General features: G+C 41.7%; 8 protein-coding genes and 4 long non-coding RNA genes across 71 annotated transcripts; 7 read left to right on the plus strand and 5 right to left on the minus strand.

The window, feature by feature from the left end:
• Positions 1 to 3,870: 3,870 nt before the first annotated feature.
• AP1AR (adaptor related protein complex 1 associated regulatory protein) lies at positions 3,871 to 36,144 on the plus strand. 4 transcript variants are annotated; one of them, XM_005287945.5, is made up of 10 exons: positions 3,874 to 4,301; positions 11,972 to 12,020; positions 14,067 to 14,093; positions 16,854 to 16,879; positions 19,926 to 20,022; positions 20,847 to 20,945; positions 24,452 to 24,513; positions 25,711 to 25,784; positions 26,783 to 26,911; positions 33,419 to 36,144. In XM_005287945.5, the coding sequence occupies exons 1-10, from the start codon at positions 4,225 to 4,227 to the stop codon at positions 33,682 to 33,684; spliced, it is 906 nt and encodes a 301-aa protein (XP_005288002.3). In that variant the 5' UTR covers positions 3,874 to 4,224; the 3' UTR covers positions 33,685 to 36,144. The 4 variants fall into 4 exon arrangements, with proteins under 4 accessions (XP_065452299.1, XP_005288002.3, XP_065452297.1 ...); XM_065596225.1 differs by lacking the exon at positions 3,874 to 4,301 and adding an exon at positions 4,360 to 4,464 and having other exon boundaries at positions 11,970 to 12,020; XM_065596227.1 differs by lacking the exon at positions 20,847 to 20,945 and having other exon boundaries at positions 3,871 to 4,301.
• Positions 36,145 to 40,434: 4,290 nt separating this feature from the next.
• Positions 40,435 to 126,775, plus strand: ALPK1 (alpha kinase 1). Of its 3 annotated transcripts, none has more exons than XM_065596228.1 (14): positions 40,435 to 40,571; positions 87,159 to 87,338; positions 92,463 to 92,617; positions 106,128 to 106,326; positions 109,224 to 109,283; positions 111,302 to 111,388; positions 112,137 to 112,213; positions 114,132 to 114,227; positions 116,000 to 116,104; positions 116,458 to 118,645; positions 120,285 to 120,438; positions 122,024 to 122,186; positions 125,040 to 125,226; positions 125,999 to 126,775. In XM_065596228.1, the coding sequence occupies exons 2-14, from the start codon at positions 87,218 to 87,220 to the stop codon at positions 126,196 to 126,198; spliced, it is 3,792 nt and encodes a 1,263-aa protein (XP_065452300.1). In that variant the 5' UTR covers positions 40,435 to 40,571; positions 87,159 to 87,217; the 3' UTR covers positions 126,199 to 126,775. The 3 variants fall into 3 exon arrangements, with proteins under 3 accessions (XP_065452300.1, XP_008168366.1, XP_042715839.1); XM_008170144.4 differs by lacking the exon at positions 40,435 to 40,571 and adding an exon at positions 51,992 to 52,123; XM_042859905.2 differs by lacking the exon at positions 40,435 to 40,571 and adding an exon at positions 57,652 to 57,787.
• TIFA (TRAF interacting protein with forkhead associated domain) lies at positions 45,438 to 51,957 on the minus strand. 2 transcript variants are annotated; one of them, XM_005287936.5, is made up of 2 exons: positions 51,815 to 51,957; positions 45,438 to 47,755 (listed from the first exon to the last, which is right to left on the minus strand). In XM_005287936.5, the coding sequence occupies exon 2, from the start codon at positions 47,733 to 47,735 to the stop codon at positions 47,175 to 47,177; it is 561 nt and encodes a 186-aa protein (XP_005287993.1). In that variant the 5' UTR covers positions 47,736 to 47,755; positions 51,815 to 51,957; the 3' UTR covers positions 45,438 to 47,174. The 2 variants fall into 2 exon arrangements, with proteins under 2 accessions (XP_005287993.1, XP_065452301.1); XM_065596229.1 differs by lacking the exon at positions 51,815 to 51,957 and adding an exon at positions 51,180 to 51,306.
• A 25,696-nt stretch (positions 126,776 to 152,471) lies between the features above and the next one.
• Positions 152,472 to 157,962, minus strand: NEUROG2 (neurogenin 2). Its single transcript, XM_005287938.4, has 2 exons — positions 154,941 to 157,962; positions 152,472 to 154,479 (listed from the first exon to the last, which is right to left on the minus strand). Exon 2 carries the CDS (start codon positions 154,476 to 154,478, stop codon positions 153,747 to 153,749), a length of 732 nt encoding a protein of 243 aa, XP_005287995.1. The 5' UTR covers position 154,479; positions 154,941 to 157,962; the 3' UTR covers positions 152,472 to 153,746.
• Positions 157,963 to 162,460: 4,498 nt separating this feature from the next.
• On the minus strand, positions 162,461 to 222,041 carry ZGRF1 (zinc finger GRF-type containing 1). Its single transcript, XM_065597436.1, is given in 31 exon segments — positions 162,461 to 162,867; positions 173,098 to 173,240; positions 178,471 to 178,732; positions 182,084 to 182,218; positions 182,371 to 182,547; positions 183,081 to 183,204; positions 184,110 to 184,237; positions 184,755 to 184,902; positions 185,570 to 185,647; positions 187,169 to 187,328; positions 188,595 to 188,840; positions 190,325 to 190,471; positions 193,135 to 193,281; positions 195,671 to 195,810; positions 197,838 to 198,025; positions 198,759 to 198,943; positions 199,692 to 199,932; positions 201,682 to 202,535; positions 203,543 to 203,696; positions 203,914 to 203,993; positions 204,079 to 204,184; positions 204,941 to 205,126; positions 205,545 to 205,634; positions 211,153 to 211,232; positions 213,805 to 216,169; positions 217,243 to 217,431; positions 218,339 to 218,395; positions 218,533 to 218,613; positions 218,701 to 218,777; positions 219,507 to 219,617; positions 221,709 to 222,041. Coding segments are annotated over 29 exon segments (6,933 nt in total). The 5' UTR covers positions 218,722 to 218,777; positions 219,507 to 219,617; positions 221,709 to 222,041; the 3' UTR covers positions 162,461 to 162,846.
• A 96-nt stretch (positions 222,042 to 222,137) lies between these two features.
• Positions 222,138 to 260,721, plus strand: LARP7 (La ribonucleoprotein 7, transcriptional regulator). 3 transcript variants are annotated; one of them, XM_042859903.2, is made up of 14 exons: positions 222,312 to 222,404; positions 223,411 to 223,486; positions 226,331 to 226,546; positions 228,246 to 228,346; positions 228,451 to 228,534; positions 234,758 to 234,922; positions 236,154 to 236,262; positions 237,989 to 238,363; positions 240,835 to 240,970; positions 246,168 to 246,325; positions 247,341 to 247,459; positions 250,463 to 250,622; positions 253,482 to 253,573; positions 260,327 to 260,721. In XM_042859903.2, the coding sequence occupies exons 3-14, from the start codon at positions 226,339 to 226,341 to the stop codon at positions 260,405 to 260,407; spliced, it is 1,788 nt and encodes a 595-aa protein (XP_042715837.2). In that variant the 5' UTR covers positions 222,312 to 222,404; positions 223,411 to 223,486; positions 226,331 to 226,338; the 3' UTR covers positions 260,408 to 260,721. The 3 variants fall into 3 exon arrangements, with proteins under 3 accessions (XP_023962624.2, XP_005287997.2, XP_042715837.2); XM_024106856.3 differs by lacking the exons at positions 222,312 to 222,404; positions 223,411 to 223,486 and adding an exon at positions 222,138 to 222,278; XM_005287940.5 differs by lacking the exon at positions 223,411 to 223,486 and having other exon boundaries at positions 222,264 to 222,404.
• A 31,788-nt stretch (positions 260,722 to 292,509) lies between these two features.
• On the plus strand, positions 292,510 to 874,046 carry ANK2 (ankyrin 2). Of its 50 annotated transcripts, XM_065596231.1 has the most exons (51): positions 596,473 to 597,336; positions 660,805 to 660,906; positions 684,254 to 684,352; positions 686,896 to 686,994; positions 719,007 to 719,105; positions 728,253 to 728,438; positions 728,918 to 728,941; positions 731,271 to 731,369; positions 732,597 to 732,695; positions 746,849 to 746,947; positions 750,237 to 750,434; positions 753,040 to 753,138; positions 753,296 to 753,394; positions 756,398 to 756,496; positions 760,465 to 760,662; positions 762,750 to 762,848; positions 763,536 to 763,634; positions 767,404 to 767,601; positions 769,107 to 769,205; positions 769,313 to 769,411; positions 771,947 to 772,045; positions 774,748 to 774,846; positions 783,192 to 783,264; positions 801,257 to 801,401; positions 807,097 to 807,199; positions 807,885 to 807,988; positions 812,290 to 812,331; positions 813,261 to 813,296; positions 821,099 to 821,323; positions 823,026 to 823,124; positions 824,287 to 824,441; positions 826,304 to 826,515; positions 826,975 to 827,179; positions 828,395 to 828,491; positions 833,560 to 833,788; positions 837,041 to 837,166; positions 839,662 to 839,784; positions 840,517 to 840,549; positions 842,302 to 842,323; positions 845,508 to 851,315; positions 852,744 to 852,818; positions 856,409 to 856,540; positions 857,178 to 857,324; positions 858,467 to 858,743; positions 860,903 to 861,197; positions 864,484 to 864,576; positions 865,086 to 865,169; positions 866,085 to 866,249; positions 867,421 to 867,603; positions 869,512 to 869,603; positions 871,861 to 874,046. In XM_065596231.1, the coding sequence occupies exons 1-51, from the start codon at positions 597,208 to 597,210 to the stop codon at positions 872,036 to 872,038; spliced, it is 12,078 nt and encodes a 4,025-aa protein (XP_065452303.1). In that variant the 5' UTR covers positions 596,473 to 597,207; the 3' UTR covers positions 872,039 to 874,046. The 50 variants fall into 50 exon arrangements, with proteins under 50 accessions (XP_065452308.1, XP_065452311.1, XP_065452306.1 ...); XM_065596236.1 differs by lacking the exons at positions 596,473 to 597,336; positions 813,261 to 813,296 and adding an exon at positions 292,510 to 292,722; XM_065596234.1 differs by lacking the exons at positions 596,473 to 597,336; positions 813,261 to 813,296 and adding an exon at positions 510,700 to 510,873.
• On the plus strand, positions 405,430 to 407,894 carry LOC135983589 (uncharacterized). Its single transcript, XM_065596230.1, has 2 exons — positions 405,430 to 406,352; positions 407,346 to 407,894. The coding sequence occupies exons 1-2, from the start codon at positions 405,776 to 405,778 to the stop codon at positions 407,819 to 407,821; spliced, it is 1,053 nt and encodes a 350-aa protein (XP_065452302.1). The 5' UTR covers positions 405,430 to 405,775; the 3' UTR covers positions 407,822 to 407,894.
• Positions 874,047 to 875,007: 961 nt separating the features above from the next.
• LOC135983593 (uncharacterized) lies at positions 875,008 to 881,193 on the plus strand. Its single transcript, XR_010601294.1, has 2 exons — positions 875,008 to 875,550; positions 879,739 to 881,193. It is a non-coding gene; the product is annotated as an uncharacterized LOC135983593 (long non-coding RNA).
• Positions 881,194 to 894,345: 13,152 nt separating this feature from the next.
• On the minus strand, positions 894,346 to 913,609 carry LOC135983594 (uncharacterized). 2 transcript variants are annotated; one of them, XR_010601296.1, is made up of 4 exons: positions 912,899 to 913,609; positions 899,932 to 900,125; positions 897,363 to 897,447; positions 894,346 to 896,913 (listed from the first exon to the last, which is right to left on the minus strand). It is a non-coding gene; the product is annotated as an uncharacterized LOC135983594 (long non-coding RNA). The 2 variants fall into 2 exon arrangements; XR_010601295.1 differs by lacking the exon at positions 897,363 to 897,447 and having other exon boundaries at positions 912,899 to 913,602.
• An 8,898-nt stretch (positions 913,610 to 922,507) lies between these two features.
• LOC135983595 (uncharacterized) lies at positions 922,508 to 956,554 on the plus strand. Of its 2 annotated transcripts, none has more exons than XR_010601298.1 (4): positions 922,508 to 922,860; positions 923,151 to 923,227; positions 923,734 to 923,855; positions 947,254 to 956,554. It is a non-coding gene; the product is annotated as an uncharacterized LOC135983595 (long non-coding RNA). The 2 variants fall into 2 exon arrangements; XR_010601297.1 differs by having other exon boundaries at positions 922,510 to 922,860; positions 942,225 to 956,554.
• On the minus strand, positions 928,997 to 966,539 carry LOC135983596 (uncharacterized). Its single transcript, XR_010601299.1, has 4 exons — positions 965,931 to 966,539; positions 957,235 to 961,473; positions 934,741 to 934,848; positions 928,997 to 934,280 (listed from the first exon to the last, which is right to left on the minus strand). It is a non-coding gene; the product is annotated as an uncharacterized LOC135983596 (long non-coding RNA).
• Positions 966,540 to 966,553: the final 14 nt, after the last annotated feature.

Below are 966,553 nucleotides of genomic sequence, written 5' to 3' on the forward strand. Positions count from 1 at the left end.
GTGGCTTTTGAAAACTTTGCATTCTTTTGATTTTCTTGACAAATATCTTTGTGGAGTGTCCTTGTGGTTTGATGTAAGCTTTAGGGGGCTTGTATCCTTCACGTTTTCATACACTATAGCTGCCAGGCAGAGGTTAATTCCCAAAATATATTAGCATTACCAGCACCCTTCACAAGTATATAGTCGCGTGCTAAATTAGATCTATATGTTAGTATCAAAATCACCATTTTTATTTAGGGAGCTCTTTGACTGGAGCCTAATATGAAGCTGTATATTGTCATTTCTAACACTAATATCATCCTGTTCATAACTGTCAGTGAATTAAAAAGCTACTTTCTGGAATATTTCAAAGGCTATTACTGCATGCATCAGTTATTACTGCATGCATAGGCAATTACAAATAAAACCTTCTACCAGGCAGGCTAGATGGTATGTACAAAAGCTTACAACTGGAGAAGCATTACGTTGGAAATTCATGTATAATTATATTTACGTGTTATACAGTACAAACTATGGGCAGGTAATCTACTGCTTATGCTGCACTGCCTTCAGTGTGATACTGATTTGGTCAGCAATTTTCAGTTTAAAATATAGAAGTGATTTAGTTTTCTGAGATACTTTGACAATTAAAAATATGCCATGTGAAAGCGTTCCATGTTAGTACATTGCAAAATGTTGACATTTGCCATTTTTGCTACTTGCTAAACAGCTTAATCACTTCTGGGGGGAAAACTTGCTCAAGCAAAACCAATAAAATTATTTTAATACATTGCGGTTCGATAGCTTTGACCCATGCATACCACAATAAGATGTTGACATTAACTCAAACAGTAAAACTGTGTAGTCATAATCATGTTGCAATGTTTCTGGAACTTTGCAAAAAGTGACATTTTTCTCATTTTGGGTACATTATTTCACCTTGCCTACAGGTTTATGGCACCCCTTGATAGTGCCATGTCATACTTTATCTAAATGTAAATAAAATACATTAAACTCCAAAATTATGGCCCTTGTTGAAGAATTGCCACACACTTAAATGCGGTGTTGCTGCACTGTATCCTGTAGGGCTTGTCAGTGTTGTAGTAAGCTGGTTTCCTTTGTTCCTCTCTGACAGATGCCAAAGCATCACGATAGACTGCTGCTGTTTCCCCGGGAGAGATTTTACCTGTGAAAAATCAGGATCAGGGGAAGTATAGTTATGTATATAAGACAAAGCCCCTAGTAGTGGGTCATCTGGTCACCCTAGCGGTACCTAGATGACTAACAGACAGTTTGAGTCAAATCTGGGAAAGATATAGGTGTACTATTGGGAAGGAGAAAGCATGCTGGAGAAATAACATGCCTCATAGCAGAGAAGCCATAATCAGAATTGAGTCCCCATCATGCAAAGTGCTGCACGAATACATAAGAAACTAGGTCCTTGACCTGAGGGTGACAAACATATACACCTATCTTAATTTTGGTTTTGTAAGTATATAATTAATGGCATTTGCCCACCAGTGCTCGAAGTAGCATATAGCCTTGGGTAGTGTTGGATTCTTCAATTCTCTTGAATGCTTATTTTCAACATCAGCATACTTGCTTTCTTTCAGCTTCACCTAGCAAGAGAACAGCACCCTGTGCAGCAGTGCTTTAGTCATAATGACCCGGCCGGTACCTCCAGGCTGAACTACTCCTCTACCTGAGATTAAAACCTAAGACCACACAAAAACGGCAGCTTGTCTACCACAGAGAAGTCAGCCTGCTAAATCCAAAGAAAGCACTGGTACTCTGCACCCTGTGTTGGATTCTCTTCCAGGTTTGGATCAATTCCTAGGCAGAGGTCCTGATCTGTGAAGCATTCAATAGGTAAGGCCTGTGCCACCAGAGAGACTCTCTCTCCTTCATTTGCCCTCCCCACTCCACGCCACACACATTCATCTGCAATTGACTGGCACAGTATAGCTGAGGCTTCATCTTGAAACCCAGGCACTCTCAGGGGAACGCTTTAGACTAGGATTACCAACCACTGGTGATTAGGATGATCCTAAATGTTGTGAGCATCCCTGTGATGTTATGAGTGTAATGTAATATTTCATTGGAAGGTGACAGGGCCAGAAAGAGTTAGTTAACTCATCAACTGACCTGACCCATGGGTGAACTTTAGAGACTGGCTAGGAAGATAGGTAAATAGGTAGAGCTTTGAAATGCAAGTCTGCATTGTTAGAGATCTCAAGGGTAGATATTTATTCAGGTCTTGAGATGTAAGCAAACAAGTCTTGTCTATTGCTATAGTTTTAATTCAAAGATCAAAAAAGGAATATTAACATTTGTGATGATATTGAGTGAAATAGTATTATTATCTATATGTCTCTTTGAAGGTTGTGGTAACCTGTATCTGAACTGTTTAATGGATAAATTACCCTGTGCTAATTGCCAGGATGTTTGGAAGGAGAATTAAGCCTATCGTTTTCTCAGGCCACAAGGCTGCTGGAAATGTATAAGAACCCTGGGACAGGATCCTACTTGATCTCAGATCTGCTCTGGGTTTCAAGAAGGGGAAACCTTAAGCCACAAGGATTGAGATCCCCAGTCGTTGACTGGAGCCACCCTGAATATGGACATTGGACTATAACCTATGAACTATTTCTAAAAGGACTTTTGGCAATAAGAAGCTCACTTCTGCTATCTATCTGTACGTCAAAAATTGAATTCAAGTCTGTATGTATATTACTCTTTTAACTAACACTCTTTTTTTAATTTTTAGTTTAGCTAATAAAAATTGGCTATAGCGTGTATTTTGGGTAAGATCTAAGTTATAACTGAACCTGGGTAGGTGGCTGTTCCTTTGGGATTGGAAGAACCTTTTCTTTTATATGATTGATGATTACTGAAAATCTTATCTGACAAGTGTATCTGAACGGAGGCCTCAGGCTGGGCACTTTAAGGGAACTGCACGGTTCGGACTTCTGAGTAACCAGTAAGGTACTATAGAAGCTGTTTTGTGCTGGCTTGGTAAATGTAAGTATTGGAATAACCACCAGCTTCTGGGGTTTGTCTGCCCCGTTTTGTTTGCAGTTCACCCTAATTGAGTAACCTCAGCTGGCTCCCACGGGCAGCACCGTCACAACCTCTTATGTAAGAAACATTCCATATTTGATGGCTGCTGTCCCATGACCTTTATCCAACTTGGAGTTGCAGCAATGGAACAACGTAAAAGTTCATTCACTATGTGTGATTTTGTACTATGAATAAAGCATCCAGCGTATGGTCTCTTTAAAGATGCGTTTTTCATAGTGGATCTTTATTTCCTTGAAACCTAGGAAGGTTACCTTGCATCTCTCACAATGTAGTGTTTGAGACTCTCCTCCTTTTCCCCCCCCCCCCCATTTCAAAAGGGTTCTTCTTGGCCTTAGCCTCAGAGAGAAAAAGCTTGAAACCATGAACTCAGCAAACCTGAAGGAAGGCCAAATTTTTCTTTAAGTCTCATGGTGTCTTTAGACCTTTCTCCTGCCTTTTGGGGACCTGACTCATGAGTTGTTGAAGGCTTGTGGTAGGGCTGCCAGTTTTGGTTGGATGTATCCTGGAGGCTTCATTACATGATGCAATCTCTAATTAAAGATTCATCTTTAATTCCTGGAGATTCCATGACAATCCTGGAGAGCTACCACCCTGAGCTTAGGGGGACGGTGCTGCCTCAGGAAGGGAGATGGGGAAAGAGCCTGAGAGGGTCTAAGGGACTGGGACGGGGGGATTAGGAGGGGAGCAGGGTGGGAGAGTCCCTGGGCATGGATCCAGGCAGGAGGAGAGTTAAAGGGGCTGGGCAGGCGCTAGGGGAAAGCCTTGCCTAGGATGAGGCGAGGGGAGGAGCAGGTGGGGGCGTAGGGAACAGGCTTTCCCTACTACGCATGCTCGCACCTGCCACCTCCTCCCGCCGTGGGTCGCATGCGGCACTCAGCGGCCGGGTGCACCAGGCAGCTGCTAGGGCTGCGCGCCGGGGGAGCGGTAGCTGGAGCTGCGGGGCCATGAGGCTGGCGGAGGGGAGCTTCGGCCGGGCGCTCCTTCCCCCTCCGCAGCGAGCGTAGCCGCCTGTTTGGGCAGAGCCGGGTCCCCGCCATTGATGCCGCTGCCGTTGGGCGGCGGTGGCGCGCGCCGCAGAGGAGCCGTTTGATTCCGGGCTGGTAACGGCTGGTGCCGGCCGCTGCCCGTGGTCGGGCCGAGGCCTGGGGCTGCCCCCAGTATGCGATGGGGAACTGCTGGGCGCAGTGGTGCTGCGGCCTTTTCTTGCGGAGAGAAGCGGGGCGGATCCAGCGAGGCGGAGGGTAAGGCGGAAGGAGCAGCCCCCTGGGGCGGGGAGGTGCCGGCCCGGGCTGGCTCCGCCCTGCGCCGGGTGGGATGGCCGGGTCCCGCGCGGTCGTTACCCCGCACTCCCACCCCCGGACCCCGGCGGGGTGGAAGGGCCTGGCAGCGGCACGGCGGCTTCCCAGCCAAGGGGGGGCCGCTGGGCGGGCTGGTCTGTCTGTTTTTTCCCCGGGGTGGGCCGGGGGCGGGGGTAAATGTGCCGCTGGCAGGGCAGGAAGCGGGGCCGAGCCTGGCACGGGCGGGGTCGGGTCTGGCTCGGGATCGGGCCCGGCAGGGTGTACCTGGGAAGGGTAGATGGAGGCGGCCGGTGGGGGGGTGGGGAAGGGGGTTTGGCGAGGTGCCAGGTGGCGCTGTGGCCTGGAGGAAGCTCTGGGAGGTGACACCCCCCCCTCCCCATGCCTCGGGCCTCCAGCCTGGACAGAATCCAGTGGGTGAAACCATTTCTTATGGCCAGCACCTGGCTGATCTGTTAAGCCGCTGGCATACCTAGGTGTGCTCAAACTCACCTAACTTGTGTGAGCCTCGGTTCTCGCTTGTTGGAGCTGGCTAGTTCCCCCTTCCTCTAAAGAGGTAATGGGAGAACTTGACACTCACAGTTTCAACTTGAGGTCTTAGCAAAACCTTGTGGAAGACTCAAGGGGCTTGTCTACATTTGAAATGCTGCAGCTGTGCCGCTGTAGCTTCATTGTAGATGTTACCTACACCAAGGGGGGGGCTTCTCCCCTTGGTGTAGGTAATAGAAGAATTCTTCCATCAACCTAGCGCAGTCTACGCAGGGACTTAGATCAGTTTAACTGTGTCACTCGGGGTGTGTATTCTTCATGCCCTTGAGCGTAGGTTGGTTGATCTTATTTTCTAATGTAAATTAGCCCTAGGACTCTAATGCTACTTAGGAAATTATATTGAAAACTTGCTGCTGGGAGTTGGTGCCTTCTGGTACTTTCACAAGGTAAATCCTTTGTTCTCCAACAGTAATTATGACTCCAGGAATAAAAGTAATCTCTGGTAAAGGTAATTTAGCAGTGTCCAGAGAGGGTGTAAACTTAGAATTCTGACGTATAGTTTGATCCTGACCAGCAGGAAGGAACTGGTTGTGAATCTGGTAAGGTAGTTTGGGTAAAAGTGATCATGAATTGATAGATTTCCTGATTCAAAGGCAATTAAGGAGAGAGCAGCAAAATAAAGTCGGTGGACTTCAAAAAGGCAGACTTTAACAAACTCAAAGACCTGCTAGGTAAGATCCCATGGGAAGAAAATCTCAGGTGATAAAGGAGTTTAGGAGGGCTGTACGTTTCCCCAGGAAACAGTATTAAAGGCACAACAACTGCAGACTATCCCAGTGTGAATGAAAGATCCACATTGGCTTTTTACTATTTTTCATATCAGGAGCTCTTTAATGGACTGAAAATCAAAAAGGAATCTTTTATAAGAAATAGAACTATGGATGAATTGCGAAGGAGACATATAAAAGAATAGCCCAAGCATCTAGGAACAAAAAAAAAAAAAGGCCAAGACACAATAAGGCCTTGTCTACACTGGCAAGTTTCTGTGCAGTAAAGCAGCTTTCTGCGGTGTAACTCCTGAGGTGTATACATTGCCAAGCCCCTTAGTGCTCAGAAACGCCTCAGTTGCAGCGTTGCAAAAAAAACCACCCCAATGAGAATCATAAGCCTTAAAACGCAGAGGCTTCAGCTAGGGTGACCAGATGTCCCGTTTTTATAGGGACAGTCCCGATTTTTGGATCTCTTTCTTATATAGGCTCCTCTTACCCCCACCCCCATCCCAATTTTTCACACTTGCTGTCTGGTCACCCTAGCTCTAGCGCTGTATTGGCAGTGTAAACACATTACAGTGCAGAAAGCAATCAGTTGGCCTCCGGAAGTGTCCCATAATCCCTAAAGTGGCTGCTCTGCTCATTGTTTGAACTTGGCTGCACCAAGCTCCCTTTCTGACAGCCATGGTATGCTGTGCTGATCTGCTCTGGGACACAAAGCAAACTTAATGTTGAACACAGAGGGGGGGGTGTGTGAGAGAGAGAGAGAGAGAGAGATTGCTGTGCAGAGAGCTGGAGAGGGAGGCAGGGGGCTGATGTTGGGGTTTCTCCCGCCTCAGGACTGGTTGCTTTCTTCCGCTGTCTGAATTTACAAGACGGCATGTTGACACACTCTCTGTTCCCTAAAACACACCCTCTTCTTCCCTCTCTCTCCCCCCCCCATACACACACTTACTTCCTGACACACACACTTCCCTCCCTCCTCCCGTCAGTTGAAAAGCAGCTAGCAATGTAGCAGGAGGCCCATGGAACAATGGGATTGGGAAACATGCATCATGTGATGCTGTGCCTGCTCCATGAGGCATTGAAAACCCTTCCCAAAGCACCCTGAGGCCAGTTGCACAGTGGGATAGCTACCATAGTGCACTGCTCTCTTTGCGGTTGCAAGAGATGCTAATGTGGATGCACTCCATCACAAGGAACCCAGTGTGGACACTCAACAGCAGTTTAATTCCAGCGCTTTAATAAAAGTGGTATAATTTGTTGCGCAGAAACTTGCCAGTACTGAACCCAGGGCTAACCCCTACGGAGCCCCACTAGATACATCCTCCCACTCCTGGGTTCAGTACTGTTCAATATTTTCATCAGTGACTTGAATAATGGAGGGGAGAACATGCTTATAAAATTTGCAGATGACACCAAGTTTGGAGGTGTTGCAAGCACTTCAGAGGACAGGATTAGGATTCAAAATGACCTTGACACATTGGAGACTTGATCTGAATTAAACCAGGTGAAATTTAGTAAAGACAAGTGCAAAGTGCTATACTTAGGAAGGACAAATAAAATGCATAACTATGAAATGAATAACTGGCTAGATGGTAGTACTGCCAAAAAGGATCTAGAGGGATTGTAATGGATCACAAATTGAATGAGTCAGCAGTGTGATGCAGTTGTGGAAAAAGCTAATATCATTTTGGGGCATGTTAACAAGTGTTGTATGTTACCCATGAAAGTAATTGTCTCACTGTACTTTGCACTGATGAGGCCTCAACTGGAGTAATGTGCCCAGTTCTGGGTGCCACACTTTAAGAAAGATACGAATAAATCGGAGAGAGTTCAAAGAAGAGTAACAAAAATGCTAAAGGTTTAGAAAACCTGACCTATGAGGAAAGGTTTAAAAAAACAAACAAAAAAAACTAGACATGTTTAGTCTTGAGAAAAGACGACTGAAGGAGGGGACCTGATAAGTCTTCAAATATGTTAAGGGCTGTGATAAAGAGCACAGTAATCGTTGTTTTCCATGGCCACTGGAAATATTAGGTTTAATCTGCAGTCAGGGAGATTTAGATTAGATATTAAGAAAAATGTTCAACTATAAGAATAGTTAAGGATTGGAATAGGCTTCCAAGGGAGGTTGTGGAATCCCCATCCTTGGATTTTTTTTTTTAAGAACAGGTTGGACATGCACACGTGTGCATGCGTGCGCACACTCCCCCTAGCTTAGCTTTAAACTGACTTGGAGTTTAGCTTGATCAAAAGTTAAAACATTTCATACTTTTACCAACATTCTGAACAACTGTGGCTTTTGAGTGATGAAATCCCCCCCACACACAAATTCTGCTATGCTTGTATTTAGAAAAAAGTTAATAAACTGACCAAATTTGTATTCTTTTTGGGGTCTTGATATCTGCAATGTAAGCCAAATATGAATGAATTAGCATCTGTAAAAATCTAAGCGTAGTCTTTGGGGAAGGTCTTTAATATATTTTTATAGATATTTAATAAATATTTGCCTTTAGTATATACTGAACAAATATTTTGCCCAAAGATTAAAAATAATCACCTTGCTGCTGATAGCCAACACGAAAGCTTTCAGTCTAGAAAGATTTATTTTTTCCAGTAAGTTATGAGCAACTGAGAAAGGGAAAGTTAGACGTTAGAAAGTTGTGAATCTGGTAGATGTTTCATAGAACTGTGGGAGGGGGGAGAGAATATTATGGTATTAGTTGAGAGAGTTTAGGAATTCTGAAGACCTCTGTAGTAAATGCTGTGTAAAGTGAATTTTACTGATAAAATTGGCAGAAATCCCAGGTTCCAAACCATACTGTTAATGAACACAGATCCATACTTATGGGATCTGATGCTGCTCCCATTGAAGGTAATGGTAATCACTTATGGAAGAAGGTTCAGCCTCTCTGAGGAAATTAGTGCTTCACCTTCATTGTTGTATGCAGTGGAAGTCTCAAACTATACAATTGGAGAGATCTCTTGTAAATGCTCAGGCTAAGAATTCTTTACTGTTTATTTTGCATTTTAGTGCATTTATATATGAGGCTTGCAAAGCACTTCACAAACACTAATCTAAATTGAATTTATCTTTGTATGAAATTGCAGAGATTATTTTAAAATTGCTTTTTAGCAAAGTGTTTGCTATATGAATTACTGTAGTAATTGAGTTCTCAGTGGGAACAACAAGAAAGGTTGCCTAAGCTACAGAATTTGGTCCGTTTTAAAATTATCATTTTTAATTGTGCCCTGAAACAAATTTCTGTTAATATTGCTCTTCAACTAAAACTTAATGTCTCTGGCCTCCAGCCGTATTAAAAAGTAGGTCAGGTCTAGTTTGTCCCTGTCCTCAATCATAAGCTTTTTCTCTTTGCTCCTAGAGAGATCACATCATTCATAAAAGGCAGCTGTGGGGAATAAATATAATTGGAGCTCCTGGCATTTTTTTGGTATCATTTGCCTAATAAGATTAAAGCATAAACATTTTTATCACATAAGTAAAACAAAATCAATTAAAATTTTTTTGAATAACTTTCTATATGTCCATGTTCTTGCATATCTAATTTTATTAACAAGATTTTAATATAACACCCCCCCCCAACTACTTAAACAGGGTTGTATTTAGCTTATTTACTCCTTCCATGGAGGTGTAAATGTGAACCCTGTATGTCTCTTTTTCCCATACAATATTTTGTCATTCTTCTCTAGATATATGAACTTTAAAGGTTTAATTGGCTAACCTGTAATGTCCAAAAGGTCATGATTTTGTATGAGTTGCAAGAGATGGAGAAGTGAAGCAATACTGTAGCCTTTTCTCTTAAAAGTTCCTTCAAGAAAATAATCAAATGTATCAGTATTTAAATATAGAATATCAGAACATAATATACATATGCACACTAATGATGTACTAATGAGACAAATGGTAAGGGGTGATGAAAGCAATATTTTCCCCACTCCTTCCTTGTTCACTCTGGGCCCTACCCTGAGAGGTGCCCAGTGCCCTCATGTCATCTATAACCTTAGTGGGATTTCAGGGCACTGAGTTCCTCAAAGGCCCACACTTATCATTTCTGTACATAAGAGGGAACAACAGAGTCAAGTGACACAAGATGCCTCTTCTGTTGCTTTTTATCCATCCCTTTAGACAATTGTTCAGTTTAAAACAGAAGGTATGCATTCTGGAGACCATTTTTAAACATGATGCTATTGTGAGCTGAAAACGAAAGCAACATGGGGAAGCAATTTAAATGGCTTGAGGTTTTTTTGTTTTGTTTGTTTTTTTTACCACAAAAAAATCATTAATTTAAATCTGAGGCTTTTTAAAACTCATTTGGAAATTTATGCTATTGCAACTTTAGATTAAAACTTAACAAACTAAATAATAATGAACGGAATCATAAATGCAGTTTTTAAAATGCCACTACGGGTAGGGTATATTTATTGAATTTTGCAACGTTGGTATTGGCAGAAATCAAAATTGAAAATTAAGGCCCTGATTCTGGAAACATTTCAGATACATAACTATGCTTATTAATAGTCCCACTGACATCAGTCAGCCTGCTTGTGCTTAATGTTAAGCTTGTGCCTGAGTGTTTTTAGCATCAGGGCAAAAATTGTATTTTTATTTAAAAAAAAAAAAAAAAAGAAAAAACTTTTAGTGGCATAAAATGTTTTACTTCAAAACAAAATTGCTTTCATGTTATAATGTTAAACTTAATGTGAACTTTTTAAAAAACAGTCTGAAATTTTCAAAAACAGGAGGCTAAAGTTAGGCATATAAGGATTTTCATTGTCACTGAAGTAACTTAGGGCCCATTGATTTCTAACTGCAAACCCGATGAAGGCATGTAACCTAAATAATTTGTTTTTCTTCAATATTCTGCCTTCAGTGTAGTCAACATGACAGTTATGTTGCTGATACTTGCCTGAGGAATCTGCCTCTCAAGAGTGGAGTTATATGGCTATGTGGAGTTCTGGGCTTTGGCATATTGTCTGTTCTTTCCAACCCAGTTACATGAGTCAAGGAACTGGGCTTTATTTGGGCCCTCCTATACTTGTTACAGTCCATTGGGCTTGCTGTAACATAGCTGTTTTCTCAAAACTCTCGGAGACTATTCCACAGCCTAGTACATCTCACCAGTCTAGAAGTTTTCCTAGTGTCAGCCTAAATTTTTCTTTTCTTAATTTCACTCTTTCTTTTTTAAATGTGTGGTGTGCGTGCACATGTGCTCTTTCTCTGTGGTGCAAAACATTTTGGGAGCTGAAGGTCTAGAAAAGCTCCTCTAACAATGAGAAAGAGCAGTCACGGTTGGGTTACCCTGGAAGTTATTTCTGGACAGAACAGTAGTTTTTATTTACACCTGTGCTAGAATATATAATGTATAAATACAACCATACCTAAAACAGCAGTGGTCTGCTGTTTGAGAGCCAATATTCTGACTTAAGGGGTGATAGCCTGGAAAAAAAAGTCTTGGTTGAAAGTCTTGGATAAACTCCTTATTATACTCGCCTGACTCCTTAAGATATACTTAAGTCAGTCAGTGACTCAAAGAAAGGCTTGGATCTCTGTAGTTGCTATGCTCAACCACCCTCTGCCAAAAATGTCATTTGGTTCCCAAATTGTGATCCATGGAGTACCGGCAAGTCAAATGGTGCTGGTTTACTACCTTGTTTCTTGATGCTTCTTTTTTTTGATAAATCAGTAATCTTTCTGAAGAAACAAGAGATATAAAAGGTTAGCCCCCTAGCTACATCAGTAAACAGTCAAAGAATGACACTCTACAAGCTGGCATTTGTTACATAGAACACTGCTAGCAGGCATAATGAGTCATACCGTGAGCAATGAGTTTTTCAGAGGCTGGCCAGAATTATGTGTCTTGAGGGAAATAGGTAAAATGTACTAAAACTGGTTAATACAGTTTAAAAATAAAAATGCTCAATGGCAGCAAATGCAAAGCAATCAGCATCCTGATACATTACTCCTTCACTGGGAAAGGAGTTTATTCTTTTTGCACCTTCCTTCCAATTTGAAAAAACATTTTTACATCCTCAGACACAAGTATTTTTCACACTCCAGTTTGTTTCCCCTGTAATATAGTGCATCAGTTAATATAACTCTATTAATAGTTGACAGTAATAAATTAGCTTACGCCTAAACATTAAAATGAATTCACAATGGCTTTTGAAGTATTTTGCTCTCGAGCTGCTTCTAATTTTGTGATTAAAATGGTAGTGATGTAACTATCGGACCTGACTTCATTCTGTCATAAATATTTTTTTTAGAATATTTTGAGAAGATATTTGAACTGTAGAACTACTAACCTGCAATGAAATTATGGGTTTATTTTCTAGATCAAAGTATTTTAGAACATGTTCAACTGGAGAACACTTCACTATAGAGGTAAGTACTTTTTTCCCCTAAGCATTGAAACCTTTTTTTAAAAGTTGCACCCCAACCAGACTTTCTGGCACTTGTCATTGTTTACATAAAATGGAGCCTCTTAACACTATATCAGACTAATGCACTAAGTGAATCATGAAATAGTAATTGTCTTGCCATTTCTCTTGATCAAGTAAAAAGACTTAGGCATGTCAATATTCTACACTGTAATGCATATAGGAATCACAGTATTAGTTTTCTGTGCTCTGTCCAGCAGCAGATGAGACAATAGCAAAAATTCTCAAGTCCTGTCTATATTACAGCTTTCACTACTGCTATACTGGGAGTGAAATATATCACATTTTTGCCATTGTAAATGCATCCTAATTTAGTCTGCTGGATCACAGAATCTGATCTGATCTCTCAAGATCCACCAACTCTGGAGGCTACTCTGTGTTGACAGGAAAATCCTGACTTTCAAGCAAGGAAGCATCTCTATCGTTGCACTATTAAAGACTATCCATTTAGCTAAGGGCAGAGTCTGTCACTTGCCTGACCTGTCAGGTTCATGGGAATAATAGGGTTGAGTGTGTTCATAGAACATGTCAATATAGCACACATGCCCTTGTTCCAAGAACTTGAGGACAGCTCTTTCCTCAGGGTGGAACTTGGCATTGTTGGGGAGAAATTTGTAGTAGCTACAATTGCTACCTTACTTGGCTGTCAGCAAGGGAAACAGAAGGTTATGTGGACATAAAAATCTCCCCTTGTGCAGCATAAATCTGTCAGTGTGAGAGTGTTCCCTGCAACAGCAGACTGATGTGGAAAGACGGTTCTGTCCTTTTCTTAATCTCCTAGATGGCTTAGACCAGTTTCTCCTTTCCCATTTATAGTAGTTATTCTGTACCTTATAGGAACTCCTGTGAGCTGTGCTGCCCACCGATGCTAGTAGATTGACTCCACTATAGATGTAGGATGCAGTGCTGGATGGCTTCTGTTGGTTTTATTTTGATCTTTGTGATAGGTCAACCTACTGCAGTGGCTTGTGCAACTTGTAAGGCTGCATATATTTTGGATTCAGCCTTCTGTGCTTAGATCCGTTTATAAAGCACCCTAATGTTTTCATTGGCTCTTACTCCCTGATATGCAAAGTTGTCATCTTGCTTAGAATCCTGGTTTCTGTTTCAAGTAACTAATTATTCCACCTGAATTTGTTACTGTATATCCCCAATGCGGAAAGGGATGAATTGAGGTCTCTCTGTGAAAGAGGTATATCTGTGCTGCAGCTTTCCAGGACGCAGATTCGGGGAGGGGAGACTGGGACCATTTTAAGAGGTTAGGATCCATAGCTGGAAGAGAGGGTTTTCCATCTTTTGCTGAGGAAAGCTTGTATTTATTTCTTCAGAGATGTCAACGGTGCTTAGAGCTTTTGTATCGGCAATTTATTTGTTTTTATAAGTTAATTATTTTTGCCCTACGAATATTTTTCAGAAAACATGTCATGAATTTCATTTATTTTAATATTTTAGTGTTAGAGGTAGCTTGCAATACAGCTTTTGGCTATGGTGCACTTTTATACTAATATACAGTACTTCTGTGTCTCTAGTGCCTATAACTGATAGTTTTATGGCTCTTATTCATATCAGAATACATGAGCTTTAGAGAATTAATCAGTCATTAATTAATAAAACCATAAATTACCCTCCTAGCGGAGTTGCTCGGGGCACTGTATAATACCAAATGCAATGAAATGCAACAAAACTCTTAATTCTAACTCTTACCCTCTTAATTATTACATTCTGTGTAGAAGAAAACAACTTACAAGCTATGTTTGTAGGGAAGCTGGTCACACTCCAAAAGCAATAGCTCTTCACAAAGTAGAAGATTTGATAATTGAATATTCTTGTCTTCAGCTTTAATTGGAGCAGCGTTTCCACAAAATATGCCTAATAGGTAAACATGTTGTAATTATGCTGATTTTTATTTGTGTTCATTGAAGTGTGGTGTTTGTATCGCAATAACTGCTTGTCAGTAATCTTGTATACTCTGTGTTGTTTTTCTTTGCAGTTTGAGAATCTAGTGGAAAGTGATGAGGTAAGTACTTGGGTTTCACAGTACAGCACTCAGTAATTCAACACACTTTCATACTTGTAAAAAATTTATTTGTAGTCCCAAGATCCACATCTTGCTAACCCTTCTGGCTGCAGCTAACTTCTGCATTGGTCTCTTCATAGAGGAGTTGCTGGTATTTCTTTGACGCTATTGGGACTTGATTTTCTTCCTCTAGGATAGTAGTAAATAATATTTATCTGGTTATGGGGGATGGAGAGAAGTGGGACTGCAAAGGGAAGTGCAGGATTATTATAATGGGACTTATGAAAAAAATTATACCTGATAAAGATTCAGTCTGTAGGGGTATCCTACATAAGAGTAGGAATACTTGGCTAACTGTAATCTTTTGGTAAAACACAAACATTCCTCATATCAGTTGAGTAGTGGCAGTACAGCATGCTTTCATACAGAGAATCTGAGTTTGGCACCTGAACTATTATAAGCTCTAACTTGAACTGGTAGAAGCACTGGAGTCAGTGTCTTTAGCTCCATGTAGGAATGTGTGCGTTGGACTTAGTCTTTGGTAATGCCTCACTTCATTTCTGAAGCCTAACACAAGGAAGTAGTTCACTAATGCTGCAGGGAGTTGCTTTCAGTCCATCCTTCATTACTACTTTCCTTCAAAAACCTTAAGTTGCAAAGAGGGAATTTCTGTGTCAACAAGCCTCTTTTCCCAACTCCCTGGCAACTCCCAAAAAAAAACCACCATTCAGGAGGTACAGTTATAGAACTTCTCAGGGACCTGGAGGCAGTTGGACTCTGTCCATGTGACCCATAATGCATTCGAAGACATGCTGTCATCTGGCCCAAGAGTGAAATTACTGCATATAGGGTATCGCTCTGCCCGTTTTTGCTATCTAAGAATGAACTTGTTTAAATGTTGGTACTGCAAAATTTAAACAGTGACCATTACTTATCTCTTTTGCACCTTCAGTAAACAGGATTGGCATCCTTTGTGGTTCCAATGTCTGTACATAGCAGTAATCTACGAGGTGTGGGTTTATAATGGATACCAGCACAGTTCAAGTATGCTGAGGCACTAGGTCAAAAGTGGCATTTTCAACCATCTGTGAAATGCAAATAGTTCTGTAACTGCTGCTTAGAAATGTCCTTACACAACGGCTTTAAAAAACTTTCTTAAAAATAAACGGTGGCACATGTCAGTCACTGGTTTCTCACTTTCATAGCTTAGATCACTTTGAATAAGCCTGTTATAAGACAAGACTCCTATGTTTCATCAAGGAGTATCAGGTGTGAAACAGCATGAAGGTATTTAAGAAGCCAACTCAAAGAGTTCCTCCTACACAAGCATTCAGGTCTTGAGCAGTCCAGGCAAACGATGCACGTTACAACAAAGCTTAAACTTGTTCTTCATAATAATTTTAAAAACAATACTAGCTGCCTATTTAATTTTAAAAACAGCAAAAAATATCCATCTCCCTTTCCATTTCTTATAAGGAGTCTTGAAGTTTAAAACTCCTCAGTTGATAGATATGCTTGCTTTGCTCTGCTTAGCTCTTGGAAGTCCAGGGGCTCCGGACTGCAGGCCCCGTGCTGCCCGGGGTACCTAGGGACAGCTCTGTCCGCCATTAGGGATTTTTTTCCCCGAGAACTCCCTGTAACATTTCGCGAACCCCAGTTTGGGAACACTGTAGACTGACCTGAAACAAAGACCCAAGTTGCATAGGTCACCTCCTCCCAGGTTAACGTAGAATGAGGTAAACATATCACTGATCTGGTTGGTACAGAGTAGAAGATTCACCCAGTGGTACTGTATCTGAGCCAGACCGGAATATGAAAACATGAAAGTTGCCTGTCTGGGCAACACACTGGAGGAATGTCAATTCAAGTTTTATGCAGTTCTCTCACTCTGCTTGTGCATAAATTGGCTCAAGTGACAAGCCATTCAAAAGGACCAAAATAGGCCTCACAACTTCACTTCCAAACAAGCACATGCTGATAATGATGGACAATATGTTGGCAAGTCATGTCAAGAAACATGGAGGTCCCTAGGTCCAAAGCGCTTCAGAAGGAAACTAATGTATTTTTCACGTGGGCTGAAAAACACCCTTTTTACGCAAGAGTGCGTCACATCTGGGAGAAGGGTGATGTAAGGGGAGACTAGCTAAGTGGACAGACTAGGAAGAGTGGAATCTTCACCATTAGGTCTTCAGGTATTTGAAGTTTTTCAGGCAGCAGCCATGGAGCTCTCTTCACCCATGGACAGTACCAAAGTTGCCCATGTTCTACTCCTGGATAAAGAGCAAAAGGTGGTGATAAGTTGCGCTATTTAACAAATGGCCCATCAGCCTGCTTTATATGTCCCATGTAGTTTCTGCATGTTGCTGGCTATCACGTGCAAGGGAGAAGAGAACTGGGGAGAGAAACCTGATCCCACCAGCTCTTTAATGGCCAAAACAAGCTGGAGACCATAAGAGAAGACCTGCCTTGTGGTCTACCTATTCAAGAAAAACCCTCCTTTCTCAGGGTGCCAGCATTCTATCACAATGCAGACAGGCTGAGACTAGCTGCCTGTTACTTAGAAAGGTGAAGATGGAAAAAGAGGATGCTTGTAGCTCATTCTGTTGGATCTCTAATTACATATGGGTTGCTCCTGATCTTAAAACTTTTGTCTGTGAAAGCTTGGTTGTTTTTTTAATAAATGTAGATTGGTTAGTTTGTATATTTAGATGTAGATAATGGCTTATCTTAATTACATTGATTTTATTTATAATTTAACAGGGAGAAAGCCCAGGAAGCAGTCATAGGTAAGACATTGTGTTTCAAGAGCTTTTTTTTTTTATAAACTTATGTCCTCTTCCATCATGTCAGTCAAACTACATATGACCAGCAAAATTCATGCTGACTTTTCACTTAACTGATGCCTGAAAATTCTAATGCCAGACAGTTACCCAACTTCAGTGAATAACTGTGAACTTACAAGATACTAATATTTGTGGTGGTAATTTATTTTAATATAGTTTAAAATACTTTTTAATGGAGTTTAGTCAACAGTAAATCCATAATTTTTTGTAACCCACCTGATTTTTATATTTAATTCTGAAATGATGAACCCACACTTTACATCTGCTAGTTTTGCAAAGCTTACATTTATGTGGCATTCACAACCACTTGGAGCTGACTAACACAGCAAATAGCACCACAACCACAGGGGGATGTTCTTCTCCACTGCCTTTGGGGCACATGCATAGACTGTGCAGTGAGGATGATAGGAAGCAAGAGGCAGTGATCTTGAAGGGGCGAGGATGGAGGGTCCCAGAGCTCAAGCTCCAGCCCCAGCCCAAACATCTACACAGCAATTTTTTTTAGACCCGCAAGCCCAAATCAACTGACCTGGGTCAGCCACAGCTGTGCCATGGGTCTTCTATCCCTGAGTAGTGTACCTTTAGAGTGTTCTGTGCAGTTACGGCAGCCTGTGGCTTGGGTATTGAGTCTAGCACCCCAGACTTCGCAGTCAGTCACTGCAGTTTGCCTGCTATCAGACCCTCACTGCACAGCCTGCAGGGGAGGAAAAGCCAGAGAGGCAGTGGCAGAAGAGGACAGGGGGAATGCAATTGAGGAAGATCATCCCCGGAAGGTCCGGGCCCACGTCTGGCCAAGGTAATTAAGGACCATAGGTAGCTTTCCCAGGACTGATCCTCCCCTTCTCTGTGCTTGAGAGTGGGGTTCAGGAATACAATAAGGAGGGCTGTAGAGAGGTCCCGGTTTCATGGAGGTGGGGAGGCAGGGATAGAGGTCTTGGACTGGTTCTGGAAGTGGGGAGAGGGAAAGGTCCCAGTTTCTGGGTGGGGTGGGGGATCCCTATTGCTCTAACATTCACAGAAGTGTATCTAAAATTCATCACAAGCATTCAAAGTGCTAGGCTAGACGAGTCCCCCTTCCCCAACTGTATTTAGCTTTACACCTTTGGCACTAGAGGCTGATCCAATCAACATTCTTAATTTTTTTTCATAAACACCCCAAAAAATCTCAAAGCAGGTTGGCATCTGAGTCAATAGAAGGACTTCAAATAAATCAGTATAAAGCAACAATTTTTTTCAGTAGTCTAGAACAGAAAAATCTTAAATATCTTGAAGTATCCTTCTAAATTTTAAAAGTTTCAACTTCTTTAAAAGGCTTTGGCACTTGGCTTTTTGTTTTCCTCACAGGTATTCAACTTTGTTCACAATGTAGATATTTTCTAAATATATATTTCAGTGATTTTGCATACAAATATTTTTAAACTTAATTGCATGTTAGTAAATTAATTGAAGGTAGATCTGTATAATATACAGCAAGATTGCTGATGTTTGAGTTTATTAAACATTTACTTTATTTAAACTACTGGTGCAAAGTTAAAAACAAGTAGCCTTTATTTAGGCATACAAAGATAAAACAATGCAGAAGCTTTGTCTGCATTTCCTTTACCTCACTTTCTTAAATATCATGCTTTTTTAAACCTGTAGCTTTGGTTTTTGTACTGTAGGTCCGTTTAAAAAAAAAAAAAAAATCCCCCTCTAACATCCACAAAAAATAGTTTGACAAACATTCCGCTAGTTGTGGGGGGAAATCTGGACACGAACAAGGTTCCAGTGAATTCCTCACTGCTCTATAATCCTACAGACTTATACCACTCACTCAATCTTAACTTGGTCCCCTAATATTTGCAAAAGTATATACAAATGTTACAATAACAAATTACTAAAATTATAAAATCTTTCTATTCCATGAATTCATATCCAACATGCTATAACATTTAATATGTCCTGCAACGTTATCACTTGATTCTGCAACTTCAACGGGCGCCGTGTTGGCACAACAACTTGTCTTCAAGAGTGGGGTCTTGCTCCCTGTGAAACACTGTGTGTTCCTTGCTTAGTTGCTACATAATACAAAGTGCACATATGGTTACATAATTTTAGGACACGGTATAATCAACATGAAACCAGAGCCTCCATTCCAGTTCTTTTAATAAAAACATTGTTCTGCTCCTCCTACACTCTGATCTGAGAGAACATTTTGAGCTTGGATATAACTTCAGTTACCCTGGGACTACTTTCCTTTTGAAATCTTTACATATTATTTAATATGTAGTAATCAAAAATATGTCCAATATTTCTATTAGAGAATAGAAAAAGGGGACACAATTAAATAGGATGGGACAGCAGTGAGTAAAAGTTCATACAGCACTGAGAAATTAGTTGGAATCTTTCAATCTTAATTTCAAGGCATAATTTTTGTAAAGGGTGAATTCTTTTTTGGGGGGAATGCCATTTCATTTAAATACACTTTAATATCACATTGCCTTTAATAAATGTGTTATCGTGGGGATGTAGAGATAAATAGTAATGCACGACAAGCTGGGGTGTAAATCTACCTTGCTGTGCGTTAACTGTCTGTGTGGACCACACTCTAAAAGTTCCCTAGAGTGTACTTTGATCTACTTCCATTTCACTAGGGAAGATTTAATGCACAGTAACAAGGTCCACATGACAGTTAGTGCATGGCATACGGGTATTAGGTAGATTTACACCCCAATTTGCTGTGCATTAACTGTTCATTTAGGTAAGCCCTGTAACTTTAAACCTTGTTTTAGATATGAACTGTACTTTCAGCCTGCTCCTATGTTTGGATTAAGGGGCCAATCAAGTTAAAACTTCAGATCAGAAGACTGGTTGAACAATTCAGAATTATAAATTAACTGCTTCCTTCTTTCCCTCATTAGTGTACTTCCATTTATTAGGCTTGTCTTATTAGTTCCAAGTCTAACTAATAATTTACTAAAGAGTGCCACTGTTTTTTCTCCCTCTTCAGACCTCTGACGGAGGAAGAAATTGCTGATCTGAGAGAGAGACATTATGATTCCATTGCTGAAAAGCAGAGAGCATTTGATATGAAACTTCAGTCCGAGGTAGATAATTATGGTGGTTGTATGACTTGGATAATTTTATGATTACAAATAATGGCCTAAACAAGCAAAACAAGTTTTAATTTGTGGCAAATCATTGTTCTTGCATTTATTGGTTAACAGAATTTTTAGTTGGCCAGGTACTGTAGCTGTGCAATTAAATTTGCATGAAAGATGATCACTTAATTCATTTATTGCTTAATTAAATGGAAAATATAATAAATAAGATAGATAGTCCTCTATAGAGAGCTGTCTAAATTCAAAATATGCCAGCCTTTTTCCTTTGGAAAGGAAAAATGTGCTATGTATTTTATTCAGCTTATTTAGTGGGGAGGGACAAAAAAATTTTTTTTTTTTTTTTTTTAAATGAAAGAACCTAATTCATCACGTCTGCTTTTAACATCATATCCCATTAACAATTAATGGGATATGATATGGAAATTAGTGATCGCTTCCAGATGAACACCTCTTTAAATGTAATACAAATTCATCTCATGTTTAAAACTAGTTTTATAATGTATATGGTCCTCCGTAAAACACCCTTATATATTTAAAACAGCTCACTATTTTCCCAGTAGCTGTCTTTGTTTTAACAGGGTAATATATATCTGACTCAATTTCATTAGTTGTTTGAAAGAAGAAACTAGACTGGCAATACTTTGCATATAATGATGATCAAGAAAATGGTAAGAAAATCTGGTAGTTTGCTTTTTGTTTGTCTTTTTATGAGTAACTTTTTCTTTTAATTTAGTAAACTTATGTTTTTATTCATAGGAAGATAGATAGGTTCTGCTTTTGTTAACCCTTATTATTTTGTTCATATACAGTTAGCCTTACAAGAGGAGAAGTTAAGAATAGAAGAAGAGGCTTTATATGCTGCACAACGTGAAGCAGCCAGGGCAGCAAAGCAGAAAAAGCTCTTGGAGGTGAGGGGAAAAAGACCCCAATACATATCAGAGCTTCTGTTCTATATTTTTGTGTACACAGACGATCATAGCTTCATTTATTTTCTCAGAAGTAATTTCTGAGATGCAGCTTGGTTTGTAGTAGTGTCTATTTTCATGCATAGTCCCTGAAGTCTAGTATCAAGTATTTTTATAGCAGAGTAGCGCATGTGTTGCATAAAACATCTGTGCCTATGAATAGTAGCAGTGTTAAATGCCTAGTGCCTGTTGCTATTGAGATTGGAGTCAGCTGACACTTAGCCTGGATGTCTTAAAAAAAAAAATGGCTTTTTGTTTTCTGTTTATCCAGTAGACAGTTGCTGGTCTGTCTTCTGTGATACTTTGACTTCTTCATGCAAGTGTGGTTATATGAATAATAAAAATCATACTGTATTTTAGCCCATAATTGTTAGTACATACATTTTTCATCTCAATTCATTAACTAAAAGATAACGAGTATAAATTGTCTAATTATATGAAGTGGCTGCAAATTTAAAAGAACACTTAGAACTGTACGTCTGACTTTTTTCAACATCAATTTAAATGCTGTTTGTGACAGTGGTTACAGTATGCCCAAGAGAACAAAACTTCTCAAACACAGTTTACATGTTAATTACAGACAGTTTTAAAACCCCACGGGTAGACTCACTGAAGAAAGTTAAACTCATGAAAAATGAATCCCTGCAGTCAACAAGACATTAGGTGGGAGCCCATTTTAGGACTAACTACCATTCAACCTTTTCTTATTGAAAAGTTAATGCAGTAGTTCACTAAATGAGCAGTGCTACCAGCAAGAGTCTGACATGATGATCATAGCCAGCTCACAGTTCATGGGACACTGTAGGGCAAAGATGAGATCTAGTTTTCTTCCAGTATCAAATGTTCCCAAATAGTTTCGAGATGCCTTTCCAGCATTTTTTCCTCTTTTTTTTTTTTTTTTTTGCTATTCTCTATTCTTTCTCAATGGGTTTTTCTCGCCTTCTGCTTTTTGTTTATTCTTCTGTCTTTGGTCTCTTTAAGGTCACCATCAGTAATTTGTTTTACGCATAGGACTGTAAAAGTTCTTCTGGAGAAACCCTACCAAATGCCCTGTTCTGAAAACTGATCTTTCTTACCCAGATCCTAGGACATCTATAATGCACGTTTTTGTTTTTAAACAGACTACCTTGTTGAAAAAGGTTGAATGACATTAGTCAACAGGGAGCGGAGATGGGGAGGAAACTAGTTACTCTTCAAAAAGTCTCTAAATCTTATTTTTGTTTTTTAGTTAAAAATATAGTCATGTGGCTACAATTAAAAGAAAACGGTAGAGTTCTAATCTTGTTTTAACCATCTTAAAAGCACATTTCAGGGATATGAGCTCAAGTTCTGACATGGTCCAAATAAACTAGAATTCAGTTGTATAAAATTCACAATCCAACTCTTTTATGTCTGCCAGAAACTCCATGCTTGGGTCAGGCATCAGTCTGTTAATTCAACAAACAGGTGAATCATTGGAAATATGACAACATATGAACCTGATTTGACCACTGTTGCTTATGTTAAATACATCTTGTATAGTTCATTGGTTTCTAATAGAAATACAGGTTAAGGTACTAAATGTGAGTACAGGTGACATAATCAAGTTCTGCAAAGCAAAACAATAATTTTGAAATACTTGCGTATCCTGGGATTTACCTTCTAATTTATAGAACAAGTTTAAAGATGGATCTGCTTCATACAGTAGAAACCAAACATCCAACTTTGCTTAATACACCTCTACCCCGATATAACGCTGTCCTCGGGAGCCAAAAAATCGTTCTGAGTTATAGGTGAAACCGCATTAAATCAAACTCGCTTTGATCCGCCCTCCTGGAGCGCTGCTTTACCACGTTATATCCGAATTTGTGTTATATCGGGTCACGTTATATCGGGGTAGAGGTGTATATGTGATCCTTTCCTTCCTCCTATCCACCTTCTCTCATTCACCAAGTATGAATAAGAAATGCACTTTCTCCATAACTTCCCAGTTCCTCACTACATTCAGAATCTAGTTGTGCTAATACATTACCTGCCAGATACTCCACAGTGGGAAAATGCTTTTGTGCCAAGAAAAGGCATTGTCATATTGGAATTTGGTATTAAATAAAAATTTTCACTAGACCCATTCAGCCCTTCAGAAAGAGCTCTACTACAACCATGTTAAAGTGCTTGAATTAATCTTTTGTTTTACTACTCACACTTTTGTCCTTTTTCTCTTCTTTATGTGCCTGAGAAAATATATTTGCTAAACACCTGGGCTCTCGCTACTAAAAATTAAACTTGCTCATTTCATTTCAGCTTTCTATATAATCAAAGTGAAGTCACACAGATTAATTTAATTAAATCAGTTATGAAACTGACCAGCAGGTACCTGGCTGGCCTTACATTTTTATCCACAAATTTTTCTCTCTGGGATTGTGGGGATGGAGATGTTAGTCATCTTAAAACCAAAAACTGTTCAAAAATGAGTGGGGGGAGGGATAGCTCAGTGGTTTGAGCATTGGCCTGCTAAACCCAGGGTTGTGAGTTCAATCCTTGAGGGGGCCACTTGGGGATCTGGGGCAAAATCAGTACTTGGTCCTGCTAGTGAAGGCAGGGGGCTGGACTCGATGACCTTTCAAGGTCCCTTCCAGTTCTAGGAGATGGGATGGGAAACCCTATGCCCATAAGATATACATCTTGAGGCCATAAAAGGAATCCTATTACTAGGTTGTATCTCATATTCTCAATCTGTTTACACATAAGGATACAAAGAAGGCTTTAAACTGCAGAATTTAAAGGACCCAACAAATAGTAAAGTTTTTGTTCATGCAAATCAAACACTTTATCCTGATATATAAAAATAGAAATATATGTGGCAATATTCCTTGTGCTGAGGTAATGTAAGGAAATAAAATTGCTTCTTTAAAAGTAGATTTTTCTTTGTCAGATTAAAGATGTTTTCTATTGAAACTAAGGACAGAACAAAACATCCAAATTGTCATATCTCAACTGCTTTTAGAAAGTACTATGCTGAGATAAGAATAACTGAGAAGGAAAGACACTATGGTGAATAACCACTCTTATTTTCATGCTTGCAGGTAGGATGGTGCCTCATGATCACATTTCTTGTGTGCAAAATGGGTTAAAATGAAGGTTCTTGCCCTTCAAGTTAGAAAGAACTGGTACTGCTGTGGAGAGAATATACTCATCCTCTGAGATTAAGAAGAAAAAGTTATTTTTATCTGACAAATACTTCACCTACTTAAGAATCTGTATTAATATAATCAAAGTCCTGTCTCTTTCCCAGCTGAATTGGGGGAACTGGGATAATATTTTTAGGCCTTGCAACAGGGATGTAGTCGATCCCAGGAGGTTGAAACTTGTTTTAATATTTTTAACTATAATATGAAGGGTATTAAGTCTGTTTCTTCAGAGTGATTTTTGAAAACTTCCTGATATATGACAACTTACACTTTGTTTGGTAGCCACATAGACTGCAGAGGATTATGCAGCGAGCACCAGCAGCTAATAATGGAGAATATCAAAGGTAAGATGTGAAACAAAATACTATTTTTTTATTAATGACTAGTAGTGGGGGAGTTTTCAGCAAATGAGGATGTGTTCTTTCCCATCTTCCCCCATCTGGCTGTTTCAAATAAGGGATATTTTTATTCTGAAAATGCTGTTTTCCCCTCGCCGCTAAAAAGTAGCCATTCTTGCATGTCATCATCATACTTACACACCATATTGCATTCCTACTGCCATCCTCTGGAGTTACTGGAATTATGCATGCAAAATGCTATTCCAGTCTAGAGTTACCTGAGTTATCCCTTTATCTGATGTCTTTCATGATTCAAATTTGAAATCTGCATTATAACTGTAAGTGAATCAAACCTGTAATAGAATGGTGTCAGAGCTTTGTGCTCTCTGCTGTCACAAAACATTTTGTTAGTGAAAATAAACCCATGATTTTTATTAGCACTAGTATGGGGAGAGGTGGCAGTGGAGGGAATCAAAGAAACAATATTGGGAGCAAATGGGCAAAGAAAGTGAGGCAAGCAACCACATTTTGAATGGATCAGAGGGGAATTATATACTTGTTAAGGAGACCAGAGAGAAGATGGTTGCGGTAATCACAGTGAGAGATGAAGAAAGCCTGAACTAGTTTTAGCTGTGTGCATGGGGTGTGAGAGGGGGGATTTTTGAAATACCATGGAGGAAGAAAATGAGGATTTGGATACTGAATGCATAGGGTAAATGAGAGAGAGAGAGAGGAGTCAAAGATAAACTGCCAGGTTATGGGTCTGAGATGACCGAGATGAAGGTAGTGTTAGTGGTGAAAGAGAATGAGGGCAGAGGAGTGGATATGGGAGGAAGGTTCAGGGAGTCCAATTTTAGCTATGTTACGTTACCTGCAAGTTATCAAAGGAGATGTTAGAGAGCAGGGATGTAAGATTGGAAGGAAGGAGACAAATATGTAGTGGAATGTAATTTTGCAAGTCATCTGTATAAAGATGGTAGCTGAAACTGTGTGAGCAGACATGATTTCTTAAGGTTAACAAGAGGGTGCCATGTACAATGCTCTGTGAGATCCCCTTGAAAAGTGAGATATGAGAACCTATTTAAAGATGCTAATTCATGTAGACTTTTTTAAATGGTGAACCTATAAATATGCTAGAAAACTGTAAATGCTAGGCTTGATCAGATACCTCTGGATGTAATAAGCAAAATGTTGTTTTTACAGCTCAGTGGCAGAAGAGGAGTTTGATTGTTCTTTGAGAAATATAAAGCTCCACTATGAAGCTTTTCGAAGTAGCAGTAAGTGATTTTCAAAATACATTTTGAAATTAGATGTTCTATAAATAACCGTGGAGCAAATTGTGTTTGAATATCCTTCTCCGAAGAAAAATCTCCTTGTTTTCCCACGTTTGGGTCTATACTTCTGTATAAGACAAAGTAGGAACTTCTGTTCCTCTTGGATTTTTGAGATTTGGAGGCATCTGGAGATGTACTTCATATACCCTTTAGACAGGTGCCTGTACTGTATCCAGCACTCAGTTGTTTCATCTAATAAAACGAGTTTTGAACTAGCACCCAAACTGAGCTCCTCAGGCTGACTTCTACTGGCTGTTGAGGGTTTTCCAGGCACTGAAATGGCAGTGTCCCACAGAGACATCCAGAGAACACCTAGGTGTTGCAGGAGAAGGTCCTGTATATCAGTGGTTTTCAACCTGTGGTCCGTAGATTCCTGTGGGTCCGCAGACTATGTAAGATTTCCATTCCAAATTTTTTAGGGTTCTGCAAATGAGAAAAGGTTGAAAGCCATTGCTGTATATGGTACTCTCACCCTTGAATCAGTTCTGACCCAGTACCCCATTATCTTATTAATGGGCTTTACATTGTTGGAAGTGCAGTCTCTGAAGTGTAAAAAGAGTATCTGGCTGCTTGTAATTAAGGATCCTGTAGAACTCTAGAAATCCTTGTTAACCCTGGCCAGATTCCAACTTGGATAATTGCATTCTATGTCTAAATCCCTGTGTAGTTTTAATTGGATACAGTATTCTTCACTGTCGTACCTTAATTGTTTAATGTTGTGAACTGTTAAAAAGCTGTTGTATGCTCTCCCAAAGGAGGATACATTTCATTAAATTGGTGGATGGAAGTGATTCATCAAATAGTGATGCTGAGGCTTAATTTTAGTTGGTTTGCAAGGTGCTTAGATTCTAAGTAAAAGTTGCTGTGGATATGTGATAGTTTTGGCTATTAAATCTTGAACCCAAATATGTATGTGAATTAAAAACACGTTCTTGATGTAGGACTTTCATCTGATGCTACCATTCTGACACCAAACACGGAGAGCAGCTGTGACTTAATGACCAAAACAAAATCAACAAGTGGAAATGATGACAGCACTTCACTAGATCTAGAGTGGGAAGATGAAGAAGGTACTTACTCTGTCATACAGTACTGTTTGTCATACAAACCTTGTATAGGTCAAAAACATTAACCATTTCAATGACTATATGTAGTTTGACAACACCAAAAAATGCTGTTTCTTCTAAAGAAGAAAATGGCTTAAAACATTTTAAGCCTGCTTTTTTAAATGTGTGATTTATTCTCTTTTAAGATCACACTGGTGGTGAAGATGATGATTTTGTCATAGGAAGATTAGCTTAAATGCGCTTATTAGAATAACTCTAATATTTTCACGTGTCTGAGCAATGAAAACTAAGTTCCTTAGAGTCTTTAGCAAATTTGCTTCAGGTTTCAACATCGCATGGTAATCTCACTAGTAGTTAAACCTGCAACAAAATATAACAGTAAAGAAATACTGCCCCCTTGTGAGCAAGTAGCATCAGGAATTGATTATTAATGCTTACTTTTGTTGTTTCACTACCTAGGATGTAAAAATAATTAATTAAACAGGTATGCACAAACTGTTTAAAGGTAAATATATTCCTTACAATTTACGTGGGGTTTCCATTCTTCACATGCAACCCAAAAATGTAGTAATCTGGAGAAAATCTATGACTTGGTCTTAAATTCACTTTGAAAGGCAGAATTTTCTTTTAGCTCTCTAAAAATATCCAGGCTCATATTTGAGCATATTTCTATATTGGGTGAATTTCTGCTGAAGTAACCGGAGCCTAGACAGTGATTTTTTTGTATATAGTGTTAAGTATCTTGAACTTTATCCATTAGTGGATTGGCAGCCAGTGCAGAGAGTGGGTGTTACATGCTCTCTTTGGCCTGCCCCACACAGAAGGCAGGGGAAAAATGCATTTTGGACTTCCACAGGCTTCTGGGTTCCTTTCACTGTCTTTGGTAGGGCCCACTGCTATATCCAACCAAATGATTACAAAAGCATAGATGAACATGGTGGGTTACATCTGAAGGGGAGGTGCAATTTTCACCAGCCATAGCTGAGGGGGGAAAATGCTGTTGTGACTGAAATAATTTTGGCAATCTCAGAGCAATAAATCTAACTAGACCACAAACTTGTGGATTGCAGTGCTTGGCAGTCTTCAACTGATAAAGCAGTTACAGATTAAGTTGGCATTTCATTGTGACCCTTGCCAGAAACATCACTTCCATTTTGATTGCGTTGATTTCTAGCCAGCTGGCTAAATAATGGAAAATTTATTCACATATAATTTGATGAAAAATTGCCAAAATTCAAAACTAAGTATTCAAGCAGTTATAATTGAGATCCCACTTTCTGCCAGTCATTGAGTGATTCTGCCAATGGTGGTATCTGGAACATATGAAAAGGGAGCATATATTTAAAGTTGAATGTCATGGCTGATCACACTGCAACCCATATTATCGGATGGGCTCCCCAGTCACGTTAAATCTTGAATAGAAAAAATGGCAAGGTGGATCCTTGAGAAATCCCTGCAGGGGAGAAGGCATAGTCTTCACTGCTCTGAAACAATTAGAAAAAACTGATCATGACCATCTGAATGGATTCCATCCACCCCTTCCAAGTGTCTCAGTTGTCAGAACCACTGATGCAGTGTGGAACACTCCTGAACGTCAGAGAAGTATCAACAAAGACATCTGTCCATTTGCCCCGCATAGACTGTTTAGGTACTATGTTGATGGGTGCTATCAAAATACGTATGTAAGGGAGAGGCTAGATCTCATACCACAAAAAGCCAGAAAGGTTAGAAGGGTATGGAGAAAACTTTGCATGCTCAAGTACTTATATATGATCTGGTTATACATTTTTGCTGTTAATGAACAGGGTATTGTTCGATTGTAGACCAAAAGTATACCAATTTTTAAAATGGGTCTCTGCCTAATGGCCACCTAACTAGAATAAACCTTGTGAGGGAATTAAACTTTGCGTGACCGAAAGACGTTTCCAAGTTAGGGAGCTCTGAACTAAGGCTTCTGGAAATGTCTAAGTTTGTCAATATACTTTTTACTTCATCTTCAAATTAGATGATTAGTAGTGGTAGTAAATATTTATATTATGATATTGCCCTAAAGACCAAGAGTAGACCAAGGGAAGGAGATAAGGATACATCATATATCAGATGAGTATCATGAAGACTAGTCAACAATAGTAATGTTGTGGTATCGTATATATTTGCAGCATATTTCATCCTGTTTGGTATAGTAAATTGTTAGTGTTGCAGCCAACGCAGGGGAATTCTAGATTAGTCCTTGTCCTAACAGATAAAGAGAAACTGATCTCAGAAGTAAAAGTTGATAGCTTAGGTACAAGTGATCATGACTTGATCACATTTATAATGTGCAAACAGAAGAAAGTTCAGACTTTTAAAAAATAAACCCGCACACACATATATATACATATAGTTAGTACTTAAGTAGGGCCAATTTCACAAAGCTGAAAACAATTGTGAGCCAAATTTGCTGGGAGGAAGAATTTAATTAGAAAAATATGAATGATGATTGGGAGTCATTTAAGAACCTTATTAGATGCTCAAAAATCCACAATTGAGGAAAAAGGCTGTGCTGGTTAAAAAACCAGCATAGTTTAATGCAGAAGTGAAGGCAGCTATAAAAAATTACTTAAAACAAATGGAAGAAAGGGGGAGGTTCATAGTAATGGATATAAATCAGAAATTAGGAATTGTAAAAAATTGATAAGTAAAGGTAAGAGATTTCTCCTTGTATCCATGGCCAGCAGAGTTAAGGACATAAAGGAGTTTTTTAAATATATAAAGAATCCTGACAAAGGTATTAATGCTACCATTTCCCTCTAGTAATGGACTATCAGTAATAATGCAAAAAAGGCAGTGTTCAAGAAATATTTCTGTTCTGCATTTGGGAGGAAACAGATGATGCAGTCTCATCTTAAAGTTACTCTTGGGAGAATTCTGTGCCAAAAAATTAAGAAGTCTGTGCACAATATTTTAAAATTCTGCATATTTTGTTTGTCAAAATAACACAATATAATCACACTAGTTTCAATTATTTTGGTAATTTATTTCAAAATACCTGTTAGCAAGTATGTCTGTAACAAAATAGACAACAAAAAAAGATTAAGAAAATGTTTTTGGACTAATAGATTTACTGAGCATATTAATACAGAACTTTGAGTAATTCATTTAAACTACAATACAGAAACTTATTTCCTGGACCCCTCAGAAGCAGTGCAAAGGCTTAGGGGGAGTCAGGGGTAATGGAGGAGCTGATGGAGATGAAAGTAATTTCTGGGAAGGCGCCTGGATGTGGTTGTTGGATGTGGTGGGAGAAGTATGGAACAGGTGTTTTTTGGGGGGGAGGGAGGGGGAATTGTGAGGGAGTGGGGGATCCTTCTCTGTGCAGACCTTGGCTGACCCCTAGTCTCTCCCATTCAGTTAAGCACATCTGCTCTATCCCCATGTGTCCCTGTACCCCCACTCCCATTTAGGCCCTGCCCTAGTCTGTTCGCCTCCCCCCCCTCCCCCCATCCCATGCCTTCTCACCTGGCCCCACAGGCAGGGCACTGTGAGGAATGCAGCCTCTCTGAGGAATGCAGCCTCTCTGCCTTCCTATCCACTACTGCCTGTTACATCCGGTGAGCCGGCTGCCCTTTGTTCTGGTGCCACAGCAGCCCCGGTAGGCGAAAGATGTAATTACAGTGGCTCTCTGGCAGAATGTATTTTCTGCAGAGGGGAAAAAAAAATCTGCAGGGGACATGAATTCTGTGTGTGTGCAGTGTTGCAGAATTCTCCCAGGTGTATACAGTGATGGTAACACTCTTTCCATTTCACTAGTATCTCTGTAAGTTGTTAAACAGAAGCTACTAAAGTTGGCATTTTAAAATCAGCGGGTCTAGATAACTTGCATCCAAGAGTTTTAAAAGAGCATGCTGAAGAGCTCATTAAACTGTTAATGTTGATTTTCAATGAGTCTTTGAATACCGGGGAAGTTCCAGAAGACTGGAAGAAAGCTGATTTTTTAAAAGGGTAAATGGGATGACCTAGGTATTCATAGGCCCATCAGCCTGACGTCAATCCCAGGCAAAACAGAGTAGCTGATATGGGATTCAGTATAAGTTTATGAAAAATAGATCCTGTCAAACTAACTTGACATCTGTTTTTGATGAGATTACAAAGTTTGGTTGATTAAAGGTAATAGTGTTGATGTAATATACTTGGACTTCTATAAGGCATTTTACTTGGTACCGCACAACATTTTGATTCAAAAACTAAAATGATATAAAATTAACATGGCACATATTAAATGGATTACAAACTGGCTAAATGATAGGCCTCAAAATGTAAATGTAAAAGGTGGATCGAGTGCGTATGTCTCCAGTAGGATCCTGTGGGAATTGGTTCTTGGCCTTGTGCTATTTAACATCTTTATCAATGACCTGGGAGAAAACACAAAATCATCACTGATAAAGTTTGCAGATGATACAAACTGGGGAAGTGGTAAATAATGAAGAGGACAGGTCATTGATTCGGAGTGATCTAGATTGCTGGAGGACAGTTTATCAAGCAAACAATAACATATAGCCATATTAAAACACATAATGTATATATCTTGGAACAAAGAACATAGGCCATACTTACAGGATGGGGAACTCTATTCTGGGAAGCAAGGACTCAGAGGGAACCAGTGACTTAGAAAAAGATTTGGGGGTTGTGGTGGATAATCAGCTGAACATGAACTCCCAATGTGGCGCTGTGGCCAAAAGAGCCAACGCAATCCTGGGATGCATAAACGGGAATCTCAAGTAGGGTTGTAAAATAGATGTAAAATAACTTCTGTATTTGGCATTGGTGCAGCCACTCCTGAAATACTGTGTCCAGTTCTGGTGTCCATAATTCAAGGAGAATATTGATAAATTGGAGAGGGTTCAGAGAAGAGCCATGATAATGATTCAAGGATTGCAAAACATGCCTTATAGTGATAGACTCAAGAAGCTCAATATATTTAGCTTAACAAAGAGAAGGTTAAGGGGTGACTTGATTAGTCTGTAAGTACCTACATGAGGAATACACATTTAATAATGGGTTCTTCAATCCAGCATAGGAAGGTATAACATGATTCAATGGCTAGAAGTTGAAGCTAGACAAATTCAGACTGTAAATAAGGCATAAACTTTTAACAGTGAGAGTAATTAACCATTGGAACAATTTACCATCACTGATATTTTTTAAATCAAAATTTGATCTTTTTCTAAAAGATTTGCTCTAGGAATTATTTTGGGGAAGTTCTATGGCCTATGTTATACAGGAGGACAGGCTAAATTATCACAATGGTCCCTTCTGGCCTTGGAATCTATGAATTTACTGATATTGTCTATTCTTGCTCTGAATATCTTTATGGTAAACAAGTTGTCACATATAGTTAACGTGGAACTGCAATAAAGTTACACTGTCATTTCACCCTGTTAACAGTGTAACTTGTTAAAGGATACTGTGTATCTTTCTTGATGACACCTTCAGTGAAGTGTCAGTAGCAAAGGAACAAAGAGATTGAAATATTGCTAAACTTCACAAGTACCCAGTGAGTGGATGTAAACTTTTTCCTGGAATCTCAAGTGCTAAAGGGTGTTCATTATATAAATAGCATACTACAAGTGAAGCAGAATCACTGCAGTAATCCAAGTTTAAAATGAGAGGGATTTAATTAGGAGGGTGGAGTAAACCTGACCATAATGAGAACAGAGGCACAGTAAATCTTGTATTGCCTCTGCAAACTTTCACTTCTTTCCATTGGTAGAGGAGACAGTTTATACAACTCTGGAGATAATGCAGCATTCTCTGCATTGCTAACATCCCTCTCTTTTGGAAAATCTCTAACCTGTTATGCAAATTTCTGATCAACTTGGCTTACTTTGTGTATGTATCTTGAATTTGTCCTCTTTGTATAAAGTAAAATGGTATCTGTGTCTAGGGAAACACAATTTCTGAACTTCAGAATCCATTTCACTCGGTGAAGATTTCTTCTGCTATCACTGTGTCAGGAAGCTACAAGCAGATACATTACTACAGATCATATGATTTAACAGGAGTTAGTAGCTTTCATAGAAATTTCATGGAACCAGAAGGTTTTTAATATGTCTGTATGTGTTCAGAATACTTACATACCTATCAAGTAGAAAGGGCAGCAGATTGGTACCTGATCCTATTTAGCCATGCTTCTTGCCTTCTTTAAAAAAAAAAAGGGGGGGGGGGGAGCTAGAAAATAGTTTAGTTATCAAACAGGTAATCAATTTCCTTGTGGCCAATTAACGACTAAAGAAGATATTGATGCCCTTACTTGCATTGACATGAACAAGACTGCTTGCAGAGTGAGGTACTAGTCAGTAAGAGCAAAAGTATCAGAATCTGGCTCTAAATGTGTTCTTGTTAGCATTTAATATCTTAGCAAAAATGTGATGACACATTCTCCTCTTCCCTTGGTGTCTGCCCCTTCACTCTTCCCCCCCCCCCCCCCAAAAAAAAAAGTTGTGGCTTTTTAAAAGTTTTCTTAAATTGCAGGCATGAACAGAATGATTCCAATGAGAGAGCGCTCTAAAACAGAAGAAGATATACTCCGAGCAGCACTAAAATTTAGCAGCAAGAAGACCGGAAGTAATCCAACCTCAGCTTCTGATGATTCAAATGGTTTGGAGTGGGAGAATGATTTTGTTAGTGCTGAGATGGATGATAATGGCAATTCAGAGTATGCTGGATTTGTGAATCCTGTAATAGAACTGTCTGCGTCAGACATAAATAAATCCGATGCTGATCAACAAGACAGATAGTGAAATTGTGTGGCTGTTGTTAATGGCAAAATGTTCAAAGTTAAATGGAGTGTACAGAAATGTGAGGCTTGTGTAAGAAAAGGAAGGAAACCATATTGTAATGCTCATTAGCAAGGAATGGGAATGATTTGTTATCTGAGTTACTTCAGAATTAAGTGCAATTTTATCACCTACCTTATAAATGTTTATGAAAATACTGGGGTGATTCTATCTTGTATATTTCTGGAAATTTGGGATTCATATAAAATTATCTGCACTAATTTAAGATTCACAGCTTGACATACCTATATTTTAACTAACCACTTTATTTCAGTGTATTTCTCCTGATTTATTTTACATGTCATTGGCCTAATATTTATCTTGAAAATAAATATCCTACATAAATTATCTTAATACTTGAATGTATTAAGTGGTGGGTGAGGATCTGTGGCCTGCAATGTGCAGGAGCTCAGACTAGATTATCATGATGGTCCCTTCTGACCTTAAAGTCTGAGAATGTGAAAGCGGTGAGAGATTACTTTTATAAATTGCCTTTTTCCATTATCTATTTGATTTGTTCTTTAACATAGGGAGGCCGAGTCAATAGTTTATCACATGTGGAATTGTCTATTTGCAATTGGTTTATTACCTCAACTTATTTCTTACCTTTTTTTAATTTGAATTTCTTGTACCAAGCATAATGATTCCAATGGCATAGAAACAAGATTAGACAAGATTTGTCATGTAAAATGATGTATTATGTTTAGTGAAAGTATGCTACCTAAAGATTTTTTTATAGCTGCTTTTCTGTACGTCAACGGGAAATTTTGAAATTTGAAAGTTAATTAAAGGAAAATTTAGAGGACCAAAGGTTCAGTTTTTTTCACTTACAACTCATCAAATGCTGCTAGTACAAAAGTGTTTAGAGAGACTTTTAACTTGTGGAATACTTATAATTTCTTCAGCTTTGTATGAATAATTCTTAAAGTCAGCATTATGTGAACAGACTTGCAGTATGTGGGGAAAAAATCACTTGTCTGCTAGGTTTGGAAGAAACTAGCACTAGAAAAGGACAACTAAAATGATTAAGGGTTTGGAACGGGTCCCATATGAGGAGAGATTAAAGAGGCTAGGACTCTTCAGCTTGGAAAAGAGGAGACTATGGGGGGATATGATAGAGGTATATAAAATCATGAGTGATGTGGAGAAAGTGGATAAGGAAAAGTTATTTACTTATTCCCATAATACAAGAACTAGGGGTCATCAAATGAAATTAATAGGCAGCAGGTTTAAAACAAATAAAAGGAAGTTCTTCTTCACGCAGCGCACAGTCAACTTGTGGAACTCCTTACCTGAGGAGGTTGTGAAGGCTAGGACTATAACAGAGTTTAAAAGAGAACTGGATAAATTCATGGTGGTTAAGTCCATTAATGGCTATTAGCCAGGACGGAAAAGGAATTGTGTCCCTAGCCTCTGTCTGTCAGAAGGTGGAGATGGATGGCAGGAGAGAGATCACTTGATCATTGCCTGTTAGGTTGACTCCCTCTGGGGCACCTGGCATTGGCCACTGTCGGTAGACAGGATACTGGGCTAGATGGACCTTTGGTCTGACCCGGTATGGCCTTTCTTATGTTCTTATGAGATCCTAAAACAGAGTTCCTGTGGCTATATTAACACAAACAGGAATATACATCCTTTCCAGTTACAAAACAATACATTGAACTTTTCAAGCTTTCCTATGCTTTGTAACTGGATAGTTACCATCGCTGATATGGGTTGAAACTTAAGCAGGCCTTCAATTACCACTGACCTTGTGGAATCTGATGCATATTCTCCCCTTATGTTTTGATTATGAATTATGTAAAACAAAAACTAATTGGAGAGGCTGTGTAAAACACAGTTGTAAATGTGTTTTTCCTGAGCTTGCACTAAAGCTTTACTCTCCTAATGTAAATTGTGTGTTCCTCTAGAGCGTCTTTCTGAATAAGGATTTTCATGCGTGGCTCTTTATTTTTAGAATAAAGGCAATGCACTTCCTCAAAGTTACAAAAAGCTACATCATCAGAAATAACTAAGTATATATTATCTAAAGTGTGTAACCCATTTAGATATCTGAGCCCCTATAATATGATAGGGTCGTGGTAGTTTGATCTTCCTCATGCCTTTTATCTAAAATTAAAATACCAGACACTTTGACTAAATATGTACATACAGTGACACTTTAGGAAACCGCTAAATCTTTTAATGTACTTAACATTCCATTTCTTAATTTAAGTTGTAGCTATGTTGTTGGAAATATTTTAATGTAATATCTACATTTGCAATGCCTGTAATATGTTTTTTAAAAGTTTGTACACATCAAATGTATATTTTTGTTTTGGTGTAAGCAACTACTGTGTAATTTTTTTCTTGACATATTCATATTCTAAGGAAAGGCAACTTTCTCAAGCTGTAAATAAACTTTTTTTACTTGAAAACTAACCCACACAACCTTTGTCACTTTTTTCTGTTTAAAAAACATGTTCTGCAAACCATGGTCACAAGTGAACTACTGTTGATGACAAAGGGTTTTGATTGTTGAGCAAGCAGAAAATCAGAAAGAAGGGGGAAGATATAACTTGGACTGCAGATTATTTTATTATTGTGACACACATGGTTATTAGTAACATTCCACTTTCACAGTTAAATGAGTCTCAATCATTTTGACTTAAAAATGACAATGGAGTCAGTATTTTTCTTAAAACAATTTAAGAAAAATGGCTGAATGAGACAAACTGCTTTTAAACAGCCATTGAAACAGTTCTGCAGTATATATGCTCACACATTTATACATATGAAACTATATAAATGTACACAAGTATAATTAAAACTATGATTTTTGAAGGATGGAAATATCTTTACTTCATCATGCTCCGTTACTATCTTCCTCTTTTTGTCTCTGTTTTAAGAGAGAAGCTGATCAAGTGTTGATGTATTTCCGCTTTTTCAAGTTCACTTTTTTGTTTGAGTAAGTTACCAGAGTGACCTTTACAGATGGGTTTTGGGTAAAAAATGGGGTGGGGGTTTCCGCTCAATTTGGAAAATTACGATAGCTTTTCACTTCTTTCTTTATAGGTTATTTCAAGTCAACTTGCACTGTTTACTATGCAACTGAAAGACTAGTCAATATTGTGAACTCAAGGTTGCAACTGATTGTTTGTTTGTTTTGTTTGTTTTTTAAAAGTGTCCATGGATTTTTATTGTAATGGGAACATTTCTAATAGAAGTCCTGAACTTGGAGTCAAATTTGAACTAGTAGTGTGTCTTCAAGATTCATCCTTCTAACTGCAGGAAGCATTGTAGGTAAATTAGCCACAACAGATTAGGAAAGCAGAGGGATTTTAGTGTGTTGCCCAAAATTGCACAGCGGTAGAGTGGCGATGATACACAATCACCTTGACTTGCAGTTTCCTTATGTAACTATTGGACAATACTGCCCCTCATAGTGAGAGAGCTGTTTCTGAAAGGAAAGTCTAACTGTTAGACTAACAAGATGCAGTAGTATAGCAATAAGAGGGAGCATGCAGAGTCTTAGATTGCAGTATTCCTTTGTTCTAGTCACTGTTAATACATGTCTCATAATTGCTAAAATTCACTGTTGACCCCTTCCCATTTGTCTGGTCTACTAAAAATTCTGTCAAAAGCTGTCATCTCTGCTGTTGCAGGGGATTAGAAGTAGCCAAAATGGGTGGACAATCCTGATCTCATGATGCAAATGTTACATTGCCCTTACGTTTTTTCTACGTTTTTTCTCAGTAGGATGTCGGGCTCACTGACGTGGGTGACTGCCTGAGAGAATTTTTGTTGGAGATTAGTGTTTTAGTCAGAGGAGTTTCGTTTTCAACAAGTTATTAGGGAGGAGGTGATTGCAAATGATCACCCCCACTCCAATTTTTGAAGATAATTTTTAGTTGGTGGTTCAAAGGTGGTAGCTTTTTATTGTAGAACCACCCAGGCAGCCTCATCAGGACAGAGGATCAGTTGTCACTTTGTGGTCAAGTTGCTGCACAGAATGATGCAAGCAATTCCACCAGTAAACCAAACAGTTTCCGTTCAAAAGGCTTGTGCTATGTGCTTTAATAAAATCCCACAGATACCATTAAACCACTTGTCATGTGGGCGGGACATATTCAGCACTGTCAGCTAAACTTCATGTGAGCAAAGTTGTTTGATGTAGTGATTTAAAAAGGCTGCTAAGCACTCAAAAGTGTTCAATATTGGTATTCTTAATGTTGCAATCACCAGTGTAGCCAAACCAAGACAAGACTTAAGAAACTGTCATGTGGGCCCCCTATGTTTCTGCATAACTAAGCCAAAGATGTAGGGCAAAGCTTTCCTTCAAGGGGCTCATGGCAGTCTTTAGGGACAAGGAGAGGGAGGTTCCATTAGTCTTTCAGATCTCTAACAAAGCTTTTGTAATGTCCATTGTTACTGTTTTACTGTCACTGTTTTGCTCTTGGGGGGGGGGGGGGGACTGGTTTTACACTAGCGTAACTCTATTGACTTCAGTGGAGTTATACCTGAGTTTCACCAATTTAAGTGTCCAAGAAGAATCAGAGCCCTGGTCTCTACAGTGAGGTTTTGCCATGACACCCAATAAGAAAATTACTTTCAACTAATTCTTGTTCTTTAATATCCTGATCCAAGAACAAATGAAGTCAAAGGAAAGACTCAGAGTGTCCCTGGATCCAGCCCTACAGGTATGTCTCCACTTCAGCTTGGAGTGAGCCTCCCAACTCAGTAAGATAGATTCAAGCTAGCACACTAAAAATAGCAGTGTAGAAGTTGTGGGGTAGCTTGGGGTACCCAAGCTGAGGATAGCTTTTGCAGATGCAGGGAGTTGAGTGGGCATGAGAGCCTGAGATGCAGCCCAAGCAGCAACATGTACTCTGTTGTAGTTCGAGCATTAGCTCAAGTCGAGCTAGCATGAGTTATTCTACCCAGGCTGAGAGGCTCGCTCCCAGCTGCAGTGTAAACATATCCTAAGACCGAGTACTTGCTAAACATCCACACTCTGCTGGGCACCCATCTTACCTGTAAAGATGGAGGATATCGATATTTCTTTATTACACTTACATTTTACATCTTTAGCTATTAGAAAACTAGTAATGATATTAAAGATCACTAGGGCATCTAGCAGGCAGAGGAACATGCCAGAGATGATCCCAGATTTCACTATGAGACTTTCTGCAACTACATACACTGTGTGCACCCAAGAATGTGGATACAGCTGTGAACCTTGGTGAAGAATTACTGGTAAATAACTTTTTTCTTATTCATTTGGCAGTGCAAAAATAAACGATCAGCTATTTTCTAAATATGTGCCTTATTGTTGAAGCTAAGTCATGTTCTAAAACCTGCTCACTTTCAAAATAGTTCCATGTTACGCATACCATTTTGTATTCTGGTAATGAATAGACAAGTTTGTTTATGATATTTCATGATTTAATACCATTATCTCCAGGCTATGGCTAAACTATCAAAGTGCAGCCATTTGTTTTCTTGCTGGCATTTTTCATCCAATTAATTCATGCAGTCTCTTCTTGCAGTAAGTTTCATGCAAAATGTGCTAGGGTGATTTACAATCTTTCTCATGTACCACGGAAAACTGGATACATTATGTAAAACAAATGTCATAAACCCAGACTTAAAATAAAAATCTTGTCTTTTCTCAGATCTTGCACAGTAATTCAAACTAGCCCAAACATTTCCCAGACCACATAGATGAATCTTCTCCACTGAATATTTATTTTATCTGAAGTGGTTTGCTTACCTTTAATGTGGGCGGACTTTGAAAATTCACAGAAACAGCATGTGAATATTGTGCACTGAGGAAAGGACACCAGAACCCAAGACAGAGAAGGAAAGACATTTTCCCTGATAGAAGAAAACTCTCTTTCACTCTCCTATATCTCTCAAAATCTGTTCACATCATATCTTTGGTTTTTTTTCCATACAGCTCATAATGAAGTCTATGAGCCTTGAGAATTGTTGATGAAAAGTGCCTGGCTCTAGTTAGGCTATGCCACAGATTTTGTGTGTATTAGCTGACAGCTATCAACTAGTAATCTGTAGATGTAATTGTCAGTGTTGGTTGCCTGAGCTGCACTTCCTCCCGTTTGAAATTTTCTTGGCTAAAATCTATTAGATAAAACTGATGATCTTAGATTACTGCAATTTCTCTACATTGGGGGCTTCATGTCCACCAGGTTTGCCTCACAGAAGAAGTGCATATAATTCTTAGATTCTTTGGTGACCCATAATAGAAATAGAAAATGTCATTTTCCCCTATGATCTGCAGTCCCATTATGACCAAGTATGCTAGCTTTCAACAGAGTAGCTCAAAGGGGCATCCGAACAGTTGAAAGTAGATAAGAAATAATTATGAATTTTGTTGTTGTAGGAGCAGCAGTGATCTGTATGCGATGTATAATCTGTGTGCTCAAAAGGTCTGTTTGGCTTTCCCCCTCCCACTCCCTCCTGGAATGCTTGTGGGATGAATGGGCTGGTTTAACAGCTGGAAGGTCAGAAGAGCTTCCAAGTAGACAAGATGTCTGGGACTCTAATTAGGCAGCGATCACACACCCAGTGCATAGACACTGCCCGAGGTGGAGTGTGACCAACCAGATGCAGCCAAGTCATCTCTAGTCACAGGCCATGAGGAGCAGGTCCTTAAAAAGGGAAGGGGCCATGTGCTCAAGAGTGCACTCACAAGCTTGTACCTCCCATGAAGGCCCTTCGCCCGGGTTCACCGCGCATTCCGTCGTGCCTCAGGAAGACTTACCTTCATCGCACCGTCCATCACTGCGCTGTGGGACACTTACCTTGAAGGATCCTGACATCTCCAGTGCCTTGCCTGTCCTGGGAGCGTGAATATGTGAGTATGAATGCGATCCCCTCCCACTTTTGAGGTTAGCTATCAATGTAATAAACGTGCTGCTTTCTGCCAAACTCGGGTGGGTCATTAGTCCTCCCTAAGCTTACTAGCTGGCCCAATTTCGGGTAACATTTGTGACCGCTAATGTTTTTTAATTTGAATGTCCCTTTAGATTTTACAGTTATATAACTACTGAACCAAATTCTGCTCACACTGATGCTGACATGAAACCAGAATGACTCTGATGAAGTCCACTGCAGACATACACCAGTGGATGTCAGAGAAGGTTTTGGATCCCTGTTTATTATTTTCCTATATTTTCATTAAAGGCCTGATCCAAAGGCAGTCTATGGGAGTCTTTCCATTGACCTAGGATCAATCTAAGACATTTTATCCCTGCTCTTCCGCAGTAGTGCAGCCAGGGCAAAGCAGGGTAGCCAGCCACGAATGGATCGCACTGGTATAGAAAGATTCTTCAGTAGCATAGCCACAATGGCAACCAGTGTAAATTAGCATAAACCTCAGGCTGGTCTCTAATTTATGCCAGAGCACTGGATTGGTACAGAACTGGCATATGATCAAAGGAGCAAAAAGATGGCTTTAAGCAACCTTTGCACAGCACCCTGGGTTTCACTGTGCACTCCTTGGCGTAGAAGCTTTTTAATTGAATTGTCATAAGTAAATATAACTTTGGAATGTTTGTGCTTCAATATTTACACAGCACTTGTATTTTTAAATGTATTGGCATCCCCTTTGAAAGGAGTCTTCACTGGCCACAAAGTGATCTTTAAATGGAACATTTTTCTAGTGAAAAGGTCAATTTGGTATTAAGGACGTATTTCCATTTTGAGTCAAGACATGGATGGCACTAACCAAATGTAGCCATGAAGGGATGTATGTCTGCTGGGCCTAGAAGATAAACCTTTTATTTATTATTATTATTATTATTAATTATTATTTTTGGTGGGTGGGATTCTTATCTGAACTAACCAAAACCTTACAAATTATTTGGATTTGGGAATTTTGTTTCTCCTAAACTGTTTTGCCTATTTCCAGGGCTGAATTCTCCTACTAGTCTAGAGGTGGGCAAACTATGGCCCGCCGGCCATATCCGGCCCACGGGACTCTCCTGCATGGCCCTTGAGCTCCCGGCCGGGGAGGCTAGCCCCTGGCCCCTCTCCCGCTGTCCCCCGCAGCCTCAGCTCGCTGTGCTGCCAGCGCTCTAGGCGGCAGGGCTGCGAGCTCCTGCTGGGCAGTGTGGCTGCCAGAGCTGCCGGCCTGCCCTGGTGCTCTAGACTGCGCGGCGGCGTGGCTGGCTCCAGCTGGGTGGCGCGGCTGCCAGTCCTGGTGCTCTGAGTGGCATGGTAAAGGGGTGGGAGTGGGGGGTTGGATAAGGGGCAAGTGGTTCGGGGAGCAGTTGGAACAGGGAGTAGGGAGCAGTTGGATTGGCGTGGGAGTCCCAGGGGGCCTGTCAGGGGGCGGGAGTGTGGATAGGCGTTGGGGCAGTCAGGGACAGGGAGCAGGGGGGTTGAATAGGGGGTGGAGTCCCGGGGTGGGTGAATAGGGGGTGGAGTCCCAGGGGGGTGGTTGGGGCAAGGAGTCCCAGGAGGAGGTGGTCAGGGGACAAGGAGTAGGGGGGGTTGGATGGGTCAGAGATTGAGGGGGGCAGTTAGGGGGCTGGAAGTGGGAGGAGACGGATACAGGGTGGGGGCCATGCTGTTTGCGGAGGCACAGCATTCCCTACCCAGCCCTCCATACAGTTTCGGAACCCTGATGTGACCCTCAGGCCAAAAAGTTTGCCCATCCCTGTACTAGTCCATAGAGCTGGATCTCTGTTGAATATTTTGCCTCTGTTCCACAGAAGTCAATGGGACTTCCATTGCAGAATGAGTGTAGAATATACAATGAAGCTCTGTGCTGTGGCTTACGGGTCTGCTGTCTGGATTGGAAAGGAGAATTTTTATTGAATCAATGGGTTTTTTGTGGGGGAGGGGCCTCTCTTTTCTCCTTATATAATCTATTTGAATGTTAGAGACCAGAATAGCATTGCCATTTTGTTGAGAATATTAACTTGGGAAATGTAATACATGGTCAGGAACAACGCAACGGAGGTGAAGCTTTCTATGTGACAGGACCAGTAAATAGTGAAGAAAGTAATATTGTACAATGCAAATTTTGGCAACCTGTTTTGAAGTTAAGTCTAAGATAGCACCAAACAAGAGTGTCAATATTGTAAATTATAGCTAATAAATTTGTAGAAAAAACTAATAGGAATACAACTACTTTATGTGGGTAAGTACAAAACCACACTTTCAGGCAGCAAGCCAGCTGTAAATCATATGTATTTTATGACTAGATCTAAGGGCCTGATTTTGAACAGGATCTTCACTACCCTCCCTTTTTGCACCCAAATACAAATACCTGTGCACTGTTATTTGCAAGTGTATTTGGATGTCTGTGTGGCATGACTGTGCCCATATATAAAATACTTAAATGTTTAAACTGATAGCAGTTGTTCCTACTAGATAAGGACAAATAAAGCAAGGCTTGTGCCATAATTTTCAAAAATGAGATCCTGCAGTTAGTCTCAGAAATCCATATTTATGGAAGTTGCTAGGTGCTCAGTACAGATGAAAATCAAGTGACTTATTTAGATGGCTGTAGATGGTTTTAGGAGCCTAACTGTTGGCACCCATTTTTTTTAAATCAGTGTTCAGGTTTTAAAATCCTTCCCCTTAATGTGCATCTAAAGCTACATCCCACTTTTCTCCTGATATGAAGAGTAAATTTCCTCTAGTTCTGTAGACAGTATCTATATAATAGCTGTAAAGGCAAATTTATATTCAGGTGGATTATATATACAAGTCTCAAAACCAAATGTTTATGGTTTAAAAAGTCCCTCTACTAAATTACAATGCCCTTGTGTGTCACACAGAGATTTAAAAAACTGAAACAATAAAGCTGTTAGGTGTCTCTTTATCTTCAGCTTAGTGTTGAGTGGTACTCCCCACCCACCCAGCCACTCCAGTGTAATCCTAAAAGCATCTCTGAGCTTTTCTTGTAACATAGTTAGCATTGCTATGATTTCCAGCATCCTCTCTACCTAAATCCTTTTAGATGGTTCATTTAATCCCTTTACAATTTAGGGATGTATTTCAATGTTATCTATGATTGAGTAAAAATGGAATCATACTTGATAGGATGGTGGTCAAGGCTCAGTTCTAACAAAGACCCTCTCCACGTTAGCAGACACAACCATAGTTGATGGGAAATCCTGGAGGAGCCATGTTAGATACTGAGGTCAGAATGAGATTCTCTGAGGTGGAAATATAGAGTTTGGCCCCAAGTTTCAAACATGGCTCAATTTCTAGCATAGACATTGCATGCTCGGTGGTCCCGTTGTGTAGGCAGAAGAGCAGGTTTGAAATCAACATGTAGCTGCTTAGAAATCACAGCTAGAAACTCTTTGCCACAATGATCGATAGTGCAAATTTATAATTGTTTAAGCATTTCCTTTGCTGCTTCCCCAAACATTCTTTTACCTGAAAGTTCCATCTGAAGTGAGAGCATGCAGTCAGTGTAGATAAACCCACTGCTCATATTATTCAGTGCTCAAGTTTCTGGGCCCTATTCAACATTACCCTGCAGTCTCTTTGTGCCAGCTAAGCTGGTATAGACGGGGAGCAGGCTAGGCATGAAAGCCACCCAATGCAGGGAGTTTCTGTACGCCCTCCAGAGGATCCCCAGGCACAGAGGGAGGAGATCTAGAGTTTGTTACAGCAGGAAAGCAACTTGAGGCAGCCCTCAGGGCCAGAATTGAATTAAGTAGAGCCAGAGCCCTGAAGTTTGTGGGATAAGCAGCTGTTGGGCAGGGGATTACACACTCTAGGTGAATTAAAATTTAAAAATGAGGGTAAACAATGCATATCCATGTGGCAAATGTTGTAGGTCTCCAGATGGCATTATTGCAGGCACTCTTCTAGTTCTCTGCAAGCATGACCTTGGAGCAATGCTCATCACCAACTGTGAAACAGTTCTTTTTAGATGCTGAACAATTGCCAGTAAAGCTTGAGATCTCAGAATAATTTTCCCTCATATAGTTGTGCTTACAAGCTATAACCACACAAGAGGACAAAATATAAGGCATGCAAACATTTTTAATAAAACCTCAACTGGACATTCACATTATTTTATTTACACTCATCTTTGAAGATATAATAGCATTTTTATTATAGCACATTCTGCTCACTTTAGGATTAGAAGAAAAATTATGTTTGTGAGGCTAAATATACCAACTAAATAGCTCCATTTTCACAAAATATGAATAAAAAAAAGTTTGAGTTTCATTTTCAACCCTATCATCAAAGTTAGGGTTGAAAATGGATCTCAGTCTGAATACAGATTGCACTTCAGTATCAAAGTTAAGAATGCAACATAACAAATTTGTGTATTAATCCTGGCCATTTGTGGTTTATTTACAAAGCCAGGATTTTGCACTGTGTTTTACAGGGATAATTAAACAGAAATATATGAGAGACCTTTTGTTACTGGGGCTAGCCCTTTCAGGAGAGTCAGAGCTCTGTGACAAGCTCCTGAAAGGGAGAACAAGCCAACTCAAATCCACCTGGAGGTAAAGAAATCCCTATGCGCCTAGTTGACAACTGATTAGCTAATGAGCCTGACAAAGGGTTACCAGTCCTCAGCTGAGGTGGTAGTTGTTGCTCTGGTAGACAGGAAGTTCACCAGAGCAACAAGTTCAGGAGGGGGTTCCTGGAGACAGGAAGCCCTCTGAGGAGAGCTTACCAGAGCCAAGAAGTTGCACACTCAGACACAGAATGGCCAGGCTGTCAGAAACTACATGCTGCTACAGAGAAGAGCTACAGCTGATAGATCTGATTCTGGGGAAAGAATTCTTCCCAGATAGTGGCAAGAAGCCTGAACCGAGAGAGCTGCTGGAGTGGACTGGTGGACTCATGTGGGATGGATAAATTAAGATTGATTGTCTCCCAGCTAAGACACTGGAGTGAAGGTTTGGATGCATTTTCATTGAGGCTCTGGTTAATAAACTAGACCCCTTAGAGGGATGCTATTCCCTAAATAAAGTCTCATTTAACTTACGGATAGCCCACTTGGGGAAAGTTAGGGCTACCATATGTCTGGATTTCCCTGGACATGTCTGGCTTTTTGGTCTATAAATAGCCATCTGGGGGGGATTTTTAAAAATCTAAAAATGTCCAGGATTTCCCCCCGGTCGGCTATTTATAGATAGAAAAGCAGCAGCCAAGCGCCGCTGGGCAGCCAAAGCCCCTTCCCGGCTCCCCCCATCCCCTGCAGCCTTACCACGCCGTCCGGCCCCGCAGCTGTCTTCCCCCTCCTCCCCTCCCCTGAACACTCCGCCCCCTGCTCCTCCCCCTCCCCTGCTTCCCGTGAATCAGATCTTCGCGGGAAGTGTGAAAAGAAGCAGGGGCAGACAGGAGGCAGCAGCAGGTAAGCTGGGGCCGGGGGGGCGCGGCCCTGGCCGAGCGGCACCCGGCTGCCCCAGTGGTTCCGGCCCAGCTCGGGCCTCAACACCCCCGGCCCGGCCCGGCTCGGGCCCCAGCAGCCCCGGCTCGGGCCCCAGCAGCCCCGGCCGAGCACCTCCGGCTCGGCCCAAACCCCGCAACCCCGCCGGAGCGCAGCCCGATTCCTGGGCTCTTTAAAGCTGGCCCTGGTCAGGGGACAGGGAGGGGGGGGTTGGATGGGTCGGGAGTTTGGGGGGGGTTGTCAGGGGGGCAGGGGTGTGGAGAGGGGTTGGGACAGTCAGGGACAGGGAGCGGGGGGGGGATTAGATGGGTCTGGGGTTCTGGCGGGGCTGTCGGGGGGCGGGGAGCAGTTGAATAGGGCATGGGAGTCCCGTCTGGGGGCAGGGGTGTGAATATGGGGTGGGAGTGTGGATAAGGGTCTGGGCAGTCAGGGGACAGATAGGGTTGTAGGGCATTCTCAGGAGGGGCCAGTCAGGGGACAAGGAGTGGGGGGGATGGAGGTTCTGAGGGGGGCAATCAGGGGGTGGGAAGTGGGAGGGAGTGGATGGGGGTGTGGTAGGGCTAGGGCAGGGCTCCTTCCCCCCCCCCCTCCCAGTGTCCTCTTTTTTGCTTGTAGAAATATGGTAACCCTAGGAAAGTGAGGCAGGGAGCATCTACAGGACACCTGGCCAAATAGCAGTACTATAGGGCAGGTATACCCTGTCTGAAAAAGCTTATGCTCTATGGCCCCAGTCCTACAGTTGGATCTGCTACCATTAGCCTTTAGGCCCAGGCAAAGATCCACTAACTCTGATTGGGATTTACCACAGACAAACACAGAAGGTGATAAGACAGTGGAGGGGAGGAGACAGGATGGACATTAAATAAAGATGATGCAGGTCTAATGACATTTGTAAACAAGTACGTTCTGATATGTTTAAACAGTGTGTGCAACAGAGGAAGAATACATAACACAACAGTGGCAACTATGGAAAGCAAAACAAATGCAGTGCACTGAGGAGATAAGATTTGATCCTCTGAAGTCATACTGAATTAGGTATTGGACACTGTTGAAAGCAACCTTCTCCCTTCTATCACAAATCATTTTCATCCACCTCTATTGGTCTTACTCCTTGGGAATAGACCAAAGAAGGAGAAATGCCACACTCAGGTATGGGCTGCAGTAAAGGCAGGTGTCTCTCTTGCAAAAGTGAAGCTTGGGCCAACTCAAAGCAAGTCTCAAAATAATCCACTGATTCCCCATCTTGTCTTTGCATTAAGAGTTGGTAGTCTCCAAAGCGAATGATGCATTTCCATGGCAGGTCAATTTTGTTTAGGTAGTCCAGTTCCACATTGTCCACAATTAGTTTGGTTTTTTTGCTCATGTTCTTTATCTCAAAACCAAGTTCTGAGCTGTTGAGTTGCCTGAAAAACTGCAGGGTAAACTGAACCCGGGAAACACGGGTATCCATTAAATTATAATGGCAGATGTTAGAATCTCGGCCAAACTTTGCCACTTCATCTACCCTGCGCCGCTCTCGCTTGTGGAATTTTAAGCTGCGAAACACCTGCTTTTCTTCTTGGCAAGGATGGTACAAAGTTATATGGAGACAAGTTACTGTCTCTTCAGTTTCCACTTCTTCCATGGAACTCATGATGATGATCCTTCTCAGAACTACAAGAAAGAATGAAACATGAAATTATTGCAATGCCAAAAAAATCCACTTGGAACTGGCATCATTTAAAGAACTTTACATACTATTGATTAATTAAAATGTACTTATTTTATAGAGATCCCTGGGTAGTAAACATAGTCTAGCAGCTTGGGCACAGGATTGGGAGTGAAGAACTCCAGCTCGATCACAATAGTTCCATTCCCAGTTTTGCCATTGACTTATGTGGATCTGGACAGGTCAAAAGCCTCTCTGTGCTTTGGTTTCCCTTCTGTAAAATGAGGATAAGTACAGAGACAAGGTGAGTGAGGTAATATCTTTTATCGGACCAAGTTCTGTGTAAGAGCAAAAGTTTCTCTCTCTCACGAACAGAAGTTGGTCCGATAAAAGATATTACCTCACCCACCTTGTCTCTCTAACATCCTGGGACTGATATGACTACAACAACACAGCATACAACCACAAGTACAGGCTGTTATGAAACTGCCTTAATATTTTTACATGTTTTGAGATCTTTGCATGAAACTATGCAAATATATTAACTAGTTCTGCCCCTATTATAAGTGTCTTACTAAATGAGTTCACCTTTGAAGAAACATTTTGGTGATACATCATTGGAAGCCTAAACACTTGTTTTGTAGACCTCAAAGACCCACATTGGAACTATTATAGTATTTGTTAATGACTGAATATTATATATCACTATTTATTATATTCCTTTGACAATATGAAATGTGACAAGTACCCTTTACAAGTACAGTTTGCCTGGGATGTGGGAAACTCAGGATCAATTCCCCCTTTCCTGCCAGAAGGTGGGGAGAGGATTTGAACAGAGGTCTCAGATCTCTCTAATCACTATGCTGTGGGACATTCTGCTGTAGGGTTTCCTCGGTCTCCTGTTTTGAAGCAGTGGCACTCCAGCTAAATAATGAAAGTAAGTGGACAGGCCCCTTGGTCTTGCACTTCCCAGTTGGATTTCCCTAACCTCTGGACTATAGAGTCATTCTCCCTCTCTCTGGCCTAATGATTACTTCAGTATTTATCCATGGTAGAACAGTCAAGTAGGAGCTCAGAAGAACATTAGCTTTTTCAGAATTACCCACTGACACAAACTTTACCTTTTGAAATCTCATTAAGGAGTAGCTGCTATATGTAATACATTACAAATATCGAAAATGAATTTAAAGTGGGCATGAAAATTCCCCTGCTTTCTCCAACAAAAATGGGGTTCAGGATTTGCCATACTGCATCAGACCTGTGGTTCATCTAGCCCAGTATCTCTAACAGTGGCCAACACTAGTTGCATTAGAGGAAGATGCAAGAAAAACTGCAGTTATGGAAGTCTGTCCAGAGGGAAAGTTTCTTCCTAAACCCTATTAATTAGCAGTTGGCTCATGCCTGGAATATGGGGTGGGGTATATCCCTTTCAAAACTCCTTGTTCTTGTTTTTAATATGTGCTACTGTAATTCTGGATGTTTTTGTCTACATAAATATATTTAACTCTTGGCCACGTATTTTGTGGCAAAAAGTACCACAAGCTATGGTATTTCCTTCTACATCCAAATAAGTTCCTCACTTAACTGATACGTACATTTCACTATGAGGTGCATAATCAGTGTTCTTCATTGTATCGGAGTCATTACTAAAAGCAGTTTACAGTTCAGTCTATTGTATTTTATTGCTACGTGAAGCATCATTGCAATATGGACTCTGACATACGATTGCCTTTCCAAGCATAAGATTGCACAACTTTTATCTATAAACACACAAAGAATGGATTACTGGTACTAGGACACCTTTCTGTGATGCCAGTATTTAGAGATACCATATAAATATCTCAAGACCTCTGGAATTATTTTCCTTATTTAATTGATATTCAAAACAAGGTACAATGCTTTTTCTTACAAAGCAACAGCTCAGGCACAGAACATCTCCCGTTTCAGTGCTGGATAAATCTGCCCAGGGAAATCACATTAGTGAACTCTACTTAAGCATTACTTGCGAGAGTGGTGCTGGTATGGCTTTCCTGGCCATTGTAAGCAAAACCTAAATATTAAGAAACAAATTAATTTCAAGTAGATTCTGATTTCTAGGCTGTTTATAACTCCTGTAAATAATTCTGCTTTTCCCCAGCCCATCTTGAAAACAATATCGTTGATTTTGGGTAAAATTATAAAACTGATGGAAGCAAAAAGCCCCCAGCCTTTAGCAAGAGTTTTACATTCATAGGACTACAGCGTTAAACCCTTGGTGTCATTATCACATTTGGAATGTGCATACTTGTCTCACTTCCCCTTACATTCCGCACAAATCCATCAGCAAAAAATCCACACAACTTCCTTGGGGCACTGACTGTTAACATCACCAGGCATGGGAATGTGTGGATCTTTTGCTGAAGGGTTAGGCTGCCCATACACCCACCCCACAAAAGAAAATTTCTAAGACCAAATTTCTTTCTGATATTCAAACTTTTTCTATTGACAAATAAAACAAGCATCAAGAGGTGAAAATACTAATGATGCAACTGTTTTGAAATCAATTCTGACTCCATTAAATCTCACAAAACTTAGAAAGGGAACAAACTGATTACACCATCAGGTCTATTCCCCCCACCTCCCCTTACAAGATATAAATTCCTAATAGAGGCCATAATAAAATGTTTGTCCAGGCTAGCCTGGATCTTTTCTCTCCCCCCGCCCCCCCTTTTGCCTCCATTTGCCACTGAGGGGCATAGCCACTGTATGGACTGAAGTTTGCTACTGAGAGGAGCAGCTAAAACCTGGAGTGCAGTTTGCCAGTGAGGCAAGCGGTTGGACTGAGGACTGTTGGCCCCCTGGAAGGGGGGAAAGAACCTAGTGGGGCACAGCTGGAGGGGTGTGTCCAGAAGAGGATGACAGGGCTGAGGGAGCGACACAGTTCCTGGATGCAGAGACAGGAGTGAGGATGGGTGGGACACCACCTGAGGAGGGCGCATGGGCAACCGGAGCTAATTCCCAGGATGGCCAGCAGGGGGTGCCGCAGTGGTGAGTCGAACACCTGTCACCAGGTCCAAGAGCAGAATTTCCCATAATGCCTGGGAATTGACTAGAGTAAAGAAAACATTTTCCCCAACATCTCTTGCTATGTTTATTCCTTTGTAGGTTTTTTTATAAGAGTAAATTTACTGAGAGTTGACAGTGCAGCAAGATCTAGTACAGACATCCAAGGTCCTGACAATTAAGGGCTTGATTACAGACATCCAAGGTCCTGCTCCTATTGAAGACAACAGCAAAACTTCCACTGCGGACAACAGCAGCAGGCACACGCCCTAAAATCGCAGCAGAGGTGCCCCTCCAAGCTCCATCCCACCGCAGATCTGTTGATGACACGGATCTTTGGCGGGAGGAGGCATCCCTTCGACCAAGCAAAAAGGAAGCTATACTAACTGGATGAGGGCAGCAGGCGAATGCCCACTCCCACGCCAATCTCTGTCTGTAAACAAGAAAGTGCCCCTCAGCGGCAATGGCAGTGAAAAGGTGCTCTCGGCCCGGCCCCTTGGCTGCCACCTGCCAGTGGGAAATTTTTCTCCTTGCAGCTGGGAAACTCCCAAGACGCCGATTAAGTCCACCCACAAGCTGCCGCTCACAGCGCATCCAAATGTAAACACGCCACAGCCTGGCTTTGCCGCTTGCGCGTCTGGCTTGGGCAGACCCGCGGGGTCTTGAAGGCGCACAGCTGCGCTACGCCACGCCATGTGCGGGCCAGTGGGAAGTCCCCTGCCATGCCGTGTTACCAGCTGCCCCCCGCGCAAGCCCGCTCCAAGGAGCGAAACTCCCGCTGCCTTCCACGGGCGCAAGTAATTGCGCGTCGCCCTTTGCATCCCCAAATCAGCCCGTCCCCACTGATTCCCCCCGCCCCGAGATACAGACACACACATTCCGCTTGTGGCGCAGCCTCTGCTGCTGTCTGCCCCCCCCCCCCCCCCCCCCCCCCCCATCCCCACCGCTCCCATCCATCCTCTTTAAACTGCCCCCGGGAAAGAGCCAGCGGCCATGGACACCCGTCAGCTCCGTGCGCTCACCTCTGCCGGGGGACCCAGAGCGCAGCGAGGGAGATCCCAGCGGGGTGTCGGGGGAGCTAAATGAGCCTCTCCCGCGCCCGGAGCCTGTTCCTCTCCAGGCTCGGCGTTAGCGCTCGAGTCTGTCTGTGCGGAGCTGCCACGGGACAGGATTTTCCCCGCACTCCCCGCCCATTGCCTCTCGCGGGTGGAGGAGGTGGAGCAGCTGCACCATGGGACTTGTAGTTCGCAGCACTAGGGCTTCCTGCTTCACCTAGGGCGGCCACCAAAACAAACTCCCTGCACCGGGGGCTTCTCTTCGGCGAGCATAATGTAAGTGCCCAGCACAATGGTCAGCAATTCGGGTAATTAAAGGGACTCCAGCAAGTTTAAAAACAGGCTACGGGCTGAACCTCTGATCCTTGTGAATAACGCCTGCTGATGACCAGATCAGAAAGGGATTACACAAATGTATTTCCCTATTATTGTATCACTGTGTTTTCTTTGCGCATTTAGCATTTGTGTGTGACTCTACCGTTTGCTTTGTCCGCTCGTACAGTCGGTCAGTTTCCTTTGCTGGTGTTGCGGCCTTTCACACAGCAACGGAGCTGAGAAACATTTTAATTAAAAACGAAAATGAGTGAAAAGCTCCCAGAAACTGTTAGGGAGGAGTCAGGGTAGGTATAGTGCCTGAGACTACATTACCACATTGGCAATGGCCATATTAATTAAAATTGATCCATCTTGTAGGAGGTGTCAACATACCTGACATTTATTAATTAAAGTCAAAGAAGGAAGTGTTGAGGATCAATTGAAGGGAACTAGAACAATAATCTGCAAGAAATTCTGAGCTCTATTCAGCAGTTTGTTTCTATCTGGGTTCTTGTACAGGATCTATGAGGGACAGAGTTTATTTATGTGTATCATACAAGTTGTTTGCATTCTATCGGTGTAAAAAAAAAGTTCTCTTAACACTATCATGATCAGATTTCTCTGTCACTGATGATTTATTTTGAGCAAAATCTTGCTCACTTTACTGTCACACAGCCCTCACCGAAGTCAGTTGTGATTAATGGGAGTTTTGTTTAAACAACTCTCAGTAGTCCATTCTAAAGAAACATGTTCAGATACAAAAAGTTTTAAAGTTATATCTCTAGGCAGCAAGACAGGCTGAGTCAAATGGTCAGTTAATTGCTTTTGAACACCATTCTGCATGTAAGCTGCTGAAAGACACTTCACTAGTTCTCAAGTGTATTTTTCCCAGGTTATTAACCACCCTTCCCCACTAGGCTTTATTTAGAAACAAACAAAATATCTGCTTATAATGTGGTAGGCAGAATAAATGCCAGCAGGGCCGGCTCCAGGGTTTTGGCCGCCCCAAGCAGCCAAAACAAAACAAACAAACAAAAAAGCAGCGATCGCAATCGTGATCTGCGGCGGCAATTCGGCGGGAGGTCCTTCGCTCCGAGCGGGAGTGAGGGACCGTCCGCCGAATTGCCGCCGAATACCTGGATGTGCCGCCCCTCTCCGGAGCGGCCGCCCCAAGCACCTGCTTGAGAAACTGGTGCCTGGAGGCGGCCCTGAATGCCAATGTTAATAAGCTATCCATTTACGTTTTAAAATAGGAAGTAAATTGAAAACTGGGCAGGTGACATCAAATGAACTACCCAACTAAATTAACCAAAGACCTGTACATTTAGCAATGCAATGTGAGACAGGACACTGCTTCATAGGACTGTTCACGGAGGAGGAGGAATCTTTGTTAATGAAACTTTATGGTTAAGATCATAAACCCATTGTGACACCGCACCCCATATTCTTCTATCTTCTATCATATCTTACTATGATATGATTATAGTATAATGATGCATTTTAGGCAAGATGGGTAATGTAAGATGTCATTGGGAAAGTTATGGTCTGCTGAATATGATTATCCTATTTGTATGCTTGTATTATTTTTGCATCTGAAGTTATGAATATTGGCTATGTATCTGTATTTCAAATGTAGTTATACCTGGGTGATGCCCATTAGGCAAGATGCTTTCAGTCTAGATAGTGGGTGGGGAAGGGCCTGTTCAGGGTAATAAGCCATTAGGGGAAACAGTAGGCCTCAGGAGAAGCTTATCCATCAGCTGGTGAGCCTTCCTGTGAACACTCCAGACAGCCTGTAAGTAATGGCTGCTATGACTCAGCAAGGTATGCAAAGGCCTGTAACCAGGCCACATGATCCATCTTGGGATGTCGGTGTTTTTCCATAAGCTGAGTTTAGCATATGGAGGGAATCCTTTTCCCTCCGTATGCTAAAGCTATCTAAGGCAGAGAATGACATCATCTGTTGTTCTTCACTCCCCATACAAGAAGATTCCTGGAAACACCTAAGGAACAAAGACTGAACTGGGGGATTTCTAGCCTGTGTATGAACGACCTGGGGATTCCAAGCTGTTAAGCAAGTGTAGCTTGTCCCTCAAGAATCTGCAGTCTGCTTGTACCGTCTCTCAGGGTGAGAGATTGGATATGAATTAGCAGTTTATCTAGTATGATCAGCTTAGTTTGCGTTTTTGTTTACTTACTAAGTAATCTGATTTGATTTGTTTGCTACCACTTATAATCACTTAACATCTATATTTTGTAGTTAATAAATTTATTTTATGTTTTAACCTAAACCAGTAAGTTTGCAGTGAAGTGCTCGGGAATCCTAGCTCAGAGGGGCTGTTGCCTTGAGGGGGAGGCAAACTGGATAATAAATTCATACTGGTTGGGGTTTAAACCAGGGAAGGAATGGTACAGCTCTGGGGACTTAGGCTGGGAAACTGGTTATTTTGGCCTCTCTACTGTTGGTTTGTGCAGTAGCTGGTCAGAGCCTGCAGGTAACTGCAGCTGGGTGTGTCCCTGCCTGTGTGAGTGCTGGTGGGAAGTATAAGACCGGGAGCGAGTCTGCAGCTTGTCACAGCAGCACTGTATGAGAGGGAGCCCAAGCTGGTGGGTCAGAGAGCTCAGTGGCACCCCAGTTCCAGGTGGCATGCTAGGGGGAACCCATCACACCTATAAAAGTCAGTAAAAACCAAAATTATATTTCCACAACAATCATTGCATTCCCTCTTTCATAGTGAAGTCTTTCATATTACTCATTGTGGTGATAGCTTTGATTTTATATTAAATACCTTATATTCAGCATGACTGAATAACAGTTATTGTAACAAATATCTGAATTCCTTGACATCTGTAGGTTCAGAATCTCAGTCTACTGTTGCATTAAACAGTGTTCTGACTTTAGGATCCTGTGGGGGTCGGAGTTAAAAGAAAGAGAGCATCTGTAAATACACACGTGCATATGTCTGAGTGTATGGCACATGAATGCAGAATTAGGCCCTCTGTACAGTTTTCAATCTTCCCACATTCATTTTGTAGTACCTAGTCTTCAATCAGTATCACACTTAGTAAAGCACACAAGCTACTTTGGACTACATCCGTTTCAAGTTTAAAACAAAACTAATGTTGAGATCTCCAATCACAAAGGAATTACTGAACAAGTCTTTAAAAATGTAGAAATCACATCTTAAAATCCTGGGATAATTCAAAAACAGACAAACAAAATTGTACTAAACTTTACAGTGGGTGGGGGAAACAACCACTTTGGGACTGGAAGTGAGTGTGCAGAAATTAATTTCAAATGGCAGTTTTTCTAAAGCATTTTCATTTACAGGTGCTTAGTGTCTCTTCATTCATAATACTAGCAAGCAGTTCTGCTGGAACCCTGGTAACCACCAGAGTTGGGCTTGGAACCTGAGATATGTATAGAGTCTTATCCAGTTTTCTTTATATGTATTTGTAGGATTGTCTCCAACTTCTCCCTCAAGGACTGGATTTGTCCATAATTCATGAGGTTGGGAGGATTTCTACATTCAATTTGTTGTTTTACCGTAACTGACAACCACTTTGGTTGTCTGCTTAGGGCACTGAATTTTTTAGTTGTGCCTCTTTCTTTAATAGCTTGTCTCGAAGACAGACAAAATTAGACTATGCAAGCAATGCTCCCAGCTGATAGTGTAAAACATAAAGTAGATGTATTTATACCAGAACCATAGGAATTAATGTGATAAATAAAATTTGTAAATGTTACCCTAATATGATCCAACACGGAAAAGAGAAATTCTTTTCAGTTCTTAGCTTACAAAAGATATTTGTGTCCTTAATGTATAACTTTCAGCAATCACACCATGTTCAGACCTTCACATGAGGTTTCCTCCAATGTGCTTTCACTTCATTGAGGCTCCGGACAAGTTCCAGAATGTATTGCTGTCCTTTAGAATTCAATCTATGAGCCAAAGACTAAGCCCAGTCTTCTTGTGCTCAGGTCACCTTCAATTGAGCTCCTAACAGTGTATCCTAGTCACGGGCCCACATGCTCAGTATTGAATCCCTACAGTCAAAAGTATTCAGTACGGGACTGTTCTTTGGTGACACTCCAGTGTCACCTCTGCAATGTCTTGGCCACAGAGAAATGCTCCATCATAAAGTGATTACATCAAGGAAAACATATTTGTATTGTAATTCTTCTATACAGAAAGATCCCCACCCTTCAGGGTGTTTATATTGTAACAATTCTGCTTGTTAGGGAAACATTTAGGTTTGTTTGTTTGTTTGTGTTTTTTTGGTTTTACATTTACAGCTTAATTAAGTTATTTGCCAACAGAGAATAAAATAATTTTTCTTATGTTTTAAGAAACAAATTCTGAGTCTGAGCAAATTTCACTGACTGTTAGAGAAGAAAAAAATCCTTTCTTGGCTGGCAATCCAAATTCAGTCGAAAAGAATATTTTATTTTGAGTCCTGATGCAAACTTACTGCATAATAAAAGTTCAGTTATAGCATCTTTCATCCAATGGTTTCCAAGCTCATTACAAAAATGAGTAGGTATTAATTACAGATACTTCTTTGTACCTCGGTTACTGTAAGTTACTTTCAAAAGATCACACAGTGAGTGAGTGGCAGAGTAGGGAATAAATTCCAGGTCTTTTAAATCCCAGCCTTAAGTACTAGACAGCCCTGTATCTCCCATACTATGTATGTGACAGTATGATATCTGTGTGCCAAATCTTGTAATCTATACTTTTGTAATATTCCCGTTGAAATCAATGGGTATTATGCCTGAGTAAACTTTGCAGGATTTGTCTCCATGTGAATAAATACACCTCTACCCCAATATAACGCGGCCTGATATAACATGAATTCGGATATAACGCGGTAAAGCAGCGCTCTGGGGGGGCGGGGCTGCGCACTCCGGTGGATCAAAGCAAGTTTGATATAACGCGGTTTCACCTATAACACAGTAAGATTTTTTGGCTCCCAAGGACAGCGTTATATCGGGGTAGAGGTACTACAATATTATAAAACATATACTTAGATTAATATAAATAAACAAATTCCATACCATGGATGGTTAAACAATACAATATATTACTTCCTTTTGTATACAAAAGTGCTTAATTGCTTTAGGTACATTTGGCTAGATATGCTGCTTGTGCTCATTTAAAATGATTATTGTGATATAACTATTTGCTGTGTACAATTTTTTGTTCGTATTTTTTTTTAAAAGCTTTACTTCAGAGAGAATTTTAGATCTTAGTGCTATTGCTTTTAATGTGAGACGCCTGAAAAGGATATACTGCAAACAAAGTGAAGGGAAATCATCTCTCAGTTATACATATCCCAGAATGCCTTTTTAGTGCAACAGTCTTGTATGGGTGTGTTCTTCTTTCAAGAAGTATCTTGTTACAGACTGACCCTGAGGCTGCTGTGGTTGGAAAACCCACAGTTGTGCAACTTTTATGTGTGCTTTTATTGTCTGTGCTGTTTTTTCATGTCTCTTGCCTGCCTCTTATTTCCTGAAACCGAACTAATTTACAAGAACTCTGATGTTTGATAATAATAAGGAATGATCGTCTTCCTGAATCAGATTACGTGCTATCATTAAGATACTGGTATCTATAAAATCAGGTGAGTATCAGTCTGGTAACCTGTTTTATCTTCCCACCATTCATCTGTTTATTATTTGATAAGCACTTGGGTGTAGGAGGATTTTTCTAGGAAAGTGTAGTTAATGTGAGGTTAAAGAATCTTTATTGACCAGGTTGTGGCTTTTAAAGTGTGTGTGTGTGTGTGTGTGTGTGAGTGAGAGAGAGAGAGAGAGAGAGAGAGAGAGAAACCCATTCCTTAGACAATAGCAACTGGGTCTGATTCTCCTCTACTCCACATCAGTTTTACACTGGTGAAACTCCATTGCCTCCAGTGAAATTACTCCCGATTTACATTGATGTAAGTGAGAGGAGAGTTAGGCCCAGTACATTCATACTTTTAAGATAGTGTCATTGGCATTTACTGCAATAATACAGTTGCTTGGATTATTAGAGTGCATTTTTTTCTCATATTAACTTTGCTGTTGGATCGCTGTAGCTTCAGACTTTCCTTAGGTGAAAAGTGGGACTGCAAATAAATGCTGAATGGCAAAATTTTGGAAAGCTAGACAGTGTAGCCTAGTGGATAGGGTACTGGACTGGAAGTCAGATGATCTGACTTCTGTGACCAGCATGGCCACTGACCAGCTGTGTGACCTTGTCCAAGTCACTTCACCTTCTGTGGTTCTGTTTTCCCACACTCCTTCTGTCTGCCTTGTCTATGTAGACTAAGGTGTAGGGACAGGGACTCTTTCTTAATACATGTTTGAATTGGGCCTCACACAGTGGGGCCCTGATCTTAGTTGGGGCCTTAAGGTGCTACTCATACAAAATATCCTAAAAGTAGGAACTCTGAAGGGTACCACACACTCAAGATTTGTTTTATGCTGGATATGGATGAAAACAGGCGCACATTAGATCAGAAAAGTAATTTTGAGTAATGGACCAAAGACAAAGTTTATTTGATTCAGACTGGACATTACAGAATGAAAGATATAAATTAATGATATCTTCTGTAAATTATCCTTGAACTGTCATATTAACATAGTGGGACCTGACATAGGTTTTCTGTGATCCTTGCCAGTAATCTTCTGGGTCCATAGAGAACACATTACTGAACCAGTGCTTAATTTTTACATTCAAAACTGATGCAGAAAGCCCAGAGGTGGAAGGGCTATGAACTGCCAAGCATAAAGGTGCCGGGACTCAGCCTGACACAAATTAAGCAGTGACCAGAACTATTCTGTCAAGGAATTTAGCAGCTTAGGATGCTCTAGGACCTCACTCCTGCACCCATTGAAGTCAAGGGCAAAGTTTGAAGTTGTTTGCAAGTCATTGAGGTCAAGGGCAGAAAAAGGCCCTCATTAGAGAGAAGTTCTGGGATGTGCCTGATCATTTGCTTTGAGGACAGTATTGCTAATATCACTGCACAAAGTAACCTGTAAGGTGATGCATGAGGGGGTCACGCAGAGTCACGTTCCCTGCAGATTTCTGCCAGGGTTTATATAATCTTTTTTGCAGGAAATGGGTTAAAAATTGTGCCCCCATCCGCTATCTTGTGCCCCCACTCACAATTGTCACCTCTACCGTACTGTTAACTTTTATTCTTAGAACTAATAAATCTGCATTTAATTATATGAAATCTGAATAAATATCTGCACACGTAGGTATTCGTATTGGGCACAGGTTATATATACAGAATGTTCATTCATTATTTGGGCATAGCCCATTGCTCAAAAGCAGGTATTAGGTGACTGTTCAGCCTTGTTTATTCAGATCAACAAAACATGCTTTGCCACAGAGCCTCCAACTACATTGGGGAAAAAAACCACAGGCTATGTCTACACTACCACTTATGTCGGTATAACTGTCGCTCGCGGCCACCCCCAAGTGACATAAATTACACTGACCTAAGTGCCAGTGGGGACAGTGCTAGGTCAGCAGGAGAAGCTCTTTACCACTGCTTGTTGGGGGTGGATTAATTAAGTCAACGGGAGAGCTCTCTCCCATTGGCTTAGAGCATCTACAGTACAGAACTTACAGTGGCACAGCTCCTTCGGTGCAGCTGCACCCCTATAAGCTCCCTAGTGTAGTCATAGTCACAATTTTGGTACCACGGGTGTTATACAGTCACTGTGAACTTGTTTAGGTCTGAAAATGTGTTTTCCTTAATGGAAGATAAATCCAGTGTAGAGATATATAATTATAATCAAGGTACATGCAGGGTTTAGGAGTTTAGGGAGGACTAGAAGACCTATCACCTTCTTGCAGCAGCAAGAGGGTCTAGCATGGAAGAGGATAATCAGGAGAGAAAGCTGCTTCTCGCTTTCACCACTCAAATCAGGCAGGAAGGGAGACTCACATTTATCAGATTCCTAGAGGCTTGCCTAAATGGTGCAGCAGTGTGCACACCAATGTATTGCACACCAATGTATTGCACACTAACGGCCCGCGTCAAACCTGCTGCATGCACTAGGGGACTTTTAATGCGTGCCAACAGGATCTGCATGGGCCAGGGTGTGCACAACACATCAGTGTGTATTAAAATTCACATCTTTCTAGTGCGTATTGCTTGTGTACATGGTGCAGCCCTCTTTCCTGTAGGCTACTAAAGATGGAGCCTCTGAACATGGCATCCCTACATCTTCCCTGTTGTGTCCATTCTCTTGAGGCTAAGCGAGATAAGCCTCCTTAACTTTTCCTCATGATCTTATTTTCAAATCCCTTATTCAGTCTGGTTGCCTTTCTTTGAACCCTTTCTGTGTCCATGATATCGTTTTAATGTGAGGGCACTAGTACTGATGATATGCTTTTGCTAAACAGAAAAATTACTAGGGTAAGTAATGTCTTGTCTTCTGATTATTTCAAAAGAGGAACTTCCCTTCTCGAACATCAGGATTTTGCAACACTAGCTTACAATAATTATAATTGCAACAAGGCACGTCTAGTGGCTTCTCCGGATAGAAAATAAGAGTTGGACTCACAATGGGGACTTGGGTGCCCAACTGGCAGTAGTCTCAAAACCCCCAAGCAGCTGCTGTGTAACTCTGTAGGTGCCTAACCTCCCAAGATGTTCACGTTTTCAGAGGTAAAGTCCCCTGATTGCCTAAATTTCTGCTGGCAAGTAGGTAAGCATGCATCCACCTCAGACCTGACATCACTGAGCCATTGAGCACTAAATCTCCAGTTCTCTTTCAGATTTCACTTAGTTCAGCTCGTGGGTGCAAAGTTTATACACTTTCAAAATGGCCATTATACTCCTGCAAAAGAATACTGGCTGCACCAGCAACCATGTTTGTATGGTGAACTGAGAGCAACTGGTGAAGCACAACCCCTGAAGTGTAATTAGTGTGCCTAAGAAAACAAGGGTTTGGATTTAGCTGCTTCAACTGCTTGAGTAAGGACTGAGTTTTCTTCCCAATACCATGTGCACTCATAATTGATAATATCTCTTTGAGAGATTTAATAAGATGGGTTGGCTTTGAGATGTAGGAAACTATTGTCTTAGCTGAGCATTAATAACAGGACTTATTCCTCAGTCACACTGATAAACAGACTCCGACTCAGCAGAAGTTAGAAAGGGGCAGGTTAAGATTGGTGTTACACCCAGAAGTGAAACTGTCCTGACTTTTCAATATTTATATTCTCAACCTTAATTTTGCATGAAGAAGGATTTTTGGCTAAGGGAGTGGGGCTGGGACTGTCCCATGGGTCCTTCATTGTAATTAGATTTGGGGGAGTTTCCCATGGGAAATTCCAGCTTTTGTGGGAAATATTTACTGCCATATATGGCATGGAGGAGATTTCTAAACAAATATATCATTTAAAAAAAAAAAGCTATCTGCAGTTGAGGCAATTTAAATATTCCCATGAAATAACTAAGCTGCTGTCTTAAAAGCAAATAATGAGAGACAGTGTAATTACTCTTTTCCTATTACATCACGATTGGCTGTGTCAGGGTTCCCTCCCCACTCTGAACTCTAGGGTACAGATGTGGGTACCTGAATGAAAGACCCCCTAAGCTTATTTCTACCAGCTTAGGTTAAAAACTCGCCAAGGCACAAATTCTCCCTTGTACCTTGGATTAGGAAACGCTGCCACCACCCAGAAATTAGACAAAACTCAGGGAAAGGACCACTTGGAGTTCCTACTCCCCCCAATATCCCCCCAAGCCCTACACCCCCTTTCCTTGAGAAAGGCTTGAGAATAAACAAGATGAGCACAGACCAACCTTGGGTTTTTTTTAGGACACTAAAAAAAACAATCAGATTCTTAAAAAAAAACAGAATTTTATTAGAAAGAAAAAAGGTAAAAGAAGCACCTCTGTAAAATTAGAATGGAAGATAATCTCACAGGGCAATCAGATTCAAAACACAGAGGATTTCCCTCTGGGCAAAACTTTAAAGTTACAAAAAGAAAAGCAGGAATACACCTCCCTCTCGGCACAGAGAAAATCACAAGCTAACATAAAAGTAAGCTAACGCATTCCCTTGCTAGTACTTACTAATTCTAATGGAGTTTGATTGATTGCTTTCTTGATCTGTCTTCAGCAAGCAAACAGAACAGACAGACAAAACAAAGCCTTTCTCCACCCTCACCCCCAGATTTGAAAGTATCTTGTCCCGTTATTGGTCCTTTTGGTCAGGTGCCAGCTAGGTTACCTGAGCTTCTTAACCCTTTACAGGTAAAAGGATTTTGTGCCTCTGGCCAGGAGGGATTTTATAGTACTGTATACAGGAAGGTTGTTACCCTTCCCTTTATATTTATGACAGGCTGCTATCTCCTTCTATATCTCACTGTTTACCAGGCACACACTGTAACTTTCTTTTCGTAAAACACCACTTGGAACTCAAGGAAAGATTTGTTTAATTAAATATTAGACAATACTATTTTACTTGGTGGCTTTTGAGAGTCTGTGGCTTTAGGTGTCGCTGTTTTCCTTGTGTAGCCCCTGTATTCATTTAAATTGTTTTTTAGGTATAAAAGTATTGCCATACCAGATCAGGCTAGTGGTCTGTTACAGTATCCTAACAATGGCCAGCTCCTGATGCTTCTCAAGAAGGTTCAAAAATCCCACAATGGAGTTTTCCTAGGATTACTGCCTATTGCCTGGCCCTTTGGCGTGACACAAGCACAGACTGCAACTTCTAGTCTTGACCCACACCTTGCAGCCAGGATCCTGACACTAACTCGTCTTCTCAAAAAGCAGCATAGTGCCTAAGCCTCCTCTCTCCAGGTGTCAGGTTCCCATTTGTGGATCACTAAGCTGATAATAGGCACTTTTCTGTCTCCTGGACTTGGGTGCCTACTTCTGAGAGATGGGAGGGGCTTAGCACACACGCCTCTGGTCAGCATCTCCCATTGGCTAGCTTAGATGGGAAGCTGCCTAGCATCCCGGCTTTTGTGGATGCCATTTATAGGCACCTATTTCTCCCCAGTCGTTGTCTATGGAGCCCAGGTTCCTAACTTGACCTTGTGGATCACAGTGTGGTTCCTGTGATTTTTCTAGGCATTTAAAAGTTAGGTGTTGTGTTGTCCCCTAAGTCCCTTGGGGATCCCACCCTTACTAATTTATAGCCAAGTATTATTATTTATTACTGTAAAAGGCCTAAACTTTCTCATCTTGCTCATATATGTGGTACCTCTTTGATTCAGGGAAGCTATTCCCATGAATAAGGTAAATAAGGTTTGGCCTTTAGATGGTCTGTTAAAAAATGCACACTGTGCAAGCAAGAATTTTTATAGGTTTTTCTTTCTAGCCAGAAACATTAAATAATTAGCATAAACTATCTTTTTTTTTTGTTTTGGCCTGGGAAGTTCTCCAGCATAAACTTTTGAACCACACAGAAGATAGGTACGTTTTTAAATATTCCTGAAATCAATTTACTTTCATGCAGAATAAGATGTAAATGCAATAAATTTGCTTCGTCTCTGGTGGAGAAAGAAATCGTAGATCACGTTAAATGATTTTAAAGAGCACTTAGACGTAAGGTTTTGTTTCCAAGTCTGTTTGATGAATAAAGAAATTGAATTAGACAACACTTGAACTTGATTATGTAAATTTAACATACTGATAGGGTTTAGGAAGAGTCTATCACTTTGGATAGGTTATTCCGTAATTTCTTACTTTCTGTTCTTGACTGTTCCTTTGGAGCAGCTGGTTCTGGCCACTGTCAGAAACAAGATACTAGCCTAGATGGATCACTAGTCTGGGCCAAGAGGGCAATTTCTATATTCGTCAGTTATTTAAATAAATTAACATTTGGGGTGAAATCCTGGCCCCATTGAAGCCAGCAGCAAAACTCCCATTGCCTTCAGTGGAGCCAGGATTTCACCTTGTGTCTTCTTCCTTTGTTTGATTCCCAAAGGGCTAACTTTCAGACCTGGCTATCTAAACTCTAAATGCAGAATTTACGGGCACAGTTGCTGTGTGGACAGAGTGGGTGTTTCCGTGCACAAATGAGTAACCGTGCATATACGCACTCATTTTGCAGGCACTATTTAGGTGACCACTTTGAATGTGTGTGTTAGTTTTCTGACCACTTTTAAAATAGCCATTAATTTATAGGTGGTCTGACCATTTGAGTACTAATTTAGAATAATTGACTGTAGTGACTCCTTTTACTCAAAATCCACCTTGTAAAATGCCCACACCAGATTTAAGTGTAGTGTATAAAGGGTAAATGTAAAGAGATGCCATTATTCTGCAAAGCTGATCTCTCACCACCAGGGGACAGAAATGAAACATTAAAGGGCTTAACATTATATGCCTTAAATATATAAAATAAAGACTACCTAGACTTTTGCAGAAAACCTATGAAAAATGTGATCAGTAGGTGAGCTTTTTCCCCCGGGGTTGGCTCTACTAACGTATTTCAGAGGCCAAGTACTCCTGCACTCCCTTTCACTCCCTCCAATCCTCAAAGACGCATGTCCTACATTATTCCCCTTCATATAGAACATCTGGGAGTAGGAGACTGAGAACACCTTAAATTTTTCTCCCCTTGAATCTGTAGAGCCTGTCCTACAAACACATATACATACTAACTTTACTTATATGAGAAGACCCATTAGCTTCTGTTAGGAGTACTCACCTGATTAAAGTTAGGCATGTGCTTGTGTTTGCAGGATCAAGCCCCTAGATAGCCACCCCAACCCACCGAGTGAGCTTATTTTAATGTCTTAAAAATAGAATTCCTTTTATTCAAGAATATTATTACTTTAATATTGGGTAGAAAACTAATATATAGTGTGATGGATTTCATTTCAAGTAGCTATTTACTATTTGTATAATACCATAGTCATCATGGTACTATATAAAAATTTGAACATACATCACCCTTTGGTTTTAAACTCCTTGACGTCATCCTTTGTTTGATTAGCCTTACAATTGCTTGAGTAATAACCCCAAATTAGAGGATTTTTCTGTGCCATTAGTTAAATTAACCATAAAGAGTAGAATACAGAATCATAACTGCCTCAGCACAGAGGCCTGGACTTGATGACTTTTTAAAGGTCCCATCCATCCATACACTTCTATAATTATTAGAGATAGACTAGGCCTATAGTCCCTTGCTAACAGTATCTTTGAGTACTGTTGCACTGCATCCTTTTCTTTAATAAGGGATTATTATTGTCTGTTTGGGAACCTTGTAGCTGAATTTCTTCAGTAACTTTCATTGCCATGAATTCCACAAGAATCCACTGAAGATGGGGTGATAACAGTGATGAGATAAAGAGTAACTGGGAGCTTTGGGGGCACAATAGCCAGACTTGTGAATATCTGTATACTGGTGGCTAGATAATACCAAGGAATCATAGACAGCCTACATCTGTGAATATAATGTACTATAAATTGAATTAAAATTTTCTTATCTTCTTACAAAAGAAGATACCCGCCCAAAATTATCTCGCTTTCTACTACTTGATCTAATTCTAGTCTGTATTGCTTTTGGTATAGGAAGTAATCTGAAAACAAATTGTATGCAACTTTACTGATTCCAGATGTATTTCCACATTAGTTGCTCGGGTATGTTCACATAGCCCTGTTCAGGCAGGTTAAGATATTACAGCCAGTAGGTGGCAATGTTGGGTTATGTTACCAGAGTTGTAGTGTAAATCAAGCCTTCGGTTTTTGTTCTTTTAAAAGACTTTTAGTGCTCGTTAAAGTCTTGTGAACACTTGATCCTGAAAACATTTACACACATGAGTAACTTTATGCACACGAGTAGTCCCATTGAGTTCAATGAGACTACTCGTGTGTGTTTGCAGGATCAGGGTCTAAAGTGCTGGGCAACCTTGGAGACTGAGGATGAGGTTTCCAAAGGCATATAGGGGAGTTAGTTGCCTAACTCTTCTTTGTCCTCTACAATGTCCTCCAAACTCCTCTGTGTATCCAAAGACAGAAGCAGCAACAAGAGCAAATATTATGCCATCTTCCCCTAGCATTGCCCTGCCGCTGTGCCTCAAACCTGATAGTGGGATAGCTATAATTTTTGGAGTGTATGAATTAGAATTTTGGAATTACAAGAGCTGTAAATCTCCCTTTTGAAATATTTTAAGTAAGTGTCTAGGGGTGATGATAGTGGACTGAAGATTGCTTAGAGATCACTGGGGAAGGCAGCAAAGCCCTAATAATAATTTACAGCCAGAACCTAGTACTGCATATCCCTTATTTATTTATTTTGCAGCATCCAAAGTGTGCTAGTAAGACTTGATCCCTGCCCCCAAAGAGCTTATGATCCAAATATCAGACAAGAGACACAGCTGATTCTAAATGGAAGAGGAAAGGGAAGTGGGGAGGAAGGAAGAAGAGATGCATAGGAAGGAGATGAATTTGCTGAAAGTTTTGAATCCCAATTCTAGGTGGAGCGAGTCTCCAGAACAACTCTAAAACCTGAAGTATTTGGGAGGCATTTCAATGCAAGAACAAAATGTGACTCTCTCTTTGTTTTACTTCCCTCTTCAGTCCTCCTGCCTTTACTGAGGGGATAGGATTCTTCCCTCTCACTTCTGCACTGCTTGGTGCCTGAATCAGTCTTCTTGAAGTTGTGTGCATGACTGACAAGGAGAGCTGTTTCTGGCAAGATGGGTTTTCCCCATCTCTCTCTCTCTCGCTCCCCCTGTCTTCTCTTGTTTTCTTTCTCTCCTGTGTTCTGCCTCCATTCCTGGTCCAGGCCTGTCTTGTTTCTCATCTGTCCTTCCCTCCCTGACTTCTCTTTTCTCTCATTTCCTTTTTGTCTTTTCCCCCTTTCTCCTCTTACTTGCCCTGTCTCCCTCACCTGCCATTCTCTGCTTCCTCTCACTGTCTCACCAGTTCTCCTAGCCGTGTCACCTTCCCCCCATCCTTACCCCCTCACTGTTCTCTTCCTTTTCACCTCCTCCAGCTCATCTCACCTCTCTTCCTTCTCACTTTCTGCTCTTCCTTTCTGATTCTCCTCTGTCCTCCCTCCCTAAAAAGAACAAAGCCTTACGTGACAAGTTCAATCACACAGGTCTGGGACAGCAAGACATTTGCAGGGAGGCTGTGAACTAGGGTATGAGCTGACCCTGCTACCATAGACTTGTACCCAGTAGTGAACTCTTCCCCAAACCTTTAATCTCTCCCCTGATTTGGCTACATTGTGGGAGCCGCTCAGGCATTCTGCTTCCCGCTTTGATGGAGAGGGAAGCCAACTACTATTCAGAGAACTACGGCAGTCAGCATCAGGAAGGGATCTGTAGTGGGGTTCTGCTACAGAAAAAGGGCCATAGCATTACTGTGACCTGGAGGCAGCAGTAGTTCCTTAGTCAGTCTTTAGCCTCTCTGTTGATACTGCCAGTAAGTCCCAATGGTGAGGGTGTTCTTTAAATAACAAATGTTAAATACATTATACATCACACATTTATCTAGAACACTCTGCCTCTTTCCACCTCATCAGAAGCTGAGATCTACAAATGCACAAGGCCTCCAAAAGCGGAGCAGTGTCCAATGAGTGCCATTTTACATGCTCAGTATTTGCTGCATAAGACAATTATTGTAACAGCAGAACCTTCCTGTGGAATTGAATAGAGAATGGTCGAGTTTTCTGTAGAGTTTTAAACCAACTGATAGAATTCTAGAGCAGAGCAGATTCTTCATTATGGTACACTTGTTGCAGCTCCATAGTAAATGATGAGTTGAGTTTTGCACTTAAAGCAAAGGTTCAGGTTAAATATGAAGAGTGGTATTGCCAGCCCAAAGTGTTCAAAATCATGAGTTAGGCCCCACAAAATTAGGAGACTGGTTTAAAATTCATGAGATTTTTAAGAAATAGTCAATTTAAAGGATTTTTTAAATTTGCCTTTTGATTGGGGCCTTTGTGGTTTACATTTTCAGACTTTTCTCAACAATCGTGAGGGTTAATAATTTAATTTTTCTTTTAAAATGAAAACTGAGATTCTCACATACTCAGTCAACTCCAGGAGCTGGAGCTCTAAAATAAACCCCAATTATCATGCATCTAGTGTTCAGATAAGAATTGGCAACACTGGAAGAATATATTGTATCCTCTCCAAAATTACAGCATTAGCTCTTTGGGCACAGAATGAATTTTCTAAGAATTTACAAGTAAATTGGTTGGTTAATGTTTGGGTTAATATTAATTTTAAATGGTCCTTTAAGAAAGGTACTTAATTGTTTTTTTGTTTTTTGTGTCCCAAATGATCTCATTTCAGGCATTGTCTGTCTGCACCAAAATTGGCAGAGAGGTGACTCTTGAGTAAATTTAGTACAATGGGTAGGGTTTTTTAAAAAAAAAATGTTTAGAATGAATAGTCCTCTTCCAATGTTCTTCATAAGTGAAGACTTATCTGAGCAACAATGTTCTTCAGAGAAACACCCCTCTTTCAAAATGGCTGCCATCACTCAGTGTTCTCAAAGGGACTGAAGCCACAGATTGCCCTTAGCAAAGATGGAGTCAGAACTCTCAGGAGTTCACCAGCTGATGCAGTTGCTGGAATAGCCTGGTTCCTGATACACATACCTTGTGGTGGAAAGACCACTGGCACCATTTATGCCAGCCCCTCTATCCCGATAGGCACGCTAACAATTTGGCCTAGAATGATCCAGACTCAATAGGAATTAAATGTTGAAAAATCATAGTCTAAATAGCACGGTATGTATTTTGGATAAACAATTGAGAAGACTATGTGTGAGTACAGGGTGTTTTACAGCCATGCCAGGGGAACAAATGTTAGTTAGCACAGTAAATTACCCTAGCCTAAATGACATCTGAGAATCTGCAGGTTTGATAAATGAGGAAAAGATTCCTCCTGCAGCTTCTCCTGATGCATCATCCTCCCATTCTTCCCTTTCTCGAGTGGATCACGGTTCTTGTTGAAACATTGTAAAATCAATTCCTGGTAAAGTAGCCGTGTAATATGATTGTAAATTAATCATAGCATAGAAGTGCAGAACCAGAAAGAAACAGATATGAGAATGCAGCAGGAGCATTATGCTCAGTCACTGGGAAAAGGGGGCAAGGAGGCACTTTCATGTGGCTCTTGCTAATTAGAGTGGCATTGACTGACTTTGGAGGAAGCCTCATGCAGCCCTCAGAATGGGAGAGGCTCACTGTGATGCAGAGTTTCGAGAGTAGCAAAGGGAAATGAATGAGGGAAGAGCCAAGATTTTAAAAATAATCTCATCATTAAAAGGAAGCCTAAATCATCGGATTGATCTATGGGAGAAATACTCGGAACTTGCCTTTTTGCAATCAGGCACCAAAACCGCTTGGAGCCTCGGATTGTGGGGTAGGGCATGTTTTTAAAGAGGAATTTCTAGTGGATTTAGTAGAGTTGGAAGGTAGAAATCACTAATATTACTTCTAGGGCAGCACTATTGTGTTTAGTAATTGTGCACCTAATTGCTTGTGTAATTGTGCTCCCTCACTCACCGCTATACAGAAAGGGAGCCCCTTGCATTTTCTCTGTAAAACATCAAATTAGTTGATCAAAAAAGCAGGTTTTATTGGTGGCTGGCCCCAATGGAACTATGCTGATTTACATCAACTGAGGATCTGGTCTACACAGTAAACATGAGTGAAGTTACACTCATGTACTCCAGTTGAGAATCGGACACAATGTTTTTAGGGAGATTGTGTATTCTGTGACTAAACGTGTATTAACTTAAGTTATAATTTTATGGAGGTTTCCATAAACTTAAGAGATCACTGATCATATATTTAAGGTTTTCTCCTTGTTTGTGCTTGAATTCTACTGACTAAAATATCAGAGACATTTTCATTTATACAGGATGAGGCAAATTAAATGAGTATCTTCTAAGAAGGGCTTCTAACAGGGTCACTGATCCCTTAATGGAATTGGACCCAGCTCTCCTGTTCTTATCCAGGTGTGCCCTAGTCTGGTGTAATGAGGAGAGTAGGGCTGCCCTTGGGGTTATAATTGAGAGACACCCCAAAGGCAAGAAGGACTTCATAACCCAGAGAAAGAATTCAGAACCCATTGTCCACGAAGGGGGAGAGGCCAGAGTCCTGAATAGAGAGAGCTCAGAGGAAGAGCAGAGCTGGGCTGAGAGCTTCAGGGTGAGAATGCTGCTCCTGAAGGAGGAAGCAGTGAAAATGCCATGGTTGAGCAGTGGTGCCAGATCAGGCTGGTGAAAGCAGAAGGCAAGAAAGCAGTCGGAGGATTACCTACAAACTTCCCAGACCAGAGAGCCATGGCCAGAGAGGGTGGAAGGCTGAGAATAGCAAAGGGCGATGGTTGCCGGCTCTCTGAGCCGGAGAACGGAAGCCAGAGAGGGCTGAAGGCTGGGAATGACAGAGGGCTGAGCCCGCTGATGTCTCCAGGCAAGAGCTGGGAAGGAAACAGAACAGAGAAGCACCTCAGCTAGAGGGGCTGGGGTGAGGCATAGTGAGGAGGCATACGGGGGAGCTGGAGCACAGTGAGAGACACAGGAGCTGTATTTGGTGTGGATGGACTTTTGGGACTTGAAAGAGTGAATGTACCGTTCAGACTGTGCTGGGGAAATCTGGATTATGGTTCTGGGACCTCTGGTAATAAATTAACTGTGAAAAGGGCTATTTATTGCATGGAGTTACTGAGGACTCCAGAAGAAAGGGGAAACTGAGGCAGGAGCATCTGTCAGCTATGGCCTGCCTTGAGGGTGACTCAGGAAGGGGCCATCTTATCACATATGGTGGATAATGCAGGCAGGATATCAGCCCCTGGGAAAAGGGCACTCCGGGAGAGGGAAATTGAGGAGGGGGTGGGGGGGCTGTATGTCTTTTAAGTTTATTCAGCGGTATTTATATGAGTTATCGCCTACTTCAAGGAGCTTCACTATTCATATGTGGTTTGGACCATTTTCCTTTCAGAATGACAGACTGTGAACATTTTGCACGTAGATCTCGATAGTCTTTATACCACCTCAGACTACAGTCTTGTCCGATATCGTGAGCTAAACAAAATAGGACCTGGTCAGTACTTGGCTGGGAGATGCCCAAGAGAATCCCTTTAAACTGTAGGAAGTGATATTGGTAATTCAGTAGAGTAGATGGTATTCTTTTCCCTAAGTGGGTACAGAATGTAAGGGGCTCTGGGCTACTGAAGGTTTCATCTTTCAAATGAGACATAAAATTTAAGACCTGACTATAACAGAAACCACTGAAGTCAGTGGATTATGACCCATCATGTGACAGGGTATTAACCTTTGTAACCCTACTGACTAGCTGTGATCATTAAAGATCCTATGGCACTCCTTGCAAGAGCCAGAGTATAAATCCTGGTGTCCTGGTCAGATTGCAATTTAAGAAATGTGTTTTGCCTAGCTAAATTCTATCTGCACCTTCAAATGGATATAGTATTCTTCTGTAGTTCCTGTTCTAAGGTGTCGTGCTGCTGTGTACAGCTGCTACGTTCCACCCCAAAGGTAGCTGCATTTCAAAGGCATATGAAGTGATCATTGTGTATAGTTTGTCTAGAAGTGGGTTACTTTGAATATCATACTGGGGTCCTTATTAATGAAAGGTGCTGGGTAAATGTAAGATATTGTTTTTGTCACTTAAAAAAATCCCTGTTTGGCTACTCTGAAGCAAATTAATTGTGTATAAAGATAAGTGTTTGCAGTATTTAAGGGCCTGAAGAAATTTCACTGACTTCGGTAGGCTTTGGTACAGGCCCCATAAATACCATGATTTTCTTTCTAATTTGATTGTATTGTGTCTTGCGAAGCTCACATAAGGTACCGTAGGCACTGTATTGTGTCAATGTATATTCTAGTCCACTACGCAAATTTTAAAGGGGCTAGGTGATGTGCATTAGTCATCTACCTATGTGAGATGCATCTTGCCCTAGAGTTTAATTATTTTTTTTTCCTTAATGGACATCTGTGGAATAGCCAGCAGAAGAGTAGTGCTGACCAGAAGTGCTTTACCTGGGGTGGCTGCTATGTGACGAAGCTTCCTGGGATGATGCAATATTGACAGTTTCACTCAGCAGCAGGCATTGATCATAAAGCTCTCTGGTGAATCAGTGAGGCACCTGCTGGACTCTTTTCTCTTGTTTTCAGCTGCCACCCTGAAAATAAGATAAACAAATATGCGCACGCACACACCCAAGACCTGATCTAAAACCCACTGTAGTAAATGGGAGTCTTTCTACTGATTTCAATTGGCTCTGGATCAGGTCCACAGAAAGGGATATAGGACAAGAAAGGAAAAAGAATGTGGATGAAGAAAATGCATAGGAATGAAATGGGTGTAAAAAGGAGAGAGGGAAGCAGGGGGTGGAATAGAGAAAGGGAGAGAAGCATGGTTCAAAAAACATTTCCAGTTTACAATAGTATCCCACATCACTTTCTGATTATATTGGTCACCTTCTAAATTGAGATGGCCATCAAAATTTGGTAAATTTTAGGTAGCCCACAGAAAAATGTGCTAAGGCAATCTCACCCAGAAGGCTGGTTCTCAGTTCATCTTTATATATTGTGAATTGTTGTTCCAACAGCCATGGCTTCTGAATAATTGCTTGCTGTTGAAAGTCCAGGTCAACATTTTACTTTAAACTTGTATGCTACAGTTATAGATTGGCCGTTAGAAGTAGTGACGGCAGCCTCGCATCTCATGTGCAGTGTGACCTTATTTGGGGGGAGAGAGGTTCTGTCCCTTCATAAAAATTCTTCATGATGAAAACATTAGGATTTCACAACACAGAGAGCACTGGTTTATGGATTTGTGCAAAGTCTCACAAGGGAACACTGTTCAATAGGCTTCAAAGTGATTCAGCCATGGCATAACTGCGGCTGTGGCCACATGTAATATAGCCTGTAGCTCTTTAAAGAGGATTAGCCTTAGATCAGGGGGAGCATTCATCACTGGATTTCATGTAAAGTAGAATATGCTAATGAAATGGAAATGTCTACAGCAAACATTGCATAATATCGTAGACCCTCAAAATTGAGCTTAGTGTCTTGATATCTCCACTGGAAGTCCAATTTCTTCCTCTCATTATTTCTGGGGGAAAAAGTAAAATATGTGATGTTACAAAAACATTTCTTTTTAGTAAATTAAGGTTCATTTTGTTACCTGATTAGCTCACCAAAGTTCAAACAGCAGTAGCAAATATCGTAAGGTAACTTTATGAATAATATTGACAATTTTAATGTACAGCATTCCCAGGAGAAACCCCCTCCCACACACACACACAAATTTTAATCTATTTATTTTGGTCATATACATATGAAGTTTGATCCTGAATTCTTTGTGTTTCTGTACCTCCCATTGGTATGCAGGAAATTCAGGATCAGTTCTGAAGATGCAAAATAATTGTCATATATATCTACTCTACTGCATCTTATAAGCCATTTCCTCCCTTCTGCCTGTATATGAACCTCAATGCACAGTTTTGTAAAGTGCTGTGGGTTTGAGTCCGCTCTCACATATTCCAGCTTTATACCAATGTAACTCCACTGACATCATCTGAGTTGTTCTGGATTTAATCGGTGTTACTGACAGTAAAATCGGGCACTATGTTTCTATTCTACTTCTCCCTGCGGAGCATTTTGTGAATAGTTGGTAAAAAGACCCCATAAAAAATAAAGCCCAAGAGTTTCAAAAATTGCTAGTGATTCTGGTTGTCCAGCTGTAGATGCTTTAAAGAGATCTGTTCTTAGAAAGTGCTGAGCACCTGCCTTCTGAAAATTAGACCCTTTTGTGTTGTCTCAAGTTGGGCACCCAAAAATCACTAGTTTCAGAGTAGCAGCCGTGTTAGTCTGTATCCGCAAAAAGAACAGGAGTACTTGTGGCACCTTAGAGACTAACAGATTTATTAGAGCATAAGCTTTCGTGGACTACAGCCCAGCATCCGAAGAAGTGGGCTGTAGTCCACGAAAGCTTATGCTCTAATAAATCTGTTAGTCTCTAAGGTGCCACAAGTACTCCTGTTCTTTTTGCGGATACAGACTAACACGGCTGCTACTCTGAAACCTGTCATTATGCAAGGCACTGCATTTAGCCGTATGGAGTGGAAATCCATCAAAAATCACTAGTTACTTTTGAAATTCTTGGCCAAATTGTTTTTTTTTTGTTTTTTTTAAGGGAACCCATTCCTGTAGTAGAAAATAGTATATATTTTAAATATGTCAAACATTTTAATCTGATTTAATGCATATTATTTTTTAATGTATTTGTAAGTTTCACACCATATATTTGATCATGATGGGAAGCAGGCAAAGAGATGGGAAGCCTTGGAACCCTTACACATGCAGGTAGTCTGTATTTACATGAGTAATCCCCTCGAAATCAACTTGACTACTCACATGAGTAAGCATGGGCTCACGTGAGTTTGAGTTGATCAGGCCCATGGTTTTGTATATACAGCCAGGGGTTTTTTCCATACCCGTGCAACACATCTGGTCAAATATTTGGTATAAATATAGAGAAAGATGCATAATAGACCTCTATGGGGTCATTTAGGTTTTGCACATTTACACATGAAGATGTGAAGTGCTCTATAGGCTTCATCTCAATTTGCTGGGAAATAAAAGTCCTAGGAAAGGCTTTGAGCAGAGGGTTCCTCTGGCTTGATTACCAAAGCGTGAGCTTTCATTAGTTACTAGCATTTCGCTCCGCTCAGCTCAGTAGCTTAGGATTTTGTTTTTTGTTGGTTGGTTGTTTTGGGGGGGGAGGGTGTTTTATTTTTTATATTGCAGTTTTGAAGGGTTTGTCTCTGTAGACACGGAGGGCTGGTGATACATATTCATGAAAGAGAAGTCTTTCCAGCCACTGTTAACGGTGACAAAGACTTAGCTGTTTCACACAGCAAGCTGACTGGAATTGTGTGTGGGGGGCTGCATGACCAGATTAGTGCAAACAGCAAGCTTATTTCTCAAGTCGTTAGGCCTCGCCTTCCTAACAATTTCCCCAATTGTCATTTGTGACAAGGCTGTCATTAGGTGATGGCTTCTTTTGGCCATTTTCAGATAAAGATAATTTCCTTAACTTCCATTTTATTTGACAACAAGTAGTTTGGAACAGAAAGGAAGTGCTTCAGTAGTTTATGGATTAGGGGTTTGTCACTTCAAAGGCATCTTTGATCTAAAAATATGTGCTGTACCAAATTCATTGTCTTTTTTTTAAAGATCTTTTAAATTTATTGATCTGTCTCTCCGTTATTCCCTCTTTTGCATCCAATAATGGTGTGTGAAATGGTAGTTTTGGGAGAGGGGGGGGAGAGCCAGAATTGGCACTTTTAAAGCCACTACAAGAGCAAAACAACAGGTGCTTTTGTACACCAAGTCTGGACACTATTACAATTCTGCATTTAGCCAAAGATCCCTTCTGCTGTTATCACCCTGTGTTATATTAGAGGTATCAATTGGGAGTGGAGGAGGTAAAAAGTTGGGACTTTGGCACTCTTCTTAGGGAAGTAATGGAAATATTTATAAACGTGTGTTTCATGAGGAACAGCTTACAGTACACATTTCACATCCACCAATCAGCCGCTTTTATCAAGCAACAAGAACAAATGGCCTATGAATGTGGAGTGACTATAGAGCAGTGTACTGCACAGTCTGTTGAAAATAGACATCTGAGACACAGAGGATAGTCCAATAGGAGCAGTAGAGCCCTTCAAAAATGACTCAGGTTGGGTTTGTTTGCTTGTTTGTTTTAACATTTCTGGTTAATAATTAAACAAAGTTTGAACAGTTTAGGGATCAGTTTCTGCCCCAGAATTCCCTTCTCCTACATCCCCTAGTACATAAAGGGGCCAATTGCTCTACAGTTTTGGTTTACAGCTTAAGGTGACAATTTTATGTTCTCCAGGATAATGCTGCTCATGCAAATATTCTTGCAGGCAGCCTTTTTTGGTTCCTATGAACAATGCAAGTGACTGTGTAAAAGAGTGAAAGAAATTAGTGCAAGTTGTGAAGTGTCTTTATACCATAGTGAAATTGTGCATATATGGCCAAATTCAGGAAAGAACTGCTACTGAGGAAAATACTTAAGCACATGCTTAAAGTTAAGCATCTCCCATTACATTCAGTGAAAGTTGTGGTGCTCAGTATTTCTGAGTCAGTCCCTTCTTCCCTTATGTATCTTGTTTTGTGGATAATAGCTATGGGTGAATTAACTGAAAAGGGAATATTTACATGCAACTGCAAGAAGGACAAGTCTTACATAGACATGGAGAATTGAGGGTGATTATTTTAAATCCCCACCTATCTTAAAAATGCTAACTCTCAAGGGAAATGTTTAATGAGGATACATTCTGGAGAGCAATGAAATCTAAATTTTTTACTGACCACTTTTTTTTTTTAAGACCTAAAACAAAGTGCTATGTGAAACTTCACCTGCTAGACAGAAGTTTTCTTTCTTGGGTGCTTATTACTGTGGTGATGTCTGGTTTTCTCAAATAGAATTATAGAACTGGAAGGGACTTCAAGAGGTCATCTAGTCCAGTCCCTTGCACTCATAATCCGGATCAAAGTTTTATGTAAATGTCTATTGTTTTTAAATTTTATGAATGTTCCCTAAAATTCAAAAGAATAATCTCAAATGCTTCATTCTGAATAGATCATTTCCCTTAAAGACTTTATTCCCTTAAAAGCTAAAACAGTTTTGAAATAAATCACTTGAGGCTTTTCTTGTTTTACTAATAAAGAACATTCTTGAACTTTTACTCAGTATCCGTGCCACACTGAAAAATATCTGAAGTTTTCTGAAGAACCATATGAAGGATCCTTAAATGTCCAGTGGCTATATTTACAATCCATCTCCAAAGCACTATTTTTCAATAATGGCCAAGGTAGATAACAGGGATTCTGTCTCCAATCTTATTACATTAGTCACTTGAACACTTTTTCTCAGCAGTCTATATGGCTCACCAAAAAAGGTGAAAAGTCCAGATCTGAATTAAGGATGTTTGGATCCAGTTTCTGATTCACCCCATTACAGAGCTAGGAAGCAGCCATTGAGTTTGGCTCCAGATCTGCAGCTAAGCTTTCCCAAAGCATGGGTAAGTGGAGTTAGATGAAGTGCCTTGTTTTGGGCCCATCTCTGCTTATAAGCAAGCATTAGACCAAATTCTGCTTTCCATTACACCAGAGCAAATCTATCTCAATAATGATATTACTCTAGGTTTACACTGGTTTAACTGAGGGGCAGAATTTGTTCTATTTTAAAGTGATATCTAATCTATCCACATTAGCTTTTTCTGTAACGCTTATCTCTGTAGAGCCTAATAACAATCCCCTCACTGCTGTGGGCTGTTCCTGATCCCATTTCTAAACACAAGCACTTCTGCTTCAGTTTTGACTGGGGGTGGCTGTGCAGAGGGCGGCTTTCTTTTCCCCCCTTCTCTCCTTTTGCCTGTTAATTGGCTGAGACCACCAGAATTTGGAGGACACAGATGTCACTGATAGTTTGCCTAGGGAGCACATTCATGCCCATCTGTTGCAGTCTAGAAGGCTGTTCGTATATCCACAAGGCCTTCATTTAATTCTTGTCAGAAAGTAATGTAAATCCAGTTTACCTCAGAGGTCACAGCCGAGATTTATGCCAATGAGCCCCCTGCAATTTACACACACTGTAGTTGTATAGGATGAAAAGAAAGCCTTTCATGTTTGTGCATATTAACAAGAAAGCTTGCCTTTGGAGAGGCTTTTTTGATTGAGGTTCTTCCTTATTTTAATACAGCCAATGCCAGTTGGTATACCCAGCTTTACAAAAAGAAAACATCTAATCTTTAAACCAGAGAAGTAAAAAAATAAAAAGCCCCTAGCAAATAGCTTTGCCATGTCTCTTTCATTATCTCTGACAAAGCAAAGCTTCCATGCACCAGAAAAAAATAATACTCTAGTGAAACACAAGTGATTGTCAGAATATTCAGAAACTGAACTTGCCTGCTGCTGGGGATGATAGTAATACTGATCAGCTGAAATGCTCACTGGTGATATATATATATTTTTTAAGTCTTTGGTTGCTAGCGTGTTGATTATTCCACATGTAGAAAAATTCTAGGACATGAGACCAAATCCTCAGCTGCTGTAAATCGGCATAGCTCCATTGAAATTAATGGAGCAACACCATTTACATGAACTAGGGATTTGGCCCCAAAGTGTTGTGTGACAAGTGCATAAATGCACAGAACTAGTAGTATGCATTTTCTACTTTTTTTTTTTTTTAATAATCTCATCTTATTAAATTGGCTTTTAAATAGGAACTGGGAGACAGACAATGCATATAAACGTGGCCCTGACCATTTGGATCTGGAAAGAAAAACAGACTGCTGTGGAAATAAAAACACTTCTAAATTTCACAGGTGTGGGGCCTAGTCCTGCTCCTGATGGAAGTCAATAGGAGTGTTGCTAGTTCCTTCTAAAGGGGACTGGATGAGGCTCTTTAGATTTAATGGATGCAGGTATGCAGCTAGAGTAGCTTTACAGTAGCTCCAGAGGGTCATGATTTCACTACTGCTCCTATTTAATCAAGGGACTTGGAGCCAGATCCTCATCTGGTGTAAATCAGTGCAGCTCCATTGACCGCAATGAAGCTACATGCAGCTATGCCAAGTTATACCAGCTGAGGATCTGACCTATCATCTGTTGTCAGATGTAATCTTCACAATGGGCAGTTTTATATATTCAGTTAATTATTTGGTTAGAACAAGAGAAATGATTTCTGCTGGCATCACAGAAGGGTTCCTTAGCTCAACATGCATCAGAATTGCCAAGCCGCACATGGCATTGGCACAAGGGAATGTGCAAAGGAAGGAAAGAATCTTTCAACTTTGTTGAATTAGAAGGGAGAGAAAAGTTAATAGGTTGCATTCTACTAAATGGAATTTACATTTAATTTTAATGGAAATATATTAAAAATAACTGTTTTCATATAAAAATAAAGGATCAGATTTTTTTTTAAAGTTGTTCACGTGGTTGAGAAAAAATATCACCTAGATCATGAATATACGGGGAAGAAATATGAGAATGTTTTGCTACAGTGAGATGTGTCAGGGTGTCTAAGCCAGTCACAGAGGGCCTGATTTTTAGAGAAGCTGAGTACATCTAACTCCAGTTAAATCATTGAAAGTTGAGGGTGCACCTTTTATGTATATCAGTTTTAGACTAATGCAGCCCCACTGACTTCCTTGGAGTTACTCCTAGAATCAGGCCCTAAGTCTGCTTGGTGTAGACAAGGCCTCTCTTCCTGCTCTCTGCAATGTGTCTCAGCAGTGGATTTTGCTTTGGGGAAACGCTTTTTGATGTGATTGACATGAAGATCAGTATCATGTACTCTATGGCATTTAAACCCAGCTTGAATCTTCCATCAGTAAGGGGGAGGGGAGGGGAGGGGAGAGGAGAAGCAGGCACAGCTGACTTAAAAATTAAAACAGTGTTTGATTTCTGAGTTTCAGTGTAGCACTTAAAATAATTAAAATGTTTATTTGAAAGTCAAAACAGTCCCAGTCATAAATAACTACCCCATTTCTCAATTGACTGTGCTGCGTCCCAACTGAAATGCCCCTGGGATGAGGTTTAGTTGCTCCCTGTTGGGATTAATCCATAAATGCAGCCTCTACATGGAAATCATCAGGTCTTTGCTTCCCCTTCATTGGTCTCCCTGGAATTGTAGCATGGCCTCAATAAGATCAAAATTAGGATAATATATTTTCAGAGACAAAAGGCTGAGAAACTCTAATTGGGATTTCAGGACCGTAACACTGTGAACATTTCCTAAACATTGTTCACAGCTTCTCGAATGATTATTATATTTGCTCCGTTTTTGGAGTGTCTGTTGATTGCTTTTCAAAAATGGCTTCAAAACTGATTGCAGTCCAGTTAGGCGAAGCCCCACATTTCCTCCTACCCACAATATAACTTAAAATTCCTTTCTTTTGGCAGATTTTGTGATGTTCTAGCTCAGGGGTTCTGAAACTTTTTCACAGTGCGGTCCACCCCTTGCTAAAGAGATCATCTCATGGTGCCCTCCTTCCCTCCCCCCGCCTCCTACTGTCATTCCCATTGGGTGGCAACTACAACAAGTACTCCTGTTCTTTTTTTAGGTATTTTCTGGTGTTTTTAATACAATAAAGGTTTTGTCCTCTTTGGGAAAAAATTAATTATGCTGTCTTCTTTTGCTGTTCAATTCATCTCCTTCTCCATATTCTTTATTCGCCTACCCCCAGCTTTCCCTGGGACCTGATTGTCTTTTCCTCTTGCATGTTTCCCTGCTGTCAGATCTTCCTTTCTTCGGCACATGTTGTGCAACCCCCCCCCCCCCCCGAGTCCCTTCTCCTCTGCTCCTTGGCTACATTGCTTTTCTGCCTAATCACTTTCTTCTCTATTTTCTTGCCAGTGTTAACCCAGCATTCTGATGCCCTTTCCTCCCTGCAGTTTGCCCCCCTGAAAATGCTGCTGAGCCACTTGGTAGCTTCTCCCCTGGGCGTTCTTATTGGAGGCTCTTAACTCTGTTCCCAGATGTTGCTGCTGCTCGCAGCTGACAGCTCCAGTCCACCCAATGGCTCCAGCCTCTGGGATTGGCTTCTGTTTCTCCTCCTCCTAGGTAGCGATGGACGAGGCCATAGTGCTGGCTCCTCCTTTTTGTGTTCAGCTGCTTCCAGGATCTTGGAGGAGAAGCCAGCACCTTTTGACCTGCCAGCTTTCTCTGCAATCTGCAGGCAGTCTAGGAACCATAGTTATAGAGCTGCTGGTCTAACTCTTGGGACCCTGATATAGGGACCAATCCTGAAATATTGAAGCCAATGGAAACTTTGCAACTGACTTCAAGGTGGTGCAGGACCAAGCCAGGAAAGAGGCCTATGTTTATAAAAATTAATAAATGCAATTGAAAAGTTATACACCAGTGAAATGTACATTCATAATCCTATTGGAGTCTCTCAGTTGTTATGCTTTGGTGCCCTAAGACCCCTTCCATCTGCTCATGATAATGTTTGGTCATGTACTCGACTTTAGGGTGTTGTATACGTAACGTGCAAGCTAGGAGTCCCTTTTTATTGGAGATGAAGAAGTATTTAGCATTCTAATACTATTAGTATTTATTTTATTTTTTATTAAGCTATGTAAGAAATGGCAAAAGAGAGCACCAGAATGAACACATGGCTGCTTTCAACCCAGGGACCCTTCTGTCATTCATCAACACATGGAAGCTCATGATATACAACAAATCATACAAATATTTCATTATTGTACAGCACGTATATGTACATGTAGACTCACTTTGCAGTGGCATCCACCAAAGAAATGCCTTTCTTTCTAACTACTATGCCACTCCTTCTTGCTGGCAATGTATGACAAGCCCAGATTATTGGCTAACAATCTATACGGACTATATTTTGCATGGGACAGAGGAGGAATAAAAAATATTCTGATGCTATAGTTAGCATTCCTGCACAACAGCAAGTGGGAAATGTGAAGAAAAATGGATTGGCTTTCATTATCCTGGGAACCGTCTACCTGTTGCCCAGGCACAACTGAAGAGTGTACTTTGATTAGCCAAATTGTTTCCCAATAAAAGTTTTAGGACTTGTGATCAAAATCTACACTGTGGTGCTCAATAACGTGAAGAGAACGTATTCTTCCTGACTACACTGTCCAGTTACTATAGAGGTGTAGATCTTTTATGGGAAACTATTTCTGAAGTGGCTAAGTAGGGAGTTTGAATTTTTTTTAAACCCATCGTTCACCTTGGGGGCAACTTGGAAGTGGACACCCTGGAAGAGGTGATTGAATTCCAAGGGGAAAAAGTGTTTTCTTGTATATTTGTGGTCAGTAGACAAAAATGTCCTCAAAACTACTGAAAATCACAGTGTGAGCTGGGAAAACTATATACATGTTTCTAAAGTCTCACTTAAAGAATAATGGGCCAGATTCCGGGGTCCAGCTGCAATGTACGCAGCACACTTCAGACTGTTTGCAAAGCTCCGTTTGATTCCCCTGTTCCTTGAGCACTGTGTTTAAGGCCAGCTCCGTGTTCTTTCTTGCTCTAGTGCATTTTTAGCACAGATTTTTTTTTTCTGTGAGTATTTATCTGATGATGTGGCCCAAAACATTTCTCCTCCAACCAGCTGCTAATGCATGCTATTTCCAGAGTTGGTGGGGGTCTCTCTCTCTTTCTCTTTTCCATATACACATATTCTGTGGTGAGAGAGAGAGTGTAAACTAATACATGTATGTATGGTAATAAAGTGCTTCCCAGAAAAGCAAGTTTTTTTTTTAAAGAAATCTGTTTACATGCAGGAATAGAGCTAGGGCCATATGGCAGGGATGATTCGTCTTAACCTGAGATGTACTCATGGGACTGTCACATGCACCCCTTCACAAACAGGATTGTTTAGTCAGATAAATCAATTGGATGTCAGTGTGCCTAATGGTAAATGTAGCTCTGGTGTTTTATAGTAGCTTGAGTTGAGAGCTTCTTTTTTTCTTCTTTGATTGAAAGGTAGCCTGTAACTGGATCAATTTCTTTAGCCCTAATGGGATAAGGAGGAGAGTGCTTTGATATTATAAGGATGTGCTTTTCCAGCAATGCTACCAGGTTTAGCAAACTGAAGTTCTCACTACTTATCCCTGTACAAAAGATGCTTAGGAAAAGGGATCTCTGTGAAGCGAAGTTGTGATGAGCCTTTTCCAGTGATCTTGACAAACAATTTGGCCTACAATTTCACTTGTCCTTTAGATTTGAATCTTTTTTTGGAGGGGGGGAAGAAGAGAGGGTAGGTTTTAACCTTAGGATGATTGATGTTTGTTTGTTTTTAAGTTATCAATAGCTAAATTAGGGTTTAAACATGACTAGCTGACATGATGCTGAACAGGGTTTGTGCCTTATCTATGCTGGATGTACTGTTGTGGTCAGTATTCTATAAGTTAATTGGAGTCTTCACCATAATGTTTTGCAGTGAAGACCAGGCTTCCAAGCTAGACTATGTCATTTAGTGTAGCCCTGTGTTGAGGGGTGATGCAGACCCTAGAGGGACCACAGTCTCAGGGAGCATTAGAGCTCCCTCTTTCATTGTCCCCAAAGAGCAGCCAGCAGGCCCTCTGTCTGGGGAGTTAAGGAGACCACATGACCAGAAAGTAGTTCCTTGCCATTCCCCCATCCTCTGCTGGCGGTGGAGCTCTGCTGACTGTTCTGCATGCTTGGGAGAATGCAAAGCACTGGATCAGGCCCATTTCTATTGCTACCATCCCTGATGAACACCAGGGAGAAGACAGCACTAGTGGAGTGGGGCAATCTTCTATAGACTTGCTGTGAAAAACCCATCCCTGTTCAGGGACAGCCACCACATTTGTGAGCATCCCAGCCTCCACTGACTCACTTTCAAGCATTAACTGTTACAATGAATTTATTGAAGTCGTAATTCCTTCCAGTGGGTTCATGTGAAGTGAACAAAACTCCTGTTAACATAAAGAAGACTGGTGACAGGAGACTGTTCTAGAGGTATAGGACTTAAAACTGAGAATCTGCCACCTGTTTCTGTCCTGAACTGTAACTGCAAAAAGAACATGCTTCATAAATCAATGAAACCCTGAGTAACGTGGGAGTGATTTATAGGCTTGTGCTTGTTTTTTGCAGCATTTAAGTGCCTTCACCACAAGACCATCCCTTCTCTTCCTGTAATCCTTTTCCTCATTCACTACTCATCTTCCAGCTTCTGCAACAAATGCAGATAAAAGATTTCACAGGCAACTTTATTCTGGCATTTTCTGACTTTTGAGTGCTTGACTTTGCAACCTTAATAATGTTTAATTCACATAGTTTATTGTGTGTAAATTCCAAACTGAAACCCCCCTCAGAAATTCCATCAGGTGGCATGATATTGACACCCACATGGGTCATCAGCAGAACTGGAACCTTTAGAGCCATTACACTAACCTCTGCCAGTGGAGCTAAGGGAATAAATGATAGCGGTAGCAGGTTGTCATCCTGTATGTGGACCAGTGTTGGCGCGGGATGAGAGAGTTTGCCAGGGTTTCACGAATATTTGCTGACCGCTGAGGAGTGGGGAGACTCAGAGATCTTGGGTTCCATTCTAGGCTCTGTAGGGGAGTGTGCTCCAGTGGGCACAGACTTTTCTGCTCTGACCCCCAAAATGTGATCATTTCTGCCCCATCTTTTCCAATGTGACCCTGCCCTAATCCTGTCTCTTCCTCACCCCTTGCTCCTTGTCCCAATCCCATTGTCCTCACCTAGCCAGTCCCAGCTTCCACTCCTCAGGGTTTTCATACCAGTCCCAGTCTGCTTGCCCAGAAAGTCCTAGGTCTATCACTGTAGCCTATAGGTATAGGTATGTGCTAGGGGAAGCCTGGCATAAGGCCCCAAAACCCTTGGCATAAGTAGCTAACCAAGAGTAAGCTAGATCATAAGAATCACAAGATAAAACGCTGTAATAACTAAACTGCTGATAGGTAAGCACAATATGGGATTCTTTTTTAGGATATTTTTAGTTAAGGACATCTGCTGATGTCTGGTCACAAGAATGCCATGGTAAACTAATTGACACACATGCAAATAAGCATGTGGGGAAAGGATTAGTAACCTTTCGGAAACGGGTACCCCAACATAGCACCTAAATAAGCTATAAATAAGGAAAAGAGGCTGAAACCCCTACTGAATATGCATTAGGCATAGTGGTATCAGCATAACACATTATGAAAGTTGTATCCCAGCCTGTGTGCTTTGAGAGGGAGAGACGTAGCTCTTGGGAGATGCCAGGATGATGACCACTGGTGATGGTGAGGAAGAAGATGACTAACACTTCAGATTGTTTTGCAAGGGATGGCGATAAGTATATGGATGCTCCACTCATTTTATCCTTTTCTGCCTGCTTTGCTGGGTTGGAGTGTTTGTGAATTTGCTAACTGTATTAATAAAACTGTTATAAACCAGAGTGTGCATGTTACATTAGGACCTCTCAATGTGCATGGTTGCAACAGTAGTTCTGATAATACTGGGCCTGATTTTGATACAAGAACCTACCAAACTTCAGAGTGCTAATTAGGGAAACTAAATTAGTAATATAATCAGCATACAATTAATGGATCAGGCAACATCGCTTTGGTCTTCCCATCCCTGTCTTCACCTTCTCCTTATCCAGCCATTTCCAGTGACCCCATCTTTTTGACCCAGTCTCATTGACCAGCAAGTCCCAGTACCTTTCCTTCTAGCTCATCCAATCTGTCTCCCTCCCACAATCTGTCCTCCAGTTCCCCCTTCCCCATGTTTTCCAGTCTCAATTTTCCTTCCCAGGCTCCTTGTCCAGTCTCAGTGTTTGCCCCCCAGCTCTTTGTCCCAGTTTCTACCCAGGTTCCTTATGCCAATCTATCCCTCACTCCCCTTGCAGGTCCAGCTCTTGTCCCCTCTGCATTTGAATCAAGCAGCTTTGTCTTCCAAACTGCCTGGGCCTAACGGGGGTCATTGACAGGCTTTCTGTTCTCATTTTCAGAACCATGACCTGAACCTGGACTCAGCCCAGCCAGCAGCAGCCCTGAGATGCAATGCAGGGAAAGCCCTGCTCAGTCTTGAGTTGGAGCAGGCCCGGTGCAATTGTAGGGTGACCAGATGTCCCGATTTTATAGGGACAGTCCCGATTTTGGGGGCTTTTTCTTATATAGGCACCTATTATTCCCCACCCCCTGTCTCGATTTTTCACACTTGCTCTCTGGTCACCCTATGCAATTGGTATCTTTGGGGAATTTTACTGCTAAAATCAAAGTCTCTTCTGAGCAGGAGTCAACTTCAATTTTTCCAAGGCTTATAACTTGGCCAAAGTTTGGAATATTTTCACAGGGTCATCAAAAGGCTCATCCCTGACACAAAGGCCACCCTATGCCAAACTTCAAGTCCCTGCTCCAAAATGGGGAGCACTAGAAGTTCTCAAAGTGAAGGTCACCAAAATTTAACAGGGGCAAAACAATATATCTTTCTCTAATCTGATTCTTGGAAACCATTTCAGCTGAAATTTTTCTAAAAAAGTCCAGTCTGAGGCAGACTGCCAGCATGGAAAATTTCAGCCAAAATGGTTTACATTCGGCAAAGTTATAAGCAACTGAAAACAGGATCTTATAATGGGAAATGTCAGGCAATCCTAATAATAGGCAGTGCTACCAGCCCCTCCCATAATATAAAAAACAGTCCTCTTCCCCCTCTATGTTCTAAGGTGGCTGTTGTAGCTGAACTAATTCCATAGTTTTCTGTAATTTCAAACTAGATTTTTTGTGTATAGTTTGTCTATGTCACACTGTGTTGACAGCCATTGAAGCAAACACTAGTATCTCTAGATATAGATTCTGAAATCTTGAATGCCGGGAAAGATTCCTTTCAAGAGAATATTTAGAGAGAATATTGTATTGGGGGATTAGCAGCGTGTTGTGTTGATTAGAGAAGTTGCGGGGAGGGTGCATAAGAGAGAGCTGCATACTACGATGCCCATGAGTAAAAATTATACAGCCTAACTTTTCCCTGCAGGCTCCAGTAAGCATATGCCATGTCACCCAGCAAGTGTTTGAAAATGTGGCGTTTCACTGTAATTCTGTGTTAAAAGGTCTACAATTCAGTTCAAACTAAAAGCACTTGACTGCGTGAGTCTCCTAAGTGAAAAGGGATTCAGTGCACCCTGGCTAGTCACTGCACTGCTTGTGATTTTATGGCTCCATTGAAAAGCAAGCCCTTTCTCTCTGCTCTCTGGTACCTCAGAGATGTTTGCCTTGCACAGTTAGTCACAGAGACCCTGCAGTTATTTCACACACTCCTCTAATAAAGTCTTCCGTGGCTGTCATGTATTTCCCCTATTATCTCTCCCTGCTTGAGTCTCACAGATAATTGATGATGCTTTAGTTAATCATCTTCCCTCTCTTTTGTTCACCAGGTACCTCAGCCTTGAAGGGATCCTTTTCATTTAGAATTTGTGTCTTCTCCTAGGTAATTGATCACTGCTCACCCAGGGACGCCCAATTCGCAGCAGAGTGGGAGCAGGCATCATGAATAATCAAAAAGTCGTGGCTACACTGCTTCAGGAGTGCAAGCAAGCTCTCGATGTGCTCTCACCCAAGATGTCTGATGCATCGGAGGAAGACAAGAGAGAGTACCAGCAGTGCAAAGGTGAGGTCTCAACGAGAGGCCCCAGGAACAAGCCAGCAGATTGCTGTGAACTTCCTTGCCACAGTGACACATCCCCATCCCTGTCCTATTTTTCTTCTCCCAGCAGATGAGTGTCAGAAGATGACTGGATTTCTAGGACATGAATGGGATGTGGGCTACAGGCAGGCAGGGAAAGAAGCCCACTTTGTTGCAGTGAATTGCTGTCAGTTCCAATTTTAGGCTTCAGTAAACATGAGCCTATAAGGAACAGTTTAGTTTGGGAAGAACAATGCCCAAAAGTTTGCTGATGCACATAAATTTCAATTATTAAAAAAAAAAAGATGCAACTTCTGAATGCTGGCACTTATTTACTTTCCTTTCACTAGGAATTTGTCTGTTGCTTATGTATTTAACAGTTTCTCCTCATCAAAAAATCTCACCATTTGAATCTCTTTCTTGTAAAACATGCAACACCTCTACAAGTGGTGTTCCAAGAAAAACACTTGCAATATCCATATTGAAAGAATATCCTCTGCCTTTAATATTTGGAATAAATACATACAAAATGAGTGCTAAGATTCAAGAGTTTTTCATTGCCTGTCCTATGGAGAAGCTAGCATTTATTTCAGCATTGTGTGATGGTTGGTGTTTTGAATTATTTCAATTCCAGTGAAATTTAAATTTGTATTAGATATGAGAACCTGCCAAATGTTACTGTTAGTTCTAGTCAGTCTGTAATAAACTTTCTAAGGGGCTACCCAACCTTACACCATCATAGCTTTTATTTTTCACATAAAGAATTCTTTTGAGTTTTCATTACTGAATTCGTTTTCTGAGTGTCTTTCTTTCTGTCACCAGCTGGAGAGTATACCTATTCTGTTTTGCCACACAGAAAAATTACTCATGCCCTGAATACAAAGGAAAATATTAATAGTTGAATCTGAGATTTTTAAAAAGCCAAAACCATTTTTTTTTAATAAGAGTGCATGTGTTTCTCACCAACTAGTTCACTTGTCTGTAGTTGGTACTATATGCATTCAGGGCATTCTCCCCACTTTGCATGAGTGATTCAATCCTAATAATATTTAGTACATATTGACCCATTTTGTATTCTAGTCTGCTTGGAACAGATTTGCAAACCCATGATCTTACTGGGAGGTCAGCTGGCTATCAAGCATCTCAGTTAGTTTCTGAGCATGGTTGTGTTTGAGGGTGGTGGATAGGTTTCTGTTATAGATACGGGAAGATTTTTCTTTTTCTACAAAGGGTACTTTGTTTTCTCATCACAAATTCCTTTAAGCTTTATCACTCTTTAGAATGGGCTCTTGAACTCCTAATCAGGTAGCGCTTTCTTCTTCATCCTTCTCTTCTTCTTTTCTCCTATTAAATGCCACAAAGCATGAGAAATAATCAGCTTAGTTCCAGATAAGGTAAATCAGTGCCCTTATAGTTACTAAATTAGACATGGCCCTTCAGGTAAACTGCTTCAGGAAGTGAGTGATCAGAGACTGAAGTGAGGCTCAGGCTTTTCTTAGGAAAGGCTGCCATGGGCTGGCTAAAAGAAAAAAATCCACTTGCAATGGGGCAGTGATAATAATATTAATACCTAATCATAGTTGCTGTCTGTGTGTGTATTCTACTGGAGGGCACAGACTGCAGGTTGGCTGGATGATCTCAGACTGCAGATCCCCTTTCCTATGGCAGGTGGCTTTTAAACAGCAGTAACAATCAGATTGTGATATAACTGATTCATCAAGCCCACATGTGCTTCCAACAGAATGGCATTAGTACAGGGTCACTTATGGCAGCAGTTTGAGCCAAGGGGATTCTCTGAACACAAACGCTGGGGGGTTTTCTTCTCTCCCCTCCCCCAGACATTGCCTTTGTCAAACTGGTTTTCAGACCAAACATAGGAACAACTGAAAGCCAAACACACACAAATGGGGAAAAAAAGAATCCTCACCATACCTTACTTAAGGTTTTTTGTTTTGTTTATAAATCCTACAAATCAGCTTCAGTGTAGTTTCATCTCCTTCTTCAGCCCTCCTAATTAGCCGTGAATTTACATTGTTACAGTGAGAACACAGCCATGCCATAAAATCGGTGGTGCTTGGATTTTGGCTGAAGAGTGCAGAATTATTTATAGTTGCCACTGCAATATTTTGTGGTTCCATAGATGATGATACAATGCACACAATACAATAATTGTATTTATTGCAGTCACATCCAGAGGCTCCAGTAAGGATTGGAGGCCCATTGTACTAGGCACATTACAAATGCTTAAGAAGACCTGCTCCCAAAGACAACCTAAAAGACTCATTGACTTTCAGTGAGACTTAGGTTCGTAAGGCCCACATTCTCAAGGTACTTAGGCACCTTACTCTCATTGAAAACTCTCACTGATTTCAATGGGAGTAAGGTGCCTAAGTACCTTTAAGGATCTTGGCCTAAGTGCTCAAGTCACTTTAGAAAGTGAGACTAAAGTTCCCAAGTGACTTAGGTGCTTTTGGAAATTTTATCCTAAATTCTGTTTTAACTAACACAGCATTAAAGACATTTGGTTAAGATAATAGGAAAGAATTAGGCCTTATTCTATCCTTTGCTTTTTATTGCATCCAAATGGGAACAGAGTTCATCTGCGGGATCGGGGCCTAATTAAAATCAAATGTTTAATGCAAATTTAAATTTCACTGGAGTTGAGGGTAACAGTAATGGTCTTAGAGAGTCTGCCTACGAGTGTCCCAAACCACATTACTTATTACTTTTGTAATGCTTGATGCTGTTACTGTCCTCTAAATGTCGGTATTATTTAATTCAGTGTGCTTTTTTTTTATTGGGGAGGAGAGAGATGAGGAAGAAGAAAGGGAGAGAATGGCAACGTTGGGAAGTTGCAAGCAGTGAGGTGCAGCAAGTCAATATCAGCAACTGTTAAATCTATTAACTGCAAATGTCTGAGTCAAAGAAGTCACTCTGGCAGAAAAGTTGACTCTGGCATCTCTGCAGGTATTGCTTGCTAGCCTGCCTGACCTCTTTCTCCTTCTGCTGCTGTTGCTGATCTGGGCTGAAGGGGAAGCTGGGAGAAGCTTCTCTGCTGGAGTTGTCAGCCACATGGGACAGCCTGGGAGCGCACCAGCGTGGCACCTTCTGGGACTCAGGGTCTCCAAGCAGGCTCCAGCAGGCTCCTCGGCCAGGGGAAACTTCCTCTTTGTTTAAGGCTACTATACATAAAAAGGCAGGATCTTAGTTCTGTCCTCTTTGTGGTCAACCAAGTTTCCCTCAATCCTATTTATGTGTTACCACAATTGTTATCATAGAGTTTCTATTAGCACTGGAAAGAGGTGAGCATGCTACATAGCTGTCATCCCCTCTGACCATTCCATTGAGACACCTTTCCGTGCCTTCGCTCTCTGCCAGCCTGTGCAGCAGTGGGAATAATACAGTCAATGCCCAGACAGTGCTTCAAAACACTGGGGCATCCTGGCTGCTTGTGGGGTGCTAGCAACATATAACTGCAGTGCAATGTCACTTGAGTGAGATAATATGTGCAAAAATGTGGGCATAATTTTAAAGGCAACTTTTGAAAATTTGTCCCTGAATGTCAGGGCTTCCATCTTTTTCCAAGAAAAACTATTCTACAGCCCAATAGATCTCACTGTCAGTAAGTGGACTTTAATAAGGATAAGAAATGTGGGTTTTAATTTATTATCTCTAAGATATCACGATATTATAGAAATGTAGAAGTACATTTAACTCATTATCTCATTAAGTAATGATGATCTCAGAACAGGATTTTTCCTGGGGATCAATGACCAGCTGGGGCTAGATACGCAGCTGATGATTGCCATTAACCCCAGCTGGTCAATAATCCCTGGTTAATCCACTTTTATTAGCAGTGGGAGTCATAAAGTTCTGGTAGTTAGCACAGAGGTCTGAGAGTCATGAGACCTGGATTCATGCCTCATCTATTCTATTCCTAACTCTGCCACTGACTCACCGTGTGACCTTTGGCAAATCACTGAGGGGCTGAGCATGCAACATACCACTTGAAGTCAATGGTAGTGCTGGGTGCTCTTCACCTCTGAAAATCAGGCCTTTAACCTCACTGTGCAATACCCATTTTAAATAGGACTTAGAAATCCTCAGATGTAAGGCACTGCCAATGGGGAATTCAAAAGTGTAAAATTGGCCTAATTGTGCTTCCATTGAAGTCAGTGGTCCATTGGCTCCAGCAGGAGCAGAGTTAATCTATGCAGAACACTTCTGAAAATTCTACCCTATATGTTATGGAGTATTATTACTTCTAACATAAACTGAAAATGAAGCATAACAGTACAGGCACATATTGCCAGATCCTCAGCTAGTGTAAATCCATGTAGCTCCATGGACTTCAAAGGAACTACCCTACTGTATAGCAGATGAAGATTTGGTCCATGGATTTTCTGTATGGGTGATGCAGTTTCAGCTGGTAAATACAGGGCATTTGTAGAGAATTAATTCCCTGTGCCATACATCAGCCATTCAAATGGACTGAATAATTTTGTCTTCATTTTTCTACATAACTGAGTTTTATTACTCCTTTCACTGTGGTACTGGGAGTATGTGTGTGTGTGTGTGTGGGGGGGGGGTGATCCACAATTATTTCTATTACTGCAGCTTGAATAATTCATTGCCAATGACCTTTGTGGCAAATGTGGACATTGAAGAATTATTTAACAAACTTTCCAAGCCTTCTAATTATCTTAGTCCTTTTTAGTCATTAGCAGATTTCTAATAGTCTTTAGCAAATGGGATAGGTTTACCATGCTGTTGGTTGGGTTAATTCACTCAGCCAAAAACCTGTTCTTTGGGGAAAATGTTTCCTACGTTTCTTTCTCTAGTTCTTCACGCATAGACGGCCACCAAAGTGTTTTACTTCCTGCTAAAAACCTTTTTAATGTCTGGCAGCCCCAATTTACCTGCAGGGCATAGCAGAGCAACCGATGAGACGCACCCCTCTCATTATTACTCTTGTGACAAAAACCAACAGCTTGTAGTCCCTGAGAAGAGGTGCAGGCAAGGGAATGCTTTTTGCGGGTTAGATGCTACATCATAACACCAGAGGCTGAATTATCTGCAATTTCCTTACCTGCACTTTGACCTTTTCAGCTTCGCTCCCTGATGATCTAAGGACCCTTATTGAAGAGGCAAAGGAAATGAAGTGGCCCTTCGTGCCAGAGAAGTGGCAATACAAACAAGCCATAAGCCCAGAAGACAAAACAAATCTGCAAGATATGATCAGTGCAAGGCTGCATGAATTACTGGTATGAAGTTCAGCACACCTGTTCCTTTAAAATCTACAAATGCAATTCTTGAGTGTATAGTGCCCTAGTCCTCTATATTTACTGCTACACAGATGACACCATTCCTCACTGTAATTTAGCAGACAATGACTTTGTTAATGAACTAATCTGAGGAAGCAGCTATCAGAAAAGGGCCAATCACACACAAACTAGATATGGAACTCCCATCGCTTCCCTAGTTGAATTCCCCAGATGAAATGAGGTTCCGATTAGTATGAACAGCTTAGAATCATTCCTGTTGTGATTTTAATGAATCCATATCCTGGAGACAGTGGCTTTGTGCCATCACTCTTCATGGAGTACCTAATCTCTAGATACGCTAGACATAATGAAAGCTGGAAGGATAAAGGATAGTATTGCTGTTCAGAAACTGGGAGCCCAGTCCTGCTCCCATTGAAATTAATAGGAGTTCTTCCATTGATGTCAGTGTGAGCAAAATCAGGCCTTTCTGTTAGATTTCTGGGCTGTGGGCTAGCTGAGACTCAGACTTGAACTTGAGATCTAAGATGATGTTCACCCCCATTCCCAGCTGGCAACCCAATGAGAGCTTTTAAGTTGATTATTAAGAGACTCTCTTGCTGTGCCTGACAGTGGGGCAAAATAGCCTAACTCAGGATATGTCTACACTACCCACCGGATTGGCGGGCAGCAATCGATCCAGCGGGGATCGATTTATCACGTCTAGTCTAGATGCGATAAATTGACCCCCGAGCGCTCTCCCATCGACTCCTGTACTCCACCGCCGCGAGAGGCGCAGGCAGAACCGACAGGGGAGCGGCAGCAGTCAATTCACCACAGTGAAGACACCGCGGTGAGTAGATCTAAGTACGTCGACTTCAGCTACGTTAGTCACGTAGCTGAAGTTGCATAACTTAGATTGATTTCTTCCCCCCCCCGGGTAGACCAGGCTTCAGAGCACAGCACATAGTGGGGAAATGAGTCCCGGTGGACAATGCAGGAGGTTGGCATCAGAGGATACGTATATGCTGTAATTAAAAACCCATGGCTGGCCCGTGCCAGCTGACTCGGGTTTGTGGGACTCTGGCTAAGGAGCTGATTAATTGCAGTGTAGCTGTTCGGAGCCTGGGCTCTAGGACCCTGCGACGTGGGAGGGACCCAGGGCTTGGGTTGCAGCCCAAGCCTGAACATCTATACTGCAGTTAAACAGCCCCTTCGCCCAAGCCCTGCCAGCCAAAGTCAGCTGGCATGGGCCAGCCATGGGTGTCTAATTGCAGTGTAGACATACCCAGAAAGGCTCCAGGCAGGATATAGTGGGTGGAAGCAGTGACATCTCCATGTGTACAAATATTTTGCTACTGTATAATGGTACAGGAAAGAAAGTATCTAAAAGGACTTTGATAGTATTCCCTCAAGCAGAACTAATTATATAAATGGGCAGGAATATGCCTACAAGGAATGATTTGTTCATTAATTCAAAACAAAAACATAAAAATAACTTTACTTCATTTATGCTGTTTACTAATCTCTGCACTTGATGCATTTGGGGTAGGGATGGCCTTTCTTCTGTTTTCGCCTTGCACAATGGGGTCCTGATCCATGACTGGAGCTCCTAGTTGCTATGGTAATACAAACAATAAATTAATAATAATAGATTAGTCACTTTCACTTTATTAGCCTCTTTAACGTTCCAGTGATCTTGCACTACTGTGATGCTGTTGTGTTCACGTTTCCAGCAAAAGAGGAGAATGTTTAAATCCTCCCAGAAAACTTTGCATTGACATTTAAAATAAAATCCTGAAATACATATTTATATAATATTTTGTAAAACCTGATTTTGGAATTTAGTTAAATGGGGCTGATAGCGCAGAGTATGGACTCCTCACATGAGTGAGGTCATGTGGGATTGGGCCCTCAGTTTTGGGATGAAACTCCACAACAGAAACCTGCAAAAATGTTTCTGCATCATGCAAGAAACCCCTTTGATTTTAATGGGGCTTTTCACAAGAGTAAGGATTACTCACCCAAGAAAGGTTTTGTAGGATTGAGCCCTAAACAATCAATATCTGGTGCCTAAAGACCCAAGCCTGGAAGGTGATGGATAAGAAAAAACCCACTTTTTCTCCAGCCTTTTCCAGTTATAGAAATATCAAGTTTGCTTGTTTGTTTATTTTGAAGTCAAATGTGATATTTAGATTCATGGTGCCTGTTTAAAAACAGAGTTAAACTAAAGATGAGGGGACTCCAGTTTTCCTCTCACTTATAGTGAGGTACATCAGGAGTAGTGAGCAGAGTTACACTGGTGCAAGTGAAAGAGGAGTCAGGCCCAAGAGACCTGGGGAGAAATCCTGGCCCCACTGACATGAATGGCAAAACTCTTCTTGACTTCACTGAGGCCGGGATTCCATTCTTGATCTTGTATACGGTACTTCACTGGGAGTCAGGCCTGAGTACAGCCAACAAGTTTTGGATCCAGGAACTTCAATCATATTTTTTACACATCAGCACAAATAGCTTTAAAAAAAGAAAATTGGAAGCTTGACTCGCACCCCTTACATGTTACTAATAAGTGGGGAGTGTTTGCTTTTGTACGCTCCACTGATAAGAAGGATTTTATTGTAATTCTCAATTTATTTTGGTATTTTCTTTTTTCTCTTGGTGTGTGTGGCCCTAGACAGAAATTTATGGCAGAGGCCGACCTCCTTTACAATCCTCACAAAGCTTTCTAACTTTGGAGCACTTGTCTGCTCTCTCCCAGGATAAACACCTGCAGTAAACTCCCCAAGAAACCGGGATAGATAGGAGATTAATGTGGCTGTAATAGTGGAGCAGTGTTTTCAGCATTATGCCCGCTCCCCAGGTAGATGGGTCTTTTCCGAGATGATACCAATTATTTATTGCCGAAACATCTGTTGATAACTGCAGCTGCCCTTGTTAAACAAAGCATATCATGGGGTCATAGACTATAGGGACCTAAAATCCTACCGCATGCTAGTTTTAAACCATTCACCAATACCCCCTGAAATCCATGGGTTACCGTCTTCTTCAATGTTTCATCGTGCCGTTGAAAATACTTTGTAAACGCTGTGCTGCCCTTCCCCGTGTGCTTTGAAGTATTATTTCATCTTCATCGGTAATTTATATTCCAGTGCTATTGTACTGTGGGGAAAAAAGGGAAAACCTTTTTTGTTTTCCATTTAATTGTAGATCGACTGACATTTTGACCTGTATTATTAGTATTAGTCAGGAAAAGGGATTTTTTTCCTCCTTCTTCCCCCCCCCCCTTTTTTTTTAATTTTAAATAAAATTTCAAGGCAGAGCAAGAGCTCTTTGAATCAAAGGCTGGGGAGGGGGGAGAAGAATGAGGCTGAAAAGGAATGTTTACAGTTTGATGAGGAAAGATAAAAGTCTGAACAACTTTTTCTTTTTTAATGTGGAGGGCAAAGAGATAATTAAATTCTCTGAAAGAAAAATAAGCCTTCGTAGATATTGAGGAAAACCTTTTAACAATTTTCATCTGCGTTTATACTAAATTATTAAGTTTAGAATAAGTTCTTAAATTTAATGAACTAAGGTTTGTAAAGTACTTTGAGATCTTGAATGAAAGGTGCTTTATTACCATAGAGCGTTGTTGCTATTATGAAGCGCCAGATTTTGATACCCTTACTCATGTTGGGTAATGACTTATGTGGTGAATAGTTTGTTGATTTCTTGGTTCTACCCAAAGGGAGTAAGTGTATTGGAATTTGGTCCTCAGCATTTGGCTTATTCTCACATTTTTAAAACTGGTGTATCAGTTCCTGGCTGCTGCATCTGTAGGAGGCACAAAGAGTTTGTCTGACCTGTCAAGGTGAGACGGCTTCCACCATTCTTTTAAACTGCTCCACTTCGTATTTGTTTCGGAATTTTTGCTTTTCCAATATGACTAAAAGATTATTTCCCTCCCCCATGTTTTTTTTTTAAGTCCTATTTAGTCCAAATTCAATGGGAATCTTCCCTGCATCTCTTAGAAATGTCTTCTGATGAAAATTCACAGGCATATCCAAATGACCATCCCAATTTAACTGGCTCAACAAAGCGTTTCTCACATTTTTTAAACAGACAAACAGGTTTTTAAAGGAGTGGTCAGCTAAAAGTGAGCATATCCCCCAGCTAGTTACAGTGGACCTCATTCTGCAGGCTTCTTCAGCAAAAATTCCCATGAAGGGGGTATTTGAGCTGGGTAGAGACTTCAGGATGGAGCTCTCTATTTGTATCTAAAGCCAAAAAAATGTTCCAGTTGTCAGGAGATCCTAATGCTTCCAAACCCCAAACATGTGGAAGCGTCAGGATTTTTGTTTTACTCATAAGACTGCTTTTGTTTTCCTTTGTCAGACCATGGTAGCAACCTTAAATCTGGAAGGATTATGCCCTCTCCATAAGAAAACCACACACACCTGCAGGACTAAGACAGGTCTGCTGGCCCTTCAGTTCCAAAACCTGAGGCTTCTGCTGCTTATATTAGCCCTCTGAATGATCTCTGTTAGCTGTAAGCTATCAAAATGTCCCTATGTTCTGCTTCCAGCCTATAGAGGGCAACATGCCCACACACACACACACACACACACACACGTATGTGAGTAGTTTCATTGTGGGACAACTTTATGCTCATGAGCAGTCATCTTGTGAGACTACTCATGTGATTTAGTGATTTACTGGATTAGGGCCATACCCTGCGCTTACTGAAGTAAGTGACAAAAATCTCCCATGAGATTAATGGGAGCGGGATTGCACCGTGTTATATTAATTGTTGTATTTATTATATTAAATATTTGTAATGATCATGGACCAGGATCCTATTGTTCTGGGTGCTGTACAAAGACAGAACAAAAAGATAGTCCCTGCCCCCAAAGAGCAAGAGGGCAAATGGGTACAGATAGACAAGGAAGTAACGAGACAATACTGGTCAGCATAGTGGGCAGTGGTCTCATCGGCAGTCTAGCCATTGACAAGCTTTTTGTAGGCATCAGGGCAAAGAAGAGTTTCTCTAAACCATCCACAAGAATCATTAATAACTTTGCTTATTGAAAATCTGTTTTCTTTTTCAAATGTAGCCAGCATATGAGGTTTCAAGGAGATTTAACTACATGGAAAGCTGGAAGGGGTAAGAGCAAGCCAGTTTTGACTAGAGGGAGACCAACATTAAACAGAAGTCAATTTCAAGTAATGATCATTCTTTCTTATTATTAGAGTAGTATCAAGGGACCAGCCAAGATTGGGTCCACACATGGTGCTAGGCCCTGTACACACAAGTAGACAGTCCCTGTCCCAAAGAGCTTGCAGGTTAAATAGACAGGAGAAACACAGGGTGAGGGCAAGTGGTAAAACTCACAAGCAGAGTGAACAATGTGAAACAATATTTAATGACTGTTAACTAAAAATACATTTTCTGCCAGATTTAAAGAAGATATGTTAATTTATTTCTGTGTCCTCACAGTAAATGCGGCAATTTTCAGACCAAAACAATTTTCCAAGGCAAAGTTATTGGGAGACTGGGGGGAGGGAGTCTAAAATAAGCTATTGTAATGGGAAATAGTTGAACCTTAACTTCAGGAAAGCTTATTCAGTCCTTACATGGGCAAAATTCCATGAAGTTAATGGGAATATTCAAGTCAATGGGAATTGTGCCATAATGAGGACTGAATAAGCTTTCCTAATGACTTGACCTAATGAAATGTTTAGAGGCTAACATTAGAGAAACAGGCCTGATTAAGATGTCACAGGTGTGCTTGACACTTTAGAGATGGGAACCTTTGAAACAGCAGGAGCTGAGTATTTAGCTTTCTCCTTTTTGTACCTGTTGGTAAGGTAACAAAGAGCATTATAACCTAAAGCCCTAACTCTTGGCCCTGGGCCTTTAGCTGTCCAGACTGACCTTTTGCTACCTGACTTACGTTATAAGATATCCCTTAGTGATCCAAGTGTAAGAGAGAGTCAGGTAACTGAGAACTGTAGTTTTGTTTCTGTCTGGTGCTGAGGAAGGAATTCATGCCATCATAGGCTCCCTTTCATTTCTACTGATGCCTACATCCCTAGCATCCCAGGTCTTTCTTTTTTTAATTGAGAAATATCACAGAACAGCTTTTATAAGCATCAGAGAATGCCAGCTCTCTAATTCTAATCCAGAATTCGCAGTGCTCAGGAAACTGAAATGCATACAAAACCAAAACTTTCCATCTGATCTGTTGGATCAAAGAACAGTTTACCTGTTGGATCCTGTGGTAAATTAGCCAAGGGTACTTGTGATAATGCTGAAAACATCTAGCCCTGTCTGGTAAATTGCCACAGTATATCTGTCTATTAGTCTGAGTGACCAATGACCATTTTAAAGTATTTAAAGAGAGACAAGGTGGGTGAGGTAGTATCTTTTATTGGACCAACTTCTGTTGGTGAAAGAGACAAGCTTTTCAGCTACACAGACTGAAGAAAAGCTCTGTGGAGCTCAAAAACTAGTCTCTTTCACCAACGGAAGTTGATCTAATAAAAGGTATTACTTCACCCACCTTCTCTCTCTAATATCCTGGAGCCAACATAGCTACAACCACACTGTAGGAAACATTTTAAAGGTATGATATCTTGTTTACCTTGAGGGATATAAATTAACCCTGTTAATTGCCAGTTTTCAAACAATAGTATGGCAGTATCTTCAAGCCCTCGTGAGTCACAAAACATTACATCTTAAAATCACATTATTCTGACTACCAGAATGCATTTTGCCTCCACCTTCAACTCGGACTGGATTTTAGTGGCTCATATCTTGAGAATTGTTAGACCAGGTAGAGGAAGGAATTATAAATTCTGATCATAAAACACCATTGAAGTAAATGATTGCTTTGCCAGTGACTTTAGGGGGCATCCATCTTGTATATTTAAATACCCCCCTTTACTGGATTTAGCCTCACAACACCCTGTGAGATAGGGAAGTAGTATTGTCCCCATTTTACAGATGGGGAATTGTGGGACAGAGAGACCATGGCCCAGATCCTCAAAGATATTGAGGTGCCTATTTCCCATTGATTGAAATTGGAGTTAGGTGACCAAATATCTTTGAGGCTCTAGACCTAAGTGACCTGTCCAAGGTCACACCAGCAGTCTGGGGTAGAGCAGGGAATCAAACTTGGCTCTCCTTAGTCCCAGGCTAGTGCCCTAACCACAGAACTATCTTTCCTCTCCTAGCAGGCAGAAACTTAGCACTTGCATAGCAGTTTACATTTTCCAAGTGCTCCCTGTACTTAGTAACTAATCTTCCCGGGGTTACGGTGAATGCCCAAAGGGACTCAAGCTTTTGTTTTCCTGATTCTGACATCCTCAGAATTCCTCAATGGCAACATAGCCTCAGAGATTCACAAGTGAATATTGATCCATGTGTTGTCATGTGTATGAAGTCTACGTGCTGTTAAAGTGTAGAGCAGGAAATGAAAAATATATAGTAAATGTAATTGCCAGAGAATTAAGCTGAAAAGAGAGAGTGAATTTTTGATTCTTGAAAGCTGTAACTGTTCCAGAACTTAGTTCTCATATGGTGAAGAAAGACATTTACTCAAAAAATAAAGCTGTTCCAGGGCTTTTAAATTCCTTTGTATCTGGGGCTACTAGTAACAGGCTCAATCAATCAATGGAAAAACTCTCAAAGACCTCAGAAGGGAGTTGGTTAGGGCTTGTATCAGCAGACCCAGAAGTTACATAAGAAGTGAGGTAGTGGTGTCTACCAGTTTGATCAGGGAACTAGATGTCCGGAATCATGTGTTCTATTCCAGACTCTGCCACTGATTTGCTATATGACTAGGGCAAGTCATTTAACCATTCTTTGCTTCAGTTTACCCATATGTAAAATGGGTGTTAGAGAACATAGCAACCTCACAGAGATACTGTGAGGTTTAATTCATTAGTGTTTGTAGAGGGCTATAAGATTGGCAGATAAAGGAACTATACAGAAATGCAAACTGTATTATTCTACAGTTAGATTGTTAACAAAGATTGACAGAGAAACCCAGTGCAATGCCACAGGGTTAACAATTCCCAGCAGATCCAGTCTCCACTAGAGAAGATGGGCTTTGCTAACAGGGCATTAATCAAGTCCTTCAATGCCATATCCTTCAATGCTTTGGCCCTTCGTTGATTGATTGGCCCACAGCTGATATAGATGGATGGAAGAAATATAAACAAGCAATAGGCAATTTCTTAGGATTTATATATATAGATGAGATGTAAATTGTGTGTCAATTTAGGAAAAGACCTAGGAGATATAACTGAAGCCACTGGAAATATGCACCATGAAAATTCCTTCCTGTTGCATGCATTTGGGATCTCCCTGAAGAATTTCAATGTTCACTAACAAAATAAAATGAAAGCTGAAGTGTTCAAACATGAGTGCCTACAGCTAGGCACATAGTTCCCTAGTTAGGCACCTAGATGAATGCAGGATGAGTTAATGGTGCTCAGTATCTTTGAAAATGAAGCCGTTTATTAGCTGCCTAAGTTTCTACCCGTTTTTGTTGCAAAGGCATCTTTCCTAATGTGAACTTTCCTGAGTCTGCAGACAGACACTCATTTCATGGAATGCTTACCTATGTGTTCATTGCTTTATAAATAGACAGACAGGCGTGAACCAGTATTTCATTTATTTGTGCTTTTAATTCCTGTTAAATTAGTCATCACATTAAGGGTTCCCCAATCTTCTTCACCTCCTCCTCCTCATTCATTACTACACCAGTAATATCCATTTTATACAGTTCCTGCCAGGTCTAGTGCCAGATGGCTCTGGTTCTGAATTTGTGTCCTGTCTTGGGAACAGCTGCCATTGTCAGTGCAAAGAAGGTGTCATGGCTTTGAACCTAAAGCTGGGACCCAAACTTGAAGCTCTATGTGGGGCGGAGCTGTAGCACTAATGCAAGAAACCATGAAAACAGCACACACTTCCACTCGCTGCTGTTAAGCAAAAGCCCTTCACTTTCAGTAAAGGCTCTTTTGCATTTTTCCCAATCAACCATGTATAGAAATCTCATGCAAACTTAATTCCGTCACCACCTGACTCCGCTTCCCAGCCATGAGGTTCCTCTTTGTATCATAAACTCAATTAGACATATGCATTTCACTTCATGGAAACAGATGTTAAAACAAAGTGTGTATTTATTTCTCTTTCCCTGTCTCCCCCTAGATCTAGACACATACAGACACTCTCTAAAATGATAACAATAGGAAATATAGTAAATGAGAGAGCTCCCAATAAAGGACAAAGGGGCTTAAGTGTCCATGTATGAGCAGCAGATCTGAATTTCTGATTGCTCTCAGCTAGGCAGTTACACCTTTGAAGTCAGTGGAGTTACTCTGGGTTTATAATGGTGCTATGGAGAGCAGAATTGGGTCCTCTGTCTCAGTTTGTTTAAAAATAGTTTCGAGAGTTTCTTTGTACATGTTTTTGTGTACGTACCCAGCATGGCAGTTATCCAGCACTATCTTTGGATGCTAAGGAATTTTAAAGCCATGCTATTTGGCAACAAATGAAAGAAGTGAGTATTAATTTCTCAGTGTACTGGTAGAAACACAGGAACTTAATTACAAGGACTGACACCAAACTACGTTGCTATGTGCCACACAGCATGCAACCGTTCCTTTTAAAAAAAAAAAAATTGTGGAGATTCTCCCCCGGGCTTGACTTTTCTACATTTTGAGTACATTTGGTTTTGGAGAGAGACACAAGAGCCTTCAGCTTTGAGCAGAGAGTTAAATTATGCAGCTGCAAGGCTGCCAGGCCCTCCAGAATAGGATGCTTCGTTTAGATTTTTCACAATGCTATTGAAGTGCTTATTTTCCTCCTGAAGAGACACAAACAGATGCAAACTTCTGTAAACACTTTAGAAATGAATTCAGTGAGTTTGGCCTCTCAGCAGTGCTCAATAGCTGACAGAAAAATGTCTAATTAGTGCAAGTGGAAATAATAGGGCCACTTGGATTCCTTCCATCCTCCTCCAAGTCTACTTTTCCTAGGAACTCAAAGGCCCTTTTGTTTGGTAGGTCACCCTCTCTCAGGCTTTTGTGCGCCAATCTATTAAGGGAAGAAGGGGAGAAAAAATAGATTAGGCAATGCTCTGTGCTTAAATATATGGTGTGTTCATGAGCATTTAGAATGGGTAGTTTGCAGGGTCAGTTTACAGGTGCTTAAAGAGAGGGATTCCTCCATTGTGGACAGGCAGAAGTAGAGCATGTGTAGGCAGGGAGTGGGGAATCCCTTTCAAGTGCCATCCTTTCAGCAAACACCACTCTCTGGATCAGGAAAAAGTTAAACAAAAAAAAACAACAACAAAAAAACAGAACACCACCTTGAAGTGTGGAAAAGCTGGGAGATAGCAAATATGCTGCTATTGATTGGTACCATTATCCTATCATCATATCCTATCCAAACCATCTCTGCCTTGCTTTCTTCATCACCTGAGAGTTACATAGCAAGCTGTGCATTTAAAAACTGGACAGAATAGTAAGATCCCCTCTGTGAGCCTGATCCTGATCTCAGTTGCATCAGTATAAATCGAGAGTCTTTCTATTGATGTCATGGAGCTAACCTGGTATAAAAACCCATATGAAAGGAAAATCAGGCTCAGTGGCACAGATTCTCAAGGTAGTTAGGCGCCTAACTCTCATTAGGTACATGTACACTTAAGGTGGCGTGTAGCAGACAGACACTGCCCAGCCAGCTAGCGCAGATATAAATAGCAGTGTAGATGGGGAGAGAGAGCTTAGGCGAGTAGAGTAGCATGCCCTACATGCAGGAACCCTCTGCACACCCAAGCAGTGCCTCTCATGTCTACAGTGCTATTTTTAGCAGTGGAGTGTCCCACTGCCAGGGCCATGGTGAAAGGCTCCAGCAGTGAGGAAAGGCTCTAGCAGGGGGCCTTTCCCTGCTGGAGCTTTTCTCTACCAGAGACTTTCCCTCTGGCTTACTCCCTGCCACAACCTGTTCTTGCTGGGGAGCTGCTGGAGTTTTCCCTGCGTCCGGAGCCTCTCATTGTGGGGTACAGCTATGCACCAGAGTGACAAGTGTCGACGCAGCCAACCTTTCACTGTGGCGGATACTAGCTATATGTATGGTCTTCTCCTTTACACATTGTTATAAGTGTAGACATAGCCATTGAGTTGGGTGCCTAAATACCTTTGAGTATTAATTTGAGTATTGAATATGTGCCTACAAGGAGAGCTAATGAGCGAGGGAAATGTTATAAGCCAAGTACAAACATTGAGCTAGCTGCCTAACCTTTTTATTTGAAATTTTGCTGGTGATTCAGATAAAGTTCTGTCTTCAGTCGCGCAGTATCTGATAGGGCTTTGGGGACTGATTCTGCTCTCACTCACCAGTTTTAACGCCATTGATTTCAGTGGAGTTACTCCTGATTTACACTGGTGTGAGGGAGAGGAGAGTCAGGCCCTTTTTGGGAGAGAGCTTGACATACTAGATTTTTCAAACACTCCCGGCTCTGCACTTTTCACTGTATATGTATAGAGAGCCCTTTACATCCAAGCATCTCAAAGTACCTGACAAAATTGGGTAAGTAGCATTACTAGCCTCATTTTTACAAGGCGGGGTAATTGAGGGTTACAGGGAGGTTGTAGGCCAAAGACCTGGCTGGAAAGCATATTCTGTGCCTGTGGAAGCACAGGAGGGATGGGTTCCCTGACTATACCATATTGCAAGAGTCTCTTCTCGCTTCCTGAAGCAACCTGCGCTCCCTCTTCTCCCCTCTGTGAAGACAACTCTTTTCACTTTTCTCTTGCTTAAGACCAAGAGACAGTGTGACCCATGGGAATTCTGTAGAATAGGATCCAGTTAAAAGACAGTTCAGACAAGAAGGAAGGGACAATAACTTCACACTCCTTTACATTCCTCCTACAACCTGTGCTCCCGGAGTGATATTTTGAGATAGGAAAAGAGGCTTCTACCGTGGTTTACTGGTCCTTCATTCTGCCTTGCTTCTCAGATAACAATAATCATGTAATGTACACGTTTCAGTGAAATGATCATTGGATGCTACTCTCCCCATCACAAGACAAACCCTCAAAGGTAGTATGAAATTCCTAATTTGAGCTTGTGGAGCTCTTTTCCTCATTGCCCCATTGGAGGGAAGGGGGGTGGGGGCGGGGACTGATCCTCCAACTCCCCTGGAAAGGGCAAAGTGTTTGGGCCCTAGACTGGTAGATGTCCCAAGATCTGCATGGCTCTCTAGACACCCACAGAGGCTCTGTGCATCCACACTGCTACCCTGCTGGCCTCCCTTCCCGCTAACAGCATGCTCCTTCGGGAACTCTGGCTGATTCCTCATGCCAGTGAGAAGGATCAGCCACAGAGGAAACTCCAAGGGAGTTAATACTGCTTTAAAAATCATTAAAGGTGACCTGCAAAGGAAAAAACATTGGACTTCTGCCCTGTTTGCTTCTTTGTGATGTATAAAGGAGTGTTTGATCTTGCAATCTTAATGTTGCATTAATGCCAGTTATTTATATTTAAGTCTGATCCGGCAGAGAGCTGATTGCCTCCTGAGAGGCCATAATTTCCTATGGGACTTTTAGGGAAAAAAGGAAAAGAAACTCTGGAGGTAACACTCACAGCTCCCATTTAAGCTAATGGGAACTCCAGCAGCTCAGCAACACTAAAAATCAGACCACTTATTTGGATAATATTTAAATATTTACACATATGTAAATAAGTGGCCTGAGGCACTCAAGGCATTTTGTTTTCATCTTCACCTCTCTGTGCCTCAGTTTCCCAATTGCAAACTAGGACTAATGGTACTTACCCACCTATGTCAATTCTTTGAAGATTTATGGATAACAACTGCCGCACAAACTAGATGCGGAGCTCTTGCAGCTGTCAGTGACATCAGATGGAAATTGGGAGGGTGCTGGATACTTCTCCAGGCCAAGCAGTGTAAGAGCTAGACATTACCATTATGACTATTAATTAGTTTGTTGTTCATTTAAATTTATTTACAAAGCACTTAACTGCCATTCTAGGAGCAGTATAACAATTAAAAAGACAAAATAGGGACAAAATCCACATTACAAACCCATAAAACAAACTACCCAACCAGAAGCTTGCATGCTAAAAAAAAAAAAATCACAAAATAGACAGAAATAATATTTATAATACTTATGAACTTTATTTAATCACTATCACCCTTACCAAAAGCCCGGGAACAAAATAATTGCAAGCAGATTGAGAAATGCATACAGTATTTTATCAACCAGCAGATATTTGTTTTTCCTAATGTCTATTTCTTCAATCTCTGTAAAATTGTGTGACTGTCTGATAGCAAATAAGGAAGACTATTTGACTGAAAATTTGGTCTAGTGCATAGTGTTGTGTAAGCAGCACTATTCCGCAAAGAGTTATTAAGCTTGAGTATTTTCTGTAAACACTTAACTGAACTTCTTTTACCTCTCCTGTTTCTGCCTGGCTCTCTCCTGTTTTTGGTTTTCTTTTCAGGTTTATTTGAAAGCCTCCATCATGGTCAAGGACTGTGCAACAGCAGCTGCTATTGTGTTCCTGATTGACCGATTCCTATATTGGGTGGATGCCTCCAGCAAACTTCTTCGGATTGCCAAAGGCCTGCACAAGTTGCAGCCAGCCACACCAATAGCCCCTCAGGTGGTTATTCGCCTAGCTCGCATCTCTGTAAATTCAGGTAACAAAACTCTTGTTAAGTGCTCTCTTGCTCTCTCTCTCCATTTTCTCAGCTCAGTTCTAATTAGGAGCTACTTGACTTTCAAGAGGATACTTTGTCCTATTCTGGGGATGACATTCCTATGATCCCAGTGCCATCTTTTCAAACCTAGATCCCACCCCCCTGCCTCCCTCCCACCTCCTCTTGCCAGCACAAAGGGCCTGGCATAAAGGGTTTCAGAGCCAAAAGCAGTAGAGAAAATTGTGAAAGGGTGTGGAAAATACTAATTGGAGCTTTTGTTCCTTAACAAATCTGGCCTGCTGGTTTCAAACAGGGGTATCTGAATTGCTATACTTCTGACCAAGAGCCTTTAAAAAGTAGATTAGAATACTGGCATTTTCTCTGCACTGTCCCAGCCGCTTTTTCAGTAGGGCCACTTGACTATACAAACAATGCAGCTGACAGACCCACTAATGTAAATTGGTACTTTTTTTCCATCACTCTTGGAGCGTGGATGGTACCTGAATGGCTTTTAAAGTATCTTCCCATTATTTCAGGACCAAAGGTAAAAGGAGAAGCTGACTGAATCTAGCCTGGTTTTAACAACTCAATTTAAATTTCATTATATTTTTTTTTTGTAAAATAATGACAAGAGAAACTATAATTTACCTTTCATATTTCTTATTTCTCTCTATGTGTTTCTAATGCTCCCCTTGCTGTGGTGTCTAAGCACCAGAATATTCATACTTAGGGCTGGTGCTGCAAACATATCACTCTAACCACATGAGCAGTTCTGTTGACTTCGGTTGGACTGCTTGTGGAGCCAAAGCTGCCTCAACGTGATAAGGGTGGCAAAACAAGGCCTCACAGCATCTCTCTCAGCATTCAAACCTGCCAGTGTGTGACCCAGGCCATTGAAACGGGTGCTGAGATGTGGAACACCTGTGTTTTGTTGAACGCTGTGCTGTCATTGGCAGCTTTTACTGTTTTTTTTCCACTGTAAACCCTGTGTTTAGGATGTTTCCTTGCTGCATGAATTCAGTACCCACCTACTCAGTTCTTAAATCTGTTACTGAGGAGGGGTAGTTGTCCCAGGTTGCTCAGAAGATTGGTGGGTTTGGGAAGAAGGTGCCTGCCTGGGTTTGTTGGGGGCATCATGGGGAGAGGGATTTAGGGAGAAGGGATGGTCCCTGGCCAGGCTGCTCTCAGTACAGTTCAGGCCAGGCCATGCATTTCCCCAGTTTAGCTTTCCTCACCTCCTCTAAAATTAAATCTGTCCTATCGCCCTACCTCTCTGCAGCACACCATGGCTGCTGCCCCTGCTCCTCTCTAGCCCTCCTCTCTAACAAACAGACGGGGGAGCCCAGGGAGCAGGTGGGACAACTACATTTTTTGCAAGAGAGAGTGTAGAAGGGCGTGGAGCCGCTCAGCCTGCGAAGAGACCAGCAGCTCAGGGTCTGTTCCCCCCTGTTCCCCACTCTCTTCTTTGAATGATGTAGCAGCCTAACCTCCTCACCCCTCCTCGGTCCGAAACCACCTCTCTCTGCTTCTGATCAATCCCCGGGAACAGCTCCCTATTCCTTGAAGAGGGGCAGAGGGGATCAGGGAACTATAGCTGCTGGAGGACAGTCTCTTCCTTTCCTCCACTATCTGCCACTGTTTCCTGTCCTCGGAGGACACCATTTCAGGGTGGGGGCAGAGGCAGCGTGGATGGCACAGTGGAGAGCTCAGCCTGTTCAGCACAGCCCTACATTATGGGAAGGGTGGAGCACCACAGGCAAGCTGAGGCCTTTTAACGAGTTCAGCATACTGCCCTCATTATGACCAGCCAGCCCAGCCGAGGGGCCCATGAGGAGGGCACAGCCATAGCACCCGCTACTCCTGGCCCTCCTTCAGGTGCCTGCCCCCTGTAGGGAGCATCTCAGAAGCAGCTCTGTGTAAGGTGCATTTTTCCCTCCCCACAGCTGGGTGGCTGTGTAGGGGCAAGATCTGCATGATTGTAAGTAATATTGTAATATCTAGGGTACTGGAAGGAATGAGGCAAGGCCCATAACTCTGCTAGGGGTTGTTGTTTCTGTTAACAAATATTTTATTTATTTATTAGCCCAATTCTACAAACACATTGTACTGAGCATATCACATGAATACAATGGGACTATTCGCAGCAGTAGTTCTGCACTCTAGTGTTGACAGGATGGAGCTGTAGAGCAGGGGTTCTCAGACTGTGGGTCGGGACCCCAAAGTGGGTCACGACCCCATTTTAATGCGGTCGCCAGGGCTGGCGTTAGACTTGCTGGGGCCCAGGGCCGAAGCCCGAGGGTTTCAGCCCTGAGTGGTGGGGCTGAGGCTTCGGCTTTAGCCCTGGGCGGCAGGACTGAGGTTATTGGGCCCCCCGCCCGGGGCTGAAGCCCTTGGGCTTCAGCACTCCCCGGACTAGGGCGGTGGGGCTCAAGTGGCCTCAGGCTTTGGTCCCACCTCCTGGAGTTGTGTAGTAATTTTTGTTATCAGAAGAAGGTCTTGGTGCAATGAAGTTTGAGAACTGCTGCTGTAAAGTAATACATATTAACTTGGCATACAGGATTTTCTAAGTACAAAATAGTGCAAGTATCCTAGCTATAAGGTATCCTACTTTACCGTTTCTTCTGTGTTTCTGTGCATGCAAAATTGCATGTGGTGCTCAATATACATACAGGTGTCCTTTATTTCCTGACCACTAGTTTAAATCTAGCTGTGAGTGTTTAACAGCAGTCCTAATTTCAGTAATGTAGAATTAAAAACACTTAAACGTGAACAGTGAATGCATTAGAAAGATGGAGACTAACTAGAACAGACAGACTTTTATTCATGAATAATTCAATCCCGTCTGTATTACATAATGCATTTTTATATTCATCTATCTTTTGGGGTTCTTTTTTCAGGAAAACTTTTAAAAGCCGAGTATATCCTAAGCAGCCTTATAAATGACAATGGAGCAACAGGTATGTCTAAGTCATCATTTTTGGCAAGTTTATACACTTTTTAGCTAATTGTATCATTTGCCACACTCACACAAACTTTAAATATTATCATTCACTGCACAAACCTTGATAAACTTCTGATTTTGCAATGACTTACACCAGGCATAATGCTTCCTACCAATATTAGTCAGAATTCAGTGGTGCTGCTAACAGTAGTAGCCTGATAAGAAATAATACTGATAACTAAGATGTGCCTGCAGGATCGGGTCTTAAATTGTGATGTTCTCTTGCAGCTTGATCATGCATTCCTTGTGCACCAAAAACTCCCACAAAAGACCCTTTGTTGTTCGTATTTATTTCCTTTTTAATTATTATTTTTAATGCCCAAAAATGTGGTAGGCAAATTACATATTTCCCTTCTCTCTGCTTTTTACCATGAGAGAGAAATATATGTGGGCAATGAAGCTTTCTCTTTTCACACTTCCCTAATTCATTCAGGGCCCATATTCTGCGAACCTTTACTTAGGTCGAGAAGTACCCTGCACCTTTGACTGCATCACTGACACCCTGCCTGCTAATTTCTCTCCCATGGGAGTTTTCTAACATTCTAAACCTCTAACCAGTTTCGAACAATTGACTGATTTTATTTTATTTTTAAATCAGATTGTCAGAGAAATGTTTCTCTTTCCTCCCAAAATCACTTGGGCTTTATGCACAAAATGAGGAATATTGTGTCCTGTGCCAATAATAATTGTTTCATTATATAGTGACCATCAGAGCTAAAAATGCAGGATTTGTACCAATGGGGAAAAGAGAGTTCCAGCTTTCACAGCACTTGTTTCTAGTCTTGGAAAGGTCTGAAATATTGGACTTAAAGGTCGTAATATTCTTGTGCTATTTTAAAACGCTGTTAGAATTTTTATAAATACTTATTTGTTAGCGTTACTCTCTCCCTCGGAGGTCTGTACAGTTGGCATCAGAGCTTGCTTTACAGATGGAAGGATGTGCAGTATTGCCAACCCCAGGTGCTCAATAATCATGAGTCAGGCCCCAAAAATCATGAGATAGTTTTTAATTATACATTTTAGGTGCTTTTTCTTTGCCTTTTGGTTTCTGAGCCTTTATGATTCACCTGGGTCATGTTTTCAAGCTTTTCTCCACAACAATGAGGGCTAGAAACTTCCTTTTTTAAAATGAAAGATAAGTCTCTCAAACATCCACACAAGTCCAGGAGCTGGGATTGAAGAGACAGACCAAATATCACAAGACTTGGGATCAAGTTAGTGTGGGTTATGAACAACATTGCCAGTTTTAAAACAATGCAAACCTCTGAGATAAGGTTATTTGCATACTGTTCAGTGAGACTAATTGTTTTATCTAACCATAGTTTGTAATATTCATTCTTTAGTGATGTGTGTAAGTGTATGTCTTGTTTTTAATTATGCTTAGCAAACTTACTTATAAGTTAATAAAGTTTTGGGTGTGAACGTTCAATATGTATGAAAGATGCCATATAACTATCAGACAAAAATAAGAATTTAGATGCCTAATTATTATGTGTCTGATGAGAGAGCATTTTTTTGCACAGGCTAAAAGAATGTGTTATGCTGCCATTTATACATTACCACAAATATATTAATTACATTAAATAATCACTTTAGTTAATATTTGTGACATTTAAATATTATTTATTAATATTTAGCCACCCTTGCAAACCTCTGAAATCTTTAGAAGGGTATTCCATAAAAGTGCTAAATTTTATTATTATTAATATTATTTTATTGCTGTTGTTCTAGGGTATATCTAAAAACAATTGGTATGAAAGCTTTACACTGGTGTTTATCTCTCTGAGTTCTTTTACTGTTCTATCACCTGTGTATCTGAATGCCTACAAGGTATCTAAAGCCCTAATTCGAAGCCCATTGAAATCATTGGAAAGACTCCAGTTGATTTCATTGAGATTTGGATCAGATTTTAAGGGCTCAGGAACCACCGATAGCTGTGTCACACTCCAGTGAGTTTTTAAACTCTCGTTTCAGGCGTGTGGCTGTATGACAAGGAAAGTGATAGGATTCTTGTTCAGTCAGTCTGTATACAGATCAGAGGACAGATTCTGCAAAAGCTTGGTAAGATCACACTCTGCAGCCAGACACTTTTCCATGCAGTGATTTCACCATTTAAGTGTTAAAGTCATTTCCCATGTTCATAACTTACTAAAAAGAAATTCCTGTGTTAAGTAAAGACTTGGCTTATCTATTTTTTTCCCCTGGTTTCTCTGACAGAGAAAGCCACAGAAAATTAGCTCTACTCACAACTGGCTGAGACAGAAAACACTTACAGCTAGCAAGAGCCCATTTATCAAACAAATGTAATTTACAAATTGTCAGTCTGTTGCTGAGACAACCAGAAGATAAGCACTCGCAAATGCAGTTTCTTTATTTTTAATATTAAAACTATTCCCCCTTTTTCAACATTCTTTCCTGAATGAAACCAGCCAGTAGCTTACCCCCATAGAGCTGTCCTGAAAATTACCTGGGCAGAGGCAAGAAGTCCCCAGGTTGGTGGTGCAAAGAGCTGCTGTATGGAAGCTCTGCTCTTGGTAGGATGATAGCATAGCCAGCCTAATGCTATGCTGTGCCTTCTGAGTGAATTTCCATTTTCATGACTGCTGATCTGCAAACCAAAGCAATATGAAATTAATAAATGTAATGATGTAACTAAGTTGGAAAAGTGTCATAGAATGGTTTTATACAATCTTGAAATCTCCCAGCTCAGGATAGGTGAAATAAACTCATCTGCTTTAAAGCAATATAGAGCAATGTTGTAACTTAAAGAAGCAGTCTGCTTATTGATCATTTCTCTGCTTTATTTCAGGAATGTGGTATGAGGCAGCGGAGCTGGTTTGGGCGTCAGTTGTAGGCTATTTCAAACTGCCTCAGCCAGATAAAAAGGTTACTGTTTTTTTCACCCTGAATACTCTCACTAATTCCACGTTGAGTCCAGAATCTATTGTGTTTCCCTGAGTTATATGTCCTGGTTTTATTCTTCCTGGATGTAATCAATTTCAGTCAAGGTTAAAACGTGGGGCAAATGTTCTAGCTGAACGTTACACTACACTTGATTTATTTTTACATGCATGTGCTCGCACTTATTTTTAAACCAGCATGTCTTGAGCTTTGTTTTGTTTTCTGCAAAGAAATAAAGTGATCATTTTCATTCATTACCATCACCAGAAGTAAATGATCAAATGAGATGATGCAATGTAGTTCTCTGACTGAGTGACAGAGTAATACCAAGATGCAGCCATTATTATACTTTTAGGGAGGGGTCTTAACCATTTCATTGGAACCAAACATTCCTGAGCTTCAGGAGTGTTCAAATTCTGAACCAGGGTCTGAATATCTATCTATCTATCTGGGTAGTTATATAGTCCCCATCATCAGAGTATCTGAGTGGCTTACAGTTTTTAATATATTCATCCTCATAACACCCCCATGAGGTAGAGAAATGCTATTATTCCCATTTTACAGATGGGGAACTGAGGCACAGAGGGGGTAAGTGACTTGCACAGAGTCACACAGGAAGTCTGTGGCAGAGCAGGGAATTGAAGCTTGGTTACTCAGTCTTATGTTAATGCCCTAACCATCATAGGTCCTACAACCATCCTTCATATATTTTGTTTTTAACTTTGCAAGTAGCCCAGATCTTTATAACACCTCCATGCTTTAGAATATTTGGAATCTGGATCTGAATTGTGTAAACCAGTCCTATCTTTATAATGGACCAAACCAAAACTCCAGATTCCAAACTTCCTAAACTTAGTTGGTTAAAACTCTGGACCGAAGTTTTGCAGCTTGAACCTGTCTCATAAATATTTATATGAAAGCAGAGGTGTGCAGGGAATTGTACAGATATTTAAGAAGGCAAAGAGGCATCATGTAATAGAGTGATTTAGCTGTACTAACTGCATTTTAAGGTAATCTGTTGTCTGGCATACTGTTTGGGAATAGTGAACAATTGTCCTGTTTTGGAAGGACACAAAAGCCAAATGCACCTATCTTCATGACATTACAAATTCTTGTGATTCACTGACCCCTATTTAAAATTGCAAATTCCAGTGCCCAGAGTTAAATAGTCATTAACTGGAGCACCTGCCTTTTTGTCAAAACCTGTTGGGTTTTTTTTAAGTGCTTCATAAAATAGATCAGGGCAACATTACCTCATCAGTGGCTTGGTGCTCTATCAGCAGAACTGTACGTTGATTGCATTTGATATGGCGCTTGTCTAGACAATTTTTTCTCATGCCTCGCAAATAGTTTGAGAGATACTGATCAGTTCTAAATTATTGGTGTGCAGAAAAAGTTAGTAGAGTGTTAAAACTGAGCCTAAACAGATTAAGAACCTGTTTTCCAAAATCTGTTTAGTCAGGATTTAATGTAGCATTTAGTCTGACGATATTCTTATGTTATGTCACATGATGCTGTGCTGTATTTGTCACACCTTAAAAGCTGACAGGCTGGAGGAAATAGGAAGGAAGAATGTAACAAAATTCCAATCCTCATTCGGATCCTTCCTAAAATACAAAGCTAGATCCGCAGTTGGTGTAAATGGATGCAGTTTAATTCAGTTTAGTGGAGCCATACAGACTTACACCAGCCCTCATTCTTTCCTCAATGCCCGCACATTTATAATAATCCAAGAAACAAAATCCCTCTAACTTGTTTCCTGCTCTAGATTTCCCCTATGTGTCCTCTCTTCTCTGTGTGTCTTGTAGATGGCAAGGAACTGTCTTTATCTTTGTGTCTTGTGCAGCACCAGCAAAAATAGAAAATAAAATGGAAAAAACACTTATTTGTTTTTATTTTTCAGGGAATTGCTACATCACTGGGTATTTTGGCTGACATCTTTGTTTCCATGAGTGAGAAAGATTATAATAGTTTTAAAAACAACTCTCAAGTTGACCTGGTAAATATTCATATATTAGAAGTCTCTTGCTGATCCTTATTTAGTTGCACCAAGCGCAGCCCAACTTCCTGCTCTTGTCCTTGCACTGAGTGCTTGGGGAAGCTCCACAATGCCAGCCAAAGTATTTGTTATCTCACCTAGACGCAAAATGGGTGTCATTTCCCTCCAGGACAAATTAAATTAACACTGTGAACATTGTTAAGACCAAAATTAGACACATGTTAAACGTCCAACGTGGTGGGAAAGGTGAATGGGGAGAGTCTCCAGGACACAGCAATTGGTACAGATCAGACCGTTGGTGTAGATGATCTAATATCTTGCTCTGGCAGTAGCCCAAGACTCATTAGAGTAGAAGCCTCTTATGGATGCAAAACCTGAGAGGTGCTGAGCATCTGCAAAACCCAGTGGATTCAACTCATCAAATTCTAAGGTCCATGCTCTATCCTGACTGAGTCCTGATCTTCACTGAAATCAATGGCAATTTGCCTGAGTAATGATTGTGTTTTAACTTATTAAAGATCTCAGGATTCGACCCATAGGGAGTGGATGGTGTTCAGTGCATCTCAGGATTTGTCCTATAATGAAGTCAATTATTTCACATAACAACTTGAGAGGAGAAGTCAGTTTCCCTCTGTACTAGAAGTGCAATCTGAACATAGCATTGCATCGAAACAAACTGGGACTTTCGTTTTCTTCCACCGTGTGCCAAGTCCTGTGGTCCTAAATCAGCCTTTGCTCAGACAAAATTCCTGTTGAACTACGTTAATGTAAACAGTAAGGCTGCACAGTTAGAAGAAACCAGTATATGTAGAAGTTAAGGTTCCCAGGGCAATTTAATTCATGTGCATTGTCTATATTTAGTATCTTCCCGTTTTCTGGTTAGATATGTAACTTAATTTCTGTTTGACATAAAATGACTACTATAAAATCCATGGCCAATTTAATGTAGTTATAGGAATCCTCAATTTACCGCTTTATTTTAACAATCAAGCTGTAGCATTTCATTACATAAAGCCAAATTATGACTCATCTTCTCGTCAGATGCAGCTGGGCTCTGCAGTCAGATCAGTCCCACTGCTTTCAATGGAACTAGGCTGGGTTACACCAGTGTAACTGAGCTCAGACTCTCCCCTTTTATTTCCAACTATTTCCCACCACACTACTATGACCCTCATTATACAGTCAAGTCTTTGTGGGTATGTCTACACTGCAATGGAAGCCCAAGATTCAAACTCAGGCTCAAGCTTAACCCCGCTTCCGTCCACACAAAAATCACTCTAACCTAGGGCTCAGACCCAGGACCCCAGGAGGGTGGAGGGTCTGAGCCTGAGTCAAGCCACGACCCAGGATTCAAGCTCTGTTGTTTTGCAATGTAGACACAGCCCTATTAGATCCATGCTCTGGGAGTCCACCAAAAGTATCCCATGAGCTGACTTTCTTTGTCCACTGCAACACGAATAAAGGGCTTGAGTGGCCACATTTTGGGAGGGTGCTAGGAAATGTGGGAAATGGGTGGTTGGGCTCAGGCCTGCATAATGCAGTGTAGATGCTCCAGCCCCAGGTTGGGAGCCAGGGTTCAACAATTCCTAACCTAGGGTTATAAAGCCCTATGTTAACAAATCCAGGCTCTGCTAATTCAAGATCTACCTTGGACTTACATTGCAGTGTTGACATACCCTATAACTGTTACTTGCCTTTTTCCACCACCAAAAATGTGACATTACAAAGATGACAGTGTGTGTAAAGGAATTTTTATCCTGCTGTTTTAACAGAGCCTTCTCCAAGAGTTTGACCATCGCTTACTGTCAGCTGCTGAAGCCTGCAAGCTGGCAGCTGCCTTCAGCCAGTACACCCCGCTTTTTGTGCTCACCGCGGTGGTGAGTATGATTTCAGTTCATATCTGGGACTTGGGTAGGATGGTGCACCCCTCCCAGAACTCCTATCTAAAACCACAGAGGGAGAAAGACAGGTGGAAAGACAGCTCCCCCAGAGATGATGCTTTGCAAGTTAATACCTCACCCCCCTGCAACTCTAAGCAAATTTAAAATAAAGCATCATAATCAGAGATATGAGACAATCCTTACCTCATTTCCTAGAAATGCAGGAACGATCTGTAAGAGCTGGTATCTGTGCCTTGAAATGCATGAAGAAATAGCACTTTTTTTCTTTTTATTTGGAACAGAATTCCAGATTTCTATTTCATTGACTTCTCATCCTTTTTCCTTTTCAGAATATCCGTGGCACATGCTTATTGTCCTATAGTTACTCCAGAGAATGTCCTCCAGAGAAGAGAAAGTTCTATTTGTCAGAAGCTAAGGAATCCTTTGAAATTGGTCTTCTCACCAAGAAAGAAAATGACCCTGTCACTAGCAGGCAGGAGCTTCATAGTTTTATTAAAGCAGCTTTCTGCCTTACAACAGTTCATCGGCGACTCTACGGGGAAAGCAAGAGACTCTGTGAGGTGAGACAGCTATGTAGCGAAGCCATGGAGAAACTGTACACTTACAGCACTTCACCTTTTACTGAGGATCAAGACAAAGAAACACTTGCCAAAGAGATCATGTCTTTGATCATGTCTGTCAAGAAGCATTTAGAAGTACAAAGCTTCCCTAATTCAGATGCCAGGTCTTATGTTCCTGATAGCTACAAAGGTGGAGTGGAAAAGCCTATCTTGCATGGTGAAGTGAATTTTGAGAAAATCCTTGAAATGCATTCCCAGCATCATAGGTCAATAAGTGAAGTGTTTGAAAGTACTTGCAGGAGCCAGGAAACCAGGCAGAGAGAAGCCAAAATGGGAGCTTGCATCACTGCCTTAAAAACTGAAACTAAAAATGTAGACACCATGTGTACCACTGAAGAAAAATTACCCTATGGCAAATACATTGCCAAAATCTCTGATTCACAAAACGCAAGAAGAAGCCGTGAGAGACTCAGTGGCCGAAGGAGATGGATTAGTTCTAATGTAATGAACGTCTCCCTTGAAGAAGAAATGGAGAGCAAGCCATTAGACAAAGTTACCAATGATGAAGATGGGATTTTCAGCCATTTGCAAAGCAGGAGTCAAAGCACTAGTTCTTTGAAGTCTTGGAGCAAGTTGTCAAAATCAAGTTCCTCTGCTAGCTGGGAGGAGCTAGATTGTAACGCTAGCAATAAACTGCCCAGAGATTGGCAACCAAGGGAAAAGGGCTCAGTGGATGAGCAGTGTTGCACTGCCTCAACCGAATCTACTGAGGAAAATGTTCAAGCTAGTAGCCTGCACTCATTGTCCTTCCAAACTCATCATCTTACTCTTCAAGAGCCACAGAGTGGCTGTTCAGGTCCTTCTCAGCATTCATTAAAGAAAAATATGCTCTTTGCTAATAGATTAGCAGGTGCGTCCTCAGCTTCCAGAGAAGGGCTCTTGGAGGGGACAGAACCTGAAAGGGGTGCCTCAAAACAGAACGCAGGGGATGCCAATAGTATAGACTTCAGGAATAATGCTATTTCTTTAATGGACTTAAAGGGTGCCCATTGTTCTGGTCCCAACAGACCTGAGAGGGAGACGATTTCCTCTTCCTTGGCAGAATTAGAATCCTTTGAAATAATTGAGTCCAGAACCAAGGACAGCAATAGAGACTTCAGTGTTATTCACAGCCCTACTCAGCGCAGCGTAGTGGAAGGAAATGTAATAGATGCTGAAAGATATAAAAGAATCACAGAGCCATTATCTATAAATAATTATTTGTGGATTGACCCAGAAGGAGATACTGTAGACAATACAGAGGATCTGCCAATTGAGCCTCATGTACCTATAGGTAAGGTAGCTACTACGACATCTATAAGCAACAAGTCAGAAATAGCAAGTGATTCCTTTGTATGTAACTGGATTAATAAATCTTCTGCTGAAATGGCTGGAAATGGATCTTTTGAAATGCCTGAAGTCGACACCCAGGCAGATACAGAAGATGAATGGGAGTTTGCTTTCAGCAATAGCAGGAGCTCAGTAAACAGCTCTCCTGCCATGAATGCTCCAAGGCCTCAACTTAGCCACGGGGTTGGGATCAGAGTTTCACCATCAGGGAGGGAGAAGCCAGAAGCTGACGGCTTCAATGACTGTGCTACCACAGAGGAAGATGAAGCGGAAAAGTACAGGAACATTCTGAACAGCAGCCACAGCTCAAGCTCCTCTCTGAAATCATGGTACAAATCAGCTCAGTTTTCCAGCAGTTTCTCTGAACTAGAGAGTCCATCTTTTCCGAACTCCAGTGGGAGCTCTTTTGTCTTTGTGCCTGGGAGAACCAAAGAACAAATCCTAAAAGCTCGCTTTCTAGAAGATGCTGACTATGAGAAGCTCTTGTCAGGTGTTGAGCATAACTGGCTAGTGCAGAGACTGGAGACTACTGGAATATTTAAGGCTAGACAACTCCACAAAGCATACTGTAAGTAACATCTCCCCTGTGTGTATATGTTCTGTGCCATTGTGGTCCCAAACATAGCTATAAGGAGGTCAGAGCTAACCTTTGAAGGATTTTGTACTACATGCAGGCCAGCACTCTTACTATGATGATGAACAAGGTATAAAACCCTCAAAGATAGATAGAAATCTAGGGTCTGATCTTGCAATTCTTATTCATATGTGTTTGTGCATTGGCCATATAATTCAGAGGTTAGAGCATCGCCCTTGTAAACTGAGAGTCACATGTTTGATTCTCATTTTGCCTTATGCCAATAATTTAGAAGAGAGTAGAGTAGGGACTGGTCCTTTCTGGTCTTAAACATCTATGAAACTATGTATGAGTAAAGACTGCAGAATCAGGTCTGTACTACTTACTAGGATCATACAGATCTCAAGGGTCTGGATATTTTTAGGCCCTCTTCATTTTTCACAATATTTAGATTTAAATAAAAAAAGAGCCAAGCCAGGGCAGAACAACATTTTGGCCTAATTTGCTATTTTGCTTAATATCACATCCAGTTTTTTCCTTTCATCTGTTAACCAAACCAAGTCAGACTGTACCTGCTGCCAGAATCTCTCAATTATTTTTAATTTGTCTTAAGGTCCTTGTGAGTTTTATATTTTGTTCATTTCAATAAAACTCTGTTCTCAATCTGTGAGTCTAGGAGCTCTGTCTGCTAGCTCACAAAGTTAATAAACAAGCACAACTGACGTGAAGCACTGATTTAAAGTGTGGCTCTAATCTGAAGAGGGTAGGTTTTGATGAAACATTTTGATTGACCTGATCTGAAAAAAAATTCAGAAGTTCAGTTTGTGAAAGTTGTTGAGATTTCAATTTGTGACGGGAAAATTATTTGAAATCTTGAAAATTCTTGTAGAATCATTTCCTGCCCAGCTCTAAGTGCCCTGGTCAATCTAGTACAGTATCCACTTTCTGACAGTGCCGGCACCAGATGCTTCAGGGGAAGATATAAGAACCCTGCAGTGGGCAAATGTAGGATGATCTGCCTCCACACGAAGGTCTCCTCCTAAGCCTAGCAGTAGATTGGTTTTAACCCTGAAGGTTTTATATCCCTTCCAAATTTGTGTTAGCATTAACTAGTATAAGTCTAGATAGTCTTATCAGTATAAATGTCCAGTGCCACACAATTTGGTGGTATTCAAGTTTATATATGTGCTAGAGGCTTATGACTGGCTCATAGCAGGGGCATTACAGAGCAGGAGTGAAATGCATTTGATTCTTCCTGTAGATATTTTGTGTTCTCTACTCGCTCTTAGTTTTTCTGCAGGATGCCCTTATCATTTAAATTTTTATTAGTGTACAAGACAGGTGCAGGAAAGCCCTGCTACCCCAAAGTAGCCCTACAGTGTTTCCTGCCAAAGCAATGCATTTTACCTAACTACCTTATACATTTCCACTTACGGATGAGCTTCTTCAAAAGATGCTGTTTCAATACTGCACTGTAATAGGTAAGTGTGACAAGATAGCAGAGCTTTGAAAGTTTGTCTGGGCATGGACATCAATCCCAACAGAAAAAATTGATAGCTCTTAGGTTTCATCCTTGGTTACTGGTATGGAACAACCTTGCTAAAGAAGCGGTCGGTTTCATTTCTTTTGGTAGCTGCTCTTCTTCTGAAATACTCTAAGAAATCTGGGCTGTGGACAGGCCAGGAAACAGCTGTGTATATTGGAGACTACCTGAGCGTGGCGAAGGAAGGCAAACAAAGGAATGCATTTTGGATACACTTTCTGCATCAAGAAGAAACTTTGGGAAGGTATTGATCAAGCACAAATTGCTGAAGTGAAATTTTAATCAGGGCTAATTCTGCACACATAAGAACATAGCAATTGCCATACTGGATTAGACCCAAGGTCCAGCTAGTCCAGTGTCCTGTCTCTAACAGTGGTCAGTACCAAGTGCTTCAGAAAAAGGTGCAAGAAACCCCACTGTTATAGGGGCGTTATGGGATAACCTGCTCCCAGGGAAAGTTTCTTCCTAATCTCCATTAGTTAAGAGCTGGCAAATATCCTGAAGCAAAAGGGTTTTATAGCCCTTCCAAAGCTCCTGGCTATTTGATCCTCACTATTATAGCTCTGGATATTCTTGTTACCCAGTTTGATTCTGAAGTTACGGTCTTTCCATAGGGACAGGTATTTAAAAAAGAGCCAATTGTTTCATTATTGTTTTCTATGGTATCCAATACTGTGTTACATTTATTGTCCATTTTCCTATTATGCTCTTGGGCTTGTCTACACACAAATCTGCACAGAAGTCAGTGAATGGATTTTATTTCACACCTTTTATTGTTTCAAATTCTCTCATTGTGGATTAAGAGTTTCCTATTTCTGATTTAAATATAATCCAGATACAACAATCTTAATCTGAAACGAGAGTATCCACACACAGATTTGCATGAAATAGGAAAATAGTCAAATTAAAACCAATTTAGTGATTTCAGTGCAAGCTAGTATGTAAACAAGGCACATAGTAGAGTGTGCAATATTGTTGTGTTTTAATACAAATGTGAGTAGAGGTTGCTCATGGGCACAAGATTAACTACCAAGTATTGACCTCTGCCTGAAATGGAGGTCTTAAACTCCTTGCTGTGCTCAGTGTTGCAATGCCTAAGTCTGATTTTTTTCAAAAATGATTTAGACACGTGGAAGCCTAAATCCCATTTACAGTCAGATTTTGGCTCCCAAGTGTCTAAATCACTTTTGAAAGTAAGATTTAGGCTCCTAAATCAGTTAGGCATTGCAATGCTGAGCACAGCAACACCAAAATGGCTTTAAAAATCTGGGCCTAGCTGTCTTGTTCTCAAGAGGATAAGGAGAGAGGTGGGCGGGGCAGAGCATGGCATGTCTGAGAGATGGATAACATTTTATTCTGTGTGGTGGCTTTGTGAAATGGACACCTCTGCCTAAAAACTGGAATAAGTCCACCTGCTCACTTCACCTAGGCCACAGCACCTAGAGGCAGTGCTTGCTGCTTGGGAGAGGGAAATGTGGATTTTTGACCATGAATAAATGTGATGTATGGGTTATTAGGGTGTATGGTGGGATTTTCAAAGGTGCCTGTGCTCCAGTGGAAGTCAGCTGGAGTTAGATGCTTAATTCATTTACACGATTTGAAATTCTCACCCTAAGACTAAGATCTTTCAGAGCTAACTTCTGTTATTCCATCAAGAGGTACAAGACCAGATTCCACTTGTTGTCATTTTAAATAAGTTACCAATAAATAGCTTTGCCCTTGAACAACAAAGTGGATTTGTGGTGATGATTTGCAATCCAATGAGGATTTCCCTTATTGCTATCTGCCTGAGGAATTGGCTATTCTGTGTGTTTGTTTTTACCATGTAGGTATGTTGGGAAAGAGTATAAAGAAGAAAAGGGGCTTCTTAACCATTTCATTGATGTAGAGCGACAAATGACTGCCCAGTACTACGTGACAGAATTCAACAAAAGGCTGTATGAGCAAAAGATTCCAACACAAATCTTTTACATCCCCTCTACAGTACTCCTGGTAAGAAATCCTAAACTGAAATCAACTAAAGCAGGGAGTTTACAGAAGCCAGCAGGAAATGATCAGAGAATGTTTCTCCTGTAGAATAATGGGTATAAAGTGAGGAAAGTTTCAGGTTCTCTGCAGAACAATAATGATTATTATAAGCCACTTGTGTCCCATACACAGAGGATATGTAAACACAGCATTTTGGAGCGAGCAGGAGTGAGCCTCATGGCTAAAAATAGACAGTCTCTCCATAGGTTTCAGAGTCTGAGCTCAAGCTGTAACTTCAAAGCACTGTCTACACAGCTGTTTTTAGAACACCAGTCTGAGCCTTAGAATCATAGAATATTAGGGTTGGAAGAGACCTCAGGAGGTCATCTAGTCCAACCCGCTGCTCAAAGCAGGACCAACACCAACTAAATCATCCCAGCCAGGGCTTTGTCAAGCCAGGCCTTAAAAACCTCTAAGGAAGGAGATTCCACCACCTCCCTAGGTAACCCATTCCAGTGCTTCACTAGCCTCCTAGTGAAATAGTGTTTCCTAATATCCAAACTAGACCTCCCCCACTGCAACTTGAGACCATTGCTTCTTGTTCTGTCATCTGCCACCACTGAGAACAGCCTAACTCCATCCTCTTTGGAACCCCCTTTCAGGTAGTTGAAGGCTGCTATCAAATCTCCCCTCACTCTTCTCTTCTGCAGACTAAATAACCCCAGTTCCCTCAGCCTCTCCTCATAAGTCATGTGCCCCAGCCCCATAATCATTTTTGTTGCCCTCTGCTGGACTGTCTCCAATTTGTCCACATCCCTTCTGTAGTGGGGGGACCAAAACTGGACACAATACTCCAGGTGTGGCCTCACCAGTGTCGAATAGCGGGGAATAATCATTTCCCTCCATCTGCTGGCAATGCTCCTACTAATGCAGCCCAATATGCCATTGGCCGTCTTGGCAACAAGGGCACACTGCTGACTCATATCCAGCTTGGTCTTGCTAGAGCAAGTCTGTCGACCCAGGGAGGCTCGCTCGTTCTCACTCCGAAATGCTGGATAGAGATCCCCTAAGAGGCAAATGCCATTATCCGGTGAACAAGTTTGATTATTTAAAGATGAAAAAACATCTAACATACAAGCACAGATTCTCACCAGAGGGTGCAATAGGTGCACCTGTAAAAGTATGTACGTCCTGCCAGGCTCACCAAACCCATACCTTTACGTATGTACCTTGGACAGGGAAGGGTTCAGTTAACCAGCTGGCAGGTATAGTTGCCCAAATTGTGTTAGCACCTAACCAGTTTGTGCACAGAAGTATGAGGGCTCGTATTTGCCTGCAGGTGCACATGCTATTTTAGTAGCTGCACCTTTAGCGTACTTCTTTAAAATGTAGCCTATAGTTATAATGATGCTCTCGGAAATAACAGAATTAGGGTACAATTCTGCTCAGTTTATTCACTTAAATTGGCCCATTGATTTATTGACTTCTCAGCACTGGTGCTAGAACGGGGGGCAGGGGGAAGAGACAGGGAGCCATGACCCTCCCATTTATAAAAGGGCCATGTCCCCCACTTTTTAACAAAAGAAACATGCGCTGTGGGGAAAAATGCAGTCCCCATGTTTAGAACTAAAGTTGTCTGTTTGTTGTACTATAATTAAACCTTAAATATTATAATGTGGCTACATTTTGTATTCTGGTTATTTATGTTACAGTTGTACTCTGCAGGATATTTAAGTAGCATTTTAATTCCTCTGCCACTTTGGCCTTGGCCCACCCACTTCTACAAAGGTTCCAGTGCCCTTGCTACTCAGATGAGCCAGGCAAGCAGTGTGTGGCCCTTAGATTGTCAATTCCTTGGGGCAGGAACTTGTTTTTTCATCTGATCATTAAAAAATGTTTAAATCAATAATAATAATTATTAATAGTAACGATGTTGCAGGAAATAACAGTTAAAATAATATGGGCCAGATCCTTGGGTCCAGCCAGTCCCCATTCAGTGCAGCCTGAGGGTTACACTAATCTGCATTACTTTGTAATGGCACCCAAGGAATGGATGGGGATCATCAGATTGCAGCACATCCAGACTTGCCCCCAACACACCATCCATACCGAGGGGGATGGCAGGGGATGCGTAGAGCCAACATAGCTAGCTACATGACATGTGGAGAGTCCTCCATTCCAGGGAAATCAGCAGCTACCCTGGGACAGTGGCTTTCTGGCCCTCTTGCATCACCTGAGTGGCGCACCGGCCAGAGCATTAGCCAACATCTTTCCCTCTATCTTTTATAGATCTAGTTTACACATTTAACTACATTCTATTAGACTTCTGCAAATAAAATACAAATAGCCCAGTAGACTATTGTGTACAGTATCGATGTCCTATTTCTTTGTCCCTGCATGTCTGGCATATAAATTACTGCTCTGTTGTTCATGTGTACACTATAATGCAATATGCAAATGACTTTGGATCAAAGAGCTTTGCTTTACTGCTTTTGCTAAGTATGCTGTCATTGGTGCTGCTTCTCAGCTCCTTATCCCACTTTTTAAACTGATTTTCTTGCAATATATTTTTCATTTGCTTTACAAGCAAGATACATATAGAACTTGTTGATCACCGTGTCTGGTCTCACCAGGCTGAATTGACATTTCCAGAGCTGACACTTTCTTGTCTCTAGCTAGATGTGAGCTCTGCTTCCAGATGTGTTGTGGTGGGAACAAACAAATGGGTGGCACAGTGTGGGGGCTCATTACATCCAGTTTCCTGTTAGTGCAGTGGGGAAAAGTAATAGTGCAAATAAGAATTCAAATAACTGAGCTATAGGACTTCTCATCTCTACTGGGATTATTTTAATCCTTTAACATTCTGTTTTCTTTCAGATATTAGAAGGCAAATCTATAAAAGGATGTGTGAGTGTGGAGCCCTATATTCTGGGAGAATTTGTGAAACTATCTAATAACACAAAAGTAGTAAAGACAGAGTACAAAGCCACAGAGTATGGCTTGGCCTTTGGCCATTTCTCATATGAGTTTTCCCATGGCAAAGATGTGGTTGTCGATTTGCAAGGTTTGTATGATGGCTGATTCTGTTTGTTGTGTGCCCTTCCCATTTTCCAGCAGTGTGTGCTGTACAAAGAACAAAACCATTTACAATGTCATTAAGGCAAGGGGAGGCATAGCGGGGACTCAGACTCACATTGCGTAAGAAAACTGGGCACGTGAAATAAATAACACCAAGCGGCTCAAGGAGAACCTCCCTCTCTTCTTGATGTGAGAGAAACTGTGATCATGTTCCTGGGCCAGATCCTAGTGTGATGCAACCTTGTGTCACTCCATCCATGTGAAAGTTAAACTAAAGCTAACAGAAATGGGCCCCTGAGGGGCTTCTCTGCAAAGGGGGCTCCTCAGGTGACACTGAGACAGTGTAGCAGCTCCCATGCCACACTTTTCCTTCCCTGTGATTGGCATGCCCCCAAATGGCTGAAAGCTACCTTCGTGCATACACCCCCTCTTTAGCTTCACAGGCTCTCCTTGGTTAGAGCTGAGGACCTGACCTGGCAAGCTGTTGACTCAAGTACCCTCCTCCCTTAGCAGGGTAAAGCCAAAACCAAGATGCTAATGGGACCTGATGTCATCTTGTGATTGTGTTCTTACCTGCATATCAGTGCAGCCTTATTCTGCTCTCGCTTACCCTGGGGTAAATCAGGAGTAACTCCACTGATGTCAGCAGAATTCCACCTGTGTAAAACTGATCAGACTTGGGGTGGGTGGGGCTTAATTACAGAACGCAATGAAGTGAAGGGACTATTGTATGTCATTTTGTATTCTTTATTCTACAGGTTGGGTGACTGGTAATGGAAAAGGCCTCATCTACCTCACAGACCCCCAAATTCATTCTCTTAATGGGAAAGATGTTTCACACTCCACCAACTTTGGAGAGAAAGGAATCTATTATTTCTTCAATAATCAACACGTGGAGTGCAATGAAATCTGCCATCATCTTTCTTTAACGAGGCCTTCGGTAGCAGAACCTAACTAGCCTCGTGCAAAGACAGCCTGACAGGTGCTGATGTGGACCTGATCCCTCACACATTTAGACACATAAATAACTCTGCTTGCGAGAGCAGAGACATAGAAGTAAAATTACTTTTATTCCTAAGTGTGGAAGGATCCGGGTCATTGTTCCAGGTTGGTAACACCATGTTACTGAATACAGCTTGTGGAAATTAACAAAACCACATAAAAGTATATTCAAGGAACATACAGGGTGTAACAAACCCACAAAGGCCAGGAAAATTATGAGCTAACACTAGAACTTTGTCCTTACAATGATCAGTCTCATCTAGAAATCGCAGCACCAGAAGGAGACAAGATGGTACAACCTTTACTCAGGGCTTGACTTCAATGTGGGTTTTGGCTGAGAAAGGACAGTGGGATGTGTAACCCTAGCTGCTATTAGGAGATACTATTCTAAGGAAGAGGGTGTAGTCAGGATCTGGTATAGTTATTTCAGGTATTTGGGTTTACTTGTATTTATGATTTTCAGAGACTTTTTTCAGTGTCTACATGCTGTGTTACTGAAACAAAAAGTGATAAAATGTAGCTTCTTTCTCTCAGACCTTAGTGTGTAATTTCTTGCTTCCATTTTAAAATGGCAGTTTTAATGGTGCTAGCCGCAGAGCAAACCTTGCAGCCCTTATACAGGCAAAACTGCTGTTGATGCGGAAGGAAGCCTTGCCACAGGAAGGATGGCTGGACTTGCTCACATCTGTGTTAATGTGCCCACAGGACTGACAGTTCTCTCTTAAAAACAAAACAAAACGAAACAAAACTGCCTCTAATGGAACTGTGGCTGCCACAAATCTAAAGGCCAGTCTTGCAACCCTTATTCACACAAGTAGTCCCACTGAAGTGAAGGGAGCTATTTGCCCTTAACTGGACACAGGACTCCAACTGAGGCGTAACCAGCTCTGAGTAGAGTGGTCCTATCATCTCCCGTGACTTGCATGCTATGCCTCTGTTCATGTAGCCCAAAATTGCATCTGCTTTTTTGGCAACAGCATTTCATTGTTGACTCATGTTAAGGTTGTGATCCACCTCAACTCCCAGATCCTTCAGCCGTGCTGCTGTCAAGCTAGTTATCCCCCATTCTGTATTTGTGCATTTGTTTTTTCTTCCCTAAGTGTAGCACCTTACATTTGTCTTTGTTGAATTTTGTTGAAATGTTGAATTTATCTTTGTTGAAAGTGTTGCAGCTACACTACTGTTTTTAGTGTCCTAACTCAGATGAGAGCTAGCACACATATGCATATGTGAGCTGGGAGTCACCCCTCTAGTTCATAGTGTGGACATAGCCACACGGTCACAATGTCTCCTGGGAACTGCAGCTTACACAATTTTCAGGGCAGTGCCTAAAGTCACATTCTATACCTATGTGTTCATCTAGCACTAACTTATCTGACACATTGCACTCTCTTGTCACTGATGGTGTAAGAACCTGTCATCTGTAGCTCATGTCATCTGGAAGTGCCTTCCTGAACATCTCTACTTAACTCCTAGCTGTTTTCAAATCCACCCTGAAAGGATATCTTTTCTCCCTTGTCTATAGCTCTAACTTCCCTTTTTCCTCTGCTTTCATTTCTAACATGTCTCTTGATTAACTCTATAAAGAATGAAAATGCTAAACTCCCTATATGCTTAATGTATCTATCCAGCCCATGATGTATTAGGATTTCTGCAGAATATAAGAATATCATATAAAAATTAAGATTCTGCTCCTCATGGTTGTGAAAATAAACTTTCCAATGTACAGTGACCCTTTGCACTAGCCTAGATAAACCTGAAACACCAACTCTAAGAAAGTTGTGAACTGTCCTAATTCAGAGCAGTATGATGATAACTCTGAAGTGTAATGATGCTGGAAGAAACAGATTGGTGGATAATTTAGGCTTGCAATTGCACACATAATTTGCACATATAACATGCAGTCATGCATGCAAATTAGGTAATTGCACATACAAATGATTAAATAAACAAATGGCAGACATAGGGACAGTCCTAAAAGTATCCTGCAGAATTTTCCCACTGACTGATGCTGAATGCACTAGCAATTTTACTAGCTACGTGTTTGATCCATCTCCCATTAATGCCAATGGAAAAATTCGCATTAACTCCAAAGAGTTGTCTTGGCCTCTGAAAGTTTAATTATGACATGGTCATATTCTAGTTCACCCTTTGTACAATCATTATCATCAGTGAGAGCTCTGTTATCGACTGACGATAGTTTCATGTCCCTGATTTTGTGACCCTGGCTCACAGACCGTAATATAAAACTGTAATTCCCCACAGAATGGGCTTGATGCCTTAGCATTTTGGGGTTTCTTCTGTCAACATAAATTATGCGACTGAAGCAGAAATATCTGGTGATATTCTGGGGTTCAGGAGATGTAATTTCACACTAACCCCCTCAACAGCCAGTGTCACTCACCCTGCTGTTCTGCCCCCCGAGAATACTCAATTTAATTCAACCCACACCCCGAAGACGTTTCTTGGAGCTTTTACATGTTTGCTGGCTGTGCTGGGGACATGTTTTAGTATTGCATGTACATGCAGCTGCTGCTTTGAACATTTCCTCTTTATTTCATTCATTTTTATCTGCACTTTTGTTATTGTTCATGGTTCTATAATATACTCCAAGAACCCCTGATTTTTAACACTCCACGGTCTTTGAATGTCCTGTGGTATGTGTGCTGTCCGCAGGCTTCAATAGTGCTTACCCTGGGTAGAGGCAGCTGCCGCTTTTTACTTTTTATGAAACAATCTTTTGTTGGTTTTTTTAGACCAAAGCTTGTAATTCATGGACGTGACCTTCTTGGACTTTAGTGAGCTACCACCTGGAGAATTGGAAAGTAGCAAATGCAGTTATGTCATTCCCTTCTCAGAAGCTCATTGGGGATGTATTCAAGGGGCAGAGAATGTCAGGCTTTATCTGCATTCGATTTCTTGTCAGGCTTGTCTTCACTGCAACAGATAGCTCGAGTTAGTATACTCAAGTTACTGCACTCCAGCTAGCCTTCAGAACAACACTGGAGTTGCACAGAGGGGTCGGATTAGCAGCACAGCCTGATGAGTTGTAACTCGAGCTGTTACATTCCCCACTGTGTAACTAGCAGCAGCATCACTCCAGCCTCAATGCACCCCTCTTAAGGGTAGTCTCCACTGCACCTGGGAGGTGATTTCCAGCCCAGGCAGCCAGACTCAGACTAGCTCCGCTTGAGCCAGTATGCTAAAAACAGCAGTGTGGATGTTACAGCACGGCCTAGCTGTCGGAGTCCAACCCCCCACCCCAGGGTCTGAGCTCAGGTAGTTAGTCCGAGCCACCGCCTGTACCTCATTTTTAGCATGGTAGCTCAAGCTGAGCTAACATGAGTCTGTCTACCCATGCTAGGTATCACATCCCCCAAGCTGTGGTGTAGATATTACCTGGCTTGAGTTTAAAGCACAATTTAGCTAGAGATTTTGGGGCGGGGAGGGGGGCAGGAATTGATTTAGTATTAACACTCAGATCATAGCTTGAGCTAACTGTGCTGTGAAGACTCACCCTTAGTGCTCCTTTGCTGGTGATGTGATTGACCTCGTAGAAAGCACTGAAAGCCTCTGTCTGAAGTAGCCAGACAAACTAGTTTCAGATGCATTCAGATCATTGTCCCAACTCTTCTGTGAGCTGTATGGTCTCGTGGTTGCAATGCAGGATTCAGACACTCTCAAGTTTTATTCCTGGTTCTTCCACTGATTTGCTGTATGGCCTTACTCAAGTCAATTAACCTCTCCGTGGCTCTGTTTCCCCATCTGCATAATGAGCAGAATACCTACCGCACAGGTTTGTTGAGGATTAATTTGTTACTGTTCGTATAGCACTTTGAAGATGCCATTGCCATGTCTAGTAAGTGCTAAGTAGTATTATCTATGAACCAGCTAAAGGCCTTGATCTTGCATATAGTTCCATGTAGTTCGGCCCTGTCTCCATGTGGCACCTTATCAACTTCAGTGGGGCTCTGTGCAGGTTTGGGGGGGTCCACCCATGTGGAACCACCTCTTGGATGGGGGGCAACATTTGTTACTTCTCAGGGAGCTGCCCCACCAGCTAAAATAAAACAGCTCTGACTTTGCAAAGAGTGTGCCCCCTTTGCGTTTTGTAACAACGTGAATAAAAGGTGTTTGATTTTCCTGCTAAATCTATAGTTCAAGACTTCCATTAGCTAAAATACAATTTTTTGCAAGCCAAAATATGTCTTAAAGTTCCAATATCCTGTCCCAGAAAGGCATCTGGTTGATATTGTTTAGGGTTTTTTTTCCCCCCTCATCTTGAGGGGGAAGGAAACTGGATACTAAAGGTCCATCAAAATATCGGACCCCCAGTACAAAGTTAGACTTAACAAAACCATCAGCTTTTGTTTCTCCCGCCAGCAGAGAGTTCAGACTTTTTGTTACTGTTGTTTAGTTCTGCTATTGTTTTCGAGGTGATGTTTGTACTGAGTTGTTTGGATATACAGATGCCCTATAATTGCACAGAGCAGGGGAAACTAGTTGTAAGGAGTGGGAAGCAAGAGAAAAAAATTAAATCTCTTTATTATGGTGCATAAACCTTCAGTGTTGGGGAGCTGTGCAGCTGCGCAGGGAAAAAATGCATTCAAAAATATAATGCTAGTGTGAATAATCCTTTCTAGAATGCTGCTTGCAGACTGCTCCAGCTTTGTCAGGTGAACTTGAACTGGGCCATCAGATTTGCTCTCATTCCCACTGCACACTGTCTGTCACCCCAGGGCATTCACCGTCTTGCCTGTTGTTAAAAAAGAGCAAACAATCCATCATTGAGCCCGGGAGTCACTTTCTCATAGAAAAGTAAAATCGGCATGTGACAGTACACTCAGCTCCAATGTTTCGCAGATTAAAATTATACATGAAGACTCACGTGTTACTGGGAAGATTAAGTCAGTTATCTTGTACCACAGCCAGTAAAGAAGAGGATTGTCTGCAACAGTAAAATGCTGGATTTAACCTAGTGACAAAAGTTGTGTGCACATGGGTTAGTGCTTCTGGAAAATACATCTATAGAATTTGAAGGAAAAAAAGATAGTAAGGTTTCAGGAATTAATAGGCTGCAAAAATGTTACGTTAAAGCCTTTGTACAGAATTCACTGGGGTGTTTTTTTAATTTTCTCAGATTGGTTGAAGGGTCCTAATAAATTATAAGCAACTAACACTGCCGTGCTTAGTAACTATCAGCACTAATAACACTTTTAATAATTAAAACTGACAGCATTTTAAATAGCTAATTTACAGTTTATATTGTTTGTTTTACTTTTTGATTTCACTCTGGTAGACAGTGAAATTAAACTGATCATTTTCACTATTTTTAGTCAGTTTCACTTTTGGTTGTCATGTATTAGAACAACGGTATTGTTTTCTTTCACAATCTATCCATCTCACATAATTATATGGCACCCATTAGATTAGTATCTGGGCGCCTGACAGTCTTTAATGTGTTTATCCTCAAAATGTCCCTGTGATGTGAACAAGTATAATTATCCCTGTGGGTAATTGTCTGCAGTGATTCTCCCAAGGACTTCTGGAGGAAGCCGTGATGGAGCAAGGAATTTCACCGTAACCATTTACCCACCTTTCTGCTCCGAGGGGCTGTTACAGAGAAACCAAAAACAAATAAATCTTTTCATTTAAATTTTTACAAAATGATTTTTTTCTATTTATGAGATTTATAAAAAGCTTTTTTCTTAACAAAAATCTAAATTTTAAGTCTTAAGCAAGTTGGCAGTATCTCTTTATTCTAACAAATTACAGACCCTTATTATACCTGTATCTTTTCACTGTAAAAAGGCCCACATCTGCCAGTGTTTGTCATAAATCATTAGGAAAATAAATGTGCATGACACCATTTTGCTGAGTTTTCCCAGTGCACTATAAAAGATGGAATGCACATCACATCATTACACAAGGTTGTATTTTCATGTGTGTCTCTCTGTTGACTCCAATAGGCTTTGGATCAGGCCCTTTAACTGGGTCCCCAGTCTTTTCTGAGATGCTGTGTAACCTAAACCACACAAGGCCAGAGTTTGATCCCATTATTAACACTGAATAGTCCATCGCTCCATGTGTAGCCCCAATTACTTCAGTGTTGTCGCTTTGAGGAGTAGAATACTGAGATGCTACGTGCTGTGAGGAAGGAATCAGAACCTGGCTCGCAAGGAGATGATCTAACATTTTATATCCATTTTCAACAAGTATTTGGTGGGTGAGGTCAAAACCCAAGTTTGGTAGTTTTCTTCCTGTGGTTCCCTGGGTGTTCGAAAATGGGCTCTCTCTTTGCCCTGGTTAACCCTGAGTGAGTTTCTAGCTTATAGTTGCCTTTGAGTTAGCAGTAACAAACCAGACTGACTCAGCTATCTGTGAGCTCGCTTTACGAAAGGTAGCCTCAGCAGTCTGCTCTTTCAGCACATCTCCCTGGCAGCAGTTGTTTGAAATAAGGACACATGGTAATGGTCTGTCTCTGTCATTTATTTTGGTGCAAGACTTCTGAGTCAGGGAGCTCAGGATTATAGGAGTCACGGATAAGCATCTCAGTTACTACAGCCCTTTAATGAGAAGCAGCTAGTGTGTCACTCGGTAGCTAGTGGCAATGACCGCCTGCCAGACAAGCTACAAGGGTTACTGGCAGCCTAAACAAAGGCAAATCACCTGGATTGCCAAGTGCTGCTCAGTTGTGTTAGTTGGGTTCCTTTGGGCATAGCACAGCACTTTGTGCCTGGTCAGTTTTGCTGCTTCCCTTGTAATGTAGTGACTAGTTACAAATAACAAATACCCCATTGGAAATCAAGTCACTGCTGTTAGCACAAAGGGGTACAAACTGCACCACCTAAACCCAGGAGGATTCACCCCTGGGCAGGGACATTATAACCTGTGACCAGGCATCCAAAGGGGCCCTCCTGATAGAGGCTGCCTGCTTATTTGCTGAATCCTGGGTGCCCTGGCCAGGCCTACTCAACAGCATAATGCTGTCCATTTCTGAGGCTGCATTGGCCAGCTGCAGGGCTCTTTCCCTCGCCCCACCAGTGTGGGGGTTATGGGTGCCTTGTGCTACTGAAACCTCCTCCAGGTGGATTTTCCTTTATTGGGAGCTCTCCTTGCATGGCTTCACTGGCCAAAGCCACTATGGCCTAGGACTTGATTCTGATCTCACACCAATGTAAATCAGAAGTAACTGATAAATCAATCGAGATACAACAGTGTAAAATCAGGGTGTCATCAGAATTAGGTTCAGAATGGCAGCAGGCAGCAACTTGAATCACAGGGAACTGCAACTATCCATTTTATTTATTTATAGAATTAACAGGTCCCAAACAGGGGCTTGGATGACTCATGGGTGGGTGCTGGATATAGAGCTTTTCATTTCTAGGTTACAGATTTCAGTTTGGACCTAGTGACCAAAAATCCCAGTTTTGCTATTGACTTATGTGACCTTGGGAAAATCACTTAACCTAACTGAGTCTCAATTATTTTCTTATCTATTAATGGAATGATAAATTACCTCTGCCAAAGGGTGCCATGGGCTTAGTTAGTTAATGTTTATATTGCACTTTGAAGATCTAGAGCACTATATAAGTGTTAGCATGATCGTTCTACAAAAGCTGTTCTGTGGCCTGTGTTTTGGTCTCTATAGAATATTTTCATTTTATTCATAAGGAAATTAGGTCTGAGTAGGGGGAGAAGAAAATATTCTCTCTTCTCAGCCTGCATGTTGTTGGTTCAAGTAACAGACAAGGGCTCGGGTTTATACTCAGTGCTTGCACTCTGGTGCTGCCAGGAGTTTGTGGGGGGTGTGCTGGACAATTTGAAGAGATCTTTCTGTCCTTCCAAGGAGATGTGGTCCCTTCTACTTCTGTCTCTGAGTATCCAAGTGGAGACTGGGGATCCCCTGGTGCTTTTTATAAAGTGTATGGGGCAAATCGAATAGCCTGGCCAATTAGGATGTCCCAAAATGCAGCGGATTCCATGGAACTATCCGCAAGAAGGTAGTGGAGGCAATGGACACTTCCACTGTACTACCAGCATTTAACATAATTGCAAAGTACTGTGGGACATTTCCTGTGTAAAAAGAGCTCTGCAGAGCCCAGAATCTTTCTCTTCTAATGATTCATTATTGAATAAAATGGCCTTAGTAGCTTTATATAAATGTTTGCCCTCTACTCTCTTGGTCTGAGACATCACTCAGAGTCTTTCACATTGGTGTCAACAATGAATTCAGAGCAACCTCTCCAGCTGTGTGGCAGCTATATGTATTCTTGAATTCAAGATGGCGCACTCCTTTAGGTAATCTACACACTTTTTTTGATCCAGAGACCTAAATTTAGACACTGATCCCTGAGACGCCTCAGATCTTACTTCTTGTAGTGGGGCAAATCCCCACTCCTGTCAGGAAGGGGTTAAAAACCTCCCCTGGGCACAGTGAGCCTCAACCCAGCAAGCACCTGTGAAGCTTTTCAAGCCTGGAGATGGGCATGTCCTTAAAAGGGAGGATCACTGCTTAGTGCCGCTGAGCATGCGGCACAGGATTGCACCTTATCGCCTCCCCAGCCCTTGGAAGCCGGGGCTGCTGCCTGGTGAAACGGCTTGAGAGCCATGGCCGGCCAGGCCCTCTCAGGCAGGTGAAGGAAGGGCCTGTATTTTTCCCCATTCCTCACCTACCCCCCTTTGGCTTCCCAGTGGTGTAGGATTGTGCTTTTTGTGGGCAGTACTTTAACTCCCCCCTGCAAGGAGGCCGACACCTTGAACAATGCAGCAGCAGGGCTGTTCCCAAGCCTCTGAGACAGCCCCCAGGGGCTGCTAGAGTGGGAATATTACCCAGCCATAAAAATAATATCCAAAAACTCTACTGGAGAGAAGCTTTTTTTCATTGGCTCCTTGTGTCTCTGACAGATTGGTTTGAAATCACTGGAGTAATGTTGCTGAAACACTGAAAGTTGTTTGCAGATGAGGTTAAAAGGGTCCAGGTGGCGACATTAACTCCACAGCCTGCATGCCACCAGCCTGTAACTGTCATTCCTCCTCTGAATAACCTTCATTCTCCACATGGATGGCAAACACATCAATGCATGTATTGCTGCAGTTTCTCAGCAAGCAGGAATCTGGGGTGACAGTTACAAGGAAAGCTGTGTTAATTATTTAACAGAAGAGGGGGCAGGATGTAGCTGGAGGACCTGTGTTCCCCTTTGGATTAAACACTGCCTCAGTTAAATCAGTTATGATGCAATCATCACGGAGTCCATCTGCAAGGGGAAGGGGGGGCTAAGTGAGTTAGATCTCAGCAGCAGTGCACTGTAGAGGCACTCAGCGGCGACTGCTGCCTGTCTGAAGAAGAGCATCACCAGACAAGCCTGCCTAGAACAATGCCCACTGTGCCGCCTCTCCATCCAATCCCCCTCCCGTGACTCACTCCAACAGTGTGAAGGCCTGCTCCTTCACAGAAAACCGGGATTACGCTGGATGTTTATAATGGATTTGCTGAACTGGCCACAGTGCAGTACGGAGGATGCAAATCCTTATCCCCTCCGGAATTGCAGAGCCTCATGGAGCATGCTCTGGCCTCAGCACAGCGCAGTTATTGCTCACTGACTGTCTGGTTTTAGCTACCCATTCAATTGACTTTATCTGGATAAGTCTCATATGGGTGCCTTTATGATCAGTTTCTCATTCACAGGAATAGAGGGGGGTGGGAGAGAGGGCTCAAACAGAAACTTGCTCTCCTTAAAGACAATAGCAGTGCTCCCTTTGAATTCAGTGGCAGCAGGAGCAGACACTGAATATTCACAGGAGATGCTACCAAGAGCAGAAAAATAATGTTTCTGCTGAGGCTTCCCATCACTTCCAATCACTCTTTTGTTTCTACAAAGAACGCCATCCCTCCAGAATGGCCACAGCTGCACTAGAGTGGAATGGATTTTATTTTAATCTGGTTTGCCTTCTAATTCCTTAGTTAGATTGTGTCTCTGGTCACTGATTATTCAAAGCAAGGGATATCATAGCCTGGGATTAATCCTTACTGAATGGATGAGCAGGACATCAGCTGCTTCTCCATCACCTCCATAAGGGCTAAGTCTGGCTCTTAGATCTATATGGTGGTAGATACAGTCAGTGATTGAGCTCCTTTTGACATTGAGGGGAGATTGGCATGCAGAGGGTAGGGAGAGCAGCAATAAGTATCAATATCTGCATATGGATCAGGGAGTAGAATATTTTAACATGGCAACTGCAGGGGTAATTCTGTCCTAACTTACTGTATATCCCATCACCACCACCACCACCCCTCACTGGCCTCAATAGTGTTGCACAACAGGTGAGTCCGGCCAGAATCTGGCACCTTTATTTCACCCGGAGACAAATCAAATAGTAGCCAAGAAAAATACATACTTTTTTTAGGTATATTTATTGCTGCACACACACACCATGCCGGCTACCTACCCATCCAAAGCAGGTGGTCAGAGAATGAGATGGGAGGGGAGAGGCCAGAACCTCGGCTCCCCCTTAATGCACCAGCCAGCACAGCTGAGCCAGCTCAGGGCCGGTAATAATTTACTATTTGAATAGATCAGGATCAAGTTTCTACTCCCCACCTGAAACATGGGGACGTTAGGAAGGAATCATGCCTCTGCCCATCCCTGTGTTATTTCTGGAGGGAGGGGGTGCACCAATGCATTGCCCTGTGCACAGAGCAAGAAATGAAAGCAAAATCTAGCCCTCAGAAAGTTAAAGGAGAGTTTTTCCCCTAACTTTGCTATTAAGGGGGGAAAAAACCAGACAGCCACTGCAGCAATAAATGAAAAGGAGAGTTCCAGAAATATTTCAAACGAAGGTGGAATTAATATTACAATGCAAAAGACTGACTTTTCACAACGAAAAATAATGTTAATAATCTCGCCTATCTTTTAAATCCACTTTCATCCCCTCTTTCTGTCCCAATCTATTTTTTAAATGGATTCAATAAATCCCACATATATATTATTTGTAGATTACACTCAATGTACATGTTTTAAATGAATCCTATGATGAGCTCAGAAACAACTTTAAAAAAAAAAAGCGTCTCCAGCTCTCATGAATGCAAAGAAAAGTTGAATGTGAGCCAAATAGAAGCGATGCCTGCCTGAGTCTACAGGCAGCCTGAAACAATAGCTCAATAGTTCCTAGAGGTGTGAACTGCCCCATTCATCTAGAGTCCAAAACTGCTGCCACCCCAAGGAGGGATGGGGGGCCATTGCCTAAGCACCATTGCCACAGCATGGGGGTGGGCCCATGAGAGCTCTAGAATGCGCTCTGCCCACACTGCTCAGAATGTCTTAATTCATCCCTCCCTGAGACTTCAATCTTACATGTCCCAGGCTCACCAAACGGGTGAATAAACAATCTAGAAATGCATGCCTGATAATACAAAATACCATACTGAAAGATGTAAATCTGTGGCATTGGGGAAACAATGGTAATTTTGCTTGAAGGAGGCCTGATTAAAACCTGAGGGTCACATTCTTGTTGGGTAGACCATTACTCTGTGATTAATCCCTTTTACTTCACTGGACCACTATTTCAGTAAGGTGCCACAACAGGCACCAGAGGAGTGGAATCTGGTCCTGACTAAGGCCTTGTCTATACCGGCAAGTTTCTGTGCAGTAAAGCAGCTTTCTGCAGTGTAACTCCCAAGGTGTACACACTGCCAAGCCACTTAGTGCACAGAAACTGTGCAGTTGCAGCGCTATAAAAAACACCCCAACAAGAGGCATACAGCTTTCTGCGCCAGGGTACAGTGACGCGGTGCCAGGGTAGACACCACGGTAATTACAGCACTGCGATTGGCCTCCAGGTGGCGTCCCACAATGTCTGTTCTCTCCTCTCTGGTCATCAGTTTGAACTGTACTGCCCTGCCCGCAGGTGACCAACCATGAGCCCCACCCCTTAAATCACCTATAAGCATAGGAATATTGTAATCGGCCAGGTCCAGCCTCCATATAGGCAGCGCCATCAGGCCTTTAAACAGCCAAAAGCACACTCAAGTCATTCTGCACTTGCTCAGCCTGTTGTTGAACCGCTCCTTGCTGCTGTCAAGGTGCCCTGTGTATGGCTTCATAAGTCACGGCATTAAGGGGTAGGTAGGGTCTCCCAGGATCACGATGGGCATTTTGACTTCCCCTACAGTGATCTTCTGGTCTGGGAAGAAAGTCCCTGCTTGCAGCTTCCTGAACAGGCCAGTGTTCCGAAAGATGCGTGTGTCATGCACCTTTCCAGCTCAGCCTGCATTAATGTCCATGAAATTGCCACAGTGATCCACAAGTGCCTGGAGAGCCATTGAGAAATAATCCTTCTGCTTAATGTGCTCGGTGGTCTAGTGCCAGAATTGGAATATGCGTGCCACCTATCGCCCCTCCGCAGTTAGGGAAGCCCATTTGTTCAAAGCCAGCCACAGTGACACGCACATTGCCCAGAGTCACAGTCTTTCAGAGCAGGATGCAATTAATGGCCCTGCAGACTTCCGTCAACCTGAGTCCAACGGTTGACTTTCCCACCGGAACAGGGTTAGCGACCGTTTGGTAGCAGTCTGGAGTAGCCAGCTTCCACAGTGCAATTGCCACATGCTTCTCCAACGGCAGGGCAGCTCTCATTCTCGTGTCCTTGCACTGCAGGGCTGGGGCGAGCTCCTCAAGCAATCCCATGAATGTGGATTTTCTCATGCAAAAGTTCTGCAGCCACTGCTTGCCATCCCAGATGTGCATGACGATGTGATCTCACCACTCAGTGCTTGTTTCCCGAGCCCAAAAGCGGTGTTCCACTGTGGTCAGCTCCTCCGTGAATGCCACAAGCAATCTCACGTTGTAGCTACTACGTGTGGCAAGACCAGTGTCAAACTCCTCTTGCTTTTGTAGTTTAAGGGATAACTCCACTGCCACTCGTGATGTGTTAGTGAGAGTGAGCAGCATACTGGTCAATAGTTTGGGATCCATTCCTGCTGACCAAAGAGGCAGAGTGCGCAGTACACAAACTGTTGAAAGATGGCGCCAAATGTGGATGGAAGCACAAGGATTGCTGGGATGCGAAGCAATGCATCACGGGGCACTGGGATAGGACCCAAGATGCCCCGCGCCCCCTCCACCTTCCCACAACTCTTAGCGGCAGAAGAGGAAGAAATGCTCTGTGGGATAGCTGCCCAGAGTGCAATGCTTCAAATACGGCTGCAAGTGCCACAGGTGTGAACACGCTATTGCACAGGCAGCTGTCAGTGTGAACACACAACAGTGGTTTCCCTTCAGCACTCTCTGAGCGGCGCTGTAACTGCCAGTGTAGACATACCTTAAGGTCTTCAGGAGTTGGCTCCATAACAATAACTAATATAGCTGTTTTCAAAGCTGTATTGTCTGTCCCTCATTCCCATATAAAAACAGGACAATTGAGTATCTAATTATTTTTTTTTTGTCGGTGAGGCATCACTGATTATTATATTATTCAACATGAGTGTATTATTACATCTGTTTTATTGTATTTAACCATCTCCTTCTTCCCGTCCCCTGTTTTAAAAAAAATAATCAACCAAACTAATGAGTCCAGCGACGTTAACAGTCAGTTGAGCTATATAACTTGCACGGTCATGCAAGAGGTGGTTTTTGTCTCTCTCCTTAGTTCGGGAGCACCAGTTGATATTAGCAAAGTTGAAGTCTAAACTGCTGTGCTTGATGCTAGAGGCTGAGGGATGCAGTCCCTCTAGAGTAGGCCATCATGTTAATAAGGGTTGATTTGTAAACGGCGTCTACCCCCACCCCCCTTTGCCTGACTCCCGCTTTTCTGCTCAATGGCACAGATGCTGCTTTGTGCTGTCTGGGACCAAGCAGCTATTAGCAGCAAATCCAGCAAGGGAAATTAATGAAGGGGACTACTAATAAAAGACAGCTCAGGACAGCCATACCAACTTGCTCCAAGCAGTAATTAACTTTTTTTAAAAAACTCATGAAGGTAAATATGCCATCAGCTTTGGTCCAGTCTCTCTTTCTCCTTTATTAAAAGATGAGAGAGAGCAAGATTGTTCATGGTAGCTAAGGCAATCAATATTCCTTTCCCGTAAGAACAACTTTCAGTAACTTGCTGCACTATTTCTCAAACTCCCTGGCATAGAAACATAGAGCAATCCTCAGAGACCCAATCCAATCTCTAATTAAAAGCGGCCAAATAAATAAATAGACTAAATAAAAAATCCCTCTGAAGAGAAATAGATTTGAGAGCAAAAATTATTTTAAAAGGAAGAGCTTCTCTTTTGCCATCTAATGTTCTTGCTTGCCTTTCATCACATACTCTGAATTTAATACACCATGCTAACTATTGTAGATATAAAAATAGCAGACAGAATAAAGCTAGATACTTGCAGACAGCTCTCAGAGCCCCATTGGCAGTTCAGCTGAGTTTAGTTTTGACCATTCAGGACCAACTACTAGGGCCAAATTTGCCCCCACTTAGCCCTATGCAATCCCACTGAAGTTATGCAACCTTTTATGTTCACAGTTTAATAGACTTTAAGACCAGCAGGAACCTTTATCATCACGGAGTTAGATGCCTAAATATCTTTGAAGATCTGGGGGTTGGTGTCTAAATACTGGGCCAGATCTTGTGACTCCTATTTGGATAAAACTCTCACTGAACACAATGGGATTTTTGCCTAAGTAAGTAGGGCTGTAGAAATGGGCTCATTATACAAGAAGTACACACAATTAAGATTGTGCAGGGGATATTTATCTAGACCCTTTTAAATAATATACACTAAAAATACTGCCTGGGCCAAATCAGCGTACAGTGAAAGCTAAATTTTGCCAGGACCCAGTCAGTATAGGATTTGTTTCTGTGTTTCTGTGGACAGTGTCTCCAACTTTTGCATTTATCGATACCCTCATTGACCCATCCCTTTTCCCAACAGCCAAGTCCCTAGTTCTCAGAATGTTTCCTTTTGCAGAGCAATTCAAAGGGCTTATAGTCTATTTATTGTGTATGAAAATCACTAATTGAGGAGGTTATAAATAGAACATTTTCTGTTTGCTTGGGCACATGCGTACATTTGCAATTGTGACCCTTACACTGGGATCTGCATATCCTGCCAGTCTGAAAGAGAGTGCCTGTATTTCTGAGTATGATTGTTGTCCTTACCTACAAAAATAAGATTAGGGAAAGCAGTTACTGTCTACTGTTCAACAGCTTGAATGTACTGGTGAGTGCAGCTGCCTTGAGCGCTTTGCCACAGAGTCAAACTCTTCCCAATAAGCCTTCTATGCTTGCTTGAAAAACACAGGCTTAGCCTTCATTTAACCGTTAGCCTTGCTTCTGGCTCAGTTTTATTCCTTCACGCTGAGTTTATCTGATTACTTCAGCTGGGTGAAACAGAAGGCCTGTTGACATCACCAGTGAATACTCTGGCCTTGTATATGGCTCTGAAGCGGCCATCTAGCATTTCATAAAGACGCAGGAATCAACTTTGGAGAAGCATTGGGAAAGCTTGGATGTAAAGCATGTATTAAACAGATTCTGCACAAAGGAAGCAGCGCACCTATCTGTATGCAGCAAGTGGTGTTTCTTCATTGCAAAGTGGCCTTTCAAAAACACACAAATAACATATTACGAATAAACCTCATTGTTTTGATCATTTAAAATCGACAGTGTCTTTCCATGCTGCAAGCCTCTCATTTGTCAATTTTGAAAAGCACAGAATGTAAGATGGGCCTGAGAGCCGAAGTATGGATCCATCTCTGAACTCTCACAACTTTTTGGGAATGTTTGGATCTGAAGTTTTGGTTCCAGCCCAATTCTAAACCTGATTGTGATGAGCTGCTTTTCCTATGACTTTATTAGTATTTTGCCACAGTTGGATGGCTGCTTGTGAATTCAGTATTTATTAGTGTACTGGGGAATGAAGTTCTTTGTCTCACTACACCAGACGTTACAAAAGCCCCACCATTTCCCACAAATGTGCCTCAACACTTGACCAGGCAAGACAGCTTGCAGGGATAAGAAAGAGTGCAGTCTCCCTGACCATTCATTCTTTGGGTTCTCTGCAGAGACTGCTAAGAAGGTTGCTGATTGTAATAGTAGTTTTAGCGGTGTGGATACATGCCCTGATCACATAATTCCATATCTATTGCTCTTTCTCCATCTCTGAGACAAGACACACCCTACTAGAATCACCAACAAAGTACAGTTGTCCGGGCTCTGCTTTTTTCTGTTCTCCTTGGTTGTGTTTTCTCTACTTTTAACTTTAATTACCACTATAATGCTGATGATACAGAACTATACCTATCCTTTGACACCTCTAGTGACTCCGCCTTGACTAACCTTCTCCAAATAGACTCCCTCATCTCCCATACTGGGAAATCTCCTTCTCCCTACCTCAGCAACATTGTGTAACTCACTGCCTCAGCTTCAGCTCTGCTCATCCATGTTTTTATCTCCTCTTCTCTTGACAATGCATTTGTCTTCTATATGGTCTCCTAAAATTAAGACCTCCAGACACCTGTATGCAGAGGAAGTGGCTGCTTGCTTTCTTCCACACAAACATCACCATATCAACTTCATCCTCATGGGCTCCTCATTCATTTCTGAGTCAAGTTCAAAACTGCCCACCTAAAGCCTTCCATGACCTCCATGCAGCCTGTCTCCCAGATGACTGGCCCTCTCTAATCCCCTCCCTGATGCCCCCATATGTTTTTCAGTGACATCCCTCAGTCCCTCCCATCCTTCCCACTCTCAGTGCAATAGACTCTGGCAGAATGACCCTTCTGTATTTCTTAGATAGCCTATCTCAGGGGTAGGCAATTTATGGCACTCGTGCCGAAGGCAGCACGCGAGCTGATTTTCAGTGGCACTCACACAGACCGGGTCCTGGCAACCAGTCCGGGGGGGCTCTGAATTTTAAGTTAATTTTAAATGAAACTTCTTAAGCATTTTGAAAACCTTATTTACTTTACTTACAACAATAGTTTAGTTATATATTATAGACTTATAGAAAGAGACCTTCTAAAAAACATTAAAATGTATTACTGGCACGTGAAACCTTAAATTAGAGTGAATAAATGAAGACTCGGCACACCACTTCTGAAATGTTGCCTACCCCTGGCCTATCCCAAAGGAAAATTCATGGCACCAGGCTACTGTCATCTCCACCAACTAAGAAGCAAGAGGTAAAAAGACTGATCCTCCTATATTTATACAAGGTTAGCATTACCCCTTTCCCATCAGCCTATATACTTCTTGGGTTTTCAGCAGTTTGAATCCCTGCTACAGGAATTACTCCAGTAGTTGGTAGCAGTACCAGGCAGTTATCCTCCAGTGGACCAGCCATTAAAGAGGGGAGGGGACATATTGTCAGCACATTTCAGAAGCATGAAGAACTACTTCCCTGTTGCCTCCTCTCCTTCCACAGAAAGTCAAATGAGGAAGGAGGGGAAAAAAAAACAGAAAGGGAGGGAAAAGCCCTGCAGGGAGAATAACTCACTCTGAGCCAGGCATACCTCAAGTGTCCCTCCCTCCTGTTATCTGTGTTCCAGGTCCCTGAACTCTCTACTCTTCTCTCCACCAGCCACATCCACACAGCTCACTGCCTCCCTGTTACATGTGTTTATTATTAGTAGTAATTATTTTATTTTATTTTATTTATTATTATTCCCTATCAGATGGGGATGAGGAGAAGCCTACAACAAGCTGTTTTCTACTTCTCTGCCATATCAACTCTCCATCTCATTCCAAATATCACATGAAAAACAATATTTTCTCCTTTGACTATTAGTTGTATGTATTGTTTGCATTACAATAGTGCCTAGAGCCTATTGTGCAAGGCACTGTATAAACACATGATGACAAAAGTCCCCCCCCCCAAAGACCTTACAGTCTAAATAAACAAGAAAGACAAAAAGGTGAGAAGGGAAACAAAGAAGATAAAGTGATTTGCCGAAGGTCACCCAGCAGGTCAGCGGCAAAACTGGGAATAGACCCCAAGTCTCCAGACTCCCAGCCCAGTGATTTGTTTTTCCTTTCCCCCTGTTATTTTAGGGCCCAATATGCAATGATTTACTTACATGCTTAATGTTACACACTGTGAAAAGTCCTATTGACTTAAAAGCCTGTGTAAGTCTTTGTGGGATCATGACCTTGCTAACAATTTAACTGGACTTGTATGCACAAGAACCCTGTAAATATTTTGGGATAGAGTTTGTAGGAAAGATAGTATGCAGAATTGTAGTGCATGCATATTTAATCACCATCCCATGTATAATGCCTATGTTTATATGTGGCATCAACTACACCATTAAAGGCCCCTGGCTTAAGCACATGCAGAACTTTACACAGCTGCTTAGTCCCAATGGAGTTAATGTCAATGGGACTCCTCCTGAGTGCAAATTTCCACATGAGCTTTTGTCATTGAAGGACCTGGACCTAGTTTAGGATTGTCTCAAGGTGACATTGGCACTTTAAGAAAGAAATGGTCTGTGCACCTGTGGCTGGTAAATTGCTCACTCCCTTCCCCTCTTCTCCCCAATTAGGCTTTAAAAAGGGCATCTGGGCTGGGGCCTACATGAAAAAAGTCCCTGAAGGAAGTCAGATGAAAGTTGCCTGGAAGGCCCCTGAAAGAAGCTAAGAGAGAACTGGTGAGTCAGAGCTGCCTAAGACCATTGATTGAGGGAGACAGAGAAGGGCAGGTGAAAGCTGTCTTAGGAGGAGAGGAGACACCCAGAAAGAAGTAGCAGAGGAAAGCTCTTACAGTGAGCCATTGGAAAGAGCAAAAGGCTGTTATTGGCCAGAGCTGGTGACCCCCTGACAGATTAAAGGAGAGATTGTGCAGAGGCTCTTGGGAAGATGGGGAGGAACCCATCTGGTTAGGGAAAGCTGAGATCAGAACAAGGGGTTGGTCTTGGAAGGCAGTTCCCTGAGCCAGGAAAGGACTGCAGGCAGGGAGGCCTGGTTGACTGGAATACTGCAGGCAGTTCTGTTACAGGAGACCTGACCTGGGACTACCAGAGAAGACTTGTGGGAGAGAACTGGGTCTTACAATTCTCAGGGAGAAGGGACCATGATAGTGTTTAATAACTTTCTGGTGGATGGTGGTGGTGTAGGGGGAATTGGTGACCTTTCAATGGGATTGGGGAGTTGCTGCATTATAACTTAGTTTTACTTTGGGGTTTTGAGAAGTGTCTTACTATGAGGCTCTGTGGACTGGCAGTTGAATTTCTTGCTAAGAGAGACAATGTTACTTTATCCTGGTGGATTCTATGGGGAAACTGAGGCAGATGTGCATGTCATATTATGACCTGCCAGAGGGGGCTCTCCACGTAGGGCCGCCCTCAGTCAAGGGTCTATGTGGATTTTCAGTATCAGTTCTGTTTTTCATGGGTTTGAGGGATCATTGTGCAAGTTACATTAAAAGCTGTTAAATCTTATTGTTACAGAACATCACAAACATTTTTGTGAACAAGTGTTTTTGTTTTGTTGTAGAGGTGCTATGTTTAGTTAAGTTTTACATATATTTTCTGAGGCAAAGAGTTTTAACTGATAACACAATGGTTGATCTTTTCAATGTAAAATAACTTTGAAACTGCTGAAATATTAAAAATCATGCAGTGACTGAATACCTGTTAATGCTCCAAAAATTACAATACCATACTAACTCTATACATCCTAACTGAATTACTTGACAGTACAATCGGATTACTTGTTTCTCTGGCATGATGTCAAACATTATGATAAGCTAATTTGAAAATGACACATGCAAGACCTGATTTTTTTTTTTTTTTTCATTCCTTGGGTACTAAAAACTTGCATGGAGTGCAGGCTCAGACCCACAAAGAAACGAAATAATCAAGAATGCAAAACAAATTCCTCATCAATAATTGCATATAAACTAAAGGGTTGGCGGCAAAGCCACCTATTCAACGGAAAATAACCTTCTATTATTGGAAGGGGGCGAGATCTGTGTTGCTCCTGGTTCTTAGCTGCGAACTGTCTATGTATGTTCAGATTTACCCAGGAACACAAATTGGTTGAATTTACAGTTCTTAGATATTATTGTCTAGCCTCCTACACTTAATTTTGCAGAGTGATCAGTTCCTGGATGGAACGAGGATGGGTAACAGCTGATCAACAGCCCTAGCCATTCATTCACTAAAGCCCCACTTTCTCTTTGCTTCCAGACATTTGTCTAGGGGGAGGAGGGTGGAATATTTGTTTAAATGACACAGCCGAATTATGGCTGTGTCAGGAACACTCTTTTTAGTTATGACGAGATGTGGCAAGATTTATGCCTTACGTGAAAGAAAGCAAACGCAAGCCCTGGGGGGTTACGCTTTTGTTACGCTGGCACTGCTTTGGCTTCTCGTCGCTATTCTGATGCCAAGGAGGGCAATAAACCCCCACGAGAGTCATAGAACTGCCCGCTGAGCTCTGACGGTGCAGAGAAGCTTTTATGCCCAAATACAATACACACAGGGATCATAAACTCGTTGTAAAGGGAAGATGACCTCTCTGTCAGGAGGAATTACGTTTTTATGGCAAGGTGCTGCTATGGAAACCGGCTCCTATTTTTCCCCACTTATTCTGCACGGGCAGGGTTCCATTTTACAGCCCACTCCCAGCACGTATTGACTTTATTGGTGATAGGCTAATGTCCTGATTTCCCCCCGGGAAATGCTGAGCACCCACAACTCCAGCTGAAGTCAGTAGGAAGCGGGAGCGCTTAGACCTGTAAACGTCCGCTCTCGGTGGATAGACAAATAGTCCCCTCTTTGTCCACTTTGAAGTATTTGCAGGAAACGCCAAGATAGACTGGATAGTACTTGTGGTTTTGCCTCCTCTGGCCCAACTGGGGGAGCCCGTCTATATTTTAATAAGTAAAAATTTTAACAAAAATCACCTAAGCTCTTAGAGGGGCATGTGTTTGAAATCTGCCCCTGCCTTGTGCCATCAGTTGTAGGTATCCGTACAGTATCTGCCTTCAGACAGGTGGTGTTTGTTTCACTGGTGAGGCATTGTGCTTAACCTGCTCACACTCCACTAACTGTAAAAGGGGGCACCTCAGGGTTATTTTAAATTGTGCATTTCAGAAATTAGAGCCGTGGTAGCATGAAGGCCCGTGTTCCTACCATAGGCAGAGGCTCTTTCAGCTGAAGACAGAGACTCGAACTGCTGTCAGGCACATGCCCTACTGGGTGGGAGAGGGTCTTTTATTTGCAAGGGACAGAGGCTGACAGGGCAGAGTGGTGAGCCTCCCTCCCGCCCCCTCTGTATTCGGGCAGAGTGGCTCACATTGTGTTTACAGCCAGTAAATGATAAAAACAGACATTTCCTTTCACGCTCTGAACGGCTGGATGAGTGGGGAATTCAAGTAAAACCAGCAGGTCTCAATAACGGACAGGAACTGTACAACAATTGTAATGTACACGAATAGGATCCGTTCACAACCCCTTCTCCTCAAGTCTTCTATGCCATAGCTGTGGAGGAATGATTGGCTTTTCTAGCACATGTTCAGCTCGTTTCCCTGGGACACGTTATTGCTCAGTTTAATGGAACTGTATATCTCTCTCCAAATTCAGGAGATTCCTATTCATCCCCAGAAACCATAACACGAGCTTTCCCCTGGAGCCGTTTAAAAGAGACCTCGAAGACATTGTGCCCCCCGAGGTGAGGTTCAATGGGACTCATCTCGGCTCCGATTCTTTTTATTGTCTGAATCCAAAACTCAGCTGCACCCACCACGTTCTTGCCTGGATTTGGGTGGAAACCACTGAGTTGCATAGAATCATAGGACTGGAAGGGACCTCAGGAGGTCATCTAGTCCAGACCCCTGCACTCATGGCAGGACTAAGTATTAGACCATCCCTGACAGGTGTTTGTCTAACCTGCCCTTAAAAATCCCCAATGATGGAGATTCCACAATCTCCCTAGACAATTTTATTCCAGTGCTTAACAACCCTGACAGTTAGGAAGTTTTTCCTAATGTCCAACCTAAATGGGCTGCAATTTAAGCCCATTGCTTCTTGTCTCGTTCTCAGAGGTTAAGAAGAACAATTTTCTCCCCCCTCCTTGTAACAACCTTTTATGTGCTTGAAAACTGTTATGTCCCCTCTCAGTCTTCCCTTTTCCAGATTAAACAAACCAATTTTTTGTTCAATCTTCTCTCATAGCTCTTGTTTTTAGGTCTTTAATCATTTTTGTTGCTCTTCTCTGGACTGTCTCCAATTTGTCCACATTCTTCCTGAAATGTGGTGGCCAGAACTGGACACAGTTGATGGTGGTTTCGCCTCAAATCCATATGTATGTTTGTCTTTGATCTGATCTGACTTATTGCCAGAGTGAACGTAGGTGAATCTGGAGCATTTTGAAGATCCCCGAAAGACCCGCCTCACGTTTCTGGTTCATAAGGAACCCCCAAACCAGGCTTTGTAAAGTAATGTTTTCCCATTCCCGTAGCCCTACTGCCAACCAGTGCGTGGAGTCTATTCTCAGTACTCCTGTTAGGACAAGGCGCTCTCTCCTCTAGCCCATGAACAAGGCACTGGAGACTGGAAATAAACAAGGAGAAGAAATGTCCTGCTCCAAGTCCTGTGCTGCCTTGCTGAGAGCTGGAGGGAGCCCCGAAAAGAATAATGAAATGCTAATCACCTAGGCGCGTTGCTCATCACACCTGCGTGGTAGCGACATTCGACGTTCAGGTACAGCCTTTAATAGGGGGGAAACTTCGCCTTTGGGGGGATAGGAACGCACGTGTTACCGAGCCTTTTAAAAGTGCACGCGGGACAATGGAATCGGTGGGGCCTGGCTTGAAAAGAGATAAAAGCACCATTCCCCCCCCCCCCCTTTTTTTTTTTTTTTTTTTTTTTTTTTTTTTTTTTTTTTGCATTCCTAGAGTTTGGTTATTAAATGGGATGGTTAAGAAGAAGAAAGTGAAGCTAGTCTGACGCGCTGCCCCACACGCTCAGTGGCCTGAGAGAGTGGGTCTTGTTTTGTTCCTCCAGGCCAATGACTGATTTGGGGGGACCCAGCCTGAGATTGCTGGCCACATCAAAGCAGTGATTATGCAAATACCCACTTTTTAAAAAAAGAATTATTTATCCCACAATAACCCCCTGCCGGGGTGGGAAACAATAGATCTGGCCAGATAGCTCTTCTAGCCCAAGGCTGCCGGGGAGGGGTGGGGCGAGAGAACCCCGCAAGTTTTATTGGACTAACCTAATTTCACTAATTCTCTTTTCACACGTTTTTCTTTTGGGACTGCGTTTTAAGGGCCGGGTTTCACGCTCCCAGGATCTCGTGGCACTGGGCGAATTCATGGGCTGCGCATTTTATTTAATTAATACATTCATCCGCGCCGGTTCCTTGGTGGGGATTGGCGCCTTTGTAATGAGTTCCAGGTGTTTGTCCCCAGAAGTCACCCAGTGCTCTAGGGTGGATGATGACGATGGGACCGATTGATTTTAATTAGTGACAGTGCTGTAAATCTGGAGGTAACGCCACCGAGGTCAGGGGAGTTAGCAGGCTTTACTGAGTGCGAGCGGATCCCCTCCTGGGACATTTAAAGAGGAGGAGGGCTCTTGGCTGGAAGGAAGTGTGGGTGATTACCCAGCCTGTATCAGATCCCCCCTCTCTCCTGGTAATACACTGCCTGATGAGAGCTGGGCTGCTTAAGTCTGAAGCCCTGCGACTACCTCCGGGGTCTGACCTATTGCCCACCGTGGGCTCCTCCGCCTATCCCAGACGCTAGATGCTGGCTGGCCATGGCGATCTGGGCTGAGGTCGCCCAGGGTGAATCGTTCTCATACAGCCCGTGTGTAGATCCCGTTCGTGTCTGTTCCGTGGCGGTTCGCCTGCCCGCTCCGCGGCTCTCTGAGCAGACGTTTGACATGCAGGGGTACCCCCGCTCTGCGGGACTCGTGTGCTCCGACAAGGGCTCACGCTGCTGCTCTCCGCCCCCGCCCCCTTCCAGGGCCGCTCAAAATCGATAAAAGAGGAGCGAGCTCGGGTACCTGCCTCTATCCGCTTCTCCAGCCTTCGCCTCTAGCTTTAGGTGGAGCTCTGGGGATGGATTATTGCCGGTTTCATGGGGCCCCAAGACTTGTGTATCGTAACCCCTCTTTCTTATAAAAGAGGCCGCGTGATCTGCCCTCTCCACTTTGTTTCCTTTCGCTTCTAGAGAACAATAACGAAGGACCGGAGACAGGCACTACACGGCGGCAGTGAAGGGGGCAGAATCTGGCCCACAGCCTCGCACGTGGTTTAGATTCCCCCCCCCCCGATTTCTGTCAAAGTTAGTTGCTTTCAGAGAAACAGACCCTAACACGGCATTTCTTGGAAAAAATCCAGTCGACTCTATAGTCCTCTACACACAACCAATTACTTCAAGCGCTCACGAGTGAATAAAAAGCCCTGCAAGGGTGGTGATCAGCCTAAAACTCTGGCTTCATAAACTGATGCCACTGAGGATCTAGACATAGATTCCATCGTTGTTCCGCCACAAAGGAAAACATCAGTGTAACTTCTCCCAAGACTGTACTTTTTTTTTTTTAAAGCAACTTCAGCAGTGAATAGAAATGAAGTCTATGCCATAATATTTATCACCTAGCTATATGTTCAAATGCACATCTCTCAGATCTACATTCTGGGTACACACACACACACACGTATCTGACGTATCTAAGAGTAGCATTGGGTGACAACCTTCAGTCATCTAGCAAGCAAGGAGGTAGTGACGGCCTGCAGCGGACCTACTATTTCACACTATCCCTACGATACTCTCCTGGTGGCTGAAATCCTGCTCAGTAGCACCGACGACTATAAGTCCGTGTTGGTGTGTGTTTGAATAGTTTATTGTAGTGGGGAGGGAATCATTTAATATTTAACGATTTTTAAATGGGTAGTTCCTTGCTAGGCCTTGGTGTGTGCTTGTGTGAATTAAATAAGTGGACGTGATTAAATGAGGGATAAGTGATTGTCGAGAACATACAGAACGATGGCGTTCTTAGAACAACGCAAGCAGCTGTTACTGTGTCTTGGGTGTTTTTTCTTTGAGGATCATCGATCCGCTAGAAACCTCCACCAGAGCCTTCACAGCTCACTGGATCGATGTTATAAAACTTGGATACAGTACACTGTTTGGGATGAAGAAAATTTCCTATGCGTGGCCAGCAGCAATTTTTAAAAAGCTGGGATCAATTGATTCTTTCCCCCACTTTGTCCTTAAACTAAAATATATGAAGTGAACAAAAACGTAGCTAACTTTTATCGATGTTACAGAACTGTCCTGAAGTCATTCGATTATGCACACCTGCTCACTTCAAAAAACAAGCAGGATTTTGTTCTAAATTTTCTGTGTTATTTCCTGGGCTGAGATGATGTTGGCCTAGGATGCAGTCCGGAGAGAAGTTTTGTGTGTTGTGAACGGGTTGCTAGCGCAGATGCTTTGAGTAAATAATAGCTGTATGTAACGGGATCTATGGCTTCCTGATCATTGCCTGCGAGGCTCCGTTTGGTAAATTCGGTGTCCGTTGGAAACAATAGTGATGCTATAAAATCATAAACCTCTGAGAGGCACAGAGGAAGAATCGACTTCATACGAATATATTTACTTTTATATCCCTTTCCATTTAAACTGAGGGAGTGATCGGATTAAACGGCTATTTCAACCAGTTTATCTCACCGGATTTGTACAGATGAGAATTTGTCACGTTACTCCCTTCTGTGTCAATCCACACGTAGAAAGACACTGCAAATAGCAGGGCAAGACTCTTCAGTACACTTTCCCTGAATTTAAATTAACTGCAAGGTTTAGCAAAAGGGCTCTGATCTCGCTTTCCTCAGTGTTGCATCATGAGTCAACTGACCAAGCAGCCTCAACTTCACAACATCTCTGGATTTATACACAGTAAAGGCTAGTGGATTTATTTTTATGACTCAGAGCACAATAAAGCGGTGAAGATTTAACATTATGGAAGGTAAGGGTACTGTTTCTAGCTGTACCTTTCAAGTTTTCTTCAAGCATGGGTTAACATTAATTTTGTAAAATCATATAATTTCGGCTGAAGTCTTAAACCAATTGAGTTATTTTTAGAGTAAAGCAACTTAATTTCACTCTTTTTTATTTCGAAACAGCTATTTATGGTCTACTCGTTCACATCTACACCTTGCCCCTCTTTCTAGGGAACTATACACGCTTCTCCTGAGTGTTGTGTCTCTAAGCACCGCAATCGCTTTGTCATGTGTTTATCTACATGTAAACACGCAAATATAGCTAGTGTTTGTATTAATAACACCTGATCCTATACTACCGACTCTGAGCTCCTTTACTGGATTGGCTTTCGAGGGGGGGGTTAAGTCACTTAGCATGTCGTAGAAATGCCCCCTAAACTTTCGTGGTTACAATAAATGACACTCGCCCCTTTTGCTGCCAGATGATACGTAAACAATCCAATCAGAAACGCTACACAAAAGTTATGAAAATTATATATTTTATTTATCTTAAGAACACTCCCTTTGCTTTTCAGCTGTAAATACATACTAGAATAAACTCTGTGAAATATACAAAAAATACATATCTTCCATGAAATCTTTCTTTTATAATAAATAGATGTGAACACGTGTGTGGCTGATCGCTGTAATGCTCCGTGTCTGTTTAGGTTTTCAGTTTGTTGATTTATTTTTAATCTCTTGAAAGAATGGGGGAGTGCCTAGTCCCCTAAAGGGTCGAGATAAATAATGCATGAGGTAATCCTCCCTCCTGATTTTTCCCCCCCTTTTCCTCTACATTTTTTTTCTTTTGATAGAGAGTTCAGCCTAAATTTCCACGCTTGTATTCAATCATTACAAAGCCTACAAATTATACAATGACTTCTAACCTGGGCCTCGAACAAAACAACTTTTCCCCCCTTATAAATCATAAGAGACAGATGGCAAAATAGGGGGAGGGAGCAGGAACGAGAAGGACGGGACAAAAACGCATTGTGACAAAGCTGGGAAACTGAACAAAGTGCACATCAGAGAGGAAAAGTTTGGTTTGACAGGTGAAATTCCCACAGCCTTGAGGCAGCACTGGGAAGAAAGCAGATGCCAGGCATTGCAAATCTGCGGCTAATATTGTTACCGGCCCTATAGTTCAGCTGCGCAAGTACTTTTCCGTCATACATTAACATGTCAGTGAAGAATCAAAGGTGACGAGAGCACATCACGCAGTGTCGCTTCCTTGGCAGATTCACAGGCCCCGCAGTCCCTTAGCGCGTCCGACTTGTTCGCAGCCCTTTCCCTGCGCTCGGCCTCCGCCTGTGTCTCTGCCAGAGGTTCCCCTGCGGGGCGGGGGCTGTTCCTAACCCCAGCTTGGGTCAGATCCACTGTGACCTTCCCCAATCTCTTGCCTGGGATCTACGCCAGCTCTCCAGCCCCCGCGCGGCTTATTGCACCAGCACTATGCGAGCTGCCACCCCGCCAGCAGGGCCCGGGCTGGCTGCACCGCCGGGGCGAGGTGGGCTGTTAGATAAAGTCCCTGGCCAGCGGGCGAGGCGGCGCGTAGCGGTGCTTGTCTGGGTGCCAGTAGTCCATGTCTGAGGCGGAGCTGCCCGGGCTGGCGGGAGATAAAGTGCAGCTGTAGGAGGAGGAGGCGGAGGACAGGGGGCTGTTGGTGCAGCTCCAGGAGGAGGCTGGCGAGGGGCTGCTGTCAGTGCTGGCGGGCGCGCCGCCGGGGCTCAGCAGCACTGCCTCGGGGAAGAGGGCTCCCGGCAGGCCGGCGGCGCCGCAGTGATCGGCCAGGCGCAGGGTCTCGGTCAGCGCCCAGATGTAGTTGTGCGCGAAGCGCAGCGTCTCGATCTTGGTGAGCTTGGCGTCCTCGGGGAAGGTGGGCAGCACCTCGCGCAGCGCGTCCAGCGCCGCGTTCAGGTTGTGCATGCGGTTCCGCTCCCGGTTGTTGGCCTTCAGCCGCCGGCTCTTCTTGATCCTCTGCACCGTTTCGGCTGTCTTGGTCCCCCGGGAGCCGGCCCGGGCCCGGCCGGAGCGCCGCTTGCACTCGTGCCGCCTCAGGCTCAGCTGCAGCCGCGCCTGCTGCTCCTCCGCCGGGCGGGCCGGCGAGGGCGCCTGGAGTTCATCGTCCTCCTCTTCCTCCGCGCTGGAGGAGAGCGGGGTGAGCGAGGCGGAGCAGGGCGAGGCCGGGCCCAGCAGCAGCAGCTCTCCCTCCGCCTTCAGCTCCAGGCTCTCCGGCTTCACGAACATCCTGCAACGAGAGCGGGAGAAGCCCCATCATCACGCCATGTCCCCGCATCTCCCCGGCCTCACAGGGCTGCAGCCCGCCCGCCCCAGGACTGGGGCGCCCCCCTGCTCCCTGCCCACCCTTGGCCATGTAGCTGTCATGCGCCTATTGACACACGCTGCGATCTGCCCCCCGCGCACACGTTGTCCCCGCGGTCTCTACGGCACTTCTCCTCCTCGCCCGCTCTAGCTCTAGCCCGGCAAGTCAACTCCGCGCAGCCAGCGCTGCCATAGGAACGCAGGGATGCATTCCCACCCCCGGCCGCTCTCTGCTGAGAACCTGACATCTCTCCCCTTTAAAACAGCTGGAGCGGGGCAGGCCGAACGCAGGGAGAGAGAAGCGGCCGGACTCAGCACAAGATATTTTGCTCTCAGCAACTGAGGGGTTTTTTGCGCAAAGTTTGAAGTAGAGACTCAGTGACTTACTTGGCTCCCCTTTACAATGTTTTGTCTCTTTGCGGAGTGCTCTCTCCCTGCACTGGCCCTCACCGCAATCTTCAGGGACAGATTTGCGTGTGTCCCCCCCTCCCTTCTCCTGGAGAGGGTCCCACTGTTATAGGGGGTGGGGGTCCAGCTGCCTTTGCCAAAGAGGAGTTGAAGAAGGGCCGGTTGCCTGCTGCCTCTGCCTGTGTTTTGTTGGTGGGGTGTGTGAGAGCGAGTCCTGGTGGGGCCAGCTGCTGGCACGCGCCCCGGCACTCCAGTTAAAGTGAAGCTGCTTGAGGTTCAGTGGCTGTGTGTCTGGCACACGACTCTCCTTAAAACCCCTTATATATCCCCCAGAAAACAATCAAATCTACCCCCGGGGCCCCTTGAGCTTTCCCCTCCCCCTCCCAGGGTTTATTCTTTCTTTTCATTTCATTTATCATCACTCATCTCATTCTTTTTTCTCTCTCTCTTTTAAAGCCCCCTGCACCCCTTGCCTCCCTCCCCTGTCTTTCTTTTATCTGATCCCCATAAAGTGTGTGGTGCAGCCCCGGCTGCTCTGCGGTGTGATTGGTGCCTCGCGCTCGGTTGGAGCGTGCCGCTAATTTATTAATGAATGGGGGTCGCGAGGCGCAGCTGGCCAATCAGGGAGTCCCGCTAGCCACGCGCGCTGGAGCCTGCTCCTTTTCAGCAGCTCATTAGGCTGGAGGGCAGCGAAGGGGAGGGGGACTATAGTATCCAAAACTCAACCCCCCTCCAGTCCCCTCTCCTCGCGGACCCGAATGCACAGAGAGACGGACGTACAGGCCAGGACACACAGACGCACCGATAGAAAAGATGAAGCTTGAGCTGATGTATCAGATTCCACTGAGAACAAGGGCAGCTCAGTGGTTGATACTCAATGAAATTCTGTGCCGCACAGTTTACACCCTACATTGACAACTGAAAGATACAATGATGGGAAGCACGTGTGTCCGTATAGGTCTATCCAAATAATATTGTGGGCGTGGTGTAGTACGATCTTGAGCTGGGGGGGGGGGTTGTTCTGGAGGGGTGTGTGTGGGGGGGAGATGCGGAGTAGAACGACTTCTAGTGTGTGGTACTGGATGGGGGTGTGAAGGAGGAGGTTTTTAGCTGTGCATGGTGGAGGGCATGAAGTAGGGTTATGTGTGAGTGTCTGGGGAGAGACTCCGCGTGCAAAGATGTGAAGAAGGAAGGTGTCTGTATTGCTGGATAGGGGGTTACAAGCCTGGAGCAAGATTATCTACGCCTTTCTGGGGAGGGGCGTGTGTGTAAGGGTAGCAGGTGTGGAGCAGGACAATGGGTGTGTCAGAATAGAGGTGTGTGTGTGTGTGTGGCGTGGAAGCCCAAGTGCTGTCATCTGGTACCTGGTGGGGGGGGAGAACTCTTGTCTCCAAGGCATAACTACAAGCGCTTCAGTGAATGAGTTGCATTCCCGCTCCTCGTCGTGTGTGCTTGCCCAGTTTAGCTTGCTCAGTGTGTTTCGCACGAGGTGTAGACCTGCCCTGAGGAAAGGAGCTGTCCAGAGTCCCCTCAGCTAGCCAGTGCTCCTCGTTTGCCTTCTTCCAATAGTTTCCTTCTGGCTTGCTTGCCTAAACAAATCCCTCCCTTCTGTTTCCCTACGCCTCGGAGGGCATTCGAATCCTGTAGCCAAAAGACACCGGTGAGATGATGCGCGTGTGGTTGTTGGAAGAGGGAGGATTAAAGAGACTGTGGCTACGGATTCAGGGGGTTAGGGATCATTAGATAGCGATGGGATCATTAGATAGCGATCCTTCAACAGCAGAATTGCCAGGAGGACTGGGTGATTTGTAGGGGAGGATTCGCATCTGTAAATGTCCTGAAATGAAATAATTATGACACACCATAGCTCTGATGATAAATAGCATTGCAAGTGATTTACCCAGGCTAGGAGAGGGGGAACTTTGAAAAGAACATAGAAAATCCATTGCCAGAATAGCTACCATTTTAATTTTTTCAGGAAAGGACATCTAAAGAGTTCTTGCCGTACAAAGGAGGAGAAAAGTGCAGCTAATGTGGTCTGTTGAAATCGTTGGAAGGCCCATGTGCGGATAAGATCTGTACCTCCTGTTCTGGAGGGATCTGAGCAAATGAAACCTTTCTTGGCAACTCATGACACATACGGGAAATAATAAAGCCATGACAACAGGCTTGCACGAGATTCGTCATTTTTTTGCAGCCTTTTTTTTTTTTTAATTTCTGTGCTAACGTATTTTCTCTGCTCTATGTCCATTCGTGTAGTTTAAGGCTCTAAAATACATAATAACAAAAATAAAACAAAAGGCGAGTTATGATTAGCATTGTTTGCGAACTCGGAACAACTTTAGAATGAATATGAGAAAAAGAAAGGAAAGGCTTTTAAACATTGTCTTAAACACACTACACTTAGAAATTAATGCCAGTTTATGACGGGGAAGAGAGAGGACAGATTAAGAAGGAAGCTGCCTCATGTACATTTATGCTGTATTTTGTGTTTGAAGAACCAACCAAGAGAAAAGGGAAAAGCAAGGGGGGAAATTTTTGGGGGGACAAAAAGTGCATTGGAGATACATAGTTTTTATTACAACATACTGTAGTAAGATGTTAAAATACATATATGAAGAAAATCTTAAATCTGCCTTTTTTGCCAGAGTTTCAACATGCTGAAAGAAATAAACGAATAAAGCAATACAACTGATTGAAAACAAGAGGGTTTTCTGCAGCTTTAGAGAGATGTTTCATATACACTCCTCTTCATACCTGACAGATCAGATGATATATCTACTGTTGCCTTGTATTTCCCTCGCCCTTGTAAAAGCAGGGAAATTCAGAGGCATGAACGGAAATGCATTTTTTGGCGATGTGTTTATTTTCTAATTTTTAATGTGCCATTCGTTCTATCGAGTCACAGGTTCACCAATTTCAAAACAACAATGTGAAATATAACACACTGACACAATATCCGCTCAAAAGGACTTAAACAAAACAAATCAAACAAACAAACAAAAAACCCTGGTCAGTCCACGACCAAAACTCAACCCCCATCCTTTCTCCAGACCACCCTCTTAGGCAAAAGTCTTGAGTGAACACATAGGCCTTGCAACATGCCCTGGAGGTCAACAAATTTGGTCTTTGTCGGTCCAACACGGAAAATGAATTTGTGCTAAAGACATATACAATCAAATGAAGCCCACAGCATACTTTAGTGTGCAAAATCAATTTCTATGAATATTGTTGTAAACACGATTATTGCAACTTGGGAGGGAGGAAACCCCCCACATCTAATAATAAGCATAGAGAAACCTAAAAACTAGATGTTGATACCATTACACATACCACACACAGAGATACTGTACTTACTTAAATCTCAATGCAGCTCATTTAACTTCATATTCAACAGATATATTTCCAGATTCTACGTGATTTGGTCTTTCATAATGAGTGTGCCCGAATTTCTTTGTGAAAAATACTTTTTATCATTGTTATTTTAGCTTTCATGTTTTAGTGCTGAAACCAAATCTGAGCGTTAATGTCACCTTCTAAATGTTTTATATTTAAATTCAATTGAATGTAATACACATACATACAGTTTCAGGTACCGGTGAAAGACTTCCTATACAGTCCTTGTACATGCTCCCTTAAGTTGAGTAAAATATTGACTGGTTTATTGCAAATCAAAAGTGTTACTAAATTTAGTGGACTGAATGGAAAGTGTCTGCGAATCTGGCAAGTGATTTAAATGAATATTTTTAATATTGTTCATCAGAAGTATGGAAAATCTACATGCTTTCTTAACCATATGCAAGAGTAAAACCAAGAGAAACTCCATGCAACAGCCCTTAGTTTCCTCTCTACCTTATGAAAAATCTTCAATGCAGACTAGAGTCACCTACTCTCTGTTGTTCCACATTTCTGGATTCCCTCCCACATCCTCATTTACCGAGATTTATTTAAATTTGTCACTGGTATAAAAAGTGATAGACTGGACATGGACAGTACTGGGGTTTTGTTAGAACAATTACAAATCAAAGGGCCCTTTAAAATGTCCAACCCCAATTTTTCTCCATTGTGTCTAGTTGACAGAAACAAATAGTTATGGGAGAGGCTACAGGGAAAGAAAAGTTTGGAGGAAAGAAACTTCATAGCAAAACAATTTCAGTTGCGTGATTTAAACATAAAACACTGCAATAAGATACTGGGGACATAAAATGTTGCAATAAGAGTGACTGGAAAGTGCATGACCGTATGTTTTTCAAACTAGTTGCTTTTAACCCAGCCTCCTACTTGTTCAGCAACTTAGCCAGGTCGAGATGGCAAAAAGCTATTTCAGTTCGGTCTCGATTTTGAGCCAAACGTGACCAAAGACCAATGTGCTAAGCTAGGCTTTCTAGCACTCTTTTAACGTAGCTAAATTCAAGAGGCACTTGTGTGGTCTAAAAATTGGCCGAATGAAACGAAGCTGAACTGTTATGCAAAGAGCGCTGAATAGCACCAGGGGGGTGGAAAAGAAGTATCGCCTACTGTCCACTGCATGAACTGTCCCCAAAGGGTCAAACTGTTCAGCTTCAGCCCCTTTGCCAGGCTCAAGCCTCCTTTGCAGGAACAAAAGCCCAAAGCAGGCAGTGATCAAGAAACAGGAGCACAATGATTTAAGCTCATCACACAGCCCAGAAATAAAGGGCACTGAGCTGGCGTGTGAGTGAGTGAGAGAGATCTTTAGAAAGGCTTTGTTCCTTATAAGAAGCTTGAACTCTGAGGCGACCCAAAAGTCCTAAAAGTTTAGGGTAGGTGTTGCTGAGGGACCTTTGGCTCCAGCCCATCCACGCTTCGACCTCACAAGTTGCGAGCGAGCATGAACGGCTCGCTGCTGCGCCAGGTGACCGGGGCCCTGAGCTGGGGACAGGGCATGTGTGCTCACGGGAGGGAGAACAAGAGTGTGTTTGGATGTTGCGGTACTGTGGCTAAAACCTAGGGCGCTCTCTGCACGTGCTGCGGCTTGCAGGAAGGGGCTGGCCAGGGTGAGGGGCTGCCAGCCCATGGCACTTAGCTGCGGTTCTCGGCCCCTCTCCTCCTGTGGGGGGTAGTGGTTGGGGGCGAGGGCAGACACTCAGTTCCTGTTGGCATTGCGGGTGCTGAGAGCGTCAGCCCGGGGCACCCCCCACCCTTCTGTGTGTTACAGTGCCCCCCCACCCAATCCCAAAGACTCGCTTTCCTCCTCCTTTCCTGTCTGTGGAAATGAAGCAGCGGGCCAGATTAATGCATTGGTTGGGTTTCACCCTGAGCCCTCCTTGTCCCTGTGGCTTCAAGGCGTCTTTTCCCTCTAGCACAGAGCCCACCGGTGGGGCTGTGCCCCCGTTTTAGGCCGATTGTTCCCTTCCAGATTTGCATGGCAGGTGCAGGCCTGCGGAGTGATTTTTAGCCCCATGCCCCCCCTCCGTCTCCCCCAAAGGGTGTCTGCGTGCTGTGAAAAAAGCTGCCGGTCCCCTCCTTTCCCATGAAGAAGAGAAGACGCCGGAGCCCGCGTGAACATGCTTCAGTTTTCTTATTATTTTCTATAGATCTGGGCAAAAGAACAGCCGATTGTGTGAAAAACCCGGTGCCTGCAAAAGGGACATTGGCCATCCAGGCGAAGGTGCGAGAGCGAGCGAGCACTAATCGCTGAACCAGGAGACAAATACGATTACCAGCTTCGAGCCTTGAGTCAGAAAGTCTCATAGACTTTAAGATGTTAATCCCCAACATAATCCTTCCTTTGGCGTGTAGGAATAGTGCAGCCACAAGAGTTGTTTTGTTATTTATATTGGCGTTTAATAAAACTCAGCCAGTGGTGAATGGGCTGCCCACTCTCCAATGGTAATTAATTCCCTATTTCAGTGACCCAATTGTGCTGGGATAGAGCAGTGGGACAGTCCCACTGCCCCAGCCCGCCTTTGTGCAGCTACACAGCTCTCGTGCTTCAACAGCTATGGAAACTCATTCTTTTGATGTCATTCAAGGAGTTTTCCTTGGGCATCTTCTAAACTTCAAGGACCCTTTTCTTTCTCAAACGCATGAAAAGCAGGGCTAGCTTGACCACCTCTGTAGAATGTAATGATTTGGTGAAAGGGCCTTTTGGGGGTTTGTGTAAGGAGAGAGAGAAAGAAAATTTGGCAGGGGGCTATCCAAACGTGAGCGCACCAACCTCATTCAGCTCCTAATATATACAGATCTTAAAAGCCATCCTTCCTTATTACACATACTTCTGGGCGTCTCTTGCCCAAGCCATTTTTTTCAAAAAGGATCTGCTGAGAAACGTGTATTATTTTACACTCTTGCCACACATTCAAATAGGAGCATGTTGGCATTGTGCACTCGCAGCCCTGAAAAAAAAAATCTAAGACGGTATTTTCAGCCATTAAAAGGGAAAGCTAAGCTGGGTGGAATCGGTTCGGTTAGTGTTCTAGCCAAGGATGCGCTATTTGCTTTTATATGTTGGGCCCTGGCAGAGTCGAGGAGAAAGTAATAGCAATTAGTTGGCTGGAGAAGGAAGGTGTGAAATAAACACGTGAAGAACATGCAGTGGCGCTGCAAAGCAGTCCCAGCGCAAGCAGCTCCTTCTATGTCTTTATACACACTTAAAAAAACACCCACCTTCGCAAGTCACAGAAACAATTCTGAATTCAACTAAGAAAATACAGAGTGAACCATATGGCCAGGGTGGCTCGAGTTGGCTGCATTTTCCCCCAGACAAAGAAGGGATTGAGAGTTGAAGGAAAGGAGAAAAAAACCAACTTTCCGGCTGATGAAGCTGTTGTCTGGAGGCAATGATCCCAAATCTCAAGGCTTTATTCCAGGCTCCGACTGAGACGTGATATGTCATATGATTAGCATCTTTCATATTTACAAGAGTAGTATAGGCTGCCAGTCTTTAGAGAAAGGCGAGAGAAAGAAGGGGCATATGCTGAAATGGATTTAGCATTTGAAAGAGTGAAAAGAGATCGGATAAATACACTTAAACGAGGATTTAGTTTTACTCCTGTTGAGTTCTAATGGATTGTTGATTGAGATTTTAGGGAGCTGTAACAGAGGTGTCAGCAGTAATTTAAAGGAGCTATTCAGTCATCTACTGTTTCTTCTTCTTCCACACTTCACTTATTAATGTTTTCAATCACTACTTGGGCTACAAACACGTATCAAATATGATAGCGAGAAGTGCTCGGTCTCTCTAAAATTTAAGAAAATGGATAGCTGCAAAGTTTAGGCTGTGTAATGCAGTTCTGTTTCTTCACACACAAAGAACAGCACTTCAGCTTCTGCTGGCAGCAGACTTGCATCAGATTTAAGTCATTAGCTGTACTGATGTCGTGTGATTATTCAAATGTTCTTTCTTCACTACCTTTCTTTATTAAACCTTTGATAGTTCAAAAGGATAGTTATTCAGATTGGTCTAGCGGAAAGAAAGAGTGCACTGGCACCACCTAGTGGACAATCTTTATTTTATCACAAGATCATTTTTAGGCTCTGGAAGAACTTACAAGTACAATGAACAACACATGCGTATTATATAAAATCACATTGCAAAACCAAGCTTTCTACGTGATATACAAGAAATACTGGTTACTGGTTTCAAGTTGTTTCAGAAACTAGAATGAATGGCTTGAATATCTTAACTAAGCAAAATTTCCAAACAACTAACACTTTCAATACAAAACATTCTTAGACCTGGGGCCTAGACATATTCTCTGATAAAATATATTTTCAATAAGCTACAAGAGGCTTCTCTGGTTGTTTTTTGGTCATTTTATAAGGGCTGTTCTGGTTAGTTTCCAGACTTCTTGTCTCATGTACAGGTTTCCTCTTTTACATTCAGCTCTGTCATGGAATAGCATGCTATGAAGTTGTATTCATATCATTCAGGTGGACAGCAGCCCTGAAAAGAAAGAATAAGTATTTGTGGGTGGCTAAAGACACATACTTCTTTTTAAATTCTCAAAGATTTTATTTTTAAGGGAAGTCACGGAGTGTTTCATTTACTCATGAAGGAAAAAAATTAAAAAAAGCTTCAGTGTCTTATATTAATGGATTTGCAAGTAAGCCAAGTAAGAATTCTTCTAAGACAGGCCATGCTAAACGATGATGTAATTCTAAAGATCAATTAAATACTTTTCAAAGGTTATTTTTAATAAGTAAACGGGAAAAAAGCATTTTTCTCTTTATAAAAACTTGGCCAAAATGTAGGATTGGCTGAAAGAACCCATATTCTCAGAGAGTGAAAACACTTTCGTTTTTATTATTGTTTGAAATAGTGTGTAAAATGTTTATCCACACACCAAAACCACATTAAGTTACATTCTTGTATCCTCAGTCACAATGATTAACACTTCACTCCACAAGTGGTCCCACTGGAAACAAAGGTGCAATTTAATGTGAGTAAGGGTATCATAATCTGGCCCATAAAGAAGTTGAGATAATCAGATTGTGAAACAACCACTTATTAAATCATAGCAAAAATCCCTTTGAAGTCACTGGAAGCAAGAGTTGGCCCAAAGTAAAGAAGCACTCCATCCTATGTTATTATTCATGATGGGCTGCCAGCACATGTAATAGATTCAGGTGGTGGCTATGGTTTGTTCCCTGGTATTTAGAGCCTGGAATGATGGCAGTAATATCTTAAATTTTCCAGCATGGCTACAGGAAAAATGCTTTTATCACACCAACTCCTGATAGTCAAGGACACATATGGATGCACATAACTATAGGTAATTAAAATAAGGGCAATAGGAGAGGAGAAGACACTGCATTAATGTATGGTCTGTGAATATACCATCTTAACTTTTAACTTAAAAGATTCCCTTTTCAATAAGTATTTAACATCTCAACTACAGAATCGGGTAAGGCTGGAAAGGACTTCTTGGATCTATAGAACCTATTTTGTACTATACCCATCACTATGTTATTTGAGCACCCAGTCCAACCTCTGTGTGTGGCAAGTAGCATAAAACACATCATGTGTGAGAGACGGATGTTTTCTTTTTCTCCATTAACTATATAGCCATGAGATATTGCTGGAGATATTGGGGCACAGCATATTTTCTCTCCATTAGGTACATTTCCCCCTCAGTTAGTCCTAAACAATGGCTCAGGTCACCAATAACTTGAGTCCTATTTTCAGTGTGTATTTCATTTTGCCCTCTTACTCTTACCACTGTGATTACTCTTAGTGCTAGATTAAATTACCGGGAATGTATTTAAAACTAGGAAAACATACTTTAAAACTTCTATTAATTGCTATGACCACTATAAGAGTATATACAAAATTTGACATAATAATTTGAATTGCTGCTTCACACTAAAAATCCTGTGTGTTGCCAAACCAGCAGGAGATTTTTCAGGGTGCATGGCTTCATTCCTAGATACAAGTGGCAATAATTAAGCCTGGAGGTCACACATACACAGATAACCAAAGTTAGACCTGTGTTGGATAGGATAGGGTATAATCTTGTGACCATTTGTAAATGGGAATGGCTGTAGTTTGCTGACATGGCTATTTGAGCATCCCACAGCAATAACTGGTTCCCCATGTAGGTAGTTATAGGCTGTAATCAAGTCACCCCCTTACTCTTCTCTTTGATAAGCTAAATATATGTCAGTGTTACAATTTGTTTGAAAACACGAGTCCTTCTTCACCCTCCAATCCCTATACAAATTGTCTGATTTAGGGTAAAATTATTTCTTATTTTCAGGTTTTTAAAAAGGCTGAAATTGATCAGGAGTATCAACAATACATGGGGCAAAGTGTACCCATCATTAGACAGATTCTAGAAAATCCAAAACTTGATATCTATATTAGTAAGGAACACAAGACCATCCATAACTCAGTGCCCCCAGCTACTGGGCCTTCTGGTTTTGTGTATAAGAATTACCCCATAGGCAAAATCCTATATCAGGTGTCTCCAGGCATTTCTTTTTAAAGGAGGGGACCATTCACTGTAGTGTATACAGGATCATGGTTCCAAGCCAGGTACTGGACTCAAATGGTGGACAATCCCAGAGAACATCTGCAGGGGTCTTTCAATATTCCTTCCAGACTCACAGCTACACACATGAGATGCCTGATGGGGTGAGGAGCACACCAGGGGCACAGAACAGCACAGGGCACTTGGAGGTCTATAGAAAGTAACCTTTAGGAGCTTCATAGCTGCCCTATGAAGGTTCCAGAGACACCTCTAGGGTGACCACATTTTGTTCCTGTCAGACAACACTACCCTGTGGCTTATCTCAACAACCAAGGGGGAAGTTGGAGCTCTTTTCTACATGTAGAAGCAATGGAGATAATGAAATGGGCACAGAAGAACATATTTTCCATAAGACAAATATACATGAAGAGAGAACAGAATCAGAAGGCAGATGGCTTAGCAGACATGCAGTCAACAGCTCAGAATGGTGTATAAATCAGGACATTGTCAACCTGATTTTACAGAAATATGACCTCTGAGATGTCAATCTGTTTGCTAGTCAGAAGAACAGAACGTCGACAATGTACTTCATACCAGGGAAGCAGATGCCAGGTCCCTGGGGACGGATGCTCTCTCACACAGATAGCCACAGGACCTGCTTTACACAGTCCCACCTCTTCTACTTCTAGGGAAGGGAATTCAGAAGATAAGGTGAGAAGCAGCAAAAGGTGATAGTTCTATCTCCATACTGGTTGAGTAGACTGGGGTTTTCTTGGCATTAGAACCCCCACTGCATCTACCGGTAAGACTGGTTATTCTTCACCTATTCTCCATCCAGGCAGTCTACTCAGACTATCTACCAAAGAGATTGGGACTCTTCTCTCTTCCAGAAAGGATTTATCAGTAAAGGCTTACTCCTTTGTCGGGACAAGATATAGCTGAAAACAAAAAACTCAAGGACCCTGCCATCTCAGCTCTTCTGGACTTTCTTCAGGACTGTATGGACAGATGACTTTAGCCATGCACCACAGTGTATCAGATGTCAGCCATAAGTAGTATCTTACATACAGGGCCCTTGATTCCTTGGCAGGGAATCCTCAAGTATCCAGATTTCTCTGGACTATCAGATTGGTCTGACTGCAGATCTAACCAATCTTTCCTAAATGGGACCTACCACTGTTGCTGAAAGCCCTCACCCACCTTTTTGAACTATTGACATCGGTCACTCCCTTCTATTGATCCTATTTCTGGTCACTATCACATCTGTTAGATGAGTTTCAGGGTATGTCTACAGTACGGGATTAATCCGAATTTATATAATTCGAATTTTGGAAACAGATTGTATAAAGTCGAATGTATGCGGCCACACTAAGCACATTAATTCGGCGGTGTGCGTCCATGTACCGGGGCTAGCATCGATTTCCGGAGCGTTGCACTGTGGGTAGCTATCCCATAGTTCCCGCAGTCTCCTCCGCCCATTGGAATTCTGGGTTGAGATCCCAATGCCTGATGGGGCCAAAAACATTGTCGCGGGTGGTTCTGTGTACATCCTCCCCCCTCTCCAGGGAAGCAACGGCAGACAACCGTTTTGTGCCTTTTTCCGGGGCGAACAGTGCAGACGCCATACCACGGCAAGCATGGAGCCCGCTCAGCTCAAGACAGCAGTAATGAACATTGTAAACACCTTGCGCATTATTGTGCAGTTTATGCTGAACCAGAACGTGCAAAACCAGGCTGCGAGGAGTAGGCTACAGCAGCGCGGAGGCGAGAGTGATGAGAACATGGAATTCTATCAAACCGCGGGCCACGGCGCTTTGGAGATCATGCTGTTAATGGAGCAGGTTATAGCCGTGGAACGCCGATTCTGGGCCCAGGAAACAAGCACAGACTGGTGGGACCGCATAGTGTTGCAGGTGTGGGACGATTCCCAGTGGCTGCAAAACTTTCGCATGCGTAAGGGCATTTTCATGGAACTTTGTGACTTGCTTTCCCCTGCCCTGAAGCGCCAGAATACCAAGATCAGAGCAGCCCTCACAGTTGAGAAGCGAGTGGCGATAACCCTGTGGAAGCTTGCAACGCCAGACAGCTACCGGTCAGTCAGGAATCAATTTGGAGTGGGCAAATCTACTGTGGGGGCTGCTGTGATGCAAGTAGCCAAAGCAATCACTGAGCTGCTGCTACAAAAGGTAGTGACTCTGGGAAATGTGCAGGTCATAGTGGATGGCTTTGCTGCAGTAGGATTCCCTAACTGTGGTGTGGTGATAGATGGAACCCATATCCCTATCTTGGCACCAGAGCACCAGGGTACCCAATACATAAAATGCAAGGGGTACTTTTCAATGGTGCTGCAAGCACTTGTGGATCACAAGGGACGTTTCACCAACATGAACGTGGGCTGGCCGGGAAGGGTTCATGATGCTCACGTCTTCAGGAACACTACTCTGTTTAAACGGCTGCAGCAAGGGACTTACTTCCCGGACCAGAAAATAACCGTTGGGGATGTTGAAATGCCTATAGTTATCCTTGGGGACCCAGCCTACCCCTTAATGCCATGGCTCATGAAGCCATACACAGGCAGCCTGGACAGGAGTCAGGAGCTGTTCAACTACAGGCTGAGCAAGTGCAGAATGGTGGTAGAATGTGCATTTGGCCATTTAAAAGGTCGCCGGCACTCGTTACTGACTCGGTCAGACCTCAGCCAAGCCAATATCCCCATTGTTATTGCTGCTTACTGTGTGTTCCACAATCTCTGAGAGGGTAAGGGGGAGACCTTTATGGTGGGGTGGGAGGCTGAGGCAAATCGCCTGGCTGCTGATTATGTGCAGCCAGACACCAGGGCGATTAGAAGATCACACCAGGAAGCGCTGCGCATCAGAGAAGCTTTGAAAACCAGTTTCATGACTGGCCAGGCTAAGGTGTGAAAGTTCTGTTTGTTGAAAACCCGCCCCCTTGATTGACTCATTCCCTGTAAGCAAACTACCCTCCCCCCTTAAATCACAGCTTGCTTTTAAAGGAAATAAAGTCACTATCGTTTAAAAATCATGTATTCTTTATTAATTGATTATAAACATAGGGAGAGAACCGACAAGGTAACCTGGGTGAGGTTTGGGAGGAGGATAGGAGGGAAGTAAAAGGCCACTGAAAAAATTCAATATAATGACAGCCTTTTGTCCACTGGGGTTGAGTGGGAGGGTGCATGGAGCCTCCCCCACCCCGCGTTCTTACACGTCTGGGTGAGGAGGCTATGGAACATGGTGAGGGGGGGAGGGAGGTTATACAGCGGCTGCAGCGGCAGTCTGTTATCCTGTTGCCGTTCCTGAAGCTCCACCAGATGCCAGAGCATATCGGTTTGATCACGCAGCAGCCCCAGTGTTGCAGCCTGCCACCTCTCATCTCGAGCGTCCCTCATGACCTCATGTTCACTGGCATCTTTCCTGTACTTAGATACCGTGTCCTTCCACTCATTCAAATGAGCTCTTTCATTGCAGGTGCATTCCATTATTTCCGAGAACATCTCGTCCCGAGAACATCTTGTTTCGCGTCCTCTTTCTCCGCCGCCTTATCTGAGATAGCCTTCGGGACAGAGGAGGGAAGGTTGAAAAATTTGCAGCTGCTGGAGGGATGAAAAAATGGAGAGAAATTTTTAAAATGATACATTTTACAGAACAATGCTTATACTCTTTCAACACTTCACATTACATAGCACATGTGATTTCAGTACAAGGTCACATTTTCCATCTTAATATCGAGTGCCTGTGGCTTTGGTGTTAGAGATCACAGACGCAGGTCCGGGCAACAGAATTCGGCTTGCATGTGGCCATGGCAAGCCATTGTCTTTCGGCTTCTGCGCCCTCCTTTCCCACATACCAAGCAAAGCCCGTTGACTGCTGCGGTTTTCCTGTTAACCTTCAGCAGCAGAAAACAAACTAAACCTCCCCCCGCCCATCCAATTCTCTGGGATGATCGCTTTATCCCTCCCCCCACCGCATGGCTGGTATCAGGGAAGATCCCTGCAGAAACCAAACTAACCCCCCCGCCCCTCCCACCCGCCATGAATTATCTGGGATGATCGCTGTACCCCTCCCCCAACCGCGTGGCTGGTATCAGGGAAGCGCCAATTCCCCGTCCCACACACACCCTGTGCGCTTGGCTAACTGCAGGGAAGGATTTCTTTTCAGCCACAGGCAAACAGCCCAGTAGGAATGGCCATCTCTGTCGCCTTAATTAAATTCCCGTATTTCAACCAGGTTACCATAAGCGATATCACTCTCCTGAGGATTACACAGCGAGATAAAGAACAGATGTTGCTTGAATGTCAGCAAACACCGGGACCATATGCTGCCAGGCTTTGTCATGCAATGATACCAGATTACTTGCTACTAGCATGGCGTGGTCAAGTGTCCTACCATGGAGGACGGAATAAGGCTGCACTGCCCAGAAACCTTCTGTAAAGGCTTTTGGAGTACCTCCAGGAGAGCTTCATGGAGATGTCCCTGGAGGATTTCCGCTCCATCCCCAGACACGTTAACAGACTTTTCCAGTAGTTGTACTGGCCATGAATGCATCCCAAGTCCTCAGGGCAAATTAATCATTAAAAAACGCTTGCTTTTAAACCATGTTTTATATTTTAAAAGGTAAACTCACCTGAGGTCCCTTCCATGGGGCCATGGTCTTGGGTACTGACTTGGGAAGGTACTTCAGTAAGGCTGAGAAAAAGATCCTGGCTGTTGGGGAGAACAGAGTGCTGGGTGCTCTCCGCAAGCTCGTCCTCCTCCTCCTCCCCGTCCGCAGAATCCTCAGGTGTGGCTGATGAGATTACCTCCGCCTCGGAATCCACCGTCAGAGGTGGGGTAATGGTGTCGGCCCCCACCCTAGAATTGCATGCAGCTCAACGTAGAAGCGGCATGTCTGCGGCTCTGACCTGGAGCGACCGTTTGCCTCCTTTGTTTTCTGATAGGCTTATCTGAGCTCCTTGACTTTCACGCGGCACTGCTCTGAGTCCCTATTGTGGCCTCTCTCCATCATGCCCTTGGAGATTTTTTCAAAAGTTTTGGCATTTCGTCTTTTCGAACGAAGTTCTGCTAGCACTGACTCCTCTCCCCATATAGCGATCAGATCCAGTACTTCCTGTACAGTCCATGCTGGTGCTCTTTTTCGATTATCGGCCTGCATGGTTATCTGTGCTGATGAGCTCTCTGTGGTCACCTATGCTCTCCTGTGCTGGGCAAACAGGAAATGGAATTCAAAAGTTTGCGGGGCTTTTCCTGTCTACCTGGCCAGTGTATCCGAGTTCAGATTGCTGTCCAGAGCGGTCACAATGGTGCACTGTCAGATAGCTCCCGGAGGCCATTACCATCGAATTGCGGCCACACTAACCCTAATTCGAAACGACAATATCGATTTTGGCGCTACTCCGCTTGTCAGGGAGGAGTACAGAAATCGATTTTAAGAGCCCTTTATTTCGAAATAAAAGGCTTCGTTGTGTGGATGGGTGCAGGGTTAATTCGATTTAACGCTGCTAAATTCGAATTAAACTCATAGTGTAGACCAGGCCTCAGAGTTGGCAGCTTTATCCACACACTGATCACAAGGTGGTATTAAGATTCACATAACCTTCCTTGCCAAAGGTGACCTCCTCTTTTCATGCCTCACATTAAGGCATCCTCCCATTATTCTGTCCAAAGCCAGAGCATCTTACAAAAAAACGTGGCATAATCAGGATGTTTGTAGATCCCTAAGGAGCTATCAAGCAAATCAAACTGACAATAAGATCGGGCTCTTTGTTCATCTCCTTTCATCTGAAGTGCCAATGGTTCCAGGTAGCCAAACTATCTCTGGTCAGATGGATCGAGTTATGCTTTGCAGAGTCGTACAATGCATCAAGAGCACTTGTTCCTGATAGAATCAAGGGACACTCCACAAAGTCTATGATAAAAGAGCCTATGCTTCCACTGAGTCTGTAGGACAGCAACATGGTCCTCTATTAATTACTTTATTAGACACTACAGTAACTCCTCACTTAACGTTGTAGTTATGTTCCTGAAAAATGTGACTTTAAGCGAAACGATGTTAAGCGAATCCAATTTCCCCATAAGAATTAATGTAAATGAGGGGGTTAGGTTCCAGGGAAATTTTTTTCACCAGACAAAAGCCTATATTTTATACACACACAGTATAAGTTTTAAACAAACAATTTAATACTGGTACACGGTGAGGATGATTGTGAAGCTTGGTTGAGGTGGAGGAGTCAGAGGGTGGGATATTTCCCTTACTGCTAAATGATGAACTAGCAATTGGCTGAGTCCTTGATGGTTAACTCACTCACTCTGCAAGGCAGCAGGAATGAGGGAGATATGTGCATTTCCCCTTTAAGTACACTCCCTTGTTAATTAGATCAGCTTGCTGAGACAGCAGCTGCTGCAAGCTCCCTCTGTCCTGAGCCCTGGTGTGTCCCCCCTGCTCAATGGAAGATGGGGTAAGCGGGGTGCAGGAGCAGGGGGGAGGGGGACCCCCTCTTCCTTCCCTCCCCCCAGCACAGCAAGCAGGAGGCTTAGGGAGAAGCTCCAAGGCAGAGGGCAGAAGCAGCACATGGCAGTGGGGGGAGGGACAGCTGCAATTGCTAGCCTGCTGGGCAGCTGCAGCACAGGGAACTTAGGGGAGCAGGGAGCTGTAGGGGGAGCTGATAAGGGGGCTTCCGGTCCACCCTGGTTCCAAGCCCCCACCAGTTAGCTGCAACAGGCTGCTCTTCCTGCAAGCAGTAGACAAACCAGGCGGCTGCCAAACGACGTTAGAAGGGAGCATTGCACAACTTTAAACGAGCATGTTCCCTAATTGATCAGCAATGTAACAATGAAACAACGTTAACCGGGACGACTTTAAGTGAGGAGTTACTGTATAAGGTGGAATTTCTACCTTCCACAGAGGCTTCCTCCATAGCCTTAATCATTCCCATAACTTTCTCTGAGCCAGGGCGTTGGAGCAGAGCCCGGAGCTGGAGCGCGGAGCAGCTCCAGAGCAGTGGAGCTGCAGATTTTTGCCTGGAGCTGGAGAGATCCTTATAATTCTGTGATATGTTGTTTGAGATGGGATGGCCACTACTGCACACAGTATTCCGGAGGAAGCGGTACCACTACTTCACATAATGTCATGATAATATTTTCCATCTTATTCTTCATTCCATTCCTCATGCATCCTAACATCTTATTTGTTTTTTATTTTTTTCGGACTGCAGCTGCACATTGAGTAAAGGTCTCATTGAGCTGTCCACAATTATGCTCATGTCCCTTTCCTGAGCTAATAGTTAATTTAGAACCTGTATGGTGTATGAGTAATTCAAATTTCCTCTTCCAATGTGCATTACTTTTCAATTATCAACACTGAATTTCATCTGCCATTGTGTTGCCCATTCACCTACCTATGGTAGGTCACTATGGAGTTCTCTGTTTTCCTTGGACTTGATTAGCACATAACATTTTGTGTGGTCTGAAAATTTTGCTACCTCGCTGCTTCAACTCTCCCTTTCTTGATTGTTATTAAATATATTAAACAACACTGGACCTAGTACAGAACCTTGAGGCACTCTTGTATGAATCTTTTGCGACTATTAATAGATTTATTCCTACTTTTTGTTTCCTGCCTCTATTTTTCTTCTAAAACTACTTAGTTTTTGAGTAGTATCTAAAAATCTGAGAGATTGTCATAGGCCTTTTGAAAATCTAAAGTAAGTGTCAACTTTTCTCTTCTGTCCACTACTCACTGACATATTCAAAGAATTCTAATAGATTACTGAGACAAAATTTTCTTTGCAGAAACTGTGCTGGTTAGACCATATCTAATGTTCCAGGTGTTTTATTATTCTGTTTGTAATTATTGTTTCAACCAATTTGCAGGTATAGATAAAGACTTACTACTGGCCTGTAATTCCCGGGATCACTCCCAGAGCATTTTTAAATTAGATCTATCATCTAAACCAGGGAGTTATGAGAGAGACACAATGCAAGTTACAGTGCTCTTAAATTTAAGGACTTCAGTTATCAAGCAATTAGATGTACTTATTTTAGTGGTGCATATATGGAGTAAATATAGAGGTATCCAGGCACTGGGATATAACAAAATTATATGTTACAAGTGCTTATTTATTATATTATACTATCTATTTTAAAATATTCTTTGGTGTTACATAGAAAAGTACATAATTTCTATACCTTTTCCTGCTGTGAAAGAGATTTTTTGATTTCTTTCTTTTGCTTATTCTTTTCTTCTTCTTTCTTTTTCTCCAAGTAATATTTAAGAATGTTGTTCAGTTGTTGCTCATACTGGCTTACATGTTGCAATCCATTCTCTCTTCCTATAAGCAGTCATACAGGACAATTACATCTTATTTTGCAACATCCATCATATAATCATATTGTCATGATGAAAATATCTAATTCCCAAACACACCAAAAGGAAATGTTTCTCTAACCTTGAAAACTGGATTTCTGTGGGGAGCCTAACCATTATAAATCAATGGGGCTCTTCCTCTAATGTCAACAGGCAGTTAACTAATTTAGTGGGTAGAGCTTTGGCATCCAACTCTTCTCTTGCAGCAGCTCCTACCTGTAGCACTTCCTAACATGATAACTCACTGTTTCTCAAGGTGTGCAGTGTGCCCCACATATGGATGTACAAAAGGCTACCTGAGAGTGTCAGTTGTACTTTAGAGTCTCAGTTTTCATTTAAAAAAGTCTCTGGCTGTTATGGTTCCAAGGGGAACTTTAAAGACATGAGAATGGGAATATGGCCTGGTCTATGGTGCTCAGGGGTGTGAAAAATCCCCATCGGAGTGCTGTAGCTATGCTAACCCAACCCCTGGAGGACACACAGCAAAATCGATGGAAGAATGTTTCAGTTGACCTAGTTACCGTCATCTAGGAGGTGATATTCCTACAGAGACAGCAAAAACCCTTTCCATTGCTGTAGGCTGCATCTACACTACCGGAGTTATGCTGGCATAGCTATCATGTTGTTATGCCACTATAGTCCCCATAGTGTAAACATGGCCTATAACTGATTCAGTAATGTCTGCCTGAGTTTGCAGAGAGCCTGAAACAATAGCTTTGAGGTGTGAACCGCCTCCTTTATTTTATTGGGACTAACTCAGATGCCAATGATATTTCAGACGTCAACACAGAATCACAGAACTGGAAGGGACCTCGAGAGGTCATCTAGTCCAGTGCCCTGCACTCAAGGCAGGACGAAGTATTATCTAGACCATCCCTGACAGGTGTTTGTCCAACCTGCTCTTAAAAATCCCCAATGATGGAGATTCCACAATCTCCCTAGGCAATTTATTCCAGTGCTTAACAACTCTGACAATTAGGAAGTTTTTCCTAGCGTCCAACCTAAACCGCCCTTGCTGCAATTTAAGCCCATTGCTTCTTGTCCTATCCTCAGAGGTTAAGAACAACAATTTTTCTCCCTCCTCCTTGTAACAATCTTTTATGTACTTGAAAACAGTTGTGTCCCTCTCAGTTTTCTCTTCTCCAGACTAAACAAACCCAATTTTTTTCAATCTTCCCTCATAGGTCATGTTTTCTAGACCTTTAATCATTTTTGTTGCTCTTCTCTGGACTTTCTCCAATTTGTCCACATCTTTCCTGAAATGTGGCGCCCAGAACTGGACACAATACTCTAGTTGAGGCCTAATGAGCATGGAGTAGAGCGGAAGAATTACTTCTCATGTCTTGCTTACAATACTCCTGCTAATACATCTCAGAATGATGTTTGCTTTTTTTGCAACAGCATTACACTGTTGACTCATATTTAGCTTGTGATCCACTATGACCCCCAGATCCCTTTTCGCAGTACTTCTTCCTAGGCAGTCACTTCCCATTTTGTATATGTGCAACTGATTGATTGTTCCTTCTTAAGTGGAGTACTTTGCATTTGTCCTTATTGAATTTCATCCTATTTACTTCAGACCATTTCTCCAGTTTGTCCAGATCATTTTGAATTTTAATCCTATCCTCCAAAGCACTTGCAACCCCTCCCAGCTTGGTATCATCCACAAACTTTATAAGTGTATCCCTATGTCATTATCTAAATCATTGATGAAGATATTGAACAGAACTGGACCCAGAATTGATCCCGGCAGGACCCCACTTGTTATGTCTCTCCAGCATGACTGTGAACCACTGATAACTACTCTCTGGGAACGATTTTCCAACCAGTTATGCACCCACCTTATAGTAGCTCCACCTAGGTTGTAATTCCCTAGTTTGTTTATGAGAATGTCATGCGAGATAGTATCAAAAGCCTTACTAAAGTCAAGATATACCACATCTACCACTTCCCCCCTATCCACAAGGCTTGTTACCCTGTCAAAGAAAGCTATCAGGTTGGTTTGAAACAATTTGTTCTTGACAAATCCATGCTGACTGTTATTTATCACCTTATTATCTTCTAGGTGTTTGCAAATTGATTGTTTAATTATCTTTCTGGGTACAGAAGTTAATCTGACTGGTCTGTAATTCCCCAGGTTGTCCTTATTTCCCTTTTTATAGATTGGAAAAGGGCAAATATAGTGCCCATCTTCTGGATTGTCTCCTGTTTTCCATGACTTTTCAAAGATTATTGCTAATGACTCAGCTATCTCCTCAGTCAGCTCCTTGAGTATTCTATGATGCATTTCATCAGGTCCTGGTGACTTGAAGACATCTAACTTGTCTAAGTAATTTTTGACTTGATCAGAATTTCTGATTTTACCTCATTTTCACTGGCATTCACTATGTTAGACATCCAATCCCCACCAACCTTCTTGGTGAAAACCGAAACAAAGAAGTCATTAAGTATCTCTGCCATTTCCACACTTTCTGTTATTGTCTTTCCCCCGTCATTGAGTAACGGGCCTACCCTGTCCTTGGTCGTCTTCTTGCTTCTAATGTATCTGTAGAATATTTTCTTGTTTCCTTTTATGTCCCTAGCTAGTTTGATCTCGTTTTGTGCCTTGGCTTTTCTAATTTTGTCCCTTGTGGTGTTTGTTTATATTTATCCTTTGTAATTTGACCGAGTTTCCACTTTTTGTAGGACTCTTTTTTGAGTTTTAGATCATGGAAGATCTCCTGGTTAAGTCAGGATGGTCTCTTGCCATACTTCCGATCTTTCCTACGCAGTGGAATAGTTTGCACTTGTGCCCTTAATAAAGTCTCTTTGAAAAACTGCCAACTGTCTTCATTTATCTTTAAATATTTCACAGCTCAAAACATGTAAGAAAGGAGGGGAAGTATAATGAAGACCTACAACAGTGTTTCCCAAAGTGTATATGTTGTAGGAAGGAGGGACCTGTGAAGGATTAGCCAAGAGGATGCAGAAGATGTATTCATTAAGATGTGTAGCCCCTTAACAACAAAAATGAGTCGCAGGAGGAAAGTCTGACCCAGGGAGCCCTTGATGCTAATTGGCAGAGGGCACACAGGGTGCCAAGGGCTTTATAAGAATCCCCTGGATCCAATAGCTGCATAATTGTTCACCAAAGGGTGGCATGTGAGGTCTCCACTGGTCATCATAATCACTGTGAAATGTATGTATAGATAATATTTTAGGTGTTATGTGTCTATATAGAAAATTATGTTCTTAAAGTCTTAGAGTTAAGGCAGCTCACAGGAGATGACAAATTTCAGAAATGTTCCATTCAGGTAGGACACCTATCTCCCTGGCTGGCCATTTGTATATTGTCTGCCTCACACTGCATGCCTATTTGGATACTGAGCCAGGTTCAAACTGAAAGACATCAAAATGTACAAGAGAGGAAATCTACAGGAATAAACAGGAGGGGGGTGTCCTGTTTATGAATAAAGACAAAGAATTGGTCTGGTACATCTTGGAGGGCAGAGAGATACCCTTGATCCTTCAGCGAGGTGGCAAACAGAGTGTTTGTGTCTGATGAAAGGAGAGTTACAGCCAGCCTGGCTGTAAAGGGCTGCAAGGATTTTGGGTGAGTAATATTCTCATATCTTGAGAGCATCTTGTCAATTAAGCGTAGGCTCTAGAATGCATGTTACTATTTTATATGTAACCACTTTTTCCCAATACTTCTACTTGTTACTCTATGCCTTGTTAAATAAACAAACTAGATTTCATTGTAATGTTGGCAGGCAGCCGAAGACTATCCCTGACAAAGGGGGGAACGCACTGCTGGCACAGAGCTGGAACAGCTAGTTCTGCAGCATCTGCTCATCATCCCATGTTGCAGGGTGAGGTGAAACGAACAGTATTCCACTTGCTCCTCAGATGGTGTTGAATGGTCGCAGTCACATGAAGGGCATCCATCCAATCCAAAATTTGGAAGCAGCAGAACATCACTGAGCTGGCAAGAAATATTCTCACCAAGGAGTTGAGGGTTTCCCCAAAAACTATCCATTAGCTTCCAGAAACAAGGATCATTTAGGGAAGTGGAACCCTTAGCCACCAAGGTGGCTTTGTGACTCAGGTGAATATTCACTAGAATCCCAGATATTTCTGGGATAGCCTTTAGATTGCTTTAGGGATTGAAATTTTGGCATTTGACTTCTCCCAGAATTCCTTTGGTTTATTCCATATATTCCTGGAGAGGGGAAACACTCTCTAGATTTTTCCCTCTGGATGTAATCACTTCCTGGGCACCTGGTCCATGGTGTCTTTCATAGAGCGATCCATGCCAGAAAAAAATGCTTCTATCTACCAGAACTTCTGATTCCTCTGTGACAAACTGTCTTACAGTCTCCATGTCCACAGGAGGGTGGGGCTCCTTCTTTATGACCCTCTTCCTCTTCCTCTGACCCCCCCCCCCCCAAGGAACTGGAGTAGACTCTTGGGTAGGAAGCTCCCTTTTCATTACTAATTCCCTGACTGTAGATTTTGAAAAAAAGTTTTAGAGGGAAGACGGGAAATATAACCAAAGAGGAAAGCTGCAAGTTCTAGCTCTAATTATGCTGCTTGTTGTGTTGGAGTGGAGAAGAGCTTTAGTTGCCAAAAGGAGAGATTTCAGTGAGTAAGGGAGGGAAGATGGACAAGTGTAAGTCCCTGTATTGATAAGAGAGAGCTGAGAGGAGGGACTGATGGCTGAAAGGTCAAATTCAAGAGGTGGACAGGGCTGAGGTTTGAACTGCAGGGTCTGTAAGGACTTCAGGCCCCTACCCATATTATACCTTGTGCTGGGTTTCAGCTGTACATCCATAGGCTATGAGGGTTGCCTGGCGCTGGGCTGTTTGGTGGACCTCACTTCTTGACGATTTCACTTCCTCTTTTCACCTGACTTGACTGAGTGATCTGATTGTTATAGGGGTAGAGAAGACCAATGAGAAGATGGGAGCTGCTTCATTAGAGGAGCTGGCTGTTAATACTCTTTTTTTTAACTTGTTGGCTACCTGATGATATCAGGAAAAGAAAGAGCAGCCTCATACTCACACGCTGATTACAGGCTGCTAAGCACCAGTAACTGTTTGCAGATAAGCTATAGGGTAGACATTTAAATAAGATGCAATATAGTTTTATTACAGCCAGAAAAAAACCTATTCCAAATAGGAGGTGGTTTTAAAATAAAAAATATTAATTTTTACCTTCACAGTGGTGAATTACGCGTCCCCATAGTTTGTTCTGACTCAAACAGGCTAGATTTCCCACAATCAACAAATGCCTTTTTCCTCTTGTCAGAGCCACATTCATTCTCTTTTCTGAGTCTATGAACCCAACTTGTCTTGTTCTCACACATGACAAAACAATGATTTCCTTTTCTGCTCCTTGGAATGCATCTACAGTAGACACTTGGACAGCTTTAATCTCAAGAGCATCCGAGTGGACAGCACTAAGTAAATTAGAAATCTGTGGACAAATGAAGATGGTGAAGAGTCATTGGTTTCTAAATATACTAGTTACATAGTCACACTCACTCATATCTCCAATAAAAATACATTAAACAGACTAGCAACTCTGTTGATTATATATTACAGGAGTACCTCCATCAAGTGTAAACACAAAATTTTGCACTGAGTCTATCCCTGACACAACATCCATACATCTAATGAGGGACAGCGTTCCTTCCTGGCAACCGGAGAGCCCTACATAAGACTTTGTGAGGACAGAGTGACAGGTACATATGACATACAAATCCTCATTTGCTAAATAGAGAGCATCATGTTAGACACAATGATTCCGTTCCTGGCATATACATCAATTCACAATGGGCTTCCCATCCATTAATTAAAATTAGAGAGGTTCTGATGTATTATCAGTCAGTTTTCTATAACCCTGATTACGCTGGGCAGTGGGAATGAACCTCCGTGAATCTCAGCTGTATGAATTAACACAATCCTTCTGATTTGTCTATTAGCAAAGTTATGCAAATTGCTGTAAATGTGTTTAACAGCAAAGTAAATGCAAACTTTGATCTATCTATGATCAAATGTTGTTTAGCGCTCCTTCTTCACTTTTGAGTCCACCAGGAAATAATCCAGATTGCTCAATTCAAAGAAAGACCGTTTATCACAAGATTTGTTCTTTTGGAAGAAACAGAACTATATACACATTCACAATTTTTAATAAAGAATAGAAACTTAAATTATGAAGAAAAATGCTTTATTGCAACTTCTTAAGGACAGCCATACAGGGTCAGTATCCTGTCCTCTGAGATTGGCCAGTGCAAGCTGCTTTAGAGGGACTGAACAGAACAGGGCAATTTCAGTTGTCCAGTCCCAGCTTCTGGCAGGTGAAGGTTTAGGAACACTCAGAGCATGGGGTTGGGTACCTGAACATCTTAGCTAATAGCCACTGAGGAACCTATCCTCCACGAACTTTTCTAATTCTTTTTTGATCCCCGTTATACTTGTGGCCATCACAACATCCCCGGCAATAAAGTTCCACAGGCTGACTGTGCGAAGAAGTATTTCCCTTTGTTTTACACCTACTGTTTATTAATTTAATCAAGTGATCCCCAGTTGTAGTGTTATATGAAGGGGTAAATAACACTTTCCTGTAACTTTCTCCACACCATTCATGATTTTATAGACCTCTATCACTTCCTCCCTTTGTCATCTCTTTTCTAAGCTGAACAGTCAGTCTTTTAAATCTCTCCTCATAGGAAAGCTGTTCCATACCTCTAATCACTTTTGTTGCCCTTTTCTGTACTTGTTCCAATTCTAATGTCTCTTTTTAATGAGACAAGGTGACCAGAACTGCACACTGTATTCAAGGTGTGGGCGTACAATGGATTTAGATATTGGTATCATGATATTTTCTGTTTTATTACCTATCCCTTTCCTAATGGTTTCTAGCATTGCTAGCTTTTTTGACTGCTGCTGCACACTGAACAAATGTTTTCAGAGAACTATCCACAATGACTCCAAGATCTCTTTCTTGAGCTAATTTAGACCCCATCATTTTGTATGCATAGTTGGATTATTTTTTCCAATGTAAATTACTTTGCACTTATCAACATTAATTCCATCTGCCATTTTGTTGCCCAGTCACTCAGTGTCATGAGATCCCTTTGTAACTCTTTGCAGTCTTTTTGGACTTAGCAGTTTTGAGTAGTTTTGTATTCTCTGCAAATTTTGCCACCTCACTGTTCATCCCATTTTCCAGATCATTTATTAATATGTTGAATAGCACAGGTCCCAGTACAGATCCTTGGGGGAACCCTTCTATTTACCTCTCTCCACTGTGAAAACTGACAATTTATTCCTCCCCTTTGTTTCCTATCTTTTAACCAGTTATTGATCTATGACAGGACCTTCCCTCTTATCCCATGACTGCTTAGTTTGCTTAAGAGCCTTTGGTGAGGGGCCTTGACAAAGGTTTTCAGTATATTATATCAACTGGATCACCATTGCCCACATGCTTGCTTGTTGACATACTAAAATAATTCTAATAGACTGAGGCATAATTTCCCTTTAGAAAAGCAGTGTTGACTTTTTCCCAACATACTGTGGTCATCTGTGTGTCTGATAATTCTGTTCTTTACTATAATTTTAACCACATTTGCTTGGTACTGAAATTAGGTTTACCAGCCTGTCATGCTTACCAGCCTCTGGAGCCAGTTTTAAACATCACCATTATATTAGTCATTCTGCAATTTCATATTTGAGTTCCTTCAGAACTCTTGGGTGATTACCATCTGTTTCTGGTGATTTATTACTGGTGAATTTATCAATTTGTTCCAAAACCTCCTCTATTGACCCCTCAATCTGGGACAGTTCCTCAGATTTGTCACCTAAAAAGAATGGCTCTGGTGTGTGAATCTCCCCCACATCCTCTGCAGTGAAGACTCATGCAAAGAATTCAATTAGCTTCTCCACAAGTTTTCCTTGAGTGCTCCTTTAGCATCTCAATCATCCAGTGGCCCCCATTGACTGTTTAGCAGGCTTCTAATGTACTTTAGGACTAAATCAAAAAAATTGCCTCTTCCCTTGTGGCCTTCAGGACAAGCTGTTCCAAGAAGCACTCATTTATGTTGTCTAGAAATTCTATCTCTGCATCCATTCCTGAGACAACATACCCAGTCAATATGAGGATAGTTGAAAATCCTAATTATTTCTGAGTTTTCTGCCGTTGTAGCCTCTCTAATCTCCCTCAGCATTTCACCATCCTGGTCAGGTGATTAGTAGTATATTCCTACTGTTATACTCTTATTGTTCAAACATGGAATTCATATCCATAGAGATTCTATGGTGTAGTTTGATTTGTTGATTTTATTATTATATTTGAATTAATGCTTTCTTTCACTTATAGTCAGGGCCAGCTCTACCATTTTTGCTGCCCCAAGCGCCAAAAAAAAAAAAAAAAAGCCGCTCAGACTGTGCCGCCCCAAGAATGGACAGAATGCCGCCCCAGGCACGTGCTTCCTCCACTGGTGCCTGGAGCCGGCCCTGCGTATAGTGCAACTCCCCTACGTGCAAAACCTACTCTGTCATTCCTATATATTTTGTCGCATGCTATTACTGTGTGCCAGTGATTCTCCTCATTCCACAAAGTTTCTGTGATGCCTTTTATATTAATATTCTCATTTACTGCCAGGCACTCTAGGTCACCGATCTTAGTATTTAAACTTCTAGCATTTCTATATAAGCACTTGTACATTTTGTCAATATTCAGTTGCTTGCCTTCATGTATTACATTTAAATGGGACTCATTTATGGTTGACTGGTCATCACATCTTGTGAAAAGTATAGTACATACCTTATACATCTGTGACTTATATAGTGTAATCACCCCAATCATGGATCCCTCTATTCCACTCGCAATCAGAGACTGTATAAGCTTGATTATAAAATAAACTTCTGCCATATTATAAAAGCTATTATCTCTTTCAATCTGGAGATGGGAAAGAGATTTCAAATTATGCTCTGCTGAAAGGCTATTTAAAAAAAACATTTAGCCATCCAACGATAATGCAAAAACTCTAACAAGTAAAATCCCAAACCAAGGTATCTATTGACTATTATAGAAGTTATTTAAAAACCTACCTGCTCTGTCCCATTAACATTAAAGAAACATAGTGTTGGAAGCCAATCCAATAGAGGACTTCTGTCCATCTCTGAAATGCCATCCAACAGATTTCCTTCATAGAACAGGTCATTGACTACAGCACTAATAGCAGGGTGACAGCGATACTGTGTCCTAAGAAAGACTGCATCGTGTCCCTACAGAAATGCAACATTAAAAAAAAGTGAAGAAAATGTAAATAGTTGCTAATCACTTTCCAATACATTGCTGGGAAATTGCTTAATAATTTATATCAAACAAGCAACTAATAGAAAATATTTATTTAGATCAGTGGTCCCCAAACTTTTTTGTTCACTTCCGTCCCCCCACACACTTACTTATCTGGTCTGTGCCCCCACAGAAGCCAGAGTTGGGAGTCGGGGCCAGAGCCGTGATGGGGAGCCAGGGCCTGGAGCAGGACCAGGGCCGCGGCGGGAGCTGGGGCCAGAGCTGGGGGCAGAGCGGAGCTGGGTGGCAAATTGAGGGGTTCAATTACTGATAAGCAATACTTAGAAAAAAATCTGGACAAAACAACTTAAAAAAATCACTCTCCTAAAATAACATTTACACTAAGATGCATTTAGATTAACTACCTCAGAGAACACAGGAGTGAAATCCTGGCACCACTAAATTCAATAGGGCCTGGATTTCATCCCATATCTTTTTAAAAGATGTGTTTAGCAGCACATACCATCAAGCAAAGCCGGTCAAAGAGCGTCTGCTCCAATCCATTATTATGAGCACCTTCAGACCCTTGAATAGTTGGTGGAAGCTGCCTAGGGTCTCCAACTAGAATCAGCTTTTCACACTCAAACCTGCAATCAGTATTCCAATGAAAATCCAAAACACAAATTCTAATTGTTTTAAGTACTGTAACGAATTCATTTTTTACAATGTGGTTCTCTTTATAATTAGCAGTTTGCTTTGTACTGGGTTCCTCTTCTATTAACACCTTGTGACAGAGTGAACTGTCAAATGTGGGGAGAAAACAAACAAAAAAAACCAAAACCCCAATCCCACAAGCAGGTGACGCCAATTAACCTCTTAGGGGCTGCTAAGAGTAGGAGGAGTCTGGGCCTATATAAGTCAGACCTAGCACCTTCCAAGGGAAGGAGAGGCAACATCCAAGAAGACTGGGACGCTGAAGGAGTGCCAATGTGGCAAAACAGTGCCAGAAAGGGGAAGGAGAAGAAAACAAAATCACCTGGGGGAAAATGTTCTCAGTTTAGGAAAAGTTGGGCCTAGGCTGGGGCTTGCCTCCCTAGGAAACCTTGGACTTGCCTGAGAGGTAAGATAATTTATGAAAGACTTTGATTGTAGATGATGGTAAACTCAATAGTGATATAGACCCCTTTTAAAGGTACTCCAACATTCTCTCTAGTATCCTGTTTCTTCCCCCACCTCTTCTGTGATGGTGAGATCATCCTGGCCCCCCAGGCAATGGCTTGGTGTCATGTGGAATTTGGAGCTTAGCTGGAGGGCCAAGTCATATTCATGATGAACTCCCTGGAGCTTTTAAGAATCCACCAATTCACATCCCTCCTTTGTCAATTGAATTAAATAGGTGTCCGCTAAATGCATACTAGTCCAGAATTTGTCTTTTCTCTTTATATGAGTAATTAATTATGTTCTTAAAATACTGAAGTGTGATTGTTAATTAAAGTTGTCACTATTCACTAAAGGTCATCGCTAAACAGAAATGTAAACCGTTGATTTGTACCTTGCAATGGGAAGAAGAGAAACAGGTTCTGTCATCTGACTGCACTCATCCAGCACCACCACAGGAAACTTAAAGTTATTCATGGAAGGGAATGGGCAGGCAGCACAGGTTGCTCCAACCACTCTCACCTTTGGGGGGGTGGGAGGGGAAAGAGATTTAATAACCTACACAAATACATTGCTACCACTTCCATGATAGCATAAGTTACATAATTAAATTTCTATCTATCTATCTAGGCGTTTCTAGTGTACCCATCACTGTGGTATACAGATACCAAAGACTGAATTTCAACTTCTACTCTAACATCTCCTGGTACACACACTTCTTCAAAGCTGCGTTAACACTTTTGCCCCCTCCCACACAGGTAAATCTTTTATATTACATTTAAGGTTCCAGAGGACACCTCTTATCTTGTGATTCCTTTTCTTCAATACATTTAAAGTAGAACTCAGTCATACAAGCTTCATTTACTAAAGTATATTGGGGAAAAAACTTGTCAGGGTCTAGGGTATCTCTCATTCTACACCAGTATAAGCTTTGACAGCATCAGACATCAGAGGGGACTGCCAGTTTATCCATGCTTGACCTCTCAAGTAAAGATTTTTAAAATGTTTATTCTCTCTTCTTTCAATCACTGTTTAGTACCTGTTGCAGAATAGCTTTATTGGTTCCCAGCTTATGATGTTCAATACTCTTCCTCACATATATTTTTTCTGCCGGAGTTAAATCTTTTTTCATCAGGGCAAGCAGTTCTTTTAATTGTTCATTTTCACTTCCAGAGCCAGCATGTAAGCTTTAAAAATATTTTGAAATGAGTTATGAATAATGACTATAACTGCTTTTAGCACTCAAATGCAGGAAGTATATAAAAATAGTTCTATTCACAACTTCAGTGTGACTGATTTAGTTAATGTTTGTAAATCTTCACAATACCCATGTGAGATAGGTAAGATTCTCTCCATTGTATAATGGAAGACACAACCAATAAGTCATGAGTGCCCAAAGCCACATAGCAAGTCAGCTGCAGTCTGGATTAGAACTGAGGAGTTCATTTTTCATTCTTATGCAGGCATGTTTATAAATGATATCTGTGTGACACTCAGCTGGCGATTCTGAGTAATTGAACAGTTTTCAAAGCTCTTTTCAGTTCATGCTATGCTTTAACTTAAATTGCACAGAAAATGCTATCTAGATCACTTCTGCTTAAATCATACCAACTTTTAAACAGATGTCTAAAACCCAAACCATTTTAGATTAATACCGCCATATAAGACTGTGATTACAAACTATAAGCCATTACAACTATTACATTTTCTGTAAAATCAACTGCTCTGCAAGAGATATTGAAAAACACAATAAAATCATATTTCCATAGCCTTCACAGCCATTGCCTTACAGTACCACTTACTACTATCAATTGTGTGATCTATTCAGTCCTCTGAAGATCTTAAGCCTTTTACCTGTAAGGAAGAACTGGCTTGGCAATTTTTCTAACACTTCCAACTCTGATAAAGTCCTCAAATCCAAGTTCTAGTAGACTTTTTGAAAAAAGATGCAAGACATTTATTGTAGAAATAGAACAAAATGCAAAACTTGCATGGAAAATGACTGCTCTTAAGAGTGACAGATAATCAAAACACTGATTAACACAAACTTTTTTACAGCCGATTTATCATGGGAAGTAACGCCATGAACTACAAAACATGCATTGTTCATTTATTTTGACAAGAGTAGATTAATTTAATTATATTTCTCACAGTGCTTGATACTTTTATAATAGTCCTCCCAAAAGCACTCCTCACCTGCATCCTGTTGCCTTCTCCTTATCTCTCCTTTCATCCCTATCACTTGCTCCCACAAGCTGCACCAAACCTTCATCTCTCCAACTTCCTTCCCATCCTGGCTCCTCTTGTTAATCTCTCAATCCTACACTCATGCTCACTTCCTTCTAATACTCATCCCTGCTGCTGATGTCTCTTTTTAACCCTGTCCCCTTTTATTTCTGCTTGTTCTCCTCTTGTCTTCACACCTACCACCTAACCTATTCTCCCTCTTCCTCCCAACTCTTCTACTCCCCTTTGAGGAGCACTTGCTCCACTTAGCAACAACACTAACTTGGTAGACAAACTCTCAATATTCTGCTACCTATGTATGTCATCACAAAACCTGGCTGTTTTCCTGTGTCCGTATCTGCCCTCTCCTGCAGTGACTTTGCCTTCTCACACACTTTGTGTGCTAGATGCTGCTGCTCTTTTCTTTCTATAGTTTCCAGCCCCACTCTCTCACACAGTCACTTCCTTTGAAGTGTGTTGTCTAACTTCCCCACCTTACTTTGGGTTGCAGTCAATCATTCTTCTAAGGTACTTTCTCCTTTGACTCTGGCTGGTTTTCCCTTCTCCTCAGTCCCCTTGTCTTATTCTTAGTGACTTTTATTCTCATACTGACTTCCCCCTCACCCTCTTATCTGAAAGCCTCTTGCTGCTCCCACTTCCTGCTGATTTGGTCACTCATTTGACCTAGTGTTCACCATGAATTGTTTACACTCTAGCTTTTCCCATCTCCAAATCACCTCTCATCTTTCAGCATCACTCCCACTGCCTCGAGATTCCCAATCCATTAGCCACTCTGGGCCAATAATAAAGGCACAGTGCTTCCTGAAGCTCCCTGAGCACAGGGGAGCATGCGGTATGGCTGCTGTGCCACACCTGAAGAGGGTGCGTGCAATGTGCCTCTCCTCCATGACTGACCAAGTCTGCTGGAGGTTAGTTTAAACTTAGCTTTGCACAGTTAACACTGCTGGACTTACAAAGTCCTTGAGCTCAGGTGAGCTGCTCTAGGGAGAAGGGGGAGGAGCAAGAGCCATTACAAGAGAAGGACACAATCTAGCCCAAAGGGTTTATACCGGAAAAAGTAACACAATTAAGTCTAACAGGGCAAATGTGCCACTATAATACACACAAACAAACAAACATACATACATACACACGACAAAAAGAAATGTCATTTGCTACCTATGTAGCAAAAAGAGTCTATAATCTTTTTAATTCAATGTTACTTACCCAAGAAGTACCCTGTCAACAGCAACATTAGTGGAAGAAGCAATCAGAAGTTTCCATGGGGTTGGTCTTGAGCCTTCAGCTGCTTCACTGCTTTCAAATAACTGTACCAGGAACAAGACCACAACAGACAGCAAATAGCTCTTTCCAGCTCCAAAAACACCTAGTATTTTGGGAGAAAATCCAAGGTTACAAATAAATTATTTCAAGGAAACATCATTTAATTTGTATTGAAATTAGTTCTTGAAGTATTATGGCTTGATTTTTCTCTCAGTACTTCCTGGGGAAGCAGACAGCTACATGAGCAACCAGTAGGTGTGGGGAATCTCGTAGGCCTACATTTTGCAATAATTTTATGGAATGTTTAGAAAAAGAGAAGGCTTGACAGTTGCTAAGGCAGGAATCCCCTCAAAAGCAAATGCAAAGTGATTGTCCACAAGGTGTGTATTATGCCCCGAAGGGACAGTAGGCAGACATTTAGAAAGGAGAAGAGAACTGTGACACGAGTTACTCTACAAATGGAATAATAAATTATAAACAGATGCAGGTGCTGACAGCATAACAAAGTTTTAAAAATAGGCAGCTTGATCCAAAGTACTACTGATAACATTATTATAAATGTTATTTATTTTAATAGGACCCAAGACTAAGATATGTACCTCCCAATACAGATTACAAATAAGATCTCTGAACTAAGGAGTTTACAAACTATGTTTGGATACAATGCAGTAAGAGGGCAAAAAGACAGTAGGGAAGAGTAGAAGATCAAGGACAAAGCTATCAGCAAGCAGATTCTGTGGTTATTTAGCAAAGCCAGTGTACAGCACGATGGAGCAAAAAGCCCTTTTTATATTAGATAAATTGATAGAATGAATAAGCAAAAGAAACAAATCCCGACTCTGCAATTGGATCCGCTAACATGGAACCCAGAGTTCATGTAGAGTCCTACAGAACTTAGTGGGATGCTGCAAGGGCACAGGCGACTGTGCTGCTGATCCTGAAGTGGAATCAAAGCCTTAATCAGCATGTTTCCTGTAGGCCTCATGGAAGAAGTGGATCTTCAAGAAAGATTTGCAAGAGGAGAGGGCAGTAGTTTTACGAACCAGCTGAAGAAAGACATTCTATGTATAGGGGCTTCCATTAACTTCCATTTGGTTCAGTTTGAAATTAACCAGCATTAAACTGGGCATGAGGATATCCTTCACTATAGGGTATTCCAAATGGAGTGGAACCTATAATATCTGTACAATCTATTATGTCAGGATTTAAAGAATTTAGACCTGAATATTCCACTAACAATAGCATCACATCAACTTGTATTCTTACACAGATCAAGTCATCTAGCATCTCTTTGGGTGCTTGGGTGTATAGTACAGGGGCTCAAAGGATCAGTCAATAAAAATAAGGGCTGTTTTTATTTGCTTTTTACCATGTATGATTGTGATAGGGAAGGCCTGCTGTTTTTCCATTTGTACATCATTTTCATGTAATGCCACCATCTGAGCTATTTGAATCAGTGCTGAAGCTTGATCTGTGTTCAGCTGGAATCTCTGGATCATCTTTCTGGCCAATCCTAGTGTTACTTCTGGACTGAGAAGTCCACACATCATTGTGCTCTTGGTATTTAACGCTGGCGGAATAAATTTTCTTTTGTTGACTCTGTTAGCATGTTCGGCTCTGAAAGGCCTAAGAAAAACACAAGAGTTGACAGATCAGTAAATTCAGACCATTTTCAACTAAATGCATCAATACATAACTTATAATACAAGATTTTAGGTGTGCATGCATACATGTAAAATTACTTTGATTTCCTCCCCTTAGAACAGCAAGTCAAAACTAAAGTACACTTTCAACAGATTTTCAAGTTAAAAAGGAGGAAATATTTTCACTTCCATCGCTGTATATTTAAATTATATCCCAAATTCATGCATTATTTTTCTTAACTTTCTTCTATTTTGAAATATAGTAAATCTTTATATGGCTACCAAATATTTTCATATTCTGTTACAAATATTCTAAATATCAATTTGGTTTAAAAAACCGACTGTCATTTTTTTTTAAAAATAAACCATACCCTCACTGCTTATTTGGGCCAAAGATTTTCTGTTTGCTAACCATAATCTCACTAAGTTTTAAAAAAAGAACAGGAGTACTTGTGGCACCTTAGAGACTAACAAATTTATTAGAGCATAAGCTTTCATGGACTACAGCCAGGTGCCACAAATACTCCTGTTCTTTTTGCGGATACAGACTAACACGGCTGCTACTCTGAAACCTAAGTTTTAAAAGTTACTGGTATGCTTATCAATACAAACCACCTCATGAATCTTAGGGTTATGCTGTTAGATTGGCTCTCTTCTCTCCCTTCCCCCCCACCTCTTTTCCCACCAGGGAAAATATTATATATTTTATATATATAATTTTATATATTTTTATATATATATATATATATATATAAAAAATCTAATCTTCCTGTGATTTCTTAGTCCTGCATGTTTTTCTGACACTTCTCTTGAGTGAAGGATAGAGTTATCTGAAGTTTGTGGCATACAAGTTTGCATATCTATGCATTTGTATTGTACATGTGGTTTATAAGTTTATTATCAGTGGTCTATATTTCCATATGGTTAAACAAGTCATTATACATGTGAATGATAACTTTAATGAGATCATTGCAATTGTCTTATACGCTGAACAAACTACCTTGTGACTACTCAGAACATTTTTTACCCTTGGCATGAATTTGTTCCTATGTTACAAATGTAGGGAGGAAATATGGGAAAATTCATTAACGGAATATAAAGGCTGTTTCCATTAAATTAGTATGGTTACTGACTTTGACATTAAACTTGTATTATAAAGTTTCATAACCCAGTGATCATTAAGAAGTCTAATATTAATCTCCAAGTTATAAAGAGTGGGGGCACAGGTGAATGTAAATCTAAACAAATTCTTCAACTCCTTGAATGAAATTTAAGCAAGGAATTACTTGCATCATAAATTAATGAAAACTGAAGTGTGACATTAGGTGCAACTATACATGATTTATAGTGCCACATTTTCCAGCTTTTTTTTCATACCTACTTTTTGTCCAGAAAACACAAATTAAAGCTTGTTTGTTCCTTTTGCATCTATTCACTTATAAAACACACATGAGACAGTGTGCACGCACAGTGGTTACTTATACTTGCATTTTTAGTAGGTACTTCATTAGTGGTACAGTAGCTGGATTGAAGTACTCCAGCATATTTCTCAAAGTTGTGAGCTCAGTGCTAGCATTACAAACCAGCAAGGCATGAACAATCACTGGAAAGATTACAAAGGAAGTTACAAAGTGTAATCAGCCACAGAAAAACAGTCTAGTAATTCATTTCTAATGCTGTGTAAATAACTTTCCCTGCTGTAATAGAAGCCAAACTGATTACTTTACAATGTCTAACCTATGATTCTAGAGCAAAAGATCAATGAGAATTTCCTTTAAGCCCATTATTTTGAGGGATTTCTAGCTCTGGCATGAAAATCCTTCAAGGATGGAAACCTAGATTCAAAATCTCAGCATTTCCTCTAATATTTTAAGGAAACTATTTCATTGGCTATGGAGTTTAGGAGGTTAACTTTTAAAAAGTTCATTATTCATCAATAGACTAGCTTCATTTCCATTTTGCAAAAATGTCTTATAGGTGGAGTTATTTTTCATAGCATGAATTACAATGCGTAGACAGCAGTCTTTGATCAGCTAAATAGCTCATTCTTTTTAGCATGTGGTGGCAGTGTTTGTGCAGAATAATTAAACTCAGGGTATGTCTATACCACAATTAGACACCTGCAGCTGGCCTGTGCCAGATGACTCATACTCATGGGGCTCAGACTAAGCAGCTGTCCAACTGCAGTGTAGATGTTTGGGCTCAGACTGGAACCCAGACTCTAGGCCCTGCAAGGTGGGAGGGTCCCAGCCAAGTCTGAACCTCTAAACTGCAATTAAACAACCCCTTAGCTCGAGTCAACTGGTATGAGCCAGCTACTGTGTCTAATTGCAGTGTAGACATATCATTAGTCTGCAGATTATTTTTAGTGCATAGCTTACTAGTGTAGACTCAATCTGAGGTGTATTTTACAAACTACGCAATGAAAAACTTTACCCAATGAAAACTACAATAAAATGATGAGAAGATATCAAAAACAAAGAAGTTCACATTTAAGCATCTTCCAACAGTCTTCCAACAGTAGCCCACACAAGTCCTAAAAGTTGTTCCATTTTTCTGCAGTAATGAATGTCTCAATTAAAGTCACAACACCTATTTTCACTTTAGTCTTTCTGCAGTCTTAAAAATGATGGAAAAACATTTTGTTCTTGGTTTCAGCTCATAAGTATTTAAGAACTAGCAAATTTCATTAGGCTTTTCTGAATTAACCAAATGGGGAGGAAGAACTACTTTTTATTATGGGAAAATGTAAACTTTGTTGCATATGGATAATACAAAAATAGCTAAACCTTAACATTTCAAGTTTATGTAGCTAGACCTCAATGAAGAAACATTTGTTTTTTAAATCTAGTGTCTTACAATAACATTATAAGCTATTTAGAAGTCTCTTTAGACATGTTTAGTTTAACATCTCCATTAGGGTTTTCAGCTTTGTAATTAACCATAGTAGTATGAAATAGCCCTACTTCAATGCCTCAGATAGGTGTTTTTTTCCCCCTCATTTTAAAATCTAAAAGGAAAATGAATAAATGTGAAACCTTATACTAAAACATTAAAATTGCAAAGCTAGACACAATAGTCAGAGATAGGAAGAGTTAAGGGCCCAATCGGTGGTTCTCACTCAGGGCAAAACTCCCATTGAATTTTCGGTGCCTGGCTAGGATAGAAATATTAGCTTGGCCACATTGCACATATATACAGTGATCTTTCTTACTCATTTAATAGACTGAAGATTAATAACTTGGTATATAAAGTATGTGCAGTGTACGTGGGTTAACAAAGCTATTGAAAACATAACTCTGAATTCTGTATTTGTGTACACTCTTAAAGTTGTATCAAAATAGTGTCAACAGGTGTAGGCTTCTATCCTGCTCCATAAAGAACATATACTGCACTCTAAAGAGTTCCTATTTACTCCCTCCTTGGCTTATTTGTAACTCCAGCAGCAAAAAACCATAATCCTCACCATAAGCTTTCCCCCATGTTTGGCTGTTCCTTGGGTTTCTGTGTAGGACCTCCTCTGTTCTAGCACCCACTTCCCTCTGCTCAAGGCATGCTCCAAACCCTCTAGCATCACTTTCCAAAATACCACCACAAAATATAACAAACTGATACTGAGTGGGTCTAAAATGAGGCTGGGGTGGAGGGGAGAAGAACAAAACAAAAAAAGGAAGATGGCACTAAATTACTTTTGTGAAACAGACACATTTATTATTTGCCAAATATTTCAAAACAACTCCAACTCTCTCTCTACTGGCAGTGTTCATTTTCCGAAACATTTACAAAAATAACTCAAAACTGAAGAAGTCCTTTAAAAATTTATCCAACTTTATTTTTTTGAACGTTCCTTTGATTTTTAAGGTACTAGGATGTGGGAATATAACACAGGAAGGAAGATCAGCTGAGCCACATAATAGATTAAATAATTCCAAACTTTATTATGTAAAAATACATTTTACCTAGCAAGTTCTTAAAACTCTAATGACATACTTCCTCAGTAGTAACTGGTGAGATTGTCACTGTCTATCACTTTGCCTTATGGGCCTTATTTATGGGTCCTTAACTTCTTCAGCTGCTCACTGCTCAATTAGTAAGGAATTGATTAAATGACTGACCTGAAAATAATACTTTGCCCAGTTGGATGATCAAAAAATAATTCATAATAAAGTTTGAGAAATAGTCACCCCATTCCTCATCCCATCTCAGATACTTCTTACAAGTATTGGTCTATTAATGTATTAAACAATTCTTTGGGATAAAACTTACTATTTGAGCACCAATTTGAGGGATAATAGCCTTTCAGAGGCAATAATTCAACTTCATTGCTAGATGATGGTCCAAAGAAAGCACTACATGCAATGAAAGTGTCCAGGGATTCAAAGAACAGAGTCTTTGAAACAACCCAAAGGTCATCTGTCAAAACAATAGATCAATTTATTTCACTTAAGTTTCTGCTATTGCAGGCTTTTAAAAATACTCACCATGCATTATTTTGCAAATTAAGCCATTAATACTCTTTAAAATAAAGAGGGGAAAGGTAGTACAAAATTCAAAAGATTTGTTGGTACAGTCCTTTGAAAGGGAGTAATCAGATCACTCACAAGCTTCTTAATACTTTCTTTACTTGCCATGAATTACAGTAAGCACACAACAAATGTACTAAAGGTTCTTCCCTATGGTAACTAGTATCAAGTGACTTTTGACTAATCTAAAGTGTGTTTGTTTTTGTTTTGTTTTTTAATGCTTTTCACACTATTTGGATTTCAGACAAATTGTTAAAAGAAACAGTAATCGTTGCCAGCCACTAAACCAGACTACAATTATACTTAGCAGCTATTTTGCTAAAGAACACTAAAACATTAAACACAAAAAATCCTCTTCACGCTAGATTCTGATACTCTTAGGCTACGTCTACGTGGTGTACCTTACAATGGTGCAGCTGTGCTGCTGCAGCGGCGCTGTTGTAAGGTATGCTGTGCAGCCACTCTTTGTCCGCGGGAAAGCGTTCTCCCGGTGACCAAATAAAACCACCTCCAACGAGGGGCAGTCGCTCCCGCCAACAAAGCGCTGTCCACACCGGTGCTTTTTGTCATTAAAACTTTCGTCACACCTCTGAGAGACCAAAGTTTTAACGACGAAAGTGTCGGTGTATACATAGCCTTAGTCATGTTGGATAATACTTTAGTCCTCAAGTAGTCCCAATGAAGTCTAAGGCACCACTTGGTAAGTAAGGTGCTACTCATCATGGTTTAGGTTGTCAAAAACTGGTCCTTCATTTTGTACAGTAGACAAATATTTTCCTCTGCTCCCTTAAAGGGAACTATGCTGGCAGAAAAGAGTGACGCAGGTTGAAGCCTGCAAAAGCTCTATAAATTCTTTGCCATATACTATGAGTTTAAAATGTAATTACATTCTCAATTTGCCATATAATGGAGAACATAGAAAGGGGGATTATGAATTGTGTTAAAAGTCAAGTTTTCTGAACAGTGCAGGCATAAACACACAGTTGCCCACAGCGAGTTCTGGCACACAAGTACTTCAATGTATGCAAGTAAGAGGTTTGTCCACACAGAATTTCAGTATCTGTAAATGCAAACCCTGACTTCTGAGTACACTTCAGAGTACTGATGTACCTAGTATGCGCAGAGGCAAATGTGCATGTACACTTCTGAAGATTTGTCCTATAGAGTTATATTCTGCCTTTCAATTAGAAAAATCTCAAAGTGCATAAGTTATGTAGATATGAGAATCACCTCATCTACTACTGAAGTGCAGCCCACTTGTGTGGAATGCAATAGTTGTCAAACAGGGGACTACAACACTAAATAATTTAAGTCAAGAAGTGAAAAATACCTTTGCCAAATGAAACTGCAGAGAACTTTAGGTAGGCAGGATGTAATTATCAAAAATGCAATATGATTGTAGCAGCAGGGCAGACAACTTCCTTGACCTTGTGAAAAGTTCTTTAATGACCACAAGTATCAGATCAGAGGGGTAGCCGTGTTTGTTGCTTTTTACAGATCCAGACTTATATAACAATCCAAGGTTGTTGACCACTGTGGTCATTAAAAAGCAACAAAGAGTCCTGTGGCACCTTATAGACTAACAGATGTATTAGAGCACAAGCTTTCGTGGGTGAATACCCACTTCGTCAGATGCATGTATTCACCCACGAAAGCTTATGCTCCAATACATCTGTTAGTCTATAAGGTGCCACAGGACTCTTTGTTGTTTTTCAATGACCATAGTGGTCAACAACCTTGAGATTATTTTTTATATATAAGTTTACATTGAAACGCAGTTCCTCTAGCAGAACACTAATCCCTAATGTGGCAATGGGTCACTAGGTCTGAACCAATTCAGAGAGAAGAGCGACACCTATTGAATAACCTACACTAATTTCTATGACCTGAGCTTTTCTTAAAGGCTCCCCATTCAAATACCAACTATTCCTGACTCTACGTAGATTTAGCAAGCTAACAAAATCACAGCCCAAGGTGGCATGTCTGTAGACCATAAATACTGCAAAATCACATAAGCTTATATTAAATACTTTTACTTTGTACAACATTCACTTTCTATTTTTCTGAACATAGTTTTTGCTTTTGTAATCATGAACATTGAAAACCAACTTAACAATACATCTAGCTACCTTTCTAAAATCAGAACTAAGCTTCATTGCTTGTCAGGACTGATGGATTTGAGGTTTTTCTCTGCTGTGATAAATGCTTTAGAATACCACTTTAGAGACAATACAGGAACCTGTATTAGACCTGACACTGAGATACTCAGATTCACTTACCTTTGCTGTACACAGAGGAGTATTCCTTTCTGCTCAATTTAAGATATAACTTGCTTTTAGAATCCCCATCAAATTGGGCATTTGCAATCATCAATTTCTTTAGCTTACTACAATGTTTTCTTTGAACATCAAAGGCTCTTCTGTTTTTTTTAAAAAAAATCATATTACTTCAAGATTCAGTATATAATCTAAGCAAAAATCTGGCAGATTTCTAATTCACCATACAAATCAGTCTTGTCGAATAACAGCAAAAATATTAAAAGATTTTAATGATTTTTGCAGTCTTTTCTCTCCTTTGAAGAGTTTATGAAACATTTATACCTAGTAAGAAATACTTCATTGATATTTCTTACCTTCCCACCTACTTAACCAGGCAAGAAATGGGAATGTAACATTTTCCCCTTTGCTATTAGTTGCGTAGCTGAATATGAAAGCATTAACTTTGAGAACACAAATGTTTAGTGTTAAATTTGTTTTCCTTTGCTATACGACTTCAATAGCAAGGCATGCATGACATATTAAGCCTAATTTTTAGAGCTGTTTGGAAAACTTTAAACAATTTGCAATTTCTACAAAAATGGAAAATATTTTTCACTTTAAATGGTTTGTTTCAAGACTATCCTTACTAATTTTCTATCCATTATCAAACCTATACATTTTACCTATAGAGTAACCACGAACTTCTTGGGCAGCTGCCTCTGCTGCTGCCCATAAATTTCAGCAGCATGAAACTTTGACAATTGCCTGCAGGGTTTCCTGCTGTGAAAGCACTAGTGTTGGCTGTCTGCTGACTCAGAAAACACCATGGAGTCATTTTAAACTTCCTGATGTTAACTGAAGGTAATCTCCAAAGCCAGGAGGACTAGATTTGGGTTGGTTTTTGTTTATTTTTAAAATTGACAGCTTGAGGTCTGCAGAAATTGATGGCTTAGACCCCCACAACTTGTTAGGGAACCTTTCACATTCACCATTGGCAAATGCCCAGGTGAAGCTTCAAATGGTAATGACTTTTAGTTACTACCAAGCTGGGCCACAATGAACCTGTTCTGAAAATGAAAAGCTCAATATACCACTATTAGTCACCCAGTCAACACTGGAAATTCTTATCTGGTGAAGAGGCTGCAGCAATTTGCTGGCTAGTGATATATCCCATTTTAATCACTTTAATGGAGAGAGCACTTGTAGCAGAGCTGTTAAATATAAAATGCAATACACTGAGGTAGAATTTTACTTCCCCCATTAAAATCCCACTGTTAGGACCAAGATCTGGGATTCAGGCAATTCACACCTTTATTGCCACCCTTTGTTGTAGATTCATGTTCACATTCAGAAGTTTTTCTTTGCTACCTCTCTACTTCTACTCAAGCTCCCCTGTTTATGCATCCTTGAAGCAGTTCTTCTGGCCACAGCATCACATAGGAGCTCTGTTCAGCTGATTATCCACCACAGCCCCCAAAGATGTAACTTAAATTCTAGAGAAACTGACTGGGAAGCATGCTTACCAAAGAACATTTCCAATTTGGCTTTACTGAGTGGATTTTGTTAAAGCTTCCCCAACAGAATGTATTTATGGGAAAAGTTACACAAATGGTAACAAACTACAATCAGGGCAGGTCTTCACTACGGGGGGGGGGGGGGTCGATTTAAGATACGCAAATTCGTATCGCAGCCGACTTACCCCGCTGTAGGGACGGCGGCAAAATCGACCTCTGCGGCTTCCCGTCGATGGCGCTTACTCCCACCTCCGCTGGTGGAGTAAGAGCGTCGATTCGGGGATAGATTGTCGCGCCCCGATGGGACGCGATAAATCGATCCCCGAGAGGTCGATTTCCACCCGCCGATTCAGGCGGGTAGTGTAGACCTAGCCTCAGAAGGGGCTTAAATGATTAATCAAATTGCTGATACACAATAATGTTTTCACAAGACTGATGAAGAAATCAAAGTCCTGAAATGCCACTGCTGTATCTCTTTCTCAGTCTGAACTTCTTCAGATTTCCCCACAGAATCATTACTTCATTAGAAAAGATGGTGAAGGTGGGCCAGATTCTCTGCTGGTGTAATCCCATTAACCTCAGTGGAATTATAGCAGCAGAACATTTATACCTGGGTATTTACAAATGTTAACTCTCATAGTGCCGTATGAAGTATATTTCGTATTCCACTATACCTCACCAAAAGCTGGCATTCCTCATAGATCGAAATCTTTTGACATCTGAGGTAAGCGCCAATACTTTTTATATCATGAAGCACTAGACTGTGTCTGGATTTTAGCTGTCCTGGATTCACTTCTTCTATCCACTTGAAAAATTTACACTGGTCAATTTTTGGGGCATCACAGGTATAAAAAAGGCGACCCTAGAACAAAGATAAACCATCAACATTTTATTTTGAAAATGCAAATCAATCTGTAAATTTGCTGGCCCATATTGGATGCTATTCAAATAAGAGAACAAATCTGCTTTTTCAGTATGCTCCATAAACCTGCTGGAAAACCAAGCAGCTTCCCAGAATCACTCATTTCTGTAGTTTTTCTTCACACAGCGCACATTCAACCTTTGGAACTCCTTGCCTGAGGAGGTTGTGAAAGCTAGGACTATAACAGGGTTTAAAAGAGAACTAGATAAATTCATGGAGGTGTTAAGGCCATTAATGGCTATTAGCCAGGATGGGTAAGGAATGGTGTCCCTACCTCTGTTTGTCAGAGGGTGGAGATAGATGGCAGGAGAGAGATCACTTGATCATTACCTGTTAGGTTCACTCCCTCTGGGACACCTGGCACTGGTCACTGTCGGTAGACAGGATACTGGGCTGGATGGACCTTTGGTCTGACCCAGTATGCCTGTTCTTATGTAACTGTGTACTAACTGTCTTTCATCACTATCCACAGACTCCGATATTTAGCAAATTTATAGATTTAGAAACTAAAGTCTCAAGTTAACTATATATGTGTGTAAATAAAATGTTTATAGATGATGTATTAATAATCGAATTGATACTAACACTGATCTTCACAATATAATAATCCATTTTAATTTGTAAATGTTAATAGAATATAATCTAAGTACCATAAAAAAGAAACAAACAGCACCTTATTTTGACCTTCTTTTTTAACCATAACAAGCTTTGCTGGATGCTTGTGATTGCAGAGTGGAACACAGTTTTCCTTACTTTCTTCTTGCCCATCTTTCACTGACTTGCAAAATGATGTGTTCACTTTGGAAAGAGCCTTGTGTAGCCTTTGTGACAGCTCAAAAAGCAATATGTTTAATTGCTCTTTATATAAAAAAGAGAGGAGGGAATTAAGATTACCTTCAAATATTACTTGTGTACATAATAGTTAAGTAAACAAATGCATCTGAATTTATTACTATCAACCTCAAATCTAGAAGGCCAATTTTTCAAAGATGTAAACCTGACCTCTAAATATGACACCATCTTCTGAGTGTGAACAATTCAGAAATTTAGTTACAACTACCTTATTTCCACAAGTCCCATTTAGGTGTGTAAACTAAAGGATTTGCATATTAAAATGATTGCACTTGAAAAAAGTTAGGTACAAATTTTGATATGGGACTTAAATGGTGTGTGGACTTTGGGCTAGACAACAGCACAGAGGTGAATTTTGCCCTCAGTCCGTTTTTGAAAAATTGGATTACAAATAGCAATCAGTTTGAACCCACTGTCGTCAGAGTAACTAAGATACAGTCAAATCAGAAGTTACTGTTCCCCGCCATGAAAATGCAGTACTTCGAGCAAAGCTACATATATTACTACATGGCACATGACGTTCTTTAAATAAATGGTCAAGGAGTGAATAGGCAGAGGAGCCTAATATTCTCAACCATAACAAAGTATATGTTAGAATTAAGGTGTGTGGGCAGGAGAACCAGTCAGGTGCCAAAACAGATACAAATCTAATATAACATGGATACCACTGCTTCACTTTGTGAAACTTTAGAAATAAATTAATAGGTTGTGATTTTTTTTATTTATTATAGTTTTCAACAGATGTCAGCCATACCTGTCAAAGCAGCTGTAAAGATCTGCTTGTAATGAACATAAGATTGAAACACAGTAGGTATATACGTCTGCCTTTTAGGAAGATTAGTACATTTTACTTTATCCCCACTGGGAAAAGACAGCTCAGAGATAGATATGTCCTGCAAAGTAACAAAAGAAGGCATTAAAAAGCCTTGACAAACCCTGATCCCCCTTATTCTTTTTATAAAATAAGTAATCCTGAATAGGAGGAATTTTGATTCCTGATATGCAAAAGAAAAGCAATCTGATTCACTTCAGTGGGACTACCCACGTGTGTAAGGATAAGTACATACAAGTTTGCAGTACTGGGCCTTTGGACAGCACTTTATACAGTAATACCATATTCACTTCCAGTATGCTAAACAAAGTGAAATTCACCCCTGTACTGAGGGCCTGCACAAAGTCTATGCACAATCTAAGCGCTATTTTGAGAGCTTTAGTGGAAGTGAGGCATAGGCATGGTGCAGTTCTTAGCACATAGATGAATTCCACCCAATCCATGATTAGTACCATTTCTGCACTGTAGCAAAACTAGTTTCACTTCTACAGTTCAGAAGACTTGTCGGCATTTCATTGTGTATATACCTTATTATCTGGGGGCTAAAATATGGCCTGCCAGGTTTGTGCCTGGAAACAAATATTTTCACCCAATTCTCAAATATCTATTTTCTTGATTTGTAAATTGTAAGACTTTTGTTTTTGGTCCCCCTCCTCCCCAATTCAATCCACTTTTCACCTGTTTTGGACATTGCTTTGTGTTCCGAACTCCAACATCTCTATTTGTATTTCTCAAGAAGCTCTTAGTTTATTATACGTACGACTCCTAATTGGTTTGCTTTTAATGCTAAAATGGATGAGATAACTTAGAAAATTAACTACTGCATTTTGAAATAACACTTTTCAAGCCTTAATATTCTAATTTGCGTGAGCAGTCTATATGAATAACCATAATCCTCAAGCTATAAATACAAAATATTGACTTAAAGGAATACTGTTAACTTTAAATGACAAAAAATTAATTGATTTTTATCTTTCACATTTTCCTATCTTCCCCAGTGTTCCTCCCTCCCTCTGCCACTGCTGTGTCAAAGGCAGGAAGAAAATGACTAATTATACAGGGGAACTATGAAACTTACTGTGCATTTGACAATATCATGTAGATAAAGTACACAAACATTGTTTTAAACAGATGGAATCTTACATTTGTAGTGACCTTAGCTGTCACTTACTAAAGTAGTAGGTGAAGTGTGACTTTTTTTAAGTTGACTGTCACTAAAGATTGCAAAAGCATGAAATCAGCCATTATAGTCTATCAAGTTAATTTTCCCCCCTCAAAACATTAACTTTTTTAACCAACAAACTAAAAATGGCTCTTTTCTCTGAGGAAAACATGAATGTATATATAAATTTGAAGGGAAACAAAACCTAGAAAATTTGGAAGCAATTTTCATAAAGACCACCTGAAATGCAGCTATAAGTCTTCTCTGTGCAAAAGTCATATGTTCAGGCACAGCTAAATATCATTTGCCTATAGAATCATCTATTTCCACCTGATGTGTGTGTGCTACAAATGTGTTTTCAATCAGAATAACCAATTTTTGCAAGTGGCCTTGCAAATTCTGGACAAGATCATAACACCACAAATGGCTTCTTGTCATCTCCCTGGCATCAAAATTCAGAGCGTACAAGTCCATATCTGGCAGTGGATGAACCAGGAATTAGTCATAAAACAGTTATCAGAATAAAAATGTTTGTACCATAAACTGTCTTTGTGCAGCAACTAAAGATATAGGAAATAGTTCAATATTTAGCTGTAATATCCCAAAGGAGATCAGACAAATGCAGTTAGAATGCTCAGTAAAGTGTTTTTCTATAAACAATAAATATATCACACCATTCAGCCTTGCAAATTTTTACATGCTAGGACTTTTTTTAACATAAGTAACATGTCATTGATCTTTTCTTCATCAAAAGTGTGGATAAGTAGGTGAGGTTTTTTTGTGTGTGTGCCTGAAATGGTGAATTTTCATGACTATTTTGCAAGGATGTTTTTGACAAGACCTGCTCCGGATAGTACAGCCAGACATGCATTGTCGGTGGGGCAAACATGTAGTAAGTGTACACAGTCTGCTTGAATAGTTACGCACCTGGGTGCCTCCTATTACACCACGGTGAGTCAGCTGACCTAACACCTTTTGTGCTTCTTCAGCAATAGGAATCTGGTTTAAGTGCAGAGAAAGTATCTTCCCTTCTGAAACAGAATCTTGGCTGCTAAAATTTCTGCCGTGTTTACCAAGTATGCCTTTTATCATTTGCAGATGCACAGAGTTTGGAAGGCTTTTATTCATGGCATCACTCTGACTCTCTCCAGTGTCAGCATGTGGCATTCCAAACACATTCTCAGCACAGAAGTAATCAGTCACTTTCACATCACCTCTGTTTTGAGTTATCAAATCACATTGAGCTGTGTTTTGATATTTCAGCCACTTGCTTTGTCTGTTTTGTGAAGTAGCATTAGAAAATACTGGCTGTATAAACTCCCCTTGTCTTTCTTCCAAGCACTCTACAGGCACAGAGGTTTCATACTTCCTGTCCTCAGGCCCAAAAGCACAGACAGGAAATTCTCCTGACTTGTCATAAAAGTTGACTGTTGGAGAGCCAAGGGATTGCTGGACTTCCTCACAGTCAATTACACCTGAATAATAAACTTCGGAGTCAGGAATCTTCTCAGTGGCAGGAACAGTGATAAGTGGCGTTCTTGTTCTAAGTGTGGACGGGAGTCTTGAGAGGTTGCCATCTCCTAAACAGGAGGACTCTTCTATTCCTATAAGGCAAATATGTCTTTAGCAACCTGCTGCACCAATCCTTCAGACACTATATTAATTTTAAAGTCACACAGAATAAGCGAAATATTACAACTTCCTCATGCATCTTGAGTTTATCATGTCTGTCCTCCTAGGCAGCAAGCCCCTCGTGCTGGTGTGCCCTGAAGAGTACCAAACTAAATGCCAGCACTTAAATAGTCATTTCAAATGTGATTCTTATATAATTTAAACTCCTATTTTCAAATAAAAATTTAGAAAAGTTGCATTTAAGACCTATATTCTCTAAAAATTGTTTCAGTACTCTAGCAGTATAGCCTCTACTATTGCAGTTATTAATAAATATTTGGAACTAAGGGCTAGGTCAGCAGCGTGCTTTCAAAAACATTATAGATTTCAGCTTTAACAGTTGCAAGAAATAAAACAATACCACAAAGTTACTATTGTCCCATGTAAAAAATAAGGTTCTGGAATTACAAGAATTCTTTTGCCCAAATTCAGTATGAGAAGAAATAATAGCCCAAGTGTTAACACAGTCACTAAAAGTAGGTTCAATGGAAGAAAATTTAAAAGCAGGCAAATAAAAAAAATGACTGCACTAAGGGTGAAAGCTTGGCTTTCAGTTCTTTTTTAATGCCTTCTAATAAAAGGCATTTGATTTGTTGCAAAGTTTCTTACTGGAGGAAATACTATTTCAGAAATAAACAGAGTACAACATGGCTCTAATTAACTTACTCAGGCCAGCAAGATATTTTAGCTAATTGCTATTTACAACTTTACACAAACATATCTATCTATCTATCTATCTATCTATCTATCTATATGAGACCTGAAACAAATGAGTGTTGACGGAGCTTGGCATTTGCTAGGAAGCACTCAGAACACTTCAGGATCTAGACCCAAGTGAACAGTAGCAGGTTTATGCAATGGAACTTATTGTGTCACAGAACTTCAGAGCTCTGCAGGCAAAAGTAGCATAACTTGTAATTATAAAGAATATTTTTCTCACTGAAACAGTATGCTGAATTATCTTTATCACTTGGTAAACATCTGGATATCAGGGACTTTTGTTCTTGTATGTCTATTCTATTTTCTTCACTCCTTGGAGTTGGGGAAATAGAATCAGAATTCAACAAAGGAACCTGCTGCACTGATGAGAACACCTACATGCAAGGAAGCAATTTGTAAAGCCAAGTTAGGAAGAGAAACAAACATGAGATAGTAAAAAACAATCATACTCAAAACATTGTTTACAACTACCTGAAACACTTCCTCCAAAACTTTGAGGAGAGGCATCTAACAAAATATAATATGGATATCAGATACTACTATTATGACCATTATAGGAAAAGAGACCTAAAATAAACAGACTATTCACACCTTGATGGGCTCCCAGGAAGTCCACTGTGTCAGTCCCAAATTAAAATCTAAATGAGAAGATGTAAAATTCAACAGTGCTGCTGGGAAAAAAAAAAGAAAGACAGACAACATTCAGACAGAATAATCATTCTGGGGGTCAGTCATTATTACTTCACATTTACTTACGAGATGCACTGGGGATTGGGTCTTCAATAAAGTCACATTTCTTTTGAAAATTATCTTCTGTAATAAAGTTCAGATCATCTTCTGTAAGACTTCTTGAGCCTGGGGACTTCAGAAAAAACTAATTTTATAAAGCTGATAAAATATTATTCATCTTTCAAAATTTTCATTTTAAATGGGAAGACCTCATTTCCAATCAAAAACTTTCAATCAAACAAAATATCTTGCACTACCAATGTTGCAGTTCTGGAAATAAGACATATAAACAGCTTTCCTCCAGTTTCTTCAGTACTGTAAGGGACACTGTTCTGGAGAAAAGAATGGCACAATATTCCAGGAATCTGAGACCAAATATTTAAGTCAGGACAATATGATCCAGACAGATTTTTTTCTTCTCCTTGATTCAGGACTCATATATTGTAACAGGACTGGGCAGTTACAGATGCCACTGTCAAGAACAGATCAGAATAGAACGTTACACTCCTGATCCCCCCCCAAATGAGTAAATTGTAAAAGGCCTTGGTTGGTTCCTCTGGGAGGAAGGTATTCAATTTAATACCCCATGTACAAATGTGTGTGTTTCACTGATCAGAGACATTGATTAGAATAAAATTAGAAATTCAGTCTTATAAACTCTTACTCATATGAACAAGGCCTCCAGCAAAGTAAAGATTTCTAGGATCATTACTCATTAATTATCACTCTCAAGCAAACTTTGTGAACACAAACTAACTTTTTTAGTTCTTAGTGATTTTGATATATTTATGCTGGTTTTAATAGCTAATTCTCCTCCTAAATGTTAGCTTCACATGATGTTTTCTTTGATTAGAAGAAGGAAAGGCAACTAGAACAAACCTCATCTTACCTGTATTGAGCCAGTCACGATAGAACTGCTTGATAACTGGGGTGACAATAAATAATTGTCTGTTGTGAGGCTTTCGTGCTCAACCGTATCTGGGTATTGATTCCATCCTAGCTGTGAGTAGGGAGGTCTCATCACTAACTCACTAGCGGCTGATCCTTGTACCTGGTGCCCTTGAAATTCAACTGGCTATACAACATATTGTGATTATTAAATGAAAGCAAAAACTGTTTAGCAACAATCTATAATCTGAAACAGATTATCTGTAAATATAAAGGAAAAAAACACAATTGGTTTGCTCTTACAATACTGTATAGGGCAAGCATTAACTTGTATCTCTGCAACTCAGCACAAACTATTTTCCACATCTTTAATTCAACAGAAAATTGTGACATTCTTCTTTCATTTACTGAACTATGAATTTGCAATCCATAATAAACTGAATACCGAAAGATATATTAAAATGCAAACAAATCAGGAAACCTAAGATGAATGTTTAACTATTTTTGATTGGAACTTTACTCAGCATTCTGTTGAAAATGGTGAACCATTATCTTAAATTTTAAAGAATAAGGCATTGTTAGCACTTGAACTCCTTAGACTGTACCTTTGATTGGTGGTCCAAGGTTCCCTGGTCTGGTACTACAGCTAGGAGAGCAGCAACAGATTTCTCTACTTCGTTGTTCATGGAAGATTGCTGGATACAAAGCACCAAGAGCAAATTGGTCAGATAGTGCGATTGGTTATTCTGTACGTAGTCACTTTTGCAGAGGAGGACCTATTCTGGCTTGAAGTCAAAACTTGCTTCATGGAAAAAGTTATGAATTTAACATTTAACCTGGATATAGATCTCAAGATTTTTCTGGCAGCTAATATATCTATACACTGGAGAATACTGTAAATCATGTCCACTGTTTGGAAGCCAGAAAACTTGTGACCCCACTGTTGGCTAACTGTAGTACACAACTTCTATGGGGAGAAACAGAAGAATGTGCTTAGAAAGACACCTATTTCTGTCAGTTGGAAGAACATGATAAATTTTAATTCTTGAGGGTTAAAGCAAAGGGCTAATAACAACAGTACTAGATAACATCAACATAATGCAGGCAGGCACTGAGCAAATGTCATCACACAGTCTGACCATGAACCTGAATCCAAGCTAGCACTAGGGCTCTTAGTAAAGTATCCTAGAAAGCAGTGAGAGAAATCTTAAATTGTGAAAGTTTAAAAAAAAAAAGTGGGGAAATAGCAACAACAAAAAAATGCCAGTGATAATACCAAGGGGGGTGGGGAGAGGGGAGATAGTAGCATACCATAGCAGTGGGAGTAGGCAGTAAGCATTTTGGAATATAGAGATACTTAATCCCAGATTCTGCTCCACTAGAGATCCTTTAACCATTTTAAGAAGATATGGCACTTTTTTTCTTCAAACTTCAGGACCACTGAGGGCAACCGTTACCCATCTTTTTGGCCTGGCCCTATTTCATCATGCTATAGTATCCCATTAAAGATTCTGGCTATGGAATTATTAGCAACAAAAAAAATCAGTCACTGAGACCGCTTTGCCCAGAATGGGAAGGGTCCATTGCAAGAGAATGGCTGATGGATAAGAATGTAGGAAATAGGGCAGTGTATGAAGAACCTTAAATAAATATTTAGCAGAATGATTGCAGCAAACAATGTTATGACTGCCATTATTTTTAAAATTTAATAGCGTTCTATAACATTTTGTTTTTCAGCTTCCCCATTGTAATTTCCAAACAACACTGAAAATATTCACTTGTATGCCCAATCCTGCACTCCTTACTTGGGTAAAACTCCCATTAATTTCTTACTAAGGTGGACGGGAACTTTATCAGAGGAGTGTGGGTAACTATCATTTGTTTTACAGCACTCAGAAGGGTGCCAGGCACCTCCCAGTACAGATAGACAAAATAAATGTGCTGCTGTGCTTAATGCTTTACAATCTAGTTTCAGGCAAGACAGAACAAGGCAGGCAACCAAACAATAGGGCGTGAATGAGGAGGATTACATGAACAAGATCACATGGTTAGCCATCAAAGGCATGTGAGTAGAATGATGGAACAATTGTTCTTTTAAATAGTCCTTGTATCTCATTCAGCTCCAATTCTTGATATATAAAAGATGTTTGTGTGTATACATGTTATTTCAGAGCAGAAACATTCAGTACATCATGTTAAAGATCATAATATAAATGCAATGACATTTTTAAAATATTGAAAGAATTCTGGAATTTGTGTGTAGACTATTTCATTGTTTGGGGTTGAAACAAGAAGTTTGGTCTTACAGGGTCAAAGAACGAACTGGTAAATTAATAATATCCTCTCCCTTTTACCTTCTCACCCTACAAAAAATTAAACTTCAACATTATTCTGCCATCACTGATTTATTTGGTTTGATTTTTTTAAGGCAATAATGATTCAAGAGGGGAATTTTTACTAATACTATCATAGCTCATCCAAACTAAGGCCCCAGTCCTACAAAAACTTTCAAAATGCGTACCTTTAAGCATGTGAGTAGTCCAACTGACTTCAATATAAATATTTAAGTGCTTGATTTTAAAACCAAGCATTAGTATTCTCAGGTTTGAGCATAATATACTTACAAAGGAAAAAACACATTTATTTTTAAAGACAATCAACCTGTAAAGGTTTAAATGGTTCTGTGACGTTGTGCAGTCTATATGGTTTTATAAAAACTTGATAAGTCAATATAATGTAACTGAGATAGTTTTAGAGAAAATACGGTAATAAATGAAGAACAGGAGGACTTGTGGCACCTTAGAGACTAACAAAACTCTAAAACTCTAAGGTGCCACAAGTCCTCCTGTTCTTCTTTTTGTGGATACAGACTAACACGGCTGCTACTCTGAAACCTTTCATTATGCAAGGTAATAAATGAATGTAACGTAACTGGGATATGCTTCATGCAAAAGGTCTCTTGTAAGGTATCATTACAAAGCTTATAATCTACTGAGTATGATCATCTGATTTGTATAAATGTACCACTCTTGTATCTAAAACTAGAAATATAAAATGTAACTCTGAGGGCCTATTGAAATTGTGTAAAGTGTGGACCATTAATGATGGTTTGGAATCTTGATGACTCCCATTGTCTGCAGATGGCTGTATTTACCTGTGAGTCTTCCTGTATGTGTGTGCTGGCAAGTGAGTAATGAAGTCTTGCAGTGACATGTGATCATGTCACCTGAACTGGAATCCATCTTTAACCTGGTGCTTTTCCAGTGAGGGGGGGTGGAAACCCAGAGGGACAAAGAGTTCCCGCCTTATGCAAAAGATATATAAAGGGGGGAAGAGAACAGAGAGGGGGAGGAGCCATCATGAAGAATCCCCTAGCTACCACCTGAGCTGCAACAAGAGCTGTACCAGGGGAAAGAATTGTGCCCAGGACTGGAAGGTGTCCAGTCTGAGAAAAAACTTACTGAAGCATCTCTGAGGGTGAGATTATCTGTATTCAGTTTGATTAGGCATAGATTTGCGCACTTTATTTTATTTTGCTTGGTGACTTACTTTGTTCTGTCTGTTACTACTTTGAACCACTTAAATCCTACTGTCTGTATTTAATAAAATCACTTTCTATTTAGTAATTCACTCAGAGTATGTATTAATACCTGGGGAAGCAAACAACTGTGCATATCTCTCTATCAGTGTTATAGAGGGCGAACAATTTATGAGTTTGCCCTGCATAAGCTTTATGCAGGGTAAAACGGATTTATTTGGGTTTAGACCCCATTGGGAGTTGAGCATCTGAGTGCTAAAGACAAGCGCACTTCTGTGAGCTGTCTTCAGGTAAACCTGCAGCTTTGGGACAAGTGATTCAGACCCTGGATCTGTGTTAGAGCCAGACAGGAGTGTCTGGCTCAGCAAGACAGGGTGCTGGAGTCCTGAGCTGGCAGGCAAAATAGAAGCAGGGGTAGTCTTTGCACATCGGGTGGCAGCTCCCAAGGGGGTTTCTGTGATCCAACCCGTCACAGGTTCATCCACTGTAGATAAACTGTCATACTGATTTCCTTGCAGAAGCAATGGCATCTGTGCAAGTAAAAACAGTGATTATTTTTTATGTGTTTATTTAATCTTTCCATATGAGATATTTAAGTGGTTTGTCAGGTGTCTAGTTTTCACTGCAGTTTAACTGTACAAAATATAGTTCAGCTAAAAAAAATTAAATGACATTTTCACACATTTTGCAGACTGTATACAGGAAAAAATAAAATATCTTAGATTAACTGTGGTAGGAAGGGCAGAAGTTCTGACTACATTTACAAGAAAACTTGAAGTTATTAGTTCCCCATTTAAAAATTAAACTTGGTAGGAACATAAGAATCACCATACTGGATGGGATAAGTGATCTATCTAGTCCTGTGTCCTTCCTCCAGAAGTGGCCAGATGCTCCAGAATAAGGTGTTAAGAAACCATGTAAGAAACAGTTACAGAATAACCTACACAAAGAAGTTTCTTTCTAATCCTAGGCATACTGTGGTTGGCTTATCCCTTGAAGATGTATCACATTTATGGTATCGAATACCACTCTGAGTATTTTATATACATGTCCTGATAAGCTCTTAACCTCAATAATATAGTTCAAAATGCAAGATCATGCACTTAGGGTCTAATCATGAGCACACAGTTTATGTCTGAAATTCTTATCCGTTGGAAGCAACAGAGAAGAGACTTGGGTCTGTAGGTTGATCCCAAGATGACTACAAGCCACCCATTCAGCTGTGAAAAAGGCAAATGCAGTCTCAGGATGTATTGAGGCATTTCCAGCAGAAAGAGAGAGAAGTTTCAATGCCATTATACAAGACACTGTTTAGACCTCATTTGAAATACTGTATATAATTCTGCTGATCCATATTCTAGAACAGTAGTTTTCAACTTTTTCATTTGTGGACGGATAGATTTCGAATGGAGATACAGACCCCTTTGGAAATCTTAGACATAGTCTGTGGAACCCCAGATATCCACAGACCACACGTTGAAAACCACTGTTCTAGAAAGATGAATTTAAACAAACAGGTGCAAACAACAGCTACCAGGATGATCAGGAAAATTGAAGATATATGAGAGCCAGGAAGAGTTTGGCTTATATAGTCTAGCAAAAAGAAGACAGAGGGAATATGATTACTCTTTATAAATACATCAGAGGAATAAGTACCAGGTAGGTGAAGAGCTATTTAAGCTAAAGGGTAATGTTGACAGAAGAACAAATGGATATAAACTGGCCATTAACAAATTCAGGCTGGAAATTAGAAGGTTTCTAACCATCAGATGTCTGAATAGGTATTGTATGGGCAAACAACTTCATTAGTTGTGAGAGAGAGCTGGACAAACAGGGTTGCTTATGACGGTACAAGACAGAGGTCAGAATCCCTGGGGCTCACGTCCGGTTTGTCTGATGTTCCTTAAAGCTCATGCTTCATGGCTTCAGTCAGCTACCAGGTGTCAGGAAAGGCTTTTTCCCTCCTGTGTACTCTGGGCGGTTTTTTTTGTCTCCTTCCCTTGAAGCATCAGGGATTACCACGACTGGAAATAGGACATTGGACAGAAAGGCTCAGGGCTTTGAAGTGGCACCAAGCATTCTCTCTCTCTCTGATACTTGGGCTGGCTGGTTCTTCATATGCCCAGGGTCTAAGTGATTGCTATACATGGGTTCAGGAAGGAATCTTCCTCCAGATCTGTTTGGCAGTGACTGTGGGGAGGATTTCGCCTTCCTCTGCAGTGAGTGGGGGTGGGTCACTGCTAGGATTATGTGGGAATATCTCACAATCATTTCCTTGACATTGTGAGGGTCTTGGGCACAGGCGTACCTCGGTCCCTCCTATTCTCAGCTTGTGACACATAACAGTCTAGTCTTCGGTGGCTGTAATACTATGATCTAATTTTGGATGTTGGGTTTAGCGTGTGGGTGGTGTTGGTGGCCTGATATACAGGTGGTAGGACTAAATGGTCTGGTGGTCCCTTATGGCCTTAAACCTTATGCATAATATATTCTGGCAACGAGGACCACAGGTTAACAATGTGTTGAATTAAAAGTATGTAGGTATATTACATTATTTGTTTATATTCCATCCCTCAGCTCAACCATTGTGGTGTCTCAAAGCATCAAGTGGATTTAAGGAGCAGCATGGAACCTGATTTTATTTTGTATAGGAACATGCACATGAAATTAATTACCACCACTTCAGGAGAGTCAAAGTACAAATAAGAGGTCTGCATATCTTCTGAATAAGACACTTCAGCTAACTGTTGCCTAGCTACAAAAGAAGGAAAAACAAATAAGTCTTAGTTACAATTTCAATTCAATCAGAAAATATCTGCACATTTACACAGTCTGATCCTGCAACCCTTACTCATGTAAGTAGTTATCCCCTTGAAGTCATTGGCACTACTCATGGAAATAAGATATTCAGGTTTGGGACACGTTTAAGAAAGTTGCTACCAAGTACCAAAAACTGCATAAGGTATTTTAGCACACATACTTATTGCACACGGTTATGTCAGTGGTGTATATAAAACAGTCTGACAGTATCACTCCAAAAGAGGCTGATACACTATTGATACACATTAAAATCTGCAAATTACTGCAAGAGGTCCTCTGGAGCTGTTACTATTTCATTGCAAAAGCACCAATTTTTTTTTTTAAAGCCATTTCCTTGGCTATTCATTGGTCATATATAAGAAACAAAAAAATCCAGAATAATACCCTATCCCTGAAGACATAGGCTTAATTTTACTTATGTGAGTAGTTGCCAATGTCTAAGTCTTTGAAGGATGATGACCTTACTAATGAATATTTTTCTTCATGTAGTTTTGATATCAAAGCAAGTGTATGAAAGTTTCACATAGGAAGAGAGAAAAAAAAAATGATTGACATAACATCTTTGGAACTAATCCAGTGTCAAAACACTCAGCTTCCTTTAAAAAACAGAAAAACCCCAAACCTCAATGCTTTTAATGTAACCAGTTTTTGATGGGGGGTGGGAGGATGGAGTGGAACTCTGCAAAAGGAATTAAAAAGGACATCTACATTAACTGAAAACTGCCAAAGTAACATTTTCAAACGTCTAAGGAGGTATTCCAAAAAAAGAAAAAGCTTAAAGACTACTTAAACGATATTTAGCAATATCCTTTTTAAATAACTTAAAACAAATTTAAAATTAATCAAGGCCAACAATTACAGTTGTTGGCACTGGAGGCTTGATAGTTGCTAAAGTAGTTAGCATAAATTTTTTTTTTGGCTGGTTATACCTTATGTCTGTTTTTTTAAATTATTTTTCAGATTGTTATACCACACTTTTCAAATTAGCATCTCTAATTCACCACTGAGTAATCATGTTACCAGGGCCTACTGCTAGAATGGGAAATCTGAAATAAAATTGCAATATACAACAGATATTGATTTCAGGCGGCTCAAGTATGTATTTTCCTACCTGGTTATACATTTTCCAGGAATTACATCTGTTCACCCAGTTGTAAGAGTTGCCTAGTTTCCTCAACTCCCACTACATTCAGAATTGATTCCCTTTACGTGTTTTCTATTACATATGCAGGGTCTGATTTTTATCATTTTAAATCTTTGTTTTATATACAAATGACAACAGCATGAGGAAAACACGGTTTATTTTAAATCTCAAAATGAAAGGAAGCCATCTTCAAAAAAAATCTTACTTCTGGAGGCTGTTCTCCCTTCACATGTTGTGCTGCTCACTCTAAAAACATATTAGGGCTAAATACTGTCCAATTAGTTTAAATGGCAATGCACAAATAACTGCAGACAGAATTTGGCCCATTATCAGATTATTTTCAATTTTCTTTCAATAATTTTAACATTCTACTTTGATAAAAATTGTCAAATTTCAGTGCTTACGAATTACCATGTTGAGAAGTCAAATCCTTACCACAGAGACTCAAATGTTAGGGGGCCCCGCTCCCAAATTCACTGAAGTCTATGTAAAAACTTCAATAAGCTTTAGATCAGGCCTAAGAGCCTATTCATTCTAGCCAATAACTGTGAGGTTAACTAATTATCAATAAAAAATGTTACTCTATTTGGCTTCTGCAGTTTTGAGTAACAAATCATCCATCTTCAATCCTTTTATTTTCTAGCTGTTCCAGCATTCTCTGGCTTGGGGTGGGGGAGTCTACCTCCAACTTTCAGGCAATAATGAAGCATAACATTCTGCTTAGTCACTATTACTGTAATCATTTTTCCTACAGACTCTGTTAAATGAATTGTCACCACCAAACTAATTCATTTTATATTCCTTAAAGGGCTCAATCCTATATCCACTGGAATCAATAGCAAAATCACACTGTCTTCAGTGATGCAGGACCAGATCCTACTTTTTTTTTTTTTTTTTTTTTTACAGTTAATTTCAATTGTGAATTTTAATACTAGTGAAAAGTTACGACGAGCAGTTCTGGAAACGGAAGCATTCTATTTAACTACAGAACAGGTACAGTACAAGGTGATAGTGCAAGCTTCCCCCGCAGTATGTTTCAACATGACCTAAAATGATGACTTCTAGGGTTGAAAGGCAGTTCAGTCTCCATGCCCATTCAATCCTTGTCTCCTCTGTTGAGACTAGATAAAAATAAGTTTGTTTGTTTTATTATCTATGCCAAAATACTCATGGAGAGTATAAGATATCATCTGTAGAACATATAAAACTCATACCAAAATTCAGTTTTCTAACTGGAAATAATTGTTTTCAATAGAATTAAATCTTTATGGGAAAATAAAGCAGCCAGGTCAAACTCTAATATAGGAATCAAATATTTAAAAATTAATATCATAATCCAATGTCAAATGGAATTTGACCTAACCTTCCAATTCTTCAGCTGGTTCACTTTTTTCTTTAGCAGTCTCTCGTTGATCAAACAAACCATTATTGTCCTCCATCATTTGTAAACTTTCTAATGCTGTCTTATGTTCAGTCAAAGATCTTAAAAGAGTAATGCCATTTGCCAACTCAGGAAGCCCTGATGAATTCTCAATTTGAGCCAAGTGTTTCAAGCAATCAGTTCCCATTCGTTCACCTTCCCTGGTTTCATGGATGGAAGGCATGATGCTTGATCCATTTTCAAACTCAGTTTCTCCTATTCTAGCTTCCTTTGAAGTTGAATGCCCTTTTGTTAAAGGATAAGTGGCAGTTTTGGAAACTTGAGTATGTTCTTTATCTAATGTATCAAATGCAGTACAACATTTACCAGTAATATGCTGGCATGGGTCATCGGAATTGCAAGTCTTTAGTGATAAGGCCTGTAAAAGATTAATTGGTTTAATGTCATCACCACTGGCACCCAAGTAATTTTCTAAAGAACTATCCTGGGAATTTGTGCCTCCAAGATGTAGAACATCTTTTTCAGGATTTTTGTCCATGACAGAAGTCTGTAAAGTAGCAGGAATATATGAAATAATTTCAGTTTTCTCAAACTTGTTGTTCCTAGTATCACATTCATAATTACTGACTCTACTGTGCACAAAATCATTAGAGCACTTTTTATTCACTATTAAGTCACTAACAGTACACACAGGAGAGAAATCAAGGCCTTTCTTACTGCCAGTGGTTTCAATATTTAATGTACTTGCATTCATCCCTTCTACAATATTTTCAGCCCCTGAGTGTCCCAGTTCGATCAAAGAAGGAGTTAAAGCATCTTTCACACTCTTGTCAAAACCTTCACAGGTTTCATCACAAAGTTTTAATGGCAGAGACTCTCTGATCTGATTATCGTCTCTCTCTCCCAGCATTGTTGAATATTTGACAACTCTTTCCTCATTACTATGTAGCATTACTTCACAGTTCCTATGAACCCTCCTCTCACCATTTTGTGCCACAGCTCCCTTTGTCAAGCATGCTGAACCCTGTGAAAACATGTTACTTTCACATACTACTTTATCTTCTGTGTCACTAAAATCAAAAGCATCCAACAGATTGAAGTTAATCTCCATGAACTGTTCAGCTTGATCACTAACATCTCCACATACAGTTAATTCCTCATTTATAGCTCCAGGACCAGCCCATGTTACGTCCCCAGAAATCCTAGCCTCATTAACTACACTTCCTGAATTTATTCTTGGCAGAGGTTCACTTTGTGACTGAGCAGAAGAAACTTCTAAATCTTTAGGACTCTCAGTTACTGCATGTTCATTGGATTTGGGGAGATTTGTTTCAAAGGTAATGAACCCATTTGTGCTTCTAGAATAAACATCTTCTGAAGATGAGACAAATTGAATGTTACTCTCTTTATTTATGTTTGATTCAGATAATACAAAAGTATTTGGTTGGTCTTTGCCAAAACTTTCATTAATAGTTGACAGTTGAGTTGTCCAGTCACTTCTGCTGAATGCAGATGCTTGAGAAACTGTTTTACAATCACAGCTGTATTGCTTATCATCTGTTAGTTTCACGTGACTGTAATTTAGCTCTTTTTCAACAGGCTGCACAAAGGCTGTCACAAACTGTGAAGCCTTTGGGTTGTAACGGTCTTGTAAATCCAAACCTAAATTACTTGTTTTGTCATGTCTCCTTTCTGTGACTTCTTCATCACAAGATAGTTCAGCTGAATTTGGCAGCATATAAACATCCCAACGATTATTAGTTATAGTTTTCTCTGTAGTATACTGGTGCTGTATATTCTTGGTGCTTTCTCTGTCAGAGTTATCCATATGTCCTGATAGAGTTTCACTCTTTCGTTTAAATAAAATGCCTGTGCTTTCTGATGGCTGACATCCAGAAAAACACTCTGTGATTTCAGAAGGTTTTTGCTCTTTGCACAATTGTGTTGGCTTGGAATTCAGAAGTGCTATAATCTGTGCTTTGCTCCTGATGCTCTGTGAGACTGCCACACCATTGACTGTCTGACAATTTGATTCCATCTGTCCAGAAATAGAGATGCTGTGGTTTCTATTGCATATCACTTCTTTGGGAATGCGAATATAAGAAGTGGAAACCAGTGAGGAGACAGACATACCGTCTCTATCGCGACTTGTGCAAGCATCATTATTAGAGTGTGATGGTAAATTAGTTTCTGCATCCTTCTTGCAAGTAGTAGAAAATAAAGGAGAGGTGATATGTAACTGAGAAGGAAAGGAAGACTGAGACCACTTAGATGAAGGGGATATTATTGCTGCATCATCTTCCATTGGCACCATTTTCTTTTCAACTTGACGTGGCCCTTGGAAGCCCTAAGAGAGAAGTTTTTAATTTTAATCTTATTCATAAATCAGCTTTTGAATTTGGAACCTAAACAGTAGAAAGCAACAGGGCACCTATTAGGCTGCATGTTATCAAACAATTTGACACATTCATTGAACAATCCAAAATTATGGTTCTTTTGTATCGCACCCTTAACAGCAGCAATGCTGCTAAACATAACAGAAATCTATTAAACCAGGGAAACATAACTCTTGATAATATTAAGAATTTGCCTTATAGTCCCCAAAAAGCACAAAGAAATGTATCAGTACATTTAATACTGAAACTCTGGCATTAATCCACTCTGTTCCCATGCACTGCAACATATACATTATTGTGCAAACCATGTAATGTTTTGAGCCCCTCTTGAAAAAGGTGTTAAGAGAAAAATTGATAGACATTTAAGGATAATAGTATGAATAGAGAGTGCTGAAATATACATGCATAAGAATTCACAGAATGATATGTATCAAAACAATAGACATGCTTACATGTGCTGAGCAAGGTAGTTTTGTTCATCTGCGGCATTAATTATACATATTTTCTTTCCAATACACCTTACCTATTTTATTTGTACTACCCAAATATGTACTAATGAATCCATTGGAAGTTTAATACTCTTCATTAATATTTTAATGTTAATGTCCTGTAACTAAACAAAATCTAATATGTAGTAAAGTGAAGCTGGCTAGGAGGATGACATATTTAGTGTGAATGTAACAAGTCACAGATCTGAACAATATACTTATATTAATGTAGTTTGCTGCTGAGAATTATACTCAAACATTTTATATTCTCTCCTTGTCTACACGCACCTCATTTGATTTCACTCCAATGGAGCTCCTCACTTACATCCCCAAAACACAGACTTATTCCTTGGATAAGCAGAAAGCACTAGGAAAGACACTAAGCTGGATGCAGTTGCAGGGAATACACAACCAGGAGAAGGGAAACAACTCAGTAATTTGAAATGTTTTCCCTGACACTAGTGCAAATTAAGAGGTTCCATTAATGTTTTAAATTGTATATGAATGTCAAACATACATAAGAAACAAAAACATACAGTATGTTTCCTTTTCAAGCCAAGATGTGGTAGATGTGGCAGAGATAGACCAGTGGGCTTCAAACTATTTCTGTTCAATGTAGGAGCTTCTGTTTTCTTTGGCAGCTCACTACGACAGTTTTCAGTAACTTTTGCTGCTTCAATTGTGATTAAATATCGATCGCTTTCTAAGTCATCTCCAGGTTTCACCTAGACGAGACAAAGAACAAAAGGGGCTGTGTGTAATGGCCAGTGAAAAAATGACCGTTTATCCTAAATGTTGCACAACGTATATATATTGAAAGAATTTTTGTTTACAATATTCTCAGAAAGGAAACCATAACACACAATATTCACTCTAGCCTAGACAACTGGAGCAGACTAGCTATGAAAGCAAACATTAGCCCGTGGTTTCAAATTGTTTGTATAGGTTCTAATATAAAAACTCCAATTTGCTCAGGTTACTGAATACTGTAGCTTAAAACAATGAAGTTTTTAAACACCTACCTCCTTACATCATAATTATGTATATAAGTCTATCAGTGTTTGGCTGTACAATAACTCAGTAGTACCAAACAAACAAGCAGCTCTCCATCTCAAGAGCTTGCAACATAAAAAGGTATTATACAGATCAAAATCAAACATGTAATGGTGAGAGTACATTGCAGTTGTAATGCTTTCTAGAATAGGTAGGTCTACGAACGGTGGTGTGTTTTTTTGTTTTTTGTTTTTTTTTTAAGAAATGGTGTGAAAGAATTGCATACTTTAGTAGGAGGATATTCCAAGCATAGTGGGTTGCACAACCACATGCAGTGAAAATTTACTGTATATTAATATTTATTATCCACCATTGGCACATTTGTCAGTTATCCACTGTACTCAAAATCTGCTATGTACTGCTTTACATACAGTGACATACAAACAACCTGTCCAGATGATTGTTTTCTAACGTAAAAATTTAACAGCTGCAAGGATCAGAACATTAGCAATGACAAGCTAGACAAAACTGTAGAGTATGGAATTTTGGATCACGTGAAGATAAAAGATGCTGCCTCAAGTTACTTATCCAAACAAGGATAAAAGCTTTTAAATGATTATAAAAATAATAATAAAATACCTGAGATTTAACAAATACACTCTCCAAACATTGTCCTCTGTCATCAAATAAGGTTGCCTGTATTAAAATAGGATAATTTAAAAAAACAATTGTGTTTCAAAAAGCAAATAGTGACACAAATAGAAGCTGCAAGAGTAGTACTATATACGATACTCTAATACAGTATCATACTATATTAAACCTGAATTCTTCACCTTATTTCCTCCAATACTGGTCTTCAAAACTCCATCTTGCCATATTTTTGATTTCTTAGTCTTCTGATGAGTGTACAAGACCTTATTTAAAAAAATGTAAACAAATTATTTACAGTGGTCATACACACATATTTTAATTTTATATACAATTTTAAAAATAAGACTCACAGTAAACTCCTGACAAGCCATTGCTTTGGTGAAACAAAGCAATCCAAAGGCTTACTGCGGGTATTCAGATCTTCACACTACCCAAAAGAGAGAAGGGCATATTTAGAATTCAACTCAGCTGCAATGCAAGTGTGTCAGACAAAAAAGATACACATCCAGTTCTTTCCCTATAAGAGAGTGGGAAGTAAGACATGGCAAAAACTGGGTGGTGGTGCTAGTGAAGGAATTTTGGAGTTCTAAAGACTCATATAGTGAAAATAAGCTACCAAAAATAAAAATGATTAGCAAAAGTAGCATTTTTAGTACATCTCAAGAAGAGGTCTAATTTTCAGAGGTGCTGAGCATCTTTAACTCCTATTCATTTTAATGGAAGCTCTGGTTGATAAACTGATTTTTCAGAGATGTGCTAATATCAATTAATATTTATACACACTTTGAAAATTAGGCTAATAATTTTCAAACAGAAAATAACATATCCACTACTAACAAATTAATAAAGATTTTTCAAATCCCTAGTGATGTGGTGGGTCTTCATTTTTGGGTACCTAATTTTAAACACCACGAAGGGGCCTGATCTTCTGAAAGTGCTGAGTACACATACTGCACAATTAAGCCTCTTTCAGGTGTCTCAAGTTGGGCATCTAAAATCACTAGTCACCTATGAAAATCTTGACTTAAGGCAGTCACCAGTAATCAAAGCATTATATATACATTTCCTCATCTTCAAACATTGGACACACCAATAGAGTAGAACAGTAACTGTTAAACTTCATAACTTGTATTTATGTGTAAAGACTTGCACTTACATTGGGATCTTAATCATCAATATTAATTGCTGACACTTCAATTAAAACACAACCACAGGAACACAGCTAACACTGGCAATTGCTCTAACTTCTTGAAATCACTGGCTGGCTCTGTAGACAGCAACATAAGTGTTTAAAAGTAATCAAACATAAGAAAAGGCATATGGCAGGACATAAAACATGGGAAAGCTGTAGAGATTATAGAAAAAGATATGATGACTAGACTAGCTATTAAAAATAGCTGAAGGGATAATGAGAATATTTAGTATCTTTTAACATTTGGAGCAGTAGAGACAAGTTGAAAAAGCTCATAGGATAGTTTTCAAGTTGGTCCCCAAAAGGTATTTTTGAAAAATCATAATATTCTGATTATGTTGTTAGCAGATAAACAGATATTAAATTAGCATATATTTTCTTTCTGCATAAATGTCTTTAAAACTGAATAAAAAACATATATTAGAAGATAAAGTATATTCATGCTTTTTCTCATGACAATGTCTCCCAAGCTGTGCTACCTTTTTCATTAAGAATTCCAGTTTTAAAGTGGCTTGTCTTTCAACTTCTTAAATTCTACACACTCACCACAAGGTGGCTCAGAACCTTCACTATAAATTTATTCTTCTCAGTCTTGGTACTGTTTAGAGAGGTGTATGGAAAATCATGTCCCCAGCTGTGCAATTCACAGATTCTGTGGCCCATCACCATTTGTGGAACAATACAGTACCAGAAGAGAAATCTGCACTTTCCCTTACTTGAGCTACTAACAGTGCTAGATCAAGCCATTTACACAAAGATGGTTATTTAAGAGCAGAATGGGAATTTTCAGATAGTCTTCATCTCATCCCTAGTAACAAAATGGAACAAGAATAAGAATGGAAATTATAAAATCTGTCAGTCAATACGTGGGCATCATGAATCAGCATTTATGTTGCACTCCCCATCAGCACGCAGCCCAGGGGAAACTAATGATTAGAGCCTTGTGCAGTTACAAAACATATATCTGCATCCAATCTGCAAACATGATCTGCGGATATAAAGCAGATAGCTGCAAATCTGCAGTTCTCTACTAATGATCCAACCACAGGACCAAATTCAGTGATGAATCCTGATCACATGCCCCCCTGAGGCACATTGTGGATGTGCTAAAAAGAATCAATGGGTACAATATTTTACGGTAGACTGAATAATAGGGCTACTAATACAGACTTCATGTTGTTTGGTTTATTGCCCTTGAAAGAATATAACTGCAGCTATTGAAAGCCTTAATGACCTAGAATAAATCAGCAATTTTGATAATGCTTAATGTTAAAAATAAGACCGTACTGCATGTCTTTCATAGACACTACCACAAAATGTTTTCAGAGTTACAAATTTAACAGCAGCAAAGGAAGAGAGAAATTAAAAGGAAGAAAAATAATCAGAATTTCTTTCTGATCCAGCACTAATTCCTAGAAAGTATTATGGTCCGGAAAGGATTTGTACCAGAACAAACTGTACTCATATATTCCTGGCAGGGCATGAAACATTATTATTTTGCTCTCACATCACTCCCTTCATATTAAAGGTGATTAACAGTCACTATCGCAAACCATTTAGAAGGGAATTTTCAAAAGCATTCCATATTAGCCAAACACTGGTCTTACTGAAGTCAATGGGACTTTTACCACCGACTTCAATGACAGCAGAGTTCAGCCAATACTGAATGCTTTTAAAAATCCCAACGTTAAAGACTAATGGTTTTTACCCTTGAAAGTTGGGTTACTAGTGTAACTGAAGTTCTTAACATTTCAAAGTTAGATATTATTTATTTTTCTGATAGCAAGACATTAGGCTCTATAATTTTTAGTGGTTTCTTTGGTCTGGCAGAGCTTTAAAAAGTGAACCAGGACTGACTATAGCAAATCCTGCCCCTGGAGCAAGCTGATGAGAAGCACTAAGGTGACCTGTAATGGAAAAGAGTTGGGCTTCTGCTCTTTTCCTCTAGAGGCCAGAGCACTGTACCGAGGCAGTCCCTGCTCTGGAGAGCATGCAGGGAGACCTATTTTTAAAGTGCTTAAAAAAGAAAACCTCAGCAATTCTCACAGTAGCTAGGCTGGAGGACGCTGGTACCGGAAGGACTAGACAGGAGGCAGGGAGAGGGGTACGTCCAGACTGCCTGCGGCTCTGGTTTTCGTTACCAGACGTTTCATGTCACTGACTGACCGTTTCTATGGAGGCGGACGAGCCCCTTCCCGAGCCCACGGGGGCGAGCGGGCGCTGCACTCCTGCTATTCCTGGTGTAATAAACAACAGCAGCCCGAGCTGGCCTCTCCCGCCCCGGCCTTTCCCAAGTAACCCCGCGGGCACGGATCGCGCGCCCAGCAGCGCCGAGCCTCTCGGGTCACCCTTAAGCCGGGGCGGCGGGGGGTGGCGCTGAGGGGCGATCGCTGTGCTGACCCCGATGCGTCCGAGAGATCAGGGGGTGGGGGTTTCAGGGCGCAGGGAGCGGGCAGGAGCCGAGCCGAGCCGCCCCCTCTCTTCCCGCACCTCTCGCGGGCTCGGCCGGTCTCCCAGGTTTGAAGGTTTCCCGCGCCGCCAGCTGTCGATGACGTTATTTTCCAGCGCGACAGCCTGGAAAGCCCCGCCCCGCCTGGCAGGCGGCGGGAGAGCCGGTAGCGGGGAGGCGCCGTGCCAGTGCCACGCGCTCGGAGCGCCTTCGCAGGCGGCTGACACTGGGACCCGGCGGAAGGGCAGGCGGGGGCCTTTCTCCCCGGGGCTGAGCGTCGCGCGCTGGTATCGATGCTGTGGCTGCTGCTGCGCCAGGGAGGGCAGGAGTCCTGGGAGGAGGCGGGTTTGGGTTCCCTGGTCGCGGGCTGCTACGTCACGCCGGCAGAAGCCCGTAGGAGTTTGCGGTGGCAGGTCAGAGCCCGGCTCTCCGGACGGGGTGGGGGGAAGAACCATGGAGAATTGTGGCAATGTGTAACCCCTTCCGCCCCGCAGGCAGGGGGCGCTACCGGGTGCTTTCTCCGCGCATGCGTCAAGGCGCTTCCGCGTGTCTCGTGCGATGGGAAAGAGGCGTTAGTGGCGCTGGGCGTGCTGGGGTGGCTGGTGGGGGCGCAGCTCATCACTTGATTATTTCTCCTGTCCGTCAGGGCTTGAGGGGGTGACTCCGAAGTGCTCTGGGTGCCCCCTTTGTAACTCCCGCCCAGCACTCCGGAGTGAGGCTGTTGACACGGGGAGGGGCAGTTCCTTTGGGATCACTGCAGTGGTGTAGCGAGGGGGTTGCCTTCTGCCCTGCTGTGGTCTGCTTTGGCCATCTCCGGCCATGTCTACACTGCATTGTAAACCCGACCCACGCTTGTGCATTGGGTTGAGCGTCCACGCAGTATTGTAAACCTGGGCTCACTTGTCCAGTATGTGCTACACAGACCTTCTGACTTGGGTCTGTGGCTTGAGCTGCATCCACACTACAAAATGATATGGCTTGGACCCAAGTCTCTCAGAGAATCAGGCTCTTCCCTCTCTTCCTCTCCCCCTTCCCCCCAATGAGCCCCAGGAGCTGGGTCCTGAGTGCTTGCTGGTTAGTAGATAGACTTGTGAGTGGATGATAGGTTTGAGCCCACCCCTCTTGAGTCTGCCCTCAAGTTTCCAATGCAGTATAGAACATACTGTAAATGACTGCAATCCAAGTTCAGCTCTGCAGCCCCCAATTCAGTTTAAGTTAACCCTACCATACTGCATTTGTACCTGCTCAACATTGTAACAAAGCTGCCAGTGCTTTTTACATGCAGCACCTTGCACATGTGAGAGTAGAATAGAATCTGGCATTGTAAGCATTAAACATGTCTTTCGATACCACTGTGACTCGTGAACCTCTGACCCATTTCTGTTGGTTAAAAGAAGGCTTTTTTCTGACAAATCACAGTTGCTTGACAGTCGCTTACATCCTGTAATTCTTGTAAATGCCTAATTTTCACTGACGTCAACAAAAACTTGTCTGGGTAAGTATAGCATTGTTTGGCCCATAGCTTTTACTGATCAGTTTTGTTATTTTTTGTCCTTTCAGTGCTTTGACTCTTTGTACATAATGTGCTGCTCCATTTAAAATCTTGTCTGTTTAAATTACTTGAGCAGCTAGTGTGCATGCCAGTTGGAAATTGAGGAATAATTAGAAAATACTCTAGGCAATAGATGTTAACTGTGGAAATGCATTGATGCTGGTTTTAATATAGTTATGTAAAGTAGTTCTGACCATTGATATTGTGCTAGAACAGGATACTGCTATAGCTACTTTGAGTAAGAAAATAGAAAAAAATGGAATGTATTTTGAGTGCCCCATTCGTAAGACAATGATTGGGAGTGCAAGCTTTTATGATTTTGGGGCATTTTCTATGTCTTTATTATGGTTGAAACCTAAGAGGCTTTTTTGTACAATCCTTTGTTTTTAAAATACAAATCTAATGAATGTCAATTGTTTGACTTTATTCTGAGGCCAAGTAACATAAACCCCAGTGGTGAATGACTCAAAGGGAATAATATGAGTTTCTTCTTCCACGAATAATAATGTTAGTTTCCCTCAGTTTTACAATACAGTGCCAGGTTGTGACCCAGCTAATTCAAAGCACTTTCTTATGCTGGCTACCAGAATCATGACTAGCAGTGAAAAAGGGAGGACATCTTCTGTTGCAGTGGGTGTCAATTATTTTTTTTGTCAAGGTCTAAATTTCTTGGTCAAGGTCCAGATTCCATAGAAAATAATAATAAAAATGATTATAATAAGTAAATAAAAAATCTCTGGTCCATTCAAAAGCGTCTGGTGGTTTGGATTTGGACTATGGTCCACATATTGACTACCCCTGCTCTGTGGGATCACTCCTCCTCCTACCAGAGCTGTGGCTCTCCCCCACCTCCCCACATGTACATCAGCCAGTGCAGCTGAGCTGACATATTGAAGAAAGGTATCTCTGCTAGGTAATAGAGCATCCATCTTCATTTCTCTTCCCCCTTCTCTTGAGCATCTTATTGTGACTTTGAGTCCTGAGGCAGTGCATCTTCAAGCTAGCCTTGCTCAGGTCTTCTGGCAAAGCCACAACTTGGGACCTCGTTAATGCTCCCAGCACAATATAGAATTTGCTTAAACTAAAATTTGGATTTGTGCAATGTCCTTAATACTTGAAGCTTCCTAAACAGTTTGCAGATTAGTTGGATACTGATAGTTAAGTGATGGAGTAGACAAGACAAGTACAGCTTCCATTATATGATGAGCAGTAGCTTTCAGAGACTTGGATATTAGGTGGGTTTTTTTGTTGTTGTTTGTTTTTCAGAGAGGGGATGTTGTCTGGAATACATCTATAATACATCTATAATGCCTGAATATTTTATTTAGAGAATTGGCTTGCAGTCTTTAATTTCTAACTGGCCAGTCATCAGAGGCATCCTCTATCTGAAAAAAGTACCTCCCTACCAAATACTGTATTGCATTGCTGACATTTGTCTTGCAGTGTGACTTGAACTGCGTTGAACTTCTGGCTCAGTGATCAGAGTATGACCTCCCTTATCCTTTCAAACTAATTGACAACTTGTTGACCGTAATCATCTTGAATGGTCAGCTCACAGCAGGGAGATAAACTGGAATCTTGCTTAGAGGAGCCTGATTTACACGATAATCTGAAAACCATTTCCATTTTTATGCCATCTTGTTATATAGATGAGCTTCCTCTCTGATACAAGCACCACTTCCTGGTATATTGTATTGCAGTACTAAGCCATTGGCCAAGCAATGGGAAGACTTGTGTAGCTATCACACGTAAAATACTTCAACTTGTGATAACTTCATTTTTAGACAGCTTCCCACTTTTGCCAAGCTGGATCTGTTTTTATTTTACACATACAGAATAAAGTGGTCTGAAAGACTGGTCATTCTTAAGGTTGAAGAGTGACTAGGGTAAAAATAAATTAGAGTTTAAGTAACATATACTTCTATTGATGAACAAGATCAAGTTTGATATTTTCTAATTATATAAATCCATATAACTTGTTATCTTTGCTCAAGTTACATTCTGTTTTCTGCGAGCTTTATTTTATTAGTTGCCAAGAGCTCTCAATTTGCCAGGAAGGTCAGGAGTTGAGGATGCTCAGCACCTCATAAGAGCAGACCCTACATAACTGAGAAAAAGCAAAACTTTCTTTTTAAATACAGCACATCCAAATTATAATGTAGACTTGCAAAAAACAGTATTTATCAATGAGCCCAAAAATATGGTGCTCTAAATCTTTGACATAATGTTAACAATGTAGTGAAAATGCATTGTACTGTACTCAGAAGATGTCAATTGAAAAAATTTGGTTCTCCACATCCTTTCCTGGTATAACTACTGGCAGAGGTGTGTTCTGGCTTTTTGATAATTTGTCAAGGACCATTTTCTTATGTGCATCCTATTGCCACCACAAGTCCAATTGTGCTGAATACTACCGCCAAGTGTTAAAATGCATTTTGGTATTGCACTCCTCTACAAGGAAGCAGACTGTTCTTAAATTTGGGGTTCAGACCAGAAACTAATGCTGTCAGATCCTTAGTTGGTGATAACCAACATAAGCTTCTGGAAAGACAAGGTGGGTAAGGTAATATCTCTTATTGAACCAACTTCTGTTGGTGAAAAAGACAAGGTTTTTGTGCTTATGCAGCTTTTCTTCCTAGGACCAACTACAGTGTGGCTACAGCAACACTGCAAACATAAAGCTCTTGGAAATTATTGGATGGGAAGTGCTATAGAAGAGCAAAGCAATATTACCTACTATTGGTAGGAAAAACTTCTGTTTTTTACAAAGTTATGTTTAATTTTCAGATGACAGAATGACTGGCATAGAGAATGAAACTGTAAGAGGCAAAGCCATGGAGGAGGAAAGCACCGAACAGAAAAAGGAACGAGAGAAAAAGAAAAGGTCGAGGGTTAAACAGGTGCTGTCAGATATAGCAAAACAAGTGGATTTCTGGTTTGGAGATGTCAACCTTCACAAAGACAAATTCCTCCGAGAACAAATAGAGAAGTCTAGAGATGGATGTAAGTTTGTTCTAAAATAATTGAGAAAGTGGTAAACAAATTTTTGTTTTGAATTGTAATTTCATCTGCAGTGGTGACGTTCTGAATTATTGCATATAGAAATTATGGAGGCATTCTGCATGTTTAGCTGCTGTGGAGGGGAAAAAAAGCCCATGCAAGCAACTGGAGCAATGACAGTCCACTCATAAGAGAGAGATGGTTACTGGGCTTATGAGGAATCTTATTTATCCTTATTCTTTTCCTTCCCTTACATCCTATTATGATCATGCTTTTGAAGAATCTTCATGGGTGAAAATTCATGGTTCTTTTGATTTTGTGCTTTTTTATTTGTTTTTTTGTTTTGTTTTAAATCCGTGAAAAAATATGAAAGCATACTCTCACTATTAATATTTGGTTTATAGTGTAGCTGGTATAGAATCACGAGAGCTCTCACTTTTGTTTTGCTTTTGGTTTTGTTCCAGCTTTTTTTATTTTGTGTTTTATATGTTTGGATGAGTGAATGGTTGTTCCTTTGCATGGTAAGGAAGGCTAGTGACAGTTTTGTTCTCTGTCCTTTGATTTTTGTTTGTGTGGTTTGTTTGACTTTTACCTTACAAAGGAAAAAACTACAGGTGTCACAAATTTTTACTTAGGTTTCTTAAAGAACCACAGAACACCTGTCATTTGAGATGGAAAAGGTTCTTTCAGCTGTATTGTGCTATGATGTGATTTTTGTGATGCTAGTACAGGCTCAAAGGTCCTTTGATTTTTGGTAAGGTATTGTAGACATCCTCCTATGTGGGATTGTATGGTAAGTGAATGTACTAGAGTTACTTTATATCAAAGGTTTCAGAGTAGCAGCCGTGTTAGTCTGTATCCGCAAAAAGAACAGGAGTACTTGTGGCACCTTAGAGACTAACTCCTGTTCTTTTTGCGGATACAGACTAACACAGCTGCTACTCTGAAACCTGTCATTATGCAAGGCACTGCATTTAGCCGTATGGAGTGGAAATCCATCAACTTCATGAAAAAATTTGTTAGTCTCTAAGGTGCCACAAGTACTCCTGTTCTTTTATATCAAATGCTATGCAATCTAAAAATGATGTTAAAGCCCTCTTCCAAACAGCTATATATTAACCTTTTTTCTGCATATTAATCTTAAACTTGGTAAAAATGTTACCAGTACAAATATTGCAACAGTTTCTGTCAAGCTTTTAGCAACAGAACTCATTACTACTAAATAGAGGGAGTGAAGGGATCTTTTGTAATGGGAGCATTGGGTTGAATCTGAACACTAAGTGAGTGCTTGGAGGAAAGCACATCTTTAGTGAAAAAGATTTTTGCATCATAAAACCACAATAGAAAGGGGTTTTTCTTCGTTTATTTCCAAAGAGAATAGTTACCAGTGGGAGCTGAAAGAATAGATCAAAATTCCTTTGGGAAGAAGGTTAATGGGGAAGAGAAATAAAATTTAAGATCAGGAAAGCCTAAATTACAGACAGTAAAAATCCACTTTTATGTAAGGTCTTGTCAATAATCAACATAGTTACAAACCAGAGGTTTGCTCTTGCAGCCCTCGTGCATGGAAATAGTCACAGTGGCTTCTATGATACTTTAGCAGCGGATCAGTATTATCTATGTATTCTAATGTGAATGAGGCCTAAATATGTTTTCCTTTTTAACTTGCACTATTTTCACCACTTGCTTTTTTTCCCCCCAGATGTTGACATATCACTTCTTGTATCGTTCAACAAAATGAAAAAATTGACGACTGATGGGAAATTGATAGCCCGAGCAGTTAAAAGCTCATCTGTTGTAGAAGTGTGTATTGTTTTTTCATTCTTTTTTTAGCTGCTGTTACTGTAGTTGGGGTGGCAGACAATACTGTAGAAAATGCTGTCCTAATTTGTCTTTGTTGCTCTTAGCTGGATTTAGAGGGAACTAGAATCAGAAGACGTCAGCCACTGGGTGAGCAACCAAAAGATGTGGATAGTCGTACTGTATATGTGGTAAGGTTGCATCTGTTACATGTGTCTCATGTCTCTTGAAGGTTTATGGACTATTCTGTTGTTTATGAAGGTTAATTTAAAACTTATTTCTTACTGAATTTGAGACTGTAAATTCCACAGTACCTGGTTTGTTTCTGTCTTGTAAAGTGCCACACCATGAAAATGAGTGAAGGATTAGAAGGCATGCCTTATAAATAGAGAATCCAGGAACTCAGTCTGTTTATCTTAATAAAGAGAAAGTTAAGAGGTGACTTGATTACAGTCTACAAAAGGGGTTGGCAACCTGCGGCACGTGTGCCAAAGGCAGCATGCAAGCTGATTTGTAGTGGGACTCTTCTGCCAGCTGGGGTCCCGGCCCCTGGATGGACGGAACCCCAGGCCGGCAGCGGGCTGGCTGGAGCTGGCAGACGGGACCCCGACTGGCTGGGGCCGGCAGCGGGCTAAGCGGCTCAGCCCACTGCTGGTCTGGGGTTCCGTCTATTGCCCCCACTGCCGGTCTGGGGTTCCATCCGCCGGCCCCTGCCAGCCAGGATCCCGGCTGCCGGACCTGCTCAGCCTGCTGCCAGTCTGGGGTTCCGTCTGCCTGCCCCTGTAAATATAAAATGTATTACTGGCACGCGAAACCAGTGAATAAATGAAGACTTGGCACACCACTTCTCAAAGGTTGCCAACCTCTGGTCTACAAGTATCTACATGGGGGAACAAATCTTTAATAACGGGCTCTTCAATCTAACAGTGAAAGGTACAACATGATCCAATGGCTGTAAGTTGAAGCTAGACAAATTCAGACTGGAAATAAGGCATACATTTTTCATAGTGAGAGTAACTAACCACTGGAACAATTACCAAGGGATGCATGGATTCTCTGTCACTGATAATTTTAAAATCAAAATTGGATTTTATTCTAAAAGATATGCTTTAGGAATTATTTTGGGGACATTCTATGGCCTGTGTTATACAGGAGGTCAGACTAGATGATCACAATGGTCCCTTCTGGCCTTGAAATTATGAATCTCTGAACCGGTTAGGATAATGAAGAACAAATAATGAATACTAGCTGGTACTTGAGACAGGTTGTTAATGGAATTAGAAGACTGGAGAAAAATGCAGCTTTGGAGAAAGGAAATGATATACTTCATAACATGAATATTCTAATGTCACTTTTACTATTGCTTTTCTTTTGCTGTTAAATCAAGATGCAGCATATACAGTGAATGATTGAACTCAAATTAACTAATGTTAGCAAGATAAGCTAGATCTATTTTAACACACGAGGGGTATTTATATTGGAGAAATTTTTGTGTATTTTCCTGCACTATTGCTTCCACAGTTTGTAACATGAGAGGAGCTGCAGTGATACAGACAAGGGCTTATATATATATTCTCTTAGAGTAAACAAAGCTTTAGGATGATGATAAAGATAACTTGATCAGAGAAGATGAGTTTGACAGATGATTTAGAACTATTTTATAGGTCATTTGTAGAGCGTACATTACAACACTAGTTATTCGTTTTAGAAGTACCAACATGTTCGTTGCAAATCTGGTTTGTCCTGTAGTATCGTCAGTCTTTTGATAGCAGAAAGCTCCTAAATTGGTTGGTTTCAGTGTTTTATTTCTGGAAAACTCTTCCAGTATCTCTGCCCTGTGGCTATACTGAGATTTTTCTGAAAATATCTCTGTATTGCTGCAGCATCAGCATTCCAACAGTGCTAGCAATGGCAGTAAAAAATGCAGCTGGCTGATGTAAGCTAGTGCTCCCTCTGAGGAGCTGTATTCTTGGAAGACTTTCAGAAGGAACTCTGTGTAGCCAGTTCCAACTTCACTGGGGCATTATCTAGGAGTCCCCTGGACTTCAGAGAGCTTTTATGGCTCGTATCAAAGTATAGTAACTCCTCGCGTAACGTTGTAGTTATGTTCCTGAAAAATACAACTTTAAGCAAAACGATGTTAAGAGAATCCAATTTCCCCATAAGAATGAATGTAAATGCGGGGGTTAGGTTCCTGGGAATTTTTTTTCACCAGGCAAAAGACCTATACATACATACATACATATACACACACACAGTATAAGTTTTAAACAAACAATTTAATACTGTACACAGCAATGATGGTTGTGAAGCTTGGTTGAGGCGGTGAAGTCAGAGAGTGGGATATTTCCCAGGGAATGCCTTACTGCTAAATGATGAACTAGCACTTGGCTGAGAACTCAAGAGTTAACATGTTGTTAATGTAGCCTCACTCTACAAGGCAGCACAAATGGAGGGAGGGGAGACAATATGGCCGACAAAAACAGAGAGACACACAGTATGTGTGAGAGAGAGAGAGCATTGAGCATTACCCCTTTATTTAAGTTGACCCCAATCTAAGTACATTGCCTTTTTAAGTAGATCAGCAAGTTGAGACAGCAGCTGCTGCCGGCAAGTTCCCTCTGTCCTGAGCCCTGTCGTGTGTCTCCTCCCCCCACCCCACCCGCTCTATAGCGGGGGACACCCTGACATTAGCCTCCCTCTTTCCTTCCCTCCCCCATTCCCTCTCCCCCCCCGCACAGCAAGCAGGAGGCTGCCGGGAGCAGCTCCAAGGCGGAGGGCAGGAACAGCACACAGCAGTGGTGGGGAGGGACAGCTGAACTGCTGGCAATTGATAGTGGAGGAGTGGGGAGCTGACAGTCCACCCTGGTTCCAAGCCCCCACCAGCTAGCTGCAACAGGCTGCTCTTTCTGCAAGCAGTGGACAAAGCAGGCGGCTGCCAAACAACGTTATAAGGGAGCATTGCGCAACTTTAAATGAGCATGTTCTCTAATTGATCAGCAATGAAACAACGTTAACCAGGACGACTTTAAGTGAGGAGTTACTGTAGGTATGTAGCAGGAGCCATTTGGGGAACTGAGTTTTCATTGAACCAGCATTTTTTTTATTTGTGTACCAAACTTTTTGTGATGGCATGTATTGTAACCACCATGTAGATATATACATGTGCAAAGTACCACAGCTCTACAGCTCAGTAAATAACTTGCGTTGCTCTGGTCATTCTAGAGAATAAAGTATTTATACAGCCTTTCTTTAACAACAAATAGTGATGTCTGGGCTTTTGTTAAGTGTGGTGTGATAGTGCTAATAGAATTCCCTAATGCAGTTGTAAGCTCTCCTTATTCCAAAGCTCTTCAAATATTTTGAAACTTTTCCGTCAATATCATTTGAAGTAAGGTGTTCCTATTTTAATGAACTATTTAGTTAGGCTTTGATTTGAAATTGTTGTAAAAAGAATCACTGGTGTATATTTTGTAGATCACCAAATTCCCAAAGCTCTTATATGAAGAGTAATTTGCAATACATCTCTACCCCGATATAACGTGACTCAATATAACACGAATTCGGATATAACGCGGTAAAGCAGCGCTCCGAGGGGGCGGCGCTGCACGCTCCGGCGGATCAAAGCAAGTTTGATATAACACGGTTTTACCTATAACACGGTAAGATTTTTTGGTTCCCGAGGACAGCGTTCTATCGGGGTAGAGGTGTATATATCTGATCCTTCTTACCACCTACAGATTTTTTTAAAAAGAGAGAGACCAATGTGTTTTTTATACAGTGATTTAAATTTTAAACCCTGCTAAATCACTTCTTCTGATGTGCAACCATGGGGCGGTATAGTTGTATTAGGGTATGTCTACACCGGGGGTTCTCAACCTTTTTCTTTCTGAGGTCCTCCCTCCCCCCGCAACATACTATAAAAAATCTACAGCCCACCTGTGCCCCAACAACTGTTCTTCTGCATATGCGGTAGATTAAAAGCCAGAGCCGGTGTTAGGGGATAGCAAGCAGGGCAATTGCCTGGGGCCCCACAAAGCTAAGTTGCTTGGTCTTTGGCTTCAGCCCTGGGCATCGGGGTTTGGGCTTCAGTTTTCTGTCCTGGGTCCTAGCAAGTCTAACGGTGGCCCTGGTCTCTGATTTATTTTGGTGAACCCCCTGAAACTTGCTCACAGTCCCCAGGGGGCCCTGGACACCTGGTTGAGAACTGCTGGTCTACACAACAATTAAAGATCTGCAACTGGCGTGGGCTTGCGGGACTCAGGCTTCAGGTCTGTACAATTTATGGTGTAGATGTTTGAGCTCAGACTGGGCCCTGAGCCTGGGCACCAGTCCAAGCCTGAACGTCTGCACCACAGTTTTATAGTCCTGCAGCCCAAGCCCTATAAGCCCAACTCAGCTGACCCCAGCCAGCTGCAGGTTTAAATACTGTGTAGGCATTCCCTAGGGCTATGTCTATACTGCAGTTAGACACCTCTGACTGGCCTGTGACTAGGGTTTTGGGCTAAGGAGATGTTTAATTGCAATGTAGACATTGCTCTGGAACTCTCCCACCTTGCAGAGTCCTAGAGCCCAGGCTGATGCCTGAGCCCAAAAGTCTACATTGCAATTAAACAACCCCTTAGCCCAAACCAACTGACACAGGCCAGCTGAAGGTTTTTAATTGCGATGTAGACATACCCTTAGAGTCCTTGATAAGTTCTGCTTCCATCCTGGAGAGGGGAAGAGAGAGGTTTTTGTGCAGGATCAACGCACAGACTACTTTTGTAGCCTCAGATGAATAGGAACACATCCTTTGCATATCACAAAAAATCTGTTACCGCACTTGGGCTCACAGGCACAATAGCATATTTTTCAGTGTATGCAGCAAGGCACAGCTCCATTTTTGAAACAAGAATTAAGTCCGTGTAATGTATTCCTTTAAGTAGTCGCTTCATTATCTTGTATATAGAAAGAAACTTCCCTTAAGGCTTAATTGAATTGTCAAAAGATATTTTTGAAGTTTAAATTTCAAAACAAGTTTTACAAAGATAATCTTTGTTAATAAACTTTCTCTGCTCTACTTTCGACTCTCTAGCAGTGCATAATTGTTTCTGGTGCTTTACATATCCCATTAAATATTTTATGTAGTTTTACATTCACTAACATTTAGATTGTATCAAAACTATAATGGAATGTGCTTCTCAGGCAGGCAGAGCCCATATTAAACCAATAATTTAACCAGAAGTTTCTCTCTCTTTAGGAACAGTGCAGTGTCTCGTCACTAAGTTCTTCAGTTAAAACCTTTTTATAAAAATAAACCTGTTGGGAGACTAAATAATGCTGACATTGCAATTTTTGTTTGTATAAGTGTTTGAAGATGTATCTTGTCAAATGGGCTGCCCATAAGGCCCTCTTTAGAAAGGTATAGGAAGCTGTTCCCGAACTAGAAGGAGCTAATAGTTTGAACAAGCTTCCACTGTCAGCAGTAAAGGGAAACCAGTAGGAACTGAGGCAGGCGGTCTGCAAGTTGCCAGAATTTGTGGCATAAAATTGCTAATTCATATGTGCCTATTGCCCAGGTGACAGGCTGAAAACCCCACACTGGTCGTCACTACAGATGGTCAATTAGCATATTAGCGCTCATCATAAAGTTTAAAAACTAAAGAGCTACCAGGTTTAATTTACCAGTTCTTTTCACTAGTGCTTGTTTGTTGTTCCATATAAACACCTATTTCTCTGAAGTGTGAGTTACCCAAAGTCAAAAAACCATTGTGCTGTGAATTGATTGTTTCAAGCCAATGAGACTGCACTGGCTCAAGGGTCCTCATGCATGGATGTGGTTGCAGAATTGAGGTTTTGGTACAGGAAATAAGAAAATAACATATATCAAATGTACGTTGTTGTTTGTACCAAGGGTACAATTTAAAGCAGTGGTGGGCAACCTGCATCCTGTCAGGGTAATCCGCTGGTGGGCCGTGAGATAGTTAGTTTGTTTACATTGACTGACTGCAGGCACGGCTGCCTGCAGCTCCCAGTGGCCAGGAATGGCAAACCGCAGCCACTGGGAGCTACGAGCAGCCGTGCCTGCGGATGGTCAATGTAAACAAACTGTCTTGTGGCCCGCCAGCGGATTCCCCGATGGGCCGCAGGTTGCCCATCACTGCTTTAAAGTGACATTTCCATGAATGGTAAAACGTGCTGTTACCCCTACTGATTAATTTGCTACTATGTATCTACCTATTTCATTCTATAAACATACTTGTCTAGAAATGTGAAAGTATTTCCTAAATTTTTCTTAGATATTTCATTGAAAACTTTTAAATAGCTAGCAGTACTATGCTACATTGAGCCTCTGATTCTATGGTAACTGACTATACAGGAATGTGTATATTATATTGCTAAAAGAAAAATAAAATGTTTCATTTTTTTTAGGAGCTGCTTCCCAAAAATGTCAACCACAGTTGGATTGAGCGGGTATTTGGGAAATGTGGTAATGTAGTTTATATCAGTATCCCACGTTATAAGTCCACTGGAGACCCAAAGGGATTTGCATTTGTTGAATTTGAAACGAGAGAGCAAGCAGACAAAGCTATTGAGGTAGGCCCAGCTTTAACACTTCTTTGCATGTTATAATTAAGACTACGATTTAATCATGGATTTTTTAGTAAAAGTCATGGATAGGTCACGGGCAATAAACAAAAAGTCACAGCCAGTGACCTGTCCATGACTTTTACTAAAAATACCCCTAATTAAATCTTAAATGCTTGGGGAGAGGGGGCGCTCCAGCAGGCGCTGCTGATCTGGGGGAGGGTGCTCTGGTGGTCACTGCTGCTCCAGGGGGCGTGGCCCCACTACTGCCACTGCTGCTGAGGGGGCAGCCAAGGGGGCCCCGCTGCTGCCGCCACTCCTCCTCCAAGGAGGGGGGGGGGAGTGTGCACTGGACCAGTTGTCTGGGGCTGCCCAAGCAGCGGCCAGTGCAGCTGGCCCAGGGCCAGCTGCAACTGCTTGGGCAGCCCTGGGGTCAGCCGCTGAAGCTGCGGAAGTCCCAGAGGTCCTGGAAAAGTCATGGAATCTGTGATTTCCGTGACCTCTGTGAAAGACTCACAGCCTCACTCATAAAAGAGTGGCAAATGTGAATAGTCTCCAGTGCTGTAAAGGGCAGTGGATGGGAAACTTAAGCTTTAAATACAGGAATTCTCAGAAATAATAAAATTACAAAGCCTGGATATCACCTTGATTTTTTGGGGGGGTCTTTTTTAAACCTGCAAATAGCTTCACAAACTGTAAAGTTTTCTAATTCAATTAAATTAAGTGGAGCAAATAGGAGAAAAACACACTGATATTTTCTCCCTTAATTTCATTGGGCTATTTTTTAGCAACTTTTGTACCCAGAATAAAAATCTGTTTATGACAGTAGCAAAATGGGAATGAAATGGCCTTGCACAGTTCACTGGAAGAGGATAGTGAAGGTATTAATACTAACTTTTATCATAGCTTTGTGGTGTGGTCTTGAGGTTTTAGAAATTATCATTCCATAGTACAACAAAAATAAAAGTAAAACTGTTGTATCAGTCTAAGTAGCTAGTAACACTAATGTCTTGAAGACTAATAAACTTTTAAGCAGTGGTCATGGACCAATTATCAAAAAGAAGAAGGTACTTTGTTGGATTCTTCAGAGACCACATCTTTCTAGAATGGGTGTAGAGGCAGTATATATTTTTAGTAATTATTTCTTTTGGGGTGGGGGGGTATTCCACTGTGAATAAATTTAGTTTTTAAATAATATTTTGTTGATCTTAAATACTTCCTATTTTTTTTTGTATTTAAGTTTTTGAATAATCCACCAGAAGAAGCACCAAGAAAACCTGGGATGTTCCCCAGAACAGTAAAAAATAAGCCTGTTCCTGCACTGAATACAAGTGACTGCAGTGTTGTGGGTAGGTATTAGTGGTGGGGGAGAGGGATATTTTGGGCATAATATTTTAATTCAGACATCTTAAACTCATTTTGCTGCTGTTTAACTATTAATTTAAAACTTTATTGAAACAGAAATGTGTAACTTTTTGTTTTCTTTGGTAAATATGGCTTTAGGAAGCAAAACTGGAATACAGAGATGAAGCATCTCTGTTTTCAATAGTGAATTTCTGCCTCTTTTCTGTCTTGAATAAGGATGAAAATTTCTTGCTAACCAAGAAGCAACCTTGTTTGCTTTCATACTAGCAGACTAGGCTGTACTATTTATTAATCATTATTTAAACAATCACCATGAGTCCCAGTCAGATTTGTCATACTTGCATAAAAACATTTAGCACTGAAGAGAAGGGTATAAATTATAATAGCAAAATTACATTTAAAGATTAAGGCTGCTAAAACCAACATGTTTTAGATCTAGCAGGTCTTGGATGGCAACCATCTGGCATTTTTCTTTCTGCTCAACTTGTTAGCTGTATTTCTGTAGAACCAGAGAAATTTACCAGAATTTTACGGTCTGAATATCTCACTGAAGATCCTTCAGTCTTCATAACTCCAGTGCCTCTGGGCAGGGACTTCTAAATGTTTGCTCACAGAAACATGGGGAAAAGTGCAAAGGGAAAGCCCTTCAGTATGCTTGAGCACTGGTTCTGTAAGGGATCTGTAGATTAATTTTGATAGCATAATTCTTCAAGGAGCATGATTATAGTTTCAGTTGACTTGCACAGCTCATTCTTACCTTGTTTTTGATGGAGGAGCTCACTTTGTCTCATGCGGAGTCTTGAGGCTCCTTCCATTCACACAGTGAGTTTCCCCATCACATCCATCATTTTTTCTGGCCAATGACTGACTACTCCTTTATTAACAACAAGGCTTTGCTCCTTAATCATTTTTAGTAGTGATCGGTGTGACTCAAAAGGTGAAGGTGCCGCTTCTACTTCAGGATCTGATTGTGCTGCTTCTCAGTAGTGTTCCCAGCCCATGCCAGTCTGGAAGCAAATAAACAGTACTGGGTATCAGACCTAATTTTCCCACTTTACAATACAGATAATCTCCCTATTAAGTAATTTGGCAGGCATGTAGTTCTTGGTATATACAAATTGGGATAGATTCAGTGAATTCATAAAAGCAGTTCTGACATTTTCCCAGTATCTACCAAAGGTTGTGTCCCCCAATAGACCTCATAATTTAAATCAGCCAGCTTTCCTATTTACTTGTCCATCCTGACGGAGTAAGGACCCTTTTCTTTCCTGCCAACCTCCAAAAGCAGCCAGTTCCAGGGAATGTTGTAATCACATACAAATCGTGAGGAAGAACAGGACTTTATCCTCAACCCTTTCAGGCACTCTTGATTCCCCCTGCTAACTCAAAAGAGAGCATTCTAGGAAACCTCTTCTCAACCTTCACTTACAAGACCATGGCCTCACTCTATATTGGGAGATTCTAGCAAAAACCCCTCTATAGTTTTATCTCATCTTCCTAAAATAACTAGTAAAGCTCTCTGGGACCATCTCTTGCCTCTTTCTAGTAATTGCAAAGAAATCAACTTTCCCAGGAGCTGAAAACTCTCTGATCTCTTAACATGAGGGCATGTTGTGCTACCTCTATGCAGTTATGCTCGCTGATCTAGTCTAAGCTTTTATCAGGAATGCAAATTGACAAAGTTTTAAATGTGTTGTTTGCTTTATACAGAAGAGAAGAAGAAGAAAAAGAAGAAAAAATCCAAAATGAAGAAAGAAAGCAGCTTACAGTCAGCTGCAGAAATGAAAGAATCAAACATGGACACTACTGCAGATCAAATAAGCAAGTCAAAGAGACACAGGACAACATCTGAGTGCTTGGAAATGGAAGTATCTGGAGTCCATAGGCAACCGTCTAAGAAAGAGAGAAAAAAATGGGATAGAACAGAAAGCCCAGAGTTAACTGAGGAAAGTAGGCTAGGGAAGAGAAAAAGAAGCAACTCTGGAGATGTAGAGGCATTAGGTGCAAAAGTCAAGAAAACTGCTCAAAAAGATGATGATCATTCTGTAAAAGAAGAAACAACAGAAGCTCAAAAGGATTCCAAAGGTAAAAATATTATTCAATTTTGAACCTTTTTGTATTTTCTTTTAGCTGCATAGAAGCAAAATTAACTAAAGATGGATTTTCGCAATCTTCCAGAGATAATGAAAGGTGGGTTTGCAGAAGAGGAAGAAGTGGGAATGGGGGAAAGTTTTGGGAACCAAAATAGAATTTCCTTCTCAGTGTTAGAAATCTCATTGTTAGGGTATAAATTAAGGCGAATCAGTTCCTGAAAACCCACTTCCTTATGGAAAGATGGAATTTTGAGCGAGTTAGGACTTGGTGGCAGACAAGTGAAGGAGTAGGGAGCCCAGTAGGAGTCAAGGCTAGAGAAGAGCAGGGTTTCATGAAAGGAGGAGGGAGTGAAAGAGTTGTGCATAGAGGGAGGAGGGGGATACACGCTCCTGGCTTTGGGAGGGATGGCCTCGGGTTACTAGGCCTAGTACTTAGACTAGTGTTTATTGGGTAAATTTATGTGCTAAGGAGAGTGATAATGGATTCAGACATTGGACACCAATTACTTTTTATCAAAAGGACTTTAATCTTTTGAAGCATTCATTAGTGGTATTTGGGCCAATAGCTGGCAGATACATGAGGGTTCAGATAATGAGTTGAGGAATATATAGAGTTGGATATCATTGCTCATAGAAATGTTGTCAAGTTTAAAGCTAGCACTGAGACATTCAAGAGAGATGAGCTTGATGGAGAATAGCAGAGACACTAGGTAAGGTTTGATGCTCTCATCAGAAATGAATATGGTTTACAGGGAAGGCTCAAGTCAGACCTGGTATGGGCAGCTGGAACGCCATTGAAATTGGGTGTAGATTTAAAAACTCAAGACTATGCTGAAAGGCCCCATATAAAAACCTAGATGGGTAGGATTAAAATCAGAAAAGGAATGTGCTGGAGACACTTTTTTTCTTTTCTACTGGAAATAAGAAAGATACAGCAACACAAGATATTAAAAGCTATGTCAAAATTACATGTGACAATAAGGATCCATGGTTAGAAGCTAAAAGTAAATAGCTAATCACCTGGGACTACAGCAATCATAGTTTGGGGAAAAGGTTGATATCCACAGATCCAAAAGTTTGTGTTGAGAAAACAACTTTTTTCAAAACAAAAATCATAAAATCCTAGAAATGTAGGGTTGGCAGGGACCTTTTGAGGTCATTGAGTCCGCATACTGAAGCAGCCAAGTCTATATAAAATGGGAGAGGGGAAAGGATTGTGGTTCGCAAGTGAGGACTAGTTAGCTGAGGGTTTCAGCAGAAGAAGAGTGATAAGATCACTTTTGATCGGGGTAGTCAATTATTTTTTGTCAAGGTCCAAATTTCTTGGCCAATGTATAGTCAAGGTCCAAATTCCAGAAAAAATAACAATAATGATAATAAATAAGTAAATAAAAAGATTTTGGGGGCCATTCAACGGCATCTGGCAGTCCAGATTTGGCCTGGAGTCTGCCTATTGACTACCCCTGCTTTTGATTTTGACAGGGAATAGTTTATGGGAAATAGAATAGTGCAGCGGTTCTCAAACTGTGGGTCGGAACCCCAAAGTGGGTCGAGACCCCATTTTAATGGGGTCACCAGGGCTGGCTTAGACTTGCTGTGGCCCAGGGCCCAAGGCCAGAGCCAAAGCCTGAAGCCCACCGCCCCGGGGCCAAAGCTGAAGCCCAAGCCCCACTACTTGGGGCCGAAGCCCAAGGACTTCAGCGCGGTGGTGCTCAGGTTACAGGGTTAGGCTCAGGCTTTGTCTTTGGCCCCCCACCAAGTGGTGATGGGGATCAGGCTTTGGTTCAGGCTTCAGTCCCCCCTCTTGGGGTTGTGTAGTAATTTTTGTTGTCAGAAGCGGCTCGCGGTGCAATGAAGTTTGAGAACCACTGGAATAGTGGCTCATGCTACTGATGAGGGGGGAAAAGTAGGGAGACAGCAACTATTGTTGGAAATCCATTAATGAGTTTCTCTTATTCACATAGCTGGAGATGGTTTTAATGTGAACTAGAAGGGGTGTGGAGAGGAAAAGAATACTGGATTATAGGTGGCTTAAGGGAGAATTAAGAATCTAAGATGAAGGAAGCAATGGAGTACAATATCTTTTCAGCTTTGTAAAGGATAAACCTTCAGTGCTCAGTGGAGAAAGGAGTGAAGGGTTGGGAATGAAACAAAGTAGAGAGTGAATAATAGTCTAAAACAGGCATTCTGCATTGTTTTTCATGTTGGTTGACAGAGACAGTTTGTACTAGTCTGTACTTTTTAAAATATACTGTGGAAATAAATTAGAAGAGACCTCTCTACATTTCACTGTGATATTAGTAGGAAAATTTCAAACTGAAAAAGATGATCATAAATGTTGTCACAGCAGTGCTTCTTATAGCAATGTAAATGAAGGAACATGCCATTTCAATTATGTTTATCACTTTAAATATGATCTGTCCAAGTCATGTCCAATTCTTTCTTTTGGTGTTTTTCATTTAGAAGTTAATACAGAAGAGGAGAAAGACGGTGATAAGAAAGACACATCTCTTTCAAAATCAAAAAGGAAGCATAAGAAAAAGCACAAAGAAAGGCACAAGATGGGAGAGGAGGTCATTCCATTGAGAGTACTCTCAAAGTATGTTATGACATCAACTAATATGTTTATAGCATTCAGAGTAGTTTGTTTGTTTTTTTGTGCTGATTGAATATACCATACCATTCAAAAAGAGAGCAATGGTATTAACCCACTTGCACTGTAGGGCAGTAGTTCAGAGTAGCAGCCGTGTTAGTCTGTATCTTCTTTTTAGGGCAGTAGTGTTTTTTTCCCCCCCTCCTAATCAGTTAGCTGCTGTAAGCTCTCAGTCAACATTAGTTCAAGTTAATGTCACTGCATTAATATATCAGGTGGATTTCTTATTTGAGAACTTGTCAAAATTTGTCTTAAGACTGCTGTTTTAGGAGTAGTAATGGGGAAAATTATTGTTTCCACCATATGGTGGGATGTTAGCTCTATTTCAGATAATGAAAAATACACAGAACCCTGCTGTCTTTGTGGCAAATAACTTCAATCTCTTAAAGAAAATAAGTGCAAAAGTAAAATGTTCACAGCATATCCCCACAATTAGGTTCATTATAGAAGCTTCTTAAGCCTAATCTTTAAGAATCTCTCTGAATCTCTCTGACCACTGTTGGATACTGAAATAAATGAAACTCTGGTCTGTACTTTGATGGCATTATACAGTTTGCATAAGGCACACAGGTCTGCTTATTCTTCATGTAAACTCAGGAGTAAATTACACCAGTGTTACACCCTTCAAGCTTGGTGGTGTTTGAATTTCAAAGATATGGACCGTGTTTTTTTCCTTCCTATTAAAGGAATTGAAGTGCCTGAGATAGGTTGAAAGCATTTTATTTGAATGCTTTCCTTTAAAATAAATGTTCAGGATTGAACTTAAGACTTTCAGTTAATTCTCTCAACAATTTAAATATGTTTTTTGCACCTATTTTCCAATTAATGAAAACTTAGCTTCAGTTATGATTTTACTATCCATGCAGACTGTGGTGTCAGTCATGGCACAAAATCTGCTAAAAAGTCACTTTTCTCTTGTGCAATCCCAGGATGTGTGTAGGTAAAATATTTTAAGTGTTTGTTTGGAAACCATATTATGATTTAAAAGGCAGAACAAGCTATGTAGCTTATCTTTTAACTAGCAATAAGTTGAGTTTTGTGTGGTAAGTATTTATGGGATAAAAGTGTTAGTAGCTGTGTTGCCAGGTCCTTTGAATTTAATGGGATTCCTTCAAAAAGGGTACTTTTAAAGAGTTGTGGATATAACTATGTTGTACTTTCTTAGATCCTTCCAAGATCAAAATTTGAATTGTTCATGATTCTCTACAAGTGAACAGACCAAATTAAGCCCCAGAAACAGAAGTTTATAAGGAGAATCTTTTACATCCATTTAAACTGTTATATAGTAACCCAAATTTAAATGCTTTCATGTTTTGACATAATGGTAGACGTGAATGTGCATGCTTCTTTACGCCAACATGCCACTGTTAACTGTGTGACATTTTCAAATAAAATATAAAAATATAACTGTCCAATAAAATCACAAGTTTCTAAAGTTTTGCATACTTTATTAAATATCGCCAAACTGAAATTAATTGAATACAATGCATCTTTTGATATTTATCTGAGAGCATCTAATATGTCCAGTATTACATTGCCATTTCCTGTAATATCTATTTGTATGTCTTACAGTCCATCACCATTGCTAAAGTGCAATTCCAGCTTTTACACAACAGAGTTGCATATTAGCAACAGTAGTGGCCTGCAGTTAAGATATATAACAACAAAGTTTAAACATTTTACAAGAGATATTTACAGCAAACTTTTAGGTAACAAAACAGATTCAAATTAAAAATATATATATTTTTTTTGTTGTTGCATCATGGAGTCCTGTATGTAGCTGGGTAAAACTTATCTTAAAAAAGGTTGCTATTTATTTAAAAGTAAAATAAAAAAAACTATACTATAAGTATTTCATATAAAAATTGCTGTTCTCCTTGATAATAGACAGTAGTATAGAAAATGTAAATTGAGTAGTGTATTTATTTACATTCCTTCTCCTTAATAGATAGTAGTATAGAAAATGTAAATTGAGTAGTTTATTTACATTCCTTCTAATACTCTTAATACCAACATCTCATTGGATTTAAAAACAGCTATCTGTTGCTCTGTGTGTTGTGTGGTACCTGGAAAATACAAAAATAGGTATAAAAGCCAAAAATACAGTACTATCAAATACAAACACAACAAACTATCAAACACAAACAACATTCCAACTTGGGGCCCTCCAGATAATCACAGTGGACTTTTAACCAGTGTACTTAAAACAGCATTTTCTGCTGTGTAATTGATCTGTAAATGAGCAATTAGGATTCACCACAACTAAAACATGGAAGCACTTACTTTTTCAAGCATCCAGCAAGTACTTCCATGTTAAAGTAGAGGGGGTCCTTTACAACAAAGACTAACTATTTTTGCATGGGGGTGAGGAGGGAAGGAAGTAAATCCATGAGTGCATAGCTGTTATGAAAAGAGAGAAACTAACCCTGTATAGGGATGCATTAGTGCTGTGGAGAAAAACAGTATTGACTGCCCCCTGCCCCCAGAGAATTTCATATTTATGTCATGATGCCAGTCTAAGCCATGGATTCTGTCTAAGTGCCTCATATGGGCAGGATTTCTCCCTTAAGAGTATTTGTGTAATTCATATCTACAATGCATGGAATGTTTTTGCTACAGATTAATTACAATTCTGTAAGTCTTTAGTCCTCTTAGGTTTCCACATCAAATGTTTTCTGTGGAAATGGGAATTTTTTCAGTGTAGATGTTCTGCAGTTGAAAATCAGGTTTCACCATCACTAAAACATGGAAGCACTTACTTTATCAGGAGCAAAGCAAGTACTTCCACATTAAAGTAGTGGGGGTCCTTTAAGCTGAGGCTGCAAACTTCTGTTATACCTGTTTTTGTTCTGTAAAATATAACTACATATAAGAATTTGTTAAAATATAGCATGCACATTCAGAGTATTTTCTAATAATATAAAATGTAATCTTTAGGCAGCATTTTTGTTGTGAAAAATCTGAAGTTTGAAGTACAACAATAATAAGGGTTGATATTTTAAAGGACAGACTTGCTAGCATTTGTTATTTTTTGTACATTTTAGTTTGCTTTCTGAGCAGTGATCAGTCTTATTTGCTAGAAGTGTCATAAATTCAAGACACTAGGATCCACCACGACTGAAACATGGAAGCACTTACTTTTTCTAGGCAGCAGGTACCCCCATGTTAAAGCAAAGGGGGTCCTTTAAAAGTTGTCATAAATACCTCACTTGTAATAATCATTAATATTAATTACAATAACATACATAATAGGTAAACATGATTTCTTATTTTTCCTCTTCTTGTGTTTATTTCCTTTATGGATCAACAAATCCTCTGACACAAGAGTAGAGGCAAGGTTCCTGTTTTTCCATATGGATATTCCAGGACTGAGATCAGGATTCACCTCTACTAAAACATGGAAGCACTTACTTTTTATAGTCACAGAAAGCACCTCCATGTTAAAGTAGAAGGGGTCCACATAAACCAGTACTTTGCAGTGTCTGCTATCCTTTTCCACCAGTTCAGTACACCTGCTGCACAAAATATAACAGAAGAATATTACATTTCTATTCATTATTGCATAGTAGAAATGCTTCAGAAGAACATTATAAACATTGAATTACTTGCCTGGCTCATTCCCCATGGTGTGCTCTTCCTTTTCAGTCTAGTTAACAGGGAGTGCCTCCTCCGGCTCTTATTTATACCATACCTTACTACAGAGTGGTTGTTGCCTTTTTATCTCAAAGAATCATTACATGGCTCTTTTGTTATTTTAATGTCTTTGCTCTGTGAGAACGTATGATCCTGGGTGAGCTAGATGCTTTTTTGAAGTATACAGTTGTCAATGTTAACAGCTAAAACCATTACCACAAGATATCCTCCTCTTTAAAAATCCCCTATCAGCTTGTTTGATAGCACAGATTAGGGTAACAATGAGTCGTTCTCACAGTGGCACTATAGGCATTGTGTTTCTATGGAGCAAAGCTCTAGCTGTTTGCAGAAACATCTCCATGTTAAATGTATGTAAATATATAAATTGCTTCCATGCAGTGTGGATTTTTTTAAAACTCTAATGCATTTGAATCGTAAGGAATGTTCTTATCTCTAAGGGTTTTTTTGCGGGGGGTGGGGGGGTGAGTTTAACCAGTTGTTGGTTTTTAATCAGTGAATTTTCTAGAGAAAATTACTAATTTTTAATGTAGTAAAACTAAAGAGGGCTCAGTGAACTAATCAATCCTGAATTAGTGTCCGTGCTCTGTAATTCCAGTTCCAAATAATATATGTCTGATTTACCAAAGCATTAAGAATGCTTTCTGAAGAAGATGTAATACATTTGGCAATCTCCCTTAATTTGTTAGTAATTTTGTTCTCCTGTTAGTATTTATTTAGACCGTTTAGTAGATAAAACAAAGTGGTAATTTAGTCAGATAACCATCAGACCCTAGACAGCTATATAAAAAGATGTGGAGGCCATTAAGCACAACAGGGGAGAGCCTCAGCTGGCATATATTGCCATAGCTCCAATTTACGCCAGCTGAGCATCTGCCCCCTGATATCCGCTATGGTTTGTATTTTATTTGCAAGTCATTTTGACCATGTCACCCATTGCAGCCTATCCCCACTCTCATTCGCTATCAAGATGTTGACTGTCACCTCTAATCAGTCCATGATGCTACCCTCTGTTACCCACTTGCTAATTTTTCAAACAAGCACTCTTGTGCTTTTTCCATACTGTGCTTTGGGAGGAACTCCCCATAAACATCTTCAAAGCTACCTCATTATCCTACTTCAAAACCCTCCTCAATACTTGTCTTTTTCATGATGCCTACAAAAATTTGATAAGTTAGACTGTTGGTGTACTGAGACCACTGCCTATCATGCTGACCAATATTGTCTTGTTCTCTTGTGCTACCCCATCTGTCTCTGTTGTCTCTTGTCTTATACTTAGATTACATTTTTGGCGGCAGGGACTGTCTTTTTGTTCTGTTTGTACGACACCTAGCACAGTGGGGTTCTGGTCCATGACTAGGGCTCCCAGATTCTGCAGTAATACAAATAATAGCATCATAATTTTGTCTTCATGTTAGTAATGGCTTTTTTAAGTCTAATTATCTTTGCACAAATGTTGACATTTTTATTCCTAAATCTTTGTCTTACGTAGGAGTGAATGGATGGATCTGAAGCAAGAATATTTGGCCCTTCAAAAAGCCAGCATGGCTTCCTTAAAGAAAACAATGTCCCAAATCAAATCTGAGTGTCTGGAGAAGATGGAAACAGATAGTGGTGTACAAAAGTGTCCTCAAACAAAAAATGTCAAATGTAATGGTTGTTCTGATGATCTTTATGTTGTGTGTTTTATGATGGGTTTTTTTTTTTTTTTTAAATGCAGTTGGTGGTCATTAGAGTTTGGTATTTGAATAGAACTGGAAAATAGATCTATATCAAAATAGTTCCACAGTGTACTAACTTCTCTGAATGGAAAAGGCAGAGTGAAATAAAGCTTTTACAATACTTCATATTAAAGGAACTATGTTATATAAAATAAATTGTATTTATACCGATTATGGTTTATTGAATTATCTGAATTAATGAATAATCAAATTATTTAGAAAATAATCCAGGATTACAAAATGACCTTTGCTTTTGAGACATCTAGTTTAATTTAATGATAATATTTCATAGTAAATCAACTACCAAGTCTTGCGGTATTTTCCATTCTGGGCCTGTCTACACAAGCAGTGCATCCGTGTTAGTCAGAACCATGTTTCAACTCAGTTCTTGACAGTACCATGCTAGCAATGTTTCTGTGGTCAGTGTAGATGGGGTAAACGGTGTTCCAGAAAGTGCCTTACTCTGTTACTGGGTTGCACTGGATCCCCTGAACTTCTGTCCACAAACTTCTAGCCTAGGAGCGCTAAACCTTTTTCAGCACTCTTCAAGATCATTCCAGAATCTGGGGTGCAAAGATCCTTACAACTAACAGGGTGTTAATTTAAGTATTCTTACCATAGGTTGTGTTTAAAACTGCAAAAGGATTTGTATAAGGCCTTTTGTTTAGGAGGGATTTCTAATTGATTCATTCATTATGCCATCTCCTGGTATTGTCACTTTGGTTTTATCTTTTGAAATACTAGTTTCTGCCATCAATATCCATATATATAAATTGATCCCAACTAACAAAGTATATATCCATTGCAGCCATGTTTGGTATTCACTGTATGAATGCCACCACAAGATTTATTGCATTGTTTGTGTGATTTTTGTGGTTATCTTGTGTTTGTCAAGGTAATACGTGTGAAGCTTCATTATGCTCTTTTCCTCTTCAAATTAACAGCCACCAATGAAGATTCTGGCCCCCCTGAGAAAGCTAACACAATGGGACCACAGTTTGTGAGTGGAGTAATTGTGAAGATCATTAGCACCGAACCCCTACCAGGCAGGAAACACATCAAGGTAATGCCTTTGTAACCTCAGGGCAGCTGTTATCCTTTCCCCTTATACCATCCTGAAAATGATTGAATACAATTTAAACTAGTCCTATTGAATTTCTATCCGGCAACTAGCTGTATACATATTTCTGAATAGTACCCATTAATGGAAGATTTCATTAAAGCAGAACCAGGTTGAGAGAACCTATTTCAAAACCAACAGTAATAAAAGCTTTGAGAAGAGAAAAGAGCTCTTCCAGAGAAGTCAAGTTTACCATAAAAATAAGTTTTATAAAACAGATTTACTTTTTCCTGGGGGGGTGAGTCATTTTCTCCCTCTATCACCAGCCCTGACTGCTCCACCCTTGCAACTTAGGTATGACAAACATCAGTTGAATTCTGTATTGTTAAGAAAACAAACAAAATAACTATTTAAGTTACTGGTAAGCTGTTACTTCATATAAAGGCAAAATGGATGATAGTTGCTTAATATAGATTAATCTCTCTCAAAATAATATACAGTGCCAGTAATTTTTTACTGAACCTTTTTTTACTTAAGGTTTGTTTATCTAATAGGAACTTGAGGCCAATAAAGTGCTCCCTGAATGAGAGTGATAAAATATTTCCCTAAGTGACTCACAATTATTCCAAAAATACCATTTATGTTACATATGGTTATATGTAATTTGATAAATAAATAACATGTAACTGTTACTTATTTTTGTGCTTGTCAAATTGGTTTTTTGGTCTTAGTTTACATGAAACTTAATATAAATTTGCAGCGCTGGGAGGTGATAGAAGACCAACATTCTTTTTTATTATTTGCAACTTGCAGTTTCTTATGTATTTTTGGTTCAGATAAGAAAGAATAAATAGAGACATGAACTTGTGCCTGTTTGGGGAAACACAGAAGTTGAGTTTCTATGGTATTTTCATCACTTGCCCCTAATTTAAATACGAAACATCCATTTCAGAAGCCCCCGGCACAGTAATATGTGAAGTATTAGCGTATGCTGGTTCTTTTGCATAGATGGGGCCCTGAATTAGTATATGGACTGAATCAGTTCTTTTATGACACTTAAATCAGAAGGTTTAATACTTGAATGCTTTTCAAACAGTAAACATTATGTTATATTGGCAATATTGGAATGAATACTCTGTAGATCATTTAAGGCAATGAGAGAACTATTTCAGACCTAGTCTTGCAAAGACTTATGCAATTGGTTAAGTTTACAATCCTGTGCCAATTGAAGTCAGGGTGGCTAATCATGTGTCTAAACTTCAGCATGTGCGTACATTTTTGCAAGATCGGGGCCATATCTCTCTTACTGAAAACAAATTGGTGATATGCTTTCAGCTGAATCAGTCTTATCTATTTAGGTATTTATAAGCAGCTATCTAAGAGCCAAGAGACATTAATGAGAGAATGTCTGACCTCCTCCCTCCCCCTCACTCATCACTTGTAATATCTAGGCGCTATTCAGCGTTTGTCTGCATTTACATGTTTTATTGTGTCAGGGGTTTGTGTTACAACATGATGTAATATAGTCAAGGGGATAACAGAGTTTTGATCTTGTTTGTGTAGATGAAATCAAACTGTGTTAGATTCTCTGGTATTTTCAGATATGTAAATCAAATTACTTGCCTGATTTGCATCAGTCTTAAAAAAAAAAAAAAAAAAGATCTGACCTGTGACTAAGCATGAAAATTCTCAGGAGAAAAGAAAGGACTGTGAAAATATGAATTATAATAGAAAGTCACTCCCCATCTTAACTATGGAGTCACAACCATGACTAGAGAATAAACAGGGCAGATAACATTTTACAGAATGTTACACAAAAATATTACGATGTTTTTGCTTACTTTAGGAAATTATGGAAATATTTTGTTGCTGGTCTGGTCACCTCTGTTGTAAGTCTAGGTTTCACAATACATTCTTGACAGATAAGTGCAAAATACCTTTTGCTGGCTTATTGCATATATTTTAAATGTAACATTATTGCTTAAACATTTCAATTCTGATTACCAAAATGTTATTTAATGCTACTGAGTGAAGGCACTTTTCAGAGATCAACCAATAAGCAAATATTCCTATAAAATTAATTTTGTTAGTCTGCGTAATTTTCTGTGGAAATGTTATGTGGGAATACCAAACTTAAGGGTGAAAAGGTTTTGTTTGGACCACACATGGTCTTGTCAGCCTAAGTGCTGTGGGGGTTTTAAGATTCAGCCTTGCAGCTGAAGGGTTAAAAGTAGTACCTAATTCTTGCATAGAAACATTTTTTACTTGCAGTACCTGCTGTGAATGAAATTGACTAGGAATGCGTGATCCCAGTTAATTTCCCTCACAGCAAGTTTCACAGGTAAAGTATTTGATTGAAAGAGTGTGTGTGACTCTTCCTTCTTCTGCTGCTGGTGTCAGTTTTCAGGCAGAGATCATTTGGTATAGGAGAAAAGGAACTCCAGTATCCACTGTACTGTGCCATGTACTGATTTCCTAACTTCTTCACCGTTCTTGAGCTTTTTCTTTTCATTCTCCAGAGTCCTAACCTTAAATAAAATATTTAGGTGTGGAAGTAAATATATTTTTGTTGGACTAACATATGAAATGGAAATACTATTGTATTACGTAATTATTCTTCTGCTGTCATCCCTCCTAATGACTGTAAAGAACATCAACAAGTGTTAGCTGTTGAGTGGATTCATAATAGATATAGCCTGGGCTTGGGTTCTTGGGACACATGCAACTCTGAGGTAAATTATATAGTTCTCAATCTAGTAAACGTTGACTATTCATAGATTTTCTTCTGAAAACTCAATAAATGTTAGCCAGAAATTATTTGACATCAGATTCGTTTATTAATGTAATAAAGTTGCACTTTCACTTCCTTGTAACTGACTTTATAGAATATTTCCCAAGCCATTGCTCCTTTTGTATGCACCTTGGATTTTCAAAGGACAGTATTTGAAAATACTGCAGTTTATTTTTGTTCTGGCTAACTTGTCTGAGTTCTCTTTTGTGCCACAGGATGTTCTGGCAATGATAGCTGATGTTGCTTATGTTGACATGCTGGAAGGAGATATAGAGTGTCATGTTCGGTTTAAAACTCCTGAAGATGCACAGGTTGTAATGAAAGCACATAAAGAAATTCAGATTAAAAACAACTGGAAACTTGAGGTCCTAACTGGTAAGATGTTTATTAAAATATGTGCATGAGAGACAGCTCCTAGGAACTAAGAGCAGGACTGTTGTTGCATTTTAACTTTATTGCTGATATTCAGTTAAGATACTTTTCTGCCTCATGTATAAATTACAGAATCAATATTTTGGTTTTATATCATTATTTCTTGTCGCTATTCTCCCTTTTCTACAAAAACTATAGCGTCAAAACCTCAAGCATACTATGTCACTTTTTCTTTGTCAAAATGTGTTGGTATTTTAAATTGGTTGCCTTAACCAGGCCACATAATTTTATTCGTACAAGAGTGGTCATTTGACTTTATATAACTTCAACTGGCAGATCACTTTTTGGTTTCAGTGACAATGGACAGTTGTCACTGCAGTGAACCATATTCCTATTCCACTTTTCAGCCTCATAATTACAATGTGATGGTGAAAGGCAAGTGGGTGTCTCTAGGACATTTTGGAATAATGAATTTTATGGAAATTTATGACTAGACTAGCTTATGACTATACAGGTATAGTTAAAGTGATAAAACTGTCTTAGTTTGGATGCAGTTATACTGGTATAAAGATGTGGTATAGCATATTGCCGCTAGGGAAGTGGAGCGCCTTTATTCTGGTATAACTGTGTCCTCACTAGAGCTTTTACCAGTATAACTCTGGCCTTGTCTACAGATGGAGTTATTCCAGTATAGCTATTCTGCTTTAAATTCACACTCTACCTTAATCTGAAATAATTTTAATATGTAGGCAAGCTCTTTGTCAGTGATTTAAAAAAAAAAAACACAACACCCACCTAATCTACATAGTTAGACCAGTAAAACTTTGAAGCGTAGACCAGCCTCATGATAAAACCCCAAATGACTAAAGAACAGAACAAAAGGAAATAGAAACCATGCACCTACAATAATTAAGACTGCACCAAATAAAGGACAGGTCTGTAAATATAAATATTTTACTGAAACTGGTTTATTTTACCACAGACCAATAATGGATCCTCAAACTGTGGCCTTGATCTGGCATTTTGATCTGCATAGGTGCAGCAGTTCACCCAGTGGATCACAATGCAGGATCAGGGAACAGGGACTTACTATCATTGTTAATAGAGCCTTAACCTGCCTTATAGTGATAGGTCAAGGAGCTCAATCCGTTTATCTTAACGAAGAGACGGTTAAGAGGTGACTTGATTATAGTCTGTAAGTATCTACATGGCGGAACAAACCTTTAATAATGGGCTCTTCTGTCTAGCAGAGAGAGTTATAACATTATCCAGTGTCTGAAAGTTGAAGTGAGACAAATTCAGACAGGAGCGTAATTAACGGTTGGAACAATTTACCCAGGGTCATGGTTGGTTCTCCATCACTGACAATTTTAAAATCATGATTGGATATTTTTCTAAAAGATATACTGTAGTAATTATTTTGGGGAAGGTCTATGGCCTGAGTTATACAGGAGGTCAGACTAAATGATCACAATGGTTCCTTCTGGTCTTGGAATCTGGCTGTGTCTACACTACTACCTTAGCGCTAAAACTTGAGTCGTTCAGGGGTGTGAAAAAACTCCCCCCAAGCGACAAAAGTTTTAGCGCTGAAAAGTACCAGTGTAAACAGCGCTTTTCCTGTCGATAAAGCTAGCACCCCTCATTCGGGGTGGTTATTTTTTTAGCACCGGGAGAGCTCTCCCCCGGTGATAAAGCATGACTACACTGCCCACGTCACAGCACGGCCGCGCTGTAACATGGGCAGTGTAGACATACCCTCAGGGTATATCCACACTTAAACCGCTATACCGACACAACTGCAGCTGTACCACTGTAGTGCTTCAGTGTAGACATTACCTACGCTTCCCATCAGCGTAGGTAATCCACCTCTATGAGAGGCTGTAGTTAGGTCGACGGAAGAATTCTTCCATCAATCTAGCATTGTGTACATCAGGGTTAAGTCGGCATAGCTATGTCTCTCGGGACTGTGGATTTTGCACACCCTTGAGAGGCATAGCTACGCCCATGTAAGTTCCTAGAGTAGACCAGACCTAAGAGCCATAATGTAAGCATTTATTTGTCATGTTAATTCTTAAGCAGAGTTCTGCTGGAAGTTTGTGATCTACTGAATGCAGCAATATTTCATTTTGAGATGAATATTTGCCTTTAAACCATTCCAGTTCTGAGATCCAAAGACAATCTGAAGAAATACAGCATTTACTTTTCAAGTTATAATATTACTATTCTTTATTTTTACTCTCTATTAAGCCTTCAGTATTTTAACATTGTCAAGTAAGACTAGAGTGTTACAGTTGGGGTTGATGGACCTTGGGTTTGCAGGGGACTCTTACTTTACAATAGATCCCTTTCTGGGTTTGTAGTGCTCTCCAAGTCATTGTTTAGGGGGTTTTTTTGTTTGTTTTTTTAAATCAGCTCACTGAAATGAAAATAAGTAACTTTTAACCATCAAAAAATTTCCCAGACTTGACCTCAAAACAAAGATGATTTTGGGGGAGCAAATTTCCTCTCTGCTTTTTCCCCCGTGCCTTCCTTCCCCACATAAAAATATTCTTTCAGATTAACACAAAGTCAGTGATTGAAGATTTATATGTATGCCTAATGTTGTTTTTAAAACTACTTTTATTGAAATGAGCTTCCATTTTAAAATGAGGTTTTCCTCCTCTCATAATGAAAAGGGATTAACCTGTTCTTACACAGAAGTTCCTTCCTTGCTGAGAACGGAAGTGCCAGGTTTCATCCACAAATATTGTTCATGTGGTTATACATATTAAAATAAGTTGACCTGACCACGACAGATAAAATGCTGCGTTCTTTATATTGGATAACCTTATTAATGCACTATCACTTCATGTGTATGTCAAGGTGATCATGAACAGCGGTACTGGCAGAAAATTTTGGTGGACAGACAAGCTAAACTTAACCAACCTAGAGAAAAGAAGCGAGGCACAGAGAAGGTAAAATAAGTTTGAATAGTGGATTGTCTGGATTTATATTTATTTTTGTGTAACAGTGATTGAAATGTGATTTCTGTGATCAAAAGCATGGGTGAAAGGGAAATATCTGTATTTTTCCTCAACTTTGTGATCTTCCGCTCCACTTTCGTCTCTTATCTTATCCTGATGACTTGGCAGTAGATTTTACAGTCAAATGCTGCAGCAAAGTAGGGAGCACTTGGTTACTGCAGGGTTCAGTTGCTACATGTAGAAAATAAAAATGAATGATTTGCCCACCTAGACACTGGTGTTCTGAAGCAGTCACTGCTAAGGAGTTTTGTGTTTGCATGTAGTTAAAGAATTCTGATTTCTAGTTCTAAGAGGTAAGACAGCTTTACATTTAATGGAATAAATTGATTGGTCTGAATAGTATTTTAAAGCTGCAAAACAATGCATTTCAAATGGAATTTAAAAGGATTTATGTGCTGTTCCATGATAAAGGGGTCTGATTATACTAGTGTTGCCAACTCCTGTGATTTTTATCACGAGTCTTTCAATATTTGGTGTTTTCCTTAAACCTCTAGCTCAGGGGTAGGCAACCTTTCAGAAGTGGTGTGCCGAGTCTTCATTTATTCACTCTAATTTAAGGTTTCGCGTGCCAGTAATACATTTTAACATTTTTAGAAGGTCTCTTTCTATAAGTCTATAATATATACCTAAACTATTGTTGTATGTAAAGTAAATAAGGGTTTTAAAATGTTTAAGAAGCTTCATTTAAAATTAAATTAAAATGCAGAGCCCCCCAGATCGGTGGCCAGGACCCAGGCAGTGAGAATGCCACTGAAAATCAGCTCGCATGCCGCCTTAGGCAACCTATGGTATGTGTGCCGACCCCTGCTCTAGCTCATAGTGTCAGGCAATTACATGAGAATCTCGGCTTTTATTTAAAAGCAAGTAAGCTCACAGCCCTCATGGTTGCGGAGAAAAGCTTGTAAACATGAACCCTTAAAGTCTCAAAAACCAGATGGTAAAAAAAATAATAATAATATTACTACTACTATTATTATTATTATTATTATCATTATTATTTGGAGCGTGACTCATGATTGAACAGTTTGGATTGCATACATGGTGTTGGAGACCAGAGCATGAGGAACGCTCCCTGCTACATCTGTGCTCTTGTGTGTGCACAAACTTGCACGTTTACTATCTATGGATGAGATTCTGTGCTACACCAGAACTTACAGCCCAAAAGGGGGGAGAAGGAGGGGGTTCAGAACCCTAACAATTCTAGACTGCTGAGGGCCAGAATGGTCCCAATGGAACCTAGGCTCTGCCCATAATCGCTATAATAGCCCCCTAGTATAGACACAGCATCTGCTGACAGGAGGACTTCTGTCAGCATAGTAATACAGCACCATCTTCCTGAACGATATTAGCTATGCCTGCAGAAGCCCTCTTCTGTCGGCATAGCTGTGTCTATGTTGGGGGTTTTGCCAGCACAGGTATATAGCCCAGGGCTGTCTAAGGCCAGGTCTACTCTACAAGCTTCTGCCACCATACAGTATTGCCAACCCGAAATGTTGAAAACTCATGAGTCAGGCTCGCCAAAAATAATGAGATTATGAAAAAATTATAGATTTGGTCTTTTTATTTGTCTTCTGCTTTTTGAGCCTTTAGGGTGCACTGGGGTCACATTTTGAAACTTTCTCCACAGCCAGAAGGGCTAGAAACTTACTTTTTCTTTAAGAATGAAGGCTGAAATCATCACATATCCACTTGACTCCTTTTTAGAAAAACAGTGATTATTCACCCCTTCTTGTCAACTATTGAGAATAGGCCTCTTCTATCTTAATTGAATTGACTCGTTAGGACTGTGACCCCCCACTTAGTAAGGCAATTCCCATCTTTTCATGTGCTATAATATTTATTCTGCTTACTATATTTTTCACTCCATGCACCTGATAAAGTGGGTTTTAGCCCACAAAAGCTTATGCACAAATAAATTTGTTAGTCTCGAAGGTGCCACAAGAATGCCTCGTGGTCATTTTTTTAGTGATTATCATGAGAATTGTCAACACTGTGATCTGGCAGAGGTGGGAAGAATTGTGATCCTCGAGTGACATAGCTGCGCTGACATCAGCCTAACTGTGTGTAGACAGTTATACTGGCAAAATTGTACTTTTGCAGGTATAGTTTATTTTGCTTGCAGAAGCCGGTATAAGTTGTACCGGCAAAAGTTGAATCCATACTAGGAGTGCTTTGCTGCTATAGTATAATTATACCAGAGAAGTGCTCCTAGTGTAAACCTGGGCTAAGTTGCTGCCCAGAATCTTTGTAGAACTGTGCACCTAAAATTCTCCTCCCACCCTGTTGTACCCCTTAAGCCACTGTTTGTTAAGGGGTTCTTGGAAAACAGTTTGTAGCTGTCACTTTCAGTTCCTGCCCTGGGGAATTTCTCCTTTGCCTAGATCTGGGGCTTTTAGAGTCCCTTTACACCACTCTATCCCCTTTACCTTGTGTACAAGGGCTGGAGAAGGGGTGAGAATCTCACCTTACATCTTATTGCCTTGATCACCGTATATCCACTGCAAGTAAGCTCTTCTGTTTGAATTTTAAAATAACCCTTTTGTTTTCACCTGTAAAACTGGAAAATCTGGTTTTCTTGACCAGTCTTAGTTTCCCAGTTGCATATATAGATGAAAAGGAAAAAATCTTGTATGGCTGCATTGCTGCTTCCTTCTTCAGGTAAAAATTCTATTAGCAGTATTTTTTATATATACTATTATAATATTTCATATAATTACTGAATGTTCTCTGAGTTCTCACATAGGTAAAGCTACCATACAGGGATTTGTTGTTGCCATTTTTGATTAAATGATAGATTTTTTTTTTTTTTAAATGAAGGGTTTGATTCTCTTCCACCCCCACCCCCCCCACACACACACCCCGTTCCATTGACTTCAGCTGGAGTTGTGGAAACTCAGCACCCAAGTTTCTAGCGCTTCTTGTTGTGAAGATAGTACAGTATTTGCTGTGCAAATTGATGTAAGGTAGCCTGTAATGTGTAACTCATCTAGGCTTGCAAAAATAAACTCTCAGTTCTGCCTAACAATAGCAGCAGCAAAAGGTGCAAACTCTCACTCCTCCCCCTCTCCCATCACCTTTCAACCCAGAGAGGTGTTAGCTTCAAAGCCTAGTCAGGTCTATTTAAATGCTAACATTAGTAAGCAAGGCTTTGTGAGAGGAATGATTAACGGAAGTTAAATAACTTTAACTCTTTCACTGCTCTTTGATAGTCTGTGTTCCAACTGCAATTTCAACAACTCTAATATCTGTTTTTTGCCTGCTCATCAATGTTCATTTATACTGTCAAACCTTTGTTAAAGATCCTTCAGAATTAGTTATGTTTTTTTCTTTAAAGTCACAATTTAGGAAAGCAAGAAAATTATTGTAATAAAAACTTTCATAATTAAGGCTGTACAGTTCACGAAGACATTACAGTTAAGAACTAATATTGGGAATGGGCAACAGGGGATGGATCACTCGATTACCTACTCTGTTTATTCCCTCTGGGTTCCTGGCATTGGCTACTGCCGGAAGACAGGATACTGGGCTAGATGGACTTTTGATCTGACCCAGTATGGCCGTTCATATGTTCTTAGCATTAAAGGGATTTAAAATCCTATTTATTTTGTAATTTACAAGTACAAAATTAGTCTTTGAAGATGTTTGTAAAGCACTTTACAGATAAGTGTTAAACATGAATCTTATATAAAAATACATGCACTTTATATAGTCTGAATAGAATCATAATTCTAGTTGGAAACTCATCTATCATAATTTAAAATGATCTTCCAATTATATGAATGAATCTGAGGGTGACACATTGAATGCTGAAGGTCAGGATATATTGAAAAGAGTATTTGTCAGACTTACCTGGTACTTGGCTCTTCTCTAAAGAATTAGGCGTCGTTTTTGTTCACTCTACGCTTCAACTTGGGCTCTGCCTACATTAAATAAATGTGCACCAGTGCAGTGTTTGAGCACCGATGTAAAGTGGGGCTTACAAATCACTACCATCAATTCAGAGGGGCTGTGTGCTCATGGTTTCTACTGCTGTACAAGCATTTGGTGCAAGCACAACAGTCTGAGCACACACAATTGGTTTAGCTTAACAATTTTATATTCATATAAGCAATATAGGTGCAACTTTAATTATAGGTAAGGCTTTACAGTGGTGCTCCAAAGTTAGCTGTACCGTTGTAAGCCCTGCTGTATAACTGCATCAGTGTAGTTAAAGTGGTGCAAGTTTCCCTAGTATAGGCTGGGCTTTATTCACAAGAACATCTGTCTTCCTACACACTTCCTACCTAGACTTGAAAGAAATTGAGGTACTTTTGTCTGTTCCTTGTTTCTTTGCATTTTCTCTGCTTCCTTTACTATATTTCATCTGATATATCTGCTATAACATGACATCTGGCTTGTGTTCTGGAGGATAGTGAGGGTGCCATGGAGTGAGTCTATACTTCTGCTATTACGGTACACAGGGCCTATCTACACGCAGACTTGCACAGGTTTAGTTAAATCAATGCATGCCCCAGTATGGACACTAAATGGCATATATCAATTTTGACTCAATATCCTCCAGAACACAAGCAAGATGTCATGTTTGTGTGGACAAGACCACAGTTTTTTAAAGTTGGTGATTTCAGATAATTGATAAGATTCTGTGTCTTTAGGTAAATCTCAGCAGAACTTGTCATCTGTCTTTGTAGTGTTATTAAGGCTCTAAAGGTGTACAGTGTATATATATGTAAGATTACATTGTTTGTTTGTTTTTAAAGTAAGTTTATTGGGGGGAAAAAACAAAACAGTTGCATAGATGTGAGTCACCATGGATCCAGTGATGGCAGAAACTTCCTGAAATTCTCACTTTTGTTTAAAATAGACTTTTGTGGTATCCCATTTAATTTCTTCAGATTGGGGACAAAAAAGCTGAATCTGCAAGTTGTTAACTAGTAGTGCAGTTTGCTTCCCACAAGGGTAACATATGAGCATTTTTGCATTTCATATTACTTTGGACTGAGAGCTTTTCCCAGCTATTGTTCTTAATCTCCAAGGAGTGAGGGGAGGTTTGCTGTTGCCACATGAGTAATGTGGTGTGTGCTGTGATAAGAGAGAGGGGTTGAAAGTATATGAGTAGAAATGGAAGAAAATTTGCAGCTCACATGTTAGTTATGGTTTGAAAAACTGAGGACCTCTCTTGGACTGGCCTAATATTTTGAGCCTGTGTCGAAGAAGAAAGAGGGCCCTCTGGTCAGCGACTGGACAGTGGACGATAGAATTGCTTTTGTAGTGGGAGAGTTCCCTGTGGCAAAACAATATCCAATTTTTTGTTTGTTTTTTTTGTTTAAAGATTCCAAGTTCTCCCAATGTCTTTATGGTGAGTTCTGTGTGCTGCTGTGCAAGAGACTAGGTGTTGATTTCCTGGCTAGGCTATCCAGGGCTGGAAGTGCGGAGGATATAGCATGCTTGATCTGTAGGGGAGCCACTGCCTCACGTTCATTACTCTGCATCCACTCTTGTGGCTCAGCTACAAATGAAGGTAGAGCTCCAACAATGGCTCTGTCTATCCTCCCTCTGCAAAGGTGGTAAATAAGTTGCCATAACAGAGAGCCTTAAGGTTAGGGGAACAGGGTTAGGGGAAAGGTGCAAGGCCCTCTGGTCAATGATGCAAATAGTTGTTAGGCAGGTCTTCTGTTAATGCCAGTAAAAACGGGACTCCTTCCCTTGGAATGTTCATTTTTATTATTATTCTATATATAATGTAATATCCTTTTTAAAATTATACAGGCAGCCTTGGATTTTGAGGTTTCTTTGATTCACAGTTTTTTTAAAAGCTATAAATGCTTATTTCTAAAATGTACCATCAAGTCAAATTGAAGGGTTGAGAGAAATTGTCAGTAATACCACAATTTAACATTTATAATTTCATACGCCTTACAAATATTAACTAATCCTCAGTACCCTGGTAAGAGAGGGGCTATCTCCATTTTGCAGCTAAGGAAACTGAAACACGGAGAGGTCATTGATAGAGCTGGCATTTGAACTCAGGATTCCTAGGCCCAAGCTCATTCCTGTGGCCAATACTGTTTAAATTCAGATGAGTAGTCATTAGATTTGCAATACATAATGCATTGTTTTCCCAATCTAGAGGATGGGCCTCCTTCTGGATTTCAGTCTTTTGTCTCTCCAGAAACTGACTCTAGAAAATGACATAGCATTCCTGACAAATTTATTTCTTTAAGGTTTGATCCTGCTATAGTTAAGTAAGTAAGAGCTTGAAGCCGCAAAGAACTAGTCCATTTAAAAATGGCTATGAAGGTTGTGTTTGAGGTCTTTGGGTTGTGTGTGTTTAACTATCAGTTCCTTTCCTCCCTCCCTTCCCCCATGTTTGATGGGACACTGGGATGGAATGTTAAAGGAATGTTAAAGACACTAATCTGTCCAGAGATTAAGGGAAAACTTTGTGCTATTTGTGTACTTTCTGATGGTTCCTATATGCTACTGAGCAAAATAATATCAGGAGCCACTTCATTTTTGGTATCAAGAGAACTATGCTCTGTACAGATTGGTTCAGTTGTTCGAAGATTAGTTATCTTCTAAGAGACCTGCTAGCATGATTATGACTTTGATATAAACCTGTAATCTGAATGCAGTTTTCTTTCACCTTTACTTCAATGTTCTGTTTTGTTTTTGTTTTTTTTGTAGCTGATTGCCAAAGCTGAAAGAATGAGACTTGCAAAGACACAAGAGACAAGTAAACATATCCGCTTCTCTGAAGATGACTGACCTAAAATTGATTTTATTCTGTAAAAGGATATTTAAAATAGTCACTGGATATTTTAACGAAATCATAAACTGTTCTTATGAAGAAGTCAAAAACCAGTCCATTTGCTTCAGTGTGCAATTTTATTCTAAATTCCATTTTTAAATATGCTGAGTGTTTGCTGCTCCTGAGCCTGTAGGTAAAGCTTTCTGGGAAAACATCTCAAACAAGGTCTTGCTTTGTTTTACATTTAGTTTTACTTCTAATGAATTTTTGTATATTGCAGTTTTATAAACTGAATTATAGAAAAGAACAAATAAAATGTTTTAGAAATTGACCATATTAATTTCTTTTGTTTTAAAAAGATCAGCAAAGAGTAATGTGAATAATAAAGCTAATTTATGTTAAATAAATTGAGGTCTCTGCTTCCTCCATCAAACTGTGGAGGAAAAAAGTAGAAAGATTGAAATTATAGTAAACACAGGCTAGATAATTTATCTAAAATCATATTTAAATACTTTAGGGCTGTCAGAATATTGGAGTGTCACAGAGGTGATGGGCAGGCTGAAAAGAAGCCTACTGAATATGCCAAAAATTAACTTAACACCTCATTCCTTAAAAAGATCATCTTTGGAACAAGTTTTGCAAGCATATCTGTGAGGAAAGTAAATAAGAAAACATTTACATTTGTTTGAGAATTCTAGTTCCATAAGTAACTCCTATTTATAGCTAAAAGTGTATATATTATGCAATTTATGTGTTAAAGATACAATCTAGTGCACTTGAATATTTCACATTGCATTGTAGGTTGACAATATGAAATATTTTATAGCATAATTTTATTTCTACAGCTTGAGCTGTGGGTTTCAGTTTTGGACGGAATAATGGTTAAACATATGAATGATCAGCCCTAGTCTTTGAAGTTCTCTCCATTAATGTAAAGAGAAGCTTACACCTTTGTTTGTGCTTTGTTTGTGTCTGATTGCAGAGCAAATAAGACACTAACTCGTTGATCTACAAAATGTGAACACTGCTAGTTACAATCAGAAGGGTGAACAACTTGTTTTAAAAATAGAGGTACATTCCTAAAATATTAGCATAATCTATTTAAATAAACTAAGTCAGTGAAATGCATTGATTTTCTGTGCCCATGAGGGTGTTGCTGGCAAATTACAGGAGCAGTGTAGGTGTTTGTACTAGCCACACACACTGTGCTGGTGATATCAGTATATTTCTACTGTATGTAGCGATGATAGTTCATGGTGCAACACCAAGCCACACAGTTCTGCCATTATTGACAGCCAGTGTTACACAGTCATGGAGAAGAGGGAACCAAATAAGAGAAAAGCACGGGGAAAATACTAGAAAAGGAGGTGACATTAGATAATACAGAATTTACCAATCTGGGGGTGGGATCAGACTGTTTCAAAGAGGACTGAAGCAGAGCAATAGGAGCAAGAAAAGTTTCCTGAACACAGAATTCCACAATTTGCTTTCTCATTGCATGTTTGTTCCTGTGGCGTCCCCTACTGTGGCACCCTTGCTCCAGGAACAGTGCTGGCCTGGTAGGCTCAGGCAACTGTTAATTTGCACAAGCTTCTGTCCTTTGCTCCCACACCATTCAGCTCAGCCACAAGAGTGAGTACATGCCTGAGAGCCAGCAGTGGATGTGACCACACCCCAAGCAGTATTTAGATGTAGCTATCTGTGGAATGAAGGGGAATAAGTGGGTAGAGTGGAGAGGGAGCAAAAATTAGGAGATGGAAATAGATTTAAAATAGTGACAACAAAAATGCAGGAAAAAATACAAGATAAGATAAAAATTGAGATGAGAGAGAATGGACAGAAAGAAGAGAACATGACTAGTAGTGTGAGGCTATTGCACAAGGGGATATAAGGAGATGTGCTAAGAACCACTGTGTTTTAAATCCTCCTCACACAAAATCAAATTAGCCTCTGAGTTTCACCAATATTTGGAAGTTCTCTTATTTGCAGCTTTCAGACTATTAAAAATCCTAACAAACATATAAAATGTTTAATTTTCTGCCTGGTAAGACATTTCATTATAAAGCAGGGTTATTCTTTCACTGAACCTTCCATGTTTTGCACAGGGCTGAGATGGCAATGGTCTGTAAAATAAATCATGTACCCATCTTTAGTGCCACTGATTTTTTTTTTTTTTTTTTTTTTTACAAGTGGAACCTTCCCTACCCCTTAGTTCCTCTCCGTGTTTACATTAGCCTAAGCGCTTAAACAAGGAGAAGTGTTTTTCCATTTTCTTTATTTAAAGTCCTGCTTAGATATATCATATGCCCTTGTTGAGCTCCTAGCCCCATTGAAATCAATGTCAAAACTCCCATTGACATTGACTTCAGTGGGGGTCGTCGATGGTGTTAGGATTTCATCACATGCTCTTTCTGAAGAAGTAAACAGGAATTTTGCCACTGACTACAAATGGACCAGAGCTCATATGCACAGACCAAGTATGAGCCATCTGCTCTTCCATGGAAAGAATAGATGTAAGTTTGTCAGAATGGCTTACATATTTTTTTAAGGTTAAATTTTATAATAGTTGCTCCGTTTGTTCTTGTGCCTTGCCACTGCAATAAGAGGATTCTGTCTGTTTGGAGATGTATTTAGCAAGACTATCCCAAAACAGAGATGTAGCCCTCCTTTCACCTTTTTGTCTTTCCAAAGGAGTGTACTGTCTAACTCCTACCGGGAATCTCTACCCAAGGTTGTATTGGTTTTTTGGTGGAGAATATTACCATCTGGAACTTCCATGTTCTTACACAATGCCTTTTATTATTTAGAATAATCTGTTCATGGCTCAGCCACAAATGGGGTAACTTTAAATTGTGGGGGCCAGTCCATTTTTCAAAAATAATACAACTTGACTCAGAAAAAGAGATGTCACTGATGCTTCATGCTGCAAAGTAATCCTTGATCTTTGGTTATTTCACATATTTTGTTGAATCGCCCATCTCCTAGAGCAGTGGTCTCCAAACTTCTTTGATCGTGCACCCCTATCAGTAAAAAAATTTTGAGCGCCGAAGGGGGGGGGGGAACCTCGGACTCCCGCCCGAACTGCCAAAGCGCGCAAAAAAACCAAACAAAAAACCAAACCGATCCTCCTGTCGCGCACCCCCAAGGATCCTCGCGCACCCCACTTTGGAGACCACTGTCCTAGAGTATCTACTTTTTATAAGAACATAGTTATTCCATGCTGTGCCTGGAGCAGTCTTTAATTGAAGCAGCTCTTAGTTCATGACCTCAGTAGGCTTAGGAACTTGAAACATGTTCAGTACCAGCAGCATGTTTTTAATGTGGTTACGTTTTTTACCTCCGTCTCCTTTTACGTGTTCTTTACAAGGCAGAAATAGGACAGTAAGTATGAGTTAACTGAGCACTATCAAAATATAAATGTTAATAATCTCTTGGTTCTTTACTCAGAAAGAATTAAAGGATGGTAAAAATATGAGTTATCCAACTATGAAACAATTGGATAGTCTTGAAATTAAGAGCTTTGATCTTGGAGTCTCTGATGCCTTATGGAGGATTTCTTACAAGCCATCTTCTCTAGATACCAATCCCTTTCAGACAGTGCAGACTCAACAGACGTCAGCAAGGAGGGGGTTTTCCAGCTACACCACTTGTGCCTGGGGAGCATACTTTTTCAGAAGGCTTCCCTGTCTCCTGAGCTGTTCAAGCCTCCCACGTCAGGACTCCTAGGCACTGTCTGGGGATGCTTTGGGGGCACAGTGGAAAAGGGCCTGCACACAAAGCAATTCTTTGCAGAGTAGCCTTCTCCCTAACAAAGATGGTTAATCGTGTTTATTAAAGTAGTGCCTAGAGATCAACCAAGATTAGGGCCCCATTGTGCTGGACTCTGCACAAACACAGAGCAATAGGCAGTCCCTGCCTCAAAGAGCTCACATTCTAAATAGACAAGATAGACAAAAGTATAGGGAAAGGAGTAGAACAGGCAGAGCAGAGCAATCACTCTGGTGGCAAAAACTAGCATGTTCATTTTGCAGTTCCTTTGTGGGATGGCGGAGGTATGTGGAGTGACGCTGAGGCTGAGATTGGAAGGGGGCGTTAGAGCAAACAGGTAATCAGGAGAGGGGAAAGTCCAGTCAAAACTGTAAAATATACTATCCATGTCTGTTGGTCTCTGCATAAGCTGCTTCTGCAGCTGCTCTGCTGGCCTCAGTCTCTGGTTGGGGCCTTTCAGCAGTTTCTTTCCTCTCTGGACACATGGCAGGGGGAGGGGAGGCACTACATGTGTCCTAGAGGTGGGGGGTGTACTCAAATCTACCTGAGGCAGGAAATTTGGGATAGAAAGCACAGCTTTGTTGTCAAATCTGCCATTACTGTTCAGATTTGAAAAACCCTATGACCTGAATAAGTTTTTCAAAAACCCACTCCTGACTTATGCAAGTAAATGTAATATTTGCTCTTGAGGATTAAGGTCAGGGCTCTGAAGGGAGGCATTCTCATCATATCTAGTCCTTCAGACACCTATTGATTTGTTTAAATTCCTCCTCTTACACTGATATTTTAATTCATTATCCTCTTGAATTCATGACGAAGTAGTGGTTTTCCAGAAGAATTCCATATTGCACAGGTAAGCTACAGCTTCTTGAGTTTGCCCAACGTTGTTTCCAAAAACAGAGCCCCAAAACATCAGTGGATCTCTCCTGTACTTCATAGTTGGTAACTGCCATCCACGTATTCATGCCTGCTGTTCTTGAACAGGCTGCATACGTATACAATCACAGTGAATGTTTCACAATCTGGTCCTTATCAGACAGAAACATGTGCCAATTTCCAGCCTCTCTTTTAAGTGAGTTTAACACATGCTCATATTTAACTTTTATGTAGTGGTTTCAAGAAATCATTGAACAGATCTTTCTCCTAAATATGAATTTGTATCATACTGGCTAGTGTTATTTTTAATTTGTAAGCAAAGAGCCCTGATGAGGCAGAGCTGAAGCAGTAGGGCCTGCATGTTCTCTAGTGGGAAGCAGAGCCTCTTCATGTGCACACTTCATGTCTTTTGTGGGATTTTCTGTCTCACTTTGTTCCTACTCTTAATGGTGTAGAAAAGGCTTTTTATCTTCAATTTTTTCTCACTAATGTTCATTGTATAGTTTGTTTTGATCTTGTTCTTTATTACTGTATGTACCTTCTGGAACAATCATAGAATCTTAAAATTCCACCTGTTCTGTATGGGATTTCCATTGAATAACACTGAGTTCCTGAAAAGACTTTCTTGTGTGGAAAATGTGTACTTTGCAGTGAAAGAACACTCTAAATCATTAGTTGTTTTCTGTGTATGGATTCAGCATCCCCAAGGACTATTTCACTGTCTTTATCTCCATTTAGTTCTTTTGCTTTTACTATCTTAATGTTGTTTTTCCCATGAATGCCACCTATTGTGCCATGGTGTTTTATCTTGCACAACATACCTCTGTGTTTATGAGTTGTGGTTACAAATTGCATCAGTTACACTAATTTTTAAGAACACACTATGTAGCCTAGCTGAAATTGGAATTTAAACTGGTTCTTGAAGGTTGCCAAATAAACTAATCACATTCTCAAAGACAGGCTGTCTCCTAAAGCAAATTAAAATATTATCACTATGACTGAAGTCCAGGGGAGTTTGCCCACATAGGAACTGGAGGATTTAGGCCTATATTCTAATCAGTTATTTGTATAACACTAGTGCCCAGTGGCCCCAACCAGGATTGGAGCCCATTGTGATGCACTCAGTACAAACACATAGTTAAGTCCCTTCCCCAAAGAACTGACAATGAGTTTAATTTAACTTTCCTGTGAATGCCCCCCACGCCCTCAGTTCTCCATACAACACATCAATAACATTATTTTCTCTAATGTTAAAAATGTTCCTAAAGTTTTATGAAGCATTTCCCTTGCTACAAACTCTGATGTCCAGCATAACAAAATCTGACCTTATTTAAACTGACCAGGTCAATAACATTGGTAACATATTTTTTCATGGGGGAGGCTTATCAATTGATTTACTTGACAGCCCTCAGAAACTAATCAAAATTCCAATCTGTCAGGCCACACATCATATCTTTAAACATTAATATCAATGGTGCTCTAAAACTGTTATAATTCTGTGTCTGTAGAGAAGTCAGGATTGGGGTCTAAGTCATGTGTTGTATCTAGGAATTCAATTCCTAGCTCTGTTATAGCTAAGTGTTCAGTTGGTCCTACTTGTTCTCTATCCTGCTGTTTGTCATCTGGAGGTGCTACCCAACTATGTTGGCCTCCATCATTACTGTAGCTGAATGCCTCACCGATGTTTATTTATCCTCGCAGTACCCCTGTGAGTTAGGGAAGTAGTAATATCCCATCTACAGATAGGAAATTGGGGCACAGAGAATTTAAGTGAACAGCTGTGGCAGTGCCAGAAAGAGGACCAGATCTCCTGAGTCCCAGTCCAGTGTATCAATCACAAGACCATCTTTCCTCTATATTAATACATTCTATATGTGGATATGTAAAATTACATGAATAAAGATAGGGATTTTCTTTCAGCCATGTATAATCTGCTCATTCTCTGTGCTAAAATGCAATAAAGAAAGAACCCATTAATTACATATAATCAGACTATCATCTACACAAAGCAGTTGGACTATCCCCCATAAAAAAAATTATATTTAATTTTAATACTGTTCTACAGAGCTTTGAATACTTTGGTAAATTATCTGAATTGTTATGAATACTTTGATATGTTCCCAATTTGCCAATATAATGTAGCTAGAGGCACAACATTTAAATAGCTGTAAAACCGGTGCTGTATAGTGGTAAAGCAACGCAGCAAAAATGCGATGGTTAGTCAAATACCACAAACTCCTTTTCTCAGAGTCGTATTTTAGTCACAGAAATCAGTTAAGTCTCAAAATGTAACACAATATTCCCTAATTTGAGGGATTTTACCTCTGGCCTTCTGAACCCAGAGCCACAGGTCTAACAGTTGCTGACTTCCTCTTCTTCATGCAGCTGCTTCTATGGCTGCTTCCTGGAGTACCTGTGTGAGCCTGAGTTCCTTTTAATGCCTCATTTGCCTGGCACGATACAGGGATTCTACATCCTACCACACACCTGGAATCAGGAACCCCAGAGCTTTAATCTCAGCTCTGAGGAAAAAATGCCCCTTCTGGCAAGTCATTTAGGGCTTAATCTAGCTGCTACCCCTATTGACTTCAATAGGAGCAGGATCAAACCCTTAAGCTCTTGATTTCTCCATCTGTAAAATAGAGATGATATTGCACAGGTTGTTGTGAGGATCAATCAGATGGTGTTCGCTTGGTTCATTTGGAAAAAAGATCACTAATCAAATAAGGGAGTTAAAAATCTGCAAGTAAAATCAGCACAGAAAGTGATTTTTTTTAAAGGTCCTATTGATTGTATCTAAAGTTCTCTATAAGCAACAGACTATTGTACAGGCCAGCAAAGCCATTTGATTTGTAACAATTGTCAATTTATTATATAAGAGTGCTGCTTTGTTACCTCTCGCTAGGATTGTTCTGGATTTGTACTATGTTCCTAACAATCCTATTACATCAAGATACTCATTTTTTTGGACATTTGGTTTTGGCATGTATTGGAAAATGTCTTAAATACAAAAACACACCCAGTTTTTATTTCTATATCATAAATATACTGGCATATACTTTAGGAATGCATAGAGGACAAATTGGTGGGAGAACTTAAAATATTTCTCCCTGTGAAACGAATCATGTCACTACATCCTTTGCATTACATTCTGAGTAACAGAATGATGTACATGTAAATTATGTTGTATTATCATTCATTAACCAGGAAACTAAAAACACACTAAAATATTTATTACTTCGGTTTTGCATAAAGTAACAGTAACTAATCATGGCCAATTGCACAGCATAAATTCTTGATGTAGTTCAGATACTTCTTGAACATATAATAAAACTAAAAATATAAATCTTTTAAGTGAATCCTAATCCTCAAAGGGTCTCTGTTTAATGGAGCTGTAAGTGGAACAGAATTACGAAGTTGCAGATGTCTGAACTTCATCTCAAAATGCAGTGATTGCTGCTATTAGTAGGGCTACAGTTCTGTACTGTAGAGTGTGCAATGGTACATGGGCGCTTTGAATTTAACAAGGATCTGTTGCCAAAGTCCCTGTCTGTTCTTTGGGGGGGGTATTTGGCTACTCATAGTTTTTTGTTAGTTTACAAGCAGAACCAACCCAACTTTCTTATTCATTCAGCTTCCATCTGCTGGAATAAATATTGATTTGAATATGTAGTATGCATATCTATTATCCAAACAACTAAGAAAACAAGAGAAAAAGAAGGCAGCATAATATTAGAGAGCTTTGCTTGCTGTTACTAAGGTAACCAGTTCCTAGGTATACACTTGTTCAGCCACATCTACAGTTTTATTGCAGCTGTGGCTTTTTGAGAAGCAAAGTGTGAAGGGGGTGGGAGAAAGGTAAAGGAAAGAGGGAGAAAAACCACCCAAACACTTGAAAATGAATGACAATTCTGTGAGCAGTAGTGGTTCACTTATCAATTAAATGGAGTTCTTGTTTGGGATTTGGGTCACAGTGCCCTGATGTGTGTGCTGGTCAGTTGTAGAGGGTTGCCAGAAATGCAAATGAATTGTTAGAAAAGATTTTTAAGTGGATAATTTTCTCATGCAGGGTGATATTGATTTTGGGCAAAGGAAGAGAGTTGGAATGATGGGGGGATTACATTTGTTTGGCATCTGTTGAGTCCTTCCAGCTTGCGGTGATTTTATTCATGCCCATTTAACTTCCTTTATTTCTACCTACCCTTCTGCATAGATGGGCCAGATATTAGTGCTGGGGGTAGGAGAGTCTGTGGCTGGTTCATTGTGCCCTATTTCTGACTTTTAAGCATTGGTAGAGTTTTATGTACAGCATCTATTTGGTGATGGGCACATCACATTTATTTATATGGGCCAGGATTTTCAAAAGTAACTAATAATTTCAGATGACCAACTAGAGACATCTTAAAGGGGTCTGATTTTCAGAGGGCAGCATTTTCCGAAAACTGGGCCCCTTTAAAGGTGTCTGAAGTTGAACACTCCAAATTCAGGCCTCCCAAATCACAAGTCATTTCGGAAACACTGGCCATAAATAAATCACTTGCATAAAGTTGTCTACAAACTCCCATTAATGATTCAGCATTTCCAATGTTAATCTAAAGTAATAAATAGAGGCAAAACCTGACTCCCACTTCCATGGCCATAGAGAGCCCCTGATGCAATGCAACAAGTTTGGTTCCATGCAACACAGGAGTTAGGAGATGAGAGGGAATCTGTGCAGAGCGTCTGTAACACATGCACACTATGGAGCTCAGTTCTGTAGGGGCTTTCTGAACTTCCACATGCTGTAGGGTTTGGGAGTGGGGCAGAGGTGATTCAGAAAGGAGAAAGGCCATGTCCAGGTATCAACTGCTATACTGATCCACTCAGCATTGCAGAGGTGCAGAAACTTATGCTAAAACCCTGAGGCTGTATAATGGCTGTGGAGCAGATAAAGAAGGATCTCCAATAGATGTCTTTGGCCAGTAGAGGGCAAAACCACTATATAATTCTCCTAAAAAGGTGACATGCAAAGTTAAATTTTGAGGTAGGCACCGGTTTCTGTGTTTAATGCCCTAACTAACCTGGCTAGGCAGGCCATTCTATACATAACTTAAAACAAAAAACATCTGTGAAAATCCACTGCCCATCTAGTTGTTTTAGAGACACCCCAAATACATTGTCAGGAATCCTAGATACCAGAAGTCTACAACTGCTGACTCATCTGGTGTCTGTGATCTGCCAGAATGATGTATTCTGGGGCTTCTGTAGTGAATACAGGAGAACAGATATTTACGAAGAGAAAAAATACATTGTATAAACATTAATCAAAACTTATTTTTTGTGCTGAAAGCCCTCATGATCCCCCCAGGGCTATCAGGAGAGAAATCTAGGCTTAACTCAATACTGAATTATTCACTGCAGTTCACCTTCATTCAGCTCTGAACACCCAAACACACAAGCAGCTGCAGTGCAGTACATACATGGTGTAGCTACTGGACATGTACAAAGCTGCAATGTGGTCAACACTAAGGGATGCTTCTCTATAAAAAACAGGACACCGGTTTTGGGAGTTTCACCTCATTGAAACATTAAATTGAGGATCATCCTATCTGAAATCAGCAGGTCTACCATTTGGGGAGGAGGGAGGAAGATGAAGGGCACTAGTAATAACACGTACCGTGATATATAGGATGTATATTATGTACATTCTTCACTTTTACTCTCCTACTATGAGAGGGCAAAGCTATTACAAAAGCACGGAGTTCTCTGAATCCTTACCTTTGCTGGGCGAGTGTATTGTTATTCCCCTCTTTCCATCAGTAGTATGTGTCTTTGCTCTATATAATACATAAGATCAACAGGGTGCATACCCATTTGCCTGACTAGTTACTATGATTTGCTGTTTGTTCACCTTGGCAGACATTCCTGTTTGTTTCTCTTTTCCTTTCCTGCTGCACTCTTATGTGGTTACAGTAAGAAGAGTGACTGTGTAAAACATAACTCTCTTACTAAGTATATTTCAAGGACACAGAAGGAGCAGATATATCCAGTTACTTCTCTGAGAGCCTTCTTGTCTTATAAAACGAGTTAGTAACTCCAATGGGATGTCTTGCAGGGGTTTGCCCTAAAATAAGGCTTTACTATTGTTGGAAGCACTGAGGTGGTACAGCTCTGGAAGAATAAACTTGATTTTATTCCTCTTTATGTAACATCAAGAAAATGGCAGTTATGTTTCTACCACTGAATCATTTAATTTGTTACTGAGGTTTTTTCATCAGACCCCCAATTGTATTTTTTTCCAGGTTGACTGGTACAGCCCAGTATTTCCCTAGTGGGAAAGTTCCTTTTGGATATCATCTCAAGTGGAGATTGTGTGAAATAAGGCATATAGCAGGTGTTTTTATCTCAGTATAATTTAAGGTCTGATCCTATGAAGTGCTGAGGACTCTAAACTCCTTGTAGGGATGAACTCATAGGCCCAGTCCTGACAGGCAAAAGGGGTGTGTATTTCAGTCATGTTAACTGAGCTAGCTTAACACAGCTGGAAATCTCTAATCAGATGCAGACTAACACATTGAAAGCTATATTAGTTGGCCGTTTTATAAGTTATGTCTACACTGCATACCACTGGTGTCAGTATGTAAGGTATGTGTAGCTACATGCTGCAGTGAAAGGCTCTGGCAGGGGGAAAGCAGAGGGGAAAGGCTCTGGCAGCTCCTCCCTGCCCAACTGCCCCCCCCCCCCCACCGGAGTCTTTACCTGCGTCAAAGAAAGGCTCTAGCAGTAGAGAGCTGCCAGAGCCTCTTCCTGCTGCTAGAACCTTCCCCTGTGGTGAGAGAGACTCTGGCAGAGGGGAGGTAATGGGACACTCACGCTACAACTAGCTGTGTAGATGGGGAAGCGCTGCTTGGGTGTGTGGAGAGCTGTGTAGGATACAGACCCTAAGTGTTCAGGTGTGTTTTTACTCACCTCAGCAGTGCCTCACTGTCTACACTGCTGTTTATACCCATGCTGGGGGGTGTGCAGTGTATGTACTCTACATGCCACCGTGAGGCATATGCAGTATAGACGTACCCTTAATCTAGGCTAGAATATGGTCAATTAATATGGTTTCAGATGTGCTAGCCTACATCTTGATTGGGCTTTTCATTCCTGTTAAACTAACTTGATTCATCTCGCAGAGTGGGTAAGGCTTAAATCCAATTAACTCCAATCTGTATAATATGTCAAATTATTAATATTACAAATCAGGATTGAATGTTCTTAAAATTATGACTGACAATGCAAAACTCATACTTTACTTTTGAAATTGTTTTTAAAAGCTTCCCTTTTAATCCCCAAATTCTCTACTGTTGTTCAAGCAGTATGCCCTCAACTGAAACACCAAATGGGTTGTTCGATAATTTATTCCCATTTATCCTCCAATATCTATACATCTAAGCAACACTTCTGAAATTTCTTCTCTTGTAGAGGGGTTTCACCTCTCTAGCTGTTAATGTAAGACACTCAAGAAGTAAATCATCTCTAGGGCCTGGAACAGTAAACACTATATACAAACTAGTCAAATTTTCTGGATTTTCCAATTGATTATTGTGTGTTTTGATCCTATAGGGGTCAGGGGCTTGTAATCACATAGAAAGCATTTATTGGCAAAGTGTGTGTTACATCCCCCTCTAGTGGCTGATCCATTAGAGAATAACAGTCTCCTACTACTACCAAGTAATGGAGTTATTCCTTTAGCTCAAGTGGCAGAGGTCTGTGCTACAGTTCCCAGGTCTAAATTCTGCTGATGACTTGTGGGGGTTTTGTCACAGATGCAGGAAACATCCATGGTTGAATTTAAAGGTGACACCTGCTGTTATAATGCAAGTGGAAGTAGCAGATATGGAGAAATGGCAGTGGCCTCTTGAAAAGTGTGAACATGGAGAAAATAACATACTTTCCTTCAAGACCATATTTTCTTTTGCTTACTTTTCCCTTCCCTTCTTAAATTCTCCTTTCCCCTTTTTTCTTTCCTTGCTTTGGTTACTGTCTCTTCCTTTCTGCTTCCCGATAGTTGTTTCCCCCTCCTTGTCTTTCCTGTGTCCTCATCTCTTAGCACTTTTCTTCTACCCTTCCCTTCTAATCTACCACTTCTAGTTTTGATTAATTCTTTCTTCCCCCTGCCCTGCATATCAAGGTTAGGAACAGGTTCCTTTCCCCAAAAAAACTCCTGCTGCCACTTCCTTGTGCTTGAAGTTCTAGGGCTTGATTCTTTACTCAATTACACCAATTTTACCTTGGTGTAAAACTAGGGTAATATAGTTTGGCTCTTGGTCCCTGATTCTGATTTTTAAAGTTATGTAGGCACCTAAAGCTGCAGAGAGGCAATCCCACTAGGTTTCCATCATCATCTCTAGACACCTAAACACCTTTGTCCCCGAATCACCAGTGGGAGAGGATGTGACTGCTGTGGCAAGACGGAAATAGTGATTAATTTACATGCACAACTTTTAGTGGAGGAAAATATATTCCGCAATTTTACAGCTATGAAGTAGGTGTTTGTCACTTTTTGTATGACTTGGGCTTATGCTGCATTCGGTAAGGACCCAAAACCAGACATCATTATTCTGGTCTGGAGTCAAGCCTCAGAATGCGGCTTGACTTAACCAAGTTCTTAACCAATATTTTGGTTGTTGAAGAGACACTTAATCTATTTCATTTTCTTCTTAATTATGATATTCACCTTTTTAATCTGTGACACTTTGAGCTGAGAACACTTTGAGCTATTTATGACCTCATCAATTTGTGTTAAAGGTTCCCATGTCAGAATGACTAATAATTCATACTTACTGAAAAATGAATGCAGGATAGCTAACCAGTCCATAGTAGGCTTACTGAAAATATTCACTGGGAACTTGATGTCTGAAAGGTACACAGACAACTTCTGGGAATATTTCCACATTAGCTGATGCTGGAAGCAGACAGATAAAACACATTTAAATGATGATTTGGCCATCAGAAGAAAGGCAACAGTATTTTTGGGAAGTGGATTAACTGGTATATAAGCTGGTAGTAGATTTCTAGAACGCTGTTAATGTTGGAAAAATGTTTTGTTTCTCTCTTCCGATGTTCAAGTTCCATAGTATAGAAATCAGCGTGGCAGCTGACAAATTGATGCCAAGCAATGAGAGCATAATACAAGCATCCTGCTATACTTTGGTAAAAGGCATCTCTTCTGGTACCAATTATTCCTCTCTGCCAGCATCGGTGACACACAGCCCACTTTATGATGGAGCACATTTGTTCAGATATAATGGAGATGCAAGAACAAGTCTAACACTGATTCTGTCTAAGCAATCTTACTTCACTTATTCTGCTAATGGGAATCTTCCAAGATAACAATTGCTTTTCCATCACTCACCTTTCACATTTGTTAAGGAAACTCTGATAGGTTCCAAGACACACATACATTCAGTGCTGCATGCTGAAAAGTAGATGAAAATGCTCCAGTCTTATCGACCTAACTATCTAGGTTTTTACCCCACATTCACCACCATGGTATCTTCAGTCCTGGCTCTCTTAAGAAGATACAAAAGGCATCACAGAAGAGAGTTCTTGAAACAGGTAGATCAGTGCCATGATCTCAAGGACTCCTTTAGAGATGCCTGACCCTTTCAGTTGAGTCCCAGTGTCTCAGGAATGAATTCCCTAGACTGAAGCTTTCACTTCTCCTCAGTGTAAACTCCTCAGCGTTCTGTGAGGATAGCCAGAATCCGAAGATGAAACTCCCAGATCTTTGCACTTTTTCTCCACTTGCACACTGCAGCCTTCTCCTTAATTGTCTGCTCAGCCAATACAATAGTTATTCCTTCTTCAGTTGCAGGAGATGAGGGATTTCAACCCTTCATTATTCTCTATGCCCTCTTTGCTGGAAGGCTAATATTGTATTCTTGAAGCAGCTGGAAAGAAATACAGTGTAACAAAAAAAGTATAGTACACTGCGTAAAGAGGGTCTGAAAGTGGGAGTAAATTCTGTTTATACATCCACTTTAAGTTCTGTAGTGATGTAAAGGAGCCTTCGTATTAATGAGAATCAGGCCTTAGTCTTTAAGATCCCAGTTCAGCAAGGTACTTAAGCACATTACTAACTCTTTACGCACGTGAGGCATCAAACTGAAGCAAATGCTTAAAGTTAGGCACATACTTGAGTATCGTGCTGAATCAGAACCTTAATGTCCACGCATTGCATTTCACCACAAGATTCCAAATGACACTGATGATACAAGAGTGAATGCCAAGAGGGACTCTACCGATTCTTTGAAACTTTTCTGACATCAAGGGTGAAACAGGAAGAACTGTTAGTGATACCTGATGATTTCTGACCTGATGGCGCAGGAGGGACCTTCTCTCTCTAGGTACAACCTTAATTTGTGTGGTGAAAAATTATACCTGCTGTATGGAAGGAAGCCTCATGTTCCAGAGCCTGTAAATGACAATAATGCTGACAGGAAGCGCGACATGACCACAGACACATGGCTGGAGAATCCACAGTAAGGGGCAGGTCAAGGGGTGGTGTTGGAGAATTGATTGGTGCAGAGATTTTATTCTGAAGAATCGTTGTGATGGAATTTTTTATTTTTTTTGCTGACTCAGAAAGACACACGAATCTTGAGCATCTGGCCAGCACACTTGGGTTTCTATTGTCTGACAAAAAGATTTATTATACACCTGCTCTTAGTGTTTTGTTTCTTATAGATGAGTGTATGTAGCGGATGGATGCATGCATATATATATTTATATGAATACAACATGTCCTGTTGTTCCCCATAATAGATTGGTAGGTTTGTATTTTGTACAGAATATATCTTGTTTGTTAAACAACGTTTTATAATACAGTAGGTGTGTAAATACAAGATTTTGTTAGCATCATTATTTATTATTTTATTATAGGAGCATGTAGAGGTTACAACTGATTGGGGACTCCCATTGTGCTAGGCACTGAACAAACATCTGACTTTAAAGTCTATGAGTCCCTGTCCTGAAGAGCTGGGGTCTGGGTGAGAGCTGGGAATAGAACCCAGATAGCCTGAGTCCAGGTGCAGTTGTCTCCTTGTTTTGCATATTAAAAGATACTCTGGTAAATAACAGTGGTATAATTCTGTTCTCTCCAGTAAAGTTACACCACTGATGAATGTAGCTCATCATGTAAAATTCAAAATGTTGCTCCAAATTAATAAATACACATACAATAAGAGTTATAAGAATAAAAATCTCAGTGATGGCCTCCAAAGCAGCTGTGTATTTTAAAAGTTAAATTTGAATTTAGCAAAATAGATAAGCAAATATATACCGTATTTTCCGGCGTATAAGAGGACTTTTTAACCCAGGAAAATCTTCTCAAAAGTCGGGGGTCGTCTTATGGGGCGGGTGCTGAAACTTCCGAGCCGGACTGGAGAATCTGCGGTCGCCACATATGGTGGGGGGAGCTCAAAAACGGCCGCGTCCGCATCCCCGCCGTATGCGGCGACCGTATGAAAGCAGCAAGGGCGGCGCTGTACAAGTACGGTAGAAGAAAATCCACTCACCAGGATTCGTGGAAAGAAGTGACTTAACGCGGTCTCGATGACGAGGTGAGGGGGCGCCTCACCGGGAAGGTGTAAGTGAAGGGCGGAGCAAGCTGCAGGCGTCTGGGACGCCCGGGGTATGGAAAAAAGAGAGAGAGCGGCGCTGTGCCCAGAAAAACACGCCTCTTTCACCCGTCTGGCCCACCCTTGTATCCTATTACCGTACCTCCTTCTCTGCCTCTCAGATCTCGCTCCTGAGGACTGCAGTGAAGCGGCGCAGGCGCGCATGTGCGAGATCTGAGAGGCAGAGAAGGAGGTAATAGGATACAAGGGCGGGCCAGACGGGTGAAAGAGGCGTGTTTGCGCTACCGCTCTGATAGTCTTGGAGACAGGGAGGGCTGGGCAGGCAGGGAGAGCTGACCAATCCAAGCAGGCTTTGTATACAACAACCAGCCAATCGCCGGTAAGGTACATCGCTTGCCGTGATTGGCTGGTTGTTGTATACTGGGTACCACATACAGTACAGCACCAGTATCTGTACCTGTTCATACAGTATAGCACCAGTACATACAGTACAGTATACAAATGTCCAACAGTCAAAACCCCATCATGGCTCCACCAGCAAGAAGAAAGAAATATGAAGCCAGTTTCAAACTTAAAGTTGTAAACTTTGCCATGGAACATAATAACTGCGCTGCTGCAAGACAATATGGAGTAACAGAAAAGATGGTTCGGGACTGGAAAGCAAATGAAAAAGCATTAAAGAGTATGCCAAGGGGTAAGTGTGCATTAAGAAGAGGCACCCCACATTGGCCAGAACTCGAAAAAAATGTAGCAGACATGGTGAATGAGCATCGCCAAAACGGTTATGTAGTGACACGAAATAAAATACGTTTGTTTGCACTTCAGTGGGCCAAATCTAACCCAGATCACAGCAACAGATTTAAGGCCACTGTATCCTGGTGTACTAGATTCATGGGAAGGCATAATATGGTACTGAGGCAAAAGACAAAAATTGCCCAAAAATTACCTGCAGATCTTGATAGCAAAGTAAATAGTTTCCATCGATACGTAATACAACAGCGCACTAAACATGGCTATGCGTTAAGTAGTATTGGAAATATGGATGAAACTCCAATGAATTTTGATATGGTTGGAAATAAAACTGTCCATCAAAAAGGTGAAAAAACAATTTTAATTAAAACAGGACATGAGAAGTCCAGTTTTACAGTGGTACTAGGATGCACAGCTGATGGCGCCAAACTGAGACCAATGATTATTTTTAAAAGAAAAACAATGCCGAAACTCAAGTTCCCTGTTGGTTGTTTTGTACATGTGAATGAAAAAGGCTGGATGGATGAAGAAGGGGTAAAGCTATGGCTTGATAATGTATGGAGCAGGCGACCAGGTGGACTTATTCAAAAATGTAGTCTACTGGTGTGGGATATGTTCAGGGCTCATTTAACTCCCAGCACCAAGCAAAGGCTTGCAAGACTAAACACAGATGCAGCAGTTATTCCTGCAGGATTGACATCATTGGTACAGCCACTGGATGTGTGCCTAAACAAGCCATTTAAAGATCGCATTCGAGAACAGTGGAATGAATGGATGGTTAGTGGCGAAAAGTCATTCACAAAAGGAGGAAACATGCGTGCTCCACAGTTGGATGTTTTGTGCAAGTTTGTCATAAAAGCCTGGAATGATATTGATGCAGAAACAGTAATCAAGTCTTTCAAGAAGTGTGGCATATCAAATTCATTAGATGGTATGGAGGACGACTACTTGTGGCAAGATGAAGAGGAAGCCGAAGCTGAGACCACACCATCTGATACGGAATTCGATCCATACGATGACTGCCTTACAAATGTATCACAAGATGTCATTGATGTACTTATGATATCAGATGACGAACAGGAGGATTTTGAAGGCTTTTAAAGGGAAACTGTCACGCCAGCAAAACCTGTAAAAATACCGTAGCTTGCAGTTATGATGGGCGTTGCTAACTCGCCAGGGACTTGCCCGGCACTTGCTCTCTCTCTATTGTTTGTTATCTTCCTCCTATCATCATCAGTTCCAGTTTGGTTGACAGCTTAGAAAACAAACAGCATGGCAGCTCCCATGGGTTTGTCTTATCCTTCCTTTCAGCTTTAGAGTGAATTAGGAAAAGTTTAATCCACTTGTACTGTTTTATGTTTACATGTTTGATGACAAACAGCCTATGTTTATAAGTGACAGTTTTCCTGCTAAGTACCTGCATGTCATAAGCGTTTGAATTAAAATTACCATATTGAAATCAAATCTGATGTTTTTTTAATTTTTATTTGGTGTGCGTTGGAAGAGGGGTAGTCTTATACGGCGAGTATATCCCAAACTCTATATTTTAACTGGAAAAGTTGGGGGTCGTCTTATACGCCCAGTCGTCTTATACGCCGGAAAATACGGTATTTATATCAGACTGGAATTACTTGATTAATTATTACCCGAATACATAGTCAGTCACCTCAGAGATAAATATGCTTTTACTATGGCTTCAGCGCTATGAGATTCTCTTCCATACAGTAAAATAGTGTATAGTTTCCCTTTAAATATTTATTTTTTGTAAGGGACAAAACAATAGGCCCAGTCCTGCTCTCATCTCTCTGTATATCTTCATTGGCTTCATCAGGGTGAACCTCTACCACTGTTACAACTGTGACATAAACAAAAGCCAGGCAAGTCTAAATTAAAGGCTGCTTCTCCATTATTAAATCACAGCCTTGCGGTGTTTTTGCAACCTCAGCAATGATTTTTCAGATTCTACAAGTAAAGGTCACCTTCAGCAAGAATTTTGTAAATACATATAAATGCACAGGAGCCTGTCATTTGCATCTTTATTTGGTTTAAAATCCAGGATCCCCTTCATATGACATTGCTAATTTTGGTTTTGCCAGCCTCCTTTTTCTTCTGAGGACAGAGCTACCAAACAAGTCAGATCTTGAGCATTTCCAATGATAGGGATGACCACTAGCAAACAGAGGAAATCCCTCCAATCCTCACAGGTCTATCTCTGTTGAAGAATCAAGAGTAGAATGAGAATCTGCAGCTGCAGAGCACACAACAACAACACTAGCTCTTTCGGTGTGCTTTTCCATGATAGCTCCCAAAACTCTTCAGAAAGGAGGTATCATTATCCTCACTTTACATATGGGGAAACTGAGGAAAGGGGTGAAGTGAATTATGGGCCAGTGACTCTGCCAGCAATAGAACCCAGGTATCCTGAGTCCCAGTTCTGTACCCCATCCACTAGATCTCATTGCCTGCTAAAAGCTCCATTGACTTTATTCCTTTAATGGGCTTTGGATCAGGTCTTTAGTGTTGATTCTGAGGCCAGCATCAATACTACCTGTTCAAAAGTACAACTGCTCTTACTCTGTAGCAATAGTGAGGGATGTGTAAATTTGCATAACTGTAAAGCTGTAGGTGAGAGCAACATTTCTTTTTCAACAGTTAGCACTGAGCTATCAGCATGCAGCCCTGGCTACACATCACAAGTTGTCAGCTTCAGAAGTCAGATAGACAAGGACATTCAGAGGCTCTGGGGGACCCAGAGCAAAATCTGAAACTGAGCCCCCTCCCTCCTCACAGTGAAACTTAGGTGTCAGGGAGGGAGGGGGATGGAGAGTGAGCACTCTGTGCAGTCACCCCACAGCGGCAGCTTCTGTTCCATGAGGCTGGGGCCAGTTTCCCACTCCAGGTGTTGTGACCTGGTGTATGGGGTTGCAGCACCACTCAAGCTTGGCCCAGCTGATCCTCTGTCACAATGGGTGGCACTGGACCAAATTTGAGTGAGTGGCATTGTGACCTGTTCATGGAGTTGCAGTGCCACTCAGTGCCTCAGCAACTGGGCCAAACCAGAGTGGCGTTGTGATCCTGTGCACCAGGACACACCACCACTCACTCAAATTTCATTGGTTGGGGGCTCTCTCAAATGAGGGACCCAGAGCAAACTACCCCTTTTGCCACCGCCACCCCAGGGCAGTCCTGTAGATATGTACATGATTGCTTTGTGTTAAGATTATAACACATTGTATCTGACTCCTGAAATTGCCAACTTGTGTTAAGATTTCAAGCCATAGGTGTGTGCGTATGGTGGTGTGCCGTGTGTATGAGCCCTGTCTCCTCTGGAAAGTATCAGGGGATGTGCTGTGAAGTTCGCAGGTATTAGTGGGACCATGCAAGGGAGGACACTTGTGGCTTACTGCAAATTAGGAAAGGTTGAGGCAATTTAAATAAGATAAGAACTACCCAATGCACCATCCAAATCTATGGCTGAACCCTGGTTCAAAACAGTTAATTTTGAAAACAGGTTTTTGCATGATGGCTCTGCACATTCTGGCGTTAGCCATGATGCAAACTGAAAGTGACAAAATATTGCAGGGAAGGCTGTTCTTGTGGCATTTATAGCATGACCAGAAGTTGGGAGTACCAGAAACCTCATGAGAAAAGCTGTTTTTGTAAACTACTTGAACCTATTTTGCAGATACCAAGAAGTGTTGGTAACTCAGTTCAGATAATCATCTCAACATTTGGAAGCTTATCTGAAGGACATTTCCAAGTCTGTTGAGGTTCATGTATCCTTATTTACTGCAAATGCCTACAGCCATTTAGCAGGTTGGACAGAATGGATGATGGAAGAGCTGGTCAGAAAGGGCCCAGAAAACCTCGGACTGCTTTAAGCCTCCCAATTTCATCCACCTCCCAGGAACAGCCCAGATCAATGGGGAAAAACAGGAATCCAGCAGCAGCAGAGGACCAGGCATCAGCACGCCTGCCCTGCCCCAGCAGCCTGACTCCTGACATCTGATTTCAACAGAGACGTCCGGCTGGAGCGACATATTAGTGCAGAAAAGGCCCATTTGCACCGTAGAAGGAGAAGATGATGGAAGAACCATGTCAGGTCAGGAAAAGGGGGTGGCAGGGAGGGTGGGAATTATGTGTAGGAGACAGTATGACTAGGGATGGGAATTTAGAAGGTTTAATGAAAAACACTAAACAATTTTTGAGAATGGTTATAGGTTTTTTTTTTTGTTTGTTTTTTAAAGCAAGAATAATGATCTTGAAATCTGTTTGTTTCTTGATGTATTTTGTTAAGGTGAAGATTTAATTCAAAACAATGTGAAAAAGTTTCCTAGCATCATACCTTCCCTCTCTGTGCTCAGATACTGTGGTGATGGGCACCTGTAAAATAATCTAATATCTAATATCTAGCTAGCATGTTCATGAGGTACCTACAGTTCTGTGTACTGTATCTCTTTGCTGTATACCTGTCACAACGGGAACATGAATGCACTTTGTTACTATTACAGAGTGAGAGTGAGGTGACTTGGGGCTCAATCCTGCAGAGTGCTGAGCAACTGCTGGAGGTGTTGAGTGCTCCAAACTCCCAACACAACACAGGATTGTGCCCTTTGTGAATGACTGAATGTGCTGTAGCAGGTCATGCAGAAACTGAATAATATTCTTGGCCACAGAAGGCTGACTCATTTGTATGACTACAGTATCTTTGGAAATATCCCATGTCTATTGCGGAAAAAGGCAAAGAATAATTTTTCCAGGAAGAAAGGGCATTCATTTTCAGTGGCTCTTTTCTTCCCTCTAGATGCTCTGAGAGTAGCTCAGTAGAGGTCCCCAATCCAATGGAAAGTTTGGATGTGCTGCTCTGATTAAATATAAGTCTACATTTCTAAAGCAACTAATACATAGTTATAAAAAGACCATACACATTAATAGCAAAATCAAAAGCATGCTCAATAAAAATCTGGCAAAAGCAGATAGTTGCATCAGCTTTTAGTCTTTTACCTACCTGCTTTTAAATAAAGGCCTAAAAGCTCTTCTGAGTGAGAACAACTAAGACTCATTGCTAAGGAATTGTTTGTGCTAGTGTTCTCATACTTTCTGTGCAAACAATAAGCACTGAATTGCCATATGTAACTTGGGGTAGGGGATAAATAAAAGCAATGTTGTTCAGTTTATTTAAAAGAAAAACAAGTTTAGCCAATTTGAAGCATCATGTTAAAATTAAATTTAGAAGCGTGAAGACAGCTAAAATTGCACACACATGGATGCAATATATTTTGAGTGAAAATAACCAGGTTTGCCAGCTTGGTTCCTAACAGAAAGAGATGTTGCATATCAGCTCCCAGTTGATGCAAACTGATTCGGTATGCCACCTTTATAACTATTATAATCCTTCACAGTATTAGCTAAAAAGATAAGGGGCCAGATTCTGAGCTGTTGTAAACTGGTGTAGCTCCAGAGAGCTATGCAAGATTACACCAGCTAAGGATCTGGCCCACCATGCATAATAAGAGAGAGAACAAATGAATTCCCTCTTCTGTCTCCTACTTCATTATCACCTCCAATAAACTCTCTTGTGATGATAATATAATATTTACAGAAGAAAGCATATTCTTGCTCTCCCTTATATGCTGGACCTATCTTCACACCATTAGGGATGATGAAAGCAATCTCTTGCAGAATCAATATTTGCCAAGTCTGATTCTTACTTTGCATCCCATATCAAAGAGCAACAAAGACTAGGGCTAAAATCTTGGTCCCCTTGAAGTCAGTGGGAGTTTGGCATGATTTCAGTCAGGCCACACCTCACCTTATGTGCATGGATCCAGTCAAAGTTATTTTCTTTCAGTATATTGCCCATTTCTCAGGTTAGCTGCACCACTTGTGCCTTAGCCTGTCTTATTGTGAGTCCTTTGTTCCTGAGCGATTTCCTTGGGGCCATTTCCTTGCCTGCAAAGAGTCTCTGCAGGCTGTACTCTCATGTAACACAATATACAGCAGAATTACAGTGTTGTCTTGTAAACCCATTATATTACATTGCTAAGTTGTGAAGCTGCAGTACAACAGTCAAGAGTTCCTGTGAACATCTTGTTCTTTTTTTCTAATAGGACCAAGATCCTCAGCTGGGGTAAATGGCTGTTGTTGCATTTAAGTTAATGGAGTTTTGTAGATTTACACCATCTGAGGATTTACTCCAGCCTTTAGCTCGTTGACTTTGGCATATTAAAGTAACAACAGGTGTGATCATATCTAAGGGGATTTGTGATGGCAATGTAGCTTTGTTGTAAAGAGAATAGGAGAGATAACAGAAGTGATATCTCATGTTGCATGAGGCAGGCCACCCTACTAATCCCATCTTTGTTTGGCATCTTTAGTGAGGTGAAACTAGCATACCTTAGTGAGCACAGTATCATCCTCCTCACATGAAAGCATGCAGAGAGGACATCTATCTCAGTTATCTAGCTAAAGTATTTATTCTCTGCTTATCAGGGGGTATCTGAGCACTCAGAGCCTGCATTGCCATCAATAGGTACTTGTTGAGGACAGGATTCTTGGTGATATGACTGTCCTGAGCTTCTGAACAAGGTCAAAAGGGTGAAGAAATCAGTGCAGCCCACTTTTCTACATGGGAAGCCCAGATAATAACTCTGCATGACAGAATCCTTGAGTGTTGAGGTCACATAGACTGTTTAAGAGGAACATGCAGAATGAGAGAAGGAACATTATTTTGATTATATAAATCTGTTGTTTCATGCAAGAAGAGATGTGGAAGTAACTGGTAATGATGTAGAGTTGTTATGGCCTGATAATTGAAATTTTTCAGAGAGTAAACTAGCAATATGAATGTTATTGGCCACTTACCCCAAAAGAACTACTGGAGCGTGAAATCACTGCTCAAATAAAAAAGCAGGCAAAAGGGCAGAGTTGTATTAATGGGAGATTTTAACTCCTAGGCACAGAGAGGAGAGTACATTAAATGGAGGAAATAAGGCTGGAGGTATGTTAGTAGTGAGAGTACAGAAGTGCAATTTAATCCGAAATGTGCAACAACCAACGAGAAGTGGGACAATATTGGAGTTGGCAAGAAAAGATAGACAAGATATAATTGAGGACAGAAAGGTAGGGAGGAAATGTGAGATATTGTTCCAAAGCTTCTTAGGTTTTATTAAAGCGTTCCTAATTAAAGGGAAATCTGAATTGTGTATTTTAGGGATGGAATAACCCCCTCCCCAAAACTAGCCACACAAGTGATCTGTAGATGGTGACAGATATTTTCAAAGATGCTTAGGGGATTTGAATGCCCAATTAAAATTAATGGGAACGGGGCATCCGAATCCCTTAGGCTTTTCTGAAAATCTCAGCTATTCTCTACGCTATTGCTAATTTTTTCTTAAAACTTTTTCTCTCTACCTACCATCCATAGTTGCTTTTTCCACAGGCTCTCCTAGGTGGAATATGGGCCCAATAAATGTTAGATTTCAGGCTTACCTGTCAAACCCATGATGTTCAAGTGGTCTTGAATGGAGGCAAAAAGAGTCCATCCATCCCTATGGAGGGATAAGCAATGTTAAGTAGTATTGCAAAGATCTAACATTAGCGAATATATACGAACATGAAATGCCAGATCATCAGCTGGTGAAAATGGACCAAGCTCCACTGAAGGCAATGCTCTGCTCCCATTCATACCAGCTGAGGATTTGACTTATAATATTTACCTCCATTTCTGATACCATTTTCAAGACTACTGTTAAAATCACAAATTACATATAATCCTGCAATGTATGCATCTGACCAATGAATGTCGCAACCTTCCGGTTGCAAGGCTCCCAAGTCCACTAAGGCCACTTTGTGCCATGTAAGCAGGGCAAAATGGCCTTACAATGGCTGGAGATAACCAGTGCTGTACTCCTCCTGGGCAGGGGAACTCTCTGCTGGCATAAGTGTGGCACCACCCCCTGTGCTAGCCACCTCATCGTCCCCAGTGTAAGGGCACATTGAGGGCATCTAGGGGACAGGGAAGAGATGTGGTGAAGGGAAGCTCAATTATGCCTGATCCTCCACTGATGTAAGATCCCTCAGGAACCTTATGGCAGTGGCATAAATTAGTTGCCCTTGTGTGCTTCTCAATTGCACTGACGCTGGGCAGCTCTGAATCAGGGAACTGCAACCAGCCCGATGTGACACTCCCCCCACATCCTTCCCCTTCCACTCCATCCATGTGGAGTGTGAACAGATCAGAAGATCAAACCCATGGCTTTATAACATCAGGAACGTCGCAGGAAAAAAAATCTAAGGCTGACGTTGAGAAGAAATCCAACCTTCCGTTACACTTTTTATGTTTCTACAATATCTGGTGTTCCTTGACATCTTTCTTTCTTTAATACATTGGAGTATTTTTCCTAAACTAAGCAGATTAAGAGGATCTTCTACCTGGAAAATATTTGGGGGGGAGGGAGGGGGAGTTCAAAATTAAAATTCTAAAACACAGTAGAAGAAAAAACAGGAGGGGAATGAAAACGTGTTCTGAATATGATTAGTATCATTGGAATGCCAGATCATTAACTCTTGGAATCACCTTCCAATAACACCATTAAACACTGGAGAAACAAAAGGGGAAATTACTCAGATATTATCATCTTCCAAAACCGACTTGGAATAATTACCTTTCTCTGAGATACCCATCTCTCCCTCTTTAGCATTGCCTCTACCTTTCCACCTGAATTACCCCTGCCCCTCCCCAGCCAATCTTCTGCCATGTATACTTGCTTCCCAGTCTGTGAGTGCTCCAACTGTAATTATCAGGAACAAAGCTGCCTGATGTGCATTCCATACTTTGGTGATGGGCACCATAAAAAAACCCTGAGACAGAGAGGTGCTGCTCCAGGAGGGCAGGTGGTATATGGGTTCTGCAGTTCTAGGGATGTTAATGGTGCTGGAGACTGTGAGGATGCTAATGGAAGATAAATACAGGTAAGTAGGATGAAAAGAGACATAGTTGTGTTCAGTTAAAATTTGCATCAGTGCAAGGTGGCAGCAGTTGCCCCACAGACTTCATGCCTTGTAATGAAGGGAAAGGTCTATCATGAGCTGTCTTTTTGGTGGTGATATGTGAATAGAGTGTGGCATGGGGGCTGATTCAGATTTCCCACTGTTTTACACTCATCAAACGGCATGAATTCAATGGAGTTACTCCTAATTTACACCAGACTCAGACTACTTTTGTTTCCTTATCTCACTTTTTACTTCACACCTTCTTTCATATCACTCCTACACTTAGAGCAGCTGCCTTATTTCATGCCAAGCAACCCTTAATCTTCTTTCAAATCCTCCCCTGAAAACCCAAGTCTTTAACAAAGCCTTCCAACTTTGATCGCCATTCTTCCTCGTCCTTTTGAGTTATTAGCCTACATTTGTCTGGATTCGATTGCAGACTCCTCTGAGCCAGAATCTTCTTTTGTAGGTGTCTGTAAAATGTGATGTACACTTGCGATGCTCCATAAATAATAAATAACTAATCTCAGTCAACATACCAATGTGTTACGTGGCTTTCCCTTCTTTGCCGAGAAACTGCCCACAGGTCACAAGAGACTCTAGTCCCCTCTCATAGATTATATGAGCAATTTTCATTCTGTGCTCTCACACATGCTGTTCTGAAATATAATGAAGAATATTTCAATCTTCTATTTATAGTAATAATGTGTATTGAATTGTTTTTGAGTGAATTAAATGAAGGCTATTACGAAGACCATACTCTGTCAGTTAAAAAGAATGCATATGAATGAGTGTTATTCATTCATTGATTAATGGAGCTAGTATCTCCAAGCATGTCACAAATCTACATTCTTGAGGGCTGGATCTCTGAGTTAGCTGAAAGATGTGTACAAGGACAAGTAGTTCAGAGAGTTCCTTGCTCTACCGGCATTCCTGGACATTTTTCCTCACTAGCCACTTACAATATATTACACTGAGGAAATTTGCTTTGTTGTTAGTTTCAGGCACAAGAATGTGAAGAACAGGTGTATGGGGTTAGAACGTCCCAATGTCAAGAAATTAGTGACAGGAAAACCCCCAAAAAGTTGGTTTGCTCAGGATTTTTCCCAAAATTTCTAAACCCGTGAGGACCTCAGCAGGTCCCACGGACTTCCTTCTCCATGCACCCACTTTCTGAATCGCCATCTTAGCCCATCATTTACACATAACTATATGCTTCCCTCTAAAAGTTCCTGATTCCCCAACCTGCTGTGTTATCTACTTGTGGTGAGGTTCAGCAGCCCATTTACACCCTTTGTGGATCTCCTTCCACTTCAAAAAGAGGATTGGGGCATGCAACCCATCTGTAGTATTATGTTTTCCTAATTAGGGTGTGACTAGTTGTCCCCCAAATCTTCTCTGGTTTATCTTCTCCCACTTCCCCAACTTCAGTCAAGTGGTCTTGGCTGGATGTGGCCCATTTCCTGTGCGTCTAATAATCTCTCCACTGGGTTCATTAATAATTCACACAGTATATAGTGAGGTAGAGGTGTTGGGAAATTCAGAGCCTGCAAGACCACTCCTTCCATTCCCATGAGAGCTGCTAACTTTGTTCCTGAATCAGACTTCTCTAAATCTGCACCAGCAAAAGACCTGACAGTTCTTCTCCAACTCTAATTTCCACAATCTGTCCTAATATAGCATACTGGAACAGCAAGAGTTGAGTGGAGGCCTCTCGAAATTAGACACAGTGGCCATGTTGACACAAGGAACAAAGCTGAAATGCTAAAACATGTTAAAATTCTACTGAAGACAAAGTTATTTTAACATGTTAGCTGGTACAGATAATTTTAATGGTAGTTAATGCATATTAGCTAACACATTAAAAAGCATACTTTTTCCCACTGTTAAAAACGTGGTCAGTATGTAGCACCAAAAATGCAGAAGTCTGAGCTCATGTGTAAGTCTACACAGAATATAACCTAACCCAACTAAAGAATAGTATTTAGGAAAAGACTTAAGAGACTGCACTATGGTTATGTGCATAATGTTTTTGACAGCAGTATAACAAAATAGTGTGGGGAAAAGATTTCTGGTGGTAGAAAGCTCTTTAATCTGGCAGACATAGGTATAACAAGATCCAATGGCTGGAAGCTGGAGCTGGACAAATTCAGACTAAAAATAACACAGTTTTAAAAATGTGAGGGTAATTAACCATTGAAACAACTTATCTAGGGATGTAATGGATCTCTATCACTTGAGGTCTTTAAATCAAGATTGATTCTCTTTCTAAAATTTATGTTCTAGCTGAACCAGGAGTTATGTACTTGATGTGGGAATCACTGAGTGAAATTCTATTCCATAACAATTCCTGTGTTATGCAAGAAGTCAGGCTAGATGATTATAATGATCCTCTCTGGCCTTAAAATCTATGACTCTTTGGGGCAGGGTATGTCTTTTATTTTATGATTGTACAGTGAGGGCTCCTGACAATACAAATAAATAATAGTGAAACCAGGTTGTAATATGCATACACATGTCCTGTGATAAAGATATACCTAAAAGACTTGGCTGTACCATAAGGATAAAGGCCAAAACCACTCGTCTTCAGCAAATGAGAAATATAGGCATTCCTGGGCAATCAGACTGTGTGTGAATATAGTAAACACACATGAAAATATGAGCATTTTTTGCATCTTAAAGCAAATAATTTTATTCACATTTTTATTTAGAGCCTATTTAGAAGGTAAAATATATCCTTTAGTATTTAAAAATAATATATTTAAAATAGAAAATAAAATCTCTTCCCTGTCATCTTGATATCCAGCTTGAGATGAAGCTGCGTCAGTTACAAAGACTCAGTGAACACACAGTTGAAATAAAACATCTGGTGTACAACCTGTGTATCACAAGCTTTAGAGTCCTGTGGCCCCCAGAATTATTTTTTCTGAAGAAACTAGAGAAGGAAAATTGCAGAGAAAAATAAAACTTGAAGATCACTCTCATTGACATCAAGGCAGTTATATATGGAGTGGAAAACATTTATATCCCAATATACTCAACACTACAGTAATGGCTATTGATCTCCAGGAACAGGATAAGGGATATTTAAAATTATCTTGATTCAAGTGGTTCTGGGAATCTCCTCTTTGCTGATCCAAGCACAGTCTGACACCACATCCCCAGTTGCCTGCCCTTCTTTCGCTCTCTCTCCCTCACTCTCTATTTAATTTTACACTTGATTTTATTTTCTCTCCTTCGCTTCTTCTTCTCCATCTCCACTTTTTCCATCCCTCTCTCCTCCACTTCCTTTTCTATCTGTGTGATTGATATGGTACATAGACAAGGTACATGTAAAAACAGACAATTCATGGACTATAGCATACAGTGCATTCTTGTGCCTACTATAGGGACAGAGACCTACAATAGCTTTGCAGTCTGACTGGCGGATAAATTCTACTTTCAAAGTAATAAAAGCATAAGTGACCTGTCTCTGCCTGAAATATATTTGTGATGGGTTGGATCACAGAAACCCCCTTGGGAGCTGCCACCCGATGTGCAAAGACTACCCCTGCTCCTGTTTTCCCTGCCAGCTCAGGACTCCAGCACCCTGTCTTGCTGAGCCAGACACTCCTGTCTGCTCCAACACAGACCCAGGGTCTGAATCACTTGCCCCAAAGCTGCAAGTTTACCTGAAAACAGCTCACAGAAGTGTGCTTGTCTTTAGCACTCAGATGCCCAACTCCCAATGGCGTCTAAACCCAGATAAATCCGTTTTACCCTGTATAAAGCTTATGCAGAGTAAACTCATAAATTGTTCGCCCTCTATAACAGTGATAGAGAGATGTGCACAGTTGTTTGCTTCCCCAGGTATTAATACATACTCTGAGTAAATTACTAAATGAAAAGTGATTTTATTAAATACAGAAAATAGGATTTAAGTGGTTCCAAGTAGTAACAGACAGAACAAAGTAAGTCACCAAGTACAATAAAATAAAATGCGCAAATCTATGTCTAATCAAACTAAAGACAGATAATCTCACCCTCAGAGATGCTTCAGTAAGTTTTTCTCAGACTGGACACCTTCCAGTCCTGGGCACAATTCTTTCCCCTGGTACAGCTCTTGTTCCAGCTCAGGTGATAGCTAGGGGATTCTTCATGATGGCTCCTCTCTCCCTCTCTTCTCTTCCACCCCTTTATATATCTTTTGCATAAGGCGGGAACTCTTTGTCCCTCTGGGTTTCCACCCCGCCCCCCACTGGAAAACCACCAGGTTAAAGATGGATTCCAGTTCAGGTGACATGATCACATGTCACTGCAAGACTTCATTGCCCACTTGCCAGCACACACACATACAGGAAGACTAACAGGTAAACACAGCCATCTGCAGACAATGGTCCTTGTTAATGGGAGTCATCAAGATTCCAAACCATCATTAATGGCCCACACTTTACATAAATACAATAGGCCCTCAGAGTTATATTTCATATTTCTAGTTTTAGATACAAGAGTGGTACATTTATACAAATGGGATGATCACACTCAGTAATTATAAGCTTTGTAATGATACCTTACAAGAGACCTTTTGCATGAAGCATATTCCAGTTACATTATATTCACTTATCATATTTTTATAAAACGATTCCAGTTACATTATATTCACTTCTTATATTTTTATAAATCCATATAGACTGCACAACGTCACAATATTAACCTCTAGAGCACTCAGAATTCTAATGTGGAATCTTTTGAAGGTTCAAAAATGGTCACTCTTTAATGAGTGCTCTAGCACGGACTGAAAAGACAAGCCTGCCAAGGACGATATGAATTCATTCTTTATTATTTTTACCTAATTAGTGAAATTTTGTTAATCCTTCAGTGAGGTGAGATGTCAGAATGTAAAGTTTTGGTCTATTATAAGGATACTTAGGGCTTTACAAACAAGTATAAACACAAAAATATTTATGTTTGCAAAGTCCTAAGTATCATTATTATATTTCATATTGTCTTGAACAATGTAAAGTTTTCAGGGGGCTGGCCTGCTCCCTGTAATGGATAGTACAGCATCACACATTAAACGGCAGTTCCTTAAAGGTCCTCTACGCACAGAATTGTATAAATGTGTACCTGTGCAGGACGCTCCCTGTGGTCTTTAATTACAAACATGCTCTGGGTAGACCTAGCCTTATCATTAATGCATTTGTGCTGATTATGTTAATTTCCTATCATCATTTCCCCAGGCTCTCAAAGACAGAAAGCAGAGTAAGTATATACACACATCCGCTACTCCACCCAAACACACTTTCTTTCAGTCCAGTCACCAGAAACTTCACTAACCCAGACTAACACGGCTACCCCTCTGATACTTCACTAACCCAGATTTCTGTAACTTTGCACTGAAGTACCATTGCCGTGATGAAGCTCCCAGCGTTCAGCTGGCCCGCAAGACTCACAGCACCTTCACTCAAAACAAAGATCAACGACGCTTTTGTCTCCCACGGCTCACGCTCCTCTCCCCGAAGCACGAGAAGGCCCCATGCACTTTTCCCATTGCCCACCAGCAAGACACCTGATTCCTATGCCTGTTGCCAAAGCGCTAAAAGGGAAGCAAGTCAGGTATCAGCTCCTAACTGCCTGGGCTAATTCCTGACCTGATGCGGGGCTGGGTGCTGGTAATGGTGTGTATGTGTATGGGGGGGGGGGGGGGGACTCCCACTTTCCCACCCTCGGCTCCAGCCAGTAGTGGTGTATTGAGACGTTATTTCCAGGAGCTGTCCATGAGCTCATAGCGGCCCAGCCTCCTCGCTCGCTCGCTCCTCTCCCTGAGCGCAGCTAGAATAATCCCAGCGCTAGCGCCGCTCCCCACCCCCTCGCTCGCACACACGGGCTGGAGGAGACTGGCGGCAGAAGGGCTGGTGCGCGGCTGCAGCAGAAGCCGCCCCGCCGCGGAGCCCGAGCGGAGGCACAGCCGCACTGCCGCTGACTTTTACCGGCAAGGTCATGCACTGACCGGCTCCCAGCCCTTCCCACCCACCGCTGCAGTGCGCGCAGGGGGCCTGGGTGGCCGGGACGGCGCTGTGCTCTGCAGGGGCCGCTCCGGGCGGCGGAGGGAGGGAGGGGGGGGTGAGAGAAGCTGGGATCTGGGATGAGCAGAGCTCCCTCCTCCTGCCCTTTGCGCTGTCAGAGGAGAGGCCGGGAGGCGGCTGCGGCGGTCGCAGGCAGACACCGGGCAGCAGGGCTGGGGAGAGCAAAGTGACAGCGAGAAGGAGACCAGGAGCAGGAAGATGGCTTCCCCCACCTCCCCCGGGCCGGGAGGCGGGTCCTCTCCCCCCGCCGGCCAGGCACGCATTCGCCAGGTGGGTGCACCCTGAAGAGGGCACATAGCTTGGGACTGACACCGCCTCACAACGCACTGCATGGCACTGACACACAGTGCTTCACAACACATTGCATGGCACTTACACACACCACCTCACAGCACCCACTGCATGGTACTGACACACAGTCCCTCACAGTACACTGCACGGCACTAACATATACTGCCTTACAATATGCTGCATGGCATTGGCACAACAACACGCCCTGCATGGCATTGGCACAATCACACATTGTAATAACATCCTGGCACACACTGACTTGATTCCGCACACTACACACATTGCAAGGCACTGGCACACAACACAGTCTGACTGGAATGCATAACACAGAGTAATGTACGCTCCCCATACACCCCAAACAAACACACACTCACTTTACACTGACAGCATGTGTCACACAAAGCATATACACGTCTGACACAGAGAGCACTGAAACAAATATGACAGATGACACAAACACTACGTGTGTTAAAACAGCACACACACACACACACACACACACACACAAAGCCTGACTCATTCATCTCACACATAAAACACTGCACATGAGAAACACCACATAACCTGGAATAGTCAAATACCAGGACATTGTATGACAGACAAACACCACTTGTCTCTCTCTCACACACAGACACACTGTTTATTATTGTGTTCTAGAGGAATGCAGGTTTCTATTTGGACTGTGCCACATAAGAGGGGCTGAAGCCATCTGGGTGTCTTAAGAGCTGTGTGGTGTATGCTTGTGATCTGCAGAAGCACTGATGGCAGGAAGGGTAGCACGGAGGCGGTGTCAATGTGTGTAGGCGTGAGTGTGACCTTTCTTGGCTGTGTTATTATTGTCATGCTCTGATGGGACACGGGGATGGCAAGGGTGGCTCTGACACAGGAGGAAGCAGGCTGAGGACGGAGTTTGGAGTTTTCCTTGGTTACCGGCTCAGCTAGGATTGGGCTTCAGGAAATGAAGTGGGGATATGTGAGGAGAGGAGAGGGCAGGTTTTTTTCTCTGTAAGTGGTCAGAGTTGCAGTTGTTGGGAAGGGAGAAATTCAATGTCAACATGGAAGAGTTATGATAACATCTAGAAATGCTCTCAAGTGTTATGCTCACCTTCAGTTTACATTGCTTTCCACATCAGGACCTCCAAGGGTTCATGGTCTGACTCATGTAAGTGGTAGTATTATAAGGACTCTCCCATTTCTTTCCCCTTCATTCCACTTGTTTGGCAACACAGTGAAAAATTAAGGGGTTATTGCTCTGTCTGTTTGTAACCTAATTAAGTTCTGGTGACAATGCTGTACTGGGTCTTTCTTTTGACTGCATCTTGCTGCCTCTGTTTGTTCCCGATAAGGTATCTATACTGTTGAAATCTAATACATATGCTCTTCAGTGACATGCACTAAATTGTCTAAAATGAATTCAGTTGTAGAAAGCAAGACCCTATGTTGTGATGGTGCTCACTCTAATGTGGTACCACCCTGTTAAAGAGAAAGATCTGATGACAATATTCCTGTATAATGTCTCTTTAAACAAAACTCACTGTTGCAATGATTGTGTATTTCTGATATTTACATGGCAAGGATTTGTAAACCTGTGAATACTTCCTAAGTAAATACCTAGAAAGCAGGACCCTAGTTGCTATGGAATTACGTTAGAATCATGACAAAAAACACATGGGCCTTTCCCATCCGTGTGTACCAAAAATGTAGAACCCCTCCTAACGCAGTAAGCTAGATGATGTCATTTAATGAACATTGATGGTAAGGGATCCAAAACCCAAAGTATCACTGAGTTTTAAACAAAGGCAGAAGGACTGAAAGGTAAAGCACTGAAAGAAAACAGTTAATTATTAATCTATTGACACATCTTTCCTTCTCCCTTCACATTCTAATATAGATATATAAACAAAACTATTTCAAATACTATGTAAGTGTGTATGTGTATACATGCATGTATGTTAAATATAATACTCATTTGTGTATATACAAACTTGTGTATGCACACACATTGAATTATATCAGGATGCCAAGAGATTAATACAAAGTTACATTAAAACAATGTCAATAACAGTAACTATGCATTGACAAATATTTTAGGGTGTGTTACTATCACGACTGAGACATGTTTACTGAAACACGTGAATACAATTCTTAATTAATATAATTCAGCAATTTCCAGGCTACTGTTCCATCTCCTGTTTTTTGTAACACTCTTGCACCTCTTTGCAAAAAAGAGCTGTAAATTGTGGTGACTGGTGCATTAATTTACATTTTGGATTTTGAAATTGGTTTTTAGAGTTATTTGTCATTCTCCACCTGGCCTGGTCTTCATCCACTCAAGTAGAACAGAAATACTGCCAACTTCTGACTGCAGGGAATTGCAGTGATACTGTTCTGCAAGTGTTTTTGTTCTGTAAGTGTTTTTGAACATACTAGAAATAGAATAGATAATAATGGGTGTGTCCTGCTAAGGTCTGAAATGTTTAGTTTGCTTTTTATATTAGGACTTCAAAAGTAGCATGATTAAGATGGTAAAATTAGTAAATTAAAAACTGTTCAAAAAAGGATTCCTGGTAAGTAATCAGATTAGTGTGCAGCATATGTATTCTTCTTTGTATCTTCTGTTGACAAAGTAGCCATAGTGTTTATGAGGGAATCTCAGCTTTTGGAGTTCAGATAACCCTTCAGAAGTTTGGATGATTATCTGAACTAGTCAAATCTATTATGTATTGAAAGGTCAGGCTGGAAATCTCGGGTAACAAGGCTTTTGTGTGAAATTTCAAGACACATTTGCTTCTGGCCCCAGCTGGAAATACCACAAGAAAAGTCTTTTTTTCAAGTATTTTGGCACTTCCTGTTCCTTCCCAGCTGGAAACTGAACGTGAGGAAGAAAGTATCTGGGCTTTAATAGTTCAGTCTGAGTTTGATTCTAGAAGTTGGCAAAATGAATAGGGGACTTTCCTGAATTCATTTGACCTTCTCTACACAGTGAAATCAGTAAAGACGTGAAGTATTAGGACAAAATGAAGTTACAGTAAAGAGACAGCAAGGACCTGACCTTGAAGAAATCAGGTCCCAAACCTAAACACTAGGAATATTTGAGAAATCAGGCCATAGAGAAGCTTGTAGCTTTGTTTGCTTATAATTTATTCAGTATGGTTATTTGAACCAGATATGCAGAATCATCCCTTGTAGTGACTCACCTCAATAGAAATCTGATTTGATCCTCCTGCACATTTCAAGCCTTTGGTGCATTTCTTAGATCTATGGTCAGCATCTAAATCATGAATATTACTTGAATATTACATTTCCAGTTATTTATTTTTAATAGCAAACAGTTGGGGGTTGCTGTTGCCCCAACCCATGGAGGGAAGGGAAAAATAGAAGCCATTCTAGAACCAGAGTTTTTCTCTACATGGTAATATTAAACAGAGAGACAATATTGCATTCTGTCCAAAAGAAAAGTGAGATGTTATATACCGGGGAAGTGAGACAAATACCATAAGCTTCGCTGGGCTGTTATGTGTGCTCAAGTGGCTAGTGGAGTATTCCATGTGTGTAGGAGGATCTTCTAGTAGAATGCAAATTCCAGTACTATAACCCCTTCTTGACCATTGTCAAAATGGCATGTCTATGGTAAAAGGAGTATGGTTGGGGCATCTCTACACCCTGGCTGTCCTTGGTTACCAGAATGGGGTCAGAAGCAACCAAAGGGAAAGGAAAGCAGTCTTCAGACTGTAGCAGAATTAACTACTAACTAGTCAGATATATGTTTAATGACATTGAAAATATTATTTTTCTGTGCATATCTTTATTTTACTATTTTAGAAAGAGTTATTACCATGATTTACAATGTTACCTAGCAGTCAGTTTGTTAGCTGCCATAGTTACATGTATCTCCATTAGGGTTCTGCTGGATTATTTTTACTTTCAAATCAAGTACGTTTTAGCATTCTGAATTAGTTTTTCATTACGATATTTATTCTGCAATGAACATGAGACAGCGACACAACATTCTGAATTAATATGTAGGGATGAATAATGAAAGAAGTGTTTGATGGCTACAAATGCCTTCCATGCTTAATATGCATTTTGTTTACTGTATGTTTAGAATTATTTTTAATTACACTTAAAAAGGAACCACTCGGCAGTCATGTTTCTGATCCTTGGATATGAGTTTGCGATTTGTTATTTGGACTTTTACTACGCTGCAATGAAACAGCATCCATGCAATGCAGTGGGTGCCCTTCACAAACATTTAATAGTACATCTACAAAGATATAAGCCCCAAGATGAAATCAAATAACCCAAATACAGCTAAAATTTATTGATTCTTCTTATGCAACCACTATTAGAGTCACACACCACCACATCTCTCACAGCTTCTTATGAGGGAAGGAGAAGAGAGGCCTTGCAGCATGGCAATAAATTCAGGATGTTACAGACCAAATAAGTACATTAACTAGAAGCCATTATGTTGATTACATTTTGATGTACTTATGTTATCACAATAACACTTACAGTTATTGGGCCACATCCTGAAACCACTCTACATGCAAACCTCCTACTGACTTGGGGCACTGAACTCTATGGGAGTCTTTCAGTTGATTTGAATGTGCTTTGGATCAGGCTCCTGAACTGGAGTTATATTTCTGAAATGCTTGTTGGATTGAGTGCATTATTTGCACTTGCTAGCTATGACCCTGATTCAGCAAGGCATGTGCTAAACCTTCCTTAAGCATGTGAGTCATCCCATATTGTTTAAAGGCCCTGCATCCTAATGTCAGTGGTATTTATCATATAAAGCTTAAAAAATTACTGAATGTTAAACAAAGCTCTTGCAAATGACACCATTTCAGAGTGCAGTATTTTGGAATATAATGGGTGTTGTTGTCACTCACACTTAGGGTTTTGCAAGTTGGTTTCAAAAATTTTTCTTCTGATTTTCAGTGCTTATTTTAGGGACTATCTCCTCAGGAGAAAAAAACCCTATAAAATCTAGGTAAATATAAAATTTGTCATGCAGATTTTAATTGTATTTTCACACTTGTTTTCAGCACACCCTACACTTGATGAAAACAGGGCAATGTGAAAATAATCCTTTAAGTACTTCATTACCAAGATGTTTAACTCATCCTGTGGTGTATCCACATTTAGAAGGCCCCTTCTACAGATCTCCTACTACCTTCGCAGAGGATGGGTCAGCTACCTCCTTGTCCCAGATCCTATGGAAGCCTTCCCTGGCTCTGGACTCCACACAGGTGACGGAACAGGCACACTATCTGCATTGTCGTCACCTATAGCAACCTGAGCCCCCACATTGTAAAACCACCCCTTAAAGTCCTGATCCAGCCAAGTACTTTGGCATGTGCATACCTTTAACCACATGAGTAGTCCCATGACTTCAGTGGGACTCCTCATGTGCTTAAAGTTTGCTGGATCAGAGCCTAAATGATGGGTTCTGAAACAGAAGTTGTCTACACAAGCAGGAAGTCAGAGGAATTGTCCAAAAGTACTAAGGAGCACAGGTCATATTAAGATTCAGTTAAGGCTGGGAAGATTGAGGAGGAGAGTCCTCTGTGATTTTTGGATTACAATTTTTTGAATGAAGAGAAAAAAACAGGAAACAGCTCTTCCTTACTATCTTCAAGGATCTGTTCATAATGCATAAGAAGTGCGGACTGTCTAGTACATTAGCAGGAAAAGACATATGATTTGTAGTGCAATTTAAATTTAAGGGAGAAAAGTGGAGTGCTCAGATTTGAGCTGTCTATAAGTTTAAAGAGAAACTGACTAGCGATAACAGAGCATGAAAATACGATCAGACATCCCTTTTGAATGAAAGTTGAACAGTACCATTTAGAGACCAAAGAATAATCTTGGGTAATATTGGTGGAACATCCTTATCCTCTTATCAGTGTTGCTGCTTATCTGGAGCACTGAAATTGTAGCTAGAGACTTTTGCTGCATTCCAGAGGTGAAAGTGAAAACAAAACTGAAGCAAGAAGCAAAGGTGTCAGGATGTATTATATAGTGTGAGAAATTCAGCATGCAGGTGAAAGAGAGATGACAACATGATCAGCAATAGCAATGAAGTCAGTATTAGGAGGAAGTAGTTTTCTCATTCAGTGAAAATGTTCGAGATTTCAAAAATTTTTCTATTCCATATCAGGATTAACCTTTCAAAATTTTTCATAAAAACAGACAGAAAGAGACCCCAGAGTACTCACGTGGGATGAGGGAGGACAAGGTTCAAGTTGCTGCCCCAAATCAGGAAGAGCTGGGGTTTGTACATCTCAGGTGACTGCCCTAACTTTTGGAGTGGGTCTCTCTGTCTCATTTTGACCAGAAATCCTATATTGGACATGAGAAACCTTCCTGACAAAAGTGTCATCTAAACTGATCGGTTCCTATGAAAAGTTTTGGTTTTGACAAAAAAAGGTTTTGGTCAAAAAATTGCAATTAGCTCTAGTCAGTACACACACAGAGTAAATACACCACCTAGGAATGTGGGAACCAATCATCAGTAGGAGAATCAGGTTAACAGCAGTGACTGAGTAATCTGAAATCCTTCTGATCAGAAAACCTCTCTATGTTCTTCCTTCTTTTTCAATTGTCTTCATTTTGGTACCTGTAGGGTTTTTAAATATATATGTATTTTTAAATTTACTGTTCTTGGAGGATGCCAGATGGACAGCCCTGGAGGATGGCATTCTCTCTCTACAGAAAAGGTGCAGGGTGCAGCCAGGCAGTAGCTGTGAAAGCTTCCTTACACTGCCATGCCACTTTGCTTCATTCCCGGAGGGGCTCAATTCTGAGAGTGAGAGAGTAGATGAGAGTTCATGCCAACTCTTCTGGGACAGCCAGCAAGGGTGCAGAAGAGTATTAGTGGCTTTTGTGATGTGTTAACTGGTCTGAAATTACCAGACACATTTCCCATAGGGAACATACAGTAATCATATGGTAACAGTGCTTGTTCACTACTGAACTGGGCTGGATTTAAACCTGTGATCCAGAGGTGGAAGATTCTTTAGTCCATTAACAGTCTCCTAATTTTCCTCTTATCTGCATTTTTATGGTGCAAGTATTTTACTGTGTTAAGGAAAAGAACTGTCTCTATTTATTAGAAATTGGCCTAGTTGCAAAATTTGGATCCTGGTCTAGCTTCCTTCCCCTGTCCCCTCCACCCAAAGGTTGAGAATGTTGGTTTTCTAGGGATTCAACTGAGGCCCATCTCAGCCTTTGCTCTAACTTTAGATGCAGACATGTGGAATTTTGGACTAGTTAAAATATATTATAAATGTGCAGAGCCCTATTATGATGTACATGCAAGGCATCAAACTCAGCCCAGACTCTGTGCTGGCTACTATTGGCATAGACCTTTACCGCGGCCTGCCGTAGCCAAAGATCCACTGAGATGAGAGGAGGTTGTACTGATATAAAGTGGTCATAACCTCTTCTTTGCTAAAGGCTCTACAGGTTGCCAGTGTAGTTTCATAAGACATCCCAGGAAACCCTATTATGTGCAGAAGCAAATCATCCCTTAGCAGTCTGGGTGTGTGCTTGGCTCCAGTCACAGCTTAAAGCAGCCTACTTCAGGTGGAACATCCTGAGGGAAGGCAGTAGCAGCAACACCTGTGGCCTCCCAGGGGGTGTGAACCCTGTCGGGTGCATGGGGATCAGCTGGTGGAGGGATTTGTAATTTGCACCTACTTGTTCCAGTTTACATGAATTCTGGCCAAGGGGGACAGAATTAAGGTGACAGTTGTGTGGCTGTAATCTCCATTTTAATGATATGTTAATTGTTGTTGTTTGTATATGATAAAATACTATCCACAGACATATTTGAATATATTCATATTGAGAATAATACTGAAAAGTTGAAGATGATAAATAAATAATCCAGTTGAATGAAGTCTCTTTAGAAAAGTCAGGGAAAGATGCAAAGACGATCACCAGAATATTTACATTAAGTGATATATTATATGATTTACCATGTGATCTTTATAAATAAACCCTTTTCATGTTTTGTTTAATTATGAACAGAGATGAACCCAAACAAAGTTTCCAGTTCTGAATGTTTTATCAGCATCCAGAGTTTTGGTTCAATCTTATCTTTAATTTTGACCTTTTAAAGCTATTAAAAAAGTAAAAGTAGTGACATATGAGCTTAAGCAGCACAACAAAGAGAACATCTGCAGAAATGAACAAATATGCATTCGTTATTTCAGTAAACCATGTGTGACTTATTGGGAAAAATGCATTCTAATACAGAATCTCTATTCAGCATTTTAAAAGGATCAAACATAATGGGTAGCGAAACTGTTGTATAATAGCTGTAAGGTATAATAGGAAAAGGTAATTATAATTAATGCATAAATAAATTAGTGTAAATAACTACATTAAAAATGTTATTCAAGTTGCAAAGTTAAACACTGAAAAATTAGGAGATACTATGTTTAAGGTTGCCCATGCAATCTTAATTCTAACCCTTTCTGTGTCTCTTCCATGCACTGAATGAGGCAGGACTCCTATGGAAAAATAGTATGTGATCATGTAATTAATGACTATTATCCTATAGTAACACTCTTTAGAATGTTCATGTTCAGTGTTACTGTTTTGGAATACCGCCAATATTTTTAAGGCGATGGTGATTTTCAAAAGTTTATAATTCAACCAGACCTAAACAGAATTTCATAGGACAAATAAAAGGCACGCCCCTAGCCCAAGGGCTTTGTCTCTGCCAAGCTTCAAAGTCTTGCAGCAAACAAGATGTTAAAGCTTCTAAAGAAAAAGGTTGCAAAGATTCTTTATAATGGAAGGTGATAGTGCCCTCCATAGTTAGGTTGCCTATCAGCTCCTCTTATATTGTATATACAAATACAGGGCATATTGTATAGACACTAATGTGTACACTGTATACTATCAGAAAACAATTTTTTCTTGGATGAAGGCCCAGATCTTCAAAGGGATTTAGGTGCCTAACTCCCATTGATTAAAAAAGAAAATGAGCATTATGATGTGATATTAGTATTAGAATTTATATCACTTAAAAATGGAAGAAGTGATAATGAGTTAGTATTGATAAATAAAAACTGTTTGTAAACTAACAAAAACTTCCTATTGAAGTTGCTTAGGTCTCTTACTATATGTATATATAGTAGCCAGCGTAATGGGGCTCTAGTCACTTTGGGCCTACAGGCAGTACTGTAGTACAAGTAATAATAAATAAAAGCCTGAGTAGGAAGGTGGGAACATCCATTGCTAAGTTGCATTATAATTTTATCCTGAAAAGGCAAACTAATTAAAATACAATAGGACTGTAAATTACACTCCACACTAATGCAACTACAGTGTTTTCTGGAGAGGCATTCACAATCCTAGTGATATCCCTTGAGGCAGATTAGCTATGTCAAGCCAGACTCTGGGATGGGGCTTTTTGAGTTAAATTGCAGCTGAGGTTTTCAGAGTCCCAGCTGGGAATGCCTGCCTGAGCTGAAGCAATCAGGTACAGCTGAGCCTAATTAGGTGCAGAGTCTTAAAAAGAGTCTGGGCTAGAGAGCTTTGTGTGTAAAAACCAGAATACAAAGCTCAAGTGAGAGAAGACTCATGGTTAAGAACTGGTTTTGGTGTTTAACACACATGGAGGCAATGTAGCCAGAGATAGGGAGGAGAGAGAGCTGAATGAGAGAGGAACCCTGTCAAAATACACCTGAAATCCTAGAGAAATGTTTTTTTCTTTAAGTTTTCTGTGACATTTCTTTCTAGTTGAATAGTCCCCTGGTCTTGCCACACCGATGTAGTAGATATATGACAAAACCAGACACAAGGGGGTGTTTGTAAAATAGGGTTAATATAGTTACCATACAAACCCTCTGTAAAACAATAGGTGAAACATACCATGACAACAACTTCTAAATGGTTTCAGACTTAAGGTGTGTCTCCCTCTGATGCTAACTGAAGACCAGTTTCCAGTATTCTGCAGGACTGACAATCCTTCAATTAGCTAACAACCTGATGTTATAACCATCTCTAGCTGAAGATGTAGTTATAGAAAAAAACATGTGAAGCACTTGAAGTGGAAAAGAGACCATTATTAATTGCATGGAGACACTACTATTGCTGACAATACTGCTGTGACAATTGCTAAAAATAAGTGTGCACACAGTGATCACCTTCCTTATCCTTTGATACAAAAACCTGAAGACGAATGTAAGTGAGGAGATCTGGATTTGGTGAGTTTTGATTCTGCTCTTGATATTCCTTAGTCATTATAATGTTTCTTGTCAGGAAAGTCAGAGACTTTGGGATAGGTCTATTTTTCCATAGTATTCCATTAACTTCCAAAAAATTTATGTATGTGCATTGAAAAGAGGTTATACTATGTTGATGGCTAGACCACAGGGCTGTATCCTGCAAATGCTGTTGGAGGTGGATGGGATTGCTGGGTGTAGGTTGTTTCTCTTGCTGGTTTGCATATGTTAGCAGGATGCTGCAATGATTGGGTTTTAATCCCATTGGACAACTTCTATAAAGATCAATAATTTCCCTTACAATAATATAAAATTTATGGAAACATTTATTTTGATAAACTTTGTAGGTGCGTGGTTTTCTGAAACATCATTTTGGGGTCTCAACTGACCTGATGGTATCCTTTTAAGTATGTTTGTGCACTGAGAAGGAGGATAAACCTCTGGGTTATTAAAGTAAGTAAACTGTGCTGATGATCTATTAAATTGGATGTTTTGTCTCCCAGTGGAAAATTTAATTTTTTTTTTAAATCGCAACTCATAAATGGACTTCAGAAGTTGCTCAGTAAACTGCCAACTTAGAGTGAGAATTGACTTAAACTGAGAAACAAAAAGGCTTTCACAAAATGTGGAATCCTTAGCTATATACAATGCTATGAAATAGACTCTTCCTTATGTTGTTCTTGCTTTCAGCCATATCCTGTTTTCTTTGCTCATGCAAATCTCCTCTTATCCTAGTGTGATCAAATGTCCCGATTTTGGGGGCTTTAGGCACCTATTACCTCCCACCCCTGTCCCGATTTTTCACACTTGCCCTGTGGTCACCCTACCTTGTCCTTAGTGGGCATTTCGAGTGAGTAAGGAATGTAGGATTAAATCCCATGATTTTAAAACAGAAATTCTATGTGATGTAACAGCTGTCTGTATAATGCCCTTATACACAGGCTTCAGTAAATGATAAATATTTAAAGAAAAGGGAAGAGAAAAATCAGCAGCCTTTGTTCATTTTCCTGCAGAATCTTGTAACCTCAGGAAAGATGCAAGATACTTTCATAATCCATTGTTGACACCAAAAGAATCCTGAAACAAAGTCAATGAATGTCTGTATTAAATCATATGAAAAAAAAAACTTGTCTGAGAGCTCATCACTAGTTTAAGTCAATTTTGCCCTCTTTCAAAGTATTAGGAATAATATTGAAGGGCAGAGGGGCAATTAGAGATGAGACAAGAGAAGGATTACTGTGTGAAAAAGAGCTACTAAAACAAATGTTGCAAATGAGCTGTTTGCAGAACTAAAAACTCATTGTTAAGGGAGGCTTCCCTTAAATTAAAATGAAATGATATTTTCTCCATTTTGAATCATAGTTTTAAATGAGACACTATCCAAATAAAATGAAGTATTGTGAATGAATGACCAGCTGTATCTGAAGGCTATGTCAACTGATAAGAAATATTGCTAGTTATCAACTGCATATGCAATATATAATGAGTGGTTACTAATCCCTTTATGGACAATCAGTGTGATAGCTATGCTATGCAATTACAGGTGGAAGTGTCAGAATTGGACTTCCCCTTCCAGCCTCAAAATACAACTATCAGATTTGAAGGGTTTGTCAAAGTCATCTGGGGAGTAATGTTTAAAAATATGCTTCTAGTAAATTGTCTGATAATGCCGTGGAATAATATTTGTATCTATTTTTCTTTAATCTGTGACACACACTGCTGGTCCCAATTATGTGCAACTGCTCTACATTTTTTGGATGTAGTTAAATCAAAGTCTTAGTCGAGTCATACATCATAGCTGTGATGCCAATAAGAAGAAAAACCCGACCGCTGATACTGTGCGGTAAAAGAGCTTTAAAAAGTATCTTTCTCTGCTTCCAGTTGTGCAGCTCATTTTTAAAAGTCTGTGTGGTTGTCAAGTATTTGAGATTATCTGTGGGACTTAATTGCTCCCATAGAGTATCAAGAGTACAGTATATAATGGGGCAGTGACTTGAAACTTCCTATAGTAAAGGAATCTTTGTTTATGCAACAAAGATTCATTCATCAAAAATTCCTGCAAAACATTTTGGAAGAGTGTTTGCTTTGTTAATCCATTGGATCCAGTTTTGCTTCTGTGTCTGAAGTGTGGCCTACAGCAGATTAGGCTGCTGACCTTCCTATACATCAAGAGTTCTCAATCAGGGATTTGTGGCCCACGGCAGTCTGTGGAAAGCTGGCTGGTCACATGGTGGTGTCTCCTCATTTCTGGCTGCTAAAAGCCATTATGATATCTTAAAAATGCCTTCCTTTCCTAATGTATTACTTTCCCATTCAGGAAATAGTTTTAGTCACAGGAGAGGAGCCTGGGTATGTGGAGAGGTATAGCCAGAGTGAGCCTCTAGTCTCCTGAGAGATCTGTACCTCCTTTGCCCACCACTCTCTTCGTTTAAGGTTACAGGGTGGTTGCCCTAGGCATGCAGAAAGCCTGAGTCCAGGATCCTGTTGGAATAACTCAGTTGTGTCATTATTCTTCATTGCATTAATACTGTGTCTTCTATAGGAATCCATCATTATCATCCTCATACAATTCTCCCCACAAGCAATATATTCATCACTACTGCCAACCCCAGGGATTTTAATAAAAGATTGAATCATGTGGGTTTGTCTTTTTGCTCTGCCTTGTGATTATTTCTTGTTTTTAACTCCCCTTCCATTCAACAGAAATTTGCACGTAGAAGTGTGTTGCAAAACATGTTGTGGGTAACACAATTTTGACCCCTGCTACTGGAATGTTTGCTAGAGGACCCAACTAAGATCACGGCCCCATTGAGCTGCAAACAAACACATAGTAAAGAGACAGTCCCTGCCCCAATGTAACTTGCAATGTAGTGCAAAGCATGGCTGAGAGTTTGTAATGAGAACTAGAATTGTGACTCACCTAACTTTTCTCATGAAGGTACTACAAACATCCATTAGATGGGAACAACTTTCAATCTCTACCAAAGGAGGCTGGATTCAAATGGATGACCTAAGGGGGTGGAAGTGCTCGTATTCTCTATGAAGTAATGAGACAGCAATTTACATCTGTGTTTTTTCATTAATACATGTACTGTCTTAGGTTAATTTATGGGAATCTGCCTGTAAGGATTTGGCTCTTCCTTTCCTGAAAATCTCACTTATGTTCTAAAAATTGTATAATTTTTTTGGACATTAAGTAGTCTGTTTCCCCCCGTAAATTAAGTAACATTATCTCAGTTAAATACAACCCCCTCTACCTCTCAAGAAAGCAACAAAGGCCTGATCCAACTCTGAATGATATCCATGGCAAAACTGCCCATATAGTGTAGGAGTAGGTTGAGCCTCTGAGTATGTATAATGTTGTTCAAGGACAAACTGCCAGCTCTGACCAAGAAATCCCTTTCAGATAAGTTCTGATTTCTCCATGTTGGGGATTAGTTCACAAAATGCATCTCATTGTTTGTTGTTTGATCTCATGACTAGGATACGTCTGAACCACCCTTTTATATACTGAGTATAGCTAAATGAATCCTCTGAGGCTATTTTTTGTTTACCTTCTTTGCTTCTTAACACTTTAAAATCTAGCTTTCCCTCCCCACTCTGGTATAGAAAGAGTACAGAAAGCCTGCCAACACGTGGTAATCTGTGACCCTCGGCTGCTGCTCTATTCAGGAAGGCATGCTTAGCTCTAGTAGCAAGGGAAGGCTGAGATTTTGTAATTCCCTGTGTGTTGGTTGCAGGGAGAGAAATGTTTTGTGTGTCATTAATAGGAAAGGTCTCATGACAGTGCAAGAAAGATCTAGAAACTTGCATCTATATCTTTGTATCTCTATCTTTGGATCAAGGTACTGTAACTCTTCCAGGGAACAGATGATCAGTGCACAGAAGCAAGAAGCCAGTCCATTCACTTGGGATATCATACCAGACCATCAGCTGCTTAGATATATGCCTGTCTTAACCTTCTTTTTTTTTATTATTATTAATTTTTAAGGTCAAGTTTTAGATCTAGATCTTCTCCTATCATTTGGTCTCTGAATCACTGTGGGTACTCTCTTGTCTTTGTGGTGCTGCTCATTATCAGGACCATCTCTGAAAATGTTTTTTAGTGGTGATAACATTGAAACTCTGTAAACGCTAACTTTTTCTTGGCTTATTCCTGGGATACTGTTTTGTGCTGGTGTACTTTCTCAATTAAGCCATTTGGTAGACTGGGATTTATTAAGCAGAAGTTCCTCATCAGTTTTAGAGTGTGGGGAAAATAAGCTTGTCTGATGTCAGAGGTAGGCTTAGGGAACACAAGAGGTTAGGACTTACTTTGCTTCCATGGAATAGCAAAACTCCCACTGATTTCATTGGAAGCAGGAGTGGGCCCTTACTGGAGGCTTTTCCACATTCTATCTTTGCAAGAGCTCAGAGACTTGAATCCAGCAAGGCAGAAATGGAGGACCAAAGTTTAAAAAAAAAAAAAAGCTCAGATTTAGTGGCCAATCACATTTGCATATGTATCTGTAACAACTCCCTACTATGCATCATGTGAACCCAAGACCTTTAGCCCTGAGGCACAGATCTCTACCGCTTGAGCTAAAGTAGCACCATTAGCAGACAGCAGTCATAAGCTATCTTCTATGTGGACTAGCAGTTAAAGTAGAACACAATGAACACTTTGCAAGTGTATGACATATACATAAGCAAAATTGACATTTGCGCATAGAGATAAAACCATCAAAGGGGCCTGATCCGTTGTGTTCAATGGGATTTCAAAGCATTCAGCACAATGTAGAATCAGTCTCTTTGGTTGTAAGTTTTCCTCAACAAGGATCATAGCTTACTGTGTACGTTTATGGTGCTATATAAATGATTTGAAAATATAGCCAACATTTTGTTGGCCAGCTTGGAAATTTGGCGCAAGGGATTTAAAGAAATCAACGGACAAAAAGTCTAAACTGCCATTGATTTATGCATAACCACACTTTTTTTTTGCATTAGTCTCAGAAGCTAGATAACTGTCCAGCAGAAGGGTGGTAAATGAGCTAAAATCCTATTCCTAGAACTGTTGTGATCGCACTGATGTTAATGAAAACCAAGTGGTAAACAAGTGGTTTAGAGGAAATAAATGTTTATTTGTGGAAAAGGGCAAAAACAGCAGAAGGAAGAACGTTTGAGTTTCTAAGCAGACTTTAAAAACAAAAAAGGAAATTAAAAAAACAACAAAATGTTGCAGCATTTCTTTAACAATGGCAGTGAAACAGTCAGAGTAAATAGAGGATAGTGAGTGTAAAACCTCCAAAGCAAAGCGCTCTTACCAGACCTCTCCTGCAAAACTCTCTTTGGCTCCAATGGAAACAGGTTCATCCTCAATATATTCAGTTCGAACGAAGTGAACAAACATATTGGAATTTATTTTGTGTAAATTTACCTCACTGAAGTTTTTTGTCTGACAAGAAATGCTTCATTGAGAGTTTGAAAGACTTTAGAAGTTTACATACAGGGACCACTGGAAATCAATAAATGTTCTATTTTTTTAATATGAAGTTGCATATTCAGCTTTTGCCAGTGGGTAATAGCAACTTAGCCCAAGGCTAATGATGATGATTAGTTAACAGTGTACTGGAAGCTGGTTTAACTCATTTTCTGCTGGTCACATTGGGAGCTAAACTGAGGAGGGTTTGCATCAGTAGGAAGGAAATGGTTGGGGGCTGACAGACGGAAGGCAGTGGAAGTTCTTGGAATAGAGAAAGTAGCAGCAGGAGGAAGGGAGTGAGGCAGGAGAGGACACACTATAGAACAGAGAGGATAGGCAGAAGTGGAGGCCAGAGGTTGGAGGAGAGAAAATTTGGGCCCCTTACCCTGTAGTGTTAAGGCAGAATAACTTGCCAAATGCAAGGATTGTGTGACAGTCAAATGTGTTTGATTTGTTGATATAAAAACATATGAGGTCATTGCTAAGGTTTTGTTCTAGAGTACGAGTTTGCTGAAGCAGGGGTATGTATTATTTTTTGGTGTCTGCTGGATATGGAACTGAAAATCTTGTGGAGAATTGGAGTGTGTTATCAATGGCATTGTAAGCTAGAGTGAGTGGAGCAGCAAATGGGATTTTGCAAGGGAGATCTCCAGGTAGAGAAGTAGTATGGCACCCTTGCCTGGGTTAGTTTATATGTTTTGCTTGCTTGCCATGTGCCAGCTTGATTGAAGTTTATAGTGTGGTCATTTTGGGGGACTGTGTGCTAAGTCAAGTACCCTACTAGGCAAGACTGAGAGCTTCCTAATGAGGATCCAGCCTGCTATCCTTTGATTTCTAGGGTGAAATATCGGGACGGGGGCAGAGGGGAAACCAACTTAAAAAAAAAAAGCCTGCGGCAGAGCACAAAAAAAAAATAAAAAAGCCGCCGGAGCTCCACGCCCCCGCTCCCCCTCCCGGCACCAGCTTGCCTCTGCTCCATCTCCCCCGTAAAGGGCGGGGATTTTAAGTAACTTAGTCGAGAGGGCGTGCAAGCCTCCTCCTCCCCGAATGAAGAGCTCGGGCAGCCTCGAGGCTGCACGATCAGCCTCCCCTCCCCCAAGGGCCAGGGCAATGGGGGAGGGAGGGCGAGCAGCCCAGTGACACTGGGCACCCCCTGTGCCCCCACAGCCCTCAGGAGGAAAGGCACTGCTGGCACCGGGGACGCAGCCATCTACAGTGGGGCCCAGGTCCCTGCCGCAGGCCTGCAGGGATCGCTGCTCGGGTGCTTCCCGGCTGCGCTGCAGCACGAACAAGTGGGAAGTGCCTAGGCTGGCACCGGCCACACGCGGATGTAAATGCGCCCCGAGCCCGGGGCGGCCCCGGGACTCTCAACAACCCCCGCCTGTAGCCCGAGGACCGACACCCTGATGCCACAGAGATGGGCACGGACACGGGGAGTTCCCCCGCCAGGTCCCTGCGCGGAGACCGGCCTGGCCACGGGCGCGCAGCATGGGGCAGCTCCTTCCCTGTGGGCCCGGGAATGCGGAGCCGTAGTGACCTTCACGCCACTGGGCTACACCCTGCTGGAGAAAGCGGGACCTTGCCGCGGCCCTCAGGCCTGGACCCGCCCCAGCATCGTGGGACGGGGTCTCCTCACCTAGGGATCCCCCACCCCTTCCCCGGCTCCAAGGCCAAAGCCTCTGCCTCCTCCTCCTCCCTCCCTTCTGCGCTTGTGCCGCCATACAGCTGATCAGCACAAGCCTGGGAGGGAGGGGGAGGAGGAGAAATGCGGTGTGCTTGGGGAAGAGGCGGGGATTTGGGGAGGGATCCAATGGGGCAGTAAGGGGGCAGGGTGGGGGCAGGGCCAGGGTGGGGATTTGGGGAGGGATCCAATGGTGGAAGGAGGGGTGGAGTTGGGGCGGGGGGCATGAGCCCCCTTCGGGCTCCGCCTGTGCGCCAGAGTGGAGGCAAAATAACCGGACAATTTGCTTCCCGACCAAACATCGGTCAGGACGTGGGAAAATGAAGTAAATATCGGGACAGTCCCGATAAAATCGAGATGTCTGGTCACCCTATTGATCTCTAACTCATTTAGGATCCCTTGGCAAGGGGGTGCAGTTAATTCGGGGAGAACAGAGATTGAAAAAGAAACAGTTTGTAAGTGACCAGAGGAGCTAGCAAACAGGAGCAGCAAAGAGGGAAGTTTTGTGAGGGGGTTTAGAGGGGGAGCATGAAAGACAAATACACCTAATAAACATTCTCTAAAGGCTAATAACCACCTCCTCTGCAAACCTCCTGCCCCCCACACTCAAGAAACGAGTGAACAAACCAACCCCTGCAAGAGTAAAAACAATTCAGGCAGAAGTCCAGCAGCACAGTGGGGGCTATCCAGGCTGTTGCATTCAATGCAACATGTATGATTACCTGCTTTGTGGGCAGGTGGTGTGTGTGCTTTCCGTGCAAGCAGCTCATGGCCCTCAGAAACTGAGCTCTTGAGACCAGAGTGGCTAAACTGGAGGCACCAAGGGAGACAGAGAGGTACATACAGGAGACTTTCTAGGACACAGTAGAGTAGTCCCGCACCCAGTTGAGGAGGATGAAAGTCTCAAGGAAGGAGAACATTAAGCTGGAGTGGAGGGAAATGATCCCATAGTTGGGATCCTTCTTCCAGATAATGTCATAGTATCCTATCTCACAGAGGATACCTCTATGTGGGGATTGGACCCCTGTTATGAAAAAACAACAAAGAATCCTTGTGGCAGCTTAGAGACTAACAATTTTATTTGGGCATAAGCTTTCGTGGGCTAAAACCCACTTCATCAGATGCATGGAGTGAAAAATACAGTAAGCAGTATACATTCATAGCACATACCCCCACTTGGTAAGGCAAGTCCCATCTTTTTATGTGCTGTTTTAGCCCACAAAAGTTTATGCCCAAATAAATTTGTTAGTCTCTAAGCTGCCACAAGGACTCCTCGTTGTTTTTGCTGATACAGACTAACACGGCTACCACTCTGAAACATGTTGTTATGAAGAGAAAGATAATAGTAATGGGGGATTTGATAATTAGAAATATAGATAGCTGGGTTTGCGATGACTGGGAGAACTGTGTGGAGAATTGTTTGCCAAGTGCAATGGTTGCAGATCTCACAAGACATCTAGACTTATGTGTAGTGCTGGGGAGGAGCCAGTGGTTATGGTGCATATAGGTACCAATGACTTAGGGCAGGGGTGGGGAACCTTTTTTCTATTGGGGGCAATTGACCCACAGAAAAAATCAGTCATGGGCTCCACACCACCCCTTGGGGGGGTGGGGAGGGGTGGAGGCTTGGGGCTTCCCCTAGGTTCCGGGGTGGGACCAGAAATGAGGGGTTCAGGGTGTGTGGGGAGCTCGAGGGCAGGGGGTTGGGGTGTGGGAGGGGGTGAGGGCTCCAGCTGGGGGTGCGGGCTCTGGGATGGGTCTGGGGATGAGGGGTTTGGGGTGAAGGAGGGGGCTCTGGGCTGGGGCCAAGGGGTTTGGTGTGCGGGAGCAGGCTCAGGGCTGTGGCAGGGCGTTCGGGTGTGGGAGGAGGTTTGGGATGCGGGCTCCATGAGGGAGTTAGGGTGTGGGAGGGGGCTCAGGGATGGGGCAGGGGGTTGGGATGCAGATGGGTTGCTGGCTCTGGGAGGAAGTTAGGGTGCAGGACGGGGTTCCGACCTGGGGCAGGGGTTTCGGGGTGTGGGCTCCAGCTTGGTGGCGCTTACGTCAGGTGGCTCCCGGTCGGTGGCGCAGCAGGGCTAAGGCAGGGTCCATGCCTGCCCTGATTCCGCGCCGCTTTCAGAAGCGGTCAGCATGTCTGGCCCCTAGGCAGAGGGGAGCATATCTGGCCAATGGGAGCTGCAGAGCTGGGAGCATGTCTGGCCAATGGGAGCTGCGGAGCAGGCACTGGGGGCGGGGGCAGTGCATGGAGTTTCCCTGATCACCCCTGCTCCTAGGGGCCACAGGGACATGCCGGTCACTTTCGGGAGCTTCATGGAGCCCACCAGACTTTTAACGTCCTAGCAACCAGCGGTGTGAGCCGGCGCTCATGGCTCCAGCCTTGTGTGTGTGTGTGTGTGGTGGTGGGGGGGGGGGGGGGGCGGCACCGAGGCTTGGGGCTTCTGGCTGTGGCGCGGAGACTTGCCACAGGCCGGATGAAATGAAGCAGCGGGCTGGATGTGGCCCACAGGCTCTTTTCCTGCCCCTGACATAGGGAAAGGTAGGGAAGAGATCCTGGAGGTCAAATTTAGGCTGCTATGTAAGAGATTGGAGTCCGGGATGTCCATTGTCTGAAATGCTTCCAACTCCATACACAGGGCCAGTTACACAGGCAGAACTGCAGGGTCTTAATGTGTGGATGAGACGATGGTGTTCACAGGAGGGATTTAGGATTATTAGGAGCTGGGGAACCTTTTGGTAAAGAAGAAGCCTATACATGAAGGATGGGCTCCACCTAAACCAAAATGGAACCAGATTTCTGACATGTAAAATTCAAAAGGCTGTAGAGGAGTTTTTGAACTAAGGGCTGGGGGAAAGCCAATGGGTATGGAGGAGCATATGGTTCAGACAGACTCATGCGGTAGGGGAGGATTTATTAAAGGAAATACTCTATATCCTAATAAAGAGGGACAGAATAGAAGTTGATAAAGTACAGATAGGAACTTCAGTACTAAAGTACAGTCAGATGAAAGAGTCCCATTCAATTTCATCATTTGAAGGCAGACAACTAAATATTGACAAATTTTATAAGAGTTTATATATAGATGCAAGAAGTCTAAATACTAAGATGGGTGAACTTGAGTGCCTGGTATTAAATGATGATACTGATATAACAGGCATCACAGAAACTTGGTGGAATGATAATCAATGGGTGTGATAAATGAAGAGGGGGTAGCTCCCTTTTATGGACACCCAGCCAGCCAGTTAACTGTAAAATACCTCTTGGTAGCTGTTCTCTGCTTGCTTTACCAGTAAAGGGTTAAAAAGCCTCCCTGCATAGGTACAAAAAAGAAAAAGAAAAAAAAGAGTGGGCACCTAACCAAAAGAGCCAATGGGAGGGCTAGAACTTTTTAAAATTGGGGAAAAACTTCCCTTTGTCTGTTATTCTCCCTGGGCTGCAGGGACACAGAGCAGCAATGCTATAAGCAGGAATGCTGTGTAAGGTTTGAAGCAGGTATGAAAAATTATCTTCCATACCTAGAAGGACTCATTGGGATAGGGAATGTTTAGATAGACACGATCAAGTTTATTTCTTTATTTTGGCTTGTGGATCTCCTCTGTGCTAACCCCAGATGATTTTGGTTGCTTGTAACCTTTAAGCTGAACCCCCAAGAAAGCTATTTTGGGTGCTTAATTTTTGGAATTGCTTTTAAAATCTAGCAAAGGCCTAAGTTCCAGATGTATTTTCTTCCTTTTTGTTTTTAATAAAATTTATCGTTTTTAATAAAATGTATCTTTTTTAAGCACAGGATTGAATTGTTGGTATCTTAAGAGGTTTGTGCACATGTTGTTTAATTAGCTAGTGGCAGCAGCTAATTTCCTTTGTTTTCTTTCTTAGCTCTTCCCCGGAGGGGTGTGAAAGGGCTTGAGGGTACCCCACAGGGAGGAATTCCCAAGTGCTCCTTCCTGGATTCAAGGGGTTTTTTGAATTTGGGTGGTGGCAGTGTGTACCGAGCCAAGGTCAGAGAAAAGCTGTAACCTTGGGAGTGTAATACAAGCCTGGAGTGGCAAGTATTAATTTTTAAAATCCTTGCGGGCCCCCACCTTCTGCACTTGTCAAGGCCCCACTCTGGCATTTCAATGGGACATGGCAATACCAGGGTACAAAATATATAGGAATGACAGAGTAGGTCATACTGGTGGGGACATGGCACTATATGAAAGAAAGCATAGAGTCAAATATAATAAAAATTTTATATGAATCAAACAATGCCATAGAAACTCAGTGGCTATTGTGTACTTGGGCTTTCAGAAAGCTTTTGACAAGGTCCCTCACCAAAGATTCTTAAGCAAAGTAGGCAATCATGGGATAAGAGGGAAGGTCCTGTCATGGATCAATAACTGGTTAAAAGATAAGAAACAAAGGGCAGGAATAAATGGTCAGTTTTCACAGTGGAGAGAGGTAAATAGCGGGGTCCTCCAATCATCTGTACTAGGAACAGTGCTGTCTAACATTTATTCATAAATGATCTGGAAAAAGGTGTAAACAAAGATGTGGGAAAGTTTGAAGATGATACAAAATTACTCAAGATAGTTAAGTCCAAAGCTGACTGTGAAGAGTCACAAAGGGGTCTCACAAACTGGGTGATTGGGCAACAAAATGGCAGATGAAATTCGATGTTGATAAATGCGAAGTAATACACATTGGAAAATATAATCTCAACTATACATACAAGGTGACTGGGTCTAAATGAGCTATTACCACTCAAGAAAGGGTAAAAAAAGATAACAATGTTAGGAACCATTAGGAAATGGATAGAAAATAGACAGAAAAAATCATAATGCCACTATATAAATCTATGATACGACTATACCTTGAATATTGCATGCAGTTCTGGTCACCCTATCTCAAAAAAGATGTATTGGAATTGGAAAAAGTACAGAAATGGGCAACAAAAATGATTAAGGATATGGAACAGCTTCCAAATGAGGAGACATGAAAATGACTGGGACTGTTCATCTTATAAAAGAGATGACTAAGGGAGCATATGATAGAGGGCTATAAAATCATAAATGGTGTGGAGATAGTGAATAAGGAAGTGTGTTTTACTCTTTCATATAACAGAAGAACCAGGGGTCACCCAATGAAATTAATAGTCAGCAGGTTTAAAACAAACATAAGGAAGTACTTCTTCACAGAATGTACAATCAACCTGTGGAACTTGTTGCCGGGGATGTTGTGAAGGCCAAAAGTATAACTGGGCTAAAAAAAGAATTAGATAAGTTTCTGGAGGATAGGTTCATCAGTGGCTATTAGCAAAAATGGTCAGGAACCCAACCCCATGCTCTGGATATCCCTAAACCTCTGACTGCAAGAAGGTGGGACTGGACGACAGGGGATGGATCACTGGATAAATTGCTCTGTTCTGTTCATTCTCTCTGAAACATCTGGCAGCAGCCACTGTCAGAAGATAGGATACGTTGGTTCTGACCCAGACTGGCCATTCTTATGATCTTAACATGGAGGGGGGAAGAAATGCTCTAGTCATTCCCCTTAGCTTCTTATTTCTGTGTTTTCCTGCTGCAACCTTAACTGTCATTAACCACAAGGTTTTTTTTGTAGTCATCCCCTTAGGTATTTGAGACTTTGTTATTGTGCCCATTTCTGAAAAGTGTGTGCGCCAATATGGACCTTTGTCTCCTTGAGTCAACCACTAACACATAAGGGGCTGATCCTCAGCTGGTGGAAATTGTCATAGGCCCATTTAAGTCAATAAGTTATTTGGAAGTCATGGAGAATTCACCCACCCATTCCTCCTACTGTGCCATTTACCCTAACTTGAAAAGAAATGGGCTCCTTCCCAGTGCTTGTCTGAGGCTGTTCTATACTCCAAAATTGTATCAACATAACTGTGGTGATCAGGGGTATGAAAAAACCACATTCCTGACCAACTTAGCTAGGCCAACATAACGTCCTCTGTACATGCTGCAATGTCAACAGAAGAGGGCTTCCATTGACCTAGCTAACTTTCTTGGGGGAGGTGGTGTTCCTGCACCAAAAGAAAAACGACCTCTCAGTTTAGGTTGCATCTACATTACTGGCATAGCTATGCCAGGATAGCCCTGTAAAGTCTCCATAGTGTAGACATACCCTGCAGATTGTAGTGGCTCTGTTGCCATTAAATAAGAATATCTTCTTACTCATCTGAAATCTGGCATGAAAACTCCCATTGACTTCAGTAGGGCTAGGATTTCACCCTGTGTCTCTGAGACACATTTGCTTACTAAATTGCTCTAAACAAATTTTACTATTGCTGACACAGTCAATACAGCTATAGAACAATGGTTTGATTCTTAAGGCATCAGGATTCTACTTTGCCTCATGAACTCATTGGTAAAAATTATCAGCTAGGTTATAATAGCAGAATCATCACTGGTGATGGTTATTTAAAAATATGCAGACCCCGGGCTGAGTTTACATTGCAGCACTGACAGGTGGAAAAGTATTTGAGTTATATATGGTGCAAACATAGTAGTTGTTGAGAGAGTTAAAATGCTATCACAAAGATCTTTTCTGAATACAACAGCATTTCAAATGCAATTGCTAATGCAGTTTTTCTGTACTGGTAATTCATTCAACATAACCAGAAGAACTCATTAATTTATCTCAATATGGCGGGGGAGGGGGAGAGGAGATTCACTGCTTTACTCTATGTATCCTCTATTACTGTCTCCAAACACCTGGTGCTTGGGTTAATAAATCCCCCGGGAGAAATTCCTATATGTATGCACACAAGTAACATTCTGGAGGTGAGAATTTACTCTCTAGTGGAAGCCTTTTTATATTCTGTTAAAAGGGACATCTGTCATCTTCAACATGCTATTTTCGTTTTTAAGTTGCAAGATGAACAATTCACGCATGGTGTCTATTTCTTCTTAAACAAAAATTAGTAAAGCCCCAAATCTAAAATGAAATTTACCTATTAAAGTCTTCCTGGTCAATGGAGTGATTAAAATAATCCCTATAGGCTTTTTTTTTTTTTTTTTGAGAAGAAGTGGATTGGTGACAAATAATGACATATCTACATGAAAGTGAAAGTTGAAGAATGTTTGGATAAAAGTACATCTTAAATGAAAGACTTCCATGGAATTCCAGACTGTAAAAGACTGGAATGTAGGGATTGGAGAAGATGTTCCAAAAAACCCCAAACAAACAAATCAAGCAAACTTCAAAATTACTATGAAACTACAAAAGATAAAAGGGTAAAATGCAGAATATAGTCATCCGAGTGGCTAGTTCATTGAACAGTATTTTAGTGTTCACACTGTTTTGTAACAGGGATGATTAGAGTAAGAGTTGTGATTAGTTTTTTGAATGTCTGACCCCAAACTGTTGCCTTTTTTGAAATACCAAATTTAATCAACTGATAATGAAAACAATAATATAATCCACGCTTAAATAAAATTACAAAGATAGACATGCATTCAGGGCATTATTTCCTCTTTAGAGAGGAAATAAATTATGGTTTTGGACTTAAGTGGAAAGATGAAAATGCGTATGGCCTGCAATACCACAATACCATAGGCTAGTTTATTGTGGCAGAAACATTTTATACATTTTGTCTGATTTTTTTTTTCAGGTTCCAAAGGTAGCCAGGGTATAATTATGAACTAGAGAAGCTGTTATGCACTCAAGCCATGTTCTGTCATAACCAAATGCACCACTCAAGGGTGCCCATTTTATGTGTAATTAAGATAATCAATTTTTTGCAATTTAAAAGTCATATTTAGAAGAGCATAAATATGCATATAAAAATCAGCAAGTGTAAAGAGAAATGCTTCTGTCTACAAGTACTGAAAAATAAGGTTTAGGTCCTTAAGGGCGAAATTCTACCCTCAGCTCAGTGGTTTGAGCATTGGCTTACTAAACCCAGCGTTGTGAGTTCAATCCTTGAGGAGGCCAGTTAGGGATCTGGGGCAAAATCAGTACTTGGTCCTGCTAGTGAAGGCAGGGGGCTGGACTTGATGACCTTTTGAGGTCCCTTCCTGTTCTATGAGATAGATGTGTGCATATCTTATATTGAAGTCAATGGAAATCCCACCCAAATGCAGCTGAGAATAAAATGTGGCCCTTGGGTGATATCCATGAAGCAACTATTGAATTGTATTCTCCCACGACCAGAAATGAGCAGCAATCAGATACTGTCATACTTATATACTTAGAGCTGGGCAATTCTTTTGACAAATAGTTTTTTTGCTGAAAAAAGTAGTTCTGGATTGACTGAAACTATTCACAAATTTGGGTCAAATTCAGAGAATACTTTTGGCTGGGGGAAAAACAATTAAAGTCAAAATGTTATGTTTTAACATTTTCTAAATAAAATGTTTTGACTTCATTTCAAAATGAGTTTGTTTAGTAATTAAGATTTATTTTAAAAAAACCAAAGGATAAACACCCAAAAACAAAACAAAATGAAAAAACAAAAAAATATTATTTCAGATTGAACAAAATATTTCATTTGACTTGGCCTATGGGGTGTGGGGTTTTTGTTTTGTTTCCCAGTTTGTTTTTTGTTTTGGTGTAAAAAACCAAATAACTTCTGTTTTGAGTCAATCCCAAACAATTTTTCTCGGTATTTTTTTGTTTTGGCCACTAACCTCAAAAAACAGTCATTCCTTCAGCTCTACATATTATACATATTTGAAATAAGGGGAAAGAACAGTTAAATTATGAGATGAGAAAAATAATTGTGGAAATTCAATTTCAGTGATTTCAGAACTGTTAGCGTAGGGACAAGGGAAAAGGGGCATTAGTTTCCTCCCTTTTGTGTGATCACATGGCCAGGTCTCCAGAGGTTTAGGAGGAGATGGCCACATGGACAGGGCTATGTCTACATTATGCAGCTTTTAGCGACACGGCTGTGCCGCTACAGCCATGCCCACAGGCGCCAACTTTCTAATGTGCTGGAGGGTGCTTGACCCTGGCTCGGCCCCACCTCCACTGCACCCCTTCCTCCAAGGCCCCATCTCTTCCCTCCCCATTCCGCCCCCTCCCCAGCGTGCCGCGCCCTCGTGTCCCCCCCCTCCCCAAGCCTCCTGCACACCATGAAACAGCTGCGGCAGACAAAAGGCATGGGGAGGGAGGCGCTGATCAGCAGGGCCTGCTGGTGGGTAGCAAACACTGGGGGGTAGGGGAGGAAGTAGCACCCACCATTTTTTTTCCCCGTAGGTGCCCCAGCCTTGGAGCACCCATGGAGTTGGCACCTATGGCCATGCCGCTAAAAGGTGCGCAGTGTAGCCGCTGTTTGTCGGCAGGAGAGAGCTCTCCTACCAATTAAAAACTTCCACCCCCAATGAGCGGCATTAGCGTTGTCAGCAGGAGAGCGCTCCTGCTGACAAAGTGCTGTTCACACTAACGCTTGTCATCAACAAAACTTTTGTCTTTCGGGGGTGTGTGTGTGTGAGATTTTTTTAATACCTCTGAATGACAAAAGTTTTGTCTTTCACTTGCCAGTGTAGACAAAGCTTAAGATACAGCTGTGGCATTATCCTGGCATATTTATGGGAATGTTCCTGTGGGAGTTAGTGACAACGAGCTTGATTCTGCCATCCCCTTCTCATATTAAATAGGTTTCAGAATGGTAGCCGTGTTAGTCTGTATCAGCAAAAAGAATGGGGAGTACTTGTGGCACCTTAGAGACTAACAAATTCCAATTCTGCAGTTTCTCATTGGAGTCTGTTTTTGAAGTTTCTTGGAGAATTGCGACTTTTAGGTCTGTAATTGAGTGACCAGGGAGTTTGAAATGTTCTTCGACTGGTTTTTGAATGTTATAATTCTTAACATCTGATTTGTGTCCATTTATTCCTTTGTGTAGAGACTGTCTGGTTTGGCCAATGTACATGGCAGAGGGGCATTGCTAGCAGAATTGGAATTAATTTACAAACTGGACACCATTAAATTAGGCTTGAATAAAGACTTGGAGTGGATGGGTCATTACACAAAGTAAAAACTATTTCCCCATGCTAATTTTTCCCCTACTGTTACTCACACCTTCTTGTTAACTGTTGGAAATGGGCCATCCTGATTATCACTACGAAAGTTTTTTTTCTCCTGCTGATAATAGCCCATCTTAATTGATTAGTCTCGTTATAGTTGGTATGGCAACACCCATTGTTTCATGTTCTCTTTGTGTATATATATCTTCCTACTGTATTTTCCACTGCATGCATCCGGTGAAGTGGGTTTTAGCCCATGAAAGCTTACGCTCAAATAAATTTGTTAGTCTCTAAGGTGCCACAAGCACTCCTTGCTTACAGACAGCCTCCCAACCTTAAGCAAATACTCACCAGCAACCGCACACCATACAACAAAAACACTAACCCAGGAACCTATCCTTGCAACAAAGCCCGATGCCAGCTCTGTCCACATATCTATTCAAGTGACACAATCATAGGACCTAACCACATCAGCCACACTATCAGGGGCTCGTTCACCTGCACATCTATCAACATGATATGTGCCAGCAGTGCCCCTCTGCCATGTACATTGGCCAAACTGGACAGTCTCTACTCAAAAGAATAAATGGACACAAATCTGACGACAGGAATCATAACATTCAAAAACCAGTGGGAGAACATTTCAACCTCTCTAATCACTCAGTGACAGACTTGAAGGTGTCAGTTTTGCAACAAAAAAACTTCAAAAACAGACTCCAAAGAGAGACTGCTGAACTCGAATTAATATGCAAATTAGACACAGTTAACTTAGGTCTAAACAGAGACTGGGAATGGTTGGGTCATTACACTAATTGAATTTTTTCCCCCCATGTTAAGTTCTCCTCACACCTTCTATGGGTCATCTCGATCATCACTTCAAAGTTTTTTCTTCTACTGCTACCGATAGCTCATCTCAATTGATTGGCCTCTTACAATTGGTATGCATACTTCCACCTTTTCATGTTCTCTGTATGTATAAATATCTTCTGTCTGTGTGTTTCACTCTATGCATCTGAAGAAGTGAGCTGTAGCCCACGAAAGCTTATGCTGAAAGAAATTTGTTAGTCTCTAAAGTGCCACAAAAAGAAGAACAGGAGTACTTGTGGCACCTTAGAGACTAACAAATTTATTAAAGTACCACAAGTACTCCTCATTCTTTTTGCTCATATTAAATAGTACATTATTCTTCAGCTTTGGCTTAACTGTGCTTCCACTGAAATCAATGGGAGTTTTATCATTGATTTCAGGGGGAGCAGAATTAGGCTTAGGGCCGGCTCCAGGCACCAGCTTAACAAGCAGGTGCTTGGGGTGGCCAAGGGAGAGAGGCGGCATGTGCGGCAATTCGGGGGCGGCAGGTCTGTCATTCCCTCTGGGAGCGAAGGACCTGCCGCCGCCAATCGCGGCTTTTTTTTTCCCCAATTGCCGCCGCCGATCGCGGCTTATTTTTTTGTTGTTGTTGTTGCTTGGGGCGGCAGAAATGCTGGAGCCGGCCCTGATTAGGCTAAAGCTGAGCATTTTGAAAATCCCATCCCTACTACATTGTTTATATTGCAGTAGAACCCAAAATGTGCTAGGCGTTTTCTAAACCTCAAGGAAGACATGGTTCCGGCTCCAAAGAATTTTCAGTTTAAATTTGGACAAAGTGTTGGAGATTGAGAGTTAAACCGTAAGCAAATGTGGGTTGTGTGGGCTTCAGAGGGTTCCACAAACTGTTTATATAGACTCCATGATAAACTGTCTTGGGAGGTAGTTACTATTTTGGGAGTGGGGAGGGAGGTGGAGTTGAGATTGGAGGAGGAAGAGGGGATGAATGGTAAGGGAGAGGAGAAGATAGACTGGAGGGAGGAAAACTTTGTATTTTTTTGTAGCGTTTCATCCATTTTAGAAGTTTCACATCCCTAGGACGCAATCATCACTTATGTATGGAGAATGATACTATGGAGGTACCACAAGTTGAAGCAGTTTGCATAGAGGACCTTTTCTGCAGCATGAATAACATTTATTTTCCTGACATTTCAGAAGGTGAAGCAGTGATATAATGTACCTTGTGCAAAAATGACTTCTTACCCACAGGGGAAATATTTTAAAACGATGCTGGCAGGTAGTTTAGGCTCTGAATTTCCCTTTAAAAGACAAAGTTAATAAAAACCAGAACTACTGATGTTTCCATCATTGCATTAATTGGAATGAAAATAGGTTTTTTGTTTGAATTTAAATATTCCTTTGCAATATTCTCAACATCATTATCAATTATTCACAAGGCCCCTTAGAGACAATTTTTTAAAAAAGTCCCTGCCCCAAGAACTTACAATGTAAGATCCCAATCCTGTAAACAAAGTCAAATGCACTTCATGTTAAGCACTTGTCAATGTTTGCAGGCCCCAGTCCTGCCTCCAGATTTACTAGCATGGTTCCCTAGATTCATGTGGAGTCCCAGGGGTAAAGCTTCTTTTTAGTCAATACCGATGTAAGATCAGGGTACAAGTATAGTTAGGATGGACCATGGGGGAAGTGAAGGGCAAGAAGGATGGGGAAGAGAAAAGTCACAGTGATAAGATGATGTGATTACAAGTTAGGTTTATCTTGCAAGTTTCATGGTGATTGCAATTTTCATTTTATGTAGTTAACAGATATGTGAAAGAACTAAAGTGAGGGTGAAGTTTATTGAATGTACATGTTTAGATGTGGGTGGGTGTACAGGAGGATGTGTAGAAAGGTAAATGAAGGCTTGGGGAGGAGGTGAGAGAAGGATATGAAGAAAAGTGAGATTAGGAGGGAGGAAGGAGCAGAAATGGGTGAGAGTAATGGAGGGCAGGGAAAGATGAGGAAGGGATCATGCAGTTAGACCGATAGAAATTAGAAACTACTTGTGGTGGTGTCAGGAAGCTGAAGCTGAGAAGTCTCTTTTGGTTGCTGCTGGGTCAGTGGTTGTTGGGAGGGATCTCTGGGAGTCAGCCATCTTCTGTGGCTGCCTTTGAATCTGCAAAGGACCGATTCTGCTCTGTCCGTGTCAGAGGTAGTGGTGTGTGTGTGTGTGTGTCTGTGTGTTTGTGAGAGAGATGCAACCGTGACCAGGCCCTCTTAGAGGTCTAGAGAGGCCCGGGCCACTTCCAGCTTTTGAGGCCCCTAGCCATAATAAAAATAAAAAATGACAACACATGAAAACCAAATAAGGTACCAAAAAAAGAGTGAGAAATAATTTGAACATTTTTTTATTTAACAAATGCTTTTCTAGCCTTTTTCTGTGCAAATACACTAATTATTGAGGAAAAATCTAGCTTTCGTGCAATGTCACAGTTGATATTAAGCATGGCGAGCCCATTCAAACGCTCTTATGCCATCAGAAACAATATATTTTTATTAATATTTATGAACATTTTAAACTCTTTAATATGACAAAATCTATATCAGTTAACAAAAAAATCATGTCTTTTACCAAATCACATCTCTTATTTGCTTAAATTTACTGCTCTAAGCTGAGTGTGTGTGTCACATTTTGGTCCTATAGGGATGCGCATAAAAACAAGTTGCGAAACTTATCAAATGCCAAAAAATGAACACGTGTCTAAATTTGAAGCCCCCTTTAAGCTTGAGGCCAGGCCAAATGGCCCTCCTAGCCCCCCCTCTGATTGGCCCTGACTGTGACCCACTGTTTGGAGCCTCTACTGGCTGGTCGAGTAGTGGGGAGACAGCAGCCAGTTTCTTCCATGCATTTCTGCTTGCTGTTTAGAACCGGTCAGAGGGGTCAGAGGAGTCAGAGTGGGTTTTGACAACATGAGGTCAGGAATGTCTATGAAGATGTGCTTCTGGTGGTGGTGAGAGGCTGGGCCAGGATGCTAGGGACATCATGTGGGGACACCATTGTGCTAGTGCATGAGAAACAGAAAGTGACAGTCTAATCTTTGCCCAAACTGAGAAAAATATAAACACAGACCATAAATAGTGAAAAGTAGATAGAATTTTTAAGCTTCTTTCAGATTAATTAAAGTACCTTGTGGTGTATTTGATAATATAGCTAAGACAGCGTATTAGGCAAAATATGCTTTTAGAAAATATTCCTGGTGCAACTTCACTGAAATCAATGGGAGTAGTTGTGCTCTGCATCTCAAAAACCAGGCCCCTGGTATCTGAAGTTGGGCACTGAAAAACCGAGGCACCCAAAACCAGTGGCCACTTTAAAAAATGTTGGCCATGGCCCAGTGGCGGATTAATAATTTTGCCGCCCCTAGGCTGGGAAATAATTGCTGCCCTGGCCCTGCCCCGACTCCGCCCTTTTCCCACCCCCATTCCAACCCCCACCCCAACTCCGCCCCCTCCCTTCCCCTATTGGATCCCTTCCCCAAATCCCCGCCCCCTGGCCCGCCTCTTCCCCCAGCGCACGGCGTTCCCTCTCCTCCCCCCTCCCTCCCTGCCCCACGAAACAGTTGTTTCACAATGCAAGCACTGGGAGGGGAGAGAAACAGGATGCTGCAGCGCGCTTGCAGAGGAGGCGGAGGTGAGCTGGAGCAGGGGGGCAGGGTGTGGGGGGGAGCTTCTGCCCCTGCACATTTGCCTCCCTAGGCCTAAGCCTAGGCAATAATATGGCGCTGCCATGGCCACTCTGCGTCATTTTAGTGATCTGCAAAACTGGCATCATAATACTTCCCTGCCTCACAGGACTATTGTGAAATTTGGGTCCAGAGCCTCAGCCAGATGAATTTGGCATAGCTCCATTGAAGTCAATGTACACAGATTCAACCTTGCCGAGAATTTGGCTCTTATGGTTTAATTGTGTGCAAATTGTCTGATGAAAGGCTCTATAAAAGTACACATTTATATATAAATACTTAAACTAGCAGGTAAAGCAGTCTACGTCTTGTGTTAAATGCTGTTGTCAAGATACCTATGTGCACCTTTATTTTTCCACATAGTTGTCCACTGTCTGGGAAGAACAGCCTGTATTTTTGTTTACAATTTTTTCTCTCTCCCACATTTCCTTCCCTGCAGCTTGCACACATACCAGTCTGTCACCATTACATATAAACACTTCTACGCAGTGGCATTAATACCTGGCATGAGTAGCAGCTGGAAATGACAGAACAAGGGCATCTGATTATGACTGCTACTGAAGGGGTGGCATCGCATTGTACCTATGCAGGTCCTTAGATTGGACAATTCAAGCTCTATGCTTTTCCTTGCAGTCTATCAGATTCAAAGTAAACACAAATTGTCTGGATTGCACAAAAAATAAGCTAATAAACCTTTGCATCCTCTGCAGTAATACCTAGAGGACACAGTTGGAGTTAGGCCTCGATTGTGCTAGGTGCTGTACAAACAGGGCTGAATTGCCAACAGTTGATTTTCAGAGTTTACATGTTCTGAGTATTCCAAAATGGGTATTTTGTTTAGTACCCTCAAAGATTCTGTTTTCCTACTGCGTGAACAAAGAGCTATATTTAAAGAAAAAAAAGACCAAGAGACAGAGGATGCTGTGGGATGCTGTATCATGTGTATTTCTAGGTGGGATACGTTAACAAGTTGTAAGGGCTACATCATGCTCTCTCTCAAACACAATCCTAGGGGGAGGTGAGGGGGAAGAAGTTAGGCAGAAACTCCATGGCCTTGAGGCCAAGGATTTACTTGCAAATCATCCTGTAGTATGGGGGAGAGGACAGGGAGGAGGTTACTCCCCCATGTAGTGGGCATTGGGTGTAGCTCTCCAATCCCGCACATGTCCTAAGAACTCTGAGGAAATTCCACAGATCTCAGGGTAGCTGAGGAGGGATGATCCATTTATGCAACTTGTGTAAGTCATCTCCATCCCCCTTCCCCTGTCCCTCTTGGCAAAGCAGTTCTCTCAGGAATATGAGAGAATCTGCAGGGGTTTGCATAGGGATGCCTCTGTGCAGATAGGTGGTTCTCTGGTTCTGCTTGTAATAAAAAATAGTGTAAAGTAATGTTTTGCTATTGGGGTTCTCAGATGCTTTTACAGTGCAGACTACAATTTAATACAGAAATTGTCTCCTGGATAGGGCCCTACCAAATTCACAGTCCATTTTGGTCAATTTCATGGTCATAGGAATTTAAAAATAGTAAATTTCATGATTTCAGCTATTTAAATCTGAAATTTCATGGTGTTGTAATTGTAGGGGTCCTGACCCAAAAAGGAGTTGTGGATGGGGGTCACAAGGTTATTGTGTGTGGATGGGGTTGTGGTACTGCTACCCTTACTTCTGTGCTGCTGCTGGCGGCAGCACTGCCTTCAGAGCTGGGCAGCTGGAGCTGGATGGCTGCCGGCTGGGAACCCAGTTCTGAAGGCAGAGCCACCACCAGCCGCAGTACAGAAGTAAGGAGGGCATGGTATGTTATTGCCACCTTTACTTCTGCGCTGCTGCCGGCGGGGCGCTGCCTTCAGAGCTAGGCACCCAGCGAACAGCCACCACTCTCCGGCTGCCACATTCTGAAGGCAGTGCAGAAGTAAGGGTGGCAATACTGCGACACCCCCTCTCCCCCCCAAAATAACCTTGCAATCCCCCTTGCAAATCCCTTCTTGGTTAGAACCCCAATTTGAGAAACGCTGGTCTCCCTGTGAAATCTGTTTAGTATAGGGTAAAAGCATGCAAAAGACAAGATTTCAGGAGGGGAAAACAGATTTCACGGTCTGTGATGTGTTTTTCATGCCTGTGAATTTGGTAGGGCCCTACTTATGGGCATATTCTCGCCTATTGATGACCCCGTGCACCACCTCTCCTCCCATAACACTAGTGACAATGTCAGCAATTGCTTCCATGGCATGGTAATATTAGGAAAGTATTTGTGTTTAGCTGTCTTTAGTGGTTTGTTCTTTTTAAGCAAAAGTTATTTACACAGTCTCCTTTTGATATTACCAGCCAGCTCTCCAGTCCACCAAAGCTCCACTGACCAGGGCCGACTCCAGGCCCTAGCTAAGGAAGCAGGTGCTTGGGGTAGCCAGTACAAAGGGGCGGCACTCTGTCCGGTATCGGGGTGGCACATCTGGGTCTTCAACGGGAATTCGGCGGCGGGTCACTCAGTCCTTCTCTTCCTCTTTTGAGTTGCCGCCAAAGTGCCGCCGAAGAGGAAGAGAGGGAGCGAAGAACCCGCCACCGAAGAATCAAGAGGAGCGATTGAGCTGCCGCCTATCGGCTTTTTTTGCTTGGGGCGGCAGAAAAGCTGGAGCCGTCCCTGCCACTGACCATAGGCTTGAGAATCCTGGTGCCTTAGCTTAGCATAAGAGCTCCTTCTAGTGGTGATAACGTTATTGTAGCTGTGTACATTTAATGCTGCATATTAAAGAAGTGACTGAAAATAGCTTCCTGGGTTCACCAACTTTTACTAGCCCAGCCACATATACACATACTCTGTCCACAATGTGTGTAGGGACTTCTATTGATTTGGAGGGAGAATAATGTTATATTGTCTCAGCTAATACTTTACTGCCCCCAAAACTACAGAAATTTGGCCAAAGGAGCAGGTTTTCTGATTTGTTTAGGTTTTCTGATTTCGGTTCTTGTCAGCAAGCATAGAGGATGGTAGGGCCCAAAGAAATGATGATCAGATTAAAAAATACATTAAACCTTTTTATATATCCTTCGTTCCTGATGCATATTTGATTTCTAGCTTGACAAATCAAAGATTCTGACTTGGAAATATTCCAGATTGTGAGCAAAGAAAAACAGCATGATATTAAGAATGGTTTTCACCTTGTTAAAACACACTGGTTTTATTTTTATATTCCTCCATCAATGTTTTTGGAATGAGAGAAAAAGGAATTTGTCTACAATGTCAGGTTTCAGAGTAGCAGCCGTGTTAGTCTGTATCCGCAAAAAGAAGAACAGGAGTACTTGTGGCACCTTAGAGACTAACAAATTTATTAGAGCATAAGCTTTCGTGGACTACAGCCCACTTCTTCGTATGCATCCGAAGAAGTGGGCTGTAGCCCACGAAAGCTTATGCTCTAATAAATTTGTTAGTCTCTAAGGTGCCACAAGTACTCCTGTTCTTCTGTCTACAATGTGTTACTTATTAAGTTAAAAATAAATGTGATCTGATAAGATTTTTTAATAGCTTTGTTAGAATGGATTTAGGAGGAAAATGGTAACACATTATAGACACAGCTGATGGGGAAAAATCAGTATAATTTATTAAACATTTTTATTTGAAATAAATGAACATTTATCAATTGGTTTTATTTTTGCATGATGTTGGCAGGGGTTGATTAAAAGTTTTGTTGGAAATAAGAAAATAAACACTTTCTATCACTGTTTCACTTTTTTCCTCAGGAAAACCAAGCCAGTGGGGGTGGAGAGAATAAAAATTTGAAAGAAGTATTTCCCCCGCATTGAAATGAAATAAAATTGTTTACTGAAAAAAAAAAATCAAAACGTTTCATTCCAAAATTTTTCACCTAAAAATGAAAAATTTCGACTGAAATTTTTGATAGACATTTTCATTTTGATCAAAAAGGCATTTTCTACTGCAGGAAGAAATTGTAAGTACATTTTCAATCAGCTCTAAATATAGGTCCATTTCTGAAGTCCATCCTCAGGCCAAACTATCTTCTTCACTAAAGGCCAGATTTTAATACCTTTCCTCACACTTAGTACCACTTTTCTCCTCAAATAGTCCTCTTCAGCACAAGCAAGGACATCACAATCTGGTCCTGGGCGTTTAGCCTGAGCAATGACTTCACGAATGGGCCTTATGCTGCAGAAAGGAAACGAACCTCTCCCAAAATATGAATTAATCTTTGAATTTGGTTAACTTTTCTACTCACTTATCCATTATCAAGCAACTCTGCGCTTCCAGGTTTCAGATCAGGTCAACATATTATGTATTAAATTGCTCAGAAAGGCAATTTTTGTGGGATTTTTTTTTTATCTTGGGAAAACCACAGAGTTCTAGAAATTTTCTTTGCCTCATCATCCCAGAGGAGAGCAGATACTCTCTGAATACATGTTTGAAGTTTTGTATGGTTATCTGAATCAAACCTCTGAAACTTTTTGAGGTTCACAAATCACTTAAAACAAGATAAAAACTTCACCGTTGTCCTCACTTCAGTTATAGCTTTTAAGATTATTAATAGAGGCTTTCAGTGTATTTTATCATTGAGACTAAATTTTGCCTATTATGATCTATGATTTCCTAAATTACTCACTAGAACCATATTGATTCCTCCTTGGACAATACATATTTAAATATTGAACATAATTTATATCACCACTCTACTCCTGTTAATGATTGCCAGTGGTAGCCTTGTGTGACCCCAGAGTCCTTATTTTAGGAAAGAGTATTCTTAAATGCACACTGGCTAATAGGGGAAGGATCAAAGTGAGGTTGAAAAAAATATCCGTAAGAGCTTTTTGTAAATCTTCCCCCTTCTCCCCCACCCGAATTATTTCAGATCAGAATGGCAGTCAGGAACTCTGTAGCAGCCCCTTTGCTGTCAGATAGCAAGGATTAACTTTTCATTAAGTGCCTTTCTTTTAGGCCCTTGACTACCCCGGACAGCCCTTTTCCCAGCTATCTTCATTGTTTCCACAATAAAATAATAAACCAGAGGTGGTGTAATTAACATAGTGTTGAGAGACGGTTCTAGCAAACAGTAAATGGGGACTTATATTGTTTAATTCTAAACATGTGGGCCTATTTAGAACAAAATCTGTAGAAACAATCAAGATCACACCCCAACTTCAGATTAAGTGGAAAGGCTTGTTGGCACCTGTTGAATGTATTAGAAGAGTCACTGCCAATTTTTAAATTATTAAAACTGGGACCAAGGCTATATAATCTTGCACACTAATTAGCTGGAGAAAAAATAAAATAAGTTTTGTTGGTGACAGGAGAGACAGACTGGACATAATAATTGTAATCCCCACTAGCAAAATGTGGGTCTTGATTTGCCCGTAATGACTGGTGTATATGAGGACATCAGTCTACTTCCAGATCACAGCTAAGGGAGTTACACCTCTGTTAGCTCAAGCAATAGAGGTTCATGCTCTTTAGCACTGAAGATATTGGTTTGGAAAACCACAGATGACCTAAGTGAGGAGGAGTGGGATAATGATGATTAATGGTTCAGGTATGATTCATATTCTTATGGTTCCTTTCGGTTGTTTTGAGGGAAGAAGTGGAAGATTTTGTGAATAGGTAAATGGTGAGTCCTGACAAGACATGAGTTTAAAGTATAGAACCACGACGAGCAAAGAAAAAGAGATTTAAAGGGGAAGCTGTTAAGTACATTCTGATGTACTTTAAAATGGAGTGAATGTTTTCTGGATTTGAAATACTTATTGGTTGTTGGGTTTGCTTTTGGAAATCCACCATTCCCAGGAATAGGGGGGCAGAGTGTTGCTGTGCAAGGCTTTGAGCCTGGGAGATAGGTGTTCAGATTAAGATTAGCTCACTAGTGAAGGTGCCAGGACTTTAGAGGGAGTTTTTCAAAAGCACCTGAGAGAGACAGATGCATAAATCCTATTGGAATGTCAGTAGAGCTTATGCTCCTACATTTCTTAGGAGCTTTTGAAAATCTTCCTCTTAAAACATATTAAAAGGAATCTGATCCAAAGTGATGGGATCAGTACCAACAACGGCAGTGAATAGAACCTGCAGGTGCAGGCCATTAGCGGAGAGGGACCTGCCACTCTAGATCACAGATGAAGTTAGTTTTGCCTCAGTTTAATCCTTAGTATTTTCCAACTGGAAAAATAATGCAAGATAAAATGGTGAGAAAACCATTTTCGCTTTGAAGCTTCTTAAAGTGTACTACAAACAATAGAGAATGCAAAAAGTAGAATCTATTTTTAAAGATACTTGGTGAAGTAGTAGTTGTTTAAGAAAAAAACGAATAACAGTTTGGTTCTAGATTTGAGATGAAGTGTCATCAGTCATGATTTTCTGTCAGGCAGAAGGACTAACCTGTGAAATAAGGGATGTACAGTAATGCTCTGTTTTACCTGACAGCCACTGTGCTCAGCTGCTCTCGAACCTCTGTGCCAAACAGAAGTTTGAGCATATTGAGTGTCAAAACCAGCTCTGGTAAGTGAAAAAAGAGCAGCAGGTCTGTCAGCTGCTAACTGAAATGCAAGCTCCAGATAGGACATTTCTAATTAAGGATGCAACAGTGGAAGCCTGATTCTTTACAGCTTTGAGTACAGAAGAACATAGAAGGTTAATGGATGATTGATTTTTTTAATGATCAAAAATGGTTTTAAAAAGTCACTTCTCATAGACACTGCTTGACTACATTGTCAAAACACTGTAAAGGGCATGATGACAATCCGTGCATGTGGTCTGAGACGGTAACTCTTGGATTGTCATCCCAAGATTACCTCATTTGAATGATTGGCTGCCTCATGAGTCATTTGAACACAACAGCAGAGGTCTGATCAAGTGCTTCTATCAGACGCATGAACATCGAGAAGAAGTCATATAATTCAGCTAGGACAAACCTAGCAATGTATGTACTTATAAGGCACAGCTTTTAATCTAAATTTCAGCTATGCCGTGTACACATGTACTAATTCATAATAGATTCTATGTTCCATGACATTGCCAAATCTTTTCATATACAAAGGAATAGTCTATTGTTAGATAAGCAGCTCTATTGCATGAGGAACCCTCTGGCATATGGATAAGATTAGGTTTGTCCATGCAGTCAGGCAGTCTCTGAAGAGCTTAGCTTTTCAGTAGGAAAAATACGTTCTGCTTCTGAGCTGTGGAATTTGTGCATCTGGCCCTAAATGCTTTTAAATCTGATTTACTTACAATTACTACACACTTTCATATTTAGTGCATTGATATGGGAGTTCATTTGAAACCATCTAAACCTGTTATAAGCAGACCACTCTGAAAATGATTCTGAGATATTAAAATAGTGTCTCAGCTATTAGTTGGGTTGCCAACTTTCTAAATGCAGAAAATCGAACACCTCTTCCCCAAGGTCCCACCCCTTCTCCATCCCCCTCCCTCCGTTGATCACTCACTCATTTCCACCAGGCTGGGGCAGGGGGTTTGGGTGTGGGAGGGGGTGAGGAGCTTGGGATGCAGGAGAAGGTTCCAGGTTGGGAGCTGGGGCCGAGGGGTTTGAAGTCTGAGAGGGGGCTCTGGGCTGAGGCAGGGGGTTGGGGAGTGGGAAAGAGTATGGGCTCTGGGTTGGGGTGTGGGGGGGGGGTGGGCTCTGGGATGGGGCCAGAAATGAGGAGTTCAGGGTGCAGGAGGGGACTCCGGACTGGGGCAGGGGGTTGGGGTGTGGGAGAGGGTGAGGACTCTGATTGAGGATGCAGGCTCTGGGGTGGGGCTGGGGATGAGGAGTTTGGGGTGCTGGAGGGGGAGCAGGAGGGGGTTCTGGGCTGGAGCCAAGGGGTTCGGAGTTCAGGAGGGGGGTCAGGGCAAGGGGTTGGGGTGTGGGAGAGGGTGAGGGGTGCAGGCTCTGGGCGGCGCTGACCTCAGGCGGCTTCTGGGAAGCAGCGTCATCTCTCTCTGGTGCATAGTTTTTCTACAGGAAACCTGAATCTAAGAATTATCTGATCTAATCGGAAGACAGAAATATAGCACATGACCTGTGGGGGTCTAATAACCCCTCCCCCAAACTTTAGACTTCCAGTCCAGAATATTGATAACAAACTATGCATAAAAGACTACAGACCTAGAATTATTTGAGTAACTAATAATCAAATAGTAATTGTGATCACTGACAATTTGTGAACAGAAAATGAGGTGTAATTCATTGAAAAAATTAATTAATTATACACCCAGCTCTACCCCAGATAACACACCCAATTGCCATAATCACACCCTAATTTTTTAGTTCAGTTAGCACTTAATAAAATGGAATTAGATGCATTATATAGTAAGAGCTGCTATGAACCTTTCAACAATAAAGAACTCCCATTGGAATGGTGGGAAAGGTTCCATATTATGGGCCCTATCCTGCAGCCCTTATGGGTGTCTAACTGCACTGAGGTCAGCTGGAGTTTTACGTGCATAAGGGCTGAACGATTGAGTCCAGTACAGTTTTGGACCTGCACTTGCTTTGTGTTTTTTTTATTACTTTCATTTAAATAGGCCGTTTGTTCACCCTTGCCCTCCACTACTCCTCAAAACACTGAGATCTGAAGAACTTTCATTCAGTAAATATAACCTGCTTTATCTCAGTGTTCATGCAGCAGACAACTAAGCAATGGATTTCAGTTAGACATAGGGTTACCTTATTTAAAAAATAAAAAAAGAGGACACTCCATGGGCCCTGGCCCCGCCCCTTTCCCACCCCAACTCCGCCCCTTCCCCAAAGTCCCTGCCCTAACTCCCCCTCCTCCCTCCCAGCCATGTGAAAAGGGCTGCCCGAGCGCTACCGGCTTCACGTTTGTCGGGCAGCCTCCAGACCCTGCGTCCCCAGCTGGCGCTTCCCCAGCACAGCTGGAGCCCGGGAGGGGAAGCACCCAGCCGGGGGCGCAGGGTCTGGAGGCTGCCCGGCAAACCGTGAAGCCGGTAGTGCTCGGGCTTCGGGCAGTCCCCATGCCTCCGGACCCTGCGCCCCCGGCCGAGCACTTCCCCTCCCGGGCTCCGGTGGCTGCTGTGCTCCCTGAACTCCTGGGCTCTGTAAGCGCCGAGCTGCCCAAGCGCTACCGGCTTCGGGCAGCCCCCAGGCCTCTGTACCCTGCGCCCCCGGAGCCCGGGAGGGGAAGTGCCCGTCCGGCGGCTGGGGTCTGGAAGCAAGGGGGCTGCCCGAAGCCGGTAGCGCTCGGGCAGCTTGGCTTTAAACAGAGCCGAAGAGTCAGGGGAGGAGCACAGCAGCTGCGGGGTAGGGAAGTGCCCGGCCGGCGGTATTTTTCCCAGACATGTTCTGCTTTTTGGCAATTCCCCCCCGGACGGGGGTTTGATTACCAAAAAGCCGGACATATCTGGGAAAAACTGAACGTATGGTAACCCTAGTTAGACAGGAACACAGAGAGGGTGCCTCCAGATGTGAATCATGTTGTCATTCAAATTATGGAAGCAATTCTACTTTAAATGATTTGCTTGGGAGGAAACTGATTTTTTTTTTAAACTTCCTCCTGTTTCTGATAACCCTTTAAGTGCTTAAAATGGCAAGTGAGTTTCTCCCAGGTTACAGCCTCATGGGACATAACTGTCTGTGACAGGGCACCATCTCGCCTGTGGCAATGGAACCTTTTTGATCTGAGAGGTGTATGTAAATTAAATGAATTAAACAAAATCTCTGAATGTTTATGAGCACCCATCACGGGAGCCCAAACAGGAAGATTTGGGATTCAGAAAGGGCTAGCATGCCACAGTTCTATGGGAGGGAAGCACCGGCCATTTGCAAAGGAGCATTACTGGAGCCCAAATCTTTAGAGGGTAGGGAGATGGTTTTGGAATGCTTTCACTAGGCCTGACTTGTTCATTATGACGTAACTCCTACATCTCCTCTTACTCTCCATACTCAATCTTGGCCCTGCATATTGCACTGGCAGCAGACCATCCGACTGTCATTTCTCAGCATTACACACAATTTCGGATGGATAGGTGTAATTGTTGGCCTTCGGGGGGGACCTAGGACTTCCAGCACTACCGTGAACAGTATTGCTAACCCTGTGCATTGAAAAATCATTAGATTTTGAAAATATTTTTATTGTAATTATTTGTCTTCTCTTTTCTGACTTTTGTAGCTTCTTGTTTTCATGCTTTTCTCCTCAGCCGTGAGGGCCAGAAACTTGCTTTATTAATGAAAGCTGAGATTCTCAGGTAATATGATTCCAGCAGCTCAGGCTTTGAGACAAGCACTCATGATATTCATGATAAAATCACAGGACCTGGCAACACTGAATAGCTCTCTCTCTGATACAAGCCTGTAGCTGCACAGCCAGCCAGCAGCAAGGACAGTACAAAACTGATTGCTGCGGCCTACAAGAACTAGGGTGGGGGTGGGGAGTGGAGGCAGGGGTAGGTGGTGGGGGATGCAATTTGAACATGTCCGGGATCCAAGCCCAGAAGCAAGAGGCGAGGGAAGTTTCCTGGATATCTTCTACAAACTGCTTATGAAAGCCTAGGAATTTTTCTTTATAAAACAAAAGAAACATGGTTAGGGAGAGAAGAGAAAAGCAGAAGACAAATTGGAAAAAAGAGCGGGGATGGGGAAGGATAAGCTGGAAAATAAAATAGAAGCAAAACATTATTAATTAACCTGGTTCGTCCTGTGATTTAAAAATATAATAATAATAGATTCCTATTTAGGTTCTTAAAGTGCAGCTTTGCTCTGAAGAGTAACCGTGTGGAAGTGACATAGAAGCATATATGCTCACTTGGTGTGTTGAGAGTCAGATTGGCTGACTTCATTGACAAACATACACTTCCATTGGTTTTTATTCCTGATAGCACTGAAGGACCATAAAAGTTTTGTTGTGGTATTAGAGCTTCTTTGTGAAATGCTTTACAATCTAAGGCTGACTAGAACCATATAAAAGCTAAGTGGTTTTTGTGATTAATGTTTTGTTAATTTTCATAAAGAACAAACAAAAATTTCAGAAAGGTAAATGATTTACAGCTTGTATATATTACCAAATACTGCCCGTTCCATGAATTCTCAAAGCTAATTGCTAACCGTTCTGAGATTGCTTCTGCTGATTCCTTAAGAACCCTAGGATGCATTTCATCAGGCTCTGCCAACTTGAATATATGTAACTTATCTATTCTTTAAACTGTTCTTTCCCTATTTTATCTTGGGTTCCTTCCCTTTTGTTTTGTTTTGAGTATCTGATCACCATTAACCTTTTTAGTGAAGATTGAAGCAAAATTGACATTAAGCACCTTCGCCATCTTGATGTCATCCATTATCATCTCTCTTTCCCCCCTAAGTTTAGATTTAACTATGTCTATATCTAGACTACCACTTATGTTGGTATAACTTATGCCACTCAGGGATATGAATAAGCCACTTCCCTGAGCGACATAAGTTACACCAACCTAAGCCCTGGTGTGGACAGCACTATGTCATAGCTGCCGTCACTCGTTGGGGATGGGTTAATTAAGTCAACGGGAGAGCTCTCTCCCGTTGGCTTAGAGCGGTTACACTAGAGAATTTACAGCTGCACCACTGTAAGCTCTGTAGTGTAGCCATAGCCTTATTTGGCCTGTGGAATCATCATTACTGGTGATGAGGTGTGAATAGAAAAGAACCAGGACTCCCTGAGCTCAGGCTGAGTTTTCAGGATTGGCATCTTTGTAAAACATCAGATTATCATTCAGTACAAAAATCACTGAAATAAAATAAACATGGAATCCCATGATGCCATGTTTTCTGGAGTTACTTTTCAGTGCAGAACTGCACTTTAAGAACTGACCAGTTCCACATTCATTGTTACTAGTCTATACTCTCGAGCACTCCAAGGTGTAGTGCAAGGTGGGCCTTGCAAATCCTGGATGCAACCTGGGCAGCACATCACTGCCAAATCTGAAGGCCCTGTTCAGTGCAGCATTCAGATCCATAGCACCCCTTAATAAGTCTGCTACTTCCAGATGGACAGGGCATATGGGGATATAGGGACAGAATTGTTGGAATTAACTCCAAGCTTCTAGTGCTTTATTTAAATTATATGAATGTGATATGTTCTCCCACATTGCCTTTTTTTTTTTTTCTGGAAACACAAATTCTTCATATTAAATAAGTGTGTATTAAATTTAAAAACTAGACATGTCAAGCATGTTTGCTGATGCACAGACCACTTCCACAGTGCACAGACGTGTGCAATGATTGTTCTGCTCAGCAGCCCTGTCCTCCACCCTAAACTCATGCCCTGCCCCCATTGTGAACCATACATGGTGTGTAGGGCATCCATGTCAGCAAGAATTTCACCCCAGTGATTTGTTTGAGTGCTTATGTATGAATCATCCGCAGTCTCCACACTCAGAGACACACTAAATAGATCAGTAAGAGTTGCGTGAGTGAGTTTGCTGTTCCAGTTCACAGTGTGTGCTCCCTCTCTGTTTTAGTTCAATCCCTTGAACAATCACAGTCCAGTAGTATGTGTAATGGAACGGGAAAAATCTAAGATTTATTGTGTAGCTCAAGTTTCTGTTTTCACAGAAAAGGAGCTTTCTTTTAATTGCATTCAGCATGTTCCCTTTCTCACAGGAACCATGCCAGAAGATGGCATTGCTGTGCACTAAGCACCCATCTCCATTGCAACAAGTCTTTAGGAGCAAGTGGAAAAACTGCAGTTTGATAGTCCATTAGTGTGAGTCAGGCTGACAGGAAATAAATGTCTTCATATCTTCCATCAAGGACAATCTCATTAAAGGATCCAGAACACACAATGTTCTGGGTAGCGATATTTTTTTTTATTATTAGTACACTAATAAGAAGCTCATATTACAAAATACAGTTTAGCCTTTAATAAGCTGAACAGAGTGCTTTAAAAACTATAGGAAATGGAAAACAATCACAAGCTGCAGATGCTATAACCTTTCCCTCCGTCTTTACTGCATGGCTTCAGCATCTGCTGATTCCTGCCCCAGAAAACTCCCCCTCCCTCCCCCATCCCCACCAGCCCAAGGGGAAAAGTAAAATTCTAGTTTTTATGAAGATCTTTACAGGCAGTGGCACTTGACACATTCAGAAAATGTGGAGTTCTCAAAATCCAGAACTTCCCTCCAATGAGATCTGTATGTAGGAGTGAAGATTGTGTAATCCTCAGTGATATTAATCAACTTTTGGTAACTGGAGTTCTGGGAAAAAGCAGGACTGCAATGAACTGGTATAAAATGTCCTTTCCCTTTTTCCTATCACTTTGTAGGGTAACAGAACATGATAGCTCGGGGGTGGGGGCCGGATCTGGCCTGTCAGGGCTTTGGATCTTGCCCGTGTGATTGCCACCCCCATGGAGCCGCGGGCCCCTTGCCGCTGCTAGAAGTGGCCGGTGTGACGTTGTGCAGTCTATATGGTTTTATAAAAACTTGATAATAAGTCAATATAATGTAACTGAGATAGTTTTAGAGAAAATATGGTAATAAGTGAATGTAAGTAACTGGGATATGCCTCACGCAAAAGGTCTCTTGTAAGGTATCATTACAAAGCTTATAATCTACTGAGTGTGATCATCTGATTTGTATAAATGTACCACTCTTGTATCTAAAACTAGAAATATAAAATGTAACTCTGAGGGCCTATTGTAATTGTGTAAAGTGTGGACCATTAATGATGGTTTGGAATCTTGATGACTCCCATTGTCTGCAGATGGCTGTATTTACCTGTGAGTCTTCCTGTATATGTGTGTGCTGGCAAGTGAGTAATGAAGTCTTGCAGTGACATGGGATCATGTCACCTGAACTGGAATCCATCTTTAACCTGGTGCTTTTCCAGTGAGGGGGGGTGGAAACCCAGAGAGACAAAGAGTTCCCGCCTTATGCAAAAGATATATAAAGGGGGGGAAGAGAACAGAGAAAGAGAGAAGCCATCATGAAGAATCCCCTAGCTACCACCTGAGCTGCAACAAGAGCTGTACCAGGGGAAAGAATTGTGCCCAGGCCTGGAAGGTGTCCAGTCTGAGAAAAACTTACTGAAACATCTCTGAGGGTGAGGAAATTATCTGTATTCAGTTTGATTAGGCATAGATCTGCGCATTTTATTTTATTTTGCTTGGTGACTTACTTTGTTCTGTCTGTTACTACTTTGAACCACTTAAATCCTACTGTCTGTATTTAATAAAATCACTTTCTATTTAATAATTCACTCAGACTATGTATTAATACCTGGGGGAGCAAACAACTGTGCATATCTCTCTATCAGTGTTATAGAGGGCGAACAATTTATGAGTTTGCCCTGTATAAGCTTTATACAGGGTAAAACGGATTTATCTGGGTTTAGACCCCATTGGGAGTCGGGCATCTGAGTGCTAAAGACAAGCGCGCTACTGTGAGCTGTTTTCGGGTAAACTTGCAGCTTTGGGACAAGTGATTCAGACCCTGGGTCTGTGTCTGGGGCCAGACGGGAGTGTCTGGCTCAGCAAGACAGGGTGCTGGAGTCCTGAGCTGGCAGGGAAAACAGAAGCAGGGGTAGTCTTCGCACATCGGGTGGCAGCTCCCAAGGGGGTTTCTGTGATCCAACCCGTCACAGTCATCCCTGTGGCCCCTGGGGAAGGGGAGGCAGAGGGCTCCGTGCGCTGCCCTTGCCTCCAGGCACCTCTGTGACGTTGTGCAGTCTATATGGTTTTATAAAAACTTGATAATAAGTCAATATAATGTAACTGAGATAGTTTTAGAGAAAATACGGTAATAAGTGAATGTAAGTAACTGGGATATGCCTCATGCAAAAGGTCTCTTGTAAGGTATCATTACAAAGCTTATAATCTACTGAGTGTGATCATCTGATTTGTATAAATGTACCGCTCTTGTATCTAAAACTAGAAATATAAAATGTAACTCTGAGGGCCTATTGTAATTGTGTAAAGTGTGGACCATTAATGATGGTTTGGAATCTTGATGACTCCCATTGTCTGCAGATGGCTGTATTTACCTGTGAGTCTTCCTGTATATGTGTGTGCTGGCAAGTGAGTAATGAAGTCTTGCAGTGACATGTGATCATGTCACCTGAACTGGAATCCATCTTTAACCTGGTGCTTTTCCAGTGAGGGGGGGGTGGAAACCCAGAGAGACAAAGAGTTCCCGCCTTATGCAAAAGATATATAAAGGCGGGGAAGAGAACAGAGAGGGAGAAGCCATCATGAAGAATCCCCTAGCTACCACCTGAGCTGCAACAAGAGCTGTACCAGGGGAAAGAATTGTGCCCAGGCCTGGAAGGTGTCCAGTCTGAGAAAGACTTACTGAAACATCTCTGAGGGTGAGATTATCTGTATTTAGTTTGATTAGGCATAGATTTGCGCATTTTATTTTATTTTGCCTGGTGACTTACTTTGTTCTGTCTGTTACTACTTGGAACCACTTAAATCCTACTGTCTGTATTTAATAAAATCACTTTTTATTTAGTAATTTACTCAGAGTATGTATTAATACCTGGGGGAGCAAACAACTGTGCATATCTCTCTATCAGTGTTATAGAGGGCGAACAATTTATGAGTTTGCCCTGCATAAGCTTTATGCAGGGCAAAACGGATTTATTTGGGTTTAGACCCCATTGGGAGTTGGGCATCTGAGTGCTAAAGACAAGCGCACTACTGCGAGCTGTTTTCAGGTAAACTTGCAGCTTTGGGACAAGTGATTCAGACCCTGGGTCTGTGTCTGGAGCCAGACAGGAGTGTCTGGCTCAGCAAGACAGGGTGCTGGAGTCCTGAGCTGGCAGGGAAAACAGAAGCAGGGGTAGTCTTTGCACATCTGGTGGCAGCTCCCAAGGGGGTTTCTGTGATCCAACCCGTCACAACCTCCCCCTGCAGCTCCCGTTGGCTGGGAAGGTACCCGCAGGGAAGGGCAGTGCACAGAGCCCTCTGCCTCCACTTCCACGAGCGGTGCAGGGCCAGGGCAGGCCGGGAGCCTGTTTTAGCCCCGCTGCGTGCCACTGCCACCCCGGAGCTGCTCCAGGTAAGTGGCGCTGGGCTGGAGCCCGCACCCTGAACCCCTCCAGCACCCTGCACCCCAAATCCCTGCCGCACCCCTTCTGCACCCCAACCTCCTGTCCTGGGCTCCCAACCCCCTGCCCTGAGCCCCTTCCAGCACACCGCACCTCATCCTGCATTCCCTCCCTCCCGCACCCCAACCCCTTGCCCGAGCCCTACATTCTAGGCCCTGCATGCAATTTCCCCACCCAGATGTGGCCCTCAGGCCACAAAGTTAGCCCACCCTGTGATAGCTCCCACTTCCAAATTGCATCAGAACATTTTAGCAATCATTAAAACAGAATAAAAAATTTTGACCAAAAATCAGTCAATCTCTTTAACTTTTGCTTGATTCAGTAAGGCAAAGAAACCATATACTGAATCAGTCTATCCTGTGTGGAGCTGTGTACTTTGTAATCAGAATTTTATTGGTCTGCTGCTTTTCTGAGATTGATTAAAACTACTTGCTATGTTTGGAGTTCCTCACTGGATCATTGGATTCCTTAGAAGGCTCCTGGTTACTGTCTTGATTCTTGGAAAACCCTCGGCTGGAATGTCCTTGACTCATGTTGGTGGCTGAACTCTATGGAGCACATTTCCTAATTATGTCCAAAATACAAAGTAGAGCTGCACAGAACTGTAATTTAAAAAAAAACCAAAAACATAGTGCCGGAAATTAGCAAATACCAGAGAACTTCATTCTGTCTATGCTGAAAAGAAGGTTGCATTCTTTAATCGATTTTGTAAAAAGAGACGTGGCAAAGATACTGTTCAGAAATACTGGATCACTTTAGTGATCATTTAGTTATCACTTTACCCAGCAAAGACGTTGCTTGGTAACTCTCACCCTTAACCTAGAATCCCATGTAGAAAGGAAGAGGTTCAACTTGGTTGCACCATTTCCTCCCTCCTTCCCAAGACCTTGTGTATAGCCTTTGTATCTATTGTGGGGAAGAAAGGGTGCAGGCTGGTTTGGAGGAGTTGGTAGCCCTTTATTAGGTGGGTCAGGATGAACTGGCACATATTGAATGAATGGACAGACATATCCTTCTCCTTCCAATCTCATGGAAGTTCCTTCAGGAACATAATGTAGCCTGGGAATCTATTATCTTTCGCAAGGAGTCCCCTTCCATGGGTTGGAATAGCCCTTTAAGAGGGACCTCAGAGGCAGCTATGCATAGGGGAAGTCTCTGCTAGAGGAATTTGTTTCCATTGGTAACACGCTCTAAGGGATAGAGCAGGGGTCGGCAACGTTTGGCACGCGGCTCACCAGAGTAAGCACCCTGGCGGGCTGGGCCAGTTTTATTTACCTGCTGACGCGGCAGGTTCGGCCGATCGTGGCCCCCACTGGCCGCGTTTCGCCGTCCTGGGGGCGGCGAGAAGCCGTGTGGGCGAGCGATGTGCTGGCCGCGGCTTCTCGCCGCCCCCATTGGCCCGGGACCGCGAACCGCGGCCAGTGGGGGCCGCGATCGGCCGAACCTGCCGCGTCAGCAGGTAAAACTGGTCCGACCCGCCAGGATGCTTACCCTGGCGAGCCGTGTGCCGAATGTTGCCGACCCCTGGGATAGAGGCATGAGGGCCATCATGGACACAGAGCCATTATGGAGGCACAGGGCCAAATTAATGTTTGGCATCCTGCCGTGGCTCATTCTGCAGAGTAGGGACAAATCTTCCCTTATGTAACAATATGGGAGTCACTCCATGAGGGAATCTGGTAGAGTTGTCCTCTCCTTGAGCTCCCTCAGCAGGTGTTGTGGGAAAAAGCATTCTGGCCTGAGGTTTTGTTTGCTTAGAAAAACAAGCCTCTAGTTTGATGGTGAAATCCCCACAGTATTATTCTCATCTGAAGAAGCAGATTGTGTCTCTTCTGTTGATTCCTAATATTGATTCCCCCCCCCCCTTTTTTGCCTTTTTCACTCATTAAGAAATCTTTAAACAGACTTAACAATGAAAAACTATTCTAAGTTCAGCAAATACAAATATCCCCTTTGAAACCAGTTATGTTTGGATAACATTCTGATTTTTCATCCCTGATGCTGACCTGAATCTTACTGTATCAGTTTTGAAAATACATAGGACCCAACTCACTGTTGCATTACTCTAGTTTCATACTTGTGTAGCTCCACTAATTTCAATGAAACTACACACCCATAGTCAAACTGGATTAATCTAATGATGAGTTTGCAACTATCACTGAACCAAGTCTGTAGGAACCACTCTAATTATAAGATAAGCATAATGGCTTGCTTTCTCTTTGTAAGCAAAAAAAAAGAGAAGATAGCAGCTTACCCAACACTTTCACATATGACAACCTGCAGATTCCTTGGGAACTGTTATAATATCACCACCTACACCTAACTCCAGTGTGGTACTATTGGATTATAATATTGCCATTTTGAGCATTATCCAGCATTCCTTTGGCACTCACTGAACTCAGTGGGAACTTTGGCTGTGCAAGGAAGTTGGATCAGGATCAACTTTGTTTTTACTCTATATAGCTAAAAGCATTATTGATTTCATTCGCAATGAATGAAAAAAGTGATTTTAGATGCATCAGAAAAAATGGGAGCAGGAATGGGGAGAAACCAAAAAAGAGGTTCCATTATAGACATTATCTAGGTTTCCTCACTTTAACTTGTCCTGCTTGTGCATGTTTTGCATAGCAAGATCCAAAATACTCATGCTTTCCCAGGCTGCATAAACAGTACTGGAGTCTATAATATATTCTGAAGTCAAACTAAGTGATTTTAAATCCATGATGGGAAATATCAGTCATGTCGTTAAGTTGTGTGCAAACCATGTTCACTTATCTATCTTTTCCCACAGAACCTCAAGGTTTCATTCAAGAAGAGGTCTGTACAACAACTATGCACAAACTCCAGCACCCATAACTATTTATTTTTGTTGTTTTTTATTTAATTGGGTTGATATTTAGCATGATCATTAGGGCTGTGTCAGAATGAAAACCCCCTGGATCCAAATACCCCTTGACTGGCGATTGAAAGCATGAGCTGATGTGCAGTGTCACACTATAATCTCCTTATATCCTTTTACATATTTCTGCATACTAATTATTGTCCTTTTCCCTTTAATAATATGTTGTTATATCCCACCTTCTGTCAGTTTCTCAATTTTCAGGGTAATACTTACCCACTAAAACCTCCAAATCCAGTATGGTTGTAACAATTAAGGGCCCAGTATGCAACGTGCAAGGACTACAGGATTGGGTCCTCTATGTAGAGATGCTTGTCTGGTCTTCCTTGTAAATTTGCACTTAAAGAAAACATCAAGTTCATTTCACTTTTAGATGCTGTTACAGTGACAACACTATAATGACGACAATATTACTACTCTAATGCCCATGCTGCACTGACGTGTGCTTTGGGTTCTGCTTTGGTGTTCCCTAATTTCTGACAAATGAGAGAGGAAAGAAGCTATCTGTACATATACTATGAGGGGTTGAATAGTATAGTAGGTCTACCTGAGAAAGCCACTGATTTCAGTAGGTGTACCACGTGTGGATTTAAGGTCCTGGCCTCAACACCTATAGAAATCAATGGAAAGACGCACTTACTTTGAATAAGGCCCCAAGACAGAACTGGCCCAGAATGTGGTCTCCAAATAATCCATCCAGACACTCAAATTAGTTTCTGCCTTTATTAAACTTGGTCCTCTAATCCTTTATAAACTCAGTTCTCACTAAAGCTTATTGGAGGAATGTGAACTTGCAGCAAGGCATTACAAAATTTCCATTGCAAAGAGTTACCAACATTGAAAGAACTCCATTCAAAGCCTCTTTATAAGATTAACCTTCCTTGTAGACTGCAGATAGCATCTGAACTTCCTATGTTAAAAAAGTGAGAGCAGGGTTTAAACTAGTTTATTCTTAAGTATCTACTATGCTTGCTTTGTGATAATCTAGGCAAATTACAGTATGTATTTTCACAGTCCATATATATTTTAAAAATACTGTATATTAAACCACAGATTACAATTGCATTTTAACACATATTTTATAAATGGTTCCAAAGATACTTTTTAATGGTATCAAGGATTTTGTAGTGGAATCTCATCAGAAATGCTATCCACATTTACTTCAGAATATCTACTTCAATAATATTTTGTAGTTTAGCCAGCCTGCAGTATTTGAATTTCACCATGCAATCCAGTGCCTACCTTAGAGGGCTGAATTTGGTAAACGTATTTCAAAAAGTAGCAAGTCATCACCTGGTACATATTTTTGCTGTTCATATGGTGTTATTCATAATCTGTATTTTCTACTTGGAATTAATGCTATCCTAACCCGTCCATGCACATGCTAAAGCTTGGAGCAATAAGATCATCTGGAACATATTACTCAAAGATTTTGAACGAGCTCCTTCTGAAATCAATGGCAAAACTCCCATTGGCCTTTTAGAAGGATGATTTTAAGGGTAACAGAACCCAGCTTTCCTCTTTAAAGTGTGTGGGTTTATTTGTTTTTGTCTTTTACATATTGCTCCATCCATAAGAATGAAATACCAAACACTCTCCTGCTTTTTCATTAGTTTTTACTCATTTAATTTAGGACAAAAAAAGTCAACAGAAAAAGAACTTTCAATTTACCTGAGGTGCCTGGGTTACTATGATATTCTTGTGTACAGTTTCCATAGCCACAGCCATCAAATGAATCTCTTTTAGTGTTTGCCAGACTGTGCTGTGTTGTGCACACATCCTCTCTTGTCATACGGCAAGAGTGTCTGATCACAGATGGACCCCAGCAAGCATACCCATACTCTGAGACTACGCTGGGACACCATTCAAATCTTAGAGCTTACTACTCTGTGTGTGTGTGTGTGTGTGTGTGTGTGTGTGTGTGTGTGTATAAAAATCCTTGATGTTATTGTTCAGTAAGTCTCAAGTCAACTTTACATCTTGTACCTGAAAGAAATCAAATAGGCCCAAGGGGATCTGGCAAGGCAATGCGATCTAAGAAGCATAATCTACTCCCATATTTTGTTTCACCAGCTATACCAGCTTCAACCCTTCCATTTATTTCCTTCCACTGCTGTTGCTGTGGATTTTTCCATTCTGCCCCCTCCCCAGGCCATGTTGTCAAGCCACCACTCGCTTTATTCAAGTCTCATTCAAAAAACCCCATTCTCCTCCTATAGTGCCCACCAGAAGCAAGTTTAGATATAATGGACCTGATTCACCACTTCGTTACTCCAGTTTTACGCCAGTGCAACTTCACTGATTTCAGTGGACTTGCACTGCCATAAAAATGCAGTAGTGCATTGGGTTCTCAATTGTTTTAACAAAACGAAGGTCTCCCTTCTCAGCTGGCCACCTAGACTAGCAGTTTCCCGCATGATTCTGAAACAGCTGCATTCCACCAGAGACTCCTTTTTGCAGCAAAACCATTCCCACTGTAATTTTGTTTCTGTTTTTCTTTAAGGATGGTGATGGTGGTGATTTTGAGTTGGAGGTTGTTTGCCTATGAAACTACATGTACATTCCTGAAATCATCACCTTGCGTTTACTTTACACTTCAATCAGGAAAGAGAAGCTCCAGGTGCTCCTGTACACATTGTGGTGGTGATTATTTGTATGACACTGGCATCCAGAGTGCTAAGTGCTTGACAGTGAAAGGCGGTCCCTGTCCCAAGGAACTTACGTTGTACACAGAGAAGGCTGGCAAAGGGAAGGGGAGTAACATGAAAGTAGAGTGATGGTTGTCACATGTCGTGATAGTTGCAGGCAGGGCTGGCTGCAGGCACCAGCTTAACAAGCAGGTGCTTGGGGCGGCCAAGGGAGAAGGGGCAGCACCTGTGGCAATTCGGGGGTGGCAGGTCCCTCACTCCCTTTAGGAGCGAAGGACTTGCTACTGAATTGCCGCCGCCGATCGCGGCTTTTTTTTTCTTTTTCCCCCAAATGCCGCCGCCGATCATGATCGCAGATTTTTTTTTTTTTTTTTGCTTGGGGCGGCAGAAATGCTGGAGCCGGCCCCGGTTTCAGGGGCTGTGAAATAACTATGGTCCCTGGGGAGGCTTCAGCCTCAAGAACAGCCTCCCTCAGCTCATGTGGCTGGGGGAAGTGGTAGTGCTTCATTTGGGGATTGCCATCTATTGGGTTCAGGTTCAGTGCTGTGAGGGTGAAGGGCTTCACACATTCCCTGACACTGCTGTTGGTCCCCTGGGCTCCTGCTAGAATGGTAAATTCCTGTCATTAAAGCAGTGGTTCTTAACCTGGGGTGCACGCACCCCCTGGGGGTGCGAGATGCCCTTTCTGGGGGTGCAAGACATGCCAGATTTTTTTTAAAAGGTAAATAATTGAAAACACAAATTAAGCATAGGCATGTAAGTACAACTACTTTGTTTCATCAAACCTATGTATTTATTAACATTATACATTTTTAACTATTACTGTAATGTACAAACAAAAAATATATCTAGGTTTAAAGAACTGACCTACTTCAACGATTTTTGATAAGGGGTGCGAGAACATATTTTGATTTTTGATAAGGGGTGTGAGAACATATTTTGAGAAGCAAAGGGGTACAGGCTGTAGTAAAGGTTAAGAACCACTGCATTAAAGGAACCAGAGAGCCATGCTATTTATTAGCGTCCCAAGGGGGAGCAGCAATCTCTGGAAGAATCTGCACAAACTCATTCAGAGCCGTGTTACCTACCAGCTGTGATGCTCAGGATTCTAAATGCAACTGAGGAGAGCCAAGTTCTTGTGGGTGGATGGCTTGGAGCATTCAGGAGGTAGGGTTGCCAGTTTTGGTTGGATGTATTCCTGGAGTTTTCATCACATGATATAATCTTTAATTCCTGGAGACTCCAGGGCAATCCTGGAGGTTGGCAACCCTACCGGGAGGCTCTAATGTTGTCATAGTGATCATGTGGTGCTGTGTGGGCTGCAGGCACTGGCCAGCAGCAAGCACATGGATTACAGTAAGGAGGCTGTAATCGGAAAGTCTGTTGGAGCTAGAAGAGACATCAGTTTGCAGGAAAGCTTGGAGGCTCGCTGACTTGTCCCTTGTGCAGGGAGGGGTCACAGCGCAGAGAGGAAGAGAGCCTGGTGTTGGCTGTGAGTGGTTGTATTGTATCGTTCTGCGACCGGGACGCTGTAGGGGGTTGAGGCTCCTTAGCTGAATTCCTTTATTGACTTGCAGCAGGGAAGTGCTGTGTGTTACCAGTGGATTTGCAAACTGCAGGAATTGATGCAGACAGATCCTCATCCTTATCACTGATCTTTGTAACATCCATGTACCACAGGCTCATGGCAGCTTTGCTCTGCACTTGCTGTTGTAGTTGGATGCAGAATTATGACTGCTGTTGATATAGTTCAGATTTCCAAACTAGTCTTGAGTAGACTTAATGATTCTCTTCCCTTTGGAGGTTTCCCTGCAAAAAAGCAGTGTTGTCTCTTGCAGGAAACAGTGATAGGATATTTGGATTTGTGTCTTAGAGGTTGTGGCAAAATGAATGGTAGTTTTCTTGTTGGATGGAGGGGGGAGAGTTTTGGGGATGGGGAGGTAAGAGTTTCTAAAATGTGTTACTGACAAAGAAAAATGTCTGTGTATGTGTTGCCCAGACCCTTCCTCTGACCAGGACAGTTGTAGGGTTGTAAGTAGAAACCCTAGAGTTTGGGTTATATTGTGTGAAAACTATTGAAATGCAGAGCTGCAGAGAAGGGTAGGAGGACTGTAACCAGTGTTCTTCAAAGAGAACAGGAAATCTGCCTTCTGGGAAAAGATATCTAAAATAAAAGATTTCCCCTATTGTTTGGGGGCATCAGAAAGTAAATTCCCATTTTTATTTGAAGGTAATGGTTTGAAAGTGAGTTTTGCTCCCAGCTGCAAACGCCTTTCTACTGAAGTATTTATAAAAGGATAATAAGAATGAGCTTTTGAGAAGGCACACTGAGAGATTTATTAATAAAATCCTGCATGATTTCTAAAAGGCCCCCAATCCAAAGGAATATTTTCTACAGGTTATTAGGGAGTTTTATTTCTTCCTCCCCATATAAACAGGTGTTTTGGGGTAGAAAGCAGCTCCTCTCCATAAGATTTTTTTCAAGCAATGCAGAACAATAGACTATTGTGAGGTGAGGTGACTCCACCCCGATTCCACTTTCTTATCAAGATAATGAAGATCAGTTAGTAACTGACCTTTTTTAGTAATGAGCTATTGAATGAAGGTAACCTTTTTGTTAGTCAGAGAATCACAGGTGTTGAATTTTGTCTGAGTGAAGTATGAGTAAGGAGTATTGAATAGGGTCCTTGGGTGTTTACAAATCTAGATTCTTTACCTTGCTTTGGCTCTGGTTTCATGCTTTACACAGGAAAAAGGAAATCACCAATATTACTTATTTATGTCCCCTAAAACAGTCTCAGTTGTGCTAAGGTATCTGACATGTTTTTAGCTGCTTATTCTATGGGAGAAAATGTTTCAGAGAAAAAATATCCACCGAAGTACATATTAAGCTCAAATTATTACAAGTAATTTTATTGTGGGAGACTGAGCAAAAAGATATGTTAGCTGTTTCTGATTTTGTTTTCCTAGGGCAGATGCATGTGTTTGATCTTTATAGCTGAGGTATGGAGGAGGCCTTAATACTTGGATACCGCTTTGGTTACAAATAACAGCTGCTTAGAAGATGTTTACACTACAGTCGTGCTCTATTGTAGTGTTTTCGTGGGATGATCCATGTTTACTGTTAGCACATGTTGAAAGAGCAGGTTGATACAGTATCGTATGTATGCAGAAAAACAGATATTTTAAAAAGCTCTTTGCTGCTAAACTACATTTCTTTTGCTAACTGTGTTCAGGTGGCTTTCGTGTTGCATTTTTTTAATCACTTATGTTCAGTCATGTTTACTTCTCTTTATCCCCATATTTTCTTAACCATTCAGACGAGTGAACAGAATTGCAGTGCGCAGTAGTAAATGGAATGTGATTTCAAAAGATAACCTGGTATTAGTCTGCTCAGCGATGGTAACAGAGGACCTGATCAAAAGCCTATTAAGATAAATGGAAAGACTCCGTTTGACTTCAGTTGGCTTTGGATCAGGCGCCTAATGTCCATCTGTTATAATTGTTGAATCTGGACTTTGTCTCCTCAACAGGATTCGGGAATTTGCTTCCAATTATATTTCAAATTGAGATAAAAATCACATATCTTCTTGTTTTTCATCTGTATTGTTGGTGGCTAAGATGTTTCATGGGGCGTGGTTTTGTAATAAATCTTGGTTATGGTATTGCTGGATTATTTTATTAGTCTGCAGCAATCAGCTTACCCTAGCAAACTGTAGGTAATTATGCAGACTGTGTACAATCCTTGACCTGTCTTTTCAATCTAGGCATTAAGCTACATTGATATAGTACAATAAATTATCACTTGTCAACAGTGCTTGAGTTTTTTCTAAGTATAATTAAAGAGCTGTTTTAGGCCTACCAGCTTGTAGCTCTGAATAAATAAATAAAAGCCTCTTGCTCGAACTACTTCATGTCTCTCTCTTCTCTCTCTTTCTCAAGAGTGATTTATTCAAATAAATATATTGCCATACTTGAGGTAAGCGCTGCCCAGAGCCTGCACCCCTGACCCCCTCCCACGCCCAGATCTCCTGACCCAGCCCTGATCCCCCTCCTGCCCTCCGAACCCCTCAATCCCAGCCCAGAGCACCCTCCTGTACCCCAAACTCCTCATCCCCAGCCCCACCCCACCCTAGTGCCTGCTCCAGTTGAAAGTGAGTCCCAAAACTTCCATTGGCCCTGACACTGCTTTCTTTCGTCAGTTATCTCAGGAGTATCTCCACTGAAATCAATAGTCACACCAGTGTGTGCCCAGAAATAGGTTAATCGATTTCTTTATCAGCAGGTCTGGACCCAGTTTCTTAAGCTTTCTGAAATTTTTTAAGGTCATTGATGTTGTGCATAATGACTCTCTCATGGTTTTGAAAACAAATACATGATTTATAATATGATGCTTTTGAAGTGTAAATGTAAATTGATGCCCATTTGGTTTTGTCTACAGTGGATAGCTTTTGTCCCGTACTGTATATTGCTGTGTACAATGTTTGGGTCTCTTTAACTGATACCATTTAGTCATAAAACACAAGCAGATATCTTATGTAGTAAACAAAGCAGCAGATTTAAGTTAATGCTAGTGTGTTCCCAGTCAGAGCCAAAAGCATTTCAGGGTTGTTGTAACACACTGGGCGCACATTCCATCCATCTAAATGTCCAGAGGAGATAAAGATATAGATTGCCCTGTGGTACAAATCAGCTCACATGAGAGCCAGATGCTACTGTTTATTACTGTCAATAAGTTAGCTGTGTGGAGTATGGGATTGGAAGGATGATCCTGTGGTTAGAGTGGTAGCCTGGGACTCGGGAATAGACAGAGTGAATAATTGATTTTTTTGGTTTGCTGGCCATTCCAAAAATGTGTTTAAAAAAAACACCTGGTTTGGGTTGAACTGAATGGAGGAGGAGGAAGTGGGTGCCTTCCTTATAAGCTTATCTCGCCTGGGATGTGAGAGACCTGCATTCAATCCCCCTCCTCTGCCTGAGGCATGGAGAGGATTTGAATTCGGGTCTTCCATATCGCAGGTGAGTGTCTGAGCCATTGAGCTATCTGATGAGGGTGGGTGGGTGGGTGGGTGTCTTTTAATCTCTCCTGTTGAAGCGCTTCTACTTTTTACAGTCAGTCTTTGGAGCAGGGACATTCTCCCACCTTCCAGGTGTCTCTCCTTACTACCAGGCTACTGGTTATTCTTGCTCTCTCTTTGGTACCACTGACTACACCTCTACCCCGATATAACGCAACGCGATATAACACGAATTCGGATATAACACAGTAAAGCAGCGCTCCAGGGGGGCAGGGCTGCGCACTCCGGCGGATCAAAGCAAGTTCGATATAACGCGGTTTCACCTATAACGCGGTAAGATTTTTTGGCTCCTGAGGACAGCGTTATATCGAGGTAGAGGTGTATTCAGTTATTTAGGCACAGTGGAACAGAGTCAATAGGAGAGATTGAGAGCACTCCACATAAGAATATTCTATAACCCAGTGGCTAGGGCAATGGCGTGGGACTGGGGATGAGGGACTTGGGGTGCAGGATGATGCTCTGGGCTGGGACTGAGGGGTTCGGAGGGTAGGAGGGGGATCAGGGCTGGGGCAGGGGATGGGGTCAGGGGTGTAGGCTTCAGGTGGCGCTTACCTCAAGCAGCTCCCGGAAGCAGTGGCATGTCCCCCCCTCTGGCTCCTATGCGGAGGCGCGGCCAGGAGGCTCTGCACACTACCCCGTCCACAAGTGCCGCTCCCACAGCTCCCATTGGTCAAGGTTCCTGGCCAATGGGAGCTGCGGAGCTGGCATTTGAGGTGGGGCAGCGCATGTTGCTCCCTGGCTGCTCTTATGCCTAGGAGCTCGAATAGGGACATGCCACTGCTTCTGGGAGCTGCGCAGGGCCACGGCAGGCAGGGAGCCCACCTTAGCCCCGCTGTGCAGATGACCGGATTTTTAACGGTCAGAGGTGCTGCCAGAGTCCCTTTTCGACCAGGCGTTCCGGTTGAAAACTGGACACCTGGCACCCCTAGGCAGAAGGGGGAAACTGATCCCTGTAAGTGCCTATAGTGCCTTGTCTATGGGGGAGCATGGGGTTGAACTTGAGCTACTAACCCGAGTTCGTTGCCATGCCTTCACTACTATTTAACCCAAAATAGCCAATGCAGATTAGCTAATCCAAGTTAAGAACACACCTTTTTGCAGTGTAGACATACTCCGTGTCTCTCTAAAATGAGGATAATAGTACTTCCTGACCTCACGGGGTTTTGGTGAAGTTAAATATATAAAAGACTGTGCAGTTTTCAGAGACTATGTTAATGGGGACCAAATAAGGAACTGTAATAGAATCTGAAATTAATATTTGGATGTTGGTTTTAGATATATTTTATTGGTAATGTGTTATGTCCAATATCTGTCAATAATGCTTAAATATTGATTTGGGCCAATTAGTTAGCATAGCCCCTGAAACCACCTGTTGTATTAAACTGATTGCCTAACTTGTGTTGATGCAGAATTCCAGTTACTGAACATGATATTGAATATTTGTTATCATGGCTGTGGTTGAATTTTATTTGTTTCTTTACCATATCAAGGAACAACAGGCATTTTTAAAAGTATGGTCTTGAGCCTTCAGCAAATATTTATTAATGTGAGCAGTCCCATTGTAATCCAATATTGTTCAGGTGCATACCTGTTCGCAGGATTGGCCCGTGAATGCCAGTGGTTCCACTTGAATGGGACTACTCAAGTGAGTTAGGGCCATTGGTACATATCAGTTTATCATGAACTAGAACAAATAATAATCTGGTATTTGGTGTCATGGTTAGGCTGCTAAATACAATCAGTATTGAAGTTATTACAATGTAAGAAGTTGAAGTGATATCTGTCTGCTCAGAAGCTACATGTAAATATATGGCTCTGTTTTCCTAGAACTACCTTAATGAGATAATCAATACTTTGTTAAAAATTTAACAAAAACTAAAATCTTTCTTGAAAACTCTGCATTTAAATAAAAGTAGACATGGATATGCTTATAGTGCACAGCAATTAGATATAACTTTTAAAATGAACTCTTCAAGAAGGTTTTTTTCCCCTTATATTTTTAAAGACTTGGTTCTTGAAATATGGATGTCTGCATTAATGTGATACAGTAGTAACATCACCATGGTGCTAATGCTACAGCTTTCAGGAAATCAAAGCAGAGCAGGTCTGTATTGTATCAGTGCTGCAACATCTGCTTGCAAATCTATAACAATTCTTCATACAGCAACATCCCTAGGTTCTATTATGTGAGTAAAATATATTTATAATAAATCAACTATGTGTTGAACTTCACTGGGGAGAACATAGTTCAGTTTCTAGAAAGATGGTAGAAAACATACACATAAATATTGATATATATTTAAAATTACTTTGCACACCCCTTGAAATTTACTTTTAATTAGATGTTGAATACTGTAAGCATTCATAATGTATGTTTGCAAAGTTATAGACTTTAGGCCCCAGTCTCTGTTACCCTGCACGTCATGTATTTATTTATGCAAGAACCAAATGGGTATAAAGTACTACCAAACAGAATGATAGTCTTTTATTCTCATCTGGCACTCATGAAAATAACTACACATGATGCAGAGCAATGGCAAATCAGGCTCTCTTCACATTCTATTTTTGCCTGAACTCTTAATTGTATTTTTTCAAAACGTTCAGGCAATTAGAAAAATATTATTTAGAAATTATGCAGCCAGATATCAGTTTCTTAAAGGGTACGCTGAATGTGATACACTCTGTAAAAGACAAAATGGCCACTCGGTAGTAGTAAAACCTCCAGAAATAATTATGATGGTAATACAAATGATATTTCCTATGAAGTCTCATATATCCTTTTATATGCTTGCCCGCCCACATAGGGATTTACAAAAACAAATAAACATGTCTTCTATTCTATTGACAAGTCTGAAGAGAACTGAAGTAATTAGAAATTGAACAAGAAATTGAAGTTCCAAATCATCTGGTACTTAATATTCACAATAAAAATAACTTTTCAGACAGAGTTCAAAACCAGTACTCCATCCTCATCGTCTGAAAGCTGCCTTTGACATAGTCAACTGCACACTCCTTGAAATCTTGCCCTCCCTTGGCTTTTGTGACTCTGTCCTCTCTTAGTTCTCTTTCTGCCTCTTTAATTGCTCCTTCAATGTGTCCTTTTGAGGATCCTCCTCATTCCTGTTCCAGCTTTCTGTGGGGGCTTCCACAGGGCTCTGTCCTTGGTCCTTTTCTCCCTCTACACCATATCTCTAGGTAATCTTATCAGAAAACACAAACTCAACTGTCATGTCTATGTTGATGTATTTTCTTCTGTCCAAACTAAAATTTTGTCATGTCTCTGACATAGATGTGCAGTCATCAACTCAAGCTCAGCATGACTAAAACAGAGCTTTTAATCCCCCCCCCCCCACCTACCCCAAGCCCTCTTCACTATCTCCTTCCTGTATCACTGTGGACAACACCACCATTCTGCCTGTCACTTGGGGTGATAATCTGGATGTCATCTTCAACTCGGACCTCTGTCTAGGTTCTCACATCAAGGCTATGTCTAAATCTTGTCAATTTATTCTGCATAACATCTGTCAAACACGGCCTTTCCTAGCTATCCCCACAGTTAAATCTCGTGTCCAGGGTGTCATAATCTCAAATCTTGATTACTGTAACATTCTTCTCTCTGGCTCAGTGGTGGAGTCAATATTTGCAAGGGAGGAGGAGGCGATGGGTCGTTGATGATGCCACCTGCAATTATACCTGTTGGCTTGCTGATTTCACGTTACCATGCCTGCTGCACTCTCTACCCTGGCACCACAACCCTAATCCTGGCCCGGTGTGGAGGGGAGGCCCCAGCCAGGGTGAGCTGCGGGAGCTGGAGAGTGAGCCTGGCCTGCAGTCACCCAGCAGTAGTGACTCCTGGCCCACAAGAATGGGCCCAGCTCCCCACTCTGGATGTTGCGAGCTGGCATATGCAGTTGCAGTGCCATTCAGGTTTGGCTCGGCTGCCCCTCCATCAGGATAGAGGGGTTTCTGGGTCAAATTTGAGTATGGTGCACAGGCGGTTCAGGGCCACGTGACTCTGTGCACCCTGTTGCAACACCTGGATCTGGGAGCTGTGCACAGCTCTACGGAACAGGAGCCACCGCTGCTGAGTGAGCACAAGGCAGGCTCATTCTCCATATCCATGTGAACATTTGTGTCATGCACCTCCTTTTGTCAATTGCATAATATATTTGAAAAGATGCTATGCATGCACCTAAAGGCCACTGAGGGTGGGGTGATGATCATCCTCCGATCCCCATTTCCTTTTCTATTAGCTTCACCACTGCTCTGGCCTTGACAAATGCAATCTTACGCTGTTCATATCATTTCAGAATGATGCTGCAAAGATCATGTTCCTAGCCCGTCACTTTGACCATGTCATTCCTCTTTTTGCATCCCTCTACTGCCTCCCCCTTCTGAATTGCATCGGACATAAGCTACTTGTTCTTCACGTTCAAGGCCTATCCCTACCCTACCTGTCATCTCTCATTGTTAAATTTTACAAGCAGCACCTTCATACTTTTTCCAATGCTGCCTGTCAATTGAGAGGAGCACCATGTAAACAGCTGCAAAATTAACACATTATCCTCCTTCAAAATCCTCCTTAAAACTCTCCTTTCTATGATGTCTACAAAAATTTGACAACAGTTAGGCTGCTGATGTGCTGAGACCACTGCCTATCATGCTGACTAATATTGTTTCCTTGTACTGTCTGTCTTTTTTAAACTTGGATTGTAAGCTCTTTGGATCATGGATTGTCTTTTTGTTCTGTGTTTGTACAGCACCTATCACAGTGGGGTCTTGGCCTGTAACTGGGGCTCCTCGGCACAACTTGAATACAAATAATAAATAATATCTCATCCAGCGTACCCTCTGTTATCGCATATTTAATATTATTCATCTGGTTGTGCTAATTGTTGTTAATGGAGTGTGCATGGCTTATATTACTCCCCCTTAAGATTATAGCTGATCAGTAGGCCTGAAAGCAATGAGAGCTTTGCCTGAGTCAGAACTGGGGATGGGAACAAAGGAGGCTGTTTTCTGAAGCCACAAAATATACACCGCTCCTACGAAAATGATTCTGTTGCATTGTATTTCCATTTTTGTAATGATGGTCAGAAATGCGACCAAGTGCTTGGTTACTCTGCAGAGATGTTTTTGCTCAGCTTGAGTTAATGTTAACACGTGCTGGGCATTTTGAATAGCAGGTGAAATGAATACCACTACTGTTTTGGGGGATTTTTTTTGAGTGGCTGTCATATGCTATTGAAGTATGATTCAATTCAAATGAATGCAACAGTGTGCTAAAGGGGGGCATGTGGGATCTTTCCAGCCTTCTACAGAACTGTACTCTCTCTTCAATATATTGCACACTATGCAAGCATAGAAAATCACTGGAAATATGAAGATTATTTTCTCTTTTGGAATTAAGTTTGTTATGACTGTACAGAGCGATGTCAATTTTCTACTAGGATATTTGAGAAAATACTGGTAAATTTTGTGATGAGAACTTTATAGCCTAACATTTTTAAATACTGATTGTACAGTATGTGAGTCTAGTTATTAAACCTGGCCATAGGACTTCAATGGAGCATCCGCCTTCACTTTTGCTGCAGCATTTTTTGTTCTCTCCTATTCCCTCCTCCCACCCTACTGCCCATTTTCACTTGTAGCCATGAAAGCAGAAATTGAAAATTCTTGTCTGCCTGTCTTCCTGTGTTTTTTCATAGTTCCTAGTTCCTCCATCTGGAAGCACAGGCCAGAGGTCTCAAGCATCTGTAGGGCTAGAAAAAAATTTAGTTTTCACAATTTTTTGAAAGAAATGGGATTTTTTTGCTCAGTTTTTTTCAGGAATCTTTTCATGTTTTTGATGGAAAAAATAGAAAAGAAGCAGTGTTTTTATTTTAATTAAAAATAAAAGGTGCAGAAAGGCAGTTGAATCTGCTTTTAGCGGTTGAAAGAGAAACTGGCAGTGTTTACTCATTAGATTAGATTTCAGTGACAAAAATATCCCAATGGTTAGAACTGTTATGTCCTGCATAATCTGTGATGCAAAAGGGGAAATGTTGCTGCCGGGGCAGAGGTGGAGCAGTTGTCTGATTAGTTTGAATGGCCAGATACAAGAGCCACTACAAGAACTCAGCTCAAAGCTATGCAGCTGAGGTAGGATTTGAAAGACCACTTTAACTGTCAGCCACAGTAATGCGATGCTGTGAACTGTGCTCTACCTAGCTCTGAAGTTTTGGGGGTTATCAGGATATGTGTGGTGCTTGTTGTAAGTTTGTGAATATCACACATGCCAAACACATCAGAGAATGGCATAGGAAAGTGTCCTTCTGGGAAGGGAGAAATAAGGCAGCCATCCTTAGAAACCTTCAGGAGAAGATCGCAGAGTACTTCCAAAAAACTTTCATTGAGATCCCTCAGGAGGATGCAAGGGATATCTCTATGTACAAACAGATTGCTCCATGTCTTCCCTCCCTCTTCACTGCCTAACCCTACATGGGGTTGAAAAGAAGATAACTTGAACTTTTCTCATATGAGTAAAACAGTGACAAGTAGACATCTATGTCCTGCTAAGTTGGGGTTGGTCCGTGCACCATCTTCACATTTAAACATTTTAAGGGAGAATGCCAGCACCCACTTACCCAAGGTTCCTTCCCTTGGATCGGGCTCATCCGTGCTTGGCTGTTGGGATTGACTAGAGTGCGGTGGAGTCTCATACAGATCCTGGTTTGTGGCATAGCTGGACCTCTCCCCGCCCCACTGTTGCATATCTCTCTTCCTCCTTGCTGTTCACAACAGGGGGCTCTCTTTCAGGCTTCGCTGAGCTATCCATGGTGGTCTGCGGAGTGCTGGTGGAATCTCCACCAAGTGTCGCATGCAGTTCGTTGTAAAAATGGTAGTTCTGCAGCTCAGCACCAGATTGTCTGACTGTTCACCTCCCTGGCTTTGCGATATGCCTGCAGTAGGTCCTTCGCTTTTACAAGCACTGCTGCTGATCCCTGTCATACCACTTTGACTGCATCCCCATGCAACCTTTACATAGGTGTCCACCTTTTTATGACTGGTTTGTAGCTGTGCCTGCAGAACCTCTTTCCGCCACAGGCTCAGGAGATCAAATATCTCCTATCTACTTCAGGCAGGAGCATGTCTAGTTCATTGAGCTGGAATGGTTGGTTGAGCAGAAGCAACTGTCCATTGTTGTGCAAGGTGTGCTCACCAAGCTGGGAAATCAGGAAAAGGCATTTCAAAAATGTGGTAGTTTTAAAGAGAGGGATGATTTCCAGTCTTGATGACCCTTGGGCAGGCGAGTTCACAATTGTGACCAGAGCGGTCACTATTGGGGATTGCGGGACAGCTGCTGGAGGACTGTCAAGGTCGATGTAGGTCATGCAGGTTCTACACTTGCACTGCATTGCCGTAACAGAGCACTTACATCGGTGGGAGACACATTTGAGTGTATATACATGCACAAATAAGTTGCATCAACCTAATTTTGTAGTGCAGGCCAGGACATCGTCTCTCCACTAGGGGTATAGTCCAGTCCTCAGTGGAGGTTGCAATATAGATTGGAGTCCCTGAATAGAAAATGGGGTTCACACTTGGAAGTTTTTTACTCTTGACTGTGCCTGTCTCTTTGGTATAAGAGAATCTGCATATGATAATGTTTAGTGTATACTGCAAAGTCCTCTCTTCTCTCTAGCTTTTCTGAGGCAGTGGTTTGATGGATATGGAGTGGTTAGAGGGTGACTCTTTCTGTGCCATTATGGTTTTATATTTTTGCGGTAAATATATTGTGTATGGATCAGGGCAGACTATTGCAATATATCATGATTTGTACTTTTTTGCATTGTATCTTTTAATGCTGTAAGATAGTCTAGAGCTTGGGAGAAGTGCTGTAAAATATTAAAGAAATAATGTATTTTTTTATATACAGCTTTGGGAGTTGAGGCAGAGATATGGAGGCCCTGATTCTGGTACCTTTACTGACAACAAGAAGCACCTTACTCCACAAATTGTCCCATTTGCTTAAATAGGGCGATTTGCTCAGTAAGGTACTGCCTGTGATATTGGGGACTGTGCCTTTGAGGGTTGAGTTTCCCAGACAGTCTGGGTGGGAGTGCTGTGCAGCTGTTTTTGCTATGCACTGCTAGTTGGAAATGGATACAGAATAAAGCAGAGCTCTTGGAAGTATTTTAAACACTGAGTGATCATTGAACACCACACTACCCAGCATGAGTAAGGGCATTCAAAGGTGTCCATTCGTGATTTACCAAAGACAACATGGGATGCTTGTGAACAGGTGGGGCTAGAATAGTAATCTCCTGACTCCTTACTCTCTGCCTTAGCTGCAAGACCCTCTTTCGCCTTTGTTTTTAAAATCAATTGAAATATTTCCCTCCATAATGACTACAACATTTTCCCCTCATTCCCCTGCCAGGGAAGCTAAGAGATTTGGTGATATATGTTTTAAGTGGAGTGCTGCATTCATTTTAAGGAGCTGGGGGATAGGAGACTTCAGTTTAGGTCCAGTTCTTCAAGGAACTGAGAATTTCTTGTGGCAATGGAAGCTAGGAAGGAACAGCATTTTGTAAGATCAGGCCCTGAATAAGGTGCTCAGTAAGGCCTCGAGCCTGAAACTGACTCTGCATGGGCATGCCTGCACCCACAAGGAGCCCCACAAAGGGCTCATTTGAAAGTTTGGGGCCCAAATTAGTAGCATGGTAAAAGGGACTTGGATACTATTGTGATGGATGCCAATATAAGAACCTACACAGGGAAAGAGTTTACATATAAAAGGCAACATTTCCTTCACAACTGTTTCTTTGACCAATGTTTGTCTTGTGGTGGCATTTTAGAACAAGATTTTGTGTTTTTCAGTGTTTGTTCTTTTTAAACTTTTTTATTTTTTGAGCATTCAGTTCAGTTTTCAGCCCATCATATTTATCTTAAAAGAAAATATGCCCATTGAGATTTGGTATGCCCATTGAGATTTATGGGCATACCAACTTTTAAACTCCAGTCTTCTTTGCTGTAGCCTGTTTTTTTTAATAGCCAGATTTCCCTCTCCCCCCCCCTTCTTTTTAACGTTTTTTTAAAAACAATAATGTGTGGGGTAGAATTTTTTTTCTGGGGATGGGAAAATCCTTTTAATTTAACATAAAAATAGATTGAGAATTAACTGAAGTTTAAAAATAATGGCACTGTCTGACATACACCAGTCCATGGAAAATGGGGAACTATCTGATAAAAGCATGGAGACACACAATTGTGATAGCACTTTTTGTTTTATGTACTGTGGTTATCATTAAAAAGTCAACCCCACACATTACATCTGTGATACTGTAGTTATTCCATGTACCTGCAATAGGAAATAACTGTTATCTCAGATACTGGGTGTGATAACTGAGGTATATGTTGACTTTTCACATAATAACGTGGTTCACATGACAAATACTGCAGTATTAATAATGTATATGCTGTGAGATACATGCAATATGTGTAGTATCGTTTACTAGAAGGAAAATAAAGGTACACACACAGGTATGGATTTTCATACTACTTTGATAGAGCTCCATAAGCTTGCTGCAGATTGATCTGCTCTTGTACTTTTTAGTAATGAGATTCTCAGGTTACAAAAGCACAGATCCCTAGGCTTAGAGGGAAACACAAATGCATGTAGCCTCAGCACATTGTGGATGAGATTTCCAAAAGCACTCAGCATTGGCCTCTGTGCCTATTAGAGTCAATAGTAAAACTCATGGGATCAGAATTAGGCTAGTGCTCAGCGCTTTTGAAAATCCCCATGAGGTTTCTCTCTCTTTTTCCCCCCTGGCATAAAAGAGAAAGTGCATTAGTGTCTTTATCTTCAGTAGACATTAATATTATTGTGAGAGTCTATTGTAATTATTTTCTTGAGATTAATTGAGGAATATAAAAGAACTGTCTGAGGGGAGACCTGAACAATCATTTGTGTTACTCTCTCTGAGTGAAGGCAGGATTTGATTATTTGTATAGTTTTCCTTGCCAGTACAGATTAGAGTTTTAGTTTCTGGAACATTAACAAAAGTAGCTGTACTCCAGAGTCCCAGTTGTTTTCAAGTTGTCAAAAAATGTATAAGCTAAAATTGTGAACATGTTTTTGAGGCACACCAACAAAATCCTTCTCTTTCAAGTTTTAGAAAAGAATCTATTTTGAAACTAAATGTGTACATACAATTAGATTTTGTGTGTAGTGCTAATGCTAGGGTGAGAAGGTGTATCTTAAATTTATTCTGCATATTGAATCCAAACATTTTTAAAGCATGAAATAAATGTTTCTCTTCTAGATAAAAATGGAGATTAAAATATTTACACAAGAAAGTGTGGAGTGTTCCCAGTCTTGCTTATAAATAAAGTCCCAATTCTCTTCTCACACCAGTTTGGTAAAACTATATGGACTTGAGTGGAGATACTCCTGACTTATATCACTAGAAATGAGATCAGAATTGGCCCATTGTGGTTAAAGATAAAATTTTGCCAACTCTTCCCCTTCCTAGGCTACTTTTCTGAGCTTGTTTCTTTTCATATTCTCCCTCCTGCCTTCTTTGCTCCACCAATAAAGCCATCCTACATCTTTGTCTGCTTCCTGCACAGCCTTCCTCTGGGTTTTCTTCCACATTGCCCCTTATGCTTGGGATACCCTTCCTGAGCTGGTCTCTACTCTTTGAAATTCTTTTTCTAAACCCATTTCTTCTGTGAAACCTACAAGAAATTAGCCAATGCAGCCTTTTATGTATTTTATTCCACTAATACAAGCAAAACAAAAATTTCTCCATGCTGTGCAGTAGCACTCACTGAGTTATCACATTATCTTACTGATGTTACTTCTGCTCTTACTAACCCAACCACTTCCCTACTGTCTCATGTCATGTTTAATGTTGGCTTGTATGGTGTTTGGGGGAGGGAACATGTCCTTTATTATGTTTAGAGATGTGCTTTGTAAAATTGTTGTGATGATAAATCATACATTTTTAGTGGTGGAGTAAAGCACGGGGAAGCAGTTCAGCTTTCAGTCATCATTTTCTTTGTTTTTCTTCATAGCAGGTCAGATTCTGATACTTAGAATGAGTAGTACCTTACTCCATGCTAAGCTCCATTGGTGTCAGAGGCTTCTTACCGGGTATAACACATCATGAGTAAGAGTATGCAGTCTCTCACTGTAATTCACATTTTTGTTTGCACAGAACAACAGAATAGGGATTTATCATGGACTTCTTCACTCCATTGTCTCTTTGGAAAAAGCGATTTGTTTTCCAAGCACAAAGATTGATAATCATTGGGTTAAGAACCTTAGAGATTTTTATCTAATTGAAAAGGGAATCCTTGGAAGCTGGCATCTGAACATCTATTTAGAATGTATCAAATAGTGAATCTCCAGTATAAGTAATATGCCAAACTATAAACTCAGATGCCTGGCCAGTTCAAATTGTGTATTTTAGTATTGCATAATTTATTTCTATACACTGGTTATGCTCATTCTAGGGACCATTTCACACTGTACTTGGTAACTCTTTTAATTTTCTGCACTTTTATATTAAAATGACGCTGCTGCTCATCTATAGAACATGCAAAACCCTCTATATTACATTTTTTAAAGTTCCCTTTCAAATATCAACATAGAATTGTAACTTTTGGGCATAAAATTGCTACTGTTTTAGTGATCTCATATTAGCTTATTTAAATAAGAAATGAGACTGGAATATTACTCTGGAGGCATTAAATAAATAGCATGATTAACATAACCTAGTGAATGATGTAAAAACACTGTGTAGAGCACTTTAATGTTTATAACTAGGCAATTCTTAAATAAAACAATATGACCATGAAATCTGATGGGGATTTTGTATATTTATAGAGAGCAGTAAGTTTACTAAATGATGGTAAAAGATTAAGAGTTATTCCAGATCCCAGCAAAGTCAACGGAAAGAGCTCTGTTACTTAAGCAATGATTAGCTCAAGCTCTCAGTCCTATACTGCTGATCCTTTGGGTTTATCTGTTATGCTGTCGTCATGCGACTCAGATCAAAGAACCACCTGGTACTGTACATTCAGAAGCACAGCAGGTATATGGGTCCTGGATGTATATAAAACATTTGGCTTTAAGCAGTTAAGATCTAACCCAGGAAGAAATACATCTGGCTTCCACATTGTGCAAGTCAGTTGTAAAAGTTAATTTTTAGATGGGTTCCTGGATGTTCAGGCAAGATGTATTTTTGAATAAATGGGTCTTTCAGCAGTTATGAAGCAGTTTTGCCATTTTTCCTAGGGCCTTATTCTCCCTTCATTTACACAGATGTAAATCAGGAGTAACTCCAGTGACATCCCTGAGCTTGCTCTAAGGTATGTCTGGTGTCAAAATAGATCCCAATGGGCCCCAGAATTATGGATGTGTGCAGTGTGTGCCAGGCAAAGCTTCAGTGCACCTGAGGTTGAACCCTAAAAATTGGTGTTTGTGGTTCAGGGACTGAATTCTACAACTCTCCTTCAAAGAGCTATTGTTTTAAAAATCTCAGGTATTGAACTGTGTTCTGTACTGTCTAAGTACATTTAAATTGGATTTCCTTGTGGAAATGTATGCCAATTTTTTCAAACCTAATTGCTTGTGTTAAGGACTTAAGCCCATGTTTAGATACCTAAATAAGTGGTCTACCTTTCAGATGTACAGAACACCCACCAGCTCCTCTAATTCCCATAACTCTAGCCTGGATGTAGGTGTTTAACTTGGGCACTCTAGTTGGAAAATGTTGGCCATTTTTATATAACTTCATTAAAGTTTTAATGTACATATGGTCCAATCCTGAGAGATGCTGAGTGCCTCCCGAGGGATTCTAAACAGCCCTCAATTCTCACTGACTTCAATAGGAGCTGAGGGCACTCAGCACGTTTCTAAAGGTTGCTTTTTGTGAGATCAGGCCCATAATTGGCAGAAATAAACAAATCAGAAATTCCTTTAGCAAAGTTGGAAAGAATGTTGAAACATCTCACACAGTGTTGAACTCTCATTCATTAGTGCACTGCAGGCAGCCCTTCATACAGCAATGCTAGAAATTGGCTGCTACATATGCCAAATAACCTGCTATTCAGGCACATTCTCTGTGTTACACAATTTAGGCCCCTCCCATTTGGCCAATGATAAATAATTAACGAATCAGACCTTATATATATTGAAACATACACATCAGAGTGATAAATATGAATGTTACTAATGCAGCACTGCCACAGTGGTCACTCTATGACTTACTAAAGACATTTAGGATTCTAGTCTCCCTTTGATTTTATTTATTAAACTCTCATTTGCCTCCATTTTCAGAAATGTCTGCAAATTCTGGGTGCCTTGATTTCTGGGTCTCCTGTCCCCAGGACTTAATTTTCAGAGGTACTGATTACCCAGAGCTCCAGTTGACTTCACTAGGGGTCTGAATGCTCAGTCTGAAAATCAGTCTCTTTCTGTCTAACAGGATACCTCAAATTATTGGACCCTTTTGAAAATTTAGGCCAGGGGTCAGCAACTTTTCAGAAGTAGTGTGCTGAGTCTTCATTTATTCACTCTAATTTAAGGTTTCGCGTGCCAGTAATACATTTTAATATTTTTAGAAGGTCTCTTTCTATAAGTCTATAATATATAACTAAACTATTGTTGTATGCAAAGTAAATAAGGTTTTTAAAATGTTTAAGAAGCTTCATTTAAAATTAAATTAAAATGCAGAGCCCCCTGGACCAGTGGCCAGGACCCAGGCAGTGTGAGTGCCACTGAAAATCAGCTTGTGTGCCACCTTTGGCACGCATGCAGTAGGTTGCCTACCCCTGATTTAGGCCATTGGAGTTATATGCAAGGAATGAAGCGAACTCTTAATGTTTTATATTCTCTATTGGCAAATTCCCATTACATCAGTAAATGTTGGTTTTACTTAACTCAGAAAGCCTGTTTTTGGCACTAATTTTAGGAAAACATTTCAAGGGACTAATTCTTACCTGTAATTTCAGTGGGATTGTCTCAGGCTTTTATGCTCACTTTATTACTTGTTAGGAAGTTTCCTAGTATATGAGGGAGAATCATCATGGCCCCAAGTGCAACTTTACCAAAGTCAATATAAGTTCACCACTCTAAATTCAAGACTGTATTTGCTTATCAGAATGTTTATAGGGGTTGCTTTGTAGTTGTATTTCCTTTGACTTAAAGTGACTGTTGAAAAATGGCACCGTCTAACTCAACAGATCTTCTCCCAGTCTGTATTTCAGGGAAGTGATATTACTTAGATGGTAAGCTCTTTGGTACAGGCATTGTCTTTTCCCCCCATGTTTGTACCTTGCATAGAACAATGAGGTACTGCTTGATGCTATGATATACAAATAATAAATAATACTGTAATACTTTTGATCCTGTTAGCCCAGCAGGAGACAATGCAGCTTAGGGAGAGTGAGTTGGATTCTAGTCTAGCTCTTCCATTCTCAACTGAATGGTTAAACAATTTCCAACTGCTGTGGACCAAATTGTGAAGAAAATGGGATTGCCAAGGTATAACAGATGGCAAAATTTTAAGACAATGGTGCAAGGTGAAACTAAGGAAAAACATTGGCTACAGACTCTGATGTAGATGCAAGAGCAAACAATAGAGCAAAATAGAATCCAGCTTATTTTCAAATGCAGAATGTGTGTAGAATGAGAACACATTTGCTGTAGAAGTCATTGAGATTCAGGTTTTAAGGCCAAAAATGGATTATAATGATGATCTAGTACAGTGGTCTCCAAACTTTTTTGATCACGCACCCCTATCAGTAAATTTTTTTTGAGCAAGCACCCCCCACCTGATGAAGCAAAAAAAAAAAAAACGCTCCTCCTGCTGCGCACCCCCAAGAATCCTCTTGCGCACCCCACTTTGGAGACCACTGATCTAGTGTGATATCTTGTCAGTTAATAAATTTACTCAGTAAACTCTGCATCAAGTCCATCACGTATTTGAGCCAAAGCATATATTTTAGAAAGACCAGCAACTCTGATTTAAAGTCTTCAAGTGATGATTCATTATTTCGGTGACAGAAGGGACCATAGTGATCATCTGGTCTGACCTCCTGTGTAATAGGCCATACAGCTTCTCCAAAATAATTCCCAGAGCATATCTTTAGGAAGAACATCCGGTCTTGATTTAAAAATCAAGTGATGGAGAATCTACCATAACTCTTGGTAAATTACTCCAATGGTTAATTACCCTCACTGTTAAAAATGTATGCCTTATCTCCAGCCTGAATTTGTCTAGTATCAGCTTCCAGCCATTGGATTGTGTTATACCTTTCTCTGATAGACTGAAGAAACTATTGTCAAATATTTGTTCCCCACATAGGTACTTATACACTGTAATCAAGTCACCCCATCTTCTCTTTTTGTTATACTCAAGGAGCTCAATCTGTTTAGTTTATTACTGTAAGGCCTGTTTTCTAATTCTTAATCATTCTCACGGCTCTTCTCTGAACACTTTCCAATTTATTAATGTCTTTCTTGAATTGTGGACACCCGAACTTGATGCAGGATTCCAGCAGCAGTGGCACCAGTACCAAATAAAGTGATAAAATAGCCTCTCTACCCCTACTCAAGAGTCCTCTGTTTATGCATCCCAGAATCGAATTAGCCCTTTTGGCCACAGCATCACACTGAGAGCACATGTTCAGCTGATTAGCCACTACTACTCCCAAGTCTTTTTCAGAGTCACTGCTTCCCAGCATAGTGTCTCCCATCCTGTAAGTATGACCTTCATTCTTTGTTCCTAGATGTATACATTTACATTTAGCCATATTAAGATGCATATTGTTTGCTTGTGCCCAGTTTAGCAAGTGATCCAGATTACTCTGTCAGTGATCTGTTCTCTCCGTTATTTACCAATCCCCCAATTTTGGTATAATCTGAATATTTTAACAGCGATGATACTATATTTTCTTCCAGCTCATTGATTAAAATGAGAATCAGCCACATCCCTAGAGAAGTTGTTTTCATGGTTAATTACCCTCTATTAAAATTTGAACCTTATTTCTATTCCAAATTAGTCTAACTTTAGACACAAACATAATTATTAATATTACGGTAGCACCCAAAATGTACTAGGTGCTGTGGAAACACATTGGAAGACAGAATCATTGCCCTGAATTGCTTTCAATCTAAAAAGGCAAAAAACTGACCAAGGGCTGGGGAAAGGGAAAAACAGGCAAAGACTGGCATATACCTGGTTAGACCCACAGTTTTTTGTTTGTTTTTTGTTTTTGTTCAGTTGCTCCAGTACCTAACCTCTACTTACTATTTTCATGAAGTAATTTTTTTATAATCACTGTACATTGTTGACTTTAAAGATTCATAGACTGGTTTATTGACTTTTGCATTTTTTTAATACAATATGACTAGGGCTGCGAATTTGTCACGGAGGTCACAGAAGTCACTGATTCCGTGACTTTCTGTGACCTCTGTGATTTCTGCAGCGGCTGGTGCGCCTGGCTCAGAGGCAGCTCAGGCAGCCCCTGCGCCAGGCACACCGGCTGCTGCTGGGGCAGTCTTGGGCCACTGTTTCCCCTCCCCCCGCAAGCAGCAGCAGCAGAGTTTTGGGAGTGGGAGGGGGCAGCAGATTGGGGCATGGGAAGGGTGAGGCGGGCTCTGGGGGGCTCCCTGGAAGCGGCGACATCCCCCTCACTCAGCTGCTAGGCGGAGGTGTGACCAGGCAGCTCTGCATGCTGCCTCCGTCCAGGGCACAGTCCCTGCAACTCTCATTGGCCAGGTAGGGAGCCTGCTGGCCCTGCCAACCTTCCCCCCCCCCACGCACCAGCAGGGGTCCCGGGCTGCGTGCTGTTGCCTGTGCCCTCCCAGGACCAGTGGGGGTCCTGGGCCATGCACCGCCCTGCCCCACTCCAGCACTTGCGGGGTCCCAGGAATCCCCCCCGCCCCAAGTTTTAGTCACAGGTATTTTTAGTAAAGTCATGGACAGGTCATGGGCTGTGAATTTTTGTTTATTGTCCGTGACTTTTACTAAAAACACCTGTGACTAAAACGTAGCCTTAAATATGAATATTCAGCCAAATCTTCAGCTGATGTAAATCAGTGTGACTTCAATGGATCTGTGCTGATTTTCACCAGGGGATGATGTGCCCCTTGGTCGGTATATGAACTTTGAATTACTAATTCAGTTTGCACAGGTGAACTCGTTTTCTTTCACTGAAATTAAATATGTCCTAAAGAACTTTCCCTCTGAACTGACAGTATCCAGAAGGAGGAAGGGAAGGAATGGGAGAATGAAAGGCCCCATATTTTCAATGACCAGTCCAGGTAAAGGGGTGAAAGCATCTTGCTTTTCAGTCTTTGCTTAAACTCTTTGACATGTTATACCTCTCTTGGCACTTCTCCTCACTAGCCCCTGATAGGTGTTCAGTGAAAAAATATCACTGAAGACCTCAGCCAGCACTGATGGATTTCCAAGGAATTTGGAGTCATAAAACATATCCCATAGTTTGAGGTCTCTTGTCTATGGAGACCAATGTTCGGCTGCAGCTTTATTGCTGCACATGATCATGCATTAGAAGATGATTATTCTAGAAGCTTAATTAGACTCAAAGAGCTCAATCTATTTAGCTCAGGGGTCGGCAACGTTTGGCACGTGGCTCGCCAGGGTAAGCACCCTAGTGGGCCGGGCCAGTTTATTTATCTGCTGACGCGGCAGGTTCGGCTGATCGCGGCCCCCACTGGGCACGGTTCACCGTCCTGGGCCAATGGGGGTGGCGGGAACCGGCGTGGGCGAGGGATGTGCTGGCCACGGCTTCCCACCACTCCCATTGGCCCAGGACAGCGAACCACGGCCAGTGGGGGCTGCGATCGGCCGAACCTGCTGCGTCCCTGTTGCGTCAGCAGGTAAATAAACTGGCCCGGCCTGTTAGGGTGCTTACCCTGGCAAGCCGCGTGCCAAACGTTGCTGACCCCTGATTTAGCTTAACAAAAGAGAAGGTTAATTACCATCTATAAGTATGTACATGGGGAACAAATATTTAATGGTCTCTTCAGTCTAGCAGAGAAAGGTATAACATGGTCTAATGGATGGAAGTTGAAGCTAGACATGTTCAGACTGGAAATAAAGCATAAATTGTTAATGGTGAGAGTAATTAACCATTGGAACAATTTACCAGTGGTCATGGTGGATTTTCCATCACTGACCATTTTAAAATCAAGATTAGGTGTTTCTCTAAAAGATATGCTCAAGGAATTATTGTGAGGAAGTTGTATGGCCTGTGTTATACAGGAGGTTAGAGTAGATGATCACAATGGTCCCTTCTGGCCTTGGAAACTATGAATTAGGTAACAGTTTTAATTTAACATGCTCAGTTGCTCATCTTACCACTACATAGAACGTTTTACACCTCTCTTTTGCTGATGCTGGGGGCAACATCTCCAAATGATGGGATGGGAGAGAGTGCAACAGAGGTAGCTGACCTTCCCATCCTGAGCTGGAGGTGGAAGATCCTTATGTAGAGAGGACCCATTCTATGTGGATCATGGCAGGAACAAGGGGAATATTTCTTCCCAGGGATCTTAGTAAAAAATTGTAAAGAAAATTAAGGTTTCTTATTAGTTCAGCACTTCATGTTTTCAAAATTCAGACACCTGCATTCTGAGCTGGAGCATGCACCTTGCCAATCACTAGCACCGAGTACACCTCTAACCCGATATAACGCGGTAAAGCAGTGCTCCAGGGGGGTGGGGCTGCGCACTCTGGTGGATCAAACCAAGTTCGATATAACACGGTTTCACCTATAACGCGGTAAGATTTTTTTTGGCTCCCGAGGACAGCGTTATATCGAGGTAGAGGTGTATTTTTCTAATTTAAGAAAAATGCAATTAACCCACATAGCATCTAAATACTTCCCCCATCCATCCCCTCTTCTGATTCCTTTTCTTGAGTGCTCTCAAAGATATACTGTCTCTACTCCTGCCAAGCTCCCAGCTTTTGTGCTACCAGATTCTTTCAGTCTGGCACTGACAACACCAGTGGCCCAGTCGGATTAAGTCTAATCCAGTGCCATGCACCATAACAAATGCTTTTTGGGTCAGGTTAAATGGTGAAGCTTTCACAAACAGGAAAAACAGTTGTCAGCTATCTTTGTGGTGGCACCAAACAGATATCATGGTAGGACATCAGACAAAGAAGTCCATGAGGCATATAGCATATAAAACAGCAAGCTAACTTTAGGTACATCCAGATCCATTAAGAGTGCCTTTTTATGATGACTTGTTCAACAAACAGTGGCCAACATAAGAAGGGAGAAAATCTGTCATCTATTCTTAATGGGGATAATATGATCTCTTGGTCAATGGAGAAGCCTGTAAACTGCAAAATTACTCTGATGACGTATGACTTTTATGGTGGTGTAAGATTTGCAACCAGATCTAATGTTTAGTGCCTTTGATTAAACACAGGTGTGACTTCCACTGTATTAACAGGAAGAATACTTAAATTTCTTGAGAACAGGTAAAGAGTCTGCATTGATGAGCTTTGAGGAAAGACCCCCTCTGTTCCTCTCAGCAAGAAAGATGGTGGCTGTGATGAGAGTGGGGGTGAAATGGGATCTTTGGGAGTCATAGCATTTCAGGTTACTGGGGGTGTTTTCAATGCACTCATTTACTTTAAGATCATGTGCTTGAACTGAGCATGTGCATCTCACCTGGCAATACATAGGGTCCAGTCATGCAATGTTTGTGTCTTCTTGCAATGTGCTAAGCACACTCAGCTCTCAGTGAGACCATCACCTCATACAGTACTAACTCAGATTCCTAAAATCCTGTCCCAGCATGCACTGGGATCACTGTTAAATTCAGCATCTTTAGAAGCAAATTCTTCTTTGGTTATTCTAAAAACTTGGACCAGAATCTGGAAGGGGGGGTGGGGCGGAATCTTTTACGCTGTCCTTCCCCTGAGAGAAGAGAGAAAGGAGGGGAGTTGGAGTAGGTTTGTTTTAGAGTTGGGAGTCCCAACCCCGTATTGGTGTCAACGTTTTTCTTTGTTTAGGCCTTAATCTTTTCTGCAGATTCTCAGTCAGCTGTGTTATTTATTAAAAGCTGATCGGGAAACGAAAACAAGAAGCAAATTTTTGTTGTTTTTTCCTTAGGTTAAAAAAAAATGGCAGGTGATTTTGTCCTTATCCTCGACTAGTGCTTTTTTTCCTATCTTTTTGAAAAAATAGAATATTGTGGGCCAGATTCAGTACTGTGCCAAGTTTATGCTCAACACAGAGAGGTGGCGATTAGGGAGCTGGTTATAGCTGGCCCTGGTGCAGGGTAGAACAGCTGAGAAGCCGGCAGTGGGCCCCAAGAGACCAACCAACTGCTGAGCATAGCAAGAGTGCAGCTTCCTCCCCACCCCTGACATGTCTTTGTAAAACAGATGGTCTAGTTGAATCACAAGTTGTTGGGCTTGATGCTGAAATCACTGGGTGAAATTCTATGGCCTGCCTTGTGCAGAGTGTCAAACTGGATGATCTGTGGTCCGTGCTGGCCTTAAAGTCTAGGGGTAAAATCCTGGCCCTATTGGGAATTTTGACATTGACTTCAGCAGGGCCAGGAATTCACCCTATGAATCTACTGAGCTGACCGAAGGATGACAATTTCATTTTGTGTCAATTTCATAGGTTTCAAAATTGTTTTAATTATGCACTGGAATAAAACATTTTTGAACATTTTTGTAAAACATTTTTGTAAAAACAGAATTATATCAAAATATGTATTTGCGGATCAAAACCTCAGCTTTTTAATTCTGGAGGGAAGAGGAGATGTGTATCTATGTCCATGTCCATTCGGTTAGGGCACTAGTCTGGGATGTGAGAGACCCAGGCTCTAGTCACTGCTCTGCCTGATACAGAACAGAATTTTTCATCCCAAATCATTCTGATCTAGGCAGACAAGGGACTTGAGCCTGGGTCTCTCACATCCCAGGCTCATGCCCTAACCAAATGGACATGGACACGGGTGCACATTTCCTCTGTCTTCCGGAAATAAATGAGTGCCCGAACCACTAGGCTGTAGAGTGAGAGAAAGCTAGTACATGCTCTCTCAAATCTTCCTGATGAAAACTTTGTTGAAACAGTCTCCATTAAACAATATTCTGACCAGCTCTAGAACCCATGGCATGGCCCCTATACTGAGGATACAGGGAGAGTAGCATGGAGCTGGTTACATTGGTTCTTGCTCACTGGGAACTCCTCCATGCCAAATCCCCAGCAGAGGAGTTAGGAACAGGTTCCTTCCTCATTGTGGTACAGGAGCCTCACAAAGGACAAGGAGGAGAAAGAGAATCTGTATATTTTGTGGGTCTGATTCTCTGTACCACATCATACAAGTAACTCCCACTGAAGTCAGTAGGAGTTACTTGTGTCCTTTTGAGGAGATGTGTGCCAGGTATGTGTATTCTTTCTCTTTTCAAATATAACAAAAACAGTGCAAATAAAACGTTGGATGCCAAACAAATGAGGTAATGCTTTAAAAGTGCAGTAATGGCTCTAGCCAGCTGGACTTCTCTGCCTCATAAGAAACCTCCCCTGACAAATAAAAGCTTCTTTAAGCATATCATATTGAACAAGTAAATGTGCAGAAGAAAGGTCACAGGTGGCTTGAGCCCTCAAATTGCATTTTCTAGAGCAGCCCTTGTGATTTTAATTTCATAATGTGTTAATGGCTGTCGGGTTCTACTCTGCTGGTCAGTGAATGGATGAGAAATTTAAGACAGGAGAACACTGAAATGGTCCTTAACATAGCACACCACAATCCCTGCCTGCTTTAATTACGAATGTCCTTTCCTAAGCTAGAAATGGCTGTGAGACTTTCCATTCTGCATCTCAGCTGTCAGGGAACTGCTGCAGCTACAAAGGTTTTGGTAATTATGTAATTGACATAATTTCCCCCCCTCTCTGCACAGACAATATTTTGGGAGGATAGCTCAAAATATTTGCTGGCAGGGCTCTGTAGGGGGACCGTGTTTTCAAGACCGCGTTCATATTTGGATTCTTTTTTTCTTTTTCTTTGTTTTTAATTGGATCAAAATTTAAAAATTTGTGAGAGGAGGAGGAGAAGGAAAATGGTTTCATAAATAGGTAGCAAAACTTGTTGGAAGGAGGCCAAGCAGAAACTGTTGAGCCAGATTTTCCAAAGTGCTCAGCATCCACAATGTTCAAAAATGCTCACCTCCAGTTTAGCTTTCTGAATGAAGTGGTCAGGTTTTCAAAACTATTCAACAGCTCCCACTGAGAACAATGGGATGTGTTGCGTGCTGAGTGTAAGGGTATGTCTACACTTTGAGTTGGGAGTGCGATTGTGATCGAGCTAGTGTGCTAAAAGCAGAAGAGTAACTGTGTGAGCAGCAGGAGGGGCTAGCTGGGGATCATTTCGCTAGCTCAAACATCTACATCCCTTTCATAATGGAAGTTTGTACTGAGATGAGTATGCATAACTGCTATCACATGATATTTGTGTCAAAACACAAGCAGCATTGAAAAGGCATATTCTCATAAGGCTACGGTCAGTGGATGACATCAGTACAGTATTTAGAGAAACCTTGATATCCTTTGTCATGAGGTTATTTTCACCTAGTCTGCGGTTTTCATTGCACAAACTTACATTTAGTTAAAATAATAATGATTCTAAGCAGAGGCAGAACTCTCACCTGGATTTTTCATATATTTAGTAGAAATTATGATTATCTTGACTGGTAACTTCACAGAGAGCTGCTTTAAAGAATGATGCAGTGGGTTTCTCTTTTTATCAGAGAAGCAGAAATATTCTCTCTTTGTTTCTACAGGGAATTAAATAGATTACTGCACCATTAATGCTCGGATTTACTTTTACAGGTGCCTTACATGATGAGTGCCAATGATTTCAAAGGCTTTACAGGATTGGGCCCTATGCGATGTCAGTTTAAGCATTTATTAAGCTCCTACTAAATAGCAGATCAAGAGTGATTTTTTGTGTTGTACTTCTGTAACGAAAACCTTTCAGAAGACTTTTTGACTCCAAGAACATGTGTCAAAGTGAAAGAGTTCATGCTGTCAGTGCTTTAATATTGGACATATTGTGTAATGTACACGGTCTCTAATTGTATTATACTTATGAGTCAAACTCTCACTGTGTTCCAAAAAACCTGTACAAAGGCAGCATTTGTTCTCCTCCTTTGTGACCCTTGCGGATTCAGTTTCAGCGTACTGGCCTGGAACTGAATCAATCTGACAGAAAAAAGGAGCTAGCTTTAGAATAGTTTGAAGGGGAATATCCAGTGCCAGATTGCCTGCAAGACTTTAAGCAAAGAAATAGGTATATAAAGGCTCTCCCTTTAATTTAGGATCCTAATTCCTTAAAGACTTCAGTTGGGTACTGCATTATTGTGTTATAGCTACAATCTGCGATTTATATTCAGTGGTTGTTGCTCCACGTGGGGTTAGTGCTGTACCAATATTTTATCCCATCTATTTGAAATGGGCAGCAGGTGAGAATGCTGAGTGCAGTGGCCTTGAGGAGAGAGCTGAGCAACACTATGATAGATAGAATCTCACTTGTCTTTAAAAAAAAATGTTGTGAAGTCAAAGCAAAATGTTTTGATGGCCAATCTACCCTGTCTCTCATGTATAAGTGGGAAATACTTTGTTTCAGCACAGGCCCAAATGCAAGTCTCTCTCTCCAGGAGTCATCCAACCAATCCCAGAATCCTACATGTAACCAGAGGAGTGCGTTTCTCCTTAGAGGTTTATCATCCATGTTGGTGGCTACTGACCTAGCTCTCTTGTTTTAGCCACTGACCTTGATACAGATGTACCAACCCTTTGGAGTTCAGAGTGAGAACCCTTCAGGTTTTAAAGCAACCTGTCTGAGCAAGCCCCACTACTCCTATGCCCACTACAGGGATGTACCCAAGATCAGTAGAGGTAAAGAAGTTGTGTGCTCCCATTTACCCCCAGAGGGAGCCATATAAGTAGGCGTGGCAGAATTCTGTTTTGATTTTTTTTTATAATTTTGCTCCTGTATAAGAATACTTGTCAGCAATGTTTAGCAACAAATTATAGATCCAGACAAGTCACTGGCTTTGTCGCTTATCCGGATCTGGGCATCCAAGAGATACTCTTCCAAATGATTCACTTTGATTATCAAATCCCAGAGGGGTAGCCCCCTGCTCAATAGGTTTAGGACTCTTTTCAGTGGGGTGTCTTCCTTCACTGAGTCTGTGGTATGAGTCACATAGTCACATGAGACACGGTCACATAGCAATTCAGCCAGGTTTGGAAGTAGCTGGAGATGTCACCTATACCTCCTCCTGTACTGAAAACCTTGATCCATCTCAATCATATAGAATCTCAGGATGTAGACACTTGCTGGTGTTTCCAATATTTCCCCTCATCCAATTTTACCAGGACTGGCTCTCCTGATTTAAATTTGGTTAAGCTTTAGGTTGCATTCTTACCATGAATGAAAGATACCCAAGACATCTTAGACATGGCATCTCTCAGCTAGGAGCGGCCCTAGCCATTTGGCCAGAAAACATTTTTGGTACCACATCCCTCTTCCTTCCCACAGCTGCTGAGACAACCCTCCCCCCCCTATCCCAACCCTCAACCCCTCAATCTCCCACTGGCCTATAGAACAGGTCCTACCTACTCTCAGCTTTCCAACCTTAAGCAGGGCCACTTAGCACCAAGATTTTATTTTACCTGTAAAATTGGTAGCATTCTGATCTGTTGACTTATAAGAAGCTGAGCTGGGCTTACTGTGGTGACTTGCCCTATAGCTTGCAGGCTTACTTCTGGGTTGCTCTGTAGCACAGCAGAGCTGATAGTTGGGTCTTTTTGTTGTAGAGTTATCTTAGCCATCTGCACTACTATCTTTGCCAGTCCATTCCCTTGTGGATGGTCAGGGCTAGGAATTACATGCTTGAAATCTCACTTTATCCCAAAAGCTTGGAATTCAGAACTGGCAATCTATGTCAGTGGCTGTTTCTTTTGGAATGCTGAAATGGGAAAAAATGCCTTTTAACTTTTCTATGACCTTTTCTAAACCAGTTGCCTTGTTGGTTTAGTGAGAAACAGAATTTCGGACTCAAATTTGCTGATGGTCCATAAAAATGTAGTATCCTTTTGATGCTGCTGTTGTAAATAGTTCACATGAGAAACACAAATGCATGAAACTGAGGTTATATAATATGTTCAAATAAGCTGGCCATATCACAGTGGTATCTAAGATTGGTAGAGTTTATGATAAAGAAATTAATCCCATGTTTTCCAGTGCTTTGTCACTTGTTTTATGTTAAAACATTTGGGGGCAGGGCCTATTCTTTGTATTGTACATGTGTGCACTGAGCCTCACACAATGGGGCCCTATTCTGATTTAGGGCTTCCTGGTGCAGCTGTAATATAAAATTAATTTTCTTTACACCCTTATTTTGGGTGTCTTTTCTTATTGTAGATCCAAGTCTTTGGAATTTAGCAGGTTAATCACACAATGTATGTAGCTGTTAGTGTTTCTGTTGATGTGCCTTAATTCCATTTTACACCTTTTACCCTTCATAGTGATCTGAAATTGGTTCAGATGATATGAGCTTTATAAACAGTTAGTTAAATTTATTCCTGGTGGTTTGAGCATTGGTCTGCTAAACCCAGGGTTGTGAGTTCAGTCCTTAAGGACGCCACTTAGGGATCTGGAGCAAAATCAGTATTTGGTCCTGCTAGTGAAGGCAGAGGGCTGGACTCGATGACCTTTTGGGGTCCCTTCCAGCTCTATGAGATAGGTATAGCTACATAAAATACAAAAACATCAACAACAACAACAAAAACCCCTCAATTGGCTTAGTGTGCTTAGACCAGGTCTGAATGTAGCCCATTATTATTATTCTATTAAAACAAATTGCTTTTCTCTTATACTTTAAAGAGACAGTGAATTCAAGTTCAAACTGCAAACTGTGACCAACTTAATTATTATAAACTTTTGGAAAGATGTCCCTTCCTTGTCCTTTTAACTTATTGTTCTTTGCTGGAAAAAGCTAGTATTTTATAGGCCTGTCCCACCTTTCATTGAAGTCATTAGGAGTTGAAATGGAACATAAGCGAGAATACTCAAATATGTTATATTAGCTCCTTCAGCTACCCTGCAATATGGTGATCAAGTGCAGTTGAGTTAATACCCCCTTCCTCAGAAGTGTGCGGGGAACTGCAGACCTTAGTGCTGGCTGTGTTCCTACATGGCAGTGCTTGCATAGGGTGGTACACTCGACAGCTTTCCAGAATTTTGCCATCCAATTCAAGCACTTCCTTCAGTGCTTTCCTCAACAAAGAAGAATTTAACATGCTTAAGTCCTATATAATCACATGCTTGAAAGCATCCTTTTTCAGGAAAACATTTCTCACCTGAGGTCTCTAAAATGATGTCATTGTCCTTGCTAATAGAGGACGTGACACTGACAATACCTGACATATGCATAAGGGTCTGAGGAGCAATAAGATGGGTCTGTCTGCCTTCTCTGCAGGTGTGCTGCTAGAAACAGTGCTTCAGGATGATTTTGGCTTTGTGCTGTATGAGAGGGAGAGGCCGGAGGAAATTGTCTCACTGAATACAGCCTGATGGGGGGAGATGATTACATCTTTTGAAGCCCTAACCAGTTTGAATTATGTGCAAAGCCATACATCTCAAATTGCCTAGACCCAATGTGGACAGTGTTGTGTGACAAAGACCCAAAATGAAGGACTCCAAAAATTCTACATGTAGGAAATGCTGTACAATTCATTCCATTAGTGTGAATCACCTTATCTGCATCCTCAAGTTCATGATTCTTTGTTTCCCATGTACATAAATGTCAATGATAAAATGTGTAAACAGACCAAATTTGTATAGAACATTTTAACTTGAGACTAAAGTAAGTGATATCACTCAAAATGAGATATGGATGAGAGAGATATGCATTCCTGCTGACAAAATGATTTCTGTTTGTGCACCACGAAAGGCAACTGTGTTGGTTTCAGCTTCATTAGAAGATGAACGGGGAGAAGAATGCGCATACTGTTTGCCGAATGGCAAAGGACAAAATTCTTGAGGAACCGAATTGTATTTTCTGAAGCCATGCTTTCTTGAAGATAGAAGGCCTTTGTACTAGTGCTCTTTGGTTTGAGGTGATCTCTAATTTTTCAAGCTTCCTAGAAGGTATTGAAAACAGTGGAGGGAAAAACCAAATAGGTGCAGGTCATCGCATTGCTGTTCTCATCATCTCTGCACTGAGTAGCTATTTATTAAGGTCAGGGAAAGAAGTTGTGGAGGAGTTTGCTCTGAGGGGCATCTGTGCCATACGTTTTCATGTGGTAGACAGAAAGGAGTTTAGTGCTGCCTCTCTGCTAAACTTGAGGCACACACTCCTTGAAAAGCGGGGGAGGAGGGAGAAGAAAATTAAAAAGTGGTGCCTTTCATCACCAGACACTTGTTCTCAGTCAGATGCCAGGAGAACATTGAATTGTCAGTCTGAACACTGCGTACAAAGAAGTACACTTTAAATCCAGCTAAGTACATTGCACAGTTAAGATACAATAGCATTATAAAATTTGAAACAGATCCAGGCACTGGAGAGGTCTGTGAACTGTAGCTGGCAGTTGCGGTTCTCTTGAAGAAGACTAAACATGTGCATGAGGACCAAAGGACTAAAGTTTTCTTTTTCAAAAGTGGATAATACAAGTTCTCTTGGCGGATCTGAGCTTATTCAGAGGCAGAACAGAGCAGCCCAACAGGAGATGGAAGCAACAGAATTTGTGCAATAGATGTGTGATTTTGGCAGTGATGTGAAATCCGGACTAACATAAAATCAGATGAATGCAGGCAGTTTTACAATTCAGCTTCTAAACTCTTCTCAGAGTGAAGAACATTTGATTTTTGTATTTCTTACACCATGTTGTGTGAGATGTTCAAATCCATTTCCAACTTTGCAGAAAGCTTAGAAAAAGGCAAATCTGGAAAACACAAGGCATTGGTCCTGGGAACAACCTTTCTCTAAGAAATTCAAGTGCATTTTTGTGTTGAACGAAGAAGCCGTTTAGCAGGGTTTTTTTGGCCTGCATTTCTTTCATTCTGAGTTTGTGATGTTTCATTTTCCCACGTCAGGTGGATGAGGAGAGCTCCAAGAAAAACCCAACATGTTGCAGAAAGTGGTGCTGGTGATTCAGTGCATAGCATTTTTCTCTTGGAATCTGTGCGCCCACGTGAATACTTCTATTATTGTGTGTTCATACAGTGGCTAAAATGATATAGACACGTTATAGAATGTATTGAAGATACAGCCCTACTCTAATGAGTTTATGATGTAAGTATAAGCAAGAAATAGCAGACAGACCGTAAAAGAGCAGGTGAATGAGAGGACCAGGATTATATCAACATGATTGTCTATTTCAGTTATTCATGTTTGGGGGTGATACTATCTAAGATTGTTTTTGTTTGTGTTTTTTTTTTGTTTTATATGTGGTGAGCATGTAGGGTGAGAGAGGTGAGATGTTGGGGAAAGTGGTGAGTCTATAAGAGGAAAAGATAAGGAAATGAAGAGGAGAACAGAGGCAGCAAGGAAGAGGAGAGGGAGTAATAATAATAATACTTAGCTCTCATTTAGCATGTTTTATCCACAAAGCTCCAAGCACCTAAGGGAAGTTAGATATTATTATCCCAGTTTTATAGATAAGGAAACAGAGGAGGGAAGTGACTTGCCCAAGATCACACTGGAGGCTGGGTTCAGAGGACGGAACCAGTGGGTGAAGCCCTGGCACTATTGAAGTCAATGGCAAAACTTCCATGGACTTCCATAGGACTGGGATTTCACCTCAAGTCTCCTGATCCCTGGTTCAGTGTCCTGTCCACTGGACCATATTGACTCTAATAGATTTTTCTGAAGTATCTATTAAGAACTTGAACAGACAGAGAGATAGTGTTTTGTAGTGTACCTATTATTAAGGAAGACTTATTGAAGGGGAAACCAGATTTGTGTTCATGTTAAATGTATTGATGATGAGAGGCATATTTAAGGGTATTGGAAAATTCTGATTTTTTTCCTTTTCTTTTCTAGGTAAGTAACTGAATGGGGAAATGAAGAATTGACATTTCAAATGACCACCATGTTGCAAAAGGTACTTTGGTATTTCGTTTTAGTCAAAAGGGCAGTGTCTGAAGAATTCAGTTGTATGTGTATTATGGTTAAATTTTTATTTTTTAAATACTAGTTTCTTCTGAGGAACTGAATTAAGCACAGATCAAAAAGCCATTTTATGGTTTTCTTAGTTGAAATGCTATTCTTAAATTAATTTTAATAATTAAGGGAGTCTACTCTCTTCTAAATGCATGTATATAATTCATATTAATGGACCAAATTTTATCCTTTGTTAGTTCTTTCCAGACCTGTTGATTTCAATATATTCGTAAACCCTGAGGTCAGTGCACAAGTAGAGTTTGGCCCAGTATAGAAAGCTGTGTGATTACCGCAATGGTGAATCAGTAGAAGGAGTCAGATGGTTTTAAAGAAGAGTGGACTGTATAATTAATGAGAATCAGTTGTGGATGGGGAGCCCTTTAGTGCACTTAGTTCCCCACCCCTACTTATGGACCTCTGTAAGCTTCAGTGTGCTTACCCTTTCTGACTATAAACTGAGATCCAAACTGACTTTTATTGGGGCAGGAGGTCCTGCTTTGGGTTGTCACACTATGGAGAGGAGAGTACACCTTTTCAGTATTTTTCTTTATTCTTTATCCAGTATGTTGAAATGGGTTAATTTGTGATAGGTTGAAAAGCTAATGGGAAAATAGGAGTGGTGGCATGAAAAGTGGACTGTTTAAGCTTTTGTTTGACTTCTTTTCTGTCTTTTAAGATTTTCTTTTATTTTGAATGAGGTCATGCTGTATTGCTCCTTTGCTGTTACTCATTTGAAAATCTGTCTTGGATGCTGATTGTAAAATTGATAGACATGTCATGTCTGACTCTCTAAGAGATGACATCACTGAGTAGTCTTGAAAAAGCCAAATGGCTCCTTGTTCTCTAGACAGTTCTGTGCCAGCCAGATGGTTATTTAAGTGTGTAAGTGCTTACCAAGTGAGGGAAGGAGGTATCTGGAGAGATGCTGTTAACAAAATGATGAGATTTGTTCATATAACTCCCCTCCACAGGTTTGGAAGCCTACTCTGCTATAGTTTGTTTGCAGCATTTGCCCTGCTGGTTATTTTTGAAATAATTCAAAGCAACTGACTACTCGTGTAGAATGTTTGTTGTCAAAAGTGACAGTCTGTGGAATCCTCCAGAAATGAGAGCCTGGATGCTGAAGAAATAACTGTCACTCAAAATAAATCAAGTTGTTATCCTTTAAGAATGCTAATATTTAATTGGCAGACTTTTTAGGCATCAAATGCAGGCTGCAATTAACCTCTTTACTTAGCTGCACTTTTCCATTAAGCCCCATTTTTCTTCTTCTGTTTTCCCCTATTGGGCCTTCATTGGCATGGTCATCTTATACAGATGTGGGACCCAGTGTGGCCTCTTCTGAAACTGATGTCATGGCTACCTGGAGTTGCTTTGAGGAGTAGTTCAGCTTGCATTTTACCACAGCTTTTCCTTAACTGGAAATTAATTGCCTTATTTCCAAAGTGCTGAAGAACCCCAGTTCCTGATGATTACAGTGGGTGTTATAGGTGCACAGCACCTCTTAAAACTAGGACATACAGTTAGATTTCTACAACATGAGCTGAGAAAGAGGATTATTCAAATTTGTTCCCCCCAGACTTGCTCTTTCTTAGTAACACCAAGAACCTTTAGAATAAATGTGTATATGTGCAAAAGTGGTAAGGGTGGCAATACCTATTTCCCAGTGAACAAATGCTCAGCTTCCCCTTCTGTATGTACTGGTGCTCAACTCCACTGTTGTATACTAACATATGAAAATGGAGCATGAATTAAAGGTACATGCTTTCCTCCCGTTGATAACACAGTATGCAGATAAGACTCGGTTGTTCAGTTATGCTCTGTATTGAAGTGTGTAATATTTTCTGATTAATGTATATTTCAGTAATGGTAGAAAATAAATCAGAGAAAGTAGAGATGACATACACACAGATGACACACACAGCTGGACCTTTTAATGAAAGTAAACCTGTATTCAGACAAAGTAATTCCTTCTGCTGTATACAGACTACATAATTTCTTCTGGTTTGTGCATGGAGTAGGAATTCAGGATGTGGGCTAAAATGTTCAAAAGTGCCTAAATGATTTATAAGTGCATCCCCCTAAATAACACTGTACTGACTGGAGCATTGATTGTATGTGTGCGCATCAGAGGATGTTAGAAGAAAGGAAATATAACAGTTCTGACAAAATGTATGTACCCCTCCTCCAGCAAGAAGAGGAAGAAGTTAATAAACTCGCTTGGTAGGGAAGGAAAGTATGTATCGTATCATCCCTTCGGGGTATAAGATATCATTGCTAGAGGGCGAAGAGCTCACCACTGGGCCTCTAAACGGAAGGGTTTTGGCCATGCAAGACCTCTTTGGCCAAGATTTTCAAAAGGACCAATGGTTCAGGGATCCTCAGTTTGAGAAACTTTAAGAAGAGTTGGGATGATATTTTGGCAAAACTTGATTGACTTCAATGGAGGAGGATTTCACCCTTTATTTTAAATGGTGGGTTCTCAGTGTAACCTTTGGATGGGCTAGTGTTTACTTTACTACTCCTCTCCTAGTGCTTCAACACAACTTGTATAGAAAGGTACATGGAGACCCAGAATTCAGCCACTGAGGATTTTCAGCAGTGATTGCACAGGGTCAACCGCCCCACAGTCAAGTCCAAAAAGAACAAGAGGGATTAACTTAAGTACCAACTTTATAATAAAAACCAAAATAATAGCTTAATTTCTACTAACTAACCAGGCTACTTCATAATCCACATACATTATCTTAAAGTGATATGTAAATATAAACAAAAGACAAATTAAATCTAAACAGGTCAGTTCGCACAGAAACACAGTGAGAAGTAAAAGAGTTCCATTAACTTTCGGGTGAGTTTGTTAGAGTCTCTGTTCTCAACTCTCCTGAGTCAAAAGGCACTGCAAGGATATCTTTCCTCCTCTTGCTTGCAGAAATATCCCAATGGAACCCACACACAGACTTTCTCTTCCTCTCCTGGAGTGTGGAGTCACTTAATTAGCTAGTCAGCTAACTTAATAACCAACCTATAGGTATTAATTGTGTAAATGAATAATCCTGCTGCAAAATGCTTCAGAGTTAGAGGAAAACAGCCTCTTTCTGCTCCTGTGGCTGAACTTCTCCCGACCCATCACACAGGTTGTGTGTCTTTGTAAAGCAGCTGCCCTGACTACTTTCCCTCAATTCATTCTTCTTCGATCTATAAGGAGCCTACTGAGCATGCCAAAAACTATCACAAGCAGTTCCAGGAACTTTTGGGCATGGAACAGAGCAACAGACACAACTCATTCCTCCTCTGTCCCTTCTCTCTATCTCTCTTAAAGGGAGATCTCCCTGTTAGGCATGTGGGTTACATCAACACTTTCTGAAAATCAGACCTCTTTAGGATGTCTCAGGTGAGCATTCAAAATCCACTGCCCACTTTTGGAAATCTTGTCCCTTGCCTGACTCACGAAGTAACACACTCTGCATGAACTCAGACTTGGAGGGCTCTGCCTGGGGAGGGTCGGACACTGGCAACATTGTTGTGAGTTGACCTTTTCAAAGGGCTGAAATAAAATCCTATTCAAGACTAAAAATGGTGATTTGCCTTTGAACCCTAAATTCAGTAGAACACATGGTGGCCCAGTACAAAAGAAATGACTATGGGAGGACCACAGTATAAAACCTCACATTACTGTGCTTGTCTTAAGTGTGTATTTGGGAATTACAACATCTGTGCAATGTCAGTGATTATTAGTTATTTATTTAGTTAGTTTATAAACAGAAGAAAAAAATATTAGGACAACTGGTACAGCGTTTGCATGTTGAATATCCCTTGCGGTTGATAAGTGTAAAATTAATAAAAGTTTATCCTGGATAAGGTTTGTCTCTCATGGGTTAAATTAGGATCTACTTCAGGGAAACAAATGTAATGATATAAAAAGATGAAATTACAGTGATTCATTTCAGACAATTTAATCTATTACATCTGACATGTTATCAGATCGCTGAAATCTAACTACAAGCTTCCTGTTGGAAATGTATCTTGTCCTGTCTCTCTGTGCTCCACAATGATAATCTGCAGTGCATTATCACTACCTCACTGCAGCTGTGTACATTCTACTGGAAGCCAATGCAGACTGTCTGTTGATGAAGAAAACAAAATTCCTTTACTTTTTGTGAAACGAACTTGCCAAAGTTTTATCATTTTATCTTTAGAATTAGTGCTCAGTATACCCCTTGTTGTTTCAATGGTGGACTGTGTCATAGTCTCATGCAACCTAGGATATTAATACTTGATATATTAAAAGCATTGTTTCCTTCCATAGCTGTTCTGTGACACTAAATTCTGTCCATCAAGCCATATACACTAGATTATAAAAGTTACATTTTAAACAACATACCAAGGATATATACTACATTCCGGTTGGGAAACCTCAAAGGACATCCTGTAGCTCAGTGGTTCTCAACCTGTGGATTACAACCCACTGGGGAGTCGTGAACAAGTTTCAGGGCAGTCGAGATGCTCTTATCTTCTCCCTTTCATTTAAAAAAAAAGTGTTTCTAGCCCTTATAATTGCAGCGAGAACCCCCAAAATATGACCCGAGTGTAAACTGATCTTGTGACGCCTGACTGAATCTTCATACAGCCTAAAACAACAACACTAAGAGGTGTATCTTGCCCCATTTATCGTAGTCAACCTCTCATAGAGGTTGCAATTCTGCAGCTGTGGAATCTGGCAGCTTCTATTATGTCATAGAATGGAACATTTTAATTATTTGGCATTTTGTTGCAGTCAGCCAACTAACATTTTCAGTTGATTCCTTGCCTTGCTGGGACCTGTCTGCAGATGCCTCTTGCTCTCCAGTTTCCCCCTCAAAGGGAAGTTAATTGGATTTTATAGTGCATGCTCCCTGCACTGTTTCAAGGAGCCAAGCAGCGAAGCAGTCCTGATCACCCTCCTCTTCTCCTCAGTGTTGTCTGCTGCTTTGCGGCCTGACTTTCCTCTCTGGTGGACTCCAACCAAAACATGTACAAAAATGTTTAACTACTGCGGTATTTCAACATGGTGCATTAGGATTCTGAATACAGCCATTAGAGCAAGGGCCAGTTGAAGGCCAAGCATTCACCTTTACAAAGAAACCTACTGAATTCTTGAAGCAAAGTTCATAGTTTTTCAGAATTGTTTTATTGACTGGCAATGCTGTAAACATAAAAACACTCCCAAGTATCACAGGTGATGTTGCTACGAATAGTAAAAACTGCTAAGTCTTTTAACTGGGGAACACTGATTGTGCCTTACAATTTAGGTATCATTATACAGTAGTTATATTGGGCTCTGATGTAGCCAGTCAACTCAAAGCAACTGTCGTCTCCAATGATGCAGTTGCTTCATTGACCTAAAAGGTTTAGTGTTAATTTTATCTTTAGCATATTCTTTGTGACATCTTTACAAACTTAAATGGATATTAAAGCTGTCTAGATGAAGAATTATATCTTGTTTATAATATGGGTAGCCAACTAGTAAACTGCTATTGTTACATCGTAATTTAATAGAAATATTAGGAAATGCTGACAGTTCTAAGAAAAAATATACAATTTTAAAAATACTTAAAAGGATAGTAAATCTTACTAGAGTGACTAGTCACTCTCTGCCAGCAACTTGGCTTATTCTCCAGATGCCAAGGATTCCAAAAAGAGGTACTTGTAGAGTCCAGAGAGAATGAGTTCTTCAGGGGACAGAGACTGTGTTCTGTTGCATGTCTGAGAGTAGCATCATAAAAGAAGTTGTAGGTGTGCCAATGGGCAGAAACTCTGAAACAGTGTGGAAAGAAAATATACATTTCTATTTAACCCTGTGGTTTGCCTTTTGGCACTGACCTAGTCCCTGAAGAGCACTGCACTGTAACTGGCTGACTTGACAGGTGTACTTAAAGTCACATATCTGAGTAGTAACAATAGAAAAAGGCAGGAGATTTACTGCCTAAGAACACATTATAATTCCCTTAACTGTTTCAAATGAAAATTGGTGTTTTTCCACTGCTGTGAAGCTTCAAAGGCAAACTTTGGAAAATTTAGCTATTGTGTCTAGTTAAAACTATCTCTGTCCTTTCCTTCATTTCTCTCCCTTCCATTTACACTTCCACATTCGTTTAATGCCCGTAACCAATGGGACTGACAACACATAGCAATGGAGATAGTGACATGCTCTCTGATGTAAAGAAAGTAAAATGCATGTTGACATGTTTTATTTGGATTGTCTCTCTGACGTTTGCCTAAAGCTGAAAGGTATTTTTTTGTATACCAGTTGTATAGTCTACACATCAGCAGGGAACTCCTGCACAATGGGTTAATTCAGTCAGTGCACTATAATACATGTGTGAGATGGAGATCCTACTCACAATCCCTTTTGTCCACTGGGAGAAATGGTGTTAAAGGCAAGACAGATTATTGATAGCCTAGAAGAGATGTTCTCTGGGTAATCTGATATTGGGAAGGATTGATGTATGTATATATTTTAATGGATGGCAGTAATGGAAAATTACAGCAGAGCATCCAGACAATAGGATTAAAAGGCTAAGTGCTTATACTAGTTTCTAAAAGTCATTTAAAAGTTACAGCTGTGTTTGTTTTGTGTTTTGGTTTTTGAAATGTTCAACTAACACACACATGCTGTAGAGTTTGACAGGACATCTTTCAAAATCATGCACATTTCATTTTTAAAAAGGATAAAGCACTCATTATGGGCATGTGTGTGGTGGAGACAACTTGTGATTGTTTCCTGTTCAAATTGAAGGATTCTAAAGACTTAGTTCTAATAAAGCAGCTCTGGTATAGTGGGCTTTGGTCCATGTGATGCCAGACAAAAAGGAAATGGGCCTGACAGATTCAGCTCCCGTGGAGCCAGCAGAGTGGCTCTGCATGCCAAGAGGATGACAGCTCTGGAACCTGTTGCACTTGAGTAAGCTTGAGCCAAGGGGAAAAATATCACTTCATTTCCCATTCTGTTCCAGACATAGTCAATCCCCTAAGCAATTTCTCCTTTGAAGAAAGGGAGGGGGGAGCAAGGAGTCTTAGTACACGTAGCTAGCCCCCATGACTGGATCATTGTCTAGTGTGGGTAATGAGGACTGAGAGAGTCCTGCAGGATCTAGTTCAGAGACCCAGAACCAGACTGAATCCTTCAGTTTGATTCAGAGGGTTTAGAACTGACCCAGTCTCTGCAGACTCACTTGGAGTTCATGTTTGATGAATGATAATCTCCACGAAGAGCCCTCCACAAACTACTGTGCCTATCAGTATCTATCCTAGGTTTTCATGTATTCACTTGTCAGTGAGCTGTACTTAACACTTTTCTCTCTCTATCCTAACAAGCTCTGGACATTCTCTCCCTCCTCCCCACCCAGCTGCTTAGCTTCAGGTGTGAGATTGATGGGAATGGTGAGGTAAGAAAGCTGGCTGGTTGACTAGGGATCGGAACGGGAAAGCGTGCTGGTTTCTCAACTGCATGAATAACCTTAATCTATTTGCCAAACATTTTTGAGTCTGGGTTGAACACTAATTCAGGCTGATGCGAAATATTTTTACAGTTTGTCTTGAATATACCACACTGCTCTTTAGGTAGTGTTCTGCTGTAGATAAACTAGCTCTCGCACTAGTGACAAAGATTATAAGTGGAGGGCCTGTATGTTTGTGTTAGAAATGATTTAGTACAATCAGCAATTAAACTTCCTGAGTTGACAGAATGATCTCATGTCTGCACTTTTTATCTTTATCATTCTATAATTAGATTTTCCTCCTCCTTGAAGTGTGCAAATAGCACTTCTGTTTTTTCCCCCATTTGTTTACATTAAAACTTGAAGTTATGTTAATTGGCAGTTATGAGGATTGTATTTTGATATCATTGTTGTCGTCTCTTGCTCTTTTTCATTGTAAGGAGTGGTGGCTGGTAGTTGTATTACTCCTATCTCACCAGTTTCCATTTATTGTATTGCCATAGTTTGTTTTTCTGGATTACTTGCATTGGATCTTAAGAAGAAGATCAAAAAGAAAAGTTTTTTAACATGACGAAATGACCACAAACTAGAATAACAAAATGAAGAAAGCGTGTGTGTTTGGTTTTTTTCTGGCCTGGTGATTTTTCTTGGGTAGGGAGTTGGTAGCTTATAGTCACCAAGAATGTGATTACAAGTGCTAGGTACATCATGACATGAAGTTGTTACCATATGCTGGCTGTTGCAATCATTTTATTTCATTTTCCAATGGAGGGGTGTCCAAATCTGAATAACCACCATAGCATTTTATATTAATTGGCACTCTGCCTGACAATTTCAGAAGACAGGAAGGTCTGACTGGGCAAGGAGAATGAATTACCCTTTGAACCATAAAGATAGTCAGGGGTGAAACAGGATGGGGAAGTTTGCGCATGTTGGTATTTATTTACTGGCTATATAAAGGACTTCATTCTGCAGGGCTCCAACATGATCATTGCATTTGCATTACGAATTCTAAAGAAAATAAAAAAAAAATTAAAAAGAATTAAATTAACTAAAATGAGCAAGTGGAAAAACCATAGGGTGGAATACTGCTTTTGACCCCAAGCATTGTTTTGACCCCAGAAAAAGAGATGTGCCACTGACTCATGAAGTCTATTAAGGACTTAACTATTGCTATTGATTTATGTGGAAGGCTGCCAGAAACTGTGGTGATGGGTAGCAGTAAAAAGCCCAAGGATAAATATGCACACAAAGGGCCTGATTCTTTGAGATGCTGAAGCCAGTGGAGCTTGAAGGCACTTTTCAGAAATGCTCATCACCTTGTGGGATTAGACCCACAATGCCCTTGATATGAGTGGGCGTTGTGTATTACAAATATTGGATATTTAGGCCTTTTAAGATACTTATGTAGTTATGGTTGAAACAGCTTTCAGCTTAGAGAATGAATGAGGAAAAAACTGGGTGTGGTGACCATTCTGCTCAAAGCAGTGGCTGTTAAAGAACACATTGTGCATGGTTTTTTCAGACCGTTCTTCTTTGAGAAATTATTTTTTCAGTAATAAGAATCAAAAGGCAGAAGAAGCCATTCCTGATGGGCTGAAAGCTACCAGAATTACTTCCTTTCTCCTGTATAAAGAGGTCTATAAATCTTAAGGGAAAAGCTGATATGGTCTTAAAACTGTCCATGGCTCTTTCCAGTCTCCAAGTGAAATTCCACATGTGAACTGTTGGCTGCAATGAGCAACGTGCTGGCTGCCAAATTCTCTCTCTCAATCTTTTTTTTTTTTTTTTTTTGGTCTGCCTTAACCTTACTGCCAAAAATGCTGGGTTTTGTTGTTGTTTTCTGCATTAACCTTATTGCCAAAACCCCTATTTTTCTTTTATTGCAAGTATGGCAGTCCAAAGGGCATTATCATTATTTGTCTCAAGCGTGAGAATGGGTAGTTCTTGCCAGCCAAACACATTTTATAAGGTACCTGTAAGGAATTCTGGAAATTTATGTTTGAGAGTGAACCATTTTCCTTAAGGCAGTTTTTACAATTTTTCTTTATTACATCAGAGGGGATGAAAAAACTGATCTGACCCTGTCTTCAAACCTCTTTTAAAGATGTTCTCCTTGTATTGATATTTCTCTTAATTACAGTCTTTCATCTTTTTCCACATTTTATTTCTGAAGCTTCCCACATATGACTGCACCAATAAAGGACCCTTCCCAAAGCAAAAGAGCACTTTAGTAATAGGCTTTATACTGACTTGGGAACTAATTAGGGACAGGAAAATAATGTTTTTTTCAAATGCACCGATAAACTACCTAGATAATAGTAGATTTTTGGTATTCTTTATTTCTTTAGGTTTAAGCACTAAAAAGTAGCCTGTCAGTCTCTCAACAACATAATAACCACCCAATAGCATTAAAAATTTTTTACATGGATAACATACAAACTCACCCCACTGGGGCATTGGGTGTGAATGCTCTTCCAGTTACCTGGAGGAGTGCAATGATCAGGCATGGGTGCACAGTTACAGTGGGAAGCTGTATAAGAACATGACAAGAAGACCAGAGGCATGAAGCAATCATAATTGTTTACTAATCAACACAGACAGGCAGTAAATCAAAGCAAGAGTGAAATCTCCTTTCCACCACTCCTATTACCTTCAGGAATTCTCCAGATCCCTGTCAAATAAATGGCTTTTGTAGCATGGCTACAAGGTCATGATGTTTGAGCTATTTTAGATTAAGGGAGGGAACAATTTCCAGAGTTCCAGGAGTTCTAGTGTGACCAATTTTCTAATTTGTGAAAACCAAACACTAAGCGCCAGAAGCTCTCCTGCCCCCTGCTCCACCTCTTCCCCCTAAGGCCCCACCCCTGCTCCGCCTTGTCCCTCAAGGCCCCACCCCCACTCCTCTTCCCCCCCCGCATCACTTACTGCTCTCTCCACCTCCCCTCCCTCCATACCAGCTGAGCAGGGCTCTAGGTATGGAGGGGGTGACTAGGGCAGGATGTTCGAGGAAGAGCCGCTTTCAGGGGGTGGGGGTAGGGTGATTGGGGCAGGACAGGAGGCAGCACACCAGGGGCTGGGCAGAAAGGAGGCTGAGAAGGGGGCCCAGGCAGTGAGCCCAGCCACTGGCCCCACTCCTCAAATGCCATGCGCTTCAGGATCCCTCCCCCAGGTGCCAGCTACTGGTACCTCTTTCTGCTGGAGCCAGGCAGTTCCCGAGTGCTCCGCCAGCTCCAGCAGCAGCTGCTCTTCCTGCCCTCCCAGCAACAGAACAGATAGTTACTCAGGTAACTGGACTTTTGGTGTCAGGTCAGTAGCACTGACCGGATACTATCAGGTCCCCTTTTCGACCAGCCTTTCCAGGCCAATACTGGACTCCTGGCAACACTATACAGGACTCTCACCAAAAATGCCCTTCTCTTTCATAATCAGAGGATTCATTTTTATCTCCTTTTCCTTTCCATGCTATACTCATGGACAATAAGACTAGTAACACCTGAAAATAATCATGATTAGTAGAGCTAGTGGAAAAAAATTTGAACATTTTCCTGTCAGAAAATGGGGTTTTGTCAAAATTGAAATTCTCTGCAGGAAAAGATTTCAGGTTGACATTAATCTCTGCCTCTGCCTGAACTGCCCCAGTGTCCCCTGGGAGTTGCAGGTCTGGGTCCTTAGCACCCCCATTCTCGCCTATGGGCCATTCTCCCTAGCTATATTACATCTCCCATAATGCATTGCAATCTCTCCGCTTGCTGGTATATTTGCCAGTGGTTGGGAACCACTATTCTAACATATCAAGAGTCTAAGGATGGATTGACTGCTATATTTGTGGTACAGGTGCAAATTCAAGATTCCTTAAAGCTGTGAAATTGGGATCTGGATTTCAAACACCACCAGAGAGTTTGGGATGTTCAGAATCAGCATGTTGTTTTATTTGAACTGCATCCTACTGGTGCTCATTACTCTTTGAGTGCTACGCATAAATGTACATCTCTGTTTTGCCAATTCCTTTAAGTGCTTCACCAGTGTACTCTGTATCTTGAGAGATAGTGGTTTCATTGGCAGTATTTCAAGAACCAATGTGGAATCAATTTCAAGGGAGATTTGTGTTCTAGCTGGTAGGCTGAGCAGTTTATATTGGACATAAATGCTAATGGCAGAAAGCTTTTGACTGACGTATTTGTGGCTACACTAGTTCACTCTGGTCATCCTAATCTACCCAGTACAGTGAGTGTATTTCCCCCCCCCCCCCCAAATACCGGTTGTATTCAGTATCAGAGGGGTAGCCGAGTTAGTCTGGATCTGTAAAAAGCAACAGAGAGTCCTGTGGCACCTTTAAGACTAACAGATGTATTGGAGCATAAGCTTTCGTGGGTGAATACCCACTTCATCAGACGCATGTAATGGAAATTTCCAGAGGCAGGTATAAATCTCCCGCGTAGATTGGTCCAGGCTGAGGTTGATGGTGGGGTGGAAGCTGTTGAAATCATGGTGGAATTCTTCCAAAGTCTCCTTCCCAGGAGAAACTGCTGAGCTTCAGTTCATTTGCAAATTTGACACCATCAGATCAGGATTAAACAAAGACTGTGAATGGCTAGCCAACTATAAAATCAGTTTCTCCTCCCTTTGTGTTCACAGCTCAACTGCTAGCAGAGGACCTCACCCTCCCTGATTGAACTAACCTCGATATCTCCAGACTGATTCTTGCCAGCATATTTATACCTGCCTCTGGAAATTTCCATTACATGCGTCTAACAAAGTGGGTATTCACCCATGAAAGCTTATGCTCCAACCCATCTGTTAGTCTTAAAGGTGCCACAGGACTCTGTTGCTTTTTACGGTTGTATTCAGTTATCTTGATATAAACCCTGGCTTCTCTAGGCTACTGCTTTGGGCAGCCACCAGGTGTAAAATCAAATGATTGTTAAATTCATTTAGATGGTATTGATTTCATTTTTGTCTTTTCTATTGGTTAATTCATCATGTTGTGATTTAGTGTAAGGTTGTAAAACATGGCAATTTCATGTTTCCAAAGAAAAAAGCGCAGTCAAGAACAATTGTATAATCTTTGTTGTAATCACAGCAATCGTTTTTAACTTCCTGAGAGGCAAATGCTGTCATCTGTCCTCCGGTCCTTTACCCCAAGTGCTCCAGTGGTCAAGTAAATGGTCTTTGCACAGGGAACTCACTGAGATTGGAGGGGATATGGAGAAACCCTATCCCCACCTCCAGCATCAAACTCATTGGCACATTGTAGTGGCTGCGCAGCTGCTATGGGGTTAGTACTGTAGCCCACAGCTATAGTAAGTTGGGAGTCTTTTCACGTCCCCTATTGTGGGGGATGTGAGGCTGGTGGGTGTTCATCGCTGCAGATATTCTAGTCAGTCCTCTCTCAGAAACACCCTGCACTTCAATGGAAAGACAAGGGTGCAGACTCCCTGTGTCACAAATGATAATTCAGCATTTCTTCTTAAGGAAGACTTTGCAAAGAATATTATGTAAATAAACTCATATAACATGCATGCATGGTTGTTTGAGGCCAATTTCCTTATGAAATTCCTACTGTTCTTTTCCATGCCCAGAGCCATTTTGCCTAGCTAAAAGCTGGGCCTCCTCCTCATCTTCACTTGTTTGCTTAGACCAGAATGTCACTGTAATTTGTCTGTGAACAAATGAATGAATTATAATCTACTGAATCAGACAATAATAACTTTATTCACTCAAAAGGTTGTAAAAGATGATAGTGGAGGAAGTTCTTGTTTTCCCCCCTAATATCTGAGTACTATAATGAGCATATTTTCACAAAAGATTTAGTAAAAAATTATCAAAGGATGTCTAGTTAATTTAAAGGAGAATGAAGAATATCTTGTTTGAAATTAACGAATTCCCATTCCAAATAAAGAATTGGACTTAGGTATAAACCAGCATGTCTTTCATAAAGGAAAGTTCTGACTCTGCTATTCTAGTAGAAATCTTTGAGGGAGTCAACAAAACAGTAGAAAGAACAAAGATGGTTGATATTGTTAATGTGGACTTCACAAGAGGCTGTTAAGGAAACTAAGTAGTCTCTGTAAGCAAATGTTAAAATGTCTGTCATTGGTTAGGGCCGAGAGAGTAAAAAAAAAAGAAGGAATAAATGGTCATTTTTTTTAAATGGAAGGATCCATTCCCAATCCAACCTAGAACTGGTGTTTAACTTAATGATTTGAATAAGGAGGTAAAATAGTGAAGTAGTAACATTCACAGATGATACAAAACTCTTCATGGTAGTAAATGCTGTGAGGAACCTCAGAAAACCTGTTGATTGGTATATCGGAGTACTATGGCAGAAGAAATGAAATGAATGTGAGTGCAAGGTGATGCATGTTGAAAGGAAAGGTTTGAGCTACTTACACATGTTGATGGGTGTAAATTGGGTAATTGCTAAGGAAAAAAAGATGTCGATGTCACTGTGCACAGCTCAGTGAAAACATCTGCTCAATGTACAGTAGCAGCCAAAAAAGCAAACAGGATGTTAGGTGGTATTAAGAATGGGACAGCTAATCCTCAACATATTATAAAATTATATAAATTGATGGTATATCCTGAACATGAATAATGTGTTTTAATTCCGGACACCCATTTTAAACCAAATAAATAAATAATAGAAATAAAAATGGTCCAAAAAGGACAACAAAACTAATTAGAGGCATAGAAAGGCTTCCTCAGGAGGAGAGATTAAAGGGGTTAACCATACAGTTTAGAGAGGAACATGAGGAGATGTGCTAGAGGTAAGTAAGGTAATGAATAGTGTAAAGAAGGTCAACCAGGAGGTATTTACCCCTGCTCATACTCGTAGAACTGGGGTTTCTCCATCAGGATAGTCACAAACAGGTTTCAAAGTATTACAATTGCCCTTTCACGTCTTTTCCTTTAAAAAAAAAAAAAAAAAAGGTTCTGGCCCTTATGATTGTGGTGGTAACTTCTAAAATGTGAACAAAGCATAAACCAATGCAGTGCTGCCTGTCTGAATCTGCAGACAGCCTGAAACAATAGCTGTAAAATAGGGGTTCTTAAACCTTGGGGTTGCCTTGTTCTCTACTGAGTATAGACAAACTGTGATTTATTTTTTTTGAAGGCTTGTCCCTTGGCCAAATTTGCATAGGGAAGGCAAAAAATACATCCCTGAGACTAGGTTGGGTGACCTCCTGTGCCAAAGTGTCTATTCCAAAGCATAGAAGTGCTAGAGCAGGGATGGGCAAACTTTTTGGCCTGAGGGCCAAATCTGAGTATAGAAATTGTATAATGGGCCATGAATGCTCACGAAATTGGGGTTGGGATGCGGGAGGGGGTGAGGGCTCTGGCTGGGGGTGCAGGCTCCTAGGTGGGTCAAGAAATGAGGAGTTTGATGCGGGAGGGGGCTCCGGAGTGTGTGTGTGTGGGGTCAGGGCTCCGGCTGGGGGTGCGGACTCTGGGGTGGCGCTGGGGATGAGGAGTTTGGGGTATAGGAGGGTGCTCCAGGCTGGGACCAAGGGGTTCAGAGAGCGGGATGGGGATCGGGGTTGGGGCACAGGGGGAGGCTCAAGGGTGCAGGCTCCAGGGCTGCCCGGGGGGACCAAGTGGGGAAATTTGCCCCGGGCCCTACAGGGGCCCCCATAACAGTTTTTGGCGGGTCTTTGGCGGCAGATCCTTCAGTGCCGCCGAACACACCCGGAGCGAGTGAAGGACCCGCTGCCGAAGACCCGGAGCTTCTTCCGCTCTGGGTCTTCAGCGGCAATTTGGTGGCGAGGGCTCCTTCCGCTCCTGGTCTTCGGCGGCAATTTGGCGGCGGGTCCTTCACTCACTCCGGGACCCACCGCCTAAGTGCCCTGAAGACCGGGAGCGGAAGGACCCTGCCGCCGAAGACCCCAGGCCCCCTGAATCCTCTGGGCGGCCCTGGCAGGCTTCAGGTGGCGTTTACCTCAAGCAGCTCCCAGAAGCAGTGACATGTCCTTTCTCCGACTCCTACAGGGAGGCGTGGCCCGGTGGCTCTGCTGCATGCTGCCCCCTCCGCAGGCACCGCCCTCACAGCTCCCATTGGCTGCAGTTCCTGGCCAATGGGAACTGTGGGGGTAGCGCTTGGGGCAGGGGCAGCGTGCAAAGCGGAGCCCCCTGGATGCCCCTTTGCTTAGAAGCTGAAGGGAGGCCATGCTGCTGCTTCCGGTAGCCGTACGGAGCAGCCCCCGCCCCTGCTCTCCGGCTGGAGTGCCGGAGCGGAGAAAGTCCCAGACCCCACTCTCCAGCAGGAGCTCAAGGGCAGGGCCGGCTCCAGGCACCAGCCGAGCAAGCTGGTCCTTGGGGCAGTAGATTGAATGAGGTGGCATTCTGCCCAATCCGAGGGTGGCACGGATGCTTTTTTGTTGTTGTTGTTGTTGTTCCACTCCGGCAGCCCTGTAGGGGGCGGAGGACGGGAGCGCACTGCAGCAAGCCCGGCAGGGCAGCCCGCGTCCTTCCCTCCCCGCCGACTGGAGCGGAGCCCTCTGGCGCGGTGGAAGGGGCCGCCTGGCAGCGCCCGGCTGTAGCCCTCGCCACCCCCCTTCTCTCTCTCTCCCGCCCACTCTCTCCCCCTCCCCCCCGCTAGCCGGTCCCCCTGCACCCGCGCTCCGTCTGCGCCGCAGTTTTTTTTTTTTTTTTTCTTTGCCGTTCTGGCCGCTCCATCTGGGGCGGCCAAAAAGCCAGAGCCGGCCCTGCTCAAGGGCTGGATTAAAACGGCTGGCAGGCCGAATCCGGCCCGCAGGCTGTACTTTGCCCTCCATGTGCATTTAATTATTAATTAAATCGATGTAAGAATATTATTTAACATGGGCAAAACAATGTATTTTCCCCTAATCTTGTTCTTGGAAATTAAAATTCCCTTCCCCTTCCTCCCTCCCTCCCCACCCCCCCCGAAAAAAAATCAGCCTCAGGCAGACACCCAGCATGGAAAATTTCAGCATGAACATTTAAATTAGGCGACATTATAAGCCACTGAAAACAGGATGTGATGTGGTGTTTAAGCTCCACACTGGCTACCCATGTGTTAGCAGGCCCCTGAGCCCAATTATGCCCTGGGTGGTACTTAATTATTTTAGCCATAATTAGTGATGAAACCCAGCTGTGAAGGAGCTGGGTGTTCATAAAGGAAGGAGCTCAGGGCAGTGGGGAAAAAAAGGCCAGCAAGAGTCCTTCCCATTAGAGAGATAATTCTGCATTTCCTCTCTCTGTCTAAAGGCAGAGAGAAGCCTGGAGGCAGAACCACAGGGTTCTAAGTCAGGTGGGAGGCTGGGGGCAGTGAAGTCTGGGATCAGAGGCGGGTTGTCCTGAGCCAGGAGGAAGCTGGAAGCAATGAAGCCCAAGAACCAGTGACAGTAGGGGCATTTGGACTGAAGTTTGAGGTGCTACAGTGACTCTTTTGATACTAGGGTAGTAGAAGAAACGAAGACACAGGATTGGAGCAAGCTACTGTGGCTGATTCTGAACAAGGGCTGGAACCAGACTCTGGGGAGAAGCCTGGGGAGGTGTTGCTCATTGCAAAAGGCCCACGAAGGGGCTGTGGAAAAGGCCCGATGAAAGGCGAATGGTGGGAAGGAGTCCAGGGAGCCAGCGGCAAGGTGTCTGATGGAGCAGAACTTGGTTGCTTTTCTTAGAGTCCCTGGACTGGAACTCCGTGTAGTAGGGAGGGCCTGGGCTCCTCTACCAGCCACTGAGGAGGGTGGTAATTTGAGGTTTCTAAGAAGGGAATAAAAATGAATGAAGATCCTGAGAGAAGAATGTGAGGACTACAGGGCCCAGAGTCAGGGTCAAAGATCTGTTTGAGAGGATGTTGGACTTGTTTGGAAAGAGCTGCTATCCTACATGCAGCCACAAGTGGGTGCAGCAGCAGTGAGTTTACTTTTCTACTAGCATCTTATAATGTACGTTTTTGGACAACCCCTTAACTTTATGTTGCTACTTGCGCCACCTATAATGTGTGTGTGTGATCTTTAAAGGACATTGTGTTTATAGATTTATATCAGACTTCATGCATTCTAATGCTGATCAAGAGGCTCAACTAATTTCTGCTGCAGAGATATTTATATAACACGGTATGTGTTTGGCACAAAATGCAGAGGATATTACAAGGTTGCAGTGATCTCGTATGACATACCTATAGAAAATAAAATTCTAAAAAAGCCTCTTCCCAAAAATACATGAAAAATATTAGGAACTTGTGGAAACTGCTAGCCTTGTATGTAATTCCAGTCCGTGATAACAGGAGAGGGGAAATTTGGAGGTAACCATCAAGGGAGTTTGGACAGCAGGTAAAATGTGGTGGTGTTTTGATCCCCAACAAGTGACACCTGAGTTACTGAGTTTCCTGTGGGATTTGCTATTTTAATATAAATAGCATTGCTTGTTGCCAAGAAACTGTAATGACAGGTGATGCCATTGTTTGTCTCCTTCCTTTTCTCTAAGGGCACAGTTTTGTGTAAGAACTTATCATAGACAATCTGCAAATAGCCTGGAACAACAGCTTTGAGAGAAGTATGATTCCTCTCAATGGGGTGTTAATTCTGAATCCCACCTCTGACAAGTCAAATCTCCACATTAACTATTGCATTGATAATCACTTTAGTAGAAACATCAAGCCACTGTGCTTTACCCTTCATTGTTGGAATTAGCAGGAAGGGGTAGGTGAGGGGCTCCTGCCCTCCTCCTGAGTTTTGTACAGCAGGTCTGCTTGTGGCGCACATCCTAGCCTGAGGCGGAGCTCTGACCTGCCGTGCAGTCTGAGTGTGGAATGTGAGTTCTGCAGGGGAGAGGTGCTGCTCCCAGCTTGTGCCTGTGGGACAGGGAGTCAGTATTTTGTTTACAAACAGAGGCAGGGTGATCAAAATAAAACAGGGCTGGTAATTTAAATTAAGGATCTGGAAGTCATTAGATTAGCCTGTAAAATAGAAATCTCTCTGTGGAGAGAACGCAGGGGACTCAGAAAAAACACAGCCAATCCCTCTTAGCCAAGGTTACATTCAGAAAAGAAGGAGATATGAGGGGGATAGGTGAAAAGTAGGGACCAAAAGTAAGGGAAGGGATAACAGTGGTATAGAGATGTTCCTACTCTACCTGTGGTATTTATGTGGCCCCATCACCGTAGTATCTGAGCGCCTCACAATGTCTAACCTATTTCTCCTCACAGCCTCTTGGTGAGGTAGAGCAGTGCTGTTATCCCCATTGTACAGATGGGGGTACTGAGGCACAGACTGACTAAAGGCCAGATTTTCAAAGGTATTTAGGCACGTAGTGAGATTTCCCAAAGGACCTAGAAGGTTAGATGTTTTGTAAACACCAGTAGATGCCTGGTTGCATCTTTAGGTGCCTAAAAGGCTTTGAAACTCTGTCCCTAAGGCACTACTAGCCTGAGGTCATACAGGATGTCCATTGCAGAGTAGAACCCAGGGGTCTCAGGGCTAGGGAGCTATCTCTCTGCTGTATGCTCGGGGAAAAAAGAGGACTCTGATAGATGGGAGCAAAACCAAGAAGGCCAGTTCTCTGAGACTCCAGCAAATGGTCCCAGGTGACTGGGAAGATGTCATGGTTGAGAAGCATGAAAAGCAGCACAGGGGATAGGAAGGATGAAGAAAGAGAACAAGTGTTAGATGAGAGGAGATCACTTAACCCCCAAGGGGTGGCAGGTTCTGCCCAATGCTGGATGGTAGAGCAATAGCTGCTGTGAAATTTTACATTTTGACTGAAAACCATTTTGTTTTGTCATTTTTTGTTCTGAGTTTGAGAATAGGAAGGAATGAGGAAGTTTCGTATGAGTATCAGTTGTGTTTATTCCTCAAATTCTTAGGGTTTCAGCTGCATTCAAGCCAATTCCAGAACAAAGAACACAAATTGCATCCACAGTGTCCATAAAGTTGACAATTATTGTCATGATTTGTATTATTCTCTGGGCACCATCTGTGTGCTCAGCACTCTTCAGAATATGCCAGCAAATATAGCCCCTGAGCCAAGGCATATACAATATGTAGCCCTGGATAAGACTGCTCAGATATTTAAATATGAAGTGTATAGTTATAGAGCACATGTTAATATCTATGAGTGGAAGTTGTGATGGCAATAGAAGTTTTGCCTGATTAAGGACTGGAAGATTTGACCCTCCAACTTTTTTTCGAGCTGCCCAGAGCTCCTGTCCCTGTTTTGTTTTCCTTTCCTGCCTGCAGTGGCCTTGATATACCTCAGAAGACTCATTTTTTCCCCTCAACTTTAAAATGTGTAATTTTCTTGGTATTTGGTTTTAAATATTCTCTTGTGAGAACTGCAACTCAATCACTGTGTTTAAGAGCCTTCTGGAAAGTAACTAGCCTTTAAACAAAGGTGAAAGCAGTGTTGCCAACTCCTCATGATTTTGTGATGAGTCTCTTGATAATTATTGTTTTCCTTAAAGCCCCAGCTCCTGGAATCAAGAGGAAATGTGATATTTCAGCCTTCATTCTTAAAGAAAAAGTAACTTTCTAGCCCTTTTGGCTGTGAAGAAAGCTTCAAAATGTGACCTCAGTGCACCCCAAAGTCTCAAAAAGAACACCAAATATATTCTTTTTACATAAACTCATGATTTTTAAGCCAATCTTCTAATGCTTGGTGAGTCTGACTCATGATTTTGAACATTTGGGGTTGGCAATACTGTGAAAGTGACTTGAAAGTTTCATTCCTGTTTAAAGTCAGTTTCTAGTCTATTATTTATAGTATGGTAACGCCCCTAGGGCCCCAAGCAGGTGTGGTATAAATTCACAGGGCCTTGCCCTAGTAGGATGTTTCCAAAAGCTAAATGATCTATTCCTTGGTGAACTGTAAAAAGTAAGTAGCCTAAATGATGGAAAGCAATCTAGATTTTTCTACAGTTGTTTCAATTGTTGTGTTCAAGAGTCAGTAACAAAGAATATACATTACAATTTTAAACCTAACCAGTGTCCCCTAAATGACTTGACAAAAGATGTCAGAACATGCTAGTATTAGAGCTGAGTGGGTCTAATATTTCTTTCTTTCTTTATATAGGATTTGGATACAGTGCTCCTGTCAGCTAATTTCTAAGTTATTATCTGCAAAAAAACTAAAGTTTTCAGGAGCCTAATTGGCCTCTGGAATCACTGTTAAAGTCCCTCCTCCCCCTTACCAAAATCTGAAATGGCGCCCCTGGGATTTAGTAATAGATTTTGCAGTGAAATGCAGCAGGTCAGGTTGTTGGAGAAGATGGAATTCAAACCTCTCTTCCTACAAATGTAAAGTTATCTCCATCCTTGTGCATAAGGGGAAAAGGAAGAGGAGATTCATTCTCTCTCTGGTATGAGAGTCTTCATTGCTTGGTAACCAAATTCGCCTACCATGCCTCCTCTAACGCCAAAATCCCTAACAGTCCCCTATTCTGCTGTCAGACCTCCAACTTCTCTTTTCTTTTCCCCAGCAAATTCTACAATGCACACACTCATTTTCAGTTTGAAATAAAATATCTGGGCAGTATAAAATCTCTTAAATTTGATACAAAAATGATCAATCTGAGGAATATTGATTTGGATGTGTGTTGGAGCACAATAGCTCTTCACTGTGCCCTATCTAGCATAAAAAATGTGGGCCATGACCCAGGATTGTAAGAAGTGACTAGTGATTTTTGGATTCCCAACTTGAATCACCATGACGGGGTCTCATTTCCAAGTCTGTATGCTCAGCACTTATTGAAAATCAGGCCTCTTCATGATGACTCAAGCTGGGCATCCGAAAAAAACGAAGCATCCAAAATCTTGCACTTGCCTATACTCTGTGTGGCAGGATCACTTCAATGTAGAGTTATGTCTGAATGAAATGAATTGATACTCATGAGAGATGGGAGATTTAAGCAGAATAATAACTTTCACCCATAGCTTTCTAGATAGATGGGTGACGAGTATGTTTATGTACATTCATTTTCTCTGCCCCTCTCTTATGTGTATCTAAGTTGACTGGAGTTTATAGTTAATGTTGCTCACTGAAGTGTGAAAAGGACAACACGGAATTAATTTCTATTAGAGGTCACTCTTTCACCTCAAGCATAGCTGCTAAGTTTCATGTAATATAATGTGTGGCATTTCTAACTAGTACGAACAAGTTGCTGATTTCTTCCTCAGAGTCCCTTGAGCAGTGGAAGCAGGTATGCGTGTGGATGGCCCAGTCAGGAGCCTGTCTCCTGCACCCCTCCTCGTTGATGGAGAAGGTTTGGAAGAGAATGGCAGCTGTAAAGAGCCATGGTGTTGGGTGGGGGGGAGTGGTAGGGGATAGGGATAGGATTGATCAAGAAGCCTAGGACAGACAAAGGTTGGCTTTGTTGGAGATGGGGTAGGAACGTATGTGGGTAGTTTGGGAGGAGTTAGGAGAGCCTGGAGCAGCCTGGTTGTGGGATGGCTGCCCCATCCCATCAACATATAGCCAGGGAAGCAATGAGAGTGGAAGAAAAAAGGCAGCATAGCTGCCTGCAATTTCTGCACCATGTACTCCTGAGGGAATTCGGTACCAAAAATAAAAATTATGCGCACAGTATTTTAAAATTCTGCAAAACTCTGCAAATTTTATTTGTCGATAAATATGGCTCCAGCATGGCAGTGGGGAGCACAGGCCACTGGCTGTATTGAGATGGGTGATGACCCTGAAACCCCCACCTACTTTAGTACAGGGACTCGGCAGTAAGACTGCACCCAACCCTGACACAATTCAAGGGCAGGGCCTGCCCCACAAACACCCTGGGGCCCTGCCCCTCTGCACCAGGCGCACCAGGCATGGGTGGGTGGGCTCAGCACAGCAGGATCCAAGAGTGGAGGGGCTTAGTGTCGGGGGATCCATATGTGGGGCACTATGGGTGCAGGCAGCTCAGTTTTAGATCTGGATACACAGGAGCTCATTCGGGGGTTCCGGGTGCAGGGGCAATGGGACTGTTCAGGGGATACAGGTGACCGTGATTGGGGCTTATGCTGGGGGTCTGGGTGTGGGGAGATGGGGGAAGGGGAGGTCTGGGTGCTGGGGGAGTGGGACTTAATGGAGCGGGGGTCCAGGTGCAGGTGGTTGGGGCTCAGTGGGGTGGGGGTCTGGATGTGGGGGGCTCATTTGGGGAGTTCAGATATAGGGGGGTAGAGCTTGTCAGGGTGAGGGTTTGATGGGCCTGCTTAATGGGGGAGCCACAGCTGCTGCCAAGGGGACGCTGCATGCCGGGCTCCCGTTTCCCTCTGCAATTCCCCTATCCCCCTTTCTTCCCATCTCACCTCCCTTCTCCTTTTCTTCTCCATCTCATCCCCCTGCCTTCTCCCTTCACTTCCACATTCCTCTCCCGCTACCTTATTCCACCCCCTTCCTTCCCCACTGCCTCTTCCCTCATTTCCCCTGCCCCTGCTTATCCAGCCCTACCGCGATCACTCACTCTTGCACAGAAAACAGGAAGGCTCCCAGCACACAGAAGGGACTCATGACTGGCACTAGGACTCAGGAGGCAGCATTCAGCTGCAGAGTCAACGGAGCCCGGAAGCAGCCTCTTTCAGCTGGGCAGCTCTGCACTTGCAGAAATGAGGGGGGAGCAGTGACACGTAATCTCGTGTGCCCCCCATGCCTCGTCTGCATGGGGGGGACAATCCCCCCCAAGAATTGCGCCCATGGTTGTCCCCCCGCCACGCGGTTTCCATTTGCTTCCCTGCCATTTTCTGCTGAGAGGCACAGGAATTCTGCGGAGGTGTGTGTGTTTTCTGCAGGCGCACAGTCCCACAGAGTTTCCCCAGGAGTAACCATGGCAGGCCCTGGGGATGGAAGGAGCGAACTTCATGGGAATATCCATTGTCTTCCTGCTTGCATGAGAATCCAGCGGGGGTGATGGTAGATGCAACATGTCTCTGAAATGTGTGATTATCAGGCAGATGCATGAAAACAAGTGAGGGTTAGAATGAAATCAAGTCTAGTCTTGGTTTATTTTTTTTAAATGTAGATCATATTTGACTCTCTTTAACTCTTCTCTTCTCTCCAGTTGTAAGAAAAAGTCCACATACCCCCAATAACTCACCTGACTAGGAAAAGTGAGTTTTGTTACCATCAAGCAACTCACAATGAGTTTTATGCAAAGTGCATATACTATTTCAGGTCACATGATCTGATTTCCGGTCCTATCTGAGATGTAAAGTAGCTAGCTTTTTAAGGGAGAAGACCTGATAGAGAGCAACATATCTGTGCCAACAGGGTTGCCACTAATAGTGAGGTTACTCTTTCAGTGGCTTTTAACAAATATTGTAAAAACAGTTTTCCTTTGATAGAGGATTGTTATTTCCAGTGGGGAAGATGGGTACAATGCTCCACAGAACATGTTTATAAATAGTATCAGCTGTATCAATTCTATTTTCCAGAGAAGACTCACCAGTGTCGCTAAAGATTTTACTATTACCTATGTCAGCTGATAAGCAGGTTACTCAAAAATTTTACATCAGGTTTTGAAAATAATGCCTTGGCTTTGTTCTTAGATGATTTCCAGACCTTCATGATAACGATTTCCAGACCTGCAGTAGAATGCTACGTAAAATTAATCAGAAACCTGTAGTTACCGTGTGAATGACGTATGCATGGAAAGACTGCATGTTGTGGCTGATGTTTTGCTGAGGGACATATGCAGCATCATTCCATTGCCCAAATTGGATAGATTGTTTTTTACTGTTTTAAATTCATAACTGTACAGCTATTGCTCCAGTTCATGCAATGACACTGTTTGATGACTATGTAGTAGTACAATGCAGAATCAATTTTAATATGCTAGTGTTATCTAAAAAGGCGATCTAAATACATGCTGGTTATAAACATGGATAAACAATAACAACATAGTCAAAAAATGATGGTCATACTGGAAGTGGACTTACATTTTAGGCATAGCATATTACAAATAAAATAAACAGGTTGTACCAAACTTTGAGCCTGTCCTGGTCTCATGTATTCTGGTGCAAATCAGGAGAAATATCACTGAAGTCATTGAAGTTACAGTGGTACAAAACTGATATAAATGAATGGACAATTAGGTCAACTAGGGGTGACTAAATCAAAGCTCAAAATAAGAGAAGCATAGTTTTTTGCTTAATACAAATGTAATCTCATGCAGCACAGTTCATGACTTCAGATACCATATTGAGGCATTGGGATACATTGGTATACAAATCCATATGGATGACCTGTCTAATTCACACCTGATTTAGTAAGGGCTTGGCTACACTTGCGAGTTACAGCGCAATAAAGGAGCCCCAGGCACTCTAGCTCACTACCCATCCATACTGGCAAGTTACGTAGAGCGCTCTGACTCTGCAGCTACAGCGCTGCTGGTACTTCACCTCGGCGAGTGGAATAACATTTGCTGTGGCCTGGTCTACACTAGGCGTTTATGTCGAAGTTAGTGCCATTACATCAAATTAACCCTGCACCCGTCCACACTGCGATGCTATTTAGTTCGACATAGAGGTCTCTTTAATTCGACTTCTGTACTCCTCCCCGACGAGGGGAGTAGCGCTAAATTCGACATGGCCATGTCGAATTAGGCTAGGTGTGGATGGAAATCGACGCTAATAGCTCCGGGAGCTATCCCACAGTGCACCACTCTGTTGACGCTCTGGACAGCAGTGCGAGCTCGGATGCTCTGACCAGCCACACAGGAAAAGCCCCGGGAAAATTTGAATTTGAATTCCTTTTCCTGTCTGGCCAGTTTGAATCTCATTTCCTGTCTGGACATCGTGGCAAGCACAGCAGCACTGGCAACGATGCAGAGCTCTCCAGCAGTGATGGCCGTGCAGTCTGTGAATAGAAAGAGGGCCCCAGCATGGACTGATCGGGAAATCTTGGATCTCATCGCTGTGTGGGGCGATGAGTCCGTGCTTTCCGAGCTGCGATCCAAAAGACGGAATGCAAAGATCTACGAGAAGATCTCTAAAGACATGTCAGAGAGAGGATACAGCCGGGATGCAACGCAGTGCCGCGTGAAAATCAAGGAGCTGAGACAAGGCTATCAGAAGACCAAAGAGGCAAACGGACGCTCCGGATCCCATCCCCAGACATCCCGTTTCTACGAGGCACTGCATTCCATCCTCGGTGCGGCCGCCACCACTACCCCACCAGTGACCGTGGACTCTGAGGATGGGATAGTGTCCACGGCCGGTTCCTCGGACATGTTAGGGGACGGGGAAGATGAGGAAGGAGATGAGGAGGGCGAGGCAGTCGGCAGCGCTCACAACGCTGATTTCCCCGACAGCCAGGATCTCTTCATCACCCTTACAGAGATCCCCTATGAAGCGTCCCCAGCCGTTACCCCGGACACAGAATCTGGGGAAGGATCAGCCAGTAAGTGTTGTAAACATCTAAACATTTATTTTTAACAGAACAGTAATATTAACAATTAAAAGAATGGGTTGTTCATGATTACTGTGCCCTAGGCGCTTAACGGTTTAGTCATGGGCAGTGCAAGTTTTAAAAAAAAATCTAGCAATGTCCGGTTTTCCGTGATTGTCCTGCACAAGCCGCTCTACTGTTTATTCCCTGCTACTGCAGCTACAGTAAAATGCGGTCTATATGTCCGGGGATAGAGCAGTAATCCTCCTGGGACATCTCGATGAAGCTCTCCTGGAGGTAATTGGAAAGCCGTTGCATGAGGTTCCTGGGGAGAGCGGCCTTATTGGGTCCTCCGAAGTACGACACGTTGCCGCGCCACGAGACTATCAAGTACTCAGGAATCATTGCTCTGCACAGCAGGGCGGCATACGGCCCTGGTCTTTGGAGGCTTTCCCGGAGCATTCTCTCTCTCTCGCTCTCAGAGATCCTCATCAGGGTGATGTCGCCCATGGTGACCTGCTTTGAATTAGGTAGGGGAATGTTAGTGTTGGGACTGCTTGCCCGTTCCTTTACAGAACTGTAACCGCTGGTTTGCAGCCAGGCGGTGGAGGCGGGAGAGGGGCAGCCGAAAGGGATCGTTCCCGGGGACAGCCGCGAGGGGGTGGGACGGGGCAGAGTTCCCACTTGCCCGATTGCTGGCAGCAGGGACTGACATTGCTTTAAATGTGAAATGAGGCCAGTGGTAATATAAAAGTTTTAAAGTGCCACAAGTCTACGGCTTACCATGTCTGCCTGCAACAGAAATTCCGTTGTGCTGCCCCGCTTCTCAAATGTGCTGTGCAAGACCCCAGGCACTGAATGCGAAGGCCGAGAATTCGACCTTGTGCTGAGTGCGCATGTGATAGGTGCTGTGCATGGTCTTGTTCACAGAGAAAGACTATGTTCTTTGTTCACAACTACATTTATCTTTCTGAGGAATTCACTCCCTTTTTCCCATTTCCATAGCCCCATCTGCGACTGTCTCACAACCTAGCCTGGCATCACACTCCCAGAGGCTAGCGCGGATTAGGCGTAGGAAGAAGAGGACACGGGAGGACATGTTCTCTGAGCTTATGGCCTGTTCCCAAGCCCAGGCAGCACAGCAGACCCAGTGGTGGGAGAACTTGACCCGAATGCACCAAGCAAACATGGATCGGGAGGAGAGGTGGCGGCAGGAAGACCAGCAGGCGACTCAAACGCTGCTTGGACTACTGAGGAAGCAAACAGACACGCTCCGGCGCCTTGTGGATGTTCTGCAGGAACGGAGGCAGGAGGACAGAGCCCCGCTGCAGTCCATCTCTAACCGCCCTCCCCCGCCACCAAGTCCCATACCCACCTCACCCAAAGTGCAAAGAAGGAGAGGCGGCAGAGTCCCTGCTAACTCTCACTCCACCCCTGCAGAGAGCTCTAGTAGCAGAAGGCTCTCATTCCCCAAAATTTGAAAAGTTCTTTCCTTCCCGCCTGACACAAGCCCCCGTCCAAGTTTCACCTCCCAGTTCCATGTGTAGTTGATAATAAAAATACGTTTCTGTTAACTACTGTTTCAATCATGTTCTTTTGGAGGAGGAGGGGAAAGGGGGTTGGTAATTGGACAGGACAGTCACCTTTGGCAGGGTACATAGGCGGGGGCAGGCACAGCAGCAGGGCACATACACAGTGCAGTGATGCAGTGACTAGTTACCCTGGTTAGTCTGGGAGGTTGTTTTCATGTTATGTGGTGGGGGGTGGGTTGCTCTGTGACTTTGTGGCGGGGGAGGGCAGTTACAGATCTTAAGCGGCGGTCCTTATGCAGGATCACAGAGCCACACAGCAGGGGATCTGTAACCGTCCTCCCCCTGCCACAAAGTCACATAGACCCCCCATACACACAGTCCCGATCAGGAGGGGTGACAGGCTCCGTTGAAACAACCATCCCACCGCAGCGGAGCCTGTCAATCCTTGAGTTTAGAAGCTGCATTCGCGTCACTACACTACACCCGCTCCGCACCACAGTCTGCGTCCCAGTTTTAAAAAATTCCCGCGAAAACAGTATTAAAGAAAACGGTGTGCATTAACAAAGTAGAACTATTTTTATTTCGAAACGTGTGTTGGAAGGGGGATGAAGGGGGTATGTAACTGGATAGGATAGTCAACATTAACTGGGTAAAGAAACGGGGGCAGGTTCAGCTTCTCTGTACACAAACTTTAAAGTCACAGGTTACCCTGCTCACTCAGGAACTTTGCTTTCAAAGCCTCCCGGATGCACAGCGCTTCCCGCTGGTCTCTTCTAATCGCCCGGCTGTCTGGCTGTGCGTAATCAGCAGCCAGGCTATTTTCCTCAACCTCCCACCCCGCCATAAAGGTCTCCCCCTTGCTCTCACAGAGATTGTGGAGCACACAGCAAGCTGCTATAACAATGGGGATATTGGTTTCGCTGAGATCACAGCGAGTCAGTAAGCTTCTCCATCTCCCCTTGAGACGGCCAAAAGCACACTCCTCCACCATTCTGCACTTGCTCAGCCGGTAGTTGAAGAGTTCTTTTTCAGTGTCCAGGGCGCCAGTATAGGGCTTCATGAGCCAGGGCATTAGCGGGTAGGCTGGGTCCCCGAGGATGACTATAGGCATCTCCACATCCCCAACAGTTATTTTGTGGTCCGGGAAGTAAATACCTTGTTGCAGCCGTCTAAACAGACCAGAGTTCCTGAAAACACGAGCGTCATGAACCTTGCCCGGCCATCCCACGTAGATGTTGGTAAAACGTCCCCTGTGGTCCATCAGTGCTTGCAGCACCATGGAAAAGTAGCCCTTTCGGTTAATGTACTGGGTGGCCTGGTGGTCCGGTGCCAGGATAGGGATGTGAGTTCCATCTATGGCCCCACCGCAGTTTGGGAATCCCATCGCTGCGAAGCCATCTATGATCGCCTCCACGTTTCCCAGGGTCACTACCTTTGGAAGCAGTACATCAACGATTGCCTTCGCTACTTGCATCACAACAACCCCCACGGTAGATTTGCCCACCCCAAACTGGTTCGCGACTGACCGGTAGCTGTCTGCGTTGCAAGCTTCCAGAGGGCTATGGCCACTCGCTTCTGTACACTCAGTGCAGCTCGCAACCAGGTGTCACTGCGCTTCAGGGCAGGGGACAGCAACTCACAAAGCTCCAGGAAAGTTCCCTTCCGCATGCGAAAGTTTCGCAGCCACTGGGATTCATCCCAGACCTGCAGCACTATGCGGTCCCACCACTCAGTGCTTGTTTCCCGTGCCCAGAATCGCCGTTCCACGGCATCAACATGACCCATTGCCACCGTGATGTCCTCGGCGCTGGGTCCCCTGCTTTCTGAGAGGTCTGTGCTACTCTCAGACTTCAGGACATCACCGCGGTGCCGTAGCCTCCTCGCCTGACTTTTCTGCATCTGCCTCAGGGAAACCTGTATGATAAGCTGCGATGCATTGAGAGTGGCCACAACTGCAGCGATGGTCGCAGCATGCTCCATGCTCGCAGTGCTGTGGCGTCCGCGCTGTCACTGACTGGAAAAGTGCGCGAACTGATTTCCCGCCGGCGCTTTCAGGGAGGGAGGGCGGGAGTGATGGACGGATGACGACAGTAACCCAAAAGCACCCTCGACACATTTTGTTACCCAGAAGGCATTGCCGGCTACACCCAGAATTCCAATGGGCAGAGGGGACTGCGGAATCTGTGGGATAGCTGACCACAGTGCACCGCTTCGAATGTCGACGCTTTCACCGTTAGTGTGGACGCACAAAGTCGAATTACTGTCCTTAGTGTGGACACACACGTTCGACTTTGCAATATCGATTCCAAAAATTTGATGCAAGTAAAATCGAACTACTCTCGTAGTGTAGACAAGGCCTGTGCCTGCTCTGGAGCGCCACGGTACCAGTGTGGATGAGGTGTTGCATTACTGCGCTCTGATCGGCCTCCAGAAATGTCCCATAATCCCCTTAAGTCAAGTGGCTACTCTTGTCGTTGTGAATCACTGTAGGAATGTGGATATACCCTTTGAAAGCTTTGTTTCTGACAGCCGGGAATGCTGTGTGTGTGAGAGAGAGAGAGAGGCGGGGGGGAGGGAGAGGTCTGCTGCTGTCTGAACTTACAAGACAGCATGCTGACATGCTCTCAGCCCCCCAAAATCCCCCTCTTTCTCTCCCTCCACTTACACACAACACACTCCCTGTCACACTCCACCCAACCCCACTCCCCATTTGAAAAGCATGTTGCCGTCACTTGCATGCTGGGATAGCCATAAGGCACCGCTCCCAATGCCGCTGCAAATGTGGCCACGCCAGTGCACAAGCAGCTGACAGTGTGGACAGACTGCAGCGCTTTCCCTACTGCGTTCTACAAAGGCGGGTTTAACTCACAACGCTCTACATCTGCAAGTGTAGCCATGCCCTAAAATACTTAAGCATGTGCCAGTACTACTTACAAGCTCAAAATTAGGAATATTCTTAAGTATCTTGCTGAATTAGGGGCTAACAGTTAGATCTTGCTATAGAAAAAAGCCCTAAATCGAGCTTGTTGAAGGCACCCCAGAGAATAAAAGGTTGCTGAAATTAAAATGTTTCAGTCAGTGTACTAAGCAAGAGTCAGTATCCAGAAAACTTCTCCTGAGCCACTAGTTGTGTTTCTGATATAAAATATGAATCCTTCACTAAGGTATTGTCATTGTTGTCTTTTAAAAATAAATAAATAAATAAAAATATGCCCACAAAAACCTCCACTTACAAATCAAGGGCACAGCCCTAAGACAAAAGGACAGTCATCTAAACATGATCAATGTAGAGAGAAGATTTGTGAACATCTGTTGAATTCTATATCTCATCTGTACTCAGCTGTAAATCATTTAACAGCACCTGTGCTTTAATGTCTGAGGAAAGCTGGCAACACAGAGGGAAAGATTCCTTGATGTGCAGTAAGCGGATAAGTTTAAAAGCTAATGCCCCCTGTGCATCCCCACCTCCCCCATCCTTTTAAAGATGTTTTGGAACTCTTTCAGTCATCATGAGACAGCTCTCCTTTAACTGAATAGTGTTTTAGAAACAAATCTGATGCTTTGACAGCACTAAGTAGGATGTGAAACCAACTATTTTATTAATAAAATAGAACCTAATTTTATAATCACTCTTTTATCCACTGGGTTCTTTTTAACTCTGGTAAACAAAGGAAGTACAAGGACTCAGTACAGTATACACAAAGGGTCAAATTTTGCTTTCAGTTAAATAGCTTCAACCTTACTTGAAGTTAATGAGGTGGTACCTGTGTAACTGAGAGCAGAATATGGCACAGTCTGTATATGTTATTGGGAAAACTTTCTCTTCTGTACTTCTCTAGTACTCAATATGTTTCTGCCTCATATCAACCATCTGTGTTAAAGCTGCACAGTCTTTATGCACGCAGCCCCTTTTCCCAGCAACATACATTTCCCCTCTCAAGTTGGCTGCCAGTATCATAAATGCTGTTGATCATGAATTAAGCTTTGACACATCTGCCAAGAAGGTAGGCTTCCACTGAGTATGTAAATTAATGATTTTGTAATTAATACCTTAAAATGAAAGCTCATTTTACAGTTTGTCTTAGACACTTATCAATAAGTCGTTTTGTTTGTTTGTCATTTCTATATTATTATTATTTTATTACCACAAGCCTGGACAAAAGATTGTCTATTCTCAAACCTCTGGACAAAGGAAGAGCTCTTACTCATTGACTAAAGGTTATTTTTACTACTAAAATAATGTGATGTGTTCTGACTTCCCCTTGCAAGTTTTTAAGTTAGTTCTTTGAGCTATTTAGCATGTAATAATTTGGAAACTAAAGGATACATTTTAAATTTACAACTCCAGAAAACAGCTTCACCACCTGGATGGAAGAACAGAGTCTCTAATAGGCCTTTGTAAAAAAGGAAGGGGAATAATTGAATTTGCAAAGTGTAAGAAAAGGGCAGAAACTCTCTTAATGACAGTGTCCTCTTGTCCTCCAATTTGAAGTTGTCCTTCAAATTGACAAAGGCCCATTGATAGTCACATGGGGTAAAACTTCCAAAAGTGCCACAAAAGATGTTTTCACTGCAGAGCAGGGGTGAAAGTAACTTACAGGACTTACTGGTACTGCCGGAGTCCTGAGGGGGCGTGGCCTCATCTGGAAGAGGCAGGGCCTCTCAAGATTTAAAGGCCCTGGGGCACCAGCTGTGGCTGGGAGCCCCAGGGCCTTTCAATCAACCCGGGGCTCCCAGCTGCAGAGGTGGCTGGGAGCCCCCGGGGCTCACGGGCAAATTAAAGGGCCCAGAGCTCCAGCCGTCGCGGAGCTCCGGGCCCTTTAAATCCCGGCCCCAGCCCAGCAGCTGGGCTCGGGCGTGGATTTAAAGGGCCTGGAGCTCCTGCCGCTGCGGGGAGCCCCGAGCCCTTTAAATCCTGGCCCCAGCCCAGCCACAGGAGCTGCGGGTGGGATTCAAAGGGCTCGGGGCTTCCCACTGCGGTGGGGAGCTCTGAGCTCTTTAAATCCCGACCCCAGCCCGGCCGCTGGAGCTGCAGGCGGGATTTAAAGGGCTCTGGGCTCCTCACAGTGGCGGGGAACTCTGAGCCCTTTAAATCCCGGCCCCTAGAGCCCAGGCTGCAGCCTGAGCCTGAACATTTATATTGCAGTTAAACAGCCCGTTAGCCGGAGCCCTGGGAGCTCAAGCCAGCAGGCAAAGGGAAGCCGCAGGTTTTTAATTGCAGGGTAGACATACCCTCAGTGACATAGGTGCCTCAGTCCCAATTTCAAAGATGACGTGGGGCTGTCAATGAACATCCCCCCGCAGATTGGTAATTGCTGCCGTCAAATGGGAGGAATAAGCATACACTGTATACATTGTGTCATAGAAATAAATTTAAAATAGGCTTAAAATAATACTTCTGTATGATAAAATTGGATTTTTTTCTTTATATGAAGTATAATCCATTTCACTGCTTCCACGATCTTGTCAGTCACTTTTACCCTAGCTAAAAAGAAACTTATAAATACCCAACAGGGAAGCAGAAAAATCCTTGATAAAGGTTTTTTGGTGTTTTTAAAAGGAAGTTTCTGTAAAAAATGGTGGTCCTACAATTTAGATGGTGCCCAGTCAGAATGTAGATTTAAAAAAAAAAAAAGCCTTGAGTGTCCCTTTAATATGATTCTGATCTTAAAATGATCGGATCACCTGAACTTATGCCTTTAAAGGCATTGCCTCAAGGGTGACCAGGGATACTTATGTAGATTCAAGAGCAACTCTTCTCTCTGACAAAAGCCCATATCCTGGGATGAGGGCTGAACAGGAATTGACTATCTCCTGCCAATCTGCCTGTCATGGAAACAGGTCTCTTGAACTCTGTCACTAATCCAGGCAACAAGCAAGGGCAAGGAATAGTTTCTGAATAGTCTCTCATCTGTGAACCAGTTGGTAAGCTGCAGACATGATACCACTGAGGTAAAGTTATTTAAAAACTAGTGTTAATTAGATCAGCAAGTGTTGGCTGCGGAAAACACATCCCTCCAATCTGTGTAGCTGACCTTTCGGTGTAAAAAACACATCTTCTCTAGTGAACAGTTTCTCCTTACTTTTTAAAACTTGTCGTCATTGCTGTGTGTTGCCAGATAACGATAGAAAATTACCGACATTTGAAATGAGTCAAAGTATGCTTTGTTCTGAAAGTATCTGTTAATATGTTTTTCTTCATAGCCCTTGGGGTTTTTAGATGGCTTTTCTGTTGTATGTAGTTTTTAGCTCATCAGGCCAATGGAAAAGAAATCTCTCTGGAAGGAATTTTAAGGTGAATGATAATAGTGTGATCTTGAAATATCTTTTCCCAGCATTAATAAAGATATTGGTCTGAATGATTTTGTCATCTTTTCCTGATACATGTTGTTCTGATTTATCTGAAGTCCGAAAAAAAAGTTTAAAATATTTTATGGATTTGGAAGCATTAGATTTAAAGTAAAACATTAAAGAATGTGAAACTGAGAGAGCAGCACAAACTTAGTGGAAAATAATCCAATATATATGCTTTGGACTAAATCCACGAAACTATGCAGATTTATAGCAGCTGAGGATTTGGCCTTTTAATTCCAGAATACATGTACACTAATGCAATGAGAATGTGTAACAGGTTTGTGAAAGAAGAAGCTGGAGTTATTTGCAATCCGATACAAGTGACTCTGATTGAAGTCAGTGGGAGTTGCTGTGGTGGAAGAATAGGGCCCTGCAAAAATGAGTTTTCATTTTCAGAAGTGCACAGCACCCATGATTTCAGCTGAAGTCAGTGGAAGCTGCAGGTGCTCAATTAGGGTTGCCACCTGTCCAGGTTTTCCTGGGATTGCCCCTTGTTTGAGGTAGCCCTCCTGGGAAATCTGTAAGAGTGCTCAGTACGTTCTGCCAGCTGTCCAGTTTTATAGGCTCAGGATCATCCCAGGTGTCCCCCTCTTCCTCCCCCCCTTTTTTTTGTGTGCTTGAAAGGAGCAACCGTATGTTCAGTCAGTACCTGTGAAAATTAGGATCGGAATGCCCATCAGATATCTAACATAACAACTGCACTTCTGACTGTGTTCCATTTAAGCTTATATATACTTTTTGTTACATTAGTTTAAAAATTTTGTTCCAAAGTGCAATTACTAATAGAAATATCTTACATGAACCCCCCCTCCCCAGCATATTACAAAAGAATACCTATTTGAAATGTTTAGATCTATTACATTCTCTTCCCACAATTGCTTTATGAGCATTTACCTGGATTTTATTTTTATATAGAATAACAGTATATTTAGTACATTCATCTGTTAATCAAATGATTTTTTTTATAAATGCTAAATTTAATAACTATAATCAGTCCATATGTTTGTGTTTGAAATGTAATATATACCATAGCTATACAAAAGAGAATCAGCATTCACAAATACACTTAATTGTAAGAGCTTTCTTGGTATATATCATGCTCTGTTATTGTTTAACCTCAGCTGTTAATGTGCGTCTGAGTACATTATAAATTTTTTTATTTTAAATTTATTTGAACTGGGGATTTTTTGGCTGGAAGAAAAACTTTAAACATCAAACAAACATTTAAATAAATCCCTAGCATCTGCAACCTAGCTAATAATCAGTTTGCTCTATATTAACAAGCACACAGTGCCACCCTATGGACATAAAGTAAATGAAATCAGAGCTGGTATAATGATGGCTTTGAGGTTCACCACATTAAGGGAATTTTTGTTTACTTGTCCTTCTGTGTTATATTAATGGCGAATTATGCCTTTCCGAGGTTTATTTCAGCCCAATAAGTTTATACAATGCTCCAGCTTTCGAAATGTTTGTGATTAACTTTTTAAATTGTATTTTCTAAATGTTAAAGTGCAATGCTAAAAAGTTTGTTAAAATCCTTACCTTTCTTGCAGATGTGACACCTCACATGGTGAAAACATTACAACTGAAAGAACCTTAAAAAACCTAATTTACTTTTATTCTGGTTGTTTTACTGTTGTGCATTTTACCTATGTGAGATGGTGTGTTCACGGCACAGAAGACTTGAAGGTGGCTAGGTGGGCCAAGTAACGGCCTAGGCTGCACCTGAGGAAGAGCCAGGGTGTAATGAGGGTTAATTAAAGAGGAAGCTCAGCTGGACAGGAATGGGAGAGGCCTGTATAATGGCCCGTAGCTGAGAGTAGAAGGGGGTGGCAGAGAGATTGTATTCACTCTGAGGTGGAGAGAAGGTATGGTAGGAAGTAGCTCAGGGTTACAGCAGTGAGATTCAGGACTATGCAGACCTTGACTGCTTGTTGTAGGGTCCCTGGGCTGGAACCCAGTGTAGGGTAGTGGAGCCCAGGCCCACCCACTACCATCTATTCTGAAGTAGTGTCATTAAGGAGCAGTGAGAGGAAAGCATGTCTGGGACAATGGGTCCCGAGAGAGTGATACCCTGGAATGGGAGCACTACAGTGACCTGGCTAGAGGGGCAAACCATGAAGGGGAGCAGTCGAGTCCCAAGCAAGCAAGACAGGATGGCAGAGTGAGCCACCACAGGAGGAACATCAGCCTGGAAGAGCTAATCCCCAGAGAAACCAGGAGGCAGGTGCCTTCCTGTGGTGAGTAGCGCACCCCATGACACCGTATCAGAACTGTAAACAGACCGTCAGCTTGTTTTTTATTCATAGACAGTTCAGGCTCTTATTATATTGCCATAATACTGTGGTGTTCAGTTTTCAACTCTAAAGGGGGATGTTTGAATAATTAAAAAAACAAAAACAAAAAAACCCACCATCCCTGTTTGCTTTGACATTTAAAAACAATTCATGAAAGCTTTTCTATTTATTTTGGGCCTAAACGAAGTTAACTGTGTCCCTCTAGTGCTCTCTGGAGAAAGTTCAGTTCAGACTGAAGAGCCAGGCTTGTCAAAACAGAGTGCCTAAGGTGGGTTTCTTAAGGGTGAGATTTTCAAAAGTGCCTTATAGTTTGATGTCTACCTCCTGCTGACACGTAGTGGGAGTTAAGCACCTAATTCAATTAGGCATGTTTGAAAATTCCACTCTATCAATATTGACACACCTAAAAAAGTGGCCTGTTTCTCAGAAGAGTTGAGCAACTTTTGAAAATTAGGCCACTTGTTTATATGCCTAAATATGGACTTAAAACTAACTTTAGATACCCATTACTGAAATTTTTTTGTGCATATGTTTATATATGGTACATGCATGAGCTATCTTTGCATATATATTTAGACAGCGTATGTGGTGGTGATATTCTTGTAATAAATTGTATTCACCTTGCAACTTTGACCACCTCACCTGTATTCAGCCTACTAATCCACCTCAGGCGGGACTATTTTGAAAATGCCACACCTCTGAACACCTTTGAAGAGCTAACATTTAAAACAAACAAACAATTATTTCACACAGATGTGAAGTCCTTCTTCCCAAAACACCACTGGTCTTAGTTGCAGAAAGGACAGTATATTTAGTCCTGGAATAATGATAGGTTTAAAGTCTTATATTTCGTAACCTATCAGGACTAGTCATAGCAGCTTTAGCTATTGGAGAGTTGAGAATTCATCCTTTCCAGTGGGTATAAAATACTTTCCCTGAGCCCTGGTCAGAGGTACTGAATCACAATATTTTAATAAAAGAGGTATTTAAGATAATTTTTAGATATTTACAAACAGTGCACTTGGTACAATACATAAAAATAAAGACAGACTGTAAGGTAGGTAGACAAACAGAAGGTGAGACAAACCAAGAAATCTAGAAGCATGGCAAAATTAAAATTTTGTTTTCCAAACTATAACAGACTCATTTCTTACCGGCATTGGAGAGGAAGTGGGCTTTTCAGAAGGGACTTGACTGAGAAGAGGTTGGTCTTAAATAAAATATATTAATTACAATTCCCCTTTCCCCTCAAGACCTCTGGAGTTGGATTTATGCTACTCAGGCAGTCTAACTTGACAAGTAAAGGGATACAGAAATTGTAGTTGTTGTTTATTAGTAAACTCTTTAAAACTCCTTTACAATAGTTTTTCTGTAAAATACTGGCATACAGAGAACTGACATTCTCTGGCATACAGAGAATTCAAAAAATGTCTGATTGTCATTTGCATGGTGGATGACCTGCATACTTGGTCTTTTTTACTTGACTGTCATGAGCAATGTGGTCATACAAATTCATCCCAATAAAACTGTTAGACCAAACTATATTGTATTTTGTTTGTGCGTATCTGACACCTGCATTTTCCTGCTTTCCTGCTTTTTTGCGGTGATGGCTAATATTTAATTTCCAATAGAATCTAGTACATATGTTGATTTGGTATTCCATGTCTTCATGACACATTTTAATATTATATTTTACCATAGAAATTGTAGTAATGGTACCAGTTGTTTGTGCAGTGATTGTTTTCTCTTCATCTGACGCTGAGATTTTAATGTTGATTCCTCTTATGAGTTCTTGAATATAAAAGCCCTGTTTGAAAAATACACAGAGAAGTTGAAATATAAGGAAGATTCATGGCACATTTTTTTAAAACTGAGATTTAAGCTCTCTCTCTTATGCGGAGTGACCTTGGTGTGACTTCAGTTAGCTGAAAAGTCCCTGAATCATTAAATTACAAATGCAACTAAATGCTCAGTATTTGTGTATCGCATCAAGAAGCATAGGGTTTATGTGACTACTCTACTCTAAGCCTTTGAACACTTTTATAGGGAATAGCAGCAATTTCAATTCTGACTAGTTAAAGTGTATTGACTTGTCCTGAAGGTTTCCAGTTGGTGGTCTCTGAGAAGGCATGCCAATAAATATTTAGTATGCCAGCATTCATAATTTATTTATTACCCAAGACACTGCCTTGAACGCTTGCAGTTCCATTAGGAACTCAATATCTATTGGAGGTAGAGTGGAGCAGATACTTTAAACTACTTTGCAAGAGTACAGGGGAAAATCTTGCTTTTAAAAAGACTAGAATTTTATATTGCACAATGAAATTGTACTGAAGAATTAAGGGGCATATTATACAGCCCTGTAATAAAACTTGTGTGGGAATAGGAACAGAAATAATCCTTGTAGTGTTCCTGACAAATGTGCTCCTCAGTGGGACAGGTCTCAAGGGGACTATAGTGTAGGAAGTAGAGGGGCTTCTGACCTTCACAGATCCAGAGATCTGCAAGAAAAGGGATCTTCTATCCCCTTGTGTGACAGTCTCCTCTTCTCCCTCCCTCTTTCAGTGTGGCTTCCTTAGGCCTTCCTTTTTAAGTTCTACTCCCTAGACCTGCACAATACCCTTTCTATGGGAGGGAAGAGTGTGTGGAACCAGATGCAGAGAAAAAAATAATACTGTGAGAGCAATGTACTGGATATATGTCTGGTTCAGAGGGAAGCATGCCACAGAGAGTGGCTGCTCCCCAGCCATGTTCTACCCTGAGTTACAGATGGCGTAAAGTGGGGGCAAAAGGGCTTCTGTGAACTCCAGGTAGGGAGGAACAGGCTACAGGCGTTGCTCCCCATGCATTTCCAGCTGTGCATGTGCCATCTCCCTCTACATAGGGAAAGAGACTCATTGATTCAAAGGCTCTGCTCCAGCAAAACATGCAGGCATGCAATGATAAGCATGTGAATAGTCCCACTGAAGTTAATGAGCCTATCTATGTGTTTAAAGTTACTCAATGACTTCAGTACTTTGCTGGATAGGAGCCTTATTTAGGTTGATTAAAACATTAAAATGGATCTGCTTGCCATTTAAAATGGTAGAAGCATATGTGATTCCTCATGGCCCTCATTCAGCAAAGCATTTAAACGCATGTTTAAGTTTAAGCACGTGCTTGAGTGCTTTGCTGAATAGAGACAACTCCATATATTTTGTGAAGTAAGTAGCATGATGTGTAACATATAATTGAACTTGATTCACCAAATTGCAGAGATGGTTTAATCTGAAACACTTTTTGTTTCTGAAATAGAGTTAGAAATAGCTGTTGCCTCAAAGTTGAAACAAAACCTATAATTATTGGTATTAATTAATTGGCTTGCACATGTTTTTGTGGGAGGAGTAAGTACTGGTGTAGTTTAAAAAAAAAAAAAAGCCATGGTAACATCTATATTAAAAGCCTAGAAAAGAAGGGGCAAGAACAACTTGAGAGGGCAGGGGAAAGAGGATTTCTTTCTTGACTGCTATAATATAGTAAGAAGTGTTCTGCATACTTAATGAAGCCAGCCAGCTGCTGAGCTCAGATATATTAATGAGTTTCTACAGTAACTCAGAAGAAATGTGGTGTGAAGCACATGGGCTTTGTCCATGTCACCAAATATTTGCAGATAGTTTTCCACATAGTCCCTCATAATGATTGCCATGTTAAAGGATCATCAAGTTTTAAAATAAACTATGGACAAAAGATGAAAGGCAGTGCCTCCTTACAATTAAAGAGTGATAAAAGAATTTGGACTAAAGCAAACTTAATTGTTTGTATTAAAATATTCTTACTGAAAAGTTGGAGACTGATTGAGGGGTTTAGTGCCCTCAACTCTCATTGAATTTGCATCCTTTCAAAGGGACACTTCTCTCTCACAGTCAAGATCACATGGTGTTTTTTAATTTAAATCTGACATCTGCTTTTTAAATTCTGTCCTCTGACGTATAGCCTAGGAAAACAAAGGGAAATTAATACAAAATCTGAGGCATAACTGAAGTATATACTTGAGTTTCTATCGGGACAGAAGCTGGACTAATTATTGACATCAATGGGACTCACCTCTTTTTTTTTTTTTATTCCTTAAACTTGAGGTCAATGAAACTTCTTACATACTTAAGTGCTCTGTTGGATTAGGATCTCAATCATTTCTCTTTAATCCAGGTTTTACACAAACTTGCACCAGTTTAACTAAAATATGAGTTTTTTAAATTGACCTAGTTAAATTGGTGCAAACAGATTTAAAAATGGTTTATATTAAGTTATCTTAATTCTGTTATTAACGGATTTAAGATAAATTGACATAAGCCATTTTAAAACTATTTTAAAACAAGGACAAGGCTGAAGCATTTCAGCAGGGGTCTCACACTTCTGCTATGCATGTTGTATCTGTTTTGTGGATAAGAGTGTCCACACAAACCTTTACCTAAGTTTAGTTTCAATATATTTTAAAGTGTGTGTAGACAAGACCCCTAACCACTGTCCATGATAGCAGAGGTGGAAAACTAGGCTTCTAGAATAAACCCCATCCTGTAAATGGTGTGCATATATGTTTGTACCAAATAATGCTGAAGAGGATGTACAGTAACTTCCTCTTGTTTTGATCAAACATTATCTTTCATAGATTCTAATGCCAGAAAGGACTACTTTGGTCATCTAATCTGCCCTCCTGAATAACACAGGCCATAGAACTTCCCAAAATAATTATTGTGTGAACTAGATTATATCTTTTAGAAAAATGTCCAATCTTGATTTAAAAATTGCCATAAATCAGGTTTGTGTCCATTAGAAGGGACAGTTTCTCTGTGAGAGAATTTCTTTCCAGGGCAATACTCTGAATTTAAATACAAAAAAACTTTGCAAAAGCCGAAGTAATGTTTGTAATGTAGATCAGGCTTTGTGTATCTATGCTCATGCATGGATGCTAATATCTGCTTAGGGGATGCAGAGCTCTCCTCATGCTGCAATCCTTTGATTTGATACTGTCTGGTGGTTAATCCATCTAGGTATTTATATTACCTCCTTGTCATGTGCCTCTCCTTATCCACCCACCCCAATAACTGGTATGCAACTTCTACCGAGCCAGTCAGCACTCAGCATGAGATCCTATTTGTGACAGTTGGTGATAGTTCCTGCTGTTGTTAGCTGGGTTCCATCTTGTCCCCATCTGGCCGAGTGGCCGTGTTCTCCAGTGCTGCTTTTGTTTACCCTAGCCCAGTGCCAGCCAACTTGTCTCACTTACTTTTCAACTCCCAATCATCTATCTCTTCTGCCATTACCTGGTTTCCACCATTCACCTCCTGCTCCCTGTCTCCGTTCCTGTCCACCTCTTGTCTATCATCCACTTCCCTCATCCTATCTCCCAAAGGCCCTTCAAACCTCTTCTAGTGCTTCTTCTATCTACCTTTCCCTTCCACTTTGGTTTTTCAATTCCCTTCACTTTCCTCCTACCTGAATCCCACCTTAGGAGCTCCACAGCCCAATCTCTGCCCTGTTCCCTTGAACATGCAAAAGGGAGTGAACAGGTTAATTCATTCATGTTTTCCTTAACTAGCAGGTAGGTAGACTGGAAGCAGCCAGACTGAAACAGTATATATTATAAATAGTAAGTGTTGTGGTGAACTACTTGTCAATAGGTGATGGTCTTGGGACTGACATTTGAATAAATCGATATGCAAATTATTCCTGGGAAAGGAGTGCTGGGATTTACCTTAGACTGTTAAAATAATTAGTTATATAATGTTACCAAAGCTTCACTTTTGAAGCTGTTTAGGATTCCAAGAGGGTTTACAAGATGTTACACAGGAGAACCAGAAAATAGGTCAGCGTCCAAGACAGGCTGTTAAGTGGGGAAACTGGACTCCTAAAAATACATGAGTTTTAGGTATTGGTGCATGTTTCTTATTTGGGTTCTGAGAGACTAAGACTATAAAGAAACTCGGTGGCTTTTTGAGTTTACTTGAATTATTATTTGGCTTATAATGTGCAGTGAAACTGAGAGAAGTATTTTTATAAATATGCTCAAACAAAGAAATATATTTACTCATCAAAATCTATTGCACTTTGTCCTTGTCAGTTTCATCTCCCATCCTTTCACGTACAGCCTTGCATTTGCAACAGCCCAGAGACTTGAATCATTGCCCTATAAAAAGAGGAAAACCAGTGTCTTTCTTTTGCATCCTGCACAATGTTATGCTTGGAATTCTGCTACTTTCTTTAATCACTCATTAATTATGAAAAGTGTTTATTATTATTAAGATGTGCAGCATTTCAAATGGACAGTGTCCACCTGAAGCCTGAGCTAATGCCAAATGAAACCAATAGGAGTATTTGAATGGGAATTGGATCAGGTCCGTTGGTTGGTTGGTTGTTTACTGAGATACCACCACCTGATGGTGCTGCAGTTTTAAAATGTAAATAACTTCACTCTTCTTGTGACCACTGTGTGTGTGTGTGTGTGTATGTAGAATATCTATGTAAAAATATATAAATATGTTTATCTGTGAAGTTTGTAGGTCTTCATGTCTTCTCTTCTTTGGGGGAATCATCTGGTTAAGGGGAACTGTCTCTTTGTGTGCATGCAGTGTTGTTGTAGTTGTTTAGGTCCCAAGATATTAGAAAGACCAGGTGGGTGAGGTAATGTCTTTTATTGGACCAGCCTCTGTTGGTGAGAGAGACAAATTTTTGAGTTTACACAGAGCTCTTCTCCAGGTCGGGGAACAGATTGTTTAGCATAAGTAGTTAACATATATATCAAGGGACCATTCAAGGTGAAGTGGCCAGTTAACAGCCCCCTCTAGGTGGAGACTGGAAAGAAGGAGGAAACAAAGAAGCTGGGGGGATGTTAATGGGTTATAGATAGTTGTAATAAGCTATAAATCCAGTATCTTTATTCAGTCCATGGTTTTTGGTGTCAAGCAAAGTTATGAATTTAAGCTCCCAGGTTTATCTTTTGGAGATGTCTGTGCAGGTTTCCTTTGAGGATGAGCACTGAGAGGTCAGATGTAGCGTGATTGCTTTGTAAAAAGTGTTCATACACAGGTGATAGGGTGTTTTTGTCTTATCATTTTTCTATTGTTCAAGGATGGAGTGATTGTCTTGTTTCACTCACGTAGTGCACTGGATGAAGTATGCCACATGTTGTGATAGGCATATGTAAGACCTATGGATCTTGAAAGGTATGTTATGGAGAGTGTTGATCATCAAAGCAGTGGACATGTGTCTACAGGTTTGACATCTGTTGTTATGGCAGGGTCTGGTGCTGTTTTGAATTGGTGTATCCTGGTCTGTGAGGAGCTTACTTCTGATGATGAACTTGGAGAGGTTGGGGAGTTGTTTGAAGGCTAGAAGAGGAGGTTCTGGAAAGATTTCTTTTAGGATATGGTCTTCATCAAGTATGGGTTGTAATTGTTTGATATCCTGTATGGGTTCAAGTGTGGGGTGGTAGGTGACAACTAGGGGTGTGTGAGCAAAGGGATTTTTGTTTCCATATTGAAGCAGGTTCTCTTGGAGTATGTGGGTGGTCTGTTCCATGATGCAGTTTATTTCTCTGGCAGAGTGTCCTTATTTGATGAAGGTGGTTTCAAGTGTGTTAACGTGTATCTCCCAGACTTTCTCCTTGGAGCGTATTCTGTGGTATCTGCGTGGCTGGCTGTAGATAACAGATTTCTTGGTGTGTTTGGGGCGGTTACTGGATCTGTGAAGGTTGATATGGTGATCCATGGGTTTCTTGAATATAGTTGTTCAAGGGTTCCATTATTGAAGCTGACAGTGATGTCCAGGAAGTTGGTGTGAGGGTGGGAGTGTTCTAGAGAGAGTTTAATGGATGGATGGTGGCTGTTGAAGTTACGGTGGAGATCTATTTAGGTCATTTGTCCAGAGGAGGAAAATATCATTGATGTATCTCAGGTATATCGTTGGTTTTGTGTGTCCAGCAATTCTTCCTCAGGGTGGTCCATGAACAGGTTGGCATATTGGGGAGCCATCCTGGTACCCCGTCTGTTTGTTGTTGAATGTAAAATTGTTATGGGTGAGGATGAAACAGAGGAGTTTGGCAATGTGTTTGGGGCGGATATCTGAGTGTTGTCCACTGTCTTGTAGATATTTGAGGCAGAGAGCGCTGCTGTCATTGTGAGAGATGCTGGTGTATAGGGAGGTGACATCCATGGTGGCAAGACTGGTGTTCTGAGTAGGTGTTCTTTGTATGTGTCAGATATGATTCTGGTACTGTGAAAGAGCCACAGTGCAATGGAGTGGGTGAGAGAGAAGTGTTTCACCCAGAAGGGGTAGCAAAGGGTAACCATAGCAATGCCAGAACAAGCAAGGTAAAAAGGCAGTCAAAATGTGAAGGAAAGCAGTGTTGGTCTCTGCGGGGCTAGCAGGGAGCTTAGGCACTCTGAAAATCTAGGGGTTATAGTGGACCACAAGCTAAATATGAGTCAACAGTGTGATGCTGTTGCAAAAAAAGCAAACATGGTTCTGGGATGTATTAACAGGTGTGTTGTGAGCAAGACACGAGAAGTCATTCTTCCGCTCTACTCTGCTCTTGTTAGGCCTCAGCTGGAGTATTGTGTCCAGTTCTGGGCACCTCATTTCAAGAAAGATGTGGAGAAATTGGAAAGGGTCCAGAGAAGAACAACAAGAATGATTAAAGGTCTTGAGAACATGACCTATGAAGGAAGGCTGAAAGAATTGGGTTTGTTTAGTTTGGAAAAGAGAAGACTGAGAGGGAACATGATAGCAGTTTTCAGGTATTTAAAAGGGTGTCATAAGGAGGAGGGAGAAAACTTGTTCACCTTAGCCTCTAAGATAGAACAAGAAGCAATGGGCTTAAACTGCAGCAGGGGAGGTCTAGGTTGGTCATTAGGAAAAAGTTCCTAACTGTCAGGGTGGTTAAACACTGGAATAAATTGTCTAGGGAGGTTGTGGAATCTCCATCTCTGGAGATATTTAAGAGTAGGTTAGATAAATGTCTGTCAGGGATGGTCTAGATAGTATTTGGTCCTGCCATGCGGTCAGGGGACTGGACTCAATGACCTCTCGAGGTCCCTTCCAGTCCTAGAATCTGTGAATCTATGAAAATGGCTGCCACCAGGAGGTGGAAGACGGTCAGACTGAAAGCACAAGACACAACATGATGGCTCTTCTGAATAGCTGCTATTTGAAGAGAAGGTGATTTGGGGCAGCAATGTCTCAAAAGAGTCATAAAATTCAAGGCCAGAAGGGACCACTAGAGTGACTAGATCACCTAGTCTGACCTCCTGTACATCACAGGCCACCAGCACCACCTAAACCGAACAACAAAAATGAGTAAAGTAAATGAGACCCTCAGGAGACTAGACTATTATGTGCCACAGGCAGCGAATAGAAGGGACTGAGGTTCATCAGAGCGTGAGCCACTCCCACCCCAGTGGTAGAGAAATGATTAGATGAGAGAGACTCAGATAATTCTGTCCAGTGACACACTCCCACATGTTGCAGAGGAAGGCAAAAAAGCCCTCAGGTCACTGCCAATCTGACCCAGGGGAAAATTCTTTCCCAACCCCATATATTGTGAGCAGTTAGACCATGAACACGTGAGCAAGAACAAGCCAGCCAAGCACTTGAGAGAGAAAATGCGTGGTGCCACCTCAGAGCCCTGTCCCACCCTCCCCAGTGTCCCATCTCCAGCTGTGACCGTCCCCGATGCTTCAGACCAGTAGGCAGGTTCCTCTTCATTCTATAGTAACAGTAGAGCTATTGCAGCAATGGCAAACAATAAGTGCCCTACCTCAGTATCAGAGTGAAGTTCTGCTGTAACTGTTTAGTTTTTTGACCATATGGGAGCTGCCATTCTGCATACGGATCTCAAGTAAAGTCAATGGTAGTTCTATATAAAATTCTATGATGTGGCCCGATTTGCAAAACACTGAATTGTTAACACAGATCCAATTCTGTTAATTCAATTGACCTTAATTATTGAATTCCAGGGATTCTGGAATAATATATATGGTTTTGAAGGATTTATATATGTCTAATGGGTCAATCACAGGAAGTAAGGAGAATAGGCTCTCTGTCAGGAACTCAGGGCTGCAACCAGTGCAGGACGAGCGTGGCAGCCACCCAGGGCACAAAGCTGCGGGGGTGGAAAGTGGGGCAGAGAAATGAAGGGAAAAAAAGGGTGGGGACCGCAAATATGCTTGCTCACCTCCAGGAGCTAAAATGTCTTAGTTACAGCTCTGCAGGAACCATGGATGAACTTGCACCAGGGAAGTGGAAACCATCTTGAGAGAGGTCATGTGGAGTCTTCTCTTTATTCTCCTCTCTCCCCCTCCAAAGGGGGGTGTGTGTACCAACATTTCTCTCTGTGATCCCCATGTCATTTTACTGTTTGTGACAAACTCATTTTGAACTAAATTGTGAGGATAAATGCCAAGAACAGTGATTCAACATAAAATTTACCTGGAAACATTCAATGATAGGCAGATTAAGAGAATACTGTCTAGTGGACTATGGAGGCAGACAAAATCAATTTGATGTCTCTCTAGAGAGCACCAAAAGTTTAATTTCCCTAGCAGGAAATTAATATCATCCAAAAAAGGAGTCCCATGTGAGAAACATTAATGACATACCTCCATAATTAATATAAACAAAACATCTGTAATCCCTTCTCACCAAACAAATAACTAAGGCGCTCATAATTCACACATGAATGAGTAATGGAAGATAATCTCAAAACCTTTTGAGGTCTTAAGTATTATTTGTATAATAATGATGTTTCGTTAACCTCTTCACCCAAGAAAGGATTATTTGCTGAGAAGATGCAATAAGAAGAGAGGGGAAATCAGAAAAGGAAGAAGAAAATGTAAAGCACTGCTCTTCGTGTTACCATTTGACAGGCTGTTCTGTGGCCTACATATTTAATAGTTTCATACCAGTTCCCAACGAACAGGTGTGAATATCACAGAACACTCCACAGTTGATACCCTTGTTGGTGATCTGAGTAGGGAGGAAGGGAAATGGAGTTATCCTCTCAGGCCTGGAAGTGCTCCCCTCAAGTAAGATTTGCTGGATGCTAATGGGGTTGTTTGCAGAAGCTCAGACTATAACTGCTCAAGAGGCAAGTTGTGTAGATTTTACTTACATACACACACACACACACTAGCATCTTCCTTAACTACTGCATTTCTGGAGCCATAAAATCCCACCTGTCCCACAGGAAGGAAGGATCTTTTTAATTTTTATATGAATCACAATGTTAGTCAAGGGACTTCATCCTTCAGGAAAAGAAATACCCTGTGAATCTAATGAAATTTTAAAGACACTGGGACTTTAAAGTAATACATACACAAAATAAGCCCCTTCTGTCAAAGGATTCTTTGACTAACAAAGCTTCATGTTGAATACTACACAATGTGTGTAACTTTGAGCTGTACTTGAGTATGTCTGGCTGGCAATTTAGTTTTATAAGAACAGTGTTCTGGAACGGTGCAAAAGCAGTACACTCTAGGGATATACATCTGGTAGAGGAGAGAAGCAATATTCTGCTCTGGGTCTCTGGTGGATCTATACAGGACAGGGGGCAAAGATGATTCAACTATTGTAGCTCGGAGAAATTTAAAATCCTCCACATGGATGTCATCCTAGCTTCCAAATAGGCCACCTTTGCACAATCCTCTGGAGCCAACTTAATTTCTGTAGCCCTACTTCCAATTACTGCATGCTCTCTCTTTCCCACCATTAGTAGGGCTGGTCCCACGCCCCATTCTTCCTTTTGTCTCCCGGTTCCTCCTAGTTTATTATTCTACACCAGTAGTACCCACATTGACTGGCAGTTTCCACTGGTCCTTCTCCTCCTCCTCTTTTCCTAAAAGATGTGACCAAAGCCTTAGCCACATTTGGAAGGCGGTCAACACTGGAAGCTGTGGCAATATCTCAGGTCTCCGAGGACTATCCAGGGATGTGGGTTTCATTCACAAAATGGATGATGGTATTTTTTTTTTCTCTTCTAATTTTGAAATGTAGCATCACCAAATATATTTCAATAGTTGGCTGTCACTTCCTTGGTTTTTGCAGGTTATTCTGCCCTAGAACTTAACCTGTCACAGTTTAATGGAGGGGTGACATTTAGTCACCATTTGACATTTTCCCACCAGTAGAAGTTAAACGATCATTTGTGAAGGTGCATTTCATTGTATCACAGAGTCTGTTAGAGGGTCAGTTTCATTTCCAGTAGAACTGACTGACTTTTAGTCAATGTAATTACATCAGGGTTGAACTGATCTCATCATGGGGTTGAAAGATATCCCAAGCACTTTTACTGAGTGCCTGGAATGCCAAAATGGCATTTTGATTTTGATTTTCACACTTTAAATCTTTTATCACCAAAGTAGAACTCTGTGCAAGAGTCCTTATTGATCCTCCTCTATCAAAAAAGAGGAAGCATTTTTGTCATGACATGTGCCTAATATTCTGATCATTGCAGTAAAAATACAAAGAGCATTGTCTGGCATTTAAATTATTTGGAACGTCTCCTTTTCTTTATCTAAAACCCAAATAGTGTTGTGATCTAAAGGGCCCAATCTATCAGAAAATATCTGCAATTTTATGGCCTGATGGAGGTTGGCTATGGAGGAGTCCCAAAACTATAACAACCCAGCGCGTGACGGAGTTGTGTTCCTCACTTCCTGCATCTCACATGTACATAGTATGGACATAGTCATCTCCTTGGGCCACATGCAGTCCCAAGACAGAGAACAGTCCACAGCTTTGAATGTCATTTAAAAAAAAAAAGCCTTATCTTAAAAAGCAAAACAGAGAAACACGTGCAAGTCCCTCAGACTCCCAAGGAAGGCAGGTGAGTGCAACTCTCAAACAAGGATAAGGGGCCTATCCCTGTGATATTGAGGGCTATCTGTAATCATTTAATGAAACCCTCCCTCCTTATCACTAACTGATTTGTGTGGTGTGTGAATCTTCAGTCCAGTGGGATTCTTTCTGTTCTCTGGTTGAATGGTACTAACAGACGGTGCACCAAGTTATAGTCTGGTTTCATTTGAAATGGCCAAAATAATTTTGGGAAATGGCCTCTGTAATGGAAACATGAGATTTTAACTGCAGTAACGCTATCAGATTCCTCAATAAAAAACTTATGTAAACAACTTGGGCTGGAGGAAGTGAAGCCAAAATGTTCACAACAATGATACGGTACTGGAGCTTTTTCCTATATTGAATGCCTGGGTCAGAGTATGTATTATTCTAATGAATTAAAGAGGGAAAATAAAGAACTCCAAGAATATGCTTATTCCTGGGGGAATTCTGCACTAAAAAAATTAAAATTCTGTGCACAATATGTTTAAAATTATGCACAATTCTGCATATATTATTTGTCAAAATATCACTATATAATCATGGCAGTTTCAATTATTTTGCTAATTTATTTCAAAATATCTGTCAGCAACTATGTCTGTAACAATACAGAGAACAACACAAATTCCCCCAGGAGTTGAGTTAAAGAAACCCCTATGAAAACCCAGGTCCTGTTTCTCTATATCCTCCCCCGACCCACAGCCCAGCCCTCCCCACCATCAGAGCCCAGCCATGGGACAACCCCTCATCCCAGACACTCGCACCCTCTTACCCCCCCAGAGGCCAGGGAACCAGAGGGAGAAACAGTTTGATGCTGGGTGTGGGCTTGTACGGAGTTTCCTGCACGCCACCTCCTTCCTTCAGGGCATGCTGGGAACTGAAGCTACATGGAACCCTCCAGCTCCCCCTACCCCAACAGTGTCCTGTATTTTTGAGTTGGGGTGCTGGGCTCAGCTGGGTCTATTGACTCCTACTGATGGCCAGGAGCTCTGCAGCTTCAATTCTGCGGGGAAAAAGGAAATTCTGCACAGAACATTATTTCTATGCAAATTCTGCATTGTGCAGTGGTGCAGAATTCCCCCAGGAGTAACATGCTGTAGATAACTACTGTGGGCATGGTCTCTGTGAGCTTATTATAATGCAGAATTCACCACTGGCTATATGAAAACATTTTGGGGCACAATAGCAGGGATCTGATGGTCATAGCTAGAATTTAGGGAGATCTTCATTAAATGAAGTACTAGTAGCTTGTGCTGGCTCTTAGTGCATTTTCATAGCATTCAAAAAAGCATGAGAAATGAAACAGCTGTAAATTTACCTCTCCTCTTCTTACATAACCATTGGGGGTGTGATTTTTTTTTTTAATTATTTCAGTGAGGTGAAGAATACACATACAATAAAGGTTATTAAATAAAATATAATTTAAATAATGACTCTAGGGCTAAATAGCCGAGGATTGGTAATGTGATATGCTTCTGTATTACTGGAACCTGTAAACTTCAGTAATAAATGAAATTAGTTAATATCTCATGACTGTTTAATGGCTGAGTTTGCTGGTCTCAGTTCAGTTTGTCTATATTACAAAAACTGACATCACAACAAAATAGGGATAACTATTTTTTTCTGTTGTAAAGGAGTGTTGTGAGACTTAATGTTTAAGTGCTTGGAAATCAGTTTTTTTATTTCAGTTTAAAAACAAAAGAAATTTAAACTCTAAATACTATGTTAATGTCACGTCAGAGTTGAGAATTCAATCTCCCCAAAATGTAATTTATCCACACTGCACATATGTGCTAGAGTTTTCACCATTCAGTTGTAACAGAAAAACAAAACAAAAAACAAAACTAAACAAAAAACACTAAACCAATGCACCCTACAGTATTATCAGTTGTAACTGATAAACGCTAGAAACTCAAACTGGCTGTATCAGCAAATATGCCAAATTGCAGCCAAGTTCTAGCAGAGCCGGTGGATGCAGTGGAGATCAAAAACAGTTGATGAATAAACTCTTAAGAACAAATAATTTCTTGTAGAGGAGATGCATGGTAAGCACTATACAATTGTTACATTTTACATTTTGAAAAGTAACTGTGCCAATAGTTATTGAAAAGATTGCCAGCCATAATTGCTGTAAGTGTTTTATCTAAAATTTGCATTACTTTATGGGAGTTGGTGCAGAAACATTAAACTGGCCTTTAAAGATGTATCTTGTTGACGTGACTTGATTCAAATATAAAAGAGAAGATGAGAGAGAGCAAACACATTCAATCCAGAGTCAGTTTAAAATAGGTTGATGGTCTCATTGAAAGTATGTCCTGGCTGCCAACACACATCCCAAACTGAGCCAAATGTGTGAAAAATGCCTATCTGAGATTTATTACACAGATGTCAATTGCATTTTTGATTTAATTCAGACCACAGAGATTTTTATTACAATAAATGAAATACCTAAGGCACTTGGGGATCTTTTTACTTTTGCAGACAAAATATATAGAGATATACTAGCATGGCTAAGCTGGGAGTCAACTGCAGTGTTGCTACAAAAAATTATTAGACAACTATGCTAAAAACTGGGAAGATGTCATCTGCCTCCCCAGCAGTTCAGCAAGCTACATAAGGAAATTCTCTGAGGTCCTAAATAATGCAAACCTGCATCCTGAAAAGGATGTTATATGCATGACCTATGCCACTTGCTTCTTGGTGGTCTTTAAGTCTGCATTGAAACTATCTCAAGCTTTTAGCTTGATCTTATCACATGTTCTGAGTTCAAGTGCAAAATGCTTTGTGTGTGTATATATATTTCTGGCTTATGATGGTCAAATTCTTGTCTGGAAAGCAGAGAGTATCAAAGGGACTTGTGAGATTTGAGGTTGACTTCAGGAATCAGTCAGTACACTTGGCTTACAAAGAGTGGAACATAAATATTAACCGTGCTGTCTCAATATATTGGGTACTGTATCATATGTGCTGCACAAATACTAGAATCAAATTATTCTTCTCTTGCACCTGCAAAGATTTCATTTCACTGCATCCCGATGAATACATGCCCTTTTCCCAGTGGAGATTCATAGCCACATACAGAAACATTTTGTATTGGAAAATCAAAGTTAGAAAGTCTCCTGTTTTACTTTTCAGTTTATTATCTTCTGACTGTAGGAGTTAAGATCCGATAAAATGCATTATACTATTGCATTTTATTATTGTTTATTATGCATCGCAAATAGACCCCCTTCTGTGTCTTAAAACACTTTGCACAAGCATTTAATGTAGCTAGAATCTAGTAATGCAATGTATTTCCTTCATTTGGGCCTGGATTTTCCAATGTGCTTAAGCACCGGGGCAGCTCTATGATTTTTGCCGCCCCAAGCACGGCAGTCAGGCGGCCTTTGGCGGCACGCCTGCTGTCAGTCCGCGGTCACGCGGATTCGGTGGCGTTTCTGCGGGTGATCTGCTGGTCCCGTGGCTTCGCCGTCCCCGCCGCCGAAACCGCAGGACCGGCGGACCTCCCGCAGGCATGCCGCTGAAGGCTACCTGACTGCTGCCCTCACAGCGACCGGCAGGCCGCCCCCCGCAGCTTGTCGCACCAGGCATGCGCTTGCTGCGCTGGTGTGTTGAGCCGCCCCGGTTAAGCGCTTATCTAACTTTGAGCACATGAAGAAGTCTATTGAAAGCAATGGCACTATTCATACTTAAACATGTTTATTTACTTTGCTGAATTTGGGCCTCAGTAAAGTCTCCTCCTGGCTTCAGCAGCTGGCCAACAACCTTGAACAATACTAGGTCCCAGTTACAAACACAATAAAAACTAGTCAATCATAAAAGAATTGGGTGCTAAAGAGTCATAAAAGAGTTATTTTGTGGGTGTTGGTGGGATAAGTAAATGGTTAACAGTGCTCATGAAGGGTATCAGACTGACAGCACCGGAAATTGAAACCATCCATCTATCCACTGATCTTCGCAGCACAGGTAGTTGCAATGCAGGCTTCTCCAAGCCATGTTCCCACTGTACCTTAACCCTTTCTTTATGCTGAGACTGACAGCTAAGGAACAAATTAGTGTTAATTAAATTAATGTTCCTAGTCAGAACTCTGGCTCTTATTCCAGTAGGCTGTGCCTACTTTGGAACACACCAAACCAAGGTTGTGGAGACATGATGTGGCTGCTGTTTTCTGTGATAGAGCTAGTGTCAAAAAGCCATGGAGCATAGCAAGGTGCTAAATGCCAGGCAGAGAATAATCAGGCATTTGAAAAAGTCCAAGACCGATTGTCTTTCCTATTCCATACTAAATAGATAAAAGACCAATAGCAAGTAGGCTTATGATGGACATTAAGAAGCAGGGCCGGCTCCAGGCACCAGCTTCTCAAGCAGGTGCTTGGGGCGGCCGCTCCGGAGAGGGGCGGCAGGTCCAGGTATTCGGCGGCAATTCGGCGGACGGTCCCTCACTCCGGCTCGGAGTGAAGGACCTCCCGCCGAATTGCCGCCGCCGATCACGATCGCGGCCGCGGCTTTTTTTTTTTTTTTTTTTTTGGTTTTGGCTGCTTGGGGCGGCCAAAACCCTGGAGCCGGCCCTGTTAAGAAGTAATGAATAAAAATAGCTAAGGCAAGCTATAACCAATATATTCAATGTATCTTTCTCCGTTTTGATGGGCAAAAACCTTGGTTTCAATGCATATTTTCGATCAATGTAACTTGCTTATTGTCTTACTGTTCAGTAGCCTCCAGCTTTAGGCTGCTTCTGCAATGTTCAAGAATGTTTTTCAAAATAAATTTAAAAACCCCACAGAAAATTTAAAATACTTTCTAGACAAGGATTTGCTTCATCTTTAAATTCAGTTCCATAGTTATTCTGAACCCTGATTCTCATTCACTCCTGTAATAGTAGGTGCTAGACTGGATGAGCATAAAGAGTATATATTGGAAGCAGAAATTTTTCCAGTGTGAGCTGGATATATATTCTTGTTAAAGAGAGAGGGCTCATTGTATCCCTAAGGCACATCCTATGATGGGCTGCTTGGAGCCACCCCACCCCAAGTGGAGCTCACTGGTGTATAGGGGAATACACACGCTGCTACAATCCTGCAAGGAGTGCAGCATGCTTCCCTTTGCATGCCAAACCTGTTCCATGTGGAGGGGGTTCAGGGCTGCTGACCTCTTTCCTACCTTATCTCTTTTTGGGCACTTGGAGCCTGAGAGGAGTGCAGAGGGAGCAGTCCCTTTACTCCCTACATCAATTTTCCCTAACTGGACCAGAACATTTGTATGCAACATCACTTGTCATTTATCACACACTGAATAAAAATGCCCTTTGCTCTCCAAGAGCCTCATCTTCTCAAATTGCAAGTGACCATTACAGGACCAATTGCTGGATGAAACCCACAAAAATTGTCCCTAAATTTGCTGTTTATAATAGCCTAAGGTCCAGCCTATCATGTAAAACATTTGGAGTTAAATCCTGGCCCCATTAAAGTCAATGGCAAAGTTCTCATTGACTTCAGTGGGGTCAGGATTTCGCCCCTGGGGTTGAAAGGTGTCTTCTATTTCTAGCTGTTTCAGATAGAACTTATGTTTCTGTTAAAAACTTCACAATGTGCAAAACAGTATTTTCCTTCCTCTTGCTGCTTACTGTGGGTAACAATTATTTCTAGCATTCTTTCTTCCATTGTAAGGGAGTACTAGTCACTTCCTCACCTCTGTGGTAACTTGCCAGATGTAAGACACTTTAGAGGCCAGCCACTCATAAGCAAAATCACTCCCTTCAAAATCAAATTACTTTCCATTTTTTGATATTTTAAGACTTCTTTTCAAAGTATTTCATAGTGTTGCTTATTTTCATGCGGTGCTGTGGAAGTGATGGGGCCTCTGTAACATGCTGCTGGGGATACTTGTGCACTGCTGCTGGTGCAGAAGTAAGGGTAGCTTGGTGACCCTCCCCTCTCCCCCAACTCCTTTTTGGGTCAGGACCCCTACAATGACAATACCATGACATTTCAGATTTAAAGAGCTGAAATCCTGAAGTTTACGATTTTTAAAATGCTATGACCATGAAATTGACCAAAATGGACTGTGAATTTGGTTGGGCCCTACTGATGGAGGCTATTGGCAGGCCAAGGAGTAAACTACCACTTCCTTGAAAATCCCTCCATGGCCATCCCTAATATAGCAACAAACAGGAGCAGCTCAGTGGCACCCCAGCTCAAGCTTTTGTCTCTGCTCTCACCACACAGCTCTGCTGCAACAGGACAATGGACACCTGCCCCTGAGCTGCATGTAGCTTTGGATGAGTGAGGAGGAAGAGGCACGGGGAAGAAAATAGCAGAAATCAGTAGATATGGAAAGAAAAAACAAGAAGGGGGGAAAGAGCAGAAACAAAAGGAAGAGGAGAGAAAAAAGTAGATAAAGGACAGTTGTGCTTTGGCGTCATGCAAGAAGATACAGTGGGGTGGGAGCCCGCACACCAGTGCATCGCAGGATAGGCCTCCAACAGAAATAAAACTGGGAGCCATTGGATTAGATTTATGACAAGGCTTGAGAGCAAAACGAAAATATTTTAACTTAGAGGTTCTCAAACTGTGGTCTGTGGACCACCAGTGGCCTTCGAGCTCCATTCAGGTGGTCCGTGGATAGTTCTCTCTCAGGTGTGCGCCTGGGTGGCCACACACAAGAGAATGAAGGCCACCCACCTAATTAGTGGAGCCCGGGAGAGATGGATCTCCTTCCCAGCCTCAGCTCTGAGGCTGCTGTGGTGGGGGAGAGAGGGAGAGACCCCCCACCTCCTTCCCAGCCCCAGATTGAGGGCTGCTGCAGCGGGGGGAGGGGGCACCATCCATCACACTAGAAAGGTAAGACTACTGATATTAAAAAATGAGTTGTGTGCTTTTATTATTAAGTTTTTTTTATATAGTGCTTTTATCCAAAGCGCTTTCTGTACAAACAACATTTGGACAGATCATTAAGTGGTCCTCCGAGACCCTCAGCAATTTTCAAGTGGTCCACGGAAAAAAAAAGTTTGAGAATCACTGTTTTAACTTGTATATTAGTATTACCATTTTTAGATGCAATTTATAAACATAGATAAATTAAAATATTTTTCTAAACTTTATCACTGTGATGCTTTATTGGATTTTGGGCAAAGAGTCCCAACTTAAAGTAAATCATCATTACAGTGATAGGTACTGTGCTGGCAATCTGATGTAAACCTTGGAGAAATTTATACCAAACAGAATGAATAAAATGAGGTCCCTGGAAAACTGACCACAGCAAAATACAGCTGCTGTCAGCTGTTACAGTGCAAATGTATTCTATTACGGCTATGAACAAGTCCTTTTCTTTGTCCTCTATGTGAGCTCAGGTCAAGCAAATCACTCCATTTCCATAGATGTGATTCCCAACTTGACTGTCAAGAGCGGAAATCAAACTGTATACTCTCCTGGGCAATTACAACCATTTGCATTAAGAGGCTCTATTTGCAGTTGTGTTTGCTGAAACCATGTGCTGCTTGGTGAATTCTCCAATTTTTAAAAGCAATATGGACAAACAGTCATCCTACATTTTTACCAGTGAAGCTTGTTTTTTTATCCAGTAAGAGTCAAACAGTGCATGTAGTTAGCAATAAATTCTGACATCTGTTCTTAATCTTTGTTGTTTGATACTGTTGAGATTTAAAATATTTTTTCAGCAACATGGATGGGATTTTTTGGTACAATGTTTTAATATGTAGGTGGATTTACATATTGCACTGCAGCTGTCTACAGCTAGCTACAGTAATGAGCCTGCAGTTTAGAGGAGCTGCAGAAAGCAGACAGCAGGAGAAGAAAGGAGTGGCATTATTTCATTATACTTGGGAGTGACCAAGACCAAATGCCTTATAACCTCCACTTTCCACTGATTTGAATGGATCACCTGATAGCATCAACTGATAATGCCCCTGAGGGGCTTGGTTAGCACCAGTTAGAACCCGGCATACAGTTGAACACAGTCCCAGTGCAGCACAATCCCAGCCTATTTCTTCTTTGCAATTTCAGCACAAACCTCCACTTTAACTGAATATACCATTTTTGTCCCTAATTGTATGGTTGACAGCGTTTTTTCTTCTTCAAAGCTGAACTCAATTCCTTATTCACAATCTTAAGTGTTTGAAAAATACTTGATTCCTCATTCCACAAACTGAATTTTTAATGATTCTGGGATTGTTTCTGACATTACAGCTTGTGTTTTGTAAGCCAAGAACATTCTTTTCCGGGAAGTCAGTTGGCTCCGTATTCCTCTTAGCCCTTTACAGCTGCCAGCAATCAGATTATTGTAAGTGAGATTGTAGGTTTTAGTGTCAGGTGGAATAATTTTTGCAAACAACATGGGGTCTGCTTCAGTTTGTTAGTAGCAAAACACCTATTGACTTCAATAGAAACAAGACTGTACTGCCATTTAGTTTTTTCTGCTTTGATTAATAAAAATTACTTACTTTAGTTTTTGTGTAAGCAAAATGTTTTTATACAAATATTTGTACTGTGTCCAAACTGAGATCTACAAATATGCATTTCTAACATTTTATATTTCCCGCCTCCTGTACTTGGATGTATTTTTTGCGTTCTTATGATCTAACTGTTCAGGGTTACTTAAAAATATTTTTTTCCTTACTATTGGGCAACATTCAATTGTCATAACACTGATTTGGAACACTAAGATATGCTAGTTACTTGGACTTACTGGTAGCTATATTTAGAAAGAATGCTTATTCCTAATGAGCTCAATCATGCACCAGTGTACATGCCTACACAAGGGAGTTAGCGGGTGTAAAGTACCTTCTAAGAGCTTGATCCTGTGGCCATTAAAGTCAATAGTAAAGCTCCCATTTTTCTTTAATGGTGCAGGATCAGCTCTTATTCCCTAGCACAGTGTTTTGAGAAGAACAGCTGTCACTGGTCCATTCGTTCCCCTCTTGTGTCAGACAATGGAGACTGGGTGCAACTGAGCTGGTGTGAAAGGAGCAGTAAACTGCACCAGGTGTTGGCGCAGCTTAATCTCTCCAGGGAACAGCTGCTTGCTGTCCCTCACTCAGGGCAGATTGCAAGTGCCAATGTTGTCCATTGTATTTTTCTGAAGCTGATAATTTTATTTATCTATTTTCATATGAGGGTATTTTTGCAAGTGGAAAAACATCCTAAAGTCATCAAAGGACACTTAATCTTCCACTTGTGATTTTTTTTTATTAAAATCAGACCCTAGACAGGCAACACTGTTAGATCTGAACAGTATTGCTCTGCGATTACATTTAATTTTGGCTGAAGGTACTTGATATTTTTTTTGCCAGTGCATTACAAAAGTAGTTAATTTGTTAATGAATTAGTTAATTTGTAATCAAGATTTAAGATTCTGAAATGCTTCTATTAAAAAAAAAATGAATATCGATGCCCTTGTAAAGTTTATTTTAGTTAAGTTTTTTATTAATCTTTTATGAACATATGTATGAGACTAATGGCCAGAATCTCGAAAGGGGGAAGAGCTCTCTACTCCCACCATTGATGGAAAGTGCTGCCAGAGAGAGCTTCATTTGCCTACAGTTCTACAGTTCCTCTAGTGACACTTGGAGGGTCGCTGTAATACTTGGATACTTGAATTTTGGGGATAGTAGACTCCCAGAAAATCTTGGATAGGTGAAAGAGCTCTCTCACCTTTATTTGCATATATATTCAGGTGCTGGATTTTCCCAAGTTTTATGATTTTCTCCTAATAAAGATTTCCTTGTCTGTATGCAGTCTTGGAGTGCTCGTGACTGGGGAAGTCTCTCTTGTAAGGGCACCCAGGGGGAGTGAGTTTAGTTTTCCCAGGTTTCTGGGTGGGGGCTCAAGTCAGTTTAGTTATTTCTCCAGAGGGACCCTAGATATATTGAACCCAGCACTTTTTGCTGCCACTAACCACCTGGAAGAAGGGTTGCATATGTCACATAATTAGATGTGATAGCCACCTTAGTGTGCCATAAATATGTGTAGCACTTGACTTCGCTACCTATCTAGTAAACAAATAATTTACTAATGTTTTGTGCTATGGGAGGTCTCAACATACTTGACAAATGTAAGGTATTTAGCCTTGTTACAGTCTCTGTGAGCTAGATACATAATATCTCCAATCGGCAGGTGAGGAAGCTGGGATGTGGAGCAGTACCATGTCCAATCTGAGGCAAAGAACTTGGGTCTCCTACCTTCTGGTCTTGTGCCTTTACCACAAGGCCATCCACCACCCACTTAATTTTGTGACAATGTAAAAATGTTTAGATTCCACAAATAAATAGTAAATGTAACTTGTAAAATGCTGGACCAGAATCTCATCCTGTTGACATGTGTAAACCCAGAACTATTCTACTGAGCTATTTAGTGAAGTTACCTTGGATTTATGTGGTATAACTGAGATCAGAATCTGGGCCTCTGGGAACAAAATGAAAATGAACAAAGAAGGGCCCCAATTCCAGATATCATTTTCAATTTGGATGAACAGCACCAGTAATAGCAGGGTACACTTCAGAGGCTCCTCTGAAAGGAAGCATTAGACAAAATGCTGGGTTTCTTTGGGCCCATTCATCATTTTCTGGATACATTTAGCTGCTTTGAGAGTTGTTTGAGGATGAGGGCTGCACAGAAGTGGCTTGACATTTTCAGAGACTGTCACCATAACCCATCCATGTATATCAGTTTGCTTCCGTTATATTCAATATACACCAGGGGCTGGGAGAAAAAACAGATGCTTGTTTCTGTAGCATCTGGACTAAAGTCACCGCTTGAGCTCTTGTTTAGAGGCATGACATTTGATAAATGGGCTATTCAGAAAGGGGGATATTTGATGAAGTCTTCATTGTCTAATTCTCCTGTTTTTTCTGATATCTATAATGTAAAGTTTATTCTTGACAGGAGAAAATACTGTTGTAAAAATGCTAAATGAACAGTCACGTAAAAGAATTACTGTTCAGAAAAGTCCAGCATATTCATGGTATTATGGAAGATTGATTTTTGTTTAATAATTAAGAGCTTTATTCTTGTTTCTTTCAATACACTTCAAACAGTTTTGAATGCAAGAGACGTACTGTGGAAGGTGGTAACAGAAAGACATATTTGTTGCTAATTTTAACCTCTAGCTATCTTCTCTCCTAGGATGAACTATGCAGACAGCAAAGCTTGTGGGCGGTTAGGGAACAAGTGTTCTTCATCAAGAAAACTTGACTGGTTGGAATATATAAATCCATCATTCTAATATGAACATTTGTGTTTGGATCCACACTGTATGTTTCTTCTCATAGAATCATAAAGTTAGAAGGGACTGCAAGGGTCATCTAATCTAACCCCCTGCCAAGATGAAGGATCTGTTGTGTCTAAGCCATCCATGACAGATGGCTCTCCAGCCTCCTTTTGAAAGCCTCCAGTGAAGAAGCTTCTATAACCTCCCAAAGCAGTCTGTTCCTTTGTCCTACTGTTCTTACAGTTAGGAAGTTTTTCCTGAGATTTAATCTAAATCTGCTATGCTGAAATTTGAACCCATTGCCTCTTGTTCTCTCTTGCCAAAGAAGGCAGGACAACTTTTCTCCATCTTTATTATGGCAGCCTTTCAAGTATCTGAAGATCACTATCATACCCCCCTTAATCTCCTCTTTTCCAAACTAAACATGCCCTGTTCCTTCAACCTTTGCTCATATGGCTTGAATTCCGTCCCTTTGATCATCTTTGTCGCTCGCCTCTGGATCCTTTCCAGTTCCTCTACATCCTTTCGATACATTGGTGACCAACACTGGACACAGGACTCTAGCTGAGATCTAACAAGCGCTGAGTAGTGCGGTACTATTATCTCCCATGAGTTGCACACTATGCCTCTGTTAATGCAACGTAAAATTGCATTTGCTTTTTTGCAACAGCATTGCTGACTCATGTTGAGGTTGTGATCCACCACAGCTCCCTGATCCTTCTCAGCAGTGCTGCTGAATAGTGCCTTACTCTGTGAGTAGTGCCACTGAAATAAGATATGACTTAGTGTGAGCAAGGGTGATAGAACTGAGCCTTTAATCTGCATAGTTTATACCAGGGGTCATAAGCGCTGACTTACCAAGTTGCTGGGGGTTGCTTGACCCAGACTCTGCCCCAGGCGCGGCCCCCACTTCACCCCTTCCTCCAAGCCCCTACCCTGCCTTGCCTCCCCCAACTCCCTCCAGCCGGCCCTTACCGCTCAGCAGGAACCCGAAGATGAAGCTGCCTGGGGCACACAGGCTGAGGGATTTGCCCATTGGGCAGAGGGGGCACCTCCAGGGCTTGAGCTCCGCCCGCCCCTCCCAACCCCAGCATGGTGTCCGGCTGCGTCCGTCTCCTGCTAGCATCACACACTGCTGCCCTGGTCTCCAGCCCCAGCTCTAGCGCCACCCAGACCTTCCCCCACGAGGCACACTCCAGGCACAGGGCTGGACACCAGGGCAGCAGTATGTGGCGCCGTCAGGAGAGGGATGTGGGCGGGCAGTCGGACACAAAGCCAGGGACGGGAGTCCCAGCCTGTGGATTTGGGGTGCTCTGACCCCAAATTGGGTGGGCCTGCTTGGATTCTAAGTGGGTGGGCTGTGGCCATGCCTCCCCAGACCTCTGCCTCTTTCCACCCCATCCTCTGCTTCACCACCACCAGTGCCATCGATCAGCTGATCACCGGCAGGTGGGAGGTGCTGAGGGGGGAGCGGGAGGCGCTGATCAGTGGGGCCACCGGTGGATGGGGAGGCGCTAGGGGGAGGGAGAGGCGCTGACCCGTGGGGCTGCCAGTGGGTGCTGAGCACCCACTGTTTTTTTTCCGTGGGTGCTTCGGGGCTGGAGGTTTTCCTACACCGGGGTTCTCAACCTTTTTCTTGCTGAGGCCCCCCTCAACATGCTATAAAAATGCCAGGGCCCAGGGGTGGGGGGGGAGGAGAAGGGGGAAGACACATGCGGGGCTCCAGGCCTGGGGGAGACGACACTTGGGCATAGGCATAGTTTTACTTCTATTTGGGGGGGGGGGGGGGACAAGGGCTGGCAGGGCTTGAGCCAGCTCTGCACAGTGGGGTCCAGGGAGGGAGCGCCACCGCCACCCCCGACTCACTCAGGAGCCACCCAGCATGTCTGGGCAGTGGAAGGCCACAACCAAAAAGTATAACTCAAAGTGGGGACTTGGTTCAAAAAGTTTGAAAACTGCTCAGGGTTCAGGCAGAGGATAGCTAGGGGCTGTGTGGGGGTAGGGGGTAGCTCAGGGTTCAGGCAGAGGATAGCTAGGGGCTGTGTGGGGGTAGGGGGTAGCTCAGGGTTCAGGCAGGGGATAGCTAGGGGCTGTGTGGGGGTAGGGGGTAGCTCAGGGTTCAGGCAGAGGATAGCTAGGGGCTGTGTGGGGGTAGGGGGTAGCTCAGGGTTCAGGCAGGGGATAGCTAGGGGCTGTGTGGGGGTAGGGGGTAGCTCAGGGTTCAGGCAGGGGATAGCTAGGGGCTGTGTGGGGGTAGGGGGTAGCTAGGGGCTGTGTGGGGGTAGGGGGCAGCTCAGGGTTCAGGCAGGGGATAGCTAGGGGCTGTGTGGGGGTAGGGGGTAGCTCAGGGTTCAGGCAGGGGATAGCTAGGAGCTGTGTGGGGGTAGGGGGTAGCTCAGGGTTCAGGCAGGGGATAGCTAGGGGCTGTGTGGGGGCAGCGGGTAGCTAGAGGCTCTGTGCAGGTGGGGGGGGGGAACTAGGGGGTGTGTACGGGTGGGGAGGGGCTCCCAGTAAGGTTCAGAGCTTCGGGGGGGCGGGGTGGAGGGTGGTGCTGGGGCTCCTGGCTTCAGTCCCCTGCTGCTCCTGGCTTGGGGTGTGCGGGGGGCGGAATGTTTGCTGTCTTCAGCCCCACGTCGCTCCCATCTTCAGGGGCTGCGGGGGGCCCACCCGCTTCAGCCATGGCTTGGGCACTGGGTTTCAGCCATGGGGCTCCGCAGCCCCCCTGAAAGTGCTTGAGGACCACCAGGGGGCCGCGGAGCCCCGGTTGAGAACCATACAGTTTATACCATACCATACAGTGGCAAACAGATATTGAGTTCAGCCAGAGGAACTGCATATTCCAGGTGTTAATTGCTTTCTTTCTAATATTGAATTTCATTTGTTAAAGAGAATCTATGAGTTTTATTATTGATTCCATGGATAATGTTTCTACATTAAATTTACATTTTGGGGGAAATGGATAATTTTAGAGAATTTCTGATGAGCTAAACAGTAGAGCCTTTTCCCACTAGGTTACCTTTACCAATACCCTGGTTAGTAATTATTAGAGCTGGGGCAACCATTTTCAATGAACAATTTACTTGGTGAATTAGTTCTTCTTGATTTCAAATTGTCTGCAAACACACTGCAATTTAAACAAACTTGTTTGCCATTTGTAATCATTTTTTGCATATTAATTTCATTCCACAGACTGCTTATTCATTACTGGTTGCATGAAAATCACTTCCTACAAAAAATTTAAATTAATTTACTACTACTACTTCTTACTCTTAACCTATCCTCTGAGGTCAGTTTGTTATGCAAGCATCTGCCATCTTCATCGGAGGCAGCTCTGAGGTACACCAGTTTGCCATCTTCTTTGATGCAATCCACCCACTGTTTCCTACCACCCTTATCTGATGCTGAAAATTAATTTGGTTTTGTTGCAAACTTTTATATAAACAGGACAGGCATGAAAAACAAATAAAAAGGGGATGAAAACATAGCTGAAGCAAAATTATATTTAGAAGTCACCAAAATGTTTGCGTGTCATTTTCCACACTATGTGTCCTGCTGTGACAGTGAGTGAAAGTTAACGCTATCTGATAGCTGTTCAGTGGCCTGTAGCAAATGAGTCTGGTGGTCTCAGTTGAGTTCCCAGTGGACAGGTACCCATCACCAAAATCATCACCCCAGTGTATGGTAATTGACAACCTTGTCACTTGCTGAAGTGAGGGCAAGTAATGAAAGGGCATGGAAAATCTCATCAGTTTCACCTTAGATGTGGTTCCCTTCAGGACTAAGATGGAGCACAGTGGGGGTTCATGTATGGGAAAGCTTGTACAACTATACTTCCTGCTAAACCAGGAAAGTGCAACAGTCTTTTGGGATATCAGTATGAAACTTTTCACGATCAGTTCAACTTGCGTGCACACACAAGAATTCTGTTTTCAACATAGGGATCATACTTGCGGTATACTTTAGATTAAAAAGTCTTTGTAATGCAGTTTCATGCTTGTGGTTGGTGCTAGATTGACAGTCTTGAAGACTCCCATGATTCCACTATTTAGCTGCGGAACAGACAGCAGCGATACCAACAGCCCACAAAGTCTTGACTTGGCAGGATTACCACATAGGTCAGAGGGTAGTTCACTTTTTATGTGATTTCCCTGCTAAGCCTGCCACAAGGGCACTAATTGTAATGACAGTTTTTATGATATGGCTACTCTGCTAGTAGTAATTGGACTGAGATCACCAACTCATCAAAGGGTAATGAGTGTCACTATGTTCATGGAGCAGCTTTGACCCTGTCACCTGGAAGTGGAAGTCTCTATATCTAATTACTAATTCACTGAACTATCCAGTCTCTTATAGATTTTTCTTTTTTTAATCACTGTTCTCATGTATGAGGTGTCAGCGAGTCAGGAATGACTAAAAGTCTATTAGGAAGTGTATGTTTTCTTATACTCCCTGAATCTTGCTAGATTCACAATTTGTGTTGTGTTGATAGACAACCAAAACTGTGGACTGAAAAGCGGCCAGGAGACCCATCTGCTAAAGAGAGAGTTCTCTGTTTCTAATTACAGTCTAGTGAGCAGAGCCTGGAGATAATGACACACCGTTCTTCCTATGAATATTTTCATCATCTTTGCCTGTCTCTGGAGACTCCTGCAGTGCTCTGCTAAATTGAGTCATTTGTGTGTATACAAAGGAATGGACGCAAGATGGGGTATATGGTCCAGTATTACCTTAAAACTGTAATCATTTTAGAAGAAAAGGGACCTTGCTTCACCCATGAGTAAAATAGAGCAAAAGACCCTCTGTACTTTGCTTTTTTTGTACTTGTTTGTTTTTTAATGTAGTATAGAGCAACTTGGACTGGAGAATGGGAGATTTTTTTAAAATAAAGGAGCTTTCTTGCTTAAGCCTCATCTTATTAGTCCATTTAGTGCAGGCGCAGTCATTTTAAAATGTCTTATTAAGGTATTAAAACATTCTCACTGAAATGGCCATGACTACATATTTCTCTGTCTATCCATTTCTGATTCTCCCAACTCAGTACTATCTACATCTCATGCTGTTTTAATTCTAGCTTCAAGCAAATTTGCAATTGCAGGACACCTGCATTTGAGCAGTATAATCTAACTATTCAATATTGATACGATAAAAAAACAAGAAAGGGATTTGGAGTGTATATATAAAGGTCTCTTCTAAGCAAATACTCTGTTGGAATGTCTTTTGTCTTCAGGATGAAACAAATTCACTAGTTTTAATCTGACTAAATACAGTCCTAATTAAAAAAAAATTCTAGCACTTTTATGCTTAATGACCTCTTCATTTGTAGTAATTCCCACCACTCATAAATATTCTACTACAGGCGGAGCATCAGCAAAGCTCCCTCGCAGGCTTTCATACAATGCCTGAGTTTTGTATGAACATACAACATTTCTTCTAATGATAAAAACAAAATAAAGTAGCTATTAAGCATTATCTTTTGATTGAAGCAGCCAGTTACCTTATTTTTTAACAGGATTAGTGAGTGGGTCAATTAAAGAGCCCTAGAAGCTAACTATTATTGACATCAATGCTTCCTCCTAGGATGCAGGTGCACTTGGTGCTGATCAGTCGGGGTATGGTTTTAGTTGATCCTAGTGTTACTTAAAAGGAGTCACAGCTGCAGTAAAGCAGTTTCCAATCTTCTTGTGTTAATGGATAAAATACTTAGATCATAGTTGAGAATAGCTAATCTGCCATCCCAGTTCGTGTGCTCTCGATTCTTGCTTTGTTTCTGGCTGCCTCCTGCTCATGTCTGCTCCTGCAAGAAAACTCCCACAGCAGCACTTTGGAGGATTTTCACTAGTTTCTTCTCCACCCAGATTCGAAGTGTTAGGATTTTCTTGTTGCGCACAATGAGAGTAACACACTTTTTGTATTTTGTAGATGTCTTTATAATACTGATTAAAAGAAGGGAGTGATTAGGAATACCCATTGAAAATCTGTCCTAATCTTTTTACCAGCTGAGTAGTGATTGATGGTGAAAGGAGTTTAGTCTATTTCCATTTTAGCTGTATTGGTTATATGATTATAATATTTTATTGTTCATCTTTTGGTCTTCTGTAAAATCTAATTCTGCAAGTTCCTGCTAATCTTATAATAAATGTTTTCCTTTGGAATTATAATTTAAAATATAAACATAGTTTCTATACGGTTTTTATACCTTTACAGACATTTTCCTTCTATTTTTATTTCATGGTCACTTAAGATTCAACAGACATTTGGAAAAGGAAAGGTCTGTGTATCAGAAAGGAAAGTTTTTTATTGTTTTAAAGTTAATTATAAATCATTTGCATCTTGAGGATGGACGAAAAAGGGAAAACAGAATACATGGAAATTCCATAGTTTTACTTAAAAGCACCATTATTGTATATAGTTAACACATTTCTAATTGAAAAAATAAGTTATTTGACTGATGAAAGTAAAATGAAGAACACAGACAATAGTTTTGAGTAGTATAAACAGATTTCCCTAATGTATGGCCAGCATTTGGGATTCCCACATCCTGGGACAGTATCTTGACCACCCAGCAGTAGTCTCTTTCTTTCTAAAACTTGCCCAACAAAAGTTTTATCAAAACCATATGGACTTGATGAAACAGAGTAGTTTGACAAAAATGTTCTGACCAGCTCTGTTGTATTATAATGTCCCTATTACTGAGGGTCTGATACTGCACAGTTTACTCACACTGAATAGTACTTAAGCAATAGTACTTAATCCCATTGTCTTCAGTAGGACTACTTTCTTCAGTAAGTAACATGCAGCATATGTAAGGTTGCAGCATTGAGCTCCTAGGCCCTGATTCTGCAGCTAGCTCTATCTGGATGGACCCCTGTTCCCATGCAGAGCCAGCAGCAGGATTGGGCCTATGTTAAGTGAATCTGTTTACCCTCCTTTAGTCTATCATCTGTTTTCTTCCTTTTCCTCTCATCAGTCACATCCTATGCTAAGTCTAGAAGACTTTTTGAGGACAGTCCTCTCCATTTTCCACAAGTTAATTGCAGCCTTGAGTGCCTGTAAAGTTGCCGATATAGCCACAGGTTAAGGAAGTTTGGGTACACCCGCCAAAGATGGTGATGCTACTCCATACTTAATTCTGCTTTATGGACAGCTTGCTGAGAAAAGGAAATTTAGAATCGTGGGCATCAGAACCCTTTCTTTTGAGCAGTGTCTCTGATGCAGAAATATTTCAGAAGTAGTGTGTGCACCATGGTAACCAGTGCATCAGTCTCTCTATTATTTCACAGAAAACCATCTGAAACCTAGCGACACTATTCAGTATACAGTAGTGCCAATTACAGCAGTGGCATACCTGACCTAGTGTATCTAGATTGTTTATTCCAGTTTCTGAGTATTAAAAATTATATTTTGCAGTTTTATAGGGATTTTATGTTCATAATAATTAGCTTTAATGTAGCACCTCACAAACACCTTAATGAAGAATCTCACAACAACCCTCTGCGAGGTAGGTAAATGATATTACCCCCATTGTTTTAACTGCTTGGAAAACTGAGACAAAACAGCTTGCCTGATGGCACAGCCAGGAGTAAAATACAGGAATTCCTGCATCCGAGTCTTGTGTTTAAACCACTGGCCCATGCCTCTGTGTCCCACCAGATGACACCTCTCACTGTAGCAAAGAACAATCATGCACTCCTGCCCTACTTTTCGAAAACCTGGTTTTAGGACGTTTTGAATGTGTCCTTAACCCTTCAAAAACATGCTTGTCTTGTATTGCAAGAAGTTAGCTATTCTTTCCAGTTTTTTGTATCTTTTTTTAGTATTTTAAAAGTAAATAAACTTTCAACCACAGAAAATCTACAGATGTTCAAGTAAAGCACCATGTTTCCTAGTCTGAAAGCTGATGGGGAGAAGGAGGTGTGAGTGCAAGTGCAGTGACTTGCTTGTGACAGGTCTTTTCAGTGTCTCTCGCTCTCTTTTTTTTTTTTTAAGGTGGTAGTAGGGGGCTAATTAGTTCTTTCTGGGTTAATGAGCAAGGTGCAACAGACTGTAAACATGCAATCAGTCCTTGTTACAGAGAACAGATCTGATGTTTGTACACATCTTTTTCTTCAGATGAACTTTGTCTCAATGATGCTCTACTTAATTGGGCAACATTTTAAAACATATGAATCAGGGAAAAAAACAGAATAATAATAATTAAACTCCACTAGTGAAAAAAATTAAACCTTTTGAGTATCAATATGAAAAGACAGAAGCTCCGAGTCTCTCCCCACCTCAGTCTGATAGGTGGAGAGTGGGAGGAACGTGCAGGGCTCTGCGAGCCGCATTTTATCAGGAAAAGAGCCGCATGCAGCTCACGAGCCACAGCTTGGTCACCCCTGTACTAGTTAATGTACTGAAGTCTATTGTGTATAAGTAAAACTGAACTTTCAATGAGATTTCAGTACATTATCTTCTTGCTGGGAAGCGGGGAGACAGCTTTTTTTATTAACACATGATAGAGGTAACTATTAGAAAATGCAGATTAATGAGGTTCTACTGTATTGGGTTCTACATAGGGCATTTTGAGACTGGTTGCTAAGCCTGAGCTCCCATCAACAGCCAGGAACGGATGTGACTCCGACCATGGGTTAGATTAACTCCAGGGTCTGTAAAGCTTAATAAGTGGATGTGTGTGGGTGTGAGGGGGGGAGTTAAGAATTTTACTGTATCAACTCATCACCCATGAGAAGGAACCCATTGTCAGCAAACCCATTGGCTCCACAAGTTTGTGAAGCTTGGCCAGTCTTCCTTTATTTTTTTCTTAAGGGACTGCCACAGGCTGGTGAATTTCTGAAGGAATCAGCGCAGCCATATCTATAATCAGGCAGTAAAGTGGAGTGCATATCAGTTACTTAAAAGAAAAACTGCAGTTGCAAATCTGAAAAAAAATAAATTCTATAGGCACATGTTTATGAAATAATGACCTAAAATATATGAGCTACCCTGAAAATGGCACTGAGCTGGAAAAGCCTCTCAAATTTCCTCTCTTTAGTTTTGTACACATAAGTAAACTTGTTTATGGAAATAGAAAGAATAAGCAATTGTCTGTATAGGACAGGCTACAAAAATGGACTTTATTGTTTCTGTTATAAAGCACACAACTTTAGCTTTTCAAGTGTTTAAAAAAACCAACAACAGTAGGACCCTTTTAAATGAACAATGCTAGCAGAAGTCTTGCAGCTCTGTTAGGGAATCTCTCAACCTTGTGTAATGACAAAAATTCAGTCAAGGGAAAAGAGGCATGGCTTACTTTTGTGAGATTTTAATGGGACATTTCTTTCCACTGTGCATTTAGCCCTGCCATGAGGGAACTGGAAGAAATGCAATAATAGGTCAGAGGGCTTTGGAATTTTGTTCTAATTTAGAAAAGTCACACAAGTCCAAATTTGACAGCCAAAAGAAAAGACTTTTTGAAAAAGTAACATGGCCTATGTGGATGTATTAAACTTAGAACATAGCATGCTGAGGGCTGAACGTTTTTGAAGTTAATGTATAACATAAGGGTTTGGAAGGTGATAAAATATTACTATATAAGGCAGGCAGAGTAAAACCGAACAAATTAGTATTCTACCTTTAACTTATTAGACAAATATTTTTTTTTAAAATATAATGAATGTGGATTTATACTGTTTTTTTTGACCCCCCAATATTTTAAAGCACCTCACATTGGCATAAGGGCCAGCTTTTCCAAGGTAGTTAGGCATCTATGGTGCCTAAATATGTATGAAAATCTGGCCCTTATGAGTAGAGGAATGACTTTGTAGATTAATGCAGCAGTTCTTATGTGATTCAAAATGATGCACAGCCTTAGACATTGCTAACTGATTATATGAAACCACAATTATCCAAAAATGATAGAATTTAGTAATTTTTAATTCAAATTGTATAATATAATTAAAATATTGTTTAATGAATATTAATTAAAATATTGCTTGGTAGCCAACAAGCTTAAGTCTGTAAGTATATGAATGCTTTGTCTTACATCTCAAAGCTTGTCTCAATTAATTTTGAGATGGCATCTCAATACCCAGGAAGTCTCTGCATCCCAGCACGGGTCTCTTTTCTTTATAGGAAAACAGGTTCCTTTGTTATCCAGAAAGTCCCTTTTTTTCAATCTGGTATCTAAGGAGCCCATTTACACATTTTGTCATCTTCCCAAATCAGTTTAGGTCAGCCTAATCCTTTATCCCAGCCCCCAACAGTTACAGACAATAAACGCTATCTTGCTGATTGCCGCTTCGCAATCTTCCATGCATAGCCATTATTCTTAATGACTTTTCAGTAACATTTTTGTGTCCCTACAGAGCACTCCCAATGGGTCACTGGGGATGTATGTCTGCATACATTAGCTAGGAAAGTCTTTGTGAACAGCTTGCCCCAACCTACCAGTGAGAAATGTCCAAACAGAAATAACACAGATGTGCAGAATAATACAACATGCTAACCTAGATATCCTGCACTGCATCATAGCCTCAAATAGATTAATTTGTCATGCAGTGAATGAGAAATTCAAGGCCAGGATGGCTTCTTCCATCGGTTGCTGAATAATGAATTCTTCTTACAAAGTGAACATGTTATGATTTGTTCCTTGAAGCGAAAAGAGAAACAGTTGAGTTTTCTGCTTATTATCTTAGCAGAATCTGATGTGGTTATGAAGAGTTCATTGATTAGTACCATTGGTATACAACATCTTTCATTTACTCTACAAGGTTTCACTAGGCAAAAAAGCTGCCCGCCCCCAGCCAGAGCACCAGGAGCAAGGCGGAGAGCCCCTGGCGGCCAGAGTGCTGGGGGGAGGGCGGAGAGCCCGGCCGGGGCTCTCCGCTCTCCCTGGTGGCGAGCCCGGCCGGGGCTCTCCGCTCTCCCCGGCAGCCAGAGCGCCGGGGAGAGGGCGGCGAGCCCAGCCGGGGCTCTCCGCTCTCCCCGGCAGCCAGAGTGCCGGCGGGAGGGCGGTGAGCCCGGCCGGGGCTCTCTGCTCTCCCTGGCGGCCAGAGCGCCGGGGGGAGGGTGGCAAGCCCGGCCAGGGCTCTCTGCTCTCCCCGGCGGCCAGAGTGCCGGGGGGAGAGCAAAGAGCCCCCGGCGGCCAGAGTGCTGGGGGGAGGACGGCGAGCCCGCTGCAGCTCTCCGCTCTCCCCGACCGGCTGGAGCGCCAGGGGGAGGGCGGCGAGCCCGGTCGCGGCCCCGCTCTCGGGCCGGAATGCCCCGTCGTGCCGCCCCCATCCAGGCGCTGCCCCAAGCACATGCTTGGTGGGCTGGTGCCTGGAGCCGGCCCTGGGAGTGAATAAGAGGGCCGGGATGTGGAGAGTGAGGCATGAACAGCAGTGGTGCAGTGGATGGAAAAGCATACACCCGAATGGACAGACCTGAACCTTGCAGTTGGGTGTTGCCCTGTTTCAGTTCCCAAAAGGCTTGACTTCAGTGCTGCCCCTAGCTGCATCACCTCACTTGGGATCATATGGTAGCTAGCTAAGGCTGTAGAGCAGACTCATTTTATCTCTCTCTTTAAGTGGTCTCGATACCATTAGATGGGACAGAACACCACACCCAGAAGGTGTGTGGGTTACATAAGCAGTCAAAAAAAGATACCTGTGCATTAACTGAGGGAAGACTCATGTCAACAGACATAGAAATGGGGGCAGTATCTGCCTCTTTTTGAGCAGTGAGCTCGTTGAACATTCAAAACACACACAGAATGTAAGCAAGCAAACAAGTTGTCAATATTATGTGCAAACCGCATTGTTCTTTGTATATTTAGGGTCTTTCGCTTCCAACCTTGAAGATCTGCTTTTTGTAAACAGGGGACACTGCCCTTTTGAAGGGCTCAAGCAAAGAAATTTGCAATGATTTCAATGATCTATTAAAGCCTGCAGTAACGATGATTAATACTGTGTAGTAACTTCTGGCATTAAATGAGAAATTATATCCAGTTGTTGGGTTAATACTTGCTTATTGGGAGATGAAATATTGTCATTCTGCTTATTTATTTATTTATCATCACTTTATTCTTTATTACTTGTCTTTATTTTATTTATTCCTGTTTTTATGGATTTATCTATGCTGTAAGCCAGAGCCATTTTTTTTCTCTTCTCCAGTTTTTATTTTATGATCCATGCAGGTAATTGTTCTGTGTGCTTAAGCTAATTAAACGAACACCACCAGCTGACTTGAATTTGCTTTGCATGTGAACTGCATTTCCATATTTGTATTAACTATTCTCTTACAGTTTTATTGGAATGTTTTTTCTTATTAACAAAACAGTAAATTATTATTTTTATGATGGTCATTTTATTTTTTCTCTTGGTAGAGTTTTGATTTTGGTGTTCTAAAACTTTAATAAGCAAATTGTCATGAGGAGAATTCTGGACCCCTTGAACTGTGGTGTGATTTGGGAAATGGACTAGAGGTTTCCTTCCATCTTTCCAGTACATGCGCCATTGGGAACAATCCTGCCAGCTGACTGGGAGATGGAGTAGATGAGCTAAATGGCCTTCTCCATTTTTAATTACTCTGATTTTGTGGATTAATAAATTGTTTTCTTTCTGTGGACTTCATAAGACCATCTTCTCCTCAGTACTATATTTCCTCCTTACTGCTTAGTTCACAAAATTCTTCATTCTGTGGACCACCACTAAGACCGCTACAAATCACTGGAGGTACAAAGACCATAGTCTAAGAACCACTGCCCAAGGACCCGGTCCTGGAACCAAATCCATATGGGCAAAGCCTTGCACCTGCGTAAAGGCATGCTGGCTTCAGTAGGATACTGTGGGTGCAAGGTCCCCCTGGATGGATATAACTGCAGGATTAGTGCCTTTGAATTTAACTATTTCTACTCATGAATAGTTAATAACTTCAGGCAACATCTTCTACCTGTTCACGTTAGTTATGGTGTTGATAAAGACCTTCCACTCTGATTGTATTTCTTCTGATTTCTTATGGTCAAAGGGGACAGCAGCAGCATTGATGGACCAGTGGGTTGATCTGGTATGGCAAAGTCTAAATTTCTAATTGACTGTCAAGTTCTGGTATGTGTGAACACTGTCATCTTGTCAGCTCACATGTAGCGAGTTCTTCTCTCCCAAAAGAAGCTGAGAGAAAGCTTGTACCGTACTCCATGAATAGTCCCATTGGCTTAAATGAGGTTACTTGAATTGTATGGTGCTACTAATATAAGTAATGGTGGTAGAATCTCTCTGACCCTACCCAGTTGAAATCAATAGGGATTTTGCTGTTGACTTCAGTGAGGCAGGATCATGGCCACTGAACAAGTGGTAGCAGTGGATTAAAGAAATCAGTTTCTGACTACCAATTCTGTAGGCTTTTAGATCCATGGGGCCAGTGGCAGATGGTATAACTTAGAGTGTGAAGGATGTTGTAAGTTACATAGGGGACCCATCCTAGAATGCAGCTGACGTAGGGACCGATTCTGTGTGCCTCTGGCCGGAGCGGAGCATCTTGGCATTAGAAAATTTGAAGGTACTTTAATACACCTTTAAAAGACTGGTATAGTTTAAACAATGTGAGTGATTTTTGGAGTAACATTTTCTGTAGAGAGTTTTACAGAATGATTATTTACAGTATTCTTGTCAGCTAATACTATAATTTGCAGGTACGTGAATTACAACCTTGACCCATCCAAATTAAAACTTAGCTTGCTTCTTACATATAGTACATGGAGATAAAGAATACCTTTAAATTTTAGTTTATCCAAGTTTTATGCACCAGTCTATGAATCCATTACATTTCTTAATTAGGACAACTACTGCTGGAGTTGAATTTCACTTTAGTAACAAATAACAAAAGAACTTGGCCATCTGCTTATGACAATTCAAATTCTTGAGGCCAAATGCTATCACACCAGTGTAAATCAGAGTAACTGGGTGGGTGGGTAGGAGAGAGAGCTCAGTAGCTTGAGCATTGGCCTGCTAAACCCAGGTTTGTGAGTTCAATCCTTGAGGGGGCCACTTAGGGATCTGGGGCAAAATCAGTATTTGGGCCTGCTAGTGAAGGCAGGGGGCAGGACTCGATGACCTTTTGGGGTCCCTTCCAGTTCTATGAGATAGGTATATCTCCATAACTCTGCTTACTTCAGTGGAATTATGCCATCTTTAATGGATTATGAGAGCAGAATTTGACCCTCACCCTGGTTACTAATTATGTTTTCTGCAGCACCTTTTCTTACATCCATTGACTGGCAAGAAGACTCAGAAAGTGAAAAGAACAACCTTGATGTGAGTCTCTGTCAGTTTAGAAACATCAGAAAATATCCATTAGTATGCAGCGGTAGTCCTTGAGGGAAATGAAAGGTAGTTTAATCTACAGAAGAAACGTTTGACCCAAAGTCAAATCTCTTGAGAACCAAATAGTGTTGCCATTTAACCACATCTACTACAAGCCTTTTGAGTGGTTTGTGATATTTCAATGGCTAAATGTGGGAGTGAGGAAGCATGGATCACATTTAAAGAACAAAGGATGTCTTTGGAAAAATTTCAATAAACATTCAGTTTAGAAAATTATTGCCCTTTAATATCATGTTGTTTCTTTTTCATAGCTGTCCCCTCGTAAGAAAGTCTTGGGTGTTACTCTAGACAAAATGAGTTTGTTGATATGGAGCCAGATTGACACCCTTACTCGCACTAGTACTTACACCATGAATAGTCTCACTGTGGAGTAAGATAATGCTCAATGTAAGGATATTACAGCCTGTTCAGTGGATATGGTTAGTGGACCAGATCCTCAATTGGTATAGCTCCACTTAGGTCATTGGAGCTATGACAATGTACATCAGCCGAGGATCTGGCTCAATATCTCCACATAAGTCCAGTGGTGAAAGTGGTTTGAAGTATTGGGATGCTCAAGAAGAACCCAGCTCCACTGATCTAAGCATCTTCCTCTCTCTCTATTCCCTTGTGGATTGGAGGAATCTGCTACTCTGATGCAGCAGTTCAATCCCTCAAACCATTTTGCTCTTGCCTCTGTCTCTGTGTAATACTGCAGAGCAGCGGCTGCACAGCAGGATGTGCCTGCAGGGCATCAAGCTAAAGGAATCACAGATGTTAAAACAACATCAACATTAATTGACTTCAAGACAGATTTATTCTTCTTGTATTTCCATAGAACAGCAAGCAAGCATCGTATCACTGTTATATCCACAGTGTTCACATCCTTATCCATATAACTTGTTTTCGATATCAAATGCAAAGAAAATATATTTTGAATACTTACTAATAAATAACAAAAGCAAACAACATTCTAGCACAGTGGTTTTCAACATTCTCATTTGCAGACCCCTAAAAAATTTCAAGTGAAGGTGCGGACCCCTTTGGAAATCTTAGACACAGTTTGCAGGTCCACAGGTTGAAAACCACAGTTCTAACATAAAGAATCACCATGATATAACTTAAAGAATCCCATCATGAGGATCTCGTTACCATTGCATTTTTAGGTTATCAGAGTCCTTTGGTAGAATAATATCCCTGTATGACATTATTTATTGGTTGTCATATTATTAATTTTATTACAAAATATTTATATAGGATTGGTGAATTACACACATTGCCTGCTCTGAAAATTTACAATCTGGAGAAGGCTAAAGGCAAGACCTAGGACCACCACTTGGGAAGGGAGGAGGAGAGGATTATTAATACTGAGAAGACAGGAGAAAGGATTGCTTAAGAGATAATTTATGCTGGTTTATGTATTATTCTTAATAGATGGTGCCACAGATACCTACAAAATAGAATCTGTTATTCTTATTGCATAACAAGATGTGGTGACTAAACTCTGTTCTCTTCAGTATTTTTATAATATTCATTTTTCTTTATAATCTTATTCCGCTGTATAGTTTTATTTTTTATATTATAATTTTGGGGGTTCTTTCTGTTAATTCTTCCCCACCTTATATACCATATTTTTCCCTTGCCGCCCTCTCTCCACAACCTCCCCCCATCGCAATCCTGACCTAATGTGGTGGTCCCAGATGATGCTTCAGACCTATCCTGCTGCATCGTGTCTGCTCCTCTTTCTTTTCCACATAAGGATTCTGATCCTTCTTCCATGGACTTTAATGGCAGAATGCCTATCTGACTTAAATGGGAACAAGACATAGAACCCAGAATGTGTCATTGGAGAATTGAGAGCAAAACAGCAGAGCAGGACACCTCTGCAGGGTAGCAGATCACATACCACAGTGGTCTCTGCTGCTTAGGGACCCAATCCTGCAAACAGTTATGGATGCCAGCATATTTACTCATTGTGGAGTCTTCTAGAGTTCAGTGGCATTCTGTACAAAAGTGATTATACTTGCAGGTATAACTGTTTGCAGCATCAGGCTGAGGAGGTATTGAGGATCACACTATATTTAAGGACTTTGTTGTGTAGATTATCACAAATTAATGACAATTTGCTTCATGTGTAGCAAGGAAGAGTTAAGTTAGAACAAGAGAACTAAATGTACCTTGGTTTCTTTTCGGTATGATAGGCCATATCCCAATTGGCTATTATAAAAATCCTTCCATACATTTTTAAAAAAAAAAAGCATGAGGCGGCATAATTACTGCTAAATTGGGAGACTGAAAAATAAAAAGATAAAGCTAAAGTAAGATATCAAAAACCTGCTGGAACCTTCATCTTCTCATTTTGGCTCCTTGTTCCTAAATATGTCTATTCTGAGAATAAAATAAAATAAAAAAAAAACCTGAAGAATCCCAAAGGAAAATCAGTCTGCTCAGCTGCTATGGTTGCTGTGGGCACCATTTTACTCTAATTGCCTGTAGCTATTTTGTGTTCAACCAGAGAAAGGCCAGTAAATAATTTATATTTTTTTCTAAAAGCTCTAATGTGTCTGTCAGAGGAAGGTTTCTGTCCCATTTTAAAATATTATTCAAAATGTATATGGTTATACTGAAATCCACATAAAATTGATGGCTACTATTTGACTTTAGTGTACCATTTTGTAATTAGGAAACATAAATGCTTTTCTTTACACACAGCAGAAGTTAGATCGATTCTAACGTCACCCCAAAGCTATATAAAAGTGTACCCACGCTGCACAGCTTTCACTCATTTGACTAGTCTTTACTTTTGTGAGTAAAGAATTGCAGGCTCACTCCTCAGGATACTTTCCAAAGTTTGACAAGCAGCAGTTTTCGTGTGCAATATCGAATTATGAATGCAGATCCTGTATTCATGATTTGCATGTAACACTAATACATTTTAAAGGCAAGAATGGCAAATAAGTTTGCATGCATGATTTTAGGGTCAAAGGCTGTCATGACTTACAATTTATGAAGCCAATTGAGTTCAATGAGATTGCACGGGCAGGATTTGGGTCCAAATTTGGATCCCACTTGCACTGGTGTAGGGTTACCATACGTCCGGTTTTTCCCGGACATGTCCAGCTTTTTGGTAATCAAACCCCCGTCCGGGAGAAATTGCCAAAAAGCCGAACGTGTCCGGGAAAATACCAGCCGGGCACTTCCCCTCCCGTGACTGCTCCTTACCTGACTCTTCGGCTCTGTTTAAGAGCCGAGCTGCCCGAGCGCTACCGGCTTCAGGCAGCCCCCATGCCTCCGGACCCTGCGCCATCGGAGCAGAGCAGCTGGAGCCCGGGAGGGGAAGTGCCCGGTCGGCGGCTCGGGGTCCGGAGGCAAGGGGGCTGCCCGAAGCCGGAGTGCTTGGGCAGCTTGGCTCTTAAACAGAGCCGAAGAGTCAGGGGAGGAGTACAGCAGCCGGAGCCCGGGAGAGGAAGTGCCCGGCCGGGGGCGCAGGGCCCGGAGGTATGGGGGCTGCCCGAAGCCCGAGCGCTACTGGCTTCACGGTTTGCCGGGCAGCCTCCAGACCCTGCGCCCCCGGCTGGGCGCTTCCCCTCCCAGGCTTCAGCTGCGCTGGGGAAGCGCCTGCCGGGGGCGCAGGGTCTGGGGGCTGCCCGGCAAACCATGAAGCCGGTAGTGCTCGGGCAGCCCTTTTCGCATGGCTGGGAGGGAAGAGGGGGAGTTAGGGCGGGGACTTTGGGGAAGGGGCAGAGAATGGGTGGAGTTGGGGCGGGGCCGGGGGCGGGAAAGGGGCGGGGCCAGGGCTGGGTGGCCGGAGAGTGGCGGCTGCTGGAGAGCAGTGGCTGCTGGCCGGGAGCCCAGCTCTGAAGTCAGAGCTGCCACCAGCGCAGAAGTAAGGATAGCATAGTATGGTATTGCATCAGCGCAGAAGTAAGGGTGGCAATACCATAACATGCCATCCTTACTTCTGCACTTATGTTGGCAGGGCGCTGCCTTCAGAGCTGGGTGCCGGCCAACAGCTGCTGCTCTCTGGCTGCCCAGCTCTGAAGGCAATTCTGCAACCCCCTAAAATAACTTGTGACCCCCCTGCAACTCCCTTTTGGGTCAGGACCCCCAATTTGAGAAACACCGGTTTCCCCCATGAAATCTGTATAGTACAAGGTAAAATCACACAAAAGACCAGGTTTCATGGAGGGAGATCAGATTTCCCAGTCTGTGATGCATTTTTCATGGTCGTGAATTTGGTAGGGCCCTATGCATAACATATGGTGAAATTCCCTAAGTGGTTCTCACGTTGAGACCAATCATTTGTTTTTGAACTAGAGTGTATGCTTTAGAAAAGCATCCAATCCTGATTTAAAGACTTCAAGTGGTAGAGAATTTACTACTTTCTTTGGTGCATTGTTCCATTGGTTATTACTCGAATGGCTAAACGTTTCCAGTTTTAATTTTTTTACCAATAATTCTATGGTCTGTTCACACACAGACTATATATTGGTACTTAAAATTGGATCGAGGGATCAGCGCTTGCTGAATTATAACTCAAAATTCAGGAAATAGCTTTCAAAAGGAAAGTGTTGTGAGTGGGTGATCTGTGGTGTTGGTGTGGTGTACTTATTCATGGGAGTACTATTATATTTATGTGTATAAAGGTTGCTTTCAAAAAGCAGACCTTTATGACTTTATTCAGGCAATACTCCCTGGGAAGTCAGTGGAAGCTGTGTAAGGGCTTAATCTTGCAAACCTCAATCAGGGGAGTAGTTCTTTCTCACTGGAGAAAGGGTTTCCAGGATTGGACTTTATCCCTTTGGTCTCTTAATTTAAAATTCAAAATATTGAAACATTTGCGAATTGCTTGTACTTTAAATGCCTGTTTAAAGTGTTTGGCATTAGGCTTGATTCACCAGTACATTACTTCAGTTTTATGGCTGTTAAATGGTAGTTAATAGCATTATAGTGGCATAAAATTGGAATCATGCAGTGGTGTATCTGGCAGTTTGTCTTTAAACACTAACAAATATTAAATGCTAGAAAATGATTTTTTACATGATCTTTTCTTCAAACCCGCCCTCCCCCCTGATTTGGATCAAAATGCTGTTGTAGAATTATTGCAGTCTTTCCAGGCCATATTGTTACTTCTGAGGGCATTCTGTGTCAAAAAATTAAAAATTCTGTACCCCCAAAAATATAAAAATTCTTCGCACTATTTCAAAATTCTGCACATTTTATTTGTCAAAAAAATGTGGAGACTCTGGCATGGCATTGGGGAGTGCAGGCCACTGGCTGCACAGAGGTGGGAGATCACTGTTCAGCTCCCCCCGAGATACGGACTCAGCGGTGAGGCTGGACCCAGCCATGACACAGTGCAAGGACCGGGCCTGCCTCAGAAACACCCAGGGCCATGCCCCTGCGTGCCAGGTACACCAAGAGTGGGCAGGCAGGCTCAGCAAGGCAGGATCCAAGTATGGAGGGTATAGTGTTGGAGGGGAGGGGGAGGGTCCAGGTGTGGGTTAGAGTCATAGAGTCATAGACTTTAAGATCAGAAGGGACCATTATGATCATCTAGTCTGACCTCCTGCACAGTGCAGGCCACAGAATCTCACCCACCCACTCCTGTAATAAACCCCTAACCTATGTCTGAGCTATTGAAGTCCTCAAATCATGGTTTAAAGACTTCAAGGTGCAAAGAATCCTCCAGCAACTGACCCGTGCCCCACGCTGCAGAGGAAGACAAAAAACCTCCAGGGCCTCTGCCAATCTGCCCTGGGGGGAAATTCCTTCCTGACCCCAAATATGGCGATCAGCTAAACCCTGAGCATGTAGGCAAGACTCACTAGCCAGATGTGGGGTTCCATGCGGAGCAGATAAAGCACACGACCACTGTGGTTGCAGGCTGAATCCGAATTCTGTTTATTGCAAGCTTTCTTTTATAGTTTTTCTCTACATTACATAACACAATTAGGCTATAATAACACATCTACGGATTGGACAAGAAGGAGAATCATGTGTTTATCACATGTATAGCCCCACACCGATTGGTTCAACCGTTCCTTACATAAGGCCATGATTTGTTTACCTCATTTTATATAATCCTAGACCACCAGGGGGTCTTACATAAGGTCATGATTATCTTATATAATCCTAGACCACCAGGGGGTCTTACATAAGGCCATGATTTGTTTACCTCATCTTATATAATCCCTAGACCACCAGGGGGGCCTTACATAAGGCCATGATTTATTACCTTGCAAGTGTCCCATCGTGACCCTTACCTCCTCATGGAACTTTCCATTAGGTTGGTGTAGGGATGATACATCCCCACACCTCCCCCCTTTTCCTTAAATAAGGAAACGTAATATTACGTAAATGCCCACGAAAACCATTGGGGTGTAAATAAGGATAGCCAATAAGACATGTTCTAAAGGGATCCGATGGGGTGGCCATGGACAAGCAAAAAGGGCTTCTTGGCCAGTCTGGTTCGCCCAGGTGACCCAAACATTTTGTCGTGGGTTAACAAAAGGTACAGAGTTTGGACATACAAAGACCCCTGCTCCTATAATAAGGAGTCTGAACAAATAGAAGTACAGCGTTATTAGGTGTTTAGGCTGTGACAAACAACAAGTGCAGGTCCGGTGCCGCAGGGTCGTCCTCCGGCTTCTGCGTGGCGGCATCGAGCTTTTTAGCAATTTGTGTCTTGAGCCACGGCCGGAGGGATTTTATCCGGTGGTTTTTTCCTATATGTCCTTTCAAAGTTAGATAAGCCTAGCTCCGCCATTCTTTTCAACCTATTTCGCAACTGCTCACCCTGCCCCGGGAACTCCGCCCGGAACGCTGGGGTACAAACATTATTGGTGACAGGAAAGCCGGGCTGGTTCAGGGCTCGCAATGTGTGGGACTGCGGGGGATGGCTCTCACCGGCCAAATGGGACAACTGATTCAGCATGTCCTGTAGCTGAAGGCCCTGTTTGTACATTTTCGCCCGAAATTCTTGTAACTTATCCCCTTTTGGGCTTGAGACCTCCATTTTATTCGCGGGGTCGTCCGGTAATGGGACGATACTAGGATCAGCTTCGGGTGCACTGGGGATGAGTGGTATGATAGTGTCCTCACCCCCAAAGAACTTACGGGCTCCCACCAGCAACACATAAGGCGGCTCCTCTTTTGGCCGAAAGAGGTCATTAATGGCCGACTGGACCTCGGCTTCTGCCGCAAGCGTCTTTATTAGTTTCTTAGATTTGCACCATATTTGGCTCAATGACACGGCCTTCTTGTTGCCGTGAGAGACCGACTCCCAGAGGTCAGAGCCTAGACTTTCCCAGACTGCCTTATTAAAGACAGTATCAGGAGTAACAAAAAACCCACGTCTCTGCCCCCATTTCAACGAATGGGACAACGTGTCAGAGGGAAGCTTCTCTCCCCGCTTTTTAGCGATGCGTAATAAAAAATCATGCACCGTCTCCTCCTCTGCAGACAAAGCAGAGCCCATTTTATTAAATGCAGCTGCTCACCTGTGAGCTCACGAACGTCTCTCTCGGACGACCAGGAGCCGGTATCCTCCGGTACCTCCTGCCGCGGCTGCCACCTCCGCCTTTTCTCATCGAACGCTTCAGTCGGCTGTGAGCTCACGAACGTCTCTCTCGGACGACCAGGAGCCGGTATCCTCCGGTACCTCCTGCCGCGGCTGCCACCTCCGCCTTTTCTCACCGAACGCTTCAGTCGGCTGTGAGCTCACAAACGTCTCTCTCGGACGACCAGGAGCCGGTATCCTCCGGTACCTCCTGCCGCGGCTGCCACCTCCGCCTTTTCTCACCGAACGCTTCAGTCGGCTGTGAGCTCACGAACATCTCTCTCGGACGACCAGGAGCCGGTATCCTCCGGTACCTCCTGCCGCGGCTGCCACCTCCGCCTTTTCTCAAACCATGTTCAGTTTTTGGTCGTGCTCCAGTTGACACTGAGCTTGGAATTCAATTGTTCCAGTTTCTTCATGAGAGATGACATAGAGTCTGACCACTCAGATCCTTTTTCTGGTTGGATCTGCTTTTTTTTTTTTGCTCAGCTTCTGAGACAACACCTGTTGGGTCTACTGTCTGAGAACATTGATCCCTGCTCCACTGGCGGCTGTGTTTAGTATGATCTTTGCTAGCTTACTTTGGGCAAAGTCCTGGCTGCCTTGATGTCCAAGCCGAATCACGTCGGGGTCACCATTTGTGGGGTCCCATGCGGAGCAGATAAAGCACACGACCACTGTGGTTGCAGGCTGAATCCGAATTCTGTTTATTGCAAGCTTTCTTTTATAGTTTTTCTCTACATTACATAACACAATTAGGCTATAATAACACATCTACGGATTGGACAAGAAGAAAAATCATGTGTTTATCACATGTATAGCCCCACACCAATTGGTTCAACCGTTCCTTACATAAGGCCATGATTTGTTTACCTCATTTTATATAATCCTAAACCACCAGGGGGTCTTACATAAGGCCATGATTATCTTATATAATCCTAGACCACCAGGGGGTCTTACATAAGGCCATGATTTGTTTACCTCATCTTATATAATCCCTAGACCACCAGGGGGGCCTTACATAAGGCCATGATTTATTACCTTGCAAGTGTCCCATCGTGACCCTTACCTCCTCATGGAACTTTCCATTAGGTTGGTGTAGGGATGATACATCCCCACAGCCAGACACCCAGGAAAGAATTCTCTGTAGTAACTCAGATCCCACCCCATCTAACATCCCGTCACAGGCCATTGGGCATATTTACAGCTAATAGTCAAAGATCAATTAATTGCCAACATTAGGCTATCCCATCATACCATCCCCTCCATAAACTTATCAAGCTTAGTCTTGAAGCCAGTATGTCTTTTGCCCCCACTGCTTCCCTTAGAAGGCTGTTTCAGAACTTCACTCCTCTGGTTAGAAACCTTCATCTAATTTCAAGTCTAAACTTCCTGATGGCCAGTTTATATCCATTTGTTCTTTTGGCCACATTGGTACTGATAAAAATAATTTCTCTTCCTCCCTGGTATTTATCCCTCTGATATATTTATAGAGAGCAATCATATCTCCCCTCAGCCCTCTTTTGGTTAGGCTAAACAAGCCAAACTCTTTGAGCCTCCTTTCATAAGACAGGTTTTCCATTCCTTGGATCATCCTAGTAGCCCTTCTCTGTACCTGTTCCAGTTTGAATTCATCCTTCTTAAACATGGGAGACCAGAACTGCACACAATATTCCAGATGAGGTCTCACTAGTGCCTTGTATAATGATACTAACACCTCCTTATCTCTACTGGTAATACCTTGCCTGATGCATCCCAAGACTGCATTAGCTTTTTTTCACAGCCATGTCACATTGGCTGCTCATAGTCATCCAGTGATCAACCAATACTCCGAGGTTTCTCTCCTCCTCTGTTATTTCCAACTGATGAGTCCCCAGCTTATAACAAAAATTCGTTATTAATCCCTAAATGCATGACCTTGCACTTTTCACTATTACATTTCACCCTATTACTATTACTCCAGTTTACAAGGTCATCCAGATCTTTCTGTATGATATCCCGGTCCTTCTCTGTATTGCCAATACCTCCCAGCTTTGTGTCATCCACAAACTTTATTAGTATCGGGGGTAGCCGTGTTAGTCTGTATCTACAAAAACAACAAGGAGTCTGGTGGCACCTTAAAGACTAACAGATTTATTTGGGCATAAGCTTTCATGGGTAAAAACCTCACTTCTTCAGATGCATAGAGTGAAAGTTACAGATGCAGGCATTATATATTGACACACGGAGAGAAGGGAGTTTCTTCGCAAGTGGAGAACCAGTGTTGACAGGGCCAATGCAATCAGGGTGGATGTAGTCCACTCCCAATAATAGATGAGGAGGTGTCAATTCCAGGAGAGGAGAAGCTGCTTCTGTAATGAGCCAGCCACTCCCAGTCCCTATTCAAGCCCAGATTAATGGTGTTAAATTTGCAAATGAATTTGCAATGAAACTTCAGAAACAGACTTCAAAGAGAAACAGCAGAACTAAAATTCATTTGCAAATTTAACCTCAATGTCCTTAACTACTTCAAATTTTTTTCTAAGACCTTGCATACTACAGATGTCAAACTAACAGGCCTGTAGTTACCCTGATCCCTTTTTCCCCCTTTCTTAAAAATAGCAACTATGTTAGCAATTCTCCAGTCACTCAGTACAACCCCTGAGTATACAGATTCATTAAAAATTCTTGCTAATGGGCTTGCAATTTCCTGTGCCAGTTCCTTTAATATTCTTAGATGAAGATTATCTGAGCCCCCCGATTTAGTCCCATTAAACTGTTCAAGTTTGGCTTCTACCTCGGATGTGGTAATATCTACCTCCATATCCTCATTCCCATTTGTCATCCTGCCATTATTCCTAAACTCCTCATTAGCCTCATTAAAGACTGAGGCAAAGTATTTGTTTAGATATTGGGCCATGCCTAGATTATCCTTAACCTCCACTCCATCTTCAGTGTTTAGCGGTCCCACTTCTTTCTTTGATTTCTTCTTATTTATATGGCTATAGAACCTTTTACTATTGATTTTAATTCCCCTTGCAAGGTCCAACTTTACACGGCTTTTGGCCTTTCTCACTTTATCTCTACATGTTCTGACCTCAATAAGGTAGCTTTCCTTGCTGATCCCTCCCATCTTCCACTCCTTGTAGGCTTTCTGCTTTTTCTTAATCACCTCTCTGAGATGCTTGCTCATCCAGCTTGGTCTACACCTCCTGCCTATCAATTTTTTCCCCTTTCTTGGGATGCACGCTTCTGATAGTTTCTGCAACTTTGACGTGAAGTAATTCCAGGCCTCCTCCGCCTTTAGATCCACATGTTCTTGAGTCCAATCCACTTCCCTAACTAATTTCCTTAATTTTTTAAAGTTAGCCCTTTTGAAATAAAAAACCCTAGTCACAGATCTATTTTTGTTTATCCTTCCATTTAGTTTGAACTGAATTAGCTCATGATCGCTCAAACCCAGCTTGTCCCCTACAACTATTTCTTCTATGAGGTCTTCATTACTCACCAAAACCAAATCTAAAATGGCATCCCCTCTTGTTGGTTCAGCAACTACTTGGTGAAGGACTCCATCAGCTATCACATCCAGGAAAAGCACTTGTCCTCCAGTCTATATCTGGGAAGTTAAAGTCTCCCATGATCAGACAATTCCCATGAGTACTTACTTCATTAAAAACATTAAAGAGGTCTCTAGCCATATCCGAATCGGATCCCGGCAGTCTATAGCACATCCCAAGCACCATCTCAGGGGAGGCTCTAGTAGTTTTCTTCCCCATTGTGATTTTTGCCCAGACAGACTCTGTCTTATCCATTCCATCACTTCTTATTTCTTTACAGTCTACTTCATCATTGATATACAATGCTACTCTATCACCTTTGCCTTTATTTGTCTTTCCTAAACAGCACGTACCCTTCAATACCTGTACTCCGGTCATGACTACTATTCCATCATGTTTCTGTTATCCCTATAATATCTGGTTTCACTTCCTGCACCAGTAACTGTAGTTCCTCCATTTTGTTACCTAGGCTCCTCGCATTGATGTACAAATATCTTAATTTTTGCTGTTTGGCTTTGCTGACATTCTTTACCCGATTAGGCACAGACATTCTACTGCCATTATCACCTATTAGACTGGTATCTACACTACCCTTCCTCCTTATGTCCATTCTCCTACCCCCGGCTGTATCCTTTCTTACGTCGTTTTCTTCCCTCTCAATGTTAAAATCCAGCGTGGAGATTACCTGGACATCTCCCAACCATCTCCCCCCAAATTCCTAATTTAAAGCTCTCTTAATCAGTTGTGCCAGCCTCCATCCTAGAAGTCTATTTCCCTCTCTACTCAGGTGAAGTCCATCCTGAGAGAACAGTCCTCTGTCCATGAATGCTTCCCAGTGGCCAGACTGGGAAGCATCCCAAAGCCCTCCTTGTAGCACCACTGCCTGAGCCATCTGTTAATCATCATAATCTTGTCACATCTTTTTTGCCCTTCTCTAGGAACAGGCAGAATCCCACTGAAGATCACCTGAGCCTCGATTTCCTTGAGCATCTTCCCCAGCCTGGCATAGTCTCCCTTGATACGTTCCAGTGAGAATCTAGCCGTATCATTTGTTTCCCACATGAAGGACAATCAGTGGATTCTTTCCTGCTCCTGTTAGGATCCTCTTCAGCCTCAGGTCCACATCCCATATCTTAGCACCCGGCAGACAGCACACCCTTCTGTTCTCTGGATCACCTCAGGTTACAGGCCTGTCTATTCTTCTCAGTAAGGGTTGAGACTGTGGGGCAGTCTGGGTGCAGGCAGCTCAATAGAGGATATGGATGCACAGGTGCTTGTTAGGGGGGGGTTCTGGGGGCAATGGTAATGGGACTCTGCAGGGGGGTCCAGGTGAAGGTGGTTGGGGCTCAGTGTGGGGGTTGTGTGTGTGTGGGGGGGGATAGACCTCAGCAGGGGGATCTGGGTGTGGAGAGCTTAGTGGAGGGGTCCAGATGCTTGGGGAGTGGGACTCAGTGGGGTGGGGATCCAGGTGCAGCTGGTTGGAGCTCAGTAGGATGGGGATCCAGGTGCAGGTGGCTCGTTGGGGTGGTCCAGGTGCAGGGGGAGTGGGGCTCATGGGGTGGGTTCTGTGTGTGTGTGTGTGTGTGAGGGGGTGAGGCTCGGCGGGAGGGTCTGGATATGAGGAGGTCTGGATGCACAGGGGTTGGGCAGAACGGGGGCAGCTCCCTGCACAGTGATCCCTCCCCCTGCAGCTGAGGAGCGATGGGTGCAGGAAGTGTGGTTTGTGTGAGTTTGCAGAGCTTCCTACAACTGGGGGAGAAATCTGGGGGTGGGTCTGATGCAGCCCCAGATGCCCTGCAGGGGAAGAGGAAGTGCCATCCTCCCCAGCCTAGCCAGCACTAGCAGCTGAGCCCGGCACAGGGTAGGAGCCACCAGCCGGGTCTTCCCAGGTCCTGCTCCTACCCCACAGTGATTTCCCTCTTTTCCTGCTGCCCTGGGCACTAGAAACATACTACTGGAGACCACTCTTGTGGTTTCCCTTTGCTTCTCCGTCAGAAAGTCATTTTTCTGCAGGGAAGCAAAGAAGTCTGCGAGGGACACACATTCTGTGCATGTGCAGTGGTGCAGAATTTCCCCAGGACTAATATTGTGCCACAGATTTTTTTGTTTAAGCATAGTTCCCCATTTAAATCAGTGAGCAGTTCTATTTAAAGTCGATTAGCATGATTTGGCCACCTGTTAGCAAGTATATCTAACTGTGATTTAAAAAAACTCTTCTCTGCACTTATTGTCAGTGGCAAACTACACTTCAGTGCAGCATGGCTCCCTTACATCTCTCCTTGTGATTCATTTCTAGCAGGAGGGAATGCACACTAATTAGCTGTTCATGCTTTTCTCTCTACTTTTGGTATTTTGCCATCTGTTTCATGTTTTTTTTTTTTTTTTTTTTTTTTTTTTGCCACTTGTACAGTAGAAATTTGTCAAACATTTAAGTTAATTTCAGAAAAATGAAAAAAAAAAAAAGTAAGAAGGCTAATTTTTTTCCAGATGGATTACTTTAAAATGTCTCTCAGAATAATAGGGTCAACCTGAATGTGAATATGGATTTATTTCCAAAAGCTCTGTTTTTAAACCAGGACAAATTTGTTTATCAGTTTACTTTGTAATTTTTATTATTTTAAGAGGTCCATTTTGTTTGCTAATTATTGATTTAGGGCCAGTTTCTGTTGCCTTTTACACATTTTAAATGTTTTATCCTGGGGTATTGAAGTAAATGGGAGTTTGGCAATTGATTTTAATGATGTAGAACCTGGCCCTAAAATTGGAATTACTCCAGATTTACACTGGTGGAACTGAGAGCAGAATCTGAGCCATTGTGATAATTCATTGTAGTATATTGTACGTTTGGCCTGGTGTACAAATTATATAATTTTAACAAGTGTTTTCCTTTTAACAGAATTTATTTTAAGTGGCCTCTAGTATTCAAATGTTTGCAGGTGTTCTAGCTTAGATTGACTGTACACAGGCCTACATACAGGGCCGCTGAGAGCGGGTTCGGGCCCCGGTGAAAATTTTTTTTTGGGCCCCCATCAAGGGCGGACCGGCTAAACAGGGCGGGCGGGGGGGGGGGGGAGAGCCGGGGAAGCTGGGCCCCAGGCCTCATTCTGGAACACCGGGCCCCGGTAATTTGTACCGGCCCCCCCCCACACACACACTTGTCGGCCCCGCCTACATATGAGCTGCAATGCTTGACACAGAGATAATTTTCCCCTCCTGTGTTAATGATGTGTAAAATCAATCATTGGCCTTTTTTGAGAGAGCACTTTATAGCTGCTTGTGTGCAAATAGCAGTGGGAAATACACTATTGAGGTCCAAATTTACGTTGCTTGAACTAAATCTCTGGAACCTCATGTATGATATCTCTGTGGTTGTTTCTTCTGAAAATAAGCGCTCAGATTTAATTGACAAATATCACATCGACTTATAGGCCAGTTTCTGCCCTTCTTCAAAATGGTGTACCCTTACTGTTGTTGGTGACATTGCCTATGTGTGATTGAGTCCAGACTTTGGACTTAGTATTATTGTTTAAATACAGACAATGTGCTCAGCTCTGTGTAAGACAAAAAATAGACCGTTTCTGCCTCAAAAAGTGTATTATGTAAGGGCTCAGTTATGACATGGCTGGGGGCCCACACAGGAAAAAGTAAGGGAGGGCATAAGGAGTCCCTTTAAATGTCTGCATACAGTACCCACATCTCCAGACTCTGCATGGGAGCGGGAGAGCAGCTGCTGCCAGGCGCTTTCTCCCCCTCCCATGCAGGTATGTGGAAGTGGTTGGGCAGGAGTGGGAAATGGGAGGGGCCTTGGTATTGGCCAGATCAGATGTCTCTCACTTGAACTAGATTTTTAAAGGTAGGGTGTGTGTGTGTGTATGTATGTATACACAAGCACATCGAGAGAGAGAACTGGATACAATAGGAAGCCCACAGAAAGAATAACTGTGATTTCTTTTTAAGCTTATTATAGGTGAGGCTGGTACCTTCCCATTACAACACCATGCTTCCAATTGCTTCCATGCCGGTTGTCTGCCTCAGGCTGACCTTTTTTTGGCAAGTTTCAGCTTTTTTGGCAAAATGGTTCAGCTGTTTCTGAGGATGAGGCTAAGGAACAATGCATTGTTTTTCAGTGTTAAAAATATTCTGGCAACCTTTCCTTTGAACAGGTCTGTGGAGCGGGAAGTTGAAATTTGGCAGAGGATTGGCCTGTGTGTCACGGATGTGCCTTTTGCTGTTTCTGTGAAAATCTTCACAATTTTGAACAAGTTACAAGCCTTTGAAAAACTGTAGTTTGCACATGCTCAGAGACTTTTTAGGGTTTAGCAGCTAAAATCCTTGAAGATTCAGTAGGCACTGAGCATGCTCCAGTGCTTCACAGCGCCTATGTGTGACCAAACTGTGCATGCACCATCACCACATAGTGAGTAACGGTGTTCCATCCCCTCACATTCCTACATGTGACCAGACTCTGTACATCCCATCCCCACAGAGCAACTGAGCATCCTCCAGCCGAGAGATACGGGGCCAGCTGCCTTGGCTCCCAGCTGCTCCAGGCTGGGGTGGAGCTGAGCACTGGAAGTGAGAACAGAGAGCTTGTCTCTCCTGTGCTCTCAAAGACTCATCTCTTGGTAGCCTGGCAGTGTGGAGGAGGAAGCCACCCGACTCCAATGTGTATGGGACAAGAGCCAGTCTGGGGAGGGAAAGCAGTCGATTGGGGCAAGCATCCTAGTGAGACAAGGACTTAAAGGGGGGGAAGTAAAACTGTGATTGGGAGTGGGAAGACAGGGACTGAAGGCTGGGGGTAGGGTAGAGGGGAAGCTGAGACTGCTTGGGCAAGGAAATTGTGACCAGGACCTAGTAAAAGAAATGGAGCAAAAGGGCACTGGAAGCCAGTTGGCAAGTGGGGGTGGACATTGAGATTAGATGAGGAGCTGGGGTAGAGGACAAGCAATGAGATTGGAAACCAGTGGGACAGAATGGGAATGGGGGCATGGAAAATGAGAGACCGATCTGATGAGGAGCCAAGTTGTGGGGGAAGAACTAGGATTGGAAAAAGAGACTGAGATAAGAATCGGGAAGGGGGAGACTGGAACAATGAGTGGGGAGGGGAGACAGATTGGATGAGGAACCCCTTGAATGAGGCAGGGGTCTTGTGGAAAAATAGTATGAGAAGTGTAGTTAAAGATTGTATCATAATGCACATATAAAAGGAGGCTGAATTAAGGTTGTAAAGGCAATCTTAATCCAGCATTTCTTAATTTTTGAGTGCTTGACTTTGCAACCTCAATAATAATCTTTTAATGCTGTATTTTATGTGTAATACTATTTTATATATATGTCTGTATCTGGTGTAAGTAACTGTATGTAAATTTAACATAAGTAGTTAGATGAGGTCATCAACATTGTCTTATCACTTTCATAGCTCTTACCTATTGATTCATAAACTGATTCCTGCAATGAAGACATGTTCCATTTTTTTATAGTAACAGGGTTTACTCAAAAAGGAAAATTATCTATGTTCAGTCAGAATTTTAATTACTTAGTAAATAGGAAATCTGAAGAATAACTGATTTTACTTACCCAGAGACATAAATGACCTGAATAAATTAGATCAGAACTCTCATGATGACACTTCTGGCACAACAGCAGCATCAAAGAGATATCGGATGTTAAAGCCTCCATTGATTGGCATGTCTTTGGTGCAAAATCTAAACAAGGGGCTTCATGTTCATAAACCTGATACTGCAACACATACAGAGTTGTCTTTGATTGTAAGTTTGACATAATTTTTTTTTAAAATGACATGGTTGGAATTCCTACTGATTTGATTTATTTCTGATTTACATTAAAAATAATAACCTGAAGCACTAACATTCCTAGCACCATGCCCTTTGTCAACCATATTTTTTAGTTTCTGTGTTGGTAAACAATGCACAAAAATGTGCAGTCAGACCACCTGCACCACAGGACCAGACTGTTTTTTCTTTTCTGTGGGAAGGGATGCGATCAAGTGCTCATAGGCAGCTGCTGGGAAGAAATCTGTATCCCTGCTGCGATTTTCTCTTTATAGGCTGCAGAGAAAAATAATCTGTTATATTTAACTCTCTTTAAAGAAATCACAAATTCTATCCAAATAAGCATACAGCTAGATTTTTCACAGCATCATGCCTTGTATCCTCCCAGTATCCACCTTTGCAATAGACACATGCATGCACCAAAGTTCTGTACTAGCTTGCACTCATTGAGTCATCAGTGTCAGTAGCTAAGTATCTAGGAGAATTTTACTTGAGACCTTGATGCCTATAGTACTTGATAGAGGCCAGCTAAGTAGAGATATTGGGCCTAATTCTCATTTCACTCACACTGAATTTACATTGGTATTTCTCTAGAGTCCTCACTGGAATGACTCTTGATTTGTAAGGGCGTGAGGTCAGAATCAGATGTATTGCCTTTCTTTGTGTGTCTCTCTCCCGTGTTACATTACTGTCAGGTCCTGGCTCATTTCATCATGTTAGATCAGAGGGATTTATTAGATGGTTTGGGGGAACCCTTTGGAAGTTTTGGTTTGGAAAAATAACTAAAAACATATCTGAACCGTCCTTGTTGGGATACGGTCAAAATTGCTCCTTGGGCGCAGGGATGGTCTTTTACTACGTTTTTGTGCAACACATACACATTGTGCCCTGATCTTGAGTTGAGGCCTCTAGCAGTATAAATAACAATAATACCAGAATGGTATTGAAACATGCTTTTGTCAGAGTTGCACTGCTTCTGCTATTAGAAATAATGACATAAGAACCTCCTTACTGGTATTTCCTCCCAGTTCCATTCCTTTATTCCAGAGCTGTAAGCAATTAATATTTTGTTTATATATTGCAAACTTTTTGTGTACCTCACAAAAGGTTCTCTTTGAGGGCCTCATTTCACAACCATTACAAAGCAGCAATGTACTCACTTTGAGTTGTCCCTCTGATGTCACAGCAGATGTAGATTTAATCTGAGTGGTTTCTGTGATTGCTAGTTAATGATTCCTTCTCCAGACAAGATCAGTCACAGGTTCAGTGGTACAGGTGGTCTGTCAGTGGTGCCAGTGGGACTACTTGCAGAATAAGGTGGTGTGAATGAGGGTGGCAGAATCTGACTCCTGGTTTTGCTTCTGAGCAGGGATTCCAAATGTTTTCAACCAGTTCTTGTTTTATCTTAACTGGTTTGCCCACCCTTTCTTACAATTCTGGACCTTATTCTGCATGCTACCCCTTTCCCAAGCAAAATCCCAATTGAATTTAGTGAAACTTCACTCTTTATTCTACCAGAGTAAGGAGTGCTAAATCAACATGACACAACAGAATATTGCTTTGGGGTTGGGCATCTAGGCTATTCTACTTGTAATGAGTAGCTCCTTATGCCACAAAAAGCCCCAGATATGAGTAAGGGTGGCAGAATCTGGCCCCAATAGGCATTTGGAATTAAAGTAAACAAGGAAGAGGTAATTGGAGTAAAGTAGATATTGTCAGCGATGCTTTTGTATTGTCAGCTACTGCAGTTTGCCTCATTTCCTGTTTATTTTCCGCTTACTCAGTGTGTCCTTGCCTTGTAAGCACGTGTTAATTCTATTAGCATAGCTCATCACATTCTAATCATTCTTATCAAGGTATCTATATTCTGGAAATCAGATGATCTGGTTTAGACTTCTTGGAATAAACGCTGGAACTCTGGGGGTGGAGAGTTGTGGCTGGTTACTAAGAATATCTGATCAGATTGCATTACTATAGCAACAGTGTTGCCAAGACTGAAAAGTTTCACTGCAATCACTTGGAATTCATAAGTGAAAGACATTGTTTATCTCAGTAGCATTTTAAAATGAACATAGATAGATATACTTAGGCGAAAATCCCAAGATTTGGAAAACAAAGCATGTGCTAATTTCTTAGTGATCCATATTGGGTACTTGCTGAATACTGGAGTGCCTGTGAGAAAGTGTGCCTACATTAAGGAGGTGACTTAAAGGGACACTGTTTGCAGTGTTGTAGTCAGGTGTTCCCAGGATGTTAGAGATACAACGTGGGTGAGTTAATATCTTTTACTGGACAAACCTTGAAAACTTGTCTTTTTCACCAACAGAAAGAGGTCCAGTAAAAGATATTACCTTACCTATCTTGTTTCTTTAAAGCAGTGGTGGGCAACTTGTGGGCCGCATGCGGCCCATCAGGGTAAGCTGATTGCGGGCTGTGAGACATTTTGCTGACATTGACCATCTGCAGGCATGGCCCCTCCCCCCGCAGCTCCCAGTGGCTGCTGTTTGCCGTTCCCGGCCAATGGGAGCTGCAGGAAGTGGTGGCTAGCCTGTCGCTGCAGCCCACTGCTTCCCGCAGCTCCGACTGGCCAGGAACCGTGGCCACTGGGAGCTGTGGGTGGCCGTGTCTGCAGATGGTCAATGTCAGCAAAATGTCTCACGGCCTGCAATCAGCTTACCCTGATGGGCTGCATGTGGCCCACAGGCCGCAGGTTGCCCACCATTGCTTTAAAGGGACACTGTCAGATTAAAAATCCTGTGATATACATATAAATATTAAAAATTGCACCTTAGAGTTTTAAAATTGTTTCCAATTTAAAAATCAAATTTACTATCCTCTGTTTAACCTGTTAGTTTACTTTTTGCAATTTTTTTTCACTTTTGATGTTGAAATTAGTCAAATTTACCTTTGTTTCCAGTCAATTTCACTTTTATACATTTAAATTTGGAAACATTTGGAGTATAGGCACTGCAGGAGATTATTTGTATTTTAAAAAACACCTGTTTCTGTTTGAACGTTTAATGACTTTTTAAAAAATACGAAAATTGTCCAATTTCAATTCATCCTGGGTTTTGTAAAATTTTTTGTAAGAAAACTTAAATTTTGGGGCAAATTGGACTGGACAATGTCAAACACCCTATTTCCTAAGGAATGGCTGATTTCACAGGCTCTCATTTTCCATCTTGTCAAATAAAGGTCAGTCACAGTTAATTCTACTAATATCCTATAAATTAAACTATTACATAATCAATACAACTTTTGTCATCTTCTAAACAGCACACCACGTTTTTATGCAATTGGGTGTAGTCTAATAACTGGCACTTTATTTTAAAAGCATGTGAACATTGACTAATTCTCAGAGTGGGCTTAATTCTGGGGGCAAGGAAAAGTACTTTAAAGCAGTGGCTCTCAACCTTTCCAGACTACTGTACTCCTTTCAGGAGTCATAGATCAAGATAAAACAGTAACTAATGGAAAATTATTCACTTAGGTAAAGACTGTGCTGAAATTAGGGCCTTTTCCAGGTGACAGATAATCATTGTTATCCTAAAGCTCTCTCAGATTTAACTATACCACTCAGGACTGAGCAGCAACGAGGATAAATTTACTCCCTCATTATAGTTGCTTGCCACTTTAAAACACAAGGAGGAGCTGGTCTGTTTTGGTCAATTGGTATTGCTCTGATTTTACAGTGGTAAAAATTGAGATGATCCATAGTGGCAGTAGATCCAGTCTTTCTTAAACTGATTAGTGGTTCACAAAATGCCAGTGGTTGCTCAGCAAATACTGCTGTTTACCGGAGACCTTATTGATTCCAAGCTTCTCTATTTTCAGAGTAGCAGCCGTGTTAGTCTGTATCCGCAAAAAGAACAGGAGTACTTGTGGCACCTTAGAGACTAACAAATTTATTAGAGCATAAGCTTTCGTGGACTACAGCCCACTTCTTTGGATGCATATAGAGTGGAATAAATATTGAGGAGATATATATACACACATACAGAGAGCATAAACAGGTGGAGTTGAGTTGTCTTACCAACTCAGAGAAGCCAGGCCTCTCAGAGTTGGTAAGACAACTCAACTCCACCTGTTTATGCTCTCTGTATGTGTGTATATATATCTCCTCAATATTTATTCCACTCTATATGCATCCGAAGAAGTGGGCTGTAGTCCACGAAAGCTTATGCTCTAATAAATTTGTTAGTCTCTAAGGTGCCACAAGCTTCTCTATTGTACATTTAAAGATGTTAGAGTGAATGACTATGAAACAAAATTCATACATTACAGTTTGATATCCATAAAATACATAGCAACCTGCTGAAAATGGGACATCCATCACCTATTAAGGACTAGGTGCAAATGCCTTAAGAGTGTATGGGTTTGTCCACACTTAAAACACTACAGCTGCATGGCTGTAGCGCTTCAGTGTAGACACTAGCTGCGCTGACGGGAGGGGTTCTCCTATTGACGTAGATAATCCACCTCCCTGAGAAATAGTAGCTGTCTAATCGCAGGTTAGATTGGTTTAACTACACCACTCAGGACTGTGGATTTTTCAAACCCCTGAGTGACATAGTTATGCTGACCTAATTTTCTAGTGTAGATCATGTAGAATCAGATTTTTAGGTGCCTAAAGATCCCGATAGATGCCAAATGGCATTTTCAAAAGTGCCTATGCATTTAATTCCCATTGAAATCAATACACAGGATGAAACCAATGGGAGATAGGCACCTAGGTGTGTTTGAAAATCCTGCTTGGTGCCTCACATCTGCATCTTTTGATACCTAAATATCTTTAAAAATTTATCCCCTTAGTCTTAGTATTGTTGAAAGTCAATGGAATTGTGGAAAGTCAATGGAATGGCTCCTAAGTCATTTTTGAAAATGAGACGGACGCTACTAAGTCAAAGAGTCCTGTGGCACCTTATAGACTAACAGACATATTAGAACATAAGCTTTCGTGGGTGAATACCCACTGTGTCAGACGAAGTGGGTATTCACCCACGAAAGCTTATGCTCCAATACGTCTGCTAGTCTATAAGGTGCCACAGGACTCTTTGTTGCTTTTTACAGATCCAGACTAACACGGTACCCCTCTGATACTTGACTAAGTCAGTTAGGCACTTTTGAAAATTTTACCATGGATCTAGGAATCTTGGCCCCACTGAAGTCAGTTTTACCTTTGACTTTAGTGGAGCCAGAATTTCACTCCAGGAGTTCATCATCTGAAAAATAACCACTTATTGGTATAAGATTAGAGGGAAATCACAAGTATTTTACTTAATTTGGAACTCCATTATAAATATTACAGTACAATAATTGGTTGGTAGAACACCCTATGTTTATCTTAGTCTGTGTGGTTGGAAATAATTTATTAAAATGTAAATATTTAATATAAGTATTATAATATTAGACAAAATGACCTAAGAAAAACCTTATTCTCTCTTCTCTGGTGACTTGCCCAGAGTTAATATATATGTTGTACAAAAGATATGAGATTTATTTTATTTTAGATACTTAGGGCCAAATCATCTGCTGGTATAACTCGGAGCATCTGCATAGCCCTTATATTTTAAGCAGGTGTTGTTTCTTACAAACTATTGAGAATTATTGTAACTTTTTATTTGAGTTGTGTTAATACACAAGTTGCAGAGTATTACATTGGGTATATTGCACTTGTCCTTAACTTTTTTGAATAACTTTGAAATGAAAATGATTTTGCTTCCTTTTTTAAATGTCTCTCAAAAACTGAGTAATTCTAGTTCTCTGGAACTCAAATCAGATCCTGCTATAGCTAAGGGTTTCAATCCAAATTAGGTGATGATTCAAGAGTGCAAACAATAATTTAGCTATCTGAGTAATGATTACCAAAATCTGATATCAGGTGTAGATGTATCAAAGAGCTCCTTGCTAAAGCTGTGTGAATAACTGATGTTTTCCATTCACTGGCAGTTCCGAAAAATGTTTTGGGTTGAATGAATCATTTGACCCAAAACAAAATGTTTCATTTCAATTTTGAAGTTTTAAACATTGTTTAACATAAAATTGAAGGAAATTTCTAAAGGGAAAGTCATTTGTAATAGAAAATGTTAAAATGAAAGTTTTGATATTTTGAAAAAAATATTAACCGAGACAATTCAATGAAAAGGGTATGAATTCATGAAATGTTTCTGTCAACCTGAACCTGCATTATTACCAAAAAAAAGTTTTGGAACAAAATTTTTTGCCCAGCTGTGCTCTGACATTGTATAGTCCTGGTCCTGTTGTTGTTAGCTTGGAATACCAGCACTCCAGTTTTTATTGGTGTGTTAAGTCTGTAGGGGCCTTTGGGGTGTATACCACTGGGTCTTAATGCCAACAGATTTTCTAAAAATGACAGTCTGTAGAAAGGAAAACTCACTGAAGGAAGTTCGAATTAAATTCTACTGAGTAAGTATGCTGTGTCTTTTTTATTTTATTTTTTAAAGGCAGTGCATCCTTGTACTGGGAGTAGCAAAGATATTTTTGTAATTCTTATATATGTATGTATTGCTATTTTTAGGGGTTAATGGTAGGGAGACGACATAGTATGTACTTTAATAAAATACAACAGTTGCAAGAGACTGCAATAAGATTTAGGTGCCTCAAGGTTTCTCTGACTCTCATTAGGTACTTATGGTGATAAGGACACATGCTGCTCTCCTCACTCAAAGCAGGTAGTTCTACTAAGCCAAGCAGGATTTGGCTGTGTACAGATTTCATTTCTTAACATCAGTTTGTTCAAATAAAAAAAGTAGTGCTCATCTGAAGCAGTGGTGTCTAACTACGATAGCCCATGAGCCAAACGTAATTTCAGAAAGGCTGAGAGGGGTCACCATCGATGCTTTGTGGCAAATTTTCTGTCCTATTTTGCTTCACTGATGTCTCCTGTTGGAGATTCCACCACCATAGTGGGAGTTCCCGATGAGTGGAGAGTCACCGCAATCATGCAAATTGTTGTATTGAATGTGAGGTGGGTAGTGGCCAGGAAGCTTTACACTTCAGCTACCTCTAGCGGGCAGATGGTCCTTTGGAAATCACTGGCCGCTTTTGCAAGTTAGAGCAGAGACCCTAGGTTCAGGCAAAGCCAGCTGAACTGCTATTCTGCTTCTGTCTCTTCCCCCTTTTACCCTGCCAGGCTTCCATGGCCCAGCAGACAATGGAGCAATCAGAGGTCCTCTCTCCTCCCTCACCTGGGTTATGCAGCAGGAGGCCAGAAGTTGAGCTGCTGAGCATTTGCAGCAGGGAAGAGACAGTGTTTGTTCACAGCACTTCTGGCTCGCAGGAGACTTTTGTGGACGAGGCGGCGAGAGAGGTAGTGAGAAGTGGCTGGGGAGAGGGCGATGATCCCTACTGCTGTAGTGCGTCTGGTGAAGCCATGCTAGATCAATGGGAGAGCACTCTCCTGACGGCATAATTACTGTACCTCAATGAGAGGCAGAAGCTATGTTGGCGGCACAGTGTGGACACTGCTTTAAGTCAATGTAACTTATGTCACTCGGGGCGTGGTGGTGGTAGTGTAGACATAGCCTCAGGGACGATGTTTCAGTTCATAATAAAATACAAATATTCTTAATGCATGTGCCTTATTCATTGGCCAAAAGTTGGACACTACCGATTTATAGGTTGATTCAATTAAAAACATTATTTTCCTACTAAAATTTACTTTCTTGATCTTTGTTCACGATGGGATCAATCCTGAAAGGTGCTGAGCACTCTGCCACCAATCCTGTAGAGAGCACTTAAACCTTGGTTAAATTGTATAGGGACTTAACTTCAGTGGTATTACTCATGTGCTAAACACATGCTTAATTGCTTTGCTGGGTTGGTATCAGAGTGCTCAGCATCTTCCAGATATTAGGATTGAAACATTTTAGGAAAAAGCCTGATATATTGTTCTTGTTCCCATTTTTTTTTTTGGTGCAAGTATGTGCGTGTATTGTATAAAAAAGCAAGAAACATAGTTGTGAAAAGAGACAGGTTTGGGGCAGGCAGGCACTGTACAAAGCAAACTTCCCTATCAGCTCTGCCAATGCACCTCCATCCTAGGGTTACCATTCGTCCGGATTCCCCGGACATGTCTGGCTTTTTTGAGTTAAAAATAGCGTCTGGGGGGAATTTGTAAATGTCCGCACTCCCCCCCCCCCCCCCCCCATGCAGAGCGCACGCGGCTGACAGGGCAGCCGGCCGCATCCTGCCACTCGCACGGGGCTCTGGCCGCCAGAGCTCCTCCTCCGCTTCCCCCTCCTCTCCCCTGCAGCTTGAGATCACTCCCCTCCTCTCTCTCCCTCCCTCCCACTCCCTGCATTTGCAGATCGCCGGGGCCGTTCGCATCGGGCTTCCGGCAGTCTGGAGCTCCTCCCCCTGCTCCCCCCCCCACTGCTCAGTGCGCCGCTCAGCAGCACTCTGAGCGGCACGGTAAGAGGGCCAGGGGGTCAGAGAAGGGGCAGGGAAGTTCTGGAGGGGGCAGTCAAGAGACAGGGAGCAGGGTTGGATGGGTCGGGAGTTTGTGGGGGGGGTTCTGTCTGGGGGTGTGGATAAGGTTTTGGGCAGTCAGGGTACAGGTAGGGGGTACGGTCCTAGGGGGGCAGTTAGGGTGGGGGGGGGTCTCAAGAGGGGACAAGGAACAGGGAGGCTTAGGTGGGGGGGGGGGGGTTCTGGAGGGCTGATAGGAGCAGGGGTCCCAGGAGGGGGCAGTCAGGGGACAAGGAGCGGGGGAGAGGGTTGGGAGTTCTGGGGGGGGGGGCGCTATCAGGGGGTGGGGAGGACAGGCTAGTACACTAATCTCCTGAATCACAATCCACTCCCAATTTTATAACTGTGCAAATGTACTGAATCATAAACTTTGTCAGCGTCATTAGCCTGCATTAGTGACTGATAGAAAATAACAGTAGTAACACCTACACAATGTCAGGCCCTACTTAGTCCTGAAATGAGAGGTTGAAACTTCTTGATGTTTTAATTTATGGAGTGAGCAGTGGTGGCAAGAATAAGCTATACAGCTTGGATGCATAGAGGATATGTTGAGCTTCTTAAAAATTAGAAGTCCCAGGTAATTGGGTCAGCTTTTCATACAGTGGGGTCTCTTGAATGGACAAGCCTTTGAAAGTGCAGATTGTGTTTCCTTGGATTTATGAGAGATTCTGAGGTTTATACTGTGCTTACTAGTCTTGTCTCTGCTTTTTAGTTTGATTTTTAAAAAATGTTTCCTGTAGCTTTTCTTATGATGCAGTTTTGCCATAATATACAGAGGCACTATTAATGGGGTTTCCTTTGGCACCAATTTAAAAAAAGGGGGGGCGGGGGGAGAAGAGAGAAATATAGTAAGCTCATTTGGTGGAGGGTTGCCCAAGATCATGGTAACATTAAAACTGAAAAAGGGGAAAAGGTTTTTATATTTTCATCAAATGACCCATTATGAGAACATACCATAACATCAATTAATGAAGAGTTGAGCGCACATAAAATACTCCTAGGAATTCCTACTTCATAGCCATTTACCCAGACTAACAGAATGCTTGTTTTCTGTGAGGTCCTGAAATTGAAGGAGCAATGATGTAAACCCTTCAAAGACTAAGAATGAAAGGAGATTTTTTCCATCTCCTAATGAAAAGAAGCTTTTGTTAGTGAAGAGAGAATTCTGAATGTTGTAGTGTCCAAGAACATATCATTCTTTCCACTTACTGTCATTGTCTTCATTACACCAGTACTCAGATTTCTATTTTTATCAATTTGCTGCAAGGGCTCAATTCCCCATCTGCATGTATAATTGTCAATAATGTTAATGGGTTCTGTGCATGGTCTCTGAGAAAAGATGCTCATATGATCACTAAATACGTTGGAGTGAAATGTTTTTCTTGTCAATGTTTCGGATGGTTGACTGTGGTAGTGGGATAGCCAGAATCAATTTTAGCTACTGCCTACTTCACTCAGAACAACTCCTGGCTTTTCACGTGATCAGGACTCGTTGATCTTGAACTTGTGACAACATTTTAGTTTCAAACTATTTTTATTTTCTCTATACAACTGGACGTTCTAGTTAGTTGTTCTTTATGTAGAATAAAAAATATTATGAGGTTCTGTTAAGTTTCCTTTGATTGCTAACTAATCGCACTGTTAAAAAATAATAGAATAGAACACCATTTATTTAAATATTTTTGGATGTTTTCTACATTTTCAAATATATTGATTTCAATTACAACACAGAATACAAAGTGTACAGTGATCACTTTATATTTCCTTTTGATTACAAATATTTGCACTGTAAAAAAACAAAAGAAATAGTATTTTTCAATTCACCTAATACAAGTACTGTAGTGCAATCTCTTTTATCATGGAAGTTGAACTTACAAATGTAGAATTATGTACAAAAAATAACTTCATTCAAAAATAAAACAATGTAAAACTTTAGTGCCTACAAGTCCACTCTGTCCTACTTCTTGTTTAGCCAATCGCTCAGACAAACAAGTTTGTCTACATTTGCAGGAGATAATGCTGCCCACTTCTTGTTTATAATGTCACTTGAAAGTGAGAACAGGCGTTTGCACGGCACTGTTGTAGCCAGCGTCGCAAGATATTTACATGCCAAATACGCTATATCCGTTTATGCTTCAACCACCATTCCAGAGGACGTGCGTCCATGCTGATGATGGGTCCTGCTTGATAATGATCCAAAGCACTGCAGACCGACGCATGTTCACATTCATCATCTGAGATGATGCCACCTGGAGAAGGTTGATTATTTTTTTTTGGTGGTTTCCGCATCGGAGTGTTGCTCTTTCTAGACTTCTGAAAGCATGCTCCACATCTTGTCCCTCTCAGATTTTGGAAGGCACTTCAGATTCTTAAACCTTGGGTCAAGTGCTGTAGCTATTTTTAGAAATATCAAAGTGGTACCTTCTTTGCATTTTGTCAAATCTGTAGTGAAAGTGTTCTTAAAATGAATAACATGTGCTGGGTCATCATCCAAGACTGCTATAACTGTAAATAAATGGCAGAATGCGGGTAAAACAGAGCAGGAGACACACCATTCTCCCCCAAGGAGTTCAGTCAAAAATTTAATTAATGCATTTTTTTAACCAGCATCATCAGCATGGAAGCATGTCCTCTGGAATGGTGGCCGAAGCATGAAGGGGCATACGAATGTTTACCATATCTGGTACGTAAATACCTTGCAATACCAACTACAAAAGTGTCATGCGAACATCTGTTCTAACTTTCTGGTGACATTGTAAATAAAAAGTGGGCAGCATTGTTTCCCATAAGTGTAAACTGTAAAGGGACAGCTTAGTGGTTTGAGCATTGGTCTGCTAAACCCAGGGTTGAGAGCTCAATCCTTGAGGGGGCCACTTAAGGATCTGGGGCAAAATCAGTACTTGGTCCTGCTAGTGAAGGCAGGGGGCTGGACTCTATGACCTTTCATGGTCCCTTCCGGTTGTAGGAGATAGGATATCTCCAAATTGTTTGTCTCAGCAATTGGCTGAACAAGAAGTAAGACTAAGTGGATTTGTAGGCTATAAAGTTTTATATTGTTTTGTTCTTGAGTGAAGTTATGTAACAAAAAAAAATCTACATTTGTAAGTTGCACTTTCAAATCAAGAGATTGCACTATGAGGTGAATTGATAAATACTATTTCTTTTGTTTGCAATTAATTTTTTAAAGCACAATTAATGTTTTTGTTAATCGTGTGAGTTAACTGTGATTAATTGACAGCCCTAATGTCTTAAGAATTTATTGAAGAGGTTAAAAAACTGATTAAAAATGCAGACATTTAAAGTGCCTAAGGAGTAACCGAGATTGGGACCTCATTGTGCTAGGCACTGTACCAGCACAGAATAATAGACAGTCCGTGCCCCAAAGAATTTACAATCTAAATAGATGAGTCAGGGGAAAGGGATAGGACATATAAACAGAGTGATGGTTAGCAAATAGCTTGTTAGTGCCACAGAATTTTTAATTCTTTGTATGGGATTTAGCTAGAAAGGGATTAGTTAAATGGAAAGACAGAGGAAAGGGTGGGAAGGGGGAATAGAACAGGGGATAAGAGAGAGAGGAAAGGAAGGAGGGGAGCATATAGGGCAGCAAGAGAGAGGGTAAGGTGAAGAGACTGTGAAGTGGAACATGGGGGGAGGAGGCAAAGTTAGGGGGTCCTGAAGCAAAAAGCCAATCAGCACAAGAGAATGTCTAGACTGCATTCTGCACTTTTGACTGAGAACATCATCCATATCTACTGGTTCCTGCTGGTGATACTTCTGATGCTGACTAAAGAGTTTCTTTGGCTTGTTCGTCCCTGGATTTTTTTCTTTCCACAGTCAACATGGCTCAAGGAAAGGGGGTGCCACATAGGTCCTAGTGTTGCTGGAGGGCAGGGATTCACCCATACATAGTGATAGGTACGGGAGGGTGGGGGGGTGGGGAGAGGCATGGCCTCACCCTTGCCCCTAATACTGCTTGAGACTATCCATGCTTTCAAAGGGTCACATCCTGCATCCACATCTCAGTCTAATAAAACTCTTCAGGAGCAGAGTGAAGTAGCATACTAAAACCCCAATCTGTTGCTGTTTCTCTCTCTTCCCATAAATGTCTGTCTATCAGATCTGCATGGCCACTGCATCTGTGGGTACAGGGATCCTCATAAAACCCCTGATAGCTGGCTTGTGTCCAAAGATTTTAGCATAATAGTGTCTGAAAAAGGCAAAGGATAGTGTTGTGGAGAAAGCACTGGGCTGAACTCAGGAGATCTGGGATCATTTGCCAGTGCTGCCAGAGACTTCTTGTGTAAACTTGGGAAAGTCACTAAATCTCTGATCTTGGTTGCAAGTGCTACCCTAATACAAATAAATAATAAATAATATCAGTTCATGAGTGTAATATTCCAGCTTCTGAGGTGTCAAAGGATAATTAAATGCGCAGGCAAATGGGAGATGTGTGGTGTGACAGTGTGTGAACCCTGCTGCAGACAGGAAGGGGTTAAAGAACAAGACATAGGCTCAGTTATCCCCACCCTGTTACACCTGCACTGGTGAGTGGACTTAATGAGAAGGAAAGCCCTGCTGTTGGGGGCCTGATGAGGAAGGAGAGCAGACAGGCTCTGAGTTAGGGCCAGGAGTTGTCTGAAGACTGCAGCCTGCCCAAACCTGGTGGGTAGTAGCAGGGGCCTGGACCAGATTGTTGGTTTGATTGGAGCCCAGTAACCAGTTGCTGAGTGTTGAGGCAGGCCATTGCAGCTGGAGCCATGCCTGCAAGGAAAGGGGTTTAAGATTTTTTTTTCTGTGCATGTTGGATTTGAACAAAAGGACTCCATTACCCTGAAAAGAGTTGAACTCCCTGAAGCAACTTGGCAGGAGGGTTAAGCTACATCTATAGCAAAGTGGGCTGAAGACCAGGTGGGGAAACTGAGGCAGAGCTGCTGCATGGCTACACTGCTCCATGTGGGGAAGCACTGGTATGGCACCTCTGTTGCATCGTGAGTATTAAAGTTTTTGCATCTTGCAATTATGTTAGAGAAGGGACGGCAAAGTCTAGCCCCTGGGGCATTGTGTGTATTTGGGAAACTTCCTGGAAGGACTTTGGACTTGATTTGCCACCACTGTGTTACTCCAGTTTTATACTGAAAGCAATAGAGTGAGACTGGCAAAAAAGCTGGCGTGCCATAGTAACAGGCCCCTAATTTGTTTTTCACTGTTTATGCTCTTCGTTTCATTCAGCCATTTTATTCAGCTTGCATAATACAGAATTGAGTAGTCACATAACACTTTCTGGATCTCAGACATTATCATAATGCTGCAGAGTTTTCTGTTGCAACACTGCTGGGAAATGTTTAAATAAAAAACAACAAACTGAATAATTGAATTAAAAATTAATAAAAGCATTTCTGCTGACACAGAATTGTGTTAACAAAGATAGCTTTAAAATGCAAAAGCTACACTTTGGGGCCTAAGCTTAACTTGATAATATCTCTTTTTAGTATTTCTTGTAAAATTGAATATGTATATAGGATCTTAAAATAATGTTAATTAGTAGCTTTACACTTAATAAATCTGCCCCCCCCTCTCTTGTTTGGAATAAAGGACCCATCTGATTACTATCAAGATTCCAGAAGCATAGGCACCTGGAAAAGCTATTTAACTATATTGAGATCTGATTCTGATCTCACATAAACCAGCAGCAACTCTGCGGAAGTCAATGATGTAAAATGAGTGTAAGGTTAGAATTTCTTCTGTTGGAATTAAAAACACCAATTCTGCAGATGTTGAAACTGACATCCTGTAGGAGGCAAAACCAGAAAATAAATCCTCCAACAAATGAAAGGAATAATGTTTTTATTGGGCGTAGCAACTGGTGGGTAAACTTAGTACACCTTTGAGGCAATGGGAGGCTGCTGCATGATAGATCTTTTCGTCCATGCTGTGGTGTTTGTTTCATAGTTTGATGGTGAATTGTGCATTAAAGTACATTTTAGGCCCTTCAAATAAGGTGAATTTCTGGAATATTTATTAGCATTTGAGAACGTTCCAAGAAGAGATACTGTTATGCTTTCTCATTATGAAAAGCTTATCAGAATGGAGATGTAAAAAGTATGGCTGTTACTGCCCATATTAATGTGCCAGATAACTGTAAACCTGACTATTTCTCCTCTTCCACCAGTTTGCAGTCAATATATTTGTTTATTGATCTTGTTTGTTTTGCATCTAAAATTTTACATTAAATCACAGTGAAAACTTTTTGAAAACCAAATTTAATATGATTAGCAGTAATCTCTCTTACTACAGTAGTACCTTAAAGCCTCAAGTGAGATCCTGCCCCCATCTTACTAAGTGCTGTGTTACAGTTAGTGGGAGACCTGAAGAGTTTACCATATAAATAGATAAGACAGAAGAGAAGTATTATCATCCCCATTTTACAGATGGGGAGCTGAGGCTCAGCAGGGTTAAATATTTTGCCCAGGGAAGTAGGTGGCTAAGATGGGAATTGAACACAGGTTTTCTGAGTCCAATTTAGTGCCTTAATCTCAAAACAGACCGTTTTCTCTTAATTCATCCCTGCTGTTGCTCCAGTGAAGTCCATAGATTTTTCTATAGTACAGCAATCCCTCTTTAACAAGCAGATGGTTTTGGTTCCACTTAGAGCAGGGGTGGGCAAACTACGGCCCGGGGGCCACATCCGGCCCGCCAGATGTTTTAATCCGGCACCTGCAGACAGGGCAGCGCGCAGAGCTGTTTGGCTGCGTTGCCGCATAGAAGCCGCAGGGGGGACATGCCACTGCTTCTTGGAGCTGCTTGAGGTAAGCACCACCCGAAGCCTGCACCCCTGGCCCCCTTGTGCATCCCAACCCCCTGACCCAGCCATGATCCCCCTCCTGACCTCCAAACCTCTTGGTCCCAGCCCGGAGCAACCCTCCTGCACCCCCAGAGCCCTCACCCCCAGCTGGAGCCCCAGCAATTTTGTGAGTATTCATGGCCTGCCATACAATTTCCATACCCAGATGTGGCCCTCAAGCCAAAAAGTTTGCCCACCCCGACTTAGAGTGTGTGGCAGGGGAACTCTTTTGGCAAATTTCCTGATTGAATTTACACATAGCCCATGTTTTAAGAGCCTTTTTTCACAAATAGTTCTATCTCTGAGTGTTGAATACATTTTTTTAACGCACTACCAGTATCATCCCCCAAATTAAGCAAAAATGTACCGAACTAGAGGGAAGAGAAGAAACCCACCACAAATAAAGGGTAATAAGTCTAAATAGAAGTTAGTTACAATCAGAGTCCAGATGGTGCTCAGTAAGATATTTCTGGTAGGGGAATTAAATTTGATTAAAGCTCTTTGAATTTCCCCCCTGGAATTGTTGATCAGTGTTTCAAGTGGGAGATTGCCTCTGAAGATTTCATATCGCTTCAGAATGTGTTCTGCTTTCTGTGTGTGTGTATGTGTGTGTTTGGTGATCAGATGAGGAAAATGGACTAGTAATAAAGGCACTGGATTAGAATCACAGACTTCCTTTGTGATGTTGGGTAAATCACTTATGGCCAGTTTTTCAAAAGCATTAGTGGGAGTTACTGGGTGCTGAGCACTTCAAAAATCTTTATGCTTTCTGTTGCTCATGTTTAAAATGGAGATAATACTTCCTTTGTCTGTATTGTCTATTTAGGGTGGGATATTCAAAAGTGCTTAGCGCTGGTTTAACTTGAGGTAGCCAATCCACCTCAGACTGCCCTACAGGCTTTAGCTCAGGACGCTAACCCAAGTTAAAAGGTAAGATGCCCTGTCTCCACTGCTATTTTAACCTGGGATAGCTAATCTGAGTGAAAAGACAGCTTTGTTTTGCAGTGTAGACAACCCTTATATTATAAACTAGAGTTGGGGTAGGGACCATCTCTTACTATAAATATGTGCAGAATCTAGCACAATGAGGGCCTGACTTCCACTGGGGAATATAGGGGTGCACCTAACTCATGTGAATAAAAAGTGACGTAATTTAAAAGACCAAGCTCGTCTCACCAGGGCCACCGGGGGGGTGGGGGGGCAAGTGGGGCAATTTGCCCTGGGGCCCCACAGGGGCCCCCACGATAGAGAATATAGTATTGCAACTTTTTTTTATGGAAGGGGCTCCCGAAATTGCTTTGCCTCAGGCCCCCTGAATCCTCTGGGCAGCCCTGTGTCTCACCAACGAAAGTTGGTCCATTAAAAGATATTATCTCACACACCTTCTGTCTCTAATATCCTGGGACCAAAACAGCTGCAACACCACTGGATATTTAAAAAAAATCATGTAGAGATACAAGCCTTGATTATGTTGACACTGTAATGACAATTGGCAGATCAATTCATAGAGCTCTCTGAAGGTTATACTATTTTTAGTTGGCATGGAGTCCGATCTGCAAACACTTGCACTTCTGAGTAACTGCTTTCACAAGTGAAGTTAGTTACCGGCACACAGGAGCGGCGCCAGGGTTTTTGCCGCCATAGGTGGCAGCGCTCCTCCTCAGAGCATTCGGCGGCGGGGGTCCTTCCGCTCCGCATCTTCGGGGTGCTTCGGCAGTGGGTCCCGGAGCGAGTGAAGGACCCGCCGCCAAAGCGCCTCGAAGACGCGGAGCGGAAGGACCCCCACCGCCGAGGACGGCAAAATGCCGCCCCCCAAATCCTGCCGCCCTAGGCAACCGCCTTGGGTCTCCTAGTGGAAGCGCCGGCCCTGCCTGCACAAGTCTTTGAGAGAGGCTGGTCTCAGTTTATAGTTTTCTTATAAAAAAAATTATCTGTAGAGGGATTCTGTTTTAAGAATTTACCTATTTTAAAATTAGGAACATAGACAAGTTCAAGTTTGTGTATGTTTTAACAGTGAAATTGTATGCATTTAAAAATTACAAATACTAATCTCCTAACACAAATTCTGATGTTTCAAATTGGGGAAAAAGCTGTTTTGCAAACAAACCTATTGTAGCTGATCTTCCAGGAATTAAAAAAAAAAAAAAAAAAAAAAAAAAAAAACTAAAAAACCCCCAACTGATATATTTTAAATGCTCAGTATTGTTGTTGAAAACTCTGAGTTTATTTCCAGTATAGGAAGATTTCCTTATTAATAAATCTCTGTATGTCACAGAGCTGCTGTAAAACAAATACTAATCCTCTGTTGCATATTGTTATTGATGGATGTAATCAGGCACATAGCAATTGTGGCATCTTTTAATGATCGCCAAATGTAGCAGACCTTATATTTTCTCAGTTAAAACTGTGCTAGCTACTGATTTAAATCCCATGGTTTTAAAAAAATGTCATTTCTTATAGTTTCCTTTTCCGTCACCCCATCCTATTGATTTCAGAGTGTTTTTTGGACATATTTGAGGGTAGACTTGTGCTTCTGGTGTTAGATTAGTTTTGATTTCCTTTTTTCCCCTACTTCGCTTGCTCTCTGAGCATTAGTGGCTGATTTCTGACTGTGGTGAGCCTGGCACCAATATCTTTGACACACTTAACCTTGAGGGAAGAGTATCAGAAACTCAAGTGGTTGCATCAGAACCATACCTATATATAGTAGGGGCAGAGTGATTGTCTCATCAGATTGCCTTGCCCTGGCCCACAGCTTAGATTTCACAGCATTAACTCTAGTCTTCCCAGTTCCCCAACTGGGGCTTTTAATAACGAAGTACTGCCAAGTTTCTACTGAAAGAAAACAAATCAGTTAACATTCCAAAATTACTTAAAATCAGCATCTCATTAAATGTAGGAGTTTTGATCTATAGAACATACTAGCTGTGGTGGATAGTAACAATTGCCATGGTGAGATTAAGAATTATGGAGGTGGTAAAAGAAGTATTGTGGGTGCTGTTAATATTATTGCATCAGTTAAGCCCTATTTTTTGGATGCTTACTTTTCTAAAAATGAGATTTAAACAGGTTATGGTGCTCAGACACTGGTTATGATGACTATAAAAGTACCTAGATATTTGGAGTATGATGACCTCTTGGGCACGTACTGATTAGAATACTGCACCAGTATGTACCTATATTTAAAAAAGGGAACAAGGAAGACCTAAGGAATTATAGACCAATCAGCCTAACTTAAATGCCTGGAAAGATACTGGAGCAAATTATTAAACAATAAGTTTGTAAGCACCTGAAGGATAATAGGGTTATAAGAATAGTCAGAATTGATTTCTCAAGAACAAATCATGGCAAGCCAACTTAATTTTCTTCTTTCAGAGGATTACTGATTTAGTGGATGTGAGCGGGGGGAAGGAGCAGTAGATTTTAGTAGGCTTTTCACACAGTGCTTCATGACATTCTCATAAGTAAACTAGGGAAATGTTGTCTAGATGAAATTACGGTAAAGTGGGTGCACAGCTGTTTCAAAGACCATACTCAAAGAGTAGTTATCAGTGGTTTGCTGTCAAACTGGGAGGGCATCTGTAGTGTGGTCTTGCATGGGTCAGTCTTGGGTCTTGTACTATTCAATATTTTCATTACTGACTTGGATGATGGAGTAGAGAGTATGCTTATAAAATTTGCAGGTGACACCAACCTGGGGTGGGGGGTTGCAAGCACTTTGGAGGACATGTTTAAAATTCAAAATGACCGTGACAAATTGGAGAATTGGTGTGAATTCAACAGGATGAAATTCAATAAAGACAAGTGCAAAGTATTTTATTGAGGAAGGAAAAATCAAATGCACAGCTACAAAATGGGGATTAACTCTAGTGGTAGTACTCCTGAAAAAGATCTAGGTTATAGTGGATCACAAACTGAATATGAATTGTCAATGTGATGCAGCTGCAAAAAAGGCTAATTTGATTCTGGGGTGTTAACTGGAGTATTGTATGTAAGGCACTGGAGGTAATTTTCCTGTTCTACTCAATGATGGTGATGCCCCAGTTGGAATACTGTGTCCAATTCTGGGCACCACAATTTAGGAAGGATGTGGACAAATTGGAAAGAGTCCAGAGGAGAACAAGAAAATGATAAAACATTTAGAAATCTGACCTATGAGGAAAGGTTGAAAAAACTGGGTGTGTTTAGTCTTGAGAAAAGAAGACTGAGGGGGACCTGATAATAGTCTTCCACTATGTTAAGGGCTGTTATAAAGAGGATGATGATCAATTGTTCTCCATGTCCACTGTAGGTAGGACAAAAAGTAATGGGCTTAATCTTCAACGAGGGAGATTTAGGTTAGATATTAGGAAAAATTTGCCAACTATAAGGGTAGTCAAGCTCTGGAACAGTCTTCCAAGGGAGGTTGTGGAGTCACTGAAGGTTTTAAAAAATAAGTTGGAGAAACACCTGTCAGGATGGTTTAGGTTTACTTGGTCCTCCCACAGCACACGGAGCTGAACTCGATGGCTTCTTGAGGTCCCTTCCAGCCCTATGTTTCGATGATTCTGTGTATTAGTTGAAAGACAGTGACACCTGCACTAATGAGCACATCCAGTAGGTGAACCCGTGTCCTCTTTAACAAATACTTAAAAGTACCTTTCATGACTTTTTTTCAACATTCAGTTTTTTTCAACATTCAACCACTTCATTGCTAAGCAACCAATTTTGGCTCATCTCCATATGTGGTAATATAGTAGATGTAGCCAGTCATATTGGTTCATACAGGTGAAACCTGTAACTTTGACACACCAGCAATTATCTGTGATACTAGACAAACTCAAAATGGAACTCTGCATCCCAGTCCCCTCAGACACTAAATTGTGATCTGCATTCAAACTCTGTGCCCACCTCTCTCCTGATCAGGTTCATTCCTTCATTGGAGATTTGCTGAAGGGCTGTCAATTAATGCCTGCGAAGTTCATTCAGATCCTTGTATGATGTAGCGGCAGGGTGGGAGGTCATGAAAGTACAAAGCCATTCCAGTGAGAACATAAACTGTTGCCAAATAGTTGTGAGAACTTGTCCATTTGAACCAGGGTAAAATATTCCTCCTTTGACCAGTAAATACAGAGGATTGTTGAAACATTAGGAAAATTGTATAGTTTCTCCAAGAAATGTTTATTTTGTCATAAGGAGGTATCCCCTCACAGCAAGAGTGCTTTTACATGAATCAAATGGCAGAATGTTACTTGCTGAAACGGCTTGCTTTGGCTTTGAAGAAACCAGGAAAAATTCTTTGCTGAAAGATGTCAAACAGTTCACTGTTGGAGAGGACGATTTTTTCATAGCTCTAACTGTTGTTATACATTGATATATATTTCAGTGTAGTCAGGATCAGGGTCTCATTGCACTATGCATTGTGCAAACAAAGTGAATATGAATACACAGCCTCTGCCCTAACAATCTAATTTTAACTTTAAAAAATGTTTGGGTTTTGTTTGGCTCTAATCCTATGTACAGATGGAAGTGCTCTGTTTGATCCAAACATGCAGGTGAATGAAAGATGGAAACAGAAATGGATTTAAGCAGCTGCCTTCAACTACTTAGTGCTCCTCCCTGTTATCTGTCTATCCCCTCTCAAATACCAAGCATTTAATTGGTCCACTGAGGGGTTACAGGGCACCCATCATATAACCAGTAACTCAGGGCAGACCCTCTTCAGCCTAACCTGTAGGACTTAGTTCACTTCTGAATCCTCTCAGTGCGCCGCTTGGTGCCCCCTCCTTGTGAAGTGGGGTAGAAGGTACCAATCGGAACCTCAGTCTGTGAAAACTTTGGGTCTCCCCTTTGTCTTACAGGCCAAATGTCCAACAAATTTATTCTGGGTCTCAGTTGCCTCTGGGAGCTGCCTCTTTTAGCCTTCTCCACACTGGACACTGCATTCTTACAATCCTTCTAACACTGCATTCCTGTTCTATTTTTAACTTCAACTGGGCCTCCACAACGCTGCAAGGAAGGTGAAAAACACTCTGCACTCCTCTCAGTTTAACACAACAGGGAGAAAAAAATCTTTCCTGGTCAAAAGCAGGCAATCACAGGGAATGGAGCTCGGTATAAGGCAGGGCAGACGGGTGTGTGAGAGAGCCAGTCAGCCTCCCTAATCCTCCCCTCATTGGCCAGTGGGAGACAGAAGCCTTTTCTTGTATCCAAGCTACATACCCATTTGCACCTTGAGACACACTAAGGGGCTGGCATCCAGTAATATGGGTTGGCACAAGCTCTCAGGACTTAGATCCCCCTATTGGTCCAACCAAACTCTCTTCCCCTCTCCACAGAGATGTGGAGGGGCTTTTTAAAAGGCTTCATTCATTTCTCTGCATGCTTTAGGCTGATATACTGTAAACAGAATTTATTCATGTAGCTGGTGTATTTGGACTATAATACTCACCATACAGCATATGAAAGGAGGCCCTATTTTAATCAGGGAGAATGTACTGTATGGCCATTTTCCCTGAACATTTTTGCTGTTGCTGGAGTGATTCACCGTTTTACACACTGTGGGAGTGTTAATCTCCATGTTCTATCAGAGGTGCTATCTCTTCAAAAGGTAATTAGGGAATATGTAACTGTGATATACTGTACACCAGGAATAACTTCGGAAGAGGTGTCAGTTATAAATATTGATTGGTGGTTTGGTTTTTGAAACAGAGCTATATATTGAGAAATACATTCTACTGCTTAAAATACTGTTTATGCTTATTACTTAAAAATTAGAAATCTATAGGCAAATCCTATACACCCAACACAGAGTAGAAAGGTTAGACCCATCTATATGTTATAAATGGCAATGTTGTGCAACAGATAATCACACACCAACATACATCCTCTTTGGACTTCCCTACCCATTGTCTTCATTTTGTCAAATCACATTTAATCACAGGCCTGAGTTTTCCCAATGGTAATTTGCAAGACTTTAAAAACTCTTATTGACTTTAGGCTGCTTGCAGACAGGTTTGGCCAGTAAAACTCACTCAACTCTACAGAACAATGAAAGGCAGTTTCAAGGAGCCCTGCTAAAGCATTAGAAATTTGCTACAATACTGGGAATGAATGGCATCAGTATGCCTAATCCTAGTGAGTTCTGACTTCTAATTTAAAAAAAAAAAACCTGATGTGGGGGCAAATCAGTGTCTGGGTCAGATTTTTCCATTCTCGACTTAAGTTTGATGTGCAGCATAGGTGAGCCCACCAGTAATACCGTACATGAAGGCCCCACTTCAGCATGAGTTTAAGACCATCCCTATTAAGCAAAACGCTTAAGCATGTGCTTAAATGCTTCACTGAATTGGAGGCTAGGGACTGAATCCTCAGCAGTACCATAGTAAAGACCGGATTTTTCTGAGGAGGAAGATGCAAAGCAGCCATCTGCAGCTCCGGAGTCTGATGCTGGTTTTCTTCCATCCCATCCCCATCACAGTTTAGAGCAGCTTCAGGGACCATATGGTCTGTTATTGTGTCCAGTGATCCACGGAGTGTTTATTGTGTCCAGTGTGCTCTGGCTAAATCCACTTGCTAGAACAACCTCTTCCTGGAGTAGCACACAGGGAGCTTAGCATGAGCCAGGATTGGTCCTAAACTCACATTTGTGAGTCTGATTAGGGACTTGCACATAAAAAGGCCTGTTTATGCACAGAAACTAATCTGTGTGAATGTCTACAATTTATGCACTGTATTTTGCTAATGTAGTTCTGTAATTGTGTACTGTCAAAGCAGTTCTCATCAAAATTAGAATGTGTTTCTTACTTGGCAACAGCCAAGGTGAAAACTGGATACATTATTTATGTTCATTTATTGTTTCAAATGTATATTTTGATACAATTTTAAAGGACACATTTTCTGAAATGATTGATATCCTGTGGCTGTACAATCATATAAGACTCCTCCTGAAAGTGCATATTCAGCTTCCATTGAAACATGGAGGAGCTGTATGTCTGTCTAGAGGTCAGAAATTGGCCCAGAGATTTGAGTAAAAAGAGTTTGAAAACAGAGCAATAACGCATTAAAGGGGTGAAGATATTCATCTGTTCAGATTTCTGTAAACCTGAGCGGTGGAGAATGGGACTATCCAGGTGAGGAGAATGGGACGAGGAGATAGGTGGGCAAGAGACAGCATAATTGACATGCTCTGGGGAAAAATCAGGGTTGTGTAGCTGTTTGTAGGACACTTGCTTCATTTGTTGCAGAAATTGGAAAGAGTGTAGTGAATGAGGCAGGAGATTGCAGGAAGACAAAGGATGGCCTTATGATGAAGGCAGTTGATTGCTACCCTGCAATTTGGATTCTATCCCTGCCTCTACCACAGAGCTTCTGTGTGATGCTGGGCAAGTCACTTAAACCGAACTTTTCACAGGTGGTCACTAATTGTATGTTCCTCTTTTTCTGGGTGTCTGACTTGAGATCCTGGCATTTGATTAGCAGAAGTGTTGAGTGTTCATAGCTGCAACTGAAGTTAGTGGGAATTGTGCTTGAATATATAGAGTGCTATGTAATGGTACACTGAAAAATCAGATGCTGGTATTTCAAATTGGGGCCCCAGAATTAGTGGATATTTGACCCTTAATCTTTTTGTACCTCTCTGTGTCAAATGGAGGTAATACCATGCCCTCACCTCACAAGGGCAGTGTGAAAATAAATTAATGTTTATGAAGCACTCAAATACTGTAGTGATGAGCCCCAGAGAAAAGCCCATGAGGAAATAAATTGTCTCTTCAGAGCAAGGTTTTTGATAATATGCAATAAATAAGACATGGGACCACACATTGAAAGCTGAGGAGAAAACAAAGTATTGAATAGTTAGCACCATCCATTTTGTGCACTGAATGAGGCAATGGTTGTGTGGAAAAAATAGTATGTGATCATGTAGTGAAAGACTAATAATACATATTCACAAAGAGGCCAAATTAAGGTTGCACAAGTAACTTTCCAACTTTTGAGTGCTTGGTGTTGCAGTCTTAATAGTGTTTTTAACATAGTTGCTTGTGTGTAATATCTTAGCTTTACAAAATTAAACCAAACTGAAAAAAACAGAAATTCCAATATGTCGCATTATATTGACACCCATGTGGGCCATCAGGAGGGTTGGAATATTTATATCCTCCATGCAGATCTCTGCCGCTTGAGTGAATGGAGCCAAGTGATAGCAATAGTAGGCTGCCATCTTCTTTGTGGATCAGTACTAGAAAGGGATGGGACACTTTACCAGAGTTTCACAGATATTTGCTGACAGCAGAGGAACGGTGAATCTGGAATTTAGGATTCCATTCCAGGCTCTGGAGGGGAGTGTCCTCTAGTGGGCATAGACTCTACTGCCCATTTGCCCCAAGAATTCCTCTTCAACTTGCCTATCTCCTTCAACCTGTCCTTGTCCCAGTCCTCTCTCTTCCCTACCCAGGCTCCTTATCCCAGTTCTATTCTCTTTATCTAGCCAGTTTCCACTGTTCGATCCATTCTCTGTCTCTCCTTGTCCAGCATGTCCTTGTCTCACCCCTCCAGACAATGTCAGTCTCTTTGCACAGCCATTCCCAGCCTCCCCTCCCTTTCTGGCTTCTCACCCCCAGTCCTTCCCTCCCCTCACTCATGTTCCCCATCGGCACCCAGTCCCAACTTCACCGTCCTCTCTCCCAGACTCCTCTTCCAAATCTGTGTCCTTTGTTCCCTCTTAAAATTTCCAGTCTCTCTGTCAAACTAGTCCCAGTTCTCCCCCAAAACCCCAGCTTCTTGTCAGGTTTTTCTCCTCTCCTCCATCATACAGTTTGGAGTAGCTTACATGAGTGCCAAGCTTGGGGCAGACTGTCAAGATGCAGGATAGACATCCCAAACTGGTGATATGTTCTATAATTAGATTTCCCCAACCCAGTAACAAGTGTGAACACTTAAAGCAGTATACCAGTCTTACCACGGAGTCACAGACAGTCCCCTTGGTCATTCCAGTCCATCTTGCCACTCAGGTAAGCTGGACTTAGTAGTAGATGGTTGCTATACCCTAAAGATTAGGGTATTTAAGATATTCAAGTTACTCCCAGTCTCAAATGACAAGTCACTTACTCCAGGTCGATTTGTACCTTAGATCTCAACCAAAGACAATGCTATGTTGCCAATCCTGTATAGTAAACTATCTAAGGATTTATTAACTAAGAAAATAAATGAGTGTTATTACAAGGTTAAAGCAGGCAAATATATATGAGTTAGTCTGTGGCTTCAAAAGGTGACAGAACTGTAGTAATTTGTCAGCTTTGAATGCCTTTTAAGGCTACGCTGGGGATCTCTGCTTCTGTTTCATAGCTCTGACCCTGAGAGAGTCCAAACAACGAAAGATGAAAAATTTTCTTGTAAGCTTGTCTCGCGATGGCCTGTTTAGTTTTGATAGGGCAAAAGATGATCCCTCCTGACTTTGTTCACAATTTGAGCAAACATTTTTTACAGTTACAAAGAAAAAACTAAGCAAAAACTATATCACGTGCTATAAGGTAATATTTAAGATACTATAACTGAGATTAATGCATGCAGCAACTTAACAAGCATTTCATAAAGTCTAAACACATTGTTAAAAATCCAGTACCCATCTTGATCACACTAACACACGGGTAAAACAGAGTGGTTTTCAGCAATGAATTTGTCAGTGCTCAGCTGAAGCCTAAAGCCTTGGCAAGAGCTGGCACCTGGTCTGCTAGTATCACACCCTCTCTCCTCTTTCCCTTCCATCTTACTGGTTTTGACTCCCAGTCTCCCAGCCAGTCCCAGTTTTCCCTCAACCCAGCTGCTCCCAATCCCAGACTTACTCTCCATCAGCCTCTAGTCCCACTTGCCACCGCTTCCCCCAAGCTTCTTGTTCCAGTCTATTTCCCCCTTCCCCTTGAGGTCCAGCTCTTGTCCCCTCTGTATTCAAACCATTCAGCTTCTTCCTTTAAGCTGCCTGGGCCTAACGTGGGTCACTGAGTGCATGGGAGAGACAAGCTCCCCGTTCTCAGTTCAGGTGATCAGACCCAGATCTGGCATGATCCTCAGCAGTCCAGACCTGCAGTTGCATGGAAAGTCCTGTTCAGCGCCAGACTGGAGCAGTGTGGAAGGAACTTTCTGGGAATTTAGCTGCTAAAATCTAAGACCTCTACTGAACATTAGCCAATGTCAATTTTTTCAAAGGGAAGCAAAAGGCCCACTTTGTAGCACATTTCAAATCCCTGCTCAAAAGCAGTGGATGAGATAGAGCTTTTCAAAGAAAAGGTTTTCAGAATAGGAAGAACAACATATTTTTCTTAGCCTTGTTCTTGGTAACAGCTGAACTGTTTCAGCGGAAATTTCCCCCCAAAAATTAGCCTGAGACAAACACTCGGTATGAAAAATTTCATCCCAAATGGTTAAAGTTTGACAAAATTATAAGCAACTGAAAACAATCTGGCAATCAATAATACAGGGTGTTACCAGCCCTGCCTATAATATTTATGTTTTTGTTCTGATAGGCTTATTATAATTCATGGCAAGGAGACAGAGCTTAATATAAACATTGTTCATTATTTTGTTATGGTCCCTCTGAGAAATTATTATAAGACACACTTTTCTCATAGTTAATGTAAATCAAATGATTTGAGAGCCTGTGACATAAATGATATTTTCTCCTCATTGTCTTTTGCATTAAAACTGGTTTCTGAATTCACTTCTGGTAATCTTTGCCTTCCCAGACAGTCAGTTCTTGTTGTTCACCCTGAAATAAAACATAAACAAATTAACTAACTGAAAAAACAAAACCAAAAATCCAAAGCACTTGAGGGAATGCTAGTCAGAAAGTATCCACACCAGGTGTCTGGTTACTATAGCAATCGCCAGATGGCATGTGACCAACATGATAATTTTAAGGTGCTTGAGAGCCCATTCTTTTGCCTCTCTAAAAAGAGAGGACTGTAAGTTTGTCTGCTAAAAAGTGGTGTCATGTGAGGTCATGTTAATTCAACTACAACAAGTGACAGAGTATAAACAGGAATATTTTGGGGGCCCCCACACAAAGCAAATCAGGGGCCCGTCTTGAGCTGCTCAGGGCCCTAAGCAATTGCTTAGTCTGCTTATGCCTAGCTCTGGCTCTCCTGAGAAAGTGTTTATGGATAGATGCCTGATACAAATGGTTGATTTGCAGCTCTCCCTGCACAGAAAATGGTGCATTCAATTAATAGATTTTAATTTATTTGAAGTATAGAATATTACAAGCCATGAAAGAATTTCCTTTGCACTTTTATGCATTGTAACATGCTTATTATTTTTGTCTGGATTTTGACTGGCAGTTTAGTTGTGTGGGAATCTCTGTTGTGTACATGTTTTGGGGGGGATCTGCAATATATTCACAAACAAATGTTCTTCTGAACAACTTGGCAGGCAGTGGGAATGCAGCTAGCTCTAAAGCAAAATCTGATATGTGTAAAACAAACAAGTAATTAATATTATACTGCAAAGTGACTGGGGCCTTTGTAAAAACAAATCACATTTTAAAGTTAATTTCAGAATTGATCTAGAATTGATCTAGAGAAATAGGTATTTACTGTAGAATTGAAACCTACATGCATCAATCCTTAACAATTCCAAAATAAAAAGTAAAATGTGTTTTTTTCATGTAACGACTGAAAAGTCAGTGCCAGTAACAAACTCGCAAGTGAAATTCTGGTACAGACGTGTTTTTACTTTGTCTTAGTTAATGACCTCCTCTCTTGCACCCCTCCCCCAATAGTGCAAGCATAATTGAAATGAAGATTAGTGTGAAGGAGGGAGTGTGGGCTGGTGGTAAGAACAGTGGGCTGGGAGAGAGGGCTCCTGGATTCTCCCAGTGGGCTGGGAGATAGGACTCCTGGATTCTGTTCCTGGCGCTTGCCAATGACTCAGTGTTTCTCCAAGATGGAAACCAAACCTGTGGGTTTCTCACAACTGTTGCTTGTTAAATGCCTGTGTTTGCCTGTCTGTACTGGGCTAGCTTGATTATCACTTCAAAAGTTTTTTTTCCTCTTAATTAATTGGCCTCTCAGAGTTGGTGTAAGACAACTCCCACCTGTTTATGCTCTCTGTATGTGTGTATATATATCTCCTCAATATATGTTCCATTCTATATGCATCCGAAGAAGTGGGCTGTAGTCCACAAAAGCTTATGCTCTAATAAATTTGTTAGTCTCTAAGGTGCCACAAGTACTCCTGTTCTTCTTTTTGCGGATACAGACTAACATGGCTGCTACTCTGAAACCTGTGTTTGCATAATAGCTTTGGAACAACTCTTTCTCCATGTGATTTTTGTTTTGTATAATTCAGTCTCTGTTCTATTTGGCTAATGGAAACAGAAAACAAGCACACTATAAAGGGTTAACAACATACACAAAGAACAAAGGGCTAGATGTCTTTGTGTTGAGGTCCCCTAACAACAGCAGATACACAGCTGGGGAGATGAGTCACCCAGGTGAGTTTGTCACTGAAGATGCTTCCTGGCTTTCTAGCATGTTGATAAATGAAGTGTTTGACTCCTCTATTGCGTGACACATCATCAATTAATTTTTTGTGTATCTGAAGGAAACAAAGGGTGAACAGATTACATTTAAAAATGTACAGGGAAACAGGTTTATTCTGCGCTGCTGTCCATTGCTTTTGGTGCTGACATGAACAAAGAAAAAAATGCAGAACTGACCAACATTATTTAACCTGGCTTACTTTAAAAATAGGTGCAAAGTACATCTAGACAACTTTAATTGTATCTCTTTAGAGAGTGGATTGCTGTAAAATGGGGTATGATTTATTGTCCTGAGTTGGATGCACCAGAAGGTCATTCATATCAATATGGTATAAATCCAGAAGGAAAATCATTTCATACCAAACCTTTGCAAGTGCAAGTTAGTTCTTAAATGGAATGCAATAGTGTTATTTTTATGGGAAAATTGTGTCTTAATCAAAGTGAAAACATTCTCCATGAAAGGAAGGAGTCTTTCTACTGGGATATGCATTCCAAACTGCTAGTGACATACACAGAAAAGGCCATATTGTTGACTGTTGTAAAGGGGTACAATTCCATTAACTTCAGTGGAGCTGTGTCGATTTTCACCAGGTGAGGATCTGGGCCAAAATTAGATTTTTGTTGTACATTTGAAAAGTGCAAAAGTGACTCGGAGTGACTTATTATTTTTTGCCTCCCTTTGAATCACAAAGTTTAGGAGTGACTGGTGTATCTTAAACTATTTATTTGTGTTTGATAAATTCCAACATCCCTGTCCTGATAAACAACTTTAAAGGCCTGATCCCACACCCACTGCCAGCATGCAGCGTCATTGGCTGCAGCATTGTGAGCATTAGGTATTCTTTATGAGGGAAGAATTCATTGATGTGGAAACACCTCTAAAATTAGATACAACAAAATTAATCTCTAGGTTACAGGTCATGTGCAACAGTTGGTCTGTCTCTTATGCTGCTGAAGTGGTGTAAAGGAGCTTTAAATGTGACAAAAACCAGCCCCCCTAGAATAAGCCAGCTTCTCTGGTTAGCATGGGATGGCAATGGCTCTACACTAGCATCCTTCTTTGCCCTCACCATAGAGGACATGTCGAAGGCTGAAACACTGCACTCCAGCTATTCTTTGCCAGTGTTATGGTCCACTACAATGAGATGCAGTTTAGAGCAGTCCTTAGGTTGCTTTAAACTGTGCTGATGGCTGGCCCCAGAATTTGCAAGTTCCAAAGAGGCCTGAATTTTCCCACTTGACCCATCCTTTCCTGTGCTGGGCATAGGAAAAGAGCAACATGGAATCTGCCTTTTGTGTCTATACATGGTGATTGACATGTACCTTTTGATTGCTTTATAATAAAGCCTATTTAATTGTTGTTGTTTTTAATGACTATTTTGCATTCCTACTCCTGCATCTCTTCTTTACCTATAGTCTACTTTGGTTCTTTCTGTTTTCCGTCTCCTTTTTATTCTATAAGAGGGGTCAGCAACCTTTCAGAAGTGGTGTGCCGAGTCTTCATTTATTCACTCTAATTTAAGGTTTTGCGTGCCAGTCATACCTTTTAACGTTTTTAGAAGTTCTCTTTCTATAAGTCTATAATATATAACTAAACTGTTGTTGTATGTAAAGTAAATAAGGTTTTTAAAATGTTTAAGAAGCTTCATTTAAAATTAAATTAAAATGCAGAGCCCCCCGGACCAGTGGCCAGGACCTGGGCAGTGTGAGTGCCACTGAAAATCAGCTCGTGTGCCACCTTCGGCACACATGCCATAGGTTGCCTACGCCTGTTCTATAGTTTTTATTTCTGACTAAAATAAATCCACTCCAAAGCCACTGACTTGATCTCCTTTTCTTCCTGTCTTTTTGTGGGTCTGCTATTGGTTTTGTCTGCGCTTCACTTATTGTGGAGAGAATGATTATTGCTTAGGGGACTCTTACATAACAGTGCAGAAGTGCTGATTTATTGGGTATTATGTATAGTTTAACTTCAGCATTCCTCTTGAGGGATAGAAATAATTTAAAATGCCATTTGTCCAGTATTGAAGATATAATTAAAAATAAATGCCTTACCATTTCCCCTTCTCCCCTACCTCCGATTTTGGCTTGATTTGATGATTTTAGTGATAAACCATAGTTTTGGTCTGGTCTCTTCTCCCCCCCTAATCCTTCCTCTCTCTCTGTCCCTCCTTCCCCCTGTGATTTACTCTATTGTTCTTTCCTTATCATGGTGGGACAGATGCAGCCCTCAGGGTTCAGAGCAAGGTAACCAGTAGAAACCAGAAACCTCTCAAGGGAGACTCAAGAAAACCCCAGAGGATCATCCTATACAGACCATTTAATAAGTGCAGAACAATTAATGAATATGATTAGTGATTCTTCCCAATTTTAAATACAGACACTATTAACAAAATACAACTATCTGCCTTTTGAGAAAGCAAAACATCTGCGTTTATTCAAGTGGAACACACAAGTGCTTTAGTGATAGCAACCATTAAATGCATTTTTATACTTTAAATGAAAGGTTGGATTCTGGATTCAGTTAAAGATTGATCAGTGGTCTGATATGTTCAGTGTGTTAGGGATTACCTTCCCCACCCAGAAGTGGCATAAACATGGATGAAATAGATCAGTGTTGCAGAGGAAAGTCCTTACTTGATCTATCTTTCTAATGTTTCTCCATTTCACTGTTTTTCTTTGTAATGGCTGAATGCCTGTCCTGTGGGATTAAATTAAATGGGTGTGCTGCTGCTGACTTCAATGAGAGTGGATTTGGCTTTACGGAATGATTGATTATTTGTATTGTAGTAGTGCCCAATTATAGATGAGTAACCCACCATGCTTATGTATAGTATAAACACATAACAGGTAGAGAAAGAGAGCCCTGCTTTTCTTAGGGGTCAGGAAAGGCTAGGTGAAAAAGCTGTCGGTGTTGTAGTTTAAGCAATAAAACCAATAATATGGATGCAAATAAATCTCTTTAATCTAATTTGCTTTGGAAAAGGGGAGCATCAATTAGTTGATTAATCCTTTGTCTGAATAATTTAGCTAATGAAAGCTCAGCAAATTATTGTGGGTCTTTATCAAAAATACAAAACCCACTTCTTTTTCACATCCTCTGCATCAATGATTTTCATTGTAAAGGAAATCAACATTTATTTGATATTGAAAGGTGGAGTGGAAAGCAAATTAAAGGCCAAATGTGAAATGTCAGTTAACTAAATCGTTTGATCTTTCTTAACCTCATACACATGGGGCCCATCCTGTTGTTCTTGCTCATGTAAAACTTGATGTCACTTCCTATGTTTTCCCATGGTCAGAGTAAGTGTGGGGAAGGCAGATTGATCCATTAAAGAAAACAAAAGTACCATTGTTACCAGTTTGCCAATACTTGGCTAAAATGTCTATTCTTTGAAGTTTTTCTAGTTTGGAGATATATGTAGCAGGTTCATTATTCTTTTCTTTATTGCAAAAGAAAAGTGTAGTTGGGGGATGGGGAGGGGGGAAGTGGAAAAAGCTTGAGGAAAACCAGAGGAATTAGTTTGGGATTGTTTCTACCTTGATTGCACTATGATCTCTGCTACTTGTTGTAGAATCTGATTTTTACCTAAATTCTATAGTAACTAACACTTGAGATATTATTTATCTTATCTATTCTGATCCCCAAAGAAGTTCTTGATGTTTGCCCATGATGTCCAGGGCTGTGAGAGCTATTGTTTAGTGCATTAATGATTATCCTGTTTGCCTACGCAGTCTCATTATAATATAGGTTCCTAAATTATATTATACTTTAAAACACATTGAGGTACACTCTGAAGCAATTGCTGTTTTCAGTGTACTTTGAGAGCAGCCTCTTATCCAAATTGAAAGGAGAAGCTGGTATGAAGCACATTCAGGAATCAGAAGAGTACAGTGGTGGCTCCCTTCTTAGATCCCTGATTCAAAGCCAACATGCCAACTTTCTCCTGTGTGTGTGACTGACCTAGTACTCTACTTAGCAGACTGTCATGGATAAGGTTGTCAGCTGCATGTTAAAGATTATTAGTGTAAAAGAAAAGATTCTTTAGCAGGTGAGTAGAACAACATGTGAAAAGAACTTCCTGACAAGTACTGACTCTCACCTTCAAGAACTATCAAAATGCTTTTCAATCATTATTATTATTTTCATAAATTATTCTTATGCATCACATTTGTCTATAATCTTAGGCAAGTCGTCAGATGACTGGTTCCCAAATTTGGTTGGATTAAAATGGAAAAACAAGATATATCTGAGAGACCTGCTTTCACAGTAAACAAGGGGGATGCACCGTTGGCTAATGGAAAGCATCCCATTTGCTAGTAGATCCAGAAGAGGCTAAAGTCATGCCAAGCAGTAGCCTTCCCTTTGTATCTTGGGCCAAATCCTCTGCTGGTGTAAATCACTGCAGCTTCCTTGATATCAATTGGACCCCTTGTCTACTTATTCTTAACTACTTATTTTAAGTGCCTCTGGAAACTGGTCACTGGCTGAATGATTTATCATTCCGCCACTGACGTGTTTCAGATGGGGCCCAGTAGCTGGTTCTCAGTGGCCTTCTGTTCACTAAACACCTGACTGAGACCACTCATTTAAAAAGGTTACCAAACACTGATCAGATGTCAATGATTTGATCCAGAGGTGAAAGTTTACATATTCTTGTGCCAATCCTCTGAGTCATCCAGTCCCTTTTTTCACCTTCTATGATTCCAACAATGGTGAATCTCATCTGTTGATAGGAAGTCTTTTGTTTAGTCCAGTTTGATAACAGAAGCTTGAGAGGGTAGACTTTTTTTGTCTTGCCCTGTTTAATGGTAATGGGTTTTTTCCTTTGGGTGCTACTGTTGTCATCCATGCCTCAACTGAATTAAGTTCCCTTCCTTACTGCTTAGAAAGTAAAGTATACTTTAAGCTTTTACTCTCCTTGACCTTATTTTCCCAAACTAAGCATTTTTGCCTTCAACTCCCATGATAGAAAGGACTTCTACATCAAAACGTCATAACTCCTTTTGTAGCAATAGGGTTTCCTTGGGCATACAGTTGGATTAGTAAATTGCTTCTGAAATGTGTGGCTAATATTTTCAAACCTGGTTGCCTGAAGTTAGGTTCCTAAAATCATACATAGACAACTAAATAGCAGTGGCCTGATTTTCAAAGGTGCTGAACCATCTGCAGCTCATGTTGACTTCATTGGGAGGTGGGGTTGCTTGGTGCCTCTGAAAATTAGGCCACTTCATATTTAGGTGCCTCATTTTAGGCACTTAGCTATGAAAATTTGCCCACAATCACAGTTCTGAGAGTTTTGGTGAAGTGTACTATGCCTCTTAAAAGTAGAGATGAAATGGGACTTGCCATATATGGATGGGTTGATATGTTGGACACTGTAATATTTAGCAACAGCCATTTGCGCTGTATCAGGTCAACTGTTCCTGGCAGCTGTTGGAAATTCTCCCTCAGCTCAGGTGGCAAAGCAAATGTTTTGGGGCATGACGTTCCTAGGATTGTAACCAAAACAAGCAATTCAGTAAGGAAGCATTTCTCACAAACTGAGAGAGCACTTATCAGATTCAAGAGATTGATTTAAACACTTTCATGGGGACTAGTTGGCATATTGTTAAGGAACTTTCAAAGAACTGTTCCATAATTTGCTTGACGTTGTACGTTTTTAGGGACTTCTGGATGTGTAATCCGTTGGCAGCTTTGTGAACAAAATTGAAACCAGGATTTATTCAGCCCCATTAAAGTCGTTTGAAGGAGGATGATTTTATATTGGTCCCTCTCCATGGAGTACTATTTCCTTTAGTTTTTCATAGATAATTCTAGACTGCATAGGGACTACAGTTAGCTATAAGAAGCCAACTAGCTAAATTCTCCATTGTCATAATTACTGGTTTGGGTGCATCTCAGATTAAATATATTTAAAGACTAGCTACAAGGGGATACGCTTGGGAGAGTTTCCTTTCACTGTTCCATCTGAACACCTAAACTCTCATTCATGGGATCCTGGTGATCATGTGTTACCAACCACTGATCTCATAATTGCTTTGTGGTCAGACTTCCTGTTGGAAACTGATGGGTGTTTATCATGTATGTGATTGAAGCATTCCACTGTTAGTGAGTTAACTACTCAATCCCTGTACCATATAACTTCAAGGGCCTCCTATATTAAAAGACTGACAGCCTGTATAGCATTTTGCCAGCTAATGCATTGTGCTCTGGGAAGTGGACCCCATAAGATATAAACATAGGACCAGCCAATCTCTTCCACCTGGGGCTTCTTCCAGCCATCTGTTATCTAGGAGTATATTAGACAGGCTTGAAGAATACTGAGGAATAAGTGGGACATCCAACATCCTTTCTTTTTGACTTTAAGTTATCTGAGCCAAGTGAGGCAGTATTAATTCACATAAAATACATTCAATGATAAACAGTAAGATGTTTGACTCCCTATTTACTAAGTTTCATATTGTATTTCTGTGGTAACAGGATATAAGAAATTGTAACATGTCACAGGGTGTGAACATTATTTCCATGACTGCATGTAAGATCCTGTTGCCAAAAATGAATTCCCAGACTTAGAGAAAACAGGCAAACAGCAGTTAAGGTTAATGAGGATGTCATCCTTCAGTGAGTTTGTACCCTTCTAGCATTGTATGTCCCATTAATAGGTATTTGATATGCTTGTCAAAACAAGCTTTTTCAATTTATTCCTTTTAGAATATTGTCACAGTATACCCGTGATTTCCCATAAGGGAGATGCTGCACTGGTGCCATTATAAACTAACAGAACATGGAAAACATCTGAGAAGAAATGCACACTGTCACTAGCAAAACACCTATGCTTTATATCTAATAATCCTACTTTCTTTGCAATCTGGTCTTCAGGGCCGGCTCCAGGCACCAGCCGAGCAAGGTCGTGCTTGGGGTGGCAGATTCTAAGGGGCGGCATTCTGTCCAATCCTAGGGTGGCATGGCTGCCCTTTTTCTTTTTTTGGTTTGCCGCTCCGGCCACCCTGTAGGGGGCGGTGGGGCAGAGGAGGGGAGCACCCTGCCTGGAGCGGGCTGTGCGCTCCATCTGCCCCAGCCGGTGTCAGGTCTGCAGCAAGCCCGGCAGCCCGCGTCCTTCCCTTCCCGCCGACCTTCAATTCACCTGCAGGCGGGAGCGGCGTGGAGCCCTCCTGGCAGGCGGCGCGGCGGGAGGGGCTGAGTGGCGAGCGCCCCAGCTGAAGGAATCCCTGGCCACCCCCCTTCTCTCTCTCTCTCTCTCTGGCCCCCACTCCTTTCCCCTCCCCCCACCGCTAGCCGAAGCACGCACTCCGCTGCCTGGGACACGTCTGCAGCACAGGGAGACCTGCTAGCCAGCGTGGCCGGGGGAGGCAGCCGCGAGCTGCCGAGTAAGTGGCACCGAAAGTTTGCACCCTGGCTCCGGCTGCCCTCCACATTTTTTTTTTTTTTTTTGGTGTGCTTGGGGCGGCAAAAAAGTCAGAGCCGGCCCTGCTGGTCTTCTAGCCAGAAGTGTCTGTTTCCCCATATATTTTTATGTTCTCAAAAGCTTATGTGAGGGTGGAGCTGTGAGAACTTTTGAAAGCCTACCTAATCAAAGTGAAAATCTCAGAAACCTGCTTCACACATCCCCGATCTCAAAAGCTCTCACTGATGCCTGGCTACCATGCAGTGGCACTAGCCTTGTTTTTTCCCTAGTCTTTCTCTTTTATCAGGCTTTAGCCTTCCACCATGAAGAACTCTTGGGACTTCCTGCCTGTTACCCTGGCTGTCACAAAGCTCTCTTGCAGCCATGTTTTCCTCTTCATTTTCCAGCTGGAAGATCACAGTAGATGTAGAATGTAGAGTGAAATTTGGGATAGCAGCTTCCATATTCTCAGGGGCCTGAGGCAAGCCTCAGAGTTGGAGAGAGGTCTTTCTAAGTCAAGCTGCATCACTGCAATACAATATAGTCAATGTTTTTTCAGTGATGCAGCGTGTGTTTTTTTCCAATGTCAATATTTTTCTCTGTCTGGGATTTTCATAGTTTAAAAATCCATGTTTTTAAATTTATCCAGTTTTTGTGAGGTTTGCAAGAGAAATTCATAGAGTAACAAAACAAACACTAAATACCTCATCCCAAGGCACATCAAGGGCACATCTTGCCGTAAGGAGCAGTTTAGTAGTTGGGATATAGATGTAAACAGAAAGTTTTAAAAGTTTAGGCCTATAGGGGAAAAGGCAAACAGCTGAGCATTTAAGATAGAGCATTTAAAAATAACTCTAGCACACAAGGGTATTTTGCTTATGAGTTAAAAGTATGTCCATGTCTTTCTAGGTTTCACAAATGATTCCCATGAATGCCTGACACTAATAACAAATGTCTACTCCATTTTTTCCCCAACATTTACCATGACAAATTACAGCTCTAATTATGGCATAACAGATGCTAAGTAATATCATGTCTACCTCATTCGAGTTATCCCTCTCCTTACTTCAACATGAAGATTCCTACTTCTACTAAGAAAAAAGTCACCTATAAGTAGCTCTAAATAAAGAGTTGCCGACTGCTGTTGCATATTGAACATGTTGTTGTTATGATGCAGATGTTCATTGTGTTAGCAGCTGATTTAATTGTGAAACTGCACATTCATGCCTCATTGGTTCTTTTCCCCTTTCTCACCCCTCCTCCTCCTCCTCCACTGAGTAAGCAGTTAGTGACTTCTTCCTTTTGTTTCCTTCACCCTAGCTACTGTTAAGGAAGGAGGGCAAGTTTCTCTGTTTCTTTGTTCAGTAGCAAGTGGAACAGTATTTTTGTTAGCATATTCACTGGAAGAAATAAAGAACTTTCTTTGCTATTCCTGCATGCATTTACATCTGAATGTTTCTATCTAGTCCTTTCAAAACAAGGTGGGGGTGAATTAGTTTAGAATATGAACTATTTGCTCACACTGTGGAAACCATTTTAGTATTATTTGGACTTAATTTCAACAATTCCACATGTAGTTTTCTTAGTCTATTGATATTACTGCAGTGACTTCACTAATGTGCATGGGATTCAGGACAAGGGTATGTGTGTTTCCTATTGCGCCTAGTACAACATGGAACCTATCTTGACTGGGGCCTCTGTCTGCTACTGTAATTGAAATAATAAATAAATTTTAATCCATGAATTAGAGAGGTGGGATAGAATACTGGTGTCTATGCAGGGCTCCAGTCCTAACACAGGCAGAAAACTGTTATTGAAGTATTATGGCACCTGGGAATGGGGAATTTTGCCCACTTAAGAATTGGATCCAACAAAATGTATTCATAAATTTGATTTAGATTCTTTGATTAGAATATAACAAATCAGGAGTCTGTGCCAGCAGGCATACAGGGTAAGAGAAGGTCTAGCTTCTAACATTCATTTCTTCCTTCATTGGCAAGAAAAGTTGATAGAGTGAAAGTACTAGTTAAATATGACTTTCATCTTTGCGGGTTTCTTTTCAGGTGGAACAGAATAACTGTAATCAGAATTTAATGTTGGAATGCTCTCAGTAACCATGCTGCAAATCTGGAGTAACTCCATGGAGAATTAGATTTGGGTTTACACCAGTGTGTAACTGAAAGCAGAATGTTGCCAAATGCATCCTTCCTTTGCATAAAATGTAATGTACCCCCTTGGGTTTAGGAAGCACTGCAAAGTTGCTACAGTGATCTTATATGCCATGTGTCAGCTCTGTGTTGAAGTGTAATCACATACAGGGATTGTTGTGCAGTCTTTTCCCCACATCTCATCAAAAAGGAAATTGTATCAAGCACCAACTAGTCACCATGCTGATCCCCGCACCCTGTGCTAGACCCTGGCATTCTCAGTTCAAGGCTTTCTTCGTTGTAAAGCATCCAGACTCTGTTGGTAATTGGTTGAATCAGATTTAACAATGCAGTCAGATAAACAATTGTGGCAGCTGCTGCCATGGCAACACCATCATGCTCACCCTCCCAGTGCGCCCTCTTCCCTCCCCCACCAACACACACACACACAGACGCACACATATACACCCCTCCTCCTCTCCAGCAAGTGACACACTCACTAATGGTCTGTACAGTCGGGAGGGTTTAATGGCAGAGATCTTTGCTTTCAAAACTGTTCAAAATGATGAACGGAGAAGCAGCCCAAAAAAACGATGGTGGGGAGAAGTACAACGGCAGTAATCAGAGGAGGAAAAGACCCAAGAAGGTAATGTGAACGGAGACTGCAAAAATTTTGTGTGAGGAAACAGAGCGAGACTATAGGAGTGGTTTGGAGACTAGGGATGCTGGAGCATCGAGCTTCTTTAGTTGAAGTGCAGAGATATGTCTATAGCTTTCCACTTTCTCTTATTCTGTAGATGAGGGAAAGGCAAGCAGCATTGACTTGTTTGTTTGTTGATAACATTGTAGTTTAATGTAGAGCTCATAATGGTTGAGCTAGCTGCGATACTGTGATGTGTACACAGCGAAGGTGTGCGGTGTATGTGAAGCTTAGAGAGGGATTTTGTTGCTGCCACTGATGGATGGTTCCATAGCTAACCTGGTGAGAAAGAAAATCCTAGGGTTTTTGGTGTGTCTTGAAAGATGAACTAATAATGTTGTGTTAACCAATCTGGGCAGTGAAGTGAAAGGCTTTTTTGACAAGCAGCTGCCTGTTTTGTTGCATTAGTCTTGACTTTATTAGACAGCAAATGCCTTTCAGCACTGGATTCAGTATGTCCCTTTTCGGATAGAGGCAATTAGTTGTGACAGAAGAAATTTTACACCTGGGCACGATGTCTCTGACTTAACTTTTACGTTTATTTATTTTTTGAATGACTGCAAATGGATTTACCTACCTTTCATTTAATTTGCCAAGAAAGTTCTGTACCTCTTATGTTGGTTTAAGAAAATGGCTAAACAGACGGTATAAAATAAATTTAAAAAATACAGTTCAGCATTTTGTATAGATCCCTGTAGCACTTCAGTGGTGAAAACCAATAAGGTAAAACTCTACAGCCACACCCAGTTTCCAAGACACTCTTTTTCTACACTCTGTCTCTAGTGAGTGACTGATCTATTTTTTTTTACAGCTTTCAGTACCCAACCGTTGATCCCCCGACTTGAAGTAGTGTCCTCTTACAATTAAGACCATTGATTAAATAAACTAATTGCTCTTGACTATTTTTCTTTCCCATTTCTTTTAATGGGAAAGAGTGTAGATGATCCTGCAAAACGGTAAAATGGCAGGTAAGGCAAAGACTTATCTCAGCCACCCATCCATGTTTTATTTATTAAGGGCTAGACTCTGCCTCTCATTGAGTAACATCTTATCCTCCAAGTAGTCTGATTTAAATTGGACAACCCATCTAGTAAGGTATTGCTCAAAGTGAAGCAGAATCTAGCCCTTAAAGACAGCTAGCAGTGAATATTCACTAATATATTTTGCAGTTGCCTTTTAAAAACGTGTATAGGCTTTATACTGTTATAACATTGTGTTCTGGGAAAATAAACCACTGTATTTTTAGAAATCTGATCATATATGATGGGTATAACGGAGACTAATTAACACAGGCCTTTAGAAAAATTTTGAACCGGTAAAGGAAGTGTCCTTATAGATGATAAATATGATATGTACCTTTATATCTCACAAAGAAGCCTGTGTTTGAATAACTACAAGGATGTGACATAATCCAGCCAAAGCAAGAAAACGGAGAGAAGGCTGAAACATCCCCACCCCATTCTACTGTGCCTGGAATATTGCCTGAGTCTCCACACAGTGGGGAATTTTATATAGCACGTTGGGTTTTAGCGTTTTTGCCTCCTCTTAACTCTAAATTTTTTGGCCAAATTTTCAAAGGGCCTTTATCTGTGTGTATGTGTGTAAAACTCCTATGGGTATGTACATGCAGAAACCAGTGCAATTATCAAGTGCAATTATATTAGACATTATTATTAGAGGAACTGGGAGCAGTCCTGCATTGGTAGAGAGATGGGCTAGAAGATCTAATAATATAGTTAGGTCTTTTCCATCTCTAATTTTTATGAGTTACGCATCTGTTAGGTTGTTTTTAAATCTAAGTGTGTCAGACACTTCTTGTCCCTAAAATGCTAATATATTCCAGTCTGCTGCTAGCCAAATGAATGCATCAAAATGTGTGTGCATTTAAAAAAATAAAAATAAAAATCCAGAGTCTCCCAAGGGCTATTATATCTACATCTTTCAGAAATACTATGAGTGGTCACATAGCTCTTTAAAATAATCTTTTGATAATTTTAAAAGAATAATTTGAGCTATTTCAGTTCAAGTACAACAAAATAATCTTTAAACCTCATCTTCTTGGTAACTTTCCTTGCACATATCCTAACAATGACTTGCGTGCATTAGACATTGAGGCTTCGAGCCTGCAAAGGGGCCTGCCTGCTTTCTGGACCCTTTTCTGGACCCTTGCTTCCATGTGAAGTCTCCATGTGGCAGTGTGGCTCAGCACATGAAGATTCCTTTGTAGACTCTGGGGATACATTCCTAGGACTCTGATCCAGTCAGATCCATGCAGGTGGATCTTCATGGCTGCCTGGAGTCCTGCTGAAGCCCCTTGGCCCCCTCATAAGCTCAGGAATCCAACCGCATGGCTTAGTCTGCAGGATTAGGGCCTAAATTTCTAGGTGAATTTAAAAAAAATATATTTTACACATTCAATGTGACTAAATAGATGTTTGAATTTTTTTACTCTGCCTAGAAGAAAATATTAATGCTAAGAATTAGCTGAAGGCAAAAGCTTATATCCGAGAAAGATGGGATATATCAGAGTGGTGGTGTAGGGGCAGCACGAACAGTTTAGCTGCTGCATTCAGCACAGTGGGATGATTCTTAATGTAAAGCCAGCACTTGTGGAGCAACATACGTGGAGCAGCACCTGTTGTCATTGGGCCTGCGCCCTCGGTGCCTGTTGCAACACCCAACCTGTATGGTGCTGATTAATTCCTATAATTACCCTGGTAGCTCCTGGGGCATCATCTGTGGCATTGTGCGCACTTTCTGGAAGCTGCTAAGGGCCATGGGTGAGCACGTTCCGGAGGTCTCAAACTCCCGCTGGCTTCATTGGAGTATGCTTGGGTTGGGCCATGAGTTGTAGGGTTCTATGAAGTTAATTTCTTAATAGAATACATTATTGTCATGGGAAATGAGTGGTGTTTTTTTGTTTTGTTTTTAATTGTAGCACCTCTCTGTTGGGAAAAGCCTGTGGTCTTCTTTGTGGCAAGTTAACTTGTTCCTGTTTCCAGTAATACAATCACAGATGGCAAGAGGGTTTCTAAAACCCACAGATTTTTATTAAACTGGTGATCATAAAACATATAAAATGTGTCATTGATGGATGCAGAAATGGTCTGTCTCACTTTAGTAATGACTCCCACTCTGAACAGTTGCATTACTTGTTCTTCAAGAGTGATTTAACTTTAGGGACTGCCAAACTATATGCTTGTAGTTGTCAGGTACAATGAAGACCCAGTCTCAGCTGCAGCATCTGGACTCCACTATAGCATAAATAATAGGAAAACATGTAATTGTTGGTGTGTGGGGTTTTTTTTGTTTGTTTTTTTTTAAACTAGGTGTAGTGTAGGATAGGGAATAATCACTTTGCAGATTGGCTTTAAATTACTTAAAAGGACAAATCAATAGCGACGACACAAAGTCTGGCGTTTGCATTGCAGACCTACATGCAAGGCCCTGGGAGTTCTGAGGGAATGGCTTTTGCAGTTTGCTACATCAAAAATTGGGTATTTGTTTATTTGAAGCTAGCCTGGTGTGATTAGTGTGTTTATTTTTCTAAACCTGAATCTTTCACCCTATTTTAAGCTTAGCCAATAGTTTCACATTTGCCCTTTTTCATATTAAATATCTCCTGCAGGTCTGTGCTTGCAAACATTGTAGACTGGCTTGCAGGTTGAATTATACTTACAGGCTGTTCAGTTTTAATGACTATTAGTTTTGTAAATTACTTTATTTTTCCCTCCGCCAAATTCAGAGGAAAATTCTGTATAGATTGATCTTTATATTTGTAGAAAACAAGCTAGTGAGTTGTCATAAATATTTATTAGTCAAAGCTGTTGAGTGCCATCAGAAGTAAATTTTTAACCAGTGGTCAGTCTTCTTGTAAAATCAATATGGAGATTTCTAAAATAATAGTTCCCATCTGCTGCCATTTGTTTGCTCTAAGTTTATCATCTTTATTTTCCTTAGCTCTGACCCATCCAGCCTTCATCAGTTGATTCTATCTCCCAATCTCTGCCATTGTTCCTGGAAATGGACAGGGTCAACACTACTCTTTGCATCAACAGATGGGCTCTTGCCTGGGTAGTTTAACCCTACCCACATCCCACCATCCTAGGAGAGAGTAACCTCTGCTAATCTCAATGGAATGCAGGATTTTACTGCAAATTTAAAGGGCAGAAGGAGCTGGTGAAGAACAATTATGTTAAATAAATCATTTATTTTTCTCATCCACATTAGAGTGGCTAAAATCGCTTGTACTAAAACCAAACCAAATTTAGCAGCTCTAATTTTAAGACAACTCACCAGTCTAGTGTGTTGACGAACAATTCTGGTAATAAAAGTGCATCTTATACTCAGTGGGTCGAATTATTCTTCTACACCAGTTTTTCAGACCTGTACTTCCATTGGCTTCAGTGGCTCCCATTTTTCATAGGTGTAAGCAAGAGGAGAATTGGGTTCCGTGTTTACAGTGCAGTTACTAAGATTGGAATCTGGCCCCCATCTCATGTTCTCCCACAAGCTTTACCGTATATTAGATTCTTAGTATGAAATTAACTGCGTGGTCACAATTTCATTTTGGTCATATTGTTTCTTCAGGTTTAATTGCTGTTTGTAGCAGATAGAAACAAAAAATGAAGCGTGTGTTGTGTTTAGCTCAGTAGGCACTAAGGACATTCACCCATTACAACAATGAAACTGATGATCATAAAGACCCCTATTAATTACTACATACTGTGGGTAGTTTAATAATGGAAATCAACAAAAAGAGAAACTGTAGTCAAGTTTGGTACATCCCTGGGAGGTAGGTATGTACATGAGGGAGCTAAAAGAGAACTGTTTTAATTTTAATGTACTATTTGAAAACTATTATTAGCTTTTGATTTTCTGTCTAGGGATGTTATGCCTAAAACAGAGTGAATTTCTCCTCTCTGTTCCAAAGAGCAGTTGAGCTGAACTGTGATATCCTATTCTCACTACTCGATCCAGTTGGAATTCTGTGCATGAAAGGAGGGCAGAATATTGGCTGAGATCATCTGCCATGTGGACCTGAGAGGAGAAAATTGTTTAAGTAAAATCAAACAGTGACAGAGTTCAACGAATGTTTACTTAAGCTTAAGTGGTGCCCTGCATTCAGTGATCTCCAAGTTCTTTACAGTCAATCCTCCAACACTCTGTTAACCCCGTTTTAAAGAAGGAGAAGCTGAGGCACATTTAGTTAAATGATTTTTCCACAGGTCACGTGTGAGGCTCTAGCAGAGCTGGTAATAGAACTGAGGAGTCCTGATCTCTAGTCTTGTGATTTCATTGCTAGATCACAAAGCTGATGAAGAGCGGATGGTAGGGAACACTTTCCCTTTTGTGACTTTATTAAGAACATCTTACGTTAATTACAAGCCCACTCCATATACAGTTATTGCTAGAGATGAACTGAAAACAAAACCACAATACTCCTGGACTGATTTGATCAAGACTTTGCACATCAGGCTCACCGCTAGTTATAGTACACCTCATTTTAGATGCCTATTGCAAATCTTTGTATAAAAATATAAATCCCTGTATACAGTGGGCTTGGTTCTCATTTATACCAAGGCCTATTAATACCACTGCAGCATTGTGAAGTGGCCTTAAAATAGATGTAAATGTGGCCTGACAGTAAATGCGTATCAGACCTGTGGTGAGTATTGAAGTTAAATTATGTGTACCTTAATACACATTAGAGAAATTGGCACTGGTGTAAATACATCAGTGGGCAAGCTTCATGGACATAAGCCCCACTTTGTCAGAGCCACCCATCTATATTAGGAATTGGTACTTTTGGCAGCATATTGATATAGTTACACCAGTGCACAGAGCCTCTGGCACCAATGACAGGAACACATGCAGAAGACAAACAATGAGGACATATGAAGAACAAGACCTTATACAATGCAGTTCTGGGCACTGTTTAAATCATTGACAGCAATGAAAATGGTTACAGCAGAGTTGTACAAGATGCTTCTGCCACTGCAGTATATGCTTGTAGTGTCAGGCACAATGAAGACCCAGTCTCAGTCTCTGGTCAAAAACGGAGCACCTGGCCACCCTAGCTTCCCCTCTGGCTAAATCAACATTTACAGTGATATGGAGAGAACAGATACTGCATGCCCAGCTAGCATGGGTATAAAAAAATAGTGTAGCGAGTGAGACATGGCTTTCCTTGCTGCCTCTCTATTGCCGGAATCTTTCACTACCATGTGTAGCTACACACCACAGTGACGTGTGGATGCAGTGTGTCTCTCACTGCAGCATGTAGCAATGTGGCTAGTGCCTGTACTCTACATGCCACCATAAGTGTAGACTTAGCCTTAGACAATCCACCCACCTAGATAGCCCCAAATACTTGTGCCCATTTTGCTCTCCAGACAGCCCCCACTCAGCATCCAGTTAGCCCTCCACACAGGCCCCAGTCTCACCCTACCAACCTCTATATACCCTTCACTACCCCCATCAAGCTGCCAAGTTTTGTGCAGCTCTATGACCTACCCCACGCCCCCCCAATTGCTACTTGGGAAGGGTGTGCTGACCATCAGGTGACGTTTGTGGCTATAGGCAAACTTGCCAGTGCATGAATTGACATATGACATGTATAGTTAGGGTGACCAGAGAGCAACTGTAAAAAAACAGACGGGGGTGAGGGATAATAGGTGCCTATATAAGAAAAAGTCCCCAAAACCGGGACTGTCCCTTTAAAAACGGGACATCTGGTCACTCTATGTATAGTAGACAAATGTTTAAGGTAAAAATAAGGAACCCTGGACCTTACAGGGTGAGAGGAGCAGAGGGAAGCTTGGGACAAGGAGGAGGTGACTGAGAGCTCTTACCTTCAGGTTAAACTGCTGTGATTAGATATTTTTCAGTCCTTGCAAACTAAACAAGTTTCTGGTCTTGGTGAACAGAGGTTGTTTAGATCTAAATTTGAAGTCATTGTGACTGCTTCTGAACTGGGTTGTGTTTGTTGTTTCAAGTGCAATTGAAATGTCCCACTATTTACTGCATGAATGCATGTCATAGACCATACGGCACTCAGTTACCATTCACAAACATCAGAATAAAGAAGAACAGGAGTACTTGTGGCACCTTAGAGACTAACAAATTTATTAGAGCATAAGCTTTCGTGGACTACAGCACACTTCTTCGGATGCATATAGAATGGAACATATATTGAGGAGAGATATATATATCTATAGATCATTTTTTCTGTAGTCCACGAAAGCTTATGCTCTAATAAATTTGTTAGTCTCTAAGGTGCCACAAGTACTCCTGTTCTTCTTTTTGCGGATAAGACTAACACGGCTGCTACTCTGAAACCAAACATCAGAATGCTGCCAGAAATGACCTCCGCACGATAGACCAATTTTTCAGGTGTATACCAGCTCCTGAACTGCATGGACAACACTTAAATTTATTGACATAGCCCACACTGTCACATACAAATCTTAGAGTTAGAAACACAAATACCCAGTTCGCATGTCCATTTTCCCCTTTGCACATTCAACTAGAGTGTGTGAAAATGTGGCTCTGTGTATTTATTTATTTAAGAATATGGCGTTGCTGACTTATATTTTAAGCCAGTTGCCTGAACATTGTCCAGAAAATAATAGATGCCTCCTCATAAACTTCTGGAAATACAAAAACAGTCCTTCAGAATAAAGATAAAGTAATTTACGCAGGCTGATTTAAACCATAATGGATGCTTGCTTGAATTCTCTCACCTTTTGTATTGCTGCATCCAGCTGGCGAGCCACTTTACTTACATACAGGTAAGTAATCTGTGTTTAAGTTACATTTGCTCTGCAATTTAGCTGATGCGCACATGTTAGCGTACACAAACATTTAAACATTCAGTCTCGGTGTGAAGTGCTCTCTAGAGAGAGGGGCTATGTTTGCAATTTAGGCTCCGGGGGAAACAGCTGAATAAATTGCCGTAATTGTGGTTTGAAATGATTGTCTAGGTTAAACACCATACAGGTTTCTACCACATGGTAAGTTGCTCCAAAGTATAACTATAGCTTTTATTTACTCCTTTGAGCAATGAATAGCACAAATAGTCTTGCATGACATATTCTTATATACAGTGCTGTAATTGTTGGATCTGAATAAACCTCCTGTGTGAATTTATGTACTGTATTGCTCTGAATCTACAGAATCATGTAAAATTGTGTTTTTTCTGTTAAATACAGTCTGTTCACTCTGATAACCTGAAAGATGTGGCGGAACAATGTTCAAAATATAGTTAAACCATATCATCACTGCTCAAATAGTTCTAAAATACGTAAGTGTAAGAGAAGGCTAGAAAAATTTAATGAATTCATATTCTTTTCTACAGAAATGATTCTGGTCGTTTTGGTGGTTATATTTAAAAATTTGCTCTCATGTAGTTAACTTGTATTCAAAAGGGTCTGTTATTCCCTTCTTACAGTTACATGCTGCAAATACTACTGGCCTCTATCAAAGGAAGAACAGACCCCAGAATATGGATTAAAGTATCATGAGTTTATAGCAGGGCTGGCCAAACTTACTGACCCTCTGAGCCACATACGATAATCTTCAGAAGTTCGAGAGCCGCAAGACACAAACAACCTTTACACGTTCATTTTTTTAAAATGTCATCATCCTACTTACTGTATTACGGCTAATTACTGCTAGAGCTAGAGGCTTTGTGGGTTTCCATCCTGGTCGTAAGTCTTTGGAAATCTGGTTGATATGTTGTCAAGGCAGTACAGAGGAGCTTGGTCAGATGTTGATTTGTAAGGCCTGCATGATGTTTCGATTTTACAAACTTCATCATGGAGTATGGCAATTCACAGCAGTATATTGGGCCAAAAATTGAAATGAGTCGAACACTAGTCTTTTTGAGTTCAGAATACGTCATTCCTGGCACTTGCTTCTAGAACTTGATTGAAGACTGTGATTTATGCAACATCTTTAAAGCCTGGACTTCATGGAGTTCCAGTAGTTCCATTTCTACAGTAGATGTTTCTGTAATCCCGCTTTTGGGAATCGGACAACCGTCATTGATCACATCAACCATGAATGGGTTTACAAGAAAGGCGAAGCAGGATCTCAGCTTATGCAAGTCTTCAAACCTGGTCTGAAAGTCATCAAGCAGTCCTTGTAATTTACCTCTGTATTCCTTGAGTTTGTCTTCTATTTTGATGTCAGGGAATGTGTTTACCCTACTCTTGAGATAGGGAAAGTGGTTGAAGTCTCTTGACACTGTCTCTTTGCAGAAGATGCAACTTGTTCTGGAAGCTGAAGACTGTCTAAGGTCAGAAATAATCTTATCCTTCCTTTGGAGTGCCAATTTGAGAGTTTGCAGAAGCTGCATAATATCAATGAAAAACATCAGGTCCTGCATTCATTGCTAATCTTTCAGTTGTGGATCTTTCCTTTTCTTCAAGGAAAGCATTGATAGGCTCCAACGGTTCCACAAATGTATTTAAGACATCAGTGATTAATAACCACCTCACAATACAGTAGAAAGCGACGTCCTTAGGTTTGTCTTCAAGATTCAGCTCTTCAATGAAATTTTTGAACTATCAATGAGTCTTCCTATGAAACTGACAATTTCCAAGACAGTTTTCATAACATTTTCATACTTGAAGTATCTGCCTGTGAGATGTTCATGATGGATGATGCAATGAACAGGGAGAAACTCTGGAAATTTTGGATTGCTTTTCAAAAGACCGATAAAGCCTACTCCCACCACCACCACCATTGCAGGTGCTCCATTCATTGCAACACAGTACATTGGCATTTGTCAGTGCTCTGTCAAGTGTGTTCTTTATGTCAACACCATGGCTTGTTTCTTTTAGCGCCCCTAAGTCCAACATTTCTTCTTTCCCAATGACATCCGCAGAAACATAGTGAACAAATGTCGCTAGTTGTGGTTTATCTTGAATATATGTGGATTTGTCAGCAGAATGCTAGAGAATCCTTTAGATCGTTTTGCATATTGCTTGCAACATCAGCACTGATCTGGGAGATCTCCCTTTCTGTAGTGTGGTGCGAAATTGGAATTTGCTGTATTAGTTGTTGGAATTTTTTGTTAGTTGGATCTAAAATTGCAACCACTTCTGAAATATTCTTCGTAACAAATTCTCCATCAGAATACTGGCGTGTTGCATGAGCGATATTCCATGCCATAACAAAACTATCTTCAGTCGTTGTGTCAGGTTCCTTACTGAATGCCAAAAGTAGTGACTGTTGAGGTGTAATTTTAATGTGGTTAGCTTGTTTTTCCTTAATTCTGATCCAGGAGAATATTTAGAGGAGAAGTTGTTGTTGTGATTCATTTCGTAGTGACGTTTCAAGTTGCTTTGTAGTGAGAGAGCAATGCATTGCAGATAAGGCACAGGGGTCTGCCATCTTTACTAGTGAATGCAAAATCTTCCTCCCATTCTGGCTGAAAACTTTGGTTTTCTTCTTCATACTTGCGCTTTTACAGTTTGAAGATGTCATTGTCCTCCACAAAATTAACATAGCGTTAACATTTCAATCTAAAACTATTCAGCTGCGACTTATGAACAGTAAACACAGCCTGGAGTGTGCCGCATGCAAGGAAATCACAGCACATGAGGTCTGCACAGCACTACAGTGTCACAATTTCCTGTTATAATAAGCATGTGCTGCTGAAGCTGGAGCCTAGATACCACTTGCAGGGCTGAAGCCCCAGCACCAGCTTGCCTCCTCCTGTGGGGCTGAAGCCCTGAGCACTGGGTTGCTGCCTCCTGCAGGGCTGAAGCACCAGCTCACACCCATGGGGCAGAAGCCCCGAGCTTCGACTTGCCCCCTAGCGGGGATGAAGCCCTGAGCCGTGGCCCCCCAGCGGGGATGAAGCCTCAACCTGCTGCGGGGTGAAGCCCCGAGCCTTGATGCCCCACCATAGGGCTGGAGCCGCAATTGCTCGCTCTTCCCTCCGCTCCCCCCGTGCCCCCACCACCCGGCAGAGTGAAGTCTCAAGCTCTGTGAGCCATGGCTTGGCCACGCCTGGTTTATAGTCTAGTATTATAGTTATTTATCATGGAAACAACAATTAAGATTTGACTCATTGCCCTGTTCTTTGATTCATATCAGTATAAGTGAGTTACATTAATGTAACAATAATGTAAATGAGGAAAATCAAGCGCGCTGTCTCTGTGTAGGTATATGTGTAATTATAATATACTTCTGTCTGCATATCTGTCCATGTATTTTTTTGTCTAGGCAACTGTCTAACTATGTAACTAACCAACCACAAATCCTCAGCTGATGTAAATCATTGTAACTGCATCACAGTCAATGGGGACTCTGCCAATTTACACCAACAGAGGATCTGGTCCCATGTTGATACATATGTATATACTATAAAATATTAAAATTGAACATGTTAAAGATTGGGAATCAGAAATGCTGGACTGCATAGAGCATCTCCAATCCAGATGTGATTCATACTCATTAGTTTTGAAACACTGATGAAAGAAGCTTTATGAGCTGGCTTTTCCATCAGAGCTTTAACTGTTTTACTCGAATTGATGACACTCCAATGACTACAGCCTTCTCAAAATAAGCAAGAGAGTAAGCAAAGATTGGAAATACATTCTGTTCCTACTCTAAAGGTCACTGCTTTATCAAAAGGCTTAATGCCCCAGTTACAGAACACAGGCCTCCCATTCATTTGCTGGGAATATCAGCAACAGGTTACTGTATGGGAAATGTAACTTCCATTCATACCGTGTAGGGCTGAATGAGGCTTGGCCTTTGCTTGGGTACAGTACTTAGTGTGGGGAGGGCTGGCACAAGACTTCCCCCTCGGCCTTGGACTCCCTGCCCAAAGTGATGGTGCTATTATTATTTTTATATGTATTAATTGCTTCTGGTAGCTCCCACAATGCACTAGGCACTTCTGTAGAGGTTTCAGTGCCAGGGAGTTCTCAGTAGCAGTCCCTATGCTCCAGGGAAGACAGGGACTATTTAATGGAAGTGCCCCAAGAGGTGAAAGTCCTTGCTGCAGATAAAGCGTGAGGCACCATCCTACTGGGTAGTACAGCAGGTGCATTCCCTGGAGTTCTTGAGATGCAGCTCCTCCCGGAGCTCATTGCTGAGGGGAGTGGATGCTCCGTGTCAAACCAAACACAGCTCTGAGGAGAAATTATCAAGTTTGGATTGTAATGTGGTGAAGGGAAACTACCTCCTACAAAACTACTGCTGAAAACCTCTTCTGAATAATGTGGCTATGTCCAAATGAACACCAGACAAGGCCAATTTAAAAAGTCATTAAAGGAAAGTAGTAAAAGTAATTAGTGAAAACTGACCTTTTCTTGTAATTAAAGTGACTGAGATACACAATGTGTATAACAGTATAAACAAGTCAACATACTTAAGACTCAATGAAGTGTCATCTGTTTGGGTTTGATCCTATATAGCACAAGGTGAATGGACTACGCATGTGGGTAAGCATTCTAGGACTGGGAACTATGCTTAGATTCTTCCATCAGTTCTTTTCTGGGGATTAATGAAATAGTGCAATACATGAATAAATAAAATTAAAAAAATGTTTCTTTATAGAAGGAGGAAAACACGTGAAATGTTCGGTTTATGTTTTTACAAAAAAAATTTTTTAACCTCCCAGACAAAATTTATGTACCATTTAATGAAGGAGCATGAGGAAATGAAACACTACAGAGTGAGATAAACTTCTACTCTGTGTGCCCTTAAGAAGATAACATCTGATTTCTTGATGCAAGAGTTTTGAAATTAACTTCTGAATGAAAATGAAAGAGATCAGGTCCAGTGTTGGATTTTTTTGGCGTCCGGGATTTAGAAGGGAAATTCTAATTCATGTTATCTATCAGGAAGAACATATAAAGCGCATTTAGTATTACAATAATTTGAAAATATATATGTAATTGTTTCTTTTTTCTGTCTAAGAATATGATCTGTAACATTTATTTATACATACATACATACATACTACAGAAGTGCATAGTAATCCCAACTGAGATTGGAATTCCATTGTGCTATATGCTGTACCAATGTATAAAATACTCTTAAATAGCACTTTTCATCAGTAGATTTCAAAGCACTTTACAAAGGATGTCCGTATCATTCTCCCCATTTTACAGACAGGGAAACTGAGGGACAGAGCTTAAGTGACTTGTGCAAGGTCACTCAGCAGACTATTAGTACAGCTGGGAATAGGCCTCAGTCCTGTCTTCTATCTATTAGGCAACACTGCCTCCCCATATAGTAAGAGACAGTCTGCCCTAAAGATTTAACACTCTAAATTAATGTAAGATGTAGGGTCTGAGAAAGGAAGGATTATTAATATTTATTACAGCAGAATACAATTCTGTTACTAAAGGAAATATAGCTTACCCTCTTCCACCTTTACAGGTAAAGGCATATTAGGTCTCCCTCCCTGATGATCATCCTCACAGCGTTCATCTATGTTAGTCCCAGGGGCCTTGCAGATTCTTGAAAGATAATGTGTTCACAGCACTATGACTTTGTGCTGTTTCTCATATGCATCCACTTTTAAAAGCAGAAAATGAGGGGACTGGATAGTTGAGACTGATCATTGGCTATGGAGCTGTTTACCTCTAGGTCACCAGTTCAAATGTGGTTGAGGTTAATGGTGTTACTACTTAGCCAAGTGGTAGCAGGTTTTGGGGTGCTGCACTAGGACAGGAATTCATGACATAGATTCAGGGTATTTTTAGTGTCATTTATTTTCAAAATGTTCACAAATTCTGTTAACTTTGAACAGAAATGGTCAGAAGTGCACATGGCAATTCCACACACACAAACCTCAGGTAATGCACCGCTGAGTCACTTCCGTTGCCAAGAAACAGCTCCCTTGGCCATTGTCCCTTTTGCTTTCAATACCCTGCTTGTTCTCTCTTGCCTGTGCCCTGTACTTTTCCCTTGGAAAACCACTTAACCCAAAGTCACTAATAGGGTTACCATTCGTCCGGATTTACCCGGACATGTCCTCCTTTTGTGTGCTAAAAATAGCGTCCGGGGGGAATTTGTGAAGCACTCACAATGTCCGGGATTTCCCCCTCCCCCGGCTGGGAGGGCTGCAGGAAAGTCCCGGGCTGGACTCCAGAGCAGCTTCCTCCTCCCACCCCCCCCTCCCTGCATTCTGAGCCGGCCGGCAGCTCCTCCTGCAGCCCGGTCCCGCAGCCCTGTGCAGGGCCAGGGACCGGGTTTTGTGTTTTGCAGGGGAGCTCAGCCATGTGTCCGGCTGGCACAGAGCCCAACACCCTGTTCTGAGCAGCAGGGTAAGGGGGGGGGGGCAGGAGAAGGGACAGGGAGGTTCTGGGGGGGCTTTTGGAGGGGAGTGGAGAAAGTTTTGGGCAGTCAGGGTACAGGTAGGGGGTAGGGTCCTGGGGGGCAGTTGGGGGGGGGTCTTAGGAAGGGGCAGTTAGGGGACAAGGAACAGGGAGTCTTAGGTAGGGGGTGGGGTTCTGGAGGGCAGTTAGGAGCAGGGGTCCCAGGAGGGGGCAGTCAGGGGACAAGGAGCGGGGGGGTGGGGGGCTGGGAGTTCTGGGGGGGAGCTGTCAGGGGGCAGGAGTGGGGAGAGGGATCGGAGCAGTCAGGGGACAGGGAGCAGAGGGGTTTAGATGGGTTGGGAGTTCTGGGGGGGCTGTCAGGGGGCAGGAGTGTGGAGAGGGATCGGAGCAGTCAGGGGACAGGGAGCAGAGGGGTTTAGATGTGTTGGGAGTTCTGGGGGGGGCTGTCAGGGGGTGGGGAGTGGTTGGATGGGGCGTGGGAGTCCCAGGGGTCTGTCTGGGGGTGGGGGTGTGGATAGGGGTTGGGGCAGTCAGGGGACAAGAGGCAAGGAGGCTTAGATAGGGAGTGGAGTCCCGGGGGGCAGTTAGGGGCAGGGGTCCCAGGAGGGGGCAGTCAGGGGACAAGGAACGGGGGGAGGGTTGGGGGTTCTGGGGGGGCGGGAAGTGGGAGGGGCAGGGGCGGGGCTAGGGCGGGGCTCCTCCCGTCCTCTTTTTTGCTTGCTGAAATATGGTAACCCTAGTCACTAACCTTCAGCAATGTGGTTCCCAGGGATAGTTGAGGTAGACTGGGGGCATTAGCCCAACCTTTCTGTGGCTGCTCTGCACAAAGAAACTATATCCAGCGTCCACTGGCGCTGAGTACTTAACCCACAAATTCCCCTTATGGCATGAGCCAAAAAGCACAGAAGCAAATGGAAGAAACTCATTGACTTCAGTGGTTTTTGGATCCTGTCTTTCATGGCTTTGGGATTCAGTCCAAGGGTAAGCTCAACCCGTGCAAATTGCATCTTTTCTTGTCTACCGTTATGGTTTGCGTGACTGCAGCTACATTGATTGCTGAACTGGGACTAAACATCAGTATAGATAAGGCTAAGGCCTTGGTTTGAGGTCTTTAGTGATCCATCTCTTGGGCCAGGCCTTCTGTTTAACCCCTCAACAGGCAACTTTCATATGGAAAACTTATATTGGTAATGGATATCTGGTATTTCATTAACATCTTTAACACAACAGTAATTACAACTTGATTGGCTATTCATGGTCATTGGTGAATTGAGCTACTGATGTCAGTAACAAGTAACAGGGGCCATAAACCAACTGTCATCAAACCACAGATACCTGCAGAAACGTATTGGTACATATTATTGTAGCATGTCAGTTAACCTTTAGAATAGTATGATTGCAGCACTGAAGACACATCCCAGTCTGAAGGGTAGAGTTAGTCCACCTTGTGAAGGCTGGAGGCGCAACATACTGGTGAATTATTTATGCCAAATAGCATTAAGAAAAAATCTTCTGGGAAGGGCTGATTTTTTTTCATTGATTTCTGTAGACCAATAAATTATTTCAAACAGCTCCCTTCACTTTTAGTTGCCTAGCTATCATCAAAGATTTGTTTTGTGTTTGATTTTATGCCATTGTCAAGACTTGGGGATATGTTTCCTCTCTATGGTCCATATTAAAGCATGCCTGCAGTACTCTCATGTGTGCGGGTGAAACAGCACTTTCCTCTTTGAAGGCATTACTAATCTGTGTGACCTGGCAGCAACACAGTTTTAAATTGTACATTGTGAATGTTGTTTGAACGTGAACAGTTAGAAGAAAGCTGGGGTTAGATATGGCCGAGTGTGTTGGTCAACAGAGGAATCAGCTTGCCAGAAATCTTCTTCTTTTATGGCCCAAGGCAATAATACATATAGGCCAATACTTAGACACCTAAATATGTGGCCTGATTTTCAGGGGTGAGGTGCACCTCCTGACCTCCATTGAAGTCAGGGAAAGCTGTGACTATGTAGCACCATTTACAATCAGGTAACTTAATTAGGTGTCTAAATGTGGATTTAGGTGCCTAATTTTATTCACCCACATTTGAAAATTATGACACTAGTTTAAATAGGACCTCAACCTGTGAGCGGTTCAGCATTATTGAGCTACAGTAGCTGTTGTACCATACAATCTAACTGAACCTAAATTAAGCTGAATTTAGGTTCCATTTTGCACTGCTGAAAATCTTCATTAGAGATTTTTAGTAGTCAAATATCATGGAGATGAGCATGGTATAAACATTTAGATTTGGTGTTTCAAGGACATTTGGAGGGCACAATACCTGCAAGACGTGTCTGAAACAGCTTCATTTATCATAGTGATTCCCTTTCAAAAAGCAGATAGTGTGCTCCATTTAGTGCATGAGTAATTTCAAGCGATGTGTCTAGTTTTCTGATGCTTGTGCTAATAGAAAAGTAGCCGGTATTTTGTTGTACATCATCAAAATTACAATGATCAGTTGCCAGGGACAGGGAGTAGTGGGAAGGCAGCACATACTAATGTTGGGTGAAGACAAACCTCAAAAATCCCCTTCCAGCTGAGTGTGGAACAGGACTGTCAGGCTCCAGGAGTCATCTAGTCTTGTATTCTTTAGTCAGAAGGCTGGCATCTGTAAAGTAGGGCCTGGACTCAGAGGAATGGTGGGGAAATATTCAAAAGCTCATTGATGGCAAAACTGTTTTTTGGGCGGGGTGAGGAGGGAGGCTGTGTGTGGGGGAGGGGGTGTTGAAAAAACAAATATTTTAATTCTTGTCCAATATATTGTGCAAAATGAATAGCACTTTTAGGCAGATGACTCTGTTAGCAATTTTTGCAGGGAAATTTGGTGGCAAACTTCCTCTTGAAGTAAACTCACCACCACATTCACTGTCCTGACTTTCATCATGATTCAAAGGGAGGCTAAAAAGCCAAACTCCTACTCACCTGCACTCTGCATCCTATTTAAATTACAAATAACAAACAAATGCCCTTTGTCTTTGATCCTGCTAATGTGCTTATTTGTTCTCTAAACACAAAAAATCCCCGAATAGAATTGCTAAATATTATTTATTAGGGCTGTCAATTAAACGCAGGTCACTCGTGCAATTAACTAAAAAAAAAATTAATCGCAGTTTTAATCGCACTATTAAACAGTAGAATATCAATTGAAATTTATTAATATTTTTGGATATTTTTCTACATTTTAAAATATATTGATTTAAATTACAACACAGAATACAAAGTGTACTCTGCTCACTTTATATTTTTTATTACAAATATTTGCATTGTAAAAATGATAAAAGAAATAGTATTTTTCAATTCACTTCATACAAGTACTGTAGTGCGATCTCTTTATCATGAAAGTTCAACTTACAAATGTAGATTGTTACATAACTGAACTCAAAAACAAAACACTGTAACATTTTAGAGCCTACAAGTCCACATAATCCTACTTCTTGTTCAGCCAATCGCTAAGAGAAACAAGTTTGTTTACATTTACAATATCACCTGAAAGTGAGAACAGGTATTTGCATGGTACTTTTGCAGCCGACATTGCATGGTATTTATGTTCCCAGTATGCTAAACATTCATATGCCCCTTCATGCTTTGGCCACCGTTCCAGAGGACATGCTTCCATGCTGATGATGCTCATTTTTAAAAAAATGCGATAAGTACTTAGTGACTGAACTCCTTGGGCAAGAACTGTATGTCTCCTGCTGTTTCATCCACATTCTGCCATATATTTCATGTTACAGCAGGCTCGAATGATGACCCAGCACATGTTGTTCGTTTTAAGAACACTTTCACTGCAGATTTGACAAAACACAAAGAAGGTACCAATGTGAGATTTCTAAAGATAGCTACATCACTCAAACCTAGGTTTAAGAATCTGAAGTGCCTTCCAAAATCTGAGAGGGATAAGGTGTGGAGCATGCTTTCAATAGTGTTAAAAGAGCAACACCCTGATGCGGCAACTACAGAATCTGAACCACCAAAAAGAAAATCAACCTTCTGCAGGTGGCATCTGACTCAGATGATGAAAATGAACATGCATCAGTCTGCAGTGCTTTGGATCGTTATCAAGCAGAACCCATCATGAGCATGGATGCATGTCCTCTGGAATGGTGGTTGAAGCATGAAGGTACGTATGAATGTTTAATGCATCTGGCACATAAAGATCTTGTGATGCCGGCAATAGCAGTGCCATGTGAATGCCTGTTCTCACTCTCAGGTGACATTGTAAACAAGAAGTGGGCAATATTATCTCCTACAAATGTAAACAAACTTGTTTGAGCGATTGGCTGAACAAGAAGTAGGACTGAGTGGACTTGTAGGCTCTAAAGTTTTACATTGTTTTGTTTTTGAATGCAGTTTTTTTGTACATAATTCTACCTTTGTAAGTTCAACTTTCATTATAAAGAGATTGCACTGCAGTACTTGTATTAGGTGAATTGTAAAATACTATTATTTTTTACAGTGCAAATATTTGTAATAAAAAAATATAAAGTGAGCACTGTATTCTGTGTTGTAATTGAAATCAATATATTTGAAAATATAGAAAACATCCAAAAATATTTAAATGGTATTCTATTATTGTTTAACAGTGCGATTAATTTTTTTAATTGTGTGATTAATCATTGCAACTAATTTTTTTAATTGCTTGACAGCCCTATTATTTATATTAAAACTTTCCTCTTACAAAATCTTTGAAAGAACAAAGGAAGAGAGAGAAATTTTTCTTGATTCATTTCGGATCTGAATAAGTGTTTGTTGCAGTCAGTGTAAAGATTCCATTTGTATCACGGTCCCTAATGGATACTAACAATTGTTCGATACCTTTGTCCAGTGCATACAAAACTGAGTATCAATCCTCTCAATACTTAGTAAATTGTTTCTATACCTTGTTAAATGTGTCCAGTGTAACTAACTGCCTGAATAAACAATAACCATTGTTTAGCTGCCCCGTGTGCAGAAATGTCACAGAAGCCACTGGGAGTTCAGTAGCTGTAAAGCTTCAGAATTGGGCCCTTTGGCCCAGATTTTTGAAGATATTTAAGTGTTGTGCCACTCAGTATTGCAACACTTAACAGACTTAGGAGCATAAGTCTAACTTTCAAAAGTGACTTAGGCACTTAGCCTCATAAGTCTCATTGCAAGTCAATGTATTTAGGCTTCTAGAGCCCAGATCCTCAAAATATTTAGGTGCATAACTCCTATTGAAATCAAGAATTCAGATTAAGGGTCTGGGCCTAAGTCACTTTTGAAAATGAAACCTAGGCTCCTAAATCTGTTCGGTTTTGCAACCCTGCGTGGAGCCCCACCTAAAATACCTTGTAAAAAGGCTATCATGCCTTGTTTCTGTATATCTTGGAATAGCTTCTTAGGGTAAATAACCTGAAATCAAGAAGGGAAAAAACAAATCTTGGCACAGATTTACATTTTATTTACAAATGATAACTTAGTTATCAGCAACACCGTTGTTTCCTCTTTGTTCTTTAGATGTGATTTTGAAAATGAGATTTCCTTTACTTCATCTCTTCCCCTGACTCATCTTAAGAAATCTGCCTAAAATCTCCCTCCCGGCAGATCAGGCAGCTATCAAAGTATTTTGTGCAGATTTTATTATGGGCTTTCACTCTTCCATCAGTCACCTTCCCCTTGTGCAGGTACAGTGTCCTCAGATGCACACAACAGCAGGTGGTGGTGGGCAGGACTCTGATAACCCCCGCTCTCAGGATTAATGAGTAACGGCTCAACCATCTGACAGTAGCATCCCAACAACCTTTTGTTTTTTCTGTGACACAGCTTTCCCTTCCCTAATCTTACATCAACTCTTTTATGCTGAGATCTTTATAGACGTAAAGATCCGTGTGGCAATCTGTGTATTATATATTTACATTTATGCACACCTATTTATATGCTAATTAGATAATTACTTACCATTTATATGAAATACATTGGGTGTAATAGTGTAGGCTCAATCACTGGTATAATAGAACTTGGCATAATGTTCACGTATTGCTTATTGTTGCTCTTCTTGTTTAATGTTTATGGTAGTTTAAAAAAGATAGAGCAATAAACATTAGCAGCATTAAGCCATTCCATTTGTATTATGATAATGCCTGTTGCAACTCCATAGTTAAGTTTGCGCTGAGATGTCTACTTAAAGCAGGATTTAAATTCCTTTTGTTTTATACTTTAATGATTAGTACTTCACCCGTATTACTATGAAGAGTTATAGCAGCATGAGAGGTGTTGCTACTTAAGAGTTGTATTCCTCTCTATCTACAAAAAACGGGACTGATCTTGTACTGTGCTGGGCACCTGCCACTCCCATTGACTTCAGTGGCAGTGGTCAGTGCTCATCATTTCTCAGGAGTGGGACCTAGTTATCCAGGTCATTATTGATAGTGTACATGAGATATTTCTGAAATGGAGTGAGTTTCCAGTAGTGTGTGTGAAAGTTTTTGAATTCCAGGCACAAGACTAAATACAATATCAGAAATGTGTGTATGGGGTTCATCATATTTTCAATTTGTCAGGAATGACAAATCGTGGCGCTCTTACGATTGTTAGGGCAATGCTTTCAAATATGTATATTTTAAAGAAAAGCCCTTTATTCTAACCACTGTGAGCAGTTGGAAGGACTGTGGGAACTGTCAATGCCAAATGTACCCATCTTTACCATTAAGCACTTCTGTTGTCTCAGGGAGAGCCCAGGATACTCTTTTGGTCTGCAGCACTCCTTGAAGCCCAATATATTATGTATTTGTAAATACAGAGCTAGCTAGGATTTGTCTACATAGCTGGGTATGTGTCATTATCCCCATCTTGCAGAAATTAAATGCCCTGCTCAAGGATACACAGCAAATGTGTGGCAGGGATAGAAATAGAAACCAGTTCCCCTGTCTTGCAGTCCAGTGTCCTGATTGTTGGATCATTTTGCCTCAAATATGTTGGAGAATCAAAAGGAGTTTTATGGTTTTTAGTGGGGGAGGAATATGACCTCAGGTTTTAAGTCCTCGTGACTTGAGGGCTGATATTCTTATTTTGTGATAAATATTTATTTTATAAAGTGAAAGGTCAGAAGTCCTCTAGGAACACAGACTTAGCAGACTGAACCCTATTAAGGTTTACACTTATGGAGCAGAAGACCCGCAGGCCAGTAATGACACTCTTCATTCTTCTTACAACAGTCTGTGAGCAGCTGTATGAGGTAATGTTTACTTACACAAGCCAATTGGGAGGCCTAACTCATTAATATTTGTAAAACTCTTATATCCTCAAGTGGGAGGATCTTTGTTCTATGTTAGATCCACTGCTGTGGCCAAAAGTAATAATTCATGCCTATTTCCATCTAATTCAGCAGAACGGAGGTAAAATCTTTTTTCTGAGCTAGGTAGAAATGAAAATATCCTGCTGCTGGCATTTTTGCTGACTTAGCCATGCCCGCCTGAGCTCTCAGGTGGAGAACAGTCTCTTCTGCAGTCTGTGAGAGAGAGCCTTTTGCAAGGGATAATTTTGCTTTGGAAAGCAAGTTTCCTTTTATATTTGTCTAGGAATTTTCCATTTTGAGATGGAATGGAATAGAGTGGAGTGCTTGAAGTGGATTCCTTTCACACCAGTCATTTCCCAAATGCTCACTCCCAACTGCCATTGATGCCCTGAAGTATTATTCCTTCTCTTTGCATCACAAAAGTTATCCAAAAGCTTTTAATAAAACAATTATATCAACTGTGTCTCTCCTCTCCCCCACCCCCCGAAAACAACAACACTGAGCTGATGTGGCCTGTTGAGGTGGTACTTGGGCCCCCATGACAGATTTTGCAGTATTCAAACTTTTTTGAGCAAAAAATGTAACTTTTAGTTGCTGTAGTTATGGAAAACACTTTAAAATGTTTCTAAACTGGTGCAAACCTAGGTGATCATTCTGAGTTTTACTTCTGAATGTCTGGCTTTGGATTTATAATATCAAGATTAACGTTCAGGAGATGCAAACCCAGACAGATCAAAACAGAAAAAGGAAATTAAACCAGTGAGCAATGAGTTTTGCCAAGCCCTATATTTGGGTCTAAAATTAATGTAATTCCTTGTAGTGAGAGGCTGTTCATGGATATATTGGTAGCTTATTGTGCTGGGCTTTGTCCTTTGCTTTTCCTCTCTGATAGGCAACTAGTTCACCCTACATAACTGGAAGGAAGGAAAATTCTTTCTCCAGTATCTATAACCCATACTTTTGAAAGTGGTTACAGGTGCTGATTACTTGTGTGTATATTGTCAAATAACACTACAGAGACGCAGTGTCCAACGTTAACCAGACAGAGCCCAAATGCTCTATTGAGATACAGCACCACTGAGGAGGCACAAAGAGGCTAATAACTGTCTGCAGCTAGCCGACAGAGAATTCATCCCTTGGAGAGGAATTCCCTGCTAGTTTAAGTATGCCTGGCTCTGAGCCCTGCACCTCTGTACCCCTCCATTCCTCTTGGCATAGGGACAAAGAGAGGGCATGGCAGAGAGTGAATCTGGGTGTGACACTGTGACTATCCTTCACCGTAGTAGGGTCCATTAGAACATCAGAACGGCCATCCTGGGTCAGACCAAAGGTCCATCAAGCCCAGTATCCTGCCCTCTGACAGTGGTCAATGGCAAGTGCCCCAAAGGGAATGAACAGACAGGTTATCATCAAGTGATCCATGCCCTGTCACCCAATCCCAGCTTCTGGTAAACAGAGGTTAGGGACACCATTCTTGCCCATCCTGGCTAATAGCCATAGGTGGACCTATCCTCCATGAATCTATCCAGCTCCCTTTTGAACCCCTCTAGCTCTCTTTTGAACCCCATTAGAAGATCCTAAAGCAAAGGTGAATCTATCAGGCGAGGACTGAAGGTCCAGTGAAATGGATGTGACTCTGGGGCCTGAAAGACATGAGTCTTCCTCATTTAAAGGACTCTATCCTGCTCACATTGAAGTCAATGGGAATTTTGCCATTTGCTTCCATAGGAGAAGGATTGTAAAGCAATAAATGTTGCCTTTTGGGGTTGGTTTTTTATATAAAACGTTCTCTTATAAAATACTTTTCTTCTCATGTTTTCTTTTTAAAAATGATTTTCCACATTTTCCCCAATACTGTTTCTTTCAGAGATTAAATTTCTTTGCCTCCGGAGATGTCTCCAAGTAGGAATCCATCTGTCCTACTCCCACGGTCTCCCACTCACTCAAACACACTTATATTCCTAGCCCACCCATTCATCCCAGCCCCCAAACCTTCTAGGTTTGTTCTTTCTGTAGTCTTGCGTGACACTTGTCCTCTTTTCCAGGTCAGAGGTTAAGTGCCTTTCTTCAAGGCGGGTTTAGATATGTTGTAGTGAACGATCAGTGGCATTCCAAAAGTCCACCTCCATGGTCATCTTCATAAAAGAGGAAGATCATTCTTTATATTGGTGTTCAAGTGCTAAAAACAGCTAAAGGAATCTCTCTTGGGGTAAGCAAACAGTAGGTGTATAATTTGTATCTGTCAGCTTGCATATTTCCATGTTTGGTATCAAATTGTGATTTGGGCCCATCGTATTTAATGAGTAGGACTGATTAATTTTTTTCTAATTAACTGAGTTCTCTCTCCATTGATAACACTGCTCTAGAGCCAAAATGCTTCTGAAATAAATGTAGTCAAACTTTACTACTTCTGGGTCACTGAGAACGAAAATGATACTTAAAATTGTTGATTGGGTCTAGTTTTCAAGATATGCTATTGGGTCAGTATATACGACCCTTGACTTGGGAATGGCGGAGGATAAGTGAGTTATAAAGGGAAGGGATCTCAATTTAAACCAGAAATGACTAAAATACATCTTTGACTGGATCTATGAATAAATCTATGACTGGGTTTGGACAGTACTTGCTTTTTAGGCAAAACAATGAATGATGCAATCTGAAGCTGGTGTTACATCATACATGATATGAATTGCATCATGTTATTCCTAGAAGTCATGGATGATGCAATCATAATGAAGCTTACATCACTCTGCTGAACAAATTGCCCTATATCAGCTCTAGAAATCATGCAGTGTCGTGCTCTCTTATTTGTCAGTGTTTGATTTTGCAAAGGGACACATTTCTGTTTAGCCAAAGCGAGCAGAGATGCCTTGTACTTGTGTGAACAGTGCAGATAACTTCTGCTATGTTTGTGGTGAAGTGACTTTTGCATCACAAAAGCGCAGTATAACCACTGTGGTTAAGAAAGCCTATCACCTTTATTTTGGCTGCAAAATTGGAGATCAGGACAAGAGGTGGGCCCCACATATATGCTGCAACACTTGTGCAACAAATCTTCGCCAGTGGTTGAACAGGAAAAGGAAATCTATGCCTTTTGCAGTGCCAATGATTTGGAGAGAGCCAACAGATCATACCAGCAATTGTTACTTCTGCATGGTGCCTCCAGTTGGGAATACAAGAGACAAGCCAAGAAGCGCAGAGTAGACACTGAATAGGCCTAAACTATGTACATAATAGTTTTTTGCCTTTTGTTTCATAATAAATTTTATTTAGATAACCCTTTTGCTGATTTGTAAAGTGTTACATAAACAGGACAGGTGAAATATCATGTAAAGCAACCATAAAAACATGAAAAGACCTAGCTTTACAATTTATAATTAGAACTCTACTATCTACACAATATACATAGACATAAAATGTAAAAACTTAAATATGTTAGAAACAGTAGCCAATCAGTTGTTTTAATTGTCATATTTGAATTCAGCACATCAAAATACATAATAAATAGCACATTTTATCTCTGAAGCAGACGACTTCTCAAAAATTGTAGACCAGTGTAAGAAGCTGTGTCTGGGCAGTTTGTAAACTCAAATCTCACTATATAGATGATGAACAAGATAATTTCAGAGATGTTTAATTAGATCATATGGTGTTTTATTGGGTGATATCTGAATTAGTTTGGATTACCACTTTAAAACAGAAGACGTGGGTAGAAGCAGTGAATTGCTCCCTTTTGATATTTAGGGAGAAGTTGGGTTCATATGAGGCCAATTCTCTCTAAGGATTGCTGGCTTTCCGCATTTCTCTGTTGTAGCAAATTAGAGAGCATTATACATAGTAGCTTGGGCGTGACTTTTTCAAGTGCCCATTATCTAGCCCTATGAGTGTATTTGTGTATTAATTTGAAACACCATATACATGTAATTACCTGATTTTATATCAATTTAGTTTTCTTTGGCTAGAAATGAATTAAGCTTAATCAATATAAGACAGAATTAAATAGATCTAGATGGAAACGGTAGAATTATCAATAATAATGCAAAAAAGGCAGACGTGTTCAATAAATATTTTTGTTTTGTATTTGGGGGAAAAACCGATGACACCGTCTCTTTCAATTCCCTTAATACCTCTGAAGGATGTTAAATAGACGCTACTAAAGAGACATTTGTAAATCAGCAGGGCCAGATAACTTGCATCTAAGAGTTTTAAAAGTGCTGGCTCAGAAGCTTGCTGAACTATTAATGTTGATTTTCAATAAGTCTTGGAGCATGGAGAAAGTTCCAGAGATTGGAAAAAAAATATCGTACCAGTATTTAAAAAGGATAGATGGAGTGGCCTGGGTAATTATAGGCCGGTTAGCTTGACATTGTTCCTGGTGGGCTTGATATGGGACTCAATTAATAAAGAATTTATTGGGGGAGGGATAATTAATGCAAATCAGCATGAGTTTGTGGAAAATAAATCCTGTCAAACTAACTCAATATCTTTTTTTGATGAGAATACAAATGTGGTTGGTTGATAAAGTAATATTGTTGACGTAATATATTTAGACTTCTGTAAGACTTTTGACTTGGTACCACACGATATTTTAATTAAAAAACTAGAGCAATATAAAATTAACATGGCACACATTAAATGGATTAAAAACTTCCTAACTAATAGCTCTCAATGTAGTTGTAAACAGGGAATTGTTGTTGAATGGGTTTGCTTCCAGTGAGGCCCTGCAGGGATCAGTTCTTGGCCCTTTGCTATTTAACATCTTTATCAGTACCTGGGAGAAAACAAAATCACCACTGATAAAGCTTGCAGATGACACAAAAATTTGGGGACTGGTAAATAGTGAAGAGGACAGGCCACTGATTCAGAGCGATCTAGATCATTTGGTAAACTGGATGCAAGCAAACAATATTAGTTTTTAATATAGCTAAATGTAAATGTATACATGTAGGAACAAAGAATGTAGGCCATCCTTGCAGTATGGTGGACTCTATCTTGGGAAGCAGTGACTCTGAAAAAGATTTGGAGGTTGTGGTGGATAATCAGCTGAACATGAGCTCAGCATGACACTGTGGCCAAAAGAACTAATACGATCCCGGGATGCAAAAGCGGGAATCTCGAGTAGGAGTGGAGAGGTTATTTTACCTCTATATTTGGCACTGATGCGATCACTATTGGAATACTGTGTCCCATTCTGGTGCCCACAATTCAAGAAGCATATTGATAAACTGGAGAGGGTTCAGAGACGACACACAAGAATGACTGAAGGATTAGAACACATGCCTTATAGCATCAGTTCTCAAACTTTAGCAACCCGAGGATTTAAAAAATTTTTGCGGACCCCCAAGCCGCCCGCTCAGCCCCACCTCCCCTCTTCCTGCCCCCACATAATGTTTAAAGGGATAGATATTTAGCATAAAAATCTCTGTGACTTCCCACTCATGAGAATGGCAGTACATGACTTCAAGTTTCTTAGAGCCCACTCCTACAGCCCTTACTCAAGCAAACTTCTATTGAACTCAGCAGGAGTTTTGCCTGAAGAAAGAATAGAGGCTCTTGGTGTCTGTGCATTAGCCTGAAATACACATTTCAAAACAGAAGCTGAGATTTTTGTAAAGTAATAAATTATGGAATACTGAGCCTTGGAGAACTGCTATATGGCAGAATGGGCTTCCTTCTCCATCTCTAGTTTCAACTGTTATATGATTAGAAAGGTAAACTTCCTGAAGTGTTTGTGGGGAGTGTCTGTGCTTGTTTAACCAAAGAACTCAGAAATGTGGAGAAAAAAGGGCAAAATTTCTTAAAGAGCATTTTAAAATGTTACCTCTGCAAGCTAGTAAATATTTCACTAAAATTAGGTAGAATATTATTATTCTCTGAATATTTATTGTGCTAAGTGTGAAGATTCAGAGCAAGATTATCAGATCCTATGATGTCAGTGCAGCTCTGCCAATTTACACTGATGAAGATCTGGCCCTAAAATTCTATAATGAAGTGTGAAATGGACGGACATGAGTCTTGCTTCAAGTGCAAGTTAGAACCTTGTCTTAACTATGGAGTTTGCTACTGACACCTTCATAAAATTATGTCTAGCTATTACCATAACGATAGGTACAGTAGTGTATAGTTACACTATTTCCCTATTGTGTGTTGGTGTACAGTCAAGTATTTTTCTTTAGGTGAAATCAAAACACAAAAAGTACATGAAAGTAGGGGCCTGACATTTGGATCAGCAGTCCCTCCTTAACTTGTCCCATTATATCTAGATATTACAGAAGTCTAGCAAGAGCCACCTTTTAGTAAGGAGCAGTTTTTAAACACCTGAGTTACCCCACTCCCCGAACATATGCTTATATGTGTGAATAGGTGGGTATGTGTGTAGTAATTTGACCCTTAACTTGAGCAGTTCAATTGGTGTCTTGGATATGTCTTTAATATTCTGTAGGCACAGATCTAGGGGAAATAATTATCTGTCGCATTTGTTGCTGTAAAAAGACATTATATTCATTTCTACATAAAACAAATGTAGAAATCAAATGATATTTTGAAATGCAGCAGACGAGCTATGTGATCAGAATGGGCATCAGTGATTTTTAAAGTGTAGAAACCCCTGTTATGGCAACATGGAAAACCACCATATGGAAAAAGTGCAGCACCAAATAAAAAATGTTAAATTGCTTTTCAATGGGATGAATAGAGAAAGCAATACAGGTAAGTTGTCATCTCACACACAATTAATATTTGGTATTTAGTGCTTATGATTATGAACAAGAATAATAATGTAGAAGAAATACATTTCCAGACTGTTAAATGAAGAGACATTGGGCAAGTAAAAGGAAAAAATTCAGAGGTCATTCTAACTCTAGAGAGTGGTTAAATTCGTGTAACATACACCCTTTTGCCTCACTGTGATTGTAAGGCCATGTCTACACTTACCGGGGATTGATGCCTCTGCAATCAATGCAGCAGGGGTCGATTTATCAGGTCTAGTGAAGACCCGCTACATTGACCGCAGAGCGTTCTCTGGTCGACTCCGGTACTCTACTGGAATCAGAGGAGTAAGGGAAGTCAACAGGAGAGCATCTCCTGTCGATGCAGTGTGGTGTAGACACCGCAGTTAGTTGACCTAAGCTATGTCAACTCCAGTTATGTTACTCATATAGCTGGAGTAGCGTAACTTAGGTCGACTTACCCCAGGAGTGTGACAAGGCCAAAGATTCACAGTACATTCCTCTAGATTTGCTTAGACTCCCTCTCCCCCCATACACATCCCTTCTAAATTTGGTGTATGGCATCCCAATTGGGGTAGTACACAATCTAAGGGTCAAGAGAAAAAACTAGTAAGAAACCCAATGAACAGGAGTTTATAAGAACATATATTGTGTAGGCTGCTTCATGTTTTACCCTACAGCTTCTGACACCTTCTTCCAGTTCACAGTATGTAAGCTGCACCAATTGAGACTCTCTTATGCATTGGTAAAAGGGTGTAAGTGGGCTAAAGGGGTCTGAGGGCCAACTTGTAAACCATTTCTCAATTTGGCCTATGGTCTCCACTTCCCTTCCTCTAATCATATAGTGTAAAAAGAAAAATAAGGAAGGCATCTGTTGTAATATTAGAAAAAACACCACACAAACAGCTTCCCTTATTTCAGGTTTGTCCTACCGGCTAATTTTTCATTCCAAGCATTCACATCACTCTATCAGTATCCAGTGCCCATACACCATCTAGTACCCCTCCAAAGTAAGTCCCACATTAATACTGTGGTATGCTTTCTAGTACCAAGCTAAAATTAAATATGGCACATTATCAGTGGTTTATTTTATTTTAATAAAACATGCCATATGTTGAGATTTAGCACATCCAGTGAGTTGTCTGTTTTAACCGTGTATCCAAAGCTGTTTGTATAAATAAATACAAGATATTAATTTATTTTCAGAGACTTTCATGAATGTTTTTGAAGAGATTTTATTGTTGAAAACTGAGTTTTCCTAAACAATTTGGAGGAACAAAAAAAAAAAAAATTCCACCGTTCTCATTTAAAATGGACACACTTTATCAGGGAAAGACAGTTGGATCAGCTGTCTACATTTTTTAAATTTTAAATTAACATTTTATTGTGTTTTATATAAAGATACATAAGATTAAAATACTATGCAAAAGGCACATATACAAAGAATATACAAACAATACTACAACATATGGCCATCTACTGCATTAAGTCTGGTACATTATAGCCCTGATTCTGCAACCAATACTAATATTAGAGTAGTAGTTATGTTAGTAGTCCCAGTGAACATAGTGGGATAAAACTGAACTCATTGGGACTATTTGTATAAGGTACTATTCAACATGAGTAAGGTTTGTGGAATTGGACTGATTAATGACCCAATCCTATCCCACTGAAGTCTAAGGGGGATTTTTTTCCATTGAGATAATCAGGATCAGGACTGGGTCACAAGTTACTACTCTCTGCTACAGTAGCAAACATTTTTAAGGTACCTCTTTCCCTAACACTGCTTCTGCAGTGGTGCAGCGGGTCTTACACTGAGTTCAACACCCTTTGGTTTGCTGTGATGTTTTCTTTCGTATAAAGAATTTTGTTTTTTAAACATCAGCTGTAGAAGGATTTGTATTGTTCCGGTGCATTCTTAAAAGTGGATCAGCTTTTCATTCTGAGTAGTAAATATTTAGTATGATGTTCAAGGAAAATTGGCAAAGCAACTCTAATAAGGTTATTTTTCTGGTGCTCCAAGAAGTGACTGATGAATAGCACTGATTGAAACAGACATGATATGGCTAAGTACTGTGTATATACATAATTTTGTAAATTTACTGCAGTTTTGTTGCACCGCACTCTGACAGTTTCAGTCCTGCAAATGGATTACATAACTATAAGCTGTATACTGCTATTGTTCCATTCACACAACTCCTATTGAAGTCAGTAGGACTTTTTTGCATTAAAATCAATAGCAGAATATGGTTTATTGTGCCAAATAAAGAGACAGAAATGAAAACCCAAAGCAAAAACAAATCCTCTTCATACCACTCAAAGCAATACTGGCTAAACTAGAAAACTAATGACTGCAGCATAGGAATTTTAGTTTTTGTCTCCATCTTTAGAGGAGGGAGGCACTTGTGAAGAGGTGGATGGACTAGGAAGTTTGAACTCATAGCTGTTTGGTAGATTAAGGGTGAATCTTGCTAATGTGGTGAAAGGGAACTGGTTTCATTGTGCTTTTCATTAATAAAATAAAGTTAACACCACCTTGGATTAATATAATTAGTATCTGTTAGAGTTAGAAGAATATGCAAAAACTGTTCTATGAGTGAGTGCTAATTTTGGGACATGTTCTTATTTCACTTATACTGGTGTAAAATCAAAGTAACGCCACTGAGGTCAATAGAATTATTGTTGATTTACCCAAAGTGAGATGAAAATCTGGTTATTTGTGTGTGTGTGTGTGTTTGTTTTAGAGAAACAATTGTTCTCTAGTCTTGCCAGCTTTTTAAGCCTGATGCCTTAACTGCCAATTGAGAAGTAAATAAGATGCACTTAAAAATTCTTGAGTAGAACATTATTTCATAATTTGACACTCAAATTAATGGAAGAGTGATTTGTGGAGTGAACATCAGAAGATTGTCCCCTCTCTCTCCTTTTTTTAAAGTGCAAAGCATTCCACCCATTCCATCTTAGTTTCAGAACTTTTGTGCTTTATGTAAACTCATGCTCCCCTCCTTTACTGAGGTTTTCTCTTCAGTCTTTTTCACTGATCCAGTCCAGCCTTCTTATTTATTCTCACTCCTCAGAAGGAATCAGTATCCAGAATTACCAGATCATATTCCAAATGAATGTATGGCACACTAGGTGCTTTCTGAACATTATCTTCCATGGCTGTAATTCTGTTATTCACACTGCTTTGAAATCTCTTCTCTGCAAAGTAGTGCAATTTGAGGAGTGTGTGTTTGTGCCCAGACAAATACTTTATTGCGAACCTAATAAGGATCTTCAGGTTCTCTGTGAAGAAGAAATCTATTAGGCAAGCAGTAGAAAGCTCTCAAGCCTTCAAGGACCTAATTCATCATCAATATTCACACCTTTGGCAAACTAAATGTACCACTAATCTTATTCCCAGTGCATTATACATTGGATCATAAGAGTTAAGGTTCAGTTCTAGTTGTAAATAGAAAATAAGTTTTATGGAGCTATTCTTTTCAAATAATTTTTAACTCGAGGATCTGCTCTTATAAATAAGTAACGTTTTTTTAAAAAATGAGTTCTACTGATGAGGTTAATTCGCTAAATAACTTTTTGCAGATCTGTATGCTAAAGCACATTTTCTCTGTGTATGGCTTGAATGGAGAATATTAATGCCTTGGGACTTTGATATCAGAGCTATCATTGTAAACGTATAACTTACAAATATAGAATTATTTTTTAATATAACTGCACTCAAAACAAAACAATGTAAAACTTTAGACCCTAGAAGTCCACTCGTTTCTACTACTTGTTCAGCCAATCATAAGACAAACAAATTTGTTTACATTTATGGGAGATAATGCTGCCCGCTTCTTATTTACAATGTCACCTGAAAGTGAGACCAGGTATTTGCATGGCACTGTGTAGCCAGGGTTGCAAGGTATTTACATGCCAGATATGATAAATATTCATATGCCCCTTCATACTTCAACTCATAGGCTCTAATGTTTTACATTATTTTGTTTTCAAGTGCAGTTATGTAAAAAAAAATTCTACATGTGTAACTTGCACTTTATCATAAAAGAGATTTAATAGGCAGCAGGTTTAAAACAAATAAAAGGAAGAATTTCTTCACACAACGCACAGTCAACCTGTGGAACTCTTTGCCAGAGGATGTTGTGAAGGCCAAGACCATAACAGAGTTCAAAAAAGGATTAGATAAATTCATGGAGGATAGGTCCATCAATGGCTATTAGCCAGGATGGGCAGGAATGGTGTCCCTAGCCTCTGTTTGCCAGAAGCTGGGAATGAGCGACAGGGGATGGATCACTTGATGATTCCCTGTTCTGTTCATTCCCTCTGGGGCACCTGGCACTGGCTACTGTCGGAAGACAGGATACTGGGCTAGATGGACCTTAGGTTTGACCCAATAGGGTCATTCTTATGTTCTTAAGAGATTGCAGCACAATACTTGTATGAAGTGAATTGAAAAATACTGTATGTGATAAATGAAGAAACTTAGTGAAAACTATGATTTTTTTTGTATCTTTTGTATGATTTTTTTGAATCAAGAATCATAGAACAATAGGGTTACAAGGCACTGCAAGGGTCATCTAGTCTAACCCCCTTCCAAGATGCAGGATTTATTGTGTCTAACCCATCTAAGACAGATGACTATCCTGCCTCCTTTTGAAAATCTTCGGTGAAGGAGCGACCATGACCTCTCAAGGCAGTCTGTTCCATTGTCCTACTGTTCTTACAGATAGGAAGTTTTTCCTGAGATTTAATATAAATCTGCTGTGCTGGCATTTGAAGAAACTACTGGTCTACTGTTTGCATTCCTCTCATCCTATTAAACACAAAAGCTAGAAGGCAGGAACTGATGGGCGATGTTGACTGAACTACTCTTTCATCTCCCGCTACTGAAGTATAACTGAAAATTTCAAACACCTCCAATGGTTGTGGATGTTTAAGGTCAGAACCAGACTTCACAGCTTGGTCCATAACCAGTTCCTTTTAGGTCAGGATTGAGGCACATTGATAAGCTGGCAAAAGGAAGCATGGACTGCCACTGCCTATACTCTACCTCGTGTATTTTTAAACAGTGAGCTTAACTCTGCAGGGCTATCAGAGGTGGCACATTTCAGCAGCACTAAATTCAAATGTGTAGATACTCAAAATTAAATAAAATATTTGTTTCCTTTAGAAAGTGCAGGGCTAAAATCTGAACTGTTGGGCTTGTGGTTCTTTTTAAGGATCTGATACCTGCTGTAGAGAAGATTTTCTGCATTCAGGCTAGTGCTGATTCTGGAAGTGCTTTGTTAGTTCCAGCATGCCCGATACTGGATGTAGATGTGTACAGGTTAAAACTCTTCATATGTTTTGTTAATGCAAAAATCAACCACAGAATTATTTTTGTAGCTTTTGAAATATAATTAGCTTTATGCATCTCCGTGGCACTAAATTGTTTGTTTGTTGGATTTCCCACGAAGACTACTAAACACATTGTGTTCTTATTAAAATGCAAATTTGAGATAAAAGTCAACCTTCCCCTTTTGACTACAGCCAAACTGTAATTGGAAGTATATAGCTGTAGTATGAAAAATAAGCCAAAAGAAACAAATATCATGCAGTAGTTGCTCTTCCTGGGCAGGCCTGACTTAGCCGTGCAGAGAGACTGTACCCTGAAGCTTGCTGTCAGTCCATCACTAGTGCCCATCTCTAGAAACTCTTGACACATTACCAACACTGCAGGAGATGATAGCAATTAGCCCAATTTCCAAATAAAACTATTCAACCTAATACACCAATTTAAGCAAGTTGTAGGATTAATGATACTGCCACTCTGACATAGAGGTAAATCACAAAGACAGTGTATCTCCACTAAGTTTATAAGCAACCAAATGTAACTAAAGCAGAAGTAGAATTGTATATTTTGTAGAAAGGTGCTGTTTTAGTAATTCTGCCCTTCTTACTTCATAGAATCACATCTAAGTGACAGATCTTCATCTGGTATAAATCAACATAACTCCAGCGATTTCAATGGAGCTATGCCAATTTACACCAACTGAGGATCTGGCCCTAGGTGAGTTTCTGGTGCAATATGATTTAAGAATAAAACAAATACACGTGCAACTCCATATGTCTCAGCACAGATTGTAATGCTACAACTGCTTTGGTATCTTGGAGCTGCATCTTCATCTGTGAACACTTCACTTGTCTCTCTAAAGGAACTGTGGACTGGAGTGGCTCCCCAGCAAATTAAAAGGAAAATCAGCAAAGAATTTTTTCTTCATATTACTAAACATTTCAGAACTGCTAGCAATGATTACACACTACTGAACGTTAATCATATTTATAATTGTAGTAAAAGACACCCCATGTGCTGTGGTTAAATAAAGCACCCCGATGTGTGCCATGTTAGGCTTGAAAAGTTTAATATTCTTATTTGAGGAGTGAGAAGTAAAAAGGAAATGAAAATGGTTTTATCTGTAACACACTGCCGAAAGTTTCCATCTGATGAGCCATTTTGGAGATAATGTGAGCACCCCAAAAGCTTTAGACCCTTGGGATGACATGCATCATTTCAGGAAGATCCTTTTTTGTGTGTGTGGCAAAGTTAGGTGGAAGGTTCGCAGACTGAGCTTCTGATGAGGAGCTAGCTTCAGCTTTAGTGCTTTACTGACTACTGCTGCCCCAGAATAATTGCTCATGCATAATACCTGGGGGTAAATGCACAAACACATTCCTGTCACGGGGATCAGCACAGGCTTGAGTATGCTCTATCTTACATCTCCAAGGCAAAAAAGCGTATGTATTAGAGCCCAGTTATGAGTTCTTGCTGCTTTCTCACCTCTATTCAGTGCCCTTGCCTTTTGACTGGCACCTCTTTTTTATATGGCCAAAACCCACACTCCTCCTTGTAATCTTCCTTTTCAGTTAATTTCTTCAGGGGCCTTGTCCAAAACCCACTGAAATCAGTGGAAAGACTCCTAGTGACATCAGTGGACTTTGGATCAGGCCCTAGTAGGGAATGTTTTTTGTCATTTTGCTTCTGTGCCACTTTTTGGGGTGGCTTGGCCCTGTAGGTGCGGACTTGTATAGAAAAAGATACTTGACTACTGTATGGATGGCTGTGGCTACTGTTACCAAGCTGTACAGGGCATTTTAATTTGGAAAAAATACCCAATAGTACATTAAAACTTCCACATGGAGGTAAGCCCTAAGAAGAAGGGTGGAAAGAGGCGATTTTTATTTAATAATAATTTGATAAATCCTTTTAAATTTGATTAGTGGGAGTATTCAATCTATATTGCTGTTCTGTTCATTCTGTTTGCAAGTTACTTTTCTGAATCTATATTCAAATGATAAGACATTTGGAAAGAGAGCAGGTGAATTACCAGCAGTTATGCTAAATGATGGCCCTATGACACTGTAGCCTTAGCCGTAAGGCACTTACCACAATTGGAATGTTAATGATAAGGCAATTTAAAGTAAATTGAAATAGGAAGAGGAGCTCTCACCTCACCACAGTGCTCTGAGAAACCCTGCTCCCCAAAGGTAAAGGAGCAGAGAGCTCTTCCTCTGGTCTTAGTGGTGACGGTAGAGCTCCATTTTCCCAGCAGCCTTTTATTTTAACCCCTGTAATAACATGAAGACAGCAAGAAAGAGAAGAGAAAGTGGAGTGGTTGGTATCTACTAAGTCAGTGTTATCCTTTGATAAGGAAGATGGTGGTGATAAGTATAATAAGCCACTAGTGCTAAAGAAATGAGAAATAAAAATGAAACTGCAGTGGGTGTAGACTACAGATAAGAGAAAGAGAAAATGAAAAATAGACTAATTCAGAGGAGTTTAAACCACAGGATATTGTGTTCTGTACTGTTTTTCAACCCCAGATATCTATTGTGACACATGCAGCTAAACATAGTGCCATCAGAGATTTATAATATATGCAGAAATCAACAATGTTCTGCAGTTGTACCACCTTGAGGTGTGATCTTGTTAAATCTTGTAAGCTAATCAGGGTTTGTCCTGATTGGTATGTGGATGTGAAGGAACACTTAGGTTATTCAAGAAATAGTATTAGGCCCTCAGTAGGTTGTGCTCACCCTATTAATAAACATGGTTCTAAGGAACACTGATATTGGCAGTAAAATCATACAGTTGAGATGTACAAAAGAGGTCCCGACTGCTCATAGTCATTTGAAATTCTTAAGGCACTTTCACAAGAGTAGGATTGTGCTGGCTAGGTTTCAAATGGATAATTACATTATGTGGATCTGAAATTCCCCTTCAGTTTCAGCTGGTGAAGGTATTCTTTTACTTTTTGTTGCTTTGTGGTGCAGCCATATTATGTCCCTTGAGTTAATCGATGTTAACTATACACTATCCTTGATTGAAAATAGAGTGTAGGGGAAAATCCTGCATTGGCGGACAGGATGACTTAAGCAGGAACTTTGTGCTTCTAAATTCAATGATAAAAGTAAGCATATGAAGCTACAAAAATACAACTTGAAAAACAAATTCAAACACTTTTCTTAAAACAAAACAGAAACTTTAATGTGCCACACAGATAAATAGTAGGTTGATAGTTATATATATATATAAGATGTGCATGATATCTACATAATCAAGACTGTAACTCAAAAAAGAGTGTAAAAGCATAAACATAACAGACCTTATATCTCAGAAGGCCTTGGCATGTTTATTGGTTTCTCGGGAGCCTGTCTGGCTGCATAGATCCAAAGGAGACAGGTTTTCAATTATTCCTAGTGAACAGGGAGGCCAGCAGTGCAGCACTGCACCATTGATTACTCTTCTCTGCCTGGTATCCCAAATGTCTTGGCAATTATTAATATAACACGGACTGTGTGAGTCATTTTCCATTAATATAATTTGGTTGAACTACATATACATGCAACTTTATTCAAATGAACACTGAACCTACTCATGCTAGATGATTCCTTAATCATTCGAACATGGAATGAACCAACAAACCTGCTCCTCTTCTTCCCCCCTGGAAGAAAATATACATCCAGAAGTTGTCGGGTCTTTATCACACTTGTAGGTGGCTTTATTGCTTACATAATGTATCATTTCACAATTAATTCTAATGACTGATCTCCCAGATTGCAAGACTTCTTGCAATCGGGACTTTAGTAATGTGGAGAATAATAGAACACTCAGGAGCGTTTTTTTTAATAAAGTGATGCAGGTGGACGATGAGCCTAGAAATCTGATTACCAAGTGAATGTGTCTTGTCTTCAATGCACGGTTTTAGTTTATTTATAAAAATACTTTCGGGAGCAGTCTGGGGCTTGATGTTTTACCTTTGGATAGAACTTGTTCAGAATGATTTCCTTGTGAGCTACATGTAAGATTTTGAGAAGGATTCCATTAAAATATGTACATTTTCCAACCAGCTCTAGCCAGGGATCTTAGTGCTGCAATATATATCAGTTTATGACGTTATCCTTTTCCTCCAGTAATCACTTTCTCTCCATTGCAGTTGTCTTACTCCCAGAGCCAGAGAGGTTTACTGGGGAAAGCTGGTTCTAGACCTGAGCCCTTCTGTGGAACTTCAGGGATTTGCTTGGATTTCCAGGAATCACATAGTTTGTGTATGTTATCAACAGCTAATTCCAGCAAACCCCACCTCCACTTCCTAGTGGAACAGTTAGGGAGGACTTGAGTTGGGGACTCTTGTGGAGATTGCTTCCCTCTCCAGGGTTTTTTTCATGGAGGGGATGATTTGGGCAATGGTCATTATCAGTAAAGCTGATCTACTTTGGAAACATTCTAGAGATCATACCTTTTTGCTTTATCCCTATAATCACCTTCTTTCTTTCGATCCTTCTCTGTATTGAAGAAGAATGGGTATGGAAAAAAGCATGTAAGCTTCTCTTCCCCAGTGTTAAGGAAATATTGTTTAACACAAGTTTACTTTGTCACACTGACAAAAATGACATTGTTCAGTCACTTGGTTGCCACATTTATTCTTCAATTTTTTTCAGTTTTAATCTCTTCACACTCGAGTCTTCTAAAGGGTGAGTCAGAATGCACTAATTCAGGGGTCGGCAACGTTCGGCACGCAGCTCGCCAGGGTAAAGCACCCTAGCGGGCCGGGCCAGTTTATTTACCTGCTGACGCGGCAGGTTCGGCTGATTGCGGCCCCAACTCGCCGCAGTTCACCGTCCCGGGCCAATAGGGGCGGCGGGAAGCGGCGAGGGCGAGGGATGTGCTGGCCGTGGCTTCCGAAGAAGTGGGCTGTTGTCCACGAAAGCTTATGCTCTAATAAATTTGTTAGTCTCTAAGGTGCCACAAGTACTCCTGTTCTTTCCACAACATGAGCTTTCCAAGTCAGAACTGTGGCATGTTGGCAAAGTTGACTAGTTCAGTGGTTTGCACATTGGCCTGCTAAACCCAGGGTTATGAGTTCAATCCTTGAGGAGGCCATTTAGGGATCTGGGGCAAAAATCTGTCTGGGGATTGGTCCTGATCTAGAGTAGGGGGGTTGACTAGATGATCTCCTGTGGTTCCTTCCAACCCTGATATTCTACGATTCTAAGAAGGAAGGTTTTCATTTCTGCCTCCCTGGTTGTAACTATACTTTGGTTTATAGGGCTGTCAGTCTAGTTCACAAGCAATGAAAAATTCTCAATTTAAAAAATATTAATTTTGCATACCTATTTTACATTACAAGTCTGACTGTGACACACAATCTGTGTTACAGTGGAATCCTAAATGTTATAGTAAGATAAATGATCACAATAAACTGGATCATAGTGTTCATTGAACTCTCTGATAGTCACAACTAATTTACACCACTGAAAACACCTATTGTTTTAATCTTATCCAATTGCAGTATCCAAGACATTTCCCAAGCACATACATTTTATGCAATTGTGTATACATGATTGTAGCTTACATAGTTATGAATGGATTTCTGATGAAGAAAGAGATTGTTCTTTAGGAATTTGGACTACTGACTGTATTTTCCCATCAGGAAGTGGAACATTTACAGGATGTTTGACAGCCAGCGTGCACTCTAAAAACATAGGCTCTTTAACAGCAAATTAATGTCATGTGCCAATCATAAAGAATGCCAGAAAGTCAGTTCCTTTACCATTGAACTAGGAACTCTCGTACAATAAAGAAATCAAGTATTCTCTTTCCACTTTACTGTAGAATTTCTTCCTAGATTCTTCCCCCGCTCCTCCTTGGCTTCCTCTTGCAGATGTAAATAAACAGTACACAAAACCTTGCAGAATGGGTGACCTGACCAAAAGTTCCATTAAAAAGCAGCAGATTATTTATTATAAATTGTGATGTTATTTATTCAGATCCCTGTTATTAGGAATTTATTTGTACAGTATGTCTGTATTTGCTAAAAGTGGAAAATGTTTTGAGAATAATTCCTCATAGTAAAAATCGAATGGTCCATGATACAAAATTCTGATCTGGGTTTGAGTCACAATACCTCCCCCTTTCAAAGTGTATAGGGTATTCCTATTTGAGGTTTTAATGCTGCCAATTATAAAGGGAAGCCTGAATCTCAAAATCCACTTCAGACCGAACTCTAATTAAAATATTCTTATAAACTAATGTGATTTTATGAATTAATAGAATTTGTCTATTAACATTCGTCTCATAAGCCATGTCACAAAAATTGCACATGTTTCTCAGACTATTACTTTTGTGTTTTATGTAGAGCCTCAGAAAAGGCTAGAATATTTCCAAGAATGTTCTAAATCCCAAATAACATAAATTTTAAGGTCTACATACTCCTGAGGGCAAAGGAGGAGGTGGGGGTGGGGTTGGGGGAGGGGAGAGGAGCTCATTTAGTGTGTGGATGCATGCATTTAATTTTTAATTCAATTAAATATTTAATATACCAACATCTTACATGCGTATCTAAGACCATTTCTTTGTAACCAGCATTGACTTAATAACAGAATGTAAATAAATAAATACGTAAAAGGGTTTACATACAGTGTTTCAGGGCAGAAGTAGATCTAAAACTAGAATAAACATAACATTAAAAATCTATGATATAGTTATATAGTGCCACTGAAAATTTGATCTATAGCATCTCAGTAGAGGCATTTCTAAAAGACCATTTTTGCTTTCATTCTGGTCATTGGAAGTTTGTTCTCTGAGAGCAATCATATTAATATTCTCCCCCGACCCTCACACACAATCCCTACTAGCATAATTGAGAATTGTAGGCCTGATATGAAGCTTAAGTTATCATTTACAAATAGCTTTATGAATCTCAATACAGTGTCTTTCTATATAACTACAGGTACAGATTGATAGTACTAACTAAACTGTAAAGATTACTATTCTCCATTTTGAGCATTGAGTCAATTTGCAGTTGACAAATAATGCCTTGCTGGCTTGATGTATCTGATTTCTTCAGTTGAAGTCTGCTGATTGTGAGATCAGTTTAAATACTAAATACATATTAATGGGCGAGGAAGTGAGTTTTTGCAGAACTGGAAATCTTGGTCTTCTGCTGAGCCCACCATATCAGATTAAATAGTGTATGTCTCAGCTTCCCAATGCAAACAGCTGTCCAAGAGAAACTCAACTGATAAAACAAGCAAAGTTTGCCTCCTGAGCTTTGCAGTGTCCAGCTGCCTCTGCCATATTGCTGGTGACTGTTTAGCAGAAATTTTGTGGGGCTGCTGGGAGTTGTTCTGGGAGGTATCAGGAAATGAACTGTACATTCATGTTCCCTCTTTAATTTTGGAATGAAGAAGTGGATGGCTATGTGTCAGGGGTCATTCATGTAAAACCCAAGAAAACATCAATAAGTGCCATATACTCCAGTGGGAGATAGGGGAAGTAGTTCATTTCCCTGGCAGTTGGCAAGCATTTAATTTTTAATTCTATTAAATATTTAATATTCCTCATTTAGTATTCCACTGTCAAACATGCAAACTGAGTTTATTTAAAAATGCATGTCTACCTTGTACATGCTTATGTTTAAGCATGTGAGCAGTTCCATTGCAGATGAGCATTGGTTTAAGCGTTTTGCTGGCTCTAGACCTTAGGGCCAGATCCAAAGCCCATTGAATCTCTCTGTTCTCCACTGACGACAGTGGCTTTTGGATCAAGCTCCTGGATTTTCCTTTATACAAATAATAAATAAGTACTACAGCACTGTACAGTAATGGCTTAATATTATAGAATTTTGGGACATTACAGTAGTATTCTCTGTTTTAATAAAAGCCTTATTGGGCAGGCCTTTGGTGATACTGGCAACATGCACTTCAATGAGGCCTGCAGCCCTGTTAACGACTGATGATCCTGCTGGAAAATGGTGTGTTTTGCTGACTGACTGTTGCACATGGTTCTTACTCCGCCTGGAGATCAGAGATTTGGGAGTGACTCACTAAAGAGAGAGAAGTAGGATTTGGGAGATTAGTGGTCCTAGAGGGCAACTAACCTTGTTTAGAAGACTTGAGCTGGATTATGTGTTTCATTTTGACTTCCTTTGTGAGCGAAAGCAAACTTCAGACAGATGGTTTTGACCCACTACAACTTGGAACAGGGTGGGAAAGCCACTCACAGGACGTTCCTCATCCCTTCTGACATTATCTGTAAATGAACATCATCCCCAGTGCATTCAGTAACCTCCATGTACATTGTCTCTCTCCTTCCCCATCTCAGTTCCAGGTGATTTAGCATGATTTCAATCTGCTGGGCTGGTAACAAGTTATATCATGTGGTTATTTAATTGTATAACCACGCCAGACTGTTTTAATGATTGCAAACTGCACTTGCCAGGTTAGTTGCCCATTTTTATCTGCACCCCAGTTTAGGTCACACAGATGTCAGAATCTCTGATTTGTTGGATCATTACTTATATTAATCCTTACCCACATTAAAAAGCCCCCTAAAGTCAAGAATCCCTTGGGCTTTTGAAGGCTCAGTGGAAAATGCGACCATTAAAATATATTTAGTGAAGATATGTGGAATTGTTTTTTGTGTCACAGGAGTGATGTTGGTTCTCTTAATAGTTATAATGTAATAAACAATTTGCGCGAGAGAGGAGACAGGATAAAAAGGGAGGAGATTCATCATGGAGAAAGACAACTTAGACAAGCAATGTTGTAGGAAAATTTTTCAAAATGGTTTGTTTTACATTAGCTTCTGGGTTTGATTTAAGAGCTCATGCTTCTGGTTTTTCCTACAACTTCATACTTTATATATTAAACTGATTTAATTAAAACACCATGTAAAGAATTTGGATGTAGATTTTCAATTTGTCATCATAATAGTTCCCTGAGCAGCTGTTATAAAGAGCTGCTACTCAGTGTGACATTTGATTTTTGAATTATAGTCAATGAAGATAGTGGAATGTTAAGATCTAGGAGATAGATAGCAAAAGCTAAGACTTGTATTCAAAAATCGTGAACTACATTTCACTCACATACTTTTTTCAAATTCCACTGCCTTTTTGACGTGATCAGCATAAGCTTGATTATGATAATCTGGCTCAGTTTGATTGAGTCCATATTACCCAATGTATGAAAGAGATTTTTTGCTAAAGCGAAGGAGCATTCTTTAATTTGGTGTTACGATTATTACCCCGAAAATGCGTGAAGTAGTTTCAAATAGCTCAGCTACATGTACTCTTCCCACATATAACCTGCAGAACAATGAAGTCTCAAGAGATATGCCTGTTTACACCAGATTCAAGTGCTTACTTCTCTTTCTTTGTAATCTTCGATAGTCTACCGTTCATGAATACCCTTCATAAGAACGGCCATACTGCGTCAGACCAATGTAAGGTTGCCAACGTATTTCAAAAATAAAAGACTGTTTTCCTAGCATCCCCAATCTACCCTTTCTCCCAATATTAATGTTGTTGTTGTTGTTGTTTATTATTTATTCATAATAATAATGAGTACTCACCTACATTCGCCACGTGTATTTCTTGCTGCTTTTTGCAGCACTCAGCAACTCTCGATGTTGTACAGAGATGAAAAGTAAGGGGCATCCCTTATAATACGGACAGGGCCGGCTCCAGGCACCAGTCCACCAAGCTTGTGCTTGGGGCGGCACCTGGAGGGGGGCGGCGCGGGGCGGTGCTCGGGCTCCGGCCGCCGGGGAGAGCGGGGCCACGGCCGGAGCTCGCCGCCTGCCCGCCCCCCGGCGCTCTGGCCACCGGGGAGAGCAGAGCTCCGGCCGGGCACTCTGCCCTCCTCCCAGGGCTCCGGCCGCCCTCCCCCTGGGTGCCTGGCCGCCGGGGAGAGCGGAGCCCCGGCCGGGGCTCGCCGCCCTCCCCCCGGGGCTCTGGCCACCCTCCCCTGCCGCGCTGGGGCGGGGGGGCGGCCGGAGGCTTTTTTGCCTGGGGCGGCAAAAAAGCCAGAGCCGGCCCTGAATACGGAACTGTTGGCAACCCTAGGCCAATGGTCCATCTAGCCCAGTATCCTGTCTCTAATAGGGGCCGGTAGAGCTTTAGAGCAGTGTACAGAACAGGGCAGTTGGGAGTGCTCCACTGCTGTCTTCCACTCCTGGCTTCTGGCAGTCAGAGGTTTAGGGTTGCCCCGAGCATGGAGTTGCATCCCTGACCATCTCGGCTAATAGCCATTGATGGATCTATCCTCCGTGAACTTATCTAGTTCTTTTTTGAACCCAGTTATACTTTTGGCCTTCACAACATCCCCTGGCAATGGGCTTCACAGGTTAATTGTGTGTTGTGTGAAAAAAATACTTTTTTTGGTTTGTATTAAACTTGCTGCCTATTAATTTCATTGGGTGACCCCTTGCTTTTGTAGTATGGGAAAGGGTAAACTTTTTCCCCACCATTCATGATTTAATAGACCTCTATAATTTCCCCCTTAGTTGTCTCTTTTTTAGAAAAGCCCTAATCTTTTTAGTCTCTCCTCTTATGGAAGTAATTCCATACCATTGATCATCTTCGTTGCCCTTCTCTAAACATTTTCCAGTTTCATTATATCCTTTTTGAGATGGGGCAACCAGAACTCGACACAATATTTAAGGTGTGGGTGCACCATGGATATATGTAGTAGCATTATATTTTCTGTCTCATTTTTTATCCCTTTCTGAATAGTTACTAATATTTTGTTAGCCTTTTTGACCTCTGCTGATCTCTATGTTGAGTGGTAAAAGCTAATTCAGAACCCATCATCATATATGTGAAGTTGGACTATTTTTTTCCATTGTGCAAGACTTTGCTCTTATCAGTGTTGAATTTCATCTGAAAATTTGTTGCCCAGTCATCCAGTTTTGTGAGATCCCCATGTAACTCTTCATAGTCAGCTTGTGACCAGGGCCGGCTCCAGGGTTTTGGCTGCCCCAAGCAGCCCCCCCCCCAAAGCCGTGATTGCGATCTGCAGCGGCAATTCGGCGGGAGGTCCTTCGCTCTGAGCGGGAGTGAGGGACCGTCCGCCGAATTGCCACTGAATAGCTGGACGTGGCGCCCCTCTCTGGAGTGGCCGCCCCAAGCACCTGCTTGCCAAGCTGGTGCCTGGAGCTGGCCCTGCTTGTGCGTTAACTTGCGTATCTGAAGTTAGGCTTACTGCCTGTAATCGTCAGGATTGCCTCTAGTACAGAGGCTTGTTTCAGCATTTGGTTACATGCTGCAGTTAGTAGATCTGCAGTTTGAATTAATTCTGAACTCTTGAGTGAATCACATTTGTTCATGGTGACTTCTTATTAAATTTATCAGGTTGTTCTAAACTCTCTTCTATTGACACATCATTGTAAAGTACTTCACATTTGTCACCCAAAAGAATAGCTCTGATGTGGGTTTTTCTCTCACATCTTCCGCAGTGAAGACTGAGTCAAAGAATTCATTTAGCTTCTTTGCAATGTCCTTGTCTTCCCTGAACGCTCCTTTTACATGTTGGTTCTGTAGTGGCCCCACTGTCAGTTTGGTAGGCTTCCTTCTGATGTACTTAAAAAAATTGTTACTGTTAGTTTTTGGATCTTTAGCAAGTTCCTTCTCAAATTCTTTCTTAACCTACCTTATTATACTTCTACACTTAACCTGCCAGAGTTGTGCACTTTCCTATTATGCTCACCAGATTGGACTTCCAAATTTTAAAGGATGCTTTTCTGCCTCTAAAGGCCTCCATTACTCTGCTGTTTAGCCATGGTGGTATTCTTTTGATCCTCTCACTGTCTTTTCTAATTTGGGTTATACATTTAGTCTGAGCCTCTATTACAGTGGTTTTTAAATAGTCCCCAAACTGCTTGCAGGCATTTAACCCTTGTGACTGTTCCTTTTAATTTCTAACAAGCATCCTCATTCCTGTGTAGTTCTCATTTTTAAAGTTAAGTATTATGTGGGGGTTTTTTTGGTATTTTCCCCTAATCAAGAATTTTCTCACCTCTTGCAGTTTCCAGGACTAGGTGCTCTGTGAAGCAGTTATTTATGGTGTTAGAAATGTCATCTGTTCCGCAGGTGACATTTACCCCGTCAGCTTGAGGGTAGTTAAACTCACCATTCTTCTTTGAGTACTGCTCATGTCGATTCCATTCTAGGGGTGTGCATGCCCACGTGCACAGTCATTGGAGATTTCTGTTTTAGTGGTATCCGTAGGGTCAGCTGTAGTGCCCCCTTGACTGCCACACTCGTGCGTTGGTACATGAGGCGCTGCCGACCCTACGCCCTCGGTTCCTTCTTACCGCCCATGACGGTTGGTCGGAGTCCTTGTCTTGCATCACAAGAGCATTAGCAGTTCTTCACAGCCATTGTCTGTCTTTGTATATAGTTTGTAGATACTTAGTTAGCCATTAAGTTCAGAGTTAGGTTAGTTTGGTAGTTGGAGTCCCAGCGCAGAGCATGCCCCACTCGCCCAGCTTCAAACCATGATTGTCATGCAACAGGCTGATGCCTATTAGCGACCCCTACGACAGTTGTTTGAAGTACTTGGGGGAGTCCCATAGAAAGGACAAATGCAGAATCTGTAAGAACTTTCGCCTAGAACCCAAAAGGAGCGGGATATCCACTTGAGGGCCCTGCTGATAGAGGCTGTGCTTCATCCTGCATCAGCGCCCTCCCGCTCGGATCCCACGCTGAGCCACCTCGGCATTGGTGCAGAGCGCACCATTGGCACTGGGTTCTGCCCGGCATCGTTCCCCCTCGCTGGTGCCAAAGAAGTGGCAAAAGAGGAAGAGCCCCCTGGCACTGGAAGGGAAAGGGGCCTCAGGCAAAGGACCTATGTCAGACCATGTGGGGCTTCACAGGGGTACTGCTGAGGTCAGAACCCTGGCCCGGCCAGGGATCTGCCTCCGACTCCCAGGAAGTTGCAGGGGATCCCAGCTTCTCCCAGGGCCCTTGTTGCCTCAAGCGGCCCCGGTGGCTAAAGAACAAGCAGGTCGACCAGCACTGCAGACACTTTGCCAGGCACCAGACTCGGCTAAAGCCCCAACACCTAAGGGCAAGCCGGTCATGGGACCACCTCATAGGGCAGTGGAACACCCTCGATCCCTGGACCACAGGTGCAGATCCCCATCTCCGTGGCCTAGGACCCCGGCACCGCATCCCCAGTCTCCAGTCAGAAGACCCAGGTTCCCAACACCGCACTCTTCCCCCATGAGGCATGGGACACCGGAGTCGAGGTACTGGTCTTCCCGCCAAAGATCGCCATGGTTCAGGTCACCCTCTCCCAGACGTTGGTCCCCACTGAGGCAGGGTCACTCCCTGTCATGACACTGGGCTCCATGCCCCGTACCACTCATCAGGCAGGCACTGATCCTTACCTCACCGGTAACCAACCAGGGTCAGTTAACAGACTCAGGTCTTGACAGCTCTGCCCTGATTGCCAGAAGGGCAGTGTTTGGAGTCAGACTGGGAGTTCAGCCCCTTGCCAAGGAGGGGTGATTCGCCACTGACCCACGAAACTGGGGCAGCACCTTCAGCGATGGCATGGCAGCAGGGATAGTGGCCCGCTCAGTGGCCATACTGGAACCCATGGGGCATGCCCATGATGTCGGTCCCATATTCCCACCAGTCCTCCCTGGCCACTTTGGACAAATCGCCGTCAGCACTGGAGTCAGAACATGGTACCGAATCCGACGTGGGGGCAGCACATCAGACTCCAGCACCTAAGGAGCCATCCCCAGAGAAGGAAGGGGAACCCGCCTCTCCCCAGGCGGTGCAGTTGTCGTCGTCGTTGTCTCGGGTCAAAGCGGTGGCAGGTCCCTCCCAACCCTCCCCCCGACAACTTCAAGGAACACCAGGCCCTCCTTAAAGGGTGGCTACCAACTTGAACTTAAAAACTGAGGAGGTTGCAGAGAAGTCCGACAACCTCTTTATCATAATATCCTCCTCCACCCCGGCCTGGATCACGCTACCCATCCTCCCATGGGTCCTTAAGATTGCCAAATCGTCGTGGCAGACCCCCTCTTTGATTCTGCCTACTTCCAAGAAGTGGAAAAGAAGTTTTTTTGTCCCTGCAAAAGGGTTTGAATATATGTACACACACCCTCCAGCAGCATCACTGGTCGTGTCCACTGTTCATGAAAGGGATAAGACAGGGCCAAGTCAGTGGCATGCCAAAAAACAAAGACGCCAAGAGACTGGACTTATTTGTCAGAAAGATTTATTCGACAGCAAGCCTGCAATTTCGGGTGTCTAAACACCGACCTTGTTAGGCAGGTACAATTTTAGCCTGTCTTATTGGAAACCCAGGAGGTGGGCGGGCACAAGCCCACGCACTTCTAAAGGCCCCTCCCCCTGCCTAGCGGCAGGGACTACTGGATCCAGGGACCAAACGAACACGGGGGACAACAAATGAGAAAAACAGGGATTGTGGTGAAGATCATAGGTTCAAAACGAGAGTACTGGATGGGGACACCGAGCAGAGAACCCTGGACAGTGCCCACTGCTCCTAGAAGGTGTCAAGGGAGCCAGCGGACGCTGCCCAGTGGAACTCTGCCCAGATGCGTGAAACTTGGGAGGAACGGAAATAGGCCCCACAGTCGCAGAGCATCCCCTCGTCCAGCATCCTCCTTCTGGTAGTATAGATGAGGAGGTTGACAAGGAGGTCTTGCGACTTCATGGGGCCACGGATGGGGTGTGCATAAAGGAATAGGTGCGGGGAAAAGTGCTGCCAGAACCTCAACAAGAGGTTCTGGAGGAGCCGGAATAGGGGCTGCAACCTGGCGCATTCAGGATAGGCGTGCACCAGGTTCTCCCTCACGCTGCAAAAGGGTCCTGCCTCGGGTACAGGTGTGAACCGCGCCAGGTACACGCCTGTGCTCACGGCTCCGTGAAGGAGCCGCCAACCGATGTCCCCGGCGGGCCATGGGACCAAGGTGGAATAAAAGCTGGCCCACTGGGGCTCCTCACCCTCTTTAGGTGGAAGATAATCCCACCATTTGGTGTTGGGGCGGGATGCGAGGGTGAGGAAATGCAGTGTGTGGAGCACAAGTGTATACAGTTGATCTCTAGGTGTGGTTTGGAACCGGACTGGCTGCAGGGTGCGCAGGTGGCTCGGGGTGTGGGAACGGGGAGGCCGGGGGGGCTTGCGGAACAGGGGCCGAATAAAAATGCCTGGAGGGGACGGGGTGAGGGAAGGGCGGGGAACGCCCTCTCGCAGGGCCTGCTGCAGGAAAACGAGAGAAACGGGTGACAAGGCGGCTTCCACCTCCTGGAGTACGTGCAGGGGAGTCGGAAGGGTGGAGAGCTCCATGCGCCAACCCAGCACATGGAGATCCACCCAGTCCCCCCCCGTGATAGTCCAGGAGGTCTCCGGCCCTCGTGGTTTCTGCTAGGACCAACCGATTTTAGCCTGTGGGACTCCCTGAACAAATTCAAGGTGGCTCTCCCACAGGACCGAGCCCAGGAGTTCACCGCTTTAGTGGACAAGGGCACAGCAGTGGCAAGGGGGGCCCTTCAAATGGCCTGGGACGCTACTGACTCAGCGGCTACAGTGGTCGCCTCTGCAGTGGCCATGAGGCACAGCTCCTAGTTCTAGTCCTCCAGGTTATCCCAGGTGATGCAGGCTGCTATACAAGACCTCCAATTTGAGGGGGAGGGGCTCTTCTCTGAGCTCATGGACTTGAGACGCCATGGCCTTAAACATGTCCCGTCTGTCTGCTCCTTGGGCCTCCATACTCTTCAGCAGCTCAGGAAGCCATTCCGCCCACCACCTCCACAGTGCAGGTCCTGGGGGACTCCCCGGCTGGGCACCTACAGGAGAAAGGATGGGGTCTAAGCGGTGACAACTATCATCTTCCTATTCGTCTGCTCAGCCTGGCCCATCTGGGAACCAAGGAGGCCAGCAACAGTCATTTTGAGGATGCGTTTGAGGACGATGCCCCAGTCACTTCCAGTATCCACCCTCCTACTCTTTCCTTGACTGCCTCCACCCTTTCCGGTCAGTCTGGTTTCGGCTGACTTTGGACCATTGGGTGCTCGAAGTAATATCCTCAGGTTACACCATGCAGTTCGTGGCCAACCCTCCCTTCTACCCCTCTTCAGGGACCCTTCTCATGAACAACTCCTCATCCCAGGAGGTCGAGAACCTCCAGCACCTAGAGGGTGGTGGATGCGGTCCCTCGAGACATGAAAGGAAAGGGGTTCTACTCCCACTACATCCTAATCCTGAAAGCAAAAGGTGGCCTCAGATGCATTTTGGACCTGCATCGTCTCAACAAGTCTCAAAAAGTTGAAGTTTCGCATGGTCTCCTTGGCCTCCATCATTCCCTCCCTAGATCCAGGAGACTGATATGCTGCCCTCAACTTGAAAGATGCTCGATTCGGGGGATTGGACGCTTTTCTGCTCCCATGGTCCGGGGCTCTGTTGTATGCCTTCCCTCCAATGCCGTTGATTCACAGAATCATCATGAAAATCAAGCAGAACGGGGCAAAGGTGATCCTCATATAGCGCCGGCTTGGCTGCACCAGCACTGGTTTGGCATGCTGCTGGACCTCTCTCTAATCCTCCTTTTCCCCTGATACCCCTCTCTCTTCTGCCTCAAACTGTTCTAGATCTTCGTTTTGGCTGACATTAATTGATAACTCATCTTATGGTGGCCTTTATTTTTTCCATGCACAAATCTTCACTGACAATGCCTTCCTTTTCATATTTCTCACACCTAACATTCCTAGCTATCATATTTTACCTATCCTATATTCATCACCATGGTATGTAAGCACCTCAGATCTTAATTCAAGATTTTAATTTAGATTATAATGTTGTTGGGGCAGGGACAGTGGCTGTGACTTCTATGTTTGGGTAGTATCAAACATATTGTCAATATTCAATAAGTAATAAAAGATATTGCAGTGGTCCCTGGTGAATTTACATTTAGTTGAAAAAGGTTTCTTTGCATGCACACTCATATTTAGACTGTGTATGAAATATGTTATCTCCAGTTCAGTGTCTTATCATGAACACACTGAAGTGAACTGGTTTACAGTAAGTACTTTAATCAAAGACTGATTTATTTAAAGTAGTTTTTGTACTTTTATTTTTCTTAGGTTCATAGACTCTGATCCAGTAAAGCACTTAAGCCAGTGGTCCCCAACCTTTTTTGTCCTGCAGGCAGTGGACGAGCATCTGCCGAAATACTGCCGATAAGCGGCAATCAGCGTCATCCAGAGGCGTCGCCACCGAAATGCTGCCGAAAATTGGCGGCATTTCGGCGGCGATGCCTCTGGATGCTGCTGCTTGTCAACGGCATTTTGGCGGATGGTCGTCCACTGGCCAGTACACGGGCGCACTTAGATGCTCCGGCGGGCGCCATGGTGCCCATGGGCACCGCGTTGGGGACCCCTAATTTAAGCAATAGCAGTGTCGGATTAGCCACTGGGCCACAAGGCCCATGCTCAGGGAACTTGGCCAATTTGGGAGCCCCTGGAAAAATTCCCCCACCCCTTCCACCTGCCCACCCAGTGCTTCTGCCGGGAGCAGGGCAAGCTTCCACGCCCCAACCTTGCTCCCCAGCAGGAGCACCAGGGATGTGTGGAGGGGACTGCAGGTGGAAAGGTGCTTTGGCCCAGGGCCCCACAAAATCCTAATCTGTCTGAGCAATAGCTTAAATTGAACATTTGAGTAGTTCGGTCAATGCCAATGTTAAAGTATGTGCTTAAACTGCTGTGCCGGACTGGTGCTTTAGTTAGATTTTCTGTCACTGACTTCTGCTCTCTCCCTTTGTTGATACGTTTGCAAAACCTAGCAGTTGTAGCAGCTTCTATGCTGGTCCCAAGGTGCTTTGATGGGAAATCTTGTATGTTCTCATACACAGTGCTCTGTGGTGCATTGCTACCAGGGAAAGCATCAGACCACATGGTATCTGAATTCAGAGATTCTGGTTTGGAACAGGAAGTTTGACCCAGCTACTGGCTGTGTCTTCAGAGCAGGGCTTGAACAGTGTGCAGTTAATAAGACATGAGTACCACACATTGAATAATGAGGTGAAATCAAATTATTGAATAGCTGCTCATTAAGTGAGTACTGTACATTCTGTGCACTAAACTAAGTAAGGGTGCTAGGGAAAAATATGTGATCAGGAACTGAAGACTATAATAATTCATATACACAAGGGGGCCAAATAAAGGTTGCACAGGCAATGCCTTTTAACTGACTTTGCAACTTTAATGTTCTTTAATGTTGTGTGTGTGTAAACGAAGGTAGAGCGAGCAGAATGCCACAGGAATTGCCTTTAACATATTCACAAATTCAATACAGAATTTCATATGCTGTGGCATTAATAGTTGTATGAGCTTATGAAATCCAAACAAGAGGAATAAAGAGCAGAAGAAATTACTGTTAATGACTGGCACTTCTGGCAATACTCATCACAGTAGCAAGGCACAAATGGAATTTGGACTTGCAATAAATCATCATGTTTGTTCTGCTATTGGCTCTTCGCGTTTGCAAAAATGCTTAAGAAAGCTGCCAAGAACATCTGTTGGAGCCTTGTCATGATGCTTCATTGCTTTAATTTTTCACTTAGAGCATTCCAATATTTTGCTCCCAGCCAGCTGGGGGTATTATCCAATAGGAAATTGTATCGATGCAAAGTTGTCTGAGATCACCAAAGAAAAATAGCTCACGACCCACCTCTTTTATGCCCCTTACAAAGAGGTTTTTATACAGTTCCCCACACGACATTTTTATCACAGTTTCACTCTTTTCCTGCCCTACTCTGACACCCTCCACCCCCCACTCCAAATACTCATTTTCTTCTGGTAACACTTTTTAGCCTTTGATGCAACTGTGGTGATTGGTAAAATACACATTTTACAGTTAAATTATCTTGTAGGAGGCGGGAATATGCAGAGAGTATTGCTAAATGATCATTATGCTTCTGTCGCACTCTTCTGCTTTTCTCAACACACTAACCGGTTAAAAATAAAAACAAAGACAGACAAAAACAGAGTTGAAGAACAAAGTAAACATTAAGAAGATCACTTGCATGTCCTTACATCTACTTAGTTGCATAACCTATGTAAGAACTCAACCCGTGCATGTAATCTTAGTATGTTAAACACACGTTAGTAGTGCAGTTGTGTGTTTTTTTGCCTGTGCAGTTGTATACCTGAGGAATTGAAAATTATACCTTTAATACACAAATGCACAGTAGCACCAAAACTGGTCAGAATGGCCCTCATCCAGTGCCTGTTGAAGTCAGTGGGAGTCTTTCCAGAGACTTCAGTGGCTGTTGGATCAAGCTTGTAATTTCTTCTCTCTAATGGGCAAACAATGTTTTTCTTGTCTGTAGAAGAACTGATTAGATAATTGAAAACCAACTGTTTGTTTAGGCACCTGTACTTATGGTTTATAACAAGAATAGTACTTGGTGTTTTTCTGAATGAAAGTCCTGTTCTCCTTGCGTGGTAATAGAGACATTGAACACAAAACACATGATCCCCGAGAATGATAGGCAAGCACCTGGTTTTCTTGTTAATCTGGGAGCTTTCTCCTGAATTCATAATGCACAAGGCACTCACCTGGGATGTGGGAGGCTCAGTTTCTAATCCTTGCTCTGAATCAGGAAGAGCAGGACATTGAACCGGTATCTCCCGTGTACTAGGGGAGTGACCTGACCACATGGCTCGGTGGGGTTGCTTTTGCTAGTGACTCTGGTTTTCACCAGAAATTCCATCCTGAACCTGAGAAACCTTTTGAGACAAAAGTTTAATCAAAACCGACCCTTAATCATGAACAGTTTTTTGGTTTCAACCAATTGGCATTTTCCTACAAAAACCCATTTGGTTGAAAAATCCCCTACCAGCTCTAGTGAAAACTCCTTAGAAATGTAATGCAGCTGCTTTCTGATCCAAATCTTCTACCTTCCTCTGGGGAGACAGACCAATGACAGACCTGCTGTGCTGCCAGGGCCCTATGTCAAAACATAGGGAGGCCATGTTTTGGGAGGGCCAAAACACCATGCGGTGAGGCATCTAGATGCCTTGAGATCTGCAGAGTTGAGGATTCCACACAGTCTCTGTGTTTAAAAGGCGATGCCCCTTGTGCCAACACTAATCCTTCTGCCAAGGGGATAATATGTCCGCTTCTCTGTGCTTCGAAATTCAGAGGTTTTTCATTCTGCACACTTTTGCATGGGAGAAAGATGGAGACTGATTGGTGTGAGTGCATGCCTCTGATAAGTTGTGTTTGGAGAATTACAGGAGCACAGGAATTGCCATTTCAGATCATACTAGTGGCCCATCTAGTCCAGTATTGGATCTCTGGCTATGGCCAATACCAGACACTTCGGGGAAGGCATCCCCAGAGAAAGTTTAAAATGAATTAACAACAGTGGAGACAGTCTTCTAATATAGTTGGAGCAAAATTGTACTTCTAACTTCTGGGACTGAGGTGTTCTCTTACGACAGGTTGCCTAATAAAAGTGGTCTTTAGATCAGGTTTCACCATATTCAGAGCAAGTCACATTATATTATAGGTCCAATTTACAGCCTATCGGACCAAAATAGGTGAGAATCTAAAAATGCCGTGGAGCCACATTGGTCATTGTTCAAAACAAACAATGCATTCTGCCCTCCAATTGTTTAAACCTTCTTCTGACCTGGAGAGAAAATTTGGAGAAGAAGCCAGCCCATATGATCACTGGTGCAACATGTCCCATTTTATTTACATTCCCATCGTATTTGAAATATCAAACTACTGCTGAGAAAAGGTGGGTGAGGTGATATCTTTTATAGGACCAACTTCTGTTGGTGAAAGAGACAAACAAACTACATAGAGTTCTTCATTTGGTCTGGAAAACACACACACACTGTCACAGTTAAATACAAGGTGGAACAGATTGTTTAGCATAAATAGTTAACACACATTCTAAAAGACCATTTGAGGTGAAGTAGCTTATTAACTCCCCTGCAGTCATAGGACAAAATAAGGGGTGGGGGTCAGTGGGTTACAGATTGTTGTAATAAGCCATAAATCCAATGTTTTTATTGAGACCACAATTTTTAGTGTTTAGCAAAGTTACTAATTTAAGCACTCAGGCTCATCTTTTGAAGGTGTTGTTCAGGTTTCCTTTTGAGGATGAGGGCAGAGAGGTCAGGTATAGTGATCGTTTTGTGAAAAGTGTTTGCCCATGGGTGATATGGCATTTTTGTGTCTCATATTTTCTCAAATGAGCATACATTGGTTAGTCCAATAAAAGCGATTACCTCACTCACCTTTTCTCTCTAATATTCTGGGACCAACATGGTCGGCTACAGTAGCAACAATACTATTGTTGACTTATATAGAGGTTGAACATTGGGAGAAAATGCCTCTAAAAAGCTCAGTTCTAGCTGAGGCCATTACATTAGTTTTCCATAATATGTTCATGTAACAATTGGTTGTTTGTTTTCTGAACGATTACAAGATGTACTTTATCCCTGAACTGAACCAGACAAGTGTTTTAGTTGAGGTGTGGCTAGTAGTCATATCTGTAGCAGGAGTGCCCTCTCGTGGTGGCTGGGAAGAACAGCATTATTAGACAATAGTAACTTATTTCAGAGTGGTAGCCGTGTTAGTCTGTATCAGCAAAAAAAAAAAAAAAAAAAAAAAAAAACAAACAAACAAAAAACGAGGGGTCCTTGTGGCACCTTAGAGACTAATAAGTGGGCTAGAGCTCACTTATGCCCAAATGAATTTGTTAGTCTCAAAGGTGCCACAAGGACTCCTCATTGTTTTTGCTAATAGTAACCTAGTTCATCACTACAGGATGGTGCTGGCAAATTTAGCTTGGAAATTATAGTCTGACAATTATTGGGCAAGTTAAAGAAATGTGCACTGAATAAAACACTAAAGAAATTCACTTTTTAAATAGAATAAGAGAAATATTCTGAAACTCTACAGTGCAGTCCTGAAGTTAGATTGTTACTTGTAAAGTAGTCAAGGACCATAGAATGTTCACTACTCAAATTTCTGACATTGAAGAATAACCATTAGCCTGGTGATTAGAAGGATTACTTGGGATGTGGGAGAACCAGGTTCAAGTCCCTGGACACTTGTACGTTGGTCTTCCGTGTCACAGTTGAATGCCCTAATCACTGGGCTATTCTGGGATTGGTTTTTTTTCTCATGTTGACCAGAAATTTTATCCTGAACTTGATGAAAAATTCCAGATGAAAATATTGTTGAAATTGTTATGTTCCCAGGAAAAGTTTCACCATATCAGTATTTTTCAATGAAAAAGTGTTTTACCAAAAATTCCTGATCAGCTCTAGTAAGAAATTCCCCATAATTGTCCTTTCAGGATGAATGCAAACAGTGGTAGATACATTTTAACTAGTATAAGTGGCAACTAGGCACTATGGAAATGGACACCCTAAAAATGCCTTAAGTAGATTAGTTTAAAATGGATAAAGAGTAGAACTGATTCAATGCTGCAAATACGCATTGTGAATATTCACTTGAATTCATTTACTGTGCTGTGCCCCTCCGGAATGTGGTTTTACATGAACATTCAAGAGATTTGGGCCAGTAAAAGTCAATGTTCATGGAGGATGGGACGCTGACATCAAAACTGAGGTAGGGAGAAGCTTGACATATCACAATAAATATTTCATGGACAGCTCTTCCTGTGGACATATGGGACCCAGATATGCGTGCACAGCTCCCAGAGATTACAATAGTTACTGCCTGTTTGTATCTGAAGGTTTGATTCTGTGTGTGTGTGCGTATGAACTTGCACTAAAAGATAACTGGCTCAACCCTTTGTTACCTTTGTGATAAGAATCTTTGCTCACTTTAAAGTCGCAAATATCTGATCTAAATCTGTACATGGGTACAATGCACTAGCTATAGTAGTCATTAAGGACAAATGCAAAGTACTCCACTTAGGAAGGAACAATCAGTTGCACACATACAAAATGGGAAATGACTGCCTAGGAAGGAGTACTGCAAAAAGGGGTGGGGGTGGGGGATGTCATAGTGGATCACAAACTAAATATGAGTCAACAGTGTAACACTGTTGCAAAAAAGGCAAACCTTGTTCTGTGTATTAGCAGGAGTGTTGTAAGCAAGACATAAGAAGTAATTCTTCTGCTCTACTCTGTGCTGATTAGGCCTCAACTGGAGTTCTGGATGCCATATTTCAGGAAAGATGTGGTCAAATTGGAGAAAGTCAAGAGAAGAGCAAAAAAAAAAAAATGATTAAAGGTCTAGAAAACATGACCTATAAGGGAAGATTGAAAAAACTGGGTTGGTTTAGTCTGGAGAAGAGAAGATTGAGAGGGGACATAACAGTTTTCAAGTACATAAAAGGTTGTTACAAGGAGGAGGGAAAAAATTGTTCTCCTTAACTTTTGAGGATAGGACAAGAAGCAAGGGGCTTAAATTGCAGCAAGGGGAGGTTAGGATGGACATTAGGAGAAACTTCCTAACTGTCAGGGTAGTTAAGCACTGGAATAAATTGCCTGGGGAGGTTGTGGAATCTCCATCACTGGAGATTTTTAAGAGCAAGTTAGACAAACACCTGTCAGGGATGGTCTAGAATAATACTTAGTCTTTCCCTGAGTGCAGGGGACTGGACTACATGACCTTTCAAGGTCCCTTCCAGTTCTAGGATTCTATGATTATTACACACAGTGCTGTTCTCTGTTATACCCCAAAATCCCCATGCATGGCTCCTGTTGACAGTAATGATAGTTTTGCTCAGGGACACAGTGATGTGTGTGCAACGGTGATATTTATAGCTCTTTTCATTTTTAAAGCCTACTTAGATTGTAAACTTGGTGGGGCAGGAACCACTTTATTATATATGTATACAGGGCCTATCACAATGGGGCCCCAGTCCCTGACTGAGCCTATGCATACTACTACCATTCAAGTAATAACAGACACACATTATACACACAAATTATTCCTCACAAGCCCACCATGAGGGGTAGTAAAAGTAGTATTGCTCTCATTTTACAGATGGAGAAACTGATGTCGAGAGGTTAAGTGCTTTGTCAAGGAGCACTGAGGAAGTCAGTGTTAAAGCCAGTAGAGATCCAGGGTGGGTCTGAGACTAGAACTTTATCTATCCTGAAAAGTTCACACAGCTAATCGCTCCTTGTTTTGCATGGTAAGAAGTCATGCTCTTACCCACTTGGCCTTTTGTGTTGATGTAAATGTACTAACATCAAAAGTCAAAGCGCGACTTGTTTTTTCATCTAGCTCAGAATATGCGTGTATTGGATCTGTCAAGCTGCATCACAACAGTGCCTTTGTTAAGTTCTTAGCAGTGCTGCTTTTATGATGTGATACTTTTTGAAGCTCCAAGGAGCTGTTTCTATTAACATTACACAAACGTAGCATTAAATCATAAAATCAAAACGCAACATAAATGTTATCCAGTGAATACTATTAGTTTGAATTTAATTGAATTTTATCCAGAAATGAGTCTCACTCTCATTTGGTAAGATAAAGACGGATTCTTGCAAGAAGAGTACTTGCAGTCTATCATCTGGGAGTCTGAAGGGGAGAGGGAACGGATTAGCAAATCCTTTCAGGGAAGAGGTGGAACTAAATTCTAAAGTATTTTATTATTTTACTTGATTGTTTTGAAAAGTGCAAGTAGTTTTGCTTAAATACCTAATGATTCTCCAGTTCCTAGCAAAACAGAATTTATTCAGACCTCTGTTGCCTTTAAAACCTAACCCCAAACAACAGAAAAATCAATCTTCAGGCAATTGAAATTATGAGCCACTACTTAGGAAGGTGGTGACTAAACTATGTTGCCTGTTTTGGAATGAAGCCTCTGATAAGGACAAGTTGATTTGATTTTAAGAGTGTTTACTGGCTGCCAAGAAGTAGATTTGTTCCCTTTTCTGTTGCAAGCTGTCCCATAGGAATAAAACACCAGTAATCTGAAAAGAAAATACCATATTATAAGTATAGTCTTCAGGTCAAACTTCAGCATGAATCATCATAGGTGCTGACTCCGTGGGTGCTCCGGGGCTGGAGCACCCACAGGGAAAAATTAGTGGGTGCCCTGCACCCACTGGCAGCCAAACTCCCCTCACCCCCCCCCACCCCAAGCACGCCGCGTCCCCACTCCTCTGCCTACCTCCCAGCGCTTCCCCCCCGACCGGCACCAAACAGCTGTTTGGCCACGGGGGGTGGGAGTGGTGAGGAGCGGGAACATGGCACACTCGGGGAGGAGGCAGGGGGGCTGGGGCGGGAATTTGGGGAAGGAGTTGGAATAGGGGCAGGGAGGGGATGAGGACTTCAGGGAAGGGGTTGAAATTGGGGTGAGGCAGGTGTGGGAAGGGGCAGGGGTGGGGCTGCATGGAAGGAGCGGAGTGGGGACAGGGCAGAGCGGGGGTCGAACACCCAGGGGAAAGCAGGGAAATCGGCACCTATGTGAATCATAGAATCATAGAAGATTACAGTTAGAAGGGACCTCAGGAGGTTATCTAGTCCAACCCCCTGCTCAAAGCAGGACCAACCCCAACTAAATCATCCCAGCCAGGGGTTTGTCAAACCAGGCCTTAAAAACCTCAAAGGAAGGAGATTCCACCACCTCCGTAGGTAACCCATTCCAGTGCTTCGCCACCCTCCTAATATCCAACCTAGATCTCCCCCACTGCAACTTGAGACCATTGCTCCTTGTTCTGTCAGTCCTTTGGAATGAAGTTCAAAAACACTATTACTAACAGGAGTTATAGGATTAACTCCTCTGTCCTCACATATGGCGCCATGCTGAAAGTGTGCAACCTAAACTTTTAAATATTTTGTGATCTACATGACTAGCTGCTCCACTCCTTTGCTAAAGGTTACAGATACATGAACTTGAAAATAGCTCATTTCATATGACATGGTATGGAAGAAAAAGGGAACTAATTTTCTTGACAGTGATTTCCCTGAGAATAGAAACAATGAGCATAGATTTGACAGTACAGATTTAAAATCATAATCAGTTTGGGCCTCTTCCTAAGATGAACATAGTGAAACATACCATTTTAGAAATGTGCTTGGATAAGGGGGTGTGTGTGTGTGTGAGAGAGAGAGAGAGAGAGAGAGAGAGAGAGAAGCTGTGTTTTAAGCAGTTTATATTGGAATAGAGTGTGATTAATAAAGAGCAAAATAGAGATGGAAATTCAGTCTGATTCTGAAAATGTAACATCCTTTTCCTGATTTCTGAATAATAAACTGGCTATTTTTATTTTTGGGTTACTGAAGAACTCATGAGTGAATATTGAGTCATAGATTTTAAGACCAGTAGGGGCCATTATTATAATCTAGTTTGACTTTCTGCATAACACAGGTCAGAGAACCTCATTCATTAACTTGTGGCTCAAACCCATAACTTCTCTTTGAGTTCCAACATATCTTTTAGAAAGATAGCTAGTCTTAATTTAAAGACTACAATCCACCACATCCCCATGTAATCTACCACGCTCCTTGGTCTATTGTTGCATGGCACATGTACTTGCTCTCTGCGTCGGCTGAGATTTTCAAAGGATCAGCCGAATGCTTGTTGAAATTCAACTAGGTTTGGTCACTTGACTCTCTAGGCTCCCTTGAAAATACCTGTTGCAGTGTCAGAAGTACCTGACCACTCTAGGCCAAGTTTAGCCAGCTGCAGCTGAGAGGAAATGGGACCTTAATATAAAAAGCGATCCAACTAGATTCACCGTCAAAGCACTGTATGATATTGGCAGGTGGCGGGGTGATACGGCACTTGAAAATATACCCAGTGTACGTATGTTCTATTATCCAAATGATGTGACGATCAGGCTACTTCAATCAAATTTGACCAAATTTAGAATTATTATTTGTTCAAAAAATAGGATTGGTACTCTGTTGTGCTAAGCACTGGACAAATACACAGGAAGACAACTGCCCTGATCTGAAGAGCTTTCTTGGGTACTCATCACTGGAAGAGATGTGTAACATAATTAAGCTCCAGGATATGATATAGATACAAGTACATCGTTCGGAGTAGGAAGCCAGTGCTAATACCCTTATTTGGGGGTAAAAGTTCAGATGAGAATATATATATAACTCAGAACTGCACAAGGCCTTGGCCTACTAGGCCATATGCTTTTGGAGAATATATTTTAGTGCTAAGACTACCATAAAGGGCCTGAAAAATCCCACACTCTAGGTTTTATGCTATAAGTCCCCTCGGTTGCCTTGTATCCTAGTAGTAAAGTATTGTGTCTTTTTCATCCCTTGTATTTTCCTACCTTGTTTGTGTTCAGTCCTTCCACGTTTATTACCTGGATGGTTCCAGCGGCTGTCTGGAATGCAGTTGACTAGCATAACTTCAACTGGAGTAGGTTTTGATCATACCCAACTTTCTTTACCTACTGAGGAGCATTGAGAACCATACATAGGTGATTGCCATATATATGTGTGATATTTCTCCAAGATAATTGTATTTTGATCATGGCATGGTAACTATCACAGTAAAAAGCAAAGTAAATGTACAGTGTAGAAGTCTGACTTCTTTCTTTCCACACTGTGAAATAGTAGCTTTTCTTATGGTAAAATGTGAAAATTTTAAAGAACTACAAGGTGTAGATTGGACAAGAAGTTTTCATATTTCAATGATTCTTAGCTTTTAATAGCAAAATTATTCTATAAATCAACATAGACTTAGTATAACTAAATGCATAATTTTATTTCATTCCTGGTTGATTAAACAGAAAAAATAATTCATGTAAGGCACATGTATTGAAATATATATTTGATAGCCATTTTGTTTTACATTTGTTTTGACTGACTCATCTCAAGCCCATAACGTGCAAATCAGCCCACATAGGAGGACGCATATGGACCCATAGAGGAGTCTAGCGATTTCAATGGAACTTCATGTCAGCATAAAAGTGGACCTGTGTGCCCTTTGTAGGATTGAAGCTGTCAGTTGTGATCATTTTAGGCAAGGGTATGTGTCCTAGTCTGTATTTGTAATGTGCTGTGAAATATACATCATATTTATAATATTAGTGTTTTAAAATAACCCTTATTTTAACTAAACAATTCTGATACCTTAGTTCACCATGAGTTTGAGCCATACCAGTGATTGAAACATAGTTTATTCAGCATGATGGAAGACAGTGCAAATGAACATACAACTCCAGAATTATAGATTATGCTTTTTGGTATAAGGGGAAGTCAAAATGACTGCTGACTTTTCCATACCAAGGGGCCAGTTCTCCCCTTGATACACATGCTCTACTATTTATATCATCAAAATGAAAACAGATGTCTCTGTGGATAGGAAGGATAATAGTTTCCATTCAGCTGGCCAGCCAGTGGTGCCACTGCAGGGGTCCCTGAGTCATGGGTGCCCCACCCTCGCAGGACCTAGTTGAGATGCTGTTCCTGTTCCAGTGCCACATTTTGTGGAGTATGAACTCACTTTGTTCTCACGGAGAGCTGTGGTGTGATGATAATTTGAGTTCTCTGAGAAATCAGGAACTGTATCCTTATCATGGCTCTTGGATACTTTACAATTTATAATCTCCTTTTTAACAGGACACCTCCATTCACCATTTCCCTATTTCTCCCCACAAACACACACTGAAGTTTGGGATACATTCCCTAAAGTCACTTCCACCCATGGGAGTAAATCTGTCCGTCTCTTCACCCACCCCCATGCTGGCATATCTAGAACAGAGTGAGGAAACACAATGGGGGTGGGGAATAAAATCACGAGCCTGGCAGCTGGGCTGGTGTGGGGGACAGATTCATTTAAATCTGCCATTGAGTTATTTCAAGTCCTTTTGTAGTCTTGGGTCACTTGTAAGTGGTATGGTTCAGCTATAAACATAAAATCATATGTCGTCTGATCTGTGTTTGTTTAGAATTAAAGGGAATTCCATTTCCACAGTTAGGGGATAACAGATTCCACTGATGGTAGACTTCCATGGTTCATGTGATTCAGTTCCATGGGCACGTGTGTTTAGAGCTTCTGGAAAAGGAGCAGCAGCCTGCTCTGACGTTCAGAAGAGAGGTGGGGAGAAGGGAGAGTGTTCGTGTACTCTTGGTTGATCATTTTTAACACTAATGACTTGATGAAATGTGAAATCTCTGAACATATCGTGACAGTCAAGGGGGAACAGTTGGAGAACTCAGCTGAATTGCAATAAGGTTTCCAATTATTTCAGACTTGTCAAATGGAGTATCCTTTTGAAAAGCTACATTTCTTTTGTAATGATCTCTGCAGTGCACTTTCAAATCTCCATAATAACAAGAGGTTGCTTTGGAGAGTGGTTCAGATGGTGCCACTTTTTGTTGTCGTTGCAAGATTTGTTATTTCCCAGGCTGTCTTTCTCAAATTATTCCCCTCAATAAATCCCTGTTCGTTAACTAAAGATGGTAATTAATGAAGCCTTACTAGTATTTTAATTTTAGCAATGAATTAGGACCCAGCCTTGCTAGATGCCTGCCAGGACCTATTGAGTACCCTCAGCTCCCACCTGAAATTAATGAAATCTGAGAGTGCTCATCTCCTTTTCGGGATCAAGACCGTGGTGATTTATATATATTTGGATCTGTCAGGCACTCCTCTTGGTGCTGGGGAGCACGCTTTGATGCTGATGGTGATTTGAATGTGTAGTGCAGTGGTTCTCAAACTTCATTGCACCGCTACCCTTTTCTAACAACAAAAATTATTCCACGACCCCAAGGTGGGGAACTGAAGCCTGAGCCTGCCCGAGCCCCAAGTGGGGGGCCAAAGCAGAAGCCCAAGGAATTCAGCCCCAGGCAGGGGGCCTGTAACCTGAGCCCCACTGCCCGGGGCTGAAGCCAAAGCCCAATACCCATTGCCCGGGGCTGAAGCCGAAACCCGAGACCCATTGCCCAGGGTTGAAGCCCTTGAACTTCAGCTCCAGGCCCCAGCAAGTCTAATGCTAGCCCTGGTGACCCCATTAAAATGAGTCGCAACCCACTCTGGGGTCCTTGACCCATAGTTTGAGAACCGCTGGTGTAGTGTATATGCATGCATGCTCTATTGCTTCCTATAGCAGAGCCAAAGTGAGCAGGACAGGTTCCATCTTAACAGAGAATACTGTGCCTCCCCATTACCCCCCCCCCTTCCCTAACACCTCTTTATCTTGCTTATTACATCAAATGCTGTGGCCTCAGATCTAGAAAGCTGTTTACAATATTTTTGTCTTAAGTACAGACCCAAAATAAGACCAATCACTCCAGTCTGATGTAAACACAGTATTTGACCAGTATGCTGATGCAGGAGCCCATTGTCATTGCCCAAGTCATTTTGATCTGTCTCTATATGAAAATAATGTACTCAGGGCTGCAGTCCTGCTTCCAATGTAGTACTCTGGAATTGATCAAAAAAGTCCCTTTGACAAGAAGCCAAGCTATTTCTTGACAAAGATCATTCAAAATAATCTAAAATTAACTTCTTAAAACCAAAAGTGATCTCTTAAATCACTGAATGTTGTAAAACGGCTGAGATAATTAAGAATTCTACTCATCAGCAGGCAGCAGAATCCAGATACAAATAATATTCCACAGTCTTCGAAATCCACACAAGTATTGGAAATTCATTAGTGTGTGTACCAGCACTGTTCCCATTTGCCTTTTTATTGTCTATAAGCAATCTTTTATTGTAAAATCCAATATACAAGGAATTGGAACTCAGCTGTTTTTAAAAATTGCTGTGGTCTGGAATTTAGCAAACACTAGGCCTGTCAGGACTGAGATCCCCACTTTGAACTTTAGGGTACAAATGTAGGGGCCTGCATAAAAACTTCTAAGCTTAATTACCAGCTTAGCTCTGGTTCGGCTGCCACCATTTTCAATGGATTCCCTCCCTGGGAAACCTTGAAAAAACCTTCACCAAATCCCTGGTGAAAACAAATCCAACCCCTTGGATTTAAAACAAGGGGAAATTAACCATTCCCCTCCTTCCTCCCACCAACTCCTGGTGAATCAAGATCCAAAACCCCTTTGGATCTAAAACAAGGAAAAAATCAATCAGGTTCTTAAAAAGAAGGTTTTTAATTAAAGAAAAAGGTAAAAATCATCTCTGTAAAATCAGTATGGAAATCAACCTTACAGGGTAATCAAACTTAAAGAGCTCAGAGGACTCCCCTCTAGTCTCAGGTTCAAAGTACAGCAAACAAAGAGAAACACTCTAGTAAAAGGTACATTTACAAGTTGAGAAAACAAAGGAAAACTAACACGCCTTGCCTGGCTATTTACTTACAAGTTTGAAATAGGAGAGACTTGCTTAGAAAGATGTGGAGAACCTGGATTGATGTCTGGTCCCTCTCAGTCCCCGAGAACGAACACTCTCCCAAACAAAGAACACAAACAAAAGCCTCCCCCCCCCCAAGATTTGAAAGTATCTTGTCCCCTTATTGGTCCTTTAGGTCAGATGCCAGCCAGGTTACCTGAGCTTCTTAACCCTTTACAGGGAAAAGGATTTTGGAGTCTCTGGCCAGGAGGGATTTATAGTACTGTACACAGGACAGCTATTACCCTTCCCTTTATAGTTATGACACGCCCCCCAAATCACAGATAGTGTTGGATGTTCGGTTCCACACTGGCTGTGATTTCTTCCTGGAGTTCTAGGAGAAAACAGAGTTAATAAGACACATGTACCTTTAGACATACTACTGATTATATAAAAACTAACAATATGTTTCATTCCAAGAACAATTGTTAACCAGTTAACTCTGGGAAACTTTCCTGGGAAAGTGCATCAGCCACTTTGTTAGAAGCTCCCGAAATGTGTTGTATTTCAAAATCAAAATCTTGGAGAGCTAAACTCCACCGAAGAAGTTTTTTGTTATTTCCCTTGGCGGTATGAAGCCACTGTAGCGCAGCATGGTCTGTTTGTAGTTGGAAACGCCGTCCCCAAACATATGGGCGTAGCTTTTCCAGCGCGTACACAATGGCGTAGCATTCCTTTTCACTGATTGACCAATGGCTTTCCCTCTCAGACAGTTTCTTACTGAGAAACACGACAGGATGGAATTCTTGATCCGGTCCTTCCTGCATTAAAACTGCTCCCACGCCTCGCTCGGACGCATCTGTGGTTACTAGGAACGGTTTGTCAAAGTCTGGGGCCCTTAGCACAGGGTCAGACATGAGTGTTGCCTTAAGCTGGTTAAAGGCCTTTTGACACTTATCAGTCCACTGAACTGCATTTGGCTGTTTCTTTCTGGTTAGGTCTGTCAGCGGGGCGGCGATTTGGCTGTAGTGGGGTACAAATCGCCTATAATATCCAGCCAACCCTAAGAAGGATTGGACCTGTTTCTTAGACTTTGGAACCGGCCACTTTTGGATAGCATCCACTTTGGCCTGTAGGGGATTTATAGTTCCTTGACCCACCTGGTGCCCCAGGTAAGTCACTCTGTTTTGGCCTATTTGACACTTTTTAGCCTTAACAGTTAGTCCTGCCTGCTGGATGCGCTCGAAAACTTTTTCCAGGTGCTCCATGTGCTCTGCCCATGAATCAGAAAAAATGGCCACATCATCGAGGTAGGCAACTGCAGATTCTCCCAATCCCGCTAGGAGACCATCTACAAGTCTTTGGAAGGTGGCGGGTGCATTTCGCAACCCGAAAGGAAGTACATTGAATTCATACACCCCTGCCTGGGTGACGAAGGCTGACCTTTCCTTAGCGGGTTCATCTAGTGGTACTTGCCAGTACCCCTTGGTTAAGTCCAAAGTAGAGATGAATTGGGCATGTCCCAATTTCTCCAATAGCTCATCTGTGCGTGGCATTGGATAGTTGTCAGGGCGAGTTACAGCATTTAGCTTACGGTAGTCCACGCAAAAGCGTATTTCCCCATCTGGTTTGGGAACTAGAACCACTGGAGATGCCCATGCACTCTTAGAGGGGCGGATTATACCCATCTGTAGCATGTCCTGGATCTCCCTTTGTATAGCCGTTTTGGCATGAGGTGACTCCCGGTAGGGTGGGGTTCTAATAGGGTGAGCATTACCTGTGTCAATGGAGTGGTATGCCCGTTCAGTCCATCCTGGAGTGGCTGAGAAAATTGGTGCAAAGCTTGTGCACAGCTCCTTGATCTGCTGTCGCTGCAGACGTCCAAGGGTCGTGGAGAGGTTCACCTCTTCCACGCCACCATCCTTTTTTCCTTCGTAGTAGACACCTTCAGGCCACTCCGCATCATCTGTTTCCTGGGCTGTAAACTGGCAAACGTTTAATTCTCTGGAATAAAAGGGCTTAAGAGAATTAACATGGTATACCTTAGGCTTTATGTTGGAGGTGGGGGAGGCTATGAGATAGTTAACAGCTCCTAGGCGCTCCTGGACCGTGAATGGTCCTTCCCACGACGCTTCCATTTTATGGGCCTGGAGCGCCTTTAAGACCATGACTTGGTCTCCTACCTTGAAGGACCGTTCTCTGGAATGTTTATCATACCAGGCCTTTTGCTCTTCCTGAGCATCCTTTAGGTTTTCTTTAGCAAGGGCCAAAGAATGTCGGAGGGTGTTTTGTAGGTTGCTTACAAAGTCTAGAATGTTTGTTCCTGGAGAAGGCGTAAACCCCTCCCATTGCTGCTTCACCAACTGTAATGGCCCCTTAACCTCACGGCCATACACAAGTTCAAATGGTGAAAACCCTAAACTGGGATGTGGTACAGCCCTGTAGGCAAAAAGCAACTGCTGCAACACGAGGTCCCAATCATTGGAGTGTTCATTTACAAATTTACGTATCATGGCCCCCAAAGTTCCATTAAACCTCTCCACCAGGCCATTGGTTTCATGGTGGTAAGGGGTGGCAACCAAGTGATTCACCCCATGAGCTTCCCACAGGCTTTCCATGGTTCCTGCCAGGAAGTTAGTTCCCGAATCTGTAAGGATGTCGGAGGGCCAACCTACCCTGGCAAAAATGTCTGTTAATGCCTGGCACACACTTTTAGCCCTGGTGTTGCTTAAGGGTACTGCTTCCGGCCATCGGGTAGCAAAATCCATGAAAGTCAGTACGTACTGCTTTCCTCTGGGTGTCTTCTTTGGGAAAGGACCCAGAATATCCACAGCTACGCGCTGAAATGGGACCTCAATTATGGGTAGTGGCTGGAGAGGGGCTTTAACCTGGTCTTGGGGTTTTCCCACTCGTTGGCACACCTCACAAGACCGGACATAATTAGCAACGTCCTTGCCCATTCCCTCCCAGTGGAAGGACTTCCCCAACCGGTCTTTGGTTCTGTTCACCCCAGAATGGCCACTGGGATGATCATGGGCTAAGCTCAAGAGCTTTACCCGATACTTAGTGGGAACTACCAACTGCCTTTGAGGATGCCAGTCTTCCTGGTGCCCACCCGAAAGAGTCTCCTTGTATAAAAGTCCTTGTTCTACAACAAACCGGGATCGGTTAGAAGAGCTGAGAGGCGGTGGGGTGCTCCGCGCCGCCGCCCAAGCTTTCTGAAGGTTGTCATCTGCTTCCTGCTCGGCCTGGAACTGTTCCCTTGATGCTGGAGACATCAGTTCCTCCTTGGACTGTGGACTGGGGCTTGGTCCCTCTGGAAGCGATGCAGGTGCTGGGGCTGTTTCCATTGACTGTGAACCGCTGTCCGCTGGAGCACTATGTGGTAACTCAGGCTCTGGCTGAGCCTCTTGGGTAGGGTTATCTGCTGCTTCTGCCAATTCAGGCTCGCTGGTGCCCTCTGGCGTTGGAGTTGTAGACGGGTTTGCAAGCGCTGGACTCAGGGCTGGCAATGGTTCTGGTGCTGGTTGCGTTGCCGGTTCCGGTTCTGGGACTGGCTTTGGCTGGGTCTCTGGGATTGGATCCACTACGGCTGTTGCAGTCGTTGGCAGGGGATCCAGTTCCACCACCTTTGTCTGGGTCTCCGGTAACACAGACGGGGCCCTGGTGGACGGCTCAGGAACAGGGATGGGGGTGAAAGCTTGCTTAGCCTGGCTGCGGGTGACTATTCCCACCCTCTTGGCTACCTTCACATGGTTGGCCAAGTCTTCTCCCAGCAGCATGGGAATGGGATAATTGTCATAGACTGCAAAAGTCCACATTCCTGACCAGCCCTTGTACTGGACATGCAACGTGGCTGTAGGCAAGGTTACAGATTGTGACACGAAGGGTTGAATTGTCACTGTAGCCTCTGGGTTGATGAGTTTGGGGTCCACTAGGGATAGGTGGATAGTTGACACTTGAGCCCCAGTGTCCCTCCAAGCGGTAACCTTCTTTCCGCCCACTCTCAAGGTTTCCCTTCGCTCCGAGGGTATGAGAGAGGCATCTGGGTTTGGGGATCTTTGGTGTGATTGGGGTGTAATGAACTGTAATCGGTTGGGGTTCTTGGGGCAGTGAGCCTTTATATGTCCCAGTTCATTACATTTAAAACATCGCCCTGCTAAGGTATCACTGGGACGATGTTGGTTGGTGGATACTGCTGTGGTGGGGTGAGAAGGCGTCTGGGGTTTCCCTTGGGATGTGGGTGGGGCCTTGGGTTGTCCCCGGTGGTAAGGTTTTGTTTCGGCTTGCCCCTTCTGATATTCGCTCCAACTGCTACTAGTTTTTTTCTTTTCTGCCACCTCCACCCATTGGGCTCCAATCTCCCCCGCCTCAGTTACAGTTTTGGGCTTCCTATCTAGGATGTACCTTTCTATTTCCTCAGGAACACCCTCTAAAAACTGCTCCATTTTTACTAGGCAAAGCAGATCTTCCAGAGATTTAACATTTGCTCCTGATACCCAGGCATCACAATTTTTGTCAATGTGGTAGGCATGACGGGTAAATGACACATCCGGTTTCCACTTTAGGGCTCTGAACCGCCGACGGGCATGCTCGGGTGTTAGCCCCATTCGGAGTCTGGCCTTGTTTTTAAAAAGTTCATAACTGTTCATGTGTTCCTTAGGCATTTCAGCCGCCACCTCTGCTAAGGGTCCACTGAGCTGCGGCCTCAGCTCTACCATGTACTGGTCTGCAGTGATGCTGTATCCAAGGCAGGCCCTTTCAAAATTTTCTAAGAAGGCCTCAGTATCATCGCCTGCCTTGTAGATGGGGAATTTTCTGGGATGGGAAGTGGTACCGGGAGGGGGGTTGTTAGCATTGGCTGGTGCATCCTGCTTAGCTTTTGCCACTTCCAGTTCATGCTTCCTTTCTTTTTCTCTCTCCTCCATCTCTTTTTCTTTCAGCTCCATAGTTCTCTTGTGAGCCTCCTCTTTGGCTTTTTCCAGCTCCATCTCTCTTTCATGGGCCTCCTTTTTGGCTTTTTCTTCTCTTTCTCTCTGCTCTGTCTCGAGTTTTGCTAATTGAAGCAGTCTCTGATGTTTTCTTTCATTTTCTTCTGCTTCTAGTTTGGCCAGTTCTATTTTGTTAGCTACTTCTTTGGTAGTCATTTTCCTGTTTTCTTGTGCTGGGTAACCCCCTCTGCAGTGGGCTGAAACTGGGAAGCTCTCAGCTCTGGCTGCTGCAGAGTTAACAGTAACTTTCTAACTAGCTACTCCCGAGGATGTAAAAAGAAAAAAAAACAATTCAGCTTGTAAATACCTTTTACCAGTCATTTGCTAATTGAACCCTTCTCTTAACAAAGGACCTGTAAAAAAAAACTTAACACCTCTGCCTTCAGGCAAGGAGAGATAAGATATGCATCTATCTACTTCCAGCTCGGCTTTCCAAGCAGCTAGAAGGAAAAAAAAATCTCACTGGCTTTTGGGTTTAAAATGATCCCACCGCTGCCACCATGTCAGGACTGAGATCCCCACTTTGAACTTTAGGGTACAAATGTAGGGGCCTGCATAAAAACTTCTAAGCTTAATTACCAGCTTAGCTCTGGTTCGGCTGCCACCATTTTCAATGGATTCCCTCCCTGGGAAACCTTGAAAAAACCTTCACCAAATCCCTGGTGAAAACAAATCCAACCCCTTGGATTTAAAACAAGGGGAAATTAACCATTCCCCTCCTTCCTCCCACCAACTCCTGGTGAATCAAGATCCAAAACCCCTTTGGATCTAAAACAAGGAAAAAATCAATCAGGTTCTTAAAAAGAAGGTTTTTAATTAAAGAAAAAGGTAAAAATCATCTCTGTAAAATCAGTATGGAAATCAACCTTACAGGGTAATCAAACTTAAAGAGCTCAGAGGACTCCCCTCTAGTCTCAGGTTCAAAGTACAGCAAACAAAGAGAAACACTCTAGTAAAAGGTACATTTACAAGTTGAGAAAACAAAGGAAAACTAACACGCCTTGCCTGGCTATTTACTTACAAGTTTGAAATAGGAGAGACTTGCTTAGAAAGATGTGGAGAACCTGGATTGATGTCTGGTCCCTCTCAGTCCCCGAGAACGAACACTCTCCCAAACAAAGAACACAAACAAAAGCCTTCCCCCCCCCAAGATTTGAAAGTATCTTGTCCCCTTATTGGTCCTTTAGGTCAGATGCCAGCCAGGTTACCTGAGCTTCTTAACCCTTTACAGGGAAAAGGATTTTGGAGTCTCTGGCCAGGAGGGATTTATAGTACTGTACACAGGACAGCTATTACCCTTCCCTTTATAGTTATGACAAGGCCAAAGACAAATTTTTAAAAATAGAACCTCAGTGCACTTTATATATACAGGAATGCAATAAATCAGACCTTCTGTGGTTCCTGATGTATTTGTGCCTTTATGTGACTCAAAAGTGACTTTTTCTTTAAAACCAATATTTCACAGACTAGTTTATAAAGGTTACTGAAGGCTTGAAAATATGACCAGGCATCTACTAACCAGAGGACCTAGTCTACTAGCCAAAGACTGTTTACAAAAAAAAAGAAAGAAGTGAGTCCCCTCTAGCAAAGTCCAAGAACAACATTGCCCAAGGCCTACCCTTAGACACCCCTGTTCAGTTGCTGGGAATGGTAGGGAGCTGTCCTTACATCCAACATGCTTGTCTACCTCTGGGTGCTGGAAAGAGGAAGGAATTTTCTCTATTTCCACTACCTCAGGTACCTCTGGGTGCTACAGGGCAGTTTCTCCAGTCGTCCATGCCACTCTAAACTTTCTGGCTTGTGGCAGGATGTTGATGGTATTCCCATTATGCAAGCTCATCCCAAGCCTCCTGACTGCTAGCAGAGGTGGTCTCTGTCAGAACTAGATAGCTCATGAAATGGATGCTGGAATAGGGTAATATCCACCTGCCCCCACTAGAGAATAGCTCCAGTATAGTCTCTCCTGTTTTCAAAAGGGTAATAGCTAAAACACCAGTGCACACAATTTTAGCCTTGATATTGTAGGTCATTTAAATGTAATTCTTCATGTGGGCAGGGCACTCAGATTGTATTTTTGCAAGTGTTCCATGAAATAACTGTACAATCAAGTCAACATATGCAATTGCTTTTATCCAAAGCCATATTTCTTTAACAACAACAACAACAATGTAATGGATGTGTTTGAAAATTTGTGCACACCAAAGCTGTATAATCATTTGTGAGAGTAACTTTATCTTGTGTTCAGGCAGTGCTTCTACCTAGGATTATGTCAGCACTTGTATTTTTAGTTGTGTTGTAGCTAACAAAGGTGTAAAAGCTAGTGTAGACAATACACAACTCCTCACTAGACATTACTATCATATTAATTTACAAACCATCCTGCTGGTAAGATCTCTCAGACCTCTTTTAAAGTTTTTCATGTGGGTTGTGACTAGGTGTGTAAATTTACCAATGGGATCCTGGTTGGAACAAACCCTTTCACACACTTGGGCTACTGATTACAGCACTTCCATCAACAATTACACCATACTTTAGCCTTGTTATAATCTGCCCTTAAAGATTATACTTAAAGTGCAGTAATACTGCAAACAGAAGTAGCTGTATAACTTGTAACTGAAAAAGCCTTTACTGCCACCAATGTACTCCTCAGAAACTGTTCCCTTTACTGATTTAGCAGGGCTTGCCCAGCAGAGGGCTATCATTCTCCATTCATTTCTATGGACGCATATCAGAGGAAATACACTGTGTTTTTCCAGTTTATCCGAAATCACATTTCCAGTGGAGATGGGCTCATGACACAATATTCAGATATAGATTCTAAACAATTAAATTTTCCGGAGGTTTGGATTTGGGATTTCAGTTCAAGTTCATTTTTAATTTCCAATATTAATTTCTATTGATAAAAATTCCAAAGACTATTCTTATTCTCCTTGATCCTTGCCATTCACATAGTGTTTGAGCAGTAAATGATATGGATGGTCAGATTTCTAGTGTTCTTTGGGTAGAACAGCATTGTGTGCCATCCCTTATTAATGCAGGTTCCGCTATAGCAGGGCCAAATTCTTCGCTGATAAATGCAGTCTGCTGAATTCACACTAAGTCAACTAAGGTCAGAATTTTATCCCCCTAAAGGGTCAGTTATGCTGCATTTCAACTTTCTGAAGCATTTTTCAGTTTTCTATTTGTGATGTTTAACTGATTATATATAATATTAGTGTAGAGTTTAGGGGCCTCAATCATGGACCAGGACCCTATTGTGGTAGATGCTGTACAAACACAGAACAAAAAGACAGTCTCTGTCCCAAAGCGTTTGCAATCTAAGACAAGAAACAACAGAGGGACACGGAGATCCAGGGAGTACAAGGAAACAGTGAGATAATATTGGTCAGCATGATATGTAGTAGTCTCAGCACACCAACAACTTTCATAATTTTTTATTTGATGGGATTGTGTTTTATGGGCTCCATTGTGGTTGGCCTTTTGTGGTTGCACAAAGCGGAGGGAAGGGTTTCCCAGGACTGTCTCTCTCTTTCTGTCTACCCCACACAGGAGCCACTACACCATGTTAGCTCTGTCCGTGGTTCTAGCCTCCCTACGGGATAGGCCAGGATGAGGCCACGCCTACCCAGCAGAGCTTGATTATTACAAAGGGCAACATGTGCTGCATTTCAAAGGGTGGCGGAGCTTCAGCTCTAGTGTGAACTTCATGAGAACCCCAGGAACACAGTTCTGCTGAGTCAGACATATGTCAACCTGGGATTCCCTGTAACAAGGCCACTCCATCCACCTACTGTTGTCCCCAATAAAATGATGTGCATTGAAGGCACAGTCCAGCTATCTGTGTTTAGTGTAAGGAATTGCAAATTAATTCTATGTAGTAGATCTAGTCTTTCTATAGGCAGATTCAGTCTTTGGGCCCTATGAAGCCCATGACCACAGGTCCTTGTGATTTTGGGGAAATAAAAATGTTATGCAGTCTGAGATTTCTTCTTTTTTAAAATAAGTTTCTAGTCCCATTTTATTATGAAAATTTAAGCTGATACATGCAAATACCTCCATTTGGATGAAACAAGCAGCTGGGCACTTCTACCTACCCTACTCACCCATCAATCCACGTAGTTTGTATGTGTAACAATGTGGTTAAGTTTGGGGGCATATCTCAGAGAATCCTCTTGATAACTCTCCTGAGAATCCTTAGCACAGCCCTTTCTCCTAAGACCTATATGAACAGGAATCTGATATAGCTGGGGTCGTGGTGAGCAATGGCAAAAACTTGCTTTGAAAGCAATCCCAAAAATGCTAAGGCAGGCTTTGGCTATAGATATCCTGCAAAGTATTGCAGAACAGCATTTAATCTCTGTTTCATACAGCTTTGCTTGCACTAAACAGAAAAGATTTAGATGTACTGCTGGCTTTAGATCAGGCTGTTCTAGCCATCCTGGACTTGTAAAGAAGCTTCTGATACAACAGACTGTAAATTTGGCTGCTGAAGGCAGGAGTTGCTGGTATGTTTGGAACTGCTCTCAGTAGTTTGAGTCATACCTACAAGATAAGAGTTAGTGAGAACTGATGGGCAATTGTGTGTACTCTCTGAGGGTGACATCCAGATCAACTACAGAAAGCTCAAATACTCAGACTCTATATGAGTGGACTGTGGAGCAGTTGGGAGGGTAAAATCCACCCCATCATAATCTCCAGTGTTATCCAGATTACTGTGGCTAATGTTACAGTTAACATATGTATAGCGATCACAGACTAAATAAAAGATGCCACATATATTTGCACTCTGCATTTTTACACATCGTAAACTATAGAAAATTACTAGTTATTTTGTGTCGTCATTCCTTTATTTGGGAATAATCACATTGGTGTGCATTATGTTTAGGGCCAAATTTGAAAAAGTGTCTGCATGAGTTGTGTGCGCACACATCCTGATTTGCATACATATGTACCAATAAACATTTATTCAGGGTTTGAATGGACTCACCTGAATGACGTGAGTAGGTCATGTGCAAAAATGCATGCACGTTTTTATATGCACAACCTGCTGCCTATGTGAATTCTTTCAAGTTCAAACTGAAAGGGTTTCAAAAATCTTTTTATGAGATCTGGGTCACATGGACTCCCAGCTTCTGAAGTTTGACTTGGTTCACATTTGAATGAATCCAGTTTTCCCCTGATGTGATCTTGCTGTAAAAGCATAGGTCAGTTTCAGGTTTGTGACCATATGTCTGAATTTCCTGGTTTGTCTGACTCTGCAGGGCTCAGCTATGAGGTAACAGAGCTCTGGCTTCAGAAAAATAAATATTTCATGCTAAATTGGGTTATACTATAGTGACTGTAGTCTGAGCCAAAATACTATAGCTGGAGGAATTTGTGAAGGTAATTGAGTACTGGGCCACACAAATCCAAGTTAGTCAGACAAACACAGGGGTTAGGAAAAAATTTATTCTGACTTTTCCAGCTGGATCAGACAGTTCCATTGAAATGCAGCCCCCTTTCTCTGGGAAATCAAATAAAATGGTTTCTTTTTAATCACAAGAGATTGGTTGAGGCAGTCAGGGAAACAGGCGAGATACATAGAAATTACTTTCAGCTTCACTTGCCTCTCGTGATCTTCTCCGACTAGTTATACTTGAAATTGAAATGCACTCGGTTTCAGCAGGCCTGACAAAGTTAATGGGGCATCCAGCTACGATGCAAAAATTCACAACCAATTTTTGCAGAGACAAGGTGGGTGAGGTAGTATCTTTTACTGGACCAACTTCTGTTGGTGAGAAAGAAAAGCTTTTGAGCTACACAGAGCTCTTCTTCAGGAGCTCCAATGTAGCTCAAAAGCTTGTCTCTCTCACCAGTAGAAATATTACCTCACCCACCTGGTCTCTCTAATATCTTGGGACTAACATGGCTACAACCACGCAGAATACAACAACTTCTGCAGATAGTTTATAGACACAGATGGCATTTACATAGCCACCCGAACCCTCAAATACTTCTCATTATTTAGGCAGGAAAATTGAAAATACTCCTCCCCACTAGGCTCATGCTCTTGGTTTGCTGTCTAGCCAGTCCCTGGGAGGTAACAGTGTGACTGGCTCCTGCTTCCGATGTCCTAAAAGCAGTAGCAGTGAGTGTGGTTGAAAGGACCTGTGGAAAACAGGCATGCACAAAGGGGATGAGAAGGCACATTTAAGTTTTTAACTAAATGGTAGTGGTCCTGATCCAAAGCCCATTGAAAGCAATAGAAAGACTCCCATTGAATTTGGATGAAGTCTAAGGGTATGTCTACACTACCTGCCGAATCGGTGGGTAGCAATCGATCTATCGGGGATCGATTTATCACGTGTAGTGTAGATGTGATAAATCGATCCCCGATCACTCTCCCGTCAACTGCTGAACTCCAGCTTGGTGAGAGGCGGAAGCAAAGTTGACGGGGGAGCCGTGGCACTTCGCATCCTCGCGGCACGGGATCGATGAAGTAATTCTAAGTCGATTTAAGATACGTTGACTTTAGCTACGCTATTCTTGTAGCTGAAGTTGCGAATCTTAGCTCGATCCCCCCTCCCCCCAGTGTAGACCAGGCCTTAGTTGATTAAGTTAAAATATAATTCAGTATTTTCATTGATATGAAAACAAAGAAAAAGCTTAGTTAAAGCTACATTTATAGGCAATGCAACTTTGTTGCAGTAAGAAAATTGCAAAATGTGTACTATTGTCAGTGGTATAAACCTACAGTTGTGTGCACCTGGAGAAAAATGATTAGTATATTGTCCCTTTGCTATGCTTTCAGAGGTCTTTACTCCACATTTGGGGTGGGATTTTCAAATGCACTTAAGTGACTTACGAATGCAGGTCCTGAACTTGTGCTTCTAAGTCACTGAACTGCTTTTGTAAGGCCTAGTATACACTTAAATATTAGGTTGACTTAGCTAGGTTGGTCAGGGATATGAAAAATCCACATCCATGACCGACATAGCTAGGCCAACTTAATCCCCAGTGCAGATGCAGCTATGTTGTCAGAAGAATGTTTCCATCAGCCTAGCTACTGTCACTCAGGGATGTGATGTTCCTACACCAATGGAAAAACTCTTTTTGTTGGTGTAGGCTGCATCTATGTGATGGGGTTATACTGCCATAATTACAGTGCCGAAGGTATACCAGTATAGTCCCCGTAGTATAGACATACCCTAACTCTCACCCTTCGTGCTTAGATTGTAGGACAGGTATGGAAATAATTTCTCTGTCAGGGACAGTTTGAATGCTAAGCAAGGTTGATTTTGAGCATGTTTATGGTTTGAGTCTAATTGCCATCTCGTCCCGCTCTCTATTCCTGAATTATATAACTCTGCTGGTGACACTCATGCTATCATTGGCTGGGGGGAAATCATGAAATCACTATCTCAGTTGTGCCATCTATGAAAATAGAAGTAATTGGGAGGACTGATTAGTTAATATTTGTTTGTGAGATGATGATGAAGTATTTTTTTTATAAATGTTACTATTAAAATGACTGTGCTCTGGTGTACAAGAGATATATCTGTGACTGATATTAAAGTGAACATTCACCAAGGCATGACACATTTACAGCACTGTACAAAGGGAACTTGTGGAGTTTCAGATACCACTGTGGCCAATTATGACCTTTTAATGCTGACTATTGTAGATTAGTACCATGAATTGTAGCCCTGGTTGTATCTCAGAGAAGGAGGAAGAGAAGGTAAGACAACCTAATTTCTGTTAAAGATTGTGACATATAGTTTTCCCTTAGGCAATGAGTTTTTCCATTTCATGTTCTCTATTGTTTCTGTTCAATTAATAACATGGATTTGATTAAAATACTGAAAAAATGCTGGAATATAGTTTCACATTTAATCTTTTCAGTACATGTTCAGTGATTGGCCTAGAGCTTTCAGGAACATTTTATGTATTCATATGTTCAGTAATGTGACAGTGAGAGAGTGAGCCTTGTTTTCTACTTTTAAATTTTGCTCTTCCATAAAACATCAAACAATAAAATGAAGTTTTTACAGGACAATATGCTTGCTAATTCTCTCGCAGAGTTACTGTACTTTTAAAAGATGGCACAACTGTTTTGTAACTAACAAATACATTTATTTATTAGTTTTGTAAGAGTTTGGGTTAAACAGTGGGAGGAGAAGATGGAAAGGAGGCAGTAAACAAATATAGCATGATGGGCTTGAGGGTCCAAATTTAGACACATTTTTATACTTTTCATTAGAATTAGTTTGAATTTGTCTGTGAAAGCTAGTGGCCATTTGAGTTACTAAATGTATTGATGTATACAGTTAATCAGAATTGCTTTAAATAGCTGAGTTAAATACATTGTCAGTACCTAGGAGCCTTTGGTTTCATTAAAGTGCTGTGCACTCGTTATGCTGGATTTCTTATTTAACACTTCTCCCTCCCCCACCATCAAATGTATTTGGTTCTGTCTTGATTGTGCCTGTGCACATTCGTCTCCAAAAAGGCAGAGTCCACAGAAGTACCATATAAGTGTTTCTTGATCAAAAGTGGGAATAATGTCTGTCTGACACTTAGCCCTCGTAGAATAATAGCACAGTTAGATCATGTGTACACCAAAGGGAAAATTCAATCTAAGCTACGCAATTTGAGTTACGTGAATAGCGTAACTCAAGTCGACGTAGCTTAGATCTACTTACCACGAGTTCCACACTACATGAGGTTGATGGGAGACACTCTCCCGTTGACTCCCCTTACTCTTCTCAATCAGGTGGAGTACAGGAGTCGATGGGAGAGTGATTGGCGGTTGATTTAGCGAGTTTTCACTAGACCCGCTCAATTGACCACCGATCCATCGATCACTGCAGCGTCGATTCTCCGGAAAGTGTAGATGAGCCCTTAGTTAACTGTATGTGTAAGATGTATACTGCACTGTATTTGAGAACAACTCTAAATTTCATGCAGAATTACATTTTATCTTTTTTCTAAAAGGTTGCCAGTCCTTTTCTAAGCCACACCCCTGACAGTTATTAGTTGTTTTCACCTAAACCTGCTTTTTGGCTCTATCTCTCTTCCTGGATGCTAGGAGGTCAGTGGGTGGGGGGGCACTATCCCCATCCTAGTTGGTAGTTGGAGTCAGAAGCTGTTCCCACCATCGTCCCCTGCCTCATCCCTCACATAACCATTAGAACATTTTTCAGCCACGCTTCGTCTTCCCCATGAGTCTACTTGGCCTCTAGATCCTTCCTCACACCCATCTCCATGATTGCTGGGGAGGCAGAGGAATCTTTGATGGATCCAAAATCTTCCCCCACTAATATGTCTGGTGCTATGCCAATGTTGATAATCAGGGGATCAAGCCAGGAGGCTAATTATTGGTCCTTGAGTTTTAAACCAGGCAAGGGGGAACTCTAGCTATAATTAAGTACCCAGACAACCAGTGGATCCCATGACACATCTAGGATCTCTAAAACGCACAGTGCATGCAAAAAATACACAGAACATTGTACAATGTGAACTCTTGGAGCCAAATCACCAAATCTTGGAGCCAGGTAAAAATCTATTGAAGCCAGTTAAATTATCCCAGAGATGCATCTGGCTCCTGAGTTATGGAGTTAATGATGACAAATATGTTTCAGAAAAGACACATTTTTCTCTGGTGTTCTGTTCTTTTTGTCTTATTGTGCATCTGCCTACTCTCCCACTCCCCTCCTACAAACCATTTGTGGCAGAGTTGTGGTATATGCTGTTGTCCTTGTGCAGCAGGCTCACAGTGCATGCCTCCTATGAAGAAATATTTTTAGGAAAATCACACTATGTAGGAGGTAACCAAAGTTTGATTTGGAAAGGATCTATAATATCCAATCTTTTGATTGATGTCTGCAGAGGGGTTTCTTCTTTTAAGATCTATGAAATGCTGCATACAGAAGGCAGTGACTGATCATTTTCTGCTATAGTTAGGGAACTCTCCGTACAGTAAAACAAAATGTTTCCTCTCTTTAGGAGAGCCAGGTCATGTACTTTGTGTTCCTTCCTTCAAAATTGGATACCACCATTTCTTGGTTGCAGTCACGATACTCTGTTGAAGGACATGTTTTTGGCATGAGACAAATACAAACTCTGACCTCTGCTTGAATTAGAACTGTTTTTATGGGGTATGTAAATAATTTAAATGGCAGTGAACTCGCAGTGCTAGTCTTAAGCCCTGCTTGCTCAAAAGTCAGCTGGAGAATGTGCGCTACACTCTTGTGTCTCTCCTGGCATCAAAAATTCTAAACATTAGAGCAGGAAAAGACCTAAATTCTCCACTCAGGGTGCTGAAACCTTTTGGAGTGTGCACCACATTCTCTTGCATAAATTGGATCACAGCCCATCTCCCTCCCATTCACAACCTCTTGACAGCCTGGTACTGTAATATCATGTAGTAATCAGTGCTATGTGCTCTAAAAATACATAAGAAGAGACAGTCCGTGCCCTGAAGAGTTTACAATCTAAAATGTCAAAAACGTATTTGGAGGGTTTATTATTATTTTTTTTTTCATTTAACTCTCACTGCTTTTTCTCTACCTAATTGTTTTTATCTATGTAATCTTTGCCTTTACTATCTTTGTTCATTTTTTGACAACCCCACCTTTTATTAAGATGTCTAGACAGGATAAATTGACCCTTATTTATTTTGCCGCTCTTCCACTACCCCTCCCCCCTCCCCCAAACCTTTAGTTAACTACTGTGAGGAAGGTTAAGGAGCTATCTCCAGTGCTCATTTGCAAAAGGCTAGTGCTGAGAGTTGTTCCTGGTGAACTGCAGGCTGTCAGCAGTCTTGTTCTGCAAAGTGTGATCCATCTGCTCTCTGCTGCCTCTGCCTTCCCTTGTTGTAGGCCATCCCCGGATGTGGAATCTCTTGTCCAGCGTTGTCTGGAGTCTCAGGGTATGTCTACACTACGAAATTAGGTTGATTTTATAGAAGTCAATTTTTTAGAATTGGATTTTATACGGTCTATTGCGTATGTCCACACTAAGCGCATTAAGTAGGCGGAGTGCATCCTCACTACCGCAGCTAGCATTGACTCACAGAGCGGTGCACTGTGGGTAGCTATCCCACAGTTCACACAGTCTCTGCTGCCCATTGGAATTCTGGGTTAAGCTCTCAATGCCTGATGGGGCAAAAACTGTGTCACAGGTGGTTTTGGGTACGTGTCGTCAGCCCCCTCCCACTCCCCCGCCCTTCCGTGAAAGCAACAGCAGACAATCGTTTCACGCCTTTTTTCTGGGGTCCCATCCACCGGACCCGCTCAGCCCGCTGCCTGCCTGGATGATTGGAACCCCAGTCAGGCAGCGGGCTGAGCGGGACCGGCGGATGGAGCCCCAGACTGGCAGCGGACTGAGTGGCTCAGCCCGCTGCCGGTCTGGGGCTCCATCTGCTGGCTCCTGCCAGCCGGGGTCCCACTCAGCTGGCAGACCTCAGTGAGGTTGATCAGGAGTGCTTGGACAGACTTGGCTATCCTCCTCTTAGAGCACCGAATGGGAGTGACTCCAGGTCATTCTCTTCTTTAAGTTTCATCTCATGGAGATTCAGACCTACGTGGAATATCATGCGAGCTGGAGGCTTCTGCCTCAGGCCTCTCCTCCAGCCGGCATTACCGCGCGGTCGCACCTACCCCAGCCTGCCCCTTGCTCCCATGGGTCATGAAGCCTGGACAGTAGTAAAGAGCAGTTCAACTTGTGGAACGACGAAGGATTGCACTTTATGGGCCATGTTAAGATTATTTCAGAGTCCTAGATAGCATTTAGTCCCTATAAAAGGCTTCATGAAAATTTCCCCCCACCCCTAACAAAAATGTTAATTTATCAGAGCAGCTGAAAGGGTAAGGAACCTGGGACTATAACTTAGAGAGAGCTTCCGTATTATTTAACTCATAGTTGATATAATTCAAAGTAAAATTTCACAGCATGGTCTGTTCTAAGACTAAAAATGCAGGTGGGGAGTCAGAAAAAGGAACAGTGACCTGTTTCCGCCCAGTTTCGAACTGGGGACATTTTGCGTGTTAGGTAAACGTGATAATCACTACACTACGGGGCTTTCACATGTTAGGTGAACGTGATAACCACTACACTACGGGGCTTCTCTTCTTTTGCCACAGACTTTGCCGAATGCACAGGAATGTTTTCTCTAGCTACAGAAGCTACCTAATGCAATGTCTATATCTATGGCCTTCCTGCTCACAAAGCGGTCATGCCCCCGCCCAAGGCTGACACAGTGCGGAGTGCATGTGACACAGCGACCTGGCTCAGGCAGGATCGCTAGTGAGACATGATACTTTTGCTGTTAAGCAAACACAGCAGTTCTTTCCTGTCCTCTGCCACTGAATGTCTCAATGCATTATGCTGTGCCCTATCAGTGCAGGAGGACTGCATGAGCTCAGAAAACATGTCATCGCGAGTGCGTTTTTTTCGCCTTCTAAGCTGCGATAACCTCCGGGACGGAGATGATAGGGGGAGCGTAGAAACATTCTGGGGGGACTGCATGGTCACCTGTGCTGCTGAGTGCTGCTAAGTTTGCCACGCTGGCCAAACAGGAAATGAAATTCAAAAGTTCCCGGGGCTTTTCCTGTATACCCAGCTAGTGCATCTGAGTTCAAAGTGCTGTTCAGAGCGGTCACAATGGAGCACTCTGGGATAGCTCCTGGAGGCCAATACCATCGAATTGCGTCCACGCTACCCCAAATTCGACCCGGCGATGTCGATTTCAGCGCTAATCCCCTCATCGGGGAGGAGTACAGACATCGATTTTAAGAGCCCTTTAAATCAACAAAAATGGCTTCATTGTGTGGACGGGTGCAGGGTTAAATCGATCTAACGCTACTAAATTCGACCTAAACTCATAGTGTAGACCAGGGCTCACAGCCCCGCGGCATGCAAGGCTTGGCAGGGGCTGCAGCCAGAACTGCGAGCCTCAGCCCTGGGGCTGCAGCTGGAGCTGCGCACCTCAGCCCCGCAGTGTCCTGGACTTGGCAGGGGCTGCAGCTGGGGCCGTGTGCCCCTGCCCAACAGTTGCACCGGAGGCCACGTGCTCCCTGTGGCTGCGCACCCCACTTTGGCCACTGGACCTGGGGCTGTGCTCGGCTTGACAGTCCCCACCCCCATGTGACTCCATTCCTCTCCCCTACCTAGCCCTGCCACCGCCCCCTCCCCCCCGGTTATTTTTAGTAAAGAACCGGACAGGTCACGGGCTCCGTGAATTTTTGTTTATTGACCGTGACCTGTTTGTGACTTTTACTAAAAATAACTGTGATAGAATCTTAGCCTTAGTTATAAGCAATGCACTATTGGTTAGGATTACCATATCTAATAAATAAAAAAAAGGACCCTCCACGGGCCCTGGCCCCGCCTATTTCCCCACCCCTAGCCCTGCCCCAACTCCGCCCCTTCCCGTCCTAACTCCGCCCCCTCCTCCCTCCCACTCCCAGCCACGGGGAAAGGGCTGACCCAGCGCTACCGGCTTCACGATTTGCCGGTGAAGCCCCCAGACCCTGCGCCCCCGGCCGGCGCTTCCCCAGTGCAGCTGGAGCCCGGGAGCGGAAGTGCCCAGCCGGGGGCGCAGGGTCTGGAGGCTGCCCGGCAAACTGTGAAGCCGGTAGCGCTCGGGCTTTGGGCAGCCCCTATGCCTCCGGACCCTGCGCCCCCAGCCGGGCACTTCCCCTCCCGGGCTCCGGCGGCGCAGGGTCCGGAGGCACGGGGGCTGCCCGAAGCCGGTAGCGCTCAGGCAGCCCGGCTCTTAATCAGAGCCGAGCTGCCCGAGCGCTACCGAAGCCGGTAGCGCTCAGGCAGCCCGGCTCTTAATCAGAGCCGAGCTGCCCGAGCGCTACCGGCTCCAGCTGTGCTGGGGAAGCGCCGGCCGGGGGCACAGGGTCTGGAGGCTGCCCGGCAAACAGTGAAGCCGGTAGCGCTCGGGCAGCCCTTTTCGTGTGGCTGGGAGGGAGGAGGAGGGAGGGCGGGGACTTTGGTGAAGGGGCGGGGAATGGACGGAGTTGGGGCAGGGAAGGGGCGGAGTTGGGGCTGGGGTGGGAAAGGGGCGGGGCCAGGGCCCGTGGAGTGTCCTCTTTTTTATTTTTTTAAATATGGTAACCCTAGTCCAGACTCTTCCTCTGGGAAGTTCAGCTTTTTAAAACCTCCAATACCAGAAAGGGAAATTTTACAGCAGCTGCAGCCTACCTTTATCCCCACCTGGCTGTCCAGGCACAGCCTGAAGTTTGAAGAGTTGGTATTGTGAGGGAGCATGGATCCTCATTTCCTTCCTAACCTCCTACGATAGACAGGGGAGAGCCACTCCCTTATCCATCCACCTGCACAACAGTTAGGAGAAACTGCCAGCAGTTAGGAGTTTTGGATGCAGTGATCATATCTGCATACACACATTGCATATTTAGGCATCCAGCTGTATGACTGGCACACACAAATCGATGCCTGTTTTATATATGCATGCATGATAATTATATATGGAAAATATAAAACAACTTTTTGAAAATTTGAGCCTTAATATTTGTGGGATCATCAAAGTTAAATGTGGCATCTTAGGTCTGTGGTAATAATACATAATAATAATAATACACGGTAATAATACTCAACAAACACAGTTGAGTTAGAGGGGTGTAAACCTACTGTGAGATAAGGATTAGGCCCAAGATTTGAGCCACTGTCATATGTTACTGATCACAAGACATCTGTTAATGTTTTGGTCATGCCGTTTTATCATTAATTCATAGTGTCTAGTTTTAGTAGTAGTTGGGCCAATTTCATCCTTGGTGAACACCCACTCAAGTTAAAGGAGATAGACCAGGGGTTGATTTGGGCCATCTTCTAAAGAATATTTGGTGGATTGTTTTCCTTTTCCGTCTTTAATTTGGTGAGTTTTAGTGCTGATGTGAGTGAGTTGCAATGTCCCTTGCATAGCTGGCATGGTCTGAGCAGATGCTATGCAAAGATTTTTACTGCATCTCAATGCAGCATCCCTGCTCTTCCAACCCAGTCCTGGGGCCTATCTGACGCTACCAATTCTGTAGTGGGTTTGGAACGTGGTCAGATGTCCACAAGAGGTTGGCTGCTCTTTTTAACTACACATGTCCGGAAGTTTTAGCATCTCCTGTTTCAATAAATGAGTGCTTAACGTATTTGCAGCAGCAAACTACACACCAGAAGATGGGACTGGTATTGTGAGATGGTGCTTTAGCTGGGTGATAAGCAGCCAGGGGATGACAGCCCCATCTGTCCCTGATATTAAAGCTATACATTACTGTCTGTGATGTTTGGGGAGGGGATGATTATTTTTGTAATTAACAGGATGTTCTTTCTATCTGTTTCTTCTTGTCTCTCTCTTTTAGTCCACAACAGTAATCATCCCTTTTTATTCCCAGCACAGTGATTTGTAAGTCAACTTAGCAAATGGCTGAAAATAGCCTCTGGCAGTGAATAATAATGACCAATATACTCTCTATTATTATTATTTTTCCTCTGTAGAGTTCAGCTGGCTTGGGCAGGCTGAGCTGTGTGCTCTCCTTGCTAACGTCCCCCTCAGAGCAGCATTTGGTTTGCTGCTTAATGCTGCTCTCCTAATGCAGTCTCACGTGGATCCATAAACGACACAATGAGGACTTGAATATTCCCAGCCTTTTTCAGGCTCAGTCACCCATGCTTTAGTACAGAAGTCGCTACCTGCAGGTGAGCAGGCTGCAGCTGGTCTCCTCTGAACCCAGCAGCTTTTGCTTCTGTTTTTATTTTAATTTCAATTTAAAGCAAGGGAAGCAGGAAAGGAAGAGAAGGGGGGAAAGACATATCATGTGCTCTAGCACAGGCAGTCGCAGCAGCAGCAGCAAGTCATTAAGTCAGACTGCACCATTTTATTCTCACCCTGCATAGAGGTGATGCTGGAAACTGGAAGGAGCTGTCCACCCTTTTCTCCACTTGATGGTTACACAGAGGTGGCTTCTTCCTGGCTCTAGTCAGAAGAGACAGTCTGTCTGGAGGAGTCCCAAAACACCTTCCTAATTTGGTGATGTGTGTTTAAAGGATGGATTTTTTTCAGCTGATCTGAAGCTTGTCTTCACTGATGACCACAGCAAATGTGAAGTGGTTTCAGGCTGGTATTAGGAGTTCACCTGACTGCTATCTACATGTGTGCGTATGTGTAGCTGTGTGTTTGGCTTTGATTTAGAACATGTTTATGTTGTGCTGACTTACGAGTGCTGCAGAGGCTGTAGCAGAGCTGTGACCTATCACAAGATGCTGAAGGAGGAAGAGTGGATTATACTGTGAATTTTGGCTCACCGGCAGGGTCACTGCGAAACCCCTCCACAAATTGTCTGGATATCCGTCTGGTGGATATTGATGCCTTGGAGCTGGTGTTTCCCTTTCCAAAATGGCTCATGCTGCTGCATCTATTAAAAAAGTTCGGGAGGCCGAACTCGATGAGAGGGAGAGAAATCTCGAGAAGGAGAGGAAAAAGCAGCGGAAAATCCCTAGGGAGCGGGTAGATCGGAAACGCAAGGTATGAGGAATAATTCCCACCCACACCTTTCCCTCTCTATGGAGGGCATGGACACAGGTGTCTGCAGCAGCACTTGTAATACTCTCTCCTTCGCCTTTCTCGGTATCCTATTTCCCATTTGCCTCCTTCCCCATCATTTCTGCACTCAGCCTGCACCTAGGCTAGCTGCAATGAGATGAAAGTGCTACCAGACATGGCAGCCCATAGCCACATCGATACATGCAAGTAAAGATGGCCAGGGGCGCTAATATTGCCTTCCTTCCTCAATCCCCCAAAGATCTGGAGCTCTGTTTCATCATTCAGGGACCAGGTGTTTCATGTCTCCAGCTGATCTGAAGCAGTTGTCAGGGAGGGGGCGGGTGTTGATTTTGTGCTTTGCAGTATTAAGGTGCATTTTGTGCTTTGTGATATCCCTTCCCCCCTTTTCCTTCCTATTTTCAATCCATGCCTCTTAAATTATTAGCATACAGCATTTTCATCAAAGCTGGATGCTACATACAGACTCTGTTCCAGTGCTGGATCTACAGGCTGGGTTGTTATTCAGTCAGGCATCAGTAACTAATACTGTTTCAAGCTGTAATTCAGTATATTTACACTGTATACTGCAAGTGTATTTTTTTTAGCTTTGGTTTAAAACACAAGTCTGCAGTCTGTCGTTTTCTCTTCTGCTGCTGATGAACTGTGGGAAATAGCTTTGGCTACTTTTATTTCTGATTTTGGAAGGTTTCTATCAATTCATAATTAGATACTGTTATTCTTAAAAACTGTATTAGAAATGAGGAGCTAGTCTTAATTGATTGCATCCCCCTCCCCCCAAACCAGCAACCCAGAATAAAAGATACAGGTACACGATTTATTTGCCAGATCATTGTATAGTTTACAACAAAGATGCAACATTTTACCAGTGAGAGAAAAAATAGCAAGAATTGAGATTTATGTACCTTAACAAGCTGTTGTTAAAGATGCCTTTAGGACTAAATTGCACTGAGGATGCACCTGCTGTCAGTCTTTTCTTGACCATTATTCTTTTCCTGACATATCAGAAATCTCTAGCTTATTGTTGTGTGCATTTTAACACATTTCTGACATTACCTTTTGATCCATTCCTAAATAAATTGCTTACTGCATAGTACACAAGATGTATAATTTTCTCCCTTTCTTTTTGTATTGCATTTCATGTATATTCTCTTGAGACCCACAGGTTTGTCAATAAAAGGCAAAAAAATAGGATCTTGCAGTACTACATTTTAATTTACAGCTCCTTTTAGCAATGCTTTGGAGTTCCAAACCCATCTATTCCAGTGGCCTAGCTGAGAACTTTGGAATTCATCTTATTTCCATATCATTAAGTAGTGGGATGATTTTTTTCCGACTGCCTGCATTAAAATAAATAAATCAAATTACTAGGCTGCTTGATATCTTATGGGAGCACTGATATGTTCTCTCTAGATTTTAAAAGGCTTTGTTTAAAGAGTTCATTAAGTTGCATTAGAATTCTTTTTATCAGAGCAGGAATGTCATTTCTAATATACGTAGTGTTTGGATGCCTTGAACAGAGCCGCTTGGGGCAGACTGTGATTATTTTACTAATCCCCTAAATGGGACACTACAGCATAAGGTATTTTTTATGATTATATTTTTGATTGTGGAAATTCCTGAAAAATAGCATTCTTTCTCTGCTGGGAGGGGGTGTTTGTCCTTGTTGGAGGGCCTATACAGGTATACCCATTGCTCACACGCATTCATGCACGTACATGGCCAGAACATCAGTCATTTTCACTGATTTGCCTTTCAAAAAGCTTCCCAGGTCTGTACATTTGTTTGTTTCAAACATGATTACTATGACCTTAATTAAAGCTGGACAGAATTAAAGCTGACCTTCCTTTCCCAGAGTGCTGCATAACCCTGATTGGAACCAGGCAGACTCAGGGCTGTCCGTGTGTTTATAACACGGTAATAGAGTTGCTTGATCAGATTTTCATATCTCAGAAGCAGCAGTAGGTCTTTGCTTGGGAACTATGGGAAATACCAAGCTGCTGTTTGCTTTTGTTCCGTGTTAATATTCAGCCACTGACCTCACTTCTGTCTCCCTTCTACTGCAGCTGCACACTTGCTGTTACATAAATAGCTGCTTAGGATGCACAACAAACTTGTGTTCAAATGGAGTGGGTGTGGCTTAGATTAACAAATATCTTTTTCTTGTTCTTTTTGTGTGAGATACATAATAGCAGAAGCATGATGTGCTATGCTGTGTGTATATGATGTATGGTATATAATAGATATGTATGCATTTAAATTGATGAAGGAATACAAATCCCTCTACTGCAAAGTGATGAGCATGTCCTGCCATGTGATGAGCCCCCTCAGTTCCCTTCACTGGGAGATGAAAGCCATCAGCATATTGCAGGTCAGGCCAATAATGGCTACAAATAAACGAGTGGTGCTTGATTACTCTCTAGCATCTGGTGCTCTAGTAAGGCGGGGGATACTGTTCTAGCTTCACTATCTATTTAAATTCCATTTTGTCGGGTTGGCTGGATTTTGAGTACAACGGGGGTCCATTTTGTTTGTGGAATCAGTAGTGGGAGTGAGAATATGATGATAATGAGGTGTTGGAAACTCTCTCTCAAATATCTCCTTTAAAGATCTGTTGTATACTGTGTATGTGGGCAGTGCTCCGTTGGCCCAGAAGGGAATTTCTCTTACTTTCTCACTGGCCCTGAAGCTTCCTGATTTTGCCAGAGGAGCAGGATAAGGTTGACTAATTTAGCCCTCCCCTGCTACCAGGACATGGGGTCTTTACTACTTTACTGTACTTCCCCTATCTTCCAGACTACTTCAAGGTATGTGTTGTTTGCTGCTTTACTCCATCCATAGTCTTTTAATTTTTGGTGGGGGCGGGGAAGAAGGGAGGTGTGTTGCATCCTGCTCCTCCTCTTCTCCTGAAGAGTGGTAGTGCCTGCTACTGCTTATAAGTTTCCGTAGTAGCAGCTGTGTAAAATGATATCAGTCCTCTGTTTCACCAGTGTTTACAGGGCTCTGAATAGCAGCGGTGAAACCGACCAGAATCTTCTTAATTTTGCTGTAGCTTGACATAGATGTGAACAATAACAGAGGCTCTGGAACTATCTGCCTGCAGAGTCAGGAAGATGATATTGCATCAGTGTTCACACTTCCTGTAATTCTTGTTTGAAGGCTTTCTTCACAATCATTGAGCTAGAATGTTAATTTTGAAGGAACTGAAGCTTTTAATTCTTTAGAAATTGATGGGTTAGGCCCCATCTCCACTCACTGGAAGAAACCTCCCATTTACCACTCTCAAACAGGTGAAAAGATTCCCCCCCCACGAATCTACTTTTGTGCATTCTGCTTATCAGTTCTGGGCCTGATTCTCCTCTCAGTTGTACCAATTTTACCCTGGTTTAGCTGCAATGACGCTCAGATTTACTCTTGCTTTACAGTAATGTAACTGAGAGAATCAGATTTCTCAGGGTCCGTCTGTATATAAAAAGAGTAGATAAGTAGAGCCCAATTCTGCTCTCCTTGTAGTCATATGGAAACTTTTCAGTTTTATATATACAGTGCTTATGTATAATATAATCACAGATATTGGTATATGCAAATACAGTATAAAATATACATAGGCAAACATGAAAAAGACAACACACAATAGAGTACATGGTTATATTGGCTACCTAAATGTCTCAGGTGCATTAAAAGCTCAAAGCCATAACAGGTAATATCTGTTACTGGACCAACTTCTCTTGGTGAGAGAGACAAGCTTTTGACACAGCTACAATGTCTAAATCCTATTTTCAGAGGTGTCTTAGGCCCTTAACATCCTAAGTCCCATTCACTTTCAATAAGACTTAGGGCTAGTCTACACTGGCAACGCTAAAGCGCTTTAACGTGGCTTGTATAGTCACAGCAGAGCGCTGGGAGAGAGCTCTCCCAGTGCTCTAAAAATCCCACCTCCATGAGAGGCGTAGCTACCAGTGCTGGAAGCATGGCTCCCAACGCTGGTACACTGTCTACACTGGTGCTTGACAACGCTGAAAATTGCTGCGCTCAGGGGGGTGTTTTTTCACACCCCTGAGCAAGAAAGTTGCAGCACTGTAAATTGCCAGTGTAGACAAGCCCTTAGGCACTTTTGAAAATTTTACCACAGGTCCTTATTTTGAAGTGTTTACAGTATTGTGCCTTTCATCCAATGTTCTCAAAGAATCTGCAATCATTAAGGCTGTGTCTATACTGCTTTACCATTTGGACTACAAGAGTGTGAATAGCAGTGTGCACCAAAGTCCTGTACTGCATCTCCACTGTCTGGGCACTGCGGGCGTGAACTAAAAGGTTCCCAGTTTGCATTAATGTAGTTCTGTTTGAAAAGGATTACAGTCATGTGAACTAGGAACCTTTTAGTTTGCACCCGCAGTGTCCATCCTGGTAGGGTGACCAGATGTCCCGATTTTATAGGGACAGTCCCGATCTGTGGGTCTTTTTCTTATATAGGCTTCTATTACCCTCCACCCCCATCCTGGTTTTTCACACTTGCTGTCTGGTCACCCTACATCCTGGAGAGTTACAGTACAGCACTTTGTACTAACTGCTGCTCACACTCCTATAGTTTGAATTGCAAAGCAGTATGTGTAGACAAGCCCTAAGCCTCACAATGCTTTTGCAAGATAGGTGAATATGATCCCCATTTTATAGAAGGCAATCTGTCCCTGGCATTAACCACTACACAATACTCAGCCATCTGTCTCATTCACATTCCCCTGTCCATGTATAATACATTTGAAGGCATTCAGAACGTCCTGCTTTCTCACATTCCAAGCAGTTCTATTTTTCCGTAGGTGTTGTCTGAAGCAGATTTCCTTATGCCACACTGTTGGAGGGGGAAAAAACACTTTATACTGTACAAATATAATAGTTGATCTGATTAAAAAATATACCTCCAAAAGGCCACCTATAATGGTTCTGCTGACCTGCATGACTTTGACAACCTATCCTAACATCTTCTAAGGCAGCTGGAACATCCACCTCTTTTCAGTCAAAGAAAGGGAAATGAAACAGAAGTATCTCAATGGTCCTGTCTGCTACCACCTTCAATACCCTAAGGGATGTAAAAACTCGCATTCTACTGCTGCTAGCCAATACACACAGAAGGACAAAGACAGAGGTAGAATCAAAGTTCTGCTGCTGTCAGCTAACTTCAGAAGATGTGTGCGTGCAGCAGAATTTAGCACCAGGTAAGTAGTCATATAGTCCCCTGAATATTTGCTGAAGACAGTAGCCTTGAACTTCCTAGCATTCGCTGCTTTCCCTCAGTATCAAGGAGTAAAGAACATGCTTTCCCTTCATTAGACTCCTGGCATGGTGCAATTTTCTAAACTGCAGAGAGAAATCGTGTTTCATGAAAAGCATGTGACCGGAGGGTTTGGAAGGTAATGCACTTATCGAACGCTATGCTTAGAAAATCATGGTTCTTCTTCGAGAGATGGTCCCTATTGAATTCTACTGAGGGTTATGTGCATGCTTCTGGAGCCAGAGCTTTTCAAAGTAGTAGTGTCTGTTGGTCCTTGCATGTGCCTTTGCATTGCCTTGTGGTTTCGCCTGTGACAATAAAGGGTGAGGCGGACTGACCATGTCTTCAGTTCCTTCTCACTGCTCCATGGTCTGAGTCAGAGCTGCTGGTTGTTTTCATCCGAGGTGACACACTTTCCAAACTTCCCAGACAAACTTTTTATTCGTGTACGTAATTGGAATTTTACTGGTTTTGTAGTTTTAGTGTTTGCAGTAATTTGTGTAGGGTTAAAGATTTTGCAACACCACTTTGGTGGTTTTTCGCCAATCTACTATCCCCTCCCCCCACACCTGTGTCTGGGTCTGGATTATGCCGAAGAAGCTGGGATTCAAGGTCTGCCCTGCCTGCCCTTGATAGGTTTTTGAGGTTTAGGAACTCGCTGGGCCAGGAAAATGGTCACTTGTTATGTGATGTATAGGCTTCATCCTGGGAATGGTCAGGAAATAGCTCAGTCTCTCTGGAAAGGGCCTGCATTGCCTGACTTTACTGTAAGGGTGTGCATGGCAGTGGATAGTGCCCAATTAATGAATTCCCCAGCATTCTCGGAAAGGGAAGAGAGATTCAGAATGAGATGGCAGCCTGGGGGAGAAATATACTTCAGGGAGAGATCTGGGGGTAGGGCTTTCCTCCTTGTTCCTCAGGGTCTTGGCTCATGTAAGACAAGATGCTATTGCCTCTCACGCAGTGTGGTAAGCTGCCTCGTTGATTTGTTTTGGACTTGTGTTTAGCTCTGAAAAGAGAAGTGACTTTTCATCATTTTCAGCAAAACACAGTTCCCATATGTCTGAACCTTTCTCAGGCACCAGGGTCCTCGTTGGACTAACCCTGTTTGGGCTGGTCTGTTGTGGCATTTACTATGTGTTTTTTTCCCTCCAGATCAGTGACTGTATCTTCTATGTGTCAATGTTCAGTTGATGACCACAACAAACTTCCTTTCTATTCCATAGGTTTCCAAGGGGTTCAACTGCTTTGTCAGGAGGAAAAAGCTTTTGGTGTTTAATACTTGATTAAAAAAAATAGTAATATATTTTTATTTAGATGGCACCATGCTTTAAGGCCTTTGAGCTCATAACTGTTTATTATATACTACTTGTTATTGACTTAATATCTGCAATGTATATGGCATATTACTGCCATATAGGAGGGCAACAAAATTAGGCAGACCAAACATAAACAGCTAAGTTTCAGGTAAGAGAAAGGGAGGAGACAGTGTCAGACAGGAAATCTAAGTTGAAGAACTAAGTGAAAAACATAACACTGCCATCAGCATCATCCTGGAAAAGGAAACAAGGCCCAATACAGTATAGAAATGGCATAAAACCAGGTCGGGAGAATGAGATTGACCTTTTCTGTTCCCCTCAAACTATATAAAATAAAAAACAATAAAGTATTGGGCTTTGTCTGAGAGGATTCTGTGTGTATAAAATAGACAATTAAGGAACACACAGTGGCTATCCGTGCTTAAATGTATAATAAAGTCAAGTAGTAGTATTGCTTTATACTAGTTTTTTTTTCCATGAGAATTTCATGTTGTCTTTAACAGTTAAACTAGGAATAATACACACAACATCAAGAAATAATAAAAGCCAAGGAATGTAGTTAAGGCTGACGATTACTAATTCCCTTGACTATGAAGGAAAAGGAAGCAATTTCCACTTCCATTTGGAATTTCCTGGCCTTTTTATTACCTTTTTATTGGTTTATAGTCCAACCATAGCAGTATTTATATGCAGTTTTAAAATTTAATTTCCTTGGCTATTTTTTAAAGATAAGTTTCATTCTATTGTGACAGGAACATAAATATATGTAGACAGTTTTTTTTTTCAAGATACATATCTATCCAAGTGAACTACTGGTCTCTTGGATAAATATGCATTTATACATCTTTTAAAATTAAATTACTACATATTCAGGCTCCTTCAGGAAGTTTTGTGGCAGTGTGAAAGTTTGCAATAGACTGGACACTCTATTCACTAATGATATCAGGGCCCTGCTATTGAACCCAGGCCTGCCAGGTTCTTAGGCGAAAACCATAGCCGCTATGCCAGGGCAGTGCACTGAACTGGAGCGCCTGACCAACAGCCTTAGAGCTAAAGGCCTACATGCCCACAGCAGCCATGTCCCAGCCCCTGATTGGAGGGACAGGCAGCACTGTCATTGGTACTTGAACTATATAAAGACCCCAGCAGGAAGAGGAAGCTGTCTGAGCAACAGGCCAGTACTGCTGGTTGCTCCTCAGATGGCTATGCCTTCCTTTTGGGGCCGCTTATGACCCTCCCTTGTTGCCTTGCTGCCTCGTCTGACCTTGCCTCCCCAGCTCACTGACCCAGCCCATTGGATTGGATATTTTGGCTATTGAAACCTTGTTAGAACTCTGACCACTGCCCTGGACTGCCTCTGATATGGACAGACCTGCCTGCTACCCGCGCACATGAAAGTACTGCTCTAGATTGCCTCCTAGCCTGCTTCGGTCACCAGTTATTACAAATGTCTAGATTGTACCTTTGCCTTACTTCCAGAAATGGTTCTAGAGCCAGGCGAGTAGGGTGATAGCCCTGGGCATAAACTTCCAAGGGGTGGTAAACAGCTGTGCAGCTCAGCTTTCCCCCCCCCCTCCATTCTTGATTGACTATCTTTTGTGGGGAGGGGGGGTGTTCTCTGCTAGCGTGCTTATTTGGCTGAGTATGGGAGTGAGGCCTCACACCACATCTTTTCTTGGCTGAGTAAGACATACTTGGGCTCAGGGGCCAGGTAAGGTGTGGAGTACAACCTCTGCTCTCTGATACTTTGTTCGATAATGGGTGGTGGGGAAGAGCCAGAAGTAGCCATATCCTTGCTCCCCCCCCCTTCCTACTACTGTGGGAAGGCATGGAGGAGAAGTAAGCTGCACCCTTTTACAAGGGTTGCAATGACTCCCCCCACACTATTCTCAAAGCAAGAGGGGAGCAAGGGAGGAATTGTGCCTCAGGGGGTGTCTGAGTCATGAAGTCTCCCAGAGATTCTGGTGCTGCTCAAGCACCACTCCTTTCTTATAGCTGGACCTAAAGTCATAATCTAGCCGTTAAGGTGTAAAATGGCACAAATATCTAGAACTGGCTCTATATTTCATGATTTTACTGCAGCGGCACTCAGGCTCATGGCTTCATTGTGCTGGGCACTGTACAGAGGAAAAACTGTCCTTCCCCTGAGGAGTTGACTCTATCGTTTTTTGCAATGATGATATCCAATTGAATAATATGCCTTCAAATTTTGTTGCAGGATTGTTCCATAGTGTTAATTGCTTCCATAGAGAAATATTAGCCAGGAAAGAGTTGACTAATGGAGTCCAAATTTTCCACTCGTGTTAATTTCTTTTCAGTAAAGGGAACTTTTGCTATAATGTTACTTTATAAAAAAGAGCCATCAAAAGAGGGAAAACAGGCAATGCATTTCTTGCACCTGGTGTCCCAATCCATTCAGGGGCCTCTTTGCAATAGTTTTACAAATATGGATTCCACTTCAGTAGCTACAAGGTGGTCAAGAATTGAAGAGAGGAAATTTTAAACCTATACAAGAGGCATTCCTTGTAACCTTTTTTGTTTTGTTTTTAAACTGCCTTAGCAGAAGTCTTGTAGTGGTAGCATTGTAAGCCAGATTCTACATTGCCAGAGAGAAGCATCATTGGAAGAAGGTTTATTTCATGCAATTTTTCATCAGACATTTTGAAACCATATTAGGAATGAAGTTTCTCCACCTCATAGCTAACCAATCAAATGGTAAATAACGTTCTGCAGTGTTAACTGAATAATATGAATCCATATAGTTGTTAATGTTCTATGGACCTTGAGAGATCACAAGGTCCTGGTATACATCTGACAATAAAGAGGGCTTCAAGAGCTCAGAATCTATCAATTGTGTGTTTGAACACAACATGTAGGAAAGCCATTTTGTTCATAAAAGCAGTGATTTGGAGTCTGAAAAATGTGATTGTTTTTTAATACATATTTTAAGTTGATAGCACCCTTCACTAAGTAAATACTTGAACGTGTCTTCTCTATTCCTCAGTGAACACAGGTGTATTGAAAACAGTACTATTTGTATACAAAGTGAGGAGTTGTCCCCTAGCTAAATTGTTTACTGTGTCTTTTTAAAACAGTCTGGCAATATTTTATTACTATTGCACGTTGGAACAAAACCATTTTAGTGTAAATGCAGTAATTGAATGTGTTGTTCTGCGTAGCTTATGTCAATGAGATCTACACGGTCATCCCCACCAGCCTCCGGTCATATTCCAATACCCAAATGCAAGTTTAGATACGAATGTCCATTAGTGCACACAAAATGACACTAAAAATAGCTTCGAGAATAGGACTGCACTGGGGATAAATCTGCTATCAATAATTAAGTGTTCTACTTTCTAACGTAATTGAAACCTTTCACCTTGAACTATATTTCTTTACTCCTTTCTAATGATCATTTAGGACTTGTTTCTAAATAGACACCTCAACTTGCAGTCTTTGCTTAGGGAAATTTCTTTGACATCATTGGGAGTTGTCTGTGATGGGATTGGAAGATCATCCCCGTAAATTTCTTACCACTGACTTCATGAATTAAGTGATTTTGTTTTTCTTGTTTTTATTGATTGTGAAGATATTTTACTCTACCTTACTTTTTTCTCCTATCTAACAGCTAACATTCTCTAATTCCTGAAATAATTTTTTAATATTTAATCAGATATTCTGCCTTTGTTATATGCTCGTGGCCAACCACATCCAGACTGATTTTTTAAAGTTAGCTTTTTACAATTTTATTTTAACACAACTCTAGAGCTAAATGATTTAAAGTCAATTACTTACTTGACTCATTTAGCCTCTTTGCTCACAAATTATCTGAGCAGCTTACAATTTATTAAATAATTTGTTGCTTGAAGCTATTTTCAATAATTCTTGGTCTGTACATGGTTCATGAGGAGTTCTCTTTTGGGCTATTGTCATTCTAAATTCAATCTGTGTTGGTTAGTTTTGTTGAATATGTGATATGACTGGATAAATGTAACTCATGCAGTCTGGTGTCTTATGAGGATATGTACCATTTACAAGTTCAAATATCCTTTTCTAAAAATATATTTTAATATGCATTTATAGGCTTAGGGCCTAACCCAACTCTCATTGTCGTCAACAGAAAGACTGAACTTCCGTGGGAGCTGGATAGGGGCCCTCTGTGAACATTCCTGTCAGTAAACTCATTCACTAGACTATTTACAAAATGGAATCAGACATCGATAAAGCCAATTATTTTTTTGTTTGAGTAAATATTTGCATATGCCTTTCTGAGTTGCTTGTCCATCTCTGTACTATCCAAAAAGAGTGGAAACTAAACCCTACAAACGTGGAAGGCCAAATTTTGCTTCACTTACTAAATCCAATCAGATTGTGCATGTGCTAAGGAGAACAAAATTTGCCAATGTGTGTCCAATATAGAAATGGAGATCACACAGATATAAGTGGAAAGGAACAAGAATAACAACTAGACACTTCCTTTGTGACATAATATACAAGTTGTCTATGCACTTCTATTTCAGAGATTGAGAAATCAAGAAATAGAACTATGAAGATGAGATGATACAGTTAAGGTCAGGAGTCAGGACACACTACTGATATGGGACCAGCTTCTGAGCTTAGTTATATTGTGGCAAATTCACAGAAGTAAATGAATTTATTCTGAATTTACAGTGGTGTACCTGAGCTAAGTATTGTTGCTGATACAAGGAATGTTTCCCTGTCAGATGATGTAAGTGTTATAAAATATGTTTGTTTGCAGTGTTGTTGTAGCCGTATTGGTCCCAGTGAGTTTATTCATGAGTGTAGTGATTGTCTGGTTTCACCCCATAGTTGACTATGCTCTCCAATGAAAAATGATAAAAGACAAAAACTTTTCACAGAATGTTCACTCCACATCTGATCTTTCAGTCCTCATCTTCAAAGGAAACTTGGATAACACCTTCAAAAACTTGAGCCTGGGAGCTTAAATTCATAACTTTGCTACACACTAAAAATCATTTTCTTATGACATTGGATTTATGGCTTATCACAACAATCTGTAACTCACTGACTCCCTCCCCCCCCCCTTTTTTTTATTTGTCCTGTGACTTGAATGGTGTCAACAGGCCACTTCACCTTGAATGGTCCCATAGCATATGTATTAACTATTTTTGCTAAACAATTTGTTCAACCTTGTATTTAGCTATGACACTCTTAAGTACTTTTCCCAGACCAGAAGAAGAACTCTGTGTAGCTCGAAAGCTTGTCTCTTTCACCTACAGAAGCTGGTCCGATAAAAGATGTTACCTCACCCACCTTGTCTCTCTTATAAAATATTAGCGTATGTAGTATAATATATAGTGCAAACCCTTACTCACCTGAGAGGTCCCATTTCACTTGAATTAGGCCTGCGTGCATGAGTAACTGTTCACAGATCCTTAGTAGCAATAGTTATATGGATTTTCCAGCAAGGTATGCTCATCCTTAATGGCAAGGTTAAGGGATGGAAAAATGCAGGGAGACATAATTTTGCATATTATAAATTTATAAATAGTTTCACTGTAACAAAAATGTGCCACACTCTGCTGTACACACCAGTATTCAAGTTCCTATATGGTGAGTAGCTCAGAGTGCATTTAGGAAGAACCAATAAAGGTTAAACCACTGAAATAGCATTGAGGGACCATAATGACAACCCCCCCTGTGCTATCCTAGATTTAGTAATGCAGGCTTAGTGTTAATTATTTACTGTTTCTTGCTCATGCTATGCCAGGATGTCTAATAAAGACATGTCACTGTTTGAAACCACTGAAGCTGACAATGTAATAGAAAACTTGAATGGATAAAAGGGCAGTTAACCCTGCTGCTCTTTTCAAGCCAAGGTTTAAACAGGAATGGATCGGCTTTGTTCAGCATGCTTGCTAGGGTTTTCTGTGGCCACTGAAGCAACGGAGCTGAGGTTGAGGTGGGGGGAGATGGGGAGAGTGAAGAGAAGGGTCAGAAAGAAATTGCACTATGTTGATATTACTGCAATCAACTTGCATCAAAGAGAGTAACTGCAAGTTACCTAACACCTGAGCCTACTGTTCCGATGAGCTGATTGAGAATATGGTTTGCTCAATAAGCATTTTCCATCTGCTACTGAAGAATGTGGGAGTAGCACGGTTAGAAACAAGATACTGAACTTGATAGACCAGTGGTCTGCCCCAGTGTGAGAGTTGTACACTGCAGTAAACTAAAAGGAATTGTGATTAGCATGTAAAATTATGTTGATGTTTAAGCTCTGGCAGAAGGAAAAATATCCCACTTTCAAATGATGTCTATGTAAATTTCTGTTTATATGTTGCTGCTTAAAACGTGGTTTGATACATTTTGGACATTTGTATGCAGAGGGGACATAGTGTGGTATGAGAAATTTAAAGGTGCTTTTATTTAGATTGGTAGTGACATTATTAGCAACCAATGCTGCAGGAGCATCAATAATGCAAGTAAATTCAAAGAACTGATTTGAGCTTGAGCACTTTGAAATAATTGATATGCCAGGCTGTTGAGAACAGTGCAGATGCTCTGGTTTTAATGGTTGTGGTAGTCAGGGTCCAGACACCCCAAGGGGAAAACCGGGGCATCTGAACCCCAATGAATAAACAGTTGAAACAACTGGTTGTATACAATATTTTTGTGTATAAATATGCATCAGGTAAAGGCTTCTATGACAGCTTGTAAGGTTCTGAACTTAATGGTCATTAGGAGATATGTTTACAGGTTATGGTTGTGAATGGATGCATGTATATATGTGTAGAACATTGTAATTGTAACTAGGAAGCTACTACTGCATCAACTAATAGCAGTGTGGGAAAGCAATCAGGCAAGGAGTGGCAGCTCCCAGGTTAGTTGTGTACATAAACTAATGCCAAGCACCTAGCATTGTACAACCCAGGGAAAGACAATGGTGGACCATTAAAGTTAATGGAAAGACTTTGAAATTGAAAAGAAAACCCTGGTTTTGGAAAACTAAGGAAGGAGGATAGGTCCATCAATAGCTATTAGCCAAGATAGTCAAGGAGGCAACCCCACCTTCTGGGTGTCCCTAGCCTCTAACTGCCATAAGCTAGGAGTGGACAACAGGGGATGGATCACTCGATAATTGCCTGTTCTGTTAATACCTTCTGAAGCATGTGGCACTGGCCACTGCCAGAGACAGGATACTGGGCTAAATGGACCATTGGTCTGAACTAGTATGGCTGTTCTTAAGGAGTTTCCCCTGCTCTGTGTAACCATGAATTACTATAGTCTTGAGAGAAGGGGGTGGAGGGGAATGCCCACAAACCATGTTAAAAGGGAAGAAGGTGAAGTGAAGACCAGAATCTAAGCAGGATGCTGTCTGTGAAACACTAGATCCCCTCTGGGGCAGAGGGCACTCTGGAAAACTATTAAGAAATAATAGTTGTTTGCAGTGATGTTGCAACTGTGTTGGTCCTGGGATTTTAGAGAGACAAAGTGGGGGAGGTAATATTTTTTATTGGGAGAACTTTAGTTGGTGAGAGATCCAAACTTTCGAGCTTACACAGAGCTCTTCATCAGCTCTTTGTAAGCTTGAAAGCTTGCCTCTTTCACCAATAGAAGTTGGTCCACTAAGATATTATCTCACTCACATTGTCTCTCTCTGAGGCCTGGTCTACACTGGGGGGAGGGAAGGGGAGGCGTGTCAATCTAAGTTACCCAACTTCAGCTATGTGAATAATGTAGCTGAAGTTGATGTACTTAGATCTACTTACCACGGTGTCTTCACTGCGTTAGGTCGACTGCTGATGGATGCTCCCCCGTCGACTTCACCTATGCTTCTCACTCGGGTGGAGTACCGGAGTCGACGGGAGAGCTCTTGGTGGTCAATTTATCGTGTCTTCACTAGATGTGATAAATCGACCCATGATGGATTGATTGCTTCGGAGGTAAGTGTAGACATGTACTAAGAGGCAATAGCTAACTTGTTAGAGAAGGGAATTTAGCTTATACAGAAGTGTAAAGCCTGAGGTTGTGTCTTTGTTTAGTTTCTGTGTAACTTGTGTGTTTTGCTTTTCCTTGCTATTTCATCTTTTAATCTATAATTTTTCTATTAAATAGCCTGTTTATTTTTGCTCCAAGCAGGGCTTTGTTGTGCAAACTGTGTGGATTGTGTGTGTCAAAGTGAACTGTTAATTGGGGGCAGGTTTCACTCCTTCAGGAGTGATGAACCAGATGGGAAAAGTCTGAGTGTCAGGTAGTTAAGAACTCGGGGGACAGATTTGGGGAGATTTGGGACCAGACGGGCTATTGCAGCCACCTTGCAAGGAGTAACTAGGCTAGAAGAAGCCTAGGTGAAACATTATGCTTGTAGGGTGGCTGCTGGTATCAGAGCTCTGAGCCATAGCATTAAGGCACCCACAGTTATCAGGCAAGAGGTGATCCCCAAAACCTCACAATGGTTACAGAAACATTTGTAAATGGGTTGTTTGAGACTAAAAGTGAATTATATTTGCAAAACAATCAGGTTACCCAATATTTTCACTAGCAATGGCATATGGTATGTAAATGACGTAGAGTTTTGCCTGAAAATTTGTGCAGGCTCCATAGCAACTAGATGAAATGAAAGATACAGCCTCATTATAACTACAGTGATCTCTCTTGAAAAGCCAGCATTTACCAGCTGTTATCACACCATGGCACCTATTCTAAGTATACTAAAGCACTCCAGATACCTTAGTGTGGTAACTCTTGGTAAATGATTACTTTAAATGGTGATCACATGCCAGAATTGTTTTTAAGAATACAAAAAGGAATAAAAAACATGCAAAGACTTACCTTTGATTGTCACAGATGGCAAGCCATGGAAACAGTCTGTAGCATGGTCCAAAAGGTGCAGAAACCCGTTCATACATTTCTTTCCTTGTAGTAATTTCCTACCTAGCTCTTTTTACCTGAGAGACACTGATAAAGTCTAGTCTAGGTAGGACTTACTCCTCTAAAATGGTACCTGGTGGTACCCTGTTCAGCTGTGAAAACTCAAGAAAGAATCCTCAAACAAATGGAGTCTGAAACACTTTATTCCAATGCACAGAACTGAACAGTACATGGTAGCAATAGAGAATAGCTTCAAAGAATCCTCATCCATAACTGTCTTTCCAGAATTAATTTTGAAACCTGAACCGTTACCATAATCTGTCTGGGAATCAGTTAGTGCCTGTCTCCCCCTAGTGGAGCATTACATATTTTATTACTGTCCAGCCGTGCTGGTGGATGTCATTTAATTTGGCTGCAACGTCATTCACTTGAAATATCTGGGAGTACCTGGCAACAAATGGTACAGTGCAGGTTACCATCCTTTCCTTAATCATTTCACATAAACTCCACCCTCCCTTTCCTTGCCTCATCCCAGTAAAGAGGGCCTCATTGTGGCTACATGGGGTATAAATACCTCTTCTGGTCAGCACCAAGGGCAGTGCAGTGACCCTTCCTGTACATACCTATAAATTTCCCCCCTTTTTTTCTGTTGCATGGCAGTCCTTAAAGGGCAATGCCCCTGTTCCTCAGCTAACGGGACAAAATCCCTTCCATGAAGGGTACAGTTGGGCAAATTCTACTTTTTTTTGCCAATTTTTGTACATGAAAGTTTTCCAAAATGTAGCATCTCTCTGGAGGGAAAAAAACAGTTGAACATCTGAGGATCTACTCTACCAAAACAAAAAACTGTCTGCCATATTCTCACAGCTGGTATCAACTGGTGTTATTCCATTGACTTCTGTAGAGTTACACCAGTTTACACCAGCAGAAGGTCTGTCCCAGTAAGTTTTGTTTTTAACCATTGGTGCAGAGTTCTAGAGAAGAATTTAATGCTTCTTCTTGGCAGTGTATATGTGGAATAACTGCATTGAAATGGAAGAGAAAAGCTTTGAGGCAATAAGAGAAGCAATGTATTGCTTGTACTTGAATTTGTACATAGTAAGAAGGGCAAATTAGCCTCTATTATCTATTTAGGATTAATTTAACCATATTTGTAAGTTATTTGTGGTGTACTGAGCAATAAAATGTTCTTTTTGTTCTAGCAATACTTGATATTTTCAGCAATGAGCCCTGGTACAGTCTAAATCATTGGTGTGTTCTAGTAATCATCATTAATCCAAAATATAGGAAGTGGTCATTGATCACTCACTTTAAACCGTCTCTGACTAAACTAATTGTAATATGCAAACATGATGCTACAAGATCAAAACAGTTGAGAAGCAATTTTATTTTTAGAATTGATCTTGGAGAGAAGGACATTTAAGATTATAGCAAGAAAAATTAGCTATTTAAACAACTGTCAAGGTAGGACACACTTAATTAGATAAATAGAAATATAAGGGTGAAATGCTGTCCCCACGGGAGTTTTGCCAGTGATTTAAAAAGGGCCAGGATTTAATCCAGAGTGACTAAAAAGCTATAGATAATTAACCTCAAGTTTTGTAAGAACTTCACACTATAATAACACTTTGCACTTTACATCTTCAAACTGCTTTACAATATTAGCTTATGCCTCATAACACCTCTATGCAGTAGGTAGGTAAGTATTATTAACTCCACTTTATGGAAAAACTTGCCCAAGGCTGCAAAAGGGAATCAGTGTGAGAAACTGATCACTTGAATTACTGCATGCAGTTTTATTGGAACTATACTGCTACACAGGAGTAATAATAGCATAACAAGTTTTATGGTGAGAATTACAAGACAATAAATTCAACTTTAGGGCCAGGTCCGGCAAAACTTTTTTCAGGCAAAACCTTATTCAGGCAACCTTATACAAATAGTGCCTCTGAAGTCATTGGTACTGGCATGAGTAATGGTTTTGCAGGACCAAAATTACGTTTTGTATAGTCCCATTTATACATACTGTATTCCAAAATCTTTTACAGACTTTGTACAGAACTAAAATGTTTAGCAGGGAGAGAAAGAGATTAAAAGTTTTAAGGAGAGAGAGGTGTGCAAATGAGCTGGTGTCCTTGAGGCAAAGAAACACAGGACAGCTATTTCCACCATCAGGAGCTGCAGATATTCATATACTATGAATTTAATGCCATTTAAGTGATTGCTTGTCTCAGCATTTACAAAGAAGCCTAATGTACTTTGAACTTCTTTGAAGATAAATTTCAAATATTCTGCCTTTGCCTTTAGTGATGATAGTTTAAAAAGTGAAGTTCCACTGGTTGAGCTTCCCCCGTACCGTGCTCTCCCATTCTTAAATTTGCTCAGGTATATATGGAAGATTGGATACAGAAGTCAGCACTAGAATAGCAAGAACAAAAGGGATATTTTGGAAGAATAAACATCTGATAAGACATGACATGAATCTGAAGACTAAATACTGACTCTTAAAAACGTACATTTGGTCTGTGTTAAATGAACTGTGAAATATGGACCTTAAAACAATTGATAATAAAGAAATTACAATCTTTCTAATTATGGATTTATAGAAGAATTCTGAAAATATCATGGATAGACTGAGTAACCAATGAAAAAGTATTGGAGATAACTGAAACTCAGCAAACACTAGTCAGAGATCTTATGAAAAGAAAGATTCAGTTTGAAAGGCACATAAGAGGTTCAACAGGCAGTGCATGTTTACAGGCACTGGAACATAAGAATGGCAATACTGGGTCAGACCAAAGGTCCATCTAGCCCAGTATCCTGTCTTTTGACAGTGGCCAATGCCAGGTTCTTCAGAAGGAATGACCAGAACAGGTAATCATCAAGTGATCCGTTCCCTGTTGCCCATTCCCAGCTTCTGGCAAACAGAGGCTAGGGACACCATTGATGGACCTATCCCGCATGAACTTATCTAGTTCTTTTTTGAACCCTGTTAAGGAAAAGTTGATGGCAGAAGAAATAGTAAAGTGAGATGTGCAGTAATTTTTAAGATGTGGGGTGTGAAATCCTGTCCCCTTGACTTCAATGGGACCAGAATTTCACCAGTAGTATGTATATAATTTATAATGGCACTAGTGCTTTGTAGTGAAGAGTCCACCTACTAACAGGGTTTAATCAGTATACGATGTGCAAGTTATGGGTAGTCTGCATCGATATACATAGTCGTTTAGTAATATATATATATATATATATATATAGTCATAATTCTACATTTCTGTGCTGAGTTGTTTCTGCCTCCTCAGTTTTGATGTGAGACCTTGTTTTCTGCTAACATGTTATACATATGAGTTGTCCTGTTGGACTGTCCATTATAAATGGTAAAGAAAGGGATATTTTATGAGAAACCTGCTTAGACAAATATTGCACCTTGTTGAAATTAAGTTTTTGTCATAAGCGTGTTTTGTTTTACTTGTAACCATATCTGTCTCTTCTGTTTGTACTTATTTAAGTGATAATATATATTCTTTGTTGTTAAACTTAATCTTGTTTTATTACAAAACCATATCAGTTTTGAGTATTAAAATGAAGGGTAAAGTCCTCATCTAACAGGCTGCTGTGTATTCTGTCTCTTTGGAGGCATTGAACTTAACTTCAGGGACTGGACACTACAGGGGAGATGGTTTTGGGGAGACTCGAGACTGGAAGGGCTGTTTGTGTCACCCTGAAAGAAGTAACTATGCTAGTGGAAACCACGGTGAAGCCATTGTGGTGTGAGCGTGCTGCTGGTACTAGGGCTCTAAGCCAAAGCTGCACAGCACAGAAGCACAGAGGGTTACAGGGCAGGTGGTGACAGATCCCGCCACTGGTCTTGGTGAACCCCCAAAGCAACACAACTTGTTCTTTGGTGGTTTTTGTTTTTTGTTTTTTTTTTGTCTGATAGTTTATTTGCCACTGTTTTCTTTTTTCTTGTAATTCTTTTTCACAATAAACTATTATGGGAGTATAAGAGTGAAAGCTTTTTTGCACTACATAAAGGTAATTTTCTTATAATTAGCTCATGCAGTAAAAGTGTGAAGCCATATTGTGCCGTTCTAAGTCATGGAAGGAATGTGAGAAGAGACGAGATTAAACATACACTGTACATTGAGTGCAATTTTGCCCTTTAGAAAATCCACTCGTATAATTTCATTTTGGTTCCAGTTCACCAAGGTGCTGAGCAGTTCTTTGGAGATGCTGATTTCCCTAGGCTTCCATTTGCAATAGAGGACACTTGTCACCACATTAGAATAAGGCCCTAAACTGGCAAATCTCTGCCTAGGAGGCGGATAACAGAATCTATACTGGATCCTGCCACTTTGGTTTCTGCTCTTCCTAGTCCTATAGGATGTGACTGAATTATGCTACTTAACTCTGAAGTTATGTCTACACAGCAAAGAAAAACCTGTAGCTGGCCCATGCCGGCCAACTCTGGCTTGTGGGGCTTGGACTGCGGGGCTGTTTCATTGCTGTGTAGATTTCGGAGTCTGGGCTCAAGGACCTGGAGGGTGGGAGGGTCCCGGAGCTCAGACTACAGCCTGAGCCCAGAAGTCTCTCCTGCAATGAAACAGCCCCATGAGCCCGAGTCAGCTGGCACAGACCAACTACGGTTTTTCTTTACTGTGTAGACATACCCTGAGTGGTCAAGGGAGTCTTATCTCTTCTAGGGCCCAGCCCATTCCAACTGAAGTCTAATTGCAAAAATCCTGTTTGACTTCAGTGGGAGCAGGAGTAGGTTCATAGAGAACATATATGAACAGCCAAATATTTACCTAAGCAGACAGCTACTTTCCAGATCTACAGTGGCTGCTATCTTCCTTTTAATGAGTCATTCTTCTGCAGTAATAAATAATAAAAAAAACCCTTCTTTTGTCACTTTAATTGCAATAAGGCAATAGGGCTTTATAAAAGCTTCACACATGATCTATTTTCTTGTATTTAACATTTAATTTCATTTACCTAACTTCAGCTCATTAAACTATTTATTATATAATGTTCCTTTTTTAGAATAACTTTCATTACATAATATGCATTGTCCTTCATTCTACTTGTCTGCTTTTTTAGCTACAGTTTATGGGGTTGTATAAATGTTAATTTTCTGGCACTTCTACTCTATCTGAAATATAAAATGGAGAAATTTATACAGGAACTGGGGTCCAGTGGATAGGGCATTGGACCAGGAGTCAAGATTCTAGCGTCTGCCACTGACCGGTTGCATGACATTAAATTGTCCTGTACATACGCCAGTGTCCTCCACTGTAAAATGGGAATAATTATAATTACCTTCCATTGTAACATGCTTTATAATCCATGGACAAAAAGTACAATCGATACAAAAGCCAAGTAGTGGTAGTAGTATGTTAACATTTATAAACTATTATTAGTATTTATCCCTATTATTTTTCACAGTGTAGTTTGTTGAGATAAACCAGTTTTAAATTTTTTAAAAGTTTGGCATGCTTAAATTTTTCAGAATGTGTAGGATGAAGAGCATTCTCATACATTAATCTCTGTTGCCATAAACTATTACTGATAATTACTGGTTTTTTTTTAATTTATTTGTAGAAAATTGGCAAATGCAGTGCTGTCACTTTAAAACACTGGCAGATTTGAGATTCTGTAGGTACTCATCTCATGGAGATTGTGATGTCTAGCACATGCATTCCATATATCTTAGATTTCCTTCTTAGAAGGTGGTAATCTGGGTAGTTGTTTTTAATTTATTATGTATCCCAGCTAGCAGTAAACATTCATTATGGACCAAAATGCTAATTTAAAGTTTTAACTCGAATAGTGTCTAAGGACCCAATTCTGCAGTCCTGTTCAGTCTGATTAACACTTATTCAAGTAATCCCATTGACCACTTCAATCATGCTACTCACCTTAGTAAATGCTACTCACTGATGGTACATCTACACTGAATGCTCCTTATGGCAGTGTATAGAGTACATACATGGGTATAAATAGCAGTGTAGACAGTAAGGCACTACTTAGGCGAGTAGAGTAAAGACACGTGAACCCTAGAGTATATACCCTACATGGCTCTCCACATGCCCAAGCAGTGCCTCCCACATCTACACTGCTATTGTGTCCTGCTGGTGGAACGTTTCCCCCGCTGCCTCCCCCTTGCCAGAACCTTTCACTGATGCCTGTAGCTACGCACTGCAGTGTGAACGCAGCTTGCTTTTCACTGCAGTGTCAATGCCAGTGTTGTGCATTGAAGATGTACCTTGAAAGTAAGGATCGTAGACTCGATCCCCAAAAGAAATTAAACATAGCTCTAATTCTGCCCAGTAATAATGACATTCATCTAAATGGAAACATATTCATTTTTCAGTAGCTGAAATGGAAATTTTGTGACTCCCACTGGGCAGAAGTTCACATCTCAGTGGATGCCACTATAAACGTACTGAAGTCACAAGTGCAGTGTTAAAGAGGAATGGCTTGTAGAACTCTGCAGCCTGTTTTCCACATTGCAGTTCCCATGGGCCCAATTTTGGTCCCCTGCCATAAAATCTGAATAAATCAGCTGTAAGGTTGGTAAATTTGTGCCCTTACAGATCCAGATAAAACCTTAACTCTCCAAAATGGAACATTGCTATAAATTATGAGCTATGAACATCATCATCCTTAAGCAAGGTAGCCTACCAAACCCCCATCTCTTCCCACCTGCACATCAGAGTCATGCTCCTTTGGAAAGAAATATATTAAATAACCTTTGCAGGGTGGAGGAAAGAAATGTCAGTGCTAAGAATTTCAGGATTGTATTTCAGCTTTCGTTACTTCTCGGAAACCTCAGGATTAATGGAATAAAAATTTAGTGTCATATTTAGTAATGATCCATTATTGTATAGAGCTTAGAGCAGGGGTGGGCAAACTTTTTGGCCTGAGGGCCACATCTGGGTATAGAAATTGTATGGTGGGCCATGAATGCTCATGAAATTGGGGGTTGCATGCGGGCTCCAGCTGGGGGTGCGGGCTCTGGGGTGTGGCCAGAAATGAGGACTTCAGGGTGTGGGAGGGGGCTCCAGGCTGGGGCAGGGGGTTGGGATGCTGGGGTAGGGGGATGAGGGCTCCGGCTGGAGGTGCAGGCTCTGGGATGGGGCTGGGGATGAGGGGTTGGGGGTGCAGGAGGGTGCTCCGGGCTGGGACTAAAGGGGTTGGAGGGTGGGAGGGGATCAGGGTTGGGGCAGGGGGTTGGGACATGGGAGGGGGTCAGGGGTGCAGGCTCTGGGCAATGCTTACCTCAATCAGCTTCCAGAAGCAGAGGCGTGTCCCCCCCTCCGGCTCTACGCGGAGGTGTGGCCAGACGGCTCTGTGTGCTGCCCTGTCCACAGGCGCTGCCCCTGCAGCTCCCATTGGCCGTGGTTCCTGGCCAATGGGAGCTGTGGGGGCAGTGCTTGGGGTGAGGGCAACGTGCAGAGCCCCCTAGCTGCCCCTACGTGTAGGGGCCGGAGGGGGGACATGCTGCTGCTTCCAGGAACCACGCGGAGTGAGGCAAGCCCCTGACCCCGCTCCCCGGCTGGAGCACCGGAGCAGGGCAAGCCCCAGACCCTGCTCCCCAGCAGGATCTTGAGGGCCAGATTAAAATGTCTGGAGGGCCGGATGTGGCCCCCGGGCCGTAGTTTGCCCACCCCGGCTTAGAGTTTAAAATATTACTATCTCTGTCCTTTCGATAGGAAGTTAACATTTAAAATTGGAGAGGGTAAAACATATGAGTTGAAGGTAATTTATATACAGCAAGGCCCTAACTTTCCTTAGCAAATGACTCTTAACATAATTGGGTCCCATTCAGTTTTATTTATTTATTTATTTTGACCTTCCATTAATGGAGAGATTGATTTGTCACTAAGTTTGTTTTTTTAAATCTGATTAAACTATAAAGCTGCCCTGACTTCTCAGTCTCTGCTTTGTGAGATAGTGGAGCTATGTGTTAAACTTCTTCCAAAGTATGCAGAGCCATCTGATGAAAGAAAAAAAGTCAGTAAAGCTGAAAAAATTGTCTGGTAACGAAGGGTCCTGTTTTGCCTCTTATAGAGGAACTCCCACTCAAGTGAACGAGTATCTCTTATGGATTCAGAGGGCAGAATTTTACTTTGGCTCATTTAAACTCTGTTTTCTGTGTGTGAGTTATCATGGATCATTTCAGTTGCAGTCTTGTTCTGAGAGTGAACCAGGCCACAGAAAAAAAATAATCTGTTGTCATGAGGAACTATCAAACAAGAAAGTCACAATGTGGTTGCAAGACATGGAATGTTCCATTTAATTAATCATAATAGTATTGCAGGCAGATCTGGAAAATATTATTTGATGTCTTTAAAGCTTGATTATATGTAGATGCTTGACTGACTCTTAAATTCATACAGCACAATCACAGTTAATTCCATTTAATACATTTAGCTAGGAAATTATAGTTATTAACATTTGCCTACAAATGGTTTGGTAGCTTAGTGTATATCTTTCCTGCACTGGAAAAGGGCTGGCCACACTCAAGTTGTTCCTGCTTTATTATGCTGGAAGTTTATCTGTGGTCCTTCTTTTCTTTACTGTCATGAACTGTTTATTTATTTATGTATTTATTTATAAATCTCACGCATTGCTTTCAGATCTTGGAATGATTTACAGTTATTTAAATTGATAAAATTTAGATGTGTGACATGTGCATTAAATATCAAAACTATTTTTTCTATTATTTGAAGAAAATGTAAAAAAGAGGGATCATCCTAAAATTCCTAATTCACTATGTTCATAACCTTAGCATTTATCTTGCTCCTCTATCCTAGACACAGTACTCAATCCAGTGTGTAGATTACCAAACTGAAATGGACAAGATTTCCTCTGAAACAGGGAGTGGAGCAGAGATTAGAAAACATTGTTTAGGGATTATACCACCAGTGCATACCAGATCACTACAATACTGGATACTACATAGACACAGCGGTCTCTTTGGTTGAAGATATAAAAGAGATTAAGAACAAGAATTTTACTAGATCAACTGATCCTAAACACAGAAACTCTTTGATATAGACTGAGACTGTTCTGATGACATCAGTCTTTGGAAAAGAATGGGGTTACTGCTACAGGATGTCTGCAGATACTGTAGGACCCCAAAACAACAAACTGGCCCTTAAGTGATGTAGGGAGTTATGTAGGGAGAGTAAAGGAGTGGTGTTGGTCATTTTGCAACACTGCCTCAGGGCAGGATGGTTTAAGGCAGGGGTCTGAAACACGCGGCCCGCGGGGTGATTTTCTGCAGCCCGCGAGATCCTCGCAGCCCCCCCCCCCCGCCCTTCCCCAGTGTTTACCAGAGCGGCGGCTGGTCGTGCACCGGGAGCAGGGCAGGCTCCTTGCCTGCCCTGCCCTGCCCTGCGCAGCTCCGGGAAGAGGCTGGAACGTGGGGAAGGGGGGGGGGGGGGCAGAGGGGCTGTGTGTGGCTGTTGCTTCAGGCAGCGCCCCCAGCAGCTCCAATTGGCCGGGAACGGGGAACCGCGGCCAATGGGAGCTGTTGGAGGCAGTGCCTCAAGCAACAGAAACACACAGCCCCTCTGCCCCCCCTTCCCCACGTTCCAGCCTCTTGCGGGGGCAGGGCAGGCAGGCAGGCAGGGAGACTGCCCTACCCCCGGTACGTGCCGGGCTAGATCCTGCCCCCCAAACCCCTCCTGCAGCTGAACCCCCTGCCCTGAGCCCTCTGCACCCCTCCTGCACCCCGACCCCCTGCCATACCCCTCACCATTCCTGCATCCCAACCCACTGCCCCGAGCCCCATGCCGCACCCCTCCTGCGCCCCGACCCCCTCCTGCACCCTGCACCCTGACCCCCTTCCCTGAACCCCCTGCCACACCCCGCACCCGCTTGCATCCCAACCCCCTGCCCCGAGCCCCCTGCCGCACCCCACACTCCTCTTGCACCCCAACCCACTGCCCTGATCCCCCTGCTGCACCCCTTGCACCCCAACCCCCTGCCCTGAGCCCCCTGCCGCACTCTGCACCTTGACCCTTTGCTGTACCCCACACCCCTCGTGCACCCCACACCCCAACTCCCTGCCCTGAGCCCCCACCACACCCCACACTCCTCCTGCACCCCCTGGGGGCAGTGAGGGGGCAGAGTTGGGGTGGGGATTTCGGGGAAGGGGTTGGAATGGGGAAAGGGGTGGGAAGAGGCAGGGCAGGGGCGGGGGCTCATGGAAGGGGTGGAGTGGGGGTGGGGCCAAGGGCGGCAGGGGGGGAGGTATCAGTAATGCGGCCCTCGGGCCAATGTACTAGTCCTCATGTGACCCTCATGGTCATTTGAGTTTGAGACCCCTGCTTTAAGGTGAGTAAGCAGAAGAGGATGCGTAGTCAAGGATCCAAAAAGTGGGACTGAGAGCCTGACAAATCCTCTTGGAGAGATGATGTGTTGGTGGATGTGGTCCTCCTAAAAGTGCTCGCTTGGGAAGTCGGTCAGAATCCTGCTCTGGAGTATGCAGGTGCATTAAAGGGGAAAAGGCTCCATGTTTCCTCTACATTGCCGCCATACAACCCAAGTCAGAATTTTCTCCTAAACCTGAAAGTGTTTCTCATAGACTTAGCGCTGAAACATTTCAGTTACAAACCTGAACGTTGAAATCTCAGAGCCTGCCTTGCATAGCAAGAGGTTTACCAATGAATTAACTTTGAAATTATAGTATCATTTCATATATTACACAGAACACCTCCTGTTTTATGGCAGTGGGCAAAGCAGGAAAAGGCATTCTTCTCCTTGACTAATGTCCTATGCCGCAGTCAGCCAACCCAGGAGCTTGTACTGCCCAATGAATGCCCTCTTGTTAAAATAGTAGCCTCAGTGGCTGACTGTTGCCACAGGACAATCCAGGGTGTACAAACTGCCTTTCTGATCCCACCCTAGCTTGGAGGACTACCGTGCTGCCTCTGTGCTTAGTCCTGGGTTTGCTATGCTTTGTCGTCGTCAGTTTAGTAAGCATTTAATTCGCAGCTTAAGTCTTCAGTTTCATCATCCTGAATATTTTTAAAATATAGATTTGACATTTGGATTTTCTTTGCTCTGAATGGGCATTTTTTTTCCTGTAAATCCCACACCACTAGAAGTTACTGCTGGGTTTTTTTTCTTTTTGAAATGTTATGTACTGTAAGTTCATTGAGACATAGTAGACTGTATATTTTTCAACTTTCTTTCAAAGGACGGAGGAGGAAAGACCCAGTTCAATTGAGCAGCCCCTCCTAAAATTTGTTTGATACTCAATTATGCTAATAACTGTCTTAATTGAAATGACCTTAAAACTAATATTTCTTTCAGTGTGCTTCTGCCTTTTGGGTTTCATCTGTTCCTCCTGGGAGTGCAGAAGTCAACATTAAAATATTTATTACTTTACTGTATTAATATGGCATGCACCATTATTATTAAGCAAAAGGTACATATCACTGCATCATTAATAACTTGCAAATGGCAGTTGTAAAGATTTGCAGTAGCATATTGTATCTCTGGAGCCTATAAGTTAGGCTTGATAGGAAAGTAACATTTTGCCATGTCATCACTAGGGTCCTGGTCCTGGATGGGATTCAGTATCCGTCAAGATAAATCAGGTACACCTTTTTGAAAGGTCAGAGATGTGAAACCTCAGGTGAGAAATGAGACTGAAAGTTTATATTCCTCCAGCACCTACAGCATATAACTTACTCTTGCTAATTACTTTCTGTTCAGAGTCAATGGTACTGCTTCTACTTGGAAGCAAACATTCCAGGCAATGTAGACGTTTAACATAATCTGTTAACTCAGGTGCTGGAGAAATATAAAGTTATGCAGTACTTGACCCAACATGACACTGATTAATACTTTGGTAATCCTATTCAAGTCTCTTCGCCGTTCTGTCTACTTTACAAATACCATTGATTTAAATAGAGTTGAGAGAATAATTCATAAGAAATACATTTTATTTTCTGTTTGTGAGTTGTCCATGAAGAGACCTTGAAATTCTCAAATGTATTCAGAATTACTAGTGAGTTTCTTTGGTGAGTACTTCTTGGTATACAGATCATTCATGAATTGCACATAGGTACAATTTGTGCTCTGGTTACATAAGTAATGTGATAGTATTTTTGCTTACTGATTGGTTAACTTACGTAACTAGCCAAGAAACACGATTCAAACTACAATTTTGATTGTAGTATTTCAAAATGTATATTTAATTTGCAAACTCCTATATTCAATTGTAATATTCACAGTTCATGCAGTTACATATGCTTAGTTATTTACTGCACAAGATATTGTTTACGTATCTGGATTGCATGATTTATATAATTTTCAGGCACAAAGTATGAATTTTACCAAGCAATATAAAATAAAAAATTTTCTTTGGGTGACTACACTTCTACCCCGATATAACGCGGTCCTCGGGAGCCAAAAAATCTTACTGCGCTATGGTGAAACCGCATTATATCAGATAGGGAAGGCTGTGCCTCCCCAAACAGTCTGGCCTTGCCCCCTATTCGACCCCACCTACTTTCCACCCCTGACTGACCCCTCAGAACCTCCGACCCATCCAGCCCCCCCCCCCCCCCACTCCTTGTCCCCTGACTGCCCCCTGAGACCCTCTGCCCCTTATCCAACCCCTCGGCCCCGGCCCGGCACCCTTAACATACTGCTCAGAGCAGCGTGTGGGGCCCGGGACAAATCAGCTTCCTCACTAGTCTCCTCACTGTCCGCCCAGCGCTCCCGCCCACCCGCCGCTTGTCTCCTCACCCCACCTACCTGCCCGCCGCTCGCCTCTCCACTAGTCTCCTCACTGTCTGCCCAGTGCTCCCACCCGCCCAGCTGCCGCTTGCCTCCTCACCCCACCTACCCGCCTGCCTGCCCGCCCGCCGCTCACCTCCCCGCTAGCCTCACCGTCTCTCCGGCATGCCTCCCCCCGTCCTCCCAACTGCTGCTCTCCTGCTTGCCGTCTTCCCGCCCGCCTGCCTCCTCACCCCACTCCTGCCTGCAGCTCACCTCCCCATTCGCCTCCTCATCCCGCTTGCCATCTCCTCCCACCCTTAACACACTGCTCAGAGCAGCATGTCGGAGCCTGATGCGCTGATCCGCTGGAGCGCGCAGCCCCGTCCCCCAGAGTGCTGCTTTACCGCGTTGTATGCAAACCCGTGTTATATCGGGTCGCGTTATATCAGGGTAGAGGTGTATTTGAACATTTAAGCTTAACATTTGTTTTCCAAGAATATTACATTTCCAACATTTGAGTATTCAAAGGTTCGCAGAATGATGACATGTAAGGGCTGTAATGTGCACCACTCAGATTTCGTTTTAATTCAAATGAATATTCGTGGTTAAGGTTCTAATTTGCACCCCATTAAAATGCTTAGTGTTTTCAGAGTTCTTCTGGAAGATTGTCATCTTTTATTTATCACCCATCACAAGTGATTTCAGTCTGGGACAAATGCATTAGCTAGAAGCAATATAAAAACAAACTTCCTAATTAATGTATGCAGGCATATGAGAGGCCAGGCAAGTTTCATTTCACAATTCATTTCTTTTTTTCTAAGACTGAGATGATGAGCCCATTAGAGTTTACCTCCTAGGAAGATAACTTTGCGTAAGAGTAGAAGCATGGTCTACTGGTTAAAGCTAAGGGCTGGGAAGCAGTCAATCTAGGTTCTATTTTGGTTCTGATAGGAACTTGTTGTGTGACCTTAAATAAGTTCCCAAACATCCTTGTGCCCAATTTCCCTTTCTGGGGGTAATAGTACTTAACTACCCTACATGGCTGTTCTGAAGCTTAATTCATTAATGTTAGTAAATTCCTTTGAGCCCTTGGGATGGAAAGTAATATAGAAGTGCAGATATATTATACATCATGTAATGATTCTTGTGCTATGGTATGGTATGGTATTGCATGGTATGTTAATGTATGGTAAAAATCCTAGCTGGAATCCTATTAAATATAGCATTAAAATATAGTGATATTTTTTTACTGGTTGTAGTTCAACTAAAGTGTCATTCCATTTTCTAGTCTGTTTACTCTCAAAATGGATATATATATGTATTCAATTTATATGCATTTGTTCATTAATTCATATAACTATGTTTTGGTGTGTGAATGTGTATGCATCCTCATACAGGAGATATCCAATTTTAGAGACTTGAGCTTAACCAGGTGAAGAACAGCTCCCTAAAACAGATTACTGAACACAACAGAAAATTGTTTAGTACTAGATATTAATGGAAACCCTGCTTACGCTAGACATATTTAATGGACCATGAAATAATGGGTAGGCACATGAAGCAAAACAAACTAGAAATCATACAGATGAAATACTGCTCCTTATCAGCAAACGTTAATTACAACAAAAGAGTAAAAGCTTACATTATTGGCTTCAATACTAGCAGAAAAAAACGTTGTTAGGTATTGACTCCTTAAGTGTGCTCTTCTGACATTTTTGATTGAGTACAGAGATGAAGAGGATAGTGAATATATAATCTGTCTGGTCCCTTTTTCCCCTTCCACTGCTTGAAATGTTAGGTGACTCTGATAGTACCTGTGTTTGCGTATCAACTTGAATCCTCAAAATTCTTATTAGCAGGACATATTTGGTCCTGATGTGGCAAGTGCCAGAGACTCCAGAATTGCTATTGATGTGGAGAGAACTCCATTGGTTCACCTGACCAAATGTAGCCTGTTATGACTTCCTGGCCTAAAAGACCCTCCTTAATTTAGATTGACTGCATCAGGCCAGGAATAAAGATTTGAGTATATTCTTGAATCCTAGTCAATGGGAAAGAGGCGTTCAAAACATTAAAAGCTGTACTATTAATCTACGATGAAGGTGGATTAAGCAGAAAATTATATTTCGTTAACACTCGTCCCCACATCAGTTGCAGTGGCCTTGCCAAAACAGACTCCTCCTGGAGGTGTGGGTCTCACAGAGCCACGCTGGCTTACGTGTTTTGGGAACATCTCAGGATTCAACCCTTTTGGCTAGAAGTAGGTAGGAGGATTAATATGATAATAGCTGCCTCCTTAAAAATTACTTGTCAGAACTGTGTTTTCGGATACATTCCGTTTTCTTGGAGTTCTCTAGGGCAGTGCTTGTATCCAAATGATTCTTGTTGCTTAGATAGAAGAGCAAACTGCCTCTGGGGATAGAAGCTTGGCGCCGCGACTTGGCTGATCTGGCAGCTAAAGAGCAGGTAACGTTTTGGAGAAGAGGGACCTCAGAACAGATTAGAAAAGATTTGTTCTGACTCTTTAGAAATCTTTGATAAATTTCTAGTAGATGGAAACTGAGACATTACTCTCCATTGGTCTCCCTGCCTCCCTTCTTTTCATTCCTTTACTTTTTTGTTCTTTTTTGCTTTTTGTTTGGTTTTTGTGTTCTCCTTATTTTGGGGAAAAATAAATATAAATAAAAAAATTCTTAGTAGCAACTCTTAAAAGCAGAAGTCCTTAATATCCCTCCTTATCCATGACCAGTAATCAGAATGTCACTCTCATGTCACTAAGATTTAACTGAAGTTATTGTCACTGGATGGCAAGGTCTTTTAGGGAAGGTAGAATATGTAGTTCACATAGAACAAATAATAGAGCAGTGATATGAAGTTCTTTCATTCAAACTATATTAAAAACCAAGATGCACCACGAATACGCAGTATGGTTCTAACCACTGGGAAAAGGCAACAATGATTTTTTTTTTGAAGAGCTACTGCCTGTTAATATAAATAGTAATACCATTGTAAGTATTCAGAGAAAAGGTGCAGATTTGCTTGCTAAAATCTTTTGACTTTTTACAGAGAGCATTGGCAATTCTGTAATACTCAACAAATATGGATAAATAACACTTTACTGTAAAATGCTGCTTGGTGACTAAGTAGACTTAGTTGGGACTAAGGATATTATTTATTTTTCCGCTGTGCTCAGGAAGACTTAACTTATTGAAATCAGTAGTGTTTGAAACCTTTTTGCACACTGAAAGGCATTTGCTTACACAGTCTCCTAGCTGCAGTATGTTTTGAGGTAGAGACAGGTTTTGCAGGAAAATATGAAAACTGTATCTGTGAAAAGCATATAAAATTTGCTAGAAGTCAAATTCACCCATCCTATATCTCAAACAAGAATCAGTTATTCAGGAAAATCATTCATATCCATATGACATAAATGTAATAGAAAAAACTAACATACAGGGAGCCTGGTTAATTTTTTTTTTAAATAGTGGCAGCAACCATACAGATTTTCGGAGAGAGAAGATGGTGATTGAGGATTACAGCAGTCAGTACTGGGACCATTTTCTTCACTTTACTTCAATACCCTGGAAGAAATAAAATATAATGGTTTAGGCTGGGAGTTTCAAGGGAGTCCAGCACCCAGCTCCTACTGACTCGTAATGCAAGTTGGATGCCTAACTTCCTTATTCCCCTTTGAAAATTCCTTCCTTAAGCGGTTCATTGCAGAGAAATATGAGGCAGAGGAGAACCTAGGAGTGAATCATGAAGTAGTTTTATTTGTGCATAATATAGGAACCTGTGTTATTCAGAAGAAAGTCTAGGATGACTATCTTTGGAGAAGAGGATTGAAGGTTCCTTAGCGAGGTATGCCAAATTCTGGATGAAGTCGTTTGAAGAAATGATACATAACTTTTAAGACAGTATCACAGTTATATCATGGAGCAAAAATTGGAGCTAATGAAGGGCAAGGGTTTTGAGGAATTTACCTGGCATTGCATTTAATTGTGAGCAGCTGATTGTTATATATGAAGTGAATTGCCTCCAAAAGCAATAGAAGCAGCAAGTTTCCAATAAAATTATAGTATTTGATGAGCAAATTATTGTGTGTGAAGGGGATGGGAAATGATGTTACATTTATAACACTGTGGGCATGATAGGTCTGAATGGGATTCCTAGCTTTCCCATTGAAATTTCCCTGAATTTCAGTGCAGTGAAACCTTTGTTGCAGCCATGTTCTTACATTACTGCTCCTAATAAGATCCAGCAGTGTTAATCAAAGTGAAGTAGGGCACAATTAAGCAGAGCTAAACACTTGTGTGTGTTACATAAGTACAGTAAATCTATTTGATACTGCTAGCTTCCATCACTGCTTATAAATAGCTTATGTATAATAACAATATACATACATTTTCTAATTACTTGTTTAGTTATCAGCTGTACTTCAATCCAACCACAACCCATTCTCTGTATACACAAACAGAAATATTGTTACATGCTTTTAGGTGAATACCTTTCACACTAGAAAACAAACACGATGAAGACTCAAGCCCACAAAAACAAGGAAGTTCAGAATGAAGGCTGTCATTTTAGCCACATACTCCATCCTTAGCTCACATTGCTTTGCTTAGGATTGTGGCATTATTCTGACAGTGTAACATATTTCAGTGCATTTGCTTAAGATTTCTGCAATATGTGAACATTGCACATTGAATTAAAGAAAATTAAGGTCAGTCAATTAAGTTACATCAGTCTAATTTTTCCCAATGGTTCAAACTGGAGTTTGTCTTAACTGTGATTTTTGCTTGTTTTGTGGTTTATAAGGCAGACTGTTTATGATGGCAGTTTCTCTTATGGTTTAATTACTGTCTGAGTCTGGAGTTAACAAGAATGTTTAAAGATTCAGTGAGCCAGGGAGGAAAGAAGAGGAAAAATAATCTATTGTCAGTATTATGATAAACTATATCAAATAAAACTTACAATATGGTTGCAATGTGTGGAATGTCCTACCAAACTAATCATAATAGTGTATATGGCAGGCAGTCTAGGAAAATATTTGCACTCCTGTAATGGCTTTCACTCAAAAAGCTCAATATTTTTTACAAATATTAGGTAAGCCTTACATCTGTCCTGCAAAGTATGTATGTATTATATCCATTTTAAACATGGGTGAAGAGAAGCAAAAGCAGAGCTGGGTAAATAACATAGGAGTTCACACTTCCATTATAAAATTAGCTTATAATGAAAGATTTTTGGGTAAATTTTTAGTAAATTTACTCTACAGTTTCTTGTCTTGGAATTCTTCAAACAGCAAAATATATTTTTTTAAGATGGTAATTTGCTCTTTGTGAGTGGACACATACAGAAGCACAAACGTGGAGCAACATACATATTTTTGAACTGCATGAGAAAAATAATACATCCATTTTAGTTAATATTGTATATTTGTAGATTGTATGTCCATGTGCTGTACATCACTAGCCACAGAATCATTTGATGCAGCAATATTTATTAGACATCAAAAGATGCAGCAGGCCAGTAAACTATACCTTTTGACTTGGTAGAGCTCAAACATAATCATCCTCACTTGGATTCTTTCTTTTGTCTCTGATGTGTTCTGTGAAACAATGGATACTCCATGCCTCTTCCCCAGGGAGGCTCAGTTGCCCTCATATTTGGAAGGGGGCTCCTGGCAACTCATGCTAGACCTTTGAGGTTGTACATTTGTGTTGGGTTTAGTTTAAAAAATTTTTTTTATTGAATGGGAAATGATCTTTCTCTCACCTACTCTCCTTCAGTACTACAGTATCTGTAGATGCAGTGAGTAAAGGAGCAGGTTATCTGTTTTCATATTCTTATTAAGGGTTTAGTAACATATGGTGCCTCCTGGATTAAAAGATCTGTCAAGGTCTAGAGAGGATTATTATGCTTAATATATTGAGTGATTCAGTGTATGGAAAAGAGTGGAATGACCCTTCCTTTTCCAAATGGCTCAGAAAAGACCTTTGTAATTGATTGGCTAGTGAAGTTGAAAGGATTGTGGTTGTGGTCATTTGATGATCTTCTGTTTAGAAAAGTAATTGAATCTTCAGGGGATTTGTTGTTTTTATGTGTGTGACCAACTATTAACAGGCACCAGAAGAAATATGCAGCTACCATCTCTGGGAGGACAATGATCACATCAGAATCACGGTTATAAAACGTAAAGGGCCAGATGCTCAATTGATATAAATCTCCATAGCTTCATGATTATCTACTCTAACAGAAGATCTGACCCAGTAAGCTCCCCAAAAGCCCGTGAGCCATAGGGTACTGGATCTTTCTACAGAAGAATCCAGAGGAGTGGAGGACTTTGAAAGGTCCAGTAAACTCTGCATGTTCCGTAGATTCCAACAAATCCTCATCTCATTGTTGGCTCAGGAAGCTATGCAGTAGGCAAAGGATATGTGGCCTTTCCATGGATCCTTGAAATTCACGAGGAAGGAAAACACCAGTGAAACAGAGCTCTTCACACTGTCACTTTCCTCATTTTTGACTGGCTTACTTGGCTATGAGAAGATAAACAGGAGTTTGCCACATAAGGAATATACTTCAAAAATAAGTGCCAAGGAATTGTATTGATAAGTTTAGTATTGACCGTATTCAGGTGCTACCTTTCTTTCCCTCTCTGTATCTCTATTTATCTCCCTTTCTCTGTCTATTTTTATGTAAATCAGCAACATATATTGATATACAAACACTCTTGTTAAATTAGCCTTCTGTGTCAAACATGTCTTGAACATGTCTTGAAATATCCTCAATAGTACAGGCAACTAACGGTAACAAGTATAGTAGGGGAAATTTCTTCATAGCAGTACAGGGCAGCTTGCTTATTCTGGTGCTGTACAGATAACTGTGATGGTCCCAAATGCTGTTTGAGTTTAGCAGACAGGGAGCTTTGCCCTTCTGGGGCTGACTAGCAGTATCCTGGGAGAGTAAATCTCAATCTGGAAATTAGATTATGAGCTTGATTTCACTGTTTCTCAATTATAAGTCTTTGAGTTGCAAGTGTAGAGCCTAAAAGTAGCCTCAAATCAGTGGTCTCATATGCTGTCCAGGGACTGGAGAGCCAGTGTGAACGGAGATGCCACTGTTCACTCAGAAGATCTTTGGAAAAGTGAAAATAGAAATCGGTGTCAGTAGAAATACTGGAATTAAAAGTGTAAGTGTTTGTTATTGGCAATAATACATTTTATATACATTTTTTTCTTGTTCACATTGTATAATAAAGAATGAACATGAGTCTAACATGGTGAAGTACAGTAATATACGTGTATGTAAAAGAAAATTTCCTTTGCCTAGTCAGTTTTTTAACCTAAAGAGAGATCTGCTCAAGCACAAAGACATTCTATTTTATTTTTATCTTTTACAATTGCTTTATAGACTCTTAGGAAATATCTTTTATCTTTATTGATGTTATTCTCATTCTTGGAACAATAAACATAGGCCCTTTCATGTTATACACTGTTTATGCCTGGATTATGTTAAATGAAGTGAGTGAGGACTAACATTTCAAATTATGCAAATAGTGTAAAAATTGATCGTGGTAATATAAGGAATGCAATAAAAATTGTTATGATGGTTTTAGCCAGGCAATATCCTTGAAAAAATATTAGAAAATGTTTGTGACTGAATTTTTTAGAGCAGGGTGTAATGAGTTCATTTCATACATAGAAGAAGATTACATGTTCAATGTGTTATAAATATGCATATTAACTAGTGGGTCATTTGCCAATGGAGAGTAACTGGTTAATAATCACTATGAATAAATATTCGTAATAAATGTAAAGAAATTTGGCCGTCAGTCCCCTTAGTGTTCTAGTTGCCTTAAAAAAAGTTAAACTATTTTCAAATGTAGGCAATGTGATTCTGCTCTTTTTGTCTTTGATTTTAATGGGAATAGGATCAGCTATAGACATTAAATTCACTATGCATACTCTGTAAAATACACTTTTTAAAATTAAAACCATTACTGAAACCAAAAACTGAGGATTTTAAATGAAATATTTGCAGAAAAATGTTTGCAAAGGAATTTAATGTAGCTAATTTGGGAGAAAGCAAACAAGCCAGCCCTGCCTGCCTTGGATTGCCAATATTTCCATCAGTTTGAGGTACACAAGGAATTAAGGGTTCAGAGTAGCAGCCGTGTTAGTCTGTATCCGCAAAAAGAACAGGAGTACTCGTGGCACCTTAGAGACTAACATTATGCTCTAATAAATTTGTTAGTCTCTAAGGTGCCACAAGTACTCCTGTTCTTTTTACAAGGAATTAAAAATACAAATACCAGTCTACTCTGAAGTCTCAAAAATTTTGCTTTGGGTTCAGTCTTTTCAGATTTGTTCTTTAAATTTTAATAATCCAAACCTGTTCACGTATCCCTAATGTATACAAAGCATATATTAAGTGACTACAATTATAGTATACAAGACCCATCATGATTAATATGTACAAGGAAAAGATAATCATGTTTCATATTTTTTGTACTGACGTATACAGCACTGCACATGTTCTGCTGCTGGATACATTTAGTAATATAGGATCTAGTGATATAGTAGGAGATTTAAACCAAACCATAATAAAATCATAGATTCTGTTGAATGCTCTTGGCTAACTTGAATAGCTGCTGCTTTTCCAGAAGCTGTCAAACATGAACAACTGAGGTAAACAAGAATGGTAGATGAAATTTCTAATAGGACTAAGTCAGGTTCATTCTTGCTGTAGCTATTTCTCACATAAACGCCATGATTTGGAAAAATTGTTTTTATGTATTGTGATTTTTGTGAATTTCCTGGCTGACACATTGCTGTTCTTGATCCACTAAATATTGTGAGATGAAATTCCCAAATAGACATTGCTCAGGATTTTGCCCATTGTTTGTATTCTGGTTCTGTGTTTAAAAGCAATATTAATATAATTGTCTAAGGCTTACTGTGAATTCGAGGCAGAAATAGTCTGTTTAGCAAATCCTATAGCATGATTTAAAATAGAACAAATATATTGATACTAGTCTCGGTGCATTTTCATATTCTTCTCTTTTACCTGAGAGCCATTTATGTTAGCAAGACTCTCTATCCTGGCTTTTTGAACTCTCTGGCCCAGATTCTCTGGTGCGATTTGTTCACTTTGCACTACTCAGTGGGGGTGCAAATAGGATGGAAGGGAATTCCCTGTTGTCATACAGCTGTTGAAAGCACTAGAACTATCTCCTGCACTATCCCTGTATAGGAGGCATGCCACAGGTGGGAGGAATGTGCTAAAAATTGGAGTGGAGCGGAGCTTCACTATGCTAATTGTCCATTGACATATGTTAGAGTAGCCCCAGGGATGTTTTAAATAATACTGGACTGGTTTTAAATCAGGGAGGTACCAGTTCCTTGATTCCTCCCACCTTTCTCCTGGACCAAGCAGAATTCAGACATGTGGGAATACTGAGTCCCTCTGAGTCTTCTTCCAAGAGTAACACTGCTGTCTCACTATCCTACGGTCTGAACTCATTTTCATATTCTTTTTTGAATAGTTTACGTGAGGGGCATGGAGTGAGGAGGAAGTGTGCAACATGCACTGAAATAAGATTCCTGTTCTAAATGACTACCTGCTTTTTCAGAGCAACACATTCATAAGTCCCTCAGTGATTCATCCTGACTCCTCCCCAAATGGAGAGAATAGACCTTGCAATATGTGTGAATATTAGACTCTGGTAAGCCAAAGGGAGAAGTGACTGTCAGCAGATTAAATTGAGGGAGCTCCTGTTTGAGCAACTCAGCTGGCGCTATCACATTGGAAGAGAGGTGGCTTCTTAGGTAACCCATTACAGAACAATATAGAGTTTTGAAGGTCAAGACCAACACCTTGAGTTCCATCCACAGGCTGCCAGTGCTGCTCATGGAGTATAGACACTATATGCCCTCAAAATTATATCCCCTTTAATATGTTGGCCTCTACAGGCTGCACCTGTTTCAGCTTCCAAGTAGCCTCTGGTGTAAGCCATGGATAGGTGTAGCAACGTCTGTATGTAAAATAGTCTTTGTACAAAGAACAGGTGGAAAAAAGTGCTCTTAACCACAGCTACTACTTTGACATCCAACAGCAGTTTCATGTCCAGAAGAACCCTTATACTGCACACCTGAGTCACAAATTCTGTACTTTTATGAATGATGGTGATATAATCTTTGCTAATTCTTCTGGTTGCTTCTCCCATTTTATCATCATCATCATCTTAGGTCAGATCTTAGCCAACTGCTTTCCATCTCAGCCCTAATCACCAGAATATAATATAATGGCTTATATTTATATGTGGCCTGGTGTCCTCCCCGTGGGAATGTCAAAACACATTTCACTGCTTCCTTAGCTTACTGAGTGGTAGAGGTCTCTGTTTTTCAGCAGAAGGCCATGAGTCCTTTCCCCCCCATGTTCTGAATTGATATACGTATATGTGGCCACATACACAGAAATTGTAATAACAGGGCTGTATGAATGACCTAACACATTTTCAAACGTGATTTCATTTAAAAAAAAACAAAGAAAACCAATATTTACAGAGGATGTAGTGTGAATTGTTTAAACTGGTTATGCATGTGTTATGCTAGCTACAGAGATATTGAATCCTGTTCTGTTTTCATCTAACAAGGTATAAATCTGGAGTAGCTTCACTGGTTTCAGACAAGTTACTCTGGATTTACTCCGGTGTAATTCAGAACAGAGTCTGGTTTATTATTCAGAAACAGGGACTAAGATACTTTAATGTCTACTCTAGAGCTTCATAACTGAAGACCAGGCCTTTGTTTTTGGTTCGTTGGCTGCCGTCTTAGATGATAGATTTGAAAAACAATAGTGCAGCCCAGATAATAACAATAATCGCAAAAAGAGCATGGGAACTTACAAAGATATTGCAACTATGTCCCTCCATGTGGACTTCGAATCCTACATCCCAAGATACTTACTTTGTTTGAATATCATGCCCTAACTAAGTTTGGCAAAACATGAAAATGTTTGCTTTCTGAGTAATTTGCCCTAATGACTTTGAACCATTTTGACAAACAACAGTGATATTGTTAAAAGGACTCTGGCAGAAAGCTTATCCCTTGCTCTGTCAGATGTCTACATAGATTGTAACTGTCTACAAGCGTTATTTCTAAGGAATGCATGCTGCTCAGTATTCACCATCGTTTCCCCTCCAGCTTATGCACTGGTCTTTCTTTTCTTTTTTTTATAAGTTTGTCTCGTATTAATTGACCACTTTATGTTAGGAACCAGTGGAACAGAAAAGCTACCATGGCAGGAGCTGCATTAAGCACTCACAAGGATGTCTGACAGGAAAGGTGCTAGTTGGTCAAATAGGTCCTCTCGTGTTTGGGCTTTTTTAATATGGGAAATGAGGCAATTTAATCTGGAAAAAATGTCTAACCAGCTGCCCAGTGAATAGATTGGTCATTTATGTGAAGCTGTTCCTTGGAAATCCATTGTTTTTACAGCTGTAAAATTTATTTGAGGTGGTTTATTCAAATCTGTTTGAGCAGAAATCACCAGCAGCAGTAAAGCATAATGGATTTAAGCCTTCACACTTCTCCATTTCCAGCCCTCTTCAAAAATCTGTGATGTGCTATAGCATCTCATCACAAGTAAATCTTTTAAATCAATACTTAGTGCCTACAGCCTCTTGGGATCCCTTGGTTTTGCAGATGTTCTTTACTCAGAGAATTGATCTGCACATGCAAATGGGTCACCTCCTCACACAGCAAAGTCCCAGTGAGACTTTGAGTCCCATGAAACTAGAGAGGAACCATTTTTGTGCTCATTTTAGAACCATTTCCTTTCTCTGTAAGTGTTGTTGTCTTTCATACATTAATGACCATTTTTCTTAGAGTTACTACATCCATGCAGTTAGGAGATGAGACCTATCAAAAAGAAGGAACAAGGGTCTGCACCAGCTGAGGAGGCCAGCTGATGGAAGAAGGCCTGAAGAAACTAAAGCTCTGAATAAAACTGGAGACTTGTGACAGTACATAGCACAGTAGTGATTTTAAAACAAGATGCCATTGCCTCTGTATGCTGTTCTCATTGACCCTGATACAGTAGTCTAAAATGTGTAGTTGAGCTGATTGAGGCAAATGGCTTGTTAGCACATCAGCAAGTTGTGCTATTGCCTGCGAATGTTTTACCCACCATTATAATTAACAGCTAAGGGTGATCTGAAAGAGACAATAACCTGTCTCTCTGATTTTTTTAATGTTGCTTGATTTGTGCATTTGGCAGAGCTTCACAGGCTTCCCCTGTTTGTATAGGTCTTCCACACAGCAGGAGGGAGAGAAAAGTTATTTATAAAAAGAGAGGCATGTTTGTGCAACTAACACAAGGCGACTCATGCGAAGGTGTAATCCCTGAAATTACCTTTAACTCCTTTTTAAAAAATGAATACATTTCAATTTGACAGTGTCCCTTTAAGATGAAGAGATGGTGTCTTTTCTCCATTCAAGTCTCAGTCTAGCAAAACAAATAAATACCTGCTTAACTTTAAATAAGCATGTGTTTGTGTTTTACTGGCTCAAGACGTCCGGGCACATGGCTTTGTTGCACATATTTATGAGTGAGACTCTGTAGTGGTAACTCAATGAAGGAGAAAATGAATTTATTTACCGACAACTGGAGTTTTTAAAATATCCCAATATAGAGCAGATAATGTAACCATAAGAGATCTAACCTCAATTCCTGACAACATGATCTTTGTGTAAAGAAATGGTTCGTTGTCACAAATGAGGGAGCATGTCCTATTGATTTGGTATGACTGGATAGGAGGGGGCAGTTCATTGCAGTAAAGAACCTCTTTGACACACTAGTTATATAGATACCAGAATATATACCACACGTGGTGATGATATTCAAGTGATAAATTGGAGATGCTTAACTGTTCTACTTGCCCTCTACCTATTAAATCTGTCACCCAAGGACTTAAGTGAACTTTCCCTGAACAATTTCAACTAACTACAAGTTCTGTTTTAAACCTATGTGACATAACAGCATTTCCTCTTTCTTCCCCTAATTGTGGGGCAGCTTTTAAGTATCTGAAAGTTAGACCAAAATAAAGCCTGTAACTGTCGCATCATAGAAATGGGAGCCTCAAGAGCACCTGAGATTACTTTTTACTCAATTTTTTTTGGTTGGCCTGATTTCAAGTTGACAGTGTCCTTTTAAAAAACAAAAACAGGAGGTGGGTGTGTTAGTGTGTGGGTGTGTTTCTTTTTACGTGTACAAGCCTTGGTTATATGAACTTTGTCTGAGTCAAGGATTTGGTGTTTTCTGTTTTTTGCTATTTTTGTAACAATAGATGTAACAGGAGCTGGGAATTACCATTGTCTGAACCATTTTAATACTGCAATAGTTTGAAACTTGAAAGAGAAAAATGTTGGGTTAATGCTTCTGGCTTTTGAGGAACATCATTCAGTTTCTGAGGAATTTCAGACCAAGTTCATGCTACATATACACATTTCCACTCACGGATTGAATGCATATCCCTCAAGATGATGTTTTAGCAAAGATACAGCATGCTCTACTACAAGCCAATATTTACTGATACACTGGCTTTAGAGATGCATTTGCAATCTGCTATATTTATTTCCTTGTTAGTTTTGCCGATTTTAAGCTCTGCAGGGGAGGTTCTTAAAGTTAAGGAATAGTGGGCTAGTTCCAAAAGGGGATGCTCAATACAGCTGTCATTCTACTTGATACAACCCTGAATACAAAGGCAGAGGGAAAACCTTTATACTCTGATTTAAAAAAAAAAATGAAAATATGGTCTAGACAAGATTTAACATAAACAAAAGGGTCAGAAATTGTTGCTTAAATTACAACTGAATATCTATAAAACCATAGCCCACATACAAATCAATCCAAAATGAGCTCATCATGATTAATAGGTGAGTGAACTTTAAATGACAAAAGAATGATTAATATAAATGGTCATGAAAAATGTGCTCATACATTTTGATTGTCTTTTGTTTTGTTACATACCAAATAGATGCCATTTGAATTAATTAGGGTTTTCTTGTGTTGGAAACTTGCAAGACATTTAGCAACATTCTGAAATTTAGTGCTTTGTATAAACACAGTCAGACAGAGAGCAGTAGGAAAAAAATCAAAACAGTCAAAGGCATGCAACTGGGTAATTCAATAACCCTCACATGTAGAGGCATTTCACACAGTAGGACTTCAACTCTGTGTGCTAGGCAGGCTGACTGTATGCTGGAAAGCAGCTCCCCCCTCAACTCCATTTACATGCATAGCTGGCCTAGTAGGTGTAAAAATAGACAGGCAGCGCCTGAATTGGAAATGGTCACTGAACGCTGTCTGCAGTTGCTGGGGTTTCGAGTTCTCTTTGACACAGGCCAGCTAGAGAGGAGGGAGGGAGGGAAGGTATTCAAGGGAGCACAGCATACGAGTGAATGATCATCTTTCTGCATTGTCTAAATCAGCTGCCCTTTGGGAACACTGGGCACAGTCCATAGTGAAGGATAAACCCACTTGCAGGAATTGACAGAAGAACTGATATGGGCAATGCACCAGTTTGCCAGTCTTGTCACACAGGCAAGAGTATAAGAGCACAAGGGAACATACAGGATTTGGATAAAATTCCTGATTACTATGGATACAACAATGAAGAAAGCAAAGATCCCGAGGCTCAGGTAAGTCTTAAGTGGTGAAACAGATGAAAGATGGGGGGAAAGTTAAGGTCCTAGAACTATAGATCTTAGTCTTGAAAGGGTCCTCTTTGCTCAACCCTTTTGAGGCTGCTGGATAGTAGCCTACCAAGTTAAGGTAGGGGTGTGTGTGTGTGTGTGTGTTTAAGCTGTTGCATTTGCTATTGTGGCACTAAGAGTAATGAAAAAGACAGCTGGCACTATGCTGAGCAGTAGCTTGAATATATTTTCAGGTACCAAGTTGTCTAGGAATGTAGGCAGCAGAGAACTTCATGTGAATTTAAATGCTATAAAAGCATGGATATAATATAGTATTTTAGCCTATCTTACTGCCATAAATCATCCTACATTGATAGATTAGTCACAAATTATCACTGGTTTCACTGTTCTCTAGAAATCTAGCAACATTATTTCTGAGTTTGTGGCTCTATAGTAGGGACCCTTGCCTGCAAACCCTTAATCCCACGAGTAGTCCCATTCAAGTCAATGGAACTACTCAACTACAGAAGGACAATGCAGATGAGTGTTTGCAGGAGCTAGACTTTGGTATACTTATTTCTTGCAATGTATGACTATCAGATTAAAACATACGAGTAACTTTCCTGCATCTAAGAGGAAAAATGCAATATGAATTGAATTTCTGTGTTAGTTAAGCAGCAAGTGAAGTGCCCTTTTCCTCTGTTGCTCTTATTCCCCATGCTCAGTATGAATAGAAAACGACAATCAGGGCCAGATCCTGGCACCCTTGCTCTGACTAGTCTTTTACTATACGAGGAATCCCACTGAAACAACGAGACCAAAAGTGTACTACTCACTGAGTGTCATACAGAGTTCGCACTTGAGCTGACTGAGTTACTTTTGCAGTTAGCGCTGTGGTCACCAAAGCTAATTGCCTTGGGGGGTTTAATATATGCAGATATTGACTCTGATATTCACTGACTTATGTCATGATCTCAAACGGCTTTTGGGTCGACTCATTCATGAATACGTACTCCGGATATGTTCCTTGGTGTGAATATACCTCTGTCATCTGCTCAGGTTGTCATGGTGAACAAATGACCTACAAGGGATGAAGTAGGAGAGGGGAGAGCGCATCATTGGCAGAAGATCTGACTCTGACCATATGAATCACAGAGCGGTTCAGCTCTCCTATTCCATGGATGTGATAGAACTCTCAGTTCCACTCTTGTCATCTGCACAATCTCCTACAGCAGAACTGTTCTAGGGTTTGGGCTATCATTCAGCTGCACTGTCTTCATGAGATTTCAGACCAATGTTTCTCAGTGCAAGGAGTTGTCAGTATAAATCAATGTATTTGGCATAATAGAAGCAGTGGCAAAGACCAAGGAGCAAACTCACCTTTCCCTAATGTACAGCCATTTTCACAATCCGAGGTTCTGGCTTCACTAGGAGTGTTCAGCCAGCCACCTTTGAGATGGATTCATGCCACTTGTGATCGGTGAAAATTTAATGAGGAATGCCTGAATCCTTTATAGAGAGAGCAAGGTGCCTGAAACCTTTAAAAACCTTTAGCTTGGGATTTTAAAAAAATCCTTTTTTTTTTTTTTTTTTTTTTTTTTTTTTTTTTGCAGACTCTGACCTTTTTCTCCATAAGGTGAGGTCATTGAGAAGCAGGCCAAATGCAGCAAAATTATTTTGGATTCTTATCAATCAGGTTTCAGAACTGCCTGTGGCATGGAGGCAGCACTACTTTCATTGGCTCTTCAGGGCAATGGGCAGAGATCAAACATCCAGCGTGACACTGTCTGTAGTACTGTTAATCATGAGGTTCTTTTGATTCCTATGTGGCAGTGGCAGAGATGGAGGGAGTCACTTTAGGGCAGGTTTCTCATTCAACTTGTAAAGGACCCAGAAAATTACAAAGGGCAATTGCCTTTCTTGCATTGGCTTGTGGAGTCTCATTGCATTCACTGTTGTCAGTTCTTCATACAAGATAGAAAGAGAGCTCTGTAAAAGAAAGTGTCAGCCAAGTTTTGTGGTGACATGGGAAATACAGTGACTGTATCATCTCTTCTGAAATATGGTATCTGCCACAGTACCTTGTTGTCTTTTTATGCTATTATTTGCTACTTAACTGGGACCTTGTTTTACTGTCCTACTTTCAGCAAGACAGACTGTGGGTCTTAGTGACCAAAGGAAAAGATTAGCATCAGGCTGAGGATGGTGGCTCAGTGAAAACTTGCAGCAGATGCAACATCCAAAGTTTAATTCAGTTGGTGTACAGCCATCTTGAACAGCTAAATTGTTCTGATTAATCTGATCCCTTCTAAATTGAAATTAAAAACAGCTTTCTCTGCTGCTTCAGGCCCCACTCACTAAAGAAATCATTTCGTGTGTTGGAAACAGTACTTTCACTCAGCTGTCCAGAATTGTCTGTATTGTGCAGAATAACTTTTTCAGGTGAGATGTCAAACTGCTGGATATGGTGGTTTTTTTGTTTGTTTGTTTTAAGCAAGCAGGGCTCATTTTTAAAAGGCTATTTAAAAAAAATCAAGTAACTCTGTTAAAGATTTTAAGAAAATAAACTACTCTAGACTGATTTTTATTTTCATTACTAAGAGATCGGTCTCAAATTGCAGAAAACCAGAATTTGACAGACTCACAATAATTTTTCTCCCTTCCTTTCGTACCCTCCTTGCCTAATCTTGCTGCTACTCTAATGGAAGTGTGGTCTGATCACACATGTGAGTGTTTGAGAGTAAGTGGAATAGACTGCTTTCTGACCTTCTGGGCGCATGACTTCCACTATGTCATTCTGAGGAGGAATGTTTCCTTCCTGTGGTCAGTGTATTGGACTTGGTGGAACATAGCTATTTCCTTAGATTTTGCATGAAGGCAGAAAATGCACCCGGGTAAGTTTATACTCAAACACGCGACTAAAACCTTGTGTGACAACTAAATCGAATTTAAGTGAAAGTGAAACCAACCTTCATAATACTTTAATACGCTAATACAAAGCCATGGAAAAAACATTCCCAAAATGGGGGGTTAAAAATAAAGGTCCAAATCAGAGCCTGCTCACATTTTGGACTCTTCAGATTTCGTCCATTATAGAGAGACTTGATGATTTGGATCTGACTTTTTGATTTGTGGTCATCCAGCTTATCTGAATATTGTGTGTAGTTGAAGGAAAATGTTATTCAGGCCTGGGTATGGTACTTGGGATTTGGGTACCATTATGTGCTTGGATAAGACATTTTTAATAATTTCAGATACAGATTATTTGGAGACTAAGGACCAAATTCTTTGTATTTGGCTCTAAAATGGTGGTGGGGTTTTATGGATTATATTCAACAGGGAATTAAGAAGAGAGGATAATTTACTGATATTATTAAAGTGAAGTATAAAAACATACAAACAGCAGGTGTGGCAATTAATAAAGAAGAACAGAAATGAGGATTTCATCAACCCAGAATACCATCTAGATGTAAATCCCAGTCAAGGGAGTGGTGGTGGTGATCTTAATATGAGCAGGCAAAAAGAGATTATCCAGAGGCCAGCTGGTTACTTGACTGGTTGCATGAATCCTATGGAAGCTTATGAAACCAAGTCTGGTCTCTCTAGCCACAATGGACATAAAGGAGAAAACTACATTCACCACTCCAATAACTGTGGTATCTTCCTGTACAGTTTTTAGTTTAAGATCTACCCTGTCACCAGAGTCGCAATGAAGGAACAGGTGTTGAGTTTTCAATAGTACCTACTCTTGTCTGTGTATCTACTCTAGTCTATCTCATCGGAAGAAGAAATTTATGTTAACGGTAAATGACTTTGACTCTGTGGTTGTTCAACCACACGTGTTCTCAGTCAAAAGGCAAAGTATCAAAGCTTCTGCTGGATCTTTAACACTCACGATGCTAGTAAAATTCTTTTTCATTAAAACATTTCCCTCTATGGTTGTAAGGTATGTAAGAGATTAGAAAAATGAAGAGACTAATACAACTGGGATTATCATCTAACACTCTTTCACTTGACTCCTTTCTTTGATTTTGTTATGACTAGGAAAAGAGAGAGGATTTTTCCAAGATATTTTTAGAAAGTCTCTTAAAGATCCATTCTAATGCTCTAAAGGTCTTCTAATATTCTAGTCAGTAGTGTATAAGGAGAGGGGCTGTTTGTTTTTCTTTTTCTAGGATGTTGCTGGCAGTGGTAAATGTTGCCAAATAAACTGTTTAAAAATCGATCAGCCTCTGAACTTTGTGCCTCCACCTCAAGATATCGGTGAACTATGGAGCTATAAGGGCTAAAGCTTGTTCCTCTACTCCCTATTCCTAGTTGGAATCTTAGTTCCATACCAACATTTGAGAGATTGTGCTAAATAACAATGATCTATGAAGGAAGTGAATTGGTCGTGTCTCATTTGAGGGCATCATGAATACTGTACCTTCTTGGTGCAGAGAAGGTTTATATGTTATCTTATTCAAATTCCAGTGTTATGAACTTCTCCATTATGCAATATATATTATCCAGTGTTGTTATATATATATATATACCTATCTCATAGAGTTGGAAGGGACCCTGAAAGGTCATCAAGTCCAGCCCCCTGCCTTCACTAGCAGGACCAAGTACTGATTTTGGCCCAGATCCCTAAGTAGCCCCCTCAAGGATTGAACACTCACCCCTGGGTTTAGCAGGCCAATGCTCAAACCACTGAGCTATCCCATCCTATTTAAATGTCTTAAGGAAAACAGTTGAATATTTTTCTATTTTTTAGGATTATCCAACCGTGATCACGGCTTTTATTCTTTATACCCAACTTTTTTGGTTTTTAATCCATAAACTCTTTCAAGGTTCTGCTTTCTAAAGTAATTGTGACCAGTACAATCTGGACTTGGATCCATTGATTTGAGTTTCCTTACCTGGGACCTTACATAAAATGTTTAATTTTAAGCACATGGGACTACTGACATGCTTAAAGTTAAGCTTGTTCTGCTGAAGCAGGCTCTATTGATGATGAATGATGAAACCTAACTTTATATTTTAAAACCGTATTTGGAAATCTGACATGGCACAATGTAGCAGCCTCAGTGGAGCAGAGGTGAGCTGGGGGGGGGGAGCGATTCCTCTGCCCCCTCCCCCCCCGGGTTACTTCCTGCGGCCCTCCCCGCGCACCCCACCACCGCAGCTCACCTCCGCTCAGGGCTGGCTCCCAGCTTTTTGCACCCCAAGGAAAAAAAAAAAGGAGCCAGAGTGCCGCCCCTTGTTAAGTGCCACCCCAAGCACATGCTTGGAGTGCTGGTGTCTAGAGCCGGCCCTGCATACTTCATTTCCCCTAGCTCTCTCATAGTTTCTCTGAGTCCTGCTCTCCATTCCTGGAGATGTCAGCAGGTAAGCTTCTCCACTATTCCCCTGCCATCAGTCCTCTTTGACCCCTGGCTACAGTTCTCCAGCTTAGAGCCAGCAGGAAACTCCCTCTTCTGCTGCTGCTCTTGCCTTCAGCCCTCGGCTTGGGGAGGCCAGCCACCAAACCCCCTCTTGCTCCTCTCTTGCCTTCAGCCTTCTCCCAGGAACCACAATCAATTTCTGGCAATTTTCATCTCCTTTCATTCCTGACTGAACCAGTCTGCTCCGACTCACTGGGAGTCTCCCTAACCCTTTTTTTTAGCCTCCAGGTGCTGCCTGGCCTTCTGAATTAGCCAAGTGGGAAGGAGCAGCTACTCTAGCATGTGGGAGTTGGATCTGCTTCACTTACAGAGGTCAGCCATCCCGTGAGAAGTGCTATATCCAAATTATTCTTTGCTCTCACAAGTCCTTCATTGACTTAGGAAAAGGCAGCTGGCAGTGAGTCCACTATGCCAGACTAATGAATATAGTGGGAGGACTCCTACAAATGTCTGTGGTAGCTAGAGAGCTAAGTACCACAAAGGTTTTACAGAAGACTTTTGCAACTTGGATTCAAACCAAGGTTGATTCTGATGCTTAACAAGTTTTTGCATCACTGTTGTCTGCTGCTACTGGTGACGATATTGGCCCAGATTCAGCAAAGTAATTAAGCATATGTTTAAGTCCATCTCTATTCAGCAAAGAATGTAAGCACTTAGTATAATGAACATGTTTCAATTGAAGTCAATAAGACTTAAGCAGATGCTGAAAATTAAGCACACACTTACGAGCTTTGCTGAAGTGGGGTCCTTATTGGTTTTGGAAACATGATTGGGTTAGCACAGGGGTCAGCAACGTTTGGCACGCAGCTCGCCAGGGTAAGCACCCTGGCGGGCTGGGCCAGTTTATTTACCTGCTGATGCGGCAGGTTTGGCCGATCGTGGCCCCCACTGACCGCGGTTCGCCATCTCAGGCCAATGGGGGCAGCGGGAAGTGGCGCGGGCGAGCGATGTGCTGGCCGCGGCTTCTTGCTGCCCCCATTGGCCCGGGACAGTGGAGGGCGGCGATCTGCCAAACCTGCCACATCAGCAGGTAAATAAACTGGCCCGGCCCGCCAGGGTGCTTACTCTGGTGAGCCCCGTGCCAAACGTTGCCGACCCCTGGGTTAGCATCTTTACATATCCATAGGAAGACAATCTCAAGTCATCTGGAAAGAGGAACTACTGATGGCTAAGGAAAACATAAAAGTTGTATGGTTTTGGAATACTGAAGAAGCAAAAAAGTCAAAGGTGTGAAACAATCATTATTGCTTTGACAGACAATAACAGAGTACAAGGAAACTCAAACATTAATAGCGAAGAAATGGGATTTTTTGTGTTAGAACCACAAACCATAGCAATTGAAAAGTAGTTTTCCCCTAAAATATCCCATTGGAAAGCTATTCAGAGCTCCAGAATCATGAAAAAATCTCCATGCTGAATGCATTATCTCTACCTTGTATTAACTTGTAATACCCCAGGAATTGTTAGCAAGACTTTAATTTCCCCATTAGTTATGTTTGCTGAAATAAAAATATATGTGCTGGAAGTTAGAGGAAGCTCAATGTGTCGAATACAACTTGCTGCGTACCCCTTTATCGCTTAAAAACACAAATCTCTGATGAGACCTAGTATGACTTGCTATGAAAGTGTCACTTACACACATTAAAACTACTTGGGAAAAGCTTTAAAACCTGCATGAATTAATTTATCCCCAAAAAGATGTTTGAGATAACAGCGTACGTGAAAGTTGGACCTTGTTTTATTTTCTTAGCCCCTTTTCTGCAATACCTTGCTAAGCCTATTCTCTGTCATAGCTGGTAATATTTTTTTCTTAGTGACACAATAAATCTTAAATATAATTACACACTTTATTTCTTTGTAGTTGCAACTTCTTCCTCTAGTAGAAGAGAGCTATAAGTACCTCATATACCAAATAAAGGCAACTATATTCATTCTTCCCATCTACTTAGGCGAAGCATAACTTTTGACTCCTAGCTATTCCTTAATAGGACTTCCTATGATACTCAGATTTTTATCTAAATGTATGCAAGCCAATATTAATTTGTTACAAATGAATGTAATTTTAATGACTACAAAGGTCTAACAAGAAACTATACAACACAAATGCAAATATTTTTTCTTGTATCTCTTTTCCCTGCATGCTTTTATTATAACAAACAGTGTTTTTGTAATAAGTAGCAATAGGCCTGGTACCAGAGTTTGGATGCATATGCCAATCTCTGTGATGGCTACGGTGTTCAGATGCAGGATTGTGATGTAGACCCAGATCAGTTGCTATATTGCAAAACTACCTCCACTGAAAGTTTTGTCAACTTTTTAGTCTACTTCACAACATTCCAAGATGAACTGATCTAATGGCTGCAAATGCCTAAAATACACATTAGAAGTATTCACATGTGCTCTATGTACCCAAAGGAATAGAATTCTTTTTACCAAAACCTTTTCTGATAACTGTCACCTCCAGCCTTTGTAGAGAGGTAGTAAGTATTAATGGGTCAAAGCCACTGAGATTAAAGCAATAGTTAAATTGTTCTCCAAAGAGAGATCAATCAGTTGCATGTTGATAAAGAGTCCTTGGCTTGTGCATGGACTCCCATACAGGAAAAGTTGCCTTTCCCTTTTGGTCGTCTTTTCAGTAATTCATATGATTAAGTTCGCTTGCTGATAATTAGGTTTGAGAAGATGAGATGATTGCAAAGTTTTGTTGTGCCCTTTCCTTATACATGAATGCTATTCAAAGAATTTTTAATAATGTACCTATTTGTTGATTCAGATTGCTGTTTTAGTTTAAAAAAAATTAGCTCTGAATTAACTAATTCGGTGCCTTTTATAAGGAAAAGGCATATGCCAGGATGAGTAATAAGAAGATACCTGTGCAACTTGCAAGTATGAAGAAATTTGCACAATTGGTTTGAGCACAGAAACAGTAATAAAATTACTGAGTTGTTTGAAATTGACACCTTACATGATAATTGGGCAAGTCACTTAACTACTCTGTAAAACCTATCTCAAAGGAAAGTGCGTTGGAAATGAAAAATGCTACTCCATATATAGTTAGTTTGCATATGAAAGCTGCATACTCTTAATAAAGCTTGGGAAATGACTCTTCATTGCTGATATCATTACTTCTCTTTATTCAGCCTTTTACAGACCTACCAGGGACAGATCACTGAGCCTATTTTACTGCAAGTGAAAGACTTAGCTTTGCCAGTAGCCTGCACATCAGAGAGTTTGATAATGTGCTGTGATACTCCTCTCAAAAAATGCCTTGGCATTCTGGCTCATAGCGCCATCTTAAGCTTGCTATTCACAAAGCCATGTCACTGTTCAATGGTGATGCCCTCTGGAGAGAACCAGCACTTTGAGATCAGTATAGAAGATTGTTCTGAACATCAAAGAGAAGATGCAAATGGCTAAGAAATTGTAGCTCTCAAGGCTTTGCAGCAAAGGTTTCTACATAAAAATATCTTCTTTTCGAGTCTCATTCATTTGAACATGGTGAGATAAAACCATTACTTACTATGTTGGCAAAAAACCTTCATATAAAATATGCAGTGTAAGGGTGCAGCTTCTGTGCCGTTTTATAGAGTTACACCCAATTGCATACTGTCTGGTTTTAAACAGATGGTCTCTGAAACCAGAGATTAATCAGATCAATTGGGACAAAAATTTAATGGGTTGCCCCAAGGATATGATGGTAAATTTAACACTATAGGAAGTCTGGCATAATACAAAACTAATGAGAAATGTTTTCATGTTATAAAGTGTGTGTGTGTGTGTGTGTGTGTGTGTGTATATATATATATATATAGTCTGCATCTTGTAGCTGCTTGGAAACATCAAAAAAAGACAAAAACCGGATCGTAGACCATGTGGCTTTATTATTGTGGATGGCTGAACCACATATACTGTGTTTTCCAGACATTACTTGAATATTTTAATGTGATGAACAGCCAAAGAATGAAGGGATTTTTTAATGGACTGAATTCCATATTAACAGAGTTAACAAGCCATCAGCATTGCACTATGAAAGCAGCTGGTTTACAAACACTTTGCCACTCTAAATACTGTGAGTGGTTGTAACACTGTCAAATAAAACCAGAAGCTCTTCACAATGGCAGTTTCTATGTTCCTGGACAGAAATGGTATATATCATCATGATAATACAAGGCCCAATTTCATTTGTACATTTTTAGAATTGGTAATTGATGGCATATAATAGAGACAAGTTAATAAGCATATTTTGTTGCTTACCTGTCCATCAGGATCAGAGTTCTTTATCCTTCAAGGTCATATCCAACTAAGTGGATTACATAAGATCGGATCTGTGTGTTTTAGAGTGAACACTTTAAAGGTGAACTTAAAAGAAAAGTTCTTTGAGATCTAAGATCATTAGTAGAATACATATTTAGATATAAAAGTTACTATATAAAATACATTATTTGCTTAACTGCCCATACTTCAGTTTTGAATTTCATGCTTTCCTCCTTCAGTTCACACACTATGTTTAAGGCACAGGAGTAGGTCAACAGGCTGTTCCTTCATCAATTTTCTTTGTGATTTTGGACAAGACAGTTATTCTCCCTCGTTATTTCTCATTTTCCTTGTTTGAAACACAGGCCCTAACTTGCAGGGAAATGTTTGCAAAGTGGTCTTGAGGGTGCCATATTAACTGTAAAAGATTGTAAATGTTATTTTTAAAGCAGTGAATGGAATGTAGTTCCCTGTGCTATTTTATCTGTTAGTGATGCCATTAACTGTTGCAGTACACTGTAGTTATACCAGGTAAAAAGCTATTAACTTTTATAAATATTTTGTATATAGAAAGGGAATTTTGAACCTCTTTCCCAGTCATAACATTCCAACGTGGTCCCTATAATAATACATTTTGTTTTGCAATAAAAATGGCTTAACATGGTAGACTGGATGGCTTTGGTAATGGGAAGCCTGTCACCTTGTAACTGAAAAGTGAATCCACAAAATCAATAGGATTCAGACATAAAGCTGAATTTTCATTCTCAACTCACCTAATCATGCCTAGAATTCCACTGAGTTCTAAACACAGGGTGGTCCCTCACCATATATGCTGCAATAGATAAATACAGGAAGGTGGATTGAGTAGAGAGTTTCACTTTTAACTATGACTTTCCTGGCTATAACATTTTTAGAACGTCACTTTGATAAGAAGAAGCATTTATAGAAAGCCAAGGAAGAAAATAGGAATCTGAACAGAGCATGTGAGACCCAAAAGGAAGACTTCTAACTATTAAAATACAGGATTACTTTCAACAATAGTGTATAGCTCAATTACTAGGAGTCCCTAAATTATATGTGGTTTAACAAGTGTTGCATGCAGGCAAAAATTCTGGCATTGGGACTAGTCCTGAAGCAGAGGTTGAAACCACAGCCAGTGTCAGCAATTCTTTAGCAAATATTATTTCTCTAAAGTGTGTTCCTCTTCGCCTACCTGGGTCTAATATCTTAAGAATTACAGTAGATACTAATAAAAGTACATTTGTATTTAACCAGTCATACTGGTTGCTACTATCATAGTTAAGATTAGATCAGGAGTTTCATAATACATTTATATATGTTCAGTGCTTTCGGAAAATGTCTTCATTCTGGCTGAAATTCTTCAGGTTCAGTCACAAGCAAAAAGTGACTTTAAAATAACCTATTTTTTGTTATATGGAAAGATTTGAGCAAAATCACATCAACTGTTTTTGCACTATTTGACACTGGGTGAAAAACACTCTTTCCAATTCAAGTAAATTTTAAGATTTTTTTTTAACTCATACATAACTCAAAACCAACTCAACATTGCAATATGACCCTTTTTTTGTATGAGTAAATAACAAAAGCAAAACTGTGAGCATTTTAAAAGTTGGATTTGCACATTATGGCAGTAACTTGTTAGCATCAGAGCTAACAGTGTCAGTTACACGTTATGTTAATTGGGACATCATACCTAGTGTCTATGGAGTAAGTTTTCAACATAAAAACCTTCCTCTGCAGACAGTTTAATACAGAAAAGGATTCTGAACTGAAATTTTTATGATCCTGCATAGCTTATACATTTTCCAAGAATGAATCTTTTTTCTACAAGGGCAGAAAACATCATGAAGTATTATTGGGTATTGTTTGAGAAATAGTATGTGTTCATGAAATTACTACACTGTAGTTCATATATATGGGGGCAGAGGTAAAGTTGTATTTTACATTTCTAGACTTCTGAACATGACTATTTCTGAAGCAAACAGGGCACAAAATGAGACAGTTTGTGCTCCAAAGAGCTTGCTGTCTAAAAAGAGAAACAGAAGTTGGAATAGGGGGAAACAAGAAATCAGGAAAGAAATGTGTCTTTAGTAGAGACTTGATTGAGGATAGAAAGGTGGCTTGGAAAATTGGTATGGAAGAGGGTTGACAGAAGAAACAAGGTCAATGGACATTCAAAACTGGCATCATTGTTAAATGATTAACCTTATTGTTATATTAAAGAATTTTTTTTTGTATTTTAATGAAATAATAAAGTGGAAGTCCCCAAAATATAGGGAGCAGATTTATTCAACAGGAGTACAAGGAGTGTTGCTGTTTACAGAATACACTATAACCAAAGCATTATGCACAAAACTAAAATATCTGTTAGCATTGCATTGCAAATAAAGAGGAGAATTAAACAAAACTACCCCAATTTCCCAGTATTCTAGCACCACAATCTTACTGGAAGGTCTTTTGTAGTGTCACCCTGATTTGTGATGAGCACTTGGGACATGTACCGCAGAACTGTATGGTAAACAATATTGGTTCTATCACAGTTGCTGTAAAAAATGCACATTTCTTCCAGGGGCCAATCAGACATTACAGTAACTACCTGTGATAGGGTGTATTCCCCACACTGGTCCTAAAAGGGTAAATTAGGACAGGTAGTCTACAAGGAGGCCACTAATTAGAAGCAGGCTCAGCTGGACAGGAATGGGAGGGGCCTGTATAAAGTCCAGGAGTGGAGAGCAAATGGGAAGGAGTCTACAGTCACTTCCTGAGAGGAGGGAGAGTAGGTTGGCAGACCCAAAGAGGGAGGGGAGCCAGTTGTATAGGAAGAAACTGAGGGAAACAGCAGCAAGGGCTAAGACAGTACAGGTCTTGGCTGCATGTTATAGGGTCCCTGGGCTGGAACCCCAGTGTAGAGGGTGGGCCTGGGTTCTCCTACCGGCCACTGGATAGTGACACAAGTGGCACAGGGCATTGGAGATGTCAGCGGAACAGCTGGTCTGGGAGGACTGCAATTTTCCTCGAAGGGGAGGAACTTAGTGACCTGGCCAGAGGGCCACGTCACAGACCAGAAGTTGCAGCTCGGAGAGTGAGAGAGGCTGCACACCGAGAGAAGATGATGGGTAGAGAGACCGCTGAGAAGAGTGCAGCACCTAGTAGAGCAAATTCCCAGAACAGCCAGGAGGAGGTGCTATGAGTGGTGAGGGAACCCCGTTACACTACCACTGTATTTTTTACCTCAGCAGAGACCTCTCAAGATAATATTTTAGAAGGAAAACACGTTGATGCACCAAGATTGTCAGTTTGTTACTTCCTACTGTAACATATCAGTTGAGTATTCTTTAACGGTTAAGTGCTACACAAGAAATGCAGCGCAGCATCATTCATTTTCATAACATGGGATGACATATAGCTCCCATGGTCTTGTATGTTTCATTTTGATGGCTATAACCATGCCTAATTCTTAATGGCCAAAATCTCTGATTTGCATGTGCAAATACAATTTGAGTGTGTGCAAATTAAAGTTTGGGGGCACCTAAAATTGGGTGTCCATAAATACAGGCTTCTAATATTAGGAACCCTAGATTTTGCTGGTAAATGCATATGGTGCCTAGTTTTCCTCTTTCCTAGAGATGGCCTTGATTTTTGTTGGCGGTACATTTTCTTTTGGAGAGAGTGGAAACTTGACTGTGGTCTGAGAATCTCGACCATCTCTTAGAGCTCAGAAGGATGTGCATAGGAAGGGAAAGTGCATTTGGTAACAAACAATACAATAAATTCTGTGTGTTTTTATCTTCATTTTCCCCCCAAAACAAGTCACAGTGACAGGTGGTAACATCATGTAGTCAACCAAAAGTTGAAGAATCAGCTGGATAATATTCTCAACTACTGTGCCATTGAGAGGTGTCATGAATTCAAATGAATATCTGGCCATAGGGAAACAAAATACTTCCCTAAGGATTTTTCAAGTGATGGAGAAAGTCTGCAATAACTAGAAAGCATGGTTTCACAGCACCTCAAACTACAGAAAACCCTGAGATGGATGAGTAGTAATAAGATTTTCAGAGAGTCGATCTGAATTTATGAGAATACCGGCTGGTAAATTATAGACACAGCAGCATTGGTAAAAACTTGCTTCTTTAGACCTTGACAGTTACAAGGAGGAAAAAAAAGAACTTGTCTTAAAAAACTGCAGAGTTGCAGAGCAAACTAGCACAGTAAATTACACACATTAGTACTTTGCCTTACGCGCAACCTGTTAGGTTGTCCAGGCTTTGAAATGCAGTACTGCACCTTTGAAAAGCTCATGAAAGTGGAATATTTCATTGGTATTTGTGAATCTATAATTAAGAAATACGTAACAATATACCCCATGTTCTGTATTACTATGGTGTCTAATATCAGTGTAACGGGGTGGCTCACCCTTGGACTGGAGGGCTAGGCAAGCCTGATTACAGAATGAGAGACCAGGTGACTGCAGCCTCCTACTGCTGTAGGACAATGGAGACAGCTAGGACTGAGCAGGCTCCAGTAAAGCGTCCTGGGAGTTAGGACTGTGACGCCAGCCAGACAGGGCCCACCGAAGCAGGAAAGGCCCTAGGCAGCAAGGCCTGGGAGGAGGATGAGAAACTTTTGTTTGTGTGGACTTTTGGATGAACTTGAAAACTTTATTTAATTAAGCACAACCCAAAAAATGATGGGAATGGATCAGAGAGTTCTTTGAGTTTCTTGAACAGCTCAAGAGAGGAAAGTGAGTTAGGCTGCCTGCAGCATGACCCTAAGCCACATGAGAGGTGGCTGGACCACTATAAGCAGCTTTGTTTGAATTGCTGCTTTGGATCTTTGTCCCTTGGACGTTGGTGTGAGATACATGTTTCAAATGGATTTAAATGAAGAGCATCATTGCTTGCTGCTCCTTTTCTATAACGAAAAATATATTGGCCTACACCAACAATATTCTCTGTTCTGTTTTCTGAGTGTATTGAGTATAATGCACCTGAACACTATAATGGGAGGGGAGGGTTGTTTCTGACCATGTTCAAAGACCACAAAGAGAAGAAAGGAAAAAGAAACTTGGATAATGTATTGGAAAAAAAAAACAGTCCAACCAATTAATGTAGAATTACTCTTCAGAACTCAGGGGAGCTCTTATGGTTCTTATCAGTGCAATAAATGCCAGAGATGTCCGTGATGGATAAGTCATTTGTTTTACAAAGATACTGAAACTTTATTAGACTTTAAGATTCTACTCATGCTCTTCAGTTGCTTTCCCCAATATGGAGAAGCAGATTCTGTAAGCGCTCTCAGGCCCCGCTTCCCAACGAGGCAAGTGGTGCAGGAGCCATGGGTTGGGGACTTAAGAATTTCCCCTCATTCTCCAGAAGGAGAAAATCTGGCAGCAGCAGAGTGGCTTTCACAAAAACACACTGATGATGTCTTCTAGCTTTTATTGCCATAGGGACATGGTGTTTGTCAGGGGTATGTGAGGTGAAGGCCATTCAAGGACAGAGGGAAGGGTGTTCCATTATTTCAGGGGAGGCAGCAGGGATATTATTTGCTACTTTTACAAAGAAAAACAGTGTTGTTGTTTTTTTAAAGAAATTGCTAAAAAAAGGTAAAAAATAGTCAAAGGTTAATGTCAATAAATACAATAATTTTCTATATAGAATAGGGAAAGGTAATTCAGTTTTATGTAAGAAAAATGAAAACAGAAAAATGTAAAAAACAAAACAAATAAAAGAAGATGATAAACTGTGCCTGTGACTAACAGACGTGTCTTTCAGTGGCCTGAGCAGTATGTCCCTAGCCCTCCATGGCAAAAGGGTCTGCCTGTGTGGATCCACTTGCAGGACCGGGGCCTATGTCCGTATGTTGTATCTGTTTTCCCCTCGCATCTGTTTTTTCCTTTTTATAGTGTAAGCTCTTTGAGCCAAGGAACGCGTTTGTTTTCCTGAGTGTTTAGATAGCATGAAGCCTGATCCTATTTGAGGACTTTGGGTGCTACCATAACACAAATAATTAACTAATTTGTCTTGTGTGGATTAAACCAGGTCTGCTTCCGGTAATTAACTTGCCTTTGGGTATTCTGGATCAAATTAATCCATGATGTAACTCCACTGAAGTCCACAAGATGAAGTTGACGCATTATTTCAAAGTTTTGGTTGGAATTATATGTTTATTGATATACTGGAAAACTCTTATTAAAAGAGGAAACTAATTTTGATTCTGATGGGATTCTAGAAAATCTGGTTTCCATACTTTGTTGATGGACCTAGCCAGAATTTCATCATTTCCTCCATTATAAGTGATTAAAAGTGATTCTTTCCCCTATTTAGGAGAAATGTGTTCTCATTCTGTCAAGTTACTGTGAAACCATATCAATTTCTTTCTGAGCAGATACTCTGCCCTGGCTGTTTTTTTTTAAAAAGGGAGGATGGTTTGAAAAGGAGAGGATATCAGGGATTTCATTTGAGCTCAATGGGCTTTCACATCAGTGACTTGTAAAGTGCCTGAAGTGTCGTAGGGAATGGATTGTAATCAACATATGATATGGTTCCATGGCAAATGCTGTTTCATCTGTTTGTGCATTAACAACAAGGAGTCGGGTGGCACCTTAAAGACTAACAGATTTATTTGGGCATAAGCTTTCGTGGGTAAAAACCTCACTTGACACTATAGGCAGCAGTCAGGTGCATCTGCATTATCAACCTGTACTATTGTGTTGTTCCATACATGACAGGCCAATGATAGAGAAGATGTTTAAGAACATGAGAGGGAGTGCTATGAAGAGAAGGAGAAATAATGTAGGTCCAGTGCGTGTGGCAGTGAGGAAGAGGTGAAAGGGGGAAATTAAGATTAGGCTGGAGTTATCCCCCAAACTCTCATTGAATTACAGTGGAATTTGAGAAACTTCTATTAGGTTCCTTTGAAAATCTGAGCCCTAATATTTATAGTTGAAGTACATATTTCCCAGAGAGAGAAGTTTTGGTGGTTCTTTTCAGGTCACTCAGAACCAAAAACAGTAGTGGCACACAGTTGGTGGATAGGGATTTTATCTGGCTTGCTATTGTGCAAACAAAGAAAACAAACTGCAGTTGATCCTTTTAACTATCAAACTAAAATATGTTCACTACCCTTTGACTAATGATGTCACACTATGCTTTCACAAGTATGTCACACAAGGTTTAGAAACTTTTGGTCTACTTGATCTCCCACTTGACTGACCAACCCAGTTTTTCAACTGGTACACAGAGTACACTAAGCACTTGTTCATCCTTCAAACCAAATTCAGCAGTAGTACCTGCTCCTTTTCTCTCTGCTGAAGTCTTGATATAAATCCCCTTGATATAATAAATTCTAAACATGTCTCATCCCAACCTCTTCTTTTACCATCTCTCTGTAATAAGAGCAGGTCTGTCCCAAAGAGCAGGTGTGACCCTTTAAAATATTTATATACTGCAATCAAATCTTCCCTACTCTTATTTTTTCCAAGGCTAAATATGTTCAACTCTTGAAGTTTTGCCTCATGGTGAAGACCTTTGTAAGTCCCAGGGATCTGTAGTTTTTCTCTCTATGCTTGGATCCATACATATATTTTTTTCTTCCAGTTCTGACACAGATACAAACCTAAACATTAGCACTTCTAAAAATTTAAATTTAGATTTGTAACAGACAAACCCAACACACCTATTCCAACATCTGGGCAGCTTTGACAATTGTTTAAAATCACAGCTAAGCATAAATCAAACTTTTTACTAAAAAGAAAAAATAGAAAAAAATCACCTCACCGTTTCTAAAAAATTGCTCCTCAACCAACCTCCAGCTCCTCAGAATCTCCCCTACAAAACTCAAACCTGTAGTATGACCTGAAGATCAACACATCAAGGATATTTGAGACCAAGTGGATGGGGAACAAATTCCAAAGCCAAGTGAGGCTGGCATGGCATTCTCAATGGGCATCTTTTAAACTTTTAGCACCTTTCCTGCTTTTAACTGCACCAGTATGACATGGAGAGATTCAGTCATCCAAGGAGGCAAGTACCACACCAGTTAAGGTTTTATATGTTTAAATCGGCGCTTTAAATTCCACCCAGGAACCCCAGGCAGACCTGTTAGTGCAGATCACAGAGCACTAGTCTAATATACTTATGGGATACCTTTCTTAGCAAGTGAACTGTTCTCTACCAGGTTGTTATCTGAATGGACCTAAAATATATCACTAAGTAGAATGCATCGCAGTAGTCTAGTCTTGAAGAGGCAAAGATATGAATCAAGGTAATGAGATTCATATATAACAATAAAGCTTTGCACCCTTCTAGCCAGAAACAAATGTAAAATATCACCCTACCTGTGGCTGAAAGCTGTTTTTCCAAAAATAATTGGGAGTCTAACATTAACTTTTAATATAGTTGTCTGGCTGGAAGAAAAGCAAATAAATGTTGGACATCCGTGTCCTTAATAAAAGAGCATTGATTGAATTGTGTGTCATTGCTCAGATCTTTACCACTTACACATTTTTGAAACTATGAAAGCAACTGATTGTAGCCTTGGGACTGTTAATTCCTGTAGACATGTAAAAAGTGTCAACAAACAAAAATTGACATAACCCGTAGTGAGTAAATTCCTTTCCCAAATCTCCCATTGACTTCATTAGGGCCAGTATTTCACCAAAAGTGCTTTAATTTCTGGCTTTTTCAATGTTTCTACTTCAAGACAGTTGATTTTTTTCAAGGTCAATTAAAAATTACAGTATAATTTTGCTGTGTGTGCGCACACATGTAATATAGGAGATGCTGCATTGCTCAAGATCTCCTTTGATATGGACCAATGGTTGTCAAACTTTTTTCATTTGTGGACCCCTAAAAAATTACAAATGAAGGTGTGGACCCATTTGGAAATCTTAGACATAGTCTGCAGACCTCCAGAGGTCCATGGACCACAGGTTGAAAATCACTGTTCTTTGGTAACAACAACCTTTTGCAGACGCCTTACACATAGTCTGCTGATCCCCAGGGTTCCGCTGACAATAGGTTGAAAACCATTGATATCTTTTTCAAACATGTGGCAGAGACTGCTGCTATGTCATGCTTTATGCAATGCCCGATTGGCTCATGCCTCAAGCTATAATGCGACTCCAAATTCCTATGCTACCTTTCTTCTCCACCCTGCTGTGCGTAAGAAAGATCGTCTGTTTTCTTAACATTAAAAAAGACGATGAAAGAAATTTGCTGAAAGGAATTTAGAAGGAAATCTTTTAGTCTTGGCATGAAATACAGTAGTAAAAAGAATAGGTCTGATGATATCCATCTGTTGCAGATTAAAATAGGTGGGAACCAGTGATGTAAATTGAGCTCCTATGGAGTGATAAAGAACAATGGTGGTGGAAATAAATGGATCAATGTGATTAGTATTATTAAGCTGTACAAAAGCTGGCTTTGAGTATTGTGGGGCCTTCAGGAGAATGGGCTTTACAGTCTTGCTCCTCGAACGGCGATGGGAGTACATGGAAAATGTGTTTAATGTAAGTTTGAGATATTACAGCAAAACTTTAAGTAGCAGAGCATTCTTATGCCTATTCTTCTGCATCACTATGATCCCAATAATTTCCTCCTGTGCTGGAAAAAATGTTACCAGTCAGAAACATACTAGTAGATTTTTTTAAATTTAGTCTTTCCCTTCAAATTGCATTTTCTGTTCTGCCTGCAGAAAATATAAAATAGCAAGAATTACTTTCTCTTTCTTTAGGTCCCCAAATCTTCATACATGACCATAATCATACTGATTTAACCCTGCTGCTATAGCACTCCTTTCTTCTCTCTCTGCTGACAGCTGTATTAATTGGCAATTGACTTAACTGCAAGCGCACACAGGTGCATCATTGTGTTGGTGTCTGTTGGCCAATTTGAATTCTGTGCTCTAATTAAAGACAAAGGGAGCAGGGCTAAAAGCATTTCATACTCCCTTGGGTTACTGTTGGACTTTAAATGTGACTACATGGACAAAAGCAGCATAGGAGGGGAATGATGATGGTTGCGACATTATCTTGGATATAGATACTTCATCCTCTTTGGGTCTGTGGCCCAAGGTTAAACATACCTGCAGCACTGTTTTCCTGGGAAACATGTTAGGGCTGTCTGCAGTGCCACATTTACAAACACTGTTAATCATTGTATTCTGTGTGTTCAAGCTGTTTTATTCATGCTCATCTCAGCTGATTACGGATATCTGATGGGGCCTTCTATCTTTCAAATATTTTACTCTGTGTGTGTGTGTGTGTGTCTGGGTCTGTGTGTGTGTGTGTCCGTCTGTGTCAGCCAGGCACGTTCAAATAAGAGCCCGAACTCTAGTGACATTTATCTCTCAAAATGGAAACAACAGCAGAAGAGATGATTGGTTGCTTATGACCCAGGCAAAATGTTAGTAAACTACCTTAGAGCCATCAGAGGTTCCTGGTGAAATGTTAGTAAACTATCCGATGTGGGCACATATATAGGAGGGATTCTGTGACTGGCAAATTGGTTGTACTTAGCTAGACTCTGATCCTTTACCTACTATTGTTAATTCTAACTAGCAGGATTTTTACTCTCTTCCTTCAGGCTAACTAATTTTTTACCTTTGGCAACTGTTGCAATATTTTGCTCAGTCTGAGAAGTCGATAAGTTCTTTGTGCTAATTTTGTACTGTTTAGGGTGTATGTGAATCAATGAAGGTAAAATGTATGAACAGGTGTTTTTGCACCATATTGTTACAGCTTCAGCATACAATGTGGATACCTTTGATTATATCAGTGCTGTATTCTCTTTAAAGCAGTCATTTGAATTTTGTTTTTTTCTCTCCTCTTTTCACAGTCTGACAGCAATGCGAGCTTTCTTCGAGCTGCCAGAGCTGGCAATCTGGACAAAGTAGTGGAATATCTGAAGGGTGGAATAGACATTAACACATGTAATCAGGTAAGAAAGACTGCATGGGCATGTGTTTGCTGTACACAAGTATTATATGTAACAGATAAGGACCCTGCAAATAGGAAAACCTTAAATGGTTTTATGGTTTAGATCAATTTAAGACCGTCACAGTCAAGTTCTGAGTCAGTTTGGGCTATATTTTCAGCCCTGGCCTTTGACTTGGAGCATCCACTTTTGCACAGCTGACTATGCCCACAGCACATATTTAACAGAACATCTCTATTGTAAGCAAACAAGCCTTTCTGAGCCCCTTATTCCTGGCACTACCACTATTCAAACCACACTAAAAAAGTGCTTTCTAGCTAAATAAATTAACTTTGTGTGTGGGGGGGGAAAAGAAGTTATAATTAAATGCAAACCTTGGATTCCCAGTCATGCTAGCTGGGAAGGGTTTGTTCCTGGGCAGTTCTTTCTCCTGGATGAGTGCTTTGCAGCTGGCTTACTACTTTTTTCTTCCAGCTCCTCCTCTCCTGCCTATCTATTGTGGTAACAGAGTGCAATGAGGTTCAGCTTCCCAGCCTTAACAGTCCCCTATGCAAGCTACCACTCCACTGATATTTGTCCACTAGTTATCCCAATCCTCCTCCTCACAGTTACTCATGTACTCACTCTTTTTCAGACAAATAAAAGGAACTGCTATTTTTCATATTATATGCAGTGCTGTTTAAGTCATGTCCACCCTAGGATATTAGAATCACAAAGTCTTCAGGACCTGGGGAATTCTGTGTAAGCGCAAAAGCTTGTCTCTCTCATCAGCCAAAGTTGAGATATTACCTCATTCCCACCTTTTCATATTCTCATTCCTCTAGCCAGTATTTATTTATTATTGTTGTTTATTTGTACTGCAGTAGCATCCTCATGACCCAACTGGGGATCATGACCCCGTTGCACTAGGGATTTTACATACTTAAAATGCAAAGACAGTTCCTGCCCCGAAGAGCTTGCAGTTTCAGTATGTGATGACACAATTTGGGAGAAGGGCACAAAGTAACAATGAGATGACTATAATGAGTGTAAAAAGCAACATTCACAGCACACCAAGTGCCTAGCCATTGTTAAGTGTTGTGTAGGCATTTTTACAGAGAGCTTCTCACATGCAGAAGAGAAGAAAGTGTGACTGTGTTTGTGTGAAACTTTGATTAAAGAGCAATAAAGGTTGGTATCACTAGCAGAGCCAATGAAGCGGTTGATGGCTTTAGGCGATATAAGAGATGATAGGTAGAGTGGAGATAGGCCATAAATGGTTTTAAAAGTGAAAAGAAGTAATTTATGTATGATGCAGTGGAGAAAGAGGAACCAGTGGAGGAATGCAATGTAATTGAAGCAACAGGCCAGGAAGATGATTTCTGCAGCAGAGTTTTGAATCAATTTAAGGACTGTGGGCTATAAAATTATTTTTGAGAGCTAAATAAATAAGATAGAGGAGGAGATATGAGATAGTGAATGGTAGTTTTATACGCATTAATACCAGGATTAATAACTCTTTGGGGCAGAGACTGTCTTTTTGTCTGTGTTTGTACCGAGCTTATGACTAGCCTCCTAGGTGTGACAGTAATTCAAATAAATAAATAAATAAATATTTAATTTATGTAATTATTATTATAGGTCAGGATTTTTAACAAATTTGGTATTTTGACACATATTCCAATAGAAATTAACCTAGCCACATTTCAATATATTATGTTTGTTTATTAAGTACACAGAAATAAACATAAAGATCTTCATGAATCTAATTTACTAATAAGCACCCCAGTTTGAGTCCACATTTTCTTTTTTATATCAAGTTTTTTTTATATCTTGTTTCCCTATGATGTTAATAATTACATTACTACAGTTTGTTTCTATCTTCTTTCATGTTTACTTGCCACACCTCCTGAACAATCAATGTGTTTGTACAATTCAAAGCTGTTGTATAAATACCAAAATTAAATAGATACAATAACTAAAAAATAAAGCTATATATTTCTGCTGTTAGTAAGGGGAATAGCATGTCGGTATCAAATTCTGAACTTGGCAGTGGACTTTTTTACTTTTACAGTGATTCTGCTACGTCGCTAAACCCCCTCTGTGCACATTTTGCTTTGAATTGCCTTTAAGTAAATTTTCCCTATACGGCATTTAACTCCTAGAGAGTCAGGTGGAGGATCTGTGGATGTTTTCCATAAGCAGGGTATTGAGAATCCACTCACGCAAAAGAAAGGCAATTTAAAAGTAGGTTGGGACAGCTACCAAATTAACCCATCCCTCACCAGGCCACATATGTGAAAGATGGACATTAAATCATTTTTTCTCAATTATAACAGCAGATGTCACAACTTGGGGTGCAGTCCAGACCAGTGAGCGATTGTGTCACTACTTGCCCAGCAACCCTGGGTGACTAACAGTGCTTTGCTGCTGTAGCTCACAGCCTGAGACACTTAGGCAGCCTACAGGCATGCACGTCATACTCGGTGTGTTTGTGTGCTGTGTAGCCTGTCCTGGTTCAGCAGCTCTGACCCTAGCAGCTCATCTATGGCCCTACAGCCCCACTCTGGCTTCCACCAGCCTTGGTTACAGCCAGCAAGGTGACGCCAACACACTCCCAATCCCAAATTTTCCCCAAATCATGTGCTCTGTAATGTCCAGCCCTCTTCTGGACAGTTCAGAGAAATAATAAAGCTAGTTTTTTCCTCTAAAGACAGAAAAGCACATCACAGCTTATTAACTGTGATTAACTGTGGTAAATAACCCTTCTCTGTATGGTTTATGGTAAAAAAAAAACCCCACAAATATTTTAACAGGACATAGCTTAAGTGATGCCAAATAAAATGAATAAAGTTAGAGAGGGTTACATGCAAAAGTGAAAACATGCATCTAAAAATCTAGCAAGATAAACGCTTTGTTCAAGATGGTTTCTCACCTATATTCAGTTTCCAGAGACTTCATCCCCCATCCCTGGGGTTGAAGGACCGTTCTTTCTCAACTTTCAAGACCTCTGTTTCCTTGTGTCAGACTAGTGATGGATGCCAGAGATGGCTTCTATGTTTTCTTATATCTTCCAAAGTTCTATGACTTTGTTTTAAGAGTCAGGATGCCCTCATTCTGTTTTTCCTTTCCGGTGGACTTCCCATCCCCCCTTTCTGATTTCTGTGTAAATGGGGCTTCCATTGTTTTGATTCCACCATACTGAATTTACATAGGAGACAGATAGATAACTACCTTCTCTTCTGTCTGAGAGGGAACCTGTTTCCCACTCTTTGGCCACAGATTTTAAAGCATAATATTAAGTATCCATATTTCCTCAGACAGTGATAATATATACATTTCATAATTATATCAATAACCAATGTGTCATTAGCTGTCAGAAAAGACCTCACTCTGTACACTTTTATAATACAGTTATATTGTATACAATCTGTTGATTCAATTGCTTATCACTTGAGGTTCAATGCCTCTGTTTTTATAGACCATTAAATGTTTAAAATGGATTCTTCTGAGGGTAACCCCTCAAAGTAAAGTTTATTTGGGCTTTGAGGAAGGTGACATGGAGTCTGGTAGTGAAGGATGCTTCATGCTCTTTCTTCCCCCACTTGTTAGATTAATAGCTTTGTTTACCTAATATGTAAAAATGGACCTTCATTGTCTTTGCCTGAAGGTGGGGCTGGTCAGAGCATTAAATATACATTCTGTTGTCAGTAGCAGACCTGTTTACCAACTACCCCTGACATGTCTGATTTAGTAATAATTCCAGTATATCCATAACTCCTAACACACATTGTGTACATACTTTACCCAAGAATATTAATGATCAGTGGTGATTTTAGTTTTCAAATGAGATGTCACAAGGTATGTTTTATAAAGATTACAATAATAGTTTGTAGTGTGTGAATACAGGGGTGCTTCTAGAAGGGTGGTTCTTCTCATCTATTCTGGGTTTCTAATGCATCTTTAACTTCAATGGTTGTCATGTACTGTACTTGATTGCTAGAGAGAAGGAAGCTCCTTTGATCATTTAATTCTCAAACTCTAACCTAGCATCTAAAAAATTTCAGAAAGCATCTTTTTGTAATTTTTATAGTCAGTGCTTGACCCTCATATAGTTTTATGTGGGTTCCAAAGCACTTCATAATTCCAGGGCAGTTTTAAATAGATTCAAATTAAGTAATGGGAGGTTTTACAAATATTGGTGCCACTCCTCCCTTGGGAACAATTGCTGGAAATGTGCACATGATTGTCCAACTACAAGAAAGATAAAACTCCAATTAGAAAACGTACATGCACACAGTGGGAAACGTTCTAGAGGTTCCATGCAATATATACACCTCTACCCCCATATAACGTGACCCAATATAACATGAATTCGGATATAACGCGGTAAAGCAGTGCTCCGGGGGGGGAGAGGAAGGGGGGTGGGCTGCGCACTCCGGCGGATCAAAGCAAGTTCGATATAACACGGTTTCACCTATAATGCTGTAAGATTTTTTGGCTCCCGAGGAGAGCGTTCTATCGGGGTAGAAGTGTAGATATTAGATATTCCTTTTTACTGCAGGAAAGCAGTATGATCAGCCACCCCCTTCTTCCTGGCCATCAAATATATCATCCCCCACAAAGCATCTGATTGCCATTGACCCAGAGTGCAGAAGTCTGAGGTTTCCCTGGCTGCTTCTGCATGGTATCCGGCTGTAAGCAAACACTCAGTGGATTATTTTTATCTGAAAGGCTTAAGTGTGTCCAAGCAGATTAAAATCTAGTAGCTCACAATCACCGACAGTAAACAACGTCACTAGTGCCGAATGCCAATTAGTACTGTTGCTGTTATTAGAGACTCAAATGACTGGAAAGGGACCACATTTTTTGGATCTTTTTTGCTTTTGTTTACTAAATCTACAAAGGGTTATAAATATGGAGTATATGAGAGTGGCCCATTGATCAAGTTTTAGTTGATTTAGTTTTCTTACCAACTAAAACAGTTGTACAATAAAATTAGCATAAAGAATATATTTCTCCTTGGGTTACTACTCACCTTTGGAAACGCTGTTACTGCTGCAAAGGGTGCCACTGTTATGCACAGCATCCAGCCCGTGCTTTCCTATCACACACTGAAAGCCATTCTCTTAGACCAGTGGTCTCCAACCTTTCTGTGCCCAAGATCACTTTTTGATTCTAAGGGCAACCCAGGATCTGTCCGCCCCCCCGCACCCCGTTCACTCCATCCCCTCCCCTCATCGCTCACTTTCCCCCACCCTCATTCACTTTCACCGGGCTGGGGTAAGGGCTTGGGGTTCAGGAGGGGGTAAGGGGTGCAAGCTCTAGGAGGGAGTTTGGGTGCAGGAGGGGGCTTCGGGCTGGAGCAGAGTGTTGGGATGCAGGAGGGGGTGCAGGGTGCAGGCTCTGGGAGGAGGGGCTCAGGATGGGGCTTGGAGTGCAAGAGAGAGTTTGGGGTGCAGGAGGGGGCATGGGGTGCTGGCGCTCTGGGAGTGGGGGCTCAGGGTGGAGCTTGGGGTGCAGGAGGGGGTAAGGGGTGCAAGCTCTAGGAGGGAGTTTGGGTGCAGGAGGGGGCTCCGGGCTGGGGCAGAGTGTTGGGATGCAGGAGGGGGTGCAGGGTGCAGGCTCTGGGAGGAGGGGCTCAGTGTGGGGCTTGGAGTGCAAGAGAGCGTGTGGGGTGCAGGAAGGGGCATGGGGTGCTGGCTCTGGGAGTGGGGGCTCAGGGTGGAGCTTGGGATGCCAGAGGGGGTTTGGGGTGTAGGGTGGGGGTATGGGGTGCTAGCTGTGGGAGGGGGCTCAGGGCTGGGGGTTGGGGTGCTGCCTCCCGCCGGGCAGCACTTACCTCTGGCGGTTCCCAGTCAGCAGTGGGCACAGCAAGGCTAAGGCAGGCTCCCTGCCTACCCCAGCCCCACACTGCTCCCGGAAGGGGCCAACGCGCTCCTGGGGCGGAGGGAACATGTGGCTCTGTGCTCTGCCCCTCTCTGCAAGCACCACCTCCGCAGCTCTCCTGGCCAATTGGAGCTGCGGGGGCGGTGCTTGCAGGCAGGAGCAGTGCGCAAAGAGAGACCCCTGTCCCCCACTCCCCCAGCTGGCTGCTTCTTGGAGTGGCATGGGGTAGGGAGTCTGCCTTGCCAGAGAACACGATCGACTGGGAGCAGGGCCGGCTCTAGCAAAACAAGCTGGTGCTTGGGGCGGCACATTTTTAGGGGCAGCATGGCCGGCGCCAGAATGCCGCCTCTAAAAATGTGCCCCGGCCGCCCTAGCTCACCTCCGCTGCTGCCGCGCGTGAAACAGCTGATTCGCGCACCGCTGCTCCCCCTCCCTCCCAGGCTCTCAAACCTGGGAGGGAGGGGGAGATCCCGAGCGGCCGCGGCGCGCGAAACAGCTGATTCGCGTGCCACTGCTCCTCCTCCCTCCCAGGTTTGAGAGCCTGGGAGGGAGGGGGGACTCCGAGTGGCCGTGGTGCGCGCACCGCTTCTCCCCCTCCCTCCTAGGCTTGAGAGCCTGGAGGGAGGAGGCAGGGCTGGGGATTTGGGGAAGGGGCGGAGCTGAGGTGGGGCCGGGGGTGGGGTAAGAAAAAAATGGGGGGCGGGGGAGGGGGGGGCGGCCAAAATTGTTTCTGCTTGGAGCAGCAAAAATCCTAGAGCCGGCCCTGACTGGGAGATCCTCTAGGATCGACCAGTTGATCGCGATCGACTGGTTGGTGACCACTGCCTTAGACTTTGAGTTGGGTTTTTCATCAATAAGCCTGTTCCATGAACCCAGTTTGCATCAAAGAGTGACAGAAGACCTAATCTTGCTAACACTTACCCACATGCTTAACTTTTTGCAGTTGAGTAGTGCAGTTTAATTTAGTGGGACCACTCATGCATATGGTTAAGCATGCATATAATTATTTGCAGGATTTATGCTCTTTGGGGACCAATACTGCAAGTCTAGCACCCATGGATCTCCCACTGAAGTCAGTGACAGTTCCACATACTAAGAACTTGCAAGATCCAGCCATGTATGTCTAACTTGCTGAGAACTTCTAATGAAATTTGGCAGAAATGACCCCTGAATTTGTGCTATGGCTGAGAGTTTACAGGAAGGAAGTAAAATACTTCCAACAGAAATTTCATCCAGCTCTGTTTAGAGACTAAAATCCTACAAGGTGAACTAAAATTCGGTGCACAGACTCCAACACAGGCTATAAATAAATAAATAAATCTACTTTTAGAATGATCAAAAGCAGCTGTCATGTATTGGCCATCGCACTGGGCTCAGCTTACTGCTGGCAGAACTCACACTGTGGTGGGTTCCCAGTGTCGGTGAATCTGCACAAAGCGGGCGGGCAGCCTTGCATATTGATGGGGCAGGCTAGGAAAGGGTCAGGGCCAGGTCATTGCTGAGATATTGTGATCCTCTCATCTCCCAGTAACCTTCTAATGTCTCCTAAACAGCCTCACTAAAATCTCTTGTTCCCTAGCTGCCCTTATGCCAACATTCAGCCCAGAAAAAAAGTCTTCATGATATACCATGGTCTTGGTAGAAAGCTCAGATAATGAAGGTTTTTAAGGAAAAAATTGCCAAAACTCTAACTAAAATTTCATAGATGAGGCCATTATTTTGTTAGAGTGGTTTTAAGAATGAAAACCAAAATAATCACATAGCTCTTCTAACTACTTCAGAAAAGTATCTTGTCTACCAAAGTAAAATAGCAGATGATTAAGTAGTCAAGTGTCACATCAAAGTTTGAATAAAAATGTGTGTGTGGAGGGGAGATCCTTCTGCACTTCAGAATATAATGTTGTGCACTCTGTGTTATTGAGAGCATAAAGAGAATTACTGGGTTCTTTTAAAAAGTATTATTTGAGGAGTTTCTATTTTTTTTTAAAGAAATGGCTTGTTCCAGAGAATTGTCTGTACAATAGGTAGAACTGGGTGAATGCTGGAAAAAAAATCTGCAAATTCTTTAAAAACATTTTGGCTATGTTCTATCCCTTCAGTTGGACAAACACCTGTCAGGGATGGTCTAGATCAGTGGTCCCCAATGCGGTGCCTGTGGGCGCCATGGTGCCCGCTGGGGCATCTAAGTGCGCATGCGTACTGGCCGGCGGACAAGCATCCACTGAAAAGAGGCGTCATCAAGAGGCGTGGCCGCCGAAATGCCACCGAAAAGCCTCTTGACGTTGCCGCTTCTCAGCGGCATTTTGGCGGATGCTTGTCTGCCGGCCACGGTCCTCGGTGGCTCGTCGTCTGGCGCCCGCCACCTGGAAAAGGTTGGGGACCACTGGTCTAGATAATACTTAGTCCTGCCTTGAGTGTAGGGGACTGGACTAGATGACCTCTCGAGGTCCCTTCCAGTTCTATGATTCTATGAAGTTATTTTTCTGATATTGGCAGGAAATGGTTTAGGAATTTTCTATAAAATGTCAAGTATCTGAAGTGCTTGGAAGGCAATTAGTAAAGATTAAGACAGCAGTGCTTATAGGCCTATTATTAAAATGAATGTATTTGATTAGCATATTGTTTGGATTCTCATAGTTGCCAAAAGCTATGGAACTGTTTCTCCATGCACTGGGTAATTTGTGTCCTCAAGATAGTCTGTCATGTGGCTTTGGGACTTTCAACTACAAAGAATTAACTGTGTGACATGCCTCCTGCGTGGTCAGGAGTGAAGAGTACCATTTCCCACTTTTAGCTTCTTGGTCCTGGTCATCTGACAATGTGTGTTCCCTCTTTTGCCCACAGAGATTTCCACTGTGAGAATGAGTGGTAGTTTATAGTCTTTGAACCAGTCATCTGGTCTATGTTCTGCTAGTTCTGATTTTGAAACAAAATTGCTTGTTTCCATCCTAATTCACCCTGGAATGGATTTGTACATCATTTACTAGGGACAGAAGAACCAGTTTGAACCACATCCATCTTCCTGAATGGACTAGGCCTACACAAATTTTAATATTTGGAAGTTGGTTCAAATAAATTTATTATTACTTTGATAATCCTTCTGGTAGTAGCTAATGGCACTCCATTGTGCGAGGCACTGTACAAACAGCATAGAAGACATTTCTGGCCTGAAGAACTTACCATCTTACTAGACAAGACAGATGGATATAGACACATAGTAAAGAGGTAAATTGCCTAAAGTTAGCATACAATTTCTCCCCATGGTCTACTCTCAAAACAACCACGTGTCCTACCCACCTCTCAGTCCAGAGAGGAATCAAACTCTTTACAGCTCTTATTCACCGCACATCCTCCTTGCACCCTACTTTGCTCCCACAGAAAAACATTCAGGTGAAATTTTGGCTCTGTTGAAGTCAGTGGCCACTATCACCCTCAGCCTCACCCTGATTGAAGGACTTGAAGAAGAAAAATCCACGAGTGTCTGAAGAAGGGGCATGGCCTGGGTCATGTTGGATGCTCCCAGGCAATTTCTTCCTGTCCCTCTCATATGTTTGAAAGTGACATTTGGGAGTGTGCCAACCCCAAGCATTCAAACATTATGAGTTAGTCCCCAAAACTCGTAAGATTGGCTTAAAAATCGTGACATTTAAAAAAAGCCTTTTATTTGCTTTGAGGTGTTTTGAGCCTTTAGGAGTCATGTTTTTTAGTTTTTCCTCTGCAACCAGGAGGGCTAGAAAATCAACTTTCTTTTTAAAATGAGATCTGAGATTCCTGAGTAATTGCAAGACTTTTGAGAAGCTGGGCTTCAAGAAAAAGACCAAATATTGTGAGACTAGCAATAAAATTGCCGAAGCCAGCAACACTGTGCAGAGGACTTGTTCCCAGTGAAATCCCCTTCCCGTGAGACTGTTTCATCATTCTCCCTTGTTCTCTCTTGCCCTATTCCCCTATTGTGTATTCAGGCAAATATTTAATCTCTCTGAAGAGCTCTCTCATTTTAAGTCTCATGTAGTACTAGAGCTTGAATTTTTGACATAAACTTCTTTCATTGTACCAGGGCCTCTAGAATAGTCCTGAAAGGAGAACTCTTCACATGAAGCTTTCCCTCTGTGGATCTCTGCTTTCCTGTTCCATTTAATTAAATAAAGTGCTTCTTGGATGCCAGCCAGCCTCTCTTCTGAGTATGTTGGACTTTACCAGCTGACCTTTTGCTGTTTCCACTGATCATTAAGACTGAATAGAGGCTCTAATGCCATCTATGTATTTTTGGGTTATGCTCATTCATTTTATACTGACTTGCACAGTATTCAGTCATATGTAAAGAAGACCAACAGTTACATTAAATCGGCAGAGTGCAGTGGGGAGAGACATGGTCAACTGGTCTAAGCACAGGATTGATCCACCCACTTCTGTGTTCTGATTTGAGCTCTGACACTTACCCATTTACAGCAGTCCTCTTGATCTACTGCTGATTGAAAGAGCAGGTTAGAGCACTGTAGATTTAGTCCCCAGCTTACTGCACCAAGTCTCTCTGTGGACAAGCTCTCATTCTCTCTCTGTTCTTAAGACTCTGAAAAGCTTACCATTTGCAACATGGTGATGGGCTGGGGTTCTAGCCATTAACTAGATTCTTGAGGTTAAGAAAGACAAGGAATAAATGCTAGAATTGTACTATTGCCTAGGTTACAAGGAAAGTCCTGGTAGACCACAAGTTCTAAATTTGTATCTTACTCTGTTTGATTTCTAGTTGAAGCCATTTGATTGTAAGCGGTCAGATTCTGCCATCCTTGCCCTATACTGAGTAATAGGTTATAAGGCAAGTAATCCTAAATTTGACAGAACTGGACTCAAAGTTAATAAGCAGCTGTGGCCTATCGTGTGACAGACTTGTAATGTGGAGGGAGACAATACACTGTTTACCATATTTGCTGCATAATGGGCTGGATAGGACCACTGCTGCTTTCAATCAACTCAGTTATTTAACGCTGTCATTTCCTAGCATCACCATGCTCTCATCAGTCGTCGTACTCTCCAGGTGCTTTCCTTAAATATCTATTTGCTCTCTTCAGACATACCAAGAATAAAACATTTCCTGTGGGTCTCTTCAATGATGGAAGTCATTCCTAGCTAGTGAAATAATCCTACGAGGGGCCAATTCCTGGGCCTTGCACACAGCTAAAATGAAAGAAATGTGCTTAGTGGAGTTCTGTAGGGTCAGACGGGATAGAATCCTGCTCTTTCAGACTAGGGAATAGTACAGGAGTCATTCTGCAGCTGCTACTGCAGCCTTGATGGTTCAGCAGCTGTTTAGCTGTCACTCTGCCTGCAGTTTGGATGGTGTATTTATATAGCCAAAGATCTATGTGCTATACGCAAGCCCCCAACCTGCTCGGGAAAAGGGTGTGCCCCCTGTGCACATTGGACAAGAAGGTGTACATTTGACTTCAGGGAGAAAAGTCTGTGTACTGCTTTGAAAATGTAGTGTCACACGTCAAATGCACTGGAGCTCCAAATTTGCCTTTTCCTTTCTTTAGAATGGTATGCTTTTTTGTTGGACTAAGAAATAATTCTTGTGGGTCTATACCAACTGTCTTTTGCACTGCCAACATATATACCACATGTTTAGGATGATGGCTTTTAAAGATGAACCGTTCATTTTCTATTCTATGTGAAAAAAGTAGCAGTCTACATTATATCCATAACCTCCTAATAAGCTACATATACTTTTTTGTTCACATTTATTATCGTGTTTAGTTTGGAAGTAGTCTTCTGTTTTCTTTACAGATGTAATATTTTCACATACTATAAATTTATTTTCTGCTGTGCCCATTATTAAAAGTAAAATATGTTTTCAATAGGATGGATTCCTAGTAAATATTATCTGCTATTTGAGTGCATTTAGAGCACAATTTGGTAGTGCAAGCCTTGCTCAGTTATATGAGATAAACTGGAGCATAATAGTCGCTTTGCTAACTTCAAAGTGTCCTATTACTCTAATGGAGCCTGGAGGAAATTCTTTCTATGTCTGGGGTGTCTTGTACTGCTTGGGGAATGCTGGCACTGTTTATATAGGGAGGACTCTGATGGAGAGCAAGAGGTATCTCTATGTCTCCAGATCATCCATGAGTGTGCCTACCCCAGGAGGAAATGCAGAAAAGGTGGGGTGGCTTGTTTGGGGGTTTTCTGAGTGTAGATCTCAGAGTTGAGCAGATCTCTTGTAACTATAAGGTCTGCTGTGCAGGGAGAGGTTGGGTAAGCTGAAGCATGGGAAGCATACCCAGCGTGGTCAACTCTCTGTTTTAACTCCAGTAATGTGATTTTTGGCCAGTGCTGTAGCCAGTTTATCAATGAGACAACAAGCGCTAGCCCTCATGATTTCCAGCTGGGTACAGGGGAAAATCCCCTCTGATTGTCCACCTTCCCCTTCTCCTGGGGAAGAGCAACCAATCAGAACTGCTCCAGGAGGTGAACAGAGCTCTTCCCCCTCCCCTCAGGATACAAGATAACGTTTTGGATAGGGGAGATGGGAGGAACTGACATCGTTCTTAAAGAGGGGAGGGGAGAGAGAGGAGCAGAAACAGCCCAGCTGCTCAATTTGGCATGTCCCCACCTCTGATCCTTCCTATTAACAGTGGTTCAGTCTGTTGTCTACTTCCCCCGTCTGCTCTTCACTCCTTTCTAGCCTAGGAAGGGAAAGAGAGGGGGTGAATAACCCCTGGACCTACCCCCTCTAGGCCTGGCAAGGAGGAGAAGGGGACCTCATCGCAGCTTCCCACACCAGGGCTGGGATGGTGGGTGAAGAGCCCTGGAGCTGCAGAAGGGGCAAGGATGCACTGATGCTAGTGACAGGTGCGGGACTGGAGGGACAGAGCTGATGTGCATAAATAATTACTGGGCTGGGAAATGGGCAAATGTGGGAATGGAGTGACACAATTAATTCAATTAGACTAGTAGAGCTTGGAGAGAAATTGGCAGCTCCATATCCCATACTGCAGTCAGTGAGAGCTCTTGCAGGGAGGCCAAAATCAATGCTCTCTGCATTTGGGAGAACTGGCAACAGTTTAATTATCACACGCATTGGGAGTGGGCAGCAGAAGTTAAAAAAAACCTGAAAGACAGACCAAAAACCACAAGATAATCTTAGAAAAAAAAATCCAATCTCATGATTTTTTTGGCCAGTCTCATGATTTTGGGGGGTCAGATTCATGACAGAAGGATTTGCTAGTTATGATTTTGTTATCATGTTTTTGTAGCTAGTGTGTGAAGTTAGTGTGTGAAGTTAGAAAATAAATGTTTTGATTTATAAATATCCAGCATTGACATTTCTCGGAAAATTGCAGGGCTGAACGGCAAAGCATGAGGGATAAATGGTGATGTGTTAATAGTCTATGGATGGAGTCACATTACTAAGACCACTATGTACTACTGATCATCACTGTTGTGATAGAGTGAAGTTCTATATGGAACAGTGAAAATAATTAAAACATTTTTCAGTTCACTGGCCACCCCAAAAAGTAAAATAAGTTCATTTTGGATCTACCCAATACTAAACTTATTTTGTTTTGTTTAACTGAGAAAACTGAAAAAAAATAAAGAATAAATAGTTTTGATTTTGGAGCATTCTTAACTGCTTTTTGGTTAAAAGCAAATTTGGAAATGCCATTCATGGAGGAGGTGGTCTCCCCTTATATCCTATAGCCCAGCGGTTAGAGCATTCACCTGGGATATGTGAGATCTGGGTTCAAGTTCCCATTCTGTCAGATTGGGAGCAGGGATCTGAACTTGGATGTCTCATTCTGCAGGTGAGGTGCCCTTCACAATGGTCTAGAGTGTATTCCGGTGTGGTCTCTCTGTTGCTCTTGTTGAAGATGTTCTACTTTGTGTATATTCTTAAATATTCATTTGAGCAGGGAATTGAACCCAGTGTCCTTCTTCCCAGGTGGGTGCCCTAACTGCAAAGCTATCGTTATTTTCATCCTCTCTCTCTCTGGTCTATGAATATTAAAATTTATAAATTAAAGGGGCAACCACCACTGGGTTGGTGAATGGCCCCTAAGTCTCCTTGTGAATCTAGTGCCAAAAATGGTTTTGGATTAAACTGTTTGGTGAACGTATGTTGAATTAATGAATAATTTCAGTCAACCCAAAACTGCATTTTTCAGCAAATAAACTATTTGTCTAAAAAATTTCACTCGGCTTTAGTTACACAGCCAGGTGAAGAGCCCGAGTCCCTACTTTGAGAATAGCACACGGGCATTGAGTTATTGTCCAAAACTCAGTCTCCCTTCAGAGGATTTTTTTTACTCTTAATTTAAGGTCCACAGACATAGACCTCAGCCTAAACTTTCTCCTGAGTTTTACTGTTCTCTGCAGGACCTCTCTGTCCCCACACCTTTCTTCTAGTTCCTGCTGGTTCATACAAAGTGTAGTCTGAATTAGGGTGTACTAATAATATTAAGTTAATTTATCAATTTAATTCTTATTTAATTAAATTAATTACATTAATAATAATCATTAATATTAATTAGTATGGGTCTTAGGGTCGCCAGTTGGTTTGATCGGAAGATAAAAGTTCTTGTCCTGAGTCAGGCTCTACAGAATTTACAAAGGACCCTCGGGGGTATGACAGGAAGCTCACACTGAGACAGATATAGCCTTAAAGACTTTTTATTAAAATCAATAATAGTAAGTAAATGGTAAAATACCCAGAGTACAAAGTTACAACAGTATTACTGCTATTTAAAAGATACATATGATAATCTAGTATTATATGCAACAAAGCCTTGGTTAATATACTCACACCCTTCCTTGATAACCTGGTGGTTAGAAACACAGGACCAGCCTTGCAGTTAAGGTTTTTTAATTTTGGAGTGAGGGATGCAGTCCTTAGAGGGAATTAATGCTAAGAGCTGTTAAGACTAAATTAGGGTTTACTTGACTAACTTAAACTTAAAATCAAAACCTAATAAACAAACTATAAAACTTAGGGAAACCAAGCTTAGCCTAGTTTCCTTGAAGCTTAAAGTTTGAGAAGAAGAAGTACAGCCTACTAATGGTAGCTGTTATTGTAGATAGAATAGATACAGAGAGAGAGAGTAGAAATAGAAAGTAAGTGAGAATACTCTATTGAGGTGGGTCACCTCTTTTATAGGGCACAAGTGCCGGAAATCGTTCCTCCTATGCCCAAACTTCATTTCTCACCCACAAAATGTTAGGGTACGCTTATCCCATAGGCTAGTATGTTTGTGCGTATTGATGACATGTACATACCACATAAGTTCCCTTGTGGTGTACCTGTTAAGTCTGTGGGTACAAAATTGAAAAAAACCCTATGCCATTCTCCATTGTCTATTGGTCTAGATAACAGGTCATAGACATAGGCGTGGGTACTTACCTATTTAGGTAACAAACTATAGGTCAACTTTACTTTCTGAGTAAAAGGACTTAATATAGATATGCTAACTTTGCCTTAGCTTAACATACAGGATATGGCCTGTAGGTTTCTTGCATTACAGTCAAACTTACTTTAATATAAATTTATAAACCTATTACAATAAACCAAATACTTAAACTATAAGAAAAGATCTATGCAAGCAAGCAGGTTAGTCCTATAGGCTACAGAAGGCTCAGAAAACTTCCATAATTCTAAGTTGAAGTTAATATAACCAACTTGATCTGATCATGATGGTGAGTCAAAAGAAGAACTTTTGTTCTCTGTCCAGCATCCTAGCACAAAATGACATCACATCTTCTCAATGGCAACTTTAAATTGTTACTGTTTTGAATGTGTGTATGGTTCAGTTTATAGATAACTATTGCCCCCTATACATTAATAATACATTTTAAAACATTTTTATAAATTCTTTCAACAATGAATTCAATAGGATTCCGAGACCATCTCAGTCTTAACTGGAGTCACTCTTGATTTATACAGATGCCTTGCATTTGACATATATGAATGAATGTTATAAATTATTCTTTTTGATATGCAGTATTTTTAGTTGGGACTGTAATTTTACAACATAGGTTTGAATGGCACATCAGTTATCTTGACATAGGACAATTCTATCAAAAGACAAAAACTGTATAATCTGCAGGTGCTGAAGGTGTATGAGTTGCTTGACATTCTTAAAAAGAGATGATAATTCAAGATGGAATATATACGAATAATACCTGGTTTTAGCCTGAGCAGTTAGCCAATATTCGAGATCTTGCAGGTCAATGCTGTTGGAAGAAATTTATGATAGTCAGATCCTTCTTGAATGCATTCCTGTTTTTTTTTCAAAGAATGCACACAAAGTCCTGATTCCCTGAACATGATTGGAATCAAAGAGGAGGCAGTTTCTTTGCTCACAGTTCTAAATCTTTTCCTGGCCAGTACTCTGTCCAAAAATCTTTTTCTCTCAAGGCCACGTTACCAGTGCTGGTCTTATTGTCTGCTTGTCCTGCTGCCATCTTTGGCTGCTTGTGACTCTCACAGCTGCACAAAACAATATCCTACCCCTGCCTTTGCATTCAGACCCAGAGAAAACCCCTTTATACCATATGGTTCAATTCCTACACCTGCCTTGCCACGCAGGTCAGTGATTTGTGTGGTGGCTTATGTTGTTTCAGCTATTACTAAACAAAGAGGCATTTAACTGCTCCCTTAGTTAGTCTGAATTGAAGGGAACTTTCAAATCCACCAGCACAGCCCATAGATCAAACACACACTTAGGCCTGGTCCACACTAACCCCCCACTTCGGAGTAAGGTACGCAAATTCAGCTACGTTAATAACGTAGCTGAATTCGAAGTACCTTAGTCCGAACTTACCGTGGGTCCAGACGCGGCAGGCAGGCTCCCCCGTCAATGCCGCGTACTCCTCTCGCTGAACTGGAGTACCGGCGTCGACGGCAAGCACTTCCGGGATCGATTTATCGCGTCTAGACAAGACGCGATAAATTGATCCCAGAAGATCGATCGCTTACATCCAGACCAGGAAGTAAGTATAGACGTACCCTTTCTGAGAGCCACCCACCCTACAGCTTAACAATAGTGGTGATAGTGGTAGTGTTGTGTATGAGTGGTAAGTCAGTAAGTTCACATAGCTTCACGAATTCATAGGCTGCAAAAGAATTAGAAGGGAGATGTCTGCACTTTCACAGCCTCACACAATTTTCCCCCCCCATTTTTTAAGATTTTCTCCTTTATTTCTTTAAGATATTTTTTGGGGAAAATCAAGGGGAGTCTTGCGGTTGGGAAGCCATGTGCTCCTGTCTACTCTGTTCCTCTCCCTTAGCCCTTCCCATAGAGGGAGAACTTCTGCACACTTCATGCTGTTTTCATTTCCCTAACTCCTTGTGGCTTTGTGCATGGGTGGGAATGCATTTGTAGTCTATTCAGGGCTGGTCCACACTAAGCCCACAGTTCGAACTAAGATACGCAACTTCAGCTACGTGAATAATGTAGCTGAAGTCGAAGTATCTTAGTTCGAACTTAAAGGTACTTACCGTGGGTCCACACGCGGCAGGCAGGCTCCCCCGTCAACTCTCACGGAGCAGGATTATCGGCGTCGACGGCAAGCACTTCAGGGATTGATTTATCGCATCTAGACAAGACGCGATAAATCGATCCCAGAAGATCGATTGCTTGCCGCCCAACCAGCGGGTAAGTATAGACGTACCCTCAGTTTTGTCCCAGAATGTAAGGCTTTTCATGAAGTCACCAGACGTATTTGTGAACAAGCTGATGTTTCTATCTTTCATGGTTAGAGATAAAACTCATTAACTTTAATAAGAATTATGCTGTGGCTAGTTAGCCATAGGTGGTGAGATGCAGTGACACCCTTCACTCAGCCACAACATTGAATGGAATGCATCATCTGCATGCAGAATGAGCCACAACAGGCTCTTATTTTCCACTGTGTTTACAACTTCTTCAGAATTGCCCTGATAGTACACAATCTCATGTGCACATGGCTTCAAGCTTCAGTGCATGGGTCAGATTCTCCACTGACCTGCACCCCATTGGACCTAACTAACTACAGTAGGGTTGAACAGGATGGAAGTTAATGACAAATTGGGCCCAATTCTTCACTTTGTCATTCCAGGTTTCTATCGGCATAACTCCATAGATTGCAATAGAATTGCAATGAAATAAACAGGAGTAACGTATAGTGTTGAATTAGGCATATGTCTTGCATTCTCTTTTGCCATCCCAGGCTGAAGCTTGAATTACAACAGAGCAAGACATTGACTTTTAATTTTCACACTTTTTTTCACAAAAGGAGAGTTCGTCTGGGGTGGAACCAAGATCCAGACAGCCAAAATCCCTCTGGTTCATAAGTGACCAAGCCAAAACAACCATTATCAGTGTCTTTTGAACACATAAATAATAATACTGTGACTTTCTTTAACAATTTTATTCCGAGGATCTCAAAGTACTTTATAAATTAAATAAGCAAGATTCCCAAACACCTTATGGCATATTATTTTCTATATTTTACAAATGGGGTAACTGAAGTACAGAAAAATTAAGAGACTTGTCATAGGTCACAGAATATCATAATGTGTCATAGGTCACAGTGGTTAGAGGTGGAAATACAAAAAAAGAACTCCCAGCTCTGTGCTCTGACAATTAAACATTTCTGCCTCTGCTGAAAATCTTATGAAGTTTCTTTCTGTTTGGAAAATATAAAGCAATTTTCATATGGACGAAGTTCACCAGCTAATTCATCCTGCCCTGTTCTATTGGAACCAACAGAACTACAGTAGTACTAAAACCCTGTTAATATCATACCCTGCAGAGGCAACCAGAATGAACTGCATTACATTTAAAGTTAAATGAGAACATCTTAAATTATCAAAATGTTTTGGTTTTGAAAATAGATTTTAGTTTCATTGTTGTTTTTATAGCTGTGTTGGTCCCAGGGTGGTATTAGAGAGACAAGGTGGGTGAGGTAATTTTTTTTTTTTTTTTTATTGGCCAACTTCTCTGACTTTCACCAATAAAAGATACTGCCTCCCCCACCGTGTCTCTTTCGTTGACTTCACTGAGGCTTTTTCCACAAATCCTTTCAGCCTTTGACTGATTCTGACTTCGAGAGTTTGTCTACCAAGAGACTTAGTGTGTGGCACACTAGCTGGCTACATGGACCCTGTTACCACAGACTAACAATTTCATAGTTGCTGTTTGAGATAGGAGAATGTCAAAGTGCATTACAGAACTTTTAGTGCACAGTAGCAGGTCCACACAGCAAAGTAGTGCTTAGCAAGTAAGTGTGCGGTAGAATCACACCCTGGCTGGCCACACACTAAGTCTCCATGCAGACAAGGTCTGAGTGTCCTGAGGCAGCAGTGGGCAGTAATAGGGGCCCGAAAGAGCCTGAGCATCACCGACAAAGTGCTGCACACCCATTGCTTCCACTAAAGTTAATGGGAGTTGCAAGTGTTCATCGTTTTGTAGCATGTCAGTAAGTGAAAGGGGTAAGTCTATTGAGCTACATTTCTATTTTCTAATGTCATGAAAGACCTAAAGTGAAATGTGCACTTTCAATCTGAAATGAGCACAAAAAAGTTGTTATTCCTTAGGGTAGAAGCAAACAATTACCTAAATCACATAGGTAAATATTCCCAAATGTAAGGATGTTTTCTACACTTCATTCAAACTTTTTGTTTTACAGAATGTATGTTTTGATTTTGGTTACACCTGTCAGTAAACAATCTTCATCAGAAGAAGAGCAGGACCTTCTAGAGTTACCAAGCAACCCTTCACAGTTGCTCTGAGACATGATTGTTTTATTAGTAAAGAATGATGCTGAATGCAGGTTAAGTTGAACAGGGAACTTTATTAAATCCTGTGCACTGCTCTGCCCATGTGGCTAAGTTGCTTCCAACCTAACCATCCATTCCCAAGTCTTGTCCATAACAATCCCTCCAGGGAACATGAACCCTCTGACTCCAGTTCCACTGATCATGAAACAGTGGTAGTTAAACTACCTGTCCCTCGTCTACACCAGTGCTTCTAGTTTGCTAATGCCATTGGAGTTGTACTGACAGTAGACCATCACTGCGTGAAGTGCTAGTTCAGATGAAGCCTAAGACGAGCTATGAAGAAAGCTTGCATCAACAATCCTTTAATTTGAAGGGTAAAACATATTATACAAGGGACCAATTCTACTCCCATTGACTTTGGTGGGAACCATTTCCAGCCAGAAGTTGAGACTTCAGAGCCGATCTTATTTACAAAAAAAATAAAAGACAATGCTTGGCTAAGTGTTGGAACAGGTTGGCAATTTCTATGCCTTTCATAGAAACGCATGGGCTCCTTTGTGGATGTAGGGAAATTATATAAGTAATCACTGCTGAATAGTACTCTTGCAAACTCAGCAGGAGATAAGGGGTTGAAATGTCTTTCTTATAGATAGAGAGAACTAGAATCTAGGAGAGAGGTGGTCTCTGCAGGGAAACCCTTGTACAGCCAAGCCTGAGGAGAAGGCTTAGGGTTATGTTCTTTAATTATTGTGAGAGTTAGTAATGAAGCCAAACCCCAGGAAAGAGGTAATTATGCTGTGTGCTTACTTTCAGGATTAAGACAGAACTCCTGCTTTCAAATGTTGTTTAGCATATGACTAGTTTAAACAAAATCCCACCTACTTTTTTTTGGCAGTTTCAAAAAACATGGTTACTCCAGCACGCTGGAATTCAGCTGACAGGAGCAGGGGAGCCACTTTGATTTACAGACCTTCCATCATAAGAAATAGCAGGAATAAATCCTGTGGGCAGGAGAATAATTACAACATTGACTCTGGATGGGGAGGAACAAAGCTCAATTTAAAAGTGTACAGTTGTACAGGTCCTACTACAAAGGATGCAGTGCTTTCTTCTGATATTTTAGTTAAAAAAAAAAAAAAGAACAGAAGCTATTTACATTTGTACAGCAGATACTGCATAGTCTTTTTGTAATCTTTTCACTGCCCCTTAGTAAAGTATTTTATATTGCAAACATTTTAAATGAATATTATGCAAAATCCCATACATTTCAATGAGATTTCACATAATAAGCTATTCATTGTATTGGGGATGAAGTACCTAATATGATATCCGCAAAACGAACAGGAGTACTTGTGGCACCTTAGAGCAGGACTGGCTCCAGGGTTTTTGCCGCCCCAAGCGGCAGAAAAAAAAAAAAAAAATTTGGACCCGCCTCCAAATTGCCGCCGAACAGCCCGATGTGCAGCCCCTTGCCCTTGGCCACCACAAGCACCTGCTTACTAGGCTGGTGCCTGGAGCTGGGCCTGTGTTAGAGCCACAAGTTACTCCTGTTCTTTTTGCGGATACAAACTAACACTGCTGCTACTCTGAAACCTGTTAATATGATACCGTTAGGCACATATCATAAGGTATACATTAAAATATTTTAACGTAGAATGGAGTAGCTTTTTGTTTGGTGAAGCTACTGTCCTTCTATTCTGCAGAATATTAAAATATAGAATATCTTGTTCCTTGCTATTTGCGGTCACAGGCACGTGTGGACGTATGGCACAAACACTCACATCACGTTCTCTTTGTCCTACCCTACTACTTCACTCTTTTTTCACTATGTGAGGATTCTAGTGTGTTAGCCATTGTCCATATACTAAGACCTTTCATTGTGATAAAACAGTTGTATACAACTGTAAGGGACAGAATCTCACTTTCCATTCCTGCATATAGAGTCCTATTGATTCTGAGTCTGTGAGATCATACCCAAGTATAATTATCTGACCTAAAATAATTAGAAGAACACTATACCTGCCCTCTTACAGCATATGATTTTCAAAACTTTACATCACTGTAGGAAATAATACTAATACCCAGTAGTGTTAGAAAGAAACTAGTGTATATATAATCAACTTTGTGACAAAAGCTCAAGTCACAGTTTAATAAGCAGGCATGGTACCTGCTGCTGAATGTGAGTTAAGTAAACACATCTATCAAGTCTGCAGATCAATTTAGTGTAGCTCCTTCTGATTTTCAGTGCAGGACAGTATATTTCAGTGTGCTAAAAGCATTTATGAGACTCGTACAATGCCAGCAAGCATCACAAATGTACAGAGTAAATTTCCAAAGCTTAAAATCAGTACAATGGGCCAGATTCATTCCTGCTGTAACTCCACTGAATATAACCTCAAAATCTGCTCAACTTACTCTCCTGAACACAGTATCCATTGGTGTTACTTCAGAAATGAATCTAGCTCTTTCTGTTTACAGCCACTAGGCCTAGTGCCATTAAGTGTCTCCTCTCAGGAGCTGAGTGCTGTCAGATTCCACCGGGAATTGCAGACTTGAGCTGTCTGTGATGATGAACGAATAAAGACCAGAAGGCTGTTTGTTCGTTCATTCCAAGCCTTTAGCACCTCCAATCTGCTTAGAAACAAGAAGTGTGGCGAATATTATATAACTCTCAACTGGCTGCAGACTGTGTCTCATTTATGATGCTTGCAATATGGCAAAATAGCAGAGTGCTTGAGGGAAGTGGCAGTATTTATATCTGTCACCTGGCTGATGTATCACAGGACTGTGAAAAATAGGTTTGCAATTTAAGGTTTGGGAGTGAGATGTGAGGTTTTGGGAGGCTGTCTTATGGGGGGCATTTATTTGGGGCTTGAGACATGGGGTGGGTTTATTTGGGGAGATGGGGATTGGGATGGTGGGGAGATGAGTGGGGGGTTGTGGCAGGAGGAGGTTTTGTGGGGTTTGGTTTTATTTATGGGATGGGGGCTATGTTGTGTTTATTTGGGGACAGGGTTGCAGGGAGTTGGAGGGGTTTAAGCAGGAGCTGTGAGGGTTGGATGGGCGCTGTGGGAGGGACAGGTTGGATGGCTATGGCAGGGGCAGATTGAGTGAGGAGCTGTGAGAGGAAGGATATTTGGGGGAAGGGGCGGTATGTGTGTATATATGAACGCAGGTTGCTGTGTGGCAATGTGGGTGGCCACAGCCGGCTGTGGTTGTCTTTGGCTCGCTCCCTCCTCCTCAGCCCTTTCCCCTCTCTTCTCCCCTCTGCTCTCCTCCCTCCATCTTGCTTGCTCCCTTCCGCCCTTGCAGGCACCAGCCCCAGCTCTGCTCATTGGCACTGGGGAGGGATGGATTCGCCGCTGCCACACCAAGGCATTAAAGAATGAGATGAGCTCAGATAATATGGTAATAGGGGCCATAGAAGTATCCAAGATAGTCCTGTTAGTGAATACAGAATTATCAAAGAGGAGGATATTTGGCTGCTGCAAAATGTGGTTTGTAATTATGTCCTTGTTCCCATGAGAGAAGTGTTGTTACTGGAGGAGCTTTGTCACAGAGTACTTGAGCTCAACTAGTGTAGTAAGAAATATTGGGCTTATGCAGACAAATAACTAAAAGGTGAACCAATATTCTGGACATTAATCTTCATCTTTTACTTGGATAAAGTGTGCATGTGTATCTTTACAAATGTGGTATTTATGACTGGTATGACCCTTTTGCTTACAGAATGGACTCAATGCCCTACACCTGGCTGCCAAAGAAGGCCATGTGGGACTGGTACAGGAGTTACTGGAAAGAGGGTCAGCAGTGGATTCAGCTACTAAGGTAATATGTGCATGTTTATATAGTTTATTTACAGAGCAAAGTGATGAAAGAACTAGAAGTAGATATTTTCCCTTGTTATCCAATGGGCAGTGCAAATACTCAGGAAATTTGCAAAAAACTGCAATATAAGAATATAATATTAAGATAAATACCTCTTTGGTAAAATATAAGGTGTTAATTTCTTCCTAAACCACAGGACCAGAACTTCCGCGGGTGCAAATCAGTTTACCTTCATTGACTTCAATTAATGAGTTTGATACAGAAATTATAGGGTTGAAATTATGTGGCCTGTGTTATACAGGAGGTCAGGCTAGTGATCACAATGGTCTCTTCTGGCATTAAAATCTGTGAATCTATGAATCAGCTGAGGCTCTAGGTTGTAAATGAAGATGGGTACTGAGAAGTATGTGTATAGTGGGAGCCCTTAAAGTTTCACTATTATGAAAAAAATTACCCTTTCTAGTGGCATTTTTCATTAGAGAGACAAAGAATATAGCTGACCAATAGTAGACTATTTCAGAATAGTGAAAATGTGTAAGTGTAACATATACAGGTCCCTATGTATGCTGCATTACAGTGGAACCACGTTCTGCAATAATAACTTCTATAGTATAATTCATCAATGATTATTCTCAGTAATGACTAAGGAAGGGTTTTCAGCTGTGCTCTGTAGATAGCCAAGCTGTATGGCCTTCAGCATACGTTGCTGTCTAGATGGTCTGGAACAGAATCTCTTTTCCCTACCCAGCACATATCACAGAATGGGGTCATTGTCGTCAGCTTCAGCAGTTCATTTTCTCAGTTCTCAGGAGCTGCTCTATTCTCTAAGCATCCTAGCTGAACAGCTTGCACATCTGATTACACCTGCTCCTTTTCTTCAAGCTGTACTCTAGCCCTGGCTCCCTGACCCCTTTCCTACCTGGTTCTGTAGAACAGTGAGGGAAGCATACACTGTAATCCCAGTATCTCCCCTGCAAGTAGGTCCTAGCGGGACAAAGAGAAGGTAAACAGTGCTGAGCACCTGACTGCAGCACAATAATCCATTCTGCAGCAATAATGGTGAATTCTGTGGATTCTTGGGAAAATGGCCATTTCCACAACTGTACAATAACAGAGTTGATGGGGCCCTGAGTGAGATGAATGGGGAAGATCCCTCCTCTCAGAGCTGTTGTTTCTGGCTCTTTGCGGACTCAGATGGGCATTGATTATGCTCGGTTCATATTTCCATGGTTATCTTTGCAACTATTAGGGCTAGAAATTTAATTAAAAAAAAAACAAAAGCTGAAATTCTGGAGCATTGTTCTGAAGCAAAAAGTGAATTCTCTGGCACTTCAAATTATGGAGATAAATGAATAAATAAATAATTTTTTAAATATTTTTTTATTTATTTTTTTAGATAAGTGAATAACCGTGTTGCACTATATTTTGGCTGTTGAGTTCTGACATACGGGGTAATGTTTCTAGAATCTTCAACACAATAAGTCTAGGCCCTCACACCAAATTGCTTCTCTCCACCCCTGTGGTCACCTCATTGATGGAGACCGAAGGATTCCCTCATTTTACCTTTCTTTAACCCACCCCTCTGACTATGAGCCTTACATTGAACCATGTTTTTTCTGGCCTAGATAGGACTCTTTTAAGAGTACATTAGCACATAATTGTTCAGCAAAATGTCTCTTAGATGTGGGATACTTCCTCCTGCAGGAACACCTTGGCTCACAGTGGGGCTGGGAATGAAATGCAAATCTCCAGCAAGGCTCTACTGCTCTAGCCATTCATGTTCGATTGGAAAGAAATGGGTTCTCCAGGAAGCCCCCATTGCACTTCCCCCTCCCCCTCACATAACAGCAACCCTGCCTTCAGCTGAGAAGGGCTCTCTCCAGTGCCATTAATGCCAGTGGGAGACCCTTGAGGACAATATGAAGTGCTTTCTCCCCACTTTGCCTGCTGCCTCCACCCATCTTCCAGCCCTGGTTACAGTCAAGTAATCACGTTCTTTTCTACGCACACTTTACTAAGTGCCAACAAGTAGAAAACAGAGTAAATTCTCTTCTCATTATTTTCATGTTTAGGTGGTTTTTGTCTCTGGTAACCTGGCTCTTTCAGCAAAGTACTCAGTATTTAGACTGTTCTTTCAGCCATGTACAAGAAGATCTCACCTTATTGGGTCATATAGTGTGATTTAGAAAGCTCCTAGATCTCTGCTTTCCCTTTTGGAGAGCACATCCACTGAGCTGAAGGGAAAACCTATCTACTCTAGTTCTTTGTCAAACATCAAATGAGCAATTTGTTCCATGCACCAGCCAACCCCTTTTCCACAACTCCACCCAAAGGTTATAAGAATATATCCTGGGGAGTTAACATGACAAAATCCCTTTGGAATGTCCTTTGGTGGCATATCCCAGCTCTGTCCCATGCAATGTCCACGATGCTGTGTATACTATAAGGTAGAACAGTGTCCTATGAAGTAATGCATGGAAGTAGTATTGTGTTCTGAATGTCATAATGATTGTTAATGAGGGATCATTTCTTTTACATAACAGAAAGGGAATACAGCCCTACACATTGCATCCTTGGCCGGACAGGCTGAAGTTGTCAAAGTTCTGGTTAAGGAAGGAGCCAATATTAATGCACAATCTCAGGTATGGTGATGTTTTCCCTCTATTGTAAGTATAATTTGGTGAAGTTTTGTAAAACAAACTTAAGGCAATAGACCTAATCCTGACAAATCAACCCAGCCTTGACCTGTGTCATAGATGGTATTCCTTTGTATGTGACTGTGAGTATAAATACCCAACTGCATAGAATGAAGTTGTGTGTTGGTTATGTGATGCATAAACTAGGATTGTTGTTGACTGAGATCACCAAGGAGAATTTTTCCTGTGTGTTCTAGCAAATCAGGAGCCTCAAATAATCCCACTATGCTAAGATGTTTTAAAATAATATGTTTGTCTTAAATTCTCACCCTGTCAAGCTGCCTGGAATGGCTCACGAGCAAGAGTACCCACCTCAGGGAAGACTGTGAAGAAGCAGGGCACAAACCTCAAACTGGTTGTGAATTCTGTACTTAGATTTCACCAACCAAGAATCGAGTGTGAACCCCTCAAGCACTATAACACCCTTAACATGGACTCACAGACAGTCCCCTGGGGTACTCCAATCTATCTTGCCACCCAGGTTAGCTTGCCTTTGTGATAGATGGTCCCTAACACCAAAAATCACAACAGTGTTCAAGCTAGTCCCAGTCCCAAGGGACCAGTCATTTACCCCAGATAAATTGCACCTTAGATCCCACACTAAAGACAATGCTTTTAGCCAGTCCTATAATAAATTAAATAAAGTTTTAATAACTAAGAAAAAGAAATGAGTTATTTATAAGGTTAAAGCAGGTAAATGTACACACACAAATGGGTTACCGTCTTAGATTCCAAAAGGTAAGAGAAGCTGCTATAATGTGAAAGCTCTGTATGTCTTCTAGGGCTAAAGCAGACTAAGCAGCCAGGGATCCCTTGTTTATGCTTAGAAATATTTGCCCCTCAGAGTCCAGGTAGCATAAAGAAACCTAGTTCCTTCTTGTCCAGGATTTTTATTCCCTTTCCCCAGAGTTCAAGCTGATGGGATGGGTCCACCTGCACATTTCCTCTTCATGGGTGTGGGTGTGGGGGGGGCAATCAACAAAGGCTTTTGTCCTCTGGTGTTCCACCTTGGCTTATCTGGGCCTTCTTTTGTTGGGCAGGAGATGACATCTCTTGTGGAAAACTAGTATTTCACACGTGGTACTGCTTTTCTCATGAGTGGGTTTCATAGCAAACACTTAAATATTACCTTATAACATGGGATACAGATATTACAAGTGAGATTAATGCATGCAGCAACTCACAAGCATTTCATAAAGTCTGAATACAGTCCTATAACTCTAATATATATATTAACAATACTAACACACAGGTGAGCCAGACTGGTTTCCAGCTGTGCATTTGTCAGTGTTTTCTGAGGCCTAGGGGCCTTGGCATGAGTTGTCATCTGGTCTGCTAGCATCACAACTCCAACACTTACTTTTCAGGCACAAGGACTAAAAGCATTGCTTTTCATTGTTAACTATTGGTTTAAAAAGTTTGTAGATGGATTAGTTTCCGTTACGATAGGTCTTGGTACTCATTCTTCACATAGTAAGCATTAAATCAAAGATTTGGCATGCACATTTGATCTGGGGAAATGCACCTTATTTTGGAATGCAATCCAACTGTTAAAAAAAACCCTATTAATCTCTATGGCATGAAGGTTGGCTACTCTTCCAAAATGTACCAAAGAGCATAATGATGTCATTACAGAAACTGACCAATGGCGAAATGCTTGAAGGTAAACTTCTCTCCACCTTTCTGCAAGGCTGTAGTAGCAACAGCTGTCTGATTATTGCTATTTCAGACTTGTAAACAACATGTGTTAGGTTCTCAGTAGAAAAGAACAGACTGCAAGCCATATAGATGGTTTGTTTTCAGAGCTAAGAACCTCCACCACCACAAACAGATACACCTAATGGTTATCATTGTTGTTGTTGTTGTTGTTGTTGTTTAGCAATTTGCCAAGTTATCACAACACAGTATTTCAGATACTGCAATTGTTTGGAATCCTAAACACAGGGAACTAATGAATATCTCAGACAGCATTGTTTGGTATGTGTTGGTAAATGCTACTCTTTAACGAAGACAATTGTGCATAAACATGCATAATTGGGGGTGGGGGCGATTGGAAAGTGATCTATTATATGTTGAAGAATCTGGCATCTTTATGCATAAGATTATTATGCAATGTATAGTGAGCCAGTGGCATTCTCTGAAGTAGGTCATCAAGCTAAATCCTACTGCTGGATTTAAAATATGGCTGGATCATTTGATGCCCACTGGTAATGTCTGTACAATAGCTTTGCAAGCTAAGACCATGAGAAAAATGAGTCATACTTCAGAGGGTTCAATTAAAGCCATGTTAAATTCTGCCTTGCTCTTAGTGAACATGGGCTAGATAATGGCCCTCACCTCCATTCATTTGTGCTGCACAAGGTGAGGGGGATGGGGACAAAGAATAGAGAGAGTTGCCTTAACAAAGCAGCTGGGGATTACCAGGTGAGTACCCCAGGAAACATAAAGCTGGCACAGTTGCCTCTATGCCACATGCTTCCCCTCACTCCAGCACAGGATATGTTTGTAGGCAGGGAAGTGCATAGGTAGAATCAGAGGTGTCAGTGGATGTGGCCATGTAAATTTTAGGGGTCTGTTGTAGCTAGTGTTAATTAGAGCAGCTCTAAATTATGCCAGGGTCCAACCAGTCCTTCATCTGCTCCAGGATCTTCCCCTGACTGCCCAAGTCCTGCACTGAACACAGCTTGATCAGACCTGGAGATCTGGTATTTCATTATGTGTAATATCCTGTCTAATGTAGGAGATTGGAAGCATGCAAGGACCAGTGATGCAAGCAGAAGGCAATAGACTAACCAATGTATTTATAAAATGGATAGCTCTGTCCCTACCTTCACAACACTCGCATAAAGATCAGGCGTTTGTTTCTGTTGTTTTCTTCCCAAAAGCTTCTTTGCTAAGGAGCTCTCAAGACAACTGATTATCAGCTATACCCCATACTTCAATTGCATGTAATTGAATGCTGAGGAATGCTATAATGTTGTTCCTCTAATTCAAGAAATGAACTAGTTGCTTTCACAGAGTCTTAATTGGATAATTATCACACACTTTCATAAACTTTCATAAACTGTTGCTTCTAAAATTAGGATTTCAGCAATACTAAGAGATCAGCGTGAAAATATAATTGTTTTAATAATCAGGAACACTTTTTAATATGAAAAAAAAATGTGTTTTCTGCCAAATTGGGTAAACATTTTCACAGTAAGCTTAGAACAGCCATTGCAGTTTTATTGTTAGCACTGAATGTTCCAGATACTGTATCCAATCATGGCAACAAGCATTTGCTCCTTGAATTCTGATCCAAATGGAATTGACTTAGAGAATTATGACAGGCAATATGACATACTCTCATCTCTTGCCCACTGAAACCCTTATGTATATGACAGTAGTTTCAACATTCATAATAATGGTGAGAGGGGCTGTTTTACCAAGATATCTGCTGGAAAATCTATCCAACAATACATTTACCACTGAAATCAGTCTTCAACTTTGTGGAGGATAGCTCTTAGAGTAAAAGTGAGAGCAGCACCAAAGAGATAGGGAAGGGACAAAAAAGGTAGGGACAAACTGGAGAGGGTCCAGAGGAGAGCAACAAAAATTAGAGGTTTAGATGCATGAGACAACATGACCTTTGAGAACAGGATGAAAGTATTGGGCATGCTTAGTCTAGAGAAGAGAAGGAGGACCTGATAAGTCTTTAAATATGTAATAGGGTGTTATAAAGAGGATGATCAGTTGTTGACCCATGGCCACCAAGAGTAGGACTAGAAGTAATAGGCTTATTTTGCAGCAAGGGAGATTTAGGTGAAATATTAGGGAAAACTTTGTTAACTATTGAGATAGTTACCAAGGGAGATTGTGGAATCCCCATCATTGAAGGTTTTTAAGAACAGGATGGCCAAGTTATATTTAATGCTGCTGTGTATGGGGAGAAGGAATAGATGATATCTTGAGGTCCCTTCCAGTTTTACTTTTCTGTGGGTCTACGAAAGCATGAATAACTCAGGCGAGGTCATTGTCTGCCAAGATGAGATGGTGTCTCCTAGCCAACCAGAGATGATAGAAAATATTACTCATGGATGCTGCTTTGTGAGAGCTCAGCATCAGCAAGCAATCCAAGAGTATTCCTAAACTATGAACTAAATGGACCAATTCTGGATGTGTACCTTCAACCAAAGGAGATTACACCATGGCAGCAAGCTCTGCCCACTAGCATCACCTCTTTCCTGCTCAGGTTCGGTTTCAGCCACCTGTTCCATATCCATGAGCATATCTCATCCAAGTACAGGGCCATCTTGGTGGTGGTCGGATGTGGTAAAGGAGAGGTACAGCTGCTTATCATCTGCTTGTTGCTGACACTTGAAGCCATGTCATCCAGTTCACCTAGTGGCTTCATGGAGATGTTGAAAAGGGCTGGAGAGAACCACAAGTAAAGGATCTAGTGAAAGAGTTTCCCATCACTATTTATTGGGGGGATCCCCTCCAGGAAGAACTCAAACCATTTTAGTGTATCACCCTATACCCCTGCCATCTCTCCTTACATTAACAGGCATCCCACTGGTTTGAATTAGAGGTTGACTGTCTCAGGTGTGCACATCATTTCCTTGATTATCTACAAATAGACTAGACAGAATGCTGAGAATTACACAGTAGGAAAGTAAGAAGTAAGAAAGAAATGGGGTAGATGATGTAATTGATCTTTCCCATTGCTAGCAAATTCTTATTGCATGTGTGTGTATATACCTCAAGCAGTTAGTGTAAAATAGACTTAAGTATCACCTGGAAAGTGGGTAAAAAGGATGAATGGTCTTTTGGTTAAGCACTGAATAGGACTCAAAAGATCTGGGTTCTCTTCCTAGCTTTGTCATAGACTACCTGTGAGACCTTGGGCAAATCACTTAATTGCCCGGTGCTTCAGTTCTCCGTAAATAAAATGAGGATATTAATATTGCCCTTTTTCTCAACATTGCTGTGAGGTTCTCAGAAACACACCTACACATAAATAAAACAGAAGAAGCTAAACAGTTAATAAAAACCCTAAATCTCTCTGGCTAAAAGTGTAAGTTTTGTGGGGGGGAAAATAAGATAGTTCATCTAGAGAATGGAAAAGCAGGTGATTGGAGAGAATAGTACCAAGAGCATGCTGAATGATTTGTATCTAAACTTCCCAATAGGAAATACAGACAGTAAAAGGAGGGGGCTAAAAGGACAATGGAACAATTATCACTTGAAACGTGTTTTTAATAGACATATTCAGAAAAAGACAAATCAAGAAATAAACGGGATGAATACAGTGAGTAAAGAGAGCCAGGTTATGAGGCCTCTGTAGTGGCTGAAATTCTGGGGTTCTCGTTCTTAGACTTCCCCTGGACTTCATTTTTAAAAATAGACACCACATTAGTAACATCTCAGTCTTCAGGAACAGTTGCTGTTATTAAGGATGTATTACATATCCTCCTCAGCATCTCTGCTATTTCACACTTTATTTCTTTCAAACCTCTGGTGAATATGATCCAGTGGTAGTGATTTAATGCCATTGAGTTACTCAAGTTGCTCCATAACTTCCTCTTTAGAGACTTAAATATCTGTCAAAGTCACACTCCTATACCATAAAAATTGCCTTAACAATAAAAATTTCCCACTGGCTTCTATACAGACTGATGGAGCGTATCTCAGGAAAATGTGGATTTTTGTTTAAATAGTGACCACGGAAGGCACAAACACCATCTATTGTCCCCCTGTCTGGTAGGGGGGACAGTGATTCTGAGGCTGAAGCTGTGATTCTAAAGTTTTTATTCTGCTTTGCCCTTCAGCCTTACAGGACCCTTTCCCCCCCCCCCCCCATGTATTTTTATGCAGAACTTCCAATTTTTAAAATTTGCTACTTTAAAGTTAATAATCATCGCTGTTAATTTTAGGGAAGTACTCCTCTATTCTGATTTTAAAAAACCTAATTGTGAAGTGATTATTAATGGAATGCTTACAATATGACCCATGCATATTACTTGAGGAGTAATAGATACTGTCCTGTATATACTAAAATGAGTGGCTCTAAAATACAATCATTTAAGATACAAACATTACTAATCCAAACTATGCCCAGTTTGTGCCATCCAGTCAGTATAGTGTGCAAGGGAATGATACATTTGCTCTTAATCATAAAAATGTACTTTTTCCTCCTGGCTATGATCTTGATTTGTGATCATATTGCCCCCGCAGTGAGTTTGAAGTCATCTTGCTGACGTTCACATGTGTCAGACCTACACTCTCCTTGATATGCTATGGGGTGGTGTGATCTTTAGTAATGCATGTTCCTTTCTCTTGGTGAGCCTAGTGATACTTGCCTACTGCTCTTCCTTGTAATCATAAAAATTGACAATAGTTCATCACTTAATAGCACAAAATTACTTAGTAACCATCCTTCCAACTTCCCCTCAGTTCGTGAGGTAACTGCACAGGGAGGGAAATAAATGACTTCTGATCCAGAGTCTATTCAATCCAGTGGAAAGACTCCCATTGGCTTGGATCAGGTCCTTTGATTATATTCTAAAAGTTAACAATATGATTTGACTTTGCATTGATTCTCAGACTGGTGTTGGAGGCAGTGGTTGGTTATAACAAGGTACATCTTCCTGTTTTATTGTCACGAATAATTTGCATCCAGTGCCAGTAAAGAATGAAACTCTGGTGAGATCAGATACATAGCTGAATTCATCTGAACTAAAAAGAGAGTTTGCATAAGGTAGGGGATGTAAGAGTTTATACCAGAAATTTGTATATAGCAATACAATAATTGCAGACATAGACAAGTGCACTTTTCGTTGGCCAGCACATAAGTGGCAGTTTGAAGAGCTACAAAGCCAATCTCTAGTTCAAGGTTTATCAAATTGAATTCTCTTCTAAATTCAGAAAAAGTGTGCCCTAGGTTATGGCTGAATCAGGATAATTCTTGGTTCAGAACCATGTAAAGATCATGGGCCACCCATTTCACAGAATTGTCCACACTGCCCACCAATTTGCTTCTTTCAGAGCTGGAGCACTTCCTCTCTCTGCTTCCTTGTGCTTTGGGCCATTGCTGAACACAGTAATTGTTTCTCTCTCTCCTTCTATCTGCACGTTTTCACATGTTTACATCTGAAATTTCACAGTGTTGTTACTTTGGGCGTCAAAACCCAAAAGGTGCCCGGGTCTGATCTCTCTCCCCCCGCCTCCCAGAGCAGCCATGCAGGGGATGGACAAGTCCTGTCCCTCCACAGATGAGCAGGGACTCGCAGCTAGGAGCCCCCTGGCTGGGGCACTCCCAGCAGCAGGGGGAGATTGGACCCACCTCCACAAGCTGCCTCCAACTACAGGAACCTCCAGGGCTCCTGCCCAGCCCCAGAGCTTCCTGCAACAGGGGGAGGCACTTGGAGGTGAGTCTGATCTCTCCCCAAGAGAGGCTGTGCAGGGGATGGACAGGTCCTGTTCCTCACCAGACTGCCCGGGACGTGCAACTACTAAGTCACCCCAGGCTGGGGTGCTCCCAGCAGCACAGCAAGATCAGTTTTCATAGGGAAGGGCGTATTTCACGGCCCATGACATATTTTTCACAGTCGTTAAATTGGTAGGTCCCTACCTATGAGAAAGTGTTAGCACCATTTCTTGGTCTTTGCTCAGGTAGCACAGCAGATAACCCATGAAAAGTGCCAGCTGTCTGAGTCAGTTGTGCTTCTAATTGGTAAACTATTGTAAGCCTCCCACTACATTCTCTTAGGTCATGTCATGTCACGTGACCTCGCTGGGACAGAGATAGCGAATACACATCCACGTCTCCATGTCCTGAGTTAGTCCTCACTCTCCTCCATATACATCCTGCTCCATACAAGAGACCTCCTCAGAGGCAGGACCTGGATGCCAGTGCACTGGGGAACTGGTTTTAAATGTCTACATCTGAAGTTTACCGTAATGGAAACATTTTTTAAAAATATGAACTGCTGGGCAAAGGGCTTTTATTGGGGATAATGTTGTGCATTTGGAAACTATATTTTAGTCATGTGGAAAAGTGCAGCTGATTCTAAAATGGCTATAGTTGTCGGCACATATTGTTGCCCACATGGGCTGAGTTAGAGAGGTTTGAATTTTAGGTGTCCAGTCTTTTAAACATCAAGGAACAAACTTTCAGCAGGTGTTACTTGTATGAATACAAATTTCTGATTGTCACTTATGTAATAATACCAATTTGAACTAATGGGCATTTCTTCTACATGTGACAAAAAGGCAGATGGACCCATCTAACAATGGACTCTTTTCTTGATAAAACAGTGCCCTCTAGGCTTGACAGGGGGACCACCCAAGCTCTGTTCTGCCGTATGGAGTCACAAATATGTAAAGGGAAACATATCTCTCCTTTCTTCATTTGTGGATTATTTCTGGCTCCAGTGGGATACAAAGTATGCTTGACAATCACCCACATTAGCAGCCATTATGGATTAAGTAGAACCTCACCCCACCAAAGAGCCTGGCACGTCAGTGGAATGATTAACTTGCTATTGCAATATTCCAGCATCTGGTCCTATTGGTCTATCAAGACCAGAGTTCTGACTACAGCAGAATCTACAGTGCACCTACTGCTTCTCTCTCAATCTGATATTGGCAAATGCTTTCTTCTTAGGAGGGAAACAAGAAGTTCTTGAAGGTGACCATTGCCTTCCTGGGCCTCATATCTTCTAGGTCTCTCGGTATACTGCAGAAAGATAGTCCTGTGGGCTCACATCTATGTGAAAAGTCTTCAGGCATAGCTCCTCTGTCAGGGTTCTCATATTTTATTCAGAGCCTGATGCGTGGGGCCAGTAGTCCACTAACTGTGACAATATCTCTACTGCAGTAGTCCTGATAGATAAATTTGCTGGAAAAAACTCCCCTGGAGCAACAACCACAGATGTCCGTCTCCTAGACTGGGGAATTCATCTTGATCATCACATATTCCAAAGGGGAAAACAGTTTGTCTCAAAATGATGAAATTCAACATCATTATACAAAATCGAAATGAAGAGTTTAGACTTGTCTGGTATGAATAGGTAAGGAAAAGCCAGGAATGGAAATAGTGTGTAGTAGCTACAAAGGAATTATCATATTTCAGAGCCCTTCATCTGATAGGAAAAAGCATCACCTCAAATTTTAAAATTTCTGTAGCAGAGTGTAGAGAAAAAACCAGACAAGTAGTATGCTTTAAATTCATAGAATCTTAGAAATGTAGGGTTGAAAGGGTCCTCAGGAAGTCATGGAGTCTGGCCTCCTTCACTGAGGCAGGACCAAGTAAACCTAGACCTTCCCTGATAGGTGTTTTTCTAACCTGTTCCTAAAAATCTCCGATGATGGGAATTCCACAACTTCCCTTGGGACCCTATTTCAGAGCTTAACTACCCTTATAGTTAGAAAGTTTTTCCTAATATCCAACCTAAATCTCCCTTGCTGCAGAGTAAGCCCATTACTTCTTGCCCTACCTTCAGTGGACAGGGAGAACAATTGATCACAGCCCTTAATATATATGTTATCAGGACCCCCCTCAGTCTTCTTTTCTCAAGACTAAACATGCCCCGTTTTTTTTAACATTTTCTCATAGGCCAGGTTTTCTAAACCTTTTATAATTTTTGTTGCTCGCCCCTGGATTTTCTCCAATTAGTCCCCATTTTTCCTAAAGTGTGACTCCCAGCACTGGACAATCTCCAGATGAAGCTTCACCAGTGCCGAGTAGAGCAGGACAGTTACCTTCCATGTCTTACATATGACATTCCTGTTAGTGCACCCCAGAATGATATTGTGTTGTGGCCAATGGTTCACTCAGGGGTCCATTTAAAGGCGGAAACCTGCCCTCTAATCACTAAATTATTTAGAGTGACCCAGATCCTGAAATGGAGGATTAAGCAAATTGTTCCTCTCCAGAGCCTGATCCTGTTGTTGAAAGCCCTCCAGTCTCTGCCCCTCCCCAGTCTCCTTTGAACTCACATCAGCTATTCCTCTAGACATTTTCTCATCTAAGTTTGCTGCCCTTATGGTGATACTTCCAATTAAAAGCATTGGAGGCGTGGCTGCCCTGGTCTCTGAATCCTTTGTCTTTATAAGGACAAGGGAACCCTTAGGAGAATACAAAATGTCCAACCTAAGGTGCTATCCCAGAGATAAATTTAAGGGGCTTGCTGGAGGCCCATATTAAATTCTGTCATCAAATTGAAGACATGCTTTAGATGATTCTCCTGCCTGTGATGGAGTCACTTCTCTCAGGATACTCCTGAATCTTCTCTTTGAGACGTTACTTCCCCCCTGAGTTTATAAACATACTCTTGAAGCAATTATTTTGTCTTTGGAATGGACCAGTTTGCACCACGTGTTGGCAAATCCTGGTCACTCCACAAGGCGTTAACCCTTCTTCCCCTTTTCTGATTGCACAAGTTGAACTATGTGCTTTACTATCAGTAAACTCAGCGGGCCCACTTCTCAAATCATAGAATCATAGAATCATAGATTATAGGACTGGAAGGGACCTCGAGAGGTCATCGAGTCCAGTCCCCTGCCCGCATGGCAGGACCAAATACTGTCTAGACCATCCCTGATAGACATTTATCTAACCTACTCTTAAATATCTCCAGAGACGGAGATTCCACAACCTCCCTAGGCAATTTATTCCAGTGTTTAACCACCCTGACAGTTAGGAACTTTTTCCTAATGTCCAACCTAGACCTCCCTTGCTGCAGTTTAAACCCATTGTTTCTGGTTCTATCCTTAGAGGCTAAGGTGAACAAGTTCTCTCCCTCCTCCTCATGACACCCTTTTAGATACCTGTAAACTGCTATCATGTCCCCTCTCAGTCTTCTCTTCTCCAAACTAAACAAACCCAGTTCTTTCAGCCTTCCTTCATAGGTCATGTTCTCAAGACCTTTAATCATTCTTGTTGCTCTTCTTTGGACCCTTTCCAATTTCTCCACATCTTTTTTAAAATGCGGCGCCCAGAACTGGACACAATACTCCAGCTGAGGCCTAACCAGAGCAGAGTAGAGCGGAAGTAAAGATATGTGTAAATCAAGATAGATCATTTGATTTCAATTTAGCAAAGCCAGTCGACACCAGCTGAGGACGTGGCCCATTGTCTTTCCATTTATTTTTCCAGCTAAAGGAGAAACTGGGAAAGTCCCACTGACAAACCCGAGGATGCTTTTACAGTAGGTTAAAGTTCAAGCATTTTACTGTTTCATTTGCTTGTCTGGCATGTGTAGAAGATGGGTACATTTATCCAAGTCATTGTACCTGCTGATTATAAACCCAATTTACCACCAAAAGGTTTCTATTTTAAGAGATTTAAACAAAGACAATGCATTAACAGTGACAAAAGGAGAGATTTCCTCATGCATCCTTTTTTCAATCTAGTCCAGGTTTCTACTGCCTTGTCTTCCTTGCAGCACTTATTGGTTTATACAGAACAATGAGTATTCTTGATCACAAAGGTATGATCTCAGCAAGTGAGGAGGAGGGGTTCATTAGAATGCCTGTGAGTAAGAGATACCATGAATATAGGAAATGATGGAGAAAGTACAGATGCTGCAGGCTACAGCAGTACATAGTAGTGGTAAGATAGTGACTGTCAAGTAGCGTTAGAGTATTTACACAGGCAGACTGTGAGCCTAATACAATTCTGCAAATAGCTAAGATATTCAGCAAGCAGCATAACTACCATGCTGATCTGAAACGTGGGATCAGTTGGCTCTATCTCAATTGGACATGAAGATCTTAAGGATAACAGAGGGCACTCAGCCAGTTTTAGTGTGTCTCCCTGGGGTCTCCGCTGCAGCCTCAGCAAGATAATAACTGCTGCTGTGGCTGGATTTACAGTTTAAAATAAACCATGGGCAAGTGCCAAGTTATTGCATACAGGATCAATAAAAATCCATAGAGAAGCATCGTGTAACCATCCCTGTTGCTTCCTCATTGAGTCCTGTGAATTTTTTTTAAAAACTGAGTTCTTCAACAAGTCTTCAGATATACAGTAGCATAGTATTTAGCCTGCTGCGTGAAAAAACGCCTGTGAAAAGATGCTGGTTTATAGTTACACCTTTACCTATATAGCATTAGTTACAAGATTCAGTTTTTACAGGGACAGATTGAGGCAGTTTGGGGCCCTTGACACCATATTATAGATCCCCTGTGGCCTGGCACTGCACTTGGATTGGCAGTGGCAAGGGCTTCTCTCCCTTCCTCTGGAGACAAGGAGAATGATATGAGGCCCCTTTCTTCAACCCAGGAGTAACAGGGCTCACCGCTTCCCAGAAACATCTGGGTTAGCAGCAGAGGGTCTTAAGACAGTGCTTCTCAACTTATTTATCATGCAGCCCACAATGTGTTACTTGGGCTGCAGGGGTCGGGTGATGGGACAGTGGTAACCCGAACCCGGACCCCCGACCTTGCGGGGCTGGCCGGGAGCCCCTGACCTCTTGGGGCGTTCCAGCAGCCCGGACTCTGACCCTGCCACTCTGGGCAGCGGGGCAGCTCAGACCCCACCGCGCCGGGCAGCCGGGAACCCGGACCTCACCATGCAGGCTGGCCTTTAGCATACAGCTGAGCTGGGCCGCAGCTGTGTGCTAATTGGGCTGCATGCGGGCCATGGGTTGAGAACCATTGGTCTAAGATAGAACACCTAGAGTTGGTGTTGAAAATGTCAATTCATTGAAACTAAAACTTTTTACAAAACATATTTGTTTTGATTAAATTTTTGTCAGGAATTTCTGGTTGTGTGTGTGGGAGAGAGACTCTAGAATAGCTAACAGACCAGTGGTTGGGGTGCTCATTAGGGATGTGGAAGATCCAGGTTCAAGTTCTTCTTCCATATCAGGCAGGACTTGGATCTTTCATATCTCTGATGAGTGCCCTAGGCACTAAGCTATACAGTCAGTCTCTCTCTTTTACCCAATGGATATTGTGACGTTGTGCAGTCTATATGGTTTTATAAAAACTTGATAATAAGTCAATATAATGTAACTGAGATAGTTTTAGAGAAAATACGGTAATAAGTGAATGTAAGTAACTGGGATATGCCTCATGCAAAAGGTCTCTTGTAAGGTATCATTACAAAGCTTATAATCTACTGAGTGTGATCATCTGATTTGTATAAATGTACCACTCTTGTATCTGAAACTAGAAATATAAAATGTAACTCTGAGGGCCTATTGTAATTGTGTAAAGTGTGGACCATTAATGATGGTTTGGAATCTTGATGACTCCCATTGTCTGCAGATGGCTGTATTTACCTGTGAGTCTTCCTGTATATGTGTGTGCTGGCAAGTGAGTAATGAAATCTTGCAGTGACATGTGATCATGTCACCTGAACTGGAATCCATCTTTAACCTGGTGCTTTTCCAGTGAGGGGGGGTGGAAACCCAGAGAGACAAAGAGTTCCCGCCTTATGCAAAAGATATATAAAGGGGGGGAAGAGAACAGAGAAGGGAGAAGAAGCCATCATGAAGAATCCCCTAGCTACCACCTGAGCTGCAACAAGAGCTGTACCAGGGGAAAGAATTGTGCCCAGGCCTGGAAGGTGTCCAGTCTGAGAAAAACTTACTGAAACATCTCTGAGGGTGAGAGTATCTGTATTTAGTTTGATTAGACATAGATTTGCGCATTTTATTTTATTTTGCTTGGTGACTTACTTTGTTCTGTCTGTTACTACTTTGAACCACTTAAATCCTACTGTCTGTATTTAATAAAATCACTTTCTATTTAGTAATTTACTCAGAGTATGTATTAATACCTGGGGGAGCAAACAGCTGTGCATATCTCTCTATCAGTGTTATAGAGGGCGAACAATTTATGAGTTTGCCCTGCATAAGCTTTATGCAGGGTAAAACGGATTTATCTGGGTTTAGACCCCATTGGGAGTTGGGCATCTGAGTGCTAAAGACAAGCGCGCTACTGTGAGCTGTTTTCAGGTAAACTTGCAGCTTTGGGACAAGTGATTCAGACCCTGGGTCTGTGTCTGGAGCCAAACAGGAGTGGCTGGCTCAGCAAGACAGGATGCTGGAGTCCTGAGCTGGCAGGGAAAACAGAAGCAGGGGTAGTCTTTGCACATCGGGTGGCAGCTCCCAAGGGGGTTTCTGTGATCCAACCCGTCACAGATATTTAACTATTTATACAAAGTGGAGCAGTTCCAACAGGAGAGACAGACTCACTGAAGACCCAGGTTGAATTCGCTGCTCCAAATAAGGCATAGCAGAGACTTGAACATAGGTCTCTCACATCCCAGGGGTAGGCCTAATGATTGGGCTATTGGCTATTCTGGGATGTCTCTCTCTCATTGTGAAAATTTTCTAAAGATCAAAATTGCCTAAGTTTCACTACTCATTGAAACAGAAACAAATTATGAAACCTTAAAATTTTTTACCAAATGGAATTTTTATCCTTTTGGCCAGCCCTAATAACACACCATTCAGATTCATGATGCAATTCACTACTTTCAGAGCAATCATTTCAGGCCACCTGCATACTCAGGCAGACGTTACTATGTCAGTCAAAAGGACTAGTAATTAACTTTTGTTGCTTTTTGTTTGAATGAAAGCTTAGATTCTTATGTAATCACATGACTCCCAGAGCTGGGGTCTAGACATAGGCCTAGAGTGCTTACATCTTAATCTGCCCCAATTCTTAATTGTGTTTAAAACATCTATGGAAATACCGAAGACATATATCCTGGTATTGTGCCTGCAAAATACAAACATGCTCTGACCATCCTAAAATAAAGGCCTGCTCAGATCAAGCTTGAATAAAGTTTCAGGTTTAATTCTCTACTACAAGGGAACATACGTATTAGTTTGCAGATGTAAATGTACAGTTATATGTTCATTATTTTGCAAGAGGAACGTAGCTACCTAAGTTGTCTTTTTCAACAATATTTTTACTGTTCATAAATACTGTATCGTAATGTAATGATAAAATGTTTATCAGACTCAAATTATTATTATTATATTTATTATTTAGCATGTATATTACTATGTAATATTTATATTACTGAAGCACCCAGCGATCCAAATCAGGATTAGGGTTCCGTTGTACCGGTCACTCTCAGCACACGCACACACAAAGACATAGTCCCTGACCCAAAGAGGACAAGTGACTTATGACCGTCTCCCTTTTCGACCACCAAATATAATAAGCATGTTATACATTTGCAATGTTTTAATATACATGTTATACATCTGCAATTTGGAGGGGGGTGTTATAACTAAAAATGAGTGCCATCTGTCCCTCTGTATAGCCATAATTAATTGGCTGAATGGTCTATGGCAAGCAAAAAGTTAAGTTATATATCTGACCCTGTTTTGGTACTTTATAATCACCTCTGATGACTTAAGTATTGTAAGAGGGTGGAAAGTCTGTGGAAAGTCTTCCAATAACTTCAATGGGTTTTGGTTACGTCGAGAATTATGGTAATTTCAAAGTAGGTACATTTTATACGTAGATTTAGTAGCTTGTAGATCTCTTCAGTGGTCATGTGGCATAGAGATAGATAGCACATTGCAGCTTTTGTTGTTTATTTTTCTTCCACTTCATTACTTTGCTCTCACTGCTCTTACATTGCACAGATTTCAAGCACCTGGATAAAACATATGGACCCAATAGGGTTTTTCATAGATCAAAATGCTGTGCTTCGTCCTGGGGTAATGTCTATAAATCAAAGGAATAAAAAATCTAAAATCAAAATACTGTGAGTTAGCATAAGTTTACGATAATATGCAAGTGGATGAGTTAAAGCAAACTAAGACTGTCAGCGAAGAACTTGCTGAACAGTAGTGAAATAAATCAGAACCAAATAGTATAAAAGTGTGTATGTTTACATTTTAATCTTATCTTTGTTGTCTCCACCCGCCATAACCTAAACGTAAAATAAATTGATCTTTCTAAAATGCTTTCACTGCAGATCTGAATTAAAACCAAGGATAAAGGGCAAATACTTAGTGATATTAATTCTGGATGCTGTCCATCCTGAAAATCCTGCTCCCGCCAACTTCTTTGGGCCTCTGAGTTGCAGAGGGAAAAAGCCAGTACCCAGGGCCTGCTTCTTTGTGCATGACTAATCCATTCTCTTCCCAGTACCCACCACCATCAACTGAATTTCTGCTAAAAGGTTCAATCTAGTAAAAATGACATGTTTTCAAAGAGAGGAATATCTTGATTTCTGGTTGACTCTGTTTTAGTCTCTCTTGTTAATCTGCTGTTCTGGGGGAAGTTGGGGGGGATGCAGTTGTGATATTTGAAGCTGCTAAAATTGATGCTTGCACATTTCAAACTGTTCTTATAAGCCAGAAAGCTCTGATACTGTTGAACACTTTAAAAAGCGATCAGTTTCCTGGAGAAGGGTTCTTCTAACCAAAGAGTAGCAGGTGTCTTCTAAGTAGTGCTGCTTGTACCACTTTTAAGGTTCCCTATAAGCCATGAGGAGTGAAGTCATAAATACTAATATATCATATATCATAAACCTAAATAATAGAGTTTATCTGTAGACTTTTATATTTATTAATATGATATAAAAATGCAGCGTAAAGTGCACAGGATGCTCATTTTATCAGTAAATTTGTGAGACAGCCGAAGAGTGGTATTTTCTGTATAACCTTTTCTGCCATGACATATTTAATTTATTACAGTATAACATTATTTACACGATCTGTCTTAAAAAAAGTTCAATATTCCTTTTATTGATTTTTTTTCTTTTAATAACCCAACAACATTAAGCTCTAGTGATTTAGAAACTCTTCCCTTACTAAATCCTCTGTAATTCTATCCCTTTTCCTAAATCCAATACATTTTCCTGACCTGTAAGGCCGAATCCTTAGAGTCAATGGAGCTCCATACGGGTAGAGCATTGCATCTGGGTGCAGTGAATTAGAGAATTGGAGACTAAATTCTTAATGAGTAGCAGTATCCAGTAGCACTCCAGGATTTAAGAATCCTTTCATTCATAGTATTTAATGAAACTGGAGGTTGATGAAGAAAAGAGATCATTCTGCAATTACATTTTTGAGAAATAATTTTTGATCAAAGATTAAACAAAAATTGCCTCTGTAAGAACATTTAAGTAGAAGCTTCCACTTACATAATTTTATCAGGTGGATGGTGCCAGGTCTTTCACGTGTAGTAAGGATAAGCAACTTGATTGACAATATTACCCAATCAATGCATTTGGAATACTGGACTGTGCATTCAAAATAACCAAGGTCAAGGCCTTGGTGTGTCAGTGCTGTTGTGCCTCAGTTTAGAGGATTACACCGCACAAAAAATAAACTGGCAGTGCATAGTTATGTAAATGTATTCCACTGTCTATTTAAATTCCTGCAATTGCAAGTATTTCACACTTGCTTCTAAAGGTTGGAACTGAATCTGTGCATAATGGCAGAGTCTTCCAACTTCCACAATTGGCTTTCCAACAATCACATTTTCCTCTAATTAGCCGATAGCCAGTATGATACGATATGGTACCATACTTCACCTTCCGTTGGACTATGCTACTACTTGGGGAATTCTGCGCCAAAAAATTAAAAATTCTGCATATTTTATTTATCAAATAATGCTATATAATCACACCAGTCTCGATTGTTTTGGTAATTTATTTAAACCACAACACAGAAAAAAAGGCACAGTAACTATTCAGCATTTCCTAAACACATGAAAGTTAAGTTACAAACACTTGGTAACTAACACCCCACATTCCAGTTATAATCCTACATTTTCATTTAAGTTACATTACAGAACTCCAAATACTCTTCTCCCCCCCCCCCCAAAAAATTTTTACATTTTTAATTTAAAATTAATTTAATTTAATTTTAAATTGCTCAGACTTGCACACGTGAAAGTCAGACAGTTTTGCTAATCAGTGTCCTGGACCAGGCTGGGTACTTTGGGAAGTGCTTGGTTCTGATTGTCCTGACATTTTATTGACTGCTTGGTAAATGTTTTCTTTACTCTTAGTCTTTTCTTTTTTAATGGCTAAGTAAAATAAATTCTAACCACACAGGAAAAAAGTGAGAAAGCACATAGATCTTCCTAGCTGAATCCCTTACTGTCATTTCTAAGGCTTTACATCACTCTGGGAATGTAGAGGCCTTAAAACTTTTACAGGTTTTGTTCTCCTGGGGGGAATTGACTGAGAATAGGAACAGTTAACTAACAGTAGGAACATTAACAATGTTACCAGGCAGGCAGGCAGGCTACTACATTTCTGCCTCACTGACAGAGCCTGCCTATTGCATAATAAAAAGCCCTACCCCTCCACGCCAGTAGCAAGTGAGAGGGACAGAGTCTCTCTCGGTTGTTGGCACTCACATGCCCAGCTCTGCCCCCCTGATGGTGATCATCGTCTCCCATGCAGGCACACATGCCCAACCCCTCTCCCTCTGCAGTGATTTGCATCTCTGAGCCTGCTCTAGGCACACTGGAACAGACTTGCTGCCGGGGAAGAGGCGTGTGTCCCCCTGAAGATTTCTTTTGCATTTTTCTGCATTGGGGGGGCCCCACAAAAATATGCGGACCATATGAATTCTGTCAGCAGTACTATGTGAATGAGTAGGGTATTACTCTTTGTGAGTGTGGTTATGAAAATCTAGTCTTGAATTTACACACTCAGAACATAAATCACAGAATAACGGTAAGCAATACTTCAGCGCTAGCTGCTTAGGTTGGACACTATGGAATAGATTTCCATACTCTTATGCGGAGTGGTACCTTAGTCCTCAAGTAATTGTTTGAAATCAGTGGGACTCCTTGAGGTTTTAGGTATTACTCAGCATGAATAAGGATATGAGAATTTGTTACCTAATTTTTAAGTATAATTTATCCTTTATTTGAAGTGTTGCATCAGGTGATATTTAAAATTCAGAGCTCATTTTAAATCTTCTGGCTGTTCAGTATAGAGGGCAAAACTGCACCATTCTTAGGGCCAGATTATGACTTCAGGTGTGCTCCCACATGGGGGGAGAAAAATGTAGAAAGCCCACTTACTTACCTATATGGCCTATCCATACCACAATAGAAGTGCAAGGGAGAGAGAGATACATCTGCTAGTTCCACTCCTATACAGATGGGTGAGAAGAGTAAAGGAATGAACCCCATATGCAGGCCAGTTATAGGCTGATGAATATTACTTCACCTGGAGCAAGGATTGTGCCTCTCAAAGTCACAGTCTGGTTCCTCGTCTGTTCCTGGGGCAGCTGAGCTACACACAACCCATTACTCAGGTCTTGTGGCAGTGAGAAATCCATACAGACAACGCCCACAAGATAAAGTAGGTCATTAGATCAAAAATCACACAGAACTTTGAGCAGCTGCAATTTCAGGTCGTATAGGGTCTTAAAATAAAGGATTAAAAGTTAAAATCAGACAATGTGAGTACTTATTCCAGGGAGCAAATTATTCCATTAGTTTTGGTGTGTAAGGCCAGAAGGCTGTCTCTATAGTCAATTTTTCGCCATGGTTAGTTTGTAATTAATAGATATTGAAATGAACTTAAAAGAAAACACAATTGTATGTTTCCATATGATGCTTTTTAAAGTCACAACAACAATATAACTGAATGTGAAATATTTTTATCCAAATCTGATCAACCTTGAAATGTTTGTGAATCTTCCACATGCTCTTTAATTTTTTTAAATCCACGACTGTCACTAATTTTTTAATTAGTCGCTGAGAGTGCATGCACTGATTCTTGTAATTAGCTCTCCTCACGTCCCCTCTAAAATTCAAAATACATATTTGATTTCTCACTTTTTATTTCCCAAATGCCAGCCTATAGCTTATCAAATGTTAATTTAATTTGTGGAGTATGATAGCCTAAGGAAATAAAATTATACATGTTTTAGAGCGGAAAAATTCAAGGAAGAATGAGAAGTGCTGTTTATTCCAGCGTCAGTATGACCTCCTGTCATACTTGGACTGTGATTTAATCATGTCTTGTAAGCTAAAAAGGATCAGACCTGGTCAGTACTTGAATTGGGGGGCTTCTGAAATAAAACCCAGTGTGCTGCAGGAAATGCTGGCAGAAGTGATTCTGTACAGTGAGTATGTACACTCTTTTTTCTGGCTTAGTACTGAAGCAATGACCCAACATGCTGTTTAGTGAGCCTAATGCTGCTAAAACAAGTCTTTCAGATGAGTTTTAATACTGAGGTCCAGACCTTTTCTCATCATCAAAGATCCACCAGTGCATTTCACAGGCATAGTCGTGCTAGCCCAAGTGTTATGCCTGAATTCCAATTTAAGCAATTACATTCTCCTTATCTGAAACACCTCTCTGTTGTTTCAGTCAGATATAGTATTCTGGTTTGCTTCAATCATGTCTTAAAAAAATTGTGTACGGTTACTCTGTTAACACACAATGACATAGAAGTCTATGGAATGCTTTGTGGCCCTCTTGGTGAAAGGAGTTAGCTATATAAATGTATAGGGTGACCAGATGTCCTGTTTTTAAAGGGATAGTCCCATATTTAAGCCTTCCTGCAGGTGTCCCAACTTTTTCTTAAAAACGGGCAAATTGTCCCATATTTTGTGTCTTTCTCCCCCTCCCTGCAGAATACTGGCAGGTCCTGCTGCTGGCCAGATCCCTGCCTCCCAGCCTCCCGCCCACCAGCGGTGAGTGTGGGGGTCCAGAGGCCGACGATGAGGGTGGGTGTGCAAGGCTGGTGGCAGGGTGAAGATGCGGCTTGCAGGGCAGGCCGCTCCGCCCCCCGCTGGTCCGTCAGCGCAACCCCCACTGCGTGCCAGCTCTCAGCCAGCAGGGCCCTGTCGCATTGCCAGATGGCACTGGCTGCGCGCTGCAGTGGCTGGTGAGTGTGAGCAGGCACCAGGTGGTGGCCAGTTACATGGCACCTCTTCTGCCACACACCAGCCTTTTACGTGTCCTCTCCCTGCTTCGCACCCCCTCAGTCCTGCTGCTCCTCCATATCCCCACCGGCGGGGCGCATCCCGCTCCCAATGCTGTGCAGAGAACCAGCCCCTGGTTGGAGTGCTCAGCTCACCAACAGCCTGGCCAGCAGGCTCCTTCCTCTCCAGCCTGGGGCGCTGGCCAGGAGGAGCTGAGCCCTGCATGTTCCAAAGCCCCGCACAGCGCTGGCACAGTGAAGCCTCTCTGCCTCTCAGCTAAGCTCTGGAGTGGCGGGGGGGTGGGGGGAAAGCTATTTCCAGCCTGTTCGTGCCGTGAACCCACAGGCTCCACAGCAGCCCCTCAGGCAGGGCTTAGCACCCTCTTCATCTGCCTCCTCCCACACCACCGTGGCTCCTGCCCCCTGGGAGTGTGGAGCTGCTCTGTCCCCATGGCACCCTCCCCTGCTGAGCCACCTCTCTGGCTGGGTTTGCTGAAGCCCCTGCAGTCAGGTTCCCTGGGCCCTGGTCCACAATTCATCCTTAGGGTTTAACCCCTTCCTGCCTGTGGTGTAGCCAAGGGGAGTTGGGTGGGGACAGGATGCGGCTGGGTTATGTGGAGCCGGTGGCCAGCAGCAGCCTGGAGGTGTTAGCTGCCTTTCGACACTGTGCGGGCACAAAGGAACAAGCTGCTTCCAGCCACAGAGGGGCAGGAGGAAGAGATGAGGTCTACAAAGACATGGGCCATGTCATCCCTCTGCCCCCCACCCCTACCCCAGAGACTGGAAGCAGCTCCCGTCCCTTCCCTCCTGCATAGTACCAAAAGGCTGCTGGCCACATTTTGGTGTGAACCCTGGGTCCAGAAATCTGGGGAGGGAGGGTATGTGATCCTGTGTGCCCCCCACCCCCATGTTGCTTCAGGAAGATGTGGTGCCAGGTACCAGGAGAGGCGGGTCAGTCCCGGGGGCCCAGCCAGGCATGGTGGGTGGAGAGCGCCAGCAGGGAGGGTGGGATCGGTCAGTCACCCCTCCCCATGTGAGAGAGTTGTACAGTTGTGTGTGTCACCTCTCCCCGTGTGTGTGTGTGGGGGGGGTGTCACCCCTCCCTGTGTGAACCCTAAAGCCTTAAAGATAAGAAGGTAAATAAAAAAAACCCAGCTACGCAGTGTTTCTTTTTAATGGGGGCTCAATCAACTTGATGTTAATTTGATCGTTTGTACTGCATAGTTCTGATTGATTGATTGCCATTGAACTCACTTGAATATGAGTAATTTTACCAGGTGTCCTGTATTCAGCATAGGGAAATATGGTCACCCTATAAATGTAAGATGTTATGATTTAAACATGTTTTTTGTTTGTATGTCCTTCATTCTTTTTTTACCTGGCATGGTAACAGAATGTATAAGAAAACATCTTTTCCACATCTCATCTCTTGCTTTATCATAGCAGATGATTTGCATTCCTTGAGGTTGAGAGAAGCTGACTAAGGGCTTGTCTGTACTGGCAAGTTTCTGCACAGTAAAGCAGCTTTTTGTATTCAAACTGTGGACATGAACACACTGCCAAGCCACTCTGTGCGCAGAAACTCCTCAGTCACAGCGCTGCGAAAAACCCACCTCGACGTGAATCGTAAGGCTATTTGCACAGAAGCTCCAGCACTCTATTGCCAGTGTAGACACTTGATTGCTTTCTGTGCTGTAATTGGCCTCTGGAGCTGTCCCATAATGCCTCAAGTGACCGCTCTGCTCATTGTTTTGAACTCAGCTGCCCCGGAGACATGTGCCCCTCCCCTTTCAAAGCTCCTTTCTGACAGCCATTGCATGCTGGGCTGATCTGCTCCGGGACACAAAGCAAACCATTAATGGGGAATGCTCGTGCTGTTTAACACAGAGGAAGGGGTGGTGTGTGTGCGTGCGTGCGTAGGGAGGGAGGCAAGGGCTGATGTCGGGGTTTCCCCCTTCTCCTGCCTCAGGACTGGTTGCTTCCTGCCACTGTCTGAACTTAAAAGACAGCATGCTGACACATTCTCTGTCCCCCAAAACACACAGTCCCTCTCCCCCGCATACACACACACACCAAGGCCGGCTCCACGCACCAGCCTACCAAGCACATGCTTGGGGTGGCACCTGGAGAGGGGCAGCGCTCCGGCCGGCCAGGGAGAGCGTGGCCACAGCCAGGCTCACCGCCCTCCCCCCGGTGCTCTGGCTGGCCGGGGAGAGCGTGGCCGTGGCCGGGCTCGCCGCCCTCCCCCCGGCGCTCTGGCCAGACGGGGAGAGCGAGACTGCGGCCGGGCTCGCTGCCCTCACCCCGGCGCTCCGGCCGGCCGGGGAGAGCGGGGCCACGGCCGGGCTCGCCGTCCTCCCCGCGGCGCTCCGGCCGGCCGGGGAGAGCGGGGCCAAGGCCGCGGCCAGGCTCGCCGCCCTCCCCCCGGCGCTCCGGCAGGCCGGGGAGAGCGGGGCCAAGGCCGCGGCCGGGCTCGCTGCCCTCCCCCCGGCGCTCCGGCAGGCCGGGGAGAGCGGGGCCACGGCCGGGCTTGCCGCCCTCCCCTGCCGCACTCCCCGCCGGGGGGCTGGGGGCAGCGGGAGGCTTTTTTGCCTAGGGCAGCAAAAAAGCCAGAGCCGGCCCTGACACACACTCCCCGTCACACACTCCCCCAACCCCACGTCAGTTGAAAAGCAGTTGGCAATATAGTAGGATGCCCATGGAACAATGGGATTGGGAAACCTGCATCATGTGATGCTGTGCCTGCCCCATGAGGCATTGCAAACCTTTTCCAAAGCACCCTGTGGCCAGTTGCACAGTGGGATAGCTACCACAATGCACTGCTCTCTTTGTCATTGCAAGAGCTGCTAATGTGGATGCACTCCACCGGAGCACAGTGTGGTTGCGCAACAGCGGTTTAATTCCAGTGTTTTAATAAAAGCGGTATAACTTGTGGCACAGAAACTTGCCAGTGTAGACATTCCCTAACTCTGCTCTGAGCAATGGCATCCTACACAATTCTTAGGTGTAGTGACAGTGCTTTGTCTTGTGGCGTCATTTCTCTTGAAGATCAAGGCCCAAACGCAGCAAAACGCTTGCTTAATTTTAAGCATGTGAGCAGTGCCATCCCTATTCAGCAAAGCACTTGAGCATATGCTTAACTTTAAGCAGAGGAGTAGTTCCATTGACTTTATGGGTGAAATCCTGGCTCCACTGAAGTCAAATGGAATTTTCCCATTAGCTGCAGTGGGCCAGGATTTCAGTCAGTGTACTCAAGTGGTTTGCTGAATTGGGGCCCAGATGAACAGGGTGGTTAGCTCTTTGGCCAAAAATGTTCAAACTCACAAAGGCAGGCACCTAACTCAGTGGCTCTGCAAATCAAGCCACTTACTATCTGCAGGTCCCATTAAAGTAAAAATGTATTTGTAGGTTAATGGGAGTTGCTGGTGCTCAGAACCCTGGAAAATCTGCCCCCTCCCTACACACTTATCTAAATGGCTAAGTATGGATTTAGCTGCCTAATTTCAGGGACCCAAGACTGAAAAATATTCCTTAATTTATATAATTTACTGTACTGTTAATCTGTGTGCAGAACTCTGACAGTAAATATGACTGGTGATCTTAAATGCATATTTATCCATAGAGATAATGTGTATTCACAAATTCACCAATTATATATTGGTTTGAATGTGAATACATATCCACTAGTCAAAATGAGTATTTGCCTGGGAGATCATTCTCTTGAAAAATATGTCAGTAATATAACATTTTATGGGAAAAAAAGCCTTTTTAATTATGGAAAAAGCAAGGAAATAGAACATTAAAAACCCTGGTGTATCAGAAATTCAGATTTTGGCATAAACTAATAAAACCCAGGAAATTGAAAGATAAAGTGGGATATCTGTCCTTAATTCAACCTTTAAGAGAAAGAGAGTCTGTTCTGTTGAGGTAAAATCCTCTTATGAGGAATTTATTTTTAGATTGGCTGAGAATAATGCTCTGAGTATAATGCAAAACAAAAGTTATCAGAATTCTGAGCATTTTGATTCTTTCATGGAGCCATCCACCACCAGTCCCCTGAGTCTATTAAAGAACTGACTCTTCATTTGGCTTATGGTGACATAACATCTGTAGGACTTGTGTTTACAGGTCATATCGTGCATTCATTATGTCTATCAGTGCTCCCATGGAGTTGAATGAATGCAGGATTTGGCCCTACATCATTAGCATATAATCCCTTCATTGGGATGCTATACTCTCTCCCATGCAGATGTACAGGAAATGGGCAGGAAGGCATTGGGAATTGGCTACGCCTTGGCTCTGCCCCCTCCCTACACACACATGGACGCCCGCCACCTAGCACAACTGAGCCAACACACAGTGTGGGGAGTAGCTGCCACTAGTATAAGACCAGAGCAGATTTCTTCACCCTATAACTAGGGCCCTACCAAATTCACCATCCATTTTAATACATTTCACGGTCATAGGATTTTTAAAATCTTAAATTTCACAGGTTCAGATATTTAAATCTGAAATTTCATGGTGTTGTAACCATGGGGCTCCTAACTCAAAAGGAGATTTTGGGGGGGGAGAGCAGGGGGGAGGCTAAATAAGGGTCACGATACTTCCACCCTTATTTCTGTGCTGCTGCTGGTGGTGGCAGTGCCTTCAGAGCTGGACAGAGTGGCAGCTGCTAGCTGGATACCCAGCTCTGAATGCAGCGTCACTGCTAGCAGCACTGCAGAAGTGAGGATGGCATGGTGTGGATCTTAAAGGGGCCTTGGGCTGGTTGTGTCTGTGTGTGTTTGTGTGTGTGTGGGGAGGTAATCACAGCACCCCCCCCCCGACCACAGTGCCCTGGGCAGTCGCCCATGTCACCCACCAGTAAGTCCATCCCTGACCCCCTGAAAAGTGACCACCATCTATGCCACACTCACTTCTGTGCTGCTGCTGGTGGTGGCATTGTCTTCAGAGCTGGGTGCCTGGCCAGCAGCCACTGCTCTCTGGCTGCCCAGCTCTGAAGGCAATGCAAAAGTAAGGGTGGCAATACTGGGACCCTTCCCCCCCATAGCCAGATTTCATGGGGGAGACCAGATTTCACAGTCCATGATACGTTTTTCACAGCCATAAATTTGGTAGCGCCCTACCTATAACAGTGTACCAGTGAGGTGCCAGGGAGAGAATTGTGACATATTGAAGAATGGTGCCAGTCAGGAAAGTAAACTTATATTGTGAGGTGCAGCAAAACCGTGATAAAATTGTCACAGTAGCAGTTAGAGGCCCCAAACAAGATCAGGGCCCTGTCAGGCTAGATACCATCTGAAACCCATAGTGAGCGTCTCTATCCGGACAACATTATAAATTAGGGTACGTCTACACTACCTGAATCGGCGGGTAGAAATCAATCTCTCGGGGATCGAATTATCGTGTCTCGTCGGGACGCGACGTTCTATCCCCGAATCGACACTTGTACTCCACCAGGGGAGGTAGGAGTAAGCGCCGTCGACGGAGGGTCGATTTGCCACCGTCTTTACAGCGGGGTAAGTCGGCTCCGATACTTCGAATTCAGCTACGCTATTCGCATAGCTGAATTTGCGTATCTTAAATCGATCCCCGCCCCCCAGTGAGGACGTAGCCTTAAATAGATAAGACAAAGTATAGGAAGGGAAGTAGGCACGCAGAGGTGAAGTCATTTGCACAAAGTCACACATCAGGTCTGTGGAAAAAACAGGAGTAGAACTCAAGTCTCCTGACTCCTAGGGCAGACCATCAAAATACATCAGATATGCTTTTTCCATAGGCAATATATGTGGATTGCATCCTTCTTTGAAAATTGTTTTAAAATAGAGTTAAACAGATGTGGTAAAGGTTTTTCAACAGAAAGGATATCATTCATTTTCATTTGAGAGCTTTGCTCAAAGACTTGTCATTAATTTGATAGAGAAAAGAACTGAAAAAAATATGCAGTAAACTGGAGAGGCATAGAACAGCAATAAGCCAAAACATATTACACTGAGATCACTGCAGGAATCCTGTTCCATTTGTTTGAATTGCAGCTAGTCCGTAAAGGGCAATCTGATGATCACATTGACCTGCAAATGGGTAATTACTTTTTGAGCATTAATTGAAGAGAAGAGCATTCGTTGTAGGCAAACAACTGCATTAGACAACAGTCATCTCCCACTCCCCTAGTGATGCCATTGATCTGCTGTCACCATATCATACAGAGTCTGTAGGCTTTTAAAGTACGTCAGATACATTCATTAATACCAACAGCATTGGACATTTCATTATGAGAGATGCTATTAACTCAGATATAATATCTCATCTTAAAGGAAACATCAGAATTAGCACAGAAGAGACAGACTTTCCCTCTCTCTCTCTCTCTCTCTCTCTCTCTCTCATATATTATCACATGTATAGTTATTATAATGAGGTGGTAACGCCTCCATAATTACAGTTGAGACAAGCTTTCTGTTTAACAGCCAATTTTCCTAAGTGCTCTAAAATCCACGTTTACTCCGATTGCTTGAACATTGGCGTTCTTCATCAAAGGCCTGGGGTAGGTTTAATGGTGCAATATTTGGAGACATAAATATAAAGCCTCAGTAATTTCCATGAGTGACTTAGAGAGACATAGGGAACTACTTATTTTCTCAAATGAGCAATCAAGTGAGCAAATATTGTGCGGGGGGTGGGGGGGGAACCCTCCAAGGATAATGTATAACAAAATGTACTCTATTTATGTAGTTTTAATTCTTCATCATAACTTCATATTATACTAGTAAATGTCCTATTTTTACTGTCTTTGTAATGATAATGTCAAAGCAATATGAGACCTCATTACATGTATTCTAAGAAGTGGAGGGATACCATTAATTTTTTTACTGGAATTATAGGGTATGCTGCAGATCAGCAGGATTCTGTTATGTTTGTGTGTCTCTGTCATAGACCTTTCTAATTATCTCATTACCATAGGGTCGAGACACCACATCCCTACCTGCTACTGCATGTAACACATTGCAAATTACTGGCCCACATAGAGAAGGTGGCCCGAATCCTGGTCCCATTGAAATCAAGGGCAAAACTCCCATTGACTTCATTGGTGCAGGATCCAGCCTTCAGAGAATGCAATTCAAACCTAGGTGAGGGAATCCTTTGTTCCAGTGGTACTGCCTTGTGCTTTTGGTGCAGTAGGTCCTGGGATCTGTCCCTGTTGACTGTTGTAGTTTTGCTACATATGCATCTATTAATGTTGTAGACAACTTAGTACGATATTTTATTGTACTGTCTGAGAATTAGTATGTGACCTTGTGATATATGACAAAGGGAAGCAGTTAAGTTTGTGCATGCTACTTTTACTGTGGCATTTCCTGACTTTTAACTGGAAAACCCCTACATTAAGATTTAAAGCTTCATGGATAAATACTAAAACATCCAGATATATCAGAATTAAAGTGAAACCGTAGCTCTGTCGCCTTATGCATAGGCATAGTGATTCAGTATTTGATTTCAAGATCATAGGCTGTTTTTTTCAAATACCAAAACTAAATTTACAAAACACAAAACCATATTTCAGGCCTTCACAAAGAAACAAAATGAAGTGCATTTTTCCCCTTTCCAGGTCATTTTTAAATACAGTTATCCAATTTGGGGGCCAAATCTTGATATAGATTATGCCAGATTAAGGGCCTCATAAACCAGAGATGAGTTTCTTAAAATATGGCTTTATTTCTAAGGCTTAATAAGACATTGTTCTTTTACAATCCACACACAGATCTCCCATGCCTCATACAAAAAATGAGGTCCACAACACCATCCTCTTCCTCCCCCTCCCCCTCAACCTCCATGCATAATTCTCTGTGGATTGGGGGCTGGGGCAGACATATTTCATTACCCTTGCACCTATTTGAAACAGCATAGGAAAATGAATCCATCAAGGGACTATACCAACTTTCCTATAGAAGGTCCATTCTTGCTGGGCAACTTCCTTACAGGGGAACCCCTTGCAGGGATACAACAGAACTGTGCTGCTAGGGCTTTAGGGCAGAGCTACAAGAGACTCAGACAATATAGAGGAACATAGCCACCCAGTGGAACACCAAGATCCTCTATGTCTATGAGAGAGCAAATCACACCTAGCCTCTGTGTGATCGCAAAACAAGCTAGGTTTCGAAGAATATCAGTGCAGTAGTTTTAAAGTTTTGAATGTTTAAATGTGGCAAACCAGTTTTCAAAATTCAATGGGAGTTGTAGGTACTCAGCACCTTTGATGATCAAGCCCTGAAGCGCAAATCCTGATCTTAAGTGAGCTAAGGGCCCCCTACCAGCAGAACCAGAGTAAGGAAAAATTTGCACAGGGGGATACCCATATATAAATATATATAACTCTGTCTTGTATTTTACTTACTGCATATTGTCTGTGCAAGCTCAGATAATATCAGCTTTCAAAGCAAGTACGCCTTTTTACATATTGGAGCAGTGGAGCATTTTTCATAAACTCTTTACTAGCCAGTGTTTTTCCCAAGGGAATTTATAAAACTGTAAGATGAAATACTTTAGATCGTATGAAGGCACCGTTCTATTCCACTGCCATGTCTATATGCGTAGAGAAGTGGCTAGAAATAATGACCACAGGAGTTAGCGCTAAATGTTTCTCTAAGGGGTTCTGAACTTTAATCATATTTATGGTATTGAGGATGAATGACACTAAGAATGTCGATTCATCTTAATTCAGTGGAAGCTTAAGGAAAAAATATTAACTAATAAACATAATTTAATGTGTAAGTATTTCCTTCCCCATAACCCCTATGGCTTTTGCCATGATTATAGCAAACTTACTGCTATGAATGATGGGTTTTCTCAGTGTGATAGAAACTCTGTAGGTCATCATCAGCACTATGTGGAGATGCGTTATTCACCTCCTGGTGCTAAATGACCGGGTCATGTATGGGATGACTATAGCCTCCTCTAATCGAGAATTTTATTATCCTGGTCCTACTCCAGAACTAGGAAACTTAGTTGGCAAAAACCCTTCTGCTGAGCCATTGGGCAAATCGTTTCACCCTCACTTGAAAATCCTCTAGCTCCACACATTTCTAGGAATGTGCATGATGCTGGTGTATGTATTTCTTAGTATTCAGTAACATCAGGATTTTACAAATGGCATAAAATCCATGAAAATAAAAAGGAAAGAGTATAATTGTACAGTGTGAGCCTTTAATAAATATTAGACATTGATCCTAGGGTGTGGTAAATTTCCATTAGCTACACCTAATAAGTTGATGCTGTGCATGTATCCAGGTCTGGGGGGACAACCAAAATGCTTACACAGTATATTCCCCTGCTGCTTTCTTTTGCTGTTCTACCAAATATAAGTTTTTAAATACTATTTTAGTCCCTGTTGCCTGTTCACTCCAACTCTAATCAAGGGCCATTGTGCCATACTAAATGAATGCACCAATAGGCATGACTTCATTTTACTCTGTGAGGCTCAGAGCAGGCTCGGTATGGTGGAGCAGGATTGTCAAACAATAGAAGCCAGGAGCAGAAGAGGTTGCTGAGTTACAGGGCATCTTCTATAGATTATTGTTTGAAATCCAGCAGTGATTTATATATTGTCATAAGCACAAGAGATTGCATATCTTCATAGTTTGGCTTGACCTAATGAAGAATGACCATATCCCCAACTTCACTAGTTGGTGGACAAGAAGTATATATGTTTGTTATGACGCACATGCCATGCACAGGCCAGGATGGACATTTGCAAAATAGCAGATGAAAAGGTCAGCCAGGAAATACCGTAGGGTCTCTTCAAGTATCTTGTAAACTGTCCATTCAAAATTATTTATCTTTAGTCCTTTGCCTTTGTTCAGCAAATAGGGACATGTAGACTTGTTTCTTGTTACTGGGCTGAATTCTGCCCTTCATTACCCCCTGGAAACATCATTAAGTGAGTGATGATACATGGATGTAAGCGAGTGGAGAATTTGACCTAGAAGCACTTTCACAGTTGGCTGCTTGATCCTGAGCTTCTGATGCCAGGTGGGACTTCAAAGAAGAGCGCAATGTTCAATATCAAGATGTGTGTCCTTTATTTCTTGAATGAGTTTCTGTTAAATTACTAACCATGGAGAAAGGTGCAGCATAAGTGCAAGACAGTTAAGCAAAGTATACCTATGTTTAGCCCCAAGAAACCCTCCTAAAAATAATAGGCAATATAGAGTTATAGTCAGGGTGGTTCTATACTAACGGGAGTGTGTACGCTGTAGCGTTTTAAGTGTAGACAAGCTCTGAGATATTTTAAAGTGGAGACAAGGCATATATTTCTGGTATATCAGCCTATAATTATGTGGCCTTCTTAGCTACCAACTGGAAAAAGCCATCAAAAAGACATGCTATTAGCCAGCGTGGTTTCTTCTGAGTACCTTAGGGCATTTCTAGATGACTTTATACTTAGTCTTACTGTGTAGTCAATCGGGGCTCTGCAGTATTGTTTTTTTTATGTTTGGTGGTTTGCATTATTTTATATATTGTGAAATTATATGTATTATTTTAAAACTCTGCCATCTCTGCTTGGTTTCTTTTGAGGCAGGTGTTTTATGGTCTCCGGTGAGATGCCTTTGGTTAAAAAAAAAAGTAGTAAATAAAGGGAAATTCTTGCTTCCTTGTCAGCTTTCTTAAAACTTTATTGCTAATATTACATTTCTGTTTCATAAGAGGGGGGAAATAGTTGTGGTACTGTAATAATGAACATTCCCAATGTATACTGAGTTGTCCTAAGAGTACGGAAAAATATTCCAAAGTATGCCAGCTGTGAAAGGATGTATAGAGTTTCCAAATCATTGCAAAGCAGCAGATGCTTTGATGTTTTAAAATTCCTTCTTAATATTTGTTTTTTGCAGTCCTGACAGTGAAGCTTTTTGACTTTTTAAGTGACATAGACAATGCATTCCGTGCCTTCAGTATATCCCATTAATGCAGAAAGTGCAATCTTGTTTCTTTTTATCAGTAGAGAAAAGTGCTGTTCTCAGAAGATACTTTTGCTGTGTGGGGTCTTTAACATGTTTTATGTACAAAGCTCACTACAATGTTTCCTGTTGTGCTTTTTCCTAGAATGGTTTCACTCCTTTATACATGGCAGCTCAAGAGAACCACATTGATGTGGTAAAATATCTGCTGGAAAATGGAGCCAACCAGAGCACTGCTACTGAGGTAAAGCATATACTTCTTTTCTACAGACTGTCTCTTATTTTCCTTTCCCTCATGACCCAGATGGTTTCAGAATGAGTGTGATTTTCAAACCGAATATTTCCAAACTTTGGGCCAGATCGTGCCACTGTGATCTGTGTGTGAATTTTTCTCTTTCTGTGTGTGTGAGAGAGGTGGGGAAGGGGGGAGAATCAGTTGTCTTCACAGTGCAGCTTCTTCCTCCCCATGCTTGGAACCATGAAAAACCCTCTTTGAGTCTAGGTGTGAAATTATGGCCCAATTGAAGTCAACAGAAAAATTCCCTCTGACTTCCATGGGGCCAGAATTTCACCCTACGATCTATGTATGGGTGATGCAGTGTATTGTCCTCCCACCAGCCCCATGGGGAATATGCATTGAGGGGATGTTCCTTACAGCAGCATCTAGGAGAGGAAGACGTGGCAGCTTGACTTTGTTGGAGCTGCACTGCCAGAGCGCTGGTTTGAAGAGTGCAGAATGCAGAAGCAGAAGGTCTTTGATGAAACCTTGTGCCTCCTGCAGATTCTGTGAGATGCCCACCATCTTCACCTCGGCAAAAATGCCATGTATGCAGGCCCTACTCCAACGACCACACGGTGTGATCTGGGGAAGAGTCAGCCAGGGGAACTTTGCAAAGTTTTCCTTCCACTGTCCCATGGAGTGGGTTTTTCAATGATCTGGAATCTTGATTCAGTCCCTTTCTGAGCTAGAGCAAAATGTGTGGAACGTTTTGTGTGTTCCATAACTAGAACTATGAGGAACACGTCTTAAAATATATATTTAAAGCATAAGACACAGCAAGTCTTGTGTTGACAAAGAATAGTATTGCACCTCAGCTGTCATATCCTGCCTCTCAGAGCAAGTCCTCTTTGAGTTAGGAGTCTCCTGAGTTCACATGTGCTCATCTTGGGTTTGTATGGGTTCTCACAAAATGAAACTGAGAAAAACAAACAAATATACAGAAAAGAAACACAACCAGACAGATTCTCTCCTGCAATTTAGCTCTGCTCGGGGAAGAATAGCGGGAATGGGCCTCAGTGAGCCAATCAGGGTTCTCTGATTCTGAGATTTGTGCCTGGCTTGTTGAAATAGTAAATGTTTCCAGGTGTGATTAATATAACTAGGAAACCAGATATACAACTCTAATGAGGATACAGACTTGTCAAGTAACATGCTGCTTCATCTTCCGTCAATACATATTTGCCTACAGATCACAAGTATAAGTACACAAAAGTTTGATACTCAAAGCCAGGTTCTGAGTTCAGTGAAAGGGGTGTAAATCTGGAGTAACTCCACTGACTTCAGTACAGTCACTGCAGATTGACACCAGTGCAATTGAGATCAGAATCTGGCGCTAAGAATATAGAAATTGGACCATGGGACCATTCACTTCTTTCCCCAGAAGTTTTAGGCAATGAGCAAAACTCACACATAACAAACTTTGTGTTCACTCTATTTCCCATTGTTCTCTTGCTACCAAATACTGCTTTCCTCTGTCTCAGAAAACTAAGTGGACAGCTGTTGTTCTGTAAAGCCTGTCAACTTTATTATTGTTCTCTCCATATATAACTATTGTGCAGTGTAAAACAGTAAAAGGAAACCTTCCTCTCCCTCCATTTTCATTCCTCTTCTCACCCATTCCTTCTTTTGTGTGCACTTGTTACTTTTCTTCCAATCAGTATGGAAACTCACCGACTGTGGGTTACCTTGGCCAATGAACTGATTTGGAATAGTGTTGCATTTATGCTTGCTTACTTCGTGCTATAGCCAAACAGCTGTCTTACTATCCCTTCATTCAACAGATACTGTATCACTTGATGATGGCTCCTAAAATTATCCTTTCTGTGACTTGCATTGATTGAGATCGTGTTACCATTGCAGCTTTTCTGAAATATGAAATCCTGTGCGATTGCCAGGCAACTTGGCAGAAACAGTGTTTCCAAATCACAACAGAGTTTTGGGACTATCAAGATCTAAGCCTAGCTAAAAGTTCCCAATAACCAGCTTTCAGTCCTCCACAGAACTGCTTTGCATTTTTTGTGGTCAGGTTTGCTGTAAATTCATTGCCCTAGAGGATCTAGAGGCCAGTAGAGTTACAATTGTTGTGGAAAAAGTCACCCACCCATCATTTTTGGTTCAAAGACTTAGCCTGAGGCCCATTTATTGAATAAACACCAATGCGTTGGTGTTAGTAGCTATAGGCACTGCTCCCCCGAAGCAAAGCATACAGTAGCTTTTAAAGCTTAAAACCGCAAACAAATTACACACAGTTAAGTAATGGTAATTACATATTAGGAATTAAATTACACATACTTGGGTAATAGTGACCTTATTAGGAATAAAAGAGTTAGGGTCTTTTGGTACTTTCCAGTGTTCTTTGCAGTTAAGGTCTTTCTGGTACTTTTCAACGCAGTTACAACCTTGCCTTTTATGGGGTGCTATTACACCATTGCCGTTCACGGGGTACAGTAACGCAATGCGGTGGTTACACAATTGATATAGGGGAGGGCATGAGTTACATTTATAATTGCTTCACACTTATAGGTTACATTATTGTTCCACACAAGCGGTTATAATATTTCAAAGCATTAGGCACATATTGCAAATAGTTCCCGCTTCTGGGGCTTTCCATTGCCTCCCCCTGCCCATTGGCCCAACTCCTTCCTCAATTACAATGGTTACGGACTTAACTCCTAGCTTGGTTCAGGCTTCAGGCCTGTTAGCTGTAAAGCAGGCCCAGACCAAGCAAGCAAAGGCCTAGACCATTAGGGCTAGTCTAATTTTTCCTCCACACAATTAATCTACAGATGGGCCTGAATTCAAGCTGTGGATCGAGATATCTCTGGAATTCATAGATAGGTTTGGATCCAGAGTTCTATATCTGACTGTCTTCTGCATTCTAAACTTGGCAAAGGCCAATTTCATTTTCTGGGGTTTGGAAGGTGAAGTCATGCTCATTTCAACCCCATGGAAAGGTTCTCAAGATAGTAGTTCCAGCAGAGAAGGCTAGTCCACCCAGGGAGTGGACTGAGCTCCCTCCTGCTCCCACATGTGTGTTGATTCTTGCTGGTTACAACCAATGGGAAAAAACTAGAGCTGCCAATTAATCACAGTTAACTCCCACGATTAACTCAAAAAAATTAATCATGATTAAAAAATTGATTGTGATTAATTGCACTGTTAAACAATAGAATACCAATTACATTTTATTAAATTTTTGGATTTTTCTTTACATTTTCAAATATATTGGCTTATATTACAACACAGAATACAAAGTGTACAGTTCTCATGTTATATAATTATTTTTATTACAAATATTTGCACTGTAAAAATGATAAAATAGTATTTTTCAGTTCACCTCATACAAGTAGTGTAGTGCAATCTCTTTATCATGAAAGTGTAACTTACAAATGTAGATTTTTTTTGTTACATAACTGCACTCAAAAACAAAACAATGTAAAACTATTGCGCTTACAAGTCCACTTAGTCCTACTTCTTGTTCAGCTAAGACAAAGAAGTTTGTTTACATTTACAGGAGATAGTGCTGCCTGCTTCTTATTTACAAAGTCACCTGAAAGTGAGAATGGGCATTTGCATGGCATTTTTGTAGCTGGCGTTGCAAGGTATTTACGTGTCAGATATGCTAAACATTTGTATGCTCCTTCATGCTTTGGCCACCATTCCAGAGGACATGCTTCCATGCTGATGATGCTCGTTTAAAAAAAAATGCATTAATTAAATTTGTGACTGAACTCCTTGGAGGAGAATTGTATGTCTCCTGTTCTGTTTTACCCACATTCTGCCATATATTTCATGTTATAGCGGTCTCGGATGATGACCCAACACATGCTCATTTTAAGAACACTTTTGCTGCAGATTTCACAAAACGCAAAGAAGGTGTCAATGTGAGATTTCTAAAGAGAGCTACAGCACTCGACCCAAGGTTTAAGAATCTGAAGTGCCTTCCAAAATCTGAGAGATTTGAGGTGTGGAGCATGTTCGTAGAAGTCTTAAAAGAGCAACACTCAGATGCGGAAACTACAGAACCTGAACCACCAAAAAAGAAAATCAACCTTTTGCTGGTGTTATCTGACTCAGATGATGAAAATGAACATGCTAGGGAAGAGTCAGAGGCAGATGGGTGGATTGCCACAATTTTGTTTCGGGTTCAGGATCCAAATTTGAATCTGGGCCACGATGAGATTTAATTAAACACTGTAATCTCGGATACTAACTCTGACACCATCCAGATCTAGATCAGCAAGTGAGGTGTATATATATTTAAAGTGCCAAATTCTGTTGTTGGTTATAACCATGTAGCTCAATGCCTTCAATTACTTAAAAGCCTAATGATTCAATTACATTGTGTGTAGTCAACCCAGGACAAAATTTGTCCCCAAAGGTTTAAATGTTTCAGTGAGGGAGCCACACAACTCACAAATAAGTATTTTTAAACATATGGGATCAGTCCTCAGGACCAGCCAAACTGCTCAAATCAGGACTTGAAGGAGGAGTGAGGTAGTTGTTATATCGCCTTTGCTCTTCCCCAATCCTAAGGGTGACCTAAGGCTGATTTGGCCCTGGGCTTTATTAAGCCACACGCATGTCATCACTCTCATTTAGGTGGTTTCTGGCCTTTGTTTTGATCTGTAAGAGTGATGGAAATCCTATCTCACACAAGTATGTAGTCACAAATGGCATAAGGATCTCCAGCGCTGTCTTCTCCAGTTGTGGAAACTGTGCTAGTTGAGCACACCAGAAATTCTCAAGCTTCATTGTCTCAAACTGCATTCAGATTCGGCCATTGGCTCATAATTCAATGAGATCATCTTTCATCAAATCACTATCATTGATGGAATCCAGGTTAAAAAGAAATGGATCCAGTATCCATTTCTTTGCCACATCAAGATCTTCAGTGGAAAAATATCCTTGGAAAGAGTCACTCAACTGTTGCAAATGCTTTGTCACTTCAGTTGTGATGGTCATTCCTTCATTTTCCAAAACAACTGTTTCTTCAAGAAAAGGAAAGTTAGTGAAATTTCATTTCTCAACACGCTTTATCCAAACTGGAAGTTTCTGAATAAAAGCAGATAACTTCTCTCTGGCTGTTACCATGTTCATCCAAGTTCCTTGCATAGATGTGTTGAGTTCATTTAGGTGTGTGAATACATCTGCCATGTACGTTAGGCAAAGGATAAACTCTCTATTTTCGAAGTCATCAACTAAATTACTGCTTTGGTTACAAAGAAACTGACTTACTTCATCACGTATTTCAAAAATACGAGTAAGCATTCAGCCACAGGAAAGCCACCTCACTTCTGTATGGAAAAGAAGGACAGTGTGCTCGGCACCAATTTCTTCGCAAAAAGCATGGAAAATCTGGCATGTCTCGCACCCCCAGAAAGGGCATCTCGCACCCCCATGGGGTGTGTGCAACCCAGGTTAAGAACCACTGATTTAGAGCAACCTCAGAATTGCTCCAATTTATGGTGATTGGTAACAGCCCCTAAAGGGCTTTATTTTAGCTGGGAACTGACAGAGCAGAGCAACGTCTTAGTTGGAGTTCTCCATCCCTCCGATGCATCCCCTATGTTGGCTCTATATCAGTTGGGGATTCAACTGTATCAAACAAGCTGTATCAGAGGGTTGGTTCTGGTTGATGGAAAGGAAAATATGTTTGTGATTGACTGTATTTTTTACCCACCTGGGTTTTGAACAGTTATAAAACATGGGATTAGTACTTTGCTACTATAGAAAAATACAAACAAATCTCTTTTTGTGATGACCTGCATGAAACTTTAGTTTTTTTTAAAAAATCATGTGTCTGGCTTTATGTAACAGAATTGGGCATGTGCTCATTTCATAATTAAGGATGTTCACCCCTTCTTCCAAACTTCCAGGAATTTCTACTTCTTGTCAGTTTTCAACCCTTCCTTTAGACATTAATTTCTCTTTTTTTTCAGTAGTTGCTCGCTTTCTATCTATTTGATGTTAAACTCGGGTTAAAATAAAAAAAATCCACTATCCTGAAATTTCTGTTCTTCCAGTCCAGAGGCTTACTTGAGTAGATACAGCAATATGTATGTATGAAATGTGCAGTGCTTTTGTGATGTTTAGGAACAAGGATGAGACCATCAAACTCAGTTTCAGATGTGTCCCCCTAATCCAGGATTTGCTCTCAAGTTTCCAGAGGGGAAAGGCTCCTGCACAAAGCCATCTCACTACCTAATGTAGTCCCAATCTTATTCTGATTCAGCTGTTTCTTCAGCTGTTCTCCCATCTTAATTCCCAGTACAGAATGTAGTCTCTTGAGAATAAGCTGCTATAATAGTGTAGCTGTTTCAAAGTCTACTCATAATTTTACACAAAAGGGAGTGAAAGGTATTAGATTAGTGAGATGCATGCCTGGTTTCGTGAGTCTGGGCAACACCTCAAATATCTGAACAGGTTCAGGTCTTTACTGCCTCTGACGTTCCCCTTTCTCACTATTCCATCTTTCTCTTTTCCTGCTCCCAAGCCAGCCAAATTCTTCTCTTTCCTGACCCCATTACTCCGTTTCTCCCAAATCCATCAGTCTGCTTCCTTCCCTCTTTCTGATTATAAATACAGTAACTCCTCACTTAAAGTCATCCCAGTTAACCTTGTTTCATTGTTACATTGCTGATCAATTAGAGAACATGCTCGTTTAAAGTTGCACAATGCTCCCTTATAACGTTGTTTGGCAGCCGCCTGCTTTGTCCACTGTTTGCAGAAAGAGCAGCCCATTGAAGCTAGCTGGTGGGGGGTTGGAACCAGGGTGAATCGGCAGCCCCCCATCAGCTCCCCAAAGTTCTCTGTGCAGCAGCTACCCAGCAGGCTATCAATTGCCAGGCAGTTCAGCTGTCCCTCTCCCCCATTGCTTTGTACTGTTCCTGTCCTCTGCCTTGGAGCTGCTCCCGGAAGCCTCCTGCTTGCTGTGGGGGGAGAGAGGGAAGGGAGAGGGGTGCTAATGTCAGGGTGTCCCCCTCTCCCTACCGCCCATCTCCATAGAGAGGGGGGACAGACGGACATGACAGGGCTCAGGACAGAGGGAGCTTGCTGGCAGCAGCTGCTCTCTCAACTTGCTGATCTACTTAAAAGGGCAGTGTACTTAGAGTGGGGTCAGCATACTTAAAGGGGCAATGCGCGTCTCTCTTTCACACACAAGGTGTATGTCTCTGTCTCTCTCTGCCATGCTGTCTCCCCTCCACCCATTCGTGCTGCCTTGTATTGCGTGAGGCTACATTAACAACAATATGTTAACCCTTGAGGGCTGAGCCGAGTGCTAGTTCATCATTTAGCAGTAAGGCATTCCCTGGGAAATATCCCACCCTCTTCCTCCACCATGTCAACCAAGCTTCACAATCATTGTTGCTGTGTACAGTGTTAAATTGTTTGTTTAAAACATATACTGTGTATATTTGTGTGTGTGTGTGTGTGTGTGTATGTATATATATATACACACACACACACACACACACACACAAATATACACTATATATACAGTCTTTTGTCTGGCGAATTTTTTTTTCCTGGAACCTAACCCCTCCATTTACATTAATTCTTATGGAGAAATTGGATTTGCTTAACATCGTTTTTCTTAAAGTAGCATTTTTCAGGAACATAAGTACAACATTAAGCGAGGAGTTACTGTAACTGAACCTTCTCACCTGGTCATGGTAACTTCCTGTTCTCCATGCCTTTCCCAATGCTTCTGTTTTCAGTTAATCCTTGTCTGTCTTCCTTCCTATCCCTTCATCCATCCATGACCCAAATCACGGTCTCTTTTGTCCTTAAGTGCCTTCCTAAGGGTGGGATTTTCAAAATTACTCAGCATTAGCCTAAGTCTGTACCCATTGATGTTAATGGAAGTTTCCTCATTGAGGACAATGAAGTTTTACCACTGAAGTCAATGGGAGCAAAGTCTGGCTAAGACTGGACGCTTTTGAAAAGTATATTTTACCAGGTTAGGAAAGAAACATAAAATTCCACACTCTGCTGGATACTCCTTCCCCTATCTCTGCTTGCTTATATAATGAAGCCAAATTATTTCCACTTGGAGGAATGACTTCAGCAGCAATATTTGTAATAGTCAGACTTGATTATGTTTAAGCATTAGCAGAACAGGACACATTTTGGTGACTGAGCATTTCAAAGTAAAACTAGAAATGTACTCAAAAGAAAAAAAAGATTTATTTCTGAAATTTTGTTTCCAGAAATAACAACTATTGTGGTGCTTTGCTGCTTAGGATCAGAGTGAATAAATGACATCCAGCTATCTGACTGAATCACACAGGCAGCATGTAATTTGGGAGAATTAGAAGGAACAACAATAAATGTCTCTGGAGATGAGAAAACTTGAGACACACTGTCTAAAAATGGTATATTGTGAGGTATATTGTAAGATGCACCTAAGAGCGGCTCTCCATCTTATTCATGCCAAATCCAACAACGGACCATTTGTTCTTGCAAGTATATCTCCAGAATCATTTGATGCACGATGCTTTTAAATACGATGAGCATTAAAGGAGATACCATAGGAATCAGTGCAATGGCCTATATGGAATGTACTTGACATTGGAAAAGGACCAGTTTGAAGTGACAAAGTAAGTGCACATCACAGGTGTTTGAAGACATGTCTGAGGCTGGGTCTACACTACCCGCCTGAATCGGCAGGTAGAAATTGACCTCTCGGGGATTGATTTATCGCGTCCTGTCGGGACGCGACAATCGATCCCCGAATCAACGCTCTTATTCCACCAGTGGAGGTGGGAGTAAGCGCCGTCGACGGAAAGCCGCAGAGGTTGATTTTGCCGCCGTCCCTACAGCGGGGTAAGTCGGCTGCGATACGTCGAATTCAGCTACGCTATTCGCGTAGCTGAATTTGCGTATCTTAAATCGACACCCCCCCCCCCCCGTAGTGTAGATGTCAGATAAAGTTTGTGACTCCTGTGCCATTGACAATTGCTGGCCATTATATTGGGGGTCACAAACCACAGGCTGAAGATGACTGCTGTATACATTTAACATGTGCCTATGTGTGTACAGTACTTATGGGATTGTTGATATGTGGCCTTCTCCTTACGGAGTATATTTTGTTTTCCACTCTATCAGGATGGCTTCACCCCGCTAGCTGTTGCACTACAGCAGGGACACAATCAGGCAGTGGCCGTCCTCCTAGAGAATGACACCAAGGGGAAAGTGAGACTTCCAGCTTTGCACATCGCTGCCAGGAAAGATGATACAAAATCAGCAGCACTCCTGCTCCAAAATGACCACAATGCTGATGTTCAGTCCAAGGTAAAAAGGTTTTGTATTGGAAGCCTGGGGTTGTCATGTGACTGGGTGCCTCTGGGAAAAGGACATTCATTCTATAATTTTAAAATAATAATTGAAAGTAACTTCTGTGGTAAATGATAAGTTGCTAAAACCAGTATCACCAATAAAACATCTGCTTTTGCAGTGTATAGCTGCAGGACACAATAAATACGGGCTGTGTACTTTTTGACACATCTTGTAAACCCTTTTAAAATCTGTTCTCTTTCATTAATTATGATCAAGAACAAACAAGAATGGAAGCAGAATAACTGAGTTCTCTCAATTAAATAGGATACTGGTTTGTGGCCCATGTGTGCATGGATTGTATTTAATGTTTAATGTATGTTTGAGTGGCTTTTCCCATAACAACAACATAACTCATTTCAACAAGCAACTTCGTTTTCCTTTTCCTGGATGATCTGTAATATTTTTCCTCTTTTTTCCAAACCATGCTGCATCAGATGATGGTGAATAGAACAACTGAGGTACCGAGATCAACAATTTTTTTAATTAACTTTTTCTGTTAATTAGTGGTTACTGCTCTTCCTTATGCTACCATATTTTTTTTCTATATTATTTAGCCCTAAAAGTGAAACTTAAGGAACTTTTTTAAATGCCTACCAGTGACAGTATCTGTAAAGCAGCAACCCATTTTTGTTCTGCCTTTGTCTTGTAATTTCCTCCAGCTTGAGAGTATCATTGTCTTGAGGTAAATTAGAGATATCAAGTAGTCAAAAAGCGTTAAGGGCTAAAGATGGGCGTAGGTAGATGGATACATTTTTGAACTCAGTAAAATTAATTATGCAAAAGCATTCATTAGTCAAAACTAAATGAAAACTATCGGCGTGTCAGGCTAATCTAAAATCCTGGCAAAAGTCAAATGCCAAGACAATAAAGATTCTGTCTTTGGTTATATCCATACCACTCCATTCACTGTAGTGAGATTGCATAGGTGTAACTTGGCCCAAAGTGTTTTGAATCTGTTTAAAAAATCTAAACGCATTAAGGGGATAAATTCCTCATGCACCAAAAAGTGAAATACAATAGATAATTAACCTGTCACATGTATGCATTTTCAGCGTATCAAAGCCAAACATTTAATACATAAAATAGTGCCCTCCAAGAAGAATATTTGTTCAAATCATATTTTTATTTGCAGTAACCAGTAGAATGGGACAAATTGTTTTAACAGAATGTTCAGAAATCCATGCAGGGCAGTGGGTGGGTATATTCTTGCATAATCAAAACTTACTCACAGCAGGCACCATCATGTTTTTCATGTTAATTCTGGAAGTACCAACCCTGAAAGCAGTACTGTAGGGCATGATGTGTCTGCCACACCAACTGCCTATAACTCCGATATCAACCCTAAAAGTATCACCAACCTTGAGGGGAAGGGTTTGTTTTCAAGAATCAGATCATTAAGTAATGTTTTCAAATGCCTTTGTTTAGTCAGTTGGGAGCTTTGCGAGGTGGAGGAGATGGATTTTGGATGCATGTGTGTGCAAAAATGTCTTGAGTTGTAAGGTATTTTCTTGGTAGCCTAACTCTATCAACAAGGCCATGAATTTAATGAGTGTTTGATTCTACTTAGACCCTTTTCAGAATGGTAGCTGTGTTAGTCTGTATCAGCAAAAACAACGAGGAGTCCTTGTGGTACCTTACAGACTAACAAATGTATTTGGGAATAAGCTTTCATGGGCTAAAACACACTTCATCAGATGCAGACCCTTTTAATCTGGGGGCTGACATTGAAGTAAATGGAACGAGATTAAAATAATAGGCTGAGTGCTTTTGGGAACAAAGTCTTTTGGGAAAAAAATTGTTTTCAATATGTAACATCTGAATATGGTTTGCTAATGGACGAACAGTTTACCATGCTGATCCCAATGCTAAAAAAATGGAATCTGGTTTAGAATACAGTATGTTCAGAAGCAGAAAACATTTCACTGTTCCTTCCATAAATCGACACAGTGTTGTAAGGACATAATATATGCAACATTAAGGCCTTTCAGAGGAGAACTTAAAAAAACAAGATTTGATCTGCTTCTCATGAACATTAAAGATTCCCTGGAACTTTTTATAAGACTAGAAGTTTGTTCATTATCCGTATTTCAAATAAATTATGTCTTACACTGTTGTGCAGCATTCTGTACTCTGTGGCAGACTCTAGTCCACTACACTGTGGCTACATTTTAGTGGGGTTTTTGTTTTTTGGTCACTATACTGTTTTGGAAGTGTTTTGGGATCCCTCAGGAGGCAGGGTTTAATATAAATATCGAATATTGTGGTCATTAAACTCTACTGTCTAATAAGTAAAATATTTTGACACGCCTTGAAGATACTTGCAATACAATATGAACATTTGTTGCTTTCCCATACAAAAAAAGGCATTCTCATGCTGAAATTTGCCATTCTAAGAGAAGATCAGCAAAGTAAGAGCCCAACAACAAAACAGGACAGGTTGAAAGCTCTGCTTCAGTGTTGTGGAAAGGAGGAGGAAAACACTTGAATATTTTCTCTGACAGTGTCTGACCAGCTCTTTCTGGTTAGCAGCATAGATTCACGAGGAATAGCAAATAACACAAATGACCAAGAACTGAATGGGAAAGAAGAGCTTTTTGTAATCCACAGTAGGGAAAAACTGCATTCATTCTCGGTTCAAGACCCTATGCTATATTGTAGGTGTGCGAGGTTAGAGTAACATAACACATTTGTTTGCTGAAAGCTGTTAAAATCAGAAGCTCTCTGAGGACACTGATCATATAGCATTGAAGAAATTTGTTCCCTAACTAGGACTGTTTCCTTTTGTAGAGTGGCTTCACACCTTTGCACATAGCTGCACACTATGGAAATGTCAATGTGGCGACACTTCTGCTCAACCGAGGAGCTGCAGTGGACTTCACAGCCAGGGTACGGACGAATACTTTTTTCTTCTTCGATGGGATAGTCAGTAGATGTGAGAGCCTATCTTTGCTTAAAATTCCTAATCAAAAGCAGAGTGGAAAGTGAAGTGCTGAGGAAATTTCAGCATGTGCCCACAGATATCTTTTTGCATAAATGTCTAAAGAGTGCTTCCAGGCAACTCAGCACATTCCTCGTGAGCTTAGAAGCAAACAAATAGTTATTCCCAATTAGAAAGTAAAATGCCCCCTTGAAGATGTCCAGAATGCAAACACTCTTATGTGCCAACTCATTTAAGAGTCCTTGCCACAGTCAGGCATGCTATAAAACCAAGTATTATTCATTGGCTTTGCCCTGACTCCTTAGTTTTTAAGATTTAACAGAATAAGATTATTTACCTTTCCAGAATATTATTATATGCGAACATATCAATACATTAACATATATTGTGAATATATAAAACAGAATAAAGGTACTGATTAACTGAAAGCCATCTTTGCATGAAAAACCGCAACCATAGGCTAGCTAATATAGTCCATTTACTATTCTATGTCACTTAACAATTAATTAACATGTGCATTGCTATAGCTATCTCCACTGGATTAGGATTTTTTTTGTTTCAGTTTTCATTGCCAGAGCCTTGTTGAATTGCTTTATGAGGAACTGCCTTTCAGAAGGATTTCATGTTCATGCTGACACTATTATCCTCACTAATGCACTCTCTTATTTTCCCTGAGAGTTTTCCACCTGATGTGCCGGCAAGGGCATCCTTGCTGAAAATGAAATATTAAACACCATCTTCCAGCCTAATTAGGGCCTGGTTTTTGACACAGACTCCAGTTATGCTAATGAGCTTCCTTTGTATCTGAACCACCGTGCTGTGTATGTTGTGTGTATGTTGCAGTGATTTAAATACATAAGTGTGCTGTGAATATTGACTAATTTGGGCTCTGATATATGTTTTGTCTTACTGTGTGATTGTGATGTTTGGTGTTTTGGTGAATGTGCTTCTTAGTTACTTTAGAGTAAATCAAGATACATGTCTATAAGAAAATCCAAACACCAGAAGATCTGTATCTCAAATGACATGTGCACCTAACTCTGATTCTCAAAAACATGCTTGTTTATCTTCTATACTGTATTGATGTTCCTCTTTTTGTGATCCAAACGCAAAGGCATCACCATTATACACTGTCAAGTCCATCATGCTCTTTGTTTGTTCTTTTCATGGTGTAGAATGGAATCACCCCACTGCATGTGGCTTCCAAAAGGGGAAACACAAACATGGTGAAGCTTTTGTTGGATCGTGGAGGGCAGATCGATGCCAAAACCAGGGTGAGTGTTTCTATCCCTGAATATTGTGTTATCACTTCTTGGGTTTTTTTAGCTGGAGGCTTGGAATGTCAACGTTCATAGATAGGAAAACTCAGCTTCAGAGATTGCTTCTTTCCCTTCTGAAAGCGGGACTTTAGATGCAGCTATTACATATCACAGGAGAGAAAATGCTCAGCTGAACACAATCCCAAAATATTGAACATTCTTCCCTCACAAATAACACTGAAGCCATTTTTGATACTGTGGGTCAAATTATTCCATGCAGCTATTTGCACATGTAGAATCTTACTTCTGTGTTTATAGGGAGACAATATAGGTGAGGTCATATTTTTTTATTGGACCAGTTTCTGTTGGTGAGGGGGTTCAAGCCTTCAAATAACTCTCCAAGCTTATCAGAAGCAAGCTGCCCACAGACCAGGACACACCAACTTGGGGTGGCATCAGACCCTACCAAAACAACAGATGCAAAATCTGCAGACATATCTCCACTGCTACAATGATCAACACCCCCACAACACACCTTTCAAGATCCAGAGGTCCTACACATGCCTATCACAATGTGTGGTGTACTTCATCCAGTGTACTAAATGCCCCAATAGTAACTATGTGGGTGAAACGAGACAGTAACTACCCTCGCGAATGAGCTCACACAAGAAAATGATAAAAGACATGTGGGCAAACACTTTTCACAAAGCAGTCACTTTATATCTGACCTATCAGTCCTCATCCTCAAAGGAAACCTGCACAACACTTTCAAAAGAAGAGCTTGGGAGCTTAAATTCATAGAGGTATACACTAAAAATCACAGATTGAACAGGGACACTGGATTTATGGATTATTACAACAATTTATAACTCATTAACAACCCCTGCCCTCAGTTGCCTCAGAAAACAACTGCTGTGGGACCACTACACTTCTCTTTCTGTGCAGGTGGGCAAGGCTGAAAAATGATTTGAAGTATTGGCTTAGCTCCCAAAATGCTAGCCAGCAGAGCTGAGTCAGCATTGGAGAAGCAAATAATTTATTGTTGGTCTGTACCAGCAACAGGTTGCTTCCCCACAGAGTATGGAGGAATCACAGAGATAAATGTGACTCTAAATCACCATTTCCTTCTGATCCACTCCCATGGCTTAACTCTGCCCCTTTGTTACCTATTTGAGATCTAACATACATACGTACCAGCTTGTGTGTGTATGATGGGATTTTTTTTTTTAATTGCATTTTTGGAATGACCTCTGAAGATGTGCCTCCTTGTGCTAACTGATCACTTCTTTCTCATGCAAGTCACTCCTTGAAAAATTGACCTGTTCTTAAAGAGATGTTCATTTTTAAGCCTTGATCCACTTAGTTATTAATCTCAGCCACGCCCACAATTAAAAACTGGTTCAAGCTGCAATGTTAATACACGGCTCTAGGTTTTGAAACAACAGCAGTTAACGTGTTTTAATTCGGATTTTTGGTTTGGCCTGTTATAAATATAGGGGATATTTGCATTCAGTTCCAGGGTTGGATTTCCAACACCATCTGAAAGTTTAGAGGATGTTTGGAGACTGGTATTTGATTTGGGTCTATCTCACCAATAGTGTGATAGCATTGGAAGGTCTGAGAAAGTGGTAGTGACAGTACATTTCAAAACCTGTGTGGTCCTAATCATCTTTCTTGCTTCTTAGCATGTAGTGCACACAATAAACAGCTCTTGAGATTGACTCAACCCTTCTGCTTCACTTTGGCTATTAATTAATTGAATCAGTTTTTTATTGCTTCATATGCTACAAAGGCTGTAGAGATGATCTCTTAATTGAATTAATCATATGATTGTATGATTAGTATTTGATTTGTGATTTTGTAGGGAAGAGAAATACAATTATCTCTGTTTTTTTACTACACCTCATATGGGAAAATGCTGCCTTTCATGCAAGTGATCACTAACTCACAGAGGGACAGATTCTCCAAAAGTAGTGGCTAAAATACATGCATACAATATGCAAATGAAGGCACAAACAGCTGACTGTGCACCGTACACAAGATATTCATGTACATGCACAAGTTGGGTAGTTGCGTGCAGATGGCCCATTTTGTGCATGCAATTATAGTTTTGAATTAAAGGTACAGACCCTTGGACATTTTGTGTTCAAAATTTAAGCATCTGATTTGGAAAAGTTGGCCCAAAATAGATGTAAAAAGAAACTTATGATTCTCTTTGAGAGTTATATCTCCTATTTTGTGGACTCAAAGTACAGTTCCACCAGCCAGATCAAAGCATAGTTCTAAACCAAACTAGAGGAACAGGATCACATACTGTTTGTATCAAAAGATCTAATTTTAGGAGACCACCCATTGTCTCCGTTTATCACCCCTCATCAGGTGGTAGATTAGCTCAAAGCTGTCACCTGTCAGAGACAAGGATGGAACCTGTAAATATCACCAAGTACACACATTCTGACTTGCATAGACTCAACAGCTTCTTCTTGCTTTAATAGTCTACATTCTCTCTGCTAAAAGACACACTGTTGAGGGCAGCTGTGTGCACTTGACAGTGTGGGAGATTCCAGAGCTTTGATTTTGTCTGTTGATGTCTCGCTGTGATGATGTCCTCACGCCAGCATTATATATAGTCTTGGTGTCTTTTTCTTTTTCCTTTGCTTTGTCCGCGTGCCTTGTGCTTTGCTATGGCTGTGAGTGTGTAGGGTAATGAAGAGGTAGGTTGTGTGTCGCATGCCATGCATACATGTGTTTTGCATTTTAAAGGAAAAACTTCTGCCTCCTACTTGGTACTAACACACTTGTCTGTCCATACTTTCCTTTCTGTTTCCCCTGGGGAAAGCTTATCTTCCTCCAGCAATGCAGGATAAAAATGGGAAGCAACAGAATGAAATACATTAGGATGTTTATTCTGTGTTCTGGCAGCTCTGACCTTTATACTTGATTTCTTTGTCACATTAGAACCAGCACTTTGGCCCAGGAAATATTCATTGATGTCATTCTTTTTATTTTTAACCCTCTTCACTAGGTTATTTGATGATGCATACATCAGGACAATGAAGGTTTAGTTTAATGTATTTTAAATGAGTCTTAAGAACTCTATACACTGCGCAACAGACACATTATAATCGTCTCATTAGAGCTTTTTATGTTTGGAAATGTTCTCTAGGATTGATCCCTATGGGAGTTTTTTCACCTTCTGTCTTAAATAAATGGACAAACCCTAGTTCTCAAAAAAATAGTAAATTATGGGTGCACACTCACTGCTCTATAGTTAAAGTTGCACTGGCATTTCTATTTAAAGACAGGATTAAACCTCTTAGTTTTGTATGGCTAGGGTGACCAGACAACAAGTGTGAAAAATCCGGATGGGGTGGGGGGTAATAGGTGCCTATATAAGACAAAGCCCCAAATATCACGACTGTCCCTTTAAAATCAGGACATCTGGTCACCCTATTTATGGCTAATATAATGTGTCCTATCCAAGCTTAAAGCACTTATTCCTAGAGTCTAGAACCATCTGAGAATTTGCAAGTAAATCTGTTGGTTACATGTATGAGTTATAATTAAGATTAAGATGTTGGCATGGGGGTGGAGGGTTATTAAAAATCACAGGCAGGACATGGGCGCAATAAACCGTAAATCACGGAAGCTGGAGCCCTGCCGCCTGGGGCTGGCAGCTGGAGCCCGCCAGCTGGGGCTGGGGCTGAAGCAGAAGTCTCAGAGGACTGTTAAAGTCATGGAATCTGTAACCTCTGTGACCAAATTGTATCCTTCGTTATACTCATTTCAAAACAATCCCTTTTTGAAACTTATAGTGACTCTTGCCATTTTCCAGACCTTGTTAGCAAATAAATTCTTTAAAAAATGTGATTTGGATGCTTAACCCACTTACAGAGCATTCCAAAATCTAAAATATAGCCTGCTTGCAAAGCTTACTTACAGGAATATTTTTGTTAATTAACATCCTTAGTCCTAAGCAGTTCTCTTTAGATCGTGATGTTTGTCATGAGATTTGTTATCTAAAGTTTTAGATGATAAAACTTCTTATAAAAATCGTATGACTAGAACATTACATGGCAGAATATATTCTCTAAAATCTTACACGACTAATGGGTGCAATGACATCAATTTGTCACCTAACATTTTAGATGACAAAGTTTTAGATAACAAAACTTATGACTTCTAAAATATCATCTAATGAAAAGATCTAATGATAGATGAATATTGGTTTCAGAAATGATTGTACAGATGGTGGGTTATTCTTGGATCTGCTGGGCACATGATGATTGTCTAAAAGTCCATGGCAATTCAAATGTATGATTAAAGGGGGGTCGTGTGATCTGGGAGGGTAAGGGAAGAATTAGGTGGCAACACTTAATTCCAATTTTGTTATAAAAAGACTTTGTAACCTTCCCTCAATGGCTGTTTACAGGGGAAATAATCCTAGCCTTAAAAAGGGGGCAATACTTAGCATATCAGAAAGGATATTTCTATTAAAATGCATTTCTCTGATATAAAAGAATAGTGACAGTGGAGATATGCAAATTATATATTTACTATAGTGACATGTCACTGTACTGTTAGTAATGAGACTGGTAAGACTGGTTAGAGCTGAGTGGGAAATGCCTGCCCCATACTGAATAGTTTCAAGAGTTCAACATTTTTTCCTATCCCAAATTGTGATGAAAAGTCAAAATCTTAAAAATTTTCATTAACCTAAAAAACAGCTTTAGGTCAATTTAGGTCACCAAAACGTTTTATTTTGGTAATTTTGAAATGGTTCATTTTGATTTTGACCTTTTAAAAAACTTTTAAAAGTCTAATTAGCTTAAATGTTTAAATTAAGTCATTTCAAATAGGAAAACAATTTTTTTTGAAATGTTGATACAAAACATTTCAACAATTTCTAAACTTTTTTTTCTCAGCTTTTTTTCCAAATCAGGAAATTTGTGAAATCCAACTCTGATTAATGAAAGGCTCTACTGGTGATATTTTTTGGAGAATGGGTGTTTGTATAGTTTTCACGGTTTTTCATTAAACACTGAAATATATGGGGTGGGGAGGGACACTGGGAACATGGGGTTTTGTTGGCTTTTTGTTTCTGTGTACTTTATTTACCTTTTCATACAACGTTATTCACACATCTTTGACATCCTAATGGTGTTCCCTTATTCATGCTACATGATAACAGTATTCTAATGAAGATGGATGAGCAAATTCTCCTGTAATAACTGTGATCAAATGTTAGCCCAATTACTTTAGCTTCAGTTGCAGGTTCATTTGGGTAGGGACAGTATTCTTCTGTGTGAATAAACAGCACCAAGCACTGTGTGGACACAACCAGAATACAAATAAATAGTAATAATCCCACTTAATCTGAACTGAATCCAAAACCTTCAATATTGGATTAGTCTAATTAAACAAATTCCTCTGCCCAACAGAGGCTCTCTGTCCTTGATACTGAAGCTGTGGCGCTCATCAACAGTGACCAGGGCCGGCTCTAGGCACCAGCGTTCTAAGCATGTGCTTGGGGCGGCCCTTTTCAAGGGGCAGCACTCCGGCCTTTTTGTTGTTGTTGTTGCTGCTTGGGGCTGCAAAAAACTTGGAGCCGGCCCTGACAGTGACAGTCTTTTTTACTGAGCCATGCCACCTTCTTCGTTCACATTTTCTGTGCTCCGGGGCTTCCCTTTTTAGAGTCACCTTCGTGTAACAGAGAGACTAGCACAGCTTCTGGGACTTGCAACTTAATATCAAAGATAGCAGGGATTGGAAGCCTGTTATGATGGAGAATAAGAATGATACCATGGGACTCCATATCTAGATATGGGGGCGGAAGGTAGAAGTGATGCCAGTAGTAGACTGAGAGCAATTTAAATGAGGGGCAAAAATTGCTGTAACCCATCTGAGGTGGAGGGAGATCATGGAAGGTTAAAGAGTCTGAGACGGAGCTGGGAAAATTGACAGGCTGGTCACAGAGAGCTATGAGAGTGTGAGGAGAGGAGGAGTAAGGAAGAATCCACAAGCTGAAGAAAACATTGTGGAAGGAATAACATTTCCTTTCATAAGCATAGAGTTTCTAACATAGCAAGATTATAAAGGGTTTCCTATGATAAAACCATTGTGTTGGGATCTCAACACAATTTCTCTCCACTATACTAGGAGTATGGTGGATTTTCTGCAATAATGGTACTGTGACACATTCTCCCAATATAATCTCAGAAAACAATAACAGCACTAACTCATTGAGTGGCTTCTGCCATTTTAAAAACAGTGACAAATGATGTATACCTTTCTTTCTTTCTTTCTTTCTTTCTTTCTTTCTTTCTTTCTTTCTTTCTTTCTTTCTTTCTTTCTTTCTTTCTTTCTTTCTTTCTTTCTTTCTTTCTTCAAAGACCTTCTTAGTGTATTTCAATATTTTTTTTTTGAAAAAAGAAAAGAAAAAATATATGTAGGCTGACATAGCTAGTGACTGCATATAACATAAATAATACTTTGATATAATTCTACAATTATTTAAGTATAATATACTGCGTCCTATTGGTTGGGCAAACCCAGTTAAGAAATTTTTCTTTATCTTTTAGATTTGTGTTTTGAAGAGCATACATGATCAATTACATTAGAGTATAGTTAATTACAACAAGAGAATGAACACTTAAAGCTAGAGGCTGAAGTTACATTGATTGTTTTTAATGAGATGAGAATTGGCAGTAATAAATAAAATAAGTGGTTTGCAGCCAGAAAAGATAAAGTTTAAGCAAATTAAGATGTCCCACACAAAGGATAATAAATGACAATGAAAAATATATAATAAAACTTTCAAAAAACAAAGTAATCTGTTTAAAGCAAAGTAAATTTAGGAGAAATTTGAATTATTTATTTCACAGTGCTGAGTTAAATCTGTTGCAGAATTAATAATAAATGAAAATACGGTGTCTGTACCTAATATTTACACCACAAATCTGGATTAGCACTTAATTTTAATACTGCAAGAGATGCACTGATAAATAAGAGGACCTATGCAAATGTACTAAAGTGGAAATCTTGAGACTCAATGCTCTTGATGCATAGTACAATTTTGCTATTGTTTGTTAGATTGTATTTTTGCATAGAATCTGTATAATAAGCCTAATCCTGTGAGGTGCAGAGTGTGTTGAACTCCCATTGGATTAAAAAAAGAGAGAGTGCTCAGCAATTTGCAGTATTGAGCTTACTATGCTTCTTCATAAATGCTAGTAGTTTAGTTGATTTCCAAAATTATTTAAATTGGTAAGATATTTTGGAATACCCATAATATGATTTTTTTTTTAATTACTGTGTTCAAATGTATTGCTTTTCCTTATCTGGCAAGGAAAATGCATAAAGAGTTCCTGATGCTTTACATACAATTATAAACAAAATCTGGGTTAGATCTTTAGCTAGTGTAAATCAGTGTAGTTCATTGAACCAGCTTGACTTATGGCTGCAGAAAGCATGACCCTTTGTTATCATATACGTCTATTCATCCACCACAGGTTTTTGGTATTTTCCTTCCCTCTTTGGTGTCAAGTATCAGAGGGGTAGCCGTGTTAGTCTGAATCTGTAAAAAGCAACAGAGGGTCCTGTGGCACCTTTGAGACTAACAGAAGTACTGGGAGCATAAGCTTTCATGGGTAAGAACCTCACTTCTTCAGATGCAAGTAATGGAAATCTCCAGAGGCAGGTATATATCAGTGTGTAGATAACGAGGTTAGTTCAATCAGGGAGGGTGAGGTGCTCTGCTAGCAGTTGAGGTGTGAACACCAAGGGAGGAGAAACTGTTTCTGTGGTTGGATAGCCATTCACAGTCTTTGTTTAATCCTGATCTGATGGTGTCAAATTTGCAAATGAACTGGAGCTCAGCAGTTTCTCTTTGGAGTCTGGTCCTGAAGTTTCTCCTCCCTTGGTTTCCATTACTTGCATCTGAAGAAGTGAGGTTCTTACCCACGAAAGCTTATGCTCCCAGTACTTCTGTTAGTCTCAAAGGTGCCACAGGACCCTCTGTTGCCTTCCCTCTTTGTTACTATTGTAGACATTTGTGTGAGAGCCTTATCTTTCTGTCTGGAGGAGCTCATCTATCCTTCCTGCTTCTGTCTCATTTGGAGTATGATTGGCAAGATGCTGAGTGCCTCCTAGCATACTGAGATCTTAGAAGCTGAAGGCATTCAACACCTAGCAAGATTGTGCCCTTCAAGTCACAGACCTGAATTTTCAAAGGGATCTTCAAAATTTTTCCAAATTTCCATATGCAAACCTTTTGTTTCAGGCAAAAAATTGACATTGAATGTAAGTGCCTGCCGTATGCAACATGCAAATATGAGTTCACCCATGTGCTAATGAGAGTTTTGCAGGTGCAATTTAGAAGACTCCTGTGATAATTTGACCTTTAATGTTCACATAATATCATCAACACTTCATATATAAATGTCCTCTACCTCCTTTAACAAAATGACAATCCTTCCCCTCCCCCCCGATTCCCTACTTGAATGCTTTGTAGTGACCATTTCTTATTTCCAGTCTTGCTATTGCTTTGTAGTAGAGCATTTTAATAACTATGATATGACAGAATAATTTGTCATAGTGAGCCTGCAGTGAAAAGCTAATGCAAATGATTCATAATTAATTTACAGGTTAAAGAATGGGCAGTAATATCAGCGGGGGGGGGGGCTCTCTGAAGTTCATTTTCAGTTTAGACCGCCAATTAAAAGGGAATGAAGAAGTTCTGAAATTTTTAGCTTTTATATTGATGTGATCGATCTTGATGTCATTTCTGAAAGTGAACTGTCCTGTTCACTTGGTTACAAAAGGCCAACAAATAGAATATGGGACTGATAGAACAAATAGCTCATGGATGTTAAAACATTTGTGTATGTTACTCAGTTACTCTCATGAGAACAATATATACAATAGGCCTTAAATTCATCTTAACATACATTACTGGGTGATGAGATGAGTATGGATCCTTTAATAGAGACAGATGCATTGTATTTCTTCACTTCTGTTAACCGTTTTATGGGAGCTTTTGTGCTGCTGGAGTACCTGCTGGCTTTATTTGAAAGCCATGATGCTTCAGCCAAGACATGGTGTGTTAAAATTACATGCTTAGTATTTGGGGAAGCACCTGCATGTATTTCCCAATGTACCAGGTACACTATATAGTGGTAGAATGATCAAGAAAGATATAACAGGTAAACTCCCACAGTACATTTTAGAGTGTTCAGAACCACTGTAACTTGCTACATGGCACTAGAGCATACTTATATGTTATAGACTGTTGTGTCTATTTTAATTACAATCTTCTTCTTGGTTAGAAGTTCCTGAAATAAACAAGACAGTTCAACTGCACTGTGGTAGTGTTGGTTTGTCCTAATTGCACTATATACTAGTTCCTCTAGTGCAATGTGCTTTTCCCAGTTCAGTTCTCCTCACTTTTGAACAAAACATAAATAAAAATATAGTTTTTTTTTTAAATAATAAAATATCAATTTAAAAAATCCACATGCAGTTTTCCCTCTGCGAGAGGAAGAAAGAATTGAGGAAAAAGCAACAAAGGGTGGATTCTAGTTACGTTGCTTAATGCATATGGGAGGCACTCAGATACTACAGTAATGAGAGCAGTGTAAGAAACAGAACAGGGTAGGATAGAGATACCAAGCTTTTCTTTGTAATTTTTTCCCCGTGGGGCTAGAGCCTTGATAAAAGACAAAAAAGGATTTTTTTAAAGGCTCAGATTAGTTCCTATTTTTCTTTTCACTAAAATTGAACCTTTTTTTTTAGCTATGGAATTGAGCACCATTTTGTGAGCATATCTACAAATTATTTATTTCTTGATTTGAGTTGCTCTCCGTTTCTTCACTCTGGGGATTTGTCTTGTTTTCTTGAAGGCTTCACATCAATCATTACCTTTGTTTTGCTATTTTACAAACTGGAACAATATCGAAGATGGTAAGCAAGCAACCACCCATTCTGATTAAAAGAGCACAAAAAGACAGACCTGGGAGAGCAATAACAAATAAACACCTTTCTCCTGAATCCCTCAGGGATGTATTTTCACTTCAGTACTGCTAATGGGAGTTAGATGTGTAAATCCCTGTGGCACTGAGATAAGGATATATCTCAGTATATGCAGCTGCAAAATTGATTTAGGATACACTAGAATTTCAGAGCAATAACAACCCAGCTAACCCAGTTATGCTGCATTCCTTTGTAAGGATACAATTTTGTGAGATGCTGAGCACCCACAAAATCCATTTAAAGAATTGATCCTGCACCTATTGAAATTAATGGCAAAGTTTCCATTGACTTTAATGGTGCAGGATCTGTACCTTAATTGGTGGGAGCTGAGGCACACTTAGCATTTCTTGGTATCTGGAAAAATCTCTTGAAGCTAGCAGCTAAGTACTAGAGCAAGAATTCTTCCTTGCAGATTTCAGCTCCTCTACAAGCTAAACTCTACAAGTCACTCTTTCAAAAAAGCTCTTCTGTATTCTTTGATATTTAAAATTGAGGGCTGGGAGAAACAAAATAATTTTAAAGTCTATTCCAGAATCCACCACTGCCCCCATCAGGTTATAACTGGAATAATAAGGTGCAATGGTTTACCATACATTTACTCCTGGGGGAATTCTGCAGGACTGCACACCCACAGAAAATGCCCTCCCCCCACAGAATTCCTGTGTTTTCCTGCAGAAAATGGCAGGGAAGCAAAAGGAAGCTGCGTGGGGGTACAGGTGGGGGGATGAGAATGGGTGCAGTTTTAGGGGGATTGTCCCCCAACAGAGCTGAGGCATGGGGGGACACACAGGGTTACGTGCCATTGCCCCCCCTCCCCATTTCTGCAAGCACAGAGCTGCCCAGCTGAAGGAGGCTGCATCTCAGCTCTGCTGACTCTGCAATTGAACAAGCAACAGAGGGTCCTGTGGCACCTTTGAGACTAACAGAAGTACTGGGAGCATAAGCTTTCGTGGGTAAGAACCTCACTTCTTCAGATGCAAGAAGTGAGGTTCTTACCCACGAAAGCTTATGCTCCCAGTACTTCTGTTAGTCTCAAAGGTGCCACAGGACCCTCTGTTGCATTTTACAGATTCAGACTGACACGGCTACCCCTCTGATACTTGCAATTGAACACTGTCTCCTGGGTCCTAGTGCCTGTCGTGTTCCTCTTCTGTGTACTGGGAGCCTTCCTGTTTTCTGTGCAACAGTGAGTGCCTGCAGTGGGGCTGTGTAAGAGGGGGTGGGGGAAATGAGGGAAGGGAGAGTGGGGGGAAGAGGCAGCGGGGAAGGAAGGGTGGTGGGAGAGGAATGTGGGCGGGAGGGGGATGGGATGGGGAAGAAAAGGGGCTAGGGGAAGTGGGAGCCAGGCACACGATGTCCCCTCAGCAGCAGCTGGAGCTCCCCCATTAAGCAAGCCCATTGAACCCTCACACTGACAAGCCCTACACCTAGACCCCCTCAATGAGTTCCCCACACCCAGGACCGGCTTTAGCAAGAGCGGGGCCCGATTCCTGGGGGCGGGGCTTGCTGCAAGCCCCGCTCCCAGGACCCGAGCCGCGCCGCGGGGGGGGGGGGGGGGGGGGACGGGACGACCCGAGCCGCGCCGCAGGGGGGGGGGAGGTACGGGGGGACCCGTGCCGCGGGGGGGGACCCGAGCCCCGCCGCGCCGCGGGGGGGACGGGGACACCCGAGCCCCGCCGCAGGGACGGGGGGACCCGAGCCACGGGGACGGGGGGGGAGCCGAGCCGCGCCGCAGGGGGGAGCCGAGCCACGCCGCGGGGGCTGCGCCGGGGGACCCCGGACCCAAGCCGCGCGGTGGGGGCTGCGCCGGGGGGGGGGGGAGGGAATCCGAGCCGCGGGGACCGGGCCGGAGCCAAGCCGGGCCAGAGCCGCTGGGGCCTGCGGGAACGGGCCGCGCCTCCCCGGAGCCCTTCCCCCACCCCCACCCCCACCCCCACCCCCACCCCAGCTTACCTCGTGCTGCTGGCCCGCCCCTGCTTCGTCTCAGACTTCCCGCGAATCAGAGATGCGGGAAGCAGGGGAGGGGGCGGGGCTTGCAGGGGAGGGGAGGAGGGGGAAGTGAGCTGGGGGCGGGGCGGACAGCTGCAGCGCGGGGCCCTCTTGGCGCGGGGCCCAATTCAGCCGAATCGGCTGAATCAGCCTAAAGCCGGCCCTGCCCACACCCAAACCCCCATCCCACTGAGCCCTAACCAGCTGCACCTGGAACCCTATCCCATCAAGCCCCACTCCCCCAGCACCTGGACCCCCCACATCCAACCCTCCCGCTGAGCCCCATCTCCCCCACCTAGACCCCCTCTGCTGAGCCCCAACCACTTTCACCTGCATCCCCTGGACAGTCCCATTGCCCCTGCACCTGGAACCCCCCAACAAGTCCCTGTGCATTCAGATCTCCCACTGAGCCGCCTGCACCCAGATTGTCCCACACAGAAATCTCTTACCCCACACCTGGATCCTCATACACACTAAGCCCCTCTACACTTGGATCCTGCTGGGCTGAGCCTGCCCACCCAAACCTTTTGTGCCTGGCACAGAGGGGCAGGGCCCCGGGGTCTTTATGGGGCAGGCCCGGCCCTTACACCAGGGTCGGGTGCAGCCTCACTGCTGAGTCCCTGTATTGGGGGAGGTGTGGGCATCAGTGCAGCCAGTGGGTTGCCATGCTGAAGCCACATTTATTTGACAAATAAAATTTGCAGAATTTTAAAATATTGTGTGAAGAATTTTTAATGTTTTGGCACAGAATTCCCTCAGAAATAAATATATCAAACAAGTCAATTGGTGTCACAATGGTGTTTTCTATTACTTTAAATTCAAAGAAAACATCTCAATTACACATCTGTATTGAACAGGCATTGAGTGCTCATCTGAGTGCATATATGGTAATACAGCATTGCGGTTTGTTAAGGTTAAAATTCTCTATATTTGGGTTTCTTTTTATATCTTATGTGATTTTCTTTTTTCTGTCATTCAGCACTGATATTTTATTCTTTTTCATCATCCCTCCCCACCCCCACCCCCTGCATTTGCTATCTCTTTCTCTCTAAGGGAAGGACCAGACAGTAGCAACATTATCTAGAATGCACTTTCCTTTCTAAGTGTTTCATTGACCCATCTTTCTCTGACACTGCTTTGTTCATTGACCGAGCAGCCTGAGCACGTGCTTTGGGACAGGATGGTCTTCTGCAATGGAGAGAAAATTTCAGAGATGGAGCTGTCACAGCCAGGGCCGGCTCCAGGTTTTCTGATGCCCCAAGTGGCGAAAAAAAGCGCCGATCGGTGGCACTTTGGCATCAGCTCAATCGCGCTGCTCCATTCTTCAGCGGCAGTTCAGCGGCGGGCCCTTTACTCCCCCTCTTCCTCTTCGGCAGCACTTCGGCAGCAGCTCAAAGAGGAAGAGAGGGACTGAGGGACCCACTGCCGAATTCCCACCGAAAACCCGGACATGCTGCCCCACTAATGGACGGAGTGCTGCAGCCCTTTGTATTGGCCGCCCCAGGCACCTGCTTCCTTCGCTGGTGCCTGGAGCCGGCCCTGGTCACAGCAGATTTAGTAAAGGATTATTAGATCTTGCTTGTCATTGAGCCTCGGAAGGAAGAGTCTTTTCTCTGTTGATTTCTCTCCTCGACTCAGTCTTTCCTCTCCTCCTGCTTGTTAGAAATTTTCTGGCATAATTTCCTGGCATGGATGTTTACTATTTCATCCCTGTATCAAAAGCAATTGAAGCACTGTGGTTGACTAGCTGAGCATCCTTCGGCCATCACACAGTATTCAGGGAGAGGCAGCACAATTTCAAAGCCATGTGGGGAGTGAGGGAGAGCAGGAGAGGCATGCATGCAATCTCTTCTTTGTTAATGGGTTTGCACACACAATGTGTTTCCTCTCCACCATTCTCAGAGTGTAACCTCAGAATGCCCTTCACTGATGCAAGGGTGAGCTGGGGGTAAAGCTTCATTCTACTAAGTCAGTTTCATCTAGACATTAATAAAAGGGATAGCTTTTGCTGAAGGTTTGCAAGATTTGCAGGTGCTCAGCACCCACTCAGTATCAGGAACTTGTGGGGTAAATTTCTGAATGTTTGTTCCATAGAGAGCAGTAAGATGGGCAGTCTGGATATATGCTTAACACTTTCCTTTTGCTTAAAGGATGGACTGACTCCACTCCACTGTGCCGCACGAAGTGGGCATGACCAGGTTGTAGAGCTCCTCCTGGAACGGGGTGCCCCACTGCTTGCAAGGACCAAGGTGAGTATCTCATTCACAGAATAAATTAATATCAGTGACAACCCTTCAAAGCAATTACTAGGTACGCTGGAAGGGAGAGGAGGGATATAGGGACATGTCAGTAACCCCACAGGGAACGCTTTAGACTGAATAAATATTTTGGATAGAGTAATCCAAAAGTAAGGTTTTTCTCTTGAAAATAGGGACTTGAACCTTCCACATAAGTAGAATTGGCATACATGAACAAAATCACTCAATTTTCTCTTAGGAGACAGGTTACATGTGTGATATAGACCAGTACTTTTTCAGGAAAAGTGGCCTGTTCTCATCCCACACAACAGGAATTAACTAATGTGGTTTCATGGAATCATAGAAGTTAGAGATGGGTCATGTATCCCATCTCTTCGGTCAGGGTAAGATCATTCCCTTTATATTGTCTGATCTTTTATCTTCTTTTGTCCTTTAGTAGACTAAACAATTCCAGAGTATTCTCATTAATGAATAAATATACAACCACCAATTTTTTTTTAAATTAGTTTATTTAAGGTAAAGCCATTTAATATAAAAGCTTTCTTTATTTTGGATATTCCCTCTTCCCTTTAATCAAATTCTCTCTGCCAATCAGAGGATACATTTCTCATCCTACATACTGCATCAAAGGCAGATGAAAAAGGTGCTGGACAACCATACTTATTAAATAATGTGAAGTATCTGAATAGAAATGGAGAATGACACTTTGTCTTTGTGTTCTTAAGAGATTGATATGGTCATAACAGATTGCATCCTAAATATGCTAAGCACTTTGCCGACATAGAGCTAAACAAAGTCTCCTTGCCAAAGAGTTGTCTAGAATTAATGTATTAAAATTAATTGCCATTAATGTTCCTTAGTTACAGTTCAGCTAACTAGTAACTAATATTAACAGTAATTGAACACTAATTGAACTAGTAACTTAAACTAGTTACTAGTACAATTAGTATTCAATTAGTGTTAGAAAAATTTTGACTAGCTCTAATCACCACCTTTGAAAAGCAGGTCACTTTTTTTAGGTGCCTACACGTGGATTTAGGAGACTAATTGTAGACACCTAAGTTTGAAGATATCCGTCTTGGGATCTATTTTAAATCGATACGAGTCTTGGCTATTTTACATTAAAACTAGCTTACTTCTTTCATTGCTCTGGGTCTGTGGGCTAAGCCATGGACATATTTGCACTGTGTAACTTTGGATCCCTGTGAGCATCCTGTGTGGGCAGGTTATACAATGGGTGTGTGTATAGACGCTGGGTGGGGGTGTGCAAAGGAATCCTTATGGCTGCACTGGTTCCTTTGGCCAACGTGCTCTTTGTCTGCTAGAAAGAATGGCTGGGCACATGCAGTGCTAATAAAATAGTAAATATAAATAAATATTAAATAATAAATGTCTTTGTGACTCCACTGCACCTCTCCCAAAATCTCTCTTGCACTGAGGAGCTGGGGCCCCCAATGGAGCCAATGGCTGTGGCACAAAAGAACTCCACACTTCAATTGCTGATTTCCCAAATTTTGAACATATATGTTCCACTGAGTCAGGGCCCTCCATTATGATGAGGGAGTGGCAGGAGCTGGTCCAGGGTCTTCTAGAGATCACTCAGGCAATTGGTCTGAAGCATAGCCACAGGTGTGGCATGAAAGATCTGTACAGCGAATGGATCTTACATGTTAAATACTGCAGTGATGATCAGAGGGCTCCATTCTCCCATCATCAATTCACAATTCCCTTCACCCTTTTGGTATTGACAGGGATTGGGACCCTCTTCAGGAAAAGTAGAGGGCAAAGAAGCAACCAATTCAGGAAGATATTTTGTAGCCTTTTAATTATATTTTTAATTAACTAGTAACTTTGAAACATCTGAACTGAGAGACACTCTTCTTCTCCACTGCCAAAAGCATACCTGACCTGTGTTAAAGACAGCTTCCCTTCTAGTCCCCCAGTGGAGCTGTTCCAGATTGGAGACAGACAGATGAATGAAAAATAGAAATAAGTCACTTTGCTTCAGTTCCTTCCCATGAACTTCAATATTGTATACATTTTTGTCTTATTTTAAAATGACATATATAATGCTGAGAGTGGTACAGCAGCCTGCCTGGCGAAGCTCTACCGAGACCCCATTGTGTACATTTGTCAAGAGACAGGTCGAAATCCCCAGCAGCTGATTAGGCTGGAGCTTTCATCCAAACCACTTGATGATCATTTCCTAAAAACTAAGCACATCAGTGTTATCATATTCAGATACTAGAGCCTGATTCAGTAAACACTAGCAAATGTAGCAGGATTTTTCCTAATATTGAGCACTACACTTGCCTAGTAAGTGTTCTCAGGATCAGCCCTACATTTGTAAACTCTTTCGTAAGTACCATTGCCCTGATTTTCAGAGGTTTGAGGCACACTCAGCTGTATTGACTTTAGTGGGAATTGTGAGTGGTCAGCACCTCTGAAAATCAGCCCACATGTCTTTTGTGTGTATGGTAACTTGCTGCTTACAGTACCGTTTACAGTGTTATGGCAGGGTTTATTAATAATACTCAACTAGCCTTTTTTCTGTAAACTATCCGGGAAAGCACGACTCTTTGTGTTTAATTACTAAAAGGCCTATAGAAGGTTTGTAATTGAGTTCCTTACTATTTTGTATAATAGTGTACTTTATGTATTTCTTTTAACCAAGAACATAAATATGATTACAACTGTATCGTATAATTCCTTGTTGACAGTTGTAACACAGGGTCCATGACATCTTCCCACGTTGGGCTGTGAGAGTATCAGGTCTCATAAACTAAAAAGGGTCCGGGTTGGCCAGTATTTGTTGTTGGAGACCTTGAGGAAAAAGAACATGTTCTACAGTATGTGTGTTGGTGATTAAGTAGATGCTTTTCCTTCTGAATGAATACAGACCCTATTGCCTAGCATAGGTTTGTCATAGCCTAGGGAAGCACAGTCCTGACATTAAAGATACCATGAGACTTTTCTCAAGACAGTGCACTATAGCTAATTTCCATATTTGGATAACTGTATTCTGCCTGCCTACATTTTCCACACATTTGCCATGAGTTTATGGCATTCTTTTTCACTCCCTTTTACAACTGTCTGTGATGTTGTTGTGCACTGTTAGTGTTAGTGTTACATCCCATAGGTGGCTACATTTCAGTGCTGGATGAAGTTATTCCTATACATTTTGTAAAGCACGTTTGGATTCTTCTGAATAAACGGCACTATATAATCATGAGTTATTTTTACTGGAAGTTTGATACACTTGTATTTTCTGCTGGCACAGAATGGACTCTCTCCGCTTCACATGGCTGCTCAGGGTGACCACGTGGAATGTGTCAAACATCTACTGCAGCACAAAGCTCCTGTTGATGATGTCACACTGGATTACCTGACTGCCCTACATGTTGCTGCACATTGTGGTCATTATCGTGTCACCAAGCTTCTGCTGGACAAGAGAGCAAATCCCAACGCTCGAGCCCTGGTAAACTTGCCTCACCCCTCTTATGCAACACCGCTGTAGATTGTAGATGGCCCCATCCTGCAAACACTACTGAGCATAGTGCTTACTTCTTTGAGTAGTCATATGTCAGTAGGATGTAGTGCTTACTGTTGTAAACGGCAGTTACTGTTGGATGTAGGACTTCCACTTCAGTGGGTCTACTCATGATAGTAAACACTATGTTCGCTAGCAAGTGTTTGCATGATCAATTCCTGAGGCTATGCAACCGTTCTTGGAATCACAGTCATTGCTAGCTAACACTATCACACATTCCAATGTTTTAATGTGTTTGCCATTTTGGCCTTTCACACTTTACCGCACGCAGTTCGTATTTGTTACAACTGTAAAAGGCTGATTGGTGTGGACGTAATACTACTTCTCGAGGTAGACTTTTTAAAATAAATTGTCCAACATTTTTGCTAGATGGCAGAAAATTAGACTTTTACACTTATTGAACTTCCATTTACCAAATATCATTAATCATAGCATGTCCAATTTTTTATTTTTCTGAAGCATAAATAAAAATATTATATTATGAATAATTCCTTGTGCTCAGGTACCTGACTATTATCCCCTAAACAGGAAGAAAAAAAATCATATTTGACTTCATGAATGTCTAAGGCCTTTAAGACTTTACAAAGAGCCTGTCAAGAACACTTTATGACCACAGCAAGGTCAACAAGATGTAGTAAAATGAACTAAATACAATAAAATTAACAATGGAAATTTCTGAAACACTACAGCTTCCCAGAAAATGTATCCAGTGATATGACACAGTATGTGAAATTTCAAGGGTATTGATTGGGAGGGTTAATTGTTGGGCTAATAATGGGAAGCTACTATCACCCTTAACTATGGAGTGGCTGTTGTTCCTCCATAATATTAATCACAATAAACATTGGTCGTCATAATTAATTTATTTTATAAAGCTTCCCTGTCCTTTAAAAAGAACAGGAGAAAAGCAACTGACCAGAGCCTGGTTAAATGACATACTATAGAATTCTAATAGTTAGAGATGCCCGTTTGCAAGGGTGATGATGTTGAGGAAGACAGAGATAACCATTGGGATGTTGTAGGCAAGGTGTAAGTGTACATTTAAAAGGGAGATATAATTTCATAACTCAGATTTGTCAACAATCAGACTAGAGGGCAACTCTAGGACATCTGAGCAATGCCAGCTAGAAGCACGGACCAAGCTTGTGTTGAACCATATCTAAGCCTAGCTATTCCAGGCTAACATTTAAAGCTATCTGGACTAGTTAATTTACTATTCTACATAGTATCTCTAGCAAGTAAAGTGATGGAATAAGCTTTATGAATAATTCATTTTGAGATAAATATTCTTGAAGCACTTAATTAGTTAATGTTTGTACAGCGCTTTGAAGATATAAAGCCCTACATAGGTTCTCAGTTGTTTTAATTATTGTGTTTTAAAACATATTAATGTCAACCTATAAGTAACATTTATTTTAACAGAGACTAGCCATGGAGTAAGCTGTCACTCTAGCAGCTGCTCTCCTCCTCTCTCTCACTGATTAACTAGCTGTACTTCTAGTTGAGCACTAGCAATTCTGACCTTTTTCATTAGAAAAACCAATGATTATCTAACACGTTCTTGCTTTGCATTAAAAGAAAACTATTTGTATTTTTCAGCAAGTGTCTACTTAAAAAAGTAAACACTGTGGTCCTGATCTTTCAAGGCTTTGTTGTCCAGCCTAGGTCCCAATTCAGCATCCATCACTACTCAAAGAATGTAAGCATTTGCTTAATGTTAGGCATATGCTTACACCCCATAGACTTTAAAGGGACTTAAACTTGGACTTGAAGTTAAGGATATGCTTAAGTCAAATAGGGATGTACTCATGCACATGCATAAATGCTTTGTTAAACTGGGGTCCTAGATCCTATTACCAGGAGTAGTTCCATGGAAGCAAATAGATTTCTTACTGGTAGTAAGGATTATGCTCGGTAGAAAGCGTTAGTACAAGCTGCCTCTTAGTGAATGCATGTATTCACCTGCATATAAAATATACAGTAGATATACTGCATAAATTTGAACATACATAGATATAGACACATAGGTCAGAGAGTCTTTTTTAAAGGAGAATAGAAAAATGAGATGTGATCTAGGAGAAAGGCAAGCAGTTAAGTATCCTGCCCCCTATTTTTTAAATGACAGTAGATAATTTTGGAAGCATCTGTTGGTTTTTATCACTATCATCTTTTAATATATGATTTTTTTTTCACGTGAGGCAGGCTCCACAATATATGTAAGCTGTTCTCAAGTGGATGGTTTTATATTTGCTTTCTAGTATGTTCTTGACTGTCAAAAGGAGAATGTCCGTGTTTTGTTAGTTTATATGTTTTTCTCCAATATGTGGGCAGAAAGCCTTGGAGGCTGTTGTGTATTAAGGAAATAGCAGCCCATTAAGATGACTTGGGGTTTTTTTCTATAACTGAGAGCCTACTATGACTGAGGAACAATGGCGTCTGATATTCTAACACTACTGCTTGCAGTGTGCCAGCCTGGAGCTGTGTGGGAACTGTAGCTGCATGTTTTTAGCTAACAGAATTGTTTTTTGCACAGAATGGTTTTACTCCACTGCACATTGCCTGCAAGAAAAATCGCATCAAAGTCATGGAACTCCTGGTGAAATATGGGGCTTCAATCCAGGCTATAACAGAGGTAGAACAGTGTTTCAACTCCTAAAAAAAACATTCCTTCTCTTCTCCCTTTTCTTCTTCTCCCTCTCGCCATATCTTCTTAGTCATGTTTTATTTAAATTAAGAAGCCCCTCAGCCCCTGTGCAGAGGAGTAAAACTGCTGTTGCTTTGTTTCACAGTCTGGCCTCACACCAATACATGTGGCTGCATTTATGGGCCACTTGAATATAGTCCTCCTCCTGCTGCAGAATGGAGCCTCTCCAGATGTCACTAACATTGTGAGTATGCCTTGGATTAGAATAATCACTGCATAAGCTCATACAGCATGGAAATGAGCTGCCATGTAGCCCAGCCAAAGGTCACATTTTAATGATTATTTATTACTAACTGAACTTCTCTGAAAAATAACCTCATATCATTCTCAAACAACCGTAAAAGCGGGAAGTTGCCTTTAAAACAGGCACTTTAACCCTTTTGTGGTACAACAGTTTTAGTGTGTTTCTCAGCAGCACTGGGATTCTGAATAGTTTCCTTACCAGGTTTATCAGGGACACACTGAAGGGAAGATTTTATGTTTCAGTTTTGAATACTGCAGTTTAAATCCAAAAGGATAAAAATTTTGCTGGGGTCAATGGGCACACAGCTCCATTGACTTCAATGGAACAGCGCCATATAAACTGGCAGGGAAGTTTTAAAAAATTTAACCTAGCAGTTTAAACTAAAACCTAGAAGTTTTAAACTAAAGCTATTCCTTTACCAGACCATGGATATATTTCCCATTTAGAAGTAATGGATTTACAATTCTAGAGAACATCACTTTTATTTTTAAAGTCCTTAAAATACGACCTTTGAGAGGTGACACCAAATGCAGGACCTGGCTTGCCATGGAAATGAGTGTTTATGTACCAAACATCCAGCTATTCTAGAATAAATGAGACCAGGGACATGTCCTGGGGTTACATTACATGTGTTTCTTATTGTTTGAGTTGTTAATATAACAAACTCAAACAAGAGTTACTTGTGAGTGTCTGTTTTTTAAATCAGAATTTTACCAGTAAATAATATTTTAAAATGATAGAGGTTCTGAGCTAAATTAGTTAGTAATCCATGTACTCTGGACTCACCACCTTTTCTCTACTAGAAAGGTAAACAAATCTACCAGGGGGTTCCAATAAGTATGCATACTATACTGTATTTCTTTTTTTTATTTGTTTAATAAGACAAATTATTCATGACAAAAATGGCTGCTGCTTTTATACTTTTTATATGGAAGCAATATTTATATAACAACTTTATTAATTGTAAAAAAGCTAACAAGAAATTTTGGGAAAGAAACTAAGTCAAAAAAGGATCAGAACTGATAACAGATATTAATAAATGTTTGGCTACAAAGTTTAACATTTTACAATTGTTTGTGCTTGGCAGGTGTCTTCGCTTTTACTTAGCAAAGCTCACTAATTGTTTTCAAAAGTTAAATTGCTTCACTAATGCAAGTATAGAATGATCTTCATAGAAATCTAAACCTGATAATTTGCAAAATGAAAGGCTTATTCACAAACAGAATGAAAACGTTTTTAACCGTACATTCTTCAAATTATAAGATTTTTATATGATCAAATCCTGCAATCAAATCTTTAGGTAAAACACCCATTAGGACTGCAGGAATTTACCCGTTGTCTGTTTACTAAAAATAGCTGTTGACCGTATGTAGATTTCAAAATGTATATAAACTGATGGGTTTATATAAATAAACTAACTCCCAATAAGGAGGGTTTAATTACATTATAAGCTCATCACTGTGAGTAGATTTGGGTTACTTTTTAACTATCTCAGTAAACAACAACAAAAATTGGTCCTTTTCTGGGCTTGATACATGGACTCAGCTCCTAGGTGAGAGGAGAGAAAGCCAATGCTACAGCAATTACAGATTAATCTGACAGAGGGTCAACAATAAGAGTCTTCAACTGATAGGTATGGTCCATCCATGGTAAAAAGATGAGGCTCTTCTCTTTATACAAGTCAGTGGCAAGATTATACAAGTCGGTGGCAAATCAAATGATACTCTGTTGTCAGCAAGAGCTCATATGTATGTTGGACGAAAAATGCTAGTCAGCTATTTATCCTGCTGTGCTGTCATAACAGAGAAGACAAAACAGGTCTCTCTATTGCTGCACTATGCCAATGCCTGGTATGTCCTAAACTAGCCACATAGAAAGAACTTGTGGCACCTTAGAGACTAACAAATGTATTTGAGCATACGCTTTCGTGGGCTACAGCCCACTTCTTCGGGTGGCTGTAGCCCACGAAAGCTTATGCTCAAATAAATTTGTTAGTCTCTAAGGTGTCACAAGTACTCCTGCTGTTTTTGCGGATACAGACTAACACGGTTGCAACTCTGAAACTAGCCACATAGAGACTCTCTTGGTATAAATTACAGTACTGGCCATAAAGAAGATGGTATAGTGCAAGATTAAGCCAACATCTCCAACAGCAAAGATTATTTATGAATTTCTAATGTTGCTTTGCAAACATATGGAAAGAAAAGGAACATCCAGAGCTTTTCATATTCACTTTCTTACCCAGCTCCTTATACTCTAAAACACTTGGACTTCCTGAAATTCATGTATCCATCTCAAATTCTGTGGGCTATACAAGGCTTGAGAGGGTCTAGCTAGCATTCATTGCACAGCCAGTGCCAGTAACCACAGTTTTTAGAACACTATCCAGGGATTGTTATATTGCCTTTACAATGCCCTCTAAAGCTGTCAGCTCCACACAATGCACAGGAAGAGACCATCTGGAAAAATGTCCCCTTCCATTTTGAAGCTCAGGTGCTCAGCAATCCCTTGAGAATCCTAGGCTCAATATGTTCTTATCCCCTGGCTATTTTGACGTACCAGCAGAAGCACCATTATGTAGAAAACCAGGGAATACCTATGATCAGGAGGGAATAATATGCGGAATGCCATTTAAAATAATGGTTTGGTGAGTGTCAACTCTTGATTCCATTGAAGTCAATGGCAAAACTCCCACTGATGACAATGAGGCTAGGATTTCACCCTGACCCTCAATGATGCAGTTATCATTGTCTGTGGCCACTGGGGTGCCAAGTGAAATACAGTCTCCAGTCCCTTCCCCCACCCCAAAGACATCTATATACACACACTTCTGAATTTGTTATTAAGGTCAGACCCTCTATTGATGTCATCAGTGTTTACACAAGCTGCAAATTGCTTATTTCTCGACGACTTGGGACTCTAAAAATCTCTGCTTTTCTGCAGCGTGGGGAGACTGCCCTACACATGGCGGCACGTGCTGGGCAGGTGGAAGTGGTCCGCTGCCTCTTGAGGAATGGTGCCCTTGTCGATGCCCGAGCCAGGGTAAGTGTTTCATTGCAGCTTCCATACCTTCTGTTTTACTTGTAAACACAATAAAAACAATGGGCTTACTAAGGAAGGATGTTTTTTCTTCAGTAGACAATAAAAGGCCACATGTTGTGTATTTATTTGTTTTTGGGGGCTTCACCCTAACCAGTTCTTAATACAGTCCTGTAAAATGTAACTTGTTTACTTGTATTACTACTCTCTTCTAAATAGAACAGATCTCACTTAGAATTGGAGTGCCCAGGTTCTAACTCAGTAGCAGATTGCAGAGCTGCGTGCTGTAGATGTACTGCCTGCTGCCGTGAGGCAATTCAATTACAGACAGGGTCTTTGGCTATGTCCGCACTGGAGCTGAAAGTGTAATTTCCAGCTTAGGTAGACATATCTGCTCTAACTCTGATCAAGCTAGTGCACGAAAAATAGCAGAGTAGCCATGGCGACTTGAGTGGCAGGATGGGCTAGCTGCCCCGAGTACGATCCCATCTGAAACCCCAGGTATATACTCAGGGCGGCTAGTCTGTCTTGCCGCTCTCACTGCAGTGGATACACTTCTATGTTTAGCATTCCTGCTCAATCAGAGTTAGCATGGGTATGTCTGCCCAAGATGGAAATTACACCTCCAGCTCCAGGGCAGACACACCCTACACCATTTCAGGGCGCCTCATGACCTATTTCTGCACCATGATTGGATTCTGCAGCACAGCATGTTATTTTCTGTTGTGGAATGGTGGTTAGTTTACAGTTTACCTAGTAAAGGGACTACCTGTAATTCCATGTAGCAATATTTGCTTTTGAATAGTAAATGTGCAAGATAATTACTGGAGCTAGCTTATATTATCTGAAGTTGAAAGAAAGAATAGATTGAAAAAAATGCAGGTTGTCAAGGGAATGATTCTGGCACATTGGGCAGAATTTCTGTATTGTCTACTGTTTGTGCTTTCTCCCCAGCTCCCTTCAGGGCTCAAGTTCTAAAAGACATTTGAACTCTTAAGTTTAAAAGAGTACGATAATGTAAATGCTGAAACAAAACATCAGAGGATTCTGACTAATCTTACAGATGAACTTCCGCCATTGTTATATATCAAGTGCAATTCTCCCAATGTCCACTAAAATCAATCACGTAGCCCTGATTTGTATACGTGTGATGTTGTTTTAAACATTTAATCCTGATAATACATTATAAAATATAGATGGAAGCAGTTAACACACAAAAGGCCAAGCTGTCTAAACACTGGCACGTAAAAGAATTATGAGCCAGATGCTCCTTACGTAATCACTTACAAGATTTTGTGATTATTTTTTCATTGGCTTTAATGGAAATTGCGTAGGTGTGCAAGATGAGTGCAAAGTGAGTGTAAACCACTTGCAACCAGGATAAGTGAGTGGAGAATTCTGTTTTAGTAGCATTATACACCCACTTTGCACAGTATAAATGACTATACTGAGAGGAAGAATGGTCCAGTGGTTAGGGCACTGGTCTAGGACTTGAGAGACGTAAGTTCCATTCCCTGCTCTGCCACAGACTTCCTGTGTGACCTTAGGCAAGTCAATTAACCTCTCTGTGCCTCATTCCCCATCTGTAAAACGGGACTAATAGCTCTGCTTTGCAACGCAGGGGTGTTGTAATGATAAATACATTAAAGATTTGTGAGGCGCTCAGATACTATAGGGATGGGGGCCATATAAGTACTTGATGTAGGTAGAGAGATGTTCAAGGCAGTGGAAAATATATCTAAATATATGTGATCACGCTTTAAGAACATTGTCTGTGGTTATTGGGGAATTGTATTCTGTTTCCATGTACTTGGAAAACTGCAAGCAGACAACAACAATACTGTACTTATACTGGTTATTCATTAGCCCCACCAATATTACTTATGCATTCTTTCACAGGCAGGTCTTTCAAAAGAGCTCAGCACCCAACAGTTCTTGCTGTGCTTAATATTTTGAAAATCTGGCCACTTCATTTAGGTGCCAAAATGGGAGCTGATCGTTGTAAAAATCTAGCCCTGATTATCAGCACTGAACACTTTGGAAAATCTGTCCCTCAGTGTTCAAAAGAGCATCTATTTTTAGCCTAGATGTTCCTACAAAAATTAAAATTCCTACCACAGAAACACATTGAAGCAGTTGCTGTGGCCACAATCAACCCAACAAGTCCCAGGAACAACTTTTTGTCTGATTTCTGTATTAGATGATGCATATTTTTGACAATATTGAAAAATCAACTGTAGTTGGCCACATGCAATATGCATGGTATATATCAGGTGAAGATATTAAGCCTGGGTTGTGCTTTAAATGATGGGGGCAGGGGATTCCTGGGGTTAAGATTCCTACTCTGACATTAAACCCTTCATGCAAAAGCAGAAATACCTTTGGATGGTTTAGGGCACTCAAACATTGTGATTGTTTTTTGTGTATCATTAGTGCACATTTAACCTCAGTCTATGCAAAATCTATCATTTGGAAATCAAATTGAAAGAATATTATACAATAAAAGCAAAATATAATGTCTCGGCGAGCCAAACTCATACAAATGTGAAACATTTGCTTTTCACCAGGCCAGTTTTGTGCATATTTTTCATGCCAGTAAAAGGCAAGTTTTGCACCAAGAATGGAATTTTTCACTATACATTTGTGAAATAACTATGGGCTGCAGAAAAATAAAGTCAGGAAATTGAGGTAAAAACAACAGCAAATGTTTCTGAGACGTTTCATTGGAAACCGTTTGTACAGCATAATCCTCAAATTTGGCACAGCTCCTCTGAAGAATTGGCTGTTATAGGGAAGGCTTCAGTTACCAGACTGAGGACTTTTTATGTTTCCTCTGCTCACATGTTGGACCCAGATCTATGGATGGACAGCATGTGAGTGTATCACTGCAGTGCCTCTGGGATTATTAAATACCCAAGGACTTCATTTTATGACAATAAATGATTGAAGAGTTGCACGTAGTCTGTTTATATTTAAATATACACCTGGAAAGCAGCAAGAAGAACAGGAATAGAAAATATCTAGACATTGTTTCCATGGGGCCAGATTCTGGAACTACTTGTGGAGTAAGGTGCTACTGAAGGTCAGGGCCGGTGCAAGGATTTTTCGCGCCCTAGGCGAAACTTCCACCTTGCGCCCTTCCCCCTCCCTGAGCCCTGTGGCAGCTCCCCAACCCCCCCCCCCCCCCGCGGCAGCTCCCCACCCCAGCTCACCTCTGCTCCACCTCCTCCCCGAGCCCTGCGGCAGCTCCCCCCCTGCCCTGAGGCACCCCTGGTGGCAGCTCCCCCCCCCCCGGCCCGGGGAGCCGTACGGCAGCTCCCCACCCCAGCTCACCTCTGCTCCGTCTCCTCCCCGAGCACACCATCGCTGCTCCACTTCTCCCACCTCCCAAGCTTGCAGCACCAATCAGCTGTTTGGCGCCGCAAGCCTGGGAGGGAGAGAAGCAGAGCGGGGCGGTGTGCTCGGGGAGGAGGCGGAGCAGAGGTGAGCTGGGGCGGGGAGTGGTTCCCCTGTGTGCCGCCACCCCCTTACTTGCTGCAGGCGGCCCTCCCCGTGCCCCCCGCCCTAGCTCACCTCCACTCCACCACCGCCCCGGAACGCGCTTTTGTCCGCCCCTAACCACTTGGTGCCCTAGGCAGCCGCCTAGTTTGCCTAGTGGGTGCAACGGTCCTGCTGAAGGTGAGTAAGGGTTTCATAAAGTCGTAATACAAAGAAATACAAGTAGGACTATGGTGCAAGTGATCTACATTCATATTTAAAGAAGAAAAGAAAAACAATGTTCCTCCCTACATTTTCCCTCTCTTTGATCTAATAGCACATTGTTTAATCTCCCCACTGGTACTGAGCATTCCCCTGTGTCCCTTATTCTTTTATATGTGGTGAATGTGTCGAGTCTTCAACTGGAATCCATTAGGATGTGGTATTCAGGTTGCCTCTACCGGCATTAACTGTTCACCTGATTTGAGTTGTAGGAGGAACAGACTCCACTGCACATTGCCTCTCGGTTGGGTAAAACAGAGATTGTCCAACTGCTGCTACAACACATGGCTCACCCTGACGCCGCAACCACTAATGGGTACACCCCACTGCACATCTCTGCCAGAGAAGGGCAAGTTGATGTAGCATCGGTTCTCTTGGAGGCAGGTGCTGCACACTCTTTGGCCACCAAGGTAAGATGAGATGCATTGTGCTAGTCTCCCAATAGGAGAGATAAGACTGTGATGTGGTTACCAAGCAGGGAGGCAGCTGTCTAGTGAGGAAAGCATTGTCACTGAGAAACTGACCTGGTTTTATTATAAACAATAGTTAAACAGATGAAAGCAATATACAGGGAATTCATCAGATTTTGACACATATTTGCCTTCTCTGAAGCCTCAGGTTTTGGTTTAAGCTGGAGACAAAATACTGGACTTGATAAACAACAAATGATCTTAACAAGTTTAGAAAGTACTAGGTTTCTATGACAAAGGAACCTCTCTTGCCTACAAGGTGCCTTCTATGTATCCAAATAAACACCTAAAATCATCATCCCTCGCATTTTTTAAACAAACAAACCTCCTTAAAGGCATTATTTATTTTAATTATTTAAATTAATGAAAGAACTCTGGTATCTAACAGCTGAAACGAAATTCTCAAAATATAAATTGCATAATAAATCAGAGTATTCTACAACCAGATTGACATTCAGCATCTTAGTAAATTAGTAAGGTATTGTACCACATGGCATGGCATAGTTGATTATTTCAAAGATTGTCCTAAAAATATTCTACAGTACTAGATTTGTTTGCCTGCCTATTAAAGTGTTAAAAGATTCCTAATAGAAGTAATATAAAGGAAAATGGATATGGGGGACAGAGCGATGAATCAAACCCATCATCTGTGATTATGCGATTGCAAATATGGTAGCAGGTGGAAAGAAGAGCTCCTTATTTTATAGTTGGAGCTTAAACCTTATATCTTCCAGGGTTTAGAAAATTCTAAACCAATGGTTCTCAAATGAGAAGTCACAGATTACTGGTGGTGCTGGCTGTTTCCAGATGTTAAATCACATTAAAACACAGTTAAAACTATACTAAATACTTTCCTAATTTTCCATATAAACAGTTCCTGTAATTGCTGCTGGGATGTTGAGTAATCATAGCTAAGAGAAGAGGTAGTCTGCAAGGTAATCCTTCTTTGTTAACATGTGATCCATGCTATGGAAAACTTTGGGAACCCCTGGTCCAAACCCTATGCAGGTAGAGTAACGTAACTTGATGGCAACTAGAATAAACACCACACATTGTCAAAATGTCAGGCAAATATGTTATGGTGACTCCCTGGTGATGTTTCCAGGACAACAGTTGCAGATCATCTGCCCCCTGCTGTCCTTAACCCTTAAACTTTTCTTATCAACCTGATTTTTAAAAAGAAATTACTAGGGAAATAATGTGTTAGACATTTTGTCAAAGGTCTAGTGAATCCATATTAACACTTAATAGAAAAGGTGTTTTTAAGAAGACAACTTTTCACCGCTACCTCCGTAAATGTATGTGTTTACAAAAATTAACTTATTACAGCCCTCCTGTTAGACAATATCTATTTCAGTAGAGCTGCAGAAGCTGTATCCAAATGTATTGGCTGTATAGGTATGTGTGTCTTAATATATAGTATCATTCTTCTGCGGAGCTGCTGCAACGGTAGCACCACGTTCAGAGCTGTGCTCATTGGATTTAGTTTCTTGCAGATTGTTTGGACTATCAGTTGCTTCCAGGGACAAATCAATGTAGTGGATAAATAATTAAAAACTCTGTCATCATAAAACTAAATAAAAAATTGAGCCACTGAAAAGCTAAGTTTTGGATAAAATTTGAATTGGAGCCTCACTTAGGGTGACCAGATGTCCCGATTTTGGGGTCTTTTTCTTATATAGGCTCCTATTACCCCCCACCCCCGTCCTGATTTTTCACACTTGCTGTCTGGTCACCCTAGCCTCACTACCCATGCTATGGATATTACTTGGTAAACTTTTTAGGTGGTAAAATGTCATACTGTGGCCATATGGAAGACTGAAAGAGAGGATATTTTCTTATATGACACACTCATATCAAAATACTTCAGACTCATTGGTGCCATTACTAGTTAAGTCTTATTAGTTATTAATGAATAAAAATGGCAGGTGGCTTTAATTTGAATCGTAACCTGCTAAAACATTAAAGGTTGCGTGAAAGATCCCAGAGACTTGCACTAATATTTTTGTCTCCTAAAAATTATTCAGAAGGGATTCACACCACTGCATGTGGCAGCCAAGTATGGAAGCTTGGATGTGGCAAAACTACTTTTGCAGCGTCGTGCTTCTCCTGATTCAGCTGGCAAGGTACAGTCTTCCACTACAGGGAATCACTGTGGGATTGAAAAGCAAAAAGCAATTATGCTCAGTAATTTGGTGAAAAAATAATGTAAAAGAAGGAAGAAGTTGCATTCACTGTCCAACTTAACTGTATTAAAAATAACAGTCTCTCTGGAATGATTTTTACATATACATGTATATGAGGCTACCTCACAGTGTGTTTAATATTTTACTTTTATTACAGCAGGACATGTTGGTGCACAATTATAAAGACTGATATGTTACTGTGGATCAAGAAGTGCCCATTCTGTTAAATTATTCAGGTCATAAAAATCACAATTCAGAAATAATGGGGCAAGACCAGAACTATCACTTTTTCCCCATGTTGCGAAGGTTGCTCATAATGATGTTTCTCTGACTTGGAGATTTCAGAGCTTGGTTTGTGATGAATAATAAATACCGGCCAAATCAAATTCATCCACAGTTGCTTGCCCTGTTTTAAGCAAAGTACATCATACTAACTGTTGGCTTACTATTATTTTCAGTCTCAGAAAAGTTTCTAAAACAAAAATAATTCAGACTGAGTTAAATGTCATTTTGTTTATGTATTTATTGGCTAATCAATTAATATATTTGTTTAATATATATTGATTTACGGCTTAATGGTTGCTTATGCCCAGCTAACAACTTAATTCGGTAACACGCCCTTTACAGAATGGCCTCACCCCACTCCATGTAGCTGCTCACTATGACAACCAGAAGGTGGCTCTGCTGTTGCTGGAGAAAGGTGCCTCTCCCCATGCTACTGCCAAGGTGAGATTTCACAGCCAAGCACTGGCAACGTTACCATCTGAGAACCAGGGGAATAATTTTAAAACAACAACAAACAAAGCAATGAAGGAGCTGAGTCACCTGAAGGCTGGAGCCACAGTTGTAAACTCTTGACACACCCCAGAAGGTGGATATAAAGGCCTCTGCTGGTCAGAGGCTACAATTGCAGCTGATTCATGCTTGTTCTTGAGCCTCTCAGATAAACAGTTGATGGGTGACCAGCAGGGGAAAGGGAGGAAGAATGCTTGGGAGTTGATGCACAAAGAAGCCTCATACTTTTTCTTCTCCCTCCTCTGCTGCCTCCTCTTCTTGCCCTTCACAGCCATACACAGTTTGGAGGGAAAGGAGTTCTCCTCCCCAGAGAAAAGCTGGAGGAGAGATGCCCCGCCTTTTGCTAATAATTGTCCCCATCATTAGAATACTCTTAGAGATATTTTACAAAACTACCGTAGCTATGAGGTTGTATCTATAGTTTTCAGGATTTTTGAAGCTATGCAAGAACTCCGATTAGCACTTCTGAGACTATGCTCAAGCCTATTAATTGTATCTTCTATGCTCATTCTTAAAAATAGAGCTGTTTTTTTCAATAGAAACTGTAAGGGTTGTTTTTAAAGTCACTGTAGAGCATTTTAGAAGCATACTTGCTTTATAGCATAGCCAGTTATAGTCAAACCTTGTTACTGAAACGTAAGGACTGCTGATTATCCAATGCATTGAGAAATATGAGGAAATTCAGTCCATGCGGAGACCAGATCAGGATGTCCTTGTGTGACTGAGTTCCTGAGTAGACTTTATGGATCACTCATCTATTGTCCCTAAAAGAGACCCTATTCTGGTCTTACTGAAGCTACCCTGTTGCCTGTTCCAGTTAGTGACCAGACACAAAAAGACTGATTTTCCTCTTACAGATATTTCTCTTACTCCAAGAGTAACTTCATTAAAGTCAGTGAAATTACACCAGTGTAAAATCAATGTGCAAGAAAAATCTGGCCGAAGAGTACACACAGCCAATTAGAGTGGCATGTCCATCTGAAAGCTAGACTCCATGTGTGTCCAATATATTATTGCAGACTCAAAGTAGAGCCCATACAGTTTAAATGCTGTGGCTCTACCAGGTAAACCCATGGCGACATTCCTTGTGACTGAGTAGTAGGAGCTGTGCTAAGCTTGTCTCAGTCATTCTTTGAATATATTGCATATATGACTGTCTGAGTCCAACTTAATTTTAATGAAAAAGAAGCATAATTTGGAGCTTACTTTAGTACTGCATAGTGTTGGAAACCTGTCCTTGAAATTGTGTGTGTAGAGAGGTTTGCCTGTCTGGCAGGATCAGGGCTTGTATCATTCTCTGATATGTTGTAGGAGACTAAAAACAGAAAACACCCATACAGAACCCTATCTGTGCAAGTTTTCATTGATTTAAAATTTTCTGGCTCCTACACTCTGCTCAAACTGTCCTTCAAGAAGTAGCCCTTCTTTTCATTGATGTACAGGAGGCACTGCTTTTGCTGGTGTGGATGGGAATTCAGCAGAAGCATTGCTGCAGTAAGAAATTTTACCAACCCTCCTCCCCAAACGCAGATACTATAAACGTAACAAGGATTCTGTTTGTCCTAAGCCCTAATTACGTCTTTGGAAATGAAATACAGGGAATTAAGTGGAACACCATCATCTTCTTTCCAAATAAAGCAGTGTGTCAATGCACTGAGACTGTACATTATAGTTAATAGCTCATGAAAGAACTCCTCCCTCTGACTGTATTTCCAGCCAATTGTATAACTGACACAGCTATCAAAGTTGCAGGTGCAAACACACATCCACCTCTATACTTTTACATCCAAAGAGCAGAGTGCAATGCAGATCATGCACCCATCAAGCACCAAAAAGTTGTCACTCATCAGTCAGAAGCAGGGTATTTACTCATTTGGGGGGAGGGGAGGAATTGGGTGAAATGGAGCCAGTGACAGGACAATTCTAATGTGTGAGGCTAGGGCATAGTTAAATTCCAGCTTGGGTGGAGGAGAAGTGGATGAAGACGAAGCAGTTGCAGAGCAGGTCCTAGTAGGTTCCAAAATATAATTAACTCTAATCTGTGAGAGTATAAAATAATACTGTTTCCAGGCACCTTATTTTACAGTGTACTGGCTTTTCCTAGTTTTTATGTAACTTCTCTTTCTTTTCTCTCTCCACCCACACTCTAGATCCTTAGCTGGTGTAAATCTGAATAGTTCAATGTCAATTTGTATTAGCTGGGGATCTGGATCTAAGTTCTATTGACATCTGCTGACTGCAGTATTCTTGTCAGCGTCCATGTGGGTCAGCCAGTACATGCATGCATTTCCAAATCAGTGCATTTCTGTCTGTCTCTATATTCCTTGGGACATCTTATTCTTATAGAATATGTTCTTCCATATAATACAATACCCAAGATTTCCAAAATTTAGAGTTCATTGCAGTCTCTCAGTCTTTATTTATTAACCAACTACCACTTTGGTATGTGGAGGACAAGATGCACTTTTTTTTGCATGATTACAGTATCACAAAGTGAAAAAAATGTTTTTGGATTTAAAAAAACTAAAAACAAAAACAAACTCATTGTAATATATGCCTTGGAATTAAATATTAGAACTGCTGGAAAATGGAATTTCCCTCATGAGAAAATTTTGATTTTTTTGGAATGACTTTTCATCCAAAATTTCAAACTTTTTCACGGGAGGAAAATTTCTGAAAAATTCCATTTAAGGGATAACCAAAACAGTTAACTTTCCAGGCAGCTGCCTCCAAGAGGTGCCCAACTTCTCAGGCAGCCAACTCCCTTAAGGAATCAGGCACTACAGGGAGGCAGCTGCCCAGGGAGCCTCCTCATGTTGTTCAGCTCCCCAGGGAGCTGGCTGCCCCAGGATTCTGGGCAGCCAGGAAAACCCAGGCTCTCAGGAAACCTGGCAGGCAAGCACTCTGTCCTGCTTTCCTGGTTTCTGTTGAAAGTTTCCATGGAATTGACACATCCCTCTGAACCTTTAGATTCTGTCAGTTCAGCATTTTCTGACAGAAAAATGTTCTGTCTGAAATTTTTTGCCAAGGTCTACTAAATATAGATTTTAACGTATTGCTTTATAATGTGCAGTTTGCAATTGGAAAAGTTAAAATGGCACTCATTCCCACCAGATAGCATTGAGGCGAGGAGCCCAGAGGTTTAGAAAAAGGACTAGATATTTATGTGGATATTAAAAACAGCCACAATATACCAGATAGCGTGAGGGGTTATATCCTTTTTATGCTAGTTTAGGGCATACGATAACTACTAAATGGCAGGGTTTAGGAAAAGATTTCCATATGCATAGGCTATTCCATAATTGTCCACCTTCCTTTGAAGTATCTGGTATTGGCCACTGTTGGAGACAGGATTCCAATCTAAATGGACAATTGGTCTCATCTGATACAGGAATCCTATGTAAATAATTCTTAAGATACAGAAATGTCTCAATAGTTGTTTTTTAATGGTTTTTCTTTTCAACATTCCTTCATATTTCTCTATGCCACCATAATCTGAAAAGTGGACATTTTCTATTCCTCCATTATTATTTCCACTGTAAACTGACTGTAGAATTGTCAAGAATGGGAAAAATAATGTCATAGTGTCTAGAGACAGATTGTTCCAGATATTTCTATGAAATAAAATGGACCACTATTTGCTATGTGATGGATTTGTAAACATCAGAAAAGGCTATTAACATGTGGAACCTGGTTTTAGAATGGATACACCCCTCTGCACATTGCTGCTAAGAAGAATCAGATGCAGATAGCTACCACGCTGCTGAGCTACGGAGCTGAGACCAACATTCTGACCAAACAGGGAGTGACCCCGCTGCACCTGGCCTCTCAAGAAGGTCATGCTGACATGGTTACCTTGCTCCTGGACAAAGGATCTAATATCCATGTGGCAACTAAGGTAATGCCCTCTCACCCCTGAGGATAAGCTATCACAGGGAGGGCATCCAATGACTTGCAAAGTGCAATACAAGAATAGAGCCTGCTGCTCAGAAATAGAGTCCAAACTACACACCTCTATACACATGCAAAAGCTCAAGATATGAGAAGTGTAAGGAACCAAGGCAGGCGGGTGAACAGCAGCAGTGAGGGTAGCTAGAGCTAGCAGAGAAAGTGACCCTGATCAGAAGCTGTCTTAAAAGCATATCATTAACAGCTTTGTTGGGTAACCTAGGGAGGACCTTCAGTGGTGTGCCATGTTCAGTGGAAAATGATGTGCCTGCAAGCTGTGACAGAAAGGTGGGCTTGGAGAAGCAGGCAAGCCAGGGGAAGTTGCTGCAGAACCAGCCATGGAGAAAGGGTTGTAGTGTTTCCACTGTCCTGCAGTTTTATATCTCTGAGCTGTTCCCAACATAATACCAAAGTTGTACATCCTGTCTAAAGGATTAAGAAATAATAGAAGGGAGGTTGCACAAAGCTCTAGGTCCTGTGGGTCATTGGGTTGATCCAGCCCTATGTGACACATGTCAGAGAACAATAGCTTGAGGGCGGAACTAGTGGAGTGCTTATGGCACTTACCCCAATATATTGTGCCATCCAGCTTCCTTGCTGGGATGGAAGAAACTAGTAATGTTTGGCAAAGAATAATGCAGCTTTACTAGTTGAGAAAATAATAAAATAATCCTAATGAAAACCATTCTGATCCATCAGGTTTTCTATTGGAATGTGTGCCAAATCCTTCCTAGAAGTACCTTGATTCCCTCCCAAAAAACATTACATAAGACTTTCTGTGATGCAGTTTTATCCAGCCAAAAGATGCTGAACAAAATTTACTCTCTCAGGCCCTGGTTCTGCAGCCTTTGCTCAGGAGTAAAAGTTGCATGATGAGGCTCTTGCTGTATGAGAATAGTGTAATGCACCATTCTAAGAAATGGGAAACAAACTTCTTTTCCATTCTCAAAGTCAATGTATCTATTTATACAAATTATTTATATAAGCTCTTACCCATTGCCTGTCCACAGGCTATCAACGTGTGTTTTTTTAAAGGTTTGCTTCAATTCTCTTTTTGGGCCTCAATTCTCTTCTACTGTTTCCTTTATTCTGACTCCTACCCATAATTGTTAAGGCCCATTTCTCCCAGCTGAGGAAGGCTACATATGGCTCCCAGAGTTGCAGAAGGGGTCATCCTACTTCATTAGTTGGCACTTTGATTTCTCCAGTGATGTTATTATGTAAAGTCCAAGTATGGTAATCACTAGTTGAAAGCACCAATCTATAGTTACGATGACAGTTTGCTGTGATGAGCTGTTCGCTAGTTTTACATGGATAGAGACCAACTCTCGTTTCTGCTTAAAAATCTTTATTTTTGAAATTACAGACATGCTATATTTAAAAAATGATAAAACTTGCAAGTCCCGTTTCTTTCCTTTTGGTAACATTATAGTTCTCTTTCCATTTCATTTGTAGAGTGGATTGACATCCTTGCACCTTGCAGCTCAGGAGGATAAAGTGAACGTAGCTGATATACTGACAAAGCAGGGTGCAAACCAAGATGCCCAGACAAAGGTAAACCACATAATGCTACTGCTTCCCAGGTGAACAAGGATGTTATTGTTATAATGGAACGTCCCATTGACTGCATAGGTTTACTTTTTTGTGTTGTTTTATTGTAGCTAGGCTACACTCCTTTAATTGTGGCTTGTCACTATGGAAATGTCAAGATGGTGAATTTCCTCCTGAAGCAGGGAGCCAACGTCAATGCTAAAACAAAGGTAAAGAATTTGTCATCACTTCTGTTTTTTTCCTTCAGTGACCATATGATACTAATTCATACTGCATATGGACAGCTATAGGATTCTTTTCCTGGTAGATCTTTTTACAAATTATGCATGCACACTAGGTGTCAATATCTGCTGATTTGTGGCTGTGGTGGAATGAGTTCCCTTTGCTCTGCTTCAGGGTGCATTACTCACTAAGCTGAAGTTAGGTGCATTAACTCTGTGTGTGAGTGTGTGAGAAGGGAGATCTGTTCTCTTGAGTTTTTCCTTTATTTTATTTGTACTTGTAACACATATGAGCCTGATTCTGCTAGCATTAGTGTAATTCCATTGACTTCAGCAGAGTTACTTCTGAGTTACACCAGAATAAAACCCTCAAGGTGTGCTATGTGGAGACAACTCTGCCTCTCTCAACCAGTGGTTTCTGAATCTGCCGAATATATGCTTACACTGAGGGATCTGTGACCACAAAGCCATGTTATATCACAGTTGTCATCACATCACCTGCACCAGAAGAAGGAGAAGGCCAGCCCACAAAGGCCCAGCGCTCCCTGGCTCCAATTCAAACTGGCTTCCTGTTGGTAGCCTATAGTCATACCGTTCACCTGGTTTCCTTGGTGTTTTGATGTCAGTGCAAACAGCTAAGCTCCATTGATGGCTCCAACAACACATCTGGTGTCCTTGACAACTGATCAGAATCACACAAACTTGTAATTCACTGATCATTCCTGCTGACGACTCTGTCTCCAGCTGCTTACTTATATGGTCGATCCACTCCTCAAAGTGGGACGGCATCATGAAAATGAGCCCAACTAAACAGCACTAACTTCAATGCACAAAAAAACACAGTGGCAGGGATAGAGTCAGGACATTTCCAGAGCAGTCATAGCCCAGACTCAGTAGGTTAAAACCATAGATGAGATTGTTCAAAGAGCTTGTAGGTACAATAAGAAAAAAGTTGAAACCCATAATAAAAGCAGACAGCTAGAAACTGCATGCTACCAAGTGGCAGCTGGCATCACCTCCAGCTGAGCTACTTGGAGGCAATTGAAAGGAATGTCCTAATTGCCCCTTATCTGTTAGGTGTTACTCTGTATCTAAATGTGTGTAGAACTCATTGGGTCAGGTTCTGACTTCAGTTTCCCTGGTTATTCTAGTTATCTGAAATAATTCTATTAAAGTTAGTTTAGAGTAACACCGGAGTAACTGAAACCAGTATCTGGCTCACTGGCTCTTTGAAAACATCATAAATCTTGGCAGACTAACAGACCAGCATTGTGGATTCACTCAGTTTAAAGAGCAAGTCCCTCCTGGCCAGATTTATAGCTGACAGAACATGTTAAAAACCGAACGACATGCTATTGGGGTTCTTTCCATAGAGAGAACCTTCAGGATATTGTGTGCCATGTCCAGCGGAAAGGTGATGTGTCTGCACTCAATCCCAAGGGACAGCACTGATATTAAAGTAATAGAAATAATGTGCTTGTCAGTATAAAACACCACAACCTATAGTAAACCCCTGCTTTGTATCCTACCTGGTAGATGAATGCGTAGCCTAAATGTTACAAGGGCAACTAGAGAACCAAGCACGTTCTCACCCATCTGTCCATATGAAAGATACATGTCATAGTCCGAGTTTAAGGCTCACACACGAGTCCAAGAGATCAGTATGAGTCCCTTAGGCTCTCTTATACATACATAAATGGTACAGTGAAATCAAATTGTGATTTCCCCCCAGTTTTATTCTCTACCTACTTTCAAAGTCAAGTGCAGATAATTTGTAAATTAACTGCCTGACTAGATTCATACAATTCCCCCTCAGATCAGCTAGCTGAAGTGCAGTCTGGCTATGCTTTTGTATTATAGAACATCATTAACGGATCATTGGAGTAGATACAGAATTAAAAATTGTTTATTGGTATGCAGAACATGCAAACATTTTTCACTGTATCTGTGGCACAGTTGGGACCTTTTGTAGACCAACAGAAGATGAAGTGCACTGACATTCATAATCAGCGAGACTCATAGTCAAACAGCTGGTTCATTTAAAATGGACTCAATCAGTGCTTTTAGAATTTACATGGCTTTATAAATTAGCCCAAGTGTTTTTAAAGGCAGACTCCTTGGGTACCCATTAAAAACAGAGGGCTGGGAGTCAGAAGACCTGGCTCTTCCCCCCCTTCCCACATTTGCTCTGTGACCTTGGGCATGAGCATTATGTTCTCTGTGCTTCATTGTTCCCATCTGTGAAATGCGGACAGTAATGTTTGCTCACCTTTATCAAGACCATTAATATTGTCATATGAAAAATGCTCTGCAAGTCAAAATATTATCATGATTTATTATTTCATTAATCCCTAGAGGGTTTAGAGAAGGTGCTGAGAATTATTATATGTGTGGGTGAAATGCTGGCATAGATGTGGTTTTAAATAAATTAAATGTCTTGAATAGAGGAAGTAAATTGAAATGTATTTTCTAATCACTGTATTTTTCTCTCCTTAAAAATATGGTGGTTACCACTAATAACAGAATGGCTACACCCCTCTGCACCAAGCTGCTCAACAGGGTCACACTCATATCATCAATGTTCTACTCCAGCATGGGGCCAAGCCCAATGCCATCACTGCTGTAAGTCTGGAAACTGTCTGTGGTACTACTGCAATCTATCACCTGCCTGCAGCTTTTCCCCCTGATGGGTCCTCTCTTTCCTGAGTCTGATTGACTCATCTGATTCCTCTCCTCTCTAGCCTTTTGCTTTGGTGAATGTGCTTCTCATACAGCTGGTCATCAGATGTGTGAGTGTGACTTCCTCTCTCCTTTCTAGCCCCTTAAGGTAGCTCTGCTTAGTTGCAAAGCTCTTTCCAGATGGAGAGTTAGATTGAATAGTGAGCTGAGCATGGGATTTGGGAACAGTAATTCCTGAATTATAATTCCAGGTTGGCCACTGACTGGTTGTGTCACAGGCACTCTGCATCTCAGTTTCTCCATGTGTAAAACAAGAATGGCAATAAATGGTAGTCTTATTATTCTCCCCGTGCCGGGCCAAGATGAGGATCTGGATGAAGGCAAACTGACCGCAACCCTACTGTGTATAAGATGAAAGGGATACTTACTACCCAGGATGAAGCACTTTAGTCCAGACCTGATGTACACTATTCCTCTATCCATTTGTTTGCCACCTCCTGGATTGAGTTCACTGCTACTCCTGGATTCTCAGATAGCAGTTATAGTCTATAGCGTAGCTTCTATCCTCTACAGACAGCCAGGAGTCTGCAACTGTTTTTCTTTAACGCCATTGTTGTAACAGCCATCTATACCACTGACAACTCCAGGTGAGCTCTGTGTACCCAGAGGTTCCAACTGGTTAAAATAAAAACAGGCCTCAGCCTAGCTCCTGAGTGTGTCAGACTGCCATGAGTGCATAGTACACCTGCTTAAATCTGCACTGGCTTCTCACTCACTCCCTGGAACAATACTCTGGGATTGAGTTATCCAAGAATCCATGTCTTAGTTTATATCCTACGTCCTCAGCTGGGAGGCTTTTATGGTCAGTTCCTGCGGCTAAATACCCCATCAGGGCTTACTTATTTTGAGGGTATGTTCATTTGATTTCAATAACCTTGTAGGGCTGTCACAGCCTGGGTCCATCATACCTCAAAGCACAATCTCTGCAGAGGTAGCCGGGGCTCTTACTCTGGTTTACCAACCACACACAAATATCTCATCCAGGTTAAGTGGTGCTTTCAAGTGGGGCTAGCTGGCACAGCTTGTTGGGTCAGGTCAGTCTGGGTTAGAGCCCCAGTTCAGCTTTCATTTGGGACTTGCCTTAGTTGCAGTGTTAGCTAGAGATATATGTAATTCAAGTGTTACCCCAGCTTGATTCCTGTCTACACACACAAATCTCCCACTTGGGGTAAGTGGTGCTTTAAACTTGAGCTAGCTGGACTATCAGGAGATGTAGGTTGAAGCTCAAGTGCTTCTGATGCTTGAGTAAATAATGCAGTAAAGCTATTCTGTGCTGCTAATCCAAACACTGTGCAGACTGAGTGTCATTTTGCAGTATGGTTTCTCTCAGTCAAGAGAGCCTAACTCAAAAGGAGTTAAGTTGAGTGTAGATAACTAAACTAACCCTAAAGTGAAGCCAAGGCTTTGGGCTGGAAAGCCACCTACTTTGCAGTGGCTAAAACACTAGAGTGCTTATAATCCTTCCCTGTCTTCCCACAATTCTCACCATGTGCTCAGAAGGACACACAAATTCTCCCATTATTCACTGGGAAAGAATAAAAGAACTGCTCAGCTTACTACTGTACAAAGAACCATGCCCTCAGAAGTCCTAGTGATACACACAGGTGAATACAGTAGCAATAAGGACACAGTAACTTGGATAGGGCTTTGCAGTGTGGCGGCTCATACCCTGGGGCTGATCACCCAGGTTAACTCTGAGTGAAGACATACCCTCAGACATTCTTACCTGATGTAGCTTGTGTCTGATATTTTTTTCTGCTCTTCCTGACAAAAAAGGCACTGATTTTGGGCTACTCATTGTGGATGGATTTACACTGTGAACTTTTGAAAGAAATAAATACAGACCAGATTTTGATATTCTCTCACTCCCATTGAGTAGCTCCATTGACTTTAGTGGTACAGCTCCTGATGTAAGATATTGTTCAGTGTGAATGAGAATATAACAATCTAGCCCTATATAAATAAAGTAATACCTATCCACATCACAAGGGTGTTCTGGGGTTTAACTAGTTAATGAATTTTTTATTTGAAGATTAAAAGGGCTATTTAAATACTAGTTATTTTTGATGGCTTAGATAGGCATTTAAATGTAAAAGAATTCTCCCCATGTCCTATACTCGAATCTTGTTTTGTTTTGTTGCTTGTTACATCATGAGCTTTTGCATAAGTTATATATTCCCAGAGAGAGCATTGTACCTGCTGCAGATGTCAGCTGTTTGTATAAGACATTAAACCCTAAAACTTTTTAATAGTTTTTAGAATAACCTCCCAAATAATAGAGTTTTTGGAAAACAATGCAGGCAAGGCACATAATGTGTAGTGAAATTTGACAACTTTAGGGTTAAAGCATGCAACATGTTTTTTATGAGGAATTGCAGGCAGATGTAAGTGTGTTGTGTTACCATGGTAATCAGGACTATAGTCTTAAAGAAGTTACAAAGACAGATTCAGATGTAATGGTAAAACTCAGTGATTTTCCTAAGCTGTGCCTTGTTTTGGATGGAAATGCTGGCTCATGCAGTGCTGAGAGTGATCTCATTGGTTCAAATCACAGTCCTCCCTCTCATTTCTCTCTCTCTCTTCAGAATGGTAACACTGCCTTAGCGATTGCAAGGCGTTTGGGATACATCTCAGTGGTTGATACTCTGAAGGTGGTAACAGAGGAGGTCACAACCACCACAACTGTGAGTACTAGATGTGTTTTAATACTTCCATTCTCTATTCATAATGCTGTCTCTACTGTACTGCTTCAGACTCCCTCTGCCTCCCTCTTCCTCTTTTTAGTTTAAGTTTTTAAGGCCTTCCTTTGCTTGGTTGTTGCAAATGTATTGATGTGCATATAGATGTTCATACACTACACAGAATTAATATAAATAGCTCTATATATCCGAGTTTACACAGATGAAATAACAAGTACTCAAACCAGAATATAAGTTTTTAGAGAAGGGCCTGAGCAGCAAATCTAAACTTTCCTGAAGTTTGGGAGTGTTTGTATAGGTTCTGGCCAATTTCTCTATTTTTCTTTTCCATTATCCTACTTCCTTATTTTCAGTCTCTCCTTATACTTGTATGCTTTCCTCTGTGACACCTGCTTGTGGCAGAACCACCATAGCAGGCTTCTTAGCAATCAGGCTATGCCAATCCATGCATGAGTGCCAGACTTAGTGGTGCTCACTAAGCGGCCCTGAAGCACATAAATCCTCATTTTGCTCAAATCACTTCCAGAACAAATCGATCCAGTTTTATCATAGTGTAAAAAATCCCTGCTCACTTCCTCAGCCCTCAAACTGACTGGAATCAGGATTTTGGTTCTCGGGGCTCATGAATGATATATGCCAAACGTCCCGAGTTGAGCCAAGTTGATGCCTGTGGAGTAGTTTTATTTTTCAAAACTCTGTTTACTCCTTTTTTTAAAAAAAAAAAAACAATTTAATTTTAGAGAGGACAGTGGTAACCAGTCACTTGGTTACATGGTCAGAATAGATGCAAACTGTTGCTTTTAACCAGAAAGACTAGCTATATTCTGATGCCATGACACAAGTGGGGGGAGGAGGGAAGAATCTCTCACTGGTCACATATCGCTACTGTTTGCCACTGTTTTAGTAAGTCAGAAAAGAGGCCTTCAAAAAGCTGTGTATCACTGAACACAGTAATACTACCATTTTTTGCATGAATTTGCCTTACAGTCTTTTACCATGAAAACTTATAAGGACAATGCTTATTTTTTAAAGCGTAAAACATTATAAAAATAGAAAGGCTATAAGATTAGGGGCCCCATAATGATCAATCCAAAAATTTGTGAAAAGATGCTACCATATGTTCAAACCAAGAACATGCACCACAGTGGAGATGGGGGGGGGGGGGGGATGAGGAACGAGAGAGAGGAAAATAATTTTGCTTTTACATCACATGCTGACAGCAAGTCCCTGTTGAAATGAACAGAGTAAGATGGAACAAAATTGGCTTGACATGATGTTATAAATAGAGTGAGCTATGTTTTATTAATGAACTGTGAGAAACAGGCTTAGTTTTCTTCTCCAAATTTGAGTCAATCTCCAGAAGAATCTTAGTAAATATGGAGTATTTGCTTTTGCTGATATTTATTTATTTACTCTTATAACATACATACATGTTCATATTTGTGTGTGTGTGTGTGAGAGAGAGAGAGAGAGAGAGAGAGAGTGTATTCTCCCTCTCTCTGGGTAACATTTATCAAAAGTAATTAAGTCCATTTTCAAAACTGACTTATGTAGCCTATGTAACCACCCCTTCTCTTCTCTGTTTTCCTCATCTTCCTTCTCCTATTTTCCTTTCACGTCTTTTACACCCACTTGTTGAATCTTCCATTGTATTTGTACAACACCTAGCAACACTCTGCTATCAGTGGCTGTGCAGGTACCATAACAATATAAATATTAAATTATAGTAATAATATGAATTGCAGTATTAAAAAGGAAATTTATAAACACATTTAAAATACATAACTTTGATTTAGTTATTTTGGATAAAAGATTTTTTTTAAAATCTATACTGTATATGTGGGCAACGGACCTTTCCTCCAGACATGGCAGATGCTTGAGGAGGCATTTACCTTTGGGCTAAATCAAACATTTGTTGAACCTAAAGGTTTATGTACAAGAAATCCTATTTCTTTTAGTGTATCTGTGTACCCAATATGCAAATTCAAACAAGAGAGAAACAGTGTTTAAAAAGTCTTGTGGGCAAATTCATCCCTGGTGAACTATGCCTGACATAGATAGAGTTTGCCAGAGATGAATTTGACTCAGTCCCCAAACGCCACTTTGGTGCATGCAAGTAATGAGGTCTCTGCAGCGTCTTAAAGAGGTAATTTGGGTGGTTAAAGAGCTTTTGGAACTATTGTCAAAAAGGAAAGATAAATTGCAGGTAATCCCTGCAATAGGGTTTTCCAGATGATGAGGTTGATATTGCTAGTACAATATAACATTCAACACTGAAAAAGATACATTGCCAGTACAGTCACCATAGCTATTTCATTCTTCAAGGCCCTGACTAAGATCAGTGATATAACTGAGTGCTGCACAGAGAATGTGCTCTATTATATGCAAGTCACTGGCATTCCCGAAGATGAGGAATTTCCAATGCTGGTTTATATATGGAACAATTGCTTCCAAAGGCCCTTGGCCTACTATAAATGTGCAGAGTCTCATTTCCCTTTCATTTACATCAGAATAGCTCTATTGATATGCATGGAGCTCCCAGAATGTAAAGCAATGACACTGAGAAGAGAGTCAGGTCCCCTGTGTAGAGAAGGATTGACATAGAATAGAAAGCAGGTAGCATGGAAGCACGGTTGGTTCTTATGCTACAGAAAACTTGTGATTTGTTTTAAAGAACATGTTTGTCCTGCCTTCTGATTTTCACTTTGCAGGTCACAAAGTGACAAATTTAAATTGTTAAGCTGCTTCAGAGCAACAGTTAATTTGTGTATATATTTCAACATAGTTGGTAGAAACAAATATTTTGTGATACATATATGAGCTTTAGGTAGTGTATAAGAACATAAGAATGGCCGTACTGGGTCAGACCAAAGGTCCATCCAGCCCAGTATCCTGTCTACCGACAGTGGCCAATGCCAGGTGCCCCAGAGGGAGTGAACCTAACAGGTAATGATCAAGTGATCTCTCTCCTGCCATCCATCACCACCCTCTGACAAACAGAGGCTAGGGTCACCATTCCTTACTCATCCTGGCTAATAGCCATCAATGGACTTAACCTCCATGAATTTATCCAGATCTCTTTTAAACCCTGCTATAGGTCTAGCCTTCAAAACATCCTCAGGCAAGGAGTTCCACAAGTTGACTGTGCACTGTGTGAAGAAGAACTTCCTTTTATTTGTTTTAAACCTGTTGCCCATTAATTTAATTTGGTGGGCCCTAGTTCTTGTATTATGGGAATAAGTAAATAACTTTTCCTTATCTACTTTCTCCACATCACTTGTGATTTTATATACCTCTATCATATCCCCCCTTAGTCTCCTCTTTTCCAAGCTGAAAAGTCCTAGCCTCTTTAATCTCTCCTCATATGGGCCCCTTTCCAAACCCCTAATCATTTTAGTTGCCCTTCTCTGAACCTTTTCTAATGCCAGTATATCTTTTTTGAGATGAGGAGACCACATCTGTACGCAGTATTCAAGATGTGGCTGTACCATGGATTTATATAAGGGCAATAAGATATTCTCTGTCTTATTCTCTATCCCCTTTTTAATGATTCCTAACATCCTGTTTGGTTTTTTGACTGCCACTTCACACTGCGTGGAGGTCTTCAAAGAACTATCTACGATGACTCCAAGATCTTTTTCCTGATTAGTTGTAGCTAAATTAGCCCCCATCATATTGTATGTATAGTTGGGGTTATTTTTTCCAATGTGCATTACTTTACATTTATCCACATTAAATTTCATTTGCCATTTTGTTGCCCAATCACTTAGTTTTGTGAGATCTTTTTGAAGTTCTTCATAGTCTGCTTTGGTCTTAACTATCTTGAGCAGTTTAGTATTGTCTGCAAACTTTGCCAGCTCAATTTTTACCCCTATCTCCAGATCATTTATGAATAAGTTGAACAGGATTGGTCCTAGGACTGACCCTTGGGGAACACCACTAGTTACCCCTCTCCATTCTGAAAATTTACCATTTATTCCTACCCTTTGTTCCCTGTCTTTTAACCAGTTCTCAGTCCATGAAAGGACCTTCCCTCTTATCCCCATGACAACTTAATTTACGTAAGAGCCTTTGGTGAGGGACCTTGTCAAAGGTTTTCTGGAAATATAAGTACACTATGTCCACTGGATCCCCCTTGTCCACATGTTTGTTGACCCCTTCAAAGAACTCTAATAGATTAGTAAGACACGATTTCCCTTTACAGAAGCCATGTTGACTTTTGCTCAACAATTTATGTTTTTCTATGTGTCTGACAATTTTATTCTTTACTATTGTTTCAACTAATTTGCCCGGTACTGACGTTAGACTTACCGGTCTGTAATTGCAGGATCATCTCTAGAGCCCTTTTTAAATATTGGCATTACATTAGCTATCTTCCAGTCATTGACAGAAGCCAATTTAAAGGATAGGTTACAAACCATAGTTAATAGTTCTGCAATTTCACATTTGAGTTCTTTCAGAACTCTTGGGTGAATGCCATCTGGTCCCGGTGACTTGTTACTGTTAAGTTGATCAATTAATTCCCAAACCTCCTCTAGTGACACCTCAATCTGTTCTCAGATTTGTCACCTACAAAAGCTGGCTCAGGTTTGGGAATCTCCCTAACATCCTCAGCCGTGAAGACTGAAGCAAAGAATTCATTTAGCAACTTCCAGGAGCAGTGGACGGTGCAGCCAGGTGACTCTGCACGGTGCATGCTACCCGCATCCACAGGCGCCACCTTTGCAGCTCCCATTGGCCGCAGTTCCCGGCCAGTGGGAGCTGTGGAGTTGGCGCTAGGGGTGGAGGCAGCACGCGGAGCTTCCCTGACCACCCCAGTGCCTAGGGGCAGGACAAGACGGGCCACTTTCGGGGAGCTGCGCAGAGCCAGGTCATGCAGGGAGCCTGCCTTAGCTATGCTGCGCCACCGACCGGACTTGTAACGGCCCGGTCAGCAGTGCTGACCAAAGCCACCAGGGTCCCTTTTCGACTGGGCTTTCCGGTCGAAAACCAAGTGCCTGGCAACCCTACTAAGTATTAATGTGATTGAGAGTGCTAATGCTAGTGTTGTGTAAGAGTAATAAACAGATGAATATATAGGTATTGATCACGTTTATGTACCGTGGCCTATGTCTAAGACTCTATATTGATAAATTTAACAGTGATCTAATGGGATTTTTTTCCTTAGTAAAGCAAATTTTAGAGCCCCAATAGGCTGTCACCGTATTCTATGTCCACTTATCTGATATTACTAGATATTGGCGGGGGTACCATGTATACAATATGCTATTAGTCTTATACTATATATTAACATACTGATCCTATTTTAGTACTTTAATTAGTTGTCAGCCTACAACAACCACTGTCCCTACCCCAAATGGGGGGCATTTTGTTTAAATAGATTAAATCCCATTTTGAATTGTGATTTTTTCTCCAATTAATGTTAACACTACTGAAGTGCTGAGGTCCAAAGCTGTGGGCCAGAGAATTCTAACTCTCACCTCTGTGTTGTTCTCCTGTGCATGGCTCTTGTTCCTGAGCTCGATATGAGAACTGGGATTTGGGCCTTAATGAATGAATGAATGGTCTGTTGCACTTATTGTAGACAGAGATGAACTTCTTAAGAACTTTCATATCTGACTCTTACTTACCGTATATACGCATTCATTTGTCTGTTCGTTTATAAGCTGACCCCCCAAAAATGGATAGGTAAAAATAGCAAAAACTGTATGACCCCTTCATAAGCCAACCCTATATTTCAGGTGTTGGAAAACTTTGGCTCCCGACCCAACAGAGTAAGCCGCTGGTGGGTCGGTACATTTTTGTTTACTTGGAGCATCTGCAGGCATGGAGCCCCTCAGCTCCCTGTGGCCACAGTTCGCCGTTCCCAGCCAATGGGAACTGCGGGAAGTGGCACACCCCCATTGGCTTGGAGCAGCGAACCGGGGCCAGTGGGAGCCGCGATCGTCCGAACCTGCGGACGCGGCAGGTAAACAAACCGGCCCGGCCCACCAGAGTGCTTACCCTGGTGGGCCGCGTGCCAAAGGTTGCCAATCCCTGTATTAGATATTCAATTCAATGATTCCATAGAGTTTAAAATCATCAAATTTTGGTGTAGACCCGTTTATAAGCCGACCCCCGCTCTTTGATGCGTCACTTTTTTACCAAAAATAAACTTATGAACGAGTATATATGGTAATTTTTTTCTCGGTAATTCCATTTTTCTCTTTTCCTCAGAGATCCCCTGTTTGTTTGCTGAGTTCTTGGCTATTTTATTCAGTGCTCATACTCAGCAGCAGTACAGCATTTGGGTTACTTTCTCATCTTTTTAACAACTGATGTACACACACAGTGCTTTGCCCATCACTTGAAGAATATACTATCCTCCTTCTCACCTTATTCCACTTGTAGAGTGTCAGCCTTTTTGTTTATTTAGGATTTATTTCTGAATTCATTGCTTTTATTGCTACAAAGAAGGAGGTTGAGGTCACCTGCACTGCCGTGTGTGTTCAGTCTGCTTTAGCTGGCTCGGACTCCCTACTGCTGCCTGACCTTTCTAGGGGAGCGATAAAAAGAGTCAAAGAATTGGCTGAGGAATGTAATGAGTACAAAAGAGCTTGGAACACATAACACATGCATTGAAAACCGTACTTGTTAATTCCTTGAATCATGGTTAAGATCTAATTAAAGATGAATAACTGAGATTGCAGGCAACCAGTTTTGCCCACCCTCCATCCTGCCCACATACAAACTGTAGGAAGGTAAATTGAAACGTATTCTCTGCAGTTAATGCATTTCAGACACTTAAACTTAGACAAATTACCAATGTTCACAGATTCAGCAATGATGAGAGATGTATAGATATGTATAGAAAAGCATCATAATAATGAATAGTGCTATCTTCCTCACTGGCTTGCCAGAAGTATAGAATTACAGCACCAGATCTGGAAGTCCTCACTCAGTTTTTACACAGGCAAAATTGCCATTGACCTCAGTGGAAGTTTTGCTTGAGTATGGATAGAGTGGGGGCTTCAAGGTTCATCCCTCAATAAATATCACAAGAGTTGTATGTTGTTTTGCTACTTCCACGTTTGGGGTTAATTTATGCTTTATAGGTGCTGGCCAGAATTGAGAGTGGAGCAATGGTGACCTATTCCTGTGGGAGCTTCAACAGACATACTGTCTCCTGACACTCCCCTGTGTACGAAGGGGTTACATCCACTGCTACACACCTTAAGGAGTGAAGCGTAAACTCTCCTTCCCGGATATCCAGTTCTACTGGCTGGTTTCAGAGTGGGTTGTGGCCATGGAGTGGTTGTGTACTGGCTAGAGCAGTTCTGACCATGGAATTCCTCTTGAATTCATTGACTTGTCATCTCCTATTATGTCATGTGCAGCATTCTTCAGGCCCCTATATAATCCTCTCTCCACCTATAGAACATATCTGCTCTCATTTCTCCACAGAATCCTTTCATGCCCTACACTCCTCACAATGCTCTCTTCTTATTGCTTTCTTCATGTCCTTGACCCACACATTACCTCGTGCTAAGATGATGCTCCCTTTCTTGAATCAGTCTCTCTCCCTCTCCCAGTCTCACTCCATGGCCAAGCACCCTCTGTCTTCCTCTTCGAGTCCTTCATGCAAAGTCACTGATTCTAAAAATCTGTTTTCTAATAACCCCCATGCTCACCCTTACCTGAACTATTGCTTCATGTATTGTCTCTGGTGTTTTTGCCTTGTATAACTAATCCTATAAGCTATTTGGTGCAGGTGATATGTCTGAATTTGTGTGTGTGTAAATCACCATGTACATTTACTCCAAGACATAGGGTGATTTGTAATAATTATGAAAAGAGAAACATTAATACACATAGTAGTCACTGAGCTGCTGTTTCAAGTAAGAAATGCATCATATGGTCTGTCTGACTACTCTTCATCTTTTTCAGTTTAAATATTTCACATCATTCATAGCTTCATTTCCAAATGCTTTACAATTTTAATAATTTCCATATGTCCCGTATAACTTTTTACGGTTCTTCTGTAGACGTTACCTAATTCAATTTAGAACCATCCTGGAAGCATTGTCTAAGTTACTCTACGTGCATCATCTATTTATATACATGTTTTTTGTATGTTTTTTCCAGAATAAATGATCATTTGATGTAGCACAAATAGAAAGCAAGAGCAACTATGGTAAAGATTACACCCTGAAAAATAAAACCAGAGGGAAGAGAAAGCATTGTAAAATGTCTGAACAGATTGAACTGCAGCTGTTGTTGAAAATACCCTGATAAATGCCTGCTATTTTTCTTGATGCTTAACTTGAGAGATGATTATTTTGTCTCTGCAGACTGTGACTGAGAAACATAAACTGAATGTACCTGAGACGATGACTGAGGTCCTAGATGTTTCAGATGAGGAAGGTGAGCAACTTAAATTCCTTTGTTTAGTGTCTTTTGCGCCATTACAGTATAGAATTAAGCTGCTTCAATTCTTGAAATAGTGTGCTGTTTAAAGACCTTGATTTCATGCCTTTTTGGTTACAAGATTTGAATAGAGGCATTAAAGATGACCCCAATCCAAAAACCCTGGATCCAAATTCCAGTATCAGATCCAAACTTCTTTGTATGTTTGTAATGGTCTGAACCAAATAGAAATCTAAACACTTCCAAATGTGGGAGTTTAAAATTTATATATAAAGCTTTTCCAAAGGTGCACTTGCCCACTATAAAGAGAGGTTTGAGGCTCTGAACATTTTGGATCAGATCCACCTGTATCCAGATATGCATATCACAGAAATAGATAGGGATCTTTGTTTAATTGGAAACATTTAGGTAAAGATGCATATGTCTGAAGAAGATGAAACTGTTAGCTTGAAGGCCTTTTGGCACTTGCTGAACACAGATTCATAGGCCATGACATAACGTAACTACACACTGATACCACTGAAGTCCTTCCAGATTTAACCCCACGTGCTGACTCGAGGTATATGTTACATCACTTAGCTTAATCCTAAAAAAAAATATCTGTGAAATTTATCTAGGATTATTACCTTTGGGCAATTTATACTGAATAGAAATAAACAAACTAGCTTTGGGGGATACACCTTTAATAGTTTATGAAAGAATAGTTGACAAATTTCAAATACGGTGACTTCTCAACTGATGATGCATCTGCTTACAGGTTATAATAATGGATTAGCTTCTCTTTCTTTTTCTATCTGAAATGCTGAATAATTCTATAGTAATGATATTTTATGCATGGCATATCTGCTGGTTCTTATTATTTGATGGGGATTGTCCTGATTGTGAATGCCTAAGGGATTTAGGAACCTAAATTACAATTTTAAAAGTGACTTAGGTCCTTGAAAGATTAAGTCTCATAGAAAGTCAATAGGATTTGGGCTCCTAAGTGCCTAGATCCCCTTTAGAGATGGGACATAGGCTGCTAAATCACTTAGGCAATTTTTTAAATTTATCCTGTCTCTAATTTGTGTACTGAACTACAGATATTTGATTTCTTTTGTTAATTTGCCCATGTTTAGCAAAACAGTAGGCCAGAAATCAACAAGCATTCAAATCTACATGCAGTCAAGAATATATTAGGCTTCTCTGCAATGTAATCAATGCAGTTATATCTCTAGGGCCCGACTCTGCAAACTTTATTCCCTTTGAGCAGCACTTTACTCCTTGAACAATCTGAGTGGGACTACTCATTGGGTGACAAAATAAGGCCTTTAATAATTACTGCATTATATTTATATTTTTCTATCCCCTTTGTTCGTGTAAGCTACCATTCAATCCTCTTTTAATCTGCAAAGCACAGCATGGCTTTCCACTGCTGTATCTGGAGGAGCTAGCTACTGGGTATCCCCTTTTCTCAAGCTAACTTGTATGTTGTGCAGCCTTTAAACACTCTGATGATGAACACCTCAGTGATGGGGAAGCATATAGTGGCACAGGTGCTGTTAGAAGGAGTTCTTGGAGTAAGACACAAAAACTTTTCTGTTTCTGTTTAATTTGGTTGTATATATTTATTTTTGTGCTGAGACGATCTGCATCTGCATAATCAGGGTGCCTAACGCTGACTCATGTTGTTACTTTTGAGAGCATGTCTGTGTGTATTTTTCTGTATGGAGATGCCAAAAACCCCAAAGGCAATTTTACCTGTACCATTAACTATTTGACAGCACTTATTGTGGCCTTTTGGCGTGACTAATTCCCTCCAGATTATTATTTTAACCCTCTGGGTTTTCTTGTCACCAGCTGACAAACAGAGTTTATCATAAAGCTAGCAGACTGGAAATCAACCCTCCTCTACATCTCCTTGCAAGGCCTTGGCGCTGTACTAAGCATTTATGCCAATACTGCTGATCACTGAGCAGAATGGTCACAATGATTGCACTTCATGTCACCCTGCTTATAAAATCCATTCTTGGGGGCAAAATCATTTTGGGTGGTATGGAAGCTTGTCGTTATGGGTGGTGACTATAAGAGGAAATTAAAGTAGCTGGAGGCCAGAAGACAGAGACCTTTTATTAGCGAGACTGAGCCTTTTCATAATTGTGGACTGTCTGTAAGAGACTAGCGGTAAGATTCCTGCATATCTTGTCCTTAGCTGTATTACAGTGACAAGATATATTTCTGAATAAATAAATGTGACACAGTAAACCGTCTAACTTTAATCATATAGTTAAAAAGTTGAACATGAGAGGAATACTTGAGCCAGTGAATATTTCAGAGCGCCACTGCGCAGCCTATTCATTGGAGGAGTTAGTTGTTTGGTATTTTCCCTGTGAAGCAGTGGTTTTGTTTACGACTAATACTACATTAACAATATAATATTCATATATGAATAATAATTCAAATGCAATATCCAGTGTCAATGATGTAAAATCAAAAGAGCCATCTAGTCCATTTACTTTCCTGGATTGTTTCCTGGAGGATGTTTGCTATTGTTCAGGTTTTAAATGTCTCAGTGATGGGGCGAGGTTTCCACTGTATGTGTGTCCATTGGGCTCCCACTTGGTCTTTGGTAATTTTCATCCAGTAGTTTGCACAGTTAGCAGCAAGAGTCCTACTGGGGATCTTTTACTCCTGAGAATATCTGCAAGAGTTTGGTGCTGAGGGCAACATTGTTATTCACATAGAGGCAGTAGGGTTGGTATTTTGTGTTTGTATGTTAAATTGGTTTCTGTTTGTTATTAAATAAACATCATTGTTTGTATCATGTATTTTTAAGCACCAGAAATATGTGGTTGGTGTTGTATAAAACAGAGAGAAAGACGGAAATGCAGACACATGTGATGTGATGACATTCAGATGGGTCTCCATCAATAAGTTTGGCAGAAAGAGTGAATGTTAGGCAAGATTTGAATGAAGAAAGGTAATCATCTTTTGCACCAGAAGGCCAGGGAGTTCCAAAGTCAGGCTACCATGGAAGAAAGTATGAAGTCATGAGTGGAAGATAGGAAGTGGTGAGCGGGAGGCACTGAAGGTGCAAAGGAAGTGACAGATGGAAACTTTTGAAGATGATGAGAACACTGTTACATCAAAGAACAAATCCCGCTACGTTACCACGAAGGGCCCCGTTACATAGACCTACACAGGCAAAATATCCATTGGCATCAGTGCGTGTTCACAAGCTTGATATCAGGGTCTAAGACGTTTTTGTCACAACCCAGATTGGAATCAAGTATGTTACATCATAGAATTGTAATCTAAAATAAGGAATGCTTAAAGATTAATATTAGTTGCTCCATATTTATTATCATCACTATTTGTTTAGCACCGACAATATGATCAGTGCTGTACAAACTACAGAAATAGAGAGTCACTTTCTAGAAGTTCAGACAGATCAAGGCCCTGATCCTGGAAATACTTACGCATGTTCTTAATGTTATGTGTAATCAATGGGGCTATTCATGGGTCCTTAAAGAGAAATATTGATGAGACAAGACATACTAGACAACTGTGAAGAGAGAACTTTTTTCCCTTCAGATAATTGATAAGTAATGTCATTATTACTATGCAGACATTACATATATGTTATTTTTGCCCCACTTAGAGTAATAATAATTATAATAAAATACTTAGCACTTATTTTAATGCTATACATGTTTAAAGGTTTCCACGGACAGTAATTAATTTATGCTCAAAACTTCCTTGAGAGAGAGATTTTAACTGTTGTCATCCCCATTGTATAGATAGGGGAACTGAGGCGGAGAAGTAAAAGAACTTACCCAAGGAACTGCAGTGAGTTTGTCAGAGAAAGCAACTCCTAATTCTCAATTCTGTTTCCATTGGAATAGATCATGGCATCTTTTTGTATTTTGACATTGATTAAATAAAGTTCATTTTTGTTTGAGGAAAGGAAAATATAGAAGGCTAGGGTATGATTTTTTATGTGTAGAGGAAATAATCCCAGAAATCAGCCATAGAATAACAACACCCAAAGAGGAATAACCATTATAAAATAAACCCCTAGTGTTTACTGTCTAACAAATTACAAAAGATTCTATCCCATCTTTGCTTTAGAAATAAAGTTGTGTTGTAATTGTGTCCTTCTTTTAAACACCAACAAATACTAGTCATCTAAAGAAGAGGATCATTAGGATAATGAATTTGCTAAAGTATTGCTGAAAACAGAAATAGCTTAATCATATAGGCTGAAAGTAACATATGTCCTCTACATCTATATGTACCGTAATATGCATTAAATCACTACATGTTTTAATCACTAAAGACCAGATTGTTCCATCTGTACTCTCACAGAGTAGTCCCTTACTCTCAAGTAGTCCTATGGATTTCATAATAACCATGTGAGAGAGGGGTTTCACGTCTCTTCATGAACATGGATTAGTGATAAAGTGATTTCATGTAATCTGTAGAAGTAACTCATCATTGAAGCACAAGAAAAATGTGACTTTAGATTTCATAAAACAGCTCAGAGTTAATCCATAACCTGTTCCGCCAGATTCCCGATTAAAAGAAAAGTGGCTTACTAGGAATTTATAAACTGAAAATCCTATTTCACATAAGAGAAAGGCACCAATAAAAAAGGTTTCTTCCTTCATTTTTGTAGCATACACTAAACTTGAGTATGTGAAATATTCAAATCATTTAATGAACATGGCTCAAATATTGCCATATGCAAGAAGAGTTGACAAAAGCTAATGAGATATTACTGTTTTGTTTAGGCACTGAAGTGGGAATTAGCAAACCTGGGTTCTATTCCAGGATCTCCACTGATCTGTTTGTGTAACCTTGGGGAAGTCACTTCACTTTCTTGTGCCTCGGTTTCCCCTTCTGTAAATTGTGAATAATGATGCATTTGTTTGTATGGCACTTATGGATCTATGGATTTAAAGTTCTATGTAAGAGCAATATTATTCATAGATTCATATATTTCAAGGCCAGAAGGGACCATTGTGATCATCTAGTCTGACCTCCTGTATAACACAGGCCATAGAACTTCCCCAAAATAATTCCTTTTGAAATGAAGCATATTATTTAAAAAAAATCAATCTTGATATAAAAATTGCCAGTGATAGAGAATCCACCACAACCCTTGCTGGATTGTTCAAATGATTGATTACTCTCAATGTTAAAATTTTTCATTGTATTTCCAGTCTGAATTTGTCTAGCTTCAACTTCCAGCAATTGGATTTTGTTATACCTTGATATGCTAGATTGAAGAGATCATTACCAAATATTTGTCCCCCATTTATAAACTGTGATCTGATCACCCCTAAACTTTCTCTTTGTTAAACTAAATAGATTGAGCTCCTTGAGTCTATTACTAAAAGGCATATTTTCTAATCCTTTAATCATTCTTGTAGCCCTTCTCTGAGCTCTCTCCAATTTATCAACATTGTTCTTGAATTGTGGACACCAGAACTGGATGCAGTATTCCAGCAGTAGTCACACCAGTGCCAAATATGGAGGTGAAATAACTTCTCTGCCCTTACTCAAGATTACCCTATTTATGCATCCAAGGATTGCATTAGTCAATTTGTCTATAGTGTTGCACTGGGAACTCATATTGAGCTGATTATCCACCGTGACATCCAAAACTTTTTCAGAGTCACTTCTTCCCAGGATAGAGACCGTCATCCTGCAAGTATAGCCTACACTCTCTGTTCCTAGATGTATACATTTACATTTAGACATATTAAAACACATTGTTTACTTTAGCCTAGCTTACCAAGTGATCCAGAGAGCTCTGAATCAATGATGTATACTCTTCATTATTTACCAGTCCTCCAATCTGTGTGTCACCTGCAAACTTTATCAATGATGATTTTATGTATTCTTGCAGGTCATTGCTAAAAATGTTAAATGGCGTAGGATCAAGAACTGATTCCTGTGGGAACCCACTAGAAGCACTCCCACTCAGTTCAATTCCCTGTACAATTACGTTTTGAGACCTATTAGTTAGCCAATTTTTAACCCAATTAATGCATGCCATGTTAATTTTGTGTTCTAGTTTTTTTAATCAAAACGTCATATGGTACCCAAGTCAAATGCCTTGGAGAAATCTAAGTATATTACATCAACACATTTACCTTTATCTATCAAACTTATATTCACATCAAAAATTGAAATAATCAAATGTTAGTTTGATTATGACATGATTATTATAATTATATAATAAAATACTGTAGGTATAGAGGAATATTATTTGCTCAAAATGTATTATGGCTGCACCTGCCTGGAATTGCATTGTGATAAACATATCGAAAGGTTGCCTACTACCTTCTATAACCTTTTCTGTAAACAATGCTAAAATGCTGCTTTGTAGCTTCTTATCAAGAATGTTCCTCACTGAATCACATAAGATGTTCAAGTGCCTTCTATAGCTGCATTAAAGTAGTGGGAGTATTATTTGGTTATGTGTAGGCTTGGCAGAATTTGATTTTTACTTTTTTATCATATCAGTGTTTATTTTAAGCAGTTTTTTTTTCTATTATTGACTTAAATTTTCAGAGTTGTGGGAAATTGTGGAGTGGGTCAGACATTGGGGAGGGTCAGATAAAAATTGCTTAATGACAGTAGATACTGAGATTCAAATAGGTAAAGCTTTATATCCATTAAAACACAACTTTTCAACATCTCACATCAGAATATACAAAATACATATCCTTAAACTCTGATAAGTACTCAAGCAGTATTTTTTCTTAGTTTCCCTATCTGTAAATTTTGATTATCATTAATGGAAATATTTCTCAAAGGTTTTTGTGTGTGCAGAGAAATTGACATGTACTAATAAAAATCTAATCTTTCCAAGCCTAGTTAATGTGTGTGAGAAAGAGGTTGGGCAGACTAGTCAGGGCTAAATTCACTGCTGACATAAGAGCACACAACTCCATTGAAGTTGTGTATTACATAGTGGAACATATAGGGCCTTCCAAAATTATCTAATAGCAGGAGATGGAGGATGTAGAACCTTGGTTAGATTGAAGAAACGCAATTTATAAATACTGTATTATACTTTAAAGCTACATAGTCAAATTCTGCTGTTGCATTACACCAGTGTAAATCCAGAAAACCCGCACTGAAATGAATGCACTTACCCTGGATTTTCTCTTTTATAACTGAGAACAAGATTTGGCTTAATGTATGTAGCCAAGTATGGATGACTTACAGAAGCAGATCAAAAGCTATATGTCAAAAGCCTCAATGGGAAAGAGAGAGAGAGAAATGTACATTCATAGGAAGTATTTGGTAGGCATATTAAAGCTAATTCCTAAAATCTTGTTGACAGAAAGGGAACAATAATACAATAATACCTTTCTTCTGTGCATGCTGTGATAGTCATGGGAAACCAGCAGAGAAATTTAGCCAATATCTCCCCCTCATTTCAAAATGATCTCCATACTCTAGATTTCACACTCTAGCTGTGAAAGAAAAAAATGGTTAGCTATTAAATGATCTCTTGCTTGGGCCTATCGAGACAGAACTATTTGTGTTAAAGTGCAGTACTCTGTATAAATGGCTTTGTTGGGTTCCATGTTTATAGTCTCTTCATGATTTTCAAGTCCAATGATTGTTTTTTCCTAAGTGCCAGACGTACAAACTCAGTTGTAAATTTGAAAGTCAGGATGGATTCTTTCTTTCTGCCATCAGAATTTTTTTGACATGTGAAGCAGATGATCTCTCTCTCTTCCATAGTTGCATTGGCTCTGCATTGCTAAGACAAGCCAAAAATAATAAGAAGATCTGGTTGAAAAATTGTCATTGAAACTTTTTTCTGACAGAAAATGGCTTTTTGACAAAATAGAAATTTGTGTGAACGTTTTTCAGGTTTTCATCAAAAAACTTGAAGCTGATTTGTTTTTAACAGAAGTCTTTTTCTAGCTCTAGTTATTTCTTGTTAATAATGAATATTTGGGGATTTTGAAAAAAATCAGGGTGTGTTTGGCTTTTTTCACCCCCACCCCCTGCTCAAAAAAAAATCTTGACTGAAACTAACACTTTTCATTTTCTTCAAAAATTTTCTCAGGAAAATGGAAACCTTCCCTGACCATGTTTAGTAATAAGAATAAACTTTGGCCAGTAAAATCAGCAGGCGTGACTCAAAACACAAGACGCACATTTATTGCATAAGAAAGTGTCAGTTTTCCATAGATGTTTTGCAGAACAAAAACTCAGTTTAAAGTAAAAAATGAATACTCTGCTCTTTCACAAATGGTCTCCCTGAATCTCAATTTAGTGGAAAAGGTAGCAATAAGAAAAGGCTGGAGAATGATTAGGAGGCACTTATGACATACTGTATACCTTTAAAATCATTGTAACAGATGACCTTACCAGCAATTCTGGAAATGGAATTATTTTTTCCACAGGATCTAGCAGGACCTGATTATATATGAACATAACTGTTTGTTTGAAGCAACCCGCTAGTTCTTTTTCTTTCTAAACCAAGATCAGAACATTACAGGAAGGGGCATGATTTCTGTTGAGTCTTACCCATCTGAACAACATCTTTGAAACCCATCTTTAAAGAACAGTAACTGTCAGAAATTATTTCCACTCTCCACAAGCTTTAGAATGTACTTTCTTATCTTTCCTGCATGGCTATTCACAAGTTGTTTTTACATCGACATTAATAATCTTAATTAATGGCAGGTTCTCTGGATGCTAACAGTGCCATAAGTCATTAACAGTTAAGTTAAATCCCATGAGTCATTATCACTGTGTTTAAATAGAGTGTCATGGATGTTTTTCCTTTACTCTCCAACATTCCTGTGAATGATGCTTTCAGAACACAGGTTAGCATGTAACATTTTATTAATTTTTTTTATTAAGGCAAAGTTACAAGAAGACATTAACATACTACATCATACATTACTTATTCAGGATCAGGTTCATATTCAAAGAACCTGGCTAAAGATACTGGCTTGCTGGCTGGAGAGCTGTCTTCCTTTGAGTACACTAAAAAGGATGATCACATTTCTAAATACCTATCTCCTTTTTGGTGCTTCTCTTGTGTAGTACTTAAAGAAAGCTGTTGAGTGAAAGACAGACATCCATTTATCTATCCTCTTGAACTTAGAAGGACAAATGATGCAATACTTTGTACCACTGAGCAAGGCAAAGAACCATTTCTTTCCTTCCACCTAGTACCCACAATATCTCTGTCAGTGAATGTATTTGGGTTATAGATGACCCAGTTAATCCAAGCTGTCTCCACTCCGTGGCTGGCATGAGTTCCTCATGTTATGATAAAATTTCTTGTTTTGTGGATAAAATCAATGAGATTTGAAGTGAGCTGTTTCCATCCATATGGGAAGAGCAATATTCTGGTGGGATGTATCTTCTCTCAGTGACCCTTTCCCCAGGTGAGTTTCTTTTTAAGACATTCCCTGCCCAAAATCTATGTTTAGGATCTGTTCTCTCTCTCTGCTTGGAGTCACACAAGGAGTTACTAACATCTGAGGCTTCTACTGACTGAATGACCCAGGGGGAGGAGAGACGTGGAACAGACATGTAGAATAGGAACTTTTGGTGCTTGGGAGCAACTTTATATGAACTCTCTACTGTTGGCAGCCCCCTGCTGTAGCACTTTATTCCCCTTTTGGCATTGTACAGTAGACCTACTTTGGATTTGTCAGCCTGCCATTCAGTCAGCATGCATTTCTTATCAAGGCTTCTACGGCATGGAGGGTTGTGAATATTTTATTCTGGTTCACATCCTAAAGAGACAGTGTTTATTCTCTGTCAGGTGACAGCTTGGCAACCTGCCAAATACTAGAATTCACTTTAGAATGCTCTAATTCAGGAGGAGACACATTTCAGTCATCCTCCCCTTCCCAGAATCCCAGGAGGGCAGATTACGGCCAGTGCACTTGATTACCCTCTTTTCACCAGACAGTAGGGACATGTGCAGACTTTCCATTTCCTTTGCTCCATTTCCTGTCTTTCTGTCAGTGCTTCTCTGATCGACATATGGCTGACGTGATGTGATGTGCATCCACGATCAAGTAGCTATAGAATATTTGGGGTTTCAACTGGCTAAAGATGCAGAAATCTACAGCTGTGTTATGGCAATTATATTCATTAGCTAAACCCATTGTAGTGCAGGTAATTGTTTAATGGGTGTAATCCACTGAGTGGAGCATTGACTCTGGGGAGTCAAAGGTTTCCAAACAGATTCTCAGGGGGGTGATCTTTAATATACTTGCCATTAAAGATACTTCTGAGTTGAATAAAAAATTCATACTTGCCTTAGCTGCCTCTTCTCCATCTGTTACTTCTAAGATGCAGAGCCCACATAGGGAGCTGTACAGCATCGTGGACCTTACCAACATATCATAGCAAGGGAAGACAGTGTTTTTGGCAAACTAACATAAGTGTCTTTAGCTTTAAGAGCTTACATTAAAAACAGTTTTTGGCAGCTTTTTGCACTGCCCCCTTTCTTTCTCTTTTTAAATTTATCCCTTTGGCTTTCTTTGATGAAAATACTATGGGAAAATGACTGGAAGAACAGTTCTTCAGCAATTGTCTTCCACAGTACAGTTATGTTGCTGGGAGAGGACTGTGATGAGTTAGAGCTGTCCTATTGCATTAAAAGTACCCCCATCCCCCAGTGAGCTGATTTATAGAGTGTATTTCCAGGCTAGCATGGAGAAAATTACACAGAGCCCCGCTCCTGGCTGAAGATGTGGGCATAATGACCAGAGCACCATAATGGAAATGCATTCCTAGCTGATCTGGCTTGTTTTAAAAGCCTTAATTAAATGTTTCTCCCAGAGCCGTAATTCCCAAACTAAGAACTGTATGTGGCTTCCCAAATTCTGCTCTCCATATAATGATATATTGCACTTACAGTGTCTTTCATTTGAGGATCTCAAAGTGCTTTTTTTGATGATTAACTGATTTAAGCCACTCTTCAAGGTAGGAAAGTATGCACCCCCATTTTAGAGTTACATATAAGGAGGTTCAGTGTAATTGGGTAATTTGTCCTGTCACTCAGTAAGTCAGTAGAAGAGTTAGGAATTAGGATATAGGATCCCATTCCCAGTCTCCTACTCTAACAGCTAGACAGTATTGCCTCCATGTTCAGCAGGGCTTGCCAGGGAAGGACAGAGCACTATGACCTCTGCACATGGCCAGCCTCTCTTATCAGTCTATTCACTGATAACCACATAATACTGGTGTCTGAACATGTGAAATCACCAGTATAAAGATTATTTTTGTTTTAATAAGACCCACAAATTATTAGCAAAAACATTTTACTTTTTATTCTAGCCCAACCAACGACCAAATCTAGTCCCAAAGCCCTGTCAAGATGTTCCCCTTACTGCTTATAAAAGCCGTCTTAGCAACTTGAAATTGAAATCTGTTGCCTTATTTTTTAAAAAAGAATTGTGACATAGCGGGTTTACACTCCTGATGTTATAGGGTTAGTCAATAATGGTAGGCTGTCTGTAAGCATGATTTTTTGTTGAAAATAGGAAATGGAATATACGTTCACAAAACACAGAACTATCAGAATGATTATGACAGAGTATTATTGGCTTAGGCAAAGAGATTTTTTTTTTTACTTAACTCCAGTTTGAAAGCAGTTTCATGTGGCTATAACGGGTGGCCAAACTTTTTGGCCCGAGGGCCACATCTGGGTGGGGAAATTGTATGCAGGGCCATGAATGTAGGGCAGGGGGTTGGGGTGTGGGAGGGAGTGCGAGGTGTGCAGGAGGTCAAGTGTGTGCAGGAAGAGGCTCAGGGGAGGGGTGCGGGGTGCGGGGTGCAGCAGGGGGCTCAGGGCAGGGGGTTGGGGTGCAAAGTGTGGGAGGTGGTCCAGAGTGCAGGAAGAGGCTCAGGGCAGGGGGTTGGGGTGCGGGTTGCAGCAGGGGGCTGAGGGCAGGGGGTGCGGAGTGTGGGAGGGGGCTCAGGGCAGGGGGTTGGGGTGCAGGAGGGGGTGCGAAGTGTGGGAGGGGGTCCAGTGTGCAGGAAGAGGCTCAGGGCAGGGGATTGGGGTGCAGCAGGGGGCTCAGGGCAGGGACTTGGGGTGCAGTAGGGATGCATCAGGAGGCTCAGGGCAGGGGGTTGAGGCGCAGGAGGGGGTGCGCAGTGTGGGAGGGGGCTCAGGGCAGGGGTTGGGGTGCAGGAGGGGTTCAGTGTGCAGGCTCCGGCCCAGCACCGCTTACCTTGAGCGGCTCCAGAGTGACAGCAGCACGCAGGCAGGCTCTCTGCCTGCCCTGGCCCCACGCCGCTCCTGGAAGTGGCCAGCATGTCCGGCAGCGACTCCTGTGGGGGTTGGGGGCAGAGGGCTCTGCTCACCACCCTTGCCTGTGGGTACTACCCCCGAAGCTCCAATTGGCCTTGGTTCCCTGTTCCCGGCCAATGGGAGCTGTCGTGGGGGGTGCCTGCAGGCAAGGGCTGCGCGCGGCGCGCGGAGCCCTCTGCTCTCTCCCCCCACCACCACCACTGGGGCCACAGGGACATGGTGCTGGCTGCTTCTGGGAGCGGCACGGGGCCAGGGCAGGCAGGGAGCCTGCCACACCACAGGGCTGGGCTGTAGTTTGCCCTCCCCTGGGCTATAGCAATGATTGACAATGGGATTTCCCCTCATTCCTCCACCACCATCAGGCTCTGAACAGACAGAAATCTCCTAGCAACTGCATTTTGAGAGCTGACCTTTGCATCTAATGTGACCGGCCCCTTTACCACCATGATGTCAACTCTTCGCCACTTTTAATAACACCAAGGACACCAGCACAAGTATTTACTGCTGGCTACTCTTCCTAGGTTAAGCCATCTACCCTCCTGCTCCTCCACTGTGGTAGGGTGTCTATCTGCAAGTCCTGGGGAGTTCATCAAACTGCTAGTATTATTATAATTATGTATTATTTTATTAATTTGTAATTAAATAGTGTTCAGAGGCCTCAGTCAGAATGAGGGTCTTACTGGATTAGTCATGAATAAGTGCATCTGCTGATTGTAACAGTATTGATCTCATATGCGGAGAGAGAATCTCTCAAGTAATCAGGGCCACAATTTAGGGCTTTAGCTGTGAATGCTAACCCATTGAACTCCTCCTACAAGTTAATAGGCAGCCAGCACAGATCATGAAGCACCAGTGTCAACTGGTGTGTGCATCATGATTTGCTTATCAAGTAGTGTAAATTAAATGTAGTTAATTTGACAGGTAACATGATGACACAACTTAATAGAAAACACTGTAGGTCAGATTAATTATTTCTAACATGATAAAAGAGGGTAGTTTTTATATTGCTACAAAACTACCATCTGAGGTGATTTTTCTGTGTAAATGCACTCATGGTCACCTGAATATCAAGCTCTCCTGAGTCTGTCTTTTTGTATGTTTTTGTGTATCACAATGAGACACCAGTCCTGATTGTGGCCCAGGGGTGTTGCTATATATATTAATAATACTGACGTGTAAGACAGAATGTCTGTTTATTACATACAATTAAGCAACTCTCTCTGCATGCCTGTAATCCTCCTGCAATGAATTAACACATTCTGGTAACCTCAACTGTATGAGAAGTTGCTTTAAGTTAATATATAGACTGTAGTTAGATTTGATAAATTAAATAATTTGTATTTGTTTATCCTCTAGGCCACAGTATTCTTCCCTTGCTATTAAGGGCATGTCTACACTGTCCCGCAGTTCCAACAGCTAGACTATGGGGTGTGTGAATAGCAATACGCACTAAAATGCTATGCAGTAGCTCCCCCGTATGGTGCTGCGGGCATAAACAAAAAGGCTCCTACTTTGCATTAATGTTGTCCTGTTTGTAGAGGACTACTTTACTGCGAATTAGGAACCTTTTTTTTCATGCCCGCAGCATCCACACAGGGGAATTACAGCGCAGAACTTTGGTTCCTATTGCTATTCACACCCCCATAGTCTGGCTGTTGGAACAGTGAAACAGAGTAGACATGTCCTCAGTGTTGTGATAAAAAGAGATGGGATGACTCAAGGCATCGGTAATGGTGCCTTCCTTTCAGGGTCACTGCTTCAAGGATAGGCTAGGTCAGCAGTGTTATGACTGTTCATTTGTCATTGTGAAATGTATTAATGGTCTCATTACAGTTCACAGTGTACAGATGTCCACATCACCCTAAACAATTAGTACTAATTGGTACCACTTTTGGCAGTTGCAGCTCAGCCACCAAAGTTTGAATGGGTCATTTTTTGGAAGGGATGCTAGTGGGATGAAAGCTGGTAAGGTTTTGCCTTTGTTTCCATTATGGATGGAATGCTTGGCATGATTGTAAGTTTTTATTTTATTTGAAAAATCATTTGAAATTCCTTTTAAACAGCTTTCCTTTGATATCTTCCAAGGTTTAAATAAGTCGTGTGGTTTATATTGTCAGATTCTCAGGAAACATTGTTTGACAAAAGACAGGAAATATGCAACAATTAAATGCATTCTCTTGTTTTCTGTGAAACAATGCCCAGTCTCATTTTCTTTCACTATTACAGATGGAGTTTTAAAAGGCTTTGTAGTTACCTTTTAAAGATTTAGGTGTGTATATAGATTAGATAGAGACAGATTATTTAAAAAGTTGATTTTATTTGTTTTTGGATGTCAAATTTTCAGATGTTTTTATTTAACAGCTGGAAATAATGCTTGACCAAGCTAGAAAAGTTCAACTGAAATCAAATGTTAAGCTCTTTATGAAAACAAATACCAGCATTTCTGTATTTGTGATTAAACAGTATTCATTTAGCCTGCTATCCTAGTTAAATTGAGCAGAAAAGATGACACATTATCCCGAGTATAGATGTTAACAATAATACATTGTCATTATATTTTCCTCTCTTGTTTGCCTTTGTTAAACTAATCAGATTTGCATATTTGGACTGCATATCATAGAGGCATCCAAACTAAGGCCCCGTGTCAACTTCACGTAGAGCGCAAAGAAAATGTGCAGAATACAGAGCACGTAAGAGTGCGGTCTCCTTTGATATAAAGTTGTAGTCTCTGGAATGCCGCAGTGTTGCTTCTCGAGCTGAGCAAATCAAGGTGGAGCATCACAGCTAGGACTGATAATTTTTGCAGGCCCTATCTCGGCATCAGAGTTGCCGTCCGCTTCATTTGATGCCGGTGCAGCTCTGAAATGAGAAAACTTGGAAACTTCTGCGATTTGTGGACTGGAATTACTGGTGAGGGCCACATGGTGGATTTCTGTGGCCTGCATTTAACATACAGGAACACACTGTAGTTATGGAATACCACACTAAGGAGTTGGGAAAGAGGATGGAAAGACATCAGGTTAAATGAGTATCTTCACTGAGGCTAGCAGAAACCATTCTCTCCAATATGGAGATGGTTCATACTGGAAATTTATAAAGAAATGGGGGGAAACTTCCACGTGTCACGTAGAGATTTAAGTTCAATGATGATGATTCTCCTGAGAAAAACAAGTTATTACTTCATTCATGCATTCGGTGTGAGGGACCCTACTTTCCCCACCTCATTTGGTCCCAAAAGTACAAATTTATTCACCTTCAGAACATGTTGTAAGGTCCACCTGTTTACCCAGCCTTCGGGAGAGAAATGGGCATGGTAATGGCTGATATTTGTGATAATGGGGGCTAATTTAGGTTTTGATTTCACCTTTGGTGAATTATTTTCTTGTTTATGCTGGTTCATTTTTCCGCCATCTGTGTGATTGTATTTCTAATTTATGGCAAATGGGCATGGAGCTTCTGAGTATCAGTTACCGTGTTTTAAAAATTATAATCTTACGGGTGACCATGCGTGGATGTTTGTTGTCAGGAGTGACACAATGTCCTTTGGAGTGCAGTTTGAATGTCTGAGAATTCAAATGAGGACTGACTTGTACCTGTCAGGCACAGGGACAAAAAATGTACCTTTCTGAGTTGAAACCAACAGTTTGCACTCAAAAGAGAAATTGTCTCAGCATCCACTGTCAGTCCAAGCATCTAATGTAGCTGTGGATAAAAGGAACTGTCACACTGTCTGGAGTGGCTCACAACCCTGAGTGCCTATTTCAGGACAGACTGTCAGAAGCAGGGCCAACAACCCACACTGGTGATATGTTCTATAATTAGATTTCACCAAACCAGTAACCAATGTGAACTCCCAGAATACTACAGTAGTCTTATAATGGAGCCACAGACAGTCTCCTTAAACACGCCAGTCTATCTGGCCACTCAGGGAAGCTGGACTATGCAATAAATGGTCACTTACACCAAAAATCACAAAATATTCTGGTTTCACCCAGTCCCAAGAGACCAGTCACTCACCCAGGTAGATTTGCATCCTAGACCTCACTCCAAAGACGATGCTGATAACCCATTGTATAGTAAACTAACCAAAAGTTAGGTAAGAAAAGGGAATGAGAGTTATTGAGAGGTTAAATCAGGTAAAAATATATGTACAGGTGAGTCATAGTCTATAACAGTAGTCCCCAAACTGTGGGGCACCCTCCTCCCCCGAGGGGCACAGAGGAATGTTCAGGGGAGCACACAATAGGGCCAGGACCAGTCCCTATGGGGGCGGGGGCAGCGGAAGGGAGCACCACGCTTCCAGCCCTGCTCTGCCCCCAGATCAGCTATGCCCCTAGCCTCGCTCCTCCCCCAACCCTGGTCAGTCCCCAGTCCTGTTCCGACTCCAGGTCCAGCTCCTCCTGCCCTCTTCCTCCCAGCCTAGCTCTGACCCCAGCTGTTGCTCCACTCCGCCCCCAGCCCAGCTCTGCCCTCATTTCCTCTCCACCCCCTGACCAGCTCTGCCTCTAGTCCCAGCTCCTCCCCAATCCCCAGTTCCACCCCCACCTCTGCCTTCAGCCCAAGCTCCGCTGCTGAGGAAGCCTTGGCTGTTCCGTAATGGGGGGCGGGGGAGGGTCATGGACGGATTCCATTACTGGTAAGGGAGGGTGCAAAAGTTTGAGCACCATTGGTCTATAATTTCAAAAGGTCTCAGAGATGTAGTAGTCTCCCAGTTTCCCAAAAGTCTATTAGGGCTACACAGAGGGATTCTGGGATATCTGTCTTCTCATTCAGCTATTCTGCCCTGCTAGAATCCAAACAGTTCAGAGATGAATAATTTTTTCCTGTGTCCATACTTAAAGTTTCTTCTCATAGAAAAACAAGTTGACAGTTCTAACCAAGTGTGCTCTTTCTTTGATATGGAGAGAAGGGAATGCATTTAGGGTCTTTGATCTCTGATCATGATACACAATGACCATTTGCTTTGCAAAGCACAATAATTAGCACCTTCCTGTTACTGTCCTTCATTTGCTTTACATGGCTTCTTTGTGTTTGGTGAGTCACCTAGATATAGGGTATATACAATGTCAATGTGTGCTACTGCATTCTAACAGTATTCAGATAAGTGATAACTATGCATGCAACATCCCATTAGTTTTCATGAAGTTTAAACACCAAACACATTGGAATCTATTTAACAACCACCTTGATCTATACCAATACACAAGTGAATTGGCCTGGCTTCCAGCTGTGAGTTTGTCAGGTTTTTAGGTTTCAGAGTAGCAGCCGTGTTAGTCTGTATCCGCAAAAAGAAGAACAGGAGGACTTGTGGCACCTTAGAGACTAACAAATTTATTAGCTGACACCTACCACCTTGGTAGCTGGCTGGCACCAGCGTTACAGGAACCAAACTAAAAGATAATCTACAGAATGATACAGAAATTAGTCCTTCAAAAAATCCATGCAATGGCAAAAGATGGAGGACAAAAACTGATTGCTTACTCACCTTGATTTTGATTTGGTTTATCCTGCTTGATGTGCCAGTTTTGTCAGTGTATATTAATTGCTCGTAATTTGCAGTGCTGTGTGTGTGGGAATTACCTTCCAGTTATTTGTGCCATCATGCTGACATGCTACCCCAATCTGTAAATAATGTGGGACTTGTGAGTTTACTGATCTCTGTGGATTGTGTTTGTGTTTTGTTTCAAGGTGACGACACAATGACTGGAGATGGGGGAGAATACCTCAGGCCAGAGGACTTGAAAGAACTAGGTGATGACTCTTTGCCCAGCAGCCAGTTCCTAGATGGTATGAACTATCTGAGGTACAGCTTGGAAGGAGGCCGATCTGACAGGTATTTTACCTGAAAATTATATGTTTGTATGATGAGTTAGAGCATAATTTTGTTGAATAGTTAAGCTCTTTGCACAGACCTTCTCAGTGTCTTTAATTCAAAGTAGCTATGTGATATGCCTATTCCTTCTCATTTCAATAATTATTGTCACTTCTTAGAAGAAAGGTGTAGTCAAAAGAAAGTCATGGGAAGAAAACTATCAGGAACCAAATACATTTGGTACTGGGGAAAAACGAGTTTACAACTGAAGGTGATCTAATTCTCTTGTACACTAATACTGTACATGGTCCTAACATCCCAAAGGGCTTAAGGAAAAGTCTGTCAATGATTCACGGTAGGGCGTTAACCAAGGGCATGGTTTGAGAATAAGAGCAATGTACTGTTCTTCCTTGTTGTAGCCACACGCAGGAGGAGTGATATTGGCTATGTGGTAGGGTCACTTAGTTATCCTAACCTCCAGCTGGCACAGAGCAGATGGCTCAGAATCAGGGGATGGTTGGCTGAGATATTTTAGTGCTTCAGTAGGATGCTCCTTTCTAGCATGTGTTACCAACCACAGCACAGAAGGAGAACCCTCACTGGGGCTGTCTTGCACAGATGGGTGTTGTAGCTAGGGTGTGCTAGTGCTTAGGGAAGTGTACCATTATATTGTAAAACCAAAATCAAAAAGAGTAATAGCCCTTTACACTTCAAAAAGGTTTATTGTAATTCACACCAAGTCAGTGTAATCTACATTACAATACAGGGTACAGTTTTCAAACTTTGGTATTTAACTAGTGAGCATAAATGCATAATCAGGTCCCCAAACTGACAGATAACTCTGAATTAGAAATGTGGATGTCTAAGTGCCCAAAGAGGGAAATGGGTGTCCAAGATTAGGCATTTAGGTTTGAAAATTACAGTGTCTAGTATCAGAGGGGTAGCCGTGTTAGTCTGGATCTGTAAAAAGCAACAGAGAGTCCTGTGGCACCTCTAAGACTAACAGATGTATCGGAGCATGAGCTTTCGTGGGTGAATACCCACTGCGTCAGACGTATGTCTAGAATAAATTGCTCATGTCATTTCCAGATCTAGTGCATTCAGAGGTGGTATTTCCTTAAATAATGTTTGTGTCAAGATTTTGGCCACACAAATTGCAACGCAGGCCAGTGTCCAATGTAGTATGTTATTCCAGCACCAAATAGGATCTGCTCCAAAGCCCAGTGAAATCAGTAGAGTTGTTTCAGTTGACTTCAATGGTCTTAAGATTACTCTTGGAACAAAAGAAGCCAGAAAATTACTCAGATTGTATCATAAGATATCTAAACCCCTAAGCATTTAGGCCTTCCAAACTTGGAGCCTTTGCTGCTCCAGTAAATCCAATGAATCCTAGAACACAGTGGTTAAAAAAATCAAAAAGCGCTAACAATAATCTGCTGTTGGTGATGATACTGATTTTTTTTCTTTTTGATTTTCAATGAGTTGTATAAGAAGGGTCACATAGATTAATGCTAGGCTAGATTCAGTTCTCATTTATGTCAGTGTAAATCTTGAGTACATGCATAGATTTCAGGGGATTTACACTAGCATATTTGAGACAAAAATCTGGTACACAGTTTGCAATATGAAAATTATTTCGCTGTCCTGTAGCGGATCTGTTTAAACTGAAATGCAGCAAAAGGACATCCAGGAAGAAGAATCAAACAAAAATGTGCATTTTCCCAGGTCCATCTTTCCGCTGCTCTTTCACTAATACAGTAGGGTCATATTCATGGGAATTGCCACCAAAACTGCCTAAATAAAGTTGCTTTGCTGCAGTACCTGAATCAGAGACAATGCAATGCAATAGAGATTTCATTTTTTCTGCTGTAACAAATGCAGCACAACAAATCGTGTAAGCAGCCCATTTTCATGTATTATTATGCATTTAAAATTATATTTTAAAAGCTTATATTTTTCTTTTGTAACCGTATTCCCTGTTTATTATTTCTCTCTCCCCATCATTCTTTTTAATATGCTTTCATTAGCACTATGCCCAGGTAGGTATTACACAGCATGTAAACAATGTTGTCCCCAGTACACTTGTGCAACACCAATCACTATTCATCCATTTTGCAGGCCTGCTGATGGATCTAGGAGACTTATGTACTGGAGTTGTTGTTTTCACAGGGCCAAATGAATGGCATTGCTATTGGAGTTAGTTATATTCTCAGACAAGAGAGATGACCTGGTATATAGTAGCATATAATGATCTGTCAGCTAACCTAGGTTCAGGAAAGGCTCAGGTTTGTGATTTAGTGTATGACCTCCACTCCTTAACTTAACTCAAACGTATCTGCCATGTCAGATGGGAAAGATTTTCTATCCATAAGTGGGGCCCTGTTAGGGAATGTTTCCAAGACAGGTTTATATAAAGTTGCAGGGGGCTCAAGTAATTTTCACAGAGTGCTCAGGCAACAGAAAACAGTTTGTATTTCCCACACCAGGTGTCACCAGTGATAAATGCTACATTTATCCTCTCAATTGGTCACTAACAGGGTGAATGGAGTCCCAGTGATCCAGTGCATCCTGCAGTGGTGAATTTGGCAATATTATCTGAACCACCCCATACAGAGAGTCTGTTTTAGTAGATTTCCTAGAGCATCTTGCCTCTTATGTAGTGACAATATTCTAAAAGCCTACCAAAAATAATAATTAGTGAACGTATCTCTTAATCAGCTCTGTTCAAAACACCGCTTCCCGTTAATAGTGAGGTCCTGGTTGCCATAAGCACCCTTGCTTCTAGGTTTACACCACTTAGTGTACCTCAGCACCAGATGCTTTAGCAATCAGGTTGTTCCTTATGTATGCAACTGATATAATCCATAGAAGGTGAGCAATGCCATCTCAGTATTTGTCTTAAACAAAATTTTAATGGAAATGATACACTTCTAATTCATCACAGACCTCAGTCACATTTGTGTAACTATCACGTCTCTTGGTAATGTCCATACCTTCAATGTACTGGGCCTGTATTTATGAACATGTACCATTCACTGGGCATGTTGTGGGCAAATTGTGGTGGTTGTAATAGTAATGTCTCCTAACCATAGGAGAATGAGGACCAAATTGCTGCAGGATGTCTACGCTACAGCTAGGAGCCTCCCAACACAGTTAGACAGACTCATGCTAGTGGGCCTTGGGCAAATGCTCTAAAAATAACAGCGTGGACATTGCGGCTCCAGTGGAGACTCGGGCTAGTCACTGAAGCTCAGACTCAGGGGTCGGCAGGGCTTGAGAGCTCAAGCTGCCAGCTGAGCGGCAACGTCTAAGTTGTTATTTTTAGTATGCTACTTCGAGCCCCACTGGTGGAAGTCGATCTACCCAGGCTGGGTGGCTAGCTCCAAGCTGCAGTGTAGACATACCCTTAGAGACCAGCAGTAGTGCCTAGTACATGTTTCTTTTCATTCAGTAGTGGTCTGGTGAAACCTTACTTTAGCTGAACAGCAGGACCTATGATTTGGATGGCAAACCCCTTGCAAGCATTGCATGGCACTGTAAATCAGCTGTGAATGTTTCAAGCATTAAAGCAAGTAAAGGATAGTGGTGAAAAATGGGGTCTGCTACTGATGTTTAATTTCTGATATAAGAATTACTATTTGCTGAAGTAATGTTATTATGGAAAACAAGGTGTAGCACTACAAAATATCTGCCAAAGTAATGTACGTGTATTCAAAATGACCTACAACCGAGGCTTCATACAATACATTTTATTTAAAACAAGTTAGACATGGACTAAAATTCATGAGGTGAAATCCTAGCCCCATTGAAGTCAATGGGTGTTTTGCCATTGCCACTGCCTTCAGTGGAGTCAGAATTTCATCCAGGGAATGTATAATACCCAGAAAATGTCATATATCATCCTTGCTCAATTCTGTTTGCCCACTCATCAGGGTGAGTAATATTTGATGACATGCAAGTGAAATATCATTAGATTTTTAACCATCGTTATCCTGGTCAGAGTGGGTGAGAAGGTATTCTGCACTAATTTTCATGGCAGTTTTCCAAGACTGATATTCATGTAATATTTTCATCATCTTTGTTATGATCAATTTTATACAATCCATTTAATATGGCTGGCATGCAATGGAAGGCCATTGGTAGCTCTTTTAATTTTATGTATCTCTAAAGTAAATACGCCATGCCATTTATTTGTAAAATACAGATACTGCAAGAACCTGTTGGATGATTGTAATTATATACACTGTCATTGAACAGGATCTGTTGCTGCAATATTTTTGTCTGACTTCCAGTGGGTTTACATTTAATAGTACTTACTTCAATCTAATGTATATAATGTACACTTAATATTTAAAATGATACTTGAAAATAAATTATCCCATGTTAAACCTACAAATATATTGAATTCTTATGGTACGTGGAGAATGAGGACATCCACAGTTAGAGTAAAGCTCTGATTAAGAGAGAGAGAGAGATGTAAATTAACCACTAACCAACCAGGAGTGGAAGAAAGCTTCCCATATGGGCATTTTATTTCAAAACTGTCCATTATGGGGTTTCTTCCATCTTCCTCTGAAGCATCTGGTACTAGCCATTGTCAGAAAGTTTATTGGGCTAAGTGGCCCACTGGTCTGATCCACTTCAGCAGTTCCAGTGTTCTAATGTTCTACATTATCATGGAGAGTACCCACGCAAGTGCAATCCATGAGAACATAGCTAGTTCCTAAACTTACATGTAATGTGTCCTTAGCTACATAGAATAGTAAGAAGGAGTACACCTACATGAATATAAAGTGATACTTGTAAAATCTGAAGGGGTCTGAGCTGTTGATTTTTTGCAAAAAAAAAAAAAATCCTGTATATACTGTTGTTTTTAATATTTAAAGAGCAAAAGTCATACTGCTGTGTGGCAGAAACCCCGTATTAGCTCGATATGTCTTTGTGTGCGAGGGTATCTTAGTTTTGTTTTGCTTGTTTGGATTTTGCTTTGAGCTAGCAGCTATTGCAGTTACGTTCTGCACTGGGTGCTTGGAAGCAGCTTATTACTGCCTTGCATCTCTCATTGCTACAGCAACCCGTGTCCTGTCGTGCTGTGCATATGTACAAAGGAGCCTGTGCTCACGTTTTGGATTGCTGTTCTAGAGATGCTGAAGGCATGCAGGAGGCACTTTGTTTTACACAGGAAGCATGTGGCTGGCCACAGTTCACCTTGCTGTGTACCTTCCAGGGGACAAAAACGAACCTTACTTGTTTATCATTTGAGTCAGAGAGAATCGATCAGAATGAAACTTCAGAGGGACTCATTTCAGCTTCTCATCAGATATTTGCATTTTTTTTCCCCTAGACAGTTCACTTGTATTATGGAGCAGGAGAGAGAACTTCTTCAAAGAGCCTCAGCAGGAGTTCCTTTTTAGTATAAGGGAAGCAATTAAGCCACATAGCTAATTTAAAGCATTGATGGCTAGAAAATAAAATAGATTGTGATCTAGTTTAATCTCTTGGGTTCTCCTTTGAATTAAATGAGAGGAGTCAGTCAAAAGACTGGTTCAGCGTTCAGTCAGAGATCCACAAGACTCTATTTTATACTCCCCCTGGAAGTTGCATTATATTTGCTAACAGCACGCTTTTTTCACTCTTCTGCTTGGTCCATCATCCCATTTTCACAATACCTTCTCTACTGCTGATATATTGCCATGGCATCCTGCCAACCTACCAGCCTGCGGTCCTTCAGTTCAGACAGGTCCCACACGTTGAGCCATGCCTCCTACCTGAGGGACAGTGCCATGATCGATGATACTGTCATAATCCCCAGCCACCAGGTAAGACCTTTCTCTTTATCTCACTGATCAATTGCACAATATGCATTTATTTTAAATATTCAATTTTGGAAATATGAAAAAGAATCCCTGTATGGATTCTATTAACTGAATGAGGTAATGTGTGCTGTATTATTAATTGTACCATAAATCTGTCTAATTTCAAACTGCTATTAAATGAACTAGCTTATTGTAGAATACTAAAGTATATTCTGTATTAACCAGAAATGTGTAAATGCATTTACAGGACATGTCTTTATAGCACTTTCCATTGTATCTGATTTTTGAGCAATGTTAATAGGCATGGGGTCAAATGTTCAATTGGTGTAAATGAAATCAAAGGAGCTTTGCTGATTTACACCAGCTGAGGATCTAGTCCACTATTCAGAGAGAAGATTTTTGAAGAGACAATTAAGTCATATAAAGAGGGGTCAATCTGGTCGCTCCCAGTATTCCTGTTCACTGGGGCTAGTAACATTTGTGGTTGCTTTGAAAAAGCACAAGATGTTACAATAAGGTGCTTGTAGTACTTTGATGTCATTATTGCTCATTTTTGTTGTTGCCTTTTTTAAAGTGTTAATCATTTTCAGCCCTGCTATACAAAAATAACTCTTACTCATGGTATGTTTGGCTCATTGCTTTTAAGTATGGAAATACAAATTAAATAAGAGTTCTATCACATGCTCAGGTATCAACTCTGGCCAAGGAAGCTGAAAGGAATTCGTATCGCTTAAGCTGGGGCACTGAAAATTTGGACAATGTGGCGCTTTCTTCGAGCCCTATTCATTCAGGGTGAGTAACCCAATCCACTGATATGTATTAAGAGGGTCAGAGAAACAGAGTGAGAATAACCGAGGTCCCAGCTGCTTGAGCTAATGCTTAACTTGGAGTTGAATAATACTTCATTACAATCTAGTATTTAAAATAAATTGTTATAACCATTCAAATTCAGCTAGTCAGAAGAATATGAATATGGGCCTGATCCATTGACCACTGAAGTCACTGAGAATCTTTCCATTGACTTCAGCAAGCATTGAATCAAGCTTTACATGAGGGATTTTGACCGATTACTACATAAGAATGGCTATACTGGGTCAGAGCAAAGGTCCATCTAGCCTAGTATCCTGTCTTCTGACAGTGGCCAATGCCAGGTGTCCCAGAGGGATGAACAGAATAGGTAATCATCAAGTGATCCATCCCCTGTCACCATTCCCAGCCTTTGGCAAACTATTAATACCCCACCCCCAAAAAATGCTTGGTTTTTATGGAGAGAAAAAGCATATCATGCCTTTTTTGCTTTCACGAATAATGGAGAGCAAGGGCCTGATCCTGCCACGTGATGAGCATCTCTTGTGAGGTCATTTGACATCAGTGGGAGCAGGGCCGGCTCTAGGCACCAGCAAAACAAGCTGGTGCTTGGGGCGGCACATTTTTAGGGGCGGCATGGCCGGCGCCAGAATGCTGCCCCTAAAAATGTGCCCCGGCCGCCCTAGCTCACCTCCGCTGCTGCTGCCACGGTGCGCGAAACAGCTGATTCATGTGCCGCTACTCGCCCTCCCTCCCAGGCTCTCAAACCTGGGAGGGAGGGGGAGCAGCGGCGTGCGAATCAGCTGTTTCGCACACCGCGGCGGCTCGGGGTCTTCCCCTCCTTCCCAGGCCCTCAAACCTGGGAGGGAGGGGGAGATCCCGAGCGGCCGTTTCGCGCGCCGCTGCTCCCCCTCCCTCCCAGGCTTGAGAGCCTGGGAGGGAGGGGGAGAAGCGGCGCCCGCGCCGCAGCGGCTCGGGGTCTCCCCCTCCCTCCCAGGCTCTCAAACCTGGGAGATCCCGAGCGGCCGTTTCGCGCACCGCTGCTCCCCCTCCCTCCCAGGCTTGAGAGCCTGGGAGGGAGGGGGAGAAGCGGCGCACGCGCCACGGCCACTCGGAGTCTCCCCCTCCCTCCCAGTCTCTCAAACCTGGGAGGGAGGGGGAGACTCCGAGTGGCCGGGGCACGGCGCCGCTTCTCCCCCTCCGTCCCAGGCTTGAGAGCCTGGGGAGAGGAGGCAGGGCTGGTGATTTGGGGAAGGGGCGGAGTTGAGGCAGGGCCGGGGGTGGGGTAATTGAATAAGGGGGGGGAGGGCAGCCAAAATTGTGTTTGCTTTGGGCGGCAAAAATCATAGAGCCGGCCCTGAGTGGGAGTTAGGGAGCTGAGCAACTTTGAGCCCTCAGCACCTCCCTGTATCAATCCTTCACAGAATGAAATTGCAAAGAAGTGAGAGAAGGGAGGCTAAGTGAACTGTGCAAGTGCTTTTTGCAAGTATAGTAAACTATGCTCCAGAACAGCAGTATGTAATGAAAGTTGTGAAAAAATTCTAAAAATCACCAGTGCTACAACCAGAATCTTGAGGGACTGTCTCTTCTAATGAAGATTATCTTTCTAATAAATAAAGTGAATAGTGGTTGTTTGTGTGATGCAAAAATCTAGCACAGTAAGTTATGTTTATTGTTAATCAATTAATGTCCTCCAAGTAACATTCAGGTAGCCTTATGAACATTTTGGTTTACACGTTCCTGACCAGTTGCCTTCAGCTATCCCCACAACTGATTATTTTTTGTAGGCATTTTTATTAGAACCAGTTTGGTGAAACGTGAACAAGACAGAAACTAAATAAACCAGACCTGGCCAAATCAGTGTTTATAAATGTTATCCTGTATGGGCAAAAAAAAATGTGGGCTTGTTTGCTTATTTGTATTTTGGTATCAAAAATAAGTAACTCTGAACATTTATATCTAGAGAGAGAGTGTGTCAAGATTTAGATTTTAAATTATTTTGGCAGCTAATTCTAGCAATTGGTGCCAAATAAGCAAAGGTCATTTTTCCAGAGGATGTATATTACTTTTCACTACACTAAAGTTGGACTGTCCAATGATTGCAGGTGATAAGTTATTTACTTTTTATAACAGTGATTTCACATTCTCTGGGGCTTGATCATTTCACACTTTCATTCAAAGATTAATCAGTGATTCCTTAGATCTTCTGTATGACCAAGTCTGAGTTCCAGGGTCAGGCAATTAAATGTAATAAAAGCAACTGCCTCTGTAAAGCCATGGGGAAAATAATTGTATTTAACAAAAGACAGAGGTAATATTTGGTATTGCTATTCTGTTTTTGATTTATACTGTTAATATGCCAATGAAATATAATACTAAAGGAGCCTTCAAGAACCAAAATCCAACCCTTGAAAAATGCTCCATGAAAGTGTATTCTTACCTTCCACTGACTTATCAAAAGAATTAACTTTTCTTTTGTATGTTAAAGGGAGGGTATGTGTATGTATTTTAACCCTACATTTGGGTTTTAAGTGAGGGAGGGATAGCTCAGTGGTTTGGCCTGCTAAACCCAGGGTTGTGAGTTCAATCCTTGAGGGGGCCATTTAGGGATTTAGGGCAAAAATCTGTCTGGGGATTGGTCCTGCTTAGAGCAGGGAGTTGGACTAGATGACCTCCTGATGTCCCTTCCAACCCTGATATTCTATGAGTCTATGATTTAAATCCACCCAACTCTGTCCTTTAATAGGCTCATCTGTCATATGAGTGAAGAACAACAAAACAAAGGTCAGAGATTCTGGCAGCCATCTTGGAAACAAGAAAACTCCCTCCTCCTATGGGAGCTGCCACCCCAATAGTGTGCAGTAATTTAGTGTAGAATATTTCCCAATTATTTTGCAGAATTAGTATTCTCTTTATATCTTAATAAACCGGCTTAAAGGGGAAAAATTCTGCCACATTAACCTCCATTTGAGACAATCAGTGTCCTTCTCATTAGGAGACATGCATGAGATGACATGCTCAGCAAAGTTAAGATTGTTTCAGTATGTTAGAGACTCTTGGACGCTGTAACCGATGAGAAGGCAAAGACCTATTGCTTTGCTGGAAATGCCAGATAATATAGTCTCTCTATTTTTTTTAACTTCCTGTCTATGTGTTAGGAGAGACAAAGGTTTTGGCCAGGTTTATGCAGGTCTCTTTAAATAGTTTTAGTCACACAGTTTACAGTGAGTTTGTAATCTTATTGTGAAAGGGGCATAATGTTTTCATTAAGTTGGAAAGTGAAACACTGAATTTAAAGATCTCTTTCCATTTGTAGTTTTTAGATATTGCTTGAAAATAGCACATTTTTGTATCTTTTCCATCTATCAATGTGGTTTGTAGTATTGAATGCAACTGGTACATTTTTAAGGAACACTAGGTATGCAAAATTGTTACATTGTACTTGTTTTGTTGGGTTTTGGTGACATGCAAGCAACTTCAGCTTTACTCTTCTGAATTATGTGATTACCAGAAATCTTCAAGACAAATATATATTTAACAGTTACCTGTTCAATTTAGTTAAATTTATATTGCAAACAGGGAGGCAATGTGATCAATTGGTTAGAGCATGAAACTGTAGCCAAGAGACCTAGATTCTAATTCCCACTCTGTTATTAACTTGCCCCTGTGATCTAGGGCAAATTGTCACTTAGGGCTTTTCTACCCAGAGATTTAATGCACAGCAAGCCAGGATGTGAATCTACAGCGCACAAACTGACCATGTGGACCCTGCTGCACTTTGGTCTATTCCCATTTCAAATAGCAGTATGGCAAAGCACATTATAGAACTTTCAGGACATGGTAGCAAGCTCTACGTGGTCAGTTAGTACGTGGCAAGCTAGTGCACAGTAGATTCACACACAGACTTGCCACACATTGAATGACTGTGTAGACAAGCCCTTAACCCCTTTGTGCTTCAGTTTCCTCTCCTGTAAAATGGAGATGATAATGCTTACATTTTATATATAAAAAAGGAGATCCTCAGATGAAATTCATTGCATAAGTAAGTGCTATGTATTATTTTTATTATTACATATACACGTGCATTTATTAAATAGACATTATGGAAATAGAAGTCTGATTGGTTAATAGACAATCCAAATGCATGTGTATCTAGCAAAGCTAAACAGTTGGGGTTGTGTTAGTGAGTTTACCCTCCTGGAAATCATTATTTCCATCAGTGGGACTAAAAAACACTAGAGAATCAGCAGCTGAAATTGACAAATAATTAGAGTTATCATTCTTAGCTGCCTGTCTGCAAAAAAGGAGATTGGATCATTGCTAACAAGGTAAACAAAATTAATTTAAACTGTTGTATTTTGGATCCCTTACATTGTTTTCCCTAGTGTGACATTCGCTTCCTGGAAATAGTTGTGAAAAGAGGACCTGGCAGGTAGCAGCTGAGAGTCTTTTTCAAATGTACAAAATTAAATGATATCAGAATACACTGATGCCTTTAACAGGTTATTTAAAACAAAACTTGGGTGTGTTTCAGTATGGGCAAAGTTCTGCTGATGTCAAAAGAAGTAAATGACACTGGAGACATCCATAATAAGAAAGTGATGTCAGAAAAGTACATAATTGACCATATAATGTATTATCGGGAACATAAATGGTTAGAAGAAGAAGAATAAAAAGTTTAAACTGTATCACTCTGGAGGGGGAATGAAAGGAGGACCAGAAACATGCTAAGCTGCGGTAAGCTGGAGGTCAGAAGATTCTTGATAGGAGACTTGAGAAAAGAGGGTTGAGATGGAATCTTAGCTCTTATGGAATTTGATGTCACCAGAATCTCTTGATGAAATTATTTGAGACATGTAGATACAGAGTTACTCGTATTATGCTGTGGATCCAATTTTCAAATTTGAACACCTGAACTAGGGAGTCCCTTATTTGGTTTCAGATAAGTATTCAGGACTCCAAATGACCAATTTAGGTACGTGAGTGCCAACCTGAGGACTCCAATTCAGAACTGGGATTAAGGCACACATGTAGAGAGGATCTGATGACATCCTAAATCATTCTAATTTTGCTGTTGTAGTAACCCATGATATTTGTTTATGCTTATATCCCACACTCACTTTTATCCTCTCCTCATATATACTGTATATATATATACACAAAGTTACATATTTAAGTCAAAATCCTCTTCTGTTTTCTTCTTATATTTCACTTAATCCGTTCTTTTTTTTATGCTAAATGATCTATTCTGTTGCAGCCGCTCCTCTCCATGCCTTGATCATGACAACAGCAGGTGAACGTCTGCATAATTCTGTTAATATGTGGCTGCCCCTTCCCTTTTCATCCTTCTCCTTATTTACCTCACTTCAGGATGCTTTAGTATGTTTGTCCACCCACCCTCGGGATGGCAGTTAAACGGAGCCCTATTTTTTAATGTGTCCCTTTTCTCCCAACTGTGTTACTCCCCTTCATCAGAAAAACGCTTGATACAAAAAGGGTAAAAATGGTCCTATATTCTTAATTCTGTTTGATTTTATTGATTTAAATTGAATCCTTCATGTTGGTGCCAAGTGCTGCACTACTATGATTAATTTTTTGTTGAGCCACTGATGTGCTCGGTGCTGCACAGAGCATAGCAAATGATGCAATCTCAGCCTGAAGGAGATTGTAATCTATTAACAAACTGAGGCCTGATACATTCATTGGAGATATGTTCCCTTCGTTTTTTTAAAACATCACTGTCATGGCAGTTGAAAGATACTTTTAAATTCTCAGCTGAATAAAATTGTTAGGAAAGTAATGATTCACAACATCATTTTTAAAGGATGCACACCAACAGTCTTGCTCTTCGTTTAGCATTCTAAAAGTATTCTCATCAGTGAAGGGTACATTACTGTATGCAAATTACAATTGTTTCCAGATGCCTTGCACCTAGAGCCATGTTTTTTGTCCTCCCAGAATGTATTTCCCCCCCCCCCCATACTACATATAGCTCAATTTTGGCCTGATTCAGCACTCACTAAAGAAACTGAAAAGTCTCCCATTAACTTCAGCAGGCATTGGGGATCAAGGCCTTGATTCTTAGCATCTTTGAATGCGAACTTTGGATCAGTTTTCCTCTCCAGTTGTAAACTTGAGAATTGCTGAAGCAGCCTGATAAAACTATTCGTTTCTACTTTTTTCACACTCTGACTAACTCTGAATGCTGCTATCTCCTTGTTTCCCTGTTTCTTATATTAGTTAAGCTGACTTAGATAGAAGATTTCTTAAGTGTATCTATGGTGGATATAGTTCAATGATGACTGTTATCATTGCTTCCTGCTGTATGATGAGACGCATGTGCCTTACTAACTCAATTGAATAATCATTTCTGAACTGACAGTATAATAAGGGTGTATTGCTTTTGCATTTTCCGTTTTTATGTTTATTTTAACATTAACCACAGCCTGTTTTAGAAAGACTCTTCATGGAGCTGTATTTGCATGGCTGTTCAAATGGTTCTACAGACAGAGATGTGCAGCAGAGTCCCAACAAGCTAGTATTCATTGCTATCCGAAGAGACTAACTCTTAGCAAAGCAGTTTACAAAACAATGACACTTAGCACAGCCCCAAAATAATGTCTTCTCTTCCCCCCAAATATAGGCCTATCCATTCTTTATTTCCTTGTTTATTTCTCTGCTGTATTTTTAAGTGGGCACAGAAATAGTTAGCTTACATGTTATTGTCATACCAAGAAAATCAGACCAGGAAATAACTTAGGGGTTGTTTACATGAACGTTTAATTTGTAGCAAGCCGGGCTGTGAATCTACCCCACACTAGTCTGCCATGCAGACTGTGCTGATGCACACTAATGGTTCCTTAGTGCGTTTTGACCTACCCTGCTTTGAAATTGTTAGTGCTTGTCAGCAGGGTCCACACGGGTAGTTCTTGTGCACCAGGCTAGTGCAGGGTAGATTCACCCCCGAGCTTGCTGAAAACTAAATGTTCCTGTAGACAAGCCCTTAGTGTCACAGCAGAAAGTTCACAATACAAAGATTTCTTGGAACAGAATTTCAGCTCTTCATGTTTTCAAAGTAGATAAGTTGAACACCATGCATTTTATATGATTCTTGCAAATGAGACTGCTATAACAAATCTGGCCCATAAAGCTTGAATGCTATATTTACACAATACTATGACCTACCTCCATGAAGTACATAAAATTACCCTTATGGCTTTCATGCACCTCACATATTAACTCCTCCCAAATATAGTTAGGACCTACATATTGGACAAAATTTAGCAGTTAAACCCTCCGTGTAAGTGAGGGCAACTTCACCGATGTCAATGGGCTGAATTTGATCCATTAAGTAGAGTGGACATTGGTTGGTCTCACCTGTAACTGTTCTTGCCAGAACGGTATGTCTTCGCCTCCTCCCATGGAATACCCAACCTACATCATATTTCCTGAAGAGTATTTGCTTTTCTTCCCTTTAATTGCTTTTCATATTCCAATACCTACTACAACTCCCCCTAAAAAGGAGAATTTCACTATCTTGCCCTGAAAATTCCTTTTCGCTCTGATTTGGGCCATAATAAGCACTTGACATTTGCTTGCAAGCATGATTAATTCTAAACTCTAGGAAGCAAAGCATATTAACTGTGCTGGTTGATCCAGTCCTGCAAGACTATATAAACTTTAGGATCATATCCTACCTTTGCTAAGCTTCGTTTCCAGCTTTTTTCTTTAAAACTTTGCCAGAAAATGAAACGTATTCAAAACTTGTCCATCCCAGAACTTGTCCATCCCTAGCTCCAGGAGTTTACCTTCTTGCTAGTGCAGTCACCCTTGACACATGTATATGTTGACTTCATTGATTTAACTCTTGAATTGCTGTCATCTTGAATCAGGACCCAATTAAAGTTTAAATAGAACATCATTCTAATAAACCAAATACACTTAAGAAGTACATTTCCCTGAGATGTATAGGAACTTTTAAAACATGGTGTGTGACAGAATTCTTCAGATATACATAAAGATGTAAAACTCAAAAAGATTCATCTAGCCCATTGTTTCGATACAGGTATGTATTCTAGTTTTAATGGCTCAAAAGAAGGCATTCCCATCACTCACTTGAGAGAGATCTTTCTGAAAGAGTCCTCATGGTTAGAAGTTTCTCTTATATTTGTATTAACTTGACGCCATTCAGTACCATCCTAATACCACTCCTTTACTGTTTTTACACGCTTAAAATGACTATAGATGTCTATTATATCTCCCATATTCATCAGTTTCTGTAAATTAGTTTAGTTCTTTTGACCTTTCCCCATAAATCAATCTCTTCAGATATTCTCCAACTTCCCTTTTACAACATATCTGGGGTACTGAATAGACATGGGCCCCAGCCATGAAATTCAGGTTTGGGTATGAACTTTGACCCAACTCCTTTCAAGTTTTGTAAGATTGGAATTGGGGTACCAAAGAGAGAGAGAGTGATTACAAAATGTGGATCTTATGTTTGATCCAGATTTTGATAGCACTGCCCACTTCAAAACTTAGGACTCTAGCCCATTTCTAGTACTAGGTGTCCAGAACTGTGCATAATATTTTAGGTATGATCTCACTGGAATCATACAGAAAGGAACTATTAACTCTCTAGATTGTGAAATGATGTATACATATGTCTAAAATTGCAAAGGCTTTTTATTTTGCTGCTATAACAAATAGCAAAGTCATACCTAATTAGCTGTTCTCTATTACTCATAGTTCTCCTTTGATGTACAGTATTCCAGGTTCTTCCTTCCTACTCAATGTCAGTTTCAGATCACTCTTCCATAGATATATTGATCATTAGCTTGCATTTATCTAATTTTGTTATTTCCTGCTCATAATCTTAACCCTTATTGTATTCTTATGTCTTCGCTGATGTTTGAATCACCTCCCAATCTAGAATAATGTATGAATGTAAATAATATGCTGTTTTCTCATCCTCTAGATCATTAATAAAATATCAAATTAAGCACCATCCCTGCAGCATCTTCCTCCAACTCAATACATTGCTGCTGATCATTAACTTTTGTTCACAGTCCTTCAGAAAATGTTTAGTCAATATGACACTGCTTGACTTTTTATGTAAAAGTTTCTGAATCAGAACATTGAACACATTAAAGCAATTAATTTTCTGCCATGATTTGTTTTTATTCAACCCCCATGCCTTTGTTTTTACCAAACCCATAATTGCTTATGACTATTATACTCTAGGAGGTTACTGGGTTTTCTTCCTCTTAATATTTTTTCCATTATTATACTCAGGGTAGAGGTTAGCCTTATTGGATGTAATTATCAGGGTTGCTTATTTTATTCCCATTTTTAGAAGACTGATATGACAATTGATTTTTAATATACATCTGCTGCCTCCTTGGTTCTCCGGGATTTTTTTTTCCCAAAATTGTTTACCAGTGATTTAATAAATTCATTGTTTCATGACTTTAAAACTCTTAAGCCATATAGGGTGAAATCCTGGTCCTATTGAAATCAATAGAAATATCATCCACACTTGCTGATTTGCATATATTCCACTTACTGTGTATTCTTGGATCTGCGTTTTAGGCCTGATCCTTCACCATTGAAATGAGTGGAATGTTTGTCATCAGCTTCATTGACAGCAGGATTAAGCATTTTATTAATGGCTGTATTAACAAAATCATCTTTACTTCTGAATTGTCAGTGTCCCTAGTCCGCTGGTCCTTTTTTACTCTCCTTATCTTTATATCCTCTCTCAAATGTGCCTTTCTTGGCCTATTTTTTCTGTTTTTGAGGGTAATCCCCGCCTTACTAATAAATATTTGGGATCTTCCTCTTGCTTATTCCAGCTGCTATATACCCTAAATAAACTGAAGATTGACAAGTTAGTTTGCTTCGTGCCCTGATGTCTTTGGCTGAGAAGGGCTGAAGTTAAATAGCTAGCACTTTGCACCTGTGACACTAATTAGAGACACAGACCATACTAGAATTGTAAGTTGACCTGCAGATGATGATGGATGTTCCAGTGGATGGAACACAGGGGCTGCTACTATTTTACTTGTGAACATGCTGCAAAATTCCAGTGTAAATAAGAATGCTCCAAAACAGATATATTTGTCCTATTTCTAACCTCACTTTTACACCACTGATTTGTTGTCTAAATAGATATCATCTTCCAGGGCTACTTCATAGGTATACAGGCTGTTTGTTTCATGGGAAAGCATCATCATTTCAGTTCACTTCCCATCTTTTAGTTTATCTGAAAACTTTCACTCCTTAGAAAGTTTCACTTAAAAAGAAAGTACCAGCTGTGAAAATAGAGTCCAGTATTGCTACTGTAGCAGGGATTCCTTGATTGGGTCCTTTGCCATACTCATTATTAGGGATGGTTGAATTACTATTTATGGATATTTTTATCTATTTATTTGTATTTTGGTAGCAGCCCCAGCAATGCTACCAAAGCTCAGCAATGTTGATACACAATGTGAGATGAATTGCTTAGTTTCTAAGGAAAATACTTTCATTGGGAATAAAATATTCCCTGAATTAAATGGAAAAAATTGTTGATTCCATTATCGTTTACTATTAGTTGACCATCTTGAGCACTTGTTGAGTAATGAACAAAATTGTATTAATGATTAGTTTACTTGAGAAAAATGCCAAAATTCATTCAGTAAATTATTTGCACCAAATAATTCAGTCAGCTCTAATAACAGTGGTTGTGGTTTCTGTAGTTGTTCAGAATATTAATACCAGATTGTGAACTGCTTATGCCATCCCAGAATTTAGGCTGTTGTTAAATTCATTTCTAAAGCATTCTTCATCATTGAATTTTAGGCTGATTCTCAGAGACAAAAGTCACAAACAGTTTCATCCATTTATTACAAAGGTGACACAAAAACTGCATCCAGATAAGGGCTTTGTTTTAACTTGGAAAGGCATCACATAGCATTATTGTAGAACCTGAGCAATTAGTATCCTTGATTTCCTCTTTCATCCCTATTCATATATATATGATATAAACTATATCTAGAATGGATTAAGATAGGTAGAGTCCTTACTTCAAAAATGAAGCCTAGGGAATTAAAGCTGTAAACACTTGTTCATTTTTGTTTGTTTTTTGTTAAAACCACAGAAACATCAGCCCCCTGAGGAATGAGATAATGGTTGTACTCCATAGGGTATTACACTAAACAAAATCTAGAGGTATCTGAATGGTGGTAGAATAGGAGACTGCATGTGTGGGAAGGAGTGGGAAGTCTCTTCATATGGCATCCATGGTGCATGGCGTGCTTTAGATTGGCAGGTTGTGGCTCCTTCCTCTCGTTCATTTTATTGACGTGACTTGCACGGAGTGTTGGGTGTTCTGTTTTAATAGCATGTGGAATGAATTGTAAATGTTTTGATAATGAATGTATTCAAATATGTGTAATACTGAGTGACCCAAGAGAGTGAAAAATATCTGTATTTGTCTCCAATGTGGTAAGATTTTTTTTATTGCAGGTCTCTCAGTGCAGATGTTAGCATTTGTGTGAATCCCTGTGTGGTGACTAGTGTAGTCCTAAAAGTAGGTCTGGTATTATCCTATCTCATGTCCTTTCCCCTACTCTCACTGCAGCAAGTCAACCTCTCCACCCCCAGGGCAGTGGTGATCAGAAGCCATTAAACTGAACAATATAAAAATTTAAAGTAGCCATTTTTTGAGGGTTTTGTACATTTCACAGAAATGGCCTTAATTAAGCTGTGTCCCAGATCGCAGCAAAACTATCAAAATCAGCACATTGTCTAGTCATGACTGAACAAAGTGGGCTATAGGTAGGAGAAAGGAAAAAAAATAAAGGCAATTTATCTCGAGCCATGAGGGAGCTCCTTGCCACAGATGTCTTCCTGCCACTGTAAGGAATCCCACAGGGACATATTAACATTGTATATAGTAAGAGAGAAAAAGCAGAAATTTATAAATAAACCCACTACAGAATGGTTACCAGCTGCTCAGATCTCCACATCTTTCTGTAGTTGTCTTATCCTTCTATAACAGAGGCACGTTGGGACAGTATCTTAATTGACAACAAGCCCATCTCACATTCGATTATTTGCCATTCTTTCTGTATAAGGATATAATTTTAATAGAAGAATCCCACTTTATTTGCCTCTTTCCCATCCTTATTTTCTCCTGTCCTGTTTTGTCTTTGGAAAGGGTAAGGAGAAAAGTGGGCACCTTAAATGTAGTCAGAAATAGAGTTTATCTTGTTAAAAGTCAATATAGTCACTTTAAAAAAAAAGTGAATTGAAATCTTGAAGATTATTTTTCTTCTCTCTAGTCAGTTTGTCATGATATCATACAGCGATAAGTTTTTAAGAAATGTTAAATGTTAAAGAGAGGGAGACATTCATATTTGATATAAAGAGGTACAACTCCCACTGGCTTTAATAGGAGTTGTAACTGCTTTCTCCAGAACAAGATTTGGCTCCTAATCTGTGAATTACATAATTTTAGGAGTTTTGGTTACATCAGACTACTAAAAGAATTATACTGACCTTTCAAAAAATCAGAATTGCCTTTATATTATTGCATTAGTAAGCCATTTTTCTTTAATAATATATATATAAAAATTGTATATTATATGTGTGTGTATCATACCCATCTTAGTTTGCAATGACACTAGTGGTAGAAATAGGCCAGTTAGCATTGGGGAAAATATATAATATGAAAGTGTGTGTGTGTGTGTGTGTATATATATATATATATATAATATATATGTATGTATGTATAAAATAGAGGCACTTGGTCATGACCTTATATTTTATATATAGTATATTTCTACCATCAGTTGCATTGCAAAATAATATTGTTGCTATGAAAAGCTCTTAAGATAAATATTTCTAGTGCAAGCCATCAGGGATGTTAGCATGAATTATTGCCACATATACAAAAGGGGGTTGTTTTTTTTAACTGTACATATTAAGAAAGTGCCATAGATATATAGTTTGTTACATTTTGGAAGAAAACCATTTGGAACATAACTGAAGTGATTTTGCTTTGGCTAATATACTTTCCAAACATATCTAATATTAATTTATTGTTTTCAGCTTCCTGGTTAGCTTCATGGTGGATGCCCGTGGTGGCGCCATGCGAGGTTGCAGACACAACGGGTTAAGGATCATTATTCCGCCTCGGAAATGCACTGCCCCAACACGAGTAACCTGCCGGTTGGTCAAACGTCATAGACTTGCCACCATGCCGCCGATGGTGGAAGGAGAAGGTCTGGCCAGCCGCCTGATTGAAGTTGGACCTTCTGGTGCTCAGTTTCTTGGGTAAGACTTGCTGTTTGACCTAAATGAAAATGATAGGTATATCTCCATCAGTTTGCAAATTGCACTGGGGTAGCCCCTGCTTCAAGATTTAAATTGGAAAGGTCTATTTAGCATACTGTTCCATATTGATCATAACGTTATAGGCCCCCTAGTGCAAATCAGCGATTAGTTCACTTAGCTTGTATGCCTTTTCATTTGAAAACACTGATGTTTATTAACCACTAACACTAAGGTTTAGTGTGCTTCCTCGAATAAGTTTATTAATCAGTGCCATGCTAGTCAAATTGAAATCACATTGCTATCAGTGTCAGGCAATTCATACTCTATTTAAATTGTCCACAGTTAAGGCATGAAAAACAAATAGCACAGCACTGATCTAAACCCAAATTTAAAGCCTGCTACGGATATAGCACAAGTTAAAGCTCCTTATAGTAGAAACTTGTGTTTTGTCTATAGGCCTGCTGTCAATAATTTGGACTATCAGGGAAGCACAAGCCTTTGATTTTTCTGGGGTTAAAATTGCAAGTTCAAACAATAGGACAATTCAGGAATTCTCCAGCAGTTTATTTTGTCCTATGTTGCAATACCCAATAGAAAGATCAGAACTGCAACTACTGCTGTGCTTGTTTTAGCAATTTTCAGCTGAAACCAGCAGTTCTGCACACTTTTGTTTGTTTTATCAGCTACTCTCCTTATCAACTGTGGCATCCAAAAATGGATGATTGAAGGAACCCCTCCAATAGAGTGAATGGCTTCAGTTGGAAACTGACGAATGAAGTTATGAAAGGCAACAGTTTAAATCCATTTTGAAACAGTTCAATTGTATTTAAGTCCTGTCATTTAAAGGTAGTCAGCAGAGCCACCTGATGAAGTTATATCTGGAGGAATGAGCTTGAGAAAGAGTGGGCAGTGGTTTGATAGTTTTTAAAAACACATAGAATGGAGTATGAGAGGGGAAAGTATCCGTGCTTGTTCCCACTATTTTATTGATGCTGTTCTTTAATAGTGGATCAGGAAGAATTATGAAACGCTGGGAACATAAAGCTAGAGGCCAGTCCTCTTCTGTGACAAATGGGGTGCTCCTAGGTTTCAGATGCATCAGCAGAAAAGCTGCCTAACAAAATACTAATTTGACATTCTCTTCAAATGTAGGTCAGTTCTTATCAAAACCCAAATTTAAAATATCAGCAGAATACCTCTGTTGTCACATTCATTATTTCTCTAATCTTCTGTCCTTCTTCCCCACATTCACACTAACATGCAGTACCTTTTATTTTTTTAAATGGTCCCTCCATTCAATGAGGAATCTCAATAAAAACTCATCTGAATAACACACATGGATACGTTAGTCAGAGTTTTTGTGTCGCTTCTCATAGGTTTATTTTTCTGGGTGGCGTCCTGGCAGTGAAATCAGGTATTGTGCACTGTACCTGCCAACACAAATATTACTGTACTACACTGACATATCCATTCTAAGAGCCGGATTCTGCTCCCATTAAGTTCAATGACAAAACTTCCATTGACATTAATGGAAGCATTTCATTAATTTCTATCAGCAATGGGGCACAACTAGGGCAGAACCTTATTCAGTGTTGGACCTAATTTTACTCTGTTGACCAGACAGTGGCACTGGGGTTCTGAAAAAAACATACATAAAGCTTATTTATGTTCTTTCTTTCACTGCTGCTTTGGATGTACTCAGTAAACTTCATCTGCCTACGGCTCCTCCCCCACTTAATGAGGGAGAAAGCTTGGTCAGCCGAATCCTTCAGCTGGGGCCTCCTGGGACCAAATTCCTTGGGTAGGAGAGACTTAAAACAAATTGATGGATGCTGGCCCCCCCATTCTTCTCCTCCTCCTGCAATATGATTTATTTTTTTATGTCATTGTGCCCATGACATTGTCCCTTTCTATGATTTGAAATTTTGTATATCTAACCTTTAGTGGACCATTTTCCAATCCTTGTGGTATGTGGTTTTTGTTTTGGTGGTATGTTTGTATCTTTTTCTTAAAATTCTGTGAACTTCATTTTTGTTTTAGCATGAGATCTTCCTAGCTGTAAAATGTGCCAGCTGTTATGTCTGTAGCAAAGCAACCTGGATTAGAACTAAAAAGAATCTTCTGCGTGTGTGTCTATTTTGCACCCATTGCTACCAAACCAATAGTAATATGTTATATGTTGTATATCATATAACATAGTATGAAATAGTATGACACTTATCAAGTACATGATGGCCCATATCATTATGCACTTGTGAGGTTTATGTATACGTGTATATTTATATTTTCTTCCAGCGTGTACAACATACCAGAGTTATGAGAGTGTGTGAGCATATATATATATATACACACACACACACACACACACACACACACACACGTACGCACGCACACATATATTTACGTGTGTTCATAATGGAACAAATTCTTATCTTCTCTACACTAGTAGAAATCCAGATTAATGTTGGTGTAAAATCAGCATAAATGAGAGATAAATCAAGCCCATTGACTTCAGTGACATTATTCTGATTTTCACTAGTATACCAGATCAGAATTTGTCCTACTGTCTGTATATACTGCAGTGGAATCTCTTTGAAATGAGATTTTACAGGTTAACACACATGGTGGTGACAGCTAAAATGAGCATGAGTTTTAGTAATTTTATCAGTTTGCAACAACACTCTAAAATCTCTGTTCAAAGTACTGCTTCCTTACTGAGAGCTGTCCACAGTGTGCAAAGAGATGTATGCACATCTAAACTGTCCTACTGTACATACTGGGTCCTTATAAAAAGCGAAGATGTTCTAGTGACCCACTGATATGCTGTTTAGGATTGCACCCGACTATGCTGGAGAAGTGGGTAGAATTCCAGGTTACTTTGTAACAGACTGAATGGATTGCTGTTACTTCTATTTCTTCCTCTTTCACCCATATACATTTAATGTGCTGTGTTGCTGTGTCAGGCCTGTGATCGTGGAGATCCCCCATTTTGCAGCTCTGCGTGGGAAAGAGAGAGAGCTGGTAATCCTGCGCAGTGAGAATGGGGACAGCTGGAAGGAGCATTTCTGTGAATATACCGAGGATGAACTGAATGAAATCCTCAATGGAATGGATGAAGGTACTCAGTGCTGGGACAAGAGTGGGGTGAGGGTTGAAGAGGATAACAGAGGAATTAAAACGATCCTTTGTCCTGTATTATTTCTATATCTGGGTAAGACCTAGTTTATCTCCTCTCTGATTGACTGCCTCATTACTGACCTCCTCTCCGGAGGCCGTGTTGCCACATTCTGCTGATGTTTCACAGGAATCACAGTGGAACATCATAACATGCTTACTGTACATGGCGGTGCTAGGAGTACATGTCTGCTGACATCCTAGCACATTTAGAAGCAGCAAAGGGGCAAAAAATATCTGGTAAAGACCAGTTCTTCTTTGAGTGCTGGTCCTTAAGTGTATTCCATATGTGTGTATGCATGTGTGCCATGTGCCCGAGGCCAGAAATTCTTACATGCAGTGTCTGTTGAACCACATACGTGCAGTAGATCTCCTCGTGGTACTGACCAAGGGTATAAGAGACAGTGTGGGCTGATGCCTCTTCAGTCCCTCTTTCTCAGTTCACACTTCTGCTGCGGATGCAGCAATGGTATCTGCAGTACCGCAAGCATCTTTGCCGCTGGCTTCCTCACTCCCACCTACAATCTTAGCACTGCTTGCCAATAACCACATGTGGAATGCACAGGGCCGGCTCCAGCATTTCTGCCGCCCCAATTTCGGCGGCAGTTCAGCGGCAGGTCCTTCGCTCCTAGAGGGAGTGAGGGACCTGTCGCCCTCGAATTGCCGCAGGTACCGCCCCTCTCCCTTGGCCGCCCCAAGCACCTGCTTGTTAAGCTGGTGCCTGGAGCCGGCCCTGGGAATGCACATAGGAATCAGCACTCAAAGAAGAAATGGAGGTTACTTACTGTAACTGGAGGTTCTTTGAGATGTGTGGTCTCTATCTCTGGATTCCACTTCCCACCCTCTGTCCCCCTGCTTCGGATCCCGTTGGATTTGCGGTAAGAAGAGGGACTGGAGAGATTTCAGCCCGCGCTGGCTCTTATACCTTCGGTCATGAGCACAAGGAGACACCTACTGCATATGTGGTGGCCAACGGATACTGCTTGTAAGAATTTCCGGATTTGGGTGCATGGTGTGTATTCATACTCACGTGTGGAATACACATAGGGACCACACATCTCAAAGAACTTCCAGTGACAGTAAGTAACCTCCAGATACAAAACTTCTCATTGTTTAACTCCCTTTTGGTACATGAATTCCCATGCCCTTTTCACAATACTAAACTAAGAGCTTTCTTTGCAAATATCTCACTACGCTGTATTTTATTACCTTTTATGGATTGCTGCTTGTCTGGATGGGGCTGAGTATTCACAGATACTATTGCAACTTGAGGGGATAGTAGTAACTCCATAGTGGCACTGACAGTGATCTACGGCAGGGGGAGGGGCTTTGTGCTAGAGTCGAGGACATACCTGAAGGATGATTTTTAGTTTTTAGAAAGCTTGTTTAGATCTTGATTCAATGTGGTACTTGAGCATGTGCCTCAGTTTAAGCATGTTAGTAATACTATAGAACTGAATAGGACTGCCTACGTGCTTAAAGTCAGGCACATACTTAAGTAACACATTGATTGGATGTTATCCTTGGCCTTCAAGTAGGTCCATAGCATAAAGATCAGCTCAAACCAAAGTTCTTGATTTATATGTCCCCCACGTTATAGGAAAGTAAAGGCCTGGTTCTGAATTAGGTGTTTGGGGCTATCTCTAATTTCTCCCCTCCCCCCCCAAATTCTGGCTTTTAAATTTCAAAGGTCTTTAAAACTTTTCACCTTTAATTGCTATGTATGTATAGCTTTTCTTGTCTGGAAATTGCTGTGTTGTCTCTATGAAATTCCTGTTGTGTGAATGTGGCTCATTTTTCACTCAGTACTTGACACTCCGGAGGAGCTTGAGAAGAAGCGTATCTGCCGTATCATCACCCGGGATTTCCCACAGTATTTTGCAGTGGTGTCCCGGATCAAACAGGACAGCAACCTCATTGGACCTGAGGGAGGCGTGCTTAGCAGCACTGTAGTACCACAAGTGCAGGCAGTCTTTCCAGAAGGAGCACTAACCAAGCGAATTCGTGTCGGCCTCCAGGTACAGAGAAGCAGTGACGAGGCTTATTACACCTTCCTCGTTGGCTTTTCATTTGAGCCGTGACCCTGGTAAAACAATACATTTTCTATATTGCATAATCAGCAGACAGTTGAACAATTACATCAGCTTACCATTTGTCCACTGCTATCTAAAATGCCCCGACAGCAAAATAAAAATTGTGGGAGAGAGAGTCAGGTCTAGAAGCTAGAGCAAGGTAGTGAGAGTCCGATTTCTTGAGTTTTATTCATGACTCTGTCACTGACTGACTGTAGGATATTGGGCAAGTCACTTAACCTCTCTGTGCTATGATGGTAATACTAACATAGCTCACAAAGGAGTTGTTGGATTTAATTACGACTTGCTATATAACACTGGCAGGGATCAGATACATTCATTTACATCTTCATTAAGCTACATTTCCATATTGTTTATTCATTTTTGTCTTGTTACTTCGGAAAGGCCCAACCTATGCACAATGAACTTATAAGGAAGATTTTAGGGAACAAGGCAACCTTCAGCCCTATAGTCACCCTGGAGCCAAGAAGGAGGAAATTCCACAAGCCAATCACAATGACTATTCCTGTCCCCAAAGCCTCCAGTGATGGGATGATGAATGGTTATGGGGGAGAAACACCCACTTTAAGATTACTATGCAGCATAACAGGTAGGCTTAGTGCACCAGAGTTTTGTAAGTGATGCAGAATCTTGAGATCACAAAGTGTTGTTGATCAAATGTATTAAAAAGATTACATTGACATAAATCTCTGTAAACTCTTTGCTGGGGGCTGTGTATGAAAAATAAACTGCATTCATTCCACTGGTGTGGGACTGATATTTCACCACTTGGGAGAACAACAGCAGTATTGTATATTTTTCTCCATTCTGTATAGCCCCATGCTTTTCACTTCTTCTTAGCATTTTCTTCATTGGTTCTGTTTATGGAGCATATGCTGGTCAATGATGTCCAAACATTCATGACACATAAGGAAACACAATCAATGTCCCAAAGAGTTTAGGGCCAAATTTGGAACCCACAGTTCTCTTTGGTAAGCCATTGAAATCAGTTATAAGTAACTGTTCATTAATATGAGTGAGGGATTCACAATCTGGCATATAAAATATAATACAGAGTTTTTTCATAAATGTGAAAAATCTTCTTCTGCAGAATTAATTCCGCTGAAATAAATAGCAAAACTTGAACTTGAGTCTAATCAGAATAATTGGGAAAGGAAGTTCTATATACTAGAAATCACAAATGTATTATTATAGTTTCTTCGTCCCAAGTACAACTTCAGCAGAGTTGTTATTGGGATAATTTCCCACTATATGGGTAAAGAATCTAGAATGGGCAGAAGTTATGTTTGGTCTCCTTCTTAGCATATTCGCGACATGCCTTAGGTGGCATGTGATCAGGATTCATTACCGAATTTGGTCTGCTGGTTAGATCATTAGCTTTCCCAGCTTGGGCCAGGTACTGACAGAAAGGGTGACGCCAATGCTGATCCATGCCCCTGTTACATTTAGTTATGACATACAGAAAATGTTAGCCTCATCTTTTTGCTTTACTGTGTCAGAGGTTTGCATTTAGCTGTAAGTCCCATACCATTTCAGATGCAGTTTGAAAAGATTGTTTGCAGAGCTGTGCTTCAGCACTCATGGTTTGAGAAAATGCATATTGGTTTATTTGGGCGACTCTCTCCTTGGCTAAATCCATGCGATCCTGTTAACATCAGCAGAGTAACATCAGGTGTAACTGAAGGCAAAACTGGGCCTATTGTTTACAACAATTTGAAACATGCTACAAATTTCCTACAAAAAGACGGCTGGGGTTTTGCTTGTTTTTAAATTATTGTTTTTATTTATTTATTTGTTCTTTCAGGTGGAACTACCCCTGCTCAATGGGAGGATATTACAGGAACAACACCATTAACGTTTGTCAATGAATGTGTTTCCTTCACAACAAATGTGTCTGCCAGGTACACACACAGCAAAACATCTCTTAAAATGAACCCTTTAAATCTGGTCCTTTTTTCTTCCATGCATTTCTCACTTATATCTAACCTCTCTTTTGGAAGGGGTTTAGTTTAGTTTAGTTTAGTTTAACCATTATCTTCTATATAGCAGAATAAGTTGATTATTTTAAACTGTTTAGTGACATACGATAGCCACAGTTCAGCAAGGCATTTAAGCACATGTGTAACTTTAGGCGTGTGAGTATTCCCATTGAAGTCAGTGACACTACCCAAATGTTTAAAAGTATGGACGTTCTTAAGAACATTGCTGTAGCATGAATGATTAGACCCAGGGTGCATCCATCCAACTGGGATGTGAGAGGAGATTTTGTAATTGGCCTAACTGCATTCGTATGATCTTTTATGCCTGAAGATGTTTTTTTACAGACATACAGTGGGATTTTCAGTGTTGACTTTACTTTGCACTCACTGAATTAAATGGGAATTTTATTGTAGATTTCAGTGGGTGCAGAGTTTCAGTATCAATAAGCCCCTTTGAAAACCCCACCATGGTTTTGCCTGGTAGGTCCTCCTCTACTGGGCAGACAAAAGTCCTGTGTTTAAACAGTTAATTGAAGAGTCATCCGGGGAAAACCCACCAGGGGAAAGAGGTTGCTTCTGTACTTGGTTTACAACTTATAAAAGAATATGTTACTTCCAGCAATCTCCAAAGAATCAGAAATCGGAGAGGGAGAACTTGTATAATGACTCGGAAGTGGTCCTGTATGTAAATCACAACATGAGGCACACACTACAAACTGAGTGAAGCTTACTTGAAAACGAACAGCACTAACACATCCTTCCATTTGCAAACAAAGCAATTGCACCCCAACCCATTCTAAATTAATTCAGCTAAAGTATCTGCCTATCTTCAGATTTTGCTGCATTGCAGATACAACAGAGACATGATTTTAGCAGCTGTTCAGTGTCACCGAAGTGAAATACTTTCCTGATCAGATTCAGCTACTGTCCTTCTGAATAACTATAAACAGAATCTTCAAAAGAATCTATATTAGATTTGACTGGCTTTTTTACTAACATATGGTGTTTATTATTATCTGTTATTTATATTACAGAAGCACTGAATCAAAATCTGATAGGCCCAGCAGTGGTGCTGGAACATTTTTAATAGTGAGGGTGTTGAAAGCCAGCCCCTTCCCCCTGTCCACCCCTTCCCCTTCCCTCTCCCCTGCCCCTCGAGTCGAGGACGGCAGCTGGGACCCGAGCATGGGGCCGGCAGCCAGGAGCCCGGGGCTGCAGCTGCATCCCTAGTTCCCGCACCTATGAGGCCCAGACACACATCTGGGAAGATACAGTCCCTGCTCTGAAGAGTTTTTAATCTATGGGCCCAGTCCTTCAAATTCTTGCACATGTGAGTAACTTCACTCATGCAACTTGTCCCATCAGGTTCAATAGAATTATTTGTATGAATGGAGCTACTCATGCATGTATATCATTGCAGGATCAGAAGCCATTAAAACAAAGTGTCAGGTTCTCACCCCTGCTCAGGGTACTTTGCACCACTCCAGCAGTGCAAAGCAGTTTTAGGCTGAATCAACGGGCTTCCTGGGGATTCCCTTAGTGTGGCAAAATTACCAAGTGAGTTAGGGTTGGTAATTACCAGTTCTAGGCCACCCTTGCTTGCATCCCCCAGCATAAAGGCATATATAAGACATGGCAAGGGAAAGGGAGCCACAAAATGTCTGCTTTTGACTAGCTGGGGGCCGTAGAGAGCTCTCAGGATCTAACACCCTTTCTGCTTAAGCAGTGTTAAAATTGGTGGATGATATAGACAAATGTTTTGTAGCCAAACCAAATACTACTACTATTTTAATTAAATGAATCTACTGACAAGCAAGTCTAATCAAAGCAATGTAAAATTGGGTCAAGCTTCTGGAGCCTTGTCTAGACAAGGGCTCTGTCGGTAGAACTGGTGAGACATTTTCCCAGGGTAGACAGCTCCATTTGCAGTGAAAGGCCAGCAGTGAAGCTTTAAAAAGATATGTACCCAAAATGCTCAGTCTCAAACGAATGGGGAATAAACACTTTTCACTAGAGACCACAAGAGAGACCTCTTCAGCTGTATGTTGTGTCTCAACAGCTGTATGCAGCATTAGTTACGCTAAAGACTTACATTAAAGACTTCATTCAATAGTCAGCATTGCAGATTAGACACTGTATTTGAGAGATCCAAGTCTAGAGCTGCACTAGGGTTATGGCATCAACAGCAAGCCCAGATGTGGAAGTTGTTAGTATGTGAACAATGAGTCACAATTGTTTGATCTATAGGCCTTCTACAACAGTGGTTTTTAAACTTTTTTTCTGGCAACCCAGTTGAAGAAAATTGTTGATGCCCGTGACCCAACAGAGCTGGGGATGAAGGATTGGGGGGGGGGGGGGTGAGGCACAGGGCTGGGGTGCGAGGGTGAGGGCTACATGGTGAGACTGGGAATATGGGGTTCAGGGTATGGGAGGGGGCTCTGGGCTGGGGCAGAGGGTTGGGGTGCAGGAGGGGGTCAGGGTTCTGGGCTGGGGGTGCAGGCTCTGGGGTGGGGTCAGGGATGGGATGAGGGGTTTGGGGTGCAGGAGGGAGCTTGGGTTTGGGGGGGCTCAGGTGGAGGGTTAGGGTGTGGGAGGGGGTCTGGGCAGGGGTGCAGGCTTTGGGGTGGGGCCGGGGATGAGGGTTTTGGGGTGCAGGGGGCTCAGGGCTGGGGAAGGGGGTTGGGGTGTGGGAGCAGGTCAGGGCTCTGGGCAGGGGGTGCAGGCTCTGGAATGGGGCTGGGGATGAGGAGTTTTGGGTGCAGGAAGGGGCTTCGGGTTTGGGGGGCTCAGGGCTGGGGCAGGAGATTGGAGCACACGGTTGGGGATGTGGGCTTACCTCGGGCGGCCCCCTGTCAGCAGTGCAGCAAGGGTCCTGGCACTGCAGACTGTGCTGCACCCCAGAAGCGGCCAGCAGCAGGTCTGGCTCCTAGGCAGAGATGCGCAAGTGGCTCTGCGCAGCTCTTGCCCACAGGCACAGCTCCCCATAGTTTGAAAACCACTGTTCTATAAGATCTACCTGCTCCCTTTTCACTCAGCAAGATATTTAAACCCGTGCTTAAAGTAAAGCACATGAAGTCAGTGAGCAGGACTGCATGTGCTTTAAAGTTAGCCACAGGCATATATACCTTTCTGAATTGAGGCCTTAAAATGGTTTTACAAGAATCACACTCCCATTCACAGGATTAAGTCCTTCCAGATACTATTTGGGAAATCGGTACATTTATCTAGAATACTGAAGAAGTTGATTGCAGTCTTGGCCAATTTCCATTCCATCAGACACAAATTTAGTCTCGGCTGTACTTTTTGTCTGCTGTATATGGAATCAAATTTTAAAATGTTCCTCTGTTTGAGCACTGTGGAGACTTCTCAAGGTAGGATTTGCCTCCCTGGTTTGAGTCAGATACAGTACAATCTTTCCCCACTTCAGTAAATTAAGGACCCTGGAGTATCAGATTTACTTCCTTGTGTTCAGATGTCATCAATTTCCACTGTTTAATCAATGAACATGTTCAGTGTTGTAGAGAAAGGCACAGAATGAATATCCATTATTGTTCATCCTAAATTGAGTAAGACCAGAGTAATCACGTTTCAAAATGCATGGTTTGTGGGACGTTGTGCCATGTGATGTACAGGAAGTAATAAGCCCCCTGTAGATTGTCTCAACTCTGAGTCTTTGACCCTTCGTGAATTCCTCTTCCTTCCTATGGGTGTCAAACTCAACCATGTTTTCCACCTACTCATCAAATTTTATTTAAATGAAATGCCATCAGCTCCAGGGATAAACTAGATGAAAATAATAGCTTTTATTCCTGTCATTTGGAAATATATAACAGGGCTTCAGCTCAGAACTATACAAGATAGGATTTTTTTTCAGTGCCTTTATTACATAAAGATCACTCTGTCTGTCTCAACAAAGTGTATGGCAGTTGTAATATGGTAATGTTTCATGTTCTTGCATTTTGAGAGGGGGTAATGTTGCTGTCTAGTGACTAGCCAGAAGAGGTGGGGTAAGGTACGTGCTACCACTATGTGTAACGGGAGTTTCCTTCGGCTCAACTGGTAGAGGCCAGTTTCTGGAGCTGTAGTTCTAGTCCTGGATTCTGAGGTGTGCATGCAATTTATATAGTGAACTGTGTCTATTGTCTGTGATACATGGGTCTGTTGCAACATTACATGAATGCAAGTTGCTTTGTGAGAAATAGTGAGGAATGTTTTCAATGAACTCTGCTGGAGGAAAGTGCTAAAAGCTGGTATTCTCTTGTAAGCAGTTTACTGTAAGTGGTTGTTAAATAAGTGAAGCCAGATAAACAATGGCCTCTCATTGATTTAATCAGTTTATAGGCAGGCATATCATCCAAGAGACTATGTCTGGCAGTATGGGCTTGTATCATTGTATAAAACCCAGATTATATCTGAGGTTCCAGGCTTTCATTTCTTGCTCGGGTAAGACTGCCTGGCCACAGTACTGGAGTTGGTTGGTATTGGGGGGATGTTCACTAGGAAAAGAGTTTCCTTTCATGTCCTATCAGCAGATACTAGGTTTTGTTCACTGCTGTATAATGCAATTTCCCGTGTCTAGTAGAGATGGAGATTAGTAGGGCATGTTTTGGTTTACAGCTAAGCCTTAATGACAGCAGGTTAAGTGACCAGGTCTTTAATATAGCAGGTTACTGTTAAAGCTCCTGACCCTGCAAAGACTTCCACATATACTTCACCCAAACTTTAAATCTTTGCTGGATTAAGATCTATATCATTTTTTAAAATTTGCTTTTACCAAGAAAAAATGCATTATGCGTTGCCTGACCCTCATCTCCCCAAATTGATGAGTTTTAAATTTCTATTTTTTTTCATGAATAACTGTGGCTGTGTTACTTGATGTCCGAGGGCAATGGTACCAGGACAGTGTCTACACTACCAGTATGGAGATTTGCATTGTTTACATCTTGCTAGATGGCCAATTCCAATAACTGCTCTTTATGTTCCTTCACAGGTTTTGGTTGGTAGACTGTCGGCAGATACAGGAATCTGTTACTTTTGCCTCCCAAGTGTACAGAGAGATTATCTGTGTGCCCTACATGGCCAAATTTGTTGTGTTTGCCAAATCACATGATCCCATAGAAGCTCGATTAAGATGCTTCTGCATGACAGATGACAAGGTGGATAAAACGCTAGAACAACAAGAAAATTTTGCAGAAGTTGCCAGAAGCAGGGATGTAGAGGTACAATACAAGATAATATAGTATCATTTTCTTTGTCTTAATTCACAGTGTCTTGCCCCATCTATTTCTAAAATCACAAATTCTGCATACTGTCTGATATAGGAGGCAGAAATTAGTAATGGAAGCACGTATACATTTATAAAATGTTTTGTAATTGGATTCAAAATCAAGCTTACATCCTCCAAACCAAAGAATGTGGCAGTATATTTTTGTGTGTGGAAATGTATACTGGCCTTTTGAGTCTCCTTTTCTGTTCATAAAAATGAACAGTAATTGCAGAAAACGCTTTTTATACCTTCAAGTTGTATGCATAATTTACATACCGAGTTGGTTATGTTTTGTAAGCAGAATACTGTGATCTCAGAGCAAGGTGTAAGATCATTCAAAACAAGCACTGAGTTTCAGGCCAGCTCTGACTTCATATGAAACTCTCATTTCATATCAATGGGAGCTCAGGTAGGCCATCACTGAGTGCTTTGGAAAATCCCAGCTGTAAGGTTTAGATTAAAAGAAAGGATTGGGTTGGGACTGTGATGGAATGAGTGGCCTGCAGATGCTTCATTCTGGAGGCTCAGAGTTCCAAGTTCTAGGGTAAAATTTTCAAAAACATCTAAGTGACTTTGGGAGCCTAGATTCCATAAGTCTGATTGACATTCAATGAGACTCAGGCTCTTAAGTCTCTTTTGAGGCGTTTTTGAAAAAAATATCTCTAAACTCATTCTGTTACTCCCCAGGCCAATAGGGTTAGAGAGTATTATATAGGTGGCATTCTCTATCAAATCCAGGGGAGGGAAGTCCTCAGGATACTGTGATGATCACTCTTATTGTCTAATTTCACTGCAAAACAGCAATATGGAAGGGTAATGGTTCCTGCCTTCATCAAAGGAACTCTGCTGTGGTATACAAACAATGCTGAGGGGCACAGGAATACTCCTGCTGAAAGGCTGGCTTTGTTTGTTGTCAAGCAGGAGTAATTGTCAAGCTAGTTTTGTGGGGAGGAGGAAAGATTATAGTGAGAGGGTCATTTCCTGTGGCCCTTAGTGAGGCAAAACTGTCACTGAAGTTGGTAGGAATGTTGGCTGATTAAGGACCTCAGAATTTGGTACACAAAAACAGAGAAATCAGGTCACTGGGAGGCTACAATGGAGGGAGATCACCCCAAGGGAGGGTGTAGCAGTATTGCTGCCACACCGATTCACACACCTTACAATTTTGTCAGAGTAAGGAGCAGTTTTAAACCCACTTGCGCTCTGTAGGGACCCTGTCTGTGGAATCCACCTGGAAGATGTTATAAATCAATGCATCTACCAGCCTGCCTCACCCCACTTCCTTCCAGTCCAGGGCTGCTCACTTGGTAGCCTGTGTTTTCTGACTCCAAGACCCTCAGTGGAATGGCAGGTTGGAGGCAGCTGTGCACTGCCAGTGGACATGGGGGCTGCAAGCTTTGTTCAACACTAAGAAAAGCGCACAGTGACCATTTCTGTGGTGGTCACAGGAGAGTGATTTAATTTTAATTAGCTTTGTGATGTAACCCGTCAAGACAAAATCTTAAATTCGTTGTCATTCAGATAATCTCCCACTGACTCCTTTAGAAGTTTGCCTGAGGAAGGAACTTGAAAAAGCCAAGTAACCTCCTCAGGATTTATCCTTTTGCACTTATTGGTCATATTTTTGATGTTTAAATGATTTAAGCTTTGTAAGGCACATGGAATGTTATAGAGGATGGGCTCTGGAGATTTTCAAAGGCTCTAAGAGAAGTTAGGTGCCCACCTGCCAGTTTCCACCAAATACCTATTCATAATTGAAAAGATCGTCAACACCTTGACAGCAGTAGTTGGAGTTGGTCAGTGTGTTTGCTGTTGACATCGGTGAGAAAAGCTGTGCTCGTCCACCAGGAGCAAGAAGTTAAATTAGCAGGTTTGATAAATATTCATGTTTGATATTGAACATAGAAAAGCCTTTCTTTGTGGATATTAGCGCTGTTTGTTAAATGCTTTACTGGGTGAGTCAGCTCCTTTAAAATTGATGACCAGTGGGAAATGGATAAAGCACAGCACATTCTGCCTCCTGACAAATACTTTTTTTCTGCTCTAATTCCCACCATGCATAAATGATTTCTCAGGTTCAGTGTCTGGTGCTAAAGGCTGTGATAGGCAATCTTTTGCAGAGATGGTAGATAAAATAGGTGCTCATTACATTGGCAAAGCTAAATTACTGGGAGGTAGAAGTAAGAAGGTCGCTTTGAATGTGCTGTTAGCTTGTGTCGGGTGACTCCAAAAGCTGTGATGAGGTGAGTTCCTGGGACTGAGGAAGGGTCGTATAAATAACTACCAGGAGATATAAGCAGTATCATAGAGGCATCCCAGACATTCACTTGAGTCCTGGTTTTCAGAAGTACTGAATGCTCACAACTTCAGTGGGAGCCAATGGGATCTGCAAGTGCACAACCCCTCTGAAAATTGGCCCTTGGAGCCCAGGCAAAAGCCTCAGCTCTAAGGCTGTTCCAAGTAGATTGGACCCTTATGGTCACCTTGCTACAGAATAAACAAACTGTGGAATTATTTGAATTGACCAAGAAGGTAAAACATGTAACCTCACGATACTCACAGCCAAATTGTCTACATTCCAGCTCAAAATCGGGATCCTGAGTTTGCTCATGGACTAAGATCTTTCCTTCAACTGTAGTGGTGAACACAGAGTGACTGACCCCTTTAAGAGGGAGCAGGGTCCAGTGCACCTGTGACTTTGTCAGCTGCCACCCAGTGGTAGAGTTAGCCAGAAAAGGGCAGGTGAGAGCTGAAAAGAAAACTGGGGTAGGTGCACTTGTCGTGCTGTGGCATGATGCTAGAGGGTGCCCTGGATGAGGGCCACCATATGGTAACCAGTTTAGTGCAGTATGCTGAAAAATGCACATATTCTTGTAAATGGAAAATCTGCACAGGTTCATAGAACACAAGGCATTGTTCTCATTTATAAGCACTTCTCACTACTCTTAGTAGGTGAAACTAGTATGATATTCAAAATTAGAATTGAAGTAAATAATCTGAAATGTGTCTTCACACATTCTGGATAATGCTAGATGGCAACACTAATGCTGAGTGTTGAGATCACTGTATTCTGAAAATTTTAAGATTGGTTCAAATCAATGCAGAATTGTGCTTACATAAGAATAAATCAAAATCTTGTAGAAATGAATATTGAATATGGCTATTAATATGATTTTGGGGGGGGTTCTTTTTTAACTCCACATAGGTATTAGAAGGAAAGCCTATCTACGTTGACTGCTTTGGCAATCTGGTGCCACTAACAAAAAGTGGGCAACATCATATATTCAGTTTTTATGCCTTCAAAGAAAATAGACTTCCACTGTTCGTCAAGGTAATGGAATAACTTCAGTTATGGACTGTGGTTTTATTCAGGGCTGGCTCTGGGTTTTCAATACACTTGTCAGTCTGGAAAATGTCCATCCCACAGATTCCCCACCTTCTCATATAAGAAATACTGAAATAAGTATTTTGTTGATATGAGCAACCACTGCCTTCTGTTGTCTGGTAGGGCAAACCAGACTTTATCGAATACAGTGGTCCCAAATCTGGGTAAAAATGCACTGTATGTGTACTAATCTGTGGCTATATCACTCTCATCAGTGCATGACATACTTACAGTGATGCATTTCAGACTTCAATGTTGTGTCTTTTGGAATACTGCTCTCTACCTAATGAGATGAAGGAACAGGTCCATTAGTCTTTGTTTTATTTTTCCGGATTTGATTGGTCCATTTGCAAGTGCAGTCCTCTGTTTTACAGAAATATATTGTGACAGAAGGAAACACTTATGCAAGGCAGCATGTGCATTTACATAAATCCTCTTAATACTCCTGTATTCCAACTCTGCTATTTGAAGTAGTAGATAAGCCTCTAGAGCCCTGATACTAAGTGGTTTGACTGTGGTTCATAAGAAAGCTGCAAATACTGGTCTGCATCACAGACAGGTTGGCTGAATTGTACTGGTGCTGGCCTTACTACTTATACCAAAATCATATAAATACAGGTGTAGTTCTTCAACTGTTCTACAGGTATTCTTCAACTCTGGGCCCAATCTTACTCCCACTGAAGGCAATGCAAAACGTCCTTTGACTTCAGTGTGAGCAGGAATGAGTCCTTTATGTATATTTCAAATTATGCTGCTCATCCGCTGCCTTCATAGGGTCTCAAGTGGAGGAGCAAGCTGATTGTGATAACAGCTGTAGTGATGCTCTCACTAAAATCCATGTTACTAGCATAGAGACCTACTGGCATGGATCTGCTATGCTTACAGTTACCTCTGACAAATGCACTTCTCTCCTTTTTAGAGGGGGAGTTCAGAGGGCTTCAGTTGTAGTTTTAAGGTGACTCAATTACTTTTGAAAATTGTCATATCACTGGCACTAGAAACAGAAGAACTCAGCCCAGAGAAAAGCACTTTCATAGGCAGTGCAGAGCAGATTTTCCCACAATTCCCTGGCAATGGGTTTCAAAGCCATCCCTAGGTAATTGTGCCCTGGAGTATTGGGGTAACTCTGTATCACCAACAATGGTGCCAGGGACTACTGGGCTGAGATTGCTAAACCAGTCATTTCAGGGTTTTGTTTAAATTAAAAATGTTTAATAATCTCTGTGATGTAAAATTAATTTAGCTAGTCAGATGAACAAATGGGGATTAATTGAGAAAGTGAACTTTTGGAAAGCATCTGCAATTCTAGATAGGTTAGTCATAACCAAGGAACATCCTCTTGTGTCACCTCCTCCCTGCCCAGCTCACTATTGTATGAATACGTCTTCCTTATATAGAACTGAATCAGCTGTGTTTATGTCACATACTGCTGGCTTCACATGGTTGTGACCCATCCTGAATTTTCTAATACAATCCTGAAAGTCTGTCATGTGGCTCTGCATCCTGTATATTCAGGTTAATAGAAGTATGTAACCACATGGCTATATTTAAGACTAATTTTTATCATTTGGCCTTGGTGATGAAACCCGTAATGAGGTATAATTCTTTTATTTGTATGTACTTCCCAAGACTGTTTACAGAACCTAAAAACACTTCATATTTGAAGTCCTAAATGTTGCATGTCCAGTTCTGTCTTACAGATGTGATACATGGGGATCTTCCAAGATTTACTTCAAAGTCTCAGAACATCTCATGATCTCATATAATTTTGTTTTGTTTCATGGGTTATACAGTGGTCACACTTAAATAACTTGCAGCTTTTTCAGAGATATTCCATCAGTATTCTCAATTTTAAGTGCACTGAATATGGCTTTAATTGATAAGATATTTTAAAATGGAAGAAAACTTTTAAGTGTGACCTTTGTCACTCTCTCCCTATAACAGCAGCTAAATGATCAATTGCTGTCTTTTGTTACTAATGAAGTCAAAGAAGCAGCAGTTGATGATGATCTACCTAGGAAGATACAAGTGCATGTATAGATTATGGTGGTGGTATGTGTGAATTTTGAAGGTTTTTATTTTATAGATTAATTTAAAAATGCCCTAACATCAGTATGTCAGTGAAAAACAGAGTTATTGCAGGTTATCATGAGAGCGTATTCACAGTGCAATTACTGTCTCAAACTGCATTGTGTGAATAAGTCATTATTACTGACTTCAAAGTGTCTAAATTATTTTGCTGATCTCTCCTGTTTTTCACATATTTACACATACTCAAATATATAACAAACCAGAACAACAACACCATAAACAGATATCCACATACGTGAAGAAGCTTTTTTCCAGATCTAATCTCTACCTGTAACTAGTTTTGACACTGCATATGGAATACAGAGTGCTGCTAAAGTACAGATTAAACATTTATATCTTTGCTGCATTAGGTACGAGACTCCACTCAAGAGCCTTGTGGGCGACTATCATTTATGAAGGAGCCAAAATCTACAAGAGGGCTAGTCCATCAAGCCATCTGCAACTTAAATATCACATTGCCGCTTTACACAAAGGTAATGTCAACTGTACTGTATCAGAGCTTTATAGAAGTTTTTGTCTAGGATCATCAGTGTCACAGCACAACCAGGAAATAGGCAGGAGGGCAAAAGATTGTTAAAGACTTACAATTTAGGACATGTTTTCTATAAACTCAAGTCAATCTATGTTAGGCTGCCAGACAGCCGCAGTGGATCTGGCTTCTTGTCAATTTCATGGCTCCAGTGGACAAAATGACAGCCAATAGATATAAGTAACGCAGTGTCTACAGGGACACCGCGTCGCCCTAACTATGCTGACATAAGCCCTAAGCCTCTCATGGAGGTGGAGTTACTATGGTGGTGTAGTAGGACACTTAAGCTATGTCTACACTACTGCGGTAAGTCAACCTTCACGACGCAACTCTAGCTACGTGAATAACGTAACTGAAGTCGACGTACCTTAATATACACTGTATGTAGGAGTTCTATGATGTATACATACATTCCATAACAGGATTTAGGACACACTAGAAGCCTAAGACCCCACAAGCGGCTTTTCTGTTTGTAATTTGCTTGACGCTGCCACCTTTTATATTTAAACTGACCCTCTGTCATTTTTGACTCGTGACAACTGACTTGCAAAAACTGTGCTTTTTACCTACTCTTGCCTGTTGAATTTTGTCAGAAACAATACTTTTCCTATCCTTTCTGTATTTTTCCTTCTCTCTTTTTTTCCTCTCTTGTTGCATGGCATTTTGGGGCTGAAAGGAATCGGAATCAGACCAAGAGCAGGAAGAAGAGGTAATTTTACTATAATGCCACTTCATCATGGCTCTGCTATTGCTTATTTCTACTAACAAGTGAGAACTAGCATACGTCTTGGAAGACAGAATGTTTTGTCCTTTTAGACATATTATATTGTCCACTGACTCTGTTCTGAAACTAGATGTGCTGGGGGTGCAGCACCAGCACCCCCCCGGCTTGAAGTGGTTTCCATCATAAACAGGGTTTACAGTTTGATTCAAGGGCTCTCTCAAAGCACCCCCACTATACAAACTGTTCCAGCACCACTGCTTTGAGACTACAAACACCTATTGAAATCTTTGCAATACCAAAAAAAAAAAAAAAAGGTCCTTTGTAGTTATTGTTGGACAAAATGCCTTTTTTCCCTAGGTAAAAAAACAAAACAAATCTTTGCACCCTTATACCCATCCATTTTGCAAGCAACCATGAATTTCATAAAATGGAACTTGAAAAGGATTAGCCTATAAGGAATGGTGCTCCTAACTGAACCACATTAGATCATCTCAGTAGCACTAGGTCAGTGGACACAGAACAGAGTTTGGAAACCACTATTGCAAGAATTTTAGATAACACAATTATTCAGGTTGCCATTTAAAAAACTAAATATTAGGGATTGGAATGATTATAATGGAACACACCTTAGGCCAAATATTCCTGTCCTGTTTAAATAATTTGGCCGTATTTTCAGAAGTGCTCAGCTCTTGGCAGGTGACAAGTGAAAGTACGGCCATATTTTTAAAGAGCTTAAATGGTGACTGAGCTCTTTTGGAAATCTGGCCCGATTGGGGTGTGGACCATTTTTAAAAATCAGTCTCCATTTATCTATCTAATCTGATATCCTGCTTCTGTCAACTGCTGATACACGTAGGAGTTACAACTCCCTTCCCAACACCCAACAGTTTTAGACCCTGAACCATGAAGCTAATTGTTTCCGTTTTTTAAAATGACCTACCTGGGCCAATATCCCAATGTAGAATTAAAGTAGTAGTTTTCATTGATTTTGTATTACTAAAATTAATTGATATGGACATAGAAGAACACTTGGGGAAATATTGTGAGATTAATTGTCCAAAAATTAGTCCAATTTTAGGGAGTCTGTACTTCCCTTCGTACATCTGTGGGATTTCTACTAGCAGTGCAGTAATTACACAAGGATATTGACATTAAAATAGTCGCTTACATTAATCTATAGTTGTTCACCTAAGGTTTACTAATAGTAATGTGACCTACCAGTGATCATAAGGCAGGTCTGTATCACAATTTGTAATAATGTATTTCTGTTCTGATAACTCCCTTGAAAAGCAAGAGATAGCAGATAAAGATAATATTTTGGGGCAACATCTTGCATTTATCCACATAAAGAACTCTTATTGGCTGAAATGGGAATTCTTCACACATACTGAAGACAAATTGTGGGCCCCAGTGTTATATGCAGTATGCTTGTAGCATTACCCAATTCCATTCCTTCCAGTCATTCTACCAACAGAGTTGACTCTCAGGGTTAAATGTTCAGAATGTAGCGCCTAATTTTTCCTCACACCGTTTTGGATGTGTAAATTCCATTTACATGTGAGATTCTTTTATTTGTGCACAAATAATAGGGCTGGCAGAATTCCACAGACAAATTTGTGAAGACAAAACCAAAGGCCAACTTTGAAAATTTACCCCTATATATCCTTATATATACTAATATATACACACACCAGTGTGATATTGTAACCATTTCACTTTATCTGTGTTCTCTTTCAGGTTGACGTGACCTCAGAAAAAAGTAAGATTAAAAAAATTATAACAACTGTTTGTATGAAAGCTGGTTAAGAATAAGAAAAGCATGAAAGAGACCGCAAGCTCTAATTGACATTACTAATAATTATAATAGTTTAAAAATGTAATAGTAAGCAATATAATAGGAATGCAGCTATTCAATTAAATACATTTTTAACTTATAAATTTAGAAGTAATACCATATTAAGACAATTCATCTAAGCATTCACTTTCCTTCGACATCCCTAGAAATCCTGCTATTGCTGTTATGCTTGTATAAATACCCATCCCTCCATTTTTATGTTTTTGTATGTTCATTGGCATAGTATTGTCACCTCATTTTTATCAGTGAAATGACAGTATCACTTTTTAATAAAAGCATCACTAAACTCCCCAATATACATTATTAAGTTGATTACAAGAAACACAGGCATGCGTAAAAGTGATACTGTCCAACGTAATCAGGCTGTGTAATCCCCATTACTGTGGTGAAATATGATTGGATATATGGCTTTGCTTAAATACCCCCATTTTGTAGTGGAGCCTGACAGTTATTAGTTGGAGTGATAGGGATTAATGGTAGACTAATGAGAATGGACTGGCTTAGTCCTAACCTATACCAAACAAGTGCTCTGCTAAATGTCTCCCTTTAATGAAAATGCAAACCCAGACAAATTTATCTGCTCAATTTGAACAATCCTGTGATGAGAGCTGAGAGCTTTCATATGCAGCAATTTTTCTTACTAACTGCATTTTGGGGGGGGAAATGACTTTTGACTTGTTTCAGGGTTGCAGCCATCTTTAAAAGTGAATACAATTTAATACAGAGGAAAAAGTTCATTTCTGCCTATCGTCTTTGGAAGTTTTGCTATTCATCCATGTGGCACTATACACCAAATTAGAACTAGTTATTTTTAGCACCAAATTCCTGAGACATTAATCTTTCCCATTTCCCCCCTTTTTTAAATTTATTTATTTAGCACATGGTGTCCATTGTGCAAACTCCTTTCTAGTGTGTGGATTTTACAGGATTTAATGGTGATTATTTGCACAATGCCAAACTGATCTTTTCTCTTTTGGGGTTCATAGGCGAGGCCCTGACCCTGCCAGAAGATCAGACTCCTGTGCCCATATGGGGTTCAATGCAGACACAGTGCATTGCAAATTTTGTTTTTATTTACTGGATTAAAAGGTTACTAGAAAGAAATGAAGCATTTGGAAATCCCAATTTAAAGGATTTCAAAAACAAAAAACAAGAAAAAACCCATCCCTGATGTACCAACCCTCTTCTTTTGTTGCCGAAACCGAGTGATTTTCATTAGAACGCACAGGCCTTTCAAAGAGCCTAGATGCTTAAAATCCCAGTAAAATTCCATACCAGTCAGAAGCAGCTAACTAGACCTCCAAACCTGTATCAGTACCCATTAACCTAGATCCCTGGGCCTATGTGGAAATCCGTGGGAATTATGGCTGCTCCACATAGATAAAGGGGTCCACACTACCTATTCACATTGAATAGTTGGGGGCTTAATGTCAATATTTCCCATGAACTGACAATTTGTCAAATATTATGAGGCGTGCAAGATGTTGAATTTGTCTCAAATATCTCCAAGCAGTTCTGGAGATTTCACAAGCTTGCCTTTATTTTTCATCAAACCTTAGTTACTCTGTTAGCCTTCTCATTTACCATAATGGGCATTTCGTAATACTATAAAACAACACAGAGCTGACCTGTTAATCTGTGAAACATAAACGTCCAGTTTATGTGCCTACTTCCCCAGTGGAGGAATACTCGGAATTCAGGAAATACAAAAAAAGTATTCCAACAGAGTGAATATTTTTTTAAATAAATGCAGATATTTGATTGCACAGAATCTTTCAGATAGGTTTACTCCATCTTCAATTAATACCTTATGATACAGTATATTGTAATTTTTTTAAAAGCAAGAACAATTCATTACATTTCAAATAAATAACAGTGGTGCTCTGGACATAACTGACATTAACCCTGTACTATTTTATTCAATCAGATGCAGATTTCTTAATAATCCTTGTTCAAATTTGGCCCTGTCACAAAATATTCTCCACAAGCAACTATGCCATATCCTGAGCTGCCTACAATCCTATACTTCGTATATTGGTTGTGGAGAATAGCCAGTACTTCACCACAGTATGTTATGTTTATTTTCATGTATTATTTTAATTTATAACCATTCTCCACCTATTGCTTTTAAGTAAGGCTACATACCCAACACCTTTGCTTTGCATGGAAATAACTTGGCTTGCATAAACTGTATGTGTGTCCAGTGTGAATGTCTGATTTTTGGTTGCCATACATTACATTTTTTGAACCTTTAAATTCACATTTAAGTTGATTCACGGTTATTTTTATTTTCCCTTCTTTTTTTCCCTTCTTTTTTTATCCTCTATCTATTCGTTGTTTGTCAATGAGGATGCTCCAAAGAAAGGACCATACCTCTTGAAGCAGAAGAATGTTTGTTTCATTATTTAGGTTTGAGATCCCCTTAGATGAAATGCCGGTTTGCAGCTGATTCAGATCTCTATATATTTGATCAGACTTTAGATTACTGCAGAATTAAATACACATAAATACAGATTTTTTATTTTGATCATTAAGAAAAACAAATGCATACTTCTACCCAAATGTTATTCTGACAGTTTGCTACCACTGGCTTTCACTTAGAGGAAATCGACTTTCAACCAATTTTAATGGGTTTTTTGTTTGTTTGCTTGCCCTTTTTTTTCCTTTTTTCTTGTTTTTTTTATTTGAACATTGATCTATAACATCCAAACAATCTTGAGATGTCTATCTGTGTAATTTCACTGTGTTCCCGCATTGTTTTTTATTTTTAATTTTTGTTATTGTTGTAATTTTTATGTTGTCCTGATAATTTCGTTTGTTAAGCTTTGGTGGTGTTGTATGTGTGGATGTGCAATAGTGGGAAAATTAAGCAAGTTATTTCCTGCCCATTTTCCTTTTCAGTTTTTTTTTCCTGTTAGCTTTGCTTTGCTCTTGTATCCTCAGATCTTGTGGATCCACCATGCCCAGCCCATTTTGTTGACCTTCCTACCAATGCAACCAAAGACTGTCATTTTCAGTCCTGATTACATTTTTCAATCTCTATTTTTGATTTCCATTTTACTTTCAATGTTTTTCATTCACATCAAAGATGATGACGAGACAGAATCTACAGAAACATCTATCCTGAAAAGCCACCTGGTTAATGAAGTCCCAGTACTAGCCAGTCCAGACTTGCTATCTGAAGTTTCTGAGATGAAACAAGATTTGATCAAAATGACTGCCATCTTGACAACTGACCCTTCTGATCAGTCAGGTTCCATTAAGGTGAAAGATCTTGGGAAAGCCACTGATGAAGAGCCAGGAGAGCCTTTTGAAATTGTGGAAAGTGTGAAAGAGGACTTAGAGAAAGTAAATGAAATTCTCAGACATGGAACCTACACAAGAGACGACCATATACTGCCAAGGTCCCATTCTGGACGAGAGTTAGTGGAAGAGGAATGGGTTATTGTCAGTGATGAAGAAATTGAAGAGGCCAGACAAAATGCTCCTTTAGAAGCCATTGAACCTGCCTGCATAGAACTTAGGATAGGAAAAGGAACAATAGAGATAAGAAAGACAGACATGACAGGAATGGTAGACTATCTTACCAAGGATTTAAAAACCTATGTATCTCTTCATAAGGTGGAGCCACAAATATTCCAAGAAGATTTAGTAGGAGAGAGATTTGAAGCTGTTGTTATAAGCAGGGGTTCTGAAAAAGGAGGGCAGGGCTCTCCAACAGCTGAAACTCAAGGTACACAGGAACAACGCAAACCAGCCCTGGAAATTAAAAAACCAATTAGGAGGAAACTAAAAGATAAACAAAGGCAAAAGGAAGGAGAGGAAGAGACACAAGAACCATCAGGACTAACAAAGTTCAGTTCTGAGGAGTCATTAGATGATGAGCCAGGTTTAACACCTGCAGCTGTTCCTAATGTTAGCGCAGTATCCCCTGTAATAGAAGAAACGCCCATTGGCTCCATAAAAGACAAAGTAAAAGCTCTTCAGAAGCGAGTGGAAGATGAACAGAAAGTACGTTCAAAACTGCCTGTCAGAATCCAACCAAAAGAAATCACTACTGAGAGGGCTGTTACAAGGCCAGTGCAAGCTAAAAAAATAGTGCACAAAGCACAGCCACCTGTTTCACCCTCAGCTAAAACAGAAAGACTTGAAGAGACTATGTCAGTCCGGGAGCTGATGAAAGCCTTCCAGTCAGGGCAAGATCCATCCAAGAATAAATCTGGACTCTTTGAGCACAAAGCTATCAAACAAAAGCAACAGCTCTCTGACAAAGAACCAACTCAGAGAGAAGCAGTTTATTTAGAACGCGAAACAGAACAGGTACCAACACCTAGGAGAACAAACAAAAAAGATAGCCTGCCAGCCAAACAAACCAAAGTCCTTAAGATAGATAAAGATTCCCCATCAAAAAAAGGACCAAAAGCTTCTTTTGATTACGCTAAAGAGGAACCTGTAGATAGAGGCCAGGTAAAAGAACAGAGCTCTAAAAGAACTGAACCTTTCTCTCCAGTATTTGATGAAGAAATTTCCAAAGAGGCAGCAATTGTGAAGGAAAGTACAGTTGATGATGACCAAGGAGACACTGACTTCCAGATCAGCCCGGACAGAAAAACCTCAACTGACTTTTCTGATGTCATTAAAGAAGAGCTTGAGAATAATGACAAGTACCAGCAGTTCCGACACCTTTCAATCACTGAGGAGGGAGAGCTTCACTTAGAGCAAGTACTGACCAGTCCTTTCAGTGTTACCTTCCCATCAGAGTATGTGAAAGATGGCTTCCTACCTGCTCTCTCCTTGCAAAGTGGTGCTTTTGATGGTAGCTCAGAAAGCCTTAAACATGAAGGTGTAGCAGATTCTCCTGGTAGCCTACTTGATGGAACCCCTCAGATCAGCTCTGAGGAAAGTTATAAGCATGAGGGTCTGGCAGAGACTCCAGAAACAAGCCCTGAAAGTCTGTCTTTCTCACCAAAGAAAACTGAGGAAATTGGAGAAACAAAAGAATCCACTACGGTGCATAGAGCAGCAGAGACATGTTCGCCAAAGGAACTCTCTCCAATGAAAGGTGAAAGAGGTATTGCTGCAGAACAGCTAACTGCAGATACTGAAGCTATCAAATCTCATTCTGATCATTTATCAGAACAGGTACCTTCAGCCCCTGAGAAAGGGGCAGGCAAACTTACAGATAGTAGCTCAGCTTCGATTATGAAAGATGTTAGCAGTGCAAAAGAATCCAAAAGCATTGAACACACACATGTAACTAAATCTTCTGAAATGAAAGACAGCTGTTTAGAGAAAGATATGACTGGTGAACATCATGTTGTTATTAGAAGTCCCCAAGGATTGGAACTTTCCCTTCCTAGTCATCACAGTGAAAGCTTTAGTCCAGTGGCAGATGAATCCCTGGCTATAAGTCATAAAGACTCATTGGAAGCAAGCCCAGTGCTGGAAGATAACTCATCACACAAAACACCCGATTCCCTGGAGCCTAGCCCTATGAAAGAGTCGCCATGCCGTGATTCGCTTGAAAGCAGCCCTGTAGAACAAAAAGCAAAGGCTGGCATTCTTACGGGACAGGTTCCCCTTCAGTCTTTCCCTACCAGAGCAGAAATGTTCCCAGAGTTGGCATCTATGCGTTCCAGAATTCTCCGCGACCCTGATGGAAGTGCTGAAGATGACAGTTTAGAACAAACATCCCTCATGGAGAGTTCTGGGAAAAGTCCTCTTTCACCTGACACTCCTAGCTCTGAAGAAATTAGCTATGAAATTACACCCAAAACTGCAGACTCGCAGGCACTGTCAAATATATCTAAGTCAGCCACAATCCCTGAAGTCAGTGAAGAACCAGAGGATGATTCAGAAAGTGAACCAAAGAAGAGGCTCACTCCGGAAGAGGAGATGTTTAAAATGGTGACCAAAATCAAAATGTTTGATGAATTGGAACAAGAAGCAAAACAGAAAAGAGAGTACATAAAGGATAAAAAGCAAGAGGAATCTTCTTCAATTCCTGATTCGGGTGTTACATGTGAAAATGAAGTATCAGAACCAAAAGCCATTGAAGAAAAACATATACCTACAGTAGTGATGTCTTCTGCGGACACTAGAAAAAGTTCTTCTTCTTCTGAAAGTGAGCCAGAATTGACTCAGCTGAAAAAAGAAGCTGACTCAGGCCTCTTAATGGAGCCTGTAATTCGAGTGCAACCTCCTTCACCACATCTATCTGGTGTAGACTCCAGTTCCAGCCCTGAAGAAGCAGGATTTCAACCTATTGACCCCAAACAACATGTTTTCAGGATGGAGTATAAATCAGAATCAGATAAGCCAACAAAGGGAGACAAAGAGGAACCATCTGAGTTTGGTGATAGCTGTAAAGCTTCTACTGAAGAATCAAACATTTTTCACTCTGATGCTGGTATCATATCAGAAACTGATGAATCAAAGTGTTGTTATAGTACAGATGAAAGTGAAACAATTAGCCCTAATGGCCCAGTGACCAGACTGGATGGTGCTTTCTATCATGCAGTTGGTGACGATGCTCAAAAAGAAGTTGGGGTTCATCAGCTGTCCCCAGCACTACAGCAACACCATGCTTCTCAGGAACAGACTGATGCCGCTGGAAAGTTAACACATGAAGACCTCAGTGCTTCAGGGGATGTGTCTGGGAAAGGATATGGTCCCTTTGGACATGATACTTCTCATAGTCCTGAATCACAAGACGATGCATTGGCTGAAGATGTTTCCCCTGCATGCTCTACTTTGGGAAGTGGTTTGACAAAATTGGGCAAAGATTTTGAGACATGCCAAAGTGTTTCTTACAGTGAGGAGCCTTCCACAGAATATTCATCCCTTACCACTAAAAAGGATGAATTTGAAGGCTATGCAGCAGATACTGATGAAAGTGGTGCTCCACATATAACAAGCCCATATGAAAATGTCCCTTCTGAACATTTTTTCACTATCTGTGAAAGTAGGATAGAAACGGATACAAGGGAGATGACAAGTCCATCATCCAAAGATGCTCATTCTGTTGAAGTAGAAACAACCATTGAGGAAACATTAGTGGCAGGTTCCCTTAGCAGACATGCTCCTTCAGGTGAAGATCAAACTTCAGAAGAGGTGTATATGGAAATAGAGTCAAAACAGAAAATATCAACTTCAGTGCCTTCAACAGCAGACCCCACAGCATTAGATCAAACTGCCCTTCAGTATATAAAAGATGAAGCTGAAAAACTGATCAGCCAAGTGGTCATCACTAAAACAGATGTGGATTCTGACAGGTGGAGTGAAATACGTGAAGATGATGAAGCTTTTGAGGCTCGGGTGAAAGAGGAGGAGCAAAAGATTTTTGGTTTAATGGTGGACAGGCGGTCACAGGGTACAACGCCTGATACCACACCAGCCAGGACACCCACAGAAGAAGGGACACCAACTAGTGAACAAAACCCTTTTCTCTTCCAGGAAGGAAAGTTGTTTGAAATGACTCGAAGTGGAGCCATTGACATGACCAAAAGAAACTATGCAGATGAAAGTTTTCACTTTTTCCAAGTGGGGCAGCAGTCTCAAGAAGAAGTTTCTTTATCTGAAGAAATGAAAGAGGCCGCAGAGATGGAATCTCCTAAACTAAAGAGATCACCAGATCCATTTGCACCTTCAGAATCAGATGAAATTGATATACAGGAAAAAGATGCACTTACAATAGCATCACCAGTATCTGAGCCTCCTGATAAATCAGAGGAAATGACTAGCACAGGTGTCAGTGTGGGCACTACAAAAGCTGAACTTAAATCTAGAATTCCCATTAAAATGGGTATTTCAGTTTCTTCAAAATCACCAAAGAAAGAGACTGCTGCCTCTGAAGCTTCTGAAGTAGATCCCTTCTCCAAAGTGGAAACTGATGATGAATTTGACAGCAGTCAGGTGCCTTGCCCTATCTCTCCAGAGCAGTCTGTGATAGATGTACAGTTAGATTTTTCCACAGTCACTAGGTCTGTGTATTCTGAACAGGATGATGAGTCCCCAGACTCTTCACCAGAGGAACAGAGATCCGTGATTGAAATCCCTACTGCTGTCCTGGAGAGCAGTGTGCCTTCTTCTGAAAGCAAATCCAAAATTCCTGTCAGAACAACTCCTGCTGCACCACAGTCATTGCAACAATCAGAATATGAGATCCTGCCCTCAGATGGCTTTCTGGACAGCTTGCAAGACGAAATAAAAGATGACCAAACAAAACCAAAGTCTAAAATTCCTGTTAAAGCAGCTTTCCAAAGAGCCGAGCAACAGTGTGCATACACAGAAACATCTGTCCAGAAGCCAGAGTCACCCAAAGCTCTTGATACGACATGCAAACTACCTATGAAACAAGATAATCGAAGCAAATCTGAATCTGATGCAAGTATTCCCATGAATCCAAAGACTAGGCGTTCAATAAAAGCTAGGAGTTATGCTGAGGTGGAAGCAGAGACTAGAGAGAGGGTGGATGAGATGAAGGTTGAGCTAGAATCAGATGATGTGACAACAGCAAGATCAAAGATATTTTCATCAAGACTGCCAGTTAAAAGCAGAAGCACCACAGCTTCCCACAGTACTGTTAGTCCCACAAAAGAACATAAGGACTACTTTTTTGACCTTTACAAAAACTCCATAGAGTTCTTTGAAGAGATTAGTGATGAAGCTTCCAAGTTAGTGGATAGACTTACCCAGTCAGAAAGAGAACAAGAATTAATTTCAGATGATGAAAGTAGTAGTGCCCTAGAAGTTTCTGTTATTGAAAATATGCCATCCACTGAGACCCAGCATTCAATTCCTGAAGACATCTTTGACACCAGGCCCATTTGGGACGAGTCCGTTGAGACTCAGATTGAGCGTATTCCTGATGAAAATGTCCATGACCGTGCTGAAGGTATTTGCCAGCCACTGGGATTCCTAGTGCTACGCATGTCATGAATTTTATAATTCTTTTGTGTGTGTGTGTGTGTGCGCGCGCGTGAGTGTGTGTGATTTGTGCATCATTTTCTTTGAGCTTTCTGTGATTGTTAACGCGTTTGTGTAAGCTGTGTTTGTTATTGTATTGTGTCTATATTTTCTTGTCTGGGAAACAGTCTCAAGATTGCACACTGCGAATGCTTATGGAAAGTGTTAACACAATAAGCAGAAAATCCTTTGGTAAAAATGTGATATTATTTTGCCTTTAACTCAACTGATTCTTCAGGCCATGTGAGTTTTGACTTTTGGTTTTCCTTGATCCTAGATTGACCTTTTATTTTTACTAGTGATAAAATATTTTGGCGAATAAATATGCACTCTTGTTGAAACTGGGATAGGTGTATTTTTTTTTCTTTTGCAGTTTGAGGCCTCAGTACTGTTTCACATTTTAAAAATCATTAAACTTTGTTTTTTGACCCCCAATTTCTCAAGAATGCTCCACATTTCACCAGTAACTTAATATAGTGCATAGTGATTGGTGGTGTTTTTTCCCCCCAATAAATGTTAATTTTTATATTATATCATTGAGTAGCCTCAAGGAAAAGCCAATAACTAAAACTTATAAACACAATCTGTATTCCTGTAACTAAGCATTGAGAGAGTAATTTCATGAAATCCATGGGAAAACCAAAACTTCAACTCTGCTGGTCTAAAATTGGATGTGGGGATGGGTCCTTATACTTTTATCACTGAAATATATAAACACTGACAAGTGGAATCTTGTCTTTCCCAGGCTTTCTTTGTAAATATCCTGGGTTATTCTTTGAATTCAATTGTAATAATCGTTAATGAAATAATCAAATAAAATATATTGCTAAATACCAAATACAAATTGTAATTTGAAATTCCTTGTGATTGAATAACATTTTCTTTAAAATAATAATATATCAAAATGAACAAATTGCAGTACATTTTTTACTTCTCTTTGGCATTGACTAAAGAGAGCATGGAAAAACACAGTTTTTGTCCGAGTAACAGTTTGCCCTCTCCTCTTTTGATCTAGATATAAGGGGGCTTATTGTTAAATAGAAGCCTAAGAATAACTTTTTGGACCAAAATGGGTACAGTAGACATTTACATCCCATTTTGGCATCTACATGAGTAGTCTGATTTTCAAAAATGCTGACCAGACAAAAGCTCCAATTTGAAAATCCTTTTTTGGCACCTAAATAGGGCTGTAAAAGCCTAATGTTAGGTATCCATTTTTAAACACTTAGCCACAGTTTATGGAGCTCCAGAGCAGTTAGAAGAAGAATGCTTTCCTTTCTTGAGATACATCAGTTTCGTAGCTTCTCCTTGACTTGTTGGTAGACAACTTGTGGCTGTTCTGTTTGACTTTATTTAGATCAACAGGATGATCAAGGAAGAACAGAGGAAAGACTGGCACACATTGCTGATCATCTTGGATTCAGCTGGACAGGTAAACTGCATGTAATCTCTTCAGATGAAGTATGTTTATTCAGAGTTGGGCTTTTCTTCCATTTCTATGCTTCTGACAAATGTCTTCTTTATTAATGAAAGATAATTCTCCAATAGCTTATAGAAACTAGGGTCTTTTCAGGATATTGATGAAATTACGACCTTGTCGTAAAGAAAAGGAAGAGTATGGGCCAGATTCTAGACTCTATGGCGCCTCACTCTATGGCCAGCATAAGAATGGCACAGAACCAACATACATAAAACAATATCACTCCTCCTTGCAGCCCCCCAGGACTCTGGTTAGAGGCCATATCAGGACACGTGGGTGTGTGGCCTTATGCAGCCTCTGCGCTGGCAATTCTGGGCTGCAGAGCAGCAACAGGCAGCTGACTAAGTCTTCCATAAATGAGAGCAGCCTTTTTTTTTCAGAACTGATGGCAGAGTTTGGGGAGATGAAAGGGGCCATATTTGCAACGGTGATTTTATCTGCAGAAATCCACACCAGGGTGAGACAGATACATCATTGGTGGAGAGGCCAAATTGGAACTGAGTGAAATTAGTAATTCTACTGCTGGAAATCAGCTGACAACAAGAGGAATTTAAAGCGAATGAGCTGTGCATAGTTCTCTGTCCTGCATTTGGGAGCAACAAAAACTTTAAACTCAGCTTCACTTGAGATCTACATTTGCAGTGAACTCTGCACCTTTTCTCACTCAGTCCACTGTACCCAGACCATCCTCCCTGGCCCTATGCCATTAAACCCCACTCTCCTCTTGTCATACCTCTAGTAGTTTCCCCATGAATTTAAAGAACAGAATCCTCAATCACTTCCTAAGGGTAGGCAAATTTACCATGCTCCTTGATGGAGGAATTCCAAAGAAGTCCCATTTTGCTGTAACCCTCTAGGGCAGTATGAAAAGGGAATTACATACTGGAGAAAATTTTAAAATCCATCATAGGAACAAAATGAAGTTAATCTGTACTGGGTTTTTCATAATTATCCTCACCGTATTTGCAAAACATCAGTGATGTTTTTGTTTCAACAAATATCCCTATCCCTCTACTTTGAACCTGCAGGTAAGTAGATGACTTGTGCCTCCCCATATTGAGGGGCACAGTCTAAAGGGGACGACACGTGACCGCCCCACGTGTCTTCTCTGCCCAGTGACCTCTCCCTGCCCCATGTTACTTGCCCCAAATGCCCATAGATCTCTAGTCTTGATACCTTTTCAAGGTCCTGTGTCCTCTTGCTCTTCTATTATGAGGCTCTGTCCTTCTCTCTCTGAGCCTCCTCCCCTGCACATTCGGCCGCTCTCCCTGGCATCTGGGTGGGGAGCGGGACAGAGTCACTTCTGCTTGAGAGAGCCTGGCTGGGAGGCAGCAATGGCCCACTCCCTGTCAGGCTGCCAGGGAGAGCAGCTGAACATGCCAGGGGGTGCCATAGGAAGAGAAGGACAGAGTCCCTCTCCCTCTCCCTCCCTGTCCCGGCAGGCCAATCTGCGGTGGGGCAGTTGACCCTCCATGCCCCCCCTACACATCGTTGGAGCTACTGCTGTGGCTCTCCCCTTCCTCCTCCTCACTGTTTATGGCTAGAGTTTCTGTCTCAGGCTCCTCCGAGGTATCCACGGTGGTCTCTGGGGTGCTGGTGGGGCCTCTGCCGAGTACAGCATGTAGCTCATTGCAAAAGCAGGAGGCCTGTGACTCTGCACCAGATCTATTGTTGGCCTCCCTGGTCTTGTGACTATGCTGGCGCATTTCCTAGGTGTGTGCTCACCAAGCTGGACAATCAGAAAAAGGCGTTTCAAAAACACATGGGGGAGGTTAAAGGGCCGGTGGCTTCCAGTCTCTAGGACCTCTCTACAGTTGTGACCAGAGCAGTCACTGTCACAGAGACTGGGGCATTGTGGGACAGCTAGGGTCAACAGAAGGCATGCAATGTCTACACTCACACTGCATTGACTTCAATGGGTTGATCATGGCTCAGTGCCATCTAGGGAGGTGGTTTTACTGCATTGTCATAATAGGGATCTTACATTGGCCAGAAACAAATCTGAGTGTAGGTGCATGCAACTTTATAGTGTAGATCAGACCCAGTGTTCTGCACATTCCTTGCCTCCTGCTGCACAGAGAGGAAAAGGGTCACTTCATATCCCAGCGTGGTATTATAAGGGCAGCTCACCATCTTGTCTTTAATTTGGTCTTTTTTCATCACAAACTTTGTTTTAGCCATACACAGCAGTGACAAACCTGAATTCTGAGAGGTTAGAATATTCTAATGATGGCAGCAGAGCAGAATGCCTGCCTGAAACCTAGAGGTATACACATACATATGGCAAAGGTTCTTCTTCCCTATTTTACTTTGGTGGTACAAGGAAATTGTTTTTAGAAAAAGTCCTGCATGACTCACAGATCTAAGTCTAATTTGTAGCTAGAGTGCATGTGCCAAATTTGTTTTTCCATATAGTCTAGCTGGTTACATTTTTGTTTCAAAATTCCAAAAGGGCATGAATTTACAAAATGGATTTACTAAGGGCTAGATTACTCAATCTGGGGCCTTTGGTACATCACTTCATGGGACCCCCTATGGCCCTGCCATTCAGAGTGGCTGTGGCAGGGGGTCCCCCCTTCTCTCCCAGAGAGACAGGAGCAGTGACATGGGCCCCAATTTTCCTGCCAGGAACGGCAGCAGGGGTTCCCCAGTATTTACCCCAGCTGCTGAGTTATATCAGCTTGGATGAATTGGCCCAAACCCAGGGGCGGCTCTATGTATTTTGCCACCCCAAGCATGGCAGTCAGGCGGCTTTCGGCAGCACACCTGCGGGAGGTCCGGCTGGTAATGCGGATTCAGTGGCATATCTGTGGGAGGTCCGCCAGTCTCGCGTCTTCGGCGTACCCGCTGCCGAATTGCCATGAGACCAGGGACCTCCCGCAGGCATGCCGCCGAAGGCTCCCTGACTGCCGTCCCCACAGCGACCGGCAGACCACTCCCCGTGGCTTGTCGCCCCAGGCACACGCTTGGTGCACCGGTGCCTGGAGCTGCACCTGCCCAAAACCATGCCCTCTTCTGCTACACACACTCTTATGTTGAAGAGGTATCGGCAGGAGCCTCCCACTAAATCCGGGTGTAGTTCCCTCTCTCAGAATTATAATTTGAGGCTATCTGCCAACACAAGCAGACCTGGCTACACTGATTACTCTCAGTTCACATGTTCAAACTTTTCTTCCAAACCATAAATCCTAGAAATGTTGTTGTTTTTTTTAAATCGGAATGCTAAGTTTCTGGCCATCACATGTCTGTAGAGGCCTCTAGCATTTATGCCTTAATCCAACCCGGACTCAGTGCCTGCAAAATGTGTCATCATTTAAAATTAACCATCCCTTCAACTAGATTCAAAAAGCTTCAGATACTAAATGGAAATTAAATAAATGATCTCTAAATAAAAATGTCTCACCCTGATGTCTGTAGGTATGGCATATAAAATGGAGAGAAGGTTGGTGTCAGGGAAAGTAATCTCTGTGGCTGCAGCTGCCAGCCCAAAAAGCTAACAACAAATGTGAAAGGCTTTACAAAAAATGGCTTCTTGTTCACAGAATTAGCAAGAGAACTGGATTTCACAGAAGAGCAAATTCACCAGATCCGAATTGAAAATCCAAATTCACTGCAAGACCAGAGCCATGCACTTCTGAAATACTGGCTTGAAAGGGACGGGAAACATGCAACAGGTGAATTTTCAGTTATTGCACGAACTGTACTTTCCCAGACTAGCAGGGCTAGACATGTGCTCACCTACAGTCACACAAAGGGAATATAGATAAAGCTTAGAAGAGTACAAAGGCAACTGACCAAAGAATGTACTTTCTTTTAAGCAATAGCATCTGCATAATGAGGAATAGCACAAGATTTTGTGTTAAAGTAAGTAATTTATCGCAGCGCATTTGGAAGGTAAAAGCATAAAATCTCACAGAAGGCAGAAATGAGTTATCCCACTTTGCAAATCTAGGCCTAGGTATTTACAAAGGTATTTATGCACCTGCCTTTGATTTCAGTGGGAGTTAGGCCCCTAACATTACCCACGCAAGCAGAAAAATTTGCATTAGCTGAGGAAGCTTTCTAACTGATGATGATAGAATAATTCATGCATGCAACCTTTCCAACATATCAGGTTTTCTATAATAACATTAATACAATTTTTTCATCCTGTCCCTTGGTTCTTTTCACATATGAGGTATCTGCATTGTATGTATGATAATGCTGTTTGAATATCTTACGTATTTCTGTGATTTGGGGCATTGGTGGCCCAGGAGTGTAGGCAAGACAGACCTCTCAGCTCAACTAAATGGTGTCTTTCTAACATCACAGATAAAAGTCTTACCCAGTGTCTAACAAAAATCAACCGAATGGATATTGTTCATCTAATGGAGACCAGCCACATGGACTCTGTGCAGGGCCATGGCGCTCGCACCTATGCAGAAATTGAACAAACGATAGGACTGGATCATAGTGAAGGTAGATACTTCCTGATGTTAACCCTTCACCTTTTCCAGCAAGTTACACACTGACAAAGTGATCTCATCTGCGCACCAGATTCCGTTCTCAAATGGGTAGTTAGGAGACTCACCTAACTTTTCCATTGTATTTGTGTAGTAGTAGCATCTAACTTTAAAATCAGGACAATTTAATAATGAAGAATGTAGATGAAATAATACATTTAATCAAACACCTACCATAACCAGTTCTTATAATGGAAGTAAATGAACTTTTGCAGAAATTATTGTACACTCTGGGGCAATCTGCTCACAGTTATACAGTACGAGTGATTCCATGGAAATCAATGAGGTTGTGCCCATTTAAATGAGAGAAAAGTTTATCCCACATTTAAAAATACTTTATGTAGAATATTAAAACAATATTTGTTCCATAGCTTGGAAGGCCTCTGAATACAAGTGTCCATGGTACAAACTACATTTGGTGATGTGATTTTGTTGGATTTCATAAAGAGTGGCAGTCGTTAGATGGAAAGACATTTAAGAAACACCAAGATGTTACACAAAAATGGTATTCTCTCACCATTCTTTGGATAAAATATGAATATAAGGTCCTTATTTAAAGATCCTATTCCACTTTTCATTACAGTAAGAATGTTAACTACAATGTCTTGATCAAATTCCAATTCAGGTAATTACATTCTTCTCACCTAAATTCCTCCTGCAGTTTTAGTTGGCTAGAATATTCTTCAGTCTTCAAAACATTGTTACTGAGCACTTTAGGACTTTGTGAGTGAAGCAATAATCTACATATCCCTGGTGTACTTCAAAGGGCTATTGTGGGTCTGAACTAATATTTCTAAAGTGCTTTCAGCTCGTTCAATGGCTGTTATTTTAGATAGGGAGCTCATTTGTTTTGCAGGTTACTGTAAAGCAAGCTGCATGGCAATCCTATTGATAAGTCCAACATTTCACCAACTACTTTAATCAGTTTCTTCATTTTCCACCCAAACTGTGCACTTATAAACCATCCAGAGCCCATGATACATTGAGGTTTTGAGCAAATGTGTTTCTTCTGCCTATTGAACCTCTGACTTAGAGTGGCAAGATCATCACACTTCCCAGGGAGCATTCTAATTGTGTTTTTTCTTAACTCATTCCTAGGATTTTCTGCATTGCAGGAGGAACTGTACAGTCCAAGACACAAGAAGGAAGAGGAGCATTATAAAGAGAGTGAGCCATTTGATCACCCTCCCATTGTCTCCGAGGAAGACACTTCTGTCAGTTACTCTTCCTTTCAGGAGGGCACTCCCAGGACTGAGACAGACATATCAGTTTCAGAGCTCCTGCGACAAGCACATAAAGAGCGAGTGCAAGCTGAGTTCTCCGGGAAACCACAGGATCTGCCAGAAGATTCATCAGCTGCACAACAGGAGTACTTGTAAGCATCAAAAGATGGCTGGTCAAATCCATAACCGATCTCATGATGAACAGAAATGTACTTTTATTTATTTTGTATATCTTTAAGGATATGCTTCAGGGCTTAAATTAATCTCTCATTATTTGAGATCAGGATGAAATCTATGTGGGGTTCTTTATACAGGAGAGGAAACTCAACAGGGTCAGGAAAGAAAACTCAGTCATGGATTGGCTCATTATTAGTCATAAGGAATAATTTTGTCTCAGTAATTACAAAAGAAAAGAAGATGTAGGCATGAATGCGTGGAATTATTTTGGAGGGCTGTTTTATTGATTGGGGTGCCAGCAATTTTTAAATGACAACTTTGCAACAGTTGAGTTATATTTTAGATGTTAAAACTAATAGTAATAATTCCCTTAATGGAAAGGATCAATGGCAGAGGGGTGGCATTGGTTATTTGCACATTGTATCTTTTACTTTCAGACAGGAATTTTAATTCAGAACACTAACCGCTCTTCCACCATAATCTTTATTTGCTAAACTCAGAACTATATGAATAACAAGAACTGTATGTGAAAGGTAAACTTCAAATAGTCAAGGAGAAAGGAACATTGCTTTAAAGAGAAAAGGTGTTACAGGACTGCTTAAAGTAACAATACACTTTAAAATTATAGGCCCAGAGGGAGCGCACAGCACAGCTTGGGGGGGTTGGTAGTGTGTAAAGGTAGCTTTGACCCACCTTTACATTCATGTGATTTTGAGAAGGACCAAAAAAAAGGACTTGGATTTGCTTAGAGATAGTAGACTGGTAACATTTGCAGAAGACAACATGCTCAAGTACAAATACTTAGAGTATACAAAATGTCAACAAGATCTTACATTTTCTGTACATACTGAGTATGAAGTTATTTTGGTGCTGTTTAAGATGATTTTAAATATTGTGTTTGGTGACAGTTGTCATATTTTGGAAAGGATAGTATTGAGATTGAATAGATGTAGCAATGGCCAGGGAGAAATGATTCCAGCCTTTGATGTACAGCATGAATTTGGAAAAAAGATTGGCCAGACTTGACCTAAATAGGGTATGAAAAAAATAAGAGAGCCAGGGGGAGAGGAATCATATAATGCTACAAATGGTTTTGAAAGGAAAAAAAATTACTTTGAATTAACCGAAATAATCTTTCATTTATATTGAGACAATATTTTGTTAAAGTATAGCCATTTGGAACCATATAGTGTAACCTTTACCAATACTCATAAATGTTTACTCATACAAATAGTCCCATTAACTTCACTCGGACTGGTCATATAAGTAATTACTCACAATTCTGAGTAGGGAGCTTAAAATCTTGGATTTAATTTGTAATTTTTCATAATCTTATTTTTCCAAATCCAGAAAGGATTACGTTTTAAGGAGAAAAGTCACAAATTAAAGCTGTCTATGGGTGTTGGCTCCCGAACATCTTAGAAGCAAAGGGTTGGATTCTGCTTTCACCTTTTCTCCCCTGTGTAACTCCACTGACACTAATGGAGTTGCTCTTGATTCATATGGATGCAAATGAGGAGAGTCAACCCCAAAGTAACATTCCAGAAAATCAGGTTTCAGAGTAGCAGCCGTGTTAGTCTGTATCCGCAAAAAGAAGAACAGGAGTACTTGTGGCACCTTAGAGACTAACAAATTTATTAGAGCATAAGCTCTAATAAATTTGTTAGTCTCTAAGGTGCCACAAGTACTCCTGTTCTTCTTATTCCAGAAAATGAAGTGCCTGATCCTGCTCTCCCAGCAGTGTAAATCAGGAGTGAGTCCCATAGATGTGTGTGGAGTAAAATTGGGGGGAATGGGAGGAGACTCAGACTTGAACTGTTTCCATAATGTTTCATGATAAATACTGTATTCACTAGATAAGCAGAACTAAACCTCTGAAGTCACCATTATTCCCAAGCATATGACAGCACAATTTACATATATGTAGGTTTCAGTTTTATTGTTAACTCTTTTTAGTTCTTTTGTTTTAAATGTTTTATACTAGCAATTAAACAACAGCAGTGTTCACTTATGAAAATAACTTTGCAAAGAAATTAGCTCATGGAGTATGTAACCTCATTTAAGCAGAGCCTCATATTTATGGGGCTCATCATAGAATGCTTTGTAGTTAGCTCCTTGAATCTGTAATCCACAGTGTCACAACTCCAGGAACAGAAGAATCCATAGCTCCAAAGGCTGAAAAATCAGCAGGCTTTGCAAAGGAAAAATCTAAAGGCTTCACCACAGCATCTGAAGAGCATGAGAGGCCATATCTTCAGACGCCATTGTCCAGTGAGCGAGGTGACTCTCCCATTGCACAAGAACATGAGGACCTCCAGCTCTCCCAAGAAGAACTTTCCCCCAGGAGAACTAGTCTGATTATAGTGGAATCAACTGATGAACAGCCAGCAAAGTTTGAAAGACATTATGACAATGAATCTTTTGAAAAGGTAAATACCAACCTCCCCCCCATCATAAAATATTTGTTCAGGGAGAGCAAATTTCCTTTGTCTGGAGTCTTTGGGTTATTTTATCTTTGTTTTATTTTGTCTTAAGCAGATGCTGGCAAAATCAGCTCTCATGGGTATCTTTAAGCATGATGTGACAAATTTAGCACTGACGTAAGCATCAACAACTTGCATTGATGACAATGGGAGCTGTGCCCTCTTACATCAGGATTGAATATGATCTTTAGAATGAGACGCATTGTCTGAGTGCAGGCCTGTGAGATAGGCACTCTTGTGTTCTAACTCCAGCTCTGCGGTGACTCCCTCTGTAGCCTTGGGAAAGTCACTACATTGTTTTGACTCAGTTTCCCCATGAGTAAATGGTCCTTTCACATGGTCATTACAAGGATTAAGTATTAATCTGTATGGAGGTTTTGAAGCACTATGATCTGATTCTGCAGCACTTATTCTTATTTAGCACTATGCAAGTGGTGCCACTGAAGTCAATAGGACTGTTCATGTGAGTGAGAACTATTCTATCTCAGTAAGGGTTGCAGAAATAGGCTCTGCATCGGGGGGAGCTGAAAAAGAGAAGACAGTCATGAAAGCCAAAGGAAAGAGTGACTGACAAGCAGTAAAGAGGTGAAAGGGCCATAGTGGCTCTGAAATTTGACCAAGAAAAGGTTGTTAGGTGATTGAGAGTGGAGACAAGGCCATGGAGGGAAGATGAGAGTAGGTTTAGGATGAGTTGGATTGAATCTCAGGGCAGTGATGGTAGGTGGTGTGTTCAATGAGGTTAGAGGTATGGGGGAGAAGTGAAGGTTGGTGGGAGTCTGAGAGGCGGGTGGCTCATTGGTGGTTTTTTGTTCATTTGTTAAGACAAGGGAGCACCTCCCCCCCTCCCGGCATGTATTGTCAGGAGCATGAGGAAGAATTAGAGTGAGACAGGTTGAGGGACAGTTGAGGTAGGAGGAGAGCTGTCAGTAGGGATTGGAGGCACTGAGACAAGAGGGTTAGAGGTGAGAAAGCCATCAAAGTCAGAGGAGAAAGAGAAAAGAATGATAATGGGGCAGCGGACAGATCTCATCAGTAAAGTTAAAGAAGGGAAATACAGTTCTGGATTTGTTGTCTTAAGCTGATGATGTATTTTACATTTTCACATCCAGCTAGGGCTGGGAAGTCTCAGAGTCAAGATAACATTAAGTAGGGTAGCAGTGAGAGGGCTTAGCATAAGGGAAAATGGGCTCCGCCTCTCACCTGCCACTATACTGAGAAAAGGAGGAATAGCTTTCCTGGCTTTCCTCAAAGACAGTCTTGCACTGGAAAAAAATTAGTGAGTGTTCATAAGATCAGATTTACCAAACCTTTTCTGAACATCCTAAAAAAGTACGAGTCATCGACGATCCAAAGATTTGGTGCTATGCTTATTTGGCTTGGAGTAGTACATCCAGCACCACTAAATGCATTACCAATGTGTCAAAAGGCAACCCAAAAGCAAGTTAGAGCACACTTGGATGGGTGTATAGCTAACTTGCAGTGCAGAATTAATTAGTTCCAGACCATTTTGGTGCACCTTGGCCTGAATGCCATTTTTGCAGTTTGAAAAAACTGAACACACAGGGCCAGATCAGCTGGTATAAATTTGCTTGATGCCACTTATATCAATGGAGCTACACCAGCATCTGGCTCACTGAGCCAAATTCTGCCCTCATTTTCAGCTCTCGCAACTATGTTAACTTCTTGGGTGTTGAGTGGAGGTATATGTGACGGCACAGTCTTGCCTACTACACCTCTTCCCCCATTGAAGACTATGGAGGAGAAAAAAAGAATGCTGTGCCAGTTAGGTTACACAATGAGGAAGTAACATATGGGTGCCACAAGTAAAAGGAATGATGAACAATGTGTATAAATGGCCTGGAGCTTTTTCCAAGTGAGGATGTCTTTGGAATTAATAGCCCCACACATTTCTGTGGGAATTTTTAGTGAGCGTTAGGTTCTGGTGTCATATGTTGTATATCATGTATCAGTTTGACTACCTCGTTGTTCCTGGGTTTATTGCGGATGCCCCTAGGTAGAGGGCTGAGCTTAGCATTTCAGTTCCAGTCCATATCGAATTTTAACTGATCCATTTGTCATAAGAGACATTTCTGACTTCATGAAAAGGCCTTTGTTCTCTTTATGCTTGGTTTATTCAAGATCAAATAAGGATTTTTTAATAAATGGATGTCTTTACCTATAAATCTTTAAAATATTCTAACATACTGTACTTGCTAAACACTAAAGGAAATTAAAATCTGCTTTCCATCATTCCTATTGTTCTTTAATCTTTTCTTTTTTACCATCATATTAATTGTTTCCATATGCACTGATATATTTGATGATTTGTAAGACTATAGGAGACTGCAACAATTTCCCAGTAGATCTTCTAGTACACCCTACGCTTCTATTCTCTCTGCATTTAGAGGTGTTCATTTCCCTTTTGCATCCTCTCTTATGCAAGAGAGAAAAACCTTAAGACAGGCCACTAACTGTTGTTTTTTGACATTCCCAAATCTAGGTGGCAGTGCTAGGAATTAAACAGATTGTTGTTTTCCCCCTAGCTAAATGTGTTAGTCTCGGTATATGTATGCAGTGCTATGCTGTGCAGCTGTCAGAGGATAGGAAACTCATTCTTATAATATTGGTTTTGTAATGCGTCATACAAAAAAGATCTGAATTCAGCACTTAAAAAAAATTTAATTAATGGAGATATCCCATCTCCTAGACCTGGAAGGGACCTTGAAAGGTCATCAAGTCCAGCCCCCTGCCTTCACTAGCAGGACCAAGTACTGATTTTGCCCCAGATCCCTAAGTGGCCCCCTCAAGGATTGAACTCATAACCCTGGGTTTAGCAGGCCAATGCTCAAACCACTGAGCTATCCTTCCCTCCCTCCCCACTGATACGAATGGTACCTTATGTCCTAGATTTAGCAGTTTTATACAGCAACACTGCTGCTGGCCAGGTTATCGCAACCTCCAGTAAAAGCATCTTTTAGAATAGGTTAAATATGTTCACCTAAGATTTGTCATCCACTCTAACCAAACAATGAATTTTATTAAGATAAAAGAGAGACAACGAAAGGAAAGTGGTGAAATGCTGTTCATAGTCCACATATATGTTTCTCAAAGAGGAAATATAGTAGTCAAAAACCTTGAATCAAAACTTTCAGAATAGATTATAACTCTGGTGGAAACGTCATAAATACAACATCAGTATGATAAATAGAGCAATGCTTCATGCTTCTACTAGGAGCTAGCGGAGGAATTAGGTGAGCTAGAGACCAGCTCAGATGAAGAAGAGATGGTAACTACCAGGGTCATTCGCCGCCGGGTGATTATTCAGGTACTGAGTGTTGAACTACTGCACGTGCCACTGGCAATTATGTCCTGGTTACATCTGTAGGAAACCCTCAGAAGGTCTGCTGCTAAGGCAACCACTTATGAAGTTGCCAAGCTCCTGAATAATGCATGGCAATTAAATAACTTCGATAATATTATTCTAATACGTTTTAGGGCGGAAGAGAATTACAGTGGGACTGTCAGCTATAGCATATATTGTGGAGATGCCTCAGTAAGGGAACAAGGACTTTGTTTTGCTTTTTTTTCAGTCCCACACATGGCCAGGTGAACTAATATTTATTTGCCTGTTGGATGTGGTATAACTTTCCTATGCATGCCTTTTACTATTCATTTGCTGAATGTTTTATGGAGTTTAACAACTCAGCATTGATGCATCTTGACTGCCTTTTTTCAATTCTTACTTTAACCAACTAATAATTTTATGGTGTTTATTTAAAGCATCCACTTATATTAAGGCATTGCTTAATGCAGTTTTGTTCTCTTGTCGTGCAGGCTGATGATATGCCAGAAATACCACCAGAAACGGTAACAGAGGAGCAGTACACAGATGAACATGGCCACGTGGTGGTGAAGAAGGTATTGTCAGTCATACGCTCTGGTGCATTCTTACTGTCCTTAGGTAAAATGTTCAAAACTGCCTAAGGTACTTAGGAGCTGAAGTTCTATTTTCAAAAGTAACTTCAGCTGTGCAGGAACTGGAATTTCTGTTTTGCAGAAAGTTTGTTGTCATTCCAAAAGCACAGCGATATTTATTTGTTGTATCTTTATTTTAGGCTTGCGGTTGAGGTTTTGTTTGTTTTTGTAATTTCACTGACATTTTATTACAATCTTCATTTTCCAAAGGAAAAATGTTCTGTTGGAAAATGTTCAACCAGCTCTATGGAGGAGCATACTGCCAATTCAGTTTCCATGAGACTTAGGCTCTAAGTAGCTAAGACTTTTGAAAATGGGACTTAGGCTCTTATATCACTTTAGGTGCTTTTGAAAATTTTTACTTGTCTTAGTGGAGAAAGCACCATCGTGTGGTTATTTTTGTACAGAACTTTCCATCACCTCGGTGTCATTAATTACCATGGGCCAGTTATTGATACCTTTTATTCGCAATGAGTAGCACCAATGGGAGCGTGATACTATTCAGTGTCAATAAGGGTGTCAGAATCTGTCCCCATGAGAACTGGGCAATCAAAATGCTTGGGGTGACAGATTTGGGTTTTGCATCTGCTTAACCATTTTTCAGCATGTAGATACTACTGAGATAGGCACTTTAGAAATAGATGATAAGTGTGTATGTGCCAATGGCAAAACTGTTGTTGAGTTCAATGAGGCCAGGATTTCACCCTCAGCTTATTAATGTTTGCTAAGTGCTTCAAGATCCTTGAATGGGAAGATACTACACATAGTACAGAAGTTTAAAGTCTGTTTTTTATTGTTAAGAGTGCTGTACCTAAATGTTGAAGTGAACTGAAGACAAAAATAAGTTTATCCCCGTAGGTCACCAGAAAGATTATCAGGCGATATATTTCACCAGATGGCACAGAAAAAGAGGAAGTCCTAATGCACGGACCACCACAAGAACCTGTTATGGTTGAAGAAGGAGATGGGTATTCCAAAGTCGTAAAGCGGGTTGTGCTGAAGAGTGACATTGAACAGTCTGAGGTGATCCTTTCTAAGATTCCTTTTCATGGAAGGAAGAGAGCTGTAGAAGAACAGTTCCCTTATCCCTCCCCCCACAACTTATTCTGTGTCACCACAGTCTACGACTGAAAGTGCTTGAATAGGTGTTTATCTTTGACTTTCGGTGTACTGGTTTTAAAAAAGTACTTTAAAGGGGAATCAGTAAGAACCAAAGGCAGACTTTCAGTCTTGTGATATAAATGAAGATTAAATTTTTCTGGCTTGAGCCCCACAATGAATTCAGTGGAGCTTCTGTAAAATAATCTCTATCAATCCATGCTTTCTATGTTTTGTTTTTAAATAAAGTAAATGCAGCGCTTTCCTGGAGAAGGAATTCTTGTGTTTACCCACAGAGTGTTTGGTCTGTGGATAGTGACAAATATGTTTCCATGCCCCTGCAATCCTTGATTGCTAACAAAGATATCTGTCAGAAATGTAGAATCCTGGGAAAAACCTACTCATTTCACTTATGCACACAGCTGAATATTGATTTTCAGTCTCCTTTTATGAATGCCCTGAGCGATCCAACACACCACACTCTTATGCAACATGTCCCACACCCAGGAGAGTATAAAAGTTCTCGTCATTAGCTCTTTAACCTGCGTATTTATCAGTATTTCTAAGAACAGCAGTTTTCTGTAGATATCAAACTATCAGTTCAGAATGTTAGATCAGAAATTGGGATGGAAATAGAACAAAATCTTTGCATGTAGCAATGAGCCAGGCACAATTTATATTATGGAACATTATTTCCAAATGAATTATCAAGTGAAAACAAAGAGGATTTTAAATTACTGGGCTATAGCTCCTCTGAAGGTTGCGTTGGCTTTATAGCCATGGAACTGAAGCATGATTCAGGAGTTAATATTATTTTAAAATTTCCTTCTGAAGTCATATAACAATAATTCATACAATCTGTGCAATCCAACCAAAACTTAGTGCCTAGCCTAGTCCCTAGCAGTCACCGTTCTCAGTATTTCTGTGTGTACACACACACACAGTTCTCACAGAGAGAGAGAGAGAGACTGGTTATATTTAATTAATCTGTCTAAGTAGAAAGTGATTAAATAATAGTATGTAGATTGTGTTAAGGATTTCCCCAGGCTGAAATGATGATCTGTATGGTCTGCAATACATACCTTCTTCTTACCAGGTGACATTCTCTGAACCCAGTGTTCTGACGGGTGCCTCAGAATTTCAGGCTGAACCAGTGGAAGGCCGGAAGGTCAGTAAAGTTGTAAAGACCACAATGGTACAAGGAGAGAGAATGGAGAAGCACCTGGGTGATGCTAGTTTAGCCACTGATCTTCCATCAGCCAAAGAAGACTTTGAAGAGGTAAAATGCCTTCATTTGGAATTCACAGAAAAATAAATATAAATCTGGCACTGTGGCAGAGCATATACGGACAAAATCTACCCCCATGGCAGTAAACAAACTAACACCTCGCAGTATCGAGCCCACCCTGTTAAGGAATTTGCAGCTAAACAGCTACCAACCCCTAGGGATAGCTGCTGCCACTTGGGGATAGCTACAAACAACTATGGGGCTATAGTTACCTATTTCTAATAGCTAACCATGGATATCAAGCTATACGTGCCTACCATTACCAGTTGCTACAGCTAGATAAGTATAGCTGTCAATATCCATCTACAACAGGGGTGGGCAAACTTTTTGGCCCGAGGGCCACATCTGGGTGTGGAAATTGTGTGCAGGGCCATGAATGTAGGGCTGGGGAGGTGGGAGGGAGTGCAGGGTGTGTGAGGGGGCTTGGGGTGCCAGTGGCGCGAAGGCAGGCTCCCTGCTTGCCCTGGCCCTGCACCGCTCCCAGAAGTGGCCAGCGCCACAGCCTGGGGGGAGAGGGGGCAGAGGGCTCTATGCGCTGACCTCGCCTGCAGGTACTGGCGACGGTTCCCCGTTCCCAGCCAATGGGAGCTGCAGGGGGAGCGGTGCCTGCAGGCAAGGGCAGCGCTCGGAGCCCTCTGCCCCACCCCAGGGGCTGCAGGGATGCGGCAGGCAGGGACACTGCCTTCGCCCCACTGCACCGGGCTGGCAATCCCATGGGCTGGATTGAAAGCCCTGATGAGTCGTAGTTTGCCCTCCCCTGATCTACAGCTAAGTAACTCTATGGATAGCATCCTAATCTACAGGTCGATCTGGTTCCTTGCTGATAGCTCCCCGTTACTATGCATATTGATGAATAGCAAGAGACAGCTACCCACCACTACAGCGTGGGGTACAAATAGGTATCTATAGCTACAGCTATGGAGAGCTATCCATAGCCACAGGTGGCTATTCCTAGGGATAGGTCATTGTTTATAGGTAGAGGAAACAGTAGCTCTGGAAGAGTGCCAGACAGTCACATCGCTATAGCAATCTATACCTACCACAGAGATGATCCTATTAAAAAAAGCAAAGGACAAAGAACTAGGGAACAAATTAGTATATTGAAAGCCATTGGGGAAATTAGAAAAACAGGAAAATTCCATTCAGCCATTTAGAAAATTGTTTCCCATGTGGTTGCCTCCTAAAATTCTATAAGGCCAAGGGTGCAATCCACACAGGGACTTAGGCTCTGTAATGCTCAGCATTACAGAGCCTCGGCCCCAGTTCATTGGCCAAGGAGAGTTATGCACCTTCAACTGCAATCCACAAAGCCAGCACATTAGGCAGGAAGCCGCCCATCACTGTGGCACTCTCTGCAGGGCCTGAAACAAAATGGGCACAGGGCATACTACCTCCCTTATAACCAGCCACAGGGAGACCCCTAGTGCAAGTTCCCCCTTTTCCTGAGGGGAGAGTTTAGTGATCTCCCTGCATTAGGTGAGTGTTTTAGATGATGCTACACCTAATGAGTAAATCTTTCATTGGCCTACTTAATTATTCTGTTCTTTATTCAGAGTGGAACAACTGCAGGAGGAGAGATGGTGGGAGCCCCCCGCCCCAGGATATTCCTTAGCCTTGTAGTTAGGACTCTCACCTGAGAGTCAACCAATACCATTTCAAAGTTAAAAAGGAAATACTATGTCAATAATGATGGACTACTTTCATTTTTTAACTAGAGATTTTTAAGGGCACAAATGGCCCCTCTCTCCAACTCAAAGTCAATAGGCATGTAGCACTTCAATGTTTGTCATGCCTTGCCTCTGATAGCCCTTACAAAGCTACAAAAACAACCTAATGCAGAAGTATTAAAGTGTGCAGTACAATTAATTACCTAAGGTTGTGTTATGTGTTTCACTTTAGGCTTTGAGTTTTACATGTAACCAAATGAAAGTCCAACTCCCCACTTTAGTAGAGAAAGAGATCATGAAAGAGGATGGATCAATTATTAAAAGGTTTGAGTTGGCATGGCAGTGAACTTTTAACAAACTAACACTGAAAAAGTCAATAGGTTGACTGCAGGCCAAATCCAGACACTTTTGAACAGACTCCTGACCTAAAGTTTACCTGACATACTAAATGATGTAAGCTAATATACAGAGTACAGTGAAGGGGGAAAAAAAATCAGGCATTGGAAAACTCCCCTCTTAGATAACTGGCATCAGCAATTCAGGCTAAGATAATGTATAGCTGATTTTACAGGAGATGAGGAATAATGGATTGTAATTAGTCATTTTGAAATTAATTTAATTTACACAGCAGCTGAAAACTCAGATACCATATTCCTTCCTTTTTAACCATTTAGTTTGATGAGTATTTTCAAACATTTGAGTGAGCAAGACTGAGCTGGTTTCTGAGTATGATTAGAGTTGCTACTCTACTATGTAAATGAGGCACAGAGATGAGCTGTTCAGAAGTATTTGGAATCCAAACCTGGATCTGATTTTTTTAATTGAGGGGTTCTCAATTAAATTATCTGGTTCTGAATTTCCAGCTAGATGTCATCTCTAGAAAGTATCATATGGAGGTTTTTACTGCATAAGACAGTCATATATATATATATATATATATATATATATATATATATATATATATATATATATACACACACCAGTCTCCTTGTGACTATTTAATTGGGGAAGGCAGAATATCAGTCACAATATTAACCGAAGAGAAACAGGATTACTTTCGAGAACTGGAGATTCTATTATATATTGTTGAAAAGTATATTAAGAGCAAAATGTTTTTAAAACATTTTATACAGCATATTCAAAATTTTAGAGAAGACAAGTCATAATGAATTGTCTTGCTCTGTGACACTTCCCCTATCCCCCTAGAGACATTATGCCCAGTGTTACATCTAGAGGTCCAATTTCACTAGATGACTTCATTGATGTTTTTGCTTATTAATGCTAGCAGTGAATTTGGCCCTCTAAGTCCAATCACCATGCATAGGGTGCCAAGAATGTCAGATGAAAATATTACTGACCTAGTGGCTAGCAAATGTGTGTCCAGTGATAGTAACTCCACCCAGGATTTAACAAAAAGGTTTGGAGTTACTTAAAATTACATAGAACATGTGTATGAGAGGGAGGAAGTAGGTTGACTGGGCTTAGAGGAATAGATGATAGTAGTAACAGGACTGGCCCAAACAAGTGACACTAAGTCTGAAATATTTACCAGGCAATCACAAAAGCAGACTGATACTGAAGAGAGGGTATGGGGAGGGAAGAACCACCACAGGAGCATGAACTTCAAATGCCAGCTTAATAAGTCTGACAGGCTCCTGTAGGCTGATTTACTTTTACTGTAAATGAATGCATTTCTCTCGCCTCTTTGCAAAGCACACTGTCTCTGGAAATAGTCTGTCTCCCCCAAATGTTTGCTTACTTTTGAATGGGTTGGGACATTAATGAACATGATATAGCCTAGGGCAAATCATTGTCCTTCTGGAGACTGCTGATAAATACACATACATCTCACAAGCAGCTAACTTGGCTAGAAGATGCCAGCACTTTGAGTTAAATTCCTTTTCCTTCTGAAACAGAACAAACAAAGGCCAACAACACACCCGCTCACTGAGCCCAACAACTGAGATTGTAAAATACCATTATAATGTTTTATAATCTTTTTGTGGCAGGCAGGTTATTTGTTTAGTAGTGAGTGCCCTGTCTGAAGTAGTCAGTGAAAGATGGAACAGTTATGAGAAGGACAGTGTATAAGAGAAACAAAACTGATAGTGGGCGTAACTTCAGCATACAGACCTAAGTAAGAAAGTCCTGCATGGATTTCAAAAGCTGTTGCATGCTGGTGCATTAGAGCATATATTTTTCCAGGCATTTGTTTTAAAATTGCATGATGTAATCCTTGTGAAAAAAAATCCAACAAATGTTTTTAGCTGTTTTTTCACAACACAAAACTATACAAGATTAAATTTAAAAAGCAATCTGATTTTGGTTTCTCAACTATTTAAGCTTCTAGTCACTGTTTGTTTAGAACATCTGAGCTCGGTATTTGCTTTCATCAGCTACAGTTCTTCTCATATGATTTACCATCTTGCTGCCTTAAAAGTCCACCAGTCCTGCTCAAAAGGAAGAATGTCTTTTACAGAAATTCCATGCTATGTAATGTAATTAATTCTGCAGGAAAGGAGGAATGCTTTGGGGGGGGGGGGAGAATGCCACATTCATTTACTTACTCTCTTGTCTTTAGGACAACAATGAATAAATCCAGCTCACAGAAGAGGACTGTGGTGAAGGACCAGTATGGAAAACATGTTCTTGTGGAACAGCTGGAGAATAGACCAGAAGCACGGGATGATCTCCAGCATGACCTCCAGCAACTTCTTAGACATTTCTGCAAAGAGGACCGGAAGCAAGAGGCCAAATGAGAAGCTGCCACATCTCACTACCCCCACCACCTATCCAACATGCAGCATTCACTCTCATCTATAGAGATAAACTTCATAATTTACGTAATCTCTGGAAGTCACTGACATTTCTTCTTCAGGCACCTACAATGAATTCAATTTTCCTTTCTTTTCTTTTTGTACCTGTAAGCTAATTTGTGACCAAAGATAGCACCCTTCATTCAGGATGGTTTATCCACTAAGTCATCACCTTTGTGCTGTACTAGGAACTTGTGAACTTTGCCACGTGGCTGTTCCTTTGCTTCTGCACTAGCTCCAATCTCATCCACAGGCCTCTTATGTACATGTATCATAAAAAAGGCTATTAACATGTAAACTGTACATAGCTAAAGTGCTTGGACTTAAAGACCTCAAAAAAAACCACTGCCCATTATGACTACTTTTAGCATTGTGGATTACAAGGTCTATTGAAACTGCTGAACAGCAAGTAACAACAAATATTGCTAACACAATCGACTAAAGATACTCTGGGGAGAAAGCACTGCAGACCTTCTGCATCCATAGGACTTCCAGTTTAGTGATCTCTTAGGAAAAGGCTCTAAGAGTCAGTCTGATAACCTTGAAACACAGCTGTTCCCATGACATTACAGCTGACTGTGGCTATCAATACTACTAAGATTCTTGGACAGCCACTTAAAGAAGGAAAAAATACCCAATTAGGTAACCAACTTGCTAGCAGCTATATCTATGGCACATTTGCATCTGGTATTAAAATCTTTTAGATCTGGACATGTGGCAGGGTGTATTAAACAGCTATAACTACAGTAGTTTCCTGTTTTCATCACTGCTTTAGCAAACCACATTGTCTTATTGGTGGTACTTCCTGCTGGCCACTGCACTGTAGATAATTCTATGGGAGAAAAGACTTACCTGCTATACAAAAAAAAAAAAAAGCTTAGACTAATTCACCACGTTTTATCAAGATTGCCTCTTATCGGATACATGCATGTGGCATTTAAAAATCAAATCCTCTTGTAATCATGTCAGAGGCTTGTTAACCCTCTTAGCACTGAGCGAGCAGTTTTTATCTTCCAATTAACTTTTTTTTTTTTTAAGTCACTGACTAGGGCATAAAAATGCTTGAAACATTCAATTTTGTTAATATTTGATTTATATTTCTAAACTAACCCTCTGAGAATTGTAACAGCATCCCTGCACTTTTATTTGAAAGAAGGGAATATAAAAATCTGAAATATTTTTTGTCCTGTACTTTATTCTACTAGTGGTTGGATCGCTGTAGCATTTTAACATATATAATATATATACACACATACATATAAATGTACATTTTGAATCAGTTATTTGATAAAGAAAAAGTATATTCAGAGAAGATGAAAATGAGTCAAGTCCTCCTCGGGTTGATATTTTTCCAAACGTATCTGGCCTTTTACTCTTGTAAAAAAATGACTCACTCAGTGCTCAGAACATTAAAAAAAAAATACCACCCACCCATCAAACAATGGTACTTCCTCATTAGAGAGAAAACATCTTGGGAGATTTGGCTTCCTGCAAGCAAAGCAACCCAAGGCACCGTGCTAATATTTTTTTGGCAGTCAGATGGGAAACAAGCATTGTTGGTAGCCAAAATAAAAGAAACCCAGGATGAAACATTTCAAGACACACCATGGCTTTCTAATTGTCAAGGACAGCACTGGATGACCTTCAAGAACAGGGCTGTAAAGAAATGCATTTCTGTTGTGTTATTTGCGGTGCAGATGATGTTCTGTGTAACAACATAATGGTTATTCACCTTTTGATTTTTTGCTGTGTTATCAAAGAACTTGAATACTGTGCAAAGAAGTGATTTTTAAGTTGATGAATCAGCATCTTGTTCCCATGGTGATAACACTAACTGAATATATCTATGAGGGCATGTATTAGTTAAATAAACCTACAGCACTAACAATACATAGCTGCAATGTGTACAATGGCTGATTTAATTAAATAAAATGTACAAGTGTTAAATGTAGCAATAATGGCTTGTTCTTTTTTACTACTGATTTGACATTCTGTATCTTGATTCTTCTGGCTTCACCACCACAACTGTCCCATGATGACTGAACTAGTCTCACATTCAACATGAACAGTATTTTCCCCCTTTTAAGTTCATTTTTTTATAAAACTGTATGGTTTCAGCCCTTAGTGGTGAACCTGTTACCATAATATGCAATGCAATTTGTCACTATTTCCTAGAATAAGTACAGAAAATGATGGTAAATGTTGGCTTTAAGAGTGACCATTTTACTGTATTAACTTCCTTGAACACTTGAGGGCACAATTTGCCCTTAAACTGTGCAACTTTTAGCTTTAATATGTACAGATGTGGGCCAAATTATGCCCTTGAGTCCCAATGACATTACATATGGAATTGTAGAAAGTATTGGCCCAAGTGACTTACCCTTAAAAGATTTTATTCCTCTGCTACCCACTGAAAATATGGGGTGTGGCTGAGGCTGAGTTGGTGCAGAATTTGGACCATAATAACATGGACACAGAGTCCAAGTCTGCGAAGGAATACGTCTGGAGTAATTGTATTGACATTAGATCAGTGTAACAGACCAGACCTGGGCCTGAAATGTCAGCCCTCACATGTACTCACGCCTGACTGATGCCATAGAGAATTAGTTTCCATAAGGAATGCAGGACTGGCCAATGCAGTTCAGGTAATTACATCCCTAACTACTTTGTTAAACATACGATTTTCTGATGCATGCAAAGGAGTTTTGTTAATAATGGGAAAAACTGACAAGTGATCTCAAAACAAGTTCTCTGAGCACAGCTTATGCATGATTTCTGTAAATTCCCTTGCTGAGATAATTAAGATAAAAAGTCTGCCACCAGGTGCCAAGTTTCTTAAAGGATCCAGTTTAAATAATTTTTAACTCCTAAACTAATTAGTGAGTTACAAGCAAATCTGCTCAATGCTCTTTGAGAGAAGAGAATATGTGCTGTAGTTGTAGGGAGGATAAGATTTTTTTTTTAAAATACATAAAGAAGTTGAATCCATGCTGTAAGTGTTAATTAAAAAAGAGTCTTCACTATGGAGCTGCTATTGGTGTCTCTATGGTAAGCTAGTACAACCAACCAGAAATTTAGTCCTTGAATTTACTGACTTCTTAGTTTACATTTGCTATCATATTTTAAACAGAAAAGTTTCTCACAGAAGATTCATTTAAAGGATTAAATATACTAAATTCTGGCAGCTTGTAAAACAGTCTTATTCCTTCCCCATTCATTTTATATGGTTTCCATTGTCAAGTGATTAAATGTAGGCTTTGTACTCTCATCCTTTATGCCACTGTTTATTTTAACAAGACTGTGAATGAGATTAATGTACCCCTTTACTCACATGTTTAGAGCCACTTGTACTGAAGATAGAGGACACCTTGTAAACAATTCCAACAGAAGAAGCCAGTGTAAGTTACCTAGAAGTGGATGAAGCGTAGTTAAGCAAAATGCAGATTCTTATTGGCGTGAGTATTTTGTAATAGCATCATTTGGTTATAAGGAGGCTGTTGGGGGATGTCTAACATGGGAGCTAGAAATAACATTAGCATGCTGTTATGTTTTATAGATTATAAAATCCTGACCTTACTAGATCTTACTAGAAAAAAGTAGGTCTATTGTGACTAAAGCTTTTAGGTGTTCACAATCCTTTTATAACTCTGAACAAGCACAAAATGTTCATTGGAAGTGGAAACATTTGCTCAAGCAACCTGTTGCTTGTACCCTTTAAGCAGTCAGAAACAGAGCAAGCAAGAACGCAGCTGAAGTCTTTTGGAAGGAACACAGAGTGCAGACAGACTCCTAAATTCTCCTCTTCACCTCCCCATGCCTTGCTCTAAAGTCTAAATTCCATTGATGTATGCAGTCTGACTGGTTTATAGACTCTTGAGAGCAGATCGTAGGTTATGCTATATCTGGAAATTGTTCCTGGAAGCCGGGTTATACATTAGAGAGATTTCAGAGTAGCAGCCGTGTTAGTCTGTATCCGCAAAAAGAAGAACAGGAGTACTTGTGGCACCTCTAAGGTACCACAAGTACTCCTGTTCTTCTTTTTACATTAGAGAGAGAGTTCTGATATCAGCAACTGGTTATACCAGAACTAGTAGACAACAGTTGACCTGTGTCAACAATACCTGCAACTGTGAATCCTTGCCCCTCCCTTTCATCAGCTTGCACTTTTTTAAGTTTACTTCATGCACCCAGCCAGTGAGCAAACCTTTAACAAAACACCAGTTCCCCAGACCTTCACCGATCTACGAAGTAGAGTGTGTATTGCTGGTTGTCTAGCAGCTTTCCAATCACCCTGGTTAATTTTAAGCAATTAAATGAACCAGAAAGGGATGTGGGTACGATTTGCACCTATGGGTATATCCACCCTGCAATCCACGGTTAGCAGACCTTGGGTTTGTTAATCTAAGGCTCGAGCGTCTACACTGCATTATGTGGGCCTGAGTCCAACCACCCGTATCCAAGACTTCCTAGAGCTCTCCCAAAATGTGGCTGCTCTAGCCCTTTGTTTGCATGTGGAAAAACTTGAATGACCACTAAATTTTACACTCCAGAAAACAGCCCCATGGGATACTTTTCGTAGACTCTTAGAGCATGAGTTCAGTGGGGTTGTGTCCACACTGCAAAGCAATAGGGCTTGAAGCCTGGGTCCCAGTTCAACTCAAGCTCAGATCCTCCACGCACCTGGGTTAGCATAATTTGTGTGTAGACAGAAGCACGATTAGGCTTGAGCCTGAGTTCAAAGCCTGGGCTTCCATTGCAGTGTAGTAGAACCACTACACCTGGTTGGCATGAGAGAAAATTGATTACAGGTTCCATTAAACACTGTAACTACCTAATCTGTTTTATGTATGTCTCAATCAGGAATGAACCCAGCTATTTAAAAGTTTGAGCTCCACTTACAGGTACAAATATAACATTCTCTTTTGTGCCAAATAAGGCTTGGGGAATCATTTCCTTTCCTTGTTTTCTCTCCTCCTTAAATTGCTTACTATTCATCCCCCCCCCCACCCGAGAATCAAAGCCCACTCATTTTTATCAGGTGTTTTGTACAGGTTGTTTATAAAACAGGTCATCCAATCAGAGAGCAGAAACAATATCATGATTGAGGATCTCCATCATAGTGTAAAGTATAAATCATGAATACTCATAGCAGAAAGTTTACTCACAAGCTCTTGAACATTTACAGAAAATAAATTAATGAGCTGTTCATGCATAACATAAAGGGCCTAAATTCAATGAATAAATTATTCATTCCCAATTGATCAGGCAGACCTAGAAATCAGTAACAGTGATAAAATTCATCTTCACTGATTCTGAGACCTACATGCTCTTAGCTGTGACATGACTCTTAATATAATTGTTTATCCAGGACTTACTCGGTTCTGAAGAGCAAGAAAACATGACTTCTGGTTCTCAGTTTGCTCTGCACCGAGGCCCCTCCCTCCATCAGACTTATTTGCTAGTCATTGGTGTGATGGGGTATATTTGAGAAACATTTTAGCACATATATAAACAAAGCTATCACTGATTTGATTCCACAGATTTAGAAGCCATTCTAGGATGGATGAGGAATTCAAGTCTGTCTTTCCTGGGACAATTTACACATTGGTTGATCAAACTCTAAGTGAGGAGAGATGGGTTACATAGCTTAAAAAAACCCAACATATAAACTGTACATAACTGGCTGACTCACAAGATGTCAGAGGATGCCTTTCATGATTGCCCTTACCATTCTGCCAGAATGCAAGGTGTCTGTACTTAAAGGCATTTTACACAGCTGATTTGAGTATATGACTCCCCTGGAGGAAAAGCTGTTAGGGCTAGTCCACATTAAAAGCGCTGCAGCTGCATCATTGTAGAACATCTAGTGAAGATGCTCTATGCTGACGGGAGCAAACTCTCCAGTTGGCATAATAAAAACTACCGCCTCTCACACATGGGGCAGCTCTATTTGTGCGAGAAGCTTTCCTGCTGACATACCAGTGTCCACATCAGCACTTCGGTCAGTGTAACTCATGTCGCTCAGGGGATTGGGGGGGGGGGGCTTATTCACACACACACACACACACCCAAAGCAACATAAGTTATACCAATATAAGAGGTAGTATGTAGAAGCCCTTAGTCTGGTTAATCAGCACCATGCCCATACTGTCAAGGAGTAGGGGAGCTACCAGGAGGGCAGACATCACTGCAAAAAGATCAGGAAATGAAAAGTGATTTTAAAAACAAAAATATGTTCTCACTCCCCCCCGCCACAAAAAAAAAAAAAAAAACACTTTTCATTTTCCAGTGAGGTCCTGATCAAAACCTTCCTTTCCTCTTTATAATTTTACATTTTCAGGTTCAGGAATGAGAGCCGTGCACAGGCTAGACTGGGTTCCTCAGATAGATGTGTTCTGTGTATAAATATGGACCCAGGATTCAGAACTTGAAATTAAAACACACACTGGACAGCTACTGCCCTGTGAAGTGCAGAACATAGAGGTACTGAGCATCCACAGTTCCCATTGATCTCAGATGGACTCAGACAATCTGCATTTTTGACAAATCTGGCCTTAAGGGCATCAAGCAGAGTAGACAGGGCATACAAGATGGAACCTGAGAGCTACAACACAAACGCCTTTGTCTGTTTCAGCAACAATTTAAACAAACTGAGTTCAACAAGTGAACAGCAAAGTGAAACCTATTAGCATGCAGGCCCTTCCACCCATCCTTGTATGTTATCAGACTGAGTTATCTGGCTAGCATCCACTTTGTAAGACGGCATTCCTCACACAGACAGCTTGATTCACATTTGTACTAAGGCCCCTACCCATCATCACTCTGGATAAAAGAGAATCAGGCCCCTCCATTCCTTGCTTCTCCAAATGTTTTACACTGTCAATCCCTGGGAAAGCATTTGCAGATAGTGAACAATGGACTACGTAGTAGGGCTGCTGTCACTGGCGGGGTGGGCCTAACGAGTAATATTGTCCTTTCCTTGGTCATGGCTTAGCACGGAGACCCAAAATTTCCACGTTTGAGCACTTAAAAAAAAAATGGTGCTTGTGTAACCCACACACCTCCTGGGTGCGGTTTCTGTCCCATCTAGTGGCACTTAGAGAGAGAGAGAGAGAGAGAATGAGTCTGCTCTACAGCCTTAGCTAACAGGCAGTTGGCTTTTAGCTCACGCAGTAGAGGCTCATGCACTAAGCTCCAGAGGTCCCTAGTTCAATCCTGCCTGCTGATTACCAGGGTCTGTTGCTATTGCTACTTGTAGTTGGGGACAAGTGTAACTCCCAAAAGTGCCTTTTCCTACTCCGCTGTCCAGAACATAAGGGAATACAAGAGAGGTACTTCCTCAAATTATCAGGAATCCTAAAAGATTTCTCATTCAAATCAATGAGGAAAAACTGTGCCCAGAAGAAAGGAGAAAGCCACAGAGACAGCTCTGTGCTGCATAAGAACCTGCCACCAGCTCAGGAGTGGACAGTCATAATGACAAGTGGATGCAGGGATCAACCCCCTCATCCAACATCCTACACCTGAGCAGATCAGACCTTCTTCTGATGCAGCTGAGGGGGTCTATCATTTTTGTTCTACTTTGGCAATACTAATTGTATCAAACTGAACTGAAAATTGTCTCCCTCCCACCCCTATTTCAGGCTGCCAGGGGATCATCTTGGGACAGTGAAAGAGTTTGGAGGAGGGTGCAGAACTGAGCATCCCAGGAACCTTGCTGAACACTCCCCTCCCTGGGTGGGAAGAACAGAAGGGGGGATTCCAATTCTCCTCCCAGCTTGCTAAGATGGGGAAAAGAAAACATCCAAGGTGAAATCTTGACTCTATTGAGGTCAACCCTGGAGCTGATATTGACTTCAGTGGGGCCTGGATTTCAGTTCCTGTTTCCTGGAAAGATCCAGGGAGAAATTATCTACTACTCTAAATTTCCTGACCAGCAGGGACACACAAGGATCCCCAGATCACTGGGAAAGCTGACCACATCTTTCAGTCTAGGGAGGACAAAACATGGAGCCTTGAGGTGAGACATTAGATGGCAGTGAAACACACACAAGAAATGCAGGCAGAGGAATCTTTGAGAGGTTTGGGGGAGCCTTTACTGTTTGGAATGAGGAAACATCAAAAATTCTACAATGAAAAGGTGGTCAGTCCCAGCCCATTTCCTACTGGCCAGCTGCTTGCGTCGTACAAAACCAACATCTCAGCTGGCAATAGTCTGAACCCTGCTGGAAGTCTCACGAAAAACAAAACGCATAGCCCAAGGATTTGAAGAGGCAGGAAGAATTACTGTGATCCTGTCTATACAGGGCTGAGGCTGCACCAATACTAGATTCTGGTCTACACTGCTGTCAATCCAACAACTTTCAGAAGCTCCAAAGTCACTTGAAAATACCAAACACAAACATAGGCAGATTGAAGTTGTACTCAGACTACTACCATCTAACCCAGGGGTAGGCAACCTATGGCACATGTGCCGAAGGCAGCACGCGAGCTGATTTTCAGTGGCTCTCACACTGCCCTGTCCTGGCCACCGTTCTGGGGGGCTCTGCATTTTAACTGAATTTTAAATGAAGCTTCTTAAACATTTTAAAAACCTTATTTACTTTTCATACAACAATACTTTAATTATATATTATAGACTTAGAGAAAGAGACCTTCTAAAAATGTTAAAATGTATTAGTGGCATGCGAAACCTTAAAATTAGAGTGAATAAATGAAGACTCGGCACACCACTTCTGAAAGGTTGCCGACCCCTGATCTAACCTATTGTGACCACCATTATTAAAGGAAAAAGAGCTAAAGTTGTTACTCTTACAGATCACTGATTGTACCATAGGAAACAGATCTACAGAACTGAAAAAGCAAGTGATGTTATTTTACAAACACACACCCACAAATTAAGCCATTCTGGGGACAAAAAGTAAGCCTTAAATAGGAGCCTGGCCAGGATTCTGTGAAAACTTCAGTTTTTCTAGGTAGCCACTAGAGGGGAGCAGTTCACAAACTTTAAACAGAACAGCTGAATTGCTGTGTAGATCAGATTACTGTTTTCTAGGAGATAAATGTTCCAGTATTAGCAATACAAACCAAATATCAAATATGAAAGAAATTAACCATAGACATGTAGGTCGGAAGGGACCTCAAGAGGTTATCTAGGGTCTGTCTCAGTGCAGCAGGAAGGACACGTATACCTAGGCCATCCTAGACCGATGCTTTTCTAACCTCTTCTAAAATGCCCCAATGACAGGGATTCCACAACCCTTGTATACCTACAGTATACACCTGATTATCCAAATAGCACAGGGGACACAGAGTTTATTCAGATAATTGGCAGGGCAGGAGTCATTCAGCAGCAGTGTGGCCTCCCCACCTCTCCCAGGGGCTTCTTCCGCCTCCTCGTGGTCCACAGGGCCGATGACACCCAATCCCTGGGAGGGAGGGAAAGGGAGGCTGCAGTCTGGTGGGGCAGAGCAGAGAACACAAACCAGAATTCTGCTCTATCCTGCCAGGACTGCAGCCTCCCCTGCACCTCATTTCTGCAGGGAGCCCTCTTCAGCTCCACTGTCATGGCACCACTCATAGACTTTAGGGCCAGAAGGGACCATCATGATCATCTAGTGCAGTGGCTCTCAACCTTTCAAGACTACTGTACCCCTTTCAGCAGTCTGATTTGTCTTGCATACCCCCCAAGTTTCACCTCACTTAAAAACCACTTGCTTACAAAAATCAGACAAAATACATGTCACAGCCCACTGTTACAGAAAAATGCTTACTTCCTCATTTTTAACCATATTATTATAAATCATGTGGAATATTAATAGTGTACTTACATTTCAGTGTATACTATATAGAGCAGTATAAACAAGTCTATCTGTATTACATTTTAGTTTGTATGACTTTGCTAGTGCTTTTTATGTAGCCTGTTGGAAAACTAGGCAAATATCTAGATGAATCGATGGAAGACTTCTGGTTGAGAACCACTGATTTATTCTGATCTCCTGGACACTGCAGGCCAGAGAACCTCACCCACCCACTCCTCTAATAGATCCCTAACCTCTGGCTGAGTTTCTGAAGTCCTCAAATGATGGCTAAGGACTTCAAGTTACAGAGAATCCACCATTTATACTCATTTAAACCTGCAAGTGACCAGCTTCCCATAATGCAAAGGGAGGTGAAAAATCTCCAGGGTCTCTGCCACTCTGACCCCAGAGGAAAATTCCTTCCAGGCCCCAAATGTGGCGACCCAGAGCATGTGGGCAAGACCCACCAGTCAGACACCTGGCAAAGAATGCTCTGTAGTAACTCAGAGCCATCCCCAGCTAATGGCCCATCACCGGCCATTGGAAATATTTGCTGCTAGCAATTGTAGATTACCTACAATGGCATGTAGCCAATCTCATCATACCATCCCCTCCATAAATTTATCAAGTTCAGTTTTGAAGCCAATTAGGATTTTTGGTTCCCCCACTGCTCCCCTTGGAAGGCTGTTCCAGAACTCCACCCATTTGATGGGTCATCTAGTTTCAACCCTAAACTTGTTGATGTTATATCCATTTGTTCTTGTGTCCACATTGGCGCTCCTCTCCCTCCCTGGTTTTATTGAGAGCAATCATATCTCCCCTCAGCCTTCCGTGGGTTAGGCTAAACAAGCCAAGCTCTTTGAGACACGCTCCTTCCCTGCCATGCCAGCAGGGCTAACGAGAGCTCCCTACACTGCCATTCAGCAGCCGAGTGGCCTCTGCTGCGTTCAGGGGCTCATCGTCCACAGAAGCACCGTTTCAGATTTTGGTGGGGCGGGGCAACTTTATCCGTGATTCCAGGGGCTAATTAGGCACCTAAAAACTCTAGTTTTTGGACAGATAACTTAGCAATTAGTTGACAAGAGCTCTGTATCTAATTCCTGTATAAAAGAAAGCAAATTAAATATTAGACCCACTCAGCTCTAATACTAATATGCCCTGACATCTTGTGGCAAGTCACGTAAGGGACACTGGCTAGGTTTAAGATTTTAATGTATATTTTCCCTTTGTTACTAACGCTGCAGAGAGAGACACACTCCATCAGGACTCTAGGGTTCTATCTGAGCTCTGGGATGGGAGTGGGGGTCTAGTGGATTACAGCGGGAGTGGGGGTAGATACATCTGGGTTCTATACAAGAACAGCAGAATGGCCATACTAGGTAAGACCAATGGTCCATCTAGTCTAGTACCCTGTCTTACAATTATGGCCAATACCAAGTGCTTCAGAGGGAATGAAAAGAACAGGTAATCATCAAGTATCAGAGGGGTAGCCGTGTTAGTCTGAATCTGTAAAAAGCAACAGAGGGTCCTGTGGCACCTTTGAGACTAACAGAAGTACTGGGAGCATAAGCTTTCGTGGGTAAGAACCTGAAGAAGTGAGGTTCTTACCCACGAAAGCTTATGCTCCCAGTACTTCTGTTAGGCTTGGTCTACACTACCCCCCTAATTCGAACTAAGGTACGCAACTTCAGCTACGTGAATAACGTAGCTGAAGTCGACGTACCTTAGTTCGAACTTACCTTGGTCCACACCCGACAGGCAGGCTCCCCCGTCGACTCCGCGGTACTCCTCTCGGCGAGCTGGAGTACCGCAGTCGACGGCGAGCACTTCCGGGTTCGACTTATCGCGTCCAGACTAGACGCGATAAGTCGAACCCAGAAGTTTGATTGCCAGCCGCCGAACTAGCGAGTAAGTGTAGCCAAGGCCTTAGTCTCAAAGGTGCCACAGGACCCTCTGTTGCTTTTTACAGGTAATCATCAAGTTATCCATTCCCCATCACCTACTCCCAGCTTCTGGCAAACAGAGGCTAGTGACACGCAGAACATGGGGTTGCATACTTGCCCATCCTGGGCAGATGTTTTCAGAGAACTATCCACAGTGACTCCAAGATCTCTTTCTTGATCGGTAACAGCTAATTTAAACACCATGATTTCATATGTATAGTTGGGATTATATTTTGCCATGTGCATTACTTTGCATTTATCAACACTGAATTTCATCTGCCATTTGGTTGCCCAGTCACCGAGTTTTGTGAGATCCCTTTGCAGTCAGATTTGGACTTAACTATCTTGAGTAGTTTTGTAACCATGCAGATTTTGCCACCTCACTCTATCTCTTTTTCCAAATCACTTATGAATATGTTGAACAGCACTGGTCCAAGTACAACCATTTGGGGACACCACTATTTGCCTCTCTCCATTCTGAAAACTGACCATTTATTCCTAACCTTTGTTTCCGATTTTTTAACTGGTGTGACAGGCAATGCTTTCAGGATCATCTAACTATCCTGATGCAAGCAGAGTCAGAATGGGCTCTACCCTGACATCTGGTGGTGAGCTGTGGAAAAGGACTTCAGGGGCTGATCTTGTTTGCATGGGCACACCCACCCTGCATAGCATGATGGACTGCTTGCCCTAATGGTCACTTTGGCTGCTGTGGGATCCCCAGTCTCTTTGTTATTGGGGCAGGAGTAATAAAGTGTTGTTATCCTGGTTATGTGAATCAAGGACAGTAGAACGGTACTTGGCATTTTATGATGGAGGGACTCGCCCTCAACTAAGCATTTGACCTACTTTGGGCTAGTGGTGCACCAGCTAAAATCACTAAGAGTTGAGATTGCTGAGAACTGTGTTAAGGGGGGCCTGAAGACAAGTTGCTGAGCAGATAGCGGAGAGGCAGAGCGGATCAGCTGGTGGCGAAGACTGCAGCAGAACCCCATTGGGAGGCGTGGCAAACAGCCATCAACCTGAGCAGCAGAGCATGTAAGATGCCCCCGCATGCCTCCTCCACTTCCATGCAGGCAGGGGGAGGTAAACTTTGCAGATGAACTTCTGAAGTCTGGGGGACCACTTCCACGCAGGCAGGGGGAGGTAAACTTTACAGATGAACTTCTGAAGTCTGGGGGACTGTACTGACCAAGGACAGAAACTGTGGGAGGAGTGTCTGTTGGGTTGCTGGACTTGAGAACCCGAGGGGAAAAGGACACTGCCAAACTTACTTAGGAGTATCAGAGGGGTAGCCCTCTTAGTCTGAATCTGTAACAAGTGACAAAGAGTCCTGTGGTATCTTATAGACTAACAGACATAGTGGAGCATAAGCTTGCGTGGCTTTATTCACCCACAAAAGCTTATGCTCCACTACATCTATAAGGTGCCACAGGACTCTTTGTCACTTTTTACTTGGAGTGGGGCTTTTGCACATGGTTTGCGTTATGAATCCTGTCTCTGATGTTTCCCCAACATAATGCCGCATTGTTTCCCTCCTTTATTAAAAGGCTTTTGCTACACTCAGGGCTTGTCTACACTACAGGTCATGTTGGTATAACTTGATGCTCAGGAGTGTGAATAAGGCCATGTCTACACTAGCAAGCTTACACCTGTACCAATGCAGCAGTAGTAGCTATATCGACGTGGCACAATATCTAAACGAATATTTTGCATCGGCCTTTAATAAGGCAAATGAAGGGCTTAGGAATAGTGGCAGCGTGACAGAGGGGAATAAAGGAGGGGAGATTACCGTATCCGAGGTAGAAGCCAAACTTGAACACCTTAACGGGACTAAGTCGGGCGGACCAGATGATCTTCATCCTAGAATATTGAAGGAACTGGCCCGAGAAATAGCAGGCCCCTTAGCGATAATTTTTAATGAATCTTTAAACTCGGGGGTGGTACCGTTGGACTGGAGAATAGCTAATGTGGTTCCTATTTTCAAGAAAGGGAAAAAAAGTGACCCGGGTAACTACAGGCCTGTCAGTTTAACATCTGTAGTATGCAAGGTCCTGGAGAAAATTTTGAAGGAGAAAGTAGTTAAGGACCTTGAGGTCAATGGCAATTGCGACAAATTACAACATGGTTTTACCAAAGGCAGATCGTGCCAAACCAATCTGATCTCCTTCTTTGAGAAAGTAACAGACTTATTAGATAAGGGAAATGCGGTGAACCTAATATACCTCGATTTCAGTAAAGCGTTTGATACGGTACCTCACGAGGAATTATTGGTTAAATTGGAAAAGATGGGGATCGATTTGAAAATCCAGAGATGGATAAGGAACTGGTTAATGGGGAGACTGCAGCGGGTCATACTGAAAGGTGAACTGTCAGATTGGAGGGAGGTCACCAGTGGAGTTCCTCAAGGTTCGGTTTTGGGTCCCATTTTATTTAATCTATTTATTACTGACCTCGGAACCAAATGTAGGAGTGGGCTGATAAAGTTTGCGGATGACACAAAGTTGGGAGGTATTGCCAATTCGGAGGAGGATCGGGATATTCTGCAGGGAGACTTAAATGACCTTGTAAATTGGAGTAACAGAAATAGGATGAAATGTAATAGTGAAAAGTGTAAGGTGATGCATTTAGGGATGACTAACAAGAATTTTAGTTACAAGCTGGGGACGCATTGGTTGGAAGTAATGGAGGAGGAGAAAGACCTCGGAGTCCTGGTAGACCGCAGGATAACTATGAGTCGGCAATGTGACGTGGCGGTGAAAAAAGCCAATGCGGTCTTGGGATGCATTAGGCGAGGTATATCTAGTAGGGATAAGGAGGTGCTGCTTCCGTTGTACAAGGCACTGGTGAGACCACATTTGGAGTACTGTGTGCACATCTGGTCTCCCATGTTTAAAAAGGATGAACTCAAACTGGAACGGGTACAGAGAAGGGCCACTAGGATGATCAGAGGAATGGAAAACCTGTCGTATGAAAGGAGACTCGAGGAGCTCGGTTTGTTTAGCCTAACCAAAAGAAGGCTGAGGGGGGATATGATTGCTCTCTTTAAATATATCAGAGGGATAAATACCAGGGAGGGAGAGGAATTATTTCAGCTCAGTACTAATGTGGACACGAGAACGAACGGATATAAACTGGCCGTGGGGAAGTTTAGGCTTGAAATTAGACGAAGGTTTCAAACCATCAGAGGGGTGAAATATTGGAACAGCCTTCCGAGGGAAACGGTGGGGGCGAAGGACCTGTCTGGCTTTAAGATTAAGCTAGATAAGTTTATGGAGGGAATGGTTTAACGGGATAACGTGATTTTAGTCAAATCAACAGCGTGCCATCGCTGGTCAATAGTATCCATGGCCAATGAGGGTCTGGCTGGAGAATCTTGCCTACATGCTCGGGGTTCTACTGATCACCATATTTGGGGTCGGGAAGGAATTTTCCTCCAGGGTAGATTGGCAGAGGCCCTGGAGGTTTTTCGCCTTCCTCCGCAGCATGGGGCGGGGGTCGCTAGCTGGAGGATTCTCTGCGACTTGAAGTCTTTAAATCACAGAATTTGGGGACTTCAACAGCAGAGTCAAGGGAAAGGGGTGGGGTCAGCTTTTGTGGCCTGCATCATGCGGGGGGTCAGACTAGATGATCATAATGGTCCCTTCTGACCTTAAAGTCTATGAGTCTATGAGTAGCTCTTCACCAACATAGCACTGTGCACATACCACTTATGCTGATGAAATGTATGTCGCTCAGGAGGGTATTTTTTTTCATATCCCTGAGTGACATAAGTGGTAGTGTAGGCATTGCCTAAGCCGCCCTTCTGGGTCATTTAAGTTACACCCATCTAAATGCTGGTATGGACAGTGCTGTGTCGGTGGGAGAACTCTCCCGGGTGCAGCTGTGCCGCTGTAGTGCTTCTCGTGTGTACACTAGCCTATAGTGCTGTCTATACTTGGGGTTAGGTCAGTGTAACTGTATTGCTCAAGGATATGGATTTTTCAAACCCCCGAGCAACGTTGTTATACCGATTGTAAGTTTATGGTGTAGACCTGGCCTCCCTCAAACATCCCTTTCAGGTTTTTAGAAACTTTATTTTAAGTCATCTGTGCACAAGACTAGGACTTCTCTGCATACAAACTGGAACCAAAATGACTAAATCAGTTGTAATTTGCACCAAAGTAACTAAAAGTATCAGTTTTATTTTGGAGTAAGAGTGTCTAATTTCAATTTAACTTAAATTGATTTTTTTCTGACTTAAGTTGCATTGAAAAGGGTACTTTTCTTCAAAATAAGTGTCCACACACACACACTGCCACAGAAATAAATAAGGTATGAATTACAACCAAGTTAGTTATTTCAAGTCCAGTTTGTGGGTGGATGAGCCCAAGGAGCGTGGAACTCTTGAGTTCTACTCCTGACTCAGCCATAGGTTACCTTTGTAGCCTGGGGCAAATCATTGTAACTTCGTTTACTCATCTCTAAAAGGGGATTAAAAATAATACTGACGTACCTTACAAAGGTGCTGTGAGGACCGGTATGTTTGTAATATGTACATAATGTTTGTAAAATGCTTTTAATATTAAAAGCGCTGTATAAATAAAACTTTTTTGGAAAATGTCTCAGTTTAAAAGGATAACATGCAAAATGCTAAATTATGTGGCATATGTTGACAAAGTTATTTTGGCCTTTTAGCAATATCATTCCATGGTTGAGACTTTGATCCCCCTGGTCCCTATATGTTGCTGTGGTTAGGTACAAGGGTTGAAAAAAGCCTTTTATTCCAGCCGAGGAGAATTCCTGCAGGACAGTACTGTGCAGCATAGCCAGAGGCTTCCTATGCACATCCCCTTAGAATCTCCAGTGCAGAGGACATGCCGGGTGTAAAGCTAGGGGTGGAAGGGAGCTTAACAGGGCAGTGAGAGCAGGCCTGTAGGGCTGTGGGGATTCTTGACAAGGTCACTACTAGTAGCAAATCCAGAGCAGGCTGTATATAATTTAGGCACCCGGGATGGCTGCTCTAGAGATGCAGGAAGCTGCACTAGTCTGTAATTAGGATGGCCTCGCCCTCCCCCAGGGTTATAAGTTCTTGCTGTGTCTCCAAGAGGGTATGGATCTTGCCCTGTATTATTTCCATCCCCCTTGCCCCCTCCATCCTGCTCCTTTGAAGAACCCTAGTATCAAAATAGCAGAGAGCATCCTGATATTTATCACTCTTAGAACGCTCTCTGCTGCTCAAAATATGGGCCCCCTGCCACCGCATATTTTGTTTGTGTAATGTGCAAGGGATTTCTTTCCTTTACGAAGTGATTTAATCATTTTCTTACTGCTCACAGGAGTAATTTTCCCACTTTGGCCTTTTGAATCTTATGGGAGTAAAGGTTCAGCTAAAACATATCTGACACTTATACAATACAATGAATCACCACCTGCATGCATTAATTCACAAAATAGGTTCCATTGGTGTCTCAAAATATGAGACCTTAACATAACATCACTCTGACCATCTTGCATTTTTCCTACTTCAATTCCAATGTGATTTTACCAGTTACCATTTTACAAATGGAGTGAGAGTTAGTGCTTTTAGTTCAATTGAAAGCTGATTAGCTGTTATGCTTGAAGGTTTTAATGGCTACCAGCAAATATCTTTGATTTGTAGGCAGAAACCATGTTAAAGTTGATGGGCATGACAGCCACCTTTCATTAGGCGAAATGTAGCTGAAACAATAGAAGCTGCCACTGAGGGCACTGTACCACATGGGACGGCCTGAGCAAGAACTAATTCGGGGACAAGAGGGTTTTCCCTGAGGACTGATTGCAAATGCAGGGGCTGGGGATTGATTGGGTGCAGCTGTGTTTATCTGTGTGGGTTTCAGAGGCAAAAAGCAACCAGAAAGCCAAGAGACTAAAGGCACAGCTACGCAAGAGAGTTTACAGCTGCTCTAAGCTGATAGGAGAGAGCTGTCCGTCGACTTAACTACTCCAGCCCCCGTGAGTGGCAGAAGCTATGTTGGCAGGAGAAACTCTCCTGCTGACATAGCGGTGTCCACACCAGCGCTTATGTCAGTATAACTTATGTTTCTCAGGGGGGTGGTTTATTCATACTCGTGAATGACATAAATTATGCCGACATAGTTTAGGAGAGCCTGAGAAGTATTTGTGAGGATGCCTTTTGGAGAGAGAAGAGCCAAAGCTCTGTGGGGCACAGGACAGTCTGGAAAGGCAGACTTGGAAAATGTGAGCAAAGAAACTGCTTCTTGTCCCTTGTTTCTGCTATGGTCATGGAATCAACTTTGTGTATGTGCTTTGTAAGTAAACAGGATTGCACCAAGGAAATAGCTGACTCGTCATATTAATTTATTCTCCAAATAGAAACAATATGGTCAGGCTCTGAATTTTGGCCAAATGTTCAGGCCAAGGGCAACAATACATTAGATGCTGCACTAAGGGTACGTCTATACCCAGCCGCTAGTTCGGCGGCTGGCAATCAAAGTTCTGGGTTCGACTTATCGCGTCTTGTCTGGACGCGATAAGTCGAACCCGGAAGTGCTCACCGTCGACTGCGGTACTCCAGCTAGACGAGAGGAGTACCGCGGAGTCGACGGGGGAGCCTGCCTGCCGCGTGTGGACCGAGGTAAGATCGAACTAAGGTACTTCGAAGTTCAGCTACGTTATTCACGTAGCTGAAGTTGCGTACCTTAGTTCGATTTGGGGGGTTAGTGTAGACCAAGCCTTACTTACACTAGGAGATCAGACCAGCACACAGCTGGTCCGAGATTGTGAGAGCCTAAATGTGGCTTAAACTATCTTTGGCTCTCTCCCAGCTCCCCCTTGTTTTACCCAATGGGGGGTGCTGTACATTCTTCAGTTGCAGACAAATCTTGGAATCAAAATGTTTTAACAAGCAAAGATCTTACCTCTTATCCACTGGCCAAAGATGGTAGAATGTACAGACTATCTGAGTCTATTTGTCTAATTACTGTGTTTATGCCATTGCTCAGGCACTCCAGGGTACTAGAATTAACAAGCCCACTCCCTTCTACTCATTAAAGGTTTTAAATTTTAATGTATTTTAGTGCTTGAATTGTTAAAAACATTATCCTTCCATGACTTCTTTCATATACCTAGCAGAACGAGTGTGACTATGTTTGCAAAAATGCCCAGCTAGATCTCTGCATGCATATTACTTTAAATTAATTTGATGCAAAATCTATAGCATTAGATGCAGAATTAAGACTGAAATAAAACATGAGGAAGGCCCAGATATGAGAGCTCTTTCTGCCACCTTAAGTCAATCATCCTGCACATACTATGCATTTTGTAATGCACATTAATAACAAACAATAATACATTTTTACAAGGCTTTTTTTTTTAATTTACCTGCTAAATGTATTACTTAAGTATCAGAAATTCGACATGTGCAACATGGTTAAGTTAGCATTTTGGGAGCAGCCTTAGCTTCTGGAAAGTCTTGATTTGAGTCCTTGATCATTACATTGCATTGCATTTTAATTTCCCTGGTATAGGTGTATATATAATTTTAAAAAGATCGAGAAGAAATAGGAATCTGCAGCTATTTGGCTTGGGGAATTTAAGCTCCATTGCCTTTACCACTGGATCTTGTAAAGTTTTCTCTCTGCCTTATTAGTATTTTATTATCTTTATTGTGATAGCACCTAGGGACTGTATCTGGGATCAGGGCCCCATAGTGTTAGGCACTGTACAAACAATAGTAGTCCCTGCCCTGAAGATGTTACAATTTAGATAATGAGGAGGGAGGTAGAAAAGAGAGATAACATACAAGCAGAATAACAATGTAATTATATGCAAGTGACATGTTTGTTCCACAATGTATGTTGTTTATTTGTTTTTTAAAGTTTTGGGTGGGGTTTTTTAGTAGGGAAGTAGTGAAACTGAAAGATAAAGGGAAAGGGGACTTGGAAGGGAGGGAAAGAAGGAGAGGGCCATGGAGTACTGTCAGAGTCAAACCCACGTCTGAGAGACCAATGGTTTAAGATTTTATTTCCTTCCAAGGCTCTGAGGGACAAGGGCAACCTTTTACCCTCCTCCTGCATTCACCACAAGTGAATTATTGATTAGACTTCATATGTCTGATATTTCCACCCATTCTTTTCTGCGGATAGTGAAGACATACCCTTAGTAAAGATTCCTTTATTACTAGATGTGCATAGGTATGTTATTGGGAACCCACCAAGGGAAATAAGAACAGAACTTCTAGAGACGAGGTTCTTAAACTATTGTCCATAGAGCACTTGCTGATGGCCCAAAGTGAACTGGCTAGTTACATCGTGCTGGCTCGCCTCTTTTTTTCTAGCTAACTTGTATTAAAAATACCTCAAATAGTATTTTTCCATATAAGCAATAATTATGATTGATGTTATTCAATTGTAAATGGGACTGGGAGGCCTGGCAGTTATGAATGAGCAAGAGGAGGTCTCCGTGAGACAATTAGTCTATTAAAATTCAGTCCACACCATGAACAAGCTTGAGAATGCCTATAAGGCCTAGATTTTAAAATGCCTACATTGCTTGCCTCTGAGCTCACAATACAGCTGGCACACAAATATTCAAAAGGGTATTGGCCAGGAAGCTTTTTGTAAAAGTCTCTCTCTCTCTAGTAGCCAATGCTGCTTTTAAACACAAAATAGTTACCCAGGCCTAAAAAACTAAACTGTCTGTAAGCAGAGTCAGGATGAGCTCTACCCTGACATCTGGTGGTGAATTATGGCGAGTGTGGAAAAGAACTCCAGGGGCTGATCTGGTTTGCATAGGCACACCCACTCGCCTGGCATGAAACAACAGCAACTCAAAGTGGTTACTTTGGCTGGTGTGGGATCCCCAGTTTCTCTGTTATTGGGGCAGGAAGAATAAAGTTTTGTTACCCTGATTCTGTGAATCAAGGCCAGTGGAACTGTTGTATGACAGAAGGACTGAGTGAGTCCTTCACCATTACCTAAGTAGCACATGCTTGACAAGGGGCATGGGTTACAAAACCCAGTGAATGGAGAGAGGATGTGAACAGGTATTTATATCTGATGGTATGGGCCCTCTTTGAGGGTTTGAAACACCAAGTGCACTACCTCCTCTCTCCACTGTGGAATGTCAGAGCTAACTTTGATTCTATTAGGAGTCTAGTTACAGGCTGCTGAGCTGAATTCACTTTGGGCCAATGGTCCACTAGCACTGGGGCTCCCCTACTATGAACTGGAATTGCTAAGAGCTGAAATCACAAAAGAGCTAAAGTTATTAAGAGCTGAGATCACTGAGACTGTGTTAACTAGTGGGGGAGCCTGAAGCTATATTGCTAAGCGGCTAGCGGAGCAGCTAGCAGAGTGGAGCCTCACGGGACGGTTGGAGCTGAGCGACTCACAGGTTGGTGAGCAGGGTGGAGCGGCTGGAGAAGCAGCGAGCAGAGCGGAGCCTTGTGGGAGCGGCCCAAGGAACGGCTGAAGTGGAGCAGAGCTGAGCGGCTCACAGGTCGGTGAGCAGAGCGGAGCAACTGCCAGAGCAGTTCGTGGACGGCGGGAGCGGCTCACAGGACAGGTGGCTCGTGGAGAAGGCTGCGGCGGAACCCCACGGAGAGGCAGCCAGTCTGCCTCGGATCATGTAAGGTGCCCCTTAACACCCTGCGTGCCTTCCCCCCCCCCGCTTGAACTCTGGGGCTGCACTGACCAGGGACAGAGACTTTGGGGGGGTTGTTGGACTTTTGGGACTTTGGTGATTCTTGGGTTGCTGGTTTCAAGAACCAAAGGGAAAGGACACAGCCCAATTTGCTGGGGTGGGTTTTTTTGCTCATGAAGCCTGGTTGTGGTGTTTTTTCCAATTTAATGCTGATGTTGTTTACCTCATGTTATTAAACATTTTCTGTTACACTCAGACTCCGTGCTTGCGAGAGGGGAAGTATTGCCTCTTAGAGGCGCCCAGGGGGTGGTATGTAATTGTCCCAGGTCACTGGGTGGGGGCTCGAGCCGGTTTTGCATTGTGTTATTGAAACGGAACCCCTAGATCCAGAACCCAGCCCTTGTTGCTGCTAACTTAGATGGGCAGAAGGGTTACATGTCTATATATGTATTTACAGAGAAAATAGTAAGTGTATTATTGGATGTAAGCGATTTACTCCCTCTCTCTTTTCTGTTCTGCTTTTGTCTTGCCTCTTCTTTCTTTCATTTCACGTTGCTCTTGGCTCTTTGCCCACTTCTTTCTCATCATCCCCCTAGTGTTGTTGTATCTGTAAAGTTTTTCAAAAACATGTACACACTTTGGTCCCTCAACTTGATCCCCTTGCCAGTTGCTCTTGGAACTGCATTTCCACATGTTTTGTAGAAACAGGACACATCTGCCACACAACAAAGCATGGAGGAGGGCATCCAAGTCTTTTAGTTCCCAAATCACTTTATCCAAATATGGTGTAATGAAATTGGGACTAAAAATCAATTGTAGTGTAATTGCCCAGGAAACACACCCACCAACGTGTGCATTCCCAGTGAAATAAGATTGCTGCTGCTTTAGGGGAATGTTAGAACAATTTACTAGTCACAAATAATGACAGATTAACTTGTATCCACACCCGTCCTTCACCTTTTTATCACAAGTTGCCATGCTTCTCAGCTGATCCGTTACACCTGTGCAAATGTGGAGGTAAAACACTCCTATTCTAATCTGATAGCATTTTTACACCCATTCTGCAGAGCTGTAGATGAATACTTGAGGTGCAAGTCCGTAGAGAAAAAGGCCCATGACAACTTCAGCTAGTGCTGAATCAGCAACAGTTTATTCCTTGAATGAGGCACACTGTTGTCACTCCATAATACCTCTGTCCAGGCTTTGTACAGGACATGCAGTCATTTCTATATGGAGCTGAAGGTTTTGGGTAGGAGCTAAGTAAAATTGCTATATGGTCAGGAACCCAATTATTTAAGAGCTTGCCTCTCTCCCACTATGGGTATTATTGCCTCACTCTTACTCTCAGTCAACCTTAAACTTTCACAATGGTGGGGGGTTTTTTTTGAAGTAGTCAGCTGTTCACTAGCAACTGGGACCATCATCTCAGTTCACAAAAGCCACCAAACAATTATCTATCACCACTCATCTGGATCTGAGTTGAATAAGCAATATAAAAAAGAATGCTTCTGTATCCTGTTTCCAATCCCTTAAAACTTTTAAGGCTAGATTCTGATCTCATTTACAAGTATTAATAAGTAACCCTTTGACTTCAGCATAGTTATTTCTCACGTATACAGACCAAGATGCGCCTTTTTTCCCCTTCTCTACTAACTACTACTCAACCTTGCCACTAATACCCTAAAAGCTACACAGTAATTGTGTTTGTGTAGCATCAAGATAGGCTGTTACTGTAGGTATCTTGTTTTCTTGTGCATAATACAATTCAATCATAGTTTTAAGTCCCAAAACTGGTTTATTTTCTATTTGAATGATATTCTATCTTGTTTGATTTGTAGGACTCTGGAATTCACACCAAAAAGATGTTTCTCAACTCTGAGTGGAAAAAATACTCCCCCCTGCCCCCAGAAACAGTGGTATTTAAAATATGTATAAATTATACTTGAGACTTAGGTACCTAGGCGCTTTGGAAAATCCCAACATGACTTAGCTGCATTGTTAAGCATCTAACTACCTTTAAAAATCTGGCCCTAAAATTATTTTTCATCTCTTGTTAGCCATGACATGCTCATTAGCTGTACACTGGATAAAGAAAGACGATTCAGACATAGCCACCTGATTTAAAAGGGTCTTGGACATGTTGCTCATGTAATAGCTTACAGACAATATAAAGATAATCCCTAGTGATTTTAGGACAACCTGGCTCCCTTTCTAAGACTTTTAACAAAATAATTCTTTAAAAATACCTAAGCAGAACAGGTCAATGTAAGTGCTTTTCTTTATTATGAGATAGATACAATCTTTCCCTGACACCCTTGTGAACTTCCTTGTTATTTCTGGCGTCTTCTCTCATTATTCCCTTGGCCAGATCTGTGCATACATAGTGTATTTTTTATGGTTGTAGAATAATATTCTTTGCCATATTTGCTTAGTTTACTATTTTATGTTATTTCTTAGTTATTCCAGTCATATGCATTTTTGAATATGGATTATATAATTAGAATGAAAGAACTGCTAGGAATAGATCTATGGTCCATCTAGTTCAAGATCCTGCTTCTGGCTCTAGCCCTTCTCATTTGCTTCAAAGGAAGACACAAACTCGCCCTACTATAATTTTATATCAGGGTAAAGACATTTTTTCTTAAATCTAATTTGTAATCAGTTTATTTCATAGACCTTTGGATTGATAACCTTGTAATTTCATCATAGCTGGATAAATGAAGAGGCTATTCTTATTTTCACAAGAATACTTCTCTAGTATAGCACATTGGAGATGTCCAAAGCACTCTGTACAAACAGTAACTAATTATTCTATTGTATAATATATCCTAAGGCAACAAATTGCACTGGTTAATTATAATGGGTGTGAACAAGGGCAGTATATTTTTTTTGTAACCACTTAAGTTTGTTACCTTTTACTTTAAAGTACCCTCTTTGTGTTATGGAAAAATTATTTTTAGAACATATGAAAGCGTAACTGATACAGAAAATTGTGGTGAATCACAAACAAGTGGGAGGGAAAGACTTAATGAGGGAGGTATGGTGAGACTGTCACAAGATAGTTGAGTGGTAGACTTTCAAAATGAGTCCGAGCAAGGGATAAATATATAAACCGTTAACTTATTAGCAAACAGAAAAAATATTAAAAAGGTAGTACAGTTTCCCCAAAGTTCAAACATCCAGACCTGCTAAGCTCCTGCTGTTTTATGAAGAGTGACTCTGAAAAATGACACAATTTTACTTGTAAATTTAGCTGATTTGATAGTACTGTAGATTGAAAGACTTCCATAATACCACACAGGCCTAGCACCCAGTTCTCGTCCCTGGCAATGGAGTCTGATACATCAGAGGCAAGGCATTCAGGATTTAGGAAACTTGCTGGGCCACATGGAGGGAGCTGGAAAGATGTCCTCCCTTTATACCCAGGCCTGGAGCATTCCTGTATTGGGTACTAGAGAGAAATATGAGAAAAAAATCTTGTTAATTCAGTTACAAAACAAAACATAAATCAGAGTTTAAGAACTGAAGGGACCACCAGATCACCTAGTTAGACCTTCTATATACCACAGGCCACCACCACTACCTAGCACCTTCACACTAAAGTCAAAAACCAAAATTAGATCATGTATTACAGCCCACAAGACACTAGATTATTATAGGTCACTGGCAGAGAATAGGAGGCACTGAGGTGCACCAGTGCCCAAGGCCACTGCAATAAGAGGGAAATGATTATGTGACATATACCAAATAATCTTGGCAAGTGACCCACACCCAAGTGCTGCAAAGGATGGCAAAAACCTTTAAGGTCACTGCCAATATGACCTGGGGGAAAATCCCTTCCCAACATCTGGTGATCAGTTAAACCCTGAGCATGTGAGCAAGAATTAACCAGCCAAGCACCTGAGAGAATGCTTGGTGTCACCTCAGAGCCCTGCGCCATCTGTATTCAATGGTCCATCTTCAGCTATGGCCCACCTTGATGCTTCTGAGAAAGGAAGTTTAAAAAAAAATCCCCTCAAACCCAGAAGTCATCAGAGGGCAAAAAAATCCCTTCCTATGAAGCTTTTAGGAATAAGACAAAGTGGAAGCCAGGGCTGCCAAGGGCCCTTACCATCCCAAACAATCTCACCATACAGTCATACTCACATTTGTCCAGTTCTCTCTCAAAACTAATTGTTTGTCCCCTTAACTCCTGTTTGGAGGCTGTCTCAGAACCTCACTCCTATAAATCTCCTAATTTCCAGGCTGAATTTGTTCAAGACCAGTTTATATCCATTTGTCCTTTGCCAGCATTGTCCTTTATCTTAAATAGCTCTTCACCTTCTGTGATATTTACCCCCTAGTGTACATATAGAGAGCATAAGAATGGTTGTACTGGGTCAGATCAAAGGTTGATCTGGCCTAGTATCCCATCTTCCAATAGGGCCAATGCCAGGTGCTTCAGAGGGAATCCATTCCCAGCTTCTGGCAAACAGAGGCTAGGGTCACCATCCCTGCCCATCCTGGCTAATAGCCATTGGTGGAGCTACCCTCCATGAACTTAAACTAAGTTCTTTTTTTAACCCAGTTGTAGTCTTGGCCTTCACAACATCCTGTGGCAAAAAGGATCACAGGTTGACTGTGTTGTGTGAAGAAATACTTCCTTTTGTTTGAAACCTGCTGCCTATTAATTTCATTTGTTCTTGTGTTATGAGAAGGAGAAAAAACACTTCCTTACGTCTCCACACCAGTCATGGTTTTATAAACCTCTGTCATGTCCCTCCCCTTAGTCATCTGTCTTCTAAGATTACTAAAACTCAGACTTTTCCATCTCTCCTCATATGGAAGCTATTCCATACCCCTAGTCATTTTTGTTGCCCCTTTCCAATTCCAAGATATCTTTTGAGATTGACAGGGAGGACACCAGATTTGCACACAGTATTCCAGATGTGAGCATACCATGGATATATATAGCAGCATTATGATATTTTCGGTCTTATTTATCCCTTTCCTAATGATTCCCAACATTGTTAGTTTTTTTGACTGCTGCTGCACATTGAGTGGATGTTTTCAGAGAACTATCCATAATGACTCCAAGATCTTTCTTGAGTGCTAACAGCTAATTTAGACCCCATCATTTTGTATGTATAGGTGGGATTATGTTTTCCATGGTGCATTACTTTGCATTTATCAATATTGAATTTCATCTGCTATTTTGTTGTCCAGTCACCAAGTTTTGGGAGATCTCTTTGTACCTCTTTGCAGTCTGCTTTGGGTGCAACTATCTTGTGTACGTATCCTTTGCAAGTTGTGTCACCTCACTGTTTACTCCTTTCCATATCATAACCTCTCTCAGCCTTCTTTTTGCTGGACTAAACAAGCCAAGCTATTCCATTCTCCCCCCCCCCCCCCCCCCCAATTATCCTAGCTCTTCTCTGCACCTGGTCTAGTTTAAATTCATCTTTCTTGAACATGGATGACCAGAACGGTCTACAGTATTCCAGATGAGGTCTTACCAGTTGTGATGGGTTCTTCCCCATGCACCCCAGGGGGGCCGCCTGGAACTGAGGTACAGCTGAGCCCTCAGTCTCACCAATCTGGGATCCCTCTTGCACTGTGATGTGACCAGCTGCATAGCTCTCCAAACTTGCCCTCACACCAACATCCACAGACAGGAACCACACCCAACTGTGTTCGTGAATGCTCTGGCCAGCCACTCATGCACCCACAATAGAGAGGGTGCAGCCAAAATACTCCCAGCTCAAGACCTCAGAGCTGCACCATCCTAGCCTAGTCAAAACCTGTCCAGTATGAATTTGTTGCCTAGTCTGCCACTTCTACAAAGGAAAGTGGATGTGCACCTACTCATCATGAGATTTATCCCCTTTGCATTTCAAACAGTTTTTTAGGTAAAGTATAAAATAGCTTTTAAGTGATAGCAAACGGATCAAAGTAGATTACCATACAAAATAAAACAAAACCACAATCTAAGCTTAATATACTCTTTAGTATTTGAATCAAGCATACACAGGCAGGCTCTCTTCTTTCCTGCTTGGGACCAGCACTTCCCCCTCAGTTCAGTCTTTTTCCTCCAGTACTTTCAGGTGTGGGGTTGTAGAGAGTGTGAAGTCCAATCATGTCATCATTTCTCCCCCACACACCTTTTATATCTTCTTCCAACTTGCTGGAAAACTCTTTTGCTGTGATCTGGGTCAAACAGTTCCCATTGTGTAGTGCTATCTCCAAGGGGTTTCTATTGTACACAGTTTCTGGGGTAATCCTTGTGCTTGTGTGTATTTCCTTAATATGTTTTGGCCTTTTTATTGTTGTATCTGAAAGGCTAACTGTGGGTGTTCCCAGAGTAAGCACATTTGATATACAGCTACCTAGTCAATATTCATAACTTCAGATACAAAAAATACATGCACACAAATAGGATAATCATATTCAGCAAATCATAACTTTTCCAATGACATCTTACATGACCCACCTTATACAAAAGGCATCATAATTATGCCATAATCATATCCTAATATCACTATGCTGACTATGGGGTGTAGTGTCAGACCAGCGTCTTGTACAATGGCATTAATACTTCTCTATCACTGGAAATGCTTCTCCTGCATCCTAGGATTGCAGTTGCCTTTTTCCACAGCTGTATTTCATTGGTGGCTCACAGTCATCCTGTGCTCAATCCATACAGCCAGCATGAAATAAAAAAAAGAAAATACAATAAAAATTAGAAGGTTATAGGATGATTTAAAATATTAACAACAAGGAATTTACCTCCTTGAATGCTGCTACTCAAAAGTGGTCCAGCAGTGTGTGAAAAGGGAACGGATGACTTACTACTATGGCATCTGAAAATGAGAGGGTTTGATTACTACCACTTATGCCAGAAGTGGACAAGCTACGGCCCGTGGGACCCTCCTGCCTGGCCGGCTAGCCCCTGGCCCCTTCCCCGCTGGTCTCCCTCCCCTGCAGCCTCAGCTCATGCCAGCCACCAGGGCTCCAGGCAGTGTGGTAAGAGGGCAGGGGAGTTTGGGGTGGTGGTCAAGGGGTGGACATGGCTTGGGGCAGTCAGAGGGCAGGGAACAGGAGTGGCTGAATGGGGGCATGGGTCCTGGGGGGCAGGAAGCAGGGGGGTTTGGATGCGGTAGGAGTCCCAGGGGACTGTCAGGGGGTGAGAAGCGGGGGGGGGGGGGGGGTTGAATAGGGGTTAGGAGCCGGGCCATGCCTGGCTGTTCGGTGAGGCACAGCCTCCCCTAACCAGCCTGCCATTCAATTTCAGAAACCTGATGTAGCCCTCAGGCAAAAAAAGTTTGCCCCCTCCCCCGAGCTATGGAACAAACCAAAAATGCGAATAGGTGAAAATAGATAGTGAATCCCAGATCCTATGCACCTGCTCCAGGATGCCAGGCATTATGGAATATATTCAGCAATCCAGATGAATGACAATGCTTGTAGGGAATGCTGTTTGTGGATGCAGTGCTCTTCGTTCTCCAACAGGTTGCCTAGTTGCAGCAGCAGCAGCCACACTCATGCAAGAGGAGTATGTACAATTCTCTAGTGAAAGTTTGTTTCCTTGGGGCTACCAAGGGCCCACCTACTCTGACAAAAATACCAGGTTGGGGAGTCATGTTATTTGGTTTTGTCCCATTTATCTGGGACTCATTTTATATGGATAGTACAATGCTATATTGTGCTATGGTCTTGATTTTTGGTCTCGGTTTCAGAAGGCTGGGTCCATACTAGAAAAACTAGCTGTTACTGATAACAGGTCTCACTTCAAGCGGGCCCTAACTAGAGTTTCTTGAAGGTGCAAAACACAGCTTGTCCTGATCCATGCTTGCAATTAATCCATATGCAAGTTAACAGGTGCTGACCCTGTTGCTGAAACTTGTTGACATCATGCAAGAGGTAATTTTCCTAGTTAGGTGAGACTAAAAGGTGTGTGTTTCATGAAAGCCAGGCACATGTTTCAGGAAGGAGAAAACTGCTCCTTTTTGGGGGGTCCAACAAATGATCTTTCTAGGATTTAACATAGGAATTAGTAGCTGAGATGGTGAGGAAAATTTCATATCCACAAGCACATTCAAGATCCATCCCTCACCTGCAGAACAAACTTAATTTAAATAGTAAAATTATGTAATTTGCCAAATGTTAATGCTCACAGATTTATATATTTAAACATACTGGAGTAAATTCAGCCCTGGTGTAAGTGGGTCAAACTTCAGTGGAGTTGGAAAGTAATACACATGTTCATGCAGGTGACCCAACTTTGTGCCCCAAGCTTATTGTCTTGGGAGGCCAGAACCAGGCACATGGCAGAGAGAACAGATTGCAGATTTCTCAAGCAATCTTATCTGGCGGTCATGTGGATCAGCATTTAGCATTGTGTATGGAGGAACATTTAGCATTCCTCAACCTCCAAGTGGGTGTGTGGGCAGTGAATACAAGTGGAGAAAATTAGGAGAATTTAATTAAACCCTCCTCCTCTTCAAAGTTTAAATGCTGAAATAAAGTGTTGCTCAGAATACTCTGACATCTGAGGTCACCTTTTCCAATGGGACTTATGACTGCTATTATAGCTCAAAGTTTTGTTTAGTGACTTGGAGGCATTTTTAAATGACTTTTGGGCAAGCTTGGCAAAATTCCACCAGCTGTTCATGAATTACCGAAAAAAAATCCATGGAACATTTTGTCCAGAGTTGTCTTTTTCCATGGGTTCCCTGAGAATTAGTGTGTACCATATACTATTACTGCCTCTGAATTTCCCTAGTACAAGAACCTGGACCCAGATTTCTCTTAGGCCTGGTCTACGCTGGGGGATCGACCTAAGATACACAATTTCAGCCATATAGGAGTCGATGGCAGAGCGATTGGGGATTGATTTATCACATCTACACTAGATGTGATAAATCAATCCCTGATAGATTGATCACTACCTGCTGATCCCAAAGTCTATATAGACTCTCACATTCAGTAGAGAAAATGATCTTCTGTGGAGAATACCAGTTGCCTGTTGCATCCATTGTCAGGATGGATACAAGTTTTATAATCTATAGTACTAAAGTTTTTCAACTCCCACCTTTTCATTTTAAAATATCCTGTCTATAGTTATTCTTCCTGAGAATTCACTTCTTGGCTTCTCTCCACTGTGAGAGTCAAGTATTCCATTTTCCTGCTAAATGGAACCGTGCAATTTGCAACCCAGAACATGTCTATGTTGCTTGGTTGATTCTACCACTTGGTAGTAACTGGGTCTTAATTCTGAGATGTCATGTATTACAGTATGATCAGTAGTAAGGACAAGTTTTGAACCATCTTTGCCAATTTAGGGGACTGTTCTACCTCTAAAGAACTACTTTGATGATTGAGTAGGCCTTGTTTTTCTCATGCCCAGAAGGGCTTCCTGTGTCCTACATGTAGGATCACCAGTTCTGGGCTCAAAGTCTCTCTTGAAGTTAGCATTCCAGGCTGGGAGCTTGTCTTTTTAGCTGAACTTTAGTCAAAGCCAGACCATTCAACCAATAAAAAGTTAATTGGGAGTCTTAGTTTTCTCACTTTTATAGCAATTTCTAGTTATATGACCTATGTTTTTATTGGTATTTTTAAAATAAATTATACCAGAAAACAGAATTGTTGATAATGGAAGTATTTTTTACATTAGCAGTATGTCAGAATACAGTAGAATCAAATATCAATTTTTAACCCATTTGTTTCATCTTTCATCCAATAGTTTAGTTGTTAACTTTACAACTTAAGAAAGTTGACTGACTATTTTTAGTTCATGTCAACCTCATTTCCACAGTTGAAAGTTGTTCCTGAAGCCATAAAGATAGGTGTCACTACAGTCATAAGGATTCCAAACTACTATTTCTTTGATTAATTTCTAAGTATTGGAATACTTCCCTAACGCAAATTGTGACCTCTGTGAGGCAGATGCGTTCTTTGTGCTATTTGTATATACAGAGTCTAGTACAATGACATCCAGACTCCAAATTTGGATTCTTAAGTGCTACTGCAATAGAAACAATGATAAATAGGAATCTTGCACCAAGGACTAGAGGACAATTTTTATGAGGTTAGGCTTTATTTATATTCTAGTACCCTCAACCAGGTTAAAGTCTCCCTTTGCTCAGTGCTGAGCAGACATAATAAATGAAAGTCCCTGCCCCAAACAGCTTACTATTTAAGTGACAAGATTTTACAGGTGGGTGAAACAAATAAGCAGGCAGCAATTGTTAACCCATCCTAATAGGATATTTTAGCACAGATTAGCTGTCTGTGCAATTCTGAGCCAGTCAATAACAGCAGTCACAACTCACCATGCACCTAGCTATTAGGAAATTGGACAAGGAAATGAAGCAACAAATCTCTCCAGAAGCGTGTAAGACTATAACACTAATTACTATAAGCAGGACAAGTTCCCCCTTGCAGAAAGGATACTGAAGGAAATTTATTGTTTGATATTTCCACATGCCAGTTTTAAAAAAATGAAACCAATCCAAAACTCAGAACAAAATACAGGAGGGAATGCTATAGTAAGGGGAACCATCTCTTGGGAATATTTCCAAACTGAAAGATATTTGCTACAGTGTTAGAAATCTGGAATATTAAAAAGTGTATATATATACACACACACATACATACACACACACACAAACTTATCCTCTCACTAACCTTCTACATTCTCCTATCTTTTCATTTCTTCTACATGAAGTCCATTTTCTCAGTGTCTTCCATGGAACTTTATTCACTAAACCAGAAACACCATCATTCCAACAGGTCTACATAATATCTTGTCTTTTTATACAAGATTTAATAGTGTATTCAGTAGTGGTATAGCTGTATTGGTCCCAGTATATTAGAGAGACAATGTGGTTGAGGCAATATCTTTTATTGGACCAAATTCTGTTGGTGAGAGAGAAGCTTGAGTTTACACAGAGCTCCTCTTACTAAGAGAAGTTGGTCCAATAAAAAAAAAATTAATATTGCCTCACCCACCTGGTCTGTTTAATTTTATACTTTGAGCGTTCAGAGTTTATTAAACAATATTTTTGGCATTTCTCTTCTGTCTCTTGTAGGTTCACTGAGTGTCATTTAAAGCTCTCCATCCCACTATGTTAGCATAATTATTTTGCATTAATTTCACATTTTTATAGGAGTGTTTGGGTTCCTCTGAATGATCTTTGAATCTTAGAATTGTAGGGTTAGAAAGAATCCTTGTGGTCATCTAGTCTAACCCTCTGCCAAGATGCAGGATTTGTTGTGTTTAAATCATCCAAGACAGATGGCTATCCAGTCTCCTTTTGAAGGCCTCCAGTGGAGGGGGGGGAGGGAGCGGGAGGAGAGGGAAAAAAAAAAACCACAAACAAACAAACAAAAACAAACAAACACTTTCACAACTTCTGGAGGCAGTCTGTTCCCATTCTCCTACTGTTCTTAGATTAAATAGCAGGAAGACTTCCTAAATCTAAACCTGCTAGGCTGTACCCATTGCCTCATGTGATGCCATCTGTGGCAAAAGAGAACAACTTTTCCTCCATCTTTTTTATGGCAGCCTTTCAAGTATCTGAAGATCTCCATTATATTCCCCCCTTAATCTCCTCTTTCCTGAACTAAACATACTCAGTTCCTTTAGCCTTTGCTCATATGGCTTGCATTCCATCCATTTGCATCCTTGTATCTTCCATGTTACCTCCACCGTTTTATCTATTTTTATGCTCTCCCACCTTAAACTTTTTGCTATAGCGACAGCCCCCAGCTGCGAATGGCTGCATGGGGGAACTATTAGTTTGTTCAAATTTGTATGAGGTGTAAAGAAAGGGTGTCAACCAATGTTTGGAAGCTAGGAACTTCACTCGAGAATTGAGCAGAGGGATGGATGCCTGGATAGGCTGAGCCCACTATTTCTGTAGCCCTCTTAGCCACTGTCACTCAAGGAGCAAAGGCTCATGCGCAAGTAATAAACAGTCTCTTCTGGCTAATGCAAAGCCATTATGTCTTGCTAAGATATTAGAGTCATTCATTAAAACAAATCCAAATATCTAACATGAATTAAAACCAAATATACTTTAAATCTTTCATGCTATTTATTAGGAACAGATTCCCTTCTGGTCTTCACTTATAATAGCTTCTGGAATGCTACTGTATATATAATTTTAAAAAAGCTATGTAGATGAAAGGGGATTTTCTCTTGACACTTTATAGTCCTGTCTTTCAGTATAGATCTGTTTTGCCTTAGACATGTCTAAATGATAGCCTCAGATATTTTCAAATACATTTTTCTTTGCAACTTATCAGTAAAATGTGAAGTTTGACACGTTAGTCACACAGGAATTACTGTGATGAAAAGAGTAGAGATCAGTTGCACTACATGTATTCTGAGAAACTTGGGAAAAGGCACCATCTAGTGCTCTCTCTGTAGTATTGAAAGAAACTCTTCTCGTGGCTATAGTTACTTTCCTCCCAGTTCTGCCAAAGCTACATTGAAGTTGTGAAGAAATAATAAATAAATAAAGTGATGGTGCAGATGGGTAAATACCTTATGTTTAAAAACATTTATGCATACCAATTAAAATTAACATTTAAAATCAAATTTACTGCACAGCTGGGGTTGGCTTGGGTTATGGGGGATTGCAAGTATCGGTTACATTCAAGGTTCATACATATCACATAACCAGCATAGATCCAGATTGGGGTGTGGGAGTTTTTAAAGCATCAGTGGATATATGCACTCAGGTATGCCACCCATGGAATGTATTAAGACTCCAAGTAGGTATTGGTGTAGAGAATAAGTACATGGGTGGGGTGCGTTCCTTGGTTTGTCAGGGAAGGAAGTGGGTTATTTCCTTGGTCAGCGTTCTCGGTTACTCGGCCTGGTACTGGCAGTGTCCTGTGATGTGTTCCATGTGGATGTCTCTGGGTAGTGCTCACCTGGCCTAACGTTAGGCAGTTGAGTTGAGAATTCTGATCCTTAAAATATCACTTTAGCAACAGTATTTTATTGTATAATACCACCAGGAGGCAAAATCTGCTGCTTGGATAAGCAAGTGTGACTCCTGTCATTGACATCTGTTTATACCAATTGTGAATTTGATGAAGGGAATGAAAAACATGAAGATATGACTTTCTAGTCAAGGACATGGATCCTGAATTGATTCTCAATAAATAAGATTTTAAAAATATTCTAGATCATATTTAATAAAAAGCCAATATATTCTTATTTTGAGATGATCCATACCATCTGCCTGACTTCCACTAGTGGGACAATCTGGAATATATTCCCCTACCTCGATGCACATGAAAATGGAGAAATATGCTTCTTCTTCCTCGCCTCCCTAGGTTTGAATGAGATGCCAAATATATTCAGTTAACTTGCTTCTTTATAGCTGACCAGTATTCCTGGTCCAAATAAATGGACCTGTGTAACTACTGCTAGGATAAAGCAACAGAGGGTCCTGTGGCACCTTTAAGACTAACAGAAGTATTGGGAGCATAAGCTTTTGTGGGTAAGAACCTCACTTCTTCAGATGCAAGTCATGCTAGGATGTATGCAGAAAGGGGTTACTTTTGGACACACATTACAGAAAACTTTAAAATGGTAACAGTTGTCAATGCAAAACTAGTGCTAAATTTTAAATAAAAAATGCAACATTTTTTAAATGTTAAGAAGTCTGTGCAGGTTCTTATGTGACTGAGTCACTGTAGTATCTGAGTGCCTTCCAGAAAAGCACAAAGGACTAAGTGATGTAACAGGCTACTTGCACCTACGAGTGTCCCAAAAAACAAATAGCAGAACACATACAATACAAACAAAAGCACTTATCAGAGTATTTACATAGCTCTATCTATGGTCTTTCACCTCCCATTTCAGAAGCACGCCGGTCTTATGCTTTAGTAGTCCATAACACGGTCCTCCAACTCCCTCAGCTCTCCTCCCCCAAATTCACATAAGTGCCAGTCATCTCCCTACTGGCCCACAGATAGTAATTAATTCTTATTTGATAAATCAAAGGTGAACATTCAAAAGGAATGTTCAGTGTACATTCTCACTACAGCAATGGGAGGGGTTCTCCTTTCGCTGTAGGAAATCCATCTCCCAAGAGGCAGTAGCTAGGTCAACAGAAGACTTTTTCCATCAATTTAGCACTGTCTACACTTCCCTGCTCACTCAAGACCCTGCAGGCACCTTTTGACTCCCTGCATTCTTTCTTCCAGCCCTTTGTCAGCTGGGCCCACTCAGTAGTTAAACCTGGAATCACCCAATTCTCTCAGATGGGGCCCATTCTGTAATCAGGGCTGGCTTAGTCAGGGGCTCTCTATCATCATCATCTCAGAACTCTGGATGATGTAAGTGTTGATCTCTATCTATAGAAAAGCAATACAGCCTGTGTGCCTGGGAGATCATTCTCATGGAAATACCCAGATGTTTTGTACTGATTGACAAACTCACAAGAAGACTTAGTAACTAAGGTACAGTACAAAACTTGCCCTGGAGTAAGTGAATTGACATTAGTGCAATTTATACAGCTGACCAGAGAGCAAATATTTTATGATTTGTTTATATAGGGCCTGATCCTTCTTCCACAGGTTCAATGGCCAAATAGCAACTGATTTCCATGGCAGCCGCTTTAGACTCTGTCCTGGAAATGGATTTATTTTTCTGTGTTTCTACTATTATTTATTTTTGCAGATCTTCATAATCTCCCACATATCAGTACTGTTGTGCAGTAGGTAATTGGCAGACCAAGCAACAAAGTACACATATGTGGAATACTTTGGCACTTCACCAGCCCTTTGGTCATCAGATAATGATACTTTCCTCCCTCACCACACCACACAGTACTTGGACTTTGACACATGTAGTGTTTATGATTATCATTGCTATTAATTAATTTGTCCTCATGAGAACTATTCCAAGGAATGAGAAGCTTCCTAGAGACTTTTTAAAAAATATGAACATACTAAGACTTGCAAGCTTACATGTGGAAAACATCTGTGATTTATTGAGATCTAGTCAATTATATTTTTACACTGTGTTTTAACTATTTCATTTCAGCTCTGGATGCTACAACTACTGAGGTTAAGACAGAAGGACAGTGGAATCCCTCTTCTGTAGATTCTTCCCACAGTGACTAACTCTAGTGAATGTATTGCATAACACATCAAGCATTATGCAATACATTCACTCTATTATGAAATACCATGTGGGTTAATTAAGCCCCAATGGAGAAGAAATGTTGGGGGGGAACCCAACGAATGGAGACAATATGATCTCAAGGACCAGAGGGGACTATTCTGATTATATGTATTTCTCAGAACATTTCTTGACTTGCATCTAGATCAGTAATACTCAGACTTCAGCTTGTGAGCCACAAGTGGCTTTTTGATGTGTCTTTGCAGTGTAAGATATAAAAACACTGGGTGATTTAATTATTAACCAGTCTAAGTTATTAATCAGTATGCTTTTACTATGTCATTAACCAATTAAGTTGTCAACTTGCTCCAATATACATTATATAAAAAAATTCTAAATATTTCCCCTGTCATACTGTTTATGTATGAATACTAAATGAATCAATGCAGTCACACAACTGTAGCTCTTTTGGGTAATGTTGACCACTAATTTGGCTCCTGAACTACCAAGGTCTGACTATCACTGATCTAGATATTGAAGTTCTGCAACATGCAAACTGTATTCCCTTAACTGGAGGGAAAGTCTTCGCTGTGGTAACTGACAGGTTAACATGCACTACAGTGACAGGTAGAAGGTCTAGCGCAAGCTGAGATTATTACTTCTCATTATTATGGGTACTGTACAATCATTCAGTAAAAGAATGCCCAAGAGGATTTCACCATCTTTAGCAAAATGATCATGCCAACTGCCTGGGATGGGAGTTCCCTAGTCAGGTGACAGTATGGGCTTTATCTGCAAATTCAGAGACCGGAGGCATGTTTGAGAGCACAGAATTAACCAACCCAGAAAATGAGGAGCACCAGTTCACTAGAGTGAACAGAGAATAGGAGTACTTGTGGCACCTTAGAGATTAACAAGTTTTAGTGTCCTTTTTCCTTTGTAGTGTGAAAAAGTACTTCCAGGGGATAGATGCATACCTGAAAAAACCATGCAATACAGCCTGTGTGTTTGGGAGATCAGTCACATTGAGTGACTCCATAGAAGGAGTGTCCAGTACAAAAAACCTTTTCCCCAGAGTAGTTGAATTAGCATTACTGAAGGAGATTTCAGGTGGCCCCAACAGGGTCTCAAGCCCATGGAGTCCCTGAAGGAGAATGCCCAGTGGCAATCCAGGACCTACAGCTCACCAGGATGGAAGTGAAGAAATACCAATTTCATAATAGCTATGCAGTTAACTTCAGCCTCAGTGCTGGCAAGAGAATCCAAGTAGAATTAAGAAGTTTTCAAATATGCAACAAACTCATAAGGAAATTTAGATATAAAAATACCAGCTTTTTGGAAGTACTAACTGAAATCAATGACTCTTTAATATGGCATAAAAATGAGATGAAGTGGCATTTTAACAGCTGTTGCTACTATTTATTCTCCTTGTGTGCTGTGACAATATTGTCAGGTAATTTTACTGGATTTGTAACAGTATATTTGTCAGTCTACTATTTATTTATTCTTGTTAGTCATCATTGGTATTTATTACTTATAAATAAAATATTTAATACAAAATGGCAACCTCCAACAGTAGTTATTTGTATTAAATAAATATATAGGCAAAAGAAAAAACCCACCCCCAGCCCAACCCTATCTCTAATTGTTCATCCTTAAAACTCCAATTCCAGAAAGTACTTAAGCATATGAGACCCAACACACTGAAGTTCATGCTTCAAGCTGGGAACACACTTAAAGGTGTGATGAATCTCACCTTCACAGGGCTTCCATATGAAAAAAAATACTAACTGTGTAATAATTAGTCTTTCCACTGTAAGAGACCACATGCATCTCTATCCCTCCCCCCCCCCCCCCCTTCTACCCTTTACTAGATTATTTTTGCCCACTAGTTGTGGATGTTTGGTGTAGAAGATGGTGATGTTAGAAGAGGCTAGTTTGGTGTTCTCTCCCCACCAATCAAGTGTGCATGCCCCGCCAAAAAACACACCAATTAAACTCATTGTAACCAGCTTGTCTATACCCCCCACAAAGTCAGCTTAGCCTGCATTCACACACCCTAACCTAAAATCAGTCACGATTCCATGTATCCAGCTCTTCTCCACAATATATTTACAAGCAATCATCCCCCACTTAAGCGTGTGCACACATGCATTCCCAGCAGATTTGTATGTCCTCTTCTTCCCTGCAGAAGACTCCTTTGTATGTGCCCAGCCTAGACTAAATTCATTCTTGCAGGGTAAAATGTGCCAGACAACATATCTCCTGATAGATGGTTCAAGTGCACCCTCCCCCCAATCAGGGATGTGTGTGCCTAGCTACTCCTATCCCCTCCCCCACAACTGAGACTGCATGCAACCATGCAGTAATCAGGCTTGTGTTTACCCCCAACCACCATCACTCACATTTTCATACACTCCCCACACTTCCCCCAGATTAGATTTGCGTACACTCCCCTGCACCAACCTTGCTTGCTTGCCCTTCCCCTCTCAAACAAATGAGATTTACATAAGCACAGCCATCTCCCCTCCCCATCAATCAGTTTGGCATGCAACCGTTTCATATACCACATGCCAGGTATTAACCAGGGGTGGCTCCAGACACCAGCGTGCCAAGCCCATGCCTGGGGCGGCAAGCCGTGGGGGGGCAGCCTGACGGTTGCTGTGAGGGCAGTGTCACATTTTTTATTTGACCTGTGACCATATAGAACATTGTTGCAACCAAAGTCCTGTAGTGGCATCAAATCTTGTATAAAGGGGGTCAAATGAGGTGTCTAAGACAAGGTAATGGTTTACAGGTTATGATTATGCTGTCTATGTGTGTATCAATTTTGTAGTTGAAGTTATGAATATTGGCTCTATACTGTCTGTATTTCAAACTTACGCTATGCTTCTGGGAGACATCCCAGACAAGTTGGTGTTAATGGGCCATCAAGCAGGCTAGGCAGAGCTAAGGATCATCAGCTATACAATTGACCTATTGAGAGAAGGCAAATACGCCTTGTAACTCAGCAATGTAGGCAGGGACTGGCCCACGTGACTCCAGACTCCATTTTGCTGTAATTTTCCACAGTAAGGACAAAGGTGTTCTTACACCTGGAAAAGACTATAAAAAGGCTGATGCCTCATCTCCATTTTGTCTTCAGTCCTGCTCCTTACCTCTGAAGGGACTTTGCTACAAACAGAAGCTCTGAACAAAGCACTGAGGACCCATCCCAGCTGGGGATGTACTCCAGAGACCTGATTTTAAACCTGCAGTTTATTTCATCACTGCTACAAGCCTGAACCAAGAACTTTGCCAGTACTGTATGCAATTGATTCCATTTAACCAATTCTAGCTTTCATCCATAACTTTTTCCTTTTATTCCTTATTCTAAAGGATTGGCAACAGCATGATTTGTGGGCAAGATCTGATTTGTATATTTATTAACCTGGGTCTGGGGCTTGGTCCTTTTGGGATCAAGAGAACCTTTTTTCTTTTACTGAGGTATTGGTTTTCATAACCATTTGTCCACATAACAAGTGGCACGGGTGGTGATACTGGGAAACTGGAGTGTCTAAGGGAATTGCTTGTGTGACTGGTGGTTAGCCAGTAGGTTGAGACCACAGTCCTCTTTGGCTGGCTGGTTTGGTTTGGTTTGCCTTAGAGGTGGAAAAACCCCAGCCTTGGGCTGTAACTGCCCTGCTTTAAAACAGTTTCTCCTGAATTGGCATTCTCAGTTAGGTCCCGCCAGAACAGCATCATTATAGGCAGCAGTCAGGCAGCCTTCCGTGCATACCTGCAGGAGGTCCACCAGTCCCACAGCTTTGGCAGACCTCCTGCAGGCACACTGCCAAATCCACATTACCAGCAGACCTGTCACAGACACACCATGCTGGGGGGGTGACAAAATACATAGAGCCACCCCTGACCACCTCACTACACCCTTGGGACACCACCCCTTACCAGGAATTAGAGACCAGCTCCTTAGGTGGGACAGTGCAGTCCAACAGTCTGAAGGAGCCCAGGCCCTTGAGCAGGGTAGAGCAAATGAACAAGCAGTCCAAGATTTACCACAGTGACTCCAGCAGGGAAACTCAGGCTTCTGAACTTAAGGGCTGCTACCCCAAGGCAGGGTTGGCAGCAGGGCATGGGGGACCCAAGCCCATCCTACTCCACCAGGTCCCAGCCCAGGACCCCAACCATGCCAGTGTTCCACCACTGGCTCAGCAGGGAGCCAACCAAAGCACACTGACCAGCATTCAGGTAGTCACAGAACTGAACTATAGTCAGCTGTCCCTGGACTACTTCCTACTCTCCTACTATAAGGTACCTGCAATTCAGGATCAGCCTCTAGCTTCTCAAGGTATATAGCAAGCAGCAATCCCAGCAACTCTTTTCCTGGGTGAGTCTCATCCTCAGGCAGGACACAGTGTAGCTTCAGGCTCAAGAGCAGTCTGAGGACACCTGTTCCCTTCCCTGGCTCAGGCTGAATTATGCTACAGGCTCCGCCTTTTATACTTAGCTTCCTGCAGGAGGAGTGAGCCAGCCTGGCTCCGCCCACCAGGGATCAGAGAGTGGTCCCTCCCTCTCCAGCTCAGTGGGATGCTACTCCATCTCAGTAGTGGGGGGGACGGACGGACGGACGGACTGAAACCTTGTTGCATGGAGAGATCAATCACACAGGGCATTTAAAAGACTAGGTCCCAAAGGTGTGAAACAGACAGAGACCTGAGCCCATATTTAAGTGTGGCCCTTGAGCTACAGATATGTAATGGATACCCAAATCATTTGTTTGGAGGCGAAGGACCTTGATCACTATTTACAGGGAGGTCCTTCTACATGGCACTTCTAGGGAGCTTAAACCCACTGAAACAAGTGTTTAAGACCCGAGCCCTCATTACAGGGGAGCAGGGGCATGCACGCAGTGTGTCTCCATCCTTTCTCTGGGGCTTTTTCTTCCCTTCTCTTTTCCTGCCATTTCTTTGGTGCTTCTGTGGTCTTGTCCGTTTTGTCTTTAGAGTTGCTAGAAAGAGCGCAAGAGAGAAAGACAGAAGTTTAGGTATGGACTGAGTGGATATCATGATTACAGGGTCAATTTAGATTAATCTGACAAGCCTCTCCGGCTCCTTGAACCCAAACTCCTAGTCTTCCGTACCCGTCTGTGTACCCTGGGGGAGCAGACTGGCTGGGGGGGGGGCGGGAATCTGCTGGGCTGGAGATCTGCTCCTGTCATCTGCTTTGGGGGTAGAGACCCCCCCAACTCCCTGCAATACCTGCCCCGATGGATTAACCTATAAACTGTGGGGGCCTGAGACCACTGCACTCCTCTGTTGTTCCCCACCCACTCCTCTCTGCCAGGCGCTCTCTGTGCCCCACTTCTTCCACCCTTCAAGCTGGGACCCCCACCCACCCTGGGGAGCCCCTCCTCCAGCTTGGAGTCAGTTCTCCCCACATTGGTGTGCTCTGATCCAGTTCTCTGCCCTCCCTCACCCAGGCTGAGACCCCCACTCCTCCCCGCCCTGTGCTCACTCCCCCAGTCCTCCGGCCCTCCCTTGGGACTGCGCCCCTGTCCCTGTGCTGGCCCCCAGCTACCTGTTATAGCTGCAGTGGGTCAGGACTCTTATCGTGGTGTCAGCACCATCCCTGATCAGCCAGGAGAAACCAGGATCTCTGCACATCCAGTTGGGATGCAGGCCCCACCCCCATTCGGGTCCCTCAGCACCATCATGTTCTGCAGGACACAGAGACGGGAGCCTGGATGCATGGGTCCCATTCCCTACAACCCCCACTCCCAGGGGCTGGGAGCTGCAGAGCCCCTAAAGGAGTCATCTGGGTCCCATTCCCTCCCCCCTTCTCCAGGCACTACAGAGCTCCTGTGGAGCTGTCCTGGATGTCTCGGTCACATTCCCTCCCCATGGGGCTGACAGCACTGTTGTCCCTCTCCCAGGAGAGCTGCCTTGGACACCTGGGTGGCTGGGTCTGTTTCCCTTGCTGCACCCCCACCCCGGGCCTAGCAGCACTGTGGTTCTGCCATTACGGGCGTCCTTCCGGATGCCTGGATCCCATTCCATCCCTGTAGGGCCTGGGGGAACATGGGGAGGAGGGGGTCAGAGAGATCATAGGAAAGAGGGCGTGGGAAGGGTCACAAAGGGTGGAGGGGAAAGGGGCCATGGGGGATTAAGGAGCATGAGGGACTTGGCGGAGTGGAGGAGAAAGAGGGTGAGGGGGTTATAGAGGTGGAGGGGCACCTTGGGTTTGGAGGTACTGGGAGGAGAAGTAGTTAAGTGTGGAAGGGGTCTGGGGAAAGGAGAGTGCACTGGGGCATTGCAGGGTGGGGTGGGGTGAGGGGGTGGGGGAGCAGCAGAGGCACCAGGGGGCACTGAGGAGGGCAGCAGAGAGGTCACTGGGGGAACCACTTGTGCTGGAAGCCTGGAATCTGGCAGCAAAGAGCCCCCTGGCAAAGTCCCCAGCTTCTTCAGTCTCCTCATACCCAAACTGGCACCAATTAGTGACTGACATCATGTCTGACCTTCCAGGAGAGCAGGGTCACAGCCAGCCGAGAGCATGACCTTTCCAGGAGTGCTAGCTCCGATCCGGCCCCAGGGCAGGGAGGCAGACTGGTTGGCTCGGGAGTGTGTGTGGGGGGGAAATGGGACACGGGGCCTCTCCTCTGTAGGGGGATGCCAGATCCAATCCAGACCCCAAGCAGGGGGACTGGTTGGCTCAAGGGGGTGAGGAAAGTGACATGGGGACCTGACACTGAGGGGTGCTTTGGAGGGAATTTACTGATACACACAGATGACCGGCTCCTTGTAGATCCCGTGCCCAAGTCTCTGGCTCCCCAACTGGGCATAGCGATGGCACAGGTTGTACCTGCCCAGGGAAAGAGCTGTGAACATCACCTCATTCACCCCCTGCCTTTCCCCACCTGAGCCAGGGATAGCACCCAGCTCCCCTGCTCTCTAGCCCACTAGACCCATTCCCCCTTTGAGAACCAGGGATAGAACCCGGGCATCCTGGCTGGGCCCGGTACCCGGTGAGTTCCTTCGCTAGGGCCAGGACAGCGTCTCCTGTGTTGTCTCGAACCTGCTGCACCATGGCAATGTCACAGAGCACCAGGATCTGCAGAGATGCACGCTGAGCAGAGGGGCGTGGGCAGCCAGGCGCCACGCTGGCTTCATCAGCGCCTGCTCCCCAGGCAGAGCCCATGACAGACCCAACCCCCATCCCTCCTAAGCCAGGCGGGTCCCTAAAAACCCCCTGTGGAGCCAGGTCAGTCTCAGAACCACCCCCACAGCAAGCGCCTCAATCGGTGCACTTATCACCCGCACATTGGCCACTTGGTCTCTCCAAAGCTGTGCCCATTGAAGGCGCAGACCTTGAAGGCGGCCCGGGCAAGGTGCATCCTGAGCAAGAACAGGAGCAGGGTGGGAGAGTGTTATAGGAGGGAGAGCCTCAGGCAAGCGGGAGAGGGTCTTGTGGTTCAATGCCCAGGCAGGGAGGGTACAGGAGAACAGCGATTTGGCTCATTGCTGAGTAGGCAGCTGGGACTTGGGTCCTTTTGACTGGCAGATCCAGGACATTAAGGGGAGAGAAGAGCCTGGGCTGTGCTAAAGCCCCTCTTCCCCCCCATCCACCTCCAGCCCCTGTCCAGGCCCTGGGAGTCCTGGCTTCTAGCCCCCCGCTAGACCCCAATCCCCTCCCAGTGCTGGGGATAGAACACGGGCATCCTGGTTTACAGCTCCCCCCATGAGCTGCGGTGCATTCTCCAGCTCTGGCCAGGTTTAAATCAAGATGGGATGTTTTCCTAAGAGAGCTGCTCTGGTTCAAGCAGGGATTAATTCAGGGCCTGGGTCAGACAGGGGGGACAGATGAGTTGATCACAGGGATCCCTTCGGGCTTTGGGATCTATGAGAACCTTGAGCTGTCAGCAGAGACCCAGGGCAGCTCATTGTAAGGGCTGACACCACAGTCATCATCAGCTGTGGATGCCTTAGTAGGAGGAGGAGCCAGGCTGATCTCCAGGTGGACAGGGAGTGTCACCACCTGCAGCTGATCAGTGGGTAGTTTGTTTAAGGGCTGGATCTAGGCCGGCTTCCCTCCTATAGGAAGGGCTATGACAGAGAATCCTCTTCAGAAACTGCTCTAGCTTGCAGCTAGTTTGGGGTTTTCCAGACCCTCCCCACATCTGCTGGTGGGTGGGAACAGTCTTCTCATTTCCAGCCTCAGCTGAGCCCTGGTGAGTTTATCCCCGTTGGCTTCACTAGCTCCTTCCCTTCCCTGGTGTACTTACAGGGAGCAACCACATCCCTGGTTTTAGGCCAAACAAGCCAAACTCTTCCAGTCTCCTCTTGGAAGAGTCATGGGCTGTTTCCCTGAGCATTGTAGTTGTCCCTGTATAAACAGCCCCTGCGCCCTATCCCAGAGGTCTGAGGATTCAAACCCATTCCAGAATATGTGGGCATTAACTGTTGTTATGCTGGAAGGTGAGAATGGCTCTTTGATCTATAGACAATCACAGACCCGAGTGTGTGAAGAGCTTTTCTTTCCAGCTAAGCAGAAGGAGCAATTAAATGCCCCTTTGTGTAGAGATAGCTGTGAGCAATGGGGAGCCACCACCCGAAACACTGGGCCGCATGGCACAGCTGATCAGAAGCTGAGGGGTGTCTCTGGGACCGGTTGTATACGCAGAGGCTGAGGGATCGGCTGTGTTCTGGGCAGAAAGTTAACAGACAGTAAAGGAACTTAGGCCCCTGGAAGGAAGCAGAGAAACCGCTCCTTTGGACATGGGGCGGGCCGGAGAAGCAGGCTTGGGTTTCAGAGCAAGGAAAGGGCCTGGGTGGTGTGATTCCCTTGGGAATCTGTGGGTTCCATGAGTAATTCGGATTGTGCCAGATAGAAATAGTTCAGCACAGTCCCAAGTAACAGCAAACCACAGGGGCCAAAGGAGTTGCCATAATGTTGCTGATCATATGTACCTCATAAGTCCCCTCCGCCCCCTGGCGCTACCATAATGCTGCTGACAATGTGCACTATAAAAAGGGGAGGCTGTTACTGTAATGCTGCCGATAATGTCTACTTCATACTGGGGCACCTCCCAGGTGGTATGATAATGTCGGGGTGTGCAAAAGGGGGGACAAGCAGAGGCACGCCCCCTCCCCAATAATTGTCAGGGACACTGAACTCCTCCAGCCCTGCGGTTGCGGTGGTGGGGAGAGCGAGCTCCTGTTGGAGCTGGGGCCGGGGGGAAGAGCATGCTTCTGCCAGAGCGGTGGGGACACAGTGCCCCAGCAAAAGGGGTCACAGTTAAATTTCTGGGCACATCCCTGGATAATGTGCACTTGGTTCTGGGACAGGTGCTCCCATACAGGGGGTTCCCCCAGGCACTATAGAAAGGGGAGCCCGTGGGCCCTATCGTAGTGCTGCTGCTAATGTGCACTTCATAATGGCCCGCCTCTCCTCCCAGGTGCTACTGTAATGTGCTGCTGCTAACGTGCGTATCATAGGGTTTCCTCCTTGGTTTTGGGCTTCTATGTGCTACCATAATACTGCTAATAATGCCCATGCCATAAGTGAGCCCTGATTTTGGTCAGCACTACTGTAGCCCACACAACAATGATCCCAAGCCGCCGATCAGCACCCTACAGTTCCAGGGCAGTAGGAGTCACATCACCAGAAGAGCACAGCTCACCTGGATAGTATTACTGCTGGAGTCACTAGAGCAGAAAGGGTTAAAGGGAGCAGTGAGGGGTCGCTCCCTCAGAAAGCCCAGCAGCTGTTTGACTCTGGGCTGGATTCTGCTTTTGATTCCGTCTGTGTAATCCCGCCGACTCCACTTCAGACTGGATTTTGATCTTGATATCCCCCTACCCTGTCTCTCCCCATTGGGTCATTCTGGTTTTACAGGGGTCTGATCAGAGCACCATTGACCACTGTATAGCCAAGTCTCTCCATGAGCCATTCAGGGACCAGGGCCCTTTGCTGAATTGTCACAATATGTTTGTAACCCGTCGGTATTGGGGGTGTTTTTTAATTCACAGAAATAATTCTGCGTGAAGAGAGATGCTGAGACCAAAGCATATCTCCTTCCAGTCAAAGCGGTATCAAATGCCAGAGGAGAGGGTGGCCTTTACTTAAGGGCAAGAGAGTGGGAAGGAGCAACCATTTAAGCAGTGAATGTACCAACCATTTAAGGCCAATGTCCCAGGGTGGCCGGCTTCTTTAAGAGGTGCCAGGGTCTGGTCTATCTATGATGAGATTTTTAAAGAAGGAACCCGCCTGTAATTAACCGCCTATGTGGCTGGTGGGCAGTGTCGATAAATTATAGCATCGAGTGCTTGGCTATGCGTTGGTTTGTTATGAAATATATAGAAGGGCTCAAATAACCAATATCAGTCAGGTTTATTGCGGAAAGTCAATAATGGCATAGTCCAGGAAGAAAAGTTCAATAAGATACCGTGACAGAACGCACCCCTGTATTCACATCCGACACACTATTGTAAAAATCTTTGTACAGAATAGGCCTGCTTGGGGTACCATGTGAGAAGTAAAACTTGCTGGTCAATAATATCATGGTAAAATGTATGTAGCAACATAAGCCAAAATCAATACTTGTTTACCAGACACGTCTGGGCAGTGGGCAAACCTGTTTCTGAAACACAAAAGACAAGTTGATACCCCAGGCAGGTATCATCACCTATCAAGTGCAGTGCCGGATTAATGCAGGGGCTTTAGGGGGTGCAGCCCGGGGCCCCGCAGGCCTGCCGGCCTGATGCGGCCCACTGCTTCTTTTCATCTGGCCCGCGGCAAGTCTCTGCGCCGCTGGCCGGACGCCAGTCCCCGAGCCTCCGCGCCCCCCCCCCCTTTGGGCCTGGAGCTGCGAGCGCCAGCTCGCCAATGTGCCCCTGCAGCACCTAGGCGAGGGGCATTCAGGGAATCTCTGTGTGCTACCCCCAGCGCTGGCTCCGCAGCTCCCATTGGCCGGGGACCCCAGGAGCTGCCTGAGGTATGCGCTTCCCGGATGCAGCTGCATCCTAATCCCTTGCCCCAGCCCTGAGCCCACTCTCCCACCCCAAGCCCTCAGAGGCCCCACAAAATCTAACAGCCCCAAGCCCACAGGAGAGTTAATCCGGCCCTGATCAAGTGGTCATTCTTTGGCAAGGAAGCAGGGCAGGAACACACAGATCCGATCTTAGCAAACGACAGTACGAAACCTCTTCCACACCAAACTGTGTGTCTCCTTGCTCTCAGCTGGAAAGAGCTTTTAACTAGGGGCCATGCTCAGGAACATGGTTTCCAAAGGGTGACTGAGCTATAAAAGAGGGGCAAAAACATCCCAAGTTATCTCTTCTTGTCCATCTCTCTCTTTCACCTAAGCGGACAAAAGAAAACAGCCATTGGACCTCGGGAGCAGTTCCTGCCCTGTAATTTGGTCAGCAATGCTCATGGAAATCTGCGTTAATGATTTCACCTTGAATCACGTCTAGTTTAAGTTGCGTACTAGGAAGCGGTTTATGTTTGTCTTGTAACCATTTCTGACTATAACTTGTACTTTTAAAAAAACTCTCTTTGTAGTTAAATGAACTTGTTTTGTTCTTTAATAGCAAATCATCCAGCGTTGTGAATCGTGTGGGGAACTCCATTTAAGGTGGTGTAGCTCGATGCCCTCACAGAGGCAACGGACCGAATATATCTGGACAGTGCGGAACAGACATTTCTGCGGGGAAGACCGGGAGCGCGTCGGGATCACCGCGCACGTAGCGATCGAGGCTGCCGGAAGCCAGAGCGTGGCCGGTGTTTGCTAACAAGCCGCCGGGGTCAGAATTGCCGGACCAGGGCCGTGGCGATACGCAGACATTCAGGGCGTGACCTGCAAGTCGTTTGGCTGTTTGTGAGCGGCCCTGCTCGGGAGCCACAGCAGCAAGGCATTGTGAGGCGCCCCAGGTTGCAGGGGAGGTAGTGTATTCCTAGGATGATTTTACAAATTATAAAACTCTTCACATGTCACTAAAATCCAGCCCATCAGTTGGTTCCAGTTCTTCCACTTGGTACTCCTGGGGGAATTCCGCACCACTGCGTGTGTGCAGAATTTACATCCCACGCAAATTTCTTTGCTTCCCCACAGAAAAATGACTTTTTGATAAGGAAGCCACGAGAGCGGTCACGCAACCTTCCCCAGCAGTACGTTTTCGTGTCCAGGACAGCCGGCAGAGAGGTAAATCATTGTGGGGCAGGGGGCGGGACTGGGGAAGACCTTGCTGGTAGCTCCTAACATGTGCCGGACTCAGCTGCTAGTGCCATCTGGGCTGGGGAGGACGGGACTTTCTCTTCCCCTGCACGGCATCCGGGGTTGTGTCAGACCCACCCCCAGATTTCTCCCCCGGCTGTAGGAAGCGCTGCATGCACATCCTCCCCCCCACACACACACATTTCCTGCACCCATCGCTCTTCAGCTGCAGGGGGAGGGATCATTGTAGAGGGAGCTGCTCCCCCATCTGCCCAACCCCATGCATCCAGACCCCCTCATACTCAGACCCTCCCGCCAAGCCTCACCCCCCACACCCAGAACCCCCCTGACGAGCCCCTTACCCCTCCACTGATTCCCCCCACACTCAGACCCCCCCTGCTGAGCTCTATCTCCCCCCAGGACTCCCCCTTCCACTGAGCCCCAACCACATTCACCTGGACACTCCGCCCCCCACCCCCCCCAGAGTCCCATTACCGTTGCACCCAGAACCCTCCAACAAGCCCCAGTGGATTCAAGTCCTCCCTCTGCAGTCAGATCTCCCACTGAGCTGCCTGCACCCAGATTGCCCCACCCAGAGTCCTCTCAACCCTCACCTGGATCCCCACACACTAAGTCGCTCTAGACTTAGATCCTGCCTTGCTGAGCCTGCCTGCCCACGGCTGGTGCACCTAGCAAGGAGGGGCAGGGCCTTGGGCTGTTTCTGGGCCAGGCCCTGTCCTTGCGCTGTGTCAGGGTTGGGTGCAGCCTCACCGCTGAGTCCCGGGGGGAGCTGCACAGTGATCTCCCACTTCTGTGAAGCCGGTGGCCTGTGCTCCCCAATGCCATGCTGGAGCTTCCACATTTATTTGACAAATAAAATTTGCAGAATTTTAAAATACCGTGTACAGAATTTTTATTCTTTTGGTGCAGAACGCCCTCAGGAGTCACTTGTTCTATGCCATTCATTCTCCTTGTTTTGGATATTAGCATTCCAGGTACTGACCCCAGAAGGTACCTCTGTAGTTTGTACCGGGGCAAAATAGAAATGTATTTGGATTTTTGACAAGTGACCTATCTGCTTATGTCACAGGCCAAGCGGCACTATCGCAACATGTAGCTTACCTGCTTAGCGTCGCCCGGGCGTTCAGTTCTGCCCGCCTTTCGGTTACAACACAGAGCCATCCCAGGGCTTCCGCAATCCCCCTCCTGGGGCCAATGGGTTACTTGTTTGATGGGTCAACAAAGGGCTCAGTGGCTAGTCACAAATCCCTGCATTAAGAAGAACAGGAGGACTTGTGGCACCTTAGAGACTAACAAATTTATTAGAGCATAAGCTTTCGTGGACTACAGCCCACTTCTTCGGATGCTCCTGTTATGCATCCGAAGAAGTGGGCTGTAGTCCACGAAAGCTTATGCTCTAATAAATTTGTTAGTCTCTAAGGTGCCACAAGTCCTCCTGTTCTTCTTTTTGCGGATACAGACTAACACGGCTGCTACTCTAAATCCCTGCATTGAATCATTGCCACGGGTCTGGTATCCGTGACACAAGAGTATGTTAATGACAACTGGCAAGGGGGGGGTGCAGAGGGGTTACAGAAACCTCCTGAGTTTGCTATGACCATTCTGGTTCTCTCTCGTGTCACAGTTCCCTTTAGGGGCGGGATATTGTCTTTTTGTTCTGTGTCCCTGCAGTGCTTGGCTCCGGGTTGCTCCTGTAATGCAGCTCAGCGAGCCGGGGGCAGCAGCTGGCACAAACCAATGGCCCGGGGGGAGCAGAGGCTCATCAGGAGGGTCGCGGAACGTGACGTCACAGGCCCCGCACATCAACCAGCCGGTCTGACCGGCGCATGCGCATTTGGGAACAGCGTCCCATTGGTCGCCTGCCTACCCAATGGGGAGGCGCGGGCGGGGTACAAAGCCGGAAGCGGCTCCCGCGCGAGAGAGCGGCGGCTGCTCCAGCATCCAGAGCAAGGAAGAAGCCGGAGCGGCACGTGTCTCGCTGCCGGGTCGGGCCGCCGAGAGCTCCCGGGCCCCGTGACTCCGGCGTTTGCTGCACGTCAGGGAAGGTACCGGTACCACTCCCCCAACGCGAGAGCTCCGCGATGCCGGGGGTCGGCCTGCAGCTCGCGGGGGCCCTGCTCCGCTGAATGCGGCGGGGGCGGCAGCCACTCGCCACTGGGACTAGTTACTACAGAGCCTCAGTTCTGCTGCTTTTTGGGAACCTTTTTTAAATGTTCTTCTCTTAAAGAAAAACTTTGTTTGTGGAATAGCTTCACACAACTGAGGGCATTTCATTGTTGTCCAATGCTTTGCTTTGAGTTACAAAAAGACCAATTATTTTCTTTCTTTCTTACAGATTGGCTGCCCACCCTTGTAGTGCTAAAGGTTTCTTGTCCACTCATGCAGTGTTGCCTATTGAGGGGGACTTTAATTGTGAGCAAAGAATGTTTTTTTTTTCCAAAGGGGGGAGGGGGGGGCATAGGTTGGTGTCAGGATTCATGCATTCCCTAGTGTGTTCTGTTTGGAGGGTTGTCTCTTATTATGAGGCTAAAGCTGGCCCTAGACATAATAAACATGATATATCCCTCATTGCCAGCTTTCACAAGTTTCTTGACCCATAGAATAATTAGGTACATTTTCTGAGCAAGAAACTTTGCTGCAAGTGGTAATCAGATAACAATCTTTATAAAAATACAGCGTTTGATAGAAAGAAAGAAACATTGTAATAATGCTAAATGAAGCACATTTTAATTTAATTGCTTTCCAAAGCTCTGGACCCCTCCCAGAGTATCCAGTGTTTGGTTGTTGGTATTAAGGAAGTTGTATTTTTGTTTTATGATTTCATGATATAAAAATGGCAGGGAGGAGAATTTGGATGAAATATGTTAATATAAACTGCTCAGCTGAACTGTACCTCTTTCTTACTTTGTATTGTTAAGGAACAATGATGGATCATGACCTCTTCTTTACAAAAAAAAGTTAAAATTACCTCTGATGAGGAATGAATGGAGATATACAGCTGCCTGCAGTAGTTCAAATCCTTTTGGTAAAATCAACAAAGGTACAGTTTTTAAACAAATTCAAATGTTCGCATGTCTGCAAATGAAACTTTAGAGTCCAGCCAGTTGCTTTCCTGCCGTACAGATGGTCAGAACCTCAATATCTTTTAAATACATTGGAAGAAATGAAAAATGGGGGGGGGGGGAAGCCAGTGTTGGCATTGAAATTGGTGATAAAAGTTCTATCAATTTATTCTACACTTCAATTCATTTTAACCTGGGTCCCTCCAAATTTTGTGTGTGACATTTTAAGATGTACAAAAAAAAAATCTCATGGTCAGAGATGTTTTGAAATCAAAAACTATAACTATGAGCCTGGTGGAAAAAACATGCCAAAAAGAAGTCTAAGAAAGTGTGCTTGACATGAAACCCCAAGTCACATTTACATAACAGCTTAATGTTGTAACAATGAATGAGGGTTTACTCCCTGATCAGCAGAACAGTGCTTTTAGTTGGGAGTCTACATATGGATTTAGACACCTAATTATTCTTCTCACTGTGACGCTGACAGAGGTACTATCCTACAATCCTTCTGTAAGGGGTTTCTGGATAACAAGGGCATTCTTTGCTATTCAAAGTAAAGGTTCCCATCATTGGATTACAACTGGATAAAACCTACCACAGCATACATTTGAGAGTAGGTTTGTATTAGAGATGTTCCCAAGTCACAAACTGTGCTTTTAGATCCTTGAGATGAGGCCAGCTGTAAAAATCAGATACTCATGGGGATTTGGATTCAGTATAGCCAAAAAAGAAGCCCTGAAGAACTCCATGCTTTCAGGGAACCAATGATTTCATAGAAGGCCTTTATTTATTTAAGATAAATGAAAGTTCTTGGCCACGGTCAAACAGCATAGCCAGTTCTCCTGACTCTCAGGCTGATGCTTTATTTTTGTTTATTGCCTGAGACCTATCCATGACTTGTGCTAAAAATACCCTTGACTAAATCATAGCCTGAATAATAATCATCAATGAAACTCACTCATTTGTAGTGCAGAGATTGCCCTTGGGGCTTATGCAAGAGCTACATTCTCCACCCTGTGGAACAAAGAGCGGGATGACTTTAATCTCCTAGAAATAGAGCAGAGCAGGAGCCACACAAGTAAAAGATTGTAGCGGGTACAGTTCAAACTATATTGGTACCAAGTTCTCACTGGAAATTCCAACAGATGGTATATTTGTGATGCTGTTTATGAAAAATTTAATGTCTCATCTCCCCTTTCTCATGGGGTGGGGGAAGAGGGGTTGAGATGCTAAACAAGTAAAGAATCCGGCTAAAGATTCTCCATATTTTACTATACCAAAATTCCAGAGGAGGAGTGTCATACCCAATAAAGTCTAGCTGCTAACAATAAAAAAAAATTAATGTGTTGTTTTGATTAAAATGAAAACCCTTTGCTGGAGCACTAAATACACGTTTGGGGATATCCAGGAAGCCAGCATTTTGTCATCAGATGAATCTCTTTATTAATTCCCTCCCAAAACTGTTTACATGGTATGGAAAGGTTGAGAACTACTGGTGTGGGGGCTTAAAGGTGCTAAATTAAATAGGCCTTATAGGGTCTTTTGTAACTCCATACAATTAACAGGAAATGAAGCATTCATTGACCGTCACTCTTGTGTCTTGAGTCTCTGCCTTCTCCCATGCAGTCCCCTACATTTGAAACCCATTCTCCCTAACCCAATATGATTTCTTCCCTCCAGACCCTGCTTCAAGCTCTTCCTACATAAGCTTCTAGTCTCTCCTCAGCGAGGAGTTAGCAAGCCAGATGCTGTAAACTCTTCTTTTTAAAAAACAGTAATGTTCACAAGACACGTGCAGAACTTCAGTACTCAAAACACATTGATTTCTGTCCCATCCTCATCTCCTTGCATTATTTCTTTGTGTATATTCTTCAGGGCAAGAACCTAGCGCAATGTTGGTATTTTATAGATATTATAATAATATCAACTGTTCCACCATTATTGCAGCCCAAGGAAGCTCTGGGACAGTCAGAGTTGGATGATACCCCCTACATACTGGGCCATCCCTAGGTGGGGTGCGGGCAGGGCCATCCTTAGGATTTATGGTGCCCTAGGTGGGATTATTAAACTGGTGCCCCCATGCCTGACTTGCTCTTAGCAACACAAACATAAGCTTACAGTATTGGAAAACTTGCCACATGCACTTTATTAAAAACAGTTTAACTTAATTAAGCACACTGTAATGCTGGTGGACTATCACTAAAGAAGTGGCGCTATAGAAAAAAAAATCTGATTTATTGACAGAATGAAGCAAAATAAGCTGGGTTTCCAAGCAGTGGGAAAATAGACCCCTAGTTTTACTCCTAGGTAAAGCACAAAGTGACCAGAATGAAGTCAGTACAGAATCATCTCATCTAGATTAAGGTAGCACAGAAATGTTACACAAGTCCTATTGTGCCTTATTTTTGTTTGGAAAGACATACATGATAAATCACTGCCTCTAAAGTTCCATCAGAATCTTAGTACAAATTATGGTCACTCTCTATAGGAGCATATTACAGTTGTTGGAGGGCTCTATTCAGCAGTAACAGGGCTATAGGAAAGCCAGTCAACATTTTTTGTTTCTCTGATGAAAACTGGCCCACTCCCTGCCCCAAACCTGTCACAAATAATGGTCAACAACAATTTTCTATTTTTGGCTAAGATACTGATTTTTAAAAAAAAATATTGAAATTAGATTCAGGATTGTTAGCAAGCATTTTTGGCAAACAAAGTTGTTAAATGACAATCTAAATTAGGGTTCCCATATTTCCACAAACAAAAAAGAGGACACTGGGGGAAAGCCCCACCCCATCCACTCCCTCCCACTTCCCACCCCCTGACTGCTCCCCTCAGAACCCCAACCCCCCCTGTGAGGAAGTTTGAGGGCAGGAAGGGGGGGGAAATGTGTCAATCGGCCTAGCCGCCCAAACAGCAGCCACACTCTGCATGGAAGGGAGGCGAGGGAGAAACCCCCCGGACATTTTAACCTTGTTACCAATTCCTCCCGGACAGCTATTTAGAGACGCAAAAGCCGGACATGTCTGGGGAAATACGGACGGCATCCACGGAGCCACAGCAGCGCAACCTGCCCTGCGCAGTTCCCCCCGAATGAGATGGATCGCTGCCAGCCCAGGGGAGAGACGTGCTCCCCAGCTAGGGTGACCAGATCCAGATGTCCTGATTTTACAGGACCAGTCCCGACATTTGGGGCTTTGTCTTATATAGACACCAATTACCCCCACCTAGGGTGACCAGACACCAAGTGTGAAAAATCAGGACAGGGGGGGGAGGGTTAAGAGCCTGTGTAAGGAAAAAAAAAAACCAAAATTGGGACTGTCCCTATATAAATGAACAGGAGTACTTGTGGCACCTTAGAGACTAACAAATTTATTAGAGCATAAGCTTTCGTGGACTACAGCCCACTTCTTCGGATGCATATCCTATAAAAATGGGACATCTGGTCACCCTACCCCAACCCCTGTCCTGATTTTTCACACTGGTCACCCTTTCCCCAGCCCAGCCAGCTGTGTGTGACATTCCAACCCTGGCTAGCTGCAGAGGAAGTGAGTTAGTTTCACTTTCAGTCCTCAGAGGCAGCACGCAACCCCCCCCACCACCACACACACACACTTTCCCTAGCACCTCACCCAACCCAGCCGGAGGGGAGGAGGGAGAGAGGGGTGCTCCATGGGGGGGGGGGGGGGAGCAAACAAAGGATACTGCCAGAGCCACCCAGTCTGCCTCACCTCACGCCGGGGGAGTACATGCTCCACTGCTTGCCATCTGTGCTGGGTGCGGGGCCTGGGACATAGGTGCCGAGTTCCTAATCTGCCAGGTGGTGCCCCCCCCCCCCCCGCTCTGCCCCCACTCCACCCTTTCCCCCAAGGCCCCACCCTGCCATGCTTCTCCCCTCCATTCCACCCAAGCCACACCTCTTCCCTGCCCAGTTCCACCCCCTACCTCGAGTGCACTGCATCCTTGCTCTTCTCCCCTCCCCACCTCCCATCGCCTCCTGATGCCGTGAAACATCTGATCCGCGGCAGGCGGGAGGCGCTGAGAGGGAGCCACTGGTAGGGGGCTGCCGATGGCCACCGCTCGCCTTCTCACCCCACCGCTCTCCTCCTTGCTGTCCGCCCGCTCGCCTCCCCCCTCTCCCTACTGCTCACCTTCTCACAGGGCCGCCCTGGGTTTTGGCCGCCCCAAGCAGCCAAACAAACAAAAAGCCACGATTGCGATCTGCAGCGGCAATTCGGCGGGAGGTCCTTCGCTCCGAGCAGAAATGAGGGACCGTCCGCCGAATTGCCACTGAACAGCTGGACATGCTGCCCCTCTCCGAAGTGGCCGCCCCAAGCACCTGCTTGGTAAACTGGTGCCTGGAGCCGGCCCTGCCTTCTCACCCCGCTCACCCGCCCGCCTGACCTCCCCGCCTCATGATTTTATCAAAGCGCTGGGCCCCGCAAAGCACAGGGCCTGGGGCTGTCACCTCGATTCGCCATATCCACGGGACGGCTTTGGATACATATATACACATACCAATCGGAAATGACTGCCTGGGAAGGAGTACTGCAGAAAGGGATCTGGGGGTCATAGTCGATCACAAGCTAAATATGTGTCAACAGGGTAACACTGTTGCAAAAAAAAGTGAACATCATTCTGGGATGTATTAGCAGGAGTGTGGTAAGCAAGATGCGAGAAGCAATTCTTCCGCTCTACTCCACGCTGATTAGGCCTCAACTGGAGTATTGTGTCCTGTTTTGGGCGCCACATTTCAGGAAAGAGGTGGACAAAAATTGGATAAAGTCCAGAGAAGAGCAACAAAAATGATTAAAGGTCTAGAAAACATGAGCTATGAGGGAAGATTGAAAAAAATTGGGTTTGTTTAGTTTGGAGAAGAGAAGACTGAGAGGGGACATGATAACAGTTTTCAAGTACATAAAAAGGTTGTTACAAGGAGGAGGGAGAAAAAAATGTTTTCATTAACCTCTGAGAATAGGACAAGAAGCAATAGGCTTAAATTGCATCAAGGGCGATTCAGGTTGGACATTAGGAAAAACTTCGTGTCAAGATGGCTAAGCACTGGAATCAATTGCCTAAGCAGGTTGTGGACTCTCCATCATTGGAGATTTTTAAGAGCAGGTTAGACAAACACCTGTCAGGAACGGTGTAGCTAATACTTAGTCCTGCCTTGAGTGCAGGGAACTGGACTACACATCCAACTATTATACATATCAGATTAATGGACTATTTGCCCATCACTACCATCCAATGTACAGGGAGTTGATGGAACCAAGATGAACATACCCACACCGATCAGTCCCTAGACTAATACTCCCTTTTGATAGCCTTTCTATAACATTCCCTACCCATTTCCTGTTCCATCTTTAGTTTGTCTCCTTACTTTGGTCAGACACATGGCAGCATATTCCAAAATTTCTAAAGGTCATTGACCTCTTCCTTTACCAAATTCCTGTAAGGCAAACTTCTTTAGATCATTTAATCACTCATCCTTTCTGCACCAGCTTTTGGGTATTTAAGCCAATTCATTTATTTACAGTTTATCGCCACTAAATATATATATATATATATATTCACCAGACAATCTCAATTAGCAACCAAACAATTCACTCTCATATTATGTTTAAGTCAAAAATTCTTGGGCAAACACCAGCAAAGAATATCTTAAAGCTTACTGTGCCATTATTGAAGAAAAACCATTCTGGACAATATTGGCTGCCTTTCCAGTAAGTCAGGAGGAAAGGCACTATCTTTAGATGAGCTAATTGACGAGCTGCTGCTAGAGACAGCAAATATGCTATGATCATGCCACTTTTGTCAGAAGGGGGCCTTTAAAATGCATGAGATAGAAATGTGCCCATATGAGAAGTTAGCCTACCCAAGACCATGAAATGCACGGTGGGTGTGTGGCAAGTTTTACTGCCATACTTCCTGATCTAATCATTAACATTAATTGTACTTTTACATCTTAAAAAGTGCAATGCAAATGTTAACTAATCTTTGTGATCAGCGGTCATTCAATCGCCAAAGAATAATTAATATTTTAGCGCTTATGGAGGTATGAAATTCAAATATTTTTCATGTTTCTTGTCTATACCATGAAACCCGTTACAAGAGCTTAATTTGAAGATTCAAAAACAGGAGCGCCTGTTACTTTGCGGGGATGTCTGCAGACCCACCCTAGAGTACACGAACAGGGCAAAATCTACGTGTGTGTCTCTGGAATTTTTAACATATAAAAACCTAATGCCTTAAAATTTTGGAAATATGTAACGAAGGCATTTTTCAATGGGCTACTTTTAATATAATCAAATGTTAACATCTTTTCCAGGAGCTCTACTTTTGCCAACCTTAATTCTGACTTATTGTTGTTGATCTATCTCTGTATAAAGATATTAATCATTTATATTACCTTTGTCAGTTGATGAGTGATATGTACACAGTTTTTATATTCCACGGAAAGGGAACAGACTATTTGATTACAGTCTGTTTTGCCAAAACAAACTTTACAGGCCTGTTAAATTTTCTTGTAGTTATGTAATATGCTTACAAAGGGGAAGAAAAAAAAAAATCACCCACAGCACAAACGAAGAAAGCAAACAGACTACTGTAGATAGTGAAGACACTCCCAGAAAGTATCAGAGGGGTAGCCGTGTTAGTCTGAATCTGTAAAAAGCAACAGAGGGTCCTGTGGCGCATCTGAAGAAGTGAGGTTCTTACCCACGAAAGCTTATGCTCCCAATACTTCTGTTAGTCTTAAAGGTGCCACAGGACCCTCTGTTGCTTGCTACTCCCAGAAAGAAATGCCCAAACACCCATTTTAACGTATTATACACTTCTCAAAACTTCAAATTCAACAACCAATACAAACAATCCAAGATAAAACTAAGATTCTACTCCATTTTTTATTTTACTGAAACTTATTCAAGAACAGAACAGCGTCACAAATCTATCCTTGTCAAAATTAAAGTTCTTAATATCACCTTATCTATGCTACCATAGCACCATAATAAGGGTAGTTAATTACATGTGGATCAGAACTCCTGGTTTCTTCTTTTTCCAGCTCAGGGAGCCTTCTATTATGCTTCAGGGATATTTGATGAGGACATCTATTTGTCTTTCTGATCAATCAAATTAAAATTCAGCAGCTTCAGACTGACCCACAAATTTGCCTTCAATACTTAAAAATGTTCGGCTGGTCTTTCTTAACTGTCTGGTAGGTTAGGAGCTCATGGTCTTAGTCATCAATAAGGGTAGTTCATTACATGAGGATCTGAATTCTTGGTCTTCTCTTTCCCAACTCAGTAAACAGAGATACTTGATGAAAGGGTCTCTGGGTCAAGTCATTACAATTCAACAGCTTCCGACTGGTGCACAAATTTGCCTTTATCAAATTAATAAAACCCTGTGCTATGCATTTACTTGTGCAATACATTTACTAGGAATCCTTGTTATGGAAGCAATGACATGTACAAGTTTGGACCTTAGTTATAATCATACCTTCGTACTAAAGAAACGTGAGACCTCTGCAGAATAAAACCTTAAATTCTTAATGCAGCTGTAACTACCACAGTACTATAATCCTGGCAAAGTCAAGTCAGAACCAGTAGCTGAATTGCTGACCAGGAGTGGCATGGGAATTCTTAAAACAATCTGCTAATTTTCTTTAATAAGATAACACAAATCTAGCTCAATGGTGGAGAAACACACAACGGAACCCCAGCAAACAACATTAGGATTAGACACTATTTTACTGCAATGTCTGACAAAAGAATAAAAACTTTGCCCCAGAATGATGGATTTCGGAAGACCACGGCTACCTTTCCTAACCCAGTCTCAATGGGCAAACATCAAAAGATTTCAGAGGATTATTTGGATAAACACATGCCACACAATGCCTAACTTTAAATGGAAGCTGTCGGGGCTTTCTAGTGCCATATTATCTAGGGCAGGGGTTCTCACGACAAATTTTTTGGTGGTCTCAGTGTACGGCCACCAACTCTTGCTGGTGGCCGCTCTGACAATTTTTCCTAAAATACTTAATTAACTTTAGGAGAAACAAATAAATACGCACATCAAAATCCTTGTGATTTATGTATTGCTAGTTAGTAAGTCTGCTGCTGTGAAAAGTGATTTTTGTACGTTTGTTACTATCACTTTTCACAGCCTCCCAGCTAGCTAACAAGTCTCTGCTGTGAAAAGCGATATTAACACTTTTCACAGCAGACTTACGCAGCCCTGGCAATCCTGGGGCCAAATTAAGCCCTGGATGGGGAGACGGATGGATAGGCAGCAGGGGCGATGAGGGGTGGCAGTGGGGAGCCAGAGCCTGAAGCCTGAGGGATGGGGCACCAGGAAGGAGCTTGAAGCCCTGGGGCTGTAGCCTGAAGCCCTGCAGCCAGGAGATGGGGCCTTCAGGCCAGGGGCCGGGGCCAGAGCCCGAAGCCCCGTGGCCGGAGCCTACCACTCCATCATACCAGGGCTGAAGCCTGAGCCTCACCACCCCTGAGAAGGCGGGGAACTCACAGGTTGCCTGCTCCTCCATGGTTGTGCCCCAGGTGCCTCCAGAGTGGGGCAGGGCTCAACCCCTGCTGGCAGCCCCAGCAACCAACACCAAGGTGGCACATCCAGAAGCAACACGGAGGGGCAGCTGCTTTGCCCTCCAAATCACTGCCCAGGAGGCTGTGGCCACAAGAAAAGCCCCCGGTGGCCGCACTTGAGAAACGCTGATCTAGGGAAATAAATCATAGGGAATTAGAAGATGGAGAAGGCAGAAAGCAACCAATTTTAGAGAACTGTGACCTGGACTTAGTAATCAGAATGCTGAAAGAAACCTTCCAGTTTTTGTTGTTACAACCTGATGGAATAGGAGATTGATAGATCTCATTGCCAACTGCCCTCTGAACTGCAGTTAGCACAGACACTTCTCTTTCTTCCTTTGTCTCACAGGCCACACCAAAGGTCTGTGCGCCCAAAGCAACAACAGAATTCCAAAGTAAAAAGTTGTTCTGATGATTTGCTCAAAAGTACAGCCTGACCCCATTGAAATTACATGGTAGTTAGAATTAAAAGTATTATGTTTATATCAATTCTCTGGACCAAACAATTGTCACACACTCTATGCCAGGTTCAAAAGAAAAGGAGAAAAGAAAAGGTGTTTCTTTGCAGCCAAAACTTGTCCAACAGTTTGCATGCTTATCTGAAGCGTATCCCATGCAATTTGGTCTGGAAATCTGATGGGAATAAGCTCGCTCAGAAGATTTCCAGTCCTTTCTAATTCCAATAAGAATAGAAAAGATGCTTTTGCATTACTGAAGCACTTACATTGCCAGAATAGCCAGGAGGTAGAGAGACATGCGAGGGGGGGAGGGGGTAAGTAAATATTTTAATCTTTAAAAAATGGTTTGGATTCAGTTCAAGATTCAGATACCGATTTGGTCCATTTAATATTTCATCTTAAACACTCTGCGCAGCTCTCCTCAGAGTTAAGAGTTACTGGGAAAAGAGTACAGGCGTTGGTGTCCCATCTTGCAGCGTGCAGAGGAAGATGAGAACCTCCTCCTGGGGCTTTATATTTACCAGCTCTATGGCACAGAGAATATGGTGAAAGACTCCATAAACAATGAAACGGTGTTCTCTGAGAGAATAGGCACAGGAACAAAATCTTTTGTCTGGCAGATGAATTAAGTACATGAATTAAGATAGTATTCAAGTGACACTAGCACAGAAAGCAAGTGTGAAATAAAGTGTGAATTTCAGTACTATCAAAGTCTGATAACTTGGGCCCCGATTTAGCAAGGTATCTGAGCACCTGACTAACAAAGTAGTCACATTGAAATAAATAGGACTATTTATATGCACAAAGCTAGGCACGTTAAAATTCCTTGCTGAACGGAAACCCTAACGAGGGTCTGAACTCAAAATTGTAGCTCACATTTGGTTCCCTTTGAGTGAAATACAAATAAGCACCTCTTTTGAATGCTGGGGAAGGGGAGAGCACTTCATAGTCACATAAAAATAGAAGTGAACAGGCAAAAACTTTTGAAATAGGAAAGATCACTTGGGAGTATAGCAAGAAAGACTTAAACAACATATTTCTCCTCCAAAATATCCTTGACAAGGCCCTGTGAAGGTTGAATGTTGGATTACTTGTTTCCTCTGCAATAAAGGTGTTCATACATGTTAGTGTCTTTGATATTGGAGCAGGGTATGTGAATGCTAGGTGAGAACTACTTATCATTGGTTAGTGCTTGATGCTTTCTTATACCTGGTTTCACACAAGTCACCCCTTCTCCAACGCTCTCTACAATACCAGCTGCTTCGTGGCCAAGAATTATTGGAAAAGCCACAGTTAATGCACCACTCATGACATAGTCATCTGAGCGACAGATCCCTGTGGCCAAAATCTGTAGGGAAAACAAAGAATATTTCAATACGTAAGGAACCAATTTTTCAGCTTTTACCTGTGTGATATGATAGAGAAGTGAAGATATATTTTGTATCCAGAGAAGTGAGCATAACCATAATAAACCTAAGACACGATCCCTAAGACTGCTTATTTATCAGACAGAGATCATAACTTTTAGTGTTTTTGCACAGCAAGTTATGGCCTTTGTCATCCGCCACACTCTTCCATAAATCTTTACTCTTTTTGTCCAATAGAAGATATTACCTCACCCAGCTTGTCTCTCTAATATTCTGGAACCAACACAGCAGTTTTAAATAGCCTGCATAATTCAATACGAGTTCATCCGATAGCAACCACTCTGGTGGCAATATTTGTAAGATCAAGCCCTACATTTCTATAGCACAAACATAACTGGCACCGCTACAGTATGTAATTTACAAAGTTCATCTTTTTCCAACCTTAATGCGAACTTCATGTGCCTTTGGGGGGGGGGGGGCAACTTCCACCTCCTCAATGGAAAATGGTTTCTTAGGCTCCCAGGCAACAGCGGCTTTGCATTTAATGACCTATGAAAACAGCAAGGAAAACAAAATGGCAATTGTGTATGTAGCACTTTCCCAAAGGTGTGGCTCAAGCCTCCTCCCTGGTGCTTTGTACTTAAGAGTTGCTTCTCCCCTCTACTTGGGTTCTTTTTCTGACACCTGGTGCCTTCACCCCAGGTGACTCTTCACCTTGTCCCTTGGGAAAATGAATAATGCTATCTCTGCTGGTAAGCAGTATAAAACCTATGTAACCCCTTCCGATTTAGACAGTATGGCTGCTTTACAACCTTGTCCTGAGGCAGAGGAAGTGCTATTGTTTCAAGAAGAGGAAGTGCTGATTGTCCAAGGGAGAGGGGGCTGAAAGAGAGGACAGGGACGTGTGGGTGTCTGTACAGCAAGCGGACCCCCACATAGCGAAGCAGCTGAGAACCAGCCTGACGCATGCAAGAGACAGAACTGCTGACTTGGGACATCCCAGAATGGGAGCCAGGAGGACCACCATGCCAGTAAGGAATCACCTCAGAAGGACAAAGCAGAGCTGCACCTAGTATCGCTGTCACTCAGACAGACTGTATAGGGCCATGAGTACTGAGGCTTATGACTACACTGAGAATATGGAGAAAGGTTGTAGCCAGTTAAGTGGGAGGATTGTCGCTCTGTGAGAGAGGTAGAAGAGGGCACCAGAGGGCTTGTTGGGGAAAGTTTACTGGTGCTGAAGATGACCAGGAACACTCAAGATTCACTGCTGCACTGGAACTCTGCCAAGTATTCCTGAACTCTGAGTCTGGACGCAGTGCTCAACATCTGTCCTTTTATATTGTGATAGCACTGGGCTGCTGGATCTTTGTATTGGATGTAATCATTTTACTTCTCCCCCTATATTTTCCCTTGTTTTTCCTCCATTCATCCTTCTATAAATACATATTTCCCTTTCCTATATTCATTGTACTATTCCACTGTGCGTGTGTTTAGTGTGTGGGGGAGGAGGGAGAGGAGCGGGGTAGAACAAGTGTCTCTGGGGTGGAAGGGAGTTTCCCTGCTGCATTCGTGCAGGGGCCTGTTCTTGGCCAGAGCCCGTCCCACAAAGCAGACTCCGTCTGGGCCACGAGGGCATTACAGTTACGCCCAGTACACAATAAACAATACATTCCAGCAAAGGAATGACACACCTAAAAACAACAACAACAACAACAACCACCACAAAAGGGGACTTTATTTGGAGCTGGAAAATAGGATCTGGGGAAGAAAAACGTTGGGGTTAACTAAGTATTAAAACATCAGCAAATCAACCAATTCTCCACCTACTAACACTCAAATCTTCACCACCCCTAACTCCCTTCCAGGCACCTTCCCCAGAAGATGGTATGCTAGAGATGAGTCTGGGGACATGTGCAGCAGCACTGTGAACAGTGGCTGGCTTAAACAAAAAGGGTCCTCTTGTGTCCTCATGCTGGGTCAGGCAGGCTCCTCTCCTGGCTTCCTGGTCAGAGTCCTACACTATCACACTGTCTTAAGTACAGTTAGGTGTCTCTGAATCATACTGGTTTTCTAAATTATGTGACTCAAAGGCGTAACTACTTTGTCATCTGTCTGTCCATTAGTTGCAATGAGTGGCTGTGGTTGGTTTGGAATTTTTGAGTCATCTTCTGCATCCACCATCTGTAAGGTTTTCTCTGTTGATTGTTCTTTCTGAGGAACAAACTGCAGACGTTGATGGGTTATGCTGAACTCTCCACTGTCAGTCTCGATCACATATGATCTTGGTACTGAATTCTTTTTCTTTATGACAGATGCAGTTGTCCATCCTTTTTCTCCATCCAATTTGATATAAACATAGTCACCAAGTTCTAGACCCAGCAATTCTCTAACTGAGTAACATTTGTTCTAAAAGTGTTCATAAGCTCTTTTGGCCTTTTCATCCAATCTGGCTACTCTCGAGCAAGGAATGGCTCTTCCTGCTGTAGGGTTGTCTTGGCTGTCTACACAGATCTCTCAGCCTTTCTATCTGCTTGTGGATAATGTAGGCTGCTAGTAATAGGATCAAAATTATATTTTGTTTGGAACAACTTAAATTCTGCTGCAGTGAATTGTGGTTTGTTGTCCATCACTAGTTGCTCTGGAATACCAAAGTGAGCAAAAGCGAACTTCAGTTTCTCAATAACACGGTGACGTGGTATGCCTTTCAAGTATATTCTTTCTATATACATGGAAAAATATTCCATGATGACCAGGTAATGACATCCTCTGAATTTGCATAAATCTGCAGCTAGTCTCTTCCAACATCTGCCTGGTAAAGGTCGTGTTATTAAAGGTTCTTTGTGTCACGTTGGTCTGTTAGTTCTCTAGTGTTCACATACAGATGCTTTATTCTTTAAGTCCTTGCTGATGCCCAGCCATCACACTGACTGGTTGGCCCGTTCACAACATTTAGTTATTCCTTGATGTCCTTCATGGATGAGGTTTAGGATTTCTCCTTTTATTTCATTTGGAATTGCAATTCCCTTTAATTTGAGTCCACTTGACTCACTTACTTGTACACGCACTGCAAAGTAGTCTCCTGTTACTTCCTTCGTTTCTTTTAGATACTTGAGTGAGCTGCCCCTAATGTAACTTAGAACTTCCTGAAGTTGTATGTCTGTCAAGATTGCTTTTTGTAGCTTGAGTAGTCTCTCTTCTGACACTGGCCTATATGTGTCCACAGCATCCATGTATGCTTCTACGTCATCTTTGAGCTCATGGGCAGTTGAATGTGATACTGGGCTCCATGACTGAGTGTCTGCTACTACCAAATTTTTCCCAGAAAACACTTAGCTATTGGGTTAAATCTCATTAACCTTAGCAACAGATGGCATTTCAGCAGTGCTTGAGCCAGGTCTTTTCCATTAATGAATGTTACAAGTGGTTTATTGTCTTATCAGTGTAAAGAAATCAAGTTTGCACAGAGATATGTAAAAGTTCTCATATGCTTGCGCATATCATTTTTATGCTTCTGAGAGTGTGCAAGAGCAAAATGCAACCGGTTTCAGAGCCATGTTGTTGCAACAATTCACCACCTAGGCCATAGCTGCTTGTATACATACTGACCATTGTGCGTTTGTTAACATTGTTGTACTTGAGAATGGGAGCTGTTGAGATCATTTTTTTTTTCTTTTTGAAGGCACTTTCTTGATTTGGCCCCGTGACGGGGAATACCTGCCCCACACTGGGCTGGAGGGGGTTAATCCCATGCTATGGGCTGAGGTAGCCATGCCCCTTCACACCTGTTGGGCATGCTCTGACTGGAACTTCAGTCTAAGAGGGAACAGCTCAGCTCAGTCTGGGCTGGCAAGTTACTAGGGCATTGCAGTGCTGTGCAAGGAGATGCCAGGGCTGCTCTCAAACTTCATACACAAAGTATGGCTTTAGTACACAGAGTCACCGTTGATTTTCATTATAGAAAGTTCCAGGCTATTTTAAATAAAAACTTAATGTCTCTTATAGCGTTCCTCATTTGAAGGTGCATTGTCTCTCATTTTGAAGGTCACTGTCCCACATTTTAGAGTCTGCAGCTTCAGAAGTGTGAGTCTGGCACTCCAGGAGCTGGCAAACTCCAGTCTGGGTTTACATGTGTACACAATTACTGACACTGGGTCAGATCCTGCATTCCTTTTTTTGCAATCAAAACTCCCAGTGAAGTCTTGAGTGTATATTGGTTTTGGGAGTACTACCAGGAACGCAGGATCGAGTCATTCTGCATAAGTGAGAGGATACACTGAAAGAAGATATCATATAACAATTTTTCTAGCTCATAGCACTCTTTTTTTTTTTAAAACCAGTTTTCTGTCTCAGATGGCCCTCATCACCAAGATTTCTGAACATCTCCCAGTATTATAGCATAGACAAGATAGTGATTTTTCTCTCACCTCCCCGTAGTAAGTAGTCTATGTTATATGGTTTCTTGTTTTGGTGGGAGGTATTGCCCCCCCCCCCAAACTGTGATGTCATGGTGGTCAGGCTAGGTCAAAATGCAGTAGCTAAAGATGCTGAGGTCATCATGATATCACCAAAGAATGAATTCCAGATTCATAGTCAGTTGCTGAGAAAGCTTTGTCTTCTGCATAGACAAATTTCACATTTGAGGCTTTGACCTATTCCTCCAATATCCATGCAGCCTATAAACCCCACTCTTCTCTTTAAAAAATTGCATCCAAAAATACACACACACATACCCCTAACAAAACCCATGGTAAATATAACCAACTACTTAGCAACTAAATTGTATGTTGCCCTCCTTTCCCCCATATTTTGTTTATTTTAATTCTTTGGCAGGAACCTTGCAAAACATATTTGCAAAATACTATACAAGTAAGTTAAAAACAAACTGAGGACAAATTTTGTTGGTAAAATTATTCAGGAGGAGAAGTTCAGATACAGCTTCAGGGTTCTAACTGTCGAACCCAGCCAAAATAACCCATTTTTAGATCCTCTCTCTCTACTTCTTTTCATCATTTAAGAAATCAGGCACTTCATCTCCCATTTGGAAGGAGGCTCTCCCTGCAGCCCCACTTATTTATAATAGGAAGATGTTAAAGGTTTCGATTTTCAATCCCTGACTGTGGCTCATTGGTATACAATATGCATGCACTTGAGCTAGCCCTTTGCAAATGCGAACAGTTGCACCCACACATTAGAACAATTACAACACCTGGAGCAGCAAACCAGGAACCAAATTCAGTCCCCAAATGTAGATCAATTGATGCAAAACCATTGTTGCATCTCCCTCGTGCCTTGTTTTGTTGGTTTCTTCTCACTCATTGAGTGGGGCTCTTCCTCACTTCTGTGCTCCTAGTTTTTTGTTTGCTCACTTTCTTCCCACTTTTTTTCCTGTGTTTGTTTTTCTCTCCTATCCTCGTAAAGGCCACACCTCTGCTGCTGCTCTGCACGTAGATCAGGGACGAGACACTAGAACAAAACTAGCCTTACGTAAATCAGGTTAACTCTGCTCCTGGCTGCTCTTGCAGGACAAGAACACTGAGCAAGGACGGCATCTGGCTCCTCCCCTTGGGCTTGGGCGGGTTTGTCCTTGGGGGAATTTCTAAACTGAAAAGTGGCATGAGAAAATATGGAATTATTCCATCAACTTCCGACCTTATTAAATGAGGGGAAGACAGAAAAATAAAGATCTTTGATGCTATTTGTAGCAGGGTCAGTGAAACAACATTCCCCGCAGGGACTGTTCTTGGCAGGACACCAGGAGAACAAGGAATATGGGGAATTAGGTTGGAAGCCGCTCAGCCACATTGACAGAGTAATCCCACAGTTTACATGGAAGTTCCACTTGTTCAATTTAATACGTGCTCAGCTTCATTGTTTGCTAACGAAATATGACGTCAGAGCTGAGAGTTCTTTGCAGTGTAGCAGCCGGTCGCATGTGCCACGGAACATGGTCTGCAGCCCCCCAGAGGCCTTGATTTTACAGTGATGGAAGGAGGAGTTTGAGCTGTACACAGACCTGGCTGTGCTGGAGGATGACAACAGCAGGAAAGCAAAAGTGTTACGTTACCTTATTGGGAAACAAGGCAGAGGAGATTTGTACCACTCTGAAGCTCATCACTTTCCCAGGCCTCACAGCAGTTCAAGGAGCCCTGGGAAACTATTGCTTCCAAAAGCACAACAAAACTGGGGCGTGACAGAGATTTTCCACAGAGACCAATGAGGGGCAGGGGATAGACCCGCTATGTAATTGCCTTATGCACAATGGCTGCTACATGCAGTTTTGGGGAACTTGACAGACTCCCTGATTCGGGATGGGACGGTCCGCGGCACTTACAATCACCGCCTGTGAGAGCAGCTGCTCTGGGAAGGCAATCTCACATTAGACAGACATAGTAATGTAGGTCCAAATTAGATTTGTGTGAATTATGGTTTTAAATTGAGTGGGGATATTAGCATGAATAGGCCCAAAGCACGTGACCAAAAAGGATGAGATCATGAGAAAGAAGAGTATGAAACTTGTAGCGGCCCTTAGAAATACCAGTGTTATTTTAGCCCAAACCTTAAATAAGGGAATAGAAATAAAACACGGTTAATTGGGTACCAGGTGCAATAATCAGCTACATAAACTCCTTCATTTGGCCTTAGCTAAGGTCCAACAATTGGCAACGATATGGCTTGTTTGTTAAAGGGTAGATATAAAAAAAAAGTAACAACTCTTAAAGGTTCATTGCTAATACCTGCCTGACCAAGTTGGAGCCAATCACTGTGGGTCTAAGCACCCAGGACTTTAGCCTGTTTGTAAATATCTTGATCAAATGCTTATAAATGTTTTGTTACTGTTTGGATGTAGTAAATTGTTCCTTATTTAGATCAATTTTATAAATACCATTCATCCTTTGGATTTAATAAAGGAATTAATGCTTACATTAGTATTGTGAATTAGTACCCCGCATAAATAATATTTCCAACAGATGCTTACATGGGGAATACAATGGAAACTTCAATACCACAGACATATGTGCAGTGAGAGAGTCAGTCCTGTGTGGTCCCTTGATGAGGAGACCAAAATTATCTCAGACTATGTAACCAGCTGAGTTTGTGGTAAAAACTAGACTCCAGCTCGGCTATATGTTAGCAGTCTCAGGCTGAAAGGACGTGGGATAGGAGTCTGAACATCAATTCTTTGTTTTTAATGTTTATATAAAAATGTTTGGAAAATAGGGAAGATGCATCATTATCAGTGGAACTGGCCTCACACAGCCAATGTTTCCACTGGGAAATTACTGAAGGGACACCAACGGAAGAGGGAATGCAGGGAGCTAGGCTGGAAGCAACTCAGCCGCATGGACAGAGCAGTCCACAGGGTTTAATAAAGTTGCACCTGTTCAATTTAACCTGCATTCCACATCACACTTTATGAATGAAGCACTATTAATGTGAAAAAGGACTGAATAAACAAAGTCTGGACTTGACTTACTCTAATCTATGTTAGATTTTCCTTGGCACCACGTCGGAGAGTTGAACACTTACCAATCTGCAGGCTTCACATTTTTTAAATAGCAATTTCTTTAGGATTTTTTTAAAATGGAGAAACAAAAATAAAGGAAAACAAACCTAAAAAGTTTCAGGCAGAGCTGGAAGTTTTACAAACAAAAAGTTATTTGGAAAAAAAAATAAAAAAGGTTTGTGCAAAACATGTCAATATTGTTAATATTTTACACTTTATGAAAAATGTGAACATTTTAAAAATTGAAAGCAAATATTAAATTTAAAATTTATTATCTATTTTTATAAAATGTTGATAATATTTTGGGGAGAAATTGAAATACATTTAAAAAAATTGGAAAAAAATGGTTCTATTTTGAAAGGAAAACAAGTTCAACATTTTGAATTTTTTTGCCACACTACTTTGATTTTTCTAACAGGGTTAGTTTCAAGTTTTGATCTAACTAATAAGACAAGACTGGTGGGGCTCAGGAACTGCCATCTGCATAGCTACTGAACGGATGCTCTTCTCATGCTTGTCTATCGGCAGGACTTTCCAGGCTCCATTCTGCTGACCCTGAAGCTATTGAATGGCTAAAACGTGTGACGTTTATCTCAGCCCTTTAACATTTTTATTGTTTTTTTTTTTAATTGTTTTATCTCACTACTTTATATTTGAACCTTTTCCATCTTTATTGTTCCACTTGTGCATTCACTAATAATTAAGCTTCTAGTAACTACAGTAGATGTGGTTATTCAGTGGAAATACATTAATGTTAAACTATTTTAATGTATGTGCAGTATGTTGAACCATTATAAAAAATGATTGAAGTGTAATGTTTCCCAAGATACTTATTTTCCTAAAACAAGATCTTGAAGTTAAATCCAGGATTCTTGCTGCATGAAATATATTTAAATATTTTAAATTAACTGCGTTTAAAGGGGTCACTGAGTTACTTCCCTGCTGACATTTCCAGAATCACATTTCTGTAAATGATGAAAATTCATTTGAAAGAAAGAGTAGACTTGACACAAAAAAACAAAAAACAAAAAACCCTCTTTTTTAAAATGTAAATATCATTGTCTCTTGGACTTTTAAAGTGTGACTACTCCACTTTTAAAAGTTCATTCCATTGTAAAAGATTCTACCTATAGGCGTGACTTTTAAAATGGGAAATGCCACTGGAACCAGGAATTACTCTCAAAATATTAGCTGGTTAAAAAAGGAAAAAAACTAGTTTAATTAACATTTTCAAAGTTTCAAACTTTTTTAAAAAAAAAGAATGTCTATGTCAAAAGATTGCATGGAATTTTTTTTTTTTTTAAAAGAACTTTTCAATGAAAAACTTGGTTACTAGCATCACTAAAATTAAAATGGACTTTTTAAGCATGCACACTATAGAAGCTAGCTAGTGTAATTACGGAAAATACCACAACGTTCAAAAATAAGCAACTTTAGCCCCAATCGTGCAAAGATTTAAGCACATGCTTAACTTTAAACACTGTGACTGGTCTCATTGAGAGCACTAGGATGACTCACATGGCAGAATATTGCCATTGACATCAGTGGCAGCAGGATCAAGCCCATAGTCCACCAAGTTAAGCGCATGTATATGTTTTTGCAGGACTGGGCCTTTATATATAATGCTGCCAAGCTCATCCCAAGGCCTCACTGAACCCTGACAAATGCACAGCTGAAAACCAGGCCGGCTCAGCTGTGTGTTAGTGTTAAAAGAGATGTTAAGTTTATAAGAATGTCTTTAGACCTGATGAAATGTTTGTAGGATGTACTGATCTCACTTATAACCTCCATATCCCATGGTATAAAGTTATATTGAATGTTTGCATGTAAATCTCTAACTGCATAACTCAAACAGGAAAGCAGCATCAATTAACGTAAAGTGCTGGTCCCTCACGCAAGAAGGGCCATTGAAACCAAACAAGCCGCTGTGAAACATTAAAAGGCCAGAGACTTTGTTGACTGTGTCCCCCTCTCACACGCCCACCCATGAAGAAGAGATGGGCACAAACACTAGTCCAATGAGTCTGAACTCAGGGAGAAAGATATAAAAATCCCTGACCAGAAAAAACTGCATCACTCTGGTGCTTGGCATTCAGAGAGGGCAATATTTCTACACATAAGCAAGGGATCCTCAAGCTGTTTAGCTTGGATTAGCTCTCAAGAACATAGAATGCAGATCACAGCCGCGTCTATTGCCCTTTGGAACCGAAGATGGTAACTCATTTGTTCACCTGCTTTAACTTTGTAAATAACATTTCTTTTTTTAGTTAATAAACCTTTAGTTAGCTTATTATAGGATTGGCTACAAGTATTGTCTTTTGGTGTGAGGTCTAAGGTGCAATTGACCTGAGGTACGGGACTGGTCGTAACCTGAATATTGCTTGTGATTTTTTTAGTGTAAGGGACCATCTATCACAAAGGCAAGTTTGCCCAAGTGGCAATACAGACTGGGTTACGCCAGAAGACTATCTGTAACTCCATGGGTAGGTTGCTATAGCGCTTGGAGTTCACGCTTCTTGGTTGGTGAAATCTAAGTGTAGAACTCCCAACCAATTTGGGGTTTGAGCCCTGCTTCCTCACAGTCTCCCCTGAGGTTGTCACTCATGCTCGTCGAGCTACTCCAGACAGCTTGACAAATGCAAAAGGATTTTATCATCAGAGCGGTGAGAAAATACCAATTTTTGCTTAACAAAAATACAAAATAAGAAACATTTCCAATTAGTAATAAATCCTATTATCTTAAAAAAAAATTAAGTTCTACAAAATAAGAGCCGAGTGCAACAAAATAGTCCAGCCCCAGCACACTGACTCAAGATGGGAATGACTGTAATTCTTTATAGAGACAGACCTAATAAAAGTGCTCCATGAGGTCTGCAAGTTCACATGTCAGACATAAGGATGTCCAACATCAATTCAGACATAAGGATGTCCAACATCAATTTACATCTGAGGTCAAAGATCACATTTTAAAGAGAGATACAGGGCACAAGTGCGGGGGGGGGGGGGGGAAGCTTTTATACTTTGGTCTTACATAGTATTCCATTTACCATGTGGGGATATGGATTTCACAACCTGCAAAGGGCAAAGTTCCTGCGCAGTTTATGAATAAAAGTGTAGCCAAAACCTCCAAACTATGAATTACAAATTCCTAACACAAACAAATATATTTGAACCCAATTCTTTCTGTATAAGTACATAAGGCTCCCTCTGAAGAAGTCCCACTGAGGTCAGTGGGAGCCCTAGGCAGGGGCGGCTCTAGGCACCAGCACACCAAGTGCGTGCCTGGGGCGGCAAGCCATGTGGGGGCGGCCTGCCGGTCGCCGTGAGGCCGGTAGTCAGGGAGGGAGCCTTCGGCGGCAAGCCTGCGGGAGGTCCGCCGGTCCCGTGGCTTTGGCAGCAATTCGGCGGCGGGTACGCCGAAGCCGCAGGACCGGCGGACCTCCCGCAGGCATGCCGCCAAATCCGCGTTACCAGCCAGACCTCCCACAGGCGTGCCGCCAAAAGCCGCCTGACTGCCGTGCTTGGGGTGGCAAAATACATAGAGCCGCCCCTGGTATTAACATGTGGGGACTCCCTGATTGCTGTAACTGCAGATAGCATTCCAGCCATGTGCACACAGACTGGCTTCCCATCGCCACCTCTAAACATCCCTCCTGCAACCTGTGCTCCTCCCTCCCAGTTCCATAAAGGTTGCTGCAGCCATCAGCCCTTCAAATCCCCACCATCAAGCAGGTTTCAGTGTGCCCAGTCTCACTCTCCCCCACTAATCAAGCTTGCAAGGGCCTGCTTTACCCCCCTCCATCAATCAGGCTTGCATGCACCTGTCCCTTTATCCCTGTCAATCAAGCTTGTGTACACTCAGCTGACAAATTTCAACTCCCAGGCTTGTAAACATTAGCCCATTTATCCCTATGTCACAAATCTCTCTGAGCTCCCCTTCTTGGCAGCTCACCAGACACTGAATCCCCCTTGGACTTTCAGATTCCCTGGGTCTCAGTAGGTGGCAGAACTATTTCTTCCCTTGGCCTCCCTGGCACATTTCCTAGGCCCTGACTCTCACTCTATTACTTCTTCATGGAAATAGAATCGTGCAGCCTATCAGCCTTAGGCCCTCATAGGGTGACCAGACAGCAAGTGTGAAAAATCGGGATGGGGTGGGGGCAATAGGAGCCTATATAAGAAAAAGACCCAAAAATCAGGACTGTCCCTATAAAAATCGGGACATCTGGTTACCCTAGGCCCTCAGGACCAGCATGACACCCAAAATATTTTCATAGCTTAACATGTCTTCTAGCAGAAATACACCTATAGGTGTGAGCCTTCTTGTTTACCTCTTCAAAGGACCATATGGTAGGTGTAGCCTAGAAGACCCAGGCACTTTGCACGGGATTCTTACACCCTATTGCTCTTTTCTTAATGACACAAGAAATGCACAGATTTATACAAAAATAGTAAACCCGACATGAAACTCCCTGTCTCAGTTTCCTCCACACTTCAGGCCATTTTATGGGCCTGGATCATGGTCACTTGGGGCCACACTACATCCTTCTGTTGCAGTGCATCACTTATGCTGACTAAACACAAGTATTGACTAAAAATTACCCTAACTCCAAAATTTAAAATCATGGCACTAAAGCTGCCTGTTGGATCAGATCTAGTGAGGATCCACCTCTCCCCCACGTTTTCGGTAGGTAGATAGTGTTTATGGAGAGCTATCAGTCAACAATAGCACTACAACACAAATTTCAGCCATAGCCTAAACATCGGAGGCTTATGAAAAATGTCTGTCCCTTTGTAAACATTTTCAGAAATATTTGTACGTGTGAGTTTTTGTTCAAAAAGAATATTTGGGTAAAGACAAAGTTTAACGAGTACATTTGTAACTACACATTTTAAAGAGGATTCTCTCCAGAAAAGTTCACGTAGTCATCTTGAAAGCAGTTTGGAATTCAAAGGCAACAAATCAGGGAAGAGACAATTACATCGACTCAGGTGAACCATCATACAGAACAAGTAGTAAATTATGAATAGGGAATAGTCATAGCAAATATGTGGTGAGAAGATCCTGAGCAATCAGAGAGCAGAACGCAAGCCATTTGTCAAATCATATTAAATAAACACATTAACAAAATCTGAATTTATTTGCAGATTATTTGCAAATAGGAAAAGGTGCCACATTAATCTCTAATTATACATTCAAATAAAGATGGCTGACATACAGAGGAGAAAAAAATCCCAAAAAAGTTTTCTGCTCTTTTTAATTGAAATTTAAATATACAGTATTTCATCAAATTCTAGTAAATATTTCACACAGCTGAGTCTGTATCTAATCTTTCCCAGAAACCAGGCTAATTGCTGATGCAAGTATACCGAAAGACTGTCTTTACTTCCATTGTTTTCTTACTTTAACTTTTCTTGTTAGGGAAATTTGAAATTTTTCATTTCAGCACATGATGCTTCATGTAATGATGTTATGAAAACAGCTGAATGAAACTACACCTCCACCGGAGTGGTTTGTCTCTAAGTTGATTCTACAAGCAGTTCCTTTCTAGACTCTTATCAGTCTGTCTTGCATTAAACAAGGGATCGACTCCTACAGAATTCCAATTGCACAATTCATATACTACTTGCCATTATCAGATTGATTTACTCACATGAGAAAATGTAAAACAAAAGATATTGCTGAAAATATGCCAGGGGACAACATACCCTTTGAACCGAAGGAGAAAAGCCTTATGATTTCCAAATCGTTGATGTTAGCTGTTTGCTGTGAATTTTCCTTGGGCTGCTCTTAAAAATGAAATCTCACCTCTGAACTATAACAAGCTTCACTTCAGCATAACAGACATGAACCAGGTCAACTTCCAGACAAAACAGAAGGGTAATTTTCCTGTAAAGTCAGAAAGAAGAGAGGGACTTTATGTGGCCCAAAAAGGTTCTCAAGCCTTGGCAGAAAGAGACTGCCAAGTGGCCATCCAGGAAATCCTCGAACAGATTTGCTACATCTCATGTCAAATTCCTTCTTGTTGGGGTCCACTAGGCATAGCTACCAGGTAACTCGGGAGAGTGGAAGGCCAAAAGTGCCGATGAAGCTCTTTTGCTCTGGGTCTGTGAACCACAGTGACTCCATCTTGGGAACTCTCACCTGCTTCTATGCTAACTGTTTACGTGCTCTGAAGTAGGCTAAAGCAGAAATGTAAGGTCAGCTTTTTAGCAGATGGCTGCAGTTTCACTCACACTAGCAGAAATAAGAGAGATAAGAAGCGGGGTAGTTAGTTTGCAGGCGTCTAACTCAAGGTCGCAAAGACTGAGAAAGTTCTCTCACAAGCTTATGTAGAGCTTATTGTAACAGTTGTCTGGAAGGGAGGGGTAAGGGGGAACAGCCAGACAAAGAGATGTATGTAAACAGTTTGGAGTATAAAAGGTAAAAGTTGTTTGTATTTGTTGCACTGGATTTGAGACATGCTGGTCTCCTAGTGCCATTTCAGAGCTCTGAAATAAACTTGGCTTGCTTTCTCCCCTCGGTGTCTTTATTGGTGCCAAGCACACCGGGCGACGGACCATTGTACATTGCATGTACCCAATCCCTCCTGCTAAGGTTGTAAGCACATGGGGCTACCATAGGCGCCGACTCCGTGGGTGCAAAGCCTCTCCCAGCAGCAGCTGCTGCCATGATGGGAGTACAGAGGCACAGCTGCACCCCATCCTCCTGCCCGGCACAGAGGTGCTGGGGGATTATCCCCCTCTGCGCTCGCTCCACCAGCCAGTTCCTCACCCAGTCGCATGGCGCCCTACTTTGATGGTCGCATGGCAAAAAGTGCACCTAGTTGCAAAGGGGAGGGTTGCTATTCCTGTCCTCACACGGGCTCCCAGCCAAAAAAAAAAAAAAAAAAAAAAAGCAGGGGGGCGGAGTGCCACCCCTTTGAAAGTGCTGCCCCAAGCACATGCTTGGAGTGCTGGTACCTAGAGCCGGCCCTGCTCAGTGTCCTCTGTCCATCCTCTGGTAATCCCTACAAACAAGGTTTTTCCTCCCTCATTTTTCAAATGGTCAGGAAATTGCATGAGATTAATAGCTGTCTGGCCCCAATCTCCCACAGGAATTCTTTCCATGCCTTATCAAATTTTCAGAGGTCCCTACAGCATTACTCCCTCTTAAAGCTTGGAAGGAAGGAAGGAGACAGCTAGAACATAGCAGGTTTTTAGAATTTTCAGTGTCACACAAGATAGGGAAAAGAACGAGGCGTACTTGTGGTGACTGATACAGACTAACACAGCTACCACGCTGAAATCTGTCAAGATGGGGAAAGTTTTCCATCTTCCGGCAAAATGAAGGAACAGCAGCTTTACACATCACTCCACTGCTCTTGTCTGCAGGGTCTAGCAAGAAGCAGCTCTGCATTAGTTCATCCCCTCCCCGCATCTTCCCAAATTCATTATCACCACTTCAATGCACGGATATTCTTACTAAGGTAACAGACAGTCATACCCAACAATGCTAGTTACAGGTACTTGGGAGTAGACAGACAGGTCCCTACTCTAACCCGTAACTGTCTGACAACTGTGAGTCATCATACTCTTCTTACCCTTTACATTTTCTTTATCTAATGGGGAAGGGAGGAACCTAAAGAAAGAAATGTACGGTTTTATTAATATTTAAAAAGGGACTCTTTTTGGTTTTGATCTTCTGATTGGATGTTCACTTCCTTAACTAAAAAGTAGGAAACTGAAAGTAAAAAGAAAACTAGAAAGTGAGGAAAGAAAAACCTTCTCCTACAGAATACTTACATTCAGAGACATGGGTCTAAAACACAGAATTCTATGAAAGACCTTGAACGGGCACCAGTTGCTCAAATTCTGCACTAACACAGGGAATCTAAGACAGCATCATGATCAGGAAGAGTTTGCTGCAATTTTGGCTTATGCTGGTCTTCTCCATTGAAATCTCATGTCCAGATTGTAACAGGCTTCATGTTCTACAAACCAGAATGAACAGTGAGAGTTTAGAGCGTCTGGAGAAAATGGGTGGAAACTTTCCCTTCCAATGTCTAAATGAAAGGACAGCTTTCAAGCCCAGAGATCTGACTGTCCCAGCAAAAGAATACCAAGGTGTGACGTTATTGATATAATCAGGGACCATATAGAATATGGTTGCAACCACGGTCCTGTAGTGGCACCAAATCTTGTATAAAGGGGCTCAAATGAGGTGTCTTAGAAAAGGGTATAGTTCGCTGGTTATGATTATGCTGTCTATACATGTGTAGTAACAATTTTGTAGTTGAAGTTATGAATATTGGCTCTATACTGTCTGTATTTCAAACTTATGCTATGCTTCTGGGAGACATCCCAGACAAGTTGGTGTTAGCTCTGCCTAGCCTGCTTGATGGCCCATTAAGAAACCTTTAGATTCTGAAGGATTGGCAACAGCGTGATTTATGGGCAAGATCTGATTTGTATATTGACCTGGATCTGGGGCTTGGTTCTTTGGGATCAAGAGAACCATTTTTCTTTTATTGGGGTATTGGTTTTCATAACCATTTGTCCCCATAACAAGTGGCACTGTGGGGATACTGGGAAACTGGAGTGTCTTAGGGAATTGCTTGTGTGACTTGTGATTAGCTAGTGGGGTGAGACCAAAGTCTTCACTGTCTGGCTGGTTCGGTTTGCCTTAGAGGTGGAAAAACCCCAGCCTAGGGATGTAACTGCCCTGTTTGAGCAATTTGTCCTGAATTGGCAGTCTCAGTTGGGTCCTGCCAGAACCACATCATTACACAAGGTAGTGTGGAAGCAGAGAAAGAACTGACAGGAAGGAGATGCAATGCATGACAGTTCGTTAGCAAGAGTTAGGCTAACTGTAACCCTAATAACGCGAGATTTGTAGAAGCGAGGAATGTGTGAGGCGAGTGGGAAAGAACTGTGTGAGAAGTTGCTGCGACCTTGTGTAGATAATATGGAATGTAGACTAAGAGTCTACATTAGTGAGCAAAACAAGATATCAGAATGACCTATGTATAAACAAAATGCAACTGTTGCTCATTATTGTCTGTAACAAAAGGTATAAATGCTTGCTGTAATGGTTTACCTGTTGAGAGACCTGCTTAGCTCTCTCCCTCTGCGCAATTGTGAGAGTTAATAAAGCATCTGACTTGCTGTACCTAAACAAATAGTGAGAACTCTGTTTTTCTCCGACAATTTGGGGGCTCGTCCGGGATGGCAACGCCTGCAGAGGCACCGGCAGCTGCTACGGATCGTTCCCCTTCGAACCCCATGGCGCCACAATAGAGGTAGGAGACCTTTTGAAATCTCTATTGGGGTGTCGGAGGAGGACTGTCCGTGGGGCCGTCTGTCCCAGTTGGGCTCACGCCATCCGAACTTATTGACTGTGCAGCAAGGTCAGATGCTGAGCGGCTTAGGGGAATTGTTGCCGCCCCCTGTATGCATATGCGAGGTGCATAGGTATGCACCGGTGTTGAGGGGTTGTTACCGCCTCAGGAGGGGTTTTTACCACCTCGAGTGATGCATCGAGGTACTTGGGAATAGTACCTGGAATAAGGCCTTGGGGTGTGTGTGTGTGTGTGTGTGTGTGTGTGTGTGTGTGTGTACACACCAGTGTGAATTGAGTGTTACCGGAAGACGCCCAGAGTACTCTGCAAAGTCTTTTGGCTCGTGACCAGAACTACTCTAACGCAAGCCCGGTAACTAGAGGATCTTTTAGGAGATCCGACCCACGGTGGGCTAACTCGGCCTGGCATCGTCCGGCGAGGAGGCTACCTGGGTCTAGGAGTGTGTGAACCCATCTTCCTTCCCCTTTTCCTCTCCGTGTGAGCCACTGACAGTCTGATCATCTCACTGGATGCAACAGAGTAAGCGGCGCCGTCTCTCTGAGACTAGCCGACGCTCTTTGCTGAAGGGAGGTGTAGGAGGGTCGTGGCCATCCTCGTTAGTCTCTCCTGTGTGAATACCCCGTAGGGAGAGATCCTTAGTTTATGTGCCTCTAGCGCGGACAGGGCATCCTCCTCCCTGTGTGTGTGATTGGAAAATGGGTGGGGGACAATCTAAGGATTCCCTCTCACCCACTAAGGGTACCCCAGCTTATTTCATGTACGTACATTATGGTACTAAAACCTGCAGGTATTTAGAGAATTGGAATCATTACACGTGTGAAAATTCATCTAAACAATGCCCACTAGAAGGTACCTTCAATTTAGATAAGATCATACATCTCAGAGGAGCTTTTAATCACAAAAAAGCCTCTGACACACAATGGGAGCAATTTGTCTATTGAGGAAAGGAACGGGTTAATTTGAAATTCAGCTTGGTCCAGAGATAAAGAGAGAGTTAATCTGCGTTCAAGGTCAAGAATCAATGCAGACCAGGCTAAGTACAAAGAAAAACTGCTTTCGGCCTCAGCTGACTGTGAAAAAATATAGACATAGTCAAACCAAAGGCAATACAAGTTACAGTGCTGAGATTACATTTGCAAAGCTTAACTGTCCAGTGAGATCCAACAGTCTGCCTTTGCGACCCTGGAGCCGGCGTGGTTTGGGGACGCTGAAGAAGCCACAGGCAGCCGGCCTGGACTGGAATCACTGAAAAGACGCCCCAGGAGACCTCAGGGTGTAAAAGAACTGCCCTCCCAAGAGAGGAAGCAAGTTGGAGATTGCACAGCACCTTCTCTGAACGTTATACACAGACATGGCCAGTCTGGACGTACATGTGTGAGTATGAAAGTGTGCCTACTCTCAGCCGCAGTAAGTCTGAGAACCGGAGAGGGATTTAGCATTCCTCTTTCCACCCCGGTTGACTGGGAAGGGTGTCAGGTGGATCTACCCCAGTCGTAGCAGGACTGGGCAATACAGAAGTTGGAGAAAAGGGAAGAGTTGTGTACTTGATAACTAGAATTGAGCAATTAAGAGCATAGATCATGAACCAGGCAGCAACTCAAACCTACGCCCAGGGCAAGTTGCAAGCCTTGAGACAGGACTTCCAGGCAGAAAAGGAAGCACTGGCTAAGCAAGTACCGGTCCTTCAGGGACTTGTCAGAATTTAACCATTTGTGTTTGCATATGCTGTAAGAGCAGTGTGTTTGCCACAAGAGAAAATTGAATAGTTAAACGCCAATGGGCCATGCGTTTTGCCCAAGTGGCAAGCCTCACGAGGGAGGACTCTGGTAGCCTTGTGAGTAAGAATGTTTAAGAGAAGAGACCAGGAAGGGTGGGGGCTAGTTGAGAAGCCCACCCTCCTATCTAAATTGGTAGTGAAAAAGCCGGTGCCCATGGAAGGGACGGTTCAGCAAGAAAAGCAGATACTTGTTTTATTCAACTTGGAATACAAAAAGTGTTTGGATAAATCAGGAACATGTGATATACTAAAGTCTAATACAGTTGCTTAAGTAAGAAAAAGAAACTTCATTGGCCAGATTTTTTTAATTGAAAAAATTGTTGTTAAAATTTGCATACCAACAGTCTTTGGAAGCAAGGACATGGAAGGTTAACCCACTCCCCATGGGATCCTTCTGGCTACCTCAGATTTCTAGCCAGAGGGCTGGGGAGGGAGGAAAGCTATTGGACACCTGAGGTTGTACCAAGTGGACTCCTCAGAAGTGGGTGTGCTTGTCCTGGTTTGTTGCTCCAAAGCTCTGTATAGAAGTTATTTTACTGGAAGGGTGTACATGGCATACACTGAATAATAAGACTAATGTACTGTATAATGGCAATGTGTATGTGTTCATTGTTGGGAAAAGGTGTATGAGTGAAGAGTGGAAGTTTCCTTTGTAGGTTAAAAGAAGCCAAGAAGGGGAGAATGAAAAAGAACAGAACGAGTTAACTGAGGAAAAAATAGCTAGCAAGCTCAGTCCAAAGATAAGACGCTGGCCCCATCCAAGGATACTACCCACAGCTAAGACTTGGCTGACAGCCAAGAAAAGGGGGGCCTGAATGTGCCCAAGCAACTATGAGATCTGCCAAACACGGTCAGGCATTAATGAAATGTGTTAGGTTTCTTTTCTCACAGATAAAAGAAGTGCTACCCAAAGACCCTAGCAGCCCTGCCATTCATTGAAACAAGGAGACTGAGTCTACGTAAAGTCCATCAATGAAAGACTGCTTTGGCTCCACACTGGAAAGGCCCTTTCCAAGTCCTGTCAACCACCACCACCACTGTGAAGTGCCAAGGACTACCTGCCTGGACCCATGCTTCTCACTGTAAAAAGACCCCTCCACCTCGGGAGGACTCTCCGACTGATAAGCCTGTTTCTCCTTCTAGCTCTGCTGTGCCTTCTGGACAGCAGGAAAAAGGAAAAAAAGACAAGGTGAAGGGCTAGTAACCTCTCCCTTGTCCACTGACAGACCTACTGTGCCTTTGGATTTTTCTAGAAGAAGCAAAACCATTACAGGGTGATGTGCTAGTAACCTCTCCCCTGTATGATGCTAAACCACACTGTTTCAGGAAAAGAGAAGAAGGAACACTTGCTTCATTGGAACTACGAAAGTCCAGGGATTCCTGACTACAAGAGACATTAAGAACTGACCCTGGTGAAGAAACAAAGAATTATACACTGGCAGGAAGAAACTTGTGGGACCCATGCTTAGGAACGTGGTATTGATTGGATTTGGGGGTTTATTCTACAGGCTGCGCCCTGTGTTTTGGATAAGTCCTTCAGCATGTATGGCCCTCCCTAATTGGATTTTAAATGATAAGTACCAAAGGCACCTTGTTGCCATTGCCCCTGCCATCTCCTCCATTACACTATTACCCCTGTAACACATCCAAATACAGACAATGCCATATATTTGATAAAACCAATGACTAAGGCCTTCACACTTTAGTGATTTATTTAAATATTGTTTGAAAAATATATTTTTAAGGTTCAGGATATCCCATATAAGCGAACAATTGAATGGATCAGTGGAGATAAAAGTATATGATATCACTACCAGTGAACCCCAAGAATCTGTAATTGCAATTGATGGGCTCTATAGCGAATGTTCCTGGAATTTGCACTGTGTTAAATGAGAGAGGCCCTTATTGTTATTTGGTCACCCAATTAGTGAACAATTAAACGAATACCCAGAGTTTGTTTTGCCACTGGAAATTTTACCTGCATAGAAATTATTCCCGTGACTAATAATGTGACCTGTACCTTATTGCAATACACCCCTTCTTATGCCATTAATATCAATGACCCAGAAGTTGCTGACAGAGATGGTATTGAATATCACTGAGGCTGGGAAGGCATTGCAGTGGGATCTAGCATGTTCAGAGATTCAGGATTTCCTGAATGACCAGCTAATGGCCATTCAGAATGATCTGGAGCATCAGGCTTGGCCCACTGCCCTTACAGACACATCAGGAGTACCATCTAATCTGTGGCCATGGAGACATACTTGGAGACTTTCTGGGTGGAAGTGCAGACATTCTCAGTGCTCCTTCAAGCATATGGACCGGTTGGGGGGGGGGGCGGGGGGAGCTCCCACATACCCAATCCTGCCGGGTCCATGGGGAGGATGCATGTGGGATTGGGTAATTCACCGAGACATCTGGGAAATTAGACCTCCTGGTATGCCCAATCGATTTTTAGTCAGTGCTCCTGGGATTACATCTGACATTTGGATGGGGTTAGGGAGTCAATGGACATTTTGGCAGTTACAACCTCCACAGCTTCAGTGTATCTGTAAACTGAAGCCAGGAGAAGTTGTTACTCTTCATGACTACGTTTGCTGGGAGGGTAGGGGACAAGGAACTACCCTGACAGGACACTTATTTTTTCAAGCTAATGATAGCTGTGTGTATGTTAAAGCCACCACATTGCAAGACATACATTTTAATCTCATTACCACTGCAGGCCATCATATTATTTACTGGCCTGCAGATAGAATTTTGCAAGTAGTCCTTAGGTTCCAGATACCCTTTCATTGGACTAGTTTAGTACCTGATCGATTTCAAAATTTGCTTTCACTGTTACCAGAGATTCAGAAAATCTCTGAAGTACAAGGGCAAATTCACATGCTTCAAAATATGTATCAAGTTGAAAAGTATGCCTTTCATACTGCTTATAGAGTATCTATTTTATGTACTAAGTATGATGTATTGTGCTTTATGACTAAGGCTGTACAACAACCCCATTATAGTATTGCTATGGGAATATTATTGCTTGTATTGTTATTAGTTAGCTTGGGATTATGTTATTGTTGTTGTAAAAGACGTAATAATAGTAATACCTTTCATGTTCATACTAATCATGCATTGTCATTACATCCAATCAAAACCCCTAAGGTTGAAGCATCTGATGTAGAGTCTGAAGTCCAGGACTTGATGCAAATAGAGATTTGAGAATGTTTGTTGTACTAGTAGTACAAAAGGGGGGGTTGTGGAAGCAGAGAAAGAACTGACAGGAAGGAGATGCAATGCATGACAGTTCATTAGCAAGAGTTAGGCTAACTGTAACCCTAATAACGCGAGATTTGTAGAAGCGAGGAATGTGTGAGGCGAGTGGGAAAGAACTGTGTGAGAAGTTGCTGCGACCTTGTGTAGATAATATGGAATGTAGACTAAGAGTCTACATTAGTGAGCAAAACAAGATATCAGAATGGCCTATGTATAAACAAAATGCAACTGTTGCTCATTATTGTCTGTAACAAAAGGTATAAATGCTTGCTGTAATGGTTTACCTGTTGAGAGACCTGCTTAGCTCTCTCCCGCTGCGCAATTGTGAGAGTTAATAAAGCATCTGACTTGCTGTACCTAAACAAATAGTGAGAACTCTGTTTTTCTCCAACAGTAGCCATCCAAGATCCTCCAAGAGCGCTTCCATATCTTTAACAACAATCTCACCCAAGCGCCCTGGAATGGGACTTCCATAAAGGAATTCCAAAATGGACTTCACCAGCAGATTGAGAAGCTGGAGACGTGTTTGAGTGCTGAGATGGAAAAGGAGATAACCTACCCAGGAAATGAGAACCTCCTGCTCACTAGCCTGAAACTGAAGAGATACTTCCAGACAATAGACGATTTCCTGAAAGAAAAGCAATACAGCCTATATGCCTGGGAGATCATCCGTGCGGAAATATCCAGATGTCTTCTAATTCTCGACATTCTCTAGGAAAAAGACTTTTTCCTAGAGAAACTCAAATAATATTCTATGAATAAAACAGCTGAAGAGAGATGGGTCATAATTTTATAATTCTTATTACATAGGGCCCAATCTTTCTCCCATAGGAATTTTACCAATACAGCTATTTCAAACTCATGTTAATAAAACTGTTTTAGAGTAGCATATAGTTTAGTGCTTCCTTACCACACACACAATGTTCTATATGAAAAATATACAAATATATCATAATTGATAACTAATGACAAAATATCATCCGTTGATAATTAACCATACCAAATAGAACTTTGCCCAGTAAGCATCTGTAGAGGAGCGGACTCACCCCTGCAGTGCCTCCTGCTGGTGACTTCCGGGAATTAGCTTGTTCCAGCTCCGGAGCGCCCTCTGCAGGGCAGCGATCTGCCTGTCCTCTGGCCCCCGTGTCCCTCCCTGGACCCCGATGCCCTTTTACCTGGGGTGCTGCCCCCTGGCAGTACCCCCCTTAGGGTCTCCCCCTCCCAGGGGAACCCCCACCCACTATCCCCACTTTGCCTCAGTCTTGGCTACTGCCCAGTCTCCATCTAGCCCCCGTTCACTGGGGCAGATTGCAGTATAAGCCACTCATCACAGGCAAAGGGGTTCAGGCCTGCTGCCTCTGCCTACCCAGGGGCTGCCCCCTGCAACCAGGGCCGGCTCCAGGCACCAGCTTAACAAGCAGGTGCTTGGGGCTGCCAAGGGAGAGGGGTGGCACCTGCGGCAATTCAGGGTGGCAGGTCCCTCACTCCCTCTAGGAGCGAAGGACCTGCTGCCGATCGTGGCTCCCCCCCCCCCCCCAATTGCCGCCACCGGTCGCGATTGCGATTGTGGGTTTTTTTTTTTGCTTGGGGTGGCAGAAATGCTGGAGCCAGCCCTGCCTGCAACCCAGTACCTAATAGGCCTTACCCTAGGCCTGCAGCCTAGGGCTTTCCTAGGCCAGAGCTCCCCAGCTCCCTTGGCCTTTCCCCAGCCCTGCTCCACTCTAGGCACTTAGTTAAGCTCCCTGCAGCCAGGCCCTTCTCTCTCTGAACGCAGAGAGAGACTGTCTGCTTGAGCTCCTGGCTCAAGCCTTTATAGGGCCAGCTTGGCCCTGATTGGGTCGTGGCCCCAGCTGAGCCTGCTTCCTCCCAATCAGCCCAGACATCTTGCCCTTCCAAGGCTGTTTTAAACCCCTCAGGGCAGGAGCCAGTAACCACCCCATTACAACATCTTAGTTGGGGAAAAGAACAGCAACAAGCCCACTTTTAACAACTGCCTAGTAAGAGAAAATTCCAATCAGGACACCAGAAAATTTACCGGCTGTGTGCACACACTTCTATCCCACCATCGAATTCTCTTGGCCAAGGCTACTTATTCTGCTTTTCTTTGTTCTGTTTACATTTCAACAACTTTGGGGGGGGGGGGGGGGGAAAGTCACAAGATCATAAGTGCAGTAAGGATTTATGATTTGACATCTGGTTAGAAAAAGATGGTCTATATTTGGAGTTTGAAACTCTCCATGTTTGAACCATTCCCCTTTTTCATTTCAGCACATGATGCTTCATGTAATGATGTTATGAAAACAGGTGAATAAAACTACACCTCCACTGGAGTGGTTTGTCTCTAAGTTGATTCTACAAGCAGTTCCTTTCTAGACTCTTATCAGTCTGTCTTGCATTAAACAAGGGATCGACTCCTACAGAATTCCAATTGCACAATTCATATACTACTTGTCATTATCAGATTGATTTACTCACATGAGAAAATGTAAAACAAAAGATATTGCTGAAAATATGCCAGGGGACAACATACCCTTTGAACCGAAGGAGAAAAACCTTATGATTTCCAAATTGTTGATGTTAGCTGTTTGCTGTGAATTTTCCTTGGGCTGCTCTTAAAAATGAAATCTCACCTCTGAACTATAACAAGCTTCACTTCAGCATAACAGACGTGAACCAGGTCAACTTCCAGACAAAACAGAAGGGTAATTTTCCTGTAAAGTCAGAAAGAAGAAAGGGACTTTATGTGGCCCAAAAAGGTTCTCAAGCCTTGGCAGAAAGAGACTGCCAAGTGGCCATCCAGGAAATCCTCGAACAGATTTGCTATATCTCGTGTCAAATTCCTTCTTAAGCTGCCTGGAATGACAGTCCCATTCAAAGATCCGAACATGGACTCATAAGCAAGTGGAGCTTCTGGAGGACTGTTTTGCTTCAAGCATAAAAAGCAAACAAGAGCATCCCAAATTCTAGGTCATGTATAATTAAGAGCACTGGAATTATAAACTATTGCTACTATATAGTCTCCTCTTGCACTGTGAAAATATTTTCAGATCATTTTACTGGATTTGAAACAGTATTTTGGTGTTGATCTACTTTTATTTATTGATAATATTTATTTATTGCTCTTATTTATCATTTTCAGATGTATTTTATAATATTTATTGTATAAATATTTATTTATACAAAATAGCAGCCTACCGCAGTAGTGATTTTTATTCATTCTATATTTAAAACAGCAAAGATCCAATAAAAATCTTATCTTGTTCTGCCTTAAGACTCCAGTTCAGCAAAGGATTTGTCAACATTTGGCTAAGGTTAAGTGCACGAGTCTTATGTTCACGTGTGGATAGGGTGACCAGATCACCCAAGTCAAATATCGGGACGCGGGGGGAGGGTGACGCGGGGGGGTGCGAGCACTTCCGGGCTCCAGGCTCCGGCGCATTTCCTTGTTTGTCCAGTGTCCTGACCGCACGTCAGTCGGGACGCGGGACAAACAAGGAAATATTGGGACAGTCCCGATAAAATCGGGACATCTGGTCACCCTACGTGTGGAAGTACCTTGTAAACATAAACTCCGATTCAGAAGTGAGTCCAGGGAAAATAGGTATGGTCAGGGCTGCCGGGAGCGGGTTTGGGCCCCGGTGAAAAAAAGGAGTGATAAAGAGATTGGTATTCCAAGGGGAAGACTTCAGACTGTCACAATACAAAATTGCTTGCCCCTCCCTCCCACTAATGAGATGTGCATATGAACTTCCTCCCAATTAGTCAGGTTTCCATATACACAGCCTCCCTATCCACCACCTTTCAGACTTGTGTGGGCCTAATTTACCCCCTGCATCAGTCAGACTTGGGTGCACTTGCCTCACAATTGACATCAATCGAGCTTGCATGTACCCAATCCCTCCTGCTAAGCTTTGTAAGCACATGGGGCTACCATAGGCCCTGGCCCCCCTCTGGCCAAGCTCCCCTCCCAATCCCCCTGCCCCACCTCACCTCCTCCTCTGCTGCCTCCACCTCCTCCCCTGAGTGCGCCGCATCCCCGCTCCTCCGCCTACCTCCCAGCACTTGCCGCCACCAAACAGCTGTAGCAAGCTCCGGGACGGAGGGGGGAGGAGCAGGAATGTGGCACGCTCAGGAGAGGAGGTGGAGAAGAGGCGGGGCCAGGTATTTGGGGAAGGGGTTGGAATGGGGGTGGAGACCCTGGGGGAGGGGTTGGAATGGGGATAAGAGAGGCAGGGAAGGGGTGGAGTCGGGGCGGGGCTAGCAGTAGAGGGGGCTTGAGCACCTACCAGCGCCACTACAGTCGGCGCCTATGGGGGCTAACCCTTTTGCCCTCCCCCTACTGGCCTAAAATCAAGCTTGTGTGCTCAGGGACTGCATGTTCCACCAACAGCCAGTTTTATGAGCACAGTGCGTCAAAATTGCAGTTGTAATGTGAATAATGACTAAAAGTTACCCTAAACCCAATAATTTAAAACGATTTGAAAAACAAAACAAAACTAGCCCTTAGACCAGACCTAGTGAGGATCTACCTCTCTACCAAATCTGGGTACGTAGATAGTATTCTGAAGAGTTGCTACTCAACCCTAGCACTGCCTAGGACAAATTTAAGCCAGACACTAAAACTGGAGATTTCTTATTTAAAAGTTTTTAAAAGAAGTCAAACAGCCACTACATTAAATGTTCCAATAGTATAAAAACAAATTGGGTGTGAATTCTCACAATGATTGTCAATCTCCCTTTAGAGAAAAAACAGGAACATATTCCCCACTGGCAATCCCTTTTATAATGCAACCGAAAATATGGAGTTGCTAATAGGAGCCTCTGAACATTCAAAGTCAACAGATGGCGCCACTGCAGAAGCCTTTGCTTGTCTTTCCTCTGGGGTTCTAAAACAGTTCTGATGTGGGCCTAATCTTACAAAAATTGTTCTATGGACCATTTCCTCACCTCTTCGAGATCAGGTAACACCTTTGTGGCAGGTACAGCAAATGCTTCCAAAGAAAAGTAGTACTAGGAACATATTGACAGTAATTTCAGTACTAGGAACGTGAGATCTGCCTGCTCACTCAAGACCACCATCAGGTCCTCCATGTGCCACCACCGATACATAAACCTCAACTTGGGACCTGCTGGTTTAGAGGCACGTACAAGGAGTAAACTCTTACAACAAATGCCTATCCTTTCTTATGGTGCAGGTTTTTTTCAGTAGCTGTGCCTATCGGTAGTAGTAGTTCTTTCCTGCTCAAGTCTCTCTGCCTTCTTTCATTCCTTGGTGGAGTGGAAACCTACAGGTTATATTGACAAAACACAATTACATTAAAATGAGAGCAAAAAACAACAACCAAAAACAAAAAAAATAGACTGTATAAACAAGTCAAGGATTATAAACAGATTGGTTCACAACCTCCAAGATGTATCCCCCTCTCTGGTGGTACATGGCAGTAACAGAGCATGTGGGAGCCATACACGTTCTTCTTCAAAGTCTAACTAAATCATTACCCCTATGGTGCAGAGGGGAACCTCCCGCCAATCATTCCATCACACTGTTTTTAAGCTGGGCTACATATAACAAATCAATTCATTTCCTTAAGAAGCCATTGGGCAATTTCTATCATCTAGGATTTTAGGCCTTCCTGTGGGAAAGCCAACCTTAGGGGGATAAAAAGGGAGGAATACGCTACTACTAGATCCCCACTTAAGCTCGCCATTACCCTTCCATTGGTAGGCAGGAGGAAATAGTGACAGGTTTGTCTCCAGCTTTCATCCTAGAAAGAGATGAGGCTCTGGTTTCTGTACAGAACACAAGGTGTTTCCACACAATGTCATTTTTGTGCCACTGATATCGCAAGCTACACCCACTAGAGCTGTACTAGCACTGCCCCAGCCCAATGTGTGCATGCTCGCTAAAGGCCCCCTACGTGGATCACAAATGTACAAAGAACAACCCAAGAGAGAAGTATGTGCAAAAGCATCTTACTCCATGGCACCTCATCTCACTTCCATGTGGCACAAGTAACAGTCCCATGCAGATGGCTCTATCCCTGCACGAATCCTCTGCAGCAGACTCTGAGCAGTTTGTAAGTAACTTTCCTCAAGCAAGAGACTAGCTGTTTGCATATATGCTGCAGGGGAGCTGGAACTAGGGGCACTGGGGTGCCCAGCATGAAGTAATGTTAGCAAGTGAATGCATGGTTTCCATCATACATGGGGTTTACAGTGTTGTTCAATGGCTTTCAGCATCCCCACTATAAAAATTGTTCCAGCACCCCTGAATTGCTGTTACCATAGGTGCCAACCCCTTGGGGGCTCCAGGGCTGGAGCACCCACTGAAAAAAATTAGTGGGTGCTTAGCACCCATCGGCAGCCAGGGAAGAGATCAGGAGACAGCCAGTGGTCCCCCAGAAGTACTACCGCAGGCTACTGTACCTGGCCCATGATGTCCCTCTCTCGGGATACCAGGAAATCCAGCACACCAGGCAGAAGCTGCTACAGAACTTACACTGGCCTGGGATCTTTGATGCCATCCAGCAGTACTGCAGGTCCTGCAATCCCTGCCAGAGGGTGGGGAAGGCCCAGGACAAGGAGAAAGCAGCTTTGAGGCCCCCGCTCATCATAGAGGAGCCTTTCCAGAAGGTGGCCGTGGACATAGTGGGACCCCTCAGCAAGGCAATTCGGACAGGGGAAAAAAAAAATACATTCTGGGGGTGTCAAGTATCAGGGGGTAGCCGTGTTAGTCTGTATCTACAAAAACAACAAAGAGTCTGGTGGCACCTTAAAGACTAACAGATTTATTTGGGCATAAGCTTTCGTGAGTAAAAACCTCACTTCTTCGGATGCATCCGAAGAAGTGAGGTTTTTACTCACGAAAGCTTATGCCCAAATAAATCTGTTAGTCTTTAAGGTGCCACCAGACTCTTTGTTATTCTGGGGGTGGTAGATTTCGCTACTCCCTATCTTGAGGAGGTGGCCTTGTCTGTTTTCAGCAGAGTGGGGGGTTCCCCAAGGAGCTCCTTACAGACCAGGGCTCCAATTTCATGTCAACTCTGCTCCGGTGCTTGTGGGAGAAGTGTGGGGTCCGACGCACCTGGGCCTCAGCGTATCACCTTCGGTCCAACGGGCTGGTGAAGAGGTTCAATGGGACCCTAAAGATGCTGCTGAAAACCTTCATGAACCAGCACTCACAGGACTAGGACAAGTTGTGATGTTATTGATATAATCTGGGACCATATAGGTCATTGTTGCAACTAAGGTGCTGTAGTGACACCAAAGCTGGTATAAAGGAGGTCAAATAAGGTCTCTAAGACAAGGTTCTGGTTTGCTGGTTATGTTTATGCTATCTGGATGCATATATCATTGTTGTATTTAAAGTATTGGCTCTATACTGTCTGTATTTCATAATTATGCTGTGCTTCTGGGTGACACCCCAGACAGGTTAGTGTCAGCTCTGCCTAGCCTGCTTGATGGCCCCTTAAGGACCATCGGCTATACAACTGACCCATTGAGAGAAGGCAAATATGCCTTGCAACTCAGCAATGTAGAGAGGGACTTGCCCATGTGACCCCCAGACTCCATTTTGCTGTAATTTTCCATAGTAAGGACAAAGAGGTGTTCTTACACCTGGAAAAGACTATAAAAGGCTGATGCCTCATCTCCATCTCGTCTTCAATCCTGCTTCTTACCTCTGGAGGGACTTTGTGTAGAGCTGCCGTTTGTAGCAAAGGACTGATGACCCATCCCAGCTGGGGATGTACTCCAGAGACTTGATTTGAACCTGCAGCTTAGTCTATCACGGCTACAAGCCTGAACCAAGAACTTTGCCATTACTGTATGTCATTGATTCCATTTAACCAATTCCCTCTCTCATCTATATCTTTTTCCTTTTATGAATAAACCTTTAGATTTTAGATTCTGGCAACAGCGTGATTTGTGGGTACGATCTCATTTGTATATTGACATGAGTCTGGGGCTTGGTCCTTTGGGATCCAGAAAACCTTTTTTTCTTTTACTGGGGTATTGGTTTTCATAACGAGTGGCACTGTTGGTGATACTGGGAAACTGGAGTGTTTAAAGGGAACTGCTTGTGTGACTTGTGGTTAGCCAGTGGGGTAAGACCAAAGTCCTCTTTGTGGGGCAGGTTTGGTTTGCCTTAGAGGCAGAAAAACCCCAGCCTTGGGCTGTAACTGCCCTGTTTTAAGCAATTTGTCCTAAATTGGCACTCTCAGTTGGGTCCTGCCAGAACCAGCATCGTTACAGTGGCGTAGTCGTGCTAGGATCCACAGAACCAGGTCAATTAAGCTCTGGGTCAGAACCCCACGCGATCCAAATTTGAATTTTGGGATTGAGAGTTTGCTTGGTTAAAGAGCAGTTGCAATGGGTAAGCAAAGAGCATATGAGGGCCTTGGCAAAGAAGCCCTGGAAGATTTGTGTTCAGAAAAGGGGATAAGCTTTAGAAAGAAAGCTACAAATCAAGAACTGAGAGAGCTGTTAATGGCCAGTGATCCGGGGGCAAGAGCGCAGCCCTTACCGGAGGCTACAGAAGATGCAGAAAAAATGAGAGTACAGAAGGTAACAAATAAACTGTAACTTGAGCATGAAAGGAATCTAAGAGATCTTCGATTGCTGGAAAAAACCAAAAAACAGCAGAATTAGAAAGAGAAGCTGATAAGAGAGAAGAAAGAGCTCGTAAGGGGCGTCTGGAGCTGCTGGCTGCGGAGGAGAAAGCTCCACAGTTGGAACAGGAGACGGCCAAACTTCAGCTCCAAGTAATGGAAGAGTGGAGAAAGTCATCACCACCTGGTGCTCCACTTCCCCACCGCCACAAGAAAAACTGGGAAAGGACGTGTCCCATTGACAATGATACTGAGGATAGAGAGGAATTTTTGTCTACCTTTGAATGCCTCTGCAATCTGTACCAGATCCCTGATGATCAGCGAATGCCTGTCCTGCTGGCCAGACTGACTGGAAAAGCCAGGGAGGTATTTAATGAACTGGGGGAACAAGAAGCCTTGGATTATGAGCGGTTTAAAGATTCTGTGTTAAGGCCGTTCAAGGTTACTCCTGAATCTTACAGAGTTAAGTTTAGAAAGTTTAAAGTGTCTAATGATTGCACTTCTGTAGAATGTGCTCATAAGCCCATGGGCTTTGTTAAAAAGTGGGTTGTGGGAAGCAAAGGCGCATGGGAGTTTTGAAAAACTGCTGGATTTAATAATTTTGGAACAACAGTTCTTGGACATTGTGCCTGACCACGTGAGAGCAGCTGTGTGTGATAGGAACCCTGAGTCAGTCCTACGGGCTGCAGAGATTGCGGGTGCCCATACCCAAAACAGGGCTCGAGGAGGGTATAAACCCCCAGGGAAAACTAATCACCATTCTCCCCAGTTCAAGGGTGGGGGGGGAAGGGGAGGAAAAGGATTTAAAAGTAAACCTGGCGCTGACTATTCTAAAGGAGCTCATGGGGCCCAGAGGATAGGAACTCTCACCACAAGAATAAACAGGTTAAATGCCATCACTGTGGTGTGCTTGGCCACATGAGACCAGATTGCCCGACCCTGAAGGGCAGCCCAAAACCAGCAACCCCAAATGCCACGGTAAATGCTAATCCTGTTATAAACTCACAGGCAAGCCACACACAGCCCACCGTTGGTGCCCTGTGTGCAAATGCTGTTTCTGTGGTCTCTGAAGAATTTGACCTTAAAACTCATATTAAAACTAAATAGGGGAAAAATAATGCAGAGTTTATTACCAGCGCAGAAGTGAATGGAGTAAGGTGTATGGCATGGAAGGACACCGCAGCCGATATTACTTTGGTTAAAGCAAGTCTTGTCAGGGAGGAAGATTATTGGCCAGATGAAAGTGTAACTGTTGTAGCCTCAGCTGAGTATTTTGTCAGGGCGTCTTTGGCTCAAGTCCACCTGAAATGGAAGGGATTTGAGGGCACCATGGTTGTGGGAGTAAAAAACACAATCCCTAAGGATCTTATGATTGGAAATGATATTAGAGCTATGCTCAGTCAAGTTAACACAAACCAGGCACAGGAGAGGTTGTGTCTAAAGTTGTGTCTTTGGAAGGTTTTTCCAAAGGTTTGTCTTTGGAAAGTAGTAGTTTGGCTGTGAACGAAGTTTCTGAATGTCTGCCTGCCTAATGTTTCAGAAGTGAATCTGGAATTAGATCAAGCACAGAAAGATCTCATTGGTCAGGAAAATGTTTCTCAGGAGCAGCTTAAAGTGGATGGACAGATGGAAGCCCCAGCTGAGGGAGGAAAGGGTAGATTTTTAAGGGGTAATGAATTGGTGGCTAGTACAGCTTATACAAGTGAACCTGAAAAGGGTAACTCTCATTTGCAGACAGTAGCTCAGGGTAGTGAAT

This window comes from Chrysemys picta, chromosome 5, assembly GCF_011386835.1.
Source record: "Chrysemys picta bellii isolate R12L10 chromosome 5, ASM1138683v2, whole genome shotgun sequence".
Lineage (NCBI taxonomy): Eukaryota > Metazoa > Chordata > Testudines > Emydidae > Chrysemys > Chrysemys picta.

Excerpts from the sequence above, each read along its gene's own strand:
- LOC135983589 (XM_065596230.1), top strand. The coding sequence starts at position 405,776 with ATGCAGAGCTCTCCAGCAGTGATGGCCGTGCAGTCTGTGAATAGAAAG. Across the intron at positions 406,353-407,345 it reads ATCTGGGGAAGGATCAGCCA|CCCCATCTGCGACTGTCTCA; the intron begins GTAAGTGTTGTA and ends CCATTTCCATAG.
- TIFA (XM_005287936.5), bottom strand. The coding sequence starts at position 47,735 with ATGAGTTCCATGGAAGAAGTGGAAACTGAAGAGACAGTAACTTGTCTC.
- LARP7 (XM_024106856.3), top strand. The coding sequence starts at position 226,339 with ATGACTGGCATAGAGAATGAAACTGTAAGAGGCAAAGCCATGGAGGAG. Across the intron at positions 234,923-236,153 it reads AAGCAGACAAAGCTATTGAG|TTTTTGAATAATCCACCAGA; the intron begins GTAGGCCCAGCT and ends TTTGTATTTAAG. Across the intron at positions 238,364-240,834 it reads AGCTCAAAAGGATTCCAAAG|AAGTTAATACAGAAGAGGAG; the intron begins GTAAAAATATTA and ends TTTTTCATTTAG.
- AP1AR (XM_065596225.1), top strand. The coding sequence starts at position 4,375 with ATGGCCGGGTCCCGCGCGGTCGTTACCCCGCACTCCCACCCCCGGACC. Across the intron at positions 20,946-24,451 it reads AGCAGAAAAAGCTCTTGGAG|CCACATAGACTGCAGAGGAT; the intron begins GTGAGGGGAAAA and ends TTTGTTTGGTAG. Across the intron at positions 25,785-26,782 it reads TGAAGCTTTTCGAAGTAGCA|GACTTTCATCTGATGCTACC; the intron begins GTAAGTGATTTT and ends TTCTTGATGTAG.
- NEUROG2 (XM_005287938.4), bottom strand. The coding sequence starts at position 154,478 with ATGTTCGTGAAGCCGGAGAGCCTGGAGCTGAAGGCGGAGGGAGAGCTG.
- ALPK1 (XM_065596228.1), top strand. The coding sequence starts at position 87,218 with ATGAATAATCAAAAAGTCGTGGCTACACTGCTTCAGGAGTGCAAGCAA. Across the intron at positions 116,105-116,457 it reads TTTTTGTGCTCACCGCGGTG|AATATCCGTGGCACATGCTT; the intron begins GTGAGTATGATT and ends TTTCCTTTTCAG. Across the intron at positions 120,439-122,023 it reads CAAGAAGAAACTTTGGGAAG|GTATGTTGGGAAAGAGTATA; the intron begins GTATTGATCAAG and ends TTTACCATGTAG.
- ANK2 (XM_065596231.1), top strand. The coding sequence starts at position 597,208 with ATGGCTCATGCTGCTGCATCTATTAAAAAAGTTCGGGAGGCCGAACTC. Across the intron at positions 728,439-728,917 it reads ATGCTGATGTTCAGTCCAAG|ATGATGGTGAATAGAACAAC; the intron begins GTAAAAAGGTTT and ends ATGCTGCATCAG. Across the intron at positions 824,442-826,303 it reads CCTCAATGGAATGGATGAAG|TACTTGACACTCCGGAGGAG; the intron begins GTACTCAGTGCT and ends TTTTTCACTCAG.